General features: G+C 41.5%; 4 protein-coding genes, 5 long non-coding RNA genes and 2 pseudogenes across 53 annotated transcripts in view; 5 read left to right on the top strand and 6 right to left on the bottom strand.

Annotated features, from left to right (window-relative positions):
• The window catches only part of RIMS1 (regulating synaptic membrane exocytosis 1), a 467,002-nt gene extending 347,311 nt beyond the window's left edge, over window positions 1-119,691 (top strand). For 10 of the 37 annotated variants that reach the window (XM_082404981.1, XM_082404992.1, XM_082405003.1 and 7 more), the window contains 10 exons: window positions 5,069-5,181; window positions 9,137-9,166; window positions 21,239-21,351; window positions 26,769-26,917; window positions 54,721-54,956; window positions 108,645-108,783; window positions 111,223-111,335; window positions 115,222-115,323; window positions 115,964-116,103; window positions 117,358-119,691. In XM_082404981.1, the coding sequence (XP_082261107.1) occupies window positions 5,069-5,181; window positions 9,137-9,166; window positions 21,239-21,351; window positions 26,769-26,917; window positions 54,721-54,956; window positions 108,645-108,783; window positions 111,223-111,335; window positions 115,222-115,323; window positions 115,964-116,103; window positions 117,358-117,576 (1,354 nt within the window). In that variant the 3' untranslated portion in view covers window positions 117,577-119,691. Of the gene's footprint in view, window positions 1-3,826; window positions 4,010-5,068; window positions 5,182-9,136; window positions 9,167-21,238; window positions 21,352-26,768; window positions 26,918-54,720; window positions 54,957-84,459; window positions 86,177-108,644; window positions 108,784-111,222; window positions 111,336-115,221; window positions 115,324-115,963; window positions 116,104-117,357 lie in introns of those variants that run through there. The other 27 variants (XM_082405017.1, XM_082405019.1, XM_082405016.1 and 24 more) reach the window with 7 other exon arrangements.
• A 41,436-nt stretch (window positions 119,692-161,127) lies between these two features.
• Window positions 161,128-176,381, bottom strand: LOC309634735. Its single transcript, XR_014248387.1, has 2 exons — window positions 169,910-176,381; window positions 161,128-169,762 (listed from the first exon to the last, which is right to left on the bottom strand). It is a non-coding gene; the product is annotated as an uncharacterized lncRNA (long non-coding RNA).
• Window positions 176,382-190,422: 14,041 nt separating this feature from the next.
• LOC309634692 (ubiquitin-ribosomal protein eS31 fusion protein pseudogene) lies at window positions 190,423-191,091 on the top strand (annotated as a pseudogene). The gene has a single exon. The product of its transcript is annotated as a ubiquitin-ribosomal protein eS31 fusion protein pseudogene (transcript).
• Window positions 191,092-267,603: 76,512 nt separating this feature from the next.
• LOC309634736 lies at window positions 267,604-306,907 on the bottom strand. The gene is made up of 2 exons (XR_014248388.1): window positions 304,194-306,907; window positions 267,604-289,112 (listed from the first exon to the last, which is right to left on the bottom strand). It is a non-coding gene; the product is annotated as an uncharacterized lncRNA (long non-coding RNA).
• An 18,027-nt stretch (window positions 306,908-324,934) lies between these two features.
• Window positions 324,935-892,581, top strand: KCNQ5 (potassium voltage-gated channel subfamily Q member 5). 4 transcript variants are annotated; one of them, XM_082405058.1, is made up of 15 exons: window positions 324,935-325,486; window positions 694,208-694,298; window positions 744,942-745,068; window positions 787,249-787,424; window positions 787,714-787,839; window positions 802,198-802,308; window positions 808,035-808,130; window positions 817,677-817,771; window positions 821,902-821,928; window positions 826,039-826,095; window positions 830,151-830,371; window positions 867,257-867,365; window positions 883,196-883,327; window positions 885,680-885,806; window positions 888,181-892,581. In XM_082405058.1, the coding sequence occupies exons 1-15, from the start codon at window positions 325,080-325,082 to the stop codon at window positions 889,066-889,068; spliced, it is 2,790 nt and encodes a 929-aa protein (XP_082261184.1). In that variant the 5' UTR covers window positions 324,935-325,079; the 3' UTR covers window positions 889,069-892,581. The 4 variants fall into 4 exon arrangements, with proteins under 4 accessions (XP_082261184.1, XP_082261186.1, XP_082261185.1 ...); XM_082405060.1 differs by lacking the exon at window positions 826,039-826,095; XM_082405059.1 differs by lacking the exon at window positions 821,902-821,928.
• Window positions 329,080-358,219, bottom strand: LOC309634746. The gene is made up of 2 exons (XR_014248399.1): window positions 338,679-358,219; window positions 329,080-338,359 (listed from the first exon to the last, which is right to left on the bottom strand). It is a non-coding gene; the product is annotated as an uncharacterized lncRNA (long non-coding RNA).
• Window positions 441,745-613,461, top strand: LOC309634748. The gene is made up of 2 exons (XR_014248401.1): window positions 441,745-444,743; window positions 611,687-613,461. It is a non-coding gene; the product is annotated as an uncharacterized lncRNA (long non-coding RNA).
• A 4,394-nt stretch (window positions 892,582-896,975) lies between the features above and the next one.
• On the bottom strand, window positions 896,976-901,751 carry LOC309634737. Its single transcript, XR_014248389.1, has 5 exons — window positions 901,146-901,751; window positions 897,965-898,197; window positions 897,695-897,856; window positions 897,389-897,573; window positions 896,976-897,171 (listed from the first exon to the last, which is right to left on the bottom strand). It is a non-coding gene; the product is annotated as an uncharacterized lncRNA (long non-coding RNA).
• A 176-nt stretch (window positions 901,752-901,927) lies between these two features.
• LOC309634778 (non-histone chromosomal protein HMG-14 pseudogene) lies at window positions 901,928-903,477 on the bottom strand (annotated as a pseudogene). Its single transcript has 2 exons — window positions 903,468-903,477; window positions 901,928-903,369 (listed from the first exon to the last, which is right to left on the bottom strand). The product of its transcript is annotated as a non-histone chromosomal protein HMG-14 pseudogene (transcript).
• Window positions 903,478-924,595: 21,118 nt separating this feature from the next.
• LOC309634703 (uncharacterized protein) lies at window positions 924,596-936,929 on the bottom strand. 2 transcript variants are annotated; one of them, XM_082405123.1, is made up of 2 exons: window positions 936,787-936,929; window positions 924,596-924,883 (listed from the first exon to the last, which is right to left on the bottom strand). In XM_082405123.1, the coding sequence occupies exons 1-2, from the start codon at window positions 936,896-936,898 to the stop codon at window positions 924,615-924,617; spliced, it is 381 nt and encodes a 126-aa protein (XP_082261249.1). In that variant the 5' UTR covers window positions 936,899-936,929; the 3' UTR covers window positions 924,596-924,614. The 2 variants fall into 2 exon arrangements, 1 of the variants encoding a protein (XP_082261249.1); XR_014248313.1 differs by lacking the exon at window positions 936,787-936,929 and adding an exon at window positions 936,679-936,783 and having other exon boundaries at window positions 924,797-924,883.
• A 14,247-nt stretch (window positions 936,930-951,176) lies between these two features.
• KHDC3L (KH domain containing 3 like, subcortical maternal complex member) lies at window positions 951,177-954,118 on the top strand. 3 transcript variants are annotated; one of them, XM_082405097.1, is made up of 3 exons: window positions 951,177-952,722; window positions 952,865-953,068; window positions 953,314-954,118. In XM_082405097.1, exons 1-3 carry the CDS (start codon window positions 952,308-952,310, stop codon window positions 953,931-953,933), a joined length of 1,239 nt encoding a protein of 412 aa, XP_082261223.1. In that variant the 5' UTR covers window positions 951,177-952,307; the 3' UTR covers window positions 953,934-954,118. The 3 variants fall into 3 exon arrangements, with proteins under 3 accessions (XP_082261223.1, XP_082261224.1, XP_082261225.1); XM_082405098.1 differs by having other exon boundaries at window positions 952,865-953,044; XM_082405099.1 differs by lacking the exon at window positions 952,865-953,068.
• Window positions 954,119-956,536: the final 2,418 nt, after the last annotated feature.

Genomic DNA, 956,536 nt, shown 5'->3' on the forward strand with positions numbered 1-956,536 from the left:
TTACTTTGCTGTAGGTTTGATATAGAAAACTCAAACCTTTTAGGTATGCGGATTTGTTTGATTATAATTAAAGCTCGTTGTTGATTGTTATTAGAGTGTAAATCACATGCCTGGCTTTTGAGTGAATTGCTGAATAGCTAGTTACAAAAGAAGAATTGGCCTAGGTTTACATTAGCTCTCATTTCTTTAGAAGATACCTTGAGTTGACGTGTAGCTACAGGTGAATTGAGACCACAGTATGAATGCTCGGATGTTGATTCTTGGCCTTCGGGAGTTGACTTCTTCCCCAGAGGAGCCCCAGCACACAGACACACTTTGGCCTCTGGCAGAATTTGCTGTGATGATCATACTTTTTGAAGGTCCTTTGCTTGGCCTCAAAAAATTTGACCTTTTGAGAAACAGACTTGTAAGAAAATATTTTGAAAGATATGGTAACCAGTTCTAGATAGAAGAAAGGCAGGACCTACTTCTGACTTCCGTGCCTCACCATTGAAATAGAGCTTCAGACCCTCTGAAGCAGCTCCTTAGTAAATAAAAGTGTAACTTTTCACCCTCATGTGAGTTGAGCTTTGTGGACTGCTAGAACCACTGCACGTCCTGTTCTGGGGTCTCTTCTTCTTGTGGAACTTGCTCTCTGCATCGTACCTGTGGGATGTGGGGTAACAACTGGTATTTAGAATTGCTTGAGTATGCATTTTATGTTGTGCTGGCACTCCGGAAAAAAGTCCGTGTAAGCCTGAAATGGCCATGATGGGAGGAACCATGGCGACCTTAAATACCACATGCATGTCTATCCTTTAACAAGTAATTAAAAAAAAAACAACAGAACTCAAAGCCACAGTAGAAGCAATTCACTGCAAGTCTGCTTGCAGCAACAGAAATGTCTAACATCCTAAGGTTTTGGTGGGAAATGTGTTTTACTTAAGTTCAAGTCACAACACCTAAGACTTTAGGTGAAGAGAGAAGGCGTAGGTTGAACTCAGTGGTAAATATTTAGCAATGGGTTTGGAGATGGTGAACTGGAGTCAGTCAGGTTGGAATTCATACTTTGCTCTAGAACCCTCATTATTTTTGTTTCAAAAATATATTATGTATAGACACATAAAGCAGAGTAGCTATTCAATTAAATACCATTTTCCATATATTTTGTTCCTATAAACTCTCAAAAAACGATTCTATTAAATCTTGTCAAGCAATTTGATACCTGCACATATATTTATATTTTGTTTTACAAGATTAGCAATACATCCAGGGATGTGAAATTACCATGTTTCATCTCATGATATAGAAACCAATCCTGTCTCAAAGGCAGAAAAGGGGGCAGTGTTAGAGCTTCATAGACCTGCGTGGGTCCCGCCTTTATCATGTTAGCTCTTTGTCTGTTTGCAGGTCACTCTGTGACCCCGTTTTTCCATCTATAAAATAGGAACAATAGCACTTCTTAGAGCTGTTGTGAGAATGCAAAACAAAAAATGGACACGTGTGTATGTATGTGGTATGCATGCATACACACACACATCTATACACGCACATACACACTAGTGGCTGGCGTGTGTAGACGGCGACATGTGGATGCCCAGTGAGAATAGCTGTTACCGTCATTCTCCTTCTCTCTCACTCACTCCCCGTTCCACTCCCTAACGTGCTGGTTTTTGATCTCTTTCCCTCCGACACCCTTACATCCTTAGCACATGCCATTTCATCGAAAAGCCTGGATTCTCTCACATTTCACTCCTGGACCTCAACATTTCTCCTTTCCTCTTGTCTGAAACGAATTCTACTTGCTTCCACCTTCTCTTTCTCCAAAACCTTGCTCGTCTCTCTCCAGCCTCTGCATTTTCACTCTCCTCCGTTTCCCCTCCTGTGATCCAGCCCTGCTTGCCACCCTCCTCGGTTTTCCTCAGACAGAGTGGTTTCTTTGCCTCCCCTTGGGTCCACGCTTTCATATTGGTCATCGTTTGGCTGGTGGCAGAAACTGTTTTGTTATTGAGGGACTTTTAGTTCGTGTCAAAGGAGAAACAGCCGTGGGGCGAAATGATTAACCCCCAACAGGACACACTGTTCTCGGGCCCTGCAAGCTCATGGCTTGGGAAGATCTGTGTAACATTCATCTAGAAAGCCACTTATTTGCCCTTGAAATTGCTTTTTATATTTGTGCCATTTAGTTTGGGGTCACATAAGGCCCCCCTAAAGTATTCACATTGCAAGTTGCAATTAAGAAGTCCTTTTAGTGCTTATGAATTGCGTTAAGAAATGAAGCAAGATTTTAGTGAAATTGCAAGATCCATGAATTTTCTCAGGACTAGGGTAAAAACGGTACTATCCAACTTTCAAAGCAAGTATTTTCGAGTGCATTTTGTACAAGGAGTGCTGAAGTTTAGTCTCATGATAATGGCTTTTAAAGAGTAAAAGATAGAAACTCATTATTTATCGTTGGAAAGGACTTGATCACACCTTGGTCCTTCCCATATAAATTAATTCTGTAGAGCTGAGTTCATGTGAGAAGGCAATCCGGAAGGAATGAACGGTTTTCATATGTTGTCAGTCCTTTCTTCTATTTATTGTGAAATCGAAGTGACCGTCCAGGTTTCGGGATCTGCCTTAGGGGCTGATAAAGCATTAATCCAGAGTTCAAGAAGATAAAATGCACACATTAAAGACCTAAGCTGTACCTTTTTATGCTCTCAAATATGATATTTTCCCATTTTATTGTTTGGAAATAGAGGAGATATCCTGAATCGGAATAATTATACCTGTGAAAATCATTCTACTTGAGAAAAATTGTCAATCTGTATACAAGTTGAATAAATCACTCCATAATTAATGTACTTCCTGTGATCGATATGGATTCTTGACTCACACACTTTACATTACTTAATCGAATTTTATAGCATTGTTTTCAAAAGGATGAAGTGTTATTTCTTGGCTTCTGTTGCTGTGAAAAGTAATACAGATTAGGTATTTTAAATGTGCATTTTATTTAAAATACATACTGAAAATGATGAAAAAAGCAAAAACGTGTCTGCTTTAAACAAGCATATATATATATACATACATATATATAGTCACATGTAAAAATCAGTTTTTAATTCTCGGTCCTTAATTCGGAAATTGGCTTCATAATAATTTTGAACACTATATTAAGATAACTGTCAATGTATGGACAAATATCTTTTCAGCTACTTTTATACATCAGAGGACATATTTTTATCCATATATCAGCCATCTGCATTTAGTCAGTTCAAAAATGAAGCATTCCCCGTCTTACTTCATCATTTTAATTTGTTGTTCTACTTAAATCAACCTTAGAAGACAGCTTCCCTTTGCTACCTATTTGGTATGGACTTCCCTGTTGCAGAGATAAATTATGAACATTGTAAAAGTACACACAGAGCTCACCAGTGCATTGCTTCTTCTGGAAGGCAAGTGCTTGAAGCGTCCCTGAGTTCACTGTCCCGATTGTGTTCACTCATTCAAATCCAGATCTCTCTACTGAGCCCTTGTTCTCTGTGCTGCTGTGTTCTAAGCACCAGAGATACAGCTCGGTAAGAAACAAGAGACAGAAGTCTTTGCCCCTGTGGGACCTGAGAGGCTTGTTACACTGGAGGAGTCCAGACAGGCACGCTCAGAACCACCAGGCGTGCACGTGCGCGATAACGCATCAGTTTGATGTGAGGTCCATTTCAGTAACTGTGTGATGGGTTTGCTCCGGGGTTTTAAAATCACTGTCTTGTACGAGTAACCAGGTTTTCCTTGGACAGATGTGCTGGTATCAAAGTGGATGTGACCTGCTGACTGAAGATCTTTTCTGACCCTAATGTTTTAGGGTTCTCCCACCATGTCTTTCTAGAAGGGGATACGCAGCCCCGAGAGCGACTGATCAGCTAGTCCTTAGGGGAAAACATCCCGCTCGCTCCCGCTCGAGTGAGCACCCTAGTGTCAGAACACTGTGTTCTATGCACCACGTTGCCCCTGGAGGGTCGGCGCCGCCTTCTCCGCTCCTGACAAGGTCGCTGTTCCGTGTCTGCCTCTGGGTCTCGGTGTGGTGTTGTACCTTCCTGACCTCTTGACACTGTCACTCATTACGACACCATAGTTCTTAATCCTTTCTTTGTGACACTTAACCTCTTCCACACCCTCCCTTACCTGCATCTACCTTCACTGTACTGGTGGTATTCTCTTCTTTCCTTCCTGCCAACTAGCCATCATCGAAAATTAAATCTGCCTGTGTGATGTCCTTCCATCTGTTTGTGGCATATTCATATATATATATATTTTTTTTTAATTATGTGAAATTCTGTATAAGAAATTACCCGGAATTAAGTGTGTACTTGCTTTAAAAAGTGTAAGAGGACTTAGAAAAAAAATTGAAAACTTTCATCTTTGTTCTGTAAAAGCTGAGTGTTTTAAAGTTCTTCAGTTAAAAAAAAAAGTTTGAATGCCAGCAGATGGAGGTCAGCTTACTTCTGTACAATAGTGATGTATCTTCCCGCTTCTTAAATTTGTATTTGTAATTTTGATCTTTTCACCAAGATAGTTCATAGCACGTGCCCAAGGTTATTTTTATAAATATCTTTTCAGATCTCTCCTATTTAAACATAAAGTGCGAGGGAATGGTAATTTATAAAAGTCTGCAGCCAGAACTATTCTTATCACTTATATGGATTTAATCGTAGCAATATAGGCAACAGCCTTTCTTAAATAATTTACCCATGTGGTTAAGATTCATAGGCTGTGAGTAGATAGACTAGATCCAGCACTACCAAACATGGATAACTTAACAGAAAGTCACAGCTTCACAGAGAGTTAATGAAAAGAAGTACGTTCCATTCTGCCCAGTTCAGGAATTCATTCTGCAGAACTCCACGTGGCAGACATTTCCCTGTCTCCTGTAGCCCCTTTTGGTAATATTCCTTTTACACACATCGTAAAAAGTACTTGATTTTGCTTCCAAAGGCCCAGTTAGGGGTTTTACGTCTGTTTTAAGAGGAACGGTAGGAAGGAAGAGATCCCTGTCAGGCCCTCTGGGATTTCATCGTTTCGTTTGCCCTGCTTTTTCTCCCCGCAGAGTGCACCGGCAGGCCAGCCCGACGCAGTCCCCGCCCGCAGACACAGCCTTCGGCAGCCCTCGGGGCAGGCAGCTCCCACAGGCGCCAGTGAGGAGCGGAAGTGCAGAACAAGGTATCCATAGAGAGAGCACTGACAAAATCTCGGATTTCAGAGCCACTTCCCTTTATACGCCTTCTATTGAAAGAATAGTATTTTCATGATGCGTGGTGTGATGAATCCTAAGAAGTCAAGTGTCTTACGAGTTTTATTCCCAGCACCAAGTTATAACAGTGCGTGGCCTATATGCTGTTTTTGCTGAGTGAGTGAATGCATGCATTTTACATCTAAAATTAAAAGAACAGATTGAGCCCTAGAGATACCTTTTCCAAAGGCGCAAAGGAAGAAAATAAAACTTCAAAGACCTCAGTACAATGTGGTATTTTATGTGTCAAAGGAAGACGTTTTTAACCTTGTGTTAAAAATAGTTTTAAATGAGGCGGTCGTATTGAAGGCTTTGCTAGTGTTTTTTTTTTTTTTATTTTAATTTACCTGCAATACCTTGTATTTTTTATAGAAGTTTGATGGTGAAAAACTGACTTAGAACACACATTTTAGTGTTTTTTAACGGTTAACATCACTTAAATTTCCCTTATTTTAAGCATGTACACATTGTGTTTTATCTTCCTAGAAAGAGAGATGTTGCGGGGTGGGCAGGTTCTAGTGGAAATTAAATTCACTAAGCTACCTGGCCTAAGAGGATTTAAATACCAGGTTAAAAGAGTCACTGTTTTCTTCATGTGACCCAAGGTGCTATCCCATTTCTCAGTAAGTGAAATGATTTGTTATCAGTAAATGTTATCACATAATTTATTACCAGAGATTTGTTAAGCAGTTTACTGAAATACTGTTTAATTTGGGGTTGTAATATGAACGCAGTGGACTTCTATTTAAAACATGTATTGAAACTCTTCATCCCTATGAAACAACTGAAAGGTTAACATTTTGCATATTTTTCTCAACAGTGTTGGTTGTTTCTGATGTAAAACTTGTATATTTCCTTCTGTACTGAGGGTGCTGGGTATGTGTTTTACTCACTCAAAGAGCTTTACTGAATGTATCACGGAAGTGTTAGTGGTGGAAGAAGATAAATACATTGTTTCAAAAACTGATCAGGCAGAGTCTGTACACAGAGTACTTGGTTATAGAAAAATTAGTGTAGATTTCAGAAGTATCAGCATATTGACACAAAAATGCTGCTACAATAAATTCTGGATTTCTATTATTTTTTTAAATCATATATCCTGTTGATATATCATACTTTAGTATTCAGGGTCATTATAAGGGTATTCATTTAATCAGGAAAATATGAGGCTATGTGAAACTCTGACTTTCTTTTCTGAAACAACAATTAATTCTTTGGAATTCTCAGTTCATGTGTTTAACAAACTTTCTCTTATCTGGGAACATTTTGAGAAGATAATTCATAATTAATGCTATTAAGACTGTAATTAGCAGTAGCCTAGATGAAATTGTTTTAAAATTTATTTTTTAAAATGTGGTGTTTATTTAAATTATCCATTCATGAACTCCTGTTGCACAACTAAAAGAACTACAGGTTCTAGTGTTCAGCTGCAAACTCAGTGTTACTGGCCATAGTGTGCTAAAGACTGATATCCAAAAAGTCATTTGTTTCTAAAGTTCTTTGCATTTCCTCCAGTTGCTAAAACACTTCCGGTTCAAAAGTATATAACGGTACTGCGTATAACGCTCATATAGTGAGATTATAGTTTTATTATTCTGTAGGAATAAGAATTGCTTCTACAAAGTCAGATGGATTGTATGCTGGACTTTGGTTTTTATAAAAGCTCATGTTCTGTTGTTGATATCAGTCAACATTACTGTTTATGATATTCGTATTCACAGTTGTCTTTCAGAGAAATCACCAATTTGTAAAGATTGAATTGAGGTGGGAAGAAAGGAGTGACTGAGGATGAAATTGGTGGAGTTATTTTGATAGTTAATATCACAAATACATTCCTAAACACTTGCTACTTGAGGTTCCTGAAGTTGATCATCTTAGGAGTCATATAGATACAACCTTTAAAAAATATGACAACAAACATTTATTATTGTAACTATGTATTCTTCTATAATTAAAATGAATCTGGTTTACTGTATGATATTACTATGTGCTTTGGGATGTTTGGTAAATGATGATACTGTCCTCCTTCGTCTTATTATGGATCTATTTCAAGCTGAACAGTTTACCTGACATCTCTGTGTGTCCTAGAATATGTTTTTAAAAGTAAACTTCTAATTTGATTCATGGATTAGACAGAATTTAGCTGTCTAAATCCATTTGAGATGGATTTCATTGATGTTCTTAGGGCTGTGGAATCATGTCATGTTTTTCTTTCCATATTATATGTTAAAATTTACTTCTATCTGCCATGAAGACTGATGCAGAATGCAGTTTATTTGCAATCAATGAAAGTTCTACCGCACTTGACTACTTTCCAGTTTTCTTTTATGTACATTTGTGGGGGTTTTTTTATTTTTAACAAAGGGCAATTTTCTTTTTTTAAAAAAGATAACTGAGTTGATAAGCAGTTGGTTAGGAGCAAATATTTCAAATGGCTTAGATTCCTGAATAGTGATACAACTTCCTGATGAACTTATAAAATAATTTTATTCATACACAGTTTCTGGTTACAATTATCTACATTATTTTGTTTAGGATCCGTAGATTGTTTGGATGCTTCTTGTTGTTGTTGTTTTTTTTTCTTGTAATACAATTTTACTACTCTCTCCTTGTACGATAAAACAATATATATTATTTTAAAAGCTAACATATAATTTGAAAAGATACATTTACTTAATTTTTGAAAAAGTATTTTAAAGTTTCTTTTAAAAATTAGTAATGCTAGCCTATTTGCTATATGGAATCTGTTTATGTTGAAGTATAGTTAGGGAAAAAGAAGAGGTGTGATTACAATGGAGATTTTGAGATAAAGTCGCTAAAAAGTAGCCTTAAAATTTAGGTAACTCAAATGGTATGTGAGAATTGAGAGCCAAGACTTGCAGGAAATTCCTCTGGCTGTGTTCCAATGTTGTATTACAATGTAGCCCTCAGGTCGAGTGCGACTGAAAGCAACATAATTGGTTGCATAAAAATGTATGGTTTTCTGAAGCCAACCAAGTGATTTTTGTGTGTGTGTGCAACCTAGTTGTCTTTTTTAAGAAGACATATTTAAAGATCATTCATAAACTATAAACTAACACTTGATGTGCCAGTTATGTTTTATGTGTTCTGTTATTAATTCTGCTACCTAGAACTAATGGCACTCCCCTTCAAAATATCTAGATAGGCCATTATTTCTCAGTAAATGGTGCACCAACAAGGAGACAGAGAAAGGCTTAAGAAATGTCTGAGAAATACGGTCTGCCAAGAACAGTTTCACTTTGAGATATTTTAATATAATTACAGTAATTTGAGAAGGAAGAAAGGATTACTTAAATTAAAATATATTTTTTTCCAGGTGGAAAATGTTCCAGAATATTTTCCACAGTGAAAAGAAAATGCCAACTATCTAGCAAAAAATGGAATTTATTTTTTATTTATTATATGTTTTTTCAAATTATCTGAAATGCTATCATTTTTGAAATGAAAATGTTAGTTATGAATGTTAAATATGCTTTTAAGTACATTTACAATAAAAAGTCACAATGGATTAGGGTTAAAATGTCTTAGTAAAGTGAGTGCTGTAATACTTTGCAATTCTTCAAAGGCAAGAAAAAAATAACACAAAATATACTTTTCAAATGCCAAATATACAATATTAATTTCCCAATGTTTCTGTTTTTATTTAAAATCTTTAAATTGTTGCATTCATTCTTTCTTTGATTGATTTTAGTACCATATTTGAGATTTCCTCATGGTTTCTCATTGCAATTTACCATGTCACATTATATGTTATGTATTTTTATTATTCATGCCATTGTGTTGATTCACATTTCCACGTCTAACTATAAATTTGCTGATTTCTTTCTTTTGTTTCCATCATTATGTGCATTTAATTCATTGAAGAACAAGAAAAATATAACTCATCCACAAAAGGTAAATATTAATGTAACTTTTTTAACAATTTAATATTGTTCCTTTTCTCTCATAGTATATGAGTTATATAACTGTATTTATTGAAATAATGAGCCAAACTATTTAACAGATAGCTTTTTCCGTGCAGTGATTCGGTAGGGCATTTGGTATTAACCGTTTTTTATTGTGAGCAGCTCACATCAAAGAGGAGAAGATTAAAATTAAGAGTATTTTTGCTTCAAAATGTATTTATCCACACTGACAACTAGAAAACGATTCTCTTTGGAAAACAATAGCATATTTATAATATGTTTTTGTTTATTTGCATTCCCCTGCTCTCATAGATAAAGGGTTTAAGCCTTACCTTCTGTGGTGCAAAGGAAAATCCCTGGGTTTTCCTTCTAAATAGCAGTAACCTTATGGCATATTTGGCCCGCTGCAGTCATACGTCTGGGAAGTAGCTGCCAGGACGCTACCCCTCTTGGCCTCAGGAGGGTTAGAACACCCATCAGTTCTTTCTTCCTGAGGGACACAGGAGGGAAACCGTTCAGCCTGCTATGTCGGCACCTTGCTGACCTGCCTTGTGGTCCTTTGGATCACATTTGATGTTTGGTCTTTTGGACTTGAGTCCCACGTAGACGCAGACCTCCTCCTACTGTCTTGGGCCACCCTATTTGGTGTTACTGTTGGCTTGATAATTAAATATTTGAATATGAGTTTTCAGCTTAATGAAATAATATTAACAATATTAAAAAGTTATATAATGCTGCATAATTTAATAAAAGTATTTACTCAATATTTATAGATTCGTGATTGAATTAATTTGTTGTCCATAGTAACCCTCAAAGTTAGTCCTGAGAGGACCATCATCCTTATTTTATGAAAGATAAAACTCAGATTGAGAGAGATTAAGAGACTGAACGCATTCACACTGGTGATGTGACCTAGACTGCAAGCCCAGGTCTCTTACTTTGGACCTCCTTCCTCTATACTTTAGTGCATCCTCTTTTAATAGGCACAAATCCCAAACATATACCCCTAACTCCGAGTAGATTGAGGTATGTGTTACATCTCTTAGTGTCATAGATTGAAAATGGGAGATAATATTCAATTACTTATATCAGTTTGAATTTATAAAAATATATTTATATTCTGGCACATAATACATATTCTGGAACATAACACATATTCTGGCAAAGTGTCTGACATACTAGGCAATAAATAGATATTAATAAAAATAAAACGTTATTCAGTGAGATCAAGATGCTTTGGTCCCTAGGTTTTACATAGATTTCTGGCTATCTTGCATTTTTAATTCAGGTATCAGAAACACAAATTTAGGTTCAGTAGTACAAAAATGGCCAATACATTGGTACTTATATTCAGAAGAATTTATTTAGATTTGCAAGATAAACTTTAGTTTGCTAAAAGTATTAAATTTTATGTTGGAGATGGGTCATGACCTCATTCATTTAGCCAAAAGGAAGAAAAATGTAATAATTCTTCATCTGGAGAGCTCTTCCTTCTATACTATTACTAGCCAAAAGCTATAATTTGCTAATCAAAACAAAACAAAATTCATGGGTTGTAGAACCTCAGGTGTATGAAGTGTGCCCCTTTACAGCCTTACTACACAACACATCAGGTCGTTGCGTTTTACAAGGTCACTGTGTCCTGGCTGAGATATGTCATCACTGTACCAAGTCTTGGACACAGGGAGTGGATAAGCTTCACGGGATGTACCCCAGGGCTGAAAACCACCAAAGAGGCGCATCCCCAAATGCCGCCGGGAAGGCGGAGAGCAGCCCAGGATGCTGTACCCCCCCCCCCTGGGATTTAAGGGAGCACAGCTTAGCATGAAAAGCTTGGGAAGCCAGGAAAAGACAGAAGCAAATTCAAGAGATTTCTTTAGAGTCAAATTTTAGACTCACCTGCCCCATAGGAAAGATAACGTATTGTTTTGCATAGAAACCCTGCTGCTGTGAGCTGATCTTTTCTGGGGTCGCTCATATTGGAGAACTGAGTTATCTTGAGTGCTCCCTGGGTGATGGGGTCTGGCCCAGCCATGCTGAGCTAACGACACAGGCCACCGACCCCTAGGGAGAGTTGGTTTTTGATGAATTGAAGACGAACTTGTAAGACGTTCCCAGTTCGTTGAGGATTAAGAGGTTTCACAAGATGCAAGATTTTCAGTGTTAAAACCAGGACAGCTCTGGGCGAACTGGGAAGTTTGGTTGCCCTAACTGTTGGGAACCACTATATAATTGTACAGCATATGTTGCAAAGCACTTCCAGAGAGGTATAAGATACCAGGAACATTTTTAATGGCAGATAGAATGTATAGGGCACTCCCTCTATGTCAGTGACTTGACTTGAGCGTGTCATGTATTCATCTCATAGTTGTACAACCTGAGACATAACTATTCGTATCCTCATTTGCCAACTGAGGAAGCTGAAGCTTAGAGAGATGCAAAACCTGGCCCTGTGTCAGTCTTCGTTTGGGAAGTGGTAGGGCAGGGAACTGGGCTCGAGCCTCGCTCCAGAGACCTCGTTCTGAACCACTCTGACAGGCAGCCTCTCCCGCATTCGGCATTGACCGAGCACCCACTGTGCGTCGATACCACGTAATTACGGTAATACCCTGGGCACAGCCCTGAGGACGGCGTGATGACTCCTTTTATAGAAAGAGGGCACAGGGGTTACGAGGTTGCCCACAGTAGCAGAGCTGCTATAGGACAGAGCTGGGCAGTGACCCCACGGCCCATGTTCTGTCCACTGCCTCATGTCACTGTCACATCTTCCACTCACAGCACCGGGAGGCCCACTTAGGGGCCCTACCTCCCCCGGTGACCTGATTTTGGGCCGCGCATCTAAATCTTCCAATCCCTGGCTTGCTCTTCAGATGAAGCGTGCACCTTGAGAACAGGAAGCCAGCGTATTTGGACAAAGATAACACAAATTTTGGGCTGAAAAGTTAACGGAGGAAATAGAAATGTTCCTAGCAGGTTATTTACCTTTTACCTCCCCCTTTCATGTTGGAAACTAGTAGACCCTATCTTTTTAAGATTCAAAGACTGTTTTATAGGCATATTTTAAATCATTCATTCTAAAAGTAAGCCAATTTTTCCCTCTCTGCTACATTTCTTGGACAGTTTTAAAGAGCCCATGAATGTAGTTTGGGGGCATCGAAATAATTATATAAGAAGATCAAAACAGAACCAGAAATTAAATGACTTCAAGGTGAGAAAACATGTTATTATCATAATAAATTTCTAATTTATATGCCTTTAAGATAGTATTTCTTAAGTGCATTAACTCTTTGCCTTTTGGAAGCAATTTGGAATCATAACAAAACACATTATACTGCCTTTTCTACAAATATGAATTCCCTTTATCATAAAAAATGTGTAATTTACACCCACAGAGAATGAAAGGCAGAGTTCAAGTGACTAAATGATTTAAACAGGAATAAAGAGCAAATAGCATCTGTTGTGTTTTGTTTTCCTGTTTCACTAATAAAATATATAATAATTATTGCAACGAGGCCATTTAAGAATTATCTCTAGTCAACTGAATTTTTAAGTTTCTATAAAAAAAAAATGCTCAAATAAATTACCTATATCTTCTTTTTGAAATGTTGACAAGAGCAGTTTGAATGTTAAGTCATGCAAAATGTAATTTTTATGGAACTATTAGCATGAACCTTAATTAGGTGTAATTCATATTAAAAAGTAAAAAACATTTTAATAATTTTCTGTTACATTATTTATTGTTTAAGTAGTTGCACACTTAGTAGTATACTATGGTTATGAAACACATTATAGGAAAATATTATGTAAATTGACTTTTGCCAAAATAAGTAAACTAGTTTGTATATTCTTTACAGGCCGCATTATTTTAACTGTCATTAAGTAGAAAAGGATTTCAACTTTATTCACATTTTTCTTAGATGCATGTTGAGTAGGTGCATATTACCCAGGTGATTCATTTGTTGTTACTGTGTATTAAGATTTCAAGTTCCTTAACCTTCTGGGGCTTTGCTTTTCCTGGACACTTATTATGAATATTCATGAATGTTTGTTCATAAATATTTAGAGCTCCATTAGTAAAAGTGTCTAATTGGTCCATTGCTCTTTTTGTCACAAACCCATAACTGTGGTTGTCATTCTAGCCTTCCCTTTAAACTTTAGGGACGTAGTAAAGCGACCCATGTAAAACAGTTCCAAATTCTTGGTTTGGACCCTTTTTTTCCATTCTGCTGATTCAAATGTGAATATTTATAATAGTAGTAAAGACTTTTACAACTTCAAAGTATTTAGCACTTAAATCAACCAATGGTCAAATTGTCAGATATGCCCTCTTGAGGGAAAACGTCGTTTCCCCTTCCTCCCTGGGGTCTGTGGGTCGTGCACTGCTGAGAAAAGGCTGACGTCTAGCCATGAATAGACTCTTTGATTTTTCTCCTCCAAAGCTGTACATTTCCCCTAAATATCGTATATTTTTTTTTTGCAAACTTTAAAATTTGTAAACACTTTTTACAGAAAAGAAGAGAAGAGACATTGAATTTAGTAGTTATGCCACCTTGAGCCTTTCAAGATAGAGTCTGTTGCCATCAGTATAATTGGAATAATGAAAAATGATGGATAAACGTATTAGAGATACAGGGGGTAAACAACGCGACCCCTTGGGGAGCGAGTCTGTTGTTCCCTGAGAAACCTTCATTCCATGGGCAACTCTGCGTTCTGAGTGTGTCCTAAGCAGTGCCTCGTAAGAAGGACAGTGCTCCCTTCCAAGACAGAAATACATTTAAAAACTGTTTACTACATCTGTCCTCTGTTTCTGCTTTGTAGATAAGTTCATTTGTTCATTTGTACCCTTTTTTTAGATTCCACATATAAGCGTTATCATGTGACATTTGACTTTCTCAGTCTGACTACTCAGTATGACAATCTCTAGGTCCATCCATGTTGCTGCATGTGGCATTATTTCGGGGAGGGATAAATTAGGAGAGTGGGATTGACATATACACACTACTATACGTAAGATAACTAACAAAGACCTACTGTATAGCACAGGGAACTCTACTCAATACTCTGGAATGGCCTATGTAGGAAAAGAATCTAAAAAAAAAGTGGATATACATACATGTATAACTGATTCACTTTGCTGTACACTTGAAACTAACACAACATTGTAAATGCTCCAGTAAAAATTCTAAAAAATGAATCAAAACAAACATAAAAGCAAGAGGTATGAGACTGAAAAAAATCATGTGCCTAAAACCAGCCATCAGTTAAGTTAAACCAAAAGCAAGAGGTATGAGACTGAAAAACATCATGTGCCTAAAACCAGAGAGATGTTACAATGTAGATGTAAACAGAAAAATTTTTAAGCCAATTTTTAATGCCTCTGTTCTGTTTAGAAACACCATGAGCAAAAGTTTTGTTTTAAAAAAAGACCTTTTGTTCAAAGACATGATATAGGAAAATAATAAATAGAACAAAACATAAAACTCTTTAAAAATAAAAATTTTTAAAAATGAAAAGCTGTTTAACTCTGTGTAACACAAAAGGGCAAGGTAAAATGACAGATTTTCATCTGACTTCCTTATCTGTCCAGTATCTGATTAATATTTTCAGTGTTACTCTGGGACTTGGCAACTTTGACACTGAAAGTGAGATCTGGGTCTGGAAATTCTGAGCTTTGTTTTAGGTAGTTGAGTGAAAATCAGCTAATACAAGAGACAACCTTGGGGTTTGGGCTGCAGCGAGATTTGAGTGAAGATACAGACAAATTACCTATTTCCCCTATGTCAATATTCCATTTCAATTATCTATACTAAAACACAGGCTGTTTTCTTTAAAAATCCTTAAAGGCAATGTGGTTTTTCACTAAATGTGTTACTTACTTGTTGTGTTTTATGTTTCTCATACTGGATAGATGTTATATTTTATTTTATTGTTTATGTAACTGTAGCATAATCCTTAACATTCAAGAGAATCATACAGGGGTGCAAGGGAAACAGTTTTGCATATTTCTACCCTTGCAAATTGAAATGCATTTTATTCTAGGAAAATGACCCATTTCTGGCATTTCTGTATAGTCAAAATATTTTAAACATTTAATCTTTATTTATACATACTGTATACATCAGGGGAAAGGAGGTGGTGTGTAAGTATTCTATCAAAGTTGCTTATTATATTCAAATGACTCCAAAGATAAGGATGAACATGAAAGGACTACATTATCTTTTAAATGGAAAAAAAAAATGATAGAAAATAACAAAATATAACCAGTAAATTTTTCCCCTTGACTTCCATGGTTTTGGTAAATTGGCAAATAAAAAAAAAAGGAAAAATGCTGGAAATTAGTTAATTGAGCAAGAGAGTAAGTCATTGTAGTTTTCCATTTTTTGAAAATGTGAAAAAAATATCAATACCCTATTGAAATAATACAGAGTCATAGACTACAACAGCGGGAAGTTACTCTAAGTTACTTTCTCTTCCCTTTACAAATGAAAACTCCATAATGGACAGATTTCAGGACTGATCAAGGCCACAGTGACGGATACTGATGCCGCTAAGGTTGTCATCTCTGCCGAATCTTTCCCAGTCCTGAGTTCCGACCATTTCACTCCATTGGTCCAGATGTATGGACAATGTTCACACATCTTAACAATTTGTATTCCTCTAAAGTCTAGAAAGCTGTGTGTAGAGACTAGCATTGCAGTCTTGAATTTTCAAATATAAAACCATCTTTCTTTCTCTTCAGGCTATGTATAGCTTATAATGATTACAGATTCAGTCAGCTAAATTTTTTCATCTTTTATTACTTTATAATTTTCACGTTTCCTATTATATTGTTTCTTGTATTTGAGTGCCCACTAGTACTGATTTTTGACAATAAAATGCTTTGGAGAAGGGGTTTTGTCACTGCTGTCAGTAACTGAGACATTGCAAGTGCTTCCTGCATCTGTTTAATTCTACCTGACAGCTTTCAGGTGTGTGGTCATTTATCATCGCTCTTTCTGAGACACGCACTGGACCAAGGTCGGGGCTTGACTGTCGCCAAACTCGCATTGTATCAGTAACAGCAAGGAAGCAGAGGCGTTAAGTTTTCTATCATACAGTGTGATAGCACTTTGTAGTTAACTAGACGAGCTTCGTTATCCTGTGCAAATGTTACCATGTTTCACCTTTGACACATGAACTAGCTAACCTTGTTAGAAAATAAAATACTTATAATCTTTTTACTTCAATATATTTAATAATATAGAAATTTTCATTATTCCTATTCTCTTTTACACTGTTTCACCTGGAATACTTGAAAATACAGGCTTAACAATATATTACATGGATTATCTTTTTTGCCTATAAACACAAGCATTTGAAATTTCAAATTCATGTTAATTTCTAGATGCATAAGGAGAAATGTGAAAGATTTAAGGACTTTGAAGAGCAGAGCATATATATTTATATATGTATTTATATATTGTAAATAATTGTAAATTTGTGAATATTTAAACCACATTTATGAAAATTTAATGTTTAACTTATAATTATCAAATTACACAGAACCATAATATTCACAGTATTTTAAAGCAAGTCATGAATGTCTGCTAAGTCAAAGTAGTTTCCCAGAAAATCACATATTTCTTTGGAAAAGGTGGTACTATAGAAATTTTTCAGTGGTGGGTTAGGGAAGATTTATTAATGATTCTTAAGCTTTCTTTTTTAAAGTCACAGGCCTCTTTAGTAATCTTATGAAAGGGATAGATCTAGAAAAATGCACATAGACACAAACACAATATTTGCAAATGACTTCAGCTTCTTCAGTTTCACCAAAGATCATCTATAATACTAGAATTCATAGCAAAACATGGGGCATGAAAAGAGAAGTAATTATTTTAATCTGTCTTTATTTTTAATAATACCTAAGACTTTCCATTAGAAAACTCTAATAAATTACTTTTTAAATTGTATTTACTTTTCTTACCTTGCATGCTGCAATCAGTTATTCTCGTTGAGTTTAGAAGACAAGAAATTATTTCTTAAGTATTGTTTTAACTTAACCTCTAAAAAAAGTTCTAGTTTTATACTTTCTTAATTGTAATGTTGAGCTGATATTTGATATGTGTACATTCATTGGATAAAAATACCAGAGTTTAAAAATAACAGTGGATATAGAGTAAAGTTGATCTAAAGAAAACAGATTAAATTCAATAAATATCTTTTAGGTAAATTAATATTTCCTTTTTAAAAAGCACAATTTATTCAACATCAAACACATCAGTCAGCTTGTAGAAGCATAGTGAAAACTTCCAGCTTTTAAAAAAAAACTTCTGTATAAAATTACAATGTTAATTACACCCTAGGGGCTAGGAGAAGTGAATTATGTTACTATCACTCTATGGGCAATTATAACTGAAATAACTGTACTATATGTAAGCTATATTTTCATTAAAAGACTAAGTGAAATTACATGATAATTATATTTGTCATAGAAAATGAGAGGGGTTATTTCACTCTCTAGTACGTAGCAGTGTTTGAAATTAAAAAAAAAAAAAACCAGAAGTCCCCGAATTTAAAATTCTTTTAAAAAGGAATAGTAACTGGCACTTTAGTGATTTTGTTGGTTTCCAATGCTAGCAGTATTCAGAATGCTCCTAAAATGTGAGTTTAATGCTAGGATTTGTGGAAGAATTAGAAAATATTTTATTTCATGTTTTAATTTTGCTATTGGTATTAAAATTGTTAATATAAAAATTTTAAATGATCAGTAATCATTCTTTTCAAATTAAGATATTTGAGCTCTCTGGGCTGTGGTTAATTTTACTTTTAGTGAGATACTTAACAGATAATCATATTCCAAGGATTCAATTAATTTCTAATCATTACCAAATATCTATTATTCTCTCTATAAATCATGTACATTAATAATCATGTCTTCTGGTTCAAACTTGTGATAAATATTCTATTTTAACTCATAAATTTTTCTTACTGTTTAGATTGACACACCCATAATCCAGAAATGATGTCAATTTATTCCACAATATACAGTTGAAAAAGAAAATGCAAAATAAGCAAAATCTGTAGAAAAGTTAAAGAACTGCCAAATTAACACTGAAGCCTCTTCATTGATGTTTATGAAAAACAATTTTACTGAAACACAATCACTTGTATAAACAATTATTTTAGAATACACACTAATGTACACATAATCAGGAAATAATGAGAAATGTTTTTTATAAATGTTAATTATATGTAATTATCTGGCTTTTGTTATGAGTAGGTCAATGATAAGCTGTTTGCATTTTGCTTCTGATCTTGGAATCCGAGAGCAACCAATGAGGACATAACAAACTACATTTTTACTGGCGAGTCAAGGGGTCTAGTCATGATTTTGAAAAAAAATTAATTTGGAGATTTCCTTTCTTTGACAGATTAGAAGATGTCAAATTTCACTTGTTTAGGAACAAAGATAGTACATGAATCGTTTTTGGAAGGTCAAAGCGAAGTCATATAAAACCATTTTAGGGATTCAGTTTGTTGTTGGTATTTTTTAAAGTCTTTAAAAAACCTGCTACGGCTGCCATTTTCCTTTGGTATTGGCCTTGGTCCTGTCTGTTCTGCCTCTGCTTCAATACCCAGTGAGTTTACTCTGAAAGCAGAATGACAGCTGTCACCACCAGCAGGTCTTCTTGAGAGCGATGCAACACAGAGAGCAGCCTTGTCCAAGAGAAAAAAAAAAAAAAAAGACCACATTTAATAAAGGGAAAAAAAGAAATGAAACGAATAAGAAAGAAAGGAAATCTCATTTACCTTTGTAAACTTTAGAAAAACCTTCAGAATTGCTAGTCTGGATGCAGTTGGTTTTAGAAAAGAATAAAAACAAAGTATAACTGAAAGTATCTAGATTTTTGACAAAACAATCTGCCTGGAGAGTCTTCCAGGTTCATTAGATGGAAAGCCATCCTGAATTCTTGGAGATGAAAATCGTGGTCTTCTCTAAGGGGCAGCTGTAACCCACAGGTACTTTGCTGATCACACCGCCTTGAAAAGAATCTGAATCCTCTTGCTTAATTTTTTCATGGCTTCTTGGCCACCAGCTGCTGTGTCCCTCAGGCTCACCCTAGGAATCCTGTGTCCCCATATCTTTCCTTAATAAGCTTTTTTCCCAAGCCCAGGGGAAAAAAAAAAAATAGGATTCATTTCAGTTAGGCTACCACTGTGTTCTTATGATTCAGTTTTGAGTTTTGCAAAATAAACATTTAAAATCAACCATGTCATAAGCTAAGTAATTCTATTTAAAGCAATGAGGTGTTGTCCTGGCAAGGTTAAATCACCAGAACTGCTTCAAGCTGCTTCAGGCAGTACCTCTTGGGAAATAATCTTTTCAGTGTCAAGTAACTGACCCCCTAAGAATTACATGATGCTAAACGTAAAGGTCACAAAGCTATGGGCTAATCAATGTCAAAAATTTCTTAAAATTAATATCATTGCTGAGAAGATTAAGCTAACATCATTTAAATCTGCTTTTATCACGTGACCCAGGAGGTACCACGTCCCAGGCACATGGCAGAAAGAAGACACATGTACATTTTCTCATTGGGTATACGGCCTTCTATAACTACAACTCACATTTTTCAATAACTTGTCTCAATTCCTAATTCTCTTGAGTAGCATTTTGCTTTATATTACTTATGACTCCTTATATATTGTCAAGTAATTAATACATTTCTGAACTGCTTTTCTCAAGATCTCTCTTGAACCATCCTTTAATCATAATAGTCAACATTTATGGTCTCAAGTCAACATTTTCAAAGCAAGTGTGCGTGATTGCTTCATTCCCGTAACGGTGACATTAGGGATTGATAATCGTCTAATTTACTGAATTTACACAAAGCTAAACATCTAACAGCTTGGTGTGAAAATTACAATTAAAACATTTACCCACACATTTCACAGCATATATTTATCTCCTGGGCTATGAGCCTGTATTTGAACACACAGTAAAAGCTACATATTTATTGAATTTTTATAATGAGTGTCAGTGTCTTTTATCAGGTATCACAGGCCATGTTTAATCACTGCAATGGAAAAAATGTGTCAACAAGTGTCTTTATAAACCCCTTGTAAGACAGGAAGTCAGCACTCACAACTTAAAAATAAATTGTAGCACTTGTTGCAGAGATTGGCAAGAGATAAGTTGTGAAACATAAACGTAGGTCTCACAACGCAGGTATACGTACACAACTGTATTCTTCACTCTTCATTTGTAAGAATGTAAAAATTAAAGGCAGGGTTTTAAAGCCAAGCTGCTTGTGATGGATTCTGACTTAAAATAGCTCATACTTTATTGAAGGCTGTAATTCTTTCCATCTAAACAATCACTTCTGTTACTTAGGAGATGATAAAGGCATAACTGGAATACACATGTTTATTTACAAATTTAAATTAAAGAGCTAAAGTTCTATATCACATTTTCAAGAAGTATGAATTTCATTTATGTTTTCTTCAGAAATAGAAAACGAATATTTTCTCTTAGCAAGTCCATTTTTAAGAATGGCAAATATTCATGAAAAGCGGCTGGTAGAAATGAAGGATTTAATAAGAATGCCTCAGAAAAGCAGGCGCTCTTCCATTACAAGAGTTTTCAGGTGACTCCTGCAGCTGAGGGTGTCACATGGTGTGCATGCATGTAAATAAACACGTGTACCTCTGTGTGATGTGTTCTATCTATATGTACAAGCAACAACCAGTTCATTCAACAGGAAGCATATTTTCACAATTCAATTCGGTTTCACTTAATCACTCATGAATGGAACTGAGATTATTTCACATCCGATAAAGACATAGGATCCTTAGCTTTTGTTACTAACCTTTGTGTCCCCCATTCTGTGTGATTTGAGTCACGTTCACCTTTAGAGCGACAGTTGCTAGCATTGTATCTTCTGCCTTTGTTTTTTGTTAATCGTGTGATTTCGAAATTTTATTTGATTGAAGTCATATCAAAAGCATTGCAATCTTAAACCATTCGGTTCCTCAGAGGCGCTTCGGTGTTTTAACAGACTCCCGTTGTGTGTTTTTGCAGCAAGCTTAGTAGTGGAAGAGCGAACGAGACAGATGAAAATGAAAGTGCATCGATTTAAGCAGACAACAGGGTCTGGTTCTAGTCGAGAACTTGATCGCGAGCAATACTCCAAGGTAAAACCAGTAACCAACCAATAGTTCCCCTGGTAAAAAAGTACCTTATGGGTAGCAGGTAGGACCAGTGAGCACCAGGTTATAGGAGAGAGGTTATCCTTCAGGTGATGGTCTTGCATCATAACCTCTCTCCTCTTGATATTTTCACAAGATATAAGTTTAGTAACATATTGTCTGTTAACCTGGATTAAATGTTTTATCTAAAAAGAAAATGAAAATACTTGATATTAAAGTCACTTGATGATCGATTGTCGTGGTCAAATTCACATAAATAAGCAAGATATGTGAAGCCATTTTAAGCCATTTTATTGCTTGAATATCACTTAATATTGTATTTTAAATATTAAGATATAGAGTTATACTCTTAAATACTAGTTGAGGTTGGTATTCCTATGGAGATTTCTTAGTGAATGACAGAAATTATGTGATGTGAGATTTCTTATTGATCTGTCCTTAGTGAGAAAAATAACTGATTTCAAACTCTCAGAAACTGAAATCCACACAATTTCAAGTGAATAAAATTTTAATTTATATTTCAATATTATTTTGTATGGATGCAATAAGGAGTTTATAAACTGCTGTCTAGCATCTGATAATTTTGATTAAAATATGCATAGAATTTTATACTTCATGAAGCAATTTTAAATTTATTATCTGGTTTATTTAAAAACCTTTTTTTTAGAATACTACAAATGTGGCAGCAGCCACTACAGGACAACCCGTGTTTTAATCTGATGTCAAGAATCCTTTTGGAAGTAATGACCTTTTCGAAATTCAAAATTAAATAAAACGTTGTTAGCTTGTTATATGAACCTAGAAAAACCTACTCATTTTTAAATATTGGAGGTTGGTCATTATATAGCCAGATATTCAGGGACTAACACAAAAATATGAGGTGGTGACAAAATCTGATTTGTCACCAGCCCACCATAGAGCCATATGTGCTGGATGCCGTCTTATCACTTTATATCTTAGTTTAGCTGCAGAAGGGTTCTTCCAACTGGACAACGTCCAAGGTCGCTGTGATTCAGCGGGGCTCAACTCCCAAGGAGTCTGAAACAGTATTTTAAAAAGTAAAATCAGTAAAGAAAAAAAAAATCAGTAAGCAAAATATCTTGATGTTGCATAGAGTTGCTGATTCCAGCTCCACATATTTTTTCCCCCAGTTTGTTCTTTATGATATTATTACTTCATCTGCTGTTTGTCTGTCTTTATGGATATCATCATCATTTTTGCTTGCTTTTACCACAAATGCAGTAAGAATTAGGAAGTAGCATAAGTTAGGTTTTCTTCCTCCACTGTTGCATGTCCTTATTTAGAAACGATCTTTAAAGCTGGAAATGTTTTCTTGATTTCTTAGCATTATGTCAAAGGATGAGGTCAAATAGAACAGCAGGGATAGGCAGAGCCAGTGCAGGAAACAAGAAAGAGATAAATAGAGAATCAGCGTAAAAAGACTGAAAGCCTTTTCTGAACTAGGTCTCTCAACATTAATCTGTTGATCAAAAAAAAAAAAAAAACTATAAAATGAAGTGCCCTAGAAGTCTAAATCACCACTAACACATATTCATAATGAAATGAAAAGTAGGTTTATCTTGGTTGGGAGATTCCAAATTCTCTGATGGGTAGAAATTTAGAACTTGAAAATACCTCAAAATGATCTTCAATTCCAGCTCTCTTATTTACCAAAGTCATGAAAACTGAGGCCCCCTCAAAAGAAAGGAGGCGCTTTCCCAACATTAACAAAGCCTTTCTAGGGAGTGGTGAGCCCACCAACTCCTGATCTGGAACTTAGATGCCCTTCGTTCCTCTTCTGACATCACTGAAATGTACACATGACTCCAGTTTGATTCAGAGGTTCTTCTATGGCTTTTGATTTGCATGCAGTTAAATTATCATATTCTATCATTCCTTCCTTATTTGCACAGGCATTCTTTTCCTTTTCCTCTCTCATTGCATTTAAATATTAAAAAACCCATTACTTTCAAATATATTACTATTGCTCTTACTGCATACATTGATACTACTATATTACATAAATAAAATTATTATAAATTATATTGATAAGTGTGAGATCAAAGATATGGTATCTTTAAAAACATAAGACTATAGGACAGGAAAAATATATAAGATAAAATAACAAATAATTAGCTTATTTTTAATTTTATATGTTAAGTAAAAGGTAAGTACTCTCTACAATTCTGATTCCTAATGCTTACAATAAAATTTTTAGTTTCCAGTAGCAATTCCAGTTAAACCTCTCGCATTTTTTTCTTTCTTAAATTTATCCTTTTATCTCAACCTTTTTACAATTTACTTTACAAAGATCTATTTTTATTTGTATAGTTGAGAACCAGTATTTTCATAAATTTAATATACATTAAATTTTGAAGTTTATTCCTTTATTGACTTATTTTTAGTGTTTTAATCCATTTGGCATTTTGGATGAAGCAGTGCACCTTAGTTGAAATTCTGCCAAATTAGAAATTGGTTAACAGCTTTCAAAATATTTATAACCAAACACCAACAGAACTAGATTTTCTTCAGGGCAAAGAATTACCAGACACATGTAGTATAATTCCTAAGATGTTTCAAACCTGGCATCTCCTTTAAAGTATTAAATGAACCTAATTCCATCCTGAGTAAGGAATTAGCACTAACTTGGCTTTTGAGAAAACACAAAACTTCGTATCTCTGAAATGTGACACTGTGCTGGTTGTTCACTGATGTTAGACAGAGTCGCATGCCTTGGTGATGGAGTAAAATTCTTAACTGGAGAGTGAATTTGCATGTAGGCCTCACATTTTAAAGAGCACTTGTGTTTCTGTAACCCAGGAACAGCAGGCAGGATTGACGTGATGGTTTTTGTAGGCAGCTGCCAAGAGTTTATTATTACTTATGAAAATAACAGCCCTGTTATTAGAGCTTCCCCTCACGTCAAGGACAAATTTCCCTGCTATGTGATCAGTGTAAATTTCTCCTGAGGAGGCTACATTTCTCAAAATATAATTAACGTATTTGCATTAAAATATTTAATTGTTAAATAGGAAATTTAAAGAATCATGCTTGATGAAAAGTCAAAGTGATTATTTAAACTTTTAACAGATTTTGAAAATAAGTATATACAGTAGTATAAAGTGAGTATAAAAGCCTTTCTGTTCCTTCAAATAACCAATGTGAAGAAAACTGTGACATGGTGTCAGAATGGTGGATTATTCTTTACCCCAATATAAAAGATTTTTAATATGACAAACAATCTTTTAAAATCTCTTGGCTGGAATAGCAAAAGTCTATAGACAAAAAGGAGGAGAAGACATGATTTATAGAAAAGGAGGATCTGTTTAGTTGGAGAAATAATTCCGTGCACACTCACATGCTCTTATGTTATAGTCTACACTGCTTATTATTGGCATTTGCCAAATAAGGGGAGAATTTGTGCTGGGATCACGCCATGCCAGAAAATCTCTTACAGCTGGGTAAATTTTTATTGTATTAGAAACCAATTCATTCATATTCTCTCATGGACAAGCTATCATTTCAATGTTTGGAGACATTATAATAATCACATAACATATTTACTTAGCAAAATAGTTTCAGAAACAAGTAATATAGGAAATATGTTTGTACCCCACTAACAGAATTAAATTCAGATTCCACTATGTGAGCATATTTTTTACATCTATTCTGTAAATAAAAAACAGCTCTTATTGAAATGAATCCTGTCAGTCAGCACCATACTATCAGATAGGAAAGAATTTAGTGGTAAAACATTATCATGTTACTTTATCATAAACCATATTAATTTTAAATCATACATGAAGTTATATAAATAGCTCAGTTCTGAACATAATAGCATATATGCACATCCTTTTGGATTATAATGAAGCATATGGCTTTCAAAAACAGATCATGCAATTATGAAGAAATTCTTTGGAAAGATAATTTTATAGATATTCTATGAATTTGAAATTGTTTTCATGCTTGATGTGAAATTCTTTGCCCAAAACATACACATGAGAGATGAAAAATTAAAACTAACATTTAAATACCTTAGGCCTGAACTACTAGCACTTGAAAGATTATTAAATAAGCATGATCCTTTCTCTAGAAGTTTTTAAAAAGTATTATTGTCTTATAGTTCTTTTTGTATATACAGATCTACAATTTAGCACCATTTTATTTAGTATTCTTTAGCAAGACAATTGTTTATACAAATTTTTAGAAATAGAGTGTTTGGATTATTTTAGGTATATTAAAACTCATTTGCTATGGAGCAGAGAGGATGGATGAGTTTTTCTACAAGTTTAGCAAACATTTGATATTTTCACACCTTAGAACATAAATGCAAAATTAAATTGCTTGATAAGAAACTTAAATACCCATTGTTTGGTCATGTGTCCCTTTAGTTATGTGTTCTTTTTATTTTATATAAGAAGTTATATTATCTTACCTTCCAGTACCTACCAATAGAAAATCAAGTATATATTTGTTATTTTAAAGTTGTAGATACTTATATAACCGTACTATTTATTATGATTAAAACACACATATAAAAATAAAAATATAGACCGTATAAAGCTCTTCACTGTGTGATTCTTTGCACTAAGAGAGTGAAGTAGAAAAAGAGAGTAGATTAACTGCTTTGAAACCTTCACAAGTTTTCATCTTTTACCTAATGATTTCTAAGACCTCAGGTAATGAATACTAAAGACAAATATAAAGACACATTTAAATATGAGATATAGTGTATCTTGAAACTTTAATAGGAATCCATTTTTTACTTTCAACACTTAGTTGATAGTTTAAACCTGAAAATAACTAATTAAGCCATAATAGCAAGAAAGTCAAAGTCCAGTCTTTGCCTCAATCCTTCTGCTTTCATGTCAATGCTTTTTTGCAGAGAGATGTGTTTTGTGGTTACATTTGAGAGAATGTGATGTCTTAGAATAGGGAAAGTGTGTAGGTAAATTGAATATAAGTTTTAGACTCAAGAAGCACAGACAGATGGAAGCAGTGTACCCCATGAATAGAGTAGAAGGTGAGTAGAATCTGTAGGCAATGACGAAAACCCAGGCAAGGAAAGAGGAACTGGTGTACTAGAAAAAATAAATAATACAATTTTGAGGTCTTAAGTATGTGCAAATCATTTATTCAATGAATTTTCCACCCAAGCACTGACACTCTCGTTCTACGATTCAGTCCTTATAAACCACTCCTTACCATTCGAAGGGGGCAGGGTTGTGATACTGGAACCCATATATCATGCTAGCGTTTGGGTTCTTTTAGGCTCCACACCTATGTTTACGAAAGTGCACTTTTGCTTGATGTGGGCTGAGTAGCCGTTAGCCTCACCATGTGTGTCTCTGTTTGCCAGCCTCCGATGACAGAGCTCACGCTCTCTTGTTCTCCATCCTTAGTATAACGTACATACAGATCAGTACCGAAGCTGCGACAGCGTCTCCGCCAGATCCTCAGACAGTGACGTCAGCGACGTGTCTGCCATCTCCAGGACCAGCAGCACCAGCTTCCTGTCCGAGCAATCTGAGCGGCCCCGGGGCAGGACCAGGTGAGTCGATGCCACGGTGTGTACAAACCGGGTAAAACTGCACCGCGCTTCCTGAGTGTTCTCACTCAGACAGGGTTTAGGTCAAATAAGTAGCAGAAACATTTCATTGAAGCTACTGGGACTAGAGCGAGTTCAGCGTCGATTCACTGTTGTGTAACGTTGCCTGGACTCTTTGGTACTTACTATAAGATGGGGCTGTAACCAGAGTCATATTTTAGAGATTGCTCTAAAATTCCTTCTGAAGTGATTAAATCCACAAAGCATTCTTTAGTCCAGTGTCAGAAAGCTCTCTCTGTAAAGGGCCCCATAGTAAGTATTTCGGGCTCTGCAGGACAATCTCTGTCTCGACGCTCTACATTGCCACTGAGGTGCAGAAGCTCTGCAAACAAGTGAACACAGTCCTATGGCAATAAAGTTTTATTTACAGAACAACAGAGAGCGAGCTGCATTTTCCCCTAGGCTGTAGTGTGCTGATCTCATCTTCAATCACATAGCAGTTGGTCCCCCCTCAGGTGGGTGTGATAACAAAATACACACCCCTCTTTTACAGTAGGGGAGCTGTAAGAAGTTTGCATGAAGTTTGTTTAAATCACCAACAGTAATCTTGGTTCTCACAAGGCAAATAACCCTGCCGAAAGGGAAAAGACCTCAGGAATCTGGCGCCATTTTCAGTACAGCAGACTCAGTATGGACAAGGCATGTTTTATATTTGTTCTTGACTAGTTTCCAGAAGTAGAAGTTTCATTGAAGGCATTTTGGGGTTGATGAGAGGCCCAAGAAATATAAATGTTCAAAACAGGAGCAACTATCTTCCTAATATTCCGAAAGCCTTTTATGATGGCACATTTTGATGATGTATCCTGGGGCATTCCCTCTTCCTGGATTTCTCTGCACCTAGCTCCCATGTTGAAGCAAACTGAGACCAATTATCTTACAGTTAATTAACAATGCCACACTGAGATTCTACAGGAGCAATTCCGATCGATCAAGACATTAAGAGAACGTTTTATCTCTATTTTGAATATTCTCAGCATCTGGTCCTAACAGGATATTAAGTTCTCTAAAATTTAAGAAAGAATGAAAGAGCTAAGGAATGTAGCCATATTGAGCTGCTAGGATAGAGGGGTAAAAATGATTATAATCGATTCCTTTCTATTGAAATATTATTAAGATATTATGTTTCAAAACCTATTCAGTTAAGCAAGAATATTGATAAATAGGGCTTAAACAAAGACTTTTTTCACTTTTAATCACTAAAAACAATTTACTAAATAATTACAAAACCGTAAATCTTGAAGTAATTTTATGTTCACAATAGAGCCATGTACCCTGAGTCCTGTGCTGTAAAGTATGACTAATTAACAGAATTCATGTTACCAACCAACTGTGAGAATAATATGTGGGTCCACTGTCATTCTCTTGAAATTTCAGGAGAATAGGTTCTTCAGAAATTCATCTTCAGGAAAAATTTGGCTGTATGATTTTTGAGGAAGAAAGCAAAGAACAGAGGAATTTTAGGGGGCTCAACAACAAGGGACTATGGTTTTATACAAAGGAGGAGAAAGAACTTCATGGTAGTGATTGGAGCCAAGGTTACTCTGCGGGAAAATGCTAGTGTATCAGATAATACTCACTATAACTAAATCATGACAAGAAGCAGAAGACAGAAGATTTTTTGCCTCCTTGATTCATATAACATTTATTATGTATTGAAGGTGGTGGGGATGGAGTAGACCTAGGAAGGTTGCAAATAAATTTTTTAATGACAAATCCGTTTTCTGAGGGCATTTCCCTGTTTCTGGCTTCCCTTTCCCTTCTCTGTGGTTTAGAGCACATTTGAGCTCAGTTATTTTTATGTAAGTGGATTATGTAAATGTAGTCAGTTAAGCTAATGGCTAAACAAGTTTCCCCTGAAGCTAATGTGAAGAAGTATTTTCCTGCAGTCCCATACTTTAGATCAGGGATTCTTTATATGTGGTGCATGTTTGATTCCTTAGAACACTTAGGAGGAACAAAGAGGGTAACATGAGCTATGGGAGGGGCAGGTCTTCCTTCTTACATCTTTTCATGTATGTCCTTCCCCCTAAGTATCCTCACAGGTGCACGGACACACGTGTACATCCCCCTGACACACACACACACAGAGTTATTTTGGGTCTACTATCAGCCCTATGGTAAAAACCTGAGAGGAGGGTTTGTGATGAAAAATAAAAATGACATCAAAAGGTTGCAGGCTCTTCAGCTTTAAATATTCCCAATTCTTATAACACTATGAATAATGATTTTTCTCAATATAGTACTGCTTTGCATTTCTGTTTTTTTTTTTTTTAGTAACTAACACCTGCATAGGTTTTAAAATTTTATTTATTCAAGTTCATGGATAAAAGATGAAAAATGTGATCAATATAATAATAGATGTATTTACATTTCATAATAGGTACCAGCAAACTTTTGAGTTCCTATCAAGCGTAAAGGCTATTATTTTCCAGGACTTCATGAAAGTATAATATCTAGGCCGCATACTCAAGGAGATTATAATCTGTTTAAGAGTTTGAAACCTGTTTTTATATCCTGATCCCCTGCACAGCTGACCCTTGAACAACGGTTAGGATAGAATCAAGACTCAAACCCTAGTTCTTTTGATTCCACATATTGTGATCTCTAACTGAACACAACATTTTCCCCACACTTAGTTAATTTAAAGATCTATGGAATGAAAATATAAGTACTATATTTATTGAAAAAATCCCCATATAAGCAGATCCACGCAGTTCAAACCCGTGTTGTTCAGAGGTATATGTCTTCACTCACATCTTCCTGTGACACAGGAAATGTTTTACTATGCATTGCCTTGGATGGGTTTTCATCTGGAAGTCATTAAAAGGATTTAGAAGATACTGTAGCATCCCCTGAAGGCAGTGCTCAGTACCTAAAAGTCAGCCAAGTGTCCACTGTCCTCCTGAAGGACCGTAGGGAGAAACCACTGACTTGATCTTATCCGTATCATATAGAACCGTAGTATGTAGGCCCTTAAAATACCACGTATGGTTTTGACTCCTTCTATCCAAGTATGCTATGAACCAAGAAAATGTCAAGATAAGCACATCTGAAATGAGCAGTGGTCTGCACAGTATGATATATAGGCCAGTGTTTCCCAAACACTGCTTGCTACACTTTCCTGTTAACGATTCATAGTACACACTATTGTTCTTAACATTTTGAGAAGTTCTGTCTTGTAACAACTTGTTTATCTTTGCTTATTCCAGCACATACCAAAGCTATTTCATTCTGGAATGCCTGTTTCACAGGGACATCCATTAATGGGTTGCATAGCTTTTGAGTGAAGTTTGGGAAATTCTGTTTTAGATAATCAGCATCCTTCTGCCTAAGAGACAAAAGGCTGTAAAGAAAGCTTTAAAAAGCCTGTTTGGGGGACGAATAAAATTAAGCACATATAAGATGTGTATAGGTTGAAAAATACAAATATATTTGGATGATCAATCTCTAAAAGATCATTTTCAGAATATTAGGAACTCATGGGCCATATTCTGAATCTTTTGTGTTTGAGATAATGATTAGGCAAAAAATACCTTGACCACTTGGGGATGGACCAGCTAAACCATATGTTTCTGTGTGAATTGAAAAAGGGCATCTCTCCCCCCAGATGCATTCTAAATGCTTCATTCAAAATAGCCTAAAACATACTTCATGTTTTCACAGTTTCTGTATACAGGGAACTACAGTAGAAAAACATACACTATAATGTTTATATTAGGGTAATTAACCTTTTGTAGATATAAAGAATTAAAAGTTATTCTAAAATTGTTGTCACAGATTAAAACTACTTAAAATCTCAGTAATTTCTAGGATGATTCTTACAGGACAAAATCAACACTTAATACTTCAAAATAATAAACACCAATAAAGATTTAAAGTTCCTAGTTTTTCAGATTTGTTCTGCATGTGAGTTACAATTTTAATTTCATATTGGCTTAAATATTCCTCGAAGAATGTTTTCTTATCCAAACACAAAATATGCAAAGTATATTAGTAGAGATGGCATAATTCATGATAAAAATGCACATATACTAGAAACCCAGAAGGAATATGTTGAGTTTTTGACTCCTCTATGCTTTTTTTAACATCAAAGAAGATGTTCACCTCAAAAAGAGGCTGAATTTTCATGACATAGCTCTGATTTTTTTTTCGTCTTTATCATATAACCATTTCTTTCCAGGCAGACAAATTTCAGATGTTTTATACAAAATCAAGCTATAAAAGCAAATGCAAGCGTAATCCTATAATTGCTCTCAGATGTTATACAATTTTAGAAGTTCTGTCAAAAGCAACAATTTCCCAGCAGCATTCATGTTTGTGACAAAGGTTTGCCTTGATCTACAAGGTTGCCTTTCTATATCTAAGTGAATTTTGATGCAAATAGTTTTTGGTCTTTTTATTATCTCCTTTTGAAAGAATATTTTCTAAAGCAGTTATCTTTTTCTACATTTGTAGTTTGAAAGACTTGAGAGCTTTTTAAGAGAAGTTGTCTTCTATACACAAATATTAATCTTGCAACCGTAAATTGACTTAAATCTGGCAGCTGATGTCACTAGGCATAATAATTAGCATATACTGAAGGAAATATGCTTATATTTATTGGGGGATTTTAAAACATTGTAGGTTAAACTCTTTGATATTTTAAATTGTGATAGAGAATGAGTGCCTAGGTTAATATCTTCCAGAAAATCAATCTTATTATTGCAATTATGCTTGAAAAATATTACAGAAAATCTCAAGTGCCCTTTATTTCACGATAGTTCTTCAACTCAGCAAGGGAATACAGGATACCATTTAAAAAGAATCTGGAATTTTTGTGATGGCATTTGAAAAATACTTAACTGCAAAATCATTTGAGCAATGAACAGCTCAGAATACCAAATGAAGCTTTCATTTTATATACTTATTAATTGTTATGCCTACTGACATTGAATATAGTCAAGAGTGACCAAGAGGGAATTCTTAGAGCTAACCACACAATTTTGCATGCTCGCCTGTTGTACTATAGAAAAACAAAGTCTACTGAGATCTACAAAAGTACTAAAAAGAAAGAGGAAAATGACATGGAGATTTGATGATTAGGAGAGAACAAACTGGACCACAGTGAAAGATGCTGGATACTGAATATCCAAGAAAGGAAATATATTTTGGCGATCTTCTAGTGGCTTCTTTTATGGCATTTCTTCGTTTTAATTGTCCAAGACTGATGAGTGGACTATTATTATTCCCTGTGACTAGATTAAAGCTGTAGAGAGATGGAAAGACTGTGCCATGTGCCCTTTAAAAACACTCTACCTTTATGGTAAAATTACTAAACCATACTTATTAATATACCATATGACTGAATGTGCCACGCATTTGAATTGTTATACCACGCCATATCCGTAACATAAACAAAATACTCTTGACCTATGACTGTAAGTAACACGACAGTCCTTAGAGTAGCCAGTTAGAGCTCTTGGGGAAGGCTTTGTTCTTACTGTTCTACTCTGTCAATTCATTTTAGATTTACTGATATGTTTAGTTAAATTCTGGGAACATCAGCAGAATATTAGAGAAATGTTTCCTGTATAATAGACAATAAAAATGGTCAGTTATAATAAATTTTTCAAAATTTAATAGAAACCCAGGATATCTTATGAAGATGGGAGTTATTTGTTGAAATGATCATTTGTAATTAGATCTTAGAGACAATGTCTGTCTATTGGGAAAAAATAACTACACATGGAGTTTTAAAGTACGTCGTAACATTTTGTTATTTGTAGAAATCTATCTCCCTGTAGCTTTATTTCTTCTCTTAGGATTAAATTAGATCATTTTTAACATTTAAAAGATTTTAAAGAGCATGTTCAATGGAAACTGTAGATAATGATAATTAGGAACTTTTCTTTAATGAGAAAAATAAGTCTTAGTGTGTGTTTGGAAGAGGGTGTAAAATCGTATCTTAGTCAAGCTGAAATAAAATCTTTGAAAGCTCAAAACTAAACCATATTAATAACTTTACTTGTAATACATGTTAGTCTATTTGTGATATTGTCTAAATCATAACTGATTGTGTATAAGTGAGTATAACTTTCCAATTTGATTTAATTATCCTAAGAGAAGTTACACATTTAATGTAATATTCCATTGTTAAATAAAATAAGAACATAATTCTCCCTGCTTAATTATTATTTTCCCCACAATATACAAGAAATGATCGATAACTTACGTACTGCTAACAGCACATCTTCAGTTTAATAGATTATTAGAAAGATATAAAGTTTATACATCTTTTAAGTGCAAGGAAAATAACATAGGTGATAAATCCTAAAGTGAATTGACAATATTAAAGCAGCTTTCAAATACAACCAATTTATTCCCTAAGAATAGTTTTCAAAGAGAAAATCATTTCAACTTTGGGCTTCCAGTTCCTGTTCATGGTACAGGATATGCTTGTAGCTGTGATCTTGGCTTTCGACACAGAGGCCAGGAGCAGTGCATTCACTCTGGGGCTATGACCGATGTCCAGAAGTACCAGCTTCGGATTCAGGCTAGGCTCGGGTGTAAGAGACCCACTCCTTTGCTAAGACACTGACTGACTCTGCTTCAATGCTCTGTAATTTCCACGGCATAGGAGGGCTTCCTCAAGCGCCACTTATGCCACCCTTTTGTCTTGGATGTACTCTAATTACCACATAGACCAGCTATGTGAAGGATGCTCTTTGCTCTATTAGCTATCAAATAGCAGGGTGACTGTTTTGAGAGGCCGTCAAATTGTTACTATGTTTTTATGCCAAGACTTATAAAATGGGAATTTTCTAACAGATTCTTAAGTTTCTATTTATCTTCTGTGTTTATGTGTTTATATCTGCATGTTGGAGAACTGACTGCTGATTATAAACCTGGCAGTATTATGTGGACGGGTTAATGGTCACCAGGCATGAACTCTGGTTATCAATGTTAAATACCAGTTCTTCAGGAAAATCTTCATATTTCTGTGGTAATTATCCTATTATTTGAAATGGATACGATATCCTTTCACTCAAAACCAGGGCTTCCCAAACTTCACGTATTTCACATGTCACTTTCATATTTTGCCATGACTGCGTAACACGTATATACAGCACACAATATCATGAGTGCTGTAACAGCCCAGGAGTGTAACAGTTAATAATCTCATTTTATAAATAAAATAAAATGAAGCAACCTATTAACTTTACTTGACAGTAAGCAGTAGAGCTAGAATTGAGAGCCCTGTGATTTAACCCCTTTATTTTTATGTAGTGAATCTCTTTATCTCTAATAATATTTTTTTGCTTTAAAGTCTATTTTGTCTTACATGACAAATTTTAAACTAGTGTTCAATCTAACCTTTCACATCCTTTTATTTTTAATCTTTCTGTTAAAGGTTATGAGTTATGTGTGAGTTATATCTCTTGTAACCATCATAGAACTGGATTTAGATTTTTTTTTTCCTTCTAGCTTGACAATCTGTATCATTTAATTGGCTAACTAATGCATTTGCATTTATTTTGATTTCTTACGTATTTGGAATTCTTTCTACTATCTTGTTTTATATTTTCAATATTTATTATTCTATTTTTTCCTCTTTCCTGATTAGTTTTGAATCAAATTATTTTCATTTCATTTCTTTCTCTATTATTCTGGAAATTATATTATTTCTGTGATTTTAGTGCCTAATTTAGTGTTTCGAGAATATATATTTTGTTAAGTAATAAATCTAAAAGTTAATAATTACTACTACTGCCTCCAGAGGAAAAAAATGACTCTAGTACACTTTAGCTCCTTTACCATCCACCATTTGCATAATTTTTGTCCAGTGTTTTCATTATATATTGTTTTCTTTCTCCCATTATTGGATGTTATTTTTTTTTAATGCTTTAGAGTAACCCACATATTTTCTAGTTTCTTTGCCTAACCATTTTTCTTGCATCTTAGATCTTCATTTGGGGAGCATTCTCCAACTTCCTGAAATATATGCAGTGTATTTTTTAAAATTATTTGTTTGTTTATTTATTTATGCAAATCAATGCCACCAGTGAAGCTCCCTTAGGACTTAGACCCAGACCCACATTGTCCCTTGTTCTCCAAGGGTCTTGGCTCATGCAGGGATTTCAGTTCTAAGTCCCCTCTGACCCTGGACCCAAGGCTCTAAATTTCTCATCTGCAAAACCTCCCAAGACATTCATAACTCACTTAGCAATCTGTTTTCAGTCCCCTCTTGGTCTTTAGGCCACAGGGATTTGCCTTTCTTTCCTGTGAACTTAGGTTTGTATTTTAACAGGTATTTGTTGTCATTTTCCCATTATTTCTAGATATTGGGGAGGGAAAGGATTTTTCAGAATATATCATCTACCACTTTGCTAGAGATAGTAGCTCATATTTAATGTGCTACTATTTTCTTAATTTTTAAAAACTTTACTCACTTAAAAGGATAATATTTAAAGCAAAATAAATAATTGTAGCAAGAAGAACTGTGGCCCTAGGGACCTTATCCCAAGTTAGAGGGCAAATGCCAGGGCATGGAAAAGAGAATTGCATCTTGAACTGGTGGTGAGATCTAAGGCACAGGAGAAAAAGTGATGGGGATGGGCGGGGGGAGGTGGAGGGAGCTGAGGACCAGGAAATAAGGGAAGGAAGGAAGAAAGGAACAAATGAACAAATGAACCGAGGGAAGAAGGGAGGGAGGAAGGAAGGAAAGAGGGAGCTCCAGCAGAGAAAGGCCCCTTGAATGGTGAGGAGAAACGGAAGCTGGGAACGGATGAATGACACGGGGGCAAAGGTAGATTACAGCCCAGAGGCAGGCAGAGATTCTGGGCGGGGGGGAGATTGGAATTTAAGGAGGGAGCCCAGGTGGGCCATAGATTAAGGGAGCGGTTAGTGATCCTGGAATAAAGAGGTCCTTAGAGGCTGCTTTGGACTCAGATGCCAATCTTCAGTTCAGTCCACTGTGGCCAAGGTGACAGGACACCAAGCACATGAAGCTGGGCACGACGGATACCGGGGGCCCCTTTATTCAAACGGTGGCAGTGTACCTGGGGAGCGTGGCCGGTGCATGATGCTGACAAGCAAGCAAACAAACAAATCAAAACAACAAAAAAACCCCAAACCTTTAATATCAGGCCTTCACATTCTATAGATTGATACAAAACCATTTTGCTACACCTAGAAGAATGACCAGTGCACCACAGTTATTAGAATTTCAAGGACAGTAAGGTAATGAGGCTTGGAATAGTAATACGGGGAGCTACTATTTATTTTACAGTTGAAGGTAGTTTACAAAGATGATTCCCCATCGTCCAACAAAGTAGATGTTTCTGTTTATTTTATAAATGAGAAAATGAGATATCTGAGATTTGAAGAAATTGTCCAGGGCCATAAATAGCAAATAATGATGCTGTCAATAGAATCTAGGTCTTTCTTATCTTAAAGCTCATAGATTTGTTGTTGTTATTTTTCTTTTTCACTCTGCACACCTATCTTTTAAAAGTAGTGAAGTTTTTAAAGGCAGAAATAAAAAAAGTAAATTCAATGCTAAAATGACTTCAATGATAAGACCTGTGAAGCCCGGGGCATATTTAGAAAGTTTCCCATCCCTACATCCATATGGACAGACGGGAAATCTGACAAATGCTAGAGCTTTGGCTCTTCAGGAGGGTTTTGTCCAATTGTCCTCCTCCCTCTGAGGTCCCTACTCTGCAGTGAGTGATGCTGAGAAACCCCAGATGTAAGTGAGTTTGTGCAGATGTCCAGTTGTTTTCATAGGCTCTAGGAAATACTGAAGTGAGCCTTCCCCGCTCCAAACGACTGACTGCCGTGAGAGATCACGTAGACTTCGGTCCATCCAGAGCCCAGCCAATCGAGGCTGCCCCTCCCGTTGTCAGCTGCATCCCGTGTAACCCAGGACAGAAGCCTGGTAACAGCCACTGAGATCCTCGGTCTGAAGTGCAAATTTAAGGTGTGGAGAAAACTTTGCTGGAAACGGGGACGCGAAGCCGATGGGGACAGCAGGTCATCTAGATCTTATATGAGTATGATCGGAGTAGACGTGTATAAAGAGGTGTTATGCATGACAACTGAGAACAGTCGTGAGGAGGAGGCCTTATCCAGATTCAAGAATTCTCTGGAAGGCTGTGTTTTACAGACCCTTAGGAAAGATCACTCTTCTGGGCAGAGTTCTCTACGGCCTTTGGCTGCCTCTGTCATCCTGCATCTTCCGTGTTGCCCCCTTTAGAGTGGGACAGGGTTGACGGACCCTCTAGTGTCAGGCTCTGCTCAGAGTGGATGGAAACGTGCCCACAGAACCTACCATGTCATTGTGAAACCGGGATTCGGAAGGGAGCTCTGATCGGTCATTATCGATCAAATCACTGCAAAGAGATTTACCCTTATTTTCAAAACACTGTCAGGTATTATTTCCTTCTAAAACTCTAAACTAAATCTGCCCAAACTATGTTTCTGTATCTGTGCATAAATTCTTGATTTGATTTTATCAAAACGTATAAAAGATAAAGCTATAAAAGACTCTTACTATTTACATTTACTTTAGTGATATAAAATACAGGCTAAATGTCTAATTTTAGTGATATGTTTCCCACATATTAAATGATAAAAATGATTTAGTTGTAGTATCACACTTACAGCATTAGTTTAGTCTGTAGTTAGTTATATCTTTTATGTGAATTAACTTTCTAGTTCCAGGAAGTGGTCAGGTGTGAATCTCAGATACAAAAAAGGACATTGGGGAACGTAGCCAGATCAAGTGTGAGGAAGTTGAGGGATGCAGGAGGGTGTGGAAAAGGGAAAATTAATATGATTAGTTAGTAGGAAATAAAGTAATAAATAGATTACATATGCAGAAGTAAATAAAGAACTGAAAATATATGCTGCCACTATCTATCATCTATCTATCACCTATCTATCTATATATATCTATCGTCTATCATCTATCTATATCCATCTATCATCTAGCTACTATCTATCTATCTATCTCTCTATCATCTATCTATATATCCAGCTATCAGTCTATCTGTCTATATCTGCTTTGATACTATCACTAACCAATACTGAGACCTTCACCAAGTACACAGCTTCTGTAGAACTTATTTTCCTATTTAGTTATTCATTCACTCATTCACCCATTCACCAGTCATTTATTGGATGCCTATTATATGGAGGTAGGATAGTTGATACCAACTGTATGATGCAAAGCAAACCAGACATGATCCCTAGCTCTGTGGTTTAAAGTGAATATATATATATATATATATATATATATTTTATTATGTGAATAGTCATCTGAGAAATGAGAATCCTACCTGCCACGCCTGCCTCACAGGACTGTGTGAGAATAAAATGATAGTGTATGTCAGATGCTCTGGAAGGGTAGTTATGCTGTATGATTATAACTCAATTACTGCATACAAGATGCTAAGGATTAAAGGAGTTACTTTGTACTTTTAAAAGTTATCCTTACATGTCTCACAGGCCAGATGACTACCTAGGGTATGACACAACACCTTTCAAAATCTGGATTTTGATTGTTAATATTTAATTTTTCCACTTGGCTGTGATTTATGATGAGCTGGATGAATATGTATTGGCCCGGAGAAGTTCCATTTCATTAACGCGAAGGTTGTTGGAGTCATGCCCTTGGACTGTTGGTGTTCTAAAGAACATTACTGTCTGCAGATTGCCATGTACATGTTTGAAACAGGAGAAGAACTAAATGGTGAGGAGGAGACTTAGATAGCAGGGCTCAGGGCTTTATCCTTCCACGAGAGCAATTTTACTAGTATTTGTTTTATTAATTCAAGACCTATGAAATATATTATTAAAAAATAAAGAGGAAGTATTGCTGCCTTAAAAGCATATTGTAAACCAAATGTGGCACAATAAATTCTGGTGCTATGATTTGCAGGAAAAAAATGAAAATATGAGATCTGGTACTAATTCTTTAGCTATTAAGTATTTTGAATTCAGATAATACCATAATTTGGCCAATGGTTTGTGTATTGTGTAGCAAGTCTTTGGTATAATACATTAAGAAAAAAACTCAATTTCAAAGAAGAAGAAAACTTGCAGACTCTTTGGTCTGTATTGAGCTTAGTTGGTCTATTTTCCTACTGTGTACTTTGTTTATGAATCATAAACTTGATGTATGAAGTAGAAGTACTTGGGATTGCTTTGTAGCACATTAGCTTTACACAGTATGATACAAACTAGCCAAAGGAATATATTTTATTTTCAAACTCATTGCTTCGGCATGCATAGCTAACAGATGTGTAGCTGCTACCCTTGGCAACTGTTACATTTAAAACAATATAGTAAAAACTTTAAAGGCTTTTTTACATTATCATTATTTTAAGAAAATAATCATTTAGAGCTACAGTTCTTTATTCATTTTAAAATATGATTACATTGATTTCACCTAGGCCATCTTAAAGCATAGACACAATAACCAAATTTGTATAAATCAACACTCGCTGAATGAATACATAGTACATACCCAGTGCAGTAAATCAAAACCCTAGACCTTGAAGGATTCTCAAAAAGCCTTATATGCTAGTTTCCTATAATTAGTGGAAATGTTTTCTAAGTTATCTGAATCATCCAACATAATTAGTGGTCTTCTTTTCTCCTTTGTAAACTAAAACAGCAGTTACATCAAGAAATCACTTGTGTGTGTCTGTCTTCAGCTTTATGAGTTTATAATTTTGTGACTCATTTATACTATTTTATGGTTCAGAAATGATATGAGAGATTTTTTTATATATGTTTTACTGAAGTATATTTGATTTGCAATGTGTCAAGTGTACAGCAAAGTGATTCAGTTGTACATATATTTATATATTCTTTTCAGATTCTTTTCCATTATAGGTTATTACAAGATATTGAGTATAGTTCCCTGTGCTATACAGTAGGTCCTTGTTGGTTTTCTATTTTACATATAGTAGTGTGTATATGTTAATCTCAAACTCCTAATATATCCCTCCCCCACCCCCTTTCCCCTTTGGTAACCATAAGTTTGTTTTCTATGTCTGTGAGTCTTTCTGTTTTGTAAATAAGTTTGTTTGTATCATTTTTTTAGATTCCACATATAAGTGATACCATATGATATTTGTCTTTCTCTGTCTTACTTCACTTAGTATGATCATCTCTAATTGCATCCATGTTGCTGCAAATGGCACAATTTCGTTCCTTTTTATGGCTGAGTGATATTCCATTGTATATATGTACCACATCTTCTTTATCCATTCCTCTGTTGATAGACATTTAGGTTGCTTCCATGTCTTGGCTATTGTAAATAGTGCTGCCGTGAACATTGGGGTGCATGTATCTTTTCGAATTATGGTTTTCCCCGGACATATGGCCAGGAATGGGATTGCTGGGTCATATGGTAATTCTATTTTAGTTTTTTGAGGAACCTCCATGCTGTTCTCCATAGTGGCTGCACCAGTTTACATTCCCACCAACAATATAGGAGGGTTCCCTTTTGAGAGATGACTTTCTAGTGTTTCACTATTTACTGAATGTTGTACACCAGCTTTTGTTGAACCGTGTGTGTGTGTGTGTGTGTACGCATATATATTTAACTGAATTTATGGTAGACTGGAAATACATGGATATATGTTTAACTCATCATTTGTAGTCACTAAGGCCCCTAAACATTTCTTAGAATACATAATAAACAAATTATTGACTTATTTAATATTTAAACAGAGTAATTACATTTTTTCTACCCCATTATATACTTAGTTCCCAAGTCAAAAGCTGGAAGCTGCCCTAGTTTTAACTCCCCCCAACCCTCCTCCTAATGCTTTGTTTCTCAATCTTTGTACCGTTATCAACCCCCAAGGAGACTTTTGGACGCTCTTTCCCTAAAGCCCTCCCCACATGACATTTTAACCTCACAGGTACTCTGTTTGTACACTGTGGCCCCTTAGAAGACCACAACCACAGTATTATCTGAGATCTTCTTATCCCTCTCACCTCCACCAAGAGCCAATGAACACCTTTGGGAGCTTATTACTCACATTGAGAATTTGTGTTCAAATCAGTCATCAATTGTATTGATTTTACTTCCTACATAGAACTCATGATCACAGAACTGAAGATTACAGAGGACAGATGTTTTTATTCCTCTCTAGTTGCCAACTGAAAATTACCCAGATTTTGTAAGAAAAAGACTGAAAATTGCATCTACTATGAAACTAGGAGACAACTACATCCTTAAATTATAAACTATAGAAAAAAGCCTTCAAATTCAGTGAAATCTGGACTAAAATGAGGAGAAATACCAAGAGGAGACACTGACTTATTCAGCTACTGAATATAATGTAGAGTTCTCCAAAATAAATGGCACAGCCTTAAAAAGCCCAATCAAAAATGTGCACCTAGGATCTTTGAGAACTAGGGAAAGTTCTAGACCTGGGACATCCTGAAACAATGTTTCATACCTCAGAGGAGCAGCTGACATCTGCTCAGAGGAGAAGCCTCAATGGTCTGCCAGGCTGTCTGAGAGCTGTAAATAGGAATCAGTTTGGAAAACACTGCTCTGTGTAGTTTGCAGAGAAATACATTGCTGTAGCACAATCATAACACATACATCTTCATTACTAATCATGTGGAGATTTGGGTAACATCACTGGTCTGGATGATTTTAATCTTATCTGAAAATAAGCAATAAGATGACGCAGCCTTTCCAGCTGTAGGTGTGACAGGATAGCTTGTATCAGACGGAGGGTCCCGCCTATAAACCTACAAAAGCTAAACAAGAAAAAACAAACAAATAAAACACTATTTGGCGGCACTTGGAAGCAACAAAGCAGACAAAGAAACTAGAGAGACCACAACCCTTGAAAGAAGGAAAGAGCACAAAGTGATGCCACATGTACCCCTTTTTCTATGGAGGGACTTTGCAACCCGGTGACACAGATATTGGAGCAAAGCAAAAAGCAGCATCTTCCCCGGGCTGAGGAGACAGATGTCACAATTCAGGAACTGACAAAGAAGCTGGAAACTGTGAGTGGAGGGTCCCGAAATTTGCTACAGATTCCCCTAATTTGTTGACTGCTGGGCTTGTGCAGGCGCAGAAATTAACCGAGAAATTAACCGAACAGCCCCAGCTGGAAGATGAACTTCTGAGCAGACCTTCCAGCAGCTGCCGGGTGCTGGGAGAGGCCCATCCACTTCAAGCGCGTGGGAAACACTTTGGTGTCCTGGACAAATTCCAAGAGCACCAAACTGGGAATAAGCGTCACACACTACCACACACTACGAGTAAGGGCAGACCTTCAAGCCCAGCTCTGAACAGGAACAGAATTCATTCTCTCTGCCAACCAAAAGCAATTTCACCCTTGTTGGAGGAAAATAATATCATCCAGAGCCTCTGTAGGTAGGTTTTCACCCACAATGTCTGGCATCTAATTTAAATTTACAAGGCAAGCTAAAACTTTTAAATTAATAAAAAGAGGACCAACCAACTAAAAACTAACAATAGAGTTCTCAGAGAGGGACCTTAAAATATCCATGATTAATATGTTCTAGCAAACAAAGGAGAATGGATGCTTTCAGCAGAGACCTGGAATCCATTTTTATAAATTGAGCAATAATGCTAAAACTAAAAAATACCAAAAAATAAAAATAAAAACCCTAACAACACATTGACTAGGTGGGTTTAATTAATTAATTAATGGCATATTAGAAACAGCAGAACAGAGAATTAGTGAGCTGGTCAGTGGAAAGTATATAAATTGACACAAGAGAAAGAAGAGAAGTTTCAGGAGAACAGGACAGATGTGAGATGTGATGGAAAGGTCTGAGTGTGTAACTGAGTCCCAGAAGGAGAGGAAGTGCAGAAACAATACTTGAATCCTGAAGGGCTGGCCGAGAACTTTCCGACTTCATAAATCCAAAGACCTTTCAAATTCCGAAGATATATGAAGAGAAAAACAAATCTAGCAATATCATTATCAGAGTACTGAAAACTAAAGAAAAAATCTTTTCTTAAAAGAATCCTAGGGGGAAAAAAAGAGATTATCTTCAGGGAAGCAACAGTAAGATTTTGGCTGAAATTTCAACAGATGTTATCAAAGCCCCAAATCAATGGAATGACCAAAGGAAAGAATGCCGCAAGAAAAAATAAAAACATCCAACCCACTGTTTATGCTTAGTATGTGTTACCCAGCAAAAATAGCCTTCAGACAGTGCACGGATACATGAATGAAACAGCTAAGAACTCATCACCAGCGGACCTGATCTTCATGTTGGGAGAAAATGTCCCCAGTTGGAAGCTCTAAGCTGGAGGAAGGAATAGAGAACACCAGGGAGAGTTAGTAATAATAACAGTAACAACAACAACATACTGGGGAGAGTTAGTAATAATAACAGTAACAACAACAACATACTGGGGAGAGTTAGTAATAATAACAGTAACAACAACAACATACTGGGGAGAGTTAGTAATAATAACAGTAACAACAACAACATACTGGGGAGAGTTAGTAATAATAACAGTAACAACAATAACAACCAGAGAGAGTTAGTAATAATAACAGTAATAACAACAACAACATACGGGGGAGAGTTAGTAATAATAGTAGTAATAACAACAACAACCAGGGAGAGTTAGTAATAATAATAGTAACAACAACAGTACCCAGTGGTAGTTAAGACGTGTACAAGTAACACCTATAAAATACCTACGTGAAAGGTGGGAGGGGAGTGAAGGAATCAAGCTGCTGTAAAGTTCGTGCATTATCTAAAAGTGGTAACATTTCTAACTTAAGGAAAATTCTGATAAGGTGCATACTTTAATCTTGAGAGTAGCCACAAACAAATACTAGAAGAATGTACAACTCAGATCTTAATAGTGTAGGAAAATATGCCTAACTAATCTAGCTAGGTAAAAAGGAGAGGTGAAAGGACAAACGGATGTGATCATTAAAAATAAACAGCCAATGGTCGACTTAACTCTGGCTGTATCAGTAATTGCCTCAAATGTAAACGGACTAAATGCTTATTACCAATATCATGGAATGAAAACGGGAGGTATCAGTGCAGGTGACCAAATATTTAAATGATAGGAACAATTTTATGCAGGTAAGTTTTATACCTGAGATCAAGGTCAGCAAACTGACCAACAGGCCAAATCTGGCCCATTGCCTGCTTTTGTGAATAAAGGTTTATTAGGACACGTCTGTGCCCATTTGTTTATATATCATCTGTGGCTCTTTTCCCACTACAATAACAAAGGTGAGACTGTTTGGCCCACAAAGCCTAAAATATTTACTATTTGATACTTTACAAAATAAATTTACCTAACCCTGACTTAGGTGAAATCTACAAATTCCTTGAAAAGCACAGCTTACTAAAACTAACATAAGAAGGAATAAAAACAGGGAGGAGTCCTATATCTATGTTTAAGGATGATCCTATCATTGTTTTCAACTCCCCACAAGGAAAACTGCTGACCCAGGTGGATTCACTGGTAAGTTGTTCCAAAAATTTAAAGAATAAATGCTCTTAGTCTGACCTGATATTTCCAGAGAGTAAAGAGGAGAAATACTTCCAAACTCTCTCTGTGAGTCAAGCCTCTACTTGATAAATTTGGTAAGGAGAAGACAGGAAAATTATAGGCCAAAATCTCTCATTAAAAGAGACAAAAGGCCTCAAGCAAAAATTTAGCCAATTGAATCCAGATAGAGAAAGAGATCACTTTGTAAAATTCCATCTGTGGGATTTTTGGACATTTTTGAACATCGGAGGTCTGTTCAACCTTGGTGGGTCCTCCCTGGAGACCCCCTGTGGGTCGGGACCCAGCCAGGCTGGACATGATCTCGGGCACCGCAGGCCAGTGCTGCCTGCAGCGTCTGGTTAAAGGGAGGCTTCCGGTCTGTGTCACAGGGCAATCTATCTGTCGGTCTGTCTGTCTCTATCCATCTCTATGAGACAGAGAAATTTTGAGAGAGAGAATGAGAATACATTATGAAGACAACAGTTTTGTTCTGTAAGTGAGAGACTGGCTTAACATTATCTCTGTGTAATTCATTGTAGAAGGAAAGAAAGAAATCCTCTGATCCTCTCATGATCACAGTAGACACAGAAAAAATTGTAATAAAGTTCATTACATGTATATGATAAAATATGTTAGTGAACTAAAAAGAGAATTTTCTTAAAATGAAAAAGGTAATCTACCATAACCTTACAACAAGCGTCATACTTCATAAGGAAATACTGAACACTTTCCCCTGAGTTCACTGAAGCCACTTTCACAACCTCTGCTCAACATTATTTGGATGGTCCTAGCCAGTGTTGGACCTGGCAGTGTGGCAGTATAGGAAGGAAAAATAAATAAAAGCAATAAAGATTATAAATGAAGAATGTAAACTGTCATTATTCACAGTCTATATGATTGCACATATAAAAAACTCAAAAGAATCTGCCACAAAATTATTAGAATTAATAAGCGAATTTAGCAGTCACTAGATGCAAGGTCAGTATATAAAAATCAATTGTATTTTTATCTACCAGCAACAAACATTAGGACATGAAATTTATAAAATACATCAATACAGTATAATCAGAAACTTGAAATACCTAGGAATAAACCTAATACCTAATTAAACTAAGTAGATAAATGAATTAGAAATAAACTAAATAAGTAGGAATAAATTAACAATATGTAAGTCCTCAATATGAAGCGTACTTATAGCCTCATATGTAAAGCCACAGTTGTGTGCAGGTGAAATTCAATAAGAATTACACAGGGACAACTACTTCTAAAGGTCTGGCCATTTGAAGGGATCAAATATAAATAGTGGTCTAACTCGAGTACATCCCCTTGGTTCTAAGTGATGCCTGCTGTCAAAATAGGTCCGCTAGACGTGCTTAGGAAATTTGATGCCATCTTGGTTATCAGTCAACAGGCCCAGAATTTTAACTCCTGGAAATTATGAGCTAGATTCCTGGGGATGGTCTCTTGATCAGCAAGTTCCTTTTGTATTGACCATTTGTGATTAGTAACTTGTGTATTGATCCAAACTAAAGTGTAGGACTCAAATAATTTGAGTTGACTTCTAGCATTTTTTGTAAACAGTGTAGTGAATTTATGTGTATTACAACCATCTTTTAATACGCCTTAAATTACTTGTCCCTTTTTAGGCTTACTGTGGAATCATGATAGGCCTCTATGTTCTTTTGGTGTGTTGAAGATATAGAAATTGATTATAATTGTTTTTAAGCTAAATTTGTCATTAATTTAAGAGTGGGAATCATCTTTACATAGTACCTCCTAGGCCTTTCCTGAAAGCATCCTTACTTTCTGAAGATGAGAAGATATTTCAGGCCCATATTTTTTCATTCTATTCCAAAATTTCATGCCGGCCACCTTACATTAGAATAAGGAACCAAAATCTGGCAACTAAAGGTGCAGATTTGATTGCTTATATGATTGATCCCTTGCATGTCTATGGGTAATACAAAGTCTTTTTTGTCTATTTTAGGGAACATGAGCTCATGATATTTCAATTTTATTTTATCAATCTTTAAAAAAAATTCTTGTTTGAAATGAGTTTCTACACTGTCTATTACCATCATTTCGTTGATTCTACCATGCACACTGGTCTGTACTTTATCATATATGAAATCCATAATGTATTTTACAATTGATGGCATGACATGGTTTAATTAGCAGCATTTTTCTTTCTGAAAAATCCATAAAAGAATGCTGTATCTTGATACTGATGACATAATTGATTTGATTCAGTGCGTATAGATTATCCTCCCACCTTTGCCGTATTATGGTGAGTTTCGTCACACCAGGTCATATGTGTAATTTATAATTGGGCCAAAGCAATAGCACCACCAGGCTTTCCTTGCAACACCTACCAATATGAGGTCCCCCAAATTCTGCTGAAGTTCAGGATATGACCTTCTTCATTACCTGTAGTTCCAGGACCCTGTAAGCCATGGAACAAATACTAGACCGGTTCTCTGTGCAGCCCTTGTAGGTGTGCGGTCTACGTATGAAGGACAACTCTTGTCCCTTAATGGTAAGCTGGCCATCCCTGATTAAATAAAATTTGTTCTCAGCTAGGTATTTAAGATCAATTAGTCATGTTAACAGAAAACTAAATTCTAATCTTGCATTAATGTAATATTTTTCAGTAAATGACTCATAGATCTTCCCTATTATATTATGAATATTTCCATCAAATAGAGATAGTCAAAGTTCTATTTTTTTGCTCTTTAGACTTACTGTTTAAAACTACAATAAACCAGGTAAATAATTCACTTTTCCTCAAACCTTTGACAATTTAATGTATTCACCCAAGTTTTGTCTTTTACTCCTCATTCATATTCCAGGTAGTTTACTGTAAGAAACAATTTCCTTCTTTTCCTTTGGTAAATAAAAACACATCTACTACCTTGAATATGTCACATATTTTTGTCACTTTTTTCTAGTTTAGAATGAACCATCCATATTAATTGCAACTTTTAACCTAAGCTTCTATTCTGTAGAGAAAACTTGGAGGTAGCTAATTGAGCATAACAGGCTGTCTGTCATATGCAAACAATGAAGCAGCCTAGCAAGTTACAGCTGACATAATAAAACATCCTACAAACAACCCAATCAAAAAATGGGCAGAAGACCTAAATACACATTTCTCCAAAGAAGACATACAGACATACAGATGTCCAACAGGCACATGAAAAGATGCTCCGCAATCATTCTTTGCTAATTATTAGAGACATGCAAATCAAAACTGCAATGAGGTGCCACCTCACACCAGTCAGAATGGCCATCATTTTAAAATCTACAAATAATTAATGCTGGAGAGGGTGTAGAGCAAAGGAAACCCTCCTGCACTGTTGGTGGGAATGTAAATTGGTGCAGCCACTGTGGAGAACAGTATGGAGGCTCCTTAAAAAAACTAAAAATAGTAACTACCATATGATCCAGCAATCCCACTCCTGGGCATATATCTGGAGAAAACCATAATTCAAAATGATACATGCACCCCAGTGTTCATTGCAGGATTATTTACAGTAGCCAAGACATGGAAGCAAGCTGAATGCTCATCTATAGACAGATGAATGGATAAAGAAGATGTGGTACATATACACAATGGAATATTACTCAGCCATAAAAAAGAATGAAATAATGCCATTTGCAGCAACATGGATACCCAGAGATGATCATACTAAGTGAAGTAAGTCAGACATAGAAAGGCAAATATCATATGATATCACTTCTATGTGGAATCTAAAAAGAAAGATACAAATGAAACATTTGCAAAACAGAAATAGACCCACAGACCTAGAAAACAAACTTATGGTTACCAAAGGGGAAAGGGCAAGGGAGAGATAAATTAGGAATTTGGGGTTAACATATACACACTACTATATATAAAATAGATAAACAACAAGGACCTACTGCATAGCACAGGGAACTATATTCAATATCTTATAATAACCTATAATGGAAAAGAATCTGAAAAAGAATATATATATACATATATATGTATAACTGAATCACTTTACTGTATACCTGAAACATTGTAGATTAACTATACTTCAATTTTAAAAACTTAAAAATAACTAAATAAATAAAAATAAAACATCCTTACAACCCACAGTATCCTATAAAGTTGCAAAAATGAAGATAAAGCTTTGCATCATCCAAAGGCAAATCCACTGTATAACTAATTAATCACTTGGATTACGTTTAAGCTGACACTCCAACCAACTTAATTACTGTTGATATCAGAGTTTTTTCAGAGCTATAGGTCAATTTATTTATTATGTAATTCTACATTTTCACTATCTTAAATGTTACTGGAAGAAATGTTAGCTTATCCAATAAGTAAAATCAATATAGAAAATTTAGGAATTTCAGATTGACTAGTCTGTTCATGAGAAAACCAACCTAAATCTTAAACAATAAAATAAAGTTTTGTGCTTGTATTACATACTACACTGATAAAATCTGGAATAAGACATAACGCTGTTTTTTAAAAATTTGAGTTATAATTCACATACCATAAAATTCACCCTGTTCAATTGTACAGTTCAGTGGTTTTCAGCATATTCACAATTAGTTGTGCAACCATCACTGCTGTGTAATTCGAGAACATTTTTATCTTCCCCCAAAGAAACCTATAGCCCTTTGCATCACACCCCTCCCCCCTCCTTTAGCCCCTGGTGACCACTAATCCACATTTGTCTCTGGATCTGATATTTTATTTAAATGGAATTATACAGTATGTAGCCTTTGGTATCTGGCTTTTTTCATGGAGTATAATGTTTTCAACTTCATCCATGTTTGTAACATGAATCATTCATTTTTATACGTGATAATATTCTATCGTATGGATGAAGCACATTTTGTCTCCATTCATCAGTTGATGGGCACTTGGGTTGTTTCCTCTTTTTAACTGTTATGAATAATGCTGATCTGAACGTTCCTGTGGAAGTGTTTGTATGGATATATGTCTTCAATTCTGTTGAGGATGTACCTAGGAATGGAATTACTGAGTAGTATGGCAACTCTAGTTTAATTTAACTATGTTTATGTTTAACTAAATTGCCAAACTCTTTCCAAAGCAGCTACATCATTTTACACTCCCACCAGCAGTGTATGAAGGGTCCAATTTCTTCAGAGTCTCATCAGCACTTGTAGACATCTCTTTTTTACTGTAGCTGTCCTGTGCATGCGAAGTGGCCTCTCATCGTGGTTTTCATAAAGCTTTTTTAAGTCAAATGTATCAAACTAGTTTGATATCTCAAAGGATTCACTTTGATTGTGGATTTAGATTCTTATATTAAAATTCTTTTGAGTTAGCCATTTCTTGAAAATGGATTTTTCTTGAAAGACAAGCATATTCAAAGTATTAGAAGTTCAGTTTCTTTTTTCCTCTGGGAATTCTTTAGTTAACTGTATGAGAATTATGTAAGTAGTCATTGGTCTACGTAGATCAATCAGAACGGGAGCTCTGTTCAGTTAATATCTGTCTGCCCAAACCACTATCCCTAGGGTGCAGAGAAAGTAAGAGATTTTTTTCACCAGTTGAAAAGACTTTTTTCTTATAAATTTATTTATTTTATTCATTTTTATTTTTGTCTGTGTTGGGTCTTCGTTGCTGCGTGTGGGCTTTCTCTAGTTGCGGCGAGCGGGGGCTACTCTTTGCTGTGGTGCGCAGGCTTCTCATTGCAGTGGCTTCTCTTGTTGTGGAGCACGGGCTCTAGGCGTGCGGGCTTCAGTAGTTGTGGCATGCAGCCTCAGTAGTTGTGGCGCATGGGCTTAGTTGCTCCGCAGCATGTGGGATTTTCCCAGACCAGGGCTTGAACCCGTGTCCCCTGCATTGGCAGGCAGATTCTTAACCACTGTGCCACCAGGGAAGTCCCAAAAAGACTATTTTTTAAACACAAAGAGAACTAGCAGTTTCAGTTTTATCAACTTTGACATAGACAGAAATTGACACAGAAACCTAACCCTAGAGTTTAAAGGGCTGTTCTTTACTGTGGACAAGACATTTTCTTAAGTGATGTGCACTTTTGTAGCATGCAAACGACCAGACATGCAAAAAGCCAAACAAAGAAGATTTTCTGTCATCCGTCACCCAGCTCTCAATTCATCCCTGAGGTCTGCCATCCAACAGATTTCATCCGAAGACGGATTCCCTATTGTTCCTGCTACTGGTGAGGAACGTATTATCCATCACAAACAGAGCAGAAGAAGAGACAGATTTACCAAGAACCAGAACCAGCAGCAAACAAAACAAAACCAGAGTCAAAAAAAGAAAACAGAGACTGAAAGTAATGTTCTGTTGCCTCTTGATATTCAATCCAGGAGCCAGGAAAAGGCATCCTTCGGCTCAGAGCCTTCATGGGGCACCCTGCTCAGAGGTCCAGCAGAAGTCCATCTGGGCATTTGATGGGACCTCCAACACTCTCAAAACATAATTCTCAAAATTAAAACATAATTGTTAGAAGAACAGATAGGAAATGTCAAAGTTTTAACTCATTAGTGAGAAAACTGACAGGGTGACAAGCTGGTTCCTAAGATGATGTACATATAGACATACATATATAGTCATTGGAAAAAAAAAAAGGAATGCTGAAACATTATTCACTTCGATTCAAAACTGGATAATGTTCTCTAGATCAGTAAAACCCTAACCTTGAAATTATCCTTACTACTAAGTAGTGGTTATTTGCTCCTTATCAGTTATCTTCAAACTAACATCTGACTTATACAGAGTTATAAAATTTTGGGACCGTAATTATTATAAGAGTAAATAGTAAGTCAAAAAATGTTCCATTCCCCTAGAGAGTCAAATGCCCTTAGGCCCTTATTAGTTAATCCTTAAACATGGCATTAACATGTAAGGCAATTTTTTTCTTAATCTCATTTCCAAGTTTAGATATTTTTTTTTCTTAACAGAAAGGAGGCATTTACTACTCTGAGCAACTGGGTGACTGGAGTGTTCTTAATGTGATACGGAAGTTTAGAGAAGGAGCAGTTTTTCCCTTGGGTTGAACACATTTTTGAGAGCCTTATCAGACAAACCCAAGCAGTTCACAAGTAGATACGTAAATCTAGAGTTGAGGGCTGAGACAAGGTGGAGAGAAGCCCTGGGAATCAGCAGCACATAGAAGGATGTAAAGCTTGGGACCAGATGACACATCGAGGGAGCAGGTCTCATGTGGGGAATAGAGGTCAGGGTTGGGAGGGCTGAAGAGCTCCAGTGTTTAGTGGTGAAAAAGAATAAATGTCCAGCCAGGAGGCACTAGGTGGGAAAATCTATGAGAATAAAGCATCTCAAGATCAAAAGAAGCAAACGCTTTGTCACATGCATGGTGTATGGAGAGGTCAAGAGGGTAAAGACTGAGAAACGACAGGATTTTGCTACATGGAATAATTGGTGACTTTGATGAAAGGAAAAGGCTATTGGGGGAAGCGGCAGGGACAAAGCCCGCTTCTGTTTAGTCCAGAAGAGAAAAGAGAGAGAGGACGTACAAACAACTCAGGTTCTTCAGCAAAAGGTCAGTAGCTAGGAGAGGGGGTGTCAAAGAAGAAAGGTGGGTTTTTCATTTGTTTGGTCTTTAAAGGTGGGTTATATCACAGTCTATTTGTATAGTGAGAAATCACGTTTTTTAACTTCATCAGTTCACAGAAATGGGAGGAATGCTGCAAATGTTAGTGATGCGTAAGGTGTGTGCTGATATAAACTATCCACATCTTAACGTAACCGATACAAAATATATCAGAGGGCTGGGAGGCAGCAGTCATGGTTCTACAGAGACCTTGAATAGCTTTACAAGGCAGAAAGCTTTACAGTGCATCTTGAAGGATTCAGGCACATCTAAATGACAGGAAGAGTCTTCCAGGCAATGGAAGCAGAACAAATAAAAGGCTAAGAAATAGGAGAGTAGAAGTAGATTTGTGCTAAGACTATGACCTTCACATTGATTTAATTAATCTGGCTGGTTAGACCCCCCTGCAAACCTCTCCCCTCAGTTAGGTTAACAGAAGAATGGAAAATGCCCTAACACGTTCCACTTAAAATATGGTGTTCTAGATTCTTCAGGAAGCTATGCACTGTCCTCAGATCACATAAGAATACTTTTGAGCTTCTAAACAAAATATTTTATTTTTTGAGGAAAAATTGTGTCTTAACTTATTCACAAAACGTTTTTTAACATAACTTCTTAATTCACCCCCCCCAAATGGTAATCATTTGCTGTATAGATTTCTCTAATTTTTTTTCAGAATTTTTATTTGTTGACATTGTAGAACATTTCATGGCTGTAATTAAGTATCCATGAAAAAATTTGTGAATCTTCCTAGCTCATCTTGGATACATTTTCATAGTAGAACTATTATAGAAAACATTTCCCTGTTCTTTCAAACTTCTCTATAACCTAAACAACACTGTCTAAAATTTCACAATCGTTTTTTTTTGTGCAGTGATTTTTAAAATACAGATGGAGAGTTGTGATGTAATTCTGTTTTCACGGGAATAATGTGGAGAAAACAGTACATGTTAGTTTATCCATACTTTACTGTAAAGGTAAAAACAAGATCACCGATTGTCAGGTGAATGTTGACGTGGACCAATTCAAGAAACGCAGCGAGGGATTAAGCATTCCAAATGATTCCTGTCAAATCAGGTCCCAGTTTCCATTCACTGTCGCTGAAGGGATCCTAAGGTCCAAAAAGTCTTGTCTTTTCCATGGAGTCTGAGCCCCTGCACTAATTTTCCTTTCTACTGAAGCACTCATTGTGTATATGGCCACAAACATGTTACGTGATCCTAAGACTTTCTGTTTTATTGTTTCTAATCACATTAGGGTTTATTCTGATTTGCGTATGAAAGAAATGTCATCACTTAAAGGAGCTATATTCGGTAATATATTTCATTTTTCCAAAGAAGAAATATAGAAAATCAAGATGGTGGTAAAGGTCATGTGAGCCAGTTTTTCCAAATATTTTGAGGACACATAAAATTAAGAGGGTCATTTCAGAGATATCAAACAGGCCTTTATTGGACCAAAAAAGGGATAGTCTAAATGGATACTATAACTGCATATGCAGAGCAATTAAAAAGACTGGAAGAATCCTACCATCCCTGGCCACCTCCCCAGTTGCCTGCCCTACCTGTAACTCTGACTCACAGACACTCATGTAGTTTGGCAAATAGAAAGGATATTTTCCCTCAACCTTCTACGGTACCTGAAACTCTCAACAGTAATTTATTCATTTGGGAGAGAAGTACCGTGATCTATTCAGATAACCTGATGCAATCTCAGAACATAGACAAGTAAGTTTTGCAGAAAAGAACAACAAAAAAAGGAACATCTGGACCCAGAGCCTGTGAGTTCGGAGAGTTGAAAGTTGAAAATGAGAGGAAACTTACGTGGAGGCGATGGTGCAGGAGGGGGTGAGGAAGGAGGAAGGAGAAGCAGGGCTCGTCTCCTGAACAGCATTTCCGAGACTCACTCAGCCTCGGATAGCAAAAGAGACGCCTCTTAGCTGGACTCCCAAAGAGAAACCAGAACAAACACTGGTTTCATTTTTTTTTTTTAACATCTTTATTGGAGTATAATTGCTTTACAATGGTGTGTTAGTTTCTGCTGTATAACAAAGTGAATCAGCTATACCTATACATATATCCCCATATCCCCTCCCTCTTGCATCTCCCTCCCACCCTCCCTATCCCACCCCTCTAGGTGGTCACAAAGCACCGAGCTGATCTCCCTCTGCTATGTGGCTGCTTCCCACTAGCTATCTATTTTACGTTTGGTAGTTAAACCTTGTCCTGTGGCAAATTAAGAGTATCCATTTTGAACGATATTTTTTCCTCAGGAATGTGTATGAACTTTTCTCACTGATTGAACTATTTTAGATTTTCTCTGAAAGTAACAGAGGAATTATTTATAACATTGGTCACTAATACCTCCCCATCTGTAGCCTCGGTTGCATTTCTTTTTACTATCTTCAAAGAGTTTATAGATGGCGCTGCCTTGAAATGCTCTTGTTTCAAGGCACATCTGGTAAATAAATACTGGGGGCGGTGATGTGACCTTAGAATATTCATAGCTGTAGGACTACTACTCAGCCGGGTTTTCCCTCTAAAATTTTGCCTGGATTATTTCAAAATAAGTTAGATTTAAAGTTTTGATTATGCTGACCTGTAATTTATGGATGCATATATGTTTTTACTTTGTAAATATAGTTCATTTACCCCTAAAATGCAAGGCAGACGGATGGGGACTTCAGGAAGAGCCATCACCAAGAGCACAAGCGTGAGTGGAGAGATGTACACACTGGAGCATAATGATGGCAGTCAGTCGGACACGGCTGTGGGCACTGTTGGAACAGGTGGGAAGAAAAGGAGGTCCAGCCTGAGTGCCAAAGTGGTTGCCATCGTGTCTCGAAGGAGTAGAAGCACATCCCAGCTAAGCCAAACAGGTGAGTGAAGTGAATTCAACTTACACATCTCAAGTTCTCGCTGGAGAGACGAATGTCAACCTTCATGCAATGGCTTGGGATGGGATTGTACAGTGTATGGATTCTTCTTTACAAAGAACGTTTGTTTCTCTGTTTCTGGAAACCTGTTCCATGTGTGGGTTTTTGTTTTTTTTTTTTTTCTGTACAGCTGTCTAACCAGGTATCATTTGTCAGTCCCTAAAGTGGTCAGGTATATTGTGAAAAAAAAATAAATAAATAAAGCCACGTTTACAAATATGCAAGGAAATGCAAAGAAGTGTTAAAGAACCAAATTGATGGAAATGCAAGAAAAGCAACAGGATTCTCCTTTTCAAAATGTTCCATAATACAATTACTTCTAATTTAGGCTATCTCCATATTGTTTTAGAAAAGAAGGTCAGTTGTGCAACTTGAAATACAGTCTTCAGGGGGCTGTGTGAATGTAATAATTGAACTGTGACTGTTCTATTTTCAATGCAAGTAAAAACGCAGCAGTTATTTTTACTTTACAAAAAATGGGTCAGTGGATTCATGCAAAGAATAATGTCAATACAAATTTGAGTTTCAAACATTTTCTACTGCTTATAAATCTTAAAAGCTTTATATCCTCAAGGTATATAGAAAAAAGCAAACAGAAGGGAGGATGATTATTTGTGTATTATCAAATACAAAAAACTGCCTAAAATTATATAACATTTGATCATACATGTTAGATAATTCATTACTAGGCTTAGCCTTACGGAAAATTGAAGGTAAGTGAAATATTGAACTGATTTAAATTGTCAGCACCTGTTTCTCCTGCCATAATCTTCGTTCCGTTTATTGTTCCTTAAGAGTGAAAGTCTTGGCACAAAATTTACTTAGACTAAAAAACTTCCATGAAATCCTTTTTATAGTTAACTTGGCATCCTGGAAAGTACATTTTTTTTTTGAATTTTACAATTTTATTTTTTTATATAGCAGGTTCTTATTGGTTATCCATTTTATACATATTAGTGTATACATGTCAATCCCAATCTCCCAATTCATCCCACCACTACCCCACCCCCCTGCCGCTTTCCCCGCTTGGTGTCCGTACATTTGTTCTCTACATCTGTGTCTCTATTTCTGCCCTGCAAACCGGTTCATCTGTACCATTTTTCTAGGTTCCACATATATGTGTTAATATACGATATTTGTTTTTCTCTTTCTGACTTACTTCAGTCTGTATGACAGTCCCTAGATCCATCCACGTCTCTACAAATGACCCAATTTCATTCCTTTTTATGGCCGAGTAATATTCCGTTGTATATATGTACCACTTCTTCTTTAGCCATTCATCTGTCGATGGGCATTTAGGTTACTTCCATGACCTGGCTATTGTAAATAGTGCTGCAATGAACATTGGGGTGCATGTGTCTTTTTGAATTATGGTTTTCTCAGGGTATATGCCCAGTAGTGGGATTGCTGGGTCATATGGTAATTCTATTTTTAGCTTTTTAAGGAACCTCCTTACTGTTCTCCATAGTGGCTGTATCAATTTACATTCCCACCAACAGTGCAAGAGGGTTCCCTTTTCTCCATACCCTCTCCAGCATCTGTTGTTTGTAGATTTTCTGATGATGCCCATTCTAACTGGTGTGAGGTGATACCTCATTGTAGTTTTGATTTGCATTTCTCTAATAATTAGTGATGTTGAGCAGCTTTTCATGTGCTTCTTGGCCATCTGTATGTCTTCTTTGGAGAAATGTCTATTTAGGTGTTCTGCCCATTTTTGGATTGGGTTGTTTGTTTTTTTAATATTGAGCTGCATGAGTTGTTTATATATTTTGGAGATTAATCCTTTGTCCATTGATTTGTTTGCAAATATTTTCTCCCATTCTGAGGGTTGTGTTTTCGTCTTGTTTGTAGTTTTCTTTGCTTTGCAAAAGCTTTTAAGTTTCATTAGGTCCGATTTGTTTATTTTTGTTTTTATTTCCATTACTCCAGGAGGTGGATCAAAAAAGATCTTGCTGTGATTTATGTCAAAGAGTGTTCCTCCTGTGTTTTCCTCTTCCTATGTTTTATAGTGTCCGGTCTTACATTTAGGTCTCTATTCTGTTTTGAGTTTATTTTTGTGTATGGTATTAGAGAATGTTCTAATTTCATTCTTTTACATGTAGCTGTCCAGTTTTCCCAGCACCACTTACTGAAGGGACTGGAAAGTACGTATTTTAAATTATGCCTTCTACTGGACAAAGTGACAAATAAATTAGAGATAAGGAATTTTGAGCCATTCAGAAATTGAACTAGTGCACACAGCTGTTTATCAAAACAGAGGTTTGTCTCTCTGAAAATCACAGGATTAGAATGGCCCTCGATTAGCCAGCATTTCTGGTAGTAATTCCTCTCCGCCATCCCATGGGGATGAGCTATTCATTGTGAAGGGGAATCATTTGTCTTCCTTGGGCTCAGGTTTCTTCCTTAGGAGTAGGAGTTGTTTTTCATTTCTTTTACTTGTTTTGTTTTTGATGGTGGTGCTTCTTGGTTTGTAATGTTGGTACAATACGTGATGCTTTCCAGTGTGGGGTGTGGATGGACTTTCACCACCAGATTTCAGATTACTTTATCACTTGGATGATATGGAGATTCTCTTTGATGTCCTTTTAGGGAACCAGGGTTTCCTGCAGGTTCGGGGATGGCTTATCTTCTTCCCCAGCCTCCACAGTCTGTCTCTTCTCATTTTTCCTGATAATTAGTTCCCTCTCTATCTCTCCCTGGTTGAGTAGAATTACATTTTCTTAGAATAAAGCAAAGCAATAATTAAACATAAGAACTATACCTGAGGCACAGCTTTGTAGGTAATAGATTCAAATGATTGTCACTGAAACACTCAGCCCCTTTGCTTTGTTAGTTTAAATTTTATTCCAGTTACAGGCATTGCTGAATTTCGAATAATACCTACCTTCCCAAAAGTTGCATTGCTAGTAACGTGCATGGAATACCCCACTTTCAAAGATTAGGTTGCAATGTACAGGAGCGAAAAGGATTACAAAGCCAAGATAACAAAATAGTTCTAGCCCAACGTGACTCAAGGAATAAACTCTGACTTGCTCTCTGGGGCTCGGCTTGCCTGTTTATTGGGTGGATTGGACTGAAAGTCCTCCTCTGAACTTTCCAGGTATAAGAGTTTATGTTTCTCTTTCTACATCATAATTGTACCTTGTATTTGATAACCTGTTTTCTCATTCTTCTTGATCTTCCCAAAGTAAGTGACCAATGTTGACAAACCTCAGTTATCACTGCTCTTTATTTCACTGGATGCCCTGGTTTTTCTCCCTATTCCTTCTTCTACAAGTGATTTTTCCCCCTTTATCAATGATTATGTGTCCTCTCTCCTGTGAAGAGTCACGAAAATTCAGAATTCTCATTCTAAGAAATCTTGTTTTTTATTACTTCAGCTTTTGCATGTGATCATCAATCTGTATTCCAATTCGTCCTCGCCCAAGAAATATTCCTTAATTTTAATTTCCTATAAGAAAGCCTCTTGGATGGCCTACTTTAAACAAGCATAGCACTGTCACAAATCTGAATTTCCAACCCTTCCTTTCAGTAATACCACAGTTTTTATAGTTACAAACCCTTAGAAGAGTTTTCTACTTTAAAAATTTTTAACTCAACTCTCTTTTCCCCAGGCCCGTCATCCCAGAGAAAACTATGTGATATTTGTCCAATTTTAAGAAACACTAATATAATTGATTTAAATGTCTTTAGTGTGAAGTGAATCCATTAATCGCAAACTGGTGAGGCTTTTCAGGGGGCCTTCTAAATGCATGGATAATTAAGGCAGATTTTTTTAAATTTATTTTATTGGAGTATAGTTGATTTACAATGTGTTAATTTCTGCTGTACAGCAAAATGATTATTTTTATATATGTATGTATATTATATATTCTTTTTCATATTCTTTTCCATTTGGTTTATCACAGGGTATTGAATATAGTTCCCTGTGCTATACAGTAGGACCTTGTTTTTTATCCATCTTATATATAATAGTTTGCATCTTCTAGCCCCAAAGTTCCAGTCCATCCCTCCCCCACCCTCCCCTTGGTAACCACAAGTCTGTTCTCTGTGTCTGACTCTGTTCCTTTTTTTGTAGATAAATTCGTTTGTGTTATATTTTAGATTCCACATGTAAGTGATATCATATGGTATTTGTCTTGCTCTGACTTACTTCACTTAGTATGATCATCTCTAAGTCCAACCATCTTGCTGCAAATGGCATGATTTCATTCTCTTTTATGGCTGAGTAATATTCCATCGTGTATATGTACCACATCTTCTTTATCCATTTAACTGAGACAGATTTTCTAATGGTGTCAATTAATCAAAGATTGGGAAGAGGCAAACAGCATTGCTCATCTATTAAAACAAGCTGGGTGCTCTATGGAATAGCATGTATTACGTTTAATGTAAATGTTTACTTGTGCTTAATGTAAAAAAAGACTTTAACTAAAGTTAAAGTTTAACTAAAGGCTTCTCCGGCGATGAGTCTCAGATCCACCCCATGCGCCCTGGATTATGGGCTCTGTCTCCTCTGCCACACAGATGATAGATAATCAGGAAAACAAGAAGCATTTAGAAATAATGCTTAACCAGCTCTGTTTAGAATGGGAGATGTCAAGCACATCGCTTTTCTGTTTTTGTTTTCAGATAGCCACAAGTTTGCTCACGGAGTATATTTGATTCTTTGTTCAAAGTAATAAGTAAAATTTATTTCCAAAACTTGAAAAGCATCGTAAACTGTATATACATATATATTTATATAGTAAATTACATATGTGATATATAAATGTATAAAATTTACCTTGCTTTTCTATGTAATTTGTTGTGTTCTTCAATATATTTACTGTGCTTTTCAATTATATATAATTATTTATGTGGAATATTCCAAGTATAAATAACATTAATATTTTAAAGTCACCTTTACCACAGTATTTATTCATAATGAAAGTAGGAATAAATTTGTTAATATATTTTTTAACTAGGAGAGTGACAGAAACGAAAGTTTCCAAAAATGCTACTGCTGGTAAATGGCTTCAAGCAATCAAGCACATAACTCAAAACCTGTTCAGTACACAGCTACTGAATTAGATTGAAAAGGGCATGAGGTATGGAAGGAGAGGGAAATTTTAAGAAAAAGCACCTGATCCAGGAGCTTCTTGGGACTGAATGAAGCTCTGGGTAAACGTAGGGCCAGGCTTTAGGATGTGAGGGAGGTTTTAGCCTTTGTTGGTTTAGATGCCTGGCCTGTATAGTGTGAGGTTTGCCTCACTATGAATGAAGGCTTTATTGAGAACAATCATCCCTACATACACCCTTGTAATTACCTACAAGGAAAGATAATTATGATAATAAGTATCATAAGAATGATAAGTATTCATGTGTCTAAGTGACTAAAACCAATAGATTTGCATTTCTAGAGCTGTTTCCATGTACCCCTAAGTTATACATGTACATGTGTGTGTGTATAACTTCCCTCCATGATTGATCACAAAAAAATCGTGATTAGAACTTTTAGCTTTTTTGAAGAAAACACCTATAAATGTAAAAGCATCATTAGCACTATAGGCTAGAAATTACTTCATTTACTTTATCTCATATTGTTGAAGAACTGTATCTCCAGGATTATACCAGGGACAGTGGGTGTTTCAAAATTAGAAGTATCGTCCCCGATGGAAGGAAATCATTCACACTTGAAATAAACAAGAATCAAAGAACTAAATAAGAAAATGTAAAGCCAAATGCCAAACGTAATAAAACCCAGTGTATCAAAGGAAGTGGGAAGACAAATTGGTCAAAGGTCTAAATTTCCCAGGATAAGAACACATGCAGAATTGGGAGCTAACTGTAGCCTAACCATTTAATATAATCATTATTTATTATATCATTAACAGCTGATGATACTTTGTTAAGTAGATTAATATCATTTTTTCCTACATACTGGCAGGATTTGGGTAGTTGTGCACTGATTAAATTATGGAAAATGTTGCAGGACTGTGTTATACTGTCAAATAATTAAGAGTCAATTATCATGTACTAAGAACATACTAAAAAATCACTTCTAAAAAAAAGCATACTAAAAAAATCTTTCTTTAGGAATAGATATTTTGTGCCTTTCCAACATTTCCCTCCGTCCACATTTCTTTTTCCCCTGTCCAAATCCTTTCCTTCAAGACCTGCTCAAGATCCTCTAAGTCATCCCGTTATTTCAAGATTTTCTAGTGTCTCTTTTTCCTCTGAATTCCTATAGATCCTGACTTCACTGTCAACTTGCTGCAAACACAGACATTTTGGGGCCACTCCCATGAGCAAGGTAATAAGGATATACTGGTTAAGGAAAAATATCCTACATGGACACAGATTAAAAAAAAAAAATTTCAGTGACTTGAAAATGATTCAGTGTCACTCTGAGTAGAGGAATCTGAGTCTATATATAAAAATACCTTCCAGCCATGTTACCTTTCTGGTTACCTTTCTGGTATATTCTTCCTCTTGTCCTGTGTTACACCAGGGTGTGTGGAGAAGGGCCCAGGTCCCTACAGGCTCCACCGGCTCTAGAGGCCTGGCTAAGCCTTCTTCTGCCCTCCTGATCTGGCACATTTAGCATCATCTGTTCTAGAGTTTAGGCATTTACAAAAGACTGAAGATTTACTGGTGCCTTCCCGCTGCCCTGTTTTCCTGCAGGAATCCCTGAATCAGGGAAGCATAAAATAATTTTGTGGAAATTATTAAGAGGCTAATAATTTTGTGGAAAGGAGAAAAACACAAATAGGTATTTCAATAAATTTTCAACCCAGCCTATGAACACAGTTTGGCTGAAGCAAAGGTGTATGAAAGGGCTGTCATGGGAAATACATTTAGGAAAAAAGGTTGGGGCCAGGTCTTAAAAGCCCTGTAAGGGTCTCTGCTCGGTGTTTGATGGAGAACTTTTAATGGAGAGGATAGAAGAAAGGAAGCTGTGTTCCCAGAAGCTCAAGTGGAAGCAAGATGTGCAAAATCGGTGAGGAAGCAGAAAGGTCAGGGTGAGGATGGATGAAATGGATGGATGAAATGAAAAAACGTGACGTGGGTGGAGAAGGAGCCATGGAGGTAGACATGGATGAGCTTATTCAGAAAAAGGCGGGGCCTGAATGAAGAGAGGACAAGGCGAGATGCTCACATTCATGAATAACTGGTGAGGGAATGGGAGGGCGGGGTGCAGGATCCAGGAAAAGAGGGAGTGAGCAGAGAGGAGCAGAAACAGATCCCAGGGGTGAAAGGATTTCCCAGAGTGGCTGCTTCATCCACAGAAAGACGGAAGAGGCCGGGGAGTGGAATAAGACTGCTGGATTTGGGGCCAGAACGGTTGCTCCTGGCATCAGTCTGCCTGGAGCCGTGAGGAAGGATGGGTGTGCCTCAGTGTGGAACGACCCACCAGGGGTGGAGCCTCTTCCTCTCTCCATTCAGTCCTCATTCCCCCTGGGACCATCGTCTCAGAGACTTGGGATGGGGCTCTTGTCCTGGGTGGGAGCCCACGAGGATGGGGATGGAGGGTCTACAATGGGATAGAGCGAGGGCTCCCCCGCCACCTTATTCAGATGGATGGGGCTGGGAAGATGCCTAGACAGGCAGCTGTTATGAACGTGTCTTCAGAAAGCATTCAAAGGAAAGAGCTCAGTGTGAACAGTCTGTCTTTCATTCATTCTACCAGCATTTCTTAAGTATTTTTCATGTACCAGACTCTGTAATTGAGGGGGTATTAGGAGTAAATAAGGGGTGGGGCTGTGTGTGTGCACTTGTGTGTCTCAGAACAAAGGGGATCTGAGTGTTCTTCCGGGATGACATGTGGAAGGAGCACCTCTAGGTGAAGAGATGGAAAGATACAAGATACAATACAAAGAAGTTTAAGGAACGGAGCAAAATCCCAAAGAGCAAAGGAGTTAACTTAAGGACGCAAGGTTATTCTTGGAGAGAGGGAAAGATGGTTCTCTCCCTGAGTTGATAGAAAAGAGGAAATGTTGAGATCCAGAGGCATATTGCAGTGGAGTCCTGGAGCTGAGGGAGCGCGTGTCAGGGCGGTGCGGATGGGGAGAGAGGGTGCAGGATGAAGAGCGTGGTAACACATCCATTGGTGTGATTAAAGTACAGCCGAGCCACGCCCACGTTCCCCCTGAGTTTGGATGATGCAAAATCTCTGAAAGTAGCTTTAGGAACACCTACCGAGGTCCGTGTCACCCCTGCAGGTGTCTGGTTCATCTTGGCTCTTCTTATGTCTTTCAAGTCATTCCCCAAGTTTCTACATCGCCAAGTCCTCCCAGGATTTCTGAGATCATCGTGGAGTCTTTGAGATCATGGATTCTGAGATGAGATTTGCTTAGATCTAGACTCTTGGGCTCATGTTGGGAGTTCACCTGTCTGGAGCTGCCATCTACTCCTTACTTTGACTCTTTCCATTGTGAAATTTAGTCTCTTTGCAGGAAATGAAAGCCCTGTCTGTGCTCTTATCTATTGTTATTCCCCCTTCCCAAGGCAGCGAGCAGATCTTTTTCTTACTCTTACTCAGAATATGGGTCTAAAAGACATTTTTTTTTTGCTTTGGCAATTTATCTCAAGGAAATTAATTATTTCATTTTAATCATGGGGATGAAACATTTCAGGAGGGCCATAGAGTGTTGAAAACTATATAGATAGAGTTCATTATCCTACAAGATTATATAGGCAAAAACATAAGCATTCTAAGGAGTTTTAGCTAGACTTATGGATATTTGATTTCAAAATAGCTTAATAAGAGTTAATGAATTTCCAAGGCATATCTCTAACTTTTCAAGATGAAATCACAAGTAGAAACTAACAAAAATGCCCTCGTTCCACTGTCAAGAAAAGAATAATATACGTAAAACTCTGACTGTAACCCACTTATACCTAAAGGGATAGTGCTTGAATAAGCTAATTTTCCCATGAGTTCAAGACATTATTTTTAAATTTACATGGTCCTTAGGCAATAATCATTTCAAGAAAATGTCCAAGATTTTAAATCCTCTTCTGCTGATCTTTTTTCAGTTTTCTTCCTCAAAGTCTCACAGTTAAGGCAAGTCAGAAAATAAACCAAGTGAGCGCCAGCTTGGACCTCGTACTTTCTTTATCTTGAGGAAATGATTGTCTTAATTTGCCTTAGGACTTGTTTTTAATCTTTCCAACCAATCCAATTTACCAAAATGTTCTATATATTTTAAATCTAGTGCTTCTTTGTGCCGGCTCTCTGCCTGTTCCTTTGCACAAGTAATTGCACAGCTGGCGGGAAGGGGGGTTACAGTGATCTTTTTGAACATTCTAAGAAAAGTTTTCTTGGCTCCATTGATTTTAACCACGGAAACAAAAAATTTTTACAAAGGATGGGCGCCCCCCCCAAAAGTTGCAGAAACTGAACGCTACTGTGGATGAAAATCTTCTGAAATCGAAATTCCTTGTCTGTGCCTCATTTATTTGATTCATTTAATAGTACAAGGAAAACATTCTAAGGAACATCATGTTTCATGTTCTTTGTTTCCTGAACGCACAATTGTGGTGCCAGAAGTGATTCTCGAGTCTGCAAAACCATCAAATGAATGTAAGCACGGGTTCTTTTATTTACCGTTGCTGTCTGGCTTAGGAATTCACTACTGTTAATAGAGATTTAATGCAGCTAAAGTAACTCATCTGCTCAAGAGATGCCCTAATAAGGATTAGTATTTTCAAACATACGCCAGCTGCTCTATTTTTGTTCTTTTCCTTGCTCTGAACTATAAATTTTGAATGTGGCTACTATGTAGATAGACTTTGGTTTGGCGGAAAAAAATATTTATTTGAGTGGAATTAATTTTTATAATAATTTGGATTTTAGGATTTGGAGGAAGAAAGGAAACACATTTATTAAGTGACTTCAAAGCACAATACTGAGTATTCAAATAATTATATATGGTGATAATTCTTGTTAACTGTACTAAGATAATGTTTAAGCATGAGATCAATTTCAGAATGGGTGTTTTAAAACATCTCAGGTAGCTTAAATGTAGCAGGAAATGTGTCTGATTATTCTTCCAGCAGATGACCAATTTCAGTGCATCCTCATTTAATGCAGACTGCTTTTCAATAAAGATTTTTTGGTTGCTTTATTGTACTAATGATTTTTCCAGAGTTTTAAACACAGAAGAGTAAAAAGAAGATCCATCAAACTCCTGCAATACCACCACTTATTGCAAATTCACTGGGAAAATATTAGTACATTATTAGCTAATCTTTTTATGCATTGTTACTATTAATATTGATAAAACCATCAACAATCAAAACTATTATTTATTAATCACCATCTGCCAGCTGATGTTTTAATTATTTTGCATGTATTAATTTCTCTAGCTCTCAAAATGCAGCCATGAGACACTATTATTAATATTATTGTCACTTTACAGGTTCCATGACTCGTCCGGGAACACACAACCCTTAGAAGTCAAGTAGAACTTATGTTTGTAACCACTTCACTGTAATCTCATTCAACTGCATGGGCACACAGAGCGATACCTTTCTTAGGTAGCTTTTTAAAAACAATCGTAGGTTCATAATATTTCATTTTGTTCTATGATAATGCCTTTTTTTTTACTTTTAAAAAGCATGTATATAGGACGACCACTTAGGACATCATTGCAGAAGGCTTGTCCGGAGTGGATTAGGAAAAAGGTGGATGAGTATAAAAGGAATCACAGTGCTCTGTATCCAGGGGTCGTGGGGAGGGGATTTCAGAGATAAGAGTGTGTGATGTCGCCCTTTACTGAGAGAGCCATTGCCAGGAAAGGACGTTATTTGTCACTTCTGGCCAGGTTGCAGCGGGGACAGTGGTTGGAAAGGTTTTTTAGGCAATTGGGGATCATCAGCGTGTAAATGGCAACTGGGGTCAGTGAATTTGCTTAGGAAGGAGGTGCAGAATATAAGGAAAGAAGATCTAGAAAACAAACAGTGGAGGGTCTTTCTGAGCCTCAGTTTCCCAACTATGAAATGGAATAATAAACCATACCGACCTCAGAAGATTGTTGTGAGGATTAAATGAACACGTATGGCAATAGTTTAGCAAAGGACCTGGCGTATAAGAAGGGCTCAGTAATAATAATTAGTGATTTCAATTAATTAATTAATCTGAGAAACCAAATAAAAAAGCAGTAGGTAAAGAATAGTTGTAGTGGCATCGCTCATAGGGCGGTGAGTTCTGATTGGTGCTTCCGAAGCTCCTCCTGGCAGGTCCCCCTCTGAGGACCCAGTGAGGTCATCAGCCCCACCTCAGGGAACTGCACAGGGTCACACACAGCACACTTTGCACATCCTGAGGTATCCCAGCCGCGCGGGCCTGACCTGCAAGGCCTGCTCCAGGAGCTCTTCCCTCTGCCTTGTTACCTAGCCTTTTCTATAGGAGGCCTGGGGTCAGCAAACTCTGGCCCAAAGCCTGTTGTTTTTTTAATGGCCCTTGAGCTAAGCATGATTTTTATGTTTTTTTCAAATGGTTGGAAAAAAACCCATAATATTTTGGGACCCATGCAAATGATATGAGATTCAATGTTGGTGTCCATAAATACAGTTTTATTGAAAATCATCCAGGCTCATTCGTGTATGTGTGGTCCATGGCTGCTTTGTTGCTCCAAAGGCAGAAACCGTATGGCCAGCACAGCCCAAAATATTAACTCTCTGGTCCTTTAAAGAGAAAGTGTCATGACTTTTACGAAGGCCCAAGAATTTACTGCCTGTAGTACAGAATGCAGATGGTTCTATTAGAGAATAAGGATCATTCCTGTAGCTCACTAAACACTTGCCCTGCATCTCAGAGGCAGTGGTTAATTTACACTACTACCAGGAATTTTGATTTTTTTTCCTTATAGAGTTTTTTTCCTGTAGAGTTTACATTTGTACCATGGACCCATCAATAACATCTTTCATTAGACAAAATGAGTCTCCCGAATGAAGGCGTATCCCCCCAAGGATAAGAATCTTCACCTCTTCAGCCTTGCCCTAAAAAGTGATCCCTGACTTAGCTGCTGACACAAAGTAGTAAAAGCACTTTCCCTCAAAAGCACTTCATTTTCCCAGTTGGGAGCCCAGGGACTTTTTCATTTCACTGGTGATTACACGCCCAACGTTTAGCGCAAAGCCTGGCCTGTGCACACAAAGATTGTCTGAAATGAATGAGACTTTGGAAAGAGTTTTCTGTGTTGTGTCTCTTTCCTCACAAGCTGCTGGGTCCCCCTCACACTCCAGTCTGAATTATGCCCACCCAGTTTCCCCAAACTGTTCTTGCCAAGGTCACGGAAAGGCCATAGGCCTGAATTTGATTTGGAGAAAATTTAACTTACAGTATAGGTCACAGGTATTCTGCAGGCATAAACCAAGGAGATGTGTATAATAGAAAAATATTGGTAAAGATGTTTATTTTTTATTTGACACGAGTAAATGATTCTCTCACATGTGTCACTTCATTTCTGGCAATGCTCCAGCCAGACTTCCCTTCCTTGAGTTCATAAAATACGCCTTAAAGCCTCCTTCTTTGCACCATTACAGGTGCTGGAAAGTTCTTTTATTTTTCTAATTAATTTTTATTGGAGTATAGTTGATTTACAATGTTGTGTTAGTTTCTGCTGTACAGCAGAGTGAATCAGTTACACAGGTACATATATCCACTCTTTTTTAGATTCTTTTCCCATGTAAGTTATTACAGAGTATTGAGTAGAGTTCCCTGTGCTATACAGTAGGTCCTTGTTGGTTATCTATTTTATATATAGTAGTGTGTATGTCAATCCCAGTCTCCTAATTTATCCCTCCCCTCTTTCCGCCCCTGGTATCCATAAGTTTGTTTTCTACATCTGTAACTCTATTTCTGTTTTGTAAATAAGTTCATTTGTACCATTTTTTTAGCCTGTCAAAGTCCTCCTCTGCCTTCAAGCCCTACCCAAATCCCAACTTCCTATCAGGGCTAAAAGTTATCTCTGAACTCCTGTAAGACTTCTTTGGCTCTCCTGTGGTGCTGTTTAAATACTTTGTGCCCCATAAGTGTCTGTGGAAGTCTCATCACAAGATGAACTTCAGAGCTACCCCAGGGCAGTAATCATGCAGCAGGTATGTTTTGCTCCCACACAGCCTGATGCCTTTAATGCAGGAGGATCTTGGTAGACGTTTATTGGATGGACGTGATGCTTGCTCAATCAAAACATCATGCTCAGATGGTGACTACTTGGTCCTTTAGGATTGCAGCCTGCTATTTTCAGTGGGTAAATTTCACAGGCAATTTTTCTTCTATGTTGGGTTTTGTTATATTTAGGAAATCCATACATCTCTTTTTTAATAAGTAGAAGTGATTTTTCTATGATTTTTCCGCCTCCCTTTCCCTTTCTTTCTCTTCTTGACTTATACATCACTTCAGAAGCACCTAGACATAGATCTGGATACATTTTACTGGGTAATTCCACATTTTTGCTTTCAAGTTTTAATCCTTCTATAAACAACAACAGATAATTATCATTTGAAGGTTTTGAGACAGTAAATGAATTGTTGTGATGGTAACTTCTTTACCTTTACAGTAAAAGTCAAATAAAGTACCATTTTATTAGAAAATTACTGAGAGACAAAAATTTGCATTGATGATTTATAATGACGCTACAGTTTTCAACACCCTCTCGTGTATATCACTTCATTTAATAAAGGTCTGACCATTAACCTTGTGAAAATGCTTAGGTAAGAAATACAAAGATGTCCATTTTTTTAGATATCTGTCTTTTAATGGGGATGGAAACAGAGGATCTTTCTGCATATAATGGACCTACCATAACTACTTTGCAAGTCAGCTAGTGAATTCTTACGTGGAAAATAAAACTTCTAATATTGGGCCAGTACATTGTGATACTTATTATAAAATCATTTACATTGTAAGGATTCTTTTCCTTTAACTAAAGAATGTGTACACGCAATGATTAGTCATAGTTGTAGTGAGGCTTAACAGACTTTATACTCTAGGACTGCATGAGAAATGACAGTCAGTATTCCAGATTCAAACTCATTACCCTGGGATGTTTTTGTAAACGGAAATAACACATTTCTTTAGCTCTTAATTGGAAACTCTAAAACCTCTGATGATTTATCAAATAGTAAGTAAATAATCATATTATACTTAGGAAAGTTTCAAATGAAAAAGGTTATAAATTCTATGTAATAACCAAGTAAATACGTATTTATAAATAAACATAGCTACATTGAAACACTTTGCTATTATCTAATGAAGTAGAGGTATATTGATTGGGAAATACAAGCAAATTGAGGAAGATGGTAATTTAATATTTTTATCACTCTGAATTTGAATGTGTAAGAAAGAATCCTTGATCTGCCTCTCTGCATTCTGGAAACTGAAAATCGATGCAAAGCCGCTAACAAGGGAGTGTTCTTGAGACGAAAACTTATTGATTAGAAGCCACAGGAAAATACATCCAAGAGTATCTGATTGACTTTAGGTGAGTCAACCTGCTGCTAAAACTGCCAATCTTATTTACAGCTTCTACCTCAAGAAATTCACCTAAACAATTATTCAGTTGTTTTTTGAAGGAAAATAAAACAAAAGAAAGGGAGGAGGGAAGGAAGGAGAGAGGGAGGGAGGGAAGGAAGGAAGGAAGGAAGGGAGGAGGAGAGAGAGAAAAAGAAAAGTCATTTTGAGAAAGATTACATAAAATTTCATGGAGATTCTTAGGTCTTCAGCAAATCATTGACCAATTGACATGTATATTGGAGACTTACAGCAAGATCAGAGTAGGAAAATTTTACCTCCAAAGTAAAAATTTACTTTGAATTTTTCAGCTTTTTATAATGCTTAATAATAATTCTGTCTACTCATGGATTGTTCTTTATTGTTTCTTTCAAAGTAAACACTCAAAAGCATTATGTTTTTGTGGGGAAAACCCATCTACTCGCATAGATTATGTGAATAATTTTGAAAATTTAGTCCGAATTTTGTATACAGAAACATGAAAGAATAAAGGCTGAATTCAAATATATTTTAATGTTGCATTAAATGCATTGACCAGGATGATACAGCATTTTCCCCAGCGATATTTGAATTTAGTCTAAGTGCAATTGCAAGTATTGATTTTCCTTTCAAAGTGTATGTGGCCTGAATCCTGGGTCCCTTGGTGAGAGTGCCTGCATCCAAGTGATAATAAGTCGGTGATGACCGGGGTCTGATGACTCCCTCTGCTTCCCCAAGCCCCTGCCTGGGCTTTTCAATTCATATTCCACACGTCCTAGATTCTCTGGCCCAGATAGCACAGTCTGGGCCAGAGTGCACATCTTTTCACTCTGTAAATGGCTTCATAATGCTATTCAAAGTAATGCCAGTTGCTTTATTCTTTTGTTCTGCTTTTATATTTTTAGAGTTGTCGCTCATTGCATACCCTTTAGCTAAGCATTTGAGAAAAGCCTCTACCCTTTAGAACTCTGCACTGAGTATTCTTCCTGGTCCACAAGAAAGGGAAAGCATTTTCCTTGCCCTTGAGTTGTTTACAAGTTCATTCACTAAGTAGTATATCAACAGGCAAAGGACTGCCCTTTTTATAAAACTTTACAGTTTATAAAGCCTTTAATACTTAGCATCTCATGAGTGCAAAATTACTGAAAGTTTTTAAAATCAGAGCCTGATCCTATGAGGAAAGATCAGAAATGCATTAATTGAAGAAGGATTCCTGAAGAAAATGAGTTTTAAAGTGAAAAGTAATATAAATATATGCTCTTCATCCCTCAAGGTTTCCATAAGATTTAATACATTCTTAATAATTTTCCTTTCTTTCCATCCAGAAAATAATTGTGAGAATTAAATACAACTGCAAGGAGCATAAATATTTTGAATTTTACATACAAATCACCTGAAATTTTAATTTGTAAAAGAGTCTGTTTTTAGCGGCATACCATCCTAACAGTTGTCTAGTTCATTCTTAGTTATGTCATACTGACTTCCCCAGGGTAAGAAGAAGCCATCATTTTTGTTTTAAGCTTTACCTTTTTTTCCACCATTAAATCTTTAGGTCAGTAGTGCCTGAAACCAGCAGTCGCTCCCCAGTGAATTTAAGTGGTGACCGTTTTTATTCCCCCTCAGCACTGGTGGTCCTGCTGGGTGATGCCAAATACTTCATTCACTCCACAGATATCTATCACAAGATTATCAATAGCTAATACAAATGGTAATACTTGTTCAGGCCATGTCCTGTGACTGGCCCTGTGTAAAGCACCTGATGTGCATTGTCATGTTGAACTCTCTCAACAATCCTGGGAGGTTGCTATGACATAGTATGGTGACTATCTCTGGATTTTCAAGGGCAAAACAAAGGCTGAGAGAAGTGAAGTCACTTGCCTGAAGTCACACAGCTAGTAAGTGGCAGAGAGGATGTGAATCTTTGTGCCCAGGGCCTCAGTCTTTGCTGTGGGCTGGAGCCTCAGTCCTTGAGGCTCCAAGGAAACCTGATGCCCAAGGTGATGGTATTAGGAGGTGGAGATTTGGGGAGGTGATTAGCTCATAAGGGTGGAGCCCTCATGAGTGAGATTAGTGCCCATATAACAGAGACCCCAAAGACTCATGGCCCCTTCCCCTGTGAGAAGACAGTTGTCTTCAAGGAAGTGGACCCTCATCAGAGACCAGATCTGCCAGCACCTTGATCTTGGACTTCCCAGCCTCCAGAATTGTGAGAAAAAAGCATCTGTTGTTTGGACACTTAGTTGATGGTGTTTTTGTTGTAGCACCCTGAATGGACTACGGTAGTCCTTAACCACCATACTATGTGGTCTGGGTATTTTAAAGTGGTTAGTAAAGTGTTTAATTATCTATAAATACCCAGAATACCCAGTGTCAACAGTTAGCATTTTTGTCATTTCTATAGAAGTTTATATAACCGGAAAAATATTTCATTCAGATTTCATTTTCCTTTATAGGGAGAAAACTATAAAATCCGTACTATTTTACACACTGAGACTAAAGCCAAAGCATGCCACTATTTTTCCTTCTTCGGTGATATGTATTACTTTGCTATTAGTCCCTTTTTACTCATGAGGAAAGGGAAACGTAGGTTACGTAACGTGCCCAAGTTCACCCTGGTAAGGGCAGAACTGGACTTGAACACAGTAGTGGGGCAGGCATCCATGCTCTAGGTGGGGCTTGTGGTCGGATTTCCCCCCAGGAGGGGACAGTGTCAGCCAGCTGTGTGGCTCAAGATCCACCAGCGACCTGATGGGCTCGTTCAGCTAATACTATCTTCAGACCTGCCAAAGAGTTTTGTTCATTTCACAAAAATGCGTTTGCTGGGCATCTGTGGGCTTACTAAATTCTACTAGATTTTTCTGTGGGGAAGGGAGAATATGAAGAAGGGATCATACCTCAAATTACATAATCTCTCAAAACAGTGAGTCATATTCAGAATGGTGCTGGCTTTTCTCTGGAAAGTGTCAGTCCTTTCTGAGCACTGTGTGGGGTGGGGGAGATATGTGAAGAAGAAAAGATTTCCTTGGGGGAGCTGGGAGGGAGCTGGCAAAGGGAAGTGAAGGGAGACGGGAGTTCGCAGACTGTCGTGTATGAGCTGTGCCCTGGGGTCCCCTCTGAGCTGTGTGCAGTCGGGCTCCAACAGAAGAGACAAGCTGCTATGGGGCAGGGGTGTGGCCATAAGGTATCAGGTCATCATCTACAAGGCCCCCTAACAGAGTAAGTCAAGAACAAGACCGTTGTGTTGGGACAAGAGGGGAGAGTGCTATAAGCAAGTCGTTCGTATCTTGAGGAATGCCTCTGCATGCTTACTGGAAAGCTGGATTCGTTTGTTCTGTTCACTCAACTGATCCATTTATCCACAAGGATAAGCCTCATAGATATTAATAAAGACTGAGTTTATTGGATACTTAAACTATGGCTCATTCTAGCATTTAAACCAGGTACCCTTCTTACCACCATTTTCTAGATAAGGAGCCCCAAGCTCAGGAAGATTAAATAATTTGCCCAGGGTCACATAGCCAATAACTGGTCCATTCAGGATGCTAACGTTTATATTCTTAGCCCTCGTACTGTGCTGTCATCCTCAAATAACTGGAAATAGTAGTTAAAATAATTCTACTTGCTATAAAAATTGACCTAAAACGTGTAGAGCCTCAAATTCAGTAAAATGCTGTTTATTGTTCATTCAACAACGTGAGTAGGTGCTCGTAGCTGACACCACTCTCCTCCCCGCAGTGGCTCAGGTACCCAGGTCCTCACATCTCATGCTGTTGTGTCGTCTGAATCCAAATGGCAGAAGGATGAAAGCAGATGGAGGAAGTACGTCTGTTCTTAAAAGCCTTGCCCTAGAATGGCCACACGTCATGAACCACATGGCCATGCCTGCCTGCTAGGGGATGGGCCCTGGGAAATAGGATTCTGGCTGAACAGCCCTTAGCATCAGTTTTATACAGTGGAAGGGGACAGACAGCTAGCTGGCTCTCACACACAGGCCTTCAAATATCTTCCATTATAATAAGTTAAAGCATTTGAGAGTTTAATTTTTTTAAGCAGAGTCTGGAAATATTGGTGCTTTCTTATGTTATCGTAAGAGTCATGCACAGCCGGTGTGATCCAGGAGCCTCCTGATCCCAGCTTCAAAGCCTGTCAAACTCCAAAACTGGCCCCAGGGTTTCTGTTCATTCCTCAGTTTCAAGTTTTCTTGACCTCTTCTGACTCTTGGAGTCCGGCTTCCTCTGTCCGAATTACATAGACCACTGTGTGAAGCTCAGCCATTTCTTTCCTTTTTTTTTAATTTTATTTTTTTATTGGAGTATAGTCGATGTACAGTGTTGTGTTAGTTTCAGATGTATAGCACAGTGATTCAAATAAATATGTGTGTGTGTGTGTATATATTCTATATCTGAATATATGTATATATTCTTTTTCAGATTCTTTCCCCGTATAGGTTTTTACAAAATAGTGAGTATAGTCCCCTGTGCTCTACAGTAGGTCCTTGTTGGTTATCTATTTTATATATAGTAGTGTGTATATGTTAATCCCCTTTCTTTGCTTTTTAAAACTAAACAAACAGAAAACTGGCACGTGCCAGCATGCAAGAGTTCAGCAGTGTGTGGTGAACATGTTATCGGGGGCAGGGATTGGAAGAGAGGTGATGATGGGAAGTGGTCAGATAGATCACTAGACACGCACGTCTTGGTCTTCTCTCTCTCAGCTCTGCTCCTGCATTATTTCTTCTGGAACCTGTCAATATCTCTAAACAATAAGCATGTGCATTTATTATCACTCTTCCAAGTTACTCCATCAATATCTGTTTAATCTTTATAACAGGCCTACGAGGTGGGCTCTGTTATCACCTTTCCTATTTCCCAGTGCGGACACTGCAGTACAGAGTAAATGGCTGAGCCGGGACTTGAACCCGGAACAGTTCGGCTGTAGCATCTGCCCTCTTGGCCACGAGGTTATTCTGCCTCTCAACAGGGACAGCGTTTTCACTAAGGAACATTCTGGTGCCAGCTCTTAAGGTCGAACTCTGTTTTGTTAAATTTGTTTCTGTTATGAAGCTGAGTTTTAATCCAGCTCTTAAGTACTTGCTGTGGTTAACATAATTGTAAGGACCACATTAGCACTTCCTACACTTTAGCCAAAAAGGAAACTGTGTTATGTGAGCCAGCATTGGGTATTCTTAGCTTTGTTCCTTACGTGCTCTGTAACCCATGCTCAGTGTTAGTTCTGAAGAGTGAGAATTGCTATTGATCGTTTTAACTATAGGGGGTTTCTTTGTAATTTTCCTAGTATTCTTTTGCAGGTTAGAATAAAGATTTTGACGGGTTGGCTTAGTTTGTGCACCTTGTGTATGTACCCCCGTAAAGCATGTAGCCACATCCCAGCGTACTTAGCAACCTCTTTTGTTCTTTAGACCTTTTTTGGGCTTGTCACACAGTCAAGGACCAGAAGTAAGTCCAGACACCATCCAAGGTCTTTGATGCAGCTTCTTTGTGCATAGAACCCAGCTACCAATTTTGGCTTTCATTCTTTTTTTCTGAAAATCCATTTTTTTGAGCTCAGTGTCATGTTCAAACATTAAACATCTAAGGAAAGCTTATAAACCTACATGGCCAAATAGGAGGGAAAAAACTATTATGTGTTGTGACTGTGCCTCCAAAGTATCACCATCGAGTCCTAAGATAGTACAATATGGAGAGAAGGAACACTTTCACTTTGTAAGCTTAGCTAAAGTGTTCTTTTAAATTTTTAAATGACTGTTATGTGTCACTTTATAATTTTGACAGAATGCGAATACAAGGGTAAAGAAGAATGAGATTATTTTCTACTCAGTCTATGTTGGATTTTGTGCCCTTTATAAAGTTTACACAGTTCTGTACTTATAAATAGATCCTCTAAGGATTACAGTTTACATGTCCTTTTTTGAACATTAGTTTATTATAGAGGATTTCACTTGATATAGCTATTACAATTAAGCCTTGATGCCTCAAAACAAGAGAATATATGTATTCACACTCAAAGTACGTAAAGCAAAAATAACCTGAAAAGCAGTGCCATTATAATTTAATGGGGCTTGAAAAGATTTTTTAATTCTTAAAAGTATTGTCCCTTGATTGTTTCTCTTTCCTTTATATGCAAGAGCCTACTTCTGTCTCTCTTCTTTTGTGTGCGTAAAGATGCCTGAAACCACCATTCTCATGAGCAGTTTGTTTTTCACACTGATAAACAGTGCTGCAGTGATGTTCTGGGTTAGAGAACGCCATGTCAAAAGACACTAGATATTTCCACTTTTAGATTGCATGACATTTTAGTGAATATAAATGTCTACCATCTATGCTTTACCGGTAGTTGATTGCCATGGTTAAGTGAATCTTTGAGCTGTTCATAATTTTCTATATCTCAAGTTCTATACCCATTATTTATATCCATTTTTCCTCCCCCCTCACAAAAATTGAGTCATAATGAGCGTGATCTCATGTTTGCTGATAAAACACAGTTTTTTAATTCAAGTAGAATTGGTTTACAATGTTGTATTAATTTCTGCTGTACAGCACAGTGATTCAGTCATACACATATATACATTCTTTTTTGTATTCTCTTCCATTATGGTTTATCACAGGATATTGAATATAGTTGCCTGTGCTATACGGTAGGACCTTGTTGTTTATCAATCCTATATATACTAGTTTGCATCTGCTAATACCAGACTCTCAGTCCATCCCTCCCCCACCCCTCTCCCCCTTGGCAACCACAAGTCTGTTCTCTGTGTCTGTGAGTATGTTTTAAACATACACACATTTTATAGATAGGTTCGTTTGTGTCATATTTGAGATTGCACATGTAAGTGATATCATATGATATTTCTCTTTCTCTGTCTGACTTACTTCACTTAGATGAAAACCTCTAGGTCCATCCATGTTGCTGCAAATGGCATTATTTCATTATTTTTCATTGCTGAGTAATATTCCATTATATATATAGACCACATCCTCTTTATCCATTCATCTGTCGATGGACATTTAGGTTGTTCCATGTCTTGGCTATTGTAAATAATGCTGCAATGAACATTGGGTTGAGTGTATCTTTTCAAATTATAGTTTTGTCCAGATATATGCCCAGGAGTGGGATTGCTGGATCATATGGTAGCTCTATTTTTAGTTTTAAAACACACTTTTGACATTCTTATTGTGCACATAATTAACTCCTGGTTGTTTCCCAGAAGATTAGATCAATGTGTACTAGATGGTTCTTAGTCTCAACACACATAAAGGAGATTGGATATCATCACTGACCTAATCCTTCCTCGTAGTCTGGAAGGTGATGCCAGCCCAGTGTATTAAGCTGCCCTGTGATACCCCAGAGATGGGTCGACATTCTCCATCCAGTGAGTTGTCGTGTTGATCTCTAAGATATGTCCATTTTATGCTGATTCCAGACCCTACTGCTATCTTCAGGACATAATTCTTTGCTATCTGTGGAATGCATGAACTGAGAACTACTTTAACTCCAAATCACTGAGCTCCAAGATTTGAAATTCTATCACTTGCTTTCTGGAATTTGGGAATGAGCTGCTAGGGCAGATAAAGAAATGGTCCACGTTTCTCTAACTCTTCCCCTGAAACACCTCTAGTGACAAAGGAAAGCCCATCTTCAGAAGGATGGAGACCAGAGCCTGAAACGGCAGGAAGGAAGATTTTTGAAGTCTTGAGTTTTAGCTTAAAAATTCATGAGACTTTAGCCTTCCATTGACTACATACTTATGTTTATTTTACTATAAAACTTACCCAGGGCTTCCCTGGTGGCGCAGTGGTTGAGAATCTGCCTGCCAATGCAGGGGACACGGGTTCGAGCCCTGGTCTGGGAAGATCCCACATGCCACGGAGCAACTGGGCCCGTGAGCCACAACTACTGAGCCTGCGCGTCTGGAGCCTGTGCTCCGCAACAAGAGAGGCCGCGATGGTGAGAGGCCCGCGCACCGCGATGAAGAGTGGTCCCCACTTGCCGCAACTAGAGAAAGCCCTCACACAGAAACGAAGACTCAACACAGTCATAAATAAATAAATAAAAGAAGGTGAATTTCTTTAAAAAAAAAAGCAAACTGGCAAACCATTAGCGGTTTTTTCCCTTCGTGGCTCACTCTTGTGCAGCCCTAACCTTCACACATCATTCATTGACTCCCCCAAATGCAGCCACTGCCGGTGAGGGAGATGCATTTGCAGGGGGTCACCCCGTTGGGTAACAGCATAGCAAGTTACCAAAGCAGGAGCTGGATCTGCGCAATTCCAGGAACGTAATTTGCCCTTCATAGAAATGAGTGACGTTAGGGTTAGGGTTAGGAAAAAATAGTGCTAATACTGATGATAAGAAGCATAGGCTTCAGAAAATATAATAATTCAACACAATATAATTAAAGACGGTGTCTGATAGGTGAGGTGGATTGATGAAAGTGATGGAGAGATGTTTACAGTTCTGCGGCAACCGTCATTGTCTCAAAAACACTCCACTGAGTGTTTCTAATGCAAAGTAACAGTGTATGTTGGCATGAGAACTGGAAGAAATACTTAGAAGGGGCTGCTGAGATCCCACAATTTCTGATTAGCCAAGGCTGCTTTGCTAAATGCAGGAGAAACTCTTGTTTGCAAAATATTAAACTTACCTAGAGATTATATGGGGACAGATAAAGGAAACATTATTTAAATGTAGTTTCCTGAGATATGAACACAGGAGAAGGGTCCGTTAAGTTTGTGAGGGGAAAGTATAGGTTTTGAAATACTTAAGTTCTAATGAAAGGAAAATGTTAGGATAAAAAGATGGAGAGGGAATGTACTTAATAGAGCTTGATTCTGGAGAAGGCAGGAGGGAACAGTGTCTAATCAGACAAGAGGAGACACCCTTTGCCTTGTGGGAGGAGAGAAGGAGGGAAAAGGTAGATGTGGAGGTTGAGAGGCCCGTGACCTGGTCCATCATGCTTCTGGTACACACCTGCCTGTGTGCTGTCTACATAGATGTGTCTTCAAATAACACGATAACTGCCTCTCAGGATGGATAACCCAGCCTCAGCCATTAATATCAGACCAGATGGTACATCTTCAGTGTAATATGTCACTTAAGGCATTTAAGAAGCCACCTAAGTCAGGATCCCCACCTCCCATTCATCTGTGTTCTGTGAGCCTCGTCTCATTAGAAAACAATTCACCTTATTTTTGTAAATAATGACCTTTCCAAATATTCCCTGGACAGTTAGGGACATCTTCAATGGCCCTCCTTAATATTGAGCGTTTCAAGTAGTAACATAAATGGCCAAGTTTATTAAATTAACATTTAGCACCCATGGAGTCACCAAAACCTTTCGAGGACAAGGAAGTTAATCATTATATTTTGACTTGCATTTCTTCTAATTCATGTGTAAAATAACAAAGGTTACCCATCTAGGTGACAAGAATTTTCCTTCAAGGGTCATGTGAAATACATAATGCTCATGAGACATTAATTACAAAGGCAAAGTACTTCCCAAGGTTGGGTTTCAAATATATGTTCTTGTTCTTTTCTCCCACAGGTACATATCTGAAAAATGATTGTTAAAAATCATGAAAATGACCAAACATAAAAAAAAAATTAGTTTTACCCAACTTTCTGGAAGCATCTTGTATTCTCTGTATTCAGCCTTACATTAGAGACTTTTTTTTTTTTAATTTTATTTATTTATTTATTTTTGGCTGTGTTGGGTCCTCGTTTCTGTGCGAGGGCTTTCTCTAGTTGCAGCAAGCAGGGGCCACTCTTCATCGCGGTGCGCGGGCCTCTCACTATCATGGTCTCTCTTGTTGCGGAGCACAGACTCCAGACGCTCAGGCTCAGTAGTTGTGGCTCACGGGCCCAGTTGCTCCGCGGCATGTGGGGTCTTCCCAGACCAGGGCTCGAACCCGTGTCCCCTGCATTAGCAGGCAGATTCTCAACCACTGCGCCACCAGGGAAGCCCTGAGAGACTTTTAATGTGCAATCATTTTCATGGACTTTTAACAGAAGTTGTATAAAATTTATCAGGTAGGCATGTTAGCTTTAATGGGGGTGACTTGGCGAAAACAGGAAAATCTACACATCAGAGTTTTGTTGACTCTTCAAATTCAAATGTTACAGTCCTTCCAGATTCCTAAGCAGCAGGTTAGTAGTTCCTACTCACTCACTGACCTGCTTTCCTACATTTCACCCCGCCCCTCACCATACCTTCAAAGCAGCAAGTAGCATCTAGCCTTCCTAATATTCTAATTTTTGTCAAATAATGGGTTAGAAACACCCTTCCAATAATCACAATTAATGCTAATTTGAAGTTCCCTTTTGTGTAGGGTTCATTTATGTTATATTTTTTCACCTAGCTTCTGACCCGAGCACTGCCTCTATCTTCCTTATGAAATAGGCTTCCTGTTAACAACTGCTCTCAAGCATATATGGAAATGTTATTAGTCAAAGTCCTTATTTGTGAGAAAACACAGAGGGTTGGCAGTACAATGTTATTCCATGTAAAAATCCATAAATACCAAGTTATTATTAATATAATAGCTACTTGCCTTTTAGGTATCAGATCCTGCCCTAGGTAGTTTACATATATCATTTCTACTTCTTCCAGAAAACCAAGCTGTTTCCTCTTTACACAAGAGAAAACTTAAACAACTTACCAAAAATTATAGCAGTGGTAGTGTTAGGATTTAAATGTAGGTTTGTGTAGTCTTAAGAGGAAAATGTGTGTGTGTGTATGTGTATCTAAAGATAGGAGAAAAGGCAGTGTTTTTTTATGTGTGTACAGTTTTTCTTAGGTACTGAATAAACATTTGACTAAATGGGTTCTAATTACAAATGACTCTATTTTCTGTAAGTGTGAACTTAATAGCATTTATAGTAGATTATGTTTCCTGGCCTTAGAAATCCTCCTCATCAATGGTAGTTTTTTTCAAAATTATTTGGAAACCTTCTATAATTATTCTCAGGATTTGGATCATGAGATCATCTTATAAATGAAAGAAAATTTTAGGGAGGTCTCTTTTGCAGAGTAATAACTTTCTGAGTAGTCTCCTGGTAGGGGCAGTGTATTCGTTTCTTTTTGCTGCTGTAACAAATGACCACAGATTCGTGGCTTAAAACAACAGAAGTATATTATCTTGCAGTTCTGGAGGTCAGAAGTCCAAAATGGGTCAAGGTGTGGGCAGGGCTGGGTTCCTTCTGGAGGCTCCAGGGGAGAATCCACTTCCTTGCCGCCCAGAACCAGAGGGCTGCTGTCACTCCTTCACTCGGAGCCCTCTTCCATCTTCAAAGTCATCATGTCACTTTTACTCTGACCTGCATCTCTCTTCCTCTCCTAAGGACCCTTAGGATTATACTGCCCTCCACCCTGAAGATCCAGGATAAACTCCTTATTTTAAGGTCAGTTGATTAGCAAACAATTCTATCTGCAACCATAATTCCTCCTTGCCAGGTAGTGTAGCATATGTTCTAGAGATTAGGACGCAAACATCTTTTGGGGGATGGGGGAACATTATTCTACTTACCATAGGCATATTTAGATTTTGTAGGGTCTGAAGTTTATGGAAAGCCTTTTTTAAGAAAAAAAATGAGCAAACAAAATTACAGATGCAAAACTGGACACTAAAGCACCTACTTATGTACAATGAGGGGGAAAAAATGACGCCACATACAGACTTTTTAAAAAAGCAAACTGCATAAATATGTCCCAAATTTAACCCACACTAATTTTATCCTCAGTTATGTTATATATCCATATATCAAACAAAACAGCTGCATGATAAAAATGCCTCATTCAAAACTTCCATTTGTTTGGGGTAAATTAAAAATAAATAGGTAGAAACCGTGCCAAAATTATGTCTTCCAAGTTGGGTTTCTAACCAATTTTTTATTCATTTTTATTCGTGTCATTTTTTTTCCCATCAGTTTAATTGTCCAATTCCTCATGTTCTGAGAGAGATGACACAAAGAATATGGAATTTGAGGCCAGAAGACCTTGCCTCACTGGTTTGTTGATTCATTCGTTCAGAATGTATTTATTCAGCATCTACCGTGTGGCAGGCATTGTGCTGAGCTCAGAGAATGCGTCATGAGCAGAATAGATCCCTCAGCATCTTACAGAGTAACAGACAGACAGACAGACACAGAAGGTCATCTCAAGCACGTTAGGTGTTAGGAAGGGTTGTAGGGCCCCGGGAGAGCCCTGCAAGGGGGGCTGACCTGGGCTGGAAGCAGTGAGGTTTCCTCCAGGACCTTCGGGACGAGATGGGTGGTCCAGGCGGGGGGGGGGGGCGGGGGGGGGGGCGGGGCAGAGCAGAGGAAGGAGATTTCAGCAAAAGAAATATTATGGGTAAAGACCTGCCATGGGAAAGCTGATAGGGATTTTGAGGAGGTGAAAGGTCAGGAGCCTATAGTCTAGGGAGAAAGGGAGAGAGTGGTGTGAGACCCTTCCTGAGAGCAGGGTGGGGCCAGGTCCGGCGGGGCCTCGGGACCACGCTTACGAACTTGGTTTCGTCTTAAATGCAGCAGGATACCATGGAAGGGTTTTAAACAAAGATGGGGAATGATCTGATCAGCGGATTGAAAGCTTTTCCTGTTTATTCGGAGCATGGGACCAGGAAGGGGGAAAAGGCAAGAGTAGATGCAAGAATATGAGTTAAGATAAAGGGAAGTATTGGGATTTGAAATAAAAACTTATCAACTAGCTCCTCCTCTTCGAAAGGATTCTGATATATATATGCCTTTTCATTGACAATGACTCCCTCGTTTAAAAAGTTATTCATTAAGCACTATTTAAGACATACAAAAAAGCTAGAAAGCGTATGATTGGTTGCTTTTATGCTGAGAGACGCATCTACACTTGGTTTCTTTGACCAGGTGTTTGCATTTGATTTCTAATTGTATAATGAACACAGTTTCCTTAAATACAGGCATTTGAGGCATCAACGAACTGGTTAAGGGGATAACTGGGGAGTTAGAAAGTTCCTTAAATGGCGCTAGGCCTTCTTTAGCTGATTGTAAAGGTTATCTGATTTAGGACTTGCTGTCGGTGTGGGGAGGAAGCTCGTCATACAGCCCCCCACCCGCCCCGTTCTGGTGAAACTTGCCGGTCACAGGGGCTCCTGGCGCCTCCCCACCAGCTTCCAAGGAAACGCACTTTGTCATCAGGCGTTGACGTCTCCCCTCCAGGCGTCTCCCCTCCTGGTTCCAGCCTGGCTGCTGGCCAACCCCTCTCCCTGCTCCTGCTAATATACCTCAATTCTGGAGCCCCTATTTTTTTTGCCCTAAGATTGCCAGAGGCAGCGTTTATGTTTTCTGTGTGGTCTGTGCATATCTTTAACTTTGTCTCACTCTAGTTTCCCTTGTGATCTAAGTTTCTACTTCTGTTTGCTACATTAGGGCAAGGAAACAGACCATTGGCGTATAGTTCTCGGTTGACGGAAGTATACTTATACCTTTAGAAACAGTCAGGATGGACAGCCGTACAAGAACGTCCACACTGTCAAAGAGGATGAACACCTGAAGGGCACTGTGCTGTGTGTGCATTTGTCACACGCTGTCTGCGGAAAGCTTGTCTTTCATAGTTTACGTCAAGTAAAACCTACGTTATTCTAATTGTTATAAAATACTGATCAGTCGGCTAAGACAAAATTTTCCACATTTTTCAAACATCGGCTAAACCGCATATCTCTCCAGCCTTGAAAAATTAAGTAAGCTTCTCTTTGGCAGCCGTGCAGGTTGGGCTTCCCTGAAAGCGGACCCTGAGACAAAGGTTTGAGTGCAAGTAGTTTACTGAGGTGACCCCAGGGCAACGAGACAGGAAAAGGAAGTCAGTATAAGGTGCGTTATTTAGTAGATGAGTGCCCTAAGCAACTGGGGCTCCATCCCATTGGGATGCTATGGGAGACAGTGTAGACGCGTCTCCCCGAGGGAGAAGAAGCTGACATTTATCCAGCAAGTCCCACTTATCATCAACGGGGCGCTGCTTCCAGGGTCCTCAGCTTCCTGGCACTTTAAGCCTCTTTTCCACGTGGGGGTCCTGCAGCCAGAGCCCCTGCAGAGAGTCACGGGTCCTGCCGGGAGAAGGCATTCTTGCAGACGGGAACAGGGAGGGCCAAGGGGCCGGGGGCAAGGCTCCCACAGCACCTGCTCCTGTGGCTTCTCCCCGGGGTCTCCCCCCAGGGTTGCAGGAAGGTCGCCCGGCCTGTGGGTTCCTGCAGCACCAGCACAGGCAGAGGTGGGCAGCTGTGCCAGCCGCAAGCTCGGTGAGGTCACTTCCCCTGGTCCTGGTTCGCCCAGACATGCAGGTTTGCTCATGGAGGCCCCTCCTCTTCCTCCTCTCTCCATCCCTTCCGTTCCCTGTTGGGGCTCAGGCCTGACTTCACTCTTGACCTTCCGGCTTTGTCCAGAACATTCCACACAGATAAGCCTCCCCCTCTGCCGGCCCCCTCCACATGCCGCCGTGATGCATGCTGAGTTTTCAGTAAGCCTCCTGCCCACCCATTTCCAAACCCCTTTGGTTAGTTTTCTCTGTAGTCCTCATGTTGGCTCTCAGAGGGAACGCATCTTATTAAAGAGATTCTCCAAACAGACATGTTGCACTGTCAAAAGTTGAATGACTTCCTATCATTCCTTTGAGGGCAGCTGCACTTGATCAGAGGGATCAAGGAGGGTCTCATGGCGGGATCTCAGGGGGTCACGCATGGGCTGCCATCCCCACCCCGTTAAGAACATCCAAAGGAAGGAAAATAGCGGCCTGAGGGCTTCCACGCTGGTCATGAAAGACTGCCCACGTGCCATTTTATATGTGAAAGCTCGGTTATAATCTTATACCTCTTCCGTTACTCTGGCCTCAAGATAACTGCTTCGGTTGTGCCGAGAGGTGCCTCCGTCATGCACAAATGTTTCCTCGTGCAAGAGACCCAGGTACACACCTCGGGGCCCGGGAGGCAGATGCACAGAGCCATCAGGCTAGACTCTTGAGTTCCGCGGGCTTCCCTTCTTCCCCATTTCCATCCCTTGTAACTTTAACGACCATCTAAATGAAATTCCAGAATATCACGTGGAACTGTTTTCAGGCAGGGTTAGTTGAATTTAACTTGTTATTGCTCTACTTCTTACATATGTATGTGGACTATGTAATTTATCATCCAGGCTGGAATATCTTTGAGAGTGAAAAGGGAACATTGTTAATAATACACTACAACAGCAGGCATAAACCAGCACTGTCCTGAGTTACCAGCAAGTATGATCACCCGACTACCTCTTACCTATTCATGCTCATTTTGGAAGCGAGGAGGGACCATAGGAAAAAACACGGGGTGAAAAACAAACAAACAAAAACAAAACAAGCAGCTACACATAGTCAATTTCATATTTATTTCTCATAAAATACAATAAACTTACTGCCTACTAAGTAGTGTTAAGATATTATAGGAATTATATAATTGGGGCCACTGTCTGTAACAACAGCATTTTAAAAATGTTTTTGTTCGGTTATTTTTGACAACTTACTCCTCACACCGAAATGGTTCTGCTAAAAAAAAAAAATCATATTTTTCAAATAAAGGTTGTTTCCTACCCCCAAAAAACCAAACATGATGGTGGTAAAATGGTTCTGTTGCTGCCATTTTTCCTTCCTCACGAAAAGGGCTTAAAGAGCCACTTAGGTTTAAAGGATGGGAGGCTTAGTTGGAATTTGCTTCTGTTTGGGGGTTTGGTTTTGCTGGTGGTGGTAGTTTTCCCATATACTAACTGCTACCGAAGTCCAGAGCCCGAGTTCTTCATACTTGTAAAATACAGCCACCCCAGCAATACCGGCCAGTTACGACGAGGGTTAATGCAAATGTGTGTAAAGCACTGAGCATCGGGCCTGGTGTGTAAAAACTGCTCAGCAGAAGTTGGGCCCTTTTCCTTTCCTGCACTTTACCATCTCCCTTGCCCTGGCGCCGTCTCCTGGCAGGCGGTGGGATGCAGAGGAAGAAAAGGAAACCTCCGAGTGCATCTTGAAGGCGATGATTTTGACAGCTTTCGCGTATTACACATGTATTACAAGTGCCAGGCGGGAACAGGGCAAGACATCCATATGGGACCTTCCTCTTGCCCCCGCAAAAGCCCTTTAAACAGGTCTACCCTGGAAATCATCTGGTAGCCCTGAGCTTGACTTCTCCAATATTTCTTACATAACCAGGGAAGCTACACGCTACTTCATAAAGTAAGCAACAGATTTTCATTTCATTTGACTTAAATATGTCTTCATTATATAGTTTGCTTGAAACTTTGTGACTGTGTAGCAGCTTTCCCGTTGTGACTATTTAGCAGTTTTTCAAATTTATGAGATGACGCATGGCAAGTTTACTGAGTGATTTTTCACTTCGTGGTCGTATAATATAATAGGCTCTAGAAAAAACACTCTTGGCAGAAGCCATTTAATCATCCTGTGTGTGTGTGTGAGAAGGAGGGGCGGGGGTGGGGAAGGGGAGACAGAGAGAGAGAGAGACAGAGAGAGAGAGAGAGAGAGAGAGAGAAAGTAAAGCTTCCCAGAGCTCCGATATTCCTTCCCAAGGCAGCACAAGTTACTTAAACGAAGTCAAAGCTTCTTTGGCTTCAGTTTTCCTCTGAGAACAACTTAATGCTGATTCTTCGTTTTTTCAAGATACACAAGGTAAGTGTGTGTTCTGTATATGAATTTACTAAGTCCTAATAGGAGTTTGTTAGTTAATGTATAGCATCTCAGAAAACTAAAACCAAAAGCCAAATTCCTGTTTGTCTGAAGCTTTCAAAAATGTGTGAACAGTTTGCAAACAAAGGTAGTATTATACTTGAGATTACTAACAATTGAATGAAAAAGAAAAAAATGTAAAAATGATATGGCGGGTGAAGTACTTATAGAAGGATGGTGCTACTATAGGTATATGTATAAAATTGTAAGGTCTAAATATGATAAACTTTAAACCTAGGCTTACAGGATTTTAAAGCTGGATTTGAAATTGGGCGGTGCTTCAACTCAAACATACCTCATAGTGTTATCACAAAATTATATTTTTCTTTAAAGCAATTTCATTTGTGTTTAAAACTGCATCAGCTGTTCTGCATGTCACATAACCTTTTACACACAATTAAATACAACTACTTTTATATGGACATTTATTTTTGGAAATTTACAAGTATATTTTCATTACCTTTTGAAATTATAAATCATATAAGGCTCCAAAACTTTTGCCTTTCATGTGTTATAGTCAGGCAAGGACCAGAGAAGTGTAACTTGTTTGTGTGAATAACTTCTGATGACTCTTATCAACTGTGTTATTTAAGATAGTTTGTACTTTTTTTCCTAAGACTACCTATTTATGAAGTTCTTTCTCAGCAGTATTTCTGAGAAACTAATTAAATTCTCAAATAATAAGTATGTTTTAACTATCTTTAGATTAGAAGAAAACATACATATTGAGAATTTAAGGAAATTTCAAAAATAGCCTCATTTTGTGCTTTCAGATAATTCACGTGGAGAATTATAATACGGTAATTTTTTTCCTAATTCATTTTCTTATTCACTCATATGCTGATGTTGCAAAAGGTCTGGCTGAAATTGCAAATGTAGTATTGTCATCATGAGAGCTTGTGTCAAAGCCATTCTGAGAACCCTCTGGAAAAGGGCAGTCTTATTTATATATATTCAAAAACAACGCTGCTCTCCAAAGACTAAGCATATGATCTGTGTGGTAAAATCAACACTTGTAACTTTCTTTCTTCCTTCTTTCTAAAAAAAAAAACAAAACATAAAAAAATCATAATCTGATGGAGGACGCTTGCATATGAAGGGTTTTATACATTAGCAAAGAAAAGTCTTCACCACAGTGCTTGTGTTTTGTTTACATGTTTATTTTATATTCTGAGTAACACTTACATGGAACTAATTCCTAATTTTAGTTCCAATTAACACTTAACTTCAGAAGCAGGGCTCGTCTATGGAAAGAAGGCATAAATATGCTTAGGATGGCTGTAATATATCGTAATTTATATCTTTCCCTCCCCTAATTCCCAACTTAGTTGAAGTCATTTGTCTCAAAAGGAATCTTAACATCTGTTTGGTTTCACGCCATCCTCACCTTTAAGCAACTGAGTGAGACATCCTCTTGTTTCTTATCTCTGCTTATTATTAATGGGCAGCAAGACATTATTTTTCTACCCAAGTAAAAAAGTGTATTTTTTTTTCTTCACACTTTAAACTTGGTGTAAGACCAACAGTACAGAATCAGTGTGGTCTGGAATATTTTTTTATCTGATTGGCTAATTATTAGGAAACACTCTGGGCTTCTATGAAGGTGTGTAGTTAATGCTCTGAGCTTTAGTTTCTAAGATTCAGTCAGCAATTCACTCGGTAAACATTTTTGCAAGAGAGCCGTGTCTCACAAAGCACTCTGACCAGGAGAATGCTGAGGGGAGAGATTCAGATGAAAAATGACCTGTAAATGAAGGATTTTATTAAAAGTCCATCACATTCATCTAAGTGTTTTCATAGAGCAATTCATAGTCAATTACCAATTAACTTCTAGGGAACCCATTAATTCAGGAATCAGAAGAGCAGTGTCACCGCAGCTTAGGCTGGTCTGACCTGGTTGTAGATGGAGATGCTTGAGGCTGAATTAAAGGGCTGGCAGGGGAAGCCGGCAGGGCAGGGGGGTGGGGGTGGGGCGCATCCCAGGTAGGCGGGGCTGTGCAGAGAAGCTTGGAGGCAGGAAATGTTAGCTCGTAAATCAGGAACAGGCTGGAAGCAGCCTGGCTGGAGCAGAAAGTTGCCATCAGGGAATCGAGAGAGGCAAATAAGGCAGAGTTGGTGGGGATAAAACATGGGCACACGGGCCAGTAACATGGGAGCGGGAGACTGACATCTTTATGAAAATTAGTCTGCTGTGGTTGTACAAACCCAACTGAAATGACAAGAATCTCAACATGACGAGACTAATTGAAGCAGGAAGGAAGGAACAGGTAGGGGTGATAGGCAGTAATACTAGCAAAGATAACCACGTTGGATCTTGGAAAAACGGCAGCCCCTTTAGCAGAAACGGGAAATCCGTAGAGAAGACCACTGGGGATCTGTAAACTTCTACCAGTCAGGGTTGAACCGGAGGAGCAGAATCTGTAGGAGACATATATTAAGAGATTTATTACCAGGAATTGGTATATAGTATGTGATCGTGGGGCACATCTGAAATCCACAGGGCAGCCCCAGGAAGGGCAGGGTGGCCGCAGGCCCTGGCTGAAGCTGCAGCCCACACGTGGGGCATCTCCATCAGGGCAGCCTCACTTCTGCTCTCGAAGCCTTTAAATCACCCAGATTATCTGAAATGGTCTCCCTTATACAAGTCAACTGATTATGGACTGTAATCACACCTACGAGATACCTTCACAGCAACACCTACATGTGTGTTTGATTGAATGACCAGGGACTATAGCCTAGCCAAGGTGACAGACACATCATAAAACCAACAGAAAGTTCCAATATGTAATGAACTCCAAGAGGCTGGTAGGATTCCTTAGGTGAAAATGGGCAGAAATATATTGGAAATTCAGAATCGAAATTCAGGAAGGATGCTGAGATTGGAGAAATCACGACAGGAGTTATCCACATAGAGATGATATATCCATGTCAGTCAAGAGAGTTTGGGAGCTCCTCAGAGGAGGCTGGAAACTTCCACATCAAAGATGAATTCTTGGGAGAAACCATTTTTAAGGGGCAGTAGAAAGAAGAGATGACTAAAAGATACAAAAAAAAAAAAAAACAAAAGGTTAGATTAAGAGCTAGGAAGAGAACCATAGTAGCACATGGCCTTGGCTGTCCATCTCTTTGCTATACTTTATCACTAATTTCCCAAGGTTTTCAGTGGGTCAGGGAACACTGTAGTTCCTGATTTCACCTTGTATTGGGGGACCTTACTGCCAGAGATCCAAACAGAATTTGCACTGAGAAAAGGCCAGTGTTTTTTACTGTGAACTTTGAAAGTACAGTTTTGAAATAAGATAAAACATTCCGGATGGCAGGTATTACAGACGTAAAGAATCAGGCGCGTATTCCAGACAATGAAGAATTAGAGGCACAGCTGTTCTGACACTTAGTGGAGAGGCTTTCGGGGGACCCTCACCCCACAGTCCTGAATGCCTTGTGCCTTGCTCATCTGTCCAGCAGTTTCTTTAACCTTCAACGTACAGCTCAGGCATCTCCTCCTCTGTGGGGAAGTTCCTTAACTCACCTCGAAAGGGGTGTTAACTCTGTCCTTTGTCCTGTCACTCACGTGGGCATAATTACACTTCTTATCCTGCTGAATCAGAATTGCTGGTATGTCTTCCTCCCCCCACCAGATGGCAAGCTCCTTTCAATTTTGAGTCCACAGTCCGATAAGGATGCCATTTAAGTGTTAACGTATATTTGGGAAATGAAGGGTGGCCGGGTACGCACGTGTATGAGAGAACAGTGTGTAGAAGGCAGACAGTTCGTGGAAGGAGAAACTTTGAGAGTTCCGGGGTTTAAAGAGCCAAATTAAAGAGAAGAAGAGAAGGGAAATTGAAAGGCAGGGGTGCTGCAAAGGTGAGGGAGGGGTACCATGGTCCACGGAAGAGGAGGATGAGGGGGTTGGCAGAGATCAGGATGGAGTCGGAAGACAGGAAGGATGGGAGAAATCTGTCTTCCCAGGAAAATGAAAGCCAAGTGGATGTGAGGGAAAATGTGCCTTCTTCTAACTAAGAAGAGGGCATTTTTCCTGATGTGAAAAACTTGAAATTTTTAAGCTCTATTTGTCAATTTAACTTTGATCTAAAACAGTTAAAGAGTTTGTAACAATGAAAGCTCCTAGTTCTTTCCTTTGTTCTTTTCTTTGTCTTTTCCTCTGTGTGTGTGTGATCTGAGGGTCTAGTAGTTCTTACACATTTTGTTTAATTGACATTTCACCTGCGTTTCCCCCCAGCCATATGCTCTCCTAGTGTTGGTTACAAATCCTAGTAAGTCAAAACATGGTTTCCTCATCAACAAATTGAGAACATTTTGCAAATAGTGGAATTCTTTGTGAATATAATTATTATGCTCTAGGTTGCAAGAAAACCAGAAAAATGGCTTTCCATATCAACATTGTATTGCAGTGCCCTTGGAGGAAAATATAAAGGTTTAAGAGAAGTATCTCGTTCAACAATTGAAATTGCTGGTCTCTATTACCACGGTATTTAACTTTTACAAAATCAGACGTCATTTCTCATCAGAATTGTTTGTTTATTCGCGAGATAATTGTCTTCACCGCTGCCTTCCAAAGTTTCATCTTTTTCAATTTTTTTTGTTTTTGCCTTTAACTTAGCAAAAAGTAGATGAAGTTTTCAAATCTATGAAAGTGGTGTTTTTCTCAGATTGATTTAGAACTTGACTGCTTATTCTCTTTCAAAAAATGTGAATTTACTTGTTTGCAGAGCAATACAGCTGAAATCAACTTACCAAGCATTTGGCGTACCAGGGACATGCAGTACTTCTCTCTTTTTGTACTTCTTTAGGGGTAATTTCAAGAAGCATTATTGAGAGCCTTTTACTATAGTATTTCAGAATTAGATTTGCAAACAAAATCCTCTCAGAACTGCAAAACTGAGAGCCATCTCTCTGGACCTTGTCTAATCTGCAGTGATTGGGTTCCTGTTCACTATATACGGCTGCACCCAGGTGGCACCACCTGTTAGGTAACAATTTATTGTAGCACAGATGCTCGAGTCTCTGGAGGTTGGACTTGGCCTGTTAAAGGGTGAATAAATGGAGTGTGACAGTGTCTGCTCTTTCTGAAACAAACAATCCACTCATTGTCTCACTGCTTTCATGATGAGACTTTTTTTTTCTCTACAAAATGGGAATTGAAGTTTTATCTACAGTAAAGGCCAGCCAGAGAGAGTTTGCAGCAGAAGATTCAGGCTCTAATCTTCACTGTGGCATTAGAAGCTGTGTGACCACCAGCTGAGGATTACTTACCGTACCTTGGGTTCTTTGAACAAAGAGTTTAGATGAGATCACTTATTTTTAAAGTTCTGGTGCTAAGTTTCAGGTCTATTCTGTTCTAAAATGGACCAGTTTAATCCACCTATCGTACCCATTTCAGGATTTCAGCTCCGTGTTTATTTTTAGTATTCTTTTAATCCTCATATCTGTGGACTGAAAATAAATATTGACAATATGAAATTATTTTACTGCTTTCATATCACATAAGCCTCAAGACATATTAAGAAAAGTACTTAATATTCTTATAAATTTACCTCTGCTCTAGTGAAAAAATGTCAGGTTTGTTTTCAGTTACATCAGGGTGTTTTCCTTCTGGAAAAGAGTTATAGCTCTACAATCTTGGCCATGTCTATCTGCTCCCGCCTGTTGAGGTGTAATGTCTCAGTCGAGTTGAGCTACTATAACAAAAATACCGTAGACTGAGTGGCTTGTAAACAACAGAAACTTACTTCTCACAGCTCTGGAGGCTGGAAGTCCAAGGTCAGGGCACCAGCACGGTCTGCTTCCTGGTTCATAGATGGCCATCTTTTTGCTGTAACCTCCCATGGTAGAAGGAGCAATCAGGCATTTTGGGGTCTCTGTTGTAAGGGCGCTGACCCCATTCATGAGGGCTGCACCTTCATGACCTAATCCCCCCCAAAAAGCCCCATCTTCAAGTCCCACCACACTGTAGGTTTCAATATATGAATTGGGGAGTTGGGAGACACTTTCAGTCTACATATGCAGCTAAACCAAAATCAAACGTTTTTGTCGTTACCACCTAATGCTTCTCTAACTCCTTCAACTATCAGGACTGTCATTATTTTACAATCAAGTTAAGGACCATGCTTTGAGAATAACAAGCAATATCAGGAAAAATGAGAGGCAGATAGGAATTGACTTTGTTAAGGATGTCAAATTAGTATCAATAATATGTGCATAACTCCTATCCCTCATTTGGTTAACATTTTCACTCAACGCTTAGATGTCTGCTTAGGCACATTTGTTATTTGCCCACAGAATTTTTTTTTTAAGATTTATTTTTTATTTTTTTATTTTTATTCTTATTTTTTTATTCTTGGCTGCATCAGGTCTTATTTGCGGCGCGCGGGCTTCTCTCTAATGGTGGCGCACAGGCTCCAGAACACGTGGGCTCTGCAGTTTGCGGCTCGCAGGCTTTCTAGTGGAGGCGCACGAGCTCAGTAGTTGTGGCACACAGGCTCTCTAGTTGAGGTGCACAGGCTCGGTAGTTGCGGCACACGGGCCTAGTTGCTCCGTGGCATGTGGGATCTTAGTTCCCTGACCAGGGATCAAACCCTCATCCCCTGCATTGCAAGGTGGATTCTTTACCACTGGACCACCAGGGAAGTCCCACCCACAGAATCTTTAAATACTGCTTGACATAGTTCAGTTAACTCCTTATATGCCTTAAGAGATAGGCAACACCATAGTGTAGATTGGTGAGCCTTGGTCACCAGTTTCCCATCATCAGCACACATTTTAGGCTTTTATCCTATTGTATATTTCAAGTTCTTGTTCACCTAATTTTCTAAAGATGGATGGTAGAAGGGTGAAAATTAAAGACCCCAAATTTTTAATATTCTGATTTACCAATTTTTCTATCCAACAAGCATTTTCGTTTTATTTCCTAAGGGTTTTCTCTTGCTCTTTGGATGTGCAACTTTATGTTTTATTTAACACTTGTACTTTTTTTAATTGAACTGTAGTTGATTTACAGTGTTGTGTTAATTTCTGCTGTACAGCAAAGTGATTCGGTTATACATGTATATTATACATTCTTCTCCATGTTCTTTTCCATTATGGTTTATCACAGGCTATTGAATACAGGTCCCTGTGCTGTACAGTAGGACCTTGCTGTTTATCCATCCTATATGTAATAGTTTGCATCTGCTAACCCCAAACTCCCACTCCATCCCTCCCCCACCCCCCCTCCCCCTTGGCAACCACAAGTCTGTTCTCTACGTCTGTGAGTCTGTTTCTGTTTTGTAGATAGGTTCATTTGTGTCGTATTTTAGATTCCACACATAAGTGATATCATATGGTATTTATTTAACATATTTTAACCACAGTCAGTAGAGGAGCCGCCAGCCAGCCAGCAGGTTCTCAAACGGCCCACGTTGACCCTTTTGTACATAAGCGATGTCCCCGTCACTCACGGACTCTCCATCACTGGGGCACAGCCAGCCCCCAAATTACTCCCAAGACCTGTGTGGCCAGGCCTCCAATTACCACCGTTTACTTAACTTGCCCGTTTTGCCGCTTGTTTCGTTCATCCTCTGAGGCATGGTTTGATCTCCGTGCCAGCCTGAAATGAAATTGTCAGAGCGCTTTGCTTTACAGAGACCAGCTGCTCCAAGTCCACCGTGCTGATGGCCACCCTCGCTCCTGTGGTCGTTTTTGCCCCGGGAAAATTGGTCTCTCTTCTCTGTCTCCCTCTGCCCTCTCCCACTGAATAATTCACTCTCCTCTTTCCACTCAGAATCTGAAATTGTTCTCTTGAATCAACTTAACTCCTTCTATGCCTACTAGTAATCTTGATATATTTTACCTCCTCTTAAAGCATAAATTACCTTTCTGATCACTCAGTAAATAGATATAACTACTTTTTAAAAATTTTTTATTCCCATCCTCTAGAACAGGTGTTAGAAATTAAGCTGATGAACTAATTTGTACAGTCAGATATAGTTAGTAAACAGAAATCCAAATAAACCTCCAATTATGATATAACAAACTGAAGTGGAACATTTCCAGATGATAATATTTGGGGAGATTACAGCCACCTTCAGCAGTTCTTACTTTCTCCAAGTGATTTTGCTTCCTCTGCAATGGCACACGCAATCTCCAATGTTTGTATGCAGATCTCCGTGGTAGTGGGATAAGGTCTGGGTAGGATAGGGCAGTGAGTACGGGTAGTTTTATAGCTAAGTTACCACCTGTGTGAGATTTCTGCAGCGTTTTCTGCCTGCTGACCCCCTGGAAGTTTGCCAGTGAACATGTTTGTAATCTTTGCTACTGAATTGAAAGTATCCCATGAACCAATGAAGTTCTGAATGTCCTTATTAATAAAATGGAAACTGGATTATTTTTAAAAGCTACCAATAGGAAAGAGGCCTCTCTGACAACCTGTGTTTCTTACCTCTTAATTTTATAAATGCAAAAGAAAAGAGATGGCTGTTAGCGCCTCTGAATTAACTTTCTCCTGAAAATTTTGGAGTTAAAAAAAAGACCACAATTTCCAATTTTATAGCTTCAAAAAGATTGATCCCAGTGCCTCAGTTTTCTTTGGATTCTCTGCTTAATCAAATCTTGGCAAATAATGCTTTCACATACTATTAAAACTCCGTAGAGAAATACCCAAGTATATGAGGATCATAAACCAGACATCACAGTATGTGCCAGCACACCCCGTTTTATTCTGCGAAGTGTAAATTCTGCTGCCCTGCTCTTACGCCACCCGTTTCCGTGAGGAATGTTCTCTCTGGGTCTATAGTGTCCCAACATTGTGGAGATCACCAACCAGGGAGACAGAGCGGCGAGTCTTCAGAGAGACGCACACCCAGTGATTACTATCTGTTGTGATGCACATCTCCTCCTTACTTCCCCCCTCCCAAGTTTCCTGAACTGATAGGATGGAAAACCTTGAAAGAGAACAGGATGTTGTGACTCCCACAGACCTCCCCTGGGGGTTTATCATCAAAATTTATCGGAAGTGTTCCAGAGTCTGATCAAAACTCTGTATAAAAATACCCAGCAGATTTTTTTCTAATGATAATCCTTCAAGTGAATCAAAGAAAGGTTTCCCTTGTATTATGAAGCGTGAGACAGTTTTATCCATGAGAGACTCTAGGCTTGGGCCTGATCAAGAAACAGAAGCCCACATACCCTATGTCACTTAAAAGTTATAAACCAAGCTAACAAAGTGCTCAATAAAAGGTCTTTTAGTTTCCTACCTTGACAAAAAGATCTTTGTAATGACCAAGGAGGTCAAGTTTCAATTTAGAATTCCGACTGTGCAGAGTTCTGTGCTTGGCCGTGGCTCATCTCCTGCTGGGACCCCCACCCGCCCCCTTCTGTTCCCACCCGTTGGCCCTGCCCTGCCCCCACCTGGACATTGGGGCATCCACATTGGTGGTGCTGTCATCCTTAGGAGGCTGGACCCCAGAAAGATACATGGGCTGGCCCCGGATGTGGGCTCGGGGCCATCTGGGTAGGAAATTCTAGGCTCCCAAGGATCTGGAGGCTTAGTGTAGAAGGGGGCACGTGGGCAGGTGGGTGGGCACATCCTCTTGATCCCCGAGGAGGGAAAGGCTCGATCCCCTGTGAAGGACCAGGGCCATAGCAGGGACTGAGCAGGGCCCTGGAAAGCACAAATGGAGGATTTAAGGGTTCTACTGAGATGATCTTTTCTTAGTGCCTAGAATATCATAGGTTGTACTTAACTGTACGGACTAACTCATTCTGTAATTTGATCTTTGTCAAATTTTGTTTGATATGCAGACCCTTTATATCCATCCCATCTGTTAGGAAATCACGGCTCAGGTCGCTGTGATAAATGTGCGTAACTAAAAAGGTGGGAGGGAACCACAGATTCCTCTTCGCGTGAACTTTGCCTTCAAGAGCTAGTTAAACCCATTTTATTCTGTCCCGTCTCTCTGGACAGTATTCATTCCTTCCTTTCAGTAATTGTCTTGTAAGTTGTTCTAAGTTTATATGTCCCTCCCTCTGTACAGAGGTGCACAGACACATGTGCTGCCTAACTTTCCGCTGTGGATTGGGAAGGTCGTAAGCCTGAACACAATTAATTCCTGCTCTGTGGCCGGTTCAAGGTACACTGAGTCCCCGAATAAGATGCTACCCAATTGCCCCATCACCCACTATTTAGGGTGCCTGATGCTCTGACCTTGAGGTTCAACATGGGGCCCTCTCCGTCATTGGTGACTGGTTACATAGGACAAGTTTCCCCGAGATCAGCTGCACCCCTGGCTCAGACTCTCTCAAGAATTCCAACCTGTCTCTTTAAGTTGCCCTGCTGGGTCTCTGAAATTCCTGAACAGAATCTCAAATGTGCCCACGTAGCTCGTATTTCAAATCAGACTATCCGGATGTTGATGAAAATCCATCCAGTTGGTTGGAAGGAATGTGGTGAGAAGCAGAGAACCTACTCTGTTTTATACAATATAGAAAAAAATTGACTCATGTCCTTTGTGATCTCAAACTCTCTTTTCTGCCCATAATAACTAGTGCAGTAAGGTCATTGCCACACAATAATTAGGAACTTCGTTTGTGCATATTTGTTTCAGAATATTAAGCTACTAGGAAAGGACCCCTCTATGTGGTGTATCCTGCAGGGTACCTGACACAATGATGATATTAACGTTATTTATTGCTAGATTCTCCCCCTCTAACCCCACATTCTCTGAAACAACACAGAGAAGAAAATTTTCTACTAACTCTGTTGTTAGGAGAGGAGCCTTATTTGTCTGAATAGGAGACTGTCAAGGGTCGATTCAGTAACTCAAGTCTCAGATCTAAAGTTAGAGAATTGAACATACTCTTCACAAAACTACTATTTTATCTTTGTTTAAATCCACACTGATTTTATTTAGAATACTATGTACTATGGTACAGGGTAGGCTGCTGTAACAAGACACCTACAAATAGAGTGGTTTAATCAAGACCCTCACGTAATAGTGCAGGTGGACCATCCCATCTGGGGCTGGCCCAGGCTCTGCCAGATTCAACACATGCTCCCATACTGAGGTTCAAAGTGGCTGCTGCAGCTCCTACCATCATATCCCCATTGAGAGGGGAGAGGGGAAGGGAAATGTGGCCACGCCTTAGCTGGGAGGATGGGGGAAGTTCTATCACTGGAGAAAAGGGTAAGGATGGATACTTGGGGCATGAATAGTCTCTGTGACATGTTGCCACTTACTTATGCTTCATTCTAAAGAGCATTTTGAGTTAAATATGTGAAAGATACAGAAAGCTGTGCTTTGAGTTGAACACGGGGAATTAGAGTCATTCAGCTTGGAGACCTAGTCTATGCAGAATACCTTGAGGTCTTACAGTGTAAGAGTGGTAACTTCAATAGTGCTGGGCACCGACCCTAGAGCTTTACCTGATCGTCTCATTTACTGCCCAAGACAATCCCCCCATTTCATAGAGGAGGAAAGGGAGGCACCGAGAGACTAAGTAAGCCGCCTGCAGGCTCAGAACTAATACGGGGTGGGGCTGGGACCTGAATCCAGATGGTCTGACTCCAGAGCTGCCCCTCAAACCATTTCCAATCCAGCCAATGTGGAGTGTACTAGGCTGCCTTTGGAAACTGGAAGAGAGGAAAGATTCCCTAAATAGTAATACTTTGAGTTTAAACATTTTTTTTTTTTAAAGAGAAAACCTGAAACATGCAATAAAACATTTGCTTTTTGGTAGGTTTCAGCCTGAAGTATTGTTTTATTTTTACAGTCAGGATGGCAGATAGTTAAGGAGCTATTCTAGGTTTACACTCAATAAGTGAAATCCAGCTTCAATTAAGGTGTTAATTTAGAACAAAGAAGAGTTAAAAAAAATAGATTTGATCTAAATGTGATATATTTTACTCCTGGGCAAATAAATCTGAGGCTTTATTTTCTAAGCATTAAATTGGTTTTTTTTGTTTGGTTTGGTTTGGTTTGGTTGTGGGGTTTTTTTGTCTAGGAGGACTTTTACTGTATTTGCTCCTCCTTTTTTTTAAATTTTTATTTTATATTGGAGTATAGTTGATTTCTGTTGTGTTATTTCAGGTGTACAGCAAATTGATTCAGTTATATGTATACATATATCTATTCTGTTTCAGATTCTTTTCCCATTTAGGTTGTTATAGAATATTGAGTAGAGTTCCCTGTGCTATACTGTAGGTCCTTGTTGGTTATCTATTTTATATACAGTAGTGTGTACAGGTCCATCCCAACCTCCTAATTTATCACTCCCCTGCCTTTCCCCTTTGGTAACATAAGTTTGCTTTCTATGTCTGTGGGTCTATTTCTGTTTCGTATATAAGTTCATTTGTATCGTTTTTTTAGATTCCACGCTTAAGTGATACCATATGATATTTGTCTTTCTCTGTCTGACTTACTTCACTTAATATGATCATCTCTAGGTCCGTCCGTGTTGCTGCAAATGGCATTATTTCATTCTCTTTTATGGCTGAGTAGTATTCCATTGTATATATGTGCCACGTCTGCTTTATCCATTCATCTGTCGATGGACATTTAGATTGTTTCCATGTCTTGGCTATTGTACATAGCTCTGCGATGAACATAGGGGTGCATGTATCTTTCTAAATTACAGTTTTATCTGAATATATGCCCAGGAGTGGGATTGCTGGATCATATGGTAGCTCTATTTTTTGTTTTTTAAGGAACCTCCATACTGTTCTCCATAGGGGCTGTACCAATTTACCTTCCCACCAACAGTGCAAGAGGGTTCCCTTTTCTCCACATCCTCTCCAGCATTTATTGTTTGTAGACTTTTTGAGGATGGCCATTCTGACTGGTGTGAGGTGGTACCTCATGGTAGTTTTGATTTGCATTTCTCTAATAACTAGTGATGTTGAGCACCTTTTCAGGTGCTTTTTGGCCATCTGTATGTATCCTTTGGAGAAATATCTATTTAGATCTTCTGCCCATTTTTTGGTTGGGTTGTTTGTTTGATATTGAGCTGCATGACCTGTTGGTATATTTTGGAGATTAATCCCTCGTCAGTCGCAAATAAATTTGAGGACTTATTTTCTGAACATTGAGTTGTTAATAAACAATTTAGGCATATCCATGTAATACTTCAGACCAGGGGTCTCCAGTCCCCGGGCCACGGACCAGTACCGGTCTGCGGCCTGTTAGGAACTGGGCCGCACGGCAGGAGGTGAGCGGTGGGTGAGGGAACGAAGCTTCATCTGCCTCTCCCCATCGCTCCCCATCGCTGGCATTACTGCCTGAACCCCAGCCTCGTTCCCGTCCACACCCCGCCCCAGTCCATGGAAAAATTGTCTTCCATGAAACTGGTCCCTGGTGCCAAAAAGGTCAGGGACCGCTGCTTCAGATCACTTTTTAATCAAGACAAGCTGCAATAAGTCCATCCCAGTATTGGGGGCTTAATTTCGCCCTCAGACAAATTAGGTGATTATTTATCCCCAGGGGCTTTAACTTGTATTTAAATCATCACGTTTATTAAACAAGAAGATGACCTTATACAGTATCCACTCCCTAGATGTATTGGTTTGCTCGGGCTGCATAACGAAATACCACAGACTGGGTGGTTCAAATGACAGAAATTTATACTCTCACGGTTCTAGGGGCTGGACGTCCAAGGTCAAGGTGCGGTTTCCTCTGAGGCCTCTCTCCTCAGCTTGCAGGTGGCCGTCGTCTTGCTGCCTTTTGGCATCGTGGCCTCTCTGTGCGTCCTGGTCTCCTCTCCTTGTAAGGACACCAGTCACATGCGATTAGGGCCTCCTTAGGGGGCTGATTTTAACTTAATCACCTCTTTGAGGGTCCTATCTCCAAACACAGTCGTACTGTAAGGAACTGAGGGTCAGGACTTCAAACTATGAATTGGGGGCAGGGGGTGGGGAGTGGGGACGCAGTTCGGTCCAGGCCACGGACACACTTCGGGAAGATGGAGGCTGTGAAATCAAGCGGTTTGCAGCAGCGAGGTGTCCAGCATATGAATGCCCCTCCCTGACGCTTCTGGCCAGAACAGGTTGTGGGGCAGGTGGTGTGTTTCTGTGACTGGCCACCTCTTTACCTAAATATTTGGGGGGCAGCCTTATTAAGTTTAATATGCAGATTATTTAAAAGCCCATCTTGGACTCGGTCTTGCTCACGTTTTCACCAGCTGGGCAAGAGGAAAGGCTGAGGTCGCAGTAGCAAACGTTTTGCTGGAAAGCTCAGTACGGTGAGTGGACTGAGCTGGTCTGACGGCAGGTGTTCTGGGCGCTCAGAACGATGCGGGCTTCTCACCAGAGAACAGCTGTGAGCCACAGCTGGGCTGGAAAGCAAAGGTCAGGGATCAGCACGGACCAGCCCCTTTTCTAAAGCCGTATCTGCAGAGAACTTAAGGTGCGTGGCAGCACAGGAAACACCTTGCCTCTTTCGGGTTATGGGAATGGAATAAGAGAGCTTGGCTACATCCCTGGAAAAGACTGGAAGAATTCTGAAAATATCATCAAGGACACTTATTCCATCCATCTCGCAAAAAGACTCTGAACGATCCTACTTTTAGCTTTTCGAGCACTGTGTATCTTTCATTATAAACCTCTTCGGAAAATGGGAAGAGGAAAGAGAAACAGTAGACGTTATGGCTTGTAGGATTAAACTGGAGAATGAATGAGGGAAACCATAAAAGTCCAAGAACCGTCATGCGATGTTCTAAAAATATTCTTCAGACCTATGAAACTTTTACAAGTTGTACTTACCTTGCATGGGATGAAGTATAATCAAGAACCTTGGCCCAGCACAAAAGGAACATTTTTGTTTGTTTGTTTAAAAATTACCCAAAAACCCTACTATGGCACTGTTGGAACCGACTGCCTAATAAAACTTTCCGACTATGTGGTCACCACGACGCTGAAAGCATCTGACACCAACAGAATTGCTGGGTCTTTTCTTGTAAAGAATGGTCTCTGGAGACCTGTGTTGTGTTGTACATAATACAAAGTACACACAACTGTGTGTGGTTAATGTTGGCACTGGGAGGACCAAGACTTTGAGGTCAATAAGAATCAATACTAATATAACATCAATACTAATATAACAGCCTCCCCAATGGTACCAAACCATGCATCCTGAAAGCATCACGTCGGAGGCCACTTGAGGGCTTCCCGGGCTGCACCCACCACTCACTGAACTCGGGTCAACCTGGACATGCATCCATCTCAAGGGGCGGTGCTCCCCATCACCTCAGGACCTTTACATATGCTGCTCTCTTGGCCTGAAATATAAATCCCCCTTCACCATCGGCGTGGAGTTAAAATTTCCTTTGAAAATCCCTTGGATTCCAACCTGCGGTGTCTCAGGGAGTCCAATCCTGTCAGTTGGATTGCTTTGCTGTTGCTTTGTTTGCACAGCTGATGAAGTAGTTGGTTTGTGTTTAGGCGGCCGATCTTAGAGCTCATTATAAACTCTGGAATTCTCCTCAGGAACTGAAATAAAGTGAAGGAAGAGAATGTCTGCATTTCTCACCTCCTGATTCTGCTAGGTTACGTGCTCATTCAGTGGCAGAGCAAGCCGCAGACCCCCCCTCACTGTTTAAGCTGTTCTCTCTCTTGCCCTCTCCTCCTCTCTCTGCATTATTGAGTTTACGTAAGGTAAATACTTAAAGCCAAATAGATATAAAATAAGTCCTCCGTGTTGCACTTACACTGAATCACAATTAAACATGTACTTGCCAGTCTCTCCTGCGAGGCCACGAGCTGCTTGGAATCAGGGCATCTTTCCTTTCCACGTTTATATACACAGCACTGGCCTGAAGCACTCAGGAAACAGTTCCTTGAATCAGTCAATAAAGGAGTGAATGAACAAGACGTATCAGATTATCCACAACAACTTTTCTGTTAAAAATAACTGAACTTTGTCACTGTACGTATAAAAAAGTAAATCTTATCGCTGATCTCAGTTGTTACTTTCAGGGTCACCAAAAGGTTGCACTTACTCTGTAGGTTTCTCTGTGTGACTTGACAGGACATTATTACTTTTATCTTTTGGACTCCAACTGTTTAATCCATTAGGTGATATTCTTTTACTGATTTTTCCAGTTAATGGATGGAATTGACTATTCGTTTGGCATTTGAGACTGCTCTGACTGAAAGATGATTTATCGGACATGATCTGTCTCTATCCACCTCTCCAACCAATAATATTAGACCCGGAACTGTTGTGTTTCATCCTGTGCATTTGTCGATTCCCCTCTGCGTAGAAACAAGCTCTGATATCACACGTCTTAAAAAATAGACCACCTGCTCTCATCCTGTGTGACTCTCCAGATACTGTCTCTCAATGACTGCAAACCTTTTGGAAACGGTCCAGGCGCCGTTCTGCAGCCTCACCTCTCGCCCTCTCTTCTGATTGATGGTTCCCCTCAGGCCCCCAGGCCCCCTCGAAATCAGTGATACCCATGGAGGCAGGCACTGTCATCGTGTCTGTGTGCCTGCTCCGTACTAAAATTCTAAGTAGTAATCGAGCCTTAATTATTTTACTTCCTGGAACACTTTACTCTTCTGATTTGTGCACCGCGACACTTTACCTCTTTCTCTCCGAACCTTAAAAGGTCTTCCCTTGGAGACCCCTTAGCAGCCTTGATTTTCTTCTGGACCTTTAAATGTGGATATACCCCGGGCTCCGCTGCGGTGCCCCCCTGTTAAACCCTGGCGTCGCAGGTGTTTATCCCACCTGCATGCCCATGCCCGTGCGTCCTGTCTGTCTGTCTGCTGCCTCCCCACCTCTCCAGCCTTGAGCTGACCCTCGTGCCCTGACTTGTACATCTTCTTCCTGCTTTGCTCTCCACGCCGCTCTCTCGGGGACCCCACGAACGTCCACCAGAGAACTCAGAATTTCGACCCCCTACAACGAGTTCCTCTCCCTTTCCAGTAAGTGGCACCGTCGTCCAGCTAGTTCTCCTAACCGAAAACCTAGACGCCCCTGATTGCTCCAGTTTTCCTGGACCAGAGCGCGCGCGGGCTGTCAGCTCCACCGCAGGACAAGCTCGAAGCCCCTCCTCGCGCATCTCTGCTGCCCCCCCAAGGCCGCAACCGCGACCCCCGTTTTCTCTCTCCTTAGGTAGGAGAGCTTCCCCGTCCCCTGCTTCTTCCACCCCTACTCCTGCAGTTCATTCCCACCCAGTAGCTCGAGGGGCCCTTGGAGAAGGGAGATCAGACCGTGACCCTCCCCTTGGTTTCCCATCACGGTCAGCGCGGAGTCCCCGCGGCCGCCCAGCGGGGCTGCTCCGCCAGCCTCCTCCCCGCCATCCTCTCCCCGCGCACGTCTCAGACCCGCCAGGGGAGGTCAGGCCCTCCTCAGGGTCTGCCTCTAGCTCCTCTGCCTGGAATATCCTTCCTTCAGACCCTTGCGCGGCGGCCTCCTTTTCTACAAGTGGCCTGCCCTGCCCAGCTGATCAAAAGGAATTCACTCGACTGAGACAGGTTCTTCTTTATTTTTTTATGATGATTACCAGTATCTAAAATTATCATTTTTTAAACGATAACTTATATTATCTTTATTATATGTTATATTAATTTATGCTATCTTTAATTTTTTTTAATGAATTATTTATTTTATTTATTTATTTATTTTTGACTGTGTTGGGTCTTCGTTTCTGTGCGAGGGCTCTCTCTAGTTGCAGCGAGCTGGGGACCCTCTTCATCGCGGTGCGCGGGCCTCTCACTATCGCGGCCTCTCTTGTTGCGGAGCACAGGCTCCAGACGCGCAGGCTCAGTAGTTGTGGCTCACGGGCCTAGTTGCTCCGCGGCATGTGGGATCTTCCCAGACCAGGGCTCGAACCCGTGTCCCCTGCATTGGCAGGCAGATTCTCAACCACAGCGCCACCAGGAAAGCCCTATCTTTATTTTTTAATTGAAGTATAGTTGATTTACAATATCATGTTAGTTTCAGGTGTACAGCAGAGTGATTCAGTTATACATCTATCTTTCTATCTATCTACCTATCTATTCTTTTTCAGATTCTTTTCCATTATAGGTTATTACAAGATACTGAGTAGAGTTCCCTGGGCTATACAATAGGTCCTTGGTGTTTATCTATTTTATATATAGTAGTGTGTATATGTTAATCCCAAACTCCTGATTTATCCCTCCCCCCTTCCCCCTTTGGCAACCCTAAGTTTGTTTTCTATGTCTGTGAGTCTGTTTTTGTTTTGTAGATGAGTTCATTTGTATCTTTTTTGTCAGAGTGCACATATAAGTGATATCATGTGGTATTTGTCAAAAATTATCATGTTACCCGACCTGTTTCAGCTATTTATGGTATGTGATATCCTGTCTTATTACTGGTGTAGCTCCAACACCTAGAACGATGCCTGTTAGATTATAGGCCCTTGGTGCTTAATGAGTATTTATAGAATGAATTAATAAGTCAATAAGTTGTTTCTAAACTTAGCATCTCTAAATATGAAAAGTGAGAGTTCGTATCTAAATAGGACACATTTTGGAACATTCTGTGAGAGAAAATCTGCTCTTCCAAAGCATGTGTAAAATACTTACCCCCAATAATTGGATTTTACTAATTTTTGTGTGTTTGTGAATGTACAAGTTTTCTAATCCTTTTGTTCTTTGTATAGTACTTAGGACAGAAGTTTCAGGTCAAAGGTTTCATGACATCATTTGATAGCAAACTTCATGTCTTTATCTGGTTAATGATTCTTCAGTGGATACAAGTAATTATTAAATACTGGTGGTATCTTTAACAGACAGAACAGTATTTTCTAATATTTAATGGTTTAGTATATTATATTGGTATTAAAAATGACATATGTAACATATTTATGCTATAATTATAGCCTAGAGAGATGAATACAAATAATTATATACACTTGTATAGAATATATGTGATTCTAACAATGTTTTCAAATGAACTTGTAAGCCCTTATGAAAATGTATACGTGAAAATATCTGTGTAGCTAAACGATTGTTCTGTTTGTAAAATTAATCAGATCAGACGCTGTGTTTTCCTAAACTGTGGTATAATGGAATGATCACAAGACTGTGGTTCAGGAAATCAGGTTTCTCATCCAGCTTCTGGGCTAACGAGGGCGATGGTGAACAAGCCTTTGTTCCCACTAGAATGTAAGCTCCATCAGGCAGAGGCTCGTGTCGGTTGTGCTCACTGCTGTATCACCAGCATCCAGAAAAGGCAAGGACCAGTGCAAGTGCTGGACAGATATTTGTTGCATGAATTATACTTCTCCAAATGTACAGTTTCCACATCTATAAAATAATGTTCCTTCCAACCCTTACATTCCGGATAATAAGAGAGCCCTTTGAATACAAATCAGACAGTTTCATGGCTGGAATTGTTTACCCAGCTGTTACCCGGGCCTTTATGCAATTGTCTAGTGCATCAAAACTCTTTGTGATGAATATTTATTAACATGAGTAAGACGAGAGATATGGGTCCATGATTGCCATCTTCAGAAGGACTAAAACAAAAACTTTAAAATTAAAAACTATTATTCAAATCCACCAAATTAAATAAGTATAAAAGAAAGTTCAATAACCAACCTCTTAAATGGTGATTTTGCAAAGTGTGTAGCACTTACATTTTGAAAGCTATGAAGGTTTAAAGCTGCTGTAAGGATTTGGGGACACCCTGTAGATACACCTTTCTTTGAGAAAACTTGATATCGCCATTAAAAATACAAATTGGTAAAGAACTCTTCACTTTTAAATTTTTTCTTTTCATTCATTGAACAAATATGTCATGACAACCACGTGTAACGGGTGTTAGGAAATGCGGGAGAAGCCAGGCTCTGACAGCGCCTCCCCATCATCTGGATGGCCAGGCACACAGAACCTCCTGGCCGGACTCAGGATCAGCACCGGAAACACTGCAGAGGAAACTGAGGACTGGGGGCTGCTGACCAGACAGCGGCCCCTCCTGACCGCCGTCACTCACAGCCTCCCCAGAACAGCCGCCAGGACCAAGCCAGCCATGGGGGCCACCGTCCAGTCCCTTCACGTCCTCCAGACCGATGCTTGATGAGACCCTGACCCCCTTTTTAATAAAACCATTGCTGCTCTGTCCCCGACACTCTCCATCCCCCTTCTCCTGCCTATTTTTATCTGTAGCACAGATTACCAGGCCTCTTATATATATTTGTTGATGTGATCATTGCCTTGCTTGTATACACACACGTATGTAAGCTCCATGACGGCAGAAAATTTGTTACTCATCAGTGTATACCCAGCACCTAGAACAGTGTGGGACACCTGGTTGGTGCTTAGTAAATATTTGTTGCATGGATGGGTAAATAAATGAACAACTGAATGAACAGATACTCTAACCTGAACCCCTTGCAGCTGGTTCTCTTAACTGTTTCTCTCCAGTTTTCAGTATTCCCCCACCATATAGATTTAAAATTTGCCCTCATTTTTCTAGCTATCAACCTCATTATTTTCAATAGAATTTGGTGTTCTACCCTCGTTTATTGCCTCAGGCTGCCTGGGGTTAACATTTTTCACGATTCTAGTTGGCTCACTTGGGTAATACGCCCTGGGAGCTTGCCCCTTCCCCTCAGGCGGGGTGCAGCCAATAGGCACGCAGGGATGAAACATTGCTCTACACGGTGACTTCATACAGGAACTACATCTAAGAAGGAGGCACAGGATACACATAAATAAACACCCAAACTAAGCTAAACAGCCCCCGGAGTGGCCAAAGGTGAAGTCCCTGCCTTGAGTAAGTGTACAAATTCTACAATGACAAGTCCAGTGGGCAACACAGAGACCAGAAAGAGGACAGGTGGAGAGTCCAGAGCCATAGGTGAGAAAATGGGTACATCCACGGGAAGGTTGGTAGGAGCACAAATTGCTACAAGGTTTCTAAACGGCAAGTTAGAGACAGTTAATAAGATCAAACAGATTCCTCCCCTTTCCCTAGCATTTCAACTTCTAAAAATTTAATCTATAAAAACTCCTGTAACAACTGGAAACATCCCAAATGCTCATCAGCAAAGAGATGGTTTAATTGTGATGCCACGTAACCATACAATGAAACAGTACAATCCTCAAAAAGAATATAGACCTGTTTGTATTGTATTGTAATTGTGTTAAGTGGGATGAGAAAATGCCCTTTCTTATGAGAGCTGTGATTCGCACCACTGTTCTAGATACTAAGGATAACGGTGAGGAATATTCCCCACGTCCCCCTCCTTGTAGAAATTAAATTCAAATTTGGTGAAACAACAACAAACAAACCAATGAAGCTTTCCATAGGATATAACCCATGACATCTTTTATTAGACAACTTACAAAAGCGTTGCATTGACCCAAAATGAGAGGAAAACGTTCAGTTTTCATACAGTTGATTTAGGAATGTTTTTAGGCATCTTCTTCACAGGGGTTTTATGAGGATTGAAAAGGTTATGTGTATACACATATGTATGTATTTTATGTATGTGGTTATGTACATAGGGCATTTTTCATATATTATTCATGGGTATTAAATGATACTATGTGAAAATAAAATGGAAAGAAAACGAGAAATGCGTATAGAATGTGTAGGTAGAAAAAGCATGGCAGGTTGTAAAAGTCTAACAGTTTGTCTAACCTTTCGATATTGCTCGAATCAAATAAATGTTTTAGAATTCCATATCCTTGCTATGAATCGTATACTGGCTAGTGCATTTCAAAGGGACTCAAGAAAGTTGCTCTGAACTTAGAGTTTATCAAGGAAATAATCAGCCGGTATGATTCACAGTGCAAAAAGAGACTCAGCCCAAAACTGCGGTCAGAAGGCTACAGCTGGGTCGAAAGGCCATGCATAGCTGGGAAGGCTGGAATTAAGATAGTACCTGTTCTGCCTACATAGGTAACCTCTGTGTCATGTCAGATGAGATCATCTATGTTACGGTGTTGCAAAAATCATTAAATAAAGTGCTACTTTTTTTTGTGTGTGAGGATTGCAGATACCTGGCAGTACCAACACAGCGGTATTTTTCACGCTGAGTTCCAAGTGCCTCTTCTCCTTTAAAGGACATGGTTCATCCATTTAGGTTTGTCCCTATGCAGTTGGAGCATCCCAGATTAGGAGAAACCTGTTAGGTTGCACAGAACAGTTCAGTGCGAAATCCAGTTTTTCACTGAAGTTGACAACTTCAGCAGCAGTAATAGAAGGAGTGCATTTTGGCTCATTGGGATACAGGCAGCTGGTCTACCTTCCGCTGCTTCCCCCTTGGCCAAAGCATCCTTTGGCAAAGAGATTTAATTAATCAGAGTATTCTCTTAGACACTACTTTTCTGCGTAGATTTTTAATTATATGCATAATTAACTATCGTACTTGCAGAATCAATCGATATTCAGGGGGAATCGTCTGAAACAAACTTAGAGTTTCTTTCACTCTCTCCTGTCAGAGTCAGGCCACAAGAAGTTAAAAAGCACCATCCAGAGAAGCACAGAGACGGGAATGGCAGCCGAGATGAGAAAGATGGTGAGGCAACCGAGCCGGGAGTCTACGGATGGCAGCATCAACAGTTACAGCTCCGAGGGAAAGTAAGTGGCCTCTGCACATCCGCGTGGCCCGGGGCCAAGGGTCCTGTAGTCACAGGGCAGATAACAAGGTCCCCAGGGTGATCCTGCAGCTTCTTTATACAGCCAGGAGGTCAACCATCCACTTGAAAACAGCCTGACCTCTCTGGATACACACACATGGACACACCTCTGCACCTGGTCACACAGACGTTTCAAAGGGATGAAGAAATTGACGGGTGAACGTGAATAAACTGACTTCTATCATCCAGAAAATCTCAGAATAGTCCATGACCAGATGCTTATTGTAGAAATGCCACATTTAATGGATTCTTTCTTATGGTAAATTCATTGTCTGGCCCAGTTACCAAAATCTGAATTAAAACTTAGAAGTGTGGAACTAAGTGCCCGTATTCCTACTTTTCTCCAAACTATTTTGGGCTCTAAGTTGTTGTAAGGCTAACGTTCTCATAATAACAACTTAAAATTTCTTGTTTTTAAAACATCACGAACTCATTTTTACCTTAGGAAAAAGAGCCCAGGAGCTATCTGCTTCATTGTTTTTCTGATTAAAGAATTTTAGTTAATCCTGAAATTAATTAATTTTGAAAAAATACAACCAGATTTTTGTTTTGGTTACTTGACATGATTTTTACCATTTCATATAGATCTTGCACAAAACCTGCATTTTCCTATGCTTGAGAATTTTTCTGGTAAAATTGAACTTTTACTAAGGTGATAGATAACAAGTAATTAGTATCCTACAGTGGGTTACTTGGGGATTGACCATGTACAAGTTTTCCGTAATTATTTATTACCATTCAAATATCTTTTACCAATCTAATATTAACAATTTATTTTATTTTCCTGGCATTTTTCTATTCTGTTCAGAAAATGAAGTAAATTCTGCCAAGTTAATGTTCATGATATGCTTTCCCATTCCTAAAACTAGTGAATCCCTTTATTTGCTCCAATGAGTGATATACATACTCCCAGCAAGATACAGCCAAGAACAAAAATCAGCAGGCATGATGTTATGTAGTTAAACTTGCTGACAAAATACCAATATTTGCTGAAGTATTATGAAGCAATCTGCAAATAGAAAACTAGAGACACTATTTTCGGATATAAAAATTAACAAATCTAGATTGGGATTGACATATACACACTACTGTATATGGAATAGATAACTAATAACGACCTACTGTATAGCACAGGGAACTCTACTCAATATTCTGTAATGGCCTATATGGGAAAAGAATCTTAAAAAGAGTGGATATATGTATATGTATAACTGATTCACTTTGCTGTACACCTGAAACTAACACAACATTGTAAATCACCTCTACTCCAATAAAAATTTTTAAAATAGTAAAAATTAACAAGCCTAATAATATTTACCTCCACCATGAATAAGCCACTTAACCTCTCATAGATTTATTTTATAGTCCCTGGATGGGATAATAATTAATACCCTATCTAATTCCTTTGATTCTGAAGAAATAATATGTGTGAAAGCACACTGGAAACAATCAATCCTTATAGAAACCTGTTTATTCCAAAAAATACTTACTGAAGTCCAACTGTGTAACAAGCCTGGTTCTTGTTACCCAGGAGATGTCAGTAAACAAGAGCACAGTCACTGCTCTGGGAGAGCCTGTAGCCCGGGGCTTCAGGCAGTCCTGGTGTGGTGAGAAATAGACGTACGTTAACCAATTCATTTCCATTTGAATTAAATAAAAATCTCAGGTAATATGAAATTTTAATTCTTTCAGAAATGAAGAAATTAAACATTTTGATTTGTAAATAAGAACTTGTACTATACTATAATATATATTCAAGAAATTATTAACCATTTCTTAACATTTAGCGTTAATGTTACTTAATACTGATGAACAATTATTTATGTATTAGTTCATGACATAAAATTTTGCACCTTGTATCTTACGTCAGTGATACATTTATGTAGGGATTTGTATTTGTAAAGTGTGCAGAAAACTTACTACATTGAAAACTATAACTGAGCCCTCCTGAATAGAACATCAGGTCTTTTTTTAAACTTTTTATTTTTTATTGGAGTATAGTTGATTAACAATGTTGTGTTAGTTTCAGGTGAACTTATGGTTACCAGGAGGGAAGAGGGGGAGGGATAACTGGGAGTTTGGGATTGACATGTACACATTGCTATATTTAAAATGGATAACCAACAAGGACCTACTGTGTAGCACAGGGAACTCTGCTCAATATTATGTAACAACATCAGGTCTTAAATTGATCGTTTAGACCTTTTCGCCATCAGTGCTGAGCTTCATGGGCTTGGTTCAGAGGAAATGCAAAGAATCAGTAAGTAAACCGATTGCCTAAGTACTGTTTGATTCATGATCAGAACTCGTCATCTAATGGAAACTAATGAAAAGAATTCTAGAAGATCTAATGTCTTGATTATTGTCCTTTTGCTAATAGCTTAATATTTCCTGGAGTGAGACTAGGAGCGGATAGTCAATTCAGTGATTTTCTCGACGGACTGGGACCAGCCCAGCTTGTTGGCCGCCAAACCCTCGCCACCCCTGCAATGGGTAAGAATAATTTTTTTCTGTAGGAAAACTGATGTTTCATGGTTGATAAGATCATTTAAAGTAGCATAATAAAAAAATAATAATAAAAAAATAAAGTAACATAATAGTAATACAAGCGAGACGCAAGATTTTAGCTCAGGTGTTGCTGGTTTCAAATGACTATTCTAATTTCTAATGCATTTTTCTAACTTGAGATATGCAAAATGACTAAAGTTAGTCATTAATCTCTGAATTAGCAAAATTCTGTTAAGATAGAGAGTCTACAGTAAATCCAAATGTAGGAGAAGGGTAGAATTTTATAGCACGGAAAAAACGATGGATTATTCAATAAAGGAGATTGGCGTAAGTGTCTAGCTATGCAAAAAAATATTAATGAAATTACCTCCCTACTTCAGAACTTAAAAAAATAATGTTTTGGGGGCTTCCCTGGTTGTGCAGTGGTTGAGAATCTGCCTGCCAGTGCAGGGGACACAGGTTCAAGCCCTGGTCTGAGAAGATTCCACATGTCACGGAGCAACTAAGCCCGTGCACCATAACTACTGAGCCTGTGCTCTAGAGGCAGCAAGCCACAACTACTGAAGCCCGCGCGCCTAGAGCCCGTGCTCTGCAACAAGAGAAGCCACAACAATGAGAAGCCAGCGCACCACAACAAGGAGTAGCCCCTGCTCGCCACAACTAGAGAAAGCCCGCGTGCAGCAATGAAGACCCAACGCAGCCGAAAACAAATTAATTAATTAATTAATTTTTAAAAAATTGGATTCAATTGTAAAGGAGAAACGGGGTGGAGAAAGACACTGGAAAATATTGAAAATCACTTAAGTTAATGTTTCTATACTCTTGGAGTGGGAAAGAACTTCCAGGCCAAAGCCAGATAAACTTCTACTAGCAAAATATGCCATATATAAAGTTTAAAAAGAGGATAAATGGAGAAAATTATATGCAACATGTGAAATAGATGTTTCCTGAAGGACATGAGATTCCAGCTTGAAAGAACCCATAGAGTAGTCAGCAAAATGCATGAGAAAATAGGTCAACACAAAGACATCATCGCGAGATTTTACAGCACCAGAGGTTGATAGAATACCCCACAAGTTTCCTAAGAGGAAAAATTATTTTATGCGGACTATCAAAAATCTGCTTCTCATTGGACCCTTCAATAATAATACTGGAATCCAGAAGATGAGCATTGCCTTCGAAATTCTGAGTAACAATTGATTTCCGGGCTTCCCTGGTGGCGCAGTGGTTGAGAATCTGCCTGCCAATGCAGGGGACACGGGTTCGAGCCCTGGTCTGGGAAGATCCCACATGCCGCGGAGCAACTGGGCCCGTGAGCCACAATTGCTGAGCCTGCGCGTCTGGAGCCTGTGCTCCGCAACAAGAGAGGCCGCGATAGTGAGAGGCCTGCGCACCGCGATGAAGAGTGGTCCCCACTTGCCACAACTGGAGAAAGCCCTCGCACAGAAACGAAGACCCAACACAGCCATAAATAAATAAAAAATAAAAAAAAAATAAAAAAAAAAAAACAATTGATTTCCAACGAAGACTAAAATAGCCAGTCAAATCATCAAGTAAGTATGAGGCTAGAATAAATACATATTCAGATGGGAATGGTCTCAAAACATTTTCCTTATACCCAACATTGCTTGGAAAGCTATTGGAGGATATACTTCAACAAAATGAACTAAGTGAATGAAAAAATTTTGAACTACAAAAGAGGAATATGACATCCAGTAAATAAATGCTTCCACACAAGAGAGAAATGGGTGGGATACCCAGGATGGTAGTGAAGGAAAATGTAATAAAACAGCTGCAACGGGCTTTATAAGCAACCTGTCCAAGCTGTATCAATAGCATGTCAGATTCGTAAGACAAAATCTATAGAATACCTAATGTGCTTGATTTTATGGAAGAGATAAACAACCAGGAGAGAGTAAGGGGTTGAATCAGTGATACATCCATAAAAATGTCAGCAAGGGCTTTTTAAAAGACACTTAGTGGGTGTAGGGAAAAAGAAGAGTGTCCAAGAAATGAGAAGTAATCGTGGTACTCCAGTTCACTCGGCTACAAATAATGTTGCCTAATCATAATATAAATATGAATATTGGGAGAAGAGGATGACAGAAAATGTCAAGTATATGGTGGGGGTAGGAAACAGTGAGAGAGAGCAAAATTGGGGGTCAATAATGATATCTAAAACTGAAGAAAAAAAGGAAAATATATGTATGGTATTTAGAGATAGGGATGCAAATGCCAAAAAGTAAAAAATAAATCAGTTAAAATACTGAGAATTTTGAAAACAGTGACCTTTGGAAGGCAAGAGGTTGAGAGAAAGGCCGGGAATATTTTATACTAATAACAAGTCTTAGAGAACAGTTTGACTCTTTAAACTATGTGTGTATGTGATTAAAACAAAAGCAAAAACCCAAGAGTCCAGGAGCTAAGGTCTGAAACAGAATTATTATAAACAATAAACGATAAACTAATAAACAATCCAGAACCACAACATTGATCAATGGACCAGGCAAGTAAAAGGAATTCACAACTGAGAAAGTAGAGATGATTCAACCAACTAAAAATAACTTAGAAATAATTATATTTAATATTTTCAGGGATAAAGTATCGTATCATTCAGAAAAAGTTGAGCATCTTATAAAAATAGGTAAAGGACATGAACAGGCAATACAAAAGAAGGAATAAAAACTGAAAATATTTAGAAATATGTTCAACCTCCCTAATAATCAAAGAAATGCTAATTATAACTTTTTGACTGTCAGATTGGCAAAAAGTAGGCATGTTGCTCATAACAGTATTAGTGGGCTGTGGGAAATGGGAAAGACAGATTCTTCTGGTCACAGTACAAACTGGCACAACCTTTCTGAAGGATGTTGGCAATACACATGGCATTTTTAAATGTCCATTCAATTAGACCTAACAATTGAAAATCTGGGAATTTATGCTCAAGAAATAATTGACCAAGGGTGCAAAAATTCCTTATAAAGCTGTTCATCCTAATGCTGTTTATGATGACAGCAATGTAGATAACCTATATTTCCATCCAGAGGGATCTGGTTAAATAGGTAATGACATGCCCAGTCAGTGGTTCATACAGTCAATAAATTGAGGATGTATGGTCATGATGGATAGATAGATAGATAGATACACATATAGTTAGATAGAGATGGATAGATTGATACATAGATATAAATAGTGATAGAGAGATAAGGAAAGAAGGAAAGGAGGGAGGGATGGAGGAAGGAAGGAAGGAAGGAAGGAAAGGAGGGAAGGAGGGAGGGAGGAAGGAAGGAAAGAAAGAAGGGAGGGAGGGAGGGAGGAAGGAAGGAAAGAAGGGAGGGAGGGAGGGAGGAAGGAAGGAAAGAAGGGAGGGAGGGAGGGAGGAAGGAAGGAAAGAAGGGAGGGAGGGAGGGAGGAAGGAAGGAAAGAAGGGAGGAAAGGAAGGGAAGAAGGAGAAGAGAATGAATGAACTTGTGAAATTGCTAGGATATTTACCAAAACATTAATGGAGGTTTTCTCTAGATAATGGAAACACAGATAATTGTACTTTTTATTAAGAAGTATTATATAATAGATGACATAAAGGATAAGAAATCTTATTAGAGTACAAGAATCACTTAAATACTTCAGTATTGTTGCAGTTAAGTAATTTATATACTAGTATGAGACTCTCATAAGTTAGATTAGCACCAGAAAAATGAAGAGAAACATTTCAAAACCTGATTTGGAGGTAGGGAAAGAAAATGGGGTAGGGGAGCTCAAAATGTTAGTTATTTATGAAGATCATGAAGATCATAATTTGGGGTCTCTTATGGACCTCTATTTTTTTAACTGCATATGACTGCAAAGAAGCTGAAACATTTTGCTTCCACAGGTGATATACAGATTGGAATGGAGGATAAAAAGGGCCAATTAGAAGTTGAAGTGATTAGAGCACGAAGCCTCACTCAAAAGCCTGGTTCCAAATCCACGCCTGGTAAGGAGCGGTGTTACTGTTTGGACAAGAGAGTCTTACATGGGCAAAAACTCAAAACATTTGCTGCATTTGAATTTCACGTGCTCTATTTTGCATTATCTGATTGATTAACAAGGCAGCTTTTCTAGTTCTTTGATTGTGGATCAAAGAAAAGCGGATCATAAAAGTGGATCTGGGTTTTCCGTGCACAATTATTCTGTCAGGAAGTATTAGGAAGACTTTTGTTGTATTAAGATAAAGTTTAGTTATGATGGCTTCTTAGCTGTGTCAGTTATTTATTTTTCTGCCCATTTATAAACGCGGGATAAAAATTCTGTTCTAATCACAAAAAGGATGCGCTTTTAGATATAAAATGTGCTTTAAGATATAAACCTGTTTTGTATTGCCAGCCATAAACCAAGTCAGTCAGAATCTTATGATAACTTTGCACGCATTTACTTCAAGAGAGGAAAATGGCGTTAGTGGTAACATATGGGTTTTAAGGGATAGAATTTATGGAGCACTGAAAATTTTAAATGGTTTAACTAATCAATGGGAAATGTTTAACAAGCATCTCTATTTGTCTAAGGAAGCATTCTCTAATAAAAACAATTTAACTTGAAGGATTAACTTCTTATCTGTTAATGTTACCTTTGTTCAGCTCCATATGTCAAAGTGTATCTTTTGGAGAACGGGGCCTGCATAGCCAAAAAGAAGACAAGAATTGCACGAAAGACCCTTGACCCCTTGTATCAACAGTCCCTGGTTTTTGACGAAAGTCCACAGGGTAAAGTCCTTCAGGTCAGTAATAGCTGGTTTGACTTTTTACACTGTAACAGGCCCGTTATCCATATCAACATTGAAGAGGTGGTCCAACAGGAAGAGAATAAAGTCCAAATTGTTCATTTACAATATACGTAATATATAGTATCAAAATATCTTTTGGTTCTAATGGAAAACAAGATTTTAATTTTCACTCTCATTTTCTTCCTTCTCTCCATCCTCTCCTTTTACTTCTGCTCTATTTCCCACCCATTTCCTCTCCTAGATAGATAGATAAATAGATGATAGATGGATAGATAATTGATAGATAGATAGATAATCAGGGCAACCAATGCTAATACTAGTTTATTGAGCCAGACATGGGATTCAAAGAGGAAGAAAGGAAAGGACCAGCAAACATTCAGGACGGGTTGAATGTCAGGTGCATTGTTAAGTGCTTCCTTTTCTAAATGTTTTGACCACGATTATTCCCATTTTAAAGATTATGTCTGAGGATCACAGGGATTAAATAATTTGGCAAGGTTACTCAGTAAACTGAAAAGGCAAGATTCACCATCCCTGCCTGTGTAAAGCAGTTGAGTGAATTCATTTGGGAACCTCCACTGGGGATTAAAGGGTTGGAAACAGAACCTGGTGCAAGTGTAATGGAAATCTTACCTGACACCAAAAGGAGACAGAAGGTGGTAATTGTCAGTGAGCTCACTGACTTATTAACGTTCTGATCAAGTCAAAATTGTCAGGCAAGTCCTCAAGGGCACCAGCTTACAATTATTGTTCAACTTGCCCCTTCACTAACAAGTCTATAATATAAAAGAAATTTAATGAATATTCTCATCCTTTGTACATACTGCACCATCCACGCACGCCATGGTACAGGGAGTTGGGTTGTTTCGTCCTCCTAGCTTGCACACATTTTCATTTGTATATCTCTGTGGCCCTGGACTTTGCTTACTAGATCATAGTTGCTAAAGACGGTTTTGAATTTATGTATACATAAACGTGTGTATTTATTTTTAACATGGTTTATGTAGACAATACCCTCATTGACTAGGGAAACGTGATTTGCGTTCCATCACATCTAAAAATCCTGGTGAAGTGTCTCTCGGAGTACCTGAAGGATAGTACCTTTTTATTATTATACCTCCTTGGTCTTAGTTATATTCATTTCCCCCGCTTCCCTCACTGGCTCACTTTTACAGAATAGTGTGCTTTCAACTGTTCACACATGAAGGAGAGGAGCTCAGGCTTTACTGCAGTTGTCTGTCTCTGCAGGTGATTGTCTGGGGAGACTACGGCAGGATGGACCACAAATGCTTTATGGGCGTGGCCCAGATCTTGTTGGAGGAACTGGATCTTTCCAGCATGGTCATCGGCTGGTACAAGCTGTTCCCCCCGTCATCACTGGTTGAACCCACGCTCACCCCCCTGACCCGCCGGGCTTCCCAGTCATCTCTGGAAAGTTCCACCGGGCCCCCCTGCATCCGGTCCTAATGAACTCACACCAGTAAGACTCTACCTTCAGGATAATAATCTGAACCAGATATTTCACGATCGAAAGAATGGTTGGAGACAGACAATCAACTTGTGTTTTGCCGGTAGTCGTGTTTCAATAATATGTCCCTATCGTTGTTTAAAACCTGGCTTCACATGACAGAACAAGGCAGTTGTCAAATACAGGAAGTTAATGTGCTAGTGAGAATCACTGATGCTTCTGACAAATGAGAGAGGGGAAACTACAAATTCACACACACACACACACACACACACACACATCCCAAATTGAACTGGAAACTCTCACTCTGTGAAAAGCTGTATTTTACCTGTTTTTTGCACAAACCGCAAGCAGTGTTATTTCCCTGGGGTTGACAAGTTTTGTTTCTTTGTGTGTTGTTGTTTGTTGATTTCGGTTTCTTGATTTGTTTTGTTTCGGTTTGGTTTTCACTGTATTTGTTATTTCCACTCGTTTTTGGCTGTGGCATGACAGACAGGCCTCGTGATATTTACAGAGACCCTTCCTTTCTTTTTCCAAAAGCACCAAAAAAAAAAGGGCTGAAGCAGTCTCTGTAGCATCTCCGCAGAGTGTGTACAACAAGACAAGATGAGGCCAATGCAGGGTTTCACTGGCTTTCGCTTTATAATCCTTCCACGTCTTATGTGTCTTATGATCTTACCCAGAAAACAAAAAGTTATCTTCCAAAAACAAATAACCACAGAATCACTTTTTTTGAGTGAAGCGCATATCTGTTTGCATTCTAAAACATAATTTATGTTTTCCACTGTTTTGCATGGAATACTTTTACAGAACCGAGTCTGCAGCTAGTGCTGGGAACTAAACTGACAGCATCATGGTACCTTGGAAACACTCCTGGTAATGCCTTTTCCTTCCTGACATCCAAAAAAAAAAAAAAAAGCAAAACAAGTATACGCTCATGTGTACAAACCATATGTTTGACTTCCCAAAATGGTGACTAGAAATGGATTTGAGCCTCAGACACTTTGAGCAATGTCCCGGTTCCTCAGCCATGTCTCCGTGTAGACACACCACCTGTTCTGGAAAGAGCAAGGTGTGGGCTGTTAATATTCCACTGGAAATTCCAGTCAAAATATTCTGCACTAAACTAATGTATTTTTATCCAATTTTAATTTACATTTCTTTGAGACTGATGCAAGCACAAAGCTTGATTTTTTTTAATGCAGAGTATCTTACTTCTGGGGGGCGGGAAATGAAACAAAGTCCAATTTCAATTTGCATTTTCTTCATCTGAGTTTTTCTCGGCCTTGAATTCCCTTGTGACCTTCTGTATATGTGCTACCAACTGCAGGCTCTGCAGGTGCATTGAGATCTTCTCCCTCCTTTTACGGGTCCCTCCACTTTTGTGATTTCACAGATAGAGCAGCATGACTTGGAACTGTTCAAAGCTGCATGCACGTTTTGTAAAAAAAAAGAAAAAAGAAAAAGAAAATAAAGAAAGAGAGCAAAGAAAAGAAACAAAAGGTTATTTAATAATGTATGTTAGTTCCACATAGGCCAGCTTGTATGTTGCATGTACTTGTACAGTTTGCTTGTTAATTACTCTACTGAAATAACCAAGAAATCTAAGCCATCCATTTTTGGTTATAGACATTTTGCAGGTTTCAGCCAGACTCAGTCTGTGAGTCGGGGGTGAAATGTCTATAGATGGACTTTATTTTTTACCCTCTGGAAAACGTGATGTAGTATGGACCAAATTCCTTCTAATAAATATTTTGGTGTAGATTCCTCCTGTGGGGCTGTAACACATGTAGACACTGTGTACACATAGATTTTAATCCATAGACATACTGCCTGCACCAAGTGAATTATTTATTATTTACACACGCCAGAACGACCTGCCCATCGTTCCCAGGGCACAGATTGACCACTGGTCACCATGCTGAGCAGGAAGGACTGAAGCATTGGTGTACTTCTACTAGATTCCGTTCTGTCTTAGTGGCCAACAATCAACTGATTCTAATTGGGTAGTATCTTTCTATTTTGACCACTTGTCTTAACACTCCCCTGTGCTTTTAAATGAACTTCCAACTCATGTATGTAAACATGTTTAATAAAATTTACTTTTCATGTCAGTTGACAGCCATCTGTGTTCTGTGTTTTGCCAGATATTCATTGTGGGTTCTGTGGGGCAAGATGGGAGCCAGATCACAGGAAGGGAGGTGGGGTTTGTCACCTGCTGGGGGCACTTGACTTGTCACCGCACCATTTGTGTCTTAATCTCCGGCCCAAAGGGTACTTTGCATCACGTACAAGTTTTCACTTTGTCAGCCTAAGTGAGCACATGACTATACTTCTGAAAAGTGGCATTATTAAAAACAATAAATCTCAGTAAGAATCAAATGGAAGGTTGTTTTCCTGCTGCTGTTTAAGTGTGCTGTTGTCCAATTGCCGAATCATTTCAAGTACGATGCAACATGTCAAAAATATTAATTCCTGCATCTCTCGTGGAAGTGTCTGGTTCCTCTTTCCGTCGGTTCCTTCTGGACCCCTGACCGATTTGTAGAACTTTGCCTTAGAGTTGGTCAACTTAACCAACCAAGCAATTCATTAAATCGTCTTCAACAGAATCTTAGGGAAAAAAATATATCTTCAAAGATAATAGATGAGTCTCCAAAAGTAGTATGTTAAAGAAAAATTATTGGCTTTCTTAATTTAATTTCATGATATTTTCTTTCCTTCCCCCAAAATGTGTTCATATATGATGCTAAACCTGGCCTCTGTATACCTACACCTAGTTAAATCTCAGAGACAGAATTCTGAGTGAAAGAGGAAAGAATAGCTTTATTGCTTTGCCAGGCAAAGGGGGCCACAGTGTGCTAATGCCCTCAGAACTGTGTGTCCTGCCCTGGAGTGGGTAGTGAGTGGTCAAGGAGCAGGGCGTGATCAGCTCATGAACATTCTTTTGATTGGTTGGTGGTGAGGTAATCGGGAGTCGGCATCATTAACCTTCTGGTTCCAACTGGTCTGGGGACTACGTGCTTATGGGCAGCATGCTGTTAACTTCTCCCATCTGTTGGGGGGTTTGGTATCTGCAAAACAGGCCAAAGACATTGTTATGTGTATCCCTTGAGGGGAACCAGGACCTGCCCCAAGGTTGCACTATTGTTTCCTGACTACTCCTCCCGTGTCTCTGCATCCCCTCTCTTCCCTGATTAGCAACGGTTTGAACCTGCCCGTTGGAACTCAGGGAAGGTTCTGGAGGCTGAATGAAGCCTATTTCCTGTAATCAAGAAATGGGGGACACAGGAAGCCTTGTGTGCCAGGAAAGGCTTTTGTGCCTAGGGTCCTGCGCGGTTTCATATATTTCATCACCATCATCCTCACAACACTTGGTGATCACTGATTTCATGTTGCATTGCTGTAAAATAACTGTTGTGATCTAGTCGCCACATTCTAGGAGACCTTAAATTTTTATAGACCACACGGGCTTTAGCTTTGTAAAGCAGAGTAAACACAACTAAATCGAAATCAAATTTGAGACAATCAGTTGTTTAAAGTTTTTTAAACAGTTGACTGAATTTTACCCTATCAAGTCAGCCATTTGTTTGGTCTAAAAGTCGTGGAATTATCTGTGAGGCTGGGTCAACAGGAGACAAAAACAGATTATCAGTCCATTGTACAACACACTATCAGAGCGGAGCTTTTAATGCACCGGCAGTCAGACGGCACAGGCTGGAGGCCGGCAGGGGCTGCCACCGAAAGAGAAGGTAGCTGAAGGCGGCTCAAGGATTCTTCTGTCTGGACAAGCACAGAAGCAGAAACTGCTCTGCACATCACACAGGTTTGTACGGCGTTATGATTTCAGGGCCTGCATGACGGAGAGGAAGTAACCGGAAGGACAGTCATTTTGCTAAATCCTCAGGGTTTCTTGCCGACTCTGACAACTTAATTTCTGGAAATCCCAGCCCGAGATATGTGATCTGATTTTACTTAACCAACAGTATTAAGGACTTCGTTGTGTACTAGACATTAAGTAAGTACTTGGGATATAAAAATAAAAACAAAAAACAAAATGGACCCTGTCTTAAAGGACCCCCCTGTCTACTAAGAGTGATCATTACCTAAAGAAATAATTACAATGACATATATTTGATTTGCATACAAAGGGCTACGGGATTCCAGTTAATTCTCACAATAGCCCTATGAGGTAAGTATTCTTATGACCCCTGTGTCACATAAAGGATCTGCAGCGTGGACCTGTAGCTAAGGTGCAGGTCAAAGTTTGCAGTGCGGGTCTAGTGATGGAGCCAGAATAGGCACCATGGTCTACTGTCTCAACACTCGGCATCCTGCCTACGTGCTCACAGCTGAGCTCGACCTTCAAGAGCAGAGAGTCCACTAGATGGGAAAGGACGGCAACCCAAACCATTCTCCCACCTCAAGGCGGGAGTGAAGGAATGAACAGAGGTGTGTTTGGCTGAGCCCCAAACTAATCCTTGGGTTCCAAGGCAACATTGTCTTGGGTACCCTCCCCAACTGTCCCCGGGCCCAATGCAGCGACTGTACCCCTCAGTTCTGCATCAGTCACAAAAATCTGCATCTTGGGGTTGAATTCCGGCCCATGGAGCTGTCGGGTCCTCCCAGACTCAGTCCACACACCCTCTAAGCCATTTGCTTCCAAAGGAGACTCCATGGTCATCAGCTAGGTGTAGAGTGCCCTCTCTTCAGAGGCAGCCAGTGGTCATCTGTCCGCTGTGCAGCCCCCATGCCCAACCTGTGCTGCCACCCCGAGTCTCCTTGGGAACCTCTCAACAGGGCACAACAGACAAATCTTCACATCTGTGAAAACCAGAGGGGAGCAAGTCACAGCCACCATGTAATGACATTTTTAGTAATTGGTCCCATGCAGGTTACTCTAAGCTCATAGCTTGGGACAAAGTCTTAGGAGTCGTGTGTGGTTTGTTTTAATTGCCACAAAGAGATGCCCTGGGGTCACTGTGTCCAATTACTGCTCAAATTTTTTCCTTCATCCCATCAGCTCCCAAAATGTGAAATGTTAGCCCACACACACCCACCATGGGTGTATGTGAGACGATCTCTGATAACGTGGGTTAGGTCTTCGCTACTAAGAGAACCCTTCACTACTATATACACCCTCCAGTTTATCCCACCCTCCCTTTATCACCAAACTTCAAAAACGGTCTTTTCGGTCCTTCTTCCAATACCAATACCTCATCTTCTGCTCATTCATGACCCCGATGTAAGGCTGCCACATCAAAATACAAGCTACCTACGTTAATTTGAATTTCATATAAACAATGACTAATTAGAGCTAAATATCATTTTTTAATTAGTTTTTGTTTATCAGAAACTCAAAGTCAACTCGGGGGGCTTCCTTGGTGGCGCAGTGGCTAAGAATCCGCCTGCCAATTCAGGGGACATGGGTTCGAGCCCTGGTCCGGGAAGATCTCACATGCTGCAGAGCAGCTAAGCCCGTGCACCACAACTACTGAGCCAGCTCTCTAGAGCCCGTGAGCCATAACTACTGAGCCCGCGAGCCACAACTACTGAAGCCCGCACGCTCTAGGGCCTGTGCTCTGCAACAAGAGAAGCCACCGCGATGAGAAGCCCGCGCACTGCAACAAAGAGTAGCCCCCGCTCATCGCAACTAGAGAAAGCCCGTGCACAGCAACGAAGACCCAACACAGCCATAAATAAATAAATAAATAAATTTATTTTTAAAAAGTCAACTTGGCATCCTATATTTTTATTTGCTAAATCTGGCAAGTCTACCTCTATTGCTGGGTGGTTTGTGCCCCCACCACTTTGCTGAAATGCTCTCCTAAATGATACCTAACCACAAACACATCCAACAGCCTTTCCTCAGGGTAGGTATTGACCCTCTCTGCATCTACTATTGAAGACTTCCTTCTTGGAAGGAAGTCTTATTGTCCTAGTTCTCCAACTTGAAGACTGGATTTTCTGTCCGATTTCTCCCTCCTCCTGAAAGGATCACACACTCAGACCTGCCGCCGTGTTTTTTCCAGCCCCTCACAGTAGAGAAGGATGGGAAAAAACATCTTTGGGCCACTGACTTGGGCTTGGCCAGATGACTTGCTTCTTTTTATAGAATTTATTTTATTGAAGTATAGTTGATTTACACTGTTGTGTTCATTTCTGCTGTATAACAAAGTGATTGAGTTATATATATATATATATATATATATGTGTATATATATACACACACACATAGTAGTTGTGGCTCACGGGCTCAGTAGTTGTGGTGCACAGGCTTAGTTGCTCTGCGGCATGTGGGATCTTCCCAGACCAGGGATCAAACCCGTGTCCCCTGCATTGGCAGGAGGATTCTTAACCAGTGTGCCAACAGGGAAATATATATATATATATATATATATATATATATATATATATATATATATATAACTGAATATATATATGTATATATGTATATGTATATATGTATATATGCATTCTTTATTCTTTTCCAATATGGTTTGTCACAGGATATTGAATATATTTCTCTGTGCTATACAGTAGGACCTTGTTGTTTATCTATTCCCTATATAATAGTTTGCATCTCTAATCCCAAACTCCCAATCCTTCCCTCCCCTGCTCCCCTCCCCCCTGGAAACCACAAGTCTGTTCTCTATGTCTGTAACCCTATTTCTGTTTTGTAAATAAGTTCATTTGCATCATTTGTTAGATTCCACATATAAGTGATATCATATGGTACTTTTCTTTCTCTGTCTGACTTACTTCACTTAGTATGATCATCTCTAGGTCCATCCATGTCGCTGCAAATGGCATTATTTCATTATTTTTTTATGGCTAAGTAATAGTCCATTGTATACATATATAACATATCTTCTTTATCCATTCTTCTGTTGAAGGACATGTAGGTTGCTTCCATGCAGATGACTTGCTCCTGTGTTAGTCGGTGAATTAGTTGGTTAGTTCCCTAACAGGGAATGTTAGTGAGTGTGACACAGCTGAGGCCATTCTCCAAGGGAGGGGCTTTCCGCAGGTGGGCACTGCTTATTCAACCTGGTCCTTGAATGAAAGTCACGTGGAGCAGACCTGCACCCACCTCTGAGACCGAAACAGAGCTGCTCCCAGATCTGTGCACAATAAAAAGTGTTCTTGTCAGCCACAAAGATTTAGAGGTTGCTTGTTATGCAGCATTGTTACAGGAAAACCCATTACAGCATCCTTTACTGGGTCCTCTTCATCAGCATTCACTATGCATAGTTATTGCGTTGGGCGCTGAGTAGGGCACAGAGTTGAATAAGACACAGATTCCGTAACGATCCTTAATGTTGTTTATTCCACAATAGTATGACTTTTTTTCTCTTTTTCTGCCCTCTTTCCATGATCTAATCTACTCCCAGATTTCAGTTACTGCCTCTGCGTTCATCTTAGCACAGCCATTTCTACAGTTAACAGGTCTGACTTCCAGACTGTTTGCAGGATATCTTTTTTTTTTTTTTTGGCTGCATTGGGTCTTTGTTGCTGCGCGTGGGCTTTCCCTAGTTGCGGCGAGCGGGGGCTACTCTTCGTTGCGGTGCACGGGCTTCTCACTGCGGTGGCTTCTCTTGTTGGGGAGTACAGGCTCTAGGCGCGTGGGCTTCAGTAGTTGTGGCACACAGGCTCAGTAGTTGTGGCACATGGGCTTAGTTGCTCTGCAGCGTGTGAGATCTTCCCGGACCAGGGATCGAACCCGTGTCCCCTGCATTGGCAGGCACATTTTAACCACTGTGCCACCAGGGAAATCCCAGGGTATCTCTTTAACGACTCAGTATCACAAACTGAACACATCTCAAGCAAAAATGTGATCATATACCACTAAAGTCATGCTATTTCTGTTGGGCATCACCTTTCCCAGGTTTCTGATATTTGATTTAGTCTTGATATTGATGGTACAGGGAGTGAGAAATAATTAATGAATAAAGTCCCTTGGAAGAGGATGGGGTCCATGTACACCTTATCCACTCAACAAATTTTTACTGAGCATTTTCTACCAGGTACCTTTCCAAGTAACCAACCACATGATGGTAAAGAAAATGAAACAGAGCCCTGACCTAAAGGAACCTATAGTCTAGGGGGGAACTAGGATAGTAATCAAATAATAGCTCACGTATAAAATGGCAAATTATGATTAATGCTATAAAGGAAAACTATATAAAATATAAATATAAAAATGCATAAAATGGTATAAAAATATGAAATGGGGATCTTGCCCATTCTTGTGGCTGGACTGTGAAGGCTTTCAAGGAGAAGCAAAGTTTCAGTTGAGACCCACACAGAGGAAGGAATGAGATGTTCTAGGCAGAGGAAGTGTGTGCAGAAGTCAGAGACAGGAGAGAACCTGGCACATTCTGCGAACGGAAGGAGGCCCCTGTGAGTGAAATGCAGAGAAGAAGAGGCTTCCAGGTGGGCGGAGCAGGTCATGCAGAGTTCCCTTCAGCCTCATGGAAAACCCAGAGGGGTTTATAAGGCTTGCCACAGAGCTGCCTTAATTAACAGCGTACGCCTATCTGACCTCATGCTTGGTGCTTGACACGTTTAGGTAAATGTATTAGTTGGGGTAGGGTAACTACGGTAAAGAGGGGACCCCAAATGTACGACAGAAATTTACCCCTTCCTGGGCAGCAATACTGGGAGAGTGAACAGGTGACCACAGGGTATGGGGACCCAGGTTGGTAGATGCCCAGAATTTTGCACACAGGACCTTGAAGGCTCCCTGGAAATTGGCCCGCTGTGCAATGTGAGTGGGAAAAGCCATGGGAGAGTGCATGAAGGTCTGAAGGGGCACACGGCTTCCAATTCTATTCCATCCGCTAGAATTCGGTCACACGGCCTCACCCAATTGCAGGAGAGGCTGTGAGTGACGGGAAATAGAAGAGCAAGGGCTTTGGTGAGCAGCTCAAGGGCTCTGTCCCAGTGAATGAGTGAATACACAGAGGTCAAAGCAGACTCTGTACCCACACTAGAGTCTGTGGGTTTGAGCTCTTTCCTTTTGGTTTCGGCAGCATGACTGGCCCACTTGACACAGTTAGAAGACGTCCTGAGGACAGGACGACCATCCTATGACACACATGTCATCTGTTTGAGAAACACCCAGCTTGGGAATTACTGGTCCCAAGACAGTCTCTCTTTCCTTCAACAGGATCCAAGCAATGGGATCCACATTTAACCAGGTGGTCAGTATTTTCAGCTGTTCTGGTAAGTTCTGTTCTTTAGGAATAAGCTTTCTTGGGCAAAGGCAGGTTGCTTGGGCCCAGTGGGTACTGGGACAAGCAGCACGTGAGGATGACCTAACCCACTGCAGACGGACCACTGCCCGGAACCAGCAGTCGGCTCACTACCCTTCATGCAAACACCATCCCAGTTGCCTCCTAACTGAGATGTCAAACAGGCTAAGGTCCTGGGTCAGAATGCTTTGGGATGGAATGATTGATAGAAAGCTGAAAAGGCATATAGCAAAAAAGGGGATCTGCAGACTCACATGAGTGAAAAGTCTGCAGGTTGATCTGGTTTCCGGCACAGGCTGGAGTTAGTGTATAAGAGATACACCAGAAACTGGTGTCCAACTCCTAATGGTGATTCCTCTCTGCTGGCTTCATGATCAGATAGGCACTTCCAAGGTACAGCAGCTTATGGCAGTCCCAGACTCACAAATCATAGCTTAGCAACCTCAGAGAATAAAGCACATGGGATGGGATGTCTCCCCATCATCCCAGCAAAATGCCAGGCTTGACCCTTGTGGACCAACTTGAGTCATTGCCTGACACTGAGCCAATATCTTTGGCCAAGGAGATGAAACACAGATGGACAGGCTTGCATCAGGAGTCCCACCCAGAATCCAGAGACTCTGACGGTCCACCCAACTACACAGTGCCCCGAGGCCAATCCAGATACTATTTGAAGGAGAAAGATGCTGGAAAGTCCTGTCTGCTCTAGACCCGTTCTTTCTCTTCTCTCAAAACCTGGGGCAGTTGGGACAAGAGTTCTCAAGGCCAACCATACTAGGTCACACCCACCTCTCTCTCCAAGGACACCCATCTTTCCCCGTCTTCCAAATTAAGGAGTCCTTGTCTGGTACCTTGAATATTCTAAGATGCCCAGCTAGAATTTTGATGGATATGCCATTGTAAAAATATCAATAGCAATTGATTTAGTTTTATTTATACAAGAACTTCTAAGACTAAGTTAATAATTTCCTTTGTTCCCACATCTGGGAATGCCTGAAACTGGGGAAGCTGCCCTCACCACAAAGTTGTATTAAGAGTGGAATAACTAAACATACTAAAGAACATATCTGTTCAATGGAATAATGACGCCACCTGGAATGACACCACCAGTTTCCAGGTTCATAGCATTATTTTGGAGATTGAGATAAGTAGTAAATATTAAATTCTTAGGACCAAATCTGAATTCATAGTAAAGAGCCAATAAATGTTAGCAGTTATAACTATTATGCATCCTTTCACCAAAGTCACCACTGTTTTCTTTCCCCAACCCTGGACCAGGCCCAGTCTGGACTTCTTTGAGATGCTGGATCCTGTTTCCTTTTCCTCTCCAGGTGCTTTATTCCTGCACTGATTTCCCAATCATATGTCTCCACAAGACACGGCCACGGCCTTTCTGACCAGCTTGTGTTTCATCATCTCTTCATTCCTCTAGATTTTCAAGTTCTATCAGCACATAAAGTAAAATCCCCAGAAACTGCACACCCAGATCACACTAACTTGTTCCTGCCATCGTGTTCACTCCACCATAAATTCACTAAGTTTTTCCCTAATGCTTTGCCTTTAGTTTTTATTAAATGTTAATTAAAAAGTCTTCTCACTTTGACTATGCATTTTTGTCAAAATATTTTCCAATACGTTACTCCGTATCTTTCTTTTGCAAGTAGATGCACATGATATTTTTGTTTGTGTGTCCTACACTTTATTATCTTGTGTCTGAAGAAGATTTTTCTTCTGTGGACTATGCTTCTTTCTACCACAAGTTTCTTAACTATGTGTATGCTTTGGACCCCTGTGGTGCCTGGTGAAGCTTAGTGGATATGCCTCAGAATAATGTTAAACTCATTTTTAAAATACATACCCAATTAGAGGCAGGAAAAAAAAGTAAAGGCACAGTATTTTCTCACCCAGGTTCACAGACCTCCTGAATTCCTTCTGGGACACTGGGGGAATCATATAACCTATCATCAGGATCCTGTTCGCCCCAGTGACCCAGAGCACCATACGACAACTACACTCTCACAACACATAGTACAGCTCATGGCTAATATGCTTATTTTTTCTTTCTTTTTAGGCCTTATTGCAATAATGTTATAATGAAATGGCTTGGTAAAACTCTTTGTAAATCCTTTTGCAATTATTCAAGGATAAAAACAATGACATGAACTAGTCCTTAAGTGACAGGCTCATTGAATGTGCACAAAACCAAGATGGCAGAAGGAATGGGTGCAGGACGGCCGAGAATCCCATGTTCTCCTGGGTCACTGTTTCTCAGGCTGTTAAAACTCCATCTTCCTTTTGATAAGCGAAATGTTCTTCTCCAACACTGCTGCAGTCACAAGGCTCCAGGGGCAGTAGACCCCGATAGAGCTCTTTCTTCAGTTGAAATAGTAAATTCTATACTTTTTTGTTGCCTCTAGCCAAGAGTTTTATTGCCTGCTGTTCTCTAGCTTGTATTCCAAAAACAATACTTCTGCTTTGTTTGGTTTGCCTTTGCTTTTCCTTTATCTAATTGCATCGACACATCAAAGACGCTGCTTTAATTTCTCAAATGATGCATACCAGTAGGGAGATTTCTACACTGGAAATGGAACAATCCTGCTCATTAAAACTGCAGGGACAACCAAGATGAACCAATATTCCTCTTTAAACATTGTTCATAATTATTGCAAGTGTATAATTTTAGATTATAAACCGATTTAAACTCTATAAGCCCACCATCACTGTTTCTAGCAGGTGGCCTATTGGAGCCTTCTCCTGGGAGATTTCGTGTTCTTCGGAAAGCAGTGAAGCCTGTGGTCAAAGTCTCTCCCAATCCGTTCTTCTGTAACTGTGGAAACTCCCTGATGATGTAAAGCAACGTGTGCCTGTCCAGAGAGAAAGAGGAGCTTTGAGAGCTAGAAGGGAAATCGAGGGGGAATTTCCTAGGAAGAGTGAGGATACAAAGAGGAACTTGCCCCTAGTAGCAGGGATTCCTGCCGCATTCCAGGAGAGCGCAGTAGCTCAACAGTGGTCAGACTAGCCCCAAAGTCAAAGGCTGGGCCCATTCACTGTTCGGTTCTCCTTTTCTCCTCTAATCTTAGAATTGAGTTGCTCAAAATCTTCTGACAGGTCACTGAGATTTAAAGGAAATGGTTCTGAAGACGCTGTTCCCTGGATTATACAATACTTTCCCTTACTCTCCTTCTCTCTCCTCCAATTTAATCATCTCCCAACTTCAGAGTCAACTTTTAGAAGTCTGAGGTGGGGTCTCAGATTATGGATTTCTAACAAACTCCCAGGCAGGACCTGCTGAGTAATTTGAAAGGCTCAGTGCAAAATAAAAATGCAGGGGCCCTGGTTAAATAATCATTGAGAATTTCAAGATGGCATCAACAGAGGAATACGCCAAGCACCGGGCCCGTCCAAGTGCAGGGCCCACGTGACTGCACAGGTCCACGCCCTCCTGTGAGGCCAGCCCCAACTCTCGATGTTGCAGGGGTAGGTGGAGCTCACTCTGAGGAGAAAGCTGTGAGAAGAAAGGCCTGGAAAGCAGAACCCTGTGGTCGGCCATCCTTTCCAGGGGTAAAACTGGTCATGACTTTTCAGCCATTTAGATCTCTGATTCATCTGATTGAAATTGGTGAATAGATATCCCTGGAACAATGCTGTAGGAATTCTCTTCCCCCCCACCCACCCACCTTTGGAACACTTTCTCTCTCTCTCTCTCTCTGTTTTTTTTTTTACTGAAGTATAGTTGATTTTCAATTTTGTGTTAATTACTGCTGTACAGCAAAGTGATTCAGTTATACATATACACTGTTTTCTTTATATTCTTTTCCATTATGGTTTATCCCAGGATATTGAATATAATTCCCTGTGCTGTACAGTAGGACCTTGTTGTTTATCCAGTCTATATATAATAGTTTACATCTGCTAATGCCAACCTCCCAATTCATCCCTCCCCCCACCCTTGGCAACCATAAGTCTGCTCTCTATGTCCATGGAACACTTTCTCTTGACAAGAGCTTTTCATGTGATGTTCTAGACAACTAAGGAACAGTCTCTGAGCTTGTCTGTAGGTATTGGTGGAAAAGGTAGAAGGCCCCAGAACTTCACCCTTGCTCCAGCCAGAGCTCTGAGCTTTCACCGGCCTGGCAATCTCACTGTAGGCTGGAAGGGGAGCTGGCACAGGTCAGTCAGGAAAGTTCCACTGTTGTGAAGTCAGGTGGAGGCCAAGAGAGAAAGATTCTTTTAATCTAATGGCAGGCACGCAGCAAATATTTCTGAGCCAGGTAGATTCCACTTCCAAGGAAATCAGGCCATCAGAACCCTAGTTGTTGGAGAGTTAAACAAGCACTCAAAAGTTCCAGCCGTTTAGGGCGAGGTGGCTCTCAGTGCCAGATGTCACAGAACACGCAGAGCAGGCAGAGGAGGTATTAGCGAGGCTCTGACCCTCATCCTCTCCCCAGCCCAGGTGCCCGCCTGCTGGCTACCACTGCAGCAGAGGGCCGGTGGGGATTAAGAAAAGGATTGGAAAGGTAAACTAGTACCTCTAGTGGTATGTTTCCCCCTCCGGGGAGGCCGCAGCAGTGTTTGTGAATTTCCACAGCCTTCATAACAGGCAAACAGGCGTCGTATTATATGGTTCTTCTTGGTATTCAGTTTCAGATAGCACCCTGTCCTCCTAGCTAAATGCCAAAAGCTCAAGGTTATAAACAAGGATTTCAGTCTCCGGTCCAGAGCCTCAATCCCTGCCTCTGGATCAGAGCTAGAGCCAGCCCAGGGGGTGTGCTGGCGCATCCCGGCCACACGGTGGCAGTGGTACTGCACAGCTCAGGGAGGTCTCGAGGATGGAGGACCTCGTCTGGCTGCTTAAGACGCTGTGCGGGTCTCAGGAAGATCCAGACCAGGGCGAGCTAGATCTTAAGGTTAAGGACAAAACCTGTGGGGAAAGAGCCTTTTTGAAAGTATAAAAATATCTGAGAGTAGAAACATTTGCTGACAATAAACAAGCCCAAAGCTGTTCCCTGTTCATCTCCATCAAGAAGTAATCAAGATGCTGCACTCCTGAAACAAACACAATATTGTAAATCGACTATACTTCCATTTTTTTAAATTATTGAAATAGAAGAGCCATGTTGCAATGGAACCAACTTTAAAAAAAAAAAACAGAAGAAGAAGTAATCAAGAGGTCTTATTTTGTTGAATGAATTCTGAGTTGTGAGTCCCCTTCCCTGAGGGTACGGCAAGTTGGTTTTCCATCTGCAGATGTGTCTGGACAGAGACTATCATTTCCATGTATCGAACTGTAAGTTGCCCTGTCCCCAGGGTTGGGCCCGCCATGCTCCCCATGGTCACCACGTGGACCTCCAAGCTGAGGTCCAGAGCCTGGGACACCAGGACGGGGCAGCCCGGGACAGGTCCCCAAGGCTGGACCACTTTGACCCTGGGGTTGTGCATTGGCTTCCCAGGGAGACCACAGCAGATTGCCACCACCTCCATGGCTCAAAGTAACAAAAAAATGTATTGTTCTACAGTTCTGAAGGCCAGAAATCTGAAATCACAGTGTGGGCAAGGCCACGCTCCCTGCAAAGGCTCTAGGGGAGGCTCCGTCCTGCCCCTTCTTGCACCTGATGTCTCTGGGCATCCTTGGCTCCTGACAGCATCACCCCGTCTCTGCTTCCATCTTCATGTGCCTTTCCTCCCAGGGTCCCTCTGTATCTTCTCCTTTTCTGTCTCTTAGAAGGACACTCGTCACTAGATTTAGGGCCCATCCTAATCAGGATGGATCTCATCTGGAGATCCTGACCCAAATTAAACCTACAAAAACTCTTCTCTTCCAAATCAGATCACATTCTGAGGTTCCAGGTGGACTTTTATGTTGGGAGGAGGGTACACCTTTCAACTCACTACAGCTTGGAGGCAGGTTATTCCCTGACATCTCTCAATTATCCTCACCAGAATTATGGAATTTCAGTCAATCTGGACAGCAGCCAGTAAATACTGGGCCAAGGCAACAAAGTTCACTTGACGATGAGTATGGGACTTTGAGGGGTAAAGAAACCCCCCTCCCCAGAGATGTCTCTGTGACCCCCACTGTGATGTATGAAACAACTTCCTGGTAACCTAAGGCCACTTAGATTTAGAGCATTTCAATATTATGTGTGTGTGTGTGTGTGTGTGTGTGTGTGTGTGTGTGTGTGTGTGTTTAATAGCAGCCATAATACCGATTTTCTCATTTATATACAAATATTATAATAATGACCAACATAATAGTGACAAAAATATTCTATTTGGATTAGTCTTTTGTGGCAAAAAGGTGTGAAAATTTGGATCTGGAATCTCATTGGTTATGTGTCCCTGGGCAGAAAAATTGGGCTAATTCTACCTACTCTGCTACCTAAGAGGCACATACATGAAAACGCTTTTTTGACAACACTGCAGAATGAAAGGCGAGCTTTCCTTTCTCGTCCACTTTCGCAGCATGAACAGGCACACGTGTGGTCACGTGAACACAGACACGGAGCCTGAACTCCGGCTCCTGTGAGTCCAGCATCACCGGAGAACTTGCCAGAAACGCAGACACTCCGGTGCCACCCCAGACTGATGACACCAGAACCGGCTGTTTAACAAGCTCCCTGGGAGATTCCTACAGACACGAGAACTTTGGGAAGCCCTGCTCTGGATGGTCCCTGTTTGGTAAGTTTCATATACTATGACAAGGACCCTCAATCTTTTTCTCGCCATTAGGGGCTGGCTCTTTAAGGACACCCCAGTCGTGAGCAGTGATGGGGGTCACCCTTGTCACTGACAATTCCCCCAGCCAGAGCATGAACCGTAGCCATGATGCCTGGCTTGGACATCAGTGCTTGGGTTCAGCTTTGATTACTGTGGGAGATCGACGGGGTACCGATGGGGAAACACAGAATATTCTGTGATCTTCACCCCAGCACTTTAGTGTGACATTTTCACAGGCAACTGAAAGAGTAACTGCCAGGGTGTGTCAAAGGCATTGCTTAAAACAAAAAAAAAAAAAAGGAGAGAAAACGAAAGAAGGAAAGAAAGAAGGAAGGAAAGAGAGAAAGGAAGGAAGAAAAAAAGGAAGAAATTAAGGAAGGGAGGAAGGAAGGGAGGGAGGAAGGAAGGGAGGGAGGGAAGGAAGGAGGAAGAAAAGAAAAGAAAAGGGAAGAGAAGAAAAGAAGAGGCCAGAAGAGCCCTTTGGAGAAGCCCTTATGGAACAATGTGAATATCGATGCTGCTCCTATCAATAGGGTGAGGCCGGGCTCTGAAAGCATTCCTGCTCTGAGGTGCCCAGATGGAAGGGGCTCTACAGACACAACGTGCTGGCAGCTGCGCTGGCAGTTTTGCAGGAGAGCGTGTCTCCGGGGTGGTCTCTTGCTCTCTCAAAGCAGAAAGCAAGCTGACACTCCTGCAGGGTTTCACTTGGTCCCACTGTGGCTTGGCGAGCTCTCTGGCTGGACCCTGGTTGCCAAGGAAACTGCTGCAAGAGAGATGGGGCAGCCCAGGTTCTTGGTTGATGGGTTGAGCTGAGAACAGATTTCACGTAAAAGATGTGTATTGCGAGTGACCCAGGGCGATAGCAAATTATGGCCAGTGAAAGGGATCGTGTCCATCTTCTGCCCCAGCAGACCTCATTAGGACAGGGAGGGAAGTAGCCTTCTCAGGAGCAATAAACAGAACAGAGAATCCTCAAGTCTGGACTTACAGGCTCTATGGAGAGCCATCGTCTCAGCCAGATGTGAAGTCTTCCCATTCTTCTGCAGGCAAACCTGGGAACACACAGACGAGGGCAGCCTCAGATCACATCTTTGCCTTGTCTTAGCATGATGCTCGTGAAGGACCACAGAGAAACTGTCTTGCCGTCTTCTTCTTTTGGAGGGGCTCAGGATTTGGATCCGCCCTTTATTTGCCTTGCTGACTGCACATCTGTGAGCTCTTCTTGACTGCCCCCAGATATAATTAGTTGTCCCTCTGTGCTCCCAAGTACAATATTCCAGCCTTCGTTATCACATTTGACTGTAACTATTTTGGGTCGACCCCTTTGACCAGTCAAGTAATTTCCTGAAGATCAAGGACGATGCCTATTTCTCTCTTCTGAGGGTCTGGCAGAGTGAGTCCTCAATCTTTATTTGAATGAATTACCCTCCCTCAGTTTAGGCTGAGAAAAGGGGCAGCAAGCACAGCTAAACAATGATGAGTTTTTCAGAAAACCTCAGTGAAGCAGAAACAAAACAATCATCATATGGAAGCCTTACTAGTTGCCAGGACTTTATATCATCATTGCATTGAATATTCATGTCCCCACCAATCCTGTAAGGTAGGTGTGGCAGCTTACACTTTTAGAAAAGGAAACAACCTCTGCAACTAAACAAGTAACTTAGACGTGTATCCCAACTAGTCAATTCCTGAGCTGGGTTTGTACGCAGGTCCACCTGATGTAAAGCAGTATTCTCAGCCATTACGCCAGACTGTTCAGGGTCTCATGACAAGTCATTTGGGGCCTCTGAGATGGCCTTCTCCAGAGAGCAGGATGCAGACCTCAGGTGGTGGTGAAACCATCCCAGGTGGGAGGGCGTGAGCTCAGATTCAACTGAGAACAGGTGATGTGCGATCACTAACCCAGCACCGTTACAGACAAGGCACAGTGGAGGGAAATCCACACTGCAGGAATCACTAGCTTTGGAGTTTTTGCAAGTAAACACTGTCCTTTAGATCCCTCACACCCAAACTGAGGCACACAATATTCCTTTCCTAAAAGGATTACGGTGAGAATTACATTAGACGATACATGCAAATATGCTTAGTACAATTTACAACACATAATAAGTGCTCAACGAGTTATTTTTATCATCTTTATTATCAACACATCATACTAATTCTTGAGCTTACTTTTATTATAAAAAGTGGGGTTTTTTAAAGGCTTAAAGCAATGGTCCCCAACCTTTTTGGCACCAGGGACCGGTTTCATGGAAAACAATTTTTCCACAGACCAGGGCGGGGGAGGGGGGTGATGGCTTTGGGATGATTCAAGTGCATTACATTTATTGTGCACCTTATTTCTATTATTATTACATTGTAATATATAATGAAATAATTATACAACTCACCCTAATGCAGACAGGAGGCGGAGCTCAGGCGGTAATGAGGGCGATGGGGAGCGGCTGTAAATACAGACGAAGCTTCACTGGCTCTCCTGCCCACCACTCACCTCCTGCCATGTGGCCGGGACCCCTGGCTTAAAGAGCTGCTCAAATTTGACTATCACTGGAGTATCATTTCAAAATCACCCCTCCTTTAAAATCTTAGAGAAGCCGGAAAGGTGCTCCCCAAGAGAAGAGAAAGGGTTCTGCCCGGTGTGCCAGCATTCTCATCACAACCTGCCAACAAATCATTGTGGGATTTGCATGAGTCCTTCGACATCCTTTCCACATCTGTGAAAGGAAGTGGTAAGCGGGAAGAATAATTTGAGGAAGTCCTCTGAAAACTAAAAAGTACCACGCAGAGGCTCTTAGCCCCTGCTCACCAACTCAAATTCACAAAAAAAATTTCCGTTTTTCTTCCCTATTTAATGTGGGCAGGTGGGAAAACCTGTCGGATCTCCTCACCCTTCCACGCGCCCAGCCCCAGCTTGTCAGGGCCAGGAGAGGAGGAAAACGTGCTTTCTTTGCACAAAACTCATTAAATAACAGCTTTTTTAAAGGACGCGGTCTTTGCTTTTTATGTCTTGGTGGCTTTGCTATTTCTGTAAATTCATTGTCACACGCTAATCCATGTACCCCGTAAGTAGAAGACTCTGCACCCGGGAGAAGCCCTCTAAGTAATTTGATGGTCCAGACGCAGCCTCACTGGTCACTAGGCAACCACCAGCTGCCAATCAGCAGCCTCGCCGACTCCCGCGGCCCCGCCTCCTCCTTGGAGAAGGAGCCGCCTTGGTCCTTAGGACTTCGGTGCTCACCGATGATGGACAGCCCCCCTTGCTAGCGTTCTTCCGCACCATCACTGTGCACTTTAATCGGGCGTATTGGTAACATCCCCAGAAAGCTAGTACTTTCTCCAACCCAGTGGTGGCCTCCTGGGGGCTTCTGGACTGCCGCGGTTCCAGAGCTGGCTGGCCTTCACCCTAGAGAGTTTATGCGATTACGTTTGCTTTGCTCCCAATTTTGCTTGTTTGTTTGTTTGTTTCACACTGCAAAAAGGTAATCTATTTACGGAAGAGTGATTTAAAGATATTACAGTTTCTTTACAAACAGATGTAAGAACAGGGATTGTCCACTTTTTAAAAACTCTACATTTCAACTCTCCACTATTATTATTATCCGTTGAATTTCCTGTATCAAAGGCAGGTCCCCCTTCTCCGCAGCCTGCATTTGACTCTGCAAACAAATTTCCATCCTTTCACCATCGTCCGTGGTCGAGGCTCTCCTGAAAAGTCTCTGGGCACAAGCCATAGAAGGGCAGGTTTTCGGCCTGCAATTAAAACCAAAACTAGAGATACCTCCCCGCACCCTGGCCCCGCCAAGACCCCCCCCCCCCGCCCTGTGCAGCTGAGGCACCACGTCCTGCTGTGGTGACAGCAGCGGGGCTCCCGAGCCCAGACCCTGTGCCTCGGTGAGGAGCTGCCTGTCCGCAGAAGAGGGAGCACGGGGCTTCCACGCTGCTCGGCATCCCACAGCCTGAGGGTTGTGAGGAAACCAGTGGAGCCTTCCGAGGCCCACGTGGGCATCTGCCTGTGCGCCTCGCCCGCTCTGGAGGTACAGAGGAGACCCGAGAGGGCCAGTCGGTTCCTAGGTGGCCGCCTGGCCCAGAGACGGAGGTGGGGATTTCCTGCAGGTCAGTTGATGGGACCCTGGTAAATAGATGCATTTCAGCCCAAATATGCACTCGCTTCACTCAGTTAATAACAGCCCCTGTCTTTGCCGTTTATCTGGTGATTCAGACTGTAGCCCCGCTTGAGATGCCTGCTGCCTTTCCATGGGCAAGTCCAGAAAGGCTGCAGTTACAGGCAGTGCAGTTTGAATGTGCTCAGCGCAACCGGCTGTCTAGCTTTGAACCAAACAAGCCCGTCTTGGCTTAGTCAAAGGAGCCATAAGCGGAGACAGAAATGCAGTTGGAACTTTATATTTAGCATTGCATATGCTTAGGTCAAAAGCAGCCTTACGAAAAGCAGTGCCAGAAGTCTGATTTAACTCCCTAAATGTGACTGAATCTGAAATTGCTAAAGCTGGCAGGAACTCCTCATTTTCTAGAGGAAGGAACGAGGGCTGACAGGTGAAGTGATCTTCTCGAGCTCCTTGTTGGAGAAAGAGCCAGGACTAGGACCACCCATCCTGAAGCCCAGGGACAGCCCCCCTCCACTAGGTATCCCGGTTCAGACTCTTCACCGAGCTTATCTCGTTTGATCACACGCACGTTTTATTGAGGTCTACACAACAGTCTTACGTGAAGATGGAAGCTTCCTGAACTGATTTTTTGATTCCCTTCCTCTGCCTCTGGAGAGATTCCATTTGGGGGCCACTCTGGGAACGTGGGAATGCCAGGAATCGCGTCTCCCTGTGCACAGAGGTAGCTTGGCTGCCTTCCTTCTCCTCAGTACAGGCTCAGGGATTTAGAGTGATGTGAGCCAGCTCCGGGAGAATTATTCAGTGACAGCCACACAAAGGAAAAAGACAAAAAGGACAGCGCGTGAGAGAGGTTTGTTTTGGAAGTCTTTGTTGCACATTCCTGGCTTTTGTTGACACGCAGAGGGATTAAGACGGAATGATAGAAACATGACTAAGCCAGAAGCCTGCTCACCTCCAAGGGTGCAGTTCCTGCGGGTCCCTGCGTCTCAGGGTGGGTCGGAAGTGGGTGGGACCCCCGGGAGGCAGCCAAGCCAGCACACCTGCACAGACCTGCGCCCAGCGCGGTAGGAGCATTGGAGCTCTGCACAGCCCGTGCCACGCTTGGGCAAGTCACCCACTCCCTCGGAACCCCTCTCCCAGGACGTGGGAGAGCTGAACCACATCAGCGGTTTTAAAACATTATTATTACTGTTGTTACTATGATTATTATTACTCTTTGCCGCAGCAGCAGCCTGTCTTCCAAGGAAAGCAGAAGCCTCGTCTGTAAAAGGGATCTTGTCACTGGAGTGGCTTTCTGGCTGTGGGTCCTCCCTGCTGGTCCCTGGTGCAGCCCCGCCCGCTCTGCGAGGCAGAGCCTGAGCAAAGGGCTGGTCTCTGAGGGGCTCCCGTTTCTCACCTTATTATTTCTGCTTCTGTGTAGATCTGTTCTCTGTGCCAAGTACCTTCTGACACATCACCAGGAGGGCGTCCAGATGGTCCCCAGAGTCAAAGTGAGCATTGCCATCCAGCTGCCACTGAAAAGAAGACTCCCTGCCCCCAACCCAACTGAATGGTTTAAGAGCCATGGCTGAGACGCAGAACTTAAGAAGATTTTGTTGTTGTTACGTATAAAACGCCTCGGGATTTCTAAACAGCCATTTGGTGAAAGGCTACTCCTCTTAGTGACTACAAGATAGGAGGTACATGTAAGTTGACATGACAGTCCCTTTTTTAATAAGAGTGATGTCGAATACCTCAGTTCATCTCTGGTCATTCCTGGTACCCGAGTTTCACTAGGTCCTGTCTCTTCTGTTTGGACATGAACTTCCCCTGGTAGGTGTTAGTCCCTGGCATCTTCCCCTCCAGCCTTTTTATTCTTGTCTTCTTTTTCCGCATCCGGTATGAAAAAAGTGGGGTCCTATATCACGAATATCATGATTTAATGCGACAAAGATTTTTCTCAGTTGTAATTGGTGGGGTAGTAATAGTGAGACTTCCCCAACTTCCATGGATTTCTCCCCATCCCAGTCTTTAAAATCTCGAATCCAGTAATTTGTCGATGCAAATTGTCAGCCATTTTCTCTAAATGCCCGCGACTTTCTCTCAGTGTCCTGCACCTCTGATGTTTATTACCCAAAATATGATTTTCACTAAATCCTAAGAGGCTTTACAAAACAACCACAAATCACACTGTGTAATACATTTGTGTTTTTTCCTGAAATGTCTTGGGTACCAGTGCCTTAAAATAATCTCAAACGCAAGCCAGGAGGGCGCTAAGTGTGATTTCCCTGTTGTTTTAGAATTTTGGCTGAGGTTTCAGAAGGAAGCTGATAAGGAGAGGTGTTAATTGCCTGCACATTCTAAGAGGAGATGCCAGAGCATTTAGGCAAAATTTGCAAAGTGGTAATTCAAAACACAGTTTGACCACCTTTAACCCAACACTCTGCTTGTAGGGTATTTACCAAAAAAAAAAGAGAGACTGTGAGAAGGTTAGGAGTGAAGATTTTCTCTGGGGAGAGTAACTAGAGTTCAGAGTGTCTCTTTTTGGGGTAAGAAAAGAGGGCTGGGTAGGGAGAGCTCCCAGGACCCGCTCCTGGGGGAAGCTGCCCCCCTGCCCCAGGCTGGTTTGTAAGAAGCAAAAAAATGCAGGCCCTCAGTCTCCAGTTCTTACACATGCTGCCCTGCTTAGCTGGAGTGAGGGCCCAAAGGATGGGCATTTGACTCCTAGCTGAGGGGTCAGGGGTGTAGATCCCCTCCAGGCAGGGAGATCAGAGCCCTTGCAGAGTGACCAGTGCTCCTATTCTGGGTTTCTCTCCAGCCCAGTGGATGCATAAAAATTAACTGATCTTGAGTCACACTGACAAAGACTCTGCTCTGAGGGTCCCTCGAGGACTGAGGCATCCCTGGCAGAAGGAGACTTGGGACACAGAGTTACAGGGGCTGAAGGTGGGAAGGGTGTTGTAAAGGGCCAACCAGAAATGGACCTCATCACTCATCTGGGAATTATGGCTGAGGGGGGAGGTGGGCGGGGAGGATTGGGATACACCCACCCTGTGGAGGGCACAAGGCTGGATCACCACCCTCTCAGGTCCCTCACCCTCTCACCAGCTCTCGGCACAGCCCTGGAACAGCTGGGAGCCACAAAGAGGAGGATTTAATGGAAACGGGAGAGAAACTGATCATGCCCCACTCTGCACCGCAGATTTCTGAGCAAAAGTGAGAAGCTTAAATTGGGTGAGAGGTTGAAGTTTTGATATTAGACTGGACCAGAAGACTTTTTTAAAACTTATGGAATGCTCAACTTCGCTAATTATTAGAGAAATGCAAATTAAAACTACAATGAGGTATCATCTCACACCAGGCAGAATGGCCACCATCAAAAAGTCTACAAACAACAAATGCTGGAGAGGGTGTGGAGAAAAGGGAACCCTCTTGCACTGTTGGTGGGAATGTAAATTGATACAGTCACTATGGAGGACAGTATGGAGGTTCCTTAATAAACTAAAAATAGAATTACCATAAGATCCAGCAATCCCATGCCTGGAAGTATATCCAGAAAAAAACATAATTCGAAAAGATACATGCACCCTAATGTTCATTGCAGCACTATTTATCATAGCCAAGGCATGGAAGAAACCTGAATGCCAATCCATCGACAGACGAATGGGTAAAGAGGGTGTGGTCCATATATACAATGGAATATTACTCAGCCATAGAAAAGAATGAAATAATGCCATTTGCAGCAGCATGGATGGACTTAGAGATTATCATGCTAAGTGAAGTGAGTCAGACAGAGAAAGAGAAATATCATATGATATTGCTTATATGTGGAATCTAAAAGGAAATGATACAAATGAACTTATTTACAAAACAGAAATAGACCCACAGACATAGAAAACAAACTTATGGTTACCAAAGGGGAAAGAGAGGGGAGGAATAAATTAGGAGTTTGGGATTAACATATACACACTACCATATATAAAATAGATAAACAACAAGAACCTACTATATAGCACAGGGAACTCTACTCAATATTTTGTAATAACCTGTAAGGAAAAAGAATAGATACATATATATGTATAACTGAATCACTTTGCTATACACCTGAAAATAACACAATATTGTAAATCAACTATACTTCAATAAAAATAATAAAAAGTAAAATAAAACTTATAGCAAATTTCAAACATATCAAAACAGAGAAGTATAATGAACTTTCACCCAGCACAAATGGCCATCATCTATTTATACCCTACCCACACCTGTCTGCATATTAAGTTGAGCCAAACCGTGCATGACTATTTTCGCACCTAAACGCAGTGACTCCATTCTGATGTTTGACCCCTGGTGGCTCCCAGGCCCACTCTTCCCTACTCAACTTGTGTCCCAGCAGAAGCCAGTAAGAAAGCCTGGGTGCAAATGTGTGATTGGACAGACTCCGTAGATCTTCTGGTCTCTTTCAGGTATTAATCAGCAGTCTTAGATTTAGTGTTTTGTGGCCATCCCATTAAGGGAGGGATCGATCCCACACTCAACATTGGTTTGGTTTGGGTGTCAAGACCGATGGTGCCACACTGACACCCATGATTTCGGGTGGCCTCGGCCTGCAGCGGCTTGAAGCTGGGTCTCCGTTCCCGGCCAGTGACTGAGGTCGGGTCGCAGCAGTGAGAGCATCGAATCGTAGCCACTAGACCCACGGCCAGTGACATGCCCTGGCCCTACAGCTTTGCAGAAAAGGAATTCCCACAAAGACGGGAAGTAGTGAAACAAGGGAAGTATTTATTAGGAGGAAAAGAAGTACAGTACGTGCGGATAGACACACAGGCAGGATCAGAGAGAGAGTCGTGACCTCGTGGCAGTTTGAATCACTTATATGGGGCATTTCTTCCAGGTTTCCTTGGGCCAATCATTTTGATTTGTCTGGTTCTGAGTCCATATTTGGTTTATCTCAGGATCCTCCCATATGTGCGTGAGCCTCTCTTAGCCAAGATGGATTCTACCAAAGAGGCCTATGGGTAGCTTAGCATCACTCCCTTGTCGACCTCCAAGGAACCTTTCTGCACATGTGTAGTCGGGGTGGTCTCCTGACTTCGAGAATGAGGAATATGTGGTCTCTTATCTTCTATCTGGGCAGGGCCCAGCCTCCTGTCTCCATTGTCCTGTTATTCCCGCCTCGGAGTATCGGCCCACAGGAAGGAAATCCAACCACTTGCCCCAGGGGCCCATCTGTCTCCTGCCTCACCCCGAGGCTGTGAAGAGGTTTATTACTCACACACTCCCTCTGGGGAGAGCGTGGCAGCATCCGCTGTCCTGGAAGCGCCCAGCCACCTGAGGGACAAGTGTCTGGGTTTTGGCTGTAGCAGGAGTAGAGCCTGGGTGCGTGTCCCGCACCCACAGAGCCGCTCACACACCAGGTATCACCTGGGGGTGCGCAGGGTTTGTGCTTGTCCTCCTGGCCGGCTGGGTCCTGAGCATGTGAACGGAGAGCTGAGAGTTGCTGCAGAAAGTGGTTCCTTCCAGCCCGCAGGGCTGCGCCAGGATGCAGAGGCCAGCGGTGGGATGGCACCTGGCCCAGGGCCGCTCTCACTGGGAATGCTAAATGTACATCACAAGTTATAGCCCTTCACAGACGAGTTTCTAGGAATATTTTTGTTTCCTACTTTCATTACTGGTTCCTCCCTATGAACAGATGCTAGGGCCCTAACTGGCCCACAGGAGAATTAATTCAGCACATCACCCAGCAACAACGTCAGACGTCTACCTCTGGCTTCTGCAGCTGGATAGAATCATTGTCTGCAATCCTAGGACTTTGGAATCAGCGCATCACCTGAGAAACTACGCAAAGCCCTGCTAGGTTTTGAAAGGAATACCACAAAATCTACTGGGGGAAATTGCTTCTCTCTGGATAGTCTCAGGAACAAACTCAATGTACCAAAAATATCATAGGGCATAAACCTCTCAACCCCCAGTTTCCTTGTGGAATTTATCACTTCTCAACGACTAAGTGCCCATTCTGATGGGGTGAAAACAATGGTGTCGGAGCCAGGTTCCAAGAACAAATGGTGTGTATGACTCCCCAACTCTGTGTTCAGTTAGATCACGTTGGAAGCTTGAAATCAACCACGGTGGGAGTGTTTACACCACGGAAATTGGCAAATGCTACAAACCGGGGCTTTTTATAGAGAGAGCATACTGTCAGTTAAGGTAGAATGAAGATGGGGAAGGAAAGGAAACTTTTGGAGATTTTACTAACATGTCACAAAACTGTATAACTTTTCAAGTAGAATGACTTGATTCTCAACTCTCTTTCCTTAGCTCTCACTCGACTTATTTCCCTGCTTCTTCCATTTATGAGAACAAAGTTATGCATTGCAAAGCAGCTTCCTGATTCCAGGTTTGATGAGGCAGTATGACCTCTGTTGTAAGAGCTTGGGCTCTGATCAGAATTCTAGCTCTGCCTCCCTCTAATTGTCTGACGATGGGAAATTTCATTAAGCTCGAAAACCTTAGGCTCCTCATCAGAAGAAATGGATAATAAGAGCTCTTATTTTATGGAGTTATAATGAGAAATAAATAAGATAATGCTGTCTGAGGACTATGAGGGAAAATCTGTTCCACGCCTCTTCCCAGCTTCTGGTGAATTGCTGTCAATCTTTAGCCTTCTTTGGCTTTCTGATACTTCACTCCAATCTCTGTTTCTATCTTCACGTGGCATTCTCCCTATGTGCCTGTGTGTCCCTTTGCCTAATTTCCACGTGTTATAAGAAAACCGGTCACATTGAATTAAGGCCCACCCTAATGACTTCATTTTAACTTGGCTACCTCTGTAAAAATTCCTTCCAAATAAAGTCACAATCAAAGATATTGGGAGATTGGGAGTTAGGGCTCCAACATATCTTTTTTGAGGGATAACAAAGAAACCCCTTGGAGGAAGGAATATATTGCAAGAAATAGAAAAATCATTTAAAAAATTAAAAGTTTTTTTTAATATGAAAAAAAAAAAAAGATAATGCCTGGCATATAGTGGGCATACATTAGATGTTTGTTTAGTAAATGTTGTATAAATGCCTGTAAATCATTTTGTCAGTGCCTGGCATAAACTAAATGCTTCATAAATGTTAAATCATATCAAATTAATTTCAATAACCTAGAATTACTCTCATTATTCATTCATTCATTTTCTTAATCTTTTTTCATATACACACCGGTCTCTCAAAATGTTACAGCAAGATCCATTTTTGAAAATATTTTGACTAGTCATTCTCAGATGAAACAATAGACATTTATTTCCCACCCAAACAAAAGTCCTTTCACTGCTCAGACAAGCTGGAGGAATGGAGAGGCGAGCTTAGGGGTGGCAGGTGAGAGTTGGTGCACCCACCCGGGGCGGCTTGATATTCTGGGTGTACTGAGCATATTATCAGGCAATAGACATCAACCATCCCTTGGGCTTACAGCTGTATATATTTGGCAACATGACCTTTGAGCATGCTCATTGCAACACCCATTTTTATATTTGAATTTTAATTGTATCCAGACAAGCCACTAACAACTTTAGCTCTTAAGGTATTGGATTATCTTAGAGATTAAAAAAAAAAAAAAAAAGATTTAACTAAAGAATATAACCCATGGCATATAAAATAACATTTTAAAAACCAAGTTCCTATCTTTTGTTTTTCTAATAGACGTTGTTTTTCTGAGCAATTTTAGGCATACAGAAAAATTGAGCAGGCGTTCAGAAAGTTCTCATGTGCCCTCTACCCCCTCACCTTTCCCAGGCTCACTTATTGGTAACATCTTGCATTAGTGTGCTACGTTTGCTACAATTGATTAGCCAATATTGATACAATATTATTAAGTAAAGTCTGTAGTTTACATTAGGGTTCATTTTTGTGTTGTACATTCCATGGGTTCTGACAAAAGTACGATGACATGTAACTACCTTTACAGTATCACACAAAAGAGGTTCACTGCCCTAAAAATGGTCTTTGTTCCACCTATTCATCCCTCCCTCCCTCCTTCCCTGTGAAGCCCTGGCAGTCAGTGGTCTTTTTACTGTCTCCACAGTTTTGCCTTTTCCAGAATGTCACAGAGCCAGAATCATACAGAATGTAGCCTTTTCAAACTGGCTTCTTTCACTTAATAATATGCATTTAAGATTCCTCCTTGCCTTTTGGCGGTGTGATTGCTAGTTTTTTAAAAATAGCTGAATAACATTCCATCGTTCAAACAGACCCATTTGTTTATCCGTTTACCTATTGAAAGGCATCTACCCATTGAAAGGCGTCTTTCAAATTTTAGCATGCTCGTCTTTTAGAACTGAAATGTTTGGTTAAATGAAATGTCCTAAATTTCATTTGCTTACCTTATAGAACAGATTGTTTGTTATTTCTTAAATTAATGTATAGGAGTGTGTAAATGGAGTCATGAGTGGTCAAATAAATGGATATACAATTTTTCAGAAAAGAATGCAATCCAGCTTAAAATTGCATCATTTTAAATTTAAGTATCTATTTATTTCCTTGAGTGTCTATCTTATCTGGTATTGAGGGTGGATTTATGCCTCCCTGTAAAACTTATTGGAGAGATTAATGGTAGCAATATCTGTTACAGGAAATAGAGACAAAAGCAGCTATTTGCTTTGGCTAAAAAGAAGAAATAATAGAAGCAAATTGCAAATTTACTGCACTAACATTCAGCTGTCAGAAGAAGCTATGCTTTCACGTAGCAGTGAGTCTTTAGAAGCTTATAAGTCATATTTAGGGCAGAGAGCAATTTCATAAGGAAAAGTCACCAGAATGAATGAGGGTCTATCCACATCTTCTTTATCCATTCATGTGTCAATGAACATTTAGGTTGCTTCCATGACCTGGCTATTGTAAATAGTGCTGCAGTGAACATTGGGGTGCATGTGTCTTTTTGAATTATGGTTTTCTTTGGCTATTTGCCAAGTAGTGGGATTGCTGGGTCATATGGTAATTCTATTTTTAGTTTTTTAAGGAACCACCTTACTGTTCTCCATAGTGGCTGTATCAATTTACATTCCCACCAACAGTGCAAGAGGGTTCCCTTTTCTCCACACCCACTCCAGCATTTATTGTTTGCAGATTTTTTGATGATGGCCATGCTGACTGGTGTGAGGTGATACCTCATTGTAGTTTTGATTTGCATTTCTCTAATGATTAGTGATGTTGCGCATCCTTTCATGTGTTTGTTAGCAATCTGTATGTCTTCTTTGGAGAAATGTCTATTTAGGTCTTCTGCTCACTTTTGTATTGGGTTGTTTGTTTTTTTGATATTAAGCTGCATGAGCTGCTTGTAAATTTTGGAGATTAATCCTTTCTCAGTTGCTTCATTTGCAAATATTTTATCCCATTCTGAGGGTTGTCTTTTCATCTTGTTTATGGTTTCCTTTGCTGTGCAAAAGCTTTTAAGTTTCATTAGGTCCCATTTGTTTATTTTTGTTTTTATTTCCATTTCTCTAGGAGATAGGTCAAAAAGGATCTTGTTGTGATTTATGTCATAGAGTGTTCTGCCTATGTTTTCCTCTAAGAGTTATATAGTGTCTGGCCTTACATTTAGGTCTTTAATCCATTTTGAGTTTCTTTTTGTGTATGGTGTAAAGGAGTGTTCTAATTTCATTCTTTTACGTGTAGCTGTCCAGTTTTCCGAGCACCACTTCTTGAAGAGACTGTCTTTTGTCCGTTGTATGTTCGTGCCTCCCTTGTCATAGATTAGTTGATCATAGGTGTGTGGGTTCATCTCGGGGCTTTCTACCCTGTTCCATTGATCTATATTTCTTTTTTTGTGCCAGTACCATACTGTCTTGATTACCGTAGCTTTGTAGTATAGTCTGAAGACAGGGAGCCTGATTCCTCCAGTTCCATTTTTTTTCCCTCAAGATTGCTTTGGCTGTTCAGGGTCTTTTGTGTCTCCATACAAATTTTAAGATTTTTTGTTCTAGTTCTATGAAAAATGCCATTAGTAATTTGATAGGGATTGCATTGAATCTGTAGATTGCATTGTGTAGTATAGTCATTTTCACAATATTGATTCTTCCAATCCAAGAACATGGTATATCTCTCCATCTGTTTGTGTAATCTTTGATTTCTTTCATCAGTGTCTTATAGTTTTCTGAGTACAGGTCTTTTACCTCCTTAGGTGAGTTTATTCCTAGGTGGTTTTTTGTTTGTTTGTTTGTTTCTTTGCAATGGTGAATGGGATTATTTCCTTAATTTCTGTTTCTGATCTTTTGTTGTTAGTGTACAGGAAGGCAAGAGATTTCTGTGCATTAATTTTGTATCCTGCAACTTTACCAAATTCATTGATTAGCTCTGATAGATTTCTGGTGGCATCTTTAGGATTATCTATGTATAGTATCATGTCATCTGCAAACAGTGACAGTTTTACTTCTTTTCCAGTTTGGATTCCTTTCTTTCTTTTCCTTGTCTGATTGCCGTGGCTAGGACTTCCAAACTATGTTGAATAAGAGTGGCGAGAGTGGACATCCTTTTCTTGTTCCTGATCTTAGAGGAAATGCTTTCAGTTTTTCACCATTGAGAATGATGTTTGCTGTGGGTTTGTTGTATATGGCCTTTATGACGTTGAGATAGGTTCCCTCTATGTCCACTTTCTGGAGAGTTTCTGTCATTAAAGGGTGTTGAATTTTGCCAAAAGCTTTTTCTGCATCTATTGAGATAATCATATGGTTTTTCTTCTTCACTTTGTTAATATGGTGTATCACATTGATTGATTTGCATATATTGAAGAATCCTTGCACCCCTGGGATAAATCCCACTTGATCATGTTATATGATCCTTTTAATGTATTGTTGGATTCTGTTTGCTAGTATTTTGTTAAGGGTTTTTGCATCTGTATTCATCCTTGATATTGGTCTGTAATTTTCTTTTTTTGTAGTATCTTTTTCTGGTTTTGGTGTCAGGATGATGGTGACCTTGGAGAATGAGTTTGGGAGTGTTCCTTCCTCTGCAATTTTTTGGAAGAGTTTGACAAAAAATGGGTGTTAACTCTTCTTTAAATGTTTGATAGAATTCACCTGTGAAGCCATCTGGTCCTGGACTTTGGTTTGTTGGAAGATTTTTAATCACAGTTTCAATTACATTACTTGTGATTGGTCTATTCATATTTTCTGTTTCTTCCTGGTTCAGTCTTGGAAGGTTATACCTTTCTTAGAATTTGTCCATTTCTTCCAGGTTGTCCATTTTCTTGGCATAGAGTTGCTTGTAGTAGTCCCTTATGATGCTTTGTTTTTCCGCAGTGTCTGTTTTAACTTCTCCTTTTTCATTTCTAATTTTATTGATTTGAGTCCTCTCCCTCTTTTTCTTGATGAGTCTGGCTAAAGATTTATCAATTTTGTTTATCTTCTCAAAGAACCAGCTTCTAGTTTTATTGATCTTTACTGTTGTTTTCTTTGTTTCTATTTCATTTATTTCTGCTCTGATCTTTATGATTTCTTTCCTTCTACTAACTTTGGGTTTTGTTTGTTCTTCTTTCTCTAATTGCTTTAGGTGTAAGGTTAGGTTGTTTATTTGAGATTTTTCTTGTTTCTTGAGGTAGGATTGTATTGCTATAAATTTCCCTCTTTGAACTGCTTTTGCTGCATCCCATAGGTTTTGGATCATCATGTTTTCATTATCATTTGTCTCTAGGTATATTTTGATTTCTTCTTTGATTTCTTCAGTGATCTCTTGGTAATTTAGTAACATATTGTTTAGCTTCCATGTGTTTATGTTTTTTACATTTTATTCCCTGTAATTGATTTCTAATCTCATAGCGCTGTGGTCAGAAAAGATGCTTGATATGATTTCAATTTTCTTAAATTTACCGAGGCTTGAATTGTGACCCAAGATGTGATCTATCCTGGAGAATATTCCGTGTGCACTTGAGAAGAAAGTGTAATCTGCTCCTATTGGATGGAATGTCCTATAAATGTAATTTAAATTGATCTGGTCTACTGTGTCATTTAAAGCTTGAGTTTCCTTATTACTTTTCGTTTCGATGATCTGTCCATTGGTGTAAGTGAGTATTAAAGTCCCCCACTATTATTGTGTTACTGTCGATTTCCTCTTTTATAGCTGTTAGCAGTTGCCTTATGTATTGAGGTCTTCCTATGTTGGATGCATATATATTTATAATTGTTATATCTTCTTCTTGGATTGATCCCTTAATCATCATGTAGTGTCCTTCCTTGTCTCTTGTAACATTCTTTATTTTAAAGTCTATTTTATCTGATATGAGTATTGCTACTCCAGCTTTCTTTTGATTTCCATTTGCATGGAATATATTTTTCCATCCTCTCACTTTCAGTCTGTATGTGTCCCTAGGTCTGAAGTGGGTCTCATATAGACAGCATATATATGGGTCTTCCTTTTGTATCCATTCAGCAAGCCTGTGTCTTTTGGTTGGAGCATTTAATCCATTCGCATTTAAGGTAATTATCAGTATGTATGTTCCTATTACCATTTTCTTAATTGTTTTGGGTTCGTTTTTGTAGGTTCTTTTCTTCTCTTGTGTTTCCCACTTAGAGAAGTTCCTTTAGCATTTGTTGTAGAGCTGGTTTGGTGGTGCTGAATTCTCTTAGCTTTTGCTTGTCTGTAAAGCTTTTGATTTTTCTGTCGAATCTGAATGAGATCCTTGCCGGGTAGAGTAATTTTGGTTGTAGGTTCTTCTCTTTCATCACTTTAAATATATCATGCCTCTCCCTTCTGGCTTGTAGAGTTTCTGCTGAGAAATCAGCTGTTAACCTTACAGGAGTTCCCTTGTCTGTTATTTGTCATTTTTCCCTTGTTGATTTTAATAATTTTTCTTTGTCTTTAATTTTTGTCAGTTTGATTACTCTGTGTCTTGGTGTGGTTTTCCTGGGGTTTATCCTGCCTGGGACACTCCGTGCTTCCTGGATTTGGGTGGCTATTTCCTTTCCCATGTTAGGGAAATTTTCGACTATAATCTCTTCAAATATTTTCTCTGGTCCTTCCTCTCTCTCTTCTCCTTCTGGGATCCTTATAATGCGAATGTTGGTGCATTTAACGTTGTCCCAGTGGTCTCTTAGGCTGTCTTCATATCTTTTCATTCTTTTTTCTTTATTCTGTTTCATGGCAGTGAATTCCACCATTTTGTCTTCCAGTTACTTATCCGTTCTTCTGCCTCAGTTATTCTGCTATTGATTCCTTCTAGCGTATTTTTCATTTCATTTATTGTGCTGTTCATCTCTGTTTGTTTGTTCTTTAATTCTTCTAGGTGTTTATTCTTTAATACTTCTAAGTCTCTTTTAAACATTTCTTGCATCTTCTTGATCTTTGCCTCTATTCTTTTTCTGAGGTCCTGGATCATCTGCACTATCATTATTCTGAATTCATTTTCTGGAAGATTGTCTATCTCCAGTTCATTTAGTTGTTTTTCTGGAGTTCTATCTTGTTCCTTCATCGAGTGCATAGCCCTCTGCCTTTTCATTTTGCCTATCTTTCTGTGAATGTGGTTTTCGTTCCACAGGCTGCAGGATTGTAGTTCTTCTTGCTTCTGCTATCTTCCCTCTGGTGGATGAGGCTATCTAAAAGTTTTGTGCAAGCTTCCTGATGGGAAGGACTGGTGGTGGGTAGAGCTGGGTGTTGCTCTGGTGGGCAGAGCTCAGTAAAACTTAAATCTGCTTGTCTGCTGATGGGTGGAGCTGAGTTCCCTCCCTGTTGCTTGTTTGGCCTGAGGCGATCCAGCACTGGAGCCTACCTGCCTCTTTGGGGCTAATGGCAGACTCTGGAAGGTTTCATCGCAAAGAATACTTCCCAGAACTTCTTCTGCCAGTTTCCTTGCCCCCACGGTGAGCCACAGCTGGCCCCCGGCTCTGCAAGAGACCCTCCAACACTAAGAGGTAGGTCTGGTTCAGTTTCCTATGGAGTCACTGCTCCTTCGCCCTGGGTCCTGATGTACACACTACTTTGTGTGTGCCTGCCAAGAGTGGAGTCTCTGTTTCCCCCAGTCCTGTCAAAGTCCTGCAATCAAATCCTGCTAGCCTTCAAAGTCTGATTCTCTGGGAATTCCTCTTCCTGTTGCTGGAAACCCAGGTTGGGAAGCCTGATGTGGGGCTCAGAACCTTCACTCCAGTGAGTGGACTTCTGTGGTATAATTGTTCTCCAGTTTGTGAGTCACCCATTCTGCAGTTATGGGATTTGATTTTATTGTGATTGTGCCCCTCCTACCATCTCATTGTGGCTTCTCCTTTGTCTTTGGATGTGGGGTATCTTTTTTGGTTTGTTCCAGTGTCTTCCTGTCGAAGATTGTTCAGCAGTTAGCTGTGATTCCGGTCCTCTAGCAAGAGGGAGTTGAATGGCATCATTCTTTCAAGAAATTTGTCCAAGAAGGACAGAGGTAGAATGGATTATATTACCTTGGATTGTGTTTGCAACTAGTGACAAAAGCAATACATACAAACTTAGGAAAATACATTATTTAATGCTTAGGGAAGCATTTAAAGCATAGATTGGCTACAGACTTCAGAAGACATGAACATGACCATTTCACTGGTGAGGAAGAAATCTTCATAAAAAACTAAAAAAGAAAATAATTCATGGCAAGTCTTTGAAGAAACCAGTAGTCATAGTGAGGGATTTGTTCTAGAGAGAAAGAAAACACCCCTTTCTGTGACATGGGAAATGAGCAAGAAGGAAGCTGAGGGAACTTAGTTACTTTCACTAGCAAGTGGGGCCCAGGCCACCTGCCAGGAAAGATCAGGTGGGGGCTTAGAGAGAGTGGCGGGAAAAGGGAAAGTGATTTTTCTAAGAACAAGGAATCCAAAGCTACACAAAAGGCTCAGCTGAGATTGGAAATAATACATTTGTTCAAACTTTAATCTGAAAAGTTTTGAGATTTATCTTTTCTTATCTTCAGCAGGTTCACTTACATGAGATAATAGGGGAAAAAAAAAAATATATATATATATATAAAATATCTGCCCCTTGTTCCTGACACAGAGATCCTGAGACCCTTGTAAATTCTTAAGTGATAAGAACACTAAGAGCATCTTTTGTTGCAGTATTTGGTCTCCCCGGTTCCTGATGTAGGGTTCCCAAATCCTCTCTAATTTCTTGGGTGATATGAGTGTCTTTTATTCTAACGAGGTGAATCTGGGTGGGCTCCTAGATGGCTCCTGGATGGTGACCTGTCATCAGAAAGACCAAAGCCATGATTAGAAGCTTGAAAGTTTTAGCCACACACCCCATCCTCCAGAGACAGGAGGGGGAGCTGGAAGTGGAGTTAATAACTGATAATACCTCCATGAGGAAGCCTCTGTAAAATCCCAATAAAATGGGGTTTTGGGAGCTTCCAAGTTGGTGACCAAACCCCTGTACGAGGAGAGTGATGCATCCCATCTCCGCAGGGACAGAAGCTCCTGCACTGGGGACCGTCCCAGACCTCACCCTTTGTGTCGCTTCATTAGGCTGCTCACCTTTATCATGTCCTTTAAACTGGTAGATGTAAGTAAGTGTTTCCCTGAGTTCTGTGAGCTCTTCTAGCAAATAACCTAATCCAAGGGGGAGGAGGTCATAGGAATCTCCCGTTTGTAGGGAAGTCGCAGTGGTGGGTAATCTGGGGACCTACTACTTGGGACTGGCATCTGAAGGGGGGCAGTGTTGAGGGACAGAGCTGTAACCCGGAGGACCTGCTGCTGCCTCCAGGTAGATGGTGTCAGGATTGAGTGAGATCGTTGGACACTCAGCTGGTGCCACAGGATCGCTAGGTGCATGGAAAAGACCCTACACTACACACCTGGCATCAGAAGTGCTGAGTGTGTCTGTCAAGAAGAAACACAAGAGTAGTGGGGTTTCCTACACAACACACCAGGCAGACAGAAGCACACGTTGGTAAGACTTTGAGTCATTAGGAAGGACTCTTGAAATGGTCTGACCATAATATATAAGCCATAAAGCGAAGCCAATAAGGAATGGATCAATCAGAATTAGAGAGCAAACAAAGACCTAGAGGTTTAGTCGGTCAAAGAGCAGATTTGGTGAAAGTAAATGAGACTGGGAGACAAGGAGGGTGTGGTTGCAGAGGGGAAGGTCACAGTTACTGTTTTTCGTTTAATAATTCAAAGAAAATTATTGATTCATAAGATAAAAGTAATTTGACCGAAAATGATTGTGTAACAGCTTCATCTATGGGATGGGGTTTTTTCCTTTGGAAATTGAATTCTTCCAGGTTAGGGCAGGAGTTGGGGGGAAGATGGGAGAATCCTAGCAGTGTGTGTAGCGAAGTGATTGATTACAGTGTCTGTGACCAGGGAGGTGGAGCTTCACAAAGTGAGCCTGGAAATAATTCTTTATTTTTTTTTAGAGCCATGTGGGAAAGCATGGATTCCAAAGTGGCAACGGAAAATAGCATAAATGTCTTCAAGATGCTTTTAGGAGGGGGAAAAGAAGAATACTGTTAAGAATACTGCTAAGTCGAAATGCCCTCCTAATAAATATAATACTTTCAAATATGCTACTTTTTATAACTCAGATGTTTCATTTTTAAGGTACTGTCAACACTTGGAAAACAAAATAATAGGTAAAACAAGTCCTTACATTTAACTATGAGGGTAATGGAAGGCTTACTATCTTGTGAGGAATCAGACCTATTTGGTGCTAAATTAGAGGGTCATCCTCTTTGTGGACAGAAAAGTCAGCAGTTCCTGTATTGTTAACATTTTACGTTAGCAATAGAAAAAATATCCTTAAAACTCCAGAAGGGTTGCCACCTAAGACTAGTGTACCTTTCCAAGTGACCTGGGGTTAGAGGTTGTTAAAAAAACCAGAAAGTAATGGAAGGCCCTCCGGAAACTATTTGTAAGAGCAGCTGGCTTTTTGCTTTCAGGAAGTCATCATTTCACTTGTCAGTGTCCTTGACATGCTTCTGTGAGCAGGGGCTTTGGGAAAGAATGACATTCCGGGCTTATAGGGCCAGGCCTGAGTGCCCACAGCTCAAAAAAGAACTTTTCTGGCCTCTGTTTCCAGTCAGGGAAAAATTAACTAATGATTGTATTTATGAATGGTTATGTGTCATAATAAAATGTTCAAAATATTAGAGAATCCCTTGATACATTGTCAAAATATTAGGAAGTCATTCTTCAGGAAAAAAATTAAAAACAGAAAATAACACCAAAATGCAAACAGAGGTTATCTCTGGGTTGAGGGGTTGCAGGTGCTCTTTTCTGTAGCTTCTAAATTCTCTCTCTTGTATAGAGTTAATGAACCCCGATCAATAGGTTCACTTCTGATGATTGACAACTGATGCTGAATGTGGAGCATTCCTTTTGTAGTCAGGAGGAAGCAACAAATGCTACTAAAATAAATAATAAAAATAAAAGATGAATTATGTACGCAGAAAATTGTTTCTAAGTTGCTAGGTACAAAATTTGGAAAAATGCCAAAAAGAGAAAAATTTCTAATATTTGGGTTTTTCATCAGATTTGGAAAAATGAAATTAGGTTAAAGAGAGCTCAAGGTTAGGTGTTTGGTCGTCTCCATATGGTCCCTCCTTCTCCCCCCAGGACCAACTCCAGTTGCTCCCATCCTCCAGCCACCTGGACCTCTGCAGCACTGGGTACATCACTTAACTTAGCACTTAAGAATTTTGTGATATTAAAGATAAAGTGCTAATAAATCCACACTTTCCTTTACAAAATACACACACAGATGTGCACACAGTACCAAGGCCCTAGGTTCTTCTTGCTAATCGGCTGCTGACAGCTGTCTACAGAACCCTGGCCAGTTCAGGGTTCTCTCTGGGTTGAGAAGAAACTGAAGTCTGGGTACACCAAAGGCTGACTGAACACCTGCCCCTGAGGAGTCACCCACCAGCAGAGTCAACTCACTGAAGAGTGGGGAAAAGCATCCTTTTTGAGAGAAGCCTGAAGACATACCACTCTTTCTGCCTGGAGATTAGTGGCATTAAGATATTTAGAAAGAGAAAACTCTGGCTTTGACAGCACCAGTTAGAACGTTTCAGGAGCTTGCTCGGAGAGTAGCCAATTTGTAGGGTGGGGTCACTCTTCCCAGGGGATTTGCTGAAACGCTTTCCTCTGCCCTGGGCCACGCAAATACTAATCTTGTATAGACATACTTTTAACAATTTGATGTAAGAATTGATAGCCTTTTTTCATTCCAGAAGAACAGAGTGCCTTGCTGTTGTGTGCATATGTGTGTGTTTTGTAAAGGAAAATTGTGGATTTGTTAAGCTTTCATCTTGAAAATCACTTTCCAACGCAGCAAGCAAGCCCTCATTGCTTGGCAGGTACTTGGCATTTGGTTTTGTTGACCCAGGTAATGCACAGAAAGGAGAATTAAAAACACTCTGAAGGTCTAGATTAATCTAGATCACAATGAAAGAAGGACATTTGATGGACAGTTTAAGAGAACAAAAGATGGTAGAAGGTACTTGACCTAAGAGGAACTTAGTTTGGAGACAGTGTTGTAGGGTAGAGAAGAGAAATTTCCCAACAGCTTGTTGGATAATAGGAGAGAGATGCGGAAAGAGACTTTGAGGTTATTTCCTGTGAGATATGAACAAAAACCCCTTTTGACAGTGGGTTCAGCCTCGGCAGTAGAGATGCACATCGCTTTTCAACTATTCTGGACTTCATACTTGTGTTTCTGTGACGGACACAGCATGTTGAACCTGGCTTTAAAGCTGCCGGCTTTGTGCAGATGACACCAACTGGGAAAGGCCTCCCAATGATCTGAAATACTAAACATGAGCGAAGGTGTCACCCTACAAGTAATGACTGTCCCCACTTCTACTGAGAAGCAATTTTCCAACCGGGAGTTTCACCACGTGTGAATTTCCGGGGAAAATGCAACGGTGGAGATTCCTAAGCAAACGGAAGAGATGACACAGAGGTGGCGGCATTCTGACAGAAGGAGACAGAGGGGAGAGCTCCTCCCTGCCTCACAGGCAACTGAGTGTTCCTGAAAAGAGCAACTGCATCCAAAGGCGCACAAGGATGGAAAACAGGGGAAGTGCCGGCTTTCTGGGAAGGGACCAGGTTCTGCGTTGGTTCAGTGAGTTCCACCCCTTAACTGTGCTTAATTGATCTTGATTCTCTCCTGCTGTCCCGCTGGCATCTTTTCATACTAACAGATAGTTAATTTCCACCTTTCATTTGGCTTTGTCCTTGGAAATACTAGTTCACCATTTTCCCTCATCTTTAGTGCTGAGCCACTCAAGCCACGAGGGACACTGTCAGATGCCCTTGTTCCTTGGCTCTGAGGGATGCGGTTCAGGAAGCAGCCCTTACATTCTCCATCCCTGACCTCTAAGTTACGTCCCTTCTGGCCCAGTCCCCCTACCACACAAAAGAAATCTGTGAATTTTTTACCTACGTTAATTATTGATGTCCTGACCACAGAGGAAGAGAGGATTCTTTTATTTCTCTACATCCAAATAAGTCATATAAAATTTTTTTTCCTAAACTTCACCAACAGGGTTATACTTCTGGTTTTTTTCAGAAGATATACTGTTCTGATAAGAGTTCCAGGGAATCACCGAAGGTAAGTACTAGCAAGAGGGGAATTTGGGCAAAAGATCCTTCCTCAAGGCCCTCAGCCCTGTCTGACAGAGAGAAAAGAAGATAAATATTTCTAAATAAGGGATAAAATCAAATGAAAGTCATTCCAAAAGAGCCCCATATGGTGCACAAGACAGAAGGCTTGTGTTCTGAGGGAAGCACACGGATTCTGGAAATCAAAAATGAAAGCCCCACAAAATAGGTCATCCCTCATAATCAGACTCCAAGACCACATTTCAATATGCACTGACATCTCATAAGCATGTCTATTAAAAGCGAATTCAATTCTCACCTCAGCATGGATCATATCTGTGCTGTAGCTAAATGGCTTCACCTGAAGAGTGATGTGGAGCATATGCTATTCAATTATAACATCATCTTCTGATCTGAGCAAGAAATGAGATAGACATGCACGTCTGAACTCACTTAGGCAGCATTTATATGCAACATTGCTACCCTGTACAAAAGCAGCTAGCATTGTCACAGTGTTGCAAGGAGTAGGTTCAGAAGTAGGAAAATAACTTTTCTTGCTTCCTTCAGGGCAAGGTTTTTCTAACTTGGTCTTATTGACATATGGGGCTAGATAATTCTCTTTTTTAAAAAAAAAAATCTTATTTTTTAGACCAGTTTTGAGTTCACAGGAAAACTGATCAGAAAGTACAAACAGTTCCCATTTACCCTTTCCCTGCCATAATTCTTTTTTTTGTAGGGAGCTGATGTATGCATTGTAAAATATTTAGTATAGTCCCTGGCCTCTGTCCTCTAGATGCCAGTAGTAACCCCCAATTGTGAAAAACACAAATGTCACTGGACATTGCCAAAGGTCTCCTGGTGGACAAATTCATCCTTGGTTGAAAACTACTGTTTCAGAGTTTGACCTTCTCCCTACAGGAAAAATAGAAGCTAGATTCTGTCTTCAAGTTTCTTAAGAGGCATCATTTGAGCCCTGGTTGACTAAAACAGAAGAACGTGGCTAGATATTTTATATTTATTTAATCTCTTCAGACGAAACAAACTGATTATAAATATTAGAGAAAGACAAGACAATTGGGTTTGGGAGAAATTATCGCAGGGAGGAGACCAGAGGTGAGACTGCCCTCAGGGATCATCCGGAGTTTCTCCAGCCTCACATATTCACATGTGTGATACACTTAAAAGAATTCTTAAAGAATTGATCGGACTCGGGGTTCCCATTCACAGGAACAGAGCTCACAAGAGATTAGTAAACAGGGCAACCAGGACTATTTGTTAATTGGCAATGAGAAACATTCTGAAAAGAACCGAACGTCACATTGGCTGCATCAGTCCCCTCCAGTAGGTTAGTTACAGTGGAAACTGAATTCCAGAGGGTGCCCAGTGAGCACGGAATCGAGACATGTAATCCGACAGTTTGAAGCCTCCGATGCCCATCTCCACACGGGCACCCTCCCCCTGCCCGGGCAGCTCTGGGCAGGGGCACGTCTGAGTCAGTGCTCCCAAGGCTGATGGACCAAGGAAACATCAGAGAAACGTGTTAAAACTCAGATCCATGGCTCCACTGCCAGAGATTACGATTTAGTGACACTGAGATGGGGCCTGGTCACCGACATTTTTAACAAGCGCCCCAGGGGCTTGAGAAACACTGAACTGTGGTCACCTTTGTAACTGCCCTTCTGTCTCTGCTTCTGTAGGATTCTGCCCAATCGTGCTCTGGTCAGCGCAGTCTTTCACCCTGTTGACACCTTCAGAGGTTGCAGTAAAGACGGCCAGCCTGGAAAACTCTGTCTCTGTAGGTGACAATCAAAAGTTCAGTGCAACTCCCTTATTTCCTTACTGGGAACAGAGCAGCAGGTGGGGACAGCACAGCCTCAGCCCCAGGTGACACCTCACGGACTAAAAATTGTTCTCCATAAGATATTGTTGAAGGCAATTCACTTGAAGGAAGGACCTTCCTCTCTTTTAAGCAGATTGAGACTTTTCTGTTGTTGGTTTCAGGTTACTGGTTTTAGTGATATTACAAATGGGGAGAGCAGATCTTACATGCTGGGTCGCGGGCATCTCCATTTCTCTCCCAGGTCCCCAGTTACTAAACAAAATGCTCTGCTTCTCATATTAAAAACGCATCTGTTCATTCACTCTAGAAACATTTATTGAACGTTTATGGAGGGGCAGCTGCAATTTTCAGGTTTCGAGACATAAAATGAGCTGTAGGACGAGGACCAGGAGGCAGCAGAGAAGTGAGCACAGGGTCTCTGGGTGCCAGGTGGGAACAGCTGCCCAGGAGGGAGAAAGACGTGGGTTAGGAGGTGGCGGGAAGGGCAGGGCTACTCAGAGCAGGTGACAGCTGAGCCCAACAGAGAGGTGGAGAGGCGCTCACAGCAGAGCGGGGGAAGACAGCACGCCAAGGAAGGAGAGGCACCTGCGAGGACAAAGCTGTGTGAGGGAGCCTGGTGCTTCCCGAGACCCCCAGGAACTGGTTTGGATGGAGCGTGGAAGCACCAGGGACATGGGATAGAACGGCGTGGGTAAGCAGAAGCCATCCATCAAGGATCTGGTACAGAATACTGAGGACGTTTGACTCTGTGTGACAGTGAGGACGTGAGTCCTTAGGTGCTTTTAAGCAGAGGAAAAGGACATGATCCAGTTCATGTTTCACAGCAATCTCCCTGCGGCCAGGAAGAGGTTTCGGAGTGAGAGACGTGAGCGGGGTTGAAAGTTTGTCATGTGTCGGGGAGCATGGGCGAGGGGAAGGCACAGGATCACCCAGGGGTGTTGAGCATATTGCTGCAGGTTTTTAAAAGTTTAAATGCTTTAAACAATCCATTTGTTTGGGGGACTTTTTCTGGCAGTGCGCAGAAGTCCAGTTGTATAGCACAGAAAGATGGTGGGTGAATTAATTCACAGTTGTCACATGTAATTTTTGTTTAAATCGGGGGCGGAGGTGAGGATTTGTAGGTTTAAAGAAGAGATGTGGTAGAAGAGGTGATGGAAGGAAAGAAGGGGGAGGGTCTGATCCACGAGGCCTTCATGAATTTGAAGTTAAAATGCTGGGGAAATAGGCTGTGATAGAGGAGTACCGAAGAGCAACTCTGTACAGGCAGAACAATTCCAGCTGACAAGTCAAAACTGTGTGTGACCTGCATGGGAAATCCACGCGGTAGGGACATTATTGGGTACCTTCCTAATCCACTACTCACCCCCTTCCTTCTCCTACCCCTGAAGCTACAGCGAGTAGGATGCAGGACCCTGTTTTCACAGTGATCATACTGTGGAACCATCGACTAACTGGACCCATCAGTGCCTCCTTCCTGAAGATGTAAAATCAGAGTGTCACTGTTTCGCTTGCACTCTGGTGCTGTGATGTGTCGTCATCTTTGCCAGTATCATCTAGTTCAGCAGAGAGAGCTGATTAAGAGAGAGACGGAGAGAGTGAAAACAGAACTGACAGCCCTTATAGCCACGAGAGGGAAACTCTGTTTTTCCCAATGGTCCTCCAGTTCTCAGTCTATTTCCTTGGATGTCTCTTTTACAATTGGTTTTGTGAGCTGGTCCTGAATAATATCATTCCTTAAGAAAAAAAAAGGCTCACCCACGCTCATAAATTAAGCAGTTCATATCTAAACATTATTCACTCATGGGATGGGCTGAAGGTACAAGTTCAGTACAAGTTCAAGGGTCTGGGAATGCAGTCCCTCTCTGGACAGTCCCCTCCTAACAACAATTTTACCCTTTATGTAAAGGGCAGAGTGAAGCTCTAGCTGTCTATGTCACAGCCATCTACATCATCTGCTCCAGGACGTGGAGAAAAAATGAAAGAAAAGGTACAGAAAATAGAGAAAAAGTACTCTCATATTCATTTAGAAAAGAATAGGAATTGGAACCATCTTTTTGAAGGACAGTTTGGCAACATCTTATAAACATTTCTTTTTTATTCTTTAAAAATTTGTTTCTTTTTTTGTTTGTTTGTTTCTTTTTTTCTTCCAGTTTTATTGATATATAGCTGACATACAGCACTGGGTAAGTTTAAGGTGTACAGCATAATGATCTGACTTACATACGTCATGAAGTGATTACCGCAATAGGTTTAGTGAGTTTCCATCATCTCATACAGATACAAAATTAGTGAAATAGAAAAACAATTTTCTTTGTGATGAGAACTCTTAGGACTTACTCTTCCAAGAACTTTCACATATAACACAGAGCAGTGTTAATTATATGTGTCATGCTGTACATCACAATCCTAGTAGTTATTTATCTTATAGCTGGAAGCTTGTGCCTTTTGACCCCCTCCATCCAGTTGCCCCTGCCCCCGACCCCCTGCCTCTGGTGACCACAAATCTGTTCTCTTTTTCAATGAGTTTGTTTGTTTGTTTGTTTTTGAAGTATAATTGACCTACCACACTCTGTTAGTTCCTATTACAGAACATAGTGATTTGATATTTCCATGCGTTTCAATTTCCATCATATTGTAACATCACCACAATATGATGTTACAACCTGTCATCATACTAAAATATTACATAGTCTTTGATTCCTCACATTGCACATTTCAGATGTGTGACTCTTTTATTTTGCAATGAGAAGCTTGTACATCTCATTCTCCTCACCTAATTCTTTCCTCCCCCTACCTGCCTCCTTTCCGGTAAAAAACTTTTGGTTCTCTGTATCTATAAATGTTTCTGTTTTGTTATATTTGTTCATTTGTTTTGTATTTTAGATTCCACATATAAGTGAAATAATACAGTATTTGTCTTTCTCTGTCTGACTTATTTCACTTAGTATAATACCCTCTAGGTTCATCCATGTTTCCAAAGATAGCAAGATTTCATTCTATTTTTATGGCTGAATAATATTCCATTTTATATGTATATGTATAAGTTCTTTATCCGTACATGTCTGTTGATGGCCATTTAGGTTGCTTCTATATCTTGGCTATTTTAAATAATGCTGCAATGAACATAGGGGTGCATATATCTCTTCTAATTAGTGTTTTCCTTCTCTTTGGATAAATACTCAGGATTGGAATTGCTGGACCTTGAGGTCATTCTTTTATAATTTTTGAGGAACCCCCCCATACTGTTCTCCATAGTGACTGCACCAATTTACATTCCCACCAACATTGTAAGAGGGTTCCCTTTTCTCCACATCCTTACCAACATTTATTATTTGCTGTCTTTTTGATAATAGCCATTCTGACAAGTGTGAGGTGATGATATCTCATTGTAGTTTTGATTTGTATTTATATAATAATTAGTGATGTTGAGCATCTTTTCATGTGCCTGTTGGCCATCTGTATGTCATCTTTGGAAAAACGTCTATTCAGATCCTGTACCCATTTTTTTAATCAGGTTTTTTGTTTTCTTGATGTTGAGTTTGCATGAATTCTTTGTATAACTTGGATATTAACCCTTTATCAGGTATACTGTTTACAAATATCTTCTCTCATTCAGTAAGTGGCTTTTTCATTTTGTTGATAGTATCCTTTGCTGCACAAACGCTTTCTAGGTTGATGTAGTCCTTTTTTTTTTTTTTTTTTTTTGCTTTTACTTCTCTTGCCTGAGGAGACACATGCAAAAAAATATTACTAAGATGAATGTCAAAGAGCTTACTACCAGTGTTTTCTTCTACGAGTTTTATGGTTTCGGGTCTTACATTTAAGTCTTTAATTTACTTTGAATTTGTTTTTGTGCATGGTGTGAGAGAGTAATCTAGTTTGCTTCTTCTGCATGTACCTCTTCACTTTTCCCAATAGTATTTATTGAAGAGACTGTCTTCCCCATTATATATTCTTGCCTCCTTTGTCATAGATTAATTCTCATATAAGTGTGGATTCATTTCTAGAAACTCTATTCTGTTCCATTGATCTATGTGTCTCTTAGTGCAAGTACCATACGGTTTTGATTGCTGTATTTTGAAGTCATGGAGCGTGATACCTCCAGCTTTGTTCTTTTTCAAGATTGTTTTGGCTAATTGACTCTTTTTGTATTTCTGCAGTAAATTTGTTTTCTATATAAATTTTAGAATTATTTGTTCTAGTTCTGTGGAAAATATCATTGATGTATTGATGGGGATTGCCTTTGGCAGTATGGTCATTTTAACAATATTGATTCTTCCAATCCATAAGCATGATATAACTTTCCAAATCTTTCTGTTGTCTTCAATTTCTTTCATCAGTGTCCTATAGTTTTCCAAGTATAGGTCTTTGCCTCCTTATTTAGAGTTACTCCTAGGTATTGTATTCTATTTGATGCAATTGAAAATGGGATTGCTTCCTTAATTTCTCTTTCTGATAGTTCTTTGTTAGTGTATAGGAATACAACAGATTTCTGTATATTAATTTTGTATCCTTAAACTTCACGAAATTCACTGACGAATTCTAATACTCTTTTGATGGTGTCTTTAGAATCTGTGTATAGTATCATGTAATATGCAAATAGTGACAATTTTACTCCTGCTTTCCAATTTGGATTCCTTTTATTTATTATTCTTGTCTGATTGCTGTGGCTAGGACTTCCAACACTATGTCAGTCTCCAAAGACTGAACCAGGAAGAAATAAAAAATATAAATGGAAAAATTACCAGTAATAAAATTGAATCAGTAATAAAACAACTACCAATAAACAATGGTCCCGTACCAGGTGGCTTCACAGGTGAATTGTACCAAATATTTAGAGAAGAGTTAACACCTATCCTTTTCAAACTATTCCAAAATATTTCAGAGAAAAGAATGCTTCCAAACTCATTCTAAGAGGCCAGAATCACCCTGATACCAAAACAAGACAACGATATCACACAAAAAAGAAAATTACAAGACAATATCACTGATGAACATAGATGCAAAAATCCTCAGCAAAATATTAGCAAACTAAATTCAACAATACATTAAAAGGATCATACACCACGTGTGGACACAGGTGGGGAAGGGAAAGGTGGGATGAATTGGGAGATTAGGTTTGACATAAATAAACTACTATGTGTAAAATAGGAAAAAAAAAAGAAAAAAGGATCATACACCATGATCAAGTGGGATTTATACCAGGGATGCAACAATGGTTCAACAGCCACACTTGATCAATGTGACACACCACATTATCAAATTGAAGAATAAAAACCATATGATCATCTCAATAGATGCAGAAAAAGCTTTTGACAAAATTCAACATCTTTTTATGGTAAAAACTCTTCAGAAAGTGGGTATAGAGGGAACTTACCTCAACATAATAAAGGCCATATATGACAAACCCACAGCTAACATCATACTCAATGGTGAAAAGCTGAAAACATTTTCTCTAAGATCAGGAACAAGACAAGGATGTCCACTCTTGCCACTTTTATTCAACATAGTTTTGGAAGTCCTAGCCTCAGCAATCAGACAAGGAAAAGAGATTAAAGAACAATCTAAATTGGAAAGGAAGAAGTACAACTGTCCCTGTTTGCAGATGATGATACTATACATAGAAAATCTTAAAGATGCCACCGGGAGACTACTAGAGCTCATCAATGGATTCAGGAAAGTTGCAGGATACAAAATTAATATACAGAAAACTGTTACATTTCTATATACTAACAACAAACTATCAGAAAGAGAAATTAAGGAAACAATCCCATTTACCATTTCATCGAAAAGAATGAAATACCTAGGAATAAACCTACTTAAAGAGGTAAAAGACCTGTACTCTGAAAACTATAAGACAGTAATGAAAGAAATTGAAGACGACACAAACATTTGGAAAGATATACCGTGTTCTTGGATTGGAAGAGTCAATATTGTTAAAGTGACCATACTACCTAAGACAATCTACAGATTCAATGCAATCCCTAACAAATTACCAATGGCATTTTTCACAGGACCAGAAAAAAATAATTTTAAAATTTTTATAGAAACACAAAGACCCTGAATATCCAAAATGATATTAAGAAAGAAGAACAGAGCTGGAGTAATCATGTTCCCTGACTTCAGACTATACTACAAAGCTACAGTCATCAAAGCATAGAGTACTGGCACAAAAAAAGAAATATAGATCAATGGGACAGGATAGAAAGCCCAGAAGTAAATCCACATACTTATGGTAAATTAATCTACAACAAAGTAGGCAAGAATATACAATAGAAAAAAAGACAGCCTCTTCAATAAGTGGTGCTGGGAAAACTGGACAGCTACAGGTAAAAGAATGAAATTAGGACATTCTCTAACACCACATACAAAAATAAACTCAAAATGGATTAAAGAACTAAATGTAAGACTGGAAACCATAAAACTCCTAGAGGAAACACAGGTAAGACACCATTTGACATATATCATAGAAATATTTTTTTTTGGATCTCTCTCCTAAAGCAAAGGAAATAAAAGCAAAAATAAACAAATGGGACCTAATTAAACTTAAAAGCTTTTGTACAGCAAAGGAAACCATCAACAAAATGAAAGACAACCTACTGAGTGGGAGAAAATATTTACAAATGATATGATTGTTAAGGGGTTAATATCCCAAATAAATAGCTAATACAACTCAACATTGAAAAAACCAACAACCCAATTTAAAGAACAGGCAGAAGAACTTAATAGACATTTTTCCAAAGAGGATATGCAGATGGCCAACAGGCACATGAAAATATGCTCAACATCACTAATCACCAGGGAAATGCAAATCAAAACAACAGTGAGATATCACCTCACACCTCTCACAATGACTATTATCAAAAAGAACACAAATAACCATAACTGGCAAGGATGGAGAGAAAAGGGAACTCTTGTACACTGGTGGTGGGAATGTAAACTGGTGCAGACACTGTGGAAAACAGTATGGAGGTCTCTCAAAAAACTAAAAATAGAGCTACCATATGACCCAGCAATTCCATTTCGGGATATACATCTGAAAAAAACAAAAGCTCTAATTCAAAAAGATACATGCACCCCAATGTTCACAGAGACACTATTTAAAATAGCCAAGATGTAGAAGCAACCCAAGTATCTACTGACGGATGAATGGATAAAGAAGATGTGGTACATATATACAATGGAATACTACTCAGCCATAAAAAGAATAAAATTTTGCCATTTGCAACAACATGGATGGACCCGGGGGGTATTATGCTTAGTGAAATAAGTCAAACAGAGATAGATAAATACTGTATGTTATCACTTATAAATGCAACCTAAAAAATAAAACAAATGAATGGGTATAACAAAACAGAAACAGAATCACAGACATAGAAAACAAACTAGTGGTTACCAGTGGTGAGAGGGATGGGGAAGGGGCAAGATAGGGGTAGGGATTAAGAGGTACAAACTAGTATGTATAAAATAAATAAGCTACAAGGAGATACTGTATGACACAGAGAATGTAGCCAATATTTTATAATAAATTTAAATGGAGTATAATCTATAAAAATATTGAATCACTCTGTTGCACACCTGAAACTAATACAACTAATATAATATCAACTGTACTTCAATTTTAAAAAAAAGATTTTAAAAAAAGAAGTCTACAGTTTCTTTAGGTAGACCTGACTTAAGGCCACTAAATCTGATTTTTGACCAATAGATACAGAGCATCTGTTGCAAGAAACAACTGGTAATTTGTTTTAAAAAATAATTTTCAGCTTTCTTATGTTTCATCTCATTTAGCATTAGTAGTCTCACCTTGTACCTTCATTCTGACTTTATGCAAAACATACTGGACTTTACAATGAATGTGCTTGTCTAACCTGCACTGAATTTTTCACCGTGTGGCTCTTTTCCAACCATGTCTTCACAATAAGAAGTCCTCAAAGCTTTTGCTTGAACAATGGCCAAACTCAAATCACTGATTTTCATCCTGAAACCACACACCAAACATCCTTCCTTCTTGGGCCCACATTTACAAAGAAATACAAATGTGCGAAGAGCAATAGTTGTAATTCAGTTATTGTCAAAGATCAGTTCTTTTGTACTATTTGAAAGCACTGAGAATAGTTTCCTTTAATTTACTTTCCTGTCCAGATGAGTATTGTCTCTGTAAGTGGTCTCAGAGGAAATGCATTTAGACTTAGTTCAAAGATGCATCCAATGATCAATAAGAACATCAGTCCACGACTTTATAGTATAGATAAACTCCCTCAGTAAAACATATTTCCTCTTATTTCATTCACTTTGCTCCTTCCCTGCTCTGCATTTCCAGGGGCCCCCTTGTGGCCTGAGGACACTGAGAAGGGAACTGTTGACCAGGCGGAGGTCAGGTCATCAGGTAAGTCTGGGGAAAGGGCCCTCTGAGGAGGTTTGACTACCTCTCTGCTGGTCGCTAGCCTGAGACTAAGATGTCACTTGTGATTTGGGGAAGGAGGCTCATCAGAATCATAAAAAGACGTGCTCAGTTCACACTAATCCTTCCTGGATTTTCCAATTTCTCCACATTCACAAAAATTAGTGTTTAAATGTCTTTTCTGAGAGAACTCAAATTTTGTTAAAAATTTAAAGAAATCAGAGGCTTCTGGGTAAGGCAAGATCCAGAAAAATCAGGCTACTTTAGCCAATAGCTCATACAGTTTCATGATGTAACAAGATCATGAAAGTTCAGTGTTCTTACCCTAGATTACCTTTTTTTTTTTTTTTTTTTTTAACAGCAGGAAGTACTCATCAGCTAAGGAAGATGAGGTTCTTATTTTCTCAGTTGGCCTTTGTCCGGATCCATAAAAATGTATCCCATTTCTGTGGTTCCCATCATATTCCCAACCCTTGGTTCTCCCTCTCTCTCTGTTCTCTCTTTCCTCTGCCTGATCTTACTTAAACTGATATTATAGGCCTGCAGCCCTACAAATCAAATTTGTTTATTCTAATGGAAACTTGAATTGGTGACTGTCATTTGCTCTCAGTCTTATTATAAGTGAAATTGATTCTGGATTTCTAACTTTCTCCTCCTACAAAGGGTGATCTTAGATCTCTAGTCTTTTATATGTTATTGCTCTGTACGATGGTCTTTTTAAAGAGTTGCAGATTTTTACAGTAAATCTCTTATTGCTCACTTAAATGTGATGGTTATGTGTTTAATCATTAATGGTTATATCAAGCAATCTCATATGTATGTAAGATATGTATGTCTTATATACATATTTCAAACAAACAAACAAACCATTCCACCCATGTTTGACTGTGTAGCTTAGAGGATTTGTGTTTAGAGTTCAATCTCCCAGCATCAAGCTAAACTGGAAATTCACAATCCTACTACTCTTCTTCCCTCTTCTATTAACTTGTCCTGCTTTTTTTTTTTTTTTTAATTTCTCTGAGTCTCAGTTTCTTCCTCTGGGAAATCAAGGATATTCAACTAAATAGTTCACAATGTCCCTTCTAACTCCAAAATTCTTCCTACTTTGTTAATAAATCAGCAGATTTTCCTTGATACAAACATCTTTAGAATCCCCACAGAGAACTAATCCAGAGTATGTGCTAATATTGTGATTCATTATCCAAGTCATTTCTCTAAGCACTAGTTTTCACATAGGTAGAATGAGATGATTTTTAGACCCATTTAAGACCTATGATGCTGCTATACACATGATAGATTCTTGTTGCCATTTCCATTTAGGATTTTTTTTTTTTTTTTTTTACTAGAGATAAATTTGTATGTTTTCTGTTGTCAGAAACTGAAAACTCCAGAACCCTAGCACGTTTCTTGGCTATAAGAAAGCTTACACTCAGATTCATTGTCCAAATGTCACAATATGCCCAATGCTGTGTCCAAAGAAAGCATCTATTCCCTTTCAAATGGATTTGTTCTCTGTTGGCCTCAAATACCTTACTTGGAGAGTTGTAATTCGAAGGTGTGAGCAGAATGCAAGACTTCAGTTCAATTCACAGTACAATCTCCAATTTCATGCTGATACATTTTCAGGTTCTTGGTTACAAATTAACCCACTCTCTTCCCAGTCTCTTGGGACATTGGGAAAGTGGACAAATTATCCAGAGACTGTAGTGGTTTATGCAAGAATCACTGTGCACTAATGGAACTGCTTTGCATAAGCAGATCCTGTTTCCGGAGGCTACACAGTTTCCAATCTTCTATACCCCAGGGGGCATTGTCGGTGCTGCAAAAGTGCCTCTGTTCTTAGGCTGAGAACTACAGATACTTGGTTCCTTTCTATCTCAAAGGACTTCTTTCTGGGCACAGGATTATGGTGTTTTCTCATCAAGCCATAGCAGCCACATACAAGGTTAATAGTGCCCTGAAGACGTACAGTGCACAACCTGTACAACTGTCAACAGCTGCCTTGTGGAGTTGTTGGGGAGAAAACATTTTCCTCTAATTCTAGGTCTGGCTGGTCTGAGGATTAATTTACATGAGACAAATTAACATGTGTGTACATGGGAGAGACCCAGGAAGACTGAGCAACTGGCTAAAAAGTCTGAAACCCTCCCCTTAAATACCATCTTCAGCTAAAGACAAAAGAGGATGTTGGGGGGAGGGGCTTGGAATTTCAGAGGCAATTCACATGGAGATGGAAAAGCACATGTTTGCTGGGACAGCAGAGACCCTGGGACACGGAGTGGCCTCTGATCGCTAAGCCCCTCTGGTCCCCCCCACACCCTATTCTTTGATGGCATCTCCATCCCAGGTGATGGCATCTCCATCCCAGGTGATGGCACCTCCATCCCAGGTGATAGCATCTCCATCCCAGGTGATGGCACCTCCATCCCAGGTGATGGCACCTCCATCCCAGGTGATAGCATCTCCATCCCAGGTGATAGCACCTCCATCCCAGGTGATAGCACTATTCCTTTATCCAAATTCTTCCTGTAGCTAAGGGGGAGGTAAAGAGATATTTACTGAGTCTTCTGTTTCTTAAAAATAATCAGCCTAAATTAATCCTCATGGTCAAAAGACACATTTTGGGCTGCCAGATTCTGCTCCTCCACGGTCCTGCCTTTGAAACTTCTCCAAGAAGTCTCACAGTCCAGAAGCTGAATTGGTAGATTGTTCCAGCTCATTAAACCAGTCTCATAATCCTGACAATGAGTCAGCCCTGTTAAGTTCATTTCAGGAGGCTGTGAGCAGGTGGGCTTCCAAAGTTAGGCCTAAGAGGTGCAAGCAATTAAGTTTTACTATGAGCCATTTCTATGGAGACGAAAGAAAAACAACAGTTATCGATCGGAGCAAATTATAACACAGCGTCTGAGTCCTGAGAGCTGCCAGTTGAGAACATTTCTAGGTGTCAGCCTTGAAGCATCTTGAGATGGAGTGAGGACAGAAAGTGGCAATCTGACAGATTTTCTTGGTTTGTAGTTTTAATGTCTCTGACGATGTCATCAGTGTGGAGGTAAGCTTTCTGAATGGCTTACACAGCAATAGGCACAAAGACTGTCTATCGTGGGCTATTGTGGTGATCCCTCTTAAGTTTGTATCAAGTTTTTCAGCTTCAGTTTTGAGGGCTTCAGGAGAAGGAAGCTTTAGTTTTCAACGATTCCAAATCGAAAGTGGGAGAAAAGTTGGAAACGTTAGTTTGGAGAGCTATAGCTAAATATTTTAGGAAAATAGAAAAATTCAGGGTTCAGTCCAATTTACAGGTGGAAAAGCAAAACCTCAAAGAAAATTAACAGAACTTTAGTTCTGTTAAATGGAGCTGCCATCACCTGGAATGGAGATGTTAATTTAGTATCTATGATTGTGTATTATAGTTTCTACTGAAACACAATTTTTCTCTAAAATTACCCTTACTTTTACCAAAGATAGTCAAATTAAGGCTAATTTGTTTGCCAAATAAGTGTAGTTTCAATAAAATTGGCCTGATTATTTGCATAAGGCCAGCAAGAATAGTGATTGACCTTAAAGGCTTTTTAAAATCTGCTTTGCTGGAACTTTTCATAAGGAATCTCCAGATTGAATTTTAAATGTCTCTTGAGGCCAGGAAGCCAAAACAAAGACTTACCGTCAGACTTGCCTGTAATAACTATAGATTTAGGTGAATTCCTCTCTTCCTGAGATCCTCCCAAATATCCTAAGGTTTCTACACCTACCAGGAAGTGACCTTCCTTACTCACCTGGTAGGGCTGCTGGGAACCCTGTAAGCAATGTACCTGCCTGTTTTTCCAAGGGGCAATCAATATTGCTCCATAAGGTCAATCTTATTTCCTTAAAGCTGTCTGGTCATATCTGAGTCTATGCACATTCTCAAATATGATATTCCAGTCAAAGCCTTGGTAATGTAATCAATGTTTGCAACTGTGTCCTGTTACAAGAACAAATTCTTAGTGAACTTATGTAAATAACTATATTGCCATGAAAATAATAATACATACTAAGAGTTTCCAAATTCTGGAGGGATCAGGTAGAGAGAAAAAGATAAATGTTTCAGTTCTGCTTACAAAGGTATAATTTACCAAATTGCTGTAGGTCATAGTTAGTCTAAGAGGAAAGATTTCCTTATATCTGGAAAATAAGGATTAAAGAGTAATATTTCAGCCAAAAGTCATAAAAATTATAATCATATTCATCAATTCATTCAGTCCCATGTACAATAATTAATTTTTGTTGATCTTGATTTCTTTTTCTTGGCTGGACCACGTGGCTTGTGGGATCTTGGTTCCCTGACCAGGGATAGAACCCAGGCCCTCAGCAGTGAAAGTGCAGAGCATTAACTACTGGACTGCCAGGGAATTTCTGATCTTGAACTTTTGTTAACAGTTTATGAAGCCAACAGTTTTTTCATTAGAGTTCTGTAATTTCTTACCCAGTTCAGTAGTATAATCTGAAAGTTATCAGAAACCTATATTTATCAAAAAGTCTTTTCTGTGAATCTCCTTGAAGATAAACATTTTTGCAAAAACATGAGATTAAAAGAGTAACTGTCTATAAATGACAAAGACTTAAAATGGTCTGGTTAAAGATCTGATTCATTATAATAAAATTGACCTGGAAATTTTGTTATTTCTGTGACACACAGCATTATAAGATAATAACTAGAATTATGACTGATAACATTATACCAAGACATATCTGAATTTTAGGAACTTTATATAATTTCCAGAACATTTATATTAAAAACATTTACCCATACAATATAGCCTAGGAAGGTTTATCATTATTCATTTGACAATGCTTACCATGTAATTTAATACACCAAATAAGCCTAATTAGATTAATAATGCTCTTTTATAAGGAAAGAAAACATATCTTTTCAAGTGTTCTAGGGGCTGTCTGGAAAATCCCAAACTTAGTTCCAGGTCAATAAGACTTCATTTAAAATTTGATTTTGGGGAAGTTTGTCAAAAATACCAAAAAGGTCTTAAAACACTTGGTCAAATAAGAACATAGGTCACTGAAAACAATTTACCCAAAACGGCAAAGACTTCACAGGCAAATACAGAAGGTTTAATAGTTGTAAAAAGCCATAGCTCTCTTAATATTGAAAAGATTCAGTTTAAGCATTCAAAGACCTGATAAAAACAACATAGGAAATTATTTTGATAAAACATAATCCCTCCTCGCTTTTTTAGGCAGACTACTAAAGGTAAAGAAAAACCTTTTACTATTTCTTTACAAGCTCAGACTTCTGTCTTTTTAACAGAGAGAAAACCAAATTCTAATTTTGTACCAACTTACTTTGATATTAAAATTCATTCACTTAAATTCCTTTTGATCTTAACCAGCTTAAGCATGCATAAAACACTTTTCTCAAGGTTTCTTTTCGACAAACCTTCTACAACATTCTATTTCCGTTTTAGTTTATCCCTTGTTCTTTTCTTTTTTTTGCCATTCTTGAAATAACCAGCCTTATTTTAGGCAAGATCATTTTCATTTCCCTCAACAAAATTGTATCTCCATTTCTCATATCTTTCTTACCCAAAAATACAACTTACTTTTCTTCCATACAGAGATGTCTTTCGTATAATTTTCAGTAACTTTAATCACATATATTAATTATAAACTTAACCCCTGGAAACCTTAACTGAGAAGTAAACAACTGTGAACTGTCTTTTACATTAGCATTTTATGGCTTGGCAAATTTACAAATACATTTTATAATTCTAGAGACATAGACTACTTCATACTATAATCTTTCAATAAAGCACAAGACATGTTTACTAATAAACCCAAATTTACCTTTACTTTGTAATAGGAAGCTAAAAGCAGATATACCTATGTTTAGTCATTAATCTTTCACCATTATGTTTTATTTGTAAATCATCTAGACATTCAATAAATTTACTTTATAATTTAACTCATCTTAGCAAAACTTTAAGGTTTCTAGTAACCAAAAATATTTTGAAAGCTAGTTTTAAGAACACATAAACCGTAACACATAATAAACCTTTATAAGTTTACCTAAAACCCTTTTATCGTATATCTATTTAACTTTACTTGCTGTTAACAGTTGTTTATATAACCTATGAAACCTTCATGAGACATTAGACAAAGTCAACCATCATCTCCAGCTATTTCTTTTTCTTTTGTTGGCAAATTTTTGTAACAGATAACATGACTTTTAGTAAACTTAGATAGAATAAAAATATTATACTTAATGCTGATAATTAAAGACTTGTTTGTTTTAATCAAATTAAAAACCTTAAACTTGCTATTATTTATTAAAGATTAATCCTAGACCACATGGACTTGAAAAACATTTGGGTTACTTTCTATGATACTTCTGAGACTTGGAAATATTTATTTCATAAGCACTCTTTTTAAGCCAATTAAATTGAGCTACTTTACAAAGTGATTTTTGTCAGTTCCGTCTGAAGGTAGAAAAAGGCCCTATGCGTAATGTACACAGACGTACATACAGATGCAATCAGAGATTTCATAGCTTTCATTTTAAGACCTTAGTCATGAATCAGGTATAAATATAACACCTATGTTATATAAAAGTCCCTAGTTTATAAATAATGGTTGGAATAAATTAAGTTTATCTGCTCAGATGGTCAAGGCTCTTTATTTTTTTTTTTTAAAGGTATTTATTTATTTATTTATTTTTGGCTGTGTTGGGTCTTCGTTTCTGTGCGAGGGCTTTCTCTAGTTGCGGCAAGTGGGGGCCACTCTTCATCGCGGTGCGCGGGCCTCTCACTATCGCGGCCTCTCGTTGCGGAGCACAGGCTCCAGACGCGCAGGCTCAGTAGTTGTGGCTCACGGGCCCAGTTGCTCCGCGGCATGTGGGATCTTCCCAGACCAGGGCTCGAACCCGTGTCCCCTGCATTGGCAGGCAGATTCTCAACCACTGTGCCACCAGGGAAGCCCAAGGCTCTTTACTTTTGTGGAAAAAAAACTTTTAAGATTTGTGTTTGTCCTTGACAAATAATCTTAAGGAAGCTGTAAGCTGGATTTTGGGCAAGGGAAATTTTCCAGTAGTTTGTCCTTTTTTAAAAGGCATCTTTCCCTCCAATTTTTTCCCCCTGGTGTCAGGTTCTTCCAGTTGTGTTAACTGGTCTCAGTCTCAGGAGACAGGGGGCTGTGTTTACGTTTCTGATTTTGTAGATATTTGCAAGACAAAGACAGTTGTTTTTAATTCCCCAAAGAACTGGACTGCTGCCTAAGTGATATCAGAAGTCTGTTTGCCCGTCCAACTCCATTTCCTTTAATATGCTTCTTTGTATCAGGGAGAAGATTGCCAACTAAAATTGCAAATTGAAAGATTTCTATGTTCTAGAACTTCAGGGTTCAATGATCACACCTAAAAAAATATCTGCAAGAGGCATTCAACAATGGCCCTTTGTTCCAGAGCACGATTCAATAGACCAATTCCCCCGAGGGGGCAAAAAATGCCTCCACCATCTCTCCTATTAGGGCTTGACTATCAGTCCCACATTCTGGGGGCTCAGGCAACCTTACTGGCTCCCCTTGGCAAGTTCAGTTAACGCTGCCTGAAGGGCAGACTCCCGCACCCTGTTTGACAATTCCAGGCAGGGGGAACATTCCCAGTGACACACAATGTCCATCCCTACAGTACAATCAGGCGAAAGAGACACGACCGCTTTACAAAAAGCGTGTTCAAATACACCAGATTTCCTCCAAGCTTGCACCTCAATTTCATCACCTCTAACCAGGACCCTATCAACGAGCCTCAGTCTTACTTACTGAGAAGGGGGAGCATTCCCGGCCAGACAGAACACCTAGGCCCATAAAGCACTCAGGCAACACTGACCTAACCTTTTCACGCAACACCCGCACAAACATTCCAACCTCTGTCATCCTATCAACCCTTGCACTTTTCATTTTCTCAATCTAACTGCAACCCAAGTCAGGGCCCCGCCAGTGGGTTTTGGTACCACAGATCATGGAGCTTCTGCCTCAAGCAGTCCTGGAAATTCCTCCTCTTTACCCTTCAGCCATTTAACCCCCTCCTGTGCGAGAGGGCTTGGGTCCCCAGGGAGGGGTGGAGCCAAGGGACCCAGGACCTTTTGTCAACTTTAGCGTGATTCATTGGTCTCACTGCTGCTTCAAGCAAATTCTGGCCATGTTTCTCATTGTAATTTTTTTTTTTTAATTGCTTCTTTTTTTTTTTTTTAAAAGGAATTCCTTTATTTTTATTTTTTATTTATTTATTTATGGCTGTGTTGTGTCTTCGTTTCTGTGTGAGGGCTTTCTCTAGTTGCGGCAAGCGGGGGCCACTCTTCATCGCGGTGCGCGGGCCTCTCACTATCGCGGGCTCTCTTGTTGCGGAGCACAGGCTCCAGACGCGCAGGCTCAGTAGTTGTGGCTCACGGGCCTAGTTGTTCCGCGGCATGTGGGATCTTCCCAGACCAGGGCTCCAACCCGTGTCCCCTGCATTGGCAGGCAGATTCTCAACCACTGCGCCACCAGGAAAGCCCTCTCATTGTAATTTTTGCCTTCAGGCTTTTAAAATTTCTCCAAACTGGGGTAAATAGAGTGAACATTTTGGGGGTCCTTTCATGTTGGGGGACCACTAGGGGCCCTTTTGGCCCACCTAAACTTTAGGTAGTACTGTATTGAAACCTTTGTTTTTACCCCATCAATGTCCATTTCATTCATCCCATGTCTTATTAACCAACTAAATATTCCCACCTGTAGAGATGAGTCCTGTGGCTCTACCCTTCCTGATTCCTCTTTGTTCCACCTTTCAATACTTGCTTTATTTACCTTATTTCTTAATAAATTTTAAATTTCTTTAAAAATTTCCACCTGTTGGGAAGAGTCCCTTGACTTTCCCCTTGACTTCTTCCCATTCTCTTGTTAGTTAACCTAATGACTTTATTAGCATCTGTTAAGACCCATGAGGGGAAGCAAACTTGATGTTTCCCAAACCATTCTTTAAATTAAGCAAGTTCTTCAGGCTAGCTGTTATATTTCTTTGCATCCACCTTTTAGTTTAGTCTTTCCATAAGTACCAATAAAACAGCTGTTTACTGTGAGAGTTCTCTAAATATTTACCAATTTAGAAGTTTTTCCAATTCACAGGACCCATTGTCTGGCCATTGATGAGGAGGATGGTAATAGTGAATCAAACCAATAAGATTTTTTTATGGCTGAACCAAGGATGCAAGAGGTATTTCACAAGAGGGTGCAAGGGATGCAGCCCTCACAAGATCCAGAAAGGTAACTTCCCCAAACAGCTTAAGAAAGCAAAGACCTTTGTTGCCCAGGAGTTAAGGTTGGTGTAGTGCCAGCGCTAACAATGCAAGGAAGGTTGAGATGACAAAGGCCCTTTATGGGACCCCTTATGACAAACTACACTGAGCGCCGGCACAGCTCAGGTTGTTGCCTGTGTTTCAGACCAACTGGCTGCAGCTGCTCAAACTCCCAGTCTGCTTGACTGACTGCCAAATGCCCGCTGGCACACACACCTTTCTGATGGCAGAGACCAGAGAGAATATGCTCCCTGGTCATAGAGTCAAGCTCTCGGGACATAAGACAAGACAAATGACACAACAGACAGAGACAAAGAAAAACAGTGACCATCTCTGGGAGTAAAAGGATCACTAAGTCCACCAAATTTACCGGAGTTGCTAAGTCCAAACCAGCTCCAAAAATACTTTCTCCTGCTAAATCTAAATTTAGAAAAGAGAAGGGAAGGGAGCCTTTTGTTGGTTGTCCCAGGATCTCTGAGCTGCAGCAGCCTCAGGCTGAATACTGTTCAGCCAGTAAAGTTGAATTCTGCCAGCTGTGCCAACTGTTGGGGACGAAGACTTTCCCTCTGCCCTTCTAGGTTCTTCTGTCTGGTCTAAGGATTAAATTGACATGAGACAGATTAACAGGAGAAAATCAAACAAGAGTTTGATAACAGGTATACACGGGAGAGACCCAGGAAAACTGAGTAATCCCCCCAAATGGGCGAAACCCTCTCGTTAAACACCATCTTCAGCTAAAGACAAAGGAAGATGTTGCGGGCGCTAGTTTGGGACTCAGAGGGGAGAAGGGCAGTTCACATGGGGATGGGGAAGCGGGTGTTTCCTGGGCCAGAAGAGACAAGGGACGGAGTGGACTCTGGTCTTCAGGTCTACTGAGTCTCTCCCCCCCACGCCTGGCCCTTATTCCTTGGAGACATCTTTGATGACAGCTCTATTCTGGGAACAGAGCCTTTATCTAAATTCTTTGAGGCAATTAAGGTGTAGATTATAAAAAAACAAAAACACAATTTCCTGAGTCTTCTGGTTCTTAAAAATAATCAGCCTAAATGACTCCTCACGCTAAAGAGACACTTTGTGGGGCAGATTTTGCTCCCGACAGGATGCTTCTCATAATCTGCTTCAGGAGACCTCTCTTTGGTCCCCTCTCGTAGTTTTGAGCAGTCCAGCACTTGTCAGACTCCAATAAATGTTCAGAAGTCTGTTTGTAACTAAGGAAACTCTTGGTGTCTTTCAAAAATCACACAACAGATACTATTCCCTGAAAATAGTAACCACTTCTTTTAGAACTACTGGCATTCCTGTATCTCTTATGAACACAGCAGCTAAAGAGAACTGCAGCAACAAACTAGTGATGGTGACTTTTGAGAAACAGCTGAGAAAAAAAGAGATGTGTCAGCTTAAACTCAAGAATGTATTCAGGCACTGTTTATTTTAAAAATAGTTGTCTAAAATAAGTGTTATTCATTAAGTACTAGAAAAGTAGATACGGGCCCATTTTTTTTCTACTGGAATTTCATTTAGTTTAGACTTCTAGTTAAGCTGTGAAAAAGTCTCCAAGAAAGACGTAGGGATATCCATCTGACGCTTGCTAAAAAAGCAAATGAGACCTAAGAAGTTTTCAGACTTATAGGTGCTTCACCTCCAAGTCCTACAACAAGGACTAAGCTCGCGGGCTATAAATAACCTTTGCTCAAATCTTTCAGGTTTTGAAAGTGCTTTTATTCTATGCATTTATTTGTTTATATTTGCTATGTTCCAGTTTTAGGGAGAAGGGGTGCCCTATCACAGAGATCATGTTGACACTCGTCGGAGGTGGTCCCAGGCTGTACACATCTAGTTTACTTCTCTACTGCATCCAAACCTAAAGATGGTCAGCTGCTGTCGAAAACAATGATGTCACAGCGTACGAGGGTATCAAGCATCCACACATCGTTTAATCATCTGGATTTAATCATTCTTTTACAGGCAGCAGTTAAAAAAAAAAATTGCATGATTTAGAAAGAATTTCAATAGTAAGAGAATAAAAGAAGTTTTTAGCTGACCCCTGAGTTATTACTTCCCAACTTCTTTCCTTAGAAAATAAAAATCTCATAATGTTGTGTGAATATAGCAAAGAGACCCACAACCTCTTATTGAAACTAGTTCCCGGAAAGCCTGAATTGAAAAAGGTGGATGAGGTACTAGCTTATTTCTTGAAGTTTGTCTGAGAATCTCATAGAAATTTTCCCCCTACACAGAGTTTGTAGCTTTCCCATTCCTGAAGAATACCCAGTGTCGACTAAAAAATTGTTCACAAACTAAAAGTTGAGAGTAATGTTTTATTGGGCGGGAATTCCTAGGACTTCAAGCCCAGGAGGCAGCATCTCAAGTAACCCTGACAAAACTGCTCCAAGGAGGTGAGGGGGGAGCCAGGATATATAGGAGTTTCTGCAACAAACACTAAGTAGTCAGAGTATCAAAAGATCACTGTTAATTAAAGAAAACCAGACCTCTCAAGTTAAGGAATTTAGCGCTCTTCTGTGTATGGGAAGATGCAAGAGTCTGCGCTCACTGAAATCATTCCCTTGATATGCACCTCAGCTACCTGGGGCCAGTATCCTGTGCTTTCACATCGTGAGTTTCCTCAGGGCTCACTGTTGGGAGTGGCTGCAGTCTGATGGCTGCTAGATGGCAGGTATTCTTTCCTTCCTGAGTTGCTTTACGCCTCACACATTCACGTTGGAGGGCTGCAATCGCTGATGACTGTAACGTCCTTGGTTTACTGACATGGCAGGAAATATTCCACTTCTCACCAGCCTTCTATACTCCTGGAGACACTCCCAGCATGCAAAATACATCTGCTTTCTGAGGAATTGCCCTATCCACCTCACAAACCAGCGAACTGATGACACAAAGACCAACATTCAGCATTCCAGCCTACCTGGGTTTGTATCCTCACCCTCTGCCCCTCCATCCTGCTTTAGTTGTCTTCACAGCACTTATCACTGCCTGACAAGATTTTAACTATTTGTTTCTTACCTGTCTTCCAAATGAGAATGCAGACTCCAAGAGAGCATGGATTTTTGACTGCTTGGTCTGTTGCAATAAACTGCACACTTAGAACAGTGCAGGGTACAGAGAAGTCACTCGATAAATACTTCTGGAATAAATGTATAAATACATTTTGGCAAATTCCACTAGTGAATTGTCTCTTATTCAGTTTTATTATATATTTATTATATATCTAGGAAGAATCAGAATGCTAGCTGAGATTGGGATTGACATATATACACTAATATGTATAAAATGGATAACTAATAAGAACCTTAATCATAGGTAAGTATGTATAGGAAAAAGCATAGTATATATGGGGTACAGTACTGTCTGTGGTTTCAGATATCCACTGGGGGTCTAGGAACGTACCCCTCTGAGGATAAGGGAGACGACTGTATACCTCCTGTACACATGGGAGATACTCAGGAGAACCAAGTAACTCTCTGAAATGGCCCAAGTCCTCAATTAAATAACACCACTAGCTAAAGACCAAAGAAGATGTGCAATGGGGGGCAGTTATGGGAGGTGACCAGGGGAAATGCTGTAAACAAGAGGTTGTTATGCAGATTTCAGTCCTTGCCTTCTCTCTTGATAAAAGTTTCTAGAGCCAACCTTCTCTTCCTGGTACAGAGAGAGACACCCTTACAAAGGGAGATTTCCCTTACAAATGTGAATGCCTCTTACAAAAGGGTAACTTTTACTTAGTTGTCAGAGCTTCTCCTGTATCTGCAGTTTCTTAAAAAATAACCAGCTTAAAATAATCCTAACGTGAAAGAGGCATAATGGGGTGACATATTCTGCTCCCCTTCAAGGTTAAATATGTCTATATATATATTTGTTAAAAGTTTTTATTTTTTAATTGAACTATATTTGATTTGTAATGTGTTAGTTTCTAGTGTACAGCAAAGTGATTCAGTTTTATATATACTTTTTCATATTCTTTTCCATTATAGTTTATTATAAGATGTTGATTATAGTTCCCTGTGCTATACAGTAGGACCTTGTTTTTTTATCTATTTTATGTACAGTGATTTATATCTGCTAACCCCAAACTCTTAATTTACCCCTCCTCCCCCTTTCCTCTTTGGTAACCATAAGTTTGTTTTCTATGTCTGAGTCTGTTTCTGTTTTGTAAATAACTTCATTTGTATCATTTTTTTTAGATTCCACATATAAGTGATCTATTGTGATATTTGTCTTTCTCTGTCTTACTTCACTTAGTATGATATTCTCTAGGTCCATCCATGTTTGCTGCAAATGGCATTATTTCATTCTTTTTTATGGCTGAGTAATATTCCATTGTATATATGTACCACATCTTCTTTATCCATTCATCTGTCAATGGACATTTAGGTTGTTTCCATGTCTTGGCTATTGTAAACAGTGCTGCCTAGGGGTGCATGTACCTTTTTGAATTAAGGTTTTCACCAGATATATGCACAGGAGTGGGATTGCTGGATCATATGGTAGCTCTATTTTTAGTTTTTGAGGAACCTCCATTCTGTTTTCCACAGTGGCTGCACCAATTTACATTCCCACCAACAGTGTAGAAGTGTTCCCTTTTCTCCACACCCTCTCCAGTATTCATTGTTTGTACACCTTTTGATGATGGCCATTCTATGCCCAGCTCCTTGTTTTGTAAGGTTTTATGGGAACATATCCATGCCCATCACTTAGAAGGGGATAGATAAAATTGTCATTATATGCAGATAACATGATATTATAAATAGAAAACCCCAAAGAATCCACACAAAAATTACAAGAACTGATAAACAGATTCAACAAGGTAGCAGGCTACAAGATTAGCATACGGAAATCTGTTGCATTTCATTACACTAACAATAAAATATCAGAAAGAGAAAGTAAGAAAAAAATGCCTTTTAAAATCACATCTAAAAATTTAAAATATTTAGGAATAAACCTGACCAATGAGGCGAAAGACTTATACACTGAGAACTATAAAACATTGGTAAAGGGAATTGAAGATAATTTAAAGAAGTGGAAAGATATCCCATGCTCTTGGATTGGAAGAATTAATACTGTTAAAATGGCCATACTACCAAAAGCAATCTACAGAGTTAATGCAATCCCTATCAAATTACCCATGACATTTTTCACAGAACTAGAACAAATAATCCTAAAATTTATATGGAGCCATAAAATACCCAGAATCGCCAAAGCAATCTTGAGGAAAAAGAACAAAACTGAAAGCATAACCCTCTCAGACTACAGTCATTAAAACAGTGTAATACTGGAACAAAAACAGACATATGGATCAATGGAACAGAATAGAGAACCCAGAAATAAACCCACCCACCTATGGTCAATTAATCTTTGACAAAGGAGGCAAGAATATACACTGGACAAAAGACAGTGTCTTCAGCAAATGGTGCTGGAAAAGCTGGACAGCTGCATGTAAATCAATGAAATTAGAACACTCCCTAACACCACACACAAAAACAAACTCCAAATGGCTTAAAGACTTAAACATGAGACATGATACCATAAAAGTCCTAGAAGAGAACATAGGCAAAACATTCTCTGATATAAATCGTACCAATGTTTCCTTAGGTCAGTCTCCCAAGGCAATAGAAATAAAAGCAAAAAAAATGGGACCTAATCAAACTTACAAGCTTTTGCACAGCAAAGGAAACCATAAACAAAATGAAAAGACAACCTATCTATCTACCTATCTATCTATCTATCTATCTATCTATCTATCTATCTATCTATACTTTTAAGGATAGTGCTTTTTGTATTTTCTTTAAGAAATTATTCTCTAAAGTCATGAAGATATTGTTCTATATTATTTTGTGAAAGCTATTTTGTTTTGATTTTCATATTTATGGCTATATCTACAATTTTTTGTGAATAGTATAAGGTAGAGGGTCCAATATTTTTCCCATATAAACCCAATTGTTCCAACAACATTTATTGAAAATGTTATCATTTCCAAGTGCTCTGAAGTGCCACTTTTATCATAAATCACGTGATCATATATTTATGGGTCTGTTTCTAGGCTCTTTATTATATTCCATTCCTCTTTTATCTATCCTTATGCCAATTCCACACTATTTTAATTGCTGTAGTTACTTAGTTCTGAATTGCTAGAACTGGGGTGGGGAGGGCGTGTCTAAGCATTGAGGAGCCTGAAGCTTATACAGTTTTATGCTTTTCTACTAGAAAAAAATCTAAAATTAGGCATGGAAGTAAATGAGAAAATAAACCACAATAAATTATAAATTTTTAATAGCTGGCAAATACCATAAACATCATGAAATCCAGAACCACTTAAGAGGTTTTTCTCTATATTTTTGGTTCCATATTCTTTGACTTTTCCTATAATTATAATTTTATAATACCATTTTCTATTTAAAAAATGAAAAGAAAATTCAGTCCTTCCTCTAGCTAATCAAAATTTATTTTTTATTTTCATGAATTTAGGAAAGTTTTCAACTCACTGTTACTTACAGATTAAATATTTTAGAATTTTTGTCAAATTTTAAAAGCATCCACCAAAATTTTTACAGCTGAGTTACAGATATACTCACCATTTGTATACTGCTACAAGTTTGTGCCCTACAAATGGAGGAACTTTGATCATTTCTGCTTTGCATGGTCCCCATAAAAAATGTATAGTGAACTTATGATTATACCCTGCATTGCCAGATATATGCCTGAAACAAAAGAACTTCCATTTCGATTTCATCATCAATGAGAACTGAATTCTCTTCTTCATGTTTTACATGTGTGTCATTGGGAAACTTTCCCACAGAGTAGCTTCAGGCACCACTTTTTCCATCTGATTTCTCCTCCTCCACCCACCAGGTATCATGAGACAAACCATGCTGTGACCAGTTCCATGCTGTGACATAGCCTCCAGTCTCACACCTTCAGGTCACATCACTGATGAGTTAGCCCAGGGACCTTCAGTGCATTCCTAGAAGCCATTCTTCAGCTGAAGGCTAGCCATTAAGTAACTACATATGGAAGTCACAGAGAGGTACATACATATGCCACTGCACTAATTTTAAATAGATCCCCAACTCAACTCTTCTCAATCAAACCCCTCAAATGCCACAGCAATTCCAAAGCCTGCCAACATGAGTAGGTGTATAATGGAGGTTAATTTAGAGAGAAAAGACCTAGCAGTTAACTGTCTATGGTTAAGTTACCTTACTTATGCATTTTACAGAAACAGGTAATCATGTGCACACAGTGTTAGGACAGCTCCAGGGGTCCTGAAAGCGGACAGTGTAGGTTCCATAGTAAATCTGCCTCTGACCATTCCTTTATAATAGGAGTTAGGAGCCATTAGAACCTGTTCTCCCACTTTGCTCTGCAGAGTCTCTGTGTTACTCTTGACCTCTGCATTTTTGTATGAATTTAAATTCACTTTCTCTTGTTCCACAGAGACCTGTGTTGGGATTTGGATGAAGTTTGCACTGAATTTATAAATCAATGTTGGAAGAACTGACATCTTTAAAATATTAAGTTCCCTGATCGATGCATGTAATATATATCTCCATTTATTTCAGTCTTAAAATTTCACTTAAGTGTGTATGAATTTCTACAAAGAGGTCTTACACATAGCTTCCCAATTTCATTAATAGTTCATAATATTTTTGTTAGAGCCATTTGGGCTTGAAGTTTTCTTTAAGGTAAAAATTTTTTTTATTACTATTTCTTTAATAGTTGTAGGGTTTTGGTTTTTTGGGTTTTGTTTTTGTGTGTGTGTCAGTTTGGGAAAGTTATATCAATTTTATTATCTTTTAACAGGACCAAGTTTTGGCTCTTTTGATTCTCTCCATTGTATGATTAGTTTATATTTCATGAATTTCTGCTCTTATCTTTTTTTCCCTCTTTTTACTTTCCTTGGCTTAATTTGCTTTTCTTTCGATAACTTCTTGAGATGGTTGCTTACTTCACCTATTTTCATCATTTCTTCTTTTCTAATAAATGTATTTTAAATAAAATATCCTCTAGGTAATGATTTACCAGCATTTCACAGGTTATGAAATCTTATATTTTCATTGTTCAATTTGAAATATTATTTAATCTATTATGATTTCTTCTTTGAACCATACATTATTTATGGTTATTTCTTGAATTTCTAAGCATACGGATATGTCCTAGTTTTACGGTTGTTTTCCATTTCTAACATAATTGCTTTATGATCAGAAAACATAGTCTGTAATATTTCAATACTTTAAATGTGTTGAGACATACTTTATAACTAATATATGGTTAATTTTATAGCCAATATATGGCTAATTTTTCTAAATATCAGTATGTGCTAGAAAAGACTGTGATTTCTGCAGTTAGTTGTATAAAGTGCCATGTAATACTATCAAAGCAAAAAAAATCAAGTTACCCAAACAGAATTAGAAATTTCTCTTGTTCTTCCTTTGCTCTCTACATTCCTAGAGTTTTTTAAAGCAGCTGTCGTGAGATAGCAAAGAAATGGCCAGTTGTGTTTGCATATGAGTTTTCCAGCATTGCTCTGCTGAGAGACACAGAGCAGTGTGGTTATGCACAATTTTTGTTTTATTTTTTTCCCATAAGCCAAGAGACAGCATATTTTTAGAGTTTTAATGTCAGTAAATAAATGATGCATCTGGGAAAGAAAAGTTTGCTGTTAGCAACACACCTACTAATCTAAAATGAATAACTTATACATTCAATGCGGTTCCTTAGAAAGAAGGCTCAAAGGGTAATATTTGAGATCACTAATTTTTTTAACCTGGGAATTCGTTTTTAGCTTAACACCCTTGTGAACAGTCAGTTTTACTTTCCACCTAACGTTCTAAAGAATCTTTTATAGGAAAAGTCATTTCATTGTGTATTAATAACATACATACATATGTATGTTATATTCTATACATAGAATACAGTGTTATCAGTGTTACAGTGTTAAAACACTGGGGATGCCATATTAAAGGCAAGAAAATGAGACACCAAAGCTCCCAAACACTGAATTTCCTGTGAATTTACGTAACCAGAAATTCATAAGACCAGTTCCCATGACACTGATTGATGTCCAGAGAGCACCAAGCATAGTGACAGGACGTGTCTTGTGAATCTTGTTTTAAGTTGCCCGAGCTCAGGTAGGAATCCCTGAAAGCAACGGCTCCATTTTTTTTGTTGTTTTCTATTATTTTGAATGAAAGAGCTGGAACAATATCCCCTGAGGATGGTGGTAGTAATCGGAGAGTGGGAACAAAGAAGCTGAGTGGAAATGACTCTTCCTATCCCTTCCCCTGGTGGCTGTGTGACCTTGAACAGGAGAATACTTTTGTAGCCTCGTTTTTCCCACCTGTAAAGTTAGAAAAATCAGACAAACGTTGCAAGGTTGCTGCTGAGAGTTACATGTGAGCAATCCCTCACGTGACTACACAATGTACACAGTCGTGTGTGCGTAGCGCTCTGAAGATGGGATCGTTTCTGTGATTATTAGATTAGTATTAGCTTCTGGGTGGGGCGCAGAACCTTCTGCAAACGGGAGGACTTACTGGTATTAGGAGGCAAATGGATCGAGGCTTTTAAATGCAGTCCTGAATCCTTCTGGCTGTTTCCCAAAAGCAACAATTTCCACTTAAATCTTTGGAAATGCAACTAGATGAAGTGCTTTTCAGACGACAAGGTCCACTCCAAGACACGAGTGGCTTTTACGTAGAAAATAACGGGATAATGAAAACAATATCCAAAGCCTCCTGGCAGATATCATCCTTTTCCACTATGATTCATTTTACTGCAGGTACAGACGTCTTGGTGTCATTGTGTGGTCTGGTTCCTTTTAGACATCCTTTCCAATGGAAAGGAAGATGATTTTTTAGGTCTTCTCAGACAGAAAAACGCAGCTAACTTATTTATGAGTCTATTTTGTTCAACTCTTTTACTTATGATTCTATTTTGTAAGTGTATTTTTTTTAAACTTTGTTCCGGAAAAATAAAAATATGGTTCTCCTTACCAGAAAGATTTGAGAAGGGAGTGCTTTCTGAATGTCACCAAGTAGTTAATCGTGTTACTTAGGACAAGCCACCAAGTTGCCTCTCTCTGACATTCTACCATAGAAAAATGATTCATTTCATTGGCATATAGAAAGACATTGAATGCTAGATCTGAACACATTTTACATGTATAACAACAGTTAATAAAATTTATTAAATTTTCAAAAATTAAATATAAAAAAGAAAAACGGATAATAATAATTTGTTTCTTCTTTGGGCAAAAAGAGGCAAAAAGACAAGGTTAATACAGTCATAATAGTAGCTGATAATTATTGATCACTACCTACGAGCCAAGTACTAATCCAAGCACCCCACACGTAATTATGTTTAACCCTCATTATAACCTCATATAGAATGGTCCCCGTTTTCAGATGAGGAAAGGGGGGCACAGAGCTAGTAAGTGGGATATTCAAACCCAAGCAGCCTGTCTCCGGAGCCCAGAGAACTTTGCTGCTTTTCCAGTGAAATGACAGCCATCAGTTCTAATCCCCAATACCAGACATTTAGTGCATCAGCAGAGATGCAAAACGTTCAGTGTTGGAATTTCTCTGCTAAAGTTTGTTTAAGTATGGTATGCGCCTCGTGGCTTGGCTAAAGGTAGGTGTAGGCTTACTTTTCTCTTCTGACAAGTAAACCTGGTTCTTGGTAAACATCATGACGCACAGAGGGTAAACTTCAGTGCGGTCCATCCTCTGAGTTCTAAGGCTTTATTTCACATACTTTCTCGTAAGCTTTTTTTCTGGAAGTTTTGGTTCAGACTGACTTGCCCACCTCTCAGCCCCCTGTCCACGTACCTGGAATCACCACAAAGCCAGGGCCCACTGGGCTTCTGTTACTGAACCCAGTTTGCCTTACGTGAAAACCCTGAGATGCTGAGGTTTGCAGCAGAGAGAGGGTTTATTCACAAGGTCGTCGGGGGGAGGAGACAGGAGAACAAGTCTCAGGTCCGCCTCCCCAAGGCAAGGGGTTGGGGCATTTACGGAGTAACGAATAAAGAAGCAGGACCGCCCGGGCGTGGGAAGCACGGGGGAAAGGTGATTGGAAAAATGTGCAGTAATCATCGTTCTGCCTCAGGCGTTGACTAAGCTACAGGCCTCTCCACGATCAAAAATGCAGGTGCTTAGCGTGATCTGCAGGGGGCTTTCCGGCCCTCCGATGTCAAAGGGCCACTGCAGCAGACACGCAGGCCCGGTCAGAGGGTCGGTGGTCCTATCCAGTCGTAACCAGCTCAGCTTGAACTGGGCGCCCCTGACTCCAAGCTCCTAGAAAATACCTGGGGCTAACATCTTATTGTTTAGGGTCCATGCCCCTTGGAGGACATGCAGATCCTAAAGCAGCCCGGATTAGTGATCTCACTAACCATTACGCAGGGATTCCCTTCATCATATTCTTGCAGAGGCACCCCACGCCCACAGAAGCATCACGCTTCAGCTGAAAACAGCGGGCACACGCGCCCACCAAGCCGGGCAGAGGTGAAATTGATGCCACCTCGCTTCAGTTTTATTTCTGTCCCATCTCACATTCTGCTGTCAGGGTGACCTCTCTTGAGAAGCAGGCAGCTTTATCGATTTCCATTTTCCTATTACAGAAAAGGAATGTATCCCTTCCTTCCCGGGCCTCCTTGAGAGGATTCTGCCCTGACCTCCACCCTTGGCCTTGCATCTCTAGTTGGGCTAGGGTACTGCCCAGCACACTTTTGCCTTTGCTGGTGCATTTATTTCAGTAAAAATTTCATGAGCAGCTACTACGTCCCAGGTGTAGAGCAAGCCCCTTGTCAGGAATGACTTCCTCTCCGGATCTATCCTCACCCATACTTCAAACTCCACTTATTCCATTCTTCCCAGTAACACTGCCTGGATTTTCCAGGACTCACGCTTCTTTATGAATTTAACTGTCTCCTCAATTAGGAAATAGCTAGATGCTCATAGGCTTTAGACCTCTGCATCCTTTCAAAGGACTTAACATGGTGCTAGGTAGATGCTAAGTGAGCAAAAAGTGCTTGTTAACAGAGGAACTTCAGTGAAGCCTTAGCCTTATTAGAACTTCAATCCGGTGAAGGTCTCCAGCCGTTGCTTAGAGTGTGCTGGTGGCTTGTTCGGAAACGGATGAATTATTGTTCCATCTGTGCAGATGTAAGTGGGAGACGTGAAGTCTCTTTGCTCTTTAAAAACATATGGTGTTGATGTGTATCTGAGGACAGCGGTGGTGGGAGGAGGGGAGAGAAAGAATGTACTTTTCATCTTACACAACCCGTTCCAAATCCCTTGGTTTTCTACCTTAGCATCTTTCCACCAGTACGAAAAGGTTTCGACACATCCTGGTTTCCATTTCTCTGCATTTTCTAATCACGGTTTTGCGTGTTCTTTATGTTAGAGCTAGGAATTAACCCAGCCCTCTGACCCCTGCCTTATACCTCAAGATCGACTTTCTACAACTCTTATTTTATGCTGGCCCAATCTAGCACTGTACACATAGTGTTTTCTTCACCTATTTTGCAATCTCTTTAGCCATTTCCAACACATGATCATCCTGAAAGGAGCCTGGCTTAACTCATTTAGTCAAAGGCCACTTTTTTCTTTTTACTTTGTAATTCAGTCCTCCGTGTGTCTTTTGCAGTACAATTGTGATGAATTTTCAGTTGATTTTATATCTAATTTTATAACTGCCACTTCTACAATGTGGCAAGCTTTTTTCCCTTAACGTTAAAAACATCATTTCCGAAAGAAAGCTGTTCTGAAATCTGGCTTTTTCAGCAAACCGAACACCCACACGTTAAAGACAGAATGACAGGAGTTAGAGGTGGAAAAGATGAATAAGGTCACCTTGCCTAATTTTTCAGCAAATACAGAGATGTGTGCACGGTGGTGCTTGAGTCTACATGACCTAGCATTTTAACTTTAGAAAATATTGCTGACCACCGCGCAGCCCCCCGCTGTCATACAGTCTCTTATCTATAGGTTTTGCTATTAGTTCACATTTTCTTTGAAATCAATTTTTATCTTTGTGATAGAATGTAAGTCTGATTGAGTCCAAGTTTATTTTGCCTTTAAATGATAATAATAACTTTATTTTTACCACCCTCCCCCATTTTTAGGAGTAGCATTCCCCTTACCTATGGAAACACTCCACCTCAAAACCTTAGCCATTTAAAATCACAGCAATCTCTTCTTCTTATTTCTCATTGTTGGTCAGGGAAACTGGGCTCAGCTAGGGATTCCTTGTCCAGGGAGCGGTATGCAGCTGCAAACAGTTGGTGGTGGCAGTCGGTGTCACCTTAAAGGCTTTCTCACACACCTGGCTGTTGGCTGGAACCTTTGCTGGGCCTCCAGCCGGAATACCTAACTACACACGGTCCTTCGGGGCGGCCTGGGCTTCCCTCCCAGTGGAGAGGCTGATCCCAAGGCAAACAGCCCAACACAACGGGGAGGCTGACCAAACAGTCCCAGAGGAGCATCCAGGTGTAAGGACACGATGAGGAGGGGGTCTGAGGCTGAGGAGTGGAGCAGGTGGAGAAACCAACCTGTCTCTTGATGAGGACAATGGGATGAGAGGTTTGGGTACCACCATCTTCTTCCACGAGCAGTTACGCAATCAACTGCTAATTCTAAATACAAAGTGGATATGAAACTGAGAAGGACCCTGTGGGGCTCCTGGGCATGGAAGCCTTTCAAACAGTTGCTAATCAGGAAAGGGAAGGGAGGCAGAGACAAGGGAAGAGCAGTCAAGAAACAATAGTGCAGTTTTTCGGATCCGCCATCTGCGGTGGCACCGCCGCCAATATGCAGATTTTCGTGAAGACCCTGACGGGGAAGACCATCACTCTCGAGGTCGAACCCTCGGATGCAATAGAAAACGTAAAGGCCAAGGTCCAGGACAAGGAAGGAATTCCTCCTGACCAGCAAAGACTGATCTTTGCTGGCAAGCAACTGGAAGATGGACATACTTTGTCTGACTACAACATTCAAAAGGAGTCCACTCTTCATCTTGTGTTGAGACTTCGTGGTGGTGCTAAGAAAAGGAAGAAGAAGTCTTACACCACTCCCAAGAAGAACAAGCATAAGAGAAAGAAGGTTAAGCTGGCTGTCCTGAAATACTATAAGGTGGATGAGAATGGCAAAATCAGTCTCCTTCGACGGGAGTGCCCTTCAAATGAATGTGGTGCTGGAGTTTTTATGGCCAGCCCCTTTGACAGACATTATTGTGGCAAATGTTGTCTGACCTATTGTTTCAACAAACCAGAAGACAAGTGATTGTATATTGGTTAATAAAAGACATGAACTAATGAAAAAAAAAAAACAAAAAAACAAAGAAAGAAACAATAGTGCAGCCTTGGGGCAGGGTCCTGGTTCCGCCTCAAGGGATACACATAACAATATCTTTGAGCTCTTCACAGAACTAAAACCCCCAGCAAATGGAAGATGAGCTACTTGATGAAGCATTCTTCATTCCAGAGAGAAGGTCATGGCTTGATAGACTCAAGAACCAGAGAAGCTCATCAGGAGACCACCTGAGACCAGATTAAAGGAGTGCAGGTCCTGCGTGCCCCCAGATCCTTATCAGCAATCCCACCCTTGAACTACTGCTGTAAAACTCCTCACCAAATCCCCCCAGGTTGGGACACACAGTTCTTCAGTGCACAAGCCTGCTCTGTCCCCCTCTGCCTGGCAAAGCAATAAAGCTTTTCTTTTCTACTTCACCCAGAACTCTGTCTCTGAGATTCGATTCAGCACCAGTGCACAGAGGCCAAACTTTTGGCATCAGAGAGAGAATGAAAGATTTTGGCTTAGATACCAGTTTCAGCTTCTTTTCACACCAAACCACACGCAGCACTCGTAACAGATCTTGCAACGAGCAGAGCACTTCACTTCCTCTGTCTCAGTGTTTCCTGATCTCTCCCCTTAAGTTAGTGAAAAAGATGAGAAAGGAGGGCTTGCTGTTTCCTAACCTGTACACCTGTCTCTGGTCAGTTGGTTCTCATCACATCTTCAGTGAGTCTGGGCTATTTCTCTACTCGCTGTGTGACCCTGAGTGACAGCGCACTTCCCTGGTTAAAAGGCCCCCAAGTTCTCTTTCAATTCTAATGTTCTGGAATTCTAACTTATATTTGCAGGTCAAAATCTATTTTCATCTGCTAATTAAATATCATTACCAGTATCACCAGATAATTTTCTTAATTCACGTGCATGTGTTTATTTTTCTATTTTGAACCCCATGGAAAACCATGAAATCAATGCCTATCACATGCTCCCTTTTCACAAATAAAAGGATTATGTTTCTACTTGGAGTAGAGTTTATCTAAATTACACATATTATTTTTCCTCTCTCTTTATCCTAGAATAATGCATCAAGCCTCAGAAGTTTTTTTCCCATGGAAATAATAATACTGAGCAGACAAAGTGTCCTTACTAGGCTTGTTGAGAACCTCTTTCTTCATCAAACATGAATCTGTGGACATGAGGAAGTGAAAAATCTGGCATCTGTCAGAAGCATGGAACTCACTTGGGGATCTAGTTATGAGTGTGTGGGATTTCTCACAGCACAGCAATCACCCTGTGGGTTTACAGAGAAACATGAAACCCTAATCTCCAGAACGGCCACTCGAGCTATTTGAACCAATGTCTGGCAGAGGTGGCAAAGCAGTGCTTCACATTGGTCTCCAGTGTCACTCATGGCTAATCTTTCATTACCTGGTGCAGTCACTCTGAATAAAATACATTGCTAAGTATGGAGAAGATCTTCTCTTTCCCCATCAATTACAGCTTTCAGGGCTTAATTCACACGTTCCTCCATTTACTACAAACATTTCTTTATCCTCCCAATCAAGTGATTTACTCTATCTTGCTGTTAAGGAGATGATGCACGACCACAATTTTCCCTTTACCATTTCGCCTCGAAACCAACAAGGCCTTCTCCCAGCTTTTCCACCATAAACTCTTCCCTCTAACAAATTTTTCTATTTACTCCTATGTCTAAATCCAAATTCCAATCATAGGTCAGTTCCTCTGTGAATGCCTTTGCCTGCATGCACGGTTCTACTTAGAAGCCGTGGACCAACATGGAGCTAGATGTTGGGGAAAGGCTTATCCTCCCCATCTCTGTTCCAGCATCAGTCTTGACTGTGCCCTCACTGATGCGTGGGACCCCCACCACAGCTGGCTGCGGAGCTTTGCAGCCCGGGCTGAGGCCCAGGGCGCTGTAGGAGCGTCACCAGGAGACTGGAGAATGCAGGCTGTCAAGTCTCCCTGAGCCACCCTGACTCAGCTTCCGAGAGGGGGAACGTCAAGGGCTGTGCTGGCGTCTCTCTCCATACCCCAGCGCTCCCCATAAGGACAGCATTTCTAAAGGGAGCTTGAAATTAGGGGACAAAAATGATCGCCACAACCTGCTGTCCACCTCAGTGTTTGGAAAATGGTGGAACCAACACCCCATCAGCGAATCCTGTTTACTTAATGACTCATCCGGAAGTATCTGGCCAAGGAAAGAAGAGGAAGGGATACGGCTGTCCTGACCTGATCAACGAGCTGTACAAGGAGGCCCCCCCAGGGCAGGCAGACCCCCCAGGTCCCCCACTGCAGTCCTAACGCTACTCTTCCCCTTGCTGGCAAAACTCCTTATTAAGCAGCCCGTTAGGGAATATACGGAGGTTCCTCTCTTCTTCCCTATCTCTTAAAGCAAAAGTGCTATTTCCAACATATAGAAAAAAAAGATCAAAAATTCATAAAAATCAGCTTGTTCTTACGCTTCCTTTCTGCCATCCCCTCAAAACGGTCTTTTTAAAAATAGCCAGCGAGAATCCATAAATGGAACTGGATTAAAGATATGTTCTTAAAATGTGCGGAGAATACTTATAGTGTGAGAATATTCTGTCAAAAAGAAAAGAAATAGGCATGATTTCCCTAAGCCACATGGTTAAAATAAAAACATGAAAAGAAGATTAGAGGAAAGACATACACACAGCCTATACTGATGTTAATAAAATTAAAATCAAAAGCATATTGGAATATACAAATAGGTCTGGCTGATAGAGGATGGAAATGAAAAGGTATTTAGGATCCTTGGGAGTTTGCATTGTTTCTTAAATGTGTGTGTATGTCAATATACATATGTATTGATAAATATATATGTGTGAGCATCTGTGTGTGAATATAAATATATAATACATGCATAATTTTAAAATATTGAAATTGCAATCAATTTCAATTGAAATCTAAAAAACAATGATACAAATGAACTTATTTACTAAACAGAAACAGACTCACAGACATAGAAAACAAACTTACGGTTACCAAAGGGGAAAGGTGGTGGGGAGGGATAAATGAGGAGTTTGGGTTTAACATATACACACTGCTATATATAAAATAGTTAATAAACAAAGACATACTGCACAGCACAGGGAACTCTACTCGGTACTCTGTAATAACCTATGTGGGAAAAGCGTCTAAGAAGGAATAGATACGTATACTGTATATGTATGTATATGTATAACAGAATGTATATGTATATACATTCATATGTATATGTATATGAACAGAATCACTTTGCTGTACACCTGAAACTAACACAACATTGTAAAGCAACTCTACTCCAATATTAAATAAAAATTTTAAAACATATTGAAATTGAGTTGAAATTCTGATGTCTGTAATGTGACCTGAATTTTATTTTATTTTATTTTTTAATTTATTTATTTATTATTTATTTTTGGTTGTGTTGGGTCTTCGTTGCTGCACGCCGGCTTTCTCTAGTTGCAGTGAACGGGGGCTACTCTTCGTTGCAGTGTGCAGCTTCTAATTGCTGTGGCTTCTCTTGCTGCAGAGCACGGGCTCTAGGCGCTCGGGCTTCAGTAGTTGTTGCACGTGGGCTCAGTAGTTGTGGCACTCGGGCTCAGTAGTTGTGGCTCGAGGGCTCTAGAGCTCAGGATCAGTAGTTGTGGTGCATGGGCTTAGTTGCTCCGCGGCATGTGGGATCTTCCCGGACCCGGGCTCAAACCCGTGTCCCCTGCATTGGCAGGCGGATTCTTAACCACTGCGCCACCAGGGAAGCCCTGCCCTTTACCCTTAAAATGTCAAATTTGCCTGAGTTCGTGTTCTTGAATGGGTCTGCATATTTCTGTTTGGATGTAAAACAGTGGGCTACTGGATGTCTCAATGCCTATGTTAGGGTGTGGGGTGGAGAGCTTCTGAGACGAGATGATTACCCCAGAATGACAATTCTGATCACCCAGAAGTCAAATTAAAATTGACAAGATTTTATTAAATTTACTAAATAGCTGTATGTTTTGACCTCTGTCTACAAAATGAAGTCCCATCAATTTTAAGATCCCAGCATCCTCTCTCATGATGGCACAACGTCAGCCTCTTCAGAGGGTCCAACAGTCAGTCGTCAGCGTCTCCAGAAGGAGGCTGGCAGGAAAACAGCCCTGGTCCGACGGCTGCAGCTCTGGGTCAGCGGCTTCCAGCTGGTTCTCTGGCCCCAGCGCCCACGCGTCCATCATCTTTGGCCATGAATTGTCCTGGAGACCCACAGGCATTGCTGACTGTGCTCGTGGTGAGGACACCATTGCACACACCAAGGCCCAGTCTCTCCAGTTCCCCGAAGCTGCCGGTCTCGGGGTGTCGGAGTCACCTAGTTCTGTGAGGGATGCGGACCAGAATGTGCTCACCTACCGTCCATCTTTCCATCCTCTGAGACGCAGCTCCCTGGAAACAGTTTCTCTCTGATGCCATTCTTTTCCCTCTGAAGAAAATGTTTTTCTCCTCAGAGCCACAAAAGCAGTGCAATCTCCATTTCAGCTGTCGGCTTTCCCTTACCTTGGCCAAAACAAAACAAAGCAGCACGACCCGCTCCACACCAAAAATTAAAAAAAAAAAAAAAAAAAAAAAAAAAAAAAAGACAGCGCTCTTTGATCTAAAAAAGTCTGGAGCAAAAGAGATTTCCAGTCTCTAGCTCCGATACAAAGTAACTGGAAGTTTTGCAATTACAGGGTTTGGGAATTTTTTTTTTGTTTCATTTTCTACCCACCACCCACCACCCACCTCCCCCCAGCAGAAGGTTCTTGGTTTAATTAAAGCTACTTACAAGGTAATGTGTACTTCTCTCCTCAGCAGCCTCTGATAACACATGGTCTTAAACGAAGACCTCAATCTTGGCAATGATGATGGTGGATTCTCAAATGATGATCCTTCCAAAGCTCTAGAAGTCATGGCCCTTTGTTCTTACGTATGCTACGTACCATGCCAGATGCTCTGAAACATGCAAAGACACCTATTCTCCATGGGCTTATAGCCTAGAAGAAAAGGGGGATGTATACTCACACGTGTGTGTATATGTGTGTGTTTGTAACTCCAAGGCAATCTGTGAATAACCATGACTATCTAAGGTAAGGAGAGCTCACCTTTGAGTTTTTAAGACAAATTCTTGGAAGAGCTGATTTTCGACTTAGGAGTTGAAAGATGATGACGCATTGCCGGGCAGCTGTGTAGGGGGCTGGCGCTGTGGGCAGTCCCGCGTCCATCGATGGTCAGAGGCACGGATGCAGCCAGGGTGAAAGGATGGAGAGAAGGAATGTGGTGAAGGTCAAAGGCAGGTAACTGGGGTCATCAAATTATGGAGACATTGAGCATCTGGCTGAGATGTTTGAACTTTGTTCTTATTTAAGTGAATGCTGTTGAATTTTTGGAGTAAAGGAATAATAGATAATAGAATAAAGATTTGAGTTTTAAGGAAAATATAAAACCTATGAGCTTCAAAAGTAACTGACAACCTTAAAGTAGAGAAAATGGGACGGGACAAAAGTATAGCATTTATTCCAATGTTAAAAACAAGGGATCCGTACCAGAGACACACAGCCTCTGGGGATTGCCACACAACACCCAACAGTAATGACTGTTGATAGGAAATGTGTACCCAACCTCGCTTAGCTCAGGGTCAAATACCAATTTATTTGATTTTCGGGAAGAAAGCAAAGATGAATGTTGTGTTGAATTACATGAAGTTAAATGAATTGCACTCAGAAAAATACTGCCTCGTTTTCTCCAAACAGTCTCATTGTTTATAATATAATAATAACAATCATGAATTGTGCTTGTAGACTTCAGTATGGAATTGTCTTTAGATACCATTATCTTGAACCATACTATGGCAGTCTGGAAATATTTTCAAAATTGTTATCCCCTGGAATCTAGAAATATGCCTGATGACCATTAACTGTGAGACCAGCTGAAAATGAAATGCATATTATTTTTTGCAGGGACCATTAGGCTAGTCATGCTGTAATCAAACTATCAGTCTTATATAGAGCTGCTCCTTTTCCGTGATGGCTTCATTACACGGCTAAGTCAGAAGGAAGATGTTATCAGTAAAAGGAAGAATCATTTCCCTTAAAATCAAAACCACTGGACGTGGGGATGCAGGAAGGGAGAAGTAGCTGATGTATCCATAGGGAAAATTTCACCTCCTTACCGAATTATCAGGGCTATACTTAACTTCAGAAAGTTTAATTCCAAAACCTCTTCATGATATTAATCTCTGGTTATAATCAGTAAATGTTGCTTAATGATTAATTCAAGCAGTGGGCACTAGACATTCACATAGCTCAAGAGGTTGAAATGATTAAGTGTAGTTTCTTGATATTTTGCTGTTAGTCCTCAGGGTTTTACTTGGTGTTCTTACAGCTTTTCCATGGGAAATAAACAGTCTCCGTAGAGCTACAATGTTGTTTCACTGATGCCTCTGTATAGCACACACTGTCTCTAATTGAAAGAAATGTATTAGTAGCAGAGGTCAGCAAACTACCGCTCATGGACCAAAATTGGCCCGCTGCTGCCCGCTTATGTAAGGCCTACAAACTAAGAATGGTTTTTGTATTTTTTTAATGGTTGGTAAAAAATCAAAAGAAGAATAATATTCCATGACACGTAAAAATAATAAAAAACTCAAATTTCAGTGTCCATAAATAAGGATTATTGGAACATAATCATGCCCATTCATTTATGTGGCTCCTTTTAAGCTACAACAGCTGAGTTGAGAAGTTGAAACAGAGACCCAATGACCCACAATGGCAAAAATATTTATTATTTAGCCCTTTACAGAAAGAGTTAGCCGAACTGCAGTTTATGGCATTTCTGGAACAAAAATTTATATAAGACAAATTGAAAGTCACTTTTTTTAAAGCCAACAAGGTTTTAAAAAAAATTATAAGTATTTCACAAGAGAGTAAAAGTTGCCTTTAACAAGGTTTTGGTTTGTGGGACATCAGTGAATTCTCACTCGAAGCTGAAAGTATGTGATTTTGAACCATGTGGAAAAATCCTGGTGTGCCAGTAAAATAATGCATGAAAGCATACAGTGTAGGCTTGAATCCCAGGGAGGCTTGAGAAAACACAGCAAGCTACAGGAGGCCGGCCTGTTTGTGTTTCTTGCTGGCAGGCACATGAAACTGAGTAATTTATAGTGTCAGGCAGTGGCTAAATGCATGTTAGCTGCACAACCACTTTAGAAAAGAACCCGAACAGTTCTTAGGGGAAGGGAAGGGGGACAGAACCGTCTCCCTTAAATGATCCAGAAGAGAAACAAGTCAAAGTAAAAGGAGAACGTGATACATATTTGGAAACATGAGAGGGCGTGGCCAGCATCTAACGGGAAAATTAACTAGTTCTGAGGACCTAGCTGTCCCTCCAGAGTGTCACCGGCACAGCCAGGGGATGTTTAGGGGTTCCATCCTCTGATCGGGCACCTAGACCCACTCCAGCACACACAGCTCGTGTTTCCAGGGCCTGTTCAAGGCATTTCTCTGACAGAACTGGGAGAGCTCCATCCAGACAAGGACCAATCAACCATTGGAGCTCAGCTGACAGCACCCACCCCCCCCCCTTAGGAAACAGGAGAGGAGAGAGAAGCAACCTTTTGAGGTGTCTGTTTTTATCTTCTGTTTCCTACAGATCAAGAAAACAGAACCAGGCTGAATGGCTTCAGGCCCCTGCGGCAGGTTGTGGGATTTACTGAAATCACAGCTCAAATCAAATGAGAAAATCCAGACGCAGGGCCTCCTGGGGCTTCTAGAGCCAAGGACCTTCACTGTGAGCACATTTTAATAGACATCACTAGGATGCATCTTCTTCTTTAGGTCACAGGACCAGCTCCGTGCATCTGGACTCAGGCCCCGGACATCTGGACCATGGGTCCAAGCAGCACAGCTGGCAGCACAGAATCAGAAAGCGCCACTTCGGGGGACAACTGTTGCCCCGGGGCAGGCATCATCTTATTGCTTCCTCAGCATGGCCACTGGCTGTGTAACTACCTTAGCTTTGTGGCTGTTTTGATTTGATTGCCCTGATTTTTCCTTCAGTTCATTGAATTTGAGCAGCTGCTCCAAGGTCCACTCAGCCTTTTCCTGCTCTCAGCTCTCTTTGCATAAAGCTCCTTGTTTCCCCAGCATTGAAAAAAGAAGTATTTTCCTTTTGCTAAAAGAAGTAAATTGTTCTTAACTAACTGGGCGGGTTGACTCTGATAGATCTGATTCTACACTTGCCCTGGGTTGATGCTGCCATTATTCTGAGGTCTTGCGCTAGTTTTGCTGCCGTTTCCAGTAATTGAACAGGCAACATAGCATAATTCAGCAATTTGCTTTTAGCTGCCGGTTACCTTTTCTCCAAGTGTAATGCCTCAAGTCTTCATCTCTAGCACACAGGCTCAGTCAGGACCTTCACTTAAACTCAGAAAGTCATTGCATGAACCAGTAATATTTTTAGCACTGTTGGAAAATTGACAATCACCACCACAATGCAATGAAGATGAAGAAGAAAGCAATAATGGGAAATGAAGTAAGTGCTTTTCATTGCAATCAATGAAAACTACTGAGAATGCCAGTGTGTCTGACACTTGCAAACGTGAAGTGGTTAAGTCCAGGGAATACAGAGGAAGATTCTTTATCTACTAGGAACATTATATGAAGTGCACACGTATAAAGTGCTGGAGGTGTATCAACTTTATTTTAGAAACAACACATAGAGAAGAGAATTTTAAAATTACCCCTCATTCTATTGCATTGTAAACTCTAAAATAACACTTATCTAGAATCTACCACTTTAGCCAATGGTTCAATACTGTGTTGACGGCTAAAAATGGAATTACCTCTTTGTGGAAAAAGGAAATACAAGGTATTCAAAAGGAGGCATTACCAAATCTCTTCAACTAATCAATTGAAAGTGGCAGACAGTGGGATTGTGTGACGGTTCCAACAAATACAGAAGCAATGTCTAATGTGTGCTAATTGGTCTGTGAAATTATGACAGCTGACTTGTTATACGCAAGAACCCACAGGATTTGGAATAAAAGGGCCTGTGTGGTTTTGGACAAGTGACCTAAATTTCCCAAATCTTAGTTTACTAGGTTTTAAAAGCAGGTATAGAAATACTGGCCTCCAGAGTTTGAAAATGAGATAAATATGTACAAGGTTTTTACATAAGATCAATTTGTAAACTGGGGAGCAATTGCGTGAAAGAGATTTTGGTTCAACAGACTTTCTTCTGTCTGATGCCAATGTTACTGACATTGGTAATACTTTTTGTTTCTTGAGCACCTGTTATATGCTAGGCCCTCTGCTAAGGGCTCATAGCACACTTTTTCTAATCTTTAAGACAACCTTGAAAAATTAAGTATTATTATTACTACTCTGACTATAGGACACATTTTCTAGGACCTTAGTTTCTATTTGTTGTACACACATACCTTCTTCATCTGCTGGGTTTAGATAAAGACCTAAATACTGAACCACCTCTTATTCATCTTTTTTTTTCTTAATTGAAGTATAGTTGAATTTCAACGTTGTGTTAATTCTTGCTCATCTTTTAAAAACTAGCTTCAATGCCATCATCCCCCCACGATGGACCTAAGACCCATCCTCTTTGCTCCTTTAGTGGCAATTCTTCTCTCCTGGGAGAGTTTCGACAATTTCACAGGCAACGAACGTGAGGTACATAAGGACTTTTGGGAGGGAGAAAGAGAAAATCTTCTGAGTTTATACATATCACAAAAAAGCAGTGATCTGAGGCTGGGTGAATTGTTAATTGTGGGTCTGAGGCTGAAAGAGGTTAATGTTACTATTCATTAAGGGGAAAACACCTGTCCCTTTAAAACTTTATCTCTTCCACTGTATTTTCTATTTGCTTTAGAATCGTGAGAGCGAGTGCTTCCCTCAATGCTTTGCAGACTTAATTCTATAATCTTCTAGGTGAAAGGGATTCTTGCTGAATGACAGTGGAGGGATGGAGTGGAAGGAACGAGAGACAGTGACGCGTCCCCTGTAGTGGTTCGGAAGCTGGGCCCAGGGCCCAGCTCCCAGGCCTGGCTTTGCCTCCACCCCCCGGCCCAGGTGTCACACTGGCTCTGGGGCAAGCCCACCTGCACCTCACACTGCAGGCTTGTTCGGGAACCAAGCAGACGCTTAGTGGCTCTGTATTAAAACCCTTGTGTGTGTGTGTCTCTTCTTACAAAGAATAATAAGTTGTCAGCCTTCAAAGACACTATGAGATATGTGGGGAAAATAGGAAATCAGTGAATGAGAAAATGAATCTCAACACAGATACTCTTATTCTCACGCTGATACATTACAGAGAAATTTCCCTGGCACGGTTCCGCTAAGCCCAGATCAGCTATTGTCATCGAGCCATCATTGAAGCAAGCAAGGCCCACTGTGACCTTCATAGCCCTCAGTAGCTTCTGCCTTTGCCTTTGACGGCCCCTTCCTCCATGATATACGATATAAATATACATGTAATTTTAGAACTGTGTCAGTATAGAGGTAAATATGTTAATGTTATGTATTGAACATTTTATTTGAACTAAAAAGTTGTTTTTCCTTCTGATTTTAAAAGAAATAAAAACACTTTCATGGTCTCTTAAAGGTCTGGTGGGCCCTAGGCACTGTATCTGCTGTGCATAATGGGTAAGTAGGTCCTGATATAATTTCCTTTTTAAATGATGAATTTCTATATCAGTGTTCATAAATGATAATTCTCTCTCTCTCTCTCTCTTTCTCTGTCTCTCTCTCTCAAGCTGCTTTTATCATATTTTGACATCAGGGTTACAATACCTTAATAAAAGTAATAGAGAATTTTCTTTCTATTTCTATGTTTGGGAATGAACTAAAGGTTGTAGGAATCATCTTTTCTTCAAATTAAAACCTGTCTATAAAATTGAGCCTAAATGTTTGAAGAAGAGGACGTTATTAAGCAATTTATTTTTGATCCTTTTTGGTTTACTAGTCTATTCTGTGTTTTTTCTTCTATGTAAGCCAATTTTCCTAGAAATGTTATCCATTGTACCAGTTTTTTTTTTACATTCATCAGTCATTTATATATTTTATGTTCCCAGAACTTTTATCTGCTCTCAATCTGTGGTATTTGATAATTTTTATCCTTAAAGTTCATATGATTTTCTTTCTCTTTTTCTTGATTTTCTGTGCCAAACAGTTGGCTATTTTAATCACTCTTTGAAGTGAGACCTTTGGGGTTGATTGATTAAATCTACCATTATGCCTTTTCCTAATTTTTATTTCTGCTTTTATCCTTATTATCCCTTCTCTCCCACTTTCCTTTGCTTTTATAAAAATAGTATCTTGGATTGAATGCTTAGTTCATTTATTTTTATTCTTTATAAATTAATAATGAAATAATTTAAATGATATATTTTCTTCTGATTTTAGTTTTGGCTACATGCTATAAGCTTAATTTTTTTTTAATTTATTTTATTTATTTATTTTTGGCTGCGTTGGGTTTTCTTTGCTTCACACAGACTTTCTCTAGTTGCGGTGAGCCGGGGCTACTCTTCGTTGTGGTGCGCGGGCTTCTCATTGCGGTGGCTTCTCTTTTTGCGGAGCACGGGCTATAGGCAAGAGGGCTTCAGTAGTTGTGGCACATGGGCTCAGTAGTTGTGGCTCCTGGGCTCTAGAGTGCAGCCTCAGTAGTTGTGGCTCACGGGCTTCGTTGCTCCGTGGCATGTGGGATCTTCCCAGACCAGGGCTCGAACCCGTGTCCCCTGGAATGGCAGGTGGATTCTTAACCACTGTGCCACTAGGGAAGCCCATGCTATAAGCTTTTGTATACAGTTTTTTCTTTGGTGATTTCTAAAAAGTCTCCTTCATTTTAATTTCCTCACAATCCAAGAATTGCTTAGCAGAATTCTTTTTTTAAAAAAACTCTAGCTGACTGTTTTTGTCATAGTTAAATCTTTAAAAAAATAAATTTCTTTTTCAAAGAAGACATAAATACGGCCAGCCAGCATATGAAAAGATGCTCAACATCACTAATCATCAGGGAAATGCAAGTCAAAACCATGATGAGATATTACTTCTCACCTAACAGAACGGCCATTATCAAAAGAACAAGAAATAACAAGTGTCCACGATGATGTGGAGAAAAGGGAACCCTCCTGCATTGTTTGTGGGAATGTAAATTGATTGCTGCCCCTATAGAAAACAGTATAGAGCTTCTTCAAAAAATTAAAAATAAAACTACCATACGACCCAGCAATTCCACTCCTGGCTGTATTTCCAAAGAAAAGGAAAACACTAGTTCAAAAAGATACATGCACCCCTTATGTTCACTGCAGCATTATTTACAATTGCCAAGATATGGAAACAACCTAAATGCCCATCAAAAGATGAGTGGATAAAAAAGATGTGATATATATGTACATATACAATGGAATACTAGTCAGCCATAAAAGAAGAATGAAATCTTGCCATTTTACAGCAACGTGGATGGACCTTGAAGGTATTATGCTAAGTTAAATAAGTCAGACAGAGAAAGATAAATACTGTATGATTTCACTTATATGTGGAATCTAAAAAACAAAACAAACAAAACTAAACTAAACACATAGATACAGAGAACAGACTGGTGGTTGCTGGCCAAGGGTGAGGGTGGGGTTGGGGGATGGGTGAAATGTGTGAAGGAGATCAAAAGACACAAACTTCCAGATATAAAATACATGGGAATGTAACGTACAGTGTGGTGACCATGGTCAATAATATTGTTGTACATATAATATTTGAAAGTTGCTCAGAGGGTAAGTATTAAACGTTCTGGCTTCCCTGGTTGTGCAGGGGTTAGGAATCCACCTGCCAATGCAGGGGACATGGGTTCAAGCCCTGGTCCAGGAAGAGCCCACATGCAGCAGAGCAATGAAGCCCGTGTGCCACAACTACTGAGCCCACGAACCACAACTACTGAGCCCATGAGCCACAACTACTGAGCCTGCATGCCACAAATACTGAGCCCACGTGTCACAACTGCTGAGCCTGAGTGCTGCAACTACTGAGCCCACCAGCCACAACTACCAAGCCTGTGTGCCACAACTACTCAGCCTGTGCTCTAGAGCCCATGAGCCACAACTACTGAGCCCACATGCCGCAACTACTGAGCCTGCACTCTAGAGCCCACGTGCCACAACACCTGAAGCTCACAAGCTACAACTACTGAGCCCACATGCCGCAACTACTGAACCTGCTCCCTAGAGCCTATGAGCTACAACTACTGAGCCTGCGCACCACAACTACTGAGCCTACGAGCCACAACTAATGAGCCCGCACACCTAGAGCCCGTGCTCTGCAACAAGAGAAGCCACCACAGTGAGAAGCCCGTGCACCGCAACAAAGAGTAGCCCCCACTCGCTGCAGCTAGAGAAAGCCCAGGCACAGCAGTGAAGACCCAACACAGCCAAAAATAAATAGATAAATAAATAAATTTATTAAAAAAAATTCTCATCACAAGAAAGTAATATTTTTGTAACTTTGTATAATGACACGATAACTAGACTTATTGTAGCAACCATATATACAAATGTCAAATCATTATGCTGTGCACTTGAAACTAATATAATGTTGTATGTCAATTATGCTTCAATAAGTAAATTAATCAATAAATTTCCATTTTCGTTTCACCGTGCTACAACTGTGGCCTGTACATTTTCTGCTTTGGAATTTACTAAGATTTTCTTCTGGACTAAGAATTTTTAAATGTTCTGAAGACACTGGAAAATAAGATGAATTCTCGAGATGGTAAAAGTTCAATATAGATCTTTTAGTTCTACTTTATTATTTGTACTACTCAGATTTTGTATATCTTAAATGCTTATTGTTTTGCCACATTAATTAGTCAAATATTAAGGGAAATGTTAAAAATCTCTCCAGTTCCATGTTTTTATAAATGTTTCCTTTTATTATTCAGTGTTTTTTTTTTCTTTATGTGTCTTAATGTGAAGTGTTCAGTCATTAATGTTCATGAAAATTACATGTACATAATGATTTGGACACTCTGTCAACATAACACAATTACTTCAGTCCAATGACTGCCATTTTTTATCCTGCATTATTTTTTGCCTGATGTTAATTGTTGCTTTCTTGCTTTCTTTTTATTTACTTACCATCTGATATTTTATTTTTTGGTATCAGTTTTCGGTATATTTCATATGCTTATTCCTCTCAGCGGTTATTGTTATTGACTCAGTATGAGTGATTTCCTTTTGTTTCTTTGCTTCTTTGAGATGTTTAACCCATTTACATTTTTCTTAAAACAAGTATTAAAAATTCTATCATTTGATTCTAAGCCATCTGGTTTGGTTTTTTAATTTTTTTGTTGTTTTTGGTTTTGGTTTTGCTTCTAGAGAATTCTTTATCTTTGTTCTTTTGATATATGGACTATTCTTTTTTGTTCCTTCGTTTTGGTCTTTCCTACAATTTTGAAAGCTATATACTTTGTTTTCATTTTGCTGACATTTAACCTTGCATTTTGTAAAAGTAGCTTAACCCCTTTTTTTTTCTAATTACTAGATATAAAAATGAAATACTATCTTTTGAATACTTCAACCAAATACATTTAAGACATTTTTATTTCTCCTTGCTACAGCTTGAATTTTCAGTCTTTATTAATGCAATTATTTCAAATATAGTCTATTATCATTTATTACTATTATTTTTACATTAATAAATCTCTTTAACATTTACATTTAGTTTTTAACAGACTTTTCCCCCTCTCTTTTCTGTATTTTTACAGGTTTTTGTGGAGGGAGGGAAAGGTTCGTTGCATATTTGTATGGTCTGTGAATTTCCCACTGTTGAGCTTACAGTTGCTATAAGGTCCTGATTGACTGGAACACATCTTCAAGTACCTTTCTGGTTAAGGAGAGATCACCAGTGCTCTCTCTGCTCTGTAACCTCTCTGAATATGTTCTTTGCATCCGTACATGCATCAATGACAACTTGACTGTTTTTAAATTCTTGGGCCACGATCTTTTCCATCAAAAGCCATTGTCTTGGGCCATATACTGTGACAGAAAATTCATCAGATGCTGACCTAAATTTCCTCTTAATTACACCACCATGGTACCGCTAACCATCTATTTTATCTAGCTGTCCATTTGATAGTCACGTTCAACTGGTCACTCTGCATAGCCAACCCCCATCACCCCCAACACACACACACACACACACACACACACACTGTAAATGGTAATCAACTTTTCATCCATGCATTCATTCATTATTCATTTATTCAACAAATGTTTTTGCGTTAGTACAAAGTGTCCTGCCACAGGAACAAGGATACAGAGACATGATGCCTTCTTCAGATGGTCAGCAACACCGTGGAGAAGGCGGGAAGGCGCATCCGCCAGGCAGGGCAGGAGGCGGGTGGCACAGAGCCTGCTCACGAGGGCACCTCATCTCTTACTGGGACTTTCCAATAGCCAGCTGAGCATGGCTCTGCCCCCCGGCTTTTCCCTCTAAATCCACTCGCTGTTATCACCAGAAGTTCTCTCTCCAAAGCTTTAATCTGATCAATCACGTCTCCACCAAAAGCTTTAATTTCCCATTGCCAGTCATCCTCTTTCCATTTTAAATTTTGATATTTTGTTTACCATGGATTTTTACACTAATTTCTTTTTAACATCTTTATTGGAGTATAATTGCTTTACAATGGTGTGTTAGTTTCTGCTGTATGACAAAGTGAATCAGCTATACATATACATATATCCCCATATCCCCTCCCTCTTGCGTCTCCCTCCCTCCCACCCTCCCTATCCCACCCCTCTAGGTGGTCACAAAGCACCGAGCTGATCTCCCTGTGCTATGCGGCTGCTTCCCACTAGCTATCTATCTTACACTTGTTAGTATATATAAGTCCATGCCACTCTCTCTCTTTGTCTCAGCTTACCCTTCCCCCTCCCCGTGTCCTCAGGTCCATTCTCTACGTCTGAGTCTTTATTCCTGTCCTGCCCCTAGGTTCTTCAGAAACATTTTTTTTTTTTAGATTCCATATATATGTGTTAGCATACAGTATTTGTTTTTCTCTTTCTGACTTACTTCACTCTGTATGACAGATTCTAGGTCCATCTACCTAACTACAAATAACTCAATTTCGTTTCTTTTTATGGCTGAGTAATATTCCATTGTATATATGTGCCACATCTTCTTTATCCATTCATCTGTCGATGGGCATTTAGGTTGCTTCCATGTCCTGGCTACTGTAAATAGTGCTGCAATGAACATTGGGGTGCATGTGTCTTTTTGAATTATGGTTTTCTCAGGGTATATGCCCAGTAGTGGGATTGCTGGGTCGTATGGTAGTTCTATTTTTAGTTTTTTAAGGAACCTCCATACTGTTCTCCATAGTGGCTGTATCTATTTACATTCCCACCAACAGTGCAAGAGGGTTCCCTTTTCTCCACACCCTCTCCAGGATTTATTCTTTGTAGATTTTTTGATGATGGCCATTCTGACCAGTGTGAGGTAATACCTCATTGTGGTTTTGATTTGCATTTCTCTAATGATTAGTGATGTTGAACATCCTTTCATGTGTTTGTTGGCAATCTGTATATCTTCTTTGGGGAAATGTCTATTTAGGTCTTCTGCCCATTTTTGGATTGGGCTCTTTGTTTTTTTGATATTGAGCTGCATGAGCTGCTTGTATATTTTGGAGATTAGTCCTTTGTCAGTTGCTTTGTTTGCAAATATTTTCTCCCATTCTGAGGGTTGTCTTTTCGTCTTATTTATGGTTTCCTTTGCTATGCAAAAGCTTTTAAGTTTCATTAGGTCCCATTTGTTTATTTTTGTTTTTATTTCCATTTCTCTAGGTAGGCAGAACACTCTATGACATAAATTACAACAAGATCCTTTTTGACCCACCTCCTAGAGAAATGGAAATACACTAATTTTAATTTGCCAAAACAATGCACAAAAATGTTATTTATCTTGATTACTGAATTTTTTTGGTGCTCCCTAAATTTTGCATCACCCTAATCCTGGCCCTAGCCAGACGAGTAAAATGCAAACTTCCTGGCATAAGTTACTAAGCTTCTCAAAGCTGGCCCAAATTTACCTTTCTTGCACTCCCTTTTGTGACTCTTCCTTAACCTTTCAATATTCTGCTGAAGCTAAACAGCTATTAGTTTTATAAATTTATTTTATATTGAGGTATGATTAACGTACCATCAAATTAATCCTTTGAAAGTATAAATCAGATTTTTAGTATATTCACAAATTTGTGCAACCATCACCACTATACAATTCCAGACCATTTTAAGCACCCCAAAGAGAAACCCCACAGCCATTAGCAGTCATTTTTCTTGGCAACCACTAATCTGCTTTCTGTCCCATGGATTTGCCTATTAAGCAGTTTTTCTTTTGGCAAGATAAGTTCATCATTGCCTCTGCCTTCAGCTGGAATGTTCTTCCCCTTTGCTTCTTTTTTTTCCCCCTAATTTGTGGGACAAAATCTTACTCAGCTCTTAAGACCCATATTAGATCTTACTAACTAACATTTTCTCTATCCTTTCATGCACAGCCCTTTTCATGCATCGCTACCATGTCACCTGTAACATTGTGCCACCATCTGTTTGTCTTTACCCAGTGGGGAGTTCTTTGAAAGTAGACTTAAAATGTAAGAACAATTTGTTCAGTTTTGTGTTTTCACATTCCCAGCATCCGCTCTCCTATTAAAATATGCTCTTTTTATTTTACTCCTTTGGAAAACTACTTCTCCCACTCAAATTATTTGCCTCTGGACTGTCTCCTCGGTACTTTTCTGCCCACTCATGTTAGATGTGCATGAATCATAGGACCTTATTCTCTTGGCTTCTGTTATGGGTTCAGACTTTGGCTACGTGACCTAATCAGAGCCAATCAGAACACTTTGTGGGAACTTTCCATATTGGTGAGAAACAAGTCCTTTCTTTCCTCCTGGGTCAGATGCTATATGGATGTGGCTTAGATGGTCCCTGAGTGTAGAGGTAATGAGACTAGCTTAACCAAAAGAAGCTGAGATAAGAGATAGAGGGAAAGAGGAGCCCTGAAAGCATCAGCCAAGTCCCTAGAGAGAGAGATTAATGTCCAAGGCCAGCTCCCCCTCTTTCCTTATATCATGTGAGCTATTCAACTCCTGTAGACAAACACAGTATTATGCTAGTTAACTACACTATTTTCTTATTCATTTTCTAGGTACTTAGTATAGGTTGGCTTCCACATAACAGATACTCAATAGGTGTTTGTTAATCCAATAGTTGACAATTTTACAGCTTCTTCTCTGTAGTTGTATCCATCTTACCTAGCTTGAGGCTCCAGCATCCGACAATTGATCCATTTCATACATTTTCCCCCTGTCTTCCCAAACCACAAATGTTTGGAGTCACCACTGGAAATGTGGCCCAAGATGGTACTACTCCTACCAAGTTCATTTACAGACTAGTTTACTGGGATTAAATTAAGGGGGAAAAAATCATGTATCTAGGGCCTATTCAAGATTTGCCACCTGTCTGATGTTTGACATCTATCCTATCCTTTTCAACTGTCCTTTGCTCAACTCATAACTTGAAAAGATAAGAAATGTCCCAGTGTGGAGAGCAACTACAACGGCCAGAGCTAAATCAGACCCCACAATGGATCTGTTTCTTTGACTTTAACCTTTGCTTTTTGTTGCTTTTGTTATTATAATCATACATAACCGCCTGCCTCAGGGAACCCTGCCCACCTGTGAATGGCTGCAAGAAAGAAGAAATTAACACCTCCCCTCCCTGAGGCTGGTCATTCCAGGTGATATTTGCAAGACTGATGACCCTTTTACATTACTTCCTCACCACCTCTCCCTCTCTGATTCTGTAAAAGAAATTGGCATCCAGACACCGATAAGATGGTTTTTCGGAGACACTCGTCTGCCATCTTCTCGGTCTGCTGGCTTTCCAAATAAAGTCGTATTCCTTGCCCCAACACCTTGTCTCCGAGGTTCATTGGCCTGTCATGCAGCGAGCAGAGCAGAGCGAGCTTGGACTCGGTAACACAACCTCTGGAAAGACTTTCCTTCACAGGCCTCCTGCATCGGCCTCGGGGGCTGTCGGATGCCCCATGGTGGATGTCAAGTTCCATGACAGTCTGGACTCCTCACCCAAGTTATTGTGTGACTGGCACACTTCATTTTGCCTTTTGAGACTTTCAACTTGCTCACTTGAAAAATCAGGATTCTGATCAAATAAGGTCTAAGACGTCTTCTATCACTGGGATGCCATGATTGCGTGAATCTTTGCCATGAAAGATGTTTCCTCAAAATGAATTTGGTTGTGTGACAACTATAAGACTCCAGCATTCCCAGTATCTGCAGATAAGGCCTGATATTCATATTTGATCTTACAACATAGAGCATACACTCTGTCAGCACGTACCTCTTAAGAATTGTACTTTGTGTATCTTAAATATTACAACTAAGATACATTTCCAGATATAAAGATGTATACGTAGGTTGTGGCCTTAGACTTTGTTGTGGTCTAACTTTCATTTTTTTGGATGAAATTAAAAACACTTTGAATGCATAAAAGAAATTATTGTGTACATTGTAGTAAAACAATATTGACTAGAAAAGAAATCTCCTTTTCCTATAAATCTCCATTTTGATATAAATAATTTGACCTCAAGAAAAATATTACTCAGTAAGTTGACAGGAATACTTTTGGCAAATAAGAGGCTAAAATGGTGTATAAGGCACACATCAGCTTAGAAATCATAATGCTAGTGAATATTTTTGTTGTGATTTGTGGATTTCAACTTCCTCTCTCTACTGTTAATATTACAACTGTGCCTTGAGAGTTTCTCTCATCTCTGGAAGCAGAATTCAATTTTTCTCCTTCTTCTGACTATGATGGAAGAGTGATTTATGAAGAAATATATAAAAAGAAGAAAATATTTGTCCAAGTGTGATGTCCCAGGCATTCTCTTATCAATCACCTCATCTCATTTTCACACAGTCTTTCTATCCATATTATTATATAATGAAAGAAACTGAAGCTCAGAAAAGATAACAGGCTGATAAATGGGAGAGAAAAAATTGAACTCTAGGTGTGTCTGACTTTACTGCATGTAACATATAGTAAGATTCTAGAAAGAAATAGTAAAATGTCCTTTCCTTGTAATTAGGAAAGTGTGAACAATTTGTAATATGATTTACAGAACATTTAGAAACCAAAACCAGCTTCAAAATTGATTGCAAATCAATTTTTGTTTTTGCTTTTTACCCATAGTAACAAATAGGTGCCATGCACTTACTGAGCGTCAGGCATTGTATAAAACACTGTATGTGTATGACCGCATTCAGTCCTTACACAAACCCTGTGTAATAAGAACTATAATTGTGACCATTTCATAGATTTATATTTTAAGATTCTGAGAGGTTAAGTTATTTAATTTGCCCAAAGTGCCCTGTTAGTAAGTGGAAGAAGTGAACCTGAACCTCAAGGACTTCCTGACTTAAAATTCTAAGCTTAATCACTGGACTATAAAGTCAGGGACTAGGTCAAATAGAGAACTACTTCTATGCTGGCCTTCTGCTAACTCATCGAGTAACATCTTATAATGATTTTATCTTCTCTTGGCCTTGGCTTTCTCCTCCGTAAGATTAGAAAGTAGAATGAGAACATTTTTTTAAAAAATAAATTTATTTATTTATTTATTTATTTTTGGCTGTGTTGGGTCTTCTTTGCTATGCATGGGCTTTCTTGAGTTGCGGTGAGTGGGGGGCTACTCTTCGTTGTGGTGTGCGGGCTCAGTAGTTGTGGCTCGTGAGCTCTAGAGCGCAGGCTCAGTAGTTGTGGCGCACGGGCTTAGTTGCTCCGCAGCATGTTGGGTCTTCCGGGACCAGGGCTCGAACCCGTGTCCCCTGCATTGGCAGGCAGATTCTTAACCACTGCGCCACCAGGGAAGTCCCTAGAATGAGAACACTTTAAGAATTTCTTCCTGTTTTCAACATACAATGAGTTTCCACGGCCCAAAGCAATTCTCAAAAGTACAGGGTTCAAGTTATCCAGACTTCTTCCAACTGAGTTTTTTTTTAATTAAAAAAAAAAAAAAAAAAGACTTGGCCTACCATCTCTGAACTTGAGCCCCATGTGACCTTTTGATTTGGGAAAGACCATTGGTTTCACTCTACCTATGAATTAAATGCTGATAGAATCCTTCACTTTCTCTCTACAAGCTATCCTCCCGAGCACATTTAAGGGGGTTAATCATTTAACCCTGAGTTTTGTGTTAATCATTCCCTTGCTTTTCTTTATAATTTTTTTATTCTTGTATGTACCATTGATGTAATTTTTGGCTCTGCCTGTTTCTGAACTTCATATAAATGGAACAATCATATTGTATGCATTCTTCCACAACTTGCTGTTCTCACCCCCAACATTCCTTTAAGGTTCATTTATGTAGAGGATTTAGCTGTGGGGTTTTCTTTTGTTACTGTTAGTAGTATTCCATGGTATTAAATATACTACAATTTATTTACCTGTTCTATTGTTAATGAGTCTGTAGCTTATTTCTGTTTTTGTTTTGCTATTATGAATATACATTTATCTGTTTCCTGGCACACACATGCCACATTTTCTCTAGCATTTATACATGGAAGCGGGATTGTTGGATTTTAGGATATGCGCATTTCAACTCTACTAAGCTAGTTTGGTATCATTGATAGCTTAAAGTTTTAAAATAAATTTATTATAAATATTTAACATCCTGGAGCATGAAAGAAGTCATAAACTTGTTGGACTGTAAAGTCTGGCTTCCTAGCTGTTATTCAAACACAGCAAAAGAATACTGTGCTCAGTTAGACTTAAATGGCTTTAACCAAGATATTAGTAAAACCTACTAGAAGAGCAGGTTGTTACCTTGAGCTGGGCTACTGAAATAAGGAGAAATCGTCATTGCATAAAAACTAAAAGAAAATCAGCATAGGAATGGATAAATGAAGAATACAGGAGACCCTTCTGTTTCCAAAAAAATAACTTAGAAAGATGGGCAGTCTTGCTTCTTCTCTGTTACTAATTAGATATGTATGCTATTTCAGCCCCCCAAAGATGATCAGCATCTTGTGAATTCTAGATCAAGGAACGCAAGCTTACAAACCGGGAACACCAAGTAAAACATCTACACTGAATCTGCTTCCCCATCCTTCTTGCCTGTGCCTCATCCTTCCCTTCCCCTGCCATTTCCATCTATTCCACTGTAGTCGTCATGGATTCCAGGGATAACGCTAATCACGCTCCTGGTGAAACGCCCTGAGAGTCACGGTGCACAAGGGAAACAGCGCAGAATTGTCTAAGAAACTGACATCTTAAGGAGTATGCTCTTAGACATGTAAAAGGTAACACGGAGTTCATGTTCACTTTATGAGTTTATCCTTTTTTCCTTATGGAATCTCTTGGAAGTCATCCCAATGGCCCTCAGAAAGAAATGCCTGCGTGTCTCTCTTCAGTATGTGTTTCCAGCCTGGACGGATGCCATGAACCTTGGTGGGCACTGAGCTATTCCTAGTGAGTGGTGACTCATGTGAACAACTACCATTGTCGTGGGCTAAATAAAGGGTAAAGAAAGAGCATCTCACACACCTAGAGACAGTGGCTAATCCAAGTATGTAGATAACATTGTGATGAATGAAGGACAAAAGTATTTAACATCATACATTAATGCTAGGTGGCTTTTTATCCTCTCAATCAATGGATATATAGATTTCAGCTATTATGGAAATGAGAAGACATTTTTGATATTAAAATTGTTTTTGAGATGTAAAAGTCTGGGAACTACTGCTGTGTAACATACATCTGCACCTCTAACGTATTGTGTGTGTCTGTGTGTGTGTGTGTGTGTGCACATGCAAACACACATGTACATATCTCTAGATATATATTAGAAAAATCCACACTTCCAGAGGATGGGAAGACATTAAGAAAAATTTTTCTGCACAGATGTACCTTCCAGCCCTCTCTGAGACAGCATTTTAAGTTATTAAACAGAATACTTAACATTTGTACTTGAATCTTGTTTGTAGACAGACACATTAGAGAATGTCATTATTCAACAAGATTTCTCACACTGCAGATGGAACATAGCGTCCATTTGAGTTGCATCTTTGTAAACACTATAAATCACTAAATACTTAATAGAAAGAGGATCAAAAAGCTGATTTGCTTAAATATGAATCAGAAAATAAGATGAAGCAACAATTGAATAGCAGTAAGTATCTTTCCTTATTTATTGTCCAGGTTTTGAAAAACTGAGGTTCATTTTTTTTTTTTAATTTTGCCAATTCAGTTTTGTTTTTCAAAGACACACAATTTCTTCCAGACCAGAGAGTAATTATTAGCAGCCCTGAATATACATGTGGGTGCATTGATTTTCTCTTGATTTGAGAAAAAATTTCCTTGAGTGGAAGAGACTGATCTTTTCTAATTAGCATTAAAATGACACCCCTCCTTACAAGTCAATTTTATAATTAAACTCCCTGAAGAAAATAAAATAAAAAGAACGATTCCTCACATAGCTAAGACTCAGCATAAGGATTTCTCTCGCTAACGCCCCTCAAAGGACTAAATCACTAAACCGGCTTCTGACAGCGTTTCCGTATTTAAAACAAAACATAAATGACAGTATTTTCATTACTGCTAATGATGAAAATATTGATGTCTAAATGTTTATACTCTGGAAAAATGTGAGATGAGAGCTTGACTGAAAAAAGCATGTGTTGATCACTGAAATAGAATTTTTTTTAACTTATAAAACAATCAGCATCTAATATCTTACGTGGGGTTACGTCTTCTCCCCTGATGATGTTTAGGAGAAAGAGTAAAAAACAAAGTGAAGCAAATACACCAAGGAAAATGGTAAACTTAAAAACTCATAATTAGATGACCCATGAGGCGCCTACTCTTGCTTGTTTTTCTTCCCCCACAGGTGATTCAATAAATAGCGTGCCTGAGAGCATTCATGTAAGCAGTGGCTTGGCACCAGGGAAAGGTAAGTTTGGAACTGAACCCTGCAGTCGGTCCTGGCAGCCTTGCTAAACTGAGCAGTTCTTTGGTGTGAGTTGATGCACAGGAGATCATGAGCAGGACAGATCTTCCTTCATATCTGCTGTGTTTACAGATGTGAAAATATAGATACTGTAGCACACGAAGATGAATAACCCATGTGAAATTCAAATCTATTCCTCCTTGAACAGAATTATTCCTTGCTTTTGCCCTTCGGTAGAAACTTTTCTCTTCCCACGTGCAAACAAAATGTTGCCACGCAAAGACCTGGCTAGTGAGAGTGAGTGCTTGCTGATGTTTGTTTGGAGAATGAGGGTGGCTTTTGGGGAAATGTCTGGAGACCCTGGCAAGCCCTATCTGCTCATAAACAAGGGGCATCTACAAAGTCTGGCTCCTTGTAAAAGGATGGACCTGAGTCTTAGAGGGAACCACCCCAGAGGAGTTCATCTACTCAGAAAGACACAATTTCCTTTAGAGCAGACAGTTCCAGACAGTTAGCAATTATTTCTCATTTTGAGAGGACGATGGAAACCCATCTTTTCCTTCTAACACTTGCACATTGCTTCCACGCTGCAGCAGGATCCCCTTGGCTACCAGATACCTACCTCACAGGAATTTTATAGTCTTTCATCCACTAGAGTAAACCCATTTTCTCCCCCAAAGCAAGAGGGTGTGTCTTTTTACACTTTCAAACTTTGCTTCTACCTTAAAGATCAACTTACTCAACATGGATTTGATTAGGCATAAAACAGACTGAGAATGACAATGCTTTGCCTCTATTTCCTAAAAAAAATGCATAAACAAGCAAGCACGGGCCACTAGCAAACCATTCCTAATATTCCTTGGCATTTGAGGTGTTTTCGTTTTTTTTTTTTTAATTTATTTATTTATTTATTTTTTGGCTGCATTGGGTCTTTGTTGCTGTGCGCGGGCCTTTTCTAGTTGTGGCGAGCGGGGTTTACTCCTCATTGTGGTGCGCGGGCTTCTCACTGTGGTGGCCTCTCTCGCTGCAGAGCACAGGCTCCAGGCGCACAGGCTTCAGTAGTTGTGGCACACGGGCTCCGTAGTTGTGGCTCACGGGCTCCAGAGTGCAGGCTCAGTAGTTGTGGCGCACAGGCTTAGTTGCTCCACGGCATGTGGGATCTTCCCAGACCAGGGCTCGAACCCATGTCTCCTGCACTGGCAGGCGGATTCCCTACCACTGTGCCACTAGGGAAGTCCGAGGTGTTTTAGTTTTGACTTCTTTAAATGCATGCAGATTCATGGCATTGTAATTTAGGATTTGTCTGAATACAGTGTTGAATTGTGCTATCTTCATGGCTAATTTTAGGAACAAGTCACTTGGTCCAGCTGGATGGCCTGGAGTAAAGAATTCTCTAATTAAAATTGACTCATGTTATAGAGTACATAACTCTTATGCAATGATAAAAACTTTTTCTTTCTTGGAAAAATAATTCTCCAAAGAAGCTATGCCTAAAGTTACAGAAATCCTCTAAACCAAGGATGTGAAAGACCCAAGAAGTACCTTGCAAATATCAGAGGTCTCCTGAATGAATGAATATTTCCTGTTTTCATGGTATAAATTCAGCTCCTGGTAGAAATTCTTGAAAGCACCAGTATTAGCACTCTGAGTTACAAGTGACAAAAAAAAACACTTCATAAAGGATAAAAAATACAAAGGGAATCCAATGGTTCACATGACTGAAGAGGTCGGGGAACAGGACGGTTTCAGCAGCGTCTTCATGCCACCAAAACTATTCCCTGGGTTCTTCCTCCATGTGGATTCTTCTTCCATGTGGATTCCTCTTCCAGGTGGATTCCTCTTCCAGGTGGATTCTTCTTCCATGTGGATTCCTCTTCCATGTGGATTCCTCTTCCAGGTGGATTCTTCTTCCATGTGGATTCCTCTTCCATGTGGATTCCTCTTCCATGTGGATTCTTCTTCCAGGTGGATACCTTTTCCATGGAAGCAAGATGTTTGCAGCATCTACAGCTTCACATCCTTCCAGCCTCAGGTCTAATGGAAAGATGACCTGTCCCTGTCTCAATACCCCAACTGAAAGTTACACTCTGTCTCATCACTGCCCATCCCTCTATCAATTACTGTGAGCAGGGGATTATGAGAACACAATGAGCTGTTAGACCTGGGGCTCTGTCACCCTATGTTCCACTTTAGAGCTGAGGACGGAGGCCCATCTGGCCTAAAAGAATGAGGATGGGGAAGAACCTTAAACTAAAACTAAAATTGGAGGCCTCTGCTGTGAGGAGGATGGCCAATGGGGATGCAAACGCCACCCTCCCAGAACCCTTTGCCATCAGCTCATCTCCTACTGTGCCTTATGTGTCAAGGATGTTTAAGAACTCAGGGACTGGGCTTCCCTGGTGGCGCAGTGGTGAAGAATCCGCCTGCCAATGCAGGAGACACGGGTTCGAGCCCTGGTCCGAGAAGATCCCACATGCCACGGAGCAACTAAGCCCGTGCGCCACAACTACTGAGCCTGCGCTCTAGAGCCCACGAACCACAACTACTGAAGCCTGCACTCTAGAGCCCGCAAGCCACAACTACTGAAGCCTGCATGCCTAGAGCCCGTGCTCCACACCAAGAGAAGCCACCGCAATGAGAAGCCCATGCACCGCAATGAAGAGTAACCCCTGCTCACCACAACTAGAGAAAGCCCGTGCACAGCAACAAAGACCCAACACAGCCAAAAATGAATAAATAAAATAAATAAATTTAAAAAAAGACCTCAGGGACTTCCCTGGCAGTCCAGTGGTTAAGACTCCAAGCTCCCAATGTAGGGGGTGTGGGTTCCATCCCTGGTCAGGGAACTAAGATCCCACATGCCACACGGCCAAAAATTTAAAAAAAAATCATAAGTGGGGGGATAATTTTATAAACCTAATAATTAGTACTCTCTAACACAATGTTTAAATTTTTAATATAATTACTAATTATATTGTACTCAGTATTAGCTATTTCTTAAGTGGGTTCTTTATATTAACATGCACAAGTACTTGCAATTTTCATCCAGAATGCAGAATTCAAATTTCATTTTAGTCAATTTGAGGCAAAGGATACTATTAGGACAATTTACACTTGCATAGATGTAAACTAAGTCATTAAGCTCTTCCCTCCCTGCCAGGAAAGCATTTTCTGATCCTGTATTTACTTTGTTTTATTAAAGACCCCTCCAAAAAATAGGAAAAGCAAGCATTGATTAAAAACAACATGGCCTACAAATAGTAGAGAATGCAGAAAAAGCATATTACTTGGTACAAACACTCCAAGTAAAGTATAAAGACACTCATATTTAATATCATATTAAGTAGTAATTTTTCATGGCCGGAAGGACCACAGAGATCATTCAACCCTAAAAGTTCTTAATAAAGAGGCTTTCTCAGTAAGCTAGTTGTCATTATTTTTCCCAGTTGGCAGGATGGCCAGGAACATTCACATCAGCATATCCTGGGGCTGGTTCCATAAAGAACTCTCTGCTCCTCCAAGAGGACACCTGTCACCCCAGCTCAGCTGATTCCTTCCCAGGCTCCATTCATTCCAAGTGGCTTTGAGCCCCTCTGTGTTCCTAGCTCTGTGCCAGGTGCCGGGATACAAAGATGAATAGGATGACGGTGACCCCTGACCACCTGGTGCTTCCAGCCCAGTGTGGGCGACAGACATCACTCATGTTATCACACAAGTACATTTGTCAGTACAAAGTGTACTTCATGTGATAAAGGGAAGTTTCAGCGTCCTGTGATATGGTCTCAGGGCCTGTCCAGCCCGGCCCAGAGACTTAGGGAAGTTGCCTTTGAGCTGAGAGTAAGACAAGGATGAAAGTTTGGGCTGTACCACCCGCTGAAGGCCATCCCATCTGGAACCCAGAGCACAGGGAAGGAAGTTCTGTGGGACCACATCGTGCAGGAACGTGTAGACTGCAAGGATTTGAGTCTTTTTTTTTTTTTTAAGAGAAAAGATATGTTTTATTTAAAACACCAAAGATTTACAGCCAAATAAATAGCTGAAGGAAAATTATGAAATACACTGCATATTATATTTAGCAATTTAGATTTAAAAATTTAAGATAATTAGAAGGATTTGAGTCTTTATTCTGAAGTTTTAAGCAAAGGGTGACAGAATCAGATTTGCATTTGGAAAATCACTCTGGCTAGTGTGCAGGGAACAGATTGGTGTCAAAATGATGGAGAACAGTGAGGAAGGTAGTAGGTCAGTCCAGGTGAGGGAGGTCGATGGGGTGGCGGCCTGTCCTAGAGGGGCACTACTGGAGAGGAGAGGTCAGACAGATTTGAGAGAGGTTTTGAATATAAAATTAAAAAGACATGTTGGTTCTCACAGTTTGAAGAGTCACCGAATGCTGGGACGGTTTTTTTGCAGTGTGCTTTCTGAGAGGTCCAATAACCGATCCCAGTTTCCCTAATGAGACTGAGTGAAGACTGTCATTCTACGGCGGCCACAGCTCTGCAGTTCTTCACCATGTGTAGATGCCCCAGGAGCAGAAATGTTCACACTCTGTAACCTTCTGGTCACTGCAAAAGCCTTTGGATTCCCAGCCCTGTTAATTCAAGTCGCTTTGCTCCTGATTAACTCATAGACGTCTTCAAAATGTGAAAGCATCCAAAAACCCAGGGTACCTGTGTGTCTAAAGATCTTCTGAGTCATATCATAGTTTCTAAACATCCGTTCCTTAAATCCTTACACCAGCGTGGTCTGGAGGACTTTACAACCGAGCAAAGATAGCTGACCTCACATAACACACTGTATGAGTATCCTTCCTTAAGTGGATACTGGGTCTTGAAATTAAACATTCACATTTAGACCAAAATGATGCAGACCTTCCATTCTTCCTCCACTTTCCCTTCCCCTCCCTGCTTCCAAAAGTACCGGTGCTGCCTGGAATCTTCCTGCAGGCTGTTTTCTCTTTTTCCAAAGCAGAGTTTCCCAAACCACTGGTGCTGGTCCTGAGCTTTCCACCTTCAGGTTCCGATGTTCATATACTCATTCAGCCAGGACATGTTCCTCAGAGCCTATTCTATGCCAGCCCCTATTAAATATCTCCAAGAGATGGTCCTCCAACAGCTCTAATCCACATATCAGAAGTTAAATTGATCATCAGACCGCCCCAAATCTACCCCTTCCTTGTGTTCACTGTCTCAGCGAAGGTTAACATAACTCACTTGTTTTAGCTCCGCCAACACCTACCCCCATCCCTCCTGCCCTTCACAACCCAGTCACCAAGTCCTCTTTCAAATCCATCCCCTTTCCTGCCATCCTTCCCTGTCAGGGCCTCTGTCCATACCCTTGTCATTCCTAGTATAATAAGGTCACACCGAGTCTTCCACCTCCAATCAACGTTTCCAATGCAAGCCATCTATTATAAAGACTGATCCTGTCACTTCTGTGCCTGAAAATCCCCAGGGCGTTTCCTCGTCTCCTTTAGGATAAAATCCTAGCATCTCCGTACAGCAAACAGGACCCTTAAGACTGTGCTCCTTCGCCCTTTGGCTGCATCCCAGCACCACCCCCGGCAGAGCAGTGATGACTGATTCCTCGTTCTGCAGTTTTACAACAAGGTCAAGTCCATGTACATGCTCTCTGTGTCTCCTCCTGCTACTGCCCATCACCCTCATGGTCCTGTTCTAATATTACTTCTCCGCACAGGATGCTCAGGGTCAGGCCCACGTGTGCCCCTGTCAATTTACTTTGTCCATCAATTTACTAAGACACTCGGATCACCGCTTACTCTGATCCTGTGTCCTGTCTCTCTCTCTTTCCCACTCAACCCAACCTTCTGGAGCACAGACCTCAGATCCCCTAGGACCGACCACCATACAGGAAACACAGTAAGTGACCAGCCAGCACTTGCTGAACCAGGACTGACGATTGTAATAAACTTAAAAATGATCAAGTGCTTTTGTGTGCTCAGTGCTTTAGCAAGTTCGGGAGAAATGCACACACACCCGTTAAGGAAACAGAATTAGATCTTGAGTGAGACAGTGAACAGTGTAAAAAACTCAACTATGGGACGCCCTGAACAAAATGACTTTCAAGATACCTTTTTACACAATCAATAGTAAGAATACATTTTATATCACAAATTCTCCCCATCCAATCATGCTTAATAAAGAAATTTAAAATTTTACAAATATAATACTTCCTCTCACTATGTAGGAGGCCTTCTGATATTTTTTCTGTAACTATTTCATTTTTTAAATGTTAGCTCTAAGCCACTCAATTTCTTTTATGACTCATTTTGGAAAATACTGCTTTAGTATATTTACCATATTTGATTTACACAGATTTCTATTCACCCAACTTCTGTAAATAATTAAGGCTGTATGTAAAAAGTAAATAAGTAATTTCTCTAATTTTTAGGGCTACTTGAAACTCATCGATTTCCTTAATAGGAGATCCTCTCTGCCAAAGCCACACTACTTTTTTTCTTTTTTTCATGAGATTCATATTTGTTTATTTATTTATTTTTGGCTGTATTAGGTCTTTGTTGCTGTGCGTGGGCTTTCTCTAGCTGCGTGAGCGGGGGCTACTCTTTGTTGCAGTGTGTGGGCTTCTCACTGCGGTGGTTTCTCTTGTTGTGGAGCACAGGCTCTAGGCACGAGGGCTTCAGTAGTTGTGGCGCGTGGGCTCTGGAGTGCAGGCTCAGTAGTTATGGCTCACGGGCTAAGAGCACAGGCTCAGTAGTTGTGGCTTACGGGCTTAGTTGCTCCACGTTATGTGGGATCTTCCCAGACCAGCACTCAAACCCATGTCCCCTGCATTGGCAGGTGGTTTCTCAACCACTGTGCCACCAGGGAAGTCCTACACTACTTTTTAGTGACAGCAAATAGCTTGTGATGAGAATTTTTGGAGATATTTCACACACATTGAACTCAATGGAAGCGGGCTGAGACTTGAAGCAGGATTTGCCATCACCAGGTTGACATTTTCTGTCTTCTATGTCGATTATAAACATTTTGAACCATATTTCCTATTGTGAAAAAGCTCTCTGATGGTTCTCCTTTTCTATTAGTGTGATTTATTTTTTTGTTTCTTAACAAGATACTCTAATGTAAAATACGATTATGGGATAGTTTTCTTGAAATGAAGCTAGTGATAGGAATCAATTCAACATTGATATGAAGAATCATTCCAGAATATTATTCTTTTTTTTCCTATTTCTAGACAACTCTATTACTCAGAATAAATGACATATAGCTCTCCTATCAGCATGGTATTTGGCGAGGAAATTTGCAATGTTTCTTCTTTAATCTTAAGAAACACGTATCTGCCAACCATTATGTTGCCTTGTGAAAAGTAATAAATGTTACACTTCATATGTCAGCATTTCAGTGCCCAGTAAAGGAGAGTGTTCATTGTTTTCTAAATGAAAGAGCAAAAAATTCAGAAAGATAAAAAGATTTTGCCAGTGTTTCAATGTAGAAACATTTTTCTCTTAAAGAAAAACAACCTGTTACAAGAACTATACCTGACATGAGGATATTTGTCATTATATATATGCCTTCATGACTAAAATTGTGAATATTTTAAATTGAGACTTTGAAAAGCACACTTATATAAATAATTTTTTTGTTTTTAAATAACTTATATTTCAACACAAGATTTAAGCTCTGTTGAGAAATTTGTCAAAATTAAATTTCTAACCTACCTTCCTGCTAAGCATAGCAGCACAGCTGCCATGAATTCAAAATCTGAATACACAACTTTTATAAGTGAGACTTAGAACACCATTTTCAACATATAGTATGGGGACCTCTTGATGTTTCAAGGCCACGGGTTTCCTCACTACATTTAGTGGTGAAGCTGCCTCTGAAGGCTTGAGAGGAGAATAAAGAAGGAGGCTATGTGATTCCATATTCATGTAGGTATTGTTCTATTTCAGGTGACTTAGAATTGTTTACACCAAAAAAATGTCAAAACTATTTATTGGGAATTTTCCATATTGTTTTGTGGACCGTAGGAGGGCAGCCCCCTGCCCAGGGTGGGCAGCGTCCACGCCGGGGGGAGGACCTGCAGAGGCCACTGTCCAGTGAGGTGTGGTACCCGAGTGGGGGAGGGGATATCTGGAGGGCAGTGGAGAGGATGCCACAGCGACACTGGGACCTGTAAGGGGCTGGGCAGGGGACGGCAGTGCTGACAGCCTGGGCAGAGTAAGGAGGGCACCGGTGCAGGGAGATGGGGTGGCCGCGGTGATGATCACGGGTCACACAGAGGGGTCCGATCCAGTAGAGACTATGTCAGGGCTGGTGAGAGCCAGGTTTCTCACTGTCAGAGGAGGGGGCACAAATACGGAAAGGGAGAAGACGAGAATGAATCTTGTGGTGTGGCATCAAAGTTGGAGATCTCGGCATGAAGTCATGTTTTCCAACATAGGTGACATAGAAATAGATGCAGAGGTAAATGTGTGTGTATCCGGGTTCTCCAGAGAAACAGAAGCAGTAAGATGTTCGTGTGTGTGTGCGTGTGTGTGTGTGTGGTTTACTGTAAGAAATTGGCTCAGGTGATTACGGAGGCTGGCAGGTCCCAGGACCAGGAGTTGGCCAGCTAGACCCTGGGAGAGCTGGTGGTGTACTTCCTGTCTGGACAGAGCAGGCTCAAGACTCAGGAAGAGCCGGTGTTTAGGTCTGAGTCCAAAGGCAGGAGAAATGGATGTCCCAGTTCAAAGGCAGTCAGACAGGAGGAGTTTCCCCTTGTTTGTGGGAAGGTCAGGATTGTTCTATTCAGGTCTTCAACTGATTAGATGAGGCACCCCCATTGCGGAGGGCAACCTGCTTTACTCAGGGCACTGCTTCACGGGGTAATCTTACCTGAAACACCCAACACCCTCACAGACACACCCAGAATACTGTGTGACCAAGTGTCTGGGCACCCCATGGCCCGATCACATTGACACATGGAATTAACCATTACAGTGTGTGTGTGCTTGTGTGTTCGTGTTTAAAATACCTACCACCCAGATCTTGGTTACTAAATAGTATTCTCCCTTAAAAGAACTCCTTGGAGAAATGACTGAATCCATGGCTGGGTAGGGAAAGCATAAGATAATCCTGGACCATCTTGCTGTGCTGTAAACAAGTGCTGGAGGAATAGTGAAGGTGTGTCAAAGGACACAGGGGTCAGCCTGAAAAGGCTCCCACTGGCCAAAACCAGGACAAAATAAGTAATAATAGCAACAGGCTATAACATCAAATAGAATAAGAATCCATGAGCCCATACTTACATAAATTAATTGAAAGTTTGATGAGGCCATCTCTCATACTTACATAATCTCAAAGTACATACACACTAAATATGTAGTAATTACAAAGGGAAAACTGGTAATTTCTCATGGCGAATCCTGGCAGACACCACTTTACACAAATGATTGACATTAATAGTCAATAGGACAAATCAAATCAAGGACGCAATGAGACAAATGTAGTGCCACTTCTGGGATACTCCTGCAAGGCATAAAATGCATATTCTGAATCTAATTATGAGGAAACACAAGACAAACCAAAATTCAGGGACATTCTACAAAATAGCTGACCTTTATCTTTGAAAGTGCCAAGGTCATGAGGTCAAGGAAATACTGAGGATCTGTCCCAAATTGAAGGAGAGTAAAGGGATATGACAACTAGATGCAACATGTGATTCTGAACTGAATCTTTTTCTCGTAAAAAACATGGTTTGATAAAATGTAAATGAGATCTGAGACTATACAGGAGTGGTATATTTATATTAATTTCCTGATGTGGATTGTCTGTAGTAATGTAAGGTAATGTCTTCATTTATAAGACACACTCATTGAAGTACTTGGGGTGATGGAGCACCACATCATCAACTTACTCTTTGCTCTGTTCTTGCAGCTTTTCCCCATGTTTGAAATTGTTTCAAAATTATATATATATATATATATATATATATATATATATATATATATATATATATATATATATAAAATGGAACATTTTATTCCATCAGCAATCTGAAATATTGCTGGTTTCTTTGAGTACAGTTCTTTGGCTATACTCCCTTAACCATTATGTCTGTTTACTTTGGAGCAAAAAGTCAGTAATTACTACACTCTCATCTTATAAATTACTAGTTATGATTTTTAAAATCTGAAACAAATTCTTGGGGTTGGATTTTCATTATGCAAAACCTTATCGAGCTAGTCGTGGTACTTGAATACACGTCGTTGTGAGGGTACCATCTCATTTTCCTCCTTGTGTTACCGCAAGTGGGGTCCGGCTGCTCGCCGCTCAAAAGCCAATAAAGAGGTAAAGTTGGTGGAAAGGAAAGTTTGCTTTATTTTGGATGTCAGCAACTGGGGGGGGGGGCGGTGGGGGGGCAGGGCAGACACCTGTCCAAAGGCCGACTCCCCTCACTGACAACCAGTGGTCAAGAGCTTTTATAGGCAGAGAGAGGGGGTTTCATGCAGAAACAGCACAGGCAGCTCTGACCATCACCTTGAAATTGGTCATCGGTGGTCTGACCAGCGTCATCTTGATTGTTTTAAGCACAGTTAATCTTCAGTTCCAGGGTCAGTTTGTTCCCCTTTCCTTGAGGCCATTCTCAGAATTGTGGCAGCTTGTGTCATGGCTACAGTCTGGTCATCATGTAGTTAACTTCTTCCACCTGATGGGGTTTCCAGTATCCATAAGATAGCTCCCAGGATATGGCTCAGAATATTCTCTATAGTCCTGGAGAAGGAACTAAAGGTCCTTGATTTTGCTTAATGACTAAACTTTATTTTTTAGTCTTGTTGGACTGTTTCCCTTTGTTTCTGCATTTTCTCACTTCTCTGATTAAACTTATTCTTTGGCTAAAGTTTTTCCACAGACAAAAGGCAGGCGGAGGGCATGGGGGACAAGGACCATAGCGTCCTGCTCTGGTTTCACTTGGATATCCCTCTTCTTTCTAGAAACTTTCCCACTGCCACTTGAGTGAAATTGCTTTAACAGTTGTTCTCACCTATCTCTTTCTTTATTATTAAACTCTGAGGACACATCAGTCCTTGCTTGATGTCTCCGAAACTTTTATGCCCTTGACCTCCATTTCCTTGAAACTCTCTTGTCCCTGACCTCTGTGACAGACCTCCTCGGCGCTGGCCTCTCCAGGAATTGCTTCTCTGTGGCATCTTTAGACTCTTTCCCTCCGATAGGCCCTGAAATGTCGATGTTCTTCTGAGTCCTGTTCTCCTGTGTCATCTCAGCCCGTAATGCACACCTTTCCTGACTGCCTCTTCAGTCTTGGTCATCACCTGCTTGCTGATGGGCTGGAGTCTCTCCTGTGGCCAGAGACCACGCCTGAGGACGACCTGAATGGCCCACTGCCTGCTGGACACGCCCACATTCTGTCCCGCGAGCATCTCACAGTCTGTGCATCATTAACGCCATCTCCCATCCCCCCCCTTAAATCCCCTCCACCAGGCTTGCTGCACTGAAACACATCACCATCTACCTAGGGGCCAATCAGCCAAGAAGATCTTTTGTAACTTCCTTATGATTTATCAAATCCATACGTTTCTTTCTCTCCCCTCCCACCGTCTCACTTCAGACCACCGTTATCTCTTCTCTGGATTACAGCCTGAGTTGGTGTCCTGCACAGAAGGTTGGTTTTGCCCGCCTCCAATGTGCCTTCATGGTGATGCCGGGTAGGCAAGTGACAGTACCATCCTACCAGGAAAATCCTCTGATCACAATATCCTGTGTTGTCTTGCCATTGCCTTTGGGCAGAAATGTGAACTTCTTAGCAAGACGTGAGCCATCCTTCCCCATCCAGGCACCTCTCACCTCTTCAGCTTCATCTTTTCTCACCCTCACCCTCTCATCAACATTGTGCCCCTTGCTGTCCCATGACAAAGCCATACTTTACCCAACTTCTGACCGGAACACGCTTCATGCCCCATTTCTTTTCTCCTTCATCGGCTGGTTAATTGTTGGCCGTAACCCAGAGGCCCCAGGTGTTTCCCAACAGTCCCTCAGCCACTGGCTCCGCCCTCAGAGTCCTGTGATTGTCCCGTCTTTCGATCAAAACACTTATCGCACCATATTGCTATGTTCTGTCTCTACCCTCGTAACCACAATCAAGCTTCTAATCCTTCCGTAGCTTCGCACAACTCTCAGAGTGAAATCCACTTCTCCCCTCTGGTTCTCGTAACTTCACATTATCTGACCCCTCTGCAAATCTCCCACCTCCCCCAGTCTACTCCCTACCACCCCCAGTGTCCTCACATGCTGCTGGCCCATGTTCACTTGGAGGTTAGCTTGCGTCCCCCGGTCTTTCCGTGGGCTATCCTTCCTGTCATTCGTACCGAACTTAAATGTCATCTCAGCAGAGAGGCTCCCCAGACCACCCTATCTGCAGCAGCCCCTCCATCATCCTCTGCCCTCTGCACCATTTCAACTCTCGGCATTGTACCCATCACTACTGTTTATCTATCTTCTTTATTAATCAGTTTATTTCTTACCTGTGTGCCCCCAGCCAGAAGGTCAACTCCATGAGAGTACAGACCTTGCCTGCTTTGTTTCTGTACATGTTCCTAATGCCAAGAAAAATGCCTCAATAGATAATTAGTTGAACGAATGACTCCCCTATAGGATTACAGGCTTCTTGATGACAGACTCTCTCATCAATCTCTGTTTATGTGACATCATCCTTGGCATATCAAAGGCAGGACTCTCACTAATTCATTCAACAGATACTGGGGTTATCTGTGTATCCAAGCTGTGTGCAACAGGTGCAAGTGAGAAAAACACAGTCCAGTGACAAAAACTCATCATCCGACGGGAGAGACCCCAATTATGCAAATGCAGTCCAGTTTTCCCAAGTTGTCCAGCCTTCCAGAATCACCCTTTACTTTGATCACATAATATAAAACAATTCAAAAGCCCATGCCAAGTGAAATCCAGCAAGCTGGCTGATGTTGCTAAAAACCCATCAGGGGACGGGAGTGATTGGTTTCAGCAGTGGTCTGTCACCTCTTGCTCTAATCCCTGCCCCACGTTCCACTCTCCACTTCCTACGGCTGCTGCCCTCTGTTCCCCGCAAGAGAATTTCCCTTCTTTCTTCCACCAAACACAAGCCTGCTGTACATTACTGATCTGTAATGAAGATTTGGGGATTTAAGGGGAAATTATAATTCAGAACAGAAAACGATCTACTATTAAATAGCAATTCCGAAACCTCACAGGCTTTTTTCCAACGAGAAAGCTCTCACTCATCTTGGTCTTTTTTTCCCTCAGTTCTCAGCCTGCCACTGTATTGCTAGACCCTATGTCCACCTACAAAGACCTTTCTCCCAGAAAATTCCCATTACTTTATTATCCAGAACACTTAGCTTCCCCAGCACCACACTTTCTCTCCTAAATAAGTCACCTAAGCCATTCACAGGGGGCCACGAATAGGTTTTCTTGAAGGAAAGAGCTGCCCACTCCCATTGATGGGGGGTTGGCTGTGTTTAAACAGAGTGGAGCTATTACCTCCCACATTTTAGATAATGGACTTCTCTCAAAAATGCTTAAAATTACATTTAATTTGGGGTTAAACGTACTGCACGACTGACTCACTGACACTGTTCAGAATGAAGTCTTTAAGTCTTTCAGAAGAGTTGCCTTTCAAGCGAATCTCTGCCACTTTGTGCTCATTGATTTGGAATTCTGACCAAAGTACAGACGTTTATCCCTATTCAGTTTCATCTTATTATATTTGGCCCATCATTTCAGGCTGTCAAGATCTTCCAGGAGCTTGGTTCTGGCACACAGTAAACTCACTACCCTGCCAACTTTGTGTCAAATGCAACTTGCTGAACTACGTTCTCTATCCTCTTAGAAGCCACCAAAAATGGCTGGTAGACATGTGCTCTTCTGTTACAAGATTCCAAGAGCTAAAGAAGATGAAAATCACCAAATGAGACACATAAGGACAAATATTTTTAGATGGATGGTGAAGATCTCACGTTCAGGCGTGTGTCTCCCATTTCTCTAGATAATCCCATCACTACTTATCTTGAGGTGTAGGTTGTTCTGGGGGAGGGGATGAGGCTGGGAGCGGGCAGCTGCCCTAAGACAAGCTTTACTGCGGCGGGCAGGGCATGGTGGTCTCAGGCAAGTGCCAGGCAAGAGCAGGGTGGTCTTGCACGGCTTTGGGAGGGAGCAGCCCCTGAAATTGTGCAAACTAGACTTCCCACCTGTCATCCCAGCCAAGGTCCCAGAGTGCGGAGAAACATTTAATTTACAGAAGGTGTCTTTACCAAAGTTTACCCCATCAGCCCGAGCTTGAGCTGTCAGATTACCACCTTCTTTTCTCTGCTGGCTGAAACCCCACCATTAAGTTCATTTCTCTAGGGATCCAAGACCACAGTTATTGAGGGAGAGTTCCAGGCACCAGAAATGATAATAGGGTCAACACACCTTTTTATTAAGAACCTAAACCAAAAAAGCCAGTTTATTCAATGCATTTTGCAACCTCCTGTGTCAGCCTCTGTATTTTTTTCTTTGTTCTGCTTTTCCCATTTCCTTGCAGTTGGGTCCATCAATACCATCACGGCCAAAAAAGCCAGGTTCGAAACCAATTCTGGCTTAGTTAGGTGTGTTGGGATCCTCTTGGCAACCCTGTATTCGTGCATGCAATTAACTTGCTCTGTCCAAACCTGCTCGGCCGTGCTTTCTGGGGGTCTGGGTCGCTACCCTGTGTCCAAATCTCTGTTCCCCAGGACAGACACCTAAGTGACCCCGTAGCTGCAAGCCACAGTGCCCCCTCTCCTGCCCCACACCCATCGGTGTGACACCAGTGCTACTGGGCTGTGGAGGTTGTGTTCTCAGCTACAAAATTGTGTCTCTTCACCCATGCTCTTCTTATATAGCTGTTTACTGGGTTGAATACACACAGATTCTCTTTTACATTTTAAATAGTAGGTAATTCATAGTTATTTGATGAATGAGTGAAAGAGCAGTAGCTACTGGGTGTTCAACACTCAGGAAGCTGTGATTAAATTAACTGAGCGGCTAATGGTGCTCACAGTGTGTGAATACTTGGGAGCCGGACAGAAGACAGCTCTGCTGGCCGGGGCTCTGCAGTTCAGCTATGCCTCACCAGCTCTAAGCATTGCTTCACTTGACACTCTAGTTGGCAAAATCACGGTTGACAAGTTCAGTGCCTAGTGAATACAGGGAATTCACAGAAAAATAACAAAAACCAGTTTGGGATTGACATGTACACACTGCTATATTTAAAATGGATAACCAACAAGGATTTACTGCATGGCACAGGGAACTCTGCTCAATATTATGTAACAACCTAAACGGGAAAAGCATATGAAAAAGAATAGATATATGTGTATGTATAACTGAATCACTTTGCTGTCCATCTGAAACTGTCACAACATTGTTAATCAACTATACTCCAATATAAAATTAAAAGTTTAAAAAAATCTTAAAAATAACAAAAAGGTATTGTGTGTAGAAAACAAACTTACGGTTACCAAAGGGGATAGTGGAGGTTGGGGCTGAGGGAGGGGAGAGATAAATTAGGAATTTGGGATTAGCAGATACTCACTACTGTACATAAAATAGATAAACAACAAGGTCCTACTGTAGAGCACAGGGAACTCTACCCAATATCTTGTAATAACCTATAACGGAAAAGAATCTGAAAAAATATACATATGTATAACTGAATCACTTTGCCGTATACTTGAAACTAACACAACATTGTAAATTAACTATACCTCAATTTAAAAAAATTTTAAATTAAAAAAAAACACAATAAATAAATATGACATCCCACTGGGGGAAAAAATGTATCATGCGTGCATTCGCGCACGTGCGCGCGCACACACACACACACACACACACACACACAGATATAAATTCTTAAAGGGCAGTAGCTCCAGAACACGCCAAGTTATTTGCCACTCCTCTTGCTCCAGTATCGCTCTTTTCAGTATACAGAAACAAGCAGCTAAGGTCGACTCTTATGTTAACTTTATGCAAGGCAGGTTTTATCCCTTCTTAATGTTTTAAAATTTGATCCAACGACTTAAAATGTTTTAAAACAATTAATGTCTAAGATGTGATTAAAAGCAGTGGTTTTATTTTTGCATTTGCACTTTCCCTGAAGATGTTTTCACAAGTCCTATTTGCTCTTTCAATAACTGTATTTTTTTAATTAATTAATTAAGTAATTTATTTATTTTTGGCTGAGTTTGGTCTTTGTTGCTGGGGGTGGGCTTTCTCTAGTTGCGGTGTGTGGGCTTCTCATTGTGGTGGCTTCTCTTGTTGCGGAGCATGGGCTCTAGGCGCATGGGCTTCAGTAGTTGTGGCGCACGGGCTTCAGTAGTTGTGGCGCATGGGCTTCAGTAGTTGTGTCACGTGGGCTCCAGATTGCAAGCTCAGTAGTTGTGGCACACAGGCTTTGTTGCTCCACGGCATGTGGGATCTTCCCAGACCAGGGCTCGAACCCGTGTCCCCTGAATTGGCAGGCAGATTCTTAACCACTGCATCACCAGGGAAGCCCCAATAACTGTATTTTAAGATGTTATTTGTTATTACTATAGGCACTAGGAATACAGCAGTGAAAACATCCATAATTCCTACCTTCATACAGGTTATAAACTAGAGGGACAGGCAGAATAAACCTGCACCTAGGAAACACGTGGTTAAAGATGCGTTATATCTTATATCCAACACCCCCATTAAAATTTTATGAACCTGCTATTTAGATAAAGAAGAGGAGATGGGTCATAAACAGATGAGAGATTTTAGAAAATTTATGGAATTCATAAAAGAGGTGGAGAAGTGTTAACTGGGAATTAGGTCAGAGGAAATCTCAAGCCTGGGATACACAGAGAAGCTTATAGTCTAAACTCATCTGTAATGCAGAATCCAGGTGATGCTTAGGACTGAAAAATGCTACTTTCACTTGAGAGCAAAGTTAGGCATGAGGCTAAAAACAGGAGGGAGAATAGAAAGTCTGTATGTGGACCAGGGACTGCCCCACACATCCATCTCCCCAGCCTCCACATGAAGTACACTCAGAAGCAGGCTTCTATCCACTGAGCAGGAGGGAATTTCTCTAAAGAAGCTGAACGATACTATTAAAAACAGCTTATTGGGGCTTCCCTGGTGGCGCAGTGGTTGAGAATCTGCCTGCCAATGCAGGGGACACAGGTTCGAGCCCTGGTCTGGGAAGATCCCACGTGCCGCTGAGCAACTGGGCCCGTGAGCCACAACTACTGAGCCTGCGCGTCTGGAGCCTGTGCTCTGCAACAAGAGAGGCCGCGATAATGAGAGGCCCGCGCACCGTGATGAAGAGTGGCCCCCGCTTGCCACAACTGGAGAAAGCCCTCCCACAGAAACGAAGACCCAACACAGCCATAAATAAATAAATTAATTAAAAAAAAGAAAGTAAAACACAACTAAATTAAAAAAAAAAAAAGCTTATTAAATTTTTTTAAATGTGATTTTTTTAATGTGATTTTAACAACAATTAAATTATCTCCGGTGAAGATGGAAAGTCAGCACAATGGAAAGAGCATTGAATCAGGTACCACATTTCTGCTACCAAGATCACTATGATGGTGAGTCAATCACTTAACTTCTCTGGTCTTTAGTGAGAACTTGTAAAATAAGGAGTTGGACTCATAGATGATCTCTAAAGTCTCCTTCAGTTCCACAGCTCATTGTTTATAAGTCTATGCAAAAACTTAGAATTTGTACAAAACCACAACAGAGATAAGATACATACGCGTATGCTCCTTATTATACTTCCAATATGGATAAGGCCCTACAGCCTGAGGGGTGAGAGCACATCTTTGGAGGAACCAGATGTCCAAGCTGAAAGCCCTGCCCGGCATCTTTTTTATATCTTGTATTTAATTTTTTTTGCAGAGTCTATTTGTTGAGACTTCCTATTTTTTCAGTTACTTCAAGCTTGTTGAAACATTTTTAGGATGGCTGATTTAAAATCCTTGTTATACAGTTCTAACCGTTGTTTCATCATCTTGGTGTTTTCATCTGTTGATTGTCTTTTCTCATTCAAGATAGGAATTTTCTATAAGTATTACAGGTGATTTTGTATTGTATCTAGATATTTTGGTTACTATGTTATGAGACTCTGTAGATTATTTAAACCATCTGTTTTAGCAGGCCTCCTTTGACATCATGCCAATGGAAAAACGGAGGCACAGTTTCACTACCGCCAACTGGGATTGTGTTTCCCACTTAGCCGCCACAGTTGACCCTCCAGGAAAGGATGCCTTGTTGTTACTGGGTGAGTGTGGGACTACAGGCTCACCACTAGCTTCTACTGACATCACCCTGACCTGGGGGGAGGAATGTCTCCCCCTGACATGGCCTCCACTGACACCATGAGCGTAGGGTGGGGTGGGCTTGTTAGCTTTGGGAAGGGAGGAAAGTTCTGGCTTCCCACTGCACCCTCACTGATTCCACCCCAGAGGTGAAGGTGGTACAGCTTCACCAGGGTGGACATTTAGGCTCACCACTCTGCCTTTGCTGTTGGGGGCGGGGGGGGGGGGTGGTTCAGTCACAGTTTTGTCCATGGTGTTTGGCTGCACTAAGGACAGAGGTTATTGTCTGAAAGTTTTCTATGTTTCTAGGCTTCCCCTTTTCTTATCCTTTGGCTTGAGAGAGGAGGGTTTTCTTAGGACTTTTTTTTTTTTCGGTCTTCACCCATTGGTGTTCCCAGCACACAGTTAGGGTCGTGAGACAAAAAGAAAAGCCAGGAAACCTACTTGGCTTCTCTCCACCTTTCAGATTCATCCAGTGTTTGTTCAGTACATAATGTTAGGGTTTTAAACCTGACTTAGCAGGAGCAATAAGGAGAAGTGCATTTAATCCACCTTGTCCTCAGAACTGGACTGAGTTTCTCTCAATATGGTTTTAAGTTGCATTTCTCTAGTTGCTAATTACGTGTCTTACTTGACATCTGTATATCCTCTTTGGTGAAATGTCTGGTCATGTCTTCCGTCCATTTTCTAATTGAATTATTTAGTTTTTTTTACTGTTAAATTCAGAGAGTTCTTTGCATAATCTAGACACAAGTCCTTTGTAGATATGTGGTTTGAAATTATTATTTCCCAGTCTGTAACTTGACTTTTTATCCTCTTAACAGACTCTTTCACAGAGCAAAAGTTTTAAAATTTGATGAAGGTAATTTGTTTTTAACCAGCTTTGAATACTGAGACATTTTTCCTGCAACCACTTCTCTGAGAGCACTGCAACAATTGGAGGGCTGTTAGCACCAGCGTGGGGCTCAGCCAGGGACCTCCAGTGCGTTAGGCCACAAGCCTTTCCCTGTGGTTCCTTTGTACATGCTCTTGAAACACTTGCTCATAAAAGAATGAAATAATGCCATTTGCAGTGATGTGGATGGACCTAGAGATCGTCATACTGAGTGAAGTAAGTCAGACAGAGAAAGACAAATATCGTATGATATCACTCATATGTGGAATCTAAAAAATAATATGATACAGATGAACTTATTTACAAATAGAAATAGAGTCACAGGTGTAGAAAACAAACTTATGGGAAATGGGGGGGAGGGATAAATTGGGAGACTGTGATTGACATATACACATGACTATATATAAAATAGATAACTAATAAGGACCTACTGTATAGCACAGGGAACTCTGCTCAATACTCTGTAAGAGTCTAAAAAAGAGTGGATATATGTATATGTACAACTGATTCACTTTGCTGTACACCCGAAACTAACACAACGTTGTAAATCAACTATACTCCAATAAAAATTAAAAAAGAAATAGTTGCTCATATTAATATTTAATTATTTTATGTGCAAGATCATGAGCATGGGACTATAAGGGCAATATTTATTGAATAATCTATTATAGAAAAATTAAGAATTTTTAAATTATTCAATAGTTGATTGTCAAGTAATCCTTCTTTTCTCTACTGAAATAATAGGTACTATCTACTGATAAATAATATAATCTCTTTTGGGGGTTGTCTACCCTCTCTTGATAAGTGTAATTACACATTTTTCTAGTAGCCACTTTAAAAAAAATTTTTTTAAAGGTGAAATTAAATTTTTTTTAAAAGGAATTCCTTTATTTATTTATTTTTGGCTGTGTTGGGTCTTCGTTTCTGTGCGAGGGCTTTCTCCAGTTGCGGCAAGCGGGGGCCACTCTTCATCATGGTGCGCTGGCCTCTTACTATCACGGCCTTTCTTGTTGCGGAGCACAAGCTCCAGACGCGCAGGCTCAGTAGCTGTGGCTCACGGGCCTAGTTGCTCCGCGGCATGTGGGATCTTCCCAGACCAGGGCTCGAACCCATGTCCCCTGCATTGGCAGGCAGATTCTCAACCACTGTGCCACCAGGGAAGCCCGGTGAAATTAATTTTTAAGATATGTTTTACTTACCCATTTTAGGTTCCCAAGACAGAATAACAAATTTGGTCTCATTTGTCCCAGTTTGAATAAAATTTTTCATGTCATTTAGAATTTTTCATGTCGTTTAGTAGGCAACTGCTCATCTATGAGGTATCTGTCCTTAGGTCAGCTGCTACCTTTTAATCCAGCCACTGGAGAGGAAAATTTATTTCTGGGAAGGCTACACATTGCAAGATGTGTGAATCAGAACCTATGCTTTTTTACAGCTAATGATACTTTCCGTTGGAAATGGAGTTGTTAAGCTCAGATAAAGGGGAAATAAATCCATATGAATAGCTGTTATCTTTCCATTACCTGTATATCAGGGTTCTATGTTCCATCATCGAGGGAATGAATTGATAAGGACTGTGACGTCCACCCTGCCAATTGCTTTATTTTATCGGATCGTTATACTCCCAACGGATGGAGAAAGAAGGCATTGATGGACTTGAGAATATGATTGATCTTTATCTTTAGTTTCCAGTAGACGCATATTTTTTACTAATTGCTTTTCGTGAGACTTCAAACAAGGTATTTCCCATCACCAACTCTCCTGCTGTCATTATTATCGTGCTCTTTTGTGTTTCTGTTTTACTGGTGAATCCAGCATCTCTCTATATCCCAACGTTGAACCACAACAAAATCTGTATGCAAGATTCTACAAGAAATAAATTTGCCTCCACAAGCCAAGATCAAACTGGCCTATCAAACAATAACGATAAAGTTTTCTTCATTTTGCTTCAGAAATTAAATTAGGATAAAAACCTAGAGGATGCTACCAAATTAAAATAGATTTGATTAATGGAAGTGTTTTATGGGGTTACATAATCTATTTTATCCATTTTATGGGATTTGATCAAGAAACACAAGGTACAGCAATGTCTCTGGGGATTATTATTGCTGTTTGTCTGCAGGGCTTCCTATTCATACTGTGTTTCTTCATCCACAATGTCTGCAGACTAAGGTAGTCCAGGTATATAACTGTCACACTTAAATATCAAAGGTATTTAAGAATGATAATGAGATTAAGGCAATTATATGAAATGTAACTTCTAAATACATGAATTTTAAACTTCTTAGAAACATTTTGCTACTTATAATTAATTAGCTTATTCAGAAGGAAAGAAGTAGGTGAGGGAAATTAAGAGGTACAAACTTCCAGTTGCAAAATAAATAAGTGATGGGTATGAAATGTACAGTGTGGGGAATATACTCAATAACTATGTAATTTCTTTGTATGGTGACATATTGTAACTAAATTTATTGTGGTGATCATGTTGAAATGTATAGAAATACCAAATCACTATGTTGTGTAACAGGAACTAACAAAATGTTTTAGGTCAATTATACTTCAAAAACAAACAAATACACTCATAGAAAAAGAGTTCAGACGTATAGTTACCAGAGGTGGGAGGTGGGGGGAGGGGGAATTGGATGAAGGCATCAAAAGGTACAAACTTCCAGTTATAAGATGAATAAGTACTAGGGATGTAATGTACAACATAATAAAGATAATTAACACTGCTGTGTGTTATATATGAAAGTCATCAAGAGAATAAACCCTAAGAGTTCTCAAAACAAGAAAACAGGTTTTTTTATCGTGTTTCTTTAATGTTTTATCTGTATGACATGATGGATGTTTACTAAATTTACTGCTATAATCATTTCATGTTGTATGTAAGTCATCATTCTCTGCACCTTAAACGTATACAGTGATGTACATCAATTATACCTTAATAAAACTAGAAGAAAAAAATTAATTAGCTCAGTTAAAAATAAGATCCTGTTTTAGAGAACAGTAGGTTGATAAAAAGCGTCTAACAATATTACCCCATATTTGGCAGGACAAATACATCAAGAAATTGTACTTATAAAGGCTAAAGTGGGGGACACAGCCAAGATGGTGGCATGGGAAGACGCAGAGTTCACGTCTCCCCACAACTGGGGCACCTGCCGGATGCTGGTGGGGGACCTCGACACCCAAGGAGATGGGAGGAACCCCCAAGTGAACCGGAAGGACGTGGGGGGACTGAGGGGGAAGGAGAAGTGGAGGCCGGACAGGACCAGCACCCCTGAGGGGTGGCTGGGAGGGGGGAGGGGTTCCCACACCTGGAGGGACCCTCGGGGGCTCGGATTGGGGGAGCGTGCCCAGCGTTTCCCCTGCCCAGTCGGCCTGGAAGCCTGCCCAGCTCTCAGGCTGGGTCCTATGCCCTCAGAGGCCCCCTCCAGCCGCATTGGTCCTGGTGGCATAGGAGGGAGGGCAGGGGGAGAACAGGAGAGGCAGGTGGGAGGGGCCCTCCAGGACTGGAGGAGTGGGAGAGGAGCAGAGGGCATTTGCCCACCCACTCAGGCCCAGGAAGCTTGCTGGGCTCCCAGGCTGGGGCCCCCACCCTCTGAGACCAGGGACACGACTGGGCCCCTTCTGTTCTATTGAGCCTAAGCCACACCCTCAACCCTCCCCCCTGCCACCGCCCCGAGCCTCTTCCAGCCCTGTGGGTCTTACGCATAGTCCCCACCCACCACCTAAACTCCGCCCTTGCTTAAGCCCCGCCCTCCACAGCCAAAGTTTTTTCTGCCTTTTTTTTTTCTTTGTTACTATTGTTGTTCTGTTTTAACTTCCAGTTGTTTCATCTATATTTTTATTTTTATATTCTTTCTAACATATCTGTTAGTTTCCCAGTCTAATTTTATTTCTTACCTTTTGTTATTGTTCTCCTTTTTTACTTTTCATTTTTTTCCACTCCACGTGGCTTGCAGGATCTTGGTTCACGAGACGGGGGTTGGGCCAAAGCTCGTTCAGTGGGAGCTCCGAGTCCAAACCACTGGACTAACAGAGAACCTCACACCCCAGGGAATATTCATCAGAGTGAGGTCTCATGGAGGTCCTCATCTCAGCACCAAGACCCAGCTCTACCCAACAGCCTACAAACTCCAGTGTTCGAAGCCTCAGGCCAAACAACCAGTAAGACAGGAACACAATCCCACTCATTAAAAAAAAAAAAAAAAAAAAAATGAACCGGCAGAAAAAATGTCACAGATGAAGGAGCAAGGTAAACACCTACAAGACCAACTAAATGAAGAGGAAATAGGCAATCTATCTGAAAAAGAATTCAGAGTAATGATAGTAAAGATGATCCAGAATCTCAGAAAAAGAATGGAGGCACAGATTGAGAAAATACAAGAAATGCTTAACAAAGATCTAGAAATGAAAAATACACTAGAAGGAATCAATAACAGAATAACTAAGGCAGAAGAAATAATAAGTGAGCTGGAAGACAGAATGGTGGAAATAACTGCCAAGGAGCAGAATAAAGAAAAAAGAATGAAAAGAATTGAAGACAATATTAGAGACCTCTGGGACAACACTAAATGCACCCACATTCGAATTATAGGGGTCCCAGAAGAAGAAGAGAAAAAGAAAGGGATTGAGAAAATATTTGAAGAGATTATAGTGGAAAACTTCCCTAACATGGGAAAAGAAATAGTCACCCAAGTCCAGGAAAGGGCAGAGAGTCCCATACAGGATGAAAACTAGGAGAAACACACAAGACACATATTAATCAAACTAATATAAATTAAATTCAAAGAAAAAGTATTAAAAGCAGCAAGGGAAAGTAAAATATAACCTACAAAGGAATTCCCATAAGGTTATCAGCTGATTTTTCAGCAGAAACTCTGCAGGTGGACTTCCCTGGAGGCGCAGTGGTTAAGAATCTACCTGAATGCAGGGGACATGGGTTTGAGTCCTGGTCTGGGAAGATCCCACATGCCATGGAGCAACTAAGCCCATGTGCCACAACTACTGGGCCTGCACTCTAAAGCCCATGAGCCACAACCACTGAGCACGTGCGCCACAGCTATTAAAGGCCACACACTCTAGGGTCCTTGCTCTGCAACAAGAGAAGCCACTGCAATGAGAAGCTCAAGCACCACAATGAAGAGTAGCCCCTGCTCACCACAACTAGAAAGCGCCCACACACAGCAACGAAGACCCAATGCAGCCAAAAGTAAATAAATAAATAAAATTAAAAAATAAAATCAAAATGTTAAAAACAAAAAAAGAAAGAAACTTTGGAGGTCAGAAGGGAGTGGCAGAATATACTTAAAGTGATGAAAGAGAAAAACCTACAACCAAGATTACTCTACCCAGCAAGGATCTCATTCAGATTTTATGGAGAAATCAAAAGCTTTTCAGACAAGCAAAAGCTAAGAGAATTCAGCACCACCAACCAGTTTTACAACAAACGCTAAAGAAACTTCTCTAGGCGGGAAACACAAGAGAAGAAAAGACCCACAAAAACAAACTCAAAACAATGAAGAAAATGGCAATAGGAGCATACATATTGACAATAACCTTGAATATAAATAGATTAAATGCCCCAAACAAAAGACACAGACTGGCTGAATGGATACAAAAACAAGATCCATATATATGCTGTCTACAAGAGACCCACTTCAGACCTAGGGACACATACAGACTGAAAGAGACGGAATGGAAAAGATATTCCATGCAAATGGAAATTAAAAGAGATCTGGAGTAGCAATACTCATATCAGATAAAATAGACTTTAAAATAAAGAATGTTACAAGAAACAAGGAAGGACACTACATAATGATCAAGGGAACAATCCAAGAAGAAGATATAACAATTATAAATATATATACATCCAGCATAGGAACACCTCAATACATAAGGCATGTGCTAACAGCTATAAAAGAGGAAATTGACAATAACACGATAATAGTGGGGGACTTTAACACCTCACTTACACCAATGGACAGATCATCCCAACAGCAAATTAATAAGGAAACACATGCTTTAAATGACACAATAGACCAGATAGATTTAATTGATATTTATAGGACATGACGTCTGAAAACAGCAGATTACACTTCTCAAGTGCACACGGAACATTCTCCAGGATAGATCACCTCTTGGGTCACAAATCAAGCCTCAGAAAATTTAAGAAAATTGAAATCATATCAAGCATCCTTTCTGACCACAATGCTATGAGATTGGAAATCAATGACAGGAAGAAAACTGTAAAAAACACAAATACATGAAGGCTAAACACTGTGCTACTAAATTACCAAGCAATCACTGAAGAAATCAAAGAAGAAATAAAAAAATACATAGAAACAAATGACAATGACAACACCATGACCTAAAACCTATGGGATGCAGCAAAAGCAGTTCTAAGAGGGAAGTTCAGAGCAATTCAATCTCACCTCAGGAAACAAGAAAAATCTCAAATAAACAATCTAACCCTACACCTAAAGCAACTAGAGAAAGAAGAGCTAAGAAAATCCAAAGTCAGTAGAAGGAAAGAAATCATAAATATCAGAGCAGAAATAAATGAAATAGAAATGAAGACAACAATAGCAAAGATGAATAAAACTAAAAGTTGGTTCTTTGAGAAGATAAACAAAATTGATAAATCCTTAGCCAGACTCATCAAGAAAAAGAGGGAGAGGACGCAAATCAATAAAATTAGAAATGAAAAAGGACAAATCACAACTGACATTGCAGAAATACAAAGGATTATAAGACACTACTACAAACAATTATATGCCAATAAAATGGACAATCATGAAGACATGGACAAATTCTTGGAAAGTTACAATTTTCCAAGACTGTATCAGGAGGAATTCAAAAATATAAACAGACCTATCACAAGTAATGAAATTGAAACTGTAATTAAAAATCTTCCAACAAAAAAAATTCCAGGACCAGATGGCTTTACAGGCGAATTCTACCAAACATATAGAGAAGAGCTAACACCAATCTTTCTCAAACTCTTCCAAAGAACTGCAGAAGGAGGAACACTCCCAAATTCATTCTACGAAGCCACCATCACCCTGATACCAAAACCAGAAAAAGATATCACAAAAAAAGAAAATCACAGACCAATAACACTGATGAACATAGATGCAAAAATCCTAAACAAAATAGTAGCAAACAGAATCCAACAACCTATTAAAAGAATCATACACCATAATCAAGTGGGATTTATCCCAGGAATGCAAGGATTCTTCAATGTACGCAATCAATCAATGTGATACACCATATTAACAAATTAAGGAATAAAAACCATATGATCAACTTAATAGTTGCAGAAAAAGCTTTTGACAAAATTCAACACCCATTTATGATAAAACCTCTCCAGAACGTGGGCATAGAGGGGACCTACCTCAACATAATAAGGCCATATATGACAAACCCACAGCCAACATCGTTCTCAATGGTGAAAAACTGAAAGCATTTCCACTAAGATCAGGAACAAGACAAGGATGTCCATTCTTGCCACTATTATTCAACACAGTATTGGACGTCCTAGCCACAGTAATCAGAGAAGAAAAAGAAATAAATGAATCCAAATTGGAAAAGAAGAAGTAAAACTGTCACTGTTTGCAGATGACAGGATACTATATATAGAAAATCCTAAAGATTCCACCAGAAAACTACCAGAACTAATCAATGAATTTGTTAAGGTTGCAGGATACAAAATTAATGCACAGAAATCTCTTGCACTCCTATATATTAACAATGAAAAATCAGAAAGACAAATTAAGGAAACAATTACATTTACCATTGCAGCAAAAAGAATAAAATACCTAGGAATAAACCTACCTAAGGAGGTGAAAGACTTGTACTCAGAAAAGTATAAAAGACTGATGAAAGAAATCAAAGATGACAAAAACAGATGGAGAAATATACTATGTTCTTGGATTGGAAGAATCAATATTGTGAAAATGACTATACTACCCAAAGCAATCTACAGATTCAGTGCAATCCCTATTGAACTACCAATGACATTCTTCACAGAATTAGAACAAAGATTTTTGCAATTTGTGTGGAAACTCGAAAGACTCCGAATAGCCAAATCAATCTTGAGAGAGAAATACAGAGCTGGAGGAATCAGGCTTTCTGACTTCAGACTATACTACAAAGCTACAGTAATGAAGACAATATGGTACTGGCACAAAAACAGAAATATAGATCAGTAGTACAGGATAAAAAGCCCAGAAATAAACCCACACATCTATGGTCACCTAATTTACGACAAAGGAGGCAAGAACATACAATGGAGAAAAGACAGCCTCTTCAATAAGAGGTGCTGGGAAAACTGGACAGCCACATGTAAAAGAATGAAATTAGAACACTACCTATCACCATACACAAAACTAATCTCAAAATGGATTAAAGACCTAACTGTAAGACCAGACTATAAAACTCTTAGAGGAAAACATAAGAGAAACACTCTTTGACATAAACCACAGCAAGGTCTTTTTGGACCCACCTCCTATAGTAATGAAAATAAAAACAAAAATAAACCAATGGGACCTAATTAAACTTAAAAGCTTTTGCACAGCAAGGAAACCATAAACAGGATGAAAAGAAAACCCTCAGAATGGGAGAACATATTTGCAAATGAAACAATGGACAATGGATTAATCTCCAAAATATACAAACAACTCATGGAGCTCAATATCAAAACAACAAACAACCCAATTAAAAAGTTGGTGGAAGACCTAAATAGACATTTTACCAAAGAAGACATAGAGATGGCCAAGAGGCACATGAAAAGCTGCTCAACATCACTAATTATTAGAGAAATGCAGATCAAAACTACAATGAGGTATCACCTCACATCGGTCAGAATGGCCATCATTCAAAAATCTACAAACAATAAATGCTGGAGATGGTGTGGAGAAAAGGGAACCCTCTTGCACTGTTAGTGGGAATGTAAATTGATACAGCCACTATGGAGAACAGTATGGAGGTTCCTGAAAAAAACTAAAAATAGAACTACCATACGACCCAGCAATCCCACTACTGGGCATATACCCTGAGAATACCATAATTCAAAAAGATACATGCACCCCAATGTTCACTGCAGCACTATTTACAATAGCCAGGACATGGAAGCAACCTAAATGTCCATCAACAGATGAATGGATAAAGAAGATGTGACACATATATACAATGGAATATTACTCAGCCATAAAAAAGAAAGAAATTGAGTTATTTGTAGTGAGGTAGATGGATTTAGATTCTGTCATACAGAGTGAAGAAAGTAGGAAAGAGAAAAACAAATACTGTATGCTAACACATATATATGGGGAAAAAAAAAGGTAATGATAAACCTAGTGGCAGGGCAGGAATAAAGATGCAGATGTAGAGACCAGACTTGAGGAAACGGGATGGGGGAGGGGGAAGCTGGGGAGAAGTGAGAGAGTGGCATGGACATATATACACTACCAAATGTAAAATAGACAGCTAGTGGGAAGCAGCCGCATAGCACAGGGAGATCAGCTCGATGCTTTGTGACCACCTAGAGGGGTGGGATAGGGAGGGTGGGAGGGAGGCTCAAGAGGGACAGGATATGGGGATATATGTATGCATATGGCTGATACACTTTGTTGTACGACAGAAACTAACACAGTATTGTGAAGCAATTATACTCCAATAAAAATGTTTAAAAATAAAAAAGAATGGAGTACAAAAATTTTGTAAAGTAAAACAAGTTAGGAACCAGTTGTTATTCTTAGTATTCCATGACAACAGCAAAAAATATTTTTTAAAAAATTTGGATGGATGGATATCAAGCTCCAAAGTAATATTCTGTGTGTAACTTAGTTAAATATAAATGCTTTAAAAACTTGCAGTTTTTTACTGTAAAAAAAAAAATAAGTGAATAAACACCAAAATAACAAATAAACCCATTGGATAGAACGTCTCAAAAGGTACAAGTGGGAGTCAAAATTTAATGAAGTGATGAAAATGACTTCATAAGAGGGGGTATCAAAGAGTAAGAGGGATGCTCTTTCTTTTTTAAGAAATAATCTATGATTCTGAATTTACAAATAGGATGGTTAAAATTAAGCCATAATTCATAACAATTAAGGATTAAACCATACCAGGAATACACATCATCTTTAAATCAAATTATCAGCATTTGTAGCGGCAAATGAAAACTTAAATTGCAATGGGAAAAAGAGATTCTTCTTAAGATACTGATGATTATTATAGTCTGCAATCTTCTCTAAAATACTACATTTTTTTCTTAAGCTAAGGCAATAAAAATTTCTTCAAAACTGCTTTTAAAATTAAAATACACTGCCAAGTTCTAATATAAGACCTGGCTGGCTTTGGATTCCAAGGGGCATCACCATCACTGACTTTCTTCTTTGAGCCAAGGGCACAGTGCCAGAAACAATTCATAAAGGAGAAATTTTTGAAGAGAAGGCAAAGATGGCGCAACACATAAAAGAATGTGGAAATGTGATGGCTAATTTTATGTGTCAACGTGACTTGGCCAGACAGCTGTTTAAACATGATTTCTGAGTATATCCATGAGGGTATTAGCATTTGAATCGGTAACTGAGTAAAGCAGAGTGCCCTCTCCAATGTGGGTGGACATCGTCCAGTCTGTCGAGGACCTGAATAGAACAGAAAGCGGAAGGAAGGAAATCTTTTCTCTCCTCCTGACCGCTGGAGCTGGGACCTCAATCTTCTCCTGCCCTTGGACCAGAAAGTATACCATTGGCTCTCCTGGTTCTCAGACCTCAGACTCATGCTGGAAATACCCACCACTGGCTTTCTGGGGTCTCCAGCTTGCAGACAGAAGACTGTGGGACTTGTCAGCTTCCATAATGGCAAATGCCAGTTCATTATAATAAATCAGTATCTCCTTCTCACCTCTCTCTGTCTCTCTCTCTTTTCACACACACACACGTATATATCCTATTGGTTTTCTGGAGGACGCTGACTAATATATATATAGTTTATAAAAAATTAATAATGACTATAATTAATGGTAACCATTAATATGGGACTTTTAGCTTCAAGGTCATTTCACAAAATCATTATATCTAAAGGATAATTTGATTCCCAAAGCAAAATCTTCTTTCTGTGAAATAATTTTCAACATACCCTCCAAAGTCTAATATATCTACTGAGAATGATTTTGGGGGCAGATTGTACCTCTGGTAATTCAAATGTGTCTCTCTCTGTTTGTGGCTTCAAATTGTGCCTGCTTAGCAGTTCCTAATGGTTTCTCCAAATTACTAGCAAGAATTAGAAAAAGACAACAATCCCCATGGATCGTGGGACTGACAGGACTTTTCAGATTAAGATGGTTGAGTAAAGGCCCCTTTTCTTTAAAAATCACCCCAGAACAACATAAGGTGGACACCGTGCTGGTTTGTCCAGGACTGAGAGGTCTCCTGAGGCACTGAACTCTTAGCTGCTGAATCTGGGGCAGTGAGGGCGAAGCAGAACGACTGATTACCCCAGAAGAAGAACAAGAAAATCTCTATGTCCACTGAAATCGAGAAACAGCTGTCACCATTGTAAAGCAATTATACTCCAATAATGATGTTAAAAAAAAAAGAGAAGAAAGCAACAACCGTCAGCCCTACTCCCTCCGTGTGACGGGAGAAAGGAGGGGCGACGGGGATGGAGTCACAGGAGGTCGCTGAGACCCAGGCGGCTCCCGTGAGGTCATCGGAGAAGCAGTCTTCCCAGCAGAACCCCTGAAGGCCCCCGGGGAGCGTTTCTGTCCGCTCTGGACCCGTCGCCAGGGCACGACGCCCGCACGAGGTGGTGATGTGCATTAGCCAGGACCGCCCAGCTTCTCCGTCTTCACACACGAAGGTGTGCCCGGACCTGCGGACCAGGAGTCGCTTCTGAGTTGCTTCAAGACCTGAGACCCCCGCGAGGGCAGGGGGCAGGGGCGGGGGGTGTGGAGCACGGGAAATTAGTGAAGAATGGATAAATAAGCCCAGGCCTTTTGAAAAAAATAACCTCTCTCCCTCCGTATCCCATCCAGTGGAAGTGAGTAAAGTAGACTGTCTGTGGTCATCGGTTAATACTTTTTGTTCGACGCTCTTTCATCCCGCACGGGAAATGGGTGCTGGGTTAGGAGGCCCGGAGTGTTTGGGGACCCAGTACCATCCGCTGCTTCAGTGGCTCCGAAGTAGAGGCACAGGGACTTGAGTGCCCGCCCTACACGTGGCAGGAAGCCCAGGGTCTCTCCAGTCTCAGCCAATGGTCTCTACTCCCTGAACTGTCCCCAGATCCGGGGGCTTACGCAGACCAGAAGGAGGTCTGTCCAGTATCCTTCTCTCACTCTTCCTCAAGACAAGAGCCTTCTGGGCTTTCAAGTGGCTGCTTCCCCCCCCTTGTTGCTGTCACATACTGCATCAAACCCCGAAAACCCAAAAGATGCTCCTCTCCCTCACCACGGAGCTGACTGTCTGGGGAGACACGTTCATTCTCCCTGAGGTAAGAAGGGAAAACCTTCCATACCTAAGAGACAGTCTTTAGGGAGTCACTAGTCCCGAGGGACTTCCCAGCTCAAAGCTGAGAAGAGCAACCCATGCCCCAGCAGTGAAAAACCAAACCCATGTTCGATCTTTATCAGGTGATAAGTTACTTTTATCTTTGCCTGGACTTCCTGCTACAGACATTTTTCCCAGTGAATTTAACCAAAGACTTTATTTTCGGGCAAAACTGTGAATGTGAACAAGTTGTCCTGGCAATAGGCTTTTATCTTCCTAGGAATAGGTCAACAAAAGCATTTTGTGAGCGTGCATGTGTGTGCGGGGCACCGAAGGAGGTGCTGTGTGATGAGAAGGAGACGACGATGACTAACAGCAGCTAGAAAATATTTATGAAGAGGAATCTAGAGTCCTCGCGTACTCTCCCCTGCACTTTCTTTAGCCTCTTGAAACAGTGGTAAAGGCGGTTATGAAGAGGAAGCTATTAGTAACCAGGATATCTGAGAGAAGAACATGATGGAACGTGGCTTCTCAGAGGAACTGATTACTAACAAGCTTTAAGTTCAGTGCATTTCCGATAAGATTCCTAACAGCAAAGCTTCCGTTCCACTTTATATATAAGACATCTTGTGACGACTTCGCTCACCTCAGCAACCATACTTCACAAGAACCAGACAAACTTTGGACTCAAAATATATCCCCCCTCTCAGAAGGGAGTCTTGAAAAGCTTGAATCATTTCCTCTTAGTTCATTTCTGTCTCACTAAGTAGTTCTCACTTACTCAGTTCTCTGAATTCTCCAGAAGCATTTTTATTTTTCCCCCCTCCTTTGGCTTTTCTTCCCGTGTCAGTAAGAAATCCCACTCCCGCACTTGTTCCCTTCTTTTCTGCGGGAGTAGAGAGCTCTAAAATTATTGCGTTGTCGCCGGTGGTGAGGTCTCTTCGACTTCTAATGAAACGCTGTTCACAGAACTTAAGCCAGTGTCACAAAACGTATAGTTTACAGACTCTTCCCTCATTTGTAAAGTTAACTTTTTACCTTTCAAAACTCTGTTCCAAGTTGAGCGTAGCTACCAAGAGTCAAATAATGTGTGGAGAGTGAGGGGAGAGCTCTGAGGTCTGGCCCAGAAAAGTAGAGGATCTCCCAGAAATTCAGGATGGGAGGGCTTAAACGGCCCCCAGATATAACCACATCCCTGAAAATTAGATCTTTCGGCCTATTTCTAACCATCTCTAACAATGGAAAACACCATTGCCAAAGACTGCCTTTTTCCTTGGATTTGTGGGTTTCCTGGAGTAACTCAGTGCCTTTAAGTATAAACACATCAAATAAACACTACCCCCTCCTCATCATCTATAACGTTCCTTGTAGTGAGCCAGTATTTTTATCCCTAAAACTTGGACCCGTGGGTTCCCGCTTTTGCTTCTTACATCACCCGGAAGAAATGGAATCCCTCTCCTGTGTGCAGTGTCCTCAAGGGCCCACCCATCGTGGGCCTTCCCTCAAAGTCTTCATCCTGCTCTCCTACAACATGGGCTCTGATTTCTAGACGACTCGCTATTCCAAACACCTCCCACTGGACACCCATCAGGAGGCTCTTGACCTCTCCTTGAACAGATGATTCTTGGTGAGGTCTAATCAACACAAAATCCAGCAAGACCACTTAGACACTTTCTATAAACCCGGCCTAAACCCCCAGCGCTTTCTTAGCAAACACATCTGCTCATTGTTCGTTGAGCTCACAGTTGGCTAAGCCAAGTACCCTCTAACCTAGAAATGTGCTACTTGACTTCTGAACCCGACCACATAACTTTGCATTTAGACCTCTTACATGTCTTTACGTTCTATTTAAGTGTTCTAGCCTTTAAAGTTATTTTTGATTCCTGCTTCTTTAGCCAATGCATTATTTATTCTTCCTATTTTTTTTAATTTATGAATTTGATTAATATGCCGTCAAAAATATGCGTTTTTCTAAATCCATTTATTTAAACTGTTCCATAGAACAGGATGAAACAGAGTCTTTTGTCATGTCTCTACAGAAGTAAACCTGGATTGAGATCAATCCAGTAAACTTTCCATTCTCTTTTGGGCATAGCCACTCTGGCCTCACTATTCCAGCCTGAGCTTCTGAAATATCCACCCCTCTCCACTGTTTCCTTGAAACATGGGAAGAAATAGGAAATTTTATCAATGCTACCGAGTTTTTATAGACACATCATCTCTTCTCCCAGGCCCTCAAAGCCATACAGACCTACACCCTGCAGGACACAGCCAGGATGGTTATTAATTACGAGTAGCTGGATGCATACGTATGGGGATTCTTTTTGTTCCAGCGTCCTTTGCATCCTGTATCTATATCATCCCAGCTGCCCTATACTCTGTACAGAAACAAAAACAGATGCTACATGTGTTTGACCCTAAACCAAATTCTGTGTGGTCCAAAGGGACAAAGTTAGAATCAATGAGTCCAAGTTTCAGGGGGAAAGATATTGGCTCACTATGGGGTGTGATTATAGATCAGTGTCCTGGCTGAGGGGAGTGGTTATTTGACATATTCATATTAAAAGGCACTGAGTTACTGCAGGAAAGAGACACGGTTAAGCATCATCGCATTTCCTATCTGCACTGTATCACTCCCAGCATCTACGCCGTGTCCACAAAAACAAGCAAGGGTCTTCATCCCAACTACCACCCTTCAAGCTGAGTGTGCAACCTGAATTCTTCAACACCAGGAGTGCCCTCATACTCCAGACCTTTCTTTACTTCACACATCTCCAAGCTGAGAGGATACAGCCCATGTCAAACGTTCTCCTAAAAGCTGAGCCTAGTACTAAGTCGACCTTATATATGCACTTGAGTTAAGGGGCGAATGTCGACAGTAATGAAAACGTCAGCGTGCCAATTAACATCTGCATTTTAACAAAAGGTGTCAATGCCTTAAACCATATTGTATATGTTGTGGGTCCTTGATAATCCTGTCAAGAAAGCAGCCGTGTTCCTCCACTGACATGCACACCAGCCCTTAAATCATTACCACCCCCACGAGGCTGGAAATGCTGGCCCATGTGTGTGCACTACTCGCAAGTACGATTGATTACTATCTTTATTTCTATTTCACGTATTAATGATAAGCCCCATTGACCTCCCCTAGTTAGAATTAAATAGATGATTTTATTTTAAAAGGGGTGGGAAATTGGGAGATTGGGATTGACACATACACACTACTATATATAAAATAGTTAACTAATAAGGACCTACTGTAGAGCACAGGGAATTCTACGCAATACTCTATAATGGTCTATATGGGAAAAGAATCTAAAAAAGAGTGGATATATGTATATGTATAACTGATTCACTGTGCTGTACGACAGAAACTAACACAACATTGTCAATCAACTATACTCCAGTAAAAATTGGTTTAAAAAAATAAAATAAGTTAGAAAATTAAAAACATAAAAAATAAAGCCTGCCTAGTTAGTAAAGAGCTTTTACTCCAAAGTTCGGTTTTCTATATATTTAAAACATCTTCACTGAGAATAAAAATCTCAGAAAGATTTCAGAAGCAATACCCCAAAACCACGTATCCACAAAAACAATAGTAACAATACCAATGTCACCAAGGCATTGCAACAACCGGACCAGAATGTCAGCTTTCGTTATAAAAGACCTCAAACACCGCCCCCCCCCCAAGCTGTAGCCATCTTCACATTCAAATGCAATCAAGTTTTTAAAACTGTCACAACAACATCTGTTCCCAAAAAACAATTTACCGGATCTTGAGTGTTTTAGGATACTTTTCACCCATTTGAATTGGAATTAAGCCAGTTCCTACGTATGTAAACACAAATGCACATTTTTGGATTGCTTACAAGATATTTCAGTCAAAAGTTCATTAATCTTTAAAAATTTTCTGGTGATCCCAGCAAGTTGAATAATAAAAGGGCTTGTTTTCAAGGGTTTATTAAAGAAAAATTATCATTAAACGTGGATAGCATCACAGTGTCGTAAGGATTTAGAAGGGATTTTGAAAGTCATCTTGCACTATTAACCCCATAGGTTTAAGCCAAAGCTAAACTCAGAGAGATGAAAAGTCTTCCTTTCTGTGGAGACTGACAGGAAAGATTTCATAAGCAAGAGCTTCCATGGTGTGACATAATCTCTGTTATTTAATAAAGGTCCTAGTCACTGAACTGGATCATAGCAACCCTTCCTTTCTGCCGCCCCTCGTGCTGGCTGTCCTAGTGCCAGGGGCACTTGGGGAAGCGGCTCCCTCCACCCTCCAGGGTGCACTGGAGACTCCCCTTGGCCGAGCGTGGATTCAGCAGGGATCCCAGGGAAAGACAGAGAAGGGATTGGTACAGCTTTCCTCTCCCAGAAGATTGTTTGCGGGGGCTCTGTAGTCTCGGATGAACCCCTGAGTGTGTCTCGGGGTGCTGACCTCTGCTCCCACAGCCCCTCCGTATCAGTTATGATCTCCATGTTGTGGGAGGATGGCAGATCGTAGCACGGATCATAGGATCAGACCCTGTGGGTTCAAATTATTAACTGGTTCCAATACCGGTTAACTCAGCAAGTCACATAAACTCTGTAAGTTTCTGTTTCCTCATTCAGAAACCAAGGATGATACGCAGGTTGATGTGAGGCGTGAATCACAAGATGGATAAAGATTTAACCCCTGAGTCACAGACTAGGGGTTTAAGCTGGACCCTCGGACTGTAAATCCCAGGCTTTCCCCCTTACCACGCAATCTCCGTTACGTGTAACCTTGAACAGCGTCAGGGCAGGACAGAAGATAAAATAAATGGAGCGTCACCGAGGAACCCTTAAACTAGTAGGTGAAATGCACCACCTATCACGAACCAGCTTGGTCTAGTTCAGTGATTCTAGTGTAATGCGGGCAAAGCATCACCTCACCCATCACATAGGAGAGGAGCCTAAATCTCCAATGGTGTGACTTCTCTTCTGACCCGCACAATCACCTGTGGGTCAGACAGGGCAGGCAACTGTATCCTGGACACGGGTCCAGAGCAGATCCCCGAGCTACTAAATATGAAACTGGGACCCCAAATCAAGTCTCTGGCTTCCAAGCTTGGAGCTTTTACAACTGTCTGTTACCCACACTTCTTACCACAAATTATTTGCTTGAAGCCTCACTTTACTTTCATCGTAGCCACAGTGATCTGCACATAGTGGGCTGACCTTGCTCAGTAAAACGGGTTCATTGTGTTTCCCAGAGGAAGCGTCACCATATAGAGAATCACCGGGGAAAATCATTTCTCCATTCCAAATGCGGGAAAGCCTGCTGCTTTTCATGCCACCCGTGAGTTTTCAGCAGGTCCTAACTTGACTCGATTAACATTGGCCTTTCTGTTGACGGCAGTGGATTTGGCTGACAGTTTACCAGATATGCAGCGCCAGCATCATCTGAGTCAGCATTCCATACCACTGCGATCTTGGCCCCGACTCTGAATTTCTTAAACAGTAATTATTTGGCTATGAGACTTTCAGTATAGTTGGTTGAGTCTAAATCGCGCTGATCAATCATTTTGCTTCTCTGTCTTTAGCTATCTGTGTTTACAGTACTGTGCCACCCTCAGGACTTTTTTTTATTACAAAAGAGTTGCCTATATAAAGATTTTGTAAACCTCGTAGAGGTGAATTTTGGTACAAAATCAGATTATCTTAGAGACATATGTTAAGAACATTCACAAGTGCATTTATTAATATTTGATGCACTGAAAAAACCAGAGTGAGGGTGGGTGGAAGCATCTGTGGTGAGATGAACATATGTAGCAACTTTGTTCATTGCTTGTTTGAGAATGTTGATCTGTCAATATATACACGGGGTAATTACTCGACTTCCAAGTGTTCAGTCTGAGGGATCTGCTAAGAGAAGAACTACAGTAAAGCAGAATAAGTTAGTTAGTATCCAATAAGAGAAACTATGAAAATGTATGGAGAAAGATGTTCCCAACTCCGTTTATAGTAACCCTTGTTCAACCATGGAAGAAACCATGGATATAAATTATTTTAGTCAACACTTAAGAAGTAGCAACAAGGGCATAAGGGAGAGATGATGTTTGCATTTCTTATGAAAAAGGCTTCCGATAAACTTTGATGTTAACCTCTAAATATTCTGTACACTGTTATCAGTTCTGCAAAGAAATGGAAAAAGCCATGAGAGTGCCTTCAAAGCAGAATGAACGAGATATGGAAGCAAATGTTAGAAAGCAATTTGGGGCTTTTTTTGGGGGGAGGAAAAGTGATGTGTGTTTACTTAACATCACCTTTGCTTAACAAAACGCTGATATTGCAACTGGCCTGAGGAATGCGCCTCCCTTGAAAGGCTGCATTTGGACTACAAGCTACCCAAGGTTTGGTTTTCAAATACAAACATAAACATACACGGCAACGATTCATATTCCCCCAACATTATTATATCAAGTTTCACTTTACGCCTAGATATTTTTAGAAAAAAACTACTTCTTTTGCCAACACAGTATGGAGAGATTATTTGATTACTTTTAAGCTTTATGTGTTCACCCAAAATGTGTCCCTTGTGCAAAGTATGTAATTTTCTAATAGAATGTGTGGCTACTTTTCAAGATGCTCTATTAAGCCAATTGCTCATGAAAACCCTTATTGGCTCTTTCCCCTTCACAAGGGGGAGGCAGTTAGAAGTTTACCACCACCAGATGGCGTGGGAAATATATGCCCTGGCCTGGTAATGCTACTCTGACATCAAAGGATAGAAGAGTTTCTAGAAAACTCTGAAAGTGGAAGAAGTGCTCACTCCACTTGTTTTGTTTCTTTTTTGCTGTTGTTGTTCCTTCCTTTGCTGTTTTTAAATTGGAGTATAGATGATTTACAATGTTGTGTCAGTTTCTGCTGTATAGCAAAGTGAATCAGTTAGACACATACATATATCCGCTCTTTTCTAGATTCTTTTCTGAGTGAAGTAAGTCAGACGGAGAAAGACAAATATTGTATTATATCGCTTATATGTGGAATCTAAAAAAATGGTATAAATGAACTTCTTTACAAAACAGAAATAGAGTCACAGGTGTAGAAAACAATCTTATTGTAGAAAACCAGGGGGGAAAGGATAAATTGGGAGATTGGAATTGACATATACACACTAGTATATATAAAATAGATATTAAGGACCTACTCTATAGCACAGGGAACTCTACTCAGTACTCTGTAATGGCCTATATGGGAAAAGAATCTAAAAAAGAGTGGATATACGTATATGTATAATTGATTCACTTTGCTGTACACCTGAAATGAACACAACATTGTAAATCAACTATACTCCAATAAAAGATTTTCTAAAACATACCTGCACCCCCATAGTCATAGCAGTATATATATATACATATATATATATATATATACACACACACAATGAAATTTTATTCAGCCATAAAAAACAGAGAAACCATTTGTGACATGGATGGACCTTAAAGGCATTATGCTAAGTGAAACAAGTCAGACAGAGAAAGAGAAATACTGTATAATCTCACTTACATATGAAACCTAAAACAAACAAAAACCTCTCTTTGCTATGGGTCTTATACAGGACAGCGTGCATAAGCCACGTTTCCCAGATTACTGCCCCTAAGTGAGGGGTGGCAGCCGTGGCTTTTCAGCAGCACACATCAGTGCCACGCCATCTGTCCCTCACGTGGAGGGTCCCACGGCAGCTCCCAGCCGTGCCCTACTTGCTGTTGAACCTGCTGACCTCCTCTGCCACAGTCAAAAGCTAGGGAGGCTCCCCACTTCTGCTCCCAGCCGCAGGGCTTCTTTCCTCTGCAGCAGTGCTCTTCTGGCTCCCATGGTGGCCACGACGAGAGGCTCTGGGGACGCGACCCTGTGCCCCCCGGCCAGGGCTCTGATGAGGGTTCTCCGTCTCCACGTGTCACACTGCTGAGCCCTGGCTGCGTGCGGCCAGGCTGCCTTCCTCGGGTCGCTGACAGCTTGTTTGTGTCCCACGGGCTGGACCACTGCTCTGGGGTAGAGTGTGGGCTTTGCCCTGGGGCTGCTCTGCTCCTCCTGGACGTAGGTTCTCACGCAATGCCTCCCCTCACGCTGTGGGAGTCATACCTCCTCTCTGTTCCCAGGAACTGGGGGGACCCTCCTTCCACTCCACCCTCAAAGTCTGAAGTTCTCCCCATCCTCCCCCTGGAGATGATTTTCCATCACTCTATGACTTCTTCCTGCAACTCAGCAGCGTCATAATCGTAATTGTTTTTTATGTTTCTCTTGTGAATTTCTCTCTTTCACTGGAAACCTAACTTAGAGCCAGAAAGAAAAGTGAAGTTGATTCAGCCCCCAAGGTATATAACATAGAAACAGAGCAGGACCCAATGGTCCTTGCCTCCCATGCCCTCTGCCTGCCTTTTGTCTGTAGAAAAATTTAAGCCGAAGAATAAGTTTAATCAGAGAAGTGAGAAAATGCAGAAGAAAAGGAAAACAGTCAAATCGGACAAAATAATAATAGTTTAGTCATTAACCAAAGTCTGTGACCTTTAGTTCCTTCTCAAGGGCTATAGAGAATATTCTGAGCCTTATCCTGGGAGCTATCTTATGGATACTGAAAGCCCCACTAGGTGGAAGAAGTTAACTACATGATGACCAGAGTGTAGCCGTGACACAAGCTGCCACAATTCCGAGAACTGGCCTCAAAGAAATGGGAACAAACTGACCCTGGAACGAAGGATTAACTGTACTTAAAACAAACAAGATGGCACTGATCCAACCACCGCAGGACCAATTTGAAGATGACTGTCAGAGCTGCCTGTGCTGTTTCTGCATGTGGCCCCCTCTCTCTGCCTGTGCACCCCTGAAACTCCCTTTTGAAAGCTCTTGCCCACTGATTGTCAAGGGAGGTGCGAGTCGGCCTCTGGACATGAGTCCACTCTCTCCCCCAGTTGCTGGCCTCCGAAATAAAACACACTTTCTTTTCCACCGACCTTGCCTCTCGGGCACTGGCGTTAGAGCAGCGAGCAGCCGGGCGCGATGTTCCGTAACGCTGTCAGCAGATAAGTGCAGAGGAGTGAGGGCTGGGGATGAGTGGCACAGCGGTGCTTTCTTCAGTGTTGACAGCAAAGGCTCCGGAGCCAAGCTTAGAAGTGCTGCCTCAGATTCGCTTGGGCCCCAGAACTCACGTCTATCTTCCCTATGCTCCCATGTTCAACGGCGTGACTCAAAAATCCTCCAGAAGCTGCATCACAGACATCCCCCCCTATATTATAAGTGTGAAGCAATTACGTCTCTTGATCTTGCTGGAGCCTCCCATTGGCAGCCTGTGAGTGACTCAGTGTTGCTCAGTAATCTGAATTTTAATGCTGTAGACAAGAGAAAGTTTTGTCAAGGTTAGTGAGTCTTCATCAGCCCTACTGCAGTGTACCCTGATGACTTCACTTAATGGCATGATTGGAGTTTGGGGTCCCTAGAGACTATGTCCCATGAAAATCACAATCGCCCTTTTCACCGCAGAATCACTGGTACGTTAGCTTAGCACCTGGCACCTAAGAGGCACTCGGTAAGTACTGAATGAATAAATGAAAGAATGCTTTTATTTGAAAAACATGTATGTGTGGGTGAAGAAAGATGTACAATAAAAGTACAATAAAAGTAAAAGTACAATAAAATATTAAATATATTGCAATAATGATCTCTGCTGAGACCTGACTACACAGTAATGTGCACACCAGACACCTCAGTTTATCGTGTTTCCCCCAACACTGATCCACTCCTGAGTCACACTTCCCTGAATATCATCATGTTCCCCTATCCTGACTCACTGAGGGTCTCTCATTTGTGCTCCCTCAGTACCTTGTTCTTAAGGCTTCTAGTACACAGCATGTAATCTATTCACCCACTTACTTACCTGAGTCCCTCACTGGTCTGTATCCTTCTAGAGGGCAGGGTGTCCTACCTGTGTCGTACTCATCACTCTATTTGTAGCCCCCAGAAGACTGCCTCACTGCCTAGTACCTTCCAGGCTCTCAATTATATTTGTTGACTGACTAAATGAACACTTGATGGACTCAAGTCTTTCAGGGTTTTAGCCCCCATTGAATTTTCTTGACCTTTATACCTTACACTGAGAGAGATTAGTCAAAATCACATGTAAACAAAAATGTGTGAGGAAAAATGTCTATCTTTCCAGTAGTTTTAAACTCTTTAAATCACCCCTAAAGCAGTGGGCGGTGGAGTTGAGCACGTGTGTTTGTGTGTGAAAAGGGAGGAGAGCAGGACAGAGAGCTGGCCTGAGCACAGGGCCTGAACTTTGCTCCCGGACTGCAGGTTGTCTCTCAGGGGTGACAGCTCAGCTTCTGCCCCATGAGATGTCACGTCCTGTCAAGTAGGAGGTAGACCAGAGTGTCCCCCGCTTTAATGACAGCCCACACTCTCCCTCGGGAAGCGTGTCCCCAGGATGAGCCCTGGGTAGGACGGCTCTCCAGCTCTTCAAGTGTGTTCACAGTGTTTAGCTATGTATGTTCTGAAAGCAAAATTCTTACTCCCCATAAAACTTACAAAGCAGCACTTCGATAGGATTTTTTTTTTTTTAACTCTAACAGATTTTGTTTTCTACTACTTTATCACCTTTGTATTTTGCCTATTTGCTTGGAATCCCAGATGTCCCTTTGAGTTTAAAGACCATCCTTGGGAAAAAAGTTGATATCTCCATATGCCTAATGCCCTAAAAACCCTGCTGCTTGCAACTCAGCCAAACCATAGTCTGAAGCTTCTCCCAGAAGAGCTGCTAGGGCAGACTCAAAGAGAGCTCCGGAGAGCTGTCAAAATAGTGCAGTCATCTCATCTTGAGGTTCACTGACATGGTAAGCAAAAAAAAAAACCCAGAAAAACCTGGACATGAAATTGCAAGGATGTCCCGTAACACCGTGTTATAGAACAAGAAAGAGGATGGATAGGCAAGAAGATGGAAGAAAGCAGGAGTTGGCAATTTTCTAGGTGAAGCAGCAGGTAGTTAAAGCTGAGGCTATGGAAATGGAGAGATCTCTGGAGGAGGGATTCGCTGTTTTCACTAACCACTAACATAGCTCAGGGCCTCACAACCCATCTCCAGCACCAGCTTATGAACCCGGAGATCCACATGGCTCCATCTCAGAGCAATGTTTTGATCAAAGAAAGTTCAAAACAGCCAGCAAATATTTATTTAATTTTAATTTTTACTCAAAGTCTTTACTCGCATTTTTCTAAGACAATGACAAGGATCCAGATATATAGGGTTAAAGTAGCATGCAGATCTTCCTCAGCTTGTGATGGGGTTATATCCTGATAAACTCATTGTAAGTTGAAAATATCATAAATTGAAATGCATGCAATACACCTAACCTACAAATGCTGGAGAGGGTGTGGAGAAAGGGAACCCTCTTGCACTCTTGGTGGGAATGTAAATTGATACAGCCACTATGGAGAACAGTATGGAGGTTCCTTAAAAAACTAAAAATAGAACTACCATACGACCCAGCAATCCCACTACTGGGCATATACCCTGAGAAAACCATAATTCAAAAAGACAGCTACACCCCAATGTTCACTGCAGCACTATTTACAATAGCCAGGTCATGAAAACAAACTAAATGTCCATCGACAGATGCATGGAGAAAGAAGATTCAGTGTATGTATACAATGGAACATTACTCAGCCATAAAAAGGAACGAAACTGTGTCCTTTGTAGAGGTGTGGATGGACCTAGAGTCTGTCATACAGAGTGTAGTAAGTCAGAAAGAGAAAAACAAATATCGTATATTAACGCATATATGTGAAATCTAGAAAAATGGTACAGATGAACATATTTGCAGGGCAGGAATAGAGATGCAGATGGAGAAAATGGATGTATGGGCACCGTGGCAGAAGAGGGGGTGGGATGAATTGGGAGATTGGGATTGACATATATACACCACCATGTGTAAAACAGATTGCTAGTGGGAACCTGCTGTATAGCGCAGGGAGCTCAGTTTGGTACTTTGTGATGACTAGATGCGTGGGATGGGGGGTTAGGAGGTTCAAGAAGGAGGGGATATATATATACATATAGCTGATCACTTTGGCGTGCAGCAGAAACTAACACAACATTGGAAAGCAACTATAACCTAATAATAATAATAATAATAATAATAATAATAATAATAATAATAATAAATCAGATCTGGTATTGTAAAGAAAAAAAAATCTATTTTTTGATGCTTTAGTACAAGTAGCAGGGAATTTTTCCCAATTTTTTAAATTTAAGTATAGTTGATTTCCAATGTTGTGTTAGTTTCAGGTGTACAGCAAAGTGATTCAGATGCATATACATATATCTATATCTATATATTCTTTTCCAGATTCTTTTCCCTTATACATTATTACAAGATACTGTGTATAGTTCCCTGTGCTATACAGTGGGTCCTTGTTGTTTATCTGGTTTTTGTTTGTTTGTTTGTTTTTATTAATTATTTAATTTATTTTTGGCTGCGTTGGGTCTTCGTTTCTGTGCAAGGGCTTTCTCTAGTTGCGGCAAGCGGGGGCCACTCTTCATCATGGTGCACGGGCCTCTCACTATCGCGGCCTCTCTTGTTGTGGAGCACAGGCTCCAGACGCGCAGGCTCAGTAGTTGTGGCTCACGGGCCTAGTTGCTCCGCGGCATGTGGGATCTTCCCAGACCAGGGCTCGAACCCGTGTCCCCTGCACTGGCAGGCGGATTCCTAACCACTGTGCCACTAGGGAAGCCCTGTTTATCTGTTTTATGTATAGTAGTGTGTATATTTTAATCCCAAACTCCTATTCTATCCCTCCCCCCACCTTTCCCTTTGGTAACCACAAGTCTGTCCTCTATGTCTGTGAGTCTGTTTTTGTTTTGTAAGTAAGTTCATTTTTATAATTTTTTTTAGATTCCACGTATGTGATATCATATTATATTTGTCTTTGTCTGACTTACTTCACTTAGTATAATAATCTCTATGTCCATCCATGTTGCTGCAAATGGCATTATTTCACTCTTTTTTTATGGCTGAGTGGTATTCCATTGTATGTATACCACATCTTCTTTATCTGTTCATCTGTTGATGGACATTTAGGTTGTTTCCATGTCTTGGCCATTGTAAGTAGTGATTCTGTGAGCATAGCAGTGCGTATATCTTTTCGAATTTCTAATTTCGGTTTTGAGGAAGAAAGAGAAAGTGAGCTATCTTAGAAAGACTCACAGAAGCTGAGCTTATTTTTCAGCTCTGAAACAAGGGGTTGCAGGATATCACATGTGAGCTGTTAGCATTGCTCACTAGGTTTGGTGTGATGAGGGATTAGAGAGATACCCAGAACAACTATGAGAGGGTAAATTTAGTGGGATTAACTCCAAACGAGTTGGACAAAACTCATAAGAAATGACCATGAGATGCTGTTAAATGATGACCAATATCACCGGACCTTCCCTCCTGGTCTGTGGGAACAGAAATGAGTTGGATCTACTTAGAGCAAATGATTATGTGTCCAGCTGTTGCAAACAATATTAGATGCCATAAACAGAAACTATAACTAAACACCATGCGGAAAGAACAGAAGTCCTGTCACATAGCCATCTGTTCAGCTACGTTAGCACTCGGAATAAGAGACCAGAGAAACCAAGAGGCGAACGAACCTTAGTGACGTTCTGGATCATCACATTCTGGGGTGCAGATAAGGAAACCGAGGTGCAGAGTGGCTGGTGAACTAAATTTATACGTGCGTGTGTGTACACATGACAGCATACGCACGTACACACACACACACACACACTCCTTGCCCTGATGCGAGCCCACAGTGTAGCCGTCTTCAATCTGATAATCAAGCCCAGTGCAAAAGGTCTTTCAGCAGCAGCATTGTGTTCCCATCCAACACTGACAAACATAGCAGGCTGGGCTTATTAACACCTACAGAAAACAGCAAAGTCAAATCTCTGTGAGAAAATGCATTGAAAAATCCCCTGAAAGGACCCACACAAAAACAACAGTGGTGCTTACCTCAAAAGGGGTGGGGGTGAAGGGAGAAGAATCAGGGTGGTGGGCAGAGGCGATTTTAGCCTCATCTGTAATGTTTTAAATTTAAAATCAATTTTTAGAAATGGTGTTTTAGCAGACATATAAGTTAATCTTAGCATACCTACCTACTCTTTCTGCTCTCTTAGATCTGTATTTTTTCAAATACTTAACATGGAGAACACACATCAGCATCTCCCCAATTCTAGTTGTATTATCCCAAATAACTATTTCTGACTAAGCATATCGAGTCAGTTATTTCCCCTGAAACTTTTACCATAACCTCATGTGTATTTTTTTCTATCGAACTGATGGGTTACTACATCACAAACCCCACGGAAGACAGATTTCCTTTCTATGGTGCCTACTTTCAAACCGGGCACCATATAATGGAAGTTACTGTCAATAAAAATTTTCCCTGAAACTTTTACGAACCACCAGGAAACTAAAATATTTATAAAGAAAGAGAGGAACAGAATATCAGACATACAAAAATTTCATGAACATGTGCTAGAAGTAGACAAACCTAAGATATTAAACCAGTGTTCCATCTAATTTAAACAGGTCTGTTCTAATTGGATGGGAATCAGTCTCGTCTATAGAGGCTAGCTTCCAATGCTGTCATGTTTGCCAAATTTGGGGCTTGTGTTCACATTTACATTTGATCATTTTGATATTTTGGACATACTGTAGACATCACAATCTAATCTAATGTGCATAGGCATGTAACAGAAGTCAAGGTTTAGACCTGGTAAGAACCTTCAAAATCTTCTAACGTAGCTTCTTCAGATGAGAAATCGAGAACCAAAATCGTGTGGTTATTGACTTACAATCGCTCAGCAAAGCACTTCCCTGGTGGTGCAGTGGTTAAGAATCCGCCTGCCAATGCAGGGGACACGGGTTCGAGCCCTGGTCCGGGAAGATCCCACGTGCCATAGAACATCTAAGCCCCTGCGCCACAACTACTGAGCCTGCGCTCTAGAACCCGCATGCCACAACTGCTAAGCCACATGCCACAACTACTGAAGCCTGCACGCCTAGAGCCCGTGCTCCGCAACATGAGAAGCCACCACAATGAGAAGCCCGTGCACCCTCAATGAAGTGTAGCCCCCGCTCACCGCAACTAGAGAAAGCCTTCCCAGGAGTCCATTAAGTAGTCTAAGACACACCTAAGCAAAAGCTTGGCTCTAATATAGAAATTTTAATATATTATTTTTCTGTTTAACTAACCTTGCTTTCTCTCAGTTAATAGTCTGCATTGCCCAATGTTTCCAAATTACAGTTAAATCCCTAACACTGTTCCTTACGGATAGAGCAGTATTAGAACAACTGGAATCTTGCCAATTCTCCCAATCACTTGTTGTATAAAACTTTCTATTTTTTGCTCTCCTCCTGTGATTAAATCAAACCTAGGAAGTCCTACTGCGTAATTCCCCTTCATCTGGTATTGAAAAGCGCTCTCCCTCCTGAAATCTGATGGACAATTGAAAATTTCAAACTGCCAAGAAACAGCATGGATTCCGGGGTTGGAAAGCAGACCACCTGTGTGCCAGACACCTGGGTGTAAAGAATGAAGTCTCTCATCATTGATTCAAAGCATGAATATAAACTGGACAACTCTGGAATGTGACCAGACAATACATCAGAAGGTGCTAATAAACTAGAAACTTCACACGGTGAGGTAGACGTTGCTTCAAATTCTCTTCATTGTTCTTCCTTTCATCCTTTTATAGAGAGGGCTGTCAGATTTAGCAAATAAAAGCACAAGACGTCCAGTCAAATTTGAATTTCAGAAAAATAAATAAATTTTTAGTGTGTGTGCCATGCAATATTTGGAACATACATATAACAAAAAAATCTTTGTAGTTCTTCTGAAATTCAAATTTAATTCAGTGTCCTATGTCTTTTATCTGGCAACCCTGTTTGTAAGCAAAATACCTTTGTGGTATCTCTGAGAATAATCTGGCCTTTCCTATGAGTTAATATGTGATTTTTGGGGGCTTCCCTGGTGGCGCAGTGGTTGAGAATCCGCCTGCCAATGCAGGGGACACGGGTTCGAGCCCTGGTCTGGGAAGATCCCACCTGCCGCGGAGCAACTGGGCCCGTGAGCCACAACTACTGAGCCTGTGCGTCTGGAGCCTGTGCTCCGCAACAAGAGAGGCCGCGACAGTGAGAAGCCCGCGCACCGCGATGAAGAGTGGCCCCCGCTTGCCGCAACTAGAAAGAAAAGCCCTCGCACGGAAACGAAGACCCAACACAGCCAAAAATAAATTAATTATTTTTTAAAAAATGTGATTTTCACAAATTGGGGGAAAAGAGATTTTCAGATATCAGGCTGAACTTCTGATAAACTTTGCCTCGAGACATAATCAGGGACATTTTCCAGGCCTGGTGTGTGGGGTAGTCCACGAGTGCACAAACATTTTCTTCTAGTGTCAGACAGCAAATATTTTAGGCTTTGCAGGGCATAGTCTCTGTAGTGTGAAAGCAGTCACAGACAATACATAAACAAATGAGTATGGCTGTGTGTCAATAAAACTATTTACAAAACAGGTGTCAGGCCAGATTTGACCCACAAGATTCAGTTTTCCAACTCATGTCACATTTGAACTGGCACTTAGCCAATATTCCAGAGACATTCAATTTAACTTATTGGAACATCAGTCCCACTAATTGGATATAGCTAGACTCTCCCAAATCAGAAAAATAGCATGATTGTTAAGAGAAATGGAGATCAAACTTTTGCACGTATACTCTGAAAATCTGTACTATATCCCACTGCTATTGGAGAGAGAGAAGAATGATCACAGGACCACTTGGGTTTGAAGCACTGATTGGAACTCATTAAAGTTAGCACCTTATACCATTACCCAGGTCATAACTGAAAGAGACACTGTCATTTAGCCAAATTACCACTTTTTAAAAAAGAAATTAAAGAAAATATTTAAAACTGGGGGTGATGGCTGGTAATTCAAAGACAGAAAATTTAAACAAGAGAAATAGCGCTGAAGAAGGCCTCTTGTTCCAAGGGCAGCTGAAAGACAAACACATAACAGGATATGCCTGGAGGATAAACCGCGAGAGATGGGTCTTGAGTAGTTTCCATGACTCACTGCTCAGCCACAGAAACCAGAGAGGGGCAGACGGATGCAAAAAAGGACACAAGGACAGTGAATATGGCTGGGCGGAGGGGGACAGAAAGAGTCAAGGACCAAGAGAGGGTGAAGTGGAGTGATGGCTCGGAGAGATACCTTTCCTGGCGAGACTTGTGAAAACAGAGACTCAGAGACTGGTTTTGTTGGTGATCTCTTGCCAGCCGCTGTTTGTTTCCAATCCAAGGGTTAAGTCAGACATGACGGTGTACCTGCCAATGACAGGAAAGCCTTTTTTACAGTGTGCTTTGCTGTCCTAGGGTTCAGTCTCGTAGGAGAGACTCAGGCGTACGTTTAGAATCAATCATGCATGTGACAGCCAACCCTGTATTTCAGATCATCCCTGGGAACAAACGTTTCACTTGCTAAATTTGAGGCACAAAGAGATGCAAAGCAAATTGAGGGGAAAAGAGTCACTTTATTAAAAAGAAGTTTCTCTTTTCCTTTTCATCAGCATCAAAGCCCGAATCAACCCGTCACCACAGCAACTGTGGAGATGACTGAAACAAAGTAAAGAGGTTATTGTCATTGAATCGCTATTCTCATAGCAATAGGAATAGATCGTGTACAACAGAGAGCAAAGAACGGAATGAATTATGCATAAACACAGCACATATTCCGAGAGAACTCGGAATCCAGCTGATGCTTGTGCAGGCCTGCCAGCAAAGATACCCAGGAGTCAGGATATCAGAAGTGACAAATATTTTCACTTTGTTAAAACTGGCTAATCTGTGAGATGAAACTGTCCCTAAATTAGAATGCTAATTTAGAGGAAATGGTCTAAGATGGCTTTATGCTACTGCCTGGTTATTATCACAAAAACAGCAAACTAATTTTAACAAGCTACAGTAAGTCCCCTACATGTGAACCTTCAAGTTGCGGACTTTCAAAGATGTAAACGTGCATTGGCGTGTCCAATCATGTAAGTTAGTTCATGTGTCTGGTGTACATTGTCACGTGCCTGCATCCTCTACAAATGGTTGTGCTTTTGTGTACTTTACTCTACTGTACAGTATAGAGTACAGTAGTACAGTATCTTTATTTCAAGCCCAGGATGTCTCGAAACAACTGTAAAAGCAGCGGTGATGTAGCTGGTACTGCTAAAAAGCACCAGGAACTGGAGGCTCACAGAAAGGACGAAGAGAGACAAGAGGAAGAAGAAGAAACTGAAGAACCAAAGTGATTCACAACGCAGGAAACGGCAGGGGATTTTCTTTATTTAAGGAGGCACCGTTACTTTTTGATGCACAGGACCCGAACGTAGAACAGTACACGAAGGTTGCAGCAGCCGTTCAGAATGCAGTCCAGTGCTACTGCGTCACCTATGACGAGAAAAAAAGAGCTGCTACCCAGACATCACTGGATCATTTTTTCAAGAGGGTAGATAGAATTGAATCCAGCAAGGAACCGGAACCTGTGCCATCAACGTCAGGCATGAGTGAAATTGCAGCTTGCCCTCCGTCTCCTATTGCTGATAATCCTTCAGCTCTACCGTCTCCCACCTCCTCTCCCTCCTCCAGTCAGTAACTCTTCTTGCCTGTTCACTCGGTGCCAGCGCCTGTGTGCCAGCTGTTGTATGGTACTACTGTACCTTTCAAGGTACTGTAAGATTAAAAATGTTTTCTTTATTTTTTGTTTGTTTTTTTATGTATTACTTATGTGAAAAGCATTATAAACCTATTATAGTACAGTACTATCTAGCCGATTGTGCTAGTTTGGTACTTAGGCTAACTTTGTTGGACTTACGAACAAATTGGACTTATGAATGTGCTCTGGGAACAGAACTCATTCGTATGTAGGGGACTTACTGTAATTTATATACTCCGATCAAGTGAACTCAAAAAAAAAAAAAAAAGTCAGCTCCTGTGTGAATATTTTGCATTTGTCACAATAAGGTGTATAAGAAAGTCTTTATTCTGATAAAGTCACTAGATATCATCAAAGGCAAAATTTATCTTGCTGGAGAAGCATAATAAGTAATCTTTATTGAGCATTTTTAAGTGCCAGGCACGTTGATAAGTGTTTTTATGTGTCTCACAACAACCCGGGGAAGAAGGCACTTTAATATCTCTAGTTACATATGGAAAATAATGAGGGCCCGAAAGGCTAAGGAACTTCCTAAGGGACGCAGCTAAGACATGACAGGGCAGGTCCTGCACCCAGGCTGCCCCACCAGAGGCCGGGGTCTTGGTCACTTCTCTGCCCTGCTGGGTTCTCTGCATGCCCGGACAAATAGCGGGTCACTCACCACGGCTGGCACAGCCAGGGTGGCCCTCATTCATTGCCATTGGTGTCACCCAGGTTCTGTGCTTGGGGCTTCCCATTCGGGGTCACAAACATCGCTCATCTATTTGCTCAGGATGCTGGTTCCTGGCTGGAAAGGTGATCTGCTCTGTCATCGACCACATTGAATTCCAGAGTCAATTTTGCTGATCTTACTGGCTGGACAGGGGTGCCCTTGGTCCCTCTCCAGCCTGTGGGCAGCCTTCCAGAGGCCTGTTCTTTGGTTGTGAATATTCATTGAAGCCGTTCTGGTTTCCTGATGGCATTAGTCGTGGTACAGGGACTTCTTAGGGCCGTTCCATTCGAAGTCTAGCCCGCAAAATAATAGAGCAGTGACACCTGGGAATTTGCTGGAAAGGCAGCTTCTTGGTGCCCTCCCACCCCCCGACTCAATTTATCAGTAGCTCTGGAATCTGCATTTTACCAAGATCCCCAGGGGAGTCGTAAGCACACGAAAATTGGAGAAACACCAGCTTTGGCGGCTTCCTCTGGCCATCAATTTTCCTCCTATTCAGAAGATTCACGGCTCTGTGTCGGGAGATCTTCCAGGACCCCAGGACCAGGGCAGCTACTCTCCATCCCAGTGAACCAGAGTAGAGACCAATGATAGCCACACTTGAAAATGCCTTTTCGTCGCAGAAGTGTAAACTGTATATTTTTCTGGGAGTCCTAGTTCTCCTAAGATTCCCAAGAAAATCAATGACATGGAAGCTTCCCCCTGGGATCAGACCTGTCACAGCCCCGTGTTACTTCTTGGCTCTAATGTGCTTCCTGCATAAAGGAACTCAAAGCTTTGTAAACAATTTCATTTGTACTCTTTTTTTTTAGATTCCACATATAAGCAATATCATATGGTATTTGTCTTTCTCTGTCTGACTTACTTCACTTAATATGATAATCTCTAGGTCCATCCATGTTGCTGCAAATGGCATTATTTAGTTCTTTTCTATGGCTGAGTAATATTCCACTGTATATATGTACTACCTCATCTTTATCCATTCATCTGTCAATGCACTTATCTGCAAAGCAGAAATAGAGTCACAGATGTAGAAAACAAACATATGGTTACCAGCGGGTAAAGCAGGGGAGGGATAAATGGGAAGATTGGGATTGACATAAACACACTACTGTATGTAAAATAGATAACTAAGTAAGAATCTACTTAGTTCTTAGTTACAGGGAATTCTACTCAATACTCTCTAATGACCTATATGGGAAAAGAATCTAAAAAAGAGTGGATATATGTATATGTACAACTGATTCACTTTGCTGTACAGCAGAAACTAACACAACATTGTAAATCAACTATACGCCAATAAAAAATAAATAAAGGGGGCTTCCCTGGTGGCGCAGTGGTTGAGAATCTGCCTGCTAATGCAGGGGACACGGGTTCGAGCCCTGGTCTGGGAAGATCCCACATGCCACGGAGCAACTGGGCCCGTGAGCCACAACTACTGAGCCTGTGCGTCTGGAGCCTGTGCCCCGCAACGGGAGGGGCCGCAATAGCGAGAGGCCCGCGCACCGTGATGAAGAGTGGCCCCCACTTGCCGCAACTAGAGAAAGCCCTCGCACGAAACAAAGACCCAACACAGCTGAATAAATAAATAAATAAATAAAGTAGCTATTAATTAAAAAAATAAATAAATAAATAAATATGAATGCATTTTAAAAAATAAAATTTAAAAAAGGACTCAAAGCTGCGCCTGAAAAACCACGTAGAATTCAGTTCAGTGTAAGAGGGTGGGAGTCCTGGCAGCCAACAGTGAGATTTCAGTGACAGATCTCCCACCCATCCCTTTGCTTTATTCTTCACTGCCTCAGGGATCACCTTTCCTGGATGTTTATTTAATATCCAAGAGATTAATTTTGGCTAAGTGCCTAGTGCCAGAGTCTCATCCTGTCAAAAAGAATTTATTGTCTACTTAAAGGGGTGCCTTGAGTGCATAGATTGCAGAAGGATAATACATTGAGAATCACCAATTAATTGTATTACAAGCTAGATGCAAGCTCTATTGAAACAATCTGGTGGCCTTATTTATGAGGAAGCCCCAGCAAACAGCCCATGATAAAATAAGAAAACTAAACTTGAGTTTTAATTGTCCAGAACAATGAAAATTGTTAGTGTAGATTTCCTTTAAAATTAATTTTCTTTCTATTTTTCATCTTGTACTAAATTTTTACCCCCATCCCTCTCCACATCTCACTTTCTCCTTGTCTATCTTCATATCTGCCACCCTATCCTTGAAGTTTTTGCATCTCTCTCCCTGTGATCAACAACTTATTTTAGATCTGGCCAGAGTCCCTTCAGAAGGTTTCAATCTGCACTCCAGTCACTCAGAATTTAAATTCATTCTGCATCTTGGACAAAGCAAGAGTGAGAGACTTGTAGAGACAGACATGACATGATGTGAAGACAGATGCCAAACAAGTGTGGGTTAAGGAAAGACAGAGGTTGAGAGAGGGCAAAATTCAAGTGGGAGGGAGGTGAACCAATAAATACGTGAGCAGCCAATAGGTGATCAAGGAGAATAAAGACCGTGTAAAAAGGACCACAGGGCTTTACAAGATCCAGATGACAGACCCTCAACTAACCACAGTCTCAATACCTGAAATTTAGCACTTATACTTATAGTCAACTTAATCATGTTATAAATTAAACAGCATAATTATTTCACTTGTGAAAGCACTTGACTATTCCTTCAGGTAGAATGGTCAAAGTCATTGTTATGTCAAAATTTGAATTTAATATGTTTTTATTTTCTAATATGCTATTAACACCAGCAAAATTATTGCATATACTGCATGTAGCTTTTCAAACAGCAAAAGTAAAGAAGTACTTTGGCAAATGGGGAGTATAGGATACATGGTCCATAGGTAGTCTTCAGAAGCTTCTTCTTAACAGATGGTGGGTCCAAACAGAAGCAGACCGTCCAGGGTGCAGTTGGCTCATTTGCTTAAAGGAATTTGCCGTGGAAATCTCCATTTTGGCCACCGTGGGTATCTAAGCTTTTCTGATGTTTACCTCATTTTTTGAAAATGAAAATATACAAACAAGCATAATTAATCTATTATTTAGGGATACTTACATATGTGGTAATAATATTCTTTAAAGGAAAGAGATGCTCAACATAAAATTCAGGATGAAAATTGCCTCCCAAAAAGGAAGGCAGTGGAAGGTCACTAAGGAAAACCACAGTGACCTTGGTGAATGTTCTTGTTCCTAAACTGAGCGGTGCATATTCGTTGTACTACTAGCATCATACTTTATATGCTACACGTCTTCATATGCAGAGAATGTTACCTAATAAAAAATTTCAAAAATCATCCCAAAATTTTGTTCTGCTGCCAAATAAATCCATAGAATGCCAATTCAGAAACACCCCAGTTATGAAAATTCATGTTTGAACACTAATTATGTGAGGGATTAAAGAAGGCTCATGCCTTGAAATGTTTTCCTAACTGAGTTGAAAGCAGAGAAGACATCACTCTGACAAATAAATCAAGCAAAGGACACCCGGCCCTTCTGTCTCTTGGTTGTTCGTGAGTGTAAAAAATGACAGTTTTGGTTTTTTCCAAGAATAATTCTTGCAATTTTTTTCCCAGAGAAACTATAAGCTTTTCAGATAGGTCGCATCGGTTTTCTTAAATACTATTCCAGCTATGTGTTTTGGTAGGAATAAATGCCCAGAAATGCCACGAGGGAGTTGAAGAACAAACTGAAATAAAGAATCTACTATAATTGTTTTTAAATCTTTTGCCTTTTAAAAACTAAGTTTATGAGAATAATCAGAAAGTAATAAAGACTTGTTGAAGAGCACATTAGGTGCCTCAGGAAGCAAGAGCACATTAGGTGTCTTAGGAAGCAAGATCGGGAAGGAAGATGCGAATGTGTACCTCCTTGAATGCCCAAGTCCTCTGAGCGCAGGCTCACTGTTAAGTGCTGGGCAATGGCTCTTCTCAGACTCTGCTGATGAAGCAGAGGTAACCTTCATCAGTGTAGCAGAGTACATGAAAATGGAAAAACTAGCTAAGAAAATGTAGGATACAACCAGTATTCCAATGGTCTTGACAAGCCACAATGGTGGACCAAATCCAACACAATATACTCAATTAGAGTCTACGTAAAGTCCAACACTTACGATTTAAGTATGTAGTAAGAAAGTACATGTGAAAAGTTACCAAAAATGATTTTGATCTCTGTCTCCATTAATGGAATTAAAGTGTCCATGGGGTGATCGTTTCCTACTCTGAATGGGTCATTCGGAAATTTTGCATTCATTGCTGAGTGCTGCATCTTAATGTTGAAAAAAACCACCAAGGTAATGAGCTGCCTTGAACCAACCTCGTAAACAGAACAGTGGCTGTCCAAACCAAAGAAGAGAAGACACGGGAAGGGAAGGCCAAAGTTCAACCATGTGTATATTTACTACAGGGACTCTCATGTGAGTGAAAGTTACATTTGCACATTTTTATCTTTGAGGGTGAGGACATGGCCAAAGAAAGGAGGAATTATCTGATACTTATCTTCCCTAGAGATAATTAAACTGGAGCAGAATGCTATCAAGGAGACTCAAATATCTCATGTGGGATTATGTTAGATTGTTACTGAGTCCAAGCTCCATCCGCTCACCACAGGACAGGCCAATGAATCGGAGATGAGGTGTTGACGCAAGGAATACGACTTTATTCGGAGAGCCAGAAGACAGAGAAGACAGCAGACTAGTGTCTCCGATACACCATCTTATCGGGGTTTGGATGTCAGTTTCTTTTATCTCCTCCCCCCATTCCACAGAGAGGGGGGAGGAGATGAGGAAGTAAAGTAAAAGGGCCTTCAGTCTTGCAAATAATCACCTGGAATTATCTGGGGAGGGGATGTGTTAATTTCTTCTTTCTTGAAGCCATACACAGGCGGCAGGGTTCCCTGAGGCAGGGCATTAGGTGTGATTATAATAACAAAAGCAACAAAGAGCAAAGGCTAAAGTCAAAGAAACAGATGCAACATGGAGTCAATCAGTTAGTTACAAGATTAATTTTAAGATTGCTTCCAAATCTAAAGACTGTGTGTGTGTGATTTTAAATTTATGTATTTTTCCCAATTAATACAATTTTTCAAAGATTTTAAAAAATGTATTAGTACAATAAAAATTTGACTTAAACCATAGTATAAAGGCAGAACTAAAACCAGAATCAAGAGAGTCTAGAGGAACTGATGTTAAGAAAAATATTAAACCAAAGAAAATTCAAACACGGTGACCAAGACAGCCTTCACGTTCCCCTCAGCTTGGAACTTTAGAGCACTTGTCTTCCTGACTCTAGACCTTGACCTACTTTTCTGAGCATTTATTTTAGAAAACTTGTAGTCCTAAATTCTTTCTCTGCCCCTTTGAGATGTAAATCTCCTCCCAACCTCTCTCCAGGTTTACTACCTCAGAATGTAGGTAGTAAAGGACCTGGGGGCCACCCCTTTGAAATGTACTCATTAGGAAAGAGCCCTGACTGATTTCCCAGTCTCTGTGGGAGAATAGGAGCCTGACTTGATGGGCACCAATTAGCAAACGCAGATGTCTTAGTCACAGAGACGAACACTTGCAAACTCAGGAATAACTCAATGTTACACACACCCCGTTACTCAATCTCCCCCGTAACATCTTCCAGTGCTTTTCCACCAGCTCACCTGGCACTTAAAAACACTCCTATGATATCACTTATATGTGGAATCTAAAAAAAAAAAAAAAAAAGATACAAATGAACTTATTTACAAAACAGAAGTAGAGTCACAGATGTAGAAAAAAAACAATGTTACCAGGGGATAAGGGGCGGGGGGATAAATTAGGAGCTTGGGATTAACATATACACACTACTTTATATAAAATAGATAACCAACAAGGACCTACTGTATAGCAGAGAGAACTATACTCAATAATTTGTAATAACCTATAAAGGAAAAGAATCAGAGAAACAGTGGATAGGGATATATATATACATATATATGTATAACTGAATGACTTTGCTGTACACCAGAAACTAATACAACATTGTAAATCGACTATTTCAACAAAAAAAAGAGAAAATGAGTGCCAAATATCTCAGTCTAAATAAACATTTTTTTTAAAAAAGAAAAAAAACCTCCTGCCTTTTGTTTCAGCAGAAATTTGTTCAGACTGAGTCTCTCCGCCACACTGAAATAGCCTTGAATAAAATCTTCCTTGCCTGTTTCACTTGCTCCAGGACAAGTTTTGCTTTGACAATGGCAGCCAAGGTAATGGTACCCAAGAGTAGGAAGCCAGGAAAGAAACCAGGGGCTGTGCAGGTACCATCATCATCCGGTGAACGTTTCCAAATGCCTATCCACCCGCTGCCATGGCAAAGAATATAGTATTTATGGTCTCCCAGCACATACGGTGTGACCACAGGTGACTTTAATGCGGGATAGAAAATGAACAGTGGCTTGAGATCCTATCAAGTTCTCTGAGGGAATCATACATTTCTATGATTGGCGCTGGAGACAAAAGGCCCAAGATGCATATGTAAAACTCCAGCAAGAACAAGAACAAAGCAAAAAGCCTTTGACCCAGCTGACGCTGGGGCAAGAGCCAATGACCAGGCGTAAGCAGGAGCAGGGTTGCTGCGTAGGTGATGTGCGCAGAATGGGACAGCCTGCCTCTCCTCGCGTCTTGGTTATTATGTGGTCGCCAAGGGCTGTACTTTCTCTCTCTCTCTCTGTCTCTCGCGTAAAGAGAAGAACCTATATTTTGCGCATTGGTCAGTCACTCCATCGCTTAGACAAGCGCACATCTGCTCTGGACTGGGTTCTACAGGAGGTCACAGAAGTAGTCCAGGTCCTGGCCTGGCCCCCAGAAGGACACCCAACATTCCAGCTCCCTGGCCGGTTCCAGCCACAGCAGCAGAGACTTCAGAGTCGGGAAGAAGATGCCGTGCCACCCTCCGCAGCTGTTCTTGTACTCAAGTGCTCTGCAGCTGGGCTGCGCTACACGAGATGATGTAAATACCGTGGAGAGAGAGAGAGCTGTCCCAGAGGGCCAGAGGAACCAGCGAGGTCAGCTGTGTGTGTTAATGATACAACAACAGCCAGTAATAGTACCGCATGCCACTGCACCCTTCTTATACTCCAATGAGGAAGGTACTATTGCTATTCCCACTTCTCTAAGGAAACTGAAGTTCCCACATTTAGTGAGGCTGACATTTAAACTAATGCTGATTCTAGAACCCATATTCTTATTAATGAGTCCATTGGTTGTCAATTTTAGCTGAACGTTAAAATCACCTGGAGTGCTATTTAAAATATCAATATCTAGGTCCCATCCCCAGAGGTTCAGATTTAACTGGTTTGGGCTTAATTACTATTAAAAAATTTTAAAGAAACCCTTCTGAAGGTGACTGCAGTGCTGAGAACTGTGTCTCTGAGCTAATCTGTTTCTCCTCCCGCCTTCTCTGCGGTGGAAATAACAGCAGAAATCGATGTCAGCAGAGACAAAGCCGGCTTTTCACCACGTGCCCGCTCTAACTCACCTCAGAGAGTGGGAATCCGGCCTCCACACTCGCGGTCCACCCAGACTGCACCTGCTAAGGTCACCCGTTAACTCCTACCTGACACATCCACAGTCCTTTTAATGCTCATCTTCCTGCATCATTTGACACTGTGATCGGAGCATCGTGCTTGAAACTAGACCTCTTCCCCGTTTTGTAAAGCATGCTCTCTACCTGTCCTGCCGTCCCAGTGGATTTCCTTCTGTGGCTCATCCCTTTTTCCCCCTTGGTGTTTCCCAGGGTCCCGTCTTGACCCTCTACCTTTCTCATTGGACGCCTTTGCACCCTGCAGAGCTAGCTCGCCAGCCCCACCCCCGACATTATCAGCTACCCCCCAAGAAAAGCAGACTCATTCTTCCTGTCTCCAGACAGTCTGTGTCCCAGGCCTCAGTTCCATACGTCCAGCTGCGTGTTCCAAACGTCTCCGCCTGCTTCACTGCAGACCCAGGATGCTGGACCTCGTGGGGGTTACAGCCCAGGGGCCTGGGGTCTCTCATGTCGTGCGGGGCCTGTTGTATGCCTTGTGCAGGGGACAGGTGGGCACTCACTCCTCAGCTCCGAGGGGGAGGTAAACCCATCATGCCTTCCAAGCACACCTCTTTAGATCAGAGGGCATTGTTCTGCTGATAGTGAGGAAAGCTTACCAAGAATAGCATTTTAATAGAATGTTAAGGGAACAGAAATCAAGAGAAGTGTATTCTGTCGAGTGTTTGCCTATTTCCAGGTACCAGGGCTCAGGCCAAAGGAGAAACTGTTCAGACTCATGTTGATTTCCTATTTCTCAGATTTCTTTATCCTGACTCTTTGTACTGCTGGCTAGAACAAGTATACTCAGGTTTTCATCCTTTTTTTCACTTCAGATATTTAAGTAAAGAAATATAATTTGTCTCCTAGTTACTTAATTATATATAGTTGATGTATTTTTCTGTTTTTACTCATTTCTGAGATCACTTTTGTTAAAACACGCTGCCTCAATAAAGACAAATTGTTAGTTCTATGTCTCAGTGTTTGATAAAGTAATGTTCATTCATTTTACCCTGTAAGGTAATAATACTCTGAAGACATCACTTTATTACTGGTTATTTTAAAATTGTATAGCATTATCCTGAACAGTTATGATACTGGCAATACTAGCGATAACAGTTAAGCTATTTTCTTTAATGAAGTTTTTTATAATTTATAATGCCTATTACTATAGTGCCCATTTTATATTTTTTTTATCTCTAATACATGAGAACAGAAGAATATTATAGCATCCCATCCTTTATTTTACAAGAGTTACGATAGAGTAATAACTTAAAGGTACATACATTGAGCCTCTGGTTCAAGAGTCAAAGTCCAAATTTATATGAGTTACGAGTTCAGAGGTGCTTGCTCCAAGTTAAGTGATAATTATCTGGGCAATGCTCCATTTCATTTGTAATAAAGTGCAAGTGCTATAAAGACAAAAATCCAATTAGGAGGTTTGCATATGTAGTCATTGCACTGCTGAACAGATTAACTTTGTCAAATTAAATTAATGTCCCCAGTATTACATCTTTAAATCAATTTCTGTCATAATTTCCTTTTGCTCTCAGCTAATATGCACACTGTGAATACTGGACACAAGAGCATTCCATCGAGTCTCCCTTTTTGCTTCATGAGTTTAACATAAAAAGCATCATTTTCTCTGTGCTCCACATAAGACTTGCTGAAACTTGCCCATGAACACAGAGATCTTCCGGATATTGTAATTTTTCATTTCTCACTTCAAGCGTATCTCTAAACTGAAAACTTTAGATAAGATCGTTTATAGTCTAATTTTCATAGGAAAATGTGAATCAAGAATTGGAACCTATTGTCTTTTTTAATACTAATCTTTTTTATAGATAATTGAGAGGAAGAAAAAGTCAAGCAGTTTCCAGATACCACTCACGATATTCAGTTGGGTATGAAATAGGTGAATTAAGGATGGATTTCACTTTCCTTCCAACATGGAACTAAGACCTACTCTGTAAAATAAAAAGCCTCATGAGAAATGTGACTGGCTGGTGTATTTCTGAGTAATAGTTTTAGGGAGGAATAGGATTTACCTATTAAAGAGTAGCTTTGGTCAGTCCCAGGAGTCAGGCATTTGACCGATGCCCACGTGGCCTTCCATGACAAAAAATCTGCGCTGACCATCAGGGAGTCAGCCAGACACTTTTTCCTGCAGCCTGTGGACCACAGACATGCAGATTGAGACAGAAACGCCCTGGCTGCCAGCACAAGTTCTCTTTGTTATCCAGCAGGAACATTCAGCCAAAATCAACAGTTTCTGACCTCCATCCCCCATCTCACATTTCCCCAGCAGGGCAATTCTCAGTTATTAACAGTGGAGAATTCTTAGTTTGATAGAGACTCCAAAAATTAAAAACAAGAAAATAACTTAATCAGTGGGATCTTAAGGGTAGAGACCAGGAGTGTTGGTTTCTATGTGTGTAGGTTAGGATTTTGTAGTCACATGCCAAGAAAATGGGAAGTCGGAAGACAATTCTAGGGACTTCCCTGGTGATCCAGTGGTAAAGAGTCCACCTTTCAATGCAGGAGATGCTGGTTCAATCCCTGGTTGGGGAACTAGGATCCCACATGCGGGGGGGCAACTAAGCCCGGGCACCACAACTACCGAGCCACGTACAGCAAACTACAGAGCCCATGCGCCCTGGAGCCCACACGCCACAACTAGAGAGAAGCCCGCATGCCACAACTAAGACCAAATGCAGCCAATAGATACATAAATAAATAAATAAAAGTCACCATTTAAAAAACAAAAAAAAAGACTATCCTATAGCTCTAAGTTAAAGGAGTGAGATGCTCCTGGATTATGAAACTGAATTTCAGGGATTGCTAACATCTTAGTTTTCACTGAGGGAAAAGAGGTATCTGGTGGTCTCCATCAATTAAAAAAACACCAGCAGAGTAAGCACTCTGGAGCTAGGTCTCTGCAGAGAGAGACCGAGCTTCCATGCTAAGCCCCTCCCTGAGTGCCTCCTTCTGGAAGTCAGGAACCAAACCAGGTAGGTCCAGGTGTCTTGATGTTCTTTCCAGCACATCCCTTGTACAAGGGGCACAGCGTGCTGCAGTGGCTAAGAGCATGGATGAACTTTGGAATCAGACGTCATGGATCCCTTTCATAGCACATACTAACCAGGTGACCTCAGGAAGTTTACCCAACTTTACTAATCTTAATGGTTTTCCAATTATAAAATGGAAACAGTAATGCCTAACTGTAAGAGCTGTTGACAGACCAAATGGGATGTCTCGTGCAAAGGAAATATCACCATGCTTGCACTTAATAAATACTCAAATGGCTGCTAGAGTACAAGCATTTTTATGTTCTTTGATGATTTTTGTACTCATTAGAAAGGGAGAGTAGAAATGAGTCCTTCTACCTGAATGTCCTGAGTTGTAGCTCCCTTTCTTCCCGTGCCAAGCATCTTTCTTGATTTATTTCTAATGACCAATTATACCATCTTGCAAGCTTGCAGATTTTTGTGAGTTGGCTTTCTTAATTTTTTCCCATTTCTTTCTGACATAGTTTCTGTGGAATGAATTCCATGGTCAAGGACCTCATCTGTAAAAGGTTTTCTAATCCTTTCAGAAGAACTACTAGCTTCCTCCCCTGTGTTCCCACTAAGAGCAGGGTATTTAACTTGACTGTGTTTGGTTGGTTGTCCGTCTGTCTCCCTTGATACACGGAAGCTCCTTGAGGGCAGAGACCGTGGCTACTTGTCCTTATTGAACTCAAGAGTGTGAAAAACAGCTTTAAAGTGCACACTTTGGGAAAACAAATACTGAGAATCATTCTGGCCAGCAATGTCATTTGGCATTTGAAAAGCCACTGGGGATGGAAAAGCACAGTCAGACGTTCTGTGAGATTTTCTACCATAAATGCCACCATGAAAAGTGACCAGGCATTTGGGAGCCCCCGAGAGCATCATATTTGAAGCTATTTGAAGCAGCAGCTTAGGAGTGTTCTTTTAGGACTCATATCTGTTCTTGATATTTTGTTGTTCAAAGATTATGCACAGCAGAATGTAAAATATCAGGAAATGGTCTTTTAATCCTTTGCGTTCTTATATTTTCCTCTTAAAAAATAAGATAAAGGTATCTTTATTCTTTAAATATAATTAACTACTTAAGACTTCAACGATAATGACAATATGTTCTTTGTTCTATTTATAAAATTCTCAAGACACAGATAAAAGTTAATTCAAAACTCAGCTTATATTTCTAAAATGTAAGAAATATGAAAACTGAATAATGACGTGAGGTCACTGCCATTAGTGATAGCAAGTTGAGTATTAATTCACACTTGCTGGGTGTGTAAAAAATATAACAAACTTTATCTTTTGTAAAACTTGTTTTTAAAAATTTATTGGTGACCTTGCCACTCAATCTAATAAACACTTTGTTTACATAAATGGGATTTGGGGGGAAATGTTAAGAAAATAAAATACAATTAAGCAAATCAAATAGCTATTTCAGGAAAGGTATATGTCATCTCTTCAGGTTTAGAGAGGAAAGATCACTCTACTCTCAAATGCAGCCTCTTACCAATACAAAAGCAACATAATCATACTAATAGAGCAGGTAAATAGTTGAAAAAGGAGAAGTTAGGGGAGCCACTGATTTCTACATCTTATCCAACTACAACTTTTATACAAAACTTTAAATGAACCTACAAAGCACATTCCAGATTAAAATAAAAACTGAATTTTTACCAAAATGTATTCTACTATGACATAATAGAGGTGGAGCAAAATGTATCATTTGTCATTCTGAAGACTAATGACTTCCAAGTACAAGAATGTTTAAATACATTTTAACAGAAATAAAATTTCTGAAAATTATCATAAATTTTACTGTATTTAGAAGTACCTAACCAAGGCTCCTGTTAAAAACAAGTAAATCAGTTGAAATATTTAGAGTGGAAATTTATACCCATTTCCGAGAAAATATCCTTACCTGCAATTCATCAACCTGTGATTTCTTTCAAATTTATTGCAGGAAATTACATGCTTATCAGTCTAGTTTTTCTTCTTGAAAACAAAGACTGACTTTGGAAATTTTAGAATAATTAATTCTAAGTATTTCCATGGTATCTAAATTCAACTATGAAGCTATATTCCAAACTAGCTTATAACATAATGCCTTCAACAACATTTCAAAAAGTATAGCTTTATATTAAAAGTGCTATTTTGGCAACTTAAAAAATCTTTACGAGAACAAGAACAATGAATAGAAAACAGTAACAAATATGGTAGACATTAATCCAAGGGTATCAATAATCACTTTAAAAGTCAGTGATCTAAATACAACAATTAAAAGGCAGAAATTGTCAGAGTGAATAAAAAAATAAAACTCAACAATATGTTGTCTACAAGAAACCAAATTTAAGTATAAAGGCACATATAAATTAAAAGGAAAGAGATAGAGAAAGATATACCATGTAAACAGTAATCAAAAGAAAGTGAGAGTATCCATATTAATTTCAGGCAGAGCAGACTTCATAACAGGGAAAGTCATCAAGGATAAAGAGAGCATTACATAATGATAAAGAGTGAATACTTCAAGAAAACGTAACAATCCTTTGTTTATATGCACTTAACAACAAAGCATCAAACTACATGAGGTAAAACTGCAAGGAGATAGACGAATCCACTGTTACAGTTGGAGACTTTTAACACTCCTCTCTCAGAAATGGATGGATTCAGGAGGCATAAAATCAGAAATAACATAGTTAACAGAACTATCAAGCAATCAGATAGTACAGACATCTATAGACGACTTCATCCAACAGCAGAATACACATTCTTCTCAAGCTCACATAGAATATTTATCAAGATAGACCACATTCTGGGCCATAAATCACACCTTACACACTTAAAAGAATGAAATTCTACAACATTTCAGACCACAGTAAATTAAGCTAGAAATCAATAACAGAAAGATAGCTGGAGAATCCCCAAATACTTAGAGATTAAAAAACATACTTAAAAATAACACATGGTTCAAAGGAGAAATATCAAGAGAAATTTAAAAATATCTTGAACAAGATGAAAGTAAAAGTCAACTTACCAAATTTGTTAGATGAAGTGAAGCACTTCCTTCAGAGGGAAATTTATAGCATTGAATACATGCAATAGAAAAAAAGAAAGACCTAAAATCAATAATCTAAGGTTCCACCTTAGGAAACTAGAAAAAGAAGAAGAAATTAAATCCAAATTAAGCAAAACAAAAAAAAAAAAGTGCAGAAATCAATGAAATTGAAAACAAAGAAATCATTACATAAAATGAACAACAAAAAAGCTAGTTCTTTGGAAAGAGCAATAAAATAAGCCTATAGCCAGACTGAGAAAAAAGAAGACAGAAATCATTTATATCAGACGTGAAAGAGGGAACAGCACTACAGATACCCTGGGCTTTAAAAAGATAACAAAGAGATGCTATGACCAACTCTATGCCCACAAATTTTATAACCTAGATGAAATGGACCAATTCCTTGAATGACATGATCTGCTAAAACACACAAGAAGAAACAGACAACCTGAATATACCTATTAAAGAAATTGGATCAATAATTAATAATCTTCTGAAACAGAACGCACCAGGCCAAGAAGGGTTGAATGCTACTGCTGAATTCTACCAAACATTTCAGGAAGAAATTATACCAATTTTCTACAATCTCTTCCAGAAGACAGAAGCAGAGGGAATACTTCTTAACTCATTTCGTAAAACCAGCATTACACTAATACCAAAACCAGACAAAGACATTGCAAGGAAAGAAAACTACAGACAAATCTCTCTCATGAACATAGATGTAAAAACTTTAACAAAATATTCGAAAATCAAATCCAACAATGTATTAAAAAAATGATACACCACAAAAAAGTGAGATTTATTCCAGGTATGCAAGGCTGGTTCAACATTCAAAAATCAGCTAATGTAACATGTAACGTCAACAGGCTAAAGAAGAAAAATTACATTGTCATATTAATAGATGCAGAAAAAAACATTTGACAAAATCCAACACCCACCCATGATAAAAAGTCTCAGCAAATTAGGAATAGGGAGGAACCTCCTCCACTTGATAAAGAATATCTACAAAAACCTACAGCTAACATTATACTTATGGCGAGAAACCCAAAGCTTCCTCACTAAGGTCAGGAACATAGAAAGGATGTCCTGTCTCACCACTGCTTTTCAACATCATACTGAAAGTCCTAGATAATATAGTAAGACAAGAAAAGGAAATAACAAGTACATGGATTGGGAAGGAAGAAATAAAACCGTTTTTTAAAAAATGCAGATGGTATAACCATCCATGTAGAACATCTGAAAGAATCAATGACAACAACAAAATCATGGAACTAATAAGCAATTATAGCAAGGTGGCGAGATACAAAGTGAATATACAAAAGTCAATCACTTTCCTATCTACCAGTAATGAACAAGTGGAATTTGAAATTAAAAACACATTGCTATTTATATTAGCACTCAAAAAAATACCGAGGTATATTTCTAATATATACAAGATCTATGTGAGGCAAACTACAAGGCTTAGAAGAAAGAAGTCCAGGAAGAACTAAATAAATGGAGAGATAGTCCATGTTCAGGGATAGAAAGCGAATGTTGTCAAGATGTCAGTTCTTACCATCTTGATCTGTAGATGCACCAGAATCCCAGTCAAAATTCCAGCAAGTTATTTTCTAGATATTGACAAACTGATTCTAAAGGTTATATGGAGAGTCAAAGACAAACAATTGCCAACTCAGTACTGAAGGAGACGAATCAGAGAACTGACACTACCCAACTTGAAGATTTACTATAAAGTTGCAAAGATCATTAGCAAAAGAATAGACAAACAGATCAATGGAACAGAATGTAAAGCCCAGAAGTAGACTACCATAAATATAGTAGACTAAAAAATATAGACTACCATAAATAAAGACCTTACATCTTTCACAAAAATTAACTCAAAATGGATAATAAATCTAAATTTAAAATGTACAATTTTAAAACTCCTAGAAGATAATATAAAAGAAAATTGAGGTGACCTTGAGTATGGCAATGAGCTTTTACAGATAGAACACCAAACACACAATCCATGAGGGAAGAAACTGGTAAGTTAAACTTCATTAAAATTCAAACCAAAAAAAAACCACACAAGACATTTTTCAGTAAGTGACTGGATAAATAAACTGTGGTACATCTAGACAATGAAATATTACTTAGCACTAAAAAGTAATGAGTTATCAAACCAAGAAAAGACACAGGGGAAACCTCAATGCATATATTAAGTGAAAGAAATCAATCTGAAAAGACTACATTCTGTAGGATTCTAACTTTATAACATTCTGGAAAAGGCAAAACGATGGAGACAGCAAAAGGATTAGTGGTTGTGGAGGGATTAATGGGGGGAAAGAGGAATGAACAGGTAGAGTACAGAGGAATTTTAGGCAGTGAAACAATTCTGTATGACAGTGGATACATGTCATTATACGTTTGTCAAAACCCATAGAATGCACACCACCAAGAGTGAATCTAATATATACTATAAACTTTGGGTGATAATGAGGTGCCAGTGTAGGTTCATCAATTGTGACAAGGGTACCACTGTGGTTCAGGATGTTGACAGTGGGGGCAGAGGGTATAAGGGAACTCTATGTACTTTCTGTTCATTTTGCTTTACCCTAAAACTGGACTAAAACACGAAGTTTATTAATTCAAAAAAATCTTTAAGTAACAATACCACTTATTCTCTGTAGACTAGTACTTAAGAATTGGAAACATTATCAAAACAACCGTGGCAAAATTGAAAATAATGACTTTATTATATGTATACAAAATTGCTACTTATCATATAAGATGTGAACATTTTTTGTTCATGTTTCTCTTCCTCTAAATAATGTGCAGATTTTGTTATTCATGGACCATTGATAACTGTAAAATTGCTCTCTAGAGCTGCATATCTCACACGTATTTGATCCCAAAACTATTTTTAAATTATGATGTATTATCAGAACCCCAACAGGAACTCATTAATCTGTGAGCATTTCATATGCCTTCAGCGCTGAAAATGTCACCATCATGTGGTAAAAGTCCAAGACCGGAAGGTGCCGCACAAGCAGAAGGTCAAGGTTGGTCTTTCAGCACCAGGAATATGTGGATTCTGCCTCTGTTTAACACAGTGGTCCAACGGCCTGTGTCAGGCGCTTTCTTTTTGACTTCTTAATACTCTTGTGAATTTTTCTTAGAGTTAGATTCCAGAATAATGATAAAACAAATATCTAAATATTTAAAACTTTCTCTAACATTTAAAAAAATGCAGCTAACACCAGCCCCAGGAAGACTGCAGTCCTGCAGCTTGCCATACCAGGACCCAGCCCACTGACCAGCAGGGTGGCACCAGCCACAGGAATGCCTGGGCCCCAGCCCTGCCCACCAGTGGACCAACACTAGCTTTGGTACACCCCACACCTGGCAGCCAGACATGTCGGGAACTGGCCCAATCCACCAGCAGGCTGACATTAGATCCATGACCCCCAGCCCACAAACCACCCACTCCAGAAACTGGCTCTGCCCACCAGTGGGCCAGCACTAGTCCTGGGACCCCCTGGTTTCCCACAGCTAGCATCTGCATGACCCGGCCCCACGCACCAGTGGCCAGCAGCCTCCTCACAAGGCAGGGCCTGGCAACCAACTGGACTGGGGGACAGGCACACCTACCGGACCACCCACATAGTCAGCCCACCACACAGAAGGACCCACACAGCTCACATAGGGGGCACCCCTGGAGCATACAGCTCTGGTGACCAGAGGGGAGTGCACTGCTGGGACATACAGGATGTCTTCTACATAAGGCCACTTCACCAAGGTAACCAAACTACCAGATACATAGAAATAAAAATTAGACCACAGAGGAATATGTTCAAAACTAAAGAATAAGACAAAACCCCAGAAGAACTAAGTGAAGTGGATCTACTCAACAGAGAGTTCAAAGTAATGATCATAAAGATGTTCAAAGGACTTGGGAGAAGAATGGAGGAATAGAGTGAGAAGTTATAAGTCTTCCACAAAGAGTTAGAAAATATAAAAAAAAAACCAAGCAGAGATGAAGAATACAATAACTGAAATGAAAAATGCACTAGAAAGAATCAACAGTAAACTAAATGATACTGAGGAACAAATCAGTGAGCTGGAAGACAGAATAGTGGAAATCACTACTGCAGAACAGAAAAAAGAAAAAAGAATGAAAAAAAAAATGAGGACTGTTTAAGACACGTCTGGGACAACATCAAGCACACTAATATTCACATTATAGGGGTCCCAGAAGGAGAAAAGAGAGAGAGAAAGGGGCAGAGAACATATTTGAAGACATAACAGCTGAAAACTTCCCTAACCTGGAAGAGGAAACAGTCACCTAAGTCCAGGAAGCACAGAGAATCCCGAACAGGAGCAACCCAAAGAGGATCACACCAAGACATATTATAAATAACATGGCAAAAATTAACAATAAAGAGAGAATATTAAAAGCAGCAAGTGAAAAGTAACACAGTATGTACAAAGGGAACTTCCATAAGGTTATCAACTGAATTTTCAGCAGAAACCCTGTAGGCCAGAAGGGAGTGGCATGATATATCGATATTTAAAGTGATGAAAGGAAAAACCTACAACCAAGAATACTCTATCCAGCAAGGCTCTCATTCAGATTAGATGGAGAGATCAAAAGTTTTACAGACAAGCAAAATCTAAAAGAGTTCAGCACCACCAAATCAGCTTTACAACAAATGCTAAAGGAACTTATCTAAGTGAAAAAGAAAAGTTCACAACTAGAAACATGAAAATTACAAAAGTAAAAATCTCATTGGTAAAGGCAAATATACAGTAAAGGTAGTAAGTCAACTGCATATAAAGCTAGTAGGGAGGTTAGAAGACAAAAGTGGTAAAATCATCTATATCCATAATATGTAGTTAAGGAATATAAAAACACAAAGATGTAAAATATGATGTCCAAAACAGTAAATGTGGGGTAGGGGAGTAGAAATGCAGGGTTATTAAAATCCATTCAAACTTAGAGATCAGCAACTTAAAATAATCATAGATAGATATATAGAGAGAGAAATAGATAGCCATGTACAGTGTGGGGAATATAGTCAATAACTACGTACTGTCATTGTATGGTGACATATTGTAACTAGACTTCTCTTGGCGATCATTTTGAAATGTTATAGAAATATCAAATATCAAATATCACTGTGCTGTACCAATAACTAACATAGTGCTGTAGGTCAATTAGACTTCAAAAGCAAAGAAACAAGCAAACTCATAGAAAAAGAGATCAGATTTGTCTGCCCCAGAGGCAGAGAGTGGAGGTGGGGGAATTGGATGAAGGTGGTCAAAAGGTACAAACTTCCAGTTATAAGATAAATAAGTACTAGAAATGTAATGTACAACAAAATAAATATAATTAACACTGCTGTATGTTATATATGAAAGTTGTTAGGATAGTAAATCCTAAGAGCTCTCATCACAAGAAAAATGGTTTTTTTTCCTATTTCTTTAATTTTGTATCTATGTGAGATGATAGATGTTCACTAAACGTACTGCGATAATCATTTCATGATGTATGTAAGTCAAATCATTATGCTGTACATCTTGAACTTACACAGTGAATATTGACAGCATGTCAATTATACCTCAATAAAAGTGAAAGGAAAAAAAACTGAATGCCTACTGTATGAGAGGCCCTGTGTCCTGGGGTGTTCCAAGGAAAAAAATACATCTGAAAGGAAAGGTATTGTTAATATTTTTCCATAGAACACATAGAACTAGTGTTCTATGGAACGGGATTTGGAAAATTCTGTACTAGACAATTATAACCTTTGGCGCAAAGAAGAAATAGTCTATTGAAAGACCCTGAGTGAACAAACAGTACCTTCTTTCATCCTGACAAACGTCCGCAACCATGTCTACAGAGGAGATTGCTAAGCTATAGGTTCATTTCTTCTTTTAACAGACACTGCTGGAAACAGGACGTATTATATTCCTTCAAAAGCAGGTGGTCTCCTGATAAACATATGCACGTTAGGGCTGGCAGAAACTATTAAACCTGCTGTTATGTAAGAAGCTTTTGGGCAGGAAAGAGCTCTCTGCAGGAGGCTCCCTTGTCTTGGCACTAACTTTAACCAGGCACCCGCATGCTCTACTCATCTCCTGCCCTAGCACACCTTTCAAATCTTTTGATCACACAATACCTTGCCTAACCTGTTGGTTCTTCCAGTAGATCAAAGAAGTAGAAATGAAGAATAAGTAATTAACAGGTGACCAGATCTCTTCCTTAGCTTCCTGTTCAGTAATCTTGGGAACAAACTGTGTGATCGAGATAGCATCTAAAGAAAGATCACGAGGAATCGACAAGCCTGCACACAAGCCTGCACACAGTGGTAGATGGCGACAACTCTGACCCCCCAACTCCATGATTAACTGAGATTACTTCCCCTTTTTTCCCTTTAAAAACATTCATAGCTGAGCAGAATCTTCAGAGGTGGTCTTGAGACATGAGTCCACCTTCTCCCCAGATTGCCAGCATTCTGATTAAAAGCAACATTCCGTTCTACCAACATTTGCCTCTCTCTTGGGTATTGATTTTCGAGCAGTGAGCAGCCAGACCTGAGTTCGGTAACACTTAAAGATAGAGAACCTTCAAGAAATGATGAGTATTAAATTCCGTTTTTGCTATAGTCTGATAAATGGCGCTCTCAGGGAACTACAACCTGATCAACCAATGATTTCCTTCCTCCATCTATACAATCATCCTGTAGGGAATAATTTCTCCACAAAGAAATGAGACAAGAACTACTTCCCATCTTTCCTTTACAGAAGGTGTCATATTTATTTTCATCTGTATTATATGTAAAACTAATTTGATTAAAATTTTCAATCAGCAGCCAAAAAGCACAAAAAGGTTTCATTACTGCTAGTTTTAGAAGGTATGGATGACAGAAGCCAAGGGGAATAACCAAGTACCATGACCACAGGTCATCCATAGAGACAGAATGTCACTGCACGATGTAGGTTCACCAAAATGAACAGCTTTGTCTATCCATACCCCTGAAGAGTTGATTTTCTTAAAATGAAGTTTCAATTACTGAAAGAGAAGGACTAAAAAGTGATTTTCTTCCCATTGTATAATAAATACATTTCAAAACCCATTGCACCTTATGATTTTGGTATACATATGTGCTATTGATGTAAAAAAAGTTTATATAAAAGTTACTTGTGGACAAAAAAAAATAATGTAATTTGCACTGTGGATACAAAAGAAATTACTCTATAATAGAGGTTGTTTTAAAAAGCAAAACACTGACTCAGAAACTTGCTTGATTTTTATTTTCCATTGAAGACATTAGCTTAGTTCAGTTTTAATCTACGGTTTAGTTGTGCATTATCGGGCATCTAAAGATATCATAACTTAATCCAATTCTTCAACAAATATCAGTTTGCTAAAGAAAAGCACGAGGGAGAGAATAAGCGCCTAACTGTGACAAAAAAAAATTCCACAGCACTGCTTCGGAGGAAATCAGAGAAGGAAGGAACAAAATGAAATCATGGACAAGAGATACTGCTTTGCCATCTATTGTATGAATCATCCTTTTTATTGGAATATAAAAATTACACACATTGTATTTTACGTTTACAAAGTGAAAACGAATGTGTTTCATCTGACAATGAAAAGTAATGGCTATGAGAGCTCGCATGTCAGAAAGTATCACAATATTCTGATTCATGAAGGGGGTCCATATGGCATTACTTCTGTGTTTATTTTGAATCCTGTACTTTCTTCTGAACGGAGAAGACAGTGTCTGGAACTTGCAGATCTAGTGTGTAACTTTCTCGGGAAGGGCTCTGTTCCGTTAGTTAGTGTATGTTACTTTTCAGGCAATTCTGTGACCCTGAAGAGCAATTTCGGGAAGACCTCTGCTTTGCTAAATGTTCTTAGTGCCATCTGCTGCATGCTTCCGGCTACTGTAGAGTGGCCACTCAGGTTAATAGGAGTTAATGAATCTACAAAGTGCCGACATCATATTTATCAATTTACAATCCACGTGTGGAAAGAAAACACAAGCTAACAGCATTCTGACATGGAAAATTCTTCTGAAACTGTCTTAGAAACAGTTCACAATAATGATTAGCTTTGTGATTCTTACACTAAAACTATGGCTTTAATGTACTCTATTTTCTCTGTTTCAAAAGTTTATGTGTAATAATTTCACCTAATACTTATCAGTAGTATCAGCTTCAGCTCTTCTAAAGTGATGTTATTATTCACAGGGAACTATACTCAATATCTTATAAATAACCTGTAATGGAAAAGAATTTTTAAAAGAATATATAGATAGATAGATAAATATATGTATAAAACGCAATCACTTTGCTGTACACCTTAAACTAACACAACACTGTAGATCAACTATATTTCAATACAATTTTTAAGAAAATAAAGTGAAGCTATTATTATCTTTCAGCTTGCTCCTAGAAAGGTAAAAAATCTATTGTACTTGGAAGCAGCAAAGATCACTTAATGGCACTAATAATACAGTTTAGTGGGAAATGTTCGTATTGTTTGTTTTTCATTAAAGGGCTTATTTTTTAGCTAAAAAATAAAATAGGACAGATATAGAGAGACATAAAAAAAATAGTTGAGCCCATTATTCTGAAGAGTATTGCCAAAGATCCGTATTGATAGCTGACGGCTATCTAAGTGGAGGGAGGAATCTGCTCATGATCAGATCACCTTGTAGACAACAGGGAAGGTCACACCCAAGTGCACAGCCCTGAGGCTCCTTAACCAACAACCCGTTTGGAAGCGCCGTCTGTAACTCCTCTGAAAACTGGTACATACCATGTCACTAATTATAAACCTTTGATATTTTATTTTCTTACTTAGGTTGCCTTTTCCTGAGCAAAATTCATCACCGTGAGACCTGCTGTGTGTTAGGGAGACTGCCAGGTAAGCCTGAGCTCCTGCATCAACTCCGGTTCCACTCTGTCCCCTTCTTCTGACACCGGGGGTCCTGATGTCCTTCAGGTCCAGGGACGTCTGCTGCCTGGAGTGGCTCCTTGATTTGGGGGATTCATTTCCAGCCTCATCTTGCCTGGGGGGGGGCCTTCTCTGCATCACTTGCGATGGGCTTAGTAAGTGGTACCTTTCAACCAGATTTTCACACTTGCTGTTAAGTGCATCATGAAACATCCCCTGTTGAGATAATGGCATAGTTCAATCCGCAGTCGTCGAGTTTATTACCTAAATTTGTGGGTTTAAAATGCCCAGAGAGGATTGCCACAGTCTTTGTCTCTCAAACTAACTGTCCTCAACAGTTAAGCTGATACAGTCCCTTGAGTTCATCTTTCCTTTTATTGCAGAGAATTATGCCTTTCCTTCACTCTGTCTAAAGACTGTCCTCAGCTGGTGAATAATGAATCCAAGGATCCTGTTTCCTGGAGTGTTGTAAGATCATAGCCTCCTAAAATGTACACAAGCCATTTCCTCTGCGTTGGAAATGAGGCAGACTGCGTGCGAATGCAAAGTGTTTAATTATGTATAAAACAAATCACAGTTGCAAAATAATAAAGAAATTAGAAGCATTAGGGTAAAAGGCTGCAAGGACAAATATGATCAAAAGCCTGGCAAGGCAATAACAAATACATCACAAAAGTACTTAGATTGTGGGGACTCTTAAAAGAAAGTGTCAGTTTATTGTTTCTAAAAGCCAGTAGACTGGGATTGATTGAAATCTTCCCTACTCACTATGAAAATAAAGTAATACAGTACTTAGATTTTCTTTTTTAGTCCCTGAGAATTTTAAACGTTATTCTGTGTACAGTAGAGACGGAAGGTCACAATGTTTAAGGTGAGCCTAGGTGTATCCTTCCTAGGAATCCTTCTCACATGCACCCCAAGATGATTAGGAAAAGAGCACTTCTTGGCCTAGAACACCTAGAATATCTGCTCTAAGACTCCCCATTTAACAGTTAATAAAACCATGAGATAGGTACTGTTGTTCTGTCCGTCAGAAATCTCCCTTTTTCGTGGTTCGTCCAGTACCCAAGTTTTTGTGCTCTCCTGACACCTCTTCTCCTGGATGTAAGGGATCTGAGAAACCCATTCTCTCTACACTATGGTGCCTTGATGCGTTCCCTTTCATGGGAGGTTATACATTATAAGAACCCACCACGTGGGCAGGGTAATTAACCTGCAAAACCCCCGCACGCGCAGAGTGAGACCGACCCCGACCGTAGCTGTGTGATGGGCCAGTTAGCTTATCTGTTATGGTTGGAAAATGGTTGCTGCCCCTACGATTCATTCAGGTCTTTATTTGACATTATTTAACCCATAATTGCTCAAGAGACAATATTAGTGAAAATGGTGTTTGAACCCAAGTCCACTGGAGCTCCGAAATATATTCATTTTTCAGAGAACTACACCTACAAATATCAAGAGAGCTACACAAAAATCAGGGTTAGACCCAGGGCATCTCATGGGTTTCTGCCAATGACCTAGCCTAACCAAGAATAAAACCCCGATATTTAGGTTTATTTTTCCACCTTCAGTTTGATTTAATTCTTTAAAAATATCCCTTAACTCAGTCACCTGCCTTCTGTCCTGACATACTTAACTTCTAGTCTGAATCAGGGTATATGTTATCCTAAAGCATTTTCTGTCAGCCCGTCTGGGCCGCACTTTTACACGAAATTCAGTCTTTCCTTCCTGCTTCTCCCCATTTGCCTTCCCTCTTGGACTAACAACCCACATCGTCCCCCACGCCAACTTCTCCCTCGTATTTCTTTTCTACCTTTCAGAAGAGAGACGTCTGCAGACATTCCACAGAAGACAGAAAAGTTCGAGAAGTAAATGTAGTTAAACAAATGAAGTGAATATAAGATGACATTTGCAGGGGAATAGGTTGGGATAATGAAACGGAAAAGAAATTCAGGATTTCCTGTGTTGGAGGAATGGAGCTGAGCATCTCTAGGCAATAGTGACTCAAAACAAAAAGCCTCTTGAAAACCAAATTGCTTCTGAGAGAGCCTTTCTTAGTGTTTTATCAAGCATAAAATGTCCAATAGCTATCAGTAGAAATGTAGAAAGGCACTCCTGCGGCCTTCTTGAATTCATGCTGTGTTCAAAGCCTAGGAATTAAATGTCAGATCTACCCCATAACAAAAGCAGACCCTCAGCCGCCCCGGGGGTCTCCAGGAATGAGACTCTAGCCCTCAGGAGACAGGTGGGCAACCTCGTCCAGCTCCGCCATGAGTCTGCCACGGGGTAAACACCCTTCCCACTGAAGAACGTTCACACAGTCCTGTGCCTTGGGTGAGACCATCTCCGTGGTTTTTCTTCTCTTTATTGTACTGGATCTTACTTTAGGACGGTATAACTGCTTTGCTTTCCTTTACCACTCATTTTTCTGATTGTAATGTTCCCTTTCTATGTTACGGAATACATTGGATCAGATTAATTTTCATCGTATAAGAAGTAGCATAGAAATATTCTTTCTCTTTTGTTTCATGATAGCATTATACAATCCAGTAGAACCACTTAAAAATGTAAGGAATGTTTCCCGATGAGCATGGCTGTAAAAGTCAGCTTTCCTCCTTCTTCTACTGGAAAACATAGAAAAGCAACCAAAACGTGAATCTATTTTTTAGTGAAACTAGGAGACAGGTAAATTCCAGGCTCAACATACACGTAAGGCTACAGAAAATTATTTCTACCAGCTCTGGATAGGTGTGTAGTTGTATTTTGCTGTGATCTTAATCTGTACTTACCTAATGACCTGTGATGTTGAGCACCTTTTTATGTGCTTATTTGTCACCTGAATATTTTTGGTGAAGTGTCTGTTAAAAGATTCTTCCCATTTTAAAATTGAGTTGTTTTTCTTATATTGGGTTTTGAGAATTCAAACCTTGTCCATCTGTTGGTGAGCACTGGGGGGTAGTATGGTTATCTCATTATGATTTTTAACCTGCATTTCCCTGGTTGTAAATGAAGCCCAGCACTTTTTACAAAGGTTTATCGGCCTTTTGGACTACTTGTTTGGGCAAGTGCCTATTCATGTACTTTGCCCATTTTTTTCTATTGGATCTTCTCCCTTTTATTGATTTGTATGAGCTCGTTGTATGTTATGGATATGAGTCCTTTACCTGTTAGCAAATATTTCTTCCACTCTCGCTTGTCTTTTAGTCATTTTTATGGTACCTTTTGACGAGAAAATTTTGTAATTCTAAGATAGTCCTATTTTTTTATCTTTTCTTTTTCTTATCTTTTTCACTTGTGCTCTTTGTGTCTCATTTGAGACACATTTCCTTTCCCAGATGCCATGAATATGTTATGCAAACATTTCCATCAACTTTATCATTGTGCCTCATCCACCTGTGAATGGTGTAAGTAGGGACCCACTTGTATATTTTCCCACCTAGATACCTATTACCGCTTCCTGCACTGTTTATTTAAAAGATATGCTTTGGGGACTTCCCTGGTGGCGCAGTGGTTAAGAATCTGCCTGCCAATGCAGGGGACACAGGTTCGAGCCCTGGTCCAGGAAGATCCCACAGGCCGTGGAGCAACTAAGCCCGTGTGCCACGACTACTGAGCCTGCACTCTAGAGCCTGTGAGCCACAACTACTGAGCCCGTGTGCCACAACTACTGAAACCCGTGTGCCTAGAGCCCGTGCTCCACAACAAGAGAAGCCACCGCAGTGAGAAGCCCGTGCACCACAACAAAGAGTAGCCCCCGCTTGCCGCAACTAGAGAAAGCCCACATGGAGCAACAAAGAGCCAACGCAGCCAAAAATAAATAAATAAATAAATAAATAAATAAAATAAAAAATAAAAGATATGTTTTCCCACTGCTCTGCACTGCTTAATCCTGTTTCCAGGCTCTCTCTTCTGTCCCACTGGGTTATCAATTATTCCACACAGTCTTAATGTTACTAAGTCTTGATATCCCATTGAGATATCTGATACCTTGTCATGTTTCACAAACTATCACTTACCATTTTGACTGCTTTTTATTCCCTTGTGTATCTCAAATCTTTCACCGAGGGTCATTTTTATTCTTATGAAATACATCCTTTAGAATTTAGTATAGTTTTGTGGGTGTTGACCACTTCCAAATTTTGTTTATCTAAAGATGTCTCTATTTTATTTCACCTTCATTTTAGAGGATAACTTCACCAGCTGTCTATCTATCTTAAAATGTTGACGATATTATTCTACTGACCCCTGGCATCCTTGGTTGCATTAAGGAGTGAGCTGGCAGTCAAGCTGCTGGGCTCTTTCTTGGAGGTAATCTACCTTTTCTTTCTCCTGTTGTGTTTGCCTTAGGTATTCTGCATTTTCATTATCATGCATCAAGGTGTGTGCTTCCTTTTTTATTCAAGTTTTATTGAGATAATTGTAGATTCACATGCAGTTGTAAGAAATAATACAGAGAGATCTCACTGTGCACTTTTCCTAGTTTTCCCCAATGTTAAAATTTTATAAAACTATAGTATAACGACGAGCAAATTAACATTTGTACAATCATCTGATCATATTCATATCTCTCCAGTTTTACCTGTACTTGTTTGCATATGTGTGTGTGTTTAGTTTTATATAGCGGTATCACATACGTAAGCTTGTGTTTCCCTTACCCTAGCAAAGGTAAAGAATAGTCCCAATACCGAAAGGATCCTTCATGTTGCCTTTTTCTTTTCTTTTTTTTTTTTTTTTTTATAATTAATTCTAGGGCTTTCTTTTTTTTAACGCTATTCTTGTCTGCTTACATTCTTTTTTTTAATGTATGTATGTATGTATGTATGTATGGCTGTGTTGGGTCTTCGTTTCTGTGCGAGGGCTTTCTCCAGTTGTGGCAAGCGGGGGCCACTCTTCATAGCGGTGCGCGGGCCTCTCATTGCCAAGCACAGGCTCCAGACGCGCAGGCTCAGTAGCTGTGGCTCACGGGCCGAGTTGCTCCGCGGCATGTGGGATCTTCCCAGACCAGGGCTCGAACCCGCATCCCCTGCATTGGCAGGCAGATTCTCAACCACTGCGCCACCAGGGAAGCCCCATGTTGCCTTTTTATAACCACACCCACACCCACCTCCCTACACAGCCTCCTGGGTCTAGAGGGACAAACTACAAAAATCAATTCCTCCCCGAGTTATTTGAGGTCTTCTCCATCTATGTTCTGTGTTTCTTAGTGTGTCCTATGCATTCTCCATCTCTTTGTTTCTTCATGCTGCAATCTGGATAATTTATTCCTAACCAGTCTTCTAGCACACTAATTTTCTTTTCAGCTATTTCTATTCAGTTGTGAAATCTTTCCACTGAGCTTTTAATTTTAGTTACAGTTTTTAGGATGAGAAGATTGATTTGGGTTTTATAAAATCAGTGTCTTTCTTAAAATAATTTTTATTTCTTCTGCCTGTTGTTTTTTATAGTGTTAGTTTGTAACCATAAGTTGTCTTATCATACATGTCTGTTAATCTAAATATCTGAATTCATTATAATCTCTTTCTAATGTCTACTTTATTTTGCTGGTTCTGATTTATGGTATTTTCTTTTCGGGGTGTCTGATCATTGTATTTGAAAAAAAATAATTGCAGGAATAATTCAAGGCCTCAAAAGATTTCACTCACTTTCATCAGGGTCTTGGGGGCTTTACAAAATTGTCCTCTGCAGAGCCTGCGGGTTCTAAGGGCTCCTTTCTTTCTGGGTCACCCTTCCTCAGAGGGGATAGCTCTTTTCAGACTCTGCAGTTGGGTAGGAATTGATTTTTGAAGCCTGTCCTTTTGCCTCAGGAGGCTGCCAAAACCACAGCTCAGTTCCACAGCTGTTTCTTTCAATAGACAAATACCATCTGGGCAAAAGCAGCTTTTAGTTTTGAGCTTAACCCTCTGAATTTTCAGTTTCTCCTAGATTTTGGCCAGGTAATTCTTCATTATCTTGTTAGCACTTTTATGCTTTTAGAAAAATTTTAAACACTTTACCCAGCTTTTTTTAGTTACCATTTCAGGATTCTGAGGGCCATTAGATATCATTTTTTAAAAATTTTTTTGAAATTTTGAGTCATGTTAATGTAATACCAATTTAGAAATTACACACGGTGCACGCACACACAAGCATGCACACATACACACACATTATGGAAAAATTCCAAAGATGCACTTGTAGGGGTAGAAAGCTTTGGGAGAATTTTATCACAGATCTCCATGCCATAATACTCTGTAAAATCAGCCACACAGCCATGGAGTCTGTGTTTTGTTATTTACTTTTGAGGTTTTTTAAAAAAAGATGTACAGATTGCCAAAACTTCTTGGCACAAATACAACTAAAACACAGAATGGAGCATGGGGGTAGGGGAGAGCAGACTTATTTTCCATATTAATCATAAAAGTTCATTTACTATTGAAAGTTTTTCAGGCAGTCGAATTTAAAATAGTGTATCAGGGGCTTCCCTGGTGGCGCAGTGGTTGGGAGTCTGCCTGCCAATGCAGGGGACACGGGTTCGTGCCCCGGTCTGGGAAGATCCCACGTGCTGCGGAGCAACTAGGCCCGTGAGCCACAACTACTGAGCCTGTGCGTCTGGAGCCTGTGCTCCGCAACAAGAGAGGCCGCGATAGTGAGAGGCCCGCGCACCGCGATGAAGAGTGGCCCCCGCTTGCCGCAACTGGAGAAAGCCCTCGCACAGAAACGAAGACCCAACACAGCCAAAAATAAAAGTAAATAAAATAGTGTATCAGTTATCTTTTCTTTAGTTTAAAAACTGTGCCTTCCACTTAACTAAGAGGAAAGTATCATGACTGGTACTGCTATATTCAGTTGGCTTCAGTTGCCTGGTGAGCTCTGGAAAAGTCACTATGAATATAAGAAAGTATATATAAGAATATAAGCAAGAAAGCTTGTACCTTGATCTACGATTAAGGGAAGGTACATCTCTACAAGGCAGCAGCAACTTCAAAAAACCAATACCTTAGTGCCTCTTAAGTGTGGCTCCTTGGTGAGCCATTATGCCTTAAGCAAAGAGTTATAGATTATAAGCTCCCTGAAGACAGAAACAATTAAAATAACACGAATGGAGACATAAGGACCTACATAAAACTGAAATAAAAAAACCCAAGAGTTCCTATTTCATAACCTGTAAAATAAAACAACAGTGGTGGGTAGTTCATAATATTGACAGAAAACAGTAAGATGTTTTTCACGTAAAAAGAATTGTAGTTTAAATTAAGACAAAAGATGATATGGAATGTCTGTAAGTCAATCCCATTTCATATTGTCTATAAGTGCATCCCCAGACAGCAAACTCACTTAGTGATCGAGCTGTGTTTTATCCTCCAGGTATTTTAACCCTCTTCTTACAGCAATCTGAAGAAGGCGGAGAACAGTGTTGATTTGTGTGCTGTCATTGCCCTGCCGCTCATCCCTTCTCCCTGCCAAAATGGTTCTACATTGAGAAAACATATTTAAGAAGTTGCACCAGGGTTGACTTATTTAGAATCACATCTGCTCTGATAGGCCCTGGGATGTTCTCAGGTAACATGAATGCCTCACAAGGAATGATAAGAAGGAGGTCTGCAGTTATCACATTACGAATGTGAGTTTGACGCACAGCACTTATTGAAGGTAGTCTTTTTCAATTATTTTCATTAAATATTGTGTAGATACCAAAAAAGAATAAAATACGTGTAAAGTACAAAAATAGCAATGCAACACTTGGACAAACACCTGTTTACCTGCAACCCAGCACTGATATTGCTTTCTAGGTCTAAATGCTGGTCTCCGATCTCATCCCGTTTCCTGACCTCTCCGCTCTATCCCAAGTAACCATCACCACATTTTCTGCATCTTGCCTTTGCTTTTTAAAGTTGTCACCAAGTATATATACGCAAATGGCATATTGTTTACTTTAGTATCAGTACTTCATATAAGTGGAATTATCGAGTGCCTTCTTGAATTTGGCTTTTTTGCCCCTGAGATTCATCCACGTTGGATATGGTTGTAATTCACTTGTTTTCCTGTAGTTTACCAGTCCCGTGTACGAATATTCCACAATTTATTGATTCAGTCTACTATTGGGTTGTTTCCAGTTTTTTGCTGGTAACAAGCAGTGCTTCTAATAACATTCTTGCACACATTTCCTGGTAATCTGTGTGCACGTGGTTTTCAGGAATAGAGACAAGGGTGGAATGTACAGGTCCTAGGTATGGTGTATCTTCAACTCAGTTGGAAAACATCAAATATTTTTGGTTTCAATTCACACTTTCTTCTACCACAGTGTCCTGCTGGCGCCATACTCAAGGCAAAACATCATGGTCTCACATTACAATTTTTTGCCAATCTAGTGGGTATGAATTGACTTCTCATTACAGTCTTAATTTCCATTTGCCTGAGTCTTAGTGAGGTTGAACATCTTATATTTTCTGGCTGCCTGTTTTCTCAAGTGAAATGACTGTACTTTTTTTCCCTTTTTTTTTCTTTTTGGTCCATTTTATTGGATTGTTTGTCTTTTTCCTGTTGATTTTTGTGATTTCTTTATACATCCTGAACTCTAATCCTTTGTCAGTTATATATATTGCAAGTATCTCCTGAATTTGGTTTGTCTTTTTATTTAACTTATGCATATTTTGAGCAGAAGTTATTTAATGTATCCATTAATGCATTTGGGGCCTTGCTTTAGAAAGCCTTCCCTATGCTGTATACATAAAGATATTCTCCATCAGTACAACAATTGGAAATTATTTATGTGTTTCTGTTTAGGCCCAATTTTATTTTCACCATAGTTATCCCAATGCCTTTTCATTAAAAATCCATTTGTCTCCATTAATATAAAATGCCAACTTACCATCAATCAAGTTTATATATGTTTCATTTCTGTTTCTGGGCCCTCTTCTATTTTGTTCACTGGCTTGATTATTATAGTTTTATAATTATTCTTAACAATTTATCTCAGTAAGGCAAGTTTATTCTTTTCAGGGGTGTCTTAGCTATTTTGGACTTTTTGCTCTTCAATACAAATTTTAGAATCAGTTGGTTTGTTAAGTTCTATAACCATAAAATATACACAAACACAAACCAAAATTCGTCAGACATTTTATTAGAATTGCGTTGAATTTACAGATTCACTAAAGGGAAAGTTGATTTTTTATGATGTTATATCTTCCACCCTGTAAATATGGTGTTTCTTTCCATTTACTTAGGTCTTGCTTAATGCTGTTTGATTACATTTTATAATTTTCTCAATGAATGTTTTGCATATTTTTTGATAATTTATCCTTAAGTACTTAATTTTTATAACATCATGGTAAAGGTTATATTTGTTTGATTCCGTGTTCTAACTCTTTCTTGCTAATGTTTAGAGGTATGATTGAAGGTTTTCATTGCTATGTGTGTCCAGCAATCCTGCTAAATTTACTCAGTGATTCTTTAGAGGATTCTACACACACACACACACGCACACACACACACACACACCCCAAACAAAAAACAAACAAAAAAATTATACCATCTGTGAAAAGTAAGAGATCCATTTTTTTCTTTTTAAATTTTACATCTTTTCTTGTCTTCCTTTGCTGTCCTGATAAAATGTAACTGTGGTGATAGAAGGAACCCTTGTCTCTGTCTTATCTTAAAAAGAATGCTTTCAAAGTTTTATCATTAGGTATTCTCTTCCCTGCTTTTGACAATATTTCAAATTAGGAAAATGTTTTGCTTTCACTTCTCAGTTCGATAAGCATTTTAACACAAAGCAATGTTTATCAAGTCCTTTATATCTGCATCCATTTATATGATTTTACATTTCTCCTTAATTTGTTAATATTATATTAACAAATATATATATATTATATATATATTATATACAATATATACACAAATATATATATATACACAAATATGTATATATTATATATATATAATATACAATATATACACAAATATATATATATAAAATATATATATATATAATATATATATTATTGAACTTTATTTTCTGTTAAACCACCTTATAATTCTGAATCAACATAAATTTGTCAGATGTTAAGGTTTTAAAATCTATGTTCACAAGTTAGTTTGACCCATAGTTTTCTTATAACGTCCAGGTTTTGAAATCAAGGTCAGGAGAGCCACATGAAATGAACAGGGGATATTTCCTCTACTTCTATACTTTAGAATAGTTTGTGTAAAGCTGGAATGAATTCATCTGTTGAATGTCTGATGGAAATTAGAAGTAAAATATTTGAGCCTTTTTGGGAAGGTACAGGGGAGGGGAGAGTTTTTAACTACTGATTCAATTTCTTGAGTGAAAATTCTATTTAGTTTTTGTCTCCCTATTTCTCTATAAGTTAAATTTATACTTTGAGAATTTGTTCACTTTGTATAACATTTTACATTCATTAGAATAATATTTGAATATTAACTTATCATTCAAACTATACAGAGTATCTTGTTATACCCTCCCCCCCTTTTCATTGCTAATATTATTTTTTCACTTTTTTTCCTTGCTCAGTCTCACCAGAGTTTGGCAATTTTGTTATCTATTTCAAATAATCAATTTTTGGCTTTATTGATTCTCTCTATTGTATGTCTGTTTTCTTTCCATTGGTCCTCTATTATTTCCTGCTTATTTTTAGGAGGTGAATGCAGATTGTTTGTCTAATTTCTTAAGTTCACTTACTTTGAGGCTTTTCTATTTTCTAACATAATGACTTAAAGCTCTGTATGTCCTTCTAAGAACCACATCAGCTTCATCACATTAGTTTGATATGCAGCGTTTTCATTACCATTCAGTTCTCAGGACTTCCTAATTTTCATTATGAATTCTTATTTGACCTATGATTTTTTAGAAATGTTAAATTTCCAGAAGTAGGACTTTTGTCTTATCTTTTTGTTAATTATTTCTAACGTAGTCCCACTGTGGTCAGAGCATGTGTCCTACATAACCCCAGCCGTTTAAAGTTTGGTGAGTCTGGCTTTACAGCACAGTATGTGGTTAGTTTTGTGAAGGTTCTAAGTGCCCTTGAACAGATGAGCATTTTGCAATTCACCCGTTAAGCTAAACTTGTTAACCATGTTATTCAGATCTTCTGTACACTCACTGATTTTATGTGCCTCATCTTTCAGTTACCAGATGAATGCGTTAAAATTTTCCGGTTCTGATAGTGTATGCCTTTTCATCCTTTTCAGTTCATGCATATATAAAGACTGTATTATTAAGCAGATGTATACAGATTAAAATTCTTAAATCTTGCTAGTAAATTGAAACATTTCTCCACTTATAATTACCCTTTCATCTCTACTAATGTTTTTTGTCCTAAAATCTATTTTGTCTGACGTTTAAAGAGTTATAGCTTTCTTTCCACTACTGCTTGCCCAATGTATCTTTATTCTACCCTACATTTTCAGACTGTATTCTGAAGTTTCAGGTGGGTCTTTTATTTTTTAATCAAGAGTAAAAATTCTTGTCTTTTAAATGGATCTTTAATTTTTTTTATACTGTTATATTCCTGCAAATAAAATTAGGCAAAAAATAATAATACAAAAACTGAGGTCAATTTCCCCAGGCATCACTGAAACACTCTGAAACTCATTGTAACAAAGTACCAAAGATTTCTGCATTGTACAGAACATTTTAAACCCAATTTATCTAATTACTTAGTGCTTAATGATGTTAGTGAGTATGTTTGGTCTGCTGTGTGTTTATTCTGTAGTGAATGCAAATTAACTTGACTTTCTATGCTTAATAATAAACATGTACTGTCACATAACTAAACAAAGAAATCATATGTTAAATATGGTAGGGATACTATCTAAATTGGATCTAGGTGTTCGTGCCCCTAGGTAACCTACAGAAAGAAACAGAAGCTAAACCCTCAGGAAAATAACATTAGTGAGAGATTAGACATTATCAAGAAAACAGCTGAGATACTTCTGCAAGAACAGAAAAACCTCTTTCCCGAACATACACAGAACTTAACATTTTTGCTGATACGTATGTGGTTATATCTTAGTTGGTTTTCATTTCAGATAGTACATTTTTGATAAAACATATGCAAGTCATTATTGCAAATACCTAACTACTGAGAGCTCAGACGTGAGGGATATCGATTTGTATTACTTCTACTATCTTATTTGGGTGCTTTCTATTTGTTCCATCTTATCTGTTTCTTTTTTGTTTGTTTGTTTTACTTTTTAAAAATATTGATTGGATGGTTTTACTCACTCCTTTTCCTCGCTACAGATTTGAAAGTTAAACCTTCTACGTCTATTCTTTTGTTGGTTATCTTAGCATTTCCAGCCTGCCTACTTATAAAATCTGAAATTATAATTTTCACTCTTTTTAAACAATGACCTTAATTAAGCCTTTAAATCTAATGATGTCTTTCTGACTTACATGTCATTATTTTTGAATATTATAGCTCTACCGTTTTGAACCACAAAAGAAGTATTGTTTTGTGTTGTTTATATTTATCCACATATTTACTACTTTCTTTGTACTTTATTTCTCTTTACATCTTTCCATATGAAATTGGTTTCCTTTTGCCTGGAAGTCATCTTTTGAATTTTTTAAAGAGTGTATCTTTTGTGACAAACCCTCTCACTTTTCTGCATCTGGCAATATTTTTTTTCTTTTTTTCTTTCTTCAAAGTGATTTTTGCTCAGTATACAATTCTAGATTGACAGATATTTTCTCTCATTCCACTGTTTTCTGGCTTCCACTGTTGTTTCTGAGAGGTCAGTTTTCAGCCTGATTATACTTTCCTTTTCTCTGGTAGTTTTTAAGATTTTTCTTTTAGTCTATGGCCTTCTGTGCTTTGAGCTAGATAATCTATGTGTTCATTTATTTTGTATTTACCTTGAATTCATGACCCTATAGATTGCTATTTTTCATCAGACTGGCAAATTCCTCAGTCTTTTTCTTTTTAAATGTTACCAGTACCTCATTCTTTGTCCTCTATTTCTAGAACTCCAAATATTTGAATTATATTGGCATTTTTCACTCTCTTCTACCTGTCTCTTTTGTGTTATATCTTCTCTTTTTCTCACTGTCCTACCGTAAGGATAAATTCCTCAGATCTATCATCTGGTTCATCATTATCTAGATAATCTCATGAAGTCTCTAATTATCCATCAAACCTAGCCACTGGTTTTATTTCAATATATTTTTTTTTTATTTCTGAAAGTCCTATGTATTCTTCTTCAAGTCTACTTATTTAATTTTATAGCACTTTATATTTTAATCACCTCCTTTTTTTTAATGTCTTTACTGGCGTATAACTGATTTATCATGTTGTGTTAGTTTCTGCTGTATAACAAAGTGAATCAGCTATACATATACATATATCCCCATATCCCTTCCCTCTTGCATCTCCCTCCCACTCTCCCTATCCCACCCCTCTAGGTGGTCACAAAGCACCGAGCTGATCTCCCTGTGCTATGCGGCTGCTTCCCACTAGCTATCTATTTTACCTTTGGTAGTGTATATATGTCCATGCCACTCTCTCACTTTGTCCCAGCCTCCCTTTCCCTTGCTCTGTCCTCAAGTCCATTTTCTACATCTGTGTCTTTGTTCCTGCCCTCTGACTAGGTTCATCAGTACTGTTTTTTTAGATTCCGCATATGTACTTTAGCATACAGTATTTGTTTTTCTCTTTCTGACTTACCTCATTCTGTATGACAGACTCTAGGTCCATCCACTTCATTACAAATAACTCAATTTTATTTCTTTTTATGGCTGGGTAATATTCCATTGTATATATGTGCCACATCTTCTTTATCCATTCATCGGTCGCTGGACACTTAGGTTGCTTCCATGTCCTGGCTATTGTAAACAGAGCTGCAATGAACATTTTGGTACATGACTCTTTTTGAATTATGGTTTTCTCAGGGTATATGCCCAGTAGTGGGATTGCTGGGTCATATGGTAGTTCTATTTTTAGTTTTTTAAGGAACCTCCATACTGTTCTCCATAGTGGCTGTATCAATTTACATTCCCACCAACAGTGCAGGAGGGTTCCCTTTTCTCCACACCCTCTCCAGCATTTATTGTTTGTAGATTTTTTTTTTAATTTTTATTTATTTATTTATTTATGTATTTATTTATGGCTGTGTAGGGTCTTCGTTTCTGTGCGAGGGCTTTCTCTAGTTGTGGCAAGCGGGGGCCACTCTTCATCGCGGTGCGCGGGCCTCTCACTATCGCGGCCTCTCCCGTTGCGGAGCACAGGCTCCAGACGCGCAGGCTCAGTAGTTGTGGCTCACGGGCCCAGCTGCTCCGCGGCATGTGGGATCTTCCCAGACCAGGGCTCGAACCCGTGTTCCCTGCATTGGCAGGCAGACTCTCAACCACTGCGCCACCAGGGAAGCCCCTGTTTGTAGATTTTTGATGATGGCCATTCTGACCGGTGTGAGGTGATACCTCACTGTAGTTTTGATTTGCATTTCCCTAATGATTAGTGATGTTGAGCATCTTTTCATGTATTTGTTGGCAATCTGTGTGTCTTCTTTGGAGAAATGTCTACTTAGGTCTTCTGCCCATTTTTGGATTGGGTTGTTTGTTTTTTGATTTTGAGCTACTTTTATATTTTGGAGAATAATCCTTTGTCAGTTGCTTTATTTGCAAATATTTTTTCCCATTCTGAAGGTTGTCTTTTCATCTTGTTTATGGTTTCCTTTGCTGTTAATCACCTCTTTTTAAAAGCAGATATTTTAAGAATGCTAAACACAGCCATTTTATGGTCTGTCTGATACATTTAATATCTGGAAGTTTTGCCCGTTTGATTCAGCTGTTTGTTTACTTTTATGGTGCTTGTTTGTGTTGTCCTCTTTTCTTGTGTGTCTGCAGTTTTGACAACGAGCCCTGTTTTTCGACATGACATCTGCAAGTATTCCTTGAGGCCTTGGTGGCGGGTAGTAGGTTTGCATTCAGTTCTTCCAGACTCACGAGGCCACCTTTATACTGAAATACTGCTGACAGCCATTTTGAACCACCCGGATGACAGGACTGCAGTCTGCAATGCTGTGCACTGGTTTGTTAAGAATTAATGGGAAAACCTTCTTTCCCACAAACCTAACGCCAGTTTCAAGACAGGTAATTTTCCTTCAATGTTCTTCCAATTTGCTCTGTAATTGAGGACTTAATGTGCTGAGGTTCTATGCAAGGAGAATCACCTAGGAGACCCCAACGTTGAGTAGGTTTGCCTCCTGACTCGACCTGCCCCCAACCTGATGCCCTGTGAAACCTGAATTTCAAGTTCACTTAAATTTTACAAATACCTTCAGGGTGGTAGCTGCACTTACCTGTCAGAGCACTCACTGTCATCAGGTTTTGGCCCCTGAGGGAGGCTGGATCAGGGTGTATCTTCTTTCACCATGTCAGACACAGACATCAATAGCACATTCCCTTATTACTCCCGTTAGTGTACATATGAGTGTGTGTGTAAACATATATGCTATCCACTGTTCATTAAAAAGTCAGTAATTATCTAATGCCTATGTCCGAGGGTAACAGTACGGTATTTTTATTTATTTAACTAACATTTTTGATCACCTACCATTTTCATTCTGTGTTGTTTCCGTTTTCATTGCCCCTCAAGAATATCTTTTCTGTGGAGCCTGGGACCCCTGACGGCACCATCTGGTGGTTTTTCCTTCTGGAAAGAAGATGAAATAAAACTCAGTTTCTTGTGACCTTCCCCAGAAGACAGAGAATATAAAATGTCATCAAATTCTCTGTTAAGTCTTTCTTTCTGTCTGTTTTTTGTTTGCTTTTCTTTGAAATTATGTTTGCTGGTGATTTATGTTTCTATAAAGTACTAGAGACAAACAAGCACCTCAGTGTCCCAAAGGAGGTAAGAAACTTGTGTTTAGCCGTGACTAAAAGTGATAAAGGGAATGTGAACACCCACCGTTTTGGACCAATAGCTCATTCTGGCTATGGAAACACAGCCCATGGGAGTTTAGAATAAAAAGTTTAAAAAGGAAAAAGAAAGAAAGAACATAGAGCAGGAGGGAGAGACTAAGCCTGTTTAGATCCATGTACTTGAACGTTTTCATATATTTACTTCAGTTTGGGAGCAGCTAAAAAACATTTGAATCTGTATGGCTGAGCAACGTTGGATTTGCTGGTTAACCATGTTCCTTTACAAGAAAAAAGTTTTTATGAATAGATAAACATTTCAACATGTTGTAACTCTTAATATTTTTTCCTAAAGTATCTTCTTTATTTTCCCTTAACAAACTAGAAGCATCCATAAGCTATTTAACGTTGCCAGAGCACCGACAGGGTGCGGGGAAATTTGCATACATTATATAATTGAATTCATCTACCAGCAACTCTTGTCTCCCATTTTGAAAGTGAGAAAAATGAGGGATAAAGAGATTAAATAATGTGTCTAAGTTTACTTGTATGTTAAATAAAGTATGATTTAAGCTAATCCAGTAAACCTCTGACTTTTCCAGTTTAATTCATAACAGAAAAAAATCTAGCACAAGTTAAATCATTTTTATCTAAACCCAAAATTGGAACACCGTTCAAGGAGTGTTAAAGAAATAGGAATACTTTATAATTCAAATTTGAGGGAGTTTTATTTTTCTTAAAGGAATTACTTGCTCTTCCACAGTGAGGAAGCTTAAGGAGCTTAATAGATCAGTGAAGGTGGAAATAAAGCTAATATTTTAGAGGATCTATGTACCCATGTGTTTGTAACCAACTTGTATATGCATATGTGTACACATAAAAAAATAAATACTACTTATAGAAAACATGTCTTTGATTAAGAAAAGAGAGCTTAGAAACAAGCTTTGCCATAAAAAATAGGTAAATTTATTCACGAATAACATGACAGGAAGAAAATGCATTGTCACTTCATTCCTTCTGATATTTTCCCATCTGACAGATTTCTTTCTAACCCAGAGACCATTGTTATGCAAGAAAATTATTAGCCACTATAATACATTCATATATTATTAACTGAAGTAAAGAAATATTGTCAGTTTGATGTAGCTTTTCTAAGGCTATGATTACCACAAGCAATGTATATGTGTTTTTATTAAATTTCTCAAAAAAAAGATGCCGTAACCCACAATGGAAATACTTGCATTAAAATGGCACTTAGACCAAATGTCCATGCTTGAATCGCTCATAAAATATCTCCAGGAAAGTGGTGAATGGTCAGCTGTAAACCATAGTTATTTTAATCTGCTTGTTCGCATTTTATCACCATCTTAACCTAAAGGGCTCTTGTATAAATTTATGTGAAATTAGATAAATCTTGAATAAATCTGTGGCATCATTTGAAATGCAACCAAGAAAGAATGTCTCACAGAGTCCTCAAAACCCTGAACCAACTGGCCATTCATTTGTTCCACGGCTCTTTTGCTGCCTCGTTCATTTCTGTCTGTGGTAGAGGCAGAAAGATATGCTAATTTTTAGGGAAAAAGAATACTGATGTTGCTCTAACCTTCTAGAATGTTACTGAGCTAGACATGCTTATTTACCTATTGACTGGTATTGTAGACATTGAAATATTTTATTTTAAATGAGAAAATAGTTTTCCTATGAATATCTAGCATGATTTCCTCAGGTGCATACTAAAAACTAAAATTCTAAATATAGAACTATATGGTGCATAGAGCAACATATATTACCAGATGACAGCAAGAAAAACTCCCTTCCTCAGTGCCTTCAGAGGCTGGCTTAAAGGGTTTCTCTATAGTGAGGTTTCTCAACCTCAGCACTATTGGCATTTGGGGAAGAATCACTCTGCTGTGGGGATTGTCCTGTGTGTTGTAGGTTGTTTATCAGCATCCCTGGCCTCTACCCCCTGAACACCATAGCAACACCTCCCCACTGCCTCTCTCACCTGCCCTGTGCCCACCAAAAATGTCTCTAGGTCTTGCAAATCCCCCTCAGGGGCAAAGTCACCACTGGTGTAAAGAATGCATAGAGGGGCTTCCCTGGTGGCGCAGTGGTTGAGAGTCTGCCTGCCAAGGCAGGGGACATGGGTTCGAGCCCTAGTCCAGGAAGATCCCACATGCCGCAGAGCAGCTAAGCCCGTGCGTCACACTACTGAACCTGCGCTCTAGAGCCACAACTACTGATCCCGTGAGCCACAACTACTGAAGCCCATGCACCTAGAGCCCGTGCTACGCAACAAGAGAAGCCACCGCAATAAGAAGCCCACACACCGCAACCAAGAGCAGCCCCTGCTCGCCGCAACTAGAGAAAGCCCATGAGCAGCAACAAACACCCAGCGCAGTCAAAAATAAGTAAATAAATAAATAAGTAAAAATTTAAAAAAAGAGAATGCAAAGAGGAATGCATAATTAAAGAGCATATTCGTTGGTCTTGGATTATCAAGTTCAGATAATTTTTCTATCATTCTATGTTATATACAGTTTTAGATCATCTTTCTATCATTCCATGTTATGTATAAAACTCTGGTCTAAAAAGGGTTTAAAGCTTTTGAAAAATTACAGTACACTGCAGGCTGCATTACACAGAGATAATAAGTGTTCTAGAGTTTTCACACATGTAGGCACTCAGTTAAGAGTTGTTGCATGAACTGATGCGTGGATGAGTAAATAAATTCTCACTAAGAGAATGAGATGGGCGTCTTCTCTAAACTCAGGTACTACCAGTCATGACCCAGCTGACCACTGCCAAGCTGAACACTGAGAGGCCCACCTGGGGGCCCAGGTGAGGAATTGTTCATTTAAGTCTCATGCCGTAGAGCCACACGGTAGCAGACTATCGTGTGTATGTATGTATGTATGTATATATATATATATATATATATATATATATATATATATATATATATATATTTGCTGCTATAGGTTCATTTTCAGAAGCTTAATCTGGACATTTGTGGGACAAGTTGCAGAGTAGAGGAACCTGAGCTCACCTCCTTTCATGAAAACACCAAAATCACACCTAACTGCTTAACAGCCATCGACAAAAAAGACTAGAACCTACCAAAAAGATCTTCTACTTCCAAAGACAAAGAAAAAGCCACAAGGAGACAGTAGGCGGGGTGCATTCACAATACAAAAGTCTAAACTGATTAAGGAGGTTGCTTATGTTTACTATCTTGCTAAAAAAAATTTTTGTACTCATCAACGCATAGATGTTGAATTTTACTAAATTTTTAAAACATTTATTCTAGATGATAGTATGATCTTTTTCTTTTTTTTTTTTTTTTGCTGATGGAATGACTTACATGATCTACTTTTTTTTAACCTTTTTTAATTGAAGTATAGTTGATGTACAATATTATATGTTACAGGTGTACAATATAGGGATTCATAATTTTTAAAGTTTATACTCCATTTATAGTTATTATAAAATATTTGCTATATTCCCTGTGTTCTACAACACATCCTTGTAGCTTATTTATTTATTTAAATTTATTCATTTACTTATTTATTTGGCTGTGTTGGGTCTTTGTTGCTGCGTGCAGGCTTTCTGTAGTTGTGGTGAGCGGGGGCTACACTTTCATTGTGGTGTGTGGGCTTCTCATTGCAGTGGCTTCTCTTATTGTGGACCACAGGCTCTAGGCACACGGGCTGCAGTAGTTGTGGCTCGCGGACTCTAGAGTGCAGGCTCAGTAGTTGCGGTGCACGGGCTTAGTTGCTTAGTTATCAGAGTTGAAGCCCTGGGTGGGCCCATAATCTTCCCTGTATTGCATAAGCAGATGGTTCTTGGTGGATTTATGTGCTGGTGGGCAATATTTTAAAGCATTGGATTGCAATTATATTCATACATATTTATATGTGTTTATATATACATACACTAAGCTACACACACACACACACACACACACACACACACACACACACACAGAGTGATACTGTTGGATTTATAATATCCAAACTCTGAACAATCTGTGTCATCAGGGTATTCCTAACTACAGCTTGAGAAATAGAATTGGTTGTTCCGGGGAGGGCGAGGAAATTTCTGCTGTTCCTGTTGCTCTCATACACCCAATACAAAACATCCTGAAGACAGTCTCCAGAGAACCCTTGTAAAATGCATTCCTTTAAGAGTACAGTGCAAGGACTCGCAGTCTGGAATCCATAAACTCCAGGTTTTATGATTTGTTTCAGAGTGTCTGTGACCCGTAGAGGTTGTCTGCAAAATTATAGGTATGCTTTTCAGACTTTTTCTGAGACTTTCACCAAATTCTCAAACCTCTCTCATCCAGAGAAACTTCAGAATCATAAATTCACAGATATTCTAGAGTGATGAATTCAACACCTATCATCAGAGATCTAAAATGTCACCTATATTTTAGAGTGAAAGAATTAAACACCCATCACCACTTGAATATTGCTATTAGAAGTCTAATAATATCCAAAGCTAAGTATGTTAAAGGTTTACTTTGTTTACTTATATCTAGTCACCTTTAATAAAGTATTATTAAATAAAAAATGAATGCATAACCTGGTACATTATCAGCTGTGGCTGCTTTCATTTGCTTTTAAACTTCACAAACAGTTCACTGAAAGCTGTCATCTGCAAAACTTAAAAGTTTCACTTCTGGGTTATCTCAAGGTTTACCCAGAAAAACCGTATCTTTTTACAAGTTCATGTTTCTATTATTTTTATGTATCTGTTAAATTTCAGTTAATATTTAAAATTACAGAAGCTAATGTTTCAGAAGATTCATTAGCTATTACTTTCAAGTTGCAGGGTGAATCACAAACTGAACCTGAGGTAAGTCTTGCAGTGCGTCATCATTAGGAGCAGTGGTCAGATTTACTGTCAGAGCCAAGCTGAGGCCTTACATCAACTCTTTCATTTAACCCTCTCAAAAGCCCTGTGATGAGGATACAATTATCTCCACTCTCAACAGGAAAGAAATGAAGACAGAGAAATTCAGTAACTCAGCCAAGAACCAGGATCCCATAACTTAGAAGTTTTTTCTGACTCCCAAATCCTAACCAGTTTAAAAGTAACTTATTGGCCATACAACTAGATACAAAATAGATAAACAACAAGGACCTACTGCATAGCACAGGGAACTATACTCGGTATTCTGTAATAACTAAAATGGAAAAGAATCTGAAAAAGAATATATATATGACTGAGTCACTGTGCTGTACACCTGAAACTAACAAGACATTTAAATCAACTATACTTCAATTTTAAAAATTCAAATAAACAAACAAATAAATAAAAGAGAGTCCTTCCAGTCTCTCACCCCCCAAAAAGTAATTTATTGCTAATTATTTGTCCACTTCCGATTCTCAACACCCAAAACAACATTGGGTCTTGTGGCCCCCAGTTTCTTCCTCATTTTAATCTTCTTATACACCTCAGGAAATACCTTCTTCCTTAAAACGATTGTCAACTTTGTCCCTCTTTTTCTCAAAATGCCTCAGTCTCACATAAATAACAAGCAAAAACAAAACCAAAAACTTTGAAAAGGCACAAAGTAATAGTCCCTCTATTTCACTGACCTTTTATTGTATCTCATCAAAATTTTACACCATAGTAGCAAAAGACATTCAAAAAAAAATAACAAAAACAGCTTGGTTGCAATCCCACTTTCCCCTCTGTTTCTCAGGACACTTGCCTCTCACACGAATTAGCTCTTTTTACTTTCAAGATTCCAACACAAGGTCCAGTCTCTTCATACACTTGGATCCTAACCCTCTCCACAATCCAGAGCATCCCAGCCACTAAACTGCAGACCTCAGGATGGCCGGAGCCTCAGGCCATCAGCTCTGGCTGTCCTTAGCCTACCCCTACACCCCAGTGGGCAGTGACTCTTCCCATTTTGTAGCCACGACACAGAAAGTCAGCAAGCATGACCCTAAGTAGCCCAACAAACAGGACTTGTCTTTAAAAATAATTTTAACAGCCTTTCTGTTAGTATAATTTTATCCAGAAGCCTCATATAAAAAAAGAGAAAAACAGAGGGGAGACCTTCAAGATGGCTGAGGAGTAAGATGTGGAGATCACCTTCCTCCCCACAAATACATCAGAAATACATCTACACGTGGAACAACTCCTACAGAACACCTACTGAACGCTGGCAGAAGACCTCAGACCTCCCAAAAGGTAAGAAACTCCCCATGTACCTGGGTAGGGCAAAAGAAAAAAGAAATAACAGAGACAAAAGAATAGGGAAGGGACCTGCACCAGTGGGAGGGAGCCGTGGAGGAAAGGTTTCCACACACTAGGAGCCCCTTCGTGGGCGGAGACTGCGGGTGGCGGAGGGGGGAAGCCTCGGAGCCACGGAGGAGAGCGCAGCCACAGGGGTGCGGCGGGCAAAGTGGAGAGATTCCCGCACGGAGGCTCGGCGCCGAGCAGCACTCACCAGCCTGAGAGGCTTGTCTGCTCACCAGCTGGGGCGGGCGGGGCTGGGAGCTGAGGCTCGGGCTTCAGTCGGATCGCAGGGAGAGGACTGGGGTTGGCGGCGTGAACACAGCCTGAAGGGGCTAGTGCGCCACGGATAGCCGGGAGGAGTCCGGGAAAAGGTCTGGAACTGCCTAAGAGGCAAGAGACTACTGTTTCGGTGTGCGGAAGGAGAGGGGATTCAGAGCGCCGCCTAAACGAGCTCCAGAGACGGGCGCGAGCCGCGGCTATCAGCATGGACCCCAGAGACGGGCATGAGACGCTAAGGCTGCTGCTGCCACCAAGAAGCCTGTGTGCGAGCACAGGTCACTCTCCACACCGCCCCTCCCGGGAGCCGGTGCAGCCCGCCACTGCCAGGCTCCCGTGATCCAGGGACAACTTCCTCGGGAGAATGCACGGTGTGCCTCGGGCTGGTGCAATGTCACGCCGGCCTCTGCCGCCGCAGGCTCACTCCGCCTCCTCCGTACCCCTCCCTCCCCCCGGCCTGAGTGAGCCAGAGCCCCTGAAGCAGCTGCTCCTTTAACCCCGTCCTGTCTGAGCGAAGAACAGACGCCCTCAGGTGACCTACACACAGAGGTGGGTCAAAATCCGAAGCTGAACCCCGGGAGCTGTGCGAACAAAGAAGAGAAAGGGAAATCTCTCCCAGCAGCCTCAGGAGCAGCGGATTAAATCTCCACAGTCAACTTGATGTACCCTGCATCAGTGGAATACCTGAATAGACAACAAATCATCCCAAAATTGAGGCGATGGACTTTGGGAGCAACAGTACATTTGGGGTTTGCTTTCTGCATCTAATTTGTTCCTGGCTTTATGTTTATCTAGTTTAGTATTTAGACTTTATTATTATTGGTAGATATGTTTATTGATTAGGTTGCTCTCGTCCTCCTTTTTTTTTATATATATATAGATATATATTTTTTCCTTTTTCTCTTTTTGTGAGTGTGTATGTGTATGCTTTTTTGTGTGATTTTGTCTGTATAGCTTTGCTTTTACCATTTGTCCTAGGCTCTGTCTGTCCATTTCTTTTGTTTGTTTTTTGTATAGTTTTAGCGCTTGTTATCATTGGTGGATTTGTTTTTTGGTTTGGTCACTCTCTTCTTTTTTTTTTTAATTTTTAACTTTTTTATTTTTAATAATTATTTTTTAATTTTAATATCTTTATTTTATTTTATTATTTTTTCTTTCCTTGTTTCTTTCTTTCTTTCTTTTCTCCCTTTTCTTCTGAGCTCTGTGGCTGACAGGGTCTTGGTGCTCCAGCCAGGTATCAGGCCAGTGCCTCTGAGGTGGGAGAGCTGAGTTCAGGACATCGGTCCACCAGAGACCTCCCATCTCCACGTAATATCAAACTGTGAAAGCTCTCCCAGAGATCTCCATCTCAACACTAAGACCCAGCTCCACTCAATGATCAGCAAACTCCAGTGTTGGACACCCTATGCCAAACAAGTAGCAAGACAGGAACACAACCCCACCCATTAGCAGAGAGGCTGCCTAAAATCATAATAAGGTCACAGACACCGCAAAACACACTACCGGATGCGGTCCTGCCCACCAGAAAGACAAGATCCAGCCTCATCCACCAGAACACAGGCACAAGTCCCCTCCACCAGGAAGCCTACACAACCTACTGAACCAACCTTAGCCACTGGGGGCAGACACCAAAAACAACGGGAACTACAAACCTGCAGCCTGCGAAAAGGAGACCCCAAACACAGTAAGTTAAGCAAAATGAGAAGACAGAGAAACACAGAGCAGATGAAGGAGCAAGGTAAAAACTCATCAGACCTAACAATGAAGAGGAAATAGGTAGTCTACCTGAAAAAGAATTCAGAGTAATGATAGGAAAGATGATCCAAAATCTTGGAAATAGAATGGAGAAAATACAAGAAACGTTTAACAAGGACCTAGAAGAACTAAAGAGCAAACAAACAATGATGAACAACACAATAAATGAAATTAAAAATTCTCTAGAAGGAATCAATAGCAGAATAACTGAGGCAGAAGAACAGATAAGTGACCTGGAATTCAATAGTGGAAATAACTACCACAGAGCAGAATAAAGAAAAAAGAATGAAAAGAATTGAGGACAGTCTCAGAGACCTCTGGGACAACATTAAATGCACGAACATTTGAATTATAGGGGTCCCAGAAGAAGAAGAGAAAAAGAAAGGGACTGAGAAAATATTTGAAGAGATTATAGTTGAAAACTTCCCTAATATGGGAAAGGAATTAGTCAATCAAGTCCAGGAAGCACAGAGTCCCATATAGGATAAATCCAAGGAGAAACACGCCAAGACACATATTAATCAAACTATCAAAAATTAAATACAAAGAAAATATATTAAAAGCAGCAAGGGAAAAACAACAAATAACATACAAGGGAATCCCCATAAGGTTAACAGTTGATCTTTCAGCAGAAACTCTGCAAGCCAGAAGAAAGTGGCAGGACAGGTTTAAAGTGATGAAAGGGAAAAACCTACAACCAAGATTACTCTACCCAGCAAGGATCTAATTCAGATTCGACGGAGAAATTAAAACCTTTACAGACAAGCAAAAGCTAAGAGAATTCAGTACCACCAAACCAGCATTACAACAAATGCTAAAGGAACTTCTCTAGGCAGGAAACACAAGAGAAGGAAAAGACCTACAATAAAAAACACAAAACAATTAAGAAAATGGTAATAGGAACATACATATTGATAATTACCTTAAATGTAAATGGATTAAATGCTCCAACCAAAAGACATAGACTGGCTGAATGGATACAAAAACAAGACCCGTATACATGGTGTCTACAAGAGACCCACTTCAAATCCAGGGACACATACAGACTGAAAATGAGGGGATGGAAAAAGATATTCCATGCAAATAGAAATCAAAAGAAAGCTGGAGTAGTAATGCTCATATCAGACAAAATAGACTTTAAAATAAAGACTATTACAAGAGACAAAGAAGGGCACTACATAATGATCAAGGGATCAATCCAACAAGAAGATATAACAATTGTAAATATTTATGCACCCAAAATAGGAGCACCTCAATACACAAGGCAAATGCTAACAGCCATAAAAGGGGAAATCGACAGTAACACAATCATAGTAGGGATTTTAACACCCCACTTTCACCAATGGACAGATCATCCAAAATGAAAATAAATAAGGAAACACAAGCTTTAAATGATACATTAAACAATATGGACTTAATTGATATTTATAGGACATTCCATCCAAAAACAACAGAATACACTTTCTTCTCAAGTGTTCATGGAACATTCTCCAGGTAAGATCATATCTTGGGTCACAAATCAAGCCTTGGTAAATTTAAGAAAATTGAAACCATTTCAAGTATCTTTTCCAACCACAAGGCTATCAGACTAGATATCAATTACAGGAAAATAACTGTAAAAAATACAAACACATGGAGGCTAAACAGTACACTACTTAATAACCAAGAGATCACTGAGGAAATAAAAAAATACCTAGGAACAAATGACAATGAAAACACGACCCAAAACCTATGGTATGCAGCAAAAGCAGTTCTAAGAGGGAAGTTTATAGCAATACAATCCTACCTCAATAAAAAGTATACATCTCAAATAAACAACCTAACCTTACACCTAATGCAATTAGAGAAAGAAGAACAAAAACACCCCAAAGTTAGCAGAAGGAAAGAAATCATCAAGATCAGATCATAAATAAATGAAAAAGAAATGAAGGAAACAATAGCAAAGATCAATAAAACTAAAAGCTGATTGTTTGAGAAAATACACAAAAATGTTAAACCATTAGTCAGACTCATCAAGAAATAAAAGGGAGAAAACTCAAATCAATAGAATTAGAAATGAAAAAGGAGAAGTAACAACTGACACTGCAGAAATACAAAGCATCATGAGAGATTACTACAAACAACTATATGCCAATACAATGGACAACCTGGAAGAAATGGACAAATTCTTAGAAAAGCACAACCTTCTGAGACTGAACCAGGAAGAAATAGAAAATATAAACAGACCAAACACAAGCACTGAAATTGAGACTGTGATTAAAAATCTTCTAACAAACAAAAGTCCAGGACCAGATGGCTTCACAGGCAAATTCTATCAAACATTTAGGGAAGAGCTAACAGCTATCCTTCTCAAACTCTTCCAAAATATAGCAGAGGGAGGAACACTCCCAAACTCATTCTATGAGGCCACCATCACCCTGATACCAAAACCGGACAAAGGTGTCACAAAGAAAGAAAACTACAGGCCAACATCACTGATGAACATAGATGCAAAAATCTTCAGCAAAATACCAGCAAACAGAATCCAACAGCACATTAAAAGGATCATACACTGTGATCAAGTGGGGTTTTTCCCAGGAATGCAAGGATTCTTCAATATACAGAAATCAATCAATGTGATACACCATATTAACAAAATGAAGGAGAAAAACCACATGATCATCTCAATAGATGAAGAAAAAGCTTTTGACAAAATTCAACACCCATTTATGATTAAAAACCCTCCAGAAAGTAGGCATAGAGGGAACTTACCTCAACATAATAAAGGTCACATATGACAAACCCACAGCCAACATCATTCTCAATGGTGAAAAACTGAAACCATTTCCACTAAGATCAGGAACAAGACAAGGTTGTCCACTCTCACCACTATTATTCAACATACTTTTGGAAGTTTTAGCCACAGCAATCAGAGAAGAAAAAGAAATAAAAGGAATCCAAATCGGAAAAGAAGTAAAGCTGTTACTGTTTGCAGATGACATGATGTTATACATAGAGAATCCTAAAGATGCTACCAGAAAACTACTAGAGCTAATCAACGAAGTTGGTAAAGTGGCAGGATACAAAATTAATGCACAGAAATCTCTTGCATTCCTATACACTAATGATGAAAAATCTGAAAGAGAAATTAATGAAACACTTCCATTTACCACTGCAACAAAAAGAATAAAATACCTAGGAATAAACCTACCTAAGGAGACAAAAGACCTGTATGCAGAAAACTATAAGACACTGATGAAAGATTATACAAACAGATGGAGAGATATACCATGTTCTTGGATTGGAAGAATCAACATTGTGAAAATGACTCTACTACCCAAAGCAATCTACAGATTCAAGGCAATCCCTATCAAACTACCAATGGCATTTTTCACAGAAATACAATAAAAAATTTCACAATTTGTATGAAAACACAAAAGACCCCAAATAGCCAAAGCAATCTTGAGAAAGAAAAACGTAGCTGGAGGAATCAGGCTCCCTGACTTCAGACTACACTACAAAGCTACAGTAATCTAGACAGTATGGTAGTGGCACAAAAACAGAAATATAGATCTATGGAACCGGATATAAAGCCCAGAGTTAAACTTACGCACATATGGTCACCTTACTTTTGATAAAGGAGACAAGATTATACAATGGAAAAAAGACAGCTTCTCCAATAAGTGGTGCTGGGAAAACTGGACAGCTACATGTAAAAGAATGAAATTAGAACACTCCCTAACACCATACACAAGAATAAACTCAAAATGGATTAAAGACCTAAATGTAAGGCCAGACAGTATAAAACTCTTAGAGGAAAATATAGGCAGAACACTCTATGACATAAATCACAGCAAGATCCTTTTTCACCCACCTCCTAGATAAATGGAAGTAAAAACAAAAATAAACAAATGGAACCTAATGAAACTTAAAAGCTTTTGCTCAGCAAAGGAAACCATAAAGAAGACAAAAAGACAACCCTCAGAATGAGAGAAAATATTTGCAAATGAAGCAACTGACAAGGATTAACCTCCAAAATATACAAGCAGCTCATGCAGCTCAATATCAAAAAACAAACAACCCAATCCAAAACTGGTCAGAAGTCCTAAATAGGCATTTCTCCAAAGAACATATACAGATTGCCAATAAACACATGAAAGGATGCTCAACATCACTAATCATTAGAGAAATGCAAATCAAAACTACAATGAGGTATCACCTCACTCCAGTCAGAATGGCCATCATCAAAAAATCTACAAACAATAAATGCTGGAGAGGGTGTGGAGAGAAAGGAACCCTCTTGCACTGTTGGTGGGAATGTAAATTGATACAGCCACTATGGAGAACAGTATGGAGGTTCCTTAAAAAACTAAAAATAGAACTACCATATGACCCAGCAATCCCACTACTGGGCATATACCCTGAGAAAACCATAATTCAAAAATATACATGCACCCCAATAGTCACTGCAGTAGTATTTACAATAGCCAGGACATGGAAGCAACCTAAGTGTCCATCGACAGATGAATGGATAAAGAAGATGTGGCACATATATACAATGGAATATTACTCCGCCATAAAAAGAAACGAAATGGAGTTATTTGTAGTGAGGTAGATGGAGTTAGAGTCTGTCATACAGCGTGAAGTAAGTCAGAAAGAGAAAAACAAATACAGTATGCTAACACATATATATGGAATCTAAGGGGAAAAAAAAAAGGTCATGAAGAACCTAGGGGCAAGACGGGAATAAAGACACAGACCTACTGGAGAATGGACTTGAGGACACGGGGAGGGGGAAGGGTAAGGTGTGACAAAGAGAGAGTGGCATGGACATATAGACACTACCAAACGTAAAATAGATAGCTAGTGGGAAGCAGCCGCATAGCACAGGGAGATCAACTCGGTGCTTTGTGACCACCTAGAGGAGTGGGATAGGGAGGGTGGGAGGGAGACGCAGGAGGGTGGAGATATGGGGATATATGTATATGTATAGCTGATTCACTTTGTTATAAAGCAGAAACTAACCCACCATTGTAAAGCAATTTTATTACAATAAATATGTTTAAAAAAATACAAAAAAAAAAAAAAAAAGGAGAGAGAAAAACAAATGTCCAGTTAAAGCTGCAGGGTCTTGGATACCCGGACCCCTGCCGTCTCCTGACCTGTCTGAGAGATCCCAGGTATTCCTTGTGGCTCTCGGCGGCACTGCCTGAAAACTGTGTTGAATATTTAACAGATATTAGAGATGTATGCATAGTTTTTCCCGAATGATCTGGTCAGTTCCACAGCCTTTCATTATAAATAAAATCAAAGAATAATGTGTCATTTATCCAACATACATCTTCCTTCCAGGTAAAACTAAACATGAAAAATGTGTACGTATTAAATTCAACTTTGGGGGAAATGTTAGAAATGAAAAAGTGATAGTTTTTTTTTTTTTTAATTAAAAATGCTATAAAAGTACTGAGCAAAATCAGTAGATGTTGTCCAAGTCGTCTGAGACCTCGCAGCTGGCAGTGAAATATTGTCAGTGTAATTGCAGCTCAGACTCAGCCAGGCGACCTGTGAGCCTGGCTGCGACCGCCAGCCACTCAAGTGTCCTGAGTCAGCATCGTGCTGTGTCATGTTCAGAGCCTTCGTCAAACCCAAAGCCTCTGCCTGCAGCGCCCTCTCTCCTCCCCTCCAGAATCATCGTCTTCACTACCTCACCTTTGAATTCCTTCCTGCCCACTCTGACTTGATTTTTCTTTCTACAAGAAATTCTGCAAGAAAACAAAACCCAGAAACAACTTCTTCCAATGGCCTCCTGTGGTCAAATCTCAAACCCTTATTTCAACTGGTCTCTGTTCAGCATTTCCTTGTTGAAGCTTCTTTTGTGGCTGTCGAGGCAGTGGTCCTCGGTGGTCCTCGGTAATCACTCAGCCTCCTCTTCTCCTTCCTCCTTCCCAACCCTCAATGCTCAGGCTCCCACCTTCAGGCTGGGTCCTCAGGTCTCTTCTTTTTTAAGCCAATCTATGTATTTTCCCAGGCAATCTGACCCCAACCCATCACTTTCATCATATATATGAAAGTATATATATATATATATATATATATATATATATATATATACACACACACACACATACATATGCTGGTGGTTATATCTTTTATATGTGTATATACATATATATGCTGGTGATTCTCAAATTTTGAATCCTAGCTCCCCCTTGAGCCGAGAGCCGTATACCCACCGGACATTTCCACTGGGCTGTCTCAGCAGGCCGGCCATATTCAACGTGAAGTTGAACTCAGCATCTTCCCCCTCCCCAGACGGCCGTGCCAGAGGGTCTCTCCTAGTTTACTCAGAGACTCAGGCCTGAAAACGGGAGGTTTTGCTCGACACCTGCCCTAGGACTGGCAGTCATCACTACTCTCCACAGACACGTCATCTCTGAATCCCAGCCTGGACCAGTGTGTGCCATGCACGAGTGCGCAAGCCACGCTTTTTTTTTTTTTTTTTTCCATTAAGCTGAACTAATGTCAGGTGCTTTTCTGCAAGTGGAAATAGGAACAAGTAGAGTTTCTTGCTTTACATTCTTCAGTGGCTCCCTGCTCAAGTCAGAACAGAATCCTGAATTCTTGCTGAGACCCTCAGCCGTGGAGCCCCTGACTTATAGTCACACCTTCAGAAGTGCCCTGGGCTGTGGGAGAATCCAACCACTTGCCGCTCTCAATGGATGATCAGCTCTCAAGCCTTCACAGTTTTTCAAGTATTTTTTCTTTGAACACCCCGCCCTGATGTCACCGAAATCCAGCTTTTCCTTAAGACTTAGCACAGCATTACATTCCTCAGGAAACCCTCTGCAGCTTCCCATAGCGTCCTGTGCAAACTGGAAGGGTGGATTTCTGGAAACTCACCACGTCAGAATTACTTATTCATCCATCTCCCCCACCAGCCCATGAACATAAGCATCAAGACGCTTTTTCCTCTCTGCACCCACTCCAACTAGCACAGCAGTGATGATTAATGATTGCTTGCTGAAGAGACGAATAGGTTTAGGGAGATTCATAAAGAATGCTTTCTTATTTCCTCTTTGAAAAAGGTTATGGTAAAATGTGAGTGCCACTAGGGGGCACAGAATTATAACAGAATTTTCCCGTCCACTTGCTCAAAGGAGAGGTTTGCCTTCTGTATCAACCTCTTCACACAGTTTCTAAGTATATGTATCTTAGAAAGATCAAGTAACTGTATTCAAATTATTTCCAGAAAGAAGTGTTTAAGCAGTTGGCTGAAAGAAAAACAGTAGCACTGCCGTACTAACACGTCAGAAAAAAAATGAAATCAGGCATAGCCCAGCACGATAAACAGGGTTTTGTGAATAAAACTGAAGGTAATGTTAGGAAAAAGCTAAAAATGTAAATACAATTCCAAGACATTGATACTACACGATTTGGGACTGTTTTAAAATGTTGAATCCAAAAAAAAAAAAAACTATCTATGCGGGGAAGCCCTATTTCTGCAGGAAAAGTGAACAGGAATATGAAGTCTATTTCTGTGTTTAGAATAAAACTCCAAATCCTGCTTTACAACAGCTACTAGAAACTTTCCAACACTTCTCTTTTGGTAAGAAAAACAGTCAAAATTATTAAGACAATAATAGGCTAAAGCTTTTTATTTCAAAAGTTAATATAGTTTCGTAGTTAAAAATCTGGTTTTGTTTTTTGTTTCTGTGGGTTTTGTTTGGTTCTGTTTTTGCATTAAATACCTGTAAGTTTGAGTCCAGACTCAACTGCTTATTAGTTCTGGAAAATTATTAACTTGCTCACACCTCAGTTTTTCCCCTATAAACTGGATACGAGTGCAGTGCTCACCTAAGAGGCTGTCGTCAGAATCAAGTGAAATAATTCTTGGAAATCACAGGGCCTCGTGCACAGTAAACACGTGCTAAATATTTGCTATTATTTTGTTTTGACAATGGTGATTGACACATTATTTCAGTAATTCCTAGGAAAGTAAATTTTGATAGTTCCTGGGATGAAAATGGTGAGAATTTTTGAGCCTTTCCCACACTATCTGTCTGGTCCCCAAGCAGCTTCTCTTCACACCTGCATCCGCTCACACCTACACCTTTTCTGCATCCCTGGGCAGAGGCTGTTCTGAAGGGGCCATGCCTCATCCACTGAGGGCAGGGCTGCTGTGTTAGAACCCTCATGTAGTCTGGCCAGGCTCTTACGATCTCTAATGTTGCCCTGGGTTCTCTAATTTCTACTTGTTGGTGAAACACATTGAGAATCTCAGCATCATGTCTCCTAGATAAGAATCCTCAATGGACTAAAAATGATATCTGTGGTACACAATGCTGATACATTTAAAATAATAAGAGGAAGTAAATATATTTAGTGTATCAATGGTTATAAGATACCTGAGAAACACAATTATAGTTGCTATGCTTGTAGGTTTGGTGATGATCTGATAGGAGGGAAACAAAAGCTAAGGGAAAGGGTGGCATGGCTTAAAGGGCAGTCCACTCAAGAGTTAGGGGACTTCAGTCCTTCCTCCAAAGGCAAACAGCCGAGTCTTGGGCAAGTCGCTGAACAGCAGCCAACAATGGATTTCCATTTCTTCATCAGCTGATGTCCCTTTTGCTCTAAGGTTTGAGGATTCTATTTGTCATTACCATCTGGTTGACCCAGCAACTCACAGTGGGTCAAAATGCATTCCTATCTCTAAAAAGTAGCACTTCCATCCGTCACTAGATGATCAGAACCATGACAGTGACTTGATGGGAGGTGTGTTGAAGTGGTAGGGCTGTGGCAGAGGCGGAACTGGGGGGGGGCACAGACAAGAAGGAAAGGGGGAGAGTCATGGGGTCACTGACATTCTGTGAAACCAGCTCTGCCTTAAAAGTCTTTCCTGGGCATGTCTAGCTCTTGTATAGAATTTTCCATATTACTATTTTAGAGTACCCTTCAGATGAAAAATATAATGGGATAGAAAACACATTGAAGTAAAATATTTCTAGTAACTATTTTCAATTGAAACCATCTCCAGGTAGACTTCAGAGAATAAAAGTTTCCATGGTCATAAGTTTCAGGCAGGCATCTTACAATGCATTGAAAGCACTCCCATCTTCAAAGGATGGCGAGTGGAAATCACTTCACATGCTCTACACTAGAAATAAACATTTGCTTTGAAAAAGGTGGTCATCTTTTACCCTTATACCTCTTTATAATGCTCTAATGTAATTATTATGGTTATAATATACACTACTATATTGTTTTACTCTTTGTGCTATATGCCACCCTCTCTTGTGATATTAGGTTTTAATATTTCAACAAAAAGAATGAAAGGCAGTTTCCTAGCAACATCTGTATTCAAAGGCACAAAGAGAGAAAAAGCTTGATCAGAACACTCTGTTTTCCCCACAGTTAATTCTTGCCTTTTGAGGGGAGTTAGCTGGTAGTGAAGAAGCCGCGTCCACACAGAGAATCCGGGGTGAGAGGCCGTGCAGCCTCACGTGGCCTTTCCTTCGGAGCACGCGCAGGCCGGGTGTTAGGGTTTGCGGCTAAACCCCTCTTTCCCAAGGTAGCAGGCAGAGTCAGTGAAATACAACCATATGCTCTTTTGTACATGTTCTATTAAAGATGCGGAACCAGCACTGGGGTGGGGTGGGGAAGAAGGGATACTAAACTGGGAGGCGAGGTTGTTGGGTTCCTAGTAACCCTCATAGCAACCACCTGTGAGCGCTTGGTCCGGTCCCCTCTGGGGTGTCTGGTCTTTCCCACCTCTAAACCGCTGCTAATCACCACCTTTGATGCTGTTTTAAAGTTTCATGCATTTACTTCATCAACACCACGGCTTCACTAATATCATTGCCGCACCCCCCATCACCCCGCATCCCTGGGAGATCAGGCAACTGGCTCTTTTCCGCGAAACGTGTCCCGCCTTCCCGAACCTTCCTGCCTGCACGCTGGGCCCGGTGCGCCCGCGAGATGGAAGGGACCTGACCTTCGTGGTGGGGCGGGGCAAAGTCTGCAAGAAGGAAAACCCGCTTGGTCAAGAGAACGTGGTTTTCGTTCTCCTGCCTGCAGAAAAGCCAAGGTGTTCACGCTTAAAGCGTGCACACGAGTCCTTTTAGGCCTCTAGGGCTTTCACCCTGAAAGTCCCCGCGCAGAAACTCCGGGGAGGGGGGGTGTGTGTCTAAATATAGCGACGGCCGACTCCCCGCCCTCGGCCGGGTCCTCGCGCGGCTCGGGGACCGGAGCGCTCGCTCCAGGGCGCGCTCTGCCTCGGCTTGAACATCGGGCCACCGGGCGTCCCCCTCGCCCCTCCACGCGCGCGGGTGGGAAGTGAATTAGGGGACCGGAGAGCGACTCCGGGGGCCGGAGCTCAGCAGTCACGTGGCGCCGCCGCCAGCTGCACGGAGCGCCGCGGGGAAGCGTGCGCCGCCGCCGCCAGGCTTGGGGACAAGGCGGGAGGGAAGCGGGGTCCCGCCGGCGGCCTGGAGCCGGCGAGAGGGCCGCGCGGGCCTCACAGCGACGACAATAAAAGGAAGGGCAAAGCGTGGAGGTGCCGCGGCTGCCGAAGGCAGACGGGAGCGGCCGTGGGTGTGCGCCCAGAGCGGGGCCGGCAGAGCATCTCCCTCCGAGGGGCGGCGACAGCCGCCACCGGACTCGCGCCTCGGCTTTAGGCTTCTGGAAGGGAGAGGCACTTGGACGCACTACCTCGTGAGCGTCTGCTCTGGCTTTGTGGCGGAACCCCAGTTCTTCCTTCAGTCTAACTTGTGATCCTTTCCTTCCTATTTGGGGGGGGGGGGAAGGGGTTCCACTCTGTTGGAAGAAGTTCCCAAGCCCGGCTTCCTTTCGGCGTCCCCAGCTGACTGCGAGGTTGGGCGGCTTACGGTTTTTGACGCGGGCTCGCTGAAGGCCAGAGGCGCAGCCAGGGACCCCGCGGCCTCCCTCCTCCCCGGGGGCTGGGGGCTTGGGGGCGGCAGGAGATCCAGCCACTCGTCCCTCGCGACGCGTCTCTCACCGCGTAAGTGGCGGCAGACGGGGGTGGGGAGGGGACCCCGCGAAGCCGGTGTCCTGGGCTCTCCGTCCTCCAGGATTTTCCCCCCAAACTCTGGGGCCGCCGCCGCCACTGCCGAGACTCGGCCGTTGTATGACTATCTCGGACATAAATGAAAATTCTTGACGGAGGGACCCGGTTTCCCCTCCCCTGCTTCGCGCGGCTGCCAGGCGCGGCTCGGGGCCGCTCGTGCACCGCGGAGGAGCCACTTTGGAGTTTTGACGCCCTCCCCACACTCCACCCCCGGGCTGGCAGGGATGTCCGGCTACTCTGATGCCGGGATGGAAAGTCACAGCCCGCCAGCCGGAGTGAGCGGCGGGGAGATGCCCGGTGCCCACCTCGCCGGCTCGGCGGCCGTGTCGTGCGGGTCAGCACCCTGAACGCGGGGACCCGAGCGCCCCCGCCCGGAGCCTCGGCCCGCGCGCCCGGGCACTGGCTGGTACCTGGAGGGAAGGGCCGGGCCGTTCCCGCGCACACCCCTCGCGGAAGGACGGCGGGACCAGCCCTCGCGGCGGCGTAGCGGCGGGAGGGGACGGCGCCTGCCTCTCCCGTCCCTCCTCCGGGCACAAGGCGGGCCGCACCTTCCGGACACCTCCAAAGCGCCGGGGAGAACACGCCGAACTCGGCCTCCGAGAGGGGCTTCGGGGCCCGGTCCCCTCTGGCGTGGGGAGCCCGGGGCCGGGCGTGCGCGCGGGGGAGCTGCCGTTCCAGCCCCGGGGGCGCTTCGCCAGGAGGGAGTATCCGCCACGGGAACGGAGGGGCCGGAGAAGCCCTCTTGGAGTGACGCCCCCGACACGTCCCGATTACGCATTCGAAGCTAAAGGCTGCTCGACCCCGGGACTCCTCCGCGCGCCCTTCCGCCCCCGCTCCTCCCCCTTCCCCGGCGCGCAGGTCGAGGGCCGCCGGGCGCCCCGTCCGCCGCCGCCGCCGCCTCCTCGAAAGCGGCCGGCGCGCATGAGGCCGCGGCCCCCGCCGGCGGCGCCCCCCTCGCGGTGCCCGCGGTGATGCCATGCCCCGCCAGCACGCGGGCGGAGAGGAGGGCGGCGCCGCCGGGCTCTGGGTGAGGAGCGGTGCGGCGGCGGCGGCGGCGGCGGCGGCGGGCTGGGGGCGCGCGGGCTGCGGCATGAAGGATGTGGAGTCGGGCCGGGCCAGGGCGCTGCTGAACTCGGCGGCCGCCGGGGGCGACGGGCTGCTGCTGCTGGGCACCCGCGCGGCCGCGCTGGGCGGCGGCGGCGGCGGCCTGCGGGAGAGCCGGCGGGGCAAGCAGGGCGCCCGGATGAGCCTGCTGGGGAAGCCGCTCTCCTACAGCAGCGGCCAGAGCTGCCGGCGTAACGTCAAGTACCGGCGGCTGCAGAACTACCTGTACAACGTGCTGGAGAGACCCCGCGGCTGGGCGTTCGTCTACCACGCTTTCGTGTGAGTACCCGCGCCCCCCGCGCGCCCCCCGCCACCGCGGCGGCGGGGGCCCTCTTGCCTGGTCCCCCGGACGCCCGGCGCAGACGCCCTGGCCGGGCGCGCGCATACACACACACACACACACGCACGCACATGTACACACGCGCGCGCACACACTCGCGTGCGCACACGTGGTGGCTTTTATTTCTTTGCACGTGTTTGGGGTCTTCCTCCTAGAGCCTGCCAGCTCCCTGAGCCCCACCTCTCCCGCCTCTGCGGACGGAGCCTTCCCGTCGGCGCACCCGCTGAGCCACCCGGCCGCTCGGGGCGCCCGGGGGTAGAGCCGGGCAGGCGCGGGACCCCGGCTGCGCGGATAATTGGGAGCGATTAGGTCCCGAGATACGTCCACTCCAACCGTGGGGGGCGCCCGGGAGCTGGGAAAGGCTCAGGGAGGCGGAGCGCCCGCGTGAGGCTCGGGAGAGTGTGTTGGAAAGGTTAGGAGGTGATGGCGGGGTAGAGGCGGCGGGGAGAGGAGAGACGCAGGCCCGGGTCCTGGTCCCCGGGGCGGAGCTGGGGAGGCTGCCGCTCGGGGCGGGGGTGGGACAGCAGCTAGGTTTCCAGCGTGCCCGGAAACACGGCTCGCAGCCACCTCAACCGCCACTAACGGAAAGTCTCTCAGTGCACGTAGTCCTTCCTGCCACAGGGGTGGCCGAGGTCCGGAGGAGGCGAGCAGGGCCGGGCGAGGGGATGCTCGCTCGGGCGTAGTAGCCGAGGCTGGCTGGGAGCCCGGCGCGCAGGGGCGCGGGCCGGCGCGCCGCCCGGGACGGGATCAGGCAGTGGGTGAAGCTGGCGGTGGGTGAAGCCGGCGGTGGGTGAAGCCGGCGGTGGGTGAAGCAGGCGGTGGGTGAAGCTGGCAGTGGGTGAAGCAGGCAGTGGGTGAAGCCGGCAGTGGTGGCTTGGAGTCAGACCGTGTGTGTTAAGGCTTCATCATCTAGCAGAGGCTGCTTAATGAGAAAATGATTGGAAGCAAATGTTTATTTTTCCCTTAGGCATTTAAAATCTTTCAGTGCGTTTGAAGTTTACTACTGTTTTTCCCACAATGACCATTCATTCAGTCTCCTGTTAGAGTTAGGTTTATGTGGACATTTGAAGCTAGTTTTTATGCCGTTACGCCATCATCTTTTCTTCTTCTTTTTCTCCTCTCTTTTTAGTTCCCCTTTTTTGCTTCTTTATGTTAAAATGAAATATAAAGACAGCAGCCGTAGGAGGCCAGTAGAGAAAGTTTAAGGCACTCACTGACAGGTTCCTTGTTTCCTAGTAAAAAAGATTTGGAACACGTGAATTAGGTGTCTTTTAGAAATGAGGCATGTCATCCAAACATAACTCTCACCTGGGATGGAGGATTGGCATCGACTCCAGAAACATTTTTTGAAATAACATGGACGAAGTGGCTGGTTTGGTAAATAGGTGAGCCTGGAATTTGACCACATAGTAGTCAGGAAATTGGTGGAGTCTACAATCTGTGTGACTCTGGTGTCTGGAAAATTTTACAGCCCCAGATTGATGTGAACATGTAGCATGAGGTGGAATATTCCAGCCAACTTTCCATCTTACAGTGTACACAAGGAGGACGTTGTGTAGCACCATTATTACATCAAAAGGTATAATGTGTGTAAGATTCACGTTGCCTAAGATGTGGTTATTGCAGTAAATGCTAGACTTAGAGAAACGCTACTGATACTTTTCATGTTCATGCCCTCTGAGTTGATATATAATGAATCCTATTACCTAATGAGCCTGATAAATTATTTTGACCTGTCAGGATAATTATTTAATCCTGTCAGGATCCACTAAAACATTTAGCAATATGATCTGTGCTCAATTTGGCAGCAAAATATATACTGTATGGAAATTGGTTTTTGGTTTTTCGGTTTTTTACACAAGAGTTTGCTCAGAACGTTCATAGCTTTGATTTTACAATACGATGCTATTTAGCGGACTTTAATTTTTGGTAATTTATGTATTGTATATTCAGAAAGGGTGAGAGACAACTTTGGTTGGTGCTCATGCTTTGTATCTCCTAAGTGTTGCCCTTGAGCATGAATGAGGACTTCTTGTAATGCAACATTTTCTTTTCAATATGTTGGGGGTCTAACAGGTTTTTCTGGCCTTACAGAATCTTAAATTTTTGACAAATCATTTTTGAAGAGGTTCAAGTTTGAATAATTCTCTACTCACCAGGCTTTATTGGTCAATCATTGTCTAAAGTGGTAGATCCAAAATAAATTAGGTACTTGTCAACGCCACGTGCTGCTGTGAAGTTTTGCCTTACTGATTTCCAGAGCCTGAAACTGTAATGCTTGAGCGATCGGGTAGGGGTGCTAGACCCACATTAGCACAAAGACAGAAGCACCTGCACAACTACAGCTGATGTAGTAGTGGGGGACAGGCCGTCTTTGGCAATTGCTGCTTATGATTTTAAATAAGCTTTAGAATAGCTGGATTTCACACGTTAAATTAATAAAGGAAAGTTACTTTGAGCTGTAAGTCTAACAAGACCATTAATAATAAAGGAAGTTATAAGGAAACCATTTCTAAAGCAGTGTAACTAACTAATTCCTTGCCAGCCTGGGAATCCCCAAATCTTACTTTAATAACAGGTTTTGTAGCACATTAAGGTTCTTGCCAAGAACAAATGCACTGTGATTAATGAGGTACTTCAGGGATGGATTTACTTGGTCGACCCATGTTTCCTTGCCAAGAAGCAAGAAAAGTATGTTTAAAGTTAAGTTTCAGGTGAAGAAACATTTCTGTTAAATATGCAAAAACCATGATTATAATGGTATTTTAATGGTATACAATGTGGTTTCAAGTGTTTATGTCCCAGCCCACTGATGAGATGGCTGGCAAGAACAAGAGATGGCCTGCTGCAAATCCTTTCTTCCAATCTTTATAAATCGGTGGAAATTAGGAGCGTCTGTTGTCTTACTGTGCTTTAGGATGCTTCCTGGTTTCCTGTTTTCAGCTGTCCTTTAGTTTAATGGAGGAGCTATTCAAATATGAGGTGGCATACTTCTTTGAATGTTGTTTGTCCATTTTTTAATCCCTCATTTTTTGGGGGGGAAAAGTTTAGAGTAAATGGTGGTAATAGAAAAACACACGATGGGCTCCATCTAGCAATTTGCGCCGAAGGAACCAATGTGTCTCTGAGAAACAGCAAAGGTAGCAGTGTGGCAGACACGTGTAACTCGCCGCTTTGTCCGGTGCATCTTTGCCAGGCACAATACCATGGATGAGAACGGATATATATTTTCAACGAGAAGAAATCCTCCAAGTCACCCAAGCTAGGAGCCCGGCAGTCATCCTTAACGCCTTCGTTTTTCTCAGACTCGATCCCGCTGTCGACCCAAGTGATCATTGAAGTCTGTGTGTTCACTCTATAAATATTTTTCAAATCCATTCCCTTCTCTCCTTTGCTACTGCTACCCTCCCTCTCTGTTTCTCCATACATCCCCACTGGATTATTTATAATGGTCTCCGGCTTCTGGTCTCAGCCTTCCAGCTGTTTGCTCTGACACCACGGTGCTGTTCCTAAAATGCAAATCTTATCATATCCCCTTGCCTCTAATCTTTCCATGGCTCTCTACCATCTACTCATCTGTTCACTCATCCATCCATCTGCAAACATGTGAGTGTCCACGTGTGCTAAATCCCAAATTTATAAGGCGAAGGCCTTTTCCCTCTCGAGAAGGGAAAAGACTCCAGCAGGGGATAAGTGCAAGCCCGTGAACAGGAGTGAAACGCTGCTGTTGTAGAGGTGAGTACAGAGTCACGTGGGAAAAGAGGAGGAAGTGGAGCTGAGAGCACAAAGGTCGGCACAGGCTTTAGAGAGGAAGTGAGGTATGAGCTGAGTTTTGACAAATGACTAAATTTTCAGGTGTAAAAGCAAGGAGGGGATGAGCAATCTTGATGGAGAAAATAGCTTAGGTAAAGACGTGGCACTGGAATCAACATGGTAATTCTGGGTCCTGGTGAGTATCTGCAGGGTGAGCACGACCTCAGGAAAAGAGGGTAGAGCAAAAGGCACACGTGCCTGACCTTGAGTGGCTTCAGACGCCGGCCATGGAATCTAGTCTTTATCCTGTAGCTGGTACTGGTCAGTGAATGGTCATAATCAGAGGGATGATGTCATCAGACACGAATTTTGGGAAGATGTGTCTTTCCTTAGTTCGGTAAATGGATTGAAGGGTGCCAGATGGGACCAGTGTGGCCTGTGAGGAGACGACAGCAACTGTCCAAGTTTTCCACTCATTCTTGTATCCTTTTATCCATAAATTCGTGCCACGATGTCTGTCGACTATCTCCTTTGTGCCATGGACTGTTCTGGAAAGGTGAGAGATGATTGCCTGAGGAGCTTAGGCAGTAACTGTAGGGACAAGACGGAGGGATTTAATTAGAGAGCAGCTATGTAGGTACCATGCAGATTGTTTTCTCCAGTCCCATGTGCGCTGTGAGAAGGATGACCCTGAGATGGGTGATTTGGGGAACGGAAGTACCGTTCACTAACGCATGGGACAAAGGGCGAGGGGCATGCTTTCAGGGGATATAATGAGTTCCGACTTGCATTTGTTGGGTTCGAAACGTTTGTAAGACGTTTAGGGAGAGATCGTAAGTGGTAAACACACAATAGTGAACCAGGTACGCATGGTCTCTCTCCATCGGGTCTTGGCTCAGCAGCCAGAACCATTTCTGTCGCAAAGAGAGCAAAAATCAATCAAATATATTTCAAAGAATGACTGCCTTTACGAATCTAGAGCAAAATCTAGATGTCTCGATTAGATATTCAGATTTGGAAGCTGCCAGCAGTTTCGTGCTGGTGAAAGCAATGAGTGGGACAAGTGAGTTAGCCCAGAGATGCAGGGTGGGACGGAGGACAGAGTGGGGACGGCACCAGCCAGCAGGGGATGGAGCTCTGTAAGAGATCACAGAAGGACCTGGGAAACCTCAACAGTGACCACAATGCCACAGGGAAAAGCCAGGAGGCCTTCTCTTTATAAAAGCGAAGGCAGGAAGACGTGCGCAGGAAGGAGCTGCAGTCGGCACTTCCGGTGCTGCAGAAAGACCTAGAAGAGGTGTGTTAGGATTTCGTTGGTTGGTGATGAAGGAGGTTCCCTGATGGCCTTTGCCGAAGCAGCATCAGTGGGATGGTGTCACGACTGGGATTTAAGTGGGTTGAGGATGGCTGAGAGCTGGGAGGACGGTGGGGACAGGAGTGTAAATTAACTCCAGATTCTTTGGACCGGCTCAGGAGACCCCTCGTGACGTGGCCTCTGCCATCTTTCCTGGCTCATCTCTAATACACTCCTGAGCCCCAGCCTTGCTGAGACACCCCGTCCTGTATCTGCCGCCGGACACAGTATTTGCTCACGTTCTTCCCTGGGGCTTTTCCCACCCCTTGCATTCTGGCTGCACAACTCCTACTGTTTCTTCAAAACACAATTCAAGGGTCGCCTCCTCTTGGGCACAACTCCCACTGCCAGGATAATTTAGGTGCCTCTCACGTCGGCTTCCATGGGCCCCCGGGAACGACATGACCCTGGTGCTTGCCCCGCCTTGCGGTCCCTGTGAACCACTAGGTCTGTCTCTCCCACGGGAGGGTGAACTTCCTGTACAGAAGATCTCCTATTTATCTCTGAATCCCAAGCACCTAGCAAGGTGCCCTGTATGTAGTAGAGCCTCCGTACATGCCTGCTTCATGAGTAGGTAAATCATTTTCCTTGGAAACCTTCCGTACAGGAGTTGCAGAGTGAAGCAAAGCTGAAGGAATTACCAAGTCTTTTTTGATTTGCTTAGAAGTAAGGTACTGATGATTCATTTAGAAGAGAAAGGTATGGGTCCAGAAGCGGGAGATCTTTGCTTTGCTTCCAACTTGCCCACTGATTCGCTTTGTGACTTGGAATAAGTTACTTCCCCCTCCTGGGCCTCCAAATCTTACCTGTGAGACGGGCACAGAGGTGTTTGTGAGGCAGCCATGGTGACGGAGACTACTGTGGAGGGTCCGAAATGTAATCGGAAGGGGAAGGAGTATTTGTAATTAGTGACCTGATCTCTTAATCCTTTCCCTTCCTCAGCTCCGAGCTGCAGTCCCACCTCCTAATTGTTCGCGTTAACTCCAAACTCCTGGGGAGGGCAGTGGGCCGCACAGTAGCCAAGGGGGTCTTTCTAAGGAGTTAAACAGAACGCAGCACTCCCCTGTTGGACGAAGGATCTGCTGATCGCCGTCTCTACCCAGCTTCTTAAGGGCAGGGGCTGTCGTCTGGTTCTCTCTCTGCTGTATCACCAGCACCCAGCCCAGGGTCTGGCGCGTAGAAAATGCTCCATGCGTGCAAACTGATTCACGCCCCTCATCCCCCAAGATACACTGCTGGTTTCCTGGTGGAAGATGGAACGTGACCCTCTTGGCCATTCCCTGTGTCAGGACTCCAACAGATGTGATGAACAACCTCATTATTTACATATATATTCTGTTCAGAGCTAAATCTCTGTCTGTAGAAAGTGATGTTTGCATTTTATTTTCGCTCCTGCATTCCTTAAAAAGCACTGATTTCCCTTAAATACAGAGAGGCCTTCTACAAGTTATACTGCTTTTTGCCCTGCTAATCTAGGAACAGAAAATGCTCAAATCAATCTGTTTTCAGAAATTGAAACAATGCTGTAGTGTTTGAGGATCATATTCCAATTAGAAATGTTGAAAGTGTTAAAATCTTAGCATTGGGAACATTAGGGCCTAAGAGAAATGAAACATAAGAAAAAAATATTTCAAAATGGCATGAAGTCTTGATACAAGAACCACTATAAACAAGGTAGGTAGCCAGCAGTCTTTTGATAATAGCTTGTGAAGAAGAGGTGCCAGTTTTAATTTTTAATTGCAAATGGCTATTTTGGCAACTGAGAGCGCCAGCAGAGCGAGTTTTCGCCCAGCCCCCTGCTGTGAAAGTGCTTGAAACGGCCCAATTGCCGGGCTGCCATAGCTTCTAGTTGTGTTTAACGAAGGGTAGGTGTTTTCACTTCAATTTCCTTTTCCTTCAACCATTTCAAGGATGCTATTTGAAGTTTTATTTGGTTTCAACCTGGTAGACAGATTGGCTACACGACTGCATTGTTTCATAATTTTTAAAATTCTCTGATGGCTCTCAGAGTTTTAGGTGATCCTTTTGATACTTTGTTATCAGCCTGTGGAAGTAGTGAGTTTCCGAAATGTCGCTGAGGTCATCTGTTTATAAACTGAAAAATACTTTGTGCTTTTTCCATTTTATATATCTGTATTTCTCTCTATGTATATGCACACATGTATTCCATACATACTGTGTCCTAGCACAGAACTTGGTAGTGCAAATATTTACATTTACCTTATTTTTGCTCCTCTAAAAGTGAATAAGACATTTGAATAGAATGCAGTTGAAAATAAAAAGATCATATGGAGATTATAGCATAACTTGAAAGATATTTAAATTTAACTGTGTATGAAGAAAACACTTTTGACAAACTTAGTCATAGTCTTTGTTGCTTCCATTTATAGAACCTGTGAGGTAATTCTAGAAACTCAGTTCCATCTTCAGTCAGTGGCAGGATCATCTTTTATAATTATCATGTTATAATTTCTCTCTTTTTTTTTTTAACAATCAATTCAGATGAATACAGTCATTGTGTGTACCACTGAATGTGCTAGGTGCTCGTGGTGCAAAATGGGGAACCATGGTGGACCATGGCCTCAAGGAAAGGGCAATATGATTAGATTCGGATTCAGTTATCAACTTTACTGATTTCGTGACTATGAGCAAGTTGCTTCCAATACCATCAACTTAACCTGTAAAACAGGAATAATAATATTACATCAGTGTATTGCGATATTTTATATGTATGTAATATACATGCATATAATCACAATGAGCACATGGTCATTATTGAAACAGGAGAGAAATACAGAGGCAATGTGATGGAGGGAGAGACTGCTCTGTCAAGGTCCAGGATGCTCTCCTGTAGGTGCTGGGCAGTTTTTGAATTTGGTGGGTTTAGGCAGGTGGTAATGTCATTGAATTTACATTGTAGATTGTCCAGTGTGCCAGCTCTAGGAATGATGGCTTAAAGGGGACAAACGAGGCGGGAGATCCATTTCAAAACTGTTGTTTCAACTGAGGCAAGAAATAATTAGGACTTGGACAGGGGGCAGTGGTAGCAAAGATGGAGAAGAAAATATGGCCCTGGTGGTGCAGTGGTTAAGAATCCGCCTGCCAATGCAGGGGACATGGGTTCGAGCCCTGGTCCGGGAAGATCCCACGTGCCGCGGAGCAACTAAGCCCGTGCGCCACAACGACTGAGCCTGCTCTCTGGAGCCCGCGAGCCACAGCTACTGAAGCCCCCGCGCCTAGAGCCTGTGCTCCACAACGAGAGAAGCCCCTGCAGTGAGAAGCCCGCGCACTGCAGCGGAGAGTAGCCCCCACTCGCCGCAACTAGAGGAAGCCTGTGTGCAGCAACGAAGACCCAACGCAGCCAAAAATGAATAAATTAAATAAATAAATTTAAAAAAAAAGAAAATATGGTGATACAGTTGCAATGTATTAGAGGGGTCAACGTGGAAGATGAAGAAGAAGGATGGATTTGCTGTTTCCCGGTTCCTGGTTTGCGTGGTGGGCTACGTAGTGGGGGCCGTTAAATGAGATTGAGAATACAGGGGGGACAGCAGGCTGCAGGGGATGTTGGGGTGATAGATGAGTTTAGTTTGAAGATGCTGAGCCTTCGGTGACTGTGGGCTCCTCGCTATATACGTCTGGCAGCTGTGGATGAAGATTTAAGAGACACGGAGGTACCGACAGCGCTTAAAATCACAAGGAGAGTGTGTAAAAGAGAGAGGATGGAAACCTGGAGAATACCGACACGTAAGGGTGAGCGGAGAAAGGGGAATAAAATGGAGCAGACAGCGAGATGGAAGGAAACACTGGACAGAAGGATGGCCAGGAGGTCGTGGAAACCAAGGGTACTGGGAGAGTTTCAAGAAATAGTCCACTATGAAATATAGGCAGCGGTTACCACTGGATCTGACGGCAGCATGGGCGGCGTCAGTGAAGGAAGCGCTTAGGGCAGAAGCCAGGATGCTGTTCGCTGGGAAATGAATTGGAAGTGATGAGAGGAGTCGGTGAGCGTGAGCCCTGTATTCAGTTAGTTTAGTGGGAATATAACGAGAGACTGAACTCTAGCTTGAAGGAAACACAAGACTAAAGGGGAGAACAAGGGAGGGGAACTTGTAGGAAAGAAGGTTATTTACCATCAACGGTAGTCATTGTAATTATTGATTATATGCTGGACATTGTTCTTAATGCCTTACACACATTCAGTCTTTTAATCTCAGAACAGCCCTAGGAGGTGGTATTTAGGATCGTCATCTCCTGCGAACAGACCAGGATGCTGGCAGGGTGAGGGTCAGTGACCTGACCATGGTCAGCCAGCCACCGAGTTAATGGCAGAACAGGGCTTTGAACCAGGCGGGTTGGCTGACAGCCCGTGTTCTTAACCACCGTAACCACCACTATTGTGGATGATTCCTGTGGGCCCAGGGCCCCTCCTATTACATAGATGGCATCATTTAAAAACAGCTTTGGGGGGGTGGGGTGGGATGAATTGGGAGATTGGAATTGATGTATATACACTATCGATACTATGTATAAAATAGATAGCTAATAAGAAACTATTGTACAGCACAGGGAACTCTACTCAGTGCTCTGTGGTGACCTGAATGGGAAGGAAATCCAAAAAAGAGGGGATATATGTGTATGTACAGCTGATTCACTTTGCTATACAGCAGAAGCTAACACAACATTGTAAAGCAACTGTACTCCAATAAAAATTAATTTAAAAAAATAAATAAAAATTAAAAAATGCTTTGGGGTGTGGTATAGCTCTTAGCAAAACAGCATATGCACAATAAATATTGTTGAAAAAAATCATGGTTAAAACCCCTTATAACTTAGTATCAGAGAATTACATGTAACTTAACAGTATTAGGCATGTTTGTTTCTGCCTCCAAATTCTAACCAGCTCAAGTTTTAATTTTTCCATAAAGTTTCTCTTGATAGCTCTGGATTATTTCCTTACTTTTATTTACCTCACATAGCTTTTATTATTTGGACCATGTATTTTAGCCCTTAATTACATTCTCGCATTGCTTTCTAATTGGATCATTTAACTAATTCTTCAAAAATAATTTGTGTCTAAAGAAACCAAAGTACCCTTTTTATTTGTATCTCCTATGACATCAAGCCCAGATTTTTATCCTTTGTTTTTAATCAAAATTTACCTAGTTTATCGCTACCAGGGGGACTATTTGAATGTTATAACTTTTTTTTTTTTTTTCAAACAGGAATTTCCTTAATTTCTACTAGTTTAAATTGTGGAGCAACTTATGTTGAGGACCCAAATTGCTATAATAACTTCTTAATATCATTTCCTATAAACATTAAATTTTGAATTTATACTTTCACTGCAGAATGCCTGAGATTCATTTAAAATAGCAGCAGTTGCTTCATTTATGTTTCATAATGGCTGAATGTACCATAGAACCATTTGCCCCAAACTGATTTTACCGGATTTTCTTTCTTTAAACTAATAGAATACTCATGTTTTCTTCACATTAACATAAATATCTTCCATTTAGTCTCCATGCTTCCTTCTCCCCTCCCCCATCCACATTTTTCCTGGATGTTTCTTCCTTTCTTTCTCTCATTTGTCCCATCATCTTTCCCCCCAATTAAACTATTGCTAGTTTTTTTTTTTTTCCTTCCTCTCTGGGCATCTATATTTCTGAAATGAGTTTTCTCTTTATTTCTTTTTACCAGGTTGTATAATTTGATTTCTCTTCCTCTTAAAGCTGTCTGCTCTTAATCAGGAGATGGGCTGACCCTGTAATTGCTTACAGGCTGCAAGAGTGTCCTGCATCAGCAGACCGGGCCACCTAATGTACACATCGCTCTGCAGTAATTCACTGAGGCCTCCAGAAAGATGCGGGGGTTAGAGAACCCTACTTTTCTGGGAGTTTTAGTTAGGCTCAGGTTTCTTAGGAAATAAGAGAGTGAAGCCTTACAATTTCTCTGAGGCTTTCTAATATCTACCTATTATTTCTGAAATCTGGGAGTACTCAGATATTCAGTGAATAATTTTTAAAAGATCATACTTTCCATTTTGGAAGTTGACTACTGTATATAGCTGAGAAAGAAATTATTTTTATTCCTGATGGAATTATTGTAGAAAAAAGCACATTGAAGAAGTCAATATGTTTGTCACGTAGAGTTAAATAGCAGGTAACTTAAAATCATTCATCGCGTGTCCGTCAGTAGATGGATGGATAAAGAAGATGTGATACAAATATACAATGGAATATTACTCAGCCATAAAAAAGAACGAAATCTTGCCACTTACGACAACAAGAATGGACCTTGAGGGCATTGTGTTGAGTGAAATAAGTCAGACAGAGGAAGACAAATACCACATGATCTCACTTATATGTGGAATCTAAAAAGCAAAACAAGTGAACAAACAAAACAAAATAGAAACAGAGTTATAGATACAGAGAGCAAACTGGTGGTTGCCAGAGGGAGCAGGGGTTGGGTAAAATAGATGAGGGGGGTTAAAAGGCACAGACCTTCAGTTATAAAATAAGTCACAGGAATGTAATGTACGGGATAGAGAATATAGTCAATATATAGTCAATAACACGGTAATAATTCTGTCTGGTGACAGACGGTCACTAGACTTATGGTGCTCATTTCGTAATGTATTGGATTGTCAAATCGCCCTGCCGTACACCTGAAACTAGCATAATATTGGATGTCAACTATACTTCCATAAAAAAAATATTTATCATGTAGACTGTTTACAGTCGTTAGCAGTTTCCTTTCTCAGTGAGCCAGGAAATAGATCTATAATTTGGCAACAGAGAGCTGCAGTTCTCCTGCTTAATTGGAGATTAAAGCATGGACTCAAAATGCAAGTTGTCAGGGGAGTGCACAGGCGAGAGAAAACCACCTGTATTTTTTCCTAGTTGGAAATTTTTCCAAGGCATAGGCTTTGTGAAAGCTATTCCCACAATCTATTATGGAATAGGTACCAAGTTTAGGGCTCCCTTTTCTCGAAACCTGTTTCCCCTCATACCTGAACGAATTTGGGACTGGATGGGATTGAGAATTTGGGTTCTTCTCCCGTGTTTGGGTCATCGAGTACATTTCTCAGCTTTCTGGGTTGTACAGTTAGGACATAATTCTTCACTGTTTGTTCAATAAAGTGACCTCATGCTATGTATAAGGACCTGAACTACACAAGAACTACAGAAACTGAACGGAAATAAGACACATCTTATTCCTTCAAGGAATTTTTACTCCAGAAGGGTATGAGTTTACTGTTTACTGAGCTACAAAAACCACCTCTCTGAGTTGACAGGATGAAAGCAAAGGTTGGCCTTTCTCCAGAGACATTTAGCTACTGCTCCTATTAAAGGGATTTTCAGGGTAAAGTCTGATCACCGTACAGAGAACTGCTGACTGCCAGCTCTCTTGACCCCTTGGGAAACTTGGAAGCTGGGTGCCCAGCTGCCCATGCAGGTGGGCATTCAGTTCTGTGCATCCCAGAGACCCAACCCAGGAGTTCCCACTGATCCCAGTAATTTCCAAAGAGCAGTAATTAAACTAGTTAAACTAAATGTTCTAGTTAATAAAACATTCTGAGTATGTTTAATTTGCTCTCAAGTGTGTTTAAAAATAGAAAAGAAACCAATGCTGCTTCATAGTACTTTGTTTGGGGATGTTATTTTTTTTCTCCCCAAAATGACTTACAAAAAATAATGCAGGGCTTCCCTGGTGGTGCAGTGGTTGAGAGTCTGCCTGCTAATGCAGGGGACACGGGTTCGAGCCCTGGTCTGGGAAGATCCCACATGCCGCGGAGCAACTAGGCCCGTGAGCCACAGCTACTGAGCCTGCGCGTCTGGAGCCTGTGCTCCGCAACAAGAGAGGCCGCGATAGTGAGAGGCCCGCGCACCGCGATGAAGAGTGGCCCCTGCTCGCCGTAACTAGAGAAAGCCCTCGCACAGAAACGAAGACCCAACATAGCAATCAATCAATCAATCAATCAATAAAAATAAATAAATCTTTAAAAAAAAAATAATGCAAACCAAAAGTTTGGTTTTTAAAAACAAAAAAATCAAATGAAATGCCTGTTCATCTTCAGTATATATGCTAAATTTCTACTCTTGTTAACTTTCTTTATTTTAATACATGGGGGAAGATATTACACCAGGCCTTCCATGGGGCCTAGAATTCATTCATTCTTTATTTCATTCATTCAGTATTTGAGTGCCCACCTCATGTCACGTCCTTGGGACACTTTGGAAATACTCTTTCCCACTTGATCGACTTTCTCCAGGCATGTGGGAAATGGCTCTTTTTCTTCAACCAGAGAGTGGCTCTTCAGAGTGAAGGTAAAGCCATTGAGTGTAAGAATGTGTGTTCACTGCAGTCCTTAAGGTGCACTTGGTTATCTCCTTAAGACTACAGCCTAACCTTCAGATGTATTTCTGAACTAGATGGGCAGTCAGGTGACAGAATTACACTGTGACATTAAACTAGTTTTAAATATACCGGAGCCAGATGATTAGATCCTGTAGTTCTGCTCTGCTCCATCAAATGGAAAAGGCGAGGAAGTTGGATGTCAATACAAATGACTTTGGGGGAACTCATTTATAACCTTCACGATAAGATCATGTGGTCCTTGACACCTGGAAGAAATGACAGTCACTCTGTTTAGGGGCAACATTATCTCCAAGCTTGAACATTTCAAATTGGCACCCAAGTTTTTTTCCCTAGAAGAAAATCAGATAAGTCCTTTAGATTCAGATCCACCAAAGAATAAACACAAAGAGATGGTTGACAATCAGCACAAAGGAACCAGCTAGGCACTGAGATGGCCCTGCAGACCTGCCAAAGGTAGGACAGGAGACACACAAGGAAAGGAAAAAGTATGCAGGTCACATTTGTGCCAATGGTGCTGACTTCTGCACGGTCACTCGGGCCACCGGTTTGGTGGGACCACGTTTCAGTTATTCTGTCTCTCAGTGGGAGGGACTGTAGTCATTCCACTGAAAGTGGAAGTTATCTTTAGCAGGAAAGATTCCCTTACATGGATCCAGAGCTTTTCCTCCCAGTGTTGGACCTGATGAGTTACTTTACAAATGACTGTTTCCAAGCTAGTTGGGTCATGCTGCGGAGAGCTGTTTTTCGGAGCTCGTGGGTATGGAGTTTTATTCCAGGCTTCGGGGCAGGAAGTGGATAATACAAATAAATTTATAGATGGCACCAAAGGAGGTACTGAGACAACCATAAACAAGAATAGTTAAGAAACTATCACATTGTGCCAGAGAAAACAGAATACTCATCTAATTCAAGGGTAGGTACCATAATTCACAATTGTCGTGAATGAGAGAGCATTCTTTTTTCCTCCAAAAAAGGTGAAAGGCAATTACCCGAATTCTTTTCTATTTGTTGTTGGTCCGAAGTCCCTTTCCACGTTGCAGCCTTAATATAGATTTCCAAAGCACGTGACAATACACTGGAGAGACCTAGTCACGTTAAATCTATCGTGTGCTTTTCATACTTGCTTGCAGAGCCCCAGGTGAAGCTGGTGGTTATGCCAGAGTTAGTGTCTGGTGGGTGGGGCGTAGGGGGGTGCAGCGACACAGCACCATGCGGGCCTGGCCTGGAGCATCAGCCATGGGACGGTGAAGGAGGGGAGGACAGCAGAGAGTTCAGAGGGAGAACCAGAGTTCCTAGCCCTGGATCTGCGTTTGATAGACAGAAGAGATGAAAGAATCAGAGTTTTCACGGTTTCAAGCAAATGTGACTGTGACTAAGCAAAGATGCTCAATTCTGTTTTAGGGAGAGATGGGATGCACAGGTGAGCATATAACCTATTTGAGCTTTGGGAGCGGGAGGAGAGGGTCATTAGTTAGTGATGTAGAGGTGCTGGTGACAGAATTGAAAAGCTGCTGGAGAGGAATGTAGGGAGAGGGGGAATTAGGGAATACTGGCATTTGGGGAGAAAAGAGGAGAAAAGGGGCTTGTGAAAGAGACAGAGAAGAGAAGGACTCAATACAGGGTAATACAGCATCCGCAGGGGGACCAGGTCTCAAAGAAGGAGTGCAATGGGCTGAGAGTATTATGAAGAAAAGAAATGAAGCTCTGAACATTAGGGTGTATATGTTTTGTCTTTTTTCCCTCTTTTTTTTCAAATTAATTAATTAATGTATTTATTTTTGGCTGCGTTGGGTCTTCGTTGCTGCGCATGGGCTTTCTCTAGTTGCAGCAAGTGGGGGCTACTCTTCGTTGCAGTGCGCGGGCTTCTCATTGCGGTGGCTTCTCTTGTTGCGGAACATGGGCTCTAGACGCACTAGCTTCAGTAGTTGTGGCACGCGGGCTCAGTAGTTGTGGCTCACGGGCTCTGGAGCGCAAGCTCAGTAGTTGTGGTGCACGGGCTTAGTTGCTCCTTGGCATGTGGGATCTTCCCAGACCAGGGCTCGAACCCGTGTCCCCTACACTGGCAGGTGGATTCTTAACCACTGCGCCACCAGGGAAGCCCCGTGTATGTCTTTTCTAATTAGTGATTTCCTTTCCTTCCGATATATGCCCAGGAGTGGAATTGCTGGATCATATGGTAGCTCTATTTTTAGTTTTTTGAGGACCCTCCATACTGTTCTCCATAGTGGCTACACCAATTTACGTTCCCAGCAACAGCGTAGGAGTGTTCCCTTTTCTCTACACCCTTGCCAACATTTATTATTTTGCTTGTCTGTTTGATGATGGCCATTCTGACGGGCGTGAGTGATATCTCGTGGTGGTTTCAGTTTGCGTTGCTCTGATGGTTAGTGGTGCTGAGCGTGTTTGTATGTGTCTGTTGGCCATCTGTATGTCTTCTTAGGAAACCTGTGCATTCAGGTCATCTGCCCATGTTTTAATTGGGGTGTTTGTTTTTAGATATTGAATTATGTGAGCTCAGTATATACTTCGAATATTAACCCCTTATGAGACGTATCATTTACACATATCTTCTCCCACTTAGTAGGTTGTCTTTTTGTTTTGTTGATGGTTTCCTTCACTATGCAAAAGCTTTTACGTTTAATTAGGTCCCATTTGGGTTTTTTTTTTTGCTTTTTTACTTTTGTTTCCCTTGCCTGAGCAGACAGATCCAAAAAAATATTGCTAAGACTTATGCCAAAGAGTGTACTGCCTATGTTCTCTTCTAGGAGTTTTATTGTTTCCTGTGTTACATTTAGGTATTTAATCCATTTTAAAAACCCAAGTGTTCATGAACAGGTGAATGGGTAAAGAAAATGTGATACATACACACACCCACACACACACACTGGAATACTGCTCAGCCATAAAAAAGAATGAAATTTTGCCATTTGCAACAACATGGATGGATATGGAGGGTATTATGCTTAGTGAACTAAGTCCAAGAAAGACAAATACATTGTTTTCGCTTATATGTGCTATTTAAAAAAAAAAAAAAGAATGAATATAACAAAACAGAAACAAACTCATTGATATGAGAACAAATTAGTGGTTACCAGTGGGGAGAGGGCCAGTGAGTTGGGGGAAGGGCAAGAGATGGGCAAGAGATTAAGAGGTACAAACTACTGGATATAAAATAAGATTCAAAGATGTAATCTGCAGCACAGGGAATAGAGCCAATAGTTTACCATAACTTTACATTGAGTATCATCTATAAAAATATTGAATCACTATGTTGCACACCTGAAACTATTGATAACATAACATTGTAAATCAACTATGCTTCAATATAATTACAAAATGCTACTGACAAAAGTTTCTTCATTTCTAGAAAAAAAAAAGAGTAGAAATGAAGATGTAGACGTAATAAGAGGCAGTGATGTAGACAAGCAGCATAGAGCAGGGACGGCCAGAACCTAGAAGGGGGGGACCACCTAGGAGGGGACAGGTCTGCAGCCCCACATGCTCCGAGGACACCTGTGTCACAGGGAAGAAATTGCGTCCTGGGAAAAGGGCCAAAGTAACCCAGCAACCAGACAGTGTGGGGCACAGCAGTCAGCATTCAGAAGGCATCCCGCAGGTGCAAGGGATGTCCCGAAGGTGTATCCTGAGAGACGGGGGGTGCCCAGAGCGCCTCTGTGAGCAGACAGGGAAGTCTCGTGTGGGAGCAGCCTTCCAGTCCGAAGAGAGACACGGGTAAGTGCAAGGCACCTTTTCCCCTATAGGTTATTACAAGATACTGAGTAAAGTTCCCTGTGCTATACAGTAGGTCCCTGTTGGTTGTCTCTTTTATATATGGCAGTGTGTACCTGTTAATCCCAGTCTCCTAATTTGTCCCTCCCCACTTCTCATTGTATTAAAACCACAGAGAACCTTCTGTAGAGGGAGCTTAGGGCAGATCGCGAAGTCATCTCTGTAAGGCTGATGGGAGGCCCGGCCACCAGGGCTGCCCCTGGCAGTGTTTGATGTGGAACGAGTCACTTGACTTTTCTGCAGCCACAGTTTTCCCAGCTAAGAAAGGACAGTGTAGGAATAGGTCACCAAAGGTCCTTGCAGCTCTGTGAACCTATTACTAAATGTGTCAAAGCAGTAGTCCCTGACAATTTTTCCAACTTTAAGCTTTAAGAATGTGCTTTTCTCTGTAGATTCAAAAATAGAGAGATTATAGAAAAATCTTTTTGTTCCAGTGCAGAGAGCTTCTAGAGACAACAGTAAATCTCTTGGTATGTAATCCTAGCACCAAATACAATGCTACTGTAAAATAAGTAACGTGTTCATTGATTTACTCATTAAACATGTGTTTTTACATGTGCCTCAGTATCTTGTAATAACCTATAGGGGAAAAGGATCTGAAAAAGAATATGTGTTGGGTGTGTGTGTGTGTATGAAACTGAATTACTTTGCTGTACACCTGAAACTAACACAACATTGTAAAATCAAACATCAGTAAAATGAAAACAAAAAAATAAGTAGTGACATTTCAAATCCTATTGTTTGTTCAACTCTTATATGAAGCATATTCTTTTTTTTTTAATAAATTTATTTATTTATTTTATTTTTGTCTGCGTTGGGTCTTTGTTGCTGCGCGCGGGCTTTCTCTGGTTGCGTGAAGCATATTCTTTTAAAAAGCAGTTTAGAACCTTTTCTCTCTGTATATTAACAGAGAGAATATTCCTCTCTGTTACAAATTCCTAAAAGCCAGCAAAAGACATTATTTTTTATGACTTTTCTTTCTTCTGAAGAAGTCAAATTCTGAAGCAGGGGTCTCTTTATGGGTTAAAACATATATTGACTTGCTCTTCAAAGGCTCCAATAAATGGAGAGAGCAAATAAGAAACAAAGTAGTATTTAGCACCTTAGTATTAATATTCAGTAAACCACAGTTGCAGCACTGTGGTTTCTTTCCAGATAGGAAAATTTTGTGAGAGATAGCCCCAGAATTCGAGGGAGCGGGAGTGGGAGAAAGTACATGTAAACATTGTATGAGGATCCAAAAGCCCCTATTTCATTCTGTGTCTCTGTCTCTCTGTCTCTGTCTCTGTTTCTGTCTCTGTCTCTGTCTTTCTCTCACAGACACACACACACACAATCTAATTACGCTTGATAAATTCATGAGGGGAAAGCAGATGTGTTCATCCAGAAATTCAGATGAGCTCACACATCTGCACGTAGGTGCGCCCAGCGCCCTGCTTGTATGCCCAGGAGGGCCTGGACCAGGACAGTCAGGCCCAGGCAGGAGCAGCAGGGTGAGGTCACCCTCCTAACGTCTGAAAATCCTTGCCCTGTTCAGGGGGTGAGGCACGTCTCCAGCTTTGCAAGCACAGTGTCTTCTTCTTTTTTAATGTGAGTGGGTAAAATTAAGTTAAACTTGGTTTCCACCCTCCTGGTGTTTCTTTGTCTATATCTAATATGCTTTTTATAGTTCACAGTGTCATTAGAAAACTAATGGTTTCATTAGCGGATTATGAGGGAGAGGAATTTGGGTGGGGTTTAAATTGCTGGCCTAAAGATGGCCATTTTTGCATGCGTCACGTACCTACGCTGCAAGGTTGACGTGTCCTATCGGTGCTTCTTCAGACATCTTTTTAGCTAAGAAAATTCTGAGGCAGAGAAGTGACTTGGAGAAAATGAAGGGCTCTGATTTAATTTTATGAACAATTCTTTATGCCCTAAGTTACTCCCGTGATCTTTGAATACCTAGGACATCCTTTCTCGGGCGTCAGACCCCCTCCCTAGTGGTCCTGATGCAGAGCTGCTTCATGGACCACCCAGCACAGACAGCAGGGCATGGGGGGTGGGGACAGATGGAGAGGAGGGTCTGTTCTCCTTGACACATGGCTGTTGCTTTTTTCCTTAGAGAAGAGGGTTGCTTTGGCGCCACAAAGCAAAGAGCACTTTACAAAGGCCTCCATTTGTACACAAATGCAAAGCACTTACCCTGGCCCTCAAATAAAGGGATGCTGCAGTTAATAAACTCTGACCGTCTGTATGAAAGAAAGTCTGATCCTGTGACATTTGTGAAACACCCTCACTCGTCAAGCCCACAGGCCACATCCACACCCCAGGTAGTGTTGTCAGTCTTTTAAAGTCTTTAAAAGACTTTGATGGCTCCTAAATACGGCCCCAGTAGTTATGCGCTGGTTACAGAGGCCAGAATTTTCTTTCGTTCCAGAGATCTGTGTCCTTTGCAAAGGTGTAAGCGTAAGAATTTTCCCTGAAGCATTGTTTTGTTTTCAAAAAAGTACAGAAACAACTAGATAATCAATGACGGTAAACTTGTCCAAGGGAAAACTGTGCATCCTTTGAAAAGAAGGACGGAAGTATGCATGACGTGGTTTCTAAAGTGAATTATTAGGTGAAAAAGAATCAAGGTATAACACACCGTATGTAGTGTATACAAGATCCACTTTTGTAAATTAAAAACACACACACACACAGTAGATTCTCATGGTCCATGCTAGTTAGGGCCTACGAATTCACTGCGAACACTGAATTAGCGAATACAGAATCATTGCTCCTAGCAGAAACAGGGGGATAGGCTCCTTGGAGTCTTTGGTCACATTTCCATCAACCGATCGATACATAACCTTGTTTTATGTGTGTTTCTGTTTAAAGACACATTATTTAAGATCCAGTGGATTCACTAACATTGATCTCATAGCCAATAGCGCTGTAACTCCATCTGAATGAAGCTTACCTTACGTGTCTGTTCCCCTGGAAGTCACATCACAGCTTTCTTGCACTTAACGCTGGACAGTGCTTCAGCACTACAGTGGACCCATTTTAAACAGCAAAATCACAGACACACACACACAAAGCACACAAATGCAAAAATCATGACATTAAATAGACCCTGAGATGGACACTTGTTTACAACCTGAGCTGAAGTCAGAAGGTGTAGAATCGCCTTGTTCAGTGGCAGCTGGGAGCGTGGGCATTGGGAGGGAAGCTAGGTTTTTGGCCCCAGTTTGCGTGTCCGCAAATGACCGTGAATGCCCAGTGAGCATTGATGCTGGAGTTACAAATAACTTTTAGTGGCAGGCAGATCTGCAAACACAAAGTGTGAGTCATGAGAATCGGCAATATATGTACACACGCACACACCCCCATTTATGCGTGCGTACAAATAAAAGGACGAAAGCAACTGCTCCCAGGAACTGATCTGTTGAACAGGACGGGAGGTGCACCTTCTAGGGTCACACTCTCTGGCCCACTTGATTTTCTACTGTGTCCATAACCCATAGCTCCTTCTTCTGTGTCTTCTTCCCTCCTGTCCCACTTCCGCCACCCCGTTCTCTCAACGAGGCGTGTGCATTTTCTGAGGAGCTCTAGGGACAAGATCTTATTGGAGCCAAATTTATCATAATGAATACCCACTGAATCAGGCTCTTGGCAAAGTTGGTCGATATAATTTTGCAAATGAAGAGCATTTTACAAATGCTGAGTGTGACACTCCGAATATGAGTTCTTTGGGAAATTCGTGTTACAGAATATTACCCATCTCCCTGCACCTTGGGAAGCCTAGACTTCAGGGCACTTGAACTCTGCAAATACTGTTGCTTAAATTCTTACCAGGGTTCTCAGAATGGACGCTTAATAAGCAGGAAACAACTGGACTAATATTAAGGATGTAGTGGCAACTATCAAGTTGTATGTGACACATGTGTGGAAATTCCCTTCAAGTAGATTCCAGTTTCTGTCTCTCCCCCCAACCTCGTTGGTGGCAGAAGAGGTGACAAGTCCCCAGGTTTGGTCTCCACCTTCCCCAGGACGTCCAGAACTCAAGAGCATCCTTTTCTGGCTTGTCCCAGCTCCTGTGCTTGGTTTCTTGGATTATTTTTGAAGGCTTGCCGTTCATAACTTGTAACTTTAGAAAAGAGAGAAAAGCTTTAATTTTGTCTAATGTTTCCTTCCTTGCATATAGCACAGTGTTCTTTTCTTTTACCACCTATGGAAAGCCTGACTAGAAAGTAACCTCCCTGAAAGACTTTCTTCCTAATTAATCGGGAGATTTTCACTTTCCCCCAGGTACTTCCTGTGATTTATCGTAACCCTGGTTAAAAGCATGCTGAAGCTGAGCTGACAACGGGTAAAGAAAAAGATGTATAAGGCATGCACACATCTAGTTATATTTGGGATTCATTAGTATTAATGGTCTCCCGTGGGCTGTTACCCTCTGTCCATTGTTAGTTTGTAACCTAAAATCATTCAAATTTCTGTGTAATTGGATTTCTGCCAGATGGATCGATTCCATCCGTCACCGTATTTCTTCTCAAACATTGAGAATACTGTCTTTTAAAAATGTTTGTATGCCTATACACGTATATAATCAAAATGTGTAAAAACACCCCTTTGTTTGAAAAAAAGAGTTAACAGCCTTGTAAAGAATAACTTCGGCAACAAATGGTGAAGTTTAAGAATAAACTTTGTTCATACGTGGACCTCTGAAAATAAAAATAGGAAGATTTATCAAGTGTTTATTTTTCTCACCAAATATGACAGTTACCCACAAGTGGAACAGGTTGTAGTTACTGCAGATCCTGTGTCTGCAAAACCGCAGGTTTTTAGGAAGAAGCATTTGGACACCTCGTGGCCTGCATCGTTTACAGCTGCATCTGTACACAGGAGCCTCAGGTAAAATGAAATGGACCTTTTTGGATCAGAACAAGTGTGCTCCACTGGCCAAGGCTTTCTGGAGTTACTGAGGACGCTTCTGGCTGGGAACTCGCTGGGGTCAAGTTCTCTGTGGCTGGTTTAGTGTCTTTGTCCTGTGAGTGTACATTGCAAGGTAATGCTGCTGTCCACGGCGAAGCCTGCGCCCCCAGTGCTTTGTCCCATTTACACGTCACCATCCAGCCACGTCGGTGAGCACTGACGTATGAGCCCCCATGACCTTGTACACCTGAGTCACATTTGAAGGGGTTCTTCTTGTTCACTAGCCCTATAAATCTCTAAATGACTACAGATAAATGACTTAGACTCCTCCAAGGCACACAACGATCCAATTCTCTTCCTAAAAGCAGAGACCAGGTGCAGCACCAAAGTATCATCAGATGATGCCTTGGTGAGCCTAAGCACAGGACAGTCAGATGCTGGTCCTGTCCTGTGGATCCAGGGACCATTGCCTGTTCCTATTCTGATTCTATATAAGGGATGTGGGGAGATGCCTCCCTCCTGAGACCACTATTCCTTAGGCCAGGGGTAGCACACCACAGGCTACATCCAGCCTGCTACCTGAATTTTTTTTGTTTACTGGAGTATAATTGATTTACAATGTTGTGTTAATTTCAGGTGTACAGCAAAGTGATTCAGTTATCCATGCATATATATCTATTTTTTTCAGATTCTTTTCCCTTATAGGTTATTACAAAATATTGAGTTTCCTGCGCTATACAGTAGGTCCTTGTTGGTTATCTATTTTATATACAGTAGTGTGTACATGTCAATCTCAAACTTCTAATTTATCTTTCCTCTTTCCCCTTTGGTAACCGTAAGTTTGTTTTCTATGTCTGTGGGTTTAGTTCTGTTTTGTACCGTAAGTTCATTTGTATCTTTTTTTTTTTTAGATTCCACCTATAAGTGATATTGTATGATATTTGCCTTTCTCTGTCTGGCTTACTTTACTTAGTATGATAATCTCTAGGTCCATTCACGTTGCTGCACATGGCGTTATTTCACTATTTTTATTGCTGAGTAATATTCCATTGTGTATATGTACCACATCTTCTTTATCCATTTATCTGTCAATGGACATTTATTTTTTAACTTTTTTCTATAAGTGAATTATAAGTGATTTTTGTCTTTTTTTAAATTTATTTATTTTATTTTTAAAAATTTATTTTTGGCTGTGTTGGGTCTTCGTTGCTGCGTGCGGGCTTTCTCTAGTTGCAGTGAGCAGGGGCTACTCTTTGTTGCCGTGTGCGGGCTTCTCATTGTGGTGGCTTCTCTTGTTGTGGAGCATAGGCTATAGGCGCATGGGCTTCAGTAGTTGTGGCACACGGGCTCAGTAGTTGTGGCTCGCGGGTTCTAGAGCGCAGGCTCAGTAGTTGTGGTGCACGGGCTTAGTTGCTCCGTGGCATGTGGCATCTTCCCCAACCAGGGCTCGAACCCGTGTCCCCTGCATTGGCAGGTGGATTCTTAACCGCTGCGCCACCAAGGAAGCCCCTGTCCATGGACATTTAGGTGGCTTCCACGTCCTGGCTATTGTAAATAGTGCTGCAATGAATACTGGGGTGCACGTATCTTTGCAAATTATGGTTTTCTCCAGATATATGCCCAGGAGAGGGATTGCAGGATCATACGGTAGCTCTATTTTTAGTTTTTTAAGGAAACTTCATACTGTTCTTCATAGTGGCTGCACCAGTTTACATTCCCACCATCACTGTAGGAGGGTTCCCTTTTCTCCGCACCTTCTTCAGCATTTATTATTTATAGGCTTTTTGGTGATGGCCGTTCTGACTGGTGTGAGATCTGACCTGCTACCCGTCTTCATAAATAAAGTCTTATTGGGGCACCATCGTGCACATTTGCCTGTGTATTGTCCATGACTGTTTTCACTCTACATCAGCTGAGTTGAGTAGTCACAACAGTGACCTTATGGCCCCCAAAACTGAAAACGTTTACACTCTGGCTTAGGCCAGAAAGCCCTGTTTTCTATCACGTGTCCTTGCCTTTTTGGCAGGTGACTATGGAGACGGGATGAAAACAGATACACGGTGAGTCAGTTGTCAGTAGAGTTGAAATTGAAAGAATGCTCTTAGCTGGAGTTCAGGTCACAGCCAGGGGGAGTGCAAGGTGAAGGTATGAGGAAGCAGAAACCATGGGTTAAGGAAAAGAACATGGTCAGGAAACAGAGGGGCGTAGAACTGAGCCAGAGAAGGCAGAGATGCCAGGAGATGAGAGAGAGAATGACCATAGATCCCCGAGGCCGAGAGTAGGTTGTTCTTCAAGCTCCCAGCGTCTCTGACAACTGTTCAGCCCATGCGTACAGGCACATAAGCCTCCTTGTGTCTGTATAAGTCAAGGAGCTCTTCTTCAATTAAGAGAGGGACTAAAAGAGACCATAATGAGTTCATACAACTCAACATTTAAAAAACCCCAAATAACCTCATTAAAAAGTAGGCAGAAAAACTGAAGAGACATTTTTCCAAATCGGGAATGCAGATGGCCAGCAGGCAAAGGAAAAGCTGCTCAACATCACTAATCATCAGGGAAATGCAAATCAAAACTACAATGAGGTATCACCTCACACCTGTCAGAATGGCCATCATCAAAAAGTCTACAAATGACAAATGCTGGAGAGGGTGTGGAGAAAAGGGAATCCTCCTACACTGTTGATGGGAATGTAAACTGATACAGCCACTATGGAGAACAGCATGGAGGTTTCTCAAAAACTAAAAATAGAACTACCATATGACCCAGCAATTCTACTCCTGGGTATATATCCAAAAAAAAAAAAAAACCCACTAATTCGAAAAGATACATGCACCCCAATGTTCAGAGCAACATTATTTACAATAGCCAAGACATGGAAACAACCTAAGTGGCCGTCCACAGCTGAAAGGATAAAGAAGATGTGAGATATATGTGTGTGTGTGTGTGTGTGTGTGTGTGTGTGTGTGTGTGTGTGTGTGTGTATATATATAATGGAATACTACTCAGCCATAAAAAAGAAAGTGATTTTGCCATTTGCAGCAACATGGATGGACTTGGAGGACATTGTGCTAAGTGAAATAAGTCAGACAAAGACAAATACTGTGTGATATCACTTACATATGGAATCTAAAAAATTCAGCAAGCAAACTAGAGAATATAACAAATAGAAGCAGGTTCACAGATGTCGAGAACAAACTAATGGTCACCAGTCGGGGGGTGGGCAATATAGGGGTGGGGAGGGGCAGGTACAAACCACTGGGTGTAAGACAGGCTCAAGGATGTATTGTACAACATGGGGAATAGAGCCAATGTTTGAAAACAACTATAAATGAAGTATAACCTTTGAAAATTGTTTGAGAATAAAAAATTTAGAAAAAGAGAGACCAGTGTGTGCTTGTGCATCATGAGGCAAATTTAATTCCCTTATTTCTCAGTTCCTATGCTAATAGAGCCCCCTTTAGGTCCCAGTATTGACAATAAGCACCGGTAAATTCGCTTGGGTGGAACAGTCGTGTGATGTCGTGGACGAGAACCGTGGTCACAGAAAACTTAAATGTAAAGTCGTCTGCAGTTAAGATACCTCACACTTCATGACATTAACATTTCCCCTTTCATTTCATCAGTTTAGTCATTCTCTAAATATTGAGGACCTACTAAATATAAAGAGCCTGTGAATGACAGTTTGATGGTTGAGAACACGATGTAACAAGACCCACTCCCAGGGGACGTAATTACACAACCCTGTAAGAAGGTTGGGCTGGGTACACCGACAACCGCCATACAGAGAAATCAGTGGTGGTTAAAGGTGACGGAGTCAGTATTTGTAGCACACTCAGGATGCACTGACGCATGTGCCAGGCACCACGGGTACTGACCTGGGTGAGGCTGAGCCTTTGGCTTTGGAAGAACAGTCCTGCTGCCCGCAAGGACGAGGAGTTGCTTCCTGCTTTAGAGACAGGGAAGCCGTCCTGCGGTGTCCTGCAGGTGAGGTCACTGGTGATGTCCATAAAGGGCGGAAAAGGGTAAATCGTACAGTACAGTACCATCCAGTAGCTGAAAGAAGTGAAGTAGAGCTACGTGGATCAATACTGATGGATCTCAAATCTCATGAGCCAAAAATAAGGTGCAAAACATTCTTACAGGATGAGACCAACTATATGGTATTTGAAAACATGAAGGGATAAATTAGGAGTTTAGGATTAACATACACACACTACTGTCCCTAAAATAGATGACCAACAAGGACCTACTGTATAGCACAGGGAACTAGAGTCAATATTTTGTAATAACCATAAGGGAAAAGAATCAGAAAAAAGAAAAACCATGAAACAAATACTTGTATATTGCTTAGCCTAGCATGTATATGTGGTGTGAATATATATATATATATTTTAACATCTTTATTGGAGTATAATTGCTTTACAATGGTGTGTTAGCTTCTGCTTTATAACAAAGTGAATCAGCTATACATATACATATGTTCCCAAATCTCTTCCCTCTTGCATCTCCCTCCCTCCCACCCTCCCTATCCCACCCCTCTAGGTGGTCACAGAGCACCAAGCTGATCTCCCTGTGCTATGCGGCTGCTTCCCACTAGCTATCTATTTTACATTTGGTAGTGTATATATGTCCATGCCACTCTCTCACTTTGTCACATCTCACCCCACCCCCTCCCCATATCCTCAAGTCCATTCTCTAGTAGGTCTGTGTCTTTATTTCCGTCTTGCCACTAGGTTCTTCATGACCTTTTTTTTTTTTCCCTTAGATTCCATATATATGTGTTAGCATACTGTATTTGTTTTTCTCTTTCTGACTTAGTTCACTCTGTGTGACAGACTCTAACTCCATCCACCTCACTACAAGTAACTCAATTTCGTTTCTTTTTATGGCTGAGTAATATTCCATTGTATGTATGTGCCACATCTTCTTTATCCATTCATCCAATGATGGACACTTAGGTTGCTTCCATGTCCTGGCTATTGTAAGTAGAGCTGCAATGAACATTTTGGTACATGACTCTTCTTGAATTATGGTTTTCTCAGGGTATATGCCCAGTAGTGGGATTGCTGGGTCATATGGTAGTTCTATTTGTAGTTTTTTAAGGAACCTCCATACTGTTCTCCATAGTGGCTGTATCAATTTACATTCCCACCAACAGTGTATGAGGGTTCCCTTTTCTCCACACCCTCTCCAGCATTTATTGTTTCTAGATTTTTTGATGATGGCCATTCTGACCAGTGTGAGATGATATCTCATTGTAGTTTTGATTTGCATTTCTCTAATGATTAATGATGTTGAGCATTCTTTCGTGTGTCTGTTGGCAATCTGTATATCTTCTTTGGAGAAATGTCTGTTTAGGTCTTCTGCCCATTTTTGGATTGAGTTGTTTGTTTTTTTGTTATTGAGCTGCATGAGCTGCTTGTAAATTTTGGAGATTAATCCTTTGTCAGTTGCTTCATTTGCAAATATTTTCTCCCGTTCTGAGGGTTGTCTTTTGGTCTTGTTTATGGTTTCCTTTGCTGTCCAAAAGCTTTTAAGTTTCATTAGGTCCCATTTGTTTATTTTTGTTTTTATTTCCATTTCTCTAGGAGGTGGGTCAAAAAGGATCTTGCTGTGGTTTATGTCATAGAGTGTTCTGCCTATGTTTTCCTCTAAGAGTTTGATGGTGTCTGGCCTTATATTTAGGTCTTAATCCATTTTGAGTTCATTTTTGTGTATGGTGTTAGGGAGTGTTCTAATTTCATATTTTTACCTGTAGCTGTCCAGTTTTCCCAGCACCACTTATTGAAGAGGCTGTCTTTTCTCCACTGTATATGCTTGCCTCCTTTATCAAAGATAAGGTGACCATATGTGAGTGGGTTTATCTCTGGGCTTTCTATCCTGTTCCATTGATCTGTAAATATATTTTTTAATGTTTAGAATTGATAGCTACCTGGATAGCTTGTAAATCTGGGGAAGGAAGGAGGGAAATGGGATTGAAGAGGCATATGCTGGGTTTCAGCTATACCTGAACATTTTAATTCTCCTTTAAAAAAACAAACAAACAAACAAAAACAAAAACCAAAAAGAACAAGTCCTAACCATGAAGGAAATACAGTAAAATGGGTGTTGGGAACATGCACATTTATTTTATTAGTCTCAGACCTTTTCTTTTTGAAACATCTCAGAAGAGAAAAGGAGAAAAGCCCGAGTGTGTTTATAGCGAAAACAATCCCAAAGAAAGGAAGCATGGATGGTTACACTCAGGGCATCTCCCAGGCCAGATGATGTGGATTAGGACCCAGTTTGAGCTCTGAGCTCCTCAGTTTTCTTATGTGCTGAATCGTACTAGTCGAGCGAGTGAAATTCGCTTTGTGATGGCGTGACGGCGCCACGTCCTGTGGTCAGAGTTCGTAAGTGAAGCCTGGAGGCGGCCGTGTGTGAGCCCAGGCCCTGTGCAGCCCGCAGCTGGGCAGCTGAGCGCAGGCGGGCAGGGCACAGCGTTTCTGGGCACTCTGGCATGTACTAAGAGGCTAAGGTTCCAAACGTTTTGGGGCCAAGGCCTCTTCCAGATCTTGAAAAAACTTATGAGCCATCTCCTTAGACAAACATGCACACGTGTGTACATCCATAAACACACGATTGCATCCATTTCCAGACGCTCAGAGACCATGGCATCTGAGAACCTTGGTCAAGGACCTCTTGGGTAGACACATTGCCTTGGATAGATTTGGGCAAACTCTCCAGCAAAGACAACTGTGCTGCAGCTTCTATGACAACACGGGACTCTGGACTGCAGACTCAGGAAAGGGTCTGTGCCACTAGGCGTTGACCTAGACACCCTGCTAACCGCCTTGGAGCACAAATGACCCAAATGCACAGAATCTGTCCTTGCTGTAATTGTTCTGTGATGATTCTTGAACGGTTCTTTAAAGAACGAAGCTACCAGGCATAGGACATTCTTCAGCTTGTCTGTCACCTCGTATGCCACCTCGTGTGCAGTCATCTGGGTGGTATGATCCAGCCGAAGGGTTGCATGGGAAAGCGAATTCAGATGACAAGCACATTCTTGGCATCTAACTCTGACCACCAATGAAGAATGTGACTAAGGAATGACATTTTTAGTAAAAGGTCACAGATAACATGAACTTAACACATTTTTATTCACTAGGTGGCAAACAGAAATAAAGTCTCAGAAACTGGGTTCACTGAATAAATATTGCAAGTGACTGATGTATCCAAATATGCTTAGTACAGACAGTCTCTCATCCCAAGTGCTATGTTTTTTTTTCCTGACTGTTACACATTTTAATTCATGATTTAAATACTTAATGACTCTTTTATAACATCCATTTCTCATTCTTCTGAAATAATATTTACATGGTTGTTAGTTTGATTGGACAATTAAAATGCACTTAAGTGAGATATAAACTAAGTTCCTTCTTCTTGTCTTCCTTCTTAGACAATTCATCTAGTCATTGTTATTCAAATACTTTAACCATTCTTTTCCTCTGAACTGGCTGACCAGCTACAGTATATAAAACCAGTGACTCAAGTCATCTATTTTGAAATAACCAGTATAAATAGGTGCAGTCTGGTTACGCCACATTTTAAACAACTGTCCAGCCAAATGAAATGCAAAAAGGAAAAAGAAAGGACGGCAAATACCTTGAAATGTGTGCTTCCAGCTGACTTTCAGAACAGGTCCACATTTATATAGCCGTGTAAAAAGCAAGGAAAAGAAACCAGAAATTCCAGAATATTTTCAAACTGCCTTAGACATTTTGACACTGTACTATTTTTCTCTGCCAAGAGAATAAACGAGTGGTTTGCCCTCTGGGGGAAAAATCTATTTAAAAGAGAAAATATTTTAAATTCTTACTGTTACAGGGGAAGAAAACAGGAGTTCTTCGTAGTGGGGGGATGGTACATATGTGTTTGGGGGCACAGTGACATGTACTAATGTGGGGTCTTGTTTGCTTGTAGTTATTTTCTTTCTTCTTCCATTGATCACACATTTCTGTGGTGAGCACTGGTCATACGAATGTCCCCTGCCTTCACATAGTTACAGTTTTAAGGAGGAACCCGAGGGAACCGCAGTGTGTTATGAGGGTGAAATAATCCCTCATAATCCCATGGGGAACAGAGGCCAAAGGCAGGACAGATTACGTTGTGAACTGCGTTTGTGAAGCATAGATTGTCCCTGGCATGTGGAGGTGAAGGAAGAGGTGAGGCTTCTGCCTTCACAGAGCCTGTTTTCACACCTTTTGTCCGTATAGTTAACGGAGCTGCCCCCTCACTGTGCTATAATTACCTGATGACCCTTTAATCTGCTCTGTAAAGTTCTCCAGAGTTGGAACAGTATTCATTCATCTCTGTTTCCTAGTGATTAGCACAGGGCCAGGTGCCTGGTGGGTACAAAATGCATGCTCTTTTTGTTTAATTGAATGAATGAAAGGATGGATGGATGAATGCGTGCATAGAAGGATGCTTTGTATTTAGAAAGAAATGCACTTGAGCTATGATTACTTCAGTGGAAAAGACAACACAGAAGAAAAAAATGCAAGACGTTGGGCGTGGTAGTACATAAAAATATTTTGACTTGGATTTTACAAATTATAAATTATTTCCCCCTATGCCTGGCCCTTCCAAAATTTCACACTCATGCATACACCAGTATGCTTGTTAAATTGTTGGACTAAACTCTCCTTTGATTTTGAAGTGTATTCCTTCATTGAGATGACAGTTTTTAACTAGTAAAGAAAGTTTTCCAATTAAAACACGAATTTTGCAACGTGTACCTCAGTTGTGTGAAAATAAACTGCTTAGTACATTGGAAAAAAATCTTAATTCTGTTAAACTCTTTCAAATGGTGTTACATATCAAAGCAGACACCTTTAAACTACCCATGGAGGAAAAATAAAATAGCTCTGGACGAACAAGGGCAGCAAGCAGACAGCTGGAATTTTGGGGAAATGTCTGCGGTATTTGGGTTTATTTTTAAGGGAAAGAAAAATTTTCCATCAAATTTTATAAGACAATAACATTAAAAAAAAAACTCATGCTCAATAAGAATCTTCATAATGCTGATGTAGAACTCAGATTATATTTTATTCATGAATTATAGGTTTTTTTGATGGAGGTGGATAGGGTAAGAAACAGGTTTTTATAAGCTTCTTCCATCCCCTTAAATTACCTTCTCATCCTACCTCAATGCATACACTCACATGGACACTCACATCATTTTATTTTTATTTTTCATGGGACCCATGTGTCCACACCACCACACCAGACATAAATTGGGCAGCACTCCAGATATTCACTGGGACATGAAAAGGAGATCACACATAAAACATTCAGTAAGGTGTAGGCAACTTTAAAAGTGCTTGAGACAGAAGCAAAAAAAAAAAAAAAGGGAGAAAGAGGCTTTCTAGTCTTGGATCTTTTTTAGTTGATGTTTCAGAAGGTGAAGAAGTTTTAATTATGTGCTTCCTCAGCAGAGTGGGAGAATAACTCCTCTGAATCATTCTCTGTGCCTCGGAGCCCCGCTCTGTTTTTCTCTCTCCTTCTCCTCCAACTCCCCGCCACTCCTTCCTCCCCTCCTGCACGTCCCCAACGCTGCCAGCTCCAGAGCTCGTGGTCCCCTCAGCTGGAGCAGGATGGAGCTGAGCCCTGCCCTCTCCCCACCGGGTCTCAAGCGCGGCTTCAGGACGGGAAGAGGATGTGTCTACACTTGGGTCCTTCAGGCTTTCACCGATCCTGTCACAGCCCACCTCTCCCCTCACCCTGCTCACGGGAAGGCACACTGATTAACATCAAAATTGCTGTATTCTATTACTCAGCCATAAAAAAGAATGCAATAATGCCATTTGCAGCAACATGGGTGGACCTAGAGATTATCATACTAAGTCAGACAGACATCATATCTTATCACTTGTACGTGGAATCTAAAATATGACACAAGTGAACTTATCCATGAAACAGAAACAGACACACTGACAGAGAACAGACTTGTGGTTGCCAAGGGGGAGGAGGTGGGGGAGGGATGGATTGAGAGCTTGGGATTAGCAGATGCAAACTATTATATAGAATGGATAAACAACAAGGTCTTACTGTACAGCACAAGGGAACTATTGGGTTGGCCAAAAGGTTCGTTTGGGTTTTTCCCATAAGATGTTACAAAAACCCGAACGAACTTTTTGGCCAGCCCAATATATCCAATATCCTGTGATAAGCCATAATGGAAAAGAACATGAAAAAGAATGAATGAATGAATGAATAAACAAATAATTGCTGTATTCTGTTTCAACCCTGAAAAGAGGCTCTATGCTAGGGGATAAAAGAGCACAATCCTAGTCAGAAGGCAGAGTTCAGTTCTGCTTCCCAGGCTACTCTGAGTAGATCTTAAAGGGGGAGACCCCCAGGCCCGGTTCCCTCATCTGTGAGTCGAGGATGGTCAGGAGGACCTCGCCCAGTGTCTCGTGGCTCCAGGAACCAGTGCCTGGTCCCGCTGTCCCCCACCCCCGTGCTGGTGCCCATACCTCCCGGTCCCCTGGCACCAGTCACAGGTATCCCAGGTGATAAGAATCAGGGCAGCAATTGCTCATGGGCATTTGTTTATTCCACGAGAGTAGTTTTAACTTGCTTCAAAAGAGGACCTCTCCCTTGGGTTTTCTTTGGCGGCCACACTTTCTGAAACTTCCACGTCTTCAAGCCTTTGTGTCAGTGTTTGATAACCAGCCTGCAGTTTGTCAGAATCACTGGAAAAAGCCATTTACTTTGTCTCTTAGATACACTGAATGAGTCTCCTGCTGCTTCAGTTGTTGCTTTAAGGGTCTCCCTTGGTTTGAGTATATTATCAGTGTCTGTTTACATAATTTCATCTTCATCTCTAACCATGAATTTGTTTCATAGATGTTCATTTCTTTCAGTACTATTTAGCGAGGAGAAGATAGTGGATGGTACCCAAAAGAGGAGCTTAAAAAAAAATGCCTTTTTTGCATTTTTACTGTATTTTGACAAGTTTTATCAACTCCATTATTTTATAGCTGTGGTCATTATACTGCTTATTAAAAATAGTTATTTGGAATTACTGCATTAATGTCAATCTCTGAATAACATATTTGCAAATATGGCATTTTATTTTGCCAGTGCAAATATGTATTAAATAACAATTCCTGTTGCTAAGTGTGGATACAAAAAGGGTAAGCTCTGGGACGAAGTGAGAGAGTGGCATGGACATATATACAGTACCAAATGCAAAATAGATAGCTAGTGGGAAGCAGCTGCATGGCACAGAGAGATCAGCTCGGTGCTTTGTGACCATCTAGAGTGAGGGTAGGGGGTGGGGGAGAGAGACGCAGAGGGAGGGGATATGGGGATTTGTGTATGAGTATAGCTGACTCACTTTGTTATACAGCAGAAGCTAACGCACCATTGTAAAGCAATTATAGTCCAATAAAGATGTTTAAAAAAAAAGTAAAAAAAAAAAAAAACCCCAGTTGGTTCTCTTGCTAAAGATAATTATTTATCCAAGTCAAGTGACATTATCTTAATAATTTTTTCAAGACAACTATTTCCAAATGTTTATTAGAGAAAATGTTCTAGGAAACATAAAATTATAGATATGAACATATTTAACCATGTGTTGGAAACTTATATATACCTGGAAATCAGACGGTTTCATATACAATTAATTACATGCGCTTGTACTCAATAAATTTTTTTTTTTAGCATCTTTATTGGAGTATAATTGCTTTACAATGGTGTGTTAGTTTCTGCTTTATAATAAAGTGAATCAGTTATACATATACATATGTTCCCATATCTCTTCCCTCTTGCATCTCCCTCCCTCCCACCCTCCCTATCCCACCCCTCTAGGTGGTCACAAAGCACAGAGCTGATCTCCCTGTGCTATGCAGCTGCTTCCCACTAGCTATCTATTTTACATTTGGTAGCGTATATATGTCCATGCCACTCTCTCACCCTGTCACATCTCACCCCTCCCCCTCCCCATATCCTCAAGTCCATTCTCTAGTAGGTCTGTGTCTTTATTCCCGTCTTGCCACTAGGTTCTTCATGACCTTTTTTTTTTCCCCTTAGATTCCATATATATGTGTTAGCATACTGTATTTGTTTTTCTCTTTCTGACTTACTTCACTCTGTATGACAGACTCTTAACTCCATCCACCTCACTACAAATTTGAAAGACTGTTTTCTCATCTGTAAAATAGAACTAATAGTAGCATCTTCTCATTGAGCAACTTTGAAAATTAATAAAAAGACTGTATATAGAGCTCCATTCAGTGCCTGGCAGGGGGTAAGTACTTAGTCAATGGTAGATATCACGATTGAATTCATGCCATAAACAAAGCCTAGAATAATGCCTTAGGGATACAACCATAGGAATAATCAATATTTTAGATAGGGGGGAGACAGGAAGGAAATAAACAGATGACTCCATGTTTTGGGACCATGTAATATAAAAATAGGAACAGAAGGAAATGGGGGTCTGGGGCTGGGAGAGAAGAGGAAATACTGAGTTGTGTTTGGGATCTGTTGAGTTGGAAGTGATAGAAGGTCACTGCGGCGAAGATGCACTGTCACCGTCTCACGGGTTGGACCAGAACTTTTATGTTGTTGTCATTTACTTGTTTTTCCAAGAGTTACATATTGTGAGCCAACTGTGTACTAGGCGCTGCACTTAGGGGAGAAACCCGGGAGGGAAGTGTGTGAGTTTGTGAGTCAGTTTTCTGGGGGAATGAGGAGTGAGGATCCCTGTGCCAGGCGTGAGGAGTTGCTGGATGGCAAACAGGGGAGGAGGAGGAGGAGGAGGGAACCTCCAAGGAAGCAGCACAAGAGGCTGCAGATGCATCGAGAGCACTGTGTGAGGGGAGAAGAGGGCTTCCAAGAACGATGGGTGTTCAGGAGCCTCACTTCTATCGGCATCGAGTATGGCTTTTAGAGTTTAGGATCATCCTTGTAAGTTACAGTGTTAGAAAGTGAAGCTAAAGATAGCCTATTCTTGGCTTGTCTCTACCATATTTACAGATGAAGAGGATTGCACGTGTCTGCGTTCTGTAGTATGAAATCATTGTTTTCATGAAAGTGAGGGTATTGAAGCAGCTGTTCAGGGAACAGTGAAGGATGTGCTTTTGCCTGAATCCTGAACGTGCGTTGCTCAAATGCTCGAAAATGTTCAGTTCTGCGATTTTCTGCATCGTTTGTGGTAAACCAGATCTATTTCCGATAAATAATGCTTTCCTTCTTTTGTTACGTGTAGTAGCACAGGTTTTCTTTTAAAGGAAAAAATCAAAAAACCCGGATGTTCTGTCTCAGTGGCTGTGTGCAAACAGAAGAGGAAAGTGGGGGAAAGGTCTTCAGAATCCACTGTGATGGACCTTGTATGATGTCTACAGGCCAACACACCCCATCGCCAGAGAAGCATCCTGAGCCTGCTGGGCTCAGCTCAGATCAACAAATCTGTACTGACCGCCCATTTCTGAGCAAACCACAGGCTCACAATCTTCAAGTGTGAGGAGACAATTATGTAAATAACCTTGACACAAAGGAGAGCGTGTGGGTCACCATGAGACGTTTCCAAAGGACTGTGCAGGTTCTAAGGAGAAAGAGCCCACCTGGTTGAGGGGGAGCAAGAAGAGCCTCCTGGAGAAGGTGAATTCGAGGGAAATGAGGGGCCAATAAACAAGGAGTGGAGACAGGCTCGGTGCCCCGTGTCCCTGGGCGATGACCGTCCTGTTGGCTGGAGGAGAAAGGACATAACAGTGGCCGCGCTAGGAGATTAGGACGCAACAGACGGGGGGGGCACCCCGAGTGCCAGTGTGCGGTGTGGGGAATTTCTGGCCGACGGGGGGGCAGTGAGGAGGCCTTGCTGGATTCTGAGTGGGGGAAGGACGTTGCTGGAGCGGAGGTTTAAAGACTGACAGGTTACAATGAGTGCTGCGCTCTGCAGTGAAGACGGAGGGGCTGAGGGAAGCAGCTGGAACCTATGGTTGTAGCCTCACAGCCCACGGAAGCCTGAACAGGATGGAAGGAAAAGGGAAGGTCCTCCAGGGGTCTTCCGAGATGCAGGCCTCTGGGAACATTTCCTGTGGGATTCCGCAGAGCACGTGTCTGCAGGGCTGTCTTCATTTTCCGCTTTGCCCCCGGTTATTTGGTGCAGGCAGAGCTGTGCTCTGATTTTGCACAGGGGAACCTTGGCTGTAGAAGACCTCTTTTGTTCTATATTAATGGGCTCTTCTCACCTTCTTGGGCCAGGAGAGTGGATCCTTAAGTCAAGTCAGTTGCCGCTTCTCGTCTGCGTGTCCTGGATCCTCACATGGCCAAATTCCACCGGGGGTTCAGGACCGTAGAAGACAGTATGGTTGCCCCAGGAGTTTTAGAGATGCTTCTTCATTACTCTAGAAAGACAGCTGCTCCCCCTCCTCCACTGGAGTTTGGACATCGCATGTCTGCCCTCTGGGTTCAGGCCTCAAATACAGCTCTACCTGGTACTCCATCAGGAGCAACTGGTGTGCTTGAAAATGTATTGCTGTATTTATTTTTCATGAATCTCGGTTTCCTACTCAGTGAAGAGAATAATCTCTGTGCAAAGAGCATTTTAGTTAGTGATATCATATTACTTATTCACCTGTTACATCTTTGCAATATTGAGATGTGTTTAATTCTACTAAAACTTCTAACACAAATAACTGTAAAACAAGAATCAGTGTGTAACCAAACCCAGGTTTGGCTGCTTGCCGCTCATAAGCCAACAGTTCAAGAGGCAAGTGTCAGTAGAAATGAAAGGTGCTTTAATCAGAAAAGCCGGCAGCCTGGGAGAAGGTGGACTCGTGTCCTAAGACCAACTCTGAAGATTCTGCTCAGCAATGACAGTTTTTAAAGGGAAAATGGGGGAAGAATCTCAATGAATCATTGAGGCAATGGGTTGGGTTCTGCATTATTCTCCATTGTGTGCAGACTGGCTGACTCTTTCTTCAGATGTTATCTTATCTGCATGATCTGCCTGCAGGATTGCTAAGGGGGCTGTTAGGGGGTAGAGGACTAGTCATTCTTTAACTGCTTAATTCTTCATTCCTTCTTCTTTAAATCTAGGAAAAGAATCAACAGGTTAGACAAGGCATGGTGTACATTCAGGAGAGCGCAAGTCAGGAAGTAGTTTCAATCGCTTAGTGATCTCATTCCTATAATTAGGTTCTTTTAAGGTTAGAGGGGAACAGAAATGAGCAAACAGGAAAGGGGCAAAAGAGCTGCTTTCAAATGATTAGCCAATTGTTCTTGGCCTTGCTTTTCTCGTCCTTTCACCTAATGAAAAGCAAATTTAGTTTTCTTCATTTATGAATCCAATGAGCATCCTAGACTCATCTTCCTGACCTTTGTGCCCCGTGAGGGATTCGCCACCACGCACGTGCGTGTCCACCGTGAGCCCCTCGGCTCTGGCCGCGAGGCTCTGGGCTTGGACCTGTCACCCCCATCGACCAGTGCGCCTGTGATACATCTGGCTCTATCGCTAGGTGCCTTAGGACATTATTACACAGCATCCTAAAATAAATTATTTTATTTTTTAACCAAAATCCTATGAATCACAGGACAATTTTGAGCCAAATAAAATGACGGAAATGAGCCAAAAAAAAAATAAGACCCTGAATAAAAAATCCATTTCACAATTTTTTTTTAGCCTCTACTTAAATACAGTGAGTAATCAAGTCATATTTTTTAATTGGGAGAAGTCTTAGGCAGGTAGTATGATTTTTAGTATTTTTTTCTCTTCCTCTTTCAAAATCTGTCTCCTCCTTAACTCATCCAGTTGATAGCTGGAGGCTTTTTCAGTGAAGTCGATTTAAGTATTATAGTGTACTTTCTTAGAACAACAAAAGATAACTTATTTTACTTCCAAAGCTTTTGGAGTTTGCCTCGTGGGCTGTTAGCGCCTGTGAGAAGAACAGGGTCGTCCACTCCCTGTGCTTCTAGGAGGTGCTTAGTGGTTTCCTCAACGCTGCAGAAGGGCCAAGGCTGTGAAACTCTTCCCTCAGACAAAGGCCTTTGTTGGTAGAAATTCATAGCTTATTTGCAAGTGATTCTGTGATTACATTTACAAATATAGGTATATATCAAACCTGTATCATTGTCAGGATTTTACTAGAGAATTTAATGCAGCCTATAAAGCAAAATTAATTTCTCTTTAATTTTGCCAAATCTACCCATCTCAGTTGTTATTCTTACCTAGCAACCTCTCCCACTTCACTTTTCTTGGGAAGGTCCTCAGAATCCGAAGCACTCAAGTGACATTAAGATGTAACTATCACCAGACTTCTCGCGAAGTTTGCGTTTTTATCCACCACTTAGATTCAAATGAGTCGCTGGCTAGAATGATATTTGGGGCACCTGCAGGCCAAGAGGTGAGATGGGAAACCCAAGGAGCTTTCCTGGAACTTCTGAAGTCCTTCCTGTCTGTGCTTAGGTCTTTGACAAAGGTTCCATCTACATTCCAAAATACCTGTCTTGAAAGAAGAAATGTCCACATAGGACCCTTTGAAAATAAAGTCAGTTTGTTCTGTGAATCAGTAATTTACTTTTGTCAAATTTAAGAGTCAGTTGCTTCATTTTTAATGATGTGAAGACAGTTCAGTTCCAAAAATAAGGATAGGACAGCTACAGGGGCCAAAGCAGAGGCCATGGACACGAGTTCTTCCTTGTGCACGCCCTCTAGCATCTACTTCCACTCCACGTTCTCAGTCTGCAAGCTCCACCTTCTGAAAAGTCACCTCCTCCCGGAAGTCTCCCAGGACTGCACGGATTCAGTGACTGACTCCACCTCTGAGCTTCCTCCACACCTTGAGAGCCTGGGGTGGAAGGCACGGGATTTCTCCTCACTGGGCTCCTCGCGTCTCCAGCTTTGACTTGTCATCGTTATTCCCAGTGACTGACTGGCTGAACGAATAATTGCTATAAGTTCTTAGGGATGACAGCCAGCTGCCCATTTGAATTGTGGAGAGTTATTTTGGTGTTTGAATCTTGTAACTAAGCCATGATTAGTGTTCCTTGGATCAACAGTTGAGATCTGGTGACTGAACTCTTTTTCCTGAGTATCAGCCACTTCCTGTGTTCTTACTCAAATACGCATGTTTCCTGATAGATGTTTCTTAGAATTGTGATTTTTTTTTTTTTTTTACAGTGGTCTGTGGCTTTGAAAGAGTGTGAGATTTCCAGACGTATTTAACACCATCCAGACAATGCCAAAGTGTGTCATGCACACAGCTTAGTGATTATTCAGATCATTTAAGGGTTAAAAAAAAATTCCTATTGAGGGAAAAATGAGTTTACTGTGTGGTTAACTGTCCACTTGGGATTGCCTTCTTTCTACTTGCCATCTCACATTTGGGTCTCAGTCCTGACAATATAATTTAATCAGCGGTGACTCCACATTTGAATCTTCAGCCCAGACCTCTTCTCTTGTTTATCTGACTGTCCCCTTGGCCTCTCCACGTGGATGTGTGATGGGCATCTCTCCCTGAACATGTGCACAACCAGATTCCTGGTGGTCCTCCTCTCCTCATCCCCACCTGCACCTGCTGCATAAGCATTCCTATCCAGGTATCTCGCCACTTCAGACTCCATCCTCATGGTCACTCAGACAAAAGCAAGCAAAGACCCTCAGCAAACAAGCAAATGACCCCCTCCACGAAAAACAAAACCCCAAATCAACAATTTTCACTCTCTTTTCTCTTCCTCAAGCCCCGGGCCCTGTCGATGAGGCAGTCCCTCCCAATGTTTCTGGTGCCACTTGGTGCCATGGGCTCCATCCTCAAGCTGGGAGTTAATGCAGTGGCTGTTGAGGTACATTTTCCTGCTTCTGCTACCGTCCCCTCCAGTCTGTTCTCAGCACCGGAGCTCAGGTGAACCTTTTAAAACCTGAGTTAGAGTGTGTGCTTCCTCTGTTGAAAACCCTCCAGTGACATCAGTGCCATGTTGCGTACACGATTGTAATAACCGAAGCTAATCTGTGTTGATCACTTACTGTGTAGCCAGACCTGTGCTAAAGCATGCATGCCTGTTCTCACTTTATCCTGACCTCAATCTCTTATGATCACCGCTGTCTTACCCGTGAGGAAACCGAGCTAAAGCAGGATGAAACCACTCTCTGAAGATCACTCGGATAGCGAGGTGGCGGAGCTCTGCTTTGCACTGAAGCAGTCAGATTCGGAGCAGGGACACTAGAAAACAAAGCTCTGTTCTCTCATTCCTGGTAACCTCTTCGCGTGGCATGGTTGTTATAAACAAGACTTATCTGATAATCCATTTTTATTGATGAAAAACGCCAACAATAACATGTGACACATTTTGAAGGGTAACTTCATGATGAAGTTTCTTATCTTAGCATCTTGTTTATTTAAGAAGTACTCAGCAGTACTCTCAGGCACCACCCAGTATTTCTCTTGACACTGATGGCGCCAGTGGTGTTTTGGTCTCTTGCTGAGCTACCGCTGCTGAGTTCTAACATTTATATTGCAGTTTAGTCCTCATTGAAATTCTGCTATTAAGTTTGACTTTTTCACCATCCCTGTATTTTTAAAATCATTGTTCATTAAGGTGAGAAGTGAGTGCAAGTGATGAATGCTGTTCTCAGAAAAATGCATGAATAAATTCCATTCTTTAATTGGTACTAGCAGGAACTAAAAGAAATGTAATTGTAGATAAAGAAGTTTAGTTCAGTTGGGTAGTGTTAGTGTTACTGTATCTTATCAGACTAATAACGATTGGAACCAAAATCATTATAACCTAAATATTGGCATATAATGAAAAGCACCGTTAAAAATGTATTGGAGACTCATTTGTTTGTGTGGGTGACAAAATTTTAAAAATCGCATCTGAATTTTTCCATGAAGTTTAAGCAAATGTAAATATCATCCACTACCCAGTTCTAATATATTTCTTCTTTTCCAGTATTGATTAATGTAGCCACGTCTAAATGACTGTCCAAAGGAAACTCATAATATATAGTGAGACCTAACTCTCTTGCCAAGAACTAAGCCACTAATATGTTCTTCAGTCCCTATAGTTTTAGAAACGCTTAAAATTCTGCATAATTGATTAATATTTCTATTAAATTATAATAATCACACGTAAATTTACTGAATTGAGTACAACATAAAATTGACATGATTATCCATCCTAATATACTTTTAAAACTTAATTTTCTTTAGTCTTACCCTGCAGGCTCATCAACTCATGTAGCATGATCACCGATGCTCAATTATAAAATCAAAATAATGAACAGTGAATGCTTGCCTTGAGCTGTTATTCCTAAATTGAGAGTTACTCTTGGAAAAATACAAGTTAACCCACCAACCGTAATATTATCAAATTATCCTAACACAGTTAAAAGCACATTGATGATTTTTTTCCCACAGGGGTCAGGTTTTTTTTTACATTCATTTCCCATTCATTTGGCTTTACGCTTTTGCTTTGATTTAGGCTTGGAAATCATTTTTATATTGTTCTGTATTCTTGATGACACATGCACCATTTTGGATCACTACTGTAGTGATCAGATGAGCTCTAGGGACATAAAGGCTTGGGCTTAAAGGCTGGCCTGGTACTTAACGAGTTGTGTAGACTTTGGTATTTGGTCAAGTTATTTAATCTTCCTGATAGCGCTCTTCATGGCTGCATGTCTGTAAGGCATGTAGCAGACTGCTTGACACATACTCAGCAATTTTTTCTGGATTTAGCTCATCGTGGGCTAGAATAAGCTTCACGAGATGAAGGCTGGGCTGTTCCTACATCATGTGTTTATTTGTAGCCATCACGTCGCAGCACCTAACCCTGTAGAAGGGCCACACTCAGACCTGTCTTCCAATTTCTCTCCTGTTTTGAGAGCCATGTTTATTATCACTTCTTTCCTCTCGGCACATTTACATCCTGGACCTTGTGGTGCAGCCGAGAAGAATTATAACCAATAGGCACATTTGCTCTACTTACAATTACTGTTTAATATTTTTCAATGATTAAAAGTGCCCCCCCCCAATGAAAAATAGATATCTATATTCCGGGAATAAGAGGAAAAGTCAATGAAATCTTGTCCCTGCCCTGTGTAGAAATGTATCTGTAGTTTCTATTTTGTTCTTTATAGCCATTCAAGAAGGGTGGTGGCGATGTGTTGACATAAGTCACTTTCATCTGGAATGTTTTTATTTATCGAAAGGCAGGTGTGGAGCAGCTAAAAGGTAGATAACATTACACTAAGCCCATGAGAGACGAAAAAGAAATTAAAAATTAAATAATGTTCACAAATAATCACACTGAAACAAGTGAGTGATCAAAAACTCAGGTTACCTCCTGGGAAAGGAGGTTTTTTGATATGTATACCTAACGGGGTATTTTTCTCTTACCCATAGAAAGGGCTCGCGGTGTCATTTAGCAAACACAGTGTTTTGGGCAACTTAAGAACTGGCATACGCTTCATCCTTTCTGATTGCCTTTTTATTGTTACTGTTTTGTCCAAACCACCCTAATGATCGGTACAAGAAAAGTAAACAAGGCTGCTTTGACAGCTAAAACCCGTAAAAGTGATGATCTAGAATCATTGCCAAACTTTCCCTGAACTTTTATAAAGGCATAGAGAGTAATACTGGTGAGTTTTCGTGTTGCTCTTTCAAGAACCTGCCAAGAGGAAAGATGAAATATTTTAAAGGTCTTCCGGGAACTCTTGCAGGTGCAGTAGAGTTGCCTGATCATTAAAACAGTCATGTTTCCAAGGAGGCTGAAAGTTTCATTTCACTAAGATTTGTCATAAGATGTGAAGATCACCCACTGCAATTATCGTCATACTTGGTATTTAGCGTAATGCACTTCTGGAGGGACATCCTTTCGGGTCAGGGGTTTCAAACTATTCTTTCTTCTGTGTAGAAATGAGGGCTCTGGGCTGTGCTGAGGCTTCCCACCCGGAGCCTCTCTCCCCCTTCCTCTGCCCTCGTCCCCCTCGTCCCTCATTCCAGGGTTTCCCTTCCACCCTCCTGGGCTGTCCCCTCATCCGCAGTGGCTGCTCCGAGCGTGGAAGGGACTTTGACCCCCACCCAGAAAGTAGGGGACAGTTTTAGGAAGGCGAGTCCATGGCCCCTTCAGGACCAGACACTTTGCTGACTTTAGTTCAAGCCCCGCTCGTCCCATCCTCCTCCCTCCAGGTTGGCCCTGAAGCTCCTCCCCGAGTGCCTCCTCCTCCAAGCAGGTCCTTGGAGGGCCTTCAGTAGTGACAAAGGCGGTGCAGTTTCTCTAGAATTCACTCCATGGACACTTCTCCTCTGGTTTCAAAAGAGCTAAGAGCATCTTCCTCGGAGGTCAGCCTTACATCATCACACCACGAAGTGGAATGAGAAGAAAGCCTCGTGTGTTGTCACCACCCCTGACATTGGGGAAGCAGGGCAGGTGAGGGGTTGATCCAACAAGGAGAAGCACATGGCAAGTAATGTTACACTTGTCCTCGTGTTACCTTGTATGGAGCTGACACAAAAGACCCAAATTTTGTTGGTCTGGTACCTCACACTCTAGGATTCGGGGAAGAACACTTCTGATGTGGGAAAATAAAAAGATAAAATGTCTACATTTTTCAAAAGTGTGTGTGTGTGTGTGTGTGTGTATACATATATATATATATATATATAGAGAGAGAGAGAGAGAGAGAGAGAGAGAGAGAGAGGCAAGTTTATTGCAAAGCAAATGAACCTTAAGTTTCACAGTCCCTCATTCGCCCAGCCCCTTGCAAGCCTCTGAATTTAATTTCCCAATTTTATATTTATAATTTTGCATTCTTTTTCTCTCAAAGAGAGATGTATCTTTGGACCCACCTTATGGTCCTGTGATAAATTCTACCTCGTTCTTGAATGTAACCCTAGTCCAATGTGAAGAAACTCTAAGAAGTAAGCTCTGTGATTTGCTGAACAGCGCAGTCTGGTCTCTAACACTCACAATCAGTGTCCTGAAATTGCTGAAGTCTGGGGTTACCCTCCAGCAGCAGATCGAGCCCTCGGGCTCCCCCATCTCCGACGCCTTCAGCCACCTGCAGTGTTGACCAGGGCTGGGAGTGGGGCAGGAGTGCACGCTCTGAGGTCACACCCCTAGTTCCCTTACCCAACCTGAAGTTCTTAGGATGTCTCACGTGTCTAAAATTAAGTGGAATTGCCTCAAAGTCATGTTCAGATTTGGGTTCTAAGGATGTAAGCCAAGAATAAGTCTGGAACCGGCATACCATGTCAAAAAGATCTCAAATATAAGTTCCCAAGTGAAGAAATGAGAGTTCAGAGAAGTGAACTAATTCTGGGACTTTCCCACTCAGGTGTGGTGCTTTTAAAATGCATACTTCAGTTCTAAAATCAGGTTTTCTTGGGAATTCCCTAGCGGTACAGCGATTAGGGCTCGGTGCCGAGGGTGCGGGTTCGATCTCTGGTCGGGGAATTAAGATCCTGCAAGCTGCCCGGCGTGGCCAAAAATAAAATTAAAAGAAAATAAAGCCTTCTTTCAAAGGTACATCTTTTTCAACTTTTATGGGGGTGAAATACAAAATGTATCCTATAAAAATACAGCTCATATTCATGAAATGCAGTGTTATTAGTAAATGTGTGGAAATCTGTGTGAGAGGCAAGGAGAATAAAATTAGAACTCAGGAAATGACAGGCTGAGAAAATAAAGGGATCAAACCTTTGATTTAAGGCCATGACTCAAAGGAACTTTATTGGAACACTGTGAATTAAGTAAATAAAAAAGAAATGAGGCTTGTTATTTAAAACTGTTACTTTCACTGTTACCATTAAATCTGTTTGTCGTTAATCTCACGAATCTCCCCTGAATTGCTAAAAGCGTGAAGTGGTTAGCGACATAGATATTTTATCAGATAGGTAGACAGGCTGTCGTTTACTATATGCAAATATATTTTAGCATAAAAGCCTTGTTTTTTAGAATAAAACAGAGCCTTTTAAAATATACAGCGAAGTCTTGCCTATAAATTTTAAAATGTTCCCCTTTTCACAAGATAGTATTCATATAGTACATATTGCAACCATTAAAATGTTCAATTCTAAGACTGTAATTTGGGGACAAAATCCACTTGTGCAGTATAATGTTTGCAAACTACCGGAGTCTAAGGCTCTGCTGTCATCATTTAGATCCACCCAAGAATTGCCAAGAATTTCTGGAAGGAGAATCAGTAGCATCTTCGTAAGCCTGTAATTAGCTCAGTGTGGATTATTCACATTGTAGACTGGCCATTACGTAAGAATCCACTTTCAGAATCAGGGCTCCTTTGAGGCCTTGAGAAGCATGGTAACTCTGCCCAAAGCCATCAGGCGACTTCCTTCCTTTCCATTTCACTGTATTTTTCATGGATAGCCCACCTTTTCAAATTTCCCCTTGTTTACCCTCGTTGGTGCACATTCTCAAGAGCTGTTTGTGGGAGGGTGGATGCACTGAGCCAGGGGTTACGTATCCCCACCCCGTTGTCCTTGGGGTGACATCCCCAGGAGGCCGTACCACTGGTGGATTATATCACGGGGAGCTATTTTCAGCCTGGATGGAATTGTCTTCAGTCACTTAATGAACCACATAAAGATTTCAGTCATCATTTGGCTTCTGGTCATGAATGAAACCCCAAACCTGTCACCCACCTTCCAAATTCCTCACTACTCCTGGCTTCTAATGACTTCATCTTTGTTTCCATAATCAAAATAAAAGGAAACGATTCCAAACCAGGAGTTCCATAAATGGGGTCAGCCGTAGGAGTACAATAAACAATTTTACAGCTTCTGATATGATTGCACCTCATATACATGAGAATCTTCAAGGATTTGATGAGATTATTTCTGTGCTTTAAAAAATAAAATTAAATATCATTCATTTTTCAGAAGTTAATAACAATAAAGAAAAAAGAAATAGAGCCATATATTGTGAATCAAAGGCCTTTAATGTCATTATTAAACAATTCCACCTCTGAACTTGTATTTATTCATTTGATCAGTCTATAAAGAGAGTATAACAAATGAAATAAATTTACTTATTGATTTGTGGGGAAGCCAAGCCTTATCTTCTTGATATTATCAAGTCATGAGTGTCAGTGTTGTAAAACAGAATCATTTAAAAATGAAGGAGAATTTAATACTTTTCACCAAATTTAATAGGCTGATAAGTGATTTCCTCTTATTTTGAATCAATTTAGATACATAAGTTTAAATCTTATTTATGCCTTTAAAAAGTATTTAATTTCTTTGACATAACGAAATACTGAAATTATACATGTGTATGAAAATGTTCTAAATATTTACAAAATATACTAGAAGGTGATCTGAAATATAGATTTATTAAATGTTAACATGAAACATGAGACATACTTATTTTAATAATTAACTACAATTACTTCCTTATAATTATTTTATTATGAACATTTATGCTTAAAACTTTTAAAATGCATTATTGTAAAATTCACAATAAAGTAGCAGAAAGTCCAAAAAGAAAAGTATCAGGTAAAGTCGTAATATGATGGTGAACTAAATGTACAATTTTTAGGTTACTGTTCTCATCTTCCACAATTTTAGGTTTCATTGTTTATAGATACACCATGATAAACATTTCTAAAATATTGACCAAGATCAATCACCAAACAAATCAATTAAGAAAACTTTAAAAAGATGTGTGCTGCTTTAACATTAGCAAATATTCATTAAGAAACTAATGAAATACTGTGTTTTTTCAAAGAGGAAACAGCTACTGGTGAGAAAGATGTCTGATGCCTTTTCTCCCCCTCTCCCTCCACCTGTTTTCAGTTGCGTTCACAGCAAGCCTTCAGGCTAACTCAGCTCAAAAATGGGGTCCTACCATGAAATGAAGAGAAAAGGGGTGTGATGGGCTTGATCTATCAAATTAAAGCAGCCGCCAAAGCTACTTACGCCTGGTATCTTTCCCCGCTCTGGATGTGGATGCTCATAAGCCCCTATTGTACTTGTGTTGAGCCCTTAGACCTTTTATTTGACTTCATCCCTTACTTCCACATACAGGGAAACTCAGGCCTTTGCCTTTTGTGCCTCTGCAGAGGAATGCAGTTGATCAGTTTGTTTTGAAGCTTGACAGATCAAAAGAATGAGGAAAATTTAAAATTACCATTAGGTGAACGCTACAGAAACAATTGTTTCTAGCAGGATCTGCCAGTGGATGCTAAAAGGAGTAACTGAAAGTTGGAGGAGAAGCAGGATGTTTGAATAGTGTCAAAGTTTTCCCCCCCAAAAGGTATTAAAACATAGTCACTTTATAGTGGAGAAACCCAGAAGACACCACTTTAACCAAATGATCAAGGCTGACATCAGCAGTAATAAGATATATGTGTCATGTTTCCCAAAAGGATGCTAATAGGACATAATAAAATTACATATCCTTGTATGATGGCTTTCATGTTAATAATGCATAACTTCAATCTAACAAAAAGAATATATCGTGAAAACCCAACTCGAGGAATAGTCTACAAAAGAATTGACCAGTAATCTTCAAAAGTTCCAAGGTCATGAAAGGGAAGGAAAAACTGTCCCAGACTGAAGGGGGCTAAGAAGATAGAACAAGTAAATGCAATGTGGGATCTTGGTTTGAACTTGAAAAAGAATTAAGACATTAGAGGAAAAACTGGTGAAATTAAAAACAAACAAACAACTGCAGTTTAATTTATAAGAATGTACTAGTATTAATTTCTTGGTTTTGATAAATGTGCTGTTTACATGGGACGCTGCCACTGAGGAGGCCGGGTGAAGGGTATATAGGAACTCTGTGTACTATTTTTGCTTCTTCGTAAGTCTAGAACGAATGCGAAATTTTATAAGTTATTTTTTAAAAAGGAAACCTGACGGTTCGCATAAGTACAATTCAGTTGCAGGGACTAAACACAATTCCTGACCACCCACTATGTAGCTGAGCACTGCAGAAGACAGGGTGATGGGTAAACACAGTTTCTTGGCTCAAAGAATTACAGTTTGGTGAGAGCAATAAAGTAAATTAAGCAAGTGGCTTGAGAGCTGACACGGAAGAGGCAGAGATGACGGCCTTTTGGGGCTGCGTGTGTGGGCGCGAGCATGTGTGTGTGTGTGTGTGTGCGTGCATGCACGTGTGTTTGTCTGTTGGGCATGGTAGGTTTAGAAAAGCTTTCTGTGAGGAATAACATTTAGAACTTGAAGAGTAGATTGAATCTTGACAGAAGACAGAGGAGAAGGATTCCAGGCTCAGAGACCAGCATAAAGAATGGCAAGGAAGTGCAGGTACTTGGGACTAAGAGGCGCCCCATTTGTGGAAGCAGAGAGTGTTCCTTGTGTTACCCCAGGCAGTTCCTGGCTGTTTTCATCAGCTCGGAAGTCCCATAGACTGGGTGGATAAAACCATAGAAATGAATTTTCTCACAGGTCTGGGGGCTGGAAGTCCCAGATCAGGTGCTGGCCATTCTGGTTCCTGGCGGGAGCCCTCTTCCTGGTTGGAGCTGGCCGTCTTCTCACTGCATCCTCAGGGCAGAGACCAGGGACCTCCCTCTTGTCTCTTTTTCTGGGGAGAGGAGGAGAAGTAAAATTATCTTTATTTGCAGGTGATATGATCTTTATTTTTAATTGAAGTATAGTAGATTTGCAATGTTGTGTTAGTTTCAGGTATACAGCACAGTGATTCAGTTATACATACATATATATCCAGCTACACATACCTATAATATATATGTTCTTTTTCAGATTATTTTCCCTTATAGGTTATTACAAAATATTGAGTAGAGTTCCCTGTGCTCTACAGTAGGTCCTTGTTATTTAGCTCTTTTATATATAGCAGTGTGTATAGGTTAATCCCAAACTCTTAATTTATCCCCCCCCCTTTCCCCCTTGGTAATCATAAGTTTGTTTTCTATGTCTGTGAGTCTATGTCCATTTTGTAAATAAGTTCATTTGTATCATTTTTTTAGATTCCACATATAAGTGATAAACCATATGATATTTGTCTTTCTCTTTCTGACTGCACTTAGTATGATAGTCTCTAGGTCCATCCATGTTGCTACAAATGACATGATTTCATTCTTTTTTATGGTTGAGTAGTATTCCATTGTATATACATACTACATCTTCTTTCTCCGTTCATCTGTCGATGGACACTTAGGTTGCTTCCAAGTCTTCACTATTGTAAGTAATGCTGCAATAAAGACTTTAACTCTGCCAGATCAGGGCTCTACTTTTATGACCTTGTTCAACATTACTACCTCCATAGAGGCCCTGTCTTCAGATACAATCTGGGAGCTGGGGCTTCAACTTATGAATTTGGGGGGACACGAACATTCAGTCCATAACATTCCACCCCTGGCCCTCCCAAATTCATGTCCTTCTCTTATACAAAGTACATTCATTCTGTCCCAACAGTCTCAAAAGTCTTCACTTGGACCAGAACCAGCTTTTAAGTCTGAAATCCAAAGTCCCATCTATGTATCATCTAAGTCAGATATGGGTAGGATTCAAAGTACGGTTCACCTGGAGGCAAAATTCCTCTCCAGCTGGAAACCTATCTGTCTCCCGACAGACACACTAAAAGTGCCACACCTCTAGTGTTTCCTTGGATAGGCTGAGAATTTTCCAAACCTCCAGATCTTCCTTTCCACCTAACAGTTCTTGCTTCGGGTTCATCTCTCCTCTCACATTTTGCTATAAGCAATCAGAAGGATCCAAGCCACGCCTTCAGGACTTTGCTTAAAAATCTCTTCTGTTGGGCTCCCTTGGTGGCACAGTGGTTAAGAATCCGCTTGCCAATGCAGGGGACACGGGTTCGAGCCCTAGTCCGGGAAGATCCCACATGCCGCGGAGCAACTAAGCCCGTGCGCCACAACTATTGAAGCCCCTGCGCTGGAGCCCGTGCTCTGCAATGAGGGAAGCCACCGCAATGAGAAGCCCAAGCACAACAACGAAGAGTAGCCCCTGCTCGCCGCAACTAGAGAAAGCCCGCGCGCAGCAACGAAGACCCAATGCAGCCAAAAATAAATAAATAAATTTATAAAAAGAAAACATCTCTTCTGTTAACTGTCCAGCCTCATGAATCACAAATTCTACCTTTTCACAAAACACTAGATTGTAGTTCAGCCGTGTTCTCTGCCGCTTTATAACAAGGGTGCCGTTTTTCCAGTTTCCAATAACTTGTCCCTCATTTCTGTCTGAGCCCTCACCAAAGTGGCCTTTAACATCCATATTTCCACCAACATTCTGTTCGTGATGATATGTATCCCCTAAGAAGATGAAAGCTTTCCTTCTAGTTCTCCTCTTTTCTTTCCGAGCTCCCACCGGAATTACCTTTAACACCACAGTTGTACCAACGGTCCACTGATGGCCATCATGAATTTCTCTAGCCTGCACTCAAAAACTCTTTCAGCCTCTACCTGTCACCCAGGTCCAAAGCTGCTTCCACATTTTTAGGTATTTGTTACAGTAGCACCCACTTCTGGGTCCAGGAATCTGTCTTAACTTTAACTCCCCCTGTAAAGACCCTGTCTCCAAATAATAGTCACTTTGAGGATGGGATCTTCAACAGATGAATTGAAGGGAGACACAGCATTCAGTCTGCACAAGCGGACCATGTTTACGCTGAGAAAGCTGAGTGAGTCAGTTCTGAGAGGAGGAGGGATGCCGTTGAGTTTCAAGTGGAATCCACAGTGAGGTCCTGCAGGGCTGAGGCTTAGACGTGTTTACTGTCAGAATAGCCAGAAGGGTTTCTCATAGTTTTGTCACCAGTGTTTAGATAGTCTCTGTAGCTGGGATTACTCAGCTGGTCTTGAACCTTATCTCCAAATGTCATATCTCTGTGTTCTTGACTTTTGTTTTCTAGAGAGACAAGATAATGAGAGTGAGCACATTTTTATTCATCAGTTTAGAATTGGGCTGCCTCTTGGGCTTAAATTTTCTAATATTATTTACTCAAGATATAGCATCAATTTCATACAATATATAGTAATTTCCCCTTTATACATAAAGTGTATGGGGATTATCAAAGTAACCATGACAACAAGCTTCCTCACAACCCAATCGATGATGGCAGAGCACATGGGCACTCAGATCCTTAGCAGGAAATATTTCTTTGTGGTGATATATAAATATATAGATACAGACATACATAGAGATATATACATTGTAAAGTGTAAATATATGTATGTTTACATGTATAGTAATATTTTTAATGAAAGAAAGACCAAAGATTCCCTAAGAGTGTATCACAGGCTTTGGCACGAATAGGCAGCCTAGCATTTTTAGTAATAAGAAGTGTAAGAGTTTAGGTGTCAGAAGTCCCACGTTCTAGGTCAGTCTTTGGCACTACATGGCTGCACATTCTTTGGAAAGTGACAACCACCTGGGGCTTTGGTTTCCTCATCTGAGGAAAACAGGAGCAATACACCGTGCAAGACCTACCCTGCAGATTTGTCAGCGTCGGAACACATCTGGCCCAAGAGAGGGCTTTGTAAAACATTACATTTATTTCCCTCACTATTTCGTTTTTATAATAGTGATTACTTTCTAATATTTATCACTTTTTTGTTTCATAGTTAAAGGTAGTGAAAGCCTAGAGGTATTAGTATTATAGTCAAAAAGTCTTAGGAGGGACTTCCATGGTGGCGCAGTGGTTAAGAATCCACCTGCCAGTGCAGGGGACACGGGTTCGAGCCCTGGTCCGGGAAGATCCCACGTGCCGCGGGGCAACTAAGCCCATGCGCCACAGCTACTGAGCCTGCCCTCTAGAGCCCGCGAGCCACAACTGCTGAGCCCACGTGCCACAACTACTGAAGCCCGTGCACCTGGAGCCCGTGCTCCGCAACAAGAGAAGCCATGGCAGTGAGAAGCCCGCACACCGCAACAAAGAGTAGACCCCGCTCACCGCAACTAGAGAAAGCCCGTGCGCAGCGACGAAGACCCAACGCAGCTGAAAATAAATAAATATTTTTAAAATGTCATAGGAGTAAGAAAAAGCACTTGTGAAAAGGTTCAGTGATTTGTAGAGATTGTGCAGGAGGAAGAGAAGGCCAGTAGATAATCCGATAGTTGTCTCCAAGCAACAGTGAAGACTCCTCCAGGGCGTGGGTAGCGGTGAGAATGGGGACGTTAGGCATGAGCTATTTAGGCGAATTACTCAAAACAACCATGCAACAGTGAGAGTCACTGCAAAGTAGAACCGGCTTCTGGGAGGCTGTGGGACCCCTTTTGTGGCAACTGTCCCATTGGCTGGGGACCCTTGACCTTGCCTTGGAGTCGGGGACCCAGATCCCCAGACCCAGGGCTCCCTCTGAGCTCGGGTTCTGTGTGCCTCCCTGTGAATCTCGGGTGTTGGGATAGTGAACAAGGGGACTTCTGATTGTCCTGGTGAAGGTTGTTGACCTACAGAAAAATAAACCAGCACGGAAAGTCACACGTTGAATACGCAACACAGCAAGTGTATTTCCCTCCTTGAAAAATCAAATGTTCCGTTTTTCTTTTAAAATATTGGAAAGAATGTATTCAATGATGACAGTAAATAGTAAAACATACTTCTTTCCAAGGGAGGTTGTATTCATTTAAAGTGGTGGAGTCAGGGGAGAAGATGAGAAAAAGGGGCGGAGTGGGGCGGGGGAGGGAGCCTGGAGGGGGAGGGGCTCAGGCAGAGGAGGGTCCAGCCTCGGGGAGGAGGGGTGGGTGAGAGGAGGGGGAGGCGGAGGATGGGAAGTGAGGTTACTGTAGGCTTAGCGAAGGGCACACCTGCTGTCCATTTAGACTGTGGAAGTCAGCGTTGCTAGCCTTTATCTCCTGCCTTTGAAAGTTGGTTACCTGGTAACAACTTCATCCAGAGGTTCAGCCCTCTGATTCCTTTACTTTGGGGCAGTAACTCGAGAGGGCCACCTGAGTAGCCACTGGACATTATTTTCTGGACGGCAGAAGCAGTGACAAAGCAGTTTCATCTGCATGAGATCAAACCAGATGTTCACAAACCAGTTCTCCACTTCAGCTGTAGGAAGAGCTTAACGTGAATCAGCTTTTTGTTTCTAGAATTTCTACCAGTCTTCATACAATATGTGACATGACAGGGATTGACAAATTATTTATTGTATTCTAATGAAACATTATCTTATAAGCTAACTTTGAAGATGTGAACATTGAAATGATGCAATGAATAGTTAAGTGTCACTCTGGATCCTTTTTGGAAACAAGAGAAGGAAAATCTATCTGTCTGTCTAGGTATCTATGTAGCTATATTTTCATATCTATATCTATCTATCTATCTGTGTCTGTCTATCTATATTTATGTATCTACCCATCTATCTATCATCTCCAGTGTTTTCTTTTGTTTTTTAGGAGAGATTATTTTAGGAGAGATTATTATCAAGGCTTCCCAAAGCCTTGATAATAATTAGAGTTAAATTTCTTAACTAGATGGGTTGAAGGATGTATTCAAGAGATGCTAAACAGGGGTCCTTAACAAGGTAGGAAGTAGGTGTGGCCAATTGTCTTTTGACAATCTAAGTAAGGCTTTGCTATCAACTACTTCCGGTCCTCTGCTTCACAGCATAACACTATGTTCTTTATTGATCAGTGAGTAAATATGTGTGTAAGCGTAACTTCATGGATGCTTCTAGAGCTCTTTCTTTAAGTGATTGTTACATAAGGACTATTTTGTAGAAAGTTCTCTCTATGTTGCACTTTATATTTTTCGCTGTGTAAGACACTGTAGTTCAATCCTTAAAAAATCCAGTAATAATTTTTTGGTTTGCTCTGGTCTTTCTGAGACAAAAACCCAAACCCAAACGAAACAAACCTTTTAAAAGACTGTTAAGGACACATAAAGCTTGGTCATGAACTTATTTGTTAAATTTTCAAGTTAATTATACTTCTTATCTAAGGGCATTAAAAGAAATGATTAAATTGTCATCTGGTGCACATACAAGTTTAAAAGTTTAATTCCCAGGGACAATTGGAGAAAGAGATCTGAGTTGTATGAACTTATCTTGGAATTGAAGTAATATCTAGGTCAAAACACTGTGCCTTTGATTCTGCTGTGGAAAGTCAGTCTTAGTCTGTGGGCCACTGATTCAATTCTCAGTTCAGGCCCTCGTGTCTGCTCCCACTTGGTCCTGCAGCCTTGCTTTCTACTCAGACAGACGGCGGCCATCTGACATTGACCGTCAGTGGTTCAGATTGAATGACTGGACAGTGGTAGAATTCCCGGTGAGGTAATAACTGTGAATTTTCCTGGTAGCTTCTGAGGGTCTGTGTCATATTTTTCCAGAATGACCCTCGGTGACACTCTGCCTTTGTGGAATCCATCTCCCTTGTTCCACCATAGATTCTTTACAACTAAGCCTTAGGGTTTTATATTCCTGTAGCCTTATATTATCAATTTGCAGGGTCGTGATGTTATGAGATGATATCCGTGGCTTCAAAGAATTGATCCACTTTAGAATTGAGGGAGTGACTCGCCGGACATTCTAACCTAATTTACTGGGACAGTCTTTCCTTTGTTTTTAAAATATATCCAGTCTGAGCCGCTTATTGATTTTGAAGCTGTGTTGCTCCTTATGTAACTGTTTACATAAATGGGAGCTACTGTTATAGGATCTGATTTCATTAAATCTTAACAAAGACCCTCTAACTTTGGAGGTTACTGATGGGACCTGTCTAACCTGCCTTGCTTTAGTCCATCCCGTTTAGACTCCATGGAAAGGACTAGTTATTCCCTGCTCTTCTCTTGAGCCCAGAGGCACCTCCGAGCCTATGAGCTAGGGATAGGAGAAGAGTGTTGGGGTGCAGTACGTCCAAAATATGGAAAAGTGCCTCTCCCTCTTTTTTCCTGGATGGTTTAAATGTTGTTTTTCTCTCTCATGAATAATAGAATAAAAGTCCCATTATAAAGTATTTCACTCCATTATAAACTCAATTACACTGAGTCAGAGCACAGTCACCGATGACGTAGGAGGGACCAGCATATTTCTGTTTTATGCCAAGTCCGGGAAGCAGGTGGTTAAACATGTCCCTAGTTTGCAAAGTGAATTTTTGGAGTAAGCATCTCAAACTTTCCTAGATTAAAAAACAATATAAAGATCTCTGTGTGGCCATGATAGAAAATAAGACTCTGGTAATTAGAAAGAAGCTTTGCTATTTCTTTCTTTATATTGCAGTTGTGACATTAATGGACCAGCATGACTTTTCAAAAAATTCTATCACTCAACTTAATATCCTGTTTTTGCGTCTTCCCATAAATTTGACATTTTCTTTAACATCTGAGTGAAATCTTTGTTACGCTAAATTTATCCTGATTCTTTATAAAATTCTGACTTTCTAAACCTCTTTCTTTGGAGATGAAATTGATGTGTCTAAATCTTTCACTTTGTTTTCATTCAGAAGCCTGATGGAGAATCACATAGGACCACATGTGATTTAGGAGTTTATTTCGGAGTGATTAGGAGTTCTTGTTGGCCTAAATCCAAAGCAGTTATTTGGGTACCAGGGAGTGCTCAGGTCTTGGGTACCATTGCTTTTTGGTTAGTATTTTTTCTTTTCAGCTTTGTTTTTGGCTTGATTTGTGTGTGTGCGTGTGTGTGTGTGGTGTGTGTGTGTCTGTGTTTCCGTAATAAGCTTTGATACGTTTAAGGCTTCTCTCCTTGGGCTACCAAATCAAATTAGTTCAGTAATTGTAGTCTCAGTTGGTTTTGTCTCCTTAACAATGGGTCAGCCGAAACCTGGTTCTCGGGATCAAGTGCACACACGTCACACTAGTCTCTGAACCCTCCATGGCCCTGCTCCCCAGCTGTGGCATGTGACAGGCCAGTGGGGTTACTCAACATCAGACCCATCAGTAACTGGTTGCCCTTTCAGGTGCTGCCCTCCAGAATCACCAGCACCAGCCTTAAGCTTTAAGATCCCCTGATAAGAGGCTCTCCAGGAATGGTACAGGTGGAATAGTCCCCAGAAAACTGGGGATCCTCGGGAATGAAGATGTTTATATTAGGATAACATCAAATAATTTTCTGGCAGGGAGGCATTTTGTGGTAAAGATTACTTGCTGTTTGTCTCACCATGAACTTTTCTAAACTACTTGCATTTATCTTGGAATGGGATCCGTGTCTGATGTCACAGAGAATAAATGTATCCAGCTTGAACGTTTTACTGATGCTTGTCTTGCCTTGACTAAACCTTACCTTGTCACTGAAACACTTTCCTATTTTTTGTTCTGAAGACACAGCACGTTTCAGAATAAGGTTTAGAGAAGGGACCAGGTTTTAACCATAGTTTGTATCTATTACACCGAGCACAATACAAGGGAATTCAAGTGAAGAAGAAATTTATTCTGGGCACCTACCATGTTCAACACACAGTGGGCACCTAAGAGTGACTTGTAGACTTGCTATAAGGCTGCTGAACTGTAAATCAGACACGGACACACAAAGTGGGACAAGCAGCCTTGTTTGCCTCTTTTGGTTTTTCATTACGTGGATGGAGACCCATGTCTTCCTTAGGTGTTTTTTTTTTTCCGGGTGGTTAGTAATTACTGCCATTGTCGTGTGTGATGAGGCAGTGCTCAGATAACAGCTATTCTGCGTAGAATCAGATGAACAAGAGATTATGTTTGGCTTTGTTTATGGGAAAAAAAAAAAAAGACCTTTTATGAAATTGTGTTAGCAAAAAGGATGAGTGGTTTCTTGGAATTACAATTTGAATTTTTGAGGGAAACAGAGGAAAGTGTCTCCCTGTAGGGCTGAATGGGTGGGTGTCCTTGCTTCTCTGGCTGAAATCTGGGGATTCTATCAGAAATGTCACTGGAATAAGAAATGGCCCTATAAAAGGGCATTAAGCAACGCTGAAAGCAAGGTGAGGCTGATGACGCCAGCACGTCAGCTCAGCCTGAACCCGGCACCATGTTAAGCGCTTTGAAGGTATCGTCACGTTGAATTCTCTCAACCCTCTATCCCCATCCCCATTTCACAGATGGAGAAACTGAGGACTAGAGAAATTAAGAGACTTTCTCAAGGGCATAAGTTGGGGCATCAGGATTCAAATCAGCCTGACACCAGGGCTTGTCCTCTTAACACCAAGTCCCTGCACATTATGTGTGAAACCTTGTGTTAATGGCACCTCTAAATGCATTACAGTAAGAACTCAAGGAAAAGGTGGGGGAGGGATGGAGTGGGAGTTTGGGATTAGCAGATGCAAACTAGTATACAGAGAATGGATAAACAACAAGGTCCTACTGTACGGTACAGGGAACTCTCTTCAATATCCTGGGATAAACCATACTGGAAAAGAATATGAAAAAGAATGTGTATATATGTATAACTGAATCCCTTTGTATACAGCAGAAATTAACACAACATTGTAAATCAACTGTACTTCAATAAAAAAAAAAAAAAGGAACAGCGATCATAATGTATGTGTACATTTTTAATGAAAATTACCTTTTTCTTCCTGTTTATCTGGAAATTTTCATTGCATTAATTTGCTAGAAGACTAAAATATAAAACTTGGCTTTTTCTCAACATGTATGTGTGTGATGCCCCAGGAAGTGTTTAAGATGTCTTTGGAACAACATTTAAGTTGTGAGGTCTTTTTTATTAATGTGCTCTATTAAGTAAGTATTTCTCTCCCACTTTGGGTATGTTCTATATTTGATCTTCTGCTGTTTTCAGGAAGCTGCACAATATAATTCTTACTTAATTCCATCTTGACTCCACTTCATTCCAAAAACAAAAACAAACAAAAAAAGAAATGCAAGCACTTCTTGTATCCTATGAGAAGAGCCAATAAGAGGAAAGAATCACCCAAGGCAATTTTTTTCAAAATTTAAAATTGGCAGGAAATTTTGTTTATAAAACTATGGAGACGAACTTGAGATTTACATACAAGGATTTCTAAACTTGTTTTGCTAACGCAATGTCACTCCAGAATTCACTGAACCTCACAAGGTAGGCTTGCAGTGAACATTTGCTTTGGAATATGATGACGATGACAGAGAAGAATTTTCTACGTAGAGTATTGAGATATAATTCACATACCACACAATTCATCCCTTTAAAGTGTAAAATTCACTGGTTTTTAGTATATGCACAGAGTCGTACAACCATCATCACTATGTAATTCCAAAACATTTCTGTCCTTCCAAAAAGAAACCTCACACACATTAGCAGTCACTCCCCACCCCTTCCACAACCACTGCAGCCCTGGGCCACCTCCAATGCACTTTCTCTCTCTGTGGGTTTGCTTATTCTGGACACTTAGTATAAATGGAATTATACAATATGTGGCCTTTGGTGTCTGCCTTCTTTTATTTGACATACTGTTTTCCAGGTCCATCCGTGGTGTGACATAGTTAGTACTTGATTCCTTTTTGTTGCCGAATAATATTCCACTGTATGGATAGACATTTTGTTGATCTATCAGTCAGTTGATGGATGTTTGGGTCATATATGTCTTTCATACTAAAAATCTGAAGACTGGAGTCGGAATGCAATCCATGCTAGTTTCCAACTGGACAAGAATTAAGATTCTTGCCTTTGCTCTCATAGTAACAAAATCACAGTCTATGACAAGAAGTTACCTTTAGAAAGAAAAACCCTGACTTCCATTATTCAGGCAGTAGAGAACAGGAGAATTTGTTTTCTTACGAAAACACCTCAGTAGGCTAATTTTGCTTTTCCTTACTTTGCCTGATGTTTGGTAGTATAAATTCGTTGGCTGGAACTCGCCCCCCCCCCCCCCGCCAAATCCACATTAACAAAAATATAGAGGAAATATATCCTTTAATTGTTGTGCACCAAATTAAGTCTGAAAATAATCAGTGTAGTATTATGAAACCAAGAGTAGAAATGAGCGTTATGTTCTCTTCATTGTCTTTGTTGGATTATTCCCAGATAACCCAAAAGGAAACATAAATTTCAATTTGTAGTGAGTTTCGTGATCCGATACTTTAAGTGGGTGTTTAGCAAGTGGCAATAGAAGAAAGAGCTCTAGACTACAATTACTTATGGCCAATCACAAGCTTCTAGAAATACCACTGACTAATTGTGTACCAAGGAGCTTGAATAAAAAAATGTGCACTGGCGGTGAAGCTTTGCTCATCCCGTTACTTGCTTCTGCGAAGCACGATGCGCGTGGAGCGAGCTGTGCGGTTATCAGAGGTCTTCCAGGGAACACGCAGGTCCTGCGTGTTTGGGAAACCCCAGCATGAGGGGTGAGAAGCAGGCATGAGGGCTTGCTGGGTGACGGCACTTGTCTGTGACTAATACAACGATAAAATCACAAGGATGAGTCGTGATCATGGCAGCAGATACTTACGATCTGCTGGGTACTTCGCATCTATATTTTACCTCTTAACTTCCCAACCTCCAGAGTAGGTTTTAGTATCACCATTTTACAGGTGAGGAAGCGTGACACTGAAGAGTGGGGTGATTGTCCCTGTGTCCCGTGACTAATAAGTGATGGAGGCGGGATTCAGACACAGGCTGGACCAAATCCAAAGCCTGTCTCTTTGAACTAGTCAAAGAGGGGTAACTAATGTTTGATACTAAGACTATGTCACACACTTATAATGTTGACGATAATATGGATCCTGTGGCCCAGAAGATCCAGACGCTGCATGTGTGCCGCAAATAAACCCGTCTCACCTGCTTGTGTTCTGGACCCTACGCTCTTCTCTGTCATTCCTCCTGCTGTGACCTTAGGCTTTTCAGGAGAAGGTTCAATAGAGTTTTAATGGGATCAGCTCGTGAACCTTCCCCTTTCAATAACTTCAGTGCCCGCTTCTGACTTATACTAGAATCACCCTGAAATGCTTTAATTTTCCTCTGAGGAATGTACTCTAAATGTACTCAGGACTTGCTCCTGGGCTGTCTTGGAGGAGGAGAGGAGTTTTCACCTGAAGGGAGAACTGGGAAACTCCTGGGGTTCTCCTGGGTTTGAGGGTTTCCTGGAGTAGCGGAAACTAATCCACTTCTTATGAGATCTTCAAATCTGACCCAACTTGCAAGTGCTTGGAGAAAAGAGCCTGATGGAGCTATTTCTGTACAAGGTCACATCCTAAAATATTTCTTTACATATATTTTAATGCTTAGCAATTCCGTTGGTAACATTGCAGGGGCTGGACCGATCCCTCCACAGCCAAATCCTTTTGTCCAGCACAGGGTTATTACTATGGTTAATTACATTGTCTCTAGGAAAGCCACACTTGCTGGCTCTCCACAGTTCCCTCTGGTGGCTGTTATGTCACATCCATCCCATTTCCTTGATTGATATTCTCTGCCTGAGCCCTGCAGACATTCGTTTCTGAAGCCCCCAGAAGACCCAGTCTTCCACACTTCTGGCTCTGCTATCTCTGCTTCTCTGATCATTTCCAGTTTACAAAACAAGACTTGCATTCTTTTTCTTTTCACACCAATATGTGACCCTCCTGGCTTCCTCCACCCCTCTCACCGCCCTTCCCTTCGGTGCCCTCTTGGCTGGGACAGTCCCTCCCTCGTACATTGCCCCAGCCCCCAAAGTACTGCTCATAGACGGCCCCCTCCCCACTTTACTCTGTTCATTAAATTGCCTGTCTCTTTAAGGAACCATGAAAATAAGCTGTTTGAACTGATTCACACTGAGAGTGAATGACCCCTGGTACCTCTTACTTTCCTATTAGGAAAGGGGTGGGCTGGGAAGTACTTATGAATGCAGGTGATTCTTTATTGGTGGAATGCCAGGGTGGTGAGGGCAAAGGGACTGTTGGGGGGATACTTCTGCTTATTTTTCACCCTTGGCAAAGAGAACGGAGGGGGAGGGAGAGGCCGTGGCCCCAGCTCCAGGAGGCTGTCGTTTCTGTGCTGCAGGAGGAGCTGACGGCTGGCCCACATCGACATGCCCCGGCTCCGCCCCTCCTGAGTGTGCAGCCCCTCTAGGGACTCCTCTGCCCCCAACCGTATCTGACCCAGGACCTCACAGTGTCCACCTTGACCTGATGCAGCGGATGGAAAACACTTGATTCTCCATGTTTGATTTGACTTGCATTCCAGTCTGCAACCAGTTCTGTGGGGCGTCTTTATCACAGCCTTGTAAGTGGGGAAATGAAGGGCAATTAGAGGTCACACAGATGGAAAGTGCTAAAAGTGGGCCTCACGCTAAAGCCAAGCCTTTGCCTCCAGACCTCCTCGGGCGTTCGGTACCCGCATCGTCAGAGAACTGTGGTCAGAGGAATGGGAAATCCCCACACGCCCTATCCACTCCTGGACTCTGGTCTCCAGGAGAACCTTGACACAAGCTCCAGTGGGACGGGCACCCCTTTTCTCTCGCCCGGCCCATCTTAACAGGGCTTGGCTCTCTCTGAACTGCCCCCGGTTAGGGCGCCTGTGTACCTGCTTGCCAGTTAACTTACCTACTTATGAGCAGAGTGACTGTGTCAGAACGTTCAGATTTACAGTGCCTGGAGTTTAGTTTTATAATTGTTCTTAACAACTAGCTTGTTTTTTTTAATTTTTTACACATCCACATAAATCATCACTTTCGTCCTCAGAGGAAACGTTACCAGTCGGATAGCTTTTAGTACTTTTATTTTACCAGTAATGCAACTGAGACTTAGGGAGTTTGTGTCAACACACAGACTATGCTGATCTCAACTCCCGCAAGTCGGCTCCGCTCCCGTGGTTCTCCCAGCCCCGGACCTCCAGCCCGTTGTGGGCAAGCCTCGCTCCTCGGTCAGGTCCAGGAGCTCTTGTTTTGTATCAGCAGAGACCACACCCCCCGCTCCCCTGACACCTGGAGTCCCTGAAAGAGGAGACCCTGGCCCTCGCCCACTTTAAGGCACATCCACACAGTAGGCTGAGAGGCTGCAGTGACAAAGCATTTAGGTTTCCGCCCAGCCTGTTACTTAATTCACCGTGTTGCCTGGGAAACTCTGTCCACTCTGACAGACAGTAAAAGCTTCCGAAAACTTTCATCGGGGTCTTTTTGAGCAGACCTGCCTCTGCCCCGGGCGTCATTATCAGACTCCAGGCATCACTCTGTTCCTCCTCAACATGGTGCTTTAAAACATTTCCCTCTGGGCTGCATTTCTTGGCATACGACATTGTTCCTCCTCCATTCCGGTTGTTTATACATCAGGCCTAAACCAAATAAACACATAGAATGAAAAAGAAAACAGGGCAATAAAAAAGGGTTGCAGAAATACCATCAAGAATGTCTTTTGCACAGCACAGAACCTTTCTGGGGCCATTTGGGACCTCCTGGGTGACTTGGGTCACGAAGGTCACTCTTTTAAGAGTTTTCTGTCTTCTCCATTGTCCAAGTCCAGATTGGGATCTGAGGGTTGCCTCCAGCATGTTTTCTCTCTGCCCCTTCTCGTTTGCTCTTCTTCCCGTGTCTGGTTTGGGAACACAGGTGAAGATGCTGGTCAGAATTACACCTGAAAAAAGTGACTGGAGCCCTGTAACAGTGTGATGTTCCTCCTACATCTGTCATCCGATCTGTTATGAAAATTATGGTTAATTTTCGGCAACATTCAATACACTTGAAGTTTCTAGATAAGTTATCTGGGGATAAGTGAGGTATGATCATACATAACAAGTAAAGTACAAAAGTTTTCCAGAACACATTTAACGACATGCTTTCAAACCCTTTCTTAAAATTGCATTATATTTATCTATTAAAATATTTACATTTTATTTATCCATCTAACTTGTTTCAATGGTATACAACAGTGAAACTTTCCTATGATTGAAAAAAGTGAGTTTTTAAAAATTTCGGTCTCTTGGCATATTTTCTCAGTGTCTCTGAATTGCCAAAAATAGAAGCTTAGTAAATACTTATCACCTCCAGAAATATTTCATGTCAAAATAGATCACACGTAAAATGAAAACAATTCTTTAGAATGAGAGAAGCATTGCAGCAATAAAAACAATTGAAGGGTTTTGACTATTAAAAATGTCACATTGAGTCATTAAACATCTTTTGCTCCTTCGAGGTTCTGGAAATTGGGAACTTAATTTTCTGACGGTCTCTTATGCAGTTTGTTTTGCGGTTTAAAGTAAGCTTCACAGAGACAGCCCCTGGAGTCCCCTGGTTGGGATACAAACTTTGCAGATGTGTGGAGGTTTCTGATGTCAGCCATCGGGACAGAACGAGTGACAAGGAAGCAGTGATCAGCGGGCCTCAAGTCAGGAGGCCGCTCCCCTGCGGATGGAGTCGGCCTTCCCGCAGGAACAGCAGGACAGCGCGAAGGGATGCGCTTCAGTCTCAGACAATATCCTCGGGCTCCTCCAGGCCTCTCACAGATGTCACCGTTTATCACAAGGGAGGCCGGGTGAGGGCTCTGAGCGTCCACTCGGAAAGACCCGGAGCATCCTGGTGGGTGAAGGGTCCGGACCAGCATCCTTGACCACAGAGCAAAACGCACCGCTATAGGTCCACACCACGAGACTGCAGTCTCCTTGGAGAGAGACACTTCGGAGGCGGCCGACTTCACGGTAGCTCAGAAGTCGTGTTCACATAAGAATTCAAAGACCATATATGTACTCATGCTTACGAAGTATTGAGCAAACTGTTTATCTGTGTGAATTATATTAAGTTTTCTGTTACTGTTGTTGAGGAAAAGTTCACATACAAGAAATGCACTACAATTCAAAGACATTACGTGGATTTTTAAAGTAGTTTAATTATATTTAGCTTTTTTAGTTGAAAACAACCATTTTTGCTCTATGAATACTGTTTTATTCTCTGTGTCTTTTTTAAATTTTATTTTATATTGGAGTATAGTTGATTTGCAATGTTGTCTTAGTTTCAGGTGTATAGCAATGTGATTCAGTTACACATGTACATATATCCATTCTTTTTCAGATTCTTTTCCCATATGGGCCATTACAGAGTACTGAGTAGAGTTCCCTGTGCTATGCAGTAGGTCCTTGTTGATTATCTATTTTATGTATAGTAGTGCGTATATGTTAATCCCAAACTCCTAATTTATTCCTTCCCCCGCCTTTCCCCTTTGGTAACCCTAAGTTTGGAAAACAACCTTTTTTTTTTTTTAAGCATCTTTATTGGAGTAGAATTGCTTTACAATGGTGTGTTAGTTTCTGCTTTATAACAAAGTGAATCAGTTATACATATACATATGTTCCCATATCTCTTCCCTCTTGCATCTCCCTCCCTCCCACCCTCCCTCTCCCACCCTCCCTCTCCCACCCCTCTAGGTGGTCACAAAGCACAGAGCTGATCTCCCTGTGCTATGCGGTTGCTTCCCACTAGCTATCTATTTTACATTTGGTAGTGTATATATGTCCATGCCACTCTCTCACTTTGTCACATCTTACCCTTCCCCCTCCCCATATCCTCAAGTCCATTCTCTAGTAGGAAAACAACCATTTTTGATTCATCCTCAATGCTGAAGGAAAAATGAGAAACAAAACCAAACTCAATAGTAAGTTGACAGTATCTGCTTCAGTAACTGATTTAGCTTCTATTTCAAGAGTTATTAAGAGTTAAAGAGTACAAGATTAAATTTGTAACATGTGAATTTCAGAATTTAGCTGGAAAAGCTTGCAAAAGTGGGAAAACATGCTGTTTCTATGGAATCCTTTTGCCATACAGAAATACACAGACACTCTTATGCTGATTAGTATAACTTCATCATCATAATCATATTTACAAGTCGCTTCCCTGAATTTTTGACCTGCTTCCAATTCTCTGTGCCTTAGTTCCCATTTGCTCTTTGCCTTACCTCCCTGCTAAATTGTGTTTCATAAAATATGCTTGCGTCCTATTTAGACCACTAGTAAAATTTCTTGTCATACATAGCTGCATTGAATCCACTTAAACAGTGTAAAACATTGATGTTAGCAATGACCAGGCATCTTCCTCTTGCCAAAAAAGCCAAACAGCCTGAGGGTTTAGATTTCTTAAGCCACAATAATGGAAGTGTATTATTATTATTTTTATTTTGCATAAAAATAAAAATTTTTATCTTTTCATTCTTTGACTCATGAGAAGGATATATATTAAATATCATTTAGAGTACTATACATGAGTTAGATATAAGTGGGCTTCAAAGAGTGAAAATTACATTTCTCCCTTATTTTTCCTTAGTAGTAGGTAAACAATTGTCATATATCAAATAGTGGTTCAAAAATATCCAAAATCATTAGCTGTTCTGTCATCGAATTTATTAGCCTAAACTAATAACAGACAGCAAATTGGCTTTGCTTCTTAGCATAGGTTCTTGGAAGCTTGAACTCAAATTTTAAAAGATCAGTAAATTCAACAGGAGTATAGTTTCAGAGTACTTGACATACTACATCTGAAATGAATATGTATTCCTTTTACCTATCTCTCTGTTTGCCTTAGACTTGTGTCAATTATATGGTTTCTCTCTGTAATCTCAATAATCATGAGATTTCAAGTTGGACTGTATAGTTCTATTTTTACAAGTATTGTTTAGAAGCCAATGTCTAAACCCTGTGATTTATGAAATATTTGTGAACAAAACTCTCAGTGTCTTTGGAATGATCCAGATGAAAGAGGGGCTTGTACTGAGCGATTTGCCAGTTTGAGACCTGCCTTTCACAATTGCTCTGCAGTTGACCCTTCAGTCTTATTTCGAGTCACCAGATGAAAATAAGGTTTCCCTTCAAGTGGTGGTTACTAAGGGCAACCGGTACTGACGCCAAAAGATGAATAGTCTACCTTCTTAGTATAAAGCCTACTTTGTGAGCTAAATAAAGACCTAAATTGCAGGGAAAGCACTCGCATAAATGTGAAATATCGGGAAAGGAATATAAAGAGGAATTTGAGAGAGGTGAAAATCAGAAAGCAAATTCCTATCAGCACTTTCTTGGGCACCACCTGGCATTTTGGACAGATGTCCTAACCTCCTGCGGGCTCTGCATTTCCTCCCTTATAGCTAGAAAATCAGCATCGTTTGCTGGGGCAAGACTTCCATTTGTAAGACAAACATATGTCACTGGTTCTTAGTGGATTTTGAAAAAATACAAAAGAGCTTCTGATGGAATTGCATAGGGCGGTATTTGTCAAGTTTTTTTTTTAACATCTTTATTGGAGTATAATTGCTTTACAATGGTGTGTTAGTTTCTGCTTTATAACAAAGCAAATCAGCTATACATATACGTATATCCCCACATCCCCTCCCTCTTGCGTCTCCCTCCCACCCTCCCTATCCCACCCCTCTAGGTGGTCACAAAGCACCGAGCTGATCTCCCTGTGCTATGTGGCTGCTTCCCACTGGCTATCTATTTTACATTTGGTAGTGTATATATGTCCACGCCACTCTCTCACTTGGTCACAGCTTACCCTTCCCTTCCCCATGTCCCCAAGTCCATTCTCTATGTCTGTGTCATTATTCCTGTCCTGCCCCTAGGTTTGTCAGAACCATTTTTTTTTTTTAGATTCCATATATATGTGTTAGCATACGGTATTTGTTTTTCTCTTTCTGACTTACTTCACTCTGTATGACAGACTCTAGGTCCCTCCACCTCACTACAGATGACTCAATTTCATTTCTTTATATGGCTCAATAATATTCCATTGTATATATATGCCACATCTTCTTCATCCATTCATCTGTCAATGGACACGTAGGTTGCTTCCATGACCTGGATACTGTAAATAGAGCTGCAGTGAACACTGTGGTAACATGACTCTTTTTGAATTATGGTTTTCTCAGAGTATATGCCCAGTAGGGGGATTGCTGGGTCATATGGTAGTTCTATTTTTAGTTTTTTAAGGAACCTCCATACTGTTCTCCATAGTGGCTGTATCAATTTACATTCCCACCTACAGTGCAAGAGTGTTCCCTTTTCTCCACACCCTCTCCAGCATTTATTGTTTGTAGATTTTTTTGATGATGGCCATTCTGATCAAGTTTTTAATCTTGTATCTTCGAGCACAAATAGCTTGCGCCATTACAGTTGCTTTAAGTTATTTGGAGAATTGTTTCTGGAACATATTGGTTTAATGAGAGAGACTTCACAGGATGTGTCTATAGCAGCATTCATAATTTCTTTGACCAGATTGTGCTGTTTTAATATAGCCATTGCTATGATTGCAGAGAATCTTAAAGATGCTTCTTCATTGTATGCAAGGAATTGCTGGTCTTGAAGTGTGTGCTCATTACTCTCTTATCAGCATCTGCTCTGTGCTAGGGGTCACAGATGGATTGGGAAAATGGACATAGAATCAAGAAACGACAGATTAGTATACTATGAGCTATAATCAAGGCATGAACTAGATGCTATCGGAATGCAGAAGGACTGTTCACTGATTAAGTCAGATTTATCTTGTGGACGTGTGAGAAGCATCTGCCGGCTGCAGGTCACTTCCTTGATTATCAAGGCTCATCCAACTGGTCTGTTTGTTTCTCTGCCTGTCTCTTTTCTTCCTCTCCACTTCTGGAACTAATTTGTTGGTTAGAGAAGATAACTAGGGAAGATTCTTCCTCCCAGAGTGGAGAGTCTAGAATTTGGGTTCCTCGACCGAAGATTCTGCAGATACATTCTATGTGCGCATGATGTTGTTGACATTTTCTAAGATGACAGATGAAGAGGGGAGAGAGCTCTGTAGGCACAGCCAGGAACAGTCTCTGTTTCCTAAGACAGTCTGAACTTCAGATGAATCTTTTTACCTGGGTAAGAACCTGCTTATCAGGCTTTATGCCCTGACACTGTTGATCCTGTAAATATGGTCAACGTAGCAAAGACACAGAGGAGTGAAGGAGCGCTGCTGGGTCCCTGCTGCGGTATGGGGCAAGCTTTAGGGTGAGGATCAGAAAGGATGGAGACTAGGAAGGAATATAAGGACACACTGTAGAGGCTTTGTCTGTGGGACTAGGATACTTGGACTTCGTCCACCAGGCAGAGGAGTCATCATATGTTTCAAGAGAAGAGGTGTGATCATTTTTTTTTAAAAGAGAATAATTCCAGTAGCAAGATGGGGAATGTATCGAGTTTGGGTTTTCAGGAGACAGACTGACTTGGAGGAATAAATGTACGTATTGCTAACTGACAGGTAATAAAGCCATGGATGGGAGGACAGAGGAAAAGCTGGTAGAATAGGAAGACGAATGGGAAGGAAGGAAGGAAGGACTCTTTAGAAGTGTCTGTGATTGCAGGTAAAGGAGGAAGAACTAGGAGGAACCTTGTGAAGGAGCGATGGGGAAACTGAGAACCAGAAGGCTGTCTGGAAGCCGAGCGAGCAGACCGTTGAAGACAGAGGAACCTCGCAGGGTGCCAGATGCCGCCGAGGGCCGAGCAGGATGAAACTGCAAAAGTGCCAGTGGATTTGGCAACTGGAGGTCATTTGAACCTTAGGGACGTTGGGTTCACTTCATAAGGTCTCGTTTGTTAGAAAAAAAAAAACCTTGTTAGTAATGGAGAAAAGGAGTTTCTGGGGGGCAAGAGAGGGAACCTAACGGAGTAAAAGTTTTTCTCTGGAGGAAAAAAAGGAAGGATTCCAGGAAAATGAAACTAAACCGATGCCCGTCGAGGAAGCCCTCGTCATAGAATCATCACAGGACGGAGGAACAAGGGTGTTTACACTGCACGCCCTGGGCCAGGACCCCACCTAACGAATTTCAGAGAGCTGAATATTTTCATTCCTCATATGGAATCCAAATTCTGAGCTAATAAGCAGGGGTTTTAAAACTAGGACCCCAGGGGCTTCCCTGGTGGCGCAGTGGTTGGGAGTCTACCTGCCAATGCAGGGGACACGGGTTCGAGCCCTGGTCTGGGAAGAACCCACATGCCGCGGAGCAACCGGGCCCGTGAGCCACAGCTACTGAGCCTGCGCGTCTGGAGCCTGTGCTCCGCAACAAGAGAGGCCGCCACAGTGAGAGGCCCACGCATCGCGATGAAGAGTGGCCCCCGCTTGCCGCAACTAGAGAGAGCCCTCGCACAGAAACGAAGACCCAACACAGCCAAAAAAATAAATTAATTAATTGTAAAGAATAAAATAAAATAAAAAAGAGTACATTAAAACTAGGACCCCACAGATTTGAATTGGAGAGAGACATTTATATTCACTGTTTCCAAGACTTTTCTTTCTCAAAACCATAGTTATTTCATGATTGGTCCTTAATATTGTGGGTGTCAGCTGGTGAGACCCAGGCCTCTGGTACCTCTGGCAGCCTGTCAGGGGCATTGTGGATGTCTCCACCTGCGATCTGGATATTGGCATCGCGGTTAGCAAAACCCGTGGCCTTCAGATGCTCCAATTCTTGCTGGTGGTGGCCTTCAGTGAGGGTGGATGAGCACAGGGGGATTAGTCCAGTGCTTCTCTGCAGTGCCAGGGGGCAAAGCTTTATACTGTCTCTCTGCTGGATACTGGATACTCTATGCTATTAGTGCATCACAGTCAAAGAAGTCCTTTACAGTAGTGTTATTTAGGGTTCTCTGCTCTAAGAAAATCTGGCATATTAAAACATGGGCTTGGACTTCCCTGGTGGCGCAGTGGTTAAGAATCCGCCTGCCAATGCAGGGGACATGGGTTCGAGCCCTGGTCCGGGAAGATCCCACATGCCGTGGAGTAAATAAGCTCGTGTGCCACAACTACTGAGCCTGCGCTCTACAGCCCGCGAGCTGCTACTACTGAGCCCACGTGCCACAACTACTGAAGCCCGTGCGCCTAGAGCCCGTGCTCCACAACAAGAGAAGCCACCGCAGTGAGAAGCCCGCGCACTGCAACGAAGAGGAGTTCCTGCTCGCCGCAGCTAGAGAAAGCCTGCACGCAGCAACGAAGACCCAGTGCAGCGAAAAATAAATAAATGAATGAATTAATTAATTGAAAACAAAAAACAAAAAAACGCCATGGGCTTAAAAGAGAAGGATACCAGGATTTACAGTTATAAACATCTTTGCATAGGGACACTCATGGTATCTTAAGTATGATTCAGTGTACCAACCTTCTTTTCAATGCTTCAGTAATACATCTATTGCACAAGGAAGAAAGGTGCATCCATAGTTTGGAAGGTAGTAGTTTTAGCACTAATCAGTGATTGACACTTCAGTCCACACATTAGTAACTGTGGTGATAAACTCCGTTGAGGAGGAGGATAAGCAAGTTCCTACAGACCCTTCCAGGCCTCAGAGTTGTGTCAATCATGGTTTCATTCTTCATTTTCACGTCTTGTCATATTCATCACTGGGAAGCTGGTAGGATAGTCTCTTCCTTTTTCATGCTGTGAAATGAAAATGTTAGAAATCTGGTGATCAAGCAGGGTTTAGTTTCGTGGTTTCAGGCCACTCAAGGACCACTGAGTGACCTTTTCCTTGTGAAACAGTATTTCAGAGTATTGATTCAGCAGCTCTATTAGGATGGTTGTTTTTACCGGCCGCTCAGACTATTCCCTTATTCCCTGGCTCTTGCCAATGATGCGTTCCTGGGTACCATTTGAAATGAAGAGGTAACCAGTGGGATGCAGGGGGGGTGGGGAGGAAGGGCCATGTAGAGTAGTTAGCGGATCCAGTATAATTCATGATGGGTCACAGCTGTGTTTATTTCAGCGGCTTCTGCTGCTGAAATTTGGAATACAGATTCAAGGCTTATTCCTGGAAGAACATTTTTCTCTAAACTATAGGCAAAGAAAGCAGGTGAGGGCAGCAAAGCAAACTGTAATCCAAGATGAATTTCAGAATTGGAAAATTGAGAGGAAATTAGGAAGTGAGAAAGTTTTGCTCTAGTCTTCCTTGTGGTGTGAAATATTATCTATCAGATGACTGTGTCAGATTGAAACTAACAATGTCTGAAAATGAGATCAGTGGTGAAATGCTAACAAACTGCCATTTAGAGTTTCGCAAATTGCTCCACTGGCCAAAAAGGCATCGAAACGATTCCTTTATTCATGACAGCTGAGGAAGACATTTCTTAGCTCTTCTCTTGACCTCTCAAATGAATGATTTAGCTCAAATTTTTTCTTACTATGAGTTAAATTATCCTCCTTGGCTGCCTGTATCATCAAGGTCATTAGAAGACTGCCAAACCCCCGACTTCATTGTGAGCTGTATAAATATTACACTTGAAGAACAAATGATGATTCTGTTAATCTTGAGAATTTACAATTTGATGAGTTGAAGTTTTATTTAATATAAGAACCCTTTAACCACATAAATTTCATTCTTAGCCGCTTAGTTTGGTTTATGTTGAGATGAAATGACTAATTTGAACTTTGGTTAATTTGAAAACTTAATGTAGAGTAGACTTAAGTACTCTCATACTGGAGTGCTCCTTGTTCCTTACACTGTTAGATTAAACTTCTGTGAGCAAAACAGTTAACATTTTTGAATCTGTGTTCCAGGCATCGTATTTTCTGTGCATCACACCTGACTTTTCATGCATCATTAGTTATTCCTTTTTCTGCTTTTTCATCTGTAAAGTGGAGGTAATAACTAGACCCATCTCAAAGGCTTGTTTGAGAATTAAGTAAGCTCATTTACATAAAGCACTTAGAACAGTAGAGTAAGCACTTGATCAATGTAAGATATTGAATAAAATCAGCTGTTTTGATAACCAAAACAGCCATAGGAGATAAGCAGTATTATTACTGACATTTTTAAGTGTGCTGGTCGTTCACACAGCAAGGAGCTGGCAAAGCTGAGAAGCAAACCCAGTCCCTTATCTGCGTTCAAAGAGCTAAACAGCTACCGAATTCTTTTTTTACTGTAACATACTCCAAATTCTTCACACAAACCCTGCCTTGAATAACCTTATCACCTTCTTCCGCAGTCCTAGCTCTGCTCAGACCCATTCAGCCCTCTCCCATTCAAGTCTTTGTTTTCTAATTTTTTAAAAATATTTATCTGATTTAGATGGAGTTTCTACTTTTAGAAGACAGTATCTAATTCTGTGGTTCTCAACCACAGCTGTGTCATAGGTAATTTCACTCATTATAGTAAAATAGTACAATAAAGAACTAAAGTTTACAAAACCCCAACTTTAGACCCTCTGATACAAACTGTGCTTGGTATAACCTCAAAAGATGCTACTCTAGGCCCACCCTTTTTTTTTTTTTTTACTTCTGGAAAGCAAATGCCAAATATTTTGATACCAGTTTTGCAAATAAAATACTATCCAGGAATTAATTTAACATGTGGTAGTTTTATAAATAGACAGTATTATAAATTCTATAGCTAAGAATTATTTTGTGTTTCATGCATATAGAAGGAGAAAAAGAATATTATGGACTGGGGTTTTTGATATAGTCAACAAACTCTGGGTTACATCACTGTACATGAGTACTAAGAGAATGTTCAACTATGTTAAATTAGTCCTAGAATAATTTAGAGCGTTAAAATTATAGACTCATTCAAAGCAAATACGGTATTGTTTTCTTGGCTGCTTTTCTTAATTTGTAGAACACTCTTCCAGAGAAAAGCCAATAAGCACAAACTAATGCCTTTTCAATGAAGATACATTATGAGAGTGAGAGTGGAGTTGAGCAAAGGTAACATACTAGGATCTACGTAGCAGTGTGAAGCGCCACGTGGTCAAAAGGTAGAAGCCAAATGCAATCACCAGTTCACGTGGCTCAAGGAAAATAAAGGTGGGCATTCCTGAAGTATTGGCCAAGCTCACAGAAATACAGATTTCTTTTTTCTTTTTATTTATTTATTTATTTATTTTTGGCTGTGTTGGGTCTTCGTTTCTGTGCAAGGGCTTTCTCTAGTTGTGGCAAGCGGGGGCCACTCTTCATCGCAGTGCGCGGGCCTCTCACTATCGTGGCCTCTCTTGTTGCGGAGCACAGGCTCCAGACGCGCAGGCTCAGTAGTTGTGGCTCACGGGCCCAGTTGCTCCGCGGCATGTGGGATCTTCCCAGACCAGGGCTCGAACCCGTGTCCCCTGCATTGGCAGGCAGATTCTCAACCACTGCGCCACCAGGGAAGCCCTCTTTTTTCTTTTTAAAGGAGTACATAACAGGGTTTAGGAAACAGGTAGTTTCTGCAGGTGATAAAAAAAAGTATTAAGTTCCTGGAATGTTGCAATAAATAGCCATGGTTCACGTAGAGAAAGATGTGTTTTCGAATTTCAGGGAACAGAAGCTCCCTTTGTTTTATCCCACCCTCCATGGAAATACTTTAAGACTCAGTCCCAGGACGGGGTGCAGTTTCGGGTAAGTTTGGCTGTCGTGGTCCCATGTCCTCAGCAAGTTACGCCTTCACGCAGAACACTGACCCCCGTTGTCAAGACTTCATTGCCATTGAAAACAAAAATGGGGACTTTCCAGTAAGATTTCACTTGGTAAAGCTGTACTTTTGACAGATCCAAGTGAAAAGCGATCATTCTTATTTATTATTGTTCCAAGTGTTCAGCCTTTTCATCTCCTTGGAATCAGTCTTGATTCCTTTCAATGTACTGACGAGTCTCTCTGCTCCTGTGGTCTCTGTCACCCCCGACCTGCCGCAGGTCAGCCCTCTCCAGCCCGGCTCCCAGCTGGATGCCTCCTCCTCCAGCCTGTCTTCCCAAAAGCTGCAGGGTGGTCTGTCCACTTAGGGTGCAGATCTGTCCCTGTCATCCCCTGCCGGCGCCCTGCAGTGGCCCTGACCCTAACCCCCAGGACCAGCAGACAGCTCTAATGAGCTTGACCCTTTACCGTCCTCCACATTGTCTTGTCATTATTAGTAAGTCGGCCTCCCCCATAGGTTAACTTTGGGGGGATAAGAACAGTGTCACAAAAACCAGCAAAACCAGAAGTGGTGAAAACGTGGAGTTAAACCATTTCTTAAAAAATATTGTATTTGGCCAGCACCAGTGTACACAGCCTTATATTCTTGCAAAGAAGCATTTGCAAAGAAGCCGACTCAGTCTACAAACTAGCAAGTTCAGGTGGTCAGTGTCTTTAAGTATTTCTTCATTGGTTCTGATCTTTTTTTTCAGCGTTTTTCCCATTTAACCAGTTCTGTTTGTAATGTATGCCTTAATTTTCAGCTAGATTGCAAGAATGTACACGGCCCTGCGAAGGAAGTAATTACCCAGAATGAGAATATCTGATACGTTTGCTTTTCTTGTGAAACTTGTAAAACTACTCATTCTGAGAGATTTTCTCTTAAAGTAAGGTTTTAAAATAGGGCAAATCCAATAAATGGTTTAATTGTGGCTGTTTTTAAATACAAATATTTAGTACCACATTTTTGTGTGCCTTACAAAATATGGCCAACCCATACTATTCTGCGAAAATAAAAGTGAATCCTATCTTACTTCTCTCTGAATACTGATAACTGCACATAGCATGTTAATTGTGTTTTTAAAATCGTCAGTAGTTTCTATTCTAGGGTTGAGCTTCGCATTTTTAGATATGTTTTTGGTATATCGTAATTAGTTTGGGGGGAAGATTATTTCCTATTTTCTTTTTTTAACATATCCATCATAAATCTTTCAAAAATATTTCTTCCTATATTTATGGAATGATTAAAATCATGTTAAGTATATAAAAGATATTGTTTTCTAACACCCATAAAGTCCAAACTGAAGTATTTGCAAAGCTATTATTTAAGTCTTTATTATTTTCTTTTTCTTTTTTGATTGAAATATAGTTGACATACAATATTATTTTAGTTTCAGGTGTACAACGTAGTGATTCGTTATTTAAGTCTTTAAATGATACATTAACAGCATGCATGTTCTCCTGTGTCTTTATAAATTGCTCTGTTTCTCATTTCTCAGAGATTATCCATTGAGAAGCTTGGAGAGGTGTCTGTAAGAGATGCTCAATCAATTATTTTAGGCAATTGCAATAATGACTTTCTTTACTTAGTATGATATTTTTAACATTTTTCCAAAAAATAAAGTCACATATGGAATGATATATGCCAATAGCAACTTTAGAGTTTAAGTGGCTCCTTCCTAAGAAAAAGGAAACATAAGTTTAAATTTTTCATACATCTTATTCTAGCTTTTAAAAAAGGTATCTTGGTTTTTCTGAAAAATAATTGTTGCAAGTGATGAAAAGTTATTTACATTCATATAAAAAATTTTCTTCTTTGCTTAGAATTATAATTTCAGTAACTAGCAATCTTTTTAAACATGGAAGGCTGTTATTTGATCTTTGTGTCTCCGATTTCCGGCTGTGGTCCATTACAAAGCTTTCAATTTGGTGATACTGTGTAAGACATGCTCTTTCTTTCCCTTTTTCTTCCTCTACTCCATTAAGTTTATTGCATTTAAAACATGATTATGTGCTATTGCATTGAATATAAAAGTTCTTTACAGAGAAGATGTGACAGTTGTTGATTTTATTATGACCCCTCGGTTGGTTCAGAAACAGAGAGGCCTCCATTGCCTACACAACGGCTGAGGGCTTTCAAGATATTTCTGACTTCACTCTTGGTGTCGTAGCTCCAAATGAACTGAATTAGTCAGCGTTTCTCCAGTGATTTCTGTCCTTTTCTGTTTCCCTGCCTTTGCTCAACCTACTTCTTTTACCTGATGTGCTTTCTTCTGTTTTGAGTTCATTTAAATCCCATCCACATCAGTTCCCTTGACCACACAGGTGGTGACTTTCTTATTACTTGCACCCTGGGGTGTCCTAAAGAACAAATTATCCACCTTGATTTCGATGGTGAAGTTGGAAGGATGTCTCCTGGGTCATTAGAATTCACTGCATGTCTATCAATCATCAGTAAAGTTAAACAGTAGAAGCTCAAGCTAGCCTGTGTCTTCATATTGAATCCATTTACTTCTTTTATCAGTGTTTAATAAGTATGAATAGGACAGACATACTTGGTCGAGAGATAGATGGTAGAATTGCCTCGATACAGTAAGAGAGATGCCAGTTGCTTCTCTGTGGGGACTTCGTGTTTTCCTAAAAGTAACAGAGTTTGAGTAGGTGCAGTTTGAAATGTAGAAGTGCTTTTAATTGTGCAACTATTCTTTAAAATATGCCCACAGGTTTTACTGTCAAAGTATTTTTTCGATAAAGCACAGCCAATAAGAGAATTGAAAATTTGTAAAACTCGATTTCTCCTCCTGCAAGATTTTGTGGTCCCTTTAAAAAGTAAGGGGGTATTTTCAAAGCAATTATCATTTCTAATTTTTAACGTGAAAACAGCTGTCAGATTTTATGCCTTAATTACTTCAATTTGAGAGCTAATTTGTTGTATTGTTACCATGTTGACAGGCTCAAATTCCCTGAAATAAATGATCAAAATAAGAAGTCTAGTAGAAGATAATTTTTTTTTTCTTTTTGATACTGCTGTTCTACTAAAAAAAAAAATGAGGATTTTTGTGGGAAAAGTTAAACAAAACAAAAAAAAATAGCAAACTGACTGTGAAAATGGGGTGTTACATTTGCATAAATTATTTTGCGGTATTTGACAAATGTTAACTGCACAAAAGGCTTGGTTAATTAGCCTTGGAATTTTGATAAAATGAGGCAGCAGATATCAGAAATATTAAACATTATAAAATTAAATTTGGTAAAATGCCACTCAAAGTGTAGTTGTATTTTCTTTTTAGAATGAGTTATTGAGTGGTTCAAAAAAGAAGCATCTTATTGGCCACTGTAAATCTGGTGATTATTCTCTTTCCTTTTATTAAAGCAGAAGCATTAAGATATTCTGAGTACAAACTGTGAAATGGAAAGAATGTTTCTGTATAAGTTGAGAAATTCTGAAAAATTTAATATTTAAAAAGTCTTGTTATAATTGAGATTTAAAAGATATTTCTAAGGTAAGAATTAAAAAAAGGCAAATTCATTCATCCATTAGGCATTTCCTGGGTCTTTCTCTTTGCCAGACACAGTGGTAGACACTCGGGATAAAGAGATGAATTATAACTATCATTCCTCAGAGACTTTCAAAAGAGGGAGGGTAACAGACTTGTAACCAAACGAATACAACAGAAATAATAACTGTTATGTAGATGATTGTATGAGATATAATAGAATCACAAGGGTAGTGACCATTTTTGCCCATGGCCTTGTGGGGCAGTTCCAAAATATTGATTTTATATGCTATAATATATTCACATATATGCATATATCTATAATTGCAAAAATCTGAGCATCTATGTGAATGTTTGTGTGTGCATGGGTGTGTATATATACACATATTCATGTTTTTAATCAGTTTATGAATATCGGACCATAACCACCTATTTAATATTCTTCCCCTGCCCAAGTCACTTCTTGCTATTAGATTAAGCAAATAAGAAAGCACATCAACTCCATAAGGCAACAGATTCTTTTAGCTGATTCCTAATGTGACACTCTAAATTGGTGTCATGATGGCCTTGAAAGCACCAAGGTGCCTTCCTAAAATATTAAATTGAAACCAAGGCACAATTTAACCAAAAAAGGAGAATGTGACTACTGCAAATGTTCAGAAAAAGAAAAGCACAAAATAGTTTTTCTATAGTAATCCACACCGTTAGTGATGATAAAGTGTCATCTTTATCTGTTCCTTTCTTGTCAGAAGAATGGGAATTAGAACCACATGCACTAATTTTCACTCATATTCAAAAACATGAAGACTCCCACGTTTACATAATCATTCTACCTGTATTATACTTAAGATATTTTGGGGGAAATTTGTTATCTTAGTTGTTTCTTGGTTTCCACATTAGGGACAGAGATGTCTAAGTATCACAGTCACACAGACCATGAGTGTGTGTGTATGTAGGTACACCCACTTAAACATGTGTACCAACTAGGGTTTCCAGCTAGGAATGGCAACTAGCTACTTCATACGTGGTTTTTAGATTTGGGTGTATATTCACAAAGCCACCTGAGTTTTTAAAAGTATTGACCATTTCTGTTACACAATGTGAACTGTGGAATCTCACAGATGTTGCCTATCTCGCTAGGGAACCGGTGTTGAAACATTTTTAAATATCAAGGCAGAAAGCCCTAATTAACTTAGAAGTGTCCTGTATGTGATCATTCTTCCCTCTCCAGCAGGCATTATCCAGCCTTTGATTATGTGTGTGTATGTGTGTGTACACGTGTGTGTATTTCAGATGTTTTAAGAAATGACATTATTATATTGTATGTCTGGATTCAGTAGGAAATGAAATAAAGTTTGTATTTGTCAATTGAAATGAATAATACTGAAAAAACAGCCAAAATAGTGCTTGAGATAAATTACAGCTAAGATAGAGTGCTTGAGAATGTTCAGTTTATTCCATGATCCTGAAATCTCCTGGAATTTAAATTATTCATTAACCTGATAATAGTTAATTTAAGACAGAATAGAAACTAGATACAAATTGTCATTTTTATATGAACATGCTTAATCGTTCAGCAGCCGTAGAACTTCTTAATAAAATCTGAATCAAAAAGATTTTTTCCTAAGAACTGTCCAGAGCAAGTGAACAAGGGTTCAGGGTCCACAGCGACATGCTGGCATTTACTTAATCAGCCAGGACAGTCAGAGTCTGATTCTTACCTGACCTTTTCCTAAACTCAGCTCCCAAACTGTAGTTCTTCCTAGTTTAAGATTCAGACCTTCCCCTCCACCTCGTTGATCTGTCCTAAAGCTGCAGTCCCATATTGCTCAGCCAGGACTTTAGACCAGGTTTGAGGAAATCACATCACTTCCTCAAATTCCAGACACACTTTTTAAGAAACCCACCTCCTTTGCCACCAGACCTTCTATTTTTCCTCCATTGACATCCTATCGTATTTCTAAAGGAACTGCCTTCTGTCAGCTCCTAGGGAATTCTCTTCACCCTTTACTTCACTGGTTTCTCTCACACTCACCTCACCCAGTTCTGCGTTAGGCCCTTGCAAATACGTGTTTTCCATGACACCCGTGAAATGTGCTTTCCTCTTAATTCTGTCTTCCACATCCCATCCAGTCTTCAGAGCCCATGCCCAGGCATGCCTTCCAGAATCTGCCCCCATCACTCTCCACTACTCTGCATAGTCTCTAAATCACTGAAATATTTATTGCCAGTACAGGCCATCTAGACCTCAGTGATAAGTGTTTTCTAGTTTACTCCAATGATTTTGTCTCTTTAACGTGGACTCAGCTTTTTAAGAGAAGGAGCTGGGTCTTATTCTTCCCTTAATCCCTAGTGGAACACGAAAACCTTATCAGGCACTCTGTGAATGCTCATTTATTGAGTAGATTACCAAGATCATTATGAAACTTTAAGTCAGTGGTTTTCAACCAGGAACAGCAGGAGACGTTCAGCAATGTCTGAAGACATTTCTGGTTGTCACAATTAGGAGAGAGGTCCTATGGCATCTAAGGAGCAGAAGCCAGGGATGCTATTAAACATCGTACAGTGCACGGGACAGCCGCACAGCAATGAGTTATCCCCACCTCCCAGGGTCAGTGGTGCTGAAGTTAAGAAATCCTGCTTCACTAGATGTTACCTCTGACTGTAAATAATCAAGGATTTTATGTATTTCCTCAAAAGAAAGAACCTCTAGAGATTCAGTCATGGGACACAATTATATGCAGTTCTCCTTTTTCTTCCCACTATTTATGGAAGATCAAATAAATACTACAGAGATATCCAGAGGTGACTTAGAAACTTAGTTCTTATGGCTACCATGCAATAAAAATCAAAGATAAACTGAGTCTACATTGTATTTATGAAAATATGGTGGGGACCACCTTTATCCTTTGATAGCAGCTTTCTTCTTCCTAAATTTATTCTTTGTGCTATTCAGTGGCTTTTACCCTTTATTTTTGTTTCACTGAAGTGTAATTGACATACAGTATTATATTAGTTTCAGTGTATAACATAGTGATTTGATATTTTTATACGTTACAAATTGACCACCACAATAAATTTAGTTACCATTTATTAACATACAGTTATTACAATATTATTGGCTATGTTGCCTAGGTCGTGTAGTACATCCTCATGACTTAGTTACCTTATAGCCGGAAGTTTGTACCTCTTAATCCCCTTCACCCACTTCATCTGTCCCCCCCAGCGCCCTCCCCCTGCAAGCAACCAGCAGTTTGTTCTCTGTACCTACGAGTCTGTTTCTTTTTTGTTTTGTTTGTTCATTTGTTTTGTTTTTTAGATTCCACATATAAGTGAAATCATATAGTATTTGTTTTTCCCTGTCTGACTTATTTCACTTAGCCCTCAAGGCCCATACATGTTGTTGGAAATGGCATGATTTCATTATTTTTTATGGCTGAGCAATATTTCATTGTGTATATGTACCACACCTTCATTATACATTCATCTATCAATGGACACTTAGGTTGCTTCCATATCTTGGCTATTGTAAATAAAGAACATAGAAGCACATACATCTTTTCAAATTAGTGTGTTCATTTTCTTCATGTAAATATCCAGAGGGGAATTGCTGGATCACATGTTAGGCCACAAAACAAGTCTCAATAAATTTAAGAATATTGAAATTATATCTATTGTGTTTTCCAACCACAATGGTATGAAACTAGAAATCAATTACAAGAAAACTGGAAAAAACACGTGAAGACTAAACAACACACTACTAAACAACGAATGGGTCACTGTAGTAATAAAAGAGGAAATAAAAAAATACCTAGAGACAAATGAAAATAGAAACAAAAATCTCCAAAATCTATTGGATCCAGCCAAAGCAGTTGTAAGAAGGAAGTTCATAGCAATACAGGCCTACAAGAAACAAGTAAAATTTTAAATAAACAATCTAACTTTACATTTAAAGGAGCTAGAAAAAGAAAAACAAAGCCTAAAGTTAGCAGAAGGAAGGAAATAATAAAGATCAGAGTGGAAATCAATGGAATAGAGACTGAAAAAACAATAGAAAAGATCAATGAAACTAAGAGCTGGTTCTTTGAAAAGATAAACAAAAATTGACAAACCTTTAGCCAGACTCATCAAGAAAAAAAGAGAGAGGACCCAAATCAATAAAATCAGAAATAAAAGAGGAGAAATTATAAGCAATACCACAGAAATAGAAAGGATCATAAGAGACTAATATGAAAAATTATATGGCAACAAATTAGACAATCTAGAAGAAATGGATAAATTCCTACACATACATACGATCTTCCAAGACTGAATCATGAAGAAATAAAAAATCTGAATTGACTGATTACTAATAATGAAATTGAAACAATAATAAAAAAAAAAAAGTCCCAACAAACAAATGTCCTTGTCCAGATGGCTTTCCAGGTGAAGTCTACCAAACACTAAAAGAAGAGTTGACACCTGTCCTTCTCAAATTATTCCAAAAAATTGAAGAGGAAGAAACACTTCCAAACTCATTTTATGAATCTACCCTGATACCAAAACCAGACAAAGACATTACAAAAAGGAAAATTACAGGTCAATATCCCTAAGGAACATAAATGTAAAAATCCTCAGCAAAATATTAGCAGATGGAATTCAACGATACATGAAAAGAATTATACATTGTGATCAAGTAGGGTTCATTCCAGGGATGCAAGCACGCTTCACCCTTTCTTACTCATATTATCTCCTGCAATAAGGTTTTTTGTTGTTGTTGTTTTTGTCAACTTATTTTTTATTGAAGTATATTAACTTACAATATTATCAATATATTAGTTTCAGATGTACAACATAGTGGCTTGATATTTTTATAAATTACAAAATGATCACCATAAGTCTAGTTATCTCCTATCACCATATAAAGTTATTACAGTATTATTGACTCTATTTACTATGCTGCACATCACATCCCTGTGACTTATTTATTTTATAATTGGAAGTTTGTACCTCTTAATCCCTTTCCTTTATTTTGCCCATCCTCCACCCCCCCAAAATACTGTTTTTTGATATTTAAATTTTGATTACAACTAAGTGTCAGTGCATTCGAGAGTTTGATTTTTTCCAATTGTGCATATCAGTACATATTTCATATGTATTAAGATATGAAATTAAAGGGAGTGAGGGCAGAAAAAAATTTAGGAAAAATTTTTGAAATATAAAAGGGAGAATTCTTTAAGATGTTCTTAAAGACATGAAATTTTTTGGAATCTTACCCTATTGTAAAGGGATTAAAAAGTTATATTTGAGCTTATTAAACAAATACTTTTTTCAAACTTTCCTCCAGACGGAGGGACAAATCAAAATGATGATAAATATAGTTCCTTTTTTGGTTCATGTACTTTTCAATGAGGAATCAGGTTCCTCCTACCAGGGTACTTTGGAGGAGAAAGAACACAGTTCTCTAAGAAATTGCAAATATTATGTATATAGCTTTTATTAAGTTACACCTACTTTTGACAAACTCTAAAGTAATATACTATCTAAATATTAATCAGTTTTTCTTCCTTTTAAGATTCTCTAAAAATAAAACAGGCATAAAGAACATATTCACTTCAAAAATAATTACTTGGTTTGTAGTAGGAGTCATTCTAAATGTGTATTGCCTTGTTTTTAAGACCTTTATTTCAATCCGTACAAAATATCCAAATAATTTGGTCCTGGAATCGCATTCATTGGTGAATGAAAAGACCATCCAAGTAAATAATAATCTTGGATTATGCTTGGTCCTTGGAAAGGAAATATTTCTAGAAATAAAAATACTGTTATTCTCTTTCTGCTGTAATTTTCGTAGCACTCTGATGGCAGTTTCATGGCCCCTCACAGAGATTTGGCCCAGAAAGCCATGTGTAAACTGAGGGTGCACCTCTGATGAATCAAAATGAATTGTGAACTAGCCAGAAATGCCACAACTTCTCTTCATGTTCTGCAAATTGTTTCAAGATGTTTTCCATAAACTTTTGCTACTTTTGCTTTTATTTTTTTTATTCATTCATTTGGCAACTATTTGCTAAGAACATACCATGTTCCAGCCACTAGTCTTGAGTGCCCAGTCACTGGTGAGCATAGCAGAATTCTTCCCGTTTGACAGAGATTACAGTCTGATGGGGTAAACAGAGAAGAATCAAAGAATTGTATTAGTAAACACACTCGTTTATTCACTCAAAAAATGTGTCTTGGGTGCCTCCAGTGTTCCAGACCTGTTCTAGACTTGGAGGATACAGTGCCAAAACCTAGTGAGCTTACATTCTGGCAGGCAAATAAGATAGTAAGCGAATGAAAAAACAGGTATTATCATGGCAGGGCACAGGAATTGGGAGTTGGGGTAATATGTTTAGAGACACAGGGGTCAGGGATGGCCCCTCCAGGGGCTGTTAGAACAGAGACCAGGATGAAGAGGGGGAAAGAGCCATGGGAGGAGGATTCCAGGCAGGAAGTGCCTGACATCCTAGAGGCCCAGTGGTGGGAGCGGAGGCCAGGGGAGCGGAGGGGATGAGGTGGGAGAGGCAAGAGGGGGCCGGATCTCACACATGGCGAACAGGTTCACTTATCACAAACTGAGGAAAGTGCTCTGTAACAAACGAAAGGCATTACAAGTACAGATAAGTGGGAGCCTATGCTGACTTGGGGATTTAGGGGAGGCTTCTATTGGACACTGGATTGTGTCCCCAAATTCACATGTGGAAGCCATAACCCCCTGTTTGACTGTATTTAGAGATAAGGCCTTGAAAGAGGTAATTAAAGTTAAATGAGGTCAGAAGGATGGGGCCCTAATCCAGTAGGACTGGTGTCCTTAAAAGAAGAGGAAGAGAAACCAGGGATCCTTGCACCCAGAGAATGGGCCATGTGACGATGCAGCAGGAAGATGGCCAAGGAGCGGCCTCGGGAGAGGCCAAACCTGCCTTCACCTGGATTTGGACATCCAGCCTCCACAGCTGTGAGAAAGCATTTCTCTTGTTTAAGCTACCCAGTCTTTAGCGTTTTGCTATAGAAGCAAGAGCAGAGTCATACAGCTTCTCTGAGGATGTGAACTTTGGGCTGAAAGCTGAAGGATGAGTAGGAGTTAACCACTTGAATGAAGCATAAGGGGACGGTGTGTGCAGAGACTGTGAAACCAAGCAGGACCCCATGGGGCCCTCCAGGGTACAAAAGCCCTTCTGGGTCCCAGTTCCTTATTTGCAAGACAAAGGCTTCAGCCTCCTGGACCTTCTTGAATAACAAAGAGCAAATTCAAGCAGTTACTAATCAGGGAAGTGAGGTGATATAGAAAGAAAGGAGGGGCAGTCAAGATATGATAGTGCAGCCTTGGGGCAGGGTCCTGGTTCCTCCTCAAGGGATACACCTAACAATATCTTTGAGTTCTTCTGCAGCACTCAGGCCCCCCCCCCCCCCCCCCCCCCCGCCCCAGGTGGAGGATGGTAACTTCAGGCTGAGCATAAGATTTCCAGAACACCGCCCTGTCACCTCGCCATCAACCAATCAGAAGAAAATCACACACCCTGCAGCCCTCACCCTCAATTTTGCCAAAACAAACTTCTCCCCGCAAAACCATCAGTGAGTTCAGGGTTTTTTGGGCATGAGCCACCCGGTCTCCTTGCTTGGCCCTGCAATAAACATTTCTTTGCTCCACACTCCCAGGTTTTGGTTCATTTGGACTCACTGTGTGTAGGGCACACGGACTTGTGTTCGGTAACCACTCTACCTTTGGAAGCATGTAGCATGTTTGGGAACCTGAAAGAAAGCCCCGTGGCTGAAGCTCTGAGAGCAAAGATTCAAGCAGTTGGTGGAGACATGAAAGAGGCTGAGGGGGTCACATCAGACAAGGCCTGGTAGGCTTTGGCGAGGATTCTGGCCTCTGTCTTGAAGGGGATGATGTGATCAGGGAAACAGTGGGGTCAGAGAGACCCACTTCAGAGGCCCCTGAGAAATGAAGTAGTTGGACTGGAATGGTGGTGGTGATAATGCAGAAAAGGGGACTGATATTTATGGACAGAGTTGACAGGGCAAGGGTTGCTCCCACATTTCTGGGTTTTGCAGATGGAAGGAAGTTGATACAATTCTTGAGGTGGGGAACACTGGACTCATAATTTTATCCCCAAACCTGACCAGTTACCATCCTGGGCATGTTGAATTTGTGATACTTCTAAAATATCCAAGTGGAGAATCGGTCAGTGGATGAATCTGGAGCTCAGAGAACGGATGGAAGCTGGAGATATAAACTCAGGTGTCACCAGCCTATACAGAGAGTAACTGAAACCTGCCGCAATGTAAGTTCTCAGCGGGCAGGGATCTTCTTTGTTCTGTTCACTGATGTGTCCCAGGTGCATGGAACATTGCCGACAAACAGGAGACACTCAGTCCACATTCGCTGAGTGAATGAATGAATGAATGAGTAGATTACCTAAGGAGAAAATTTAACGCGAAAAGAGAAACAGGTCTAGAATGGAACCTTGAGGAATGCCAACACTTTACAGGTGGGGTAGAAGAGGATGAACTTACAGAGAAGCAGCAAAGGAACAGGGAGGGAGAGGAAGAAATCGGCACAGTCTGAAGTTCAAGAAGCCAGGGAAGAGGGCTTTTCTGGGAGAAGGCAAGTCCATCTCTGCAGTGAGTGGCATGCAGCAGCAAGCCCAGCACATGAGCGCACACTTCTCAACCTTAGCAGCTAGACAGGCTTTCAAATTCTTGAACGTGTTTATCATTGTTGTCAGTCTTTGAATCCGAGAAGACTTGACTTCTTAGGTGTAAGATTTACCTTAGATAATGGTCTTCTGGAACCACCTTTTTGTTTTTTGAAATTTTAGTTTTACTTATTTATTTATTTACTTTAAAATTTATTTATTTTTGGCTGCGTTGGGTCTCCGTTGCTACACACGGGCTTCCTCTAGTTCCGGCGAACAGGGGCTACTCTCTGTTGTGGTTTGCGGTCTTCTCAGTGCCGTGACTTCTCTCTTGTTGCGGAGCATGGGCTCTAGGCACGGGCTCAGTAGTCGTGGCACGTGGGCTCAGCAGTTGTGGCTCGCGGGCTCTAGAGCGCAGGCTCAGTAGTTGTGGCGCACGGGCTTAGTTGCTCCGCGGCATGTGGGGTCTTCCTGGACCAGGGCTGGAACCCGTGTCCCCTGCATTGGCAGGCGGATTCTTAACCACTGCGCCACCAGGGAAGTCCCTGGAACCACCTTTGAAGGCTCATCTCTGACACATTCCCAGCCTGGGCGGGTATAATTTCCTCATCATTCTTTGCATTAAACTATGATTATAGTGACAGTTGCAAAAAGATGTATTCAAGTCATAGAATTCCAGTAGCTTTTCTTGACAAGTTCACGTGGCGTCTCCTCTGTGATGAAACCTCCACGTGCCTTGTTTCCTCCTCCCCTCCCCTGTGATCTGCTTCCCTCCACTTCTGCACCACGGAGACTCTATTAGCTTCACGCAAAACCCATGATGAGTCACGATTAAGATTTGGATGAGCGGTGAAAAAGTAATTTTATTTCACCACCTGTATACCTTCTAGAAAAGAAAAGATAGACTGATTCAGAGGAAAAAAAAAATGATATTTTGGTACCTTTTGTACTTAATTCCCAGGGTTGTGAGGATACTTCAAATCCTAGTTACTCTCACACAGATTCCCTTCCTTGGAGCCGCACCGTGGAGCCCTCGGGACCATCTAAGTCGGGGTCAAGGTCTCCACCTAGAGATCCGGGATATTCAGCAGAAATGCAGCTTTCCTTCGCACCTGAATGGCCTTTTCCTTGAGGCAGATAATCCACTTGACTTTTACGTGTTCTTATCTGCAGTGGAAAGAATAAGGTGAAAAGTCATTAATTAGTCCTTGGTTTAAGTTTCAACCTTAGACTGTAAATATTTAGTTTAAGAAGTACTTCTCCCTCTTCCTCCCTGCTTTGTTTTCCTTCAACACACTTCTCCTACTTGAAATGTTATTATATATTTATTACTTTATTTGGTCTCGGGTCACTCTTCCCTTGCAAGATAATCGGCCTGAGGACAGGACCATTGGCTCCACCCCCAGCTCCCAAACTCCGCCTCCATATTGTAGGTGCTCCGTAATTTAGAGAGTGAATAGATGCTTAAACCTAATGGCAGGAGGTAGGTATAAAACTGTTGATTGAGCTTCCAGTTTAGTCTGAAGAGAAATTCCAGAGATGAAGTCACACATTTGAAATCCAGGCAGAGCTTGGCTTGTTCACGCCTCCAGCTGACTCCTGCTAAGCTCCAGCCCCAAGTTGGATGTTTCCACCTGAAGATCCAGCAGGTACTTTGGACTCAAGGTGTCTCCACCATCCAACCCTCCCATCTCCTCCTCCTCAAGGCCTTTCTTATCTTTGAAAGAAGCATCAGCATCTGCCTGCTGATTTGAGTTATAAACTCCTCTCTCTCTCCTTCAGATACCCAACCGAGTCCTGTTCATTCTTCTCTACCGGCCTCTTATATCCACCTTCCAAACCACACGGCCCCTGCCCTGGCTCATGGGATAAGCCCCCTCTCCCAGCAGTGCGGTGGCCTGCTGAGGTCCCCGGGGGCCTTAGTCTTGTCCGATCTTTATTACATACTGTCAGCTGAGATCTGTTAAAATAAGGTAGCAAGGAACTGATGTGAACATGAATTCATCAATAAACAAACATTGAATTCCTTTCACGTGTCTGTTCAAGGCTCAAGGACTTGTCCACGCCCCCCACAGGGCCCTTCGTCTTATAGAAAGAAGGGCGTAGAGACCAGAGATCTCACGTCACTGCCCTTCACAAAAACGTTCATCCTTGTTGTTGACAGGAGACTAAAACGTAAGATGGTCTCCCCAAACTCTATTGCCTTTCTGGCTCCATTCCAGACTATTCCCAAGACCCTAACCACAGACGCTCCACATCACTCCTTGTGTTGTTTCCGGAAGGGGTATGAACTTGCATCCTGGGTTTGCCTTTTATCATCTTAATCCTCTAACTGGAGTGAATGCCTCTCTCCTCTTACAATGTAATAAAATCCCATTCATTTGGAGAAGCCCGGCTCAATTGTCAGCTCACTCGTCAGGCCACACGTGCCACCCCGGGCGGGACTCAGCCTTTTCCCTTTGCTCACAGACTCGGTTCATCCCTCTGTAGAAGCACTTACACCTGCTGGGGAGTTGCTTCTGAGCATCTTAGAAACATATGTGCTTGGTAAGTCCTTTTTTTTCTGTTTAAGGCCCCTTATTACTAAGGCTTAATTTCTACCTGATTACCTATGTGAGATTTCAATTTCATATCATAATGTATTTCTAAGGCATCGCCAGATTCCCTCAATGTGCTCTGGGGGTGCCCACGTCAGCTGTACAGCAGCACTACCTGCTGTGCTCTGTTTCCCTGGCGCTCTGTGTCCCTGAGCAGTAGCCACAGGGGAGGCTTTACAGCCCATTTGCTAGGAAGCCTCACACTGTGTTCAGGGTCAGAATGGAGATGGACCCTCCACTGGTCTGCAAAAGAGCCTTCATGGAATGTTCTAGGCCACATGGCTGATACTTCCCTTCGTTCTCTGATGGAGCCCAGGAGCAGTTGCTGTGTCTTCATGCCTAATACTGTGTGGTGACAAAAGGACATAAAAATCTCTTTATGATCAATGCGGGTAGTGGTAGCCTCAGGTGTTATCTGATAGCTGCTGTGCTTTCACTAATGACCATCAGATTCAGAGCTTAATTGTCAACTGACACACGTCAGAGCTCCTTCATGTACTGGCTGATTTCCGTTGGTTCCTAAATGATATCCGCTAATGCCAAGGCAGTTCAGAAATAGCAAAAACGTGATTTCCCCTAATATCCTAAGGATCATATTCATGGGCACCAAAGGAGTCTGGGCTATAAATCTGATGGATTTTTGCCTTCATATTTAGAATAAACAAATTAATGCTAGAAACAGTTTTCTAACAGAAGATAATACAGGAAATGGACAAAAAAATACATGTTACAAAGGAAAAATATAGTCTCGGTGAACAGATTAATTGCTTTTGGAAACTAGTAATACATGGATCTTTATAAATGTAGGCAAGAGTTTTAAAATTATACACTTCAGCTAAATAACATAGTATTTGCTCCTATCATTAAATAAGTTGTCTTTCTATTGGGACCCAAACTGATGTTTAAATGTTTTATGACCAAGAAGCATTTGCCAAATAATTTACTAGTGAATAGTTTTTTAATTGGATTGAGGTAAGTGAGAATGTGATTCGTCTCTAAAGTGGTCAATTTTAGGTGGGTCCTCACAGGGTGGGTGTGAAGATTAACTCCATTCCCCTATCCACCTACCTACCGACTCCACCTACCTACCACCCTACCCACCTACTCACCTACTACCTACTTACTCACCTATCCACCCTACCTACCTACCTACTTACCCACCTACTACCTACCTACTCGCCTACCTACCCACCAACTACCTACTCACCTACCTGCCCACCTGCCTACCTACCCACCCACGTACCTACCTACCCACCAACTACCTACTCACCTACCTGCCTAACCACCCACCTACCTACCTACCTACCTACCTACCCACCCACCTACCCACCAACTACCTACTCACCTACCTGCCTAACCACCCACCTACCTACCTACCCACCCACCTACCTACCCACCTACCTACCCACCAACTACCTATTCACCTACCTGCCTACCCACCTACCTACCTACCCACCTACCTACCCACCCACCTACCTACCTACCTACCCACCTACCCACCTACTACCTACCTACTCACCTACCCATCCACCCACCTACCTACCCACCAACTACCTACTCACCTACCTGCCTACCCACCTACCTACCTACCCACCCACCTACCTACCTACCCACCTACCTACCTACCTACCTACCTACCCACCCACCCACCTACTACCTACCTACTCACCTACCCATCCACCCACCTACCTACCCACCAACTACCTACTCACCTACCTGCCTACCCACCTACCTACCTACCCACCCACCTACCTACCTACCCACCTACCTACCTACCTACCTACCTACCCACCCACCTACCTACCTACCCACCTACCTACCCACCCACCTACCTACCTACCTACCCACCTACCTACCCACCCACCTACCTACCTACCCACCTACCTACCCTCCCACCTACCTACCTACCTACCCACCCACCTACCTACCTACCCACCTACCTACCCACCCACCTACCTACCTACCTACCTACCTACCCACCCACCTGCCTACCTACCTACCTACCCACCCACCTACCTACCTACCCACCTACCTACCCACCCACCTACCTACCTACCTACCTGCCCATCTGCCTACCTACCTACCCACCTGCCTACCCACCTACCTACCCACCCACCTACACTACCTCTCTAGCCACCTACCTACCTACCTACCACCTACCCACCTGCCTACCCAGCTACTCACCTACCTACCCACCCACCTACACTACCTCTCTACCCACTCACCTACCTACCTACCCACTTCCCTCTCTCCCTACCTACTTACCTATCCACCTATCTACCTCCCTACCCACCTACTTACCCACCTACCTACCTACCCACCTACCCACCGGTTCGATCACTGAAGAATGCACTCAAATTCTCAGGGTGTTCAAGTACAATCGAATTCCCCCAACCCATCCCAAATCCCCAGGCCAAGCCCCCAGGGCTCTGGCTTTCACTTGCAAACCATGACTGTTAATCCCAGTCTTGTACCTGTAGGCTTCCAGTAAGTGTTTGCCCTTTGATTATTACGAAAGCTTACTTGGTACAGAGGTTTCAGACAAGACCCTGAAGCATAGGATGAAAAGAGGACCAAGCAGAAGCAGCTAATTCTCAATTGGTCCCTCCCTAATAGGTAAAGAGGATGGACCCTCTCCCCAGCCGAGGCCGTGAAACAACATAATAACATGTAATTTACTTTGTTGTTGTTTTTAAAATAAAAGTCCTATATATTTAAGGCTATAACATGATGTTTTGGTATACATAACAGTCGGCCCTCTATATTCACATGTTCCCCATCTACGGATTCAATCCACCCGTGAAAAAGAATTCCAGAAAGTTTCAAAAAGCAAAACTTGAATCTGCTGTGCACCAGCAGCTATTTACGTAGCATTTACATTGTATTAGGTGTTATAAGTCATCTAGAGATGAATTAAAGTATACGAGAGGATATACATGGGTTATACGCAAATACTATGTCATTTGATATAAGGGATTTTATATAAGTGTCTGTGGATTTGGGTATCTGTGCAGGGTCCTGAAACCAATTCCCTGCGGATACCGAGGAACAACCATACAGAGTGAAATGAATACTGTAGTCAAACTAACCAGCATGTACACGTCCTCACATAGTTCCCTGTGCGTGTGTGTGTGTATTGAAAACACCCGAGATCTACTCTCTTAGCAGATTTTCAGTGTGCAATAGAGTACCGATGGTCCCTGGTTTACAGTGGTTCAACTTTTTGACTTTACAGTGGTGCAAAAGCAACGTGCATTCAGTAGAAACCGTACTTCGAATTTTGAACTTTGATCTTTTCCCGGGCTAGCGATATGCGGTCCCAACACTGTCTCGAGATGCTGGGCAGGGACAGAGAGCCACAGCTCCTCATCAGCCCCTGATCACAGGGTGAACCACCCATATGCTGACAACCATCCTTTCAGTACAGTCTTCAATAAATTACATGAGATAGTCAGCACTCTGTTTTAAAATAGGTTTTGTGTTGATGATTTTGCCCAACTGTAGGCATATGTAAGTGTTCTGGGAACACTGAAGGTAAGCTGGGCCAAGTATAATGCTGAGTAGGTGAGGTGTATTCAACGCATTTTTGATACAATATTTTCAACTTACAAGGGGTTTATTGGGACGGACCCCAGCATAAGTCAAGGAAGACCCGTATTATTAATTATAGTCACCATGCTGTACATTGTCTCTAGAACTTATTCATCCTGTGTAACTGCTTACTTTGATGTGTAGACACATCTAAATTAAAAAAGGGAAATTATTTATAAGATGACATTTATAAAATATCTTAAAAATAATACTTGGTTTGGGTTATGGCATTTTAATGGTAATCAGATAATAATAAAATATTATGAAATTATAATGATATTCTCATACTGAGTTCTTAAGGATAGTTATTTCACAATATCTGAATATTCTAATATTGTCTCAGTTTTTCATCTGCCTTGTGAAATCGTACATCTACTAAAATAATCTTCCCCCATGACATATATCAAAATTTAAAAGTTCATGACTGATGTTTATGGTATAATTACTTTTATGTCATTACATGTAAAATCATAAAAATATATTTGGGATTATAATTGTGCACCTATTTTAAGGCAATGAGAACGCTTGTACAGTTTGTTAAGGATGAAATAAATGAAATACAAATGTGAGAGAATATTTGCCTCATAGCACTAGAATCTGCATCTAGAAACATGATATTTATGTATATCATAGACAAAATAATGCAGTGGATTTTATGGGAGGCTCTTTTGTTTTGAAAAATAGTTTCAAATAGAACACTTTTAGTTCATGTGATTTATAACAAATTAAAAGATAGCTGATAAGTTTATTTTAATCTTTTCACACACTAGTTCTCAAGCATAAAATTTTTGTGCTCTTTAACTTTTCATATCCCTTCTGATCTTTCATTTAATACATTTTATAACATATGTACACATATTTAAAGAAAATTCAGTACCATACTATAATAACTTATGACAATAATTTTATGAATGTCATTTCATGAATCGTTTATTCTAAAGAACTTCTAAATGATAATAAAACACCAAGAAACCTTACTTTCTGGGATTTGACATAAACAGATAACAAACTATATATGTCTATTTGGAAGAAAGGCCTAAAACTTAAAGGAAATGATATAAAGAACTGGTTGTGGGACAAAAATCCTAAATTGAATTTAAAATACCAGATCAGATCAAACACAGGCCAAATCTTCATTTCCTATAGACCCTCTTGGGGACATAGTTTCCATTATATTTTAAATTTTAATACATTTTCTCTGCTTATGGGTTATTTTAGCCCTATTATTAAATTTATGTTTCACTTTTAAGTATGAAATTTTGAAAGGTTTGCAGCAATGTCCTATGTGTGATTTCTTTAGAGAAAAAAAATAATAATGTGATGAATAAATATTCTTTTAGGAACACATCTTTAAAGGTAAGTATAAAATACTGAGATTCAATCTAAAATATGACACAAATGAACATATCTGCGAAACAGAAACAGACTCACAGACATAGAGAACAGACTTGTGGTTGCCAAGGGGGAGGGGGTGTGAGGGAGGGATGGATTGGGAGTTTGGGATTAGCAGATGCAAACTATTATATATGGGATGGATAAACAACAAGGTCCTACTGTATAGCCCAGGGAACTATATTCAATATCCTGTGATAAACCATAATGGTAAAAACACTTTAAAAGAATATATATATATATATATATATATATATATATATATATATATATATATATATATATAAATAACTGAATCAATTTGCTATGCAGCAGAAATTAACACAACATTGTAAATCAATAAAAAACATACTGAGATTCAAGAACACATACATTTAAATAAGACAATGGGAGCTGATCTTAACAATAGTCACCATAATAAACTTTCCATGTACTCCAATGATATTGCTATTGTTCAAAATTATTTTAGAACTCCTCTTTTGGATTTGCCTTTATGACTAACTTATTAACTATATGAAAAGGTCCCTAATATGTTATAGTTGCATCTTGTTCCCAGATGTCATTACCCACGTTGATTATTTATATTGTTTGTCACAGGAAACTCCAAATGACCTTTTACAGGCTCCGCAAGTAAAATTTATAATTTTTGTATTTTAAAGAATGGGACATAGTTCCAAAGAAAATTAAAAAGTGACTTTGACATACTTAATTGGCTGTTCATGGAAATAAACCTATGTCTCACATGGTAACTGTTTTATAAAGGAAAGCAATTATTTGGGTGTGTAAGATAAGGTATGTGCAGTCATATGTTTTTATTCATTTATTTACTTATGAATGCATTACCGTAATAGCACAAAAAACTCTTCTTAGCATTAAGGACACTTTTAAAACCTTTCTTATTTTGTTTTAGGGTTTTTTGCTTCGTTGAATGTTCATTCCGGTTTTGCAATGAGGGAGGTGAGACCCTCCATCAGAGACGCTTCCATGGTCTTTAACTGTTACTTTTTAAATTTTATTTTATTTTATTATTTTTAAAAATTGAAGTATAGTTGATTTACAATGTTGTGTTAGTTTTGGGTGTATATCACAGTGATTCAGTTACAGTTGATAGATAGATAGATAGATAGGTAGATAGATATAGATATGTTCTTTTTCAGATTCTTTTCCCTTATAGGTTATTACAAAATATTGAGTATAGTTCCCTGTGCTATACAGTACGTCCTTGTTGGTTATCTATTTTATATGTAGTTTTAATCGTTAGTTTCAGCAGAAGCTTTACTTTCTAATCCCGGGCACCACATTTTGTAAAGTCTGGTTCAATACCACAAGATTAAATTTATTTTCACATTCTTATGACATGAATAAGCCCACATCTGTTTGGTTCACTGGTGTGTGGCTGTCAGAGTACCCAGGATACAGTAGGCGTTCAGTTACTGTCTGTGGGGTGAATGTCTGCTGTCAGACACGTACCTTGTCATGCTTAGGTTTCCTGGCATTTGAGAGAAGTGTTCAACTTCGGTGAGACAAGAGAGAGAATTGCGTTTTAACAAAAGCAATCTTTCAAGAAGAGATTTCAGGGATACTTATTCATAAAGTGACATATAAACCTCTTGTTTTCTTTAGCCGCTGTTTCCCCTGTGCCATTTGAAAGCAGCAACTTAAATCCATTTATGCATTTGATCAACACCATGTTTATTAAGCACCTACTATGTGCCAAAGAGTGTTGTAGGGACTGGGAAAATAGCCTTAAACCAAACGCAGCTCCCAAGGAGTCTGTACTCTAGTGGAGGGTGGGGATTCTCAAGGATGTTTGTAAGTTATGTGTGAGCCCTGTTTCTGATTATTGACAAAATGTGAGTAATGAGCCCAGTGCAGTGGGGTCTCCTGGGCATAATTTGATGAGCTTCATAAACTACATCACAGAAGGGAGCTCTAAACAAATCCACACAGTCGGGATGCCTGACACTCATCCTTCTTTCACCGGTGCTGTAAATGGCCTGTTGCAATCCCATGGTTGCCCACCTTGGATTTGCCAGGAGTTACCAAACCATGTGTTATGGGAGAATGATCTTGGGTGACATATGCTTTCAGAAAATACACATGTGAAGGGTCAGTGTAGGAACCCGTTTCCGGTACAATCTTTAATGAAGGCTGGGCTCTTTGTCTCGGCATCACCCACATGTTTAAAGGCTGATGGGCACAGCGTCACTAAGCCAGCCTCCACAAGGACACCTCTGGATTTTTTAACATCTAAGCCACAGAAATAAAATCTGGGTGAAGACTTTTGCTTATGTATTCATGAATAAGTTTCCCGAAAAGCATGAACAGTATCCCTAACATTAAGGAGGCGTTTGAAAAACCCCTTTATTTTTTCAAGTCCATTTGTTGAGTCGATCTTCGCTCAGCTTTGACTACACAGTAGCACCAGCAGAAACTGGAGCCCTGCCCTGGACCCTTTCCCTGCGTGACTTCATGACTCTCTCCAGCAAACACCGCATGGCTAGTCCTGAGCCCTACGTCTCTGGAGGGCAAAGGTTGTGTTTCATGCACCCCGCTACTCACCACAGCCACCCCAGGGCATACGCACGCCTCGTGCATGAAGCAGCCTTAGGTTTTTACAAACTGGCTTTGGCAAAGAGCTGTGAAGAGGAGCTAAAAATTTCCCTTGAGAGGCTTTCCTGAGAAACTGAGGTTGCCCTGGCAGCCAGCGTTTACTTTTTCTCAATTCCTTTTGAGATCCGTGATCTTATAAAGGAGTTCCTCTGAACTGATCTCTGAGGGGCTTTGAATAGTTAATTATGTTACAGAGGTAGGCCTCCTTTGCTGGTCTGCCTGCTTTGCTCGCCAGTTTTCCATCAGCAGTTGGTGGCATTATGCAGCAGCTGCCTTATCTGTATCTTGTCTTTTTTTTCACTAGGAGATTCGGGAGCTAAGCCAGGTCTGGAGACTCTTCCCTTCTGCTCCTTCTGATGGTCTTATTTGAAATTCTTTCACATTTTTGAGGGGGTACCCAGGCAAGGAAGGACAAAAAAAAAATGACAGTTTCTCCCTGCCACCCAATAGAAGTCCCATTGTAGGCCTGCTTTTGTATGTGCCTGTATTTTATCGGTTGCTCCTTTTGTGTTGAAATGTAAAAATATTCTAGCTTTGTTTTCTAAAAATGGCTCCTAAGAAATAGCTCAGACGTGGATGTAAATTACAGTCAATGGGGGAAAAAAAGGTGCGACTGGCATCAGAGGAGAGGCTCATCCAGTATTCACTCATTCATTCATTCATTCCTTCTTTCAAAGACGATTTGTTGAGCATCTGCTCTTTGTTAGGATCTGTGGGGCATACAGAGATGAACAAAACATAACTGTACTCCCCTAAAACACGCAGCCTGGATGGAAGAACTGTAATCTTGCCCCAAACCAGCAGGAGTCTGAACTCCCACTCGGATTTTCACACCCACACTCTGCTAGGTTTTCGGATGGAAAGTGTTATTCTTTCTTCGCTCTGAGAAGTATTTTAAAAGCCTCAAGATGAATTGGCCTGTGTGGACGGCAGAGGCGGGGGTCCCTGCAGACGTGCGGTGCCCCTCCGGGTCCTGGGCTCCTTCTGGGCTCCTCAGCGTGCACCCTGAGCTTCTCAAGTAGTGATGGGAGCTGAAGATGGGGCAGCTCTCGTAGGTTCCTCTTCTCTGCCTGGTTCCTCCCCTCGCCTCCTCCAAGGTCCTCGGGATGGACGGTGCAAGGGTCCTCTCTGCACGTCCCCAGAGTCCTCTCGTGCCGGGGGCCGTCTAGACCTCTCCCAAGGCTTCTCCTCAAGGACACCTGGACTCAGGCCTCCTGGTGAACCGCAGGGAGCCTGAAGGACCGGGCAAGTGTCTCATATTCTTCCTCATGCCCATCCTTCCCGGCCTCCTGTAAACCAGACTCTGGGGATGACTCAGTACAGTTGAGTCAGCGTTAGACACGAGATCCAAAGCCATCTGTCTGTCTGGCTCCTGAGACAGTGCCCATCATCGTTCTACCACTGCCCTCTGCAGTGACCTTTGTCCCACAGTCACTCAGGGGCTTTGGACCCAGGCCTTTGAGTCACTGTATCAGCCTTTGATAGGTTTACTTTCCCCTCCATTGCTTTTTCTGCTGTATTTGCCCGGCTCACTTAGGCTTCCGGCAGGTTTGCTGCTTTCAATCGCCAGTGGAACTCACGCTTTTTCACACTGTATCTAAAAAGAGAGATGACAGGACTCCCAGGGAAGGGCTTCTCTGCATTTGCTTAGGTTTCCGAATCTACCGAGTTCATTGTCGCCTGTTCCGAGGAAGGTTCCGCCTCTGAGGCTCTCAGCTGTATTCTATTATTTGTGTTGCTGCACCCTTGGAATAAGTATGCGGTAAACGATATTTTCTTTTCCCTTTGTTCCCACCAATTCTAGGCAAGGTTGAGCATGTAATTTTCTTCAATTTCTTTCTTATTTAGTCATTTTTCAGCCAGAGAGGTTTCTGCTAAGACATAGAAGTCTTTCTTCGAGGAAACCATGATGGAATCAGTGTGGAGCGATGGGTGATGTTTGATGTGAATTCGTAATTGTTACCATCATAAAACTCCTGGACATGTCAAGTAGGAAGGGATTTTAGAGGTTGCTTTGTCTGGTCCTCTTATTTTCAGATTGCGAAGACACAGACCACAGAGATGCAGGGCTTTTTTCACGGCCCAGGGATGGTGGCCCAGCGCCAGTATAAGACCCCAACCTCTGCTTCTTAGTCATTGCTTCCGCCTCTTTCCACTCTTCTCTCTCCCCCTTCTTAAAACTAGATTTGTGCTGCTTTAAGCCAGTAAGTTTGTGGTAATTTGTTACAGCAGCAATAGAAAACCAATCCTTTTATTTTTCCAAGTGCCCCTCTTTTCATGCCCTCGCTCCTCCCTCTCTGGTCCCTGCACTTTCCCTGGACTGGCCTGGGCTTTTCGCATCTCTGAGCTCTACCCGCTTTCCTCCTCCAGACACACCCTTTTTTTGTTCTCCTTCATGTGTTAGTTCAGCTAATTTTACAAAGCTCTGAATAAATCCTTTCTCCTATTTGTTCAAAAGCCTTCCTCTATCCTCCCATCCAAGAGAGACTTTCCCTTCTCTGGAATCCTAAGGCATTTGGGATCTGTGTGTCCAGTTATGAAAATCTCCACCCAGGCGTGGTTAGTGCAAAAATCTCTCAAATCAGAGAACCTGGGTTTAAATCCTGATTCTAACCTCGGAGAAGTTTCTTAAACTCTCTGTCTCAGTGTCTTTGTTGGAATCAACCTTGTAGGGCTGTGAAGTTGAGAGATGCTCCACATAGAAGTGAATTGGCTGAATCAGAATAAGGACCCCGCATGTGCTGGGGACCCCGTGAATTACCTCTCAGTAGATCTCTGACTGTTGCCTTGAAGAGCTACTCAACCACGTTGTTTATATTTTAATGTGTTTGTGTTTTTGTTTCTCTACCTGTTAACTGCATGAAAGTGAGCATGGTGACCAATCATTCAATCAATCAACAACAAAACAACAACAACAATAATAATAGCAAAGTGATATAATGAAAGGAGCGTCAGACTGTCTCAGTTCTAGCTCCACAACTTACTGGCTGTCTCAAAAGAAAAGAAATAGACTTTTGGTTGCCAGAGGGGAAAGGTGGAGGGAGGGATAGATTAGGAGTTTGGGATTAACATATACACACTGCTATATATAAAATAGATAAACAACAAGGACCTGCTGTGTAGCACAGAGAACTCTACTCAGGACACTGTAATAACCTATGATGGAAAAGAATCTGAAAAAGAATAGATAAATATGTATATGTGTATAACTGAATCACTTTGCTGTACACCTGAAACTAACACAACATTGTAAATTAACTCTACTCCAATATAAAATAAAAATTTAAGAAAAAAGGAATTGAGTGTTTTCATCTGTACAATGGGAATGATAATAGTATTTACCTCTTAAAACTGGTTTTCAGGAATAAGTAAGATGATAAATTTAAAGTCTTAGCACAGCACCTGGAATATAGGAAGAGTTGAGTACATGGTAACCATGTTAATCAGTATTTAATTTTCTTTTTACTTCTTATTCCATAATATAAACCTTGATATCCCTGTTACTTTATATAGCAGTAATATGAGACACGGGAGGAGGAAACCTGAGAATCTATCTAATACCCGAAGCCGTGCTTTGCAGCCACGTGCCTTTTGAAGCACGAGGCCCGCAGGCTTGCAGGGCTGCTGTCAGAGCGATGTTCCAACCACAGTGAGCCTGCCTCTCTCCATCCTGTTCTGGCTTCTTTCCTTTCTTCCTTCCTTCTCTTTCTTTTATCTCAGGTGATCATATGAATCCTTTGGTATTTTAAGTCCTTTCAATACATTAGATTTTAGAATGATTTTTGAAAAAAAAAAGAAAAAAATCTGCGATTCAATGCATTGCCATTCATCACTACCTTCCTGTTACAGCCCTTCCTGCTATTTTCGCACGGATGAGAGCTCTCCTATTCCAGCTCATTTGAATTCATGCTTCAAATGCAAGTTCCCGAGCTCCTATGCTGAAATTAAGGTCTATTACATCTTCTGCACTTCCTTTGTCTGCTAATGTTATAATATGATTTTTAAGTAATTGAGTTTCTTTTGATGTGATTTCTTATTTAGAAACTCAGGCTTATTTGCAAGTCTTTTGTCTCTATGCATGTGTATATAATTTGTATAGATATTTTCTCCTTGGTTGCCCTCTAATTGTTTTAGAGAGACTTGGAATTAGTCATTTTTATTTATTTTATAAATAGCTCCATATCACCAAGGAAATTTGATACAAGAATGCTAGGGAAAATGAAACTAATTTTTATAAAGGAAAAGAATAAGTATACTCAAATGTACTAAGTAGATGACTCAGAACTCACCACTTGTCGTTTGTTATTTTTAAAGCAAAGAAAGATTAACTCTCTTCTTTTTCCTTTGGCCTCTATTATTCAAAGAAAGACTTAATTTTGTAAATAATGTAGGGGATTAAATTTACCTAAAAGGCAACTGAGAATTTCCCCTAAAACCTGTGGGACAGTCTGTCTTTGCGTATTCTTGCTAGAATACAAAAGAGGCTGCAGGCTTTCCCTGGAAGCCTTGCCTGGTAGCCCAGTGTCTTGGAGAACTGTTCCTTTTGCTCTAGGGAGGCATTCTGACCCCCGGACTCACTCACATGCCCCAGAGGTGGATGTAAAATGAGAAATGGAGAAGTCATTTGACAAAGTGGAAAACGTTTGCTGAGTTGAGAGATGTATACCTGCATCTTCCTGTTTGACCACCAGGCATGAGAGCCACCGCTGAGAAGTGAGAGGCGGGGCTGAACAAAGCCCCTGTGACTTTCTGGACTTGATGACCTGTGCTTTGTGAATAGGCAACAGCTCATGTTTGCACAGAATATCCGTCTGTGCCCGCTCAGTGTAGGTCCTTCAGTTAAAAAGAGGCATTTGACGTCAAATAGAAAATATATAATTTAACTTACCATAGACTTCAGAGCAGAAATACAAGCTGTTTTACTTAAGACATGGTTGCATTAGGACACAACAAATTTAAACAACTCAGTATAATCCTAATAATATGTTAGTTCACCCATGAAGAAATTAACAAACTATCCTAACGAATATGTTAAAAATTGATTTGTATACTAAAATAGGGATTCTTTTTTCCCCTAGACATGATTCATTTAATAAAAGATCAGCTAATAGAGGAACCATGTTATCCTTTCAAATAGTCTTTTTAATGAGGTGTCAAATTATATGATAATCTAATTGATGACAAAGTAACACTGAGTTGTATTCAACTCTTAATATATAAACATATATTCTAAAAATGTATAAATTCTTCATATATTTAATGAAAGTCAAGTAGCAATCATTTTTCCTATGCTTACACAAGTTTCCCCAAAACCGATGTTCGGGGAAGGAATTTCACTGATTAATTTAAAAGTAGTATATGTGGTGAGACATGACTTTTCTTTAATAAGTGTAGTAGGAAAAATAATTCCTATAAGAATTATTTTTAATCACAAAAGATAGTATAACCTGGTTATTTTTATTCTTAGCAAGAATCCATTTTGGTTTAAAGTACTTGAATTTTCCAGTGAAAATAATTCATAAAATCAGACATACATTCATCAGATAGCTTATTTAAAAACAAAAATGGATACATCATCATCATGTCTTAGATAGTACAGTTTCCAAAAATGCCTTACTCCCAAAGTCAATTACATGCAGAGTGCATAGATTCATTGTACATAAAAGTTCTCGTTTCACATAATCTAGAAAAAGCAGAAATTTGATAAGAAAATGTTTACTTGATAATAATAGCATGATCCCTTAAGTTTATCCAGGTATTTTTCAATATTATCACCTTCTCACAACAAATGGCTTCTTTTCATAAATTTCAATGTTAAGAATAAATAGGGCACCTTTTAAATTCTTGTCAAAGGTGACTGGCCAATGCAGGGGTTGCAAATATGGGGAGATGGTAAGGCAATTAGAAAGCAAAGTTAAGTGGAGAATAGATTATGAAATGTTATTGAATAAACACAGAAAATAGATAATACCCTTTTGAAGTCTGTGCTGCGGTTGAAGGAAAGGAAGAACAGTGAAGAATAAAAGTTAGAGAATGTTGTAGGTGGAATGTCTGTGTCTTCCCCAAATACGTATGTTGCAATCCTATCCCCCGACGTGGTGGTACAGGGTGGAGGTGGGGAGATCAGGTCATGTGGGTGAGGCACTCGGAATGGAATCAGTGCCCTCGGAGAGTGGACAGAGGGTGGTCCCTGGCCTCCTGCCCCCCACCCCATGAGGAAACACGAGAGGACGACCATCTGAGGGCCAGTAGGCAGGCTCTCTAGACTTAATGCACCTTGATCTTGGACTTCCAGCCTCCAAACCGTGAGAAACAAACGTCTGTGTGTGACCCGCCCAATCCGTGGTGACTCGTTATGGCAGCCGGAGCTGACGGAGATGGAGAAAGAGGGATTAACATCAGGGAGACAGAAGGTAGGCTGGAGCTCTGTGGTGTGAGCTCACACTTAGGCACGCAGGAAAAGTGACTCTTCTCAGAATAGTCACCAGCTGGTTAACTGCCATAGCAATGCAGTTCTCACAGATGGAAACGTTTCCTTGAAGTGGGCAGATGAAACCCTCGGTCCCCATGTAGCACAGCAGTGTCCTTGCCCTGAGGGCAGCAGGCTGAGCCCAGAGCCGATCTGAGCAGCAGCTCTTCGCAGAGTCACTTTTAGCTCCTGGGCTGGAGATTCCTACTTTTCATCTGGATCAAAATTCATAATAAGTGCAGAAAATGTCAACTGCATCTGTGAGATCATGATTTCCTGTTTCCATTTAAGACTTTTATTTCATAATAAACATTGTTCTTCATATTAAATGAAAATGTTTTCATGTTTCAATTCAGTTACAGCATTTATGTCCTCAGTGCCCCTCCCTCTCAGAGACTATCTCCATTATTTTCTGAGAAGCAGCCACTTGGTTTCATAATTTTCTGGATCTTTCTGGACTTCTGTAGACATATTCCAGATAGCGACGACTTAGCAACAATTGCCCCTGAAATAAGTTGGAATCAATATCAAACAACTGTTACTCCTTCAATAATTCTTCGGATTCCTGGTTGGTGTATTAGCTAGCAGTTACCACAGTAATACTGGATAGTAGATGACGTAAACCCAGGGGCATTCAAGAAGCATTTATTTCTTCTTCGCACGACTGTTGGGCCGGTTGAAATTTGGCTGATCTAGGCTGCCTCGGCTGGACTCAGCTTTAGATTGCAAGTTTGTTCCAGGTCGGCTGCACCTGTCTTTCATCCTCCTTGGACCAGAAGCCACAGGAAGCATAGTCTTCTCATGTGCCAGAGCCCAACCGGAAAGAACATTTAACCCTCTGCTTGTGTACGTCTGTCGACAGTTCACTGCCAGAGCAAGTCACGTGGCCGCACATCAGTGAGAAAAGAAAATGTGCTTTGATTCTCTTTCTGCACAGTCACACGGCACGTGGCGCAGCTCTGGAAAAGCAGGGAGTGTAGGGAACAGTAGTGCAGTCTGCCTTGCTCCACCTTCTAGATCACAGTCACAAGCCTTCCACACACAAAACACCTTAATTCTAATGATCTGCTTTCCCCCAAATCCCGGAATTATCATTAACTTATGGTATCAGGTTCAAAGTCCAGAATTGTATAGTTTAGATCAGTTCTCGATGCAGCTCCTCCTGATGTGGAGACTTGTGAGTTTAAAAGAGAAGTTGTTTAATCCTCCTCCACCCCCCTGACCCCTACACTCCCAACACACAATTGTGAAACACAGGTAGGACAGTCACAGTGACACTGCATTCACAAGGGGACAGTGAGAGGCATGGAGCAGTCACTGGTCCCTAGCAGTTCTGAAATCCTTCTGGACCAGTGTTACTGGGTCTCCCTACCCTGGAGGAAGGGAATAGCCCTTGACCCCTTGAGGTACTGATGCTGCTCCCTGGGGATTAGCCAGGTAAGAAAGGAGGTTGTATCAGTTATTGTCTTGGTGAACGTATTCAGAAGCCATCAGGATTTTCAAGACAAGGAAAGAAAAAAGTTTTCCTTTCGATTTATTTTTGACACTTTTTATGCTTCTTTAATATGACAGCACATAGGTCTCCAGATTTGTAAAGTTCTCAGTAATATGTACACATATTCTTTCCTTTATTTTATGAAAAAGAATATTTTATTATTTTTTTAATTGAAGTACAGTTGATGTACAATATTATGTAAGTTATAGGTGTGCAATATAGTGATTCACAATTTTTAAAGGTTATACTCCATTTAGAGTTATTATAAAATATTGACTATATTCCCTGTGTTGTACAATATGTCCTTGTAGCTTATTTTATACCCAGTAGGTTGTACCTCTTAGTTTCCGCACCTGTATACTGCCCCTCCCCCCTTCCCTCTCCCGACTGGTAACCACCAGTTTCCTCTCTATATCTGTGAGTCTGCTTCTTTTTGTTATATTCACTTGTTTGTTGTATTATTTAGCTCTTTGACTAGGTGATATATTTTAATGGCCCAAACATCAAAAAGTATACAAAGATGTATACACAACAAGGTACTACTGTTTAGTACAGGGAACTATATTCAATATCCTGTGATAAACCATAATGGAAAAGAATATGAAAAAGAATGTATATACATATAACTGAATCACTTGGTTGTATAGCAGAAATTAACACAACATTGTAAATCAACTATACTTCAATAAAAGTAATAAAAATGTATACAAAGATGTAACGTGAACAATCTACTTCCCAATATATTTCCATTTTTCCTCTCTTTATTTTAAACAGAAAATAGTATTGTGTTATACTAAAGGTGTTTTGCAATGTTCTTTTTTCCGGTTAACATATTTTATAGATTTTTCCATATCAGTACAGAAAGAGCTCCCTTATTGTTTTTTAGAGCTGTGTATTATTCCATTGAATGAATATACATAATTTTATTTATTTGTTTACTTATTTATTTATTTATTTTTTAACCATAATTTTAAATCAGTCCCACATTAAAGGACAGTTAGTGTGTTCTGAGTGTTTTGCTGTGACAGATAATGTTGCAATGAATAATCATATATAAGTCTTTTTACACACTGGTGAGTATATTTGTAGGAAAAAAAATCCAAAAGTGGAAATGTTGAGTCAAAGTGTTTATGGGTTTATAATTTTGAAAGAAACTACCAAATTGCCTTTGATGGTATTTCTAACAATATTACTCCCACCAACAATATAGGGAGAGCCTCTGTATTTACAGCCTTACTGGAAATGTGGCCAATTTCCTAACTGAAAAATGAAGTTGCATTTCTTTTATTATAAATGAGGAAGAATTTATTTCATGTATTTAAGAGCTATTTGTATTTTTTAAAACATATTACCTGTTCTTAGACTGAGACCAAGTTCCACTGAGCTGTTGGATTTTTTCTTACTGCCTTCAGTAGATATTGACTAAGGAGCTGCATATATATCAAGAAAATTAGTCCTTTTTCGGTTATTGGAATTGCAAATATTCTTCATAGTTATTAACTTTGCTTACAGTTTTTTTTAAAAGACTATTTAGAATTTTATTTGTTTTTCTTTAATATGTGGCCTAATTTATCAGTTTTTCTTTTGTGCCGTCTAGGTTTTGTGTAGTAGAAAAACCTTTCTCTAAGTTTATAAAAAGAATTCTCATGTACATTTCTTCTTGTAATTTTATTGTTTCATTTGTTTTGTTACATTTAGTCTCTGATCCTTTTAGAACTTGTTCTGGTGTATGTGTGAGATAGAGGCCCAGCTCTTTTCTATATAGCTACCCAGTTGTCTACACCACTTGTTGTATAGTCCATTTTTTCTCCACAGATATGAAATGCTACTTTTATCATATACCAAAATTCTATATAGTTTGGTGTCTACTTCTGAACCTTTTTTAAAATTTTCCATCTCTACTCAGGCATGCCGTCTTTCCATATTGGTTTAATGACTGAGGCTTTAAGGTGTGTCTTATGTGGTAGAGTTACTTATTCCTCATTGCTCGTTTCCTGAATTTTCCCGGATGTTCTTGTTTATTTATTTTTCTATATAAACCTTAGAATGAACTTACTGTGTTCTAGGGAAAAAAAAATACTGACTTCTTTTGGGTGCAGTTACATTTACAAATTAGCTTTGAGAAGACAAATGTCTTTAGAGTGAGTTTTTCTATCCAAGAACATAGTATGTGTTTCTGATTGTTCAGGTTGTCTTTTATGTCCTTTAGAAGCCTTTTAAAAGTTTCCTTCATATGGTTCTTGCATATTTCCCATTAAGTACTTTTCTTTCAGATTCTTCTTACGGCTTAGCATATGTGACACTGAGAAGGAAGGGAGCTGTTTTAACCCTGGCTCTACATCCAGATTCCTGAAGGATTAGTACAAACAGACAGATAACGTTGTAAGAAAGCAGACAAAAGTTTTAAGTGAAAATGAGGGGACAGTTGGGAAGGTATGGCATATTGGGTGTTAACTATCTGTTGTCATCCCATCCAGCGAAAGCCACCAGACGAAGCACAATGTACATAGAAAGGCCCTGGAAGACAGAACAGTTGTCATTTAGAAGCAAAAAGGAAATGGATTTAAGAATTTGTGTCAATTAGGCTTGGCTGCTTATAACAGCTCTCCCAAATAACAGTGAGTTTCAACAAGATAGAGGTTTATTTCTCTCTCTTGTACATACATTCTGGGTGTTGGCACTCCAACATTAGTGGGATAATTCCATAAACATCAGTGATCCAGGGTCCTTATTTCTTTTTCTGCTACTATTCGTAGTGTGTGATTTCCATCGTCAAGTTGGCCTCGTGGTTCAAGATGGTGGCCAAAGCTCCTGCCAACGTGCACTTTTCAGGCATGAGGACAAAGAACAGGGCAAAAGTGTGTGCCCCCAAGCTGATCCAACCCTCTTCTAAGACCTTTCAGAAGCCCTACTCTTTTTCACTTCATCCCATCCTTATCTGTACAAGGGGCTGCTCTCGAGAAAACAGAGATTCTGTTACTAAGGAGGATGGGGAAATGGATTCCAGGGAGGCAACTTCTGGTCCCTGACAGGACCAGTAAACATTCTTTTTAGAATTTCCTCCTCTAAGTGTATTGAGAGGGGGCAAGGAAAACACCTAGAGGGATAATAAGTGAATAAAGTGAGTACAGTTTGATTATTTTTTCACCTTTTAGGATCATTTTAGGCAACTTAGTGTTGAGCTAAGTCTGAGCTGGAAATCACTGCTTTGGGCTTGCAGTTTTAACTCTAAAATGTTTTCAGGAGGAATTGAACCTCATGTTCTCTTTTTCTTCTTTAGAACTGAAGCACCTCAGTAATTAGTTAAAATATAGTCCCCAAAGGGCACAGTTTGTACAAGGCTCACAAAGAGGGTTAAGACGTAGTCTCTGCCTTTGGATTCAAAGGGCTTCCAGAAAATACAGGTGATGGTTTTTTCTCTTCGGAAGCCACCAGACTGGCCAGAGTTGGGAGCAGCTTCCTGATGGGGAGCTTGGGTGGGCTCTGGAGAGGGTTTCATCCTGTGGGTCTTGTAGACGGGATTGATGTAGATTTAGTGCATAAACAACAGCGTGATTGTTTCTGCTTGTTTGTTTTTGTATTATTGAACTGGAATGAAATCACATTTAATATTGACTTTATTATGTTTTTACTTTATCACAATACCTATAGGTAACTATTGTTTCATGAAACTTGTCTCAGATTTGTGTTGGGGGGTGGAGATGGAGAATATTAAATGTACTACTTACAATCTGGGTGAAAAAAATGCTTCCTTAGAGGGCAAACATAATCTGTCGATGAGCGAGGCCTGAGGACATTGATGTCTAGGTCCCTCAGACTCGAAAGAGCCCCCCCCCTCACCTGGAGGAGGGATCCGGAGCCTGCTTTCACTTCTCAGAGACTCCATCCAAGATCCAGATATTCTGGTGTGTGAAATAATTTTATTCTGTAAATGACTATAAATATACCAAAATATTACATTACATTTCAGGTTCTCAACGGTAGCCATTCAGTATTTCTCAGTATATCCCAAACTATATGCAAATAAACTAGTAAGACTTTCAATTCACATAGTCCAGGAACAACCTTACTTTTATTATTATTTTTGGTTCTGCTGTTGTATTGAATTTATTATATTACTTTCCATGGTAAATTACAAGAAATTGCATGGTAGCACAGAAAAAAAAAGAGTTTTAAAAGGAATTAGGGCAACCAAGATGTCTTTCAGTAGGAGAATGGAGAAATAAATGGTGGTACGTGCAGACACTGGAATATTATTCAGCACTAAAAAGAAATGAGCTATCAAGCAATAGAAAAACATGGAGGAAACTGCAGTGCCTATTACCAAGTAAAAGAAGCGAATCTGAAAAGGCTACACAGTGTATGATTCCAACTATATGACATTTTGGAAAAGGCAAAACTATGGAGACAGTAAAGAGGTCAGTGGTGTCAGAGACTGGTGGAGGGGGGGATGTGTAGGTGGAGCCCAGAGGATTTTTAGGGCAGTGAAACTACTTTGTATGATGCTATAATGGCGGATACAAGTCATTATACATTTGTCCAAACCCATAGAATGCACAACACCAAGGGTGAGTCCTGATGTAAACTGTGGACTTTAGGTGACCATGACATGTCAGTGTAGGTCCATCAGTTGTAACAAATGGGCCACCTGGTGGGGATGGTGACAGTGGAGAAGGCTGTCCATGGGTGAGAGCAAAGCCTACATGGGAAATCTCTACATTTCTGCTCAATTTTGCTGTGAACCTAAAACAGCTCTAAAAATAAAGTCTATTTAAAATACTTTTTAAAAAAGAAATTAGGGATTAATATAAGAATTGTGAGAAGGGTGCAGTTGTGGGGAATTGTAGAAATCTGTTCTCCAGCTTCCATGGAGTAACTGCTGAAAAATGCTGAGAATAGTGCTGCATCCGAAGGACAGAAGCCACCATTTGTGATGTGTTGCATGGGACCAATAAATAAGACAGAAGGAAAAATTTAAATCTTACCACATCCTGTTCTATCAATGACCTTTCCACTCACGGCTCATTTGGTGTTCCTCTACTTGGTCTCTATTGATTCTGAACTTCTTTCATTTCATAACAGCAACTCGGAGCTTTTGCGCTCCACTAAATTTCATTTTTAAACCTATTCTTCCTTAGAAATGATAATACAGACGCCACTCTTACAAGCACAACATTGAAAGAACATCAAATCCCCTAAATAATTTGTTCCTCTCTCAGAGGAGGCAACGGAGCTGCAGATGGTGTGCTCAGTGAGCCGACAACTTGGACCCGAGAAGCTATTAATTCTCACAGCAGCTCTTCTGCTATTTTATGGTCCCAGGAATTGATGTCATTCAGAGTCAACTTCATACACTATAAATCTATAAAATGAGAAAATAAAATTCTCTTGTATTTTAAGAATACTTACAGCGCTATAAGCTTAGGCTGTTGTATTAGTTATCTCTTGCAGTGTAACAAATTACCCCAAACGCAGGGGCTCAAGGCAACATGAGTTCATGATCTCAGTTTCTGTGGGTCACGAGGTGTCTGTGCACAGCTTATCTGGGTTCTCAGATCCGGGTCTCACCAGACTGAAAGGCAGTCGTGGGCCACCAAAAAAACTGAAGTACTTACCAAAGAAATAGCTTTTCCCAATGTTTATTACAGTAATCCCATAACCTTCTCAAAAAGTTTGAATTTCTGCCCTGGATAGAGTAGCATCTACAGAGACCCACTCTAGTTTTTCCATTCCAATTGCCTTCGGTTCACAAATATTTATTGAGTGCCTCTTATTTGCCAGTTCAAGGCACTGGACACGTGAGATGAATAAGAGGACCTGATCATAGGGAATGAGTGGTCTTGTAGTGAAGCAGGTTGTGGGAGGGACATTAAGGGAGGCCAAGTCTGAATCGTTTTGAGAGGAGGAAAGAGACTCAGAGTGGTTGCCAGGATCAGTTTGTCTTGAGCGAAACTTCCCTACTAGTGAATAACTGGGCATCCTCTGCAAATGATAGATTTGCCATGGGCAGCTGCTGTATCCGGAGACTACAAAGCAGCCAGCCAAGGTCATCTGAGTCGACAAGGACCGTTCCAAGGCTGAAGGGCTCACATGAGATTCTCAGTGAAAGACCCGGTGCAAGGAGCAGCTTCATGACAATGTTATCATTGGAATGTACTCATGTTTCCCAGCCCACGAGGAGGATATTCTTCATAGAGGATCGAAGGTGGATGAAGACTTTTCCAAGCACAGTTACACAGATGGAAGGAAAGTCTTAGGAAGGAGAACTGTATGCTGAAAGTATCAACAAACTAGTGGCCCCATCTGGTACCTTGGACTCTGCTAGAACCCTGGGATCTTAACTGCTGCATCCTGTCAGCTCTCATGTCCTCCTCCAGCCCTTTCCCCTGTCCTCTAAGCACGACTTGATTGATGCCAGAATTGGGCATCTCTGGGGAGGCAGACCTGGGAATTGTTCTGGGATGATATTATGTTGGAGATTATGTTTCTGACTGAGGAGCTTGCATTCCCAGTCTTGCAGTGTGATGAACCCTGTAGCAGGAGCAACAGGTGGAGGTGCTTCCTTCCAGAAGGGCTTGAAAATGTGAGGCTGGCATTGGGTCTTCTTTCGGTTAGGGAAGAGGGTCTGTGATGGGAGTTTGGATGGAGCAGTCGATGCGCTAGTCCTTTCCTTAAGGGGATGTTCAAGAACGTTGAATTGGGAATGAATTGAACTTTAGCTGCCGCTTAAATGTAACATTGCCCAGTAAACGGGCTCCCAGAGGGAGCTCCAAGGCTAAGGTCTCGAGTATCTCCTGCCTACAGGAGATCCCGCAATGTTTCCTTTTCTGTTGCCTTTCTAACAGTAATGGGTCACCAGGAAGACTGATTTCATTGAAAGGATGGCACCCCTCAACTTTCTTCCCCCTTTACGAGGCAGCCTGTAAGAAAGAGCCTCCAGGGTGAATGACACTCAGTCTCAGATGGGGAAGCAAGAGTCCAGATGTCTCTTAGGGCATCATTTCTCAAATCTATATGCTCATATACATCCCCTGGGCACCTTGTTAAAATGCAGGTCCTGATGTAGTAGGAGAGGGGGGTGGAGTGGTGAGAATTTGCATTTCTAACACGTTCCCAGGCGATCTGCAGACCTCACTTGAAGTAGCAAAACTTGGGAGCTATAGAATAAGGAAAACGTACCTTAGAAGACATGATTAGGGTCTACATACACTATAAAGCCACAAAATTAGAGGAGACTTGGCTTATCCCGTGCAGCTGAAGTGAGAATTTAAGAACTCTTCAGGAAGACTCACAGATCAGCAAGGAAAAGACAAAATCCAAGCAAATACAGTTTGCTGAAGCGAGTCTCTAGAGAGGGCATCGGGAAAGGACAAGAAGTCTGGCAGTGGCTGGAGAGGTAGACAAATCAAACTCCATTATCCGCTGACTCTGAAGGATATGATCTTCTGGCTGAAATTTTAGGGGTCACTTAATTCCAGCTCCACGCCCCCCCATGACCCGTCCTGTTCCCACACACTGGCTCTCAGATGCTTCCATACAGTAGGGAAGCAACTGAAGTTTCCTGGCTTGTGGATAAATTTTAGGTTGTCAAATATTCATAGAGCGATTTGGTGGAGGCGGGGTGGTGAGTGTGAAATCTCCCTGGGGGAGAATAATGATGGAAGGCTGGTTAGAAAATAGCTTCAGTATCCTTTCTTGTAAGAGGTCATTTGAATATTAATGCAATGCAACTCAAAGGTCACCAAAGAATTTGTATTTCTCTTAAAACGATATGCGGCCAAACTTCCCTTGTGTAACAGATGCCGTCGTAATACTGTCGTAGAAATAGTTTTCAAAGTTCGTAAGGGCTGCAGAAGTTCTACTTGATCTGCTCACGTATACAAATGTGACTTGCCCGGCTCCTCTTTCTACTGCTATTTATATCAGCTGCCCTCCGGGAGATCAGCTTTCTTCACAACATCGGATATAAATAACCACAGTTCTCTTAAGTATGATCTGCTCAAGATTGCCAGGTAACATAACTGGTATCTGCTTACTTATATTCATGATTTGTCAGTGATATGCTTTGTTACTTATATAAGTTAATACTTTTCATATACAATTCAATAACCATTACGCCTTACCGCAATGATTGTATTAAAAACTTTACTATTCTTAGTGAGCAGGTAAGTTGAGTTTAAACACTACAGGGACATTCAGAGACAAGCCCAGTGGAGGTCTTTTGAGGCCATGCCCTTGAGCTGGAATTTCTGTGAGAGACTTCGGTCAAGTACAAATGCAGAAGTGAGCATACGTACCCAATAGGTGCAGCTGTCTGATGTGCCTCAAGTCTGTTGTGATGTCTTTCAAAACTAGGGAGTGTGGGCTTCTGCTTCTTTTCATGCCCCTTACACTGTGACTAAAAGAAAGCTGAAGTATTCTTGCTTCTGTGAGAAAAATCTCAGTCAACAAAAGCTGGGATAGAAAACATTTTCACGGGTAAAACCAACCTGTAACATTTTCATCTTAAAATTGTTCACGTTGAAGGCTACTCTGTCTAGCTTCTGCATAAGACTCTTCAAAAACCTTTGATCATTTAGACCACTTTAGATGTAACTTGATCTAAAATGCAGTCTCGACCTCAGGTCATGTAGCAGCAATCATTAAATACTTAGAAAAATTAAAGATCAAAGTATGAAGTAACGGTAGAAATGTAGCAATATACATAAAAGCATTAATAAATAAGCTATAGTTTTTCTCTACTGGTGATGAGTCCAAATGTTATTAAATCTAATTAATGAAATCCTTCATAATATAAATAATGTATTTCATTAAGTATTCTTCATGATTTTAGTCATTAAAATGTAATTTAATTATGCTAATAGAATTTTAATGGAATTTAATTTAATATTACCACGCAGCTTCATAATTTGAATTTTAAAATAAATTTGTTATAAATACAAGCCCACTTTATTTTCATTTTTCATTATAGAATATAGTGGATGAAAACAGAGCATAATGGCAATTTCATAAATTCAATTTATTAACGTCTCTAGTAGTGACCATACCAATGTTATGCTGCAATAAACATGTACCCTGTTAAAATCCAGATATCATTAGGAATCTGTTAGGACTATGCTTGTGTTCACTTTGTATCTAATACAAGCAGCTTATAAAGGAGAGAAGCCTGGAGCTGGATGCAGCTTTCTGCTTTGTATTCTTACCAGGGCTGTAGTCTTAACCTTCTATCTAGTGAACCCTGCCCATCTCATGGACAAGTCCTAACTGAAATGAAAATAAAGTATTGGATGTAGTATGAATTGTTGTTTTTGCTGCCCTCATGATAAGCCAGGTTTTGCAGCAATAACAAAAGAAAATCAAAGCCCCACATCTCAGTGGCCTGAAGAGCAGATGTTTGTTTCCCTCTCTCCTGCTGGTCTGCAGGAGCTTGGTCGGCTCCTTACGCCCTGCGAGGCCCAGGCCAATGGATGCTCCAGCCAACCTGTGCTTCCACAACCACCAGCCGAGGGGAGGCTGCCAGCAATTATGTCCTGGCGCTTAAGCCTTCCTGCCAGACAGGACACACCACCGACTCTGCTCATGTTCATTGGCCAAAGCAAGTCCAAGGCCACACCGCACTTTACAGGGAGTGGAGAAGTCCGGTCCACCGGAGGCCTGGAAGGAGGGGGTCAGGCACACCTGTGACCAGTGATGGGCCCTAATGATTATCGCAGGTATTTTATCCTGGAACTGGAGCTTGTTCATCCTGACATGGATTGAGTGAAGAAATTAGGTTTGTCTTGCAATGGTAGGGAGGACCATTATGTAACTTTCTACTCTGAATTGTGTATATGTGCACCCAAGACTTGAGAAGAGAAGATGCTCTCATATAAAATAAATAAAGATCAGGATACATTTTTTGAGACATATACACAGTTATTAGGAACATGTTATATGTATGTTATATATATAAAATATACTAGAAATATATATAATATAAGGAATAGTTTATGTTTATATACTAAAAAATATATATATACACTAGAAACGTATATTATTTATATTAGGAACATTTTGTATATATATACACTAGAGATATATATATTATATATATCTCTAGTGCATATATATAAAAATATATATACTAGATATATATTAATATATATACTAGAAATATATATATTGAAAATATATATTATATATAATGTATATTATATATACTAGAAATGTATTATAATATATATGTTATATATATATATACTAGAAATATATATACGTATATATTAGAAAAAATAGTAAGAAAGACAGAGGGTCACCGTACTTGCTAAGGCGTTCTATAGCGAGACTGGGGAAGATTTTTCGGAGAAACACCAGTTTAGAACTGGATATTGAAAAATGGGAGGGATATGGATTTACGGAGAGGAAAGGATGAACTAAAATACAGAGAAGAAAAATTCAACACAGAATTTCTGATTTCTGGGCTATTCTTAATGAGCACATTTATGTTGTTTTTGCTAAAATATCAGTACCTTTTACTCTAGTGACTCAGCTTTTCTGTCTCCGTTTCTCCTGCACTTTGCCTTATTGCTTTGCCATTTAAAAGCCTAGCAGTGAGAGGGATTTTGGAAAGTGTGTCTATTTCTGTGTGCGCAGTGGCTCCTCAAAGCTGGAAAGATCCAGTGAGGAATCATTGGCTCCTTCATACTTTTGTCACCTCTGATCTTTTTTTTTTTTTTTTAATAAATTTATTGTATTTATTTTTTTTTTGGCTGCATCAGGTCTTTCTTTGTTGCTGCATGCGGGCTTTCTCTAGTTGCGGCAAGCGGGGGCTACTCTTCGTTGTGGTGCGCGGGCTTCTCATTGCGGTGGCTTCTCTTGTTGCGGAGCACAGGCTCTAGGCACACGGGCTCAGTACTTGTGGCTCGCAGGCTCTAAAGCGCAGGCTCAGTAGTTGTGGTGCATGGGCTTAGTTGCTCCGCAGCATGTGGGATCTTCCTGGACCAGGGCTCGAACCTGCGTCCCCTGCATTGGCAGGCGGATTCTTAACCATTGCACCACCAGGGAAGCCCCTGTCGCCTCTGATCTTAATTGCTTGAATTGTGCTGTCTAGACTTAGCAATGCATCATAGTATCAGATCAACAAAAGACTAGACTGAGTGTTTGAGTCAACTGGGTGTAACTGTCACACTCTACAGTCTCAGGACCCTCCCCCCAGGGTTCAGCAATCAAGGCCAGGATCGGTCGGGGTACTTGCAACTTTTCCTTAGTTTTACTACGTTTTAGCCTCTATTAATGGGAGAATCGCAGTCGTGCTCTCTTTAAACTGAATTAATACTTTGCTATGGAATTAAAGCAACTTTTGGAGATAAAAACTAGGTGCTGCCTTGATGCTAGTCATAGTGAATGTCCCACTCTTCTTAAAGGATGGAGCTGTGTTTGTTCTCTAGAGTTGCCATAACAAATTACCACAAACTGTGTGGCTTGGAACAACAGAACTGTATTCCCTCACAGTTCTGAGGCCAGAAGTCTGAAGTCAAGGTGTGGGAAGGTCATGTTTCCTCTGAAGGCTCCAGAGAAGAATCTTTCCTTGCCTCTTCCCAGCTTCTGGAGATTCCCATCAATCCTCAGCGTTCCTTGGCTTGTAGCACATCACTCCAGTCTCTGCCTCTGTCATCACATGGCTCTTCTCCCTCTGTCTCCCCTGTGTATCTCTGTGTCTCTGTCTTTAAATTTTGTCTCTTCTTCTGAGGACACCAGCCATTGGACTGAAAGCCCACTGTGACCTCACCTGAACTATATTACATCTGCAAAGACTCTATTTCCAAGCAAGATCACATTGACAGGTACCAAAGGTTAGCATTTCAACATCTTTTGGAGGGACACAGTTCAACGCACAACAATGGCATTATTGAAACTTTCTGTAATCTGTGGCACACTGCTTACAAGACCCTGTGGAATGCCCCCTCTCCCAGCCCCAAAATCCACGACTTAGACTAATTTCATCAAGGAGATTCCCCTTGCTTCTGATTGCCACTTTATTTAAAATTCTGCAGCATTGTTTAGTTGCCCTAAGACCGAGTTCCTCGGTAGCAGTTCTCTTTCTCATGATTTTCTCGGTGAGACTTGTCAAACTTTCACCTTCCATTTTTAAAGCGTCGGAGGCAGTTCAGATGAACCAGAGGAGACATGCCAGTGATAAAGGGTGAGTCATTCTTCTCCCCCGACCCCCATTTCTGGGATCTGCTGACAGATACTAAGGGTAGCTGTCATTGAACTAAATCTGAAGCAGTGGTAAAAGAAAATAAGGCTTGCACTGCTTTTAGTGAAGATACTTGGAATTGCTTTTCCCTCTTGCTTTTCAACTTTTACTTGGATACAATTAGCTAAACACTGTTTTTTTTAAATCTAAGGGAAATTTTGGAGCACTGTCTTTTCATTCAAAGTAACATTAATATAATTTTGCATATAGGAATCAGGAAAGTAGTTAGAAAATGCCGTTTAGGCTAATAAATTGAGACTCAGTAGAGCCGGATAATACAGTAGTTCCCCCTTATCCACAGTTTCCCTTTCTTCAGTTTCAGTTACCTGAGGTAAACTGTGGTTTGAAAATATTAATTGGAAAATTCCAGAAATAAACAATTTATAATCTTAAATTGCACCCCAGTTCTAAGTAGCGTGAGGAAATCTCATCCCATCCCGCCCGGGATCCGCAGCCATCGACATCATCCTGGCTCCCTGGTCCAGCATCACCTGAAGCAGATGGTCCTTCTGACTCCTCATCAGAAGGTCAGCAGTAGCCTAGCACTAGGTCACGATGCCGACGTCATTCACTCACTTCACCTCAACATGCAGGCATTTTATCCTCTCACATCAGCACAGGAAGGCTGAGTACAGTACAATAAGATATTTTGTATCTTTTGTACATAACTTTTATTACCGTTTATTGTTATAATTATTCTATTATGTTATTAGCTATTGTTTATCTTCATCTGCCTAATTTATAAGTTAAACTTTATCATAAGTATGTATTTATAGGAAAAAACATAGTACATATAGGATTCAGTACTACCCATGGTTTCAGGCATCACTGGGGGTCTTGGAATGTATCCCTTGAGGATGAGAGGGGACGACTGTAAATTGAGACCCGAGAGCATCCTTTTATATTAAACTATGTTACTATGTTAAAGTGATACACGCCATACATTATATATACTAATGTAGTGGTTGCCCACAGGAGTGAAATGACTTGATTCTATCTAGCAGAACTGCAAACCCTTTCAATTATAGTAATGAAATCTGATGTGTTGTAATGTAATCCTGCCTAGGAGGAGACAAGGGTATGAATTTTGAGGTCTCTTTAGGATTATATTACTTTATAATTCTTATATTTACCTGTCCCTAGTTCAGGGAGCTTTACTTGGCAGCCTGTTACAAATGAGGATCTTGAGCCCCAGCCCAAACCTACTGAATCAGAATCTGCATTTTAAGCAAACTGTTATATAGAGAATGGATACACAACAAGGTCCTACTGTATAGCACGGGGAACTATATTCAATATCCTGTGATAAACCATAATGGAAAAGATTGTTAAAAAGAATATATACTTATGTATAACTGAATCACTTTGCTGTACAGCAGACATTAACACATTGTGAATCAACTCTACTTCAATACATTTTAAAAAATAAAAATTAAAAAAAGAATGTGCATTTTAACAAGATCCTCAAGTGATCTGAATGCATATTAAATTTTGAGAAGCACTGATGACTTGACTATACCTAAGAGATGACTAAATTCCTACACTTTCTCTTCCATAGTTTTTTTTTTTTTTTTTTAGCTGCTGTTTATACCTTCGTCAAGAGATATGAGGCCCCTGACTAATAAAAATGCTTTTACTAATTACTTTGGGTGAAAATCTCATTAAATCAGGCAAATGTTCTAGAAGAGGCTGTAAACAGATTTTCATAATGGAGAGCACAGTGGATTAGAAAAACCAGCCCCTGTCAACACCACAGACTTGCCAGGAGAGCTCAGTGGGAACAAGAGGGCCCCAGTGTTGCAATGAAGCAAATCAGAAGTGTCTAGTGTGCCAGAGAAAATTCATGTTATTCCCGCACTGGCTGTGACATGTTCACACATGAATGTATTTCATTCAGAAAAAGTCAAAGCTCTAGAATGGCACAGTCTGGCTCTATGAGAAACAGATGTGTCATGGTTCACCCACCCCCTGACCACCTGTGGTTTTGCCCATGACTCGACTTTCTTGAATAAAAGGGAGTTAACTCTTGGATCTAGAACAAATTCTAAATTACGGATTTATTTTCTTCCTCCTCATATTTCTCCTCCTTGCTCATTGCCATGACAGAACTTTACAATTCAGAGAAGTTTGAATGAACTACAGAAGGAATTCTCAGTGCTCCAAAGCATTTTCTTTCAAAGGCAGGTCCTGGCTCTGATATTTAGGTTGAGGTTCTGTGAAAAGTTCAAACAGAATACCAACTTCTCCAGCCAATTAGAGAGACTGATTTTTGTTTATACTTTAAAGCCACCTGGGTGTGAGGTGTTTTCACTTTCTGCTTATTTTTTTAGTCGAGGGAAGGCATTATTCTCATTCAGAAATATGCTTTGGATGCCATTGGTCATTCACTTAATCTTCAGCTACCCCCGTTCATGGAATCGTGTGGACAAATTAAAACCATTAATATTCCGCAAACTTTAGTCCCTGCTGTTAAAACTCACCCTCAGCCACTTCTTCCAGCTGCTTACAAGTAGCCAAAAGGAAGGATTTGAACGTCATTACGATTTATTTCTCCTGCCATGCTCTGCTTTCCATTCCACCCAAAATGGGCAGGGAAATGGTCCCAACATAGGTAGGTGGATGGAAAAATACAAGGCACAAAAGCCCACAAAGAGAATAATCAAGCCCTCAAGAGTCACTGACAGTTTTTCAAAATGTTTTCATTTCCATTTATGTAATCAACTTAGGGTTGTTTTGACATACCATTGAGGCCTTTGGTTTTTCTTTTCATAGAATATTTCTTTGTTTCTTCAGAAAGCATTATCTAATTAAAAGCAAACATATACAGTAATATAACCTGTCCAGGTAGTACTCGCCATTCATGGTCCAGTTACAATTACAATGACAATACTATCCAAAAAAACAAAACCTTTTTTTTTTTTTTAAAGGAAAGTTAGATTTATTCACTAATATTTAAAAATATAACATCCTCCTATCACACATACGATGTGATGCCTGATTCTTTTTTTTTTTCCACACACACACACTGTATTTTATTTTTACAAGAGATAAATAGACTGACACCAAGCATTGTACATGGCTGACCACAACAAAAGCAACAATGATTGCAATTACCAAACACGAAACACACTCATACTATGTCATAATATTGACATTCAGTCCAGTAATCCTCCACTGTAACAGCTCCTTTACTTTGCAGTGAAAATTGATTTGTATATTCTTTGCCTCTGAGTCCTTGTGGGATTTTTTTTTTTAATTCAAACAGAAAGTCACAAAAATTATACTCATCCTCATCAGTTCACTCAGCCCCATGTAATTAATTTTTTCTTTCATCTTGATCTTTTGTTAGCACTTTTATGAGTTCATCAGTTTTTCATTAGAGTTCTGAAAATGCTTATTCATTCAGTTCAGCAGTACAGTCAGTTACCAGAAACCTGTACTTGTCAGAGTCTTTTCCATGAATTCCTTGAAGATGAAACCCTTTTATAGGAACATATTTGCAAAAGCATCAGAGTACACCCAGAACTGTCTGTAAATGACAAAAGACTTAAAAATGATCACGGTTAAAGATTTGATGATAGTTCATAATAATGCAGTTGACAAGAAAATTAGTTATTTCTGAGATATACATTTTAAAGTAATAGCTAGGATTATGACTTATAACATTATACCAGAACATATAAGATTTTTAGAAATTTCATGTAATGTCTGAAACATTTACATTAACATATTTCCATACAAATAACCCAATGAAAGTTTAGTATTAGCTGTTTGTTTGTTTTTTTATACTGCAGGTTCTTATTAGTCATCAATTTCATACACATCAGTGTATACATGTCAATCCCAATCGCCCAATTCAGCACACCACCATCCCCACCCCACCGCAGTTTTCCCCCCTTGGTGTCCATATGTCTGTTCTCTACATCTGTGTCTCAACGTCTGCCCTGCAAACTGGCTCATCTGTACCATTTTTCTAGGTTCCACATACATGCGTTAATATACGATATTTGTTTTTCTCTTTCTGACTTACTTCACTCTGTATGACAGTCTCTAGATCCATCCACGTCTCAACAAATGACTCAATTTCGTTCCTTTTTATGGCTGAGTAATATTCCATTGTATATATGTACCACAACTTCCTTATCCATTCGTCTGTTGATGGGCATTTAGGTTGCTTCCATGACCTGGCTATTGTAAATAGTGCTGCAGTGAACATTTGGGTGCATGTGTCTTTTTGAATTACGGTTTTCTCTGGGTATATGCCCAGTAGTGGGATTGCTGGGTCATATGGTAATTCTATTTTTAGTTTTTTAAGGAAGCTCCATATTGTTCTCCATAGTGGCTGTATCAATTTACATTCCCTTACAAAACCTTTTTTGAAACCCATAATTACTTCATTATTTATAATTTTTAAGTTGAAATGCAAATAACATGGAATTGAACTTCCATAAAACCTTGGTCTGTATATCTTGCTGTCAAAATGCTATTCAGAATAACACATGGCAAATTCTACATGGTTTTTATAAATGGGGAAACTTAAGCGACAAAGAAGGAAATAACCTGGCCTCAATGTGAGTCATTCACAAACGTTGGAAAGAAACTCCCAAATGCATCTCCTAAAAGAGTGTTTTGTGGGTTCACATGCACTACGTATATCCAGAGTGAAAGAATGCCCTGGAAATAAATAATCTGTGAAGTCTGATGATTAAGTATTAATTATTTAATAATAAAGATTTACTAGAAACCAAGTGCAGTGTCATTTTAGATTTAGTTTTCAAAAGAGAAAATATTCCATTTCAACACACAGGTTTGGAAACAGCACAACTTAAAGTTGACTCAGGTCAGATAACCCTCAGTGAATTATCAGTGTACTTTGGGAATATTTTTTGAACAATAAAACCAGATGATGGCAGATTTTGGTCACAGGCTGAGCTATAGAAAAGTAATGAGCTTTTGTTTTTCAGTTGAAATGGTTTTTCATATTGCCACAATATGGTGCTTTCTAAGTCCACTTGGTTAAAAAAGCCACAACCCCGATAATTCAGAATGTAAAGCCACCCTATGATCAAGTATACATTTGATACATTAAAATCACTGAATTGGAAATTAAAAAGCTCTGAATTAAATAGATACATAGTTCTTAAAAGCCTGATCCATTGGTCACACTTACACTGATCTTGTATCTTGTAAGCAAAGTGACAATGATACCAAGTGTAATGTGCCCGAGATCAGTCCTTTTACCTGATTATAATATCCTAAAACAGACTGTACCGTTACATCCTCCCACTTCCATCCCTTCAACGTGTATTTAGTGACTGTCACCAATGTGTGTCACTCAAAAATATACACCTTCAGGGTATGCCGGTTGACCAAAGATATTATTCTAGATGTTCACTTGGACAGAGCTGGCACTGAGTGCCAAAAAATGGCTGACACGTTGTTCCTACCATTAAGAAGCCTACGATTTGGCTCAATAAAAAAAGCTGTCCAAAATTAGCTTTAATACAAGAAGGATTATCCAAGGCAGTGGTGGGGGAGGGAAAGGCATAGATGAGGAGTAAGAAACAACATTTGAACTGGATCTTAAGGGATAGACAGTGCTTTTGATAGAAATGTTGGAAGACAATTCCAAGGAGCGGGGCCAGTGTGAGCCAAGGCACAGACTCAGGAAAGTCCAGGGTGCATTCAGGTAATGTATCATCTGGTAGGATTTGGGCTCAGAGTGGAAAAGGGGACTAGAAAATATGGATGAAAATGTAGGGTGAAGCCAGATTTGAGACAGCTTAACAACACACTGTGGAGTTAAGACTATTCCTGTTGGTAATGGGGGACCACGAAAGTATGTTTGGTGAGTTTTTCTGTCATCAAGTCATATTCACATAGGTTATAACAAGGATAAATGTAGAGAAAATATGCATACTTGGAATACAAAATCATCAAATAGCTTGGGTCACTTGAAGTTATCAGTTTTGAAAATCAGTAATTGTCAAATATCATTAGTTTTCACCTTAATAAATTCATCCTTGAATCAGAAATGTGTATTTTGTCTTTAACTTGTTTTATGAAAAGACGTTCTTAAAATGTAATGTAATTAAGATTGAGTGAGGCATCACTGTGCTTTAGTGAAAAGCGCTGGATTGATTCTACACTTTTTTGGACCACCTTCTATGTCCTAAGCACACATATTACATACCTCTGTTCCTCACCTGGTGCTAGATTCCTATAAAGGATTAATTATGGTCAGAATGTTTATTAAGTTTCCCCAAATCATTAGCAAGTAAGTGATAGTGTTCAATTTCAGGGTTACATCTTTTGCTTTTTGTATGTTTGGGACTTGGGCTTTGATATCTGCTGCATATGGGGGCTAAGCTATTTCTGCAGCATGGCCAGGGATTCCTTAGTGAAAAATCATAGGTGTGTTGAGCGAATGTCCTGAATTAGACACAGAATCAGGTCCTGGGTGAACAGCGGTCGCCAAGAAAGACATTGTCCTTTTTCTTGTGGAGTTTATATTTGAGTTGGGAAACAGATTTTAAATTATTTGTACTGGGAGACAGATTTAAAAAAAAACACTAATTACAAACTAATTGCTTCTCTCAAGTCAAGCTGTGTGCTACAATTCAGAGTACAGGTGAGTATAAAGTGTGTAAGAGGAGTATCTTGATGCCAGGGCAGGAAGAATGGCCTCAGGCGTTTAAGCGAAGACCTGAGGTTGAGTAGGCGTTAGCAAGTAAAAAAGATAAGAGGATTTTAGGCAAAGAAAATAGCTTTTCCCTATTTTTGCTTTCTTCAAAAAGTAGCTCTATCTCAAGGCAGATGAGCTGGGCAGTAAAAGCCAGGGTGCTAAGAACATATTAGTTTCACCCTGGCCCCGCCTCCCCCACTGACATGGGCGCCATCGTCAACCTCAGCACCACCGCGGTCCATCACGCAAACAGCATCGCCACACCCGCCTGAATTTTCTCCCTCCTACTAGGCACGCAGTCTATACTGACAAACTGGGACAGCCAGTACGTGTCAAGTAGGAAACTAGATGAGATTATTCCGAAGCTCTGTTTCTGTCCTAGTAATCTGTGACACTTGTGTTTCTGGTCCTTATACTGCTGTCATTTGAATAAGTGGTTTTATCAGAAACAGGGCACAGCTTGCCGTGACAAAGGGCAGGAAGGGAAGAATCAATTGCTATAGATTCTTCTAGATTCTAGAAGAATGATGTTTGAAGAGACAGGAAGACTGTGCCCACTGTGAACGTTGGGATGTTATTTATAAATTAATAATTAAAATACAATGCAATTTCTCACTTGCTAAGATGATGGAAAATTTGCTTTCGTGTAAGAAAGCTTTTAATTTATTTGTTATTAAAACAGACAAAAGATGTCAAATATTAACTTAAAATATGTAGGCTAATAGGAGAAAACTGTGAGATGTAGGGGAAGAAATTGTGGAGTCAATCTGGTTTTTGGTTACTTTTCAATCCTTTCTTTATTCTGGTACTGAATTCCTGAACAGAGCAGAATTCATACTCCAGCCCCTTTATCTACTGTTGGTTTCATTTAGAGATCTTTTCCCTCTGAATGTTCCACAAAACACAAGTCCAATACTACTGTATTTCTAGGTTTTGGTGACTATGAATAAAACTGCTATAAACATTCTCAGAGAGGTCTTTGTGGGGTATTTTATGTGGATAAAGATGTAGAAAAGATAATCCCGGGTTGTATGGTAAGTGTATGGTAACTTTACAGGAAACTGCCAACTATTTTTCCAAAGTGGTTCTATCACTCTGCATTCCACTCAGCAAGGTGAGAGTTTCGGTCCCTCAGTATCTAGACCAGCACCTGGCAGAGGCAGTTTTTGAAATTGTAGTCGTTCTAGTTGCCGTATAGCGGTGTCTTATTGTAGCTTTAATTTGCATTTCTCTAACACCTGACGGTGGTGAACATCTTTGCATGTTACTTGCCACCCATTTCTCTGCTTAGGTGAAGTATCTTTTAAAATATTTCGCCCATTTTTTAAATGGGTTCTTTGTTTTTCATTATTGATTGTAAGAGCTCTTTATAAGTTCTGAATAGAAGAGTTTTTAATGTGTTTTGCAAATATTTTCTCAGAATCTATGGCTTCTCATTTTCTTAGCAGTCTGTTTTCAAATTATGTAGATTCTTTGAGCTTTCCTACATAGACATCATGTGGTCTGCAAATAAAAGACAGTTTTATTTATTCCTTTCTGATCCATGTACCTTTTACTCCTTTTTTATACTTTATTGCATTGTGTGTTTGTTGTGGGTGCCCTTTATCGAGTTGAGGAAGTTCCTTTCTATTCCTAGTTTCCTGAGGGTTTTTATTGTAAAGGATCCTGAATTTTGTCAAATGCTGTTTCCATATCCACTGAGATGATTATATTATTATTAGTGCAGCTGTTGTCAGTCGCCGAATATTGACTCAATCCTGCATTTCTAGGAGAAAAGCACTTTGGCAGAATATATTATCTTTTTTCTGTACCACTGGATTTTTGTTGTGTTTTGAAAACGTCTTTTATATCAGCGATTCTTAACTGGGGACAGTTTTGCTTCCCAGGGGACATTTGACAATGTCTGCAGACATGTTTGGTAGTCACAACTAGGAAGAGGGGGACGATTTGCTACTGGCATCTAGTGAGTAGGGGCCGGGGTTGCTGCTAAACCCTCTAAATTGCACAGGAAAGCTCCCAATGACAAAAAAATGATCTGGCCCCAAATGTCAATGGTGACAAGTTTGAGACATCCTGCCTTACAGGATTCCAAATCTTTAAAATTTGTCCACATATGTTTTATGGCCCAGAATATGACTGTCTTAGTGAACGTTCAGTGTACATGTGAAAAGAATGTGCATTCTCTTGATGTCGAGGGGCTGTTGTTAAATGTCAGTTCCGTCAGGTTGGTTGATGGTGTCGTTAAAGCCTCCGCAGCGTGGCTGAATCTTTCCCCTCCTTGCTCTGTGGATGGCTGAGCAAAGAGTGCTGCTGTCTCCACCTGCAACTGTGAGCCTGTCACCTCCCCTTTCAGCTCTGTCAGCTTTGCTTCACAGATTCTGAAGCTCGATTGTTGGGTACTTTCAGGCTTTTATAAATTCTTGAAAAATTGACCTCTTTATCATTGCATAATGTCCCTCTTATTCCTAGTAATATTTCTTGTTCCAGAGTCTACTTTCTTTTATACAGTCATCCAGCTTTTTTTGATTAGTGTTTATGTGGCATATTTTTCATCCTTTGATTGTTAACTTATCCATGTCTCTATAAAGTGTGCTTCTGTACACATCCTCTAGGTGAGACCTTCTTTAATGCAAGTTGACAGTCTCTGTCTCCGAATTACAGTGTTTAGAGCATTTACATATTTTTAACGTCTTTTTTTTTAACATCTTTATTAGAGTATAATTGCTTTACGATGGTGTGTTAGTTTCTGCTGTATAACAAAGTGAATCAGCTATACATATACATATATCCCCACATCTCCTCCCTCTTGCGTCTCCCTCCCGCCCTCCCTATCCCACCCCTCTAGGTAGTCACAAAGCCCCGAGCTGATCTCCCTGTGCTATGTGGCTGATTCCCACTAGCTATCTATTTTACATTTGGTAGTGTATATATGTCCATGCCACTCTCTCACTTTGTCCCAGCTTACCCTTCCCCCTCCCCGTATCCGCAAGTCCATTCTCTACGTCTGCGTCTTTATTCCTGTCCTGCACCTAGGTTCTTCAGAACCATTTTTTTGTTAGTTTCTTTTTTTTAGATAACATATATATGTGTTAGCATACTGTATTTGCTTTTCTCTTTCTGACTTACTTCACTCTGTATGACAGACTCTAGGTCCATCCACCTCACTACAAATGACTCAATTTCGTTTCTTTTTATGGTGGAGTAATAATCTATTGTATATATGTGCCACATTTCCTTTATCCATTCATCTGTCAATGGACACTTAGGTTGCTTCCATGTTCTGGCTATTGTAAATAGAGCTGCAATGAACATTGTGGTACAGAACTCTTTTTGAATTATGGTTTTCTCAGGGTATATGCCCAGTAGTGGGATTGCTGGGTCATATGGTAGTTCTATTATTAGTTTTTTAAGGAACCTCCATACTGTTCTCCATAGTGGCTGTATCAATTTACATTCCCACCTACAGTGCAAGAGTGTTCCCTTTTCTCCACACCCTCTCCAGCATTTATTGTTTGTACATTTTTTGATGATGGCCGTTCTGACTGGTGTGAGGTGATACCTCATTGTAGTTTTGATTTGCATTTCTCTGATGATTAGTGATGTTGAGCATCTTTTCATGTGTTTGTTGGCAATCTGTATATCTTCTTTGGAGAAATGTCTATTTAGGTCTTCTGCCCATTTTTGGATTGGGTTGTTTGTTTTTTGTTATTGAGCTGCATGAGCTGCTTGTAAATTTTGGAGATTAATCCTTTGTCAGTTGCTTCATTTGCAAATATTTTCTCCCGTTCTGAGGGTTGTCTTTTGGTCTTGTTTATGGTTTCCTTTGCTGTGCAAAAGCTTTTAAGTTTCATTAGGTCCCATTTGTTTATTTTTGTTTTTATTTTCATTTCTCTAGGAGGTGGGTCAAAAAGGATCTTGCTGTGGTTTATGTCATAGAGTGTTCTGCCTATGTTTTCCTCTAAGAGTTTTATAGTGTCTGGCCTTACATTTAGGTCTTCAATCCAGGTTGAGTTTATTTTTGTGTATGGTGTTAGGGAGTGTTCTAATTTCATACTTTTACCTGTAGCTGTCCAGTTTTCCCAGCACCACTTATTGAAGAGGCTGTCTTTTCTCCATTGTATATTCTTGCCTCCTTTATCAAAGGTAAGGTGAACATATGTGTGTGGGTTTATCTCTGGGCTTTCTATATCCTTTTCCTTTGATCTATATTTCTGTTTTTGTGCCAGTACCATACTGTCTTGATTACTGTAGCTTTGTAGTATAGTCTGAAGTCCAGGAGCCTGATTCCTCCAGCTCCGTTTTTCTTTCTCAAGATTGCTTTAGCTATTCGGGGCCATTTGTGTTTCCATACAAATTGTGAAATTTTTTGTTCTAGTGCTGTGAAAAATGCCATTGGTAGTTTGATAGGGATTGCCTTGAATCTGTAGATTGCTTTGGGTAGTATAGTAATTTTCACAATGTTGATTCTTCCAATCCAAGAACATGGTATATCTCTCCATCTGTTTGTATCATCTTTAATTTCTTTCATCAGTGTCTTATAGTTTTCTGCATACAGGTCTTTTGTCTCCTTAGGTAGGTTTATTCCTAGGTATTTTATTCTTTTTGTTGTCATGGTAAATGGGAGTGTTTCCTTAATTTCTCTTTCAGATTTTTCATCATTAGTGTATAGGAATGCAAGAGATTTCTGTGCATTAATTTTGTATCCTGCTACTTTATATTTAATGTGATTGTTGGTGTAGTGGACTTAAATCTACCATTTTGCTAGTTGTTTCCTATCAATTCCACATGCTCTTTCTTCCTTTTTCTTCTTTTCCGATCTTTGAATTAAATGTTTTTTATGATTCTGTTTTATCTCCATTATTGGCCTATGAGTAGCTGTTCTTTTAAAATTTTTTACTTGTTCTACATTTTATAATATGCATCTTTAACTTATCACAGTCTACCTTCAAATAGCTTTATACTATTTCACCTGTAATTTGAGAACCTTCAACACATACTCCATTTACTCCTTCCCATCCTTTGTGCTATTCTTATCACCGGTTTCACTTCTCTAGATAAACCTCACAATACATTGTTACTATTTTTGCTTTAGGCAATCATATTATCTTTAAAAGTGAGAAAAGATATCTTTCATATGGACTTTCTTTTTGCCATCTCCAGTGCTATTTATTTCTTTGGATAGCTCCAGGTTGCCATCTGGTATCACGTGCGCTCTGTCTGAAGAACTTCCTTTAACTTTTCTTGTGCCACAGGGCTGCTGAGTCCATGCCTGTCCCCCAGCTGGTCACCTGCAAGCTTCTGCCTAGACAGGGACCTCTCTCTCATTCCTGCCATGGGCACCGGGTGGGGGCCCGGTGACAAGAGTTGATGAGCCAGTGTGGACTCCCTGTGTGTGGAGTTCCCGGCTATTTCAAACTGACATATTAGTCCATGCTTCTTCCTTACAAATTCACTAGAATTTTAGCTAATTTCTTCTTGCCCCTCTGTAGGGAGGCCCCCTCTTCCTCTCACACTTTGCCAAAGATGTGACACTTGTGTGCTCCCCTTAGGCGGGCCTGTCACTCTTTGCAGTTCAGTCTACTTGGTTGCCTTGCACCTCAGCTCTCTAAGGGGCTCAAAAGAAGTTGAAATTTTGTGTGTCTTCTGGCTTTGGTCTTTGAAGAAGGGGAGCTTCATCTTGTGGTTTTTGGTGTCCTCTACCTCCTCTGTTGAAGTGGACATCCCCTTTCCACCTCTTAGACAAACACAAGTGTTAATAGATTCTGGATTTGAAATGTCTCAAAGCATTTTGGAACTCCATTTTACATGTGTTTTAGAATGGAGCCTATATTGCCGGGAGTATCTTTTCTTATCTTAGTTGTTAATTATTCAGAAGTATATTATTAGTTCCTTGTGGGGTTTTTGATTTTAGAGATTATTTATCATGACCCCAAAGGGTATAGTTCTACATAAGCATTAGAATCATTTCCCCAAAAGCAGTAATTGTGCAAGTGTTATAAATTCCATGGCTTAAGGTTGAGGAGCATTTGGGGGTTGACGGCTGTGATGAGATTGACCTTGTGATCTGCCTAAATTCCTAGTTATTACATTGTACTTATTTTAATTCCTATAAATTTTATATGTAAGATTAATAGCCAACTGATCTCTAGAACATATTTAGCATTCTCTGTTCATATGTACTCAAATAATTTAAAGATACATACTTGATAAAAGTAAATTAAATCCATTAAAAAACTATAGTTAGTTTTAATTCCTTTGAATCTGGACTGCATACAAGAAAACAAAGTTTCATGATTCTCTTGAAATGCTTATATGTTATTATATCAGAAACAACACCAGCTTCTGGATAGTGAAAGCCGCCTTCTAGGTGTATGGAATTAATATAGCAATTCAAATATAAAGAATAATGTCAATGCCCATGAAATAATTTTATTTTCATTTATGCTGGGATGTTGTGAAGAAATTTAACATTATTATACAAATTATTATAAAGGGAAACTGTTAGGTTGTAATAAAGCATTCAAATTGAGTTTTTCATGCAGCATACTTCTACGTTAGCCCTTTAGAAAATGCGATCAGATTAAATCATAGCAGGAATGAGAGATAAAGCAAATTTTGCTGAGTGAGGCACCCTAGGTAAACGCTATTCACGTGAACATTGCCTGGTCAGTGTGCATCAAAGGCGTCTTTTAAGGAAAATATATACATCTTTTGTGCACATACCTGTGTTGGTTTCCTTTTTAGAATTTTCCACCATGAAAAATTAATGTATTTGGGGAATTAACACTTGTTTAAATCCATTTCTAAGAGTAAAAGAAAATTAACAAAGTTAATTATGGCGTTACAAGGCGTGTCAATTAGCTCTTTTTGGACTTTGAGGAGCTTAGCTTTTGATTCAGAGTAAATCAAGAAATATTTACTTGCCAGGCACAGACCAGGTCGTTCATCCACTGCGGTAGCGTAGTCTCTGCTCTCAAGTGGCTTCTGGTCTGGTCAGCGGGTGAAGGAAGCTCAGCACAGACCAAGCCACAAGGACTGCGTGAGTCTCACACGGAGTCAAGATGCCCAGAGGTCCCCACGCAGCCCAGGGAGGAGAGCAGGATGCAGACACTGCAGGATGGCGATGCTGCAGGAAGAACATAGAAAAGAGTCCCCGCTTCTCAGCCCAGGACACTGTTCAGAGGACCTCAAAACTGAGCTTCCTAAGTTTTCTATAAGAACGTGGAATTCTACGTGTGACCCACATGCATCACCCCAGCCCTCATTTCTCCCATCAGCAGTGACCTTTCGGTTTTGCTGTTCATGTGTGTGCACTTTAAAGCTATGCTATTTTAGAACTATTGTTTTTTTTATTTTTCCTGTGTCTTTATTTTATATCACTTTTCAGGATCTTAAGACATTTTTACTAGACAATTTTATTAATTTGTGCGAAAAAGCATGCTTTATCAAATCTGTAGCCACAGATAACCCAGAAGGGTTCAGGAGAACAGGTGTAAATTTTCTCTTTGTGTCTTCACCAGCTACCCAACTACAAGGAGCTTAGGTGAAAGCAGACTTCTAGGCAGAGCTGAAGCCTGAGCTGACGGCCAGGATATAGCAAGACGCCTTGGACATTACCACTTGGCAGTTAGGGAAGTGCAAGAAGAGGTGTGCAAACAAGCAGCGGAATAGGAATGTGAGTTAAGGCAATTGTCATATGTTTATGCAGTGCCTATAATCATCTTTGAATGTATTCACTTATTTACAGTACACCCTCTGTGCTGCATATTTATTTACATTTTGATTTTTCCATTACTTTACTGTTATAAAAAATAATAGGAAGTTATGCATCTGTAAGAAGGAGCGTGTCAGAGCAAGGCCCTGTTGACCTAAAGGTACAACCAAAGGAATGAAGGTGTGTTAAGAAGAGGTTATTAACATTGGCCAGAATGGCCAGAAATTCACCATGAATAATTATGAGAGAGAATCTGTTGAAACTAGAGGTTAAATAAGTGGGGAAAGGATATCTTTGACTTTCAAGAAGCTTCCGTCAGACAAAACACTTTAAAGCCAAAAGACAGTCAAAGGCACCACGTGATGCTTCTTATTTCAGGTGAACCTGGCTGTCCGGCCCCGAACCACTGCTGGGCAGTGATCAGAAGTGCATCAAATCCTTAGGAGAGACGTGTTCTCCTCATTACGATTCCTCCCTAAGAAGGAAGAGATGCGGAGATGCGTCTCAGTCCCAAAACTGGTCCATAAATTTTGGTGCTGTGAGTCTGAGGTCAAAAGACATAAATCTTAGCAAACAAAGTCCCTTTTCTCCTAGGCTTTCAGTCTCTTTCCCATTTCAGTTATAAGCACAAAAATATTACAGCAGAAGGGAGATCGGTTCAAGCTGATCTTGGCTGAGGTTGAAGGAGGAGCGTATCTAATCTCGGCTTCATGTGAGAATAGTCTGCCTCTTCCCATCTCTATGCCTGATCCGACAGCTGGGGATTTGGGAACAATTGTTTCCAGTGAAGGCATCGCCCAGGTCTTACCTGTACATAAACAGAGGACTGTTTCCCCGTGGGTAGGTAACCGTGCCTCCCAGTTTACCTGGAACAGTCCCAGTTTATGCCTCTTCCATTCTCAAAATATGGTTTGGATGAAAATATAAAACCGCAGGTCACCCTGCTAACAGGCATTCCCTCCAGAGAAAGTCCCTCCCTAGAGGGGAAACTACCAGCTAAACACACCCACAGAGATAGTGCTAAATACTGCTGAAAGGTAAACGTCGTACATTTAATAGTCACATTAAAAAAAGTTAAAATAAAATAAATAAATAAACTGAAGTAAAAGAAGCACAACACAAGTAAAGGGACAAAGCTTCACACACACACACACACACACACACACACACACACACACACACTCCAGTCTTTTTTTAATCCAAGTGCCTGTGAGACTTAAAAGCATGGTCAGAAGAAAAGGAAGAAAGTAGAAAAGATGTGCAGATGAGAGGGCCCTCACTGCAAGGGTTGGGGGCCCCAGTTTCTGGGCAGAGCAGACGATGACCCTGGGCTCCTGGAGCAGACAATCATGGGGGAAAGGAGCCCCTTTCCAGGTGACAGCCTTTCCCTTCATCCTATTGGACTTCGTCCGCAGTCAGTAACTTTCATTGCTCAACCAGGTCTGTCAGTCTGGCTGTACCGGGAAAGGGCCTGTTGCGAGTGCAGTGCTGGCCTCCAGATTTAAGTCTAATCTCCGAGGCCTCCTGCCCCTGGGTAAATCTTTAGGAGCAATTAGAACTAATTAAAAAGGCAGGCTTGTCAGCCCCTGAATGATGTGGAAAAAGAGACCAAGTGACTTGGCTTTGGATTTCAAGCTGTACCCAAGTTCAAGCTGAATACAATCACTTTTTTCAGGAGTGTGTGTAGTGGTGTGTGTGTGTGTGTGTGTGTGTGTGTGTGTGTGGTATGTGCATGCGGGCAGAGGGTTCATAATCGTTGTTACCAGATCAGCTTTGGAATAAAAGTGAAAGGCATTCTTAGTTGCTTGCAAATCCTCTAAAAATAGCCGCACGTCTCTGCCAAAGCTAATATAGACAGGATTCCCATGGAAACCCTCTGGGCTACAAGGGGCGGGTGTTATTTCTTCACCAGTTATTGGTTGGATACTTCTGCCCATTTACACATCACTCTTCTTCATAACATAAGACGCTACCTATTGTCAGAACTGATGAACCAAACCCTAAAGGCACTTGCATATCTGGTCTGCTCATCTGAAGGGAAGAAAAGTACAGCAGTGACTCTACTTAATAGAAGATGTTCACAAAGGCAGCTCAACAGAAAATAAAGAAACACATCTGCCTTGTTTCACATTCTGTGCTTATGCTTTTAGTTTTTGTAACTAATTTCTAATTCCTAGCTTTGAGTCCATGATCGTGGCCAGATCTTATTATATTATTTGTTCCATATATTTATCAATGATAGTAGTCACCCTCTTTTACGTTGTCACATTCTGTCGGGGGGTGGTCCTGTTTTTAGATGCTTTTGTTGATTCCTAGGAACTAAAAGAATTAAAGTATGTAAGGTCTGTGTGGAATATGACATTGTTACATTGGCCCTTGGGCAGTCTTACTTTGTTCACTTTCAGATGGAAAATAAAAATTGCAAAAAATATTAAGAGCCAGGAATGGTCAATTTATTTGTCTCTTTTCTCTTGTAATTATAGCCCTTTTGGGAAAAGAACTTGAACAAAATAACTAGCTGTAATCACTATCATTTTACAGATTCTGAGATAAGAAGAGCTTAAATATTTTTAAAGATTACAAAACGCAAGAGTACATAAAATTATACGGTAGTTTCCACATAAGTTTCAGTAGATAAAAATTATGACTAATTTTATGACTGACAGTCTTTAAAATTTTTTTACAGCTTCATTCTCTCCTTTTATCTTTCCCTCTTTAGCCTTCTGTCTTTTTTTAAACATCTTTATTGGAGTATAATTGCTTTACAATGGTGTGTTAGTTTCTGCTGTATAACAAAGTGAATCAGCTATACATAAACATATATCCCCATATCTCTTAGCCTTCTTTCGAATAATGTGTTTTCTAAGCCGCACTATAAATAAAAATTAACATATGTACGTGTTCCTTAATAACCTACCAAAACACAGCCATATAAGTATGATTTAATCATCACACATATAAACATAAAAGGTTATGAAGTCATAATTTTCCACAATGCTTCCAGGATTATTAAACAATATACATATTCTCCAAATGTCACTTCATTTCTTTATGTGGCTAATTTGACCTCTGGTTCTCAAAGACATCTTTGCAGTACTACAATATGCATATTTTCTTGTTTGGTATTTACATCTTTGAATAAGGACTGGGGAGAGGGGGCAATAATCTAAAATGTTACAGCTAGCCCTCCCCAAGTGTGCGGTGGAGTTACACTTAAGATATTCTTGCCCCCAATAGCAGCAGGAGGAGTTGGATACCTTTGATAAGCAGGAGGCATCAAGATTCCGAGACGGTATCTGGAGTGTCCAAAGCCAGGCTCTGGAAGGGCCTTTTCCTTCCCGTTACAGTGTCTGCGAGGCCCACACACCCCCTTCATCGCTAGAGCTGGGTCAGGGCATGATCAGGAAACATGTTCCTTCTTCCCAGCCCCACCTGCAGGAGGTATTCGCTCTTAGCCAGAGGAACCCCATTAGTGGGGCCAGTCAATCAAACGTATCAAATATGAAGAATTCATAAAACCACATTAAATGCTGGGGGGAAACAAAGAATAGGGTAACACAATCAGGAAGAATGCTTTTCTTTGTAACGTGACAGAGGTAAAAGTATCAGTGTGTAAGTTCAATTCAGTGAGAAAGCACAGGGAAGCGAGAAGGAGAAGACTTGGCCCCTGACTAGCTGGGTAACCTTAGGGTGTTTTTTTCAATATGTTTTTAATTTAGAGGCTCCACGTCTCTTGACCGAAGACAACACATTTAATGATGTGACATCAGATCATTCATCATTTTAATCAGACATGAGCTTTCACGGTGGTCAACCAGTGCTTGACACTGGTGGATTTGGAAAATGTCAGGAACAAGAGGCAGTGCAGTACGGCCAGAAATGTGATACTGTTGGAATCCTCCAGGAATCCAATTTAGATTAGCATCCAAAGCTGGGCGAATTTTCCTAGTTCCTAGAATAAACACAACCTATTGTCCAAACAGGAGGAGGATGGCCCTCTGTGGTGATGAAATGAGTAAGTAATCCTACACATTGTTTGCTGCTGTTTGAACACATTACATTCACTGCTGTGTCTCAAGAATTACTTAAGTTAGTATATCACGCTCATCCATTTGAGTAAAATTTGCCTTTTATGCTTTCTGCTAAATTGGCTTCTCATTGTCATTTGAATCTGATTTAAACATTTAATGTCATCTTCCCAAGATATAAAGCTAATTGAGTAGCACTGAACCATTTTAGTTATGCTTGTAGTAAACACACAAAACAACCCTACACAATTAGATTGATGAGTTATTATCCAGAATCAGACCTGTTTTCATATAACAGCAATAAAAATTCGTTCCATAAATGGTAGATTTTCGTTACCTATGAACTGCGAATGATGTAATATCATGTATTACAAACATTAAAATTATCCTTCCTATAAAGACATATCTTCTTATTTATTTTTCTGGAAAAGTGCTAGTGTCCTGGTCCCTGGATGTGTCACTTCCACAGCACATTGAAAAATATCAACAAACTTAGCTTAATTATTTTTTAAACAGGCGTCAGTAGCCCCACAGGCAGGCTGTGCCGGCTTGAAAGGGATGAGTTATGATAAACACTATCCGCGGAGACGTTTGGGAGAAACAGAGTGGGAGTTTAAATTACAGGTTCAAGAACCTATTTTTCGTCTTTCTCCCACACATTTACTCATCTCCTGTCATATTCTTTCCCCAAAGTTTGCAAATTTCCAGTGTTTTGCAATAAATCCTTCTTTTAAATAAATGCATGAAGTGTCAGTTACAAGTCATGTTTGGTGCCCTTTCTTGTCTTGTGTCAAGATTCTTCGTATTGGAAAGCCTAAAATATAAATTATTTTTTATCGAAGTATAGTTGATTTACGGTATCATGTAGTTTCAGGTGTACAGTGTAGTGATCCAGTATTTTTGCAGATTATATTCCATTATAGGTTATTACAAGATAATGGCAATAATCCCCTGTGCTGTACACTACATCCTTGTTACTTATCTGTTTTATACATAGTAGTTTGTAATTGTTAATCCCATGCCCCTAATTTGTCAGCTTGCCCTCCCTCCCCTTTGATAACCACGAGTTTGTTTCCTATGTCTGTGAGTCTGTTTCTGTCTTGCATATATATTCATTTGTACTATATTTTAGATTCTACATATATGTGAGATCATACAGTATTTGTCTTTCTCTGTCTGACTCATTTCACTAAGCATAATATTCTCTAGGTCCATCCACGTTGCTGCAAATGGCAGAATTTCATTCCCTTTTACGGCTGAGTAATTAAAATGTAAATTCTAATATTTTAGTACCAGAACAAATTATGTTATCAGAGGAGAGGTGTTCATTTCAAGTCTGTGACTTCTATGGTAATTTCTGTCACAAAAGGAAGGGTCCAGCCAGCGCTTCCTCTGAATTCCATAGTATTCTTTTTCATTTATTAATTTTTAAATTTTTTTTTAATGAATTCCATAGTATCCTAGTAAAGGTTTTGCAAGTAAGGAGAGAGAAAACCTGAAGAGGGGGAAGATGCATTTTTAACATTCCATGTTTCCAAGAAGTCCCTTGACGGGTGATCATGTGCTGTTGTGGCCAGAGCAAGCCGTAGGGAGAGAAGAGAAACCTGGATGGAGCTCCTTGCCCTGTGTCCCTGGGAAAGTCATTCATCTCTTTGCACTTTCTCTCCATCTCAATATATATACAACCCTAATGAATACAGGGTTGGGGGCAGATCAAGAGCTTGCTTTTGTAAGTGACTCTGTGACTTCAAGTTACTGTACAACTAGAAGGTCTTATGATCATTATGTGGGTAATAGCCCCCCAGAAGAGGAAGAGAAACTCTAGGTGACCCAAGTCACTAGAAAGGTCCACTCAGAACACTAAGCAGATGTTGTCAATCTGTGACTCTTAATCCTGAGGAAACATCCGCTAGTTTAATTGGAAAATTTGTCCCAATTCAAAATTGTACTCATTTGGAATGAATGACAAAACAAGCAAACAAACAAACAAAAAACTGTATCAGGATTTACCAGAATATACTCCTCTAACTAGAAAAGGTGTTTGCAATCAGATAATATTAAAAACTACAAACTATTTGATGCAAGAAATAAATATTAAGCCTCAAGTATGTGCCGACGACTGTAGTAGGTGCTGGGGATACTGTGTCGAACAAGGAAAACACAATCATCCCTCATCTCCTGGAGCTTATATTTCTAGTTGGGAGTGGGAGGGGGCAAGGCAGACAATCATCAATAAGAGAGAAGAATATCAGGTCAAGGTAAGGACTATGAAAACCATGTTTGTTTTCTATGTCTGTGGATTTATTTCTGTTTTGTATATAAATTCATTCAAAGGGGAACGGTTGGGGGGAAGGATAAATTAGGAGGTTGGGATTAACATATACACACTACTATATGTAAAATAGAGAAACAACAAGGACCTACTGTATAGCACAGGGAACTCTTGTAATAACCCATAAGGGAAAAGAATCTGAAAAAGGATATGTATAACTGAATCACTTTGCTGTTCACCTGAAACTAACACGACATTGTAAATCAACTACCCTTCAAAAAAAATAAGGGCTATGGAGAGAGCAATGAGTCAGAGCGACTGGTGTTTGCATTGCACTAGGTGGGCAGGAAAGTCCCTTCTGATGAGGTGATATTTAAACTGAAGTCTCAATGACCAAAAACAAGCCAGCCCTGTGAAGCCTGGGGTATCCGTGTTCCATGAAGAAGGACAAGTTAGCACAAAAGAAGGCCCTGAGAGGGAAGCGAGCTGGGGGTGTTTGAGGGTCCGTCTGACTGGAGTTACTGATCAAGGTGGAAGTGTGGACTTGGATGCTGACACTCGGGCAGGAGACAGCTCCTGTGTGCCTCCTATGCTACGTGGAAGGGGTCTGGATGTAGCGCGCGAGTGCAGTGGATGGATTGTGTTGTACTGGGACTGCATTGTGTGACGACTTGGACCGGGAGAGGCAAGGTGGAAGCCGGAAGACCCGTTAGGAAATTACTGAATTGTCAGGCAGAGACCACAGTGGCTTAAACTAGGAAGGTCATAATAAAGACGTTGGTTTATTCGTTCTTTCATTCAACGGTATTTATTGATAGCCCAATATTGGAAGCCCAATCCTGTTCTGGGCATTGGACATGCAGTAAGGATCAAAAGCAAAGAACCTGTCCTCATGTGGTCTATATTCAGTGGAGAATATTGCCAGTGGAGGGGACTGATGGGAGGTGGGCCTGTATCAGGTGGGCTGGTGAAGGAAGCCCTCTGATCAGACATAAGTGAAGTGAGGGACCAGCACTGCAGTGTCTGAGAAAGGAGGACATGGGCACAGGGCCAGCCAGAGGACCCTAGGGTGGGGTGTGCTTGAGAGTGACCACAGCAGCAAGCTGGGAGGAGGCGAGGGCAGGATGGTGCACAGCCAGGTAGGCCACAGTGAGGACTGCGGATTTTGTTCTGAATTGTATGAAAAGCCATTGGAAGCTTTTGGAGAGAGATTCTATATTTTAAAAGAATCGCTCTGGTAGCTGTATAAAAAAAAAGGCAATGGGTGTGGGGAGGTAGAAAAGAAGCAGAGGTTCTATTTGGAGACTAAAAGATGATGGTGGCTTGGCCAATGTTGGTAGCAGTGTAAGTAGTAAGAAGTGGTCGTGTTCTGGATGTAATTCGAAGGGAGAGCCTGCAGGATTTGCTAAACAATTGGATATTGGGTGTGAGAGCAAAGGAGCCAAGAAAATGCCAAGGCTTTTATCCTGAACAAATAGGTGAATGGTGGTACCATTTGCTGGAGATGGGAGCGGGAAAATATGAAATGTATGGAGCTGTGGTGCTGGTGGGGTGGGAACCAAGTGCTTGCTTTTGGACATGTTAAGTTCAAGATGCCTGTTAAATATCCACGTGGAGTTGTCTACTGGACAGTTGTATATATATAAGACTAAAGTTCAGAGTAGGAGATGAAACTAGGAATATGAGTTTGTGTTACCACAGTGTGTATAGCATATAGATAGTATTTAAGCCATGGAACTAGGTGAAATCACCTGAAAAGTGAAGATAGATAGAACAGAGAAGAGATGATAAAGAGAATGGATTTAATATGTGTTTTGAAGATAGAGGTAAGAGAGCTTGCTGATGGATCAGGAAAAGAAGACAAGGATAAATTATTGGCTTGAACAAGTGTCTGTAATGATGTCATTCACTGAGTTGGGGAAGACTGGAGAAGGAGCAGTGATAAGTTAGTTAGGAAAACTCGAGAATTCTCTTCTTGCATGTTAAATCGGAGATACCTGCTACGCATGTGGATGAACTTGTTAATATGCAATAGGTATTTAAAACAAGGAGGCGGTGACATCAGCCAGTGGTGCTAGGACAACTTGATAGCCACATGCAGAAGAATGAAGTTGAGCCCTGATCTCACACCATATACAAAATAACTCAAAATGGATCAAGACCTAAAGGTAAGAGCTAAAACTATAAAGCTCTTAAAAGAAAACTTAGGGGTAAATCATCAAGATTTGGGATTTGGCAAAGGATTCTTAGATATGACACCAAAATCATGAACAACAGAAGAAAAAATAAATTAATTGGACTGCATCAAAATTTAAAACTTTTGTACTTCAAAAGGTACCATCAAGAAAATAAAAAGAAAACCCATAAAATAGGAGAAAGTATTTGCAAATCATATATTCAATAAGGGTCTAGTACCCAGAATATATAAAGAACTCTTACAACTGAGTAATAAAAGGACAAATAACCCAATTTTAAAAATGAATAAAGGATCTGAATAGACATTTCTCCAAAGAAGATATAAAAATGACCAATTAGTACATGAAATGTACTAGTAATGGTTTGACACCATTAGCCATCAGGGAAATGCAAACCAAACAAAAATGAGATACCGCTTCACTTCAACTAGGATGGCTATAATAAAAAAGGTGGTTGACAGTAAGTGCTGGAGAGGATATGGAGAAATTGGAACCGTCATACACTGCTAATGGGAATATTAAATAGTGCACTGACTCTGGAAAACAGTCTTGCAGTTCCTCAAAGGGTTAAACATAGATTCACCATATAACCCAGTAATTCCACTTCTAGATATATACCCATGAAAAATGAAATTGTATGTCCACACAAAAACTTGAATATGAATGTTCATAGTAGCATTATTCATAATAGTCCTAAAGCAGAAGCAACCCAAATGTCCACCAGCTAATGCATGGATAAATAAAATGTGGTGTAAAATGTGGCATAATTCAGCAATTCAAAAGGAATGAAGTACTAATACATGCTACAACATGGATGAACTTTGAAAATGGGATCACAATGATTCCATTTATATAAAATATCCAGAATAGGCAAATCTAGAGAGACAGAATGGAAATTAGAGAAGACAAGGAATAATATGAATTAGAGCAGAAATCAATGAAATTTAAAACAGGAAATCAATGGAGAAAATCAATGAAACCAAAAACTGGTTATTTAAAACAGTCAAAATCTATAAGAGAAAAAATGAGAGGACACAATTACAAATATCAGAAATGAAAGAGAGACATCACTACAGATCCCATGAATATTACAAGATAATAACAGAATATTATGAACAACCCTATGCCCATAAATTTGTTAAAGTAGGAGAAATGGACCAATTCCTTGAAAGACACAATCTACCAAAACTCACACAAGAAGAGATAGTAAATGTGAATAGGCCCATATCTATTAGTGAAATCCACAATTACTAACCTTAAAACAGAAAGCACCAGGCATAGATGGGTTCACTGGTGAATTTCAGGTATTTCAGAAAGAAGTTATAGCAATTATCTACAATCTTTTTCAGAGGATAGAAGCAGGAGGGATACTTCCTAACTCGTTCCATGAGGCCAGCATTACCTTAATACCAAAACCAGACAAAAATATTGCAAGAAAAGAGAACTACAGACCAGTATCTCTCATGAACACAGGTGCAAAATTCTGCAATAAAATGTTAGCAAGCCTAGTCCTATAATGTGTAAAAAGAATTATACACCACAGCCAGGCATCCCAGATATACAAGGCTGCTTCAACATTCAAAAATCAATTAATGCAATTCATCACATCAATAGGCTAAAGAAGAAAAAAATCACATGATTATATCGTAAGTAGAAAAAGAACTTGACAAAATCCATTACCTGTTCCTGCAGGTAGGTTAGTGATTGCCAAAGGCTGGTGGGAGGGAGATGGTTAAAAGGAAATGAGGAATGACTGCTAAAAGGTATAAGGTTTCATTTTTCTTTTTTTTTTGAAGTACTCTTTTCATATCAGAACATTTTAAACCCCACATTTGTTTTTATTTATTATTTATTTTTGGCTGTGTTGGGTCTTCGTTTCTGTGCGAGGGCTTTCTCTAGTTGTGGCAAGCGGGGGCCACTCTTCATCGCGGTGCGCGGGCCTCTCACTATCGCGGCCTCTCTTGTTGCGGAGCACAGGCTCCAGACGCGCAGGCTCAGTAGTTGTGGCTCACGGGCTTAGTTGCTCCACGGCATGTGGGATCCTCCCAGACCAGGGCTCGAACCCGTGTCCCCTGCATTGGCAGGCAGATTCTCAACCACTGCGCCACCAGGGAAGCCCTAAGGTTTCATTTTGAAGTGATGAAATGTTCTAAAATTGATTGTAGTGATGCTTGCACAACTCTGAATACACACACAAAAAACCATTGAATTATACACTTGAAATGAGTGACTATATGGTATGTGACTTATATCTTGGTAAAACTGTTACCAAAAAATTAGTTAATTAAAGGAGAAAAAGCAGAGCAGCAAAGCAGCAGGCAGTGTCCTGGAAGGAGAGCTAGTGAAATGCATTGTCACAGGAGCTGGAAAGAATGAGTTTCTAGAAAGAGGGGATGGTCAACTGGGCCAGATGCTGCAAAGAGGTTGAATACAAAGAGACCAGAGAATGGACTGTTGTGTTTGGCACCATGGCAGCAGGTGGTGAAGAGCCTTCCTGGTGGAGTTGAGCGGGAAAGACCAGCTGGGGAAGAGAAAAGGAGGTGAGCAGGGGAAGATAACGACTTATAGCTTCTGCGAGAAATTTTGCTTTGAAGGTGGGTGGAGAGATGGGACTGGAGTTGGGTTAAGGCCGGGTGATTTTGCTGCTTTTTGTTTTGCTTTGTTTTCTTTTATTTTAAAGCAACTTTGCTCTCTGATGTGATTCTTCTAGTACAGAAGGAGAAATTGATGCTACGAGAGATACAGGATAATTACGAGAGAAAGTCTCTGAGAGAAGATGGGATTTATAGCCTGTGAGGAAAAGGGATGCACCCTGGATAAGGGATGGAATACTTTATCCAACATGATTGGAAGGAAGGCAGATAGAGTGGGTACAAATGAGTGGTCCCAGTAAGCATACCACAGTCTAGTTCATGAGGTTTGTGGGCTTCTTTGTAGCTGCCTTGTTTTAAAAACATTGTGTGTGTGTGTGAAATTTATTTCAGTTGTAAAACCCAATGTTGGGTTCCCTTTCATCATGTCCCAATCTGGAGCCATCTCACAAGGTTTACAGGCATAAATATTTCACTGGCCGATTCACTCCTGGAGCTCTCTATTGGGCTTCAGCCAACAATTCTTGCCGTGGAGGAGCGGAGAGCATTTCACCATGTGCAGAAGGATAGCTCCCCAGATAACAGGTCTCCCTAAACCTGACCCCAGCCAGGAACTCCCCAAATTGTCCTCTTTCTCCAAATTCTCCTCTGTTCCTATTTTCATTCATGCAGTGATCAGAAAAGGCTGAACTACCAGAAGAACAGAGTAGAATAATTTTAAAGTAAAACAGCAATACTGTGGCATGCCAACACATGAGTAAAGAACAAGTGCGTGTATTCTCTGTTTTGTTCATCTTTTCAGAAGTGATTTGGGATTTTTGAAAGTAAGATGGGAATAAAATCAATGTTATAATGTTTAATGCTGTGTGCGTAATAAAAATACAGCCTTTAAGGTAACAGTTGTGTTTTGGGTTGTTTGATAGAATTTTAAAGTATCAAAATATATCTAAGCACAATCAAATGTAAATTCATACACCATGAATTGTAAAAAACTATCTGTATTTTTCAATCTTTAGAATCATCCGGTGAGCTTTTTAAAGACAATACCAATGCCTAAGCTTCACCACAGATCAGTTAAATCAGAATTCTGGATGGAGATCTAAGCATCAATTTTTTTTAATTTTTATATAATTTTTAAAGGTTGCTTTCCATTTACAGTTATTACAAATTATTGGCTCTATTCCCCATGTTGTACAATACATCCTTGAGCCTGTCTTACAGCCAGTAGTTTGTACCTACCCCTCCCCCAACACTGATAACCACTAGTTTGTTCTCTGTATCTGTGAGTCTTAAGCACTAATTTTTTTTTTAAAGCTCTCCAGATGATTCCATGTAGGGGAGAGTTGAGGACCATTGTACTTATCACTGAGAATGCCTACTAGAAATGCACAGTCTTTATCACGAACTGTGTCCTGGCCATTGCAAACTGCCTATTAAGACATATGGAAGGGGGAAAAAAAACCCCACTAAAATGCAGCCCTACACCTTCAGAAACTTCTTACTTCATAGCTTTGTGTGAAAACTGTGTATAAAGGACAAGAAGCTAAATGATGGGGTTTTCTCTTAGTTTGTTTCAAGATGGGGAAATAGAAGAAAAAGTTCAACAGACTTGGGAGATGCCAAGGACTCAACAGCTGTTAATTAGATCGAAGCGGGAAGTCAGCAGATTATTTAAGAACTATTTTAGGCACTGTGTTGACAGGTGACCCCTTTTGTCACACCCTGCTGGAGAGGGCTTGCCTAGAGTATGTACAAGTTTTTAAATCACGTTCAATAAAAGAAACAGAATCCTGTAAATCTGTGAACAGACCCAGCAGAGCAGAAACCCTCTCAGTACCATCTTGAGCAACCGGATGAGGAAGGGGCAAATGGAGGAAATGGTTTAAAGATCGATTTTACTGGCTGATTTGATTGCAAAAATTTTTTTTCAGAAGAAGTAAATTCTAGACAAAGTTATATCAGGTGAAATTATTCTATTATCAATAGTTCCCAGAAGAGAAGCAATGAGAGGAGAGGAAAGAGGCAGGATGGCTGGGTCTTGTCCTCCAGGTGACCGGCAGGTATTAGCACAGAGAACTCGGCAGGCTTCTCACCTGCTCTTCTGCTTTTGTGCTGAAGACACAAAAGCATCAGCAGACACTTGAGAGAAGTTTCTATGATGACTTGGAGTCTGAGGAAGAAGTTTGAAAGGAAAGAAATAGAATGAAACTAAATATTACTGTTTTTGAAAGGAATAAAATACACTAATTACAATCTGAAAAAAAAAAAGTTAGTGTCGTTTTTAACACCTGTGAGATGACCTGAATTATATTTAAATCAAGAACATTCCAGTGTGAAACCAATAATTATCCCAAGTAGAAAGGAACCATAAATCATATATGTGGGTCCATCTCATTTTCCATGCCTTTGGGGTGCTCTGTTGCATGCAGACTTAAATATTACAGTTCCTTGTATATTATTACGATTCATTCAGTCCTTCCATGTAAATATCATAGAATAAACTGAAAGCAGGTCCTTGAGGGCTCCTTTGTGCTTACGGTCATAAATTAGCAAACGTCAGCCCCTAAGGGAGATTTTCGCCTGTAGTTCACAATACCCTATTGTGATGTAGAGAGTAGATCCCATGCTAAGTGTTCTTATCACACTAAAAAAATATTTTAGGTAAATGTACAAATACAGAAAAGATTCCTTCATTCATGTATTCATCCACAAACTTTTATTGTTTGTGCCAATAAATGTGCTAAATGCTGTCTCAGGCATTCAGATGTATATAAAGAAACATGAAATCACAGCCTTCAAGGGACCCTTGGTCCAGAGATGAGAGAAGGGAGAGGGATTACATCCAAGAAAGGCAAGGACTGCGAGGCACTGAAAGAAGTTCTTGGGCACCTAGAGGAGGAGCAGGTGAAGGAGAGGGCAGCCTTCCTGGGAAGGTGAGTGGGGGGTGGAAGCGAGAAGAGGCGGCGGGATGCAGGCTGCGCGCCAGGAAGGAGTTCTTGGGCGGGGGATGCGGGAGCAGGTCTCTACGTTCCGGTGGGATGCGCGGCTGAGACGAGATGCGCATGCGCTCATTTATTCCAACGCAAGAAATTAACACTGTATGACTTTCCCTTCCATTAAACTTACTTTTTGGAATAAAGGCCTTGAAGAATGCGACGTTTAACCCATTAGGAGACCCAACTAGTTTACAGTAGTTGATAAATGGCTGTTGATGGTGATTGATGTGATTCATAATTAGGAACTTTTGTTCAGCCTTCATTAAACAGACTTCTGTGGTTTTGATAACAGATTTATGTAACTGTTCTTGTGGTCTGAGAAACTGGAGAGGCAGGTACAAGGGAGCAGAGGACGGGATCTACCGGCAGGGAATTTATGGATAAGGAACAACGCCACTGAGAGTTCCTGAACTGTTGTATACAAATAATTTGCGTGTGTGTGTGTGTGTGTGTGTGTGTGTTTTCTGGGGAGATAGTCGGTAGTTTTCAACAAATTCTAAAATGATTCATATCTCCAAAAAGGCTAAGATCTACAGGAACTTATTTTACATAACTTATGATACAGACTTTTCACTAATTCATATCCTTATTATTCCAAGTTTGTCAAAAATACTGCACTCTAAAATTTGGCCCTAAATTAGTGAATGATATATCTTGAGATAGTTTATCCTATGAACTTCCTTTTTATCCTGGTAAAATAAATGGGCTTTGTAGAAGTGAAAATTCTTAACATATTAACTGTTGCTTTTGGGGTAAGAAGACAATACTACTTTTAAAGCAAACTTCACTGAACTGCAGCATTCGAAAAAAAAAAAAAAACAATGCGCTCCAACCGCCTCCCCTCCCCCCCCCCAAAAAAACGCTGAGAAATGTTCAGGTAGAGCTTTTTTCCTGAGAACGCTGAAGATACCCCAAAAGTGGTCTTTATTGAAAATATAAGGTTTTCACACCCACCACACCTGAATTGTGATGGTTACTTTACAGATCTCAAACAGGACATTTTAAAACTGAACTAAATTGCCAAGGATATCTTTTATTTCAATGTCACAGATAATCTAGATTTTAGCTTCGCAATATTACTTTATTAAATGCACAGTATTGACTATATCAATAAACAAAAGTAATAACATATAGAAACTATTCACTAGTCTCAATATTTTTAAATTTCAAATTCACGTCTGTTTGAAGCTTCCTTTTCATATCTGAAAGTTATATTGTTAAAAGGGAAAACTTTTTTTCCACTTCCTCAGCAATCAAAATATTTGGCAAAAATCAATATCAAACCTTCTAAAATACATGTGGAAATGCAAAGGACCAAAATAGCCAGGGTCTTTTGGGGGGTTTGCATTACAAAGTATAAGACCTGTTATAAAACCATAGCATTTAAGATAGTGCAATATTAGTGTAAGGACAGACAGCAATAAATCAATGGAACAGAATAGGGTCCAGAAACATACCCACACATACAGGTCCCCTGATTTATGACAAAGACAACTTTGTGGTACAGTGGGAAAAGGATTGTTTTTCCTAATAAGATCTGCAAGGTGAATTGGATAGCCTTATGGAAAACAAACAAACAAATCTTGACCCCTTATCACAACATACATAGAAATCAAATCTAGATAAATTGCATATCTAAATGTAAAGTCAAAAAGAAAAAAGCTTCTAGAATAAGGGTTGGCAAACTCTTCTTAAAGGGCCAGATAGTACATATTTTAGACTTCACAGATTATACAGTCTGTGTTGCGATTACTCAGCTTTCTGTCGTTGAAGAGAGAAAGCAGCCGTGAATCACACAGAAGTGAATGAGCCTGTCTGTGCGCCAATAAAACTTTATTTACAAAAACAGATTTGGCTTGCAGGCCATGGTTTCCCAATGTCTGTTCTAAACATCTTTCTGACCTGGAGTAAGCAAAGATTTCTTAAACTGAACACAAAAGGTGGTAACAAAAAATAAAAATTTGATAAATAAGACTACATTTAAATTTTTAAATCTAGTCATCATAAGTCACTGTTAAGATTGTGAAAGGCATCCCACAGAGTAGAAGAAAATATTCAAAATACATATATTCAACAAAGGATTCATATCCAGAATATATAAATGCACACGCCCACACACACACACACACACACACACACCCAATAAATAGATTTTTTTTAAGAAAGACAACCCAATAGAAAAAAAGGCAAGAAATTCTTGAAAGTTTTACAAAAGGAATGTCACAAAAGTTAATATCCAAATGGCCAATAAACGTATGAAAATTTCTCAGCCTCATTAGTTATCAGGAAAATAAAAAAATAAAGCTTCAATAATATTTTACTATGTAGACGCAGACTTAAAAGGTGGGCAGCCCTAAGTGTTGTCAAGGACGCAGGACGAATGGGCCTCTCACATCCTCTGGTGAGAGTGTAAATGGGGTGTGATGCCTTTGGAAAACTGGACTATCTACTTGATGTAATCATAGGTACATCCTGTGACCCAACAATTCTATTCTTTGCTATAAAATCAACATAAACCTGTCCAATATGTTCAACTAAAAGACGTGTACCTGAATGTCCCCAGTGACACTCTCCTTAACTGTCACAAGCTGGAAACTACCCAAACCACATCAACCGAAGAACATAAATACATGTGGTTTAGTCACACTATGGTTACAGCATTGAGAAAGATCTACAACTACACACAAGGAACTGCGTCGTGGTGTATTCACGCGATATATTTTCCTAGTAAGTAGCAATAAGAATAATCTACAACTATATGCAAAACATGGGTGAACATCTCCCCAGTGCCACCCTCCAAAAAAATATTGAGTGAAAAAAGCCAGACACCAATAGAATACATGTGATATGATTCCATTTGTATGACGTTCAGAAACAGGCAGAACTGATATGTACTGTTGGAACTGAAGTTCCTGGTTACCCTGGGGTGGAGATTGAGCATGTGGAGGGGCCCGGGGGCTGGTGACATTCTGTTTCTTGAACAAGGTACCGGTGTCATCCGTTTGTCCAGTTTGTGGGGATTAATTGTGATGTGCGTGTAGGTGTGCACTCCGTTGTGGTTTGCTGTACAGGCTTGACTCAGTTGCAGAGCACTTTTGTCTAAGGATAATGGAAGGCGATGCCCCTGGGCTCTCTGTCCCTTTCCTTGCTTCATGTTTATTTTGTTCTCCTTTTACTTCTATTTAATGTAAGTCTGATGTTCCAAAAATAACCCACAATCTATAAGTTCATGCTGATAAGAATAAATGTTGAATAAATTAATAGATGGGAGAGAAGAGACACACCTCCCCTGCAGAAGAATTCCAATGATCTGTGTAGATATTCCGCCCTCAAGGAGGTGGACCAAGACCCCCCCCCCTCCAAGGGTAGGCTGAGCACATTGATTTCCTTCCAAAGAGTGCCGTACGGAAAGAAAGGAAAAGTGTGACTTTACAGTGTGGAAACCTGATGAACACTGCCTTAGCAGGTGATCAAGTTCAACATCATCACCGATACTCATACTGACAGTGTGTATGCATAATATTATGTGATAAGAATAATGCTTTACCTCTGTGGTCCTCCTCCAAAAGCCTATAACCCCACTCTAATCACAAAAAAACATCAAACAAGCCCAAATTGAGGGTCATTCCACAAAATAGCCGACCAGGACTCCTCAAAACTGTCAAAGTCATCAAAAACAAGGCAAGTCTGGGAAAATATCAGAGCCAAGAAGAGCCTAGGAGATGTAACATCTAAATGTCAGGCAGTATCCTGGATGAAAAGAAGGATACTAGGTAAAAACTAAGGAAATGTGAATAAAGTATGGACTTTAATAATAGTATATCAATATTCATTCATTAATTATGACAAACATGCTCTACTACTGTAACATGTTAAAAATAAGGGAAATGGGACTCTATGTACTATCTTTGCAGCTTTCCTGTAAATCTCAAATTATTACATGGAAACAACCTAAATGTCCATCAATAGGTGAATGAAAAAAGAAGATGTGGTGTGTATATATATAAATACACAGACACACACAATGGAATATTACTCAGCCATAAAAAAAGAATGATATAATGCCATTTGCAGCAACAAGGGTAGACCTAGAGATTATCATACTAAGTAAAGCAGGTCAGACTGAGAAACACAAATATCGTATGTTATCCCATGTATGTGGAATCTAAAATAGGACACAAATGAACTTATCTGTGAAACAGAAACAGAATCACGGACATAGAGAACAGACTTGTGGCTGCCAAGGGGGAGGGAGTTGAGGGAGGGATGAAGAGGGAGTTTGGGATTAGCAGATGCAAACTATTGTATATACGATGGATAAACAACAAGGTCCTACTGTAAAGCATAGGGAACTATATTCAGTATCCTGTGATAAACCATAATGGAAAAGAATCTGAAAAAGGATATATATATAAAACTGAATCACTTTACTGTACAGCGAAAATTAACACAACATTGTAAATCAACTATACTTCAACTTAAAAAAAGAAAAAAGAAAATTATTACAAAATAAAAAGTTTATTTAAAAGAAAAATAACCCACATAAGAAGCACTGTGTCCTAAACTAGGAAGCATACCCTGCGGAATCAAGTTATTAACAAAAAGGAAATACGAAAGTAGGCAACAATGACTAATTTTATAACCCAGTACCAAGTTGCCTTCTCTCCAAGTCTGAATGCATTTCTAGTGATTAAACTTTATGAATGTGAATTTCTTTTGTTTACTTCAACACATGAAGGTGGGAACTTTCTGTGCTATAACTCACTCAGAGATATTTTCAGCTAAACACTTCAAGTGTTAAACTTCATGCAGAAGAAGAGAGTGATGAAAGAGGAAATGTTTTTGTAAGTAATGACAGACTATTAAAAATAAGTTTTCACTCCAGTACACTCTTTCAACAAACATAATAGTAGCATCATAGAACACTGGAGCTGAAAGGGACATTTAAGAGACTAGCTCAGCTCCTTCACGTTACATGAAATAACTGAGTGCCAGAGAGTTTGGACTTGCCCAAGGTCATCATAGGTTGGCAGGAGAGCTGGAATTTACTTGTTCACATGAACAAGTATTTACTGAGTACTTATTATGTTTCAAGTGCTGTGATGGGTGCTAGGGTTTATACAAATGAGTAAGACTTCCTCCCTCAGGAGGACGAGGCAAGGGCAAGGGTGGCAGCCAGCGGGTGGACGGGAGTACAGGTGCCATGACAACGGAGGAGCAGGTCACCTGACACAGCGGGGCATCACTTGAGCCTTGGGGAGGTGGCAGGATTAGACAGGTGAGGAGGCCAGGGGCAGGCATTCTGAGCAGAGCTGATTACATGAGCCAAACGCAAAGAGGCGAGTAAGGTGTCATACAGGAAACTCCGTGCTTCCTGCTGTTACTGACTAGTGCAGGCCAGAAGCAGGGGCAAACTATGAATTCTAGGCGGGGGGAGGGTTTGTGCCATTTAATGAGCTGAGTCTTTATCCTACAAGAAGTGGAAAGTTATTGAACGATTTTGAATTTGGGGTCGCTCGGATGGCTTTGTGGAGAACAGATCTGAGGACAAGACTAATTACTGGGAACTCTCTCCGAGAGGTGACTACAGAACTCAAGAGACAGACGGCAAAGGGCTGGTTTAGGAAGATGGTAAGTGTGGAGAGAAGGAGGTGCATTCAGTATATGCACACACTGCTGTATTTACAATGCATAACCAGCAAGGACCTACTCTGTAGCACAGGGAACTCTGCTCAATATTATGTAACAACCTAAATGGGAAAAGAATTTGAAAAAGAATAGATACACGTGTATGTAAAACTGAATCACTCTGATGTACAACTGAAACTAACACAACATCGTTAACTATACTCTAGTATAAAATTAAAAGTTAAAAAAAAATAAAAATAAACCACAAAAGAAAGAAATGTTGAAGAAAAGTGATTGATGATTAATTGGGTGGGTGGGGGGAGTGGGGAGGGGGATGGATGAAGGTGCTGGCCGACCCTCATTGTCTTTGGAAGATGTCAAGGAGCACACAAAATCCCCAGGCCACTTGGACCCACTCGTCCACCGCCACCCAGGAAACAGCTCTGAAGACAAGCAAGAGAAGCAGTTTGACAGACATTTGAAAGAAAACAAACAACAACAACAATAAAACTCATCCTGGGACGAGAGGGGCCTTCTTGCCGTGTATTCACAGAATCAAGAGAAAACATCAGGGTGATTCTCTGCAGAGCCAAGAGGATTTGCTTCCAAGGCTTTTGTCTTCACTCCGAGGCTACAGAGAGCCCACCCTAAATTTTAAGTGTACCCCAAAAGACACACGGCCTTGAATCCCTGCCCTGATGCATCCTGTGTTAGGCTGTGGTGACCGGATGACTGACCTGCCTATAAAGACAGAAAATGGAAAGAGGATCAGGAGAAAAGATAATGACTTTAGCTTTAAACAAGCAAAATTTAAAATGCCTGAGAGCATTCAGTTAGAGAAATTCAAAAAGCAGTAGGAAAATCATGTCTGAAATCCAGGGAAGACATACCCATGTGAGAGTCATAAGTTATGGTGAGGAAAAAAAAAAACATGAAAGTGATGCCATTTCTCGTGGAGAAGAACAGTGGAAAGAAGGGCAGGCCAAGGAGGCCAGTCTCCAGGTCACAGCATTTGGAACAGAAGAAAAGTCTTCAGTGGAAGGTTCAAGGAAATAGTAAAAAGTCTACTGGGAAAACTAGAAGAGAGTTGTATCCCAGAGCGTAGAAGTTTGATAGTTTTCAGGAGAGAGTGATCGATGGTGTTGAATTTAGAAAAAGAGTCACTAGAAACAGTACCCAAAGGTATTCATTGAATCCGGCAATGCGGAGGACATGGGTGACTTTAGTGGCAGAGGTTTCAGCGGAGTGGTCGTCCCTAATTGCAGTGAGGTAGGTGATGAAAACAAGGGGACTGCTTTTCTGGGCTATTCTGGGAAGGTTTGGGTGAGGGTGAAAGGAGAAAGGCAAGAAAACGTCTAGAGGCAGAGCCGAGGGAGACTCTTTAGCTGCTGTCTGTTTTATTGGGGATGAGATGTGTAGTGTATTTGTAGGCTGTACAGAAACATGCCCACTAGGAAGGCAGGTAATGGGGAGAGAGATTGGGATAAGGCAGAGCCCTGGCAGAGGCAGGAGAGAACAGGGTGAGGGGCACACAGAAGGAGGGGCTGCCATCCAGCAGTGAGGGACTATCTCCTTCTCTGGAGGGAGGGAAGGGGGGGCAGAAATGAATATATAGGTGTGTGTGTGTGTGTCCCAGAAAGGGTGGTGGGGCAGTAGGGGGCAGAAGATCATGTTGCAGACTTTATTTACTTCTTTAGTTTTTCTAGTAGGAGGTAGAGTCATCTGAGAATGAAGTTAAGTAGACTCCTGGGAGAGCAGAGAGGATTTGGAGGAAGATGAAGGCGTAGGGGTAAGGGAATTACTGAGGATGAAAATAAAAAGACTAAACTGAGGCTGTTAAGATGGGAGACTCAATGTCTCACACAATGATCTGCAAGCTTGTATGATTTTTTTCAGTTGTACCAAGCTAACAGAATCTTTTAAAAGGCTTTTATTAAGTTTCCGTTAATAAATTATTGGCTTTATGCATTGCAAACATTACCTAAACCCCAGTAGGTGGGTATATTTATTACCCCGATTTACGAGTTAAGAAACTTCTCCAAGTTTGCGCAGCTGGTAAAAAGGCAGAGCACCAACACCAAACCCTATACTGTTCACCAAAACACTCTACTTCCTCACAAGGAGTCAGAATTGATCTTTAAGAAGCTTTAAGAATTGATATGACATTTTGCCTAGCCTCAGGGAACTTCTAATCCACAAAAGAAGTTATGTCAAATGGAAACAACCTAAATGTCCATCGACAGGTGAATGGGTAAAGAAGATGTGGTACATATATACACTGGAATATTACTCAGCCATAAAAAAGAATGGAATAGTGCCATTTGCAGCAACATGGATGAACCTAGAGATTATCATACTAAGTGAAGTAAGTCAGAGAAAGACAAATACCATATGACATCACTTATATGTGGAACCTAAAATATGACACAAATGAACTTATCTACAAAACAGAAACAGACTCAGACATAGAGAACAGACTTTTGGTTGCCAAGGGGGAGGGGTGGATTAGGAGTTTGGGTTAGCAGATGCAAACCATTACATACAGAATGGATAAACAACAAGGTCCTACTGTATAGCACAGAGAACTATATTCAATATCCTGTGATAACCCATAACGGAAAAGAATATGAAAAAGAATATATGTATGTATAACTGAATCTCTTTACTGTACAGCAGAAATTAACCCACACTGTAAATCAACTATACGTCAATAAAATACATTTTTAAAAACTAGCAAGAAGTGTTAGGTGAAAACAGGTAGACATGGAACAAAAAAAACAGGCATGAAAAGGAACCAATTGGGGGTTGAAAGAAAAATAAAAACCAATAGGAAATCTTAGGAAAAAAAAGAAGTTATGTCAATAAATGATCTCAAGTGAATGTGAGGGACTGCCGTGCCCAGCGTGGAAGAGGGGCCTATCACTGCGCTTCAAGGAAGGGTCCTCCCTCCAGGCTGACATGTGAGCCACGCGGGCAGTGGTCACCGGCTGGATGCGGAGGGGTGTGTCCCACGCTCGGGGGCTGTGAGTGCCAAAGCAAGAAGCCATAAGGAGGGGGCTGATTTTTGCTCAATGCTTCTGGGAAACAGGGCAACTGTGGAGTGTGGGGTGGGAGGGTTGGGTGAGATATGGGACCGATATTACAGGAGTTGAGTCAGCTGAGAACTTCCTTTATCTGGGAATCAGCCGGAGAACATGTAAGGTCTTACAGAAGAGATGATATCAGATTTCAGTTTTAGAAACATGACCCTGCCAGGAACAGGCAGGATGGATTATACAACGGAGAGACTGATAACTATCAGAATGATAAGCTGTCACTTACTCCGGGTCAGGCACTGTGTGAGTGATGGACACAGATTCCGTGATGAGATCATCCTAGAAACCCTATGAGTGAGTATAATTATTCCCATCTCACCGGTGAGGAAACCAAGACACTCATGGGTTAAGTAACTTGCCAGGGTCTCAAAGCTAAAACGTAGCAGAGGCAGAACCTGGACACAGGCGGGTTGGCTGAGGCCGGAATCTTGGTGGGGGGCCTGATGCAGTGACCTTAGGTAAAAGACACAGCAATGGGGGAAGGGAAGCGCGGACCAGCCCCAGGTCCTAGATCTGAGCCAGGGTTTCCTGATTTTTCATAGTTTCCCTGTTGATATCTAAACATGGATCTCATGACGCCTGTAGTGAGCTGACTGGTGTCCCCCATAAACTTTACATCTATCTAGAGCCTCAGAATGTGATCCTACTTGGAACCAGGGTCTTTGCAGATGTAATCAGTTGTTAAGCATGACCTCATCTAACTCCAGTCACCAGTGTCCTTGTAAGGAGAGGAAAGGACGTGCGGAGAAGAATGAGAATGGACACGGCTTGGGATGGCTCGGCTCAAAGCCGGGGACAGCGAGGGATTGCCAGCCCCACAGACACCAGGGAGAGACACGGCCGAGTCGATCCCTAGAACCTTCTGAGGTAGCGTCTCCCTGCTGACAGCCGGCTTTCAAACTTCTAGCTTCAGACTGTGAGAGTCTAAATTTCTGTTGTTTTAAGCCTAAACGTTAGTGGTAATTTGTTACAGCAGCCCTAGGAAACAAACACGACAGCTTTCTGTACTCAAGTTATTTGGACACAATTATATATATAATATTATAATATAATCAAAACATTATTAATATAATTAATTATATTAATATAAGTATATAGCAACATATAATTATAGTATATATATTTATATATACTATAATTATATATAATTATAATATACATATATTATATATAATTATATTTAAATTATGTATAATTATTATATAAAACATAATTAATAATAATATATAATATACTATAATGATACATATATATTATTGTGTCCAGTTAAGTGCACGGTTTCGGAAGGAAAAATCCTTCATGACCAAGGCTCTCCTCAGGCCATCTTTATTACGTCTCCTGCCATTTGCCCAATAGACTAACCTCATTTGGATTCCCCGGGGCGAGTCGTGCTTTCACCTTCTCTTGTTGCCACACTTTATATCTTTGGGGCTCCAAAGACAGAATTCTTTTTTTACCCTAGCCTGGCAATAACACGAAGTTAGGATTGACTTTATACCCAAAACACCAACCTCTGGTGCTTGTCACAGGGTATGAAAGTGCTCAAGCCTGCTTCAGGCTTGGCTTTTGCCCCAACCCAGGAGCTGACAGAGCCTGCTCTTCTTCAAGGCTGGAAATATCGGGAGCTGTTTCCCAAGCTCATGATAAGCAATGTAAGCAATCAAACACAAAGGGAGTCTTTTCCCATCGTATCTGAAAGACCGAGTTTCTGCAACGGTGCATCATAGAATTTCAGAGCTGGCCAGACAGAACTGGCATGTCACTCCTTCGTAACAAAAGGAGTTGAAATCGTTTTAATTTCTACTAATACCGTGGCATGGACTTAACTTTAACATCGTTTATCCTTTTCTCTGCAAGCCATTTTCTTGTTGACGTGTCGCGTATATTGGTTAACTATTTCACAGATGCTCTGGGATTCGTTCTGTTTACCATTCATTTTTCACAGAGAAAAGCTGGATGCAAGTGTATTTGAGGTTTTCTGGGGCCGCCTACGCAGATGCATCAGTCACAGAGACACCTACACACACACGCACGTGCGCGCACACATGCACACACACACACCCTCCCAGAAGAGCTGGAGGCGCAGCCTGATGGTACCGAGAGAGACGTGGTGACTTGAGCAGTTCTGCTCGGAGCATCTTCTCTTTTCTGCACCTGCTACCCTGACTCCGGACGATACTGTTCATTTCATGCTTTCCAGTGAGCGAGAGTATTGTGAGCTATGTGTACATATGGAGGTTAATAACAGCCCTGTTCTCCAGAAACCAAATACACAGTAACAGGGCAGGCACCACTTCCCTGTTAAAATCCATTCCTGCGAGGTTTTCGCGGTTGTTGTTGTGGTGAACGAGTAATGTTACAACACAGACTGCAGATCCTAAGGTCAGCGGTGAGGAGGTGCTTCTTGACCTTCAGATCCCAGCTGAAATGTCTCCCCCTTGGGGAGCTCTGTTGATCTGGTCATAACACTCACCTGAGTTTTCTCGGTCGTTAACTCATTCACCGGCCTATTTTCCGTCTGCCCGGACTTGCGGACTCTGACTCATCTTCCCCGGCGCATCCTCTACGGGCCGGGCACTGTGCCTGCCGCTGCGTAAGGATCTGCTCAGTGACTGAGCCCCTGTTTCAGGGCAGGTTCCCGGGAACCACAGGGCGAGGATGGAGAGAGCGAAGCCGTGTCATTGAAGACAGAGGCGTAGAAGCAGGGTCGCTAGTGGGGACCTGGGCAGAAACTTGGGTCGTGTTGGGAAGGGCTTGGCTTCAAGATCTGTAGAGACACAGAAGGGGAGACATCCTGAGCCAGGGCACAAGGCAGCAGTGAGCCAGGGACAACAGGGGACGTCCTAAATCAATGTCCTCTGGGCAGGTGTATGGAGAGGTGAGGAGCGGGGATGGAAGCTGAGCATTTCTAACGCTGGCCTATAAAATGTGACAAGTAAATGAGACTCTCAAAGAGAATTGCTGGATTCCCAAGTACCATTTCCGGGGGCTTTATAAAAAAATATGCACTTTGAAATCCTATGTGTATGTATACACTTCATGTATAATGGCATCATAACATAGGCGTGGTGCACAGTGAAATAACAGGCTGGAAAAAAAGCTATTTGGACTTTGAAATAAAATAACTGAGCTGAAATGTGCAAAACACTTTCAGGCAAATATTCGGGTCAAGGCACCTGGCTTGGGGATATGCCTTTGCCTGTTCTCTCTCCATCTGATCCCATGTGGCTTTTTATAGGAAACAAGAGAGGCTTATTTCACCAGAAACAACCTAGGTATGTATTGCCAGGTGAAGAAATTGGGGAAAGAAAGCAGAGCATGTCACCGTGTTGAAGGAAAAGTGGAGACCAGAGCTGTATCAACATTACCCAGTGTCATCTGGTTACGTTAGAAAGTTCTGAATAAACAGCTCCAGGGGAAAAAGACATTTTCCTTTTCGGAGTTAATACGTCTCTGTGCTGTTGCCTGGGCACCTTTTCAATTTTCCTTTGTTGACTTGGCTGTTTTTGGATTGGAGACTCCTTTTTCTTATCTGTGGGAAGGAATGCTTTTCTAACCGGAGCCTGATGGCTTTGCGGGGCTGACAGGGCTCGTGTGGGTTTACCACAGTGTCGCCGTGAAGAACTGAAGTACGTTGAAGTATGTCCTGTCGTGCCCGAGGGCTCACCAGGTGGGGAAAAACGATGAGCATGCCAACGGGGCAGCTGCCACCGCCACCCTCCCTGCCTCTGTAGCGCTGGTGGTGACTTCGCCCTCCCCCCAAGGCCCCAACTCACAAGTGTTCTGATGGACACTTTGCTTCGGGAGGGGTGTGGAGGAGAGCAGTGGGGGCCGGGGGCTTGGTGTCGCATGTGTTGTGACGTGTGTGTTACAGTTCAGGGCACCGTGTTTCTCCTTTATGCTACATTTCCTGGGAGTTTGGAACCTGCTGAGGCAAGACGTGATGGGGAGGAGAGAGGCAAAGGGGTGGAAGATGGGAGAGAGGCACAGTCATTGAGAGACTTCCAGGAAACAAATGAACAAAAACAAGACTTATTATGATATCACTATAAATAATCGTTACTGTATTAGTTAAGATTATATTATCTACAGGTAATAGAAATTGGACTAACAGTGGCCTATCAGGTTCAGGATTTGTTTTTCTCACACAACAAGAAGTCTGGAAGAAGTCAAGCCTCCACAGTGTCATTAAGGACTGGGCTCTGTCTGCCCCACCCTCCTCAGTCTGTCATCCTCATGTTTGTCCTCTCATGGTCGCAAGATGGCTGCTTCACCTCCAACCTCACAGCTGCATTCCAGTCAAGTGGCAAACGGCCCTAGGGGTTCCTAACAAGGTTTGACCTTTTAAAGGGAAAAGATCCTTCTCCAGGGATTTCTACCCATGTGCCTTTGGCCAGAACTGAGTTACATGGTAACCCTTATGTGCAAGGGAGACGGAGAGCTTGGGGACTTAGTTTTCCAGCATCTAGGGCAGATGGCAGCACTGAGACAGAAGTGGGTGGTTATAGGTGTCGAATCAACCACAGTGGATCAAGGCCAAACTAGCAAACAATACAAGGAAAATAATTCAGCAGACCTTGTTTTATTGCACTTCATTTTATTGCATTTTTTACAAAGTGAAGATTGTTGGCAACCCTGCCTTCAGCAAGTCTATTAGTGCCATTTTTCCAATAACATTGACTCACTTCGTGTCTCTGCATCACAGCTTGACAATTCTCTCAATATTTGAAACTTTCTCATTATTATTATATTTGTTATAGTGATCTGTGATCAGTGACCTTTTTATTGAAGTATAGTTGCTTTACAATGTTGTGTTAGCTTCTGCTGTACAGCAAAGTGATTCAGTTATATGCATATATATATATTCATTTTCAAATTATTTTCCATTATAGTTTATTACAAGATATTGAATATAGTTCCCTGTGCTATGCAATAGGACCTTGTAGTTTGTGATCAGTGGCCTTTGATGTTACTACCATGACTGGCTGAAGGCCAAGATGATGGTTAGTATTTTTTACCAAATAAATATTTTTAAATTAAGGTTATACATTGTTTTTTTTGACATCTTTATTGGAGTATAATTGCTTTACAATGGTGTGTTAGTGGCTGCTGTATAACAAAGTGAATCAGCTATGCATATACATATATCCCCATATGCCCTCCCTCTTGCGTCTCCCTCCCACCCTCCCTATCCCACCCCTCTAGGTGGTCACAAAGCACCGAGCTGATCTCCCTGTGCTATGCGGCTGCTTCCCACTAGCTATCTATTTTACGTTTGGTAGTGCATATATGTCCATGCCACTCTCTCGCTTCGTCCCAGCTTACCCTTCCCCCTCCCCGTGTCCTCAAGTCCATTCTCTACGTCTGCATCTTTATTCCTGTCCTGTCCCTAGGTTCTTCAGAACCTTTTTCTTTTTTTTTAGATTCCATATATATGTGTTAGCATACAGTATTTGCTTTTCTCTTTCTGACTTACTTCACTCTGTATGACAGACTCTAGGTCCATCCTCCTCACTACAAATAACTCAATTTCGTTTCTTTTTATGGCTAATATTCCATTGTATTTATGTGCCACATCTTCTTTATCCATTCATCTGTCGATGGACATTTAGGTTGCTTCCATGTCCTGGCTCTTGTAAATAGTGCTGCAATGAACACTGTGGTACATGACTCTTTTTGAATTATGGTTTTCTCAGGGTAGATGCCCAGTAGTGGGATTGCTGGGTCGTATGGTAGTTCTATTTGTAGTTTTTTAAGGAACCTCCATACTGTTCTCCATAGTGGCTGTATCAATTTACATTCCCACCAACAGTGCAGGAGGGTTCCCTTTTCTCCACACCCTCTCCAGCATTTATTGTTTGTAGATTTTTTGATGATGGCCATTCTGACTGGTGTGAGGTGATACCTCATTGTAGTTTTGATTTGCATTTCTCTAATGATTAGTGATGTTGAGCATCCTTTCATGTGTTTGTTAGCAATCTGTATATCTTCTTTGGAGAAATATCTATTTAGGTCTTCTGCCCATGTTAGGGTTGGGTTCTTTGTTTTTTTGATATTGAGCTGCATGAGCTGCTCGTATATTTTAGAGATGGATCCTTTGTCAGTTGCTTCGTTTGCAAATATTTTCTCCCATTTTGAGCATTGTCTTTTCGTCTTGTTTATGGTTTCCTTTGCTGTAAAAAAAGCTTTTAAGTTTCATTAGGTCCCATTTGTTTATTTTTGGTTTTATTTCCATTTCTCTAGGAGGTGGGTCAAAAAGCATCTTGCTGTGATTTATGTCATGGAGTGTTCTGCCTATGATTTCCTCTAAGAGTTTTATAGTGTCTGGCCTTACATTTAGGTCTTTAATCCATTTTGAGTTTATTCTTGTGTATGGTGTTAGGGAGTGTTCTAATTTCATTCTTTTACATGTAGCTGTCCACTTTTCCCAGCACCACTTATTGAAGAGGCTGTCTTTTCTCCATTGTATATCCTTGCCTCCTTTATCAAAAATAAAATGACCATATGTGCATGGGTTTACCTCTCGGCTTTCTATCCTGTTCCATTGATCTATATTTCTGTTTTGTGCCACTATCATACTGTCTTAATTACTGTAGCTTTGTAGTATAGTCTGGAGTCCAGGAGCCTGATTCCTCCAGCTCCGTTTTTCTTTCTCAAGATTGCTTTGGCTATTCGGGGTCTTTTGTGTTTCCATACAAATTGTGAAATTTTTTGTTCTAGTTCCGTGAAATATGCCATTGGTAGTTTGATAGGGATTGCATCGAATCTGTAGATTGTTTTGGGTAGTATAGTAATTTTCACAACGTTGATTCTTCCAATCCAAGAGCATGGTTTATCTCGCCATCTGTTTCTATCATCTTTAATTTCTTTCGTCAGTGTCTTATAGTTTTCTAAATACAGGTCTTTTGTCTCCAAAGGTAGGTTTATTCCTAGGTATTTTATTCCTTTTGTTGCAGTGGTAAATGGGAGTGTTTCCTTAATTTCTCTTTCAGAATTTTCATCATTAGTGTATAGGAATGCAAGAGATTTCTGTGCATTAATTTTGTATCCTGCTACTTTACCAAATTCATTGATTAGCTCTAGTAGTTTTCTGGTAGTATCTTTAAGATTCTCTATGTATAGTATCATGTGATCTGCAAACAGTGACACTTTTACTTCTTTTCCATTTTGGATTCCGTTTATTTCTTTTTCTTCTCTGATTGCTGTGGCTAAAACTTCCAAAGCTATGTTGAATAACAGTGGTGAGAGTGGACAACCTTGTCTTGTTCCTGATCTTAGAGGAAATGGTTTCAGTTTTTCACCATTGAGAACGATGTTGGCTGTGGGTTTGTCATATATGGCCTTTATTATGTTGAGGTAGGTTCCCTCTATGCCTACTTTCTGGAGGGTTTTTGTCATAAATGCATGCTGAATTTTGTGGAAAGCTTTTTCTGCATCTATTGAGATGATCATATGGTTTTTCTCCTTCAGTTTGTTCATATGGTTTATCACATTGATTGATTTGTGTATATTGAAGAATCCTTGCATTCCTGGGAGAAACCCCACTTGATCATGGTGTATGATCCTTTTAATGTGCTGTTGGATTCTGTTTGCTAGTACTTTGTTGAGGATTTTTGCATCTATGTTCATCAGTGATATTGGCCTGTAGTTTTCTTTTTTTGTGGCAACTTTGTCTGGTTTTGGTATCAAGGTGACGGTGGCCTCATAGAATGGGTTTGGGAGTGTTCCTCCCTCTGCTATATTTTGGAAGAGTTTGAGAAGGATAGCTGTTAGCTCTTTTCTAAATGTTTGATAGAATTCACCTGTGAAGCCATCTGGTCCTGGGCTTTTGTTTGTTGGAAGATTTTTAATCACAGTTTCAATTTCAGTGCTTGTGATCGGTCTGTTTATATTTTCTATTTCTTCCTGGTTCAGTCTCAGAAGGTTGTGCTTTTCTAAGAATTTGTCCATTTCTTCCAGGTTGTCCATTGTATTGGCATATAGTTGCTTGTAGTAATCTCTCATGATCCTTTGTATTTCTGCAGTGTCATTCATTACTTCTCCTTTTTCATTTCTAAGTCTATTGATTTGAGTCTTCTCCCTTTTTTTCTTGACGAGTCTGGCTAAATGTTTATCAATTTTCTTTATCTTCTCAAAGAACCAGCTTTTAGTTTTATTGATCTTTGCTATCGCTTCCTTCATTTCTTTTTCATTTTTTTCTGATCTGATCCTTATGATTTCTTTCCTTTTGCTAACTTTGGGGGTTTTTTGTTCTTCTTTCTCTAATTGCTTTAGGTGTAAGGTTAGGTTGTTTATTTGATATGTTTCTTGTTTCTTGAGGTAAGATTGTATTGCTATAAACTTCCCTCTTAGAACTGCTTTGCTGCATCCCATAGGTTTTGGGTCGTCGAGTTTTCATTGTCACTTGTTTTTGGGTATTTTTTAATTTCCTCTTTGATTTCTTCAGTGATCTTTTGGTTATTTAGTAGGGTTTAGCCTCCATGTGTTTGTATTTTTTACAGTTTTTTTCCCTGTAATTGATATCTAGTTTCATAGCGTTGTGGTCAGAAAAGATACTTGAAACGATTTTAATTTTCTTAAATTTACCAAGGCTTGATATGTGACCCAAGATATGATCTATCCTGGAGAATGTTCCATGAGCACTTCGGAAGAAAGTGTAATCTGCTGTTTTTGGATGGAATGTCCTATAAATATCAATTAAGTCCATCTTGTTTAATGTATCATTTACAGTTTGTGTTCCCTTATTTATTTTCATTTTGGATGATCTGTCCAGTGGTGAAAGTGGGGTGTTAAAGTCCCCTCGTATGATTGTGTTACTGTCAATTTCCCCTTTTATGGCTGTTAGTATTTGGCTTATGTATTGAGGTGCTCCTATGTTGGGTGCATAAATATTTACAATTGTTGTATGTTCTTCTTGGATTGATCCCTTGATCATTATGTAGTGTCCTTCTTTGTCTCTTGTAATAGTCTTTATTTTAAAGTCTATTTTATTTGATATGAGAATTGCAACTCCAGCTCTCTTTTGATTTCCATTTGCATGGAATATCTTTTTCCATCCCCTCACTTTCAGTCTGTATGTGTCCCTAGGTCTGAAGTGGGTCTGTTGTATACAGCATATGTACAGGTCTTGTTTTTGTATCCATTCAGCCAGTCTGTGTCTTTTGGTGGGAGCATTTAATCCATTTACATTTAAGGTAATTATCAATATGTATGTTCCTATTACCATTTTCTCAATTGTTTTGGATTTGTTATTGTAGGTCTTTTCCTTCTGTTGTGTTTCCTGCCTAGAGAAGTTCCTTTAGCATTTTTTATAGTGCTGGTTTGGTGGTGCTGAATTCTCTTATCTTTTGCTTGTCTGTAAAGGTTTTAATTTCTCCGTTGAATCTGAATGAGATCCTTGCTGGGTAGAGTAATCTTGGTTGTAGCTTTTTCCCTTTCATCACTTTAAATCTGTCCTGCCACCCCATTCTGGCTTGCAGAGTTTTTGCTGAAAGATCAGCTGTCAACCTTATGGGGATTCCCTTGTATGTTATTTGTTGCTTTCCCTTGCTGCTTTTAATATTTTTTCTTTGTATTTAATTTTTGATTGTTTGGTTAATATGTGTCTTGGCGTGTTTCTCCTTGGGTTTATCCTGTATGGGACTCTCTGTGCTTCCTGGACTTGATTGACTATTTCCTTACCCATATTAGGGATGTTTTCAACTATAATCTCTTCAAATATTTTCTCAGTCCCGTTTTTTTTGTCTTTTTCTTCTGGGACCCTTATAATTTGAATGTTGGTGCATTTAATGTTGTCCCAGAAGTCTCTGAGATTGTCCTCAATTCTTTTCATTCTTTTTTCTATATTCTGCTCTGCAGTAGTCATTTCCACTATTTTATTTTCCAGGTCACTTATCCGTTCTTCTGCCTCACTTATTCTCCTATTGATTCCTTCTAGAGAATTTTAAATTTTATTTATTGTGTTGTTCATCATTGTTTACTTGCTCTTTAGTTCTTCCAGGTCCTTGTTTAACGTTTCTTGTATTTTCTCCATTCTATTTCAAAGATTTTGGATCGTCTTTACGATCATTACTCTGAATTCTTTTTCAAGTAGACTGCCTATTTCCTCTTCATTTGTTTGGTCTGGTGGGTTTTTACCTTGCTTCTTCATCTGCTGTGTATTTCTCTGTCTTCTCATTTTGCTTAACTTACTGTGTTTGCGGTCTCCATTTCACAGGCTGCAAGTTTGTACTTCCCATTGTTTTTGGTGTCTGCTCCCAGTGGGTAAGGTTGGTTCAGTGGGTTGTGTAGGCTTCCTGGTGGAGGGATGTGGTGCCTGTGTTCTGGTGGATCAGGCTGGATCTTGTTGTTCTGTTGGGCAGAACCACGTCCTGTCATGTGTTTTGGGGTGTCTGTGAACTTATTATGATTTTAGACAGCCTCTCTGCTAATGCGTGGGTTTGTATTCCTGTCCTGCTAGTTGTTTGGCATAGGGTGTCCAGCACTGTAGCTTGCTGGTTGTTGAGTGGATCTGGATCTTAGCGTTGAGATGGAGATCTCTGGAGGAGCTTTCACTGTTTGATATTACACGGGGCTGGGAGGTCTCTGGTAGACCAAGGTCCTGAACTCAGCTCTCCCACCTCAGAGGCTCAGGCCTGACATCTGGCCAGAGCACCAAGACCCTGTCAACCACACGGCTAAGAAGAAAAGGGGGAAAAAAGAAGGAAAGAAAGAAAAAATAAATAAAACAAAGTCTTTAAAATAGAAAAAAATTATTAAAAATAAAAAAGTAATAAAAAAAGAAAGAGAGATAGAAAGAAGAAAGCAACCAAACCATAAAACAAATCCACCAATGATAACAAGTGCTAAAAACTATACTAAAAAAAAAAAAAAAGGATAGTCAGAACCCTAGGACAAATGGCAAAAGCAAAGCTATACAGACAATATCACACAAAGAAGCATACACATACACACTCAGAGAAAAAGGAAAAAAAATATATATATATATGTAAGAAAAATTTAAAAAGGAAGAGAGCAACCAAATCAATAAACAAATCTACCAATGATAATAAGCTCTAAATACTAAACTAAGATAAACATAAAACCAGAAACAAATTAGATGCAGAAAGCAATCCCCAAGTCTACAGTTGCTCCCAAAGTCCACCGCCTCAATTTTGGGATGGTTCGTTGTCTATTCAGGTATTCCACAGATGCAGGGTACATCAGGTTGATTGTGGAGATTTAATCTGCTGCTCCTGAGGCTGCTGGGAGAGATTTCCCTTTCTCTTCTTTGTTTGCACAGCTCCCGGGGTTCAGCTTTGGATTTGGCCCCGCCTCTGCATGTAGGTCTCCTGAGGGCATCTGTTCTTGGCTCAGACAGGACGGGGTTAAAGGAGCGGCTGATTTGGGGACTCTGGCTCACTCAGGCGGGGGGAGGGAGGGGTATGGATGTGGGGCGAGCCTGCGGCGGCAGAGGCGTCGTGACGTTGCACCAGCCTGAGGCGCGCCGTGCGTTCTCCCGGGGAAGTTGTCCCCGGATCACGGGAGCCTGGCCGTGGCGGGCTGCACCGGCTCCCGGGAGGGGCGGTGTGGAGAGTGACCTGTGCTCGCACACAGGCTTCCTGGTGGCGGCAGCAGCAGCCTTAGCGTCTCATGCCCATTTCTGGGGTCCACGCTGATAGCCGCGGCTTGCGCCCATCTCGAGCTCGTTTAGGCGGTGCTCTGAATCCCCTCTCCTCGTGCACCCCGAAACAATTGTCTCTTGTCTCTTAGCACCTCCAGACTCTTTCCCGGACTCCTTGCTGGCTAGCTGTGATGCACTAGCCCCCTTCAGGCTGTGTTCACTCAGCCAACCCCAGTCCTCTCCCTGGGGTCTGACCTCTGAAGCCCGAGCCTCAGCTCCCAGCCCCCGCCTGCCCCAGCGGGTGAGCAGACAAGCCTCTCGGGCTGGTGAGTGCTGGTCGGCACTGATCCTCTGTGCGGGAATCTCTCCGCTTTGCCCTCTGCACCCCTGTTGCGGCACTCTCCTCCATGGCTCTGAAGCTTCCCCCCTGCCACCCCCATCTCCACCAGTGAAGGGGCTTCCTAGTGTGTGGAAACTTTTCCTCCTTCACAGCTCCCTCCCAGAGGTGCAGGTCCCGTCTCTATTCTTTTGTCTCTGTTTTTTCTTTTTTCTTTTGCCCCACCCAGGTACGTGGGGAGTTTCTTGCCTTTTGGGAAGTCTGAGGTCTTCTGCCAGCGTTCAGTAGGTGTTCTGTAGGAGTTGTTCCACGTGTAGATGTATTTCTGATGTATTTGTGGGGAGGAAGGTGATCTCCACGTCTTACTCCTCCGCCATCTTGAAGGTCTTCTACGTTGGTTTTTAGACATAATGCTACTGCACAACCGATAGACCACAGAATAGTATAAACAACTTTTTTTTGCACACAGAAAGAAAGTATTCATGTGACATGCTTTATTGCTATATCTGCTTTATTGCGGTTGTCTGGGACCAAACCTGCACTGTTTCTGAAGTGCACCTGTATCTCTGAGCAAAATGAAGCAGGAGTTCTAACGATCAAAGGCCATCAGATAGAGAGGTGCACATCAGCCAGAACAGAAGAGAGCAAACAAAGGCCATTGACCAAGTGCTCTAGACTTTCTCTGCTTTATGTTTCCATCTTGTAAAATGTTTCTATTCTCACACTGCTAAAGGACAAACAGGACGACAATGTTTTATAACTTACAAAAGCAATCTTCTCTCCCAGAAGGTTGTGGGCCAAGTCCCCTTACACTACGTGCTCCTTTGGTCTAGGTCAGAGATGCCGGTGGCAAAGGCTGGAGATGCTGTAGAGCTAATCCAGTGAGCAGAAACCATGGCAGGGCTAAGGAGTGAGTAAAGAAACCGGGGCAGGGAAGCTTTTTCTTCTGCTTTTTCTCATCTCTCTTCCTCTTTGGCCCCTGATTAATTTAGCCTTCCAGTGCATTATCCCCCTCCTCGGGGTCTGCTTGCATCTCTCCTCTGTGGCGGTCTGAGTCACTCCCCTGTGCACCCGTGACAGCTGGTGCCCCCCCCAATTCAGGACAGCATCCTTCCCCAGCAGCCAGCGATGTGGAGTTCGTCCTGCTCCGAGCTCCACCGAAGCTCTGGGTTTAGTGCAGTTCAGCCCCTGCCCTACAGCAGCACTACCCAACCCAAGTGAGCCCCACGGCTACTTTTAAGTTTTCCAGTATCCACATTCAAAGAGTTAAAAAAAAAAAAAAAAGTGAAATTAATTTTAACAATATATTTCATTTAAACTAATATCTCAAAAAAATTATTGGTCTAAATAATATTTATTAAATTTTATATCAATATCATATTGACATAATATTATTTGACATGATAATTATTATTCCATATAAAATTATTAATGAGATAGTTTACATTCTTTTTTGCACGCTGAACCTTCAGAATCCCATGTGTATTTTATGCTTATGGCATATCTGAGTTCAGAACAGCCACCACAGCTACATGTGGCCAATGGCTGCCACGTGAGACAGTGCTGTCCTAGAGCATAAATAATGATTTATTATAAAACTTGGGAATTATGCCTGATAAGTGTCCGATATACAAGTTTGTGGCATGTGATAATGAGGGAAAACCCCCGGGCCCTCTAGTCTGTTTCCCAAAAGTAGGCGCTTATCTTAGTGACTTTACCATCCCCCAGAGTCTAGATCTCAGCCTCATAGATTCAGAAAAACCTGATTTGTTCCGAGTGCTAAAGTTGATTTACTTCAGAATCCTGATCCTAGTGACAAGATTCCGAGACCGGTGGATAAAATTGAGAGTCCCAATCCATTTGCCATGAGGCATGCCAGGTGCCTTGGTGTCACCTCCGTGGCCTGGGGTCTGGCCCCTCACCTGTTTCTGTACAGCTGTGTCATAATCACCTGAGGAGATACTTTAGGATCCCAGTGCCCGGCCCTGCCTGGCCCCAGATCTGAGGGTGGAGTCAGGCATCACCTGTTTTCAGTCTTCCAGATGACACCAGGCTGCGGCCAGGCTCAGGAGCCACTGATCTGCCCCACCCTCTGTGTATACACATGAGGGGAGATGCAGCCCAGAGGTTAAATGACTGGCCCAGTGCCCCTCGGCTGAACTGGAGCTGAACTCCAGTTTTTTCTCCTCTAGACCAGTATCCAAGCTACTCCCAAACCCAGAACTTAAGACATGCAGTTTTCTTGATGCATGCAAAACCTCACTATATGGGATAGTGCTTAAATTAATTGAAATGTGTGGCTATCAAGAGAGGAACAGTGATACAAGCATTAAGGTATACATGTTCCATTCATTTCTTTTTTTTTTAAATTTTTATTTATTTATTAATTTTGGGGTGTGTTGGGTCTTCGTTTCTGTGCGAGGGCTTTCTCTAGTTGCGGCAAGCGGGGACCACTCTTCATCGCGCTGCGTGGGCCTCTCACTGTCGTGTCCTCTCTTATTGCGGAGCACAGACTCCAGACGCGCAGGCTCAGTAGTTGTGGCTCACGGGCTTAGTTGCTCCGCGGCATGTGGGATCTTCCCAGACCAGGGCTCGAACCCGTGTCCCCTGCATTGGCAGGCAGATTCTCAACCACTGCGCCACCAGGGAAGCCCTCCATTCATTTCTTAGTTCAATTAAGCACCGTTTATGTATTTCGTATGGTGACTCTTTAGTCATTGGGTCTGTTTTGTGAGTTGACTACTACTGCTCCCATTTTTAAAATGAGGAAATTGATACACAGAGAGGTCAATAGACTGACCTGAGGTCTCACAGATGGTGAATGGACAAGTCAGAAAACAAACCCAAATCAGAGGACTCAGTCCTGTCTTTCTGTTCTTTTTCCGAAAGTAGAATCTTGTATTTGTACAATTCTTCAACTTTTGGGTTTTTTTTTTCCCAGCAGGCATTATTATCTCAACTGATTTGGTCATTTCGTTAACTGTATGGCAAAATTCTCTTTAGTTAGAAAAGTAGAGAAAGATGCATGAAAAGGTGAACTTATAAATTTTACAGGCTGTGCCTAATCGTTACAGGTTGTACTCAGAAATCATGTAAAACATCTCAGGAAGATGTTATAGGGCTATTTCTCTGATAAATTAAGTATGTGGGTGTCTTTTTCCTTCCGTTTTCTTTTGGGGCGCTGGGTGGAAACGCCCCATGGAAAACGGGTGTGAGCAAGTTGTGCTTAGGTTTCACAAAAGCCATGTTAACAATGAACTTGGATGGGTCCCAGTCCAGGAGAACAGACTTGTATGGCTTTGAGGGGATCTTGGTGTCCAAATAGAATCAGATCTAGACTCAACTCGTCAAGATAAATGTTGAACCTATTTGTCTCACTAAAATGTTGATTTAAACATTAACAGTTTCTGAAAGCAATACCTTTAGTGCTTAAAAAGTTATACTAATGAGCTTTTCTTTATGCTTCCTTGAAGTCTAGATCTTTTGCTCTCTATAGAATGAGAGTTGTCACGAGAAATGACAAGTCCCAGGGTAGGACAGGTCCTCTGTGTACATGAGAAGTCAGGGAGCCCAGAGAAGCCAAGTTCGTCACGCGAACCGGCATGAGGTGATGGTGTGTCTAGTGGCCACTGCGTCATTTTGAGCCACAGATTAAATATACAAAAATAACTTGTTTGGTTATTTATCTCTGTGGAGGTTAAACCTATTTGGGAAAACTAAAGTGAAGGTAAAGGACAGAACTTTTAGATCTAAAGAATTATATTCAATGTTTGCGTATTCAACAAAGATTTTTTTGAGTATCTTCGAAATGCCGGGAATTGTTCTAGGTCTGAAAGTAAGAACGGTAAACAAAACAGACAGGGACCTTGCCCTCCAGTGGCTTACATTCCAGTAGGGGGAGATCATCAGTGAACAGACAGTAACAAGATCAGTGCAGCCTTTTTAAAAAATTCTTTTCCATGATGGTTTATCTCAGGATATTGAATATAGTTCCCCGTGCTATCCAGTAAGACCTTGTTGTGTATCCATCCTCTATATAACAGTTTGCATCCACTAATCCCAAACTTCCAATTCACCCCTCCCCCAGGCCCGCACAAGTCTGTTCTCTATGTCTGTGAGTGTTTCTGTTTCGTAGATAAGTTCATCTGTGTCATATTTTTGCTTCCACATGTAAGTGATATCATATGGTGCTTGTCTTTCTCTGTCTGACTTACTTCACTTAGTATGATCATCTCTAGGTCCATCCATGTGCATTGAGGCTTTTTAAATGCCATGAAGGAAAAAATGACTGGTGGTGGGTGAGAATGACGTCTTTACATAGAGAGTCAGGGAGGGCTTCTCTGAAGAGGTGACATCTGAGGGCTGAGAGCCACCCACCTGACAAGTTGGTGGCAGGGCGTGTTGGGCAGAGGAAGTGGTTTATGTAAATGCCCCATGTAACCACTTTACATACAAGAGGAAGGAGGGGGGGCCACAGTGCATAATAGTGTGTGTGTGTCTGTGTGTGTGCATGTGCACAAGCGCTAGTGCATGCACACACACACACGCACACACACACTCTGAATTATAACAGTGTGACATCAGCTAGACTACTCTCTAGAAATCAGGATGGAAAAATCCCCTTGATGTCGTACTTTGAGGTGTTCTAAGTCCCACCATTCTTTCCCTCCACCTCAAATGCACACATGTAACTTGCGAAAAGAGTTAAAATATCGACATCCAGAAAGGTGCATCATTGTCTCTAGTTCAGAAAGTCGTAGCAAATGATGCCTGTCTATGCTTGGTTGGTGGGTGGCTTCTGTGAGTTCAACTATTTGGAAGTCATTCATTTTCAAAGGCTAGCATCCAGCAAACGAAGGTCTCCATATTTTCATGGGACAAAGGAACTAATATAATATACTGTTTAAATTAAGACTTCCGCAAAATAATCTTCTTTGGATACTATGAGTATTAAACCCCGTTTTGACTTTCATTTCTTACTCATGGTGGCAAGTCAAATTGTTGAATACATTTGTGACTCTATGGAAAAAGCTAGTGTTTTACATTCGAAGAGTCTTTAAATTTTGTTTCTTTTGTTCTTTTTTCAATGTCTCAGAGTCCTTTTTTTTTGCCATTTCCGCTTATTTCCCAAAATCACTGTTCACGAAACCTTTGCAAAATCTCATTTTAAATTCGAGTTTCTTTTGGCCATTTTTTCTGCTTTGATGGGGAAAATCTTGCCATGTTTTTCTTTTCAAGCACAATAAAATAAGCATTCGAGATATTTTCTTGTACCAGTATTTTGGAATCAATGTTTTTCTAGGTGCCTTGCAAGTAAATCAGCTCTTGAATGAAATAGATCTTTAAATAAACATGGCTCTTAAAATGGCTATGTTCTGGTAATCACACAGAGTCATGAATCAGAGCATTTCAGTGACTGGTCATGTGTTTTTTTTAAATCTTAATTTAGAATTTTTTTCACTTGACTTCGAGATGCTGTTACATTTCAACCTGCCTCTGGTGTTTTATGTGCCTAAAAACTTGTTGCTACTGTATAATAACCGGGAAAACATAACTGCAGGGTTCCAATTACTCTGGCAAAGGAAGCTTATTACATAGTCTCCAACTAAGCATGTAATTAATGTCTCTATTTCAAGGCCATTTCAGCAAACTCAAAACCCAGAGGCTATCCGTACATATACATGAACGCAGAGGAGCACCGGTGATGTCTTCATTGCAATGGACAGCAAAGCCAGAAAACTTCATCATGTGTTGCAAATATTGTATTATAATTAAAGATGTGGTTTGAAATAAAATGTGTCACCCTAAAAAGTCTCAGTGGGGATAGAATCGCCCCCTTAAGGAGAGTTTTTTAAATGGGTGAGATGATTTTGGGTTGTCGCAATGTCCGGGCAGAGATGGGAAATGTTGCCTGTCTGCAATGCAGAGGGCATTTGCACTCTGAAATCCTGCTGGACGTTTATGTAGGTAAGAAGCCTGTTTACAGTTGTCTGAACTACATTCAGAGCCTACTTGCATTTTGCAAATAAACGCAAAAGTAATTTTGCACCATTTTATCACCAGATTTTGCAGGAATTCAACTACTGTGTAAATCGAGAGACGACTGTTGTTAGTTTTACTCGGAACTTTACATAGGGGTGGTTAGTATTTCTAAAAAAAAAAGAGGTGCTTATTATTTCCAAAAAAAAGAGGTGGTTCTTATTTCAAAAAAAAAAATTATGCCATTGATGGCAACACACCTTGGGGCATTGGAGTTGCCAACAAAACATTCCTGAACGGTTATACATTTACAACAGCTGCCGTCACAAGGGTTCTATATCTAGGTGCCACCACCCGACATTTAATGGTGTCTTCTAGTCAAGTGTGTCATGCCCAAACATTTACCTATGGAAATATATTTTTATTACGAATTCCTTTCCTTACGTGTTTCCTTTATGTTAGGGTTTGGGGGTTATTCTGTGTTTAGGCAAATTATTTTATTTGTGATTTTCATTTCACGGTATTAGCAGGGCCTTAGAACGTAATTATGTCTTTAAAGGAGAGTTAGGTGAGATAAAGTTAAGGGCAGTTCCTCTAAAACACATCGCTCCTTCCGGAGAAGGGGAATGCTGCTTGCCTGCACTTTAGTGCAAAGAAAGAAAAGGCAGGAAAAACAGGTGGGAGAGTTGGCCTTGATTTCGGCTCCTACTGTGTGTCAGGCACTGCACCCAGCCCGTCAGATGCACGATCTCATTTCTGTGCCCGATGCTGAGAACTGCCAGGTGTGCTTTGGGTCTTCTGGCCCCGGCATGGCCTGTTTGGAGCTGTCTGCTTGGCATGTGGAGAGCAGAGAATGGGAGGAACTGAATAGATGACTATTCTTGACATCGCTGGGGCGTTAACATTATTTAAATAAGTGACAGCCTCAGTGCCTGATTTATGGTAGCTAATGACATTTTCACCAAGGAGTCTCCTCATAAAATTTGAAAAAAGATCTTAGTAGACGCAGGCAGGAATTCACATGCATATGCATGTCAGTGCACACCCAGTGCCGTGCTCCCTATTTATAGCTCCCGGGACACATCCACCCGTGATAAATGAACACTGAAATGCTACACATATGTTTATACCTACTTTTAGCTGTGGCGTTGTTTCAAGAGTGGTGTCTCCACTAAGCCAAATCCCAGGCATTTAGAAAGTACAAAAAAATTTAAATTTCTAAAGTGAACCAGAAAGTGAAAAAAAAAAAAAAAAAGAGAGAGAGAGAGAAAAGAGGCTGAGACCGGGAGAGATGGCAGTCGTAAATCTGACAAAATTATTTTTTAAAAGCACTGTATGCAACTTAAACCTTATCAGAATTCAGTACTTATCTTCCTTTGTTGGTTGATATAGTTTTGAAAGACTGACAAAAGAGGACCTTTCTGATACACAGAGATTGGCTAGGCATTTCTGAGCATCGAAGATTACTTTAGTATATAACATTTCAGAGATGTCAACTTAAACATATTATAATTTTGAGTAGGTGACAGGTTGCTTTCTTTTTAAAATGCGAAGGTAAGGCTAGAGGTTGGTACTGAATGAGGTGTGTGTATCTGTGCATCTTGTTTTCTTACTGACCATAGTATTGCCTTAAGAAGGAATAAAACAGCGTAGGAAGGGCTGACTTCGAGACAGAGGGTACCTATGCTGAAAAGGTGGCATGAGGCAGCCACTGCGATGAAACCAAAGACGCCCAGTATCAATCTTTAGAAACCCTTCTTTCTTAGGTTCCCTTTGGTTAGAAGTTGTAGAAACCCAAATAAAACTGGTTTACGCACAAAGGAACATGCGCTAGCTTGCTTAACTGCGAAGTCCCAGGGTCTTCCTTGCTTCCGGCGTAGCTGGGTACAGGGACTCAAATGCTATTGGCGTGGTGTCTATCTTTCCATTTCTGGACTCTGCTGTGCTTCCTCTGAATTGACTTCACTCCAGAGTAGACTCTTTCAACATGTCGTTGACGGACTCATCCTGCCTAAATTTTCCTTATCCGAGCAGAGCGAAATGTCCTTTTTCCAAACACTTAAAAAAAAAAACAACGTGTGTCGTATTGAACGAATTCAGGCAACATTCCCATGAAACAAATATCGTGGACCAGGGATGGAGGGAAGATGCTGGCTGCCGGGCCAAGGTTATGTGCCTTCAGAGAGGGAGGCGTGTCAGCTCCAGCAGAACTTGAGCCAAATGCACCGAAATCTGAGGAGATGAGATTGCGTGTCTTCCAACTGCTGGCAGCCCAACCCCGGAGGAACAGCCAGATATTGAGAAAATCTGTTTTACTTATATGACAGTTACATAAATTCTAATTTTGTTCATCTTCCTTTTGAGATGTAAGAATGCATAGTTAGGGAATGACAGAATTTTAGAACTGAAAGAGACTTTGTAAATTATGTAGTTGAAAACCATCAATTTAAGTAATTTTTGAGAATTTGTTCATCTTTAAATTGAGTCTTGCTAATTGTGAGAGCTGGTTACCTTCCAGCAGTGCAAAGTGCTTGAGAGGAGGGATGTAAAATATGAATCAGAATTTTATTAAAAGCATTCAGTGTATATCCCAAAGATATTTCAGGAATGGCACCTAAGTAGACTTACAGGGATTATTACCAAAAGCTTGCATAAAATAATTCTTTAAAAATCCCATCTTTTTCACTTCCCAGCTATGTTTATCATTTCTAAAGTTTTATTATTATCATAACTGGTTAGTCAATCTAAGATGCTTATTGAAGAGTAATTCTGACTTTTCCTTCTTTATATTCTTGGGTCCTCTGATCTCTGTCTCTCCTCATTATTGCAGATAAGCGCTGCTGGTATGCCCTCTTTGTTAGCAGAAATAATCATTCTGTAACTGTATATGTGTTCATTTCAGAAAACGTACACCTTTAAAAGGAATAGAAAATGAACCCCCAATGGACAAATTCTCCCAACTCTAACTTCAATGCGAAGCGGGTGTCATATTTCAAAGCTAGCCAGGACCGCAGGGAGCCAAAGGCACCGTTTGTGTCTGCAGCTGGTCCCTCAGTTCATTAGAGCTGGTGGAGGTCAGGGTTCTGACCTCTGGGATACCTGGAGCACCCTGGATCTGAGGCCACAGACTGGCCCTGTCGTTGTCATTAGGGGGAACCCGGCTTGAAGGATGTGGAGAAACACGGAGCAACCAGCCCTATAAGCACGTCTGCACGCCCTCCCTCCTGAGCTGGCAGACTCTTCATTCCAGGGGCGTTTCCCTCTCACGTGGAAATTCTGAAAGGATGGGGAAGGTATCCAACTGATTTTTGCTGACCCACGAAAGTTTATTTAACGTTTCAACATAATTAGGTGTCTTCCTCGTATTAAGAACAGTAATATTAAATTGTGCAGGAAATACTGATTTTAAATTTTGCAAAGGTCAAAAATTGAAATGCAGACAGAAACTGTAATAGGATTAGAGGGCAAGCAGAGCCAGTGGTGAATCCGTTCATTGACTGTAATGAGATTATTCTCAGGCAGATGTGTCCTTAGCTTAAACAGGAAAATGAAGATACAGAGCAGACATGATAGTGTTGCTATAGTTTAATCCTGATTTTGCTTTTGACAACAGAAACATTTATCATAGACTCTCAGCAAAGCCTCATGGAAGTAACTCAATTTGTATTTAATCCTAAGTTTACCTTTTTTAACTATTTATCAGCTATTCTAGCTCATCAGAATAGCGTATCAAATAAAACTCATAATGACTCTGAACTATGTCAGTGTTTTTATTTATTAAAATCTCTTAAGCATAGGGGCTTCCCTGGTGGCGCAGTGGTTAAGAATCCACCTGCCAATGCAGGGGACACAGGTTCAAGCCCTGGTCCGGGAAGATCCCACATGCCGCGGAGCAACTAAGCCCATGCGCCACAACTACTAAGGCTGCGGGCCGCAACTACTGAAACCTGTGCACCTAGAGCCCGTGCTCTGCAACAAGAGAAGCCACCGCAATGAGAAGCATGCACACCGCAACGAAGAGTAGCCCCCGCTCAGCGCAACCAGAGAAAGCCCGCGCACAGCAACGAAGACCCAAAGCAGCCAAAAATAAATAATAAATTAATTAATTAATTTTTTAAAATCCTAAGCGTAGATACTATTTGTTATAGTTACATTGGCAAATATCCCAATATGCTGTCAGAGCTTAGCCAATTAAGTTAATGATATATTTAATAGGTTATTATAATGGTATTATTTAGTTCAGTTGAGATTTTAATTGTGTGAATTGGCTTTATTACATATTAAGAAATTTTATTAAAGTTTTATAGAATCGGGGCTTACTTCATTAGCTACAGCATAGATTTGTGGTGTAAATAAATAATAACAAAATAAAAATCAAAGTTTGGCTAGTATTTTTGGCAGGAAAAATCAACATATTAAGTTATTAGGATTCTATTTACAATTTTTAAAACTCTTATTAATTCTTTCTTAGAATTATACTTCCTATCTTCATTATTAGTTACTTCCTATCTTCATTATTAGTTACCATGAATCAGTTCTTGAGTACCGAAAATAAGAATGTCACCATGTGCAAGACATTAAACCAGCCACTATGGGGAAACAAATAAATATAAACATCGTTGATCTTAAGGAATTTACAGGCTAGATGGGCTGCAAGACATGAAATTCTTAAAATAACAACAGTGTAAATCATTCTGTGATACCCAATGAGTGATTTGGAGAGTGAATGCTCTATTCATTGACAAACAGAACAAGACTATTATGGGACTTGAGCCTTGAGAGATGAATAGAATTCATATTAGTGGAATGTGTTTGAAAGCTCACAATTATGTCCAGATACCTGTTATCTTAATAGTCCCTTAGATGTAATCAGTCTACATTTTTGAAAATATCTTTTAAGCTGATATTTCAGTTTCGGGCATGAGGTTTCACTAAGACATGTTATTACACATAATGTGATTTATAAATGTGAATATTCTCAGGTGGGCACAGAAAGGGACTATTCAAGCCCCCAGTTTGTGGTACACTGGTATTGTTAGTCCAAAGACTGCCTTTCTTTAATATAGAATACTCAATTTTTAAATTGTGTTTTTCTACTTCATCTCCTGTTTTCAATCCCATTTTCCCACATAGGCCCCTCTTTGTGTATATTTAATGTAAGACTTTCATATTTATGTACATATATACACAAACATGTATACATATATACACACACCATATAATAATGTGTGGGATGTGTTTTTAAACTTACAAACAGTTATTTACACAAATGGAAGGACATGGTGTATTAGTTGGGGTTCTCCAGAGAAACAGTACCCACAGGATACTTAGAGAGAGAGAGATTCGTTTCAAAGAACTGGGTTGCGTGAACGTGGGGACTGACAGGCCTAAAGTCTGCAGGCCAGGCTGGACACCCCGAACAGGAGCCGATCTGCAGTCTTGAGGGAGAATTTCTTCTTCCTCACGGAAACGTCAGCTTTGTTCTTCAGGCCTTTCAACTGATTAGATGAGGCCCACCCACCTAATCAAGATAATCTCCTTTCCTTAAAGTCAACCAATTGTAGATGTTAAGCACGTCTACGAAATACCTTCACAGCAGCACCCGGACTAGTGTTTGATTGATAACTGAGTCCTATAGTTTAGGCAAGTCAATACATAAAGCTAGCCTTCACACCTGGCTTTCTGGTGTCCTCTTCTGCTGAGGAAGATCTCTCTCACCCTGTCAAGTAACTTTACTTTGTATTCATTTTTTAATTTTTTAACTGAAGTATAGTTGATTTACAATGTTTCAGGTGAACAGCAAAATGATTCCGTTTTATACATATATATACCTATTCTTTTTCGGATTCTTTTCCATTATGAGTTATTACAAGACATTAAGTACAGTTCCCTGTGCTATACAGTAGGTTCTTGTTTATCTATTTTATATATAGTAGTGTGTATATGTTAATCCTAAAGTCCTAATTTATCCCTCCCCCCTTTCCCCTTTGGTAACCATAAATTTGTTTTCTACGTCTGTGAGTCTGTTTCTTTTTTGTAAATAAGTTCATTTGTATCGTTTTTCTTAGATTTCACATATAGGTAATATCATATGATATTTGTCTTTCTCTGTCTGACTTACTTCACTTAGTATGATCATCTCTAGGTCCATCCATGTTGCTGCAAATGGCATTATTTCATTCCTTTTTATGGCTGAGTAGTATCCCATTGTATATATGTACCACATCTTCTTTATCCATTCATCTGTCGATAGACATCTAGGTTGCTTCCATGTCCTGGCTGTTGTAAACAGTGCTGCTGTGAACATTGGGGTGCATGAATCTTTTCAAATTAGCGTTTTCATCTTCTCTGGATTTATGCCCAGGAGTGGGATTGCTGGGTCATATGGTAGCTCTGTTTTTAGTATTTTAAGGACCCTCCATACTGTGTTCCATAGTGGCTGCACCAGTAACTTTATTAACTTAAATTACATGCATAGCTTCGACAAGAAAATAGACTTGTGCGTTTAACTAAGTCAACCATCTCGACTCACGAAGGAAGCAGAGTCTGTGCTCTGGACAGCGCGGTCTGGTGACATCGTCCAGAGATCACACGTACCGGCTCCAGGACTGGAGTGAGAAATAAATGGGTGTGAGGCAGGCCCGGCCCTGCGTGAGAGTCGGTGGCGCGAGAGTCCTGACTCGGGTCTGCCCAACATCCCCCCCTTGAATGAGAATGAAAGCCAGCCTTCCCTGAGCAGGTCCCCACTCACCTCTCACGGCAGCCTCATGAGACTCGCCCACGAGGCGGAGCTGAGACTTAGGTTTGTGGCCTCCGGGTGATGCTGAAGAAATATCAGGTCTGCTTTGAAAAACTATATTTCTGATTTTATTGATCTACACTTATTATATCCAAACTTCCTAATTACTGCATTTTAGGGCCATTCAGAATAATTCAGATTAAAGCCGGGGGGAGGGAGGTGAGCAACAATTTACTTTGATTATTAGCACCTTATCATGAGTGCTTTAGATCACGTGATCTTAATAACCAGACTAACAAATCATTAGCAGAGACAGCCCGCCTTCAGTCCCACCCCCAGCTACACTCCCCGAGTTACAGTTGGAGTTTCAACAAGTAAAGCCACACACTTTTTACTTTTTTTTAAGCTTTAGTGCATTTAATTTTATTTGTTTGTTTATTTTTGGCCATGCCCCGTGGCATGCAGGATCTTAGTGCCCCGACCAGGGATGGAACCTGGGCCCCAGCAGTGGAAGTGCAGCGTCTTAACCACTGGACCGCCAGGGAAGTCCCAAGCCACGCGCTTCTTAATAAAATCTTACTTAATCTCTTTATCCCATACTCAAGCGTTTTATTCAACAAAATAAACCATCCTCTTCAAACTTAACGTGCTGATGAAGTTAACCACTGGTCCCTCAGGCAGGCAAAGCAAAACTCGACCTCATCGCATTATTTTAACTTATAAATTCTATTGATATTACCTAGAGTTTCAGTCATGAAGATCAATATAAGACATACTTCTGAAGATGGGCTTTTTGTGTACTTCTGAATCAAAGTATTTGGTTTATGTTGGTTAGATAATTTTTAAATCTTCCTTTCTTCACCATTGAACAAGCTACTTTTAATAAATGTATTAGTTTATGGTTTTGGTTTTTTTAAAAAAAGTATTTGGTTTAGAAAGCGCCTCAGGGTTCGTAGAGCAGGGTCCTGTTAATAAGGTCCAAGAGCCTACATCCCATGCTGGTTAGAAATGGAGCAGGGACGGTTTCAGACCCCCAGCTGCAGCCCAGCCAGTGAACTGCCCTCTGCCCTCTCTTAGAGCTCAGTCCGGTGAAAGCCCTCCTCCTTGTAAGCTCCTTCCTTGAATGTGCATCTCTGCGCTAACCCTGAGGACCCCCCCCCAACCAGGACGCTGTATCACAGTCCATGAGCCTGTTTCCTCAGGGCCCTGCCCCAGCCCTGTCGCCCTCCAGACTGCAGCAGCGTTCAGTTCCCCAGAGATAATCAGGGAGCGGTTCTGAGGGATCTCCCCAGGGCATCTGCTCTGTCTCTAACAGCAGGACCTGGCCTTCTTCTCCTTTTTTTCTTTTCTTTTAATTTTGGCTGCGCGGCCTGCAGGATCTTCGCTCCCCGACGACCAGGGGTGGAACCAAGCTTGGAGGCCTAACCCCTGGACCACCCGGGAAGTCCCCTGACCATCTCCTTGAGGCCACCGCAGAGGCCAATCTTAGGCCAGTGACGCTCCTTATTTGTCTTGGGCATACTCTGTTCCTATGTTTCTGCTCCCACTGACCCCTGTGCTTCAAAAGAAACTTCATGTCCGACGTGGAGGGGGTGTAGACCGGCATCATGCACAGCTTCGTTCTCAACACGTTAACGTTTGCGTATCCAAATCCATGCACTGGACCGAAGATAAAATCGGGGCAAGGAACAGACGCTTCCTGGGGGAAGAGCCCCCATACTGCCTTCTCGCTGCCTTTGTGCCCCCCACCTCTGAGGTGGGAACTGCCAAGCTTGTGCATTTCTGCAAGGATCTAACTGTCATGGGCCTTTCCAAGAGTTTATGCTTAACGGTTTCAGTTTCCAAAAAAGTAGAGCTTGTTATCTGTACCAACGAGGTCTGACCGATGTATCCACAACAGAAAGTCCCTACAGGCATTCCATCTGCCCTATAAATTAGTCTCATACCATATTCCCCTCCCGAATTCTGGAGCTTTGGTTGCATTGTGTTAATGCTTTAAATGTTTTATATGCTTGCGAAAAAGAAAAAGAAAAAGATATTCCTAATATGTTCACAGACAGTAGTCACTGGCAAGTATTGGTCCTACTTGTTGTCAACAGATAATTTTATTTAATTGATTCCTTGACCAAATGCTTGACTCTACAGTCTTTCTCATCTTCTGTATTCTCCTGAAGTGGTTTTTTCAGAGATCCCCAAAGAAAGAGTCTTCTTTATTCTTAGAAATATTACTTTTGTTTGTGAGAAATGTAAGCCCAGTAATCATTCCCTAATAATCTTCTCAGCTCTAAGTAGACGCATTTTAGGAGATGAGAAAAGCATAGCATTTATAAAACTTAAACTCTTGAATAAAAGCAGAAGCATTTATTAGTCACATTCATAGGACCGTACATGTCACTGCTCTGGATTTTTGAGAGATGCTTCATAGGGCACATTACTTCTTGCTGGTGCCTAAAATCTACTGCGAGGCAGCTGGTGACCTGAAGCAGAAGTCAGGGCAGAAGTGGAGCCCAGAAATATCTTGGGCTGTGACTTCGTCTCTTTCTTTGACAGTTTGCTGTAGTTTGCACTTATCGACTTTCGTGATGGTAAACAATTCCATGTGCCTAGACAAACTGAAGCTTCCAAGACTGTTTTCTCTTTTTTTTTCTTGGCATTGACTGGGATCCTTGCTAGATAGTGCTAATTTCTTAACTATCTTTTTAATCATAAAAGGAGACACAGTCATCATTCCCAACAATGTTGGTGGAGCCAGTTGACGAAAGAAATAAAACAGGCAAAAGTGCAAAAGGTGATACAACCTGCACACATGAGGAAAAGGGTTGGTCACCATCTGTGTAATGTCCTTAAAAATAGGGCTGCTGCCTTATCTTACTGGCTGAAAAAGTGATATACATTTACTGGGTAAAATTAGAAAACTAGGAAAAACAGAAGGAACAAAATTTGCTAATAATCCCACTATACTGAGTACCACTACTTCTAACATGCTGCTATATTTTCTTCTGATCTTTTTAGAATGTATGTGTTTGGACCATTTTGGGTCATACTATATATTCTACTCATATTCACTTAACTTTGCAACATAATCATTTATCTGTTTTCTTGAAAAATGCTTCACAAAACTCATTTTAATGGCTTGGTAATAATTCATCATGTGGAATTTCCCTATTGATTAACATTTTGTTTATTTCCAATTTTTCACCATTACAAGTTTACAATGGTGAACACCTTTGTATTAATACCATCGTGCGTGTGTGTGTGTGTGTGTGTGTGTGTGTGTGTGTGTGTGTGTGTATCAGATTATTTCTTTGGGATAGATTTCTAGAAGAGGTATTAATGGTTCATAAGGCTATCTCCACACACATTAAAAAAACAAAGGGTTGTAAGCAATGTATAATTTACCCTTTCGCCACTCCTTTTATCAAAGTCTTAATTATGAAATCCATTTGTGCAGCAGACGAGGGGTAGGTTTTCAAGTACGAATGTAAATGTGAATTTTGAAAAGCATTCACATAAGAGCTCTTTGGTAATGTGGTATGTGGTGTGTGTGCCCTTTCACAGTGACACGAGATTAAATATGGAAATGTTAATATTAGAAGAAGACTTAATTGCCAGGTACCACTGATTATCATTAGTGAATTACATCATTATATTCTTGGATATAAGCACTCAGAAACTAAAAGAATTCAGTACAGGCTAATGAGAAGTAGCCCTTTTTCATCCTGTTTGCTGTCGGTTGTTTGTTTCCTCTTAACGAGTGTGTGGGTTTTCTAAGACTCTTAAAGCGCAGCACAGAGTATGTGTTGTGTTTTTTTTTCCTCCTTTTATTTTCATCCATAGCTAGTCATCATGTTTCGCATGCTGCTTTTGCCCTTAAATGCTTTGGATGAACTTGGAGGAAGATCTTGTGAGCTCCAGTGCAGTGGTTTTTAGTGCAGGGAGCAAAAATGGGACTGCTTTGAGGAAGTAGTAGTGGGAACCCAGTAATAAACTTACTGGCCAAATTAACAGTATGGGAAATGCAGGACAAACATTTAATTCCCTGGTTATAGAGGCATTGGCCAGATAGCTTGGAGTCTTGGGATTTTCAGACAAAGTTTTTTTCTCATACAGGTCATCGCCAGATGACCTCTTGAGGATGCTTAAGCGTTATGAGTCTGTGCTTATTGCTTTACTTTCTCTGTTGCTATGTTTTTCCTCCGGTTTTGGTCCTTAAGGCTTTTGTTGAATTGACTCTGACTCCTTACCTCATCTTTCTGAGGGTGAATCAGTTTCTTCTTTTTAATTGTATTTGTTAATTTTTATTTTCCAATGTATGGGAATAAATCTATAGATGGCTTTACAGTTTGAAAATCTCTTTTCTACACAAAGTAAATATTCCACACCGTAAGTAGCATTTTCTTTCTTCTTATTTATTATAGGTGTGTCTCATTTCTCAGGAGATTTGCCAGTGCGAATTGTCTCAATCCGTGTGGTACAGTGCTTTGATTCCAATTATTTATTTTTCTGTGTGTTTGTTTATATTTGATATCAGGAAATCCTACAGTTGAATTCTTTAAATCAGTCAACACAGTAAGTGTTGAAACACTGCAGGTTTTGATGTCAGAATATCTGGGTTCAGGTACCAGCTACCTCTTTCTAATACATATTATATTTACACTATAGGACTTGATTCATAATAAGCACTCAACAAATGTTTATTTTTACCTCGTCATGTTTATTTACTATTTACTGTGTATTGCCATATATAGCAATAGAATAGATGTTTCAAAGGTGTAATTGATTTACACAATAGTCATTTTCTCTCTCAAGGGGAGACAAAAATCTATTAAATTATAATGTATAAATTATCATCTAAGATCAACATCTTTTGTACTTTGAAATTATTTTTCTCTACCTATTATCTTCTACCCTGATGACTTTTGGGCTGAAGCACTGGTCCTCGAAGTTCGGCGTGAAACACAGCCACCTGGGGGAGTTTGTCAAATTGATGTCCAGGACACACCCCAAACCTACTGCCCGTGGGGCTCAGGCAATTGCAAGGCCCCCTAGAGCTTACAGACCACGGAGGTACATCGTTACCCTTTACGCTCCTACGTGGTTTAGCGGGCTGTGCAGCCAACATACCCCTCCCTTGGCCCCCACCAAGGCCAGCCCCCCAGTAGAAGTGACATGCGGGGTGGGACCTGCAGGATGAAGAGGAGTTACTCTCAGCAGGAGGGCATTCCAGGCAGAGGAAGCTGCAAGTGCAAAGGCCAGTGCAAGTTCTTTGGGGGTAAGTGGAAGAAGTTCCCTATGGAAAAAGGGAAGTAGGGAGGAAGTAGGAAGTCAGAGTGTTGATACTTTGGGCTTTATCCTGACAGTAATAAATTGGTAAAGAAGAGCTAGCGGGAGATTCATGTGACCAAATGCTTGTCTTACAAAGATCCTTCTTCTGGCAGCAATAAGAAGAGTTAACCGGGGAAGAAATTGGAGGAGAGTCGATGGTGGCCTTATCTGGGTTAGTGGACAGAAGTGGGCTGCTTTGAGAGATTCTTAGGAAAATCTAAGGAAGAAGTTATTGCATGTAATTTTGAATTTTCGACTTCAAATGACCGAATGCACGGTTAAGACAGGAAACAGAAAGAGCATCCACCCTGGGGTGGGCAAAGGCGGCAAAGCCACGTAAAGAAGCCGCAGCTAAATTGATGTCTCTTTGTTTGGTCTGGAATCTTCAGGGAAGGCATCTACATCCCCCAAATAAAACACACCCTTGTTAGGCCTCCGTGTCACTGGGGGAGGGGTGATGGTCACCAAAACCACGTGACCTTTGGATTAGCTGTCACTTTATTTCTTGCGTTAGTCATCCTGATGGTCCACCGTGCCCACCTAAAATAAATCCGTTTAAAGCTAGAAAAACCAAAGACCCTTTTTGTCTGCTCTTGTCATGTCTTGTGCCTTGGAGTGACAGAGGAGCCTTTCCCAAGCCGGTGGGGAGTGAAAATGACTGCAAAAGTGACACCACACGTTTTGAGTCACAGCCGTGTGGACCGGGCAAAACCTTGCACACAGAAGAGCACATGTGGAAACAGTAACCCGCGTGGGCTGGAGGCAAACCGTGTCGGATGGAAATTTGCACGTAGATCACTTCCCTACCGTTTAATCCTTATTATGTCAAGACGAAAGGAGCTGTTTAGTGACGGTCAATCTGCCCCATAGGAGATACTCGGGTTTCTAATGCTTCCCGGGACTTTCACTTTTTTCTAGAGTTCGCAGACGTGCCCTTGATGTGGTCCGGGTATTTTTGTGAACTGCTGGAAAATTTCACTCACACACTCATGGTTCCAATGAACACAAAATACCTCTTCCAGGGGGCAGTTGCCAATAAGCAGTATTTTTAGAGGCACATGTCACAGTTTCTGTTTGCCTCTGTTGTGACTGTTAATGGGCCCCAGATGATTAAGAAACATCTGATAAAAGGCATTGCCCACCGCTTCATTATATACTCTGGGCAGTGAACGTTTACTACACTTTAGGCTCGAGCTAACATGTCATTAAACAAGCTCCCAGCTCATAGCTGTTACTCTCTGCACCACGTTCCCCTGGGTCTGAAATAGCAAATCAGTCCTCTGGGTTTCTACTGCTAAATGTCCCTTCACAAGGACGCCACATCATTCGCGCCTGCTTCCTCCAGAAGTATTTTAGTTTGCTTTCTGAATTCTTTAGTAAACTTTGCCAACCATATCCTTTGACCTGGTGAGTAAAGGAATCCTTTTCAGAGAAGTAGGAGGTGAAAACCACCCAACACACAATTGTAAACCCTGACCTGCTGTGGCATCTTATGTCACAGAATGCACAGTCTAGGATATTCTGGTTTGCTGGGCATAGAGTTCCTCTGGGAATTGGAGAACCAAGATTTCTAGTTATCTGACCAGACTAGAAATCTCTTTTCCTTTCCTATCGTAGGAGCGGTGAGAGTACCAAACTTTCTCACTCTCCAGCTCTGTAGGGAAACTTTTTTTTTTTTTTTGCTGCGCTTGAAATGAAAAAGGAAGTGCTTTGCTATTGCAAACAGCCCCAGCTACTACAACGTGCTAGAAATTACGGCCGCAAGCAATTAGAGAGGAGAAGTCATCCAGGTGCTGTTGGCTTTCTGTAAGCAGGGCTATAAAAATGAAGTGCCTCTTTGGGCATGCTTAGGCGTCATTTGGCTGCTGTATAACAAAGTGAATCAGCTATGTGTATACATATATCCCCATATCTCCTCCCTCTTGCGTCTCCCTCCCTCCCACCCTCCCTATCCCACCCCTCTAGGTGGTCACAAACCACCGAGCTGATCTCCCTGTGCTATGCGGCTGCTTCCCACTAGCTATCTATTTTACATTTGGTAGGGTATATATGTCCACGCCACTCTCTGACTTTGTCACATCTCACCCCTCCCCCTCCCCATATCCTCAAGTCCATTCTCTAGTAGGTCTGCGTCTTTATTCCCATCTTGCCCCTAGGTTCTTCATGACCTTTTTTTTTTTTTTTTAGATTCCATATATATGTGTTAGTACACAGTATTTGTTTTTCTCTTTCTGACTTACTTCACTCTGTATGACAGACTCTAGGTCCATCCACCTCACTACAAATAACTCCATTTCGTTTCTTTTTATGGCTGAGTAATATTCCATTGTATATATGTGCCACATCTTCTTTATCCATTGTCAGAATTCATTTAATGACAAAACCCCTTCATACTGTGTCACGGACCTGCTGCTTAAATTGTGTACAGAGTTAACTTGGAACTGTCGTGATAAAAATCACTGAGAAAGAGCTAAAAAGCCACTTTGCATGAGGAATGTCACTCCTGGTCCGGGCTGGAGGCTGGAAGGCTGGTTAGCTTCGCACAGAATGGAGAGAGGCTGCTTGGACTGGCTTCCAGGGCAAGACCACCAAGAATGGCACAGTACGTGCACCCAAGCTTCACTTCTAACTGCACGGAAACATTGCACAGGTTTCAGGAACAAGTGAGCGCAAATGACAAAATAAGCCGCAGGCCAGGGCTGAGCTCAGAACCTTTGTCATGAGAATTGCTGGGTCAAGGCAGTGGCATTTTTAATTAGAAAATTTGTTTTTATTTAAATGAACCAAAATGCATCCTTCCCTAGGTGACTTACAACGTATTGAGAATTTACTTCTAAGCTAGTGTTACAATATAGTGAAACTGTTTTGGAAGCATTCTAAATGTGATCGCTTTCCTGGTGAAATCAAGCATTCTGGGGTTTGTCTGGCTTTTACTTTTGTATTTCTTACCTAGAGATGCAATTTTTTTTTTTATTGAAGTAGAGTTGATTTACAATGTTGTGTTAGTTTCTGCTGTACAGCGAAGTGATTCAGTTATACACATATATATACATTCTTTTTCATATTCTTTTCCATTATGGTTTATCCCAGGATATTGAATACAGTTCCCCGTGCTGTACAGTAGGCCCTTGTTGTTTATCCACCCTATATATAATAGTTTGCATAAAAATGCTATTTATTCATCAGTAAGGAACTGTGGCATTTCATTTACTTAATTTTTGTGGTTCATTGTATTTGTTTTTATCAGCTACCTTCGACTAAAGTGAGCGGTCTGAGAAATATATACTTAAACCAAATAAAACTTTTAAATAGCCTTCTTTGCAGAGGCTTGCTTCTAGGACCACCCCTCCCCCCCCGCCCCAGCATGAAGCTCTCACCCTGAGAATGAGGTCAGCCTCCTGGGGAGACAGTCATGTTTGAAGCCTGCTTAGTGCTGGATAACAGTCATAGGCGTTTACAAGGTTTTTCAGTGATTTACTTGCAGGCGCTTGTACCCGGGAATAGAGAAATAACCTTTATCCACATGAGCCTCTGCTTCTCACAATTATCAGACGTTACTGTATCTCACAGCACCTCACATACCCCCTTTTTAAGTGAAGGCTCTCATTAAATCACCTAACTGTGCCCCTTGGATCAGGCGTTTAGCAGTGGGCGCTGGGCTGGGGCTGGGGCTGGGATCCCGGGACCACTGACTGTCCTGAGCCCCGGCTTGTGCTGCGGTCACCCAGGGCTCATGGGGCCAGGCAGGATGAGGGCAGGAAAGAGGGCACCAGAGCTGCTGCCGCCCGGCATGCCCCATGCCCGCCCCAGGGCCACTGATGCACAGCGGGGCGGGGACCCGAATGGAAGGAAGGCACAGGGGGTGGACCACAAAGCATCGTACAGCAAAAGGGGCAGGAAAGGGCCAGTTCCCGGTGGAGGATGACGGAGCCACCCTGCCGCCAGGAAGAGCCTGCCGGTGGGGAACGTGGACCCTCTGAGAATAGGGCGAACTAGCGACATCCCCCTGCAGCCCTCGGTTCTCGGCTGCGGGACCGTTCACCCCTCAACCTGTGCTCGGGCTGCCTGGCTTCAGACAACCCCCCACCCCTGCTACCTACTGATGGTGCCACCTTACGAGGATGCCTCAAGCTCTCCTCGTCCCTGTGTCTTCCTTATAAAGTAGATGTAAAATCATTACCAACCTCAGAGATTCCTGGGAAGGTTACTTAGATCCTAGGAAATGCCCTGGCTCTCCCCTGTGGAGAGCAACACCTGAGCCAGAAGCAGCATTTTGGCATCGTGCTGTCTGTTGAACTCCAAGGACGTGCTGTTGAACGCTTTACCTTCTATGTGGCTTTCTTCCACCAATAGCATTTGCGAGGGTCTTTGTTTCCTTACCAAATCCTTTGGAGTAAATTGATTTTAAAATCTAAATCCAGAGGTATCCTCGTGTGGAACGCCTCACCTGGGCCAGGTCCTCACTGACGTGCAGGACGCATGGCCTTGTGGGCGGAGGACACACCAGCAAAGGCAGTGAGGTGGAAAGATTCAGGACATGTGGGCGTAATTGTAGGCAGTTTAGTTTGAGGAAAGGGAAGTGGTGAGAAAGGAGGTCGAAAAGTAGTTTGGCTCCAGGCCAATCAGGACCTTGAAAGTTAGGCTTGGAAACTTAGACTTGATTCTCTAGGCAATGAGGACCCAGGGAAGACGTCAGAGCAGGGTAATGGCCGGATCAGAGCTGAGCTTCAGGAGGACGAGTTATTTAAATGAATCAGTAGGTTTCCAGTGTTGAATACAATAGGGGTGAGAGTTGAAGCACCTGGCAATGAGCATAGGAAGGAGGGGACCAGTGCATTTGGAAGATGACACTGGTATGATTCAGTTTGAGCTCCTAGTGACAGACGATGGTGCCATTAGCAGAGCCGGACAGCCCAAGAAGGAAGAGCTGGCTTGACAGGGGAGAGGGCGAGTTTAACCAGGGATCTATGAAGTTGAGGTGCTGGCAGGACATTCATGAGAGAGATTTTCAGTGGGCAGATCATTCGCAGACAGAAGATAACTGAAGCCTTAGAATTAACTGCCAAGGGAGAAAGTACCTGAGAACAGGAGACTAAGGGCAACTCCTTGACAGACACTCCAATACAGAGCAAGGACACACAAAAATGCAATGGTAAAACGATGGTGTGAAGACCTTGGTGTGTCGAGGAAGCTGCAGGGGGAGAAAGTGTCAGAAAGAAAAGTGCCGACAAGAGTTTTAGTGTCGCAAATAAATATGGGACCTGAGAATAGACGCTGAATTTGGTGACTAAGAGGAAACTGGTGACCTTTCATGAGGGCAGAAGAGCCATGATGGCCAAAGCCACACTGTAGGATTAAGGAGGGGTGTGTGGTGAGCACGGAAGATTTTATCAGGATGTTACGAGGAAAGTGGTAGAATTATCTTAATTCCACTCCCTTGGAAGTCACCAACCTCGCCTGGCAATTGAGGGGAATAGTAAAATGAGAGTAACTTTGTAAGGACAGGAAGAGTGCAACAGATCTATGAACTGAAAGACAGTCCCCCATACACCGTAAGGGATTCATTTTGAACACTAATAGTGAGGAGTGAAAGATGTCAAAGCAAGAGGTTACATATGAGACCAAGGACACGACTGACAGGTTCCAATTTTACGAGCTCCACATTGCGCATATAGATTACTGTTCACAGGTTATGGATGAATGTGTCTCCCCAGCTGCTCGGACCTGGCTGTGAGCAGAACCCCAGGGCTGGATGAGCTGTGTTAGGGTCCAGCCCTGCGCTTGCCCGAGGAAGGTGGCTGATCTTCCCATGGACCAATGCCCTTATCTCTTTGTTACCATCTTCCTTCCGTGGCCATTTCTCAGAAACATCAGAGAAACAGACTGAGTATCTCTTCGCAAGGGCTCCTCGAGATGGAAGAAGAACCCAGACTCAGTACTGCCTTCAGCAAGGGGCCGGGATCAACAGTCCTCCTAAAACCTGCCTTGTGTCTAAAAGATAGGAGTCTACACAAGTATGTCACGGATCTGAGAAGTACAGAAGGATATTTGGGATATCGTCCAGGAGCTGCTAGGGTGTGTTTATTGCCATTGCTGAGTTAGAATTGCTTCAGAGTAAAATATTAGGGAAGATATAATAAAGATTTGTCTACTTCTACAACCAAGAAGGGATTTAGAGAAGCCTCTATCTTGAAATCACATTCAAATGCTATAATCAATGTGGTTATTATTATTATTTTTTTATTAAAGTACAGTTTACAGTGCTAAGATTTACACTGTTATGTTACTTTTGCTGTACGGAAAACTGATTTAGTTATACATATATGTACATTCTTTTTTTTATTCTTTTCCATTATGGTTTATCACAGGCTATTGAATAGAGTTCACTACACTATACAGTAAGACCTTGTTGTTTATCCATCCCATATATAATAGTTTGCATCTGCTAACCCCAAACTCCCACTCCATCCCTGCCCCAGCTCCCCTCCCCCTTGGCAACCACAAGTCTGTTCTCTATGTCTATGTGTCTTGTTTCTGGTTCATAGATAAGTTCATTTGTGTCCTATTTTAGATTCCACACGAGTGATATCCTATGATATTTGTGTTTCCCTGTCTGACTTACTTCACTTAGTATGATAATCTCTAGGTCTATCCATGTTGCTGCAAATGGCATTATTACATTCTTTTTTATAGCTCAGTAATATTCCATTGTGTGTGTATCTATATATATATATATGTATATATAAAATGTGGTTATTACTATTAATAGAAGTGGTGACAACGTATCTTCCCACTTGCTACTGTATATCTAATTGAGAAATAGTGGGGATAAGGTACAATTTATCCTAGCTTAACAATGACTCAATTCATGAGAAAAAATGGTCATAGTAGGTTCATTTTAAATACCTAAACCCCCCAAATTCAAGGATTTACTTAGGTATACGTTACTCAAAATTAGATTCTAAAAAATATGAAACATGTGGCTAGAGCACAAGTACAAAGGCAGCTAAAAATATAGCATAAAAGTAGAGATAATACTTCAGAAAAATGCATCAAAATTGAGCACAAGTTGAAGAAAGTCCCACTCAGCCCAAACATGGAGCCATAATTAAAGCTGGATGGGAACTTGGAGGCTCCTCTGACAGCGTCCTGGCTTTATAATTGAGGGAAGAAGCTCGAGGTGCCTGAGACCCCATTAAATGATGCAGATAAATCAGTCCCTTCAATAAATCAGTAGGGTACATTAAATTGACACATTTTATAGTTTTATATTCATCAGTTAATTTTTAAAAAGATATCTAAGCTCAGTTTGAATGAAGCTTTACTCACAAGCAATAGAATTAGCCCATTTCATCACAAGAGTTAGAAGAATTTGTGAATAAGCATTCACACAGACTTATTTAAACTTGTATTGAGTGTGAAGAAATGCTGATTAATGAAAAAAAATCCCTTGAGAAGTTGTTTGTTATTTTCAGCATGGTTTTAAAAATTAACTTGCTTTCTCTGTTTACTAAAATCATCTCATAGTTCAATAAATTTTATGGACACTAATTAATACAGACTGCATTATTTGGGGAACTATTAAGAGATTTTTAGAATTTTAAGAATCTGTATTTGTTTATTATTCAAAGTGAGCATATTGCAAGGAGAAAACAGCTAGGAAGGGTATTTTTCTTAGTTATATACATTTTAGCTGTGTTCACAGTGCATATGTGACTGTTTTGAATATCGGTTTTATGAAAGCTAAGATCAGCGAATTTGAAATTTACGTGAACATTTCCATTAATATTTAACTAAAATCTATTCATTCCTTATAATGGGTGTGTTATATTTGAGTTGTATTTTACAGAAGTATAAGTATTGGGTTGGCCAAAAAGTGCCTCTGGTTTTTAAGTAAAAATAAAAGACACATTTTTCATTTTTGCCAAGAACCTTATTGGACAACGTATTCACCCTTATTCACCCTTTTGTTCCACTACATTCTACCATTTTTCAGGCAACTTCATAATTCCATCTTCCCAAAACTTTTTATTTTTTTGAGCAAGGAACTGTTCCAGGTGCCTTTTACATTCTTCCAGGGAATTGAATTTTTTTCCATTAAGAGAATTTTGTAAAGACCGAAATAAAAGGAAATCCGAAGGTGCAATGTCCGGTGAATACAGCGGATGAATCAGAACTTCCCAGCCAAGCTATAACAGTTCTTGCCTGGTCATCAAAGAAATATGCGGTCTTGTGTTATCCTGACGGAAGATTATGTGTTTTCTGTTGACTAATTCTGGACGCTTTCCATCGAGTGCTGCTTTCAGTTGGTCTAGTTGGGAGCAGTACTTTCAGAATGAATCGTTTGGTTTTCCGGAAGGCGCTCATAATAGAGGACTCCCAATCCCACCATATACACAACATCACCTTCTTTGGATGAAGACCGGCCTTTGGTGTGATTGGTGGTGGTTCATTTTGCTTGCCCCACGATCTCTTCCGTTCCACATTATTGTACAGTATCCAGTTTTCACCGCTCGTCACAATTTGTTTTAAAAATGGAACGTTTTCATTATGTTTAAGTAGAGAATCGCATGCGGAAATACAGTCAAGAAGGTTTTTTTTGCTTAACTCATGTGGAACCCAAACATCAAAGTGATGAACATAACCAAGCTGGTGCAAATGATTTTCAACACTTGATTTGGATATTTTGAGTATGTCGGCTGTCTCCCGCGTGGTATAACGTTCCTTGTTCTCAGTTAATGTCTCGATTTGATCACTATCAACTTCAACTGGTCTACCCGACCATGGAGCATCATCCAGCGAGAAATCTCCAGCATGAAACTTTGCAAACCACTTTTGACAAGTTCGATCAGTCACAACACCTTCTCCATACACTGCACAAACCTTTTTTTGCATTTTGGTTGCATTTTTACCTTTCTTGAAATAATAAAGCATAATATGCTGAAAATGATGCTTTTTTTTCTTCCATCTTCAATATTAAAATGGCTACACAAAATTCATCAATTTTGATAAGTGTTTTTTTAAACACATGCTGATATGACAGCTGTCACATACAATCTTAACAAAATTTTTTCGAATGAAGTTAAAGACAACTAAGTACTACTAGAGCCATCTTACAGAAAAAATGAATGAACCTTTTGGCCAAACGAATATTACACCATGTGGGTGAGTCTCTTGACCCTGATGTGTTAGCAATTATTTTAGAGGTATTTTGGAATCTTTAATAACAGAATTAGTTGACTTGTTTCCTATTTCACAGTAATACTCCAGCTGGATATGTGTGTGTGCTTAGATGTGACATACGCTCTGAAAGAGAGTTAATGTCTGTTCATTCATTCATTTTGCAGCAAAAAGCTCTTATGACAATTGATGTCCAACATTTCATGATTTGAAAACTTGAGAAGTTAGTAATATGTGCAATAGATACAAGGAGTTAATATTCATCCGGTGATAAAGCTGCTAAAAAAAACCCCAGTAAATCTGTTAATAAAAATACCAAGACTTAAAATGAAATCATGATATCACATCACTGGGTTCATATTTCTTCATAGTTTGAAGTTCTTTTTTATAAAATCACTACTAAAATCAAAGCTGTTTGGTGTTTCTTCCAAGAGTATTTAAAAGTAAGAATTATCTAATATTCCAGAAGCAACCCCAGTGAGGACCAGCGCAGACGAATACTCAGTAAAACTGCTGGGGCCCTGTGGACGGTTCTCTTGCTCCAGGAAAGATTGTCCCCCTCATCATCCCCCCACCTCCAGCCCAATGTCCAGGCCTCTGTGGTGGATCCACTGGGTGAACCATCACACTTGTCTGGCGGATTTACTTGGCGGACTAACTTCTCACCTATTGGGCTTTGCCAGCTCAGCTCTGGCCCAGCGCCTCTGGGGCTTCTCTGAAGGTGACCTGTGCTGACCCTCTCTCTGCCTGTTGCAGTGGCTCCTGATTTTGACTCCCTGGGCAGCTGCTGCGAGGCGGGCAGCCCCACGCTTGGGTCCTGCTCTTGGGCCCTCTCTCTGCTTCCTCTCTGTTACCTCTGCTCCCACCCTGTCCTCTGCCCTGTGCTTTACGGATGCCCTTTACAGAGACCCCTGCAGCTGGCGCTGCACCCCTCCCCCACCCCTACTCTGCACATCCAAGGCCCCAGGCACCCTCCCCTTACACCAACGAAGGCCCATTGGGTCACCTCGTAATCGAGTCTCCCTTTAGGTTTTGCGGGGGGACACCTGTCAACTCCCTGTATTGTAGCGTGTGGAAGTTCAGGTTGACCAAATAGAAGATGTCATGGTTCCCATTTGAGGGCCAAAATACAGTTCTCATTACCTGTATATGTGGGAGGAGATGAGCTCCACGTCCTACTCCTCTGCCCTTTTGATCGCCTCCCCCCTATTACCTGGAGAGGTGGGGACAATCGAGGTGTAGGGGGGGTAAGACAGGCCACCAGGTGGTGAGAAGTAGGGCTGAGATTCGAGCGCAGAGGGTCAGAAGGTCCATGTGTGGGCCCTTAAGCCCTTACCTTACCCTTTGAGGGTAAGTGGGAGGGGTGGAATACTGAGGAGACCACTAACTAACTACTAACCCATTACAAGTCACCAGCAGGGCCTTACCTTCCCTTTTTTAAGTAGTTTTAATAGGTTGTGAACTTATGCATACATTCCAAAAAGTAGGTGCGTTCTGTAAGAAGTCGTATATTTGAATATCTCATTTCCCTGTAGTAGGGAGAATGAAATGCATTGCAAACAGAAAGACAGAGCAGGCCTGGGGGAAACATTCAGAGAAAATGGCAGTTTTGCTCTTTCTGGCAGCAAATCAAAGACAGACTCACAAAGAAGACATAGGCCACCCTGGAGATATCGCCGAGCTGTACCCTTTCCTCTGTCCTGAGGATCTACCAGGGGAGCCTCAGAGCCGGACACTAGTGTTTATGAAGGTAGCGTTTTATAGAAGTGGTGTAAGAATCCTCGTTTTCCAAGTAGTGTCTGGCGTGTGCATCTTGTGATTGCTGGGGTAAGGCATGAGCACATTCATAAATGTGCAGAAGCTGCATTAAATTACATCACTGGACTTTTAGCCAGACAACTGGGGTAGAGAAGCTGATAGAGAGTGAATGTGTGTGTTGTGACAGCACTAGGACAGAGAAAGAAGAGTGACGGGTCCCACCAGTGCTTGTGTGGATGGCTGTGATGAGGATGTGAGGATGTTGAGATGAAGAGACGGATAAGCTTCTAGTAACGGTGGGACCCGTGTCAGCAGCGTGGCAGGCTTGCAGCTGCATTTTGTAAATGGTGGCGAAAATATTCCGCAGAGTTACGGAACATGAGTGTTCCAGCCAATTCATAATCTGTCCACAAAAGGGGCTCTCTACTACAATTTCTGTTCCACACACCCTCCCAGCTCCAACCCACCCCTTACAGCCACGCCAGGAAGAAACAGCAGGGCTCAGTCCTGGGTTCTAATTCTCTTCTCTGACATTTGCACACTTAGACACATTGCCCTTTCCCTTGTGCCCGACTGCAGCATGCGTATAAATGAGAGACAGATCTACTTGTCTTCCTCCCCAATTGCCTTCCACTGAGTTTCATAGATTATGTTCTGTCACCATGAGAGACATTTGGAGCTAAATCTTCCATCGCAACTGAAATGCCACAGCCATTTATCTCTCCTTGTGAAGGGTGTTTATTGCAGCGTCTCCACTCATGAAGTTTCAAGGGATTTTAAAAAATGTATTACAGTCTCCTCCACACCTCCAGTCGGCTGCTGATTTCTGACATCACGCTTCTCTCAAATCATCCCTCCATCTCCTTTGCTTCTACTTTTATTGAAAACCGGTTATTTCCTACCTGGACATCATACTCCTGTTATTGTGTTTCTTGGGGTCTGGGACGCTCGTACCCGTGCTGCCGAAACTGCACTCACGCAACTCTGTCTGATGGTTTCTAGTTCTTCCCTCCACACCTCTTGCAATGCTTCTTGTTGCCGAATAAACCAGGACCAAGAACTCAGTCCCTGTATCCAGGCTCTCATCACACCTGAGCTGCCCCGTTGTATGACTTGCGCCTTTTCTCTGCTAGTCTCAGGAAGGCTGTTGATTTCCTGATCAGTCTCATCGCCTAGGACCGAGGCAGAGCGCATGCTCCGCGCCGCCCTCCTGCGAAAGATATCTCCTGCGTACACCACTTCCTGACCAGCTTGGGGAGACTGACAAGTTCCCGGAGTGACTGAGGATGCAGCCTCCTGAGCCGCCACATCCTTCAACGCCAGTTTGAACTTTCCTCATAGGAAACGCTGTTATTGCTCGGATGCTATAACAAGGTACCATAGACTGGGTGGCTTGAACAACAGAAATGGATTTCTCTAGAAGTCTACGATCAAGGTGCCAGCTGAGTCTTCCCGGCTTGCAGACAGTGCCTTTTCGCCGTGTTCTCACACAGCAGAGACAGGTCTGCTCTCTTTGCCTCTTCTTGAGAAGACAGGAATCCAATCATGGGGGCCTCACTCTCATGATCTTACTGAAGCCTAATTACCCTCCCACAGCCCCGCCTCCAAACACCATTACACTGGGGTTAGGGCTTCTGCATATGTCTGAAGGGACACACATTCAGTCCATGTCACCTGGTCAGCTCCGGCTTGGATGCGTGGTCATCTGGGTGACTGCACATCTGCAGACTCTCAAGGAGCCGCAAAGGATGTTCGTAAAAAACACTGAGGGTTTCACTGCTTGATAAAGTGGTAGAATCATGTGCCGAGCCGCTTCTGAGGCTGCTGCACCTCGAAGGCTGCACCCTGTGGACCAAACCACATGCTGGCTCAAGGCCTGAAAAATAGAGGACATGGGAATGAAAGAACCTTTAATTAACTTTTTTTTTTTTTGCAGCTGCGTTGGGTCTTCGTTAACTGCACGCGGGCTTTCTCTAGTTGCGGCGAGCAGGGGCTACTCTTTGTTGCGGTGCGCAGGCTTCTCTTGTTGCGGAGCACGGGCTCTAGGCCTGCAGGCTCAGTAGTTGCAGCACACGGGCTCAGCTGCTTCGCATCATGTGGGATCGTCCCAGACCAGGGATCGAACCCGTGTCCCCTGCATTGGCAGGCTGATTCTTAACCACTGCGCCACCAGGGAAGTCCCAAAACCTCTAATTAACTTTGTAAACCAAATATAATGGGTAGACTGTGGGTGGTGAGGACAACATATCCAAATACATTTCATCCGGTGAAGCCTGGCCACCTTCCGATCAATTGCTTTGATCGACTGCATCCACATTTGTCTATGATTAATTTTCTTTTTTAAAAATTTTTATTGAAATACAGTTGATTTACAATGTTACGTTAGTTTCAGGTGTACAGCACAGTAATTCAGTTATATACATATATATATATTTCCCTTATAGGCTACTACAAGATATTGAGTATAGGTCCCTGTGCTATACAGTAGATCCTTGTTGTTTACCTATTTTATATATAGTAGTGTGTATCTATTAATCCCAAACTCCTAATTTATCTCCCCCCTGCCACCCCTCGCCCTCCTCGATCCCCTTTGGTAACCATAAGTTTGTTTTCTATGTCTATGAATCTATTTCTGTTTTGTAAATAAGTTCATTTGTATCATTTTTTAGATTCGACAGATAAGTGATATCCTATGACATTTGTCTTTCTCTGTCTGATTTACTTCATTTAGTGTGATAATCTCTAGGTCCATCCATGTTGCTGTAAATGGCAATATTTCATTCTTTTTTATGGCTGAGTAGTATTCCAGTGTGTGTGTGTGTGTGTGTGTGTGTGTGTGTGTGTATACATCTCCTTTATCCATTCATCTGTTGATGGACACTTATGATTACTTTTCCTCCATAGTACACAATACATAGAATACTTTCATGTGTTTTTGTTAGATTCATTTTAATTTTTCCAAATTATTTCTATTAATAAGTACCATTTTTAACTTTCTTATCTGTAATTCTTGTTTAAAAAAGGATCACTGTATTCCAATGAGATAAAAATTAAACATTAGAGGTTTGTCTCCCATGTTGTTTCAGAAAATTAATATTTGAAGATTATGAGTCATAAACTAATTGCAAGCTCCCTACCTACTATTTTAGAAGTATTTGAACAACAGAAATGGTCTTCAAATTTATCAACTCTTGATCTCATGAATTCAGAGGGGAGTCTATGAAATAATGAAAAAGGAAAAATTTGATTTTTTAAAAAGAGAACAAAACTGGTAACTAAGTTAAGAAATTATTAGTTTTGTTTCTTGTATCAAGTTATTAATTAATCTCCACGTTTGCTATGTGTTCTTAAAAGACATCTTTTTCTCATTTGTGTTCCTCTTTTCTCGTTGGCCGTTGTTGTAATTTTCTATTGCCTGAGTCAGTTGAGAGGTGGCAAAGTTAGCCTGCCTTTCAGTTTACACATTTACTTAATAGGGTAAAGTCAATATTTTTGTCCTAGAAGGGAGCATGGGCTTTGCAGTCAAACGGCCAGGAGCCAAATTATTCAGGAAGAAGCGAGCTGTGCTCCGCAGGGGTGGGAGGAGGAAGTCAGCTGACAGCTTGGTACTTAGGTTAGGAGGGACCAAGCCCGTGTTTCATCTCTCCATCTCTGTCTCTCATCTTTCTGCTGCAGTTAGTAATGTTTGGATCCAGGCACCATCACCCCGCTCATTCCTAACACGATTCTGCAGCAATGTTCCCTTGCCGGCGTGGAGAGCGTGCCTTGTTTTCAAAGCTCCTTTGCAGCCCTCTCTCCTTTGATCCTCACAGCACCCCTGAGAGGCGGGCGGGAGGGAGAGTGACAGCCCCATCCTCACACATGAAGATCCCTCTCCAAGCTGCGGCGTCCCGGAGGACCCCTAGGCAATGTTGTCTTGTAACGGCCAGGTGAGCTTTGTTTTAAGAGCAGCCTGGGGAGAAACAAAAAGCAAAACGCCCGTGCTGGCCTGGCGCTCCCTGATGTGCCTTTCCCTTTTTCTCCTGGTGTCATGTTCGCCCCCCACCTTCAAAGGTTCCAGGCCTTCAGGCTGTTTCTCCCCTTCCCCCTCCAGATCTGCTCTGCAAAGAGATGATCACATCGCCCCTACGCCCGACACTCTGCCCCCCTCTCCTGCTTGCTGCTTTTCCCACCACGCCGACCACTTTGGGACGAACTATACATTTCACGTGTCTGTCGTCTGGCTGCCCCGCCGGAATGTCCGATCCTTGAGGGTCAGGCTTTCTGTCTGTTTTGTACGTGTCTCCCCGGCAACCGGAATAGTGCTAGCGAAGGGCAAGGTCAAGGCCGGCAGGAGTGGCCGGGTGCAGTCTGGGGGCAGGAGCGTCGGCGGGGGCTCCCCTGGGCGGCGGCGGGGGTGGGTCTCTCCTTCTCAGGGGCCGGAGGGAGGTGTCTGATGAGCCAGGCAAATACGGCTTGAGTTAGAGTCACCAACGGTCTGGCCGTAGGGATCAGCCCTTTACAGAAGCCCATGGGGCCCCGTAGCATAACATGTGGACCCTCGGGGCCCATGATCAGCTGAGTCGGGGGCAGCCCCTCAGCCCAGGCTTCTCCTTCCCGGGTGACCTAAAGAAAGTTGTGAGGGTCACTCCTGTCTATCTACCCACACCGGCACACGCGGGGCACCGCATTTGTCCAGTGAATGACGGAACGAACGAATGAATAATAGATGGATGACGCCAGCCACTTTTATGTTAAAGTCCATCGATGTTGTGGGAAAGCTTTATCCTTAATTGTGGAGGGAAAGCCTCCATCAGGCCAAGTCAGTAAGTAAAGGAGGGCTGTTTGGAGTCTGGGAGGGCAGCTCAGGTGTCCGATCACACCTGCCTTCACGGGGTCAAACGTGGTGCTGTGCCAGCGCGCGTCACAGCTCCCGGGCTGAAGAGCCCGTCTGATTCCGGGGCGCTGCTCCCCCCTCTTTGCTGTCATAGCCCCACCCCGGCCAGGAGCTCCGGCTCTGGGGGCTGTAATTTACACACAGCAGTTCGGGGTGTGTCTGCAGAACTGCTCGCCTGCAGGGTCAAGATGCGAGTTTAATCTGCTCTAACCATCAGAAGAGACATATACTCATATATGACACTGGGAATACATTAGTCACCAGCTGTCCTTCTTCTGAGATCAGTCATTAGACCCCCTGGTTAGCTTAATCAGGTGAATCAGGCAGGTTTGGGGAAAAACCAGATAATTTTAATGAGCTAAATTTAGAAACAAGTCATTTTTTGTAGCTTAGAAATAGTGAAAGTTGGTGTCTGTCTACCAGCCTTTTGCCTCAGAAGCTACAAGAACATCATAAGAAATAATGAATAGAAAGAAATATATCCTGCTTCTAATTGGGAAAAAATGACTTTTATTTCAGCTCTCTTGCATGCCTATCTGCCTAAATATAAGCATATTTATCTTTCATATTAACTCTTCAGTGTCCCCGCTATGATCTTAAATTAAAAAATATATATATATTCCTGATTTTAATCCAACCCACAAAATAAATGTGGGTTGTATAATATGTAATAAGGTACATATACACACATACACGTATATGTATGCATTTCTAGGTGTACATTTGTACATACAAGTATGTTGGCATATATATATATGATGCACTCACGGTAAACCAGTTCGGCCGTGATGTGTCCTGCATCCGCTGTCGCTGGCTCATCTATCCTCCCCGTGAACCGTGGCTCTCATCCCCAGGGACCCAAAACCAGTCTGCAACAGGACCTCGTACGGAGAGATCCTTATCCACTAGCCTCTGCTGATTTCAATACATTCTTAAAATCTGAAAAAAACTCAAGACGACAAAGGAATTTATTTTTGAAAGTGGAGTTTCATGCAGCAATTAGATAGGTGAGTTGTTTTGGGCCCAAGGCATTTTTGCAGCACACACCAGGCAAAGGAGCCTTCTTGATTCTGCTTGCAAATGACTTGACAATAGTCTTGAAGGCCTTGCTCTTCCTCTCCCTCTTAACGCCTTCTTCCATCCATCCAACACACACATTCTATGTGGAAGGCCCGGTGCTAGGAACTGCGGGACACGGCTTTAAGGCATAAGCCACATACCCCAAATTCTGCAGTATGGATTTGCCACGTGAATAGTTTAGGCCACTCTGCAGATGCCATGGGGTTCCAGGAGAAAGGATGCTCTGGTCCAAAGGATCAGAGGAGCATTCTGGGAGGAGGTGGCATCTGTCTGAACCAGCAGCGAGGTCATCAAAGATAAGTAGAAGTCCAGTCGGGGGAGGAGAAGGTGTGGGAATTCTAGGCAAAGGGAAGACGTGATGAAAAGCACACAAGTGAGAGTGAATAGGTGTTTGAGACAAGGCAAGTTTTCACATTTATGTGAGATCTAGGAAGATTGGTGGACAGATTGCGGACAGCCCCAGATGTGGGCTGGGGGACTTAGGATTCGTGTATCGACTGATGAGGCGATATTTGAAAGAATGAGAGCAAAGAGAATAACTGAGAGCAGCATCTTGATAGCTTTTACCCACATTTTAAGGACCAGCCCTAGATTTTACTATTGTTTCTGTTTTAGGTGTCTCTACACCAGCAGTTCTCAACCAGGTCGAGGATGTTGTTAGAAGCGCAGGGGCGGGGCGGTGTGCGGTGCTCCTGGGCGAGCCCAGGAAAGCTTGTGAGCATCCTGCAGCACACAGGACGACCCCACAGCAGAGTTATCTGGACCAAAATGTCAGTAGTGCAGAGGCTGAAAAACCCTGCTCTGTGTTTGCCAAGGGAAAATCCCTTCAACGTCTTGTCTAGTCAGACAAACACTGTCTCTCAAAGGGTCTCATCTCCTACAAGAAGTGAAAAATAGAAATCCTTTCAGAAGCAAACAAACTCTGCTACCAGGGCCTCCAACTCTTCCCTCACGTTTCCCTGAAAAAAACAACAAAAAACAAAACTAAATACTCAATGTGAGAATGCCAGTTTTATATAGACCATTTAGAATTACTTGATTTTTTTTCTTTTTATTTTGACGACAGTATATGACATAAAGTTTGTCATTCTAAGTGTACAATTCAGTGGCGTTAAGTACATTCACAGTGTTGGACAACCATCACCACTGTCCAGTTCTAGAACCTTTTCATCACCCCAAGATGGAATTCTGTACCCGTTACTTAGTAACTCCCATTGTTCCCTTCCCCACCTCCCTGCTACTCATTGTTCTACTTTCTTTTTTTTTTAATTTATTTTTTGTTGAAATATAGTTGATAGTAATGTTGTCATTGTTCTACTTTCTGTCACTATAAACTTGGCTATTCCAGGGACCTCATATAAGTGGAATCATACAGTATTTGTCCTATTGTGTCTGGCTTGTTTCACTTGGCATATGTTTTCAAGGTTCCTCCATTTGCAACATGTATCAGAATCTCGTTACTTTTTAATGTCTGAATAATATTCCATTGTAGGTATATTCGACATTTTGTGTGTATATTCATCTGTCGATAGTCTTCTGGGCTATTTCCACTTTGGGATAATTGTGAATAATGGTGCTGTGATTGTGAATAATGCTGCTGCTTCCTTTTATTTTGGATTCTTAGGAGTTATTAATAGCAAATTATATAAATATTGGTGTATAAAAGTAAAAAAAATGAATGCCAGTTTTGTACCAAATAGTTTACACAAAAGCAAGCAAACACCCATCTTTTTTCAAGTAATTCCAGTTTAACGCGTGTATGTGAAACCACCGAGGGAGACCAGGAAGGAGTTCACACGTGGTCACATTCGTCCAGGGTGTTCGCAGACGCACAAGGTGAATGAAGAGCACATCTGTGTGCTTCCTGCTGACGATCCCCTTGCCTGATCACCAGTGCATTGCCCAGGCTCCTAGTGATTCTGCACTTGGAAATAAGATTTTATTTTAGTAACTTTCCTCAATAGATGCCTTCTTAATTCATTGTGATCAAATTAGGATAAGGAAATGTGAAAGAGTCAAAATATTCATGAACCCCTTGACAAGTAGCCTGTATACTGGGATGTCATTTTTGTAAATGTGTCTCCTTGTTGATTAGCTATTTTATATATAGTAGTGTATACATGATTTTTCTGTTGATTCCAAGTCCCATCTGCTTTATATCATTTTCCAGCTGCCCCTCTCCCACAAACCTGTTGAACTTGGCCAGTTTTGTCTTCTTGCTGTATGAAGAGACCGTCTTTTCTCCATTGTATATCCTTGCCTCCTTTGTCGTAGATTAATTGATCATAGGTATATGGGTTTATTTCTGGGCTGTCTATCCTGTTTCATTGCTATGTGTGTCTGGTTTTGTGCCAGTACCATACTCTTTTGATTACTGTAGCTTTTTAGTATAGTTTGAAGTCAGGAAGCCTGATTTCTCCAACTCCATTCTTCTTTCTCAAGATTGTTTTGGCTATTTGGGGTCTTTTGTGTTTCCGTACAATTTTTAAGATTTTTGTTCTAGTTCTGTGAAAACTGCCATTGGTATTATGATAAGGATTGCGTTGAATCTACAGATTGCCTTGGGTAGTATGGTCATTTTAACAATATTGATTCTTCCAATCCAAGAACACGGAATATCTTTCCATCTGTTTGTGTCGTCTTTGATTTCTTTCATCCGTGTCTTATAGTTTTCAGAGTACAGGTTTTTTGCCTCCTTAGGTGGGTTTATTCCTAATTATTTTATTCCTTTGATGCAATGGTAAATGGGATTGTTTCCTCAATTTCTCTTTTTGATCTTTCACTTTTAGTGTATAGGAGTGCAACAGATTTCTGTGTATTAATTTTTTATCCTTCCACTTTACCAAATTCACTGATGAGCTCTAGTAGTTTCTGGTGAAATCTTTAGGATTTTCTATGTATAGTGTCATGTCACCTACAACGAATGACAGTTTCACTTCTTCTTTTCCAGTTCAGATACATTTTATTTCTTTTTCTTGTCTGATAGCTATGGCTAGGACTTCCAAAGCTATGTTGCGTAAAAGTAGTGAGAGTGGGCATCCTTGTCTTGTTCCTAGGATAAAAGACTTAGTTTTTTAAAGTAGGGACTCTAAAGAGAATCCTCTGGAAGATGTTTGGAGGACCTAGGCATTGATGTTTATGATTTGAGGAACCTGGTTCTGGGTAACATGGTACATGTCAAGGGTTCTACACAAAATCACCCCACAGAACATAAACTACCTCTTGGTAAAATGGCCAAGACACAATTAAATTCTACCCTCTTCACTTAAGGAAAGTTTGGAATTGACCTTCTGCTGCAAGACCTCACTGTCCTTGCTTTTTTTATGTGGAAAGGGGATTGTCCTACTGTGTGGAAAGCCAAAGCAAACCCTATAATCTTTTCTTGAAATGCATGTATAACTTCCATTAAGACATTTCCCCAATAATACTTCAGCATCATTATTTTTTGTGAATGGCTCTCGAATGGAATGAAGAAAACTGTTGAGTTTTCTGTTGATTCCAAGTCCCATGTGCTTTACATCATTTTCCAGCTGCCCCTCTCCCAAAAAACTGAGCCAGTTTTGTCTTCTTGCTCTATGACCATAAATTGTGTAACACCATATTTCAGTCAACCTCAATTTCAAATATGTAAATAACCCCCAAACTCAGGACCATGTTAAATGTCTTTTTTTTGCAAGTAGCGTGCAATATAAATTTTCTACAAGCACTGTAGGCATGGACATAGGTCAAGGGTGTTAAAGTACATGTTGTGGTTTCTTTCCTCTCCATCATTAACTACAATGACTATTGTTTGTTTATATATTAAAATGCTCTCTCCAGCAAGCATGGAGGCAACCTCAGAATCCTCCCAACATTCAACTTCAGTCTGATGCTCAGTTAACCAAAATTATTACATGAGATGAAACCTCTTACTGCAGGTGTAACGATTCCAGAATGTAGGGAATCCCTTTCTGCTTCACGATCCAGCTCATAAAGCATTGCTTCAATCATATTGGTTGAGACTTTTTTTTTCCCCTTTCAGTTTCTAGTAGCAGATTACCATCTGCTGTCTAGGAAGCAAAACTGCTGTCTCTTCATAGATCACAAAATAAGAAATATATTTTCTCATCAATAAAATTTCAGGGTTTTTTTTCAGTGTGAACAAAGTAATTTTACCAACAATGTATTGCGGTAGTAACAATTTATAACAATACATTGAGTGAATTATTATTATGTTTCTGACATTGTGCTAAGTGTCATACAGGTATTTCCTCACTTTATCTTTGCAACATCTCTATGAAGTAAGTACCGTAACTACACAGATGAGAACACTGAGGTGTAGGGAGATTAGGTTATTTGACCAGTAATGCCTGGAGGTCCAGCCTCAGCCCGTGTGCCCCGCATTTGAACAACTACACTGCACTCAGAGTGTGCTGCCTTCTCGTATTGGCTCACAAGAGCCCACCAAAGAATTTTCAGGAATTTTGTACTTTGGCCACTATTAAAAATTAAATTATGTAAACTTAAAATTAAGTAAATTACATTAAAAATAAAGGCAATAAATACTCAGGGTCTATCCATCACGTCCTAATTATGTACTACACCTTACTATTATAACTCTCGATGTTATTTACATCAGTCGTGCCTTTCTGGTGGACAGACAGTATGACAGTGTATTGCTGCACTTTTCTCCCAGCTCTGCATTCAGGGGCATTACATAGGTAGCTTGCAGTCAGCCAAGGATGGAGAGTTTACGCCACGGAAAATGGCAAATGCTACCAAGCAGGGTTCTGTTTAGTTGTGTTTTGTCTGAGAGCCAGTTGTTAAACACGCACCACTGACCACGCTGGTGGGCGTGTTCATGTTGTGTTTGTCGTTGCATTTGGCTCCATTGGGTTCCTCACTATTCACATAATTTGGAGTGAGTTGAGATTTGGGTAGATGTGTCTAATCGGAAAGTGAGAAGAGTGATGGGCCTCATTACAACGTTACTAACGAAACGGCCCTGAATTTTAACAGAATACGCATTAGATGACAAATAGGAAAATAGAAAATGGGTCTTCTGGACGTAAACTGATGATTATATGACTCTCAGGTAAGTATCTGAAATTTAGAGTGTATTTATTAGAGCAAAACTAGAGGAGATTTGCACTTTTTTGTGTGTGTATCTATATATACATTTTTATGTATATATCCATTTTTATACAAGCATGATGATGTATTTTATAATCTCTAGCTACCCCCAGTGTCTGGGACCACTGTCCATACCAGATAATCTATTGTTTCAATTACTAAGTGAAAGTTTTTCAAAACAGGGCCATGTCTTTTTTTTTTTTTTAATTTTTATTGGAGTATAGTTGCTTTACAATATTGTGTTAGTTTATACTGTACAGCAAAGTGAATCAGCTATACGTACACATATAGCCCCTCTTTTATGGATTTCCTTCCCATTTAGGTCACCACAGTGTATTAAATAGAAGTCCCTGTGCTAGGTCCTCATTAGTTATCTATTTTATACAGAGTATCAGTAGTGGATATATGTCAATCCCAATTTCCCAATTCATCTCACCCAGGGCCATGTCTTTTTATCTTTATATTTCCATCCTCCTATTCTACCCTTTGTCTTGGGATAATGTGTTGAAGTTTGTAGGTGCTGATAAATAATTGTGAAATTTATCTGGTCTTAAGATTCATAGCAGGTATTCTCTTTATAAATCCTGTTATATATTCTATTTCCTGGAAGTCTGCTAGAATATGGAACTAAGTGGAAAATTTGCATATTTTAGTTCTCTCCTAGGGTTGCCAAATAGTGTTTTAGTTCACTTTTTATGTGAACTTTCAAATGAACAATTTAGCACTTCTTGGAGGTCAATATAAGATAAAATTTTCAAAAATTTCAAATTATGTCATTATTCATTAATTTGTTCATTCGTTCAATGAATTTTTTACCAGGTACAATAATAATATAAACATAATAACGACCTTTTACTATATTTCAGGTCCTAATACATGCACTTTTCCTGCTCTGTCTTATACAAAATGTGCAACAACTTTATGAAGTAGATGTGATTATTCTCATTTAAAAGATGAGAAAACTCTTGTTTGGACAGTTCAAGTTACTTGTCCAGATCTAATTCCAGATAAATGTTTCTTAATTCTAAGCTTTTGTATTTAACACCTGTGCTAGATGCAATGTGGAACGTTAGAGACACATGTAACACAGTTCTGAATGCTGAAGAACTTCCACCCTCATTGGAGAAAAGACCCACGGGAATGGTTACACTAAAAAGATGGGTATATATCCATTGAGCCCCCCAAAGACACCACATATAAAATGCAGAAATAAAGAGTTTGCCTCTCAGTTTATATTACTGGGTTTCCTTTACAATTTCCTTTTGCCAGTCTAAAACATTCATGTTTATAATCCTGACAAAGCAAATGTGAGAAGTCATCATATAAGTTTTGTTGCTACCTGTAATATTTGGAGAATACACAACAGATTGGATTAATGTGCTAAGTAGAAACTGATCATACGTATCACAGACAGCAAGTTCTCTGAGAGTTCCTGACCATTTCTCCAAACACCAATTCTCTGAATAAGGCATCAGTATCGAACACCCCATTAACTCTTCTCCTGCGGACAAGACTGATTGAACTCCTTTGTTTCTTATGCTTCTTATACAGTATGCTACAAGGTTCTCGTCAAATCAGTTCACAAAATAGACCTCTGTATTCCCTGCAGAAATAAACAAAACAATACTCTGTAAGAGGAAATCAGTGAATAAATTCTGTAATCATTCAGAAATATTCTCTACCATCTTTGCTGTGACTAAAGACACAAACCATAACTTAATAACATAACTTATAATAATATTGCACACAAATTATATCATTTTCATTTTTCATGAATTATACTTTTTAGTGTATATTTTTATTTTACAACCTAAGGAAAAACACCAACATTTGAAAAAGGATAGTTATAGACCAAAAATTTGTGAGAAATTAACTTCATACCACTTTATATAGCTGGTATTCTCTTTATAAATGTTCTATATTCTATTTATTGGAAGTCTGTTAGAATATGAAACTGACTGGAAATTTTGCATGTTTTAGTTCTCACCTAGCATTGCTAAATTATGTTTTAGCTCACTTTTTATATGAGGCTGATTCCAAGGACTTAAAAGTAATTTTTCTGGGTGAGTTTTAACTATTTTATGGCCTTCCAAGAGGAAGAAGCTTTAGGTATTTTCCAGGAAGATGGATTTGATGGATAGTCCACCCAATGCCTTGTGCAATAAAAAAGACACACTTTCCTCCAGATCCTTTTTCCCCATGTTTAGAAATCATTGTAATATACTGGTTTTCTTTTAAAGTTTTCCCTACTGAGATTTTATATCATTTTTTTCTTTACAGGCATATTTTGCTTTGTCACCTTGAGCGCTGTATAATAACTGCTTTAAAACCCTTGTCTTACAATCTCAACATTTGGGTCATCTCGGGGTTGACATCTGTTGACTATTTTCCCCTTGGAAATGGGTCGTGCTTTCTTTGCTTTTTCTCACATAATTTTGAGTTGTATCCGGGACCTCATGAGTGTTATGTTGCAGAGGCTCCGGATTCCATCGTGTTCCTCCAAAGGGCACTGAGGGTTTTGTGTCAGCAGGTGATTCTCTGGGTTAGCTACACACTGCCAGCTGTCTCACCCCCAGTCCTGGCAGCCCACTTTGCTCCGAGTGTGTCCTGCACACGCAGCTTCAGGGCTTAGGAAGAGTCTGGGAAGAAGCTGCACACACCTTGGGGTCCCCTTCTCAGACCCTCACTTTGTCTCCAGCGGTTCCTTCCACCAGTGGCCCCAGTGACACTCAGAGTAAAACCTCAAACACCTGAAACTCAGTCCATTCTGGTTGCTTCGTCCAAGTCTTTACTCCCTTCAAAATATTCCTACTTTTGTTCACTCTTCAGAGTCTTCAGGTAGTTGTTCTTTTTGTATTTTGATCAGAATTTATAGTTATTTGTAAAAGGTTCAGTTAGGACCTTGTTCCTCCTACCAGAAGGGGAAACGCCTATATTGACTTTATGGAACAAAACATTTTACTGCCATTTACCAGAAGCATTGCCATAACACGTAAATTCAGGAAGGCTGTGATTCACACGCCTCCCTGAGGGTCAGGCAGTTACAGCCATCTGTCTGTAGCAACCCTGAGAGTACAAGCATATTATGTCGCAAGCACAAGGTTACTGTGACACCGTCATACCAGTGAGCGTATGGGTGACATTTTGCACAAACTCTAAGGCTAGGTCTTACTTTTGTCCCTGGTCCTTACCTTCACTGAAGTACTCACCTAAAGCACCCAGACTGCTGGGAAATCAACTGCGATCCCAAGTAACTGCAGAGAGAGTTTTTCCATCACTTTCCAAATAATCCATCGCAATGCTTACTATAGGATTGCTGAGAAAATCTAACTTAAACTGGCTGCCTGCCTGTCCCAGCTTAGTGTTCACTGATTAATTTCTATAAAAGTATCATAATTCCCATTCGTTTTGTAAAAACAGTCTTGTGATTGTGAACATCTGATGATGAAGACCAGCCAGGTACTTATCACTTGAGTCAAAACTTCTATCTATCTTGAAAAGACCCTCTTAAACTGCATTTATCCATTCTTCCAACTTTCTTTACTACTATGTTATGAACAGGCCCTCATCCTTATTCTGTCATAGATACACCATGTCACTCTCTCTCCAGATCTTTGTAACAAAACACTTGGGCTATTGAAAGAAATACCTCTAGATTTCTACATTCTTTTTGTTTATTTGTTTGTTTATTTGTTTTGTTTTTTTATCACTTTATATCATATTCTTTACTTTTTTAAATTCATTTTTATTGGAGTATAGTTCCTTTACAATATTGTATTAGTTTCTGCTGTACAGAAAAGTGAATCAGCTATACGTATACATGTATTCTCTCTTTTTTGGATTTCCTTCCCATTTAGGTCACCACAGAGCACTGAGTAGAGTTCCCTGTGCTATACAGTAGGTTCTCATTAGTTGTCTATTGTATACATAGTAGTGTATATATGTCAATCCCAATCTCCCAATTCATCCCACCCACCCCCTCCTAGGTATCCATACGTTTGTTCTCTACATGTGTCTCTATTTCTGCTTTGCAAATTAGTTCATCTGTATCATTTTTCTAGATTCCACATATAAACGATATTATAGGATATTTGTTTTTCTCTTTCTGCTGGAGAGGGTGTGGAGAAAAGGGAACCCTCTTACACTGTTGGTGGGAATGTAAATTGGTACAACCACTATGGAGAACAGTATGGAGGTTCCTTAAAAAACTAAAAATAGAACTATCATATGACCCAGCAATCCCACTCCTGGGCATATACCCTGAGAAAACCATAATTCAAAAAGATACACGCACCCCAATGTTCACTGCAGCACTATTTACAATAGCTAGGACATGGAAGCAACCTAAATGTCCATCGACAGACGAATGGATAAAGAAGATGTGGCACATATATACAGTGGAATATTATTCAGCCATAAAAGGGAACGAAACTGTGCCATTTGCGGAGACGTGGATGGACCTAGAGACTGTTGTACGGGGTGAAGTGAGTCTACATTCTTTCTTATTTTTATTCCTCTCAGAACTGTAGTGCCATATTTCTTACATGCGGTCTTTATTCACCATAAACCCGTAGCTCTTTCTCTGCCAATATTATACCTGATTACTCCTTCAAAACCACATAAGTATGAAAATGCTCCTTCTTTCATTTATATACTGGATGCTAATTAAACACTGAATCCCAGTACTTAGTTCCTAAATGATGTAAAACTCATATGCCCACTTGTTTTGATAACAGGTTAACTCTATACATTACTGCAATTACTATGAAACATTTAAGGGATATTCAAATTAAATACAGCATAAAGTAAATGTATTAAAAAGATGCTGAAATTAAATACTTTTAGAAGATTGTTTTTGGCTCTTGGTTGTCAAGAGGTCCCTAATTGCTATCATATTACCTCTTGATTAATGCACACAAAGTACAAAAATATTTTTTTTAGTTTTTTTGTTGAAGTATAGTTGATGTACAATATATGTTACAGGTCTGTAATATAGTGATTCAAAATTTTTAAAGGTTATACTCCATTTATAGTTATTATAAAATACTGGCTATATTCCCTGTGTTGTACAATGTATTCTTGTAGCTTATAAATTTTATACTCAATAGTTTGTATCTCTTAATCCTCTACTACTATAATGCCCCTCCCCTACCCTCCCCCCCGGTAACCTAGTTTGTTCTCCATACCTGTGAGTCTGCTTCTTTTTTATTATATTCACTAGTTTGTTGTATTTTTTAGATTCCACATATAAGTAATAATATACAGTATTTGTCTTTCTCTGACTTATTTCACTTAGCATAATGCCGTCCAACTCCATCCATGCTGCAGCAAATGGCATTATTTCATTTTTTATGGCTGAGTAATATTCCATTGTATATATACATATATATATATATATATATACATCTTCTTTATCCATTCATCTGTTGATGGACACTTAGGCTGCTCCCATATCTCAGCTATTGTAAATAGGGCTGCTATGAATATTGGGCTACATGTATCTTTTCAAATTGGTGGTTTTGGTTTTTTTATATATACCCAGGAATGGAATTGCTGGGTCTTTTGGTATTTCTATTTTTAGTTTTTTGAGTACAAAAATAATTTTAATCACAACTAACTCAAGAATAGAATAAACTAGATTCCATAAACTGGAGATTACCACACATCATAAAGCAAGGGTTCATTAGAGATCAGGCTGAAAAGTTTCCTGAGCGGGGAGGGTCAACTCTAAGAAATGACACTTGGAAGTTACTGGGGTGTAGAATTGAGCCTGACGTGAGACGTGGACATCATCTATTGAAGGGATTTCCCGAAAGAGAGTGAAACAGCTTTCTCTCTTTGTAAGTTCATTGGCAAAATAGCTGGAAAGTATTCCCTCTGCCTTTGGGGCTAGGTAGCAATAGCCATGATCACAAGAAGAATTAACAGCTGTGATCCACTGAGTGGGTGCCACAGGCAGACACCGGCCCATGTGTATGGCTGGACAACCTGTAAACTGTTGTCATCATCTGCATTTTCAGAGGAAGAACCCGACCCTCAGAGACATTGTGTAGTTCATCCAAGGCCACGCTGACGGAGGTGGCAGAGCTGGAATGACAGCGTACAGCCACCTAAGTCTCAGGCGTGGATGTGACTCAGGCCCCTACACTTTGGGGGGATGAGCTCATCCAATGAGAACAGACCTTGTGAGCTCTCCCTGGAAAGATTGCATCATGGATGTGAAAAGCCTTCCAGAGAATCCTGTGGAGGCGCAAGGCATCGTTTTTTTCTTGTTTGCTTATCTGTCTTTGTTTTTCCCCTTTTCTCTCCTCGCACTTGGTAAATAGGTGAGTCATCCTGAAAATGTGCACTTCTCTTCAGTTTATTCATCTCTAAATCTATTCCAAAATGAAACGTACTCTTCAAAAACTGAAGACAGTATAAAAATAGTAGAATTCAGATAAAATAAACCTTTATAATTCACACGCTATGTATTAGTCTATATTTTCTATTAATCTAACTTTCTGTGATGATTCACTGTAACACAAAACATGGGAATCAACTGATCAACTTTCCTCAAGTCTCCACTTTCAAGGGATGCAAAATTGTAAGGATAGAAGTAAAGGTCCTCAACATAGAAAACAAACTTATGGTTACCAAAGGGGAAGGGGGGAAGGGATAAATTAGGAGTTTGGGATTAACAGATACGTACTACTATATATAAAATAAATACACAACAACCTCCTACAGTATTGCACAGGGAACTATACTCAGTATCTTGTAATAACCTATAATGGCAAAGAATCTGAAAAATAATAGATATATATGTATAACTGAATCACTTTGCTGAAACCGACACAACATTGTAAATCAACCACATTTCAATAAAAAAAAAAGGTGTAAGGTCCTACAAAAAAAATCCTGCCAAGTACATACTTAAAAAAATAAAACAAATTGTGAAGCAATCAGTTGTATAGAAATAATGTCCCTAACCTTTCCTTAAATTACATGAAGGTTGTGACATTTCATGGCCACTGGCACAGCTAAATATAAACAGACTATGTTGGGCTGCCCCCCTGTGCTTTTGCTGACTGACACGACAATTAAGGGAACAAGTTTCCTTTGTAAATTACAGCTCCACACAGCTTTGAATAAGCAGAGAGTGTACATTAGGAATATTTTTAGCTTGACATGAAACTTTCCAAAGCCTCCTAATTAAGCATTTAAGCCCAAGGAACTATAATTGCAACTGCCAAAATAACTGGGAAATCATACCTTTGGTGGGATCAATCTTAAACTAAAACTATTGTTTGGAAAGCCTCATGGAAAGGCTTTATTATTCTTCAACATCCTCTTAAACAGAAGGCCACTTCTAACACTGCCCACTTGGTGAGCAATGCAGACGCACTGTTTATATGCAGGGAGTGTATGCAATGAATGTAGAAGCACATACAAGGGAAAAGAATGGCTGTGAACATCAGTCCTCCGTAACTAAAGAGAAAGACTCCAGTCTTGTCCTACTGAATTCCACAATGGAGCATCCCATTTCCATGAGTCAGATGTGGTCCTGGCTGTGGCAGTTCAGCTCTCGGCATCACAGGGAGAGGCCTTATTAGAATACTGTCTCACTTACTATCTGACCCCAAAGCTCTTGCATCTTTGTAAATGTGCGGTATCTCTAGAAGAATAATACCATAATGGGGTTTGATGCACAATATTTCTCTGCAGCTCATACTTCAAATATTGTTATATGAAGGTAAATTCTTTGTCCAGTTGAAATGCTAAGAGCTTTCAGATGCAAACATCAGTTGCTTTTAATGAGGATTTTTCAGGGCCATTTGCATATATGAATTTAAAATAACTATCATCTAGCTACCATTGTCATAACAAGTCATGTTTTGGTCACTCGCTGGTGCAATTACCCAGATCAATCTTCTGCGAGTATCTTTAGAGAATTTTGTATTTGTGCAATTTTAAATAAATAATCAGATGAAAGTGATGTTGTTTATTTCAATATTATTTTATTGGAATGTATTTCAGTTCTTAATTATTGTTCTGATTCATTTCAATCCCAAACCAAGAGTTTCAGCAGCACAGTGAGTGGCACAAAATGGGTTTTCAGTAAAACTTTGTTGATGACTGTCACGTACGAGTCATGCCTGTGGGCGTCAGACAGTGCGTGCATTGATCACTGAGTCACCAGCAGCGCTAACATCATACCCATTCTGCTCAGATGAAGAGACGGAGGGTCAGTGAGGTTAGGTAACCTAGCCCAAGGTGACACAGTACAAAGTATCAGAGTTGTATTTGGAGCCAGCCAGTCTGGCTCTGGGCCCTTCTCTTAACACCAACACGATGTGGATAAATACATCCTTGTTCAATGAGCAAATAAATAAGTGAATGATCCTCCACTGCTTAGAGGAAGACATCAAACTACAATAGAATATGTATGACAGTAAAGTAATGAGGCTTGTCGTCCAACAAATGCTACACCCCGTTGGTTTCGTTTGCATACAGGTTCAGAATAGGCCCCTGGGATTCTCATCTTGTGCTAATGGCACCACCAATTCTGAAAACAGTTGCGGCGCTATCCTTGGAGGCTGACTTCAGACTCAGTGTATAAGCCACAAATGCACACCACTTAGCCTAATGGCTTTATATCCCCCCCTTATTTCTTAACCAAAGAGGCCCGGCCTGCGTGATCATGCACATTCCTCACCAGAGTTGGCTCTGGATGACATTTGGCTGTAAAAAGAGCCAAATCCATCTTCCAAGGGTGAAAACATGCCAAGAGGCAAAGTGTTCATAGGGATTCTGTCGTGGTTTAGTTTAATCAGTTCCAAAATCGTTCTGAGTAACAAAGGCATTGCTCTAAAGGTTTAGTCCGCTAAGTTGGAAGCCCTGATGGGAATCCTACTTATTTGGATAAGTGAGTTATTCAAGAAAAGCAGAAATGGGCCTCATTCTTTTAAAATCCAAGTTGAAAACCTCTGCCTTGCTCTAGGTTTGCTCCCTTTAGAAAATAAGGGATGGAGTAGAGAGAGAGACGAGGATAGCTACTCATTGTTTTCCTTCCAGGATGTTACAAGATTGAGGTCCCTGGGAAAATTCCTTGCCCTCCAACTGAGTCTTAATGGTGATGGTAGGAGGGAGGAGACAACAATTTAGTAAGAAAAATGGGAGTGAAGGATTTTACCAGCAATAGGGAATGGGTCTTAGGCAAAACTTAGAAGTAGAAAGTTTGATTTTTGAACCCCTATGAGGCGCCCCCATCAGGCTCCCCTGATTTCATCTCCCAATGAGATGGCACCCCCATTTCTCCCTGCATCTCAATTCTTGTTTACGCCAGTTGTCAGAAAGGTACTAGCTAATGGCAGTTTGCCATGTGATTAACTGCTAATATTTGCATCACGCAAAGAAACTTTTAGAGAAGGAGAAAGCAGCCGAATTCTGCCACCAAGGAACGCCTCTATCCTCTGTGCCCACTTTCTTCACCAGTGAATCAACGGAGACTTGTAAGCCACCTCTGAACTGCAGAGCTCCTTCCTCAGAGAGAGAAATAGCTTAGAAACAGCTATAGAAATTTAAATTAAACTTGCTTGTATAACCAGAATAATACATCACAAGCAGCAACTATCTGAAGAGAACCTTGAATTTCTGGCACTGTATCTCTCTCCAGAAAAGCCAGGAAAGACAACCCCTGGTGAAAATCATCCGGTTTCAAAGGAAATATCTGAAAGTAGTCTAGCCCGTGTCTGGAAGGGGCCAAGGATACTGGGGCTGTGACATTTGCTGAGCCCTTGAAGGGCCAGTGTGGCCTCTTGGTATAGTGTCTTCATGAAAAGCTCTCAGGACGGCCTTTTAATATTGATAAGATTTACTAGTGAAAAAGATTGTAATACTGATAAACATTTACATTGATCAACGCTGATTCATTCATCACAAATGTACTTAGTTAACAAGATTAAAATTAATGTTTTCTTGTGCAATTTGGAATGAAGAAAGGGGTATTCTGATCTGGCTTTGTAACTCAAATGACCCTTCACCCACCCCTCAAAGTCGATCTAACCCCAAAGGAAAATGGTTGGCAGGCAGCTTATAAAAACATCCTTTCTGACTTCAGATACCTGATAGACAAGGTTAAACATGTTTACCTGAGTCTGCTCCGCTGTAAGACAGCCAACCATGTGTTGACTGAAAGAAAAAAGAAGAGTAGTCCAGTTTAACTAGCCAGATATCCAACAGAATTTGAAATTTGAATTATGGAATCTAAATGTTCCCAGAGCAATCATTAAATACTCAAGTGAATGGAAAAGCAGTGATCCAGGATCAGTGCTGTTAAAATGCATAAGAAGATGAGGCAGCCACTTCCAGGTTCCTCCAGAGTCAGTGTCCTTAAACAGGTCTGTGGGGAATACAGGTGAGTCATGAGCTCGTGCCATGGGACTCCATACTGGCACGTGAACAGGAGTTAGCACCGAATGCCACCAGACAGGTGCTGAGGAACGGGGCTGAGGAGAGAGAGTGCGAAGATTCCAGCAATCCCAAACTCAGATGGTGCCACCACGTTTCCATGGCTGTTGAGAGAGCCCTTCTTCAGCAGTGGGAGGATCCAGGGACCTACCGCTGACCCCGCCGCGTCCTCCCTGCCCACTCAGGAATTTACCCATCCCCACACTTGGTTTAATGCTTGCAATAGCCATTGAACAAATAAAATTAACAATCATAGTGTGAAAATAAGAAAAAGGGAGGGAGAAGAGGCAGACTACTTAGCTCAGGCTGTGATTCAGCTCTGCTACTGGTATTTATTGAGCACCTACTGCATGCACGGCAGAATCGCTCTATCCATTTCGTTGTGACTCCTGGCAAACTCATCTCCTGTACGGCTCTTGCCCCCAACTCTCCTGTGAGAAAAGTCATCTTTCACACTGTCTGGTTCCTGGAGACGCTGTGAAAATTGACAAGTGCATGTTTGTGAAGTACGCGAAATCCTCAGACGAACGTGTTATGTAAACACAAAAGCGTGCAGCCTTTCCAGGCCACAGCCCGCGTCTGTAGCTTCTCTAATAAGCCAAGTTTTCCTGGTTGGGTGCTGTTTCATTCTGAGATAGCTGATGTGCCTTTTCTTAATACATGTCCACGACTCATTGCCCAGTAGAAGATATGGCTACAAAGATCAAATTGTATTTTACATGGACTAAAAGTCTCCTAATCTCTTTTGTTCCTTTCAAGTAAAGTGCCTCAAATCTTCATGATTTATTATACATTAGAAGAAAAAAACCACTTTCTTCTTGGCTAACAGATATTCCTTATGTTCATGAAGATTTTTTCAAAGATGTTCAAAACCCAGAAGTAATTGATTGCTTAGAAGTTGGTCCATATATAATTGAAATAAATAATTTTTAAAGTCCTATTGAATTCCATAACAATTGAAGAAATTATAGCATTAAAATGATGCATTATCAGATTAAAGACCATATTGTTATCACCTTTTCAAGTAGTTCAAACACTAGAAAACAATTCATATGCAGGTTTTTTAATAGACTTGCTGAATATTTTGCAAATGCATTTTGTAAGTTGCCAAAAACCTCTGCTATTTAAAATTGTCAGCATCCATCTGAAATTATTAGCTCAATGACACTTTTTGAAAAATACAATTTTGTGCCCCTTGTAATGAGTGTCGACAGTGAGCGGTATTAATTAGCACGCAACAGTCATGGACCCAGCTCGTTTCCAGCTGTTAATCTGGGACCAACTCAACAAAGACTCCTGTAAGCTAATCAAGTCTGGCCACTGGTCCTTCAATTCACAGTACGTCATATTTCTCTGGGTAAAGCTTTATTCCCATTTGCTTTCTTCATTTCTACATCATTATTGCCATTGCTTGCAACTTACTGAAAAGGTCATCTTTTGAGGAAATTGGCATGTACATGGCAAAATATAAACTCTTACCTAAGGTAGATGGCAGGTTATTTAGATTTTTGATACATATTCTATCAATTCGTGTTCACTAATTTTTTTCCACCCACCATAGTTGTTTGCATAAAATAGAAATTATTCTGTAAATACTGTAGGGGAAAATTAATACTTTTTAAAAGGTACCTATACATGTTAATAAAGTTAAGAATATTTATGAATAGTTTTGTAAAATCATATTTTATAGTTATTTTTCTTGGAAATAACTGAGATGCTTTTTCCAGAACATAGTTTATATTCATATGTAGATCAATAGAGATAGATCTCTCACAATATTAATCTATGTATCTCGATAGTAGATAGATGATAGACTATAGCTATAGTGAGATGGAGGTATTTCACTACATATATAAAGAGACATGTACGTAGTATTTGTGGATAATAAACTAACCCTTTCATTTCCCGTTTTTCTTCAAGAACAATTAATTAGCAAATAGCAAGTTTCTTTGTGGCCTTTCTAATAATGTTTAAAATTAACTCTGTAACAAAACTAAAGAGAACACAAACAATAATTTAAGCAGAAGTAGGACATGCTTCACTATAGTTGTAAAAAATAAAATGATAAAAGTCTCCCTACCCAGCCGTGTGCTAAGCGCGGCTCACAGCAACTTGTAGGACCTGAATGTTAAATTTTCAGGAATTTTGTGAACCAGTTGGCAAACACACGTTATTAAATTTTAACTACTTGAATTTATACATAAATAAAGTACATTTAAACCAAAATTAATAAATACTCAAATCTCATCCAACCTTAATTTTCTTGTGTGTGGTCTAAGTTCCTTATTGTGTTCCTGTGATGGGGTTTTGGTCATGAGCTAATCTGTTCCCAACTTCACATCCAGTGACATCAAGGCGGTAGCTTGAAAGTGGCCGGGGGTGGGGGAGGGGTGGTATTTACACCTCGGAAATCAGCACATCCTATAGATCAGGGTTTCTTTCACTAGAGAGTTGGTTAATAAAACATTTACCAGCTTGCCCTTGGCCTATCCTAACTAAATTACTGGGTGAATGTCTAATTCTAATGATTCTTCATATCATTTTATCCTTCTCCTTCTCATAGACTTGAGTGAAAATGAGGAAACAACAATATTGTGTCTTCCAATCTGTCAAAAGTGCTCTGAGATTTGATGATTCTAAGCCCTCTTTCTAACTTGAAAATCAGATAGGATCTTAGGCAACACTGAAAAATATACTTCAGGTGTAGGTTGGAGGATCATTTTTGCACCCTTCAGTGGGGCAGCCCTGGCTGATGTGCAAGCTGGTCAGACAGCTTGCCCTTGTGTCCAGTGGCAGAAATAAAGATCGGTCAACATTCACTGAAAAGAGCAACCTTGGGAGGTTCTCGGTCTAGATGTAGTTCATCAAAGTCACACATGAGTAGCCCTTTCCAGCAGTGCCCTGAGCCCTCACAATTCAGTTTCTATTCATTTTTATTTTGTAGTATATTATCCTGTTTCTTGTAAAACAGAGATAGATATTTAGAGAAATGTGTAGTTGCATGATTAATATATACACTGAAATCTTAAAGCCAAACTACATGTACGACTTACTGTACACTTCCTTGATGGAATCAGTTTGTCTTTTGTGTAACCCACTTCCAGCAGGGATCACACAGACCTGATCATGCCAATGCCTACTTTGCAGAGAGCTGTCTGTGCAGTGAGGTTTCAATGACCTGATAAATAGAAACACAACAAGAGTGCTTTTTAAAAATCTGAATGCAGCATTACATTCAGGATTTAAATTGGGTTCTTTTTTTATTGAAGTATAGTTGATTTACAATGTTGTGTTAATTTCTGTTGTACCGCCAAGTGACTCAGTTATACACATATAGACATTCTTTTTCTATATTCTTTTTCATTATGGTTTATCACAGGATACTGAATGTAGTTCTCTGTGCTATACAGTAGGACCTTGTTGTTTATCCATTCTGTATATAAAAGCTTACATCTGCTAAACCCAGCCTCCCACTCCATTCCTCCCCCACCCTCCTCCCCCTTGGCAACCACAGGTCTGTTCTCTGTCTATGTGTTTCTGTTTTGTAGGTATGTTCATTTGTGCCATATCTTAGATTCCACATATAAGTGATATCATGTGGTTTTTATCTTTCTCTTTCTGACTTACTTCATTTAGTATAATAATCTCTAGTTGCATCCATATTGCTGCAAATGGCATTATTTCATTCTTCTTTTATGGCTGAGTAATATTCCATTGCATGTGTGTACCACATCTTCTTTATTCATTCATCTGCTGGTAGACATTTAGGTGGTTTCCTTAAATTGGATTCTTAAATGAGTTCTCCTTCTAAAATATAATACAGATTTTTTACAGTGTAGTAGAAAAACATTTCTGTCCCAACTAGTAAAGTTAGAAAAAGAGGGGGGAAAAGGTGTATGAATGTCAGTAAATCATGTCTTTCAATCTGGTTGTATTGAAATTTCAAATTAACCAACTAATGTTACATTCAGGATATTTATAATCACACTTTACTGAGACAACACTAAATATGGGATTATCAGAATATTATTCATGGTGGCAAAACCCTTATGAGATTATACAGCTTTAATTGATGGAAATGTTTCTTTTTACTATTAATATATGTTCATACATGTAAAAAACATTCAATAGTACTCTAAAATTCTGTCGAAGTCTGTTTTTTAGTAATCCAAAGAAGTTTCCATTATCTGTCATTAATTCTTTAAAGAGAGAAGAATTGTGTGAATAAAAATTAAAGGATTCTTTTATCGTACTTCGGTCCTCTAAGGGACTGTATTTTCTATCCAAACTTTTTATAGTGTCAAAGCGTGCAGAAATTATACCTAAATGACTTGATAAGAAGTTGGTAACAGAAAGAATACATATGTGTATGTATATCTATATAGGTATAGAAATATATACATACACACAAAAAACCATGTTACATGGATGATCGGAGCAAGGAGATTAATTTTATCATGCCCGATGAGAAGTGTCATTTATGGATTCACAATTTTCCTATTGTAATTACATGGCCTTGTGGAAGAAAAGACATAATTATCATTTTCAACGTCCCTGGCCTCATTGAGCAAACGACTCTTGATATTGACATTTTGTACCATGGATAATGATACTCTTCCTTCATTCAGAGGAACAAGAAGTGCCATAAAAGCACTCACTCATCAATGGCCATTGTTTTATCATCAATTTTCACACATTAGAAAAGAAACAGCACCAAGCCTCACCCAGTGCAAATTATTATGTTCTCACTTAGCCTCACCAGGATTAAACATTCAAATTAAATTCATGCTTTTGATAGGAAGATAAGAAACTATGCCATGGGATACCAAATTATCTTTCAACAGATCTAGCATTTTAAGTAAGATAAATTAAGACTATTTGAAATTTAAAAGTTTATTTTTAAGGAACGTAAAATGGCCTATATAAATTCACTAGAAGCTAGAAAAATGCTCATCAAGTCATTAAATGCATTATTTTACTAAAATACTGGGTTTTAGAAATAAAGACTTATTAAAACAAATAGCAATTCAAATAAGGACAGGTAATCTTTGTTTCTGACTTTATGAGTATAAACACATACACACACAAAATTCATGCAAAAGTAAGTAGGTGTTAATTTTATATACCACGGTCTAGACAAGGCGAGAATACAAACATTATTTATTCAGTTTTTTTAAGTATTCAGTTTTTTTATTTATTCAGTTTTTTAAAGTATTTTCAGTTATTCCAACAAGAAACCAAGGAAATGATATTCATATGGCTAATGTGGTTTGGAAAGGCACTCTGGTGAAATTTTAGCTAATGTTAGACTGGGGCAAATAAGCACTATTATGGAAACCAAGGACTTGGAAGTAAGTGGTTTATGAGTCAGGAGCATATTAAGCTGTAGAAATAATGAGCGCTACCATCTGAGAGATAAAATTCACCATGCAGAGTTCAGCCTCTGGTATAGATGAGAAATTAAATTAAATTTGAGCTAAAGACCTGTCTTCTGAAAACCTTAAAATGTTGCTTTGAATTTGTCAGTATATCTGAGTTTACCTTGAGATTTGATTAACCAAGAAGTACAAGATAGGATCCTATTTAAGGTATGTAATTCATATCTATCCCTCCCAAGAGAAGCTAAAATGAGGGATTTTGTTCCTTATGAATTGAGGAACATATACACTCTTGCTGTTTAGATTTTGAATGAGCATCTTTAAATATGTTTATTAGACACAGTTGCATACAAATGGTGTTTCTATTTTGGCTCTTTTCTGTTACAGATTCTATCATTTCTGTCTTTGACTTTTTTCCTCATCTTCTTCAGGGATTCTAAAGAGAGGTCTTCTGAAAAGTCAGCACACACGTGGAACTTTGGCTTAGATCACAGCCTGCCTGACATGTATTCACTTGCTGATTTGTTTGTTTGTTTGTTTGTTACAATAATGCTTGCAGTCGACAGTGACATCATTTGGGGGAGCCTCTTCCCTTAAAACAGTGCTCCCTTTTTGGCACCAGGGACTGGTTTCATGGAAGACAATTTTCCCACAGACGGGGTGTGGGGGGATGGCTCAGGCGGTAACGCGAGCGATGCGGAGCGATGGGGAGAGGCAGATGAAGCTTTGGTCGCTCCCCCGCCGCCCACCTCCTGCTGTGTGCCCGGCGTACGTGTCCACGGCCCGGGGTTGAGGACCCCTTCCTTAAAAGGTTCAAAGATTCCCTACCTGGAGTTTAGCCTCTTAGACAAAGGTTCTTACATAGTTGGAAGATGTATGATTTAAGAAAAATTAATAATAAAAGTAGACCAATTGTAATCTCACCAAATCCTTGACAGCAAAACATTTACTATATATACATATGTGCTCTGTGCATATATTCACAAAACTGAACAATGAAAATGCCAACAGAAATGAAAATGCAGCAAAGAAACAAAAAGTAATAACGCCAGAAGTGAAATTTAAATCAAATGTGAATGGAATTAGGGAAGAAGTAGCTGACTGTGGAAATGCTGGCACCTCCCCATTCCATGGGAACTTCAGGGAAGCAAACCTATTGACATATGCGAGGAAGGTGGGGCAGGGGGATGGAAAGGATGAAGACGTCCCAGAGAAAGTGACAAAAAAATTCACATTAAAGGAATTCTCAGAGACATTTCATCCCGTAAAAGTGCAAAGGACAAAATGTTGGCAGCTAATCCAAACCTAGAAAGCAGGGTGACAATTTTCCAAGCCATGGAAAAGATGCTTTTTCCACATCGTGCATGTTTCACCATTCACTGGGTGGCCAGGTTGTGTGGCCAAGGTTAAAAGGCAGGTGAGTGCCACCCAGGGAAGGACAGGTGCAGGTTTCAAGGTCCCTGAGAACAGACAAGGCACACACCAGGTGTAAGTGGCACAGCATTTACGTGCAGCAAGAGGAGAGAACGTGCACAAGGCCCAGCCCCTTGCGATGCATCAGTTCCCACAGGCAGTGTCCACGTTACCTAGGGCGATGGGGCTGACACACCCCACTTTGAGCTGGAGTAAAAGGGACCAGGGAAAGATGCTCCCTCCAAAGACCCGGGGGGCTCTTCATCTCCCAGTGAGGAGGTGTCAGGGCCCCCGGCCACTCTTTATGATTTTTTTCACTTTACTGAGTGGGTCTTAAGCATTCTCACCACACACACACACACACACACACACACACACACACACACGCCACTCCGTTACCTCTGTAAGGTGATGGATGTGCTCACTGCCAAGGCCACTCCTCTTAAGAGCCCAGGTACCAACCAGAAGCTGGCATGACGGTGTTTCCCAACAGAAACAGGAAGAAAGCACTATTCAAACTGCTCATGTTTTTTTACAATGAAGTAAAACACTTTAATTCATGTTTCTAAGGTTTTAAGTTATACTAAAAAAAATATTTGTTGCACCCTTTTTTTCTTTCCCTATACCTTTATAACCAACAATCAGAGAATTTTGAATGTTTTGACAAAAATGTTGAAATATCACCGTCAGTCGTAATTTTCCCTTGGTTATTCAGGTCACTTTGCGTGGCTTCAGCTGTGATTTCACAGCCTGCACTGATGCTGGCAGGTTCCACTTTAAGTACCGAGCAAGTTTACAAGATGAAGCCTTTGCAATTGTCCCCATTCATCTACCTTTTGGTTTAAGCATGAAACTAAATGACTTTAGAGTATAAATGAGCATTTGCCCAGTGAAATAATTTGTGTTTATTGCATATTTACAAGTCCAGAGAGAGAAAACAATGGTGGTTTTGTTGACCCAGGGCACTGACCTGTGACCTGAAATAATGGGAATTCTCTTGACATGTTTTACATCATCCAACCTGTTTATTAGCAATTATTTCTTCAGAGCCCACTATGTATGCAGGAGACGATACAGAATGACATGGACCCTACTCTCAAAGAGTTTGCAGTTTAGAGGGTAAACTGTATTTCTTAATGTATTCAATAAACATCTGGAAGCTGACTGTGGGCCAGGCTACTGGGCAGACTTCTTGGGCTACATAAGAGGAGAAAATGCACAAAACTCTGCCTCAGAGAACTTGCATCCTGCACCAATGTGTGAGGAAAGTGTAGTTAAGTGGTCGATGATATGCATCCAGAAAACAGACCAGACAGTAAGGACCTGAGAGTCTGGGGAGAGTCATCGCAGAAAGAAGACTTTCAGCTGATCATGACCAGTAGAACTATGTATGGAGGATACATTGGAACAAAATTATTCTAGATTTTTCCTATGGCACTTAACTTTAAAATATTCTTTGGCTTTGAAAAATTCATTTATGAATAGAAAAATCTTTCAGATACTGATCTCTATAGTTCACGATTTTCTATATTTCTGCTAAACTATACAAGAGCAGCTTTGCCAGGGAGGCAGCTATCGTGAAATTCTCTCTGCTTATTTGGTGCACGACAGCCAGTGGAGAAAGTGATTTCTGTTGGATGAGACCTTCCCCTCCTACAGGCGTCATCTAAGGTTAATGGCTTAAACCATCCTTTCTCAATACATTCAACTTCTTTCGCCAAATGAGTGCAAACTTTTGGTAACTGAGACATTCCTGGAGAGAAATATCATTGCTCATCCAAATGTAGTGATTTTCCTACATTTACAGAATTTCCTGTCCTCTTTTTCTCCTTTTGGGGGAGAGGAAACATCACAAACCCACATATTATGGATGTTTATTGTAGACGTGTAGCATACAGACCGAATCATTCATAACCATAAAGCCAGAAAATGGCCTTTCCCTTGGCAGGCCATCTCATACTTCCAGGTTCTATGGTTGAAAAATATATTTAGCCATTGAATATATTTACAAAGGAACAGTCTTCAGATGCACATTTACATTTTTCTTTTTTAGTATTTCAGTTCCCTTTTCATATCTGCCTTCACCACCAGCACCCCCAAAATCATAAATTCCTTGCTGTAAAAAAACAAAGCTTCCTTGTGGATTCTTTTCCATCTCCAGGATAAATGGATGGGCTATTCGTTGGCCTATTCTTGGCTTTCGGTCATTTACAGTCCATGTATTCATAGGTAATTCATTGGAGGCGATATTGAATAAAGGACATAGTGTCGTGTTGGCACATGATAAAGTGTTTAGTAAGTGACTGCTGCATTTCCGCTGGATCTTAGTGACTGAATCAGTCAGGGTGCTTTGGCCTCAAGTACAAGTCTGGCCATACTTGACCAAAACAATAGGGTTTTATTTGATCAAATAAAAAGAAGTCCAGAGACAGACTATAGACAGAGTTAGTTCAGTATATAGAACTATGGTTCAGCTTCTCTGTGACTCTCCTGTCCTTACCTCATGGTTGCAAGATGGCTGCAGCAGATCCATCTTGTCCTCATAGAACATCTTGTCCTCATAGAACATCAACAGCAAGAAGGGAGAGAGGGCTTCTTATCTCTTTTTCCTGTTTCTCAGTCTCTTTCTCTCCTTTTTTAATCCAGGAAGAAATTCTTTCCTGGAATGCTCTCTAGCACACTTTCCTTTTACTTCTATCAGCCAGAATCGGATTGTATGTCCATGGACCAGCTGTGAAGAAGGTTGAGGAAGCAAGTTCAGCTTGTGGACACTGTTTGCAGCTTGGTGTACACATTTTAAAAGTTATTTTATTGAAGTACACTTGATTTACAATGTGTGAATTTCTACTGTACAGCAAAGTGACTCAGTTATACAGATATATATTCTTTTTTATATTCTTTTCCATTATGGTTTATCCCAGGATATTGAATACAGTTCCCTGTGCTATGGTAGGGCCTTGCTGTTTATGCACACACATTTTTAACAACTATGAAAATGTGTGATTCCGTGAGCCTTTTAAAAATTCTCATTTTATAGCTGTAGTCTGTATCACCCATTTGTTTTGAGTAACGATCTTATTGACAACATTTTTTTCTTAATATCTATATCTCTGTGCCCATAGAAATTTGTTTCAAAAATTAATTTGCATTTCCTCAATAAGATCAGATGTTCCTATGTTTCTGTCACTTCACGCCCTTTTTTCAAGAAGAAAGGCTGTTTTCCTGACACGTTAAATTTTTACTGGGTTTGACCCCTTCGTTGTGCAACGTGTCTCATATGTTTATATTTCCCAGGTCTTATGAAGGTAGTAACATTCAAAATGTGATTTTTACATCATTGCACCCCAACCTTTATATTTATATTTTCAGTTTTTTATATTTTTTCTTTTATATTTAATTTCTCCAATTTTTTCCTTTTAATACTTCTGGGCTGTTATCCCATTGATTTGCCTTTCTTAGCATAGCTTTCTTATATGCGGCATCTCTCTATCTGATCTATCTGATCTCTCATTTTAAAGGGTGTTCTCCAGTTCTCTGTCTTAACTGTGGTGTTAGTGGCACAAATCTATGCATGTAATACAATTTCATAAAATTATACACACAGATTCAAAACAGCATGAAAACTGGTGAAATCTGAGAAAGGTCTTAGTTTAGTTATTTGCATCATGTCAATGCCAATTTAGTTTTTTTTTTTAATTAATTATTTATTTATTTATTTTTGGCTGTGTTGGGTCTTTGTTTCTGTGCGAGGGCTTTTCTCTAGTTGTGGCAAGCAGGGGCCACTCTTCATCGCGGTGCGCGGGCCTCTCACTATCGCGGCCTCTCTTGTTGCGGAGCACAGGCTCCAGACGCGCAGGCTCAGTAGTTGTGGCTCATGGGCCTAGTTGCTCCGCGGCATGTGGGATCCTCCCAGACCAGGGCTCGAACCCGTGTCCCCTGCATTAGCAGGCAGATTCTTAACCACTGCGCCACCAGGGAAGCCCCACCAATTTAGTTTTGATAAAGTATCATAGTTACTTAAGACATTACCATTGGGAGAAGCTTAGTGAAGGGTACCCGGGACCTCTCAATACTATTTCTGCAAATTCTGTAAGTCTGTACTTATTTCAAAATTTTTAAAATTTTAAGGTGTTCTCTCATTCCCATCTTTCTTCAGACTGGGCACATTTGTGCCATGTAAATTTAAGAGGTTTATGTACTCAAAGTGTGTATAAACTTCCTCATTAAAAAATTTCAAGGCTCTCTTATGATAATAAAGTTTTATTGTAATAGAGTCCTGTAATAATAATAATAAACTGTTCCTTTTAACTACAAGAAAAAAATCCCATCAATGGCATTTTAAAAATCTAATGGTAGAAATAATACTGGGTTTTTTTTAACATGGGTATAATTAACTCTACTCCAATGTGTACAAATCACTGACAAATAATTTATAATTGTTTTCCCCACATTTTAAATTTTTTCTTTCAAGTTTACCTCATCATTCATCACTTCTTCCAATATGATTTTATCTTTGCTTCTCCTAAAATATCTAAGCTCTGTGCTCATTTTATTTTTGTATCTTTGTGGCTGTCTCCTTTACTTATTCCTGATTTTTAAATACCTGTTTGTCCTCCTCTTCTGTTATTTCATTATAATTTTGTAATCTTACTGATCAAAAAAATCTCTTTTTTCCTTTTGTAATCTCTGCCCTCAGTAAGTGATTATTGACCTTCTTCTCTGTGTCAGAGACTGGACAGGACACCAGAGGGAACACGGTGCCCTTTTCTGAAAAGCCAAAGGCCAGGGGAGAGAGAAGAAAGACAAGTCCTCAGATAAAATGATTCGAGGTTTACCATGGTATGTGTCACACACATGGTGACACTTCCCCAGGCCCACCCCCATTTCTGTTCTCTCTTGTCTCCCTCTGAAGTGCCACCTGCAAGGTAGCAGAATGTCACAAATATGGTACCTGAGACCCAGTCCTCTTCAAACTTCAGTCCCGGCTGATCATTTCGACAAGAACTTTGCAAAGTGCTTGGTCTTTCTTGGGGGAAAATGGTTTTTAAAAGCCCTGGCATAGAGAATCAGTTTATTCATTCTCTACTGTCAGAAAGTTAATCAAGCAGTATCCACTTTCCCTGTAAAACCTATTCATTCCAGGTAGAGTTCTTCCTTCAAAACATTACAGTATTGTGTTTCATACATTGGGGTATGGATTTAATTCCTGTGATCTTTATTTCTTTGTTGTCTTAGTGTTAATGTATTTCTGGCTCACTGCTGCCCTTTAGGGCTCTAAAATCTGGATGTGTGTGTGTGCACGTGTGTGTGTGTATTTTGGGGGAATAGAGGGAGGGAAGAGGGTTCACGCTCCGTTCTGAGTGGTTTTCCCTTTGGCTCTATTTTCTGTTCATTTCATGGAGCTTGGTATTGACATACACAACGTTAGAAGCTTTATCTGAAGCATCCTGTGTAGCTTGGGGTAAAGAGCTCACCTTTTCAAACAGTAGCATAAGTGTTACTACCCAGTCTCCTAAAGTATTCCCAGGCTCACAGGATTAAAAGAGTGGCCACAAAGCCATTTGAAATCTTTCTAGGATGTGCCCAGATGGAGAAGTCCAGCCAAACAGGGACACAGCATGTGCCTCATAAATTTTCCCTTTTTCTTAATAATGACTCCAGAAGAAAACACGTGGTTTTAACTATGCGGACCAACCAGCAAAATTCCAAATACAGAAAATAAACATCAGAGATTCCTTTAAAGGATAATTTAAAACACAAGTAAATTCCCAGAAGGCTAGCAGCAAAATTGAAATAGAGGACCAGAGATATATGTGTGTGGGGTGGCCAGAGATGAATTAGTGGGTGTCACCCTCGGGGTCTCAGGAGCACACAAGGCTTCCAGATTTGGAGTGGCCAAAGTAAGGGACTTGCCCTGATTCCCCCTGGGCCCTTAGTGTGGTTCTGGCTGCCTTGGTCAGAAACCTCTCGATCATAAAGCCAGGGTACCTGTAGGGTAACTGAGCTTGAGCTTCGGGGCCCTGCACCGAGTTTTGTATTGCGACTGTGAAATCTTCTGAAAGAAGGCTCCCCAAATGGTGCTATGTTTCAGGACCCACAAAACATGGATCCACTCCCACCCCCGTTGTCAAGTCGAGAAACTCAGTTAAACCAACTCGAGGGGCTCATCTCTCGTGGGGTCTTTTTTCTGTGTCCCCCCCCCCCCATTCCTCCCTCCGTCTGCATACCTGCCCTGCCCTTCTGGCCTCCCCGGCCACCATGCGATCCTGGCCTGGGCTGGCCTGTGGGCTGCACTGGTGGGAAGTTTGGCTCCTACTCTGCAGGTACTTTCAAAGCAAACCCCTGCAGGCAAATAACTGACTCCTGTCCTTAGGCTTCGATTCCAGATTCCTCAGAGAGGGGCCGACAGTCCGGCCCTGGCCACTTGTCACCCGGATCCCATCAGCTGAGATTGGGCGGCAGGGGCCTGTCCTGGGGGAGGGGGGCCTGTCCTGGGGGAGGGAAGGCGGTGTCTCTAAGGAGGAGCCAGTGGGTTGGCAGGAATGCCACGTCTACCGTATCTAAAAAGGAAGTTGACTCAGGGTACTGAATCTACTTAGGACACGCCGATGGCTGGACGAGGAAGTGCAGTAGCGCGTGGCCGGCTTTCTCCCCATTATTCACCTCTGCTTTCCTGCAGTCTCTCTGTTTAGATTTTCAATCATTTTCCAGACTCTCAGCAAACAGCTTTCAAAACACGTTTGCGCTAATTTGCAGAGTATCTCATGAGCTCATTCCAGTGTTAGAGCAGCCTTCCAGCAACTCCGCTACACTAGGGAAAAACTCAACCGATGTCTTTTTATATCTAAAGATAGTAACACTTGTTTGTTTTCCTCTCAGCGAAATACCTTTGCGCTGTTATTCATAGGCACACAGCCAAAAAAGAGAAACGGTGTTATTTTCCGGAGAGCACAGGCTGAAAAACTGCACGTGGCTTACGGCAGCTCATGGACTCACTTGATTTTGTGTGTGTGAACACTATCATGGGCAGAGAGTGCATTTCTCAGCAAGCAGGCGTGTCTGAAATGTGGTGGATGGGAATATAGGACAGGCATGATCCCAGACTTCTAGAAAAATCAGCCTTTCCTGGTCTCTCTATTTGCACGCCCATATTGTTTACCCACAGAGAGACTACAGTTTTTCCAGCCCCTCCTTTATATATTAATCCTTACAAAAAAGTCACCAGAGAGCTCAACACAAACCGGGTCAAACAAGTCTGTCCTCAGGAGGCGAGACTTGTCAGCCTAACACCATAAGTCATACCCTCTTTAGAAATAAATATTTCTTTGTGTTTTCTCAATAATGCATTTCCTGAAACTTAAATTTTTGGATTCCTGTTTTTGCATAGGACTGCACAATATTTTTCTCGTTAAACCCAACGCATTTTATTGAAAAGACTCTAAAGGACTTCTTAGGGAAGGGCAAATTTCTCTGCTAAGAGAGCCAGCTCCACAACCATTCTGAGAACCAATTAAAAACTAATATTTGAAAATAGCTCAATGGTAGGTAAAGGGGACTAAGTGGACCCAAAGAAGACTGGTTAAATTCTGTCTGAACAACAAAGTAGGCTATTAGTTTCATCAGATACAGGTATTTCTATAACAAATACTTCTTTAAGGTATTATTTTTTATATTTTGTTAAGGTGTTTTGTTTATTCAAAAATAAATTTCTTTAAAACTACAGCTGAATATGGTAGTGTAAAAATTACAGCTGGAAATATCAAATATTTAAATTCATATTGCACAAACATAAGCATTGTGTGTTGTAAGTGTGAAGTGTGAATTTCTTTTGATCACCACTTTCTCCTACCAGGGGACTGACTGTTTCTCTGTCCACCGCAGAAGGATTGCACCCTCAATAAAACACTCAGATATCAAAACTGGGTCCACACGCTGCTGCCCAGGTGCATAAATGCTTGTATCTCGACATACCATTCTCGTCCCACATGCTTTATTTTTTTTAATTTTCCAGTTTTTCCGCTTGAGTTTATTGTTTTTTTATTGGGGTAAAATTGCTTTACAATCTTGTGTTAGGTTCTGCTGTACAATGAAGTGAATCAGCTATATGTGTACAAATATGCCCTCCCTCTTGGACCTCCCTCCCACCCCCCATCACACCCATCTAGGTCATCACAGAGCACCGAGCTGATCTCCCTGTGCTATGCAGCAGCTTCCCACTAGCTATCTGTTTTACACATGGTAGTGTATTTACATCAATCCTAATCTTCCAATTCATCCCACCTTCCCCTTCCCCGCCTGTGTCCACATGTCCATTCTCTACGTCTGTGTCTCCATTCCTGCCCTACAAATAGGTTCATCTGTACCATTTTTCTAGATTCCCCATACATGCGTTAATATATGATATTTGTTTTTCTCCTTCTGGCTTACTTCACTCTGTATGGACTCTGTGTGGAGTCCACTGTTTGGACTCTAGGTCCATCCACGTCTCTACAAATGACCCAATATCGTTCCTTTTTATTGCTGAGTAATATTCCATTGTATATATGTACCACATCTTCTTTAACCATTCGTCTGTCAGTGGGCATTTATGTTGCTTCCATGACCTGGCTATTGTAAATAGAGCTGCAGTGAACATTGTGGTACATGACTCTTTTTGAATTATGGTTTTCTCTGGGTATATGCCCAGTAGTGGGATTGCTGGGTTATATGGTAGTTCTATTTTTAGATTTTTAAGGCCCCTCCATACTGTTCTCCATAGTGGCTGTATCAATTTACATTCCACCAACAGTGCAAAAGAGTACCCTTTTCTCCACACCCTCTCCAGCATTTATTGTTTGTAAATTTCTGATGATGGCCATTCCGACCGGGTGTGAGGTGATACCTCATTGTAGTTTTGATTTGCATATCTCTAATAATTAGTGATGTTGAGCATCTCTTCATGTGCTTCTTGGCCATCTGTATGTCTTCTTTGGTGAAATGTTTATTTAGGTCTTCTGCCCATTTTTTAATTGGGTTGTTTCTTTTTTTGATATTGAGCTCCATGAGTTGTTTGTATATTTTGGAGATTAATCCTTTGTCCGTTGCTTCATTTGCACATATTTTCTCCCATTCTGAGGATTGCTTTTTGTCTTGTTTACGGTTTCCTTTGTGTGCAAAAGCTTTTAATTTTAATTAGGTCCTGTTGGTTTATTTTTGTTTCTATTTTCATTACTCTAGGAGGTGGGTCAAAAAAGATCTTGCGGTGGTTTATGTCAAAGAGTGTTTTTCCTATGTTTTCCTCTAAGAGTTTATAGTGTCTGGTCTTACATTTAGGCCTTTAATCCATTTTGAGTTTATTTTTGGTATGGTGTTAGGTAGTGATCTAATTTCATTCTTTTACTAGTAGCTGTCCAGTTTTCCCAGCACCACTTATTGAAGAGATTGTCTTTTCCTCATTGTATGTTCTTGCTTCCTCTGTCATAAACTAGTGGACCATATGTGTATGGGTTTATCTCTGGGCTTTCTATCCTGTTCCATTGATCTATATTTCTGTTTTGTGCCAGTACCATACTGTCTTGATTACTGTAGCTTTGTAGCATAATTTGAAGTCAGGGAGTCTGATTCCTCCAGCTCTGTTTTTCTTTCTCAAGATTTCTTTGGCTAATCAGGGTCTTTTGTGTATCCATACAAACTGTAAAATTTTTTGTTCAAATTCTGTGAAGAATGCCATTGGTAGTTTGATAGGGATTGCATTGAATCTGTAGATGTCTTTGGGTAATATAGTCATTTTCACAATATTGATTCTTCCAATCCAAGAACATGGTACATCTCTCCACCTGTTTATGTCATCTTTGATTTCTTTCACCAGTGTTTTATTGTTTTCTGAGTACAAGTCTTTTGCCTCCTTAGGTAGGTTTGTTCCTAAGTATTTTATTCTTTTTTCTGCAATGGTAAATGGGATTGATTCTTTAATTTCTCTTTATGATTTTTTGTTGTTATTGTATAGGAATGCCAGAGATTTCTGTGCATTAATTTTGTATCCTGCAACCTTACCAAATTCATTGATTAGTTCTAGTAGTTTTCTGGTGGCATGTATAGCATCATGTCATCTGAAAACAGTGACAGTTTTATTCTTCTTTTCCAATTTGGATTCCTTTTATTTCTTTTCCTTTACTGATTGCCATGGCTAGGACTTCCAAAACTGTTGAATAAGTGTGGCGAGAGTGGACACCCTTGTCTTGTTCCTGATCTTAGGGGAAATGCTTTCAGTTTTTCACCATTGAGTATGATGTTTGCTGTGGGTTTGTCATATATGGCTTTTATTATGTTGAGGTAGGTTCCCTCTGTACCCATTTTCTGGAGAGTTTTTATCATAAATGGGTGTTGAATTTTGTCAAAAGCTTTTTCTGCATCTATTGAGATGATCATATGGTTTTTATTCCTGAATTTGTTAATATGGTGTATCACATTGATTGATTTGCACATATTGAAGAATCATTGCATTCCTGGGATAAATCCCACTTGATCGTGGTGTATGATCCTTTCAATGTGTTGTTGGATTCTGCATCTATGTTCATAGATGATATTGCATGTTGGATTTTTGCATCTATGTTCATCAGTGATATTGACCTCTAGTTTTCTTTTTTTGTGACATCTTTGTCTGGTTTTGGTATCAGGGTGATGGTGGCCTCATAGAATGAGTTTGGGAGTGTTCTTCCCTCTGCAATTTTTTGCAAGAGTTTGAGAAGTATTGGTGTTAGCTCTTCTCTAAATGTTTGATAGAATTCACCTGTGAAGCCATCTGATCCTGACTTTTGTTTGTTGAAATATTTTTAATTACAGTTTCAATTTCATTACTTGTGATAGGTCTGTTTATATTTTCTAATTCTTCCTGGTTCAGTCTTGGAAAATTGTACCTTTCCAAGAATTTGTCCATTTCTTCATCATTGTCCGTTATATTGGCATATAGTTGTTTGTAGTAATCTCTTATACTCCTTTGTATTTCTGTGGTGTCAGTTGTGATTTCTCCTTTTTCATCTCTAATTTTATAGATTTGTATCTTCTCCCTTTTTTTCTTGATGAGTCTGGCTAAGTGTTTGTCAATTTTGTTTATCTTCTCAAAGAACCAACTTTTAGTTTTATTGATCTTTGCTATTGTTTTCTTCATTTCTATTTCATTTATTTCTGCTCTGATCTTTGATTTCTTTCCTTCTACTGACTTTGTTTTCTTTTTTCTTCTTTCTCTAGTTGCTTAAGGTGTAAGGTTGGCTAGTTTATTTGAGATTTTTCTTGTTTGTTGAGGTGAGATTGAATTGCTATAGAACTCTTCCGCTGTGTCCCATAGGTTGTGGGTTGTTGTGTTTTCATTGTCATTTGTTTCTATGTATTTTTGTCTTTGATTTCTTCAGTGATCTCTTGGTTATTTAGTAGTGCACTGTTTAGCCTCCATGTATTTGTGGTTTTTACAGTTTTTTCCTGTAAGTGATTTCCAATCTTATAGTGTTGTGGTCAGAAAAGATGCTTGATACGATTTCAATTTTCTTAAATTTTCCAGGGCTTGATTTATGACACAAGATGTGATCTATCCTGGAGAATGTTCCATGCGCACTTGAGAAGAAAGTGTATTCTGCCACTTTTGGGTGGAATGTCCTATAAATATCAATTAAATCTATCTGGTCTATTGTGTCATTTAAAGCTTGTGTTTCCTTATTAATTTTCTGTTTGGATTATCTGTCCATTGGTATAAGTGGGGGGTTAACGTTCCCGACTATTATTGTGTTACTGTCAATTCCCCCTTTCATGGTTGTTAGCATTTGCCTTGTGTATTGAGGTGCTCCTATGTTGGGTGCGTAAACATTTATAATTGTTATATCTTCTTCTTGGATTGATCCCTTGATCATTGTTCAGTATCCTTCCTTATCTCTTGCAACAGTCTTTATTTTAAAGTCCATTTTATCTGATATGAGTATTGCTACTCCAGCTTTCGAGTTTCATTTGCATGGAATATCTTTTTCCATCCCTTCACTTTCAGTCTGTATGTGTCCCTAGGGCTGAAGTGCATCTCTTTATATATGGGTCTTGTTTCTGTATCTAGTCAGCCAGTCTGTGTCTTTTGGTTGGAGCATTTAATCCATTTACATTCAAGGTTATTATTGATATGTATGTTCCTATTACCATTTTCTTAATTGTTTTGGGTTTGTTTTTGTGGGTCTTTTTCTTCTCGTGTTTCCCACCTAGAGAAGTTCCTTTAGCATTTGTTGTAAAGCTGGTTTGGTGGTGCTGAATTCTCTTAGCTTTTGCTTGTCTGTAAAGCTTTTGATTTCTTTGTTGAATCTGAATGAGATCCTTGCTGGGTAGAGTAATCTTGGTTATAGGTTTTTCTCTTTCATCACTTTAAATATGTCCTGCCACTCCCTTCTGGCTTGCAGAGTTTCTGCTGAAAAGTCAGCTGATAACCTTATGGGGATTCCTTTGCATGTTACTTTTTGCTTTTCCCTTGCTGCTTTTAATACTTTTCTTTGAATTTAATTTTTGTTATTTGATTAATATGTGTCTTGGTGTGTTTCTCCTAGGGTTTATCTTGTATGGGACACTCTGTGCTTCCCGACTTGAGTGACTATTTTCTTTCCCATGTTAAGGAAGTTTCCCACTATAATCTCTTCAAATATTTTCTCAGACCGTTTCTTTTTCTCTTCTTCCTCTGGGACCCCTATAATTCGAATGTTGGTGCGTTTAATGTTGTCCCAGAGGTCTCTGAGATTGTCTTCAATTCTTTTCATTCTTTTTTCTGTATTCTGCTTCTCGGCAATTATTTCTGGCATTCTCTCTTCCAGCTCACTTATTCGTTCTTCTGCCTCAGTTATTCTGTTATTGATTCCTTCTAGTGTATTTTTCATTTCAGTTATTGTGTTGTTCATCTATGTTTGTTTGTTTAGTTCTTCTAGATCTTTGTTAAACATTTCTTGTATTTTCTCAATCTGTGCCTCCATTCTATTCCCAAGAGTCTGGATCATCTTTACTACCATTACTCTGAATTCTTTTTCAGGTAGGTTGCCTATTTCCTCTTCATTTATTCGGTCTTGTAGGTTTTTACCTTGCTCTTTCATCTGTGACATATTTTTTGGTCATCTCATTTTCTTTTTTGATGGGTGGGATTGTGTTCCTGTCTTACTTGTTCTTAGGCCTGAGGCTTCCAGCACTGGAGTTTGTAGGCTGTTGGGTAGAGCTGGGTCTTGGTGCCGAGATGAGGACCTCTGGGAGACCTCACTCTGATGAATATTCCCTGTGGTCTGAGGTTCTCTGTTAGTCCAGTGGTTCAGACTCAGAGCTCCACCGCAGGACCTCTGGCCCAACTCCCAGCTCGTGAACCAAAATCCCGCAAGCTGCATGGGGCAGCAAAAAAAAAAGAAAAGAAAAGAAAAAAGGAGCAGAACTATAACAAAGAGTAAAAAATAAAATAAGATTAGAAAACTAACAGATATGTTAGAAAGAATAACAAAAGTAAAATATAGATGAAACAATAACTGGAAGGTAAAACAGAACCACAAATAAAAAAAGAGGAGAGGGCTTCCCTTGTGGCACAGTGGTTGAGAGTCTGCCTGCCAGTGCAGGGGACGCGGGTTCGAGCCCTGGTCTGGGAGGATCCCACATGCCGCGGAGCAACTAGGCCCATGAGCCACAATTACTGAGCCTGCACGTCTGGAGCTTGTGCTCTGCAACAAGAGAGGCCGCGATAGTGAGAGGCCTGCACACCGCGATGAAGAGTGGCCCCCGCTTGCCACAACTGGAGGAAGCCCTCGCATAGAGACGAAGACCCAGCACAGCAAAAATAAATAAATAAATAAATAAAATTTTTTTTAAAAAATGAGAAAAAAAAAAAAGCCAGGAAAGGCCTTGGCTGCGAGGTGTGGGGCTTAGGCAGGGGCCAGGTTTAGGCAGTGGGTGGGGCCTATGCTTAGGACCAACTGGGCCAGAAAAGGCCCTGGGGAGCGGGGGGGTGGGGCTTAGGCTCAGCAGGAGAGGCCCAGGAGTACCTCTGGCCTTGTAGGACGAGGACCAGGTCCAGGACCCCAGCAGGCTCACTGGGCCCGAGTGGGCAAGGGAAACGCTAGGCTCATTCCCCCTGATCCTCTGATTCCAGAGGGCCCCTCCCCGTTGGCCTCTCTTCTTCTTCCCCCCTCCATGCTCCTAGGACCCAGGCAGCCAGTGGGGGCCCCTGAAGGCAGGGTACCAGACCTGAAGCCCCGTAGGCTTCCCAGGGCCGAGCGGGTGGGGGAAACGCCTGCCGCGCCTCCCCTGATCCTCTGATCCCTCCCCGTCCACCTCTCCTCTTCTCCCCCCAGCCTCCCTCTTACGCCCCTAGGACCAATGCGGCCCAGAAGGTCCTCGGAAGATGGAGGACCTGGCCAGGGAGCCCTGCAGGCTTCCCGGGCCCTGATTGGGTGGGGCAATGCTAGGCACACTCCCCCCTGATCCTCCGAGCCCCCAAGGGTCCCTCCAGGCATGGGAACCCTTCCCCCCTCCCAGCCCCTTTAGGGGGCGCCAGTCCTATCCAGCCTCCACTTCTCCTGCCCCCTCACTCCCCCCACGTCCTGCCTGGTCCCTCGGGGGTTCCTCCCATCTCCTTGGGTGTCAAGGTCCCCCCACCAGTGTCCGCAGGCGCCCTAGCTGTGGGGAGACCCAAACTCCACGTCCTCCCCCACCGCCATCTTGCCTCTACCCCCCCATATGCTTTACTTTTACTTACACTTTCCTTGTTCCTGTGCCCTTTCCCTTGTACTTGAAACCTGCTTGTGGTGCAGTGCGTGCTTTGGCCGCGTCTGTGTCCCATGAGGGCTGATTCCAGTGCTGCCTGCCTCTCTGTGCTGCTTTCTATAATCATTAAGGTATTAATAGACCATCAGTACTACTCAAGACACAAAGCTACTTCGTACACATATACAATAAATTACAAAGTACTGTCCTAGTAAGTATTATCCTAGTAGCTGTAGTAACTTAATGCCAATTCCAAAATACCAAACTCTTTCCCCAGAAGCAATGTTTGCTCACTAAGAAAATCTAGGTCAGAACCTGACCGTAATTAAGCCACTTGTCTTTCCTTTATCTGTTTTTTTTTTTTTTCCTGAGGTGTTAGCCTGGTTATTTGCAAAATAACCTGAGAGTCTCATAAGGTAACATTTATTAAATATTAAAATGTTGGCAGTAGCCAAAGCTTGAATGAATTTGACTTTAGGAAGCCCTGCAGAATTATCTGAAAATACTATTTTCTATCAGTAATAACAACGGTACGTAACTTAGTTTCACACACACACACAGGGTGCCAAACATTTTCATGACTTTTAGGCTTCATTAACTTAGAAATATAAATGCTACAAAGTTACAGAAAACATCTTTTGAAAGTTTAATTACTTAGGTTTCTTTTTCATTTATGTATTTTTATAAATTTTGAATAATAAATTCTAGTTTTGATTTTTTTTTGTTTCAGATGCTTGACATCTTCAGTCAGAGCATTTGATATGTATTCCACGTAAATGGAAAAACTAGAATCCTAAGGGTTACACAGAGCTTTTCACATCTGAACCAATATTTGAACATTGTTTCAATTAGCAGCTCATACAGTTTCTGCTATTTGGAGAACCACCCATGAGAAATATTTCATGCCTTTGATCCAGGAAACACTTGTTGAGAACGTTCTACCTTTAGGGTCTCCATTACATTACTTATATTCCTTTGTGTGACCCTTACAGCATCTTTGGAGGTGGATATTGTAACCCCTTCTCTGTCGATGAGGAAACTGAAGTCTAAAGTAGGGAAGTGACTTTGCCTTGAAACCTACAAGTTGTCTGTGCAGACCTAACCTGAACCCCACTGGGTCTGACTCCAAGTTCTTTCATGCCATTGTGTTGTCACTCCTTTCTGTGTTGTCATTCAAGTGCAGGTATGTCTAAAAGTCATCATGAAAAAGTAGGCTGAAAGACAGTCTTGGCCAAAATACAGAAAATTAATAGGCAAACTATCTCATAGATATAATCTCCCTCATCTACCATAATTAAAGGAATCAAGTGGAATTAGTAGATTCAATACAAAGTACTGACCCTGTCTCAGAGTCACACAATGGTCCTGTCACAACCCTACTCCTTGTAGGATTCAGTGCATTATCTCTTTGACAGGCTAATCCTCATGCTGAGTTCTTTTGATCATAAGGGGTCCTGGACAGGATGTTTTCCCAACCAGAAAACCAGCACTACTGGGATGCCAGCTGGAGACATGACATGAAAACTTGGCCCCGATTCCAAAGCCAGCAGTGTGTTGAAATTAGGACATATCATTTACTTGGTTCCTGGCTACATCCTTCACAACTGACAACTGGAGATCACTAATACTTCTGCTCGTACAGAGCCACATCCAGGAGGATTCCAAGTCATCAGCTCCGTCTGTAGAAGTCATTTAACTCCTGACTGTAAGGAACTTTTACGTCCCCAGAATCTTTAAAGTGGGGCAATGGGGAAAGAAATACTGGTTTTCTGCAGAGAAGGGCTGCTGTACACAGCTCTTCTGCGTGTGCTAATGGAAACTGCACAGCACATCCCTTTAAAGTAAAAGAATAAAACCCGGGGTTTCTAAACAGCATTGGAACCAAACAAAAGTTATGAATTAAAGATCTAAACCCAGCTAGCCCCTCCTTTAGACAGCTCCTGGTACCATACTGCCTGTGTCAACTTTCCTGGGAAATAAACATTTTATTGAACATATCAGTATATCCTGGTATATTGAACATATTAATATGTTAGTGTATTGAACATATTAGTATATCCCGGGAGCTTTATATAATATATGTACATATATTTACATAATAAAATCTTAGTTAATTCTTCCAAAAGTGCTTCAAAATAGCTATTATTAACCCTGTTTAACAAATACAAACACTAGGATTCAGATACATTAGGTAATGTGGCCAGAGGTCACACGGTATAAAATGACAGAACTATAAATACGTTTACAGCTTTGTTATGCCGCCTCGGAATCTCCCCGTCATGCCCATTTCCCTTCCCGTCACCCTCTTTATTTCAAACATCTCCCTCTTGGGCCTCTTCTGTGAGGATCTTAGTCTGATCTACAGGAAAAGCCCCAAAAGGTGATGCACATGTGTGTCAACAACTGGACACATAGGTCTGCCTCTGAAACTCATTTTTGTCAGACCATTTAGGTAGTTCAATCATTACCATACATCCAACCATCAGTCGATGGCTTTAAAAGCATGAAAACAGTTTCAGGATTCAGACAGCACTGTGATTTAATACACTGCCTACAGACCTTGAACTTCATGACCTCTATCATCAACATTTCAGTACCACTAAATTAGAAGATCCTTTCTTAATATGGAAAACTACAAAAAATCTCTTCACTTTTTCCATCTCCCCTTTTTCTGCATGAAATATACTCCTCCCAAAATACGTTTAATTTTTTTCTGTCTAGTCTTTTTTTTTTGAAAACACTATTTTTTACTTGAATGGAAAAAGGGGTCTTCTAACACTATTGCTGATCTAACTGGATATAATGTACAGAAAAAAATTAAACCATGACCCATACTACACCATACAGAAAATTAACTTTACATGGATTACAGAATTAAATGTAAGAGCTAAAATTGTAAAGATTTCTTAGAACATAGAGTACTAACCATTTAAAAAATCAATAAATTGTATATATCAAAATTAAAATATTTTCCTCAAAAAGATATTAAGAAAATGATAAGGCAAACCACAGACTAGAAGAAAATATTTGAAAGCATATATCTGATAAAGCACTTATAAATATAGTTCATATAAAGAAATTCTACAAATTAATTAATAAAATGACAATACAATTGAAAACGGGCAAAAGGCTTGGAAAGACATAATTCACCAAAGAAACTGTGTGACTGATCAATAAATACATGACAAGGTGCTCAATATTGTTAATGTTAAGAGACCTGCAAATTAAAACCACAATGGATAACAATACACATATTCTTAAACAGATAAAAATTTTAAAACTAAAATACCAGACATTGGAGAGGATACAGAATGACTGTAAATCTCTTACATTGTTAATGGGAGTGAAAATGATACAACCACCTCAGAGAACTATCTGGAGGAATCTCAAAAAAGTTTAAGCATACATCTACCCTATTACTCAGCAGTTCCATTCCTAAGAATTTAAATAAGAGAAATTAAAACATCTCTCTAGAAAGGGTGTCATAGCAGTTTTATTCATAATAGCTCAAAACTTATATGTAACTTGTTGCTTTTCCCTTGCTGCTTTTAAGAATCTCTCTTTATTTAATTTTTGCCGTCCTAATTACATTGTGTCTTGGTGTGGATCTCTTTGGATTGATCCTGTTTGGGACGGTCTGTTCTTCCTCTACCTGGATGTCTGTTTCCTTTCATAGGTTAGGGAAATTTTCAGCTATTGTGTCTTCACATATGTTCTCTGCCCCCTTTTTCTTCTGTCTAGTCTTTATGAAATTATTCTAACCCGTTAAGCTCTGACAGTGCGACCACTGATACGAAGTGCAGACTGCATATTATTTTAATAATTGATAAATATATGTGTGTACATGGACTTGAAGGAAGAGAGTTTGAAAATATGTACATAAATCAGCTTTTGCTTTATGGAGGGAAACAAGCTGCTAAACCTTAACCTAATCAGATTTCTCACACGAAACCAGATTAGCTCTTGCTTTCTCAGAGTAACTCACAACTTTCTTTATATTCCTTTTTGAGAAATGATCTTAAGAAAATATAACTTTGGTTTTGTTCTGTTCGTTAGTTATTTACCTTAGAATACTTGGTATTTAAAGCTCAGAGTCTCTCTTGCCAGCCTCTTCCAACTTGCTGCCATCTTAGGCTGATTTCAAAGAAACAGAGAACATTGTAGAACAAGAGGAATTAGAACCCCACTCCACTCCATTTTGGTGAAACCAACCTGCAGTCCTGTTGTGTTTGGTTCATAGTGCACTTGAAGAAAAATACAGATAAATAGAAGCATGTTCCAAACAAAGCGAACAGCGAGGTGAAGGGGTTTGAAACATTTGTGAAGAGGAATAATTGAAGGAAGTAGAGATGTTTAACCCAAAGAAGAGAAGTTGCAGAGGAAATAGAATAGCTGTTACCCAATAATTGGAGAATTCTTGTATGAAAGAGCCATTTAAACCTGTTATTTGAGACTCAAAGAAGCAGAACCAGAACCAATCCACAGACCACCGTGTAGCATTGCCTGGGTTTGTCTTGCTCAAGGGCACCCAGCCAAGGGGTCAGGACTGAAATTCTGTCCACACTCATAGCTCAGCCCTATGGCCTGGATTAGGCTGTGGGATGCAGAGGCCTTTTTTGAAATTGGTCTGTCTGGAGAGGGAACTTCTTCCACTTTGCACAAAATCACTGTGTGTGTTATGTAGGCCCTGATTTCAAGTTCATATAATAAGAACATTTCTGTTAGTCATTGGTTTTCATAAGAAGAAATGTACTTCCTCAAAAACTAGTTCGTCCTCAGACCTCGCAGACTCTAGCAATTGAAAGACCACTTAATAGAAATTACGTTCTAGTTGAGATGCCGAGAGGTGCATGCAACAAGGCCGTCTGCTAAGGCCAGGACCTGAGCCTCTCTTCCGACACTGGCAGTGGTTGTTGAGAGAGTGGGCCTCACTGCACAGGAGGGAACACATTCAGGCAGGTGCCAGGCTGCATTCAGTGAGCCCTGTAACAGGCCGCAGGTGGCCTGCCCTGCACAGGTGACAGACAGCTGCAGCATGGTCCCCGGAGAGACAGGAGCCAGGAAACTCCAGAGATACAGCCAAATGGATGTACATCGACATCAGAAAGATAACGTCTGAAGTTGGCAAAGCTCCCATAGAAGGTGGTCTTCTAGTGCCGGTGAGGGCATGGAGAAAAGGGAGCCCTTGTGCGTGGAATGTAAACTGGTGCAACCACTATGGAAAACAGTGTGACGGTTCCTCAGGAAATTAAAGATAGAACTCCCGTAAGATCCAACCATTCCACTTCCGGGCATATATCCAGAGGAAATGAAATCAGGATCTTGAAGCAGTATCTGTCCTCCTTCATTCGTTGCCACACTATTCACAATTGCCAAGACACGAAAACAACCTAAGTGTCTATCTACAGATCAATGGCTAGAGTAGATGCGGTAAATGTATATAATGGAATATTACTCAGCCATACAGACAAGGAAATTCTACCATTTACAACAGCATGTATGAACCTTGAGGGCGTTATACTAAGTGAAATGAGCCAGACAGAGAAAGACAGAAACTGCGTGATATCACTTGTATGTGGGATCTGAAAAAGCTGAACCCGTGGATACAGAGTAGAACTGTGGTTTCTGCAGGTTGGGGGCTGGGGGATGAGGGCCATGTTGGTCAAATGGCACAGACTTCCGGCTGTGACGGGACAAAGTTATGGGATCTAATGTACAACACTGTGTGGTGTACTTGAAAGCCCCCAAGAGAGTAAATCATAAATATTTTCACCATGACAACAATATCAGCAAGAAAATTATGTGAGATGAAGGATGAGTTAACTAACAAAGTACATACATAAAATATAAAAATACATTTTTAAATTAAAAACTGTACTAATCTGGTATTAGGAGGGACATGGGGAGAGGAGGACAGCCCCCATTTCTTAAGAAAATGACAAAAATAGAGATTCAAGCACAAGAAACTGTGTCAGGAGCAAGTTTCTGGCCAGGACTTAGTCTCGACTGTAGGAAAATGCCCAGTTTAGCATTCGTGCTCATGGTGGAGCAGGATTTGTGATGGGGGAGTGTCAGGGACTCTTATCTGGAGGGGGAGCACCCTTGAGAGCCCAGGGACCAGGCCACCTGTGGGTAACTCGGGTGTGGGGTCACTGTCTAGACTGCAGGCTCTCCAGGTATTTCCCAGTCCTGAAGCCCTCTGATTCTGTAATGATATATGGACTGTCTTGCACTTCGTTTTTCCATTTTTGCAGGTACTTTAGGTAAATTCATGAGGGCCTTTTCTTCTGCAGGTTTCCTCTCTCACCTTTGACGAGCATATCATTTCTGAAGACAGAACTTTTTGACACAGTCTTTTGACATTCAGTCATTTCGAGATGTAAGATTTTTAAAAAAATATATGGAGGGGGGTGATGTTTTCAAGTGGGCATAAGATGTGCGTCCTTCACGATACCTTCCATGGGGTGAGTGAGGCCCAAGGTCAAGGTCAGGCTGGACATGAGCTCCATGTGCCTCCACACAGTTCAAGCACCAGGGATGTGACAAGAATCAGGGAAGAATGCGGATGACTTTTGTGCAAAGAACTTGGCATTTCAAGAGGATGAGAATTTAATGATTTGCTCTTTAGGGCATGTCAAATGTTCCCTTGCCAAAACTGCTGCATTGAAAAGTCCACAGGGAGACCTTCCAGATGGCGGAGGAGTAAGACGTGGAGATCACCTTCCTCCCCACAAATACATCAGAAATACATCTACACGTGGAACAACTCCTACAGAACACCTACTGAACGCTGGCAGAAGACCTCAGACCTGCCAAAAGGCAAGAAACTCCCCACGTACCTGGGTAGGGAAAAAGAAAACAGAAAAACAGAGACAAAAGAATAGGGATGGGACCTTCACCAGTGGGAGGGAGCTGTGAAGGAAGAAAGGTGTCCACACACTAGGAGCCCCTTCGCGGGCGGAGACTGCGGGGGGGCAGAGGGGGTAAGCTTAGGAGCCACGTAGGAGAGCGCAGCCACAGGGGTGCGGAGGGCAAAGCGGAGAGATTCCCGCACGGAGGATCTGTGCCGAGCAGCACTCACCAGCCCGAGAGGCTTGTCTGCTCAGCCGCCGGGGCGGGCGGGGCTGGGAGCTGAGGCTCGGGCTTCGGTCGGATCGCAGGGAGAGGACTGGGGTTGGTGGCGTGAACACAGCCTGAAGGGGTTAGTGCGCCACAGCTAGCTGGGGGTGGGGGGCAATCCGGGAAAAAGCCTGGAAATGCCTATGAGGCAAGAGACCATTGTTTCGGGGTGCACGAGGAGAGGGGATTCAGACCACCGACTAAATGAGCTCCAGAGATGGGCGCGAACCGTGGCTATCAGCACGGGCCCCAGAGATGGGCATGAGACGCTAAGGCTGCTGCTGCCGCCACCAAAAAGCCTGTGTGCGAGCACAGGTCACTCTCCACACCTCCCCTCCCGGGAGCCTGTGCAGCCCGCCATGGCCAGGCTCCCGTGATCCAGGGACAACTTCCCTGGGAGAAAACACGGCGCTCCCCGGGCTGGTGCAACGTCACGCTGGCCTCTGCCGCTGCAGGCTCGCCCCGCATCCGTACCCCTCCCTCCCCCCGGCCAGAGCCCCCGAATCAGCTGCTCCTTTAACCCCGTCCTGTCTGAGCGAAGAACAGACGTCCTCAGTCGACCTACACGCAGAGGCGGGTCCAAATACAAAGCTGAACCCTAGGAGCTGTGCGAACAAAGAAGAGAAAGGGAAATCTCTCCCAGCAGCCTCAGGAGCAGCAGATTAAATCTCCACAATCAACCTGATGTACCCTGCTTCTGTGGAATACTTGAATAGACAACGAATCATCACAAAATTCATACGGTGGACCTTGGGAAAAATGATATATATTTTTTTTTCCATTTTCTCTTTTGCCGTGTGGCTGACAGGGTCTTCGTGCTCCGGCCGGGTGTCAGGCCTGTGCCTCTAAGGTGGGAGAGCCAAGTTCAGGACATTGGTCCACCCAAGACCTCCCAGCTCCACGTAATATCAAATGGCAAAAGCTCTCCCAGAGATCTCCATCTCAATGCTAAGACCCAGCTCCACTCAATGACCAGCAACTTCCAGTGATGGACACCCTATGCCAAACAACTAGCAAGACAGGAACACAGCCCCACCCATTAAGAGGGAGGCTTCCTAAAATCATAATAAGGTCACAGACACCCCAAAACACACCACCAGACGTGGACCTGCCCAGCCAAAAAACAAGATCCAGCCTCATCCACCAGCACACAGACACCAGACCCCTCCACCAGGAAGCCTACACAACCCACTGAACCAAACTTAGCCACTGGCGGCAGACACCAAAAAGAACAGGAACTACGAATCTGCAGCCTGTGAAAAGGAGACCCCAAACACAGTAAGGTAAGAAAAATGAGAAGACAGAGAAACACACAGCAGATGAAGGAGCAAGGCAAAAACCCACCAGACCAAACAAATGAAGAAATAGGCAGTCTACCTGAAAAAGAATTCAGAGTAATGATAGTAAAGACGATCCAAAATCTTGGAAATAGAATGGAGAAAATACAAGAAATGTTTAACAAGGACCTACAAGAACTAAAAAGCAAACAATGATGAACAACTCAATAAATGAAATTAAAAATTCTCTAGAAGGAATCAATAGGAGAATAAGTGAGGCAGAAGAACGGATAAGTGACCTGGAAGATAAAATAGTGGAAATAACTACTGCAGAGCAGGAAAAAGAAAAAAGAATGAAAAGAATTGAGGACAGTCTCAGAGACCTCTGGGACAATACTAAACACACCAACATTCGAATTACAGGGGTCCCAGAAGAAGAAGAGAAAAAGAAAGGGACTGAGAACATTTTGAAGAGCTTATAGTTGAAAACTTCCCTAATATGGGAAAGGAAATAGTTAACCAAGTCCAGGAAGCCCAGAGAGTCCCATACAGGATAAATCCAAGGAGAAACATGCCCAGACACATATTAATCAAACTAGCAAAAATTAAATACAAAGAAAAAATATTGAAAGCAGCGAGGGAAAAACAACAAATAACATACAAGGGAATCCCCGTAAGGATAACAGCTGATCTTTCAGCAGAAACTCTGCAAGCCAGAAGGGAGTGGCAGGACATATTTAAAGTGATGAAAGGGAAAAACCTACAACCAAGACTACTTTACCCAGCAAGGATCTCATTCAGATTCAACGGAGAAATTAAAACCTTTACACACAATTCTCTTAGCAAAAGTGAAGAGAATTCAGCACCACCAAACCAGCTTTACAACAAATGCTAAAGGAACTTCTCTAGGCAAGAAACACAAGAGAAGGGAAAGACCTACAATAACAAACCCAAAACAATTAAGAAAATGGTAATAGGAACATACACATCGATAATTACCTCAAATGCAAATGGATTAAATGCTCCAACCAAAAGACATAGACTGGCTGAATGGATACAAAAAGAAGACCATATATATGCTGTCTATAAGAGACCCACTTCAGACCTAGGGACACATACAGACTGAAAGTGAGGGGATGGAAAAAGATATTCCATGCAAATGGAAATCAAAAGAAAGCTGGAGTAGCAATTCTCATATCAGACAAAATAGACTTTAGAATAAGGACTATTACAAGAGACAAAGAAGGACACTACAAAATGATCAAAGGATCAATCCAAGAAGAAATTATAAAATTGTAAATATTTATGCACCCAACATAGGAGCACCTCAATACATAAGGCAAATGCTAATGGCCATAAATGAGGAAATCTACAGTAACACAATCACAGTAGCATCCTATGGGATGCAGCAAAAGCAGTTCTAAGAGGGAAGTTTATAGCAATAAAATCCTACCTCAAGAAAAAAGAAATATCTCAAGTAAACAATCTAACCTTAAACCTAAGGCAATTAGAGAATGAAGAACAAAAAACCCCAAAGTTAGCAGAAGGAAAGAAATCATAAAGATCAGATCAGAAATAAATGAAAAAGAAATGAATGAAACGATAGCAAATATCAATAAAACTAAAAGCTGTTTTTTTGAGAAGATAAACAAAATTGATAAACCATTAGCCAGACACATCAAGAAAAAAAAGGAGACTCAAATCAATAGACTTCTTAGAAATGAAAAAGGAGAAGTAACAACTGACACTGCAGAAATACAAAGGATCATGAGAGACTACAAGCAACTATATGCCAATAACATGGACAACCTGGAAGAAGTGGACAAATTCTTAGACGAGCACAACTTTCTGAGACTGAACCAGGAAGAAATAGAAATTATAAACAGACCAATCACAAGCACTGAAATTAAGAGTGTGATTAATAATCTTCCAACAAACAAAAGCCCAGGACCAGATGGCTTCACAGGTGAATTCTGTCAAACATTTAGAGAAGAGCTAAATCCTTCCTTCTCAAACTCTTCCAAAATATAGCAGAGGGAGAAACACTCCCAAACTCATTCTATGAGGCCACCATCACCCTGATACCAAAACCAAATGAAGATGTCACAAAGAAAGAAAACTACAGGCCAGTATCACTGATGAACATAGATGCAAAAATCCTCAACAAAACACTAGCAAACAGTATCCAACAGCACATTAAAAGGATCATACACCATGATCAAGTGGGGTTTATCCCAGGGATGCAAGGATTCTTCAATATACATAAATCAATCAATGTGATAAACCATATTAACAAATTGAAGGAGACAAACCACATAATCATCTCAATAGATGCAGAAAAAGCTTTTGACAAACTTCAACATCCATTTATGACAAAAACCCTCCAGAAAGTAGGCATAGAGGGAACTTACCTCAACATAATAAAGGCCATGTATGACAAACCCACAGCCAACATCGTTCTCAAAGGTGAAACACTGAAACCATTCCTCTAAGATCAGGAACAAGACAAGGTTGTCCACTCTCACCACTATTATTCAACTTAGTTTTGGAAGTTTTAGCCTCAGCAATCAAAGAAGAAAAAGAAATAAAAGGAATCCAAATAGGAAAAGAAGAAGTAAAGCTGTCACTGTTTGCAGATGACATGATACTATACATAGAGAATACTAAAGATGCTACCAGAAAACTACTAGAGCTAATCAATGAATTTGGTAAAGTAGCAGATTACAAAATTAATGCACAGAAATCTCTTGCATTCCTATACACTAATGATGAAAAATCTGAAAGAGAAATTAAAGAAACACTCCCATTTACCATTGCAACAAAAAGAATAAAATACCTAGGAATAAACCTACCTAAGGAGACAAAAGACCTGTATGCAGAAAACTATAAGACACTGCTGAAAGAAACTAAAAATGATACAGACAGATGGAGAGATATGCCCTGTTCTTGGATTGGAAAAATCAACATTGTGAAAATGACCATACTATCCAAAGCAATCGACAGATTCAGTGCAAACCCTATCAAACTACCAATGGCATTTTTCACAGAACTAGAACAAAAAAATTCACAATTTGTTTGGAAACACAAAAGAGCCCAAATAGCCAAAGCAATATTGAGAAAGAAAAACAGAGTTGGAGGAATCAGGCTCCCTGACATCAGACTATACTACAAAGCTACAGTAATCAAGACAGTATGGTACTGGCACAAAAACAGAAATATAGATCAATGGAACAGGATAGAAAGCCCAGAGATAAACCCACGCACATATGGTTACCTTATTTTTGATAAAGGAGGCAAGGATATACAATGGAGAAAAGACAGCCTCTTCAATACATGGTGCTGGGAAAACTGGACATCTACATGTAAAAGAATGAAATTAGAACACTCCTTAACACCATACACAAAAATAAACTCAAAATGGATTAAAGACCTAAATGTAAAGCCAGACACTATAAAATTCTTAGAGGAAAACATAGGCAGAACACTCTATGACATAAATCACAGCAAGATCCTTTTTGACCCACCTCCTAGAGTAATGGAAATAAAAACAAAAATAACCAAATGGGATCTAATGAAACTTAAAAGCTTTTTCACAGCAAAGGAAACCATAAACAAGACGAAAAGACAACCCTCAGAATGGGAGAAAACATTTGCAAACGAAGCAACTGACAAAGGATTAATCTCCAAAATATACAAGCAGCTCATGTACCTCAATATGAAAAAAACAAACAACCCAATCCAAAAATGGGCAGAAGACTTAAACAGACATTTCTCCAAAGAAGAGATACAGATTGCCAACAAACACATGAAAGGATGCTCAACATCCCTAATCATTAGAGAAATGCAAATCAAGACCATAATGAAGTATCACCTCACACCAGTCAGAATGGCCATCAACAAAAAATTCTAGAAACAATAAATGCTGGAGAGGGTGTGGAGAAAAGGGAACCCTCTTGCAGTGTTGGCGGGAATGTAAATTGATACAGCCACTATGTAGAACAGTATGGAGGTTCCTTAAAAAACTAAAAATAGAACTACCATATGACCCAGCAATCCCACTACTGGGCATATACCCTGAGAAAACCATAATTCAAAAAGAGTCATGTACCACAATGTTCATTGCAGCTCTGTTTACAATAGCCAGGACATGGAAGCAACCTAAGTGTCCATCAAGAGATGGATGGATAAAGATGTGGCACATATATACAATGGAATATTACTCAGCCATAAAAAGAAACGAAATTGAGTTATTTGTAGTGAGGTGGATGGACCTAGAGTCTGTCATACAGAGTGAAGTAAGTCAGAAAGAGAAAAGCACATACTGTATGCTAACACATATATATGGAATCTAAAAAAAACCATAATGGTTCTGAAGAACCTTGGGGCAGGACAGGAATAAAGACACAGACGTAGAGAATGCACTTGAGGACACGGGGAGGGGGAAGAGTAAGCTGGGACGAAGTGAGAGAGTGGCATGGACATATATACACGACCAAATGTAAAACAGATAGCTAGTGGGAAGCAGCCGCATAGCACAGGGAGATCAGCTCGGTGCTTTGTGACCACCTCGAGGGGTGGGATAGGGAGGGTGGGAGAGAGACGTAAGAGGGAGGAGATATGGGGATACATGTATATGTACAGCTGATTCAGTTTGTTATAAAGCAGAAAGTATCACACCATTGTAAAGCAATTATACACCAATAAAGACGTTTAAAAAAAAAATAGTCCACAGCATCAAGTTGGCCACATCAAAATTTCACCTGCACATGCTCCTTCTGGAAAGTACAACTATTTCTGAGTTGCTGGCATTTTGATTATAACTTTCTTAGAGTACTTTTTTAAAAATGTAGAAATTTGGAATCCTGGTATAATTATTACATTACAGAGTCAGATAACTGGATTTCTGTTGTGACCACCCTGACATCAGGATAAGCCTGCTCCTTCATGCTGATATGCCCTGGAAGCTTGGCAAAAAATATAATAAATTCCTCATTGTTATTAAAATGCATGCAAATATGTATTAGACCAACTGATCATCATTTTATTGTCTTGAAAATATTATATTTTTTCTCTGAATGCCCTTTTATCTAACATGTAACCAGGTGAAAATTTTATACCTGGGGAAAAAGTCATACATTGCACAAATAATCCAGTAATGCACACTTGTTGTGTATATCATCATCATGTCTATGATTTATTCTATTTATATTACACAGACTTTTTAAAGTCAAATACTCAACAGAAGAGGATGATGGTTATTTCTCTGCTGCTTCAATTTTCTCTTGTGTTTATTTTTCCTTTTCTGTGTTAACCACTTGAGATCTATACTGTTGAAAAGAACAGGTTTCCTAGTTTCCAATTGGATGCCCTGAGAACTCACACACAGCGGCCCCGGGTTGGTCTGCCTGCTGCCTTTACAAGCAGTCATAGCTACGGTCACTGAGGGTCTCCTGTACCAAGAGCAGCGTCCTAGGTACCCGACCCCTGTCTTCCTAATCATCACCACACATTTTAAAGAAAATTTGTGGGTAATTTCAGTATGTATCACTTCTGTGGTTTAACTTCTAACATTTTTGTTTGACCACGTAACATACTGTTACTGATTATGCAAAACCTCGTAGGAAACTCTGGGCAACAAAGAGAGGTAGGTTCTTAACTTTTTCCTTTTTCTTCTATCCCCCTCTTTGTGGTATATCTACATCTGTATGTAGGAAATACTGTGAGGATATGGCCGCCAGCTTCTTCGTCCTTTAACGTGTTAAATAAACAAACATGGGCCAGAACCAATCGCTAAAGAAGTAGCTACCCACTGAAGTTAAAGATTGATTTTACTTTGAGTATAATAACTCCCTTGTAGCAGTAACAAGCTAAATTCAACAAACAATATTCTAAATTATAGTTGCCATATTAATCTGCAAAGAATGATATTTAACCTAAATGTAAACCAAAAGCTACCTTGTTGGTTCACTAAATACAGAATAATAAAAGCTGGAAGAAAATCAAAGACACTGCCCTAAGTACCATGTAAGGTACTCTGGTTCTGTAATAAAGATGCCTCTTCCTTTCCCTCCCATTGCTCTGAACGTCTGCTCAAGAATACTTTCCATCTAGCAGACTCTGGGATTGGGCTGGCATTCATCTGCAGCCTCAGATTTTTTTTATCAGACAGAGCCTTGAATTTTGTGCTCTAACTGATAAGAATTTAAAACAGCTGTTAGGAAGAAATTCAACAAGCTACAAGAAAACTCAGAAAGATAATTCATTTTGAGCCTCTTAGGAGAAATTTTACTCTCCTTCCTTCTGCCAAATAGGAAGTTCCCCCTAAAGAGTAAAAAACAAAACCAAAAATCAACCAAGAACAACAGCAAAGCAAACAAACCTAGGACTCCAGGGAAGCATACAAGCTTCTAGACAAAGTTTCTTCAGTATTTTCAGCCCCATGTTGATTTTCTATAAATATTTGATGTATAGAAGAATGGTTGGGTAGATGGATGGATGGATGGAGAGACAGGTGGGTGGATGGACAGATGGAAAAGAAACTGATCACAAGTAATGATCACTGAATGACTTTATCCAAAATCATGTCCTCAGGACCTCTCCCTTCCCTTTATTTTCTAAAAGAAATGTTCTCAGAAGAACTAACTGTGTCTTAGTCTACTGGGACATGTGTTCTTATTAGCCTGTTACTAAAATCAAGCGCTGAGGTTTTAAAATTATTTCTTAAAGTTAGAACAGATTCAGAGTTATCTCTGTAATGATGTCACTCTTGCTTATTTGCATTCCAATACGATATTTGCCATGAGAGAGTGAGGAAGGCTGCTTTGTAGAAGTTGGACCCACAGGGTGTGTGGCATCTGTGGACATTCTCTGTCTTGTGAGTCTCAGCAAAAACAAAATGTTAGGGGTTACTGCTCTGAAATAGCAATCATAACTGATGTTTACTGAGTTCTCTGTGCCAGCAAGTTTTCCAAGGGCTTAGCGTGAATTATTTCACTTACTACTCTAGAGAACTTTCTTAGGCAGGTATTATTACCCCTATTTTACAGCCCAGTGTGGTTGAGTAACTAGACTAAGGTCACGCAGTTAGGAATTGGTAGAGTCACGACCTGAACCCAAGCTGTCCAGCACCAGAGCCTTTGCTTTGCTGGGGGGTCTGCATTCAAAGCTCCCCTAATGAAATGCTCTTCATTGCTACCATCTTGGGCAAGTATTCAAAGTGTGTATTATGTGACCAAAATTGAAAAAAAAAATCTTGAAATTGGTGTCCTTATTTTACATTAAATCATTTTGAGATGGAATCAGTCATTCATTCACATCGGTTTTGGAAAGCCTATGTAATCCTTGTAGACAACAAATAGCTCTTCTACTAAAACAAAATCAGAAAGATATGCATGACTCTTCTGCTTTAAGTCTCCAGAAATGACAGTTCTCACATGTTTCTTGAGACCCTTATATGCTTAGAGGAAGAATCTCCTTTCCTTTTAATCTAAACCTTCCTAGAACTAGTATGGCTTTCAATTTCTCTTAAATCAAAGACATCAGATTTTCATTCTCTCTGATAGTTTATATTCAGATAATTTTTCTATTCATCTTTTCTCTCTGGCATTAATATTACTAAACCTAAAGTAAAATGTACCAACTGGAGGTGATATTTAAATTTAACGGCGTTTTTGTTGTTGTTTGCTACACTTACTTATTGGAACTTGTAAGTTATGCTCTTCAGCTCAGGCAATTTAACAATGATTGTAGTCCATGGTTCTGTGTTATATCCACCACAAACATGATGTGCCCGCCCTAAAGTATAGCATCAATTTTGCAAAACCACCTCAAACTCCCCTAAAGAAAGCAGTTCTGCAGGTACCTGCACAGTCTGGGTTCGACTTCATTTGACTCCATCAGAAATCTTATTCTAATACAATCTTCCAACCTTTTATGGACAGGACAAGAACAGAAATGCTTACCTGGTATTTCTGCTTCCAGATATCAGATGCGATTTGTTACTGAGTAAGCAGCAGGCCCAATGGCTTTAACTGGCTTAGAAAAGCCTAGCTGTTCTTTCTCCTTAATCATATCAGTAGTCATCTTGGTATTTAATTACGTTTCCAAAGTATCTCAATAAGAGTAATGTTTTTAGTATATTTTGAATAATCTTAGACAGTGAGATGAGCTAAGGTCCATCCACCAGAAACAGTCTAAGTAGTCATTTAACAGGCACACGTGTATATTTTGAAGTGCTTCCCCAAATTACGTATGTGTATATCCTTCACGAAGCTCTGGTGACATCAGTGAGTATACTGATAGCACGAGGGGGGAGGAGACTGTATAAACCATGACACTCGGTGATGAATAGACTCTGAAAATGTATATTTGGATTCAAGTGCCACATTTTACATGTGAGTAAACCTAAGACCAGCAGATATTATACTTAGTGTCTTAATTATGATATCACTGAAGCATTAAAAATCATAGTTATTTAACCCAAATGAGAATGCGTCCTCCAACCTGGTAGGAGAAATATCTTAATAACATAAAACTTATGGTTACCAAAGGGCAAGGGGTGGGGGATAAATTAGGAGTTTGGGATGAACACATGGAAACTACTATATATAAAATAGATAAACAACACGAACCTACTGTATAGCACAGGGAACTCTACTCAGTATTTTGTAATAACCTATAAGGGAAAAGAATTTGAAAAAGAATAGATATATATATATACACATATACACATGTATACACACACACACACACACAGACACACATACATATATATATGAACCAAATCACTGTGCTGTGCACCTGAAACTAACACAACATTGTAAACCAACTATCCTTCAATTTAAAAATTCCTTAAAAATAACATAAAACATAATTCATCTTTGCTATATTCAGAGAAGGAAAATAAAGGAGGACATAGTTTTAGTTTTCTGGAAAATGGTATCATTAATTTAACCAAATTAGATAAGCTAAATACAGGTTTGATTGTTGTTGTTTTAGAAAAAAAAATAAGTGAACACATTCATTCACCTGGAAGAATTCAATATCCACATCACACTGAGTATCTTTGACTAAGTAGAGTGATTGTGTTGTATATAGAAATGGTGGGGAATATAATTCTGGGACTTAGTAATCATACAATGAGATTTTTCAGGGAAATTTATTTTTACTTCACTCACTAAAATAACCAAACTCAAGACAGAAAAGTATATCATTTCTCAAGTCGAATGGGAGTAATTTAATGAGAAGAAAAATGTTGACAGGCTTTTTGTCAAATGAATACTATCATAAGAAATAGCCATCGTAATCATAATAGCTACCTCTGAGTGTCTGCCACAGACCAGACACTGGGATGGATCCTGCCTTGCCGCCCACTGAAGTCCTCTCATCCCCACTGCAGACGCAGAAACTAAGTACCACTTAGTGGGCAGAACACAAATTCAACCCCTAGCTGAATTCATAGCCCAGGTGCTTCATTAAGTTATATACTCTCCTGAAATATTTGTCTTTAAAAGTGTAGCAAAAAGGGGACTTCCCTGGTGGTCCAGTGGGTAAGACTCCACGCTCCCACTGCAGGGGGCTCAGGTTCGATCCCTGGTTGAGGAACTAAGATCCCACATGCAGCAAGGCAGGGCCAAAAAAAAAATAAAATAAAAATACAAAAAGAAGTGTGTCAGTATCAAAACAAATAAGGATGTAAAATAGTTCTAGAGCAATCTTTAAAAAAAAAGTTCACCAAAAGAAAACATCATATCATATTTGTGCAAAACAGAATCACAAATTTCTCAAAAAAACATAGCAGGGCTTACAGTCAACTTTTATTTTCTTTAAATAGCGCTATGTATAGTTCTTCCAATAATACTGCCATCCATGAAAGTACTGGGGGATCTGGTGCTGGAATTGCACATTCCCTTGACAGTCTTCACTGATGGAAAGTCTTTGTCCATTAGAGATGGATTTCACATTTAGAAGCAGCCTTGAAGGCTTTCAGAACCTTGTTTTATGCATAAGGTGGGAGATTAAGGCAGATAGTACAACATTTGCACAGAAACTCGTTTACCAAAAGCCCATAGGACAACGTCAACGTAGTGAAGGCAGACACACACACACACACACACACACACACACACACACCCCGCAATCCCCTGGTTTTGTTTCACACAGAATCTTTCAGATGCATCATGATTTCTCATCACAATGAATTTAATTGAGTATTTTACCCAATACTATGAATTCTCCGTGAATAATGTCATCGATGGCACAGAAATACATCAACAACCATTTCACTTAGATTTTGGCAAATAAACTTTTCTCCTTGTTGGAGTTTCTACTGCAGACTTTTATGATTTATTTCCAGGTTTTATTGGAAACAACATATTCCATCACCAACTATTATTCTCCTCAAATGCACATTATTTTGTCCACTTTACTTGAAAGAACACAACAAATCTCAAGTTGTTTGTTCAGATCAGTCACAATGTGTGAGACATCTTGGCAGAAACTTCATTCTTTTCTCTTTTTTTCATTCAAATTTTGCTTCTTTCAGCCTTAAATTGTTTTGTTTTAAATGCAAATGTTTTCTTTTGTAATTTTAATTATTCAGTCATTATCCTCACAATTAATCTACTTAAATAGCCCAAGTCTGTGTCCAATTCACTATATTATTGGTCCCTTGGGTTCTTAGTATAATATGACTTGAATCTTTACATTAGAGATATTTTAATTGAGAAAAATTAAAAACACAATGGATAGTAAAATAATTACCAACATAAATGCCACAAATAAATAAATATTAACATTTTGTTATGATCGTCTTAGATTTTTTGAGAATTTAAATCTCACTAAAATTTGATGTCTGCTGTATTCCACTCTTCAGTTCACATTTTCATACTTTTTATTGCTCTCTATATGGTAATCCATATATAATACATGAAATTTTTAATTTTTCTTCATTTATAAAAATTACATCATAAGGTATATTATTTTCTATAACTTGCTTTTTTCATTTAACCTAGTCAATTGCCTTTTTAATATCTTGTGGGGAAGTGGCTTTTGTACACAGAAAAGAATATCTATAATTAGTTATTTGTCTTTAAATTAATATCCTGTTTAATAGAGTTTTAATTTTAAAGCCTAGCTTTTCATAAGATTACAAAGTAAACTTATAAATCTATTTTCTAAAACCAGCAATTTTGTGAATAAATTAAAATACTAGCCTGTATTTGTTCCTGAATTAATATTCAATTTATTTATGCATTTGGTACAGTAAATATTTTTAAATATTTGCAGAAAACCTAGGCAAACTGTCCTAAATGTTTTTAAATAAAACCACAAATATGATATATCTGATTCTTTCTAGCACTTTAAAACATCCAGGAAGTCAGACTTTCAAATACTCATAAGGAATCCAAACAAAAAAAATCTTCCCAAGCACTCAAATGCTGCTTATACATACGATAAATCTAAATGGATGGTTCTAAGAAGTCAGATTGCCTTGAGCATCTAAATATTGATCATAAAGTTAAGTTAAAAATTCCTGAGTATTTCAATTAAAATCTCAAATCCTTTTTGTCAGATTCCTTTACATCAGTGGTCCCCAAACTTTTTGGCACCAGGAACCAATTTCGTGGAAGACAACTTTTCCACAGACCTGGGGAGGGTGGTGTGGTTCAGGTGGTAATGCGAGCAATGGGGAGCGGCAGATGAAGCTTCGCTTGCTGCCCACCTCCCGCTGTTCGGCCCAGTTCCTAACAGGCCACCAACTGGTACCAGTCCGAGGCCAGGGGGTTGGGGACCCCTGCTTTACATGCTACCCTTTAAACAGCACAATCACAAGTTAACAAAGTGATTACAAGTCGTTACTACACTTGCACTGAATATAAAATTGATGCTGAATTTGGTTTCTTTCTTTTTTTTTTTTTTTTTTTGTCTGTGTTGGGTCTTCATTGCTGTGTGTGGGCTTTTCTCTGGTTGCGGTGAGTGGGGGCTACTCTTCGTTGCGGTGCGCAGGCTTCTCATTGCGGTAGGCACGCGGTCTTCAGTAGTTGTGGCACACGGGCTCAGTAGTTATGGCTCGTGGGCTGTAGAGTGCAGGCTCAATAGTTGTGGCTCACGGGCTTAGTTGCTCTGCGGCATGTGGGATCTTCCCAGACCAGGACTTGAACCCCTGCCCCCTGCATTGGCAGGCAGATTCTTAACCACTGTGCCACCAGGGAAGCCCTGGTTTGTTTCTTTATCATCTGCATAATTTATTTGTCAAGGAAACAAAATGACCATCTCAAGGTGGCTATTTGGTTAGAGATTAAGTTTACAGATTGTATCAATAGAATTAGGACCTGAATATGTTTATAGATTTAGATTATTAGCCAGAAATTTGGGACCAAAACATAGGAACCTAAATGTTCCTTCTTATGTGGTCCCACAGAGCCAGAGATTATTGGGATGGGGTCTGCTGCTAGGTGTCAATTGGCCTGTTACTGAGAAAAGGTTTCTCACAATGCATCCCATGGGCATTTCTTAATGGTCACCCTTACCCATTTTTTTCTTAGCATCTCCTCCTCAACTTTTTGACAAAAGCTTCCTCCTTAAATTTTTACCCTCTGATTTTTCCTAGTGGGACCGATGAAAATAAAATACAATATACTTACATAGTTTCTGTTGATATACCTATTTTCTGTAGACATTGTTGGAAACCCATAGATGCCTCTGTTTCTATATACTTATGTCTCTTTTGAGTAATTATATTATGCCTCTGACCGGATCTTTATTTTCTTTTCTTGTCCTCTGATTGTCACAACCCCTGGAGGCACTTCCCTCCAGAGTACTCTCTGCAGACATCTTTGAAAGCATTCTCACTTTCTGGTAAGAGCTACACATTTCAAGTACAACTTTATCTTCCCTACCCTGTCACAGGGAATCAACTACTCTTCAAGGAGCCCTGGTTCCTTTTATGGAATAAAGAGGCCAAAATCTGGGTATCAGGGGTGCACATCAGATTGCGATTTATGAGGATGGGAGAAAGACACGGTGGCATTTTAACAGAGCTGGCAGAGACATTTTTTGAAGTTTATGTGAACTGCATGAAGTTCATTTTACCTTTAAATTCAATTTTACTAAGGTCTGTTTAATATCTGTGTTCTAAGGTAAAATGTCTTATCTCTTTTTTCCCTTTCATACTACCATTATTTCACCAGTTTGAAAATGTCATATAAGCTATATCAGATTATATGATTAAATTATGAGCATATGTAACCTTTGTCTAACTAGATGTGATTTGCTAGCTCCTGTATCCATCTCAGCTGCAACTGGGTCTTCTCTTTCTTTAGATAAAGCATTATTTTACATTCATTTTTGGATAAATACGTTTTTGAGGTCTTTCCGTATATATCTACACTATATGTATTTATACAGTATAAATAGATAGATATCATACATACATAGTGGTTCCTAATATGACTATATCATTATTTATCCATGAGATTTAGTGTTTCTAATTTTTTCACTATTAGAGACAATGCTGTAAACAAATATTCTTAAACATGTCTCTGCTACCAGGTGCTGGAGTTCCTCTAGGGTCTATATCTAGAAGTGTAATTATTAGGTTATTCACGCTTCACTTTTAACTTTACTAGATATTGATAAATTGCATTTCAAACTGGGTTGACAATTTTCACTTCCACCAGGGGCATATAAGATTTTCAATCTCCTCTCATTCTCATCAACACTTGACGTTGTCAGATGTTTTAATTTTTTCCACTTCTGATCACAGGAAATGGCTCTGCTTCATTGTTTTGCTTCACTGCCTTGATTACAAGATTGAGCATCTTTTCATAAGCATCATTAATTGCCATTCAGGGTTCCTGCTTAGGGAATTTCCTGTCCTCATCCTTGCCCATTTCTCTTTTGTTTTTTTTCTGAATGATGTTATATATTCTAAATATTTACCACATTATATATGCTAACATATATATGTTTCAGGTACTTTACTTTTAGCATTGTGATGTCTTTTATTGTAAAGAAGTTTTGTATTTTGATATAGTGAATTCATCAATTTTTTATCATCTATGTTCTGTGTCTTATATAAAAAACCCTTTCTTGCCCTGATATAAAAAGGATACTCTACATTTCCAAGATTTTTTAAGTTCTTTTTTCACATTTAAGTCTTTAAATCATTTGGAGTTCATTTTTATCTATGGTATGAAAAAGCAAGTCATTTTATTTTGTTTTTATCTGCAAAGGAAGTTGTCCCAATAGTCCCAATATCATCACTGTCCATTTTCCTATTTTCCTTGCTAATTTGTAATGCCTCCTCATGACGTAACAAGATCCATGTGTGTACATACCTATGAGTAGGCTTCTGGGCTCTCTGTGCTTTTGTACAGATCTACTTTTTGTCTATCCCTGTACCCACCAATGCTCTTGATTGCTGTATATTTAAAACATCTGATAAGGCAACTCTCCCCTCCTTTGTTTTCTTTTTTCTAGTAGTCTTGGTACTGGTACTCTTCTATAAGATAATTAAATCACTCTGTTAATCTACCCCCTCGCCAATAAAAACCACTTATAGTTTGCTTGGAAATTAACAAAATTTATTTTTAAATTTGAAAGAACTATTATCTGAATAGTACTGTGTTTTCCTATCCATGCATTTGACCTAACTTGCCATTCATTCTGGTCTCCTGAGAATAGCAATAAATATCACAGACACCTGCATGTTTTGTTATATTTATGCCTGGAAACTTAAATGTTTTGTTGCCATAGTGTCTTTTTTTCTATTTCATTTTGTATTTAGCTATTGCTGCTGAATAGAAACACTACTAGTTTCTATATATTGGTCTTATATCCTGCCACCTTGCTGAATTTCCTAATTAGTTTTAATAGATAGTTTTATATAATCTTGGATTTTGTTTATAGATGATCAGATCCATCAGTCACGTCAACTTTTTTCTCTGCCTTTCCAACTCAGTTTCTTGCCTTATTGCTTTGGCTACCACCTCCAGTACAATGTTAAATGGTAGGATTAATAGCATTCAAAGGGCAAATGACAAGAACAAAACAAAAAAATGGACAGTTGGTTTGATTCAAGGTTGATGGAACAGAAAGGAATTAAGGAATTAAATATTATATTTGAAACTATTGATTGGTAATCCAGTTTGATGGTAATGATGATGATGATGATGGTAAAGATGATAGCCAACAATTAATGAGTGCGTGTTACTACATCTCAGACACTGCTAAATATTTTGTATTTGCATCATATTCAATCATTAGGAAAACATATGAGGAAGGTAACTGTTATTATCACCATCTTAGGGGTGAAAAAACTGGGTCCTAAAGAAGTTTAGTGACTTGCTCATGGTGGGACAGCTAGGGATTGGTGGATACAGGACACAAATCCAGGCTTAGAATCCTCAACACCAGACCATCAGCTAATTTCTTTAGTTCTAAGAAGGACAGGAATAGAGGTAATGGACAACTCCAGCATAAATCATTTTAAAATCATTTTCACTCCTTTCTTGGGTATGTCTCTGATTATTTTCTCTGGAAGTTTTTAAAAAACAGGATAGAAACCGATGTTCCTTAGATTTCACTTAACAAATAATTCTTGAGCATCAATTATGTGCTAAGCATGAGAGGACATTCAAAAATAGCTAAAAACACAATTTCCTCAATGAGTTTTCAGTATACTGAAGCAGATAAATGAGGATGAGACTAACTGTAATTTCAGGCAGAATAAAAGAACTGTTATAAATAAAAATATAAGCAAAATGCTACTTGGGATAAAAGCCAGGAATAAATTCAGTTACCTTTAAGACACATTCCAGCTGGTGATTCTGCAATTCATTCTTTACTTTTCGGCTTTTTGATTGTATGGTCACTGATAAAAGAGGGAAAAGGATAGAGACAGGTGAATTTCTATGGAGGCTTGCCCATGCACTTAATATTTTTAATGAACAGAAAAGGAAAATAAAAGACAGTATACCATGCCACTAAGTAATACTTTTATAAAATATATGATTGCCACTTCAAAAGCCAAAATATCCCAATTTAAATTTTAAAAGTCCAGCACTAGTACAGATATATTTAATCTCTGAATTTTAGTCCTACTGTACAGAGAGAGCTTCATGTTAGAAGTGGATGTGGGTGGTTCTAAAGTTCATTTGCATGATTATTACTAATGCAGAGCAGTGCACAGGCAGTACTTAGGACATACTCTTTTTAAAAAGACCTGAATTTGCACAAGCAAATCTTTGGTGAACTTCTTTTAAATACATAGGACATCATAAAAATAAAGAAAAATGCTGTCAGAGATTGTGGAGTGAAATGAGAGAATCCATCAGTAATGTCTTCAAGGAAAGCAAAAGGCACTGATATTGCATGAAGTTGTTAAAAGAATCAGATTTAAATACTCAGAAATGTTGATACTTTTTACTTGGCTTGTCTTTAACTTTCAGGTATTCATGTTTCTAAAGATCAGTCCTTTTAAAATTCACTGTTGACAGTATTGGAGTAATCGTGCATATTGGGCATATTCCTATTATTCTTTTCTTCTCTCTTCAGCACACACTGCACATATTCTAGGGATGGTTTAACTCATTTCTCTGCATTCTGTTGGTTTTACGTTGATTGTGAGATGTTTTTCTGAAGAATTGAGAGAAGCCTGACAACAGTCTATGCATCATTGTAGGAGCTATATGGTCGTTAATGTTGGAAACCACTTTTACTTTTTCATGTGGGAAAAACAGAGCTTTGTTTTATTTTCAACTTGACTTAGATAGAGTTTTAATGTGACTAAGAAGTTATGACTCATGCAGTTGTTGGTCTGTAATTATCACAAGCCTAAGATCCATCCAAAACCCACTCTTCTGTGGGATTTCCAGCAGTTGTGAGCCTTGGGCACACCAGTCTTCCTTCTCTGCCCTCAAGGTGTGCAGGAATCACTGTCTGATCAGAGCTGATGAAAGTAAGAACAACACCTGTGCTCTCTGCACTCCTCAAAATGTTCCTCAGGGTGACTTTTCCTCTGACACTCTTTTTGTCTATTTACTTGTACCATAATTTCCCTCTAGAACAGCTGATGGCTCCGTTCACAAATGAACAATGTGTTTTTTCCTGGGTGTACTGTCTTTCTGAAACAAAGTGAGAAACTATAACATGAAACATCCTGATAAGACTACTTTTCCTGCTGAGTTCATGCTCTACTAAAAATCCCTGAGGCATCCATTGTTGGGTTTTATAGACTACTCTTGAAAATTCACAGCCAAAACTTTTTAAAGTGTTTAGTAAAAGAAAGAAAAAGAAAAAAGAAGGAGGAATCCAATATGAAACAAATACACTTGGGATGGAACTGACTCAGAAAAAAAAAAAAGAAATCATCAGAATAGAGCATTTGCAAGCAACGGGGAAGGATAACGTCAGAAAGAGAGTGTTGTGTACGCCTAGAGGCCAGGGGTGCCGGAAGATGGAATGGAAAAGTTCCCATTGCTACCCACAGGAACTTCTCATGCTGCAGCTCATCACACAGCAGGCCATGAGTGAGAATAACAGGCGGCCAGGTAGCTGCCTCGGCTGCCAAGAAAGATAAGGAAGTGCAAAAAACAAAGGATGAAAGAGGTTAGAACCTAAAATAAGGTAGACTAAGAGGAGTGGGGGGCCTTTAAATGTGAACCACAAGTGAGGCTGAACAAAGTACAAGTTGCTGCTGAAAGGATGTTGTTAATAAAATTACATGCAGCTACATACTGCATAGAGATCTATTGTCACTGCATGATAGGTATGAAGAACCCATACCATTAAGGGCATAACCAATATGTCTTCTTCATTTTCTCAGAATTTATATGATGAGATAAATCAAGTAGGTGTCCAAAGATATGACTCAGTTAAAAATTCTGATACATGTAAAATAACCGAGGTTTGATCCTTTTAGCAAAAGGTTTCATGTTATGATGGGAATGGTGCTCTTGTCTGGAGTTACTTACTCTTTGATCCAGGATATAATCTAGAGCCTACAACTGGGTCCACCTCAAGGAGGCCTCCACGCTTTCCTTTACATGAGTTCAAGTGAACCTCTGAAACTGTGTATAATGGTGAGTCTCCAGCAACAGGCAACCATTGAAAGAATACAATAGAAAGATTATTTTAAATTTTAAAAACTGTGGCATGACCCGCTTATCTAATAATCAGCACTCTCTTATCATTTACAAGTCTCTTCTCACCCTCCATTTTCTCGTCTTTGGAAGGAACTATTCAATAGCAATAAGGCAAACTCATTGGGTAATTGTGAAGATTAATATGAGACAATAAACATAAAGCACTCATCAGAACAACTGGCCATTTGTTGAACTAGAAATGATTCAACAAACACTAGCTTTTATTATTTTTATATTGTCAGACCATTTCACTTTAGACCACCTTTGTATATACAACAACTAACAACACATCAGTGCAGAGTTACTAATAGAAACTGAATAATACTTCCTGACTGAATAAATTAGTACATGGAAAGAAACCGTTGCTGCCCCCAGGATGAGCTTGATCAACTGGGATAGATAAAACAGTTAATTGACATTTACAAAAGAATGTACTAAATGCTATCAAATGAGCGATTCAGACTACTGAAAGAGGGTCTTACCTTTCTAACAATATAATGGAACATGTACCCTGAAATCCTCTTAAAATATCACTTAAAGAGCCCATAACTGAACTGGTAAGAAAGTAAGGGAGCTCCTCAAAGGCCAAGATTAAGGGGAAATCATGCCTGCAGAGAGAAGGTAGTTGGCATCTGCCATGTGCTTCTGCCAATGCTCAGCAGCCTGGAGCTTAGATCACACATACATGGGGGAAAGGAGGCAGATCCCAGGGGTGTGGTAGGAGTGTCCCAAGTAAAGAAAGAACTCTGTGAGGACAACCACCACAGAGAAGTCGTAAACTGGGGTGGGACAACTACTTTGCAAAGTGAGAGACTAAAGAAATTAATTTCTTTCATCAATGGGTCTCACTTGAGGGAGGAAAAAGTCTGTGCTGAGAACAACAAGCCAGCCTTTATGGGAAGTGTGGACTTGATGTCATGTTACTCATGTGTTCTCCCAAAACCTAAATACTCACCTGACATAAGCAAAAGAAAATCCTCTGTTCAGGACTCCAAGAATTCTCACATTATATACCCAGTGAATGTGAGCTGACACGAGTGAGGGTCAGCAAGAGAAACAGATGTCAGAATCAGACCCTCAAAGATTGCAGATATTGTATTTTTTGCTCTTTCATAATAAAATAGGCATGTAAATCTGTTTAAAGAAATAAGAGGATGCCACAGATATTACTAAGGAACATTAGAGATAACCAGTCATCATATTTGAAAGAAGAATGAACAGAATTTCTGGATATGTATTGTGTGACTGCATGTGAGTGTGTGTGTGTGTGTGTGTGTGTGTGTGTGTGTGTGTGTGTGTGTAATAACCATGAGATAGCATTTTAAACACAGCTGAAGAGAGAATTAGTGAAGTACAATATAAATATGAAGAAATTACCAAGAATGCAATATAAAGGAGAAAAGTGTGAACAATTTAGAAAGAAGGGTTCAGGTACATTTCATCAGAATTCCATAAAGAATAAAAAATATGAGGAAGAGGGAATATTCCCCAACATGATTGTTAAGAAATTTCTAGAATTAAAGATGCCAATTTTCTGATTTAGGTAGCCACATTTATTCCAAAGTGGATAAATACAAACAAATACATACACATCACAGGCAAACTGTACAACACAGAAGATTCTAATAAGAAGGCCAAACCAAGAGGAAAGTAAATAACCTAAGAAGGAATGACACTTAGACTATAACTTCTCAATGACAACAATGCAATACAGAAGGCAGTAAAATAATGATTTTAAAGTTCCAAGGGATAAATTACTGACAAGTATAATTGTATTTCTTTCAAGACCAAAGGCAAAACAAATTTATTATTAGTCATTCCAAAAAATAAATGCAAAAATTGAAAACAAAAGAATTTCTTACCAAGACACCCTCACACATGTATTTGTCTAAAAGTATTAAGTATTTATACTTAAATTAAAAAGGCAAATGATCCCAGAAGAAATACCTTGCCTGAAAGAAAAGAAAGAATGGTGAGCATAATTAGGCAAAGATAAGCAAATAAATGCAAAAAAACCTAATATTCATAGTGTTAAAAACTAGTGAAAACAGCTCTACCCACCACCAGTCCTTCCCATTCGGAAACTTGCTCAAGCCTCTTAGATAGCCTTATCCACCAGAGGGCAGACAGCAGAAGCAAGAAGAACTACAATCCTGCAGCCTGTGGAACAAAAACCACATTCACAGAAACATAGATAAGATGAAAAAGCAGAGGGCTATGTACGAGATGAAGGAACAAGATTAAACCCGAGAAAAACAACTAAATGAAGTGGAGATAGGCAACCTTTCAGAAAAAGATTTCAGAATAATGATAGTGAAGATGATCCAGGACCTTGGAAAAAGAATGGAGGCAAGGATCGAGAAGATGTGAGAAATGTTTAACAAAGACGTAGAAGAATTTAAAAAAAAACAAACAGAAATGAAGATTACAATAACTGAAATGAAAACTACACTAGAAGGAATCAATACCAGACTAACTGAGGCAGAAGAACGGATAAGTGACCTGGAAGACAGAATGCTGGAATTCATTGATGTGGAACAGAATAAAGAAAAGAGAATGAAAAGAAATGAAGACAGTGTAAGAGACCTCTGGGACAACATTAAATGCAACAACATTCGCATTATAGGGGTCCCAGAAGGAGAAGAGAGAGAGAAAAGACCCGAGAAAATATTTGAAGAGATTATAGTCGAAAACTTCCCTAACATGGGAAAGGAAATAGCCACCCAAATCCAGGAAGTGCAAAGAGTCCCATACAGGATAAACCCAAGGAGAAACATGCCAAGACACATATTAATCAAAATGGCAAAAATTAAAGACAAAGAAAAATTATTGAAAGCAGCAAGGGAAAAACGACAAATAACATACAAGGGAACTCCCATAAGGTTAACAGCTGATTTCTCAGGAGAAACTCTACAAGCCAGAAGGGAGTGGCATGACATATTTAAAGTGATGAAAGGGAAGAACCTACAACCAAGAATACTCTACCCAGCAAGGATCTCATTCAGATTTGATGGAGAAATCAAAAGGTTTAAAGACAAGCAAAAGCTAAGAGAATTCAGCACCACCAACCCAGCTCTACAACAAATGCTAAAGGAACTTCTCTAAGTGGGAAACACAAGAGAAGAAAAGGACCTAAGAAACAAACCCAAAACAATTAAGAAAATGGTAATAGGAACATACACGTCAATAATTACCTTAAACGTGAATGGATTAAATGCTCCAACCAAAAGACACAGGCTTGCTGAATGGATACAAAAACAAGACCCATCTATATGCTGTCTACAAGAGACCCACTTCAGACCTAGGGACGCATACAGACTGAAAGGGAGGGGATGAAAAAAGATATTCCATGCAAATGGAAATCAAAAGAAAGCTGGAGTAGCTATACTCATATCAGATAAAATAGACTTTAAAATAAAAATGTTACAAGAGACAAAGAAGGACACTACATAATGATCCAGGGATCAATCCAAGAAGAAGATATAACAATTATAAATATATATGCACCCAACATAGGAGCACCTCAATACATAAGGCAACTGCTTACAGCTATAAAAGAGAAAATCGATAGTAACACAGTAATAGTGGGGGACTTTAACACCTCACTTACACCAATGGACAGATCATCCAAAATGAAAATTAATAAGGAAACAGAAGCTTTAAATGACACAATAGACCAGATAGATTTAATTGATATTTATAGGACATTCCATCCAAAAACAGCAGATTACACTTTCTTCTCAAGTGCGCACAACACATTCTCCAGGACAGATCACATCTTGGATCACAAATCAAGCCTCAGTAAATTTAAGAAAATTGAAATCATATCAAGCGTCTTTTCAGACTGCAACGCTATGAGATTAGAAATCAATTACAGGGAAAGAAATTTAAAAAACACAAACACATGGAGGCTAAACAATACGTTACTAAATAACCAAGAGATCACTGAAGAAATCAAAGAGCAAATCAAAAACTACCTAGAGACAAATGACAATGAAAACACGACGATCCAAAACCTATGGGATGCAGCAAAAGCAGTTCTAAGAGGGAAGTTTATAGCTGTACAAGCTATACCTCAAGAAATAAGAAATATCTCAAATAAACAATCTAACCTTACACCTAAAGAAACTAGAGAAAGAAGAACAAACAAAACCCAAAGTTAGCAGAAGGAAAGAAATCATAAAGATCAGAGCAGGAATAAATGAAATACAAACAAAGAAAACAATACCAAAGATCAATAAAACTAAAAGCTGTTTCATTGAGAAGATAAACAAAATTGATAAACCATTAGCCAGACTCATCAAGAAAAAGAGGGAGAGGACTCAAATCAATAAAATTGGAAATGAAAAAGGAGAAGTTACAACAGACACAGCAGAAACACAAAGCATCCCAGAAGACTACTACAACAACTCTATGCCAATAAAATGGACAACCTGGAAGAAATGGACAAATTTTTAAAAGGTATAACCTTCCAAGACTGAACCAGGAAGAAATAGAAAATATGAACAGACCAATCACATGTAATGAAATTGAAACTGTGATTAAAAATCTTCCAACAAACAAAAGTCCAGGACCAGATGGCTTCACAGGTGAATTCTATCAAACATTTAGAGAAGAGCTAACATCCATCCTTCTCAAACTCTTGCAAAAAATTGCAGAGGAAGGAACACTCCCAAAGTCATTCTATGAAGCCACCATCACCCTGATACCAAAACCAGACAAAGATAGTACAAAAAAAGAAAATTACAGACCAATATCACTCATGAATATAGATGCAAAAATCCTCAACAAAATACTAGCAAACAGAATCCAACAACACATTAAAAGGATCATACACCATGATCAAGTGGAGTTTATCGCAGGGATGCAAGGATTCTTCAATATACACAAACCAATCAATGTGATAAACCATATTAACAAATTGAAGGAGAAAAACGATATGATCATCTCAATAGATGCAGAAAAACTTTCGACAAAATTCAACATCCATTTATGACAAAAACCCCCCAGAAAGTAGGCATAGAAGGAACTTACCTCAACATAATAAAGGCCATATATGACAAACCCACAGCAAACATCATTCTCAATGGTGAAAAACTGAAAACATATCCTCTGAGATCAGGAACAAGACAAGTGAGCTCTCACCACTATTTTTCAACATAGTTTTGGAAGTCTTAGCAATGGCAATCAGAGAAGAAAAATAAATAAAAGGAATACAAATTGGAAAGAAGTAAAACTGTCACTGTCTGCAGATGACATGATACTACACATAGAGGATCCTAAAGATGCCACCAGAAAACTACTAGAGCTAATCAATGAATTTGGTAAATTTGCAGGATACAAAATTAATGCACAGAAATCTCTTGCATTCCTATACACTAATAATGAAAAATCTGAAAGAGAAATTAAAGAAACACTCCCATTTACCATTGCAACAAAAAGAATAAAATACCTAGGAATAAACCTACATAGGGAGACAAAAGACCTATATGAAGAAAACTATAAGACACTGATGAAAGAAATTAAAGATGATACAAACAGATGGAGAGATATACTATGTTCTTGGATTGGAAGAATCAATACTGTGAAAATGACTATACTATCCAAAGCAATCTACAGATTCAATGCAATCCCTATCAAATTACCAATGGCATTTTTTACAGAACTAGAACAAAAAATCTTAAAATTTGTATGGAGACACAAAAGACCACGAACAGCCTAAGCAGTCTTGAGGGAAAAAAACGGAGCTGGAGGAATCAGACTCCCTGACTTCAGACTATACTACAAAGCTACAGTAATCAAGACAATATGGTACTGGCACAAAAACAGAGATAGATCAATGGAACAGGATAGAAAGCCCAGAGATAAACCCACACTCCTATGGGCAACTAATCTATGACAAAGGAGGCAAGGATATACAATGGAGAAAAGATGGTCTCTTCAATAAGTGGTGCTGGGAAAACTGGACAGCTACATGTAAAAGAATGAAATTAGAACACTCCCTAACACCATACACAAAAATAAACTCAAAATGGATTAGAGACCTAAATGTAAGACCCGACACTATAAAACTCTTAGAGGAAAACATAGGAAGAACACTCTTTGACATAAATCACAGCAAGGTCTTTTGTGATCCACCTCCTAGAGTAATGGGAATAAAAACAAAAATAAACAAATGGGACCTAATGAAACTTCAAAGCTTTTGCAAAGCAAAGGAAACTACAAACAAGACGAAAAGACAACCCTCAGAATGGTAGAAAATATTTGCAAACGAATCAACAGACAAAGGATTAATGTCCAAAATATATAAACAGCTCATGCAACTCAATATTAAAAAAACAAACAACCCAATCAAGTAATGGTCAGAAGACCTAAATAGACATTTCTCCAAAGAAGACATACAGATGGCCAAGAAGCACATGAAAAGCTGCTCAACATCACTAATTATTAGAGAAATGCAAATCAAAACTATAATGAGGTATCACCTTACACCAGTTAGAATGGGCATCATCAGAAAATCTACAAACAACAAATGTTGGAGAGGGTGTGGAGAACAGGGAACCCTCTTGCACTGTTGGTGGGAATGTAAATTGATACAGCCACTATGGAGAACAATATGGAGGTTCCTTAAAAAACTAAAAATATAATTTCTATATGACCCATCATCTCACTACTGGGCATATACTCAGAGAAAACCATAATTCAAATAGACACATGCACCCCAATGTTCATTGCAGCACTGCTTACAATAGCCAGGTCATGGAAGCAACCTAAATGCCCATCGACAGACGAATGGATAAAGAAGATGTGGTACATATATACAATGGAATATTACTCAGCCATAAAAAGGAACGAAATTGGGTCATTTGTAGAGACGTGGATGAATCTAGAGACTGTCATGCAGAGTGAAGTAAGTCAGAAAGAGAAAAAGAAATATCGTATATTAACACATATGTGTGAAAACTAGAAAAATGGTACAGATGAACCGGTTTGCAGGGCAGAAATTGAGACATAGATGCAGAGAACAAACATATGGACACCAAGGGGGGAAGCAGCTGGGGGTGGTGGTGGTGGGATGAATTGGGAGATTGGGATTGACATATATACACTAACATGTATAAAATGGATAACTAATAAGAACCTGCTGTATAAAAAAAATAAATAAAATAAAAAAATTTTTAAAACTACTGAAAGACAACAGCAAATACATTTTGATGGGATTATCAGAATAAAATTGTTTCAAAGAAATGGGAAAATTTTCTTCAAAGGAAGATCTCGGATGCAAGAAAGAGTAGTTAGCAAAGAAGAGTAAACACGTAGATAAAGCTAAACAGCCTTTGACTACAAATGGTTGAACATAGTATTTAATTTGCACGTTAAATAAAATAACTTAAAACCTGGGCAACAAGCATATCAGTTGCTGTTGCTGGTGGTGGTGATCAGAGGCAAGGTGCTCAAAGGTCCTTGTATGATTCCAAAGGAGGATAAATATATTGATTAAATTTAAACTTTAAGACAAATATGCATATCAGAAGTTAAAGTAAGCACCAGAATAAAAGAATTCAAGAGTACGATTCCAAAACTAGGAGACAGGAAAAATAATCTAATTAATTCAAAAAGTCTGAAAGTAGAAACATTAGAAGAAACAAAACAACTAGATTGCTAACCTAATAAGTTGAAAACAGACTACATGCTCCAATTGAAAGACAAATATTGACAGATTTTTTTAACTCACTGTATTATAATTATAAGAAACCCACTTAGAAATATAACACAGTAATATTGAGAAGAAAATTATGAGAAAATATATACCAAGAAAACTAACCAGAAGGAAGGTGGTATAATTACATTGAAGGCAGTCAAAATAGGTTTTAAAACAAAAAAGGTTGTGAGAGATAAAGAGGGTTGATGCACAAAATAAAACATTGAAAACTGGCAGAACTACAGGAAGAAATGGACAAATCCAGTATGCTAAGAAGTCAAGGGTAACAAAGCATCCTCGGCAATTCTGGGAAGGCTTTAGGGAAGGAAGGAAGATTCTGTGCCGGGCCTCGAAGGATCCCAGGTGTTGGCCAGATAAGTAGGATAAAACTGATAACAGAAAACAACTGCGCAGACACAGAGAACATAGCATTTTTGAAAAACTGCAAGTACCTGGGTGTGACTCAGTGCACACAGGGCAGGCTGTATCGAGGAGAAAGTGAAGGACCCCAAGTGGGAGTTTTACGTGCTTTGTTAGACTTTATCCTGAAACAAGTGAGACCAGTGAAGGGTGTTAAGCAGATGAGTGTCATGATCAGATTCTGATTTGAGGTCAGTCATTCTGGTGGCCTGAGCTTGGTGGTCCAGGCTGGGTCGATGATGAACCATAAGTGTTTCTGGTCTCAGGAGTGGGGGACGCTGACTTAGTGCCAGCAAACCCCAAAACCACTGTCAGTCCACGTAACGTGGCATTAGTCCTCTCAGGTGTCCCCAGATGATGACAGTTTCCTGCTCAACCTAGCCTTGGCAATGTCCGTGGTCTGGCCATTTACAGAGATGCTCTGCCTTCCTGCCACATTGCATTCCTAGAGCATCCTTCATTCACCCATCTATCACCCATCATTCAATATTTGTTGAGCCAACTACCGCAGGATACCCTTTTGCAGGCATTGGGGACACAGCGCTGGGCAAAAGGAGGAAAATCCCTGCCGGCATGGAGCCACATTCTTTGTGTCTGTGCGTATGTCTGCGTGTGTGTAGGAAGATACAGACAATGAACACAATACACAAGTAACTTCTAAAGGACATTAGAAAGTGGTAAGTACTGTGGAAATATTTTAAAAGGCTAGAGAGTTGGAAAGTCCCTGAGCAAACAAGGGATTACAGTTTTAAGTAGGAGATCACAGCAAGCAGTCTTGCTGAAAAGGAAATATCTGAACTGAGACTTGGAAAAGCAGTGAGGAAGGAAGCCATGCAAATATTAATATCTGAAGGAAGAGTTTCCAGGCAGAAGCAGGGTTGCTTGAACATTTGTATTCTCTTGACTCAAATGAGTCAAAATAATTATTCTGACACTTGAAATTTTGCCTTTGATGCTTCCTAGGAAACATGTATGTTTTACATGCCTCCCCCTCCTGTAGGATCAATATATCACATTTAAAGAGGAAGTGATTTAGAAAACAGCCATGAAGACACAGTTACCCAGTGCCTTGATGTTTTCCTGTTTCTCTGCTGGCATTCAGCCCAACAGCTGTCACCCTTACCTCTGTGATAATTTGGGTCCTGCTCAGCAGCTTGAGTGGCACTGAGCTTTGAGAGATGGTCATAACATCTTTGTTAGAAACGATACACAAATTGTTCCAAGAGATTACGTCTCAAGTTTTCTTTCTGAAAGCAAGAAAAGACAAATTTCTCTATAAGTCAAATGTTAAGAGTTGGTGAAATGAATTTCCCTCCAGCTTTGTCTTGGTTAACAATTCTTCTGGGATAACGTGGATTGTTTTTATGATTTTTCATGGGGACTGTCAGATCTGTCAGATGAAGTGAAAACTAACAAAACGATATAAAGAATATTATTCACACAAAATAATTCCTGTTAGATGCTAAAGAAGAAAATTTGTTTTACATAGAAGGAAATTCAGGTACTTTAGGTTGGTTGTCTTATATTGATTACCAAAAATAATATTTTGAATTTGGTATGATAACCTCAGAGTAGGAATTAATCTCGGTGAGTAAATAACATGGTCACACAACTATCATGTGTTCAGATAGGGATTTGAATTGGATCTTCCCCTGGAAACTAAAGCCCAAACTCTAAAGCAATCAGATACTGTCAGCTAAGCCACACTCATAGCCATCAGCGGTTTCCTTCTTCATGAAGAAGGGGCAGTGCTTATCACCTGGGGCGCCCATGAGAACACCCACATGTAGGCCTCAGTAGGTTTATGGCGGGGTCCAGAGGTTTTTTTTTTTCTAATTTATGTAATTAATTTATTTCTTAAATTGAAGTATAGTTGATTCACAATGCTGTGTTAGTTTCAGGTATACAGCAAAGTGATTCAGTTATATATATGTATTCTTTTTATATATAAAAATAATCTTTTTCAGATTCTTTTCTCTTATAGGTTATTAAAAAATATTGAGTATAGTTCCCTGTGTTTTACAGTAGGTCTCTGTTGTTTATCTATTTTATAAATATATAGTAGTGTGTATATGTTAATACCAAATTCTGGACTTATCCCTCCCCCGCTTTCCTCTTTGGTAAGCATAAGTTTGTTTTCTACGTCTGTGGGTCTATTTCTGTTTTGTAAATAAGTTCACTTGTGTCATTTTTTTTTTCAGATTCCACATACAAGCGATATCATGTGATATTTGTCTTTGTCTGGCTTACTTTACTTAGCATGATAATCTCTAGGTCCATCCATGTTGCTGCAAATGGCATTATTTCATTCTTTCTTATGGCTGAGTAGTATTCCATTGTATATATGGACCACATCTTTATCCATTCATCTGTCAATGGACATTTAGGTTGCTTCCATGTCTTGGCTATTGTAAATAGTGCTGCTATGAACATAAGGGTGCATATATCTTTTTGAATTATGTTTTCTTCTGGATATATGCCCAGGGGTGGGATTGCTGGATCATACGGTAGCTCTATTTTTAGTTTTTTAAGGAACCTCCATACTGTTCTCCATCGTGGCTACAGCAACTTACATTCCCACCAACAGTGTAGGAGGGTTCCCTTTTCTCCACACCCTCTCCAGAATTCATAGTTTTCAAAAGCTCTGCAGTTGATGTGAATGCTCAGCCCGGGTCAAGAACCACCACAGAACATGGTGGTTAAACCTCAGCTGGGCTGCAAAATAACAGCGATACTGCCCGTGCTTCTCATGAGCTATTCAGATGCATGCCACCGAGAGCCTGCTTTTTTGTGTGCGGTAGCAGGGGGAGAGCAGGACTTTTTGAAGAGGAACAAGACAGCATGCAGTTATGAAGGTTCTCTAAGCAAATACAAAACCAAAGGCAGTTGGGACAGTAACTGATACTTTGAATTATTAATTACATGTACAATATAATGCACTCAATTTACATGTTATTCAACCACCGATGATGTATTTATAACCTACCTGCAATAGGCCGAATGCATTTACTTAATGTTTAACTATGTATATTGAAATTGTTAGCCTTTTTAAAAAATGGAAAAAAAGGACTTCAAAGGCTGTTCTCTTACATCCAAAACAATCCTTAATTCTCAAAGGATTTATAAAGTGTTACAACTCAAAGTTTTTGTATCTTCTCCAGAAAACTACTTACTTATTAGAAAATTCGGTAAGATCTTTACTAGGTGAGTTGGACAAATTCCAAACTCCAAAGAGTTGGACAGTGCAGAAATGTTTCTTTTATTTTCAAACAGTGTGCTTGAGTTACAAAACTTAATGGTCTCAATATAGACATGAGCTGAGTTCTAAAGGTTCATTTTTTAGCAAGCCTATTAAATTGTAACGATGTTATTTGTAAGTTGCAATAACATACCCAACAAGAATTTTAAAGGTCACATTGTAATTGAAATGTAATATAATTGCCCTGAAAGATAGCAGAAAACAATACTTGTATAATTACAGTATTTAAATCAAGCTTTTAAATTGAATACCTATAGTGGGTATAAAAGCATTGTTGGAAATATCAGAGTGAAAGCCAGTTTTAAGTTTGTTTGTGTACTGTACCCTAAAGGCATTCTGTACAGAGCACTTACTCAATAAAATGTGTTAATGATGATCTCCATTATATGTCAGAGGAAGATTCTTGAAGACGATCACAAAGAAATACCTAGGTATTGGGGAAAAAAAAAAAAACCTTTAGAGTAGCGGTTCTCAAATCTAAATTAATAAGCAACTAAGGAGTCTTTTTTAAATGCAGATTATGAGACTCATACTCAGAAGATCAGAAATCCAGGAGCCTATATTTTTAACAAATACACAGTAAGAGGCAGTAAACGTTTGTCCAAAACTGTTCTGCTTTTCACTTGTTATCCTTGTATAATTTTTAATAACACCCACTTGTATTCTCAGCGTGCTAGTTTGAATGCTAAATTATGGTCAGCTGAAGTTTAGAGTGCCCGAAATTTCCTAAACTCTCCCAAGAGGTAAAAAGTGACGCTGCTAGAATTCTTAGGCATGTCCCCTCCCCGCCCCCAATAGTCACTGGTACCCTCAGCTGTGTGCTGGTCACTGAGCCACCTCTCAGAAATGTACACAAAGTACTGTAGTATTTCAGAAGTTCTGTAGAAGCCACTCTGAAGGAAGGCCCATTTGGTGTTCTGTTGCTGAGCAATTCTGAGTCCTTTTTTTCCCAGTAATTTCTTAACCCCCATATTCTGGTATGACACTCATCTTAGAAGGTCATTCCAAGTAAAATGGGAGGAAGAATAAGACACCCAATGCAGAAAGCAGAACACAGTTGGCTAACAGTGAGAAAAGCAAACTATTCCAGGAGGAGAAGAAGAGGGTGAAAGCATAACATTGGTTCACTTTGGGGCCCAAGATAATGGGGGAAAGAACTGGCATTTCACTGTACCTGTCATGGGAGTTATTGCAGATTTTTGTAAGAAAATGAGGGCCAGTCAGAGTTGAAACCATTAGTTTCTTTTTTCTTGGTTAACTAAGAGAATATGTATGAAATACTTGGTAAACAAGGAAGGCTGGGAACCGTTTTGAGAGTTATGGGGTTCAACAAAAATAGAACCAAGAGAAGAGGTAGAAAAAGAGAAGGAAAAAGGAAGAAAGGAAACACTAAACCTTTGCGAGCCAGCTGGGGCTGCAGCAGGACAGGCCCTGGAAACGTGAGGAGGTCCAGGGTCACAGCCGAAAGTTCATGCGGGCAGCAGGGGTTGGGTGGAAACTTTTCGAGGACAAATTTTAAGATTAAATGACCTTCCTAGGAAATGTTTTTACCTGATAACACCTTTATTTAAAGACTGAGGCTGTGTCTGTCCTGTCTACACTTCAAAAACCCTGTTTCTCCTGACCATACTACCAGTATAGGGCAAGGTAGGAATATTTTCCTGGAATATTTTGTTCTTCTTCAATGATAAATTAAAAAGTACTAAGAATTTGCTATTTCATTTAAAATGTGTGCCAAGTATGTTTTTGTGTATTAATGAATAATGACAATGAGGGGAAATGTCTGTCTCCTTATGTAGGTATTACTGAGCAAATAATTTTGTGTCCTGATTTTTCACTTACATTCTAACAAAAGCATTTTCCCCTGATAGTTCATGTTTCTCTCAAAAGTTATTTTTTTTTTTGGTTTGTTTTTAATATTTATTTATTTATTTATTTATTTTTGACTGTCTTGGGTCTTTGTTTCTGTGTGCGGGCTTTCTCTAGTTGTGGCGAGCGGGGGCCACTCTTCATCGCGGTGCACGGGCCTCTCACTGTCGCAGCCTCTCTTGTTGCGGAGCACAGGCTCCAGACGCGCAGGCTCAGTCGTTGTGGCTCACGGGCCCAGTTGCTCCGTGGCATGTGGGATCTTCCCAGACCAGGGCTCGAACCCGTCTCCCCTGCATTGGCAGGCAGATTCTCAACCACTGCGCCACCAGGGAAGCCCTCAAAAGTTATTTTTAATAACCATATAGTATTTCAACTTAACCTGTCCCGAAATTTCTCAGCAACCATCATTCTTCCTTGAGACACTTAAGATTCTTTTTCTCTTATACATAATATTGAAATGAATATCACTGTGCATAAGGCTTTTCCTTATTCCAATTATTTGCTGAAGCTACATTCATAATAGTAAATTACTGGGTCAAGCGGCAGGAGTATTTTTGAGGCAACATGATACATATTTCCAAATTACCTTGAAAATAGACTTGTACTCTTTACACATATTCTGCAGAGTGTAAAATTGTTTATCATGTTTTATTATTTTGATAACAAAATACATTATTTTTCTTAATTTACATCACTGATTAATAGTCGAGTCAAACTTATTTACCTGTCATTTTCCTTCTTTGTAAGTTTGCTATTTGTGTTACTGCCTCTTTACTAATTGGGATCATAATGTTTTTCTTAAAGATTTGAAAGAGTTTTGTAGTCTATGCCTGTCACATATTGTTAACAGTACTATATATTTTCCAGCCTGATTGTGATCTACCTTTTTAATTTCAATGTACTCTTTTGGATCACACAGAAATTTAACGGTTTTTATTGACGTATAGTTGATTTACAACATTGTGTTAGTTTCAGGTGTACAGCATAGTGATTTGGTTTTATGCAGATCCTTTTCCATTATAGGTTATTGCAAGATATTGGGTATAATTCCTCACTGTGCTATACAGTAAATCCTTGTTGTTTATCTATGTTGTATAGAGTAGTTTGTATCTGTTAATCTTATAATCCTAATTTGTCCCCCCCTCCTTCCCCTTTGGAAACCATAAATTTGTCTTCTATGTTGGTGAGTCTATTTCTACTTTGTATAAAGATTCATTTGTATTATTTTTTAGATTCCACGTATAAGTGATATCATATAGTATTTGTCTTTCTCTGTTTGACTTATTTCACTAAGCATAATATTCTCTAGGTCTATCCTCATTGCTGCAAATGGCATTATTTCATTCTTTTTTACGGCTGAGTAGTATTCTGTTGTATATATGTACCACATCTTCTTGTTTCCATGTCTTGGCTATTGTAAATAGTGCTGCTATGAACACAGGCGTGCATGTACCTTTTCAATTAGAGTTTTCTCTGGATATATGCCCAGGAGTGGGATTGCTGGATCATAGGACAACTCTATTTTTAGTTATTTGAAGAACCTCCATACTGTTCTCAGTGGCTGTACCAATTTACATTCCCAGCAACAGTGTAGGAGACTTTCTTTTTCTCCACACCCTCTCCAGCATTTATTATTTGTAGACTTTTTGGTGATGGCCATTCTACTGTGTTATTTTGTACATGCTTTTAAAAGTGCACCTTCACATTGATTTTCTATATTAATAATTGTTATTTTTATATTTTTTAGAATGTTTTGGGCTTTATTTACAGCTAGCCCCAATATATATGGAATTTCCTTTTGTTGGTGAACGGTGTGAGACAAACATTTAAGATTATTTTTTCTTCGTAAATAACCACTTGTCCTACAATTTATTAATCTTTCCCTTCTCCACTATGACATTTCCTTCATTATAAGTAAAATGACCTTTGTGTATATTTCATTCTGGGCTATTTCTTTTACTTCTTTGATATGTGTAAGTAGTCTCATGACATTGCAGACCAACTTATACTTTATATTTTGATAAAAATATAAATGTTCAGAGCAGTTTGTGACAAGTCAGGTTAAATTATTCTACTTCACTTGGAGTAGAGATTCTGAGCTTCAACCTTTATGTACAAAATAGGTTAGTTCAGGGTTCTAAGCAATCAAGTGAAAACTTTTCATAAAAAGTGAGTTTTAGGAGGAAGTCACTTAAAAGACTTAGTGCTTGAAACCCACATCATTAGAGAATAAAAGCTTAGTGGTGCCTCTCTTCTTTAATTATTTCTAAGCACCTTTCATGCTGTGACACCAGTGGAGATGGAAGCTTTTCTCTTCCTAAGTGATTAGTATATACAGTGAACCACGACAAGTAATTATCGTGACCCTTGAAATTTTAATATATAGGGACATTGCCACGGTATTATTTTTAGACAGGTCTCCTAAATTGCTTTCTACTTAATCTTTTCAATAACACGTATCGTGAAAATTGTTAGCCTTCAGATTAGTTCTAAAGCTGCCTGAGAGCCGGCCTTGCATCTTACCGCTGGAGGGTGAGGATGGAGAATTCCCGTGAGAGACCAGCTCAGACGGCTGGAGCCACCGCTGGCAAAGCCAGAGCTTGAGTCCCCGCCTCCTGAACACCATTAATTACCCTCTCAACCCTGCCCTCACAGCCTTCGTACGTTTCCATGCCATTGTTCCCTTGGCTCATTGAGACAGAGTCATAGTAGCTCTTCATCCTCATTCAGCATAGATACGTGTATTTTCTTGTATTGGAAACAAAAGTACCACACAGCCCAGTCTGAGCCAGCAATGTTAATAGAAATGTGATGACAAGCAGACATTTTCTTCCACAAGTGCCTTTACCTAGTATATACATTTGTTCAACATTTCTATCATCTTTGTTTTCCCCTAGACATTTAAAAATATGTGAAGGAATATAGTTTATCTGCAGCAGATTTTTCATATCCATTTCCATTTAACCATGTCTCCAGAAAGCACTTATCAACAGAAGCTAAACATATGGACTTTCTAAAATTAAGAAAAGCTTTTTGGAACTTGAAGAGACTTTTTCTAGCACTGAATGCAGCAAGCCATAGTGAATTATTCAAAAACAGGAGATCAAAGGAGTGGAGGAAACAATTTCATGCTTTAGAACCAAAATTCTGTAAGTTAACATATGATGGTATTAAGGATTATTTAATTTGGGGGCATGGATGAGAATCAGTGAATTGAAGAAATTCTTACAAATCTTTCTATCTTCCTTTTTAAAATTAAAACATGTCTGCTACTTTGAATATAACACCTGTGCTGTACTCTGATGTTCAACATTCTTTTTATAAGTTTAGAAAAATGCATCTAATTTCACAAATATTCCTCATGGTCTGCAATTTAAATTATATACATATAATTTAATATTCTTATGGAATTGAATACATAAAATACAAAAATCCTCAACAGACCTGACCTGCAAGCATCCTTGTGATATTTTAAATCCGTGCATATTTTTAAATTAAAGCTATAATGTTTCAATGGGGAGGTTTTCAAAAAAAAGGCAAAACTATCGAGGCATAGTCAGATCTTAAATCACTTGAAAGGAAAACGTAGGTGTAAGGGAGAAAGTTACAGGTCATAAGATTTAATGGTTGTGAGAAATATCAGACAAAAACTGATAGTGTTCTCTAGAGAAAATGACTTTGGGGCAGACAGAAGAGAAATGAGGTGTGATACAGAGTGAGGTTTTAGAAATAAAGAAACAGAAACAGTAACAGCAGAGAAAGAGCAAAATTAAAGAGAAGATTAAATCAGAGCATAGTATGTAAGGGATGCCAAGCTTTTTCCTTGATCAATCTGATGGAATATTAAAGCACTCAGTGTAAATTTTTCCAAAGCGTGAATGGTGATCTTTGGCCACCAGCAGATTGTTTTCGTGAATGGAGGCTGAGACACCTTAGGTGGGTAGACGACCAGCCTGTGCTGTGACTAATCCAGGGCTGGGGTCCTTAGGACCATGGCAAGAGCCAGCACTCCTATGTGAAGGTCACACGTATTTGGAGGTTTCTTAGCTTCCCCAGTATAGAAGACAGACAATTTAAAGCTAAGATACCTACAGAAATATCTGGGAGTTTCTGAGTAGACTTACTGTGGCTAATACAGAAAACAAAAAGTTCCGAACTGAACAACTGCCATTCAGTAAGATCAAAGATTTAAGACATCCCATCAGAACTTCAAACATGAAGCTCATATTCAGTGGATACAGTAAAAGGTGATCATCAGTGAGAACAATCCCAGGTTGTTCCATGGTGTTAAGTGTTACTGAATTTCTTTAATGCAGAGTTATATCTTTGATAATAAAATGTAAGAAAATATATGAATCTCTTTATCAAATACAGATCAGTTTTTTCATTACTTGAATTGCATGATACAGCACATTACTGCCACCTGATGGAAATACACCTGAATTGCAGGAATAGTATTTAACAATAAAGCTAATCTGATCATTGTTTATGACATTAAGTGCTAGGATTCATTATGGCTTTTTTTTTTTTAACACATGTGCTTTGTTTTCTTTTTGGTTTTTTTTTTTTTTTTTTTGCTCATATCCTATTTCTTTTTTTATATACATCTTTATTGGAGTATATTTTCTTCACAATGCTATACTAGTTCTGTTGTACAACAAAGTGAATCAGCCATATGCATACATATATCCCCATATCCCCTCCTTCTTGTGTCTCCCTCCCACCCTCCCATTCCCACCCCTCTAGGTCGTTGCAAAGCACTGAGCTAATCTCCCTGTGCTATGCTGCTGCTTCGCCCTAGCTATCTATTTTACATTTGGTAGTGTATATATGTCAATGCTACTCTTACTTCACCCCAGCTTTCCCTTCCCTACCCCATGTCCTCAAGTCCATTCTCTGTGTTTGCATCTTTATTCTTGCCCTGCCATTACGTTCATCAATAGCATTTTTTTTAGATTCCATATATATGTGTAAGCATACAGTATTTGTTTTTCTCTTTCTGACTTACTTCACTCTGTATGACAGACTCTAGGTCCATCCACCTCACTACAAGTAACTCAATTTCATTTCTTTTTATGGCTGAGTAATATTCCATAGTATATTTGTGCCACATCTTCTTTATCCATTCATCTGTCGATGGACATTTAGGTTGCTTCCATGTCCTGGCTATTGTAAATAGTGCTGCAGTGAACATTGGAGTACATGTCTCTTTTTGGGTTTTTTTGGGTTTTTTTCTTTTAACATCTTTATTGGAGTATAATTGCATTACAATGATGTGTTAGTTTCTGCTTTATAACAAAGTGAATCAGTTATACATATACATATGTTCCCATATCTCTTCCCTCTTGTGTCTCCCTTCCTCCCACCCTCCTTATCCCACCCCTCTAGGTGGTCACAGAGCACCGAGCTGATCTCCCTGTGCTATGCGGCTGCTTCCCACTAGCTATCTATTTTACGTTTGGTAGTGTATATATGTCCATGCCACTCTCTCACTTTCTCACAGCTTACCCTTCCCCCTTCCCATGTCCTCAAGTCCATTCTCTAGTAGGTCTGCGTCTTTATTCCTGTCCTGCCCCTAGGTTCTTCATGACCTTTTTTTTTTTTAGATTCCATATATATGTGTTAGCATACAGTATTTGTTTTTCTCTTTCTGACTTACTTCACTCTGTATGACAGACTCTAGGTCCATCCACCTCACTACAAATAACTCAATTTCATTTCTTTTTATGACTGAGTAATATTCGATTGTATATATGTGCCACATCTTCTTTATCCATTCATCTGTTAATGGACACTTAGGTTGCTTCCATGTCCTGGTTATTGTAAATAGAACTGCAGTGAACATTGTGGTACATGACTCTTTTTGAATTATGGTTTTCTCAGGGTATATGCCCAGTAGTGGGATTGCTGGGTCATATGGTAGTTCTATTTTTAGTTTTTTAAGGAACCTCCATACTGATCTCCATAGTGGCTGTATCAATTTACATTCCCACCAACAGTGTATGAGGGTTCCCTTTTCTCCACAGCCTCTCCAGCATTTATTGTTTGTAGATTTTTTGATAGTGGCCATTTTCTGACTGGTGTGAGGTGATATCTCATTATAGTTTTGATTTTCATTTCTCTAATAATTAGTGTTGTTGAGCAGCTTTTCATGTGCTTCTTGGCCACCTGTATGTCTTCTTTGGTGAAATGTCTATTTAGGTCTTCAACCCATTTTTTAATTGGGTTGTTTGTTTCTTTGATATTGAGCTCCATGAGTTGTTTCTATATTTTGGAGATTAATCCTTTGTCCGTTGTTTCATTTTCAAATATTTTCTCCCATTCTGAGGGTTGTCTTTTCATCTTGCTTATGGTTTCGTTTGCTGTGCAAAAGCTTTTAAATTTAATTAGCTCCCATTTGTTTATCTTTGTTTTTATTTCCATTACTCTAGAAGGTGGATCAAAAAAGATCTTGCAGTGGTTTATGTCAAAGAGTGTTTTTCCTATGTTTTCCTCTAAAGTTTTATAGTGTCTGTTCTTACATTTAGATCTTTAATCCATTTGGAGTTTATTTGTGTGTATGGTGTTAGGGAGTGTTCTAATTTCATTCTTTTACATGTAGCTGTCCAGTTTTCCCAGCACAACTTATTGAAGAGGCTGTCTTTTCTCCATTGTATGTTCTTGCCTCCTTTGTTTTAAATTAGGTGACCATGTGTGCATGGGTTTATCTTTGGGCTTTTTATCCTGTACCATTGATCTATATTTCTATTTTTGTGCCAGTACCATACTGTCTTGATAACTGTAGCTTTGTAGTATAGTGTGAAGTCAGGGCGCCTGATTCCTCCAGCTCCGTTTTTCTTTCTCAAGATCACTTTGGCTATGTGGAGTCTTTTGTGTTGTCATAAAATTGTAAAATTTTTTGTTCTAATTCTGTGAAAAATGGCATTGGTAGTTTGATAGGGATTGCATTGAATCTGTAGATTGCTTTGGGTGGTTTAGTCATTTTTCACAATACTGATTCTTCCAATCCAAGAATATGGTATATTTCTCCAGCTGTTTATGTCATCTCTTATTTCTATCATCAGTCTTTTGTAGTTTTCTGAGTACAAGTCTCACACCTCCTTAGGTAGGTTTATTCCTACGTATTTTATTCTTTTTGTTGCGATGGTAAATGGGATTGTTTTCTTAATTTCTCTTTCTGACTTTTTGTTCTTAGTGTATAGGAAGGCAAGAGATTTCTGTGCATTAATTTTGTATCCTGCAACCTTACCAAATTCATTGATTAGCTCTAGTAGTTTTCTGGTGGCATCTTTAGGATTTTCTATGTATAGCATCATGTCATCTGCAAACAGTGACAGTTTTACTTCTTCTTTTCCAATTTGTATCCCTTTTATTTCTTTTTCTTCTCTGATTGCTGTGACTAGGACTTCCAAAACTATGTTGAATAAGAGTGGCGAGAGTGGACATCCTTGTCTTGTTCCTGATCTTAGAGGAAATGCTCTCAGTTTTTCACCATTGAGTATGATGTTTGCTGTGGGTTTGTCATATATGGCCTTTATTATGTTGAGGTAAGTTCCCTCTATGCCCACTTTCTGGAGGGTTTTTATCATAAATGGGTGTTGAATTTTGTCAAAAGCTTTTTCTGCATCTATTGAGATGATCATATGGTTTTTATTCCTTAATTTGTTAATATGATGTATCACATTGAGAGATTTGCATATATTGAAGATTCCTTGCGTACCTGGGATAAATCCCACTTGATCATGGTGTATGATCCTTTTAATATGTTGTTCAATTCTGTTTGCTACTATTTTGTTCAGGATTTTTGCATCTATGTTCATCAGTGATATTGGTCTGTAATTTTCTTCATTTGTGATATCTTTCTCTGGTTTTGATATCACAGTGATGGTGGCTTCGTAGACGAATTTGGGAGTGTTCCTCCCTCTGCAATTTTCTGGAAGAGTTTGAGAAGGATGGATGTTAGCTCTTCTCTGAATATTTGATAGAATTCACCTGTGAAGCCATCTGGTCCTAGACTTTTGTTTGTTTGGAAGATTTTTAATTATGGTTCAATTTCATTACTTGTGATAAGTCTGTTAATATTTTCTAATTCTTCCTCATTCAGACTTGGAAATTGTACCTTTCCAAGAATTTGTACATGTCTTCATGGTTGTCCATTTTATTGGCGTATTGTTCTTTGTAGTAATCTCCTATAATCATTTGTAGTTCTGCAGTGTCAGCTGTGATTTCTCCTTTTTCATCTCTAATTTTATTGATTTGCGTCATCTCCCTTTTTTTCTTGATGAGTCTGCCTAAGGTTTTATCAGTTTTGTTTATCTTCTCAAAGAATGACCTTTTAGTTTTATTGATCTTTGCCATTGTTTTCTTTATTTCTGTTTCATTTATTTCTGCTCTGATCTTTATGATTTCTTTCCTTCTACTGACTTTGGGTTTTCTTTCTTCTTCTATCTCTTGTTGCTTTAGGTGTAGGGTTAGATTGTTTATTTGCGATTTGTCTTGTTTCTTGAGATGAGATTGAATTGCTATAAACTTCCCTCTTAGAACTGCTTTTGCTGTGTCCCATAGGTTTCGGCTTGTCATGTTTTCATTGTCATTTGTTTCTATGTATTTTTTAATTTCTTCTTTGATTTCTTCAGTGATCTCTTGATTATTTAGTAGTACACTGTTTATCCTCCATATATTTGTGTTTTTTACAGTTTTTTTTTTCGTGTAATTGATTTCCAATCTCATAGCACTGTGGTCGGAAAAGATGTATGATATGATTTCAGTTTTATTAAATTTTCCAAGGCTTGATTTTTGACCCAAGATGTAATCTATCCTGAAAAATGTTCCATGTGCACTTGAGAAGAAAGTGTATTCTGCCACTTTCAGGTGGAATGTCCTATAAATATCAATTAAATCTATCTGGTCTATTGTGTCATTTAAGCCTTGTGTTTCCTTATTATTTTCTGTTTGGATGATCTGTCCATTGGTGTTAGTGGGTGTTAAAGTCCCCTACTATTATTGTGTTACTGTCAATTTCCCCTTTCATGGTTGTTAGCATTTGCCTTATGTATTGAGATACTCCTATGTTGTGTGCATAAACATTTATAATTGTATCTTCTTCTTGGATTGATCCCTTGATCATTATGTAGTGTCCTTCCTTATCTCTTGTAACAGTCTTTATTTTAAAGTCTATTTTATCTAATGTGAATATTGCTACTCCAGCTTTCTTTTGATTTCCATTTGCATGGAATATGTTTTTCTATCCCTTCACTTTCAGTCTGTATGTGTCCGTAGGTCTGAAGTGGGTCTCTTATAGACAGCATATATATGGGTTTTGTTTTTGTATCCATTCAGCCAGTCTGTGTCTTTTGGTTGGAGCATTTAATCCATTTACATTCAAGGTTATTATCGATATGTATGTTCCTATTACCATTTTCTAATTTGTTTTGGGTTGGTTTTTGTGGGTCTTTTCCTTCTCTTGTTTTTCCCGCCTAGAGAAGTTCCTTTAACCTTTGTTGTAAAGCTGGTTTGGTGGTGCTGAATTCTCTTAGCTTTTGCTTGTCTGAAAAGCTTTTGATTTCTCCGTAAAATCTGAATGAGATTCTAGCTGCATAGAGTAATCTTGGTTGTAGGTTTTTCCCTTTCATCACTTTAAATATGTCCTGCCACTCCCTTCTGGCTTGCAGAGTTTCTGCTGAAAAATCAGCTGATAACCTTAAGGGGATTCCTTTGTATGTTATTGTTTGCTTTTCCCTTGCTGCTTTTAATATTTTTCTTTGAATTTAATTTTTGTTAGTTTGATTAACATGTGTCTTGGTGTGTTTCTCCTAGAGTTTATCCTGTATGGGACTCTTTGCACTTCCTGGTCTTGAGTGACTATTTCCTTTCCCATGTTAGGGAAATTTTCCACTATAATCTCTTCAAATATTTTCTCAGACCCTTTCTTTTTCTCTTCTTATTCTGGGACCCTTATAATTTGAATGTTGGTGCATTTAGTGGTGTCCCAGAAGTCTCTGAGATTGTCTTCAATTCTTTTCATTCTTTTTTCTTTATTCTGCTCCTCAGCAGTTATTTCTACCATTCTGTTTTCCAGCTCACTTATTCGTTCTTCTGCCTCAGTTATTCTGTTATTGATTCTTTCTAGTGTATTTTTCATTTCAGTTATTGTGTTGTTCTTCTCTGTTTGTTCTTTAGTTCTTCTAGATCTCTGTTAAACACTTCTTGTATTTTCTCAACCCGTGCCTCCATTCTATTTCCGAGATTCTGGGTCATCTTTACTGTCATTACTCTGAATTCTTTTTCAGGTAGGTTGCCTATGTCCTCTTCATTTATTTGGTCTTGTAGGTTTTTACCTTTCTCCTTCATCTGTGACATATTTTTTTTTGCCGTCTTATTTTTTTTTTTTTTTGATGGGTGGGATTGTATTCTTGTCTTACTTATTGTTAGGCCTGAGGCTTCCAGCACTGGAGTTGGTAGGCTGTTGTGTAGAACTGGGTTTTGGTGCCGAGATGAAGACCTCTGGGAGACCTCACTCCAATGAATATTCCCTGGGGTCTGAAGTTCTCTGTTAGTTCAGTGGTTCAGACTCAGAGCTCCCACTGCAGGAGCTTTGGTCTGACCCCGGCTCGTGAACCAAGATCCCACAAGCTGTGTAGGGTGGCAGAAAAAAAAAAAGGAAAAAAGGGGCAGAATAATAACAAAGAGTAAAAAATAAAATTAGACTAGGAAACTAACAGATATGTTAGAAAGAATATAAATATAAAAATATAGGGGCTTCCCTGGTGGCGCAGTGGTTAAGAATCTGCCTGCCAATGCAGGGGACACGGGTTCGAGCCCTGGTCCTGGAAGATCCCACATGCCGTGGAGCAGCTGGGCCCGTGAGCCACAATTACTGAGCCTGCGCGTCTGGAGCCTGTGCTCTGCAACAAGAGAGACCGCGATAGTGAGAGGCCCGCGCACTGTGATGAAGAGTGGCCCCCACTTGCCACAACTGGAGAAAGCCCTCGCACAGAAACGAAGACCAAACACAGCCATAAATAAATAAATAAATAAAATTAAAAAAAAAAAAAGAGTATAGATGAAACAACAACCAGAAAGGAAAACAGAACCACAATAGTAAAAAGGAGAAAAAACTAAACTAAAATAAAATAATTTTAAAAAGTTTTTAAAAGGCAGAAAAGTCCTTGGGTTTGGCGGTGAGGCTTAGGCCGGGACAGAGTTTAGTCGGTGTGCGGGGCCTATGCTTAGGACCCACAGGGCTGGAAAAGGCCCTGGGTGTGGCGGGCGTGGGGCTTAGGCTCAGTGCAACAGGAGGGGCCCAGGCCTGTCTCTGGTCTTGGAGGGCAGGGGACCCGGCCTGGGAGCTTAGCAGGCTTCCAGGGCCTGAGTGGGCGGGGCCAACGCCCTCCACGCTCTCCTGCTCCTGTGGTCCTGGAGGGCCCCTCCCGCCTGCCTCTCCTGTTCTCCCCTGGCCTCCTTCCTATCCATTATATTTTTATTTCTTACACATTTCTAAGAAAGTGCCAATGAAAGTATTGAACGAGCTGGACATGACATTAAAGTTCACTCCTTTTAACCTTCTCATCTTACAGTTGGGGAAATAAAACCGTAAAGGTTAAGCCTGCTCTCAGTGTTACAGAGTGACAGAGATAGAAAAAGAAACCATCTGCCAGTAAACACAGTGCTTATATATTGAGTATCGAATTTTATTACTATCACCTGTGAAGCATTGTCTTACCTATCATTCTTCACCTGATTAGCTGATTAATGTGTAGACATTCTTAAGTGGAAACCCTTTCCTTTGTAATCACTTTTATAGAATGGAAAGGGTTCTTTTGTGTGTTTGAGGCTGATAAATCATTATCCCCTGTGTACTGTTCCCCTATGCATGCTCCTCCCCTCCTCCCGGGTCCTACTAGTTTTCTTACTCAAATACCCTTGAACTCTAAATTTGAACGTTCTGAGTCTCCAGACAGCTTCCTACAGGAGAAGCTGATTAACTTGAGTAAACTACATATAAAGTGGTGAACCTGAGTGTGAATTAGAACTCACTGCATGATGGAGACTGACACAGGTACGGAGATTCATCAACTTCATATCGACTGATCCCCTCAAGAAGCCGAAGATGGAAGGTACACATTGTCTTAGACGTTTGCAGGGGGACTGTGTGGGAGAGGCCTGAGGAGGGAAGACCTGCACCTGTGACTCTAGATGGGGCCAAGTTCAGGTGTGAACAGTGTTGTTAGCTACACTAAGGAGGTTTGAACTTTATCCCGAGGGCAATGGAAAGCCCAAGCGTACAGCAAGAAAATGACCAGATTTAGGTTTTAGAAAAATCATTCTGGCTTTAATGTGAAGGATGGAGAAAGACAGGTCCAAGGTATGAGTGGTGAGTCAGACAGGTGCCTAGAATGGTGCGTGGCCAATAAGAGAGGATCCATCAATGAGTCCCGAGTGTGTGGTGGTGGAGAGACCAGCCCTGGTGCTGATGCAGAAATCCAGGCAAGAGAGGGGTTTACCAGCTACCATGGCGGCTGGTCATCGAGTCTGCCTTAGGATGAAGTGTGTGATACAAGTCTGCAAACCTAAGAACCTCCTGTGTATTTATGTGGCATGCTGAATCCAGGGCAAAGGAAGTTTTCTGTTTTGTTTGACAGAAAAGCATTTCCCTTCTGGCAGTTTCCTTTCCTTAGAGAGGGTGCACTTTTTTACCACTAAAGTTGCATTACTTCTGAGCTGGCAGTGTTGCTGATGGCGTCTGTGCTTTGGAAGGCTCGCCCATGCATTTTCTCCTTCCCCGTTTGGCAGTGCACATTTTTTCCTTCTTTCTTCACAGCAAGGTTCAAACACATAAGATTTCTAATTATTAACATCTAGGAGAGGAAGAGACTGGAGAACGAACATGAGAGAGTAAGCAGACGCACACCTGGCGAGTTCTCACAGAGTATTTTGATTAATCGTTGGCATTCTCATCCCGAACGTTGATAGATTAAGTTTGGATAAGATCCAAAATACTCATCATCACTGAAAATCATGACTTGGGGGAATTACGTGTTGCTGGCAACACAGGGCTGTGCACATAGGAGGCAAATGAAAACGATTTGATGGGTTTATTAATGCATAACTTTTTAATAATGAGCATGAATGGATTAGATCTGTTTACTAAGTTTATAGATATTCCACTAGAAAATAGAGATTTCTGCCTCCTTGTTAATCCAGGGTCCCTCTTGCTTAGTTTCAGAGCTGTCTGTGATTTCCCAGACTGGCAACAAGTGTTTCCTTTATGCTGAATTTATTGGAGAAGTTTGTAGCTTCATGTGATGCAAAATGGTCAGGCTTCGTCATTACACTGATTGGGGTGTAAATTCAAATCATGGGACCTTCAGCTTGGCTACTATGCACCAGTTGTCAAACTTTTCTGAATCTGACGTTCTACTTCTGCATTCTTCATTCATGATCTAGACTGCAAACTTAATTTAATTTGGATGAAATACTAATGGAAATGTTTGGGATGTAAGCTGCACTCTGAAATTCCATGTGTCTTTTTCCACTTTCTCTTTTCTCCCCACCAGTAGATTCCAGTTAGACCTTGATCAGTGGTGGTGTTGATGCCTGACAAACTTGGGAAACTTTCACTTCATTTCCTGCAGTAAAAGTATAGAAATTCAGACTTGAACTTGATCTCAAGGCCACCAGAGCATCTTGAGAGCTGAGGAATATGCGTCAACTTGACTATTCCCTGGAGCAGGGAGCCCCACTGTATGTGCAAGAGGTGTGTGTGCCCACAGGTCTAAGTGCTGTGGCTGGAAAATCAATATTAGGTATCCCATGTATGTCTACAGATGTTTTTCAAAGGCGTCCAGATGCTATTGTGATTAGAAAAACTCATTCAAAAGCCGTACTGAATGTGAGTAGTTTTGTCCTGTGCTTTCTCAACTCACAGCTGCATAAAGTACAGCTGCCCTCCTATAGACCCTCTTAAATGGGGTCCTTGTACTTGAAGGTCAAGGACTTGGAATATAGCTACTTGGAACACAGAATCTATAGCCTGTCCAGGTGGCATCTGGAGAGGTTACTCACCAAGTCCAAGCTGGGGAAGGTGGCAAGAGGAACTTTATAAAATAGAATAATAAACATACTAGAACACGGCTATATTTAAACTAGATAACCAACAAGGACCTACTGTATAGCACAGGGAACTTTGCTCAATGTTCTGTAGTAACCTAAATGGGAAAAGAATCTGAAAAAGAATAGATACATGTATATGTAATGTAACTGAATCACCTTGCTGTACACCTGAAACTAACACAACATTGTTAATCAACTATGCTCCAATATAAAATAAAAAATTTTTAACATAAAATAAACATACTAGAGAAAACCTAGGAAGAATCCATGGGCTTGTTTCCTTGGTAAGGGAAAGGGAAAGAGGGTAATTTTTTAGCCTACAAATGTGTTCATTTGTTTTATCGCCACAAGCAGGTGCTTCAGGGATGGCGTTGTCAAGGCTCAGCAGAGGGGCCATGTTCCAGGGCCAGGTCACCTGTGTGACTCCACCTGCCGGTGCTGATGGGGGGAGAAGGGGGACGCACAGCGGGTCCCACGTTTTGAGACCCCAGCTTCCCACTGACACATCTGCTAGCCCACAGGGCTCTCTTTTCCCCATTTGAAGCGTGAAAATACAAATACAAATATAAAGCACAGTAAAAGCAGGTTTGAAAAAAGTAAAATAAAACAGGAAAACTTCCGATGCAATGATAAAAGAAGGCCCGAAAGAGCTGAGGGCTCAATCTTGGTTTCTTGACGGAGGAGAGGGTTTTATGAGGCTACGTCGTGGAGGTGAGGGCAGCTGTGCCTCCACAAGAGCCCGGCTGACTCCCTGCCCTGACCTGGGCAGCTCTGGATTTCTTGTACCTTCAGAGGGCAGGGAACCTCTGGAGGGTGCAAGCTCGGCAGGTCTCGTGGTCAAAGGAAACATGCCAAACCCAAACCAAATCAACCCTCCTGGCCGGCTGTCCCTGGCTTGCTCGCCCCACTCGGTGGAGAACGTTGCCTTTTCCACGGCTCTGCCTTTTCACAGGAAGACGTGGGAAGGAAACTTACAAGGATAGCACAAGAACCAGAAAATAGAACCTATTAATTTAGAAAAGGTGAAGGAGCTGCGGTTATTTAGTCAAGACAGGAGATGCCAAAGGAATGACTTAGTAAAGGCTTTGCCTTTAGTAAAAAAAAAAAAAAGTATATATATATACATATATATATATATATGTATATATATATATATGTATATATATATATGTAGCAGCAAAAATGCAGATCTATTTTTTTTACCAACATATATTTAGGTTAGATACGAGGAAGAACTTCTAGGCTCACAGGGGTGTCTGTTCTAATTAAAAGGGGTGTAGAGCTTGCCTGATGATGATACAGTCTGGCTTCAAAGATGTTTTGCCTCTTACTTTAAAAAGATTAAATAACCATTGCTTCTTTGCTCGCAAACAAAAAGGTCCTAATTTTTTGCTTTTGTTTGTCTAAAAAAATGACCACAAAGAATCAGAAAAATTGATGAAATGGCCTCCATATTGAGTAATTTTCCTGAATTCCCCTAAAATAAATATTCCTTAAATCTCCCTGAAAATAGGAGATTCTATCTTAAGTATTTAAATTTTAGAAAACCTTATTTCTTTAAAATAAGAAATGTATGTGTCTGTGCTAAGGGCTTGAAGATTGAAAGGGTAAAGAAGATGAACAGCAGAACTTTTTCTGTGTGATGTGCTTCACCGGTACACACACACACACACACACACACACACACACAGGCACACTGACTAAATTTTAAGTGCTTTAAAAAATCTCTAACCATTAGAAAAATGACAGATTCATTCATTGTACTTCTGCTTTCCTGTCTAACCTTGTATAATTATTTATGTAAGATCTTGCTTGGGTATTAACACATAGACATGAATCTGGCTTGAAATGTAAGACCTATGAAATGCATAGACACTACTAAAAATCATAGTCAGTACCAGGGTTCTCACCTAAGCCTGAACTTGTACAGAAATTCGAGTGCAAACAGAGCCCCACACACGAATTAGCTAATTGAACCACTTCCTAGACTGTGGCTATTAAGTGACTTTGGTTTTATCCCTGAGAGATAATCTTGGGGAACTGAGACATAGCTATGGAATCAGTTGTTTGAAGGCAAGTCATTTATTTTTTAATGTTAAATTATTAAACCTGAGCTCTTTCACACAACTCCAAAAACTACAGTGACAAAACAGAATAGATGGCAGTTTCTATGGCAGCAATTTCTCATCTTATGTCTTTTTTCCAGCCACTTTATTATTTACACAGGATTAGTAATGGGTATTAATTCCTAATACAAAGCAAACACAATTCAGGTTTTGCCCTGAGCATTATACGGCTATAACCCAATAACTTCTAGATATTGTGCCTGCCTGGAAATATTTAAGATGAAACTGATATTAGCACACGCTGTCCTAGACCTTCCAGGGGAGATCTCGGTGAGCCAGTGGGGACACAGAATAGGGGCTGCATGATGATTTGGGGGAGGGGATGGCTACACGGGGTCCAAGGCACAGGGTCCCCTCCCCCTCCTTAGGACCACTCTGTGGACCCACTGCTTCCCTAGCTCTCGGGGACAGAAAAGACCCCGCGTCCAGCTTTCATTCTCCAGCTGTTGGTCTTAGCTGTCAGCCTTCTCCAGTCTGAAAGGGAAACCATGTTCCTGTGCTCAGTTCCTCTGTGATGGAAGTGGAGTCTTCCTTTTAGTACCTTACCGTTCCGTAAATCAGAAGTTTTCCTACATGACTACAGTCTTCTGCAAGATTTGATTGAATAATTTTGCTTTTATTTACCGAAAAAAAAAGATTGACCTTAATACATAATTGTATTAACAATGGCCTATTAAGAAGCAGATTGGAGGGGTGGTCCAGCTTTATTTCATTTAAGCTTGAAGAAAATGGGAGAAATATCTAACGCTTAATACCTCTCAAGAGCCGTCTGAGCTGTGGGAACACAGCTTTTCTGTACACAGCTGGCCAGCTCCAGTGGTCAGCCAGAGAAAGCAACTATCTCCCTGCAAAGGGCCGGGAGAGATGGGCAGGGGTTACACTGGCCCCGTGAGGATGCCTTTCCCAGGCATCTCAGGATTCTCAGGGTGCCACCACCCCAGGACACACTGGGGACCTCCACGATGCTCAGGGAGACATGGTACAGAGATGGTGCGGGGGGTGTGTCCCGAGGGTGCTCAGATGGGCCGTTTCTGCCTTTGGTGATGACGTTTCCTTATGAAGAATGATACCTCTGAAAGGCACCCTCAAATGTCAGAAGTTTCAAGTTCTCCAGTCACCTACAGGACAGACTTGGGAGGCGCTCCGCAGACCCTGCACAGAAGTACAGTCGCCGAATGCTTTCGCTGGAATGTTCATTCCCTCGTCTCTCTGCACCAGGAACAGATGCCCCCGGCACACAGCGGTCACACGCTCATGCCCTTACACACTCACATGAAGGGGTTCCCGTCTGGGAAGAGAGGCAGGGTGACCCCAGAGGGGCCCAGGGCACTGAGGGAAGAGTGGGCCCAGGAAGACGGTGGGGAGGGGACAGTCCTCAAAATCCCCTGGCAGGGGTCACCAGCGACGCCTCTGCCGCTTATCGCCCAGGGCACGCTGTAGAAATAAATTAGACTGAGCAAATCTTGAGAAAGCATGAGGTCAGGAAAAAAACACCAATACTGATTTCACCCTTACTTTCCCTCTTATGTTGTAAATTTGAAATATTTTTAAAAGAATGAATAGAATAGGACTGAGAGACATGAGAAAGCTCTTTGTTGAACTGGGAACACTGGGGACCTGCAGAGAACTTATTCGGGTACAACTTCGGGGAGACTGAAGAGCTTTTCACAAGGTGTTTTTCCCTGGGAAGGAAGGCTGTGGGCAAGGAGGCCACCCCTCAAGTCACTGCTAATGTTACCAGATCAAGTTACTCTGATCGAGACCGGGATTTCTCCATCTCAGCGCTATTGACATTTGGGAGCAGATATTCTTTGTCGTAGGTGCCTGCCCTGTGCTTTGTAGGATGTTGAGCAGCGTCTCTGGCCTTTGTCCACTCGATGCAATAATAACGTCCCCACTCCCCAAGTCGTGACAACCAAAAATGTCTCCAGGCATTGCCAGATGTCCCCAAGGAGGGTGGACAAAATAGTCTCTGATTGAGCACCATTGGTCTAGATTCAACTTTCCAAACCGGGTTCCTTGTGTCACCATCATGCATGAAAAAATGACGTCTTAAAGATTCCTAGAGCACAGTAACATCCTAAAATCTCTCGGTCCTGCTTGGCTTTGTTTAAACCCAAGCCAAATCTAGTTAAGGATGGTACCCCTGTTTTCCACTAATATCTGTCAGTATTTTGTGAAGCTCCTCATCCTTGAAATGCATTTTGGATGGGCTTTGACTGACAGACCCTAGTAGAGAGGACAATTTCTGTTATTATTTTAATGGTTCCTGTGATCAAAAAAATCTCCAAACATGAAATTAACCATTTTTGTGAATATGTTTCAGAGTCATGAGAGAGAGGTCATTTTATGAGGAGAGGCAAATTCTATTCCTCCCAGAGCGTTGAGAACTGGCAGGGGGCAGGGGGGCGGTCAGAGCAACGGAGAAGAGGAGAAGACCATCTGTCAAGTTCCGGATCAGAGCTTCCGAGGACACTGGCTGCTGGCTGCCCTACATTCCCTTCTCCCCAAGCATCCAACCAAACAAATGAAGACAATGAGAGGGGGACACATCACAGTACCTGATCCAAATAGCTACCAAGGAAAACTTGGGGGTCCTGTCTATTCATTGGGGGCCCCTCTGTGTATTACTTATGGCATTGTAATAGGTTACAGGGAAAGAACAAAACTCATGTTGACAAGCTCAAGTCAACACTCCGCAGGCATTGAAAAGAAAAGATGCATGAGGTCCAGAAAGAATTCCTGGAGCCTAGAGCTGGGGTCTGGGAACACCTCAAGGTCTGCAGTCCCCTCTTCCCTGCTTGTCTCTTGTCTTGGCTTCCCTTCCTTCCCCCATATTCTCCCTCCCCCCGATTTGTCAAGATGGCTACTCCATCTTCGTCTCCATGGACAGGCTCCCGCTTCCTCACTGTTTCCATTCCTACAACTTCAGTTGGCACGAGACTTTGGCCTGATGTCGGCCCTGATTCTATAAGACCTTTTCCCAAATGACTTGAGTATCCACGGTCACCCAATGGAATAGTTGGCCCTGGATCGGGTGTTTGCCCCTGGTCTAGTGACCTCACAGCCAGGGGAAGAGAGGGCAGGCACAGAATACTTATAGGGTCACCTCAACCTGCCCCTTCTGCAGGCTGTAAGGGCCAAGGCAGCTCTCAGAGAGGTTATGGGTGACACAGGAACCCCAAAACATAGCTCTTACAACCCACTGTTGTGCTTAGTTTCCAACGGTACTGACATACATCTTCATCATAATAACAACTAGCATGTGTTTAGTGGTCGTGCTAATAACTCTGTGTATGTCTGGTGTTTTTCCAAATGCTTTTCGGTGACTTGCTCATTTTATTCTCATAACAAACCTGTGAGGTAGATATCTTTATTCTTCCCATTTTACAGTTGAGGAAACAGGGAACCAGAGAAGAAGTTCCCCAAACCAAGAAGCTAATAAATGATGAAACCAGGAATCCAGCCCAGGCATCTGACTCGGTCTTTTAGTTACTCTGCTGAGCTCCCTCTCTGAAGAAAAAAAAAAAAAAAATCAGAAAGTGAAATAATAACTTCAGGCAGTTAGATGCCTAGAATTTGTCAAACTGTTCTGGGTGGGCTGGTTTTTCATAGAAAGCATCAGCCGGTATTAAAAGAGACCCGCCAGTGGTGGCAGACCCGCCCTGTAGCTTGTGTTGGAATTTCCATGCCCAGGATGGGTGTGCTCACTGGTCATTTCCAGCACTCAGCTTGTGTCCAGTGCAGGGGCACCAGTCGCCACCATCCTGACCACATCCCAGCTGCTCCCTGAGACCCTTGACCTCCACCTCCTCACCATCCTGTCTTCCTGTGTCGTGACCCATGTCTCCCTTATCCGTTGATTAATCAAAAGAAAGTCAGATCCCTTTAAGTATAATGGGCATGACACCCCACACCTCAGACCAGCTGTGACTTGTGCAGGTCGTTTACACCACCACTGATTCGGTGGCCAAGAGAGCTGCTTCCTGGTGACTTTTCTGCCCCTCAGGTGTTATTTCAGAATCCAAAAACCCTAACCTTTAACATTTCCCTGACGTTCATTTCAGTGAAGAAACAGCCCGCCGGATGCCCTTTCCTTTTTCTACTTTCTACATTTTTGCTCAGAATAATGATAATGGTTCCAATCCCTTACCCAATTCCAGTCTGTCTTCTAGAAATACTTTTCTTACTAAATCTTAGCCAATCCTTTTTACGTTTATATTTAGTCTGATTTGTTTTTTAACGTAGTGGTTTTGCTACACACGAAAATTTGGATCAAGCATCTCCTTTAACCAGTGGTCAAACATAGGAGCAAAGACGCATACGGGGCACGTTTAGAAAGTGGTGTGATTGGGGTCGGGAGCACGTTAGGTGTGGAGGACGAGCCGGAAATAGGGGGCTGGGGCGTTTCTCGAGGCTCGAGTGTGCAGTAAGTGGCAAAGAGCAGGACAGTGCAGCCGGGGTCGGCGTTTGAGTCCTGGCTCCGCTTCTTGCTGAACGCACAACCTCACTGGAACACGAGAATCTCTTTGCACTTCCGTTTCTTCGTCTGCAAAATGGGACACATAAGAGACTCTGTTCCACTAGGTTGTACTAAGAATTACGTGAGCTAAACCACGTTAAATTCTTAATAAGTACTTAGGAAGTACTTATTACTAATACTCAAAATCTGTTAGCTAATCTTTCATCCTAGGGAGCCTTGAACTGAACATCACCATTGACAGTTTCCCAGTGGAGCAAATCAAAACTGGGAATCGATGATTCAGAATTCATTGACTCACTGAACCTAAGTTGGCTTTGTGACTCTTATACATGTAGTAACTTTGTCAGTTAAGGCTGCAAAGAAAAATTTAAGACGTTATGTCTCCTCAGCTTGAAATTCTTGATACTGTCAAAGGATGTTCCTCCAAAAGGGGCCAGGTTGGGGAGAGTTTGCAGGGAAAAATGCCAGAAAAATCCATCTACTTACAGCTTACAAAACAATGGCAATGGTTTAGTAATTCACTCAGAAGATATCAGAGGTGCCAGCCCCAATTCTGTATTATGACTGACTTCGTTTTGGTGGCCTTATTTTATGTGTAAACTTCCTAAGGATTCTAAGCATATAGCAAATGCTGTCAATTCTAGTAGGTTACTTAACGGAAGAGCACCATTTTCTACGTGTGCTTTAGTTACCTAGTATTTACTATTCTACTTCTTTATATGATCTTCAAATAAAAGAGACCTGGAAACACAGTTTTTGTCTTTGGGGATGATTTTGAACACAACGGTTTCCTTTTCAGTCAAGATGAGTTTGGAAAAAGATATTAAAGTAATTCAATCGCAGTTTACTAAATTAGAACAATTTTTAATACTTCACAGGTAACATCAATAACATTCAACTTGGGAAATATTTATACTGTTTTCTTAGTTCCTTTTTCTGAAGAAGTTTGGCTTTTTCTTTTTCTTGTAGTTCATCTTCTAATTATTACGTGCCATATCATGCTCTTCTGAGACTTACCAATCATTTTCAAAACAACTTCCAATGTAGCTGAGATATGAATTCATGACAGGTTTTTTTGAAACCATAAAGCAGAATTAGCAGTTGTTTCTGAGCAGCAGTTAATACTGGAAATGTGGAGTCAGTAATTATATAAAAGTCAAAGCTTTTAGTGAGGTCTTCCAAGTGAGATAAAGTGTCTTCTTGGGTGGGTCCTGTAGGGGAGAGAAGTTTTCATCAGTCCTCTTAGAGTCCCCAGCTGGGTCCAAAAAAGAAACTGACAAAGACCGATTAACAGGAGAAAAGCATGCAAATTGCTTTAATATAAATTTTACAGGACCCGGGGCCCTTCATAAGGAAATGAAGACTCCAGGAAGCAGTTAGTCATGTGTCTTGTCCTGCTGGGGTTGATAAGGAGAGGACAGTCGTGGAGGACAATGACAGGCTAAGGGGTACAAGGTCATCGCAGCGAACGGCTGTTGGTTTGGACTCTTCTTGGTCCCTTTGTCCTCAGGGATAAGGACACTCCTCTCCTCCTGGTACAAAGAGGACACCTCCCACAGGAGGGCTTTATGACCTGTTTTAGGGAAGAAGTGGGAATGACCTTCCTGCTTCTGCTGTTTTCTCGAACTCCTTCAGCTTAAACTCTTCAGTATACCAGGTGCCACACTCTGGGGTAGCATGTCCTCAACCCCATCAGTCCCCATCCCCACCTTGGTTATGGGCATCATCCTGTCCTTCCAGACCCCCCCGACCCCGGTCTGATCGCCATCCACAGTACCTCACCAGCTCCGTGCTGAGCTCGGTGGGTTCTTTGGAAATCGACTCTTCAAGCTCAAAGCCTTTCTCAGGGGACAGGTGCCTCCCTGCCTCCACCCCCCACACACTGTCACCCCGTGACCTGCCTTGTAGGGTGAGCAACTGCTATCCCAGTTTGCCTGCAACTGAAGGGTGTCCTGGGATGTGGAATTTCCAGCTAAAACCGGGATGGCTGGTCATATAGGCATGGGGCGGTAGTGGGAGAGGTGGGGAGTGTCCCTGAGGGAAGTCCCTCACTTTCTTCTTTTAATTCTTTTTCTTCCCTCAAGTACATGAAAAAGGAAGAGAGGGTACTTTTACTGTTCATTTATTCTCGTAATTTATCATTTTGGGGAATGATCCTCTGAACCCATTTTATAAACCATGGAAGTGTTTATTTGCATTTGATAGTATGTAGCAGAAATGGATGAACCTACCATTGAAAATTATCTTTTAGTGAAACATTAACAACTCTTAATAAAGGGAGTAATTTTAATGATTCTTTTTCCAGAAAAGTGTATAAATAAGTATGCCCCACATCCTGGATAAGGAGGTCATGTAGCTTCCTGGGAAAAGGTGAGAAGGGAAAAGTGGCAAACTATCAACATATGTGGAGCTTTGGACATCTCCATGAGATCCCCCCAAATGGAGATCTTCAGTCCAAATCTGTCAACTCAGTAAAGATGTTTACAAAAATCACTCGAAACTGCTGTCTCGTAACTGAATAAATTAATTAAATGCTTTATAACACAAGTAGTTTTTTGTATATTGCAATTACATTCCTAAGAGACCAACATCAATCAGAATAATCATCCAACAAATAATCATCCCCTTACGCATCCAACCATTTTTTTAATTGAGCACCTACTGTGTGCCAGTTGCTCTTCCGGCATGTTCCAGCCAAGACAGTCTTGGTGCTTGGCCTCATGGAGTTTATATGACACTGGGGTATAGAACAAAAAACAAATACCCAATAGATATATAATTAGAGCTCACGATATGGGCTTTGGAGGAAAATAAATGGGAACGACAACAGGGAGAAAAAAACAGGTGGCCTTGTTGAAATCCGAAGGCGGCATCATCCAGGCAGGGGTGAAGGAGGATTCTGGGCAGAGAGCAGTTTGTGGGAGGGAAGAACTTGCTCAGTAGTTCAAGGAACCCACGGGGGAAGCTCCAGTCCGAGCCTTGCAGACGAAGGCAAGATTCTGCTGCAGGTGACAGCCGTTGACCGCACAGAGCCTTGTGAGCTGAGGCAGAGGTTTTACATTTTATATGAAATGTAGTGAGAAGTCAGCTATGGATTTGACACTTTGATGCTTAGATGTGTGGTTCCCTGGATGTTGGATAAAGATTACGCCATCTCTCATGGTGAAAAGAGACATGGAAAGGCAAGAGAAAGGGCAGGAAGCCAAAAGAGGTTGCATCTCGGCCACGTGGTGGACCCAGGAGCGGCCCTGCAGGGCTCCCTTCAGGCAGGAGAGGATGTACAGATGGAGCACAGACAGAGTGTCTACTTGCTCACTGTTTTGCCTTCGGGGATCCACCTTCATTCATTCCATTAACTGCCGGGGAGGATGATAAACCGCTCTGCCCCACAGAACTGTATCGGTCTGGGACCCAGAACTGGATAGAAAAAGATTAATTAATATTACTGCTGCAAGAAATTATCAGCTCGTGAAAAGCGACACTGAATTAAAAACTAACATGCTTACATTTTTTATGGGAAACATCTGTCCACAGTGTCTGCTGAGGCATGATTTCTTCCCTTTCTCTCCTTTCTCTTTGGCATCGTATCCTGGTTTTTGGAAGTCAGTGTATTTTTAACTACAATGATTACTTCTGGTCATGTAGGTAGTTATGTAAGCAATGGTATCTAAGGACTCCCTAAGCCCCAAATTATATTAAAAGACAATGAGAAATATATAAGCTGCCAACAACCCTAACGGTCCTTAGAATTTTCCATTTAATTCTTTGGGAAGGGTTGGGGGACACTTCTCATCGTGAAAATTCAAAATCCTCTTCATATAGCATCTTTAAGGGAAATATTTTTATTGAAAATATTTAGGGACAAATGATGTGCTCCAACAAGCTTCCGTGACCATAGCCACTTCTTATTTTTTAAGTTCAACAGATCATTTTTACTACTTGGTAAACGTTAAGACAGAGTCAAGCCTCTGAGGTTTTGTTTAAAAAATAAAAATCTAAGCCTCAGAAAACATTGACACAAGGAATTAAAATCTACAAAACTGGCTAACTTTGGTCTCACAGCAGGAAATTTTATAGTAGTTTCAGTAGTACTCAGTGGTTCTTTATTAGCCATGTAGAAATGCTAAAACGTTTACAACCCAGAATTCTGTAGCTTTAATGTGTCAAATATCCCTGGACTAAGTCCCACTGAGATCCTCAGATATGTCAACTATGACAAGCTTAAACTTGTTTCAGAAAATACGATTTGTTCATATCTCACTCTGGAAAACATTTAATTTGTTTATACTACAAATCAGAGAAGCCAGTGATCTCTTATTTTATAATGACTTGTTTTTCCACGTGTCCTCCTTTGACCCCGGTGAGCTTAGAGATTTCCACAAACAAAGACTTTTAGCCCAATGTAGCTGACAATGAGACTAACTCAGTAAGCATTTCAAATAAATTCAGTGTCTCAAAAAATACGATCATTTCAGTCTAGAGAAATGATAAAATGAATGATAAAATGACTTGGGAGGGAGGGAGGAGAATCTGGCTAGTTTGTACCTATTAGAAAAGAAAATATTTAAAGATCATGGTGTAAATAGTGTGAATGCCAACCCAACCATACCCTGTACCTGTCATTAATATTGCATACGTTATTGCTTTCATTCATTGAATTTTCTATCTAGGATTGCACTGCATTTATCAATTTATTACTCTAAAGCTCAACGTTTTACTCCTTCCAGCACATCTTATGTTTTTAATGTTACATTTTACATCTTTTTGTTTCATATATATCCCTTAACTAATTATTGTAATCCTAGTTATTTTTATTACTTTTGTCTATTAACATTCATACTAGCTTTTAAGTGATTAATCTGCTACTTTATTACTGTATATTTACCTTTCCAGTGTTTTCTTGTTACTAATTAGCACCCTTGCCTTTCAGCTAAAAAAAAGTCCCTTTAATATTTCTTGTAAGGCTAATTTACTGGCAATGAACTCCTTTAGCTTTTGCTTGTCTGGAAAACTCTTTATCTGTCTTTCAATTCTGAATGATAACTTTGCTGGGTAGAGTATTCTTGGTTGGAAGGTTTTTTTTTTTTTTTTTTCTTTCAACACTTTGAATATATCATGCCACTCTTCTGGACTGCAAAGTTTCTGCTGAAAAGCTGCTGATAGTCTTATGGGGGTTCCTTTGTACATAACAAGTTGTTTTTCTCTTGCTGCTTTTAATATTCTCTCCTTGTCTTTAACTTTTGAATTTTTGATTGCACTGCGTCTTGGTGCGGGTCTCTTTGGGTTCATATTATCAACAACTTTCTGGACTTCCTGGATCTGGATGTCTGTTTCCTTCCTCAGGTTAAGGAAGTTTTCAGCATTATTTCCTCACATAAAATTTCTGTTCCTTTCTCCCTCTGTTCATCTGGGAGCCCCATGATATGAATGTCCATTTGATGCTGCACCATAAGTCTCTTAATCTAACTTCACTTTTTTTCATTCTTTTTTCTTTCTGCTGCTCTGATTGAATGAGTTCCACTGCCTTGTCTTCTAGTTCACTGATCCTTTCCTCTGCTTCATCTGGTCTGCTGTTAAATCTTTCTGGTGTATTTTTCAGTTCAGTTATTGTATTTTTAGCTCTGTGACTTCCATTTGGTACTTTCATATATTTTCCATCTCTTTGTTGAAATTCATCCATTCTTCTCCCCAGATTGGTGAACATCTTTCTGACCATTACCTTGAATTCTTTTTTAGGTAAATTACCTATCTCTTTCATTAAAGTATTCTCTTGAGGTTTTATATTATTCTTTCATTTGGAACATATTTCTCTGTTTCTTCATTTTACTTGGTCCTTTGTGTTGGTTTCCATACAGCAGTTGAGACGGCCACCTCTTGCAGTCTTGCAGGAGTGGCCTCGTGTAGGAGATGAACCTTGTCACTCAATCCTGCCTCAGCTGTTTGTTTTCTCTCAAACCTCTGTGATTTTCCAAGAGCCTATTACATTCTCAATCGTTCGCAGTAGTTGAGGGTGTAGCAAGACCTGTCAGGTCCCCAAGGAGAGGATCTCAGCACCTAGATTCAGGCTGATTGGAAGCCAGACCTTCAGGCAGCAGCTTTTTAAAGTGTGCAAATATATACAGTCCGGTGGGACTGCAAGTGTAAGCCCCACTGGCCACCAGAGCCAGGCGATATGCAGGTGTCCCTGGCTAGCAGTTGCAAACACCTGGGGCTCCAGAGGGGTGCATAAGCTCTCTTCTGATAGATACCAGCAGTCTGGAGCAAGGCAGAGGGAGGGCGGCAAGGTAGCACCCACAGCCTGCCTTCCTGAGATCCACTCTGTCAGCCACCAGACGTGCACCAAACCTGAAGCCTGCCCCTCAGGCCGAAGCGCCAGGATGCCAAAGAGGCCTCCTTCACAGAAAGACTGGTGGGGGGCGGGGGCTCGGTCTGCTGTCTGTGCAGTGCCCTGCCGGGGGGTGGGGGGATGGGGAACCTGTCGAGAAACATCTCTGATGGCCACAGTCCTGTGGGACCAGGGAATGCAAGCACCCCGGCCACTAAAGCCGGGCAACCAAAAGGCATCCCATGGGTTCAGCCACAAAAACTGGGGCACCATATGTAAAAACCAGGGCCCGAGACACCGGTAAAGCTTCCCCCCAGGAGACCCTGGTGCCCTGGGGCCCAGCAGAGGGAAAGGGTGAAGGTAGCACCCACCTTCTGACGTCTCAGGAAGGGACTACAGTCAGCCCCAGATGGTGTTTAATTAGAAGCCTGCCCCTCAGGCCACAGCCATGATGATTAAAAAATAGGCCTCCTCGACTGGAAGACCAAGCGCCTGCGTCTGTTGCCTCCTGCTGTGTGATAGCCATTTAAGAAATCTTGCCATTGCTTGCGGTCCTACGGGACCCTGCTGGCCGCCAGAGCCAAGCAATGTAGAGGTGTCTCCTGGCAGCAGCCGCAAAACTCAGGGCACCAGAGAGGATTATGCATGCCTTTCCGGGAACCACCACCTATGAGAGTCCCATGGGAGCAGGAAGGCAAGATCCCCTGGCCTGCAGAGCCAGACAGTGGAGAGGTGTCCCCTGGGCGGTGGCCACAACCATCAGGGCACCAGGCGTGTGGACGCCCTCTCTGGAGCACAGCAAAGGGACAGCACGGGGCTGGCACGCTCCTGTCTCCATCCCGGAGAGCGGCCGGCGGGCTCCCGCGTGTCTGCTGGGTCAGATGCCTGCCCCGGGCCTTCTTTACTATCAGCAGCTGAGCCTCCTTCACTCTGCGCCTGGGCGGGATCACCTTTGAGCTGGGCCCTGGGGCCGCTGAGTCCAAGCACACAAGCCCTTTCAAAGCTGTTTTTCAGATCACTTGTCTCGTGGGTCTCAGGAGAGAAGCCTCGTAGGCTTTCAGAGTTAGATGTTTCGGGGGGCTCATCTCGCAGGCGCAGGTCTTAAAAGCCAAGATGCCCGATCTGGGGCTCCAACGCTTCACCCCCCCAGGGAGAAGCTCCGCTCCCCGAACCAGAGGTGTGGTTTATGGCAAAACTGTGCCCCGGTCTCTCCTACCCCCGATGTGGTTTTCTTCTCTATCGCCCCGTGTGTAGTCGTCACTCAGCCAGAAGTTAGTTTTTTTAAGGAGGAAAGCATTCCATGTGTAGGTGTAGGTTTCAGCACGTCCACGAGAAGAGGTGAGTTCAGCATCTCCCTACATTGCCATCTTGAACTGGAACCCAGTGAATCTGTCTTATTTTAATTAAACATATTGATATTGATTTACAGTCATTTATAGGTGACCAACGCAGGTGTGTTTTTCCACCTATTTTTGCACTGGTTCATTCTGGACTTACAGACCTCTAGGCACTGTTCCTGATCATAACAGCTGTTCAACAAACCTTCGTTCCCATTCCTGTACCTGAGAACTTCAAAGCATCAAAGGAAGAAAAATAGGACCTTGAAAATTTTAGTTCAGGGAATAAATACATGAAAAGGAGGGAGAATACAAAAATTACATGGTGAAAAATGTATACTGCTTAGAACTCCTTAAGCCACAAAATTCTTTCTATTAAATGTATATTTGAAAGGTGCTAAGAGAGTAGATCTTAAAAGTTCTCATAATAAGAAAAAAATTGTTATGATGTGAGGTGCTGTTAACTAAACTTATTGTGGGGATCATTTTGCAATATATATGTATATCAAATCATTATGTTGTATACCTTAAACTAATGCAATGTTTTATGTCAGTGGTATCTCAATATAAATGAGGAAAAATGCAGGTAGGTAAGGTTACCTGAGAAGAAACTAAAGCTTTCATGTCAGTCTTTCTAACATGCATCAAGTCCTTAGATACACAAAAGATTGCAAAGTTCTTAGTTTGAGATAGTCTCATTTAACCAGCTAAATCAGAAATACAACCGTGCTTTTAGGCAGTTTGCTTGGGCAAATATTTTATTGGCTGTTTCACTGAATTTAGGGAAGAGGATGATCTAAAATATGCCCAAACATTCAATGTTATGAGAATTATATACAGTTGAAAGAACCCATGCCAAAAAAACTCAGAAAAACCTTGGAGATTCCACAGAGTATGCTTTATAACTGCTCTGTGGGTTACATTTATATTCATATCTTCTCTCCATAGGAAGGATCTTAGCATTCAGTAATTTTCTGTTATCCTTTAACCACCTCATTCTATAAAATTTTGAAGAAACTTCCACTTAAATTAATTTTAATATCAGAGAAAATAAACCAAAGGCCTGATGTGTTTTAGATCTGTGGTAGCATGAGAAGCCTTCATTTTATTTTCAAATAAGCCTTAATTTAGAAAAAAGAAATTCCTAGATAGACATATAATAGAGATAGAGAGTAAACCCTAATGTCTGTCTGCACGTGTATCAGTGAAGAAATTTAGTCTAATTGCCATGGAAATTAGACATTAGGATGAACTGGTAATACCCCCAACAAAGTTCCCTACTCGGCAGGTGCCAATAAGGTTTTGATTTTTCATTTATTAATTTCTTACTCAATCAACCAACATTTACTGAACATTCTGTGCCAGGCACTTTCACTCAGTGCTGGAGATAAGTGAGACTTGGTTGCTGCATTCAGAGGCTCACAGAACATCCTAAGGTGAGCTCCCGATTCTCAGTCCTGCGTATGGGACTATAGGAGGGTCACGTGTATGTGAGTTTAGGAGGGCCGTTATGATTACATAATTCATCAGTTACGGAAGTGATATTTTAAAACCCTACTTTCATAAATGCTGACTCATAACTGAGGCTGTTAAACCAGTTGTAAAGCAGTAAACAAGTCCTTTCTCCTCCCAATGACCTGAGAAGTTTGAAGTGTAGAATGTGACGCTGAAACTGAGGTCCCTTCCGTGTTTATAGGATGTAGCTGAGGATGCTGGTTGATCGAATGCCACATTGGATGCAGAGAGGGGGGATAAAAGCTTGTGTCAGTTAATCAAAGGAAAGAGAAAATAAATATTCAGTGGGAGAAGACCAAATGCACAGCGTGAACTGCCCAGCCTCTCAAGCCGCCCGCCTGCACAGAAAGTCACCGCCACGGAAGGCACTTTCATTTGTCTGGGTGTGAGGAAATCTCTGGCAGAGTGTCTTGTTTATTCACATCTGGAGTATATGAGTTAAGATACTTATATTTTGGAGTTACAAAACCAACTCCGTGTGTTTCATGAGGTTTTAAACTGCAAAGCTGTCCATTTAAAACCCTGGGTTGTGCTGAATGTATATAAGATCCATTAGATTAAAACAGACATTTAATAGGACATAGGAAAATGGCTCAGGATAAGAATATGCAAAATCCAAAGCATCAAAAGTGTTCATTTCTTCTAGGATAATTCAAAGTGTGCACCATTTGTTAAATATAATTTTTGACAAAGTATGAATGTTGACAAAATTGTTGAGAAAGAACACGAAGAAAACATTTGGTAGATGTGCATATTAGACACAGCCTTGTGACAGGAAATACCAAGGGCAGGAACCACATTTGATTGTTTTTTTTTTTTTTTAGATGAAATATATGTAATTAACTTTTTTGTTTTTGTTTTTGTGGGTGGGGAGGGGTTTCCTTGAATGTCAAGAAGTTTAGTGTAAAACTTGATGCATGGTCATAGCAACTAGTGAACATTTGTGCTGTTCTCCTGTGCTTACATCTAATTTTCTTATTCTGCGCTGATCTCATTTGAAAGTGTGGCCATTTTTATAAGCTATCTTAAATCATCTTTGCAAAAAGGTGTACATAATAAGAAAAAATACGTACCTACATATCACAGAGTTGACAGAGTTCTTTATGTATAGTAGCATAACATACCTTTGCCACATTAAGTATTAATTTATTGGTGGAGTCATATAAAGTAAATAAAGAGAAAAAGACATCAAACAATGTACTTAAAGCAATTCAGGTTCATCTGGCAGAAGCAATTATGGTATATTTTATAACCTTACAATTTACAAAGGGAAGTTTTTCTTGAAATATAAAGTATATCAGTTATTTCCAGAGAGACTGATCCCTTGATTTGGCTTTTATGTATTTTATCCAGTCTTGGCTTTTGGAATCATCTCGAAAACAAACAGAGCATTTGAGCCATGTTTGCTGCTAACTAAGGAATGAACCATGAGGCTTTGGCTAATTTTTGGAGGTCATTACTAAAATGCAGTTAATCACCTTAGTTAAGATATACGGGCATTTTACCAAAACAAAAACTGTGCCAATGGTCCTTGAAATAAGGTTAAGTAGATATAATTTATGTTAAACTTTAATTAACCATATGCACTACCGCATGAGAATGTTCATGCATATGTTGCTTACATTAATTGCTTTCATAAGTTAATTTCTGCCACACACTTTTGGCTTCTGTTCATTTGTAACTCAAATGTTCATATCAGCTGTGGAAGTGATTGCAGACAATAAAGTAAACCACTGGTTTACTTGTTTAAATTAAATCTGCCATCTCAAGCTGTCCTGTGTCTTAATACATTAGAAAAGATACTCGGGAAGCGATGCTCGTGTTAATCCAGTTGTAATCACTGTGTAGTCATTCCTGGTTAAGTAATAGAGTCATGAACCTCTACATTTGTTTGCTATCTTTTTCTCTCTGTAGTTAATTGGGTGATCATTGACTGTGGTTTACTATTATTGTGGCAGAATTGATCTGTGCTTTTCATACAGTCAGACATACACCTGGTCCTTAAACAGAAATAGACAAACTATGTCATGCCTAATATTCTTTATTTTTATTGAAGTATAATTGATTTACAATGTGTTAGTTTCAGGTGTACAGCAAAGTGATTCAGTTATACATATATACATATACTTTTTCAGATTCTTTTCCCATATAAGTTATTACAAAATATTGAGTATAGTTCCCTGTGCTGTGCAGTAGGTCCTTGATGTTTATCTATTTTATATATAGCAGCATGTATATGTTAATCCCAAACTCCTAATTTATCCCTCCCCTGCCTTTCCCCTTTGGTAACCATAAGTTTGTTTTCTACATCTGGGAGTCTGTTTCTGTTTTGTAAATAAATTCATGTGTATCACTTTTTTTAGATTCCACAAATAAGCGATATCATGTGATACTTGTCTTTGTCTGACTTACTTCACTTAGTATGATCATCTCTAGGTCCATCCATGTTGCTGCAAATGGCAGTATTTCATTCTTTTTTATGGCTGAGTAGTATTCCATTGTATATATGTACCACATCTTCTTTATTCATTCCTCTGTCAATGGACATTTAGGTTGCTTCCATGTCTTGGCTATTGTAAATAGTGCTGCTATGAACATAGGGGTGCATGTATCTTTTTGAATTATGGTTTTCTCCAGATATATGCCCAGGAGTGGGATTGCTGGGTCATATGGTAGTTCTATTTTTAGTTTTTAAGGAGCTTCCATACTGTTCTCCACAGTGGCTGCACCAATTTATATTTGGCCCACTTTTTTTTTTTATTGAAGTATAGTAAATTTATAATGTTGTATTATTTTCAGGTGTACAGCAAAGTGATTCAGTTATACATACATGTATCTATTCTTGTTCAGATTCTTTTCCATTACGAGATATTGAATATAGTTCCCATGGCCCAGTTTTAATTGGATACTACAGTTTGTGCTTAGAGAGGTGATTCCTATAGACAAATGACATTTTTTAAATAATAGAACTCATCTCTTATTAAAGCAAACGTTCACTTTTTTATTCCATCAGTCTGTTCCCCACGGTCTGCATCATGTTGGCTAATATACTGTGCTAATACCCTCCTACTGTAATATCTCATATAAAAACCTATGTTTTTCTTAAATGCTATTTAAATCACCTTTGTGAAGAATCAAACTTCAGGATGTTTGGCTAAAGATGGTGGATTGAATATATGCCTTTGCCTCTGATCCCTTTCTGAAATCCCAATAAAATGAGTGTAAAGAGGTTTTTACAAGGTCCTAACTCACTAGGACACAGGAAATAAAAGAAAGAACAGAACAAGGCTGGAAAGCATATTGGGCAAGTGGGAACTGACTGAACAGAACATAGAGAGTGAAATCCTGAACCAGCAGCAGGGTGATTATACTATGTTGCCGAGGAAAGGTCTCCTGGAAGGGGAAGGGAGGGGCTAAAACAAAAGGCTTCTTGTAAGTTTGTTAAAGAGGTCCTTAGACCCCAGAGACACCCCCAACTCCACACGTCGGGTAGCTCACCCTCCCCCAGCCTGACAGACACTGGAGAGATGCAGACCATGGTCCCAGCGCCATGGGGGACGGGGGTGGGTGGATACTGTGCTGAGAACAGGCAGGGAAGGCAGTTAGCACATCCAAAACCATTTCCAAGAGGACTGCACCCCCATCCCAGCACCGCGAACGCCTTCCCTGGGGAATTTCCATAGCCTGAGAAGGAAGATTCGACTCCACAGAGGTGACGGGTAGGGGAGCAGTGCCCACGGACAGACCCACCAGCCCACGGAGCTCCTGTCAGCTCGTAGGCTTCCTCCAGAGGATGGGGCTGTGTGGGTGGAATAGGAGCTCTGAACACGGATCCTACCAAATGTGTCCCAACTCTGTTGGCAGAGGGAGAGCTGGGGCACAGAAAGTGTGTTTGTGTGTGTGTGTGTGTGTGTGTGTGTGTGGTGAGAGTGTAGGGAAATGAGGAGAGAGGGAGCTACTTCCTCATCCTAGTAAGAGAAAGTCAATAGGTAACGTCTGAAGAGCCAAGAAGCAGCAAAGGAGCATCTTATTTAGATTATTTTTTATCAACCTTGAAAGCAGTTGGTTTGGGAGCAGGAAATTATCTGAATCTCTCAACTGCACACATGTGTCACTTTGACTTTTTTTAAAGGAGCCTAAATTTAAAATTATAAGAGGTGCTTAAATAGTTCTCATTTTAAAAGCAAACATTAAGGAAAGTAAGAAAAAGCCACTATTCTTTCTTTACCAATTCCCAGTTTGTCCTTTATAGCTCATTTTCATATATAGCCTCACGATTCTCATCTTAAGATCCACGTAGCCCTAGGAGTTACCATGTAGAGAAGCCCCATTCTTTGTCATATCAAATATCCTACATTAAATATAAATTATATGTGGTATAAAATTTGAGAGAATTTTTATAAATTTGCTTTTTAAATTATTATTGCTTCAAGGAATTCATTTCCTGTATGGTTTATTTGTTAGCATTACAGGTTTTTTGTACTTTATTTTACACTAAAACTTCTTTTTAAAATGCCTGGGAAATGTGTTTTTTTAATTCTCATGAACCAGTGTATAACATTGTTTTTCCTAAGAATATGTCTGTCAGTTGACTATGATTTATATGAAACACAAATTAATTATATTGGCTTTGAAACATGTTTGAGCATGAAAAAGCAAACGCAGTGCTATTCTGGAGTAACCATCCTCAATAAAGCAGCAAGAGGCGAAAAACCTGACTTTTTATGAGCCAGTATATTTAGGAGTGTGTTAAATGAAAGCCACCTTCAGATGCTCAGACTGGAAAGAATTCTGCACTGAATTTACTATGTTAAGAATTTTAAGAATTTAAGGTAAAAGGCTTAATTAGATTAGGGTTTACCTTGTGAGGTATTGTGAAAACTATAAATGACAGTCAAAGGAAGTTAGGAGATTAACCTTTCCTGGCCAGATGACAATAATGTCATCTGTTGAAGGATAATGCATTTGCTTCTGGTCCAGGGTACTTCTGGGATGATCGTCCCAGTTTGTGGGAGTGGGTGTCGGAGGGGGAGTGACAGCAGCACCCTTATCATTCTGGAGAGTCTACCTTGCCTCTGACCACATTAATGATCTTCTGTCTTGGGTCACAGGTAATTGACTCTACTTGATTATTTCAAGCTAGGTCTGATGAGTTGACCAGTACTTGTCTTCTACTCCATAGCTCTTAAGTGTTGAAAGTTTTCTCAAAAATAAATATATACGAATCATGCTTCAAAAACACCATGTCTAAATCAAGTGCGTTCTCTTTGTGTTACAAACTATTTCTTTCTTTAAACTGGTTGTACTGAGGTCACACATCTCCTCCCAATAATAACAATAACTGTAGAGGATTTTACAGTTTACCTTTTCATTCACTGTTACTATAAATAAGGCATTGCTCTAATCTTTAGGCAATGTGTCTGATCTCATAGAAATTTTTCTTGAAAGAGGCAATACAAACAATAAATAAGTAAACAAGTAAATGTATTAGATCTCCCATTAAAAAGATAATTGCAGATAGTCATAAATACCGGAAGGAATAAAACGGGGTGTTTAGGAATAGAGTGTCAGAAGGTCCTCCTTTAGTTTGAGTGATTGGGATTCTCTGAGGAGGTGACATTTGGGGACAGAGTATTCCACGCAGAGCCAGTGGAAAGGCCCTAAATAAATGATAGCAACCTGTATACAGGCGATAATGATAATGATGATAATGGTGATGGTGATGTCAGTGATAATGGTGAAGAGGAGGAGAAGGGGAAGGAAGATGATGATGATGATGACAATAATGGTGAGGATGATGATGATGACAATGGTGATGACAGTGATAATGGTGAGGATAATGTGGTGGTGATGATGATGGTGGTGATGACGATGATCATGGTGAGGATAATGATGCTGGTGATGACCATGATAATGGTGAGGTGGAGGATGGTGATGACGGTGATGGTGGTGATGACAATGATAATGGTGAGGATAATGATGCTGGTGATGATGAAGGTGATGGTGATGACAGTGATAATGGTGAGGATAATGATGCTGGTGATGATGATGGTGATGATGATGATAATGGTGAGGTTAATGATGCTGGTGATGATGATGGTGATGATGATGATAATGGTGAGGATAATGACAGTGATGTTGATGGTGATGGTGATGATGATGATGACGATGACAATGGTGAGGATGATGATGATGTTGATAATGGTGGTGGTGGTGATGGTGATGAGCTTCTTTTATAAAAGAAGCTCAACAGAACTAAATTAAATGCCATGGTCACACAATTAGTGAATGATACACGCCCAAACCACAATATTTAATAAGGATGAGATTTAGAAGGTGACCTGAATTCTGGCCTTTGGGCTGTTATTTCAGAGGAGCTCCTAGAGAATTGGCATGTCTTTACAGGGATCCCCTGTAAAGTACTCCGTAAGTACTTGCAGGAGTCAGGGAACCCATCGTCTGTTGAAGGACCCTCGACTTCAGCTTGATGACAAGCTGCTCTTCCCCTTCCGTCTGGGTTCTCATCACCTGCCTAGCTCAGCTCTATCTTTTCACTCCACCAATCAACAGGGTCACCAACTCTGAAAACTTGATTCCAAGGACCTCACTTCCTACCTTTGTAGCACTTACTTTGTTTTCCCCAATGCCATAAATCTCCAGCCCACTGGAACCTCCAATCCAGCGACCCTGACACTTTACACTACCATCTCCACCCTTGTGTCCTCACTTCCTTCTTTTAACTAATGTAAATTCCATGTATCTTCACTATGACACTCCCTTGTAAGCCCCTCTCTCCAGAAAACCCCAAGCTTTGACTAAACCCAAATATTGGCCTCCTCTTATCCCATGCCTGAGCAGCTAAACTGCCCTTGAGAAAGTCACACAAGTTTCTGCTGGCCATTTGTCTCAGCCAGGTCCTCACAACCCTGCTACGGAGACAATGGCATCAAACTTTCTCTCCTTTGCAGGTTTAGTGGTTTCCTTTCTATTGCAACATTCTTATCAGCAGTAAAGCGCAATTAATATCTCCTGTTAAAACTAAGAACAAAAGCAAAACAAAATAAACACCTTCGATCCCCTACCCCTGTTCACTTTCACCTCCTTGTCTGTTCCTCTTCACAGCAAAACTCCCCAAGGGAATGGTCTGCACTTGCTGCCTCCTCTCCTTAGCCTCCGTTCACTCTAGTTCATGGCTGATGAGCTGTCTCTGCTTTTGCCAAATTCAGAATCCTCACGAATCTCAGTTCAGTGGCCTTGGCTGGCTCTGGGCTCCTTGCACTCGCCTCAGGGCAGGATTCCAGGCAAATGACCAGCCTCCTAGAAACTGTCCTCTCCTGCATTCTGAGATTCCACACTCTCCTGGTTCTCTCCTCCCTCCTGGAAGGACCCTTCTCAGCCTCTTCAGTGGCTTCTCTTCTCTAACCGTCTTCTACACTGGGGATTGTCCCAGGACTCAGCACGGGGCCGCCTTTAGTTTCAAATTCCCCATGGATGCTGTGTCTTCAAATCCCATCTCTAGGAGGATAACGCCCGTCTTTTATTGGCTGCCGTGTCTCTCGCCTGATCTCCAGGCTCACACAACTCGAAGGCTCCTTGACATTTCCGCTTATGTGTCTGAGGGTCACCTTAAAGTTAGCGCAGGCACAGAACTCTTGATGTCACCCCCAAAACGGTGATGCCTCTTCTCATCATCCACAGCTCAGTAACTGGCGCTTTCCACTCAGTTGCTTATACTGACAGCAAGCTTTCTTGATTCTTCCCGTTTCCTTGTTGCACATCCAGTTTATCAGCAAGTCTTGTCCATTCTCCTCAAATATTTCACATCTGTCCCTTTCTCCAACTCTCTTACTTCTCCCCTCCCCCACTGCCATTACAAGCTCCCATCTCGTTAGCCTGGGTTATATTTTTTCATTTATTTTACTGAAGTAGAGTTGATTCACAATATTGTGTTAATTTCTGCTGTACAGCAAAGTGACTCAGTTATACATATATACATTCTTTTTCATATTCTTTTCCACTGTGGTTTATTATAGGATACTGAATAGAGTTCCCTGTGCTATACAGTAGGACCTTGTTGTTTATCCATCCTATACATACTGGTTTGCATCTGCTAATCCCAAACTTCCACTCCATCCCTTCCCCACCCACCTCCCCCTTGGCAACCACAAGTCTGTTCTCTATGTCTGTCTGTTTCTGTTTTGTATATAGAATCACTTGTATTATTTTTCAGATTCCATATACTAAGTGATATCATGTGATATTTGTCTTTCTCTGTCTGACTCACTTCATTCTTTTTTATGCCTGAGTAACACCCCATTGTATATATGTAACACATCTTCTTTATCTATTCATCTGTCAGTGGACACTTAGGTTATTTCCATGTCTTGTTAGCCTGGGTTTTTGCAATAGCTTACTAATGACTCCCCTGCTTCCAAGGCTGCACCCTATAATCCAATCTCCAAACGGCAGCCAAAATAACCTGTGTTAAAAGTGCAAATCAGATTATGGCTCTGTTTTGTTTAAAACCCTCTTGACTTTCTTTTGCCCTTAAAATAAAATTCCAGCTTCTCAGCGTGGTGGCCCCTGACTATTTCTTCATATTCCTCCACCACTTTTCCTCCCCTCACTGCTTTCCGGCTGCCTAATCTTCCTGTTCCTCAAACACGTTAAGTTTGTTTCTGCCCCAGGGCCTTTGCACTTGCTGATCCCTCCACAGGGAGGGCCCTTCCCTCCTTGCTTCTCTGAGAACCGTCTTCTCCATTTAGGTCTTAACTCAAATATCCCCTCCATACAGAGGATTCCCCTGATGGTCTGATCTAAAATAACTTCCCCAGGCACTCTCTGTCCCGTTGCCTTTTTTTTTTCCTCAGTTGTGCATGTCGCTAATCAGGAATTCTCACTCACTCATTGATTTTCTGGTGCATGATTTGCCTCCTCACTAAAATGTAAGCTCCAAAAGGCCGGGGAACCTGTCTGACTTATTCTGGCTTTAGTCCCAGAGCACAGAGAAATGCTTGGTTCATAGCTGACATTCAGTAAATATTTTTTGTAAAATGAATCAATGAATGAAAGAGTAGACATTTCAACTTTAAGCTTAAATTTAACTCAGAAATCTACCTGAGGTGTTTTCCTAGAATAAGAGAAAGTACCATGTTGTACTAAATGAGTCACGTGCACGATTTTGAACTGATAAATGTATCATTTTTCCAACCTCTCACAACTGATATTTCAATCATGGCAGATATTATATTTTTATTATAATTTATAAAATATAAAATATATGAAAAATATAAAGTATATTTATATAATTCAGTCATACATATAATATATATAATCTGGTTTTTAATTAATAAATCTACATAACTCATTAAATTATAAATTCTGTAGCAAATACTTAGCTTTGGTCAAAACCGCCTTCTCGCCTCTCAGCTGCTGGACTTCAACTCCTAAATGTTATTTAATCTCTCTAGACCTTAGTTTCCTCATCCTTGGACTTGGTGACTTCCAGCTTTCAAATTCTCTGACTCTGTCTTAACATTACTATCCTACAAATGTGTTCACGTGTTTGCTTGTCTCCGTAATTTCTCCACATTTTCTTTTATTTTTTTTTTAATTTTTGAATTTTATTTTATTTATTTTTTTATACAGCAGGTTCTTATTAGTTATCCATTTTATACATATTAGTGTATACATGTCAATCCCAACCTCCCAATTCATCACACCACCACCACCCCGGCCACTTTCCCCCCTCAGTGTCCATACGTTTGTTCTCTACATTTGTGTCTCTATTTCTGCCCTGCAAACCGGTTCATCTGTACCATTTTTCTAGGTTCCACATATATGCGTTAATATACAATATTTGTTTTTCTCTTTCTGACTTACTTCACCCTGTATGACAGTCTCTAGATCCATCCATGTCTCTACAAATGACTGAATTTAGTTCCTTCTTATGGCTGAGTAAAATTTCACTGTACATGTGTACCATATCTTCTTTATCCATTTGTCTGTCGATGGGCATTTAGATTGCTTCCATGACCTGGCTATTGTAAATAGTGCTGCAATGAACATTGGGGTGTATGTGTCTTTTTGAATTATGGTTTCCTCTGGGTATATGCCCAGCATTGGGATTGCTGGGTTATATGGTAATTCTATTTTTAGTTTTTTAAGGAACCTCCATACTGTTCTCCATAGTGGCTGTATCAATTTACATTCCCACCAACAGTGCAAGAGGGTTCCCTTTTCTCCACACCCTCTCCAGCATTTGTTGTTTGTAGATTTTCTGATGATGCCCATTCTAACTAATTGTAGTTTTGATTTGCGTTTCTCTAATAATTAGTGATGTTGAGCAGCTTTTCATGTGCTTCTTAGCCATCTGTATGTCTTCTTTGGAGAAATGTCTATTTAGGTCTTCTGCCCATTTTTTGATTGGGTAGTTTGTTTTTTTAATATTGAGCTGCATAAGCTGTTTATATATCCTGGAGATTAATCCGTTGTCCATTGATTCATTTGCAAATATTTTCTCCCATTCTGAGGGTTGTCTTTTCATCTTGTTTGTAGTCTCCTTTGCTTTGCAAAAGCTTTTAAGTTTCATTAGGTCCCATTTGTTTATTTTTGTTTTTATTCCCATTACTCTAGGAGGTGGATCAAAAAAGATCTTGCTGTGTTATGTCAAAGAGTGTTTGTTCTTCCTATGTTTTCCTCTAGGAGTTTTATAGTGTCCAGTCTTACATTTAAGTCTCTAATCAATTTTGAGTTTATTTTTGTATATGGTGTTAGGGAGTGTTCTAATTTCATTGTTTTACATGTAGCTGTCCAGTTTTCCCAGCACCACTTATTGAAGAGACTGTCTTTTCTCCATTGTATATCCTTGCCTCTTTGGTCATAGATTAGTTGACCATCAGTGCGTGGGTTTATCTCTGGGATTTCTCTCCTGTTCCATTGATCTATACTTCTGTTTTTGTGCCAGTACCATATTGTCTTGATTTCTGTAGCTTTGTAGTATAGTCTGAAGTCAGGAAATCTGATTCCTCCAGCTCCATTTTTATCCCTCAAGACTGACTTGGCTATTCAGGGTCTTTTGTGTCTCCATACAAATTTTAAGATTTTTTTTCTAGTTCTGTAAAAAATGCCATTGGTAATTTGATAGGGATTGCATTGAATCTGTAGATTGCTTTGGGTAGTATAGTCATTTTCACAATATTGATTCTTCCAATCCAAGAACATGGTATCTCTCTCCATCTGTTTATATCATCTTTAATTACTTTCACCAGTGTCTTATAGTTTTCTGCATGCAGGTCTTTTGTCTCCCTTGGTAGGTTTATTCCTAGGTATTTTATTCTTTTTGTTGCAATGGTAAATGGGAGTGTTTCCTTAATTTCTCTTTCAGATTCCTCATCGTTAGTGTGTAGGAATGCAAGAGATTTCTGTGCATTCATTTTGTATCCTGCAACTTTACCAAATTCATTGATTAGCTCTAGTAATTTTCTGGTGGCATCTTTAGGACTCTCTATGTATAGTATCATGTCATCTGCAAACAGTGAAAGCTTTACTTCTTCTTTTCTAATTTGTATTCCCTTTATTTCTTTTTCTTCTCTGATTGCTGTGGCTAGGACTTCCAAAACTATGTTGAATAATAGTGGTGAGAGTGGACATCCTTGTCTTATTCCTGATCTTAGAGGAAATGCTTTCAGTTTTTCACCGTTGAGAATGATGTTTGCTGTGGGTTTGTCGTATATGGCCTTTATTATGTTGAGGTAGGTTCCCTCTATGCCCACTTTCTGGAGAGTTTTTATCATAAATGGGTGTTGAATTTTGTCAAAAGCTTTTTCTGCATCTATTGAGATGATCATATAGTTTTTTTTCTTCAGTTTGTTAATATGGTGTATCACATTGATTGATTTGTGTATATTGAACAGTCCTTGTATCCCTGGCATAAATCCCACTTGATCATGGTGTATGATCCTTTTAATGTGTTGTTGGATTCTGTTTGCTTGTATTTGGTTGTGGATTTTTTCATCTATATTCATGAGTGATATTGGTCTGTAATTTTCTTTCTTTGTAGTATCTTTGTCTGGTTTTGGTATCAGGGTGATGGTGGCCTCATAGAATGAGTTTGGGAGTGTTCCTTCCTCTGCAGTGTTTGAGAAGAGTTTGAGAAGGACGGGTGTTAGCTCTTCTCTAAATGTTTGATAGAATTCACCTGTGAAGACAACTGGTCCTGGACTTTTGTTTGTTGGAAGATTTTTAATCACAGTTTCAATTTGTTACTTGTGATTGGTCTGTTCATATTTTCTATTTCTTCCTGGTACAGTCTTGGAAGTTCATACCTTTGTAAGAATTTGTCCATCTCTTCCAGGTTGTCCATTTTATTGGCACAGAGTTGCTTGTAGTAGTCTCTTAGGATGCTTTGTATTTCTGTGGTGTCTGTTGTAACTTCTCCTTTTTCATTTCTAATTTTATTGTTTTGAGTCCTCTCCCTCTTTTTCTTGATGAGTCGGGTAATGATTTATCAATATTGTTTATCTTCTCAAAGAACCAGCTTTTAGTTTTATTTCTCCACACTTTCAATTGTGCATTTTGCATAATTAGGATAAAACTGTAGCTGTAACTGGGGCTGTGAAATGTCCCCCGAGGAGCTGAGAGCACACACAAAATAAGCCAGCTCATAAAAACAACTATTCATGTTAGTAAAGTATACAGATAAGTTGGGATTTTAAGGGAGTGAAGTAAAATTTTATTGTAGTAATTTGTAATAATGCTCTATAAAGGGGGAAGTAGGGGTTCAGGTGTCCAGAGAAGCTCACCCTCCCCTCGTTTTTGGGGATATTCGGGCAGCAGGACTTGAAGGTCCTGGGAGATCGTCTGTGAGCCCAGGAGACATTCAACCATCATGTGAAGCCTGAGGCACTTGGGGCAAGGAGCTATGTCATCCTTTGCTTGAATCACCTAGAATCTGCCCTGAGGGACAGGAGAGCAAACCTCTACAGGCAGGCAGCAGCCAGACCACATTTAAAGGAAGTTATGCTTGTTTCTGGCACAGAATCATACATCTGTAAAATACAGCACGCAGGAAAATAAGATAATTTTGATCAAGTTTAAAAAGTATATTTTAACGAAAAGCAATTTCCTTTTCTTTTGTACACCATTTCATAATTCTTTCCCATGTCACTGTGGTGGTAAAGGAAGAGGTGAGCCTCTTCGCCCAAAATGAAGGGCAAGGTTGGACTGCCAGACACCCAAAGGGTCCCGGGGGCGTGGGGTGAGGAGGGGGGCTGTGCGCTCTTGAATTAGCCAAATGACAGAAGAAATGTGTGTTCTTAGAAACCCTAAATAATTTCTTCCCTTCTCCATGTTATTTTGCCCTCGTAAACGTCATTTTAAGGTAAAAATATTTTTTGTTGTTGTACTACTTCAAACAAATTCAAGGTTCAAAATAGTGGGAGTTTTTCTTTTAAGTAAAATTCCAAATATATTTATTTAGAACCCAAGTTTTCTCAATATTCTGTCACCTCTTTTGACGGGGATGGAGTGAACACTGGCTGTGGAGTCAAAGGCACAACGTTGTCACCTGCAGGGGGTGATGGGACCACACCATTCAGCCTCTCTAGATCTGTCTATGGTCCTCAGAAAGCGTCATCCTGCGCTGACCACTTCCCGAATTGTTCTGATAAAGTGTGAGTCCATATTCAAGTACTTGGTGGACAAACGAAAAGTTGGATTTCCTTGGCAAAAAGTACCCTGTCCCTAGGACCCCGATGATTAGTTCATAAGACCTTGATCGAACAGACTTTTATTGAGCTCCTAGTAGGCGCCCAGCGTTTCCCCAGGCACTGGGCTTTAAGAACGAACTGGGCAGAGGGAGGATTCGTGGTTGTGGGACTGCGGGTGGGGTGGGCGTGAAGACCCTTGAGTGTGATGGAAGTGATCTGACATAAGGCTGTGATGATGGTTACACAATTCTGTAAAGGTGCTAATAATTGTAGAATTGCATTTACAACATTACAGAACAGGCGGAACGGAAGGGCCTGGGCGAGTGGCGACCCCAGACGCACCCGGGCCAGGAGATCTGCTCCACTTGGAAGGAGGGGGCGGGATTCCAGGCGGCACTGTCTGTATCCAGAGACGCTTTTCTGCCTTAGGAATATGGAAAGGACTCCCTTGCTCTGGGTTTGAAGTTGGATCCCAGCTCTTCCAAGTTTTCTTGTATTTCCAGTAGTTGTCCTAGTTTAACTCCTTTGCCCCCGATCTCCTTTTCCACTTACAGACGAGTGGCCCTTAGAGAGAGAGCTCTCCGCAGTGTCCGCTCCTGAGGAGCCCCTGGAGGTCGTGTCCTTCCAGCCTGAGCCGCCCACCCCAGGCGGAGGAGGCCCACACGTGCTCGCTGACCAGATCGTGTGTTCCCTCATCCGCCCAACAAGCATTTACTAGGCTTTCTTACCTAGTGAAAGTTGATGCAAGCCTATAAAGTCAGGTGATGTCTCTGGCACTAAACCATATAAGCCCGTGGGCATCTCCCAGCTGAGACCCTTGTGCTTGGGCCCCAGCAACTCCATAAGCACAAGCTCCCTTAGCAGGGAGAGGTGGGCCTTTCTTTATACTCACTTCTGCAGAAATGACTAAAAAGAGTAAAAGCAACAGTCATTTACTTACTGGTTTTCTCAAGTTTGTCACTAAACGTGAGGGCAGCTCGTGAAAAATGTTTATTGTCCATGGTGTCTTTCTCTCTGGGTCATTTTAAGGTTTGAAAGAAGTATTCATTCTTCTTAAACTGTCCTCTGGGCCTCAGTTTTCTCTATTATAAAATCAGGGGGTTGGATTCATGACCTCCTTGGATTTAAATCCTTTTTGAGCTTAAAAACTCTTTGACACTCTGAAACATACCCCAAAATTCAGCCCTTAGCTTCATGATGAGAAGTGCAGGTTTGAAGAAGAACCAAATGGGCCTGACTTTCCCCCAAAACAAGGCTTAACAACTTCCTCACCTAGCAGAAGACCCCTTTTATCCGGCGGAATTATTTGCACGTTATTATTGAAATGGTTATCATTTCAGTCAAATTATTCAAGTTTCAGCAAGAACAATTTCTTTGCCCAGCCCTGTCTGTTTCCATGCCCAGGAGGGGGTCATGCGGTCTGGCCGGAATCTCATCTGACCACAGCGTGTGTCCATCCCTCGCCGCCCCCTGGGACCGTAGTGCTCACGTCCACTCCTTGGTGGCGTGGTCCTTGGGCCACTGGGAAGACAGGCCGGGCGTGACCAGGTGTGACCAGGAGTCTGTGACACTCCCATCTGTCAGTCGGCACCCGCAGAGGGGGGCAGCGGTGGCATTAGTGTGGACGTCCAGCTAAACCATTTGGGCCAGAAACAGAGACACTGAGACAAGTCACGTGTCTGCTCCACACGAAGGGGCAGTCGGAGACCATGATCAGCGCATGCGCTCTGAGTCTGTTCTTCCGGTGCTGGAATTGTGGCTTCTGAGACTCTCAGCCTTGGTAAATGGGAATAATAATCGGGCTGTTTGGAGGATGAAATGAGATAGTCTGTGCAAAGTATTCAGAAAAGTACCTGGCACGTGATAAACACTCTGTGATAGTTATCTGTGTTGTAGCTGCACGTGGAGAAAACTTAAAATCAAGCCACAGAGAAAAGGACATTTCGATGGGCAAAGAAAACGCGGTCTTAGACGCGAAGGGCACTGGCGGTTGGGTGGGGTCTTACAGAGCAAGATTCCGTTTTGTATGCTTGTCATGAGGCCAAACTGAGATGCTTGTCAAGTGACTAGACTAAGGTAGGTCTCCTAAGTACTGGTTCCTGCCGCCTACCCTATATCTTTAATTGCATTCCCTTTACTTTCTTTTCTTTCTTTGTTTTTCCTTTCTTTGTGTCCTGTCTCCCTCCCTTCATTTGTTCTCTTCTCTTTCCAGAGATGCACTGGAAAGATTTGGGGGAAAATATCACAGTATCTAGCAAAAAGTCACTTTGCCTTGCTGATAACCAAACAGTATCTTGTGACTTATTTCTAAGTAAGTTTCTTTTTCCATTTACAGAATCATTCACTTTAAAATATGTATATTCATTCACTAATTGACCTGGAGTATTAAAATTAAACTGATTTCTCTTGTTCTACATAAACCTGTGTTAATATAATGATCAATAATTACCCCCCTATATAGCCAAATATTCATCGAGGATTTTACAATTATAAAAATCGAGACATGGAGCCGTTCTTGACACCTCAGCTCTGTAGCTGTCAGGTAGGCATCCAGAAGAGGCTCAAAAATCTATTTCACAGATAAAAAAATTAAAGAGATTGACAGATAATAGAGTTAAAGAAATCCTAACCTCAGTTGCAGAGAGATTCTGCTTTCGGTATACTAATTGCCTTCTAACTTTTCAGATTATTGGGGGAAATTTTGAGTAGAGATTTGAAGCTTCAGAAGCACCCCTGAGTTTTCCAAGTAGAAAGACAGGTTTCTTTCATTTTTCCTCGAATGTTCACTGTGCTTCTGCGGGGGCTCGCAGGTGACGAGGAACACGTACAGCAGAGGCAGCGTGTAGCCCTGAAACGACCACTTAAATCAGCCAAAAAGCTCATCACTTCCGCCTTGGCCTGCATTGCTGTGTAGACGCGTATTTGGCTGATTTCAGGAAGGAAAATCGTTGTCATTTTTAATGGAAAATAACCTTTTTGAAGCTTCAGTCTTCCTCTTTATAAATAATGTGTTTGATGCCAGGTTTCACAGGCTGTTTAAACTTATAAGGTTAAACTACTCTAAGAGGAGATTTGGAAATTAGATCATCTATATTTTTTATCTTTTTCATAATCATACCATGGGTGCAACCCAAGAGGCAACACGACATTTAAACAAACACAATATCTTCTCCTTCAATCTTAAATATACCCTGCATTGTTAGTAATGTATGTTACTGTTCCACATTATTATTTTTTGTTTTTTAGTAAAAGTGTGGTTCAGCTGTTTTCAGAAGCACCAGTCCCTTACACAGTCACTGAAAGATAACCTGCCCCTCCTTGTGCCATGTGGAATCTGCCTGAATACAACCTAAACTACAGTTCTTGTGGGGAATCCATCACCTCAGATGGGAATGAACATTGAGGGATTTTTAGTGTCAAATGAATGTAAAGCTGGTCTCACTGAGATAAGGTTTATTTTCAGTTACTGCCAATTTTTGAAGACTAAATTACAGAAAACAGTAATCATTTCCTAGTGTGTTGGCTCTTAAGTTAATCAGGCAACTGTTAATACTAGCATATTTTTATTAATAACCTACAGAAACACTTGTACTTATTTATCAGAAATCTTCAAAATGATATGCTAGTCAAGGAGTGTCAAAGTATCATTTGAAAATTATTGAATAAATTCTAGGAACAGTTTCCTACTCAGAATGAACTTACTACATTTTCAGTACATTCATTTGGGGAGATGCTTTGGCATAAAGGTTAAGGGCACAAGCTCTAGCATTAGACTAGCTGCTTCCAATGTTCATTTCAATACCTACCAGCTGTGTGATCCTGAGCAAGTTACTTCTCCGTGCCTCAGTTTCCTCCTTTGTAAAATGGGGGTGACAACGATACACAATGATTGCTAACGTTTACACAGCTCCTTCTTTGTGCCAGGCACTGTTCTGTGCAAGTGAGAGAGACAGACAGACAGATAGGAAAAGAGAGAGAGGCAGAGAGAGACAGAAGGCTGGTGGATAGATACCACATGCCTCATACTGATCTGGGATCAGTCATGCACGTAATCTTCACAACAACCATATGAAATGAGCACTATTATTTTCTTCTTTTCACAGATAAGAAAACTGAGAAACCAAGAAGTAAAGCAATTTGCCCAGAGGCAGCTTAGTACCAGGGTCTGGATTTAGACCCAGGATGTCTACCCTCAAAGTCTGTCCTCAGCCACTACCCTACAATGCCTGATGCACACATCAGTATAGGGCTGTTACTTCATGAGATTACATACATTATATAAACCACTTAGACTGTGGTGTGGTTCTAGTAAACATTAAGTGAGCGCTAATTACTATTATTGGTTTCTAAAAATTATAAACCCTATTTTACTATATGTAGTTTCTTTTATTGCATTAAATATATCACAGTCCACTAAAATTTAATTTTTTTACACCGTAGTTAGCTATGTTTTGTGGGATTTGGTAAGGTTATCTTGAGGTCAACATATACTAAAAGGCATCAAACATTTTTGGTTTCTATAATTTCATACACCAGAGTGTGAAACAGTCAAGGTCAATTTTTTTTAATCATTCATTCATTTTTTTTCTACAAATAATTGTTTGTGCAATAAGGCACCTACTACATGCCTGGCAATATTCTGGGACCTATTCTAGGGCATTCAGCAGAGAACAAGACAGTGAAGGTCCTGGCTGTCACAGAGCTTACCTCACTTTGTCCTTGACTCAATTCCAACTAGAACCTTTAATTCTGGGAAGCAGCACCTCGACGAAAACTGAAATCTTCCATGGTTAAGCATTTGGGACTTTAGCAGGGTGATGCATCACACAGGCCACCGTTGGCTGTGTCACTGCCTTTTCCCCCATGCACTTAAGAAAAGACATTTCAGATTCCACATATAAGTGATATCATATGATATTTGTCTTTCTCTGTCTGACTTACATCACTCAGTATGACAATCTCTAGGTCTGTCAATGTTGCTGCAAATAGCATTATTTCATTCTTTTTTTATGGCTGAGTAATATTCCATTGTGTGTGTGTGTGTATATATATATATATATGCACACCACAACTTATTTATCCATTGATCTGCAATGGACACTTGTCTCTGAGTCTTGGCTATGAACATGGGGGTGCAGACATCTTTTTGAGCTAATTTTTGTTTCCTCTGGATATAGTCCCAACAATGGAATTGCTGGATCATGTGGTAGTTCTATTTTTAATTTCCTGAGGAACCTCCATACTGTTCTCCACAGTGGCTGTATCAATTTACATTCCCACCAACAGTGCAAGAGGGTTCCCTTTTCTCCACACCCTCTCCAGCATTTATTATTTGTAGACTTTTTGGTGATGGCCATTCTGCCCTGTATGAGGTGATACCTCATTGCAGTTTTGATTTCGCTTATATGTGGAATCTAAACAAATGGTACAAATGAACTTAGTTACAAAACAGAAATAGAGTCACAGATGTAGAAAACAAACTTACAGTTACCAGGGGCGGGGTGGGAGGTGAGGGAACTCTGCTCAATACTCTGTAGTGACCTAAAGAATCTAAAAAAAGAGTGGACGTATGTACATGTATAACTGAATCACTGTGCTGTACACCTGAAACTAACACAACATTGTAAATCTACTATACTCCAGTAAAATTTTTCTTAAAAAAAGAAAAGAAAAGGCATTTCAGGATCTCTGAGAACCGCATCCACAGGGGGAGAACGCACTAGCTGTGTTTCTCTCTGGTGGCCATGAGTGGATGGCTCACGGGTTGGCCCTTTCTCCCCATCACTGCTGGAGAAAAGCCATCAGAGTTCCAAAACAGAAGCTGAGGATTTCAGAGTCCTGAGAACAGAATTTGAGGCTCATCTTATTCCCTTATGTTGATTCCCTTCTGCACTTAGTATTTTTGTTTCTTATTTTTCCATATTCTGCTACCATCAATTTCATGTGAAATGATTACTTATATTAGTGAAGTAGTGAAGGCTTATCATATCAGATGATGTTCTTTGACTATACAAGGAAAAACAACTCATTATTATAACAATATTATTATTCAAGGTACTTCTTTAGTCATTTTGTATTTGGAGGGAAATTAATGAGCGTATAGGAAATTTAATCCCCTAAAAATTTAAGGGAGGAGCATGAGTGTTTCTTTATTCTGCAGTTCTGATGATCTATTCTTAAGATATGACAGGGGAGAAAGGAAAGTCATGTACATTGACCACTCAGAAATTTAACATAATACATAATAATCTCCTTTAACTGTCACAACAAATCTGGAAGTAAGTACATTTAATCCTCATTTAACCACATGAAAAGAGAGATTCAGGAAAGCCGTGGATCTGCCCAAGTTCACTGCAGTAGCAGAATCAGGCTTAGACCCGCGGTATCCAAAGGCCAGGTCTCTTCTGTGAAATCACAGTATTTCACTTGAGCAGAGATCATACGTATGATTACAAGACCAGTGCCATGCAAAGGAGAAAGAGGTTCTGAACTGTCTTTTATGGTGTCACATATATCACATCAGTATTAGCAGGAAGAATCATCTCTACATGCTTGCATGTGATCCCTCAAAAAACCATTGAGTTAATAGCTATCCACAACCATTTTAAGTCAGTTACACCTCTCAGATGGAGTGCTACCTTTTTAACAAATCACCTGATGTTCCATTAAAAGGAATACAAGTAATGTAATTGGCATAGATGAGACTAGCACGTTTCCCGTTCATGTTATGATGCACCTTTTAAAGTCAACATCATCGTCATCAAATAATATTTCACTGTAATTCCTAGAAGAGCAGAGTTTGGACTGGAAAACATAACTGAGATACAAGCAAAGCAAGACTTGTTGCTTATTTAGTAGGTCATGAGCCATTTTAACTTCAATAGAAATGTACTGATTTTGGAACATTTTTGTATCCATTTGTAGAAAGAGTTGGAAACACATCAAAAGGCTACAGAGATCTTGTATGACTTTGAGTTTAGCTAGTCCTTCTCGGAAACCAAACACATTTGTTTTTTCCTTACCTAAAAGTTTATTAAATTTAATTGGCAAAGCAAGGAGAAAAGGAAATAAGTATGGACTTGTTGATTGGCAAAGTGCTTGATCTTGCTGTTAATTATATTTCAATTGTAGAACTACTTGCATATGGAAATCTTAAAGTATCTAAAATACATTTGTCTCGCTTACAACGTGTGGAGGAGGAAGTTTCCCTTCTCTTTTTCTCCACCTGAACATGAAGCACGGCCAGGTTTATCCAGCGCTCCGTAGTGAGCTGTGTCACCCCACCCAGTGTCTAGACTTGGAGCCTGGTGGCCTGGTGGCCTCAGTCAGGCAGAGTTTCATGACTCTTCATATCCCTGGGTTATGTACTTTGCTTTCCCACCAGTGATTATTTTAACAATATCCCCAGATGACAAACATCCACAATTGCCTTTGAACCTCAGTACTAACTGCAACATATCAGTGAGCTGCCAGGGCCTTGTACATAGGTCCTCATGGATCCTAATTAATAATGATGGTGTCCAGAGAAAAAAGGTAAAATTTTGAAACTAATAAATATACTCCATTTGATATGTAGTTCTCCTGAACTTTGAACATGGAATATGAGTAGTTTCACACTGCAAATCTGAGGTCAGGCAGTTTTTAATTTACTCTTTTGACCCTAAGTTGGGAGGGAAAGTTTGGAGCATCTAAAGCTGTCATCATCATCAAATAATATTTATTACACACTGTGTTTCATAGTAGAAGTGCAGGGTTTGGCCTGGTAAACATAACTGAGATACAAGACTTCTTGTGTGTTTAATAGGTCATGAACCTATTCTGTACTGATTTGGGGTGTCCAAGGTCAGGGGAATGTCTCTAATGAAACACCAATGAAAGTACCAAAGAGTTTCTCAGTCTTAGTATAAAATCCTAATAGATACAATTGCGCCTCATCCAGAAACATTATCTGTTTATCTGTCTGTACTTCAAAAAGCAAAAAATGTGATGTATCTTATAAAGAGACCACATGGCATAGGTCTCTATCAGTCTATCAGTCTGTCTATCTGTAATAGCCACATTTGTTTGTCAAATATTAAATAACGAGATTTATCATTGCAGCTTCAGAGGACAGGTCTACTTGGAAAGTTATACAGATAAGTTACAGGGACATAGTTTGTAGTTAATTTTGTCTTACAGTATAATTCTTTAACTAGAACTTTGGCTTCTTTACGATTTAGATACGGTAAAAATATAAACAACCGGTTTTTAAAAGCTTCATAAAAGTCCTGAGGGTCCAATTATATGATGTTATAAAGAGGTACCAACATGCTGGGGTTTTCCCAGAACACCAAAAAAATCAATTAATTTCAAATCATTAGTTTAAAAAGCAATTATCAACTTTCCTCTCTATATCAGGGTCAAATCTCACGGTGATCAGATCCTTAATTTAAAAAAATTGTCGGCCTGAACTTTGATTGCCAATACCACAAATTTGAAGGAAAATTGTTAAGGTTCCTTGAGGTCATTCTTATGCGATTAAAAAGACAAAAATGGATTGACTTCACAAACAGCCAGGACCTTTCTAAAACCAGCTGGCTTACGAATTCAACTGACCTGTCGTTACCATACTTCGCAGTCAAGAATCATGAGAACAGCTTGTTCTGAATCTGCTGGCTGCTTACCCACGGGGCAAGAGACAGAGCGGCTTCTCTGATTAGCATATAAACAGTGTTTGATTAGGTTTTGGCTTCCTTTCTCACGTGGAAGGAAAAATCCTTTTTTTCTTTTTAATGGATTTATAGTCAGTACCAATTTTTCCTCTCAAGGTACGCATTAGGAGAAAAGAGAAAGTGGAGATTACTTTTATATTTTCCTTATACCCTTGCCAGTTACTAAGATTCTCAGTTATCTTAAGGCTGCCTCTACCCCCAAGTAATGTATGTTTTTATATTTATGAAAAATATTCCCTTAAGTTATGGTCTATATATATATTGCAGTATTTAGGTTACTTACACTAATAGATTAACACATGCTAACAGTTCATTTTAGTTTTCTTTAAATAGATTCAGAAAAGACCTGAAAGAGCCTAAGTTTTATCAAGAGAAGATGAAGATTTTATATGCAGTTACTGTAATAATCAATGTTAACAACGTTATCTTCTTGAAATTCCGTAGGGGGGAATGATAGCAGATATGTGGACCTAAGGAAGTTTTAAACAGCAAACAAATGCACGTACACAGTCTCATTCGAATCACTACCCCCCTTACCACTTTTCTATTTTACGATTTTTTTACTCTTTTCTCGTTCGTGTTGCTAACGGGTCACAATTGCTTCTTGGCAGTGTTTGTATTTACTTATATTGACTCAGGAAAAAGCAGAAAGGAACACATATTTTTAACTCAGTACAATTAAGATAAAATGCAGACACGGGTCTTGGCCCTCTCAAAAGGGCACTCCAGTTTGGAAAGTTAAGCCCTAGCTGGCATTGAATATTAATTCTCTACAACATTATACAAGTCATGTGCCTGTGCTGTCTCTCAGGAAATATGAAGAGTAGAAGTATTGTTTCCTCTCTTGGAGATACTGTGGCACTTGTTTTTCACGGTCTGGAGTCCAATGATGCAGAATAGAATTACATGTGGCAAATAGTATTTCCAACCATGCCAAGTGGAGCAGGACACTTGAGTAGCCCACGTTGGAGCAGAGCCTCCCGGGTGTCTTGATGGGCAAGGACAGCTGTAAATACCCTCGTGCTTTTATGTCTCTCCCGTTTCTTTAAAATTGATTATGAAGCGTCAACATTAGGCAATGTGAGATTTTCCTGAGTTTATATGCCATGTGCTTTTATAGTGTCAGTATTACAAACTGTACAGAAGAAATTTAACTACTGATACACTGGTATAGCTTTAAAAGTATTCATATTGTACTCATTTTCACTTATGCTTCAAGTCAATACTTTATCATATCCGATTTTGGCACTTTTGTTCAGTGGACTGTAAATGGACATTTCTGCAGTGATTAACAAATCATTCTTGCCATTTTTTCATAAATCATAATTGGAATAAGTCTACCTGCTACTCTCACCAAAGTTACCCTGGGAAGCAAGGGTGATATTTGCTTTATCCTGCCCCCCTCCCCAATAAACTGAATTTATTTTGAAAAATGATTACCAATTTAATGCTATATTTAATCATAAGGGAAGAACAAGACTTCTTTCTCTTTTTTCAGAAAGCTCTGTCCTCTCAGACTGTTTCTTATTCAAAACTGTCATGAACAATCTTTTTTTTCAAAACTTCTCCCTTTTTAAAATTCAAAAAGGAGATGCAAGAAATTTGCTTTTGTTCTTTCAGGAGCAGAATTGGTATAAGAATAACACAGATATTTCTCTTGAACTTTTTCAACAACTATCCTGGTAAGTCAGATTACTAAAAATCAAGAATAGCTAAGAAAAACTAAAAATTGTGCCCTCAAAGGCTCTACAAATTTGTTCCCTTATGGCTGTTATTCAAAGTCTGTCTTGATAGTCATTTGTATTCAATAGAGTATCCAATATCACTTTTTCATGAAATGCCACTAGCAGCCAATTTTAGCAAACAAACTGATTAAAAGATGATCTGTCACCCAGAATGTCATCATCCTCTCCACGGATTCACTTGTTTGGAGTCAGGGCACCGTTGGTGTCACTGAGTGGAGTTGATGAGACTATAGATTTACAAGAAAGAAAACTAAAATCGTTATCCCAAAATCGGACAGAAAATCCTCAACGATTATTGCCAACCTGTGAGATGCATGAAAGAAAAGCCCACTGGATGGTGAGGCTCTAAGTGTCTGGTCTCCGTCTGTGAGTCACAGGAACCAAGGTGGCACCAGGTCCTTCCTGTGCCAGGGCTGAGCCAGCTGCGTGCCCTGTATCACCTACTGGTGGTGATGACTAAGAAGATGCCCATGCCTGTGGCAGCACTCACCACACCAAGTGGGCAGTCGGTCCACAGCTGTGCGTGCTTCAGAGCCCATCGAGGGAGAGAGAATTCCAAGGGCTGGGGCAGTAGAGCGATCCCAGGCTGGCATGGTCCGTCTTGAATTCTAAAACTATGTTGGAGCTTGGAGGAAGGCCATATCGTGGAAGGGGAAACTCACATATTGACTCTTTCTGCCTGTGATGATGTCATCAGGATTAATCATCCACATGTAACTTTTTGTGCTCTACAAAAGGTCATGTGAAATCAAGTTCCTATTACTGATTAGATTAGATATCCAATCCCAAGACCTTAAAACAATCTTCTCTAGCCTGTTCTGTGGCTGCTTCTTAGATCTGAGAATGTAGATTGTTTTTCTGAAAACTTTGAGCCTGGTTTCCAGTTCCTGAAACATGCTGCCCCCCACATCCTGAAAACCAGTCTTGAGAATTTGAGTATTTTCACGAGCAGAAGAAGCATTTGAACTTGGAGCAAGAGAGGGACATTCTCCCCATGATCTGAAGTTTCAGCTCTCTCGTTCTTCTGATATCCTCTTTTCTTACTTCTTCTTTAATTTAATCCCTCAGCCTTCTCAGATAGAAACCTATCCTCCTCTAAGACATGTAACCTCTCAGTAATCAGGAAAATATATAACTGTGCTCACTTGTTACCTGGAAATGGTGTTTTGATTTTATCCTAATCCACAGCCATTTCCCATAGAACATCCCGGACAGCAAATACCTCTTAGGGAAGGGGACGATGCACCTAGAACAAAGGGCAAAGTTTAGTTCTTAACACATGACAAGGCTGATCTCATTTCTGAAGAGTGTAGAGGAATGTACTTTCCAAATCCATTAAATTAAAAGAGAGATTGAAGGAACTGGATGGAAAAGTAGTTAACATTTCACCAAATAAAATGCTGGCCGTATCTCTGGAATTAAGTAGTTTGGCTTGTATAACTGGGGCTAGATACGAAAAGATAGTGTTTGTGCCTGACAACCGAAGTCATTACCTAGGAGAAATTTGTCCGTGTGGAAAAGAAAATGGCCATTGTAAGTCTGCCAAGTTGAAGTAAGTTAGAAGGGTGGGCGGTGAAATGCAGGCAAAGAGGAAGGATTCAGTGAGATTAGCAAAGTATTTTTGAATAAGGACAGTTGCTATGTTACATGAAGGCGTCAACTTGAAAGTTTGACTCCAAAGGAAACCTTCCAAGAAAACATGCATGTGCATGTACGCAGATACACACAAAGCCAACGCAGACACCAAGTTCAGGTGCATCGTTGGAAAGAAACTCTATTGGGCGTGATGCTAGATGCAGTCTCAGACCTTGCACTGTATACTTCTTTTAACGTGCAGAGAACTTCTCCTTCTAGAACTCAGTGTTCTAGAATCTGTGTCTTGCAACTGCAAAATTTTAGAAAGAACATATTTTTATAGTGATGTGAAATCCCCTTAATAAAGTTGGAAATTTGATAAAAATATATTAGCCCCTTACAACAATGCTGAGTTCTAAACCTAAGTCCATTTTGTAAATTATTTTCCAGCTTGAACTGGAGTCAGACATTGTGAGACTCAAAGCCAGATTATCAGATTTCACCTTCTTTGAAATTCTCTTCTCCCCTCGATGGTAATTCCTTCCTTCTCAGTAATTTTCTAATTAGCAAAGCTCTTGGAGTGCTGTCTCCGGAATTTTCTCTACCATTCATTCCCTTTTTATCATCCTGACAAATTGTTCCTTAACTGAGGCTTTTTTATTTTCTTAAAATAGCCCTATTTTATTGTTTTAGGTCAAAAGTCATAAACTCATATGCTACATCTAGATTGTAAATTCCAGAAACGGGCATCTGTTCTCTTACGTGCTTTTTCTGTTTCTTCTGGGGACCCAGGAATGTGCTCCCAAATGGATAATTGCTTAGGGACCACCCTGCAGGGGGCTGGTCCACAAGATCCTGTCATTCATTCACTCAGTGGCTGTGTGTTGAGAGCTAGTGTGTGCCAGGCGAAGTCTGGACTTGGAATGACCGGGTGAGGGAAACCTGCCCTCACAGGTCTTCCAGCCCAGTGATGGGCTTTCATAATGAGAACGCCTGACACACCTTTATCCAGTAGAGACACATATATTTGTATTAAAACTTTGATCGGTTAACATTTTCGTAAGTGGACTTCAGCCTGACTTGCAGCCAACTGGCTATAAACCAAGATTTCTTTCTTATGAAAGCGTATCCACTTAAAGAAGGGTTATTCATTCAGTTATACTTTTGTGAACGAGGAAGTAGAGTCTAATTGTATTCTCAGAGGACTTTTCCAAGACTCTGTGTGTGTGTGTGTGTGTGTGTGTGTTGAGAAAACTCTCACTTCTGGTAAACTTAGAATAAGCTTTTTTTGTTAATCTGTCATTGGTTATAAAAAATATTCCTCTACAGTAAAGGGTAGCAGGAATTTAAGCTGAAAGTATGACATGGTGACAAAATGTGCTTTTCTAGAAATGCAACCCTTTCCCCAGAAAAACTTAGCACAGCAAGTTGGTGTGAATGGTTGGTTTCACATGTGTGGTGAGATGGTGTCTGACGTCTGTTTAATGAGCACAGTGCTTGGAAGGAAGGGCAAACCTTGGTGTTGAACGTGAGGGAATCTGGGGCCACGACGCCGTGTGTGTGTGTGTGTGTGCGCGCGCGCAATTACATCATCTCACACGCTTTCCCAGTCTTGTCAGCTGTTACAACCTTGTTATCTGGATGCTGTTAACTTGAGATTTGTTCTGAGCTCATGGAAAAGGTCTCCCTTTGTTTTCTTCCTCCAGATAGGAGAAGCCTCTTGGCAGAGTTCCTCAAAGGCAGTGAAGAAGTTAGTAGCATCATGGAAATTTGGCAGCCAGTCGCGGACTAAGACAGATCTAAACATTAGTTTAGGTTATTTTCACAGGCAGTTGTTCCACAATTTTTCATCCCTTTATTTTAGCGCTGAGCAGAATCACTCACAAGCATCACTCCTAAAGGGAGCCCCTTGTCCATTCTTATCATTGTGTAGTCTGAGCAGTTGTGAAATTTAAATTTAAATTGGAAACATAAACCTGATGACAGAACATGAATAGATCATCCAAAGTCCTTCTGAATTGTTCGGTTTACACTTCTTTAAAGTTAGTACAAAAAGTCGAATGGAGGCCATTGATTAAATAAAAAACTGAACAACTAGATTACTTTGATGTATTTCATGTCGGGTAATTTTGTCCTTTTGCCTTTTAAATCATTTTTAATTGCTTTGAGTGTTGCCAAAATGCATGCTTACTGTAACCTGTTATAACTACAAGTAAGAAATGTGTGCCTCTAATAAAACAAAGGCAACATATATCATAGGTGATTTAATCCACCTTAGGTGGTTGGGTTCCTTGGGGAGTGGCATGGACTGATGGAGAAGAAATTAGGACTTGGTTCTTGAATAGCATCTCAGATAGCATTGATCTTGAAACTGAATTATTTTGCTTTTTGTAATTTGGAAGCACCGTGATGCACCAAAGTACCATAAAAATGGGTCTTCTTAAGCTTATATTTTCTAAAGATACTACGCAAAAACAATAGTTATCAAAATAAGGCCACCCTTAAAATTTTTTATGTGCTAAGTTCTTTAGCCATTATCCTATGTTACCACTTAACAGAAACTTTTCCTTTGCGGTCAACTACAAGAGCAGAGATGGGAATGAAGCTGATAAATGTTGAACACGCATTTCATGGGGGTTTTTTTGTTTGTTTTTTAATTGAAGTAGAGTTGATTTACAATGTTGTATTAGTTTCCGGTTCTTTTTCATATTCTTTTCCATTATGGTTTATTACAAGATATTGAATATAGTTCCCTGTACTATACAGTAGGACCTGTTGTTTATTTTATATGTAGTAGTTTGTATCTGCTAATCCCAAACTCCTAATCTATCCTTCCTGCTCTTTCCCTTTGGTAACCACAAATCTGTTTTTTATGTTTCTGAGTCCATTTCTGTTTTGGAAATAAGTTCATTTGTATCATTTTCTTTTAGATTCCACATATAAGTGATATCATATGGTATTTGTCCTTCTCTGTCTTATTTACTTCACTTAGTGTGATAATCTCTAGGTCCATCCATGTTGCTGCTAATAGCATTATTTCATTCTTTTTTATGGCTGAGTAATATTCCATTGTGTATATGTACCACATCTTCTTTATCCATTCATCTGTCAGTGGACATTTAGGTTGCTTCCATGTCTTGGCTATTGTAAATAGAGCTGCAGTGAACACTGGGGTGCATGCATCTTTTCAAATTAGTTTTCTCTGGATATATGCCCAGGATTGGGATTGCTGGATCATATGGTAGCTCTATTTCTACTTTTTAAAGGAACCTCCATACTGTTCTCCATAGTGGCTCCACCAATTTACATTCCCACCTACAGTGTAGGAGGGTTCCCTTTTCTCCACACCCTCTGCAGCATTTATGTTGAATGTGACATTCTGTGCTTTACTATGTTTTTTTGTGCTAAATCCTTTACTGCATTTAGCATTTCATGTAATACTTGGCAATAACCCAGTAACAATATCTTTATTTTACATATGAAACAACACCGTGGCTCAGAGAGGTTGCTCAAATCCACACAGCAAGTCAATTATCAGAGAAGAGTTCCAAACCAGGGCCAAACTATTTAACAACCTTGTAATTATATTATCTTTAATGTCTAGCCCTCCCGCATGCATAAATACTCTTTCAAGGATAGTGGGCATAACTTAAACAATATCTAAACATGAACACAAATTATTGTATCCCTTGAGGGTATGGAGGAGACTTTGGTGTTTTTTTAAGGTCCTTTTTAGCTTTTTTCTTGACATGAAAGCTTACAGGGAAAACCTGTATATTAAACAGATACAAACTGAGATACTCTGATTGGAGGAGGGGCAGGGCAGGCTGGACCCCTAAAAGTCTGGCTTTCCCCCCTCCCACCAAGGTGAGCTTTTGGCGTCTCAACACTTTAAGAGATGTCAGACGTTTTGAATGTGTAATAGAATTACTTTTGGTAGACCACCCGAAGGTTCCTCAACAGTCAGCATGGGCAAAAGCAGATGTTTGGAGCACGCAGCGTTCAGACCCCTTTCATCACAGCATCCAGAAATGCGTGTGAGGCTCAGCTCTGCCTCTGCTCGACAGTGTGATCTCAAGCACCTCACTTAGCCTCAGGCACCTGGGTTTCCTAAGCTCGGAGGTGAGTGAGGGCTGACCTAGAGCAGTGGATCTCTATCCCGGCTGCACGTGTGTACGAAGTGCTTTACAAACTTCAGTACCCAGGCCCCACTCCCAGGGAGTCCAGTCTGCTTTCATCTTTGGATGAAGCCTGAATGTGATTGTGTTTAAACACTCCCCGGATGATTCTAATGTGCGGCTCCAATGATCTTGATTCAGGGCCTAACACAGAGTACTTGACACCTAAGGGGTGCTCCATGTTTTTCCTTCATAAATGAAAGGCTTCCAGTTTAGCCAATGGAATCTTGAGTTCTGAATAGTGTTACATGAATACGGTTCCCTCATGAAGCCTCCACTACCCATGACCAGAGAACAGTCTGAACGGAACATAAAACAAACAGGCCATTGAGGGACTCAGAGCTAGAGCTTCAAATCTAGAAACAATAAATGCTGGAGAGGGTGTGGAGAAAAGGGAACACTCTTGCACTGTTGGTGGGAATGTAAATTGATACAGCCACTATGGAGAACAGTATGGAGGTTCCTTAAAAAACTAAAAATAGAACTACCATACGACCCAGCAATCCCACTACTGGGCATATACCCTGAGAAAACCATAATTCAAAAACTGTCATGTACCAAAATGTTCATTGCAGCTCTATTTACAATAGCCAGGACATGGAAGCAACCTAAGTGTCCATCATCAGATGAATGGATAAAGAAGATGTGGCACATATATACAATGGAATATTACTCAGCCATAAAAAGAAACGAAATGGAGTTATTTGTAGTGAGGTGGATGGAGTTAGAGTCTGTCATACAGAGTGAAGTAAGTCAGAAAGAGAAAAACAAATACAGCATGCTAACACATATATATGGAATCTAAGGGATAAAAAAAAAAAGAAGAACCTAGTGGCATGAAGGGAATAAAGACACAGACCTACTAGAGAATGAACTTGAGGATATGGGGAGGGGGAAGGGTAAGATGTGACAAAGTGAGAGAGTGGCATGGACATATATACACTACCAAATGTAAAATAGATAGCTAGTGGGAAGCAACTGCATAGCGCAGGGAGATCAGCTCTGTGCTTTGTGACCTCCTGGGGGTGTGGGATGGGGAGGGTGGGAGGGAGGGAGATGCAGGAGGGAGGAGATGTGGGAACATATGTATATGTATGACTGATTCACTTTGTTATAGAGCAGAAACTAACACACCATTGTAAAGCAATTATACTCCAATAAAGATGTTTAAAAAAAAAAAAAAAAGAGCTAGAGCTTCCCCACCGTCATCCCAAGTTTACCAGTTGGGAAGATGAGTGGTTAGATTTGATGGAATCATAGTATCAAGGATAGACATTGTCTCAAATATCCTATTCATAACAGAGATTTAGTAGAAACACAAAACCGTTGTTGTGTTCCATTTATGCACACTTTTCATGTGAGGTCTAACCCCAGAAATCTACACTTTCTCCCAACACATCCAGGGGCACAACAAAACACTCTTCTCTATTAAAACGTCCTCACTTTCTTTCTTTTTGGTTTTCTAAAGGTACACTTTATTTATTTTTTTTTTTAATTTTTTTTGTGCTGCACCGTGCAGCAGCTGGGATGTTAGGTCCCCGACCAGGGATCGAACCCACGCCCCTGGCAGTGGAAACGCAAAGTCTAAACTGCTGGACCGCCAGGGAAGTCCCCAAAACGTGCTCACTTTCAGTTGTTTGTCAGCTGTTAAGCCAAACACTGCCTCTTTATTAAAGAGCATGGTAAGGGAATTTAGCTATTTTTATGCTGATATATTAAGGTACAACAGAATATGAAAACCGTATTATGTGAGGACACATAATAAAGGTGTGTTAGACTGGTGTTGAACAGGCTTTACATTAAAGTCAAGAATAGGTAAGAATTCCATTGCCATTACGGAAGTAGCACTATTTTTATTTTTTAAATAAATTTAATTAATTAATTAACTTATTTATGGCTGTGTTGGGTCTTCGTTTCTGTGCGAGGGCTTTCTCTAGTTGCGGCAAGCGGGGGTCACTCTTCATCGCGGTGCGCAGGCCTCTCACCATCGCGGCCTCTCTTGTTGCAGAGCACAGGCTCCAGATGCGCAGGCTCAGTAGTTGTGGTGCACGGGCTTAGTTGCTCCGCGGCATGTGGGATCTTCCCAGACCAGGGCTCGAACCCGTGTCCCCTGCATTGGCAGGCGGATTCTCAACCACTGCGCCACCAGGGAAGCCCTGGAAGTAGCACTATTGAAACGTGATTTCTGACATTTTCAAAGTGTAATAAAATGTTATCTGAAAACAGGAAAACACGTGGTGATCATCCATCAGTACCACATTAGATAGATATGTCAGTGTTCCTGAATCACAGCTGGGACCCATTTTACTAATAACAACCAACAGATAACAAACTTCATGGAAGCCTGTTTACTGCAGGCAAAGTGAAGAGTTGGGTTTAGAACGTGTTTCTCCTCCTCTTTTCTCCTATGTATTCCTGAGTTATATTGTAACACTTAGGATGTTGCCGGCCAGGTAGTACTCTTTGCTTTCCCATTTGAAAATGTGAACTTTAAATCAGATTTTTTGCAGGAGAAAATGAATTTAGAAATCTCTGGTGTTGTTATGAGGCAGAGCCTGCATGGATAAGCAAAATAAAATGCATTTAACTTTCAGGTGAGGTCTGGGCAGTAATGACCCTGCAAATCAGAGCTAGAATTCTAGACTCTCTGCCTGGGAACCTTGCCCAGGGCCTTTTTGGCTCTCATTTTTGCTGTCTCATATTTGCTATTTAATTTATATGCATCAAACTAACACTAACTTTCATATTTGGGCAAGAAAAGGAAGATGCTTAAAAATTGCTGGAGTTGAGGAACAAAGCTCCCAATCAAGTTTCAGGTTTCCGTATTTTTAGAAAACATGCATATATATGGACTACTACAAAGACATTCAACACAGATCCTTAATTCTAGAATTGTGCTACCAATTAAGGATGCCATGAGAATATTTTAGGAGACAAGATTTAGTTAGCACAGCATATCTGAATCGAAAGAGCAGCAAGCAACTTTATTTTGGTTATATAATATTCTGGGCAGCCCTGAAACACAGAAATGTTAAGGAAAACAAGAATACTTCCCCATAAATTAGGGGAAATGAATAAATCACACTTTCTCATTTCAGAGTTTATAATACAAGCAATCGTTTTATCATTTTTCCATTGCTTTGGGAGAAAACTCAGACTGAAATTGTTGGTGAATTAAAAGTTTAGTTATCAACTTGAGGATCTAGGAGACTCACAATACAGTTCAAATCTAATTACAGGAATGACATCCCAGAGCACAAAACTATGGGAAGTGTCTTGAGTGTGTTTAATTTTTTAACTAAACTTTCAGCAATAGCTCTTTTCATCTAACACTCTAAAACCAATAAATGTAATATAGAGTGATTTTGTGCTGGTGATTATTTTTGAAAGCCTGCCAACCATAGACCAGAGTGAAAAGGAATGCTCTGATGCACATGATTTTGTGTGCACTGAGTTTCCATCTGTGATAGATGGGATCACAATGAAAGAAGCTTGACAACACGGGGGGGGGGGGGGTGACAAATGGACCTACAGTAGGATCTGATAGTAGGCCATTAAGACAATCTTTACCTATGATGTCAATTTATAAAAATATTTCTTTGGGAATTCCCGGGCTGTCCAGTGGTTAGGACCCCGTGCTTCCACTGCAGGGGGCCACAGGTTCGATCCCTGGTCAAGGAACTAAGATTTCACATGCCATGAGGCGCGACCAAAAAAAAAAATTTATTTATCAACTACTTCTCTATTTTTTTACTTTCTAAACTTTTTAATAAATATTTAAGTGTTTCCCCAATATTCTATATTTCAATGCCCCCAGATAAGTTATTTTTATACAGAAACATTATTTGAAACAAAAAAGGGACTATCCTTACTAATTTAATTAATAATTTAGCTAATTCACTTCTAAAGCTGATACAGTTTGGGGAACCGAAAAGTATTGAACATGGTGCTGCTGATTCTCATCACCTACTTGTGAACAAGAATGATCTAAATGAAAAGTTAGATGACAACACACACGCATATATAATCACGTGCCAAACTGGGCAAGACCACGGGCATTATAGCAGGTGATTGGATGTCGGGGAAAATGGAGTGGGGTGGGCTGGAGAAGGGGGGCGCTGGTGGGGGATTGGGGTGGGCTGAGATGACGGGATAAAGTGTTTCAGGTATGAACATGAGAAAAGACGCCAAATGAGCATGAAACTGGGGAGACCAGGCCAGAGCATCGTGCACGTGGAGGACAGTGGTTGACAGAGAATGGAAAGACCAAGTCCGGTCACTTATGATGACCTTGGGATGCGGGCAGAACCTTGTTGGGTTCAAGACCATCGGGAGCCCCTGAAGGCTGTTGGAAGGAAGGGGACAGTGAACTGATCAGAGAAGGATTTAGGAGCAGTTTGTAGACTGCATGACGGCAGAGGAAACGTGGAGCCCAAGAGACTAATAAGAAGCTGGTGGCAGCAGTTGTGAGGGTCTGGGAGCCTGGCTGGGCGGAGCCAATTCTATTGCTTCTTGGGGCCACACACTGTCCCCTGCAAAAGACTGTAACTGTGTCACTATGTAATGCCCGGCTACATTCAACAACTATCTTGCATTTACAAATTTTGTCACCTGAGTAATTAGATTCATTGTAAAGATAGTATTATTTTTTTTCCTCTAAAGTGATGAGATTTACAGCTTACACTTTTCTGAGGAAGAAACAGTTTCATCCAAGTTCTAACATTTACAAGCTAAAACATTACACACATTAATCACAAATAAAGGTTAACTTACCTGTTTGCAAAAGAAAAGCATTCTGTAGCTGGTTGAGTTTCAGTGACTGGAGATATTTTCAGACACTTTGGAGTCAGTCTCCTTTGGAGGCAGTGACATTGGTTTAAACTGCAGAGCTAAAGTAAAATATTTTATTTTATTTTTTTTTTATTTTTTTAAAGAAATTCACGTTCTTTTATTTATTTATTTATTTATTTATGACTGTGTTGAGTCTTCATTTCTGTGCAAGGGCTTTCTCTAGTTGCGGCAAGTGGGGACCACTCTTCATCGCGGTGTGCGGGCCTCTCACCATCGCGGCCTCTCTTGATGCGGAGCACAGGCTCCAGACGCGCAGGCTCAGTAGTTGTGGCTCACGGGCCCAGTTGCTCCGTGGCATGTGGGATCTTCCCAGACCAGGGCTCGAACCCGTGTCCCCTGCATTGGCAGGCAGATTCTCAACCACTGCGCCACCAGGGAAGCCCCAGTAAAATATTTTAGAAAGGCTTCTTACCTTTGTTTATTAAAAGGTGGAAAGTTATCCTGTAGAGACAGGAAAAAAACCTGTTTGCTGGACCACAATGCAATACATTGGCTACATACATGGAATTCCTATTTGTGAATGATCTATTTAAAGCCTGAGTGAAAATATGATTTAACTAATATATTTTAACTCCTGTTTTTCACAGAAAAAACTGTACTCTTACTGGAATTAAACTTATTATTTATTTTAATATATGATTATTCTTTCCTACTAAATGCCACAGAAAACCAGTTGACATCTGCATTTTTAATAGCATGAAAATGCCTAAAATCTAAAAGGAATCTTGCTTAACAAATACACATCACTTAAATGAGAGTAGAAAGCACTCATGCTAGAGACTGAGTTTGAAACCTCCAATTAGATTGCGGTAGCTACTCATCACAGCTCTTATTTTTAAGATGGCAAGCTTATATTCCTTGTCTAGTCGGTCATGAGGAGTTTCAGTGCCACGTTTGAGTTCCCACAATTATCTGTTGTTTGGGAAAATTAAAAAGAATGGACATCCACTTAAATAGATTACAATGATGTTGTCTTGGCCCTTTTACCACTTTCGTTCTCAAGTCGGAGTGAGTGCCTTGGCAGCTCTGCACTTCAATCAGTGGACTCAGTCATTGTAATTGTGCCCTGATAGACTTTTAAGTGTAAACTGTGAAACATTAAGAACAACTGCATCATCTAAGTTGCTCATTTTACTCCTCTCTCTGCCCTTTACAACTGTATGTGGATTATTGTAAGCACGTGCCAAATGATTCGTGTCAGTTGTAAGAGGAAGTCTAATTACTCTCCAGTTCCTGAGTCTTTGCAGCTGCCATAGTGTTTCATGTTGTAACTCCTGTTTAGTTGTTCATTCTAAAACCTTCATCCGCAGTGAAAATAGGCTTTAGGGTACAGAAAGATTTGATTTCTATGTGAACTATAAACATTTCATTGATTTCATATACTCTATATTTATAGGAAAGTATTCTTTTAAGCTCATATTTTACATGAGTTGATAACAGTAATACCATTATTTGCTTGTTAAATAAAGGAAGTTATATTTAGATATTTACATATTTTGAATTTCTATGCAGCTTACCCAATCAATCCTCATTATTCATGAGGTCCCTATTTACAGATTTGCTAACCAACACTTATTTGTGAGACAAAAGTCAATCCCTGTGGCCCTTCTGTGTTCACTGGTTGAGCAGGAAGGATTTTAGTCTCCGATGTGCGTGTTTCCAGCTGAGATTGGACGTGGCTCTGCTCTGCCTTGTTTCAGCTCCCATACTGTCAACAAGTATTCTTTTCATGGTCTATTTACTGTCACATTTTTCACATTTTCATGCTTTTTGTTGATGATTTCACTATTTAAAATGGTCCCCAAGCTGGTGCTGAAGTGCTGTCTAGTGTCCTAAAACAAGAGAGCTGTGATGTGCCTTCTGGAGAAAGGGCGTGAGTGAGATAAGCTTCTTTCAGGCATCAGTTAACGCTGCTACTGGCCCGGAGTTCAATGTTAACGAATAAACAACACATATTAAGTAAGATGTCTTGAAACAGAAACACACATAGAACAAGGGTATGTATTGAATGGTAGAAAAGACTCGTGTGACCACAGCTCCAGGAGTCTCACTCTACTTTCCCTCGGTGCGTGGTTCAGGACTCACTAACCCAGAGTTCAAAGCAACTTTACAGAACATACCACTACCGCAAACAACAGGAGTCGACCATCCTGTTTTTTTCTTTCCTAGAAGCGACCTTCCAGGTATTTCTTCAAGAGCTATTATGGGAGGTTGTGAATGTCAGATGTGTCATTGGAGCCCATTTTTGCTGCACACCTTCAAACAATGTGCAGGAGGAAAGTGGCCCAGTAGTCTCCCGAACTGTTAACCACTGGACTCTCATATATTTTTAAACCCTAATTTCAACAATCAGGCTGCTATTGAACTTTAACTTATTAGGTTTAGACACCACTGATGCCAAAAACTCAGCCTCTGTTCACCGGTGCCGAATTGAATCTCGGAGACAGAGTTTTGGGTGAAGTAGAAAAGAACAGCTCTATTGCTTTGCCAGGCAAAGGGGGACACAGTGGGGTAATGCCCTCAAAACTGTGTGTCCCAACTGGGGAGGATTTGGTGAGGAGTTTTATAGCAATAGTTCAAGGGTAGGGTTGCTGATAAGATTAGGGTGTGTGCAGGGCCTGCACTCCTTCAATCTGGCCTCAGGTGGTTTCTTGGCTGCTCCTTCCTTGTTTCTGCATCCCTTCCCTTCCCTGATAAGCAAATATTTGAATCTGCCCTTTGGGACTCAGGGAAGGTCATGGAGGCTGGAGTCTATTCCCTACATATAAGGAATGGGGGACACAAAGGCTTCTGTACCCAGGAGCTCCACAGGGTCCTGCTTGGTTTCATCATCATTTAGATTTTTAGAAAAGGCTCATAAATGGGGTCAATACAATAGAGGCCTATGGCAACACCTAGCAGAGTGCCTTATGTAAAGAGATAGTAACTCTCTTTATGGCTGAGAGGGGCAAGAGCATGCTTTCTCATGGAGTAATAGTGTCATGGATTTGGATTTAGCTGAAAGTGATGCTTGAGCTTATGCAGATCATCCTCTGGTTTCACAGAAGGGAAGTGCCAAGCCCAAGGAGGTTAGGGTGTCTGCCCAAAGCCACATGCTGGGGCAGAGCTGGGAATCCTGTGAGCGTGTCCGCCCCATCAGGTCACCCTTCCTGTGAGTGCTGAGGCCAACTACAGAAGAGAGAAGACATTTTTACTACTTTGAGGTGTCACCCCAAGCCCCAAGGGAACTTCTTGTTGTTAGCTCGTAAACATATTACTTTTCTTCCTCATCATTTTAAGCACATTTTGTGATTAGAAATCAGGTATTCCCAATTAACTTAGATCAGAAATGTTATCTTTTCATTTTAAGAAAGCAAGCAATATTTTGAAAGGTACCCTTCTATTAGTTTGTGATGACACTCAAATACTCATCCTAAAGCTGAACTTTCATTAGGAAAACAGAAACTCACTGTGTTCAGTTTGAAACCCATGACTGGATGCTGAGCGGGTCAAGCTGGGAGGCATCGTGGACAACACTGCAAAGAAATGTTCTGAGAAGAATTTACTCAGTACAGACGGTGTTTGGGAGCCCAGAGCTCCCGCGCCGCGACTCAGTAACCAGCACAGGTGATTGGCACGGTCTGGTGATTGGCACGGTCTGGTGATTGGCACGGTCTACCAACAGCTGATTTCAATAAAACCCACTTGATTATGCCTTGAAGAATTGTTTTTGGAAGGAGTTGAAGAAATTAAAGAATGAGAACTGATTTGTTTTATGCCTTGTAGCAGTCAGAGGAAGATTATACAAGGACAGGGATATACTTAAGGTACAATATGTCCTCCTACTGTACATTTTATTGCATGGAGCAAAATTTCAGCCCTGGCTCCCTTCAGCAGTGACAAGGGAGAAAGTCCACAGTTAAGATGAAAGTCTCCTTTCACACATAGGAAATGAAATGCCATAAACCTAATGATATTAATTTTAGGGTTTTATTTCCTCCTTTTTATTACCCTCTTTAGGATAGAAACACATTCCTAGCCCCATAAAAATTTTAGTCAATACATTTTTCAAGTTCTCTAAGCGATGTGACAGTCCCTGTCCCCTTCCTCTGCGGTGACTTTTGGTCAGCACAGTGAAAAGTAATGGCGTTAAGGAATCTTAAGAGGTACGTCTAAAACAGAAGGCATCCCTTTATTTAATTAAAGATAAATAAGTCAATAAGAAAAAAAAGTATGGTGAAAGCCTTTAGCACATATTTATCTTTTGATATATTTTTCATTCCTTTCTTCTTATTTTCCTTCATGCCTATGAAGCAATCAACAAATAATTTGGGGGTACTTTGATATCTTCAGACCATGCTATACACTACAAGGTCTAGAAAGGAAAAAACATATTCCCTGCTGTCAAGAATGTGACGTTTGCCACACCAGGTTCTACGAGATACAAGCGTCACTTAGGATATCAACAGGAGGCTGGGTAACACGGGGTTCCTCGAGCAGTTTTAGACACAGGGACACTGAAAACTTACCCCACGCCCACCATTCACATTACATGTTAAACTGGCCCAAGTCTCGTGGTAAAGAACCCCGGGTGCTGCCGCTAGACCCAGCATTCCCCCAAGTCTCCGATAAAGAACCCCAGGTGCTGCCACTTTACCTAGCATTCCCCCAAGTCTCGCGATAAAGAACCCCAGGTGCTGCCGCTAGACCCAGCATTCCCCCAAGTCTCGCGATAAAGACCCCCAGGTGCTGCCACTTTACCCAGCATTCCCCCAAGTCTCGCGATAAAGACCCCCAGGTGCTGCCACTTTACCCAGCGTTTCCCCAAGTCTCGTGATAAAGAACCTCGGGTGCTGCCCCGGGACCCAGCTTTCCCCCGTGTCTTAACAGAGGAACGGTTTCCACGGTAAGGCCAGTGGAAGTCTCTTGGGACAGTGGTGTTCTGTGGGAAAAGGTTTGGGAAATTCCGAATTCGGGAGCTTCCGAAGACATTTTACGGCTAACGTGTGAGTGCGAACTCAGCGCTGTAAGTGTGGGGGAGGGAAAGGTCAGTGTGCTGTAGGCTGGTGAAGAGAAGAACCTCAGGAGGTTGTACTTCAAAAGAAAAGTGTGGCTGAAAAAAAAAAAAGCGGAATACTGAGGCGAGGAGACTCAGGTTCTAGCTCCCGAAGTGGTGACGTTGCTCATTTGGAGGGGGGGGGGGGATGGGCAAATGTGCAGACAGTGATTAGTACTAGGAACTTGGTCTAAGTTACACATTTCTGTGTTATTTGTGTGCTTGTTTTTAACAATGTTTATTCCATGAGACAATGACATCTTCTTATAATCAGATGTTTTCCTAAACTCACTAAGGCTTACCTATCAGAAGAACTAATAATGTGAATAGATCTTTACTTCCATGATTTTATATGTGTGTGTGTGTGCGTGCGTGCAGCATTTACAGGCAGGTGTGCAAATACACTATCTTGGCCCAGAAAAGAAGTTGAGACACCAAGGTCAACCTGTGTTGCAAGCATAGGTGGCACCTGTTCATTCCTCTCGCAAGTCTGCTGGCTCCAGGGATGAGAATAAACAGTGTGGGCTCCTAACTAAGGTTCCCTTTTGGCTGCCTGTCTAATCATGAACTAATCAACCTGATACTAATCAACTGAGGAGCAAGCTAAAAATAGCCAACTTGAACTTTGTCGTTGCTCCTCAATTTCAGCGTATCTTTTTTTAAGTATATCTCATTTTAAAGTATCCTTTAATATTTAATTAGCTACTTATGCCTACGTGTTTTTGATCTGAAAACACAACCAAGTTTGAAAGTAACTGAAGAGAAAACCGTTGAGACACAGGAAGTATTTTATAAATATTGTCTGCTTGGAAAGCCATTTTTCCCTTCGTCGCCCTAAGATATTATTGTTAAGGGGATTTTTTGAATCTGGGAAAATGGTATATATGAACTTCTGTGTTGAGTGTATGTCAATGTATATACATATATATGCAGCAAAGTATAAGGATAATAGGAATAACATGTAAGATTGGACCATGTGAAACTGCTGAAATTGGATTGTTTCTGACGTCAAATAATGGCAATTTCACTGTAAATCTGTAAATTTAAACCTAATAGTTTTGCTCACTCCATACCAGTCTCCTCACTTGGGTAGACAGTTTGCCAGTTGTGTTTGGAGGGTGGAGGGCATTTTGACTCCTGTCACATTCCCAGTTTGGGACAGAACTTTTCTGGCCTCCTCCACTTCCAGGTCATTCTACTCTGTATCATGCTGTCTCCTAAACATTATTTATCAGGCTGATAACTTGTAGCCATCTTTAAATGCTGAGCCATTTCCTGTGTTGAGTTCAGTATCACAGACATAGACTGAGTCCATTGTTGTTGCTCTTTCTCTGTCATCTGTCCCTGTTTCTGTGACTCTTGTTGTTGTCTAAGAGCATCTAGAAGATCCCAGAAATCAGGTACCTGAGAGGACTCCGTCCACATATGACAGCCTCTGATTACCTAATGTCTCTACCGAATTGCTTGGCAGGAGTTCTAAAAGCCTGCGTAGACGACTGGCTCTAGGACAGATGCTCTCGAGAAAATATTCACCCCCAATTCAAGCACGCCTATTTCTATCTTGTCCCCTATATTTCATTCTCCATTGGCCCCCACTTTGATTATAAATCAGGATAACTACCAGCTTCCATGGATTACCACCATGTGTGTAATACATATGCACATGTATACAATATCGACACTATGATCTGAAAATAGAAAATTGCAGTGGGTTTTCTCCACATGTGGTTTCAGTAATATCAAATCTAATTACCCGGTTGAGGAGAATTAGACTTTACAGGAGGTGCTAAATATAATCTAATGAGCTTTGTGACAGACATTTTTTCATAGAAACAGGAACAGTTGTTTGCCATGGCTTTTGCCTGCCGTCAAAGGCTACAGTGCCTTCCTAGCTGCTGGTAAAGAGATTCTCTAACCATAACTATTTGTCACAGCTTCTACCTCGGCTAACTACTGTCAATTTGAATGCAAGCTGCCGTGCCACAGCTGGTTTTCAGACCCTCCTTTCAGAAATCTAATGTAGTCTTAGAAGGACCTTCATTTTTTTCACCAGTGAATAGATGAATCTCTCTTTGTTATTAATTATAGCATTTAACTAGTACAAGTCAATGAATAATTTTTGAGTGGCTTCTTTGTATAAGGCTGTGGTGGGTAATGCTGGTGCCTAGTAGGTGTTCAGTGAATTTTTCTTAGACTCCAAGAAGTATGACAAAGGCTTGCTTTCAGAGACTTCATAATCCTCTCACAAGAGTACCATGCGTTTGTGTAATACTTTCATTTTATCACACATATAATCAGATCCTACCCACGTGTGGCAGATATTAGACTTCTCATTTTACAAATGAGGAAGCCAAAGCACAAAGGAAACGAGATTTGGCCAAGAGTTCTGTGTTAAGGGAGGTCAGCTCGGTGCTTTGTGACCACCTAGAGGGGTGGGATAGGGAGAGTGGGAGGGAGGGAGACGCAAGAGGGAGGAGATATGGGGATATATGTGTATGTGTAGCTGATTCACTTTGTTATAAAGCAGAAACTAACACACCATTGTAAAACAATTATACTCCAATAAAGATGCTAAAAAAAAAAAAAAAAAGAGTTCTGCGTTAGGGCTATCCAGAGAAACAGACCAAGAGGAGAGAGAGATATATATAAAGGATATTTACTGTGAGGAATTGGCTCATGTGAATATGGAGGCTGAGAAGTCCCATAGTCTGCCAACTGCAAGCTGGAGACTTAGGAAAGCCAGTGGTGTGGTTCAGTCCTAAGGCCTGAGAACCAGGGGAGCTGACGGCCTAAACCCCAGCCCAGGGGCAGGAGAAGATGAGATGAGATGTATTGTCCTAGCTCAAGCAGTGAGGCAGGAAGAGAGGGTGAATTCCTCCTTTGCCCACGTTTTGTTCTGTTTAGGCCCTCATCAGATTGGATGGTGCCCACCCACAGTGGAGAGCACCGTCTACTTTACTGGTCCACCAGTTCAAATGCTAATCTCACCTGGAGACAGGCTCACAGACACACCCAGATATAATGTTTTCAACCTGGACACCCAGTGGCCAGTCAAGTTGACACATAAAATTAACCATCACAGGTTCCAAGCTAGGAAGTAGCGAAGCTAAACTAAAATCCAGGCTTTCTAATGCCTAATCCAATGCTAGTTCCACCAAACCTCTCTGGCTCACAAAATCAAACTGAAAAGGAAGCATCTCGACAAAAGAAAGCAGTATCCACTTTTTCATTCACTGATGCCCCAAACGAGTAGAAAAAAGTGTCCCACTTTCAACAACACGTGGCCCTCAGTTAATATTTTGTGGCCACAGATTATTGTTTATCACAGTCATACCATATTTATAGGGCTATGAACTTTTTAGTTATAAAAAGAAAATCCATGTTTGAAAATTTTTTACTTTACTCAGTGGAAAGAGAATGTTAAAACCTTGGGGTCCACAGTAATTTTTGGAGATGCCATGGATTTTTTTTCAAGAATTTAATGTTGGAGAGTTATTCTCAGATGCTTTTTTAAAGTATGTGTGTATGTATGTGCATTAAAGCATTTGCTTTTTTTTTATTGGAGGGTAAGGGTTTTGTAGAAATCCTTTAAAAGACTGAATTATTATGGAAAATCATTTTGAAATTTGAGAACGTTAAGTAACTTTTTATTTCCCAAAGCTTCGTGGCAAAGATACTCTGGAAAACTTTTCAAGCTCTTAAAATTTTACAGTGATGGAAAAGTTGCCTGAAACCTATTACAGATCATAGTACCTGGTTAATTTCCTATTGCTTTTCTCTCAGGTATGGTTTTCCACCAAGCAACATTAAACAGAGAAGACAAAGATCCCATACTTTTCTGATTGGCTGATACTCATTTTAGCTAATACAAATGGCAAAACAGGAATCATAAAGAAGGGAAATTGCTTTTCTCTTCTGTCAATCACAAAATAGTATTGAATTTAGTTCTGCCAAAAAAAATTTCAAGGTATGGGACATCATTTTGCTTTCATCTATTTGTTCTTTGGTTATTTTTGTATTTATTGAGGCAAAAAGCATTTAATACTGTACATAAAATTTTCCCTATATTTAAAATTTTTTTTGAATGATAACCTTTAAATCTGAAACAAATTCTGAGCCACTCATGATTGCCCTTTATCACAAGGACTTGAGTAGCAGGAGACAAACTGAAAACCTTTCTGGGGGACAAACTCCAGGGCGAGAGAATTACAATTGTCAAGCTAGCTGAGAGCGGAAATCACATTGTTGCCCCTCAGCTCTAAATCAAGGAACTACAGTCTGTGGATCAAATCTGGTCCACTGCCTATTTTTGTAAATAAAATTTTATTAGAACACAGCCACACCATTCATTTAGCTACAACTGCAGACCTGAGTAACTCCAAGAGAGACTATGTGGCTCACGTAGTCTAAAATATTTATGATCTGGCCTTTTGCAGGAAAAGTTTGCCAATCTCTGCTGTAAATCTTTCTCCTTTCCCTTCCTCTCCTGCAGAAGGCAATAACTAGTGGGAAAAGACATAGCCTAGACTCTCTTATGGCAAGAAGGGGAAATAATGCGTTTTCTCGCTAGACTGTGCAGGTGATACTTCTGGGTCCCTGCCAGCCTCGTGCATTTTGAAGGGCCCAGGAATCAGAAGCCATTTCTGGCTCTTCAGTAACACAGCCTTGCTGCCACTGCTGTCTGAACAGAAGCAGAAACATCAGAGTACCCAGAAACAACTGAATTTTAATGGATGGGGATGCTAGGGTGTATTTTGTGAATCCCTGTCACTTTACTCGTGAGAAAACTGAGATATTTTTAGAGGATGGGTGCCTATGCAAACTGAAGATCTGGAGCAAAACTCAACTATTACCACTTTCAACTTTTATATTTTTCCATCACCACTTAATATGTTTTAGTTTCAATCATGTACCTGAAACAACAACAGAATTTAAGTAAACATCTCTAAAATTGTCAGTGAAGGGTATAATATTAAATACAGCCACATTTTGTCTCACTTTTTTGGGTTGTTTGTGGGTTTTTTTGGTTTCTTTTCATGGGACTATAATTGCCTTACAATATTATATTAGTTTCAGGCGTATGACATAGTGATTCAATATTTTTATACATTGCAAAATGATCACCACGATAAGTCTAGTTACCATTTGTCACCGTACAAAGTTATTACAGTATTATCTACTATATTCCCTGTGCTGTACATTACATCCCCATGATTTATTTCATAACTGGAAGCTTGTACCTCTTAATCTCCCTCATCTATTTCGCTCATTACCCCACTCCCTCCCCTCTGACAACCACCAGTTTTTTCTCTGTATCTATGAGTCTATTTCTGTTCTATTATGTTTGTTTGTATCATTTTTTAGATTCCAAATATAAATGAAATTATACAGTACTTATCTTTCTCCATCCCACTTATTTCACTTAGCATGATATCTTCTAGGTCCATCCATGTTGTCAAAATGGCACGACTGCATTCTTTTTTATGGCTGAGTAATATTCCGTTTGTATATGTATACCACATCTTATTTATCCATTCTTCTATGAGTGGACACTGAGGTTGCTTCCATATCATTCCGATTGTAAATAGTGCTGCATGAAAATAGGGATGTATATCTTTTCAAATTAGTGGGGTTTTTCTTTGAAAAATATCAAGAAGTGGCATTGCTGAATCATATGGTAGCTTATTTTTGGTTTTTTGAGGAGTCTCCATACTGGTTTTTATAGTAGCTCAACCAATTTAAATTCCCACCAGCAGTGCACAAGGGTTCCCTTTGCTCCACATCCTTGCCAACACTTATTTCTCATTTTCTTGATGATAGCCATTCTGACAGGTGTGAGGTAATATCTCACTGTGGTTTTGAATTTCATTTCCCTGATGATTAGTAATGTTGAGTATCTTTTCATGTTGGCCATCTGTTTGTCTTCTTTGAAAATTTTCTATTCAGGTCCTCTGCCCATCTTTAATAGGGTTGTTTGGGATTTTTTTTTTTATGTTGAGTTGTATGAGTTTTTAAAATATTTTTGGATATTAACCCCTTATCAGATATACCATTTGTAAATATCTTCTTTCATTCAGTAGGCTGCCTTTTTGTTTTGTTGGTGGTTTTCTTCACTGTTTGATGTAGTCCCAATGTTTACCTTTGTTCGGGTTTCCCTTGCTGGAGGAAACATTCAAAAAATGTTGCTGAGACTGATGTCAAAGAGCTTCCTGCCTATATTTTCTTCTAGGAGTTTTACAGTTTCAGGTCTGACATTTAAGTCTTTAATCCATTTTGAGTTTAGTTTTTTTTTTATGGTGTGAGAAAATGTTCTAATTTCATTGTTTTACAGGTAGCTGTCCAGTTTTCCCTGCACCACTTATTGAAGAGAATGTCTTTCCTCCACTGTATATTCTTGCCTCCTTTGTCATAGATTAATTGACCATAGGTGTGTGGGTTTATTTCCAGGCTCTCTATTCTGTTCCATTGATCTATGTGTCTGTTTTTGTGCCAGTACCATGCTGTTTTGATTACTATAGCTTTGTAGTATAGTACAAGGTCTAGGAGAGTGATACTCTGAGGTCTAGGAGAGTGATACCTCTAGCTTTGTTCTTTTTTCTCAAGATTGCTTTGGAAATTCAGGGTCTTTTGTTGTTCCATAGGATTGTTTGTCCTAGTTCTATGAAGAATATCATGGGTATTTTGATAAGGATTGCATCAAATCTGTAGATCACTTTGGGTATTATGGACATTTTAACAACATTAATTCTTCCAATCCAAGAGCATGAGATATCTTTCCATTTTGTTGTGTCATCCTCTACTTCCTTCATCAGTGTTTTATAGTTTTCAGAGTATAGGTCTGTCACCTCCTTGCTTAAGTTTATTCCTAGGTATTTTATTCTTTTTGATGAGATTTTAAATGGGATTTTTTTTTTTTTTTACTTTCTATTTCTGATATTTCACTATTAGTGGATAGGAACACAGCAGATTTCTGCATATTAATCTTGTATCCTGCAACTTTGCTGAATTCATTTATAATTTCTAACAGTTTTTGGGTGGAGACTTCAGGGTTTTCTAAATAAAATATTATGTTATGTGCAAATAGTGCCAGTTTTACTTCTTCCCTTCCAGTTAGGATGCCTTTTATTTCTTTTTCTTATCTGATTGATGTGGCTAAGACTTCTAGTACTGTGTTAAATAGAAGTGGCAAGAGTGGGCATCCCTGTTTTGTTCCTGATGTTAGAGGAAATGCTTCCGGCTTTTCACTGTTGAGTGTGATGTTGGTTGTAGGCTTGTCACATATGACCCTTATTACGTTGAGGTATGTTTTTTATACTCACTTGTTAAGAGTCTTTATCGTGAAAGTATGTTGAATTTTGTCAAAAGCATTTTCTGCATCTATTGAGATGATGATATGATTTCTGTTCTTCAGTTTGTTAGTGTGGTGTATTATGTCAGTTGATTTATGGATATGTAGTCATGCATCCCTAGGATAAATCCCACTTGATCATGGTATATGATCCTTTTAGTGTATTGTTGAATCTGGCTTTCCAACATTTTGTTAAGGATTTTTGCATCTATGTTTATCAGTGACGTTGGCCTGTAATTTTCTTTTTTTGTGGTGTCTTTGTTCTTGGTATCCTTTATTCTCTACTCTTGTGATTTGGTGACTGTCTTTATTGTTATGCTTGGATTCGTTTCTGTTTTTTGTGTGTGTATTTGTTATAGATTTTTGGTTTGTGATTACCACGAGGTTCATATATTAGTGTGTGTGTGTATATATATATATATATATATATATCCCCCCACACACACACATATATGTATACACACACATATATAAAGTTGAGATTATTTTAAGTTGATGATCTCTTAAGTTTGAATGTATTCTAACAACTCTGCATTTTTCCTCCTCCCCTTGCACATTTAATGTTTTTGACATCATATTTTATAAATTTTTATTCTATGTATCCCTTAACCTACTTATTGTGGATATAGATGATTTTACTACTTTGTCTTTCAGCCTTCCCACTAGCTTTATAAGTGGTTGATCTACTACGTTTACTGTGTGTTTGCCTTTACCAGTGAGATTTTTCCTTTCAAAATGTTCATATTTCTAGTCGTGGTCTGTTTTTTTTGTTTTTTGTTTTTTTTTCAGTTTAAAGAAGTCCCTTTAACAATTTTGCTGGTTTAGTGGTGCTGAACTCTTAGCTTTTGCTTGTCTGTAAAGCTTTTGAGCTCTCCATCAAATCTGAACAAGAACCTTACTGGGTAGAATATTATTTTTTTTTTTTTAAACATTTTTATCAGAGTATAATTGCTTTACAATGGTGTGTTAGTTTCTGCTTCATAACAAAGTGAATCAGCTGTACATATACATATATCCCCATATCTCTTCCCTCTTGCGTCTCCCTCCCACCCTCCCTATCCCACCCCTCTAGGTGGTCACAAAGCACCGAGCTGATCTCCCTGTGCTATGTGGCTGCTTCCCACTAGCTATCTATTTTACATTTGGTAGTGTATATAAGTCCATGCCACTCTCTCACTTCATCCCAGCTTACCCTTCCCCCTCCCTGTGTCCTCAAGTCCATTCTCTACATCTGCATCTTTATTCCTGTCCTGCCCCTAGGTTCTTCATATTGTAGGTTTTTCCTCTCATCATTTTGAATATATCATGCCACTCCCTCTGGCCTCGAAGTTTCTGCTGAAAGATCAGCTGATTGTCTTATGGGAGTTCCCTTGTATGTAAGTAGTTGCTTTTCTCTTGCTGCTTTTAAGAGTCTCTCTTTAACTTTACTTTTTGCCATTTTAATTATAGTATGTCTTGGTGTGGACCTCTTTGGGTTCATTTTGTTTAGGACTCTCTGTGTTCGTGTACCTGGATGTCTGTTTCCTTCCCCAGGTTAGGAAAGTTTTCAGCTATATTTCTTCAAATAAGTTCTCTGTCCCTTTCTCTTTCTCTTCTCCTTCTGGGACCCCTATAGTGTTGATGTTCTCTCAGATGTCTCTTAAACTATCCTCTCTTTTTTTCATTCTATTTTGTATTTTCTGTTCAGCTTGGATGATTTCCACTATTCTATCCTCAAGCTTGCTGATCTGTTCCTCTGTATCATCTAATCTAATGTTGATTTCTTCTAGCTTTTTTTAAAATTTCAGTTATTGTATTCTTCAGCTCTGTTTTTTCCTTTATATTTCTAGCTCTTTCTTAAACTTCACACTGTGTTCCTCCATTCTTCTCCCAAGTTCATTGAGTGTCTTTATGATCATTACCTTGAACTCTTTATTGGCTATGTTGCTTATCTCTACTTTGCTTAGTTCTTTTTTTTTTGGGTTTTATCTTGTTCCTTTGTTTGGAACATATTCCCTTGTCTCCTTATTTGGCCAAGTTCTCTGTGCTTATTTCTATGTATTGGGTAGGTTGGTTCCACTTCCCATCTTGGAGAAGTGGTCTTATGTAGGAGATGTCCTATGGGACCCAACAGCACACTCCCCACCTGTCACCTGAGCTATATGCTCTAGGGGTGCCCCCTGTGTGGGCTCTGTGGGCCCTTCTCTTGTGGCGGGCTGACTATTGTGGATGTGCTGGTAGGCAGGTTGGCCCCCGTCCCAGTTGGCCACCAGGTCCTGCCTTGTGTAGTGGTTGCTGGTACGCTGGTTGGCAGGGCCAGATCCCAGCGTGGCTGGCTGTGGGGCCCAGGGAGCCCAGGTTTGGCGCTGGCATGCTGATAGGCAGGTAAGCCCCCGGCACTACTAGGCTGGAAGAAGAACCCCAAGCTGGTGCTTGACTGCACCAGTGTCCTCCTGATAAAATGAGCCCCCAGATGGCTGCTTCCAGTATCTGTGTCCCTAGCAGGAGTCCCAGTTGCCTCCTGCCTCTCTGGGTGTCTTTCTGAGATCAGCAAGTAGGTCTGACCCAGGCTTCTTTCAGATTACGGCCTCTGCACTTGGACTCAGAGCTTGTGAGACTTTGTGCACTCCTTTTCAGGGTGGAGTCTCTGTTTCCCCCAGTCCTCTGGCTCTCGTACGTAAGCCCTGCTGGCCTTTAATGCCAGCTGCTCTGGGGTGGGGGCTTGTGTTTCCAGTGCAAGACCCCCTGTGATTGGGAGCCAGTGTGGGGCTCAGAACCTCTGCAGTTGGGGTTATCCTCCTGTTCGTTGGTCCCGTACCTGGGGGTGTGGGTCTTGACTAAACTGTGGCTCTGCCCCTCCTACCCATCTCGTTGTGGTTTTTTCTTTGTATCTTTAGTTGTGGGAAATCTTTTCTGCTAGTCTGCAGGTGGTTCTTGTAGACGGTTGCTGTGTGGGTAGCTGTAATTCTGGTGTATCCATGGGAGGAAGTGAGCTCAGGGTCTTCCTGCCCCACCACGGTAGCCACGCCCACCTCAGTTGTGTTTATTATATACATGGAACCACCAACTTCACTGTTTTGGAAACAAACACAAAATATTCTTGATGTCTATCAACATAGCAGCAGCAAGAGAAAGCAGACCCTTTTACTTACTTACTGGGTCCTGGAGGAGTGTCTACAGTTTTTAAAACTGACTACAATATATTTTTAGAGGTGGGAAATAACGTTCTGTCTAGTGTCTGTCTATGCTTGCCAGCTTTGCTGGTCCATAAACTTTTCAGGGGCTCCACTCGGTGTGATGCCGCTTTCAGCTTCCATTCAGCTCAGTCACCAAGAGCAACAAGTGCCATTGCAGGTCAGTCCCCAAAAGAAACATGCATCTTCCTTATCCCTTGGGCAGGTACTTACATGTGTAGTAGTTTCAGAGTTTATGGTTACTACTATCTGGAGACATCTGTTTTCTGGGTTTATTTTTTTCTGATGTTGTACCACATCATAAAGTCTACTGCCAAGAGTACTTTACTTGCAAAGATTTTGTTTTCTGCTGTTTTAGTCACTTTACTACTTTATTTCTGTAGGCCAAATAGAGAAAATCAGTAGCAGTCACCCACTCCGTAGCCCCCATAGCATAACCTGACTCCACTGGGTTGAAAGTTTTTATTCTGTGAGACTTAAAAGTCTCATTTCACGAGAAGTGATGGGTCCTCCTGGCACATGTGTAACAAAGAGCTGCACCAAGATTTCTCATGTACTGTGACTGCTCTCAGGAAACCTTTTAAGGAAAATCTATTTTTAAAGTAAGTGGATCATATGGATCCACTTATGAAACAAATTCATAATTGATATTTTATTACCAAATATAGTACTTTAAAATAGCTTTTTGCTTAAAACTTTAAGCCTACTTTTATCCCCTTTTACTTTTCTTCCAATAAAAATATTTAAATAAATTATTTCAGAATTTCTGTTATTCATTTTCAGATAACATAATGGTTATTATCATATATTCATAGAAAATTGCAATGATTAAGTTATTATTTGCCTAATAAATTGACCATCTTTTTATGGAAAAATCATTCAGGCCAGACAACTATTGTCAAACATCTTTTAACATATGTTTTCAACCTTTGCCGTAGCTCACTTTCTTGCATAAACAGACCTTTTGAAACAAAGCATGGAAAATTTAATCCACATGGGTTCATATTATCAAAACTATTAGACTGGATTATTTTTCATGGTGTCAGCACCAAAATTACCTCTTGAAAAGATGCCTTTAAAAGGAACATTCACATAGATTGTACAATGTTGTCCCTTCCCCAGCCTTTACAGACAGCTTTTATTTCATTCACGGCTGTGGTTAGCATGCTCTTCTGCTGGGGCCCCTTTCTCAGTCGGGCAACTGCATGTGGCCTGTGCATCAGCAAGGCAGCCCTGGTCAGCAGTCCTTAGCGCTCATTTTAAGGGTGAATCTCTGCCTGGTCAATTCAACCGAGGCTCCTTCCCACGTACAGACCGCAGCCCGGCAGCTTCTCGGTGCTGCCACCTGTTAATTCCGAGCAGCCTCGAGTCCCTTCCAGAAGCTGGAGTAGCAAGGGACTGGACGCTGAGGTCCAGCAGGCCAAGGCCGCTGTGCGTCACGAATGTCCTGCAACTAGTCAGCCTGGGGGACGTGGTCACGCCTCCCAGCCCAGCTGCCTTATCACGTTGTCGTTCACGTGGGTTTCCCTAGGCACGCCGTCAAGTTACCTGAGCACCTCAGACCCTGCTGGGCATCGTCCCATGTTTTACATTTTCAAATGTCCTGCTTTATAAGCAGAGGTTTTAGATTATAAGTCACTTTAATTCTGTCATGATTTTATCCTTGTTAAAACTTGTAGAAATTGTGTAGCAATTATGTGTCAATGGGATGCTCAGTTGGCATTTTTAAAGCAATTTGGTATTTATATACTTATTTGTTATGTTGAAACACAAATTCTGAGTTTGATGCTGCCTCATTTAGTCTTTAAAACAGCTCTAGGGGAGAGGCAGTGAGGTATGTGGACAGGGGGCTGGATGGGCCAGAAAGCAGGAGCGTGGGTACCAGCTGCCACATGACTTACTGACTCAGAGGAGCAGCACGTGGAAGGGTGAAGTCCCATTATTATATCCCATTATCATATTACACATGGTACTGTGCAGAAGATAGAGCAGATGGGGCTGCCCAGAGGGTCTGTCTCTCTGGGAGAATGGAGGAATTAATGTTCCGGTGGGGATCTTAAAACCCAGGCAAAGGAGTTTGGATGTGACAGCAAAAGAAAGGAACCATAACTTTTAAAACAGGGAATTGGCATGATAGAAGCAGTGCTTTAGGGAGCAGAGCCAGGAAGGCCTGTGCCAGCTGAATCCCAAATGCACCATTGCTTTGGCTTGACAGGTCGTGGGATTTCACTTCTGAAATTCAAAATTCAATAAATGTCACCTTCTTAGTAAGACCTTCCTGGGCGCTCTGTCCAAACTTTCAGTTCCCTGAGTGTCTGCATCCTGTCCTTTATTTAGCAGGTATCGCTCTCTAACATTGTATACATTTTATTTATTTACATTGTTTATGACCCAACTCTCCTACTAGAATGTGAGGCACAGATTTTTGTCGGTCTTATTCACTACTATGCCTTCAGCACCAAGAACAGTGCCTGGTACACGGCAGGCCCTGAGTAATACATGTTACATGAATAAATGAATTTGCTAGTACAGACCTGATTCTGGTTACTGGTAATAAAGTGGCAAATAAGAGAGAGAATCTGTTCCTGCCCTCGTGGAGCTTACATTCTAACAGAAGAGACCAAAATAAACAAGCAAATAAGAATCCCAGATGACGCTGTTTGCTCAGAGGAAAATATAACAGGGAAACAAAGATATAAAATATCAGATAGAATGCTCTCCTGTTGCATACATTGAATATAGGACAGTAGGAAAACTGGTTTTGTTTTTTATTTTAAATTTGTTGTCTCTGAACCATGTACACTGGTTTTCAGTCTCAGTAGTGTTTCCTGGAAAGGACACAGAAACAGCCTGCAGAGGCAAGGACCTGACTGGTGGGTTTCTAAATTGCAGACCTCGGGCCCTTTAGGAAATAGTGTTCTGTTGCCTCTGAAGACAAGCACAGAACACCTGGGGACTCTTGGAGTAGGGAGTTGGTAGTTCATGCTAGGAATAAATGAATCAAGATTAACATAAAATGTAAAAGCAACAAATGTAAACAGCTTTTCAGAAACTTAAGTGAGAGAAATTTAGGTTTAGTTTACATTGTTAAATTTGAGCCAGTGGTGTCATTTGCTTCTTTAAAAAGAGTGCAACTTTAGGCTGCATTAATACTCCTACTTCAAAGAAAGAGGAGTTATAGACAAAATCACGCCTTCATCAGGTATACCCCAGATACCCTGTATCATTCAGAAAGGACTTGAGGCCGTTAACAGAGGGATCTGCACTGTTATAAACGAGTCACAAATTCACTGCCGAGCTTCCTAGCAGCCAAGGCGAGGAGACAACTATGTTAAAAGATCGCTGTCTCCATAAAGTAAAACCCCATCATTTTTCCCAGAAGCAACGGATGGTGCTTTGGCTTGATGGATCATAGGATTTCACCTGTGTTCAAGACACAAGTGTTCAGAGTTTTCTTACAAACCCCGTGGCTCAGCTCTCCAGACCTCTCACCAGGTACCTGTCCTCCCAAGGGTTGTAGCATCTATCCTGCCTGAATTTCCACTTCTTTTCTTCAAGGATATTATAAACCACTTACCAGTGCTTTGCTGAAATCAAGACTTTTTATCTGTACTCTATGCCCCTGATATAGCAAGCTGGGAAACCAATGAAAACAGGAAATAAGCATAGTTTAGTATTTCTTACTGTTGGTGAACCTGTGTTGCTTTCTGGTAATCATAGCTGTTCTCTTGAATTTTTAAAAATTCATTTGCTTATATTCTATCTGGGATATTTGTAGGAGTTGTGATTGAGCTTATCAATATACAAAGTCCAAGGTGCCCTACTTTACTCTTTTTTTTTTTTGACACTCAGAATATTTTCCTCTCTTTAGTCATTTAGGACCTATTACATTTTTCAAGATTTATTAACATTTATCCATAAAAGTTTTTCAATTTCATCCACAAACACTTTGATGCCTTATAACATAATAAATCTGAACCCAGCAACATAAAATCATTAAAAATGGCCAACAATTTGCCCGTCATTTTGCAAGAAGATGTTTCTTGTGATAAAATCCTGAGAAATTTCTTACATGATACCTCATTGAACAAATACAAGGTGAAGTACAGGGGAACTCTTAAAATATAGTAAATTGGTTAAAGGCTTTTTACTCCTCAAGAAAACAGCAAAAAAGCAAACATAGTTTCGTGGAAATAGTTCTATGAGCAATCAAGGTAATGAGGTCCGAGTACACAGGCTGTCAGTGGCCACGTTTGCTCCACGCCCTGTGACGTGGCAGGAAAAATACAGGAAAATGAGCAAGTGCGTATCTTCAAGACAGTCTTTTTTGAAAGCAGACTTTTGCTGATAGCTGGGCAGTGGAAAGTTTGGATTTGGACTCCCTGGCAAGAACTGAGGGTGCAGATATTTCACGCTGATGACTAAACGCTCCATCTTTTGCTGAGACTGGAGGATAATGATGGGCCTGAGTCAAACTTGAGGGATGCGGGAACGAACGGGATGTGCTTTTAAACAGCAGTGACGAGGAGACAGACATGGGCGCTGCTTGACACGCGGGGTGTGTGTGAGCTGAGGGCTGACGGGGAGTCGTGGTAAAGCTGCCTCCAGTGTCTGAAGAACAGGCATGGAGGGAGGGGCGCATCCTCGGGGTCCAGGCCCTGGAGAGGAGGGTGAGGTGAGGAGGGGCCCCGGAGCGGGGCCCCTGGCTCCAGCAGGAGTGTCTGTCACAGGCCTGTGCTTCTCTAAGTGCTGGGGGCTCAGGAGCTGGGCCTGCACAGTCGCCCACCAGTGACCTCTTTACAGCAGCCCCTGGCTCGAGAAGGAGCACAGTCAGATCCCTTCTCGCCCCTGGGATCCCTGCTCCTGGGGGAGAAGCAGGCCCGATGCTTCCGCTCTGAAGGGGGCTCTTGTACCGCTCTGGGTCTTCTTTCTTGTTTTCACTCGCTGGCATCAGCCTGGCCCTCTGCGGAAACTCGCCGTGCAAGCAGAAACCGCCCTTTCCTGGATCCTCTGATCTCCTTTTCACCCCACACAGGTGTAAAAGGCAGCGTTTCTCTTTTTGAAACTCTTAGCTGATGACCTATTTTTGCAACTTCACAGAGGTTACGGTGCTAGTATTTATTTATCAGGGTCTTTATTAACGTGTAGGGCTCATTGCACCTGAAAAGCAGTATTGTGCAGTGTTTTTAATCAAATATTCCAGCTCACCTTTAAAGACACCAAAAATGTCGTATTTAATTTTTGCTGCTTTGCAGTGGAAGCTAGGGCATGCGGTGGATAGATTTCATGTGCGAGATGCCCTTTTATGGAAAAATTATGCAGAAAGGACATTTTGCAAAGTGCCAAGTTTAGAAATAAAGGCAAACTTAGGATGCTGGAAGAAAAAAAATGGTCTCCAGCCATTTCTCTTGTGGTGAGGTTTTGATTTCTTAGGGAGCATGTCCTCAGGCAAGTGCGGGGGCAGCCGGTGGGTCGTCTGTGGTCACTGATGCCTGCGTGTGGGCTCCAGCCCGCATCATTCACAATGCACGTCTGAGTTCTTGCCTCAAATACGCACTCTATTAAGATTTCCCTGGTGGTCCAGTGGTTAGGACTCCTGCGCTTTCACTGCCAAGGGCCCGGGTTCAATCCCTGGTGGGGGAACTAAGATCCCGCAAGCCACAGGGCTCAGCCAAAAAAATAAAATAAAATACACACTCTATCAAAGCAATACTGAAAAATTTATGAGAAGTCAGAGCTAGGGTTGAATTTCCTTGGGAAGTTATTTCTAAAGAGTTGTTTTCTTTAAAAACTTCCTATCTACTTCCTGTTAGCCTTCTTTATTTTTTAATCCCATGATTCCAATCCATTTAAGACATTCGAGATCTCCCCTCCCCCAGAGTTTTCCGAACAGTTGACTCACGTGGACAGTTACACATGGAAAGCGCATTGTCCCCCAAAAGCCTCGCCACGAGCACATTCTAGGTGGGACCGTGTGGTTAGGGCGGCCCACAGAGCTCGTGCTGCGAGTCCGCCTGCCAGCTGAGCTCAGCTCGCTGAGGGCCCGCGGGCGGCATCAGCCCTGCGCCTCCTTTCTCCACGGCAGAGTCCACAGTGGCTCCTGCGGGGCTGGGGTGGGGGGTGGTGTGTGTGAATGACGTTGCGTAACTTGCTTTATTTTCACATCACTTTAATTCTTGCAAAATGAACCCCTGCTCGAAGCATGACCTTGGCTTCCCAAGTCATGGACATCATCTGTTGCACAAGCCCCCATGATATTTCCAAGTAGAGCTTTCTACCAAAGTAAATCTGGCAAATTGGTTCTTAATTAGCCCGCAAAAGCTGATGGTAGTTTTCTGGAATAAACATAGAAGGCTTTGAGCTGATAATATTTTGCATCATAAATGCCCTTCTTCTCCTCTTAGAATAATCTCTGCCTTCTAAAGGACGAAAGGTCTACATCAAAGTGAATTTCCTCAGAAAAGAAATATAAATGATTGCTTCAGGCAAAATAAAAGCCAGTAGCTGTTACAGAATAATTTTGCAGGAATACAGATTTTATGATATCTCAGGATTAATGTATAAAAGAAAGAATATTCATATTTTTTCAAAATTATTTTAAAACCTACCTCTGGGGGAAAATAAACAATTAGGACTAAATATACGGAAGTAAATATCTAAAATGCTCTAGGATCAAAAAAACAAAACAAAACCTTACCTAAGTTGGTGACCTCCGCCAAACGGGCCATTTTCCAGCTCCCAGCCCCTGACCTCCTCATCTCCCACCACAGGCTTCTAATTTTTTGTGAGCCATGGACCCATCAGCAGTCTGGGAAAGCCTGTGAACCATTCCTCAGAATAATGTTCTTAAATGCATAAAATACAGGTGATTACAAAACAAAAAAATTATATTGAAATGCTATTGTTAACATAGTAAACAAGTTTCTGATATAGTAATATATGTGCTTCTTTATTAATGCGTTAAAAAAAACAACTCCCAGCAGTGGGTCTAATAACTACCATAATCTTGCAACAGTGATGCGGCAAAATCAGTATTTAAGAAGAAACGTAACTGTTTCATCTACAACTGTAAAACGGGATATGAAAATATCTGTGATTTCTCTGAGTGACAGAGTCACGAGTCCTGCTGACGCCATCATGGTTTTTGTCATGGTTCGTGACAAAGACGTAATCTTTTCCCATCCACTTTCACAGCCCCTCAAAGTTCTATCCGCAGACCCCTTGGAGGCCCGTGGGCCCTGGATTAAGACACCCCTTGTCCAGTGACTGTTGCCTCTGCTCCCACTTCTGTTCAGCCCACACACAGGTGGAGAGGGGGCATTGAGAGCGTGCACACAGGTGTGGGACCCTCAGGAGCAGGGAGGTCAGCAGAGCCACACTCGGACCCAGCAGTGCAGGCTGTCACCTCAGAGATGACGCTGTCAGCCCAGTGCTTCTCCAGCCAGGGAGTCTGTCTCTGGCAGGGCCACCGAGAGCCACTTCACAGCAGCGTGTGTCCATCCTTCTCCATGGTGTCACTCTCCAAGATGAGGAAGTGTCCCCAGATATCCTTTATGCCACTTACCCAAACCTTCTGTGCTCCGTCTGCACTTTCTTCTATGCTCGGTCTACACATTCACTTCCTCCAGGAGAAAAGCACTTCCATATTCCAGCCAGACTTTGTGCCCAAGATTCAGACCCACAATTCCATGTGGATGTCCAAGACTGGATTTGTCCTCTAATCCTCAAAATCGGTTTTTCCTCCTCACTCTCCTGACTTTTCCCCTCCTGGCTTGTTAGGAACATCACCAATAACTACGGACAGAAACCTCAGACTTCTCAGCGCCCCCTCCCTTCCCAACCTCTACGCCTGAGCCTAAGAGTTACCAAGTCAGGAAGCTCCTGTGTTCACAGCATCCAGTCTGCCTCTCTGTCCTACCCTCGTTTCTGCCAATGAGTTCACAACCTAACCTGGTCACCATCACTCCTGACCCTGCTTCTCAGGTACTCAGAGACATCCGAACACACACGCCTGCCGACTTATTTTCCCGCAGAGCAACTCTGACGATATTAGCTTCCTGTTCAAAAATGTTCAGTGGTTCCCACTGTCTACTGAACTAAAGACAGACCCTGACTTACCCACCATGGCCCCAGACTCCCAATTCAGCCACCTGTCTCATTCTGTGCTACAGTTAAGCTCGATAACTTTTTGTTCCATGAAACAGGGAGCAAATACTTTATCTTATTCATATTCTGCCGTGTTGCGTTTCTCCTGTGGTACCCTCTTTCTGGAATGTGTTTCTCCAGAAACTTCTCTTGTTGAAACCCAACCGTTCCTTCAAAGACCAGCTCCAGCAACACCCATTTTTGGAGATTTTCTTGATGTGCTTCCATGATTCCCAACTGAAGAGAACCCCTCCCCACTTTCAGGCACTGGGGCATTTCTCTTAGCACACGTCTGTCTCTACCCTTTATGATGACCCTGTGTGTTCACCTCACACACCGCACTGGATCTTCAGTTCCTTACAGGTAGGGGCTGCTCTGATTTACCCTCGTCCCTCGATTGTGCTTGGCATGACGTCTTTCACGGACATGTTTTCAGTGGAACCAAGATGATTCCTATGCAAAAAATGAACTTGCAGGAATGACCTGCCTTATGTTTTTCATGAACCACCAGAGGATAAGCTAGCTAGTAGGTGTTCACTCTACCCTGTTGATTGCTTAGTGAATTTTGGTGACACTGTACTTGCACCTGGCCTTCACCCACACGGGTGAATGGCCTAGAGTGTCCTTCTCCCCAGCCACCCAGCCATTGTGCTGACTAACTCCTCCTGGGCCTTCAAGGCTCATTTTGGTCCATACGTGCTTCAGGAAGTCTTCCCAAACCCCAAGTCTGGCTTCGTGGACATTCCACCTGTGCAGTCCTATGGAGCCCAGAACTTTGAAAGGTGCCACACTTGGTGTCATGCTCTGCTGTCACCATCTTGAAATTCTTAATACTTTTTAAACAAAGGGCCCTCACGTTTTCACTTAGCACTCAACTCCACAAGCGAAGTAACCAGTCCTGCCTAATCCCTCCCCTCTTTTATGCTCCTGGCATCCCCTGTACCTTCCCTATCCTTGCTATCATCACTCAGAATTTTAATTTTCTTTTTACATCTGTTTACTACCCTGTATGCCTCAACAGATCCTGAACTCTGAGAAGGCAAGAAAAGAAAATCTTATTTATTGTTATATGCCTGTGGCTCAGCCTGGTATTATATGCTTAATCAGTATTTTCTGATTGGACAAGTGGATGAATGGTTGAGGAAAGGAAGGAATTCATGAATTAATGAATGTATTTGTTCATCAAAGCCCCTCAGGCAGCCAGGGCAGTGCAGGTATTTGGCTTGCTGTCGTCAGATGGGTCCCCATAGAAATAACAGAATTCTAGCACAGAAACTACTCTTATCAGAAAGGAGGGTAAGATCAGCTCAAGAAGGAAAATGGGCAAAGTAGTGACATGAAGGGAAAAGATTAAGCAACACCCAACTGTTAATGAAGAAGCCGCTAGCAAAAGGGCTCATGATGTAGGTCTGTTTTGAACAAACACGGAGATCATGAGGCCGCCGTTGGGATGCCCCTGGAAGAAGGTGTCTTAGTGACTGAGTCATCCCCTGCTTGGCTTCTGCGAATGTTTTCTGCTGAACCTGGACTCAGGAGGCATCTACAGATAACAGCCCCTCCCTGGAGGGAAACATGTGTCACTGTCTTTACTTGATGCCACTTCATCCTCCAAACTCCCTCAGTGATCCCTGGATTTCACTTTCTCGTGAGTAGTTCGGGGGCCTGTAGGTGCACTGGAATCTGATGTCTAGTTTACAATTCCCAGTCTGCTAGGGCCAATTTAAAATACAGTCCGAACAATCCTGAATCATCAGGTACATGAGACAAAAGTTGATGAGTTTTTATTAACTCACGTACCAGGTTTTTTCCCTAGTAGAGTCCCTCCTCTTGAAGGCTTCTGCTATTCAGAATAACTACCTCCCTCTCGGTTGGAAGAGATAGAGAAGTACCCCCAGAAGTCTTGCTGAGCCAAGACGTCACTGCCGTCGTCCTCTGTGCTCCTCAGCGACACCATGTGGCAACTCAAGGACACACAGTGCTTGAACCCCTCTTCCTGCCAAGCAGCCTGGGATGAGTCACAAAATGTTCTTAATTCTCAGTTTCCATATCTGCAAAATGGGAACAATGAGATTTCTACTCCATAAATTTGAGAGGTTAATGTGGATAGTGCATGTGAAAGGGGCTTAGCCCAGTATCTCGCTTGTACGAAACCCTCCGAATGTGAGTAATTATCAGCATACCCACTTCGGGTTCTGTGCTGAAATAGATACAAAGAAATAAGGAATACATGGTATCAATCAGGAGTCAGCAAACTTTCCTCTAAAGCCCAGAGAGTAAATATTTCAGACTTTCGCTTAGAGCACAAGTCTCAGTTCTGCAGTTCTTGTGTGAGCGCAGCCATAGGGAATACACAAATGAACGGGTGTGGCTGTGTGCCAATAAAACTTTATTGGCCAGATTTGTCCCCAGGCCATAAGTCACCAATCCCTGGCTCTCAGCCCTTGGGAGCCCCCAGTCAAGTGTGGTAGAAAGACGTGCAGATTCATCAGAGCAAGTCAAGAGGAGGCAGAGGCCAGCTGTACTAAAGAACACAGAGCCGATGTTTTACAGGAGATTGTTGAGTAAAAGATGAGTATGATGTGAGTAAAAGTAAGAAATATGACTTTTAGGGAAAATAGATATTGGGATTTTTTTTTTTTTTTTAATTTCGGGATTAGTAACTTCAACTTTAAAACCAAGCCTGCCCTTTTTATTAGATGTTTACTTTGGGAACTCGGCTCACCTCCCTGGACTCCAGAAGTTCCGTATTTCTAGGAATAAAAATGTCTGTAGATGGGCTAGTAGAAAATGCTCTCTGTCACTGCAGCACAAGTAGAGCTGGGGGCATTTCTCTAGGGGTTTGACGGGAAGGGAATGGAAAGCACATGGGTAGCAGAGGAAGTCATTTTCTATTCTTATTATTACTATAAAGAAATGGCAAATGAGAATCCAGGAACAATATTAGACTGTGAAAAGGAGCCAGTGGCTTAGTAACCACTTAGAACCCTTGACAGTTCACCAGAGCTGCTGAACGGGAGCGTGAGTCTGCTCCTTTGACAGGAGAGCAGCTACCGCATGTGCTCCAGAACAGGAGAACAAAACCCATCTGGGCCTTTCAGGACCCCTGCTTGGGAAAGCCCTTTATAGGAGATTCGCAGATTCTTAGCTGTGGACGTTTAAGTATAGCACGCAACACACACGCACACACGCATACATACACATGCACACACACATTCATTCTTCTCATCAGTACAGTTGCAAAGGAGCCCCATTTGCATTGGACATCACATTGTATTTTGATATTCAAAATGGCTAGTCCCTTTTAGGGCTGTTATGATTTAATCAATGCCAATTCAAATGGATCTGGTGTTTTATCCATTAGAAATAAGAACTTAAGTCTGTCATGCTAAGGCAAAGTTCTCATCAGATTTCTCTTTTTTTGTTGTTTTACAGTTTTCTCCTTGTCTTTGGTTGCTTGATTTTGTCAGTGTTTTCCACCATCCCCGAGCACACAAAATTGGCCTCAAGTTGCCTCTTGATTCTGGTAAGTGAAACATATGAACAAAAATGTACATAAAGTTTACATAATACAAGAATTGTCTATAATATTTATGCAATGCGTTTTGTCCCACGAAAAGTTATCTCTAGAAAAAAGAGAGTTTCTCTTAAGTATAAAAGTTTCAAAGGTCACTGAAACGTTTGCCTGCCGTTTTAACCTTTAGTCAATCCCCAAGAATACATAGAAATATTCTAGATTGCTATTACGTAGCAGTATCATGTGTTATAGTTGCATCATAAGTAGAAGGCAATACTTGGAAGCAGGTTTAATTATGTTTCTCTATGGTAGTAAATTACAAGAAGAATCAGCATCTCTGAGGTCTCTTACAATATTGCTATAAGTTACAGGAGAGAGAGCGTTTTCCAGTAACCACAGTTTAGCGGTAACTATGTATAGTCGGCCAAGAACTATGAGCATATGGCACCTCCTAGGAAAACAGAAAGCTTCATGCTCTTTTCAACCAACAGACTGCATTATGAATTTTGCTGCTAATGAAGTTACCTGGTGAGAAGTTCTGCAATTTGCTCTGTTTCCATTATGCTGTCAATCCTCAACCACAGAGAATTGCTCAATTCATTTTAAAATGGAAAAATACCCCAAGATATTTTAGTCTGAATTATTCTGGGCCTTTTAAACTCTTATACTTTCTATTACAACTGAACTATAGCGGTGTATACTCAAATCACATCTGATTGAAAGTTTGGTTCATTTACATCCATTTTGACCCACTCACTCAGTCCCAAAAATCAAACTTGACAGTCTCAGCACTGTCTGAATGAACTATACATTGGAACAACTCACTTTTTGCATCAAACCTGCTTGACTAGAGAGGAAAAGAAAGAAAGAGGGGGTGGGGTAAGATGGCCATGTGCCTTCATAAACAGAAATTGGTTATGCACAGCAGCGGACATTTAATACAAGAAAAGTATTCTTACCTTGAAGGTGGGAAGTGAAGGATGTCAGCTCGTACAACCTGGGCAGCTGCTCTTTCCCCTGTGCTCGCAGAGGCTGGTTTGTGTGGTGCTTAGAGTGACAAGACTTCATCAAGTCTCTGCCCTGTGACAGGGAGAAATCGCTTTTGAACCTGGAACAAATCTATCCCAATTTGTCTCCATACAAATCATGCTCAGCGGTATATTGCTAATGTCAAGGTTACTATGTTGAAACCCAAGATAGAAAGCAGATAGACCGAAGAGCCCACTGGGGATTTGTTCCATTTACAAGGTTCCGTTTGGGTAGCAAGTGGGCTTTTAGCCTCATGCACCCCTTGGATAACAACAAATGGTCTGAGCCAAGGTCTTAAGGCAGAGCTGGCTTTTGGGTACATATACAGAACTACAGCTAGGAATTTTAGATCGAAAATATAAATCTGATTTTTAGACCTGGGAGCATGAAAAGCTGGATTTACTGCATGACCAATGATATATATTATGAGTAAATCAAGCATTAAGAATCTTGTAAAAAGGTTTCTTTTATAACCAGGTCAAGAATCCAAAATATGAGGTTTACATCCTCCAAATCTCTGAAATATAAATTCAGTCATTGCTAATGAGTTTCTAAATAATCCAGAGAAACTCATGTTATTCAAAAGCCAAAAGCTGGTTAATACCATGATTTTTAAAACTTTCTGAGCAGTGGACAACTGACCAGAGTTCAGTAACTAGAGTGCATGTGAGTAGATAAAAATGTAGACGTTTTACACATCGCTCATCCTTTTTATTTTGCCAGCTTTATTGAAATATAATTGACATATAATATTGTGAAAGTTAAAGTGTGTAACGTGACAATTTTATATACATACATATTGCAAAATGACTACCACAGTGAAGTTAGTTAACAGTATATCACCTCACATGGTTGCCATTGTGTGTGTGTGGTGTGTGTGTGCGTGTGTGTGTGTGTGTGTGTGTGTGTGTGTGTGTGGTGAGAACTCCTAAGATCTACTCTTTTAGCAAAACAGTCAAGTGGAAAGTTCAGTACTGTTAGCTCTAGGCACCATGCTGCACATTAGATCCTCAGAACTCATTTGTCTTATAACTGGGAGCTTGTACACTTTGACCACCTTCACCCATTTCCTCCACCCACACTTGCACAACCACCGATCTACTGTGTTTCTGTGAGTTCAGGGGTCCCACATAAGTGAAATCATACAGTATTTGTCTTTCTCTGTCTCACTTATTTCACTAAACATAATGCCCTCAAGAGCCATCCATGTTGTCACAAATGGCAAGATTTTGTTCTTTTTATGGCTGAATATTATTCCAGTGTGTGTGTGATATATATATCACATCACATCTTCTTTACCCATTCATCTGTCAGTGGACACTTAGGTTGTCTCCATGTCTTACCTACCGTAAATAGTGCTGCAATGAACATCGGCATGCATGCATCTTTTCGAATTATAGTTTTCTAGGGATGTGTGCCCAGAAGTGGCATCGCAGGATCATATGGTAGTTTTATTTTTTATATTTTGAGGAACCTCCATACTGTTCTCCATAGTGGCTGCACCAGTTTACATTCCCACCAACAGTGTTGGAGGGTTCCCTTTTCTCCACATTCTGTCCAACACTTCTCTCTCGCTTTTTAATATAATAGCCATTCTAACAGGTGTGAGGTGGTATCTTATTGTGGTACTGATTTGCATTTCCCTGATGATTAGTGATGTCGAGTTCTTTTCACATACCTGTTGGCCATCTGTAAGTCTTCTTTTACCCCTCAGTCTTTTTTTTTTTTTTCCTCTAATGCCCTTGTTTTTAATCAGGTCTATTGAGATACAATTTACATAGAATAAGCATCACCCATTTTAAGTGTATAGTTTCATGAGTTTTGAGAAACACATATTGTCATGTGTATTAGTTTCTGAGGGCTGCTGTAACAAAAGTACCACTGTATATATCATATATATTTCATATATGTCATATATATGATAATTATATCCATCATTATGTTGAGTGAAAGAATGAGACATTATAGAGATAGTCTTGTGTTTGGCTTCTTTTACTCAACATAATACTTTTGATATTTATTTGTATATTTTTTAATTGAAGTATAGTTGATTTGCAATGTGTTAGTTTCAAGTGTGCAGCAAAATGATTCAGCTATATATATATATATATATATACTTTTTCATATTCTTTCTTATTATGGTTTATTATAGGATATTGAGTATAGTTCCCTGTGCTATACAGTAGGACCTTGTTGTTTATCTATTTTATATATAGTAGTGTGTATAGTTTAATCTCAAACTCCTAATTTATCCCTCACCCCTCCTTCCCCTTTGGTAACCATAAGTTTGTTTTCTACGTCTGTGAGTCTGTTTCTGTTTTGTAAATAAGTTCGTTTGTATCATTTTTTAGATTCCACATATAAGCGCTATCATATGTTACTTGTCTTTCTCTGGATTACTTCACTTAATATGATAATCTCTAGGTCCATCCATGTTGCTGCTAATGGCATTATTTCATTCTTTTTTTATGGCTAAGTAATATCCCATTGTATATATGTACCACATCTTCTTTATCCATCCACCTGTTGATGGACATTTAGGTTGCTTCCATGTCTTGGCTATTGTAAATAGTGCTGCTATGAACATTGGGGTGCGTGTATCTTTTCAAAATAGAGTTTTCTCCGGATACATGCTCAGGAGTGGGGTTGCTGGATCATATGGTAGCTCTATTTTTAGTTTTTTAAGGAACCTCCGTAAATTGGCTGAACCAATTTACATTCCTACCAACAATGTAGGAGTATCCCTCAGTCTTGAATGCCTTTAGATTTAGCAAAGTAGAAACCAGTCCTTTTATGCAAGTGAGGCCTTTGTGTTAAGCAGTGTAGTAAGTGCTGCAGATGGCTGGTCTCTGAAAGCCGTTGCTACATGGCTTTCTGGAGGGAGAGAGTTTGCGTATCCTCCTATTTTTGTGCTATAGTGATAAATTGTCGAGGTGTATGTTTTAAACCAAAGTGTAATCTTAAAACCTACCTAAAAATATTTGGACTGTGTTGTGAGTCTAAGGTTTTACTGATGTTATTCTTTTCATCAGTGTTTTCTCCAAAGACTGTTGTGTTTTATTTGGACAAAAAAAGATCAAGTATAGCCTTTGTTTTTTTCTTTTTCTTATTTGGTAATAAGCTGGAAAAGCATGTGTATTTTAATTCTTTTCACTGTCAGTTCATATAGTATATTATAAAAGTTCAATCAGTTGTAGAATACTGGAAAAAAACCAAGAGAAATCTTAATTATTTAGGGACTATTGTATTTATTCTTTTAGCATGTGTTTTTGAAACAGTTAATCTGATTTCTGTCGATCCTCTGAATTTAACCAAACAGAATACATAGAACACAATTCTGACTAGCAGTGTTTTTAGTTCCCAAGATGAAGCATATCTAAAGAATTGCCATCCAAATAGTAATAGGAATGGCTTTTAAATGTCTGCAACAATTTACAATAAAGTCACTTTTGTACACTTTTGGTCACAAATACAACACAGAGGTGTAAATTTTGAAGAGTTATGTGTAAATCACATATCACAGTTGCGTATGTTTTCATAACTCTGTCCATTTTGGGGTTTTTTAAACACTTTGAAAGATATTCCCACATTCTAACTAATCCTATTTCTGGCAAGTAGAAGACACCGACGCTTCCGACAGGGAGCGCATTTAGGCAAACCGGCCCCTGGACAAGCTTCCAGGGCACTCACCTCCTTGACACTCGCGCTTTCCACTTGCTTCCTTGAGCGCGCCAGCATGTTAGGGGCAGGTGCCTCCTCACCTCTTGGGGTCCCCACGGAGTCCTCCACTCTCTGTCCCCCACCCCAAGGGGAGGCTCTCATCGTTCTCATCCAGAACTGCACTCCCCCTGCTAGTGAGTTCAGGAAACCACTTCTCTGTGTCTTGGTTTTCTCATCTGTTAAAAGTGGGTAGTAATATCTGCTACTTCATAAAGTTGTTGTGAGGATTAAATGCCAGTGCTTAGCCCTGGGCTCAGCACACAGAATGGCATCAGATATTACAGTCACTGGCTCTAACATATACAGTGGAGCCTAATGGGGGCACAAGGGCACTGAACCGGGGGTATTGGAAAAGGCTGCATTTGCGATCATATCGTACTTTTGTCGTAGAAAAACAAGTATCTCACCACAAACACTGTAAATTACGGCAGCTCTTCACACAGGCGTGTCCATCCAACCAGAGGTGACTCATTGGGGGCGCATTCAGTGCATTGCTCATGTGCACAATAATCTCTTATGTTTGGTGACTAAGGAAACAGATTTCTCCTCTTGTAGTTTTCTGGTAAATGCATCTGATGACCACGCTCATGGCTTTCAAAGCTCTCCCCTCAGCGTCAGCTGGCTGGGTGGAGCACTGCTGAGGGATAGCCCGGGATCTAACAGAGCGGCTTGCTCAGCTCACTCTGGGCACAGAATTTATGAACTCAAGAGGACAGTGCAAAGCCATGTGCCCAAGTGCCAGGGACAGTGAAAAGCTGGTGTTGATTTCCTCGGTTTTGTAAATTCTTCAGAACTGTAAGGGAACTAGCATTTTTTTAAGTACCTTTCACGTATCAGACTCTTTGATTTCTTATTAAAACAAAAGAAACACAAAAAACCTTGCAATGTAAGTATTATTCCTCCCATTTTACCGTACCAAGTTGTGCAAGAGCCCAGGCTGCGTCCCAGGCCTGGCCGCCGCCTCGCACCCTCCTGCGCCTCAGTCGAGACCGATGGGTCTCCCCAGTGTGTTTCCAGGGCTCAGGGAAGCTCTGCCGGCTGAGGCTTCCTAGTGGTTCTATATATGCCAAGTGATGCCCGCGACCCTCTCATTTAGATTAGGTTAGTTTCCTTTTTCTTACAGAGTCCATCTACAAAGTTAGCACAAGTGGGTGTATCCCTTCACACCACTAGCAGTTCTTTGTGTCAGGAATTCCAAATCTGATTTTGTAAACAATCAGCAGCCCGATCTGTGGGGTAAACAGTCCCAGCTCGCTTTGTGCAGGTGAGCTCAGCGCGGTGCTAGTGAAGGGAGCGCTCCTAGCTCCAGTTAAACTACTGTGGAAAGTTTTGTTTCGGTTTGTTTTGATTTCACGAGCCTGAGGTGGTATGTTTCTGCATTTCATATCCCACCTTCTTAACAGCAGTGCTGTTTTGGAGTGCATTTCCTTTGTATTGGATATCTTCTGGTCTTCCAGATTAATTTTAAAGTATTCATTTTTGGCCTTTAAATGTAGATTGTCCAACATGATGATTTGTACATATTTCCGGTGACAAATCTTCACCTGATGACCTCTCTTAATGAAAATGATGTATATCATTTGCAAACTTTTCATTGAAGGTGGTCATTTCTAAAATTGCCCGCCCACAAGCAGTGAAAGGAATGTTGGTACGAGTTTTAGCAAGCAGAGAATATCTCGGTGTGTTTGCTCCTCTTCCCTCCTGCTGTGTTAGCAGGGCTCCCGACCACAAGTGGGTTGTGCTAGACGTCTGGACGAGACCCAAACGCATGGTCAGGGGTCCAGGGTTTCCCAGACATCTTAGCTGTCTGGCACCTTCTGGATAGAGTTGATGCATATTTGCTGGTTTTGCTTTGTGTAGCAAAGCAAACATGGGTTTGCTGTTTCTGTGCACAATGAATCAGTTCCTGAAATGTGTACAAATCCAATTTAGGCAGATCTAATTACATCTTCAATGCACTAGTGTAGCTTACTATTTAAAGAAAATCTGTAGTGCATCCTTTTGTTAAGTGTAGTCCCCCTTGAGAAGCTAATAACTACATAATTAATCTGTGTTCCATGTTTGTTTTCTTTTTCTAATGTGGATACATGCGGGGTTTGTGTGTGTGTGTGTGTGTTTTTAATTGCTGTAAACTACCTATTATGTAACACGGTAGTGAAGAATTAGACAGGTTGTTACCATTTCCCATCTGTCAGTATTGGCAGAGTGGGGAATCAGCCACAGACACATTTACCCATCCTTGCAAAGTAGAAAGACTTGCGCATAAAATTATATGGATTTGATGTAGAAGATTACATGAGATCTTTACATTTAAAGCTCTGGCATGAACATTGTAAGACAGGATAACAGAATGTCAGGACAAGGATCCGTTGGAGGGTCTTCAGTCTTCCACGGGTAGGAGATGTGAAGTGATCGGAACTGAGGAATGAGCAGTGCTCCTGTCTGTTTATCACATCCCTGTAATTTCCTACAGAAAGCGCTCAGAATATCCCAGCCAACACTGGAAACTGCAGTTATTTTCCTTTGCTTGTCTTTCGTCAAGGAAAATGCAAATAAACTTTAAAATGATTCATGGAGGCTCATCAGTCTGCTAATGGCAGAAAAGAAAATGCAGGAGCAGTTTGCACCTACACTGAATCCTAACCGAGGGATGATGATACAGGAGGGGAGTTGCTCTGTACAAAGTACTTCACATTCAGAGGGAAGACTTGTTCAAATTGAAGATAATGGAATTATGCCTGAACAGGACCACGTCTCTATCCACAAGTACGGAAGCGAAGAGCTTCCACACTTCCGACGTGAGCACCGGTGTCTCACCGGGTGGTCCAGTGTGCGTCACAGAACCGCTCTGCCCAGTGCTGTGTCGGGACGTGATGAGCAGCCCTTGGCCAGGCCCACGCTGACGCGGACCCGCTGTGCCCTTTGACGCCACAAAGGCATACTCAGCTGAGAGGGAAAGAGAGCAACAGGGTGGTGGTAGAGGGTTGCTAGAAAATGGTAGAGTCCAAGCGGGGTTGCAGCAGAAGGAAGAACGCCCTTCCCTTACCACCTTTCCAGGCTTAAGTGATTTCCACCGTTTGAAACCTGCTCAGACACCTGCTTCTGCCTGGGATGAACTGGCTCTTCCCTCGGCTTCCCGCCGCAGCAGCCGCTTGACGGTGAATCTCCTCCCTTCTTCGTTTACTCCACAGCATTGCTGTGGCTCCCAGTGTCCGTGAGGCGTTTTTTGGGGACCTGAGGATACGGCAATGAGCAAAGCAGGCGAAACTCTGTCCTGGTGGAACGCACGTTCGTGCTGGGAAGACATAGAGTAAACAAATGAACCAATCAAGTGTTAAAAAATAAAAGTAAAGCAGGAAAAAGGAATAGATAATTGGGTGTTTCCATCGTGTGTTCAGAGAGGTCCACCGGACAGGGCAGCTCCTAGCAGAGACCTCAGTGAGGTGGGGCACCTCGCCAGGCAGCGATGAGAGGAGAGAACGTTCCAGGCAGATGGGGCATCCAGGGTAGAAGCCTCGGAAGGGCAAGGGGACCAGGGTGACTGAGGGAGAGGAAGCCAGAGGGGGGTGGAGGAAAGTGAGGCATGGCTCGGACTGTACATCTCTGGAGCACAGGATCCAAAGCTGACTCAGCAACAGCACTCCGTACAGTGGGAGCTGGCGGCAAATTATCAAGAAATTTGATGAAAGAAGATGGCAAGACGGCCAGTGGTTTAATTGCACAGCATTAGTATTGAACTGTTCACAGTATCATAGATATGGCACCAAAATTAAGCTCCGATGCAGTGCCTGACTTAGAATGGACCGGAGTAGGGAGTCTCTGGTGGCAGCCCTCAGGGAGCAGTTGCCGTCATTCCCCCTCTCCTGATTCCCCGGGCTCCGGGCCTTAATTCGCTGCAGTTTTAACTCATTTTATACGAAGTGCCTCCTACCTTCCAGCCCCTGTGCTGGGGACTGGAGCCCCAGATATGAGTAAGGCACTGTCCTGCCCTGGAAGCAGATCTACAGCACATTCCTGTCTACAGGCTCTGACACAGAAAAAAATGAAAAGCCTTGAAATCATGCATTTATATAGAATAAATTATGAAATTAGGAGATGAAAGAAAAATGGGTTAATTTGACATCTTAATTCCCACTGTAACATATATGGACAGAGAGAATAAACCTATCTCAAGTCATTGATTTCTCATGAAAACTATGGATAAGATTACCAAAATCTATTTTCAATATAGGTACTACTGATCACACTTATATAGGGAATTTGGGGTCGGAACTATATAAAGGCAAAGCTGGAAACGATGGGGTGGCCCCCTGTTCCTGTGCAGGCCTATGTCACCCTCAGATATCGAATACTGGGTTGGAATATGGGGGTTCCGTGTTCCCATGCAGGCCTACCTCGTGCTCACATATTGAATATTGGGTTGGAATATGGGGGTCCCTGTTTCCTTGCAGGCCTACCTCATGCTCAGATATTGAATATTGGGTTGGAATATGGGGGTCCCTGTTCCCCATGCAGGCCTATATCAGGGGTCACGATTAAGGTGAAAAGACACATCATGCTTCTGCAAAGTAGAGAAAAAATTTCCAAGCTGTAAATGGCAGCTTGACAAACAACATTACAGGCTGGATTCCAGGAGAATGCTGCAGGCCTGGCTTCCTCTGGGGCTGGAAATCATAATGAATCCACAGAACATACTGGAAAATGAAGAACAGAATGGAGACTTGTGAGTGTAGCCGGCCCTCCAGCTGCAGCTACTGGAGACTGCAGGCGTGTCGGTGCTGCAAGACCTGCGCATCCGGAGAAACCCTGGACAGCCTGCTCCGGAAACAGAGCAGCCTCAACCGAGGCACCCTAGGGTGAGGCCGGGAGTGGAGGAGCACCAGCCCTGGGTGTGCAGGCAGGAGGGAGGACTCACTCTGGCCCCCACTGCCCACCCTTAACTCTCCTGAACTTTACTCCCTTAAATCAGGTGGCATCAAGTACAAATCGACATCAAGTGCAGCCTTCAAAGAAAAGAACAGCCTGGCCAGAGGGTGTCCTGCACGGTGGGGGGGGTGGGGGGTGGGGAGGGCATCCTGCCTCTTTGGCCTCTTTGACTTCATGGATGGTGCTAATAACGGGGGAACATGTGACCTGATGACACACCTGTGAATCTGACGGGGACTGCAGGGTTCTGCCCCTCTTGGCCAACCCATCTGCGTCTCTCCTGCAAGCTGCTTCCTGGGTCACTCGCTGGCTTTGCCCTGGGGTCCCCCACAGTGGAGCTTGCATTCTCAGGGTCACTGTAGCCAGGCAGGGATGGGCATCCCGCCGCTCAGACAGGCAATTGTGTGACCAGGTTGGGAAGCTTGTCTGCTTGTAGAGCCCAGGAAAGAGCTCCGGGCTGGGGTCAGAAAGGGGAAACATCAGAGGGGACGTTCAGAGGACAAGTGCTTCCTTGAGTCCCCGCTGCAGCCTGAAGGATATCTTTTACCTTGAGCTGCTCATCGATTCATTCATTCATTTATTCACTCATCGAATATTCGCTAAGCACCAATCAGGGATGCTGTGAGCCAGAGGCCCTAACCCACAATACACACCAGCTGTACACTGACACTCATACCTCCCCTATCCCTGTCTGTCGTAGTTCCTCAAAAACCATTTCTCTACTTAAATCAGGTGGAGAATTTTGAGGATTATGCAAATGCAATTTGTTCTCTTTCTTCACAATTCCGTAATGCAAATTGCCTCATATGTGATGCTCAATTGGGTAATGATGTCAACGTAACAGGGAAGTTAAAGATGATTTTTCCAAAACGGCAGCGGCTGAGCGTAAAGCACATCAGCCTAGCTGAACGCAGCAAGCCTGAAGGGGCGCACACCGCCATGGCGCCTTCTTTATTTTGGAAACTCGCTCTGCCTTGGAAGTGCCTATGGGACGATTCTTCCCAACCTGTGCAAGCGACACAAACGTAAAGCGATACATCTTTAGCATCACTGTATTTTGTGCAAACCCTGCGCCTCTCTACCTGTGACGTGTGATGCAGGGCCCTTGTCTCCAAACCCAGCGGCCTGCACCCTCCCGACACCCCCCATCAGGCTCTCTCCACATTGATGTAGGTGATGGCCAGGACTGCTGCAGCAGCTCCCTGTGAGAACTCAGCATCTCTTTTTAACTGTACTAATATCTTATTAGGATTGTTGTCTGTGTTAGATTTCTGTTTAGAAAGGTCCATAGGCTCAGAGTGGTTTGCCCTAACTCTATTTCTCTATGTTTAACATAAGCCCTGATTTTTTTACTGAGCAATCTTACCTAAAACCTGGCTTTTTATCAATGCACTTATTTATTTTTAATTGAAGTAGAGTTGATTTACAATGTTGTGTTAGTTTCAAGTGTACAGCAAAGTGATTCAGATATAGATAGATAGATATTCTTCTTCATATTCTTTTCCATTATGGTTTATTATAGGATATTGAATATAGTTCCTTGTGCTGTACAGTAGGACCTTGATATTTATCTATTTTATATATAGTAGTTTGTATCTGTTAATCCCAAATTCCCAATTTATCCCTTGCCCCTTTTCCCCTTTGTAACCATAAGTTTGTTTTCTGTCTGTGAGTCTGTTTCTTTTGTAAATAAGTTCATTTGTATCATTTTTTAGACTCTACATATAAGTGATATCATATGGTATTTGTCTTTCTCTTTCTGACTTACTTCACCTAGCATGATAATCTCTAGGTCCATCCATGTTGCTGTAAATGGCATTATTTCATTCTTTTTATGGCTGAGTAATATTCCATTGTATATATGTACCACATCTTCTTTACCCATTCATCTGTTGATGGACATTTAGGTTGTTTCCATGTCTTGGCTATTGTGTGTAAACAGTGCTGCTATGAACATTGGGATGCATGTATCTTTTTGAATTATAGTTTTCTCCAAATATATGCCCAGAGTGGGATTGCAAGATCATATGGTAACTCTACTTTTTAGTTTTTTAAGGAACCTTCATACTGTTTCCACAGTAGCTGCACCAATTTACATTCTCACCAACAGTGTAGGGGGGTTGCCTTTTCTCCACACCCTCTCCAGCATTTCATCAATGCATTTATTGCACTGTGGTAGGAAAGCTGGTATAAGTGGGTTCGAGTTTATCCATTCTGCCAATTCAGAAGCACACGCTGCATTCTGCTCGATATTATGGGCTTTTCAAGTGAAAGACATCAGAGCATCCTTAGGTCATAAGGATGACATGGGGAGGTGTCATTCTTAGGTCAAATAAATCACAGGGATAAAAACCTGTGTCAGATGATGGTTTAGTGTATTCTTCATCCAAATTTTTCTACTCTCCTTTTTATCAAGCTATGTTAAAGAAATCTTTAAGCCTTGCAAACCTATTCTTCAAAGGTTCAAAATTTTTTAAATTAGCCAAAATTTTAATAAAGGAAACTTCTATGCAGTTTAGATAGAAAAATAATGTTGCTGCAGGTTGAAACAAATTTTAAGACTGTTATAATAGAGCAAATTGAGAATATTTTCTTTAAAATATAAGTTGATTTAATAATTGTAAACTTCATTTTTCGCCTTAACTCTATGAATTTTGACATCTTCTCAGTACATAAAATCTGTAACATTTGGATTATTCTGTCTTTTCCTGCTTTTAACTTAAAGTAAAATTCCAAATGATTTTCAGACTTAGAAGATGCAGTTCTTAACCTTGCCGCACACAGCCTTCTCACAGCTCTCTGGTGCTTCCTGTTTCTCTAGGCTTATTTCTGCACCAGTTTCCCTTAAAGGTGCCCACACAGGTAGCAATGGGTGTATGCATACCTGTGTGCACATGTGTACACACACACTCACACACACACTCACAGTCACACTTTACGCTACAGCAATAGCAAACCATTCACACTTGCCAGGAACACTGCCTCTGTGTTTTCACAAATGGTAATTCTTCTATTTGAAAGCCTGGCACTACCACTTCCCTTCACAACCGTGGTAATTCTTACTCATTTGTTAAGTCTCATGCCACCTCTCCCTGGAAGTTTTCCCCGACCCCCCAGGAGCTGTTACACTCCCTTCCTCTGTGTTCTGGGGTCCAGCACAGCTCCCAGGGGGTGGTCTGTAGCAGTGGATGGTTGATACCAGTGTTCATCGTGTTCCAGTATGATCATTGATTTCCAAACATTTTATTTCTGCTAGACTGAAAACTATCTAAGAATCGGGACTGCATGTTAGTGGTCTCTGTATTGCCTAGTTTGTACCACACTGCCTAGCAAGTAGTGGATGCTCAAAAACCGTGCAAATAAACTAAATGACCCGGCCCCCCAATCCAAAGTAACCCAATCCGGTTACCTACTCCACATGCAGTCTTGTTTTGTCAGCTCTATGGCATTATCACGATTTTATTTATTTTTTTGCATACTTGTGACTTTCATTATTGGTTTCTGTCCCCAGAATGCAAACTCCTTAAGAGTGGGCCTTGTTCTGTTCACCACTCCCACCCCAATGTCTGGAACAAAAGAGGTACTCAATGCCTGGGAGAACAGAGGTGCAAAATAAAGCTATCAACTGTGTGAAACGAATGACTAAATGCAGATATTAGCGTATAAATTCAGTGCTTGCATGGAGACATTAAAGTACTCTGGCTCCAATCAATCTTTTAATTTTAGCAGTATAAAATTCCAAAAACAATTTTTCATCCTTTGGAAGATCTGTAAAGGCAAGTATAATCAAGTGGTGTCAAGCACAAGTTTCAAGATCTAAAATAAAATGACTGTTTGCTAACTTTTGCCTCTTTTTTTCCCCACTCGTCCTCGTTTTCTCCTGAGCTTCAACTACCCTTCTGAATCTGGGATCATCAAATATTTATGTTATTAAAGCAAATACTCTCAGCTAATATCGAAGCAGGTTGATCATTAACATAAAACATGAGTTTGTAGCCAACATTAAAAATGAATAGGATCATAAAACAAGAGAGAGTTACTGCAGTGACCAGTCAGTTATTCAACACTAACATATTTTAATTACAAAGTCGTTTAGCAATGACTGACTCCTTCACTAATGATCTCTAGAGACAAAAGCAGTAGGGACTAATGCCTCCAAACAGCTTCCTATGGTAGTGTTTTAGGTCAACTGCACCTAACCTAAGACGTAGTCATCACTGTCTCCTAGATCTCACGCAATCCGTTATTTATATTTCACTTTTGATGCAAATTTTGCTTTAAACCCTGCACTAAACCAGCATTTCTTTAGTACCTATTATGTTCTAGGCTGTACGCCCTAGCCTCCTCCCTCATCTCATTTGGATTATTCTAACTATCTTTTCCCATTTTTAACCTAAAGTAAAATTTCAAATAATTTTCTGAATTAAAAGACCAAGTTTCTTGCCTGGAGAGAGAAAGAACCAAAAGTGAGTGAGAGAACCAAAAGTAAGTAGAATTAGAAATTATGTGATCCATCAATATGATGGTAAAATAGAAATGGGTAAAAAGAACAATTGGTTACAACAGAGGAAGTGACTGATTCTCCACTGCAAGGTGAGGAAGCCTCCAGACGTGGGGACCTTTGAGCAGGGTCTAGAATCACAAAGGTCTAGATCAGTCTGGCTCAATTGTAGGGGATTCAGGTTGACAGAGACTCAGAGGAGGGTTGGAACCAGACAGAGAAGAGCCTGGTTTTCTAAAGTAAAGTCATTTGGATTTTATGCTGTAAGTGATGAAAATCATAAGAGGCCTTTAAGCAGCACAATGACCTGATCAAATTTCGTTGTTTTTTGTTTTTTGGTTTTTTTAAAATAAATTTATTTATTTATTTATTTATTTATTTATTTATTTATTTATTTATTGTTGGCTGTGTTAGGTGTTCGTTTCTGTGCAAGGGCTTTCTCTAGTTGCGGCAAGCGGGGGCCACTCTTCATTGCGGTGTGCGGGCCTCTCACTATCGCGGCCTCTCTTGTTGCGGAGCACCGGCTCCAGACGCGCAGGCTCAGTAGTTGTGGCCCACGGGCCCAGTTGCTCCGCGGCATGTGGGATCTTCCCAGACCAGGGCTTGAACCCGTGTCCCCTGCATTGGCAGGCAGATTCTCAACCACTGCGCCACCAGGGAAGCCCCTCAAATTTGGTTTTGAGAAAGATAATTCGGACTGCACCTTGGAGGATAACTGGAATAGGGAAGGAGGAGTGGGGGATAGATCTGTGTGTAAAGGAGTGACCATAAAGTGAGAATATTATTAAAGAGTTTAGGGATAAAATAATGCTATCAACCCCATCTCTCAACCAAATGCTGAGTGCTCCAGATGTTAATAAAAGCATATGTTGATACTGTGACTTAAATGTTGAAATCTTTGAGCATCGAGGAGACGGTTTTAAGCAGTGCTGAGCTGTGCAGAGGAGGTGGTGGGTGACACCTGGGCATGCAAGGTGCTTTTACCATCTTAGCGTCCTCAGGCTGGGGCATGCTTCACACAAGTTGAGTGTGGTTATTTGCTTTGGTGATTTTTCCTGTCTGATGGAAAGAGAACCTATTTAAATAATGGTTTTGTTCATCTGAAATACCAGTATTATAAAAAGTGGCTAGTCACCACAGTTGTTAGAAATTTCCATCTTATAATTTTTTTAAAATTGTTGGCCATCAACAGAAACATAAAAATGAATTCTGGCTCTGGCTAGGGTCAAATCATGTTGAAATTCTTTTTCGTGCCTCTATATTTCTGAGTCAAGAGAAAAAGTAATCCCTCATTTCAGATGGATTTTTCTTGGAGATTTTCCCAAGCAATTAATTCTTCTCTTTGGCTTTTCTGATCTCACCACCAGACAATCCCGAAATTTGGTTTTTATAATCCCCAACTATCATTTGATGACAAAATGGAAGCACACATATTTAGGTAACCTAAAACTTTAAACAATTTTTAAAATAATTATTTTCCTTTGAAATTACTCTGTCCTAATGATGTAAATGTTGATGCCAGTGACTGAACTCTTATATTGATATTTGCTGCTCAGGTATTTGACCAGATTTGATGTCAGAGGCTTAAGGCAGGAGGCAGGGCCTTGCAGCCAGAAGGGATGAGAACGAGCCCCTGCACACCAGCATACCCACAGCAGTTGATCTGCAACAAAAGAAAGGTCTATGCAGCCCACAGAGGGGGGTAAAATTGCAGGGTTTTAGAAAGCATTCAAACTTAAGAGATCACCCACATAATCATATATGTCTATATAGATATAGATATAGTTACATATGAACCCCACAGTAACCACAAACCAATAGTCTATAACTGACACAAAAAGAGAGAGAGAGAGAGAAAGGAATCCAAACATAACTAACCATAGTCATTAAATCACAAAGAAAGAGAGCAAAAGAAGAAGAAAGGAAAAAACAAGAACTACGAAACAACCAAAAAACCATGAACAAAATGGAAATAAGTACATAGCTATCAGTAATTACTTTAAATGTAAATGGACTAAGTGCTACAACCAGAAGACAAAGAGTGACTGAATGGATACAAAACAAGGCCCATATATATGCTGCCTTCAGGAGACTCACGTCAGCTCTAAAGATGCACACAGACTGAAAGTGAAGGGGATGGAAAAATGTACTCCATGCAAATGGAAACAAAAAGAAAGCTGGGGTAGCAATACTCATATCACACAAAATAGACTTTAAAATAAAGACTGTAACAAGAGACAAAGAAGGACATTACATAATGATAAAGGGATCAATCCAGCAAGAAGCTGTAACAATTATAAATATATATGCACCCAAGAAAGGAGCAACTGATTACATAAAGCAAATATCAACAAACATAAAGGGAGAAATTGACAGTAACACAATAATAGTAGGGGACATTAACACCCCACTTACATCAATGGACAGATCATTCAGATAGAAAATTAATAAGGAAACGTTGACCTTTAATGACACATTAGGCCACACAGGCTTAATAGATATATATGTAGAACATTCGACCAAAAGCAGCAAAATACACATTCTTTTCAAGTGCATATGGAACATTCTCCAAGATAGATCACAAGCTAGGCATGTCTCAATAAATTTAGGAAGACTGAAATCATATCAAGCATCTTTCCCAACCAACCACAAAGGTATGAGAATAGAAATCAACTACAAGAAAAAAAAATGCAAAAAACACACATGGAGGCTAAACAATACTACTGAACAAATAATGTGTCACTGAAGAAATCAAAGAAGAAATCAGAAAATACCTGGCGACAAAGGAAAATGGTAACACAATGATTCAAAATCTATAGAATACAGCAAAAGCAGTTTTAAGAGGGAATTTTATACAAGCCTACCTCATGAAACAAGAAGCAATGTACCTCAACATAATAAAAGCCATGTAAGCCAGCATCAAACCCACAGCTTTCAGCATGCTAAAAGCATTTCCTCTAGGATCAGGAACAAGACAAGGATGCCCACTCTCACCACTTTTATTCAACATATTGTTGGCAGTCCAAGCCACAACAATCTGGCAAGAAAAAGAAATAAAAGGAATCCAAATTAGAAAAGCAAAACTGTCACTGTTTAGAGATGACATGATACTATAATTAGAATATTCTAAAGAGGCCATCAAAAAAACTATTAAAACTACTCAATGAGTTCAGTAAAGTTGCAGGATACAAATTAAGGTACAGAAATCTTTTGTATTTCTATACACTAGTAATGAACTATCAGAAAGAGCAATTAAGAAAACAATCCCATTTACGATAGCATCAAAAATAATAAAATACCTAGGAACCTAGGAATAAATCTAACCAAGGAGATAAAAGACCTGTACTAGGAAAACTATAAGAATTGATGAAAGAAATTTCAGATGACAGAAACAAATGGAATCATACACCTTGCTCATGGATTGGAAGAATTAATTTTTTTAAATGCCCAGACTACACAAGGCAATCTACAGATTCAGTGAAATCACTATCAAAATTCCAATGGCATGTTTCACAGAATTACAGCAGATAATTCTAAAATTTGTATGAAAACACAAAAGACTCTGAGTAGCCAAAACAATTTTGAGAAAGAAAAACAAAGCTGGAGGTATCATGCTGCCTCATTTCAAACTATACTGCAAAGCTACAGTAAGTAAACAGTATGGTACCAGCACAGAAACAGATACATAGATCAGTGGAACAGAATAGAGAGCCCAGAAATGAACCCACACTTACGGGGTCAATTAATCTACAACAAAAAACCCAAGAATATACAATGGGAAGAAGACAGCATCTTCAATAAATGGTGTTGGGAAAACTGGACAGCTACATGCAAAAGAATCAAACTGAACTACTTTCTCACACCATAAAGAAAAATAAACTCAAAATGGATGAAAGACTTAAATGTCAGACCTGAAACCATAAAACTCCTAGAAGGAAACATATGCAGTACGCTCTTTGACATTCATATTAGCAATGTTTTTTTGGATATGTCTCCTCTGGCAAGGGAAATAAAAACAAAAACAAGTACTACATCAGGCTAAAAAGCTTCTGCATAGTGAAGGAAACAATCAACAGAATGAAAGTGCAGGATTAGTTCAAGATGGCAGAGTGGCAGGACGTACACTCCCTCTTGCAAGAGCACCGGTATCACAACTAACTGCTGAACAGTCATCAACAGGAAGACACTGGAACTCACCAGAAAAGATACCCCACATCCAAAGACAAAGGAGAATCCACAAAGAGATGGTAGGAGGGGCTCAATCACAATAAAATCAAATCCCATAACTGCTGGGTGGGTGACTCACAAACTGGAGAACACTTATACCACAGAAGTCCACCCACTGGAGTGAAGGTTCTGAGCCCCACGTCAGGCTTCCCAAACAGGGGGTCTGGCAATGGGAGGAGGAATTCCTAGAGAATCAGACTTTGAAGGCTGGTGGGATTTGATTGCAGGACTTCAACAGGACTGGGGAAAACAGAGACTCCACTCTTGGAGGTCACACACAAAGTAGTGTGCACATCAGGACCCAGGGGAAGGAGCAGTGACCCCATAGGAGACTGAACCAGACCTACCTGCTAGTGTTGGAGGGTCTCCTGCAGAGGCAGGGGGAGGCTATGGCTCACCACGGGGACAAGGACACTGACAGCAGAAGTTCTGGGAAGTACTCCTTGGCGTGAGCCCTCCCAGAATCTGCCATTAGCCCCACCAAAGAGCCAGTAGGCTCCAGTGTTGGGTCTCCGCAGGCCAGACAACCAACAGGGAGGGAACCCAGCCCCACCCATCAGCAGACAAGCGGATTAAAGTTTACTGAGCTCTGCCTACCAGAGCAACACCCAGCTCTACCCACCACCAGTCCCTCCCATCAGGAAACTTGCACAAGCCTCTTAGATAGCCTCATCCACCAGAGGGCAGACAGAAGAAGCAACAAGAAATATAGTTCTGCAGCCTGTGGAACAAAACCCACATTCACAGAAAGACAAGATGAAAAGGCAGAGGGCTATGTACCAGATGAAGGAACAAGATAAAACCCCAGAGAAACAACTAAATGAAGTGTAGATAGGCAGCCTTCCAGAAAAAGAATTCAGAATAATGATAGTGAAGATGATCCAGGACCTTGGAAAAAGAATGGAGGCAAAGATCGAGAAGATGCAAGAAATGTCTAACAAACACCTAGAAGAATTAAGGAACAAACAAACAGAGGAGAACAATACAATAACTAAAATGAAAACTACACTAGAAGGAATCAATAGCAGACTAAACGAGGCAGAAGAACAGATAAGTGACCTGGAAGACAGAATGGTGGAATTCATTGCTGCGGAACAGAGTCAAGAGAAAAGAATGAAAAGAAATGAAGACAGCCTAAGAGACCTCTGGAACAACATTAAACGCAACAACATTCGCATTTTAGGGGTTCCAGAAGGAGAAGAGAGAGAGAAAGGAACCGAGAAAATATTCGAAGAGATTATAGTCAAAAACGTCCCTAACATGGGAAAGGAAATAGCCATCCAAGTCCAGGAAGCATAGAGAGTCCCAGGCAGGATAAACCCAAGGAGAAGCACGCCAAGACACATAGTAATCAAATTGACAAAAATTAAAGACAAAGAAAAATTATTGAAAGCAGCAAGGGAAAAGCAACAAATAACATAGAAGGGAACTCCCATAAGGTTAACAGCTAATTTCTCAGCAGAAACTCTACAAACCAGAAGGGAGTGGCATGACATATTTAGTGATGAAAGGGAAGAACCTACAACCAAGATTACCCTGCCTGGCAAGGATCTCATTCAGATTTGATGGAGAAATCAAAAGCTTTACAGACAAGCAAAAGCTAAGAGAATTCAGCACCACCAAACCAGCTCTACAACAAATGCTAAAGGAACGTCTCTAAGTGGGAAACACAAGAGAAGAAAATGACCTACAAAAACAAACCCATAACAATTGAGAAAATGGTAATAGGAACATACATATTGATGATTACCTTAAACGTGAATAGATAAAATGCTCCAACCAAAAGACACAGGCTTGCTGAATGGATACAACAACAAGACCCATATATATCCTGTCTACAACAGACCCACCTCAGACCTAGGGACACATACAGACTAAAAGTGAGGGGATGGAAAAAGATATTCCATGCAAACGGAAATCAGAAGAAAGCTGGAGTAGCAATACTCATATCAGATAAAATAGACTTTAAAATAAAGAATGTTACAAGAGACAAGGAAGGACACTACATAATGATCAAGGGACCAATCCAAGAAGAAGATATGACAATTATAAATATATATGCACCCAACATAGGAGCACCTCAATACATAAGGCAACTGCTAACAGCTATAAAAGAGGAAATCCACAGTAACACAATAGTAGTGGGGGACTTTAACACCACACTTACACCAATGGATAGATCATCCAAACAGAAAATTAATAAGGAAACACAAGCTTTAAATGACACAATAGACCAGAAAGATGTAATTGATATTTATAGGACATTCCATCCAAAAACAGCAGGTTACACTTTCTTCTCAAATGTACACAGAACATTCTCCAGGATAGATCACATCTTCGGTCACAGATCAAGCCTCAGTAAATCTAAGAAAATTGAAATCATATCAAGTGTCTTTTCTGACCACAACGCTTTGAGATTAGAAATCAGTTACAGGGAAAAAAACATAAAAAACACACACACATAGAGGCTAAACAATACATTACTAAATAACGAAGAGATCACTGAAGAAATCAAAGACGTAATCAAAAAATACCTAGAGACAAATGACAACAAAAACACGATGATCCTAACCTATGTGGTGCAGGAAAAGCAGTTCTAAGAGAGAAGTTTATAGCAATACAAGCCTACCTCAAGAAACAGGAAACATCTCAAATAAACAATCTAAACTTATGCCTAAAGGAACTAGAAAAAGAAGAACAAACAAAAGCCAAAGTTAGCAGAAGGAAAGAAGTTACAAAGATCAGAGCAGAAATAAATGAAATAGAAACAAAGAAAACAATACCAAAGATCAATAAAACTATAAGCTGGTTCTTTGAGAAGATAAACAAAATTGATAAACCTTTAGCCAGACTCATCAAGAAAAAGAGGGAGAGGACTCAAATCAATAAAATTAGAAATGAAAAAGGAGAAGTTACAACAGACACCGCAGAAATACAAAGTATTCTAAGAGACTACTACAAGCAACTCTATGCCAATAAAATGGACAACCTGGAAGAAATGGACAAATTCTTAGAAAGGTATAACCTTCCAAGACTGAACTGGGAAGAAATAGAAAATACAAACAGACCAATCACAAGTAATGGAATTGAAACTGTGATTAAAAATCTTCCAACAAACAAAAGTCCAGGATCAGATGGCTTCACAGGTGTATTCTACCAAACATTTAGAGAAGAGCTAACACCCATCCTTCTCAAACTCTTCCAAAAAATTGCAGAGGAAAGAACACTCCCAAACTCATTCTGTGAGGCCACCATCACCCTGATACCAAACCCAGACAAAGATACTACAAAAAAAGAAAATTACAGACCAATATCACTGATGAATTCAAATGCAAAAATCCTCAGCAAAATACTAACAAACAGAATCCAACAACACATTAAAAGGATCATACACCATGATCAAGTGGGATTTATCCCAGGGATGCAAGGATTCTTCAATATATGCAAATCAATCAATGTGATACACCATATTAACAAATTGAAGAATAAAAACTATATGATCATCTCAATAGACGCAGAAAAAGCATTTGACAGAATTCAACACCCATTTATGATAAAAGCTCTCCAGAAAGTGGGCACAGAGGGAACCTACCTCAACATAATAAAGGCCATATATGACAAACCCACAGCAAACATCATTCTCAATGGTGAAAAACGGAAAGCATTTCCTCTAAGATCAAGAACAAGACAAGGATGTCCACTTTCACCACTATTATTCAACATAGTTTTGGAAGTCTTAGCCACAGCAATCAGAAAAGAAAAAGAATAAAAGGAATACAGATTGGAAAAGAAGAAGTAAAACTGTCACTATTTGCAGATGACATGATACTATACACAATATTCTAAAGATGCCAGCAGAAAACCACTAGAGCTAATCAATGAATTGGGTAAAGTTGCAGGATACAAAATTAATGCACAGAAATCTCTTGCATTCCTGTACACTAATGATGAAAAATCTGAAAGAGAAATTAAGGAAACACTCCCATTTACCACTGCAACAAAAAGAATAAAATACCTAGGAATAAACCTACCCAGGGAGACAAAAGACTTTTATGCAGAAAACTATAAGACACTGATGGAAGAAAGTAAAGAGGATACAAACAGATGGAGAGATATACCATGTTCTTGGATTGGAAGAATCAATATTGTGAAAATGACTATACTACCCAAAGCAATCTACAGATTCAGTGCAATCCCTATCAAATTACTAATGGCATTTTTTACAGAACTAGAAAAAAAAATCTTAAAATTTGTATGGAGACACAAAAGACTCCGAATAGCCAAAGCAGTCGTGAGGGAAAAAAACTGAGCTGGAGGAATCAGACTCCCTGACTTCAGACTATTACTACAAAGCTACAGTAATCAAGGCAATATGATACTGGCACAAAAACAGAAATATAGATCAATGGAACAGGGTAGAAAGCCCAGAGATAAACCCACACACCTAAGGTCAACTAATCTATGACAAAGGAGGCAAGGATTGACAATGGAGAAAAGACAGTCTCTTCAATAAGTGGTGCTGGGAAAACTGGACAGCTACATATAAAAGAATGAAATTAGAACACTCCCTAACACCATACACAAAAATAAACTCAAAATGGATTAGAGACCTAAATGTAAGACCCGACACTATAAAACTCTTAGAGTAAAGCATAGGAAGAACACTCTTTGACATAAATCACAGCAAGATCTTTTTTGATCCACCTCCTAGAGTAATGGGAATAAAAACAAAAATAAACCAACTGGACCTAATGAAACTTTAAAGCTTTTGCAAAGCAAAGGAAACTCCAAACAAGTCGAAAAGACAACCCTCAGAATGGGAGAAAATATTTGCAAATGAATCAACGGACAAAGGATTAATCTCCAAAATATATAAACAGCTCATGCAGCTCAATATTAAAAAAACAACCCAATCAAAAAATGGGCAGAAGACCTAAATAGACATTTCTCCAAAGAAGACATACACATGGCCAAGAAGTACGTGAAAAGCTGCTCAACATCACTAATTATTAGAGAAATGCAAATCAAAGCTACAATGAGGTTTTCACCTCACACCAGTTAGAATGGGCATCATCAGAAAATCTACAAACAACAAATGCTGGAGAGGGTGTGGAGAAAAGGGAAACCTCTTGCACTGTTGGTGGGAATGTTAATTGGTGCAGCCACTGTGGAGAGCAGTATTTTTTTCCTCAAAAAAATGAAAAATAGAGCTACCATGCAATCCAGCAATTCCACTTCTGTGTATTTTTCCAAAGAGGGGAAAAAAAACAACCCACTAATTCAAAAAGGTATATGCATCCCTACATTCATTGTTAATTGCAGCCTTGTTTACAATAGCCAAGATATGGAAGCAACCAAATGTTCACTGATAGATGAATGGAGATGAATGGATAAATATGTGAGATAGATAGATAAATAGATAGATAGATAAACACACACAATAGAATATTACTTAGCCTTTAAAAGGAATGAAACTCTGCTGTTTGCAACAACATGGATGGACCTAGAGGGTATCATGCTAAGTGAAATAAGTCACAGAGAAAGATAAATACCATATGATTTCACTTATACGTGGAATCTAAAAACAAACAAAAATGAATAAACATAACAAAACAGACTCATAGATGCAGGGGATAAACTGGGGAGGGAGTTGGGGGTTGAGTGAAATAGGTGAGGGAGATTAAGAGGTACAGAGTTCCAGTTATAAAATAAGTCACAGGGATGTAAAGTACAGCATAGGATATAGAGTCAATAATATTGTAATAACTTTGTATGGTGACAGTGGTCATTTCATAATGTATAAAATATCAAATCACTATGTTGTAACCTCTAACATAATATTGTAAGCCAGTTATACTTCAATTAAAATATTAAATAAATAACCAAATAATTAATTAAAACATTTCATGTGTTTTGAATTTCTATTTAAATTTCCCTTTGGAAAGTATAAAACTCAAATATAAGATGATTCTTTCTTCCTGCTGTTTTTCTTTCCTTTACTGCCAATAAATGTCAAATCCCACATTGTTTCTCACTGCCTCTGAGCCACCCTTGGAAACTTGTCAGTTCAGGGCTACATTGAACACTAGGAGTGAGGAAGTGTGGGCAGAACAGCGTCCCCTTGGAGATTCTGATCATTGTGAGAAACTGTCTCATGAGGACGTGACATGTTTGCAGCTTCAGGCTTCCACTTCAGCAGGTGTCAGGGAGAGCCGCCTTCTTGGCCTGGCGTCTCATTCCTCTCCTCTTACCTGGAAGAGACACACATGGATCCTGCCCCAGTGTTCATTCCCGCTCCTGGACCCTCTGCGGGTGCCCGGTTCCTCTCAGGGAGCCCTCCCATCCCTCCCAAACCCAGCGCACGGCCCGAGCAGCTCTGTGTGAGGGGACACACGGCTCGGCCCGTTCTTCCTGAGGCCCTCATCCTGGAGCAGCCCCCCTTCTCCGAGTAAAGCCGGGGTTCTTGCAATGCCCTGAAGGGCCCTCCGCAGTCCCGCCCTCGGTTCCCACCTGTCAGCCCCGTATCTCCGGCTCCCCATCCACACCTCAGCTGAGCTCACTGCCTGGAAGCCTCTCCGAAAGGCCCACGGGCTCTCCTGCTCAAGGCTGGGCGCCTACCCGGCCTCCCAGCACTCTCGTCCTCCTTTCCTGGTCTCTGCAGCTCTCACCTCCTCGCCGTCTGCAAAGAGCTCTTATTTATCAGGGTTACTATCTGCCTTCCTCACTGGAAGCTTGAAGCGGGCAGGGATTTTTGAGTCTTGGGTCACTTCTGTATCTCCAGCATCTAGAATACCACCTGGCACATAGGAAGCACTCAGTAAATATTGAATGCATTATTTAACTTAGTAGTTATAAGAAGGATTTCTGTGTATCAGACACTGTCCTAAGCACTGTACAAGTATTAAGTCATTTAAACCCTGGTAACAACCCTTTAAAGAAGGAGTTTTATCTCCATTTTACAGAAAAGAAAAGTGAGATTCAGGTTAAGTTAAATTGTCCAGGGGCTTCCCTGGTGGTGCCGTGGTTGAGAATCTGCCTGCCAATGCAGGGGACACGGGTTCGAGCCCTGGTCTGGGAAGATCCCACATGCCGCGGAGCAGCTGGGCCCGTGAGCCACAACTACTGAGCCTGCGCGTCTGGAGCCTGTGCTCCGCAACAAGAGAGGCCGCGATAGTGAGAGGCCCGCGCACCGCGATGAAGAGTGGCCCCCGCTCGCCGCAACTAGAGAAAGCCCTCGCACAGAAACGAAGACCCAACACAGCCAAAAATAAATAAATAAATAAACATTTTAAAAAATATATTGTAAGTTAAATTGTCCAAAGTCACACAGCTGGCACATGGCAGGGCCCCTCCATGCTTCTAACCCATGCTCTCCGCCAAATGAATGAATGAAGCATGGTGGAATCTCCATTTTCTAAGCTTTGTCCTAAACGTCCTCCTGTGGCCACATGAGTGATCCCAGTGTTTGACAGTGACCTAGTCAAGGCACCGTGCTGCTTCCCTGGAAGGGGAGCGTGCAGCCCATTGGGTTTCCAGGGCCTGGTTATCAGGGAGAGAAAGGCAGGAGGCCGTCTACTGGGGCGGGTCACGGAGAGATACGAAAGGATCAGAGCAGAACACGCAGCTGCAGAGCAAAGACTGGGGGACACAGGGCTGGGGAGATGGGTCTCAAACGCCGGGGTCAGCCGTAGAACCTCCTTCTGACCCTCCTGGTCCTGCCTCTCCTGGGCCGGGGCTGCTTCCAGCCACCACAGGGACCCAGAGCGCGTGTGGGGCAGGCAGGTGACACGTGTTCGCACACTGATGTAAGCAGCTGGCTGTCGCTGGCTGGAGTGATCGCCTCTGTGTTTGGGAAACAGTCACGATGATTGAAAGGGCGTCATTAGAATTGGGAGCAGGCATATTTCTTGCCATTCGCCATCGAGTCGATACTGACTAACAGGGACTCTCTGCTAACAAACTGTTGCCAAATAAAAATCCTGCTGGGTTTTCTTTAATTAATGAGATGGCTTGCTTGTAATTATTCCATTAATTGTTTAAATACAAATAAGTGTTATTAAGGATCTTGAAACCTATTTCCTCTTAAATATGTTAAACCTTCTCTCTTATCCTCTCATGTCTGTTCTTAATTTGCCTAGTAAAATCCCCTTTTAAAAATGGTACCCACACTCTAGCAGAATTCTCACAAGTTTTGAATTAGTGGAGTGTAAATGGAAGTGATGAACTGTATTTACGCTCTTGAGGAAGGTAAGATTCCACTGGGTCTGCATTTACTGTGCAAACAAGCAGAGTAAATGAAGTGGAAGAAGTGAAGATAGGAACTCTCAACAGTATAAACAGTTTACGCTCTCTGATAAGGTACTAATCTGGGGTACAGCAGCTAGTCTTGGAAACCTGTGCCTTTGGTGACTCTTAGATAGTCTTCATTATGGGGCAGGGGAGTGCGGATTCCCTGCGGGATGCAATTCTGCCCCCTGCCTGTCAAGGCGGGGGAGTGGCAGGTGAGTCCTCCACATCCACACCTGCAAACGGCGCCCGTGGGGCTCCGGCCGTGACCAGGGGCTGCCCAGTGAGGCTGCCTTGAGGGGCCAGGCGGCCCTTCCTCTCTGGGGGCTTCATGGGCCTACCTGGAGGGTGAGCAAGGATGAATAGGGGATGCAGACCAGAGGAGGAGAGAGCTGTTTCCATGGCAGCCAGGGACCGGGCAGGTCCTCCTTGCTTCAGCCCTCCCCTCCAGCCCAGCCCCCAGACCCCAGCCCTCACTCTGAGTAAACGTGCTCTCACACTCCCTGCTGCTCGACTTCTCCTGTCCAGGTTCTACGGAGGATTCACGGACCACTGCGTAACGTTCCCTCTCTTCAGGCTTCCATGCTGCCCAGGAAGTGGCAAGGAGGGCATTTTCTCCAGACCATGCTTTTCGAGGCAGAGCCTTAACCTCCGAATGGACAGTTATTTTTGCTCAGAGCCTACTTTTTGTTAATGTCCTGCCAAGTCAGTGGGTCTGTATTTCCGCAGCTTTGGTCCCTAATTGTGTGCAGGATGCTTTATTAGTTCAAATTGTGAATCGGTCCTCTCCTATGTGGTTCAATTACTACCCTAGTCTCCAATCAAGTGTCGTGTGGCCAGGGAGGAATGAGTCTACAACCAAAGAAAAGAGCAAGAGAGCAGAGCAAGGTTTCAAGTTACTATGACAGATCAGGTCCCTCCTACACTAAGTGATTTTCCAGATCAGTCTGAGTGATAGCCATGTGTCCTGTGAACGGAAGGCATCGCCCATCAGAGGTTGTGTAGCAGGTGTGCGTGACGGGGGACCAGCAGGCAGTGGTGTATTAATCAAGATACACTGATGACCGGAACAGAGACATTCGACAAAAATAACATTATGGGCAAGTAAGAGTGATCGCTTTTGTACAATAGGAGCTGTCTCTGTCTAAGATGAATGCTAGACGCAGCAAGAGAGGCATTTTCTCCCTGGCAGGGAGACTTCAGAAGAACAAATTAGGATCAGAACATGGCCTGATGAATGACACAGCAGAGAAATGAACTGTGATAGAAACAAGGGAGACCCCCAAGGATTCCTTGGAATCAGCTGTCAGGATAACTTGCCATTAAATCAAATCGATAAGTATTTGCCCTGTGCCATGTCGTGTGCTTAGGGATCATAAAAGTTGGTGTTCTGAAACAGTTGGAAATCTCCCAAGTACTTTTCTTGTTTTTATCCTCATCTCAGTTTTTCTTAAGCCAGGGATATAGAAGACATATTCATTCTTACTCTATTGTTTAATGATTCAAATAAACAACAGGCAGAGGAGCTCATTAAATTAATTCAAGTTGATCAATGAACAGGCCCTTCACCTTCCCAGTTTAAGAATATCCTTGATTTACAGCATGACTGGTCTTGAATGATTCTGATGGATAACTAGAGATGTAAATAAACATCCCAGGATCATGACAGGTTTTTTAAAGGATACAGTGTGAAGATTCACATGGTTAATAAAATTGAAACTAGTAAAATAAATGATCTTGCATCAGTTTGATTTTTCTTGATGATCTAAATGTTCAAAAGGGCCAAAATCTTCAAATTTTTCTTCAATTCAGGAAGTGTTACAATGCCACTGATTTACGTATTAATACTTTGGGGATAGCTAACATTTTACGTTTATCAGACATTGCACAGAAAGCTGGTACACACCTTCTGTTAGTGGCGGCATGTGGAAGGAAAGCGGTATCTGATTCCTGCTGGACTCCCATCGCCCTGCCCCCTTCTCACAACCCGCCAACAAGCCGAACGCTGTCCCCACCCCGGACAGCTCGCCTGCGAGGGTCTCAGGGCTCCTCCTTCCATCAGCACAGCCTCTGCCATCACTGAGTAAATAAAACCCTGGCTGCTTCTCCTGGGCTTTCAGGAGACACTTCGGCTCCACCCTGAAGTTCCACGTCCTTCAAAGACCAAAACCTTTGGGGATTCTGCCTAAAACATGCTCAGATAAAAGGAATAAACTGTCCCTTACTTTCTCTTTCTTTTCCCAGCCTGTCTTAAGAACCTTTCTTAACCAATGGAGGAAAATCCTATTGTTCCAGTGAAATAGTAAAAGAGGAGAGATCTCATCACACGACCCCCAAGGAAAACAAAATTGTTATAAATCGTAGGAGTGAAATTGGTAATTACTGTTACTGTCCTCTAGCTTAGGTTCATCAAAACAAGCACGCTGACACCAGACATCTTGCTCACCAATTGCAATTAGTGTCAATACTGCTGAATAGACAGCTTAGGAAAAAAACTATCGGCCAATTAGCTTACTCCAATTTTTCTTCTTCCAGCTAGCTCTTTTTCAGAACTTTGATTTTAATGGATTGACAAAGCAGTGTGCTAATTAGTTCTCGCTGAACCTGAAGTTTTGAACTGAAGAATACTTCAAGGAGCATTTAGTGAGGGAGTTACCACAGTGGGTGAGGAGCTTCTCGAGGGACCTCGCGGCACCTCACCGTGTGAGTTCTCCAGTGCATGTGCCTTATTATCCCAAACAGACGGCCACGTCCTCCTCCTGGGGGCAGACACTGCTCCCGTTGATGTCCTGCCCGGCCACAGTCTTCAGTATATGTCAAGTGACTCATGAAACCTACAAATGAAGTAGGTGTCACAGAGCAGTTATTGTACTAAACAACGCAAATACCCCAAAAGAAGAGGGAAGGGGAAGATCTTCTGGAAGGCAGGGGATCTCCCAGTACAAGAGCAGTTTCTTTGGTCCAAGCCCAGGCACGTGTAAGGCAGAGCTATACCTCCTCAGTAAGAAAAGCAAAATCCTGAAAGCTCTCCAAGAGCCCACGTGCTTGGTCCTGCCTGACCCCCAGCCTCTCAGTAGCACAGAAACCGGCCGCTCAGTCAGCCTGGCCGTTATAACAAAATACCGCAGGCTGGGTGTGTTTGCCTCTCAGTTCTGGGGGCTGGAAGTCCAAGATCAAGGTGCTGGCTGATTCAGGTCCCCGGCGAGAGCCTTCTTCCTGGCTTGTAGATGGCAGCCTTTTCTCTGTGTCCGCTGGTCTCTCTTCCTCTTCTTGTGAGGGCGCTAATCCCATCCGGGAGACCCACACTCATGACCTCATCTGCACCTACTCACCTCCCAAAGGCCCCACCTCCTCACACCACCACGCGGGGCTCAGGGCTTCCGCACAGGGACGTTCAGTCCATCACACTGTGTCCCAGTGGCTGCCTTGTCACGGGCATCACTCCACCCGCAGGAGAAATGCCACCAAAGGGCAACGTAACATTTGCTGTATGGTCAGCTTGGTTCTGTCTTCACTGAAATACATTGTTCCTTTGTTTTGCGGAATTTTATGTAAAATTTTGTAAGTATTTTAAATTTTTATAAGTAAGAAAAACCCATTGCCCTTGCATATTTTCTTATTATAAAACTAATAGAATGGCCTCCTTTTATTTCCAGTAGCAGTGTTCACTTTTTAAAAATTTTTATTGGGGTATAGTTGATTTGCAATGTTGTGTTAGTTTCAGGTGTACAGCAAAGTGAATCAGTTTTATATATACATATATCCACTCTTTTTTAGATTCTTTTCCCATAGAGGTCATTACAGAGGATTGAGTAGAGTTCCCTGTGCTATACATCAGGTCCTTGTTGTTTGTCTGTTTTATATGTAGTAGTGTGTATATGTCAATCCCAATCTCCCAATTTATCCCTCCCCCCCTCTCCCCTGGTAACCATAAGTTTGTCTTCTACATCTGTGACTCTATTTCTGTTTTGTAGATAAGTTCGTTTGTACCCCCTTTTTTCAGATTCCTCATGTAAGCGATATCATATGATATTTGTCTTTCTCTGTCTGACTTACTTCACTCAGTATGACAATCTCTAGGTCCATCCATGTTGCTGTGTATGGCATTATTTCATTCCTTTGACATTTAGGTTGCTTCCATGTCCTGGCTATTGTAAATAGTGCTGCAATTAACATTGGAGTGCATGTGTCTTTTCAAATTATGGTTTTCTCCAGATATATGCCCAGGAGTGGGATTGCTGGATCATACGGTAGCTCAACTTTTACTTTTTTAAGGAACCTCCATACTGTTCTCCATAATGGTTGTACCAATTTACATTCCCACCAACAGTGTAGGAGGGTTCCCTTTTCTCCACTCCTTCTCCAGCATTTATTGTTTGTAGGTTTTCTGATGATGCCCATTCTAACTGGTGTGAGGTGATACCTCATTGTAGTTTTGATTTGCATTCTCTAACAATTAGTGATGCTGAGCATCTTTTCAGGTGTTTGTTGGCCATCTGTATGTCTTCTTTGGAGAAATGTCTATTTAGATCTTCCACCCATTTTTTGATTGGGTTGATTGTTTTTTATGATACTGAGCTGCATAAGCTGTTTGTATATTTTGGAGATTAATCCCTTGTCAGTTGCTTCATTTGCAAATATTTTCTCCCCTTCTGAAGGTTGTCTTTTCATTTTGTTTATAGTTTCCTTTGCTGTGCAAAAGCTCTTAAGTTTCATTAGGTCCCATTTGTTTATTTTTGTTTTTATTTTCATTACTCTAGGAGGTGGGTCAAAAAAGATCTTGCTGCAATTTATGTCAAAGAGCGTTCTGCCTATGTTTTCTTCTAAGAGTTCTATAGTATCTGGCCTTACATTTAGGTCTTTAATCCTTTGAGTTTATTTTTGTATATGGTATTAGGGAGTGTTCTAATTTCATTCTTTTACATGTAGCTGTACAGTTTTCCCAGAACCACTTATTGAAGAGACTGTCTTTTCTCCACTGTATATTCTTGCCTCCTTTGTCATACATTAGGTGACCATAGGTGTGTGTGTTTATCTCTGGACTTTCTCTCCTGTTTCATTGATCTATATTTCTGTTTTTGTGCCAGTACCATACTGTTTTGATTGCTGTAGCTTTGTAGTATAGTCTGAAGTCAGGGAGCCTGATTCCTCTAGCTCTGTTTTTCTTTCTCAAGATTGCTTTGGCTATCTGTGGTCTTTTGTGTTTCCAAATTGTAAAATTTTTTGTTCTAATTCTGTGAAAAATGCCATTGGTAATTTGATAGGGATTGTATTGAATCTGTAGATTGCTTTAGGTAGTATAGTCATTTTGAAAATATTGATTCTTCCAATCCAAGACCATGGTATATCTCTCCATCTGTCTGTGTCATCTTTTGTTTCTTTCATCAGTATCTTATAGTTTTCTGAGTATACGTCTTTTGCCTCCTTAGGTAGGTTTATTCCTAGGTATTTTATTCTTTTTGATGTGATGGTAAATGGGATTGTTTCTTTAATTTCTCTTTCCGATTTTTCATTGTTAGTGTATAAGAATGCAAGAAATTTCTGTGCATTCATTTTGTATCCTGCAATTTTACCAAATTCATTGATGAGCTCTAGTAGTTTTCTGGTAGCATCTTTAGGGTTTTCTATGTATAGTATCATGTTATCTGCAGACAGTTACAGTTTTACTTCTTTTCCAATTTGTATTGCTTTTATTTCTTTTTCTTCTCTGATTGCCATGGCTAGGACTTCCAAAACTGTTGAATAATAGTGGTGAGAGTAGACACCTTTGTCGTGTTCCTGATCTTAGAGAAAATGCTTTCAGTTTTTCACCATTGAGAATGATGTTTGCTGTGGGTTTGTCATATATGGCCTTTATTATGTTGAGGTAGGTTCCCTCTATGCTCACTTTCTGGAGAGTTTTCATCATATATGGGTGTTGAATTAATGTTCATTTTAAATTTAAATTTTAAATTCTTTGGGAACAAACTCCTATAGTTCTTGAGAGAAAGAAAAGCCTGTAGGAGGATGAGAAATTGACAAATTAGCAACGTGAATGAAATGAAAACTTGGTTTGATTTCACTCATTTGGGAGACTCTTGGTGTTCCCACTTCGATCTGATTTGGGACTTCTAGCTTCAGTTCCAAGTTGAACTGGTTCTTTTGTGATTATTTGGCAAAACCTTAACAGAATGAATATCAGGTTCAGCTCAAAGTGCGGCAAGCTGTTTTTGATTTTTCTGGCTTGGAGTTCATGCCTCAGTGTTTTTGTTCTAACCCCGACTATACACACACGTGGCTGCATGCAGACACACCTGTACACAAATCTTAAACTAATTAAGGTGTAATTTAGTTAGGGGTGGGGGACCAAAAGGCACTTGGTGAGCCTGCCTTCTGTTCCCACCGGGTGCACCGACAACCTGGGTGCCTCAGCAGAGAGCACTGCTGCTTTGGGTCCTGCGGACCGACCCCACCCTCCTTCCTGGGCTGGCGGAGGGAAAGGTCTAAGCCATCCTTTGCCCTGATGTCAGTGCGACTTTAAGAAGGTGACACATGAACACAGAGGGATCGTCTGGTGGCCCCCTCACATCAGGTGAGCATGATAGCACTTGACAGCAACCAACCCATACCTCAGTGTCTAAATTCACTACAGGGGCCTCCCCCCAGCAACTAGGACATATGGGATCCCCTAGGCTGCACTGTGGGGAAGCCAGGAACATCCTCCGGTCCTGTCTACCTGTCAAGGGGTCACCTACCTCCTGCCCCTGTGGCCCCAACACCTGAAGAAAACCTTCCCCTAGTCCTTCTTAGGTAACAAAGTGTGACTCAGTCATTCGGGATGGGACATTTTCAAACCACTCCCTTCCCTGTGCCCCTCTGAGAAACCTCTGGATAAATGAACCTCAATATAAATGTGGTTAAATGAATTATTTTTCAGAGGGAGATTTACATTTTAAATGGTGTGGAAAACTTGAAAGGACAGTTATTTATAAAGATATTTGGGGGATCAACCAACCAGCAAGGGGGAAATCTAAATTTTCCTGGTGCTCCTGAGACGAATTCTTCTACCAGTGTCTTCCTAAGCCTTCCAGCCAGTGGGGCACCCCAGTTACTGGCTTCAGAACCATCTCAACCATGGTTTGCAAAGGTGGGAGTGCTGGTGCCCCGTTGTCACCCCACTTTCACTTCTACGCCCCATCCTCTGATCACCCCACTCAGTGTCCACTTGGTAAATGCTGTCACACCCTCACCACCACCCTCAATACAAGCATGATCCTGTCCTCGACTCAATCCCTTTGGTAAAAACATTCATTTCCTCAAATTCTCTTCCAGTTCACTAACAGTTAATATACCGTCCCCCAAAATAAAATGAATGTGAAGTCAAGCTAGGTTGATGATGGTGTGTGATGGCCTCTAGGTAACAGTTAGTAAGCATGTGTTGGCGTCTTTTTCTGTCCTTCGAAGAGACAAAAATCAAATGATTTACTTTTGTATTTTTATTTCCACATTCTGATTTAAGCGTTGTGCCATTTCTAGATCTTAACTTCATTTCCTCAGTATGTATTATACTAATAGAATTTTCCAAATTACAAAGAATTATAACTGCAACCCCTGTGACTGATGCCTTTCTTTGCGATTCACGACTCAGTTTACGTCACAAATCCTTTCCCTGCAGGGGTTATGCGAGGAGGCATGCTGGCCTGCTAGCCCTGTGGTACTTTAAGTATACATACAAGAAAAGGAGCAAAGATAGCTGGAAACTGATTATGCTGATATTCTGAGTAAGGACAGTACTTCCAATTTTGTACGTTTAATTAGCCACAGCTCTTCAAGAATTGGTGCAAATGTCACGGGGTTTACAATGTCAGCATCTCATCTTCACAAAAATGATATTTGCTGGCATGAAAACAAAAAATTAATGGTCACAGCAGACAGCTTGTAGATTAGACAAAGGTCACTGTGTTTTAATGAACAGTGCTGTTAATTAATGAGAAAACAACCAGAACATGAGCTGTTAGGCTTGTGAATTTGTACCAAAAAAATCAATCTGTGCCTAAAACCTCTTTGAGTAACTCAAAAACAAGATAACTGCAAGAATAGAGTTTAAATCTGAAGTTGTACAGCAAAGTTATACATATCAATGAAATAGCATCATATGAAGATTCTTCCTTTTTTTTTTTTTTTTTTTATAAATTTATTTATTTATTTATTTTTGGCTGTGTTGGGTCTTCATTTCTGTGTGAGGGCTTTCTCCAGTTCTGGCAAGTGGGGGCCACCCTTCATCGCGGTGCGCGGGCCTCTCACTGCCGTGGCCTCTCCCATTGCGGAGCACAGGCTCCAGACGCGCAGGCTCAGTAGTTGTGGCTCACAGGCCCAGCCGCTCTGCGGCATGTGGGATCTTCCCAGACTAGGGCTCGAACCCATGTGCCCGGCATTGGCAGGCAGACTCTCAACCACTGCGCCACTAGGGAAGCCCCGAAGATTCTTCCTTAATAGCTAGAAAAGAGGGTTAATGCTGGTTAGTATTCTCAATGGATATTCATAATAGAACAGAGGACTAGCTCTCCCCTGCCTCTTTTTCTTTCTTTCTTTCTTTCTTTCTTTCTTTTTTATGGCTGCGTTGGGTCTTCATTGCTGCACACGGGCTTTCTTTTTAGTTGCAGCAAGCGGGGCTGCTCTTCGTTGTGGTGCGCGGGCTTCTCATTGCGGTGGCTTCTCTTGTTTCAGAGCACGAGCTCTAGACACATGGGCTTCAGTAGTTGCGGCGTGTGGCTTAGTAGTTGTGGCTCCTGGGCTCTAGAGCACAGGCTCAGTGGTTGTGGCACACGGGCTTAGTTGCTCCGTGGCATGTGGGATCCTCCCAGACCAAGGCTCGAACCCATGTCCTCTGCATTGGCAGGTGGATTCTTAACCACTGTGCCACCAGGGAAGTCCACCTCTTTGGTTTCTTAATTTCTATATGCACCTCCTAAGTCTTTAAGAAGAATAGGAAAGGTACTCTATGTTTTACCAAAGTTCTATGAGGACAAGTGAGGAAACACTACAACTCCTTCAAGACAGATGAGTAAAATTATAAACATTGCCTTTAGTTCTGTGGAGAGATGTCAAAGCCAAGCTTCCAGGATCTTCAAAGAAGAAATACAGAACCATAGTTAATAATACCAGCTTTACGTTACAGCTTTCCTCCTAGTAGGTCAAGTACTCTGATTATTATTCACTAATCTCTTTAGCAACGATTTGAATAAATAAAGGGCATTAGAATGGGAGAAAATATTTGTAAACAAAGCAGCTGACAAAGGATTAATCTCCAGAATATACAAGCAGCTCATGCAGCTCAATATCAAAAAAACAAACAACCCAATCCACAAATGGGCAGAAGACCTAAACAGACATTTCTCCAAAGAAGATATACAGATTGCCAACAAACACATGAAAGGATGCTCAACATCACTAATCATTAGAGAAATGCAATTCAAAACTACAGTGAGCTATCACCTCACACCAGTCAGAATGGCCAACATCAAAAAATGTACAAACAATAAATGCTGGAGAGGGTGTGGAGAAAAGGGAACCCTCTTGCACTGTTGGTGGGAATGTAAATTGATACAGCCACTATGGAGAACAGTATGGAGGTTCCTTAAAAAACTAAAAATAGAACTACCATACCACCCAGCAATCCCACTAGTAGCCATATACCCTGAGAAAACCATAATTCAAAAAGAGTCATGCACCACAATGTTCATTGCAGCTCTATTTACAATAGCCAGAACATGAAAGCAACCTAAGTGTCCACTGACAGATGAATGGATAAAGAAGATGTGGCACATATATACAATGGAATATTAGTCAGCCATAAAAAGAAACGAAATTGAGTTATTTGTAGTGAGGTGGATGCACCTAGAGACTGTCATACAAAGTGAAGTAAGTCAGAAAGAGAAAAATACTGTATGCTAACACATATATATGGAATCTAAAAAAAAAAAAAAGGTTCTGACAGGACAGGAATGAGGATGCAGACGTAGAGAATGGACTTGAGGACACGGGGAGGGGAAAGGGTAAGCTGGGACAAAGTGAGAGAGTGGCATGGACATACATGCACTACCGAATGTAAAGTAGATAGCTAGTGGGAAGCAGGTGCATAGCACAGGGAGATCAGCTCGATGCTTTGTGACCACCTAGAGGGGTGGGATAGGGACAGTGGGAGGGAGATGCAAGAGGGAAGAGATATGGGGACATATGTATATGTATAGCTGATTCACTTTTTGTTATACAGCAGAAACTAACACACCATTGTAAAGCAATTATACTCCAGTAAAGATGTTAAAAAAAAAAAAGCGAGAGAAAATGAGCTGATTGATCCTGAGGTACAGCAGCAAAGGCACCAGCACCTGTGTCTCCGCTGCCCAGCAAAGGTCAGGGGAACTTCTTCCCAAAAAGAAGTCATTTCAAATGAGCGCGACAGATGTTTGTATTTTTAGCTGATTGGAAAATAAAATAAGGAGACCCATCCAAAGGGTCATTTGGAGCCATGAAACCAAAACACAGTGAGCTCAGATCCAGCATCTGGACGTGAAGAAGAACGTTTCCTCTTTGGAGGTGGCCCCACTGGGCTAGGTGATGGGGAATGACTTTTTTTAATTGCATTTTTTTTGAGGTAATTGTAGGCCCACATGTAGTTGTAAGAAATAATACGGAGACATTCTATGTACACTTTACCCAGTTTCCCCAAATGATAACATTTTGTGAAACTATAGTGTAATATCACGACCAGGATAATAACACTGATACAATCCACAGATCTTATTCAGATTTCCCCAGTTTTGCGTGGGGTGTTTATATGTGGATATGTATGTGTTTGTATGTTGGTATTTAGTTCTATACAATTTTAACACATGTGGAGGCTCATATATCTCTGGTCACAGTCAAGACACCAAACAGTTCCATCACCACAAGGATTTCTCAGGTCGTCCTTCAATAACTGCACCCACATGCACCTTCTCACCCACACACCCCTCCTCCCTCCATCCCCGACTTCCAGCAACCACTAAGCTGTTCTGCATTTCTAAAATTTTTCAGTTTAAAAATATTATGTAGATGGAAAAACATGGTATGTAACCTTTGGGATTGCCTTTTTCCCCTCAGCATAATGCCCCAGAGATTCACCCAGGTTGTTGTGTGTGTCAATAGTTTGTTCATTTTTACTGTTGAGTAGTATTCCATGATATGGATGGACCACAGCTTGTTTAACCATTCACATGGTCAGGACATCTGGGCTGTTTCCAGGTTTTGGTCATTATGAATAAATCCATTATGAACATTCATGTACAGTTGTTTGTATAAACGTAAGTTTTCATTTCTCTGGCATGAATGCCCAAGAGTACAATTATTGAGTCATATAGTAACTGCACATTTAATTTTATAAGAAACTATCAAGCTGTTTTCCAGAGTGGCTACATCATTTTACATTCTCACCAACAATGCACAAGAAATCTATTTTCTGCACATTCTCTCCAGCATTTTGTGTTGGCACTATTTTTAATTTTAGCCATTCTCAAAGGTATGTGGTGTTATCTTGTGTTTTAATTTGCATTTCCTACATGGCTGATGATGTTGAATATTTTTTCATGTGCTCGTTTCCCATCCATTTTCCTCTTTAGTGAAATGTCTGTTCATGTCTTTTGCTGATTTTCTAGTTGAATTGTTCTTTACTGTTGAGTTTTGAGAGTTTTAATATTTTCTACATACTAGTGCTTTGTCATATCTATGGTTTGAGAATATTTTCTCTCAGTCTATAGTTTGTCCTTACATCCTCTCTGCTTTTTTTTTATTGTTATTATTCATCCATTTTATACACATCAGTGTATACATGTCACTCCCAATCGCCCAATTCATCCCACCACCACCACCCACCCCACCGCTTTCCCCCCTTGGTGTCCATACGTTTGTTCTCTACATCTGTGTCTCTATTTCTGCCCTGCAAACTGGTTTATCTGTAGCATTTTCCTAGGTTCCACGTACATGCGTTAATATACGATATTTGTTTTTCTCTTTCTCACTTACTTCACTCTGTATGACAGTCTCTAGATCTATCCACAACTCTACAAATGACCCAATTTCATTCCTTTTTATGGCTGAGTAATATTCCATTGTATATATGTACCACATCTTCTTTATCCATTCATCTATCGATGGGCATTTAGGTTGCTTCCATGACCTGGCTATTGTAAATAGTGCTGCAATGAACATTGGGGTGCATGTGTCTTTTTGAATTATGGTTTTCTCTGGGTATATGACCAGTAGTGGGATTGCTGGGTCATATGGTAACTCTATTTTTAGTTTTTTAAGGAACCTCCATACTGTTCTTCATAGTGGCTGTATCAATTTACATCCCCACCAACAGTGCAAGAGGGTTCCCTTTTCTCCACACCCTCTCCAGAATTTGTTGTTTGTAGATTTTCTGATGATACCCATTCTAACTCGTGTGAAGTGATACCTCATTGTAGTTTTGATTTGCATTTCTCAAATAATTAGGGATGTTGAGCAGCTTTTCATGAGCTTCTTGGCCATCTGTATGTCTGTTTTAGAGAAATGTCTATTTAGCTCTTCTGCCCATTTTTGCATTGGGTTGTTTGTTTTTTTAATATGAGCTGCATGAGCTGTTTTTATATTTTGAAGATTAACCCTTTGTCCATTGATTCCTTTGCAAATATTTTCTCCCATTCTGAGGGGTGTCTTTTCGTCTTGTTTATGGTTTCCTTTGCTGTGCAAAAGCTTTGAAGTTTCATTAGGTCCCATTTGTTTATTTTTGTTTTTATTTCCATTACTCTAGGAGGTGGATCAAAAAAGATCTTGCTGTGATTTATCTCAAAGAGTGTTCTTCCTATGTTTTCCTCTAAGAGTTTTATAGTGTCTGGTCTTACATTTAGGTCTCTAATGCATTTTGAGTTTATTTTTGTGTATGGTGTTAGGGAGTGTTCTAATTTCATTCTTTTACATGTAGCTGTCCAGTTTCCCCAGCACCACTTATTGAAGAGACTGTCTTTTCTCCATTGTATATCCTTGCCTCCTTTGTCATAGATTAGTTGACCATAGGTACGTGGGTTTATCTCTGGGCTTTTTATCTTGTTCCATTGATCTATATTTCTGTTTTTGTGCCAGTACCATATTGTCTTGATTACTGTAGCTTTGTAGTATTGTCTGAAGTCAGAGAGTCTGATTCCTCCAGCTCTGCTTTTTTCCTCAAGACTGCTTTGGCTTTTCAGGGTCTTTTGTGTCTCCATACAAATTTTAAGATTTTTTGTTCTAGTCCTGTAAAAAATGCCATTGGTAATTCGGTAGGGATTGCATTGAATCTGTAGATTGCTTTGGGTAGTATAGTCATTTTCACAGTATTGTTTCTTCCAATCCAAGAACATGGTATATCTCTCCATCTGTTGGTATCATCTTTACTTTCTTTCATCAGTGTCTTATAGTTTTGTGCAGACAGGTCTTTTGTCTCCCTAGGTAGGTTTATTCCTAGGTATTTTATTCTTTTTGTTGCAGTGGTAAATGGGAGTGTTTCCTTAATTTCTCTTTCAGATTTTTCATCATTAGTGTATAGGAATACAAGAAATTTCTGTGCATTAATTTTGTACCCTGCAACTTTACCACATTCATTGATTAGCTCTAGTAGTTTCCTGGTGGCATCTTTAGGATTCTCTATGTATAGTATCATGTCACCTGCAAACAGTGACAGTTTTACTTCTTCTTTTCCAATTTGTATTGCTTTCATTTCTTTTTCTTCTCTGATTGCCATGACTAGGACTTCCAAAACTATGTTGACTAATAGTGGCGAGAGTGGACATCCTTGTCTTGTTCCTGATCTTAGAGTAAATGCTTTCCGTTTTTCACCATTGAGAATGATGTTTGCTGTGGGTTTATCGTATACAACCTTTATTATGTTGAGGTAGGTTCCCTCTATGCCCACTTTCTGGAGGGTTTTTATCATAAATGGGCGTTGAATTTTGTCAAAAGCTTTTTCTGCATCTATTGAGATGATCATATGGTTTTTATTCTTGAATTTGTTAATATGATGTATCACATTGATTTGCATATATTGAAGAATCCTTGCACCCATAGGATAAATCCCACTATATCATGGTGTATGATCCTTTTAAGGTGTTTTTGGATTCTGTTTGCTAGTATTTTGTTGAGGATTTTTGCATCTATATTCATCAGTGATATTGGTCTGTAATTTTCTTTTTTTGTAGTGTCTTTGTCTGGTTTGGGTATCAGGGTGATGGTGGCCTCATAGAATGAGTTTGGGAGTGTTCCTTCCTCTGCAATTTTTTGGAAGAGTTCGAGAAGGATGGGTGTTAGCTCTTCTCTAAATGTTTGATAGAATTCACCTGTGAAGCCATCTGGTCCTGGACTTTTGTTTGTTGGAAGATTTTTAATCACAGTTTCAATTTCATTACTTGTGATTGGTCTGTTCATATATTCTATTTCCTCCTGGTTCAGTCTTGGAAGGTTATACCTTTCTAAGAATCTGTCCATTCCTTCCAGGTTGTCCATTTTATTGGCATAGAGTTGCTTGTAGTAGTCTCTTAGGATGCTTTGTATTTCTGCGGTGTCTGTTGTAACTTCTCGTTTTCCTTTTCCAATTTTATTGATTTGAGTCCTCTCCCTCTTTTTGTTGATGAGTCTGGCTAAAGGTTTATCAATTTTGTTTATCTTCTCAAAGAACCAGCTTATAGTTTTGTTGACCTTTGCTATTGTTTTCTTTGTTTCTATTTCATTTATTTCTGCTCTGATCTTTATGATTTCTTTCCTTCTACTAACTTTGGGTTTTCTTTGTTCTTCTTTCTCTAGTCCATTTAGGTGTAAGGTTAGATTGTTTATTTGAGATGTTTCTTGAGGTAGGCTTGTATAGCTATAAACTTTCCTCTTAGAACTGCTTTTGCTGCATCCCATAGGTTTTGGATCGTCCTGTTTTCGTTGTCATTTGTCTCTAGGTATTTTTTGATTTCGTCTTTGATTTCTTCAGTGATCTCTTGGTTATTTAGTAACGTATTGTATAGCCTCCATGTGTTTGTGTTTTTTACGTTTTTTTCCCTGTAATTGATTGCTAATCTCATAGCGTTGTGGTCAGAAAAGATGCTTGATATGATTTCAATTTTCTTAGATTTACTGAGGCTTGATTTGTGACCCAAGATGTGATCTATCCTGGAGAATGTTCCGTGTACACTTGAGAAGAAAGTGTAATCTGCTGTTTTTGCATGGAATGTCCTATAAATATCTATTAAATCCATCTGGTCTGTTGTGTCATTTAAAGCTTGTGTTTCCTTATTAATTTTCATTTTGGATGATCTGTCCATTGGTGTAAGTGAGGTGTTAAAGTTCCCTACTATTACTGTGTTACTGTTGATTTCCTCTTTTATAGCTGTCAGCAGTTGCCTTATGTATTGAGGTGCTCCTATGTTGGGTGCATATATATTTATAATTGTCATATCTTCTTCTTGGATTGATCCCTTGATCCTTATGTAGTGTCCTTCATTGTCTCTGGTAACATTCTTTATTTTCAAGTCTACTTTATCTGTTATGAGTATTGCTACTCCAGCTTTCTTTTGATTTCCATTTGCATGGAATATCTTTTTCCATCCCCTCACCTTCAGTCTGTGTGTGTCCCTAGGTCTGAAATGGGTCTCTTGTAGACAGCATATATATGGGTCTTGTTTTTGTATCCATTCAGCAAGCCTGTGTCTTATGGTTGGAGCATTTAATCCATTCACGTTTAAGGTAATTATTGATATGTATGTTCCTATGACCATTTTCTTAATTGTTTTGGGTTTGTTTTTGTAGGCCCTTTTCTTCTCTTGTGTTTCCCACTTAGAGAAGTTCCTTTAGCATTTGTTGTAGAGCTGGTTTGGTGGTGCTGAATTCTCTTAGCTTTTGCTTGTCTGTAAAGCTTTTGATTTCTCCGTCAAATCTAAATGAGATCCTTGCCGGGTAGAGTAATTTTGGTTGTAGGTTCTTCTCTTTCATCACTTTAAATATATCATGCCTCTCCCTTCTGGCTTGTAGAGTTTCTGCTGAGAAATCAACTGTTAACCTTATGGGAGTTCCCTTGTATGTTATTTGTCGTTTTTCCCTTGCTGCTTTCAATAATTTTTCTTTGTCTTTAATTTTTGCCAATTTGATTACTATGTGTCTTGGCGTGTTTCTCCTTGGGTTTATCCTGTATGGGACTCGCTGTTCTTCCTGGACTTGTGTGGCTATTTCCTTTCCCATGTTAGGAAAGTTTTCAACTATAATCTCTTCAAATATTTTCTCTGGTCCTTTCTCTCTCTCTTCTCCTTCTGGGACCCCTATAATGTGAATGTTGTTGCATTTAATGTTGTCCCAGGTCTCTTAGGCTGTCTTCGTTTCTTTTCATTCTTTTCTCTTTTTTCTGTTCCACAGCAATGAATTCCACCATTCTGTCTTCCAGGCCACTTATCCGTTCTTCTGCCTCAGTTATTCTGCTATTGATTCCTTCTAGTGTAGTTTTCATTTCAGTTATTGTATTGTTCATCTTTGTCTGTTTGTTAATTCTTCTAGATCTTTGTTAAACATTTCTTCCATCTTCTCCATCTTTGCCTCCATTCTTTTTCCAAGGTCCTGGAACATCTTCACTGTCATTATTCTGAATTCTTTTTCTGGAAGGTTGCCTATCTCCACTTCATTTAGTTGTTTTTCTGGGGTTTTATCCTGTTCCTTCACCTGGTACTTAGCCCTCTGCCTTTTCATCTTCCTTCTATCTTTCTGTGAATGTGGTTTTTGTTCCACAGGCTGCAGGATTGTAGTTCTTCTTGCTTCTGCTCTCTGCCATCTGGTGGATGAGGCTATCTAAGAGGCTTGTGCAAGTTTCCTGATGGAAGGGACTGGTGGTGGGTAGAGCTGGCTGTTGCTCTGGTGGGCAGAACTCAGTAAAACTTTAATCTGTTTGACTGCTGATGGGTGGGGCTGAGTTCCCTCCCTGTTGGTTGTTTGGCTTGAGGTGACCCAACACTGCAGCATAACTGGCCTCTTTGTTGGGGCTAATGGTAGATTCTGGGTGGGCTCAAGCCAAGGAGTGCTTCCCAGAACTTCTACTGCCAGTGTCCTTGTCCTCACAGTGAGACAGAGCCACCCCCCGCCTCTGCAGGAGACCCTCCAACACTGGCAGGTAGGTCTGGTTCAGTATCCCCTGGGGTCAATGCTCCTTCCCCTGGGTCCTGATGCGCACATTATTCTGTGTGTGCCCTCCATGAGTGGAGTCTCTGTTTCCCACAGTCCTGTCAAAGTCCTGCAATCAAATCCCATCAGCCTTCAAAGTCTGATTCTCTAGGAATTCCTCCTCCCGTTGCCGGACCCCCAGGCTTGGAAGCCTGACGTGGGGCTCAGAACCCTCACTCCAGTGTGTGGACTTCTGTGGTATAAGTGTTTTCCAGTTTGTGAGTCACCCACCCAGCAGTTATGGGATTTGATTTTATTGTGATTGCACCCCTCCTACCATCTCATGGTGGCTTCTCCTTTGTCTTTGGATGTGGGGCATCTTTTTTTGGTGAGTTCCTGTGTCTTCCTTTCAATGATTGTTCAGCAGTTAGTTGTGATTCTGGTGCTCTCACAAGAGGGAGTGGTCCTCTCTACTTTTGATGAAGTCCCATTTATCAATTTTTCCTTTCCTTACTTAGCTTTTAGTGTAAAGTCGAACTCTTTGCTTAGCTCAATTCCTCAAGTTTTTCTCTTATGTTTTTTACTAAAAGTTGTATAGTTTTAATACTTAAGCCCATGATCCATTTTGAATCAATTTTTGTATAAAGTGTGAGATATAGATAGAGGTTCATTTTATTGTATATGGATGTCCAGTTCTCCCAGCACTGACTATTGAAAGGGCTATTTCTTCTTCCTTTGAATTACTTATGTACCTTTATCAAGTAATCAATTGAGCATGTTTGTCTGAGTGTATTTCTAGGTTCTGTGTTGTGCTCCATCATTCTCTATGTGTCTGTCCCTCTGCCAAGACCACACAGTCCTGATTATTAGAGCTACATAGTGGGCCTTAATAACAGATAAAGTGATTCCTCCCACTTCATTCTCTTTTTTCTGGATTATTTTTAGCTATTCTAGGGCCTGTGCCTTTCCACATCAGCTTTAGAGTAAGTTTCTTTATGTCTACAAAAAAAAAGAAAACGCTTGCTAGGAGTTTGATAGGAATTTCATTAAGCCTACACATCAATTTGGGAAGAGCTGACATCTGTATTATGTTGAATCTTCCAATTCATGAACATGGTATTTCCATTTACTTAGGTCTCCTCTGCTTTCTTTTACCGACATTTTGTAATTTTCAGCCTGCATACCCTGTACAGATTTGTTAAGTGCATAGCTAAACATTTAATTTCTTTGGAATGATCATAAATAATATTGTGCTTTTAATTTTGGCTGCCACATCCTTACTGTTAGTATGCAGACATCTGATTGGTTTTTGTATATTGATCTTGTATCTTGCAACCTTACTGAGCTCACTGATTAGTTCTAAGAGTCTTTTGGTAGATTCCTTGGGATTTTCTCTGTAGACAACCATGCATCTGCAAATATAGACTATTTTATGTCTGTCTTTCCAGTTGTATGCCTTTTATTTCTTTTACTTGCCTTATTGCAGTGACTATATTATGCAACTATGAATAAGAGTGATGAACTAAGGAACATCTTTCTGTGTTCTTGATTTTTGGAGAAAAGCTTTCAGTCTTTCATCATTAAGTATGACATTAGCTGTAAGGGTTTTGTAGATTCTATTTATCAAATTGAGATAGTAAACCTCTATTTCTGACTTGCTGAGAGTTTTTATCATGAATGGGAAAATTGGATATCCATATGCAGAAGAATGAAATTGGACCCTTATCTCACACCACATACAAAAATCAACTCAGAATGGATGAAAGACTTAAATGTAAGGCCTGAAACTATAATATTAGTAGAAGAAAACATAGGGAAGGAGCTTCTATTTTTAATTTTTATTGAGTATAGTTGATTTACAACATTGTGTTAGTTTTAAGTGTACAGCAAAGTGAACCTATTATACATATACATATATCCACTCTTTTTAAGGCTCTTTTCCCATATAGGCCATTACAGAGTACTGAGTAGAGTTCCCTGTGCTATACAGTAGGTCCTTATTGGTTATCTTATATATAGTAGTGTGTATATGTCAATCCCAATTCTTTCAATTTATCCCTCCCCACCGCCTTACCCCCAGGTATCCATAAGTTTATTTTCTACATCTGTAACTCTATTTCTGTTTTAAGATAAGTTAATTTGTACCCTTTTTTAGATTCCACATATAAGTGATATCATATGATATTTGTCTTTCTCTGACATAGGGAAGGAGCTTCTTGACATTGGTCTGGGCAATGTTTTTTTGTTTTTGTTTTTTAATTAAGGTGCAGTTGATGTACAATATTATATAAGTTTCCGGTGTACAACATAATGATACACAATTTTGAAGGTTATATTCCATTTATAGTTATTATAAAATATTGACTCTATTCCCTGTGTTGTACTATATATCCTGGTATCTTATTTATTTTATACTTAGTAGTTTGTGCCTCTTAATCCCCTACCCCTATCCTGCCCCTCCCCACACCCCTCTCCTCATTGGTAACCACTAGTTTGTTCTCTATATCGGTGAGTCTGTTTATTGTTATATCCACTAGTTAGTTTTATTTTTTAGATTCCACTCATAAGTGATATCATACAGAATTTGTCTTTTGGATTTTTTTATAAGACTCCAAAATCACAAAAAACAAAAACAAAAAGAAATACGTGGGATTGCATCTAACTAAAAATCTTCTGTACATAAAAGGAAAGTATCAACAGAGCGAAGACACAACTTCTGGGATGGGAGAAGACATTTGCACACCAAACATCTGATAAGAAGTTAATATCCAAACATATATGGACCTTCCATAACTCAATAGCAAAAAATAAAATAAAATAACCTGATTTAAAAATGGGCAACAGGTATTATGAAAAGGTGTCCAACATCACTAATCATCAGAAATGTAAATCAAAACCACAATGAAGATTGGGATTGACATATACACACTACTATATATAAAATAGATAACTAATAAGAACCTACTGTGTAGCACAGGGAAGTCTACTCAATACCCTGTAATGACCTATATGGGAAAAGAATCTGAAAAAGAGTGGATATATGTACATGCATAACTGATTCACTTTGCTATATACACCTGAAACTAACACAACATTATAAAGCAACTAAAAATTAATTAAGAAAAAAAAAGCACAATGAGATATCACCTCATATGTGTTAGAATGTCTATTATCAAAAAGACAAAAGATAACAAGTGCTGGAGAGGGTGTGGAGAAAAGGGAGCCCTTGTGCACTGTTGGTGGGAATGTAAAGTGATGCAGCCACTATGAAGAACAGTATGGAGGTTCCTCAGGAAATTAAAAATAGAGCTACCAGCAACCCACTTCTGGTCCTATATCCAAAGGAAGTGAGGTCAGGATCTCAAAGAGATATCTGCACCCTCATGTTCATTGCAGCATTATTCACAGTAGCCAAGATGTGGAAACAACCTAAGTGTCCATCAATGGACAAACGAATAAAGAAGATGTGAGATAGATAGATAGATAGACAGACAGAGACGGGAGTATTAGTCAGCCTTAAAAAAGAAATCCTGCCATTTGCAATAACATGGATGAATTTGAAGGACATTATGCTAAGTGAAATAAGTCTGACAGAGAAACACAAATACTGCATGTTCTCACTTATATGCAGAATCTAAAAAGTCAAACTCATAAAAACAGAAAGTAGAATGATTGCCAGGGATTGGAAGGTGGGAGGGAAGGAGAGATACTGGACAGAGGGCACCAAGTTTCAATTATGCAGGATGAATAAGTCCTGGAGACCTAACATACAGCCTGGTGACTATAGTTAACAATAGTGTTAGTGTGTCCTGGAAATTTGCTAAGAGATTAAATTTTAAGTGTTCTCACCAAAAAAAAAAAAAAAAAAAAAACCTATGTGAGGTGATGGATATGTTAATTAGCTTGATTATGGTAAACACTTCACAGTATCTATGTACATCAAAACATCGCATTGTACAGCTCACATATACAGAACTTTTATTTGTCAATTATACCTCAACAAAGTTGGGAAATGAAAAAAGAGAGAGAAAAGGTTATCTTCTCACAATTCCATTCCCCATCAGGTCTGACTGTCAGATTTGGAATCCTTTCCCCCCTCTTTCTCAATAGCACTTTGTTCCTTTTAATTGAAATAAGATGGAAATTTCAGGAAACAGGAGACAGAATCTGGTCAAAGTGGTTTTCATGCTTTTGCTCCCAATCAAATCAGCTCAAGTCTTGGGAGGGAGCATCCCCACGTCCTGTAGCTCCGGGCCTGAGAGAAACGCTCCACAGACACCTCCCTGCTGCTCGCTCGGTGACCAGAGAGTTTGAGGTTATCGCTCACTAAGTCTGAAACCAGGCACTCATAAAGAATACTAAGGAATGCTCTAGTAGGAGAGAATTCTGACTCTAGTCTTACTTCTCCGAGGCAGAAACTGTGACCCTGTAGTGAAATCCAATTACAATATCCTCTTGCTTTATTTGGAAATGAAGGATTTTTCCCAACATAATTAAAAAAAAAAAAAAATTCAGGAGGCAATATTCCTGAACAAGGGACCCTGAATAAAGAATTTGTAGATGTAATTTATCTGCCTCAGGATACAACATAGAAATGATGCAGTGAGGGCCTACCTTCCTAAAGTAATAGAATGGTCCTTTATTCTAATATTCTTTATTCAATATCTAAAGATTATTGGCCATACATTGGCTGGTAGCAGCTACTCCCATGAAAAAGTAAAATCATTCTACTGTAGTGCCAGTTGCTCAGGCCACATTTGGGATTTTCTTAGCTATCCCTGATAATAGGACCCTGCAAGTGGAGTGCCAGACTTCCTGGCTCAAGTAGGAGGTGGCGGCCGGGATAAAAGTGGCCCTGCCATTAAATGTGCACTGGACACACGGCTGCTGGGCACCTGGGGCCTCAGCAGGCTCTGTATGAGGAAAGAGAAGGATTAAACCAAGCCCGGCCTCCCCAGGGTTCACTCCCAGCTCTTCCTAACGTGGCGCTTCAGCCATCTTAATGAATGAATAAACTCAACTACCTAGATGTATACTCAAAACTAAAAGCAAAACAAAACAAAACCCTGATATCATGAATGAGTGTGCATTGACCATGGCTTTGGTTATCTGCATAAAGTCATCTGCGGAGATTTAGCCCATGGGTAGTTTTAAGTCACTGTAAGTAAGCAGCCATGATATTGGAGATTTATTTCCCATGATGAGAAATATTTGTGGGTTACTTAGTGCAAAATAACAGAAGGAGAGAATGATGTATCTCTACTAGGCATTTCAAAAGTGCAGTATATCATCACATGCTCTAACTGAAGAAACAGACATTTGCCTGAAACTTGCAACAAAAATGCCATTTTTCTAAATTTGATAACAGTTTTCATCTTGGGACATGGGAGTACGGGGAGTGGCTTAGGACTTTTACTTTCTACACTCAACACGTCTGTGATGTTTAGAGACTTTAATAAGAACCATGTATCACTTTTATAATTAAGCAATTATAACAAAAATCAAGTAATAAATATTGTTCTACATCATGAATGCTGAGTCAACCCTTGTTTAAAAACAAGAGAGAGATTCAAAAAAAAAAAAACAAGAGAGGGAAATATTTTTAAAGGAAAACAAATCAAATGTGATAAACTCAGTGCTGCCCCTATAGAGGGACAGCAAGGTGACTGTGACAGGTCTGCTCCCGAGGTGCTTTCTTCTGACAGAGTCCGGTGGTTTCTCAGTCTGTGACCCACATTTAATGAGCCTCTTTAGTTGGCTTTTCCCCGGGTTCACTCACAGTTCTTCCTAGATAATCTCAAAGCCCTCCTGCTGGAGCAAGTGTTATTTTCTAGGCAGCTCTCACCAAAGGGCAGCCTAATAATTAACAAGCTTCAGATCCAGAGGCTTCAGGGTCTCATTTCTGGCAAAGGATGTATGTGCCACACACAATAACACTGTCAAAACTTGCTGTCTTCTAAGGAGATTTTGACATCGTAACAAAAGAACTCAGTATCCTCCTAAATATTTACTTCTCCTCTGAGAACAACTCTTAAGGGCTCAGGGATTGTGTCACTCCTTGCAGCAAAATGAGGGTCTGTTTTCTGTAAAACTGTGAAGCTGTGTTTTCAGGGTTCGCTCTTTCATTTCAGATATTTCACATGTTACCAGGTTCTAAGGTCAGTTGCACTATACAGTCAGCTCTCCTTATCTGCAAGTTCCACATCCACAGATGCAACCAACCGTAGATCGAAAATATTTGAAAAAAAAATTCCAGAAAGTTCCAAGAAACAAAACTCAAACTGCATGCCAACAACTATTTACAAAACATTTACATTGTATTAGGTATTATAAGTAATCTAGAAATGACTTAAAGTATATGGAAGGATGTGTGTAGGTTTTATGTAAACACTACTTCATTTTATATAAGGGACTTGAACATCTGAGGATTTTGGTGTCCATGGGGTCCTGGAACCAATCTCGAGGGACTGTGTATTCCAGACAAGGGGATCTGTAATTCAGCCTGCATATTTAGAATTAAAACGGACTCCTAAACTTGCAAAGCTTTAGAGACTTGAAGAGGAATAGCATCCCATGATAGGAAATAACAATGTGCATGATAGAAAATACAATAGCATTCCATGATAGGAAATACATTTCCGATGTTCTCCGGGTTTAGCTTGATTTGGAGAAAAGGCGATGTTAACTTCAGACTTTAACAAACAGATATTTTAGATGAAGTGCTTGAATGTCCAGAAATATCCACAGAGCTTCCTGCTGTGGTTTGATCCATAATACCTCTCTCTGACATACCTCATTTGACATTTTAGGAGTTCGTGATGATCGTCGTCTTTGGTTTGGAGTTCATCATTCGAATCTGGTCTGCAGGCTGCTGTTGCCGGTACAGAGGATGGCAAGGAAGACTGAGATTTGCCCGGAAGCCCTTCTGCGTTATAGGTGAATATCAAAGTCCTGGATACCTAGATTTATGACATCACATCCTTTTCTTCTGTTTCCGGTATTGCAGCATTTAGTTAATGTTAAAAGCTAACATTCATGGATTATTCACCATGGGCCAGCAATCTCGTGTTTTGAAAGTGCTGACTCATTTAATCCTCTTCATAACATGATGAGGTAGGTATTTTTATTATCCCCATTTTACAGATGAAGAAATTGGGGCACAGAGAGGTGAAGTGAGTTGCTAAAAGTCATGCAGGTAGTTAGTGGTGGAGCTGGGATTTGAGCCAGATGGTCTGGCTCTAAAATACCCACTTGTGTCAGGTTAAGTTATGCTGAAATACATGGTTCTCGAGTGTCGCCCTGAGTTTGGGAGCATTGATTTCACTAAGGACAAAGAAAGACCCTTTTTTGCTCTACAGTGTAAGCAGTACCCCTTTTATGCTCTTGATCTGCTGGAACGTATAAGTGTAGTTGTCCTGGTAAAGCATGTTAATGAGCATGCCTCAAGAATAATTACAAGTATGTTTATGCACGGTGACTGTTAGACTTGATAAAGTGTTTACCCTCTGAAATTTGAGTCCCCACCCTACAGTCCCCGAATAAATATCACATCCCTGCAGCTCCCTGGCTGCCGTCCTTTCAAAGAGATTCCATTCACCTGGGTACCAGCCTGAAATTATAAAACAATTTCAGAGTTAAGATCTGGCACCTCCAAGTAATATACTTAAAAGTGGATCATAAAATTGAAAACCTTAGTCAATTGTATCTCAATTTTCAATTAATCGATTAATTTTTTAAGTAAGTTGTCTACATCATGGCCCTTTATCCCTAAATATTTCAGTGTGGGTTTTCCAAAATAAGGACATTCTTTTACCTAACCTTCCATAAATTGGACATTAACACAATACCTTAACTAATCTGCTGGTTGTATCGCGGTTTTGCCATTTGACCCAATAATGTCATTTGTAGCATTTTCCCTCCAGGGCGGGATCCAGTCTGGGTCACAACTGTGCCTGGTCATCACGCTTCTTTGGTCTCATTCATCTAGAACCGTTCGTCAGCCTTTCTCTGTCTTTCCCAACACTGACATTTTTGAAGAATTCGGCCTATTTTTAAGAAATAGAATGTTATTCCTTTGGGGAAAGAAAAAGAAAACCCTGTATACAAAAGCTTGTTGTTATTGTTGATGTTGTAGTTGCTGCTGTTATTCAACAGCTACTTTTGGTTTTCTTGCTCTTTTTTCCTTCCCACTTCTTTGGTAGCCATTCAAATCCAAATGCTGAAAGTTCTCGGTGAGGTTTACTTATTTCAACTCTTTCCAATCTGAGAAAGTGGGGTTTTTATTTACAAGCTAGTTTAGACTAAGCTCTTCATCAGCAGCTGGTTTGCCATTTTGTTTCAGGAGTTGGGAATTGTTGAGCACCTTTAGTTTCCTCCCTAACCCCTATTCCTTAAGGAGGAAGTGGAGAAACCCCCTCCACGGGGACTGTAAGAGGAACCATTTGTCCCATCTTTCCTCCCAGTGCGGTGTGAGTGGCGCACGTCCTGGGCACAGGGAAGCGGGAGGGCTCCCCACACGCATGCACATTGCCAGAGCCACCGTTCCTTCAACCAGACGTTATGGACATGGGGCTGTGCGTGAAGCCCTGCGGTTACCGCAGTGAATCTGGTGCAATTCTAAGTTACATCAACCTTGAAACATCTTGTTTGGCCTTCACTAACGCAGTCTGTTTGTCCGGCTGCCCCTCTTCTGCCAGAGAGGCGTGGAGGAAAGTGGGCGCCAACGCCCGGCCTTGCGGGTCCACCCAGCCCCCAGGCGGGCCCACCCAGCTCTGCGGGGGTCCACCCAGCCCCTGGGGTGCATCAGTGAAGGCACTTGATTTTCCTCTGGAGGTTTTTCCTCTTTTTTAATTCCCTGCTCAAGCTACACCACAAAACACTGTAACTCGATGTGGAATCACGGCACAAGAACTTCCTGTCCTATGAGGGACCCAAACAAAACCATTCACAAAGTAGATGGTTTGGCCAGGGCTCACTCAGCTTCTACAGGATAAGGTTGGTTCACGGATGACTGCAGGAATGTTCCATTCCAGGCTTTAAAACCAATTTAAAATTGGTTTTATTCCAATTCCAGAGGCAGTGCCAATGTATTTCTGGCTTCTAAGCTAAAAAGCAGATTCTCTCCCAGACGCCTGCTGCCCTTTGATAGCTGTTCTCAGCTACGGATACATCAGCACATCTTAGTCTTTTAATCTTTCTCTTCCTGTCTCGGATCCGTTCAGGTCTTGGTGTAACGCATGGCTCTGAAGACGACGTTGTTGTCGTCTGTAACTTAGCCACCTTTGCGCCCGTCAACTGTGACCTTACAGATTTAGTGTGACACGGTTTAGGTGTGGCTGGAGCTTAGTTACCGCTTCAGGCCTTTTCTTCGTTTGGATATTTGACCTCTAGTGAATCTATCGCTTTGGAAGAAAATTTCACGGATAAAAATATGATGAATCCCCATTAGAACAAAAACAAGATTTGTACTTACATTTAGGATAACTATGCACTTTTCAGTCTTTTTTTTGAGGTATGTGTAATGGTTTGATTCATGGTCCAGATGAAGCAATGAAACAGTGAAACGTGTTCACACGTGGGTCTTGAGGATGAGGTCAGTAAGGTGTAACCTACACAGAGGAACCGAGGTCACCTGCCTGAAGGCGGCAGGCTGTAGCAGGTGGCTGCTGGGGCCCTTTCTAGGCCTGCTTAATAGGCCCATAAAAAAATGATTGATGTCAGGGGTTAAACGATAAAGCAAAATGTAAAGTGAACCCTGGATTTCCCTCGTTTGGCCTAATTTACCGTGGCAAAATGGACAAAGAAGTAGCATCTCCCTCATCTGTCCGTGATAACTGTTGTGAGTTTGGAAACGTAGCTAACCTCTCTCAAGACTCCATGTATCTGTAAGATACGGTTACTCTGAACATGCCAAATACACACCCAACACTTTTAGAAGGCTTGAGCATTCAAGGAAGGATCCAGAGAAGACTGGTAGCCTGCCTGTGCCTGCAGCGCGGGGGGTGCTTTCTGGAAGCACCCCTGTGTTGCTCTCTCCAGCTGAAACAGACCAAAGCTACTACAGCCGTCACCTAGCGAGCCCTGCAGACCAACTGGTAGTATTTGGACACAAGGTGATAGAGGCCCAGGAGCTGATTCCCAAAGACTGCAGGACTTCCCCTCCTGACCTGCCCACGCCTCCGCCCCTGCACTGGAGCCAGAACCAGGGCATTTCCAAATATTGTTGATTTGAGAAATCATAAAACCATTATATTCTTGGGTTTGAAAAACATATTTTAAACAACTGTAACCTAAGGGAAGAAAAAAAAAATCTATTCAATTGTTTTTTAATTAGATGCTCTCTTTCGTTACCATGTTGATTTATCTCTGCTTGATTTGAGGAGTTTGCTTTGAAAACTGGTAAAAGCTTATCTTGAATTACAAAATTCTTCCTTATACCTATGCGTTCAATTTACATCTCTCCCCTAAGATGCTGTTGAAATAACATTTCTACATACATCTGGGGGCCATAATCGCTGCCCTACGACTGGGAGAGTCAAGTACATTTGGGGATATCTAACGAGCTGCCCTCATTCACCTGGACCGGCTGCTTTCTGATTTCTCTACATTCAGACACAAACCATTCCCTCCGTGGCCTCAGTATTGAGAACGTGTGAAACAACCTCGAAGACTGAGTTCACAGTCACTCCTTTTCTAACTTCCGTTAAGGACCTACCTGAAAGTTGCAAACCATACCAAAGGCTGGTGCTTAGATCGCGACAAGGAGCCTGATGTGTCAGGAGGCCAACCGGTTCCCTGTAGCCGCGGCTTTTCTGGATGCCCCAGTGACTCTGTCTACAGACATATGTAACAGGGCCATACTTCTCAGTCCTGCAGTGCATCTCAGGGAAGCAGAAAGCACCAGCCTGTGGTTAATCGTGGATCTGTATTTGATGCTAAATATCAGTCTGTTTTTAATTGCTATTTTAGCAGTTCTCCTTCAGTGTAATATTTCCACAAGAGGATGAAAGAGGCAAACCTCAGCATGGATATTTCCCCCTGAATAGAGCATATATGCCTTTGACATGCAATAACAGTCACTCCTGAAAATGCCAAGTGTATTTTTTTAATGAGAAGAAAATAACCAGTGTCTTCTTTGGCTAAAACAAAATTGGAGCCTTTATTAAAATCAACCACACAGCCGAGGCCACTCTAATATATCTGTGAGTTCATCCTATTAAAAGGCAGCTTCAGCTGCTAATGTGTTGGAAAGCTGTATCAGAGACTCTCAGACTGCCACTGGTTCTGAACTGAAGACTGAGACACCATTTTTCTACCTCTCCAGGTTCTCCATCTTTGGTTCCAGGAGACATACTCAACTGCGTCATTTTCTACACCTTCTAATCTCCTCTGCCCTTTAGTAGAAGTTATGTTCTCTTGGGTTATTTCCTGTCAGTCGTATACTCTTCTGCTGTTTCTCTTTCCATCTAAGTGTTCAAACTCCGGTGCATGTGGTCACCTCCATGTGATTCACTGGACCATCTGAGGACCATTGAACCCTGTTGGGTTGATTGACCACAGAACATTAAAGCCATTTCAATCCTTCTAATTAATAAGAGCTGATATTTATTGAGACTTGCTACATGATGGGTACTGCTCTTGAACTCTATAAATACTGTCTTATTTAATCCTACATGAGTTTTATAATATCCTTTTTAGGGATGAGGAAGTAAGCTAAGGCTTAAGAAACTTGTCCAGAGTTAGAAAGATGGTGAATGAAAGAACCAGGATTTCAGTCTAGAAAAATATACCTACCTGATGAGCTCTTTTCACTCACAACACTCCTGACACCTAATATGTGGCGGTTGTTCCCCACACCAACCAATTCTCCAACTTTCCGGACACCAACTGGGTGTTCAACAACTCAGTACAATCCTGACACTAACAACTGGTACTAGCACCGACCCCGCAGGTTCAGGGCTTAGTCCCACAGGACTTTCCCTCCTCGACATCAGATGCCAGCCACAGTGAGGTGCCCAGGCTAACACACTTCTGCCTGGCTGACTACAGTTTGGGGGCTCCAGTAACTCCCCACCTCACTAGAATGACACAGAACTCAAGAAAGTGCTGTACCTTATATTACATTATATTATATTGTATTATATTATATTATATTATAGCTATAATCCAAGAACAGCAGCCAAATGGAAGAGGCACACAGGGCAGGTATTTGGGGCAAAGGACTGGGTAACATGCAGTTTCCATGCCCCCACCAGGCACCCCGCCTCCCAGCACCCATATGTTTACCAACCCAGACACTCTCCAGTACCCATGGTTTAGAGATTTTCATGGAGCTTTTACTCCAAAGGCACAAGTGATTAAATCATTGGCTACTGGTGATGGAACTCCATCTCCAGGCTCCTTTCCCTCACCAGAGGTCCAGGGTGGGGCTGGCCCTCTCATCCCGCCTTTGTCTTTCTGGTCACCAGCCCCCATCTTGAAGCTCTCTAGGGAACCCCAGCCACCTCGTTATCGTACAAAAGGCACTTGTCATGCCAGAGATTCCAAGGTTCAGGAGTGTGTGCAAGGAACCCAGAACAATGGGCAAGTATCTACTTCCCAGAGTACCACACTACCAACTGTGAGAAGATTGTGCTTAGTGTTCATTAGTATTTTTAAATTAAATTTAGTTAACCTTGTCCATTGTCATCAACTTACATTTATAGTATTCATTATTTGTATACAAATATTATCATTTCTAATCTGAAATCTTTGAATGAGAAGCCAGACTTCACAAAATGACATTAATTGCAGTATCAGCCTTAAATATTAGCCTTATTATTTCAACTAGATCAGGTTACCTGTGCTGCTCTCCAACCTAAAGAAGAAATTAAACCCTAAAGTAGACTTACTTGCCTCATATAGGACTGCATACCCTTTTGATCAATGTTATCATGAGGTCCCTGGGTATTTCCTAATTGGAGGCATCTCCGGATAAGTGATATCACTCCCAGAAATGCCTTCGCATGTTTGTTCATGTTAGTAGACCCTTGGAGACCTGTTTAGGTCACTGTTGACCTGGTGCACAAATTTGAACTTATAATATAGTTTGATCAGCTGGTAAGACTTGACCATATAGAGAATACACTTAGAGGAAATGGATAGCTAAAGATTATTTCCCACTCCTTCTATAAACTTCATTGGCGTACTACGATATATTGTACTAATATTCTGTACTTTCAAATGTTATGTAAGAAAATTCATTCACAGACAGAGCACTTATTATGTACCAAACATGACCCAAAGATGGATAAAACATGATCCCTGCCTGTAAGAGTACAGTCTCCCATGCCCGTGGAGAAGGAGGGACACTAATTATGTTGATTCAGAGCAAAGGTGATGGAGGTAGAAGCAGTCTGGACAGAAAGGTGTAGAACATCATGACCGACTGAGCAGAGGAGTGAAAGATCCCCTGCATTCTGAGCTCAGTCACCCAGAAAATGTCTACACAGTGTCCACCATGTCCAAGCACGGTTGTAGATGCCAGGGATGCTGTGTGGCCCTAAATGGGCAGTGTCCTCCTTCCTGTCAAGCTAATATTCCAGTGGACAGAGAAAAATAATATGCAAACATATTTTTTAGAAACAAGATAATGTCAACTAGAGATAGCGTTATGAAGGATATAAACAGATTGGGGGCTTCTTTAGATCGGGTGGCCCAAGGGGGTCTTTCTAAGGAGTGGGACACTCAAGTCAACCTGAGTATTAGAGAAGCCACAATGAGAAGATGTGGGCACAGATCTCTCCAGGCCAGGGAGCAGGCATCGCAAAGGTTCTTGAGACCCAGTGAGCTTGGCTGGTACCAGGAAGAGACACATGGCCATTGCGGCTGGAGCTCAGTGAGAAGTGGGAGGTGATGGACGGACAGCCACCCCTGGGGGCAGTGGGGGCCGTGGGGGCCGCGTGAGGGCATATAGTTGCCTGAGACAAGGCAGCGTCTAGGATGGGCCACCAGGCAAAAGTCCAATAGATTGCTGGTGGGCCTAATGCTAAATATTTGGGTTAAAAAAATTTTTGATCAGGCAACAAAAAGTATGGCTACATAAGGCTCTGGGTCTCTTGGTCATCTGTCTATACCTGTCTGAACTTCATATTGGAAAATACAAATCATTACCCATCCAGAAAAATATAAACCTATCCCTCGGACTTTTCCACTCATCTATATATCTACCCTTAGAAACATGAAATGTCCAAACTGAAAAGAAACGTGTTATTTCCCGTGAGCAGCAGGAATTAAGAGAAGGTGATGAGAGCTCTCCCATTCCCCATGGAAACTATCACCAGGAAGCAATTCCCAAGGGCCTCTTAGCAAAGGACTCTGCGGCATATACTTAGTTATGGCTGCGACACAGATTTGTTTCATTAAAGGGTATTTACTTCCTTTGAGAAATTGTCCCTTTCTGCCTTGAGATGTTCTCTGAAGACTCGCGATCAGTAGGAAGCATTAAGCTGTCTCTCTGGGGTCATTTTTCCGAGTGGTGCTTGGAATTTGCCAGTAGGAGCCCCCATAGCCTCAGTGGAAGTCAAGCAGTTCAGCGCCTGTACGCGCTGTGGAGATATTCCCGGCACCATTTTGCAGGGTTTGTGTCTTATTTTTAATAAATACCACAGAGCGCTCCATGCACAGCTGTGTGCAGCATTTGAGAGCTGGATAATGTGCTGTGCAGTGGGAGTCTTTTAAAATTAGATCTTAAAGCTTCTTTCATTCCTGCTAAGAATCTCAACAACAGTATAAATGCATCTTTAATTCATCAAAGAATACCTTTCTGTAACGGAATTTGGAGCTCAGTTAGAACATAGAGCTCGTAAAGCAGCACCATGTCCCTCTGAGACGTTGCTTCTCTCACTCTGTAGACAGAAAAATTGAGGCCTGGCACAGGGCGGGTGCTCCGTGCTCAGCCCTCAAGTCAGCAGTGGGGCTGGAGCAGAAAGCCAGCCTCCTGTGGCTCACGGCTCTAAAGCACTACCTCTTGAGAGTCAAATTTAATGACTGTATAGTCCATTTAATCTCCACACGCAAGAATAACGAGGGAGCAGGAAAAAGGAATTTATTAACAGGTTGGTGGGAGACCATGTGACATAGATTAGCAACTTTCTTGTCAGCGTGTTCTAGGTGGTGTCCGTTGCCGTGAGAGATTATCCTGATTCCACGGGCCGCAACTGGCAAAGGACTGCTTGATTTTTCTCACTTTGAAATATAAGTTAATGTTCCACTGGAAAATGCTGCAGAACCACCATTTTTTCAGAAATAAAACTTCCTGATTTTTAAAAACAATAATAATAATAAGAGAAAAAAGAGTGCGTAGTTCCCCTCTGCACTCCTTCTGGGTAAAAAGAAAGAACCACATTGAATTAAATGCTCAACTCACAGCCTTCCTTGAAACAAGAGATGAGTGAGCCTTTGCTTCATTTTTGAATTTTGATTACTTTTCCACTAATCCACAGTGGCTGTGGACTTGCTGGACCATCTATGGCTTCTTTACTGCAGACGTATTAGAAAATGGACAACAGTTTAGGGCTGTATATAGATAAGAAATCTTCCTTTGATGCTGAATGTAACAGGAGGTTAGGATTTGGGCACTTGGTGTTACATGAACAGGAATAAAATTTCATGATTTAAAGTATAAATCATATTTACAAACTATCGCATATAACACCCATAGCAATCTTACTGAAACTGAAAAAGATGAGGATTCCCATTTTATATATTGAAAAACTGAGACTTAGATTAAGGGCCTTATCGAGGGTCACAGTGCATAAGCAAAAGAGTCAACAAAAAAAGAGAGATGTGCTCGCGTCAAGTCCCAACATCTTTCTATGACACCGTGTTATCACCCTGCATCACTCACATACAGCACCGCAGGAGCAAATCAGTAAACCATGTGACAGTCTGAGTCCCATCCCCAGATCTCCCCCGCCCCACAAGAGACACTGGCTAATGTGAAGTCTGAGACAAAATAGATTTTCGTTCCTTTTCCCAACAGTCATCTTCTTAAGATCTGGCCCTTTGTTACAACTTTTTATTTTGAAGTACCTTTAGACTTACTTAAAAGTTGCAAAAAGAATAGAGACGCACATTCACAGAAAGATAGACAAGATGAAAAGGCAGAGGGCTGTGTACCAGATGAAGAAACAAGATAAAACCCCAGAAAAACAACTAAATGAAGTGGAGATAGGCAACCTTCCAGAAAAAGAATTCAGAATAATGATAGTGAAGATGATCCAGGACCTCAGAAAAAGAATGGAGGCAAAGATCGAGAAGATGCAAGAAATGTTTAACAAAGACATAGAAGAATTAAAGAACAAACAAACAGAGATGAACAATACAATAACTGAAATGAAAACTACACTAGAAGGTATCAATAGCAGAATAACTGAGGCAGAAGAACGGATAAGTGACCTGGAAGACAGAATGGTGGAATTCACTGCTGTGGAACAGAATAAAGAAAAAAGAATGAAAAGAAATGAAGAGAGCCTAAGAGACCTCTGGGACAACATTAAACACTACAACATTTGCATCATAGGGGTCCCAGAGGAGAAGAGAGAGAGAAAGGACAAGAGGAAATATTTGAAGAGATGATAGTCGAAAACTTCCCTAACATGGGAAAGGAAATAGCCACCCAAGTCCAGGAAGCACAGTGAGTCCCATACAGGATAAACCCAAGGAGAAACACGCCAAGACACATAGTAATCAAATTGGCAAAAATTAAAGACAAAGAAAAATTATTGAAAGCAGCAAGGGAAAAACGACAAATAACATACAAGGGAACTCCCATAAGGTTAAGAGCCGATTTCTCAGCAGCAACTCTACAAGCCAGAAAGGAGTGGCATGATAGACTTAAAGTGATGAAAGGGAAGAACCTACAACCAAGATTACTCTACTCGGCAAGGATCTCATTCAGGTTCGATGGAGAAATCAAAAGGTTTAAAAACAAGCAAAAGCTAAGAGAATTCAGCACCACCAGACCAGCTCTACAACAAATGCTAAAGGAACTTCTCTAAGTGGGAAACACAAGAGAAGAAAAGGACCTACAAAAACAAACCCAAAACAATTAAGAAAATGGTCATAGGAACATACATATTGATAATTACCTTAAACGTGAATGGATTAAATGCTCCAACCAAAAGCCACAGGCTTGCCGAATGGATACAAAAACAAGACCCATATATATGCTGTCTACAAGAGACCCACTTCAGACCTAGGGACACACACAGACTGAAAGTGAGAGGATGGAAAAAGATATTCCGTACAAATGAAAATCAAAAGAGAGCTGGAGTAGCAATACTCATATCAGATAAAATAGACTTTAAAGAATGTTACAAGAGACAAGGAAGGACACTACATAATGATCAAGGGATCAATCCAAGAAGAAGATATGACAATTATAAATATATATGCACCCAACATAGGAGCACCTCAGTACATAAGGCAACTGCTAACAGCTATAAAAGAGGAAACCGACAGTAACACAATAATAGTGGGGGAGTTTAACACCTCACTTACACCAATGGACAGATCATCCAAAATGAAAATAAATAAGGAAACAGAAGCTTTAAATGACACAGTAGACCAGATAGATTTAATATTTATAGGACATTCCATCCAAAAACAGCAGATCACACTTTCTTCTTAAGTGTGCACAGAACATTCTCCAGGATAGATCACATCTTGGGTCACAAATAAAGCCTCAGTAAATTTAAGAAAATTGAAATCATATCAAGCATCTTTTCTGACCACAATGCTATGAGATTAGAAATGAATTACAAGGGAAAAAAACGTAAAAAACACAAATACATGGAGGCTAAACAATATGTTAGTAAATAACCAAGAGATCACTGAAGAAATCAAAGACGAAATCAAAAAATACCTAGAGACAAATGACAATGAAAACACGACGATCCAAAACCTATGGGATGCAGCAAAAGCAGTTCTAAGAGGGAAGTTTATAGCTATACAAGCCTACCTCAAGAAACAAGAAAAATCTCAAATAAACAATCTAACCTTACACCTAAAGGAACTAGAGAAAGAAGAACAAACAAAACCCAAAGTTAGCAGAAGGAAAGAAATCATAAAGATCAGAGCAGAAATAAATGAAATAGAAACAAAGAAAACAATAGCAAAGGTCAACAAAACTATAAGCTGGTTCTTTGAGAAGATAAACAAAATTGATAAACCTTTAGCCAGACTCATCAAGAAAAAGAGGGAGAGGACTCAAATCAATAAAATTAGAAATGAAAAAGGAGAAGTTACAACAGACACCGCAGAAATACAAAGCATCCTAAGAGACTACTACAAGGAACTCTATGCCAATAAAATGGACAACCTGGAAGAAATGGACAAATTCTTAGAAAGGTATAACCTTCCAAGACTGAACCAGGAAGAAATAGAAAATATGAACAGACCAATCACAATGAAATTGACACTGTGATTAAAAATCTTCCAACAAACAAAAGTCCAGGACCAGATGGCTTCACAGGTGAATTCTATCAAACATTTAGAGAAGAGCTAACACCCATCCTTCTCAAACTCTTCCAAAAAATTGCAGAGGAAGGAACACTCCCAAACTCATTCTATGAGGCTACCATCACCCTGATACCAAAACCAGATGAAGATACTTCAAAAAAAGAAAATTACAGACCAATATCACTAATGAATACAGATGCAAAAATCCTCAACAAAATACTAGCAAACAGAATCCAACAAAACATTAAAAGGATCATACACCATGATCAAGTGGGATTTATCCCAGGGATCAAGGATTCTTCAACTTACGCAAATCAATCAATGTGATACACCATATTAACAAAATGAAGGAGAATAACCATATGGTCATCTCAACTTATGCAGAAAAAGCATTTGACAAAATTCAACACCCATTTATGATAAAAACTCTCCAGAAAGTGGGCATAGAGGGAACCTACCTCAACATAATAAAGGCCATATATGACAAACCCACAGCAAACATCATTCTCAATGGTGTAAAACAGAAAGCATTTCCTCTAAGATAAGGAACAAGACAAGGATGTCCACTCTCACCACTATTGTTCAACATAGTTTTGGAAGTCCTAGCCATGCAATCAGAGAAGAAAAAGAAATAAAAGCAATACAAATTGGAAAAGAAGAAGTAAAACTCACTGTTCGCAGATGACATGATACTATACATAGAGAATCCTAAAGATGGCACCAGAAAACTACTAGAGCTAATCAATGAATTTGGTAAAGTGGCAGGATACAAAATTAATGCACAGAAATCTCTTGCATTCCTATACACTAATGATGAAAAATCTAAAAGAGAAATTAAGGAAACACTCCCATTTACCATTGCAACAAAAAGAATAAAATACCTAGGAATAAACCTACCTAGGGAGACAAAAGATCTGTCTGCAGAAAACCATAGGACACTGATGAAAGAAATTAAAGATGATACCAGCAGATGGAGAGATACTATGTTCTTGGATCGGAAGAATCAATATTGTGAAAATGACTATACTACCCAAAGCAATCTACAGATTCAATGGAATCCCTATCAAATTACCAATGGCATTTTTTACAGAACTAGAACAAAAAATCTTAAAATTTGTATGGAGACACAGAAGACCCCGAACAGCCAAAACAGTCTTGAGGGAAAAAAATGGAGCTGGAGGAATCAGACTCCCTGACTTCACACTATACTAGAAGCTACAGTAATCAAGACAGTATGGTACTGGCACAAAAACAGAAACATAGATCAATGGAACAACATAGAAAGCCCAGAGATAAACCCACGCACCTATGGTCAACTAATCTATGACAAAGGAGGCAGGGATATACAATGGAGAAAAGACAGTCCCTTCAATAAGTGGTGCTGGGAACACTGGACAGCTACATGTAAAAGAATGAACCTGAACACTCCCTAACACCATACACAAAAATAAGCTCAAAATGGATTAGAGACCTAAAGGTAAGACCAGACACTATAAAACTCTTAGAGGAAAACATAGGAAGAACACTCTTTGAGATAAATCACAGCAAGATCTTTTTTGATCCACCTCCTAGAGTAATGGAAATAAAAACAAAAATAAACAAATGGGACCTAATGAAACCTCAAAGCTTTTGCACAGCAAAGGAAACCATAAAGAAGACGAAAAGACACCCCTCAGAATGGGAGAAAATATTTGCAAACCAATCAATGGACAAAGGATTAATCTCCAAAATATATAAACAGCTCATGCAGCTCAATTTTAAAAAAACAAACAACCCAATCCAAAAATGGGCAGAAGACCTAAATAGACATTTCTCCAAAGAAGACATACAGATGGCCAAGAAGCACATGAAAAGCTGCTCAACATCACTAATTATTAGAGAAATGCGTATCAAAACTACAATGAGGTATCACCTCACACCAGTTAGAATGGGCATCATCAGAAAATCTACAAACAACAAATGCTGGAGAGGGTGTAGAGAAAAGGGAACCCTCTTGCACTGCTGGTGGGAATGTAAATTGATACAGCCACTATGGAGAACAGTATGGCGGTTCCTTAAAAAACTAAAAATAGAATTACCATATGACCCAGCAATCCCACTACTGGTCATATACCCAGAGAAAACCATAATTCAAAAAGACACATGCACCCCAATGTTCATTGCAGCACTGTTTACAATAGCCAGGTCATGGAAGCAACCTAAATGCCCATCGACAGACGAATGGATAAAGAAGATGTGGTACATATATACAATGGAATATTACTCAGCCATAAAAAGGAACGAAATTGGATCATTTGTTGAGACGTGGATGGATCTAGAGACTGTCATACAGAGTGAAGTAAGTCAGAGAAAAACGAATATCGTGTATTAACGCATGTATGTGGAACCTAGAAAAATGGTACAGATGAACCAGTTTGCAGGGCACAAGTTGATACACAGATGTAGAGAACAAACGTATGGACACCAAGGGGGGAAAGCCGCGGTGGTTGCGGGGGGGGGGGCGTGTGATGAATTGGGTGATTGGAATTGACATGTATACACTGATGTGTATAAAATGGATGACTAATAAGAACCTTCTGTATAAAAAAATAAATAAAATTAAATTAAAAAAAAAAAGAATAGAGAGGGTTGCCTTGTACCGAAGTATCCTTCACCCAATGATAACATCTCACGTGAGTTTAGTGCAGTTATCAAAACCAGGAAGTTGATTGCCTGTGTTACTAACTAAATTGCAAACGTTATTCAGATTTCACCAATTTTTGCTTGCACTCAATGAAATTTTATCCCATGGCTAATTTAACCATCACCACCATCAGGATACAGAACCTTCCCACCCCCCTTAAGAAACTTGGGGTGCTATCCCTTTAGAGTCACTCCCAGCCCCAATTCTAACTCCTGGGAATCATTAATATGTTCTCCATCACTGTAATTTTGTCATTTTTAGAATGTTACGTAAATGCAATCATATAGTCATAAATTCAGTCTTTTGAAATTGTCTGGTTTTTTTTGCTCAGCATAATGCTCTTGAGATCCAGCCAAGTCATTGCATGTAAAAGTAGTTCAGTCCTTTTTATTTCTGACTAGTATTCCACGATATGGATTATACAGTTTGTTTATCCATTTACCTGTTAAAGATCATTTGGGTAGTTTCTATTATAAATCAAGCTGCTATGAACATTTATGTAGAGGTTTTGTATGAACCTAAGTTTTTATTTCTTTAGGGTAAATACCCAGAATTGGGGTTACTGGGTCATATGACGTTTGTTTAACTTTATTGGAAGCTGCCAAACTGTTCCCAGAGTTTGACTGTTCCTTTTAAAATATAGACATGCCTAAAATACTTCATGGCAGTAAATTACATACATGTTGACTTCAGTGACATTTATTACTTTCATAGAAAATGTGTGTTTCTGCTTCTCTGTTTTTCTATGAAAATTATTTTAATAAGCAGAAGTTTCTGAAATTCGTATTAACTACTTGGGTCAAGAAACAAATGAAAATATAGCCCATTAAGGAGCAGTTCTTCATGCTCTGGTAAATGAATGTAAATTTGATGTTTACATAGATGAAGTGTTGAGAGACTAATTAATGTAAAAAGCCAATACCACAACTGCCTGAAGGACCATTACTTAAATCTAACTTCACTTTGTAGGGAGTCCTTATTCAAGCAAACTTTACTGAGACCAATACTAATTATACCTGCCTGCTAAAGGATACATATAGTCACATCAGAGCCTCAAAGGTCAACTCCCATAGAATACAATGTTTAAAATTGTCACCGAGCCCCAATGGTGCTTTATAGCAAGTTGGACCCAATAATCATAGTCCTGATGTGCTCTAAAAAGAGGTCATTTGTTCTCCCTAATCCCCCACCTTTCAAAAATCACCCCTCTTCTTTTTTTTTAACCATTTTTATTGAAGTATATTTAATTTACAATGTTGTGTTTCAGGTGTACAGCAAAGTGATTCAATTTATATATATTCAATTTACATATATATATATAGTTTTTCAGATTCTTTTCCATTATAGGTTATTATGAGATATTGAATATAGTTCCCTATGCTATACAGTAGGTCCTTGTTGTTTATTTTATATATAGTGGTGTGTATATGTTAATCCCAAATTCCTAATTTATCCCTCCCCCCTTTCCCCTTTGGTAACCATAAGTTTGTTTTCTATGACTGAGTCTATTTCTGTTTTATAAATAAGTCTATTTCTGTTTTATATCATTTTTTCAGATTCCACATATAAGTAGTATCATATGATTTTTGTCTTTCTCTGTCTGACTTACTTCACTTCGTATGATAATCTCTAGGTCCATCCATGTCGCTGCAAATGGCATTATTTCATTCTTTTTTATGGCTGAGTAATATTCCACTGTATATATGTCCCACATCTTCTTTATCCATTCATCTGTCGATAGACACTTAGGTTGCTTCCATGTCCTGGCTATTGTAAACAGTGCTGCAATGAACACTGGGGTACATGTATCTTTTTGAATTAGAGTTTTCTCCAGATATTTGCCCAGGAGTGAGATTTCAGGATCTTATGGTAGCTCTAAAAATCCCCCTATTCTTAAAATCTTCAAAACCCCCCTCAATATCTTCCAGTGAATCTTCCATCATAATCAACAAGAAAAGTCATTTTCTCAAAAGTTAGTAACAACCCCACAAGTTCATGAATTTCAGCTCCATCGTCACTCTGGTTTTAAGCAGTGTTAGAACAACTAATTACTCATTTGGGAGAAGATCAGGTTGGATCCATATCTATCTTACCATACTCCAGGATAAACTACAAATAAAGATTTAAATTAAATAAAACCCATAAATACTGGATGGCAGAAATGAGTAAATTCTCTTGTAACCTTGGAACCAGGAAGGCCTTTTTAACTATAACGAAAAATACAGAAACCATAGAAGAAAATATTGATAAATTTAGGCTACATAAGATTTTTTAAGTATATGATTAGATTGTATAAAGTCAGAGAATACCACATGATAAAACAAAACAACAAGCAAAAAGACACACGTAGGAAAATATTTACAACATCTCTCAGAGACAAGAAGTTAACCATCTAAACTATAAGGAGCTCTAGAAATCTAGAAGAAAAACCCAACAATCCAGTGGAAAATAAAAGATAGGAAATGAACATGAACAGACAGTTCACAGCAAAAGAAATACACGTGCGTCTCTTAAACACACTCAATCTCACTCATAAGAAAGATACACAAAAGGCAGCATTTTCTCAGCCGTCAGATGGGCAAATTCCGAAGTCTGATCACTTAATTTTTTAGTGAGACTGTGAGGAAGCAGGAGTGCAAAGTGGTGTCACCCTTATGGAAAAGTGTCACTACTACCAGAATTACACAGCATTTACTCTCCTTCCTGATAGTTGCATCAATTTGTAGTAAGCAGTAAGTACAGCTGAATAAACTGAACACAATGAAGAAGACCTTTTGGTTAGATACAGAAGGATCCAAGATGTATTAAATAAGAAGAAAAAGGATACTCCAATACTACATATAGAGGGTGCTACTTTTTGTGTAAGAAAAGAGAAAAATAAGAGTATATATTCACATTGCTTTTATTTGTAAAAAAAAAAAAAATTGGAAGAATTTTTTTAAGAATAAAATGTTCATGTAAAGACAATAAGTAGGAACGAAGTGAACAATCCTAGAATCAACAAATACAATCAGAAAAGAGTTATCAACTCAGTAAGACCTCTTGGTATGTTTCTGATTGTTTTTTCTTAAATTATCTCCCTCAGTACTAAATTCCTTGAATTTAAGAGTCCATGTGTCTTAAATAAGAATAAGTTTTATTTTAAAAGAGGAGGAGTGGGGCAAGGAACCACCCAAGGTACTTTCTGAGTCTAGAGCTCTTTAGATGTGGTCATTTCAGAAATGGTTGTGTTATGGTCCCTAAAGTATGTGCAGAGGGGTTTTGTAGCTTTGTTTTTGACCGGCTGTTCACTATGGCTTAACCCACGTTTCTCCCAGAGGGGCTTCCTTGGCCCTTAACCAGGTTACCTGGGCCTGCCCTGCTCCTCGACCCTGCCATCTGAACAGGCATCACCCTGGTCATGGTCACTCTCTTCGGTCCATCTTGCCAGCCGTCCTTTCACCTCTGCGTGGGCATCTGTCTCATCCACCTATCCATGCCCTTTACTCTTAAAAGCCCAGGTCCTAGCAGTTTCTGGCCACAACAAATGTGCATTGAGTGAATAAAAAATTCAAAATAATGGCAAGCTAGTAGGCATTCACCTGCAGAACCTCACCCCTGCATTGCGCCCTCTACATACACAAGGTAAACACAATATGAGGAAATGAAGAAAAATGTGGCAGTTATCCAGGCAATGCAAGATAAAAAGTAACACCTTTATACCTCAGTTATCAGGAGTTTTCAGAAGAATAATTTTTGCCTGAATTTGTTTAATCTAATTGCTTCAGTTCCCTACTTTAATTTGGTCATGTGAATGTGATGATCTTGTTAAATAAAGTATCAGTACTTATTTGCATGCTGGTAATTGCAGGCTCCTTTACAGGACGCTCTTCTGCTACTTTTTTCTCAATTTTTTTACTTCTGCCTTTTGCAAAATGTTTTAAATATTTGATTTTAGCTCCTACCACAGACTCCAAATCTGTATTTGGAATGTGGAGATCAAAGTAGTGTAGCTAATCCTCAGGACGTTTGCCGTCATGTGACTTCAGAATCCATCTCTTATCAAGTTTCTGTGGTTCTCTGGAATATTTACTGATCATAACATTAAAACTGAAACTGTTTTGAATTACGCTTTCTTGCTGCCTCTCCACACTTGGTTTGTGGGGACATACCCTGCCCCGATGGGGCCGCCCTGAGGGGCAGTCTCTAGCTCTTTGCAAAGCGTCACCACGTTGTATCACCACATGCTTCCAATAAACCTTGTTTTTTGTTCTCCTCTAAACAGAGCGTGTCGTATTCAAAAATCTTGTGACAGTAGGAAAGGGATTGATAATGAAAAGAAAGTGAGCCCAGAGTAGGATCTGTCATCATGGCTTTAGGATTTGTCATGAGACATCCCACAGTCTGAGCTGCAGGCTCAGGTTGGTTCCCGTGAGTTCTAATGCTGTCTCTGGAAGTAACTTATTCTATCATCTTGCACAAGCCTCTCTGGGACTCTATTTCTTTCCTTTTAAGCACAGATAAGAACAGCAATATACTTTGTAGAGTTCGACAACAGCAACACATAAAAGCAAAATTGAAATTAGAAAGCTCTAAAAACCGCCCTTTATCTAGTGCCAATGAGGACGAATTTTGCCACGGATATGATTATTAAAGGTGGAACTTAGGGGTGTAATTAATCGTGATCTGTTTGATTAATAATCCCCCTAAAAATATAGATAGAAGGATATAATAGATCTGCACATGGCAACAAGTAGGAATTTCAAAACTATAATGAGCGTCAGGTATTAATTTGTGGCTTGTATTTACTCAAATTCACTCTTTTAAAGCACTATCTTTTCATTCTTCACAGAAGAAAAAGTCCATTTTCACACCCCAGGGTTTATCCCTAAGGATTATCCAGAAGCCTAAACTGTATCTATTTCTTATTTCTAAAAATAAGAAATTGTGCCTTGAAAAAGACTGAGAACCAGGTGTACCAGGTAATTCTCAAAATCCCCAAATGACACTCAGAGTCAATTCCCACCCACAGGTGTCCTTTGGTTACTGACATTTTAGCTGAAAAGGCGTCTCCACCTGCAAAATGTAAATAGCACAGTCTATTCAAAGGACTTCTGAAGATATCCTTTCAAAAGCTTTTAGTAGTAGGCGATGATTAATCAAAACCTGCATGTCATCTGAAAATAAGTATCAAGTTTCTCAAAGAGAAAGTACCTATCCGAACGCTAGTAAACACAACTGCCCGCCAAGATTCAAAGAATCAGTGTCAAGTAACTGCTTGGAGTAAGTACCAAAAAGTAGTATCGAAAGCTAGATATTTTGTTTTTACTCTGTAAAGTTATACCTGTAATGACATCACTGTTTCACTCTTGGTGAATAAGCACTCAGGTCAGCGCACTGAACAAGACATCTAAGCATTGGATTTCATCGTAGGATGTTAGGGGATTTCCAGTGGAAGTTGTGAGCATTCGCTGGTGGGAATCCAAATCTTTTTTTAGCCGTGTAGTCAAATACTGGTGTGGGGCTCTGCTGAGTTGAAAGTGACTGCAGGTTTGCTGTTTGGTGTGTATGAAAATAGGCGCTAGGTGAAAATTTTAAACATCTTCCTCAGATGTGTGCAAAACTGCTGCTTCTCAAAGCCATTCTTGTACTTTCTATATAAGGAAACATAGTATAAAGCCAACTTGTCATGGCCCTAAAACATGTTCTGAATCATCCAGAAATGCCCCTGGCTTTCCATCCTTTTGATTTATCGAGGACTGATGGGGTTACACCTAGGTAATTCACTCAGGGTACCAGGGTGTGCCTTAAATAGGATGTGTTTGCCTCCCACTCGTTCACCGCGACTCTCAGAGGACAAATGCCTCCTCGCTGTTTCATAAGGAAAGAAACAGCTTCCTCACATCCTGCAGCCTGTGCCGCATCTGAAGTTAAACGTCTTTTGCTTCACACCCGGAAGCAAAAGTTTCACTGTGTTACTGATGCTGGAGATTAGTCCTGTGGCACCACATGCGCATGCGCGTGCACACACGCACCGCATACGTGCACACCGCTTACACGCACACGTGCACACCACACGTGCACACCGCACACACGTGCAGACGTGCACACCGCACAGGTGCACACCACACACCAGACACGCGCACACACCACACACTCATGCGTGCACACCACACATGCGCACACCGCACACACACGTGCACACCACACACGCATACACCACACACGCACACACGCACACCTGCTGCCTGACTCTGCAACCCTGACCTCTCCCCGAACTTCAGCCTTACCCACTGTCTCCCAGATGTCGAGAGGGCGTCTCAAACTTGATACGGCCAAAACTGAACTGCTGCTTTTACCCCTCAAACAGCCCTCCTTTCTGTCCCCGCAAGCGCACTAGTCCCCCATCTCAGCAGACAGCCTTTTTTCACCGAATTGCTCAGGCCAGAAGTCCTGAAGCCACCCTTAGAGCCCCTTCTTTGTGTCGCACCCCACCATCAAACCTTCAGCGAGCCTTGACACCTTCCCCTCACGTGTCCCCAATCCACCCCCTCCCTGGGTCCTGCTCACTTCGACCTGGCTCCTCCGAAGCTGCTCTCACCCTCGGTCCAGACGCCGGCAGTAGCTTCTTAATTGGCCTGTGACCTCCGCTCGTGTTTTCCAGCCCCTCCTGATCTGGTTCCCAAAGGCAACCAAAATGACCTTGGAAAACACAAATCTGATCCTGCACTCTTCTGCCCCCAAACCCACCACACCTAGAAGGACAGCTAAAGCTCTTCCCAGAGCCGCCGTAATGGGGCCCGAGTCCCCACTACTCCTCTCAAGCTTAACTGGTCTCCTCACCTCCCCTTGTGCACACCACCTGCTCCGCCTCAGGGTCTTCACACCTTCTGCCTGGGACAGCTCCCCCGGACGGGGCCACGGCCACCCCACCACCTCGCTGGACCTGGGCTCCTGCATCATCGCCTCAGAGACGTCCTCCCAGACCACCCGCCGCGAGAGCAGCCCCTGTGACCCTGTGACCCCACCCCTTGCCCTGCTTGTTATTTCTCAAGAGTCTGTGTCACTACCTGACCTTGAATTCTGTACTTACTCATTTGTGTAACGTCAGTCTACAATACACTGTGTTATAGAACGTTAGCTCCTTGAGGGCAGAAAAGCTTCTGTTTTCTTCGCTGCTCTCTCCCCTGTGCTCAGCACACAGCAGACATGCATTGGAAGCATTTGTTGAGTGAACTACTGCATGAATGAATGAATTGCCTTAACACTTAACATGAGAAAAATCATTTCCAAAAACTCCTGCTGATGGTCCGTCATTGAACCACTTAGTCTCCAAATAAAGAATGTACCACTTAGAATTCTAGGAACAGAGTCAGGAAGCATCTTGGACCCTTTCCAGTTTAGTCCACCTCACTCTTGAAGATATGGAAACCAGCCCTAAGGGAACTGATGGTTGGACCAGGCACAGCTCAAGCTCCTGCCTCCACACTTTGTATCTCTGTTCTTTTTGAGAGGTTAGAATTTTGTATTTGCAGGAAAATACAGTGGGACCACAAAATTGCAATTCCTCCTGTCTTGCTGTTCTGTTGGCACTAAAGCATCTGGCACATGACATACGTGGTACACTGAAAATTTACAAATTCATGCAGAAATGGTCCCACATAGACAAGACAGGCTGACCACTGCACTGTCACAGGTTGCATCCCATTGGGACAACCTAAAATATAAAACTTAGGTAATTGTAAGATTTCTGCTAAATTTCCCTGAATGTAGACCATTTGCAAGTAGTCGTATTCCCTGTCCTTAATAATCCTTTACTCCGTGGAGTTGTATATTTAAGCATGTAAGACTTGCCTACATCCCTGTTTACTGGTCTTTTTGCAAAAGAAAGGTTATCAGAAAAGAAGTATGGAGTAAAATGAAAGCACTTTAGAACCAGGCAGATATGGACTTGATTCTTGGCTCCATTTACTAAGACCTTGGATAAGATTCCTGAAATTCATTGGTATCAATTTACTGATCTGTAAAAGTGTGTGTGTGTGTGTGTGTGTGTGTGTGTGTGTGTGTGTGTGTGTGTATAAAATATTTTTTTAAGCAGAGATGTTAACATCATGACAGGCACAGTGAGGCAGCCTAAGGGCTTTCTGTGTATTATGTCACTGAATCCTCACAACAGCCCTGGGAGGAATGGTTCTGTCCTCTACTTACAGGAGAGCACTCCAAGACTCATCTAGATGAGGAAGCCTGAGGTTCCACAGCCAGGAGAGGGCAGAACTAGGAGGACCTGGGCTCTGTCTCACTAGGTCCACACTCACGGCCCTGTGCCTCCTCAGAGGGCCGTTATGGAGAAGGGCTGGAATAGAGCCTGTGTGCTGAGCCCCTGGCGCAGCCCCATACACCAGGGACACTCAGTAAATGCCTTTTCCCTTCTCCTTCCCACCACTGACTCGATAAACTTCCTTGGCCAATGTGCTAGCCTTCCTGGGCCATAGCTTCTTATTTTAAGTAAGTAATAATGCTCCCTTTTCTCATTACAAAAGGAACACAGGCTTATTATAGATCATTTGGACAAAAGAGATGTGCATAAAGAAACTAAACTTTACACATAATCCCACCACCCAAAGAGAGTCACTGTTAGCATGCAGCATAGGTACTTAAGAGTATTTAGTTTTATATGTACTGTAACAACACATAATTCTTTGGGGGCAAAGTTGGTATCAACCTTTGAATCCTGCTGTGTAAGCCGTTCTCTATATAATGATGTATTGGAGTGGTATTATCCATGATAATACTACTACTAATGATAATAAATTAGATAAAATTTATTATGGGCTAGCACTGTACTAAGATCTTTCGAATGTGTTAACTTATTTAGCTATCACAACATCTCTATGATAGAGACACTTTTATGATTCTCATTTTACAGATGAAGAAATAGAAGCACAGAGAGGTTCAGTAACTTAACCCGGGTAACCCAGCTAATAAGAGGCAGAGCCAGGGTTGGAACTCAGGCAGACGGATTCCATAGTCCATGCTCCAGAATAGATGGACTGGATTGTTTTTGATGAATCCATTTTTGTTAGAGATTTGAATTAGATCTAATTTTTATATTATTTAATAATAGTATAATAAGCCTTCTTCTGCAAACCTTTATTGACATCTACAATTTTTTCACTAGGTTAAATTCCTAGAAGTAAAATTACTTAAATAATAGGTTTCAAATACTTAATACTTTTTTTGGCCTGTGATGCAAAAGGCCCCTCCTCCCAAAATTAAACCATTTTATTGTTACATAAAACCTTCATGAAAGAACTTTTTCTCCTCCTCCTTGCCAATATTCACTATTTGTTTTTTAAACTTTGTTAGTTTGATAGATTAAAATGGTACCTTGCTACTATCTTAAATTTCAAAACTAGAAATTATGAAGCACTTCTTTCCATATACTTATTGGCCATTTTTACTTCTTAGGGTTAAATTTATATTTATTCCTTCTGTCCAATGTTCCACCAGCATGTTTTCTTATTAGTTTATTTTTATATATTAATGATGTTAATCCTTTGTCCATCATCATATATGCTGTGAATATTTCTTTGAAGATTTTTTTTGCATTTCAATCTATGTGGGTTTTTTAACATATTTTTTTAACATCTTTATTGGAGTATAATTGCTTTGCGATGGTGTGTTAGTTTCTGCTGTATAACGAAGTGAATCAGCTATAAATATACAGATATCCCCGTATTTCCTCCCTCTTGCGTCTCCCTCCCACCCTCCCTATTCCACCCCTCCATGTGGTCACAAAGCACCGAGCTGATCTCCCTGTGCTATGCAGCTGCTTCCCACTAGCTACCTATTTTACATGTGGTAGTGTATATATGTCCATGCCACTCTCTGACTTCGTCCCAGCTTACCCTTCCCCCACCCTGTGTCCTCAAGTCCATTCTCTACGTCTGCATCTTTATTCCTGTCCTGCCCCTAGGTTCTTCAGAACTTTTTTTTTTTTTTTTTAGATTCCATATATATGTGTAAGCATACGGTATTTGTTTTTCTCTTTCTGACTTACTTCACTCTGTATGACAGATGCTAGGTCCATCCACCTCACTACAAATAAGTCAATTTTGTTTCTTTTTATGGCTAAGTAATATTCCATTGTATATATGTGCCACATCTTCTTTATCCATCCATCTGTCGATTGACACTTAGGTTGCTTCCATGTTCTGGCTCTTGTAAATAGAGCTGCAGTGAACATTGTGGTACATGACTCTTTTTGAATTATGGTTTTCTCAAGGTACATGGCCACTAGTGGGACTGCTGGGTCGTATGGTAGTTCTATTTTTAGTTTTTTAAGGAACCTCCATACTGTTCTCCATAGTGGCTGTATCAATTTACATTCCCACCAACAGTGCAAGAGGGTTCCCTTTTCTCCACACCCTCTCCAGCATTTATTGTTTGTAGATTTTCTGATGATGGCCATTCTGACTGATGTGAGGTGATACCTCATTGCAGTTTTGATTTGCATTTCTCTAATGATTAGTGATGTTTAGCATCCTTTCATGTGTTTGTTGGCAATCTTTATATTTCTTTGGAGAAATGTCTATTTAGGTCTTCTGCCCATTTTTGGATTGGGTTGTTTGCTTTTTGTTATTGAGCTGCATGAGCTGCTTGTAAATTTTGGAGATTAATCCTTTGTCAGTTGCTTCATTTGCAAATATTTTCTCTGATTCTGAGGGTTGTCTTTTCATTTTATTTACGTTTTCCTTTGCTGTGCAAAAGCTTTTAAGTTTCATTAGGTCCCATTTGTTTATTTTTGGTTTTATTTCCATTTCTCTAGGAGGTGGGTCACAAAGGATCTTGCTGTGATTTATGTCATGGAGTGTTCTGCCTATGTTTTCCTCTAAGAGTTTTATAGTGTCCAGTCTTACATTTAGGTCTTTAATCCACTTTGAGTTTATTGTTGTGTATGGTGTTAGGGAGTGTTCTAATTTCATTCTTTTACATGTAGCTGTCCACTTTCCCGGCACCACTTATTGAAGAGGCTGTCTTTTCTCCACTGTATATTCTTGACTGCTTTATCAAAAATAAGGTGACCATATGTGCATGGGTTTACCTCTGGGCTTTCTACCCTGTTCCGTTGATCTATATTTCTGTTTTGTGCCACTACCATACTGTCATAATTACTGTAGGTTTGTAGTATAGTCTGGAGTCCAGGAGCCTGATTCCTCCAGCTCCGTTTTTCTTTCTCAAGATTGCTTTGGCTATTCGGGGTCTTTTGTGTTTCCATACAAATTGTGAAATTTTTTGGTCTAGTTCTGTGAAATATGCCAGTGGTAGTTTGATAGGGATTGCATTGAATCTGTAGATTGCTTTGGGTAGTATAGTCATTTTCACAATGTTAATTCTTCCAATCCAAGAACATGGTTTACCTCTCCATCTGTTTGTATCATCTTTAATTTCTTTCATCAGTGTCTTATAGTTTTCTGCATACAGGTCTTTTGTCTCCATAGGTAGATTTATTCCTAGGTATTTTATTCTTTTTGTTGCAGTGGTAAATGGGAGTGTTTCCTTAATTTCTCTTTCAGATTTTTCATCATTAGTGTATAGAAATGCAAGAGATTTCTGTGCATTAATTTTGTATCCTGCTACTTTACCGAATTCATTGATTAGCTCTAGTAGTTTTCTGGTACCATCTTTAGGATTCTCTATGTATAGTATCATGTCATCTGCAAACAGTGACAGCTTTATTCTTCTTTTCCTATTTGGATTCCTTTTATTTCTTTTTCTTCTCTGATTGCTGTGGCTAAAACTTCCAAAACTGTGTTGAATAATAGTGATGAGTGTGGACAACCTTGTCTTGTTCCTGATCTTAGTGAAAATGGTTTCGGTTTTTCACCATTGAGAACGATGTTGGCTGTGCGTTTGTCATATATGGCCTTTATTATGTTGAGGTAAGTTCCCTCTCTGCCTACTTTCTGGAGGATTTTTATCATAAATGGGTGTTGAATTTTGTCAAAAGCTTTTTCTGCATCTATTGAGATGATCGTACAGGTTTTCTCCTTCAATTTGTAAATATGGTTTATCACATTGATTGACTTGTGTATATTGAAGAATCCTTGTATTCCTGGGATAAACCCCACTTGATCATGGTGTATGATCCTTTTAGTGTGCTCTTGGATTCTGTTTGCTAGTATTTTGTTGAGGATTTTTGCATCTATGTTCATCAGTGATATTGGCCTGTAGTTTTCTTTCTTTGTGACATCTTCATCTGGTTTTGGTGGCCTCGTAGAATGAGTTTGGGAGTGTTCCTCCCTCTGCTATCTTTTGGAAGAGTTTGAGAAGGATAGGTGTTAGCTCTTCTCTAAATGTTTGATGGAATTCGCCTGTGAAGCCATCTGGTCCTTGGCTTTTGTTTGTTGGAAGATTTTTAATCACAGTTTCAATATCAGTGCTTGTGATTGGTCTGTTTATATTTTCTGTTTCTTTCTGGTTCAGTCTCAGAAGGTTGTGCTTTTCTAAGAATGTGTCCTGTTTCTTCCAGGTTGTCCATTGTATTGGCATATAGTTGCTTATAGTAATCTCTCATGATTCTTTGTATTTCTGCAGTGTCAGTTGTTACTTCTCCTTTTTCATTTCTAATTCTATTGATTTGAGTCTTCTCCCTTTTTGTCTTGATGAGTCTGGCTAATGGTTTATCAATTTTGTTTATCTTCTCAAAGAACCAGCTTTTACTTTTATTGATCTTTGCTATTGTTTCCTTCATTTCTTTTTCATTTATTTCTGATCTGATCTTTATGATTTCTTTGCTTCTTCTAACTTTGGGGTTTTTTTGTTCTTCTTTCTCTAATTGCTTTAGGTGTAAGGTTAGGTTGTTTATTTGAGATGTTTCTTGTTTCTTGAGGTAGGATTGTATTGCTATAAATTTCCCTCTTAGAACTGCTTTTGCTGCATCCCATAGATTTTGGGTCGTCATGTTTTCATTATCATTTGTTTCTAGGTATTTTTTGATTTCCTCTTTGATTTCTTCAGTGATCTCTTGGTTATTTAGTAGTGTACTGTTTAACCTTCATGTGCTTGTATTTTTTACAGATTTTTTTTCTGTAATTGATATCTAGTCTCATAGTGTTGTGGTCGGAAAAGATACTCGATACGATTTCAACTTTCTTAAATTTACCAAGGCTTGATTTGTGACCCAAGATATGATCTATCCTGGAGAATGTTCCATGAGCACTTGAGAAGAAAGTGTATTCTGTTGTTTTTGGATGGAATGTCCTATAAATATCAATTAAGTCCATCTTGTTTAATGTATCATTTAAAGCTTGTGTTTCCTTATTTATTTTCATTTTGGATGATCTCTCCATTGGTGAAAGTAGGGTGTTAAAGTCCCCTACTATGACTGTGTTACTGTCGATTTCTCCTTTTATGGCTGTTAGTATGTGCCTTATGTATTGAGGTGCTCCTGTGTTGGGTGTGTAAATATTTACAATTGTTATATCTTCTTCTTGGATTGATCCCTTGATCATTATGCAGTGCCCTTCTTTTGCTCTTGTAATAGTCTTTATTTTAAAGTTCATTTTGTCTGATATGAGAATTGCTACTCCAGCTTTCTTTTGATTTCCATTTGCATGGAATATCTTTTTCCATCCCCTCACTTTCAGTCTGTATATGTCCCTAGGTCTGAAGTGGGTCTCTTGTAGACAGCATATATATGGATCTTGTTTTTGTATCCATTCACCCAGTCTATGTCTTTTTGTTGGAGCATTTAATCCATTTACATTTAAGGTAGTTATCGATATGTATGTTCCTATGACCATTTTCTTAATTGTTTTGGGTTTGTTATTGTAGGTCTTTTCCTTCTCTTGTGTTTCCTGCCTAGAGAAATTCCTTTAGCATTTGTTGTTAAGCTCGTTTGGTGGTGCTGAATTCTCTTAGCTTTTGCTTGTCTGTAAAGGTTTTAATTTCTCTGCCGAATCTGAATGAGATCCTTGCTGGGTGGAGTAATCTTGGTTGTAGGTTTTTCCCTTTCATCACTTTAAATATGTCCTGCCACTCCCTTCTGGCTTGCAGAGTTTCTGCTGAAAGATCAGCTGTTAACCTTATGGGGATTCCCTTGTATGTCATTTGTTTCTTTTCCCTTGCTGCTTTTAATATTTTTTCTTTGTATTTAATTTTTGATAGTTTGATTAATATGTGTCTTGGCGTGTTTCTCCTTGGATTTATCCTGTATGGGACTCTCTGCACTTCCTGGACTTGATTGACTAATTCCTTTCCCATATTAGGGAAGTTTCCAACTGTAATCTCTTCACATGTTTTCTCAGTCCCTTTCTTTTTCTCTTCTGCTTCTGGGACCCCTATAATTCGAATATGGTGCGTTTAATGTTGTCCCAGATGTCTCTAAGAGTATCCTCAATTCTTTTCATTCTTTTTTCTTTATTCTGCTCTGTGGCAGTTATTTCCACTCTTTTATCTTCCAGGTCACTTATCTGTTCTTCTGCCTCAGTTATTCTGCTATTGATTCCTACTAGAGAATTTTTAATTTCATTTATTGTGTTGTTCATCATTGTTTGTTCGCTCTTTAGTTTTTCTAGGTCCTTGTTAAATGTTTATTTTCTCCATTCTATTTTCAAGATTTTGGATCACCTTTACTATCATTACTCTGAATGCTTTTTCAGGTAGACTGCCTATTTTCTCTTGTTTGGTCTGGTGAGTTTTTACCTTGCTTCTTCATCTGCTGTGTGTTTCTCTGTCTTCTCATTTTGCTTAACTTACTGTGTTTGGGGTCTCCTTTTTACAGGCTGCAGGTTCGTAGGCCCGTTGTTTTTGGTGTCTGCCCCCAGTGGCTAAGGTTGGTTCAATGGGTTGTGTAGGCTTCCTGGTGGAGGGGACTAGTGCCTAATTTCTGGTGGATGAGGCTGCATCTTGTCCTTCTGGTGGGCAGGACTGCATCTGGTGGTGTGTTTTGGGGTGTCTGTGACCTTATTATGATTTTAGGCAGCCTCTCTGCTAATGGATGGGGTTGTGTTCCTGTCTTGCTAGTTGTTTGGCATAGGGTGTCCAACACTGGAGTTTGCTGATCATTGAGTGGAGCTGGGTCTTAGTGTTGAGATGGAGATCTCTGAGAGAGCTTTCTCCATTTGCTATTAAGTGGAGCCAGGAGGTTTCTGGTGGACCAGTGTCCTGAACTCGGCTCTCCCACCTTAGAGGCACAGGCCTGACACCCGGCCAGAGCACCAAGACCCTGTCAGCCACACGGCTCAGAAGAAAGGGGAGAAAAAAAGAAAGGAAGAAAGAAAGAAAGAAGGGAGGGAGGAAGGAAGGAAGGAAGGGAGGAAAATAAAGTTATTAAAATAAAAAATTATTAAAAATAAAAAAATTTTAAAGTAATAAAGAAAAAAAAAAGGACAGACAAAACTCTAGGACAAATGGTAAAAGCAAAGCTAAACAGACAAAATCATACAAAGAAGGATACACATACACCCTGACAAAAAGAGAGAAAGGAAAAATATACATATCTATCTATATATTTTAAAAAAAGGAAGAGAGCAACCAAATCAATAAATCGACCAATGATATTAAACTCTAGATACTAAACTAAGATAAACATAAAACCAGAAACAAATTATATGCAGAAAGCAAACCCCAAGTCTACAGTTACTCCCAAAGTCCACCGCCTCAATTTTGGGATGATTCGTTGTCTATTCAGGTATTCCACAGATGCAGGTACATCAAATTGACTGTGGAGATTTAATCCACTGCTCCTGAGGCTGCTGGGAGAGATTTCCCTTTCTCTTCTTTGTTCGCACAGCTCCCGGGGTTCAGCTTTGGATTTGGCCCTGCCTCTGCGTGTAGGTCGCCTGAGGGCGTCTGTTCTTCGCTCAGACAGGACGAGGTTAAAGGAGCAGCTGCTTCGGGGGCTCTGGCTCACTCAGGCCGGGGGAGGGAGGGGTACGGATGCGGGGCGAGCCTGCGGCGGCAGAGGCCAGCGTGACGTTGCACCAGCTTGAGGCGCGCCGTGCGTTCTCCCGGGGAAGTTGTCCCTGGATCGTGGGACCCTGGCGGTGGTGGCCTGCACAGGCTCCCGGGAGGGGCAGTGTGGAGAGTGACCTGTGCTCGCACACAGGCTTCTTGGTGGCGGCAGCAGCAGCCTTAGAGTCTCATGCCCGTCTCTGGGGTCCGCGCTGATATCCGCGGCTCGCGCCCGTCTCTGGAGCTCGTTTAGGCGGCGCTCTGAATCCCCTCTCCTTGCGCACCAGGAAACAATGGTCTCTTGCCTCTTCGGCAGCTGCAGACTTTTTCCCGGACTCCCTCCCGGCTAGCTGTGGTGCGCTAACCCCTTCAGGCTGTGTTCACGCCGCCAGCCCCAGTCCTCTCCCTGCGATCCGACCGAAGCCCGAGCCTCAGCTCCCAGCCCCGCCCGCCCCGGCTGGGGAGCAGACAGGCCTCTCGGGCTGGTGAGTGCTGCTCGGCACCGATCCTCCGTGCGGGAATCTCTCCGCTTTGCCCTCCGCACCCCTGTGGCTGCGCTGTCCTCCGTGGCTCCGAAGCTTCCCCCTCTGCCACCCGCAGTCTCCACCCGCGAAGGGCCTTCCTAGTGTGTGGAGACCTTTCCTCCTTCACAGCTCCCTCCCAGAGGTGCAGGTCCCGTCCCTATTCTTTTGTCTCTGTTGTTTCTCTTTTCTTTTGCTCTACCCAGGTATATGGGGGAGTTTCTTGCCTTTTGGGAGGTCTGAGGTCTTCTGCCAGCATTCAGTAGGTGTTCTGTAGGAGTTGTTCCACATGTAGATGTATTTCTGATGTATTTGTGGGGAGGGAGGTGATCTCCACGTCTTACCCCTCCGCCATCTTGAAGGTCTTTTTTAACATATTTTTAACTTGTATATATTTTGTATATTCGTGCCTCTCAACCGCAAAATGATGGCTCTTTAACTGTATTGTTTCTAAGACCCTTGAAATTATAAAATGTTATTCTATTTCTGTGCTCACTGTAAGCAAATAACCCATGAGATCAGTATTGAACATCTTACTATGGCAGGCACTGAGCAGGCACTGAGGTTACAAGGAAGAGTAAGTGCTTTGCCTTCAGTGTGTTACAGTTCCTGGGAGAGACCGGCAGGCGAGCAGATGGTACTGACAGTGGTCGTAGGAGTGACGGGAGTGCACCCAGAGCCCCGGGCACCAGTGCGTGAGGGCAGCGTCCGTGACACGTTGGCGCCTGGGCCGAGCCCTGGCAGCAGCTGAGAGGTGGCCACACAGGGAAGGGGAAGGGTCTTCCAGACAGAGCAGCATTCTGGAGAGCACTCTGAAGCTGGGAAGCAGAATTCGATCTTTGTTCTAAGTAGTGGAAAAAAAAAACAGAAACACTTTTTTTGATCAGAGAAGTAATGTCATCACTTTAACATTTTAGTCTGGCAAAAGAATACACAAGAGTTTAGAGAAAGCAAAGACAGGAGTGAGAAGAGGTGTTCGGAGTCTGTGGCGTGGCCGGGAGAGAGGGAGCCTCGCCCTGAGCCGGGGGACACAGGGCCAGGGGAGGGGGGAGAGAGGGGAGATCCCGTGGAGCCGAAGCAGCAGAAGTACACAGCTCCCTGGATGTGAGATGAGGGAAGCCCTAGAGAAGATGCTCACCTAAAATCGAGCGTGCAATCTGTATCAGGATGCTGGGGTTTTAACTGGTGCATTTATTCTGAAATTTACCTGGAGAAGTAAATAGGTTTAGAATAATTCGTCATTTCTTTTACTAAGGAGTAACATTGAAGGGATATTACCCTGTCTAATATCTAGTGTCATACTGATGAGGCATAGGCAATAGAACAGAAAGAATCTAGAAATAGACCTCTCCATGAGTATATGGAAACATTTGGAAAAGAATAGACTTTTTATTTAGGTGGTATTGGAAAAACTGACTAGCGTATAGGATAAAAAGTAAGATTAGTTCTCTACTTCACCAGAGAGACAAACATAAATTTCATAAAAGTTAAAGATGTCTCAGTTAGAGTAATGCTAATTGTTATAACATACAAATTCTCAAATTCCAGTAAATTCTCAAAATAGAAGTTCATTTCTTCCTTGCGTGATAGTCCAGTGAAGGTGCTTCTCACTGGGGCTGGGGTGTGTGGTAGAAGCCCTGCCTCATGCAGTCACGCGGGACCCGGCTGACAAGGCCCCGCCGTCTTCAGCATCTGGCCCCTAAGGACATCCTGAAGGCCCACATGAGCTGGCAGACAGGAAAAGACAGCCCCTAAGGCCATGTGCTTCCCCTCAGCCCGGAAGAGGCACACACCATCTCCACTCACCTTCCATCAGCTAGGACTGGTCACATCCCCCCACCCAGAGGCGAGCAGACCTGGGAAATGACGTCCCTGGTAGGCAGCCCCTTCCCAGGGGTAGTTCTGCGCCCCAGAAGAGAAGCCTGCATCTGTGGAGGACAGCTAGCTACCGTTGCCACAAAGAACATGCCGAACAGAGTACCTATGTTAACTGAAGGAGCAGCTGAATACACCAGATAGAATCTAGGAAAGTAGTTTTATAGTCTTGCGCAAAGGCCTTCTTGATGACGTGCCTTCTATGACTTCTTCATGACGTGAATCTGTAAAAAAAAAAAAAAAAAAAAAAAAGTGATGTTTTCTCTATCATATTGGCAAAGATTACAAGTTTATAATAGTCCACGTAATACTTGAAAATGCTTAGAACAGTATTACACAGTAAACAGTAAATTTTAGCTATTATTATTACTATGGTTATTTTATTAGCATTGCTTTTTATTAGAGAAATACTTTCATACATTGTTAGTGATCACTGGTACCATCATTTGGAGGGCACTTTGATATCAAAACTCAAAACGTGCCAGCCTTCAACCCAACAATCCAATCTCTAGGAATGTATCCTTAAAGAGAATACCTACAAAAACTTGTGTACAAGGCTATTCATTTCAGCATCATTTTAACAGCAAAACTTGAAGTAACTTACAGCTCCTTAGTAAAGAATTAGACAATTAAATAAATTTACTTCTTATACATATGTCTAAGGTTTTGATATTTTAGAGAAGCTATTACTTTTATAATTTTAAAACAGATATTTCATTAAAATTATCCAAATTTTAGCTTATAGTGAGGTCACTGAAAAGAGCTCAAGGAATTAGAACAAAAATGGTGGTGGGAGAGGGTAGGATCACCAGGAATGTAGTAATTGTTGCACTTCTGTTTTGCCCAGAGGCAACAAGATGAAATGACCTTAAAGTGCAAGAGGGAAATTTATGTTAGCTATTAGGGGAATCTTTCTGAGCCGCTAACATAATTTACAAAAATTCTTAAAACCTAAAGTCTCCAGACAGTTTCTAGACGTCAAGATGTACCCCCTTTGTGGTTCACCTCTAGAAAACTTCTCTCCCCTAACAATTACTAGTATAAAAGTGTTCAACTATGCTTTAATCTATGTGATTTAGTTCTTCCCTTTGTGATTTTAAATTAGGCCAAACATACTAAAATATACTTTCTGATAGATGCATTGTGTCACGTAATTGTAGCAACAAAACACAGCCCACCGAGTTCAGATGTACAATTGACCCTGCTTTAGCCCAATCTTAGGTCTGCTATAGGGTAACCTTGGATGTGAATCCACCTTATAATGAGGGCTTTTCAGTATTTCAGTGACTAATCCCTTTTACTCAGCATCCGGGGTGATCAATTTGTATTGATTTTGCTGACTAATCCTGGAGCAAAGTTCCAGAGGGGTCTAATAATAAACTCATACACTCCCTACGTGTCTTAAATATCACTACAGTATTTACTTCATTCAAATCTTTGCAGTCTCCTCAAGTCTCAAGAATTCATCCATAAATCATTCTAAGTGACTCAGTGGATATGTGAGCCTACTTCCTAATACCTTATAAGCCTATATTCCACATCTCTAATGGGCTGCCTGTAATCAGTAACTATTTCTTCACTGCTTCCTGACTTGGTCCCCTCTGTTTCCGTTGGGAGGGGCATTTAAGAGCTCCAGATTACACTTTTTTTTTTTTTTTTCATGCAGCTTGGAGCTCCTCCATGTTTATTAGCAGTTCTATTTCTTTGTCTAACCCCACTGTCTCTGGATGTATCCATAAAGGTACCATCTGTTTTAGTGCCATTTTATTTCTGCTTTATTCTCCCTGCGCTTCTTTCTTTCCTGAATGCTTTATCGTAACAATTTATTCTTGCTTTAGTTTCCACGTGCTTCTGCAGCCTACCCCTTTCACCCTCCCCGCCACCACTATCGCCCAACCCACATCACTCTAGATTTTCCTTATCCAAGGAATGGGGCACCATGACTCTTAAGGGCACAGCTTTGGAGTCAGGCAAGGGCCAGCTCAGCCGCTTGTAGGTGTTGTGCTTGGCTAGTTGACCCCCACAAGCCTCAGTTCTTCGTTTGTAAGGAGGAGATAGGAATGATACTGTCTCCTTCATAGGGCTGTTGGGAGGACTAAATGAAATGATGGACCTCAGGGTTTCCCAGTCTTGGCACTACTAACACTGGGGACTGGTAATTCTTTTTTCAGAGGGCTGTTCCCGGCATTGTAGGATGTTTTGAAGCAACCCTGGCCTCTACCACTAGATGCCAGCAGCAACCCCCTTCCCAGTTATGACAACCAGATATGACTCCAGACGTTGCCAAATGCCCCTGGGAGGCAAAATTATCCCCACTGACAACCACTGGTGCACATAAAGCATTTGGCACAATGCCTGGTACACAGTAGGGACTTGATAAACATTTGCAATAGATTGATGATCAGATGGATGAATGAATATTCATTTCTAATGCAAGTGTCTAATACAATGCTTGACCCTCAATTAACTTCTTCATACACGAACAGATGAACAAATGAATCTGAAGCCAATGAGCCTTGAGGGCTACCTGTAATTCCTACATTGTACTAAAAGGTGCTGTCTTCACTTAAAACAAATGCTCCTATGTTGCAAAAAACATTTTGGACAAATAACTAATTGTGCAGCTTAAGCTGTTCTACCCAATTTTTCCCCAGCTTTATTGAAATGTACTTGACAAAAACATGGTGTAAGTTTGTGTACAATCTATCGATTTGATACACTTATATACTGCAAAATGATTGTGCGATAACAACTCCATCACATTGCATAATTACCATTTCTTTTTTGTGGTGAAAATATTTAAGATTCACTCTCTTAGCAACTTTCAAATATATAATACAGTATTATTAACTATAATCACGATGCTGTACATTAGGTTCCCCAGAACTTATTCGTCTTATAACTGGAAGTTTACAATCTTTCACCAACATCTCCCCATTTCTCCCCACCCCCTACACCCTGGTAAACATGATTCTAGTCTCTGTTTCTATGAGTTTTACTTTTTTAGATTCCACATATGAGTGACATACAGTATCTGTCTTTCTCTATCTGGCTTATTTCACTTAGCTAAATGCCCTCGAGGTCCATCCATGTTTTTGCAGACATTAGGATTTCCTTCTTTCTCGTGGATGAACAATATTTCGATAGATAGATAGGTAGGTAGATAGATAGATAGATCTTTATCCATTCATCCATTCATTGATGGACACTTAGGTTGTTTCCATATCTTGGCTATTGAGAATAATGCTGCAGTGAACACGGATGTGCAGATATCTTTCAAGATCCTGTTTTAATTATCTTTGGATATACACCCAGAAATAGGATTGCTGGGTCCTGTGATAGTTCTATTTTTAATTTTTTGAGGATCCTCCATACTAATTTCCATAGTGGAAATTTACATTCCCAGCAACAGTGCAAGAGGGTTCCCTTTTCTCCACATTCTCACCAACACTTATCTCCTGCCTTCTTGATACAGCATTTTAACAGGTATGAGGTTTTGATTTGCATTCCCTGATGATTAGTGATAATTGAGCACCTTTTGAATACACGTTAGCCATTTGTATGTCGTCTTTGGGAAAATGTCTATTCAGATCCACTGCCCGATTTTTAATTTGATTGTTTGGGGTTTGGGGTTTTTTTTCTTTTTTTCTTTTTTACTATTGAATTGTATTCGTTATTTATATATTTTGGATATTAACTCCTTATCAGCTATGTGATTTGAAAATATTTTCTCTTTCATTGCCTTTTCATTTCGTTGATGGTTTCCTTTGCTGTACAGAAGCTTTTCAGTTTGCTATAGTTTCACTTGTTAATTTTTGCTTTTCTTGCCTTTGCTTTTGGTGTCAAATCCAAAAAAATCATTGCCAAGGCAAATGTCAAGAAGCTTACCCCCATGTTCTTCTAGGAGTTTTATAGTTTCAGGTGTTACATTTGTCTTTAATCCATTTTGAGTTAATTATTGTGAGAGGTGTAAGATAGTGGTCCAGTTTCATTCTTTTGCATGTGACTGTCCAGTTTTCCCAACACCGTTTATTGAAGAGACTGTCCTTTCCCCATTGTATATTCTTGGCTCCTTTGTCATTAATTAATTCACCATATATGTGTGGGTTTATTTCTGGGCTCTCTATTCTGTTCCATTGACCTATGTGTCTGTTTTTATGCCAATATCATACTGTTTTGATTACTATAATTTTGTAATATAATTTGAAATGAGAATGTGTGATGTTTCTAGTTTTGTTCTTCCTTCTCAAGATTGTTTTGGCTATTCAGAGTCTTTGTGATTCCATATGAGCTTAGAACTGTTTGTTCTATTTCTGTGAAAAACAGCACTGGAATCTGATAGAGATTGCACTGAATCTGTAGATTGCTTTGGGTAGTATGGACATTTTAACAATACAAATTCTTCCAATCCATCAGCATAGAATATCTTTCCATTTATTAGTGTCTTCTTCACTTTCTTTCATCAGTGTTTTATAGTTTTCACTGAGCAGATCTTTCACCTCCTTGATCAAACTCCTTCCTAAATATTTTATTCTTTTTGATGCTATTGTAAATGGGATTTTTTCCTTAATATCTCTTTCTGATAGATTGTTGTTAGTATATAGAAACACAACTGATTTTTGAATATTTATTTTGTGTCCTGCAACTTTGCTTAATTCATTTATTATTTCCAACAGTTTTTTGGTGGAGTCTTTAGGGTTTTCTATATATAATATGTCATCTGCAAATAGTGACAGTTTTACGTCTTCCTTTCTGATTTGGATGACTTTTATTTCTCTTTCTTGCCTAATTGCTCTGGCTAGGACTTCCAATACTAAGGTGAATAAAACTGGCAAGAGTGGGCATCTTTAATTTGTTCCTGATCTTAAAGGGAAAGTTTTAAGTTTTTTACCACTGAGTATGATGTTACCTATGGGCTTGTTTTGTGGCCTTTATTACGTTGAGGTGCATTCCCTCTATATCCACTTTGTTGAGAGTTGTTATCTGAAAGTGTGTGTATTTTGTCAAATGCTTTTTCTACATCTATTGAGATGATCGTATAATTTTTATCCTTCCTTTTGTTAATGTGGTGTTTCACACTGATTGATTTGCAGATGTTCAACCATCCTTGCATCCCTGGAATAAATCCTACTTGATCATGGTGTATGATCCTTTTAATGTACTGTTGAATTCAGTTTGCTAGGATTTCATTAAGGACTTTTACATCTACATTCATCAGGCATATGTACTTTTATTTTCTTGTGGTGTCCTTATCTGGTTTTGATATCAGGGTAATGCTGACCTCATAAAATGAGTTTGGAAGTGTTTCCTCCTCTTCTGTTCTTTTTATGGAAGGGTTTGAGAAGGATTGGTACTTATTCTTTAAATGTTGGTGTAATTCACCAGTGAAGCCTTCTGGTCCTGGACTTTTTTGTTTGTTAGGAGGTTTTTGATTACTGATTCTATCTCTTTATTAGTAATTGGTCTGTTCGGCTTTCCTATTTCTTCCTGATTTAGCCTTGGTAGGTTGTATGTTTCTAGTAATTTAACTACTTCTTCTAGGTTGTCTGTTTCATTAAGATCTATTTCTGGTAGTTTATCGTGTTCTTTTGTTTGGAACATTTTATTTTGTTTCTTCATTTTCCTTGACTCTTTGTGTGGGTTTCTGTGTGTTAGATAAACAGCCACCTACCCCAGTCTGGACAGGCTGATCTTGTGTGGGAGATGAACATCATCAGTCAGCCTAGCCTCGGCTTCTGGTTGTCTCTAAATCCTGTGTGATTGTCTAATCACTTTCCCTGTTCTCAGTGGCTCCCGGTGGTTGAACGTGTGGCCACACTGATCAGTGTCCCAGGGGGAGGGCCACAGACAGCTTCTAGATACAGGCCAGTTGGAAGCTGGACCCTCAGGCAGCAGTGGGGAAAGTGTGTCATTAGGCCCCATCCAAGGAGAAACTGGGAGGTGGGCATTTCACCTGTCCCCTCTGTATTGGGCCCAGTTGTACAGCCATGGAGTGGGGGAGGGGGCTGTGGGGTCCGGAACCCATTACAAACTTCTTTCTTTGCTACAGGCCTGTGGGACTCCTGAATGAAAGCCCCACTGGCTGTCAGAGCCAGGTGATCCAGGGGTTCTTCTGTCAAGCAGCAGCCTCAAAAGCTGGGGCACCAGATGTGTATAAAAGCTTCCTGAGGGAGATACTGGCAAACTGGAGCAGGCCAGGGGGAGAGGCCAGGGGAGGCGTCCACCGGCTTCTGTGGTCTCGGGAGAGAGCTGCAGTCACTCCCTTGTTGGATGCTAAAAATTAGAGGCCTGAGTGGCAGGCGGCAGCTTTTAAAATACGCAAATAGAACCCTCTCGGGAAGGGGCGGGGAGACGCAAATAGAACCCTCTCGGGAAGGGGCGGGGAGACGGGCGTTTCTGCCCGGACTCGGGCGGTGGGTGAGCCGAGGCCCAGTGCTCGCGCCCGCTAATACCTGCTTCTGTGTTTGCTGTAGTATATGGGGCTCACGGATGCAAGCCCACGGCTTTCAGAGCTAGGTGTTCGGGGGGGGGGGTCATCCCTCTGGTGGGAGTCTTAAAAATTGGGGCGCTAAAAATGGGGTTCAAACCCTTAGCCCCACAGGGAAAAGCTGGGAGTTGGAGGTCCCTGCTGTGTGCTAGGACGGGGGTTGACGGCGAGTGCGTCTCAGCCTCTGCTGCCGTTTTGATGTGAGCGTTTTCTCATTCTCCCAGTGCGTAGAGGCCCCTTGGCTAGTTTCTGGATTTCCTGCAGAGGGAATCACTGCATGTGTAGCTGTTCATTTGGTGTGTCTGTGGGAGGGCGGCGGTTCAGGGGTCTCCTGTGATGCCATCTTTAAAGACCACGGCTGCCCACTGTCAATAAAAGGTAAATCTTAGGGAGACTTGCTTTTTATAAACATCAGTGGCTGACGGCTGTGAATTAGTATATTGCTGTAGAATTCTGTGCTGGTTTGATTAACTTACAGGTATTTTAGATTGATGTTCCAGTTATTAAGCCACTGATGTGGTAAGAGAACAAAGCTCAAGCTACTTTTAAATGTTTATTAACCTAAGTTTATTCTATAAACATTGAGTGCCTACCATGTTTCAGACACTGTTCTAGATACTTCGGATACAAGTATCCAACCTTGTGGAACCTCCATTCTGCTAAGTAATGGTCTACAAACATAATAAATACATAAATAAAAATAAAAGTCAAGAGTACTCATAACTTCTAAAATATTAACCTGGGAAATATCTAGGTGGTACTGACAGCAAAATTCCAGTGGCTGACTGTAATCCAACAAGAAACACTTTTGTGGGTGCAATCGTCGTGTGCCATTTGGTTGCTCATTTATGACGTCATTTCATTGAACTCTGACTTTCTGATCTGAATTAAAATGAGGGCATTAAATCTAATCTGTGGTTACCTTTACATATTTTGTGACTTAAAACCTTTAGATTATGATTCACTGTGTGCATAATTTTTGAAATTGCCTCAAACCTACAGGGTTCCTTTTACTTTTTCTAGGTTTTGTCTAATGAACTGACTTTATAGCATACTTTTTGTGCTGTAGTGTAACAGGTCTATAGCTGATTTTTTAAAACTAGTACAATATATGTTTTTTGCGTCTCGCTTTTTTCATCTGTAGAATACCTAACCAACACGGGTGTTATAAGGATTAAAATAATATAACATTTGTAAAAAACCTAGAACGAAAGAAAGTGCCTGGCATGAAGTAAATTTTAAGTCTGTGCTTTCTGCACCCCTACTGGTCATTTACTTATTTCAGTTATTTCTAATATTTTAACATGGTCAATAGGGTACTGTGCCTTTTTCTTTCCTTTGTACACTTGTGAGGAAGCAGGACTGCCATGAGGAAAAGAAGCAAAATGCATATCCATCAGGGCCATATAAGGAATGTCTCTTTGTCTGTAGACCACTTGTCTTGGAAGTAAGTCCCTCCAGATGATGAAAGCCAAGAGATGTTTTCACATTTAACTCTTTTTTAAAGTTTTTTCCTGATTTCAAAAGACATTTTCATTGTTATAGAACTCCAACATTACCAAAATTAATAACTTAGAAAGTGCTAAGTCCCTTTATCCACATACTCACCACAACTCTCTACCCTAGAGAGAATTAATAGTAATATTCTGTGTATATTCTCACATGTCTTTCCTAGGTGTATAATATATGTTTTATTAAATAAGAGTACATTGTACATACTGCTTTGCAACTGACTTGAGTCGCTTAATGTCTTTGATGTCCGTATCAGCGTATGTAGTTCCTTCTCATCTCCACAGCTATGGAGCGAGAAAGAAGGATGCATTTGTGGCTGGCTGTGCACCCAGCCTCAAGCTCCCACAGCGTGCGGATCCGATTGGAGGAATCCCTTTGGCTGACCCACGTCCTGCCAACCCCCGACCCTCTCCAAGTCCTCACCCAAAAGGGCACCAGGAGAGTGACTCTGAGGGTGCTCCTAGTGCACACGAGGGGCCAGGCCTTCCTGAAGGCAGGAACGACTGGGCTGGACAAAGAATACACACTCACATGGCAGTTAACCCTGAGGCTCCCAGGAACGTCAGTAACTGCAGCCCCCTGAGGTGGAGCTCTTCTTTGGAGCGTGGCCACCTGGTCGCGCACAGCCCGCTCGGAGCAGGAAGGACATCTTACTGAGGATGATGAGGTCAAGCTAACCTGCTGTAGAATCTCCACTGGAAGCCATTCATCCCACTTCACCTCTCCCACTTCAAAGCCTACCTGCCCTCACTCAGATATTTACCCTTGGAGCGATTAAGTCATTCATCTTTTCTATGCTCTCCTTAGCTGCTCTTTTTCTCTTTTTAGCTGACAAAAGAGCAGATGTGATTTAAGCCAAACGTCAATATGTCAAACATTAAATATCCATTCCCATGCAGCGCGTGGTGTGTATGATCACCTACTCTGTTGTAACAAATGCAATGTTAATTAACTTGTGTACAGAACTTACCCAGAACTGACTGGCGCGGTACAGAGCATGCACACAGAGCAGAGGGCTTAGAGCAGCCGCTCAGCTGGGGCCTTTGTCTAAGAGGCTGTGAAGGGCCAGCCTCCACAACACAAGTGCACTTTCTGCAGAAAGGAGCTACCAGCTTCTTCGGCAAGGAAACGGGAGACGTGATTACGCGAAGTAGCCCTTTCGCAGCTGGACAGGCTGTGCACCCTCTGTGGCATCAGCCAGCAGGCCGCGGTGCTGGGGCAGAGGCGGAGGCAGAAGCCCCTTCCTGCAGGCAGGAGCACCCGTGCCACCGGGATTGCCGTGGGGACGCTGCGCCAGCCCGAAGCCCCCCGGAGCACCGGACCTTCCGAAGGCGGTGTCCAGGCCTTTGAAAGTGTAAACCTGCGTGGCTAAAGCAGAGAACGGCCGGGGGTCAGACCCGGGGCAGCAGGCGCAGGAGGCCACGCCCTCCGCCTTCCACTCCTCGGCGATCCCAGAGCCCGCGGGGCGCGCGCCGGCCTGGGGCTCCCGAGCAGTTCCCTGGGCCCCAAACAGGTCATAGGGACCCTTTCTGAAATCCTGTTCTGGAAACGAAAACCTCCTGGTCGTGCTACTTACGGCTGCTTCGCCCTGTTTCTTTCAGATACCATCGTCCTGATCGCCTCCATAGCAGTAGTTTCTGCCAAAACTCAGGGTAACATCTTCGCCACGTCGGCGCTGCGCAGCCTGCGTTTCCTGCAGATCCTGCGCATGGTGCGCATGGACAGGCGCGGCGGCACCTGGAAGCTGCTGGGCTCCGTGGTCTACGCGCACAGCAAGGTGGGGGCCCCGCCCCGCCCCGCCCCGCCCCGCCCCGCCCCGGTGCGGGCGGGCTGTTCGTAACTTCCTCCCTGGCTGCCGCCATAGTGACTAAAGCCGTCCAAAGCGAGCTTGATCTTTTCAGTAACTGCTTAAAGCAGCGGGGGACACGAGGTGTAGTGGATCATGTGAAAGTCATCATAAATAGCCAAGCAGTAGTCAAACACGTGGAATCATGCTTAGATTTTTTTTTTTTTCCTTTTTCAAAGATCTTTCACCTCTAAAAATCTCTCATTCCTTTTATATCTAGGAATTAATCACCGCTTGGTACATAGGATTTTTGGTTCTGATTTTTTCGTCTTTCCTTGTCTATCTGGTGGAAAAGGATGCCAATAAGGAATTTTCTACATACGCGGATGCACTCTGGTGGGGCACGGTGAGTATAAGAATCTGGTTTTATTTATTGGATGTTGTGAGATGTTTCCTTTGAATGTAGTGTAGTGATTCCCATGAGTGGTCTCAATAAAACTATGAACTTCCAAAAGGGAGTTAAGTGAAAATATACAGCACTTATAATTATCTAAAGAGTTTCCCCTGTTAAGTGCAACAAAGTTACGTTCTCTTACAAATCATCAGTAGTATTTCTTGCATGCTAGACTGTTGCCAAAATAAAGACAAGTAATTTTTTAACCGTGATTAAAATGTTCATGGGCTTGTTCGTTTTAACTTTGTGGAGCACAGCTTTAAAGTGCAAATGGTTGCATTGTTTTGCCGCTCATCAAAAAGTTTATCTGAGGTTTTAAAAAAAAGAAAAGAAAAAAGGAATACTAGCTGAATGAAAGAAAAGTAAAATTATGGTACAAAAAGGGAAGAAGAGAAGAGTGGTAACCATCTGTGAGATCAGAGACTATAGACCCTGAATTTCAAAACTTTCCACTCGTAAACCTCTTTTTCCTTTATATTGTTGTTAAAGGATAGTTTTCCAAACAAATGAAAGTAAAATCATGACTCTCATACAGGTAGAAAATAAACATATCCTAAAGATTTTATTTAAACTTTTAAGTATTCAAATGAATGTGCAAGCAGAGGCACACCTGGCTTCTTCCACAGTGAAAGAGGAAAATCAGAGGAACCCACACCAGGCAGAATGTACCTACACGTCTATAGACAAGAATTATTTTGCGTTGCTACTACAACTTATGTAGTCCTAAAATAGCTCAAAGGCCTGAAAGGTGCAGAGCCCGCCCCGTAAAAGCAGGAACTGAGAACCTGGAAGAGTGTACTCTAAACAACACATAGTTTTCCATCAAAGCAAAAATTGTCTTTACAGTGTAAAGAATCTATAAAACAGTCGATGAAACGTGTACCCTATTAAGAGTGTCATAGGACAAAGGAGTGCTTTATGCAATGTGTAAACTACATTCTTTTAAATTCTATTCCTTAAAACATTCCAAAAGGGTGAAAATACAAGAGCAGTTATAGTTGTTTGAAGACTTTCCCTGTCTCTTTGGTCCAACAAATTTGTTCTCTTACAAACCATCGGCAGTATTTCTCGAGTGCTAGATTGTTGCCAAAATAAAAATCTGTCATCTTCTTAAACTGTGGTTAAAACGTTGGTAAGTTTGTTTGCCGGTTTGCTTTGTGGAGCAGGGGTTTAAGTTCCCAATGGTTGCGTTGTTCCGCCGTTTGTCAGAAGCTCATCAGTGAGAACTAGAGCTCTTGTCGAGGACATGGGTAACTCGTCAGGGCCTGTAGTAAGCAGAACTCGGTATGTGCGGGTGTTGTATAGCACCAATAATATGAATAAGAATCAAAAATATATCCATCTGAAGATTCAGATTTGTTTTCCTTAAATTATCAGCGTTAAATGTCTCCAAGATTGTGCCACTGACAACAAAGCATTCTGTTGGTTTAACAGTATGGTTTCCAACTCCTTCCCCTACCCCACAAGCAATAATGGCCACTTTGAAAGGAGGAAAGTGGAAAACCCAGAGGAGAGCAGTCATCTGACGTTCTTAAAATACTTCTTATGTGTAGAGAACAAATGAAAATCTATGACTCGTGGTGGGATAAACTGTGTAAACTGAGCAAACAGGAGGCTTTTCTAGCCAGCAAGGGGAAGACAACTGATTAACCCAGGCTTCAAAGCAGCGATTTGAATTGAAGTTTAGATTTTGCGCCTCTGTGATAATTCTAACGTGCGTGAGTGACGGGACACTCGGGAGCCCCTTCTCCTCTGAGGTGCATCTGTTGGTGGGTCCACCTGGCAGCTCTCTGGCCTTCTGGCCTTCCGTCTTCCTTTCTCCTTCCTGCTAATCAGAAATGCTGCATTGTGAGTTGAACACTGTGTGGGAAGCTCTGAATGTGCCTCTCACTTAGTCACCAGCTTGTTTCTTTTGCCAGAACAACCCATGTAGCAGGTTTCCAAAGGTCATCTCTGTTTGTTTCAGGGAAAAGCAACATCTGTTTATTGATTTCATTCCAGTAGTGCTATTTGACTGAAGTTTAACCTGTACTTAACAGGATCTTTGAATGGCCTAATTATGTCTCTTTAAAAAAAAAAAATCTAGCCTTGAATACAAGAGTAAAAATTTTCTAAGGTGTTGAGCTTCTAGCAATAAAAAAAGGCCTTGTTGGTCCACAGTGGGTTTGTTGATATTAACTGACTCATTCATGAAATCGTCTGAAGCCACAAAAAGCAAACAAGAGAACTTACTAGTTCTATTCCTTATAAGAACATACTAGGTCTCCAGTGTGAAGTAAAACAAATTTAAAATACTGACTATACCTTTTATTATATGTTAATGAAGACCTTAATGAAATCTGTGTCTGGATACTTTTTAGTTAAAATTGTCCATGTTCCAAGTGAGAGAGTGGCATGGACATATATACAGTACCAAATGTAAAATAGATAGCTAGTGGGAAGCAGGTGCATCGCACAGGGAGATCAGCTCGGTGCTTTGTGACCGCCTAGAGGGGTAGGATAGGGAGGGCGGGAGGGAGACGCAAGAGGGAGGAGATATGGGGATGTATGTATACATATAGCTGATTCACTTTGTTATACAACAGAAACTAACACACCAGTGCAAAGCAATTATACTCCAATAAAGATGTTGAAAAAAATTAAAATAAAGATAAAATTGTCCATGTTGCACGTAATGGACACCTTGCTAACTAAGGAAGTATCCAGAATACATAGGGAAGTGAAACCATCCTGAACTGGAGTGTTTCTTAGTGCTAGGCTTTGGTGAAAAAAAAAAAAAAAAAGTAAATCCTCATTTATTTAAAAAAAAAATGCCGGAAGTATCGACATTAGTATAAAATGCCATTTGTAGGCTATGGATCCAGTGTCCCAGTGAATTCTAAATATTAAATACGAAACCCCTTCCATTAAGAAGGTACTGAGGGCTGTACCCAAACCAACTGCAGGAGGAACACATAGTGCCATCAGCACTGCTCAGAGCCAATAACAATTCAGAGAACTTTGATACCTGAAAACAATTCCATACTAGCGAACAACAGTACTCAGCCCACTGAGTAAGTGGGATAATCGATACAAAGGGCTGGTCCTAAGCGCATGGCAGGTACCCAACCACAGATGCGGCTGCCGTGGATGTGAGGTGGGAGAACCGCTACAGCCAAGGAACACAGAGCAGTACCTTCCTGGCACACCCACGGCTTAAGCGCAGAAGGGGCGTGGGAACTGGGGTTTCAATGAAAAGATGTTCTGGCTGCTGAAGGAGCAACTGAAGAGGAGTTGATGACAGTGGACGTGCGGCGAGGGAAGGGAGGCTGAGGCCCCAGCTGTGGCTCCGGGACAAGAGGACCTTCTGGTTGCTGGGTGGAGTTCCATTTAATGTTATTTCCTATTATTATTACCCTCCTTTCCAGTTGCTTTAGGTTTATTCTGAAGTAATTTAAAAACAGGTTTTCCCGCAGTTACTTTTGATTATGATCTCCTTCTTTCCTGTTATTATTTTCTTCCTTTTGATTGGCTGAAACAACTTAAGATCCCATCCTCCTGAAGTAATTTTTCCTGGTAATGACCTATTCTTGAAGGCCAGCTTGTCTTTCTATTTACCACTATTCCTGTGACAAAGACAGTGTTACGGGTTTTTTTAAAGACGCAAACAACAGCAGATGGTATAAATCTACTCTTGAGCAAGCAGCTGAAAACTACAGCCTCCACCTGAGACCTGTGATTGAGATGATTCCTTCAGGCATGTAGAGGATTTGGTGTCAGCCAGAGTTAGTCCCAGAATTCATGCTAAAGACCTGACAGTCTTTCTCCAAGCATCAGTATAGGAGGCTCTGCATTCAACAGGTTGTACAGCCCAAATATATGCCATGAGTTTCATCCCCCTGCAAAATCTAAGAATAAGAAATGGTGCACATTTGTGGAAAGAGCTAAGATACCCTTGTCACTGATAACATCTGTTACCCTTCCAAGAATCAACCCTCCTTCCATCAGGTTCACCAGGACAAAATGTTTTCTGCCACCTCATATAAGCTGTGGCTTTCTGATTTAGTAAATCTGCTGGTACAGTTAATTAAAGTTGTGTTCCTTACTACCAATGCATTACCCGATGGTATCCAAGCCTTACTTTACTTCTAACCATTCAAGATTATTAACGACCAAGTGAAAACTGAGACACACATACCCCAGCCATTACCCCCCAAAACAGCCGAGTGGTTAATAACCTCTCCAAGTGCCACGCCTACCTTAAGGGCGTTTATGGGGTATACTGGTTATAAGTCTCTGTGGGGAACTCTTTCCTAAGATGTCTGTTCCTTGAAAATTGTCACCGCACACGCGACTCCGGACACTTTTGCTCAGTATTACTCCATAAGCACTGAGCACGTGCTGTATTGAAAAAAAAAAACGTATTATAGTCAGGAGACCAGGGTTCCAGCCCCATTGTTAGCAAAGGTGTGATATTAAGCAATTATTTAACATCTCTGTAAAACTGAGAAAAGAATAGTACCCAAACACAAAGTTGCTGTGTGTATTAAATGAGATTAGGACATATAGATGTACTTTATCAAGCACTAGACAGATGTTAGTCACCACTGTTACTACATATTTGACCACAGTCCTGGAAGAACAGTATGGAATGCTAATGCCCTGAGCTCCCTGCCACAGCAGAACCCAAATTTTATGATGCCACCAACACAGGAGTTTCTGATGTTTGAAGATCAAAAATCTTTCTGATGTACTAGTTCAAGGTGACCAAATTTCAAAATTGGCTGTGCAGATTCTGTGACTACCCACTATCTGAAACCGTATGCTCAGGAAGTGGCCCAAAGAGAAGAGAAGGGAGAAGAGAGACTCGAGAGAAGAGAAAAAGAGCAAAGAGGAGGAAAGGGGAAGGGGGGGGAGGGGGGAAGGAAGAAGGGGAGGGGATGGAGAAGGAGATTGTTGACAACTGTCAACATGAATCTTCTTCCCTTAAAGGACCCCCTTAGGAACCTTCGTGCATTGTTGGTGGGAAGGTAAATTGGTGAAGCCACTATGGAAACCAGTATAGAGATTCCTCAAAAACATTAAGACTAGAGGGCAGACAGCAGAAACAAGAAGAACTACAATCCTGCAGCCTGTGGAACAAAAACCACATTCACAGAAAGATAGACAAGATGAAAAGGCAGAGGGCTATGTACCAGATGAAGGAACAAGATAAAACCCCAGAAAAACAACTAAATGAAGTGGAGGTAGGCAACCTTCCAGAAAAAGAATTCAGAATAATGATAGTGAAGATGATCCAGGACCTTGGAAAAAGAATGGAGGCAAAGATGGAGAAGATGCAAGAAATGTTTAACAAAGACCTAGAAGAATTAAAGAACAAACAAACAGAGATGAACAATACAATAACTGAAATGAAAACTACACTAGAAGGAATCAATAGCAGAATAACTGAGGCAGAAGAACGGATAAGTGACCTGGAAGACAGAATGGTGGAATTCACTGCTGTGGAACAGAATAAAGAAAAAAGAATGAAAAGAAATGAAGACAGCCTAAGAGACCTCTGGGCCAACATTAAACGCAACAACATTTGCATTTTAGGGGTTCCAGAAGGAGAAGAGAGAGAGAAAGGACCAGAGAAAATATTTGAAGAGATTATAGTCAAAAACTTCCCTAACATGGGAAAGGAAATAGCCACCCAAGTCCAGGAAGCACAGCGAGTCCCATACAGGATAAACCCAAGGAGAAACACACCAAGACACATAGTAATCAAATTGGCAAAAATTAAAGACAAAGAAAAATTATTGAAAGCAGCAAGGGGAAAAATGACAAATAACATACAAGGGAACTCCCATAAGGTTAACAGTTGATTTCTCAGCAGCAACTCTACAAGCCAGAAAGGAGTGGCACGATATACTTAAAGTGATGAAAGGGAAGAACCTACAACCAAGATTACTCTACCTGGCAAGGATCTCATTCAGATTCGATGGAGAAATCAAAAGCTTTACAGACAAGCAAAAGCTAAGAGAATTCAGCACCACCAGACCAGCTCAACAACAAATGCTAAAGGAACTTCTCTAAGTGGGAAACACAAGAGAAGAAAAGGACCTACAAAAACAAACCCAAAATAATTAAGAAAATGGTCATAGGAACATACATATCAATAATTACCTTAAACGTGAATGGATTAAATGCTCCAACCAAAAGACACAGGCTCGCTGAATGGATACAAAAACAAGACCCATATATATGCTGTCTACAAGAGACCCACTTCAGACCTAGGGACACATACAGACTGAAAGTGAGGGGATGGAAAAAGATATTCCATGCAAATGGAAATCAAAAGAAAGCTGGAGTAGCAATACTCATATCAGATAAAATAGACTTTAAAATAAAGAATGTTACAAGAGACAAGTGAGGACACTACATAATGATCAAGGGATCAATCCAAGAAGAAGATATGACAATTATAAATATATATGCACCCAACATAGGAGCACCTCAATACATAAGAGGCAACTGCTAACAGCTATAAAAGAGGAAACCGACGGTAACACAATAATAGTGGGGGACTTTAACACCTCACTTACACCAATGGACAGATCATCCAAAATGAAAATAAATAAGGAAACAGAAAAAAAAAAACAACATTAAGACTAGAACTACCACTGATCCCTCAATTCCACTCCAAAGAGAAGAAAAACACTAATTGGAAAAGATATATGCACCCCATGTTCATAGCAGCGTTACTTACAAATTATGGAAGCAACCTAAGTGCCCATCAGTGGATGAATGGAGAAAGAAGATGTGGTACATAAATACAATGGAATATTATTCCGCCATAAAAAGAATGAAATCTTGCCATTTGCAACAACATGGATGGACCTAGAGGGCATTATGGCATGTGAAATAAGTCACAGAGAAAGACAAACACTGTATGATGTCGCTTATATGTGGAATCTGAAAAACAAAACAAATGAACAAACATAAAGCAGAAACAGAATTACAGATGTAGAAAACAAACAGGTGGTTGCCAGAGGGCAGAGGGGAGGGAGAGGGAAGAAACAGGTGAGGGAGATGGAGAGGTACAAATTTCAGTTGCAAATAAATGAGTCCCAGGTGTGAAAGGTTACTGTGTGGGAAATATAGCCAGTAACTATGTGATGTCTTTGTATGATGACATCATAACTAGACGTATTGTGGGGATCATTTTGAAATGTTATAGAAATACCAAATCACTATGTTGTGTAACAGGAACTAGCATAGTGTTGTAGGTCAATTAGACCTCAAAAACAAACAAACTCATAGAAAAAGAGATAAGATTTGTGGTCACCAGACGGTGGGGAGTGGAGGGGAGGGGAGATTGGATGAAGGTGGTCAAAGGTACAAACTTCCAGCTATAAGTACTAGGGATGTGAGGTACCACACGGTAGGTATAATGAAGACTGCTGTACATTTTATATGAAAGTTGTTAACAGAGTAAATCCTCAGAGATTTTAAAACAATAGAAGTATTTTTCCATTTCTTCAATGTTGTATCTGTACGAGACGATGGGCGGTCACTGAACTTAGTAAGGTAATCACTTCATGCCGTGTGCAAGTCAGAGCGTTGTGCTGTGCACCTTGAACGTACACGGCGCTCTGTGTCAACAATGTCTCAATAAAACTGGAAGAAAAAATAAATAAATAAAATTAAAGACAAGTTTTTTAAAAAGACCCTAAGGGGGAAATTATGCTGTGAGGTGGAAGTCTACAGATAGTACATTCTTAGTTGTTCACATGAATGCATTAGCTATAAACTACTATTCGTGACTGTATCCTCAAAACCAGACCAGTAAAAGTTTGTTGACTTGTTGCTTGAAGAAAAGAAGGTAAAATTTATATCTCCTGGTCTCAAATTAATTCTGCTACTGAAAACAAACAAATAACTGTAGCCCAACCAGTGTTTAAATTATAATCTGAACACAGCATCTGCCATCTCATTAAAGGAAAAAAAAAAAAAAAATCAGGAAAGCCTGGGCCCGAACTTGCATTTGTTTTGCAGTTTTATTCCTGAGGAAGAAATACTTGATGCTTGAACCCACTAAGGTGCGCCGAGCTGACCTCCGACTTTGCCACCACAATTACACCTTCATGCCAATATTGACAACCCACCGACTTTCAGAGAATACCGTTTCTCACCTGCATGACTGCAGTTGAGCTCCAGGGCAGGAGGGCGAAACTGTATCTGAGCTGCTCCCACCCGCCACCCCATCGTCCAGTAAACGCCCAGCTGCAGAGACAGCATGAACCACGGGCATCGCTGAGCTGAGCTGCTGCAGCAGCAGGTCGAGTGGGCCTGTCCCTCTGCGTCCTGGTCTGTCCTGTCGGGCTGGCCTGCCAGCTTCCACCTCCGGTCATAAAGTGTGACAGTCAGTGCGCCCTCTTGCTCAACGCAAGTATCACTTCGCTAAAGCTGCACTGAAAGAGATATTGGAACTTTTTTAAAGTTTATCTTTTAATTGTTCAAAGTAAATTCAAAACTTCATGACCTTTCCAATGATACTGTCAACACCATGGTCAAAAGTCAATGAGTAGAAAAAAAAAAAAAAGTCAGTGAGTAGGAATCGATAATAAATATGTACATAAATAAATACATAAATTTTTTAAATTTCACCATCCAGCAGATGTTAAGCAGCATAGCGCCTATAAGCCCTGGAAGTCGTCAAAAATGGAATTACACCCAGTACAGTGGGTCTCCTCCAGGCGTGATTTCCGCCAAGCCCTGCAGATCACACGTACAGACTACCAAGCAGGTGTTCCTTCCGGGAGCTCCCGAGGAGCTGGTGTCTTCGGGGCTCTGTGTGAGCCGACCTTCCTCTGACTTGACATCCAAATGAAACCATCACTGCCTCTCAGCCACCGGAGCTTCTCGTGGCTTCTGGAAGACAGAAGTGGGTGCACTGCTGAGCCCCAGCTCCTGTGCCAAAGAGCAGCTCAGAACCCTTCACAGGGCCTGCCAGGTGCTTGGACCAGAGGAGAGCCGTAACAGCTGCAGCGTGGCACCTCGAGGACAGCCTGACCTGAAAGTCAAGATATCAGCGACCTTCCTGCAGGCCTCACCTGGGAGGGTTTGGGCGAATGCAGCCGCCGTTGCCTTAGAAAGCTGGCAGCCACATCAAGCAGGTGGGTCAGTGTGATGCCCACTGTTCAGAGCAGGAGGCCCAGTTGTCCCCGTTGCAGCCACGAGAAGCGAAACAATCTGCCTTCCAGGCAGGAAACGAAGGAACCCCCGCCCCCCTCCCTGACACCCTGTTGCCGGATCCTTCCCGAGCCTCGCCTGGCAACAGAAGGCCCCTCTGCCCTCAGCCAAGCAGCACCCCAGCGACTGTGAAGTCGGGCGGGCGGAGGAAGCGGTTGCCACCAAGCTGGGCAGCTGGTAGCTCCAAGTCTTGCAGAGCCCAGGCCCCGGCGGCATGGGGAGCAGGTGGGCGGGATCCCCACCATCCCCCGGGACCCCAGGGGCGGCTCTCGGGGCTCATGACACCTCATCTCCCCGCCGGCTGCCCTGTAAGAGAGACAGCCTGAGCTCAAAGGAGGGTGCGGGCACCCTTTACTGTGTCTTGAGGCAGCGGGTTAAAACCCACTCTGAGCACTGAGCCAAGGAGAACAGCTCAGATGTGTGATCGGAATGGAAAGCAGACGGAGAAATGCAAAGTTATTGCTGTGACCCAACCATGACATTTCTTCTTCCCTTTATTATTATTAATAAACTACTGCAAAGTATTAAGCTATCTTGCAGGAAAGGTATAATAGATTAAAATCTTTCCCACATATTTAAAATTAGGAACCTGTAATAAAATGGAGCCAGGAATGCTGCTTCTGCAATCTCAAGGAATCCCTTCAAGAATCCTCTACCCATACTGCTGGTGGCATGTGATTCACTTGGCTGCTGGGTTCTACTGCCAGTTCCCTCTCACAGCCTCACAGCCTCACAGCCTGGGCCTTTCCTGTTCCAGGCCCTTTGCTCCCCACAGGTGACCCTCCTTGTCCTTCACTGCTGACGGGAACTGGCCTGAGCGTTTCCAGCCCTGCCCTCCTCTCACACTGCCAAGGCTAACCCTCCACCGTGCCCTTGACCCTATGTCCCCTCCTCCTCGGGTACCCCCCCATCATAAAGCTCCCACCCTCTCCTCCTCAGCCTCAGCCTCTCTGCAGACAGGCACAAACACATCCTAGAAAGCACCCACTCACGTCAGAGATTTCCAGGAGTTCTGGCCCCATATTTCTCATTCTGTTGCCAATGTTCTTGAAAGAATTCTTTATTTATTTACTAAATATTGATTGAGTTCCTCTTACTCTGGTGGCAAACATCATGCTGGATGTTAGAGAGAAAACAAAGAATAAAGACACGGTCCCTCCTTCTAGTAGAGGAAATAAGGACCCCTCCCCAGAGGAAAGTAGAGCAGTAGTGGACTACCCCTCATGATAAGTGCTGACAGGAAACGAGCAGGACAGAGAGAGACCAGAGGCCGCCTGTGGACAGTGGGCAGGGGAGGCCTCTCTGAGGACAGAGTGTTTTGGATAAGACCTGAAGGATGAGAAGGAACCCCAGGAAGACTGGGGACTGAGGGAGCAGAGTGTGCAAAGGCCCTGTGGCAGGATAGCCTGGCCCGTTGGAGGAGCTGAAAGGACACTGTAGTTAAAGTGCAGTGAGCAAGGGGGGACCAGGGTGACTTTGGAGACTTGGGCAGAGACCAGGTCACGAGGTGCATAGCTAGGAGCTTAGAATTTATTCTGTATTTGGTGAATAGCCATGGAAGGATTTTTAGAGAGGAGTAAGAAAATAATAGCCCTTGCAGGTGTGCAGAGAAGGAACTGAGAGAGGCCAGAGCAAAAGCAGAAAGAGCAACTGAGAGACAGCGGCTCATGATGCCCATGAGCTAGGACACAGGGGCAGCCTCAGGGTGCACGGCGGTGAGTGTGCAGGCAGGTGTGGTGTATACACGACGGTGCTACTCAGCCATGAAAACGAGGAAACCCTGTCGTCCGCGACCACGTGCATGGACCTTGAGCGCCAAGTGAAACAAGGCGGACAAAGACAGAGACTGTGTGATCTCACTTATATGTGGGAGCTTACCAAAAAAAAACCACGGAAAGAGATGATATTTGCGGTTACGAGAGGGGCGGGGAGTGGAGGAAGGTGGTCAAAAGGCACCAACGTCCAGTTATAAGATAAACTAGTAGCAGGGGTGTTAGGACCACGTGGTGACTGTAGTTAACGTTCCCATATGATACACAGGAAAGCTAAGAGAGTAAAGCCTAAAAGTTCTCATCACTCTTTTCTTTCTCTGCATCTCTATGAGATGATGAATTTTCACTAACCCTGTTGTGGTCGTCATTTCACAGTACGTGTCAATCAAACCATCATGCCATACACCTTAAACAGTGATGCATGTCAACCATTCCTTAATAAAACTGGAATAATTATCGTCTAAGAAAAAAAGAGGCTGCTCTAGCAACCCGACCTGCGGTGGTGGCCGTGATGACAGAGAGAGGCAGTGGGGTTGGGGACATCAAAGCAGCGGAACCTGCTGAGGGACTCAGAGAGACGCCTGCGGGGAGGGGGCAGCAGCGGTGCCCCGAGGCTTCTGATGGAGCGGCACGGTGGACGGTGGGGCTCTCGACCAGGAGGGGGTGTCATCGGGGAGCGGCGGGTTTAGGATGATACAATTTCTGTTCTAAACATGTTCAGTTTATTTTTTTTAATTTGTTTCACATCCTTTAATTCACAACACCTGCTTTTATTTTATTTTACTTTATTTATTTTTTTGGCCATGCAGCATGCGGGATCCTAGTTCCCCGACCAGGGATCCAACCCGCGCCCCCTGCAGGAGAAGCGTGGAGTCTTAAGCGCTGGACCGCCAGGGGAGTCCCTAGACATGTTCAATTTAAATGACTGTGCAGCATCCCAACAGAATTACCCGCTGCAGACGTGTGAATCCAGAGCTCAGAAGAGTGGTCTGGCCTGGAGGTAGAAACTCAGTGTGTTCAGCATAAAAATGGTATTTATAACCCATGAGAGCATTTCACGTCGCTGGGGAAGAGAGAGAACGGAGGGGACAGGGGGAAGGAAAGTTACAGAAGAATAGAATTTTTATTTTTTTATAAAGTTATTTATTTCATTTACTTATTTTTGGCTGCGTTGGGTCTTCGTTGCAGTGCACGGACTTCTCATTGTGGTGGCTTCTCTTGTTGTGGAGCACAGGCTCTGGTGCGTGGGCTTCAGTAGTTGTGGCACGTGGACTCAGTAGTTGTGGCTCACGGGCTCTAGAGCGCAAGCTCAGTAGTTGCGGCGCACGGGCTTAGTTGCTCCGCAGCATGTGGGATGTTCCCGGACCAGGGCTCGAACCCGTGTCCCCTGCATTGGCAGGCAGATTCTTAGCCACTGCGCCACCAGGGAAGTCCTGAGAAGAACAGAATTTTTAAAAGACCCAGAAGCAAAGCTTAAGAATCCAATATTTGAAGGTTGGCTGGAGTAAGAGGAGCCACATAAAAGGAGCCGCCAAAGATGTAAAAGGAAAACCACAGAAGTGAGGAGAGAGGAGAGGGTCTAGGAAGGGGTGGTCAGCTGAGCCGAGCGCTTCTGGAGGGTCTCCATCACAGAGTGTCTCTTCTTCCACCATTTCTGCCTCTCAATTTATTGGCCCTCCTTCAAAGCCCGGGGAGGACAACCTGCCCAAAACCGCCGCTGTTAGACATCACCAGTGACCCCTGTCTCCGTGTCCACATCTTTTCTCAGTCCTCATTCTCCTTGTTTTCCCTGAGCCTGTGGCATCAGGGCTCACCTGGTCCTCTGTGAAACTCTCTTCATTGAGTTTCCGTTTATATAACCCATTCCTAGTCCTCCTACTTTTGAAGAACCGTATTCTCCTCTGACTTTCCTTTCCCATCCGTCCCTTACATGTCTGTGTCTCCTGAGGAGGTGCCCTTGGCCCCTTCTTTGCACCCTTTGCAACGTCATTTCTTCACAGAGCTTAAAGGGTCGCTCGGTGCCCTATTCCAAAACCCAGATTTCACTCCAACCTCAGTCTCTCTCAAGACTCAAGCTCTCCTTCTTAATGCGTTGCTCAGACATTTCTAGATCAGCGTCATACTGATAGTTTAAAAACCCTCACTTGAAAGCCACTCTTCTTCTTTGCTCCAAACCCTCGTCTTTCTCATTATCATATTTCTATTTATGGGGCAGTCATCTTCCCAGTTGAAACTTTCAAGTCATGTAGATTTCGTCTTCCCCTTCCTCTCAGACACGCTTCTATTGAACTTCCTCTCAGCGCATCTCTTTACTCTCCACCCCGTACTGCCCCACTCCCGCTGTTCCGATTCAGTTGCCCCATCGTTCTGCCAGATCAGGCAGAACCTCGTCGGTCCTGGAGCGGAGCCGGGGCTTTGTTCCAAGGCACATGGGCAGCCCCTGGAACAGTTGACCATTGGGGAGACATGACGCAGGGATCATTTTTCAAAGATACTCCCTGGTCCAGCTTCAGCGTAGCTGGTTAGCCTCTTCTTCAGACCCACTGTGCTCCGGCCCAACTGAATACACGTTCCAGAACCCACCCTGTTTATTTCACCGCTGTGCAGCTGGTCACCTGTTTGCCCTCCCTAGATCACTCTATCATTTCTGCCTCTCAAAATATTACCTCTCCTTCAAAGCCTGGGTATGATGACATCTTCCCAACACAGCTTCTTCAATACCTGAAGCTGGTAATAATCTCTTCTTTGAATTTGAGCAGCAAATTATTTCGTGCATTCATCCTAATACCTGTCTTGCCCTATTCTGCGTTTTAATGATTTGTGTGTGACATATCTCCCCTCTTACGCCATAAATATCTCAGGACAGGAGCTATGTACCTCTCATTTTTGTTCCACTACAAATCAAAACACATACCTTGCACACACCAGACCTTCAGGAAATGCCCGCCAAAGAAATAAATGGACAGCCTGAATTAACATAAATGATTGTTTTGTGTACTGATCCAGTCCTAAATCCATAGTGCTATCATTTCTGTATCACTGATGGTTATCCACTTACTATATAATATAGCCTTTCTTTGAATGCACTTAGAAAAGATGGAAAATTGTGTTATAAGGGAGGAACAAGTATGTAGGTTATTCCCTTCCTTAAACAAAGAGAAGTTCTGTTATGCGTCATGGAAAATTAAAGCACAGTAATAAAATGCACCAACCAGACTGGTTGAATGATGATTTAGTGGAAACGTTGCTTTGCCTCCTGTTCATGGGTCCTGACTTTCCTCTCAAGTACTTAAGCTGCACGTCCTATTTATTTTGTTTTCAGATAACGTTGACCACAATTGGCTATGGAGACAAAACCCCCCTGACCTGGCTGGGAAGGCTGCTCTCTGCAGGCTTTGCACTCCTGGGCATTTCTTTCTTTGCGCTTCCTGCTGTGAGTATCTTTGCAAAAATTAAGCACTTTCAGTTGGATCTTGGTGGTTTATTAGCACGAGCTTTCACAAAACGGTATGCCCTAGAACATAGCTATAGCGTTTACTAATATCATTTTTCTGATGTAATGTTGACTTTTCTATATGTATCTAGTTGGATAATTTATAAAATATGGTCTTCCCTTGGAGTCGCTTAACCCGAGAGTTTTATACCAGCTGAGGCTTTAGGACCAAATGATAATTCAGGCCACACCACCTCTCAGGCAACAGGCTACTAATACATTGAAAATATGTGTCAAGATTTAAAGATAGCCTCCTCTTGAACTGATGGCTCCCATTAGGTGCATAAGGTGTGCACGCCTGAAGAGATGCATGTGCCCACGTGGACTATCTACCTCTCGGATCCACTTGAGTGAAAAGCATACGAATTTAAAGGGTTTTTAATGTGTCAGATGATTTATTCCTTGTGTCATCATTGATTTTTGCTAACAACCAGTTTCTTATCAGAATGACGAACACACTTACCTTCTCTTAAGCTTCTGATTATTTTCTCCGTACTGGATGAAGCCTTCCTTTCTGATTGTTTTATCCTCTTGTGTCTTCAAAGGCACTTGGTCAGAATATTACAACTTGCCCCCCTCCCCAAGATCTCACTTTTGGCTTCCCCTTGTTGGAGAGGAGGCGACAAGCAGGACTGTGAGAGCCGTGGCCGCCGTCCCGCTTAGGCAACAGCAGCCTCGGTCTTGCCCCAGACACAGGCTGACTCACGTCACAGCCTCTGCTGCAGAGACCCCGGGGCACCCCTCCCAGGAGCCAAGGGGGTGGGGCCTTCAGCACCACAGCCTGTAGCTGCGGGGCTCCCCCTCTGCCTGGGACCCCTTGTCCTTCCCGTGGCCAGTGCTCAGCTCCAGACTGACCAGCTGGTTGCACCCCGGACCATCCAAGGGCAGAGAAGGGGCCCAAGAGACCACGCGAGAGCACGGCATCAGACCCCGCTTTGAATCCGGGTTTGTCATGTGCTACCCACGTGTGATTGTGTTGGTTTGCTAGGGCATCACGGACTGGTAGGCTTGACTTAAACAACAGAACTTTGTTGTCTCGTAGTTCTGGAGGCTGGAAGTCCAAGATCACGGAGCTGGCAGGGCTGGTTCTTTCCGAGGGCTGCAAGGGAGGATGTGGCCAGGCCTCTTCCAGGGCTTGTAGACGGCCGTCTGATCACTGTGTCTTCACATCATCTTCCCTCTGCCCATGTCTGTGTCCAGATTTCCTCTTAAAAGGACACCAGGGGGGCTTCCCTGGTGGCGCAGTGGTTAAGAATCCACCTGCCAGTGCAGGGAACACAGGTTGGAGCCCTGGTCCGGGAAGATCCCACATGCCACGGAGCAACTAAGCCTGTGATCCACAACTGCTGAGCCCACGTGCCACAACTACTGAAGCCTAGAGCCCATGCTCTGCAACAAGAGAAGCCACCGCAATGAGAAGCCTGCACACCACAACGAAGAGTAGCCCCCGCTCGCCACAACTAGAGAAAGCCCGCGTGCAGCAACGAAGACCCAGCGCAGCTAAAAATAAACTAATTAATTAATTAATTAATTTAAAAAAAAAAAAAAAAAAGGACACCAGACATACTAGGTTAGGGCCCACCCTAATGAGCTCACTGTCACTTGATCACCTTTGTAAAGACCTTTTCTCCAAATAAGGTCACATCTGAGGTCCTGGTGATTAGGACTACAACCTATGAATTTTGGACACAAGTCAGCCCGTAACAGAGACCCTGAGTACATTTCTTTATCAATATCAGGTAGGAAAAATTATCACACCCAGAGAAAATCTGTTAAGAGCAATGACGTTAAGTCAGGTGCTTGTCACAAAGAAAATTTTCATGATGTATGTGTTTCCTGCTGTGACAAAATGAAGCAGAGTCCAAAAAGTGTCTCACTTATCCAGAGTCAACTGAATCTGGCAACCTCAGCAATTCAGACCAGGGCAGAGACCCACTCAGTAACCAGATTCCCTACAGGAAAATACCTTTAGAAACAGTAAAATGCAGTCTCGTGCTCTTTTCGCAAAATAATGGCACAGAAGATCTGCCTCTGTTGTGTTTATACTTATCCTGAGGCCACACATGTAACAACCCGTGTGATCCCTCGAAGAACTACAGGCAGGGAAGGAGGCCCCCTCTGGGCTGTTCCCCCCTCTGGGCTGTTCCCATGGGCACCCGTGTATGTGCCGTCCTCCCAGGAGAGCCTCGAGGCTCGTTCATAACCTTTGCTTAATTTAGAGAAATGTCTGGTAAACTGAGCTCTGTGGTTTCATACCTCTGAGGACTATAGACAGCAACGTAGAAGTACGGTGATAGAACACACAGTAGACCAGAAAGAGGTAACAGCAAGGGAGGGAAAAGAAAAGGGTAAGAAGTGAGCAGACATAAGTGTCCAAAGGTGTAAAGACCTGGGCCACTTGGCCTGAAGGTCAGCCCACCTCCGGGCGCTGCTGCTTCCGCCCGGCGAGACACCCTGACTCCATCCCGAGACCGTGGACCATCACAGGAGGTTCAGTTGTGTGGCTCTTAGGTTAAGGGTCAGAGACTAAGTGGTCTTTCTTGTAAAGGTTTCCCCATAAAGTGATTACAATTTTATATGCAAATTAAATTCATACATGTTGGAGATCTGAACATCTTGCTTGCGTAGAACACGCCCTAACAGTGCCAAGCAAAGTAGGCTTCACCATGGATCTTTTTACTGCAGCCTCACGTTAGGTACTGAGTTCTTACTTGAATGAAAGACTCAGTGGCTCCCGCATACCTTTAATGAAACAAGGTGGCTGGAAATGCCATTATGTCTTGTGCACCCGTGGGCCGGCAGGGGTGTCGGATTGAAATTAGGAGAACATATTGGCACTTTGCTAAGAAAAGTCAGAGGTGGATTGTGGCCCATCCCTGTTGGAGGTCCTTCTACCCAGGAAACCGAGGACCAAGAAAGAGAAGCTCCTTTCCCCATCTTTCCCTCAAAGCAGAAGGACTCTCCCGCACATCACAGAGTCACACAGACCTCCAACTCCACCAGGGGTCCCCTTCCCTGAGACCCCTGCCCAACCTCGCCCTGCGGGGCAGGCCTTTCTCCACCTGCGGAAGCCCCTTACCTCCTGCTGAGAGGATCTTTCTGTCTAGCCTGTTCGCCAAGTGCAGGGCTGGGGGACACAGATAGGCTCTTCTAATCTGGAAGGGAGTATATTTTAACTATAATTAAACAAGGGATAAATATTTTAAATACTGACCAATACATGTTTTCTTTCTATTTGGTGTTTATGTAGTACTTCTAAAACTTAAAACCTCAAAATTTAAGTTATCTGATCTTAGGAAATGAATTAAAACAAAAATCAGTTTCTGAGACTTTGTATCTATCAGTATGGATACTGGAAGGAAGGAATAGCACGTAAGTTATATTTACATGTATATATACTTATGTAACTTATGGGATATATATGTAACATAACAGGCTTTATTTTACCAGCCTTGTGTTTCTGTTTCTGAGCGGGGGACGGAGGGAGGTGGGGCAGGATTGGACAGCAGCCGTAAGAAGACGATGAGCAGAGCTGGTGCAGTGACTGCTGTAATGCACAGTCTGGCCAGGAGACATGCAGACGACATTTGCCATCTACTAGCGAGTGTTTCTAAGCACTGCCAATGTGATTTTCACCACACTGTAGTTTGTTTGGCAGGTGGTAAGTTTGTGCTATGTAGGGCCTGGCCTGTCTTCATTTTCCAAAAGGGATCTAACTCTGAACTTCATATTTATATAATGAATGCTCAAAAATGGTAGCTATTGCTGCTAACTCAATGCCTGTAAAATCTAAATTATGCTTCCTCTAAGTAGATTATACACATCTATGCATATAATATAAATACATAATATACATACTATAAATATATGCTATAAATTCTGCTGTTTCATAGTCTCTTAACATGTTTAAACTTCATGAAAAATGACATTAGAAGGAAAATAATTAAATTTTTCCTAAATGCTCTTAAGGAGCCGCAAGAAATTTAGGAGTTATACATAACTAAGAGTTGATTTGGATTTGGAAACAGAAGGCCATTTTTATAACCTCTAAATGGAGGGAAATGTGGTTTAAATCTACACATAAGATCCTACAGACCAGGTTTTCATAGAGCTTGGTTTGCTCGGTCACAGCCTGCATGAGGTGAGGACCTCAGGCTGCACAGTCACTAAGGGAGTGAGATGGAACAGACCTCAGACGCCGTTCCTCATCTCACGGTGCAGCCCCTCGTCCTGACCGATGGGGGAGTCGGTCACTGCTCATTAATGGCAATACTGTCGTCATCGTAACTGCATTTTAAACAGAATTGTGTTATTTATTATCTGGTCATTGTCACAGAGGTACTCAGAATTGTGGAATCTCAGGATGAGAAGGAAGGTTAAAGGTTACCTAGAACCCAAAAATGTCCTCGCCAAGTTTTCATCCACTGAGACCTAACACCTCCCAAGGATTAGACCCATCACCCCCTTGAGCAGCCTGTACTATCTTTGAGTGACTTCAAACATGTGAAGAAGAGAAAAATAGGCGGTCCTTACCTGTGGCAAATACTGACTTAGAGCTTATAAAATGCCCGGCTGTAACCTAAGGGTTAGACACCTTGAAGTTTCATAAGAAGCTAATAACTTACAGCTAGCAACTAAAATCCCAGACTTGAAAGCAGAGGGGCTCCGCGTCCCACACCAATAAAGTGGAGGCTTAGAGACAAAGCCCGGAGACTGAACTGAGCAAACTCCAAAGCCAGCCTCAACTCAAGGCTGAGACGAAGCATCTTGATGCCACAAATTTAGACCAAAGCAGACTGAAAAGAGGGGCCGTATCAGAGAGCCGAAACTTTGGCAGGTGGAGACAGTGCGCAAAAGGAAGCAAACCAGCCAAAAGCTAGCATAAACACAGAAGGGACCGCTCGCTTACCAACCCCAGATCCGACCGGTGAGCCAGGACCAAGAGGGCAAGTCACGCTCAGCGTGTGCTGTTAAGACTCAGGTAGACAGGAAGGTGCTTTGCATTGACCTGTGCTCTTGCCTTTACTGGACACACACGCAAAACGGCAAACCTTCTACGTCTCCAAAACTGAGTGCGTGTCTGTCTCATCTGGACAACTGTCCTTCCCCACGGTTACTTTCCTTTGGTCGGTGTAGAATTATAGCATCGCTGAGGATTAACCTTAAACGCTCCCTCCCCCACCATTTCGTGAATGGAAAGTATAAAATCAGGTAGTGTCGTCAGAGTTCTAGGAAAGCTCCCACATCCACATCCGCGAGACAGTTAACAGCCCCAAGTTCTCATCCCCCTCTGTCCACCACTGGATAGGACCATTCTCTCTGACTTAGGCGTAAAGAAATGCCACAGAGAAGGCCACGCAAAAACATTTTTTAAAATGGTGATTTTTATTTGGAATTGTGGTGACTCCTCCTACCGCATAAGAGACCGTAGGGCCTGGTGACTTCCGGAAGGGCAGACGTCCTTCTGCCTCCTGCCCAGCTACTTGCCGTTGGCCGACGTGTTATAGTAGAGGAAATCGTGTTTGTTTTAATGAGTTTAGGGACAGGTTGCATACTGTTCGCCTCTTCTCAGACTCTCCTTAGAGGGTTTTTTTAAAAATATTTGTATTATTTAACGGTGTTTGGGGGAAAAAAATTTTCAGCGCTATTTCCGTATTTTGTTGCAGGGCATTCTTGGCTCAGGTTTTGCATTAAAAGTACAAGAACAGCACCGCCAGAAGCACTTTGAGAAAAGAAGGAACCCAGCTGCCAACCTCATCCAGGTAAACGTCAGTGTACTGGGGAGACGGCAACACCTGTTTCTGCAGGCGCTGGGTCGTGGGCCGGTCCCTCTGTGCCCTTGCTTAGGGGAGCTGCTCTTTGGTTTTGTTTTTAAAAACGAAGCTGGAACTTAATGTACAGTCTTAGATTTGGTCAAGTGCTCCCCACTCCCAAACAGAAAAGAATACTATGTATTTTCAGCCAACGGTCCACGCTCTGTTCGGATTAACTAACGGCACCAGCAGAGCCATGCCGGGGCCAGCAGTCGTGTTGCTCCTGGAATGCCCTAGTATGTCTCATGAATTACTTGGTGAAGGATCATTGCTCATTCAGTGATGGAGCGGAACACAGCATCAGTGCCTGCCTTGCAATTACCTTCTGCTGCCAGATGTGTGCCACCGTTCTGAGGAGCAACGTACTTGTTTAGAATGTCAGGGTTTAGTACTCGTGGAATCACTTGTAATGCCATCTAGAGCAATAACTGGAAATTCTTATTTTAAGAGCTGGAATTATGGGATACATCGATGTTTGAGCATATGAAGTAGTAAGCATATCATTTGAAGCTAAGTCATAATACATAGGTTGTTCAGCATTTAATCTTCGTTTCAATAACTCAGGATTTGCTTCAGCAGTAAAAGGAATGCTTCTGCTTTTGCCGTCCATACCTTTTGGGAGTAGAACCACCCTAGAAACAGCTTAAGAATGACAAAATATGTTTTCCTCTAGATCCATGCTGTGAGTTCGTGTTTAATTGTAGACAACATGATTATATAACATCCCTCCATGCCAGGCAGCGGACGCCCCCGACCTGCAGAACCAAGGGGCTCAGGGCGGTGACTGAGGTTCCTGCTACAGTAGCGGGCCCGCTGTTCTCACGTACCTTGCAGGTTCCCGTCAGGGGTGGAGGGCGGCAACCACGACACAACCCCCGACCCCGCAGGCTCTGCCTGTGGCCGCAGGGTGGGGGGAGGCGGGGAGGGGCTGCATCAGGAAGGAGACCCCTTTGTATCTGTGACTAAATGAGGGTATTAGTGTTTAGAGCAAGCTGTGCTGTGACTCCTGACCGTTGCACATGACGTGTAATGCACGCCACTGAGAGGCTCTAGTTTTAAAAGTTCCGGGTTTTAAAGAGGCGCCAAAGATAAAGTAAACTTTGTTTTGCTGAAGGAAAGATCCCTGAGTCGTAGGAGTTGAAGATCTGAGGCCGAATGACAGGGCCATGATGAAAAGGGGCGTCACGCACGCCGGGGTGCACACAAAATGCCCCAGCAGAGAGCCTCCACCCTTTGGCGCTTCTTAACTGCTTATGAGGTGTCCCCATACTTCTAATGCACTTTTTTTAATTAATTAATTTATTTATTTTTGGCAGTGTTGGGTCTTCGTTTCTGTGCGAGGGCTTTCTCTAGTTGTGGCAAGCGGGGCCACTCTTAATCGCGGTGCGCGGGCCTCTCACTATCGCGGCCTCTCCTGTTGCGGAGCACAGGCTCCAGACGCGCAGGCTCAGTAGGTGTGGCTCACGGGCTTAGTTGCTCCGCGGCATGTGGGATCTTCCCAGACCAGGGCTCGAACCCGTGTTCCCTGCATTGGCAGGCGGATTCTCAACCACTGCGCCACCAGGGAAGCCTCTCCTTGCTATTTTTATCTTTCAGTTGCTCTTTAACGTATTCACCTTTCAGTTCTGGAAGAATGCTTTCCGGCCTGTGAATGCAGAGCTACTCCCTGGGTTCCTTGCATCCATTCGGGCAGCAAGCCCTGTCCACGCAGGGAACCAGTGGTACACCTTGCACATACCTAGGCTGCCTGCTCTCAGGAGCGTGGCCGTGCTGTCGGCATGGATAAAGTTCAAACTTATTTAAGATCCTCGCGAAATTATTTACTAGCTTTTTGTATTGTATGTTTTCTCAATCAGCATGTACTCGAAGTACAACCACTTCTGTGTACAGATCCTTGATACTTCTGGGTATAAAAGGGGACTGCATCAAAAAAATCTTAGACCATCGGCTGTCCTGTTGGAAAGTGAGCCCTTTGAGGAATTTCTGAGCCGTGGATCCCTTGTGATGACACAGAGCTTCCAGCTCTGCAGCCCAAAACAGTTGCCAAGAGCTGCAGGTGGCTGTTTACGTTTAGAAATTCAGTTCCTGGGAGGCACCAGCCACGTCTCAGGTGTTCAGTAGCCATACACGGCTACTGGCTATCATACTGCACAAGACAGATACAGAGAATAGTAGGAGGGACTTTGTGATCTATCTCACCATTATTAACTAGCAAATTGTGCAAAAAAAAAAAAATTTCCAATTGAACTTGAAAACAGATTACCATTCCTGCAGGCAGTCTTTGGACCGGAGGCATTTATACCAACAGCCTTTGGCCAACAGCCAAAGCAAGGCAAGGCCTTCCTCTGAGGTCAGCCGTAAAAAGCGAAGAGGCTGATTGCAAAGTTTACTTAAAGATCTAGATTTTTATTTTATGGAACTGAGTTACTTAATATATATTGCGATCAATAATTGAACTTGTACCAAGGGAGGTAACTGTGGAGTGAAATCATTAATTGTTTTTTTACTTAAAACTCTAAGTTCTGAACAAAAAAGAATATAAAATGAAAGGCTTGAAATGTTCAAGAATACCTTTAAATCTAATCATAGTTTCATTAATTACCAATTTAAAAAGTGATTGTTCCTCTGTCCAAATGTAATTTATTAGACATAAGAATAATGATATAATTATTAAATGTATTCATTGTTTTTCCTTGCTGTAACCCCTAGCCAGAAGTCAGGGCTTTAAGCTTTAGATTATAGATTGTAGACATTTATTTTAAGGATGCTTTAGATTAAGCAACAAGCCTCATTTGCTGATCCATGCATTTTCTTACGCAATAAACCTGCCTTGGTTTGCTGATCACACAAAGCATCAAGACCAACACCAGTCTCATTTGTTTGGAGCCAGAGCTGCTGTCTTCGTAAAGGGCACTGGAGATGCCCAGATTGCTTTGTCGTTCAGTCGGTGAGACAGCTAAATTAACCAGCATTTCAGGGTTTTAGGGAAAAGTTTACAACCCCAGCAGCTTGCAGTAAACTCAGTTGTGTCAACATCTTTGCATGATTCATTTAAATTAACTTTTCCTTTCAAGCGGAGCAGTCTAGGAAAAGAAAGCAGCCCTCAGTAACGTTTTGAATACCTGCCCCAATGTCACCACTTTTATTAATAATGCCTAAGACTTGTGAAGTGCTTCTGTTCACAAGTGTGCAGAGTATTTCTGCTATATTATGTCACTTGATCCCCAGGACAAGGCTAGGGACTTGGCAAGAGGTAGGACTCAGGTCCCTGGTGTCGGAATCTGAATCCAGCACTCGAAGCCTCACATATACATCACTGAAGCCTGGGGATTAGCGTTTCAAGATCCTTCAGAAGTTCTGTGTGAGCGGTTTCCTTCTAGAGAGGCTGGACCAGTTCAGGGTGGAGCCAAGGTGCTTTATTGGAAACAGAAACAGGGGAATTAAGTACAAGTTTGTGAAATGAACGCTGACAGGTGGGCTTATTTTCCTGAGGGAAGAGAGTAGAAGACGCTGCTCTGGGGAAATTAGTTGGCCCAAAAGAAAAACAAATTATATATTGAAACTTTGGCTTCCTCTAGTGAAAGAACTGAGCCTTCCAAAGTGAGGCCACTAAAATAAACTCAAGCCACATATACAGAGCTTATACAGCCTTTGTAATGCTTTAATCATGAATAAGGACAGATTCAGAAAAAAAAATTCCTAGATGTGGAAAACGTGAGAGCAGAAAAAGAAGAAAACAGAAAAGGAGGTAAAACTGTGAAAATCTCCCCCAAAATAGAATGAAAAGACAGAGATGAAAAATAAAACAAAAAACAGTAGGAAAATTGGATGACACTTCCAGGAGATCAGATATTCAGCCAACGGAAGTACCTCAAAAAGAATACAGGGAAACTAAGTGTGGAATTTTATCAAATAAATATTATATTCTGGTTCCCCAAAAATGAAGGGCAGGAGGGGCCACAGTACAAGGCCCCCCAAGGACCCAGCACTGTGAACAAAAAGGCTTCACACTGAGGACGCCCGTGTGAAATATGAGAACTCCTGCAAGAAAGGGGATCCTAAATGCCTTCTGAGCAGAACATACCCAAACGGTCCAGAATCTGCATTGCATGGACTTCTCATTAGTAACGTTAAAATTAGAAGACAGTGGAACAATACTTTCAAAATTATGGAGGAAAATTATCTCCAATCTAGAATTCTATATTCAACCAAATTATTCATGGAGTATGGGAGTAACATGAAGACTCTTTCAGATATGCAAAACCTCAAAACTTTACCTACCATATACCCTTACTCAAGAAGCTAATATCACATCTTCTTTATCGATTCATCTACCGATGGCACTTGGGTTGCTTCCGTATCTTGGCTGTTGTGGATCATGCTGCAGTGGACATGGGGGTGCAGATATCTTGTTTTCATTTCCTTTGGATATATACCCAGAAGTGGGACTGCTGGATTATATGGCTGTTCTATTTGTAATTTTCTGAGGAGCCTCCATACTGTTTTCCTTTGCAGTATATATACACAATGGAATATTATTCAACCATGAGAAAGAAGGGAATCCTGCTATTTGCAACACACGGATGGACCTTGTTATTATGCAGAGTGAGAGAACCAGACAGAGACAGACAAATACTGCATGGTCTCACTTATATGTAGAATATGTAGAATTTTTTATATGACTTTAAAAAAAATTTTTAAGTCAACCTCCTAGAAACAGAAGCAAAAAGTGGTTGCCAGGAGCTGGAAGGTGGGGGAAATAGGGTAAAAGGGTACAAACTTTCACTATGAGATGAATATGCCCTGAGGATGTAATGTGAAACGTGGTGACTATAGTTGATAACAGTGTTGTATAATTGAATCTGCTAAGATTGTAGAATTTAAATGTGCTCACACCAAGATTAGATACCTGTATATGTATAACTGAATCACTTTGCTGTACACCTGACAGTATCACAACATTGTTAATCAACTATACTCCAATATAGCAATAAAATACAAAGTCTTTAAAAATGCATTTCAAAAAAACCCCCAAAACAAACAAACAAAATGTTCTCACACCAAAAAACAAACAAGCAAATAAATACGTGAGTTGATGGATGTGTTAATTACCTAGATGGGGAGAACCCTTTCATAATGTGTGCATATATTAAATCACCATGATGTAAGCTTAGAAGATCTCACAATCGTATAGGCCAGTTATACCTCAATAAAGCTGAAATGGAAAAAGAAAGAAAAAGAAAAAAAGGAGAAGCTACTTGGATAGAATTAATCCTCCAAAACAAGGAGATGAACCCAGAAAGGAAGGAGACATGGTGTCCCGGGAACAAGAGATCCCACCCAGGGAGGAGTGAGGGGATCTCTAGGCTGTTGCTGAGGGGCAGTCCCAGGGCCAGAGATGCAGGGCCGGAGAGCAGAGAGCCGGAGGGAGGTCGGCAAGGAGACACAGCTTTCGTGATGTATCTGACAAATGGAATTTTAGAGTTCTGTTGGAGAGTTCAGGAATGTTTTCCTCATAGGTACATAAAGGCAAATCAAGAAATTAAAATAGGGCAATACTAGCTCCAAGAAAAACCAAAACAAATTACACGGGAAAGAAGAAAGGAGTCAATGGTACGTCACATTGCTGAGCTGGGAACAGTAGTTACGTGGTCAAAGTAATGCAAACACTAAGTAGTGTTAACTAACTAAGCACTTAACTGAAAGTTAACTAAAATTAACTAAAAACTGTTGGTGGTAGGATGAGATCAGGGGAAGGTGTGTAAATGGCTATGTCACTATCTTCCATGGTAAGAAAATTAAAAACCTCAAAGAAATATGAGAACAATCCTTAAAAATAAGGATTCTTAAAATTAGAAACAGAAGCTATAAAAGTTGAAGGGGTTGCCACGAAGGAACAAAAATGAGTGAGAAGTACAGTGGGGAAAGGGATTACTGGTTTTCACCCTAAATCTTTTCATTCTCCGGCTTCTTAAATTCTACACCTTGAAAAAAATCATTCCATGTTGATTATACCTTTGGATGTTCAGCTGAAATTAAGGTTTCCAGAAAGGGTCAAATGTGCCATAGCTGTAATGCTCCAGACAATGCAAGCTAAATACTCCCTAAAACGTAACTATACTGACATCGCGCTTGTAACTCCAGACCAAAGTGTGAACTTGTTTGGCTACCTTGAGCACCAGGGTCGCATAGTAAACGGTGAATTTGGCTTTCATGTTGCTTTTTGGTGACTTTTCCTTGGGAGTGTGTGTGCCATGTAAATTAAATCCCTCTGGGCACTTTCTCTTGCCAACCACTGTGTGATTTTAGCTCTAAGTAGAGGAACGTCGGCTCCGCGATCACATGGTTGTGGCCTTGGGTTCAGCTTCCAGAAGCTGAGGGAGAGCTGAGGCCAGGACAGAGTGATTAGAGGGTGAGAATAATAGGTACCCGCTCCTCCGCCACTCGACTGCGGACTGGTATCAGCCCCGAGGGAGATGCCACTCGCCCTCTGTTCCTAATGAAGGGAATAAGAGCCTAGCTGTTGAGATCAATTTGATAGAAAAAGAGCAAGAAGCCAGATCTCATTGTTAAGAAAATTTTCAATTTTCTAAGCGTGGCCACTTTCGCCCCCAGTTCTTTATAACTTTGGCAGGTAATGTCTTGGTCCCATTTTTTGTCGTATTGTTGTTTGGGATTTTATTCCGCTGATATCTAATAATGCCCAGGCCTGCTATGTGCTTCTCACTTCTACGTGAGCCCTTCTTCCACAGTATCCAAGTCCACATATATCTGATGCCTTCTATTAAAGCTGTTTAATTAAAGCGGCACTGGCGAGGCTCTGGCCTTCACTGCAGAAGAAGCTGCGATAATAAACCCATGTGTCTTTACTGATTACTCTGAATCACTCTGTAGATTGTGAGTGTACAGCACTTGCCAAAACTAACATTTCAAGATGATACAATGACAACTGCTTTGTTCTCTGTAAGATGCCAAGATGCTTAGCATACGTTCCGAGGGATTTGTAGGTTCAACCAACATGAGCCATGTGATGAAGGCTCCAGGCAAGGAAGCTGGCTTCAATTATTTAAACCTTCCTTAATAATATAAAAACCCTCAGGTCCTACCATATATCTTCCTAGTTTTTTATATCACTTCTTGAACATCTTATTGAAGTATAAGGTGCATAGGGAATGCAGCACAGACCCTAGAAAACTGCGCTGCCGGAGAAAGAAGCAGATGGTGGTCAGCGCCCCATGCACCCTCGCTCCACCTCCGTCCCTGGGGGAGCTGCCCCGCTGCCTTCTAACTGCAGGGGTCGGTTTCCCTGCTTTTGTCCTTTATGGAAGTGGAGTCACACCGCAGGTACTCTTTTGTGTCTTGTTTCTCGCACTCAGCAGTATTCATGGAAAGTCCATCCACACTGTTGGGTGTAGTTGTAGTGGACTGTTGCTGTGGGCCGCTCCACCGTGCCAGCGATCTACAGCTCACCCAGGTACGGTCCTGCTGACGGCTGCTTGAGCATTTCCAGCTTTGGTTTATCAAGAGTACTGCTGTTTAGACACAGAAGACAAACCTAGGGTTACCAAAGGGGAAAGGTATGGGGGAGAGATAAATTAGGAGTTTGGTATTAACATGTACACACTACTATATAAAAAATAAAGAACCAACAAGGACCTACTGTATAGCACAGGGAACTCTACTCAATACTCTGTAATGGCGTATAAGGGAAAAGAATCTGAAAAAGAATAGATATATGTATATGTATAACGGAATCACTTTGCTGTACACCTGAAACTAACACAACATTGTAAATCAACTATACTCGAATATTAAAAAAAAAAAAAAAGGGTAGTGCTGTTTAGACTCACAGATGGAGAGAACAACTTAGTGGTTACCAGTGGGGAGAGGGAAGACGGAGGGGCAAGATAGGGGTAGGGGATTAAGAGGTGCAAACTATTATGTATAAAATAAATAAGCTACAAAAATATATTGTACAACATGGGGATTACAGCTAATATTTTATAACTATAAATGGAGTATAACCTTTAAAAATTGTGAATCACTTTATTGTATACCTGTAACTTATATTGTACACCAACTATACTTCCATAAGTAAATAAATAAGAAAATTCATATTAAGATTTTAAAAAAAGAGTAGTGCTGTTTTGAACATTAGAGTACACATCTTTTGATGCACTTATGTAAGCATATTTGTTGAGTATACATGCAGGAGTGTGTAGCTGTATCATAGGGTGTATATACTTCAGCTTTAATAGGTACAGCCAAAGTTTTCCAAATTAGTTATGTCAATTTTTAACTCTTCTTTTTCTGCACACACGTATTCAGTGATATTGTCAGGAAAAGGAATATTATTAGGTCACTGTTTTCTTCATTGTAGGTTTCAAAATCATGAATGATGGTAAGACAGCCAGGGGCATGACCTGTTTATATGAAGTAGTCACACAAAACAGAATGTTTTGATTTATGAATTATAATAAGAATGTTCCTCTCAGGAGAGTGGCGTAAACACTTGGTCACTAGAGCTGCTTTCAGACCTATTGCAAAGGAAGAGATTCACCAAAATCTCTATGGAAAGTAAGTTCAGGCAACCTCTGAAGTGGACAGTTCAGAGGGAAGCTGTTCCAACAGCGGTCACCCAGCGGTCAGCAAAGGACCATGGAGGGATTCGAAGACCAAGAGCCGGGCCACCTGAGGTGATGTCTCACCTCTGCCAGCCTTGTGTTAACCTCTTAATTTACCTGAGCCTTTATTCTCTCTTCTACAAAGTAAGGGTCGTAAGGGTCTTAATCCACCCTCTGTGGGGATTACATGAAAATACTTTGTATTATATATATATCAGGTAGAATTATATGTAGTACACAGAGCTTGTGTTTCACATCAAAGAGTTATAAGCGTGTTCTTAGACCCCAGCATTAAATCGTTACGCGCTTTCAGATCGTACTCCTGAGGATACATTTCCCCACCTTGTTTTAGTCCTGCCTCTCATCTCCACCTTCGTGGTTAGCCTTAGAAGTACCACGTGGTTCGACCGCAGGGGATTTCACTACATCACTAACACGCCCTGGTGGTCATCAGTTTACTAGTTAATTTACTAGTTGCCTTATGGACTGCCAGGGTCCTTTGCCTCTATCTTACAAGTGGCGATTAAGGGCACGCAGCGGCTCTCGGGACGCACAGTTGCTCACACTCGGGTAGCTCACCTCCCACGTCTCTCCCTAACCAATCCCAAGACTCCTCTGTGTTATGCTTTGTGGTACTTCTGCTTCTGATGTGAGTTATTCTGAAAAGCAATTCTGTGGATGTGGCGGAGTATATTTCACAGCCAGGCGAAAACACCCAAGCCTCTTCACCCTTCGGGCAGTTATCAGGGCTGAACATGGCAAGGAAAAGATGCTTAATCTGTATTAATTTACTAACCTCCCTTTTCATTGCGTTCTCTCTCCTCCTCTCTCTTGTTTTTCTTTCTTCTGTCCCCGCGTATGCCGCGTGCAGTGCGTTTGGCGCAGTTATGCAGCCGACGAGAAATCTGTCTCCGTTGCAACCTGGAAGCCGCACCTGAAGGCCTTGCACACCTGCAGCCCCACCAAGTAGGTGTCAGTGCGACAGTCGGTGCTGTAGTCGCGTTTCCTTAAGTTTGTAAAGCAAACCACACACACACACACGCACACACGCACACACGCACGCCCAGGTGTCGATTCGGGGCTTGTCTTATTCTCTGTTGCTCTTTGAGAGAGTCAAAGCTGTTTGGTAACAACTCAGGTGCAAAACTAAATGGATTCTGTATCATTCCTCACCATCCACAGACTGGGCTTAAATATGAAAAGAATCTAAACTCTATAGACATTTATTTTTACTATTTCATGCTTATTTTCTAATATCTCATTTCGTAAAGCCCACCAGAACTCCTAAGGTAGGTGCCTTGGTTCTTGAAAAGCAATGACTGTTTAAAACTCCCCCCGTCCCCTGACCCCAGGCGGGGCTGCTTGGGGAGCATCACGTCTGCACATTTAAGTCCCTTAAGGTCATTTCTCCTCGGGATCCCCTTACAGGATGGGCCTTGGGCTTTCACTTGCAGATCAAACCAACATCAGAGGTGATAGGACCACTCAGAGTACAACTTGGAATTAACATTCAAAATTTTAAAGAGATGTTACTTCCATTCACATTTCATTGGCCGAAGCAGGTCACCCAGCCGTGCTTCAGCTCAGGGTGGCGGGGGGCGGTGGGGGGGGACCGGGAGGGAGGTGCAGCCCCCCTGTGCCTAGAGGGGAGGGGGCTGGAAAGATCGTGCACAGGCCTGACGATTGCCGCAGCATCTTTAATTCCCAAACAATCCTTAGTCCCGGAAGCCTGGGCTCCAGCGCAGCTCGCAGACTAGACCGTAATCACCATTTAATGAAAGAAATCCTCGGTGAAACAAGCAAAGCAAGTAAGCCAGGGACGGTCCCCCGTGAGTCTGCTGGACTAATAGTCGGTCCCCCGGGTTGTGCAGAGCTCTCGGGCGGCTCAGCTGGCCTCGTGCGTTTGAGCGCCTGCTGTCTCCTTTCAGAGCCCATCAAGGCCTTCGTCCCAGTGGCTTCACGGGATGGGAGGCAGCTACAAGGCGAAGGACCAGAGCTGGCCAAGGTCACCTCTGACCCTATGGGACCCACCTCCTAGAGGTCAGGGTCAAACCTGCGCCAGCACCTGCAACATAGAGATTCATTGACCCCAGGGTGTTAGAGCGGGTGCGGCCTAGCGAACATATGGATGAGAAGTCGCTTTGCATTTAGATCTTAAAATGTAGTGAAATTCCCTTTTTGAGAATTAGACCCTTTCCAAAGTGTAGTATTTTAAAACAAAAAGGGAATCTAACTCGTGTGCCATCTGTTCCTTGAGGGTATGAATCAAAAACGGGAACTGTATGGAAATTGTACGTCTCGTCTTTATGAAGGTTGCTAGGTAATGTGTAAAAAGGCTAGTGGGGAAAAAAAAAAAAAAAAAAAAAACAAAGAAAGTTCCCAAGTGACAGGAGAGCGTAAGCTATTATTTTATTATACGTGCTTATTTGGCTTCCCACTTCCTGCAGTTTTTGGATTAAAAGTCATGCTGCAGCCTGGAAAAACTATTCCATAATGGGTCAAATTCTCCCAGTGCATAAACTATTATTTTACTCCCGTAAGCCTCTCTTTTTTCTGTGGTTTTCCCTGTTTTCAGTGGGGGTGGAGGTGGAGGGGCATGCGTGCGGACACCTGCCTCCATCCTGTCCCACTGTAGCTAGCAGCCCTCAGCCCCACTCTCCTCTCCCTGCGCCCTCCTTAGCCTCTGGGTCTCGGCCTTATTTACTGAGGAGTACGGCTGTGTGCCCAGAAGGGCAAGCATTGTCCCTGCAACTCTGCCTTCAGCCATAGTTTACTGTTCCAAACTGCAGTGATTCTTAATCTTTGCTGTTCTTTGTTAAACCATTAAGAACATGGTGGTAATTATGGACTCTTTCCCAAGAAAAATATTCAACGCATAAAAAATCAAAACTCTGCCTACAAATTTTAATGTATTCACAAACTCCCTGAAGCCGAGTTCAGAACCTTTGCTCTGGAAGCAATCCCGCTTTAATCAAATGTGTAGGTTTGTGAGGAGAATAATTTACAGTGACTTAGAGGGTTCGTTTTACATTTATAACTAACTGGCTTAGTGAGTGCAGGGTGATACAGTAAGATATAGACCAAAACTTCTTCCTTACATCGTGTATTTCCTGTGACGTTCGGGGTTGAAGAACTTCTGAAGGGAAAGATCGTTCACTCATCCGTGCGTTCGTGCAGTCAGTGCTCATTGAGCAAAGTCAGGAAAATTTTCCCTCTGCCCTTCTGGGTTCTTCTGTCTGGTCTAAGGATGAAATTGGCATGAGACAGATTAACAGGAGAAAATCAAACCAGAGTTTAACAACATGTATACGCAGGAGAGACCCAGGAAAACTGAGTAATCCCCCCAAATGGGCGAAACCCTCTCGTTAAACACCATCTTCAGCTAAAGATAAAGGAAGATGTTGCGGGCGCTAGTTTGGGACTCAGAGGGGGGGAAGGGCAGTTCACACGGGGATGGGGAAGCGGGTGTTTCCTGGGCCAGAAGAGACAAGGGACAGAGTCCCTCCGATGGAGACACTGTCACCTCCAGGCCCTGCTGAGTCCCCACCACGCCTGGCCCGTATTCCTTACAGGCCTCTCTGGTGACAGCTGTCTTCAGGGGGAACAGGCACTTTATCTAAATTCTTTTAGGCAGTTAAGGGAGAGATAAGAAAAACTTCCTGAGACTTCTGTCTCTTAAAAATAATCAGCCTGAATTTATCCTCACGCCAAAGCGACACACTTTGGGGTGCCAGATTCTGCTCCCCTATAGCACCTACTGTGTGCACGGTACTGTTCCAGGCACAGGGAGTGCAGCAGCGGGGGAGAAAAGCCAACAGAGTCCCAGGCCTCAGGGAGTGCATATTCAAGAGACACTAGGAAGAGACAGTGCAAATAAAGAAGCAAAATATATAATAGAATAGATGATGGTAAGTGCTAAAGAGAAAAGTAAAGTAGGGAAGGCACTGCGGGAGCGCTCGGGGCTGCGGTTTTAAACAGCTGGTCAGGGAAGAGATTGTATTAGAAGCAGCGGCAGCGTCGATGACGTTATCAGTAAGAACACCAGCCCGTGCCCTCGTCCCCCCAGCTTAGAGACACAGTGGGGTGCGCTGACTCTGATGCACTTCTGCATCCCAGGGGGTAGGACGGTGTGACAGCCGTGCGGCGTGGGAGGGGCCATGCTGCTGAGACCTGCTGGGCACTCTCCTTTCCGGTCCAGTTCGTCTCTCACGTGCACTTTGGAGGGCTTAGCAGTTGCTATTTCCAGGTTTTGTCTTAACGACAGAAGGATTTAGAGAAGGAACTCACTTCTTGATTTTCATGTCAAAGGGAGTGAAGGCTCTGCAGGGGTGAAGCACAGGTAAATGTGCTATTCTGGGAAATGAGTCAGATCGTTTATGAAGCTTCAGGGAGTCTTCAAGCTCCTAGGGTGCCACGTGGTACCTTAGGGTTAGAATTCAGAGATTACCAACTCCAGCGCCTTCAGTTTATTCATAAAAGCACCGAGACCCACAGGAAAGCAAGACTCCTGCCCAAGGACACAGCGCATTTACCCCATGCCGTGTTGCATAGACCCGAACGTGCTAAAGTGGCTTATTAGACAGACCACCCAACACTGAGCTAGGTTGTCTGTGTGCCTGATGTCCTGCAAGGGCATTCATACTTTGTACAGCACAAAAACAAAATCTGCCCCAACGAGTGACGGAGACACAAGACCACGGTCACAGATGAACTAACCCAGATTGAGTCTGCCTGAACCACAGGGACTCCAGCTTCAACACAACCCGCACCACCCTTCTAACAGTCTCTGCTGATGCTGGTTAGACCAGAACCACTCTGCCTAAACCATGGATGACTTAGGCTGATGAAGAGGCTATAGTTTTTGGTCACATGTGGGCAGTATTGGTGCTGTGCTAGCTATCTCGGGTCTGTACCACCAAGAATATATGTCAGAAAGTTGGGTACATTTATGATAAAGTGTCTTGCTTGTATGGCTCTTGCTTGAAAAGGATTAATTAAGGTACTTCATTCCCCAGTCTCCAATTTGGTCATTATCAAGCGCTATAAATGTATTCACCATTTATCGTCATTTTTCTTCTGTCTGCACGCACCTGGAGGAAAGAACAAGGGGAAGCATCAAGCAGGTTTGTGATTTCTGTTCTGCTTCATGTTTGTTGATAAATCTGATGCCTAACAGATGTTTTAAATGTGTATCGTGTGAGTAAAATCAGTCAACAAATACAAGATGGTTAAAAGGGACCTTTCACAAGATTGCCTGCAAAGGTTGCTGTTTTATTGATTTTTTTTTTCCCTCCCTTGGGAGCATAAGTGTCTTTCCCTAACTCACTCACTGCTTTTTACAATCTGCAGAGCATGGGATGTTTGGGGTAAAAATAATAATTATGGTCTTTGGTTGTTCCTTGCTACTGTTTTCCCAGACAGAAGTCTTACCCAAGTATTCAAATCCCATGAAGCAGGATAAGATATACTCCCCTTCACCAGGGTCCTTCTTTTAAAGTGAGAAACGGTATGGTTTGGGGAGGGGGTAGGAGTGAGAGACAAAATGAACACTGTGTCCAGGAGGTAAGAGCACTCTCTGTGCGACCTCTCCCGCTCATTCAGAGCTGAGGTCTACTCAGGTGATCTGATCCAAAGGAATAGTCCCCCTTCCTTTAGGAAGAAGGTAATCCTCCTGGACAGTTCACCAGATCAGCTACACTGTATGGTCATTCTTTCGTGCCTTAGAAGGAAATGCTGTATCAGACTGAATAGCAGAAAACTAGACCCAGAGGGAAAAGGAACTGAAAGAGAACATTTTAATCTTTGGGTTCCTGAATGCCGGGGAAGGTCTGGGTTTGGGAGCAGAACGCTGGAGGACAGAGCAGGCGGGTCCCAGCACAGGTGGGGTAAGGGGGGACAGAGGCAGAACCAGCAGGGAGTCCCAGGCACCTGGAATTCCTCTCCACAAGGGACACAGGGCTTTTCCTGTCATTGCCACCCGTTCTAGTAATGAGGAGACACAGGCAACCCCTGCCCAGGGCTGGCCAGGGGTTGTTCCTTTAGCTCGGTACTGATATACTAATGACACATTTATTCATGTCCTGAAATCAGTTTTGAGAGTTCTCTTGAGGTGGTGAGTCTCTGGGTCATCCATTTCTGCATTATCTCAATTAACATTTAAAACGCTTATGATCCAAAACAAACGCATTCGTTTACGATGGGAGGCAGGCACGGTCGGACGCACCCACTCCTCCAGGGTAGGGAAGCCTACACAGGGCATGGTGCTAGAGACCCTTCTCTTACGTGGCAGATAGAGAGCAGAAGACATGGGCTATTCCTGGGTGGTATTTCCAGAAAGTTTTAATAGCTTGAAGAGTTGCTCCTCACACGGAGATTTCTGGCTTCTCTGTGGTCATTGGACATTTGGCAGAAATCACCACAAACACACCGTGTGTTCCTGCGTGGCACGCGTGCCTTACTTCACGCTTCACCCACACACACTCGGGTCTGCTGCCTTCCGGTGACACATCACGGCACCGTGTGTGAAGCTATGACAGGGCATGTGCTCAATAAATACCTCTTGGATGGAGTAATAAAATGCCCCTGACCTCCAGTACTTTATGTGAAGAGAGGTAAAGAGGAGGAATATAAAAAGAGAGAAAATGAAAAATTAAAAACATGTCAGTACTCTGAAGGAAATAAGCTGCAGCCCCGCTTGAATATTACCTTCTCTTCCCCCTGCTGTGGCCCTGAAATGAACAAGACTGCCTAATGGATGCAGGATATTGTAACAACAATAGCAACATCTCAGGAAATAACAAAGTTGCCCTCACTCGAGCGAATCTGCTCAAAGGAAATGCATCCTAATGAGAATTCCCCCTTGGAAGAAGCAGCTCTGGGTCCAGAATGTTGCCGGTGGGCGCTGGACCCAAGTTCAGAGGGACTGACCAGCACAGTCCAAGCGCAGAGCCTTTACTGCTTGGGCCAAGGCTGTATTGATGGGATTCGGATAGACCAGCGTAGATGAGCTGCAGCCGACTCTGTTGTCCTCCAGAGCCTGGAATCTCCTAAATACTTCCTGCGGGGGGTCCCTCTGTACTGAGAGCTGGGAGGGACCCAGATGTAGAAGAGTCTAATACAGCGGCCAGCGCCCCTCCAGTGCCCGGCACTGGCGCCCTCCGATGGAGGGGCCAGGACTGTAGATCAGGTCTCTCTCTGCAGGTTGGAGTGGGCACCACACACGCTCACGTATACGCCTGGGGGACTGGGTTCCCTGCTTCGGGACATTCTTGTTAGATTTTGTCTTTCTACACTGAGGTTAGGATATGTTTTCTAAAAAATGCATGTACAGCATCTTGGGCTAAGGAAAGACACCCAGCCCCAAGATGGTTACATGTTGTTTGTGACAGATCCAAAATTTTTCTTTAAAAATACAAGTCGTCAGGGAATTCCCTGGCGGTCCAGTGGTGAGGACTTCCACTGCGGGGGCATGGGTTCAATCCCTGGTCATGGAGCTAAGATGCCAAATGCCACGCAGTGCGGCCAAAAAAGAAAAAAGAAAAAAAATACAACTCGTCAGTCTCCAAAAGAGCTTTTTAATCTAGCTCAGCTGAACAGGAGTGAACATCGGTACAGGGTCAGGTGTGAATCCCCGTTCATCTCAGCTGAGCCTGCTTTGTTCCTCAGCTGAAGCCATAAATACAGCTTCTTGGGCATCATTTCATCATTCACTTGTTCCCCTCTATCTTCCCACTAAAACAGTTCTAATCTCATATGTGGTGGTAAATGGTGTCTATTGATTTTATTTTAATTAATCATCCCATTAAGTAATTTTTCCAACTCATTTTTTAAGCTAGGTGGTTCTCTGTTTGGGTATAAATTGTCACTTTCTGAGAAGAGAATCTACCTGTAAACCCATCCAGCTGGATTCAGCCGGTATCCTCACCTTTTTCTCTTCCTCCTTGACAAGGTTGAATAGGTTGTTAGTCATCACGATGGTACAAGAAAGCTTTTACTTCTTCCTACCTGTTAAGTTTTTATTGCTACAGGTATAGATCATACATCAGAGATTTGGGGATTATCTGTAAATCTCATTGCCTCTGCTTTACTCTGTCTCCTTAATCAACACTTGGTGGCTCTATGCCTGCTTTGTAGTTAAACTGCCTTAACGCACTTTATGAGGCATTAAGAGAACCCTGCTGGACTTCCTAGTAGACTCTCTGAAGTTGCTTTAACAGGTACTTGTGAGACTGTTATAAAGATGGGTGTCTTAAAAGTTAAAGCATAAGTGATACTCTTTTATTACATTGCATCCTGTGCTGTGATCCACCAGGTACTTTGCCGGAACTGCTCCTGCATGCTTGCCTTTATTAGGTTCTGAGAAGTGTGACTCTTGGGAGAGAATCTAGAACACTGATGGAAAACATTGTGCACTCATATTTCTTCTGCATTTATTTTCCACTGTTTACATTTTCTTTCTTCTGTGTGCAGTGAATGATCTACATGTGTTGTTAAAATAAGCTCAGTAAGACAAGACCTTTTTTCTTTTTTCAGTGTAGTCAACTTGTATCCTTATTGGCAAAAGGCTAGGTTGTTTCAAAAACATTTTTTTTAAATGGTCTCTCCTTCTGTTCACCTTTATTGATAGAGGGTAAGGATTTAGTCTTTTAAAAACACATAGTAAGACTTAATACAAGAAAAATGCTTTTTTTCTTATATTCAACCTAGACTATTTTCTTCTCTCTTTTGGCACATGCATTCTATCTTACAACTGGTTATGTAAATTAACTACAACTGCAGTCTTCATACAAATCAAGAATTTTTTTAATTTCAAAGCAATTAATGTTATTTATTTCATTGATTCCTATAAGTATTTATCTTTAAAAGTTCTGGAATATTTTATTCCTCCATCATTTATACTATGTTGCATTGTTATTTATTACAAAGGTTGCTATGTCCTAAAATATTTATATTCTTATTTTCGTGTGAAACAGATGCTAAGACATAGACTACCATCGTTTGGAATGCCTATGTCAAATCTAATTATTTCTACTTAACCATTAAGAGCACTGGATCTGTTTCGAGCAGCACAGTTAAATTACACAGTTTGTCCTTAGTGTTTAACTAGTCCTTGTACTAACATATGAAAAACAATGAAGCCAAATGGCTTTGTTTTTCAAGGCAGACCACAAACCCCTGAGCACTTCCCTGGTGGTGACCACCTAGTAACTTCTGCTGTGTCTCCTCACTCCTAGTAAGGTCTGTAGTCATAAGCAGAAGCTCTTCAGAATACACACCTCATGGAAGCAGAGGTACCAGCATCCGGCTACTGACATGAGATCTGAGAATGCCAACTAACCTCAGGTGCATGACCAGGTTACTCTGCCACCCTACTGAGCCCTGCTCAGACTCACTCTTCTAAGGACTCTTGAATGAGGTTTCCAACCCGCTCGTAATTTCCCTGCTGCCTGTTGCCTGCTTGGACCCCCTCTGCCCTGGGGACAAACAGGCAGGTCCGCGCAGCGCCTCCTGGTGGTGGGACGATGCTGAGCTCTGCACGCACTGGGTTGTCCTGGTTCCAAGGCCATATTGTGCCGGAGGCGAGAATTTGTAGGCTGCTAATCCTGTGAATTAAGCGTACCAGTAGCTCCAGGGTTCTGAGTCCGAGAGGATTCCCATGGGGATGCCATGATGCCGCCCAGCCCCTGGCAGGGATCATCCAGTGGCCGGCTGCTTCCCGGCCATTTGAACGTGACAAGGGGCTGCACACCATCAATGACCACAGCAACCTTTTGGTTACTTTCTCCAAAGAGAGACCTCCTTGTTGTCTCTTGGGGATAATCTTTGGCAATCTACCTAAAAACACTGTTACATAAACCTTCCTCAAAAATCATGTTCGTAGGTATCACAAAAAAAAGCCAAAAAATAATGAAAACTTCAGTGGACTAGCGAAGAGTCTATATATTTAATCAATGTATGTTTTCAATAACAGCCACCTAATCCGTTTAATAGTCATCTAATCAAGATACTCTGTTGATTTCCAAAGGGGAAGTGAACTAGAAAAATTAATGAAAGTGACTTTTTTGTAGGAGGACACAAGAACAGATCTTTGCCTTGGAAAAGAAAATTTTGTTTGGCTAAAAAGTTCTGGATTAGGATGTTATTCTTAACTGTCATACAATTATGTCAGAACAAAGACTGAAAACATTACATCTTTTTTTTTCTAATTTAGTGTGTAATATGTTGAGTTCACTTTAAAATAGTTCTAGAGAATTTTTTTAACATTAGACATTGACAAACATTCATGTACTTTAGAAGGACAAAAGGGGAAGAGGCACCTGGAACTCATTTATATCAACTTAAGTGCCTTAAATAGTACTAATATTCAGAAAATAATATTATTTCCACTTTCCATTAATTCTTAAAGACAATATTAAATGTTTTATAGGGGCAATTTTTAAAAATATTCTTATAGGAGCAATTGTTTTTAAATATTTTGTTACTGTAAATAAACCATGGTGGATTTAATGCTGATACCTATTTTAGATTTTTTTTTACTTTTTTAGCAATTGAAATTTTTAAAAAAGAGAACTAAATTTCATATGAAATGGTTTTATGATGTTTTTATCAGTTTCCTCTTCATTCATTTGGCAAAGGAAAGCGAGATATCTTGAAAGCTTGAGAAATAATTTGATATTAACTAAACCCAACCTTCTATAGTAATTAGCATCTTTTAGTTCCAGAAAAGGTAATGGATTAGATAAAGTAGAGTGAGAACACTTGTAATGGCAGCTCTCTTGACCGAGCCATTCGTTAATCTAAATAAAGGTGCAGTGGTGTGTTCCTGAGCCAGATCGTCATAAATTTAAATGATGGAACAGATTGGCCGAAACTGAAAAGAGGTTTGAAATTTTTACTATTAAAAAAAAAAAACAAGCTTGAAAAGGGTAGACACTTTGAGCACCATCCCTCTGAGGATTTGTTTAGATATGGTGAGTTTTGGATGACATGGAGAACCTAGCCTGGGAACAAGAAGATGCAGCATTATGACGTTATTATTGCTATTGCTGAATGAATCCACCGTGTAATCACACATTGGTCAAGTACAGAGAAAGCCTTGCCTGATGCGATTGTCTTAAGAGCCCTGAACCGCCGACTCCCGTTTCAGCCAGCCTGCCTGCTCTCTGCATGTGCCTTCAGTCCGGCCGCTCAGCTGTGTCTGCCCTTGGGATCGGAGCTGTCAGCTGCATGGCCAGAGTGTTTATCATCACCAGGACCTGCTGACCAGCACAGTTCATTGTCTGATGTGTTCTCTCATAAACACACACACAACGTGGTGTCTTTTTAGAACATCATTTGTTGAGCAACTAGGCATGGAGGAATCAATGTTACTGTTCTTGTTACCTACACAGCACAGAGCCACTAAACACATCTGCTGTTTGCACACTGCAGCTGGGGACAGTGGATGTGGCGGAAAGCGGAAAAGAAAGGGCCTCCACCTGGTCTCGGATAATCCGTATCTGTGAGAAGGCTGCCTCCATGTCCCACAAAGGCTGCAGCCAGACCGTGGGCCTCGGACCCTTCCTGTCCGCTGCTTCAGGCCTGGAGAACCCTGGGCCCCTCACTCCATAACAACATCACTTTTTTTTTGCATAAAAATAGAAATGCATTTTTTAAAATTCTTATTGGAGTATAGTTGATTTGCGATGTTGTGTTAGTTTCAGGTGTACAGCAAAGTGAATCAGTTATACATATATATATATCCACTCTTTTAGATTCTTTTCCGATAGAGGTTATTACAGAGTATTGAGTAGAGTTCCCTGTGCTATACAGTAGGTTCTTATTAGCTATCTATTTCATATATAGTGTTGTGGTCCAAGCACAGGTTGGAAAAAGAATTTCCACACATGAGGTATTTTAGAAGATTGTGAGTTTATTTAGAACAAAGAGCAGAGTTGGTGAGGGGCGCTGCGAATCCAGCAGGCCGACTTCCTGATGGACCAGGGAGAGCCAACCCCCTTTGTGGGCTAGTAGCCAACCTTTATAGCCTCAAGACAAAGGAAATTCCTGCTGGCAGGATGGCATTAGGTGATGGGTCAGGAGGATACAAGGTTACTACATGGTGAATATTTTGCCTAATATGGAGTTGGGGGGCTGTCCAGTTTAGATTAGGAGAGACCGTGGCAACAGTTGTTATGGGGGCTCGGTTAATTCTGGAGTTTTTGTCCTGTGTCCTTGATGTAGGGTGTCCTTGATGTAGGGCTCCACATATAATAGCGTGTGTATGTTAATATCCCAATTTATCCCTCCCCCCATGGCATCACTTTCTAATGAATAGCACAGTAGTTTATAAATGAACAAGAACACAAACAAAATGGGTCCACAAAGCTTCATACAGTTCACCTGATGCCCACAAAAGTCCCTCAGCTATGTTGCTATTTTTATCTCCAAGTTAGAGGCGAGGCCTCCAAACCCAGGTCTCTGATTGCAGCCTGCCCTTCCCGGCCCTTCACACCCAACTCGTGCTCAGGAGGGCCCGGACTGGCACTCTGGGTTTTGCTGCCTTGTTAACACTTCCTTGATCAACTGACCTCAGTTCAGGCCTAGCTGGCGTCTGAGAAGTGAACGTGAACAAATACAATTTACCAGGAGCTGCCACAGCAAATCAATAACCTGTCGAATATCAGGAAACTGTTGGTGAACACAGCATCTCATTCCATCAATCAGTCATCGCGTTCATTATAAGCTGTGTTCGTTCTACCTCGTGTGGTTTTTGTCTCCCCAGAATGAACGTGGTGCTAAGTGTTGTATGTTTAATGTTGTCTGCAGTGCCGCCAGCCGCTCTGAGACTGCATGGATCTGGAAATCGTAATCTTGCCTGGAGTGTAAAATGCATGCAGCCTGTAGATACATGTGCACGTGTAACTGTCATCCCCATTTTCCTGTAGAGATGTTTTAGAAATTACAAAGAGATAGGCTCCCCCCCCAAAAAAACAAAAAAAAACCTTTTTCTTAGGTCTCAAAAGTTGAGGTTAAATCTAAAATCTGTTTCTAAGGCGAACACCAAACCAGTTCTCTGGTCTTTCCAGTGTCATTGTGCACAAACCGCTGTGCTTGGTCTCAGGCTTCGTTGAATCCAGGAAGGGTGTGCAAAACTGTGGAATGAGACGGACTTGAATGCAAACAGAGAGGTTCAATAAAGCTCAAATTTGCAATAAGGGAAAACTGTATCGCTGTGCCCCTACTTGCTAAGAACATTCTGTGTATTGAAGTACGTGGTCGTATGCAGTTCCATCCGAGCATTTACCCACGTGGGTGGACGGCACTGCCCGAAACGCGCTAACGCTGCCCTGTGCTCCGCCCGCAGCCAGAAGCTCAGCTTCAAGGAGCGCGTGCGCATGGCGAGCCCACGGGGCCAGAGCGTCAAGAGCAGGCAGGCCTCGCTGGGCGACAGGCGGTCCCCCAGCACGGACATCACCGCCGAGGGCAGCCCCACCAAAGTGCAGAAGAGCTGGAGCTTCAACGACCGCACCCGCTTCCGGCCCTCGCTGCGGCTCAAGAGCTCCCAGCCCAAGCCGGTGGCAGATGGTAAGCCCGTGCCTTTTCTCCGTAACCGTTTCACTGTACGCTCGACATGATGAGTGGTTAATTCTCCCCGGTGCCAATCGCAGAGAGGAGGAGACAACCCCAGGGGGAGAACTGTTTGTTTGTTTTCTTGGAAATTTATTCCCTGCTGTGGGCGAGTGTACAGAAGTTTACCTTTGGAAGCAACTTTGACAGCTAGATCTGCATTTCAGGGAAGTCAGACACAGTGTTGTTAATTCTTCACTCATATCTCCAGCATATTGTTATTTCTCAGGCGAGGTCCGTATCAGGTCAACAGGACTGTGCTTCGGACGCACAGGACGTGTCTGACCTGCAAAGGCCCGAACGTGGCCAGGTGCTCGGGAACCTTGAGACACAGGGAGAAGGGGCCGGAGCCTTTCTGGACCCAGTCAGGATGCTGTTCCTTTTCTGCGAGGCTCTGTTCTCCCCTAAATCAGAGACCATTGCTCATCTTTGCTCGAGAGATTCTCATTGAAAGTTCTTATCTAATGATAAGTGGAATTCAGGTTCTTCTCCTGAGAGGCATTAACCTATTTTTTTAAAATTAATTCATTAATTTATTTATGGCTGTGTTGGGTCTTCGTTTCTGTGCAGGGGCTTTCTCTAGTTGGGGCAATTGGGGGTCACTCTTCATCGCGGTGCACGGGCCTCTCACTGTCGCGGTCTCTCTTGTTGCGGAGCACAGGCTCCAGACGCGCAGGCTCAGTAGTTGTGGCTCACGGGCCCAGTTGCTCCGCGGCACGTGGGATCCTCCCAGACCAGGGCTCGAACCCGTGTCCCCTGCATTGGCAGGCAGATTCTTCAACCACTGCGCCACCAGGGAAGCCCCAACCTATTTTTTTATTTATCATATTTTGTGGCAGAAGCTTACTTGCCAACACGTTTTATTGAGTGCCGTATAATTTCAATGTTTATGAAGTAAAACATTTTGTTGTTTTTCATTTAAGATTAGCTTGGCTTTCCTTTTAAGAACACCCCCCAGGATCTCTCATCCTGGGCAAAGAACCAAAATCAAATCGCATCTTCCATTAATGCGTAAAAGCCCGCAAAGGCTGTCAGCCCCGCTGTGCCCACTCCCGAGCAGAACCTGCGTTCTCCCAGGCAGCGGGATAAAATTAACAACCCGGGGGCCCACAGTGACCTCAGGCTCCCTCAGCCCCCGGCCCTCCCGGCCCATTCAGAGCTCGTGGGGCCGCCCCCCACTCTCAGGGAAGCCCCCGAGTTCCCTCCTCACACTTCCCACCCTGCACATCCAGGAACGACGGGCTCTTCCAGCAGCGCCCAGCGGCTGACCCGGCACAGGCCCTCCTGGTGGAGCTCGCAGCTGCCGTCTGGGCTGCACACTTGACCCGCCAGGTGCCCTCCTCCTGCCGCTGTGCTAGGGTGGGAAGTGCTCCCCCCAGCACCGGCCACCCCTCCCGGCCCTACACCAAGCCCCCGAGTGTCCCGAGTCACTGGCGGCACAGATCTCAGTGTCCTCTGGTCTCCGCACTCCTCCTCCTCCCTAGGAATTGGCTGAAAGCCCATGAACAGCTGAGTCAAGAGTTAGCAGTTACACGGCTTGTGTAGCCCTCAAAATAGACTTGCCGAATATAAATGGACACATGATTTCTGGAAGGCAAGTTGGCAACAGATATCAAGAGCCTTTACATCTGCCTAAGCTTGGACGCCTCCCACCCACCAATTCCATTTCTAGGATACAGTCGATATAATGAAGTAGCAGACGTTAGAAAAGATGCTATAAGTCTAAAATTATTGAAATAGAAGAAGGATCACAAACAGTAAATTATTCCATTTTGGCTGTGTGTGGATGTGTGTGTAAATTCATATATTTATACTAAAAGTTCTGGAAAGATTTATAACAATGAATGAACAGTTACCTGCAAGAGGTAAGATCAGAGTTATATTTTGTTTCTTCATGTTGTTCATCTGTATTTCCTATTATTTCTACAATGAACATGTAAAGCTTTTGTGATAAAAAGGCAGAAGAGGACTTTCTATTAAAAAATCGGGTCCTCCTCTCAGACACTGCCCTTTTCCTCTCCCTCACTCTGGGGGCCCTTGGCCTAACTGGTGGCCACCAAACCCCTCTCCTTAGGTGGCGTTCCTCCTGGTCTCGGTGCCGGGGACCAGCCTTCACCGAGGGTAGACGTGGACTGTCTAATGAGGTTTGACAGCTCCTACTACGAATAGAACTGTATTAGGCTCCAGGGCTGCCGTAACAAAGTACCACAGACTGGGTGGCTTAAACAACAGAAACTTATTTTCTCACAGTTTCAGAGGCTACAAGTCTGAGATCTCCTTGGGTCATAGACGGCCACCTTCTCCCTGTGTCTCCACTTCTTCTTCCCTCTGTGCATGTCTGTGTCCAGATTTCCTCCTCTTATAAGGACACCAGTCATATTGGATTAGAACCCACTCAGATGACCTCATTTTAACTTCATCATCTCTTTCAAGACCCTGTCTCTGAATTCTCAGGGACTGAGGGCCGGGACTTCAGCACATGGAATTTGTCGGAATGCCGTTCAGCCCATACCGGAGCCCCTGCAAACTCACAGCACAGCATCCCCGGGGGTGCACACAGCTCCAACCCTCGCCCTGGGTCCACACGCACTGGAAACGCATGTATTGCCACAGCGGGTCCTTACCCTTCCAACGTGGGCTTCAGAAAGCATCGCTTCCGTGCTGTGAAGTCCTTACGGTTGGCTGAGCACACCTAAATATAAAAGTCAGAGAATCCAGATTCTGAATATGGAAAATGAATTCTACTTGTATGTTTGGCCAGAGGGGAAGCATTTTTCACAGACCCCTAGAGTCAGCAGTATCCATCACACTATTTTCAGTTACTGCAAAGATGTCTCAGGGGTCAGACAAATAGAAACAGAAGTCCTGTTCTCTTCCAGACCACAAACTGCAAAGGTCTCCTACCATGCATTTTCTGCATCATCTCGTACAAGTGCAGTTCTCTTTGGTTAGAAGGGAATTGCTTTTCCCTGGTTGATGCCTGTCTGAATTGGTTCTGAGTCCCCCAGGTGACAGGAGGCCGACTGCTGTCCTGTTGAAGTAGCTTTGCTGGCCGCCCACCCGCAAGAGACCATGACTCCTGACTCCTTGCTCTGTACAGTAGCCCAGAACCTTGACCTCTGATTTACCTCATGGTTAGATCTTGGGAAAACAGAAATTCACTTTTTATAGAAAAAAAAACTGAAGTAGCTATCAAATAAATGTAGACTTCAATTTATACATTTTTATTTATAGTGCCTCTATATGTTTTAAGTATTTCTAAAATCCACTTATTACCCATAGAAAATAATATATAATACTGCATCCAACTCCCAATTATTCTGGATCTATTTGCTCATTCACTTCTGGGGCTCTTTTTTTTTCTACTTCTGTTTTCCCTTTACATATTTTAGGCATTTCAATGCCCGTTAACAGCTCAGGGAGAGTGGATGAATAGCAGAAAGAAAAATAGAAATTCAGACTGGCCTTGAGGTTAATAACTAACTTACATTTGGAAAATAATGGGCCTGTTAACTAAAAGACACCATAATAGGAAAACAAAAGAAATTTAAGGTTAATCTGTAAATTTTAATAATTCTTCCCAAATCTGATACTCTTTACTGCAGATGGTATTATTGTTATAATTTAATGACTCTTACAAAAGGTTATTAAATATTCCATGTTGTTTTTATTTGCTATCATTTTTGATGAAATTTACATGCTACATTTTAAAGGACACAGTTTTAAATTCCACATCCATGTGTACGGGAGAAGTGGAAAGTAACAGGCAGATGTTGTCACCAGAAATTTACAAAAAGCAAAAGGAAGAAAGTAAACTGTAAGGGACTAGGGTGGTGTTGCCATAGCAAACTGATTTTGACCAATATGATATGAATAGTATTTTTAGTTTATAAATCTAATAATAAGAGATAGAAATGTTCCATTAGTCAATCAATAGTATTTAAGCCTCTTCATACAATCTCAAAATTTAGGTAGGATATGACTTTTTTAGATGCCATATATAATGAGTGTGTGATCATGCATTTTGTGTCCTTCTGTGTCTGGCTTATTTCAGTTGGCATAATGGCCTCCACGTTCATCCATCTTGTTGCAAATGGCAGGATATCTTTCTTTTTTAAGGATGAGTAATACACCATTGTATAATTTATACCACAATTTCATTTCACTATATATGTATATCGTCATCATGGTGTACACTTTAAATATGTACAATTTTCATTTTAAAAATACAATAAAAATAAATTAGGTGGCTTAAAAATATTTGTATTTTAATATACAAGAATAATAATGATGAAAGTAACATTTATTGTCTGGCACTGTTCTGAGTGCTTTACTTTGATGATTTCATTTCATTCTTCTGATAACCCTATGAGGGAGGAAAGTCATGATCCCCATGTTGTGAATGAGGGAGCTGAGAGCTGCCCAAATCTAAGAGCCGTGAGCAGGGGAGCCTCGGTGCACACCCAGACCGTCTGATTTCCCAGCCCTCCTGTAGGACACGTTCAGAGCTGTGCCCTCAGATGTCGTATCGGTTTCCCTTTAAGCATCTTTCATTTCTCCTTCTTCGCACTGTTGCTCTTCCATCTTCAGTTGGCCAGATTCCCCTCAGAAACCATTCGACTTTGCCGCTGGCCCACCCCTCCTTCTCCCAACCTCTGAACTGCATCATCTTCAAAGAGTGGCAGGTTCGGCAAATTGGGAAACAGCCTTTAGATGACCCGTCTCTGTGTCAATCAAGTACCTGGCAGAGGCTCAGGATCACAGCCATCTGGCCTGCGTCTGTTACCCAAGGAGGGAGGCAGACCGTGAGGCCATCTGAGGTCTGTTTCCAGATACAGAAGGCGGTATCAGGGGATGGACAGCTGTCAGCACAGACGAGCACATGCAACGTGGCAGAAGCAGGTCCGAGGAATGCCAGACAGCAGAGCCCAAAGGATGCAATTAGAGAGAGCTCGGGGCAAGCCGAGCTTTCTGGTGACTAGTTAGTTTGCTGTCAAAGAGGCTTTCGTGACGGACCCTGCTGTACTGGGAATGCCTTTCAGAGTTGCATCAAAGAGCACGAAAATCTCGACAGAGATAAGGCAGTAGCTGGAGGTGGCTCCACCCTGTAGAGCGTAAAAAAAAAAAATCTGTCTCGAATACTGCCTATAACGTGCACGTCTCAACATGTGTAACATTGTTGCTGCTCAAGGGAAACGCATCGGTTCTTGTGGGAAGCCCTCAGGGCTCGGGCTGGCTGCTCTACGTTCATGAGAAAGGCTGCCAGCCTTGGGTGCAGGGGTCCCCGAGCAGAGGCTGGGGGGCGAAGAGGCGAAATGCCTACCGATCGTGGGGGTCCCTGAGGCCCGTCCCCTTGTTCCAGGCGCTGCCAGGAGCTCTTCTCTCTTCACTTCTCTTCTTTGCCTTTCTCCTCCAGCCAGGGTACCCGCTAGGGTGCCTTTGGCCGCGGGGCACAAGAGAAGCAGGCTCCACTACCTTAACCAGTAATGAAATGTGTCATCCACACGACGTGAAGAGAAGGTCGGAGGCAGGACAGCTCCCAGCCAGGAGGCAGGCGCCCTGGCTCTCCTGCTCTCGGCTCTCTCCTTTCGCTCTGCCCAGCTGTGCTCTGTGTGCTGCTTCCTCCAGGCTGGCAGCCGGATGTCTACGAGCATCTTCCCCACACACGGCGCTTTGAGAGGCAAAGGGGGGAGCGCCCTAGGTTGTGAGGAAAACGGTCCACTCACGTCTTACGTGGCAGAACTGGGTCTCACGCCTGAAATGACCACTGGTGAGGAGAGCGGGCGCCGGAGTTGTCAGTCGGCATCCGGCACCTGGTCTGCGGCCAGACTCCTCCACAGCGAGTAGGTCAAGGGACAGGGCAGGGGCTGTGGCTGGAGAGATGTGAGGGTCTGTGTTTGGGGATCGGCTCTTGGGAGAAAACCTCCAGTGGTGTCTGACACAGCCAAGAAATCTTTCCTGCTTTGTCGTGAAGGCGGCGGGGAAGAATGCCCTTAAACGTGCTTCCTCCCAGATATTCTGTCCACATGTCATTTCTGTTCCTCTGAGTGTCTAAAAGCCAGATTGAGACATGTTTTTGGTTTATTTCTTGTTTATCATTATCTTTTCTTTTTTTCCTCCTTTCTTTCATCACCTAATCTCCATGAGACCGTGACCGCAGACTGGCCTAACTCCTTGTATTTCAAAAGAAGGACAAAGCGGGTAAAGGAAAACCTAGGGGAAAATAAATGAATTTGGATTTAGATAATACAATCTGTCCTCACATGCAGTCGGCCCAGATTGTGGGTTTCCTATCCCCACCACCACCAGACAGAGAATACTGGGGCAGCCGCCTTCCTCAGCACCTCTTCAACGCCCCAGACGCCCCACGCCTCAGGCTGCTTGCCTGGCACCCCATCTTCCCTTTAGGTGAGTGACAGCCGACTGGGTCTCACCTGAAATTAGCAAAAGAGAAGAAATGCACAGCCCAGGATGCCGGAACCCTCAACTCCTCTTGAAGGTAGAACGTCCATCCCCTTCCTCTCTTCTTTAACCTCTGTCCTCTGGGTCCCCGGCCCACCGTCTCGTAAACATCTTGTTTGAGATTGTCAGTAGAAGATCAACGGGAACACTGGCGAAAGGGAAGCATTTTAGTGCAGTGGTTTTGCAACCAGCCTCAACTAACAGCCTCCTGTACCCACAACGGGGTATTCTCCTCCAAGCAGCAGAAATCACAAGCTACCAGCATTTTATATTTCACCCATCCGTACACACGGCCCTTTCATCTGGTGCTGGTCCTCTTCTGCGCTTCTCTTCCAATGGCATCTGCTTCCCTCGTGTTTTTCTCAGTCTCCCCAGTTGACAATTTTGGTGTTTCCGCAAAATGCCAAGCATAGCACTGCACGTAGCGTTTTTCCTGACTTCCTGCTCTGTTGATCCAGCTTCACCCAGACTCTGATTATCGTTTTCCACAATACGTGATACTTCCTGGCGCTTTCTGAAATTACCTGATGCTCACTCTGCGTCATGCTGACAGATTTAGTTCTTGTGAAGGCTTGTGTTCCCTCAGGGCTTCAGCTGGACCCTGGAAGGGACCCCTGACTGGGGAGCTCACCCACTCCTCTGAGTTCCACCTGGAGCAAAGCCTGAGGGTTTTCTTTCACACCAGAGCAAAAGGATTTCCTGAGAATGACTGGGTCTAAAGTCTGGAAATTACAAGTCCAGTCTATGCCCAACTTAACTGTTGGCATAATTCTGTGCAAAAGCCTGGAGGGTATTTAGTAGGAATCTGAAACACACTTTCCATCCTTCACCAAGGTAACTGGTGAAAAGCATTACCTGGAGGAATCACCTCAATTCCTGTCCACGGGTTTCTTTTCTCCTTAGTTGTCCGGGTTCCCCGTTTATTCAACCAGGGACGGATCCTTCTTCTTTCCTGAGTGTCCTGCCCTCTTCCTGTCCCCCAGCATCTGCTCTTGTGTCCCAGGGTTCTTATCCCTATGGGGGGGGTAGTTGGGGAGAAGAGACCTTTCCATCTCTGGTTATAGACTGTAAGAGACTAAGTATTTATCGTATTTCTGGTAAATGGTTGCTTTTTCCAATACTTTTGTGAAATGCCTGTTCCCGGTTTTTAATAAGTGGGGAAATGCGTTTCTATTTTGATTGAACTGGAGATTGCCCTGGCTTTCTGTTCTAATCCAAGTACTCTGTATCACAGAACAAGATTTCTGTCCAGATTTCTCTAGGTTCTTCCCCAATGTTTGTTGTCACCCTACAGTGATAGGGAAAATGATGTTTGGTTTCTCGTGGTGGGGAAAAAATAGCTCCCTGCTTTAGATCTGAGTTTTGAATGGATTCTACCTCCTTTCTTCCGGCAGAATCTAAGCTGCCAGGTGACCTCTGAGTACAACCTTAAGCCATGTCTTTCCACCTTCTGCGGATCCAGGTTTTATTGAGAATTGCAGGGTTGTGTAAATTGGAACTCTGAATTTTGTTTCTCCAGCACAGCAAAGTGTATGTGCATGTGTACGTGGGTGCTTTAAAATGAATTGGAATGCTGTATTAGTTATCTGTTACTTATGGACACTTGCACTCTCACAGTCTCTGAGGTCAAGAGTCCTGCAGTGACTTGGCTGGGTGATTCTGGCTCAGAGTCAGGCTCTCGCTGGGCCCAATGTCATCTCAAGGCTCAGCAGGGTGGGGGTGGGGAGGGTCCATTCTCAGCCCACCGCAGCACTTGCTGGCAGGTCTCATTCCCTCCTCACATCGGCCCCTTCATTCATTTCCTGGACATCCTCTTGAGGTGCGGCCGCAGAGACAGTACACACTCGAGAAAGGGAGAGAGTACCCAAGACAGAGGCTGCCGTCTTTTCAAAGAACCAGCTTTTAGTTTCGTTGATCTTTTCTATTGTTTGCTTCATCTCTGTTTCATTTATTTCTGCTCTGATCTTTATGATTTCTTTCCTTCTACTAACTTGGGGTTTTGTTCTTCTTTCTCTAGTTGCTTTAGGTGTAAGGTTAGGTTGTTTATTTGAGATTTTTCTTCTTTCCTGAGGTAAGATTGTTTGCTATAAACTTCCCTCTTAGAACTGTTTTTGCTGTGTCCCATAGGTCTTGGATCATCGTGCTTTCATTTTCATTTCTCTCTAGGTAATTTTTTTTTATAAAATTTATTTACGTGTATATTAATATAATTTAAGTTTGTTTTTTTTTAACATCTTTATTGGAGTATAATTGCTTTACAATGGTGTGTTAGTTTCTGCTTTATAACAAAGTGAATCAGTTATACATATACATATGTTCCCATATCTCTTCCCTCTTGCATCTCCCTCCCTCCCACCCTCCCTATCCCACCCCTCTAGGTGGTCACAAAGCACCAAGCTAATCTCCCTGTGCTATGCGGTTGCTTCCCAGTAACCATCTATTTTACATTTGGTAGTGTATATATGTCCATGCCACTCTCTCACTTTGTCCCAGCTTACCCTTCCCCCTCCCCACGTCCTCAAGTCCATTCTCTAGTAGGTCTGTGTCTTTATTCCCATCTTGCCCCTAGGTTCTTCATGACCTTTTTTTTTTTCTTAGATTCCATATATATGTGTTAGCATACGGTATTTGTTTTTCTGACTTACTTCACTCTGTATGACAGACTCTAGGTCCATCCATCTCTAGGTAATTTTTGATTTCCTCTTTTTTTTCGTCAGCGATCCATTGGCTGTTTAGCCTCAATGTGTTTGTGTTTTTTACAGTTTTTTTCTTGTAGCTGATTTCTAATCTCATAGTGTTGTGGTCAGAAAAGATGCTTGATATGATTTCTTTTCTTAAATTTACTGAGGCTCACTTTGTGGCCTAGCATGTGATCCATCCTGGAGAATGTTCCATGTGCACTTGAGAAGAATGTGTATTCTTCTTTTAGATGGAATGCTCTATAAATATCAATTAAGTCCATCTGGTCTAATGTGTCATTTAAGGCCTGTGTTTCCTTGTTGATTTTCTGTCTGGATGATCTGTCCATTGGTGTAAGTGGAGTGTTAAAGTCCCCCACTATTATTGTGTTACTGTCGATTTCCCCTTTCATGGCTGTTAGTATTTGCCTTATGTATTGAGGTGCTCCTACGCTGGGTGCATATATATTTAAAATTGTTATATCTTCTTCTTGGATTGATCCCTTGATCATTATGTAGTATCCTTCTTTGTCTCTTGTGGCAGTCTTTAAAGTCTACTTTGTCTGATATGAGTATTGCTACTCCAGCTTACTTTTGATTTCCATTTGCATGGAATGCCTTTTTCCATCCCTTCACTTTCGGTCTGTGTGTGTCTCTAGATCTGAAGTGGTTCTCTTGTAGACAGCATATATATGGGTCTTGTTTTTGTATCCATTCAGCCAGTCTATATCTTTTGGTTGGGGTATTTAATCCATTTACATTTAAGGTAATTATCAATATGTATGTTCTTATTGCCATTTTGTTAATTGTTTTGGATTTGTTTTTGTAGGTCTTTTTTCTTCCATTCCTCTTTTGTTCTCTTCTCTTGTGATTTGCTGACTAACTTTAGAATGGTATTTGGATTGCTTTTTCTATTTGTGTGTATGTATCTATTGTAGATTTTTGGTTTGCCCTTACCATGAGGTTTTGATATAGCAGTCTATATATAAACAAGGTTGTTTTGAGTTGCTGGTCTTTTAATTTCAAATGCATTTCCAATATCCTGCATTTGTACTTCCCTCTTCTCATGATTGCTGGTTTTGATATCATATTTGTGTGTGGATGATTTCCTACCTTTATTGTATGTTTGCCTTTACCAGCGAGCATTTCCATTTGTAATTTTCTTGTTTCTAGTTGTGGCCTTCTCTTTTCTGCCTAGAGAAGTTCCTTTAGCATTTGTTGCAAAGCTGGTTCGGTGATGCTGAATTCTCTTAGCTTTTGCTTGTGTGTAAAGCTTTTGATTTCTCCATCGAATCTGAGTGAGATCCTTGCTGGGTAGAGTAATCTTGGTTGTAGGTTTTTCCCTTTCATCACTTTAAATATATCCTGCCACTCCCTTCTGGCTTGCAGAGTTTCTGCTGAGAAGTCAGCTGATAACCTTATGGGAATTCCCTTGTGTGTTATTTGTTGCTTTTCCCTTGTTGCTCTTAATATTTTTCCTTTGTCTTTAATTTTTGTCAGTTTGATGACTATGTGTCTCAGCGTGTTTCTCCTTGGGTTTATCCTGCCTGGGACTCTCTGTGCTTCCTGGACTTGGGTAACTACTTCCTTTCCCATGTTAGGGAAGTTTTCAGCTATTATCTCTTCAAATATTTTCTCAGGTCCTTTCTCTCTCTCTTCTCCCTCTGGGGCCCCTGCAATGCAAATGTTGGTGCATTTAACGTTGTCCTAGAGGTCTCTTAGACCTCATTTCTTTTCATTCTTTTTTCTTTGCCCTGTTCCATGGCAGTGATTTCCACCATTCTGTCTTCCAGCTCACTTATGCATTCGTCTGCCTCAGTTACTCTGCTATTGATTCCTTCTCATGTATTTTTCATTTAAGTTATTGTATTATTCATCTCTGTTTGTTCTTTAGTTCTTCTAGGTCTTTGTTAAACATTTCTCGTATCTTCTCGATCTTTGCCTCCATTCTTTTTCCAAGATCTTGATCATCATTACCAACATTACTGTGAATTCTTTTTTTGGGAAGACTGCCTATATCCACTTCACTTAATTGTTCTTCTGGGGTTTTATCTTGTTCCTTCATCTGGGAACTATTCCTCTGCCATCTCGTTTTGGCTAACTTCCTGTGATTGCAGTTTCCCTTCCACAGGCTGCAGGGTTGTAGTTCTTCTTCCTTCTGCTGTCTGCTCCCTGGTGAGTGAGGCTGTCTAAGAGGCTTGTGCAGGCTTCCTGGTGGGAGGGAGTGGTGCCTGCCCACTGGTGGTTGGAGCTGGGTCTTGTCCCTCTGGCAGGCAGGGCCGTGTCAAGGGGTTTGTTTAGCAGGCTGCTGTGGGCTCAGGAAGACTTTAAGCAGCCCATCTGCTGTTGGGTGGGGCTGCGTTCCGCCCTGTTGGTTGTTTGGCCTGAGGCGTCCCAGCGCTGGAGCCTACAGGCTGTTGGGTGGGGCCAGGTCTTGGGGAGAAAATGGTGGCCTTCAGGAGGGCTCACGCCAGTGAGTGCTTCCCAGAACCGCTGCTGCCAGTGTCTTTGTCCCCACGGTGAGCCACAGCTGCCCCCAGCCTCCGCAGGAGACCCTCCAATACCAATAGGTAGGTCTTGCCCAGGCCATTATGAGGTCACCACTTTTTTTCCCTGGGTCCTGGTGCACACAAGACCTTGTATGTGCCCTCCAAGGGTGTAGTTCCTGTTTCCCCCAGTCCTGTGGAATTCCTGCGATCAAACCCCACTGGCCTTCAAACCCAGATTCCCTGGGGGCTCCTCCTCCCATTGCCAGACCCCCAGGCTAGGGCCTCAGAACTTTCACTCTTGTGGGAGAACTTCTGCGGTATAATTATTTTCCAGTTTGTGGGTCACCCACCCAGAGGATATGGGATTTGATTTAATTGTGATTGCGCCCCTCCTACTGTCTCGTTGTGGCTTCTTCTTTGTCATTGGATGTAGGATATCTCTTTTAGTATGTTCCAGCGGTTTTTTTGGCGATGGCTGTCCAGCAGTTAGTTGTGATTTTGGTGTTTTCGTAAGAAGAGGTGAGGTCATGTCCTTGTCTCTACCTCTGCTGCAGTCCTTTATAGCCTAACATCTCATCACCTCCTCCTGTGTGACCTCAGGGTCACACAGACCAACCCTGGGACCATGTAAAGGGGACTGCACAGAGCGGTGGGTACCTGGAAGTGGACTCACTGGGGACCGTCTCAATGGCTAGCTACACAGATGCCATTGTACTGGCAGGTCTTTTAAGTGACAGGTTTCCACCACTGCCTGCTGTCTTTCCAGGAGCCCCAACCACCAGCTCCCCAACCCTTTCAGTCGTCTCCATTACCTGCCTCCCTCTAGAGGCATTTGGGCTTGGGGTCTCCAGTCTAACCATGTCACGTCCAGAATCCTATGTATTATATTTCAGAAAAACCCCGGCACCTCCTGGTCAGCCTTGATCACATGACAGCTAGACTTTTGTGTTCCAGTCTTAGTGCAGCCTTTCAAAAGTCATATCGAGCATTTGATTAGTGTGACAAGAAATAAAAGGACATGAGGAAGCAGGAAGCCAGCTAGTCAGGAGGAAAACCAAAGTGTGCTAACCTCTACCCCAGAGCTCTTTCTTTTATAATGTGTGGCCCGCCTTTAGCTGCTTCAAGAGCTTGAAGAGATGTTCTTGGTCACTTCAGAGAGCGGCACAAGAACCCAGTGTGAACACCAGCTTTTAGCTCAGTATCAGGACAGTCTAGCAATGAGAGACCCCACACCAGTGGGAGAGTCCATCCCTGGGCGCCTTCACCCCGAACCTGGATCATCAACACTCCGGGACCCCAGGCCCCGAGGAGGTCAAGCCAGGCACCCCCAGAGAGATCTTCTGAGCCCGGGTTCTGTAACTGCTCCTTAACCATCACCTCTTATCCTCCCTGAAAAGTAGAGGAGGGAGGGGAGGACCGGCTGAGGGACGCTGTTCTGACCTGCCCTCATCTCCCTCGATGCAGAGAAAGGTGCTTTGCGTGGCCTCTTACCTCTCACGAGCCCCACTTTGTCTCTTCCCTTCTACTATCGGCTGCAGCCCTGAATCTCCTGAGAAGTGTGTCCTCTGTGCCCCGCCTACCTTGACGTGTGTGTGTGTGTGTGTGCGTGTGTGTGTGCACGTGAGCGCTCCAGAGTGGAGCCTTCACAGGACGGTGAATTCCCTTCAACTGGTGGGTTCCCATTCAAGTCACCGAATGTGGGGGGACTGCGCAGGGCCAGCATTTTTCCGGCACTAAAGGGGCCAGGTGAGTAGACATGACCCATTTGTCTGTAAGCTTTACCACCAGCCCCACCCCAGTGACCGTGTTGATTGGCCCCGGGGAGCGGGGAGGCATCTTCCTCACCGTGCAGCCTTCACGCTTTCCACAAAATAAGCACAAAGTCAGCTATTACACAAAGCACAGAATTTAGCCCCTATATAAGGGGAGCACTTTACAGCTGCATGGTGATTTTTCATTCATATATTTCAAGCTATTTCCTTCAAAGGCACACTTAGTTCTCTGTTCCACAAAGAGAAACCAATAGGACACAATTTTTAAGTTATATTTAATTGCTCTCATGGAGTGTTCTACTGGGTAAAAAAGAAAGAAAGAAAGAAAGAAGAAAAAAAGGCCAGGATCCTTTCAATGGCTGACCCAGGAAAAAGCCGAGTTACCCAGGCTTTGCTTTCTGTTATCTGCAGTCTGAAGCTCAAATTGTTCTAAATTCCTTTTATTTTCAACGTCTGATTTTTCCCAGCTTTCCTTCTCTTGCCATCTCTTTCCCCTGTTTCCATGTACAATGCATAACAACACTTCCTAAACTCTGAAAATATAGAAAGCTCAGAAGAATATCGCCTGGGGAAAGTTAACCCCTGTACCTCTAGTCGCAAAGATTCATTGGCACATGAAACCCTGGATTCCGCCTGGTGAGGGATTTCCATCTTTCATTAAACTTATGCAGTAGCAACTGGTGTACTACATCACTGTGTCGGAGCCAGTGAATAAGCTTTCCCCAAACTGAACCTGTGTTCCCATCCTTTTGTGTTTTGGTTGAAAAAAGTCATGACCTCACGTTGTCTTGTATTTGTCTCAGTTATCTGTTCAGACAAAGCTGTCCCCTCCCCCCAGATTTAGTGGCTTAAAACAGCAACCCTTTTTCAGCCTGCACTTCTGTTGGCAGTGCTTCGGGCCTTGGCTGGACTCACCTGTACACCTGTGACCAGCTGCTGGGCGAACCCATCTCCACTCCATGCAGTCTCCCAGACTCCAGCAGGTCGGGCAGATTCTCGTGGTGGTAGGTTCCTAAGAGAGTGTTACCGAATGCAAGTCCGTGTGCCTGACGCACGGTGAGGCCAAACAATACCGAAACGTCGGCGTTTGGAGCAGAGAAAGGTTTATTGCAGGGCCGAGCAAGAAGAACAGGTGGCTCGTGCCCCAAAAAACCCCCGAACTCCCTAAAGGGTTTCAGCAAAGCATCTTTAAAGGCCAGGTGAGGGAAGGGCGTGGTTACTTGTTGCAAACTTCTTTGTGTAGCATCCTTTGCTCTTGCAGCTGTCCGTGTAGGTCGGGTCACAATGTTCCTGTAAACCTCGAACAAGACAAATGTTATTCTCTGTTCTGCAACTTTGTTATCTCTATATGAATGTAAAGGTGTCATACCCTTAAAGGTCAGAGCCTTGAGAATGGGCTATTCTGTATATTTCAGGCTAGAGGCAACATTCCTAACTGGAAGCAAAAGTAGTAGAATACAAAGGTTAAAGTAAAAGAAGCAGATCCAGTATGGAGTCAAGCTTGTTCTTCTCTGTTAAAAGAGTAGAAGCGGAACCTGCAAGGTCTGCTGAGGCCTTGCTTCAAGTGCTCACAGAGTGACAGCCACTGCATCCTGAGGGTCACAGCAAATCATGGGGACGGCCTAACGTGAAGTGGGGACTCCACTGTCCCAACCCACACCCGCCACTTTAGCTTACTCACTCTTATTATGTGCAGTTGGTTCTGTGGACACGGTGTCGATGGATGATTGCTTTGTGTTTCTCCCCATGGTTTCCTTCACTTCCAGAGCCTCAGAAGGAAAGGCAGGGAAGACAATGTTGTTAGCACCTAATATACGACGGGAGTTGACTAGGCATTTTCTTTTTTTATTTTATTTTTATTTTTTAACATCTTTATTGCAGTATAATTGCTTTACAATGGTGTGTTAGTTTCTGCTGTATAACAAAGTGAATCAGCTATACATGTACATATATCCCCATATCTCCTCCCTCTAGCGTCTCCCTCCCACCCTCCCTATCCCACCCCTCTAGGTGGTCACAAAGCACTGATCTCCCTGTGCTATGCGGCTGCTTCCCACTAGCTAGCTATTTTACATTTGGTAGTGTATATAAGTCCATACCACTCTCTCACTTCGTCCCAGCTTACCCTTCCCCTTCCCAGTGTCCTCAATTCCATTCTCCATGTCTGTTTCTTTATTCCTGTCCTGCCCCTAGGTTCTTCATAAACTTTTTTTTTTTTTTTAGATTCCATATATATGTGTTAGCATACAGTATTTGTTTTTCTCTTTCTAACTTACTTCACTCTGTGTGACAGACTCTAGGTCCATCCACCTCACTACAAATAACTCAATTTCGTTTCTTTTTATGGCTGAGTAATATTCCATTGTATATATGTGCCACATCTTCTTTATCCATGCATCTGTTGATGGACACTTTGGTTGCTTCCATGTCCTGGCTATTGTAAATAGAGCTGCAATGAACATTGTGTGGTACATGACTCTTTTTGAATTATGCTTTTCTCAGGGTATAGGCCCACTAGTGGGATTGCTAGGTCGTATGGTAGTTCTATTATTAGTTTTTTAAGGAACCACCATACTGTTCTCCATAGTGGCTGTATCAACTTACATTCCCACCAACAGTGCAAGAGGGTTCTCTTTTCTCCACACCCTCTCCAGCATTTATTGTTTATAGATTTTTTGATGATGGTCATTCTGACTGGTGTGAGGTGATACCACATTGTAGTTTTGACTTGTATTTCTCTAATGATTAGTGATGTTGAGCATCCTTTCATGTGTTTGTTGGCAATCTGTATATCTTCTTTGGAGAAATGTCTGTTTAGGTCTTCTGCCCATTTTTGGATTGGGTTCTTTGTTTTTTTGATATTGAGCTGCAGGACCTGCTTATGTAATTTGGAGATTAATTCCTTGTCAGTTGCTTTGTTTGCAAATATTGTCTCCCATTCTGAGGGTTGTCTTTTCGTCTTGTTTATGGTTTCCTTTGCTGTGCAAAAGCTTTTACGTTTCATTAGGTCCCATATGTTTATTTTTGTTTTTATTTCCATTTCTCTAAGAGGTGGGTCAAAAAGGATCTTGCTGTGATTTATGTCATAGAGTGTTCTGCCTAAGTTTTCCTCTAAGACTTTGATAGTGTCTGGCCTTACATTTAGGTCTTTAATCCATTTTGAGTTTATTTTTGGGTATGGTGTTAGGGAGTGTTCTAATTTCATTCTTTTACATGTAGCTGTCCAGTTTTCCCAGCACCACTTATTGAAGAGGCTGTCTTTTCTCCATTGTATATGCTTGCCTCTTTTATCAAAAATAAGGTGACCATATGTGTGTGGGTTTACCTCTGGGCTTTCTATCCTGTTCCGTTGATCTATATTTCTGTTTTTGTGTCAGTACCATACTGTCTTATACTGTAGCTTTGTAGTATAGTCTGGAGTCCAGGAGCCTGATTCCTCCAGATACGTTTTTCTTTCTCAAGATTGCTTTGGCTATTCGGGGTCTTTTGTGTTTCCATACAAATTGTGAAATTTTTTGTTCTAGTCCTGTGAAATATAGCATTGGTAGTTTGATAGGGATTGCGTTGAATCTGTAGATTGCTTTGGATTGTATAGTCATTTTCACAATGTTGATTCTTCCAATCCAAGAACATGGTTTATCTCTCCATCTGTTTGTATCATCTTTGCTTTCTTTCATCAGTGTCTTATAGTTTTCTGCATACAGGTCTTTTGTCTCCATAGGTAGATTTATTCCTAGGTATTTTATTCTTTTTGTTGCAGTGGTAAATGGGAGTGTTTCCTTAATTTCTCTTTCAGATTTTTCATCATTAGTGTATAGAAATGCAAGAGATTTCTGTGCATTAATTTTGTATCCTGCTACTTTACCGAATTCATTGATTAGCTCTAGTAGTTTTCTGGTACCATCTTTAGGATTCTCTATGTATAGTATCATGTCATCTGCAAACAGTGACAGCTTTATTCTTCTTTTCCTATTTGGATTTCTTTTATTTCTTTTTCTTCTCTGATTGCTGTGGCTAAAACTTCCAAAACTGTGTTGGATAATAGTGACGAGAGTGCACAACCTTGTCTTGTTCCTGATCTTAGTGAAAATGGTTTCGGTTTTTCACCATTGAGAACGATGTTGGCTGTGCGTTTGTCATATATGGCCTTTATTATGTTGAGGTAAGTTCCCTCTCTGCCTACTTTCTGGAGGATTTTTATCATAAATGGGTGTTGAATTTTGTCAAAAGCTTTTTCTGCATCTATTGAGATGATCATACAGGTTTTCTCCTTCAATTTGTAAATATGGTTTATCACATTGATTGACTTGTGTATATTGAAGAATCGTTGTATTCCTGGGATAAACCCCACTTGATCATGGTGTATGATCCTTTTAGTGTGCTGTTGGATTCTGTTTGCTAGTATTTTGTTGAGGATTTTTGCATCTATGTTCATCAGTGATATTGGCCTGTAGTTTTCTTTCTTTGTGACATCTTCATCTGGTTTTGGTGTCAAGGTGATGGTGGCCTCATAAAATGAGTTTGGGAGTGTTCCTCCCTCTGCTATCTTTTGGAAGAGTTTGAGAAGGATAGGTGTTAGCTCTTCTCTAAATGTTTGATGGAATTCGCCTGTGAAGCCATCTGGTCCTTGGCTTTTGTTTGTTGGAAGATTTTTAATCACAGTTTCAATATCAGTGCTTGTGATTGGTCTGTTTATATTTTCTGTTTCTTTCTGGTTCAGTCTCAGAAGGTTGTGCTTTTCTAAGAATTTGTCCATTTCTTCCAGGTTGTCCATTGTATTGGCATATAGTTGCTTGTAGTAATCCCTCATGATCGTTTGTATTTCTGCAGTGTCAGTTGTTACTTCTCCGTTTTCATTTCTAATTCTATTGATTTGAGTCTTCTCCTTTTTTTTCTTGATGACTCTGGCTAATGGTTTATCAATTTTGTTTATCTTCTCAAAGAACAAGCTTTTACTTTTATTGATCTTTGCTATCGTTTCCTTCATTTCTTTTTCATTTATTTCTGATCTGATCTTTATGATTTCTTTCCTTCTGCTAATTTTGGGGGTTTTTTGTTCTTCTTTCTCTAATTGCTTAACATGTAAGGTTAGGTTGTTTATTTGAGATGTTTCTTGTTTCTTGAGGTAGAATTGTATTGCTATAAACTTCCCTCTTAGAACTGCTTTCGCTGTATCCCATAGGTTTTGGGTCACCCTGTTTTCATTGTCAATTGTTTCTGGGTATTTTTTTATTTCCTCTTTGATTTCTTCAGTGATCTCTTGATTATTAAGTAGTGTATTGTTTGGCCTCCATGTGTTTGTATTTTTTACAAAATTTTTCCTGTAATTGATATCTAATCTCATAGTTCTGTGGTCAGAAAATATACTTGATACGATTTCAATTTTCTTAAATTTATCAAGGCTTGATTTGTGACCCAAGATATGATCTATCCTGGAGAATGTTCCATGAGCACTTGAGAAGAAAGTGTATTCTATTGCTTTTGGATAGAATGTCCTATAAATATCAATTAAGTCCATCTTGTTTAATGTATCATTTAAAGCTTGTGTTTCCTTATTTATTTTCATTTTGGATGATCTGTCCATTGGTGAAAGTGGGCTGTTAAAGTCCCCTACTATGATTGTGTTACTGTCAATTTCCCCTTTTATGGCTGTTAGCATTTGCCTTATGTATTGAAGTGCTCCTGTGTTGGGTGCATAAATATTTACAATTGTTATATCTTCTTCTTGGATTGATCCCTCGATCATTATGTAGTGTCCTTCTTTTTCTCTTGTAATAGTCTTTATTTTAAAGTCTATTTTGTCTGATATGAGAATTGCTACTCCAGCTTTCTTTTGATTTCCATTTGCATGGAATATCTTTTTCCATCCCCTCACTTTCAATCTGTATGTGTCCCTAGGTCTGAAGTGGGTCTCTTGTAGACAGCATATATATGGGTCTTGTTTTTGTATCCATCAGCCAGTCTGTGTCTTTTGATGGGAGCATTTAATCCATTTATATTTAAGGTAGTTATCGATATGTGTGTTCCTATTACCATTTTCTTAGTTGTTTTGGGTTTGTTATTGCAGGTCTTTTCCTTCTCTTGTGTTTCCTGCCTAGAGAAGTTCCTTTAGCATTTGTTGTAAAGCTGATTTGGTGGTACTGAATTCTCTTAGCTTTTGCTTGTCTGTAAAGGTTTTAATTTCTCCATCGAATCCGAATGAGATCCTTGCTGGGTAATCTTGGTTGTAGGTTTTTCCCTTTCATCACTTTAAATATGTCCTGCCACACCCTTCTGCCTTGCAGAGTTTCTGCTGAAAGATCAGCTGTTAACCTTATGGGAATTCCCTTGTATGTTATTTGTTTCTTTTCCCTTGCTGCTTTTAATATTTTTTCTTTGTATTTAGTTTTTGATAGTTTGATTAATATGTGTCTTGGCGTGTTTCTCCTTGGATTTATCCTATATGGGACTCTCTGCGCTTCTTCGATTTAACTATTTCCTTTCCCATTTTAGGGAAGTTTTCAACTATAACCTCTTCAAATATTTTCTCAGTCCCTTTCTTTTTCTCTTCTTCTTCTGGGACCCCTATAATTTGAATGTTGGTGCATTTAATGTTATCCCAGAGGTCTCTGAGACTGTTCTCAATTCTTTTCATTCTTTTTTTTTTTCCTGCTCTGCAGTAGTTATTTCCACTATTTTATCTTCCAGGTCACTTATCCATTCTTCTGCCTCAGTTATTCTGTTATTGATTCCTTCTAGAGAAATTTCAATTTCATTTACTGTGTTGTTCATCATTGTTTGTTTGCTCTTTAGTTCTTCTAGGTCCTTGTTAAACGTTTCTTGAATTCTCTCCATTCTGTTTCCAAGATTTTGGATCATCTTTACTATCATTACTCTGAATTATTTTTCAGGTCGACTGCCTATTTCCTCTTCATTTGTTTGGTCTGGTGGGTTTTTACCTTGCTTCTTCATCTGCTATGTGTTTCTCTGTCTTCTTATTTTGCTTAACTTACTGTGTTTGGGGTCTCTTTTTCACAGGCTGCAAGTTCGTAGCTCCCATTGTTTTTGGTGTCTGCCCCCAGTGGCTAAGGTTGGTTCAGTGGGTTGTGTAGGCTTCCTGGTGCAGGGGACTAGTGCCTGTGTTCTGGTGGATGAGGCTGCATCTTGTCTTTCTGGTGGGCAGGACTGCGTCCGGTGGTGTGTTTTGGGGTGTCTGTGATCTTATTATGATTTTAGGCAGCCTCTCTGCTAATGGGTGGGGTTGTGTTCCTGTCTTGCTAGTTGTTTGGCATAGGGTGTCCAGCACTGTAGCTTTCTGGTCGTTGAGTGGAGCTAGGTCTTAGCATTGAGATGGAGATCTCTGAGAGAGCTTTTGCTGTTTGATATTATGTGGAACCAGGAGGTCTCTAGTGGACCAATGTCCTGAACTTGGCTCTCCCACCTCAGAGGCACAAGCCTGACACCCAGCCGGAGCACCAAGACCCTATCAGCCACACGGCTCTTTTCCACCAACTGCCATGACTAAAATCACTGCAGAAGACGCAGGGGAAGGCATGCAACCTACTGTCTGCAACCCTTTTAAAAACCATTCATTAATGGGTGTGATTGACAAAAGCTGAAGAAAAAGCCATATTGCTCCTGGGAAGAATGCAAGTGTAAAGATCTGAATAAAAAGATGTAGTTTTATATGCACCAAAGCACTTGTCAGCTCCTCTGTATGTAATGATAGCCCCCTGTTAAAGAATACTGTTGCAACAGCAATGTAGGAGACTGTTATTTCTGGCGTCAGTGGTCCCCCATTCACCCCTATGGACGGCTCCAGCTTTGTTCCAGCAATCGGCAATACTATTCCAATCATCTAGGCATTTTCCATCTGTTAGCTCCTTCAACACCCACACAGCTGTTTTGCAGATAAGAAAATTGAGACCCAGAAAATGTAAATAACTTGCCCACGTAGCGCAATCTAAATACAGAGCTGGGGTTTGGAATCGCGCTTAGGCATGATTCCAAAGCTCTTCTTGTCCTACCATGCTGCTTAGCAGATTTCTTTCACATACATCACATCACAAATGAGTGAATGCATGAAATGTGGAATAAATCAGCTATAAGTGTAGTGTTAGTCAAACGATTTGTTATCTTCTTTTCCAATTAATATAGCCAATCTGCTCAAGCCATGCCCCGTTAGTCATTACGTAAACTATAAGTATTGTTTCCCACCCCTTCAAGCGTCAATGTAACGCATCAGTAATTCCCATTATTTTTTGAAAGGCCACTCTTAAACGTTGCCATCTCTGGCCAAGCTCACCCAAATGGTACAAATGTCGACACGTTGTCATTTCCTGGCGGTATCGCTGCTAGCCTAATAAGAATTGAAAGTTGGGGAATAGTTTACCAGATCTATTTTGAATTCCCCAACAGAATTGTTTAATGAATAGTGCAGATTTGTAATTCTGCAGTTTGTTGGGCCACTGCAAATCATGACTGTTTGATTGTGATCAGATGTCTCTGAATATGTTCAAAGGAGACAGAGCTCATCTTTTGGAGATAAGATTAAGTAAGTTCTCTTAAGTTACTTTGCCATATTTCAGAATGTTTCTCCCTAAGGTGACATACTGTCTGTCTTAGTCTAGAATAGCAGGAGCTATCCATCAGCCTCTTCCAATTTGACCTGGTTCAGTTATTTTACTGTACAAGGAGGCCGGCTGAGGTGGTGCCAGCAGGCTGGACCCTCGATTGTCTCAGTTACCTGCGTGTGGTTGGCCTTTGCTTTCTTATAATCACTTGGCTGTGCTAGGATTACCAGAACGTTCATTCTAATAAAGGCAGTCCTGCTGGACTATGGATTTGCCTTGCTTTTATTGCACACACTGCGATCACTTACCGGCAGAACTACGAAAGTCTACAAAAGTCAATCTATGTGTCTATGAGTAAAAAAACTATTTTCACAAAGCTGTGACTATTTATGTATTTGTTTTCAATTGAGTATGGTGAGTTCTCAAGAAATTTTTTATGAAAATTAAATTAATCCAACACAGTGGTTAAAAACACAGATTGGGAATAAAAGGGAGCTTGTTTCAAATCCCACTTCCCCCACGAGGTAGTTTGGGAGGAGGCAAGTGACTTAACCTCATTGTGCTTGAGTTCCTTCTCTCTTTCTAAAGTAGCAGGAGGGAATTCCCTGGCAGTCCAGTGCTTAGGACTCGACTCCGCGCTTTCACTGCTGAGGGCCCGGGTTCGACCCCTGGTTAGGGGACTAAGATCCCACAAGCCATGTCATGCGGCCAAAGAAATAAAATAAAATAAAGTAGCAGGAATAAAACCTCCCTAATAGGATTGTTTGTGCACTAATGAGATATAATGTGTGTAGTATTCTTGCCTGACACAGAATAGGTACTCAGTACATTGAATGTATTGTTATTATTTGTTAATTCATTAATGCTAATTTCTGCATTAATTTTAATGAGTTAAAGTCCTGGACTTGATTAATTTGCATGTTTTCATCTTCTTTTCTTCCAGCACTTGATGGCAATTTCTGTCAATGGTAAATGGAAGTTTAAAAGATATATGTTCACACAAACTTTATTTCTTTATTCCTTAGAGTGAGTTTTAGGAGTCTTCCTGGTAAATAATTTATATAATCACAGAAAGAATGAAGTTATCCTTATTATATCTCAGACTATTTTTTATCATGGCTCATTGCCTTTATTAAAGATGACAGAAATAATGCATTTGTTCTGGAAGAGAGGCATTGATTTACTATATGACAGCACAGTACATGGCACATAATAGTTGATTAGAAAATATTTATTGTGAATGGATAATTAACAGATAATGAACAAATAAATGATTTAATATTTATTTATTCAGGAGTCAATTCATTGCACCTCTTTATAGAAATTGCTTTGGGATTGTAAAAAGCCCCCCACACAAATGAGATGCATCGCTGAAGCCCAGAGTGTGTTATTATTAAAAGTGTTTATTGCTGAATCACTGAATGCTGAGGTAGTCAATAAACTGGATATTTGAGTGATTTTTAAGAAGATAAACTCCTGTATTGCCTTATCATTGCAATAATTTTAAAAGAAGTATAAAACATACTCCAATGTTCCCTTTTGAATAAAGATGGTGAATATATCAGTAGTAACCTGTGCAATTCAAAATAATGTTTTAAGTATTTTACTAGGCAGTTACTAGGCACTGTTATGGTGTGATCAGCAATTTTAGCACAGAGACCACGTCAGTTATTTTGGAACACTCTCCAATGCTTCATATCATCGCTCAAAACAGAAAGACTCCTTTTAATTAGGTGTCAGGAAGTATCCAGGAATTTTTGCCAGCGTTTCTGCTAGCCAGTAAGTAGGGTTAATTGACGGTCCCTAACAGAGACTCTTAGAGACATTCGCATCATAATTAACGGGATTTAAGATGCTGATAGCGCATGAATTATCCACTCAATCAGCGTGTCTACTCAATCAGCGTGAGTGGGGTCTTTGGTCTTACAGAGACAGTGCTCAAGTGCAGTAGTGTCTTACATGATAGATCCCTCATTAGTGTGAATTAGTATTTCTGAATGTTGCTAATTAGCAAGCCTGAGAACAAACACAATAAAAATCTGGTTTTCCACATTGCAAGAGTGCTGGTTAGCGTGTTTGGTAAACACGGTTAGATTACCATTTTGACTGAATTCCAGCAACCAAGTTTCCCGTGGTCGGCAGGCACTGTGCGTGGTATGTTTTACCTGCCTGGGAGTAATCAGCCATGGGCTACGTTTGCACTGCAAGTTGAGATAAATCATATTTTAGGAAGTTATCAAGGATGTAGTTTGGTGAAGAATAGGGACGCAGTGTTCTATTTCTGAGGTGACTTAGGAACTTCAAAGAGAAAGCCATGAGAGTAACCCTCGTTTTCCCAGGCCGTAACTTATCTCAGCTGGTGTGGAGTCCACCCACTGCCCGCCCTTATGAGACGCGGGCTGCAGACTGCACGCATTTCTGTGTGCCACCTGGTGGGGAAGGGCGTGAAAGGGACAAAAAAAGAGTTTTTATCTTTCGTGCCAAAGAGCAGCGGGTGATTTTTTTTAAACATCTGAGATAGAACTGATGATGGAGAAGTTAGAAAAGAAGAAGTCATGAAGAGAAGTAAAAATGGGGGTTGCACCAGGCAGAAGAGACTGTCTATAGTCCTTTTCAATCTATGGTAGAGTGTCATGAAATCAAATTCACAAGGTGGGAGGTGTGGGGTAGATGGGATGAGGCAGGACAGAATAGGAAACAGACTGCATCACAAGTAGTAGGAGCCAGGATTGTTTCATGAGCCTTTTAGATTTTTTTCAGAGAATTCATATTTTACCAAAGTAATACATTTGCCTAGTTTTAAAAGTCATATAATAAAGATGAACACAAAATGAATCATAGATGTAGAAACATAAAGCTATACAACTTTTAGAAAAAACGTAAGAGACAATCTTCAGGATCTGGAGCTAAGCAAAAAAGTTCTCAGACTCAGCACCAAGAGCACAATCCGTGAAAGGAAAATTGACAAAGTGGACTTCATGAAAACTTAAAACCTTTGCTCTGCAAAGTACTATGTTAAGAGGATGAAAAGACAAGTTGCAGGCTGAGGGAAAAGATTTGCAAACCACATGTCCAACATAGATAAGACTCAAGACTCAAGAGTTAAAAAAAAAAAAAAAAATTGAATTAGAAAATGGTCAAAAGATAAAAACAGACATTTCACTGAAGAGGGTACACAGATGTCAAATAAGCACATGAAAAGATGTTTAAATTCATTTGCTATTAGGAAAATGCCAATTAATACTACAGGAGGTGTCACTACACACCTATCAGAATAACCAAAATAAAAAGTAATGACAACACAAAATGCTGGGGAGAATGCAGAGAAACGATTCCTTATCCGTTGCTGGTGGGAATGTAGAATAATACAGTCAGTCAGGAAAACAATTTGGTAGTTTCTTATAAAACTAAGCATGACTAAGAAATCGTATTCTTGGGCATTTATCCCAGAGAAATGAAAACTTTCGTTCATAGAAAACCTGTACACGAGTGTTCATAGCATCTTTTCTTCATAATAACTAGAAACTGGAAACAACCCAGATGTCATTCAGTTGGTGAATTGGTTAGACAGACTGTGGTACACATGTACCAGGGATACTATTCGGCAACAAAGGTGAACAAGCTATTGATGTGCACAACTTGGCTGAATCTTGAGGGAATCATGCTGAGTGGAAAAAAAGTCAATTTGAAAAGGTTGCATACTCTATGATTCCATTTATATAACATTCTCCAAATGACAAAATTATAGAAATGGAAATGAGATTAGTGGTTGCCAGGAGTCATGGCGGAGGGGGGATGGGAGGGAGGAGTGTGGCTGTAAAAGGACAACATGGGAACTCCTGGTGGCGGTGGAAACATTCCGTATCTGGACTGTATCAGCGTTAACACCCTGGCCGTGACATTGTGCTGTAGCTTTGCAAGGTATTATCCCTGGGGGAAACTGAATAAAGGGTACACAGGACCTCGGTATTATTTCTTTCAACTGCATATGATTCCACAATTACAAATTTGAATTTGTAGTTACAACTAACAAAGCTGAAAGTTTAATTTAAAATAATAAATAAAAAGTCAAATAATATGAACTCTTTATATCAGAATATGATGTTTCCCTGCCTCAGCTCTCCCACTCTACCCCCCCAGGATTTCTTAACAGAAGCAACCATTTCTATTTTTCTGTTGTTTCTTCTGATACTTAACAAATGTCCATATTTTTTCAATAGTATGTGCATACAGCTAACTTCTGTTTAATCAATTTTAAACATCTTCTATTAACTTAAAATTCTAGTAAATGAAGATTTAGCTCTTTTTTCACTGTTTCCCTTCTGCAGACCCTCCCATCCTTCCAATCTAGGTTTTGTAATTTTTTGATAAGTCAGAATTCAGAGTCTACATTATACCTATATGTATTATATTGTACTACTACTGTTTGTTTTTCCGGTAGTAAATAAATGCCTATTTCTTGCTGTTGTTGCTGTCATAATTCTTCCCATGTCTTCCAATGATCTGTCAGTAAAACTGTTCACAAGGTCTGCTGTGTCAGTTAAATGATCCAGTTCCATGGCGGTGTTTCTTGGAGACGCCACCCTCCTTTCAGCCGGGCCGTCTGCTCAACAAGCCTGCTGCACAGATGTTAGCTTCTGGCTTCCTTTTGATGTTCTTCTAGATTGCCTTCCCAGCCTACAGGGGCTCATGATTTTGTCTTTCTTGATTTAGTCCCTATGATGGAAGGCATGTTGCTGACCTCCAACCACGTGCCTGCGCATGGGTCACGCCAGTCCTGCATGGACGGAAGCGTCTCCACCTGGCCCACGGCGACCACCCGGGGTTTCCTTCACCCTCATCCTGAGCCGTGTCTCCTGCGCCTGGCCGTCCTCTCTCTTGATTTACATCCCCATTTTGAAGGGGTGCGTCCTCCAGAACACTCCTGAGGAAGAGTACAAGGAAAGCAAATTTTTTTTGGAGATCTTACACGTCAGAAAATGGCTTTTTACCATCTTCATGCTGCTTGATAGGTTGGCTTGGTATACAATTTTAGGCCAGAAATCATGTCACTTTGGAATTTTGAAAGCATTGTACCCTGGTGTGCTTGTTTTCAGGATTGTTAAGTCCAAAGCCATTCTGATGTTTGTACGTAACCAATGGTGTGATGTTGTCTGTCTTATGTTTGGAACTTTGTAGGATCCACTTTTGTCCCCAGTGTTCTGAATTTTCATAATGATTTTCCTGGGCACAGATGTATTTTTATCTACTATAGTGGGGACTCACGGGGTCATTTCAAACTGGTAATTTGTGACCTTCTGTTCTAAAATGTTTTGTTGTGTTTTTTTTTAAAATGATCTCCTTCCTTCATTTTCTCTGTTGTCTCATGGAAATTCATTATTTACAGGCAGGGCTTGGGGACCGGCCATCTGACTTTCTTCTTTTTTCTCCCATTTTCTACCTCTTTGTCTTTTTGTTCTGTTTTGGGGGAGTTCTGGCCGACTTTATCATCCAAACCTATCATTTCTAAGGTTCTTTATTGTTGTTGTGATTGTTTACTGTGTCCCTCTATTTTAGCTTCCTGTTTTTGCTTCACAGATGTAGTACCTTGCTTTATCTCTGTGAAGATGTTAATAACAGTGTTTTCTTTTGCTTTGTTTTGGGTTGATCTTGATCTCTTTGTGCCGGACGATTTCCTCAGGCATTTAGTAAGCTTTGGGTGTCTCCTCGCAGAGAAGTGTGGGATCCGACAAGGGTGACGAACTTCCGAGCATGTGGCGGGGGGGCGGTCAGCTTGACCTTCCCCATGGGTGGATCTGGGTCAGCCGTTTCCTGGGAAACCTCTGGGGTCAGGACCTTCAGCTGTTTCGTCTTGGGCCAGTCAGACTCCCAGAGAGGTCTTCTCCAGACTCCTACCTGGAGGTGCAGGTCCTGCTGCCATTGTTGAGATGGTGACGGGGCGCTAGTGGGCTCTCAGCATTCAAGCTGTATATGGTCACTTGGAACCCATGCCTGAGGACCCCTTGTCCGAAGCCCCCCAGCCAGAACCCTGCTGGAAGAGGAGCAGAGTCCTGCCCAAGGCTGCAGGCAGGGTGCACACAACCTCCCTCCGGTCAGTCACCCCGTAGGTACCGAGTGCTGCCCTGACTTGTCTGAAGTGTGACTTTTGCTGTTTCTCGGCTTTTCCCAGCCTTGGCTTGGGGTTTTCTCTCTGGTGCCAGCTAGTCGGCTACCTCACTTGCCCAGCTGCTTTCCTACTTTCAAGATTATGTTGTTGCTCCCTCCCCTCCTGTTCTACCCTTTTGTGTTTAAGTCTTTTTAAAAAGTATCATCACTATAGTTTTAGTGAGCTTTTCAGAGGGATCAAGATTAGATGTGTATGTTCATTCTACCGTCTTAACCTAGAGGGGAGCTTCTATCGTGTGTGTGTGTGTGTGTGTGTGTGTGTGCGTGCGCACGCTAGATTGCAATAGCAAGTGTGTTTCTTATTGTGTCTAAAAGTCAAGCAGATTTGGAAACTGATGCTAGGCCATGCCAACAGCAAAGTTGTCAAGACCAGTCAAAGGCCAGTTGTATTTTCTCTTTACTGTGAAAGTCTTCTAAGGAGCTGAGGGAGTTTTCATGGTATATAGAGCCATTTTTTCAGAATGTGGTAGTCACAGGATAATCTAGATCTAACTCTTATTTGGAAAAAAAGGTCAGCTGCACTTCCCCTGATAGTGTATTTGAATGTACCTCTTCATTTCTGTTATGGGTACCACGACTGTATTTTGGGTCCCAAATTTTCCGCTCCACATAGAGAATGTCACAACACCAAAAACTAAAATAAACAGCAAGCACAGCTGAGTTATGCAGTCTCTATCAATCTATAATCTTCAATTGTGCTAATAACATTTGCATCTGCTTTGGTAAAAATACACAGGAAAATGCAATTACCTGTTCAAAATATTAAAAGTAGCTCTTTAACTAGAATATTGCTTTAAAAACTCAAAAGGATGTTTTATTTTGAAACCAGTAGAGGCCACAGATATGAATACTGGGACTTTTTTTCAATAAAAACAAATACTTATTTTTCAGAATTCTTTCCCTAGTACTATAGCATTTTAATTCTACAGCCTAGAAAAAAAATTCATGAGAAAATGTTCACAGATGGATCAAAAATTTCCTTATAGCATTATAGTTTATTTTTATCATAATTCAGTGAGATGATTTCCAAATTCTTAATGAGAACTCACTTTTAAGCTGTTTCCTCCAGACCTCCTAAGATTCAGAACTGAGTGAACAATGGTCACATGACTGAAATCTCACACTTTGTCCCTGCTGTACTAACGCTGTAAAGCACTGGGTTAAAGGTCACATTTGGAAATGCACAGGGGAGTGAGTATCCAAAAGTGATTTATGAAGTTACACTGTATCTCACTGTAGTATATTTACATTTCCATTAGTATACATTGTTCCTGAAGAGGAAAGTAAGTCAGGGTGGGCTTCTTTATTATATTTATATGGAGGATGTGGGTAGAGAGCCCTCCTGCTGGTTGTACTAATGTTAAAATTCTTCTATTATTCACTAATTGTAAACTTATAGACTCAAGAATTTAAAGTGGACCTACAGGTTGCGTGTCAACCTAAAAGTAAAAGTGCAGTGTACCTCATTTATTCAACAAGTATTTCCTGAGTTCTACTATAGAAGTTATTCATGCTTTTACTTTAAACTTATTTTGCCTCTTAAATATTTTCATGGACCACTGGGGGAAAATCCTATTTTTAAATCCTATAAAAATTAAACACTTTGAGGAAAAATTGGATCTTTTTTCCACAGTAGGATCTCAAAGTATATCTAGTCATGAAAGATCACCAAAACATACAAACAACAACAACAACACAAAAAAAAAAACAGTAAAAGAGAAAACGATAAGGCCAAATCCGGAGGTTAGCTAGTGCCTTAAACTTTGTGATCGATCAGAGAGATGGAGTGGACGAGTATCACTCACCCTGACTGGTTCCCTGAGTAAATACTAGTTTGCTTACCCTGTTCCAGGCACTCTGTTCCAGGCACTTGAGATACATCAGAGAACAAGATGACACTCTTGGCCTTGGGTTAGGGAGTCCTGGTGGTTCTCTTGGAGAACTGACACTGAGCGGGGGCCTCAGCAGTTACAGAGCCCCCAGGCCGTCTGGAAGGGAGCACCCCCAGAGGGAGCCCTAGGGAGAGAGGTGCACGGTGCCCGGAGCAGCCAGGGGGCCTGGAGGGAACAGAGAGAGGGGAGCCCTGACGGGAAGGTGGGAGAAGGGGCGGCACACGGGGCCCTGCAGGCCTTCTGAAGACTCGAGCTTTTGCTCTGCAAAACACGGGGAGATTTGTGCGCAGGGAGGCGTGACCTCAGTGTTAAAAGGACTGCTGTACCCTAATAACCCTGTATCTTGGGCAGGTCATCTAAGCTCACTGATATCAACCTAAAAAAAACAGGAAACCAATTCAAGAGGCAAGAGCATTTATTTGGGATCAAAGAATTGCAATTTGGGGTACATGTATTGGGGTGGAAACACAAATAGTGTCCCTATTACAGGAGAGGGAATCAGGGTTTTTAATGAAACAAGTAAGAGGAAGATGAGACAGGTTGCCCTTAAGAAGAGTCCATTGGTGCTGATAAGTAAAGCTGTTAGATTTGCACTTCACTGATTAGTCCAGCAAAGTGGTCACCAGGTAAAGGTTCATTTTCATCAGTCCCTTCAACACGGTTTTCTCATTCTTGCTGACTTCTTGGGATGCTGGCAGTTTGGCCCAGTTCACAGGGTCAGAAAACAGGATGCAAGGCAGTTGCTCCGGGACGGCGGCTCTGGCCCCATTTGAAAAGCCCCACTTACGTCATTTTTCACTCCGAGCTGCAGCTCCCTCATTTGTGTAGAATGAGCACGATATTTCCAGCCTGCAGTGTAATATTTTAAATTACAGCTCACCTTTGTAAACCATCTCACACACAAGGACTGAATGAACGAAGGTCCTAAACCCAGTCCTAAAATCCTACATCCAGACTTTATTGGAGTCAAGGGGAAATGCTTCACTCACGAAGCAAACGTGCACCGTCAGGGCTCTGGGGGTGGTAGGTACATAGATGAGGAGATATGGGGAAGATGGATACGTGGATGAAGGATGTGGTCCCTGCCCTCGCAGCTCACTGTCTGCGGAGGAAAGGGGTTGTAAACAACAGATATAAGAGATATGTATGCAGAACAGGAGGACAGGGCTGAGTCAGTCTTGGGGGTCAGGCTGCATTTCCCGGAGGCCACAGACTCAAAAGCCTTGTGTCTGGAAAGCTGGATCTCAGGCTCTGAACTCTGTCCTACTGCCCTCATGCTCTTGGCTTTGGATAACTCAAAATCAACAGGAATTGCTAAACCGCAAAATAAAATTCTGGTTTTCAACACGGCGCAAGAGTTATACGCATGCTGAAATGCAAGTGATTTGTTGTAAATATTCCGATGTTCTTCTCATTTTGGGGTGCTCTATGCATATAATCATCTGTCCACTGCAAATTCAGCACCCGCAGATTGCCAGCCAAAAAAAATGGAAAGGGGGTGTGTAGAGGGTAGCCCTTGGGAGAGTAGCCAAAGGTAATAATGCTTAGACAGCACCTTGAGGAACTGTTTGTCGTCCGGTGTAGCTGGAGCATGAGATGAAACAGCCATACAGTAAGATGAGGCTGAATAAGGGCTTTTGAGCTATCAAAGCAAAGTCCCCCCCGCCCCATGGCAACCAGAGATGTACAACTTCTAATCGGTGTTGAGAAATAGACTTTGACGTTAAACATCAGTTGATGCAAAGAAAGGTACTGGAAGGGAAGAGGCCAAAATTTAATAGGATTTGCCCGGGTGTTAGAACTACAAAAACCTTTACTCATTCTCCATGATTTAATTTAAAATTCAAATTTTCATAGTTTCTAGGAGAAGCATGCATTACTGTCATAATGAGAGAAAAAATTAAAACAAAAACTATTTGAAAAGGCAAAAGTCTGGAACAAAAAATATATTATCTGGAGTATTTTTCTGGGTTTCTTATTAGTGTCTTGAGGACACAGCAGCACCCAGCACAGAACAGAAGGAAAGTCCCCAAACAAGGACGTAGCAAAATAATATCGTGCTGCTGCATCAGGACCCAGGCGGTTATTCTAAACTCAGCTGGATTAAAGGAGATGCCTTTGAACTAGCACGTGGCTGAAGTGGAGACTGTAAATTTAAGATGATATTTAAGGTATCGGAAATGATAGCGGGGAAAAGGTAATTGAAAGACAAGCGGCAGCAGAATTGGAAAATCAATTATACTTCGTAACAGGTTGTAAGAAATTAGTTATCACCACCATTGATAGTGGCCTTTTTAACGTGTGTTCCTTATAGCACAGTGAAATAGAATCATTACGTGGTCATTTAAATGCCTAAAATGTATTGCGAACTTGTAGCTTTCTCATTTTTACTATAAGAAACATATTACAGTAGTTGTTTCTTTTAAGTTCTGCAACTTGGGAAGATTTTATTTTCTTCGTTCTAATTGTTTTCCTATTTTTCAAATACTCTATTTCAAACAACATATATTTTTTTGTGATGGAAAAAAATCTTTAAATTCCTTAAGTAACATCTTACGGAAAAACCTGAATGAACTTTTTGGCCAACCCAGTAAAAGTAATGTAAATCATCTGTAGTCTTATGCCCTGATACAGCTAATTTCATTTTTATATATTCACTTCTAGCTGGTTTTCTACTTCTAGCTGCTTTTCTTTTTATATATCATGGTACATAGTTCTAATCAACGTATTTGGTTTCATATTTTAATTTTACTGAACACTTAAAAATACTTTCATACTACCATGTACTCTTCAAAATTATCATTTTCGTAGCTGTGTAGTACATCAGCATGGTGAAATACTATCATTTACAGTTTCCTACTTTGGGACATTGAAATTTATATAGCTATCTCTCTATAATAGGCACTGATGCAATAAAAATTATTATTTTTGAAATTATTTTCCAAAGATAACTTTTCTGGTATAAAATTATAAGATTGTTGATTTTAAATTTTTTTAAACTTTTTCTTGCCGTAAAACTTTGTTCTGATTTACATGGTCACTAGCAATGTCAAAGTGTACCAGAGTCACCTCAATTTTGTTAGTATTAGTTATTATTCTTTTGCTACTAAATAGGTATAAGTCCATACTTTCAAATTATTTTAATTTTTTTTTTTTATTTCTAGTTAGGTTGAAAAGTTTTCTATCATTTTTTGCTACTGGTGGTCTTTCCTGACTGACTTATTTGTATAATACATTAATATTTTGGATTGTGATACATTCAAATAAGCTTCTTATACATTATAAATATTAAGCTTTTTTATACCTTTCAGTTTTTTCCTAATCAGGACTTTCCTTTGCATTATAATTTGGTCATTTCAGGTGGTAACACCTTCTGTCTTCATGACCAAGGCGGTCAGCTGTCTCCTTTATAATTCCTCTTAGTGACCAAACATCAGGCCCTTACCGTTTCCTCCACAGACAAACGAATGTTTTCTGCTAGGTTTTGACAGTTTGACTTTATTTTTGTCTCTGAACATGTGAGTCTCTTGTGTGTAAGAACAGTAGTGACTCCGTTGAAAGAGAACAGGGTCACGGGCTGCAGAGCGGGTCTCAGGTGACTGAGGGGTGGAAAACAGTGGCTGGAATTCAGAAAGCCGAGGCCTCCTGGCTGAACAATAAGATGATGAAACCTGCTCCCAGGTCACCAGCTCGTAAGGGATTTCTTTTTCTGTTTTTTATGATGTGATTATTTCCTGTTGTCTTGGGAAGCACCTATATTGCCTCAAACTGTGCAAAATACACTGGTGATGCGAGGGGAAACATGGGGATGCGCCCAAGTCCGACAGCAGACTAGTCGCACACACACGTGCCCCGGCTCCGGCTGGGGGAAACCAGGGGCACCGTTTTCCGCTTCCAGTCAGTGGTCCTTCGTGGCTTTTGTAAACACTCTGAGGCCTGGGTTCCAGCCCATCCTGAGTACTGAGATGTGCTTCTAACATTCAGCCAAGGTTGAAAACCACTGTAATCATTTCGTCAAGAAATCTAATCTGTAAGAGCAGGTGACAAAGAGAAAGAACCAGAAGCTACCTGTCCTTTTTCTCATAAACACCTGCATCTTGATGGCAAAATTTAGAGTGGGAACAGGAAGACGGTCTTTGGACGTAGCAGAAGTTTCCAGAATCTTCTCTTTACCTCCTCTCTATCATGTAAGGTCCAAGTGGCTCTTTCCAAAAACTATGGAATAGAGTTTCCAAAACCTGGGGGAACAAAGTATTTGAAAGCAAATCTTGAGCACAGCTAATTACTAGGAGCCAGAGCGGCCTGGGGGAGACAGAGGGCTGTATTTCCAGCTTCCTTTCTTCCCAGCACAGACGGGGCGTGCACAGGGCAGGCCCACCAGACACAGAGGCTCGCCCACGCGGAGCACGGCTTGGGGAGAACCCCACGCCGCTGGCACGTGGCCCTGCAGGACTGGGGTTTTGCAGATTGGTGCTCACGTGAGCTCCTGTTCCCATGACCCACATTCTCCAAATGCCAGGGCAGAGGGCCAGCGGTGTGTTCGGAGAGCGGAGAGCACAGAGCCAGCCGTGGCTGGGAGCTCAGCCCCGCCCAGGTGCCTCAGAGGTCACGCAGGGTTTTAAGCCTCTAGGAATCCTGAGAAGAACATTTAATTGTCATTAACCTCACTGGAAAGAATATGGACATCTCAAGATACTTACGAAACAGAAAGATGGCATTTACCCCATTTTTGTGGCTTTGGAATAAGGGGGAAAATTCTCTAACTCAGCCCTTGCTTCAACACATGGCAGCAAAGATGTATTTCCTATTAGTTTGCCCTGACCAAACTTACAAAAAGAAAAAACTGTTTTTAAAGACTGAGAGCTTGATTTATGCCTTGAATAATCAAGTTATAAGTGGTATAATGAAATTCCCTAATAAAATGGCTTTGGATACAATGTCTCCCATCCTCTGCCCAGCCTAATCCTAACCAGCAGAGACAGAAGGTCTTACTGGGGTGCAGGACGGGGGCAGGGAGAAAACTGTCTTGTCACCGTTTGGGATGTTCCCCGTTCCACTTTACAGTCAATGCGAACATTATAGTTTCACTCTCTTTACTTTTGTGCTTATTGTGACAGCACCTACCTGGGGAAAAAGTTTTCCGCTAACCTCACAACAACAAAAGGACCCTGACTTTTATGCTGTTTAATTATCATGCTTACCTTCTCGGAGCCTCAATTTCAGCGTCTAAAAACCAGGCATAACATCACCAACCTGTACAGTTGCTGTAAATAAGAAAACTAATACGTGCAGAAGCTTTGTCTAAGCGCCTGGCATACATTTCAGCGAGTGGTTGCTATTAGGATTGTTATTGTGAAGTGGTGGTTCTGGAGAACCCACCTAGGAGGCTTGGGGGCCAGAAGGCCAGAGGGTCCATGACAGAGAGCTGTGAAGACCCATCTGTATCTCTTCCCCTCACCACCCCTGCTCCCAGCACACCATAAACCGAGTAAACACACAGTGAATCGTTGAATCGAGCGATGCACCAACTGCATCCCGGATGTGAGCACTGCTCCAGTGAATGGGCCTCCTACAGCGTTTCGGGACCTGTAACCCAACCAGGACAGCCCATGGCAAAGCCTCCTCCTTTTATGACGTAGTAGATGATCACTAATCAGGGCAGGAGACAAAAAGCAGCTTTAGTCCCTTCGTTACGTCAACATTTAAAGAGGCTCAAATAGGGGAGTTCCCAGGTGGCCTAGTGGTTAGAATTCCGGCAGGGAACTGAGATCCCGCAAGCTGTGCAGCCAAAATAAAAAATAAAAATAATAAGTAAAGAGGTTCAAGTAGTATTTGGAGGCTACATAAGTCTTTTCTCCTGAGTACACTTTTGTTACTTTATTACCAGGATCATACATGTTCATTGCAGAGATTTTAGAAAATATAGCCAAGCAGAAAAAAAAATCATTCTTAATCCCAGATATAGATTGTTTCTTTAATAATATATTGTGACAGTTTTCCAGTCATTAGTCATCATGTTTAACAGATTCTCAATATTCCATTAAATAAACCTACCAATACTTATTTAACCTATTCCTTGTTACAGGAATTTCAACCTGCTTTCAGTATTCTGTTACTGAAAACCAAGCTGCAGTGATGTGCTTATTCCTTATTAATTTTATAAATTCTTAGTAATTTGGGGTTTATTGTAACCCTGCCTTTTTGTCAAACTTTGCAGTTAAGCCGAAAGTTATTTTGCTCGGTTTACGGGAAACTGATTTTCTTATCCAGTCTGAGAATCTGCCCTCGGCCTTGGCAGTGCTGTCGTCAGCAAGCTCTGTCCTGGGCTGCCCACGTCCAGTAACCGGCGGGGAGTCCGTGTGCTTGGATCCAAACGTTTAGCACACTTGTTCAGGGCGTGGGACGACCGGGGTCAGTGCCATGGGCTTCAAGCTCTGTATATACAGGCCAGTTCACTAAATGTCCAAAAACTGCTTTCCTAACTCCGAACAGCTGTTATTTAAACTCTGGCTGTTAGTTTCAAAAGAACTGGGCAAAAGAGCATGAGTGGATCGACACAAATCCATCACCTCTACCGGGAAGAAAGTGTGTCAGCAGCCCCATTTCCCCGTGGAAAACAGCTCAGAAAGGCAGTCGTGTCAAACCACATGAGATCGGTTAGGTCGTAGGAAAAGGAGAAAGAATAATGCTGGGAAAAACAATTGGCCGACCTTATACGTGTCAATTTATAAGCCGAGTCTGTGAGTTCCCCGCCATCCCTACGTGAGACCAATTCGGTAACAAGTTTTAAATTGCCGCTGTGCTGCTACCTCACTGGCCCTTTTCTCTTGCAGCTGACACGGCGCTTGGCACCGACGACGTGTATGATGACAAAGGATGCCAGTGTGACGTGTCCGTGGAGGACCTCACCCCACCACTGAAAACTGTCATTCGGGCGATCAGGTTGGTGAAAACCTCTGACAAAATGATTCTGAAACCTCCCCCTGATTATCTGAATCACTGTGTTGCTAAATTCTCTTTCCTGCAGGTAAATCTCCCGCCATAATTCCTTTCTCTTTTCCTATTCATCCCCATGCCTATTAAATTTTGAAATATTTTTTTTTAATACAAAACTTGACTGTGTTCAACACGAGATGGGTTATACAAGGTGGGTGGGATTTGAAAAGCCAGACCTTACCGGACAGATTACATGAGAATTGGCTTGTTGTGTGAACTTGTTGCTTTAAGGACATTTGCGTATAGATACAACTGGATTTTTTAAATTATTTGTACGCCTTGGTGCTTCAATCCATGTTCTGTATTTCGTGTCGAAGAAGAGTCCGTCTTTGCTATTTCAAAGCAGGCTGACTTCTGAACGTGGGAAGCCTGGGGGTTGCTCCTGTCCCGCTGAGATAGAATTGTAAAGTCTGACTGTAACACACTTCCTCTGCTGATGGCAGAAAACTGAGAGGGTCCCAGGCCACGTGTATTTGTACTTCCAGGATCCACTCCCCCAGACAATCCAGGATCTGGACTCAATGAACTGCTGCTGTTCAGCCTGCCCCGTGTCATCCCTTTGGGAGAACGTGTATCTGTCAGGCAATGCAGAGTGACTGTCTGCAAAGAAATGCCTCTGCTCTTTTTGGCTTTTCCTGCCTCTTACCAGAAAGCCTGAGGAAAGCTGAAACTATCCAACCCAGTTTAGCCACCCAGATACGCAGTCTAAGCTCGGACATCGATATGATGGATTCTGTACTTTGGTCTGAGCATCCTGTTAGATATTGCTGTACTCTGTGGTCGGGGGTCACTGGGAGAGTAGAGGTGAGTTATTAAAGATTTTGGTAAATGTTTATGGGGGCAAAGAAAATCATGGTATGATGAAACTGTGTGCCCAGAAGGTACTTAAACATTATCTGTAGCAGCCACCTAAACAGAAGTGAAGTCAAGCCTAGTTACTTCCCTCTAGAACCTGCGAGCAACAACCCTGTGGATGGGGGACCGTCCCGTCCCGTCCTGTGTGTCCTGGGCCTCTTGTCTCATCATGACTGTTTTACTGACACTCCATGTCTTTCTCAAAGTCTCCCAGTTTGGACAATGATATGATCGCCCTGCCCCGGGGGATCCCAGAAGCCTTGGGTAATATTTAATCCCAGAAAACCCAAGGATACGTAGTAAAATGAGGTCTACAGCCTTCAGTTGTAGATGGGATGGAAAGGATCTGTCCTGCACTGTCCAACACTGTAGCCACTGGTCACACCAGGCGATTCAAATTTGAATTAATTAAAATGGAATAAAATGTAAAGTTCAGTTCATCAATGGTATGGCCACATTTAAAGTGCTCAGGGGCCACGCATAGCCAGTGACTTCTGTGTTGGGCAGAGAAGACATAGTACGTTTCCATCATGGCGGGAAGCTCTATGGGGCACTGCTGGCCCCGAAGTGACCTCGACATTCTTTCCATCCATTCCTTACAGCCAGCGGAGACCCCTGGTCTAATTTGCAGCAAGTACAGTAAAATCTTATCTAAGGGACCAGATTAAGTTTCCTAAAAGTCATACTTAACCCAATTTGTGTCATCTCCCGAGACCTTCTGAAGCTTTCTGCTTTTGCCTCACAACCTGCACAAAGAATCCTGAGCTGCAAAAAAGAAAATGAAATAAGATTTATTCTGCCAGCTCAGCACTTGAGCAGCAGCTTGCGATTTACTTTGTTATTATCCCTTCCTCTGGAAACTTGACTGATTTTTGTAAAGTCCTTTGCAGAATTCCCTCGCTCTTCAGAATTCTTTCTTGGTTCTTATTTTTAACAGGAACTTTATTATTTACACATCTCTCCTTTTTGTGGATTTTGGAAGCTTTCTGCTTGCTACTTCATAACTCTTCATGGGGTGCTTTTCTTCCCTGTATCCTGATTCTGCTTGGTGCGTTTTTTTTTTTTAATCACTTCTAAGTTCCATTTAAAATTGTTGGATTCTATAAAAACATAATAGCTACAGTCAGTAGTTAATAACTTAATTGGAAATCTTTGACTCATGATAGAACTTAATTTCTAAAAATTAAAGGACCAACCACCGCAATTAGCACTTCTGAAAAGGATTTGCAGGTATAAGTCCCTAAATCATATGCAAAAGTGTCCTTTTCATGAGTTTAATTACATAACAAACTGAACATCAGTTGACTAGAGTGCTTTTGCTAGAACATGCCGAGTGCTCACAGCACACCTTAAACAGGATTTTCTGTGTATGTCACTGATGGCAAGTGTGAACCATCTATTACTCAACACTAAAATGGCGACTTTGTTTTTGGCGTTTTCCTTGTTCTCTTTTGGTTGTTTGATTATTTAATATGACTACCTGAACATGTCTTTTGTCTTCCAGTAGCGCTTGCAATAATAATAGTTTTCTCCTAAGAGACAAATTAAAATTAAAATGTGTAACAGAAAATATGTATGAGATGACAGCATGGAAAATAATATGATTACATTCACAAGAGCAAAGTAGGAATTCTTATTTTGAGTTATTAATATTTATTCAGCATCTGACATTTTCTAGTTATTTTTGAGAATAAATATTCTCGGGCAATGAGATGGTTAAGGTCACTCTCTGAATTCATCTGGATTCTATTACCCAAATTCACCGAGAGTTGTTCTTTTAATGAATGACATCACTTTTTATAGTAGTGAACAACAGCTATTCTTAGATATTTCCAAACTATGCCTTAAAAGACAGAATACTTAGTTTTGTATAGTTCCTCCAGGATTACCACAGATTTTTTTCAAAATATTATTTAGTTGGAGTGCGTGAAGTTGTTGGAAATGTGTTTTCAAACTCATCTCTGGGGGTGGAAATGGAACTTATTTTTAACAAGAGTTCTATCTATCTTGTTAATGATTTAATTCAAACAATGTTAAATTTCTTTTCATCCACTCATACAAATTAATTTCTAAATAGAAAGATGAAATTAGCAGGGAAGTAAACAGATTGACAAGCAAACTGATAAACTCTTGAACATTCTACACACCCAACTCCCACTATACAGTTGACCCTTGACCAGTGCAGGAGTTAGGGGCCCCGACCCTCCATGCAGTAGAAAATCTGCAGGTAACTTATGACTCCCCCCCAAACATAACTACCAATAGCCTACCGTTGACCAGAGGCTTCCCGATAACATAAACAGTCAATTAAGACATATTTTGTATGTTATATGTAGTATATACTGTATTCTTACCAAAAATTAAGCTAGAGAAAAGAAGATGTTATTAAGAAAATCACAAGGAAGAGAAAATACATTTACAGTATTGTACTGTGTTTATTGATACATAAGTATGCTTACAAGACGAATCATCTCTCAGTACCTACATCAAAATTGTCTTATACAATACAAAACACTATAGATGTTATATGTGTTACTAACACTAGACATCAAAAACGAAAAGATAACATGAAAAAGGAGTACATGTGTATTTACAGGTATAACGATTCATGCACTGATAACGAAGAAGCAGCAGTAAGATTGCTTCATGGTAGCTTAGCTTGTACACAAATGAATGAATTGTTATTAAAAATTTTATTGCACACAGTATCACAGTTACATCCATAATACAGAATTGAAAGAGTGTTAGATTTTTTTAAAAACCACTTCCCTGTGATGATAGGCTGATACGCAGTTTCTCCCATTATGAGAGAGAGAGAGAGGCATGCTGTACAGTAATGAAATTCTTTGAAAGTAAAGTCATAAAACAGTAAGAAAACTAACACATTATTAATTTCATATTAAATATCACTCATGCTTAGGTAAAGATCAACTAGTATCTACATACATTTTATGCATGACATACCTAACTTTTTCTTAACTTTTTCAGCATCTCTAGCTACACAGTTCGTTTGTCTTTTCAAATTGTCACAAATCTCCAAAAATTTTTCCAATATATTTATTGAAAAGAATGCACATATAAACGGACCCAAGCAGTTCAAACCCGTGTTGTTCCAGGGTCCCCTGTATTATGGTGTATTCACTTGCTCGGGCTGCCATAACAAAATATCACCAACTGGTTTAACCTTAACCACCAAAGGTTTATTTTCTCACAGTTCTGGAGGCTCAGAGTCGAAGATCAAGGTGTTCACAGGGCTGGTTCCTTCTGAGGCCTCTCTCCTCGGCCTGCAGACAACCACCTTCTCACTGTGTCCTCACGTGGTGGTCTTTCCTCTGTATGTGTCTGTGTCCAAATTTCCCTTCTTATAAAGACAGCGGTCAGAGTGGGTTAGGGTCTGTGCTAACATCTCACATTAACTTATTCTCCTCTTTGAAGGCCCTGTCTCCAAAGCCAGTAACATTCTGAGGTCCTGGGGCTTCAACATATGAATTTGGGGGGACACAATTCAGCCCATAACACATGGCAAGACACCAATTTTTCTATCACTGTTCGAAAAATATTTTCCCAGGCACAATATCAAAATTTTCAGATTAAAAATAAGCCCATCAGTTACCCGGATAATCCTTCGCAATATCAGACATCCGGGAATATCTGAAGAGGTTGACTGGCTTGCCTTTCAAGCTTGCACTTGGCGCTGTGGAAACGCTACATAAGTGTGAGTCTTGGGCAAAATTTTCACGCAAAAATTAAGATATGCTCATGTATTTGAAATAATAAATTTTAAAGGTCATAGTCAATACAACTCTACATTTATAAAGGGGTCTTGGAATCATCATTTTTTAAAATACAAAAGAGATGTTTGTATTTGTTTTCCCACCGCACGGCACGGGCTGGATAAATTCTCAGCTGTGCACAGCAGGACAGCACACGAGGGCTGTGTACAGGCCTGGGCGGCTGGGGAAACAGCTTGGTCTGTGGGAACCTTGTGGGCGAAGCTCGCCTGCTTCTCACCGGCATTTTTTCATAGAATCACTACGTCTAGGGTCAGGGCCGCTCCTAACGAGATCCTCAGCAACAGTGGCTCTCCTTAACATAACTGTGTTTTCTGTCAGTCGGCAAGAAATGAATCAGAATACGGTGCAACCTGTTCTCCTTGTGAGGAGAACCGAACCCAGGCGGTGGAGATTACTCAGTGTGTGGAGGAGAGCTGGCCCCGAAGCTGTGGGCTGTATCCCGTTCCTTACATCTCCTGGTAGCCCTGCTGTAATCTCCACACCCCCTGCTGTGTCTCCCTGGCCGCGACCTCTTATCCCCCAGGCGGACCCAGCCTTCCAGGGAATCGGATGAATAAGTGAGGTCTGGGGTGAAAACTCAGAGAATCTTACTTTCTAATGTTCTTTTTTTTTTTTTTATTGAAGTATAGTTGATTTACAATGTTGTGTTAATTTCTGTTGTACAGCACAGTGACTCAGTTATACACATATACATATTCTTTTTCATATTCTTTTCCATTGTGGTTTATCACAGGATACTGAATATAGTTCCCTCTGACCCAGTTATACACATATATATATTCTTTTTCATACTCTTTTCCATTGTGGTTTATCACAGGATACTGAATACAGTTCCCCGTGCTGTACAGTAGGACCTGTTGTTTATCCATTCTGTAGGTAACAGTTGGCACCTGCTAACCCCAGACTCCCAATCCTTCCTTGAAGCTGCAGCCTGACTTTACCAGGCCTCACTGGCTAATTCTTCCTGCCCCCCTGCCCCCCAAAGCTGCTCAGGAAGGTGCTCCAAGAAACCCAACGTGCCGCCGTGCGACCTGGGGCAACTCACATCACCTCTCTGTGCGTTTCCTCACCGTGACGTGGGGACGGGGATGGCGCTGACCTTTGTTGCGGTGAGGATTTCACGGGGTACCGTGTGCCGAGCGCCGAGCGCCGGGCAGCATGGGAACCCAGGGCGCTGGGCCCCCTCCCGCCCATCCTCCGCTCAGGCCAGGCCCTCTCCTCTCTGAGCTCCCCCTGCTGTCGCGGCCCACGTGAAAGGAGCGCGCCTTTTTCGCACCTGGGGGCGCCTGCCTGCCTGCACCCACCGCCTCCCCGAGGAAGCGCCCGCTGTTTCCCCGTGAAGTCTCCTCCCCACCAGGCCCGCGCTGAGGACTCGCCCAGAGCACCGCCGCCGTTAGGAAGGGCAGTTTCGTCACCCAGCACGCGGCAGTGTCCCCACAGCCCCCGTGGGTGACCCGCTGTCGCGCAGCGCCGTCCCACGACGTCCAGTGGGCCTGAGAGGTGGGCGTGACTCGCCTCTGCCGCCCCCATCCACACGGGCCTCGGGACGCCGCCCTCTAAAGACCCTCCCAGGGGGTCGGAGCCTGCGCTGAAATAAGACGTGTCACGTCTCCGTGCGCCGGGCACAGGGGCAAACGATAAGGAGGAAGCGGCCGCCGCTCGGAGCCGGGAGGGGCCGTCGTGCGGGCCCCGCGGGTGTGTCTAGGCGGCCGCAGTGACCAGGAGCCAGGGGGCGGGGAGCGGACGGGCGAGGAGAGGCCAGGCCGAGAGGGGCCGGCGCGGGTCCGGGGAGCCGGAGGGCGCGGGGCTTGCACGTGCGGAAGTCACCCCCCCAGGCTGGCGCTGCGCCCCGCACTCAGGACGGTGACTGACGGCAGCGCGGGAGCAGGCTGGGACGAGGGGACACTCGTCGTCGCAAGCGCCGGATCTGCGGGGGCGGGGGCCACGGGTCCCGGTGAAGGGAAGCGGGGATGACGCCGGGGCTCTTCCGACGGAAACAGTAACAGGGTTTGGACTTTAATGGTTGGCGAGGAGGGAGCGGAGGAATCGAGGGTGAGACAGGCGCCCGGGCGCTGGGGCAGGGGGGCGGGTAGAGACGGCGCACTGTTGCCAGTGTCATTTGAGGGGCCGCCCAGCAGGCAGGTGGAGCCCTGGATCTGAAGCCCAGGAGAGACGGCTGGGACCAGGACAGCCTCGGCGGTCGCCAGCGCAGACGTGGATGGTTTCCAGAAGCGTCCCCTGGAGAGCGTGAAGGAAAGAGAGACGGTGGTCCTGACAGGATCTCCGGCTCAGGAACCCTAAGGAGCTGCGGAAGAGAGAAGGCGCTGATCGAGAGGGACCCGGGGCAGCCAGACAGACGGAACCAGGAGACGGGACGGAGGACGGAGGACGAGCCGGGGGAGCGTTGGGAGCGGAAAGCGGGTCCACTGTGTGAAAGGCTGCTGAGAGGTCAAGAGGAGAAAGGGGACCTGCTCCTTTCCAGGAGGTCCCTGGGAAGCGGCACCGAGGAAGCCACCGGGACGTTGGAGAAAAACTCAGTAGAGGCAAAAAAAAGGTTGAAGCCAGATGGGAAAAGCCATTTTTTCAAATCACCTGTGAGAATCTTTCACGCTAGTAGGAACAGAGGTGAGGTGTCCAGAATTTCTTTATAACCAGCAAAGACTCATCATCGGCTCTTCTGACATCGCTCGGGTCTGATCAGCCAAGCGGGGACCCACCGATGACCAGTCGGTTTCTGAGGGTGCGCGCAGCGGGCCTTGCTGTCAGCCGGCGCGAGTGCTGAGGTTCTCGGGTTTTCTCGCCCTGGGCTCCGCCTACTCCAGGAGGCGTGCACGTTCTCCTCTAAAATGTATTTTCAGCTCTGCATCCTTCTCAAACCTCACTTCAAGCTTCAGGCAAGAACACCCCGCAAATAGAGAAGAAGAGGCACATGTTTGCCACTGTGGGTTTTTGTTAAATCCGCAAGCTGTTTAATCACCAGTCCCTGACTTTGCTGATGGCGTCTCTGCTGTTTTAGCAGAGATGGTGAGTCTTGGTTTGCAAGTCGCTATGAAGTCATTCTTGACAGCCAAGTCTGTGACACATGACAGTACAGAACGCTGCTGGGGAACGTCTTATGGATCATTTATGAGATTTTCTTAATCAGCTAATATACTCCCTGGAATAGTCTTTTTTTATATATAAATTTATTTATTTAGTTTTGGCTGCATCGGGTCTTCGTTCCTGCACACAGGCTTTCTCTAGTTGTGGCAAGCGGGGGCTACTCTTCATTGCAGCGCGCGGGCCTCTCATTGCGGTGGCTGCTCTTGTTGCGGAACATGGGCTCTAGGCACGCGGGCTCAGTAGTTGTGGCACGCGGGCTCAGTAGTTGTGGCTCCCAGGCTTAGTTGTTCTGCAGCACGTGGGATCTTCCAAGACCAGGGATTGAACCCGTGTCCCCCTGCATTGGTAGGCGGATTCCCAACCACTGCGCCACCAGGGAAGCCCTGGAATATTCTTTTTGTTTGTTTCTGTTTTGAAGATAATTGCTTGTGACCGCATTTTGCCCTGAGGCTTCATTAAACCAGTGTGTTCACTGAAAACGCACTTACTTTGCAGCATCTAATTTTTAACCTTTTATTTGGGTATAATTTAAACTGAATCTCCTATTCATTGCTGAGACGAAAACTATTCAAGAGCAATCAGTATGTATGGGCACTTTGTTTATTTACTTGTTTGTTTCACACTTTAAAATTTGTACAGGATTTTATACTCCTAGGAAAATAAAATGCCCAAATGTAGTTACCGTATTACTGCTCACAAAAGCCTAGGAAGGAAATTTACCCATTTGTAGACTTGCTTGGATCCGGAAGTTCTTACTTGCATTTTACTACTCTTATCTCTTTGAAAGAAGACCAAACAGAATGAACAGAAGAACTTACTAAATCCTGAATATAAAACAATATTAAGCATTAGAAGAAAAACCCTACTCCCAGTGATGGGAGCAATGTGACGACAGAACTTTCCTGACCCCTAAGTCAGCCACGGAAGGTATCTGCCTGGCCCTTTAGTGAGGACATCTGGTAGATTGTATACAGTGGGGCTAATTTACGTCTCTATCAAGAGCTGAAAGCAAGAAAATGAGACTGGCCAGCGCATCCGGGCAGCCCTGGGGCTCCTTAGTCGCTGGCTAGTAGCCCAGTCTGAGATGACAGGATGGTAAAGGAGTCTCGGTATGCGATTCTATAACTGGTTTCGAAGAGTCTCAAAGTCTGGATACCGTATACACAAATGCAGACCTGCATTACTGAGTCATGATTAGGTATTAACAGGAAAATAACCTTAATGAATCATCCAACTAGTGACCCACACGCCTTCGGTGGTGACCCACATTATCAAGTTCTCAGCCTAGTTGTCTGCCGAATCTGCCCCGTGATCTGCACCACCCCTCGACTGGACTCTGAAAGGCTCGAGAGGGCTGCCTCAGGAGAGAGTCAGCGACCAGAGGCCCTGGGTCACTTGCAGGACAAGCCCCGGGCCCCTCCTTTTCAGGCAGACAGATGCTGTGTCTCTCCTGGGGAGTCAGAATCAGGGGATTGAATTTGCTGAACAGCGAAAGAGGTGGGTATGGAACGCTCATCAGTAGAGGTGACGGGACACGACGCACCGACATGAAGTTGGGCGCATCCACACCAAAAACAGGAGGTCTAGGACATCAGGCGGCCATTTCTGAGCCCTGAGGAATTTGATCATCTCTCCGCAGAGGTGGGGGTGCATGCGGGAGAAGTCTGGGGTACACGCTCCCCTCCTGCTTCTCTGCCTGCCCTCCTGACCGATCCCCGGCCTCCAGCACGGAGCCTGGCACGTCGTAGGCGCTCAGTGAGTGTGTGACCAGTGCCTGATTCGGTCCCTCTTTCCAGCATCACGCAGGGAAGCAACCACCCTGAGCTCATCCAGGGCCCCAGGCTCTGGGCACATGGGCTCTTGAGTCCTGTTAGAGCTCCTGGCGAAGGGACAGTTCCTCCCACCAGGACGCCGCAGAGGGACGGACGGGCACCACGTGGTCCCTAGAGGCTTCTTCAGCTCCTTCCCAGCACAGCCAGGGCCCACACACACGCCGTGGTAGGAGCTCGATGACTATTTACTGAAAGAATGAATGGACCCGTCACCCGGCACTTGCTTCCCCTTCCAAGGCAGTCCTTGAGAAGCTGATGGGACTTGTTAGCTGGCTCTTGCGTGGAACTTCGGGTCTTACTCCGGAAGCAGGGGCAGGAGGTACTGGGTTGTGTGTGACTGGGGGTCTGACACCCAGGCACATGAACGCGCTGCCTCGTGGGCACGATTTGTGTGACTCGGAAGACGACAAAGACCCGCCGTCACTGCTTCGTGTGGAGGCCATTCTAACCCACCCCAGTCCCACCCCAGTCCCACCTCCTGTCGGTCGTTCATAACCTGGGCTGCAGGTTCCAATCACCCGAGGAGGTTTATAAAGCCTCTGGATCAATTAAATGACGTTTCTGGAGGTGGGACCCAGGCGTCGGCGTGTTTTAGGCTCCCTGGCTGATGGCAAGGGACGGCGGGGCTTGGGGACTCTGCTGCCCTTGACGTAAAGCCCATCAAGCTGCCTCCCTGGTTCAGTTGGCTGAGCCCTCCGCCCACACGAGGTCTGGCTGTTGGCCGCCCGTCCATCTGTCTGGTGGTGGCACAGTCACCGCCGCTTCTGTTTTCTCGTCGTTCTTATCTCTGCATATTCGTATGCAGGGTTTTTACCCTGACTCAGAGGCCTGGGACAAGACTTTTGCAAGATTCTGTAACTCATGGCAGCACAACAAATGCACCTACACTTCCTTATAAGTGCACATGTGTTGTGTGTATATATAGCCTATATTCCACCCGGGGTTTAACTTTGCTTTGGTTTATTTCTTCGTGCTCAGAAAATTGCCTGAGCAGATTTCTTCCGTTTCAAGCCAGTTGCCAGTTGAGGTTTGTGGCGAATCTCTGGCCCCCTCTAGTGGTCACAGCGGAGCATGTCTGTTTCGAGCGTAGGTCTCCTCCGGGATTCCTAGCCTCTTAGGTACCCGCAGCATCGGAGGAGACTGGCTTCAGGGTCTTTTGCCCTTTGCTGCTGTATTAGCTCCAGGGGTGCAGTTTGCCCTCATGAGGAAAAGACAGTGAGAGTGCAACCTACTGCCCCGCCTTCTGTCCTCCTCCGAAGGCCCTTCCAACAACACCAGTAAGAACACCGTTCACTATGTGCCAGGCGTGTGAGCAAAAAGAGCCCTTTCATACCAAAGTATCTCTTCTGTGCTGTTATTTTGTGTTAAAATATTAACATTAAGACAAGAGTAAACATTGTGATTAAGAGCTCAGCACTGGAGCCACACTGGCTCAGATCCCACACTTACCAGCTGTTTAACCTCAAGCCAGTTACTTAACCGCTCTTGGCCTCAGTTTCCTTATCTGCAGATTGGGGCTGACAAGGGTCCGCATCTCGCAGACTATACTGCCAAGTGCCGCCTGGCAGTGTTGTCATTTTAATCACTAAATGTACTCTAAAGGTCTGAATTTTACTCCGGAATGATTTGCCCAAACACTCCTTTCTACCAGGCAATACGTAGGTCATATTCAACGTCTTTTATAAGCGTCCATTAAGGTTTCCTGCCTCTTTTTCTGCCTGGCCTCAAGGCACTTCCTTGTGTCTACACCAGAGGTCAGCAAACGACAGGGTGGAACCAAAGCCAACCCTATGCTGTGTTTGTAAATAAAGTTTTACTGGAACACATCTACATTCTCTTGTGTACATACTGCCTGCGGCTGCTCTCATGCCACAGTGCAGACATGGGTGGTTTCAGCAGAGACCATGTGACCTACAGCCTGGCCCTTTACAGAAAGAACTTTCCACCCCTTGTCTAAACTTTGGGTCCCTCTGATTTACATCCAGCTGCGTTAGGAGGGCAGAGATTCGTAACATTCCGGATTGCCTGTGTGAACCAAGCTTCCTCCCAACTCGGGGCTCTCCAACCCCAGCTCTCACCTTTTCCCTTCACCTCATAATCGGAAAGCTTAGTACCTGACATGGAATGGTCTGGGAGAGAAAAAAAAATCGAAGAATTAAAAGGCCTTTCAAATTCATAGTCTAATAGCCACTTTGGACATTTTCCTCAGTTGTCATCACTTTCATGTCTTTCCTGAAATCTAGAATTATTGAACTCTGGGCTTCACTTCTTCCTGCAAATAAGCAGAAAACGTCCTACTCACTCCACTTCGCAGAAGCTAAGTGCATCATGGGTAGCTGGTAGCTGGGAAACGTACACAGTAAAGCAAACCAATGACCAATGAGACCAATGTGTGTATCCTACGACTGGGGTAAAGTAAGCAGAGGACCCCTAGAATTTGCGACAAAAGGGGAAACATTACAATTATTAGGGTGGGGAACCCACATTGACCCAGGCCTGATTCTTGGGAGGGGCCTTGGAGAGAAGGAAGGGAGCCAGTTCAAGGGCAGAGGGCACTGGACCCCCTGGGAAGACAGAGCTGGCGGTGAGATGAATAGACTCACGTGGCCTCGGGTTTACTTGTGTGAGGGTCAGAGGGCACACAGAGGAGGCAGGAGGAGGTCAGTAGACAGCTGGACATTCCCCTGAACCTTTACAAGTGTGCCTGCCCAAGAGGCGCCCTGTGGTGCGAGCTTAGTGGGGTGTCAGCAACACCGGCCTCGTACTAGCTGTGTGACCTGGGACAGGTTACCCGACCTCCAGAGCCTTCGCTAGACCCAGATATCAAAGGTGGAAAACTCTTAGGGCTTCCACATTGACATAATGGAGGTAAAGGGCTCAGGGCAGGGCCAGCCGTTCAGCAAGGGCACAGCGATGGGAGACCCACCCCACGTGAGGCGGCGGGGCAGGGGGTGGGAGGGCGAGGCCTTCACATCCCACCGTCCAGCTCCGTGTCCAGGAGACGCGCACTGAGCGCTCGGGTCAAGCTGGTTGTGGGCAGAGACGGAAGCCACTCTAGACATCCAGCGGGGCCAGGGAAGTGAGGGGGCTCAGCTTAGCCTCCCAGATTTTCCGCTCTCTGCCTTCTGATTTCAACCAAGAAAACCGAGGGCAGTCCCCGGAAAGGCGAGGGGATTGGGTGGAGGGAGGGAAGCGGAGGTGACTGGATGGTGTAAACATCTCGAATCGCCCGGCCCTGATGACCGGGGTCTTGGCTCAGAAGGGTCGTCATACAGTGGCCAAGACGGGCAGGGAGCACGCCTCCCATCCTCGCCCTCCGGGAGCAAGCCTGGCACGCAGGAGCTGTGGAAGCATCTGCAGCAGTCTCTCAGGACCAGAAAACTAAGGTCATACTCTGTTCAGACTTAAACCACACGTGTTCATCCCTGTTTTCTGGATGGTCCTATGATATATAAAACTCATTCAGCCAACTGAATTACTCTCCCACCAGGCTCTCCCCTCCTCACCCTGGACAGTTTCGTTTTGCTATTAGCACTCCCTCTACATTTGGTACTTACTGGGTTACGGTGTCATTTATTCCTTGACTTTCATTGTTTTTTCCTTTCTCCTTACTTCCTCATAATGATATCTTATAATTTGTGATTTCGTTGTTCTGTGAAATCCTAATTATGTTAGTAATTTGAGGGAAAAGAATATTATATTTTCATGGTTTTCAGAAGCATTTCTATTTAAAGGATTGTTTTCTGAATCAGGCAGGGTCCTAATTAGTAACGAATACACAAATTTGTTTCACTTTAGAAAGTTTTTGGTATTCACGAAAGAGAGTCAGAGTCTTATGGCCTCCCTGAAATGCGCCGTGAAGAACTCAGATCTGTTCCGTTCAGAAGGTGTCAGGAGTCTGCCTTGGCATAGAACAGCATAAACAGCTTTGGGCAGCCAGAGGGGAGCTGGCCCTCATCCGGTTCTTCAGCGAGCGCGTGCTGACTCGCTGATCCTTGCCAGCGATCTTATGAGCTGCTGGGATGGAAAACACAGCTTCTGACCTCAGTGAATCTCCTCGAGAGGTCCGTGCTTGAGCTGAACCTGGAACAGTTAGCATTTCGGGTAGCGTGCCAGGACAGACCTCTGAGAAATGAGCACTTTGATGATGAGAGAATCGGGAAGGGCTGGCGTGGGGCTGCAGGCAGAAGAGCGGGTGGAGATGGATGAGCGTCTGGGGAGAAGAGGGGCGCTGTCTCCGCCCGTCACCCCCTTCCCTAGCCAGGTGGAGCCTCCAGACAGACAGAGACAGCCCTGCAGTCAAGGACCTCCTACAGCCTGGTGGAGGCCATATGTAAGCAAGTAATCACAGTGTGGCGTGTTAGTTACTAGAACGAAGGTTAATAGACAAGTGACTAACTGCTTGGAAAGAATCACAGAAATTTCCATTAAGAAAGCGACGTTAGGGCTTCCCTGGTGGCGCAGTGGTTGAGAGTCTGCCTGCCAATGCAGGGGACACGGGTTCGAGCCCTGGTCTGGGAGGATTCCACATGCCGCGGAGCAACTGGGCCCGTGCGCCACAACTACTGAGCCTGCGCGTCTGGAGCCTGTGCTCCGCAACAGGAGAGGCTGCGAGAGTGAGAGGCCCACGCACCGCGATGAAGAGTGGCCCCCCACTTGCCGCAACTAGAGAAAGCCCTCGCACAGAAACGAAGACCCAACACAGCCATAAATAAATAAATTTAAAAAAAAAAATGTTCAGCTTTTAAAAAAAAAAAAAAAAAAAAAAAGCGACGTTAGAACTGAGTCTTAAGCGTCCTGTAGGATTTCAGGAAGAGGAAAGTCCTCGAGTTCCAAGGAGGAAGTGGACGAGGATGAGGTGAGAGAGGTGGGCAGAGGCCAGACCATCCACGGCCTGGTAGGATGTGCTAGGGAACGTGACGCTCTCCCGGTAGGCCAGGGAAGACCAGTGTGGTCGAGAAAGGGGGTAAGAACATTACGGACAAATGATTCAGGGATGATTAGGAGACAATCAGTTTGAAGTTAACAATACAATTCCAGGATCGAGTTTGGGGCTTTATAACCAGTAAAACAATTTGGGTTTGTTGCAGTCAGCTATCGCTTAGGATAGGTAATTTTCCACTTAAACGCTACATTTGTTCCTAATCTTCCCACTCTCCTCCAAGGAACAATAAATTTTGGTTCATAGAGCCTAGTTGACTGACCTGCAGCCTGGGACCCATGAGCGTGATAATAAGAGTCTATGAACCAATTAATAGTTGAATAAACACCAACAAGTTTAACATTTACCTGCAGTAAGGCTGCACAGATTCATTAAAATGCTGTGCTTCTTTGCATTCCCCAGGAATTATATCAAGTTACTGCAGTAACTGGTTATCTTAAGCAGTTTAGCTATTCATGACATCATGAAATTTATTGATGAAATATTGTTTTAAAACACAGAGTCCATGCTGGGGGAGACACTGTAATTAAAAAGACCTCTGGTGGGCAAAGGAGGGACTTCCCTGGCGGTCCAGTGGTTAAGACTCCATGCTTCCACTTCAGGGGACATGGGTTCGATCCCTGGTCGGGGAACTAAGATCCCACGTGCCACTCGGTGCGGCCAAATAAATAAGTAAATAAATAAAACCTCTGGCTCTGAAGAGTTTAGATATCCAGCTTAGTTGATCAGTGTGTTACATTTGAAAAAAAACAAAAAACCAAAAAAAAACCCTTGGGTAGCTAATTGAGCAGTATTCTGCAGAAATAATTTATGAAACTTTTCATAAATTTCTATACAAATGTACATTTCCCTAGAGAGAATGAGAGTTTTGTAGCACATCTGCATCTCCAAAATGCATATAGTTACATAAAAGACCATTTTAACAACTTTTATATTTTTATAGGGATGCATTCACTTGGTGTTGATCTTGGACTTCTTGGGGTTACATGGAAAAGGTAGAATTGCATTTTGACTTTGATTTTAATTCAGGGTTTCAATGGGCATTAAAAAGGTGCAAGACTTAAGTATTAATGTTTAGTCTCTTTTTTAGTCTGTTTTTCTACATTCAAGCTGTGCCTCACTGCAGGAGCTTAAAATAATTTGATGTGTGACTTTTTTCCCCCAGAGTTTCCTCTATATACTAGTGAGCCATTTGGGTGACTTGTTTTAGTGAAGTTATGAAGATTCATATGTAATATGTTGCTCTTACAGAATTATGAAGTTTCACGTTGCAAAACGGAAGTTTAAGGAAACATTACGCCCGTATGACGTAAAAGACGTCATCGAACAGTATTCTGCGGGTCACCTGGACATGCTGTGCAGAATTAAAAGCCTGCAAACACGGTGAGCAACGCGGGGGTTACTTGTTCTACAAGAACAGGCACAGAAACTGTCTGGGAGGAACCTCTCCCTAGTAGAGAAAACTCTTGAATTCCATGTTTCTAACTCTTTTTTTTAGTGAACAGCTGGACTTTTGCATTGAAACGTAGATTTTATTTAAATGTAAATCAGTCGTTAAAAGCCTCAGCGTATCGACAGTGTCTCACCTGTGAAAATGGGGTATTGGCAGTGGCCGCCTAGGGTCATGGTGAGGATTGAATGAGTTAATGCACGGTCACCAAGTGCTCGGGGAATGTTAATGGTTGGTGCTGCTGTCGTTTCCATTATCGCCTGAATCCTAACCATCCTTCAGAAAAAAGCTAGTCTTTCTCCTTCGTTAAACTTGACCCACCATCCAGCCCACAAAGACAGACCTGTCCCTCCTCTGTCCCCCTAAAGAGAGTAGAGAGTCCACTGCAGAGAGTAAAAGCGCTCCTCACCTTGGAATACTGTGCCGGAGAGTCAAACTGAGAAACGCAGGGTTGGCTCTTATACTGCTTCCCTGTGGGAAGTTTGTTCCCCTGGCCCTGGACCAAGTCTGGGCCCTTCCCTTCATGCCTGTCCTGCACAGGGCTAGATACACACCGTCTTTCCAGGGAGCATCTTCTCTAGTGGTTGAAAGAAATGAGTTCAGTATGTTATTCCAAACATGTGTTTGATTGTGTCATCTTGAAGCCAAAATATTTAAGTCAGTTTCATTTTTTTTAACAGTCTTGCTTCACTATCAGGCCCAAACTACCAGCATCCGATTGAACAGTTCTTAGAACACAAGGACTGAGTCTTCAATGTTTGTCTCTGCCCAGAGCACACTTAGCCCAGGGTGACGCATATACTAGGCGCTTAGTAAAACACCTGCTGATTTCTATAACATTAGTTACAGCAATCACAGTTGTTTCGTCCATTCCTTCAGCAGGTAAGTATTGAACCTGCAATGTGTGCCAGGTACCCTGGGCACCCGGAGATGAACAAATGACCCAGTCCTTGTAGAGCTGCAGTTGAATAGATTAGCTGTCATGACTGCTTGTACTCTTGTGCACACAAAGTAAACTGGAAAGTTGAGTCAATATTCCTTATAATTCAGTCCTAAAACACACAAAAAGGAAGAAAGTACGTCCAATTTAGGCTGACTAGGTCTCCTTGGAAATTGTTTTAAATCACCTGTGACCCTGTTACAATCTCTGCCCAGGTAGCCAAGGTTTTCCAAGTCCTTTCATAGAACTACCTAAGGCGCCCAACGTTTTTGTTTGCTTGTTTGTTTATTACAAATGTAATTGGTTTTCTTTTATTTTTCTTCATAGTGATGGGGTCACTAGTTAAAATACACTGTAAAATCTGCAATTTAAATTTCATTTCATGCTGCATGGTAGAAATAGTTTACATAAATAGCGTCCATTAATCATTTAAAACAAAGGTTAAATGTAAATTAGGATCCTGTTATTTATTCCTATGATTATTTATGGTTTTCTGGTAAAGTTTTATTTTTCTGAGGGTGAAGGAATTAATGTTTTTGAAAGTAAACTATCTTTAAACTAAATTGATAATTTCCAGAAATCAATTGACCTGGAGAGAATGCCATAACATTACAAACAGCATTTTTTCATTTAACATATGTTTGTTCAATTGGTTTTTTTGTTTGTTTGTTTTTATTGAAGTATAGTTGATTTACAATGTTGTGTTAGTTTCAGGTGTACAGCAAAGTGATTCAGTAATACATGCATTTATATCTATTTTTTTTCAGATTCTTTCCCCTTATAGGTTATCACAAAATATTGAGTATAGTGCCCTCCCAATGTTTCTATAAAGTTCAACTGCTGCAGAATTCGCAGAACTAATCTGGAGTTTCTTGCTTATGTGATGTGTGTATACTGTCCAACTAGAAATCCTGAGATGGAGACTATAGCTTTCTTATCTGCTTATCTTCCATATGTCAGATGTATGATAAATGTTCATTGAAAAATCTGTTCTGTTATTAACATGAAATAGTCATAATTATAATTATGATTTTGTCATTTTTAAGTGGTTGAATTCAAGAAACACCTGGTCAGGGGTGGAAACAGACAAATTACTTGGTAGTTTAGGGCATTTTTGCCTCCAGAAGATCAGCCATAAGTGATTCCATCATGGACTAGAATAATGAGAAAATTAACCTCGTGTAATTTTCATGTGAAGAAAATAAGCACATCAACTGGAAGAAGTTCATTTTTATTTCCTCTTATGTAAATAGAGATAATTGTATTTTTCTTTTCAAAACCCTTCCTTCCAGCCTAGGACAGTGTCCACCTTCAGCACTCATAATCAGATCTCTTTCTCTGCTAGTGTGGATCAAATTCTTGGAAAAGGGCAAATCCCATCAGATAAGAAGAGCAGAGAGAAAATAACCGCAGAACATGAGACCACAGATGACCTCAGCATGCTCGGCCGAGTGGTCAAGGTTGAAAAACAGGTAACAGGTTTAGCTCAACTAAACTGCTTAACTTTTCAGCCAGATTTTTTTCCAGTTTTACTGAGATATAATTGATGCATATCCCTGTGTAAGTTTAAGGCATACAGCATAATGGCCTGACCTACAAATACTGTGAATGATGACCACAGTAAGCTTAGTTAGCCCCCATCATCTCATAGAGACACAATAAAAAGGAAAGCACAAAAAGAGAAAAACTTGTTTTCCTTGTGCTGAGAACCCTTAGGATCTACTCTGTTAACACCTTCCTGGGTACCACACAGCAGTATTAACTACAGTCATCCCCTTGTGCATCACACCCCCGGCACTTGTTTATCTATAACTAGAAATCGGTACCTTCCGGCCACCTGCCTCCTCTCCCCTCCCTCCACCCGCTGCCTCTGGTCACCATGAATCTGATCCTTTTTCTATGTGTTTGGGAAGGGGGTTGTTTTTTGTCGTAAATTCCACATAAGTGAGATCATACAGTATTCGTGTTCCTCTGCCTGACCTATTTGACTTAGCATTATGCCCTCAAGGTCCAACCCTGTTGTTGCAAATGGCAGGATTTCCTCGTTTTTTATGGCTGAGTAATATTCCATTGTGTATATATATATATATACACACACCACAACTTATTTATCCATTGGTCTGCAATGGACACTTGTCTCTGAGTCTTGGCTATGAACATGGGGGTGCAGACATCTTTTTGAGTTAATTTTTGTTTCCTTTGGATATAGTCCCAACAGTGGAATTGCTGGATCATGTGGTAGTTCTATTTTTAATTTCCTGGGGAACCTCCATACTGCTCTCCACAGTGGCTGCACCAGTTGACATTCCCACCAACAGTGCAGGAGGGCTCCCTTTTCTCCACATCCACATCAGCATGTGTTATCTCTTATCTTTTTGATGACGGCCATTCTAACAGGAGTGAAGTAGCCAGAATTTTTTTTTAATCAAGATTGATTATAGGCAGTTGGATGCATTTTAGTGAGTAATAGATTTTAAAAGGAATAAAATCAAGAAAGAGCAAATAAATTAAATTTTCTTTATGCATAGACAGTGTTTCTCTAAAACATTTGGATTTCCATATAAGAAATAGAAAATTTCCTCTCATCAGTTAACACTCGAACTGCAAACAACTATAGATTTCCAACAGTAGAATAACAAAGATCTATTTTTTATTTGTGTTTTGGTTATTTTCATTGTCTCTCTCTTAGGTCAATTTTAAAAAAAAAAGCATAATAACTATGGTAGTGCACTGAATGTTTGTTGACCCTGAGAGTGTATTGTCTCATACAAAGACAGTTTTTAGAAATCAAAATGCTCCCCCAATTTAATTATAAATATTCCAAGCATTTTATACCTTTATTTTTAAATTTAGAATCGCCTAGATTGATGTCTAGGGTCTTTTTTTTTTTTTTTTTCTGTCTGCACCGCACAGCTTGTGGGATCTAGTTCCCTGCCCAGGGATGGAACCTGGGCCTCCTGCGGTGGAAGCGCAGAGTCTTAACCACTGGACCGTCAGGGCAGTCCCAGTATCTAGGGTCTTGATTTCTTAGAGAGTAAGTTTCCTGCTAGACAGCAGTAAAGTCCAGAATGTCTTCAGGGAAGAGGCTGAGGAAGGGGAACCTGATCAGGGAGGAGGGTCTGGAAGTTGCCTTTGTAGAGCGCTTATATGGTTTTTGAAAACATCAATTTTATTTATTTTTTTTTATGATTTATCTTTGGCTGCGTTGGGTCTTCATTGCTGTGCGCGGGCTTTTCTCTAGTTGTGTCGAGCGGGGACTACTCTTCGTTGCGGTGCGAGGGCTTATTGCGATGGCTTCTCTTGTTGCGGAGCACGGGCTCTAGGCGCGCAGGCTTCAGTAGTTGTGGCTCACGGGCTTCAGTAGTTGTGGCTCGTGGGCTTCAGTAGTTGTGGTGCGTGGGCCCAGTAGTTGTGGCTCGTGGGCTTCAGTAGTTGTGGTGCGTGGGCCCAGTAGTTGTGGCTCGTGGGCTCTAGGGTGCAGGCTCAGTAGCTGTGGCACACGGGCTTAGCTGCTCTGTGGCATGTGGGATCCTCCCGGACCATGGCTCGAACCCGTGTACCCTGCATTGGCAGGCGGATTCTTAACCACTGCGCCACCAGGGAAGCCCCTGAAAATCAATTTTAAAGGCTGGGGAGGCAGAGGGGCGCCAGTGGAGACCAGGCGGACCGACGCCGGAGCGTCCGCCTCTGAGCCCCCGGTTGCCGCCCTCATGGCCGGACGGGGCATCCTGAGCTGGTGCCGAGTCAGGACGGCGTCCTACTTGCCTCTCCGGACTTCACTGTGCAGGCACAGCCGGACTTCTTCTTACGTTCTGATCAACAGGTGTGCGCTTTCCCCCCTTTCAGGTCCAGTCCATCGAGGCCAAGCTGGACTGCCTGCTGGACATCTACCAACACGCCCTGCGGAAAGGCTCGGCCTCGGCCCTCGCGCTGGCCCCCGTGCAGATCCCGCCTTTCGACTGCGAGCACACCGCCGACTATCAGAGCCCGGCCGGCGGCAGAGACCTGCCGGGCCCGGCCCCGCCCGGCGGCCGCCTGCCCCGCTCGGCCAGCGCGGGCCTGGCTCGGGGCCTGCAGCTCATCCTCGCGCCCGGCGAGCTGGGCGCGCAGACCTTGTACGCGCTGAGCCCCCCGGCGGCCCTGGGGCCCGGGAGCCTGGGCGACGGCCCGGCGGGGCCGGGGGTGGGCGCGGCCCGGCCGGCGGCTCCCGCCACCCTGCAGATCCCGGCCCCGCTGCCCGCCCTGGGGGCCCTGGCCCCCGGCCCCGCGGGCCCACACGACGGCCTCCCCGACGTCTCCGCCCGCCTCGAGGCCGCCAAGGACCGCGTGGCGGCCAAGGAGCACGCGCTGCGCCAGAGCCTCGACCTGGACGGCGCGGCCCTGCTCTCCGTCCGGCCCGCGGCGGCCCAGGACCGGGGCAAGTCGGCGTCGGTGCAGAACCTGATCCGGTCCGCGGAGGACCTGGACGTGCCGCTGTCGGGGAGCGAGTCCAGCGGCTCCAGGGGCAGCCAAGATTTTTACCCCAAATGGAGGGAATCCAAATTGTTTATAACTGATGAAGAGGCGGGTCCGGAGGAGGCCGGGTCGGACGCCTTGGACGCGGGGCCGCCGGCCCGGGAACCCGCCCTGGCGTCGGACTCTCTCAGGACTGGACGGTCCCGATCATCTCGGAGCGCGGGCCCGGTGGCGGGAGGCGCGGAGGCCCTCGGCCGGGCCCACGCCAGGCTGAAATGAGGCCCTCGTTCGCTTCCCTTGCCCCGCAGCCTCTCAGCCATACATGTCGCTGCATGAACTCTTCGGGAGGCCCTTCTCAAAAGTTGAATGCCCAAGAATCAGGAAGAGCAGGAAAGGCAGTTTCCAAGCCCGTTACCTTTTAATTGCATGACAATGCATGTTCAGGGGATGGCTGAACTTCCCAGGTAGGACAACATTACCCCTCATTCAGGAAGGTACCTCGAGTTAAAACTCCTGAGAAATCAACACTGCTGGTGCTGTGGTGTGTGTGAAAATGTCAAGGTCAGGTCGTTTATAAGGTTGGACTCCGTGTTTTGAAATGATGGGAGTAAGCGCCTTCAAATTTCAGGCATTTCTGCTTTGTGGTAAAACACAGAATACAGTTTCAGAATGAGGCCATGACTTGCGTACATGTAAACATAGTATCAGCTGCTAACAGGGTGTCCAGTAAAGCAGAATTGGGGAATCACAGAAACGGCTGCCTGTTCAAGACGTACTTGCCAACCCGTTCCTAGTCAGGCATTTTATTATTAATGTAATTTGAATGTCAGTTCGTGCGCTTTTGGTGGCTTAAACGCTGTGGCCAGCAACTTTGCACGTCATTTTCATGTTCTTTATGCGAGAATGTTAGTCGGTTAGAAAATGTGCAAACGGTGAAATTCAGGGCCAGTGGGGCAAATAGGCTGACTCGCTGACACATCTGACTTCAGTGGAAACGTATTCCCTGATGGCTCGCTCCATCAGCTGCTGCACAAGCACACCAAGGCCCGAGCAGCGGACAGCCGGCCGGGCAGGGCTGACCTGTATGTGCCCTGCAGCGCTCTCCGCTAAAGGCAAGTGCGAGAGGCTCTTCCCACGGCTGATACACACGCAAGATCCTGGGAGCGGACGTGTGAGTGATCCTGGGAGCGGACGTGTGAGTGATCGAGACGGGGATGGAAAAGGCTTGAAAAGAATCCAGACGCGACACCGGGAAACAAGTGAAGCTCAAGAAAATGACTTCCCCCTCCAGGGCCATGAGAGAGAGGGAAACAAACCAAAAGAAAAGAACTTGATTTTTGTAGAAAACGAATATTGCTAGGGAATTCAACTACCTAAACATCCCTTATTCTTATATATAAGCAGAGAATTTTGAAAGGCATTTATTTTTTAATATGCCCTGAATGTTTTTTGCTATTAGGTAGTACATTTTGCATATGGAAGGCTAAAACTAAACGTCCTTTACTTTTTATACTGTAGTGCACATTTTCTATTCTTCCCAAGAATGTTGCCCCCAGTCTGAAATTACTGGTTCAGTTTCCTGGTACAAACATTTTATGGTTCGAAGTCAGGTAACACGGGCGGGGTCTGCGAATCAAAACACTTAATAATATAGCATGGCAGCAAAAAGACCAAGGGACACCAAAGGAGAAATGTATGTACCAGAAGGCAAGCAAAGTTGACCGCTTGTTAGAAACCAGCCTCGCTAGCCCAGACCGGCAGAACTCCAGCCAAGGTAACGGCACCCAAAGGGCCAGGAGAAGCGAGAGAACACTGGTTAAACTCTCACCACAGGAGGACTTAAAAAGGAAGAGTTTTTTCCTTGGCAGTAGTGCTGCCTCCGGGAAAACTTTCCCAGCGGCCAGGAGGACGCAGCAGGGCTGTCGCCGGCCACCCAGAGGCCAGAAGATGCCCTGACACCTGCCAAGTCCCTCCCAACTCTCTCCCCAGCCGGGTTTCTCCACCCCAGACTCCCCCCGACTTTTCTTCTCCACAGGCTTATGGACTCCCTGCCACAAGTTCCCTTCTGGACTTCACCAGCCGACATCCCCAAGTAAACCGCTTCTCCACTCACCCGAAATGCGCTTCTCAGCCTTTTAAGACCCTGTCCTTTTTGATAAACACTGAAATTTGGCAAGATTCCTCTTCTCGCCCCACCGGGATCCTAGCACACTCCCCCAGAGCGTGTCGTTCAGAGTGTGCTTGGGTGCTGGAGATAGGCAGAAGAGAGTCTAAATTTTACACTCCAGTTAAGAAGAGGTTCTCAAGCTTTCGAAGCCATTATTTTCATTTTCAAAACGTAGAGTGTTTGTTAGTAAAGTATTAAATGCAATGTTTCATCTACCCATGTCTCCACTCTAAGTTGTGATCCATCCTCCCAAGGAGGTTGTACACAAGAACACACACACACACACCCTTCCACTGACCCGAGGCCAGACCCCCGCCGTGCACGGCAGGCCTCTCCACGTGTCAGCCGAGGAAGAGGCAGGAGATAGCAGCTTTCAGGTAGCACTGAGTCTTGGACACACTCTGTCCGGGTCAAACCCCACTGGCAGCAGGAACTCTGAATGTACGGGGGACCCCTTCTTTGGCCCCTTTAGGCCTCAGACACAGTACAGTTCATCCGGCGTTGCTGAAGACGGAAGATTCAGAAACAAACCTAAGCCCATCACTGAGGGTTACCCACAGCCCCGTGTGGTAAACCATGTTGGGAAAAGCTTTCATACATCCAAGCCATGACCATTTTGTGTCTGTCTTACTCTATAGCGCAAAAAGTCCTGGATGTCGAAAGCCGGTTGTCTTGTGTGAAAACTGGAGGGTTGTGTCTGCTCTGTTCCTCTCGGTGGAGCTGAGAGGGGCCTCCCACTTACACTTTAGCAAAGTCCCTTCGGTCAACCCCAGACGGCGTCTCGAAGCACAATTTAGCTGAGCGCTGATCAGCCGCCGGCTTTCTCAGTCCGTGTTCGTCTGCCTTCTGCAGTTCGTGGGGCTGATCAAGCTAACGCTTCATGGCAAACATCCCTTCTAGGATGTGAACTGAAAAATTTTGCTCTGTCTGATCTAAATGTTTGCATTTTGTTCAACTAAATTAACATGTGTAGATTGCAAGTTTTGTTTAAAGAAGACACTTGATTGAGTTTTTAAGTCTTTATCTCCTGTTCTAAGGTGCCTTTCTTGCCTCCCCTTGACTCAGTGATTCTGAACGTTCTTAATTTGCCAGTAAAAAACAAGCCTAACAGAGAGGAGGAAATCAGGCACAAAGTGACTAATTCTCATGCCTGTTTGCAAAGCAAACTATAAGGAATGATGCAACTGAGCAACTAAGTGAATAGGTCACTTCATCCAGATTGAGAAAATATCATAAATGTTAACTTATCTCCCCAGAAGCTATTTTTTGCCTTAAAATGACATGGTTATGTTTTTGTAAGAGAAACTTAATTTAATATAATTATGTGCATTTAAGTGAGCAGTTCTGGAATTCGTGTATGACAATGCAGTTGTCTGTTTCCTGAAAACAAATAAATCAGGAATATCATATCCATTTCAAGCTACCATTCAAATGTAATTTCCTTTGCTCTCTTTTACTGGGATTATTTGTTTTAAAGTAAAACATTAAAAAGATGTCTATAAACAGCTAGTGTGACTGCTTTCATCTCGTACTAACTGGTTTGTTCTGAACTAACTGGGTCCCAGTCGATGAAACTGATCGTATACAGATTTGGGGTTGAAATTAAAAATTACCTTTTTCCAGTGTTGCTGAAGGAATCATCATTGGTAATTTGGGAAGAGGAGAGATTTGCAAATGTTGTTGAGGGTATCATAAGAAAAATTAACTTGATATTATACTGAATATTTACTTTTATATGTTTTTTATTTGATATATCAAAACAGATGCCAGCGCATATGAGCCTTGTGTTAGCTGTAATAAAAGGGTTTGCTAAACGAGTGATAAGAAGTGGGGACCAGCAGGTGCCCAAATGCTGGAACCCCTGGCTGCTCAGAATGACCATTTTTAGCACCTACCCAGCGCTGCCCAACCAGGGGGCTTCTGCTCCAAAAGGGATCTTCCCCTTCTGCCCTAGAACCCCCCCCTCCTTCTGTTCCACTAGCACTTTTGCACGGTGTGCATCATTAACTCCAGTGGGATTATTTGAAAGGAGGCTCAGAATGTTAGAGCTCTGGAACACAAAGCAACAAAGCCCTAAGAGAGACGCCTTAGACGCAGGAGGAAGGGTGAGGGGCTGTCGCGTGAGGGGGCCTCCCCCCATGGCTCTGAGGAGCCCACCCAGGTCTCCCTGCCTGTTCTGTCACCTTCTGGAGACGAGTGAAAATAATCAGCAAACTTGGAACGCGCTTGCTTGACCAACTCAGAAAGGTAAACAGCTTCCAAACGCTTTCGCACCTACCTTACAGCCTCTCTCAGTCCCGCATTTAAAAGCAAAATATACGTACAATTATTCTACCCTCATCATGGGTACAAGTAGCTTCCCAGACCTTGAAGTGCCCACTTTCATCACCCTGCTTTCGACTACTTCAAGCATCTGGTACAAGTAAAAATTGCTTCTTTAATTTTTTAAAAATTTTAATTAGTTACAATAAGACTTCGCCCTCTGGCCTACCTAACTCCAAGTTATTGAGGTTTTTACTACATTTCCAAGCAGAACTTTATCAGGTACACTATGTGCAAACTACAGATTATGCACTGCCCCGAAATCACGGCACCACAAGACTGGTGAAGGGCAATTTTTCTGTCCCAGTAAATAAATAGAAAACCCAAACGTACGTTGGTGTGATATATTTCTTTGCCCATTCCCATGGCCCGTTCATTCCTATCATGGTTTTGTTGCCTAGTTCAAGTCCAGTGCGCTCCGGGCTAATCATCAGGGTCCAGGGTTCCCACACACTGTCACCGACTTTCTCAACTTCTCACCTGCTTGCTTTTTTTTTTTTTTTTAGTGAGGCCCATCTCTTTCCATTACTTGCTTCTACTTCCCCTTTCCTTTGCCTACAGTGGTGTGGCTACCTTCCTGCACTGCCAAACCCTGCTCAGCCCGTGACCCCAGGAACTAGGTACTCGCACCTTCCCCTGGGGCAGCCCCCGTGCTGAAGGCAGCAGACCACACGCAGCCCAGGTCAACAGATGCTTCTGCGTATCTGCAACTCCTCGCCGGGGCCTCCGGGCCACGTGCAACACCACCTCCTGCTTCCAGGACTCGGGGGCGGAAATGCCTCTGCCGCTCCCCGGGGGAGCTCCTCCCTTAGGGACGACTAATTCTCCTGCTCTGGATCCCGACCCCCTCCTTCCCCGTATCTGCGGCATCTCCCCCTCAGTAACAGAAGTGAGCCTCTCCCGTGACCAGCACGGCAAGAACTCACCCTCCTCTTTCTTTCTCTCCACATCTCACCTTCCTTTAGAACCAACGATTTATAGCGTAAGTTGTATGAGGTACTTCTGTTTCCCCAGCATCCGTCCACCAGCCAGCAGGACAGTCACGCCCACGCCTGCCCACCCCCCAGACAACCAGCTCCAGCCCGTCAGCATGACCTCCCGGGAGCACATGCGGTCAGCAGCCTTCTTGGCTTCTCTGGGGCAGCCAACGCTGTGAACAGTCTTCCTTCCTCTTAAAACTGCCCCCCCGTTTGTCCCTGCTTCTCTGGATCAGTCCTCTCTATTCACTGTCCCAGGCTCCTTGCTTTCCTTGCTTTGCGGTCAGTGTTCCAGATCCCACCCTTCTCTCCTCCCCTCACACCCTCCCCTGGTGGCTCCACCCGTGACCTCAGCTACTAACGCTGCGGTCCCACCCAATCAGGGGTCTCCAGCCCCGAGCATCAGCTCTGAATGTCTCCCTTGGGCCCGAAGTCACCTCGGTCAGACGCCCCAGACAAACTTCTTGAGGGGAACATGTCACAATATCCCCCAAGCGTCTCCCGCCAGGCCACGCAGGCAGAAGGTGCTCAAGAACCCTGAATGGGGGCTTCCCTGGTGGCGCAGTGGTTGAGAATCTGCCTGCCAATACGGGGGACACAGGTTCGAGCCCTGGTCTGGGAAGATCCCACATGCCGCGGAGCAGCTGGGCCCGTGCGCCACAACTACTGAGCCTGCGCGTCTGGAGCCTGTGCTCCGCAACAAGAGAGGCCGCGATAGTGAGAGGCCCGCGCACCGCGATGAAGAGTGGCCCCCGCTTGCCACAACTAGAGAAAGCCCTCGCGCAGAAACGAAGACCCAACACAGCCATAAATTAATTAATTAATTAATTTTTTAAAAAAAGAACCCTGAATGGGTGAAAGTGTCCTGGTCTCTCTGGCCTTTTACTCAGTTTCAGCAGCTCCAACCCCTAACTTCAGAGGTCTTTCTCTCACGAAGGGTGTGACCCTCAGCCTCATTCACACTGTGTCACAGATTTGATCGGCTACTTCTCCCAAAGGTCTCTGGGCTTTTCCAAAGGGAAAGAAATTACTGAAATTAATGAATGCCAAATAGTGAGTGACCGTGTCCCGCAGGACTGGAGGAGCAGCCCCTCTCTCACCGCCCCCAGGCCTCAGTATCCTTCGCCTCTGTCCCTCCTCCACTGACAGATACATTGCCTCAGACCCCACACATGGTACCCAGGCCTAGATTTTGCCCATTCACCAGGAGGCCTGATTGCTCCCACTTCCCTGTCGCTCCAAGGAGAAAAGGGGGTTTCGTCTCCCTTCCCTGCTCCCTGAGCCCCATGAAACCACATTCCGGCTCCACACCCCTCTTTATACCCTACCAATGCCAAGCCCATAGCCAGAGCTGGCCTACAGTCTGTGGATCCCAGACTTTAAAATAACTCATGAACACACTACTATATATAAAACAGATAACCAACAAGGACCTATGGTAGAGCACAGGGAACTCTACTCAGTGTTTTGTAATGACCTATAAGGGAAAAGAATCTGAAAAAGAATACATATATATGTGTAACTGAATCACTTTGCTGTGCACCTGAAACTAACACAACCTCATAAATCAAGTAACTTCCCAAAAAAAGCTTAAAAAGTAGCAACTCATGCTGAGTGACTGCTCAGTGCTGAGCCAATAAGGGCTTTCCCAGGTGTTACCGAATTTAACCCTCACCACCTGACCACAGGTAACCTATCGGTTAGGATAGATTTGGCTGCGGGTATAAGAAAACCCGGGGACGTTCTATTATCCAGCATAACTGAAGGTCAGGGTGGCTCCAGACAGAGATTGTTCAGTGACATCGTCAACGTTCCGGTCCTGCCTGCCGTCCTCCTGGTCTGGAGGAAAGTACTGGGGGCTCCTCTCATTGTCCACGAGGTGCCACCACACAGCGCCTTGATGACCTCTTGGGGGGGAGGGGCGCCAGCCCAGTGGGATGTAACTCCTTTGCCGGCCCCTGATTAGACTAACGCAGGTCACACGCTCACTCCTGAACCTGGCCGCAGCCACCATGATTGGCTTAAACCAGTCACAACTCCCTCTCTGGAGTTTCCCCAGTCCATAACCCCAGGTAGAGCTCCAGATGAGGATTCGGCACCCAGGGAAGTTCTGGAATGGAGGCTTAAGAGCCTTACTAGTCAATTTATTCATGACTTGAGAGACCTCAGGACGCTTTGCTCCCGGAAACACCCCACCACGACCAATCCCAGCCCCTACGGCTGGCAATCTGGGGACAGTGCCCGAGCGCCCACCTCCCAGGCCGCTGGCGGGGGACCACTTTCTGCCTCCACCTGGACTCCCGCCTTTCTCCTCTTGTCTGCCTTTTAAGGTCCAAGGGGACCCTGGGCTTCTAGGAGAGGACCTTTCCTAGAAGCCCCTGTTTTCATTCAACCCAGAGCAGCCTGAGGAAGCTCCAGGTCTAAGAGAAGCAGTTGTCTTTCCTGTTGGCTTCTCCTGCACTGGCCCAGAAGCCCCTCGTGGGCCAGAGAAGTTCATCCAAAGGACGGAGCAGCACACCAAAGGCTTTGCACACTGGGCCGCTTGTTCTAGCGGATCCTTGCTTGTGGACCACTTTCTTACACCCCAGCGGACTTACGGCCTTTGAAGGATGAGACCGGGCCACAAATGCCACCTTGTGTCAATGCCCTTCAGGTCTTTTTACCGACGCGGATCCAAAACTCCCCTCACGTCTCGACTGCCCTGGGGGAGCAAAATCCTTTTACTGCCAGAGCGAAATCGAAAGGCGTCTAGAGCCAAGCATTTGGTAAGGGGAAGCCTGAGAGGGCCGAAGGGAGACGGTGCGCCCTCTCCCGTGGGACGAAAACAGGCCCGGCGGGTCCAGCGCGATGCGCGGCGGGGCGGCCAGGTCGGGCGGGGTCAGGGGCAGGTTCTGCACCAACGGCAGCATCGCGCGTCTGCAGGGCGAGGGCGGGGTGACACTGGGACCCCAGTGAAGTCACCGCAGCCCGGGCCTCGCCTGCCCCAAACGCGTCTCCCGGGGCCTCCCCTCACTCCCCGAGGGCGCCCCCTTCTGCAGAGCTGGGGGAGCCCCGGATGCCCAGACAGGCCGCTGATCCTCCAGGAAACCGAGATGCCAGCGACTCTACCATCAAGTCCTCTGAGGTCACCCACCTCGGGCCCGGCTTTGGGGGTCCCAGCTCCCGGGGCTCCAGATCCTGCGGAACAGCCGCTGCCGGGACTCAACCGGCCCCACGGCGAGGACGCGCGTCAGGCCCGTGGCCGTGAAGCGCGTCTCCAGCCGGACGAGGGTCTGGCTGTGCGCCTCGATGATGCGGGCCAGGTCCGGTCCAGGGGGCCTGCGAGGCGGGGCGGGAGGACCAGTGCGGGGAGGTGAGGGGCGGGGAATGGGCTGGGACAGACGGGGGCCGGGGAAGGGAAGAAAGGCAGGGGGAGGGGGCGTGGGCAGGGACCACTCACCAAACGTGGGCTCCTCCTGGTCCTCTTCTATGTAAAATTCCAAAGGAAAGGTAAAATCTTCGGGCACCGTCCGCCACGGCTTGATCTCCACGCCCCACTGCTCCCAGCCGATTCTGAGTAGGGCCAAGTCCAGGAACTCATCCCAACAGGACTTAGAGAAACCTGGAAAGGCCCAGGGTCTGCCTAAATATTGTCTCTAAACAACCCACCCTAGGGAGGGGTGACCTCGCCCTGCAGCTGCTCTCAAGGAAATCCATTCCAACTAATTACCTGCTCTTCACCAATCCCTTCATCCAAATTGGATTATCTGATCCCTGATGCCCAGGAATTCGAAAGTATCTTCATTCTAGGCACTTCCCTGGCGATCCAGTGGTTGAGAATCCGCCTTCCAATGCAAGGGATGCAGGTTCGATCTCTGGTGGGGGAACTAAGATCCCACCTGCTGCAGGGTAACTAAGCCCGTGCGCCTCAACTAGAGGTGCAAACTACAGAGCAATCTGCAACTGACACCGGATGCAGCCAGAAATGAAAGAAAGAAAGAAAGAAAGAAAGAAAGAAAGAAAGAAAGAAAGAAAGAAAGAAAGAAAGAAAGAAGAAGAAGAAAAACAAATTTTTAAAAAAGTATCTTCATTCTAGTCTGAACACATCTTGCAGCAGATCTGCTGGGCGTGAACCAGACCTGGGGTTGTGGGGTGGAATGTTCTGGAGCAGGGGTTTCCAAGTGGCCTCCCTGGTTCAGACAGGCACTGCCGTAACAAAATCCCATGGGCTGCGGGCTTTCTCAAAGTCCTGGAGGTGGGAGGTCCAAGATCAAGGCACCAGCAGATCTGGCGTCTGGTGAGCCTCCTTTTGGCTGTGTCCTGACGTGGCTAAAGGGGCGAGCAAGCTCTCCAGGGCCTCATTTAGAAGGATACTCATCACCTTCATGATGAGGATCCCTCCCAAAGCTTCACCTCTAAGACCATCGCCTCGGAGGTTTGGAACTCAGCGTGTGCCTTGTGGGTGCACAAACCTTCAGACCGTAGGGTGCCGCCTGCCGACCACACAGTGGCCTCGTTTATTCTCCTGCATCAATTGAGAGGAACACAGAGCCTCTTTATGGGATGGGTGGGAGGGAGCCTATCACAGGATTTGGCTGCATGAGTCTAAGGAGTGTTTAGAGAAGCAGAGGCCAGTTTTGTAAAAATGGGGCAATTTGTGGGACTTCCTGGTGGTCCAGTGGGTAAGACTCCACGCTCCCAGTGCAGGGGGCTCAGGTTCCATCCCTGGTCGGGGAACTAGATCCCACATGCATGCCGCAACTAAGAGTCCACGTGGCATAACTAAGAGCCCGCATGCCACAACTAAGAGCCCACATGCCGCAACTAAGACCCAGCGCAGCCAAAATAAATAAATAAATTTTTTTTTAAATGGGACAATTTGTGGTTATCTTGGCAATTCTTAGGAGGCAAGGATATTAATTGGTCCTTTTTTTTTTTTTTTTTAGCTCTGCCACATGGCTAGTGGGATCGTAGTTCCCCAACCAGGGATTGAACCCAGGCCCTCGGCAGTGAAAACCCTAACCACTGGACCACCAGGGAATTCCCAGATTAATTTGTCTTGATTGCAGAGTGTCATTGTCTCTGCCTAGTTTCAAATCTAGTTACAGAGTAAGTGGTCTTTCCCCATCTGTTCCATCACAATCACTGAGTGGTCTTGACTAGTGAAAATGTTCTGCAAGAGACGTTTATGTTTGGCAAGAAATGTTTGTTAGAGTTTATCTGCCAGCTTCCTGCTGCAACTTGTGGGTCTGTTTTTTCACTTTTCAGTCTCCCTTTTTGGCCTAAGGCAAAAAGACAGAAGACAAAAGACATTCATCTACAGGGTTCAGACCCACCATCCCATCATCAAAATCCATGGATCACACGGTTATTTGGAGAACACGGTCTGCGTCTCCACTACAGTTAGTTCCATGTGCCTTTGGTTGCAAGAAGAGGTGATGAATCATTTAAAAAGATCATGAGGGAATTCCCTGGCAGTCCAGCGGTTAGGGCTCCACACTTCCACTGCAGGGGGCACGGGTTCAATCCCTGGTCGAGGAACTAAGAGCCCACAAAGCCGCACAGCACAGCCAAAATAATAATAATAATAATAATAATAATTAAAATAAAAAATAAAAAGAGCTCATGACTACACAGTAGCACTTAAGACTGGACAGGATACAGATAATTACTAGAAACAAAGTGATTATCAATCCTATTAATAGGCTACAAAGGAGAGAGCGTAGATTTCAAAACCAGGCCATGAAATCAGGTCCTATTCCATCTGAATCTGTTCTAGAAAGCCAGGTCATCTTTTCTTTTAACCAACCACAAATTATTCTCCCTGACCAATAGTGAACCAGGCTAGCAAGCAGTGTTTGCTAAAAAACAAAGTTCTTAGCTGGCCAAGAAGGAAACAAAGGCTGCATAATTATCCATAACCAGAGACAAATTTTGGACCACCTTTTCTAGTTAGATTATTTCTACCACTGGAACGGGAGCACCCAGAATGGAGATGAAGAGGGACCTAGTTATCTGGCCAGGTCTCTTGCAAGCTCTGCTGAATAGTCCATTCTTCCCTCGTTTTGGGTCTCTGAGTATCTTTCTCAGAGAAGCAGTTTTCTGTAGGAGTAGGTGTTTTAAAATTGGAAAGTTTCTAAACGTTACTCTATATACGCAAGATAGGTTTTGGTAATAATCAGGTGAAGTCCTGTTGTCCACATAAAAAGAGTACCTTATGCAGCCACTGTGGAGAACAGGATGGAGGTTTCTTAAAAACCTAAAAATAGAGCTACCATATGATCCAGCAATCCCACTCCTGGACATATAGCCAGAAAAGGCGAAAACTCTAATTCGAAAAGATTCATGCATCCCAATGTTCATTGCAGCACTATTTACAATAGCCAGGACATGGAAGCAACCTAAGTGTCCACCACCAGATGAATGGATAAAGAAGACGTGGTACATATATACAATGGGATACTACTCAGCCCTAAAAAGAATGAACTAATACCATTTGCAGCAACATGGTTGGACCTAGAGATGATCATACTAAGTGAAGTAAGTCAGACAGAGAGAGACAAATACCATAGGATATCGCTTATATGTGGAATCTAAAATATGACACAAATGAACTTATTGACAAAACAGAAACAGACTCACAGACATAGAAAATAAACTTATGGTTGCCAAGGGGGGAGGGGAGGGATGGATTGGGAGTTTGGGATTAACATACACACACTACTATGTATAAAATAGATAAACAACAGGACGTGCTGTAGAGCACGGGGAACTGTACTCAGTATCTTGTAATAACCTAAATGGGAAAGAATCTGAAAACGAACAGATATACTGCTGAAGCTGAAGTAGTTGCTTAAGTTACGGTCATGGGGCCACCAGCTGTGGGCGCCCAGCAGCCCACTGGCACTCACGGTCACCAGCAGGTCTGCAGAGCCCTGGGTGACGAAGGAGTGGGGCTGCCGGTGGGGAACCAGGGCCAGGACTAGGGCCACGCCATCACTGATGACCTCCGCGAAGAAGGCCTTGAGCTGGTCCAGCTGCTGGGAGATGCTAGGCGAGTTAGCGTCCGGACGCGCAGGGCGTTGGGCTGCTTCCTCAGCTGACAGCCGAGCGGGATGAGGCTCCCTCAGCAGCTGCCGGAGAGTCTGCCCGAAGCTGCTGATAATGCCCTCCGGGGCTTTCTGCTCCGCTCACTCGCCGCTGGGTCCAGGTCCGCGGCCCCCCTCATAGGTGCAGTAACGGAAGACGTTGCGGGCCTCCTCCGCAGCCGGCCCCCCGCTGCTTGTAGCCAAAGATGAGGTCGATCCACTCGTGCAGGTGGGCGGGCACATATTCTGACTCCAGGCCCCGGCGGTGCTGCTCGATGAACCTGGGCTCCCCACCCCGGACTGTGCTGAGACCAGTGCTGGGACTCCACACGGGCCCTCTGCCGGCGAGGGGCGGGGCTTCCTGGAGTGACATCGCCCACCAATCCCTGAGCTGGGCGGCGGTGGGGCCCCGCCCACCCCCTGCCAGAGTGTGGGCTGGAGGTCGCCCCTCCTCGGTTCCCCGCGGACTCCGGGGCGGGGCCTCCAGGGGGCGGGGCCTCCGGGGGCGGGGCCTCCCGGGGCGGGGCGGAGCCTCCCGGGGCGGGGCAGGCTGTCAGCGCGCCTCTCCCGGCTTGTACTCCGTCTCCCCAGGCGACACCTGGGAGATGCGCCGGGAGGACCGCCACAACTCCCGCGCAAACTGGCAGCTGCGCACCTCAGAGGGCTGCCCTGCGCCCACCACGATAAGCTTGCCGTCTTCCAGGTCCACGAGCACGTGGCTGCGCTCCTGGGTCACAGCCACGCTGCGCACGGGCACCTTCTGGGCAGGGGCGGCGCGGCCGGCAGCAGTTTGTTCAGGGCACACCGGGCCGTGCCCAGCAGAAGAGAGTCCCCCGTCACCGCGAGGGCTGTGGGCTGCTCTGCCAAGGGCAGGGAAGCTCGCAGCCTCCCGGTCACCGAGTACACGTGCAAGGAGTAGGTGACCTGAGCCCGAGACGCTCCCGCGCTGAGCTCCGCACCACAATCTGGCCCGCAGAGCCCAGCGCCAGGTGGGACACAGGTCCAGGCAACGTGGCTCCCGGGGGCCTTAGTGAGGCCACAAACTGGCCACGGCGTCCAGTGTGGATGATCACGGTTCCATCCTCGGATCCAGACACCGCCGTGGCCTTAATCCTAAGGGCGGCCCCCCGCTCTAGCATCTCAGCAATAAACCTGGACTAGTTTCGTAAAAACAACAACATATATATATATTATATATATATATATAATACATATAATTTCAATTTTTTAAAAAAGTAGCACGTCAGTGATGCACAACCGGAATAGGGAGTTTAAATATCATTGATCACAATGAAAAACAGGACAATTATTAGCCCCTTAACGCGGAGGCCGGGGAGTCACTGAGGACATTTGTTTCTACTGCTGTAAGCTTGCTTCATAAGTCAGCATACGTATTAATAGTTCATTATCTGGGGGTCAATGTCCAATATTGATAGAACAGAAGGTTAGGATTAACGCTGTGAGGAAAATTCAAAAAATATCCCACTATTTTCTGGTTGTACCAAAAAATAAACAACCAGCAAATGATTTCACCTCTTTAGAAAAAAGCATTTACACTTAAAAAAATGGGATGAGGTGGGATAGCCTCCTTTTAAAAAATGTTTCTAGAACTCCTAATAAGGTTGCATTTACAAAATAGTTGCTAAAAATATTCCTCTGGATCGTGCAAGAAGGGAGACAGGGACCGCTGATAGGACCGGGTGTGTGGTATTAATCAGACTTGGCTTCTTTCCCTCCTGCTTCGTCAGAGGCCGGGCTGTCCTCGTTTTTAGTTTCTCCGTTTTCTGCAGGTAAGTCTTCTTTACTCTCCCGGTTAGCCGCTTCGGCCTGTTTTCCCTTTGCTCCCCTTTTCCCTTTTGTTTGCACTTCCTTGTCTGAAGATTTATCCTTTCCCGCCGCCCTTTTTGGCTTTGGTTCCACTTTCGCAGGAGCCGGTTAACTGACAAGCTCACCTGATCTCCTCTTGGGCTCCTCCTTCGCCGCTCCCTGGGGGAGCTGACCTTGCTCTTGGGCGTCCTGGTCGGGGGGGCCGGCGCCTGCGGGGTGCCTGCTGGCGGGCGTGGCGCAGAGAGCCTTCGGGAAGCCGGGCTGCCTGGCCTCCGCCGCCGCCCCTCCCACGCCCCACCCCCAGCTGCTGGGACCTGCCTACACACATTCTTCTGCACATGCTTTTCCCTTACGGGTTATCACAGGGTATCGAATAGAGTTCCCTGTGCTCTACAGCAGGACCTTGTTGTTGATCCAACCTACGTATGATACTTTGCATTCGCTAACCCCAGACTCCCACTCCATCCCCCTCCCCCCTCCCCCTTGGCAACCACACGTCTGTTCTCTATGTCTGGGAGTCTGTTTCTGTTTCATAGATAAGTTCATTTGTGTCATATTTTAGATTCCTCATATAAGCAATATCATATGGTATTTGTCTTTGTCTGACTTATTGCACTTAGTGTGATCATCTCTAGGTCCATCCATGTTGCTGCAAACGGCATTATTTCATTCTTTTTTATGGCTGAGTAATATTCCATTGTATATATGTACCACATCTTCTTTATCCATTCCTCTGTCAATGGACGGTTAGGTTGTTTCCATGTCCTGGCTCTTGTATATAGTGCTGCTATGAACATAGGGGTGCATGTATCTTTTCAGATTAGAGTTTTCTCCAGTTATATGCCTGGGAGTGGGATTGCTGGATCTTATGGTAGTTCTGTTTTTAGTTTTCTGAGGAACCTCCACACTGTTCTCCATACTGGATGCACCAATTTACATTCCTACCGACAGTGCAGAAGGGTTCCCTTTTCTCCACACCCTACAGAGGATTAAGTTTAAATGTGTATAGGTGACCCCCGCTTCATGACACTTCACTTTACTGAGCTTCACAGATATTGCATTTTCTACAAATTGAAGGGCTGTGGCAACCCTGCATGGGTCAAGTCTACCAGCACCATTTGCTCACTTTGGGTCTCTGTGTCACTCTTCAGCAATTTTCACAACATTCCAAATTTTTTCATTACTATTATATTTGTTGCAGTGGCCTCTAATCTATAATTATTTGGGGGCTTCAAGAACTGCACTCATACGAGCTGGCAAACTTAATAAATGTTGTGTGTGTTCTGACTGCTTCGTCGACCGGCCATTCCTACATCTCCCTCCCTCTCCTAGGGCCTCCCTGTTCCCTGAGACACACAATATTGCAGTTAGACCAATTAATACCCCTACAATGGCTTCCAAGTGTTCAAGTGAATGGAAGAGTTGCACGTCTCTCAGTATACATCAGAAGCTAGAAATGATGAAGCTTAGTGAGGAAAGCCGAGACAGGCTGAAAGCTGGGCCTTTTGCACCAAACAGCCACGTTGTGAATGCAAAGGACAAGTTCCTGAAGGAAATTTAAAATGCTGCTCCAGTGAACACACACGGATGATAAGGAAGAGAAACAGCCTTATGGCTGATATGGAGGAAGTTTTAGTGTCTGGACAGAAGATCAAACCAGCCACAGCATTCTCTGAAGCCAAAACCCAATCCAGAGAAAGGGCCTAACTCTCTTCAATTCTCTGAAGGCTGAGAGAGGTGAGGAAGCTGCAGAAGAAGAGTTTGAAGCCAGCAGAGGCTGGTCCATGAGGTTGAAGGAAAGGAGCTGTCTCCATAACAACAAAGTGCAAGGTGAAGCAGCAAGTGCTGATGGAGAAGCTGCAGCAAGTTATCCAGAAGATCTGGCTAAGATAATTCATGAAGGTGAACAGATTTTCAAGGTAGACGAAACAGCCTTCTACTGGAAGAAGATGCCATCTAGGACTTTCATAGCTAGAGAGGAGAAGTCACTGGCTGGCTTCAAAGCCTCAAAGGACAGGCTGACTCCCCTTTCAGGGGCTAATGCAGCTGGCGACTTTAAGTGGAAGCCAATGCTCATTTACCATCTGAAAATCCTAGAGCCCTTAAGAATTGTGCTAAATCTCCTCTGCCTGTGCTCTATAAATGGGACAAAAAAGCCTGCATGACAGCACATCTGTTTACAATATGATATACTAAATATTTTAAGCTCACTGTTGAGACCTACTGCTCAGAAAAAAAGATTCCTTTCAAAATATTACTGCTCGTTGACAATGCACCTGGTCACCCCAGAGCTCGGGTGGAGATGGACAACGAGATTCATGTTGTTTTCATGCCTGGTAATATAACATCCGTTCTGCAGCCCATGGATCAAGGAGTCATTTGATTTTAAGTCTCATTATTTAAGAAGTACATTTCACTGGGCTTCCCCGGCGGCGCAGTGGTTAAGAATCCACCTGCCAATGCAGGGGACACGGGTTCGAGCCCTGGTCCAGGAAGATCCCACAGGCCACGGAGCAACTAAGCCCGTGCGCCACAACTACTGAGCCCGCGAGCCGCAACTACTGAAGCCCGCGTGCCTAGAGCCCATGCTCCGCAACAAGAGAAGCCACCGCAATGAGAAACCCCACACTGTAACGAAGAGTAGCCCCCGCTCGCCGCAACTAGAGAAAGCCCACACACAGCAACGAAGACCCAACGCAGTCAAAAATAAATAAATAAATTTAAAAAAAGAAAAGAAGTACCTTTCGCAAGCCTACAGATGCCATAGATAGTGATTCCTCTGATGAATCTGAGCAAAGTCAATTGAAAACCTTCTGGAAAGTATTCTCCATCCTAGATGCCATTAAGAACAGAACATTTGTGATTCATGGGAAGAATCACACTAATCAACATTAACAGGAGTCTGGAAGAAGCTGATTTTATCCCTCATGCATGACATGGAAGGGTTCAGACTCCAGTGGAGGAAGTCACTGCAGATGTGGTGGAAACAGCAGGAGAGCTAGAATCAGAAGTGGAGACTGAAGATGTGACCGAATTTCTGCAGTCTCAGGATAAAACTTGAATGGATGAGGAGTTGCTTCTTATGGATGAACAAGGAAAGTGGATTCTTGAGATGGAATCTACTCCTGGTGAAGACGCTGTGAAGATCGCTGAAATGACAACAAAAGATTTCAAATGAGATTTTTTTATGCTTTATCAACATAAACTGTGTTGATAAAGCAGTGGTAGAATTTAAGAGAAACGACTCCAATTTTGAAAGAAGTTCTACTATGGGTAAAATGCTACCAAACAGCACTGCATGCTACAAAGAAACTGTTCCTGAAAGGAAGCATCAATCCATGTGGCAAACGTCACTGTGGTCTTATTTTAGAAACTGCCCCAGCTGCCCCGACCTTTGGCATCCATCACCCTGATCAGTCAGCAGCCACCAGCATCCAGGCAGGACCTTCTACCAGCAAAACGATTAAGACTCATTGAAGGCTCGGATGATGGTTAGCAGTTTTTAGCAATTTAGTATTTTTAATTAAGGGATGTATATTTTTTTAGATATAATGCTATTGCACACTTAATAGACTACAGTGTAGGTTAAACATAACTTTTATATGCACTGGGAAACGAAAATATTCATGTGACGTTTTATTGCGATATTCACTTTATTGCAGTGGTCTGGACCCAAACCCCCAATATCTCGGAGGTGTGCCTGTAGATCTGTGAAAGAGTCGTGAAACCTTTCCGTTCACCACTAGGGGGCACCAAAGGACAATGACAATAGAGCAAAATGAAAAAGGCTGGCGCTGTTACCAAAGATGTATCTTGTTTTCTTGTCTGGAGTTGAAGTTATCTACTTCATGTCATTGTTGGGTTCAGGGTGGGACAAAATATGCCATCATGGCATGTTGACCATTTTGAATTAAAGTAATTTAAGAAAGAGCTGAGGCAAGAGGGAAATTTTGACCCTACTGTCTCACTGGAAGCAGGAAACAAATCTCCCCTGTGAGAGGTGGATTCCTTGCCTGTGGGGTAGAAGGGCACCCTTATCACCAGCGATGGGGAACTGGGGGCCGAGGAACCTGTATAAACACACCTTGTTGCTCCTTTACTACCCAAACCCAAACTCTGTTTAGATTCTTCACTAACTGAGCACCCAAAGCTTTCTTTTCCCTGTCAATTTCTCACAGAGTTATTGTTTGTCTAAAAATTATAAAAGCTGCCTCTTTGGCCACTTCTGAGGCCCCGTTTCTATGAGACCTCAGTGGCACAATTAAAATGTGTTTCTTTTTCTTCTGTTATTATGTCTTGTGTCGATTTTATTATTAGTCCAGCCACAAGAACTCAAGAGGGATAGAAGGGGAAATCTCCCCTCTCTAACATCATCATTGGCTTGATCTGAAGCTCTTGGTCTGGTAGTTCTCTTCCAAAGATCATTTACTTCTGGGCGATACATAAGGATCCTGTAACGTTTCCCAATAAAATCCTTTCAATCAAGGCAATGATAGTTTTTCTCCTGATTTTTGAAAGTTCAGTCTCTTTCGAAAGACTAAATTTCCAAGTTTCCAATCATGTGGAGGCTGAATAGGTGGATATTTGGGGAAGCTTGCTTATACCTATTGATGATAAAACTGGACACATCATAGAAGTCCTCTGTAATACTTAGAATCGTAAGCGTGCAATATGGCAGAGTCCACAGTCAGAAGTGATTTCCTAAATGCATGGGTTACTCTATGTGATAGGGACAGAGTAAAGGGACAAAGTAGTTGATTAAATAGTTAATCCCACAGGGGATTGTAAGTAAAGAAAGACGTATGGGACACCCCTGTAAGTTAATGATTACTCAAGAAAGCAGGTTTTGGAAGAAATAGACAAATTCTTAGAAAGGTATAACCTTCCAAGACTGAACCAGGAAGAAATAGAAAATATGAACAGACCAATCACAAGTAATGAAATTGAAACTGTGATTAAAAATCTTCCAACAAACAAAAGTCCAGGACCAGATGGCTTCACAGGTGAATTCTAACAAACATTTAGAGAAGAGCTAACACCCATCCTTCTCAAACTCTTCCAAAAAATTGCAGAGGAAGGAACACTCCCAAACTCGTTCTATGAGGCCACCATCACCCTGATACCAAAACCAGACAAAAATACTACAAAAAAAGAAAATTACAGACCAATATCACTGATGAATATAGATGCAAAAATCCTCAACAAAATACTAGCAAACAGAATCCAACAACACATTAAAAGGATCATACACCATGATCAAGTGGGGTTTATCCCAGGAATGCAAGGATTCTTCAGTATACACAAAACAAATTTTAGGATTACTTGTTCTAGTTCTGTGAAAAAAGTCCTGGGTATTTTTTTTTTTTTTTTTTTTTTTTTTTTGGCTGCATTGGGTCTTCGTTGCTGCACACAGGCTTTCTCTAGTTGCAGCGAGCGGGGGCTACTCTTCGTTGTGATGCGCAGGCTTCTCACTGCGGTGGCTTCTCTTGTAGCAGAGCACGGGCTCTAGACATGCAGGCTTCAGTAGTTGTGGCACATGGGCTCAGTAGTTGTGGCTCGCGGGCTCTAGAGCACAGGCTCAGTAGTTGTGGTGCATGGGCTTAGTTGCTCCGCGGCATGTGGGATCTTCCCAGACCAGGGCTCGAACCCGTGTCCCCTGCATTGGCAGGCGGATTCTTAACCACTGCACCACCAGGGAAGCCCAGTCCTAGGTATTTTGATAGGAATTGTACTAAATCTGTAGATTGCCTTGGTTTAGTATGGTCATTTTAACGATATTAATTCTTCCACACCATGAACACGGTATATTTTTCCATCTGTTTGTGTCATCTTCAATGTCATCAGGGTATTATAGATTTCCAAGTACAGGTCTTTTATCTCCTTAGGTAGGGTTATTCCTAGGTATTTTATTCTTTTCAATGCGATTGTGAGATTGTTTAATTCCTCTTTTTGATAGTTTGTTGTTAGTGTCAGTTCATCTTTTAACACACTGATGAACCAATATCTATAATTACTAGGAACTAAAGTCCACACTTTATTCGGATTCCCTTAGTTTTTACCTACTGTTCTTTTCCTGTTCTGGGGTCCTGTATTACATTTAATCATCACGTCACCGTAGGCTCCTCTTGGCTGTTGTAGCTCCTTAGGCTTTCCTTGTTTTTCACCTTGATAATTTTAAGGAGTACTGGTCAGGTACGTTATAAGATGCCCCTCTATTGACATGTGTCTGATTCTCTTCTCATGATTAGACTGGAGTTTTGAGTTTGGGGAAAGAAGCTGGAGAGGTGATGTGCCATCCCATCATATCAAAGGTGTGTACAATCAACCTGACTTCACTCTCCATGTTGACCTTGATCACTGTAGCCAAGGTAGGCTTGTCAGGTCTCTCCGCTGGAAAGTTACACTCAAACACCCTTCCAGACCGCAGTCTTGGAAGTCAGTCACTTTGTGCAGCCCACGCCTAATTAAAACACAAGGAGTCTGCTTCCACCCCCTGGAGGGCAGAGTATCTGCATGAATTACTTAGAATTTTTCTGCATGGGAAGTTTGTCTGTTCTCCCTGGCTTATTTATTCAGTCATTGATTTGTATCAATATGGACTCATGTCTCACTAATATTTTTAAAGAAGCAGCTTCTGGCTTTGCTTTTCCTAGTGTTTTGTATTCCACAGGTTTCTGCTCTAATCGTTTTATTTCCTCAGTTGTTGTTTCCTTAAGATGATTCTGTTTTCTCTAATTTGGGGAGTTGAACATTGACCTCATGTGTTTCATGCTTTCTGATAACTGTAGTATGAGAAGCGGTCAGCAAGTTTCCTCCCCAGCTCCCTCCACCCACCCAGGCGTCCTCTCCAGGGCTCTGGAAACACTGCGAGGCTTGGGTGTGAGACTCCAAGTCTGCTCCCATGGCCGCCCTTTCTCTAGGGATGTGAGCTGCTCCACCCTCCCGACCGTCCTTGTCAAGGATACTTTGCATTATAGAAACATCCCACTCCCTTTAAATGTCCATGGGGCTTGCTTTGCCATACAAAGACAACGAGTTACTTTTTACTGAGCTTTTTTCAAGCCTTGTCAAGAATCCCACAGCCCTGACAAAGACTACATTGGCTCTGATGGTTTGGCCTCCATGCCCTTTTGCGGGCTTTTTTTTTTTTCCTATTATTTTTAAGACAAGTATGGCATTTCCAAATGTGGTCAGTTCCTAGTCCCGAGAGCTGACCCCAGAGTTAGCCACCGGATGGAGGACCATCTTATCAATTACACATCCGGCTAGTTCTGTAAAAGTAACACAAAAGGCCTCTTGCCTCAGAGTTTTACCGGTTTCCCAAAGCACTCTAAATGTTTCAATTTCCTGTACATAACCATATTTATAAAGGGAATAGGTAAAAGGAAAAATAGATAAGCTTACTTATCCACATCATTCAGCAAAACCATCTATTCAAGACTTGGGACTTCCCTGGTGGTTCAGCGTGTAAGACCAGGCTCCTGATGCAGGGGGCCCTGGTTCGATCCCTGGTCAGGGAACTAGATCCCATAGGTCGTGTGCACGCCGCAACTAAGAGTCCGCATGCTGCAACTAGAAAGATCACATGCCGCAACTAAGACCCAGCGCAGCCTAAATAAATAAATATTTAAAAAAAAAAAAAAAGGATGAGACTTACAACCCCCCGTGAGGAGCCGGTGAGAATTCCACACCTGCCCCAGCCTCGCCCCGAAGCCAGAGCCCCCAGAATGTCTCCTGAGGGAGATCCCGGTCCTTGCTTAGTCCTAAATGGACTCGTTAGTTCGTTTGTTCTTCAGCAAAGGAAAACTTCAGAACTCTGATAGAAATATATCAAAAGGGATGTCCGGAAGAGTCCTCGGAATAGTCAACATGAGAGGACATTGGTGAAAATCGGGTAATAACCCACCCTCTGCCCTTGAGAATGTCTTTCCTTGGACAACATGGAAACTCAGAGCTAGGAAGGGAAAGAGGCCGATGAGGAAGACACCTTCCGGCCTCGCTTGAACCTGCAATGGACAGTCACCCTCAAGACCGCCTCTTCATTTACCGGGTAAGGCGCTGAGAGCCGCGCTCGCCTACCTGCTGAGGAAACGGCGCACACACGAGCAGCAGGTGTGCAGCGCGCGGACATCCCGGGACGCACGGGCTGCCTCCTCCACCTAACCTCCGCCACGGCCCCGCAGACCCCGACTCTCGAGGCTCCCTTAAAGCCCGGTCATCAGGCCCGTCTTCGTCCTCGTGAAGGCAGGAACCTCAGTGCGCGCTGAGCTCCGGGCGTGTCAACCCACCCGGCCTTCCCGAATGACCCCGGCTGCGGGGAGAGGCACAAAGGCCTAGCCTGTGGGCACCCAGGCCGGACCTCAGCTGAACAGAGCCGCCCTGCGGGCCCCCTCACCGCCCGCGGTGTCCCCCTCCTGCGGCCACCACGTCCCCGACCCCCCCCCCAGGCGTCCCCGTCCCGGCCCCGCATGGTTTCCCACATCCAGACGCCTGACCAGGTGGAGGTGGAAGGCTGGGGGCCGGCTAACACCTGTCCTAGCACCTGTCCTGCGTCTTAGGCCCACGTCCCCCTCTGCCGGTCCGCTTCCTTCCTCTCCCCTGCGCACCTACCCGACCCAAGAGCGCTCCCTAAGGAGCATCTGCGCATTATACCATCTCAAAATCTGCCTCCCGAGAAACTACACTTGCGATAATTACGTCAAGAGTGGTCCCCCCAAATCGGGCAAAAAGATGGGTTTTGGTGCTGGAGCCCTACTGCCCGGAGCCCACACAAGTGTCTGGTGGAGCACAGACAGCCTCGGGCACGAGGTCATGATCCAAGAGGGAACTTCCATCACTAGTCAACTTAGACAGTGTATAATGTCAAGGAAATGGGACAACAGAGGAATTAGGCGGCTTTGTTAAGCTTGACTGAAGTTCTGAAGGAAAACAGTAATTCTCGAGTTTAGAAGGCAGGAGTCACCCCGAGGGCTGGTTAGAACAGATTGTTGCACCCCAGGCCCAGATTTTCTGGGTCACTACGGGGCGCATTCTGAGAATTTACATCTCTCACAGGTTCCCAGGTGACGCTGATACTGCTTTGGGGGACCACACCTGGAGAACCACTGCCTAGAAAATCTCAGTGAAAGGCTGAGTGCAGTTGACACAGTTACAGACAAGTGTGAAAGCCGGAACCTCATTGCTGGAAAAGAGGTTCTCACTTTCTGCAGGAGAGCAGAGAAGGCTGAAGCCCAGGCCTTCACCCACAGAGAGTAGCTGAGCTCCAGAGTGAAGCTTCCGTTGAAAGAAGGACGGCTCTGACAAGGCTGGAAAAGGTTGGGACCCTGATATCTGGGTTGATGCCCCTGAAAATCTGTGTTACCCAATCCCTCCAAGCCTGCAGGAGTGGCCCAGACCGCCCTGTTAAAAGCTAACATCCCGGGGCTTCCCTGGTGGGGCAGTGGTTAAGAATCCGCTTGCCAATGCAGGGGACACGGTTCGAGCCCTGGTCCAGGAAGATCCCACGTGCCGCGGAGCAACTAGGCCCGTGAGCCACAACTACTAAGCCCGCGCGCCACAACTGCTGAAGCCCACGCACCTAGAGCCCGTGTTCCGCAACAAGGGAAGCCACCGCAATGAGAAGCCCGTGCACCACAACGAAGAGTAGCCCCTGCTCGCTGCAACTAGAGAAAGCCTGAGCGCAGCAACGAAGACCCAACACAGCCAAAAATAAATAAGTAAAATAAATTTTTTTTAAAAACCAAAAGCTAACATCCCCTGCTTGCTTGAGGACAATACAGACACAATGTGTGCCTCCCCCAAACCCCCCAGGATCTGCTCCACAGGCTTTTTTTAGGCCAATAACTAACCACAGGCTGGCTGGGTGTGTGCTGCCTGTTAAGTTGCTGCGGAAGCTAGCCAGCTTGTGCCAGCGGGAACCTGGAGAGGATGCAAGGACCAGATGCCGGTGGTACTGCATGAAGAGCAGGCAGAACATAAGGTTGGATAAGGGGGAGGTTATCCATTTTGTGAGCACTTTCGACAGACAGAGAGTCTAATACCTGACAAGGATCCCGAGATGAGGCAATCTCACTACTAGGATGGCTCCCAGAAACAGAGAAAACAGTAGCCCACACTAAGTAAAGCAGAAATGTTGGCACGTAGCAAAAGGTGGAAGAATGCATTTAAAGGCTCAAAGTCAGACAGCGGAATGTTATTCAGCCTTTAAAGAGAACACAATCCTTTCAGAGAGACAGCTACACTCCCATGTTTGTTGCAGCATTATTCACAGTAGCCAAGATATGGAAGCAACCACACTGCCCATCAACGGATGAGGACAAAGAAGCTAAGGTGTGTATACACACAGTGGAATATTATTCAGCCAGAGAAGGGAGGGCATCCTGCCATTGGCAGCAACATGGATGGACCCTGAGTACACAGTGCTAAGTCAGACAGAGAAGGACAAGTCAAGTATGGTATCACTTACATGTGGAATTTTAAAAAGTCAAATTCGTACAAATGGTGGTTACCAGAGGTTAGGGGGCTGGGGGATAAGAGAGATGTAGTTTAACAGCACAAACTTACAATAAGTAGTAAATAAGCTATAGAGACCTAACGCATAGTATAATGAATATAGACAACAATACTGCACTATAATCAAATGTGCTAAGAGACTAGAACTTTAAAAAGAAAGGATTGGTAAAAAGAAAGGATTAGGAGTGGCCCGGGTTCAATCCCTGGTCGGGGAACAGAGATCCCATGAGCCGTGTGGCTCAGCCAAAAAAAAAAAAAGGATAATTGTGTAATGTGCTGGAGGTGCTAATTATCACTACAGTGGCACAGGTTGCGTGCTAAACTAGGGTCTCTGAGAGCAGTCGGGGTGATGACCACCCTTCCCCAAACAAGAGGCTCAGTGAAGCCACTCAACCCTCCAAAGCCAGGAAGATGCAATCATGAGTGGCCAGGTCCAAGGGCCAGTCTCACAGGGGTTAATGGAACATGGCATCTCTAGGGGGAAAATATCTGGGTAGCCAATAGGGGTACTACTTAGTCTGTACATAAAACATCAAGCTGGGTGATCAGGAGGCTGAGGGCAGCAGCCACAGTAAAAAGTCCTGCTGTTGCCCAGCCTCCGGACGGAAGCCAGTTTTCAAACCTGAAACCCAGTGCCCTGCAGGAGGAAGGACCTGGCAGTGTTGTGGCAACTGTACATGGTAATGATTCCGGAGTCCTTCACATCCAGGAACCTACGGCCACTTACGCAGGTAATGTACACTGGAAAAAGAGAATACCCAAACATCGTAGGCAACTGGACACAAGGTCCTAGTTGGCATGGATACCTATGGGCTTAGGGCATCATCGTGGCCCCCTGCTGGAGTGCGGACCTGTGGCAGTCAGGTGATAAATGGAGTCCTGGTCCACACGGGTCCACTGGATCCATACCCACCTGGTGGTCATCTCCCAGCTCCCATTTCCCAGTGTATGATTGGAACGTTCATACTTGAGGCTGGCACGACCCCAACACCAGAGCTGGACCCCAAGAAGGTTAAAACGCAGATGAATGCACCTGACCCCCAGACCTCAGTAGGTCTGGGGTGCGTTCTGAGAACTTGCATCTCTAACAGGCTTTAGTGGACTTGGGAGCAGAAAAGGACACCGGCGGGTCCAAGGCTGTGCTGACGGCAAGCCCCGTCTTTTGGGCTAAGTGATCCTGCACATCCTATAGTCTGAGGGGTATCAGTGGTGGGAAAATAATGCCATGCGGAATTTACAGCAAGCCCCCATGGGAGAGTCATAATGCAGACCCTGAGGCCCTGGAGGAAGGCCACAGTCGTCTGCAATGGAGATTCGCACACCTTTGGAAAAGCACTCCTGCCACGCTGGCCCTGGCGGTGGCCATAGGGCACCACGTGACCGTGCAGCCACATCCAGAATCCCTGAGCTGGGTCCTGTCAGAACCACCAAGTCACTAGATCCCATGGGCCAAGCAGCAGTCCGTCATGAGACGGAAGTGGTGCAGCCGGGGCGTCACCAAAGCGGGACCCGAGGGCACAAGGAGCTGCATGAAGAGACCTCATCACCCACCACTGCTGCAGCAGCCCTGCCCTCAGCTCCCGCCTCTGGCTGCATGGGGGTGGCTGGGAAAGACAGTGTGTGGGGGGGGAATCCCCCATGGGAGGGGCTTCAGATGGTGCCCCTGGTCATCCACCATGTGGAGAGGGACCCAAAGTTAAAGCACATACAGCCTCATGTGCAGCCTATTAACCGCGAGAAAGTCCATCCCACCACCAAAGGGCAGCAAGAAACTAGGAGGTCTGGGTAGAGGCAGGTGTTTGGATCCATTCAGGTGCAGGCGTGAGGTCCGAGTGTTTTTCTGGTGTGAGTTAACCACCCACCAGGCCAGGTAGACTAACCCACTCGGGAGCCGATGTTGGCCGGTCTCTGTCATTGGCCACCACAGCGTGCACCACGCACCGTGGACACGTGAAGGGACCAGACACGGTGAAGGGAGGGATCCTGTGTGTGGACCCGTGGCCTCGGCTCTCAGTCACCCAGGCTGGTCTAGCGACTGCCACTGCTGAGCACCAGTCCTGCCAGCAGCAGAGCAAAACTAGGTCCCCACTACGGCGCCATCCCCTGGAAGACCACCCAGTCACTTAGGGGAAAGCTGGGTGCCTTGGACCCCCCTCTCCTCTGAAAGGGGCAGCAAGTAATTCTGACAGGAAGAGACACATTTTCCGTATACGAGTGTGTCCACAGGACCTCGGCCAGCATCACCAATACAGGATCCCACATGATATCACCTCAGACCCAGGGACCCACTTTATGGCACAGGAGGAGCAGAAGGGGACACGTGGCCAGGGATCACCAGTCCCATCAGATGCCACAGCACCAGGCAGCTGCCAGGCACACACAGTGACAGCATGATCACAGCCCAAGCGCCAGCTCAGAGATGACAGCCTACGAGATGACATGCCTTCCTCCAGGAAGCTGTCTAGACCCACAGCAGTGACATTTATGAGGTGCTCTGTCACCAGCAGGTAGAACATAGGGTTGAGGAGCAAAGAGGGGAAGGTGACATGCCCTGTCCAAGTGACCCACGTGGGTAATTGGTGCTTCCTATCCCTGCAAGCCTGGGGAAAAGTGTAAAAAGAACCTTTCTGTATTACTCTTAAAAGTGCATGAGAATCTATAATTAAAACAATAAAATTTTCTATTAAATTCTAGGTACAAGTAGACCTCAGAACTATCATGAGCTCGGTTCCAGACCACTGTAATAAAGCGAATACCACAATAAATCAAGTCACACAAATGGTTTTTTTTTTTTTGGTTTCCCAGTGCATGTAAAAGTTCTGTTTATACTTCACTATAGTCTGAAAGTGTGCACTAGCAATGTCTAAAAAAATGTACATACCTTAATTTAAAAATACTTTCTAGCTAAAAAATGCTAATCATCACCCGACAATGCAGTGTTGCCCCAAACCTTAAGTTTGTAAAGAAACACAGTATCTTCAAAGTGCAATAAAGCAAAGCACAGTAAAACAAGGTATGCCTGTTAATTTTATACTAAAGGCAAAAGTCAAAACACCTCCTGGGTGTACTGGGAGACTGTTCTGGAATGAACTGTGTCCCTCCTAAAGGTTCCTATGTTGAAGCCCCACCCTCAATGTGACTGCATCTAGAGATAAGTGAAGTCATAAGGGTGGAGCCCTCATCTGATAAGACTGGCATCCTTATAAGAAGAGACACCAGAGCTCTTTCATCCCCCTCCCCTGTCCTCTCCCCTCCCCCAGCTCATCCAAGGAAAGATCATTTGGATCCAGAGACAAAGCAGCCATCCAGGCCAAGGGCACTTTGGAACTTGGACTTCTAGACTCCAGAATTGTGAGAAAATGAATTTGTTGTTTAAATACCCAGTCTGTGCTATTTTGTTATGGTAGCCTGAGCTGATAAGTACAGACACATATACAAGAATATGCACTCTAGCCTTCATTATAATAGCCAAAAACTGGGGGGAAAAAAGTCCATCAATATTAGAATGGATAAACGACTTGTGGTATATTTATACAATGAAATACTATACAACAAGGAAAATGAATGAAACATAGCTACAGGCAACAAAATGGAGAAATCTCACAAACAATGCTGAATCAATAATGCTGGACATCTAATCACACAATATGTATTTTTCTACTTTTTCATAAATAAAGTAAAACTTACACATAATGTTTAGGAATGAATGCTTAGATGATAAATACAAACAAAAACACAGAAGTGATTACCATAAGAGAAACTTTGTTAAGGAAGGAGCAACTGGGAAGGGCACAAGGGGGACCCCCGGTGCCTGTGGACAATGGCCTTTTTTTTTTTTTAAACCTCAATGGTTGTTACATGGATAATCATATTGTGATATTCACTGACCTCTACATTCATGTTTTGTGCACCTTCCTACTTGTGTATTACATTTCACCATTTAAAAAAATTGTGATATTTCCAGGAATGACCAAGAATTAAAAAAACAGCAAACAAACACATTGCTAGGAAGGAATTCATCCTACAAATATCCTCTCACATACATTGCTTATTGTAGCAAAAGATTAAAAGTTGGGACTTCCCTAGTGGCGCAGTGGTTAAGAATACGCCTGCCAATGCAGGGGACACGGGTTCAATCCCTGGTCCGGGAAGATCCTACATGCCGCAGAGCGACTAAGCCCGGGCATCACAACTACTGAGCCTGCGCTCTAGAGTCCACAAGCCACAACTACTAAGCTACACGCTGCAACTACTGAAGGCTGCATGCCTAGAGCCTGTGCTCCGCAGCAAGAGAAGCCACGCACTGCAACGTGAAGAGTAGCCCCCGCTCGCCACAACTAGAGAAAGTTCGCACGCAGCAACAAAAACCCAATGCAGCCAAAAAAATAATAAATTTAAAAAAATTAAAGTAAATAAATGTCTGTGACCTTTAAAAAAAAAAAATTAAAAGTTGCTTAAATGCCCATCAACGAAGACCAGTAAAATAGGCCGTACAACATCTATAAACTGGAATATTATTTAGCATTTTTAAATGGTTTATTTGTATATGTACTGATATGGAATAATCTCCAAGATAAAATTAGGTTTAAAATAAACAGACCAATGTGTGAAATATGTTGCCACCTATTAAAATAAATATACATATGCATAAATAAAATATGCATATATAAACATGTATTTGGATATTTTAGCATCTTGTGGTACCAAAAAGTAAGGAAGTGCTCACAGATTTTTAAAGGATATATATGTTTGAAAGGATACACCGAAGGATCCAACCTGGAAGAACTCTATCTCTTCCAAACTATTTAATAATTACAAGGGGGAAAATAGTAAGCATACGGTGGAGAATCAAGGCAAATGATTACTTAGCCAAGCGATCAAGGTTACGATCACCACCAGCAGCTCAGACGGACGGCCTGCCTCCCCTGATATGATGTAATGAGGACACATGATCACATCACTGTGGCCTCCTTCTCAATGCTGCATTGCCATCTAATCATGAAAAAGCATCAGACAAGTTCCAACTGAGGGATACTCTACAAAATGATTCAACAAAATCAAGGTCACAAAAGAGAAGGAAAGACTGGAGAACCATCAAAGATGGGAAGAAACTAAGGAGACACGATGACTAAATATGAGGAGACCCAGAACTGGATCCTCGAACAGAAAAACGACGTTACTGGAAAAACCCGTTACAATCCAAATGACTTTGTACTTGTCAAATATGTCCTATGGTTATATACGATGGCAACATAAGTGGAAGTTGAGGGAAAAGTATATTGGCACAGTACTATTTTCGCAATGCTTTTGTAAGTCTAAAATTAGTTCAAAATAAAAAATAAAGGTATAGGGCTTCCCTGGTGGCGCAGTGGTTGAGAATCTGCCTGCCAATGCAGGGGACACGGGTTCGAGCCCTGGTCTGGGAAGATCCCACATGCCGCGGAGCAACTAGGCCCGTGAGCCACAACTACTGAGCCTGCGCGTCTGGAGCCTGTGCTCCACAAGAGAGGCCGCAATAATGAGAGGCCCGCGCACCGCGATGAAGAGTGGCCCCCGCTTGCCGCAACTAGAGAAAGCCCTCGCACAGAAACGAAGACCCAACACAGCCAAAAATAAATTTAAAAATAAATAAATAAATAAATAAAAATAAATAAATAAATAAATAAATAAATAAATAAATAAATAAAGGTATAGAACAGTGCATGAAATATCCTGCCACACGTTACAATTCATCCATATGTGTACATATAAAATATATACATAGAGACAAAGATAAAATCTGAGCAGAGGCTGGATGACTGAGGGGCGGGGAGGACAGCCAGGCTTACCTTGCTCCACGTACACTTTTGCATCTTCTGCATTTTCAGCCATGGACATGCGTTCTATATTTCCAGTTTTAAGTACAGCCTCTGTGAAGTTGAAGACACCGTGAGCAGCTCGCTAGTCTTCAGTATAAAAAGGCACTCAGCCTGATGATTGACTGAGGTTTCACAGGACTGTGAAAGGAGGTCCAGTTTCCTTCCAGAATCCATCTGCCACCAATATTTGTGGTCTGGGATAGTTTTCTTTTCTTTTTTTTTCAGGTCATGAAAATGACGGAAATCCAAAGAAAGCATGAATGTATTTCCTGATAATATTATTGCAACTCTGGGAATATATATAATAAATTGTTTCCCACTAGGGTTTTTTAAAAAAAAGTTTAGAAGTAATGAAGAAACTAATTTTAAAGTCATAATATTAGCATTTCTCTAACCAGTTTTAATGAAACTGTTATAATCTATTTTGTGGTCATTATAATGATAAAGGGGCAGGTGGCATGAGAGCCTAGATTCCAATCCTGGCTCTGCCACTCACTGCCTGTGTGACCATGAACAGGTTGCTTGGTTTCCCTGTGTCTGAATTTCAAGAAAATAATCAGAAGACCTATCTTACATCATTGTTTTGAATACTGATAATATCACACATCTCAAGCAGAACACGACCTGGCCCTTAAGCTCTCAGATGTTAGCAAATCTAATTTTTAAATGTTCTAGCTACGTTCAAACGTTTTGGGCATCTAAGAGAATCTAATATATTAATTTGTCATTTAATTAAACATTACAAGTTTCATTCACATATTCAATCACTTAAAAATATGAGCTAATGACACTTGTTAAAGCATAAGTTTGGGCTTATTAGTTATGAAAGTAGAAACAAGAATTTAGTGTTTTTTATTAGAGAAGCGTTGGTTAATAGTCATAGGTTAAGTGGTCAGATCAAAGAAGGTACAAGTAAGAGTGGGTATTCTTTCTCTTCAGGCAGAAGCAACCTCTCCACAAAGCTCCCTGAGGCCTCCTGCTCACACACCCCTCCTCCCAGAAGCTGGTCCCCCTCCAGGGCTCTGGGTTGCATCCCTCTGGCTTTCACAAGGGCTTGAAGGCCTCTATATCCCCACCTGGCCCTAGGTGGGTAGCCTCTCCCTCCCCAGCCTCAGCCCCAGCCCGCCATCTGGCCCTTTCCTACAGCAGGCCATAAACTCACTCTTGACCCAATGCACTCCCTGTTGCCAAGTATTTCTGTGTTCCCACCTCAACAAAAACTGCCCAGGTTTAACCATCCAGGAGCATGGGTCCTGCTTACCAAACAAGTCTACCAGACAGACTCCAGACGCGTTTCAATGCACTCCATACCTGCTTCTAAGACCTCGCAGCTCCTGCAGAAGCTAGCTGAGAGCCTGGGCTACACAAGCCAAGGGGCAGTTGTTTGTCTCACCTGCCTGGACCGCCAGGCAGAATCCCCACAGCAGGACCTCCCTCCCTGAAGCTCCCCACTCTTCCCAGTAGGGACCCAGGCAGGAAAGGATTCCAGAGCGGGGAAGGGGGCGGGGGAGGGGCTGGGGACGCCTCCAGAAATTCCACACAGGCCCCCCCATCACAGTGAGGAGCTGAAAACACTTTCTGAAATTGTTTTCTTTCCCCCATCATAACCTGGAAAGAACGCTGACCAAGGCAAAACCAGTGAGGATCATTTTGTTATAAAACCACAGAAACTTTCCTTAAGAGGTCGAGCTTGCAGTCACTTGAACGTGACAGAATTGAGAAGAGCTGCCCACCCCCATCCTCACATTTCACGGCACAAACACAGCTGGCTGGAGCCTTAGCCTCCCGACCTCCAGGTCAGCACCCCCCCCCCCCGCAAGCAACGCCATCCCCGTCATCTGGATGAGGGATTCCGGACCGGCCCCAGCCTGAAACCGAGCGCCTCCAGGCCCACGCGGAATTTAGCAGCCGTCGGGTCCGAGCTCTGGATAAAAAGAAAGCAGCTGGTCAGGTGGCGGCTTTGTGGAGATGCATCAGAATCACCTGAAGGGCTTGTTAAAACCGAAATCTCCGCGTCCCACCCCCAGGGTTTCCGGTTCTCTGGGTCTGGGCGGGCGCCAGTTTGCATTTCTAGAAAGTTCCCAGGTGAAGCTGATTCTGCTGGTCCGGGGCTATGCTTTGAAATCCCCTGTCCTAGGATATCTAAGTGATAGGCAGGCCCCCAGAAGGGATTCGGTGGAAGACGTCCCCTCAAGATGCTGCTCCAAGGACCCACCGGGGACCCTCATCTGGAGTCACGGATACGCTAGATTTTCCCCTGTGGGTCTCGCCAAGACTCCTTCCCTAACTCGGGAGCCGGGACCCACACCGGGGGTTTTTAGACTGAGTGGTTGTTTTCAGAACTGTTCCAGGACCTCAGACTAAGGAACTGGAGTGAACCAGAAAGAGGCAGAGACCCAAGCCCGCCTTCCCGGACCCCTGGGCCAAGGACGGGTTCCCTGCCAGGGCCCATGAAACCCCTCATTCACCTCGATCCCGGTGGACCCGAAGCTGGAAAGTCATTGCCACAATGAGGAGCGTCCTAACATACTGGTAACAGGGCGATCCGATAAGGAAGATCCCGACTCCGCCTCCTGGGACGGCACTGACCACGAGTGAGACCCTGAACGAACCGTAGAAGGCCGCCAGCATCTCGCCGTCCTGGCCTGGGAGGGAAGGGGCGCTGAGCCGCGGGAGGGGAAGCGAGGTTCCGGTCACGGAGGAAAGGGGCCCTCGGGGTCGGAGTCCACCCAGCCTGGCCCCTGGATAGTCTAGGATTCCAGGAAACCTCAGGGCACCCGGATCCGGGCCCCATGCCCGAGGAGTAACGTGGGACGCAGCGGACGAGCTGCGGCCGGTAGGGCGTCCGAGGGCGCCAGCTCCGGGCTCACTCACCAAACAACGCGTGGACCATGCACGGCTCGACGTAAACGACCTCTGCGATGTGATCGTCGCCCCTCATCTGTCTCAGACTTTGCGCGCTAGGAAGCGCCTGAGGGGCGCGGGGAGGAACGTGGACCCGTGCGGCGGGGAGGGAGCGCTGGGCCTCTTAGGCGGCCGGGCCCCGCCCCTTCCGCGCGCGCCGACCTGCATCCAGCATCCAGCATCCTGCATCCTGCATCCAGCATCCTTCATCCCTCATCCCGACTTGTCTCCGTGTCGTCTGCCCCGTGAACCAGCAGTTCCCGCGCCGGGATGGTCTCGGTCACCGCCTCTGCCTTCTAAGGCCCCGGAAGAACCCCAGGCCCGCCAGACTACCTTGTGTCAGGGTCTCTGGCCGGCTGCACAGCCACGTGGGGCGGGGGAGCGGGCGGGGGTCGCCGCCGAGGGTCGGGCTCCTAGGATGCCAGGCAGAGGGAATCTGGAAATGGGGGCAGGGGGTGAAGGGGGGCGGCTGAAGAATGGAACCCACGCTGGCTCTGAGGATTCCACTTCCTCAGAGCCTCCATGCCTTCTAGAAGGCCCTCCTCTCGCGCCCAGGTCTCCTGCGGCCCCAGGAACCAGCTGCCCTCCTAGCGGGGGACCAGGGGCTCGGAACCAAGCCTGGGGTAGGGGCGTCGCAGCGCGGACCGAGGGCCCGGCCTCTACCGTTCCAGTGACCACCTGCGAGGAGACCAAGGCTCCCAGAACCTGAAACAGCTTGTCTGGAGAGAGAAATCTACAGGATGTGATGGAAGTGGCGCTTGACCTCTTTGACCTTCCTCTCAAAACGTATAACCCCGGTAAATCATGAGCAAAACATCACAGGACTTCCAAGAGGGGCATCTGGCAATACACCTGGCCAGTGTCCCTCAAAACTGCCAAGGACGTCAAAACCAGTAACACTCTGGGAAAATGTCACAGTCAAGAGGACCCTTAGGAGACAATGATAATTAAAGGTTATGTGTCCTGGATGGGATCTGGAACAGAAAAGGGATAGCTGGTTAAAATGAAAGAAATTCAATAAACTGTGGACTATTTAATAATAGTCCATCACTATTGGTTCATTAATTTTAACGAATATGTCATACTTTTATTAACAATGTATATAATACACTCTATAATAGGGAATGTTAATAATAGGGAAAACCATGAAAGGATATAGTATGGAACTCTACTACCTACTCAATTTTTCTATCAATATAAAACTTGTAAAAAGTTAAAATCTAGTAATAAAAATTAAATACAGTTGACCTTTGAACAACCTGGGTTTGAACTGCGCAGGTCCACTTATACGCGGACTTATTTCAATAGTAAATACTAAAGCACTACACTAGGCAGTTGACTGAATCCACAGATGCAGAAGGGCAGGTAGGGAGGAAACCAGTATATGGAGCGGTGACTAAGTTATGGGTGGATTTTCCCCTGTGTGGAGGGTCAGTTCGCCTAATCCTGGTGTTGTTAGGAACTATTTACAAATGAAATGATATGTCTAGAATTTGCCTCAAAACAATCTACATTTAAGAAATATAAAAACAAGATTATTGATACTTGCTGAAGCTGAACAATAGATTGGATTCATTACACTGTTCCTCCACCTCATTTGTGTGTGAAATTTTTCATAATAGAAAGTTTAATAAAAAAAGAATGAGTTAAATCTACATGCCCAGATATGGGGGGGGGGGGTGTCTGAGCCTAGGTTACAAAGAAGTATGGTCAGGAAGGGGAATTTTGCTTGTCTTCTTGTATCCTTCCACGCTGTTTATCTTCGTAAGTGTGTAATTAAAAATACAACGTTAATGTGATTATTGGCACACCTCCTACAAAGGAAGAAAGTCTATTCAAATGACAATTACATTTTTAGTTGATTCTACAATTTCAAGGGATCTTTTTTAATCCCTTAAGAGAATATAAATCTTCATTGCAATGACCAGACTATAAATCCCATGAGTTTCCTGCCTTATGCTTTGACAGTGTATTTGGTTTACCTAGCACATGCCTGGAACTGTGTAGAACTCACACTCACTGCATTAAAAAAAAAAAAAAAAAATCACATCTGTGTCAGGAGAAGTTTTGTTTTAAATAAATACATAATTTTTAGATGCAAAGGGAAAATAAATCTTCCTACCTGCCTGCCTAGACTAATGCTTCATAAATTGTGATCCATGAAGGAAGTAATGAAATCGTGGAAGCGATTTTAACAAATGAAAAAGTCCAGCAGAGGTACATTTACCGCGAATAAAGCTGCCCAGGATAATGAAAGTGCCGGGTAGTTTGGGGTGATTTTGTTGTTGGCAGTTGATGTTCTTTCTTCTCCGCTTTTGTCTGGAATTGCAGCAGACACTGTGGTGACTGCTCCTTTTCTGCAGAGCCAAGGTTTAGCGCAGCTGTTGGACCAGGAAGCCCTTGAACCAGCCCAGCTTGGTGGGTTGAGACTCATGGGCATTCCGCAGGTGACAATTCTTCCTATAAACAAGAAAAGGGATTTGGTAAATAACGACTAGGAGAGCATGACACTCAAGTCTTGAGCGGTTTACTCCCTTCCAAAAGAGAACTTACTCAATTTACAACCCACAGGGCAGAGGGCAGGGGGGAACAGGAAATCAAATGTTCTTCAGAATCTCTATCTGGTTCTATATCATAGTCTCACTGGCCACTTTGTAATGTTTTTATTAAAGTATAAAGAAAAACAGCATGCCATGACCTGAACGAAAGATAAAGTGTTGTTTTAAATATCATCATTAACTCTGGTATAAGAAAGAGAAGAGTTTCCTCACCCCCCAGGAATCTATGACCAGGCTGTGTCCACGGGCTTGAGCATCAACCAGCCTCTCCTCCTACAGATCTACTACTACAAAGGAAACACAGGGCTGCGACTTTCCAAATTCTTAACAATTCAAGTCAGTAAAAACCTCACTAGCAGAGGGCTGAGAAACCAGCGCGAGTAACATCTGATTATTACTAAATGTCTTGAGTAGCAAATAAAAGGATCTTCATCAAAAAGTGGTTTTGAACAATATGTCTGTAAAGTTCTCAATCTTATACTTAAAAGAGACAATCAATCCGTGTAGGACCTGGTAAGGAAAGGGAGGTGCTCTTGACCTTTGGCTCCAAAGTCCCGTAAATCCCCTTAGACAACTGGGGGAGGAGGCTGACTGTACCCAGAACCGAGCCCCCTCCCCGCCCCCAGGCTCAGGGCCGCAGAGAGACTTGTCCTCAAGTAAGGGTAGTTATTATGCTGAAACATGATGGGCAGATGAGCTTGGAAGTTCTTTCCTTTCCTTTTTGCCCTTTATCTACTTGATGATCTGTGGGGAGTTTAAAGATGAAGACTGCTTTGGGAAAGTGTCCTAAAAATTATAAGACGAAGGCTACTTTACCTCTGAAATGGGACAGCCAGGAATAGGGTGCATAGAAAACAGCATAGGGGCTTCCCTGGTGGCGCAGTGGTTAAGAATTCGCCTGCCAATGCAGGGGACATGGGTTCGAGCCCTGGTCTGGGAGGATCCCACATGCTGCGGAGCAACTAAGCCCGTGCACCACAACTACTGAGCCTGCGCTCTAGAGCCCGCAAGCCACAACTACTGAGCCCGCATGCCTAGAGCCCATGCTCCACAACAAGAGAAGCCACTGCAATGAGAAGCCTGTGCGCCGCAACAAAGAGTAGCCCCCGCTCGCTGCAACTAGAGAAAGCCTGCGTGCAGCAATGAAAACCCAATGCAGCCAAAAATAAATTAAAAAGAAAAAAGAAAACAGCATAAATAAGGCTCCAGCCCTACCTGGTGGCCAGCAATGCATCTAACCACTGAAACTAGAAATTTACCAAACTTGCAGAGATGTAGCATTCCTAACTGAAGGGGGATGGGGGTGTGTGTCCATATGTTATGTTAAAAGGACACTAGGCAAAATAAGTATGATCACACGTTCAGTCTTTGGCAATGCTTGTGTTTTACAGCTACGCTCTTAAAAGATGACCAAGAAGAACTGATTTCCTCTCTATTGTGGAATTTGTCCCTAACTAAATGTTAGGAGAAAGTTGGCTGTTTATAACACATATAAGTATATTAACAGCAACAGGACTTCACAGAAAACCCTTGCAAAGAGGAGGGTCTAGAACGGCAGAAAAGCCTCTTAGATAAATAATTTTTTGGACAAGTATGTCTCAAATACCCAAAACTTGAGGATATCTTTTCAACAAATGGCTGCCAAAGGTGGGGTTGGGTGAAGGTAAAAGGTACAAACTTCCACTTATAAAATAAATTAGCCCTGGGGATGTCACGTACTGCATGGTGACTATGGTTCATAATACTGCACTGCATATTTGAAAGTTGCTAAGAAGGAAATCTTAAAACTTCCCATCATAAGAAAAAAAAATTTATGGGCTTCCCTGGTGGCGCAGTGGTTAAGAATCCACCTGCCAATGCAGGGGACACGGGTTCGATCCCTGGTCCGGGAAGATCCCACATGCTGCGGAGCAACTAAGCCCGTGCACCACAACTACTGAGCCCACGCTCTAGAGCCCGCGAGCCACAGCTACTGAGCCCACGTGCCACAACTACTGAAGCCCGCGCGCCTAGAGCCCGTGCTCCGCAACAAGAGAAGCCACCGCAACGAAGAGCAGCCCTGCTCGCCGCAAATGGAGAAAGCCCGCGCACAGTAACAAAGACCCAATGCAGCCAAAGATAAATAAATATTTTTTTTTTAAAAATTGTAACTACATGTGGTGATGGATGTGAACTGGACTTCTTGTGATCAATTCACAAAATATACAAATATTGAATCACTATGTCATACACCTAAAATTAAGGTAATATGTCAATTATACCTCAATTAGAAAAACATTAGAAGATGATATCACAAAGTTATCAAATGGATGAGAGATTTGAAGAAGATACTTGAACACCAAAAAAACAACAACAACAAGGTATTGATACGTAGACCATGTAAAGAATTGTTCCAAATAAATAAAAACTGGATGGAGATCGCAACAGAAAAAGGGACAAAGAACACAACTATGCAATTCACAGAAAAGGAAAATAAGTTACTTACAAGTACATGAGATGATCTACTTAACTACTGAGAATCATGTATTAAAACAACAAGATACAGAAAAACAAAGTCAGAGGACTGATACTACCTGACTTCAAGACTTACTACAAAGCTACAGTAATCAACACAGCGTGGTACTGGCAAAAGACTAGACAAATAGATCAATGGAACAGAGTCCAGAAATAGACCCACACTAATACAGTCACCTGATTTTTCACAAAGGGAGCAAAGGCAACACAATGAAGAAAAGATAGTCTTTTCAACAAACAGATTTAAAAAAAAGAATCTAGACAAACTTTACACCCTTCACAAAAATTAAGTCATAATGAATCAAAAACCTAATTTAAAATGCAGTACTATAAAACTCCTAGAAGATAACATAGCAGAAAAATTGAGATGACCTTGGGTTTGGTGACGCCTTTTTTTTTGGCTATGGTATAATTGACACATAACACTATATTAGTTTCAGTTGCACAACATAATCATTTGTTATTTGTATACATTGCAAAATGACCACCACAATAAGTCTAGCTATCATCTGTTACTGCACATAGCTACAAATTTTCTCTTTCTTATTTTTCTTGTGATGAGGACTTTTAAGATCTACTTTCTTAGGAACTTTAACATGCAATTCAGTATTATTAACTATAGTCACCACATAGTACATAACATCCCCATGACTTATTTATTTTATAGGTGGAAGTTAGAACCTTGTAACCCACATCAGCCATGTCTCCTACTTCCCCTAAACCCCCAGGCAACCACCAGTCTATTCTCAGGTATCTATGAGCTTGGCTTTTTTGATTTTTTTTTTTTTTTTTTCAGATTCCACATATTAGTGAGATCATATGGTATTTGTCTTTCTCGGTCTCACTTATTTCACTCAGCATAATGTCCCCAAGGGCCATCTGTATTGTCATAATTAGCAAGCTTCCATTATGTTTTATGGCTGACAGTATTTCATTGTATGTATTGATGATGACTTTCTAGACACAACACCAATGGCACGATCCATGAAAGAAATAGTTGATAAGCTGAACTTCATTAAAATTTTAAATTTCTGCTCTGTGAAAGACACTGTCAAGGAAATGAGAAGAAAAGCTACAGACTAGAAGAAAACATTTGCAAAAGACATATCTGATAGAGGACTTTTATCTGAAACATACAAATAACTCTTAAAATTCAACAATAAGAAAACAACAGATTTAAAAAAGAGAAAAAAGATCTGAATAGACACCTCACCAAAGGAGATATAAAGATGGCAAATAAGCATAGGAAAATATGCTTCATATGTCATTCCACATCACATGTCATTAGGGAAATGCAAATTAAAACAGCAACGAGATACCACCACACGCCTATGAGAATGACCAAAATCTAAACACTGGTAATGCCAAACACTAGTGAGGATGTAGAGCGGCAGGAACTCTCATTCGCTGCTGATGGAAATAGAAAGGGGTCCAGCCACTTTGAAAGACAGTTTGACAGCTCTTTACAAAACTAAACATACTCTTACCCCACAATTTAAGAGTTTCATTCCTGAGTATTTTCCCCAAAGGACTTGAAAACACAGGTCCACACAAAAGCCTGCACACAGATATTTATAGCAACTTTATTCATAATTCCCCAGACTTGAAAGCAACCAAGTTGTCCTTCAGTAGGTGAACAGATAAATAAACAGTGGTCCATCCAGATCATGGAAATGAGCTATCAAGCCACAAAAAGACATGGAGGTGACGTCCCCCCCCCCCAAAAAAAACAAAACCAGGCAGTGGAACATCAAAAGATTACTGGTAATTAAAGGAAAACCAGGTATCTCAAATTAATGAATTTAGCACTTTTCTATGTATGGGAAAATGCAAGAGCCTGAGCTTACTGAAGTTATTCCTTTGATGGGCACCTTGACTATCTAGGGCTGTTACCAGCAGGACAGCGATTTCCTCGGTTCTTGCCCACTTCAGGGAGAGAATTCAGATGAGAGACCTAGAGCAGTTTTAAGTAGCAAGGAGTTTTATTAAGCTAAGAGAAGGTGTGCTCCCGAGAAAGGATGAGAGCAGGCTGTCTGCCCCGCAATGGGGGGTAGGTTTGGGTTTTTTAGAGTGGTGGTCCCTCCCTGTGTACTGTGTCATTTGACTGACAAGTTGATTGACAGCTTTAGGTTATATAACTTTTTTCCTAGTGCGCAGGCACTTACCCATAAGCACCCAAGTGATACCCATGGTGGAGGGGAGCAAAAACCTCAATGCTAATTTATTACGAATACAGTATAATGAACCCCAGGTTACTCTGAGCCACTGTTTAGGTCTTGGTGTGCCTGAGCCAAACTGTGCTGGCGGATTTATCTTGCCTGGTCCTAATAAGGCTGGAAACTTAGCAGTCCTTGACCACAAACGGGATGATCTTTTCTCATCACCACTGTCCAGGTGGGGGAGGGAAAGATGACCCTGTCCAGGATGGGGCAAGGACCCACTCATATCTGACTACCTACCTAGTAGGGCCAGTGTGCTGTCTTTTTCCAGTCTGAACGCCTTCAGGGTGTGCCTTCAGGGCAGCGGCAGTGGCCAATAGCTTGACGGCCACCGCATCCTTTGTTTACTGAAATGGCATCCTTTGTCAACAGAGGAAACTTAAATGCATTTACTAAGTAAAAGAAGCCAATCTGAAAAGGTTACATAGTATATGATTCCAACCATATAACATTCTGGAAAGGGCACAACTACGAGAGAGTAGAAAGATCAGTGGTTGCCAGGGGTTAAGGGGGAGGGATGAGTAGGGTGAGCACAGAGGTTTTAGGGCAGTGAAGCTCTTCTGTATGACACTGTAAGGGTGGACCCATGTCACTATACATTGGTCACAACACCAAGCGTGAACCCTGATGTAAACCACGGACTTTCTCACTGCTAGTTATATGTCAGTGTAGACTCATCTCTTTCGAACAGATTACCTCTCTGGTTGACTGAAAGAAAAAAAAAAAAGCACAACGTGAGAGCTGTGAGTTAAGTTTTATTCGGGGCAAATGAGAACTACAGCCCGGGAGACAGCCTCTCAGGTAGCTTTGAGGAACTGCTCCAAAGAGGTGGGGGGAAGGGCAGAATGTATGTGATTTTAATGAAGGGGGTACGTGCCGTCAAGCACACATTTAGGCAGAAGGTTGCTGCTAGTCACAAGGAACAGATGTCACCGTTAATGATTTCAGTGCTTTTCTAGACATGAGGAGATGCAAGAACTGGGCTCATGAAATCTTCTAAAAATATCTAACTATTTGAAGGCCTGTTCTGCCAGTTTTTCCCAGAGCACAGAGGGCTTCACCCCTGATCTCCACCCTGAGCCCCTTTCAGGGGGTGCTGAAGGTCAGCGACTGCAGTGGCTCGTGACTGCAGAGGCAGATGGCAGTGCCAGTTGGTAGTTGGCACTCTGGTAAAGGATGTTTGTAGTTAGGGAGGTTGGGCAAGTGTGTGGCAGGGGGTTTATGGGAACTCTCTGTACTTTCTGCTCAATTTATCTGTGAACCTAAACTCTTCTAAAAAATAAAGACTAGGGCTTCCTTGGTGGCGCAGTGGTTGAGAATCTGCCTGCCAATGCAGGGGACACGGGTTCGAACCCTGGTCTGGGAAGATCCCACATGCCGCGGAGCAACTAGGCCCGTGAGCCACAACTACTGAGCCTGCGCGTCTGGAGCCTGTGCTCCGCAACAAGAGAGGCCGCGACAGTGAGAGGCCCGCGCACCGCGATGAAGAGTGGCCCCCGCTCGCCGCAACTAGAGAAAGCCCTCGCACAGAAACGAAGACCCAACACAGCCAAAAATAATAAATAAATAAATAAATAAAAATTTAAAAAAAATAAAGACTCTTAGGAGCGGGGGTGGGAGTGAGGCACCTCTCAGCCCACTGCCCACCTTGAAGTTCTAGAAGAGAAGCTTGACCATTGATAGAGATTTGATGAAGATGTCTCCTGAAAAAAAAAAAAATGCACAACCTAAAAGTTAAGAATTATGTTTTATTTGGGGCATTGCTGAGGACTGTAGCCCAGAAACAGCCTCTCAGAGAGCCCTGAGGAACTTCTCCAAAGAGGTATTGGAGGAGACAGGATATACAGGAGTTTCTGCTGAAAAAAAAAAAATGTAGTTGAGCATCAAAAGATTACCACTGGGGCTTCCCTGGTGGCGCAGTGGTTGAGAATCTGCCTGCCAATGCAGGGGACACGGGTACGAGCCCTGGTCTGGGAAGATCCCACATGCCGCGGAGCAACTGGGCCCGTGAGCCACAACTACTGAGCCTGCGCGTCTGGAGCCTGTGCTCCGCAACAAGAGAGGCCGCGACAGTGAGAGGCCCGCGCACCGCGATGAAGATTGGCCCCCACTTGCCGCAACTAGAGAAAGCCCTAGCACAGAAACGAAGACCCAACACAGCCAAAAATAAATAAATTAATTAATTAATTAAAAAAAAAAAAAGATTACCACTAATAACAAAAAACAGACATCGCAAGTTAACGATATTAGTGCTTTTCTCTGAATGGGAAGATGCAAGAGTCTGGGCTCACTGGAATTATTCCGTTGATATGCACCTTAACTGTTGTGAAATGAAATTTGTATTTCATTGCAAGACAAGAAAAATTTAAACACAAAAAGATTTTCTGTGCCCTTTGGCCTCCTCTCTCCCCTCTGCTGTGCATCGTGTATCAGCAATACGCACCAGCCAAGCTCCCCCATCGGCAGAAATACCCGCTCAACCATAAGGAGCAACATTCTCCCAAGATTACTGGGACAGCTCTTTAAAAGATAACATTCCTTCTTGATCTCCATAAGGGAGTCACATGGCCTTTAGACCTGGATTGTGTAAACTCTCAATAATACCTCATTTGATGTACAGCCCTGTGTCAAAAAAAAAAACCATATAACTGTGCCTTGACTTTTTCTTTTCTTTTTAGTTTTATTTTTTTGGCTGCACCATGCAACACGTGGGATCTTACTTCCCCCACCAGGGATCGAACCCACACCCACTGCAGTGGTTGTGTTGCCCTTTTGCTTACCCTTGGCGGAAAACTGATCAAGAGCTTCAAACTCAAAACAAAAAGGACCACCGCAAGACAACCATTTTTTTTTTTTAACCTTCCGGTTACTATTTCCAAAACTTTTCTATGTATTTGCTCTAAGTCTTGTGTTGCTTAGGATTTTTTTTTTTTTTTTTTTTTAGTGCTGAAAAATCTTCAGTCCAGGGCACACATGGGGTTTATAGCACAGTCTTAAATTTCCAAGCTTGATACTTTTGACCCAGATTAACTAACCTAAAGCTGTTTTCTACATTTAGAAGCACTGCCCTTAGGGAATTTCTAGACTTAGGGGCAAGGGCAGTTTTTTATGCCCCCTCTACACTGCAAAATTGGGGTTCATAACTCTACAGTTGACATGCCCACACACAATCATTCACTGCCAACTGAGTCTTTAAAGGGTGCACTGGCTGAGGCTAATTTGGGGGCCACAACTGTTGGTCCATAAGGAGACTCAAGCAAGAAGTACAAAAGGGAGACTGTTCACCTAACAGATCAGAAAAAAAAAAAGTTTGCAGGTGTCTCTGGGTGAGATTGTAGGGAACTGTTGCAACTGTTAACAGGTATCCAGAAATATCTTGCCAATGCCCTTGCATTCAAAATGTGCCCAAAGCCACAAGGGACCCCCCTGAGGTGACCAGGATCAGAGGCAGTCTCTTCCCTGGAAACCGAGATGCCCTCTGCCCAGACCCCACCTGATCCCAACACGAGCCCCTCCCTGATCTGTAGCATCTTGGGCCCTGCAATAGCCTCCGATCCTGACACCCAATGATTGTCCCATGAGAGCCCATCAGCTCTTCTTACCGGGAAGGAACAAATCTGCAAGGCAGGTCAACCTGTTTATTTATCTGTAGATACTCTTGGCCTCTTTCCACACGGAACTGAGCCAACTGTCCCTCCTGACCCTCCAAACAGGAGGAAAGTCATTTATGTGTGTCTAGTTCTTCAAACTCAGAGGGCCAATGGTTTTAACAATCATCATTTCCTGGGGATGTGGGAAAGGTGGGACGGATTTCTCCTCCAAAATCCTGGGCAGGAGCTGTGCTGAGTGGTCCATGACTTCCAGGCCAGAGTACTGGTGCAATTCTCAAAGGTTGGAAGAGAGGGTGTCAGGATGCCAATAGGGTACCTGCCTAGTCTCTTCCTCTCCTCCAAATGAACTTCAATAGCATGCCAAAACGGACCTTTGCTTCCTGGTGACCTAAAGGCTGTATGGCCTCCAAAGACCCCAGGAAACACACACACCATCCTGCATTTCCAGGAGGCAGGAAGACAGTGCCCTTGACAAAGGACTTCCCAGCTCCCCTCACTGAGCCTTCGACGTGAGAACAGGGGCTGGAGGCTGGAGTCCCTCCTCCATAAGCCTGGGAGGGAGCAATCCAGCTTCTGTCCTGCGGCCTGTTCTTCATGCATTCAAGAAATCACGTGTGACTGCCCATGGTGTCAGACATTGTTCTGAGACTTGATATCCTCACTACAACCCATGCGACGGATCTTATCCTATCACAGACGCGGAACCAAAGCACAAGGCCCATGGTTCCATCGCTAAGGAGGCTGAGCCAAGACCCAAACCCAAGCAGCCAAGCTGGTGTCCTTGTCTTAGAAACCTGTCCTCAATATTTAATATTACATACTGTCTATTTTTTAAAAATCTTTTCTAGAGTTTACCTTCCAGTGGGGTAGAGGAGGAAAACGAACGGTTAGCTTGTCAGTCATGTTTAAAATGCCATGAACAAAACTAAAGTAGGTCAAGCAGAGACAGTGGGGAAGGAGAGGACCTCTGGAGGGAACATGGACCACCGGGAAAAAGGGAACAGAATCATTCAAAAAAAAATGAGAGGGAATTCCCTGGTGTTCCAGTGGTTAGGACTCCACACTTCCATTGCAGGGGGCACGGGTTCAATCCCTAGTTGGGGAACTAAGATCCTGCAAGCCACCTGGGGTGGTCAAAAAATTTAATAAAAACAAGTGAGAAGTGTTCTTAGCAGAAGAGCAAAAATAAAAGCCCTGAAGTGCTAACAAGACGGTTTGTTTGAGGGGCAGCAAAAGGATAAGGATCTGGAGCAGAGATGCAGGCAGGTGGCAGGTTACACAGGGCGTTCTAGGTCAGGGCCAGGAGCTTGGGTTAAGTTGGCTGGAAAACCTTGGAGAATTTTGGAGTTCCTTTTGGAGGAGGGGCCATCTGATTAACGTTTTAAGAATTAAGTCTGGCTGAGGAGCCGACTGTGAGATGACTAAAAGAGAACCCCCTGAGACCTGATAGGAGCCTCTTTCAGCAGTTCTGGCAAGGCAGGTTGGCGCCGGGGTGGGGTGGGCGCCTGGACCACGTACAGGTGCAGGAAGGACTCAGGTTGGAAGTCAAGTTGACTGGGTTCGAGCAGGAAGTCCTTTTGGGTGGTCAGGCATCAAGGATGGCTTCTAGCTTGGGGCCTGAACCACTGGCCCAAAATGCTGGTGCCATTCATTTACTGAGTGAGGACGAGAACAGCTGTCTGATGGACAGGCCACACGCCTCTTGCAGAAAATGGCTCATTGCTAGTTTTTCTCCCCCATTTTTGTTCAATTGCTCCAAAAGATAGTCAACACTTGTTTCTGGTGTCATGCTTGCTCTAAGTACCCTATGTAAATCTCACAACTTCACATGAGGTCAGATGCTATTATCTTTAATTTAGAGCCTGAGCAGGGAGAGGGGGTAGGAGAGTGAATGTGGCTAAGGTCATAGGGCCAGAAAGCTCCCTGAGGGGATTCATTCTGGCCTGTGAACTACCAGGCTGGTCTCTACTAGGGAAAACTGTAGCCCCGGTTCTGATGGCTCCTCTACCCTCAGGAGTGAGCCCCACCTATGGTAATGCTTCATCCACCCTAATCCCACTTACCCTTCGGAGGCCAGGGCAGCAATTCTCTAAGTGTGGTGGAGAATTCCAGAGACCATTACAAGGGGTCTGTGTGAGGTTCTCCTTTCCTGTATACCTATCTGTAAGGCTGAATTTTCTTCACACTCCAACCTAAATAATGTGCAGCAGTAGGCTGAATGCAAATGAGAACCCAGACAGCAGTCTCCAATTTAGTTTAGAAGGATATGAAACTCTCAGTGCCAGAATATCACATCTCTCCTAGGTTATCTGACTTTTTGGTCAGAGCTGCATCTCAGAACTTGACTCCTAGACTCTTTTCCTTTTTCTCTCCAGACCCTTTTTCCCCCTAGCCCTTTTTCACCCTGTGCTCTGGGACCTCTTTCTAGCCTTAGGGGTTTCACTAAGGGTTAAGCTCAAGGGCCACCTCACCTGTGATGTTATCTCCAACACCTCAACTACACATCAAGACACATCAAGAAACCTCTTAAAATTTGATTCTTCAATGAGCAACCTTGGGGGGAAGGACATCAGGACTTAAAGGCAGAGGCAGAGACCAGAAACCAGCTGGGTGTTCCTTGTTAGGCTGGAGCAGAGTTTAAACCAGACCCCCTGCAGCTCTGGCTGCAGCCTCCTCTCTACCTCACGGTCCCAGGTTGGTCTGGCTGCAAACTGGCTTCCCTTCATCCGAGGAGCTACGTCGAGCGAATTCATGGCTTCCTCAGGTTGCAGCATCCCTGCACCAGAAAGCCACAGCAGGCCTATGTGAGGGGAGAGGGTAAGAGCCTGAACAGTTCTCTGCCTCTTTCCAAGGTTCCTTTCTGGGACTTCCCAGCTAGGCGTCCTGGGCCTGCGATTCTCGGGAACCTCAGAACCTGCGGCCAACTGGGCTCATTCCCACATGGCGGGTGGGGAGGCCCCGCCCCAGGAGGCCAGCCCCGGCCACCTCTCACAGCCTTACTCCAGGGTCCCTAGGACCAAGGGCCGGCACTGCCAAGGAGTCTGGGGCACAGCCTGGACACAGAGGCCTCCCCGGGTGGGTGCTGGCCGAGGTGCTGTTGGTGGTTGCCCGGAGGGGATAGTTAGGGAGGGGTGAGGAGGGCTGGAGGGGCGGGAACCAGGCCGCCTGCACAGACCGGTCCAGGGCACCTGGTCCTGAGGCCTCTCAACCTGCTTGCGCCGCTGGCGGTGCCGCCAGGCCACGGACTGGAGCACCCACTTGGTCTGGAACTTGCACAAATAAGAGCCGTAAACCATGACTTCGGCGAGGTCCGAAGTTTCCAGACCCTTCATCTGCAGCATGACTTTGCTCACCTGCTCGACGAATGGGATTCGAGATCCGTCGGGGCCTGTTTAGGTGAGAAGATGAGCGCTCGGGCCCAGGAGGGCCGGGGCACTCGGGTCAGAACTGGGCTCACTCACGGAACACGGCTTCCAGCAGCCCCGTCTGCACCTGGAACACCCCGGGCTCCTTCAGGACTTCGGGAGCCCCCACCCAAGGTGGGATGTCGTTCCGCTCGGGCAGCTTTCCCATCTTCAGGGCGTCTAAACCAACCCTGCTCGGAGCTCGGACGTAGGCTGGGCAGGACGCTGCCTCCGGCGGAAAGTTAAGCACACGGGCGGGCCACGCCCCGCGCCCCGCTCCCCTGGCCAACCCCCATCCAGGCCCCGCCCCGCCCCATCCAGGCCCCGCCCCCGGCCCGGCAGCTAAATCCCGCACTCGCCACGCCACGCCCGCCCCGCGCCGCCTTCGTCTCCGGTTGACTGTCTAGGGCGCTTCCCCGCCCACCTCCGGCTCCCGAGCGCGGGTGGGCCCAGCTGTCTCCGAGTTGACTTGGGCTCCCACCTGGTTTAACTCGTTTCCTCTGCACCAAAATCCCTTCACCTTGGGAATGAGTGGGGAGACGGCGCTAGAAACCCTTGTTATTCTAGAAACAGTGGCTGGGCCTGAACCCCGGAAAGCAGTACAGGTTTGGGGGTGCGACGGCCACCCAGCTGCCAAATCGAGCCCCTGCCTTCCATGTTCCAAAGGAGGGTGTGTCTTCCCTTGGCCTAAGGGAGCCGGACCCCGGGACTTCACTGCGGGGCGAGCCCTGCAACTTCAGGAGACTGAGGAGGCACTCCTGCCACTTAACGAAGAGGAAAATGAGATTCCGATATTCATTTTCTTCCAGGGTCCTGATAGGGGCTCTGAAGTGCCCCACGGTTCACGTTCCTTGAAGCCCCTGAGTCTGGAACTTTTGAATCTACCCGGATTTCGAAGCTCACGTGGCCTAAACTATGTGGTCCGGCCTTCAGGCCCTAAACAAACTTGTTTTATTCATTTAAAAAAACAGATTGCTCTAAACACTGCACTAAATCTATCCGATGGGGGTGTGTTTCAATGTTTAGGGCTTCACAGACAGAGATGAAGCTGGCTTTTCCCAAGATCATGTTCTGATAACATCTAATGTCCCCTCAGCAGCCTTCATGGCCACTTATTAGGGCAGACCTCTTCACCTGCAATCAAAACCTGTGGGTTGGTTGTTCTTTTGCAGCCACCAGTGTAATCAATTCAGATAATAATCAATGGCTAACTATCAAATGAAAGGTTATTAACTGGATATTGAAGAGTTCTGGCAAGCCTAGCCCATAGATTATGAATTACAAAGAAGAAAATATTCCTTCACAATAGCGACTTGGAGGGCAGATGCCACCTTAACCAAAGACCACAATTAGCATCACCAACAATGGGACCAATGGACTACTGGTCTGTCAAAGCCATGAAAACAAAAAAGCAGAAGGTCATCTTATTAGTAAAGAGACAACCAAGTGCTATGCATGATTCAAACCCTGAATCAAAGAGAAAGAACATTTCAGGACAGTGGAGGAAATTTTAACATGGACTATATTGTAAAATAGTGTTTGATTGTATGTTCTATAATATACAATTTCTAGAGTGTGGTGCCTTTATGGCATAAGAAAAGGTCCTTGTTCTAACAAGAAACATGTTGAAATATGTAAAGTGTTGATATCTACAATCCACTTACAAATAGTTCAGCACGCCCCAAAAATGAAACCCCCAAATTATATATGTAGAGAGAGAGAGAGAGAGAGAGAGAGAGAGAGAGAGGGAGGGAATCAATGTGACAAATATCAAGAGTTGGTTCTCAGTGAAGGATATACAGAATTCTTTCTACTCTTCCGTAGTTCTCAATTTCAATGAAAGGGAAATAAAGTACTAATGTGTCAGGTAGCTAATAAAAAGTAACTCTTCTGAGGGAAGAACAAAGTGTAAACCATCCCCTCGTGAGGACTTCCTTTATCATGCTTTCTAAACACCCCCCTCCCCCATATACACACCATTTCTTTGACTGCAAGTTCAACATGGTATTTATTTATTTATTTTTGGCTGTCTTGGGTCTTCATTGCTGTGCACGGGCTTTCTCTAGTTATGGCGAGCCGGAGCTACTCTTCCTTGCTGTGCACTTGCTTCTCGTTGCGGTGGCTTCTCTTGTTGCGGAGCAGGGGCTCTAGGCGCGCGGGCTTCAGTAGTTGTGGCACACGGGCTCTAGAGCACAGGCTCAGTAGTTGTGACGCACGGGCTTAGTTGCTTGGCAGCATGCGGAATCTTCCCAGACCACGGATCGAACCCATGTTCCCTGCGCTGGCAGGCAGATTCTTAACCACTGCACCACCAAGGAAGTCCCTCGATATGGTATTTAAAGAAGCAGATAGATGAGCACAGGAATTGCATCCAACTTAAGAGTATTAGAGAGAAGCCTGCGTAATTATACACACTTATTTCAAACTTGTAACACTGTACAAACTTATACAGTAAACAACCGGGACTTAAACTACAGGCTCAAAAAGTATGACTATCAAACAAATTTGTATACTAATGACTAACATCCTTTGTAAGGAGTTTGTGTACGCTTAGAATCAGCACAGGTGTGGCACATCAGCAGTTTATAAGCACCCATTTCCCCCACTCCTATCAAGGATTCTCAGCTGTTTGCCTTGCTGCTGGAAGAAGTGACTCTGGATTGATTTTTCATTAACAGATATTGAACCTAGAATTGCAGATTCAAATTGCTGGCAGGAGAGTAGTGTGATTTACTAAGGGGAGTTAGATTCCCCCTCCCTGAACCCTCCTCAAAAAGGTGCCACCAACTCCTTCCTGCTTGGGGGGTAGGGATTCCTATCTTAATTTTTTTTTATTCCTAGGAAGCAGTTGTTTCTGTGTCTCCAGGCCCACCTTTAGCTTCCGAGCCTGGCTCTGTGAGTACACATGAGACGAAACCACTTAAAATTCACTCTCAATCCCAAATATTACCGGCCGGCAGCTTTTCATCTGAAGCAGGTGGGAACCTCAGGTTCAGCCGGAGGGAGGGTATGATCCCTCTCCCCCACTCTGAGTACACAGACTGCTGGGCAGGGAACATGGAAGGTGGGCAGTTGGCAGGGAGCTCACGATGTCCCCCACCACGGAACTCAGAGGTCAGGCAGGTAAGTGCCAGGTGCACTGAACCGGAGGTGCCAGAGGCAGCCAGGGCTCTTCCTCTGGGCCTTCTGGAAACTCAGGGCACCTCCTGGTCAGCCACACCTGAAGTTCCGGCCATCCACCCCTTGGCGTGTCAGTGGGAGCCCGAGGGGACCCCCGAGCGCACGGCTGGGCACGGTCCTTGGGGCGCTGCCACAGCAAAGGCGGTCCCGGCGACACCCGTTCCTCCCTCCTCTTTCTGAGGAAAAGGCCACCAAGAGGGCCAGCATCTCTTTGGCCAGGGACCCTCCGCCCTGCCACGGGCGCGGGATTTTACCGGAGTTTCCAGGAAGTGCTCCCTCGGGCCCAGAGCAGTCACCGCAGCCCAGATCCCCATGAGCAGTCCGTCCTCCCCCTCCTTCGCCCCTGTGCGAAGATTCTAGCCCATCACTTGGGTTCCGATCCAAGGTTTGCGCGGGGGGAGCGGGCGCGACCCCCACGAGCTTCGCGCTTGTGTCCGGAAACACACCCGCCGCCGGCACCCGAGCGGCCCCGGCTTCTCCAGTCTCCGGACGCGGCCCGCCCAGCGCCTGCGCCTCGTCTCCCGAGGGCCCAGCACCGGGAACGCCCAGGCCTCCAGCGCCCGGTTCCCGCGACGCCGCCCGTGGAGACACGCCCGGGGACGTGCTTCCCGGCTCCGGCTCTGGCCCCGGAGCCCCCGACGACTGCGGCAGTGCCCGAGCCGAGTCCGGGGGAGACGGAGCGGAGGGGCCGGGGGTGGAGGAGCTCCGGAAGCGACTGTGAGGGCGCCTGCGGCCCGAACCTGCGGACCCTTGGCCCGCGCCCTTCCACGGGCGCCGAGGATCGTGACCTCGCGTCGCCCAGCGCGTGGGGCACTGCCGAGCCCAGAAGGCCCTGGTTCCCCCTCGGGAGGAGCCTGAGGAGAGGAGAGCGGGCGCGGAGCCGCGCCCCGCAAAGCGCCGTCGGAGGGAGGGTGGCGAGTGGGGGTCACGCGGGGCGGAGTGGAGCCCGCGAGCCCGGCCCTAAGCGCAGCGCAGACGCCAGCAAGGACGGCGACCAGGGACCCAGGCGCGAGGCCCACCGCCTGGACGGTCCCCGGCCCGACTCTCCGAAGACGGGTGCAGGCAGCGACACCCCGACGTGCGTCCCCGGGGGCCCCGCGAGCCTGCGGGCTCCGGCCACCACCCGCGCCTCCAGGCCTCCGCGGCAGTGGGAGCCCGGGAGGCCGACGCACTCTTCCATTTCCACGTGCTCTGCCTCGGCGTCGGCCACGTGCAGGCCGCGGTGGGCGGAAAGGATGAGCTCTTTCCACGGGGCTCTGGGGACCCCAAGGGCCGATGAGCAGGCCTGGCGCTCAGTCTCAGCGCGACCCCGCCCTTCCTGGAGGCCTAGCCGGGCAGCTGATCTCAGGCTGGCTTAGGACCAAGAGCAATGCGCAGGGACACTCACTGAGCCACCCTCTGCCACAGGCCGCTCGCGGCCGCTTCCAGCCCTGCACGACTGTCGGGGCTTCCCATTTCTTAGGTCTCAGTGTAACCCGCGGGGGAGGGGGCACAGGGCGTCTGAATCCTGAAACCTGAGGGAGGGGACGACCTGAGAGCAAGTATAGTGAGAACTCTCCAACAGAATATGTCGAACTCTGTATCTTATTGACGAACGATTTTAAGTTGCTTCTATTACGGCTCTATCTATGATACTCAGTCCAAATTTACTATCCGATTTTGTTGGCTTCCATTTATCCACTGTCCTGAACAAATCAGAATAAACCATTAGGCTCATTAAACATATTTGAGAGTGCTTCCTTTATAGATGAAAGGACACAGAAAGAATTAGAGATAAAAGGACAGGAGAATTTTTAATACTCTGGCTATTTATTGACCTACTGCTTTTCAAAAAATGTCCCTTGAACGTCTGAAAAAAATCACTTGATTAAAATAAAAATGGTTCCCAATTGCAGCATCCAGATTTCAGTTGTTACTTTATTGCAAAACACTGTATTTAAAAGTTAAATGTTTTTAAATTTATTTATTTATTTACTTATGGCTGTGTTGGGTCTTCGTTTCTGTGCGAGGGCTTTCTCTAGTTGTGGCAAGTGGGGGCCACTCTTCATTGCTGTGCGCGGGCCTCTCACTATAGTGGCCTCTCTTGTTGCAGAGCACAGGCTCCAGACGCGCAGGCTCAGTAATTATGGCTCACGGGCCCAGTTGCTCCGCGGCATGTGGGATCTTCCCAGACCAGGGCTCGAACCTGTGTCCCCTGCATTGGCAGGCAGATTCTCAACCACTGCGCCACCAGGGAAGCCCAGGTTAAATGTTTTTTAATGAGTACACCAACCAAATAGAATCTGTTGTTCCCTGGATTTTTAGGTAACAACACACCCTGTGGTACTAAGAGATGAGCTTCTCAAGCTTGAATGTACAGAAGAGGCACTTGGGGGTCTTGTTAAAATGCAGGTTCAGTAGGTCTGGGGCAGGCTTAAGGTTCCTCATTTTTCAGTTTCTTGGGTAATGCTCATGCTGCTAGTTAATGGATCACATTTTGAGTAGCAAGGTTATTGATACCTCCACTATCTACCTAAAACCACGTCTAGAACATAAAAACCAGCAGATAGAAAAGTGTGAGGTAATTAGCAGGTTATCTAGTGCACGCTCTCTCAAGCTCTGTATAACAGCATGTGCTGGCCGCCATCCATTTTCAACAGGAGGGAATCCCTTAAATAGCCTGCTTTACCCCCAGCCCCCCCACCAGGTCCCTCCTCCAGGTCCCCAAGTAGAAAGGGGATTATTCATTGCCATTGGTCAATTGCCACGCCGGCATGTGAGCCCAGATATTCTGATTTTTATGTGAAATTTCCCATTTTTATAATGTTGGCACCTGATTCAAAAGGTAGAACCTGAAACTAACACAACATTGTAAATCAAATATATTCCATTATAAAATAAAATTTTTTTTTAAGGTAGAAGAAAAAAATGGCGTGGGTAAAACAAAACACACCTGTAAGAATCACTAGGCCTGGGCTTCCCTGGTGGCGCAGTGGTTAAGAATCCGCCTGCCAATGCAGGGGACACGGGTTCGAGCCCTGGTTCCTAGTCCAGGAAGATCCCACATGCTGCGGAGCAACTAAGCCCGTGAGCCACAACTACTGAGCCTGCGCTCTAGAGCCCTCGACACACAACTACTGAGCCCGCATATCACAACTATTGAAACCCACGCACCTAGAGCCTGTGCTCCGCAAAAAGAAGCCACCGCAATAAGAAGCCCACGCACCGCAACGAAGAGTAGCCCCCGCTCGCCGCAACTAGAGAAAGCCCGCATGCAGCAAGGAAGACCCAATGCAGCCCCAAAAATAATAATAATAAAAATAAAGAAAGAAATTTATAAAATAAAGTATTCTTTAAAAAAAAAAAAGAATCACTAGGCCTGTGGAAACTGGTTAGCAATCTCCAAAGTGTGCTGTTCCTTCCAGGTACACCTGTATCCTCAGCCTCTGAGAAACAGTGTGCTTCCAAACCTGTGTGACGCCTCAGGTCTAATCCCTCACTGCTTCCTCTCTATCCCAGATTCTCCCCAGCCTTCAGGGGCACAGAACCTGCTTTGCTTCCATCTTGTTCTCCATCAACTCTCTCCAAGTTGATATACAGGCTTAATGCAATTCCTATTAAAGTGCCAGCAAGGTTCTTTCATAGATATAGGCTAGATTATTTTAACATTTATATGAAAAAGTAAAGGAACTTGAATAGCTAAAACAATTTTGAAAAAAAAAGATCAGTGTGCCTAAATTTAATTATTATTATATAGCTATAGTAATCAAGACTGTGCAGTGTTGGCAGATTAAATGTAAAATGTATAGCTATAAAACCTTTACAGGAAAACATAGGAGTAAATCTTTGGGAACTAGGGTTAAGCTAAGAGTCCTTAGACTTGTCACCAAATGGTTGATCCATAAGAGAAAAAACTGATCAATTGGACCTCACCTAAAGGTTTTGTGGAAAAGCCTGTTAATAATATGAAAAGGCATGGGCATTTCCTGGTGGTTCAGCTGTTAGGACTCCGCACTTTCACTGCCAGAGAGCACAGGTTCGATCCCTGGTCAGGGAACTAACATCCCACGTGCAGCAAAAAAAAAAAAAAAAAGACAAACTACAATTGGGAGAGAATATTTCCAAATCCTATATTCAACAAAGGATTAATATCAAGAATATATAAAGAACTCTCAAAACTCAGGAGTGAAAAAATCAATGCAATTAGAAAATAAGCAAAAGACACTCCAGTGAAGAGAGGATACACAGATGGCTAATAAACACATGAAAAGATGTTCCTCATCATTTGCTATTAGGGAAACATAAATTAAAACAGTATACAACTATCAGAGTGACTAAAATAAAAATCAGGGCCAACCCCAAAGCCGGTGAGGATTCAGAGAACTAGATCACTCATTCATACATTGCTGGTGGAAGGGAAAATGGTACAACAACTTTAGAGACAACCTGATAGTTTCTCCAATGATTAAACATATCGTTACCATATGACCCAGCAATTCCTCCCCTAGCTATACACCCAAGAGAAATGAAAACGTATGTCCACACAAAAACCTGCACATGAATGTTCACAGCAGCTTTACCTGCAATAGCCAAAAGCTGGAAACAACACATTCGCTTCAACAAGTGAATGGATAAACAAACTGCGGTACATTTATACCATGGACTATTATACAGCAAGAAAAAGAATCCACTGACAGAAGCAACAACCTGGGGACTTCCCTGGTGGTCCAGTGGTTAAGACTCTGCCCTTCCACTGCAAGGGGTGCGGGTTTGATCCCTGGTCAGGGGACTAAGATCCCACATGCCCCATGGCGCAGCCCAAAATACCCAGAAAAATAAATCTCCGTGCTCATAGTCTAGTGGTAGTAGTGCTGGTGATGAGGAAACAGACATGTAAGCCAGACTGAGTAAAATTCATACCTGGCTGGATAATTTGGAAGAAATGAAAGCAAGTCAGGAGGGTGAAGTTGTGATTTCAAATCCGGAGCACATGGAAGGTCTCCCTGAGAACCAGGTACAAGTCATGAAGATACTAGTGGTGGTGTGGGGTCTGGAAGGGGCCGGAGCTACACACTCAGGAGGGAAGAGGGACAGTTCAAGGGCCCTGAAGCTAGAGCATGGGGCGGGGTAGGGGTACTGTCTAAGGAACTGGCGCTGGGACTAGAAAAAGTGGGGACACAGCAAAGAGGGCGGGGACCCTGCTGTAAAACTTTCAGCCTGTACTCAGAGAAAAATAGGCAGCCTTTCGTGGTTTAAGTGACTCAGTTTAATCTCCCTTCGATGGAATTCCTCTGGCCCTTGTGTTGGAGAAGAGACCTAAGGGGGATGAGGGCAGACAGGAGGATGCTGCAGTGCCCAGAGAGCTGGGAGCGGCTTGGACCACGTGGTAGCAGGGAGCTGGTAAGAAGTGACTAGACTTTGGATACACCCTGAAGTTCCACCTAAGGGGATTTGTTGAAGGGTTGGGTTAAAAAAAAAAAAAAAAAAAAAAAAAAAAGACAAAGAGAAATCTTAGAAGGACTCCAGGGTTTGGTGCTGGAAATTCTGAAAGATGGCATTGCTGTGAACTGATGCGGGGAAGACCACAGGAGTAGCAAGTGTGCTCACAGGGTGGTGAGGGCAACTTGATGATTAATTACAGGGAAGCCTGAAGGGCTGGGAAAGTGAGTCCGGCGTCGTTGGCATAGCCATGCGATTTAAAGCCAGGAAACTGCAGAGACCATCGAGGGGACAAGCGGTAGCGATTGGGAGAGAAGATGGGGAGCGTGTCCCTCGGGTCTTTGTAGGGGGTGCGGGGAGGTGATGGGGAAGGGAGGGCTGGCCCCCGCGCTTCCTTTTTCCTGCTCACACCGAGTAAGGCGACTTGCCCCAGCCCTCGTGGGACCGGATCCTGAACAGGACACCTCTCTGTCCCGCCCCAAGTCCCAGCGCCCGCGCCCAGACCCAGCCCAGTCCGGACCTTGAGAACCTGAGACCTGAGGGTAGGGTCGCGATCGCCACCCGGGAAGTTTGAGGTCCGGCCGCCAGCGCCGCCGCCCGCAGCGCGAGCCAGGTGACCCACAGGGTCCGAGCAGACACGGAGACGGAGGGGGAGACCCTGTGGGCCCCGACGCCCCTCCTCCCCTGCGTCCTTCCGCGCTCTTAGCCGGTCACAGGGTGCGCTGGACGGCGCGCGACTTCGGCCCCCAGGAACTGGGCGCCAGGGACTGTCGGGGGCGGGGCGGTGTCTGGCCAGATCTAATCGCTTTCTCTGCAAACTCCGGACCTTAGAAAGGAATCCTGAAACGCGCGCTCTTCCCGGAACAGAGCTGCTCAGGAGATCGCGTTTTAAATCGGATGAGGCTAGGAGCCTCATCTCCCTTCCTAAGACGCCACTTCGGTTCCCGCCACTAGGACGATTCCGGGGAAGGGTCGAGGGTCTTCGGCGTCTTCACGGGGAAACACCCCGCCCAAGAGACACGTGGCCCCAGTTTTTCCTACGAACCACCTGCAGTCCAGAGCGAGCGCAGGTCCCAGGGGCGCCAGAGCACCGGCCCGGAGTCGCCCCCCAACCCTGGGGCGGCTCTGCGCGCGGTCGGGGGCCCGAGGGTTCCCGTCCCCTCGTGTCTCCAGGGTCTTGTCGCCGTCCCCGGGGACCTCCCAGTGGAGCCACTGGTGATGAAGCCCAGCCGCGCGGCCCCTAGAAGCGGAGGAGGTGTCAGCCTCAACTCGGCAATTCCTGGAACAAGAGGCAGCTAACCTCACGTTCTCCCCCTTCATCACTGAGCCCCTTCATGTTGCTGCATTCTGCCTTTTTAAAACCCTCCCCCGCTCCGTAAGGAGCATAACAATATGTATTCAACTATGACAATTTGCAGAGTGCAGATTTTCCCCAGGGGAGGAACTTAGTCTCCTTGGAAGACTTCTAATAACCGGAGACACTCTTGCCAGAGGGAGTAGGACTGGGCAGTCCTTGGTAAGTGCTGGAGGTGGAAGCCTGGCCTGAGCCTTCCCTGAGCCTTCAGTTTTGTGCCCCCCCCCGCACGACCCCGGATAAAACCCAATCCTCCTCCACTGGGGTCTGACTGTCTTCCTCCTCTCCAGACGGGTACCACTCGGCACCCCACCAATGCCGCCTTCCCACTGTCCACCTCTATGGTAGCTTGATTTCTGCTTCTTTTTTTTTTTTTAATAAATTTATTTATTTTATTTATTTTTGGCTGGGTTGGGTCTTTGTTGCTGCGCGCAGGCTTTCTTTAGTTGTGGAGAGCAGGGGCTACTCTTCGTTGCGGTGCGCAGGCTTCTCATTGCTGTGACTTCTCTTGTTGCGGAGCACAGGCCCTAGGCACGCAGGCTTCAGTAGTTGCAGCACGCGGGCTCAGTAGTTGTGGCTCGCGGGCTCTAGAGTGCAGGCTCAGTAGTTGTGGCACACGGGCTTAGTTGCTCCGCGGCACGTGGGGTCTTCCCGCACCAGGGCTCGAACCCGGGTGCCCTGCATTGGCAGGCAGATTCTTAACCACTGTGCCAGCAGGGAAGCCCGATTTCTGCTTCTTAAAGTGGCTACTTCTCCAACATTCCTCAATATCCTCTTGCAAAAGGGGATTTTTGTTAGGATATGGAAGGGCAGAATTTCAGTGTTGGTTAAGTCAAACTCTGGAAGGTTAAAACCTTGAACACTTGAGTTATTTCAATACATCATTCTGAGAAAATCTTACAGCCGAATGTTAAAGGTCATGGCTGCTGTAGGACGGGGTTGAAGCAAGCATCATCCTATGTGATGTCCTAGGAAGTCTCACCATTTCACACGCTCTGCTTCCCACCTCCACCCACCCCCTGCGTTTTCCATCAATGATTTTTTTTTTAATTTTTATTTTATATTGTTGTAGAGTTGATTAACAATGTTGTGTTAGTTTCAGGTGTACAGCAAAATGACTCAGCAATACACATCCATGTATCTCTTCTTTTGCAAATTCTTTTCCCATTTAGGTTATTACAGAGTATTGAGCAGAGTTCCATAGTGCTTTAGTGCTTACCAGACAACCCAAAACGGCGTAAAGCAAAGAGGTGAACATTTTTTAAAAAGGAAGAATATGGGTCCAGAGGCCAACTTTTGAATAAATAGGAATTCTAGAAAGAGGTAAGAGAAGACAGATGTGAAAAAATGATGAACAAAATAATTTTAAAACATTTCCCAGAGATTAAAATCAGAAAGGCTTAAACTTCTCAAAAGCATCACTGGAAGCTAGGGGTCACTGAAGCAAACCATGAAATTTTGAGGGGAAAATTATTTCTAGTCAAGAATCTATAGCCAAATGTCCAATTAGCTGTGCAAATAGAATGAAAATATTTTCAGACACGCATTCTTCCTTAGGAAATGACAGAGGATTGGCTTCATCAAAATGAAAGGACGTCTCTCCCTGAAGAGAAGTAAAATAATGAAAGCATTGCCTCAAAAACCCTGAACTTGGTGTGGGAACCTCTGGGTTCTCAGGCTAAATGCAGCCCAGGTAAGCCCAGGGTAGACTACCACTCAGAGTCCAAATTCCCTATCCTTACCTGACCTCCCCACCTTCCCCAAACCCACCCACTCCCTGGACACAGAGACACTCCCAAGCATTTGGCTAAGGCAGGTAGTGAAGTGCAAAGAAAGGGATTAATCCTTTTACTGCTGAAAATTCCTTTTTAAAGCTACTATTTTAACCCAAACTAGACTCCAAAACTGAGGAGACAATGAACAACGATGAAATAAATGCATATTTCACATATATGTACAATTTTCAAATACTATAGAATGAGGCAATCTATTATCAAATAATCAGACAGCCTTTGAAAATTATAGGGATACAATATTATACCTAGGAACATTATAGCTAGAAAACTGACAGCTATGAGGTTTCCAAGTGAACTTCTAAACTCTAAACCACCTTTCCCTTGGTTCCATGAAATAGAACATTTTATTTCAAAAATTCACTTGCAACCTGTTTTTACATTTTTTTGTTGTTGTTGTTGCCCACTGCTCTTAAGCTCCACCTGAAAAAATGTATTTCTCATTTTCATCAACCCGGCACAGTAGACACCAGCTTCTACTACCACAATTACCTTGAATGCTTCCACTTCATATTTCAGTCTGGTTATCAGCTTGCAAGTGTCTATTTCTTTCTTCAGCCTGTACCAATTTTTCCTGTAATTCTGCTTCTAATTCTCTGCTTCCTTCCTGGAATTCAGTTAGTTCATTCCCAGCTTCCTGGAAGCTAATCAGAAACAAAGCAGGAAAAAAAAAAGAAAGAAAGAAAGTAGGAAAGATAAGTTACACTAGGAACCACAAGGATCATCTTGAAGATGATTATACCTATATCAAATCAATTTAATAATTTTTTCCTGAATGCTATCACTATTACTCCAAAATGTACAAAACAAAACAAGCAAGAATAAAAAGTAAGTCATGGCATCCAGAGAGCCCAGGATCCAACACCAGAAAAGGCTCTAGTAATCCACAGGGGGTCCCAGAGAGTAGCTGGCTTAGGTAAAAGCAGTTACATCTGCAGGAGCTAGAGTATAACTTTAAAAATGGTGAATCACTATATTATACACCTGGAATTTATATATTGTACCTCGACTATACTTCAATTAAAAAAAAAAAAAGACTGCAGGAGCAATATTGTGAGGATGAACTGGTAAAGGGGCTGCGGTGCCACTGGAAGTCCTGGAGAGACATTTACACATTTGGGGAGAGTTTGGGAGTACATAGAAAAATAAGCATTTGAAAAAATAAAAAGTAGTATTTGAACAAAGAAGGAATTTATAACATCAAGAAAAACAAAAGTTTGTGCAAGCAATCGTAGTAAACTATATGCAGCTGTGAATATTGTTTACAAGACCACAATAATATTAACTTGAATACTGATGTAACAAAATTGTGTAACTGAACTGGTTGGGTACCAGGTCTGGTGAGTCTAGGTAAGCTGGAGGAAGACAGTGAAAGATGCTGAGAGTGGTTTCTGTGAGAGTGATTTCTGTGCACTCAAAAGAGTGTTTAGAGACTGCTTTGAAAATTAATATTTTATTTTCTCAAATTATAAAAACCAAACCACCAGTCCTTTCTTTTTAAAAAAAAAATTTTTTTTTAAGTACATATTTTTTTAAATTTATTTATTTATTTATTTATTTATGACTGTGTTGGTTCTTCGTTTCTGTGCGAGGGCTCTCTCTAGTTGCGGCAAGCGGGGGCCACTCTTCATCGCGGTGCGCAGGCCTCTCACTATCGCGGCCTCTCTTGTTGCGGAGCACAGGCTCCAGACGCGCAGGCTCAGTAGTTGTGGCTCACGGGCCCAGTCGCTCCGCGGCATGTGGGATCTTCCCAGCCCAGGGCTCGAACCCGTGTCCCCTGCATTGGCAGGCGGATTCTCAACCACTGCGCCACCAGGGAAGCCCCACCAGTCCTTTCTTAAGCTTTCAAGTTTTACTTTCAAACCTTACTATGCTATTCATAAGCCTAGAAAGTTTTAACAATTATGTTTAATGGCCTCTGAATGACACAAGGTCCCACTGACATATTGAATTAACTAAACATCCTCATACATGGCAAAAAGATTGCAAAGTACTCTAATCAAATAACAAATAAGAACTTCCCAATTACTAATACCTTCAAACCAGATAAATGAAACATTAATACGTTGAACCTGAAGTTCTCTTCAGTGATCCAATATTGAATATAAACTAGGATTTCATCTTAAAGTCACACATCTAAATCCATTACTTAATTATGTATTTTAAATTGGAGTTGCAAAACTGTCTCTCTAATATGTTAAATTATCTAAAATATTATAGGAACCTAAAGCACCATGTATATGGATTTCTTTTTTTAAAGCACTTTGGAGAGTATCTAAAGTACAATAAACTGCTTATACTAAAATGTGTACAATTTGACCAGTTTTGACATATAGACACATCCAGTGAAACCACCATTGTAATCAAGATAATGCACATTTCCATCATCCCCCAGAGTATCCTGGTGCCTTTTTCCACTCCCTTCCTCTCTCCACCCCATCTCCAGACAATCACTCCCTGATTTCTATCACTACAGATTAGTTTGCATATTCTAGGATTTTACATAAATGACAGATTCCTTTTTAACACAATTACTAATACTATGGTTTTAATTCTCTTAAGCATTTCTTTACCCAATTCTGAAACTTCAAAGAAGTAAAGGATCTCTACACACACACACACACACACACACACACACACACATAAATGACATTAACATGCATAGAACTGCCAGTATCCTCTTAGGCCAACCAAGGAACAAAAATATCATCGTCTAGGAAATTCCCTGGGTCCAGTGGTTAGGACTCTGTGCTTCCATTGCAGGGGGCAGGGGTTGATCCCTGGTGCGGGAACTAAGATCCAGCATGCTGTGTGGCCAAAGGGAAAAAAAAATCATCCTATATCATTTTGATATAAGAAACAGATTTCAGACTAGAGATTTTCATGGGGATGCTTCCTGAATTGGATTCTCGTTGGTGACACTGATGGGACCTCACATGTCAATTTCTAGTTGCTATGTTAGTGACCCCCAGAACCTACAGGGAAGGTGGTGATGGAGCCCAGACCCTTGGGTTTCAGTTATACACTCTCCTCATTGTTCCGCCTACCCACGGACGTTTATAAGTCTATCCCATCCGTGAGGCTTTGAATGCATCCTTTGAATGGAGCCCTTCTTTGGCTCCTAATTCATATTCCGCTTAGGTCTGAAGACTTTTAACCCTGTCAGACACCTGCAAATTTCTCATGCACTTCTTTGGCCACAGAGCAAACAAGAAGGAGACTGACTGAATTCCGAGGCTCTCTGGCCGCTGGATCTGGGCATGATACGCCAACCACTGGTGGGAGAGCTATGTACCTTCATGTTCCTGAGCAGCAGTTAATAGGCAACGCTTTCAGCTGGACAGAAAAATCAAGGAATGGAGCTATCATCGTGTTAGTTTCAAGGGGTTTCCCTCTGGGGTGCAAACCACACGGACCACGCGCTGCTGGTTGTGCGCAGCCGTCTGTAACAGGTTAAGGCCGAGGCGGGAGAGGCAGTGGCATCTGGGAGAGAGCTCAGTGGTCAGGGTTCAGGGGGAAGTGGGGAGGGGCTTACTTTGGCCTCCGAATACCTTTTTCTGCTCCTTGAGCGTTTGTTTTTCCGACGTACTTAATATGATTTTCCATTAAAATTTATTCCAACCCCTCGGGAACGCTACACTGGTCCCATTAGAACTGTCTGAAAGGCACCCGGGTCTCTCTGCAAATACCGATTCGCTCCTCTGAAAGCTGTCGGCCCGACGTTGGATCTTGCCTACGTCTCCGGGGCTGTCCTGGCCGCCCAGCGTCCACAGTTACGGCTTCCGCAGCTTCCCGGTTGTGGCCTCCAGCCCGGGGCGCGGGGAAGCGGCAGGATGCGGATGCTACCGCCCAGCGAGAGCGCCCTGGGCGCGCGCCCCAGCGCAGCTGCGCCTTCCGGGGAAGAAGCCCCGGCTGCGGGCTTCGGAGGCGAGGCCTGGCGTCCAATGGGGAGGGCGCGGGTGGGGGAGGGGCTTGCCGAAAGCCCTGGATATAAGGCCGGGGGCACGCGCCGCGGCGGGTTTCATGCGCGGCCGGCGGTTGGCAGCGGACCCACAGCCCCCTGCGAGGCTCGCCGCGGTATGGCCGCCCCCAAGCGGTTTCCGACGCTCGTCCAGCTGGAGCAGCGAGAAGGGACGCTCTTCGAGGTGCTCGGTAACCTCACCAAGCGGCCCTACTGGTTTCACTCCGAGTACCTGAAGAGTCCGAGGGCGATTCACCTGGAGGCCTGGCTGGTGGAAGCAATCTTCGGTGAGCGGGCCCGAGCGGTGAGGCCGAGGCCCCAGGCTGGCCGCGCCCAGGCGGCTTCTTCGCGGCTCTGGCTCGCATCCGGGCCCCCCGCTGCCTCCCCTCCCAGGCCCCACTGCTCAGGGCCTCGTTGCTTCCTGCGCAGGCCTGGGCGGAGAGCACATCCCGCATGTCGAGTGTGTGTCGCAGACCCTGCTTCACGTTAATCAGTGGGACCCGGACGGCGAGGCTGAGATCTTGATATTTGGCCGGCCTTATTACCAGAAAGATGTATCCACGATGATCATGAACTTGGCTGACTATCACCGCCAACTCCGGGCGCAAAGTACGGGGCCGGCAACAATGAAAGGTACCCTAGGCAGGCCCCGGGTTCCTTGGGAGGGATTCTGGTGTTTCCTGCCTGTGCCGGGGCAGCGGTCTCATCCTCTTAATTCGACTGGAAGAGGGTTTCCTCTTTGCAAGGGATCCAGAGGAGCAAATTGACCTCGTACTCTCAGATTCCGGGCTCCCACCCCTGCAGCCCGAAGGGATAACTCCTTATGTGGAGAGTATGTGGGACACAGGTGCGACCTCCTGTCGTTGCTCTTCTTCCAGGCTCTGAGAAGCCTCCTGCCCGGGAGGCGGCGACCCAGCGGTCCCCCAGTGCAGTCCGGCAGGCGGCGACCCATCTGTGCCCCGGCGAAGCCCGGGAGGCCGGGACCCAGCGGTCCCCCTGCGCGATCCGGCAGGCGGCCACCCAGCGGTCCCCCGGCGCTGCCCGGGAGGCGGCGACCCAGCGGTCCCCCGGCGCTGCCCGGGAGGCGGCCACCCAGCGGTCCCCCGGCGCTGCCCGGGAGGCGGCCACCCAGCGGTCCCCCGGCGCTGCCCGGGAGGCGGCCACCCAGCGGTCCCCCGGCGCAGCCCGGGAGGCGGCCACCCAGCGGTCCCCCGGCGCAGCCCGGGAGGCGGCCACCCAGCGGTCCCCCGGCGCAGCCCGGGAGGCGGCCACCCAGCGGTCCCCCGGCGCAGCCCGGGAGGCGGCCACCCAGCGGTCCCCCGGCGCAGCCCGGGAGGCGGCCACCCAGCGGTCCCCCGGCGCTGCCCGGGAGGCGGCCACCCAGCGGTCCCCCGGCGCTGCCCGGGAGGCGGCCACCCAGCGGTCCCCCGGCGCTGCCCGGGAGGCGGCCACCCAGAGCTTTCCCGAAGCTATCCAGGGTCCGGTTACCAGGTTCTGAGTGCGTTTCGGGCCCAGAAGCAAGAGAGCCAGGCAAGGTCAAAGTGGAAGCCCCTCCTGGAACCCTATTCTGCTGCAGAAGCTGAGAAAAGAATGGTGTGGTTCTTGGTTTCCCCGCTCCCCGCCACTCCCTGTTAAATGTTTGCAAACACGAATCTAAAGAGTTCTAATAAAGCATCGAATTTCCCTAACGTCTGTTAATTGGCAGGGGAAGGGGAGAGACAGGCACGCCGCTCCAGCAGCCATTATCTGCTCCAGGCGGCTTTCTACCCAGAGGCAGGTGAGAGCTTTTGGCTTTCTAGCCGCCCGGGGCCGCAGTGGCTTGCGCCTCGGGCAGGTGCTTCCCCTGTGCTCCTTCACCGCGCGCATCTGGCTTTGCAAGGTGAGGGACCTCTCGGGCCGTCGAGTCCGTCCTCATGGGAAACACTTCCAAGCCTGAGATATTTCTACTCAGAGACAAGGGATGCGAAAACTTGGTTTCAACGGGCCTCACGGGTGGGTGCATTATAGCGCTGCAAGCAGAGACTTCCCAGCTCGGGCAACTGCTGGCAACTAGGGGAAAACTGAAATGGCCAGGACAGCGCAGCTGTCGTCTCCAAGTCCTGCCCGGGTCACTCGACCTCCAGTGATGTTTGAAGCCAGCGAGACACAAGCAGTGCTGGTGACTCTTCCCTGCTAACTAGTAACCGCAGCAGTGGGGAGCCCTCCTTGTCACTTTTTAAAATTGAAATATATTTGACACGTAATACAGTGTAAATTAAGATGTACAACATGTTAACGTGATACACTCACATGTTGTACTACTGAGTACCACCGTAGAGAGAAGTAGCATCTCTGTCAGTTTGGCTTCCTGTTCCTGGCTGCTGGCTGGGACGTTGGTGCCCTGGCTAGAAGTAAACTGTTAACAGCTGGGTGTTAGGATTTGTTTTAAATAGCACAAGTCAATTTAGTGCTATGAAAATTTTCATTTTAAAAATCCAAGGAAACCTAATTTTAAAGAGCAGGGAGTGGTATGTCTATTGTAGACCCTTTGGTCACCAGTAATGATCACTCCAATTTTGAATAAGCCTTTAGTTTATAACAAGGGAAATAAAGATGCAAAGCTGAACTTACAAATAGGCTATTAACTATTTTCAGAAGAGGCAAGGCTGAGTGAACCTTAAACATTTAGACTCAAAATTAATGCAGACTCAAAGTTTCAATTGAGGCTACATCAGAGTAGAATTAAGACTCAATCTTGATTTTTTTTTCCCCCTCTAAGTAGTACCCACATGACCAGAACATCAAATTCTGTCCTTTACAAGAAAGATTACTGAGCAGCAGGTAGCTAGCAAACCAATGGAACATTCAGGAGTCTCTGTGACTATCCCGAAACTAGGTTTAAAATACCCTACATATACACACAGAGACATGTCTGAGGTGATTTTATGAAAGAAAATGGTAAGATACAGTAAACATCCTTGGTTGGAGATGAGCCAAGAAAAGGAGACTGAACTTTAAGTAAAAGCATTTAGGTGTGATGACACTTAGGTAAAATTCCTTATGCCTATAAAGTGTTGATTTAAAAAAACAAACAAACAAAAAACCTTACTAGTTTCCTCTCAAAGCAGGGCATGGACCAGTGACGTCCAAGTTCTCACCCAGATCGAAGTCCCCAGACCTTCCTATCTGCCCTTACAAGCTTTCTGTCTTATGGAAGTAACAGTTTAACTTGCACTTTTACGTAATTGTATACACCTTTTTTTCCCTTCTTCTAGCAGCTTGCTTTTTCTCAGGATGGGTACAGTTTGATTTACCCCTTCCCTTAGTGGTTGATTAGTTTGTTTCTCCAATTACTCAATTACAAACTGCTGTCTTGAATTTCTACCTACATCCTTGAGTCCACGTTGGAATATTTCCCTAAGAGAACTTCCTAGAAGTGGAACTGCTGGTTAAAGAATGAGCCCCTTTCAGATTTTATATTGCCAAACTGCCCTACAAAATAGCCATACCAGTTATCTTTGTACTACATGGTATGAAAGCTACTTTCACTATACTCACCCAAACTCAAGATTACCAATCTATTTTACATCCATGTGTATCATTTTTTCTATTTTTTTCTATCTACCCCACTGTTTTAACTATGTATCTTTATACAATGTTTTAATATCTGAGAGGGCTAACCTACTCACTGTTCAATTGGCAGTCTTGCAATTTATTAAAATGCATACAAAATTAGTTGAGGGAAAAGGTGTATACAGATGGCTTCCCAAAATATTGATTTTATTCTATTAAGGTATGCTGTAGTGCTCATTTTATTCCTTAAACGACATGTATACTATATATACAGAAGAGTGTATTTTACCCATTAAAAGAAGATGGAGATTAGATAGGAAGATTCTGTTTGGGAACTGAGGCCCAAGGCCGTCCATGGAAGTTGTCAAGGAACGAAGGCAAAAACTACAGAAGTCTCCTATGGAAAAGATACATGCATCCCAATTTTCATACCAGCATTATTTACAACAGTCAAGATATGGAAGCAACCTAAGTGTCCATCAACAGAAGAATGGATAAAGAAGATGTGGTGTGTGTATATATATATATGTATATATGTGTGTGTGTGTG

This window comes from Balaenoptera borealis (assembly GCF_965194805.1).
Source record: "Balaenoptera borealis genome assembly, chromosome: 9".
NCBI classification, from domain to species: Eukaryota; Metazoa; Chordata; class Mammalia; order Artiodactyla; family Balaenopteridae; genus Balaenoptera; species Balaenoptera borealis.

Coding starts and splice junctions, on each gene's coding strand:
- KCNQ5 (XM_082405058.1), top strand. CDS start 325,080: ATGCCCCGCCAGCACGCGGGCGGAGAGGAGGGCGGCGCCGCCGGGCTC. Junction 694,299..744,941: donor CAAGTTGCCTCTTGATTCTG/GTAAGTGAAACA, acceptor TTGACATTTTAG/GAGTTCGTGATGATCGTCGT. Junction 817,772..821,901: donor CACACCTGCAGCCCCACCAA/GTAGGTGTCAGT, acceptor ACGCACCTGGAG/GAAAGAACAAGGGGAAGCAT.
- LOC309634703 (XM_082405123.1), bottom strand. CDS start 936,898: ATGGGAAAGCTGCCCGAGCGGAACGACATCCCACCTTGGGTGGGGGCT. Junction 924,884..936,786: donor GCTGCTGGAAGCCGTGTTCC/GTGAGTGAGCCC, acceptor TCTTGTTTATAG/GAAGAATTGTCACCTGCGGA.
- KHDC3L (XM_082405097.1), top strand. CDS start 952,308: ATGCGGATGCTACCGCCCAGCGAGAGCGCCCTGGGCGCGCGCCCCAGC. Junction 952,723..952,864: donor GCTGGTGGAAGCAATCTTCG/GTGAGCGGGCCC, acceptor CTTCCTGCGCAG/GCCTGGGCGGAGAGCACATC. Junction 953,069..953,313: donor GGGGCCGGCAACAATGAAAG/GTACCCTAGGCA, acceptor CTCTTCTTCCAG/GCTCTGAGAAGCCTCCTGCC.